Source organism: Leptosomus discolor, chromosome 1 (genome assembly GCF_034619465.1).
Source record: "Leptosomus discolor isolate bLepDis1 chromosome 1, bLepDis1.hap2, whole genome shotgun sequence".
NCBI classification, from domain to species: Eukaryota; Metazoa; Chordata; class Aves; order Leptosomiformes; family Leptosomidae; genus Leptosomus; species Leptosomus discolor.
This window is the reverse complement of record NC_141391.1, coordinates 55,586,612-56,561,786: the sequence shown is the minus strand read 5'-3', so window position 1 is coordinate 56,561,786 and position 975,175 is coordinate 55,586,612. Positions and strand designations below refer to the sequence as shown.

Genomic DNA, 975,175 nt, shown 5'->3' with positions numbered 1-975,175 from the left:
AAAAGAGAATAAAATAATCTGGAATTCTTTCTTTTGCTCTTTATCAATATGGTTGTTAGTCTTTTTGTACTTCCTGCTGTCACGCAGGTAGTATCTGAAAAGCTTCATTCTTAATGCAGTAAATCCCTGGGATTAGATGTGTTTCATCTCTGTATGTGTGGCACCCATCATTGCTGGAAGGAGAAAAAGATGTCTAAGAAAAACACATCAGAAAACATTTGTGTGAGTACTGAACTGTGATTTGTACACTAAAAGCTGTCATATATGGTGTTTCATAAGCAAAAGTAGCAAAGATGGCCATCCAAATGAAAAACTAGCTAAGAAGGATACTTAGGAAACTGGAGTGAGGATGAAATTTAGTGGTGAAATAGGAGGAAATTATTTTAGCTTTCTTTCCTTTTCTGTAATAATTGGATCTAGATTAATAATGATTCTTGAATTAGATTATTAAGATTTTAATCATACTAACAGTAAATTCTTGGCTTTGTATTTATGGTTCATTTTTTCTTTGTCCATAAACAAAACTTTAAGTGTAAAACCAGGCCCCTATGTTTCAGCAACTGGACTAGTTCAGAGTGCAGAAAAGGATCAGTCAGTGACAGTTTAAGTTCTAGACACATGAGTTTAGACTACTTTTCCCCTCTGCCTAAAGAAACAGATAGGTCTAAAGCAATTTTAGTTTATGTTGTTTATTTTAATCAGTGGGTTCACGGTGTTTCCTAGGATTTAAAATTGCACGGATACTTACAGTCTTCCATAAAACCAATCTTTTGTGTTTCTTATTCACAGAACACTATCACTAATGTGATAAAGCTTAGAAACCTTTTTGCCTGTCAAGGGTATACCTCAACATTTCTCATAGAAATTCCATTGTCAACAACCACCCTCGGTCTTCTAAAGTGTTACAGAGAAACAGGATTTTCAAGGCAAAAGCTTGAAATCAAAGAAATTAAGACAGTATTTCAAATTACTTGTTTTAACCAGGTATTAGTATGCAAGTCTACTTACATATTTGAGCATAAGTACTTTTGTCTTACTCTTGCTGTTTAGATTACGAAAATGCTGAAAATTTTATCATCAAGTTACATATTTCACAGGATAATGCATGATTTTTTCCTTCGAGTCATGTAGGTAAGTGTTCACAATATAAATTTTTATTGGCTAAATTAATTTTTATTTGTCATGGTATACATAACCAGTATAGAGCAGAGAAATACAAATTGCTATTACCTGTAATGTTGTGACGCCTTTCTGAAAACAATTTTGTATCAAATGTATCAGTTCAGTTTTGCATGTAGATAATACAAGTCAAGCTATGCTTGCAGCTATATCCATGGAATTCAGTAGTATCACAAATGTCTAAAAGAAGAACCTGGCCCATACGCTAGTTACCAGCTTTAGCAATACTCTGAAATAACAGCTACAGTATTTTTTATGTCTTACTAAAGGTATGTACGACAAGCTACATTTATTCTTCAGGATCATGTTGCTTTTTACCTCTCTGAAGGCCTGGTATCCCATATTTTGTTTTACTTGATAAACCTCTGATCTTTTTAAAAATAAAAAGGTGAAAGACAAGGATTTCACAAACACCTCTGTCTGCCAAAAAGCAGAATGTGAACAGACATGAAAAATATTTTTAACAGCCAGCACAAAGGTGTTAGCTATATATATGTAAATAAAGTAAACTACAAATAAACAGAAAAACACATTCTCCTACTATACAATACCAGTCCCCTACAGACACAGATATGAGGGACAAAGAAAGGGAAATGGCTCAGGGTAAGGTCTACTGATGTATGTATTGGTGTCCCTTCCCACTTTGTGGGTTTCGGGGTAGGTGAATGTTTTGCATCCTCCCTTTTAAAGGGGTTTTCCTCTGCAAAACAGAGACCCTTTGATCAGCAAAGGTAGTGAGTTAATAACCCTCTTCGGTCAGTAGATTGGCAGCAATAACACACTTTAATAGTAATATTTCACAGATCAGATAAAATAATATTTCACAGATTGAATAAAGGTATGGCTTTTCCTAATTCTATCTAATAATATGGAAAGAGAAGAAAACAAAAGAAAATAAAACAGTGAAAAAAGAGATAGAGAGAGAAAGAAAGAAAGAGAGAAAGAAATATCACCACTCCTGGGTTCCAGTGACGTCTTGCAGGTCCAGTCTCTGGTTCTTCAGTAGTGGGTGCACACCTGTGTCTTGATTTTTGGTATTTTTATTGTCCCTGTCCATTAATATCCGTGAGTCCTGTTCACATTATCCCTTCCTCTTCTTGCTTTCCGTGCTTATTAAGATGCAGGCGCAGTATGCAACATTTTGGGGGGTCCAAGGGGGTTCTGTCACCTAAAGATAAGGGAGTGGACCTCCTTAAGTTCAACGTACACCTGTAGATAACAGAGTGGGCCTCTGCAAGTCCGGAAACACCCTGCTTCTGCAGGGTTTGTCTGTTTGCATAGGGGAGGTTGGGTAGCTGTTCCAACTGAAGCCCCTCCTTTATCCATCACCCCAACTAAAGTTTCTGAAGGGGAGAACACCGCTCTACCCTCTCATCTCTAAGGAGCGAGCACTGCTCCACCTTCGCAGGGCTTTTTCCCTCCTTGGAGCAGGCTGTACTGCAGAGCAGGCTGTTTTTAGGGCTAATACATAAAACTTGCACTGTAAGAGAGGTTTCTTCAAGACACATACATAAAATCTGAAAAACACGTTGTTTAAGGCAAAAAAGTCAGACTATCCTTCACAATTGGGCAGTATGTTTTTGCCCATTGGCAAAGATCTGTTAGTCTTTCATGTGACGTGTATGAAAAAAATCAGACTTTTCTATGATTTTTTCAATGGCCATATCTTACTTTAGATACTGAAGTATGAATCCTTGCACAAGGTGCTACTGTGAAAACATTTTTTTTGCATTTTGTGTTCATGCTATTAAAACGGTTTCTTGTACCTAACATTGTGTCCATTTGCTATAAATGTATGACTAAACTGCCATGAGCACTACGGCCGCACCATCTGCTATACTGCTGCTGTTGTCTGTGGAGATGTAAGGTGAACCGGATCAAGGAGATCCTGTGGGTCAGAAATATCCTGACCAGTTTCAATGCATGATCCTCTAAAATCTTGTACCAGCACAAATGGGAGAGAGAATGACATTGAGGGAAGCATGAAAATCAGAAACTGGCACTGAGAAAAACCTCCATGTGACTTAAAAAGACTAAGAATTGATTTAGACTGCCTGACAAACCTGGAGAGACAGATTTTTTCTTTATGTACGACCAGGAAGAAAGAATTAGGAGTTAAAAATTTATTAATAACTTGCTGAGATTTGCAAGAGGAGAATCTGAGTTTCACTAGAACTACATTAGCTTTGTAGTCTAGTGTAGTTAGAAACAACTTCTTTTTTATTTGTATTATAATCAGTTTTGACTCAGAGCACATAGAAAAAAGCATCAGCTGCTGAATAAGATTCATATTTACACAATTATTTCAGAGCAGAACTGAACTTAAAAAAAAAAAAACCTAAGCAGAGATAGTTTCATGCACTTATTTTGATTCATGCTCCTGAGAAGACGCCATGGAAGACTAGGGTTAATCTGATCTCTTCAATAGGTTAATCTAAAGCTTGTTGTAATCTGAACAAGAATATTGTCTTAGTAAGCATATAAAAACCCAGGTATAGAGAAATAAACGATGTATATGTATATCTACCTATCTATAGAAGCAGAGAAAGACAAAGATAACCTGTTACATGGCTATAGTTATGTTTCATCTTTTATTAGTCTTGAAAGGAATGATATCTGCTTCCAAAGGAAATAAATGCCTTTTGTTCTCTTTCATCAGCTAAACTTAGGAAAGCTGTCGCCTTGAAATATTATTTAAAGTGCTAGGACATTAGCTAGGAGAAAAAGTTCATCAGTACTTTTTTCCAAGGAGGTACAGGTACATTTAAACATACAGATACATCCAAAGAAAATAAAAAAGGGCATTCAAGAAGAACAGTTTGATCTTACCAGGTAAAAACATTATGAATTTTTGAAATGTTGTATTTTTTAGAATTATTCTTTTCTTGAAATATTGTTTTACAAGTTACTCATTATCCTCTAACAAATTATTGCCTACAAAGCTCTCCTACTTTATGGTTGCTGACTTTTTTTAATTGTACTGAGACCAGTTATACAACTTCAATAGTGACATCCATTGCAATTGTAGTATAAACAGCATTTGAATAGTAGCTGTCTGAAAAATGGCACACGAGTAAAGCGTTCCTACTTTAAACCATATCACCTATAATACATGACAAGTTTATTTAAAAGAAAGCAAAACAAAACAAAAATCTCATTTACTAAAGATTTTGGGATGTACAGAGAGGTTTTAGGCTGTTAAAAATATATGAGTAAAACCAAATGAAAGTACTCAGAGCAACCAAGACCTCGGTGCCATTTCTCAGGTCACCTGGGGAGCTCAGTGGCAGCCCTGTGCTGCCTGTGTGACCTGCTGTTAGGAAAAGCCTCTGCATCCCAAAGCATTTAGCCCAGAGTGGCTCACATACATACTCTATATGGTCCACCATTTTATGTGGAATACAGATATTTTTACACTTTATTGTGCCGATCCCCAGTTTAGCCTTTTTTTTCTTTTTATCCTCCTGGCTTCTTTAACATACTCTGCATTTTTCTGCTCGGTGCTACTCCTCATTTAATTGTTGGCTTTAACACAGTCAACATTTCAGTTTTGTTTTTTTCCAGTTGTCAGACTTGGGCACTTCAACATCCTGCCATGTTCACGCAGTTCCTTGCAAGGGTACATCCCTTGCAAGGTAACCTTGAGACAGATTGCCAAATAGCCTTGGCTTCTTACTCCTTCCTCTGAGACATTTTAATAATTTTTTTATAGTTCTTTAAGCAAAAAGAATATCACTTTATAGCATGGTAGATATGATGACAGAACTGTGATGCAGCCTGGCAGATGTATGAGTCTACGCAATGATGAGGAGTGTGTGGTGATGCCAAGACAGATGGGACAGGAGGGTGAATGAGGTCTCATGGCCAAGGAGCCAGTAAGGGATCTCCAGACCTACCGCTATTGTATTCATGTTGCCACTAGTTTGTTCATATGTGTCTGGGAAGGAGAGACCTGATTTTCCACTCCAGAAGGAATTTTAGAAATGATTTTGCCTAAGTGCAGTGTAGAATTTAAGTGGAATGGGCCATGACAAAACTGGGGAGCAACACAGACTACTAATAAACACAAACTTTTAATGTTCAGATAAACATATCAGAAATAGTGTGGCCAGCAGAGTTGGGAAGTGATTGTGCCCCTCTACTCGGCACCAGTGAGACTGCACGTTGAATACTGTGTGCAGTTTTGGGCCTGTCATTACAAAAAAGGCATTGAGGTGCCAGATCGTGTCCAGAGAAGGGCAACGAAGCTGCTGAAGGGCCTGGAGAACAGGTCTTATGAGGAGCGGCTGATGGAACTGGGGTTGTTTAGTCTGGAGACGAGGAGACTGAGGGGAGACCTTTTTCTCTCTACAATTACCTGAGAGAAGTTTGTAGTGAGGTGGGGGTCAATCTCCTCCCATATAACTAGCGATAGGATGAGAGGAAATGGCCTCAAGTTGTACCAGGGGAGGTTTAGATTAGACATGAGGAAAAATTTCTTTACTGAAAGAGCGGTCAAACATTGGAACAGGATGCCCAGGAGAGTGGTGTAGTCACCATTCCTGGAGGTGTTCAATATGTCGATGTAGCGCTTCTGGACATGGTTTAGTGGGCATGGTGCTATTAGATTGATGGTTGAACTTGATGATCTTAGAGGTCTCTTCCAACCTAATGATTCCAGGATTCTAGGATTCTATTATTGTATGATTCTAAACCTGAAGAGGCCTTCGGGCCTAATTACTACCATTATTCAAATTTTGGCTTGTGTTTCCAAGGCGCTATAGAATAAACTATTATCTCTTTGGCTACCTGATGTCATCCGTAAGGTCTCGAACAACACATGAAAGTAAGGAACGGAAAAAAAGTGCTTCAGGATATAAAAAAAATTCTAAGTAATGAGTACTGGTAGAATTTATTCTCGATTTCTGAATCTCCTATTCAAAGTTTTATTCTGTTTTCCTTGAAGTGACTGGTACTGGTCATTGTTCAAAAAAAAAATGTTGCCAGACTAGATTGATTACTGGTTTGAGTTGGCATGAAAAAGGAAAAGAATGAAATCAGATTTTCTTTCTCTGAATTACTGACGTATTAATTTCAGTGTGTGCTGAAACAGCAAGAAAAGTGAATTTGAAATACTGGTTTACAAAACCTGCAAAATAAAAAAGAGGTCAAGTAAAATGCACACACTAGCACACACGCCTGTTAAGAATGTTTATTTGGGCAAGGAATTGCTCTTAGGAATGTCCACTTGTTTTTCTAAATTTTATATCTCTTTACCTGTCTGTCATACTGTGTGCACTAATGACTAATGCATGAGTTTGGGAATAAAAATATTTACGTATGTTTCCTTATATTAGTCTCATATAAAATCAACTTTTTTACAGTCTAGGAAGAATTCTAGGTACAATATGAGTGCACACAATACTGTACCATTTATTTTTTTTTTCTCTTGTAAAGGACTGTAAAGGAGAAATAACTAAAAAATATTCTTAAACACTTTCTCGTTAAAATGACATTGGAATTAGTCATGGCAGCATAATCAAATTTCATAACAATAATATATAATGTACTATTAGTACTGTGGAACACTTCAGCTTGCCTCATCTTATAAAGCATAAGAACTTGAGCTGGGATTCAAGTTGTGATTTAGATCTGCATTCATGTTTCACTACTTCAACTAGATATCTAAGCTCCTGATATTACTGATGGAGACTTGGCATATGATTCATAGGCCCACATATGCATGTCTAGATCTATTTGAGATGCACAAGGATATCCCACTTAGCTATCAGCTGCTACTCTGGATGGCTCCTATTTAAGGAAGCCTATGGAATTTCCCGTAAGTCCTGTGCCATATATGCCAGTCCCATGAGGATACCTTGGATACTCCAAGAAATCTTGGGTGACACCAGACACATACTTTTGGGCAACTGAGTTGCTTTCTTAGGTGTTTCTCTTCGTACAAGCTGAATAATGCACTGGGCTTCGTTGAATGTGTTGACAAAGGACTCTGGTCACTTGTCTACAGAAAGACCTGAGGCCCTTCAGAGCAGTAGCTGGACACCAGGTGAGTTTTTTTACAGCATCTTAACTGGCACTTGTTGCTGGTATTTTAGCAATTGAATGTTACCCTTTATTTCCAGTGACTGCAGTGACAGCTTAAAAATATAGAGCACATATGTAATAGATATATAGCACATATGTAAATATATGTATTAGACATATAAATAAGATACATTAATCCAACATTGAATCCTAACCTTGCTGTTATCTCTAGATAAAATGCAGCTATATGTAAATCTACATATATAGTATCTAATATGTAGTTTTTCTGAATTATGAAACGTAATTCCTACTAAAATTAGCTAAATTTACACCGTGTATTATTTTCCTTTTAGGAGAAAGACAGACGGGCAAATTCAACATTTTCTGGTTTACAGGCATCACGTTACAAAAGGCAGGACTTTAAATACAAAACTCATAAAATGCTGAGCAGCTGTTTCATCAGTCACGATCAGTTATATGTATGGTTGTGAACAGGAGCATAAAGTCTGCACGGAGATGAGTTATTCCTGGTTTACCTCAGAGGTTGATACTGTTTGATTTCTTCATTAATGTCCTGGACAATGAATAGGGTGTACTCTCATCAAGTTCTCACAGAGGATACAAAAAATGGGAGGAATAGCTGATACACCAGAGAGTTGTCCTGCCATTCAGAAGGACCCTGACATACTGAAGAAATGGCTTGATAGGAACCTCATGAAGTTCAAGAAAAGGAAATGCCAAGCCCTCCAACTGGGGAGGAATAACACCATGCACCAGTGCATGCTGGTTCATGCCAGCTGGAAAGCAGCTTTGCAGAGAAGGTCCTGGGGGGTTTGTTGGATGCCAAGTTGAACATAAGCAACAATGTGCCCTGGCAGCAAAGACAACCAACATCCTCTTGGGCTAAATTAGGAAAAGTGTTGCCAGCAGGTCAAAGGAGGTGATCCTCCCCCTCTGCTCAGCACTGGTGAGACCATATCTACGGTACTGTGTGTAGGTCTGGTCTCCCAAGGACATGAGAGACACGGACATATTGGATAGAGTCTTGCAAAGGGTTGTGAAGATTTTTAAGGGGCAGGAATAAGTCTTTTACAAGGAAAGGCTGAGACAACTGGGACTGTTCGGCCTGGAGAAGGGAAGATGCAGGGGGGATCTTATCAAAGATCTTATCTTACCATACCTCATAAGGGCTGTAAAAAAGATAGAGCCAAACTCTTCTCAGTGGTGCCCAGTAACAACATAAAAGGCAATGGGCACAAACAGAAGTACAATAGACAACTTCTAAATGTAAAAAGAACCTCTTTTTTTGCTATGGGTGTTCAAGCATTGGAACAGTTTGCCAGAGAAGCTGTAGACTCTCTATCCTTGGAGAGTTCCAAATACCAACTGGACTTGGCCTTGGGGAGCTTGCTTTAGTTGACTCTGGTCTGAGCACAGGGTTGGTCTAGATGATCTCCAGGGGCCCCTTCCATGACTCGGTGATGTTGTGATCTCTTTTTTACTGATTTAAAAGAAATATTATTATAGTCAACTTATTTTTAACATAAAATATTAGAAAAAGAAACATGACTTTGCGTGACTATGCAGGTGTTTAAAAAAACACACAGGAAAAATATTACACAAACAACTTTGTTAATATTCAGGCCTAAGATCAGAGAGGCTGATATTATACAAGTTATCATAAATATTGCTATATCCAGTAGATCCCTTATTTCAGGCTTGTGAGTGGGGATAAACAGATGACAATGAGACACATATATGAAGCCAGAGCTAAACAGCTACCAAAGACTGAGAAACAGTGTTATCAAACTAGTCAGCATATATGTCATACAGTCAGCCATTGTTGTACATCCCGCTCCAGTTCTGTCTAAAGTGCTGCCGCAGTTGGTTTGAGAGATTTGCTTTACATCACTGAGGTTCGTCTTGTCCGGCATCCCTGCTGAGACAAATAAGAAAATATAATATGGTGCATGCCTTGTCACTATTGGCGACATGTTATAGCTAGAACAAATTTAAATATCCTCAGCACACAGACTGTCACAGTTTGGTTTCTAATTTTCATGTTACTGCCAAATTAAAAATCCTTTATAATTTCATGTAGAAATACACACTATACCATGTAGCTATTAATCATTGAAAGTAGTTCAGAGTTCTGCCAGCTCTGAACAAAGGTTTTCTTGTAGAAAGATATCTCAACAAATATTTGCAGACTGAAGTGAACAGTTTTGCAAGTACCAACAATACCTAAAAGTTCACTGCTTGCATCTTTCTTGGATTTGACGGAAAAGGGAAATAACTTAATGTGAAATTGCTTGTGTCTGGGTCTCAATATTATTCCAGAATAATGTCTACTGGATGGAAGGTGTGCAGCAAAGTATACTTGTTGCTATATAAAACCTTCATTTTGGCACAATTTAAACAGACTTCACAACATTGTAAGGCAAAATTGTAAAACTAACTTCAAACAGAAACTCTTTTACTGAGTTCCCAGATGAATATTTGTACTTTTTTTTTGAATCAGGGTAAATATGTCTTCATGCCAAAACAGTGCTTTGTATGGAACAAGGATGTAATCACCCATTTTATTTCCTCTGCCCGGTTAAGTAATCGGAAACAGAAGGTCTTGGAGACACATTCAGACTTGGTAGCACCGTCAGCTCCTTGTACTTGCTATGCACACTTCTAGACTAACTGTCTTATCCCATATAATAACTTGTGGCATGCCACCATCAATCAAAATTAACAACTCTAAATTCAGTGTTATTACACACAACAAATATTGACATTGTAATTACACTGAGACTGAAAAAGGCCTCATATAAAGCAAAGTCAATATTTATGTAATTAGGTCAATACATATATAATTCAGAAGGTAAACTCTACTGTTGGAGCATTAGAAAGAAGCTCAGTTCTACTGAGCTGACATATTGATTTTACAGTCTGAGTTTCTGCAGCATTTTTCATTGTTTAGGTACTTCTTTCCTCTCTGTATCATTAGGAAAGATGAATAAACTAGTGATTCTTTTCATTATTATTCAAAGGGATTGTGATGAAGTATAAATATTTTATTCATGGTGTTATCCTCTGTGTTAAGATGGTTTAACAGAAGCTACAGAGAATCCTCATTTTTAAAAGGAACAACTTTTTTGGTGTTTGTGTTAAAAATACTCTTCGTTCTAAAAGCAGCTTGAAAGCCGCTCTTTGTGAACTTGCTGTATGTATTCAAATCTCCTTCCTGTAGCTTTGAAAAAATGCATTAAGGGAAGAGTTAGCTAAAGTCAATCCTGTCTGAAAAACCTGCCAGAATGAATGTCTTCTTTGCTGCTGTACTTAGACAGCAGAATACACTGCTATTATGTGTAGATTTATCAATCCAGTGCTCTTTCCCAGAATTTGTGAAAATTAGCTCTATGAGTACAGTGGAAGTGGACATACAAGGAGGAAGAGTGACAACAGATGTTAAGAAGGCGGAAATATAACTTCTCCTTAGCATGCACTTTCACTAACCTGTCTAGAAAAAGATCAGTCACTCAACACTTCACTGAATGGATGTCTGGTGGATCATCAAAGAGGGTATATAAAGGTGTTTGTTTCAGGGAAATTTTGTAAGCAGAAAAACAACGATAAAATGGTTTGGGCCATTCCTCCAGAGGATTAGTGAGGTTTTACCATATTTAAAAAGGCTCATTTCAACAGACAGTGAAAAATTCAACTCATCTATACAACAAAGCAGTTCACCAAGGTGCAACGAAGCATATTTTTCCCAGTATATTTACAGATACACTGCTACAGTCGTGAAAGATATGGCCTTATCTTAAACATACAGGATATCACTTATTATAAAAGAAAATTATGATGAAAAAAAATATTCCTAGATCTTGGAGTTAAAGAAATAACTGGCTTCGGTTAGAGTATGTGATCTGAATCTGAAGGCAATGTGACTGGATATTAATTACCGACTGGAGAGTCAGGTTTACTTTCCAGTGAAAATTTAATTATGGAAAATAGGGAAAAAAAAACAAACAGAAGGCCTGCTTGGATGAGCAAGGAGCTCCTGGAAACACTCAAAGGGAAGAAGGAAGTTTACAACATGTGGAAAAAGGGACTGGGCACTTGGGAGGAATATAGGAATTTCATCAGAGTATGCAGGGATGCGCTGAGGAAGGCTAAGGCCCGTTTGGAGTTAAGTCTGGCTAGGGACGTCAAAGACAATAAGAAGGGATTCTTCTAATACAAGAGGAGGAAGAACTGGATTTCTCTCTGTACATGATTCTTATGATGTCCTGGAAGATTCAAAATACAGTTTTTATGGCACAAGCATTTTCTATGAGCCTCAAATATGAGGAAGAATATGAGTAAGGATGGGACAGTGTTTCAGACAGGAAAAAATGCAGACTGTGGCATACTCCTGTGAAGTTGTATGTAAAATTCTTCTAAAAGGGCAAATAATTATTTCAATCATTATACACAAGCTAAATTTCAGGATCTTATAACACACAAGCTGCGAAGAAAAGCACTGATAACTAGTTGAAGTTCTGTCCCAAAATTCATAAGAAAGATTATAAACAAGCTTTATGAGAGTTTAAAGAAATACATAAAGGCCAGATGAACAGACCAAAAACCTGATGGGCTGTAGGTGAATGTTTAAATATGAAGGTGGAAATGTAATTTACAATAATGAGATAGCTGGAAAAAGATGACATGTAGGCATGTTGGTCATGAATTTATAGATGTCAGCAAGGAGCAATAATATTTTCGGGAAGTAGAAGATAAATATGGATGTAATTGATAAAGTGAACTGAAGAATTTGCAGGCAAAGAATAGCATGATTAAAAGAAATGAAGGGATAGTGCTATCAGAGCAATGGGTTCAGGAATTTGCAGCTAGCAAGATAGAGCAATCTTCTTACTGTGTCAAGTAAACACCAACACTGACTAATATCAACATATTTTTGTAGTATGAAGATATAATGTTAGTTTGATTCCTGCAATTCACAATAATGGGATCTCAATAATGACTTTACGCAATTTAATTTCAGAAAATACATTAGTTGATTTTAACACAAAAAGGAGGGAAAAAAAAAGTATTTACTTTGCCTTGTCATTCCATAAATTAAAATGCCGTATTAATTACCAAAATTTTTTTTTTTTTTACTGGCCATTTTTTGCCATATCTGGAACTTTTAAGGGTTCTAACGGATGTCTCTTCCCTTTCTTTTACTTTTCTTTTCTTTTTTTTTTTTTTTTTTCAGGTTTTATTCCTAACTAGATAGTATCATGATGTTTCAATACATAGTTATACTAACTGGAACAAAGACCTGTATATAAATACCTCAGCCATGCTTCAGTTTATATGTAGCGCTTGCTGTGAAAACTTGCATTTCCTACTTTAAATAGTATATAGATTCCTTTACTGAAAAGTAGCTATATGTGAGAAAAAAATATTCAGTATATGTCAGATCATTCCCTAGCTAGTGTGTTTAAAGCATTAATCATAAAAACATCATGAAATACTTACGAATATCCAGTGCTTAGAAAAAAAAGTAGAAACACTACCTTTACTAGTATTCAAAGGCTGTTGCATGTGAAGTTCATGTGAAGTTGGCCATGAAGTCTCAATGAAGGAAGAAAAAGGTGTCTGAGAAGAACTATATTGTAAAGGGTACCTGGCAAAGGAGTAATTTCTTGAGGCCATTTTGATGATTTTATGACTGCATCTATACTTGGAAAACCTAAGTGACATCCCTAAAAGGAATGCATGTGCTATATTATGCTTGAATGTATGCCTCCTTATACTACACATATAGCAGGGCATGTATTCACCCTTTTCAGGAAATCTGTGTGTTTTTATGATGTAGTGCAACTTTTGCCATCTCCATTGCGCAGTAAATGAAATGGAAAAGAGCAGAGGGATTGAAATGGATAATCTCAGAGATCCCTTCTAACCTCAAAATTCTGTGATTCTGTAAGTGTTAAATGTCTCACAATTCAGCACTAGTCATAAAAAACAAGCAAAGAAAAACTGCCCACTGTATTTCACTAACAAGTAGTACAGAGGAAAGGAACCTACACTATATTACCATTCTGTGACTACATCACTTTTGGAGATATGAACAGTGCTATAAAATATATTACTGCTGAGAATTAAGTCAGGAATCAACCCAGTGAAAAATGTATCTATCTCTGCTTTATTTTGTTTAGATTTCATTTAATGAAGGAGAAATTAACAGCTAATCCACAGAGGCTAAAGAAATGTCAAAAATTCCAAGCATTTTTCCAATGAAGCTTTGGGGATTTTTAGGCTTTAATTTTAAAGAAAAGTAAATTAGCACTGCACATTGTTTTGCCATATCTGAATTATAAATCAGCTTACTCAGCTGAATTTCCTAATACTACAAACTTGCCTTTCAGTGAAGCTCTGTTGGCTACAAGGTTCATGAGAAAAGAACAGAAGAGTCAACATTTTTCATTTAGAATGAATGAAGACTTTTGGATTATGGAACCTGTTGTTACAAAAACATAGATATAACTGCTGCCCTGTCAATGAAATTAATGAATTAGCACAGAAAACGTGCTTCACTAATACTAAAATTGTATGATGTAAAATGGTTCTGATTCCTCTCCTCTTGTGTCTTTCTGTGAGGTCTAAAATCTTAATTTGGGTGCAGTAAATTATAGTATCTCGTTGTGTCAATTCCAACAGCTTGTCAGTAAAGAGAAGGTGAAAGAAAAAAGAAGGTTCAAAACCAAAATGAATAGATTTTGCCAAAACAGTAATGTCTCTGTTTCACTATTTGATTCTGTCTGTGACCATTGCCTGATACTTTTCAGGTGGGAGAAACAATAAGATCTAGTGAAAAATTTAAATAATCAGTCCATTGGGACCCCTAACTTCTGGCACTCTGTGATTAATGCGTGCCTTGGAACACAGGGATACATATTTATTATCCTTATAAAGTAGGGTGAATGATTCTCATAATTCTCATAAATTCATGCTACTTTTTCTACAGCCATTTTGCCTTATGCAAGAAGAAGCCAAATCTAAAACAATGAAAAGCCAAAATAAAATAACCCAACAAACTCAAATGTGCTTACACCTTCTCAGTTGTATGAGATCATTTTTAAATATGAAGGCCAGAGTCCTTAAAATATGTCCATTAAAAACAATCCAGTACAGCTTTTTTTAAAATCACAGATGAGCTCATAGTTTGGCAAAGCAGAATTTCATCTGTTTTGCTATAGTGGTTATCTGGGTCAGACTGTGTCAGAAATTATAATTTTAAGTGTGAGCACCATCCTGAATGCAGCATAAAGTAGCATTGTGCTGATGCTGAAGTGGTGGGCTTGAGAAGATAATAACAGATGATACCTAAGGCGTTAGCAATTCCACTTAGTTTTTCACATCTGTACAGTTTACATCTACACCTTAGAGTTCAGTTGGTTAAACATAGCTGTCTACAGACGTTTTAGATGCAGGGCAGGGGGGATATTGCACTTGGCATACAGCTGCCCATCCCAAATAAGCTTGATTCTTGTAAAACCCTTTAAGGATGTCTTGGACATCCTAGAGCATCTCCAGTGGCTTTTGGCACTCCTGTTTAGACAACTGAATCCTGCCTTGCATTAAAGTTAATTACTGCAGCTCCCATTATAGTGAATATAGAGAAATAAATAAATGCAGATGTAGATATTTAGCCTGAATTTGGACAGGTAAATCCAGTCAATAAGACAGTCACCACTGAGTGACCAGTTGTTGGAGCCAACTTGTAATACCTACACCCCCTTTCCCCAAGATGTCGATTGCTACGTACCCAGAAAACAAAAACTGTAGTCACAGGATGGATGATGCAGAATCTGGATAATGTAGGCCTTATACTCAATGAACATTGTAAGGCCAACAATTGCTTATCTAATGTGCAAGAGTTTTGTCTGGAGAAGGTAGCCCTGTGGAGATGGGGTGGTTCTGCTTTGGCCCAACTTGCTTTGTTCTCAGGACCATCTTACCTGACAAATGGTTCTTGCATATGTTAATGAAGATTAGCACTCATCCACACACCCACATCGAGCTACATATCTACATGGGGAAGGGGGAAACTTGAAACTAAGTAGTGGGGTGGGTCTCACTGATACAGTGAATATAAAAGGGGGAGAGAAGTGATACAGAACAGGGCAGGGGGAAGAGGGAAATGAGAAAATGAGTAACATTTTAGAAATTCTAGATAGGAAAACAAACAAACAAAAAAAGGTGGGATATTGACTGATTTCATATTTTTTTCACCTGTAGTCTTCTATTTTCACTTTTATACCTAAACCCCTGCTAAGCATTTTTGGTTTCAGCATCTGGTGTTGAATGACAGGATGAAGGACTGCCATATTGCCATGAAAATAGTGAATGTCTGACATGTGCAAACATCTCTGAGAAGCCAGTACTTCATGAAAGTGATTCCTGCTAAAGTATAGTCATTGCATCTATATTGACATAACTAAATACACATCCCAGAAGATCTTTCAGGCAAAGTGGTGTTGAGTGGCTTATGTCTACTGTGCTCAGAGACAGCAATACCTAGAAGAAACTGTTAAACAAATCTCCACTACACAGTACAATTCCCTGCATCTTTTTTAAGCTGCACACAGTGGTCCCCCTGGCTCAAAGACCCAGTTATCATTTTGTTAGTTTGTTTTTAGTTCAAAGTGCCTGAAAAAACCATGAGGCCTGTGCTGCAACCCACCAGGTGATGTTTTTATAACATGAAACTGAAGGAGTGCATTACAGGCTCTGGGATATGATATCCAGGCATGGGAAAGTGTTTTGAAAATAAAAAGCCTGCTGTTGAGGGACTTGTAGGGCAGAGAAATCCAAGCCTTCGGCCGTCTGGTTTGCGTTGCCTTTTGGAAGCAGTCCTTGGAATGAATTATCCACAGTATTGGAGGTTTGTTTTGGAGGTATGGAGGTGGTTTTCCTCAACGCTGAGCCATGGAGTGAACTAATGTTTATGCAATGTGAGTAACAGGATCTGAAACCAGGAGACAACTCACAAGCTAAGTTAGTTGACAGCATAGATGTAGCCGGTGAAATCACTTAAATTTGGACTACTGCTTAGTATCATACTAAGGTTCTATACTGTAATACCAATTCTAGCAGCAAATTCTTAATGTCCTCATGAGTCTTACCTCTGCAATTTGCCAGTCATTTCTTTCAGTGGAATGCAATCACATGGTTTTCACGGCTGTTCCTAAGAAAAGTAGCTCAGGAAACCTATATCAGGTCCCAGGCAGGACCCTGAGTATGAGTACCAAATGACTGAATCAGACCTATGTGTCACAAGGTAATGTGGAACAGGGAGATAATGCTCACTTAGGAGCCCAGCCAACTGCAAATTTACACTTAGTTTGAGTCCACAAAGGGAGAACATCAATGACTAGGATTTTTGTGTCTGTATGTGAAATGTAGTGATAATCAAGCCAGCTTTAAATTTCTTTATCTCTTAACTTTCTTGTGCTTTAGCCACACTACCCTTAAGTGACAGAGTTTTCACCACTTTCCCTAGGGAAAGTGTCATCATCCTATGTCATCATCCATACAACGTAATATGCCGTAGCATGATGCAGGTAAGAACTCTTCTAAACACAGTGTACTGAGCTGATGTCAGTTTTTGCTCTCTGTCCGTGCACTAAACATAGATACTGTTATGAAGAAAGTTTCTGGAATAGGTAATTGGTACTTATTTGGAGGAAATAATTTGATCTAAAATCCTCCTTTTTGACTTTATATATTCTAATGATCATGGTAATAATACACAAATCTACACAAATAGCAATTATAAATGCACAGGGAATATCAAGATGCAAGTAATCTCACCTAAAAGGAATAGTATTACTGTTACTGCTAGAAAGCAATTAAGAAGTCTGCCTAATGGCATTAGCTAAGAGAATTCTGCATGGTTAATCATATATTAGGAAATGAATCCAACATATCATGTTTAACTGCACGTATTTTATGAAATCTGTATATATAAGAAATAGAGTGTAACCAACGATCTTAACATAAGTCTGGCAAGTCATCTTAACTACAAAAGCAGCAGACATTAAGTCTCTAGTCTAGTATTTGAAAGTTTTCTTTCAAAGTTGACAGTGGCATTTGTTTCACATTATACATTAACAAACTCAGTATTTCCATTTAGAAAACAAAGCTTTTATGAGTTAATGTAACACAAACAAATGGTGTCACAAACCAAAACATTTCCATTTATTTCACATTCTTAAGAATCAGAAAGAGATAACATTATTTCTTGAAATGTTTAATGTATACTTTTTTACTTGTAGGTCAGTTTTAACATATAGCAAAGTATTAGATGTCTAAAGTACTTGGTTTTATTTTGCGTATAGAGACTAAAACATAATTATTTTTTGTCTGAGGTAGAGAACCACAGTAAACTTCATTACATCTATTCCTATTGCTTTCTCATGCAATAGCTTCTAAATCCATGTTCATTACAAGACATACCCATTATATTCGATGCTCTAGGATGCTGGAATCAGCATTGTCGATAATGCCCTTTTTAAATGAAGAAACCGATGTTTTCAATCCTATTCACTGTTGAGGATCTTTTAACCTTTATCATTAACCTATGCAAAGGCTTTGTAATCAATACAAAATTATAATAGGGCTAAAGTCCCATAAATCAGACTGGGTAAAAGTAAGCAAATTCTTCATTCTTTGAATTTTCATGTGATCAGTACTAATTTCTTTCCCCTGAGTCAGATGTCCTATATAAAGTACTGCCCTTTGAAACAATTTACTCATGTTATGCTTTTTTAACCTTTTTTTTTTTTTTCAGTTTGCTGTAGGAGATTTATAATCAACAATTCTGGTTTCTGCAAAACTACCATCTAGAAGAGAGAAGAATTTGAACAGAAATTCTTAAAAGTAATGTGCGAAGTTGGGTTGAGGCAGAATGTTACCAGTTAGGCCCATTAAGAAAATTATTTTTTTTTTTTTTAAATCTTTCAGATTCCCAAGATTTATGGCCCAATTTCAGCGTAGCAGTTCATTATTTTACTGTTTGTCTGGATGCTGTTTTTAGAATGAAAGTATAAAATCAGTCTTTATCAGTCCACCTAGAATTCCAGTCATTCCACTTCCTGATAAAAGAAACATAACCTGTAGATTAGTTTAGTCCCCCAAAACACTGATACATTAAACTATCCTTCTTGCTATAAAGCGTATTTAATGACTTATTTCAAAAATTTGAGCTGATTTAAAGAGAACGTTACTTGTAGTCATTTCTTCATCATGTCTGCCAGGTGGGGGCTATAAACCCACCTGTTGCCATGCACTGGCATATGCAGGGTCCCCATAGTGAACCTGTTCCCACAGGTGAGCAGTCAGGTCTGTGATTTTTCTTGCTGATTTAGTTTTACTACAGTTTGAGCTTACTTTCAGAACCACCCCATGGTGGGATCAGATGAGTGCTGGCAAGAGGAAGAAGGATCATGTTGTTATAATCTGGGAAAGGACCTAAGCTGTCATCTAACCATAATATCATAAAGCACCCAGAAACAAACTGAGAAAAAATGTGTAATCCACTGTTGATATCTGACCTGAACCACATCAGAGACTGGATTATTGACAAAAAAAGGAAGACTGGAGCAGTAAAGAAGGTATAGACATCCTTGTCTCTATTCCTTCCCTGTAAACAAAAGCACAGCTTTTCACCTTATAAATAAGAATGCAATGCAAAGATTGTCTTTAGTTGCTGATTTCTCTTCCTTTCTGGGATGGCTTTTGGTTCCCTAAGCTTTAGCCCAGTGATTAGGCTGAAAATGCATCGAAAGCATATGACTTAAAAGAATCTAGTTCCTGATGTCTTAGAAATGCACTTTCTAATCAGATTATGAGGTTTAAAAAATACATTTTTTCATAGAAATTTTTACTCTCCAATTTTAATTTCAGAGACAGTCCTTTCTGGCAGGGCATTTCAATTTCTTTCAGGCTAAACAAATGTCTGTGATAAATACTGTGGTGCTTGCTGGTGAATATTGATCTGCATCCCTCAGTGTGTTTCGTGTTATAAAATGCCATAGTAAGTCTTGTGTCTCAGTGCATCCCACAAGTACAAGACCTTTGATCTGAAGTCACTAGAAATGGACAGTTAAACATCAAAATAAGTGCATTCTTTAAGTTCAGAAATAACTAGCAGGCAACAAAGACAAAACCTGGTACCTATAACAGTTTTACCTCTCCCTAGTAAAGCTGGCCTTGCAGAACTCATACCATATGAAGGTTTCGCACAATTATATGGTTTCCATTCAGTAACACACAAATAGTGCTGCTTCTGTTTGGCTCCTAAGCATCTGTGCCTGAACAGAAAAAAAATGCTCTCCCCTTCATGCTCCTACAGCCTAACAAGGCTGACCATTGACTTGATTGGCGCTGGTTGACGGACAGGGGGAATGTAGCTTCTAACAAAAGCAAGATATCAGTCTCCAGGCTTGTAATAATAAAACCCCCACCAAGTTATGTAATAACAGGGCTCAAGATAACATGTGTGAAAAAGGAAAAGAAAGATTGAGGTAAAAGGATGATTTCTTTGTTTTCCAGAGTGGTAGTGTTGGTAAGAGGGAAAATAAATAAAATGAAAACCTATATGGTTTCAAGAGTTTCTTAAAAATACCTAAGCCGTGTCTGCTCCTTACTTCTAACTGAAGGGGAAGGCCCATCTAACTTAACTTACTTAACTAACTCAAGCATAAAGAAAGAAACTGAACTGCTATTTCCAGCTAATTTGATAGTTTATATATATCTTCAAAACAGGTTTTTACTTGCAATGCAGCTCTTCAAACAGAACGGAGTGCGGATGGATAAGAAACAGCTTAGCTTTCACAGTCTAGGTTTTTAGCCTGAAGATATTGATCCAAGAGAGAAAGAATTGAGTAAGCAATGAATAAGGGTTGAAAAGCAAAGAGAAGAGAAAAAGGTGACCTCTGTTTAAAGTAACTCTGTGTGGACCTGTAAGTTAAAGACCTCGTAAGTTTGCACTTTTTTTTTTTTTTCAGTTGGAATGCACTGATTTTGGCTTTAGAGGTACTTCCAGTGGGGCATGGTAAGTTGAGTTGTACCATTTTTAGTAAAGAGACATGTGAAAATGTTCAAAGATGCTAGTTTTTCATGCATGGGTGACTCATGGGAACTGAGGTAATATACTATGGAGTCATCCACAAGCTTTCTTTTCATTTTAAGCTACTGAGTTCTTATCCTGACCATTCACTGTCCGTTAAGCACAAATGTTCTTCTTGTGCCTCACTAAGTATCAACAGACCAAGACCACCTCCTCCAACGCACTCCTGTTCACTGTTGAAGCATCAACATTTGGCAGGAGGAGGGGAGATAACAACAGAGTGACCTCGGCAGACAACATTACTTACCTTTTTCTTCTTTTAGATGAAGAGAAGGAAGGTTGGACTCAGATCCCACAGGCAGTGCAACAGAGAAAGCTTTGCAAGAAGCCTGTACCCAAAAGCTTATAAATGTATTTCACTATACAGTGAAAAAAGCCTACATCTTAGAAAAAGATTAGTTATTTACTTAGATCTTTTCTTACATACTCAATGTTAAGATAACTTGTATACTTTAAAGCATTTGATTTTGGGATCTATATCCAAGTTGGGCTTATTTTTATTTTATCACTGTTATGTATTTTTTAAAGGCTTATGGCAAAATTGCCAGATGAAGTCACTCCTTAAGGTAAGGCAGCAATGGAGACATTGAGAAAAGTAGACTACTGAACTAGTACCATCAAAACCTACGACCAGTGTAAGAAGATCAAGACTGACGTTATACAGACTAGAAATTGGGCGTGAAAATATGGAAACTCTTACACAACTAAAAAGTCAGTATTGGAGCGGAATGAATGAATGCATTCAAAAGCTAATGTAAGTTAAATGACAAAGGAAATTCTCCAAAAATAGTACAGCAGAATAAGCAGATGAACTAAACTGCTGAAAAGGCAGACTAGTTTTTTAATAAGTCAATAAAACTATAAGTCTGGGAACGTCATGTAAGTTTAAGTGGTAGTCGGGACATTTCTTTCCTCCCTTGTGGTCTGCACGCCTCCTGTGGTGCTCTCTGCTTCCTTCAGGCTCATGGATGAGTCATATCATGTCACGCTCCTCCTCCGCACAGTCCCAGGATATGTTCGATACACTCTGGTCATGCTCCAGCAGTTTCCACAGTCAGCAGGGAATTAGGGAGCAGCAGAGATGCTCAATGCATGTAGCAGGAGAAAAGTATCAAACTCCAACCTCTCAGACACTAGATCAAGCTACTGTCTCCTCACTTTTCCAAAAAGGCTGCCAAGAAATACAGCTCTGACTTTGGGAGCAGAGTTAAAGAAGGTTGAGAGGTGAGATGGATTCCTCCAGGGGTTGCTGCTATGTTGTCATGGCTTAGGCCCAGCTGTCAACAGGGCACCATGAGGCCACCCTCTCACCCCTCTCCCCTGGCGGTGGGGTGGGAAGGAGAATTGGGAGGTAAAGGTAAAACCCCATGGGTTGAGATAAGAACAGTTTAATGGAACAACACAAGGAGAGAAGAAACGACGGTAAAAACAACAATACTAATGAAATAATGTATACAGTCAGTAACATGCAACGTCCCGCGGCTCCCGCCTTATATACCGAGCACGACGTCAGCATGGTATCAAATATCCCTTGACCAGTTCAGTTTGGCTGTCCTGGCTCTGACCCCTGCCAGCTTCTTGTGAAAATTAACCCTATCCGAGCCAAGCCCAGGACATATGTCTATCTAGGCACTGAGTGTGATGCTGCCACAGGCCATGCTTTTACTGGTGGGATGCATTCCTGCAGCACCTGAGCAGGCCTGGGTTGTCCAGTGATCTCCAGGCAAGGTGAGGTGTTGAATCAGACCCAGGTCCATCCAGGAAGACCAGTCAGGAACAACAGTAGGAAATGGGGCCAGACACAAGACTGGAGAAGAGGTTTTCTGCAACATTGACCTGGGGCCATCCAGGAGACTGGACTAGAGGTAATTATATCCACAGAATAGCTCAGGGAAGGCCTAGGTGCTCAGAACAGAGCTGAAACAGGGCTCTTGGGTCCATGGCCAAGAAGGCATGGGTAGAAACCATAGGTGAGGCCTGTCAGAGCCTAAGGCTTAGAATAGGGAACATGGTTATACCTCTGCAGCAACTGTTTGAAAACAGTTCTTAATTTGTGTAAGTTTCTCAGCAACCCCAGCTCCCAAGGAACACCTCAAGAACTCTTCCACTTTCCAGAGGGCTGCCTAACACTGCAAAAGCTTCTTGCTCCACTTGTTACTCTGAGTATGGCACAGGCACACAGTTTGGATGAGTGATTGGTACAGTGTCCTTCACACAATACAAGTCCCCCTTCATTCCTCCTGTTGCATGCACCCATCTCGGCCCTCTCCTGCTGCAGTACCATCTACGGGCTTTATGTTAGAGCCAGACCCAGGGAGTTCCTGCTAGTGTTGGCGGTATGTGCCAGTAGCTGGTAGGGCACTCTCTGGGGATTACCTCCAACCCATTTTTCTAGAATACCATCTGCCTGTGAATGACTGTGATACACTCATCTATATATATTGCTGTGAACTTTGTTCTCCATATAAACATACCAGTAGCAAAGTGAGAAAGCATCTGGGGACAGAAATACAGTAGTCAGTTATTATGAAGAACTTACACGTTGGTTTTAATTCTTCAAATATATATGAAGGAGAGATCCTGTATGTAGCTACTAATGGACTGCATCTATGTTCCTAGCCAACATTCAACAGGTGTCTGAGGAACACAGTCCACCCAAAGAAATGGAGGTCTTTTAGATAACTTTCTGCTTCCAATATGCAATTTCCAGGAGAGTTTGAGGGTAGGAGGAGGCAGACTAAGAACTATTTCCAGCCATCCTTCTGAAAGCTATTTTCCATGGACTCTTCCTAAGGACTTGTTGGTGCGTCTCTTTCCCCTGTTCCTTGCAACCAAATATCTCCTGTCCGTGTTCTCCTGAGGAAGTGAAACCCAAGTGCCCTCCTTTACTATTCTAGGTGTCAGCCTCACAGCAGGGCGGCTGTATTGGGACTACACAGCTTTAAAAGAGGAAAAGGCACTTAGTCAAGGCCTTTCTTTTAAGTGGATGGCCAGATTTTAATTTTCATTTCTAAGTTATCCACTGTATATATAAAACATGCTAGGAATTCCAGGGATGCATAACTCTTCCTCTATGGGAACAGAGTGGAGCACTTGCTGTGTGGCTGTGTTCCCTGCTAAATAGGCTGAGTGTGTGGGAAAGAGGATAACTACTAGAGAGGACCATATCTGGAGATTACCTCAGCGTAGGAATGTAGCAAGTGAATGCAGCCAGCTCTTCTGACAGGGACCTGGGCATGACCTTCTGCCTTCCAAAGTCTTACATTGACTTCTTGATTCCACCAAATGGACAGGAGAACACAGTCCTATCAGATGTTAATCCATTTGAGCAAAACCACTGAAATTCCTCAGATTTATGCATAACAAAAGATTATTTAAATAGCCTGACTGTTTAGCCAAATATATCCTGATACTGTCAATGAAATGTGCACCTGCCATTTGATCCAATCATCCCATGCTGTAGTCTTTCCATTCCCCAAGTCTCTCTGTAAACCACTCAGTCTAGATCTCATTTATAGTATATCTGATTGAGATTAAAGGCAGATGAAAATATTGCAAATAATATAATGCTTCTTGCTTGATTAATCCCAGTATTTTCCATGGAAACCTATTCTTTTTTTCAATCTAAACCCTGACTTTTGTATTAAAATATAACTAATTGAGATCAGCCAAGACTATGTAGGCTTCTACAAACATCATTTTATATATACTACTATCAAGAAGAAGGTTGTTGTAAACAAAAAAACCCAAAAAATCTCACAATTATTTTCAGCATATCAAGAATTACATCCCTGCTACAATTTTTAGTTTATAAAAAAAATCTTAACAATATACTAGAAAAAATTATGTACTAAATAACTTTAAAAATAGTTTTCTTGGGAAATATCATGTCTGAAAGATTGACTATTTTAAGCAAATTGTGTACGTTTTCTGCGTTCTCAGTGATGTTTTTGCTTCCCATAGAACATTACTGGTCAAAAATTTAGTAATAATACAGCTGCTTTTCAAGGGCAAAAAAAGAAAGGTGTGGCAGTCTTAATGCTTGAAAACATTAAATGATGTATACATAGTGAAGAAAATAGATCCTCTGTATTGCTAGACATTATTGAAAGCAGAGAGATACCTTCCTGTTTAATCCTTTTGTTATCACAATGACCAACCCACCAGATGCAAACTATTTTTAGTGGCTTTCTCTGCATATGGACTGTGAAAGCATAAATAAAGGAGATGACACAATGATTGCCTCCACACAGGTGATCTGATTCATAAATATGCAGTGGATAACTAATATATTTAACACTTTAACACTAATATATTTACACCTTATTTAACACTATACTTAAAATCCTAAGGAAGTATGAGTAGGCTTTGTTACTAAATTGGGACTTTAAGGACAGATTTAATTCTGAATGTAAAAAAACCAACAAAATTTCACTTCTGTATTCAGTAAATTGCAACCTTAGTATTCTTTTACAATGCATCAGTAAAACAGATTTTTTTTTAACCTGGCACATAGAAAACTATAGAAAAAAGTATCATGGATACATTCTATTTTGACTGTGGTATTTAAAACTGCCTATTGTTTTACACTTGAACCGCAATGCCCAAAATAGCATGTTAGGGACAGTTAGTCAATCTCATTCAAATTTTTGCTTGACATTAAAAGAAATTGTAAAGGAAAATAAAGACACACAGACCTAAATAATTATACATTCCCAAACATATTTTTAGATGACACATCTGGAATGTATGTGGATGTATTAATACAGTGTGAAGCCGGTGAAACTCAGTGGCCTGCATTATGCATAACATCAGACTGAATGACCAAAATGGAATCTTTTTGGCTGTAGACCTGATTATGTGCAGATTGAAATCTTCTTGAACTGGAATTAATACTTATTAGCAGACTTCCACATTATCTCTCCAACAGAAAACTCTCTAATTATATAAAATCAGATACAAGTGCTCACAAACGGGATAGCTTGACCTGATGGGCTTGTCTTGAGCAGAATCATGGAGCTGATTTTTAATTCTTGGAGTACTTTGAAACAACTTTCTTTTTTAAAATTGAAAGCAACGCAAACATTTTAAATACTCAATGTTTACCACAAATTTCTTATATTTGCTCACTTTGCCATATTTTCTTGAACTTATATAATTTGCCAGTGACAATCGTCTTTCAAAGCCATGCAAAATTAAAAATAACTTAAAATATTTCCTAGAATGAGACATAATTTATGTCAGGAGTACTTCTGTGTCAAAATGAATTCATAAGTTCTAAAGAGAAATTCCTGAAAATAGGTCTTTACTAGCTGAGTGCTGACACGCTTACCTGAAGCACTGCACTCAGCACTGTCATAGCCAAGTCCACAAGCACAACGTAGGCACTAGAAATTCTGTACTTAGCTTCTTTCCAATGCTTTGTATTCAGATGACATTTTTCAAGGTGTTCCTCTGTGCAAATGCTTTCCCCAGAAAAATATTGTACACCTGGGAGTGTAGGTGATTTCTGTGGGTTCTTTAATGGTACTTTAATGGTGCTAAGAACCTAAGAAACAGATGATTAAGTATGAGTAGCCTTCCTTCATGCTTATTGTGTAACTGTTCTATATCTTTCTCTCTATTTTTAAAGGAGTATTTTAAAATAGTTCATGGTCTAAATGTTCAATAACAGTATTAAAACTACACCTAGGCAGTGCTCAGCATGTTTACCCTGTGGAGTATGAAGGAAAAAAATATCTACCCAAATCTGCACCTCCTAGAAGCAACTTTTAGCTGGTATAACAGAAGGTATATGTTTTGTTTTTTTTTTAAATATCTTTCCGTTATACTGTGGTCTCAGCATAACAGTGTGATTTAGAATCCGGACCAAGCTTTCTGAAATATTTGGCTCAAATTGAAATGCAACTAGATGTGATAATTTGGCTTAAGGAGTTTCATTATTCTAAATATGTAATTATTTTAGAGTTCCCAGACATATTTGCAGATATTTTGCAAGTGAAAGAAGGAACCTGATTAAAAAATAAAAAAATAAAAAAAAAGATTAAAAAGTGCCTACAGTTGTCAAGTTAGGCCTGTTTATATGAAGTCAAGATTAATATTAAGGATGGTACATGTGGGAATGGTGCAAGATATGTATGATAACTTAGTTTGCTCATGTTCACATCACTTGGTTTAATTATGGGTACCCCCTGCAACAATGTCCCTGTAGAGAAACAGTACGGGCATTTATGGACATGCTGCCTCTAACGTTTTTGAATGACATTCAAGGGACTGAAAACCCAGAAAACCTAGCCCAGTGGTCACTCTGCATCCACAGAAAGTCAAAGAAAGCAGAACGTGTGTCAGTGAGTCTACCATAAGATTCATTATATTCATTTTTGAGTTTGCTAGTAAAGGTAAGACTGGATTTACAAGGTCAGTGATATATTGGCTGCTTCTGAGCACTAAGTGTGAAAATGCTGATATTTTAGCAAAGTTGTCAAAGTTCTTAAAAGAAATATATAATTACTCTCTGGTGAGGTGCACTGACATTCCTTCCCTGAGCAAAACTGTAAATTTGCCATGGGGCAGAAATACAGTAAATTTACAATTTTTTTAGTGCACACATTTAGTCAACGATATATCAGTGGTAGATATATTTTTGTGCCAGGATATAAACTTTCAATGTCTGCTCTTCCATAACTATTGAAATATTAATATTAAATGTTAAAAGTCTTGATTATGGAGCCCTTTCTATGCACAGTACAGGTTTCTATGTGTCTGTATTTATTGGACTAACTTTCTTATAAGCTCTGAAAACAAAGAAAAAAAAAAATCTTTTCACCATTAGACAAGCTGAAGTCAACATCTACATATTGTTATAAATTATTTAAGTATGAAATATTTTACTATTTTGACTCTTTATGCATAGAACTAGCTACTCTCCACTTTAAAAATACTGTACTACAAAATGTTATAAGATCTATTCTGATTTATATTCTTCTAATACACATAACAATATGTGTACAGTCTTGTTATAGGTCTCAGTCTGAGACATCTCCATATGTGTGTTGCTGTATTTCAGCGTTACAGAAGTAATGTTCTGTGCCAGTTCTCAACAGGCACCAAAAGAGCTACTAAGAGAAATAATTAATTTGAAAAATAGATTTAAGATATCATAAAATATAATGAGATGGACACTTTTCTTGAAGTATTTTTTGTTTTGGAAAGAATTTTAGTGAACCAAAGTAATGTTAAAATAATTAAGAAATATCATAATGTAACATATAACTCTCCATTGTATTAAATCTGAGTAATTTAAATCTACTAGGGATAATGAATTTCTCACATTACCTGATGAAACTCGAATCAAGTTCTCCTTTCCATGGCAAATTGTAAAACAAATACTGTTGATGGCAACTTTACAGCAGAAGTATTTTGATGTTATTTCTAAAGACTTTTTTTCTTTTTTAAATGACCCCTTCATCTACAGAATGAGATTAATATCAAGACCTAAACCTAGGGCAAACACGACACTTGAAGAATTCTCTTCAGCTTTCTAGACAAACAGACTTGCTGTGAAGCTGCCAAAATACAGCTTCATGAGACAGAAAACTCTTTTTCAAGAAGGTTTTTTAAAAAACTTTTCTGTATTAAATAGATTTCAGAGTTCCCTGCCAAAATTTATTTTTGGTTTACACAGCAATGACTAGCTGATGTGCAAGAATTCTTAACAGCTGGTATTTATTTATTTATTTAAAGACTGAGTGATTGTTTTTCATCTTTTATTGAAATCTAAACAAGAGAATTTCCTGACTACAGTACTTCTGTTAGAGGAAAATAAAAGCTAAAAAGTTACTTTTAAGAAAAATTTTATTTATATGTATCATTTATGTAATTATTTATGAATTGACAATGTTGAAAAGTACTGGATTAAAAAGAAATGTTGCCCTGAATATCTGCCACTTTCAAAATATTTTCAATTGTACTATGAAGCTGACTTCTCTCCAAGACTGGAATTCTTTTGTGATCTTTTAAAAATTATGAAGTGTTGTAAAAATCAGTAATGTTTGGAGGTTTTCACAACCCACTTAATTATTCAGAGAACCATTATTTCAAAAATGTTTAGATTTTATCAAGTGTGCAGTAATAGTATCTAGCTTGAGACGGTACTTTGTCTCTCTCTTACTAATGCTTTCCAAACCACTAAACTATCCCAAAGGGAGAAGAACTAGAGGAATAGAAAACTGTCATGAAGCAATTATTACTGGGCAAACTGCTTGATACCCGTGTGTTCAGCACATCTATTTCTATTTGTTTCTGGCATGGTGTAATACAAAACCAAGGATTCACACAGAGGAAGAAACAGGAATAATAGTCAATGATTTAAAAGCAGGCAATAAACCAATTTAGGAAACAGAACAACTATGGATACTTTCAGCTGAATGTAATTACATTGGAAGAAAAATTCTGGGGGCAAGAAGGATTTCTAATATTCAGTCCAGGTAATTGTGTAAATCTATGTATACCTTGCCTTCTGGGGATATACATGTACATTAGGCAAACTCTATACCTGGCTGAAAGACAAATATATTTGGGGAAGGTTTTTTACATTTGTTTCAATACTAAGTGAAACTGGTTGTAAAACTCCCTCCAAGTGAAATACAAATGTCATAATTTTTCAACTTAAAAAACTGCTGCATTTTTCTTTGGTTTGCGGTTTGGTTTTGTTTTTTCTTGTTTGTTTGTTTGTTTGTTTGTTTGTTTGTTTTTTCTTGAGGATAATAAGCTTTCAAGTTCTTACAGACAGAAACTGATGAGCTACCTGTGAACTTGCTGCCAAGCACCTCTGTACAGACACAATCAGACTAGACTTCTGGGAGCTTGGTAGCCAGGAAAAGCATTAACAGCCTCAGTGCTGCCTGCTGCCTGGGCCAGGTTGCTCCCAAATGATGGGATCAATTGTGCCCAGAGACCCTGGGCATTGAAGGCACCTGTACAATCAATAATAAATGGATGCCTGCGTGGTGGAGTTGCCTTGGAGCCTTGGCTACAGTCCAACATTTTAAAGCAATTTCTGAATAAACTGCAGGCATTGAAGGCTAAGGTGGACAAACTTCCAACTGAAGATCTTCTAACAGAAAAAAAAATAATAAATTGAAGCTTTATGGTATTCAGTTAGAAGATCTGTTCAGCTGCAAAGAAGCCCAGAACTATCTATGTAATTTCTAGGGAGCAAGAATGGATTCAGCCTCCTATGCTCATAGGTCTCTTCCATGACACGGGTAAATCTTGCATTTCCAGCACAGCACACCCAACCCAGTACCTGTGAATTTGCTGGGAAAGTTTGGTACAGGCTAAACATGCTTTGGGCACTGTTCAAACAATTTGCTGATCTGATCTCCATGTTGCTTATTACTGCTGAATTTATTGGTGGCCGAAGAATCCAGATCAGAAAACAAAGCCTTGAAGCATTTCTTCTCAGTGCATGAAAGAATTTTTATCATCTCTCAGACTTGTAGAGGCAGTATGGTAAGAAGAAATGAAGTATCAGCATACGCATAAGTAAAGTAAAGTACCTAGATAAAAAGGAAAGACTCCTTCAAGCAAACACATGCTGGTGAGCACATCTGGGGCTGAACAACAGGAAATAATAGATCAGAGAAAAGGGAAATAATTGCCAAGCAGAGTTGGTTTGGGATGAGAGTATTTTAGAACAATAAGATCTTCAGAAGTTTTTTCAAGCTTTTGCTGCCAGTCTGGCTGTTCACATATCTTGATGCCAAAGAGTACCATGTACCTTTCTGCCAGACTTCTCTAGCAGTGGAAGCTTGAAATTCCTAAACATAGATATTAGATTTAGTGCTTTTAAGCAATCCTCCTGGTGACTCACCTATTTTAACCTGGATGTGATACATGCTTTAGAATTACACATACTTTTATATCTGCTTGAGCTGTACTTAGCTTCCCTTCAATTCATTGCTAAGCATTTTTTGGTTTGGATTTGTTTTTCCTTTTCTTTTTTTTCTGATACATCTGCTTGTGCACTCACTCTCTGCCATTTCCAGAGTGAGTATCCTAAGTTAATAAGCAGCACCTTAAATTTTCCAAGCAGCCTGTTGCTGTTAGAAGGAATAGTGATGGAGATGATGGGGCATGGATTCTGAATAGAGCTCAGAATGGAACTGAACAGAATACGGATTCCCACATTCCTCATGTGCTTTTGCAATACAGGCCTTGATGCATAGACCAGCAAGCTACAGGAGGCCTTTCGCATAATACTGTAGAAAGCACCTGACAGGCAGAACCACACAGCGGGGGAGAAATTAGAGCAAGGGGTGAATCCCCCTGGGGACTGAACAAGTCCTTGGGGACTGAACAAGTCCTTAAGGACTTTCTAACGTTCTGTGCATCCCAACTGTAGAATCACTTGTCTGGTAAAATAGCAGCAGCGCTCAACTCCTGAATGTAGATACACAATATGTGATTCAGTTGCCCACATACAGATACAAGGGGCTATTCCAGGTCATGTATCTGTCAGGTATCCTGCTTAGCTGCTTATTGTCAGCCTAGAAGAATGGTGACTTTCTGTAAGACCTACGTTTTAACTATCAGCCTCATATCTACCGTTTTATACCTTGGAATTGCTATGCACCTATCAATATAGTCATAGAAGAATCCCACTCTAGTTGTCTTCCACCCTGTTGTTAAACAAAATTGGTTTGAATTGGCATCATGACAATGTTTGTATTTAACATGCGTTTTCTGCATGGCCCGTCTCTGGTTACCAGTGTTTATGGGTTCCTATTGTTTGACATGATTAATTTATAATTGGGCTTACCCTTTGCCTATGGACAAAGCAATTTCACCAAATGACAGTTAAGTTGAAGAGATGTCTCATCCAGATGAATATCCAAATGAGCATTTAACAGAAGCAAAATGTTTCTAAATTTGTTCCAAATCTATCAGATTCAGTATTTGTCTGGGAGAATGTGCTGTTCTGTTGATTATCTGACTGCCTGCTGTCCTTGGCTTTCATAAGTGGGATAATGATGGATGTTGATGAAGCACCTGTGAAGTCATGAGAGAAAATAATACACTGGTTGTCTGACAGAGTAAAAGCAGGTTCCTATTTTTCTTCATTTCACAGATTGTGTCATAATTTGAAGATATTCACTTGTATCCATATGGAAGTGTGTACAAGGGGACTTTGAATTTCCAATGTTTCATCCATAACAAAGCTATTCTCTATCATATCTTTTCAGCTCATATTTTTCTCATTCTTAAATTGCAATGCGTTTATACATTATTTTTCTATGTCTATAGTTAATGATCTGTTGCTGTAAATCACACATCACACAGTTACATTTACGATCATGTAAGTTTGGACAAAGCACTGATAATAGTTAGAAACTCAGATTTTGTGGTGTGTGATGACGATAAAATGAAAAACGTCGTTCCTATGTACGTATGTTACTGACACTTGGATTTTAACCCAAATACCCATAACCTGTTAAGTAAATCTAATTTTAAGAATGAGACACTGAAATGAGTCCTTTCCTTTTAGTCCTAATCAAAATAAACTGATATATGACAGAATTGGCACTGTTGCTACCAAAAGAAATTCCAAAAACTGTTGAGACCTGCGTCTTGGTCATACTGACCTTCAGCCAAAGTGACATTCAGTTGCAGAGAACTGGATAGTGGATGCTTACGCATCAGTCCAACTCTACAACTCATATGGCACATCAACACTAATTTCATCCCCTTCTGCAGGTTGTACCTTTCAGAACATAAAAAGACCACTTCTTTTGCATGTGCTCTCAATCTTCTTGTTTTCATGAGTACATGTCTGGTGTTATAGAATCCTATCTCATGATAGTGAACATGAAAGTTCAGAACATATGCTGTAACAACAAGACTGTACTCTTTAATCTACACTTCATTACACATTCTTTGATAGTTTTATAATCCTTTTGAATTTTATACCTGCACAAGAAACATCTGTTTCTTCCTTTTTTTTTTTTGAAGTACATTGTGATGCATATATTACAGTAACTGATTTGCTTCCTGCTTTCTCCCTCTATAGTGCATGCAAAAATATTGTGTGCATTGAGAACAGTGGATAGTAGGACTATTAGGCGCAAAGTGAGCATCTGAGGGTCTCATTTAATTTCTGCTCCAATTGCTTCTATATACAAGTCAAACCTGTGTTTACAGTATTTTCTTCAATATTTCCTGTAAATTTTTTCTCTGCAGGGGTTAAAAGTGATTGCATTTTCCACTGTCTTTCACACTATTTTTCTAGAATTATGTGCTGATTTTAAGTGTATATGACATCTCAAGTTTAACAGAACTCCTTTACTGAGATATCAAATTTCACGTAGTTACTAAAACTGAGTAAAAATACCTTTCTTGAATACATACTGAATAGGAGTGTGTATCCTGAATAATTCGTGAATAGTAATACATGTCTTGAAAGGAGCTTAATATTTTTTGCCATCATATGTTTATTGGTGTTGGCAATATCCTGTAATTAAGGCTTTCTGGACCCTCCATTAATGACAACAAGCTTCATTCTTGCCAAAATTGTGTTATTTAGACTCAAAAACCTCTGAGTATCAGCTGTAGAATGAATTCCAATTCAATTATTTATTTGGAAATGGTCAGTCATAATGATTCAACTATATCTGAAAGCGAGACTAAAGAAAATATACATTAATTCCCAAACATTTACATCTTTTGCATCTTCTTACATCTTCTCTTGTGGGATCATCAGTCAGATTTTGCTGTGAAGGCATTTCACTGGTTGAAAAACTGCATTTTTTAGTGACTTGAAATATCTTTTTTTCACCCCACTGCAAATCTATAACTATACTCTATTACATAATTTTGAGTACATTTATGTATTAGAAAGTTGACTTTGTCACTTAACATTTCTGAAGAATCCATTCCCTTCAGGTTCTCCTTGTTATGACTAAATTTTGCTCACACCATTACAGTCAGGTGACTGACCATGTTTCCTACTTAACATGGGTACAAGTTCAAAACTTCCCTCTAGACTTTTTCCCAATACTACTGTTCTTAGATGTCCGTTGCTGAGCTGGAATTCACACCATAGTCTGAGCACCATCAATGAAAACAAGGGCGGTCTTCCCTCTGTAACAGTGGTGGCATCAGACAGCACAGATTTGTGGTAGAGAAATAATCTGATTCAAATGCAATGGAAAAAAATATCTTGCTGAGAAGGGAATTCACTGGTTAAAGGCATTAATTGATACCAAGACTGTGTAGGAAGAATACACAACCTGAAGGAAATACAGGGAAGATTGGAAACCATGTGCCTGGAAAAGGACATTGAGTTCAAAAGAAGGAAGTAACAAGGGAACTGGGGGACTGATAGGAAAATCAGACTTGTGAATGAAGAAAGCAGCTGAGCAAACAGTGACAGAGCGGAATCTGATGAGAAGAAGTAGATCAGCTGATGGACCAAATTGACTTTGATATGTAGCTACAAAGGAAAAGGTGAAGAAGTGAGAACAAGGCAAAGACTGAAAGAGAAGTACTTTAGAAGTGTTAATTTTCTAAATTGACTGGAAATTATTGAAATGAAAGATCAAACAAAATCAATTACCATTGGGTTCAATGAGTACCAAAACCAGCACTAGAAAGGAGAATTATTTTTTGGAATTGGAGAGACAGTAGGATTGTCTTAACTGTTGCTGTAGAGGTTTTGTTGATTTCCTTCTCATGTTGTTATCTTTTAGTTCAAACAGCAGAGATTCTGCAGTAGATCTGAAACATCAAGACCCACTGATAGTCAATGTAAGCAGCCGTATAAAAAATGACGGAAAAAAAGATGGGATTTTTTTTCTTATTCTGGGGTTGTTTCTTCCAGTTGTTCTTTAGACAAAAAAATTTGCAAAAAGTATAAGAGCAAAAATGTATTAGAGCATTATTATGGAATTGAAAAGTCAACCAGCTAAAAAAAAAAAAAGTAAGAATCAAAGTTGCGTCTACAGAATTGACTTGTATCTTTTATTGCACCTTTCTTACTAATTAAGCACCGTGAGGGAGTACTGTGAGCTGCTGAAAAGAGATCACTTGCAATTTTATATTGTCAGAATGGCCCTTGGCATTTTTTCCCCTGAGATGACCAGAACTCTCCAAACCCAATTCCAGTCACAGGTTACAACATAGTATGAAGCAGAGACATATCAGCAAATAGCCATTTTGGATACGGCCACCTTGTCTTCGAGGGTAAATTTTCCATGCCAGTTAGCTTTAGTGCTATATAAGGGTCTATACACATTTAGATTTATAAGTTCAAATTAACATACTACTTTTGTTGTCTCTGACTAAATTCAGCTACAATTGTCCATTATTGCAATGATAAGTAATATTACCTATCCTGAATAAATAATCAGTTGTATATACAGCTTACCATGAAAGTGCTTCTGGATTTTGTTAACAAACTAATTTAAGCTTGTTTTTGATAATGAAACATGCTCAGAAAAACAAGGAAAAGTATATTTGCAGGAGTACTGATCAGACTTGTTTGTCAGATGTGCATGACAATTATGAAGAATCCTAAAGACTTAGACGTTAGATCAGATTCGGAATTTGGAAGTTCCTTTATAGGAATATAAATAATAACTTAGAATAAATCTACTCCTGTGTCGTGTGCCTTTTGTAACAGTTCCCTGTATACCGTTACAAGGTGACAATCAATGACAGCAATCTGCCTGAAAAAGCTGCACCCAGTTTGAATATGCCTCTAATAGTGACAGAAAACATGAATTGGACGCTTTCTGCAAACTGCAGAAATTGGGTGAGAGCCTTTTTCTAAACTCAGCGAGGAATAATTGCTCATAGCTATCCAACTGAGTCTCTTCAGAAAAAAAGAAATCTAAGAATAGGTTTATAAAATACACAGCAACTATCCCCTACAGGCACAACACAGTTCAGGCATCTAAATGCCTTTAAAAATCTGGCTGTATGCTTGAGGTGGACAAAAAAATGTACAGCAGTCTCTACAACCAGAATATTCATTTGTTTAAAAAAATTCCAAGTTTGACATTGTTTTCTTACTGTGTTATGAAAGAAATATATAGGTTTTTGGGATCTGGACAGGCTGGATCGATGGGTTGAGGCCAGCTGTAAGAGGTTCAACAAGGCCCAGTGCTGGGTCCTGCACTTGGGTCACAACAACCCCATGCAGCACTACTGGCTTGGGGATGAGTGGCTGGAAAGCTGCCCAGCGGAAAAGGACCTGGAGGTGCTGGTTGACAGCCGGCTGAACATGGGCCAGCAGTGTGCCCAGGTGGCCAAGAAGGCCAACAGCATCCTGGCTTGTATCACAAATAGTGTGGCCAGCAGGAGCAGGGGAGGGATTATGGCCCTGTACTCGGCACTGATGAGGCCACACCTCGAACACTGTGTGCAGTTTTAGGCTTGTCACTAAAAGACAGACATGGAGGTGCTGAAGCGTGTGCGAAGAGCAACAAAGCTGGTGAGGGGTCTAGAGCACAAGTCTTATGAGGAGTGGCTGAGGGAACTGGGGTTATTTAGTCTGGAGAAGAGGAGGCTGAGGGGTGACCTTATTGGTCTCTACAACTGCCTGAAATGAGGTTGTAACGAGGTGGGTGTTGGTCTCTTCTCCCAAGTAACAAGTGACAGAACAAGAGGAAATGGCCTTAAGTTGCACCAGGGGAGGTTTAGATTGGATATTAGGAAAAATTTCTTCACCAAACAGATTGTCAAGAATTGGAACAGGATGCCCAGGGGAGTGGTGTAGTTGCTACCCCTGGAGGTATTTAAAAGATGTGTAGATGTGGTGCTTAGGGACATGGTTTAGTGGTGGACCTGGCAGTGCTAGGTTAATAGTTGGACTTGATGATCTTAAGAGTTTTTTCCAACTTAAATGATTCTATGATTCTATGATGCTATGCTTTGGGTTTATTTCCACAAAAGTAGCTAAGGCATAAATGCCAGGATAAATATAGGTAGGTAGATCACTTGAAAAGAGGGAAACCAAAGTTCAATTATCTGCCCCAAATACAACAGAGACTTGAAGCTTAGCATCCATCAGCCCATATAGAGCCCTAATCTGTAAAGTGTTCTTCCAATTTCTGTCTCTCTTCTAAACTGTTATGAAAACTCCAGTAATACAATTTCTATCATGTTTTCATTCATAACAATAGCATTTACCATGGAGAATAACTTTATTACAACCGAGGCAACATGGAAAATCTCAAACCATTTTTCTCAGAAAGTAATAGGGATAAGCCTAAATCTTCTGTAAAATGATCACTGATAACAGATTTCTATAAATAAATCACCTTGTTTCTGCTGTTCATTACAGCTTGAAAAATATTTAATTTCTTAAATAAATAAATAAAAATATTTGGATGTGTGTATTTCAGAAAATTAAGGAATGTTTTTCATGCCCATTTTAATTGTATTGTTTTTACATTGCTCTTCAAAAGTCGTGTTGTGACACCCGCCTTACTACAGAAAACAGTAACTTCTCCGGTGCGAGCTATCATTTTCCCTGTCACACTGAATGATATTGTTCCAGAAAGAGAAGCAATAATTTTTCATCTTCCTAACTGGTCAGCCTGTACTGTAAGCAAGTCATAGGCTGAAATATCAGCATGTTTGGAAGATGGGATTTCCCTTGGGAACAGAGCAGTAAAACAGTCAACATTAGCAATACTATTGCAGCTAAACCCCATAAAGCAACAGATTACCATGGCCATGACATCTTAAAAATCATGATGAAATGACAGGGACTAATTCTCATTGTCTCACTATTTCTGAGCAGGTTCATAATCTGAAAAAAATTCAGTAAAAATTGATGACTTTTTGAACCAAGCAGTTATTAAATGTAAGTGAATGTGCTGGAATCAAAAACATATTTTAATGCAGAGATTTAAAAAAAAACCCAGCAAACCACAGAGCAGCAGTATATGTGATGACAACATTCACAAATCTAGTTCCTCAACACAAAACTCAGAATCACAAAAGCATCTTCTTTCATTATCAGCCACTGAGGTGAGTTACTCAATGAAGCTTGTTTTTCCATTGTTTTTAGAATGATGGAGTCATACTTTGACACATCTCTAAGGCTACAGGAAGGAAAAAAGACAAAGATTGTCCAAGATGGGGAAGTGTAAAACAAATAATGCTGCACAAAACTTCTTTCTCTACCGTAGCCCCCCTTCACGGAATAGTGGTATTCAGTGTTCAAAGATTTAGTGTAGTTTGGTGCATTGCTCTCAATTATATAACTTCATCTCTGGTGAGAATGAAGAGTACACAGCAGTTTCATGAAAGGAAACGTGTACTTATAATGAAATCTTCTTTAAGTTTGTGTGGGTTTTCTTATTATTTTTTTATTATTCAGGAGATGAAATAGGAATCTATAGAGGAAATATGATACTGGAAGAACTTCTAAGTTTTTTATATGCTCAGTGGCTAGAATACTTCATCAGTGTTTTGGAAAAGTACATTTTTTTTTGAATAAATTTTTTATGTTTTGAGAGTCTCTAACAGTTCTCATTCTGCCCCAGTCACATGAATGGAGGAATCTCTACTATTTATCAAATATTTCAGCTTTCTCTGCTCATTTACAGAAAGTACTCTTCAAAAATATGGGTAATCACAATTCTATGTCATCTAAGAAAAAAATACTCACAATGAACATTGAAGACAGGTTTTTATAGAGAGTAATGGATATTTTGCAGCTGTGCAAAGCTTCTGTGGTTTATTATGTTTTACTCTTTTGTTAGACATAAGAAAACTACATTCACTCAATTAATTTTACTCAACAGGAAGGATCTAATTTGCATGGGGAAATTTAAAGCAAAATATTTACAGTTCAAGACAAGTACATTTCTTCAGGTAAATTTAGACATTTATATGAAAGAAAAGTGTTTCTATTGATTTCAGTGCTACAACAAACAGAATGTTAGGTGAGACTATATTCAGCACTGGTCAAGAGAATATGTCATTCCAGATAGAGGATCTATACGTTACACTTTGCTGTACTTTCTTTCTGAAATGTTTTGGTACAAAATGCAAACCAAGATCCATCCCTAAGGAGTTAGGTATAGCTGTGTGTTCTGCCTCTTCATGGCAAACACTACTTCTTGTGAAGGGCCCTTAGAATTCTCCAAATTTTTATGCTACAGAGGAAGGTGAATGAAAAAATGCACATATTTCATAAACAAAGCCTCTCTGTCTCTCTTGGCAATGGTGTTTTTTGTATCTACCTACCTATCTACCTGCCTACCTACTTATCTATCTATATGTATATAAGTATGTATGTATATATGCATGTATATGCATATCTGTGTGTATATATGGATGTATATGCATATATGTATATATTTCTGTATATATATATGTGCCATTTACTCTGTATGTTTCATTAGGTTTTTTGCTTTAGGCAACACTCTCTTTAATAAATTCATAAGGTATTTTTAATTTGAAAAATATTTTATTCTTATTAAGTATTTATTTTTTAAAAAAAATAAATCTGTGTACAAGAATATGAATGCAGTGACCCTGTTCTCATTGCAATATTTCAGATATTTAATCAGGCTGACACAAAACAGAAAACTTATGCCGTTGCAGCCAAGAGGGCAAATCCCATCCTGGGGTGCATCAAACACAGCACAACCTCAAAACAGGTGATTGTCCCTCTGTACTCAGCATTGGTGCAGTCTCACCTGTAGTCCTGTGTGCAGTTCTGGGCCCCTCAATTTAAGAAGGATGTGAAGGTACTTGAATGCATCCAGGGGAGGGTAACATAGCTGGTGAAAGGGCTGGAAGGCATGTGCTGTGAGGAGTGGCTGAGGACTTTGGGCTTGTCTAGTTTGGAGAGAAGGAGGCTGAGGCACGACCTCATTTCTCCCTACAGCTTCCTGAGGATGGGAAGTGGAGAGGGAGGTTCTGATCACTTCTCCCTGGGATCCGGTGATAAGACTCATGGGAATGGTTCAAAGCTGCACCAGAGGAGGTTTAGACTGGACATTTTCTTTACCAGGAAGGTAGTCCAACACTGCAACAGGCTTCCTGGAGAAGTGGTCGATGCCCCAAGCCTGTCCGTGTTTGAAAGGCATTTGGACAGTGCCCTTAACAACATACTTTAACTTTTGGTCAGCCCTGAAGTGGTCAGGCAGTAGGACTAGATGGTCACTGTAGGTCCCTTCCAACTGAAATAGCGCAGTCTAAAAATATTTTTGGAGCTTGAGGTATAAACACCTAAAGAACCATCAGCATGAATTTTTACTGGATCTGTATGAAACTTAGCAGGTGTGCTTTTCTGAGTTTTAAATGTTTCTTTTTCCTCCCAATCACAAGTTCTATGGTTTTAAAGTTCAACCTTTGCTTTGAATTTTCTAACTATCTGAATACAAGGCTTCATAAGAGTGCCTAATGGCTTGCATGGGCTAATTTCATTAAATTTTGCTGGCTGGATTTTTTTTTTTTTTTTTTTAGGAAAGTCAATCTTTTTTTCAAAATGTATGCTGCTTTAAAGTGGCAGAAAAATTACTTTGTTTCCTTTCATTTTCCATAAAAGATGCATGGGCTCCAAAATTTTTGTTTAAACTATGCCCAACAGCTAGACCATATGTTAGTCAAAACTCAGTATTAAATGATTTCCAGTTTAATTTAAAATGTCTTCATAGCTTTAATATTTGTGATTGTAATGATGATTTTATTGAAATAAATAAACTAATATAATAAAATTAGAAAAAGAAAGCATATTGGTTGAGAACACTGCAGTTTGGGCACCATTTCAGAAAAGCACTTAAATGTGTGCTTAAAAGGAAAGTAACTTCGTTCAAGACAGACAGTAGACAGTGCATGAGACGATGTAGAAGACTGTCTCAAAAAGTAGGACAGTTAGCATTTGGCAATAGAATAAAGTCTCAAAAATCGAGCAGATGGAAATTGGCCAAGACTGAATAAGCAGAATTTTTGGATAACTAAGTTGTTTGGAAAGTTGTAATTGAACCTGGAAGGTGTGTTTCAAAGCTCACAAAAAAAATTATGACTGGGATATTCTTGATATGGTCATCAGTGTGGAGTCCTAGTAGCTGGAGAGGTCACTAGATAATAGGGCAGTCTACAAAATCATGATTAATTGAATAGAAAACGATTGTTCAATCTTCCTGATAAAAAAAGAATCAGAGAGAATGAAATGAAGTGAGTAATTGTTAGATGCAAAACATAGTAAGATGAAACAGGAAAAAAAAGGAAGCATATTCTCACACAAAGCATACATAAGCTGTATGGAACACCTCGCCACAAGATATTGTGGACTTGATGTATTACTGAAGTTCAAGAAGAAGCTGGGTAAAACTGCTGCAGGAAAGCCCAGCTGGATCTATTAAATGCAAAAGACTCAGCTTATTCATTTAACACCGATGTTTACTGTCATTTCAGACACCCTAGAAACTTGCAAGTGGATGTTAAACCTGAAAGACACATTTGCTTTCTTGACCAGAACTGGTGAGTTAAACTTGGGTATTTCAAATGACACCAGGCATTCATGCTTATGCATGTGTACCCAGGATGTTTACTTTACCATGAATTGAATCTCTCTTGAGGTTCTACTGACTGTCTTGACTAGACAGTTCATTAGCTACATGTCAGTCCATTAACTATAATTACAGCTTTGACATCCAGCTCACATCTAAGCACTTGCATGGAGACATCCAAATGAAGGTGTATTAATGTTTTGCTAAATACCAAAAGCAACTACGTCTGGCTCAAGAAATCCTTGAGTTGCAGTCTGATAAGAACTGGGAAAATATTCCAGGAAATTATCAACAATTGTTGTATTCTTGTTGTTTTTGTAAATCCTCACATAAGTAGCTACTACTAACCAGTGGAGACAAATGATAGGTAAAGTAGATGAGATTGATGGACCTGAACTGTCTTGTTATAACAACATAGATGCCCTTATGTTGTTCTCTGGGAACATTATGTGTTGTGTGTTGTTAGGAGCTAAGATCAAGTCAGCATAGGAAAAAAAAAATATCAAGCAATTCAATGAAATTCAGGTGAGATCAGTAGAGAAGAAATATTTTTAAGTGTGTGGTTGTGCTGGTTTTGATAATACATGGATGTTTTTGTTACTGCTGAGCAGTGCTTACACAGCATCACAGAAATTTCTGCTTCTCACACCACCCCACCAGAGAGTAGACTGGGGGTGCACAAGAAGTTGGGAGGGGACACAGCTGGGACACCTGACCCCAACTGACCAAAGGGATATCCCAGGCCAAATGACATCATACTCAGTGTATAAAGCTGGAGGAAGAAGGAGGGGATGTTTGGAAGGGTGGTGTTTGACTTCCCAGGGAACCGTTATGTGTGATGGAGTGCTGTGTTCCTAGAGGTGGCTGAGCACCTGCCTGCTGATGGGAAGTGGTGAATGAATTCCTTGTCTTGCTTTGCTTGCGTGCTCAGCTTTTACTTTCCCTATTAAACTGTCTTTATCTCAACGCACGAGTTTTCTTTTACCCTTCTGATCCTCTCCCTCATCCCACCAGGGGGAGTGAGCGAGCGGCTGTGTGGGGCTTAGCTGCTGGCTGGGGTTAAACCATGACAGTGCTTTATGAAACAAACTGTTCCTCCTGAAAAGGTTGGAGGCCAGTTAAAATGAAGGACCTACTTGCTCCAGGTAGTGCCTTGAGTTGTTTGATCTACTTTATATGAAAGCACAAACACATGCAAAAGATCAAGATACTACTAAGTCTACATATCTGAAAGATTATTTTCCTCATTCTCTCTCGTAAGTTTCTGTACTGAAAACTTTTGTGTCTACCTCACAGCTATCTCCAACACTTTCTTCACATGTTCCCTCAAGCTCCATTTATAGCAACAATTTACACAGACCAAGAGCACAGGTTTGGTCACTGACATACAGTTAACTGTCCTTGGTAATGGCTAGCACGCTCCCTGGCATGATTTTGATCCACTTTTCCAGACAGACCCTAGGAGTCATTTGAAGAAGAGAATGCACCATGTGCTGTTCTCAACAGGAAGGATGGATAATAACTTTTTTTTTCCTGTGGTAAAAAGGAGGAGGAGGTTACCCATCTGACTTTAAAATGCCTTGATGTTCATCTTTTAATCAGGACCTATCATGTTTTATTTACTAATAGAGATGTAACTGAGTGGGTTTTGGTTTAGTTTTTTTGTTTTGGTTTTGTTGGGTTTTTTTTTGTTTTGTTTTGTTGTGGTTTTTTTTTTGGGGGGTGGGGTGGGGTGGGTGTGTTTTATTTTGTTTGGGGTTTTTTGTTTGATTTTTTTTTTTTCCAGAAATTGCTTAAGCCACTCCTCAAGTAAAGCTCCAAGCTACCCCAGGGTATCAGAACATATCACAGATTTCTTATCCTTTTCTCTCTTAACTTTGTGCTTTCCTTGTTCTTATTTTCACATTTATGTTTTAACTGTCCTCTATGGATGATCCTACCACGAGCTTCAGGTAGTTAGGTCAACCTTAGTTATGAAACCTCACTGTGTTTTCTGTGAAGCAACTAGTTCAGATGTGGATCCTATGAATTCTGCTGCTGTAATTCTCTCTCCCCACAAGGGTAAACAGTTTTTAATAACAGCTGCATCATGATGCAGTACAAAGACAAGGTATTTTCTGTAAATAATGCATGAATTCTCAGAAAAGTGTGCACCAAGAAAAGTTATAGCTTTATCTCTAGAAGTATAAAGAACAAACTCTTTGAGGAAACAACATATTTCGATACTTTTCCTCATAAATTGCCTAACCCCTTGATGTCCACTGGAATGCAGATGAAACAAATCAATGCAGTTACTGTACTACAGCACCAATATGCACACTAGGTTCTATGTACTAATATGTATGCTACAGTGATAAATCTGATCATTAACCTGTTAAAGAGACTGCCATTGCCTGTGAATACTTACATTTTTGCAGTCATCATGGAAGTATTTGATAGTAACAAAGAAAACTTTACATTTCCAACAAGTTTTACAGTGCAAAGAATGAGTCAAAAATCTTGAAAACCTGACAAAATTGAAGTAATTTCTTAGATTGTTATTATGAACACTCTCATAAGCCAGAAGTTGTTCACTCAAGAAACCTGGAAATTTGTGATTGGGAGATATAAGACAACTGTATATAAATTCACACTCAGGGACCTATTACATGATAATTTCATTTTTTTTTCATAAATTGTTTTTCAAAAGTTCCCAACTATATGCAATGGTTTCTATATCCTTCTTGTGCCCTAAAGGAGAAATGTTAACAGGGTCTGTGATTGACCCTTACATGGTAAGTGATTTGAACTATATCTCACATGATTGCATGCAGCAAGTGTTTTAGAAAGTGTTGTACACAAAAGAAGTCACAATACTTTTTTCATCTATTTTTGCCAATAGTTATTTAAACTAGATGTATTTTTTAGTTCAGCAAGGTCTACAATCCCATGCAAAGAAAAAATTGCAAGCAAATATAACTGATTTTCTGAGATAGAAAATCTTAGTGAATTGTAAGTTGACCTTCATTTACATGACTGGAATAATGATTTTCTTTGAGAAATTATGTGGTTGGACTAATTAAGTGCACTTTTAGATCCACAGGGAACTTGCATTACTTTTGCTTTCAAAGAACCAAACATTTTCAGAGATGCTTAACATTTCTTTCTTCATGAAAGTCATGTCATGGAAAAAGAGATTTTAGAAAAAAGGAGAAACACTGTAGAAAAATAGCTAAATGGTATTTTCCTCTAGACAATATAAAGTCCAAAATAAAATAATAGGAAATTCAGAGTTAAGGAGCACTGCTCCTGACATTCAGTTGTATTATTGGCGTAGCTGACAGGTAGGTTACAGTATACCGCATTTTGCCCTTTAAAATAAGTAAGTTGCACTTAAATATTGTAGCCAGTGATGTAATTCCTTTGTGTGCTTGTTCCTGGTAACAGACCACGTATTAAGTCAACAGATGAGTGGACCTAAAATGAGCTAGAGATAAATTCCAAAGAAAATAGAAAGCTTTAATTTGCAACAAGGCTTAACAGAGTATATGCAAAATTGCTTTCATTTTTTTTTACTGCAAAATATAATAGGCAAAATACAGCAAGATTGAAATGATGAAATTACATTAATTAATGTGTCACATGTTAGTCTGCATAAGGATCTGGATGCTAATCATAGAAAATGGATTTTAGAGATGAAAGCAATCAGTGAAAACTGACGGCAGGTACGTATGTGCCAAATTAATACAGAGGGTGGTAAACTTACTGTTCTTTGATATGTGTCAGAAATATTTAAATAGTCTAAATGTCCCCAATTGAAAAACAGATTTACTTAACTTGTTAAAGGAGGAAAGACCTAATTTTAGATAGTAGTGCATATTTATTTTTTCTGTATGCTGTATTAATTGTCCTATTCAGTATGTGGAGCTAGGAGATTTTAGAAACATTAACAGTCTGAACCTCTCTCATCAAACACAACTGTCTGAAAATAAATATGCACATTGGATAAAATATTTAGAGCAGATTTAAATTTAACTCCTCCCCAAAAGATACAAAAAAAGACTAAACCTAAAAAAAAAATAAATAAAAATACACTTAAACAAACATTCTGTATTTATCAGCTCATATCAGATGCATAGGGGGGACTTCTTCCCTACCTTTCCCAGAAATACATCAATATAACCTGCAGAATGCACAGAGGTACAGATATGCCATCAGAAGGAATTCTGGGCTGTACTGTTTGCTTCTGTGCAAACTTTTTCTGGGACTTAAAAAAATTCTTATACTTTGTCTCCCATATAAATGAAAATAAATAGTTGATTTTGTCTGGGTTTTTTTCTCTTTTTTTTTCAGAAGAAGTAATTGTTTCTGGACTAGTATTTACTCCTTGTGTCATTGCTGCACAGTTTATCATAGTACTAAGGTAAAGACATTCCTTCTGACAAAAGAACAACTAATCAACCTACCTAATTTTTACCAAAAGAGGACACAACATGCAAATCTTTACTTCAAGGTACTATTTTTGTAGAAAAATGAGTTGGGAGAACTTTGAAGATGTGTCCATACAAATAAGTAAAAGGCCTTGTTCCTGACTACTCATGCTGTTTAATTCCGAATATAGTTCCTGTTAGTGGTTTTTGTCTTTGCCAGCCACTGCAGTTCCCAATGATGCTTGGGCATAGCTCCTGAGATAACTTATGTCAGGAATATTTTCCATAAGTTAGGGTGCAGTCATCATCTCTTTTGGGTGCAAGAGGGCCAAGATGTACCTGTGAGATTATGCCTTAGTCTGTTTCAATTTATGACATAAACAGAGCCAGAGCGATGGTCTCATCCATCTTTGCACCCCAAAGAAAGAACAGCTAAATCTAAAATATCTCTTAAATGTGGCATACTGGCCACACATCCCATACTGCCTGGGATGAAGTTAACTTCCTCCATAGCAGATTGTATCTAGATTCATGACCAAAACAGTGTTGATAATACACAAATGTTTTAGATATTATTGAACAGTACCTGCACAGTGTCAATGCTTTCTCTGTTTCCCACTTTGTGCCCCCTGTGAGTAGGCTGGCGGTGGGCAAGAGGCTGGCTGGGGACACAGCCTGGACAGCTGACCCCAACTGACCAAAGGGATAGACCATAACCTATGTTGTCATGCTCAGCAATAAAACTGGGTGGGTGCTGGGCAGAGTATTTCCAGAGTAGCCATTGCTCAGAGACCAGCTGGACATCCATTTGCTGGTGGGAGGTGGTGAATGATTGCCCTTGCATCACTCATTGGTCTGTGAGGTGTTTTGTTGTGGGTTTTTTTTTTTTTTCTTCCTTTTTCCTTCAGTTGTCAAACTGCCTTTACCTCAACTCAGAGGTAATTCTCACTTTTGTCCTTCTGACTGTCTCTTTTATGCCACTGTGGGGGGAGTAAGTGAGCAACGGAGTGGGGTGGCGGGGCTTAGCTGCCAGACAGGGCCAACCCATAACAACTGTTTTTTAGACCCTTTAGTGATGGAGTTGTACAGCTTCACTAGTAATCTAGATTAGGACCGGCTTTTTAGAATGGTTTTGGGTTTTCTCCTGATGTATCATTTAACTCTTCCTGCTGCAACTTAAAGCCCATCAACTCTTGCCCTATCGACAGTGAGCATTAATGCAACTTTATTATTACCTGCTGTGAAATCTGGAGGTTGTTATGAACAAAGTATGAATGGAAATATGTGTGGCCTGTATTGATAACAGATGTCTTGTCAGTGAAGAACTTACATATAAGCACCAGGAGGATGCCAACAAGGTTGCATCATGTCATATATACCAGTCCTTTCCTTTTTAGCACAACAGGAAAACTATGTATACTAACAAAGGAAAAACCTACAATGGGCAGCAAAGTGGCCTAAGATTTAGGAAGCTGACTTAAGGAAGATTCTGGGACAAACAACCACCCAGCTGCTGACTCCTAGAGTATATGAAAGATCTGTCAAAAAAATTGGTTTACTGCCACTAATCAGAGGAAAATGGAGAAAAAACAGAGACAGGACAAGGAGTTGTCCCTTGTTCACTGTCTTTTGTGATCCTGAACAGACCACTTAGAGCATGTGAGTATGAATGAAATCTACGAGACAACGAGTGTGAAAAATCACTACTTTGTGGGGGGAAAAAAATCACTTTCCTTTTCTAGAAGACCTTGCATTGATTTTGATTACACTAATTTAGCTACAATTCCTCTGTGAGCTGCCGTAGCGTATTTCATAGAATCATAGAATACCAGGTAGGAAGGGACCTCAAGGATCACCTAGTCCAACCTTTCAAGGTAAAAATATAATTTAAATGATACGGCCCAGCACCCTGTCAAGCTGAGTCTTAAAACTGTCCAATGTAGGGGAATCCACCACATCCCTTGGGAGATTATTCCAATATCTAATTGTCCTCATGGTGAAAAAGTTTCTTCTGGAGCCCTGTCGGAATCTCCCCAGGAGTAACTTGTATTCACTACCCCTTGTCTTTTCCCTGTGACCCCTTGTACAAAGGGAGTCTCCATCTTCTTGGTAGCCACTCTTTATGTACTGGTGTCTTCTCCAGGCTGAACAAACCCAGTTTGCTGAAGCAATTTTCAGGCTTTGCTTCTCTGACTGTTTTAATTTTTTTTCCATAGGTCATGTTTTCTAGAGCTTGTTGGTTTCTTTCAGGCAATTATCAATATTCCTATGCCCTGTCTGGCTCATGCCTATTCCTAAAATTGCACCACATTGGACTCAGAATAGGGGAAGGCCAGGTGGATTAAAAAAACATCTGGATGATTGGGCTAATGGGTCACACCCTACCTGGAGGCCAGTAACAAGTGGAGTACTGCAGACACTCTGCTTTGGGCCAGATCCCTTCCAGTCTGAATTATTTTATGTTTCTTTGGATCAGTGCTCAAAGTAAAGAGTTGGAAGGGAAGAAAAGAAGGTGAAAGCTCTTTTAAAAAATAGTTTGTATGTCATTGTAGTTTGTATGTCCCAACAGAAAAGCTGTTTCTTCACAATACTGCAATAAATATTGGCAAATGTTCATTTTGCAACCCATAATAACCCTCAGATCCTTTTCTGCAGAACTTGTAATTTCCCAGTCTGCATCAGTTTGTCCCTGCCTAAGTACAATCCTTTCTTCCCATTGAGTTATATTTTGCTTAAGCATATTACTACAACAAGTTAATTTTAAAAAAAAATGTATCTTATCTTCCAAAGTACATGCAGACCTGGAGTTTCATAACATCTGAAAACTTAATAAAGATGCTCTTTCTTGCACTGTCATGAATGAAACATATTGACGAACCTTGGGTAGACTTTTGTAATATCATACAACAAACATCTTTTCACTCTGACAATGAGTCACAGTTAATTCCTTCCTAAAATAGTTTTCCACCAGTTTCATGTTCATATTACAGTTGTTTAATCTGGACAGTATTTTCCTTGATTGTTTATAAGACTGTCATGTGATAACTTCCAAAGCACTTCTAAAATAAAGATGTATGACCACACTACTCTTCCTCTATCCACAGGATGCATTAAAATGTAATGGATGTTTAATTGGAGAGTTCTAGTTTCTGCCCATATCTATAGTGTTGGCAATTACAGAGTGGCAGAGTTCAGTATTTCTGGAAATTCATGTTTTTTGGAGGTATTTAATGGACTTCTAAATTTCACCATTATTTATTATGGTAAAGGTTAATTGAAAATACTGCCTCTGAACTAGAAGCAATTTAGCAGTACAGAGCACTGACACCAGGGTTGTTTTTTGTTTTTGTTTTTGTTTTTTTTTGTTTGGTTTTTTTTAAATTCACTTCATATTCAGTTTTTACTCACAACTAACTGGATTTTTACCCATAAAACACTTTCAATTTAACATACTGTGTGAATCGGTACTGAGAAGTGTCAAAGTAAGTGATATCTTTGCTATGATGTATGCTTTCCTTAGCACTGAAAGCCTTTGGTTGTGCAGAGCACTGGAAGTAAAGAATACCAATTTCTACTGCCTCTATGTTGATATCAGCACCCAAGGATGAACTACCATTTATATTAGAGATACTCTAAGAAAAGTAAAAATACAAAAGACAGACTTTATATAAACTTGTTTAACTGCAGAATCTTTGGCTAAAACCATGAAACAACTTCCTTCTACTACACTGAAGTCCAAATTATTTTATCGTACAGTACAATGTCATATTCTGTCAATGATGAGGTCCTATGTGTTGTTTTCCCCAGCTGCATTAATATTCCTGAAGATTCAAAGACATCACATGTCATAGCACTTGATGTCCACGTACACCATTAACTGCAATGCTAGTTAGTGCTCAGAAGCACCTAGAAGAAAAATCAGGAGTGTGCCTTCAGTCTTTTATGTAATTATTCAGGCAACACTGAAGGTAATATCAATAGCAACAGAGAAAGGGAAGCTGTTTGCAACTCAAGACAACATTGTGCTAAAAAAATTTCCACTATCTTTAATGAACACATAAAAGACTCTGTAAAGCTAGGTGGTGACTCTAAGCAGAGCCATAGGTAGTGAGTAAATGGCATCATTATTGATGCAGCTATACTTCAGAAAGACTTTACCGAGGCATTTTTCTCCCCACTCAAATTTTGGCACAAGGAAAGGCATAAGGAAGCTGTTTGCTTCCTTGTTTGGATTAAAACAAAAGGTAGAAGGGACAGAGCCTGATTATTCCCTGGTCTTAATCCCTTGATTCCCTAGCTTGCTTCGTATCACTTTGGTAGGGGTCTAAGGGCATCATGCCTGTAGCCCAGTCCTACGCTCCCAGAGGAAGATGCTACAATGAGCTGACCCTTATTGGCCAGCAAAGCTGCTAGTATGTTTTCCAGAGCTCCAGCTCTGCTGGAGCCACCTGCAGCTTACCAGAGCTGTGTCCTACCCTATTTTGCTAAAGTTTCAAATGCTGCAAAGACTGGGAAATGATACTGGCAGGTAAGGTAAAATTCCTTACTTTTCTACCTAGGTATATCCAAATGAGAATTCAATGCTTTCAGAATGGCTTTCTGGGGAAAACTGCCATCATAGAAAGAACAGGATGAATATGTTACACTTTGCAACCTTGGATAATCTACATTGATAACACAGGATTTCCCAGACTTTGCAAGGGGACTAGACTTCGCAGTAATGAAAAAATGTGAGAAGCCTCACCATAAACTTAAGCATTTTTTAGAAGAATTCTGGGAGTTCTGCTGGTAAAAATACCAAAATGAATGGGTTATTTTGGGAGACTGTTAAAAAACATGTGAGCAGAAAGTTTAATTTTTCTTCATGTTTTCAGTCTGTTTCTATTTAAGATTTGGCAAGTAGAGAACTACAATTATTTTTTTGATTCAAAGAATGTAGATACTTCTGTGTTTGCTTCCTCCTAAGGAAAAGTGATACCACAAGAAAGGAAAAAGTTGCTCCTTTCACTTAATTTTCAATGAATGGCTTGCTTATGCTTTGCTAGGAAGAAGTCAATGCCTGCCCCAGGAAGCCCTGTCTCACAATGCAAGAAACATGAATCTGAACAAGGAGGGTAACAAGGGCAAAGGTACGTGAAAGAATTTACTTTTCTGCTACTCATGGGATGCATTTTGCAGCTGAGCATTCACAGGGTCCTGACACCTATAGAAATTCACTTAATGATGTGGGGTTTTTTTTGATTTCTCACTCGTAGAGAAAAGAAATACTCAATAAACAAAGGGAGAATTACTATTAAAAGCCTGTTCTTGATGTAAAGTAAAAAAAAAAAAAGAGAAAGAAAAAAATGAGCTAGAGATATAGATCTACTTTGTACTGTTCAATTTCCCTATTAACAAGAAAATGGAGAATGCTGTCATTTCATCTTAGTTAGGACTTTACTGATCAGCTGCAAGAACTGGAAGCATTTGATAGTGTTAACTTGGAAATAATCACTCAGAAGCATTTAAATTTTTCTGCAAACCTATTTGAGAAGGTGAGGACATAAAAAAGCACATCACTGAATTTTCCCTGTTTTTTTGGGAGACCAGAGTGAAGATCCTTATCCCCTTATTTTCCTCCCACTCCAATCCTTGCTCTATTACTGACACACAAGTTACTGGAAACCCTCTGAAATCTGTGTCAAGATCTGAAACCAGTTCCATCCCACCCAGTGGACAAGTGCTTCTGTACATTCCTTCCATAGAAGCCTCATTCACCTCTAAGGTTCATGGGCAAGATGAAGCTCTGAGGGCTGTCTAGTGTCTTCCTGGACCATAGGACAAGGAAAGCAAGTTCCATAGCAGAAAAACACTAAAGCTGTGGCACTATATAGCATCACAGAGTGGTTTTGGTAACTTTAAATTCAGACTTGAATTTTCAGAGCCAGCTGGTGCAATACAGTTGTGTCCTGACAACGTTTAAAGACAGAGCATTAGACAGTCCATCCTATACCTCGATATCCTTATAAAAAGAGCTAATTGAGTCACACCAGATATAGGCAGCCCAACTGACCTAAAAGCAAAGTTTGATTTGATCTTAACTGCTTACTGCATCCAGTCTTGGGGTCCCCAGTACAAGAAAGAGAAGATCGGAGGGCTGGACACCTCTCCTATGAAGAAGGGCTGAGACAGTTGGCATTGTTCAGCCTGGAGAAGAGAAGGATCTGGGGAGACATTATTGCAGCCTTTCAGTAATTAAAAGGGGCTTTTAAGAAAGATGGGGACAAACTTTTTCCTTAGGCCTGTAGTGACAGGACAAGAGGAAATGGTTTTAAATTGAAAGAAGGTAGATTTCAGTGGGACATAAGGATGAAATTTTTTATGATGAGGGTGGTGAGAGGCTGCAACAAGTTGCCCAGAGAAGCTGTGGCTGCCCCCTCCCTGGAAGTGTACAAGGCCAGGCTGGATGGGGATTTGAGCAACCTGGTCTAGTGGAAGGTGTCCCTGCTCATGGCAGGGGGGGTGGACTACATGATATTTAAAGGTTCCTTTCAACCTAAACCATTTGATTCTATGATTCTGTGATTCTATAAACATGATGTCATAGACATGCTCCAAGAATGCAACAAGAAATAAGCATTTTTTGAATGGAACAGTTTGGGGAGAATTTCAGTTGGAAGTGACCTACAACAACCATATAGTCCAACGGCCAACAATCTCAGTTACAATGTCAGTTACATGTGGGGAAAAAGGACTTGTAACCCAGACTCTTGTTTCCAGTAGCCATTGGATAAATTGCTAATATTACAATGGGAGAAAGGAATTCTTCCTACCATAGCTTATTGTCCTTATTGCTAATCCCTCACCTCTTCATCTGCCTCTCTGATCCATTTCCCTCTGTGCATTCTTATGCAGTTTCAGCAGACAAGTGCTAAAAATCTTTGAAGGCATGTCATTTTGACTTCCACAGGTAGAAGAGGAAATGGCCTCTGGGGGTCCCATTCAGTGCTCATCCCTCCAGGTTGGCATACAGAGGGACTGCTGCTAATGTTTTTAAGACCTTGCCATTGACCACCTTTTCAGCTGGACAGAGTGCTGGAACATCTTATTTAGACCATGCTTTTCCCAATAAAGGTTGGACCAGCCGATCCTTGAGGTCCCTTAAAACCTGGTGTTCTCTGATTTTAAACAGAAGCCCCAAACCAGCTGAAGGGGTGAAAGCTTTTGGCAGTAAATGCACACGTGACTTCAGTTCTGGTGCCTGTATTTGGAAACACATCCCACTCTTCATTGTTCTTGCTGCTGTCATTTGCAGCTCATCTTGCAGCAACCTAGCTGCTGCAAGTCTACTAGAAAAGGCATACTACCTCCCATTCCTTTTATTAGGAATGGTGCCTAAAATGGGCCTAAGAGGAGCCAGAAACTAAAAGGCCTGATACTTGGAACAGCCCCTGGCTCACTTTCAGCTGCATAAGTTACACATTTACGTATGAGCCATGCACATAATCCAGGATAGACAAGAAAAGAAGGAAGCATCCTTAGATGGTTCATTAGGTAAGAACTGTGAATCACCCTGTAGCTCCATCTTGATTTTTTTCTATAACCAATGGCTTATCAGTGTAGACTGAGGTTACTAATGTCAGAAGGCTGAAGGTGGATGAGGTGAATCTCTTATCAATGTCTCAGAAACAACCTTTTTTTGTGGATCTCACCCTAACTGTTTAGTGCTTTAACCATCCAGCTAAACCTGATTTATATAGTACAGCCTTCTTCCTTTTTATGAGCATCACTTGCAAAATCTGAATTGTTATTAATTTCTACTTAAAGGCATGCTTAACACAGCATGCACACAAAACACAGATACAAAACCAGAAATCCATCAGTATCCTGTTGTCACAGAATCACAGAATGGTAGGGGTTGGAAGAGACCTCTGGAGATCATCTAGTCCAACCCTCCTGCTAAAGCAGGATCACCTACAGCAGGTTGCACAGGATCGCATCCAGGTGGATATCTCCAGTGAAGGAGAATTCACAGCCTCCCTGGACAGCCTGTTCCAGTGCTGTCACTCTCAAAGTAAAGAAGATTTTCCTCATGTTGAGACAGAACTTTCTGTGCTCCAGTTTGTGTCCATTGCCCCTTGTCCTATCACTGGCCACCACTGAAAAGAGCCTGGCTCCATGCTCTTGACACCCGCCCTTCAGATATTTACAAGCGATGATAAGGTCTCCTCTCAGTTTTCTCTTCTCCAGGCTAAACAGACCCAGGTCTCTCAGCCTTTCCTCATAAGAGAGATACTCCAGTCTGCTAATCATCTTTGTAGTCCTCCGCTGGACTCTATCCAGTAGTTCCTTGTCTCTCTTGAACTGGGGAGCTGAGAACTGGACAGAGTACTCCAGATCAGGGCAGAGTAGAAGGGGAGGAGAACCCCCCTCGACCCCCTGGCCACACTCTTCTTAATGTACCCCAGGATACCATTGGCCTTCTTGGCCACAAGGGCACATTGCTGGCTCATGGTTAACTTGCTGTCCACCAGAACTCCCAGGTCCTTCTCCACAGAGCTGCTCTCCAGCAGGTCAACCTCCAATCGGTACTGCTGCATGGGGTTATTCCACCCCAGGTGAAGAACCCGCCACTTGCCCTTATTGAACCTCATTAGCTTCCTCTCTGCCCAACTCTCCAGGCTGTCCAGGTCTCACTGAATGGCAGCACAGCCTTCTGGTGTGTCAGCCACTCCTCCCAGTTTTGTGTCATCAGCAAACTTGCTGGGGATGCACTCTGTCCCTTCATCCAGGTTGTTGATGAATATGTTGAATAAGACTGGACCCCTGGGGAACACTGCTAGTCACAGGCATCCAACTAGACAGCACCACTGATCACAACCCTCTGAGCTCTGTCCTTCAGCTAGTTGTCAATCCACCTTACTGTCCACTTGTCTATCCCAAACTTCCTAAGTTTACCTGTGAGGCTGTAGTGGGAGACAGTGTCAAACGCTTTGCTAAAGTCAAGGCAGACAACATCCACTGCTCTCCCCTCATCCACCCAGCCAGTGATGCCATCATAGAAGGCTATCAGGTTGGTCAGATATGATTTCCCCTTGGTGAATCCATGCTGACTACTCCTGATAACCTTCTTTTCCTCCACCTGTTTAGAGATAACAGCCAGAATGAGCTGTTCTATCACCTTTCCAGGGATGGAGGTGAGGCTGACTGATCTGCAGTTCCACAGATCCTCCTTCTTGCCCTTTTTGAAGATTGGAGTGACATTGGCTTTCCTCCAGTCCTCAGGCACCTCTTCTGTCCTCCATGACCTGTCAGAGATGATGGAGAGCAGCTTAGCAATAACATCTGCCAGTTCCTCAGCACTTGTGGGGGCATGGGGCTTATGGATTTGTGAATGTCCAATTTGCCTAAATGATCTCTAACCCAATCTTCCTTGACCAAGAGAAAGTCATCCCTCCAGAAGTTCCATACCACTGGAGTTATACTACATTCACCCATATAATTTTAAACCCACAGGAAAGAAACTGTTTTGAAACAACATCTGATAAGGACCTAAGGAAGAATGATAAATTGAAGAGTTGGCAGGTGACGTTTAATGGGCAAAAAAACCTAATAGATGTTATAATTGAATAGGAAAAAAAGCATATCTAATGATACTTACAGGAAAAAAACCTATCAGATTTCCATGTATACCTGAACACTAAAGAAGGTTAGTTAGCAAAGTAAACCTTTGCAGTGCAAGGTCATTGGATTATTGGCAATGAGATTAATGGCTCAATACCATGTAAAGGCTACCTCAATTGTGGAAAGGTGTGATGGGCAGAATAACGGATATAGTGTAAGTCTCACCCCTAGCTCCTTTTAAAAAACAGACGTAACCTCCTTGTAGGCAAATATGTCAGGAAGATGCCATGTGGGTAGTCTCGAGTGTTGCCAACAGGCCTCAGGATGCTGCATGACTGAGGTTTGCTTCCTGCTCCCAATTACACAAGCATAAGCACAGAATAATTCCGGAAAATTTCACAGCTGCTGTTAACACAATTTAGCTGAATCAGGCTATATTTAGTGAGACCTAAGACAGCATTATTATGTTGCTAGTTCTCCTAATCTACTAGAATTTTCAGCTTCTTTTCATGTGTCTCTCAAAATCATGGAACATTTTTGAGATAACTGAGAACTCTCTGGGTTAGCACTGTCTAAGGAATTGATATTTGCTTCCACAAAGTAAGTCATAAAACCCTTCAAAAAACCTGACTCCTATGAAATATTTGCCCCTTTGAAATTCTTTGTCATTTCTCTATTGATTTCTTTAGATTTCAGTCCTGGGATATCCTTTCCACACTAGCACAACCTTTGAATGAACCATTAGGTCAGATTGTATAAAATGATTAATTTAATCTAGAATCATTGAAATTGGATATTGTAAAAGTGAAACCATATATATTTTTTGGAAGCTGAAGTTTTCCTTCAGTGTCATGTTATTTTTGCTCCAGGAAATTGTTCAGAATGTGAAGAGCTTTACGCTGATGTTTCAGGAAAGCCTGACTACATATTTTTGAAGAACAAATGATCCTTTGGAAAATTTGATATGCCTAAAACTTGTATTTATCATTTAACAGTCAAATGGCCTCTTCTGAAAGAGCCAAGAAAGAGCTTTAACCTGTCAAGTTATTTAAAAATTATAGGTTTTTTTCCAATCAAGAGGAATTATCCTTTTTTTTTTTTTTAACCTTTCATTCTTTACTCTTATCTCTAGTCTACTGAAAACTGTTTATTTTAAACTAAACCTTGAAGTGATTACTCAAGATTCAGATCAATTGCTTTTAATTTCAAAGCCAGTACAGAGCTTCTTTCAGCACTGTGAGACAAAATTGAGTTTTACTTTCCGCAACATAAAGTCAAAATAAGCTTTTTTCTCCTCTTCTTGGAAACAAAGTACAAATCTGTGGTGGCAGAGCAGGCCTAGAATTGAAGGGAGCGGGCAATGGTGAAGGGTGGCTGAAAGGAATTAGGCAGATTTCAAGAGGTGCTTGGCCAGGCTGGGAAGCTACTCTAAACACAAGATGTTCATGGCAGGGAAAGAGCACATTGGGTCCCTGAGGGCACCAAGCCTCCACTGAGACCTCTGTCCATAGGCCAGGGCTCCTTTAAGCTCAGCCTGGGCCCCTGATCCTTCCAGTCCACCAAGGCACCCATCAAGACACTTGTGTATTGCCCTTCACAGCACCAGCAGCACCAGCAGCAGCAGCAGGAAAAACAAAGGACTATGCCAATGGGAAATAGAGATCAGCTCTTTAGGCAGTTTGCAATGGTAAAACATCTGATACCCGAAACTTCTGGCAAAGGCAAAAAGGGCAGCTTTCGGGCAAGATTCCTGCTATTGACAGCACATATGTCCCAGTATCAGCTAAATGAATGTAACTAGGGGAAAGTCAGATTCCAAAAGATCGTTGTTTCCAATGTTCATATTTGAAATAGAGGTTGGCGGGAGGAAAAAGTGGGCTCAGAACTTCTAAAAAAGTGGTTAACAGCTTATTTTTAGTGGTGACTCACTATTTGATGGCAGAACACCTTTATTTATTCTACTTGTTTAGTAAGGATACTTCCCTATAGGTAAAAGATTTATACCTATGTTCCCTGTAAACAGTGCTTTCTTAATCAGCCTGTTGCTGGGAGTGGGGGTGGGGGAGGGTGGGTGATGTGGGGAGGGGGAAAATATTGCTTGTTTTAATTCAAACAGGAAAATTTCTGAAAGCACAAAAACCAAATACCAACCTAATCAATACTAGGAAAATGAACCAAGAAATCGTGCCCAAAGTCAACAGAGGGAGTTAACTCTTCACAATCTCAGAGTGAACCCACTCATAGTATTCTTGATTGCACTTTGTATCCCAGAGCTGTTAATTCACAAAGAAAATAACATGTTGAAGTAGGTGTGTTATATTGCAAGTAATGCTCTTTGCCTAATTGATTTACACAACACAGTCTTCAAATTGTACTGATAGGAACAACATTTCTATAAATATATTACTTGTGTAGAAAGCTCAATCCTAGGTGTTATTTCCTTAACATGGGACTTGAAGAGCTGCCTTTGCTATTTACGTTTACTGACCACTGAGGACAGTGCTAAAAGGTTAGACTATGCAATCACTTGCCAGTCACTGCTGGCATCTCCTACGAAGATTCCCGCCAGCGCTTTCCTGACTGCAGTTGTGAAGGAGTCTTCTGTTACAGATTGTGCTGCTGCATTGCTCGTGATCTTCTCTCAATGTGGGCTGTGTGTCCTCTCCAAATTTATAACTCTTCCCACTTCAAAATTAAGTAAAGTAATCATACTAAACCTCTCCTCAGGTGTTCAGGCACATTCTGCAGCATTTTGATATTTGCTTTTCTTCCTCACATACTGACGTCAATTCCACCATTTTAATACTTGCTCTGGCACTGCACTATTCACTGTACAAATTCACCCTTGTGACACTTTCATCCTACTGCTCTGGTCTCTGCTTTATTCTCTAGCACTTGCCAAAACCTTGTATGAATCCATGGACTGATCTGCTTGCCTGTCTGCTTTTGTTGCTCCCAAAAAGTGAAGTCTAAGTGCTTCATATGTGTCATGTTCTCAGAAATCTCAACATATGCTACCTGTTTCATGTACTTGACTGTTTTGATCTGATTCATTCCACCTATTTGTGGCACCTAATATATATCCCTAAGGCAGGAATGTAGTCACCCACGGCTCCATTTATAGTTAATGGGAGACCTCACCAGAGCAAAGTAGGATGCTGTAAAAAAATGTTTTAGGCAACAGCGCATTTTATTTCTCCATTGCCTAGCTAAGAACCTAACATGATTGCAATCCTAAGTGAAATCCCTATAGTAAAGTGGCATGTAGACACGAGTTACTGCTTGATTTTTGTTTTCTTCTGATTTACGTCCATATGATGCAGAAAGACCTATGTGTTCCCAGATCTAGGCTATAGAGGAGAACTATGCATATTTGGTTGTTAGGGATTTTCTTTGCAGATGTCATCCCATATACCAAAAAATTCTGGAATTGTATCATATCTTGTTTGAACCATCTCAAGGAGATTTCTGTAATCTGTTCTGATAATGCATCGGTACATGAATAATAAGAATACAGTATAACGTGCAATAGTATATTCACATAGATATTACTTGTTCTTATTTTATTTGCATTAGTATTAGTATTTGTATCCCTCTTTGTCTTAGCATTAAAAATTAAAAAACTGCAAATAAAAATAGGATTTTTATATTGTTACATAATGGAAAAAATAAGTATCTATCATGGGTTTACTATTATTATTTTTATATTTTTTTCACTGCAAATATCTTTTAGCAGAAGCTGATTCAACCTAAAGTATAACTTTTTCAGGTACATTAATGCCAGATATGAAAGTTACAATAGTTTATACAATATTCCTAGTAGAGATTTTGATGAAACTGTATCTTCTTGAACATATTGCTGGAAGAATTTACCTGAATATATATTTCCCGAAGCAATCTCACCATATTACTATATTTTGATCATATGTGAATACACTCAGACACTTGTGTCTGAAATGTATTTAATAATGTGTAATGCCAGTGAGTTGCTTGGTTCATATCCACAGAAAGACTTATTTTATATAGTCTACACAAACCTAGGAATAAATGCATATGTATGCACAGGGATACTCTTTGGTGCATTTCCGTTTTTTACTTCCATTTACTAATTTATATTTTATTTTGCTAAAAGCAAGATAGGTACCATAAACTGCCAAGCTAAATACAAAGTGTCATTGGACATAAGCTTTGTTTCATTGTCTGATTGCCAATGTGTGTTGAAGCCCCTCCTCTCCTATCCAAAGCATTGATTTATATTCAGGAAGTATAGGAATCATCTTAGGCTGTCAGATTTAGGAACTTTGGCAAGTTATAAGCAGCTTAGAAATATCTTGTTAATGGAAAACAGTTGGCAAACATAAGTTCAAATAGCCAACCAGAATGTTATTAATGCTGTTCAGTGGGAGTGGCAGAGACTACTAAAGAAATGATCAGTCTAGCAAAATGTGGAGTGTCTTCAGTTCCTTTTGAATGTGATGGAAAATCAAGCTACTCAGGAGATCACTAGAATTATTCAACACATAACCAATAAAGCCCAAATGGAGGAATTTGCAATGATCTGGTGACCCATTTTATTTGTGCTAAGATTGCTTGTTTCTCGGTACCCCTCAAATGAGCTTCCAAAAAGTAGAGAACAATCTCAGTTTAATTAGTAAGTCAGCACCACAAAGGAGTAAGCTTTTTAGAAAATGTATAAAATAAGTACTTCTGATCCTTTTGCCAATCTATTAATTCTCCAATTAAAAAAAAAAAAAAAAAAAAAGTGCCAGGGTGGTACTTCATTAGAGCTTAAAAGCAGTAGAAAAAAATGGCAAAAGAAAAAAAAAACCTTGCCTTGAAAATCAAAGACAAAACATTAAAGTAGTTCTGTAAAATAACATTAATGTTCATGAAATATGCTTAAAGTGGAAATTGCTTTGGGAAGTTGGGAAACGTTCACATAGTGCTGGATGTCACACACGAGGTGCAAAGCACAACACAGTTTAAAAAGACAGAATGGGTCAAAAGCAGAGTTAAAGCGAGCACAGTATTAAGAGTGTGAAAAAAACCCCACTAAAAGGCCCTGAAAAAGATATTTTACTTGGTAACTGCAAGATCTTTTTCCATTTTCAGTATTGCTTTTGGTTACCAGCCCCTTTGACCTTCTTCAAAACAAAAAACAAAGCAGCATTTTAATCTGGAATTACTCATATTGGTTTTATTTCAAGACAGGTTTTTTCTGCTTTGTTTATTTTAGGAAGGAGGGTGCTTCAGTAGTATTTTCAAACCAAAGAATATAAATTAAAAGCCTCTTTTTTGGTGAGGAAAAATTTTGAACATTTTTTCTTTTTCATTAGCTGTAATAACTTCAAATTAATATAGTGGACAGGTAGTGCTGTTTGCATGTCCAGATTCACTAGGATTCTGTGAAATAAGTAAAACCCACTAATTGAGAGCAGCTTCTGTGTTCTGGCTATTTGTTTCAACTGTAGCAGCTGGCATAATAATAGATATTCCCACTGCAGCCTTTCTTGCATTTATGTTTATATTATCACAGCTAAACCAACATTATTATTAGAAAATATTATTGTGCCGAGGAAGTTATTCATCTCCTCCTTGTTGTACGCTATTTAGGCAGCAGAAACCAAGGCACTGATGTAATTTCACCAACTGAGCATCACATCTAGCTGTTAAGGGCTTGGGCAAAAGGGGTTCTCAGGCTTCTCCAGGGAGCACCTGACCCACCAGTCCCCAGTGAGCTGCAGCAGATCTGCAGCGGAGGTGAAGGGAGCACCAGGTGGAGGGCAGACGACCTGCTGGTCATGGCGCAGCTTGCCGTAGGCCAGCCTCCTGCTCCTACGGACCTGCAGCCCCCCCTTCTCAGCGCGGGCAAGGGCATGCAGGTCCTGTTCCTCCTGCCTTGTCCCAGTGTAGAGAGCAGAACTGGTGTGTGGGCTTGAGTATGGGAGTGGGACTGTCCACAGTCATCCTTACTTACCGGTAAATCATTAATTACTGGTAAATTATAAATTGTTGCTAGATCTTCTGTTAATTACTGGTAGATGCCCCGGCATAGCTGTCCCTCGGGAATGGCTAGGCTCAGAGAAAGCTCAAGTTACCTGTTCCTGGTAACAGTTTGGGAGAAGCCATGATCTTCTGATAAAGAGCTATATGTGATGTGAGGCACCATGGCACTTAACTCAGATATAATCCTGGTGTAGTCTAGATGCAGCCACAGCGAGGATGAGTCTAGCTAGGATTGTGGCTGGATGAAGAGGCTTCAGGTTTCCATAACAATAATAAACCCCCTATGCTTTATGCCAGACAATCCACGCTGAATTAACACATGCTGTTTTTAGAATAACTATCTCTCATGCATGCAACACACGTTACGCTCTGTGACAAACTTCTGAAATGTATTTGTAGACAGCTACACTGTGCCACCTGGAGTTTTAATAAACTGAAACAAATTATTTTCTTTCCATCTCATATAATTTTATTTATGAATAAAGTATTCAGATTTTGAGCAAGAGTTTACTGCCATGAATCATGGATAAGGAATTCATAAATAGATTTGCATGTGTTCAGAGGAAGGCTCATCAACTATCCAGAAAGCACTATTAACTGTGTAATTTGTCAGTATATTTTGGATGCTTGGAAAAGGAGAAAAAAATGAGGTAGAAACGGGTGCTAGAGCATTACAGAAGTGAGTCTTCCCAAATATCAGCATATTAACATTCTTCTAAAGACTCCTAATATTGTGGGTAAGAGTCACGAGAACTACCACTGCAGAGAAATCCACAACAATGACATTCAGGGATTTTTTACTCCCTTTCCTCCCTCTCACTTGTGCCTGCCTGAACAGCTATTTTGGCTGTTTCACAGCTTTACTATATCTTTAGAATTCTGTCTGGCTCGAGTACATTTAAGTAGATAGGGCTAAGGTTGAGGTATCGCTATGCTGCTCCTAGTGCAATTGCCCCTCTTTAGGGAGTACTTACTCTTTTTTGTCCTGCCTTTTATCTGGGAAAACCACTAGTTGAGAAGACTTCTGTGGTGAAAATGTGTCTATAGATTTTTATTTTATATAGAAAGAGCAAATGGCTACAGCTATTTTGTCAGTTAAAATACTTGTACTTTTATAACATAGAAATGCAGCAAGTACAAAAATGTCAATATAAATCACATTCATTTCCTTAACAACAAACAGAATATTGCCATTTTAGTCACCTGGAGAAAGATTCCTACATTAGCAATATGAACAGGTCTTGAAATTGATAAAGGCTTTCCAAGATAACAAAGTTTCCAGCTGCACCTGGAAGAAATCTACTCAGAAAATTAATACGGCTTTCAGCTTTGCCTATGTAGCAAATAAAGAAAAAGAACTACACAATTTGTGGGGATCTAGAAGTGTTATGCAATATATTCTTACCAATGCTGTGAGAATCAAAAACTCTCACTTGAACTGCCAGTTTACATATTCTATTTCTTTTTCTCTTTGTAAAAGCCATATTACTACTAGTATCAGTAGTTCAGAATAAACTTTAAAAACCTCCACTAGATGGATTTTCATTTCTTCCTACTAAAATAGCAGGTTAGTTTATATGAAAGTAAAAGGAAACCAAACTTACACAAACAAAAAACATTTTTAAATATGGAAGATTATGAAGTACAAATACCATTGAACAGTCTGACCAAACCATATATTGCTGCATGTGGACAAAAGTTTTGAACACCAGCATCTGCTTGCAATATGGCTCAGTATTAAATGAAACTAGTGAGTCAGCTGTATGGGTTGCCATATGAAGTCTCACATTTACTGACATGGTTATAAAAGGAGAAATACTACTGTGTTCCCTATACCATGGCTCGATTTGGGTAGGTTTTTTTTGTTCAGCACTGTACAGTTTTAGTCCCTGGTCATGAGTCTACCTTATCTTTCCTGGTCTGCAGTTCTGAATGAGTTGGTGTAGCAAGGCAAAGGTACCCCATGGGGTAACTGTTTGTGTCCTGTCTCAAGTACTGAAGCCTAGGTATTGAGGTCTGTGGTGGGTTGACCCTGGCCAAATGCCAGGTGCCCACCAAAGCCAGTCTATCACTCCCCCTCCTTAACTGGACAAAGGAGAGGAAAAAAATAACAACAGGCTTGTGGGGTTGAGATAAGGACAGGGAGATCACTCAACATTTACCCGCAGGCAAAACAGACTCGACTACAGGAAAATGTAATTTATTATCAATTAACTCAGAGAGGAATAATGAGAAATAAAACCAAATCTTAAAACACCTTCCCCCCACCCCTCCCTTCTTTCCCGGGCTTAACTTTGATCCCGATTTCTCTCCCTCCTCCCCACCAGCAGCTCAGGGGGGGAACAGGGAATGGGGGTTGTGGTCAGTTCATCACTCTTGTTTTCTGCCACTCCTTCCTCCTCAGGGGGAGGACTCCTCACATTTTTCCCCTGCTCCAATGTGGGGTCCCCCTCACGGGAGAAAGTCCTCCAAGACTTCTCCAGAGTGAGTCCTCCCACGGGTTCAGTTCTTCATGAACTGCTCCAACGTGGCTCTCCTTCATGGGATGCAGTCCTTCAGGAACTGACTGCTCCAGCGTGAGCCCCCCCCCGGGGTCTCTCGCAGCAAACCTGCTCCAGCGTGGGCTTCTCTCTTGCCACAGGCCACAGGTCCTGCCAGGAGCCTGCTCCGGTGCAGGCTTCCCACAGTTTCACAGCTTCCTTCAGGTATCCACCTACTCCAGCATGGGGGCCCTCCACAGGGTGTAGGCAGCCATCTGCTCCACAGCCCATGGGCTGCAGGGGGACAGCCTGCTTCACCATGATCTTCACAACAGGCCGCAGGGGAATCGCTGCTCCGGCGCCTGGAGCATCTCCTCCCCCTCCTTCTTCACTGACCTTGGTGTCTGCAGAATGTTCCTTTCACATACTCTCACTCCTCTCATTCGCTGCAATTACTGCTGCACAACAACTTTTTCTCTCTCTTAAATACGTTGTCACAGAGGCAAAAAACGCTGTCGCTGATTGGCTCGGCCTTGGCCAGCGGCGGGTCCATCTTAAAGCCGGCTGGCATTGGCTGTATCCGACATAGGGGAAAGTTCTAGCAGCTTCGTACAGAAGCCGCCCCTGTAACCGACACCGCCCCCCCCCCCCCCCCATGACCTTGCCACGCAGACCCATTACAAGGTCAGAGCACGAGTTTCTTCTCACAAGGCAACCATAGTCCTGGTTAACAGGGGAGGGCCCTGATGACTGGGAGGCTTGCCAACATGATGCCTATACACAAGAAGGGCCAGAAGGAGGATCCAGTGAGCTACAGCCCTGTCAGCCTGACCTTGGTGCCGGGGAAGATTATGGAGCAGTTCATCTTGAGTGTGCTCACATGACATGTACAGGACAACCAGGGACTCAGGCCCAGCCAGTGTGGATTCAAGAAAGGCAGGCCCTACTTAACCAATTTGATCTGCTTCTATGACCAGGTGACCTGCCTAGTTGGTGAGGGGAAGGCTGTGGATGTCATCTACCTGGACTTTAGTAAAGTCTTGGACACTATCTCCCACAGCATTCTCCTAGGAAATCTGGTGGCTCATGGCCTAGACAGGTGCACTCTAATCTCGATAAAAAACTCTCTGGATGGCCGAGCACAGAGAGTTATGATGAATGGAGTCAAATCCAGCTGGTGACTCATCACAAGCAGTGTTCCCCAATACTGATCCCTGGGGCTTGTTTAATATCTCTATCAATGATCTGGATGAGGGTATTGAGGGATTGAGTGCTCCCTCAGTCAGTTTGCAGATGACACTAAATTGGGTGGGAGTGCTGATCTGCTTGAGGGTAGGGAGGCTCTGCAGAGGGATCTGGACCGGCTGGATTGATGGGCTGAGGCCAGTTGTGTGAGGATTAACAAGGCCATGTGTTGGGTCCTGCACTTGTGTCAGAACAACCCCATGCAGCACTACAGGCTTGGGGATGAGTGGCTGGTAATCTGTCTGGCAGAAAAGGACCTGGGAGTGTTGACTGACAGCTGGCTGAATTTGAGCCAGCAGTGTGCCCAGGTGGTCAAGAAGGCCAACAGCATCCTGGCTTGTATGAAAAATGGTGTGGCCAGCAGGAGTAGGGAAGTGATTGTGCTCCTCTACTCGGCACCAGTGAGACTGCACCTTGAACATTGTGTGCAGTTTTGGGCCCCTCACTACAAGAAACACATTGAGGTGCTGGAGTGTGTCCAGAGAAGGGCAATGAAGCTGCTGAAGGGCCTGGAGAACAGGTCTTATGAGGAGTGGCTGAGGGAACTGGGGTTGTTTAGTCCAGAGAAGAGGAGACTGAGGGGAGACTTTATTGCTCTCTACAACTACCTGAAAGGAGGTTATAGTGAGGTGGATGTCAGTCTCCCAAGTAACAAGTGACGGGATGAGAGGAAATGGCCTCAAGTTGCACCAGGGGAGGTTTAGATTAGACATGAGGAAAAATTTCTTTACTGAAAGAGCGGTCAAACATTGGAACAGGCTGCCCAGGGAAGTGTTGGAGTCACCATCCCTGAAGGTGTTCAAAAAAACATGTTGATGTAGTGCTTCTGGACATGGTTTAGTGGGCATGTTAGTGTTGGGTTGACGGTTGGACTGTATGATCTTAGAGGTCTGTTCCAACATAATGATTCTATGATTCTGTGATAGTCTGCTTTCCTAATGGAAATACTTGCTAGAATGTATGGATAGGTGACTTAGTAAAGTTTTTAAAATAAAAGAATTTTCAGTAAATATGTAGGTTTATTTTTTCTTTAGAATTTGTTTATATTATTTGGGTTACAACTTAAATGGAAATCATTAAAAGGAGTGTAGACTGCAAGAGAGAAGAATTAGGCATAGGCCAGAAGAAGTGTCTCATGGCTTCTATCACCATCTTCATAGATGATTGTCTGGGAAACGTAAGGAAAAACACTGCTTCACCTATTAAAAATTATCAAAGTGCACCTGGAATCCTAGAAAGGGTATGAAACTTCACAGATGATCAAAAGATGTGCATGGATTCAAGATCACTCTGTAGAACAACGAAGAAGAGGTGCTGCTTCATTACCAGCTATTGAAGACTTAGTCTCTGATCATATTTAGGACAAATGCTTATTAATGTTACATAGTAGAGAAGTTCTGGCTTACAAGAACAGAAAAAGAACAGCAAAGCCTATGGGATATGAAGAGAATCCAGTGAGTTACAAGGATGTCTAGCTATCCTTCCCAGTACACTCACATCTGAAGCATCCACTGAGACAGCTAGCACATGCTGCTGTAATGCAGAAAAGAGAAACAAAAAGACGTATCTGAAAAAAGATAAGGAAATCAGAACAAAAGTACTAGTCCTAAAATCTCACATCCCTCCAATACACCCTCAGACACCCTGAAGAGTTAGAAAGGTGTGTAAAAGTAGTCCTGAGTCAAAGTCAGTAGCCCTTAGCATTTGGGTCAATAATCTCTTGCACATGCAGGGGATATCACCAACTGAGGTGGCCATGCATTGGGCTCAGTGAAAGGGAGCGGCTCTGCTAGCGCCTCAATAGTCGCTACATCACAGGGCAGTCTAAGCAAAAGCCCTCAGAAAACATCAGGATGAAGCCACTGCTGGGGGCATGTGAGCTGCTCCAGCCTTGTCACTGGAACTGAAGACCTATGGTCTGAGGAACAGAGGCCAGGAAAGTCAGCACTGGTGGCAGACAAGCTGTGTGCATCATCTTTTCTTCAACAGCATTAAACTGCTGTCTCTGCAGAACAAGGGGGAGGTCTGACAATGTGCCACAGTAAATTCCCACCTTTGATACATGGCAGGCAATCCAGCAAAGCACCTAGCAAGCACGAGTTCAGGGCTGGTCAAGTTGCTGGGATCAAGTGCCACAGGAGATGAGGGATGATGGATGCGTACAAGACTGGACTTTGCTAAAAAGTTACTGAAGAGAAATCTCGTCGGATTTAAAAGGAGACAGCTGCATTCCAGGTGGCAGGCAAGCTGTTTGTAATGGCTAGCCATAAGTGAGGTGTTCTGGCATCTGCCAAGTTTACGGGCACATGAGCTTTGATTCATTTATATTTGAAAGGGACAAGATGAGGAAGAAGGAAGGAGATCACACTGTGCCCAGCTACTGTAAGCATCTTCCACTAGCCCAAAGCACTCTGCATTTTGGAGCTGCACAGGCTGGGCTCCCCCTTCCTTTGGTTTCTCCACTTATTCCTTACTTCTTTATGCCTGGATCCTGCTGAACCACCCAGATCCAGTGGGAAGGGAGGACTCTCACTTGTCCTCACCTGGGACCACCTGTGCTGCTGATGTCACCGCTCAGGAGTGCTGTCACTGCTGAGATATGGCTCCCAGTGAGGCTTGGTGACCTTCTGCTGCTATTTACTAACAGTACTCCCCAAAATAGTTTCTGTGTTTCCAAGAAAACATGTGGAATTTTAAAATCTCCGCCTGTAGACAAAAATACATGGAGCAATCAACTTAATGGTTGGGCATCACAGGTGGAAAGCCACCTTTCATCACTGTTGTGCCAACTTCTATTTCCTCTCATAAAGCAGCAATAAAAATATTTTACGGCAAAGGGCTTCAATTAACCTTTTTAGATGGAAAAAAAATCATTTAACGGAGAACAATGTTTTTGACAATAGGTCAAGCAAGATATTGTCTTCTTTATTTTAAACACCAGTTACTACCTATAGAGTTTAGTGGTTTCAAATATAAAATCAGAAATACCATTTCAGTTCTCATTGCCTCCCAATACTCATTTCATATTATTTTCTCTGGTGTAAGACTGACAAACTTAAATCACTAAAAGGGATTGGTTTTACTTTAGAAGTAAAAGCAAGTTCATGAATGTGAAAATACAGGAATTCTCATATTTCATTAATGAATGTGTTAATATACTTTCTTTAGGGAATTTCTCGGTGTGAAAACATGCAAATGCCATTATTTTTAAAAGCACAAGGAGAACCTGATTTACACTGATAAAAAAAAAATAAAGCCTTTCACAAAATAACAGGCAACTCACTAGGGCATCACTGACCTATTCCTTTCTCATTTATTAAATGAATCTGAGGATCATTTTGGGATTGTATTGATTGCATTTTTAAAATGACAGGTGACCTCCAAATCAGTTCACACACGAATGTCTTTTAATGGAGCACAGAGCTGCTCGTCAATAATGCTCTCAGAATTGAAATAGACATTGATGGACAAGACCTTCAACTGGCTATTTAAAACATGCAGATTTCCCCGATTGAACTGATCTTTTTGGGGTTTTGTTGTTGTTATTTGGGTTTTTTAATGAGCTTTTATTGTTCAGGTGTTTACAGCCACAGTAAATTAAGGGAACGTTTGCAATGCCATAGTTAAGAATTTATAATCACTGACTTTGTAATATAAAGGTTTTGCTGCAGGTTTATGAAAAGCTTTATGTTATTAGCTATAAATATATCCTTCTCTAGTACAGTACTAAGTGTATAATCTTGACTCTTTTTTCTGTTTTGAAAAAACATGTATGAGATTTCTGTAAGTTAAGCAGGGTATTCTATTAAAATATAATGATATTTTGCTACTTCTAATGCAATTCAGCAAGATTAGTTTCAGATGTGTCAGTATAGTTACAGTACCTCAAAATTTTCTGCAGATTTCTAGTTTGAAAGGTGAAAACAAGAAAATATGATCTATCTTTTAGACAACATCTATGATATAGTTACATGTACATGCATATTTTATTTTAAACAGAGCAACAGAGTAAAACAAGTGCTTGCTTTAGCAACAGTGGCTATTACATGCACGTTCTCAGAGCGTAATTTTGGCTTTGTGGTATCCATTGTCTACATAGTACTTCTCTATAAAGTGCTATTAAAAAAATGAAATCTTGATCACAGTTACAGCAAATGTTTATTAAATACGACCAAAGGAAGAAAAAAATCAGTGTATTTACAATCATTCCTTGTTTCCTGACTTACTCTGCAATGATGTTTTCCTGTTTTTATTTTTTCTTTAAGTGAAAAGTGAATGTTATAAAGTTGTAATTGAATCTCGGTTCAACCACATTAGCAATTCCTCCAGCTTATGAAGATAATACTTTTCTAAAGTTCTGTCATGAAAAGCATTTGCTTCAGAAGAATTTGCTTTTTCCTCTTTGAATTAAATTACTCTTCTCTGTGTTTCACCCCAAAAAGCTGTTAATGATAATGATACTGGACCCAAAGTGGACTCCTGTGCGAGGTTATATCACACCACTTTCCATCTTGACAATTTTTATGTAACAATAACTCTCTGCATGATTCTGCCTTTGTCAGTTACACATACCTTGTTTTTCACACTGTAGGTAAATCTGAACTATTTTAGTACTTATTCTGCAATTTAAAGTTCAACTCTCATGATTACTAAGTGAAATTATTCACACCATTTGACATGAATCCCATTTATCCTTTCCCAAATCCCATATTTTTAAAAGTTTAAATGAAGTCATGGATATTATATATTAATTCCCACAAAGGGAAGAATTTAATCCCCAAACTCTAGAGGTGACATTTAGAATATCAAGTTCTGCCCAAGACTAGTACAGGCAGACTTTGGACACATTTTTCCTGGCTACAGATGGGTGAGGATGGACACAAACTTCTCTCTCTGTAGTTTGAGCTTGAACGATCATGGTCCAGGTCAGAAGTCATACAGTTGCATTTATCCTGTCCCTGAGCTAATGCATCTTGCCTCTCAGTAAAAAATATCCGCTCTGTTATAACATGCTGTTACTGTGTGTGGAGCATGAACTAGATCTGGTTTAAGTTCAGCCAACTCGGAAAACAGATGAAGTAAATTCAGAGCTGCAGAAGGCAATTCGGACTATTTATTTTTCAAACATCGACATTAAAAATATCCAAATCCGTTGTTACAAGTATACTCAGTGTGGTGGGTTGACCCTGGCTGGATGCCAGGTGCCACCAGAGACACTCTATCACTCCCCCTCCTCGGTCAGACAGGGGAGAGAAAATATAATAAAAGGCTCGTGGGTCCAGATAAGAACAGGAAGATCACTCAGCAATTACCATCATGGGCAAAACAGACTCGACTTGGGGAAATTAGTTTAATTTATTATCAATCAAATCAGTGTAGGGTAATGAGAAATGAAACCAAACCTTCCCCTCACCCCTCCATTCTTCCCGGGCTTAACTTCATTCCTGATCTTCTCTACCTCCTCCCACCTGGTGGGACAGGGGAACAGGGAATGGGGGTTATAGTCAGTTCATCACGCATTGTCTCTGCTGCTCCTTCCTCCTCAGGGGAGGACTCCTTACACTCTTCCCCTGCTCCAGTGTGGTGTTCCTCCCATGGGAGACAGTCCTCCATGAACTTCTCCAATGTGAATCCTTCCCATGGGCTACGGTTCTTCACAAACTGCTCCAGCATGGGTCCCCCATGGGGTCACAAGTCCTGCCAGAAAACCCTCTCCAGCATGGGCTCCTCTCTCCATGGGGCAACAGGTCCTGCCACGAGCCTGCTCCAGGGTGGCTTCCCATGGGGTCACAGCCTCCTTCAGCCACATCCACCTGCTTCAATGTGGGGTCCTCCATGGGATGCAGGTGAAAATCTGGTCCTCCGTTGACCTCTATTGGCTGCAGGAAGACAGCCTGTCTCACCATGGTCTTCACCGTGGGCTGCAGGGGAATCTCTGCTCTGGCACCAGGAGCACCTCCTCCCTCGCCTTCTTCACTGACCTTGGTGTCTGCAGGGTTGTTTCACGTATTCTCACTGCTTTCTTCCAGTTGCTGTTGCACAGCAGGTTTTTTTCCCCTTCTTAAATATGGTGTCCCAGAGGTGCTTCCACCATCGCTGATGGGCTCAGCCTCAGCGGTGGGTCTGTCTTGCATCTGTCTGTCATTGGCTTTACTGGACATTAGGGAAGCTTCTACCAGGTTCTCAAGGAAGCCACCCCTGTAGCCCCCCTGCTACCAAAACCTTGCCATGCAAACCCAATATACTCAGACAAATCTGTTCAGGCGAGCACTCTAGAAACAGAAAATCTGTGTTCTGTCCCACCTTCTTTCAGCTTGAGAGAATTTGTATTTACAGTCACTGAGAGTGCATTGAACTGTATGTGTAGAGCCTGAATGCCTGCCTTTGCTTGTTCCAGACAGGCATCATTTCAACCCAGGATGGGGGGTGACCATAAATGAGGAGCCTGATTCTGTCACCTGATGATTACGACATGTTATTTGGAAGATCGCAGCACCAGGTCCTGACCCTTGCCACAGGTACTGTTGTGCATTTTTCCATTGCCATTAGTATGTAAAAGAGATTTTGAATAGGAATGAAAAACATGATATTCATTCTCCTTACTCCACTAGAAAATATAGTTGTTTCTGGGTGATCTAAGCAGATTATTTCCTGATTAAGTGAAAGAAACAAAATTGCAAGAGTATCAGAAAATGAACGTTACTGTAAACTCAATGATTCATTACCTTAATATTATTGGTGATGCATAGTTGCATCATTAGCAATCTGTAAATTTCTTGCTAATCTCATAATGAAAGCACAGAAGCAAATTTTGGACATTAGAGAGTAGCCCTTAAATCCAAACTGCTCACAAATTCAGTAATATGAAAAACAGAAAATGTATAAGAAATAAGCCACCTCAGAATCCACAGTGTTGAAAAATAATTCTGTGTCATCAGGGTGCCAAATGCTGGCCTAGCAAATGTTCTCTGACAAAGATTTTTTAAAAGCATCTATTTTTTAAAACTTTCCGGTTATGAGAAAACAATGCTTTAGGATTTTAAGGCAGGTGAATCAACTGACAGATTTCTTTCTATTATTTTCAGGGTCTGGAATAGTTGGAAAATTAATCTGAAAAATATCGGTTTCAATTTTTAAAAAAGAATAGCAACTTTTCATGGCTATGTTTATTTTAGTGACCTTTCCATATACACCATTTTTGAATTTTGAATGTATAATTCCTACATTTTTTCTCAAGCAAAGAGCTTTATCCAAGGTCTTGCCAGTGGCTGAGAACATTATTCTGTGTTTTGCTTCATTCTAAGATGATGACCAAAGAGTAAAGACACTTAACTTTAACGTAAAAAGAGAAAGTCACAATAGAATTTTATAGGTAAATTAATCATAATGGTTATCTATCTCTTATTACAAGTTATTCATACGCCAGTTTCATATCTCTTTATGGGATTCAAAAGATATTTGTATGTACCTTGGAGTTTTGACTGTTTTGGGGGGAGGGGTTGTGATTTAAATGAAGTTCATAGAGTTGTTCTCATGAGTTTTAAGTGTTAATCAAAAGCTGTTGTGCCTAGTGACATAATCACTTCATTCTAACTAATTTTTGCAAGTGAAGAGATGCTAGCTATTGAAATGCTAAAATGTTTAGAAAAAGTACAGATTTAGAAAAGTTCCTATCCAAGTACAGATGCTATCCAAATATGCCTTACTTGTATTTACAAGATCACACAGTGAAAGTAAGGGAAAAGGCAAAGAGATTTCCTAGTTGCTTTTGTCACGTGCCTATGAATAAAATTTTAAAGGGCTCACTAGCCACAAGTATAATAAATACAGCAGGACTTGGGAAAAAAGGCAATACATGACAAGAGCAAGTTTTCTGATGGGTGACTGTGTCTTCACAAGCTGACAGGACAAAAAGAAATAGTCTAAGATAAAAATAATAATTATTCAACTTTTAATTTTAGAAGAAAATCCATTTAAACATCCCTTTCCCTAGGCTGTTTCTTAATGCTGGCAAGCATCCATAGAAAAACAAAACAAAAATAAGGAGGCTGACCAAAATTTGTAGCTTCCGAGTTAACATCCTTGTACTCTTCATACGATAAAGTAACATAATTGTTGTACCTGTTAGGGTTGTCCTTCCAATTGCAACCCTCATATTTATTAATCTAATGCGCACTTGTAATGGAAATACATGTATTTTATAAATAAAAAAGACTGTTCATTGTCTTCATCAGTTCATTTACCACAGCAAAATATCTGATATGAAATCCTGCCCCTATATATCCAACAGTAAAATTTCCATTAATCATAAAGCAGCTCAAATTTTACCCTTTATTATTGACCTTTTAAAAGTCTCATATTATGAAAGCATAATGAGAAGCTGATATATCTGTACCATTGGCAATATAACCCTATATCGGAACTTTATGCTAACACAAAGCTTTATGTTGACTTTGCTCTTGAGGTTTCCTTGCATTTCTGTGAAATAATAGATTATTCCACTGATAATAATAAAACACATCCTAATTAGGACAGTGGAAAATGAAACATGCTTCTGTTATTTCAAGGACCCAAGCACCTTTTAATCATTCTATAAATACAACAGAAACATGATTTAAGTGGAATCTGACTGCATAACACAGTGCACTAAGACTTTACATACCACTTTCTGTCTTCAAAGTCCTGAGCTAACACTGGCTAAGTACACTAGGTATGCTGATAAATTTGCATTAAGGAATAGCTTTTCTGGCAAGGACTAGGAAAGAAAATTGCCATGGTAGTGTGAGCTATGCATAAGGGTCAAAAATGGAAGTTCCAAAAAAGTAAGGGGGAGAAGTTGACTATAGAAGAGGAAAGAAAAATCCAGACAAGAGGATTATATTTTTCAGCTAGCATAGAGTTGTTGACTTTAAACAGTAAAAAATGAGTGGATAAGTAAGTGTGAGAGAAGTAGTTTGAGCAAACAGGAGAAAGAAGTACTATTTTGAATTTCAACACTTATATTCATAACAAACCCTGGTAGACATCTGAGTACATTATCTTCAATTCCCCTGCTTCATTACACTTCTAGCTCCTAATGTTTTTTTCTTTGTTTTGCTTTTTTTTTTTTTATTTGGCACACCAAACGTTATGGGTCTCAACAGGAAAATCTTTAATCACAGCTTTACTGCAGCTTCATATTGACAACCTCAAGCACTCAAAAAATAGGGAATCTGGTGCAAAAATCATAATATTGTCTTGAAATACTCAAGAAAACACATAAATAAACTTGACATCTCTGTTTAGGTTGCCATCTCATTTCAGACCGATTATATTATGCTTGCTTTATACATCAGGCTTTTTTCATAATCATGAGAGCTCTAAATGTATTTGAAAAATAAATAAACAGATAAAAGATGAGATTCACAGATTATTGTGTCAGCAGCTGGGGTTTGAAGAAAAATAGTTAATTTTATTGACATATTAAAATTGTGAGTGTGGGTAATATAGATTACTGAAAGAATTAGCTTTACTTCTGGATATTTCTTTAAGACATTGAAGGTTTTTAAAGATCAAAAAAATGTGAAGATTTTGGCTAACAGCTGGCCAAGTGTGTTGGTTTGATAAGATCAAGGTCAACATGTACTGCTAAAAAGATCTTGTCCTGAAGTTATTGTACATCTGTGTATAACTAAATTCTAGTTATTACTGAATATTAATATAGTATTTTTGAAAACTGTATACTGAGACTGGTTATTTTAGAAAAAAATGCCAAAATAATATCTATTATGTTGCACTTTCTAACTACCTCTTCCAGAATAACAAAGAATTGGAACAACCTGTGCTAAGCGATTTAGTGATTTCCCCAACGTCCTAGTGTGCATTTTGTTTACAGCTAGGCATTGCAACAACCAAAGCTTTTGTTCTCTTTTTTTTTTTTCCCAGTGTCTCTTTTTTTTTTTTTTTTTTTTTTCCCCCCACTGTAAAAAACCACCTGAAATATTGTGCTTTTAGAGAAGATCAGAAGACATCCTGCAGTCCAGGTTATAAAATTGCTTCATCGACTTACATTTTATGGAGTTTAACAAAATTGGTTGCAGGTTGCAAAATGTAAGTCCTGAATCCTCTTGTAATGAAAACTGTGTGGTTATGCAATGCGTAACAGTGATCCATGCTAAGCACTTATTTATTTATTTAAATTGCAATATGCATAGATTCAGGCAACCAGTTATACAACCTATGGTAGCTAAGAAGTATTTCATAGAAGTGTCCCTGCAGCCTCGGGGTAGCGCAGGCTGCAGCAGCCTGGCAGAAATCTACGTTCCACGAACACTCACTGGACAGTGGTTTCCTGAGTGGAGCTGAAATTTTTGTGTTTGCTCTGTAAATCCCTAAGTGGATTTGCACTTACCATTTCAGAACTTGCTCCTTTGTGCTGGTGAAAATGCCAGAGATGGATTAAGCAATGACATCCAGTCTTGCTACTACTTGCTATAAAAACATGTTCTATGCAAAGGACAGCTTCATTTGGCCTGTTTCTTGCTGTGGTCCGTAATTTTTTTCCAACCATAAACAAAAAAACCCCTTTTGAGTTTCAGTGACTGTGAAGGCAACTGAATGTGGGGATTTTTGTTTACTAGGGAAACACAAATAACAGTTATAAACTATGTTCAAATTCTCAGTGGAAAGACCAACAAAAGATACGTTCTCGTGTCTTTTTTAATGCACTTATCTTTTTTCTGGTTTTCCATGTCAGATGTACCAAATGCTCCGGGTAGCACTGTGGCAGCACAGTTCGAAATTTATCTGAAGCCAGAACGTAAATAAATCAATGTAGTTTTTAAGCATCTTTAATGTATTTTTGAATCTACATCTTAGTTTACGCAATTTGCATCTTATGTATGATGGTAAGTAAATCACTAATTCTGAAAAATATCACATCTTTTTACCTAGAGTAAAACCTTTGGTTTAACATTAACTGCAGTGGAACATTCTTCTGTAATATACTTCTATTTTCAGCCATTCTTTGAAGTACTATACGGTTATTCAATTTAGTAGCACAGAATTCAACTACTGTAAACACCACAATCCATTTAAGAAAAGTAAAAATAATTCACAGAGTTTCTAATCCAAGAAAGGAAGCTGCGAGTGACCAAATAGAACTGCAGACTGAGACTTAGCTACCATAGGTCATGCTGTGATAAAGATTTACTGTAAAAAAAAGGAAATTAAAAAAAAAGTGGTTTACGTATTAGTTACTGGTCTCCTCAAACATTCTGCCTGCCAGGAAATTTGTCTGGGGAAGCTGAACATTTTCACAGTCAACCTATATGGGCACAATTCCTACCCTTTGAAATAAATCATCTATAGGAGTGTCTTTGCAGAAAAAATCTTTACTGTGATTAAAATGTAATTGCTCACTAGGAACTTGTTGCATAATTCAGTATCTGTCACTATAATGGGAACAAACTGTATGGTTTGAGCATGCTTTTAGATGCAGATTGAGCTCTTTTCTATATCTTAGATGAAAAGCAGCCTTGGACTTCCCTGATAACTGAATTTGATTTTAGAATGAAAGTAGACAGGCAAATCGGGAGAGTAAAATTTCAAGATCAAAGCTCCATCACAGAATCTTTTACAAGCCTGAGAAACAGAATACAATGGTTAGGGTGCTTTTATTCAAAGGTGTACCAAAAGTGGATGCTTGATTTTAGAGACAGTTTCTCTTTATTCTTGGGCTCGCACAGAGCAGATGCAACCTAGAAGTCAAAAAAGCTACATTAGAGGAGAAAAATAGCTGTGCTCAGAAAAAACTTTGCTTGCCCGTTCCTCAGGTCCTTGATGTAAACTTCAAAGGAAAGTATTTATATCCCTTCTATTTCAATATATTAGTGTTGTCTTTGTAATCTATCTGCCAAGGGTCATTAGGAGGCAAGGCCCAGCAATGCTCAAAGCAGTTCCATTAAAAAAAAAACCAACACAAACAACATTTTTTTAGGCTCAGTCTCACTCTAACATTTTTATTTTCTATTCCAAGGCTTTAGAAAAGCAAAAAATTGAAGAGGAAAGGGAAAGGTAGGGAGCTCCATTAAGGCCTTTTCACCTAGCTGAGGCATATCATGATTAAATCAGTGTTTAGATAACCTTAACCACTCACTTCTACTGTTATTATTCCCTTGCTAGACAGTCCTAGTGAACACGAAAAAATTTCTTTTGTTCATATAAAAATGAAATTGAGAAATAAAATTTCAGAGAAAGGAATGCTTAAGGTGCTAAGCATGTACATGCTATATACTTATGCAGATCACAGCCTTTTAGACACAGTGCTCTGGTAAAAGTCCCAGCTTCTCAGAAATACTGTCAGACCATCAATACACAGATTAAAACCCACAACTTCATATCCACAAAGACAACTTTGTCACTTAAGTTCTATCCGTGATCAGTCACATTAAGTTCCCAAAAAGATAGTGATCAGGTGTAGTGTCTCTCCTGGAGCTCTATCCTCCATCATATTTCAATATTCTGAGAAAGCAAAGGTAGATTAGAGAATTTGGTGTGTTTGCAGTTGCCGATTCATTTGGTGAGAGGATGTACCACAAGCTGTGAAGCAACTGCGCTTTCCTACAGACTGATGGATTCATGCCCGGGTATGTTGCATTGCCTTAGCTCAGAAGGCAAACTACATACATCTGAGAGTAGGTCATAGCCTGCTAGGCTTTGAGCAACTGGATGTAGTGCATTCTTATATCTGCTGACCTCTCTCAGAGAGCAATCCAGAAGCCCTCCCAACCTAATTAGTTGTGGCCATGAACCTAATTAATTGTGGCCATGAAGCATCCAGGTGCAGCTGCAGGCGCATCCAAGTATTTCCTGCACTTGACACAACCTCTGACATGTTTGCCTTCAGTATCAGCTGCTTGACTTTTTCATCTGGAAGCTGCTACTGGTAAGGACTGTTTTATTTTAGTGCTGTTGGGTTATGCTCAGTGAAGAATAGACAGAGGAGTATCTGTTGTGTGCAAGAGATACTTGCACCCGAGTCCATAGTACTTCACAATAAAAATTATGTTAGAAGTTATATAGATCCAGACCTGCTCAGTGCCCAACGGTGCTATCTCTGCTGCCATGCTGTGTGCCTTCATGCTTGTGAATATAAATGTACACAGGTATAGAGGGTTTTTAAGATGATGAAGCATATATGCAACCCCTGCTGCCTCCTTCACAGAAAACATTTGAATTTTAACTTCTAAAGGGAAGTCACTGAGCTTATGAAATCAGCCAGGAAGAAAGAAAGCAGGGAAACCAGTTCCCCTAATGTCCTTGATCTCAGATGGAGACGATAGCAATAGAATGTATAGCCTCAGTGTAGGAAACATGATTCAAGCCAGCCCGAGGGAAAGGAAAAATAAGAGAAATGTGGAACAATAATGATCAGCTTCTTCCCTGAGGATTTATTTGTTCTACTATGTGTTTTCAAGGCAATTGATGGCTAGTTGTTCAGGCCACCTACTGGCAATTTTTTACAGCTCTGAAAAAATTTCTGATGTAATTATTCTGTGATTTTACAAATGTCAGTTGTATTAAGGAACTGCTGGGGTTACGAGCATTTCAGATAATTAATCATAGTTAATTTTGGCTTAATAAAATGAACAGTTTATTTAATCAAGCAGAAATACACAGACAATACACAGTATGTGGCAAACAATATAAGAAATCAAAGGGTTTTTTTCCTAAAGCAAAACTTCCACTAATTTTTTTGACTAAACCTCAGTTTAAAGTGTACCATTTACCCAAATATCTCCTCTCCTCTTAGTTTTACTCCTTTCCATGTAACAATAATGATTTGAGTCATGGCTGCTTCACTGGTAAAACCTCCTCCATTTCAATGAAAAGATGTAAATCTGTTTAAAACAACTTCAGTGGCAGATTATACTAATCTATTCCACTTTGCACAGAAATGGACTGGAAATTAACATGATCAGTTATGGCATCTCAGCTGTGAGGCTGGTAACAAGCAGCTGTGAGGGATAATTTCATAAACTATTTCAGCTAGAGGAATAAGAGTATTTCTGCTTGTGCCCTGACATATTGAGAAGTCCTGTAAACTCTTAGTGTGTGGGCTAGTTACAGGGAATATGAATTTATTTATGTCTGCATATAATTAATAATCAAATCATCACAGACCTAGGAGAGCTTCTGCAATAAAACACATCTGGCCACAAATAAAGAACTAGTCAAGAAAGCAGGGTGCAAGTGGCAGAGAACAAGATTTGTTTGTAAAAAATGCAAAAGCACTTCCAGCAAGCAAAAACTGGTAGCGCAAAGAGTGTTATATTGTGGAGCAAGAAAAGCAAAAAGCAGTGAGTGATCTTCTATCAGCTGTTGAATTTGCCATTTGACTGCAGTTTACCAACTTCATGGTAAGATGAAGACCTGAAGGACATGTCTCAGTTATCGTTAGATAATTGATGTCTAACCCCAGATGTCTAATGATTTGAGATGCCCTAAGATTTCTTCCTTGGCTTTTCAACTGTTACTTCCAAAGTGTGCAGAACTCCCATAGCTTATGTGTCATTTTTGCCAGCCTTCTCTACATATCTTTGAAACACTATGACATCTAAAGTGGTACATGGCATATCTGTTTAGGTAACTGAATTTAGGTACCATCTGAGCTGAATTCCACCCATATGCCTCTGCAGGGGAGAAATACTAGATAAAATCAGCAGGGAGAAATGCAAAGTGAAAGACTTCTGGACTTCTGATTCTGGAAAGGGTTTAACTTTGGTAAATGTTTTATTTGCATGACGAGTCAGCTCTCAGCAAAATGACCTGAACCAGATTTTGGATTGTCTTTTCTGTGGAAACAGTCCAGGATTATATAGTCTATTACTGTATGCAAATGCTGCAAAACATGCAAAACTAAAATGAGTCTATGAATTTCCAGCTGTGTGATAAAATTCTTGTTTAGTTTGCTTAATACATGCACAGCACAAGAGTCTCTAAAAGCTTGGTATATGCAGTTTGAAACAAATGCTAAAAAAATTAACTTCAAAACAAACAGAAGATCTGACATAATCACAACTATCTTACAGATAAAAGCAGAAGTATGGTCCTGCTTGACATGCATATGGTCCCTGTTAACATGCTACTAAACTGTTTATCTTAAGGTGATAATACTACTTTTAACATAAAAAAAGAGCTTACTGGTGGTGACTAAAAGTGATATTAGAATCAGAAAAAAAATAGTTGGTAGGAAATGCAAGTAATCATACAGTCCATCCCCTCTCCCCACAGTAGGCTCAGATAACCTTAAATTGTTTCTGACAGACTTGCCTAGCCTGCTTCCCAACAATAGAGGCTATACAACTTTCCCTACCAGCTATTCCAGTACTTCACATTAATCTTACAATTCAAAAAGGTTTGGTTGTTTTTTCTAATATACCTTTCTTCTTTTCTGTTCAGTTTGCCACTTACATGGGAATAGAATATTCCCTCCCTCTTAGATTGTTCTCTCCTCATTGAGATGATGATTTTTTTCCCAATAGTTTAGTGCTTACTAAGCAAACATGAGTTTATCAGGCAAAGGTTACCATTTGCTTAGAACAGAAGTACATTGACTGTATCTACACAAATTCAGTCTTCTCTTCACTGTAAACATTGAACACATTCCACCACTTATGGCTATGAGACAAGTACAAGTACAGAGAAATAACTAGCAAAACTCTCCTAGGGTGCATGACTACCTGTACTGATTAATGGTGTTTAGGAATTATTTTATCAGTAAGCAAATCATAGCTTCAAACAGTCTTGTATTCAGTATTGGTACTGGTGGATATCTACCTTAAATGACCTTTGCTTAAGTTGTCATCCTTTAAATTTAATGAGCAAATTTTGAAAGAAATACCTGTACTAACAGGATGGCTGTATTATTTTAGAAAAGAGCAGCCTTGAAACGGGATAATTCACATATATTTTAAACCAGTTGATACCCATTGGCTGAAGCTTGGAACGTCACAGAATTACTAACTATTATTGTCCAAAATTTTGTTTTGAAAATTGAAGGTTCAGCTGTCTTCAAAAGTTGCTGTAACAGCAGGACAACGCATGAAGAAAACAGCATCATCCCAGAACATAAGGTATAATTTGGAGCCAAGTGTCTGTCATGGGATTTAGATCTACAGTGGATGTTATGTATGTGAGCTATTGCATCAAACTGGGCATCTTCAGTTTCCCCAAATCTGGGGGAAATTGGTAAGCTGACTAACTTACCAGGTACTAGTGCTTATACTAATTAGACAACCATTAGGTATAAGGGCATTTAGCTATCTCACTCAGAGGTAGAAACCTACATTTAGGTGCCCACAATTTGGAGCTGCATCTAATCTCTAGAGGGTGGGTACGTACATCTGAGCTAGCTGCTAGATTTTTCATGGAGTCCATGGAAAGAATTATGACAAGTTAGAAAAAACCCCACAAAGTAAGGCTAGCCAAAAATGACTTTGAGGAATACCTTGTTAAAAACCTGAAGCTTAGAAACTGAATTTTCTACATACAGTAATTAGTCCTTTAAAGAACTTCAAAACCAGGAAGTGGGGTCTGGAGACTCAACAGATGATTAAGATGTAAAACTAATGCTCAGAGAGAAAAAGGCAGTAGCTGAGAAGCTAAGCAAATGCATTACATTGATGTTCACCATGACAGAAATAAGTGAAATGCCCATGCTTCCATTTTTTTTTATAAGTAAACACAGAAGAAGCTGGCCAAACTGGAGAATTGGGAGAAAAATTTTAGGAAAAATTGACAAAAATAACAATAACAAATAGCCAGGACTGCAGAATGTTAATCCATTTACAGATTGCAGTGTGTAAACTAAACCTTTAGATGACCATTGGGATTAACAGAATGGAAGGTGATAAATCAACTCCGTTTTTTTAAGCAGAGATGATTCACAGTTACAAATAAGTATAGCTGAGTACTCTTATACCAACTAATAAAAATAATGATAAAACTATGTTTGGATAGGGATAAGTTATCAAAGCTTTTCTAGAAGGAAGAGATTTTGCATTAAAAAAATAATATTAAAAATATTGGCATCATATATTTTAAATTTTCAAAGAGAAATCTCAGGGTATTCTAGAAAAGCTATTTAAAAAGCAAAACAAATGCAAAAAGCCTTATTATGTCAGTTGCAGCAGATAAAAAGTTAGGGAACAAACCATAAAATAAGCATTCTTTTTTTCCCAATAGAAGGCATTCAAATTAGGTCCCTCTTTCTCCTGGTGTTCAGCATACTCATTAATTATCTGAAAGAGAAGGTAAGTAGTAAGAATAAAATTTGCAGATAATCTTAAATTATATAGGATAGTAAAAGTAAAAAATTACTGTGAAGATGTTCAGAAGGATGTCAAAATATTGACTGACTAGGCAATAAAGTGGCAAATGAAATTCAGTGTTGATTAGTGCAAAGTAGTACACATACAGAAACAAGCCAAACTATATACAACGACTGATTCTAAACAGCTATTATCACTGAGGAATGAGAGCAATAATTTTCTAAAGATAGTTCTATGAACATTTTGATTCCTTGTTCATTGTTTAAAAAAATGAGTTTTAAGAACTGTTAGACAATGAATGAAAAAAAAAAGCTGAAAGCATCCTTGTTTCGTAGTGTATTGAATCTTGAATATATGGACTTTTGATTCCCTTTTGTGATAAAACTGCAGTGGAACTAGAAGAGATACAGAGAAAGTAAACAAGTTTTATTGAAGATTTCTATGAAATGATTTCTGTGTAAGGAGAAATTAAATATACTAGAACTCATTGAAAGAGAGAGCTGGAGAAGAATGTGAAATAAAATCACCTATACGAGAAATGAAATTGGAAATGCTTATTCAGTTGCTTACAGTGCAAGAAGTGGGGTCAATGTGATGTTTATGGGTAGCAGACTTTTTAAAAAAAAGTATACATAATTAAATCATTGCACCTATCATTCCAGGATGTTAAGAAATTATTAAACTCATGAAAGAAAAACACATTAACGGCTATTAAATATTAAGAAATCACATTGGAGGCTGCTTCAGATCACCAGAAGTGGGGACTGTTTAATGCAGGCAAGCAACACTGTACATTCTGTCCCTTCACATTTACCTGAACTTTGCATGGGGGACCTTCTTAAGAGATGAGTTACTGGATTAGATGGGCAAGGCTACGAACTCAGTGGAACTGCTGTAGTAGCTCTTACATTCTCATATCTGCGTTCAGAAAGTAATTCACTTAGGCAATAGTAGGGTTAGACCATTCACCACAATGTCTTGTTTTTCAGGAATAAGTTTCAGGGGAGGGAAAGGATGCTGGTGATGAAGTGGCCACTTTTGGTTCATCTGTTTTGTCACATCTCTGTGCTGATCCAGCACCCTGGAGGCCTTAGGGGAGTGAAAGACAGCTCTGGTGTCAACCTCATCTTATGCTTTTCATTGTTTGATTCTCATCCCTTTTTCATTTCAGGGCACAATTGATTTTAAGCTGCCTTCATATCCCAGTACCCTGGTCTGAAAGCATATCTAGCACATCTGAGGGCAGCTGTAGAGCATTAGGATGTCCTCCAACATCCATGCCAGTGCTGAGGCTCAGTGTTGTGCAGCCTCACACTGCTGGCCATGTGCTATGGGAGCAGAGGTCCCATTAGAGGGCTTCGCTAGCCCCAAACAAAGAAAAATAGCAAAGTGTTTTGGCTATAACAGTTTCCTCCTTTTAGGAAAGATACCAGAACCTGTGTTAGAGATTGGATGTGATGACCTCTACTTCCTTCTTTGGAGGATGACAGGATTTGCAGAAAGCAGTCAATAACAGCCTGCTCACTGGAAGCCTCCCAAATTATAGGAGCAATGATTTGGAGCAAACACAACAGAAAGCAGACTGCAAACATATTGAGAAGCTGCTTGTATTTGCAGTGCTGGTTCTTTTAACGAAAAGCCAGTTTCTTTTTCTTATCAGAAAGAGCGAGTCCTCTCACATTATTAACCAGGAGGTGATGCATATAGCAACACTAAAGCCCAGGAAAAGCGAGACAAATGCTGTCTTACTTGCTTTATAAGAACAACTGAAGGATTTTCCTTTCTGCCTGAATTTAAACTGGAAAAATATCTTAATTCAGAATTGCTTTAACTGTACTTATTACAGGCAGAAACCAGAGCAGGAAGCTTTGCTTTTGCTTCTGTTTTAAATCTGCCAATTAATTCCTCTTTTCACTGACTCAATTTTGTTATGTTTATTTTACAAACACTGTTTTACTTCAACATTAATGATGTTCCATTTTCCTACTTTTCCATTTTAGGATTTTTTTTCTCTGTATGTTTGATTGTTGAAATAAATACATGGATACATAAAGTGAAACATAAGCAAATGAAACTCCAGATAGTGAATCCATCTCATATTATATCAGTGCTCTACTTTGGAGTACTTCTGCAACAGAGCTGTTGTAGAGCCTTACACGTTTCTCAGCTGAACTGAATTTGGAGACTAAATTGAATTACTCGTCTATTTCACAGAGGGCAATTGCTAGGAAAGTACCTACAAAAATCCCTTTCTTTGGACTACATCTACTTTGGTAGCTGAAAACATCTGCCACAGCTTAGGATTTATGCCCTTTTGGGACAAAGAGTTCCTTAAGGACAAGATCCTCTGACCTCACAGTAATTTTGCACTGAGGCTTGGTGCAAAGCTTTCACATGATGTTTCAGTTTGGACCAATCTGTTTATAGTCTTACTGGCAAAAAGTAGAGAAAGACACCACAGACTGGAAGTATAAAACTGGCTATGTAAAACCCAAACTGTCGGTATGCGAGCCAGCTTTCACACAAATATAAGCTGTATGTGCAACATACTCATGACCATGGTAGCAGCCTGGTGTGTGCCCAAGTAATAACGTTTGCCAGGGTGCAGCAGCAGGCTGGTACAGCCAGTGTGCATTTAAAGTGCACACTGCTAGGTCTACCTGGTGTAACACTGAGCCTAACAACCTCAATCAGGTGTGTGTTAGCTCAGCTGCTGTTGTGCTGCGCTCTGTTATGCAGTGTAAACATGGCTGATGTTTCTTCCCAGCAATCAAGAATTACTTGTTTTCAAAATCAGAGGTAATGTACTTTCACAGCTTATTTTTTTACACCATCTTGCATTTATGTTCCTACTTTATGTACTACTATAAACCCTGTTGGTGTTATAAACTTTTTTATGCACCAAATTCTTTGTTTATACATCATTGATAATGCCCATGTAATAGGAAAAGGTCTGACTTTTTTTTTTTTTTAGTTTTTTAAATGTTACAATATAAAACTGAGTCAGATATTCTATACTTAACACACTCTTTAGTTCAACTATGCATGCAATATTTCTGTAACTGAATCTCCTGTACTGATATGGCAGTAGCAAACTGCAAACACTTAGCAGACTATAACACAAGAATACTGTGTCAAACAGATGATGCAGAAAAATGTTCATATCATATCACAGAAAAAAAAAGGGACTTACTACTTAAACATTAAGAAGAAAATCATTATAGCTTCAACACTAAAAATTATTAGAGGAAAGTAGTACTGTATCTAGTTAATCCTTTATCTCTACTCTTCTACAATGTTACAACTGTTTGGGCAACATTACAGATTCATGACCAAAAAAAATAAAGCCCAGGGAGGTACATAAACTTTTATCCTTTGCGCCTGATATTTCACAAGTACCTTCACTCTGAAATGAGCAAGTTAGTACACCTTAAGGTAGGATGAGGAACATGATAACATACAAACCCTCTCCTAGGGATAGCAAAGTTATGTCCAAATATCAAGGGGCTGATATTTGCTATCTCCTTAATGCTATAGATTCCATAATCATGTCAATCTCACCTTTCATTAAAATAAATATCTAACACTCATGAAAAAATGTCTCTAACATCAGAAGGATTCTTTAATGAGGGTTGTTTTCATTCTCAAGGTTTGTGAGAACCTAATCTATTCTGTCAGGTTAACAGTTCCTGTATGTTCCCATTGTTCTCTATTTAGCTTTTTAGTTTGTCATTAGTCATTAGAAATCAAAGCTACTGCTATGTTTTAATTTGAATACAACCCCCTATGCCGATACAGTCTTCGCAAGCCAAACTTTGTCTCAAGAGAAATTTTACAGTTGAGTTGCTTGCAAAGCTCTCAGGTAATAATGTCTAGATAAAACAGAATGGCACATTCATAACAAAACTTGCAATAACTGAAGAAGAAAGGATAATCTTGTGACAAAGATTACTTAAATTAATAAAATAGAAAACTCCTAGTCAACGAACTAGTGTTCCCACAAACTGGCAGATATTCCAGTGGTTCATGAAGCTCCTGAATTATCAGATAATTATTAATTCAAACCTAGAAAGAGAAAGGTAGGACATTATTGATGTAAAAAAGAAAAAAAAGATCAGACATTCTTTGTCAAAAAGGCACTACAACTCAGATGATGAACTTGCTGCTGTTTAAAGATGACTGACGGAGTAGATGGCATATATCTGTGTCTTTTTAGATTCTCTAGCAAAGCTTTTAAAAAGATTTGAAAACAAAAGATATCCCTTTTTCTCAGAATACTGATAGTTGGAAAGTAGAATTTTTAGAAAATATTGCATCAAAAGAAGGGTAGATTTTTGATCAGGATATAAATGTATACAGCTATTCCCTCTTTAAACATTTGACAGCACGCAGTGGTGCACTATACTCAACCAATAAAAACAGGTGAGGTATAAATAAAAATACCAATAAACTTTGTGTCTAATCCTTTCTCAAAGAGGTTTGTACCTCCTTTTAAAGCACAGCTAGTGAATTCCATATACTAGTCTTTTTTAGTATTTTCAATGTTATTGATTTACAGTGAACATTGATTTGTTGAGAAACATCTGTTTTTCTCTAACTGTCATACTCTAGCTGACCGTGAACCTTTAAAACATACTTATCAGAGTTTTATGGAGAATAGCCCTGGAGGTTAACTTTGTGTAGTGTTTCTGATAAGCCCTGAAAAGACAGAATTTTGGCTTGTATTTCAACCAAGAATTAAGTAAGCTGGCATTAGAAAACAGAATTTAAACAGAGCTATGGCCAAGTCTGGCTCATCACTGACCTTACCCATACATAAGCAGTAGAGGGTGAGTAAACATGATTATGTGATCCCACTCTGTTTGGTTGTGCAAAAGATATTTCAAATGATTGTGTCTTAGCACAAAACTCGTTGCTTCTTTGCTGAAAGAAAAGAAGATTCTATAAAAGGAGGTAAAAGGAAACGGGAATTGTCTCATGATGTATTTTTCCTTAGTCCATAGGAGAGTCACAAAAGTGTGTCAGGCTTCTCTGCAGGATGAATTCTCCTTCTCAGTGCTCGAGGTGTTCCAGCAGAGAGCATGGCACACAGACCTGGAAGAACTTGATATTATAAACAGTACTCTCTCAATCACAGTGAGGTGGCTGACTGTTTTATGTCTATTACACTGCGACACAATCTCCTGCCTTTATTTCTCGGTTTGATAAAAGGTTTTCATAATGCACCACATAGTGTTAGGGCAGTCTCTACCACTGTGTTCTGTATTTTGAACCCGAGAATGGTCTCTGGAAAATGTAAACAAAGCAAACACACAAACAAAACCTCCTTTTATCCTCTGGCCTTTTTTCTTTCAATAGAACATTAATGCCACCTTTTATTCAAGCAAAACTGAAAACAACACTGTTACTAAAAGATGCTGTCTGTAGTAAAGCTCATGGCGGTTTGAGCTAAGTGAAAAGACAATAAACCAATAAAGTAGTAAAGGGAACCAAGGGGAAATTTAAAATGAAAGTTAAAAGCAGTACAGAATTCTGCATATAAGTTTTGTAATGGAATTCACTTTTAAGGGGAATAAAGTTAGCTATACAAAACATTTACACAATATGCTAAAGTTCTCTGTAAAAATACATGCATTGCAAGAGTCTTAGTACAGAAATATCTGAAGCTGTCAAAAGTCTCTAAAACTGTGTTTAGCTTTTGCAGCATAATAATGTCAGTTCTCATCTTTTAACAGATACACAAATAGTCAGTAAAATTCAGTATTGATTCCATGATCAGTGTTGTCTTCTCTAACACAAATACGCAACTCCAGCAAAGATGGTCCTTCTTTGAAATGCCTAGAGACAAAAATGAATCTGTTTTCAGGACTGCAGAGTGTTGCACTTGCCATGGAGAATAAAAAAGCAACATGCAGTAGTCTTGTTGAAATAACCTATGGACATGATAATAAAAGGATACAAGTGAGGTGAAGTCGTAAGAAAGAGTAATAGGAAATTAGTGAAGCTAAAAAAAATCAAACGAGAAAAACTTTCAAGCTTGCAAGACCTGGTTCAGGTAGAAACTACTTAGTGGCAGATTGCAGAGCAAATCTCCCAAGTTCATTATGATAAAGGAGCAAAAGGACGTGCCGTACCAACATGAAGCTACTTCAGGCCCAGTTGCACTGCGTAACCAAAGATGCCTAGTGCTGTTTGGGCTACCCTAGGCTATCCTCCTTGACCCTGGGCTGCACGTCCAGAAGGATACAGACCTCCTATATCATATCTGCCAGCCCCTTGTGAAGTCCTGGATGACTTAAGGAATGTCAAATAGCACCAGATTCCTGTGTGTGGTCAGCTGCTTTGACACCTTTGTTGTTCGGTGTACATTTTAGTATGTGCCATTTAAGTTTGTATTTCTTAGTCTTTCATCATACCACAGAAAACCTGAATTTACTCTTCCTAGACTGGCTCTAATTTTCACACCATCCCCTCGCCCTCCCCTGATACTACATTAATAATTAAATAATAATGGAACAGAAGCTTGAAAACAGAAGAAATCACACAGCAAAGAACATGAGTGAAGTGGTCAGACAAAAGTTCATGTCGTGTGGGACCTTTCATCTAATAATGGTTTGTAGATGATGTTTAGGGAAAAATATGGAAAGTGTGATACTTTTCAGGCTATTTTCCCAGCTTTAAACAGTCTACAGTTCAGATACTTCCTCAGGTATAAATGATATCTTTGTGTTGATACATTTTTCTTCCTCTGATAGCAGAGGTCAATCAATCATTTATTCCAAGTGGCTTGATTGTTTCCAAGGCGTTTATTGACAAGAAATTAAAAGTTGCTATTATGGTTAAGAATGAATTAATTGAGCAGTGCATGTGATCTCTCCAGTTTCTAGACAGTTCCTTTGGAGAATTAAAAAAAAAAAAAAATTATGTTTCTAAACATAATGGGCTAACACTTGGAATGTGTAATTTCAAATGTCAGTGGACAATGGTGGCAAAATTTGGTTTATATTGCTTTCACTGTCCAAAGCAGGATGCATTGTATTTTATCAAAAAGGACACTAATATCAGCAAGATGAATGACAATATATGTTCAAGTATGGCCCAGAAGTGAAAGAACTTCAAAAAAGAATTTGAAGATTCTATACAATGTAGTTGAAAGACAGTAGTGACAGCCAGATTCTTTTTTACATCGTGTCAGAATAAAGTTGCCTGACTATTAAGGACATATCAAAAGAAGACCTAAATTCTGGATCAGTTCTTCCCGACAGATTACATCAATAACTGTAAATGGAAATGTTTATGGAAATAAAATGGTATTTACTCTTTGTTTACGTGTAGTTTACAGAATGATCAAACAAAATCATACCATTTTCTTTTTGTTTTTCATATACTATGGGGTTTGCTAATAACTACACACATTTTTTACACTGAGAATCTTAAATCCTTAAGATCACATTCTATAAAAACACTAAGAAATCACACTTAAACTGTAATATTTGACTGCCATGTAAGTCAGGGAAAAAATTTGCTTAGTTGATTTTAGATGAATCTCTTTGTTCATGTATAAAATCTCACTTTTTCCACTTATTTCCCCAAGGAGAAGCATAAAATGTAGCTCTTTCCAATCTAGCTCACTCACCCTCATTAAAGCTGAAAGAAGGAATAAGAGGAAGAAAATAAGACTGTGCTTTTCCATAATCATGAACTAGCATATTGTTTCATCCATATGGCTTATAGCTTTATCTCAGGAACATATACATTATTTTGACCTCTGGATGACCTAAGATTAAACTGTTATAGGAAAAGATAGGTAACAAGGAAGAGCTTAAAACTAACCATACTCTAGGCAGGGAGATAGAGAGCCTGCTAACACATGCTGTGGAAATAAGCTGGCTGAATAAAGCTCTCGTGGAGCAAACTGAAGGCACCTTTCCCTCCCCTTACAACAAACCACAGAAACTTTCATCATTCCTGCAGACGTTGTGCTTGTAAGCAAATGAGCTCTTGTAATCATTGTTCTTTGCTGAGACTTTCAAGGAGTTGTTATGTCTTCTTACTCACTTGTCACTGGAAGTAAGGTCTGGTAACAAATCCAGTTGGTACTCTGCTGTTTTGCAGGAGAGTGGTCGCACAGTGTTTGAAACAGAGTGTATATACTCTGGGTAAATATCCTACAAACTTTCTATCAGTAAAAACCCTGAAACATTTCAAGAGCTCATTTCTGCATCTTATGCTTGAAATATATGTCATGGAAAGAAAACCACAATGAGAATATTTTTACTGTTGGATTTTAGTGTATAACAAATTGTGTACCAGCACATTTTGATGGAGTGTAGAGTGGTATCTGAGTGTCTACATGAACCTCAGAGTTATATCTTAAGACAAGTAAGAGAAATTGCTTGTGGTTTTTGTTTTTCTTTTTCCCTTTTAAAATTTAATTTCTTCAAAGTTTGGATTATTTCTTTACTTATCTATTTATTTTGAATATTTACAGTTCTTTTTTTTTTTTTTGTCTTTTTTTCTTTTTTCCTCCTAGATTCCTATTCTCCTTTTCTGTTTTTTCCTTTTTCTTTTCTTTTTGTCTCTGAAAAAGGAACCAGAAGTTATGCTGGTAAAGAAAATGAGAAAAAGTATTCTCTGATTTAAAAAAAAATAATTACTTTAATATTTTGGTAATATTTATTCCTGGTTTATACTGCATCTTATTTTTGCAGCAACCTATTCTAGCCCTCCCACGTCTCCGTCTCATAAAGTGTGGAATTTGTACTGTGCTAGAATGTCTTTAGAAATACAGTTCTTGACAGGCTGGAGAGGTGAGCCCATGAAAACCTCATGAAGTTCAATGGGGCCAAGTGCAAGGTCCTGCACCTGGGTCAGGGCAATCCCAAGCACAAATGCAGGCTGGGGGATGAGTGGATTGAGGGCAGCCCTGCAAAGAATGACTTGGGGGTGCTGGTAGATGAAAATCTGAATACGAGCCAGTGATGTGCACTCGCAGCCCAGAAAGCCTGGGCTGCATCAAAGGAAGTGTGGCCAGCAGGACGAGGGAGGTGATTCTTGCCCTCTACTTTGCTCTGGTGAGACGTCACCTGGAGTACCGCGTCCACCTCTGGATCCCTCAGCACAAGACATGGAGCTGTTGGAGCAAGCCCAGAGGAGGGCCACGAAGATGATCAGGGGTCTGTCCCTTATGAGGACAGGCTGAGAGTTGGGGTTGTTCAGCCTGGAGAAGAAACGGCTCTGGGGAGACCTTATAGTGGCCTTCCAGTACTTAAAGGGGACCTGCAGGAGAGGTGGGGAGGGACTCTTGATCAGGGAGTGTAGTGATAGGACGAGGGGTGATGGTTTCAAACTGAAAGAGGGAAGATTTAGATTAGATATTATGAAGAAGTTCTTCACTATGAGGGTGGTGAGACGCTGGAAGAGGATGCCCAGAGAAGCTGTGGATGCCACCTCCCTGGAAGTGTTCAAGGCCAGGCTGGATGGGACTTTAAGCAACCTGGTCTAGTGGAAGGTGTCCCTGCCCATAGCAGGGGGGTTGGAACTAGATGATCTTCAAAGTCCTTTCCAACCTAAGCCACTCTACAATATGATTCTATGTTATCTTTCAAAAAACTAAATGTATACAAGGATAATATGAATTTATGACCACTAATGTATGTTATACATTGGACTGGAAACTTTAGTAGTTCAAGATCAGGGTCACCTCCTGTTATGAGAATAGCAGGCTTTAGCAGATGAAACAGAGAGTAAAGGGAAAAATTAAGCCAACACACTCTGTCTGAAATACAGTGGGTTTTGAATCTGTAAGTGAAATGCTGTCATCATGGAAAAGAATGGCAAAGCTCTGTCTGATTTCAGCAGTGTGAATTTTATCATTGCTTCAATGAGATAGCTAAAGAACATTACATTAAACACATCTTTTGCTCTTCACAGATGCAGTCTTCAGACTTGCTTTTACTTATCAATATTTATCCTCTTGTTTTATCATCTCAGAATATGTTTCACTGAATGTAGCACTAAAAAGAAGTCTAAAATATTAGGTGGATCATAAGAGGAAATGCCAGAGAGAAAAGTAATATTTAAATTAAAAAAAAACCCTTAATTTTTTTTAACAAAGCGCTCTTCTTACTTCTCTGATTGTGACAGCATACATTGTTTTACCATGTTAGTTTACTAAGTGGTAGTAAACAAGCGTGAGTGATGACGAGTTTAAATGCGAACCCTATTCTATACCACTTGATTTTCATATTACAGCAGCAAAGCAACCATAGCATAGAATTCTCCTTTATCCCTTGTTTTTAACAAACTTGCACAGACAGCGTTGTCAGCTCTCACGCTGCTGTTGTAAATCACTTAATAGCTAATGTTTTACATAAATATCTAGCTCTTGAAAGACATGATTATGTAAATATTTCAGATTTCATTAAAGAGAAAACATGTCTAATGCATAATCTTTACAGCATTGAAGACCTAAGTAGGCCCCACCTCACAAAGAAGAATTAGAGCCTTTTGCTAGTTCTCAAATCTCATGATTTTTAGACTTTTTGGATCAGGAATGCTGAATGTTTGGGCAGTCTTCCCCTATATCATTAGGTCTATTTCAGTAGGACTCTGACTTAATTCTTCTTTCCTGGATGCCTTCTTTCTCTGCCAATAGTTAATTTTTTTCTTGCAATACAATTTTCCTTCAGTAACACTTCAAAAACTTGACTGGGTGCCAGTATCCACTTCCACAGAATTATTCATCTTACATTCACACCGACGTTACCAAGATATGGATCATGTCATGTGAGATGACAGTTCAGAGAGGATGAGAACACCCAAACAACTTCTCGTCCCTCTCTTTTTATCAGCTTACTCCAACTCCATTGGTCCAAGGAGATCATTTTTCTAATTCACAGGACGTCTTGTACTTCAAAAGTGATTAAAGCTTCTGTAACCAATAAGCTAAAAAGCTGTTTTCTGGTCTTTTAAATTCATAATAGTAGACTTTATTCCCTATAGACACTTGCTTGAAATGTACATGGCAAATTCTAAAGACGAACAAGTAACTCTTCAGAACTTAGGTCTAAAATCTTATAATAATAATAATAAATGTTAAAAAAAAATAAGAAAAAATCTGCTGTACTCTGTTTTCAGATGTATCTGTGTATAAATCAACAGAAAGAAAAAAAACAATTCAGTATCATGGAATTGCAATACACAGTATTACACCAGAGTGATCTTACGATAGACTGCTGTTGTCAATAAAAAAGGAATAAAATTCAATAAAAGGGAAAATGTGATAAAAAATAAAATATTACAAGGTTTTTTTGGTATGCTATCTTATGCAGTAGCATTAGAATTTTTATTTTCAGACAACTAGAATGACTAAGGAAAACTTCATTTTCTCATGGGTCAACACATTTTTGTCATTACATTTTTCTGGTTTTATATGAAATTTTCTAGCCATTTTATTAGATATAATATCTAGACTATTATATAGAAAGGACTTCTGCTTTGTCACACGATATATTTAAGCAAACAAAGGAGTAATCTCTAATTTTGTATTCCTATTCCTACGAATGCATGCATACATATATATGTGTGTGTATAAACACAGATGATCTTCTTTCAATGGCAATTCAAGGCATTGTTCTGGGAAGATTGTTTTCTTTACCCTTGACTTATGTTAAGTATTCCACTCAGGTTAGGGAAGATGGTTGTCTGATCACCTGCCTTATTTTTCTTTGCCAGAGCAGATAGAGTATGCTTATCTATTAAAAGCACTCCAGAGCTACATTAAGCTTGGATACCTGTGGAGCTTGTCAGCACAGGTTCTCACACAGGTCACGGGTTGCTGGGGCAGCCTCAAGAACAGAATAATAAGCACTATTTGATATGGGAAACATACATCTCTGTGTCTTTTTTTTTTTTTTTTTTTTGGTCAGCATATGAAAACTCCTTTGGATAATGAAATAGAAAACCCCTTATAATTCTGGCTCTTTTTTTTTTTTCACTTTTCTAATTTTGGTTGTCTTTGATACAATTATTTTTTTTTCTTGAATCACAGGAAGATTTTAAACCTTTGTAGTCGTTGGGATATTTATGTATCACTTCCAGTTCGTCTTGGAGAGATGTCTCAGTTCAGAAAAGAATGCTCATAGATAGAGGTAAGTAATTGACCACCTGGAAAAAAAGAGGGAGTGGAAGTAAAAGCCATCAGTTTGTTTGGCATCAAGCCATGCTATGACTACAGGTTTTTAGGGTTTGTATTCAGTTGTGCTGGCATATATGCCTACTGACTTAGGACATCTGAGGAGGCTGTATAGATATCTACTACTGACCTGAGTTGGGAACTACAGGAAATCTATGGTTTTCTAGAGATGGAAGCTAGGAAGAACAATTCTCAATACCTAAAAATGTATCACACCTGTACTCAGGAAACTAAACTGCACACTGCTAAGTTTTGCTTTTCATTGATGTTTTGTTATTTAATGGCATAACCCTGGGCTCAATTCAGGTGCTCATGTAGAGGTGACAATTAAAAGTGAGATTCCCAGTGATAGCCTGCTTGGCCCTGCCTGGCCCTAGATGGTCCTCTTGTGGTGTTAGGTTCCCCTACAGATCCTGCGTCACAGCTTATAAACTTACGCAGCTGTCTCATCTTCTCTAGAGCATTTCAGATAATACCAGATGCTTACATATGGACAGCTTTGTCAAGCTTCTGTGTACATTTATCAATAAGCTGCCTACCATAAAGAAAGTAAACATTGTGAAGATACAATTAATTTTTTTCTATATTGTATAAGAAGATACTCTATACCATTCTGAATCACTCTTGTATAATAGTAGGTGCAGGATATTGCAGACAGTTCCTACAGCTCTGGAACTTCCAGATTCCTACCTAACTGAATGTTTTTATTACCCTTTTGTACAGAAATTCTACCAGGACAAACAGAATTGTCGTGTTGTCGTGTAAAGATCAGTGTATACATGTTTCAATTTTCAGGATATACTTGAAACGCCATAATATTTTTGTTTCATATATGCCTACTGTTTTAAACCCGTGACCTTTTAAAGCGAAAAATACCTATAAATTTACTCATTAATGTATTTTCTGGCACTTTTCTTTTAACATAGAATTTTTACTGACACACTGTTCAAGTTTCAGAGTGTACCAGAATTCAGTTGTAGATAAATACTTATCTGTATAGCTATAAACCATAGTAGATATGCTGTTAGTGTATGCCGCATAACCCTTGTCTCAGACAATTACCTAAAACAGATCCAGTAACTTGCCAGTACACATCATGCAGCACCTGGTTATCATCCGAATGACACAAAAATATTTCAGGAAGATTTTCACAAACTACAATTCCATTAAGCAGACAATGGAAAAATTATGATAAAGTAGAAGCAAGTGAATCTTCACCATCATAATTTTGAACTATTTATTTATTTATTTATTTATTTAAATTTTATTATTTTAAAGAGCTAGCCAGTTTGACTCCTTTCTTCTCCCCTTTACAAACTGACCTTCGTTGAAGCACTAGCACTACTGCTAAATTTTGGTATAACTCTATGTATTTATGGCTGTTCCATCTTGTTTTAGGAACTAAATTTGCCCCATCTTGTTTGAGACAATAAATTAGAGACAGACATCTTTTAACCACAGATCTATCTTCAGGTAAGATTCCTCAGTAAGTAAATATAGTGCCCTCTGCAGATATTTGTCTCCGTAAGATGAATAGGTGACTAAGATCATCCAGCCTTCGAAGTGCTGTTTTCAAGCTGGTACTGAAGCTTGAAATCTAGGTAGGGAGGATGATTATGTCTGGTCCACTAAGTAAAAAAGGGGTCAGCCATCAATCCTGGGGCTTGGACTCAAGTGCAACACGCTTGACCCATCTGTATTACTATCTTCTATCTACACTGCTTAGACCTGTTTTCTTCTATAACAAATTTTTCTTCCAAGAGCAAGGTCAAAAATAAATGTAGAGAGGGAGCTAAGAGTTAAGTGGCAAGTACTATCAAGCATCCAGTGCTCAAGTTCATTCCCTGACTGCCTTTTACTTAGCAGTACAGGTGCATGCATCCATGAGGAAGCTGAAGGCACCAGAGATTTGGGTCAATGCTTTAAGTGGCAGGGGAAGAAGAGAGAGAAAAAATAATTACTTTGCATATACCTCTCCCATATCTCCAGATTTTTCTGCCGGAAAATTAGATGTTGGGAATAGCTGATTGTTGATCTTTTTGTGGAAAGTGGTGACTTAAGCGACATCTTGGTTTCTTGCTTACTTCTACCATATGTGAAGATATTTTAAATGTAACTTTCACAACAAAGTTTCATTACTTAATACTAAGCAGTGATCATGTGCTGGACACGGTATCTGGAGATGCAATGGAAGAACTCTATCACACTAATACTTATAATCAACTTTGTAATAAACTTATAGAGAATTAAAAGGGTAGTAACTAGCATGAAAAATGTTGAAAACTTCAGAACTTGACTAATGCATAGCATGACACAGAAAGAACACAAGTGGTAGGGGGACATTTTTACTTTCTCCTGGACTAAAGATTCTTGCCATACTTCATATGGCTGTTGCTGTATCCTTCCATTTCTCTGTAGTTCTATCTCCCAGCTGGAAAACTTGAAAGTCAGCTGGAGGCTAGTCACATTCTAAACAGTACATAAAGTAGCTTCTGTGGAAAAGTATTTACTATGGTCAATTAAGGACATCTAATGTTTTTCCTATATAATAATAGCTTATATAATTGATAGTAATATAATTGATATTAATTTCAAATACAAGCTAAAATAAAAATAGACTAAATATATTAAAATATGTTTAAGAAAGCAAGTTACATAACCTTACTTTTGATAGCCTTAAGGTCATCAGGTCACCATAGGCTTGTTAGGTCATCAGGTCATCAGGTCACTATGGGATTTTTAAATTCCATTTCTCATTTAGTAATTGGATTTTGACAGCAGTTACTTACCTTCTCTCTTTTTTTGAGTTGTGGATGGTTTTTTTTTACTTTTCCTCCCATGCCAACACTTACTATTCCATTATCAGTCTGGAAAGTGAGATCCATGGCACATGAATCTATCCGAATTGGCAAAGGAGCTTGCAAAGTGTGCAGTACAAAATGTGAACATTTATAAAGTAGTCATGCGACAATAACGTTTTACTCAATTTTCGCCTTCATTACGTGAAATTAAACATTTAACTTTAGGAAATGTAGCTACTGTAACAATGCACAAATACAAAGAGCGGCAGCCCACTTCACCATTTTTCTCCCTCAGCATACGCATCCTCAGCAAAGTACAAGAAAAATGCCACCAAACCAGAGCAGTAGCAATTTCTCTAGGAATATTCACAGAAGGAACATATTAATCTTCTAAAGGGAACATGCAAAACAGGCTATGTACATCAACCCTAAAGACACAACTGAAAAAATTCTTGGAAGAGTGGAGATACATTGTATATTAAGAGATTTCTAAAATTGTTTTTGAGAGTCTTAATCCCTTATGAATGGATTTGATCTGAAATACAGTATGCAAATATTTATATGACCCTATTAACAAAGTCTATCTCTAGTTGTACATTTGTTTCTTCTCCTGAAGTATATCCTCTTGATTCTTTGTGATCTGTATTTTATAAATGTCAGGTCATAGTTTCTAGCATTCTATTATCAGAAAAGTGTTCACCTTCTCCGATACTATTCAAAAGTGATTAACGCTCAACTAGAAGGGTGTTCATATTGAATTGGAGATGATGAATAATTCATATAGTCCAATTTATTTTTTTTTTTCTTGGCATTAGATGATAATTTAGCATAGGGTGTAAATAATGATTTCTAAGATACTGACATTCAAGCTAGTACTTGGTAACATCTAGAAACTGTCCAAACACATGCTTTCACAGTTAATTTAATGCAGTAGGTACACTTTGTCACTCTTATGGAATGTGAAATTATAGTGCATGTGTTTATGTTTTCCTTAGATGCTTAGGAGACACTCAGTAATGCTAGCATGGAAATACAGATGAAAGATTTCTTAATACCCCATCAGCGGGTTTTGACAACCTTGGCATTTCCACATTGGCTTTGGAAGAACTTCCAGACTGATAATTTCATTTTATGTCTGGTACACTGCCTTTTCCTTTTTCTGTAATGATTTTATATATTATGCCATATACAGTCTAAAACCAAGGCCCAGGCCTGAACTGTAGGAGACCTATTATGAAATACCAATACTAATCCTATTTAAGATGATTGATCTTTGCCACTGTTTTAAAATGAGGCATGATTTCAATCCTTTGTTCTGTCCCAGATTCTGCCATAGATTTTGTACATAACCTTGGAAAAGCAACTTGAGGTCAGTGTTTCCGTATTGAATATGTAGGTATGTGCCTGTTGTGCCTATTTCTCTTGAGTGAAATAGTTATAATTACTTGTATCCCAGAAAGTGTGACACTTTGAGTGTTCTACATTTGTTGACACCAGAGTAAACTGGGACATGAGAAGTGGTCACGCTAAGGTATGATGGTTTCTCTTCTCTCCGTGAAGTAGGAGATCCTATAGCAAGGACAAAACCTGATGCAAGTTTACACAGGCTGCTGTGAGATTACATTTTCATCTGCAGTTTTGTTGTCCCTGCCACAAGGGCAACAGTCACTTAGTGTGTGTGTGTGAGTAAGCAGCTTGGGTGGTAACTGCTTCAGATGGCCTAAAGTTTTTACGACGCTGAATGTATGTTAACCAGACTGTGTTGTCAATTTTACTAAACACGAAGTTGTACTCTTTCTCTTTTATTTTTTTTTTTTCCCCCAGGATACTAAGAACAGGCGTAGCAGTAGACACTTGGAAACATCAGATTAGCGTTCTTGTAGAATACCTATCGTCAGCAAGTTCAGACAACCTTGAGGTTCAATGACAGCTTTACTCTGTTTTCACAGTTTTAAACCTATTTCAGTTATCTGATTTCCCTGTCGCTGCTAATGAATCCCACTGGCAGAGTAAAGAATTGTGTTCTGAAATATACTTCATTATTATTCTCTAAAGTTTTCTACTCTGAGAGGTAGCAGTGGACAGCAATGTTCTTGAAGAATATGCCTGTTGTGTTCCATAGGTCAGACAATCATATTGGTTTAGGGAGTGTCACTGATGCTCATTTTTTTCTTTCTGGAGACTCATTTATCTTCTAGGAGTCAACCCCTTTCTGAGCTAGAGTCAACCCATTAGTGATTGTCATCAGAATGTTGCTGAGCTAGCTTAGGTCTGCTATCTTCTTGTTTTATGAACTATGATGAATGAAATGTACTTCATGACAGTAAGTTTAATGATTTAGGGCTGGAACTGCTTTGGAGGTTTACAAAATAATTTATTTGCAAGTTGACTTACACTATTATAAACTATAGAATATCAGAATTTATTTGGTACGAATCCTGCAGTCTTTATTCTAATCTCAAGGAAACTACTGAAATACCAGACTTTTTCTTCTCACATTTCATGGAAAATATGGTTAATTAGAATATAATAATTTGTATTAGAATGGAGTCTAAGAAGAAAACAGCTTAGAAACTTTGTTGTAGTTTAGACAATAAATGAAAAGCAAAGGTGTTATTCTGGGAACTGTAACTTCTAGCACTATGCTTGTTATAGCATCACTTTCAAAGGACAGTTGAAACCCTTCAGAGAAAATAAAAATATTATTCCAGCACAGAAACATGTTAGTTAGACTTTGCATTATTCATTAGTGATGCTTTTTCCTCCGTTTTGAGAAATTTCTTAGCCTGCCTTACTGTTCAGAATAACAACAAATTTAAAATGTCACATGTAGCATTTTTTTTTCTTTCAAATCAAACAAACATAGGGCTGGGTGGGAAACAAAAAAATTAACCTTAAACGAAGTACAGTGGATTTTCTGGCATTTTTTTTCATCTAAGATGCAATTTGCAGCCTGTCATAGGAGCTTTCTGCCACCTGCCACCTCACTAAAAACTGAATTTAGAGAACCTTGCCTCGTTAGGCTTGCGAGAGTCAGTTTTCAGCACCCAAATCATAAGTACTAATCTCCTGAATTTTCTAACTTTATAAAACTAACAAATGTGCCTAATTTAGCACTGTATTTGCTCTAAGATCCCTCTGTTGTCACAGTAGAGAGTCAGGCAGCTCTGATTGATTTAGAACTTATTCGGATCATTTCTCTCCATTGGCTGCAGAAGGAGATGTTATCACTTTGGGTGAAAGTCCTAGTGCTGTACATAGTGTTTATATGCACTTTGCAGCTGTGGTAATACACTGGTAGTTGCTTGTGCTATAGACAAATACCTTTAGACAGTATAGGTACAGAAAAAGACAACTTGGATGATCCAGAAGACTGGATGTCTGAATGAGGAGTATCTTTAAACAGACTAAAATAATTTAGTTTATCTAGACTAAGAAAAACAGATGAAGTATATTTGCTGTCTATAGATGTTTTGGGATGCAAAAGAAGTAAACACTTCAGATAAGATTTACTTTGGCTGAAGAACATAAGGAAAACTGATGACTATGCATAACATATATTTAAACAGGAAATTAGAAAAAGCTATTTAACCACTAGAGTACTGTGACTGTGTTAGAACTTTCTGGTAAACCTTCTACTGCATTTCAGAGAAAAAATACATGCAGATATTCACGTAACTGTATTTGAAGCCCATATGCATTATTGTGGCACAATTTCACTACAATTTGCCCTGTGATCAAAAACACTGTAACTTTTTGTTACACAGGATATTTAACAAAACAAATCAATTTTTTCCATTGTCAAATTGATTTGTGATTTAAAATGTAGTCATCAGGTTATATATGTGTATCTTTTAACAACAGAAGTTTATACGTCATATATTATATATTATTCATTATAAAATTATCATGTAAAATAAACGTGTGGTTTTTATATAGATTATATACATTTTTTTTCTGAAATGTTAGAAAACATACTATCCAGATTTTTTTGAGAGGATCACATATACACATACGTATGTATACATACAGATATGTAGATTTATTTTTTACATAACACCTCTACCTTCCTGATTTTAGTTTCCATATTTTTAGACCATGCCACCAGCACAGTAAAAATTGTTTCCTTCCCTGTTTCAACCTCTTGTGTTGCCCACCAAACCATACCAGAATAGCTGGGAAAATAGGAGAGAAAACTAATTATTGGAGAGCAGAAGATACTTAAGAGGGAAGATCCAATTTAACTTGAAAGGAGCTCTGAAGGAATTCTACTCCTTTTGTGAATCAGCAGGAATTTCTAATCTTCTCTGAGAGACCAAAGACAGGTGTATGTTTATAAAGTAGGTAATCAATGTAATGGTTAAAATGAAAAGACAGAATGAATTATGCCAAAAGCAACCAAAAATTAATTAAAAAAATAAATCAGGAAAATGAGTTAGTAGTTGAAGTTTTTGAAGCATTTGTTGATATTATGTGTCTCCAATGGCTTGCTAGATCTTCAGACAGATTTATAAACGTCAGTTTTGGCCCAACCCAAATTTGTTCCCATTTAACTGTTAAGCAGTTACAGTGTCAAAGTCTGTTTAAGTGTAGAGAGGAAATGACTTATGAGGAATTAATAAATTTGGCCTTATTTAGCAATAAAAATCAGAGCTCATCTAAGGATTCATTATATTAAATAACACCAAGTGGAATTAAGTCAACTTACACAAGTGGATAGAGAAGATAAATGCTGTTTGTTTTAATGACTTACACATAAAGCATATAGCCATGACCTAAACTGCAGGTCAGAAATAAAGTTGGGTAAAGTGTGAGGTTTTGACCACATCATCCTCTTTTACTTTAACGGGATTTGGGCATTGACAACCCAACAGACATCCTGCAGACAGTGGTAAGAGGTGGACTGCACAGAGAATTTCTAAAATCCTTTGTAACATGTCTGCTTCTAGTATTTTAGCTGAAAGTCAAATAGTATGACTAAAATAGCTCAGAGGGTATCATGAAGAACATTTCACATGCTGGTGAGCTTTCTATATTCTAAAGTCTAATGGAAGGTACAAGAGAGGATAAAATGTATTATAGATAAGGAAGTCTGATCAAAATAGAAGTGACGGGTTCATTTTTGTGAGGCATACTCTGTGCCTACTACAGAGAATATTTTGAGTTATTCTATACATTTAAAATTACAAAATACTTTTTGCTACTCTTTTCCATTCAGCAAAGGTCTCAAAAATAAACTCTCTGTGTACCCACCCAGGAGGCCATTCTTGCTGTCTTGGCAAGTTCCCAGTATAGTTGCTTTTTTCCCAATAGAGGAGGAAAAAAGTGTAGGCACAAATACAGCAAAACTTCTTGAAGGCTTGTCTCATAACAATATAGATTGACAGTGAAGAAGGAAAATGACACAAAACAATTCCCCAGTCCATTAGAAATCTTCCTAAGCAACCTACTTTATTCGAATATAGTTAGTGAATGAAGCCCGCCTAAAATTAACTCTAACGTAAGAACAGAAGTGAATTGTAGAAATCTCTGGCTTTGCTCTAAGGAGATTGTGTCACCAGCCCCATGACATTTAAATTAAATACAGAGGCTGTCAGTTTAAATGTCCCAGCTGATCTGAACTACTGATATTAAGGAAAGAGACAGACAGGTCTCTCAGATACCTGGGAGTCAACTGTTAAAAGGTTTTATGGGCAAAATACAGTACCTTGAACTGTACTTGGAAAAAAACGGGAAGACACAGAAAATGTTGCACGACTGGTGCAACAGTTCTTTGCATGTAAAACACTGCTATTAGCAGAGCAAGTGTATTTTTTTTTTGTAAATATGCTTTCTGCGTGGTTTTCAGATGCAGATTTAACTTCAGTTGTATGTATCTGTGGGTGATCCACAAGTGACTTTGGTAGCATTTTGTAAACAAAAAAACCCCAACACACTTGCATCAAGACCTGCATTTTGATAAAAGCTGATTCAAACATTGAAGGTACTTCAAGTAATAAGACAAATTGATAAGAATGGCTTTAACACACTTCTGAAAAGATGCTTTCTTTTTGTTGTATAACTAGGCATAGGACTGCTCTTTGTTTCTGGGACAAGACCCGGGTATATTTATTATATCCATATAAAACTCATGTCTGTTGCACTTATATTACTTCAGACATATTCTTATGTTTTAATGGGTGACCAGATGCACAGAAAACTCTGATATGCAAATATGTAGATAAGTGTATCCATCCACCTCTCTAAAAATCCATGACAAATGTCAAATATGCACAACAAACCAGTCTAAATCTCCTAAAACTATCTATTTAAAATATCAAAGAAAGAGAAGGCAAATATATAACTCATGCTTCAGGACTTTGTACATCCTAAATATTATTATAACTTACTGCTGATTAGCTGCAAAAATGTCTTGGTTTTAAATAGGTATATTCAGCTGTTACAAAAAAAACCCTCTTCTTCTGCAACCACATTTTTCTACAACATCTAAATTTTAGAAAAAAATAAATAAAAGTAGCTATTCTTTAGGTGATCAAACGTTGGTATCAACTAGTGCTCTAGAAAGAGGTGGCTTGGAGTTTGTGAAAATCCTTCAAGAACTTTCTTTAAAAATTGCAACTTTTTGGCTCTAAGTCTTGTTTATGTGTTAAAAAGTGCTCATTTTTTCCACATGTATAGCCTTCCTCATTAGTATGTGCTTAATAAACCAGCTCGTGAATGAACACCTTAATTTTTTAAATGAGAAACCTAGAGTGCAAAAAACTCTCTCATCAAATCTCACATCTTATTAGCAGGAAAAGGGGAAAAAAAATCCTACAGATATCTTGATTTCTGTTCTCCTAATGCAACTAAAAAGCAATCTTTCTCCTTTGCAAATATATTGGTGAATAGTAAAGGATAAATGAAATGAAATGACAGATCTCATCAAACCTCCATACCCTAAAGTACCTACTTTACAAGAAATTCAAGTTTAAGCATCGTTTTAAAGTGTATTTAAATTTCCTAATCTGTTAATTAGTGAGTCCTTGTTGTTGGTTATCTCTGCTCATTTTACTTAGGTGACTAGAGGTCATTGAAATGTTTCTTTCCTCAAAAGAATAACGTCTCCATAGAGTAATGCATGTTAATTCATGGTCACGTGGCCTTTCAATCCATTAATTAAATTAATGAGACTTCTCTGCTTTCACCCATGCACCCTAAATTAAAAACGCTGAAAGGAAGTGGGGTGCAAAGAAATGACATATGGCATTATCAGTATTGTGCCCAAGAGAAGTATTTAATAACAGCTCAAGCGAATTTATTGTTAATAAACCTAGTTGCTCTTTCAAAATGCATGTGATAATGTGGACAATCTATGAATAGTGCAATTTACAGATTTTTTTCACTATTCTCTGCATCAGCCTTGATGGTTAATGATTCATATGTCTCAGTGGCAGTAAAGTGGAATATTCAAAAGCCACAGCTATGAATCTGGATGTCATCGTATCAGAATGTATTTTGACCAGAAGTCATGGTATCTAGCTGCTCTTCATTACTGCTGATGAGTTTTGGGTAGCTAAAACTCTGTGCAGAATGGGTTAAGCATGTGTTCTTGACAGATCTGCCTGAAGTCTATTGAAGAAAGTATTTGCTCAACATGGATAGACTTTGTTTCTTACTGGATCATTTTCTGAGGCTGTTGATGTAGCCTAAAAAAAATACTAAAGCTTAGAGACCAAAGGAAAGAGCTAAAACTAAAAAATAGACACTTCCCTCTGGCATGCAAAAAATAGGCCAGTGAAGGTATCTAGAACAAAAGAAACAATGCCTGGAGATTCTGGGAAAGTGAAATGAATGACTTCCCTTAAATTAATGGCTTACTCCCTTCCGATTTCCTGAGTCTTGACAGAAATGAGGGCTCTGTACAAGCGCCACTCTAGTCTATAATACGCACATGCCACTATCCTGACTAACTCCTGCTGGAAATCTACCAGGAGGCTGGTGTTGAAGCCTTGCTTGAGGTATCGTTTAAAGGTGACTAGTGCACAGCAGCAGGGAGAAGTCAGCAGTGGCACAGCCCTGAAGGTACCTAGATAGCCAAAGGAACAGGGACAGAAAAAGAACAGCTAGAAATGGCAAGTTTTTTATTTACAAACACCTAAATTATCTGAGCTTTCCAGTGGTTCCCTGCACGCAACTGCAACTAAAGAAATGTTCAAATTTCATTCACAAGAAAAAATCTTAATTCTTGCTATCTTAAAGCTGTATAATATAGCTGTAAGTCCTTCCTTTCAAGGACGGCACAATCAGTCATTTGTCAGTTGTCCTCATTCACACAGAATCATCTGACTCTGTCTTGGTAGGATTTCCCAGGTTTCCCCTTTAGGAACTAAATTAATGCTCTGCAGATGGATTTTAGTGGCTGAATTCCAAGCTCGTTGTGTTCATTGGCAATCCATTATATCAGCATCTATCCAGAATAACTTCATTCAACTCCATGACTAGTTTTCACTGATCACTTTAAATATGCAGTGCTGTATTACATTTCGACTAGTAAGAAAAAGGTACAAGTTGTTCACACAAAATATATATATCAATGCATGGAACTGGGGAGACTTATTTTAATTAAATGAATCTCTATATGAAGGCAAATAATAACAGTTACAATAATTAATAATCGATGCAAGTGGCTCTGTGGTGGATATATTGCAGAATTTTTTTAAATGTTTTTCCCTTGGGTTTCTATTTAAATTTTTTTTTTTATTACTAACAGAAAAGTTAAAGTTAATAACAATTTCTATAACTGAATGATAGAACACTTCTTCCCACTTTCAGTTCCTCCACAAGTTTTCTAGTGCTGGGAAATATCTAAATCTTGATTACTATTTCTCATCTTTTCAAATAATAAAGTCAGTAAGAAAGCATGACTTCTTTACACCACCAGTGTGGGATTTTTCTCCATATCATGTTTATTTTCTCTTGTTAAAGTTTAATGTATTCTGGATGTGGAGATTTCCTGAAGACAATGCGTCATTATTTAATCCTAGATGTTTTAAAATTAAAACTAATCCATAATTTATTTCGTTAGATTATTCAACGATGATCTTCCTCCTTCCCAACACTCTATTTATCGTTCTGGCCTTTCAGAGTGTGTTCTTTTGCCACCAGAGAGATTAGCTTTCTTCTGCTGTAGTTCTCTGAAATAACCAAAAGCAAGGACAGAAGAGCGTCAGCTACCGCAAAGCGGAGTCAGAAATGCACAAACAAGTACAGGAGGGAAGAAGCAATTGCAGCAGCACCACTTTAAATAACCTTAAACTGTTGCAGAACTGTACTTTCAGTTGGTTCAAATACCTGTGTTATACATACTTTATGTGCACTTCTAATTGGTATCTGAAGAAGCAAGACACATTAAGCCATCTTATTTCTTCTACATTCATTTCTTTCAAACCCTTAACCAAGTTGTGGTTCTTCAATCTTAATTTTACTTCTTTTAAACAATCGTCGCTTCCATTAGAAACATTCACAACAACTAGGGAATTTCCTCTACAGAAACTTTTGCATGACATTCAAAACAGGACACCTCACCATTTGTGGTTTTAGGATGAATTATTTGAATTACATTAAGAAAGGAAAAGAGAGAATGAGAACATAAATTGAAATTACTCTCAATTGTTTTGGATCCAGGATGAAGATCAAATTATGCTTACAATACTGCTGAATTTTTTATCTGATCACTTACCCGGCACAAAGAATTTTAGTTACACTGACATAACATTTTGTAACAGATTTTTTTTACCTCCCCTTTTCAAACATCTGTTTTGAAATAATATTTATTACTTACTGCAAACCAAAATTAGCTAGAGTCCACAAACAAAACTTTGAATAAAATGGCACCATCTGCTTTGGAGACCTAGGACAGTTGTTTTAGGAAAGAACTCATGCTGCACTGTGAAAACCCAGAATAATCTTTCTGACAAATACACAGAGTAAATGTTCACGCTATGCAATATATGGGTAAGACAGCAGCCATTTCCAGCAAACACCTTGAGCAAATCGATTGGACAGTACTGGAATTACCTCCAACTTTACCATGGAAGCAAGCCAGGATCCTGCTACTTGGTCGCCTCCCTTTCCTCCCTCGTAAAACATGCACACACACACCCAGCAGCTCACTGTCACCCAAACTTCTACTAATGTAATATGCTTGCCAAGTAAACTGGAAGATTCAACCCAAAGTCTAGCATCTTGGAACATTGTCTCTTCTTATTTGGCTGGAGATAAGTTTGGTCTCATGTAGTATACAGTAGGAAAAAAAAGGAGGGCAGAGAAAAAGACTAATGTTTCACTGGCAAAGAGACAAAATGTAGTTAGCCATATGGAATATAAAGACAAGGGGATTAAATAACAAAGTTTTCCCTTTTCTACTGGTAGTTATCTGAGGTAAGAGAAATATTTGTTCAGTTGTTGATGTGACAGTAAGCAAAAACACTTCAAGCTAGTTTTCATCACCTGCTTCAATGCAGCCATTCAAGCTACACAGTACCTGAACTTGACTGGACTGACTAGTTCAGATCACTAAAGTAAGGTCTTGAAGATGCTTTGTCAATTATTAAAGAGGCGTAATAAATGTATCTAAGGAGAAGAAGAAAGAGTACTACTGTTTAATGCTGATCTACAAGTGGTAAAACCTGTGCTCCTGTTTTTTCTCATCTTAAGCAGGTTCAGGTCCTCTACTCTTTGGTATAAACAAGTCTAGGCCAAGCTGAAGACTCCTATGACATGATTCTTAAGCCTTTCACTAAAGCTGAAAGATTCTCAGAAATAAATGCCCGATGCACAAACCCAGGGATATAATAAATAAGTGCAGATTTGCTTCTACATCCCAATTAAAAAAAATCTGTTTCCTGGTCTATGTTCCAAGATCTCTTCGTTTTATTTGGTAACAAATACTAAACACATATATAGTACTTACAGCACAGAACAGCATGTAAAGAATAGAAATATATTGCAAGGACAGATCAAAAGCTTAATGATGCCAATAAATTTTTTTTTCCTACTCTTTGTTTTCTAAGATTTTGAGCAAGACTTCCCAAAAAGGACTCAGATTATGTGAATTTATCATCTCACATATTCTCAGTGTTCAGATCACAAGATACTGCAGTATAGATAAATAAATTTATAATTTTGGTCTTCTAAATGTATAAACACACGATTTTATGTTCTTTTTCCTAGTGCTGGCTTTCAACTGAGACAATTATGTAGTTATTCACTTGAGCTTTTATAAAGAGCTGTTGGGTTTTCAATCTATTAATTTTGTATTTAAAAGGTAATTATGACATTCCTTATCCCAGGTGCATTATTTTCTCTTAGTTGAAAGATCGTAAAAAGGGGAGACTGGGGGACAGCAGAGCTTTATTTTTTAAATCAAAAACTTAGCAGGTCATCTTTAATAGATTTATCTATGCACAGGGATTTTTGTATATTCGGGAAAGACAGAAAAGTAGAGATAGCAATTAAGAATTATCCTATGTGATATTATATGCAACCTTCCTTCCCCATCTGTAAAAAACTGTTTCCTATCAGATGTTAAACACCCTAAGTACCACCGTCAGCAGGAGTTAAAGAAGTAATCAGTTTGTAAGGCATGCACAGCTCCACGCAGGATTGGATCCTAGATACAATGAATAACCTTTGCAGGTTTCAAATTATACTTGATATCATACAAAGAAAACAAAGTTGAAAATAATCTTACTGTTCCTCTACATGTGGGCAAAAGACAGAAGTCTGGCACTGCCATGAAAATTCAGCCCTGGATCATCCCTAATCAGGGAGCTGGGTAGAAGAGGAGAAGGAATAGTGTGGCCAGCAGTAGTAGGGAGGTGATTGTCCCCGTCTGCTCAGCATTGGTGAGGCCACACCTCGAGTACTGTGTTCAGTTTTGGGCACCTCAATACAAGAAAGACATTGAGGTGCTGGAGAGAGTGCAGAGAAGGGCAACAAAGATGGCGAAAGGCCTAGAGAATAAGTCTTATGAAGAGCGGCTGAGGGACCTGGGGCTATTTAGTCTTAAGAAAAGGAGGCTGAGGGGAGACCTTATTGCTCTCTACAACTACTTGAGAGGACACTGTAGGGAGGTAGGTACTGGTCTCTTCTTACAGGTAATTAATGATAGAACAAGAGGGAACGGACTCAAGCTGCACCAGGGCAGGTTTAGGTTAGATATTAGAAAACATTTTTTCACTGAAATGGTCATCAGGCATTGGAATAGGCTGCCCAGGGAGGTGGTTGAGTCATCGTCTCTTAATGTGTTTAAAGGTCCTTTAGATGAGGTGTTTGGAGATATTGTTTAGGGTTGTACTTGGTAGAGTAGGGTTGATGGTTGGACTCGATGATCTCAAAGGTCTTTTCCAACCTGAATGATTCTATGGTTCTATGAATTTTATGACTCTAACTTGTCAAAAATGTATTTGATCAAGTCAGCCTGGTTAAGTCATTCAGCAAAAGAAGACACTCAAAACACCAAATCCTTTTGTTTCTTCAAATACAGCTGGATGACTGTAAAGTGTTTAATAAGATGTCTAGGACAGAGGATAGGAATCACATTGTCATGTTAGAACACATGACCAGATTTTAAGTCAAGGCTAGGTAAGGCAAAATCTGTCTCAACAAGGTAGAACAAAACTCTGCTTGTATTGTATCTTTAGCTTTTTAAGTCAGTCCTTTAATCTGCCCTTTGTAAGCATTCTGCATGGTACATCAGAGCGGGAAAGACAACCAGTGATTTTTGGAACCATGTTGATTTCAAGAAGCCTAAGTGAAGATGTCAAATAAGGCACTAGTGTAATGCTAGTGTTCTTAAGCTGTGAATTGCTCTGACCTTTATGAAAACCATGTCCAAGGCTTCAGTCTTGTAATTACAGCAGCAGTTGAAGAATTTGCCTTTAAGACAAACCTCATTCTTCTTTTAATCACTAGTCTTCAATATCAAAGGTGTTCTTCAGACTTAAGAAGGAAAAAAAATAGTAGTTGAAATCCGAGTTTATTATTAAAATGCTAATAACTCAAAATGGGGACAATCACAAGTAATAAAAAATTTTTGACAATTTTTCCCCGTTAATTTCCTTATTTAGGAGTCAGCCTCATTATTAATTTAGGAATATTTAAATGCTTGTTTTGAGTGATTTATATCTATATAACAATATGTTTGATGTGTTGGTTGCTTCAGTATCTCTTTAAAGTGCCTTACACAAATGGCAACGTCCTTTGACTTTTTTTTTCATTATAGCCATGATACCTGTAGTCAGAAAGGCACCTGAAGTAATTCTGAACAGTAAATAGTTGTATAGGGAGTTAATAAAGAACTGTGAAGTGGAGCACAGATATAATAAAAGATTATATCACAATAGATAAAAGGGACTTCAGTGTTTTTCTCACTGGGATTTTGAAAAGGACATAAGTTTAATTACAGTATTACGTACTTTAATCCTTATTCTCTATTGTCTATAAATAGATGAGGAACAAATTTACCGAGTCAACTGATGAACAATATTCATTATTTTAGACATTAACCCCCAAACTTCTACAGGTATAGAAGTGATTCACCTAGATAAGTCATGTCCAACTGAGGCCACTTCTAAGAATTTTAGAGCAACATAAAAGAGAAACACATGTGCTTACATGTAGAATATTCTCTGTTTATTCCTGTATTACACAGAGAATAGAGAACAAAGGACCCTTTCTTTGCTCAGTATCTCTTTTTTTCAAAATTAGATCTTTTATACTTTAACTGCAAAGGATTTTTTTATTCCTATCTTATAAAATTCACCATCATCACTTTCAGTATTTAGCTAAGGGAACGATGTTTGGAGTCTAGAGTTGTCTTACAGTACTCTTGTGGTCAGTGAGAGGGATACATATCTCTAGGGCATAATTTTGACTATCTTCTTGCATTTCCCTGTAGGGATACCAGTATAAAAATGTCAGTGCCTATTATGTAAAATAAACTGAAACGAGTCACATGACAATGGTTAACATACATACACATTTGTTTTGAATATTCAAAAGCACTTGGCCTCCACACCTCTATGACTTGAAGTGATGGATTCCACAGGTTCTTATTGTGTAAACCATGCCACGCCACCTGTAACGGAAAGGCAGGCAGGTTGGTTTAACCCTTCCTTTAAGATCAACGAAAGCAGAACACTTCTCCAGGATTTCTGAACACCAATGACGTGGCCTGAGCAGTAGCTACAACTTTAATCAGTGGCCAAACAGTTCAGTGTTCTGAATAACAGAATGCAATCAGCGCGATGAATCCAGAACATGTAAAGCATACTGTATACGTTCTGGCCATCTGTGCAGCTCATAGACAATTGCTCAAGTGCATCCCAATGTGTCAGGCTAACTATGTGCCTTGTACATCCCATACTCCCAGCTTTCCTGAAAGCAACATTCACAGAAATGGAAGAGATGCATCTCATATAATTTGATGCAGTTACACCCATGTTAAAACCCCCTCTCCTCACTTAGACTGGACATTACCAGCTATTGTTTTATCACCATGAGATATCGACATACAGCAAAGACTGTCACATAACCTAAAATGTACCTTCTGTGTAGTTACATGTCTATCAAGTTTTTCCGCTTCTCCTAAGTTAAACAGTCCAAATAACTTAAATATTTTCTCCCTCGGAATCCTTTATACTTTCTAAATATTACTATAGATTCTTTCTGGAAGCATGCACTCCAGAGAGCTGCAGGAAGGTGGATTGCCTTGGACTGAGATCTTGCTTTTCAGAACAGGCGACTGAGAACATTTGTCTTCTCAGCAGTGTCATTTGGACCCAGACCCTGATTGCTAGGACAACTGTTTTAGTGGAGAGGTTGTGAACAGCCTGAGAATAAGAAGGCAATACATTGTTAATGTATCTTGAGGGTTGTGTTAGTTTCTGGATCTATTCAGAATGAGCCCTTTGGGTGTGATAGGAGATGATTTGTGTGACAATTCATCTTCTCCCATCAGGAAGATTCCCTGCTAGACTCACATGCAGAACAGTGATATAGATGTGGTGTATGCATACTGCTACAACAAGGCATGGGAGGGACAGATAAATACTCTCTGCATGTACTGCAATCAGTGATAAGATTCTGGTCACACATATTCAACTGATGAAAGCTAATTTATTAAAGGATACATGAAAACAAACTCTTTAAACTAGTATGCCATGCATAAAAGAAGCCTGACTTCTCACCTCAGACCTCTTCCTTCTTGTGTGACTGAATATTTTGTTTTGTTTCAGCAATGACCTTTGCTGGTCACCATAATTTTACAAAATTTGAAGGCCTTATCTACAAATCCTGTATAAGAAATGAATGTAGTTTGCAAAACAAAACGAGTCTTTAAAATTCCATGCTGCTTGCTGACTCTGACCAGGCCTTTACTATCTTGAAGCTGTTTTTAATTCTTGCCCTAGAGCATCGGCTCTAGTATTGCTGCAATGGAAGTCACATGTGTGGGACTCTGCCCACCATGTTAACTTCTTCCTCCTTTTAAGAAGAAAAAGGAAAAAGAAGGCTACCTCTATTTGCATTTAGTTTGCTGCTACTGCTCCTCATTATCCATTACACCTCAGAAATAGAATCAGAATCATAGAACAGCCCAGGTCAGAAGGGACCTTGAAAGACCATCTGGTCCAACATTTTGTGGAAAAGGGGGCCTAAACGAGACTATTTAGCATCCTGTCCAGACGTGTCTTGAAAACCTCCAGTAGTGGGGACTTCACCACATCCATGGGGAAGTTGTTGCAGCCATTGATTGTTGTCAGTGTAAAAAAATTCCATATTATATCAAGATGAAACCTCTCCCAGTGCAACTTGTACCCATTGCCCCTTGTCCTCTCCATGTGGCTTCTGTGAAAAGAGACTCTCGGTCCTCTTGTAGCTGCCCTTCAAGTACTGGAAAACTGTACTACAATCCTCCTGAGCCTTCTCTTCTCTAGGGTGAAAAGACCTAACTGGTGTCTCCATTTAGTAAGCATACCAAAATATGCAGTCTTTGGGCTCTTGACTGCCACTGACTTGTACAGAGTAGGACATCATTTGTCCTTCACACCTTTGAAGATTTCTTCTACTTACTAAACAGATCCATTAACATCTTGGGAAGCATGGCATCTCAGCTGGCTGATTTGCACGTGTTCAATCTTACCTTTACAGAGGGGTTTTTTCCTTGCTAATTATTCATATTACTTCTTTTCTGAAGATAAATTTCAAATGAAAATAACGTCAGCTATTTTTAAATTACCGTTTGTTTCATTGCCTGCACTATTTTATCCTTTAAGTAGATCTACTTTCTCCCCAGTAATTCATTTGCCATTGATGTATTTGTATAAGACTGTCTCTTTCACATTGACCTCTACGTTTAGCCTCAACACATTTTGATTTTTGCTGCCTTTATCTTATCCTCAACACCAATAATATGCATAATATTACCTGGAAAGCCAGATAGCATTATTACTATTACAAGTCAATGAATGCTTTCACCTTAGATAATAGTTTTTGCTGGGGAGTAAATTCAAAGATAAGTGTGTTAAGAATGCATAAATGATTTTACTTGAAGCCTCAGCAGGTACTGAGTCACAACCCATTAATCTTTTCATATACTCCTCAGCACGAACAATTACTATCCCACCATAATGAGTCTATAAAAATAAGTTTAGTGACGCTGAATATTAAAATTTAAAACAAGCAGACAAAACTTTAGAGAGTATTCAGTGAATCTTAACTATTGTTAGCTAGAATTAAAATCAGTTCAATATATATAAACAGAAGCTTGCCATTAATAGGAGATAATGCATTTTCAACTGTGATTACTATCCCATAAGATCTAAATTGCAAATGTGAGCATAATTCCTGCTGGTGATAAACCAGATTTATATTGATATAATTTTATTGACAGCACCAAGGATACATCTGCATAAACCTAGAGTAATGCAGTGTTACATTGTTAATTTTATTAGCAATTGACATAGCTGTCTATGTAGTCAACAGTTCAGTTGTAGAAAACAGAACAATGGAAGAATATCCGGAAAGATGATTTAACATTACAAAGCATAATGACTACGTTCTAAAATCCCATGACAGCCATTGCTACACTTTTCATAAAATCTAAGGCCAGTGTGGGTCAACAGGCCCTGTTCCATAAAATATTGTTGTATAATTCGGGTTAGGTACTGTTGAAAAATAAAGTTATATATTGTGAAGTGTCTGTGGATTTATAAAACTTTCTTTAATTATGTCTACAAAAAATCAGTCTCTGTCACTATTTCAAATTGGAACATAAATCTATCTACAGTAGATGCATAGCAGCAGAGACATTGGAAAACATGCTCTGGAATTAAATCTTGCCATTTACCCTTATTGTCCTGCAATATATTAAACTTTTGGTCTTGTCTTATTTAATTTTGTCTCTTAATAGAACTTGTAATAAATAAATAAATATAGTATCAACATGAACAAGGAGTTCCAATTGCTTGGAGGCTGTGGCGGTTTGGTGTCTAGCGGGGTTTTGGCACCGGTTTGGTAGTGGTTTTGGTAGTGGGAGAGGGAGCTACAGAGGTTGCTCCTGGAAGAGGTTTGGAGAAGCTCCCCCGGCTCCAATTTCGGACGTGCCTCTGGGCAAGGCCAGGCCAATGGTGCCTTTGCGAATAACTATTGAAGAGTGAAAGAAGTGGCTGATTGCGTCTCTTTGTTTTGTCTGTTTGTGTTGGTGAGTGGGTGAGAGAAGGGGGATGGGAGACAGACAACCCTGCAGACACCCGGGTCCGTGAGGAAGGAGAGGGGGAGCTGTGCCGGAGCAGAGGTTCCCCTGCGGCCCACGCTGGGGTGGCGGCTGAGCCCCTGCAGCCCAGCGGTGGCCCAGAGGTTGGCCTGCAGCCTGCGGAGGGCCCCGGGCCGGAGGAGCAGGGACCGGGCCCGGAGCAGCCGCGACTCCGAGGCAGCCCGCGCTGGAGCCGCCCGTCGGGGGGAGGGCGGCAGCCCCGGGAGGGACCCGCGCTGGGGGGTTCTGGGGAGCTGCGGCCCCGCGGGAAGGACTCGCGTTGGGGCAGTGGGTGGAGGGCTGTCTGCCGGGAGAGGGACCCCGCGGTGGGGCAGGGGAGGGCTGCGAGGGCCCCTCTCCCTGAGGAGCAAGGAGCCGCGGAGACCCCTTGTGCCGGACGGACTGTAACCCCCATTCCCTGCCCCCTGCGCTGCTGAGGGGGAAGAGGGAGCAGAGCTGAGCCCGGGAAGACCGGAGGGGTGGGGGGGAAGGTTTGTTGTATTTGAGACCTAGTTGTATCTCTCATTCTCCTTGCTGCTGGTGGTTGTTTTGTATTAAATGTATGTTGTTCTCCCCAAGTTGAGTCTGTCTTTTGCCCGTGACCATAACTGGTGAGCGAGCCCTCCCTGTCCTTTGTCCTGACCCTGGAGCCTTTTGGTTGCATTTTCTCCTCCCCATCCCTCAGGGCACTGGGTAGGGGTGAGCGGCTGCGGAGTGCTTTTGGAGCCAGCTGGGTAGGCTCGAGCCACGACAGAGGCTGATTTGTTTCAATTCAGAGATCACCGTTACTCCAACAGCTGTAAGAAGCTCAGTAGTGATTGTGCTTAGTGTTTAAAGGTGGTAGAAGATCCGTGAAGAAAAGGTCCATATGTTTCCCGTGAGATAAGGAGTTAATCACCTAAATTTATTTCTTAATGTTCATTACTTTTTCAATTATATTATAAAAGGCTATAACAAACACAATGAGGACTAAGCACTAGTAAAGTCAAACAAAGATTTAAGTTAAGATAAGTTTATACTTCAGGCCTTTTTGTCTTCTCTGTGAGTTCTTGCTATACAGGAAAATGGAAGATGAGTTCCAGCTCAATGAGTTTTCTTCCATTATGTCTGGGTTGTCATTAAACTCGTATTAAAAGATTCAATATAGCATCATAAGGCTTTAGATGAGGTGTGCATTAAGGGGTGAAAGACTGCTTTTTTCCCTCATATAGTTTCCTGATCTCTCTGGTATGACTTAGAGATGAATATATGTAGCCTTTGGACTATACATTTCTCTTCCTACCTGGCACTCCTGAATGGCCCAGCTTCTGTTTAAACTTCACGAAAGCCGTGCTACAGGAGCTATTTCTGTTGCAGCAGTATGAAAACTGACCTTATATTTGAATGTAGATTAACTCTCCTAGAAAAGCAGGCAAGGAAAATAAGTTTATCTTATCTATTATGGGGTTAGGGAAAGGGAGGGAGAATCAAGCACAGCATGGATATTATTCATTATACTCTTGCTTTCTCAAACAATTGGGACCATGTTAAACCAGAAAAATAAGTCATTAATTTCACAGGAATGCACTTAAACTGCAGCTGAGAATCAAATTTAACTCAGGTGTCCACAAGTTAGATATATGAGTCAATTCATCCAGACTCTCAGAGGCCTTTATCTCAATGCAGAGAAAAGTGTCTCCCAAGACAATTCATCTCTTCTTGAGAAGTATACATGAGACAGGTTAGATGCCTTAGATGCTTTGGAATTGCTCTTTCCACTGGTTGTAGAAGCTTAGGGTGACCAATCTAGACTTCTAAACATAGGTGAAATGAATTACAACATAGATCAACAGCCTCTGGAAATCTGTAAAATTTTATTCTTCAAAGCAAAACGTATTTACATAAAAAAATTAGCAAGGGATTGTATTAAAAATGTGTGGTTTGGTAAGTTTCCTTTTCCTAACAATAAAGTTCTTGTTTTAGCAGTCTGGGAACATATGACTTTAATCAAATGGCATATTAAGTTAGGATATATAAGTAATTCCCAAAACATATTCAGTAAATGTCACCATTTTGCTACATGAATCATCTGTAATTTTTTAAAATAATAAATTATCAGAAATCATTACCCAAAGAATTTAGAATATAATTCTTGCTCTGTCATTTGTGGGAATTTCAGCAAGTTTCTAAGTTATTTTGGATAGATTAGATAGGTCTCACGGAATATTTCTGTTCTCTGATTAGGTGAATATAAATCCTGAGATCTGATGTGTTAACATATCTGAATATGGATTGGAAACTCACTTCTTGCTTGATTTATATGAAATAGGTCATTGGCAGAAACATGTCTGAAAACGTTTGCTAAAACAGAGACATAAAATTCAAAGGATTCCTGCTTTTGAATTCGCTTCTGTGAGCTGGGATGAAGCTATTTTTCCTTACACACCTCACAAAAAAGTAGCAAAAAGAGAAATAAGTTATGTTCCAGAATAGATGTAATATCATAGGAAGAAACACAGTTTGACTTGTAGATGCTGCAGAGTAAATACTGTCTGACCACTGCTCTTATTCTCTCTTTTTTCCTCCATACCTTCTGAATTCTTTGCTGCGTGCAACTCGGCTGCTGTCCAGCCAGTGGCTGCAGCATCCCTCTGGGGGACTCAAACATCCAGTTTCCTCTTCCTGAATCAATGCTCTTACCACAGCAGTTTGGCATGAGGAGAGATTTTCAATTCTGTCTCCATCAGATAAGCTGAAGCCTTGTCTTCAACTCTGCATGCCCCGGACAGATGGCTGCAGGCATCATGAAGACCCCAGGCCAGCCCCCCATCAGACATGCTCCCATTCTTCCTGTTTGCTCTAAGTAAACTTATAGTGGCCATAAGTAAGTGAACCACTTTTTAGAGGTGCCTATTTCTCTGCATTAACCATATCACAATAACAGCTTTGCATCCCTGTGCCCTGCTAGGTCCTGCTATTTATGGGGGTTGTGATGCTTAAGGAGTCACTTCAGCCATATGATTATGTTGACAGTTTCAGGTTGAATTGTTTTTCAGTCCCACAATGGAATACCTTGCTCAGAAGCCACAAACTAAGAAAGTCTTCAGAAAAAAAAAAAAAAAAAACAAAACCAAACCCAAAAAACCCAGGTGGACATAAACCAACAAGACATAGAGAAGAAAGATTCAAGAAAGGATTTTGGATGCCCATCAGCAATATTCTCTATGCCCGGCATTTTTTTCCCTCAGCTACAGAAAGCCAAAATGATACATACAGAAGTAAGTAGGACTGTAACTAAGTATTTTTCTAAACCATGTGTTTAAATTTTATGAGTCTATTAACCACAGAAATCAACTAGAAACAGATAATTTATTTTAAAAAATGTTTTCTATTTATTTAGCTTTTGCTTTATTAACGTTTGTTTTAGCTATATTTTCCACAATATTTTCTATGATTTCTTTCATCTTCAGGCAGAATTAAAATCAATATTGGGGCTTAATTAATGACTGTATATATGGCATTAAGCTCATGAAATAACATAAGTGAATACAAAAATTATTCAAGATGTATAAACAAAAACCTTTTCTATATGAAATCACGTATTTCAGAAATATTTCACTTGTCAGTAAAACAGCTGCTTTTAAGTGCTGTATTTACCAATAATAAAATATCTTTATTGTTCTGTCATTTTAAACTCTCTTATGAATTGTAACTCAAAACAAGAATACACAAATAAAGATTATGGTACACCAATGATCACTTAGTAGAATTTGGATTGCGCTTTGAAAAAAAAACAAAACAAAACAAAACTTACTGTTTGCAGACATGCTTGTTTAACGTTTCTGTATTTTTCACCAGCCATTCAACTGGCAGCCAAGTTGAAATAAGCTGATTTTCTAAGTCATCCTCACTTTCAGGGAAATGAGCAAGATGAATAAGTTAAAATCTGCGTTATGCATGTACACAGCATACTTGTAATTTATATTTCAATTTATGCTATCCAGGGAGTCCTTTGCCCAGCAAAAAGGAAAACCTGTTTTTTGGTGTTGTTTTCTTTTACTGTGATTTGTCAGAGAATTGTTCTAAGTCTTTCTCTAAGTCACTTCACTTTGCTTTCTCAAAAAAATTGCACAAAATATAGGTGATATACATAGGCAGGAAGTTTTATGCAGATGCTAAAAGTACACAGTAGTAACAGATGTTACAATGCTCTGTGTGTGCTACTTCACTGCTGACAATACTACATGAAGCAGAGATCGTTACTGAACTTCTAGAAAGCAGGCAAAGGTACAAGCAGAAAGAAAATTAGCAGGCCTCTCTGCTGCTGTACAAAGCATTTGTGATAGCTCCAGAGAAACCTGCCTCCACGCTCAGGCCAGTCAGCTGAAGAAGGGAGGGAGAAAGTGTGATGCTCTGCCAGAATCAGACAGCCCTGGGGAAAACAGAGGCAGAAATGCAGGCAGAAAGCCCAGCCACCTCACTAAACGCACTCTGCAAAATGGCTATGATTAGTGGAGATCATGAGAAGTGCTGGAAAATGGTTAAGAAAGTTGAAAGAAATGTCAGTCATACTCACTCAGCTGGGTACAATAGTACTGAAACCTTCTGCTCATCATCTTACTCAGGATCCCTCATAGTTTTTCAAGGCTGCAAGCTGCCCTCTCAAACAGTGCTTGCTTTCTCAGGTGCTGGCATAGCATTCCTAGCATTCTGTCCATACTTCCTAGCCTCTCAAGTGCAGGATCAAGTCACAGGTGTTCTTTTTCCCTGTTATGGTCTGCCTATTAATCTATTAACATAGATCTTCCTCCAGCTCCGAGGCATCAAACCACAAGTATTTTTTCCTCAGCTGAGTCTCCATAGCAGCAAATTCCAGCCTTTTCAATCAGCTGTGCTGCTCTTGGTGCTGCTGGCCCTGACCTAAAAAATGTGAATAGATTAATCCTGGGATAGGCAGGGAACCTGCCTGTGAAAGAGAAAGCGTATCACAGAGTTGCGGCATAGAAGAAACAAACAAGAACACACGTTGTGGGCAAAATGTTTGAACAGAAACAGTTCTTGGTAACTTAATAATGAGGATACACAGCTCATATGGAGCTTTTTTTTTTGATAAAAGCTCAAAATCACTTTGCTGAAAAGGAGAGGGAACGCAAAGAGGTTAATTAGTATTCCCAGCACAATAGGTAGAAAGGTTGGGCCAATGTTTAGGTCTTCTGAATTGCTGTCCAGTGGTCACACTAGATTGTGCTGGCAATGACGAAGAAAAGAGATACACACTAATTGGTACTCAACAGGAATTTATCCCCAGGAGCTAATTTCACTATCTTTAAACTAAGGGTAGTAATAACTGCTGCTCAGTTCTGACATACAAAACAGCATTATACTTAAGAGAGACTCATTTGGCTGGTATTACCATGTTAAATGGTGTGTGGCCATTGGTAAACAGATGTAAAATTTCCAGCCTTTCAGCTGGAAAATGAAAATGGAGAAATAAAGACAAAGTGAATAAGATCTTTACTCTCGTGTCCTTATTTCTGAAGTGATGTAAATGCAAAATATATTTAAACTTTGCAAATCAGGACACTATTAATTGGAAAAAACAATGAGTGTGGGGAATCTACTGTAGAGTGACAAAATTTAACACCAGACAGTGCTTACAACACCAATACAAACCTCAAAAATTTTCACTTAACATATGCTCTCAGTATAAGGTCTGTGACAAAAGGGGAAAAAAGAGGACCTATGTCAGCTGCCTTTTCAATATGGAAAAATAAGTTGAGAAAACGTAGGACTAAGGTGATAACAAAAGTCCTGTTTTTATTCAGTGGCACTTGCACTTATTTCTAAGAACAGTGAGAAGCCAGGGGTTTTAAATTCCTGTCTTAATCACTTTTCTCTCCCCACTACTTTGACCTGAAGTGCACCATGTATATGAACTGTATAGGAGTTTCTTTAGTATAATGACTCTAAACGATGCCAAATGAGAAAGAGGGAAAAGCTGAAAAACTGAAGTTCCCATAGGAAGGAGGCTACAATCTGTAAATACCTTTGGTGACAGCAGTATCATGTTAATTCAATAAACGAATTGCACCAGAAATAGCATAATTTTTTTCCCCAATAGAAATATTTTTAGCAAAGAAGAAAAAACTACATCAGCATGTGTAGTTCAGATGCTGGAATTTATAGGTAGACAATATCAGCTTGTTTTCAAAACAGAAAATGACAGCAGAACAAGCCATTTTATGTGTATTGTTAGAACAATTGAATACAAGCAGGCAGCAGGATGCCTCTTTGAGGACTTAGTAGGGTTTCACGGGTTGTACCTGCTTTCCAGTTTTTCAAGAAACCTATGTGAATAGGTTTCCACATATGCAGAGGTATACAAAGTATATATACTTACGTATACCAATACAACAGGAAAACAAATAGCCTTGATTTGTGACTACATCGGTAGCCTTTGTCAGGTATGGGATTTTTATTCCTCCTTCTTCACTCATTGGATGAATAGAGATATTTTCAGGTCAAAATCCAAATTGTTCCCATTAAGGAAAGAAAAAGTTTAAATGAAAACCAGGCAGCCTATCCATACTTAGCATTTTTACTGTGTTCTGAAATATATAAGCACTCTACTTCATCAAGCAGAAGCAGTGACAGTAGTATTGAAAAAGGAGGATCCCATTTTCCTGACCCATTCTTCACTGTTCCCTTAAAATGTTTTCTGAGCAAAGTGAAAATAATCTGTAAGAAAACAAGTCAGATTTATCTAAAGAAACTGCATGACAACAGTGATGTCTTCTGTGGAAAGTGTTGTACTGTTCTAACCGCTTTGATCAGAAAAAAAAAAAAAAAGAAGCCCTTTTATTTGATAATTATATTGTAGTAAAAAAAAAAAAATCTCAGTCAGCTAAAGAGTCCATGCCTCAAAGACCTTCCAAATTAAAATGAATGTTGTGACCTCACTAAACAAATACTAGCAAAAATGTATTCTGTGCTGCTGGCTTACACTCTAAGCAGCTGCTCTTGAGTCTGTGGGCTGCACAAGCTGTAATAAAGATATAATAGATACAGTTTATCTACTAAAAAAAGCTTTGTACAAGTCTGCATTAACCCAATATAAATGGAATTTGTAGCAAGTAAATCAAGTGCTTATCCCTACCTTTCAAAAAAAGGTGAATTAGTGAAGCCACTAAATACTTTTTCTTCAGTGTTTATGACAGTATTTTTAGAAAACAGGATTGGCCATATAGTTTGCTGCAAAATTTCCTTATAACCAGATGCTCTTTTGAGACCAGCGTCCTGCTGACTGGCACAATAAGCATCTGGCCAGCTGTCAGGATTGATTTGGCTCAGTAGAAACTGGCAGCAATAACAGAATGGAGGAAGGCTGCAATTACACTAGGCAGTAACCCCTCCAATTCCAATAGTTGGGAGCATAACCAAACACTCTTGACACCTGATAAAAAAGAGCTGATCCAATGCTTGGTTCTTGCAGTAGTGAAAAAAGATTTCATATAGTTGCACTGGCACTGCACTGACACCCTACAAAATTCCTGCAGGAGTAAAAAGTAGAAACCTGAGAAGTACACTGAGGAAAAAGAAAAAAAAAAAAAAAAAAAAAGTTTCACTTCCTTGATCCTTTTCACTAGCTGCTCTATGCATAAGTCTCCACGTGTTTTATTCTGTGTCTGTTAATGACTTGGATTTGCAGTGTCCTCGTAAGACATTCTTCTGGAAATTTTTTGACTTTTCTTAAAGTACATGAATCCTCACAGGACAGAAAACCCAGACTTTAACAAGAAATAGGCTGGAAGGAGTCTTTCGGCTGCCTTCAGTGAGAGCTGGCACAAGCTGTAGTCAGCTGGCACGTTCTAGACTCCACGGCAGTTTGTACATGTCACTTGTGTGTTGTCGGCTCACACTGACATTAACCAGACTGCAAGGTGAGAAGACAGAAGGGAAGAGGGGGAAGAAGAACATATCTATAATACCCCTGTCTGTCATCTTATTCAGCTTCTTCTGACTGTATGTACAGACCATTCTGTACCCTGGTATTGAGAACACCTGTATAAATATATGGCTATTTCATCTGTAAGACTGCAAGATGTTGAGAGGATTTTAAAGAAAGAATAGAGTTCCTGCAGAGAACAGGGATGTAAAATACCAGAAATCTAGCTCCACAACCCAAGCCTGAAGTGGACTATTTTGTGCTTATCCAGGCTTCAATCTGTCGCAGAGCCAACAGCAGCATAATAACCTCATTGAGAGCATGTGCTAAAGTGCAAGAGACTGTGAACTTCCTCTTGTCCTACAGGAAGGGAGTATTACTCTTTCAGCAGAAAAACTACTTTTTGTGTGTGTGTGTGAGTAATGTAACCTGGAGGACATTAAATTCCTTATAGAACAAACAGAATTTTAAAACTCCTGGAAAACTTAGATAAATATGCAATTTGGTTAAAGAACAAGATTTTCTGCTCTACACAGTGAATTTATAACTTAAAAAAAATAGATAGCTTTCAAACCATAGATGTTTCATGGTAGAACTATTTCCATACCGCAATGTAGGCAGACTATTTTAACTTTAATGGATGTGTCTCTGTTATGCAAACAACCGCACACTGCCATACATCTCCACTGAATGTGCAAATAGCACACTAGTATTTTTCTTTGCTGCTATTGAATATTGCTTTTCATTACAACAGCCTGGACTGTTGTAAAAACTCTTCCTTTACACTTATACATGCATCACTCTTTGACAGTCATGTTGGAAGAAGTGTTTAAAAAATCATCAAGGAATGAGGTGAACCAGCCTGCATCTCTGAAGTCCTATTATTGGAGACAGTGTGCTTTGCTGGTTCCACTACCGTCATCATAAAGACTTGGTGTTTTGTGTGGCTAAACATGCAAGTGCTTAGATACTACTCAAAACCTCATTGCTTTTATTTATTGGTATTAAAAAGTCAAAGAAAGATTACTCCTGTCTTGTTTACTGCCATCTCTTACTATGCTTGTTTACTTTAGCTACTCAAATGCTCATGGAGGAAGCTATCATTGCGTTTCTTTCTAGGGCAGTACACTATAAGTTTGGATTGACTCTGGTAAGTATCATAACTCATGTGGAAAGTACGCATTAAAGACTTCCCCAGACTGACAAAAATAAGTATTGTCTTGAACAAATGGGACCCCTGAGCTTTCTCCAAAAAATTAGTAATACATTTCATGTTACCTAAGACTGAATTTTCATTAACTCCTTCATGGAATCAAAGATTCAAAAAAAAAATTAAGGTTGGAGGGGACTCTGGAGGTTATCTAGACCAACCCTTCTGCTTAAGCAGGGCCACTTAGAATTGATTGCCCAGGACCATGTCCAGATGGCTTTTGAATATCTCTAAGGATGAAGACTCAACAAACTGCCTGGGCAACTTGTGCCAGTGCTTGGTCGCCTTCGCTGTCAAAAAGTGGGTTTTGATATTCAGAAAGAAACTCCCGTGTTTCTATTTGTGTCCATTGCCTCTGGTCCTGTCACTGGACACCCCTGAAAAGAGCCTGGCTCTGCCTTTTTTGCACCCTTCCTTCAGGTTTTTGTACACAGTGGTGACATTTCCCCGACTCTTCTCCAGGCTGAACAATCACAGCTCTCTCAGCCTTTCCTCATATCTGAGGTGCACTTGACCCTTAATCACCTTTGTGGCCCTTCACTGCAGTCTTTTCAGTATGTCCATGTCTCTCTTGCACTGGGGACCTCAGAACGGGACCCAGCATGCCAGGTGTGGCTCCACTAGTGCTAAGTAGAGAGGAAGGATCACCTCATGGGATCCGCTGGCAACACTCCTCCTAATGCAGCCCAGGATACCATTAGCCTTCTTTGCCACAAGGGCACATTGCTGGCTTATGTTCAACTTGCTGTCTAATCATGACCCCCACATCTTTTCTGCAAATCTGCTTTCCTGATGGTTGGCCCCTAGCACGTACTGGTACCTGGGGCTGTTCCTCCTCAGCTGCAGCAGTTTGCACTTCTTATTGAACTGCATGACATTCCTACCATCTCATTTCTCCAGCCTGTCAAAGTCCCTCTGTCTGGCAACACAATCCTCTGGCATATCAGCCACTTCTCCCAGTTCAGCGTCATCAGCAAACTTTCTGAAGGTGCACTCTGCCCCACCATCCATATTATCCTTAATATCTTCATATAGGACATGCCATGTGTTTGAAAAACACTATCATGGGATTACTGTAAACATTATCACTGTTGCATTATTGTCTGGAAATGTAAGGATCCAGTGTAACATATAGTCCATACAAAAATTTTAGTAGACTTTGAGTATGTACTCATATTTAGAATATTAAAATTTTTACCAAAATATAATATATAAATTTCTAAAATCTGAATAAATCGGGTTTTTAGATTAATTTAAAGATTAACAGACAGACAGACAAATTTGTCAACTAAAATTATGTAGCAGCTGGAATGTTCTGTAATCTGCTCTCGGTCTCAGGTTTTTCAGAGAAGAGGACAGAATACGATGACCTATCTTTTCTAGAGTGGATTCTGTTAAGCAAAGAATAAAGTGTCTGTTCACACCCTCTTAATGGATTTAAACCATTGGATCAATAGTAAAGGATAAAACTAAACCACTTAAGAAGGTATTGCATTAATAAAATCCCTTGCACCTGTCTCTGTAGAGGAGGATAAACAGAGCAGAGTTTCAGGGGGTGATTAAGAGAGCACCAGGTTGCAGTGAAAGGCTTAAAGGGGACAAATTAGCCTTTGCTGTACATAGAGATAAGGCAAAGGGTTGCAGGGCTGAGCTACACATTACAAGTTTTACAGGCAGATTAAAAGGTTTTGGGTTTTTTTAGAGATGCCATGGGGATATCATACGACAAAATATCTTGAGGCTGTTTATGTAACTAATAAAAAAGATGGTAAACTGCTGTGCTGGAGCTACCCTTAGGGCTGTTTGTTGATCTTATTTATTGCAACCAGAATTATACTTGATTCATAGCTGTTCTTGCATTCATTCTGTAGAATGTCTACTGGGACATGTGGGGAAAAATGTGAAGATTCAGTATGATTTTACTGCATTTTAATAATAAAATGTACTAGTTGTAATACTTTTATGAGCTTGTTAGTTTATAAATACAATCCTCCCTTTCTCAAGCCTCAGTGACTGAATCCCTTGTGTTCATACCATTCTTATTCATTCTCAGATGGCAGCCATCTTCAGAATTTCACAGAGCTCTGGCCAAGGAGGCCCTTATATCACCGAGCCTCACTTCTTGGAAGTGAATATCCGCACAACTTCACACCTATATTGTCATGATTGACTAAACTTCTGTGGTTATAACAAGCAAGTGCTGAAGAAGATCTGGCTGACTATGCCTATCAGCAAATGTTATTAGGTAAACTGCAGAGTAACAGGTCTTTGCAAGAATGACGCAAGTTGGTTATAAAAGAGAATCAGAAAGTGGTGGCAAATGGCCGGTTTTCACTATGGATGGAGGCCATTGATGAAGTTCCATAAGAGTTTGTGCTGGGCCCTCTATCATTCAACATATTCATAAATGACCTAGGAAAGAGGCGAAAAGCAAAGTGAAAATATCTGATGATACAAAGCCATCTGAAGCAGCAAAAACCAGGGCCAACTATGAAGGATCCACCAAAAATATCTTATGGGATTGGGGAAGAAAATAGCTAACAAAATGCAGTGTAGATAAATATAAAATGATGGTCATGGCAAAGAATTATCTTCCACTTTGAGCCCTGAGTCAACCACTATCAATCAGAGGAAAGATCTTGAATTTATAACAGAGAAAGTCATGAAGATATCAGGTGAATCCCAGTATCAATAGCTGCCAAGTTTTTAGAAATAAAACACAGAATACAATGGAGAATGTCATTATAAAGCTGTGTAAATAATTTTGCTTACTGTGTGTGGTGTAGGTCTCCCAGAAAAAAAAAGGATATAGAGGAATTGGGTAAGGTTAAGAGAAGGGCAACAAAGAATACGAAAAGTATGAAACTGTCTGTACAAGGAATAAATAAGAATTCTGGGACTGTTCTGTTTGAAAAAGAAATGACTGAGGGGGAAGTGATAGAGCATGTAGAGAACTGATCTATTGTTCTCTGCCCCTTGACAGCAAAGGAACTAGTAGGCATCAAATGAAGCTGTCATCTGTCAGGTTCACACCATGGTTACAGATAGACTGTGCATCACCTTGACACAGAGTGTTGTGTATGATTAAAATGTAAATGGCCTTTTAGGAAGACTAGACAAATTCATGTCAGAAAAATCCGTACAAACCATTTCTGCCTCAGGTAGTCTTGTAGGCTAGAAGTATTACCATATGTTGTTGTGTTTTTTCTCTGGACATTTACTTTTAATTGCTGTTGGAAACAAGCTTTTGTGCTAACTTAACCTTTTGTTAATCTTGTTTGATGTCCTAGTATCAATTCCCCTAGTGATGCCAAAATCTACAAAACCTAACAAGACAGCTACCAACAAAGAATGAGGACAATGAAATAATTTCAAAATGCCTTCAAAACAATAAAACTAACATTTTTTCTGCCTTCTGAACTATCTTCGGTGAAGGGTTTCATGAAAGGTTATCTTCAAATCACTTTATAGGATTGCTTTAAGGATAAGAGTTTGTGGCCTAATGTAGGTAATGTAGTTTGTAGCCAAATTTTTCAACTACATTGTGTTGTAGGAATTTGGGAGATTAATATTAACATAGTATCCATGGGACAAAGAAATCAAACATCTTCTAACTTCAACATGGTGACATGGGAGAGTACAGTTCTGGAAAAATGACTTGGTGGCAAGCAGCGGCCATGAGGTTCAACCTGCCCTAATACTAAAAGTGCAGATGTTTAAATCTGAGTTATACTTGTTTAAATTACCTTTATAGTCAACAGAGAGTCAATGAATACCTCTGTGAGGAGTAAGGGAATGATTCAACCAATGGGAGTTTTCTTCAGATACATAAGAAAAGCATCTCATGCCATTTGAAGTGCCCAAAAGTATTTGGTTAGAGATGACAGATATTATAGTAGACTTAGAACAGAACTGTATTCTTCTAGATTCACAGCTGGAGGCCTGGCAGCATGCATGAAAACATCTCAAATGTTTAAGCAACTTAATCACATCCTGTGTGTTTCCCTGAGGATAAGGTCATCAGTCTCAGCACTCCATCAACAATATCAACTATATTTTAGTTTATTTATTAAGAATAGCATAGCATAGCATAGCATAGAATAGAATAGAATCGACTATTTGAGTTGGAAGGGACCTACAATGATCAGCTAGTCCAATGGCCTGAACAATTCAGGGCTGACCAAGTTAAAGCATATTATTAAGGGCATTGTCCAAATGCCTCTTAAATACTGAAAGGCTTGGGGCATTGACCACCTCTCTCAGAAGCCTGTTGAGTGTTAGACCACCCCCTCAGTAAAGAAATGTTTCCTAATGTCCAGTCTGAACCTCCTCTGGTGTAGCTTTGAACCATTCCCATGTGTCCTATCTGGTTCCCAGGGAGATCAGCACCTCCCTCTCCACTTCCCATCCTCAGGAAGCTGTAAGGAGCAATGAGGTTGCCCCTCAGCCTGCTTTTCTCCAAACTAGGCAAGCCCAAATTCCTCAGCCACTCCTCACAGCACGTGCCTTCCAGCCCTTTCATCAACTTTGCCCTCCTCCGGACACATTCAAGGACCTTCACATCCTTCCTAAATTGTGGGTCCCAGAACTGCACGCAGTACTCCAGGTGATGCTGCACCAGTGCTGAACACAACGGGACAATTGCCTCTTTGGACCGGCTGGTTGTGCTGTATTCGATGCACCCCAGGATGGGGTTTGCCTTCTTGGCTGCCAGGGCATGCTGCTGGCTCCTATTGATCCTGCTGTTGACCAGCACCCCCAGATCCCTTTCTGCAGGGCTGCTCTCCAGCCACTGCTCTCCCAACTTATACTTGTGCCCAGCATTACTCTGTCCCAAGTGCAGAATCTGGCTCCTGGACTCGTTAAATTTCAGCCCACTGACGACTATCCAATGCTCCAGTCTATCTAGATCCCCCTGCAAGGCCTCTTGTTTCTCAAAAGAGTCTACAACACCTCTCAGTTTGGTATCATCAGCAAACTTGATAATGGTATATTCAACTCCTGCATCCAAATAGTTGATAAAGATATTGAACAGAACTGGCCCTGGGATTGAGCCATGGAGAACAGCACTGGTGACTAGTCACCAGCCAGATGTAGACTCATTTGCTACAACCCTTTGAGCCCTGCCCTTCAGCCAGTTCTTCCCACAGCAGTTATAGTACTAGTAACATGTAAATGTTTGCAAATAAATGTAAAAATAGACAAAAACCTAAAAACTATAATTTTAAGTATCTACAGTGCACTTACAGTGCTTCCACTGTATTTTCATATTTCAAAATTCATTATAAACACTTGAAATACGTTTAGAAGCTATGTGTAATGAAAATGGTATTTTCTGAAAATGAAGTAAGGAGAGTTGTGGTGGTCACTGGCAGGTTAGAATAAATCATAACACATTCAAAATGAAATAAAAACAGATATAAAAGCTATCTCGTAATTCAGTAAGCTATTTATAATGAAATATGCATATTTTAAATATAAAGAATGAATTAGCAGTAGTTAATATGTTAAAATTATTCCTTTCTGTAAATGTATTATAAGCTATACATGTTTATAAATGTATTATCTTTTCATAAGTCATTGGCAGACAATACTTTAAGACACTTTGAGAAGTGTATTTCTGCTTTAAGTCTATTATCTGCTGCAGTTGAAGCAAGATTGTTTCTTGTATAACATTTTAGAATAACACGATTACTTGGAACTAATACTCCTTATTTTAAAAATCTATGAGATATGAAAATTAGAACACCTTTTTGAATTGTTTATAATGAGAAAGATAATGCAGTTGTAATTTGGAAACAATTTTTCTGTCATAATGTTCATGGTACGAATCTACTTTTCCACTTCTGAAGGATACATAGAGTGATGATAAATTTTGAGATTCTGGTCTCAAGATACTCTGGAATATCTCCTTCTGATTCCTTATAAAAATACAGAATGTTTACAATGTTCTTTATTTGGACATACTGTCTTCCCTTGCCAAAGTAATAAACCCACAATATTTGTAAAGCTGCCTTGAGAACCTTGGAAAATATCACAGAAATCTGGAATATGTCACATTTTATTAGGTGACTTTGCTGAATATACCCCCAAGTTCCTGTCTCTTTTCACGGCACATTATAATTTATGGCTTTTACACTTCTTTACTATAGACATTTTATATTAGTAGGACTGGAGAATTATTTTGTGGGTTACAGTGGATGCAGAATTTCAGGAACAAGATGCTGAAATGCTTCAGGATTAAATTTCTATGATATGGTTGCCTGCTGTGGGAGATACATCTTTGTACTGACCAAGCCCTTGAAGTGTTGAAATGCTATTTGTGAGGCCCCACTTACGAGGTTCCGCAGACAAAGAGGTTTGCCTGCCTGAGCGGCTGCTTGCCTCTAGCTGACACACAAGCATCTCAGACTTAAGACTGAGGAACTTGCAGGAGTATAGGGATGGACAACTCTTAAACATCATGTTACCAAAAGGTAGCATACCTTATGTTTGTTGCGTGTAAGATATAGTGTTAGCTAGTGAGTTGCTTTTTCCTGTTATTTTCCATCTTCTACTTTCTGTCTAGAGTCCTTTTTATGCTTTTCTCTGGGACTGTGAGATAAAGGCCACGATTAGGCAAAGAAGACTGGAGGAATGGAAGGGATGTTTATCCATTTTGAGAATGGTGGTTGCTGTTTTAGAGAATAAGAGTCACAGATTTTTTTTTTTTTTTTTTAAAAAAGGAACATTTCAGCCAACTTGGCAGAAAAAAGGGGTATCACACTAATGTAAAATGTATTTTTCTCACACTGCTGGTATTTTCAGCCCTATTCCTTGTTAAACTGTCATAACCTAGACCTGGTATATTACTGGTTTTATATATTTAGGTCATTTTTAATAACAGGATTTACTCTCAGGATGAGCACCTTCGTGTTTTGAACTTCTAGTTTCCTTTAATATATTGCACCTCTGATCTTGATCTCCATGTATTCGGTGAAAATTATGTCTTCCTGATTTCCTTCTTCCTACCTCAAAGGCCACTAAAGAAAATGTAGGGTGTTCATAGCTTTCCTGTTGCCCTCTGAAAAGTGCACAGGGACTGACACTAGTAGTTATCTTCTGTAATATATTGAATAATTAGGGAAGTAACTTTCCTTTCAGCTTTCCATCAGTAGAAGACTGAAACTGAAATGATAGCAAAGGGTTACCCAAGAATTTTATTACCAGTTTCACCAGTACAATATTTGCATAAGGACTTCTTATTTGTTTTCACTATGACAGCAATTTGGGAAAGTAATTCTATACTTCTGTATCTCTTTAGACAGCTTGGACTGGCTATGTATCTCCGAGTTATGACTAATGTGGTTTTTACTCACATTGCTCTTTCCAATGGGAAGATATAATAAATGCCAAAAATGCACATTTGTCTTATCTAGGTCTGTAGCTACTTGAATCCTAGAGAAGGAGGGGAATTTATGTTATTTTTTTAGGGTCTTAATTATGGCACAATTTCATGCTGAACTCCCATAGCATCAGGCACTGCTGTGACTACATTAGAGTCCTTTTATGATAGCTGTGTGGTGGAAAGCGCTAAAAAAAAATCAGGAACTTCTTTTCTTTCAAGTGATTCTTTTTTTAGGGAAGGAAGCTTTTGAAAAGTTCAGATTGACTGAGCTCCTCTTTAATGCAGATGATCGGGAATTATTTGCAACACATGCAGGGTGTTCAACTCTTAAGGACTGTATATACCATAATATGACTTAGAGTATAAAAGGAGAAGCTAAGAAAACAGCGAAGGGTGGAATTCTTCTCATCCACCTTCAAAGTATATATTATAGACATAATATACGTCACTGACATCTACATATGAATTAATTGTTTTGATTCCATCTATATTCAGTGAAAGAAACACACTAAGATAATAAAGTCTCTTGACACCTCAGGCTAGGTGATGTGACTCCCATCCAACCAGTCTCATTAAAAATTTTAGTGGTCAGTGCATCTAGTTTAAGAGGAAGACAAGTGAATGTGGAGAATAAGTAAATAAAACAGTAAATAAGAGAAGGAAATACTCTAAGTTACTCTCAGGAACATTCTCTACATGTTTTGCCTCAGAACGCATGGGATTGTGCAAGCTGTCAGGGACCAAACCTGTTGAGGAGCAGGCAAACAATTAAATTATATGGACAATCACTGAACAGTGCTTCAGCCTGTTCACAGGTCCTGATTTATATTCTAGTACAGACATAGCTAAATATTCCTTCAGACTAGAGCTAGACTCCATAGCATGCCCAAATACGTTGACAAAAGAAGAGATTTTGAAGTTAGGACACTGAATGGATGAATCTACTGATACCTCCTTTCTTCAAATGCAACAAACTGCAGCTAATACCAGTGTGAAGTCACCTGTGCCCTATCTCCAGGGTATGGACAGTTCCCTAAAGTCTGTACAAAATTCCTTTCACAATGTCCCATTACTTGGGTTTTCACAGTAATCACATGTTATGGAGGGTGAGAGTTTAAAAGATCGCCATACATTTTCTGTTACGGATTGATTCTTCTTGATTATCTGAGGCACAGATCAGTGCAGTCATAGAGTAACAACAGGGAAAAACGCAATTGCAACATACAGGTAAATTCAGTGTGGTCCTGTCTACCATCTCTCAAATAGGCTTACAAGGGATAACAATCTGAGGAACAGTTATGTTGTTTCCTGACCCAGTGAAGGCAGCTGTGTGACACTGAACAGCCTGGCTCCAATACATGTTCGAGAGAAAAAAGTAGAGGTTTTCATTTCATGATGCATATATGCCATGAAGTTAGACTCTCTTGTTAGTGAAGTGGCCTTTCCTTTTAAGAATAGACACAGGCTAAATCCAAATATTTCAATAACATGATCTTAACTCATTCTTTAGGATGCCTATGATACAAAGATATTTCATTCCATTTCATTGACCTTATTTTGCAACTTACTTTCCTTACTTATGCACTCTCATTAAAAAGAAACCAGATATGTATTTGGAAAATGTTAATGACTAAATGATATTTCTATTTGCTCAATTCTGAAAAGTAGATAAGGAAGAAATAGTGCTAGAGATAATTACCGAATTTCAATATTTTTAGAAACTAGGCACTTGTGTAGATAATAAGACAATTCTCAGTGTGCTTTGATGATGATGAAGTGCCAGTTTTCTGTAAATATTGAAATAAGGTAATTATCACTTGAACTATTCATTACTTATCTGGTTTCAAATCACAATGAATACAGTCAAATTGCCATTTTTTTTTAATAGGAATGTGAAGCTAAAAATAAATATTATATTAACCTTTTATATACTTTCTTTTTGGAAGTAGCTTGAAAAGTATTTTACAGAATGAAAAGAGAGAGAATCTCTACATACACAAGCAAGGACAAATTTGTCAATTTGTTCTTGAAATTAAGACAGCAGGCTTCCTATAAAATGAACTATCCAATAACTATTTAATCTCTGATCCTGCAAACACTGACATCCAAACATAAATCTATTTGCCGTTTATGTGCGTAAGTCTAGGTAAATAAGAGCAGAGGACATGTCCTGAGTCACTGAGTTCTGTACTTTACCCGCCTGTGCAATTACACTAGTGAATCTGAAAAGCATCTAAACTCTTTTTAAAACCAACAGCCTTTGTTGTCTCTGCTAATTTGATGAGAAGGCTGTTTCAGAACCTACTTGTTCAGAAAGGAATCTTCCAATTTACCCTTAAAATTATTTCTAGGTAGTTGATAAATATTTGTTCTCGTGCAAATATTGTTAAACACATATGCAGATATTTGCAAGAAGTCATCTTGGCTTGTACTGTACAAGGACTATATATTTGTTCTGTTCTTTATATGGTTTTAAACACGGAAATACTTAAATACAGTATACGTTTCATAGATACTAAGACACTACAGCACTTTCTGCACTCTCTAAATGTATTTATTTTCAGTTTTTCTAATAATGCATCCAGTGACACACAGAACTGCTTGAAAAAGAAATCTGATAATAATTTGGAAACACAGGGACAAGAGAAGCATTGAAATGCAAATTAGCACACACATTAAAAAAATCACTTATGATAAACTGATGCCTATAAAACATTAAGCTTTGTCGTACTTTAGTGTCTGATTGGACTGCACTCAGAATTATATTCTATTCATTTAAGGCCATATAGAACATGTATTTCTTTAGGCCCAGATGAAATAGTGTATTTTGCCCAAAGACTGAAGGAATGCAAATGCTACCGCCTGTCTTCAAGAAGGGCAAGAAGGAGGACTCAGTGAAATACAGGCTGGTGAGCCTCACATTGATCTGGTGGAAGGTGATGGAGCAGCTAATCGTGGAAACCATTTCCAGGCACATTAAAACCAGGAAAATCATCAGGAGTAGTCAGCATGGATACTGTCTACCAGGACTACAGTTAGGCCTTAGACACTGTCTCCTGTAAGATCTTCGTAAAGAAGCTGTTCATGTATGGGCTGGACAAGAAGACTATGAGATGGATTGAAAACTGGCTTAATGGCTGGGCCCAGAAAGTGGTGATTGGTGGTGCAAAGTCCAGTTGGACACCAGTTACTAGTGGTGTACACCAGAGGTCAATACTGTGTCCAGTCCCGTTTGACTTTCATTAATGATTTGGGTGATGGGGCAGAGTGTACCTTCAGAAAGTTTGCTGATGACACTAAACTGGGAGAAGTGGCTGGTATGCCAGAGGATTGTGTTGCCAGACAGAGGGGCTTTGACAGGCTGGAGAAATGAGATGACAGGAATGTCATGCAGTTCAATAAGGAGAAGTGCAAACTGCTGCAGCTGAGGAGGAACAGCCCCAGGTACCAGTACGTGCTAGGGGCCAACCATCAGGAAAGCAGCTTTGCAGAAATGACGTGGTGGTCCAGATACGAATCAGCAATGTGCCTTTGTGGCAAACAAGGCTAATGGTATCCTGGGCCGCATTAGGAGAAGTGTTGCCAGCAGACCCCATGAGGTGATCCTTCCCCTTTACTCAGCAGTGGTGAGGCCACACCTAGAGTTCTGTGTCCAGTTCTGGGGTCCCCAGTACAAGACAGACATGGACATACTGGAGGCAGTCCAGCAAAGGGCCACGAAGCTGATGTTGAAGGGACTAGATCATCTCCTGTATGAAGAAAGACTGAGAGAGCTGGGACTGTTCAGCTTATAGAAGGCCTAGAGGGAATCTTATTAATGGTTTCAGAGGTGCCCAGTGACAGGACCAGAAGCAATGGGCACAGACTGAAACACAGGAGGTTCCTTCTGAACATCAGGAAATACTTTTTGATTGTGATGGTGACCGAGCACTGGCACAGGTTGCCTGGAGAGGTTGTGAAATCCCTCCTTAGAGATATTCAAAAGCTGCCTGGACATGGTCTTGGGCACCATCTCTTAAATGGCCCTGCTTGAACAGGGGAGTTGGTCCAGATGACCTCCAGAGGTCCTTTCCAACCTCAATCATTCTGTGATTCTGTTTTTGTGATTTTTAAGCAAGCAAGTGGAACAGTCTGCTGTGATGCCACGTACAATGACAAAAGAAAATACAATTTGATTTCCTTCCCTCTTTGAAAATTAAATATGTTTCATGTTTAAAAAAATATGATCACAATCTCTTAAAATATGGTTGTTCAGAGCTAAAATTGCAGCAAGAGGAGGGAGTAGCTGAAGGCTGGATGTCCAGGAACAGTCTCTCAGGAAGGCATTTAGCTGTCATGGAGCCTGGAGTCCTGGGAATGCTATCTCTGCAGGGGCTTTCCATCTGCAGACTTTGTGAACTTTCCTACACTCAATATTCCTTTTTTCTCAACAGTATGCTGCCCCTTCTCTCCTTCTCAAGAATTTCAGTGGGGCATTCTTATCTTGCTATCAGTGGGTCCCTTGGAAATTGTGCAGATAGGATGTGGCTACTTAAGGGCTAGACATTGAACAGCCTTGATCAGCATTTTATTAGAGCAAAGATGAGTTACTGTCAGTCTAATATGCATAAAGATGGCTTGAGATGAAAATATTCTTCCTTTTTTTTTTTTTTTCCATGAAAGTAACAAATCTTTATAAAGAATATTTCAGAAATAGAGAAAGACAAAATTGCCATACAAAACCTTTCAAGACAGTAAGATATTTCATTAATGAACACTTAAAAGTAAATAAAATATGCCTACAAGCTCAGGGTCATAAGCTCGATTCCTTTTGAAGAGAAACTGTTTATGTGTAAATTAACAAACTGGGAACATTGTAGCTAACTTCCATGAAATTCTTTGGACACAGGCTCTTTTGGTTTCTGGCTAAACAGGGCAACATTTTTGATGACAGAGGTGGGACTTATGCATCTAAATACAGGCAGCTAACCCCGTAGTACCTGAAACAGCTGCCCAAAGCTGGCAGATATCGCACAGGTCTTATGGCAGGGCCACATTCTGCTGACACTGAAGCTAGATACCTAGGCCACAAACTCCTAAAACATGAATGAATTTAAGCAACTTCATCTAAATCAGATATACATTATCTGCCATTGACAGCTATGACTGGAGACAGATCAAATGCTTGTATAATTCAGGCTACAGTGAGCAGGATGTTCTGCTTTTTGGTCTCGGAGGTACATGATACAGAAATAAAAAGCAAGTTTTGGCAGCTTTTTTGTAAAAAAAAAAAAAAGCAAGAAACAGAATACAAGAATGACATTACCACATCTTCGGCACTCAAAAAACTGAGATCTTCAAGATATATTACATTCAAAAGCAAAAATAGTTAGTTAGTTAAGCAATCTGTGGGATGGTGTGCAAAATTCTGTCTACAAAACAATTTCCACTTTGTTTCTCTGATCTTATACTACAACTTTTCTAAGGAGTGGCTTCTTCATAGTTTTTCCATTTGCACCTTCTAAATGTATGCGCCATGGCTCATAGGCACTCTTGTATTTGTTGGTGTGCATGAGGGTATGCATATCTATTTAAAATTTCATGAGGGAAAAAAAAAAAAAGTATAAATATGTGTATGTACGTTTGCAGGTGACATAACACCTCTGCAAGGATGCTCAGATCCAGAAACAAAGAGCATATAAGGAGAGTGACACAACATGGATGAAGGTCTGGTGCCCTCAGCACAAGAAAGACATGGACCTGCTTGAGCTGGTCCGGAAGAGAGCCATGAAGATGATCATGGGGCTTGAGCACCTCACTTATGAGGACAAGCTGAGAGAGTTGGGGTTGTTCAGCCTGGAGAAGAGGAGGCTCCGGGGAGAACTTATAGCAGCCTTTCAGTACTTAAAGGGGGCCTACGGGAAAGGTGGGGAGGAACTCTTTATCAGGCAGTGCAGTGAAAGGACGAGGGGTAACGGTTTCAAATCGAAAGAGGGCAGATGTAGATCAGATATTAGGAAGAAATTCTTTACTGTGAGTGTGGTGAGACACCGGAACAGGTTGACCAGAGAAGCTGTGGATGCCCCCTCCCTGGAATTGTTCAAGGCCAGGTTAGACAGGGCTCCGATCAAACTGGTCTAGCAGAAGGTGTCCCTGCCCGTGGCACGGGGGTTGGACTAGATGATCTTCAAGGTCCCTTCCAACTTAAAGCATTTTATGATTCTATGAAGATGTGAGTGTATTCACGTAATAGCCAAGTGCATATCAGTATTAACTCTGCAGTGCTACAAATAGGAAGTAATCCTGTTTAAATGGTTAAATCCTGGTTCCACATGGGCTGCCTGCAGGTGGGATTTGTGCCAGATCTTACCAACTTCAGGCAAGTATCATAACTGTTCACAGTGCATTTGTGGCACTATAGTTTGCTGCAGTGTGTGTATTATTAAAGCACACATAAAGCATACCATGTGTCCACCAGAATCAGAATCAGAATCATTATTTAAGAGCATGTTGGTTTTAAGTATAGTATGACAAATAGAGGCTTTTGGACAGGAATAAATAACTGTATTAAAAGCAGGTAGCACTGTGACTAGCTCATATCTGTGCTTCTTTCATTGTTATTAAAACAAAATTTTATTTCACAAAACCTCTGCAATTATTTCAAGGCTTACAGGTACCTACCTGCTTTTATAGCTCAGAAAAGGCAAAGCTTAACAGTCCATAGAATAGTACCATACCGTGACTTGGGAGTTTGCATAGCACTGAGCAGAAAGGATTTTTTTTTTCCAGAGTATCCCCAAGATACATATTATTTAGATGGATCCAAGCTGCTAAATTTACACCATTGCCATTTGCCAGATGCATACTTGACCTTTTCGGTTTGTACATGTGCATATGCTACATTCAAAAATATGAATTTTTTAAGCATGTACCAGAGGCAAGAGTAATAGACAATGTTTCTCAAGGCTCACTCATGAGCACCAGAGAAATTTACTGGCTTAGTTCCATCCTTCCTACATTAACAAATCTAGATACCACAATACATGTTGGCCTAAGTGAAAGGGTCCATCTCTCTTGTCTGTTTCTAGATGAGGAACCTAGCAGCATAAGGTAGGTTCAATGTGCACCATTTGATGGAGCTGACTAAGCATGCAGCCTTCCTACAGGCAGACTTCAGAAGAGATATTAATATGATCTGTAAATTAAATTGATCTAAAAGAGTGGTTTTGTCCTTACAGTAGCATCTGTCTCTGAAAATTAAGGTATAAATAGCTATAGATAATCAAATCTTAAATAAATTTCTTTTGCATATAATTTATTGCAACAGAAACACTGTAGGTATTATATACTATATTTTGAATATAAACTAAATTATACCTATTTATATGACAAGGTTAATTTTTAATTGTAAGTTTCTTTTTTAAGAATAACTTTATGGAAAGGAATCAGAATTTTTCTCATTGCTTACTTCACTGAAGACACTTGAAGTTGAATAGCTTGTACTTTAGCTTGATATTTTTTTTCTGACTAGTAGCTTGCTGAATCAACAGGCATGCATATATCTTCACTGAGAATTAAAAAATTTGGTCCCACTGAATCAGGTGATCAGTTCTCCACATCCTTCCCTTTAGCCTATGTATACTGTGACAGTTAGAGGTCACACTAATCATTTATCTATTCAGACTGTGCTGTCTAAATAGGGAGTGTAATACCTACAAAAGGGAGTATAATTATTTCTGAAATAATTATACATATTTTCCAGGGCTTCTGTAGCAAAACTTCAAGCTGACTTTTAAAACTGGTTAATACAAGCAGAAAGGTTAATTTGTGGATTCTTACAGGTAAAGAGCCATAGCTAATCACCAAAATAATGTAGTTATTGAGAAAGCTGGAGGAGTAAATGGTAAAAAGAATAAGTAAGTTAAAGCAGAAATGAATGGTAAAGAATTCAGGGAGCAAAAATATTTCTGCTGTTAATATTATAAAAAGAGAAACTAAATAGACTTCTATGTGACTTGACAGGTCCCATTTTATTATGAAGCCAAAGGCAGCCAAAATCTGGTTTGGAAAGTTAGATACATGGACAAGAGGTTGCAACCAAAATATTTCCCTTGAAAAATGCACGTGTGTGAAAAAGGATCAATAGAGATGTATAGCTCATTTTCTGGGCTGGTGCTTGCTGTAGTCTGTTTGGCACAGACTGTAAAATTCTAATTGTGAATAAAGCAAATCCAAGAGTGGTTCAGTTGCCTAAGAATAGGCTTTGAGTGCCATTTTAATGCCCTGGGATGTCCACATGGCCTCCAGCTGTGTCTCTGGAAGGACATAAAAGGAAAGTTCGTAGTCACCACAGGAGAACATTAAAATGAAAATTGCCTATTTTCAAGCTAATATAACATTATCTAATGTATAAAAAAGAAACCACATACCAGGAGCTTCTCAAATAAACACAGACATCTATCATCTTTAAATTGTGTAGTGCATATTCTATTTCTACACAGTCTCTTTTGGATTTACACAAAATTCTGGAATCATCATGCCAAAATTCAAGACAACTCCTAGTAACTCGGGCCATCTCCTATTCAGAATTGTCCTAGGCATCATGGCTGTACTGACAATATAGACAGGGTTTTTGAAACATGGTATAAAAAAATTAACTGTTTTCTTGAACTTTAACCTGCTAGTTTTGACAGCTGGATTAGCTGAAAGTGCAAATATGGCCCTGCTTCCCTCATGGTAAAACAGGGGATATTATAAAACCTACTTATCTCATCTGATTGTTACTGCAAAGTTAAATTAATTTAAGTTTGTTAGTATCATAATATTGTTTTTTACATTATTATTTACATATGTCTTGAGATCACTTCAGAGGGGTGGAAAAATATATGCAAATACTGTTCCTTACAGTCGATGGAGAAAGACAGATGCTTCTGGAGATTCAGAATAGAAATCTATTGTAAAAGTTCTGAACTCTTTCCTCTTTAATCAAAGGATGAGCCTGAGTAATTAGCTGCTTGAGATTAGCCCTAGGCCCTTTAGTCATGTCTGTGCTTAATACATAAAAGAGGAAGGAATAACCTCAAGCAGGGATTGCCCATACTGACTCTCTGTCAAAGTCCCTGGCCTAGTTAGTCCTGGCCCTTATGGTCAACATGTTTCTGAACAATGCTCAGGCACAGTTCAAGAGAAACTACTTGAAGTTACTATCTATAGGCAGTTTTGGTCAAAACTGGCATCATGTCACCCTTACTGGTCTTCCAACACTATTGTAGCAACCTTTGCACCTTCAGCTGTTCCAGGATGTCTCATGCCATATCGAGGACATCCTGCACACGTCTACCCTCAGTTTCATGCAGTGAAAAATCTCACTGTGATGAGCTACAAGACAGTCTTCATACTATCTCAGAAACGACGATATGCACAAAAGATAATTGTCAATTTTCAGGGTCAGAGGTCTAGGGCTGGATGCTATGAAGGGAGAACATGGCAAGTCTCTTTTCCTTCTGACTTCAAGGCCAGAAAAGAGTTCATGGGCCTTATCTATTAGCAGTATGCTCAAATGCTGTTGATCCTTGCCTTCAGCTTCCAATCTACTCTATTCTTGACAAAGCAGCACCATTTATATCGTGTTTGTGTCCTCCCTGTTTATAACGCAAATTAAAACACTCATGCTACATTCATTTCAGATCTTGTGAAGGCCATGTCCAAAAATACTGCTATCAGTTCTTCCTAAAAAATTCAGTTGAAACTACCTTCTTCTGAAAGTTTGATTTGGTCCCAAAACTATTCCAGATATGAACATCTACGCATAATATCTCAGGTTTCTGTTTGAGAATAGTGTGTAAGTATCCGTTAAAAATCAGTAACAGAAATAGAACAGCTTATCAAGACAACTTTTAAAAGCTCTACAGACATGCAGTTCTTCCCCCCTCCCTTCGTAACATTTCTTTTCCTGTTAGCATATTTATTTCTGTAAAATACAGAACCTTTCTTGAAGTTTCATATATTTACTGTCACAGTGGATCTATCAGGAGACAACTTTGCCACCCTTCTTTATTGGATTTTTATGAATGAATAAACATACTACACTGGTAAGGGATGAGAGACACGTTGCACCCTGTAATTCTTCCAACACCCACTTGATTCTCTTAGTTTCCTCCGAAATCTTCTCTTCACAGCTTGAGCGTATCATTATTGGTAATCCTGTTAAACTGTGTATACTTCATGCATGACAATCTCTTCAGTGTCCCCCTTCCATCTGGGATTTCTTAATCTGGGTTTACCTGAAACTCAATTTTAGTTTATAGCTTAAGAGAATGTTTCATCTTTAACATCCTTCACCTAATATGAACATTATTTTTCTCCTTGATTATTTTTCAAAAAAACTTTGAGAAAAAAAAAATACTTTTTTTTTTTTAAAGTGAAACAGATTGTGTTTACTAAATTTCAAAGACAGAATTGTGTTTTATGCGTACACAGGCACGTTTGACTGGCAAAGTCTTATTTGCAACACACTCCTAATAGAGTGAAATTATGTTTATCTTTATTGGAGATAAAAGTGAAGACGAGATGAAGAGATACGCTAGTCATTTTTCTTTGTTGATCAAAAATCAGGTGAGATACATAATTTCTTCTTTGGAATTGTCGTGCATCTGAAGTGTTGGAGTTGTTGCTACCTTCCTTTATTCTCACAATCCTGCAGTTTTATAAAACTTTTGTTAGCAGAGATTCAACTGCTAATGTGTTTTGCAAGCCTTTCTGATAAGAAAATGGTTCTGCAGGATAAGTAACAGCAGGAATTGTATTTTACTATTTGTGAAGTACTATTGCCTTGCCAGAACAGATTGAACTTCAAAGCCTGATGTAAAACACCATACATAGTTTATTTGTTTGGAAGATACAAAAATAAAAGCCAGAGCTTGGGTTGCTACAATGGTATTTCAAATAAACTATTCAGGCAAGTACTTGGCTGAATAAGCTTTTCATCAACCAAACTATTTCTCTGTTCCTGAAGTTAGTAAATGATCGCTAACTTAACTGCTTTATTGCTGCTCAGACTGTCATACTGAATCCAGAGCACAGAAAAAAAGAATTCATATTTATGGACCTGTTCCATCTTTTTATTTTCTTTAATAAACAGTGTTTTTAATGGTTGCCTAATCATAAATTCTTGTCAGACTCTTTTAATTGTTTTTTGACCTACATACTATTATGGGCCTGATTAACAATTCCCTAATCAAAGTTGCAAAACATTCTTCTCTGTGTTCAATAATTTAGAGATCCATGTGGGAGGTGTATTGTTGCTCTTAGTCTCAATGTGAATTCAGTTCATTCTATGCATGTAGTCTTGAGATTCACTTGAGCAAAAATAATTTCAAATCAAAAAAACCCCTAATACATCCAAGAATGCAATGAATCTGTAAACTGTATTTCTTTTTCATCATTAAAGAACCTACAAATTCAATTGCCAAGTATTTCTCTAATTAGCAAAATGGCATATTTGTTCTACCAGACCTCCTAGGACCAAGTCTTAGCATGATTACTTGAACCATGTGGCCAGAGTCCTTTTGGGCTATCGAGTTGTAACAGGCAGGTTCAGGAAGAGCATTCCCATTCATGAACGACACATAGAAGATGACATGTACCCCCTCTACCATTCTTCTTCCCTACTGCCAGGAAAACAGGCCACAAAATACTGAAGCATCGTGCTTAAAGGTTTTTAAGGGCCAAAGGTCTGCCTAAACCTCATTGGGCTGTAAATCACATTGATTCTGTAGCCTTCAGAAGACAAAAGTGTGATGTGTGCAGCTTAAAGGCTACTCAGTCTTTTCTCAGAGGAACAAATGCCCTGTTAGAGAGGGTATAGTTCACGGTAAAGGTGAGGAGCAAGCCTGGCAAGCAAATTGTTGATCTTACGGGCCTCAGCGACTTCTGCCCTTTTGAGTACTTCTTGGTCATCCTAAAGCTCTTCCTAGATCAGGGACCCTACTGTGGCAAGAACCTCCTGCTTTCCCTCAGCCTTTTTTCCTTTCCCCAGAAAATTACTGGCTTGGTTTCAGAAGTGTTTTAAATTTAGAGAATTCTTTCAGATTATATCTGTTGTGTTGCAGACACCAAAACCAGTGCTGTAGCTCAAACTGCCCTTAAGTACAATGGCAAATAAAGAATCTGGAGGAAAACATGGTACTGAAGACAAAGCTTTCCTCAAAAGATGCATCCTCGAGGCTAAAGCCAAGGTATTTCAACTAATTTGCTGATGACCTTAGTTAGCTGCTTGGCAATAGTACTCAAACCTTAGAATTACTTAATGAGCATCATAAGACTGAAGATGAGAGAACAAGCTCACTTGTTGATAAACCTGTGATATTAGCCAGGGAATTTTATGTATCAGAACAGACTTTTTAAGGAATAGAAAATCTACCTTACATACATACTCAGCCTGATGCCTGATGCTTTGCAAGGCAGTTTTTCCTCAGGGAACTATGTTGAAATCCATTATAAATATTCCACTTCTGACATGTCTGCAGATAAATTAATACAATCCAGTAGGTAATTCCTTTTTGTAAGAATCAGATGAACTATATCCATCAACAAGAAGACACAAAAGTATTTTTAAAATATTAGCTGCCTGAGTAGTGCATGAGCAGCAACACAATGTGATTGAAGTACTTTTAAACAGTTACTAGTGCAGAACATGAAAGCTGAAGGGGTTTTGTGCCCTACATTGTTTTATAGTCTTAATTTTCTGCAAAGTTTAAAAATGTAGTGAGTTTCTTCTCATTGTGTACTTTTGTACACAAATGTACACATCTTCTATTATGAAAATGCGTTTGGTCCTTACTGTTATTTCCCTACACTGTGGTAGAAGTAAACTTTATCACGTTTTTAACAAAACTAAAACTTACATCTTGCATAGCTATAGGGATTCTAGTGCTATTTATAGAATCAACAGGAATACAAAATAATTATGATATGAAATTTAGAGTCAATCTTAAACTCAGCAGAAAGATTACTCTAATAAAATTTAGACCCAATCAGATAGGCATTATAAACACAAAGGTTATCAGGATGCTGTTTGAATGTTTATATTAAAATCCCCAAACTGCATGCAAATGATAGAAACTGTTAGAGAAAACAAGTGAAAAACTCAGCATGAAATGTACTTTTATGTCAAGGTTATAAAAGCTATGCATTTACGTACAATTTTCACTATGTATCTGCAATAAATTACATGCCATATAATTTAATCTGAAACACACATAATTTCTGAAGCTAATCAAGGATCTGGAAAAAAAACCTTCAGAACGCACAAAAAAGTGGCCAAGAAATCAGTAGGGGTCTTAAACTACAGAAGAAAGTGAACTGTAATTGCTTAAAATCTATCTAAATGTTTAGTCAAGATAAATGATGAAGACTACTAGCTCACAGGACATTCCTGACTATTGGTTTTAAAGGCAATTTTAGATGTCAACTAAAGTTTAGATGGTGCAGGGTATGATCACTTTGGAATAGCAATTGTCATAATACGTTCTATTCAATTACAAACTGAGAAAGCGTTTACTCCACTATGTGTCAAGTTTCAGTTAATGTTTTGCACACAAATGCTATTGATCTCTTTGCAGTATAACCTTTCATGTAAGAAAGTTTCAAATATTTCAGACTATATAAAAATAAAATGGAATTAAAAAATACTCGTTGAAGAGAAAGATGAGCATCTGAAAGAAAACCATGGAATGCAACTTTCTGAGATTAAATATTGAATATTTCTTGGAAAAAACCCACCCCAAAACAAAAAAAACAACAGAAAAAAAGTACTTATTTTGTTATGATTGTGCTAAAATAAACAACTGCTCCCATTTCCTTATGTATTCTTCAATAAGCACCTAAATGAGAAAGCATGCAAAATTTTGAAGGACTAGCTGCTGCTTAGAATGAATACACTAAATAAGGAATATATATCTTAATCCATATTACATTACATTCTTTATTCTTCCTCAGTACTCTAAATTTCCTGTGAATATTGTAACAAAGTGATGGTAAATTTGTACAGATTCAATGGGTTCTCATCTATTCCTGACTCTGTTTTTGAAGTATATTACTGTCTTTACAGATGAAGAGATAACAGAGAAAAAAGATAAGGTAGGTATAACATAGCACAGGTCATCCTATCTTTAGGCACAATGGCCAGTTTAAGCCATGACAGCATTACCTTTGTGAAGACGAATGGTATCAGTATTGACCAATATTGAAATTATAGAGATATTTCACTGGGTTCTCCAAGAGCTCAATATCTAATATTATTCCTCTGTTTTCCCCTGACAAATGGTGAGCTTTGCCTGTAATGGCATCCTTGGTGGTATCTGTGTCAGAAATGGTTAATCTCATCTAAACCTCAGAGGCAGTTCCAAGTCTGACCAGTTAGAGACACTAGCATCAGAGCTTCTGAAAAATGACAGCTGCAAATTTGTCTCTGCTAACATAGCCAGTGCTGCTTAACACCCCTGTTTGAGACTGTAAGATGACATTCTAAATTGCCATGCTCCACCTGCTTCAAGAGAGTGGGCCATTTTACGGTGGAAATGTGCCTAGATCATAGGTCATAGAATGGTTTGGGTTGGAAGGGACCTTAAAGGTCATCTAGTTCCAACCCTCCCGACATGGTCAGTGATACCTTCCACCAGACCAGGTTAAAGTCCCATCCAACCTGACCCTGAATACTTAAAATGATCAGGTATCCACCTGTTCCTGTGGCTCATGATCTTCATCATAAAAAATGTCTTCCTTATGTCCAATCTAAATCTATCCTCTTTCTGTTGAAAACCGTTAGCATCTGTCCTATCACTACAATCCCTGATAAAGAGTACCTCCCCATCTTTTCTGTAGTCCCCCTTTAAGTACTGGAAGGCCACTACAGGGTGTCCCCAGAGCCCTCTCTTCTCCAAGCTAAACGATGTCAGCTCTTTCAGCCTGTCCTCATAGGGCAGATGTTCCAGCCCCCTGATCATCTTTCTGGCCCTCCTCTGTACCCGACCGACCAGGTCCATGTCTTTCTTATGCTGAGGGCCCTAGAGCTGGATGCGGTACTTTAGGTGGGGTCTCACCAGAGCAGAGCAGAGGTGAAGAATAACCTTCCTTGATCTGCTGGTGACACTTCTTTTATTGCAGCCCAGGATGTGATTTGTAATCTGGGCTGCGAGCGCACATTGTGGCTCATATTCACTTTTTCATCCACCAACACTCCCAAGTCCTTCTCCGCAGGGCTGCTCTCAGTCCACTCATCTCCCAGCCTGTATTTGTGCTTGGGATTGCCCCGACCCAGGTGCAGGACCTTGCACTTGGCCTTGTTGGAGTTCATGAGGTTTGCATGGAGCCACCCCTCCAGCCTGTCCAGGTCCCTCTGGATGGCCTCCCTTCCCTCCAGTGTGTCGACTGCACCACACAGCTTGGTGTCATCGGCAAACGTGCTGAGGGTGCACTCAATCCCACTGTCCCTGTCGCTGACAAAGACGTTAAATAATACTGGTCCCAGTAGGGACCTGAGGGACAGCACTGCCTTCCATTATATGATACAATACACATGGTAGAATTTGTGGTTTTGCATCAAGACACTTCTGAAATGAGAAAAAAAAAATCATAGCTGATGTGATTTATATTAAGTATGAGATCTATTGTGACAAAACTTTTACCTTTCTTCATCTTTTCTCAGAGGAAACAATCTTTACCCTTTCCTTTCTGCTTGTCTTCAGGCACTCAAAAAATCTCTTCTGAAGATTTCCTCTTAAAAAAAAAAAAACCACCTAAATTGAAGTTTATTCTAAATGGGAGAAGTCTAGGTTTAAGAATGCTGGATATAAAAGTTCATTTAATATTTATCTTAAACTTGGGTGACTGGTCTCTGGAAATCAGTATCTGAATAGAAATAACATTGAAATGTATTAGAACTAGTGCTCAGGGAAGTGTGGAATTTTAAATGTTTTGCTGTTTTTAGAATCAATAACTGGACTTTCATTTCACAAAAACAGAAGGAAACAAAATATTTACTGCTCAGTCCACCTATACCACTTTTGCCCTGGTACTGTAATTCCCATTGATTTAGTAATTTGACAGACTATTGCTGTCAAATATCACATAAGTATAGAAATGATGAATAGAAAATCTTCTAGCTTTCACGAAGATTAGATTATAACTCTGCTTGGACTGTTCTTTAGTTCCAGTTATTTCACGCTAATGGCTACATTATATTAACTCCCAATAGTCCACATGGGATAGTTCATGCCACTGGGATGAAACTGAACATGGAGTCTACTTGCAGAAATGTTTTCTGCTTGAGATTGGTAGGCACTACATTTTTCAGAAACCACACACAGGACACATTGAATTTTTTTTCCATGCTTTATTTTCTCATACCCTTTTACATATCTTGAACTCTAAAAAGAAGACACCATGTACCATTTTTTTAAGTGAGGGGGGAAAAAAACACAATACTATCAAGTTTCTAGACTAACAGTCAAAGGGTCTGTTTATACTTTAATAAAAAGCATATTGGATTTAGTATAATGGCAAAACCCGAACGTTTCCCACTGAAGTATCACAGTTTAGGTTATAAAGTGGTGTCAGAGTGCAAACAGGAAGAAAAATATGAGAGATTTACTTGATCAATTTAACTAATGATATCTATTTTTTTATAGCAGATTGAACAATCGTGAAAAGCCATTGATATTAACTGTATTTAGGTGCATAGTAGAGATCGCCATCACACCCAATTTCAATTCCTTGCTATTAAAAGCAAACGTATTAGACAATTGTTGTTCAAAACTGGGAAATATCCGTCTTACAATTGCTAAAGACTAGTTCTGTGAGAAAATTTCTGATTTCAAATCTAATACGCATGAGTTAATATCAACATACTCGTTTAAACAATTCATTTAAATCAATGGGAAAGGTACTTCCTTACACAGTTCCATAAATTTTTCTCCTTTTTTAGTACATAAAAACTTTTTGAGACCAAGATATGAGTCTTCCACTCCAGATGTGCTACACAGGTAAATGGAAGAGGGTCCAAAGCAGTCTTGCCTAATTAAAGCTGATGATAAGAAGTACACTTGAAATGCTGTGGAACTAGTGAAGAAGCATGGGTTATAAAGGTTAATTCTTCAAGCATTAAGAGAAAAGCTGTTCAATTTCACATTTTATTGACTTTTGATCATAAAATGCATTAACAGCTGGAGGATTAAATAACTGGGAACATGTCTCATTGTGATATGCAATGGTATCTTCAATAATACATTCCACAACAAAAAGAGCTCTGAATGTCACAAAGCTTCGCATTCAGTGAGTATTTAATAGACAGATTTATTTACAGCAAATCTTTCTATTTATTGAGACAACTGTCAATGGTTTGTGGGCAGAAGGCAGAATGGGAACTCATGGAGAGACATACATATATTTGCTACAGAAAAAAAATAAAAGGAAAAGGTCTTCAAAAAGACTAATTATCAATGAGATATTCTTTACCCAACCCTATAAATGAGGACACTTAAGAATAGTCAGAGACATCAGAGCAAGAGACTCCAGAGGCGACTCAGAAAAAGGAGAGCCTGGGAGACTTATGGGAACCCATGACCCAGCACCAGGATTTGGGACCATCTCTCCAACACCCCAGCAGACCCTGTGGCCCAGCCCCACCTCACATGGCTGGGACTGCTGTGCTAACCTGCCTGACTTCTCTCCTGACTACATCGTCTCTCCCATGGAACAGGGACACGGTGTAATTCATAAAATTGCAAGTGTCTGTGATTAAAGCATTTTGGTAATCAAGTCCATTTAGTATCTACACTATGATTTGGTCTTAAACCACAAGAATCAAGTTCCTATTGTTTTAATTTTTTTTTTTTACACTACTGAGGAAAACAGAAGGGAGTTTTTATAAGTAATAGTTCAAGATGTTTTGTTCCCCCGCTACATTATCAAACATATCCATTAAGTTCTAGAGAGACTCTGCTCTTATGATCTGTTTTAGAGGATGAAGAGGAGAGGCCGACTAGGGCCACAGTATGCTGAACTACGTGCTCACTGGAGCACTCTTCTGGATGGTTGCAGCTTCTGCACCTCATCTGTGCTACAAGTAGTTGTCAGCAGGCAAGCTTAACATTGCAGAACACGTCTTACCACTCTGCTTAGGACTAGGTATTTGTTGCCCAGCACTTTTCCTGGGTCTGTCGTGGGCTCAAGATGTAATAATTTTGTGTACTTCTCCAAGTGCTCTGTTATTCTGGGAGCAGTGTGCTGAACCCAGAGAAGCTGGGGTTTACAGCATGAAACAGAGGACATATAATGGAGACACAGCATGAAGGCATGCCGTGTGTTTTGAAGACCTAGAGGTATTTCTTGGAAACCAGATGACATCAGTCAGTGTTGTCTCATTCATGTTCACTGGAAAATCTACTTATTTAATTCTGTCTCCTGGAAGAAAAGGTCACCAGCTGGTGCAAGTCCAGTCTGGTTGCTTCTAACTGGCTTGTCTGGATTTTAAAAGTAACCAGAATCAATTTACAGAATTACTTAGACAGCTATTTAAAAATAGCAATATACTTATTATAGCCTAATAAAGAAAATCTGAAAAGGCAAATCAGTTTATTTTATCTTCAGAATCTATATTAACAGTTTGGCTATAATGAAAAACTACTATTCAGTGAATTTCCAATGTATTTGGATGTTTGTGACACTTTCATTGGAAACGTAACTGTGGAGTTAACAGCCAAATTCTCCAACAGATGTGACATTTTAAAAGATTAATTTAATTATTTAAATATCCACTGGAAATGTATTTTGAACATGTCCAAATTTTTCCTGCTGTATTTAGCAGCATGCTGAAGCAGCTGAAGTTACTAGACCTAGCTATAACCAGATTTCTAGAGGAAACCTGTTTCCACTTGATTATAAATAAATTGATGCTTTTTGAATTATATTCCATAGATATATTTATATATTTTGTGTCTACTCATGACCACGTAATTGTTAAGTAGGAAAAAAAAATGCGCATTTACCTTAGCTGTAACTTCACTGACATGCATAGCATTATGTCAAGGATTTGGACTGACAGCTACAAAAAAATCAAGGTTGGAACATAATTATTTGGGATGCTGTAAGTTTATTTTCTGTTTAGCCACCAAGCAAGGAAAATAAATAAGTTGGCTTTGTGAAAAAGCATAAGCCACAGAAGGCTTCTGTTCCATAGTCTGATCTGCACTTAAATGAAAAATTTCTCTATAATGGGAGAACAAAGGGATATCTGTTAATTCCTTGAAAGCTTAAAATGCGAACCATACATGTTTCTGAAACACCGATTTCACTCTTAATTTCTTAATCAAGGTACAAGACTTGTGTAGAATAGAAAAATGTCAGCCTGAAGAAACTGCCTTCTCCAAGAGCAGAGATAAAGTTCTTTTGACCAGAAATATTTTGGCCTGATTAGACAACTTGATGCAGCATCTGCTTAAATTTTGCAAATAGGTGTGCACTCACTGCTAATGAAGGTGACTTAGTTTTTTTCTTCTCCTTTTCCCCCCATCCTCACCATCTACATGTCCAACAAAACAGGAGTGCTAGTTTAGAGCACAGGGACGGTACACAGTGGCCCAGTAAAAATGCAAATGAAAGCTTATGCCAACTGTGCAAAGACTCTGTCCTGACCTTTTAAGTGTGTTATCAACTTGTTATGAAAACTTGCTGTGTGAACTGGAGCTTGGTACCAGGTGTCTCTTGTTATGATGTAGAGTTTAAGCATGGGATAATAGCAAATGCCTTGAAAATATAGTTGAAAGCAGAGGACCTAGACCTATAAACAACCCACAGATGGTCAATTAATTACTGGTCATTGAAGAAGTACAACCTTGTCAGTGGGGAAAAGACTGCTTTCAGCATACTAAGGAAAAGAAGCGGATAAGCAAGAAAAAACAGCTGAGCAACAGAAGCAGGAGCACCTGCTTGGGAAAGTAGCACCCTTATTGTGCAGTGCATAGTCTAGGGTGCAGAGGCTAAAGGTTAAAACTGCATAAAATCACAAACATTGCACAAAATGACAGGATTTGGAATGGGGGTGGGGAGGAAGAAGAAATAGTTATAGCAGGAACTGTTTCTGCACAATTGGTATGAGATCACTGGAGTAGTGAGGGAGCTGCCTGCTTTCCCTGCCTGCTCCAAGAGCAGCAGCTCTCTCTCTCTCTGTTTGTTCCAGGAGCCTTTCAGTCCTCAAGAACCTTTTGACCTGCTAAGGAAATTGTCCATGGTTGTGCATGGACAGGTGTGTGGGGGTATATATGTGCATGCATGTGTGCCTTTCCCTGCAAATGCTGTGTATTTCTTCTCTCTAACACTTGAACTTGCTGACTTTATTACACATAAACACAAATACAGTTTTATTATTTCCTCCTTATGTTCTCTTCATGTAGCCTTATATTATACAGTTTGACAGTGACTAGTCTATTTTACATCCCAGAATATGTATTTTCTTGAATCTTAGCACCAGTCAAAAGATTCTACACACTGTATGCCAGGAATGCGTTAGGAATGGGTGACTGTATGCATATCTATCAGTCAGTTTGGTGTCTTCTAGCCAGTAGTCTAGTAATGTGCGTAACTACTAACCTCATGTTTGTCCCTGACCTGTTAATTTGAAAAATGGCTTATCTTCATAAGCCCTCCTTTGCAAGTCACAGGGCAGTTGGAGCCAGGACTTGTTACGCTGCTTATGGAAGTTTGTTCCCTCCATGAGGGCTAAGAATATAATGCCTCTTTAAGGTTATGACATCTTGATACACTTAACAAGTCTCTTTATTTGTCTTATATCTATTTTCTCTGTTTTTAATAACCCGACAAAGAAATTTGATGGTTATGTGGATATTCTAACAGTTCATTTTCAAGGGCAAGACAATCTTGCAACTACAAAGAAGAAATGCTAAATGAGAGCTAAATGACAGAGTCAAAGGGAAAAGGTAGGATTTGCCTTTTCCTCAGGAAAATGTGATAAAAAATGCAACAACAGATTTCACACTATAGGAAATTGAAATAGCAACATAGAAGGATCGAGCTTTTAAGAACAGCAATATCCCTGGTTTGTAGTGAACTCTTTTGCTACCTGCTAGCCAATAAATATTTTTGCTTTTGTTTTTTCCTCTTTCCTGTTCTTGAGAAGGTGAAATATCTTACCACGATTGAATAGGGTAATGATTCCCAATAGTGAAATATATTACATGGTGACACAGTCTCCAAAGGGAAATAGTGGAAGCTTTATTGCTACGTACATTTAAATCTAGATGAGACAAAGCACTGGAAAATATTCTTTAGAGAACAATCAAGTGACTACATGAAATAGAAGGCCAAATAGATATTTTCAGCTCCAATTTCTACCATTAACATCCATGTTATGGTATGAATTGAAGGTTATTCAGAGATTAACGTGTCACAGAGCTATTAGATGAGACATTAATTATACAAAAATTCTGTATTTCACAGCATTTATAGATTTCAGGGTTAGTACCTTAACCATACTTAAAAGGAAGCATACATTAATAAGGACTAAACTGCAGCCAGAAATATCCACCTGATTCTAAGTGGTTGCTTTTCACATAGCAACTAGAAAATCACATTACTAATCTGGCCTTTCCTCATAATCATAGATGTTGCCTAGGAATAGCAATTTAAATAGCATGTCAATGAATACAGCTTCTGATGCTCTAATAGTCTGGAAATGGACAACAGAGATGGAAACAAGGAGAAATAGTAAATTGTTGACTGATGAATACCTACCTAACAAAGAGTATTTTTGAAGGCTTGTGTAGCTGAAATACTTGTATGGCTATAGGCTGTAATTAAACAATATAGAAAGGTTGATATAGATTTTCTCCTTTAGATCTCTTTTCACAAATGCAGCCAATTCAGATAAATTGAGTACTCCTGATACAACTGAAGGAATTTCCCAAATACCCCCTCCAATAAACAAGAAGGCTATCTCCCTGTCCCTAACACTTAGAACAGGGTGAAATGGACTGAAGTCTCACATTTCAGTTTCAGATCCAGAAACTAATTTACTCAGTGTTCAGAAGACACTTAATTTTGCTTCTTTATTTGTAGTTAAGAGGGATGGGTGGTTGGGATCTGCTGTTGAGTCTGTTTTGGCACTAAGCTTTCCCTTTGATCCTTCTGCACACAAAAGATAGAATCATTGAATCATTCAAGTTGGAAAAGACCTTTGAGATCATCAAGTCCAACCATCAACCCTACTCTACGAAGTACAACCATATCTCCAAGCACCACATCTAAACGACCTTTAAACACATTAATGTAAACTTATATATGAAAAGTGGCAACCAAGAAAAACAGTCTTGCCTTTCTGGTGATACGGGATCAGAATTATTATAGCTTCAGGTGAGTAGTAATTATTGGGCACGTTATAGAAAGAGACAGATGGGTAAAATTCAGTGCAATGCAGTACAATTATTCTGACTCTGGCAGTGAACGAAAAATATGCAACCACAGTAACAGCCACCTATAGCCTTTTTAACATTAGTGAAGATCCATACATGTAAACCTTCCTCTAAACGTAGGAATGTTTTGACGTTTAACGTAGAACACTGCTGACAAAATGTCGAAGATATGACTAGAAAATATGTGGCCACATGCTATCTGCTGTGACAACATGAAAAGTAATTCAGTAATACAGAACAGACCAGGTGAAGACAGGGGAGCAAGGAACAGATGAGGTTAATTCTTCCTTCAGGTTGCCATCTTCTTGACGTCTGGAATGAGGTCAACACTGCAGAATGAATGCACTCTTCTTACAGGGCAGAGAAGGCAGAAAATATTGGAAGGACTTGAATTAGTGCTTTGAGGCTTTCAGACATGTTGACCTGCTTGTGGTCCCATGTGTTAGCCTTGCTGTTCATCATTTGACAGGCTAGCTAGTGTCTTTGCCTTTAGCCTTTGCCCATACCTCCTTCCCCTACATGTCCTCCTGCCACTGGCATATACATAATAAAGCAAAAAAAAAAAAAAATGCTTACAAGCAGAAATAGATACAAGTTAACTAATGTAGCTTACCAAGCTGTCTAATACATGTTGGTTGAAACATAGCAGTAAGGGAGGAAGAATATATTAGAATCATAGAATCATTCAGATTGGAAAAGACCTTTGAAATCATCAAGTCCAACCATCAACCCTACTCTACCAAGTACACCCCTAAACCATATCTCCACGCTCCACATCTAAATGACCTTTAAACACATTAAGGGATGGTGACTCAATCACCTCCCTGGGCAGCCTATTCCAATGTCTGACAACCCTTTCAGTGAAAAACTTTTCCCAATGTCTAGCCTACATCTTACCCCCATGCAGCTTGAGTCCGTTCCCTCTTGTTCTATCATTATTACTATTACCTGTAAGAAGAGACCAGCACCTACCTCTCTACAATGTCCTGAGAGGTAGTTGTAGAGAGCAATAAGGTCTCCCCTCAGCCTCCTTTTCTTAAGGCTAAATAGCCCCAGGTCCCTCAGCTGCTCTTCATAAGACTTATTCTCTAGGCCTTTCACCATCTTTGTTGCCCTTCTCTGCACTCTCTCCAGCACCTCAATGTCTTTCTTGTATTGAGGTGCCCAAAACTGAACACAGTACTTGAGGTGTGGTCTCACCAATGCTGAGTAGAGGGGGATGATCACCTCCCTACTCCTGCTGGCCACACTATTCCTAATACAAGCCAGGATGCCATTGACTATTTTGGCCACCTGGGTACACTCATGACTCATATTCAGGTGCTTGTCAACCAGCACCGCCAGGTCGTCTTCCGCCAGGCAGCTTTCCAGTCACACTTCCCCAAGCCTGTAGCGCTGCATGGGGTTGTTGTGGCCCAAGTGCAGGACCCGGCACTTGGCCTTGTTAAAGCTCGTATTCTTTGCCTCGGCCCATTGATCCAGCCTGTCAAAGTCCAAGTCCCTCTGTAGACCCTCCCTACTCCCAAGCAGATTTTATTAAACTAGCTATCAAATTATTTAAACTAGAATGAAATTTTATGTTTCACTTACTACCACTTTCCTTACAGTGTGAGTTTTAGTAATTTTTAATGTTTAATTTGCAGATTTTAATGCCAAAGGAAGTATAAAAGGAGTATTGTGCACCTTTTGTAGAAAACTACTTCAGTTGTTCTGAAGTTCCCACATATTCTCATTTGTAAAACTGTCAATTTACAGGTAGCTTATGACTTCCATAGGGAGCAACCAAAAATCTTTCTATTTAAATAAAGTTCTTACTGAAGACTAAATCTAGAAGTGCCCTAATAAAAAATAGGTTCCCAATCTCTGTGTCCCTGGATGGCCTCTGCTTTCAAATAAAACATGTTGATTTACCAAGCTAATCCTTTCTTGGCAGAAATATAATGCTAGTCTGTATCAACTGCAGGGGTGGTGGTGAAAGAACCTGGAAAGACCACTGTCAGAAAATGTGCAGATTTCATCCAGAGGGAAAAAAGTTTAAAATTTACCTTACATTGAGGACTTTAACCTTTTAATTTTAGGGGTTTTTGCTTGCTTTTTTTTTTTTTTTCTCCTTGTGATTTCTAGCTGTATTTGAGACTGGGGCTGAAGTTACTGTAGTGATTCGTCTGTGCTTATAAATAATAAGGCTGTGTTACACATAATAAATGGAAAAGTGGGGAACTCGGCACTGGAAGTTTGTTAGCTTTAATGTCCTGATGCATAGAAGTATACCAGATGCTCATCCAGATGCTTCCTCTCCTCAACAGGACAGGGGGACAAAACAGGATGAAATAGCTTGTGGGTTGAGATAAAGAAAGGGAGATCACTTACCAATTGCTGTCCCAAGTAAAACAGACTTCACTTGAGGAAAAGTCCATGAAAATGATCAGAGGGCTGGAACACCTCTCCTTTGAACAAAGACTGAGAGAGTTGGGGTTGTTCAGCCAGGAGAAGAAGAGACTCTGGGAAGACCTTATAGCAGCCTTCCAGTACTCAAAAGGGTGCTTATAAGAAAGACAGAGAGAGAAATTTTACCAAGGTCTGTAGTGACAGGATAAGAAGGGGTAACAGTTTTAAACTGAAAGAGGGTAGATTTAGAATGGATATAAGAAGACATTATTTATGATAAGGGCGGTGGGACTAGAACGGGTGGATGCTTCTTCCCCGGAAGTGTTCAAAGCCAAGTTAGATGGGGCTTTCTGTAACCTGATGTAGTGAAAGATGTTCCTGCCCATGGCAGGGGGGTCAGACTAGATGATTTTTAAAGGTCCCTTCTAACCCAAGCCATTCCGTGATACTATGAGAATTAATGGAATTTATTGGCAATTAAAATAGATTTGGATAGTGAGAAGTAAAGGTACAATACCTTCCCTCCACCTCTTTCCCAGATTCAGCTTCACTCCTTCATTCCCAACTCCTCTACCTACCCCTGCCTCAGGTGGGGAATGGAAGGTAACAATCAGTCAATAGCAGCTCCTTTCTGCTGCTCTGTCCACCTCACTCTCTTCCCCTGCTCCCGAGTGAACTCTCCAGAGGCTGAAGTCCTTCAGGAAATATCAGTGTGTTCTGGCGTGGGATCATCCATTGGCCACAGTGTGGATATCTGCTCCAGCATGGTTCTGCATGGGTTGCAGGGGGACAACCTGCTTCACTGTGTTTTCCTCCATGGTCTGCAGCGAAATCTCTTCTCTGGCACCTGGAGCGCCTCCTCCCTCCCGCTCCTTCTCTGACCTTGGTGTTCATACTGCTGTTTCTCTCTTTTTACCCCCCCTCAATCTTCTCTCCATCTGGCATATTTTCCAATTCTGAAATATGCTTTTACAAAGGCATCACACACTTGGCTGATGGGCTCAGCTGTGTTCTGCAGTGGATTTGTTGTGGAGCCAGCTGGAACCAACTGTTTCTGGCATGAGGCAGCGCCTGGTCTCACAGGACCACTCTGCAGCCCACCTGCTACCAGAACCTTGTCGCCAACACCCCATACAAAGCCATATGAAGTGGGGTAACTTGGCCTTCTGGTCCAGTATTAATTTTAAAGATGTATCTAAACCAGTTTTATTTCCTTTCAGATCATCCTCTACAGGTCAGAGGAAGTCACCTTGTGAAGTCCATCCCTTGTAAAAGATATTACAGTGTTTCAAGGTCTTTTGGCTTCTCAGAGCTATGTTTCTCCTTATACACATTCCTGATCCTGTCTTACATATGGGTAGACAGACTTCCAAGGAAGGCAAACACTGACATTTGTGGTGTTCCCAGCACTATTTGTTTAAACACTGGTCATGCACACGTACGTGACTAAAAAGGAAGGACTAGAGTACTGAAAGAAATCTGCAAATAGATTTTTCACCCTATATTTCTCAGCTACATAATACTCTTGGACCCCAGAAAATTCATGAACTTAATGTACAATTCAAGTCCACAACTTGAGATACCAGACAACCTCTCTATCCAATATTGTCATTAAGGATTTTGTATTTTGCTGGTTATTGTTATGAAGGAAAAGTAGTACAAATATAATTCAGCCAGAAGCTTGTAATATTCCTCAACAGGAGATGGTGAAGAGAAAGTTAATGTAAATTTTATGTCTCTTCTCTGCCTAAATACTTTTTTTTTTGTGTTCAAGTATCTAAAGCTCTTTCGAATTCAGAAAATTACTCTAAATATGTTGTTATCTTGCTAAACATTTACAAACATCATTAAAAAAAGCTGACTTTTATGTCTCAGGGACAATGCAGTAACAGAAGTAAAAATCATCATGCAAAAATCTAAGTTTGTATCTGCATAAATTATGATACCATTCCCAATTGTATTCTGTATAATTTTGCTTCACCTTTCACAGAATGCTGCTGTATTTTTTTTAGGCTCCTTGAATTATTATTATTAAGGTAACCATTCATCTTTTTGACATAATGAAAGGTACTGTGAATATAAAAAGTTTAGGGAAATAGATGTTGCTTGGGAACATGCAGTTCTTGTAAAGTAATTTTTAAATGTATGGTCAAGTGCCTTATTTTCCTGCTAAGATATATGTTGAAGCTGATCTTTCTACAAGGTAATGAAAGGATGAGTTAAAACAGTGTGATATTCTTTTAGAAGGAAAATGTTCTCTCTGTACCAGTTTAGCAACACAGCTGTAAAATGAAATGCTCAGTTAGACTCCTTTTTCACTCTCTTGACTTGAGATTTGCTTGACCATGGGTTTAGTGTGAGAAACATTTTGCCGAGCCATATCTGATTTTTCATTTACATTATAGGATATACATCTCAGGCACTTTCAGAGTACATAAATTTATTCTTGATACCAAGGGAAACTCAGTTTACTTACTGGTTATTTAAAGACAATCTGAACAAATAAAATGTAATGTGTGTGGTGGGTTTGCGTGTTGTTTTGTCGTCGCTTTTGTTTTAAGAAAGCCATTCATCCATATTCCTGGAAGACATCTGGATAAAAAAATTATTCCCCTTAATATGAATCCTTCAGAAAGACTTTTTAAAAAATTTAAATTACTAGATGGTAACTCATAAGACAGGAATAATCTCTATTGAGTGGTTAAGTAGTTCACAGTTCTTGGAATATTTGCAAATCTACATTTAAATCTTCCTAGGAATGACAGGAACTCTACGTTACATATTCCTCTAATACTAGAACTATAAATATTACTTTATGAAGCCTGCTTCTGCCTGTGTTTTATAAGTTGCTTTTATTTGGCTCTTCTTTTAGAGATTTCAGTTATTACCTGTGAAAGACATTAGGCTTTTCCTTCCTAAAACGATGTGCTGAGAATCATTCGAGACATACAAACACAACTATTAATAAAAAGGTTTTAAACATGAGATCAGTCACTCCAAAAACAGAGCTCATTTTCAGTCAAAACAGGAACAGAATTAAACCAGAAATTAATGAGGCAAACTTCCTGTAGTAGAAAAAAAAGTTGTACCAGAAAAATGTCATCTGGAAAACAAAGATTGGTTATTTCCAAAATGAGTTATTTCTCAGATTCTCTGTACTACCCAGGCTTTACCAAGTTAAGAGTATAAAGCCATAAAAGCAGGCACAGTGAAGTACAGCACCTCTAATAGCAGTCCATAACTTATATGTATGGAAAAATATGAAACAGGATGTGTGTAGGGCTGGGCTTGCTCTTCCACTTCCAGAAGTCAACAGTGTAGGACTTTTATAGCTGTAACTTGTATCTGAAATGTGATGTCTGACGGCCACAGGTAGACCATTCCTGCATGAATTTGTTGAATCCTTTCTTGACTTTTTCGGAAGGTGTACTATCTTGTGCTGAGTGAAAAAAGTATTAAAATTGCTCATTTTAAACCTATTGCCTGTGAATTTCTTTATATCCTTTCAGGTTCTATGATATTCCTTATTCACCTCCATGACTTATAGCACTCATATACCACCCAGGGTCATGCAGTGTTTTCTAAAGGAGAGATAGAAGAGAAATATAGTATAATAGTTGCAAAAGGGGGGTTTTAAACTCAATCAAATGGACAGGCTTTAACATGTGTCTTTTTTAGATTCCCTGGGTGGAAGCCAGCTCAACAAAGAATAAGGAGTATCTAGTCCTTGCCAGCATTCTTCGCTAAATTTTGATTGTGTGATTATAGAAATGTCCCTTTAAGAAAAAAAAAAACAAAAAACAAAAAACAACCCAAACCAGCTGCCTAGCATGCATTCTCTTCAAGTACTTGTAAAATATCCAAATTCTTATTCTTTCTGCTTACTGTCACTCCATGAACTCTCAGGTCCTGAGTCAATTTGCCATTATCCCCTATTCTCTTAAGTGCTAGATAATGGACTCTTTGCCCAGAAAGCTCACTTTGTTTTTATGATTTATTTCTTCTACAGTCTTTCCCTCATCCTCCGATATTTTCTCTTCCACCTCTGTTATCAGATTGATAAGAGTATATTGTCATCCATGCCCATCTGTCTTCACTGCAGTTTTGCTCAGAATTTTCATCATTACTCCCATGCATCTCAGGTGCCTTCAGAGATATATGACTTGCCTCCTAGAACCTTTCCTTGCTTTCTCATTTTCTTAATTTCTAGTTCCAGCGCTCCTTTGTCAAGTAGTTTGTTTATTTTCTTTAAACAGAGCATAATGATACCTTCAGATATTTTGAAATCATAATGCCTACTTTATTCTCAAACTCCAGCCAGAGAGATTATAAATATTATCCTGCAACTCATTCTTTTAGAAGCCATGTCAAAAGTGTCTTACTGAAAGGAACAGCGCAAAGGCATTTTATTTTTTACGACAGGTTTCAGGGTCACCCTTCAATTTCTATACTGAATCACTTCATTTTATATATAGTCAATTGCTCATCATTTTATGTTGTGAAATGGAGTCAATGTAACAGACCAACACGTTATTATTCCCTTGTTACAAAAGTTAATTTAAAGTACTGAAGGAAACCATACAGTTAAAAAGCCAATACTAAATATTAAAATAGAAATATAAGATTTATGGTGTGCCATATTTTGGGGTTTGCTTTGAAAGAGTGTTTGAGACATGCTAGTACCATAGTTACAAGAAGCTTCCTTAAAGAGATTTTTCTGTTCCAGCAAAACATGTCTCAATTCCCTGGAAAATGTAGGTGCAGATTATTGGAAATGCACTTTCCCTTTTCTTTATAGTTCCGTACACAGTGGCAATTTTTTGTTTGGTTGGTTAGTTTGCGTATTTTTCCCTAAAGAAAACTAGAATAAAGACAAAGCTTCAGTTGTGCATATTAATAGCTCTTTGAAATACTCTGTAACTCACAATAACAGTGCAAGACTATCCCTCCCCTATCACTCTCCCTTTTATGGTACTTTACTTGTCTACTCAGTTTCAAGTTATCTTTTTTCAAACCACAGTTAAATTATTTCAAGTTTAATTGACTTTTTCTAGACTGCCAGTAAACTTCAGTCCTTCTGGTTGTGAAAAGGATGGGGTGCATTATCGTATAATTCAACAAGTTGAAAAATATTTCCTATATTTTATGTCTAAACATGAGAAAATAATAATCACTTGAACAATTTACTGAATAAAAGACCTGATCCTGCTGTTCGTTGAAAGGTCCTTTATCTGCCAGTAAGACCTGGTAGAGTTGTGAGCACACCCTATGACAACAGCATTGAACTAGATGCATTTCCTGTAATTCAGCCACGAAGACCACTTTGTTGTCACCACAAGTAAAGAACATAATGCTTACTCCAAAGAATTGCCCAAGAGTCTGAAGCAGAGCATAGAGATGAAGGAATACTCTGCACTGATTTCTTTATTTTCCTTTCTGCACAATTATTTTTCTGAACATTAAGGGATTTGTTCCCTCTGAGAAGGAGTTTGATGTTTTCCAATATACTGAAATACTCAGTATATTGGAATACCAGGGTATTCTGTCCAGTTCTGTGCCCCCCAGTTCAAAAGGGAGAGGGCACTACTGGAGAAAGCCCAGCGGAAGGCTATTAAGATGATTAGGGGACCAGAGCATCTCTCCTACGAGGAAAGGCTGAGAGACCTGGGGCTCTTTAGCCTGGAGAAGAGAAGTCTGAGAAGGGGACCTTATCAATGCTTGTAAATATCTAAAGGGCGGGTGCTAAGAGGGTGGGGCCAGGGTCTTTTCAGTGGCAGCCAGTGACAGGACAAGGGGCAACGGGCACAAACTGGAGCACAGGAAGTTCCACCTGAACATGAGGAAAAAACTTCTTTACATTGAGGGTGACAGAGCACTGGAACAGGCTGCCCAGAGAGGTTGTGGAGTCTCCTTCCCTGGAGATATTCAAAATTCACCTGGATGCAGTCCTGTGCAACCTGCTCTAGGTGAAGCTGCTTTAGCAGGACGGTTGGACTTGATGATCTGCAGAGGTCACTTCCAACCCCTGCCATTCTGTAATTCTGTGATTCTCAACAACACGGATCCACTTAATTAATACTGAATTACTCTGGAAATCCTACCAAAGTACTTACAATAATTACAGTGATACCAAATGAACTCATCACAAGTAATGTTGTCACAAGATGTACTAAATGAACGAATAGTGGTTGGACACTCATTTTCTACAGATGTCGAACCCAGTGTAGGATATTTGAACTGAATCAAGAAAAGGTAACATTAGAATGTCCGTTTAATTTATGGAGGGATCAAATATCTTTTGCAGTTACCATCTATGGAGAAGTGTACAAACTAAAACATATTGCACATATGTGGCAAACTACATACATATTTATCGGTGAAGAAGCTAATGACAAAATAGAGTTTTTTGTAAGGCAATGTCAATGGTAAAGAGAAAGTTGAGTTAGAAATGTAACCTTGGTATTTTCCTTAAATGGGGAGTGCTTATGAAAACAGGAATTTCTCATTAATCTACTTCTGTTGTTTCTAGGTGTGGCCATATGAAGCGCAGCTGGAGCCTTGTGGATTAAGAACGGCAAGCCTTCCAGTAACACTTTGATTTTGGAGATATTTAATCTACTTTTGGTCTGTAGAGAAAAGTTTGTGTAGGTCAGTTGTCTTTCCCTGTCTTCAATATGTAGGAATAATAAGGCAGAAGGCCAACAGTGATTAAGTAGTTCAGAATACAACATCCTTCATGCAGTGCCACAAGAAGGGAAGTTAAAGTGTAAAGCTATTTAAGAATACATTTTTTAATGCTTCACCAACAGGCACAAATATTTTTGATAATTCAAGTCTTGTTTGCAATTGCCCATAGGAAAAAGTTGTTCATTGCTGAAGGCATGCATGCTATCCTATTTAAACCTTCTGTAAGGAAATTTTACAATTTTACCAGACATTTATTTCCTCTCTGCCTCCATCCCAGTATTAGTAATAGAGTATTTAACAGAGCAGTTGGCTATGTAGGAAAATGTTAATTTGACAAAGGGTTGTAGGCAGAAGCAAGCTGTTTGGAGCCTGCTGTCAACAAGGGACCAAATTATAGTCAATCTGTGTTTTGTAGTGTGTGTATTGCACAATATTTATGGTAGGATTAAAAAAGAAGGTGTGGATTTTTAACATATGACACCCTCAAGAAGATTGGCATGAATAAGGACTAAAAATAATTCTAAATATCCTTAAAACCAAACCAAAAATCTCATTAGATATTTCAGAGGAACCTTTTCTAGCACTGTTTTGCATAGAGGTTGTATAGTTTTACTTGCCAGCAAAGAGTGAAAAGCTAAGCCTAAATTCAAATACTGGAAATTGAAAACACAAAATCATGAAAATATATTAAGTAAAAATCCAGATAAAACAAGCCTGTTATGAAAGTTCAGACAAAGTAGTCCTTAGTATTCCCAAATTTCAGCCCATTGTAGCATGATGTGCTAACTATATAGTAACTATATATTTTGTTAAAAAGAAAGTTTTATTAGGTACCTACACGCAGATTAGTTACCAAAACATAAATTATTCATTAGAATAATTTATTAAAAACTGATATTTCTACCTTTTTAAAAGGTTCAATGTGACTTACATGATGAATATTTTCAAGGAAGCTAGATTTGATACATAAGCTGAATGTTTGATACTATTTAAATAAAAAAGATCTTTAAAGTAAATTTATATTTCCCTATTTGTTTTTTACTACTACAAATACCACTAAAATATGAGCCAGATAAGAGACCGTAAGCATATAATAGAATCTATCTTTGGATAGAACAAACAATTATAAAAAGTTCAATCCTCTGTCCTTGCTGAGTTGATTAAACATCCACTACATACTTTCAATTTACCATGCTGTTTTGATGCCAAATGAATTCTGGACTTAACATAGCACTTTTTATCATGAGAACTTCTACTTATCTTGCAGTATAACATAATTTAATAAAATGGTATTTTCTTCTAAATTGTCTAACAGAAATAGCTAGCTTAAATATGAATATACCATTACCAATTAAATAGGTAATAGAAGACCAAAACACCAGGTATTTCTCAATAATGAGGAGACCCAAGAATTTTCCAGGTCATTTGTGACACAAAGTACTTTTCTTATTGAACAAACAGGGAATCTTTTTCACTCAAATTGATTGACACTGCTCAAAGGGGAGATATTGACTTTTATTAGCCTCTCTTTCCTTGTAGCTTTTTCTTTCCCTCTGAAAATCGTCAACTAAATTGTTTCAATTGACACACACAAAAAGAAATAAATCTCCTTTGCCTTGTGATAGAGCCTTTGCTACAAACAACAATATTCACTGCAGTCATAATTTGGAAAGTCCAGCACAGAAATAATTCACATTGAAGTATTAATTTCACAGTGACCAGAAAAAGGAAAAAATACAAATGACAAACATAGACAAAGTGAAAAGATGTAGTGGTCAAATGGAGCCCTTACTAGAGACCTACAATGTTTTCAATACCATTTCCACTTTGCTCCTAACAGAAAGAAAAAGATGACTTTTTTTTTTTCCCCTGAAGCAGGTAGTTTAGTGGAGGTGTTTATAAACATTAGAGAACTAAAGAAATTACTTTCAAGTAACTGCCCTTCTTAAGCTGCACTTGGCTTATTGTTTATGTCATTTTTATGGTGCAGTGTGCATATGTGATTGGCAATGACAGCATCCCGTATGCTTTCTGACCATCCACAATCAGTTCCTTAAAAATTAAATGGCTACAAAAAAGGTTAACGTTTAAGCTTTTATTGTGATAATTAAGTGTATCAAGTAGCTTGAAAACAAATGCCAGATATGTAAGGACCAGATTTTTATACTCTTACTGTTAGTGAAAATCATCTTTACTTCAGTGGTTATTTTATTGACACTCTTTACCAAGGGTGATGCTCCTCAATATGAAAAAAAAGTTAAATGTGTCTCAAATGAGTCTCTAAATATGTTCAAATATCTTTTTTAAAAATAAACAGAATTATGAGGGATATTTTTGTTTGTTTTATTTTACATATTTTTCTTTTTTCCTATGCATGAACCCTATGCCATATGGTTTAGTAAGAATTAACATAATGATAAGAGACAAACCCCATCACTGTTTATCTTTTATAACGTGGCAGGAAGCTTTGTAGATATTTAACAGGAAGAAGAAACCGATGTATTTCTTGCTGCTTTTTGTATCGGTTTGATTGTTTTCCCTGTCACTGTAAGAATCTCTGATAAAACTGTGAGAATATGAATGACTGTGGAAGTGGTGACCTAGTGCTCTGACAGGTCCTGGGTAAAGAGCTTACATTCAGGTCTAGTTACTTTGTAAACTAACATCTCCTGAATGAGAAAGTTCTGAAAGGAAATCTGAGGAGAGAAATTGTATTTCAAAACACAACAATCTTTTTAGTCTAAATTATGGGTAAAATCCCTTTTTTTTTGGCTGAAGAAACAGAAATGCTGAGACTTTGCTAAAAATGTAGGGTCTGTGACACAAGAAATAATATCTGATGATTCTTATGTTGTCCTTGCAAACATCTCATTTTGAAGAAGAACAATAATTTCCTTCCCATGTTAGAGAACATTATTGTTTCTAATAGTTAATTGCAGGCATAATCCTCAAAATATGAAATTTATATACTCCCTTATAAAACAAGTGTAATTAATTGTAACAATCTCAATACCCACAGAAATCCTTTCTGAATCTTGCTGTATTCTCCTGTAACAGTGCATTCCACAGCATTACTAGAGACTTGAGAATAAAACCTCAAAAAATATTAAATTGTGATTTAAGTGTTCCTCCTTCTATCAAAATATTGCATGATATTGCTGCAAGTCTGTTCTAACTCAAATAAAAAATGTCAAGCACTGCCTTCTTTACTTTTGAACACTTTTCTATGTTTTTGCATAAAAATATCTTCATTTATGCTTTCTTAAGACAGTAATGTCTACTTTCTATTACTAACTTATTTATAGAATTTAAAGCTACACAACAGGGTTTAAAGTATTTGCCAGATGCTGGCATAAGTGATAAATTACAGTTATTTCTACTTCCTAAATATTTTTTTTATTTTTTCAACACTGGGAAGAACTACATCTTCTGTTTCGTTGGATGTTAGAGCCTCCTTCCTGCTAATTTTAGCCTGTCGTCATCAGAGCACCATAAGGCTCCAAAAATATTGTTGTATAACTTCCCTTGTAATATAATAAAGATCTTGCCACTGTAAAAGAGCTAGAAATGTACATATTAGAGCAAGAGACTGATATCACTCTGAATGATCACAGGAACCAGCAAAGTAACAGCAACAGAAATGCCAATGCAAATTTAAATTACAATAACTAAACTTTAGGTCAAGTCAAAGGAAGCAGTGCAGGCAGCACTCTGCAACAGTTTTAAGAACATCTCTGTGGATAGGTTAGGGTTTATCTAAAACAAAGAAAATATTTCCCACCAGGTTTTAGTTTTCTATGTTTTTTTTTTTTTTTTAAACCTTGCCTTATTTCTCCTCTTTGTAGCTTTTCAGCTGTCCTATCCTCATCTCTTCCTCTTTTATGCAACTCTTACTCTGAAATGTCAACGGTCAGGGCTGGGATCACCTGTTGTACTAGTGTAATTTTTCCTTTGCCCTGGCTGTCCCCATGAGCATCCAGCTTAAGCCAAAACCCAGTCTCACCAATAATTGACATCTGCGATGATGATCATCAACAGAAGCATGTTTATTAAATCAGATCATGGACTTAATCCAGGTACATAAAAGGAGAAATTAAATTCAAAGTGAAGACAAGCAAATATTTTATGTCCTCCTTGTACTGCAAAGGACAGTTTTGAATCAGTCTCTAGCCTATGAAATATCTGATTCAACAGACTTATCAACAAACAGTGGTAATGCCTGATTTTTTTGTCAAAATTCTTTGCTCTTCTCATGACAAGGAAGTCAGAGCTATCATTTTAAAACCAACATAGTTTCTTGGTGACAGCCACAAAACTGCAAAGAAACTAAGGTTTGTCATTCAAACTTTACTTTTATTTCTTTTCAGTATTAATTTGAGACCAATCTTATTTAAAACCGTGTAACTAAGCCCCCAAACTATTAGTTTCAAAATAAGGAGGCGATATTAGAAAAATATGCTTAGTTTTACACATTGTAAAGCTGTGTCTGTTCAACAGATAATAGAGTTTCTTGTGGATGTATAGAGCAGTTGACACAACTGACCTCTTCCAGAGCTGTCACAGCTTGCAATGTAAATATGCATGAGATCCACATTTTTAAGCTGATAAAAGGCAAATTCAACATATTTGAAAAGTAAGGCTCAAAGGTAAGTGCTGAATCAATGAAAAGGCAAAGATCACCACAAAGCGCGATGAGAACAGGAGATGCCTGGAATTTGTTCAAGGACAAACTTTTAGATAAAATGAGAGATATTATACTGGCAGTGGCTAATTATAAAAAGCCATAAAGAGCACACATTCTCATCTAATGTTACACATTCACAAACTAGTCTCTCAGTTACTCAAAATCATCTGAGCAGAGAGGCTGAACACATGAACAAGAAATAATCCCAACACTGACAACACAATAATAAAAGTACCATAATCAGATAAGTAAACAGTATTAACCTCATTATTACTGGTTCCAGCTGAATTTTATGCATCATGATAATGCTTTTTCTAAGTGTCACCTGAATGGAATCTCAATGACATACCAGATGGAAAGGACAGTACAAGTGTGGGTATTTTATTAGTGTGGTTTTGCTAATATAGAAACTGCAATAGGGAAAGTAAAACTTCAGGCATGTTGTTATAAACATTAACAGCACTAGCAAACCAAGCACATGAGAAACATAAACAGATGACGAATAATGTCAGTAAGAATATTGCACAAACACAGCAGCCCGAACAAAAAGTGGAAATGGTTTTCTGTCTTTATTTTCCTTTATCTGTGAAAGAAAACAGAGGAGAGGTAAAGGGAAAAGGGAAACTGCAGAATATGATCAGTTGGTAGAGAAAAGACAAAAAATAGAAAAGAATGGGGAAAGGGGTTTAGTGATAGAAGGGAACACAAGAAGATGCTAAGGGATGCAATAGATAAAGGTCCTCATTTTTGCCATGGAGAAATTAATGAGGCAAAATGAAGTGATCATTAAAACAAATGTATAATGTAACAATACAAGAATCATGATACTAGATCAGAACAAAAATCTTTCTTTGGTCAGTTGCAGATATGTAGGTAAAGAATGTAAGATACAGGGTAAGTATATATTGATCCTTCCTAATACTGCCTTTCAAAATCTAACAAATGGTAGTTTAAGAACTTACTAGGTGGAAGAATAAATATGTTTAAGAGTTTCATTCAATAAACTATATGCCTGACGTCATTGCTGTGCAAGGATGCTGCTGCTTTTGTGATCCCAAACAACAGTGAGAAAGTGAGCAGGAAAAGGTGACAACGCAAATCGTTTTGTGTAACTTTCATTCCTTCTATACCTGCCATGTAGGAACTCAATTCTAAATCAGAAAGTGCAGCCAGCAACTGTCTGTGGGAGAATGATCAAAGGTGATGCGCAAGCTTTGTGCCAGCAAGGATGGTGAAGATACGAGAAGAAACCAGTTAGCTTGGGATCCATGAGAATATGGAACCCAGGAGCCATTGACCTATTTTTTCCTGAACCAATAAAACAGTTCAATTGCTTAAAGGAAGCACAGTACTTTTGATGTACATGATTACATCACTTTGCTGAACCCTTGACTACAGGATTATGCTCCCTGCACTTCTGTCATACTGAACAAAACTCAAACTCAAAGCTGGAATTGGCAGAACCCACACAATTAAACCTATTTATATTCATATGTTTTATGATAATTCTGCATGTGAAACTCCATAAATTTTTCACCTAAGTTTCATACTACCAGTTTAACCTTGTAGAAATCAGCTTTCTGTTCTCAAAATATATGTTCTTTATTATAAAGATAGCATGTTCATGATATTTGCAGATCCAAGATGCGGTACAATTTGGGAAAATCCAGAACAAAAGTCATAAGTGTAACAGACTTCTAGCTCCCATGGCTTAGTAAGGAGTTTTAGTAAGCAGAGTTGTTATAGTCTAAAGAGAAAACTGAAGACATGATAGCAGTCTTAATGTATGTAAAAAGCTTCTGTTCTCAATGTCCCTAGTGGACAAGACAAAAAATATTAGACTTAAAATAAAGTAAGAAAAGTCTAGGCTAGACTTTAAGAATGATCTATTAGAAGGGCTTCCAAGAACTAAATAGGTTACTGAGCTACATTGTAGAGACACAAGACTTGCAGCACCTAAAACAAAATCAACAAAATCTGTCAGGAATGACCTTCCTAGAGTGGACAAAGATTACTCAATGACGTGGAAGGATACCCCTCCAACTGCTGTAACTCTGACTGTAACTCATTATTTCACCTGTGAATAGATTGCACATGCCTATTAAACAACAGGAAAAACTGGTGTTAAGCTTGGCTTGAAAGACATTAATGCTTAAATACCACTAGACATCCAGCTTTCACAAAATGAATGAATATATTTACATGGGGATAACCTTCTTATCTCATTTACATTAAAAAATCAGTCTCTTTGAAAAGAATTTGCTACTTGTAAACAGGCTGACCCTCTAGCAAAATTTATAGAATGAAATTTATAACTGTATAATGAGGAAATTCAAGTTACATTTGTGGAGTAGTGAGATGTCAAGGCTGTGCCTGGGCACGTACCCATCACACTTAGTCATCAATTCCCTGAGTAGTTCAGGAACTTCACATTAGTCGTCAGCAAGGATGAGACAAGGGACTGATGTGAGACAAGCTGGTTGATTGAGCTGCAATCAGTTTTCAAAACAATGCATTTGACTGGTTATCACAGGACCTCTTCAGGTGGGAATTTTAGAGAGTCCTGGCACCATATCCTTCCTCTTGGAAGCTCCTGCTCGACCTGATGAATTGATAGGCACCTTTTGTACGGATCGATGTAGTGACAAACATCCTGGGTACAGTGGCAGGCAGTCACAGGGACTCTCCCAGGCAGATTCAGCTGCATGGGGCTAAGATACCTATAAACACATAAGATTTTTTTTCTGCAGATAAGGAAATGTTCATTTATGACAGTCTTTTGTATGTAGCTGAGATAATTAACATGGTTTTAAAGTAGTTTAGGATATTCAGTAGAAAGGGATCATGTATATCCTGCAGTGATCATGTAGGAACTCTGACCAGCTGGATTATAAGAATTCAGCAAAACATGTTTGGGGAATCTCATTCAGTCAAGCTAAAATCTGGTTACAGGGACCCTTGCAATGGAGACTACTGTCACATCCAGACAGCAGCTGCATGGCCTGTTCAGATTAGATTCCACATATGAGAATTACCTTCTGTAAAAGATCCCAATAATTTTCTGTCAATGAGTGTTTGTGCAACTGACCTGTTAATCTAAAATTTACAGATACAATTGCGGGTTTTATAACAGTTTAGTTAAGCACTTCAACCAATATTGCGACATGAAAAAGAAGAATATTGCAACAATGAAGAAGACAAGATTCCTTATCCAAACAACTTCCACACGTGAGCTATTTCTAAAACCAAGAATAATTCTTCTTTTAGTAGTGTTCTAGAAGACATTTTAAGTTGTCTTTAAATATGTCATTGATAAAAAAAAACAAAACAAAACAAAACAAATAATTGTAATTTTGGACAATATAGCTTGTGTTTTTTAAAAAAGAAAAGCTTTCATCTTAAATCTTTAGCTTGTTGTTGAAATGATTTATTTTCTTGTGCTTTCAGTGACTCGTTCTTGAAAGTCTTCCGCCACTCAAGCAAAGGTGAATGTCATTTGGCAGGAACACCTTTTGATACTTCAGTTACAAAAGGGAGAAAGGTGGTACTTGGTTGACACCATGCCAAAGGAAATTGTGAGTTTGACAAAAAGTCTGGAAGGTCACAGTTTTGCTGCCAAAAGAAGAAAGCAAATTTGTTTAGTCTGCAGAGCAAATGTAGAAACAAATCCATACCCTGATACAGTACAAAATAATCAGCTCTGCTGACCTCGTACTTCTAGGATCAAAAAGAAATTTATGTATACCAAGTAATATAGCAACAAATGTGAATCCAGCAGACAGCAACTATGAAAACACCCTTTAATGATACTCCTAGAATAACAATTCTAGACTACTTCATCCCCCTAAAAATTCAACAGACTACCTATGGAAATGAAAACCCACTGTTAGGTACAGTGAGGGGACGGAAGCAACACACCATTAGTTATCTGCCACTAGCCATACACTATTGTTCCTTTTTTTTTGCTCTCTGTTTCTGTCATTTCTGTGAACTGCAAGCCCTTGGCAGTTTAACACTCTTATTATGTGTCTGCATTTCATTTCAGCATGCAGCTGAGCTGTGTGATGGCAGGTGGGAGGACAAGAGCCCTTCTTCCAGGGGCAGATATCTCTCTGCCTCATTCCTCTCTTGTTCTGGGGCCTTGGGAGCTCCATGGAAACATACTGAGGACATGTGTAGTCTCAGGGCCCCAAGGGCACGACCTAGACTTGCTGTCCCTATCAGGCCTCACCTTGGACCCCTTGACCAAGGTCCACAGACCCCATTTTGGTTCTGCTGGGCCTCATCTTGGCCCATGGGAGTGCCTGTGCCCAGCCTCCCCTCTGTGCTGCCTCCAGCCAGGCCTGGGCCTGATGCTGTGGGGAGCTCATACAGGCCCTCTTGGGCCTGTACCATGGCTTGTCTCCAACCTCATTTCTGGCATTGTCTCTCTCCATGATGGGCCATTGTCAGGGGCTGTTGTTAGGCTCAGGCCCTCCTCAGTGCTCACTGGGAAAGGCCTGGCCAGCCTTAGGGTCCCCCACAGTGCTGTGGACATGCGTTGTTTGTGGATGTAGCTGGTCCTCCTGGCCGCAAACCTCAGGTTGGGACCGTTTCTTACATCAGCCTGACTTTGTGCCCTCTTCACAGAGAAATGTCACAAGCAGCTGAAAAGGGAAGCATTCCTTCTCCCAGGTGCTGTCTCCATCACTGAGCTGCCACATCCGCAGGCTGCAGGTTGCTGAAGGCAGTCTATGGGAGATGGGCAAATGCCTAGGTATTGCCATGCTATCACTGTGCTTGGGGACAAGGGGATTGTGCTTGGGGACAAGGGGATTGCTTCTCCACATGTGGTGGAGAGCCGCGTCCAGCCCCACCTTGGGCTGTGCCACTGGGATGCAGGGAACTGGCACCAGCTCTCATGGTGTCCCTCTGATGCCTCTGGATGTTCACCATTTGAAGGTGCAGAAAGAACAAATGAGCTTCAAATTGAAATCCTACAGAAGAAAAGAATGAAGATTGGGTTATAATCTGACAACTAAATTTACGTTAATGAAATCACCCCTCTTTGTGCATGAAGTCCTATTGAGACTTCATATTTCATGTAACACTTGAAGTATGAATACATTTGCTATTTTAAGTAGCATGCACTGGCAGATTCCTAGATTTAGTATTGTTGTAGTTTTGGCTACAATAAAATTAATTTTCTTCATAGTACCTGGTATGGTGCTGTGGTTTAGATTTGGGCTGAAAACAGTGTTAATAACACACCCATGTTTTAGTTATTGCTGAGCAGTGCCTGCACAAAGTCAAGCTCACACTGCCTGTGAGCAGGCTGGGTGTGCACAAAAAGTTGGGAGGAGACATAGCTGGCACAGCTGACCCCAACTGACCGAACAGATATTCCATACCATATGACATCATGCGCAGCAATAAAAACCAGGAGAAGAAGGAGGAAGGGGGGATGTTTGGAGTTACAGTGTTTGTCTTCCCAAGTAACCATTAAGCATGATGGAGCTCTGCTTCCCTGGAGATGGCTGAACACCTGCCTGTCAGTGGGAAGCAGTGAATGAATTCCTTGTTTTGCTTTGCTTGTGTGTGTAGCTTTTGCTTTACCTATTAAAACTGTTTTTATCTCAACCCACGTTTTCTCAATTTTACTCTTCTGATTCTGTCCCTCATCATGCTGCAAGGGAGTGAGTGAGTGTGTCTATGGGGCTTAGCTGACTAGGGGGGTTAACCCACAAATGTAATGAAAAAGAACCCAGGCAATAAAAGTAAACAAAAAGTTCACTTTTATGACATATCTGTGTATGTTCATACATATATATAACAACCAACCTTATTTTGACCTAAAGAATATTGGAGAAATTCTTGAGTTCTTAGTATCATCTGATAACCTCATTTGTTTGTATGCACTATCTTCAACATTTTAACACATATTTCATATATTTATACTTAATTATAATTTCTTAATTTTGTAAAGAATCAAAATATCGCTTTTCCACTTCTAAAAAAATAATATTTGCAATTATACCAAATAGTACAGTAACTTAATGTACTGCTGCTCTTGTAATGTAGGTCTTACAATTGTTGTATTTTAAACTTTTTTGATTTAAACCTGTTAGGCTGTAGTAAGTCATGGCCTCGTTCTTAAAAAAATATTCACATGCTTAACTTTGAGCACAAGTAAACTCATAAAAATCAACAACCTAAGCAGCTGTTTAAAAATAATCATGATAATAAATCTTTGGAGACTCAGAGGCCTATAAGTTATATGTACCAAAAGTATTACAGTAACTTTCAAGGAATGACAAGAATTTTTATTAAAAAATGCAGCAGCAGCAAATTACAAAACAATTCTGTGGACATTACTGAATAACCATTTTAGACATTTCCTTTTTCTCTTAAAAATCCAAACCCTTAGGCCAAACCAAATGGAACTTGTAATTTCTAGAAGGAAGAGCAGTAATTAAGAAGTGCCTTTGGTGGAGGGAGTAAAAAAAAAGGGCAACAGTACGCAAAAAATCTTAAATAACTTAAAAATAATTTCTGAGCATACTTTTCTTCAGAAGAATTATAGGGCTAGATTCAAAAGCACGTTATAATCACGAAGTGCAACTTATGTGAAATTTAACACTTAAAAATATGATACAGACTCCTTCACCTCACATTTTGTTTGAGTTTTTGAAGGTGCTTCAATTCCCACTGTGTCAAATTTTGTACATAGTTTGCACAAAAGAGTCAGCAGATAAAGTTCATAAATGGATTAACAGAACCAGTCACAACACAGGACCTTTTCTTGCTCCTGGTATGCCCAAAAGACCTGTCTACAATGTTACAATTATGCTTTCCTACTTTTGTCCCTGGTGCAGACGTTCCTGTCATTCCTGGCTGTGCAATATGGCCAGCTTCAACCTGAGCTGTCCATCTGTCCCAGCCTGTATTTCAGACAGGAATTGCATGTGTTTGGGTTGACAAAGGCATTGGACTTAGACCTTTCAATCCCTCAGTAAGAGTGGTAATACAGAAGGTGAGAAGTAGCGGCAGTTTGCCTTGTGCACAAGGTCCTTCTCTGATGTGGACATATGGTGAATACAGAGAACCAGCTGTCAATAACTGATGGGATTAGCTGAAGTACATTAGTATGGGACAAGCTGAGTTAAGACGCCCAAACTGGTAGAAGACAAGTCAGCTTCAGTGTGAAAACCCTGTAGCTGCACTCTTGAAGGTGATAGCCACAATAATGACCTATTAAGATCAGTCTGATTGATCTATATGCAGGCACAGACTTGGAATAATGTATAAACCTATTTCCAGACTGGATCTGTCTTATATCCTGCCTCTTCAAACTGTAGGTGGAAACCATGTGTCATGCCTGTGCCTCTCTGTACTAACATGTCATTATGTGTCAGAGTTACTATGAGTCTTCCTGGGCAAGAATTTTGGGAAGCTTATCTGGTTTCACGGATCCCCTCCAAGATCCTAAATGCTACTTGTGGGGACCCTATTTTGCTATAAGTAAGCCCTCAGACCTCATTTTCTTATGACTTCAAAAAAGACGTTTTCCCTGATCATGCTAGAAATTAGAGATTTTTGCTGAGGCCACGTGTATAAGACCAAGATTTTACTTCTTCACAGACTGAAAATTCTTTCAAATGAACCACTCTAGAGCTAAGAAACTAGATAGCCTGGTAGTCAAAATTAGAGAGGGGAACAAGTACTGAATTCTTAATGGACTGACAGTCTAGTAAACGTAATTTTTTCCTTTAAACCTGGACAATTATTATGGCAATGACTATAGTACCTTTAAGATAACTTTGTTATGACTTTGAGGATGGTAAGTCTTTCCTCTACTCTCCCACCTCCTTCTTTTATGGCAAAAGACATGGTAACACTGGTCTTAATCCCTCAAATAAATCAACAGGTCAGCCTTTGCTATTAAGTAGTGTGGTGTTAATTCCTACAGTCAAGAGACAAACAGACACATTTGGAAAGTAACATTAGGAAAGCAATTTCAAATTCACAGCATGCTATTTGTTCCTTTCCATTGTCAAAGCAATCCTGATAATGCAAAGATGTTTGCTACTGCCCTGTTAATCTGTTTTTACAAAGAGCTGTCCATCCTCTAATCTTGCTCAATTTAGTAAAGGCATTCTGCTTCTTCACTGCAAGAATTTCATTATACACAGACCTTGTAGGTCAAAACAAAAGTTCTTGCTACTTTCCTTCTACCTTCTCTGTGATTTCTGGTCAAAATCATACCTACGTGGTTGTAGACAAATTGATCAGAGCCTTAGCAGTAGCATTACTTGACTAACGCATTTTCCATGTAATTCATGGCCAGTTTCTTTATTCTTGTATGTGAGAACTCTATATATTCTTATGTATTCTTAAATAGAAGATCTTTGTGCTCAGCTAAGCACAGAGAGTTGTGGTGAATGGAGTTAAATCCAGCTGGCAGCTGGTCACAAATCGTGTCCCCCAGGGCTTAGTATTGGGACCAGTCTTGTTTAACATCTTTGTCAATGATCTGGATGAGGGGATTGGTGCTCCCTCAGTCAGTTAGCAGATGACACTAAATTGGGTGGGAGTGTTGATCTGCTCGAGGGTAGGGAGGCTCTGCAGAGGGATCTGGACAGGCCAGATTGATGGGACAAGGTCAATTGTATGAGGTTTAACAAGCCAAGTGCCAGGTCCTGCACTTGGGTCGCAACAACCCCATGCAGCGCTACAGGCTTGGGGATGAGTGGCTGGAAAGGTGCCCAGCGGAAAAGATCTTAGGGGTGCTGGTCGACAGCAGGTGAACATGAGCCAGCAGTGAGCCCAGGTGGCCAAGAAGGCCAGCAGTGTCCTGGCCTGTATCAGCAATAGTGTGGCTAGCAGGAGTAGGGAAGAGATTGTGCCCCTGTACTCGGCACTGGTGAGGCCACACCTCAAATACTGTGTGCAGTTTTGGGCCCCTCATTACAAGAAAGACATTGAGGTGCTGGAGCGTGTCCAGAGAAGGGCAACGAAGCTGGTGAAGGGCCTGGAGAACAGGTCTTGTGAGGAGCAGCTGAGGGAACTGGGGTTGTTTAGTCTGGAGAAGGGGAGGCTGAGGGGAGACCTTATCACTCTCTACAACTACCTGAAAGGAGGTTGTAGTGAGGTGGGGGTCTGTCTCTTCTCCCAAGTAATTAGTGATCAGTTGAGAGGAAATGGCCTTAAGTTGCACCAGGGGAGGTTTAAATTTGACACTAGGAAAAATTTCTTTACCGAAAGAGTAGTCAAGCATTGGAAGAGACTGCCCAGGGAAGTGGTGTAGTCACCATCCCTGGAGGTGTTCAAAAAACATGTTGATGTAGCGCTTCTAGACATGGTTTAGTGGGCATGCTGGTATTAGGTCTGCGGTTGGACTTGATCTGTCAAGGGTTGAGATGGGGCCGGGCAATAACGAACGACAGATGTACTGCTGTTTTTCAGAAAGTGCAGCTACTTGGAAGAGACTTAATTGAAAAGTAAAATCACTGGACAGAATTAGTTCTGGTTTAGCCCAAACCAGGACAAGCGGGCATGGTGGTAATTAAATCAATGGTTGGACTTGATCTTAGAGATCTATTCCAACTTGATTCTATAATTCTATATATACCCATATGGAGAGCATACAAAACACTTTCCATACTGTGCTGAAAATCAGAGAAACCCTTGATGTCCAGGCTCCCTGTGACAGAACCTGGAGCCAAGATGAAGTCTGTCAAGTACTTCACGTTCCTATCTCCATGACAAAAAATGCTGTGATATTCCTGGCTGTATTAGACATATTTGCTTCTGGTATCTTAGAAGCAGTTCATCTGGCATACTTGTCTTGCTAGGTGGTCTGTCCTAAAGTCACAGGTCCAAAATATTTGGGTTCCACAAGTCAGAGACTTGTAGTAACCAGATACTGCCCAAGCCTAAAAAGGTGGCTCTGGCTCTAGGGTAGCTAGGGAATAATGTAACCAAGTGTCCTAGTTTGGGATAAAGCAGAACGAATTCTGGTTTAACGCTTTAACTTTTCAGTTAAGTCTCTTCTAAGTAACTGCACATTCTGAAACAGCAGCATGTTTTTCCAGACAGTGACTGCTTCTAGTGGTGATAAGGCCTGGTGTTTATAGTTAGTACCAAGGAATGATATGCAGAGAGGCCGTTGCTTATACCTGTTCTTATAGCAACCAAGGTCACTGCTAAATCTTGTACTCTGTGTCGGGGTGCCATAAGTGAAAAGGGTTGCAAGCACATAAAAGGTCGCACCTGCAGGGAGAAGTGAACCGGACAGGTGACCCAAAACTGACCAACAGAATATTCCATCCCATATACATCATGTTCAGTATAAAGCTGAGCGATCACGAGGGTCAATCTCTCTCTTCTTAGATGGCTGACATCTGAGGAGGACTCTGTCTGTTCTTCTATCTTTGATCCCGATCCGTGCATCCCTGAATCCAGTGCCTGAGTCCAGCTCCTGCATCCTGTTCCTGTCTGCTGCTGTGTCCAGCCTGGGACTGTCCCAGTGCCAGCCTTGAAGTGTGGTGGTGACGTATTGTCATCAGGGTGGAGGGAGTTGGGTTCGGTATTGGGTTTGTATCAATTTGTATCTATTTGTACATATTTTATATATTTCAGTATTTCCTTATTCTTATTTTTCTTGTTGTTGTTTCATTAAAGCTCTCTTAGTTTTCTTTTCCAAACCATAAGTCTCTCTCCCTTGTTCTCTCTCCTTTTCCCTTTTGGGAGGGGAGAGGGGTTAATAGAGAGCTTCTGTCATTTGTTAGTGGCTGGCCCAGCCTCAACCTGTGACACCAAGAAAGACTGCAGAGGATTATTATAAAATCCATAAGTGTAAATATGTTAACAAAATGTAGAAATAAAAAATAAAACATTTTGGGCTCAGCAAATAGATTTTCTGCTGAAAGCTCTCTCAGAAAATATCCATTTAGTTCTGTTAGTTATGGAAATCATCATGAAGCTCTTATGTCTCCCACTCAAGGGATACATAGCAGGTAAGTCTGTGTATATGTATGTAGATGTATGATATATGTATCAGGCCCATTTAGGCTTTAATGACAATTTCCTGTGCCCTTTAATGTGACAGAACTTGTCCCAAATATGGAATTGGCATGCATATGAAAAGGTGAATATAGGTAAATGGTATTTTCAATCAGGAATAAAAATAACAAATAAATTGGAACTCTGAAACAGGTCTTGCATCTTCAGAAAAGGTAATGCAATCCCAAATGACAAAAGGTATTGAGACGCTTGGCCCTATTTGCCCAGCATTAATCAATTCATCTGCGAGTTTAGTCCTGAAATAAGCACTGTCCTACATGATTCATGATTCTAAAAGGAATTGCATGGTCTCAATATGAGATTGCAAGGCACAGGAAGGATCTCTGAAGTAAGCAGACATGTTCTAAGGAAGCACATTAAGGCATAGAAAATAAAATGAAAATAAATCTAAAAATATTAATTGCTCACGGAACATTCTGCTGACATATTACTTTGGAATTAGGATGATCAGCTCTAAGAATAAGTGGCTGCAAACTCTGACCCATTAGCTGAGTCTTAGACAGACTGACACAAGCTGAACAACAAAACTGGTATAGTGCGCAGGCTGCAATTGGCAGAGAAGACAATTAAGAGCACGTAAAAGTCTGATGCAAAGCACAAACACAGTGTTCAAGAGCACTGTGTGTGAAAGGTGCAACACGAACCACAGAACTGCTGAGAGATTCTGGAAGGGCACAGTGGGCAGTGTCCTTGCCTCATCTGACATGGTAGCATCATGATCCCATCATTAATCCCTAATCAAGCAGGGCAGCAGTGGAGACATATTTCCTTGAGCTCTCTACTTGAACTTGACCACCTTGTGGCTAGCTAGTTACAGTCTCAGTAATCAATAAATAATAACTTCAAAGCTACTGGCAAGGAATAGGTTTGACATTTAACACCTATCCAGTGTCTATAACTCAGACAACAATAATGTGACTATGGATATATTTGCATTTTCTTAAAAGCCTTAAAAGGTTCTGAATCTAAATGAGTGCGGAATAGTGTTATCTGCTTTCATTTATTATTATTATTATCATTATTATTATCATTATTATTATTCAGATTTTCATTACAGACAGAACAACTTGAATGTAACACAAAATCTGACATTTTCTGATAGTCTTCTGAAAATACATCCAAATTCAAAGAGCTTTTCATATTAGATTGAAAAGCCCTACAGGTAAGCAACTGTGTTATCTCTGGACAGGGAAACTGCAGCCATTGTTTCACGTTTGGTTTATTCTATTACTGCACTTGAAAGGCTACCTCAGTTTAGTAGGCATTACTGTTTGTGAAAACATGCTATACAGTGAATCAGTATCAGGCAACTGAGGTGTATCTGGAGGAAAAAAGAACCTGAAGTTCAAAAGTGTATTTGGAGGGGAAAAAAAAAGGTTAGAACCACACATCATGTTACAGCAGAAGACCCCCACACATACTCATTCAAAGGAAGCTGGGAAAGAGTATATAGGAATGGTGGAAGAAACAAAAGCTCTGTAAGCTGCTGAGAAAAAGCGAGAGGAATAAATGCCTGATTCATTGGATGGTGAAATGTCTACCTTAAAGTTATCCTGCTAAAAAGGAGCATAAATGGTAGTGGATCCTATAGCTTCAGAGACTACTTTTCCTGCCAATTGCTTAAAAACAACATACAAGAAAGAGATCCCTACTTTAAGAAAAGAAAAAAAGGTGGTGATTTAGGGTAACCTCTTAAAAGTTAATATTTGTGTTTGACGATATTACTAGCTCTCTGTCACAAATACCTGTCACAGACTTCATTAGAGAAAATTAAATCAGTGACCTCCTTATTCAGTTTTAGAATGGAAGAGAGGTCTACTTTATGATGTATTAATTTCTTTAAATTACAGACTGCAGTCAGTTATACCAGCTTGTTTCTTGTCTATATTGCTGTCTAGAAAATGTTTCAAGCAGAAATGCCATTCATTTAAATGATCATTATTAGACCCTTCCTCTCTGCGTCTTTCAGGAAGGAAGTACAGTGAATTTGCGCTCCATCTGTTTGGCACAAAGTAAAACACATAGGAAATCTGCCAGAATTCAAGGGATTTCCTGTTGCTTGTGCTCCAGGACATACACTGACATACAGATCCAGAGTAGAAAGACCTATATATTCTAAGACTTCCTATTAGTGCCCTGATACACTCATGAGGGCTTATCCAATATTTTTTAAACCATTATGTCAGCAATTTGAAACATCGGATCTCAACTGGCAGATCTGCTGAGCAGCCATTTAAAACATATAATGGTAGTAAGCACAGAAGCATAGATTCCACAATAAATATAGACCATTAACAATATGTACAGAGTAGACAATCTTATCTGAGTTAAACTGAGAATGAAAAGTAGAAGATCCGGTTCAGGCATTAGCTAAAATTCAGACTGATTCCTACTTTATCCATGTAAGTTCAGCCAAACATAATAAATCCTTCACAAACTGTAAAAGCATGTATAAGCTCACTTTCGTGAGAATAGTATTGCTACTTGTCATCATAATAGAGGATCATCATAGATTAATTTTCTTCTTGGAGACTTTGCAAATGCATTGTAGCCAAACCTCTGGATGCTTAATGACAGGATGAACAGCTTATAGTGAGCTACAATGTCTGCTATGGGTAGAGAATTTTTAAAACAGTACGATTTGATTCCATTAAACTAAGTATCTACATCCACTAAAATCTATTCTAGTTCTGTTAATAATTAAAAAATTATTTTAAAGGATTATAATGGGCATTTTTCTAGGCTCTCAGAATTAAGTTTTTCGGCATTGCACACAGTCTGCAGAACTTTTTTATTAAACTGGCATTTCCAAGATTTTGGGCAACCATTAGTAAACTGGTACATTAAGCCATAATACACAGAGTATATAACAAAAACCTTTTTTCTCTTATTGTAGCTTTCTCTCAGCTACAGAAATCAGTGTTTCCCTTCAGGGTGTTGTCCATGAGTTACATTTAAGATGTTACTGTGTGTTTATATGAGGAGAAATAATAATAGAAAATGTCATTCCTCATTTAGTTTTTATGTATTATAATTGTGATTTCTATAACTCCTCCTCATAGTCATTATGGAGTCCAAACTTAAGTGCACTAGCTGCAGGATAAGTTAAGAACACATAATACAATAATTAATGGAGTGTAGGTGGGTACCACAAGTGTAACATTTAAACCACCTTTTTCTTCTACAAAATGATTATGAGGTGAAGTGGTTCCAAAAGCCACTGCACTCTCATAGCAATATAACTTCCTTATCAGGACATCCAGAGACTAAACTGTTCCGTCCATGTACATGCTCTTCCATGAAGCAGCTTTCACATAACTCTAGAAATGTGGGTTTTGAAGACTGACACTCAAAACCACGGTCAGCAACTGTGAAGTCACAACTATCAACAAGTAGGAATTTCAAGTTTGAGGTGTTTGTTATTCATACAGCTCTCTCATTTTGATGTTCAGGAGATAAGAGTTTCATAACACCATAAATCGCCTGTGAATATTTATTTGCCCCTTTTACAGGAAGGGACAACTTGATCCAATGAAGAATTCACATTACTTTGCTTTGGTCATGTGGAAAAATTCACCACAAGGGAAATGGAATGCAAATTTTAAGAAACAAGAGAAATTATTTGAACATATAAGTTTTCTATTCAGGTTTTATTAGGATTATTAGTCAGACTAACCTGATTGTTTTAGGCAAATGTACAAGTATGAAATAGTAGTCTGACCACTCAAAGAGGTAGGCTGGGTAAGAACATACCAAACATGATCAAAGCCATGAATGTATCTGCTACAAGTATCTGTTAGAAGTTTACATTACAGTGACCTCTGTCTTTACTTTTCCTAATAGTCACCTGCTCCCAGGTAATATTGCTTGCCAGCTGATTTTGCTGCATGCAGAGTAGGCTTACGTACTCCCTTCCAGCTCTTTGTATATTATAGACTAGGTGACTGTAGAATGGCCCCTCCAAAGAAAACTGCCTGCAAGACTTCTGAGAACAGTCATAGTGAGGTTAAACACTACACTTAGGTGCTACGAATGGTCCTTCCAGAATGATCTCCTTCTTACACATCTGTTAAATGCAGGCTCACTGAACTTGTAGATAGAACTATGACAGCAAAGGAAATTCATTATTAAAAGAATCAGCATATTAATGGAAGATAGAGCTAATTTCTAGTGAAAAAACTTGTACAGCCAGTGTCTTCCCAAACTAAATTACTCAAATATATGCACTCTTAAAGACAGTCTACAAAAGATCTTTAAACCTTTTCCATATTTTGTGCTTGCAGAAGACTAGAACAAGATCAGAGTCTACAATGTGCCTTAAAAGACTATTTCCTGCCTCTTCAGAATGTTTCTGAAACTGTCATACACTTCTCCAGATACTGATGTAGCCACTAATGCTTCATATACATTTCTATGGTACAGCTGGTCTGTACAACTATTTGCTTCTGGTTTGGTGTTAGATTACCAACACATCTGCAATGCCTGTCTACAAACATTACAAACAGTGTTAGAACAAAAGTAGGTCCAGGCAAAATGGGTTAGTTCATTTCACTGGATTGTGCTTCTCAAAAACTACTTAAAGTGTTTCATTGAACAAAGAAGGCTTTCACCTTCACACAATTTCCATGATTTTATAAGAAGGAGCAAGTTCTCCAACAGCAACAGACTGGCAGTCCTGTGAGTGGGGTACGCTTTAGCACGTAGAAGATGTGAAAGCAGACTTTGTCAAGATTTTTATCCACAGAACTCTAATATGTTAGCCTATCGTTTTTCTTCAGTTCCTAGCCTCTCTTCTGCCTCCTCTCTATCCTAACAGCAACTAGGAGAGTTCAGCTGCCTTCTGGCTCTTTCCTTGGCTTGTGTTTGCACACTGCCCTCTGTGTCTTCTAATCTGTTTACTGACCAACAGTATGTCTGGGCATTTTGTGGCTTTTGGATAGGATTTGTGAAAATATTTGCAAATATTCCCGCATCAGTGTTGCATAACCAACTGTATGAGGAATTATTTGCATTTACAGGCAGAAAAATGAGTTAACTTGTAACCTTTCCAGCTCTCCTGTTCTACATATTCATTAAGACCATTAATCATTTCTTCCATCTCCCCTCTTTTTTTTTAAAGGTCACATTTGGTTTCACATCAAAAAAGACCTTTTCTTATATATATATATATATTTACGTATAAAAAAATTGTCAAAATCTGTAACATGTTTCATGTCATCACCTTCGCGAGAAAAGACCAAGCAGTATTTATTTACCTTTCCACTCTCTTTCAGACCATAACCCTTTTGAGACTGATTTCATGGTCTGTATGACCCAACTCACAGTGGCAGGAAAGAACGCTTAGAACAACGAGTAACAAGTATTTTACAAATCAGATGAAAAATTTGATACACATACAGACATAATTTCAAAAGTTTTGGCAGCCTAAGAGATCTCTAAAATATATGCATTATGCTTATATTAGGAAAAACTTTTCCATCAGGATGAAAATTTATGTGTATTTTTTCATATACAGTATTAATACCTTCTCTTAGCTGTAATGTTTTATGCTTTTTTTTTCTTTTAAATCTCCTTAGCTTGTGTGCAATCTTCTTACCTGAAGTGTCTAATTCAGAATCTTAATTACCAAGGTCTTCCTCTGCAGCCAGTCACCCCTCCAGGGAATAATTTCGCCCACCTAAAATCTCTGTAGTGGTTTATCACTTCCAATTAACTATTGAGGTAGCTGAAAGAGGAAACTTCTCTAAACTACAGGCACTGCACAAGGAGTAGCATGGATTCACGCATTTGTATTAAAAGGAAAACATGAATCTGTATGCTTTGCTTGAAAAAGCTTTGTGGTACCATGTTCAACCTATTTTTTTTCTTCCCAGCTGGAGAAAGGCAACTTCCTGCTGTCAAATTCTCTTTATACTTACTAGAGTAACTGCTAAAACATTGCTTAAGAGAGTCGGGACACAGCAATTCAGGGTATTTAAGATAGATTTCCAAATCACCTTCTGGTGACAATTCTTTCCTTTCCCATTGACCAGAGCCTATATGAGCAAATATTGTGACTGAATCACCTGCAGTGAGATTCGACCTCTGACACTTAAATTTGAGCATCTGAATCTAGGCCCGAGTACCTTCCTTGTCTTAACAGAATGTCAGCTTTATGCATTGGTCTTTGGGCAGACATCTTCACGCAAACAAGGCAAGAGATCAGCATGGCTGAGTTGAGACCTGCTGGTCAAAATAAAGAGCAAGAAGGAAATGCACAGGCAGTGGAAACAAGGACAGGTATCCTGGAAAGAGTACAGGAATGCTGATCAGTTGTGTAGGGATGGGGTCAGAAAGGTCAAGGTGCTGCTGTTGCTGAATGTGGCAAGCGATGCAAAGAATAATAATAAGGGCTTCTACAGGTATGTCAACCAGAAATGGAAGGTTAAAGAAAGCATACCCCCCACAATGAGCAAGACTGGCAAACTGGTAGCAATGTATGAGGAGTAGGCTGAGGCATTCAGCAACCTTTTTGCCTTAGTCTTCATGGCAACCTCTCCTCCCACACCTCTCAAGTGGATGGGCCGCATCTGATCTCCCTGTTTGAAAGACCTAATTTCACTAAGGTGAATGAGAGCTTGTTGAACATGAGCCAGCAATACGTCCTTGCCATAAAGAAAGTTAATGATATTCTGGGTTTCCAGGACCTCAAGGCAGGGATTGGGAGAGCAAAGTACCTCCCTCCGTAAGAGATCAGGTTCATGATCACCTGAGGAACCTGAACATACATAAGTCTATGGGACCTGATGAGATGCAGCCCAGAGTCCTGAGGGAACTGGTTGGTGTAGTTGCCAAGCCACTATCCATGATATTTGAAAAGTCAAGGCAGTCAGGTGAAGTCCCTGGTGCCTTGAGAAAAGGGAACATTGCACTCATTTTTAAACAAGGTAGAAAGGAGGACCCTGGGAACTACTGACCTGTCAGCCTCACCTCTCTGCCTGGGAAGATCATGGAACAGATACTCCTAGAAGCTATGCTAAGGCACATGGACGACAGAGAAGTGATTTGGGACAGCCAGAATGGCTTCACCAAGGTCAAGTCCTGCCTGACGGACTTGGGGGTGCAGGTGGATGAAAGGCTGGACATGAGCTGGCAATGTGTGCTCACAGCTCAGAAGGCCAAACCGTATCCTGGGCTGCATCAAAAGAAGCATGGCCAGCAGGTCGAGGCAGGTGATTCTCCCCCCTTATTCTGCTCCAGTGAGACCCCGCCTGGAGTGCTGTGTCCACTCTGGAGCCCTCAACACAAGAAAGACATGGACCTGTTGGAGTGAGTCCAGAGGAGGGCCACAAAAACAATCAGGGGGCTGGAGCACCTCTCTTAGGTGGGAAGACTGAAAGAGTTGGGGTTGTTCAGCCTGGAGAAGAGAAGGCTCCGGGGAAACATTATAGTGGCCTTTCAGTACGTAAAGGAGGCCTATAAGAAAGATGGGGTAATATTTTTTGCAGGGCTGGTTGTGACAGGACAAGGATTAATGGTTTTAAAAGTGGGCAGATTTAGGCCAGATATAAGGAAGAAATTTTTTTCAGTGAGGGTGGTGAAACACTGGAACAGGCTGCCCAGAGAGGTGGTAGAAGCCCCATTCCTGGAAACGTTCAAGGTCAGATTGGACGGGGCTCTGAAAAACCTGATTTAGCTAAATATGTCCCTGCTCACTGTAAAGGCATTGGAGTAGATGACCTTTAAAGGTTCCTTTAAACTCAAACTATTCTGTTTGCACGATTCTATGATTCCAGATTTCTAGATGTCCAGAGGATGTCCAGATGTCTAGCTTTTCATTGGAAACAAGGCAAGCAGGTTACCGATAATCTCAATTGATTGGGCATTGTGCACAGCTGGAGAAGATACCTCGTGCTTCAGGGACACTGACATGCAACCTCACCACAAATATGATAAGTAGTCTTGCTATAGGGTCTTCTGAGTTTATCGTACTTTTGTAGACACCAAGTCTGATTACCAAAGATACAGCAGTGCTACTGTGTTTCCACTTGCCAGTGTTGGCAGGACAGAGGTAGGTGCTGGATGATATCCTTTTTATATGGTTTGAACACAAAGGGGTCCTTCTCTGTCTTAGACAGACATATCACTGAAATCTGGTTAACCCTTACTCTGCTTTTGAAACTCTCACATTAAAAATCCTTCTGTCATTTGACATGTTTTTAAACTTAGTTTTGTTGTTTCTGAATACAAAGTTATGATTTCAAATTTATTGTATGCTCAGAAGTCTCTTTTAAAATTAAAATTATAAATTAGAAAATAGGATCTTAGAATATATTCAGTAAGTTATTCTGTGCTCTGTGCTAGGATGAGCAAGCTAGCTCCTGAGAAATAAGAATGTTTTCTATGGTTCCTATTAAAAAGATAAAGTAATGAGTGATCGATATTTTTTAAATTCATATACATTTAACCTCTTTGTACTATTTTTTTTTTCAGCTTTGTGTTACAGCTCTTTTTAATTCTAAGCAGGACTGAAAGTAAGAAGTTGCACTAGAATTTTTGCAAGCAAGACAGTTGTCATGAGGCTTTCAGGTCCACTGTGAAATCTCAAAGAACTGGATTTTCAAATGTGTTTAGCACTGTCAACTAGGCAAAATCTCCAGTGTCCCTCATCTCGTTGTTTTCTTTGGGCATGATGTGTATTGAAGCCAGAGGAAAAGCTTCCAATTTCAATTAAGGGAATAAATGGGAAAAAGAAGGGAGCTTCTGTCTTTGAAAATATGGCTGAAGAAGCTTAAAAAAATTGCTGCTGTGTTTGAAGTCAGGCCTGTGAGGCCTTTTGCAATTTTATGATAAAGATCAGTGCTAGTTTTTTATATTGCTAGTAAGAAAAAAACATTAAAAATTAACCCAGTGTAAAGAACATGGTTTCTAATTATGAAATTGGCCATTATCACTTTTTTATCCTTGAGAAATGGCTCATAGACAGTGCTAACTAGAGTCAATTGCTACTCACTGTCTTGTGCTGACAGATAGCCACTCTGCTCTGGAGGGCACTTGCACAGAGCAGAATTATTTTTAGTTTCAGATACTTGGGAGCTTCAAGTCATTACTATGAATCATGTGACATTAAACACCTGCGGCAAACTTCCACCTCAGACAAACTCTTTACTGTGACTCATGAGTACAGGCGCAATTAATATCTGATTGTACATCATTAAATTTTCCTGTCTGACTTATGAATGAGTTCTGCCCTACAGGCATGGAAAGAAGAAACAGCAACGATCCTGCTTACCAACCCAGGAACAGCTAACCTACTTCTGATATGTCTTCCCCCTAGAGTTATAAAAAGACTGTTAATTACATTGATGATATATTACCACTTTTTTTTTTCTAATACAGATTTCAGAAAAAACTTACAGCTATTTATTAAATATTACTTCTTCCATCACTGACTGAAAGTTATGTAATTTAATTAACTCATGCCTTAGTGATACTTTGGAAATAAAGTAGCTCTGAAGTAGGCATTGAATGGAATCAACTTAATATTCCATCAGAGTATATGACAGCATAAACCTAATTCTCTAAATAAGATGACAGCCTGAATATGAAAAGGTAGGAAAATTGGACCTGTTTACTTAGTATGAAAAAGAACATGCAGTTCAGATACCCTGGCAAAGTAATTGTACTAAACAATAAAGACTGATGGAAAACTCAAGTTTACCTGAGAGTAGGTGGCTTCCAGAGAGGGTGGTTTCAGTGGCAGTGGTGAAGCTGCATGTTTTGCATATTCATTCTCAGAACTGATGGATGCTACCATTAATTCTCATTATTTTTTGGCACATGTTCAACAGAGCTAATTTCATTGCCTTCTCATCCATATACAGACAAGATTCAAAGTATTTTTCTAAGTTTTCATATTTCTATATAATTTGCTCTTTTATTTTTCTAAATTCAGACCTAGCTTTCCAGGCCACATCTGCACTATTTCCACTAGCTAGTGATCTAAAATACCTATTCATTCACCCAGCCATAAAAAGCTTTTCTCTGCATTTATAAGTAACTCTTTATGACTCTTGATAATGACTGCAAGATAAACCTTTATGAAAATTTAATGACCAAAAATTCCTGGTTTTTTTTTTAAGACAAAGTAACTCCTCTTTTACATGAAACAAATTTTCTGTAATTGTAAAGTAGCATTTTCCAGAGCAGAATTTTGTAAATAGAAATGTAAAGGTTTTTATAGCAGGGGAAGCAAATTACATTATTTTTTTTAAAGGTAATTGGATATGTCCCACATAAAGATAATTTTTAATAATATCTGAATGTAATATGAGAACCTAATAGGCAGATATATGTAAGCAAAGACAATTTTTTTTTTCTCAGATGAAGGTATATAAATATATCAGAGAAGGAAAGGTATGAATTAGCATTATAGTGATAATTTGTGCATTGGATACAATGTGTCGGGTTTTTAATTAAAAAAAAAAAAATCTCGGTCAATACAGATTTCTGTATCAATAGTAATATCCAATATGGGTCTCCTAATTAATGCTAATAAATTTGTGTGCACTACATGTAAATTAAAGCCCCTCCTTCATCTCTCTTATTATTAAACAACTACAGAGTACCATCAAAGTGATGCAAGTTCCACTAACAGTAAAACCCTAATCTTAATTTAATTTCCTGTGATTTCAAATGACTGTATTAATTTTTATATAAAACCCGTGTCTCTATCCATACAGAGTCAGACATTTTGAGTGTTCTTACAGCATACCCATTCTACTTGACTGTCCTGGTTTTGACTGGGACAGAGTTAATTTTCTTCCTGGTAGCTGGTACAGTGCTGTGTTTTGGATTTAGTATGAGAATAAAGTTGATAAGACACTGAAGTTTCAGTTCAACTTAGTTGTTGCTAAATCGTGCTTATCCTAAGCCAAGGACTTTTCAGTTTCCCAGGCTCTGCCAGCAAGGAGGTACACAAGAAGCTGAGGAGGGGGGGCATGGCCAGGACAGCTAGCCTGAACTAGCCAAAGGGATATTCCATACCAAAGAATGGCATGCTCATTATATAAACCGGGGCCAGGGGAACGGATCGCTGCTCAGGGACTGGTGGGGCATTGGTCAGAGAATGGTGAGCAATTGCATTGTGCATCACTTGTCTTTTCTTGGGTTTTATTTATCTTCTTATAATCTTCTATTTCATTACTATTATATTTTTATTATAATATTTAATTTTATTTCATTTAAGTTATTAAACTGTTCTTATCTCAACCCACAAGTTTTACTTTTTTTCCGAGTCTCCTCCCCATCCCACCGAGGGGATTGAGTGAGCAACTGCATGGTGCTTATTGTTGGCTGGCGTTAAACCATGACATTAACCAACATCAACATGAGGCATAAAATGGATAGTCAATTTGCTTACAGACAACATACAGTGTGGACTGATGCAGCATGAGCTTTCTGCTACCATGATTCAGAGAGTCAGGCTATTCCTCCTTCTTTTTTACATTAACAGGAAGCTAAGTGCATGTTTAAAACAAAGCAAGTGCTATGTGATGTCTCCAAAAAAAGATGGTTTTTAGGATTAGGTACTTTCTTGAATCGTGTCTCATAGTTTGTGACAGGAGCAGAGCTGCAAAAGTGGTAGTTACTATCATTACAAGAACTGCAAATCTTGTTTGTACCTCCAGTAAGAATTGTTTCATGCCCTTTTTCCATCTAAATGCAACATAGAAAAGTTTAACAGAAGGGCAGTCTGGTTTTTATGCCCTCCACACCAGGGAGAGATAATGCTGCTTCCTTTCACCTTCGTTACAGGAATTTCACGTATTTTTTTGAAACACTAATGTTGTTGCACATAAATTAACAACGGTTGAATTTTCAGCACGTACAGAATAAGACATAAAGGGGTTTCTTCAAAACAAACATGAACAGGAGATAAGTTGTGCATGGGCCAAGTGTGGGCCATGTGCACCAGGCAGAATATCACCCGGTGTGAACAGGCCTTGATGTAAATCTGCTTCTTGGCACTGATTTTGCAATGATCCCTGTTGAGGTCATTTCACTCCATTTGATAACTGGGAAAGGGCAGCTACCCTTCAAATCAGGGACCAGAGTTAATGAAGTCTATTGCATAGGTATCAGAGCCAGCTTGGCCATGGGAGGACATAAAACATTAAGTCATTTCTAATATGACTCAGTTTTTGGGTAATTGGTAGTTACCCTCTAAACTACCTGGCACTCAAAAGGCAACATATTCGACATTTCTGGCAGCCATTAGAATGCTAATGTTTAAGGTTGGCATAAATTGTACTTACCTGAGCCAATCTATTACGTGCTACTCTTACATACTTTGGCTGAATGGTTCATGTTTTTGTTACTATTTGCTGCGGATTGCCACTTTTCTTTACTGCTCAGCTCCAATACAGATGCATTTTGTTTTAAAGTCATTACTGCTATTTTGTAGATTTGCTTAGCACTTTCAATGCTTAACTGTTATCTACATCTGTAATCTTCATCTCTGTAATGAATGTTATTTTTATGTTATTTTAATGCGAAATCAGTTTGAGAAAGACCTTTAGCTGCTAATACAAGCTTTAAAGAGATGAAGCTCCAAAGGCCAGAAATGGCTTTGATCTTCAAGGCTTATTGATGAAAGCAACACACTTAGAGCTGTGCTTACATATTCAAATATTGTCAGATAATCCGAATTGAGTCCCAAGGCTGTACAAATTTGAGTAAGTGGTTCAAATTTGCAAAAGCTCTCAATAAACTGGCAAGCTGATGGAATAACTTGGACTTAAAGTGACACATGAGGGATGATGCTGATGTTTTAATGATTTGGAACAACTTTTTTCATTTTTTAAACAAAAAAATGAATTAATCTTCAGCAAGCTTAGATTCTGAAACAGAGAAAAATAGGGCATGGAGACAAATAGCTGACACAGGATCTGCAAAAAAAAAAAAAATTAGGTAACTTCTGATTTTGAAAAGGAACTTTTGCCTCTCTAACTAATTCAAAACTGTCCTGCTTTTCATAACCACCAAACCACTGTCTTCATTCAATTATATCTGATTCACACATACTTTGTGACTATGCAACTGAAATTTGCTAGAGGAGAAAGTATGTATAAAATGGCAAGAAATGGGATGAACTGTGCATGTGCTCACTGCCACAGGCATAAAAGATGCAAGAAGTTGCCCACCTTTTGCGACTATTTCTTTTGACTCCATTATGATTCTTCACAGCAGTAATTTTCACTTTCATTTACTTAGCATCATACGCCTGGGGATCTTTTCTGTCCCCTCTAAGCTGCTCTAAATTTTTTCTTAAAATATTCCCTGGCTCCCTCACCTTTTGATTAGATTAACTATAAACCAGATTGGGCATTAAACTTGGCATATAACAACAGAATTCATTATGTATGTTACGTTGCAACATAATTTCGATTGATTTTATACTGTAGCTGTCCTAGAAACTTTAATCAGATTTCTCTTTTCCATTTCTAATGCAAAACTGTCTATTAATAAATAAGAGAAGACAATAATACAGCAACTTAAGATCACATATGGATGCTCGTTGCAACCAACAGATTATTTTTGAAGGTTTAGAGAATTATATTACACAAGACTTCTTTTTCTTTCCTGCTGCCAGTTGTTGGAGTTTACGTTAAATTGCAACTCCCTGTAAGTAAAAGCCCTTGAACACAGAAATGTAGAATGTTTGCTTCTGAGCTTAAAGGAGGCATTTTCTAGGCCACTGAGCAACCAGATATTAATACATTTATTTAAAAGCTTTATATTTCTGTCTGCTTTTTTCATCACTATTTTTTCATATAAATTTCACTCCGGAATTTAATCATTATGAATAAATAGACAGCAGTTTTTAATATATTAGTGAAGGTGAAACCATTCCAAGTTAGAATGGAAAAGTAAGCTTTGAAAAAATATAAGCCTTCCTATTCAGTACCACCAAAAATAATTTGACTCCAAAATTGATTAGATTGATAGAATTTACAATTAATTGTAAAATTAAATATTAAATTGGTTACTGATAGCTTACAAAACTGTAACCACAAAAAATATTGAGTTGTATCTCTATAAATATTTTCAACAGCTTATGTAAATTATTTATTTTTAATGACTGCTTTATCAATACACAAGGAACAAAAACTGTCTCTACAATGGAACGAAAGTATACCTATGCACCACTTCATTTCTCTATCAAGCTTTCAAAATAACAGCTAAGTAATGCAAAAGCTTTTGCAATTGTTCTGTATGCAATAACGAAGATGTATTGCCATTTGTTACTCAAATAAGTTGTAATAAAAATATATTGCTTTGGCAAACAAAAACCCCAGATATCTTACATATCTTCATAAGAAATCAAACCGAGATTCAATTTTGACTGAAGTGCATTATTGAAAGAAACTTTTAAAATGTTTGCTGTCACAAAAGTAGTTTACCAGCATGAGAGACTAGTTCATTGTATTAATCAGTAATAACCACGTAACTGCTCTGTACTATTACTTAACTCTTTTCATTTTGAGTATTTATAGTAAGAAGCAGCAAGTGTTTTGAAAGTTGGGTGGCTCAGTCTGCTTGACATACATTCAGATGGATAGACCTATTTTAGTCTATCTGAACAGGAAGCCTGGTCACTCAGTAAAGAATGGTCAATAAAAATGGTGAAATAGGTTTTCTCCCAAGGACCCATAGCTGGATAATTTGAGAAAAGGATGGAGAAGAATCATGAAATACCTCTCGATCGATGGCTATTAATTTAAGAGCAGCACATTTCCTGGAATGAAACAGTTGATGTTGTTATGTGGAACAATTACCATTTTCAATTAACTGACATTTCACATAGCTTTGAGACTAGAGGAAGACAATAACCCTCAGCACCTAATCTCAGCTCTGCTGTTAGGTGAGCCTTTCGTCAATAGTTTTGTGGTATTATTTCAAAGGCAAACCCAATACACTCTGAGCAGTTACTTTCTTTGTCCTCAAACACTAAGACACACAGTTCAGGCAGAGGTCAGGTGCAATGAGCACTACAATAAATACAGTCTTTCATGCTAAGGTGTAAAGTGTATATAGCTACATATATATGTAAAAATACATGAGTGGTGGTGGTGGTTTTAAATATGTATATTTGTGCTGATTTTTTTTTGCCATGGAGTCATCTTTCTGATACTCTGTGCCATTTCACTAACATGAGCAGCTCAGTGAGCTTTTATGGTTGTTAAGGTGTGTTACAATAAAGTGATAAAATAAATATCATTGATACAGCAAGCTATCTCATTAGAATGAAATGAACTTGTCTGCTTGTCAACACTACGTTTTACATCCTGTTGTATAAACCACCACTTAATTTCCTTAAATCACTAAATATAATTATTGGGACAACTCAAATTATCTCAGACAGCTCTCTTTTTGTTTTGTCTATGTGGATAGTAGATTAAAACCAAAATCAACATCAAAACTGAAACAAAATGAACTTGTGGCCCAAACTGTAAAAAGTACAGAAAGAGATTAGAAAGGAGGTTGAAAACAAACTGTACAAAAATATCAGTTACACTGTCAACATTATGCTAGTAATGGGTCATCTAATACTGGTATCCTATACAATTATTCTGTACCTACACCAGTGGAACAGGAAACTATTGGTCATTCAAAGATTTATGTATTCAGTAATGCCAGTGTGTTCACTTTAAGCATTTAATAAAGTTTTTTAAAAAGTAATTCAGTATAATCTCTGCTACAATTTCCCTGCAAAACTGTTCCTGGAAGACTCATGAAAGCAAAGGTTCAACTGTTTCAGACCAATGCTTTCAGCCGGAATGCAGAGCAGCACTGTGCAAAGTCAATGGCTCTCACTCCAAAGGGTCTCTTGAGCAGCAACTGCAGTCCATCCCAAATCCAGGACTGTTTGTTTGCTTTGAGAAAACACAGGGAAGATTTGCATACTTAGGCTGAATTAGGTACCTAAGTCAGAGAGCTATTTAGAAAATTTACTGTCTGATTTCACATAGTCCTGGAGGAGATTATGTGCAACTGGTGCCAATTTCATTTGGCAGCAAAACTGAGCATCAGACATTTAAATAAGTAAGCTCCATAATGTCTGAGAAGAGAGGTGCTCTCATTTCAGCCATGATGATGTTCAGGCCCAAAGTATGGGTAGAGACCCAAGTCTCTGAAGGGACGTAATCCACTTATGATGCTCTGAGCAGGCTTAGCAAATGTGACGGCACAGAGTTCAGCACAAGGCATAACCCTTCTCATTTAAAAACTTGGTGGGAAAAGAAGAGAAATCACCAGTCTTTTAAAATAAAATAGACCAAAATTTGTCACTGGCAAGAGAAAAACCTAGGCGAAATTCTTACTGCAGTTTGGGGAGTTTCAGATAATTCTCTGTAAAAGCATAGAAGATTGCCCTTTTTGGCTGAATTTAGAGCCTCGCAGAGTCAAAAATTTCAAGTGGAGAGAAGAAAAATCAGGAAGTAGGAGCCTGATGCAGGCTATGAGTCCATAGCTGCCAGCTGTTGTAATTTTGCACTAACCCAAATCTCAACCGTGGGTTGATACATGTTTGTTAGTACTCAATTCAGTTATTGTTAGTTCCTCCTGAGAGACAAAAAGTGATTTTTGTGGCATTGAACACATAACAGGTGAATGAAGGCCCAGCAAACCTTAAAGCCAGCTCAAGAAAGAAGATGGAACACATGAATGACAGATGCAGCAGAGGACGGGACTGCAGCAGCCAGTAGTTACATCAGTTTAGGTTGCTGTGGAAACACAGGTTTAGTAATATAATATTTAAACAACTCATCTAGAAATTGCCTTAAATTCTTTGTGCTTTCAGTTATTTCTGCTTTTTGTCAAGTGACTTTTTAGAATAAAAAGGATAAACAGTCCAAGGATCAAGCCAAGAACACACAGTGGCTGTTGCATTTGAGTTTCAGCCACTTAAGAAGCAGTATAGGCTTTAATTTTGATGTTACGTAACATTTTAGATCAAAATAGAAGTTAAAATATTTAAGAAATTTATCTGAAGTGAGCCACAACATTGAAAAAAAACCAAACCAAACTTAGAACCTAACAACTTACAATATGATATAAAATGATAAAATAATGAGCTGGATTGTGAAATTACAAGAGAGGTTAAGCTCACCTTTTCAGCTTCTGAATAGAGTTCTGGAGAACTCAGGTATTCACTGATGTAAGGTTTGACTACCAAGAGATAACTGAACAGCTTAAATTTCTTTTTAGTATATTTGGCTCACCTGTAACTTGTAAAAATACTGGCTCTTGGTGCAGGGTAGAAATCATGATTGGTGAATAATTTCATCAGGAAATGAATAAACTAAAAAGATTAAAGAATAAAAAGGAATAAAAACATATATACAGCTGCTCCCCTAACAGGTGGAAATATTCTCAGTTTTAACCTATTTCCCTGTGTGAGATCAAATTATATCCCTAACCACAGATGTTAGTTTCTCCTAAAAAAACCTGTGTGTACTGTTAATTTCTTTACATGTGTAAAACAGATTGTACAAGCAACTGTTAGAATTGTCAGAAGGTATTGCAAGTATTTATTTAGACTGGATTTAGAGCTTGAAGGAAATTATGTGAATAATAAAATAATTTTAATGTAAGTCCATTAACCAGTGTTATCTTAAGCTTTAAACATGTGGCCATTGATTGTAAAAAAGTATTTACTGAGCAGTAATAATAACAGCATTTTTTTTCTATACTGTAGACATTCCTATTTTACATTATATTTCTTTGTATCAGAGTGTGTCCAATAGTATTCTAAGCAATGGTACAAACGTCTGTCAGAAATGTGTTGTTCAGAGATGTGTTCTCTCATCTCCTCTTTAAGGAGAACACACATGCTGCTTTGTTTTGAATGTTTCTAGTTTTGTTTTGCTTTAAAATCAGGAAACACAGTTCTACACTGGAGAAGTCATGCTGGGAGGCAGGTGACTCTCATTTTCAAGAAGAGGTGGCAGGGTTTGTGTCGATTCCCAGCTCCACTAGGTTTTAATTCCAGAATGTCTGGAAATTTTATACCCGGCAGAAAATATTTCCTTTTTTAAGAGGATCCTGAGTGCCAGAATTGTGAAAATATCAGCCCTGGTTTTCAGCCTGGAACTCTTAGATACCACTGGCTTGGTCCATTGAACAGATCTTGAATATCATTCAATATTTGTAACAGAAAATTTTTTCAGGAAGTACAAGGCAAGCATTATCCTGTAATGCATGTACGGCACATGTATCCTTGTAACAAAGACCTGTGCAGATATATCTTGCTGCAATTAATGAAAAAGAATAATGATCATAAGGTTGTTGGGTTCTCTCACAGTGGGTGGAGTGCTGATCTTGAGAATGTGGTACAATTTATAGGCTTTCACAGCAAAATCAGGATGTCAGATGCCTGAGAATTGGAAGACCTCCCTTCGGAGGTCAAGATAGTATGGTATAATAAATATTTACCATTAAGCTGAGAGATAATCTGTTCCTGTATATTAATCTTCACCCTTGTATTTCCATATTCTATGTTCTATTCATCCTCTAAATTTGAGAAAGAAAAATAAAGTCTGTAGCAAACTGATAGAGGGCCCTTTGATTTCAAATGTGCAGCACAACATCTCCCTACACGCCATTCTGTTTTCTTAGTTATTGCTGGTCTTCTGACCCTCAAGATTTGTATAATGGCAGCTATTCAACTGGCCAATGCAAGGGAAATGGGGGAATACTCTTTGAGAACTCTTTGAGTTCTATGGAAACTCTACTAAATAAAGTTATTTATTTCTCATTAAAGTTAGTTATTTAAGTAACCTATACTTCAGTCACTTGGCAAAAGGTCCAAGAAGCATAACTTACAGATTTGTCAGATTCTTGCATTAGAAATGCTGTTATATAATTATAGTAAAATTATTCCTAATTCAAACTAAATTAATATCAAATGTAAATAAAAGTAATTATCCACAACATCTAAAACAAATCAGTTACAAATATATACGGAAGGCATAAAGTAAAAAATGGGAGACCAATAAAATTGACTTGCAGACACTCTGTCTCCCCCTTACCCATCTAACTTTCTGCCAGTTTTCATGGCTTTGAGGTATTCCTTTTTTCTGCACACTCTGCATTAATTACAGACTAGTTTTTCTTGCTGAATTGTGGTAACCAATCTCCCTTTTGAAATCCTCCAAGGGTCCAGACAAATTTAATCTTTCTTCCTGAAACTTTTATTTCCCTCTTATTCAGGAGACAGTTTGCTTATTCTTCTTAATTAAAGTAAGCATTATTTCACTTGCTTAGGGATATCTCTTTGCTAGATTAGATAACTCCTGTAATGTAGTGACTAATTAACATTTCCTCAATGAGTTGTAAAAATCTCATTTCTCTCCTTCTATTTTGCCATTGAAGATTAAGTTCCACAAAATAGGTTGAGACAAGTGAAGTCTATGATTTCATGTGCATCTGATCCAGGCACAGGGGTTATCAATGTCAAAAGAAGCAGCCCTGTTCCTCCTCCCTGAACCCAGGTTCTTCCTTTTCTCTGGTCCTCATCCTTCCCTCTCCCATTCTGCTTTCTCCCCCTTGCTTCCTGCCAATAATTTTTTTAAAAATTATTCTAGCTCTCATAGGCCCTTGTCACACCCTTCACTGAGCTGATTTAACTCATTGAAACTGTAGGAAACTTCTGGAATAGTTTTAGAAAACTAGATCAGATCATAATATGTCAAATGAGGAAGTGAAAATGAGTACTAAGAATCAGAGAATCATACCATCCTTCCCTTCCCTTCCCTTCCCTTCCCTTCCCTTCCCTTCCCTTCCCTTCCCTTCCCTTCCCTTCCCTTCCCTTCCCTTCCCTTCCCTTCCCTTCCCTTCCCTTCCCTTCCCTTCCCTTCCCTTCCCTTCCCTTCCCTTCCCTTCCCTTCCCTTCCCTTCCCTTCCCTTCCCTTCCCTTCCCTTCCCTTCCCTTCCCTTCCCTTCCCTTCCCTTCCCTTCATCCATTTCAGCTGCTGTTTCTGACTCTTTTTGGACTCCTCAGTGAATTTGTTCAGCACACTAAAGCAATGGAAAACTAAATTGTAAAGTCAAAACAGGATTGTAGTCAGCTGAATCAGTAATTTTGAACAAATCATGGCAGTGCCTGGATATCCTTACATGGAGGAAGAGGTGAAACTGCATAGCCAGAAGGGGAAGTGGAAGGATGGAGGAACAAGGAATGAGAGAGGCGGAACAATAATCCCAGCGGTTGGTAGCAGCAAGCCATCAGATTGACCCACGGAAGCACAGTTTTATTATGCCTGTTTTAGGGGTAAGAGGCTCTTGCACTGAATCCTACTTTTTGTACAATCTGGACATTAACAATATACACTGTATACATACCTAAGTAGGATAAGCATGTGTAACATGGGTGGCTCTTGCTTAAAATCACCCAGAAGCAATTTGAGGTGATTGCCCCTCGTTTTCTGTCTTCTAAGTTTGCTATAACTATAGGTGGGATTTGCCTTGCTTTAATTTACATGTTCACAGCATAGGTGCCTACACGTAATAGTGAGCTCAGTCCAGTCAGCTAATCATGGGTATCTAGTACAGTTTGAAGTGATATATCGTGCCTGATGTATTCATAGGCAGCACACATGACACAGGACCTACAGAAGTAGTGCCCATACACTAAGGCACTAAAAATTGTACTAGAGATTTACACTGAAACAGCTGAATCTCATCTGTTACATCCTGATTTGAACACTTCCTTGAAAAGTATAAATATAATCCTGTATCCTCATTTTAGAAATTCTTATTTTATAGGCCCATCTAAGTCTTCTGTTCCTTATAAACAGGACTGAATTAAACAGCAAAGGAGGGAAAGACATACCAGATAGCCCCTGTTCTAGAATATGCTTGAATATTTAGCTGGGAAAATTCTAGCTAGGGACATGTATTTATGAACATAAATAGACCTACAATATATATTATATACAAATATACTATGTGCCAAAACATAACTCAGAATCTGGCCCACTGTACTGACTCAGGTCTTGTTCCAACATACACACATTTGTGTATTTATATGCAACATGAGGAATTATATGCTTGAAGTTAATCATGTGTGTAAAATGTTGCAAGACTGAGATTTTGGGTAACAGGAACTACTATCTAGGAATCTGTTCTGTTGAAATCTAAATTAGGATAAGGGAACTACTAGATTGAACTATAGCTCTAAACCCCACATTTTAGATAAATGTCATGTTAAATGATGGTGTCTAAGTTCTTTGTGCTACACTAAAATTTTACTCCTCTTAACATCGAGTACCAATGTAAATTCCACAAGACAAAAACAGTCACCTATTCTATTTATTAATATGAATTTTAGTTTCACATGTGCTGTAATTATGTGAAGTAAACTTAAAAACTAATATATTTTCAAATTTTATTCATATTTTAAAAGGCACGAATCAGTTTCTTAATAAGTTAGACACCTACTCATGAGTTGGTTTGTCAGGAGGATCTGATGTTCTCTGTAAGTCATCAATTTTGTGAAGATGAATAATAATCTGTCTTCTTACTATGATATTTAAATTCTTCCTTATTTCTCTAACTAAACAGTCTTTTAATATTCTAATTGTTTGGATGAATGCTCCTTTGAAATCTTTCTTCTTTATTGAGACTCTGAGTCTTTCATTAAATTGCTGGTTAAAGACTATATATTGCTATTAATGTTATGTCACAAAGGTCTTGATTCTATCAGGAATCCCTCATGGAGTTTACATAGTCACAAATGTTCTACATTATTTGCCTTTTCTCAAAGTTTTATGCAAGGTTTTTACAGGCACAGATGTTATCTTTTCCAAGAATACACTTTGGGCTAAAACTTCCATTGGGGCCAAATCCACCAAAAAGTTATTATGCAGCGTGAAAGGAAACATTTCCAGGGCTCTAAATAATGGCATAGTTAATCTGAACATCAACAGAATTGAATGTTGTATACACAAACAGTTCCAATACAAATATGGAGGCATTTTTTATTATCAGAAGCAGTTACATTTAGCTGCTTGAACTTCTCTAAGATGACGTAGTTGTACTGTTGGAACAGAGCCATATCTAATGTCACAAATGCACTCCAGGTGTTAGAGGGAAAATTCGTCTCTGGAATTTACCCAGAACTACTAGAAACAAGAGGAGATGGATAATTTCCTGTGTTATTTGGACAGTTGTTTAGGACTGGCCGTTCTGGAAGCTTGCAATTTTCATTTTTGCCACCACCAAGGATGTACCCTCAAGGGTACTTAAGCCATTATCGGCCAACAACTAGGCAAAATTAATTTATCAGGTTGGTGCTCCATACTGAGAATTATGGAGCACTGATTACTAAGAATTACTGAGAAAAATGAGTGGATCTAATGTCTAGGATCTTCACAAAAGAGATCAGCTACTACAAAGAGCCTCCTCACTGCAAAATTACTTGAAGAAAAAACAGTTGCAAATGTGATCCAAAACCAAAGGAGTCCCATCTATTATTTTAACACACTTGTGAGTTGGGGAAATGGACACTTTCCTCACTTTGGTGGCCATTTTTGAAAGCAAGAGCCGCTATTTGCAGGATAAAATTATGCAAGTCAGGTCTCGTTTTAGCAATGTACAAGTAGGTGGGAGGTGGCAAAATACATCGCAAAGTAAATATTAATGGATCATCATCTGCTCCATATGGCTCATTGTATTACAGAAATAGCCAACCCGTGGCAATGACAGCCTCAAATCTACAGTGTAGCTCTAGTTCATAATGGTTATTAAAATACAATAGGCAGAGCAATTATGTAGGGTTCAGCTTATTGTACAAGTGTATACATACAAGACATACTATGACAGAAATAGACTGGCATGGCAAATACTGTAATTTATTGCAAGTCTTGGTATGCTTACAAACAACTGGGTCTTTCAAGAAACCATCCAAAAGGACCTTATATATAAACAGTCACCGTTCTATCATCAGACTCACAAGTGACTGCTAGAGGAAGAAACTGACACCCTTATTCATGTTTTCAGAGGACAAAACGTACTGACAATAAAAATTATAGTTAAAGTTGTACTTTGTAAGAGCTTCCTGTTTTCACTTGTATGTAATAGTCTCAAATTTTTTTCCTCAGTGACTGAGACTTTTCGTATCAGTCTCTTGATATTGGAAATACAGACAGTCAAGGACGTCAATACCTGAAATCAACATCTCATATTTTAAGCAGTCAGCCACTAGGATAGAATCTAGAATCCTGCATTAGGAAGTAAACTGCCTCTGTATTGTACCAAGAGAGTAAGGCGATAGCTAATAAAAGCCTTGGAGAGAATCGAGTCCAAAACTGAAGTCCAAAACTGTATCCAAAACATTTCTCACATGAAAAACTCTCTAATTACTAAATAAATTCCCGTTTCACTAAATTTCCTAAGAAACTTGGAGTTCTGCTTCTGAACATGCCCTGAGCTGTCCCAATTTAAAAGTCTCAATATTTATTTCCAATCTAAATGGGCTCCATTAAGATGCAGCAATGGGGAGTAGAATACTGCCTAACTTGTGCCTTGATTTTAGGGACCTAATAAAGACAATTATTACAGAAATTTTTTACATTCCTTGCAGAATCAGCCTAATGGCTTCCCTTTAAAGCTTCCAGAGGAAGGTTTTATTTTCCAGACTTAGGTTTCTAAAATTGGGTGGACTGGATCTTATTGCGAGGATGTCTTGCCTATCATCATCTGTTTATAAACATCTATTTTATCAGGAGATTAATTATGCCTTCGAGCAATTTGTTTCTTCCTATTGACTGCAAAGAGAACTTCAGGTAGCTGACTGATGTGGATACACACACTATAAATTTTGTCAATGAATACCTTATATTTACTCAATGGAAACCTTACTTTTTATTATTTCTCTCTCTTTTAAGAATGCCTAATACACAGCAGTAACAGTTTCCTGCAGCTGTGGGCATTTTCTTTCAAAATGAAAGGTAGAAAGGGTGTTTTACCTATTCACTATTAACAATACAAAATGCTCTATCTGTAATAGGTTCCAGATGAACTCCCTAACTGCAATATTGAACCTCTTTGGCCAAGCCAACATTTCATTCTGTGTTATATCTTAGAGGATGGATGAGGAGTGCCCCATTCTCAATTGCAGGTCAGGGCATATTGGCAGGAAGTAGAAGATACAATTTTCTACATACTGAAGACAGTGTTGAAGAAGGAAGTTCTCCTTTTCTCTTTCCTATTACTCTGACGACTAGGGTAATACATAAAAGAGGAGCAACATCACATCATCTGGCCACATTTAGGGAAAAAAGAGGAACTGCAACATTTTTTCAGGGATTGGGAGTGCAAGTAGTGTTCTTCTCTAACCTGCCAACTACAGGGAGCGATGAGGGTTTTGACAGGAAGAACCATCAGATAAATTCTTGGCTTCGAGCCTGGTGTCACTGGCATAACTTTGGGTTCTTTGACCATGGGTTGGTCTATAGGACACCTGGCCTGCTAGCAACAGATGGCGTTAACTTCTCTCAAAGGGGGAAAAGGATTCTGGGTCAAGAATTAGCAGGGCTTATAGGAAGAGCTTTAACCTAGCTTCAAAGGGGCATGAGGATGAAACCAGACTTGCCAGAGAGGAGACTGGATGAGGCATATCAGTGCTCGAGGGTCGGTGCACTGGTGTGTTCTTTCAGTCTGACATCTCAGTTGAGGTGGGGGATGGCAACCCATGCAGCAGCAAAAACACTAGGCTTGTTGATAAGTTAGTTATCGTGGAAGCGGCTGAGAATGGTCAGGTAGGAATTAGGGCTTCTCCTTCCAAAACTGTGGCAGGTTCATGAGCTCAGCTGAAGTGCATCTATACTAGTGCACACAGCATGGGCAATAAACAGGAGGAGTTGGAGACCTTTCTGCAGCAAGAAAACGATGATATAGCTGCCATCACAGAAACCTGGTAGGATGACTCCCACAACTGGAACGTTGCAATCAGTGGCTACCCACTTTTGAGAAGGGATAGGCAAGGAAGAAGAGGTGGTAGGGTGGCCCTCTGTATTAGGGGGACATATGAATGCACACAAATTAACGACAGTGATGACAGGGTTGAGTCACTGTGGGTAAGAATGAGAGGAAAGGCAAACAAGGCTGATATCGTGGTGGGAATCTGTTACAGACCACCCAGCCAGGATGAAGATGTGGATGGAATATTTTGTAAGCAGTTGGGAGAAGTTTCACAATCACTACCCCTTGTTCTCATGGGGGACTTTAATTTTCTAGATATCTGCTGGAAATACAATACAGCAGAGAGAGAACAGTCCCAGAGGTTCCTGGAGAGTATGGAAGATATCTTCCTGACACAACTGGTAAGGGAGCCAACCAGGGAAGGTGACCTCTTGGACCTGCTCCTTGTGAACAGAGAAGATCTTGTGGGGGAACTAAAGGTTGGAGGTCATCGAGGGCATAGCGATCATGAAATGATAGAGTTCTCAGTCCTTGGGGAAGTAAGGAGGGGGGTCAGTAAAACTGCCGTCTTGGATTTCCGGAGGGCAGACTTTGGCCTGTTCAGGTGACTGATTGACAAAGTCCCTTGGGAGGCAGCCCTGAAGGGTAAAGGTGTCCTGGAAGGCTGGACATACTTCCAGAAGGAAGTCTTAAAGGCACAGGAGGCGGCTTTACCCATGTGACAAAAAACGAGTCCGTGGGGAAGAAGACCGGCCTGGTTGAATAGGGACCTTTAGCATGACCTCAGGAACAAAAAGGGAGTTTATGACCTTTGGAAGAGGGGGCAGGTCTCTCACGAAGACTATAAAGAAGTACTGAGGCTATGCAGGGAGAAAATTAGGAGAGCCAAAGCCCCGTTAGAATTTAAACTAGCTACAGCTGTTAAGGACAATAAAAAATGTTTCTATAAATACTTTAACAAAAGGAATGCTAGGGAGAATCTTCCTCCTTTACTAGATTGAGGGGGAAACACATTGACAAAGACTGAGGAAAAGGCTGAGGTGCTCAATGCCTTCTTTGTCTCAGTCTTTAGTAGTAGAACTAGTTGTTCCCTAGACACTCAGCCCCTTGAGCTGGAAGACAGGGGCGGGGAGAAGAATGGTGCCTTCACAACTAAAGAGGAAGTGGTCAGCGGCCTACTACACCACTTAGATGAATACAAGTCTATGGGGCTGGATGGGCTAGATCCAAGAGTACTGAAAGAGTTGGTGGATGTGCTCACCAAGCCTCTTTCCATCACCTCCCAGAAGTCCTAGCTAACTGGAGAGGTCCCAGTGGACTAGAGAATAACAAATGTGACACCTGTCTACAAGAAAGGCTGAAAGGAGGATCCAGGAAACTACAGATCTGTCAGTCTGACCTTGGTGCCAGGGAAGGTCATGGAGCAGATCACCTTGAGTGCCATCACAAGTCATTTCCAGGGCAATCAGGTGATCAGGCCCAGTCAGCATGGGTTTATGAAAGGCAGGTCCTGCTTAACAAATCTGATCTCCTTCTATGAAAAGATGACCCACCTGATGGATGAGGGAAAGGCTGTGGATATTGTTTACCTCGACCTCCATAAAGCCTTCGACACTGTTTGCCACAGAATTCTAGTGAAGAAACTGGCTGCTCATGGCTTGGACAAGCATATGCTCTGCTGGGTAAAACACTGGCTGGACAGACAGGCCCAGAGAGTGATGATCAATGGAGTTAAATCCAGCTGGTGGCCAGTCACAAGTGGTGTTCCAGAGGGGTCAGTACTAGGGCCACTTCTGTTTAACATATTTATCAATGATCTCGACGAATGGGATAGAATGCACTCTTAGTAAGTTTGCAGACAACACCAAATTAGGTGGGAGTGTTGATCTGCTCGAGGGTAGGAAGGCTCTGCAGAGGGACTTGGAGAGGCTGGATTGATGGGCTGAGGCCAGCTGTATGAGCTTTAACAAGGCCAAGTGCTGGGTCCTGCACTTGGGCCACAACAACCCCATGCAGCACTACAGGCTTGGGGAAGTGTGGCTGGAAAGCTGCCAGACAGAAAAGGACTTGGGGGTGCTGGTTGACAAGTGACTGAGTATGAGTCAGCAGCATACCCAGGTGGCCAAAATAGCCAATGGCATCCTGGCTTGTATTAGGAATAGCGTGGCCAGCAGGAGTAAGGGAGATGATCGTCCCCCTCTGCTCGGCGTTGGTGAGACCACACCTCGAGTACTGTGTTCAGTTTTGGGCACCTCAATACAAGAAAGACATTGAGGTGCTGGAGAGAGTGCAGAGAAGGGCAACAAAGATGGTGAAAGGCCTAGAGAATAAGTCTTATGAAGAGCAGCTGAGGGACCTGGGACTATTTAGTCTTAAGAAAAGGAGGCTGAGGGGAGACCTTATTGCTCTCTACAACTACCTGAGAGGACATTGTAGGGAGGTAGGTGCTGGTCTCTTCTTACAGGTAATTAATGATAGAACAAGAGGGAATGGACTCAAGCTGCACCAGGGCAGGTTTAGGTTAGATATTAGGAAAAAATTTTTCACTGAAAGGGTTTTCAGGCTTTGGAATAGGCTGCCCAGGGAGGTGGTTGAGTCACCATCCCTTAATGTAAAGTTCATTTAGATGTGGTGCTTGGAGATATGGTTTAGGGGTGTACTTGGTAGAGTAGGGTTGATGGTTGGACTTGATGATCTCAAAGGTCTTTTCTAATCTGAATGATTCTATGATTTTGTGGAACCTGATCCTGCCAATCTTCATTAGGCATTCTCAGCATAAGCAGCTATGGTGGGTTGGTGTCTGGCACGGTTTTGGTTGCAGGGGAGGGGGCTACAGAGATGGCTCCTGTAAGAGGCTTCTAGAAGCTCGCCCGGCTCCAATTTCGGACCAGCCTCTGGCCAAGGCCAGACCAATAGCGCCTCTGCGCATAACTCCAGTTAAGAGTGAAAGAACCTGTGATTGAGTTCTTTGATCCTGTTTCTTTATTGGTGAGTGGAAGAGAGAGGGGAATGTGAGAGAAACAACTGTGTGGACACCCAGGTCTGTGAGGAAGGAGAAGGGGAGGTGTGCCAGAACAAAGATTCCCCTGCGGCCCATGGTGGGGTGGTGGGCTGAGCCCCTGCAGCCTATGGAGATTAGCGGTGGCCCAGAGGTTGGCCTGCAGCCTATGGAGGACCCCAGGCCAAAGGAGCAGGAACCGGGCCCGAAGCAGACTGCAACTCCGAGGAACACCCATGCTGGAGCAGCCCATCGCCGGGAGGGCAGCAGCCCATGGAAGGGACCCGCGCTGGGGCGGTTTGTGGGGAGCTGTGGCCCCGCAGGAAGAACTCACATTGGAAAAGTTGGTGGAGGACTATCTGCCATGAGAGGGACCCCATGGTGGGGCAGGGGAGGGCTGCGAGGGCCTCTGTCCCAGAGAAGGAAGGAGCAGCAGAGACATCTTGTGCTGGACTGACTGTAACCCCCATTCCCTACCCCCTGCACTGCTGGAAGGTGGGAAAAGTAGCAGAGCTGAGCCTGGGAAGAAAGGAAGGCTGGGAGGAAGGTGTGTTTTTAAGACCTGGTTGTCTTTCTCATTATCCTTGCTGGTGGTGGCTGTTCATTAAATTGATGTTGTAATCCCCAAGTTGAGTCTGTCTTTTGCCTGGGACCATAACTGGTGAGTGAGCCCTCCCTGTCCTTTGTCTGGACCCTTGAGCCTTTTTGTTGTATTTTCTTTCTCATCCCTCAAGGGACAGGGTAGGGGTAAGAGAGTTGCTGTCTGGTGTTTTGTTGCTGGATGGGTGCGCTCAAACCATGAAAGCAACATGCAAGGCATTTGAGTGGAAAAACTGCTGATTCAGACCCTAATCTTAGCTGTCAACAGGTTGTCCAGATGTCATATTCCTGTCCTACATCAATAGCTGTTGCCTGAACATAGTGATATCTGAGATGTCTGTGGGTTTTCAAGACATCCACATAAGGCTGCCAGGTTTGATGAGGACCTATGGGGAAACTGAGCTTTTCTGAGGTGAGAACTGGAGGTTACCTTAGGTCAACCTAAGGTCTAAGAGGTTACCTTAGTATATCTCAGATTGAACTAGATGCCTAAATCGAGGCTGCTGCATCGAAATGTAGATATCCATTGATTTAGGCACCTGGTTTACATGTAGACACCTGAATCTGAACATCTTAAGCTGACAGGTTAATTTCTCCCTAGATTCTGAAGCAAAGCAAAGACATAATGTGTTTATTTTCACATTTAGATAACACCCATACAGGCCTGCAGTGACTCTCATCTTAGATTCTTGTAACCTCAATGAAAGCTTTATGTATGGTTCAGATTCTCTGTTGAGGTATAGTTTGTCAGCCTTTCTAATAAGAACTATGGATTTTTAGGTGGTGATAATATTTGATTTGCCTGCAAAGGTGATGCAGTGTGGCAGTGTTTATGGATGGGGTAGATACAGAACTGTAGTGTATATATTTGTGATTGCAGATTTGATCCAAAATATCATATCTTCCTAAGGTCAGTCTTTAAAAAAGCTTCCACACACTTTCCATTCACTATTAATAGGTGAGTCTAAACAAAAATATTGAGGAGAATATTATAGAAATGTTAAGAGGAATTTGTTTGCAGACATAAGTATCACTGACAGAAACATTTATAGCTTTTGTTGGGGGAGCCATTAACAAGGCCAAAAAAATCATATCCCATGAACTGCATTGGAATTTATTGAGGCTTAGCTATACTCGGTCTTAGTACCACAGAGGTTGTGTGAATTCATTAAGAAAACAATGCAAAAGAAGCTGGACAATCACAGATTATAATTCTAGATGGAGAAGCTTCCTCTAAAATACATGGCCTTGGCACATTCTTACTGCTCTTGGCAACAAATAGTATCATCACAGGAGCTTTCTATCAAATCAGTTAGGATTTAAATTTACCACACTTTCCCTAACTCAGCTTTTGTACTGCCCTTTGAGAGAAATGAAACCATCATGATCTATACAAATGCATTTCCTATCTTTTTCTCAAGGTTAACTCCACAAAAATTTAGTGAGAACCAGGCTTGACGATGTATTGCCCAGTCCAGATAAAGAAATATTTTCATTATTTTCATGGGAATTGACAAATTTTCTTTCCTGTTTTCTCTTTCTTCAGTTGTGGGGAAAGGACTTTAATGATTTTCTAAGGAGAAATAAAATAGCTTTCCTGCCATAGACTTTAACTCTTGTTCCCCTAAGCAGAAAGAGAAATATTAACATTGAAAACAGTGTAAAAGCATTTTAGTGCAATGTTTAATGTGCCAGGCTGACTCACTTTCTACTAAAATTAATTAGAATTTGGCAATGTTTGTTAGATTAGGAGAATGAAGAACACTTTTCATGTCTCAGTTTCGAACTCTTGCATTATTCTTCCACTTTATACTCTGCTTTAAATTATGTGGACCAAATCCTGGTTGTAGGTTCAAATACTCCTGTCAAAATCTCCCTTTGATAGTAGTAAAACCTAACTGAGAGGGAATTAAATATCAGGACTAGAGCCAAACCAGCAGAATTCATCTACAGAACTCCAGATGTGCTTACTCAGAGAGCTTACTCCTAATCTTCTTTTTCCACAAGCATTTACAAGATTTTATGATGAATAATTTCTAGGCTGGACTACAACGGCGAGGATGGCTCACATTTTATTTGATAGCATTTTGTTTGTCTATCTTCTTGAGAATTATTGTCAAACAAATAAATAAATAAAAATCCTGTATTGATACAAAGAATACTCTTTCTAGAAAACTATGAACTAGCAGGAAATTCTTGTCTCATTGGTAGGCCTCTATGACAGACATACAAGACTGTTAGTTTCAATATCAACAAGTGCTTGTAAGCACTCGGTCCATCTTGTGTGGAATTGCATTACTCTAGCACTTGTCTTTCCCAGAAGCATTCACTCCTCTTTATCTGAGTATTTGGTTTTGAAATCACAGCTGTCCTTTTAAATAGAAAGATCTGCCTCTAAGTAATCAGTGATGAAATAGAGTAAATATCCACAATATGCACTCCAAAGCTAGAGTCAATATCATAAGCATCTGTAACTTAAACATAATCAAGTGTTTCTTTTGTAGTCATTGTGTTAAAAAGCCTAAAATCAATTTTATCCATCAAAGAGACAGTGAAGAATTTCATCTGAACCATTTCACAGAAGATGATTTTTTGAGTTTATTTTTTTAAATAAGAGAAATTAAAATCTATCTCTAGACTCAACACTTCCTGCGGGAACTTTCTGTGCCACAGATAACTATATACTCATGCTTTTCTCATACAGTAAGGTATTTGAATTTGCATGTTCCATCAAAGTCCATTTCTTTGTATTGCTCAGTTGTACGACCAGTTTTCTGGATGGAGTTACATGGAGTTCTTTCATTACAGAAGATTTTTAGACCTATATGTGGAGTTTTCCACCCCATGAATGTCAGGGTTAGTAGAAAAAGGAAGGTAAGTATTTGATCACAGTGATAGTATTCTGTTTCTTTCATTCTCCATCCATCCTTGCAGACTGGTGTCATAGAGAAACTAGATTCATGTAGTTATGTTGTACGTGTGTGTGTACAATGCTTTTAATTCTGTTGTCCCCCGTAAATTTTTAATCCAATACTAGCTTCAACAAAAAAAAAAGTTGAAAAAAATTTTTAAAGGTATTGTTTACATGTTTTGTGAATGTAGCAAGAGGAGGAGTAGCCTGCAGCTGCCCTGTCTGTAAGAGAAGTTGAGGCATGCACAAATACCTTACTCACGAGTTCACACTTTCTGATATACCTCAGTTGACTTTTGATGCATCCTCAGAACATACCCCTGGTCTAGACACAGTCTGATTCCCTAGTCATTCATGATGGAAGCTCTTTGGGATATGTAAGAAGATTTCATCTGTGTGGATAACAGAGTGAAGAAAATACATAGCCCTTATAGAGGCAGATGAGGAACCCAGGTCTGCAATTTTGGAAGCCCTCCTGTTTGCCGGACCAGATGTCATCTAGACACAGCCAGAGACACCTTATAAGTGCTTCAGCCAACAGTGGAAACTTCAATCAGAAACTGCAATCAACAACAAGACACAGAATTATAGGAAATAGGCTTCATTGTTTCTGATGCTCACAGGAAAGAAAATTGCCTGTATTTTCTTAGTGAGAAGTTTGGTATTTTTGCTTTTACAGAAACATGGGGTAATTTCCCTCTGTGCTACTCAGGTCTGTTCACAGGAAAGGAACAACATTACTTGAAATGCACAGCAAGCATCATTATGTTAGGAATGTATCTTTGCTAAAAATGTCGCTCAGTGCTACAACTTTTGCATAAAATATTTACCCCCCCCAAATGTTCGGTCCTTAAAACAGTCTCTGTTCACTGCCTTTTATAGTAATAAGCTTAAGCAAGTATCATCCCAAAGTTTTACGTATAATATATGCATAATGTAAAGAAACATTTTAATTCTCATCAGATCCTTTGTTTTTACCTCTTTAAAGAAATACTAGCTTTCTATTTCTCTGCTAAAATAGTTAGGTCAGTTAAGGTGCTTGATTGTTAACATCATTTTTATACAAAATAAAGGCATCTGTTTTTCTCTGTAGTAGATATAATGAAAGATTGTAATAGCTATAGACTGTAACAATATAAAACCAAATTAACTCTATCTACGTTGTCTATATTCTTTAGACCATCCACAAAACATTTTGGATTTTTTACTTCCTGGGCTTAATGTAGGTATTTATTTTGATTAGAACTGAATTGTTTTCTAACAGACTTTCTATTTAGTACTTTGCATGACCGCCATCAACGTCGTATTTCCATGTTTTGCAAACATTAGTCCATTTATTATTACAAAATCCCACGGAGACAAGTATCATCTCCATTTCTACAGATGTGGCTAAAGACCACACAGTTAAGGCTACATCAGACCCTGGAATTCAACCAAAGACTCTGTCCCAGCCCAATGCCTTCCTGGTAAGACTATACTTAGAAATTTCTTTGCAGACTTGCTTTTTAGTTGCTATTTCAAGCAATACTCTACAGCATGAAGTGACAATTATGTAACCTTATTTACAACTCATCAAGAGTTTCCTCAACTTGAAACACGGAACATTTTCTTTAGCATAAAATAAGTCAATGTCAGAAGTTTTCATGAGAGGTTAAGTCCAGGTGAAAATACTTTCAGTATTGCTGTGTGATATTAACGCAACACAGCTGATTATCTGGAGTGTGTGTAGCACAATATGACTTCTAAGAGAAAGAGGGGAGAACATTTTAATGTATGGGCTCTTTGGTATAGCCACCAATGCTCTTACTTCTCGAAATCTTTCATACCTATCTTCTTGTGGTTGCCTTTGATCCAGGGTTTTATGTTGCCAGACTGTTAAGACAAGAACTTTATTACGGAAAAAAACATAAGAACTTACACTTGCAATACAAACTTGTTATTTTCTTCCATATGTGAAGCTTATGTGCTTTTCTAATGGAAAAAAATAAATTTTTATCTGTTAGGAATGTGGCACCTATTAAATATCTAGTAATTAGATGTTTAAGTGTGAATAAGTTAATAATGTTCCCTTTTACAGTTAATGGAGAAGAATATGCAGTAGATTGCTCATCTGACCCACCTTGTAACAAAATTTATTCTGGAAATGGCTGTATCTTTCTGCTAAGCAAATAAAGACATTTTTGAGGACTCAGATTTTGACATCTAACTTTAGGATACCTAAATTAGGACAGATTAATTCTATCCTTATCTGTAAAAACAGATATGTTTGATCTGACAGTAACAGCGTTATGTTTTTCCACTTCACTGCTATTTTGCAGAGCAGTATGTATCTTGGTACTGAATAGAAATACAGTTTTTGAACTGTATTGCTTAGTAGTACAAAACCACTTTATTTAGAGGAAAAAAGAGGTTTTAGGTATTTCAACTTTTTTTATACATTATGTACAATTATTTAAGTATTTCCTCTGTGCATAAATTAATAAATAAATTGTAAGATTACACCAATTCACAACATAGCTTTAAGAAAGATGGTCCTCCAAACTGCATTTATCATATAATGTAGATAAATTCATAGTTCACATCTATTTCAACAAAAAAAAAAAAAAAAGAAACACTTTGAAGAATGCACTTTCAGAGCAACACCGGGTTTCTAGTTTTCATTGTCTTTCTGTGAGAATAGGAAACACTTTGTATATCATGTCTTGGGTCCATCTGGCAGGCAATATGCTTTCTGTGGTGAGCAGCTAAGACCATGGAGACACTTCACTGTGTTAAGATGCAAGATGCACAGATGCAAGTCATACAAGGAGATATAGAATTAGAATCATAGAATGGTTTGGGTTGGAAGGGACCTCAAAGATCATCTAGTTCCAACACCCCTGCCATGGCAGGGACACCTCCGACTAGACCAGGTTGCTCAAGGCTGCATCCAACCTGGTATTGAACACTTCCAGGGAGGGGAGAGCCACAACTTCCTTAGGCAACCTGTTCCAGTGTCTCAGTATGGCTTATACCTCAAATTTGGTCTGGAACCCCCATGAATTTGTCATTAATTCTTGATAGAAACTGATGTCTAGAATATTAGGAATAGCACTTGTGTTGTATTTGTAGTTTAGAGTAAGTCTAAGGGATGATCAGAGCACTACCAAGGTAATTTAAATAAATGCATTCTATTTGCAAAGCAGTAGACCAGTAAGAAATCCACATTCGGTAACTGCATTCAGGAACAGTAATAATCAGAAGACATTATTAAATCATATTAACAAAACAGTCATCAGTAATCTGGCCACTTCTTAAGCTAGGGAAGCATATATATTAGGACATAAACTGGAAATTCAGTCCCATCTGGCTTTTTCTGGACATTGCCACAGGAATAACCAAATATCTATGACAATCCCTTGAGTAGTATGTTTTCAGTGACATATAGCAGTCAGTATGTTGGTCTTCCAAGACTCAATAATATAAACAGAAAGCATCCATCAGTTGTCAGTCCCACCTTTGTTTACATCATTCTGGGCCTGTGCAGTTACTAAAATACCCCAGTGCAAGGAACAAAAGGGAAAACCATAAAGAGGATAGTTTTCTCTCTTTAAGGCAAATCTGAGTATAATTGCTCCTACAAAAAACATATCCACTGTTTACAGGCATTACATGAAGCTGCGGCACATATTTCACCTTGCCACTTTGTACTGTAAAACTGATTTGTTCTTAGTTTACTACATGCGGATATAATGCTGCCTTTCAGCTGCTAAAGGGAAAATATTTATTTTGGGATAGAAGCCTGACCAAAATATTGAATGGTCACCTGGTTGATGGATATTTTCTTTACCAAGATACTGTTGATGTACCACACACCCTAGCAGTAATATGTGTAGTATTACCTTACATTTCATACTTCATTTACTGTTTGATCAGATTTCTAGATGTTGTTTTATAGAAAGTCTGTATTGTATTTTTAGGCTTTACATATATTTAATATACAATTATTCCTGCTTTTAACACTTGGAAGCTGGGTTAGATTAGTATTTTATTTAATTACCACTTTGTATTTTTTTCCTAGGATTCGCCAGTTCTTAGAAACCAGTAAATAAACTAACTGCTTCTCAGATGCAATAAAAAATAATATTGCATCTGATAAAAGCCAGCTTCTTCCAGCTATCGTCTTTCCTATCATGCTGTCAGCACACACCACTAAGCTGATTTTACAAACGGTATTCTTACTTGTGTTATGCTTTCTGGGTGTCGTTACGAAGGAAATTATGAAATGAATTCATTAAACTGTAATTGGGTAATAGATTCCTAGACTCTTGGATAAAGATTTCTGAGTAGGTTTACCAAACATTGTACTTTTTATTTTAAATTATATTCTAAAAAGCATATAATAAGATGCATTCTCAAAAGCATATTGACCACACCAAAAAAAAAAAAAAAAAAAAGGCAAGCAGCTTAATTGACTGCAAAAGCAGAGCATCACAATGTTTTAAAATTTGTGCTTTCAGCTCTATGGATTGCACCTTCAAAGGCTTGGCATTTTTAAGGTGTCTAAATACTATCAAGCAATAGCACACAGGATCTGCCCTGGTGTACCTGCAGCCTTCATTTTTTATGTAAAAAATGTTCATTCTCCAGTGCTCTTAACCCACCTATGTTAAGAAGCTTTACAGATCTGTTCCATTCAAGAGCCACTTAACTCTAAGGCCCTTTAGCCCTATGTTAAGGTATTTTATCCCTTTACAAGATCTGTAGTAAGGCAGAGATCCATAAAGGAAGGTGACTGTGCAATTCCCAGAGATTTCAAGGGTATTTAGGGTTCTAAATAACTTCAGGCATCTGGGCCTTATTTGGTAAAGCATTTAGGGATGTACTTAGGTATTCTGCTGAATCAATGCCTAAAGTCTGAGTTTTTACCATTCATTTTTTTGCCACTTAATTGTCAAAAGAAAGGATGAGTAAGATGATTCCAACTTTAAGCAAACTTAACTATCTTTTTGTCAAATAAAGCTAGCTCCTGTAACAGGTGGTGATTTAAGTGTCAAAAGTTAGGTAAGAGAACCAGCTCTCATGAATGTCAAGCAATAGGAATCTAGTGAGGTATGCTTTTAGGTAACCCCTTCATCACCAGAAATAGGTAATTCTGTTTTGATGAAAAAAAATAACCCTCTTCCTCTTTTGTCATACAAAACAAAGCTATCCTTTTAAGTAAGCAAAGAAGCAGCAAAAATCAATTAGAAATGTTCAGTTTCTGTAATGAAAAAATTTAGTTAGAGCAATTTCTTTCCGGAATAATTTGACTTTAAATGAGTTTAATATTAGTACAGATTTGCTTTGAATAGGTAAACATATCCTTTTCTGCTGATACCTTATTTAACACATTCATTTATCCTGCCCAGTTTCATCAGTCTACACAGTAATGAGTACCAGATTATTTTTCCACAGCATAGCATACATGTAATTATTTTTCATTCAGAGTTTACTATCAATACAGTTTTTTGATATAGCCTCCAAAGAACAACGTAGGAAAATCAGTTTACATGGCTCATGACAATAATCTCAGTTATTTAAAAATTAACCCTTCACTCTGAAAAGCTTAATTCCTGTGAACAGTTTGTATTAAGAATATTTTAGCATAATCCATGTTAATTGAAATGCTGACAAGGCACGGACTCCATACATACTGGAATACTATAAAATAAATATTAAGTTTTACTGTCTTCTTAGAATAAGAAATCAAAGAAGCTTTTATAAAAGATTAAAATGGTCATTATTTGGTTCAAAACATAACATTACACTTGGCAAAGGTTTTATCTTCCAGTATCTGAATAGAGATGAAATCATTGTGGTACTATTAGCATCAATATTTATTATGCTAGTGTTCTAGGAAATATCATACAAAATTTAATAGAAAGGGGTAATTTTTCTGTATGCTTATCGTGATCATAGGTTTCTAAATGACCTCATGTATTGTTGAATCCAATCCCTTTATGTCACAGGTACCCGCATCAAAAATATTTCAGGCCTTACATGACAATGAATTAGATTTCCAGTTGCTACTGCTTCTATTGCAAGGATATACTGGAATTTTGCTTACACATCACTGACAAGCCACCTCCTAAAATTCCAGACTAAATTTATTCACGACCAGGGACAAGTGTTTGTTCTCATTCAATGCTATCTTTTAGCTTAACATCTTCCTCTCTCTCCAGTGTTTACTACCCCAACGTCTTTGTAATGTAACTATAGCTCTTCTCCTAACCTTAATTTTGGTAGTCTAAGTAAATTAACCTCTTTTACTCTCCTCTTATAAAATGAAATGCTCTTAATTTTCCTGATTGTGTTAAGAGCCATTTTTGCATCTGTTCCTTCTTAAATTAACTTATTTTGAATGTGAATGACCAGAAGCATGCACAGGACTTGAGATGATGTCTTATGAGTACAGTGTCTTGTACCACATTATTGGAGGTGTAAATACAAACAGTTCTTCTAATAACTTTAAGATTGCACTTTGCTTTTTGTCAGGTGCATCATATTGGTCATATGTCTCAGATTAATTATCATAACAAAGCTTTGCCTGATTATTTTCATTTCCAGCTGACAAAGTCTCAGTTTATATATGAATGTCTTCCTTGTAGATATGTTTTAGTTCTGTGTTTAACATCATTATGTTTCATGACATTGTCACTGCTTCAGTCCTCAAGGACAGTGTCCTCTTGTTTTATGTATAAATGGTGCTTCGAACTTAGCCAACTGTGAATTTCTTCAGAGTTTTCTGGTATCTTGTGTTTAAATTCTTAATGAAAATATTAAGTAAGATTAGTCCCAAGGGTAATCCTAAGAAACTCCACTGTTAACTTTCCATCTCTGTATTGTCCTGATGGACCAGCTGCTATCACTCATTTTCTCAGCTCTTCACCAATTTTATAACACTTGAATTAACCCCCATTTTTCCACCTTGAGATATGAAATCCTTTGTGGCACCAATAAAATGTGTTAATGAAATCCAGATGACAATCATCTGCTGTATTTTTTTGTTCTGGAGAGTTGGCTAATATAAAAAACAGGAAAAAAATAGTTATTCTGGCATTATTTATATTTGTAAATCAATGCAGTATTTTATTTTATTTTATTTTTATTATTCTTTTCTTCCCAATGTAATCTAAATCTTATAGAGGACGGCCTAGTGAGATTGCTTGGAGTGCTTTTCCTAGCTTCTTAAGCATTTACTATTCTTGAGATATACAATAACAGTCCAGATTCAAACTGCTTTTGGTCTCAAATGTCAGTTGTTTCAGAATAGTCAGTAAGATATAATTCAGTTTTCTAGAGAAAACTGAATTTTAGTGCAATGCAATTTTAGTTTTATTTCTGTGTTAGCAGTGGTAATATTCATTTTTATACATTTATTCCTCTTAATCTTAATGCCTTTATCTCCACATCTAACATCAGTTCCTTGGTAAGAACTGGGAGATATTTGAGGTAGGAATAAACAGACGCTGATTTACAGGTTATACAGTACGTATCAGATGCAAGTCACCAAGGTCATAAGAAAAAGTAAATTACGTAACCGAAAAGGGAAGAATCCTGAAGCATTTAGAGCACTGAGCTGAGTGAGACCATGAGAGAGGGAAGAAAATAGCAGGAAGAGGAAACACACATATAGGAAAATGAAAATTATTTGGCTGGTAAAATGACAAACAGAAATTTGTTTGGCTGATACAAGGAGGAGAGCTTTTCAGACATTAAGAAAAATCTTGCAATGGACCTATTTCTAGATTTGACCTTGGATACAGCAAATAGCCTTATAATGATAAGTACACACTTTAGATGAGACATTTTAAAAGCATATAGCAGAAATAACATCAAACAAATTACTCTGAAAGATAGTATCCCTGCTGTTAGCATCTAGTGACAATAACACATGTAAATTACTTTCAAATATTACTTTCTTTAATTCTTAACAATGTTTGACATGCTGTATCCTCTGAAAAACAGCTTGAAAAACTATTTGTGTTTTAAATATTTATACTGAGGTGGTTTTATTTCTGAAATTGAATGGTTGGTTGTAGTGGTTTGGTGTCTGGCACCGTTTTGGCGGGGTTTTGGTAGTGGGGGAGGGGGCTACAGATGTAGCTTCTCTAAGAAGATTCGAGAAGCTCCCCCGGCTCAATTTCAGACCCGCCTCTGGCCAAGGCCAGACCTATGGCACCTCTGCGAATGACTAAGAGTGAAAGAAGTGGTTGATTGCATCTCTTTGTTCTGTTTGTGTTGGTGAGCGAAGGGGGATGTGAGAGAAACAGCCATGCGGACACCCAGGTCAGTGAGGAAGAAGAGGGGGAGCTGTGCCGGAGCAGAGGGTCCCCTGCGGCCCACGCTGGGGTGGCGGCTGAGCCCCTGCAGCCCCCGGAGCCCAGCGGTGGCCCAGAGGTTGGCCTGCAGCCTGCGGAGGGCCCCGGGCCGGAGGAGCAGGGACCGGGCCCGGAGCAGCCGCGACTCCGAGGCAGCCCGCGCTGGAGCCGCCCGTCGGGGGGAGGGCGGCAGCCCCGGGAGGGACCCGCGCTGGGGGGTTCTGGGGAGCTGCGGCCCCGCGGGAAGGACTCCCGTTGGGGCGGTGAGTGGAGGGCTGTCTGCCGGGAGAGGGACCCCGCGGTGGGGCAGGGGAGGGCTGCGAGGGCCCTTCTCCCTGAGGAGCAAGGAGCAGCGGAGACACCTTGTGCTGGACGGACTGTAACCCCCATTCCCTGCCCCCTGCGCTGCTGGGGGGGAAGAGGGAGCAGAGCTGAGCCCGGGAAGAAGGGAGGGGTGGCGGGAAGGTGTGTTGTATTTAAGACCTGGTTGTATCTCTCATTCTCCTTGATGGTGGTGGTTGTTTCGTATTAAATGTGTGTTTTTCTCCCCAAGTTGACTCTCTTTTGCCCATGAACTTAATTGGTGAGTGAGCCCTCTCTGTCCTTTGTCTCGACCCTCAAGCCCTTTTGGTTGCATTTTCTCCTCGCCATCTCTCAGGGGGCAGTATAGGGGTGAATGGACAGCTGAGTGGTCCTTTTGGAGCCACCTGGGTAGGCTCAAACCACGACATCACAGGCATTTTGTTTGCTTATTTAGTTTTCCTTTGTCTGGTAATAATATTGTGCTTCAAGCATTAGATGGTATATATTGTACAGTATGTGCTTCTTTCTAGATTACCACTTACATGATTTTGTCTAAGTATCAAACAATGGCCATTCAGCTTTGAAGATTTTCAGAGAGGATGTTTGTACCTGTGTTACTTCCTACAAAGAATGCAGAATGCGTTTTTGAGCTGCATTTTCCTGACACATTCCAGATACCCTGTTTAGGATTAAACAGATTTTTTTAGTGTCTTCTTACTGCCTATATAGCCTACAGAGGTAATTTAGTCTCATATTTTCAACACTCTTATTTAAGTATGTGTGTACAGGGGTTTCATGTGAACTAGATGTTTAATCTTTTATTAGAGTAAAAGGAGATTTACCCAGGAAGTTGAATGCAGCCTCAATAGTGTTGAGCTGACAAAATCTACATGTCTGTTTTAGGTTGAACCAAATAACTTCTGCTCGTACTTTAGGCTGAGTTGCATAGGTATTTATACTCTGGAGAAGAAGCTAGCCCTAAATGACTACATTGGTCATATATAACCAATTAAGTGCCTTCATGTAGAATTGCATCATTTTGTTTAATATAATAATTTTGTCCAGGCATGCTCCTGTCGATTTGTTGCGGAGAAAAGATATTATTATCAGGAGGTTAAAGTGTGGAGTGCCCATGATGAACCCTTGTGTTAGTCTCGAGTCCGAACTTACTTTTATTCTCTGAATGTGAACTGTATACCTGGATTGACAGAAGCGTAGCTCGCAGAATCACAGAACACTTGAGGTTGGAAGTGAACTCTGAATGTCAACTGGCCCAACCCATCTGCTCAAGCAGGGCCCAGAACCAGGTTCAGATGGGGTTTTTTAATAGAATCATAAGAATCCTAAGGGTGTTTTTAATACTTTTAACTTTTGTAGTGTTCTGACTGCATTAAAAACACTCTAAACTGGCATTTTGAATTAATCTTTTGAATTTTGTATTCCTGAGTGAGATAATTTTTATTATTTTATCTAAATGAGGCTATTTGTTGAAGCTTGTAGGCATGCTCTGGGTGTAAACGAATGACTTATAAAGGAAGATTGGTTGAAATATCAAGAAGAAATGAAGGCTAACAACAAAGAAATGGCAAAAGAGCTTTCTGAAATAATGCATGAACAAGTTGTCACATTACAAGTAAGGATGTGACATTTGCCTGTCAGGGCCCTCTTAAGGAATTTCACTGCAACAGTTTCGCAAAGTTGCAAATGCAGGTAATTTATTAAGGTGGCATAAACAAGAAGTACGGAATTGCCTTTGATAAATGCATTTACTGCAACACTGCTAATATACTGTAATAATGCTGGCCAAGTTTTCCTGGGTATTCTTTACTGGGGTGAAGGTGCAATTCTTACCAAGAAGGCATCCCTATCTTGGACGGAGAAAGAGGAGCACAGCCTGTCAACCGTCTCCTCTAGATTTTTCAGTCCCTTTCTCCGAATTTTTACCCCTTATTCTCCTCTTTCTATTCTCTAATCCTTTGTTTCCCCTCCCACGGGTTGCATATAACATGATTTAGGTGGAGAGTTGAGTAATGTAGTCGTATATGTGTAGCATGATCTCTATAATTGTCATTAACATAAGCAGGGGTGTCAAATGTAATACTAATTTTATAGATAATTAAGCAAAAGTTTCACTCCAGGACATCGTAGCCTTCAATGATTTGTGCAGAAATTGTTTTTCTGCTTGGTTCCTCACTCTTTAGCCAAAACAGGGCTGTCTTGCCGGCGCAAGGCTCCATCTTTCAGTTGTTAATCTCCCCTCATAACGTTTGTAGAAGGGAGAAGCAGATACCACAATTCTTATCATTTTGCTGTTTTGTTTTTTTTTTGCCAGATGAGCAAGCTGCTCAGCTCTTGTCCTTGCTCTATCCAGGGCACGATAAACATGTTGCTTTACTTTGCTTAAGTCAAATCTTACAAGCCTGGCATTTCTCCACACAACTATGTGCTGAAAATAAGTCATATATACCAGCATTTGGAATGTTGCTGTAATGTGAACCCACTAGGAAAAGTGCATGTAATGCTTTACACAAGAGGACTGGGTTTTGGGGTTTTCTTGGGTGGGGTGTTCCCTTTTTTTATTTTCTCTTGGAGTATGAGCATATCATGAAATTCTGGAACTTCATAATTTTTTCTTTGTGAATTTCCTGCATATGCTTTCTTAGAAAAATAGGATTATAGAATGATTTGGGCTGGAAGAAACACTTACAGGTCATCTAGTCCAACCCCTTGCAAGGAGCAGGGACATCTTCAACTAGATCAGGTTACTCAGAGCTCTGTCCAGCCTGACCTTGAATGTTTTCAGCGATGGGGCATCTACTGCCTCTCTGGGCAACCTGTTCCAGTGAATCTATCCTCATACTTTAAAACCTTTACCCCTTGTCCTATTGCTAGAAGCCCTATTAAAAAGTTTGTCCCCACCTTTCTTATAAGCCCCTTTTTAGTATTGAAAGCCACAATAAGGTCTCTCTGGAGCCTTTGCTTCTCCAGGCTGAACAACACTCTTGTGGCCCTCCTCTGGACTTGCTCCAACATCTCCATGTTTTTCTTATGCTGCAGGTCTAAGAGCTGAACACAGCAGTCCAGGTGGCGTCTCATCAGAGTGAAGTAGAAGGGTAGAATCACCTCCCTTGACCTGCTGGCCACACTTCTTTTGATGTGCCCAGGATACCGTTGGCTTTCTGGGCTGCAAGTGCACATTGTTGGTTCACGTCCAGTTTTTCATCCACCAGTACTCCCAGGTCCTTCTCTGCATGGCTGCTCTCAATTCCTTCATACCCCAGCTTGTATTGCTAACAGGGGTTGCCCTGAGTGAGGTGCAGGACCTTGCACTTGGCCTTGTTGAGCCTCATGAGGTTCACATGGGCCCCTTTATTGAGCTTGTCTAGATCTCTCTGGATGGCATCCCATCCTTCAGGCATGTCAACTGTACCACTCAGCTTGGTGTAATCTGCAAATTTGTTGAGGGTGTACTTGATCCCACCATCTATGTCACAGTACTGGTTCCAACACAGACCCCTGAGGGACCTCGTTCATCACTGATCTCCATCAGGATATTGAGCCGTTGACCACTACTCTCTGGATACGACCACTCAGCCAATTCCATATCCACCAGATAGTCCATCCATCAAATCCATATCTCTCCAATTTAGGGAGAAAGATGTTGTGGGAGACTGTCAAAGGCCTTACAGAAGTCCGGATAGATGGACATCAATAGCTTTTCCCTTGTCCACTGATGCAGTCACTCCATCATAGAAGGCCACTAGGTTGGTCAGACAGGACTTGACCTTGGTGACCACTTGGTATACTGGAACAGGTTGTCCAGAGAGGCAGTAAATGCCCCATCCCTGAAAACATTCAAGGTCAAGTTGGGTGGGCCTCTGAGCAACCTGGTCTAGATCTAGACCTTTAAGGGTCCCTTCCAACACAAATCACTGTATGATTCTATGAAGCCACGCTGGCTGTATCAAGTCACGTCCCTGTCTTCCATGTGCCTTAATATCGCTCTTCTAGGAGGATCTGTTCATGATCTTCCCAGACACAGAGGTGAGGTTGACAGGTTGGGAGTTCCCAGGGTCCTCTTTTCTACCCTGTTTAAAAATGGGTTCCATTTTTTCCAGTCACAAGGGACTTCACCTGACTGCCACGACTTTCCAAATATCATGGAGAGTGGCTTGGCAACTACATTGGCCAATTCCCTCAGGACTCTGGGATGCATCTTACAGAATCGTTTAGGTTGGAAAAGACCCTTAAGACCATTGAGTCCAACCATGAAATATTGTCAGGTGCTATAACATGTATGTTCAGGTTCCTCAGGTCATCACAAACTGATTTTCTCTTACGGTGGGAGGCACTTTGCTCCCTCAGTCTCTGCCTTGAGGTCCTGGCAAACCAGAATATCATTAACTTTCTTTGTGGCAAGGGCACATTGCTGGCTCATGTTCAACAAGCTCCTCAACACCCTTAGTGAAATTAGGTCTTTCAAACAGGGAGATGTTGATAATAGGGATGGATGTAGGAACAATCAATAGGATACTAGATAGATGAAGTCAGTAAAGGAAGTCAAGAATATCATGAGTAAGGTAAGTAGGCTGGCACTGAGTACAAAAACTGAGAGCGATTGTATGACTCTTGTGAGTACTTAAGATGGGGATATGGTGAGACCGGTGTAAGTTTTGCAGAGCTGGTAAAGGGTATAGGGACTCGTAGTGGTAGAAAGAAGCTATAAGGTATCAGCAAATTTTGAGTATGTGAGAGTAAAAGTCTGGCATTGAAATGGGAAAGCATAGATCCTGCCATATACGTGCTTCTGGGCAACTCCAGAGTGTTGGAAATGTTCATCTCTATCAGCTTATCTGTCCTCAAAAACCCTTTCACCAGCTTATTGTAGGTATTGGAATTACTCTCTGTTTTGGTACTGGAGGACTACTTCATCCCATACACCCTTTAATAAGCAATTTCATTTTCCTTCTGTCTCCTTCTATGCTACATCTATGTGAGCTACTTGGACAGGAAAGAGGCAGTTATCACCAGTGCAGTTCATGGACAAATAAGGGAAAAGAAGGAAGTTCTAAGTTAAATATACTTTTTTAAAAAAAAGCCTGGAAAATGGAGCCTTCTGCTTGGAGGGTTATCTCCTGCAGTAGTATTTGTCATCCTGTTTGCCCAACATCTCCCTCAGCACTGAAGCAGAAGACTGTATTACCAAGAGCTAAAAACTAGCTGTTAATTTTTGTAGTGGTACGCAAATGTGTCCGGCAGCGGAGACCTGGGAGATTAGTGGGATTCTGGGTAGCACAGCTGATCGCCGATTCTTCAGGCATATAGAGCAGACAATCTTAATTTTTATTTTAGTACTTCCTCTTCTCCACTGCTATGACCAGGCTCTGGGGACTGAAGCAAAAAATAACACAAAAAGAATCCAGGCTCAGATTCTGGAATAGCTTTATATTGTTTCTTCAGATAAAAAGCAAATATGTTAAGATCTTTCAAGATTATTTTTCAAGCATAATCTCCTCATGCATTTGACTCGCAAGCTATCAATAATAAGTAATTCAACAGCAGTGTGGGTTATTTTATGATTATCAGAGGGATTTATTTATTTGAGATTTATTTATTTGTGAATGATTTATTCAGGAGTTCTCTTTCCCACCTAGCATTCTTACTTCTGGATTCCCCATATAAATCCAATATAATCCAGTAACTCGCAATCTCTGGTTTTGTCTGGGCTTCTCAATACAGTATTTTCAAGCACTGGTTCTTTGAAAGAAGGACAGGCTACCTTAGCTTAAAGTTATATGCATGTTTTTTAAAGACAAATAAAAGGTTAAGATCAGAAGTACAAGCAAATAATACTGAACTCTCCTAGAAACAGCAGACAAAGAAACATTAGAAGAGTATAAATGAAGACTCCTGACTCCAAGATGATTTGGTTTTTTTAGGTTTTTTGCTTTGCTTTGCTTTGTTTTGTTTTGTTTTCCAGTACAGGAAGCATTCCACTAGGACAAAGTAATTTAATAATAATGAAACAGAAATTCTCATCAAAGGCCATGGAATTTTAACCTATATAAGGATCAAATAAGGATTGTATTTGATGCTGCAGACAGGAACCTCAAGATGTGAATTAATACAAAAATAGATAAGATGTTACAGTATATGATATATGAGAGATTCTGAGAATGAAAGAGAGTCTTGGAAGATAAGATTAATAAAAAATAATATGTATTTAAGATGTAAAGTATATTGTACACTTCAAAAAAATAGAATTATTTCTTTTCATTTGGGTCTAAGTGTATTCATTCTTTCTTGAGAGATGAGATAGTCTTTTTGAAATAAGTATGGAACAGGGCATGTTCATGCTGAAAATAATTTCATGGTTATAGAAAAATAAAATAACTGCAGAGCTCCTAGAACCAATTCCTCAAGGATCATGACACACCATTTTATCATTTCCTTGGGAACTGAGGAAAAAGAACAAAACAATGAAATATACATTTTGTTACTTTCTGGTATCAGAACAGACACTTTCTAACAGACAGGTAAAATACACTTTGGATAAGGTTAAGTAGTGCCAACAAAATCTGATCCAATACATTCCCAATATAAAGAGAACTCCTTGTGCGCTCCTGTTCAGTGAACTCCTGGGCCACAACATATTGCGAGAATAGATAATTTTTTTCAGAAGTAGTAATTTGTCAAAACAATGTTAATGAAGAACAGCTAAGTGTACACAGTACTGAAATGACAGGCAGACAACTCTCCAACCTTTCAGATATTTACAGAACATTTTATTTGGAAAAACAATAATACATTAACAGATTGTATAAAAAAGTAAATAATAAACTGGGAAATTATACAGATGAGGAAGCTTGTAACAACTAAACTTCTGCAAGACCCATGTGAATTATCAGGATGTTTCCCCAGCAAGGAAAATTATTGCTCCCCTCTACTTTGCATTTAGCTAATGGAAGTTTTTCACTGATAGAAAAAGAAAATTTTGTTCAATTTACTTTAGTAAATACAATTCTCTCGACCTCTAGTGTTTCAGGAGGGAGCAGCTGTATTGATTGCAGAAACTGAATTAATCACAACAATTTATATGCATAACTATCCTTTAATGCATTTCAGAACAACATTGCCACTTTTATTTGATGTGTTTGTAATGTCCCCTGTCCTTCACGTTTAAGCTTCACCACAGAAAGTGTGTAGCAAGGAAGTGACTCCAAAAATACTCCATGTTGCTTAGATAGTGCTTGCTGTTCAGCAGTTGGTTCATGTGATAGCTCACTGTCAGGATGTTGATTAGAAAATGCATATCCTGCTTGAAATAGATGTTGTTTCATCTAGAAATATGTATCAAGTGTAACGGGTTTGCATTTTAACTTACTTTAACTTGCAACTTAAGCTACATACACTGTAAACCATGTCACTGCCCAAAACACCATCTTAGGCCTTGAAAGGCAAATTTTGTGGTGACATGGCACCTCAGAAAGAATTTAATCAGACAATTTCTGAATTAAAACACATTTCCAAAATAACCTAATATTTCAGATGCATTTCTGAAATAACCTAATAAACTCCTGGGCAAAGAACCATGGCATTGAGTGGGTGTATCACATCCCCTATTACCCACAGCCTTCGTAAAGATTGAAAGATATAATGAACTGTTAAAGACTATGTTGAAAGCATTGGACAACGGGGCATGGAAGCACTGGGACACAAATTTAGCAGAAGCCACTTGGTTACTTAACACCAGAGGGTCTGCTAACTGTCCTGGTTCTGCCCAAACAAAACCTCTGCATACTGTAGGAGGAGATAAGGTCCCCGTAGTGCACACAGGAAAGTGGCTGGGGAAGGTGGTGTGGGTTACTCCTCCCATGGGAAAACACAAATCCTTCTGTGGGACTGTCTTTGCTCAAGGCCCTGGGTGTACTTGGTAAATAATGCAGAAGGACAGGGACACCCGATGTGTGCCTCAAGGTGATTTAACCTTTGCTGAAAAATAATTTGTGAGTTGTAGGAAGTAATGTAGCAGGAATCACCTGAACTGACAAAGAGTGAGTTTTGCAAGGAACCAGACAAGTGCAACGATGACACAAACCAAGCCAGTGCTGGTGCCCAACAATTGAACATACTGCTTCTCCTGTCCTGAACACTCACCTTGACAGATGGGACCCAAGCTATAGACCTGGAGGAGTGGAATAAGACTATCTATCTGCTAAAGGACAAGAGATAGTAGTTAATAAGAATGTATAAATCTCTGTTGGGAATAAAGATGGTTTAAGTATGTAGCTTAAGTTGCAATTGTGGTGAAGGGGTGAGGGGTGTATTGTGTGTAAATTTTCCACTTTCATTCGGTGTTGTGATGATGTTAATTTCATTTTGGTGTGGGGAATTCTTTTCGTTGATGTGAGTCAAGTTTGTGAAGATCATGTGATGAATGTGGATTTTAATGATAATTCTTAAATACGTGATTCACAGAGGTGAGGGGTGGAATGTAACGGGTTTGCATGGCAGGGTTTTGGTAGTGGGGGCGTTACAGGGGTGGCTTCTGTACGAAGCTGCTGGAAGTTTCCCCTATGTCCAATACAGTCAATGCCAGCTGGCTCTAAGACAGACCCACCACTGGCCAAGGCCAAGACAATCAGCAACGGTGGTAGCGCCTCTGTGATAGCGTGTTTAAGGGAGGGAAAAAGTTATTGCACAGTGGTAATTGCAGCGAGAGAGAGGAGTGAGAATATGTGAGAGAAAAATTTCTGCAGACACCAAGATGAGTGAAGAAGTGGTGGCAGGAAGGAGGTCCTCCAGGTGCCGAAGCAGTGATTCCCCTGCGGCCTGTGGTGAAGACCATGGTGAAGCAGGCTGTCCCCCTGCAGCCCATGGGCAGTGGAGCACATGACTGCCTACACCCTGTGGAGGACCCCACACCAGAGTAGGTGGATGCCTGAAGGAAGCTGTGAACCCATGGGAAGCCTGAACCAGAGCAGGGTCCTGGCAGGACCTGTGGACCCATGGCGAGAGAGAAGCCCGCACTGGAGCAGGTTTGCTGCTAGAGACCCCATGGGGGCTCACGCTGGAGTTCAGTCGGTTCCTGAAGGATTGCACCCCATGGAGGAGACCCACGCTGGAGCAGTTCATGAAGAACTGTAGCCCATGGGAAGGACTAATGCTGGAGAAGTCATGGAGGACTTTCTCCCATGAGAGGGACCCCACATTGGAGCAGGGGAAGTGTGTGAGGAGTCCTCCCCTTGAGGAGGAAAGAGCAGCAGAAAACAACAGAGTGATGAACTGACCACAGCCCCCATTCCCTGTGCTGCTTGGGGAAAGGAGGGAGAGAAATCGGCAATAAAGTTAAGCCCGAGAAAGAAGGGAGGGATGGGGGGAAGGTGTTTTAACATTTGGGTTTATTTCTCATTACTCCTCTCTGAGTTAATTGGTAATAAATTACATTTTTCCCAAGCCGAGTCTGTTTTGCCCATGACGGTAAATGCTGAGTGATCTCCCTGTCCTTATCTCAACCCCACAAGCCTGTTGTTATATTTTTCTCTCCTCTGTCCAGCTGAGGAAGGGGAGTGATAGAGCAGCTTTGGTGGGCACCTGGCATCCAGCCAGCGTCAACCCATCACACCAAGTTAACTCTTTCAGTATTGCTGCATTTATAAGCAAGTTTCAATGTGAAAAGATAATCAGATGATAGGGATTGATGATGTGTGCTTCTTGCCACAGTTAATTTTATCTAGTGTATTCCAGCTTTTTTTCCATTATGAAGAAATCTGACTAAAAGATTATGAAGAAGAAAAATTAACATAGCCTGAGGGTATATTGGATAAAACCACAACCTTTCACATTCTTCCTGTAACCCCATGTTCATAGCTGAATAAAAAAATTATTTTATTTTAGCTGACATAAATAGCTGCTTTAATATTGAAATAATTGAGGTTTTGGGCTGTTTCTTTTTTATGTTTTTACTTTTTCTCTGGCTGGAGCAATCATAAGCATTTTCTGTAATGATCAGTTAGAAGTCAATGTAAATTACAATATACTTTAATGTAACTGGGCAATTTGAGCTTGCAGTAGACCCAGAAAGTTCATTAACGGTCATATATTTTGTGAAAGGGACAGGAGCCTCCTCTGATGTTCAGTCTTTGTCATTCTCTCCTTTTGTTGGTTCATTGTGTACAAACTCATATGTTCTAATACCCTTCACTTCGTTTTATAACCTTCTTTCCCTCGTGATACTAATCATCTCATAAGTTTGTAAGTCTATGCCCATCAAAATTACATCTGTATTCCTAGTGTTTCCAAAACCTGAGGCCTTCTTTTCAGTGCTCATCTATTTTCCAAACAGTTTGTAATTTAATAGAGGAGGATTTTTTTCCCCTCAGTTTTCTAACATCCATTATTTTTGAGATCCTTAATCTATGCCTTTTGACTTAGAAATTATGCTCAGGTATTTAAATCACTGTAGAAGAGGCTGCTTTGCACCAGTGATTACTTTTCAAAAGAGATTCAATACTGGTCTCTAAAATCATGTTACAGCTTTGTCCTATTTATGTGAAAGAAATCAAAAAATCTCACAGCATTTGGCCACAGCCAAGAGTAAATCACTAAAAATACAGTACTGAACTGAGATCAAAATCTATACAATGATTAGGATACCCTTTGATACAACAGGCACCTTTGGAAGAATCATGAATACTTCGAAATGCTGTCAAAATATTTATGTATCTCCATCTGGCACTGAATCTCACAGAACAAAGATTATATTTCATTAGGCACTAGATCCAGATTAATTCTTCCTAATTCTATATATATGATTCTGGTCACTGTTATCTGAATTATTGTTACTGATTGACAGGGACTTTTTATTAAAAAGAACATCCTTCAAAGGTTTCAGAAGTACAAGGAATGTACAGATACGCATAGGTTGCTTCCATATCGTGCCTCAAGTAAGATGAGATGAATCAGTACTCTAGGTATCATCATGCACAAACAGCCTAGTTTTAAATTATAGATTAATTTTTAATGTAGCCTCCAAAAATGACTTTTGTACTAAAGACTGTCAGTTTAAAGTAATGTGCAAATGTAATCTATGATATTGTGAAGTGAGCAAGTCAAACAGGTATTAGACTGGTATAGAAAAATAAAAGATATTCCAGCTCTAAAATGAAATATTTAAATAGATATTTAATCAGGGCAGTTAACGAGTAATGACACCAATTAATCAAGAAGTGAAAGCATATTCACCTTGTAACCCCTACCCCACACTAAACTCATTACATTTTGAAAGAAATTGATTGTGTTTATAAAAAAGCCAACACTGTAATTTAATTATTATAAGACAATGTCAAACAGCTTGTAAATTCTGTGAGTACCAGAACTACAGTCCTCGCTCAGACTAAAGTCTTGTACAGTCAATAGATATTTTGCAGTATGAGGAGTACAGGATTGAGTATTACTTGAATAAATAGGAGCTACAAATTATCTTAGAAGGATAGGAGGAGGGAAAAAACCCATTTCTACACACCCCCCCCCCCCGAAAAAAGTAAAGCAATGGTCTTAACATTTCTTTGTTTAAGTATTCTAAAAACAGACCACACAAAACTTAAACATATGTACTTGCCAAGACAGAGATTTCATCCTAAGACTCATTTTTATGTAGATAATCAAAAGAGTTTTTACAACAAGGTAAGATCAACTTCTCTAAGCCAAAGCCATCATGAGGTGGAGAAAGCTGGAATTTCACAAAAACAAAAAAGTTGACTTTATTAATGAGTCAGCTAAGAAAATAGACATACCTATAGAAAATAAAACAGCACCACATGTCTCTGACAGAAAGTATTAATCTATATTAGTAAGAAATATAATTTTTAAATTTCAGATTTTTGCTACAGTGACTGATTCGCTGACACTATTTAATCCTTTTTCTCCTCTATTCAAGTTGATTAGTTCGGGATTATATATTTATTTGCATGTATCTCTCTTGTTAGAAACATTATGATGACAGCTTGGCTCCTTCCTCAGTGTTTTAATTTTTTTAATAACCACTTATGATCACAGGGTAGTCCCGTGGTGCCAGCAAGAACAAGCAGTCCACAAGCACATGCAGGATTCTGATAGATAGAAGTAACCGGGAAGGGTCAAGAAGGAGAAAATATAGTTGAGTTACATCAGAACTGACATACTGGTACAAGAAAAAAGAAATCTAAGAACAAAAGGACAGGATTATCATCTCCTTTATTTAGAAAATTTCTGTAATGTTTTATAGTTTGCAACGTGATATTGACAGAGTGAGATATTTGATAGGCAGTAGTCTCAGAGAGAGGAAGAAGTTAAACAATTGATGTGTATAGTAAAGGTGAAGATCTGTAAGCTTCATGAGAAAATCAATTGGCTTGAATATAAACTGCATTCAGTGCTTCAAAAAATCCCAGCGATATCATCATTGGTCTGTATTCTTAAGCAATTAATGAAGCAAGAGAACTCCAGCACTATATATGCCCAAATAAATATGAAGGATCCTTAAGGATGATGATGATGATTATTAATCTTTATGGTTTAAATTTCCAAAATATTTTAAGATATTTGTGAGCCATGATTTTTCAGATGTTTAAGTAACACCTCTAAAAAGTATATATTGAAAACCTGCTCGTAATCCCATTTTTAAAACACCTTTTATATCTTGACTTCATTGTAGCAAAACCCGGTTTTCTAAGGGAGAATGAAGGCCCTATATGACAAAAGACTGAAGAAGGGCTTCTCCAGCTCTGCATTTTTTTCATGTGGCATATGGTATAGGAGATCATCACTGACCAGTGCTAATGATCAGAAGGAATGCTAAAACCCTTTCCTTTTCCCACCACTAAATTTTGAATTCTCAGCTTTCATATGTAAATCTGACATAAATAACTATGTTCCCTTGATGGCCTCCCTGCTTTCACATTTAATGACATCTTTACCTCTGTCTTTAATACAGATGATGGGCCCTGGGACCCCCAGAGCCCTGTGCTGGAAAACCGTGACTGGGGCAATGATAAACTCCCAGTCCACCTTGAAATTGTTCAAGACTTGCTTCTCCAGACGGATGTGTATAAATCTATGGGGTCCAATGGGATTCTTCCCAGGATACTGAAAGAACTGGCCCATGTCATCGTGGGCCTTCTCTCCATTATTTTTCAAAGGCCTTGGGAGTCTGGAGAGGTCCCAGTTGACTGGAAGTTGGCAAATGTTGTCCCAACTTTCAAGAAGGGTGAGAAGGAAGACCCTGGTAATTACAGGCCTGTCAGTATCACTTCAATGCCTGGTAAAATTATGGAGAAGGTTATTCTGGGAGTTATTGAAAAGCCTTTGAGAGACAATACAGTCAACGGTCATAGCCAGCATGGGTTCATGAGGTGAAAGTCCCGCTTAAATAATTTCCTTTTATGACAAGGTCACCCATCTAGATGACCAAGGAAAGGCAGTAGATAAAGTGGGTCTTTTTGCAAAGGGTTGGGGAATTTAGGAAAGCTTTTGATACTGTCTCTTACAGTATCCTTCTGGACAAAATGTCCAGCATATAGCTAGACAAGTCCATGACACATTGGGTGAGCAGTTCCCTGACAGATCAGCGCTTAAAGAGTTACAGTAAATGGGGTTACATCAGGCTGGTGGCCAATCATCACTGGTGTTCCCCAGGGTTCAATTTTAGGGCCAGTGCTCTTTAATGTTTTTGTAAATAGTCTGGATGCAAGACTCAAATGTACATTAAGTAAGTTTGTTGACGATGCTAAATTAGGAGGAGTTGTGGACTCCCTCGAGGGTAGAGAGGCTTACAGAGAGATCTGTATAGACTAGAGAGCTAGGCAATCACCAGCCATAGAAAATTTAACAAGAGCAAGTGCCAGATTCTCCACACATTGGACAGGGTAATCCTAGTTATACATACAAATTGGGTGACAAGAGGCTGGAGAGCAGCCCTGTGGAAAGAGATCTGGGAGTCTGGGTTCACAGTAAGTTGAATATGAGTCAGCAGTGTGCCCTGGCAGCCAAAAGGGCCAACCATGTCCTGGGGTGCACAGAGCACAGCATAGCTAGTCGGCCCTCTCTACACTGCACTGGTGCAGCCCCGCCTCAAACACTGTGTGCAGTTTTGGGTGCCTCAATATAAGAAGGACATCAAACTATTGAAGTGTGTCCAGAGGACGACCAAGATGGTGAAAGATCTCAAGGGCAAGACTTAGAGGAGCACCTGAGGTTACTTGGTTTGTTCAACTTGGAGAAGAGAAGGTTGAGGGATGACCTCTTTGCAGCCTACAATTTCCTCAAGGGGGGCAGCGGAGAGGGAGGTGTTGATCTTCTCTTCTGGTGACCAGTGGTAGGGCATGAGGAAATGAAATGAAGCTGCATCAGGAGAAGTTCAGATTGGGCATTAGGAATAGGTTCTTCACTGAGAGGGTGGTCGGTTAATGGAACAGGCTTCCCAGGGAAGTTGTCATGCCACCTAGCCTGTCAGAGTTCAAGGATTGTATAGACAATGCTCTTAGTCATATGGTTTAGTTTTAGGTAGTCCTGCGAGGAGCAGGGACTTGGACTCGATCTTTACGGATCCCTTCCAACTTGAGGTATTCTATGATTCTATGACTTGACTTTGAACAATTTTAGATTCTAATTTTTCTAGGGAATGAAACATGTTTCTTTTTCCATCTAGCTGAACAGGTACCCTTGCACACCATAAAACTAATTGATGATTGCTAAGGATGGAGAATCAGCCCTTTGAATACAGGCTGACATAGACAAAGCTCTAAAACTGCCTCTAAAAACTTAGGAAAGACACTGAGCAGGCAGAATGGCTCTTTCAACCCTTAAAACAACTGGACTGCTGCTAAATTTAAGGTCATCTGAAGTCTAATAGCTCTTGGCAAGAAGCTTGACATATTCTTCAGCAATTATAGTAATTTAATTGTAGTTATCTTACAGTATTAAAGTGTACTAGGCAATTTCCTGTAATAAGCTTGATTAAGATACCTCTCATACATCTACCATCAGAGTTTTAAGTCTGCTTGAGAAGATGAATCATGCCCCATAGAATCTGTTTCTTTTCAATGCCTGTGAAGATGGTCCAGATGATTAGCTCATAGGTAAAAGGCTACTTTGTAGACACATGCATTTGGCCAGCTGAAGATTATCCTTCATGTCTACTCCATGTGTTTGGACAGGAACGATTCTCAGGCTTTGAACTCATATTTTGCCTTTTTTTTTTCCATGAAAGAAAGATCAGTGTTACAGTGCAATATGATTTCCTGATATAGGAACTTCTCTATTTACAAACATATCACTTCAAGCCCCAGTAATCATAAGGTATAAAAGCCGTCTCAAACAACAAAACGAAACACAGAGCTGGGGTGTCAGTCACACAGCACACACAGGGAGCAGTAGGAGACATAAGGTCATATCAGAAAATTAAAAGATCTCTTCCAAGCATTAGGTACTTGAGCTCCTGGTTTACCCATCTCATGTTTCCAAAGAGTAAATTGTGGTACCAACTGAAGTACAGAACCATTAGATAACTCCTAAGTAATTTATCTAAGTATCCCAAGTCTTCAGAGGCCAGACCTTTTTGGCTATAGTGAAGTACTAAGTCTTGTAAGGTCTGACTGAAACTCAGATCTTTCCAGTGACTTTACTTTTTAGCTGAACCACAGCAAAATTCCAGTCTTGGTGACACCAAATGTTAATATATCTGTATATAAAAGCATATATGTGGAAGTTTAACGAATGCAAGTTTTTATGTTCTTTTTACAAACCCCTTCATCTACCTATCACTCACAGTTATCAGTTACAGGCTATATAGTAAGCAGAATCTCTTTCTTACGATTATTCTTGACTTTTGTGTTGATTTTTTTTAATCTCTGAGTTGTAAATCATTAGACAGCCTTAGTTAGACACAACCAGGCTTTTTGTTATTAAGGTCTTAAGATGAGTATCTTAAGGTGCTCTCTTTTCATTGATTTAGACTGAATGAGAGAGCTGTGTATTGAATTCTTGAAAACCATTTCTTGGTTTAAACCAGCCATGAGTACAGGAAGCAGACTTTTGTTAAAACTCTCTCACGTTTTAATATCTTTGAGCCTGAGCTGATACATGACTTTATATCAAAGGTTGCTTTCATGATGTTACCTGGAGATTCCTGAATTTCTATGTGTCTTGTTTCTCAAGTTATCAACTTTATCAATTTTCAAACTGTTAAGATTTTATTTCACATTTTATTTCTGAAGGGATAATCCTTTGACAAAAGTGTTGATAACCTTAATATGTGGAATGAGGATATATGAATGAGTCAAAGGTTGGGTTTGGTGCCTATACTATTTGTGCTTCACATTCATGATAATAAACACTGAAACACTGAAAGGCTAGAGATATGCACTGTTTTTGTTAGAGAAATGTAGCACATGAGAAGCAGTAAAGTAAAAGAACTAGTAGGCACTTATAGGCAATAATTCAAGAATTAATATGATTCATAGATATCCACGGCAAATGACGTTATTCTAGCTAGTAATTCTAGTTGCTTTCTTTGGCTGTTTAACACACATGACACATTGCTTTCTCTCTGATAATAGTTCAGTCTTCTCTAGAAATAACACGATTTGACAAAGCCCTGGAATGACTGTGGCACAGTTACTCCAGAACTTTTTTGTTCCAGCATGAAACTGACAGAAAATCATGAAAGAAGAAAAAAAAAATCTAAAAAACCCATTAGGCACTAACCTTTTTTTCTTTCAACAACTAAAGCTGGCCCATCAGCTCTTCTGTTATTGGTACAAATTTGGCCTACCAAGACTTTGACAGCCTAGGACTATCCATTATTTCTGCAAATGGTAAGATCTAGGCTGACATCTCTTTAGAGCTTGCTAAGAAGTTAAGGAAAGTGATCTTTTACGAATGAACTATTTTATTAGCTAAAATAATTTTATTACTTTGGTAGGTATGTTAGCAAGATTTATGTTTATCATTGAGTCTTTAAAACTGATTGTTTATAGCATGTTTGCATCATAGATGAAATCATGAACTATGAAATAGCTGTCATAATACAGTTAAAAAAGAAGAGCAAAGGAATGAACTTTAAGGCAAATACAGCATGCTTTTCCTCTGGGAAATGCTTCCATTTGACAGCTATGTAAGCCATAAAATTCATTTCAGATATGCTTCTGCTAAAAGAAGAAGATCAGTTTCGATTTATCTCTCACAACAATCTCTGCAGTATGGCAGAATGTTCTATGTTTTGTATATGTTCAAATTGGTACTGGTCTTGTTTTATATTCCTTTGTTGTACTATGAAGAAATAGAATCAGAATTTTAGAAATTCAAAAGAATTTCAATCTCCAGGTTGCCTTTTCTCCCAGTTTCTGTCTGAGTCCAGAAGTCAAAGAGGACTTTATTAAATGAAGTATTCAACACTGATACGTTATTAATTTTATGATCTATGGTTGATTGGAAATAAAGATAAAAAAGGGGAAGAATGTAGTATATATGAATCTAATAAGTATGAAAAAAACACATTTATAGCATATATACAAAGAAATTGTTGTAATTTATACAAGGAATCCACAGAGAATAAGCAAGAGAAGTTAAAAGAATTAGAACTGTGATGACAGACTCTTTGAAAGTTTTAGATTATTTTGTGTAACCTTTAAATAAAAAGACATTTTTAATGAGGACTCTTACACCCATTGTTAATTGAATTCTTAAGTATATAACATCCACAGCATTATGAGATATCTTTCCATATTTGATGTCATCATATTTTTTCCTTCTTGATTATATTGCATTTACACTTTCATTCAGGGAAAGTAACAGGTGGTAGAAGATCTTTTCATATAGGAGACAGAAACATAATTTTTACTGTGTAGGTGATTAGCTATTATTAAGGGAACTGGTAGATTCTCCGTTCCTTGAAGTCTTCAGATTACAACTTCAAGCCTTCTTGGAATGTATGCTTTAGTCAAACACAGTTAAGAGTTAATATGTTAATTACTATTAGTATTTAATTGTTCATTTACATTATATGTGTGAGATTAATGAACAGTTAGGGCCTTCTCCTATTTTACTACCACTCATGATTTTAGAGAGAGACTTCAGTCTTCTTTCACCTCTCCCTTTCCATCCTCCCTATTTTCTAGTGTATTTACTGATTGCCTGTACAGAAGGCACACCATAGCTCTGAGGGCCTAGCTACCTTTATGAACCTTATCTAGACCTTTTGCAATGGGAAGGTGGGGAGAAGTTCCCCAACTATATCAGTCATCCGATGTGTTTACACAATACCTTTAAGGATATTTTCTGCTTTGTTCTCCATTCAATTCATAGTTATTCATAGTATTTGATTTACTTTCATGTTCATTCCTACTGAGCACTGCTAGTTTTACAGAAATACCTATCAAACTCTTAAGATCTAACTCCTGAGTAATATTACCAGGAACTTAGTGCTGTGTGGTCCTTTTGCATCTCTCAACTGTGAGAATACTTTTGTATTATTAATAAATGTGTTCACTTCAGTGCTCATGCTTTTCTCCAAACCTTTTATTAATATGCTGAACAGCATGGGATAGTGACATCCAGATCCATAATGATCTCCTCATCTTGAAGAACTATTTCTTTCTTCCCTATATTTTTTGTTGTTGTTCTTGTAATTTCATTCCTAGACTTTTCACAAGTCTTTAGTGAGGACATGGTGATCTGTTTTTGAAAATCCAAAAGCACTCTGGCAGACCTTGTGAGTCATGGGTTCCCTTTACAAAAGGCATTTCAGCTCTTTCTCAGTGTATCACATTAGTCCGTGTGCTAGGTAATCCATCTTTTTAAAACAGTCTCTACATTTTCCTTAAACACATCAGGCTTTTTAGTCTGTAGTTCTCAGGATTTCCTTTGAAGCTCTTTTTAAAATTTGGCATTTGCCGCTGTCAAGATAGTTTCAAGCAAATGTGTCCATGCCTGTTTTATCCCTGAAATGCTTTAAATCTCTTCGATGACTACCATGTGGTCCCAGTATTTTGCTATAGTTCTTCTTCTTAATCTGTTCTGCAAAGTCTTCCAGAAATGTTTTCCAAATATAAACAAAGTCACTAGTGCTTTTCCACCTCATTTTGGACTCCAAGCTTCTGTTGTGGACCAAGGATTAAAAAAAATACTTTTTAATGTTGTGGCCCTGGATTGTTTGAGTGTTCCCTCATACTTTACTTCCATATTGATCTTAAAAAAATTCAAATGTAATTAGAATGGCCAGAAGTTCTTTGCAAGTGAATTTTGTAATTCATATAAAAATATATGAAAATGAAGGTGAGAATTATTATTTTACAAAAGAAATCCCAAGCACAAGATACAGGCTGGGCAATGAGTGGATTGAGAGCAGTCCTGGGGAGAAGGACTTGGGAGTGCTGGTGGATGATAGGATGAACATGAGCCAACAGTGTGGGCTTGCAACCCAAAAAGCCAACTGTGTCCTGGGCTGCATCAAAAGATGTGTGGCCAGCAGGTCAAGGGAGGTGATTCTGCCCCTCTACTCTGCCCTCGTGAGACTCCACCTGAAATACTGCATCCAGCTCTGGAGCCCCCAGCACAAGACAGACATGGAGCTGTTGGAGCGAGTCCAGAGGAGGGCTACCAAGATGGTCAGAAGGTTGCAACACTTTTACTATGAGGATAGGCTAGGAGAGTTGGGCTTGTTCAGCCTGGAAAAGAGAAGGCTCCTGGGAGATCTTATAGTGGCCTTCCAGTATCTGAAGGGGGCCTACAAGAAGGCTGGGGAGGGACTTTTTACAAGAGCCTGCAGCAATAAGATGAGAGGTAATGGTTGGAAGCTGGGAGAAGGCAGGTTTAGAGTAGATACAAGGAAGAAATTCTTCACCATGAGGGTGGTCAGACACTGGAACAGGATGCTCAGGAAGTTGTTGATGCTCCATTCCTGGAAGTGTTCAAGTCCAGGCTGGATGGAGCATTGAGCAACGTGATCTAGGGGGAGGTGTCCCTGCCGTGGCAGGGGGGTTGGAACTAGATATCTTTGAGGTCCTTTCCTACTCAAACCATTCTATGATTCTATGAAATGTAGGATACTGGCATACTGTGATAACATAACTGTTTCTATAAGGGATGTACTTCTTTCACCATCAAAGTTGAAAATGGCATATTTTCTATTGAACTATATGTAATGCCTCACAATGGCAATTGTCACGGCAGTCCAGTATGCACAAAGTAGCATTTTGTGATTCAAACATTTCTGTCAGAAAAGAAGAAAATTTATATCTCAACATTTCACACCCATCCCTAAAGAACCTACCAACCTGAAATCAGTTGTCAAAAATGCATTAAAAGCAAGTCCAGTAGATGAATATTCACCGGAGTATTAAAAAAAAATAAAACATCAGAGCAAGCTCTCTGACTTTTTGACCCACATTAGATCCTGTGTGGTGTAGACAAAACTTGATGTAGGTCAAAACATTGAAAATTCTATTCTGAGTAAGCTTCACTTGGGTAAACAGGATGCTTACTTTGAATATTTTTATTATTTTTCCCTCATGTAGTATACTCTCAAACACATAAATATATATGTTTTGGTTTTTATCTTGAACATATTATGGATATTTTTATTTCAGCTAAAAAATGTTCAGGTGTTATTTTAATACTCAGACTTTTCAAGGTGACAATAAGAACCTCCTCTCTTCTCTTTATTATTCTAAAAATGGCTTTTCTAGTCATTTTGACCCCTTCACATTGTGAGCAAACCTGAGACTAGATTCCAGCAATAGGTGTGTGTCATCTCTTTTATCTTGCCAGGGTAACATAAAAATCTCTGTGCACAAACGTGTCAAACATGGCTATTTTTATTAATGTAATGGGAAAAAAAGAACAAGTAGTTTCCAGTGAACTTGTATATGCATAAGCCAATTTTCAGAAGCACTAGCCCTAAGAATTACAGTTTGACGGGCCTACTTATCTGAATGAAGTAAGTATTTATTTATCAAAGATAAATTGTGAATGTGTGATTCCTGACAATGGACGTGTTATAGTTCAAAAGCAATTTCCCACAGGATCTTTTTCACTGCATTCAGACTAATGAGCATTTTCACAGAAATGCTTCTTTCTACCTGTGGCAGTAGAAAAGAAGATGGTAAAAATAGAGCTTGCACTGTACTTTGAAACACTATTTGTGACTACAATACAAGACTATCTGTAATTCACAGATCTATTACACAGACGCATGAGATTTTTTTAGTTTAAATGAGATTTTAAAGATGTTACTGGAAGTCACTTAATTTGAAACAATTCTAATTAAAATTTGATTGGTTATCGTATACGAGTAGGAAGTCAATTTTTCATCTCCATGATTTTTCCTCAGAGACTACAGTAATTCTGCTATACATCATTAGAATTTTAAACACTGCTGCAGTTTGATGAGATCAAACAGAATGATACAGAATAAAACAGAACACTTTGAGATGTGTTGTGGCTCAATAAAACAGCAAAATATTTATCTATTTTCAAACTATTTGAAAAGTGAATGAGAAAACTTGATCAGAAATCTCTCAACTGGTTCTTCAAGGTTTTTTTAAAAAGCATTGATATATTTTTTAAAACATTCAACTTTTTTTTTACATACAGAAAAAAAAACTATAGACTAAATATTTTTTCTAATGTTTCCTAGAACTGTAGAAGCAGGTTTTACCTTGACAGATGAGTGTTTTGTAAGGAAGTACCTTAATTTACAGCATGAAAGCTACTCTGTTAGTACTTTATACTGATAATTTATAGTGAGTCAATCTTAGAGATTCCGCCCACTACATCTTGGGCAATTAATTACTTGGCCTACCTTTCTTTATTGACCCTAGAGAGACTTAGACCTTTTGCCTTCATATGAATGTCAAGGACAAAGACAGAGACGGGCTGCTCCAGTGGGGGCTGCCTCGGAGTCACAGCCTGCTTCAGGCCCGATACCCTGTTCTGGCCTGGGGTCTTCCACAGGCTGCAGACCAACGCCTGGGCCACCGCTGATCTCCATGGGCTGCAGGGGCTTAGCCCGCCATCCCACCATGGGCTGCAGGGGAACTTTTGCTCCAGCACACCTCCTCCACTTCTCCCTCACTGATTTGGGGGTCGACACTTGTTCCTCTCACATCCCCCTCCTCTCTTCCACTGACCGACAAAAAAAGACGAACAAAGAACTCGCTCAACACATTCTTTCATTCTTAAATAGAGTTATTCGCAGGGGCACCGATCGGCCTGGCCTTGGCCAGAGTCGGGTCCAAAATTGGAGCTGGGGGAGCTTCTCAAAGCCTCTTACAGAAGCCACTTCTGTAGCCCCCTCCTCTGCTACCAAAGCCCTTCAGACACCAAACTACCACACCCTACTTTAAGCAGAATCATAGAATTGTTTAGGTTGGAAAAGACCATTGAGTCCAACCGTTAACCTAGCACTGCCAAGTCCACCACTAAACCATGTCACAGGGTGAACTGGAGAGCTCCTGAGGTCCTTCTAAACCAAACTGTTCTATGATACTGATAGAAGAGAAGAATGATAGTCCAAACCACATTGTGTGAGGTTCCTTTTTTCCGCTTGGTATTTATTATGCTTCTGTTTATATTCTTCACGCTGAAGATGGTCCTGTTGTACCACAGCGACATGACTATCAGTATGAAAGGTGGCTCATTTAAAACTAGTGTTATTACACCATACGTTGTCACAGGAATGAGTAGAATGGAAACAAACACTGAGAACAGAATGGAGGGGTTTGGGGTGTTACAACTTTTAAACCATTGCATACTTGGAACATATTGGAAATTATTACAAGCAGAGGTTTTAAGTGCATTTTTCTCATCTACATATTGCACAGCTGAAACTTCTCATCATTTTGAAGAGTTTTGCTCCTTAAATACTGAAAACAAGCTAAATATCCTGAAGATTATTTATAAAGTAATGAAAAATATCTAAAAATATTTAGTTTACTGCCTAGCAATAAGATAATCAGTTTTTAACAAATGTACAGCTATTCTGCTGTTACTGACTAACACGTATCAGTTTGGTTCTTGGAAGACACACTAAAATCTTATGATGTCTGTTTAAATGAATGGCTGTATACAAAACAGTGTGGTGCACTATATGACAGACTTTTTCCCTGCTAGGCAATAATTCATTGTGTCTATTATTTTAAACATCTACCTCTGAAGGAAATAAGTGATAAACAATTTATGTGAAAAGGACCTGATAGCTATTACAGTCCTCTGGAAAATATGCTTTAATCACAGGTTTGTTTAGTGGTTGTAGTTTATAAGTTCATAAAATGAAAGCAAAATGTGCTAAGACAGAATGGTGTTACATAAGAGCGTATACATTGCAATTCACATTTTTAAGCAAAAAAAGTAAATATGATTGGTCTTGTCAATTTTGGTCTTGGATAGGGGTCAGTGTATGTGCTTGCATGTGCATGACAGTGGCTGAAGTAACAGTAGCAAACCCATCGAAATCTTGAACCACAGATGTGCATATAGGCCATGGTATGTTCGTGCAGAAAATTTAGTGGAATTATGCATCCATATAAAGAAGAAAGCAAATCGCATCCTGGGATGCATCAAAAGAAGTGTGGCCAGCAGGTCAAGGGAGGTGATTCTGCCCCTCTACTCTGCTCTGGTGAGACCCCATCTGGAGTGCTGTGTCCAGCTCTGGAGTCAGCACAAGACAGACATGGACCTGTTGGAGCGAGTCCAGAGGAGGGCCACAAAGATGATCAGGGGGCTGGAGCACCTCCTGTGTGAGGAAAGGCTGAGTTGAGGTTGTTCAGCCTGGAGGGGAAAAGGCTCCAGGGAGACCATATTGTGGCCTTTCAGTACTTAAAAGGGGCCTATAAGAACGATGGGGATAATCTTTTTATCAAGGACTAATGGGTTTAAACTGAAAGAGGGTAGATTTAGAATAGATATAAGGAAGAAATTTTTTACAATGAAGGTGGTGAAATACTGGAACAGGCTGCCCAGAGAGGTGGTAGAAGCCCCATCCCTGGAAACATTCAAGGTCAGGTTGGATGGGGCTCTGAGCAACCTGATCTAGCTACAGATGTCCCTGCTCACTGCAGGGGGGTTGGACTAGACAACCGGTAAAGGTCCCTTCCAACCCAAACTATTCTATGATTCTATGACAAGAATTCTATGACATATCTTTATATGCCAGGAGTATACTGGGTTTGGCCTGCATTGAGTTTTAAGGTTGCTGTTAACCTAAAAATTGCATGTCTGTTTAGTGCATTTTTGCTATCCGTTTAGTAGCTCATCTACTTACAACTGTAAAATACCACAAGAAGCTCTGTGTTTGTATGTATCAACAAATATATAGTGGAAGCACAAAGTCTGAACAATTAATTTAAGCTGTAAGAAATACAGATAAGTACTTAATAACTTACTATTGAATTTTTACACAGACTGAGTATTGAAAACAAAAGCAATCTTTTTATTTTGATGATTTTCAGTTCTTCCCACTGTGCTTGATAAGGCATCTTGCAAAGCACAGGACAGAAAATAAGTTTTGTTGTCTTCATTAAAATATATTGTTTAGTGAATTTTTTATATCTCTCTTTGCTCTTCCCTGATATTTTTCTCCATTGTTTTCCATTATATGTAAAAACTGTATGATTAGCATAAAAAATGCAGGGATAAATGCCCATTCTACAGATAGGTGGTAAGATCTTGTGTATAGTTATAAAGACAAAGCAGTATGTCCAGATAAAAGTTGAAAAGCCTACAGTGACTTGAGAAATTGCAGTTGCATAAAATTGTTTGGTGATGTGATTCAGTGCAGATTTTCATACATGACTTATAAAGAACAGCCAGTGCGCACACACACAGCACTTCTAAATTATTTTATTTTTTTTCTGGCAGGTTCTGCTGTGGTTTAGTCTATATTACAAAGTTCGATATTTCTAATGCTGAGTACCAAAATCCAGTACATTCAGAGCATTAATCAAAAACTTTGCAGCACCCTTTGCCTTGCAGTGGCACGCTCTGGCTGGGATCGGGATCCAGTGCTGCTGGATGTTCTTTGGTGTGCCTATATGGGTGTAACACGTGGTGGAGTGAGCAACCAGGAAGACTAGGGGAAGCCCATCTATTTTCTTTTCGTGTAACTATTGGCTTATGCAAGTTTAAATAGATTGTGAGTTTAAAACTCTAAATTCCTGAACATTCCTGCTATTTTCAGTGGGAAGAAATAGCACTTCCAGATGTGCCAGGCCCCTTACAGTCTAAAGGTATATGATTTCTTCATTGATTTGAGGCAAATTGTTTCCCATCTTTGTACTCCAATTAAGTACTGAAGTTAGCTGTAATGAAACTGAACCTACATAACTGACACAATTTTACTTCTGAATGTCTAATTTTTTTAAAAAATGTTTTTTTAATAGAATCATAGAATCATTAGGTTGGAAAAGACCTCTAAGGTCATCAAGTCCAACCATCAACCCAACACCGCCATGCGCACTAAACCATGTCCCGAAGTGCTTGGCGATATGGTTTAGGGGTGTAGGGCTCATGGTTGGACTTCATGATCTCAAAAGTCTTTTCCAACCTGAATAACACTATGATTCTATGATTCTATGTTTAACACCTTTTTTTTAATATCTCCAGGGGTGATGACTCCACCACTTCCCTGGGCAGCCTCTTCCAATGTCTAACCACTCTTTCAGTAAGGAAATTTTTCCTAATATCGAATCCAAATCTCCCCTGGAGCAACTTGAGGTCATTTCCTCTCATCCTGTTGCTAGTTGCTAGAACAGACCGACCCCCACCTCACTACAATCTCCTTTCAGGTAGTTGTAGAGAGCAATAATGTTTCCCCCTTTTCTCCAGACTAAACAACCCCAGTTCCCTCAGCCGCTCCTCATAAGACCTGTTCTCCAGGACCTTCACCAGCTTCACTGCCCTTCTCTGGACACGCTCCAGCACCTCAATGTCTTTCTTGTAATGAGGGGCCCAAAACTGCACACAGTATTCGAGGTGTGGCCTTACCACTGCTGAGTATAGGGGCATGTTCACTTCCCTACTCCTGCTGGCACACCATTTCTGGCATTATTTATCTTTTTCTGTGAAGAAAGGGTAGATAACTTGTTGATAGGCATAAATAGTAGTCACTTGAATTACAGTGTAGTACAAATATCTGTCACATTCAGTTAGATTTCAAAGCTTATAATGTACTACCAGGTTTTAACTGGTTTAGATCCACACAAAAATATTTTAATGTATTTCTAAAATTCTTTTAACATGGAAAATAACATTAAGTTATAGATGTTTTTCTTCAAATATTCCTCATTTTTTGTAATCATTCGGCCGTTGCCTTAGTTCCGAGCTACAGAAGTTGTGTCTATGTCAGCAACTTACATCATGTACTGTATATTATATTATTAAAAATTATGAAGTTATCATATTAATTAATGATTTTTTTTAATATTCTCTAATGCTGACTTACTTAAACGATGCTCCATCTGTCTATGGCCTCCTTTTTACCTTAGCAAAACAGAATCGTCTGAAGAAAAATATACTGTATCATACTATGTAATAGGCACTCTAGAGAAGTTTGAAGCACAGGATAGGAACTTTCCCAAAGCTGCATGAAAGACATATCTGAGGTTCACTATGGTTAACGATAAAGGAAAATTCAGAGAGCTCAAAATTTATAATTCTTGACATGGGAAAATTCTGCAAATTTCTCCTAAAAATTACAGCATAGAGTTAGGAGAAAAAAACTTTCTTTCCCCTTCTTCCCAGAGAACTACCCACTTAAAACTGTGCCAAAGAGAAACATCACAAATCTCCTGTTTTTTCCATAGTTCCATATCCCCCAAACCCTCTCTTACACACAACTTCCTCCCCAAGTGCCCCAGTGAGACTCTCAGATTCCTTCCCACTCAATTCTTCCCTGACAGAGAAGACACTAAAGCTCAATCTTCTTCCCCTAAGACAGAGGAGAAAAAAACATACTACTTTGTTTAAATGGGTGATGGACAGAAGAAAAGTTATTTTTAAAATATGAATGTAAAATATAAAAAATTTAAATAATGAAAATAATATCTTATGTGTAACCCCTTCAACATCAGTAGTGGCACAAGTTATCAATGCCACAGACACAACTGTATTGGTACTTGATTTTTATGGCTGACTGCATCGATAACAGCACTCGGGATTAGCTGAAATGTTGTGTGCTGGTGAAAGCAGAACTATTCACTAGAAGGCTATCAGCACATTGAGCAGATTATGGTTACTACTTTTAAATAACTTGTTTTCTGAAACTCCTGTTTTCTCCTCCACCCAGATTTTAAAATAAATAAACAAACAAATCCAGTCTCTGAGTTTTATGCTGTCACGCACAGGACTATCAAGAGTATGAGGCAGAGCCGGGGATGACTATAGTGGAAATTTTACAGGTGTTACAGAAATGAGCTTATCCTGCCAGTTCATTTAAGCTCCATTTATGCTCAAAGTACTTACCAAGAAACTAAAAGTGAAAAAGCCCTGCAGGGCCTGTTCAAAAGCATTAGCAATAAACCAGCCCCCACTGCGTCACTTAAAAGTTACAAGTTCTAATTTCATGTGGGAGTTATGGGGAAAGTTTTCTCTACTACGATTATATCAGACTGATTTTATCCCTCTTGTCATAGAAAGTCTCCATTTTTTTCATCCGTAATTGGCACACATAGTGGATATATCTCTAATCTGCACAATTATCTACCTACACCGCTTTTCAATTAAAGGATCACAGCGCACATTGCGATAGCATATTCTTGAAAGGCCACGTTCTCTGTATGTAAGCTAAAGGTTTTGTTATCAGAAAAAGGGTATGCACTGATTTTTACCTGACATTTCGTCTTTGGTGTAGCACAGCATGGACAAGAAATATGAAAGAAGCAATCCTCAGTCTCTTTCGCTGACAAATATTTAATAGAACAGCAGTAGCTGTAAGTGTTGGTGGCCTTGGCTCTGAATTGAAATGTCAGTAGTAGCACTATAATGCAGCGTCTATCTGTTCACACACTTCAGAGGATGAAATCTGAGTGCTATCGTTATAAGACACTTTAACATTTATCAGTGCACACATGGATACAGCAAAGAAACAAATGGCACAAAAATGTTGAATTATTTCAAGAGGTTCTGTGATATATTATTACCTAAATTTTCAAAGGTCAAAAAGGCATGCATACTGAACACACAATTACAGACCATAAAGTACTATATGTTAACAAAATTAAAGCATTTTTAATAATACATACTTTGTCCCTCCACAGATGAAGTCTATATTCTAGAGTCATTACTTACATGTTGGAGGAAATAGATAATGAACACTGTTTAATTTTTCTTCAGAAAAAAAATGCTGCTAAATAGCAAAACGAAGGCATTCTGTACATGCGGACATTGTTCACTGTTTTAGTGCCATCTTGCTTTTTCCTTGTGTCTTCATCTTGAAGACAAATCACAGCTCAAGAGTTAATTCCTGTTGATTTCTCTTGCCTAAGCAGACCAAGAGAGCAGGCTCTTACCCATAATCCACTGCATCAAAGTCCAGTCTGTGAACAGGCTCCATAAGAACCCACAGGGAAGAGTGTCTTGGGTCCCACCTGTCTAGTTATTTGGGTAATAACAGAGACATAATCACTGTCTCCCATGCTCTTGCCTCTGTTTCCACAACTGATCTACATGGTAATTTGCTTGCCTAGTCCACTCTTGTGTATATCCAATTATTAACTTCCTAGTTTCTGCTTTTCTTAAAAAAAAACCCATTGTGTAATTTCATTGTTTCTCTGTACATTAACCACACATATTCATGTGCTTTATGGGTTACTTGGGTTTCTGTTATCTAATCTATCATACTTTTTAACTTTTCATCTGAGCTTTAACATTTCTTCTGCTTCACGTCACCAGTAAAAACCTCCCCCTCCTCCTTTCTGGGTAATCAGGGTCAAAATCATGTGCCCTTTTTAATGAATTATTTTCATTTTTCATCTTGTCTTCAGTGTATTATTTAATAAATTACATTCCCATGTCTTAACTAGATCTGCATGCTTCTAGACTTCAAGGAGCTAAAGGGGGTCTGGGATGTCGATATCACACTACCCGTGTACAGATTGGGTACTCTTATTTTTAAAAGTTTTAGTCTCCTTCTGTCTCACTCCTACTTGGTTTATTTGTATTGAAGATATGAGTCAACTCTGCCATGGCTGCTCTTCTACCACTTCTTTATTCAGCTGTGTTATTGTGATCATTTAATAACTGAGTTTATTTCCTCTGTCCAGTTCCTCGTATTTTCTGATAAAATTTCCTGTTATTCTATTCTTCTGCCTATACATTCAGTGTGGACTTTCTCTAGGAAAAGGTCATGAAGCAGTCCAGCAAATTTTGCTTTCCCATTATAACCCCTTCCCGTATTACCTGTGTCAGTGCTTCTCATCTGCCTTTTAAAGAGGTTTTATTTTGTTCATCTGCATTGAAGCAAAAGATTTCAATGAACTGTTAAACAAAGGGCAGGTGGTTTGGATATTCTTCCATTTTGAATCTTAGTAGTAAAATCTAATTATTAATTTAATACCACTCTGTGGACCAGAGAACATACATAGATTATGTAGATAAAATATGTGTTGTTATCATGTCATCCTCTGCAATTTTCTTCTCCAATTTCTTATGCTGTATATATTGCCATATATCAGCATGCAAGGAAGAGTGCTATAAGTTTCTCCTTGTAGATGCCTTAGCGAAGTAGATTTTAAATCTTACAGGTAATTCTAGTTGTTAGATCCTTAAAACTAGTATTAAATAATAAAAAGCAATACAAAGCCTATTCTTTGGCCGAGATGAATGGTGATTATGTACAAGGTTAGAATCCTTTCTGTGTTGTCAACGTCTAAGTGCCTGGATGTTGACTATACACAAACTATCTATGCATCTGTCACAGTCAAAGGATATTCAGGGCTCTATTCCATTTCTTAAATCCAGGCACATAGTGTAATTTGACATGCTTGGCCATCATCACAGCTTCTTTTTCATGTCTAATATGTGGCATCAGACCACAATATTTGGGCTCATGGGCTCTATGGATTCCAAAGACTCCAGATTCAGGTGAATAATTTTACAGATGGAGGAATATCTCTGCAAACTCTGCTGTGCCTATCTGGTAATATTTTCTTAGGTGCCACCAAAAAAAGCCCTAGGAAGAGGGGGAATGGGTATGGAGAGCAGGGTGTGATAGATATGACAGCGGAGGTATGGCATGCCTATATCCTGTTGGAGAGCCAGCAGGGTCTAGGCAATATTCCTTAAGGCATCTCAAATGGCACGCTGAGGTAACTAAAACCCACCCTACACTGTTGATCTTCATTGAGTATAGCATGATGGGGTGGGTTTACCCCAGCCAGCAGCTTGCTCAGTCCCCCTGTCCCCAGCAGAATGGGAAAGAGAATCAGAAGAAGAAAAGCAAGAAAAATTAATGAGTTGAGATAAAGACAGTTTTGTATGCAAAAGAAAGAAAAAAAACCCAACAAGTGATACAAAGGCAATCACTTACCACCTCCCACCAACAGAGTGATGCCCAGATGATCTCTGAGCAATTGCTACCTTGGAAAGTCTACCCCCAGCTTTTGTTGCTGAGCATCATGTCATACAGTATTGGGATATCCCTTTGGTCAGCTAACCCAGCTGTGTCCCCTCCTAACTTCTTGCCCACCGCCCTTGCTGGGGGGCAGTATAAGAAACAGCCTTGGAGCTGTGCAGGCACTGTTCAGCGATAGCTAAAACATTGTTTCAACACTGTTTTAGTCTCAAATGTAAAACACAGCACCATACAGGCTTCTGTGAAGAAAATTAACTCCATCCCAGCCAGACCTAGTACACAGAAGCTCAGACAAATCTTGAACTCTAAAATTTGGAGTTACGTCCCACTCACATCATCTGTTTTTCTTTTTTTTTCTTTCTTTCTTCCCCCCCCCCCCCCCCCCCCCAGCTCTAAGTAAGAAATTTTACTAATTTTTTTATACAGGCAAGTGAACTGTGGACCTTTTCAGAAAAAAATTTGGTAGTTTATACCCTGTCAGAAGGCAAGACATATTTCTAACGCTTTCCCAGTCCGTATCAAATGCAGTCTACGTAAAATACATGTTTTACTGGTATTTTCATTAAGCTGTCTTAGCAGTGATCTCTCCTAGTTAATTTAAGACATCCACATAAGCAGAGGTGAAATTATAAGATTAAAAAGAATGAGTAAACTAGTCAAGTGAGTTAGGGAAGAGAGAGAGAAGAAATCTGCACCTGCCATAGATATAATCTGATGATTACGTCAAAAGAAGAATAATCAATGTTACATTTGAAAAGAGAAATCAGTTCTTCTAATTTCAGACCATTATCAGAATGTGGCTATGGTGGTCAAAATTACATAATTGCTCCCACTGCAAACAGGAGTGAGATAACTGGAAAGAAAAAGAGTTAGATTCTCTGGAGAGAAACACTGTTATCAGAAAACTTCAGATCCTTCTGTGCCTTTTTCTGTATTTTAAGAACTCTGAATTTTATCTCAGAGGTAAGATTATGGTTAGATTGACAAATGGTACCAAAGTAATCTGTTCTCCTGACAAAAAAATGATTGCAATAAGAAAAGAGAAAACCACAACCTTTATTTGTCCTTGTGACTATAATAGTTTGGGTACCGTATTCAAAAAGAAGACTTGTTAAAAAGACCTGTTATAAAGACCATAATGAGAATGAAAAATGTTAAGGAATCAACCAATTTATCTAGCAATCTTTATATCCTTGTCTCATGGTGCTTTTCTTTGACTCTGGACATTGGATTTTCATGACACTACTCCGTTATCTTGCCTTTTTGTCTGGTTAAAGATGAGAGACAAGAGCTTGTTGAGCAAATCTATGCTGCTCCATTTCAAGGGTGGATGTGAGGAAAAAAAACTACACACATTTCACAGAGCCATTAATCAACATTTAGTTTGAAACATTCTAGGAGATTTAAAAACAGAGCAAGATTAGTGAAGTGGAGGCCGAAGTGGGAAGGTAAAGTTATTATTTATATAACTGACTGAACTATGAACATACTTATTGGTTTCTTTCATCTCCAGGAAACCTTGTATGTTACTTATCTTTGATAGGACTTCTCTTCCATAACTTTAGCCATCTAAAAAGTAAGTCATTGTGTTAGTATTTGCCTTAGGTTCCTTGTAAATTCAGTGGGAAAAGTAGATGTTTCCAGATGAAGGAGACTATTCCTAACTCAGTACGTTATCAATAAAATTCAGTCTGTCTGTAGTATATGGCTACCTATATAATTCACACAATTAGTGCTTTCAGAGTGTAGCTTACATTTTTGTCCCTTCCATGTGCCTTTCACATTTGTTTCCTTGGTAACCACTCCCTCAACCTCCAGGAATTATTTTAAATTAAATAATTCTTTATTCTTATTTATCAATGTCTTGCATCTTAATTTCCCAGTGAAGGTGGCAGTGCGATCCCAGCTCACCATCAATCTCGCAGCTTAGTTTTGTGACACAGCTCTCTGATGGGCTTCTATAGCAAATGTGATTAATGATCACTTGGCAAAACTACCTGGGTTAGTGAACCCGAGTTTTTTGCAAAATGTCAATTTAAGTATGATAAATATATATTCAATATAACAACATAACCAGGTTTAATTGTGTATTTTAAAGGTGTATTTACATAATTCAATATTCTCACTGCTACGTAGATAACTGTCAAGACAGAAACATTCTTATTCCAAGTTAAAGGTACATGATAAAAAAAATCCCTGCAACTTACAGGAGAAGATGTCCTGAAAACAATGTGCATGAAATCAATACTCAAAGGTATATAAATGCAGCCATGAATAGGCCCTGGTCATGAAACAACAGCTTTTGCTATTTTTTAACATGTCTTAACAAAAAGCTGGTGACTGTAAATTTTTAAAGCTGACAAGTTGAGAAATTTGAGTTGTGACAAGTTGCAAAATTGGAAATCAAAAGGAATCAGACAGTATTGTTATAAATATTTGTGATACAATACGATTTGCAACTAAATAGAGCATTTTTGAAAACAAAACTTTCTGCTTCTTAGCAAGGATTTTATCACAAAACCACAGAATGTTAGGGGTTGGAAGGGACCTCGAAAGATCATCTAGTCCAACCCCCCTGCCAGAGCAGGACCACCTAGAGTAGATCACACAGGAACACATCCAGGGGTGTTTTGAATGTCTCCAGAGAAGCAGACTCCACAACCTCTCTGGGCAGCCTGTTCCAGTGCTCTGTCACCCTCAGAGTTAAGTTAAGGAAACTGACTATGTTTATAGTCAGATCTTAACAGAAAGATGCCATCTTTTCAGCTGATGAAGCTGGCAAAAGTTTTATGTTTTAATCATCGCCAGAACTCTAAAGAAAACATTTATTGAGAGATAGGAATTTTTTTAACATTCACATTTTTTACAGAATACAGTCTGTGAGTCCATTTTGACTCTCAGCTGTCATGTGGTGGCCCAAGTAATCTTTCCATCTACAGGAAATAACAAGGTTGCATATAGATTTTAGATATTGACCCTTATCCAGGCCTATTTCACCTTGATTGGAATTAATCGCAAATATATTTAGCTGCTGAAGAATTAGTAAGCTACTGTAAACCTATCATTTCACTTTCTTCTTTTATAGAAAGACAGAGAAACACCTCCAGAAGGTGATTCATCCCATCTGAAGTTAAAAGTCTCAAATACTTGGGAAGAATCATCCTCTGAAAGGGTGTATTTCTTCCCTTTGACTACAGAACAAGCCTATATGACTGTGAAAGGAACGAAACAGACTGTGAAAGGAATTCTACCCATTGACATCCAAGTGTAAGAGTGCAACATAACTCAAGGAAGAACATGCTGAAATACCTAAGCAGCATAGAGTGGGATTTGTGCCCAAATTTAACCATCTGTTCTAAAGTAGGTGTTCAGGTTTGCTCTGTAGACAAAGCCACAGATACTTTTGGTGGCTCATTTCTGAGGTGGTGCTTCATGATGTGAAAATACTAAAATCAATTATGGTCTCCAAGTAATTTTGAAATATGGGTATACTGGTATGGACTTAACACCTAGGGGACTGCTTCATCTTCCAGAATGCACAGCTGACATCTAACAAGTACCAACGATAAAATGTTCTTGGCATGGATCAGCTTTCTTCTTCCCCAAGTCAGTAACAATCTGTGCTTTTCTCCTTTGGCTTCGAAGAAAAGTAAGCAGTATCAATGGTGCAGTATTCCAAGGAATTTGCAGCAATACCTACACTGATGTTACCTTTCAGTTACTTAAGGAACATGAAATCAGTTCCCCTTTACTATAATTTTTAAGTAGAACAGTGAAAAATGAACCAGTCATGACATTTTCTAGGGTAAAATAGGTCTAGGTCTATGTCTAGGTCTAGTTGTAGGTGTAGGCATAGGTGTAGGCATGTAAGACTTTTCATTGTATGATTAATATTTAAGTAAGTACTTAATTTTACACACACATGCGCTTAGTATTCAAGTCCCAGTTTCATTGTAACTTGAACCGGGACCTGAATATGAAAAGGTTATCTATGTGAATACCTTCTGTACTAGATTTCTGAAGACAATGACTGTCATTAAATCTCCTGCCATCAGTACTTAATTACTAGAAATTCGTACTAATTTTCTTTAATTCTTCATGGCACAGTTTAAAAAAAAAACCCAAAAAACAAAAAAAAATTTGCCCAGTAGGTTAACATAACCAAGATTCTTTTTTTAACTCATATTAGCTAATCTAATTTCTTCAAATAGTCAGCTGAGTGTAATGCAAAAGGAAATCTCAAAATCGTATACTTTTATATAATCAGGGTTCTTTATTCATGAAGAATCTTTCTAGTTAATGAAAGATTTACTATCTGTTTATAATTCCAGGCAGTAGAACAAAACATCAAAAGTTAAAAAATAGATTAATTGCTATATGTGTAATTATCATACTTAAGAAAATATCTAGACAAGAGAGTATGAAGTCAATATTTGTGTGTAGGCTATGGAGAACCACTGTGTCCAAGAGAAACGTAGCTAGGCAAAAGAATACAGTTGTAGTTTATGTAGCGTGGCATCCATCTAGAGGCTAGACCACATGGCAATGTAAAGAGGGACAACTTTCATAACACTAAGGAAATCTAAATTGTCATACTAGATTCCCTGGTCTGAAGCACTCTGCTTGTAGAAATCCAAGAAAAGCATTTTCTTGTAAAGGTCAATTACTATTCATTTTACCTAGCCTACTGAAGCCCCTGCATTACTTCACAGTAAAAGAGATCCTATTTTGGCCCAGCACTTCTGGTTCAGAACTGAACTATGACTGTTATGTGCTGAGGCAGTTATCAGTAAGCACTGGAGAAGTAACTGAATCAATTTCTTCAACACAGTAAAGCCTTTTTTAACTCAGTGACAATGAACTATTCAGATCATCTGATAATCTGATTATCTCCATGAAAACAAGATAAAATTGGGCAGGTTGCTTTTCAATTTTCATTTGCAGAGTTGATTTTAAGGAAACGTAAGAAACATCATTTGAAGTCTGCTGAAATATGATCTGAAAATTAAGGAACAATAAGGCTTTTGCTGGATTTTGATATATGTTAATATTTCATTACAATTAATACATTGTTTTATGCAATCACACAATCTAATTTTCATGGCAATATTTCAGGCCACCAGATATCCCCAAATTTAATTTTAAAAGTGAAGCTAGTGTTGAATACAGTACAGTAATGAAATATTAGTCTACTCAAGGTTTATGTATCAAAAATATTGTTAAAGGAAAATTTGAGATCTAAGAGAAGAAAATAACTGCAATGAATATAAGCAGCACTTGAGCACTTAAAACATTAATTGTTCATAACTATAGCAGCTATGTTGTGTCAATAACAAATAAACATCAACTGCACTTCTAAGGAAATGCCTGTAAATTAAGATTTATGGATTAATGTGTATCCATGGAGCTTCAGTTATCAGAAAAGTGCCCAGCTTATCACACAGCAGAGCTACCAGCGAAACAAGATTTTCCTTGTATCAAACAACAGAAAACAAGGATAATCACATGAAAAAACTTTTATCTTCAAACAGAAATAAATAAAAAAAGCCTTTTGCAGTTTGGTTTGGGAAGGCAAATCTCAAGTCAACCTCACAGCAGTAGTGAAACACAAAGTGCTCATTTTTCTATGGCAGAAAAATTCATGTGATCTTCTGAACTGCATCACCAATTAGTAATTTCCTACCTTCTGTGTCTCCTGGGATGAAGAGGCAGACATATTGATCAAAATGTTAGTGAAGCACCAATAGGCAAGAGATGTCTGAGAGGCATTTCAACACTCCACCTTTTTCATCAGACAGAGGGGGAGGTGGGAAGAGAAAGGAGTTTCCTACCAGACCACTATTTTACTGAAATAAACAAATATATTCTCCTTCAATCCTCCATAGGTAAACCAAAAAGTGGAATTTAGAAAAATAAAATCTATTCACTACTTTTTATGTGTAAAATATTACAGGAGATATATGACAGAGAAGACATTGTAAACAGTATTTTGTATGATTTTGTTCTTCAAAAAGTTAAGAACTGTAGCATAGTTTTAAAGGTAAAAATTACAAGTGATTAAACCATAAGAAAAATGTAATGTGACTTTTGTCATTGCTGTGACTTCAGAACTGTGTACTTGACAAGCCAAGTACAAAATGTAACCCAGTCTTCTGACAGTGCCAGGCTTTGCAGCCCTATAGGCTCAAAATGGTCTTCTTACTGCTAGCAGCCCTCAAGAATTCCTGGGCTTTGTGTGGAATATTCTTGGTCTGCTTGGAGAACGACTAGGGGTGACTGTTGCCAGCTTGTTTTAGTTTCATCTTAGCGTTGTAAAATCATGTGGTGCAACACTTTTTGTTACAATAGTTTTGGTATATTTCTGTAACTAACAGATTGTAAAAAATTGTATTTATTCTGTGTAGTTATAACACCATGAACTGCAAGCGTATTAAATCAACCACCTCCAGTAAGAGCTGGGTGCACCTGAGTTACAGCATCCTACCTACTATAACACCTTTCTCACTTCTTCATATCATCTTGTTGTGTTGAGAACAGATAATAAGGTAAATATCCTGGCCTGTTCAAAACAGACTATTGTTGAGACACTTCTGATAGGGAACTTCTGAACACACAGATTGGGGGTACCTTAAGTGTCTACTGAGAACAAAGCGGTATTCAATCCCAGTTGTTTGTTAAGAAAACACAAATGGAACAACCACTAATAGAAGAAACTGAGAATACAGGCACCAGAGAATTCATTCTGTCTAAGTACTTTAATTTTCAATGTGTTAAGTACCTGCTATTTGTTAGGTACTTTAACAAAACTAGTGAACTCTGCTCTACTTATATAAACTTTTGGTGATAAGCACCCCAATAACAAGAGAGAGACAATTCAGAGACCAATACATCCTGTCCAAGATTTGTCCATTCTTCTCACTGGTTATGGAGGGAGGCTGCACAAGTAGTTGAGACTGGCTGCCTGTCCTTGAGATTATTGGTTAAGTATTATATCCATACAAAGAGCATTCAACATTCAGCTTCCCCTTTCATTCATAACAGGTGTTTCAGTGTGCTTTTGAGTACCACCAGACACATTTTATTTGAGCATTTAAAAAACAAACAAACAAAAAAACCCAAACCCCCAAATAGTTCTTGCAAAGCTGGCCAACCATTCATTTTATTATTTGGATCACAGTATTAGCACCAGCTATGTTCTTCTCTCTGTAGACAGAGGGCAAAACATAGCCTCTGTCCCAGAGATCTTTTAGTACTTTTTGTTACTATTTTGCTAGACTCAGACACTGAGTTTGCAGAAATCCTTCTTTTTTAGAAGAATATTTTTTTTGCACAGAACTTCTTCTAATGCTCTGGAACAAAAAGATTTGCAGTCCTGATGTGCTGTAAGCACCTGAATTTATAGGAGGCAATGTGACATGAAACTAATTTTTATATATATTATATCAATAAACTCATACTTGAGTAAAAATGTGCCCCAGTTACAAAGTTTAAATCAGAAACCTGATCTTACCCATGTTCAAAAGGTTCTAATACAATCTTTCAGGGCAATGTCATCTCTGTCCTTAATAAAAGAATGATCGATCTGGAAGCATTAAGAAAGCTGAAATTGCTTTACATGAAAGAGTGAAAAAACAAAAGTAGCAGAGCTAGTCAGAATTTATTAATCTGTCAATCATCTGCTAGGAAATATGAAGCCAAATTCATAGTATTAACAGAGTGAAATTATACAGAAACAAATTTGGCAATAAAGTACTGTCTATAAATTTAAGATATAGAAGAAAGATCACTTAATGTTCAAAAAATTTGCTATCTGATAAATGGTCATAAAATCATCGACTGTCAAATTTAGAAATTTCTGAATTCTGATTTATAATTTCTAAGCATCAGACATAATTTCTGCATATGGAGGTTCTTTATCTTTCTGCAAAACTTCATGCAGCTGTAGTATGAATGAAATTTAGTTCCTTCATAAAAAAACATATGTGCTTTGAACAGGAAAAAACAGACAATGTAAGATGGAAGCTTATTAACAGTAATAATAAATATGAAAAAAATATTAGCAAAAGAAATGGGGAAGATTTAGTCTACAGAAGAAAAAACCGTGTATGTACTCTTCCAATTTTTTATTGAATAGTCTATGCAAAGAGACTTCAAAACCAGGAAAATATTATAAGGCAATTTTCCTCATTACTTTCCCTCAATAAGCTCAAATTGTGTTTTTTAAAATAAAATACCTATTTTTTCAAAATATGCATAAGCAAAGATTTCATTTTATAAAGCTGGATAGACAACAGTTTTAAAAAGTCAATGCATTCTTGTATTTAATTTTGTGTTGATTGATTCATATCAGAACTTTTTGCAGTACAAAAAAAAGAATGACTGACTGATGTAAACATACTTGCTGTGTTATTAAGAAAATACTAAAAATACTGAAAAGTCAGAGATTATGCACACTGTATTCTATTAAATTTCATTCTCTTTTTCCGTCACTAATGTTTGTATTTTTTGAAAGTTGATTATTTACCTGGTTTAGAAAAACCTACTTTTAACAGCAATAATTTGCAGCAAATATGTAACTTTCAGATAATAAAACACATCCTTGGTAAGCCTTTCCACATTTATCAACATATTTTTAAAAGTATTAAAAATCACAGATTACCAAAGGAAAGCATTTTGAAGTAGATTCTGTTTTTGAAAATGAATATATAAAATGCATGTGGAATCAAAATGTGCTGTTGTTAACACAATAATACTGTTATTCTTTGGGGTTCCAGTGCTTTCCCCAGAGATAAGTAAATAATTTCGCAGGTCTTCATTTTATTACCTCACCTGTTTCTTCCTCACCTCATTCTATTTCTTTTCTCTCTTTTTTTATTATTCTGTAGAAAAATGTGATCCCCTTTGTATTATGTGTCCAGAACGTTTACAGATGCATTCAGAACTCTTTTTACTGCACCTTAAGGATTAGACAGTGTTTTATTTCTGCTGTTTTAAAAACAATTCTTTCAATATCTGGCAGACATTCTGCTGATCAGATTCAAACAAGATGACTAAAAATATTCCCTCTGTTGCAATGACTTATAAGTTTTATCACCTAACTCAATAAACTCGGAACGTATCCTGTATGTTATTGGACATCAGTGAGCTGTATGATATGAAGAGTTTTCTCCCAGCTATTTTTATATTATCCAGTTCAGAGACAAGAAAAGTTCAATTTTATTTTCCTGGTTATTTTTACTTCATTTAAACAAAACAGTGTAGTAAAAAAGTACATATACAGTATAGTTGAAATGTATAATGCTGGAAAATTTGGAGACCTACTTTTAAAGACTAACTGTTATCTACAAGTGTAATAAATAAATGGGAAAGAGGGCTGACATACCAATAATGCCTTTTTTTTTTTTTTTTCATATATCACTCTACAGAGGATCCTAAACCTAATCACAGAACACCATTGTAATTTCAAATTTAGCCCCCCTTAAAAATCTGCTTAAAAAGTAATATTTAATGCTAACTCAATATGCTAAGTCAGTTCACAAAATGATGGATTCTTCACTGTGACACTTCTTTTTAATGGAATTCTGTTCACTAGGGATATGTATTAAGGCAACTAACTTATTCAGTGTTACCTATGAAATATTTGCTAATATTCCTGAGAAATGCACCTCAACAAAAATCTGGCAGTTATGTAAGTGTCTGGAAATCTGGATTCCTGTATTTCAGTTTCTGATTATATCAAGTCTCCAAAATTGGTTACTGGGTTCATGTCCATTGTGCAATGGAGGAAAAAAAAAAAAAAAAGGTAAGTTCAGTAAACTCACTGCTCTCCTAATTTAAACAGAACAATGAAGGCAATAAGAATTATAGGCTGGTAAGCCTTACCTTCATCCCTAGGAAGGTGATGGAACAACTAATCTTGGAAAGCATTCCCAGGAGTACGAAGGACAGAATCACAGAATGTTAGGGGTTGGAAGAGACCTTGAAACATCATCTAGTCCAATCCCCATGCCAGAGCAGGTTCACATAGAGTAGCTTGCACAGGATCTCATCCAGGCAGGTTTTGAATACCTCCAGAGAAGGAGACTCCACAGTCTCTCTGGGCAGCCTATTCCAGTGCTCTGTCACCCTCGGAGTAAAGACTTTCCTCATGTTCAGATGGAACTTCCTGTTTTCTAGTTTGTGTCCATTGCCCCTTGTCCTGTCACTGGGCATCACTGAAAAAAACTCTGGCCCCATCCTCTTGACAACCACTCTTTAGATATTTATAAGCATTGATAATGTCCCCTCTCAGTTGTTTCTTCTCCGGGCTAAACAGACTCAGGTCTCAGCCTTTCCTTGTAAGAATGATGCTCCAGTCCACTAAGCATCTTCATAGCCCTCCACTGGACTCTCTCCAGTTGTTCCCTGTCCCTCTTGAACTGGGGCGCCCAGAACTGGACAGCACTCCATATGTGGCCTCATCAGGGCAGCATAGAGGTGGGGGAAGCACCTCACTCAACCTGCTGGCCACACTCTTTTCAATGCACCCCAGGATGCCATTGGCCTTCTTGGCCACAAGGGCACATTGCTGACTCATGGTTAATTTGCTGCCCACCAGAACTCCCACGTCCTTCTCTGCAGAGCTGCTCTCCAGCAGGTCAACCCCTGTACTGGTCCATGGGGTTATTGCTCCCCAGATGCAGGACCCTACACTTGCCCTCATTGAACCTCATTATGTTCTTCTCTGCCCAACTCTCCAGCCTGTCCAGGTCTTACTGAATGGCAGCACAGCCTTCTGGTGTATCAGCCACTCCTCCCAGTTTTGTATCATCAGCAAACTTGCTGAGGGTACACTCTGTCCTTCATCCAGGTCACTGATGAATAAGTTGAGTAAGACTGGACCTAGTACTGACCCCAGGGGAACACTTCTAGTTAAGGCCTCCAACTGGACTCAGCACCACTGATCACAACCCTCTGAGCAATGTCCTTCAGCCAGTTCCCAGTCCACCTCACTGTCCACTAATCTAACCCACACTTTCTAAGCTTACCTATGCGGATGTGATGGGATACAGTGTCAAAAGCCTTGCTGAAGTCGAGGTAGACAACACCCACTGCTTTCCCCTCATCCACCCAGCCAGTGATGCCATCGTAAGAGGCTATCAGATTGGTCAGGCACAATTTCCCCTTGGTGAATCCATGTTGACCACTCCTGCTAATCTTCTTTTCCTCCACACGCTTAGAGATAACAGCTAGAATGAGCTGTTCCATCACCTTTCCAGGAATGGAGGTAAGGCTGACTGGCCTCTAGTTTCCCAGGTCCTCCTTCTTTCCCTTTTTGATGATTCAAGTGACACTGGCTTTCCTCCCATTCTCAGGCACCTCTCCTGTCCTCCACGACTTTTCAAAGACAATGGAGAGTGGCTTAGCAATAACAACTGTCAGCTCACTCAGCACTTGTGTGTGCATCCTACTGGGGCCAATGGATTTACAGGTATCTAGTTTGCATAAAAAATACCTAACCCAATCCTCCTCAACCAAGGGAAAGTCTTACTTTCTCCAGACTTCCTCCCTAACTCCAGGTTCCGGGATTCCTGAGGGCCAGCCTTAGCAGTAAAGACTGAAGCAAAGAAAGCATTCTGTAACTCTGCCTTCTCCATATCCTCTGTCACCAGGGTACCCACCTCATTCAGCAGCGGGCCCACATTTTCCCTAATCATCCTTTTGCTACTGATGTATTTGAAGAAGCCCTTCTTGTTGTCTTTGACATCCCTAGCCAGATTTAATTCCAAGTGGGCCTTAACCTTCCTTGTTGCATCCCTGCGTACTCTGACAACATTCCTATATTCCTCCTACGTGGCCAGTCCCTTTTTCCACATGCTGTAAACTTCCTTCTTCCCTCTGAGTTTTTCCAGAAGCTACTTGTTCATCCAAGCAGTCCTCCTGCCTTGTTTGCTTGATTCCTTCCTCATAGGGATGCACCAATTAAGCTTGGACAAGGTGGTGCTTGAATAGTAACCAGCTCTCTTGGACAACCACCTTATGTTCTAGAGCCCTAGCCCATGGGATTCCTCCAAGTAGATCTTTGAAGAGGCTAATCTGAAGTCCAGGGTTGCAACGCTATTTATTGCCCTGCTTTTTCCGTTCAGGATCCTGAACTCCACCATCTCATAGTCACTACAGCCAAGGCTATCCCCAACCTTCACATGCCTGACCAGTCCTTCTTTGTTTGCTAGTACAAGGTCCAGCAGCACACCTCTCCTCATTGGTTCCTTCACCACCTTTGTCAAAAAGTTATCACTGTTGGTGCTTGGCTCCGTTATTTTTCCAGCAAATATCAGGGTAGTTGAAGTCCCCCATGACAAGTCCTCCAGGGCCTGTGATTGTGAGGCTGCTTTCAGCTATCTGTAGAAGGCTTCGCCGACTTCATCCTCCTGATCCAGTGGCCTTTAGTGAACACCTACAACAGTGTCACCCATATTGGCCTGCCCCTTAAGTCTTACCCATAAGCTCTTGACTCATTCTTCATCCCTGCCTAGGCAGAGCTTGATACATTTCAGGTCCTCTCTCTCATAAAGAGCAACTCCATCACCTCATCTTGCTGGCCCACTTTTCCAAAAAAGTATATAGCCATCCATGAGAGCATTCCAGTCATGTGAGCTATCCCACCATATGTCTGTGATTGCAATGAGACCATGGCCCTGAGACTGCGCATAGGTCTGTAACTCTTCCTGCTTATTCCCCATACTGTGTGCGTTGGGGTAAAGGCATTTCAGAGCAGTAGTCAAGCATGTTAGTTTTGCTGGAGGGATACAGGAGGATCCACCATAGCCATACACACCCTCGAGGTGGTTGGGCTTCTGGTTCTCATCTTGGCAGGCAGCTAAGGAACATTTGTTGCTGCTTCTTCCCCAATTGGACACACTTGTATGAGCATTGCCACTTTGGATCCCAATGCCTGGGGCCTTCAGTTTAAAGCCTGCCTCACCAGTTGACCAGCCTGCTGCCAAAGATACTCTTGCCTCTTCCAGACAGGTAGATTCTATCCCTTCCTAACACGTTACAGTCATAGAATGTCCCATTGTCATAAAACCCAAACCCCTCAGGACAGCACCAGCCACATAACCAGAACTTGATGTGCATTATTCCTCTATTTCTGACTGCCTCCTTTCCTCCAACTGGTAAAATGGAGGAAGACATAACCTAGGCACCAATATTTTTCACTTTCCTCATGGGGTTTTATAATCTTTCTTGATTCTACCCAGGTTCTTACTTGCAGCATCATTCATATCTACATGAAAGAGTAACAGTGGATAGTAGTCTGTGCTCTTGACAAGCTGTGGCACCCTCTCAGCTACATCTCGGATCTTAGCTCCTGGAAGGCAGCATACCTCCCATGACTCTCTGTCAGGTCAGCAGATGGACACCTCAGTGCCCTTTAATAGAAAGTCACCCACTATGAGCACTTCTTGTTTCTTGTGCCGGTATCTACTGTGTGCTGCTGGTGTAGTTTCTCCTTGCTGTGTTTGCTCATGGGTGTCTATAGCTGTTAAAGCTCCATACCTGGTTTTACTTGTGATGCTGGAGGTTGGGGACTGAAGCAGAGCCCTGCTTTTGTGGGTCAGCAGGGTCCAAGATGCCTCATTCTCAATAGTGTCTGCTACAGGAACATGGTTCTGAAACCACCTATCTATCTCTGTCTCAGCTCCTCTAATACTATGCAGCCTTTTGACTGTCTCATGCAGCTCTGCCACCTGACATAAAAGATCCTCAACCCATTCGCACCCCATGCAGGTGCTTAACTTTTCACCAGGTGAAGGGTCTGGGCTCTCATTGCAACCTACCACCTGAATTGAAATCTCCTTCCTTTACCAGCTCTGTCTGGGTGGATGCATCAAACATCTCTGGGGTTTTCCCTGTAGCAGCACTGGGTTTAGCTCTGAGGCCAGTGCCCGCCATTTTGGCAGAGACCTGGAGCACTTCCCTGGGCTGCTGGCCTACAAGAAGGATGGAGGGCCCTCCCTGAGCGAACCAAACTGCCGCACGAACCAAACCGAACCGAACAAAACAACTGAACTGAACTTCCACGCCCTGGCTGATGCGTCACGACCTGTTTGCCCACCCTGGCTGCTGGCGCTCCCTGAGGCCATTTAAATCTCTCACGGTTGCTCCTGGCAACACTGAAGCCACGTCAGCCCTGTTCGCGAGAGCTGCCGGATCTCTGGGCTCGTCCTCTGCTTTCCCTGGCTCTGGGGATGCCCCCATCCGCCTTGATCTAGTGCTCAGCCGTCGAGTTTACCTCCGCCGTTGTCATGTTCCTCGGGAACTGTATGTTGCTTCCGGTTTCGCCGGATAAGAAAATCATCAGGAGTAGTCAGCATATATTCATCGAGGGAAAATCATGTTTGATCAACCTGATAACTTTCTACAATGACGTAACTGGCTTCATAGATGAGGGGAGAGCAGCGGATATTCTGTCTTGACTTCAGTATGGCTTGTGATACTGTGTCCTTTAAGATACTCATAGACAAGATGATGTAGCATGGGCTGGATGAGCAGACAGTGAGGTGGACTGAAAACTGGTTGACAGATGGGTCCAGAGGGTGGTGGTCATGGTAGGCCAGTAACTAGCTGTGTGCCCAAGGAGTCAATACCGGGTCCAATCTTGTTCAACACCTTTATTAATGATCTAGATGATGGAGCAGAGTGTATGCTCAGCAAGTTTGCTGATGATGAACAAAAAAAAAATTGGGAGGAGTGACTGATACACCAGAGGGTTACCATCCAGAAGGAACTAGACAACCTGGAGCAATGGGTTGACAGAAAATCATGAAGTTCAACAAGGGGAAGTCCAAAATCCTGCACCTATGGAGGAACAACCACATGTACTGCTATGTTCTTGGGGACCACCAGCTGGAAAGTAGCTTTGCAAAAAAGGACCCAGGAGTTCTGGTGGACATGAGACAGCAATGTCCCCTTGACACAAAGAAGGCTAACAGTATCTAGGGTTGTATTAGAACGAGCGTTGCCACTCTCATTGAGGGAGGTGATCCTTCCTCCTCACTCAGCACTGGTAAGGCCACATCTGGAGTGCTGGGCTCAGTTCTTGGCTCCCCAGCACAGAAAGAGAGACATGGACCTATTGGAAAGACTGCAGTGAAGGGCCCTGATGATGATGGACTGGAGCATCTCTTCTACAACAAAAGGGTAAGAGAGCTGGGACTGTTCAGCCCAGAGAAGAGGAGGCTCAGGGGAATCTCGTCAATACGTAGACATATCTGAAAGCAAGGTGTAAAGAAAAGGGAGCCAGGCTCTTTTCAGTGGTGCGTAGTGACAGGACCAGAGGTGATGGGCATAAACTGAAACACAGGAAGTTCCCTCTGAACATCAGGAGACACTTTTTCACTCTGAAGGTGATCAAGCGCTGGTACAGGTTGCCCAGGGAGGTTGTGGAGTCTCCATCCTTGGAGATACTCAAAAGCTGCCTGGACACGGTCCTGGGCAATTGGCGCTAGGTGGCCTTGCTTGAGCAGGGGGGTTGGGCAAGATGACCACCAGAGGTCCCTCCCAACCTTGAGCATTCTATGATTCTGTGATAATACTGACCAGTCTAGGAGTGGAAAAATTTCTGTTTGTATTCATTTATTTCTTTCTAGCCATCTGATCTCCTTCTTATACCCAGCTCTGTTTCAGTCCATTGAAATTTCTATAAAGGTAAGTGTGTCTAGAAAGCATGGTGCTTATATCATGAAATGCATTTGGAAGTCTTCCTTTCATTCAAGTCTGTCTATTTTTACAATTAGGTTTTGTCAGAAACTGGATAGTCTTCCTACCCCTTTCAGCTAAGAGTTAGCAGAGAATTTTGGACTCCTAGTATATCCTCCATTAGACTGCACTTTTCCTTCTCACTCATTCACTGTGAGATGAAAGGTGAGATGATACCTTGGATACCTGAAGGACAGACTACTGTTAGCTTTTTTTTTCCCCCAAACTCTGAAGGAACTTTTGAAGGGAATTTTCCAGTCATCCTCTTTTACTTGGCTTTAGCTCAATTGGATGAAATTGAACTGGAGGTGTCACTGCAGGAGTGTACCTAATACACTCCAACAGCTAACTGTCACTCAGTCCATAGGATCAGACTGGAGCTAAACTGCACTAAACCCCCTCAAATATATATAGTGCTGGTCCTGCAAAGCACATGTTTTCCTCTGTAAAACTCCCTTTACCAGGCCATATTACTTGCTCCACAGCATAGTAGTACTCCACAAAGGGCAAAACAGTAGTTGCTGCCAAGGCTCAGAGGAAAGGTTAGGTGGGTCATGACTCAATCATCTGTGATTAAAAGGGCAGACTCTTCACTTGTTTTGTAAGAGCTCCTAAAGAAACATGTTTTATATTACAGTTCAAGAAATGAGGTTAAAGTTGATTTTCCTTTTAAATAAATTTACATTCCTAACCACTGCTGACCTGGACTGGATTTCATGGAGAGCCCTACAGGTAGTGGCAGCATGTTCTTCTATCACCAGCCTCTTGGATCACCCAAGGATTCTCCTTCTCCTAATCCACAATAGTCCAAAAGATCTTCTAATCCAATTTTAGATATTCTGTAAGTCTTTCTCTTGGAAACAGATGACCAGATTATCATGCATCTGCTTATTTGCATATGTGGTATTATTAACTGTACCTTCTACTTGATTTTATACTTTTAACTAGTCTGTGAAAATATGGTAATCTAGTTTACCCAAGAGAATCCTTTATTTTAGTCTCCTTAAAATAAAAGTTACAGGAAGATCCTTGGTGTTTTCCCACTGAGAGACTTATCTAATTTATGACACATGCTATTTCTATATGATAAGGTACTGTATACAAGATGGATCAAAGCTGAAATAATGAATTAAAGTCTGAGCCAGATTTAAAATGCATAGCTTTGTTATGCAAGAATTCTACATGTAATTGTACATATTCCACATACTCACATGGTGGAAGCATTGGTGAAAAATATTCTGTCTTCTTCAGAGGTGTCAATGAAACAATATTTTGTGTCTGTATTAATTTAAGAATCTGAAGGCCTTATCTTCCAAAATTCCACAAATTCATGTTGCCATAAACCTCTTCCATTAGTCATATTTAACAGTAAAAATATTTAGAACTTTGGAGAATTAAATAATACGGGGGGGGGGGGAGGGGTTAGTGCATTTTGATCTCATCTCTACTATTGAAAACCTTTTGATCCCAATTTTTGCCCTTTTGATACTGTCATTTCTAAAATTCAGTGTAAAATCTTCTGGTGAGATCATACCTTCTTGTTCTATAATACATGCAAAGTATCTGTGAAACTTGTACTGAGATATAAGTGTCTAGAGGACAAATAACAAACAGGACATTCCATATTTTTCTATGCTTTTGGAGGGTTTCCTTTTAGTAAGGTCTGATATGAAAACATCAATTACTTAACAAAACGCTGAAATCACATTTTTTGTAAACTCTTTTGTCTTAATTTTTTAAATATATTTTTAATATATTTTTAGTTTAGAACTACAAATATGTTGACCATTTTTTCAAGTATTTTGCCTCCTCTTATTTAATCTCTTTGGTTTAAATTACTATGTCATAACACACACATATAATAAATAAATAAAATATCATACTGAAGTTCTTGTACTATAGTACTGGGCTATTTCTGAAATTCGGTTTGCAGATTTCAAAATAAAGACTATCTAGTTCCTTTTATTAAAAAAACCCAACTGTCTCCCTGTTCTTTCTAGCAGATAGCTAAATTGCACATAATATATTTCTCATTCATAAGAAGATAAATTTCCAGGAACAAATAACTGTAACTAATACTTGATACGTGTTCAACCTTCTAGGCATTCTGGTTGTTATGTCATTCCCACTTTCTTCTTTATTCACAAAAATCAGAGGAGAGATGCATCCTGTTATTTGGTAAAAGATGCATGATCTCAGCACTCTATTAAATCCTCATCATTGTCACAAGCTTGTTTATTCCACTGAAAACCAGCCCACGACTTTGCAATTTTTCCTCTATGTGCAATAAGGGGGGACGTGTCACACCGCAAATGCTTTTGCTAAATCTCAACAGAAACTCCCAGAACTAACTCTAACAAATTTGCAAAAGAATGGTACATAAAAAATCACTTTCTGAATCTACTTTTTGTCTTGTCATTGTTCTACTCCCTTAAGCAATGACTAGTGGCATCATATCTTAGCATGAACTCAAGCGGAAAAGATTCATCTACATTCACCTGTGCATTACTGATCATCTCAGTGATCCTTTTCCCATTCCTTTGGGTGGCCCTGCAGACCTGAGAAAAATGTAGTTTTTGAAGAGGCTTTTGAGCAGGTTATAAAGTATCCTACTTCTCCTTCCATAGCCGCTGAACAGTAATACATGTATGCCAATATTTTTCATTTTACAGAAAAGCAGTGCCTGAAATGGCTGACTGTAGAGAATGGTATGGTTTGGTAAATTTCTGTTGCTAGAAAAACCCATCCCAAAATACCCAAAAAACTTGAAAAAAGCCTTTGGACTGGGTCTGGCAGTGGCGATGTACTTCATGCTGGCAGGAAGGCAGGCCAGCTGGGAGGAGGTTGTCAGGGATTGCTCTGTGACTGGCAGAGGTTCTGTTTCCAGTTTCAGAAAGAAGAAAACGGGAGCAGTGGGTTGTGTTCTCCCAAAGACAGTCACACTTAGACTCATGCTTAGTCTTAAGAATGTAGGAACTGAGCAAATTCATGGCTTGTGTAAAAGAGCTTAACAAGACACTTCTAAGATGAGCACTATGTCCTGTCAGCCAAGAAAACGAGTATTATATTAGCTGACAAATGCAATGTGCATGATGACTGCCTGGACTTGAGGAGAGTTTTTAGGATCACTTCTATCAGTGGTGCCTATAACAGAGGGACGCTAAAGAACTGGGGGATCTTCTACAGGACCAAAGATGAGGAAGGAAGGTGGCAAATAGACCAGCAGTCTTCCACTCTTCTTTTCCTTACTGTGCTTAGGATTATAACCCGGGGATTTCTGCAAAGCTTTTCATCATCTTTGTGGCTACATCCAGCCTGGGATGTCCATCAGGTACTTCAACAGTAGAAGAGGATAAATTATTTAAAAAAAAAAAAAAAATGTTCCTTTTACCTCTACAGTTTCACTGTATCAAAAAAAAAAGTATTTTCAATTCAATTCAAAATTACCATTTTAAAACCCAAAATGTGTGGGTGATAGGCTCCTTTTAACCTTAAAGATCTGAAATATTCATTGATGCATAAATCAAAAGACCCTGAGGTTACCACAATAAAAAAGGAATGACATAGCAAAGAGAATTCTTCAGAGCAATGGTTTCTTCATGAAATAGTTTACATGTTTCCTTAGGCATTTTATTTTGGCTGGTAGGACAAGCTGTACAAGTGAGGTAAGAAGTGTGATTTTGAAAACTACGTCTAATTGTAAAGTGTAGAAAATGACTCATAGCCTGTTTCTTTGCATAGAAGCAATGACTATTTTTACCTTGCTAACTTTCTTTTGCTGTGCTTGATAATGTATCACATGTATATATCCCTTCTGGAGTTTAGCTTAAGATGTACTGTGTTCTTTAGCCTAGTATTATGCTGAAGTGTACTGGATGTTAATGAGATATGTTATCATCATTCATCCAGACAGAGCTGATAATTATTGCAATGTTTAAATTGTTCTATCTTTGCACTATGCTTTTATCTTTTTTTTTTTTTCATTAACATTATCCAAAAGTGTCAAACAGGGATCATGGTCCTAAATTCATTACTCTGAATTATTTTAGGGGTTTATAGACTGACATTTTCTTTAACATTAAAATTATATAAAATGCACAAACAAAGGAATAGCAGTGAAAACATTGAGTCTTGCTGGGCACAGCTAAGAGTCCTAATTACCAGCTGCAGAAACATGTTGTCTCATGAAGCTTTCCTCACGATATTGTGCATATGAACTTCCTGGATGCAAAGAGGGTTCAACAGGAAATAGAGAAGCAGGTCCCACTCACTCGACCCTAACCTACAGCAGAAGTTGCCAACTCAGAGGTGATTTAGGTTGAGTGCCAAAATGCAGGTCTCCGCTCTCGAAAAATTGCCCTGTCCACAAAGTTATTACACAGCATGTCGGCAGTGTCAGGACTGTAAGGCTACCTTTTCAACAAAAAAGAGTAGAGTCAGAAATGGTAACAGAGAGCACAGCTGTCTGAATATAGGAGTGAGAGTCACATACTTGCAGTTGCAAGTTCAGAAGCTAAATCCAAGTGAGCCACCGTTTCAGAAATACCTATCTTCTGTCCCTTGTGCGTCCATTTTAGTACCCTGAAGGTTGCAATGCCACTCCTTGGTACTTCATTTTCCTAATTACATTCCATATATTGAACTTAATATAAGGCTGCAACTTCATTTTACATTTTTCACAACCATAGCCAGACACCAGCATTTTACATGGACTTCAATATTATAAAAGGAAGTGAATCAGAAGGAGCAGAAAAGGAAGTCATATTCTTGTGAAACAGTTCTAGACAGGAGAGGTCTGATTCTTTTACAGATACTAAAATGGGGTAAATGGGACTTCAATGTAGTAGAGAATTAAGGCATACATACAAAAATACTTTTGATCACTGCCCAACTTTAGAAACAATTTTGAGACTCTTCCTTCCAACAGATAATTATCACAATTATTTTGAAGAGATAATGGTGTCTGACTCAAGAAGCATTCTATGTGCTTCACTGCACATTTGCTAAAACCAAGATAACAGCCCAGACCTCTTAGCCTACTTAACAGCTAGTCTGGTTTGAAGTTTGCTAGTATCATGCACAGGAATAGAGTTTACTAAGAAGACAGACTGTGGTAATCAGGCCGAGGGATTGGCCAGAAAACAGCATCAATCAGCAATTTGTTTACATGCACCCGCCACCTTTATCTCCTCTAGTCCCACATTTGTTGTCCTCAATCTATCTTAACCTCTCCTTCACCTTGCCTTTGGCCTTCCCCCTAAGCATCACATAGTAAGTTTTGTTCATTTCCAACAAGCCCCTTCAAATATCCCAGGATAAGTTTGCCTTTTCCCATGAGACCCATTGTACTCATGCTTCCTTATTTTTATCAGTTCCGAAGTTGTGGTTGAACCTCCTCAAGGCTTTGGGTGACTCCTTCAAAGGCCCATCAGGCAGTGATCTGAGAGCTCTGTTTTTTTCTAACATCTCTGTTACCTCCTGTTTCTTAGAGTTTGTGTATCATCAGTGAAAATAAAAATATTCCACTGCTTTGTCAAGGACAATTTGGCTAACAAAACTGTATAACAGGTCACAAACTTTTCCATCTCATTAATAGAAACAACTATTTCTTCACTTAGATCTCTTTTTTTTTTTTTTTTTAATTTAATATTTATTTTTAGTGTGTGAGTATCAGTTTTGTGTAGAATTCTAGCAACAGTGGAAATCAAATACTGTTCTTCCATTTAGGCTTTTAGAGGATTATAAGGTTTCTGTGGCTTCTAAAAGGAGCAAGCTAGAGTCAAAGACCTTGGAGATTTGCCAGTTATTATATATATACATAAATGCTCACATGCACATATATATCCAAACATTCTTGTGCAAGAGCACCTAGCTGAACACAGAAGGGCAGAATTGACTTTTGGGAGTCCTCTGTTACTACAAAGCTGAAAAAGGCAAATATTGTGTTTTCTCCCATGAGAGTCATTTATGAGATGCCAAAAGCATAACACACAACAGGAATATTTCTGTAGCAGGGCATGTGTAGGAGCAGAGAAAGAGAGAGCACCATTCAAAAGTACTTCATTAAATTAATCCTCCCACAAAGTAAGGTTCTAAGAAAAAATACATAGGACTGTACAGAAAAAAAAAACAAAAACAAAAACAAAAACAAAGTGAAAACGTACAAATATTGCATACTGTAGACTAGGGAAAACAAATTCTAAAGGTTATAAGAATTAACCGTATAAAGAAGAATAGTAAATAGCTAGAAAACAGAGGCACAGTCTGTTACAGCTCTGTCTATAAATGTCTGGGACCCTTAGACTTAGGGGCATGGGCTGGCTTGTGTCCAGACTGTTCAGAGCTAGCCCCTCCAACTAGCCTCACCTACAGAGAGCCAACTGAAGATTGGCTCATAACAATCATAAACCTAGGAATTAAGCAATGAAGATGATCAGGGGTTCATCTATTAACACTGCCTTCTGAGTTTTAGGGGGGTTTTGTTAGTTAGAGAAGTCTAAAGTGCTAATCTAAAGATTAAAAGGGAAAAAGAAATGGTGTAAGAAAAGTAAATGCCTTTTAAAGCAACCACACTTCTTACGAAACTTACCCCTTCTATCACAGTCTGAAACTTAAATATCCTATTTCAAAATGAAGAAGAGAAATAACAAAAAGGGACTGCAAAAGACACAGAATACTACAAGCTCACTATTATAATACAGGTTGGAACTTCCAAAATATAACCTGTCTTTAAATATGTTGGCCCTGTGGAAAATGCTGTTTATTTTTAGCAAAGGTGCAGTAGGACTGCCTAGGTTTGGGGTTTATTTCTGAAGTTAAAATGCAGATGTGCTCAGCCCCAATGAGAATTCTTCATTAAAGCTGCTTAAAAAAAGCAACATTTCAGTTTCTTTTAATAAAACTGGAAGTTTTCAAAACAAAAATGTCAAAGCAATTTTTTTTTTCTTGCAGTAACTCATATTTTAAGCCATTAGAGATTACTAGCTCTTACTACCATTTTTTCAAGTAACTCAGTTGCTCCAAGTAGCACATGCATAATAAAATGTAGAACTGTTGATTTATAGTAACTTTGACAATCAGTCTATGACTTCTACCTGTAATATCAATTTTTATGTCTATGTGGTGATTTGACCCTGACTGGATGCCAGGTGCCCACCAAAGCTGCTTTACCACTGTCCCCCTCCTCAACTGGACAGGGGAGAGAAAAATATAACAACAGGATTGTAGGGTTGAGATAAGGACAGGGAGATCACTCAGCATTTATCATTATGGGCAAACCAGACTCGGCTTGGGAAAAATGTAATTTATTACCAATTAACTCAGAGAGGAGTAATGACAAATAAAACCTTAAAACACCTTCCCCCCTTTCCCAGGTTTAACTTTGTTCCCCATTTCTCTCCCTCCTTCCCCTGAGCGGTGCAGGGGGACAGGGAATGGGGGTTGTTGTCAGATCATCACTCTGTTGTTCCTGCCACTTCTTCCTCCTCAGGGGGAGGACTCCTCACACACTTCCCCTGCTCCAATGTGGGGTCCCTCTCAGGAGACAGTCCTCCATGACTTCTCCAGCATTAGTCCTTCCCATGGGCTACAGCTCTTCATGAACTGCTCCAGCGTGGGTCTCCATGGGGTGCAGTCCTTCAGGAACCGACTGAACTCCAGCCCCCATGGGGTCGCTATCAGCAAGCCTGCTCCAGCGTGGGCTTCTCTCTCACCACGGGCCACAGGTCCTGCCAGGAGCCTGCTCCGGTGCAGGCTTCCCATGGGTTCACAGCTTCCTTCAGCTATCCACCTACTCCAACGTGGGGTCCTCCACCGGGTGTAGGCAGCCATCTGCTCCACCACCCATGGGCTGCAGTGGGACAGCCTGCCTCACCATAGTCTTCACCACAGGCCGCAGGGCAATTGCTGCTCTGGCACCTGGAGCACCTCCTGCCACCACTTCTTCACTGACCTTGGTGTCTACAGAAATGTTTCTCTCACATATTCTCACTCCTCTCACTCGCTGCAATTACTGCTGTGCAATAACTTCTCCCCTTTCTTAAACATGTTATCACAGTGGCGCTACCACCGTCACTGATTGGCTCAGCCTTGGCAAGAGGTGGGTCCGTCTTGGAGCCAGCTGGCATTGGCTGTATCAGACATAGGGGAAACTTCTAGCAGCTTCTCACAGAAGCCACTCCTGTAACCCCCCTGTTACCAAAACCTTGCCATGCAAACCCATTACAGTCTAATAAATAATTTTTAAGGCTATGCAAACTGTTAAACATTACTAAAAAGAAATTATATTTACTTCTCCAAAATAAAAACAAGAGTGCTGCCAACCATTAAAAATTCCCCAATATTGAGTATATTTATATATGTATTTTTGTATCTAGTTCAAATTTATTAGCTGCAGTTTCCCTGAAATCAGAGTTTCGTTTTCCTGTTTAAAATGTGCATGATTATGTGGGAGGAAGCTAACGTGGATAGACGGAGTGGTATCTCTGTGCTGCACATTAACCTTGACTTGCATACTATCATAAAAGCTGTATGAAGAGAAGCTGAACAATACTAGATCAAGTTACAATTTTGCAAAATGTGCAGAAAGTACAAATGCTATAGTGTATTGCAATTAATAATATTTATCAAAGACATGGTGCTCTTATGTAGTTCAAATATACAATCATGGAATTTTAAAATGTCACCTGGGTTTCCCAGTAAATAAATGTAACTCAGCAACGCTGTTCTTTTGAAATAGGAAAGATTATTATTCCAGTGGATTGCAGACTTCTGTTCCCACTTTGTGAATTAATCTGCGCAGAATACCTGGTTAGAAAATTATGCTTCATTGTTTCACTTCCTACTAAATATAGAAGTGAAATGTAAAGAATAATACTGAGTTTTAAAATATTTTATAGACAAATGTAATAATAACAATTAGTATCCTAAACCAGTATTGAATTCAACAGAATTTTCATGAAAATACATAAGATACAGGAAAGAGTATTACGGGAAAAATGCTGATTTGAAAGAATACAATGGAACTAACATAAAATGTGGTTTCAAAAAATACCTGTTGCACTAGAGAATTAGCTAGAGAATTACAGTGAGCATTGAGCAATTTATTACTGTAAAAGAAAAATAGGCATTTGAGTACTTCAATAGCTATTTTTCACAATGTTTTTTTCTTTACATAATGCTTCTTTGTCTGTTTTTAAAAACTGTGCAAATAATAGATCTGCTTACTTATCTCAGGATCTCCTAAAGGTAACTACAAATACTTTTAAGCAGACATAATTCACTGATTTCAGCCCTTCATGCTTCATTATCTTAAGTTATATTACTTATGTGTAATTATAATTTAGTTGGGTGTGGATTGTAAGCTATGTCATGATAAAACAAACACTCACAAACCGTATTTGCCCTCCATCTCCAGTCACTAGTAGTCTGCTAGAAAGGATTTTAGTGTCATTTACTGCACAGTTGCTCATATGGTGTTATACTAATAAAAGCAAACCAGAAAATGGTCACCTAAAATCACCATGTATTGCTACAGATTTTCTCTGTGTACAAGCTACATTGCAATAGTAGAGGGGAGAGCTGTGTCTTAGTGTTAACTCACCTAATAATAAAACAGCTAGGATACTGATAGCAAGATAACAAGGAGGGTGTGGAGCCCTTTGTGAGCTAAACTGTCATGATCGTCAGGTGGCTTTTAAGACTGCGTATCCTGACTTAAGGAGTTTCCATATATAAGTTCATAGAATTGTACAACCATAGAACCACAGAATGGGTTGGGTCGGAAAAGACCTTCAAAGATCATCTAGCCCAATCCCCCTGCCATAAGCAGGGACACCTTCCACTAGACTAAGTTACTCAAAGCCCCGTCCAACCCGGCCTTGAACACTTCCGGGGCGGGCAGGGCCAAGGGGGTGTGGGGTGAGCCACAACCTCTCTGGGCAACCTGTTTCAGTACCTCATCACCCTCATAGTAAAGAACTTCTTCCTAATATCTAATGTAAATCTACCCTTTTTCAGTTTGAAACGATTACCCCTTGTCCTATCACTACAGTCCCTGAGTCCCCACCTTTCCTGTAGTTCCCCCTTAAGCACTGGAAGGCCGATATAAAATCTTTCCCGGAGCCCTCTCTTCTTGGGGCTGAACAACCCCAACTGTCTCAGCCCGTCCTCACAGGGGAGGTGTTCCATGCCTCTGATAATTTTTGTGGCCCTCCTCTGGAACCACTCGAGCAGGTCCATGCCTTTCCTGTGCTGAGAACTCCAGAGCTGGACACAGTACTCCAGGTGGGGTCTTACAAGAGTGGAGTAGAGGGAGAGAATCACCTCCCTCGACCTGCTGGCCACGCTTCTTTTGATGAAGCCCAGGATACGGTTGGCTTTCTGGGCTGTGAGCACACATTGCTGGCTCATACTAGGTTTTTCACCTACCAATATCCTTCACTGCAGGGCTTCTCTCAATCCATTCACCCCCCAGTCTGTACTGACACAGATGACTGCCTTGGGCCATATTTACATTGTCAGTTTAGCAGACTTTCAAACGCAGGGAAATATTTTAAAGCATTATTTACATTAGCAAAGGCTGTAGCCCATTAGAAGCAGAATTTCTAGAGTGTAGATTTGTGAAATTGGTAGCGTGTATCCACAGTTCACATTACACACATTTCAGAGATTTTTATTTTGAACTAAATGTGGTTTGCCCTGACTACCTTCAGCTGCTGGAGTGTATTAGGTATGTTCTTGGAGAATATCTTTCAATTTGATTTCTTTTGAAAGGAATCCAAGCTCAACCATGAGAAAAAAAGAGCAGCGTCTGGGGCAATCAGGAGATATGTTTTAAATGTGCATCCTGATCCAAACTACAATGTTAAAGTAGGTGAATACTTATGACACCTTGCACCTAGAAGTACATAGCAGGGAAGGCTAAAACTTTAGCAAAAGAAAAGCAGGAGAAAAACAAAGCTCTAGTCCTATTACTGATTAGTTAAAGTCCAATTTGCAGCTGCATTTATTCTACCCTAGCAGAAATTTGAAACCTGTGTATTTGAATGCTGCAGTCTGTTTCAGGGCAAAACCAGCTACAGAAAAAAAGCATTTAGGTTAATCCTGCTTGACTTACCTGGGAAATAGATAAAAAGCACTGCTACAGTCATAACAGCTGAGAGGCTGAGAACCTGGTGCCTCTCTGCTGTGAGAGTCTCTTAGCCTAGAGGAGGTAAATGACTACATAAGTATTTCTAGTCTGTTTCAGGATGAAAACAAGTGCATTCATTCGAACCACTAAGTCAGCCTTGCCCTCCCACGAACTAGGAGAGCTCATACAGCCACAGAGGAGAGACATTTTCAGAAAATTTCCTCACTGCCTCTCAACAACCATCTTGTAGCTGAAGTGCAGTATATGAATATAACAGTGCAAATGTTTTTAGCAAAGACTACCATACTAAATAGGAATAAAAATTATTGACCTAGCAATAAGCTATCATAAAAATAAAGCGCATTGTCTCACACACGCTTAGATTTTTCTCAACAAGTTAAGAATGTAATTTAACTAATGTGCCTAAATTACAGAAGTTGTTCACTTCAGAGCATAAGAAATTTTGCTATCTAAATTTTATGTACAATCAGTAAATAGCCTTTTCTGAAGATCTCTAGATGACAATGCAGTCAATTTAAGTTAGGAATCTCCTTTTACCTATTAACTATACGAGTAATAGTAAAAATGTCCTACCTTTACTCAAGATTTAAATCTTTAACTGAGAGTCAGTAACAAATAAATCATGGCTAGTTCCTTCAGAAAAAGGAGAAAGCAGCAACATTCCCTCTCCACAACACTTGCACAGCTATTAACATATTCACTTTAGAAGTGGACTACCAGGTGCTCCTTAGCCTCACAAAGCTAGAATCGACCTTTGAAGAGACTCCTAGTATGGGACACTCACCACTCCTTTTGTTGATGAAGGGACCAGAAGGAGAGCAATCAAAAAGGATCTATGGCTTTTTACAAGGAAATGCACAGAAGAGAGATACTAGTCTTTGGTCCTTGGAATGTGAATACGCCACTATCCTAGGAAAAGCAAACTGTTGATTTCTTTATGCTTATTCCTACTCCAGCAACTCAAGACTTGGACTCTTGTTGCTGTGTCTCTGCTATAATTACTGTAGCCAGCATTTTAGTGGCCCACTGGGGTCCATTACCTAAACCTGGACTGGAAAGGAACACATTACATCTGTGCTTTTAGGTAGTGCTTGAAAGTCGGTTTCTGGGACACTTTTGCACCAATGAGGTACTTGTCTTCTGATCTGGGTGCTTGAAGACTTAGGTCCTGCTGGAAAGTAAATAGAATGAAGTGGTAGCTGAGGCCTGAGTGGAAATATAGCTACCCAGTGTACAGGGTAGGCAGATCTTAAGGGAACTAGATTTAGTCCTTTCTCCCTGTAAACAAGTAGAACAAGCATTCCACAACTTAGATTTCTTACTTTAGTTTCAATACTTAAAATCAGTTTTGGCTGGTTTGGGGCTAGTGCGCGAGTGTGTGTATGTGTGAGTGGCAGTCTCTAGAGCAACTAGTTCTTTGATGGGGGCCAAACATTTAAGAGCATCTGTCTAATGCACTGGCTTCAGGCTAATCTGGCTACTGATCACATACAATTATTTGGCAAATAACTGGATGAGGAAGCCTCTTCTCTGATTAAAGAGAGATTTGAGACAATGTGGTTTTGTGTGTGTCAAGGGTCAATATATAAGAAAAATCTTCTTACAGCTCTCAAGCTGGAAGTCATTACAATTCTAATAAAATACTTACGAGAGAAAAAAATGCATTCGAGTACATTTCCACAGTCTTTTCCATAACTAAACTAATACATGCGATACAATTTAAAGTAACATGGAGGAAATACTAAAGAAGGAAAATTATCTAAGAAAACCACATATACAAAATTTATCTGTATTCCAGAAAGCATATCTACAGAGATTTAGGGCAACCAAAAGGTACCATATTACAAATAACATACTCAGTGAATGCTCATATTTAAGCCAATTATATATTTGTATTTTTCATATATGAATAATATTGTCTTTTCTATAGAAAAATAAGTATTTTATTATTCTATTATTTTATAATAGAAGTATTTATATGTTCTATTTTATATAGAAAAAGAAGTCTACTGTATTAGAAAAGAAGGTCCTTAAAAGCTCTTTTTGTGTTAGCAGTTTGGAGAAGGAAAATAATACCATGACCTATCAGCCTTGCCTCGTACGTGGAAGGAATTTCTTTAAGTCTCAGCAAGGAAAAGTCTAAAAAGATTCTGAGTCTAATCCAGGTGTAATCAAGTTCATTCACTCTATGCAGTCTTGTCTTGGAGGAATGCTTTTCTGCTGAAGAGCAGAATACAGCTAATTAGATTGCAGTGAAAGCTATGTGTTTTCATTTACTAGAGAACTGTAACTCAAACTGATGTGAGAGAAACTGGCAGGGTAAGTAAAACAAAGCAGGTGTGGTTCTCTGGGTCGGGCAGCAGATCATCAAGTGGCAGCTAAGTTCACTTTTTAACACATTGATATTCATCCTAGAAAAGGTAATCCCTAATATCTCATTTTGTAACTAGATATGTTCTGAAGATGATAAAGTGATTATTTTAAGGCCAAATAAGCACTGTAGATTTGTATGTGTTCCTGGGGTTACAAAAAGAAGAAAAACAAGGATAATCTTTATTAGTTATATTCAGGACACTGATAATTGTTATGATGTCTATAAAGCTGTGGAAAGATTGGTAAATGGGAAGAGAAACTCATTTATTTACAATGACAATTTAAGGGTACCATTAATGTCTGTCTTGCAATTTTAACTAAGGAAATAAGGTCTTTGATTTATTTACTATGTATTTGGTCTTAACTCACAGGGGAACTGCATCTCATGCAATACAAACTGTTATGTAAGAAGTTTTGCGATTCTTTTCCCTACATTTAATGCGTTATTTCATTATTTGGAATGCAAAATAAAAGTCAACTAGACACTAAAAAGCAGGAAGGGCACTGAGAAGAAACATTTATTATTTAGTTGGCAAGCTGAAGGTACTTAGAGATCAGACTGAATGGAAGTTTATGTTAAAATATATCTAATGTCATATATTTAGGAAACCCTATACTTAAACTTCTTTTTTTTTTTTATTTTTAGGCACTATTTAAAGAAAACAAAATAAAACTGTTTATAAATGTATCACTATCCCAGATTTTGTTATAACGATTTACTTTGAATTCCTATTTAAACTGGTTTATTTGTTGCAAATCTTACTTAGTTTTGTATGTTCTGTTTCTCTCAAATAAACACCTTTTTTTCTTTGTTTGATATTTTCTGTCTCCAAACTAACAAATGAGAAATGTTTTTCTTCCTTGTTCTTCCACAACTGTTCAGTATGAAGCCAAATTTCATGAACTTCAACAATGTCCAAAACTGGAGGGTTCTGGTTGAATTCCTGGGACTTCAACACAAGACTTATCTTTGCTCTTGTGGTAAGGTAAAGTTATCTGCGAGCAGAAGTAAACAGGTTATGAAAGTCATGCCTTGCTAAATTCACTGTTCTAATGAGGAAACAAAGCTATAATAAGGTTTAACAAGTTAAAATATTGGTTAAAAATATAAGAAGTATAAGAAGAGAACAAAAGCAGAAGAAATAAAGCTCTTAATTTTTTCAATGTTAGAATAAGTATTGAAGGAAAAAACATGAAGCCATGATAAGGCCATATATGCTAAGATACAATATATATGAATGAAAAATAACATTGCAAGGCAATATCAGAAAAAATGGTTACTTTGTGTGGAGTACTAAAAAATAGATTGATGGGTTATTGAAGGGAAATTGAATCAATATCAAGTTTTCACTGGTAAATGAAGGATTAGTTGTGATGTCTTTTCCCTCTCTTACTTCTGCAGTAGAAGTGCACACAGAGAATCATAGAATCATAGAAACACAGAATTGTTTAAGTTTCAAGAGACCGTTAAGATCAAGTCCAATCGTTAACCTAACACTGCCAAGTCCACCACTGAACCATATCACTAAGTGCCACATCTACACGTCTTTTAAATACTGGCGGGGATGGTGACTCAACCACTTACCTAGGCAGCCTGTTCCAATGATTGATAACCCTTTCAGTGAAGAAATTTTTCCTAATGTCCAATCTAAATATCCCCTGGCACAACTTGAGGCAGTTTCCTCTCGTCCTGTCACTTGATACTTGAGAAAAGAGTCCAACACCCACTCCACTACAACCTTCTTTCAGGTAGTTATGGAGGGCAATAAGGTCTCTGCTGAGCCTCCTTTTCTCCAGACTAAACAACCCCAGTTCCTTCAGCCGCTCCTCATAAGACTTGTGCTCGAGACCCCTCACCAGCTTTGTTGCCCTTCTTTGGACCTGCTCCAGCAACTCAATGTCTGTCTTGCGGTGAGGGGCCCAAAACTGCACACAGTACTCAAGGTGCAGCCTCACCAGTGCCAAGCACAGGGGGATGATCACTTCCCTACTCCTGCTGGCCACACTATTTCTGATACAGGCCAGGATGCTGTTGGCCTTCTTGGCCACCTGGGCACACTGCTGTCTCATGTTTAGCCGGCTGTCAGTCAGTATCCTCAGGTCCTTTTTTGGTCAGGCAGCTTTCCAGCCACTTATCCCCAAGCCTGTAGCACTGCATGGGGTTGTGGTGACCCAAGTGCAGGACCCATCACTTGGCCTTGTTGCAACAATTGGCCTCGGCCCATCAATCCACCCTGTCCAGATGCCCCTGCAGAACCTTCCTGCCCTCAAGTAGATCAACACTCCCACCCAGTTCACTGTCATCTGCAAACTTGCTGAGGGTGCACTCGATCCCCTCGTCCAGATCATTGCTAAAGATATTAAACAGATCTGGCCCCAATACTGAGCCCTGGGGAACACCACTTGTGACTGGCCACAACTGGATTGAACTCCATTCACCACCATGCTTTTGGCCTGGCCATCCAGCCAATTTTTAACCCAGTGAAGAGTGTGCCCATCCAAGCCATGAGCAGCCCATTTCTCCAGGAGAATGCTGTGGGAAATAGTGTCAAAGGCTTTACTAAAGTCCACGTAGACAACATCCACAGCCTTTCCCTCATCCACTAAGTGGGTCACCTTTCATAGAAGGAGATCAGGTGAGTCAAGAAGGACCTGCCTTTCATAAACCCATACTGACTGGGCCTGATATCCTGGTTGTCCTGTAAGCCCCACATGATGGCACTCAAGGTTATCTGCTCCATAACCTTCCCCAGCACCGAGGTCAGACTGACAGGCCTGTAGTTCCCCGGATCCTCCTTCCAGCCGTTCTTGTAGCTGGGCATCACATTTGCTAACCTCCAGTCAACTGGGACCTCCCTGGTTAGCCAGGACTGCTGGTAAATGATGGCAAGTGACTTGGTGAGCACTTCCACCAGCTTCCTCAGTACCCTTGGGTGGATCCCATCCAACACTATAGACTTGTGTGGGTCTAAGTGGCATAGCAGGTCGCAAACCATTTCCCCTTGGATTATGGGGGCCTCATTCTGCTCCCCATCCCTGTCTTCCAGCTCAGGCGGCTGGGTACCTGTAGAACAAGGTCTTACTATTAGAGACTGAGACAAAGAAGGCATGAAGTACCTCAGCCTTTTCCTCAGCCTTTGTCACTGTTTCCCCTGGTGTCCAATAAAGGATGGAGATTCTCCTCAGCCCTGCTTTTGTTGCTAATGTATTTATAGAAATATTTTAATTACCTTTTACGGCAGTAGCCAAATTAAGTTCTAGTTGGGTTTTGGCCCTTCTCATTTTCTCCCTGCATAACCTCATGACACCCTTATAGTCCTCCCGAGTGGCCTGCCTCTTCTTCCAAAGGTCATAAGCTCTCTTTTTTTTCCTGGGTTCCAGCCAAAGCTCTCTGTTCAGTCAGGCCCATCTTCTTCCCTGCTGGCTTGTCTTTCGGCACATGGGGATGGCCTGCTCCTGTGCCTTTAAGATTTCCTTCTTGAAGAATGTCCAGCCTTTCTGGACTCCTTTGCCTTTCAGCACTGCCTCCCAAGGGACTCAACCAGGCTTCTAAACAGACCAAAGTCTGCCCTCCAGAAGTCCAAGGTAACAGTTTTACTGACCCCCCTCCTTACTTCTCCAAGACTTGAAAACTACTGTTTCATGATCACTGTGCCCAAAACAACCTTCTAACCATCATATCACCCACGAGTCCTTCTCTGTTCACAAACAACAGGTCCAGTGGGGCACCTTCCCTAGTTAGCTCACTCACTAGCTGCCAGGAAGTTATTCTTTACACACTCCAGGAACCTCCTGGACTGTTTCCTCTCTGCTGTATTGTATTTCCATCAGATTTCTGGCAAATTGAAGTCCCCCAAGAGGACAAGGGCTAGCAATTGTGAGACTTCTCCCAGCTGCTTATAAAATACTGCATCTGCTTCTTCATACTGGTTGGGTTGTCTATAACAGACTCCCACCGTGATATCTGCCTTGTTAACCTTCCCCTGATTCTTACTCATAAACACTCAACCCTACTGTCAGTGTTGTTAAGCCCTAAGCAATCAAAACATTTCCTAACATACGGGGCTACCCCACCGCCCCTCCTTCTTTGCCTATGCCTTCTGAAGAGTTTATAGCCATCCACTGTAGCACTCCAGTTGTGGGAGTCATCCCACCGTATTTCCATGATGGCAACTATGTCATGCTGCAAAATGGCTTCCAGCTCCTCCTGTTCATTGCCCATGATGTGTGCATTGGTGTAGATGTACTTCAGTTGGTCTATTGATCCCACCACCTTTTTCCAGGCAGAAGCCCCACTTCCTGCATGACCATTCTCAGGAGCTTCCATGGTTGGTAACACATCAATAACCCTTGCACCTTTGCTGCCACATGGATCTCCACCCTACCTCCACTGAGATGGCAGACCGAAGGACCTTGCTATCACACCATTACTCAAACACTGGTGTGCCACCCCCAGGGTTATCTCTAGCAAGCCTGGTTTTATGCCTTTTTCCCTTCAAGTCTAGTTTAAAGCTCTTTCAATGAGCCCTGCTAACTCCTGTGCAAAGATTCCTTTCCACCTTTGAGACAGGGGTACCCTATCTTTCTCCATCAGGCCTGGTGTCATGTAAACAGATCCATGATCAAAAAACCCAAAACTCTGCCAGTGACATCAGGCTTGGAGCCAGCTATTGATCTACTGGCTCTTCCTTTTTCTTCCCTCATCTTTCCCTGCAACTGGAAGTATAAGGGAGAACACTACTTGTGCTCCTGATCCCTTAATCAGTCATCGCAAGGCCCTGAAGTCTGTCTAGATTGCCCTTGGACTTTTTGTTGCAACCTCATTGCTGCCTACCTGAAAAATCAATAATGGATAATAATCCGAGGGCCATACCACGGTAGGAAGCTTTCTCTTCACGTCTTTAACCCAGGGAGGCAGCAGACTTCCCTAAGAAATGGGTCCAGTCTGCATTTTGGGCCTTCTGTTCACTTCTGAAGGGACTGTCCAATGACAATGACCCATCTTCTTTTCTTTATGGAAGCAGTTTTGATGCAGGGTGTAGGCCGACTTAACATTGGCAACACCTCCAAGCCAAATGAACTATTGTCCTCGTTATTATTTGATTCCACTTGCAGAGCCTCATACCTATTACGCAAGGGTATCTGGGAAGTTGAGGTAGTCACAGAGAGGTGCCTGCTGCACCGGACAGGAGCTTGTCGCCATTGACGCCTATTCCTTGAGCTACTGCATTCAGCCAGGTGGCGAGAGGATAGGGGATCCTCTGTATCATGAGTCCTGCCTGCCTGTCGGGCCTATCCCAGGGAAAGTAGAGTGCAATTCCAGTAGTCTAGCTCTCTCTTGCACTCCCTCATACTCCTCAACCTTCTCACCTCTTCCTGCAGCTCTGTCACTAAGCAGAGGTGTTCCTCTCCCTGGGTGCACCTCCCACAGGGCTGCTCACTGCTTCTGTCCAGTGCTGGCATAAGAGCAGGGCAGACCCTTCAGCCTGACTCAGGGGGGTGGCAGTGTGTTCCCACCAGAGCTTTGTTGGGCAGCTGCATCAGTTGTGGTGCTTGCAGAGCTTAGAGAGGCCACGGCTTTCTGCTGGGTGGGTACTGTTGCTCCCTGGTTATGGTGGCAGAGCTTCAGTGCCCTCCCTGCATGCTCTTCCACGCAAACTGCCGCGCAAACTGCCACACCCTGCATGCGCACCCTGGTCATGGCACTCCCCAGGGGCTTCTTTTACAGATGTGGGGGGCTTGGCCACCATTGATCCTGGCCCCACCCAGGTCCCATCTGCTGCAGGCTCCTGGTGGGTCTCTTGGCTCCCCCTGGTTCAGGAAACCACCTTGTGTACTGTGCTGGAGCACTCTGTTGTGGGTCATGCAAGCACCAGAGCTGCTTGCCTTAGCGACTCAAAAAAAAGACAGAAACTAGATTTAAACCAGTCAAAATAAGGCATTGTAGCCAAATCTTTTTCAATTACTTTTTCATATGCTGATAAACTGTGATGTTCAGTGAGCAATGATTACAGGAAAAATTCTGCCTAACTAAATTGCTATGGAGCATATATTTTTACTGCAGTAACTAAGAAAAAAAAAATTAAACAGTTATTAAATCATGTCTCTCAGCATTTAATAAGCTCTAAGTATGACATGAAAATCCAAGTTTTAGGAACCATTTGCAGCTTAAGTTCTGTTGTGCATTCCTATTTCTTACAGAAAGAAAAAACACACAGTGGTCAGTATAAGAAGCAATGAAATAATGAACTGGCTGAGAATACCTGGCAAACTTACTTCTAGTTGGAAAATGCCGAGTTCCCTAGGCCTGAGGAAAGTCTAATTAAAACTAATGAAGGCAGAATAGGAAGGGCAAAAGAGTGAGGCTAGCACGTTCTCCTGAGAGCTGGAAGAGGCAGCACTTGGATCTTTGGTCTCTCATGTCTCCAGCACCTGCTGTGCAAACAAGGGTGGTTCCAGCACCATTTGCCTCACCTACTCTTTTGAGAGTCTGTTTTAAAATAAAATATTGCTCTCCTCCTCTGAAAGGGCTCAAATGCTTACACTAATGCAAGGAATAACAGTTATATATGATTTGCTGACTCAGGTCCATGGAGAGGAGCTACAAACACTTCTGTCACCCTCCTCACAATTTCTGCTAAAGTACTTTCGGCAGCTCACTGTTTCGTGCTGGATATTGTTAATATTATTCTAAGAACTATTATTCTGAAGACACAGGCTACTCTGCAGCTGCTGCACCTTTCTAGTTTGCACATGTAGGTGAAAGCAATCTTCTGTCTGTTCAGCTTTTGTCCAGAGCAGGCACATATCATTCAGAGACAGAGATATGAGGCCCAGGTGTAGTTAAATGATTCTTTCTAAGGCAATTGCTGATGGCTATTCCCAGGAGGTTCCTGCAGTTTAGTAATGCATCTGTAAAGTGTGGGAAGGTCCTGTTTGGTTATAAAATTGGATTTAAGGAACACTGATTTTTAAGGAAAAGTCTTAAATACTAACTACTCTATTGCAGAAGTTAAAGAAAAATTCTTAAAACTTCTAAAACAAAGTATTCTGAAATGTTCTGAAAGTTATGAAAAAATGTTTTATCTTACAGAACTCTATAGCAAGGATACAAGTTTTATTTGAAAACTCTGTTTTCTCTTGCAACACACTTTTCAATAAGCTTCTTGTCCACTGTGCGATATCAGTTGCCCATTAACAAGCATTTTATGATAAACTGAGCTGCACTTGAAAACAGCTGGATTTGAAACCAGAGAAGTAACATTACTGCATTCAGTGTGCAGAAAACAGGAAGGAATATCACTGTATTTTCTGCGGAAAGATGTTAAGACAACTTAGAATTCTTTTCCCAAAACTAGTAAATGAATGCAAATACAAAGGGCAAATCAGATTTTTCATCCTTCTCAAACCACTTTACATATGTTTGCATTTATCCTGGTATACTGTTACCCTCTGATTAATTCAAAACAAGAAATTTAAACCATAATGGTAATTTTTAATAAAAGCTTGCAGGAAATTTTATTTAAAGGCTGCTGGCCAAAGGCAACACTGCTGTTATATTCCAATTTGAAGTTTGTTTCTGTCTCGCTGGATTAATTTGATTTTGATTAATTCTCATATGGATTAAGGTACTTGAAAAATGAAATTGCTAAACATATCACAAATGTCTTTTGTAATAGTTCTTCCTCTTCTATCACTTAGACTTTATCAGATCTAGAGAGAGTGCAAAGGGGGATGAACCTTGACTTTTGGAACCTGGAATACATTTGGCTTGCACTTAGTTTGAAGGACTATTCATGATTTTGTTTCTGAAACTGTTCCAAAAAATTGAGAATTTTTAATTGCGTCAGTCTTGAAAGTATTCTTATATTGACAACTCAATAATGTTGATCCAAGTTGGATTTCAGACAACTTTTACATTGAGGTAAATCTGCAGATATTAAATATAATTGTTAAAGAATGTACTTAAATGAGCACATCATTACATGCCTCCACAGACTCATTTAGTGGAATTGAATTATTCCATGTTGAAAAAATATTTAAGAGCATCCATCACTAGAGAAAATTTTAAAAAATTGCCTCACTACATTGCTGGAAGCTTTATGGTTCAGTTCAAACTTGCAAGCAGAGAACACACAACATTTTTTTATCAGTTCATGAATGTGCTCAATGTTTACATAATGATTCCTCTGCAAAGATGAAAGAATGCATGAACAATATATAAATTGTGACCTTCCTGCAACATGACTTTACCTTTAAAGATGGGTCAGGTAGGGTGATAGGGTGATGCTTGGCTGCATCCAATACATTATATTCATTAAGCTGACAGAACATCAATTTCACTTGTTCTGTACCAGAAAGCAACAGTAAAAGCAAAAAAAAAAAAAAAAAAAGACATTTGATTCAGTTGATTCATGCTTTCTGTAAATGCCATTGTACATTTTAATAGGAAAAAAGTCTTCATAGACTTTAATGAATAAGCTGTACATAAAATGAAAAAAAGCCTATATATATTCTTATCATGTACTGGTTTAGGAGTTCATTGATATCCAAGTTCCATGATTGTTTGAAGTTGAGAGGTCAAGTTTCTTCAATAGCCAACAATGCCTGGCAGCAGTACTCGGAGAATGTGAAATCATATAGTGATCACTACTAAACAGACATTTAGAAATAACTGATAACAAAGGGCAGTTAATGTCATTCATCATGCTAGTAAGTTACTGGATACTTACAAGGGTATATGAAATAAATAACATTTGACAGAAACCAAAAACATAGTGGAAGCATTCTTAAAGACAGCAAAAATATACAAATTAATGTGCTAAGAAAGATACACCAGAAATGTAGAAAAGAGGACATTTTGAACTCTGGAAATGAAAAATACCATACAAGGATTTACACAAGGATTGCTTTATCATATTTTTACTGTACTGAGATTAATGTGAGTATATACTGAATATATTTCCAGCAGCTCAGTTATTTTAACTGAATGGACATACACCCTGCAAAAAGTAACTGCTTTATGACATGGTCATCTAACTATCTAGTGTGTTGTATTAATGTGTTCCAAATGACAGAAAACATAACCCTGAAAGCTACTCCTTCAGCTTCAGTCACATATTACAAATACATTAAAATTAAACAAATGGTAGTAAGAATCAGGCACTGAAATCCTGATCCCGCTTTAACTCTTCCTAAAACTATAATCTGAAACTAATCCACTATGCCTGGTCTTGAAATACCAGTGTTTTCATAACTCAGCCATCTTGGAGTTGTTTGCTGCTAATGAGATGAGTAATACAAGCCGTTCACAGAGCTCATCAGAGCTGAGCTTTTCCATATGGTAACTTTAATGCTCAATCTAAATGCACCTTGGTGAACATTGATGTTCCAGGGGGTCCAGAAATGCCTTACAGAGAAGCGAGAGAAGTATTTCCCATCTCAGTATGATTAAGCACTCCATAAATCTTTCCTATTCACAGAGCATGGGCATTTTTAGAGTTTGAGCTGAAGTGATAAACACCATCTCAAATGTATTCTTTTGTAACTACTACTTAAAGCTTTAGTCTTTCAAGACTGATTTTTTGGGTGCTAACTTTTAAAAAGCTTATGTGTTAGAGATATATCCTTATATGGTGACTATTGCATTAAACAGAGATTAAAACACAATGGAATGGAGCTATATCTGACTTGCAAACAGAAAAATACAGGACATATGGAAAAAGAAAAATAGCAGGAAGCCCACCAAGCCAAATGGCACTCACACCAAAATCCTGCAAAGACTCCTGTGGGAAGTGATAAATCCTGTGACCTTTATATTATTGACAAAAAAGGGACAAAATGAAATATTTTAAACAATAAATCAAGGAGATTAATTGTCGATACAATATTATAAAGTTTTATTAGGAATGAGTTCCGCTAGAAGAGGAAAGCCTAGAGGGGAACTAGAAAAAAACTGTTCAAATAGAGTTTTCATTAAAGTGCCTCAAAAAAGAGATTAATCTACAAGTGCCACAGTAGATGTAATTCACCTTATTTCAGGAAACACTTTGGTACAGTGTCCAATATGAATCAAAATTTCAAAGGTTTATGAAGCATTGCCGGTGTGTAAATCCGAATACAAACTCATTTGATGGGACCCCTGGAAAAAGACAACAAATTCTTTTCACATTGAAATGAGTATAGCTAATACTATCCCTCTGTAAACTTAATAAAAGCATGACATATTTGTGATAGCAGTTAAGTGTTGTGTATCTGATCTGGTTCTCTGTTACACCTGAACAGCAGAGGTAGGAATGTGTACATGTGCCACCCCAGCATGTCTCTGTGTTTTCTCCTCTCTGTCACACAATGAGCTTGTGATGCTGAAAAATATTCTTTAAAGTACATCTTTACCATAGTCTCAAATTTTCATTCTATAGCTGGAGTTAAATAAAAATCCACTATCAGTGGCTTATTGGAAATATAAGTACATATCAGTTTTCTTCTTCTTTTCATCTGATCTGTGTAACAAAGTAGGTAACACACCAAGAACACAACTAGGTACCATATGTATGCAAAGCTTTGCCCATAAGGAAGCATTTGGTTAAGTTTCTCAGCAATCATTCTCAGGATTGAAGACGTTAAATATTTTTGATTAGATGACCTTGGCACAAAGACCAGGACTGATGACACTCTCATCAGTACAGAGAAGGATTGGAATATCTCACAGGAATAACTGGATGTTTCTGGTGACTGAATAACAGTAATTGAATGAAAATCATCAATAGTATAGACTGACTGCAATACTTAGGGACTGAAAAGAAACAACAAAGAAATATTGCATATATTAGCTAAGTGCAAGACAACTATGAACCACCAAGATAAGGCAATGGTGGAGAATAGGGAGTATTTTTCTGGATGCATCACATGAAGTGTTTTTAGTATAGTTCTACAGGGCTTCTGTAAAACTGTATTTTGAAATATAAAAATTATTACTTCAGATTGGACTTAGTACAGAAAAGGTACTGAGAAGGGAATTAAAGAACTTATTCTATGTAAAGAGATAAAAAGTTCAACTTCTTTAGACAGGCTTATATAAAACATTGTTTTCTATAAACACATCTAGTGGATTAAAAAAAATTAAAGGCAAAAATCTAGTTAAGCTAAAATTTCTTACAGGAACAAATGATTAGTAACTGACCATAATTTGGGAATGAAATTCTTCTAAAAAGTAAAAAAATTCTGGTACGATCTTCCATTAGATGTGGTGGATGCAAACTTGCATTACAAGACCAATGCATTGTCAGTAGAATAGAAGGTAGCTTTTGACTGTCCTCACTGTCCCTAACTGATCACCTACTTACACATTTGGAAGTAAATAGACAGAGACTGGTTCTGATTACAGCAGGCACGACACAGCTCACATACACACAGTGAAATTCTCCTCGCTTCTCCCAGAAATACTTACACGCAGACATACCCTGCGTTTGTGCTAATGTGCAAAGCATGTCCAATGTATTAATTGTTTCAGGCCAAAATTGTGTCATCCCCATGGTAGCAATTCAGTATCCTGGACAGTCAAGTGACAGTGCCCCAAACCTGAGCTTTGAATTCATTTAGTGTAATAACATAGAAATAATTAGTAGAAACGGTGAAGCTTTATAGCTAAGACTGCAATACAAAAAGGAGCTGCTGCTCCATCTGTGACCTTCTGAATGGAGCAGTTGTAAGACAACACTGTATGTCTGTTGGGAAACTTTTTAAACCTTTTCAGTTAAGCAAGAAACTTCCAGGCTGTAAAACTAAAGCAAATCCAAAAAAAAAACAAATTAGCATTTGCATATATAAACCACCAAAATTATAGATCCATACCTTCAAAATATCTTTACTAGACACATGATTCAATACCACTGAATCCACACCATGGTGATCTAACGTTATGTTACTGCATGTTTCTTGAGTGCATTACATAGACATTTGACCTTTTCTTTTCAGTCGTCATTACTTGAAGTTTATCATGTCTGAATTTTCCTTTGTTAGTTATAATAATCACAGAGTCACAGAACGTTAGGGGTTGGAAGGGACCTCAAAAGATCATCTAGTCCAAGTTCCCTGCCAGAGCAGGACCACACACTTCCAGATTTGGTTATGGAAATTTACTGTGACTTTCCATACTTCTAGTGTCTCTTTGGCATAGGAAGTAGCACTTTGAAATTGTTTCTCTAACATTTTATGGGAGGTGTTTGGAAAAAAACATAAGTTTGTTATACTGCTAATTTAGATCAGCAAAGGCTTTCAGACTGAGTGAAAAGCTTGGCTTTTTAAATCAGTGATAAATTAAGTACAGCAAATGCTATTCTGCACAATAATAGTATTTTCTTTATTTTTGCTCACAGAATAAAATATTATTAACTATAAAGTATTACTTGTGGTAGGAAAAGTAGTATTATTAAGCTGACTTTCATAAACGTGAATGCTAATTATAGCTGTTAATCCAATGAGACACATTTCAGACATGTGGATAATCACCACAAATTTCACCTTTCTGTGAATACATAATGAAGCATCAGAGACTTATTTCTAAGTATATCAACTACAGTCAAGAGATTTTCATTACATCAGACATTAAGCTAAACTTAAGTCTACCGTGCAATAGATGTCACTGAAGTGCTGATAGGCATCATTTAAAATGTATCTTTACAGAGACCTCTATTACCGTGTGTGAAAAGAAAAGAAGGGAATATTGCCAACTTGCATAACGTACTTGGAGGAAGTTTTTGTGCTTTTTGTTAATTTAAATCTGGAGACTTGGAAGGAGCAAAGCATAAGCAATGTAGTTAATTAGAATTAACACTATCGATGCTTGTTGTCTTTACTAATGAAGAACTGTTAACAAACTGGGAAAAACTTATGCTACTGGGATCTATGTGTGTGGGGGCGAGAGCTGATACATATACATATATTATATATACAGAGGAATGTATATACAGTATATGTATGTACATACACACACACTGATATAGGCGAATGCTTCCCTTAAAGAGAAAGTCTCCATTACTCTATGCAGATTTTATATATTGCAAATGCTATCCTAGCAATCTAGTCTTGAGGCACATATATATATTTATATATTTCTCTGTATGCGTATTTTTGTTTTCAAATTTTTTTTTTTTACATTTATTTCAGTAACTCTTCAGGAATATGAAAAAAAAAAAGATCATTATTCTGCTCCATGAGCAGCCTGGTGAATTCTTCCTTCAGCCATCAGTTATATAAAGTGAATGCATCTGTTTTAACCTCTGTGCCATAGTACATACATTTCTGTCACAGCAATTTCTGCTTATTCATTTACTGAATAAAATATATAAAAACATATTCCAACATGCTGTGTTGTATCTTTATCTGGTTTTTGCTGAAATCAACGAGAATGGAAGCACATTCTCAGTACTCTGCTATGCTATACATGTAATCCCATCTATTTTCAGATTGCTCAGTTTACTGTAGATTTCACTATTATATTCAGTATAAATTAAAAACCTGAAGAACACAAAAATCCTACTCAATATTTCATTAATGCCTAGAGAACCTCCTGTCTTCAAATGCAACAAATCTTTTGGAAGAGAACAAAGGAACGATCCTTCAGTTTGTAGGAGGATCCTGTGGTAAATTAAGCTCATTTCTTACAGTGCTGAGAGACCATCTTCTTTCACTAATTCCAGTAGCAGTTCAGAGCACTACGTCTTGCAGGAGCCATTGCTACAATGTTCATTAAAGGCCTTTACAACACAATACTCTGCTCTGAGGAGTCTTACAGCTCTCAGTATGATCAAGGAAGGTGCTCAAAATAATTCTTTAATGCAATTATTATCAGTTTGGGGCCTCATGCATTATTTTTTACATTGAATAAGATTACAGTTTCTAGCCCTGTCCTGCCACTGTTCTGCTGAACAGCCACATCACCCCTTTGTAAGTACAGAAATTTTCTAGTTCTTGATTCTCGTCAAGTTCCCATTGTAGTCCAGCCACTGGTACTCTCACAGTCCAGCTCAAGTGTCAGGGACAAATCCAAAGGAAACTCTCAGGAATACAAGGTCTATAATTGGGGAGTTGCATACTCTACGTTAACGCTAAGTCCAACAGTGTCAAGGAAGGCCATTTTGCAGCTTCCAAGGATGATTCATCGGATCAAATATAGATCCAAGCTAACTTCAAAGGCTCCTTCCATAGACAACGGAGAGAAATGGGTTCATTCACCTCAGTTCCAGGGACTCAATTAAATTGCCTAAACATGTCTAGTGACATCTGGGCTAAGATAACACACATGGCCTTCTGCCAATGTACCAGAAGAGTAAAAATCTGTTGCAGAACCTGTATCTGTTTTTTTCTTTCAAACGTCAGGAAAGCAGTTTCAAACACCTGCCAGTCCCCAAGTTTTGGATATCTTAGAGCATCTCAAATGGCTTTAAGTCCTTGAATTTAGGCAACTGAGTTTAGCCCTAGATATGTATATCAGAATGATGTGCCATAGGAATGCCTATTTCTTTCCTTAGCAAAGATATTCAAGGGTAATTAGATCAGTTACATATGACTGCAGTCAGTTAAGTGACTTTCAGTTGTAGTTAGATGCTGCTTTGAAAAATACCAACCACAAAAAGTATAAAAGCGCTTCATGCCTGCAGCTATGCTGTAGAGACTGAAGCTGAAGAACTTCCAGGTCTTTATACTGGGGAAATCATGGGGTGTCTGAATAACTGGCTTAGAGGCAATTTTCCTCTGATATGGTATGTTTCATGATAATCATACTGTAAGCTGTGTAATTACTACACATTGATCTTTCTTAAGGAAAGGTTTTATTAAGCAAACTATATTTGCAGATTGCTAGAATGGAGTAGACAATTTACCAGCAATAACAAAGCTATAAAAATTTCAGTCAGAACACCCCTTTTTCCTTTTCACCACTTCCTTACCTTTTTTAATTTAACTGTTAATCAGCAGTAAATACAATGATCCTCACTGTTGCTTTGAATCAGTATTATATTTTAATGCAATTCTGTTGATCTGCAATTGTGTTGATGGCTGGCCTGGCCAGCCATCAACAAACAACATAGACAGGAGGAAAAAGAAAAAAAGGAAATTAATTCAAATAGATGCAGTTTAATGGGGCTAATTATGATACTTACAGATAACGGTGGAAATTTTGGGTTTCTACTATTTTAAATACTATATAAAAACTTGTAAAGGGCCTTTATGTCTAGGAAAACACTAGAGGGTGACCTGGAGTGGTACGTTTCTCAGGTCTGTTTGTGTAACTCTGCAATACAGGAATCCATAACACACGCCTTTCAAAAACTGAAGCGTGCCAATTGACCACTGCAATGGAGTTCCACAATCCAAATTATGTTTTGGGGATGTAATTTCAGGTTATGAAGATTACTTCACATCAGAATGAAGATTACATCATAGCAGAACAGATTACTGGACAGGTCATGAGTGCTCCATGAAATGTTACTACAGCTGCAAGACAGAATGCTGTGCAAACTGAACACTACCATTAAAGTAGCAAGACTCCTGTTTGGCAAGGCAGTTCCTGGAGCTCCAGAACTGTTGCACATAATCCACAAAGGCAAAATTAAGAGACTTTTAAATGAAATTTCCAAAGAATACTTATTTCCTTGGAGATTTTGGAGCTGGGGCACCCTTGAATAAAGACTACAAATGGCTACAAGTATCTTCTTTTCTTTCTTTTTTTTTTTTTTTTTAATTATGCCACTAATGTGGGGAGATTGCAACAACATTCTTACATGCTAGCCTTGGCTCAAGTTTTGCTGATGAATTGCTTGCTTGTTTCTACCTTTAGTCCTGCCAAACATGATCTGGAATAAGCAAGTTTATGTTTTTATTTAAATCAAAAACCACAATGTACAACTAAAATTAATCAAATAATTTTCTCTAGTAAATCAATAATACACTATTTTACTAGGATTCACACTACAAGTAAACTGCTGAAAAGTCTCTTGAACAGTAAAATGGATTTTTTTTCTTCACTGAGAGCCAGTACCTTAGAGGATAATATGTCTGTTAACAAAAATAAAGGGAGATAATTAAAATCTTTACAAAGCATCTGTCATCCAACTATACTGATTAGGGATTAGAAAAGACCACATATTATGAGAACATAAGAAAAAAAATATCAGAAGTTCCCACACAAAAATAAACCAGAAACTTTAGAGGAAAAAATAGACAATGTTCTAACCTTCACATAAATGCACAGATGTACTAAACCAAAAAAACCCCTAACTTTGAGTACAATTTTGATGTGTAAACAAAACAATCACCATGTAGCATTTGCTGAGAAAAAATCAGAATGATGAGATACAGTGTAGATCACAGATTATTGCACTTTAATTTCTAAATGAGCTTAGACATCTGTGAAATTAAAACCCCAGGACGGACAATTTATGTGACACTATGTTGAGAAAGGAACAAAGCTTTGAGATGCAAATTCCAGCTTTCCATTGCGTCAGAGTGGGTAACCTTGCAAACAACCTTCACACAGACCAGTCTTCTCCACTCTGACTGATGTCTCCCATATGTATCTATTTCTCGTCTCCGTTTTCCAATCAAGTTGACAGCAATTCCCAGTTCATTTTCTAAAGAGACTGACAAAAGCCAGGCTGGACCTGTACCTGTTATTAACCTCTCTTCTACCATTATTACTTATTTTTCTCCATTGAGATAAGCAGATAAATTGCTCTTGCTGATCTTTGCGTGTGATGTGTTATTACATAAAAACAGTACTGCAAATGTCAGCCTGTTACTGGGTCATTAAAGTCAGGTCATGATATTTGAAAATTTGACGTTCTTAACCTTTTCAGGAGTTAACCAACATATATTATGGGTTTATTTGTCTTTGTTGTTTTTGTCATTGTTGTTTCTTACATTAATTATTCATGAACACAAGGGCATATATTGTGCTATAAAAAAGCCATTAAATTTAATTGATTTATTCATGTTATTGAATAAACTATGATTTAATCATTAACAGTGTCTACATAATTATTTTCACTGGCCAGTTTGAGACTCCTTCATTATTTTGATGGAACAATTTTGAACTCTGTATATGCATAAATAATTATTCAAATTTCTTCCATATATATACTACAGGACGAGATAGGAAATGACTGCAAGTTGCTCCAGGGGTTGTTTAGATTGGGTATTTGGAAAAATTGCTTTACCAAAAGGGTTGTCAAGCATTGGAACTGGCTGCCAAGGGAAGTGGTAGAGTCACCATCCCTGGAGGTATTTAAAAGACATGGAGACGTGGTGCTTAGGGATGTGGTGCTTAGGGTTATAGTTTAGTGGTGGATATAGCAGTGTTAGGTTTACAGTTGGACTCGATGATCTTAAGGGTCTTTCCCACCCTAAACAATTCTATGACACACAAATAGAAATGCCACTGTTTTTTCTATTGGAAATAGGGCTCTCCTGCCTTCCAGTAGCAATACCGATTTTTCTTTTCAGTTACATACAGCTTTATATTTGTTATAAAACAAGTCTAAGAATGTTAAGCTAAGCAGAAAATGAATATTTCTCATTTTCAATTACAAACCAAAGTATTTGATAAAACGTATGTATTAAAATAGGCCTTTGTGATATTTTGCAAATAATAATTAACTGCAAATCTCAGCTAGCGGGTGAAACCTATCACGTGTCAGAGAGGCATTCCAAGATGCCAAAAATAGTGATATTTTCTTATATAACTGCAGCCCCCAAAGGCAAATATCTCAAAAGTTCATTAGTTTTTGCAAGTCTAGCATCAGTTTGTGCCCACAGCTGGGAGGAAAAAAAACTTTTAAAAAAGATGGAGGTCAAATCCTTGCCATGTTTGGTTTGAAATGGAACCAAAATTATTCTGGGAAGTCATTCAGAACAGAGTTTATGAACCCAGACTCCATCTTCCACGCACATTCTCAATGTCATGTTCTCTAAATAAATCAACCCAAGAAATTTTTTTTGTTTTAATTTCTTGATTTCTCTACAAACATAGGAGTCTATGGTTTCTGAAGACAACATATATTAATAAGAGTTATCAGGTACCTTATTTTAAGTATCACATTGGAAATATTCTTATGTAAACAACATAGAATATGTTTTCTAAATGTATACCTACAATATGTTAATCTATATTATGTACAAATTATGCACAAAATACTAAAATATGTACATATTTTAAACCATTTGTGCAATATACGTGATGAAAAGAGGTCGTTTAGAAAGTCTTCTATGAGAATCTTCCTTGGTTTCTGGTGCAATTATTTTGGGAGAGCTACTGAAGGACTAGATTTTTATAGATGCTTTTATAGAGGAATAATACCAATGCCTTGCTGGCCATCTGCTGTCCAGCTTTAGAAGTGAATTGTCATTCCTCAGCACTAAAAAGATATTACTCTTTTCCTGATATATCCTTCATGGACAAATGCTCTTGAAAACTTAAAACAGCTCCCAAAGGTACAAGTGATTTTTTACAGTGACAATAATCAAACTCACTTGGAGAATACAGTTGACAATACCATGCTAGAGAAAACGGTTTGTGTATCTTTTTTACACTGCTGAGAACCACTACTGAAAATCATCACAGATGGAACAATACAAAAGGGCAGTTTTACAAACTAAGGGTTAAAACAATCAAGCAGTTCTTAAACTCAAAATATGAACTGAAAAAAAAATTGTCATATTACTATAGCAATCACTCTCATTTATGAGAAAAATGGCACAAAGCTATCATAACTTTTAAGCAGTCAGGAAGATCAAGGCTCCGGAACGATTTATTACATTCTTGGGAAACTGAATGGGCACCATGTGATAAACTAATTTTGAGCATGAATATTTTTATGGAAAGCTTTTTCTTCATGTTAGCACAATAAGCTGTTGCCTCAGTTGCTGGATGTGACACAATCAGGAACAGCGAGATCTGCATCTGAAGGGCATTCACACAGTGAAATATGTTATTCTTCATGGTAGTACTGGGGTGGAGAATTCGTCTGCAAAATATAAGCAGTATGGCTTTTCACAGGAGGCAGATTATGCATTCACTCATTTTTCTGGGGCATTTTCTATAGTAAAGTTCTTTTGCCTTTTATTATTGTGTTATTTCTACCAATTAAATCAGATTACCTTGGAGTGTTAATTAGAGAGACTCTAATATTTCTGCTGTTTTGTTTTGTGGGGTTTTGTGGTTTTTTAAGAAATCCTTATCATTTTTGTCTTGGTCTTAGATCTATGGACCAAGGCTAGATAGTTCACTGGTGGTTTGATCCCATCCATCTACAAAATCTTTTAGACCTTTGATTTTTTTTTAAAGATAGTGTGTGTCTTTGTTTTACATTTACTAGACAAGGCTGGATAATCTACCTTTACTTTTGAAATAAACATTGCTCCATAGTTTTGATTCTTCCTTCAGGGGAATATTCCCTTGCCACACATGAGAGATAAATTATCTAAATGAACTTTCTAATAACTTCTTACACAGTATCTAATTGCGGTCTAGCCTAGCAGGCAGCTTCAGCAGGTGCATTTCTATCAAAAATAATTTCACTGCATCTTCTATATAATTGAATTGACTAAGTTCTGCTGCATCATGATGTTTTCTCTCATTATAATGACAGCTGTGATATATTGCAAGTTAGTTGCTTGAGTAGGAGAAAAAAGTGAGAAGAAAAAATATACATTTCAACCATAATTCTTCAAACCAATCATCTGAGGGTAAAAAAAAAACAAATAACAAATCATTAACCCCCAAATAAGTGGCATGTAATCAGGATTATTAAATATTTTTGTTCAAGAAGTACCTGGACCATTCTTGGAACATTCACCATATTAGGAGCCAAAAAATTATTTTAATGTTACTACCTGCCCTCAAAATAGTATTCCTTGTGGGAAAAGAAAAAAACGCTAATAACTTAAAAAAACCTCATGGCGTTCTTCAGTTTCTTAGCAGCAAAACAAGATCTGAAGTTCTGCATGGTAGTGTAAATGGGTTTTTCTTTCACTTCTCTCACCAGAAACACCCATTTCAAAACATTCAGTTAATATAAGCAGAAAATATCATGTGAATCATCTAAGTCATACTGTAAATGTAATTTACAGAGATTTAGAAAGTGCTCTAAGAATAACTTACTCTTTAAAAAAATGAGCTTATTCACTAAATTAAAAAAAGAGTAAAACAACTGTTTCTACATCTGTTTTCAAAAAAGTACAAGTGATTTGCTGTCATTGAGAATAGTGACTGTTTAATTAACAGCTTAGTTTAATTAACATTAACATATGCAGCTCCATATAGAACCAAGACGCTTTTATGCTTTTATACTCAGCTTTTATACTCAGATGTGTTGCAGTGTGTTTAATTTTCTAATAATCAGAAATAACCTTCCTCAAATAGGACTTATTATACTAACATATTTGTGATTTGTTAATCTGACTATTACTTTGTCTTTCTAATTGTAAGCATATGTGGCACAAGGTATATACAGTTAATAAAACTACTGAGCTATTGAGTAACTAATTCATTTGCCATTACCAGTTCTCAAAGACTGCACCTGAATTGAGAAATTGCTATTGTTCCAAACATCTTTTTAATGCTTATCAGAAGAAGTATTTGTAGAATTATATTATATGCCCACAAAACACATTGCCTATGGCAAAACCTTTTAGATACATGAAACTACTATTTTTCACTACTCAGTGCAGAACTTTTCAGAAACAGGAAAAATGCTAAAGTTAGATACTTAAGGAAAAAATTTAGTCTTTGCAGAAAGGCAGGCCCAAAGAAAAAAAAAAGTAAATTAGTAGTATGCATCTTATGTGAGGCCCTTCGCATATACATGGTGTGGTGGGGGGTGGGGTGGTGGGGGGAGCTTCTTTTATAGTCCTTCATATGAATGACATACAGAACATATGAACTGCTTAGCAGTCAGCAGCCTGCTCCCAGGTGCTCCTCTTTGCCTCTAATGTCAGCTAAAGGTTCAGGCATATGATGGTGGAAGGCTAGAGAAACCTCTCAGGAAGTAAAAATACATGCTGGTAGGGAAGTTTCTGCCCCAAGGATAATTCATCAGATTTACTGCTTGTTCACTGCACAGATTGATTTTTTTTTCAAAAAGATCACAAGCAGGAATACACTTCAACATCTAGGCTATAACACTGGATTTAGTGGCAAAACCCACTCTAAGCTGGAGAGTGGACTAAGCCCTTGATCTCCATTGAATTTTATCAAAGTTTATGAACTTAATTTATGCATAGACAAAAGCACTAAGTGTCATTTGAGAAGCCAGGAGCATCCAAAACCTCCATCAGGGTTGGTGTATATTGCAGAAGTCTTACAAGAGATCTGTGTACTTCTGGACTAGCAGAAAGAGATACTACAAGAAACTCAACTGAATTTCAAAATGCACCGTAATTACAGCAAATGAACCATGTCATAACTGTCTATAGGCAAGTTAGATATAATAACTGGTACAGTCAGCGGATCCCCAGAACTCAGTTCAGTTGCCCACACACAGATATTATGTCTGGGCACTACCTGATTACCTCAGGACAATAGAAACAAGGCCCTACATTTAGTCAAGTCATTATAGATTTCTACAATCTAGAGTTCTACTGATGGCACAACTTAATTGCTTGACTGATAATTGATCTCACTTTCAGAAAACAAGAATTCTGGCTCATCTTAGAATTCATTGAAAAGAAAATTAGAATACTATAGAAAAGAGGAAGGGAGGTATAATGAAGGAAATGTATTAAGAAAAACCTTTTCAAAAGTTTTAGGAATTATTTCTTCAGATAGGTAGCTATTTTTTTCCAAATGTATATGAACAGTTTTCACAGATTTGTGGAAGGACATAACCACCAAGGTGAAGGGCTCCAGAGCAGAGAATCGTGCCAGGGGACTCCTCCTGAAGTACCAAAACCTCGGCAAGACCGAAGCAACAAAAGTGCAGGAACTGAGAGGGTGCTCCAGCACTGCACACGCACTGCCTCCCCTACCCCGAGGGGGAAGAGTGAGCCCTGGTGAGGGTCGGTGGGAGGGGATAAGAGTGACACCAGCAGTTTAAAACCCAGTGTACCCACCATTTTGTCATAGTCACCAAGGTGAAGGGCTCTGGAGCAGAGAATTGTGCTGGAGGACCCTTCTTGAAGTGGCAAAACTGCGGCAAGACCAAAGTGACAAAAGCACAGGGAATGAGAGGGTGCCCCAGCCCCCTCCCACCCCGAGAGGGAAGAGCGAGCTCCTGACAGGGTCAGCTTGGACTTACTGTAGGTGGGGGCAAGAGTGGCAGTGGCCAACCCCCTCAAAGAAAAGAGTAGCCCCCAGGCAGCTCGAGTGACCAGGAGCACAGTGACCAGGACAGGCAAACAGGGTATGATGCATCAGAAGGTCATGGTGTGGCAGTTGGTGCAGCAGTTGGTGCAGCAGTTGGTGCAGCAGTTGTCACAGGTGGGGCGGGCAGGGCAGGCGGGCGGGCAGGGCGCAGTCCCTCCCCTGGCTCTAGAGGCCGACTCGACTCGTGGCCATCGCCCTCCCAGAAAAGGACCCAGCCATGGTTTCCACTTGGCTGAAAGGAATGTGGTGACCCAGGTGGAGCTCCCGCACAGCCCCGCAGCCTTGCGGGTCTCCAGCTGCAGGGAGTGCTCGAGCATGTCACTGTGCCAGAGGGCAGCAAGGACATCCCCCGTGTGCGGTGTGAGCAGGGGACCGATGTGCTGAGGCTGGTGGCAGAGCTGAAAGAGGCAGTGGAAAGGTTAAGGAGCATCGGGGAGTGCGAGAGGGAGATAGATGGGTGGAGCCGCACCCTGCCAGCCCTGAGGCAAAGGCAGCAGGTGGAGGCTCCACAAGAAGCAGAGGACCTCCTACTCTCTTGCCACCAAGCAGAAGGAGGGGACCTAAGAGACAGGAATCTCTTAGAATCGAAACGGGTCCCTGCTTGGGGAAGCAGGCAAACCCACTCCTGGCTTCCCTCACCTTCCTGGTTGCCCCTACACAAGAGGTATGGGGCTCTAGAAGTTGAGGGCCAGGCAAATGAGGATGTAGATGATGATCCCTCCAGGGAGTTGCCTAGGGAGATTCAGTCCACCCCATGCATTGTGACTGCCTCTGTTAAGAAAAAAAGAAGGGTAATTGTCGTAGGTGATTCCCTTCTGAGAGGAACAGAGGGCCCAATATGCCCATCAGACCGATCCCACAGGGAAGTCTGCTGCCTCCCTGGGGCCTGGGTTAGAGATGTCACTAGGAAACTCCCTGGTCTGGTACGGCCCTCTGATTATTACGTGCTATTGGTTATGCAGGTTGGTAGTGATGAGGTTGTGCAGAGAAGTCCAAAGGTGACCAAAAGGGACTTCAGGGCACTGGGGCGATTGCTTGAAGGATCAGGAGCACAGGCAGTGTTTTCCTCAATCCCTTCAGTGGCAGGGAAGAATACTGAGAGGAACAGGAAAACACACCTGATGAACATGTGGCTCAGAGATTGGTGCCATCAGTGGAATTTTGGTTTTTATGTTCATGAGGAGTTTTACACAGCACCAGACCTGCTGGCGACAGATGGAGTTCGGCTTTCTAGAAGGAAGAAAAGGATTCTTGGGCATGAGTTGGCCAGGCTCTTCAAGAAGGCTTTAAACTAGGTTTAAACAAGGCCCACCAGTGATGAACCTAGGGGTGGCATGCCAATATCGAGGGTGAAATCGATAGTTCAGCCTATGTGCATCTACACAAATGCACACAAGGTGAGAAACAAACCGGAGGAGCTGGAAGCCATTGTGCAGCAGGATAACTGTGACTTGGTTGCCATCACAGAAACATGGTGGGATGACTGTCATGGCTGGAGCGCTGCAATGGATGGCTATAAGCTCTTCAGAAGCAATAGGCAAGGGAGGAGAGGCAGTGGGGTGGCTTTGTATGTTAGGGAGTGTTTTGATTGTGTAGAGCTTAATGATTGTGAGGACAAGGCCAAGTGTTTATGGGTAAGGATGAGCTGGAAAGCCAAGGAAGCAGATATCCTGCTGGGAGTCTGTTATAGATCACCCAAATAGTATGAAGAGGTAGATGAGGCATTTTACAAGTGGCTGGCAGAAGTCTCACAATCATTAGCCCTTGTCCTTGTGGAGGGCTTCAACTTGCCAGATGTCTGCTGGAAATTCAACACAGCAGAGAGGAAACAGTTCAGGAGGTTCCTGGAATGTGTGGAAGAGAACTTCCTGACACAACTGGTAAGGGAGCCTACCAGGGGAGGTGCCTCACTTGACCTGGTGTTTATGAACAGAGGGGGACTGGTGGGAGATGTGGTGGTCTGAGGCCTTCTTGGGCTTAGCAACCATGAAATGATAGAGTTCTCTATTCTTGGTCAAGTAAAAAGAGGGTTCAGTAAAACCACAACCATAGAATTCTGGAGGGCAGATTTTGGTCTATTCAGTACACTGGTTGAAAAAGTCCCTTGGGAGACAGTCCTGAAAGACAATGGTGTCCAGGAAGGTGGGAAATTCTTCATGAAGGAAGTCTTAAAGGCGCAGGAGCAGGCAGTCCCCACGTGCCATAAGACGAACCAGGGGGGAAGATGACCGGCCTGGCTGAACAGGGAGGTTTTGCTAGAACTCAGGAAAAAAAAGAGAGTTTACCACTTTTGGAAGAAGGGGCAGGCAACTCAGGAAGAGTACAGGGATCTCGTTAGGTCATGCAGGGGGAAAATTAGAGAGGCAAAAGCCCAACTAGAACTCAAGCTGGCCACTGATATGAGAGATAACGAAAAATGTTTTTACAAATACATCAACAACGAAAAGAGAGCCAAGGAGAATCTCCATCCTCTATAGGATGTGGAGGGGAAGGATGAGGAAAAGGCTGAGGTACTTAACGCCTTCTTTGCCTCAGTCTATGACAGTCAAGCAAGCTGTCTTCAAGCTAATCAGCTCCCTGAGCTGGAAGGCAGGGACAGAGAGCAGAATAAAACCCTATAATCCAGGAGGAAGCAGTTAATGACCTGCTTTGCCACCCGGACATCCACAAGTCTATGGCGCCGGATGGGATCCACCCAAGAGTACTGAGGGAGCTGGCAGAGGAGCTGGCCAAAACACTCTCCATCATTTATCAGCAGTCCTGGTTAACAGGGAAGGTCCCAGATGACTGGAGACTTGCTAATGTGATGCCCATCTACAAGAAGGGCTGGAAGGAGGATCCAGGGAACTACAGGCCTGTCAGCCTGACCTCAGTGCTGGGGAAGATTATGGAGTGGTTCATCTTGAGGGCGCTCACATGACATGAGCAGGATGACCAGGGACTCAGGCCCAGCCAGCATGGGTTCATGAAGGACAGGTCCTGTTTAAGCAACCTGATCTCCTTCTATGACCAGGTGACCCACCTAGTTGATGAGGGGAAGGTTGTGGATGTCATCTACCTGGACTTTAGTAAAGCCTTTGACACTGTTTCCCACAGCATTCTGCTAGGAAATCTGGTGGCTCATGGCCTAGACAGGTGCACTCTAAACTGGGTTAAAAACTGGCTGGACGGCCGAGCACAGAGAGTGGTGGTGAATGGAGTTAAATCCAGCTGGTGGCTGGTCACAAGTGGTGTCTCCCAGGGCTCAGTTTTGGGGTCAGTCTTGTTTAATGTCTTTATCAACGATCTGGATGAGAGGATTGGGTGCTCCCTCAGCAAGTTTGCAGATTACACTAAATTGGGTGGAAATGTTGATCTGCTCGAGGGTAGGAAGGCTCTTCAGAGGGATCTGGACAGGCTGGATCGATGGGCTGAGATCAGTTTTAGGAGGTATAACAAGGCCAAGTGCCATGTCCTGCACTTGGGTCACCACAACCCCATGCAGCGCTACAGGCTTGGGGATGAGTGGCTGGAAAGCTGCCTGGCAGAACGTCCCTGGGGATGTTGGTTGACAGCCGGCTGAACATGAGCTGGCAGTGTGCCCAGGTGGCCAAGAAGGCCAACAGCATCCTGGCGTGTATCAGAAATAATGTGGCCAGCAGGAGTAGGGAAGTGGTCATCCCCCTGTATTTGGCACTGGTGAGGCTCCTCACCACAAGACAGACATTGAGTTGCTGGAGCAGGTTCAAAGAAGGGCAACAAAGCTGGTGAAGGGTCTGGAGAGCTAGTATTATGAGGACCAGCTGAAGGAGCTGGGGTTGTTTAGTCTGGAGAAAAGAAGGCTCAGTGGAGACTTTATTGCTTTCTACAACTGCATGAAAGAAGGTTGTAGTGAGGTGGGGGTCAGTCTCCTCTCCCAAGTAACAAGCAATATGACAAGAGGAAATGGCCTCAAGTTGCTCCAGAGGAGGTTTAGATTGAACATAGGAAAAATTTCCTTACTTCAAGAGTGGTCAAACATTGGAACAGGCTGCCCAGGGAGGTGCTGGAGTCACCATCTCTGGAGGTGTTCAAAAACGGGTAGATGTGGCACTTCGGGACATAGTTTAGTGGGCATGGTGGTGTTTGGTTTATGGTTGGACCTGATGATCTTAGAGGTCTTTTCCAGCCTAATGATTCTATGAGTCTATAGGAATCAGAGTTGGTCACAGGTATCGTTGTTCCTCTTTTACATACTGAAGAATTTATAAAAGTCACCCATCGGTGTTTACTCTAGCAGAACTTTAATGCAGTCAAGAAGAGGAAAAATACATAAATCTGATTTAATAAAGTTTTGGCACAAACCTTAACATTATACATAAAATTTACTATAATCAGATAAAATATGAAATAATTCAAAAACTATTTTCTAATGTGGGACTAGTGCAGTAGCAAATTAGCTATCAGGTTCTGAAGCTTTTCTGGTATCTGCTATTATTCCTGAATCTTGTAAAGGAAACTATTGTTCTTTCATTTTTGTCTTTGCCACTTTTGCTGTCCCTATTTTCAGCTGTTACCACAAGGAAATTGGTATAATCTCCATGAATGTTGAGAATAATCTGTATTAATTACTAATATTTCCTTAGCATTGCATATTAATAATCTCAATTTAAAAGAAACAATTATTTGAAGGCAGTATTTTATTTCTAGTATCTCAGCACCTAATTTTGATTCTTAGTTAATAAAGGCATTATCAGAAATAGATCTGCTAGTTTCATATCATCTTGGAGAATATTACCTCAAAAAGATGCATGATCATTTACCACCTTTCTTTATGTACTAGCAGTCCTATTTCCAACATATCTTGACCTATGTTTAATGCAATTTCTAGTTCCATAACTTATGAGGATTTCCAGAGTTGAAAAATAGCTGCAAACCAGCAATTTTACTTTACATGAAAAACTGACTTCACTTAAAAGTTTTAACTGTCTTAAAACTTACTCAAGACCAAAGGAAGTGAAAGGATTATGGGAATTGGTTTGGCTCTAAGGCATCTAAATGTCATGATCTTAAATTGGAAATGGCTTTATGTAAAATCCAGTAGACTAGAGTCCAAGAGTTCACCTTCACCTAACCTCTGAAAACATGAGTATATGGTTCATCTCATCTACAAAAAAGGTGTCTACACCTGCTTTTATGTGCTGCATTGGGGAGCTTTTCGATGAGCAAGACAAAAAAAGTCATCATGGGAAAAGAAACAAAACCCTAGCTTTTCCTTCTCGCATGGCACTTGTTTTATCCAGCTGAAGTATTGGTACTTGATTACAGTTTTGCCCCTTCTGCCTAACATTGCTGGCTATGCAATGTTATAACTTCAACAGAAAGACACCATGTGCCTGTACAGTCTGTAGCTTGAGAACTGTCAGATTCTCACGAGGATGCAAGCTCAAACCCCCTGGGTACAGGAAGAAAAATGTTCCAGGTATTCCAGTCCTAAGCTCTATTCCACCACTCAGATAACAACTGTTTGTAGAGAAAATTTTGACATGTCAGCATACATTATAATGCCTCCTAAAATGCCAATTATATCATAAAAAATGAGATGCTGATGAAACTCCCTGACTGGAGATAGGAACAAGCTGAGCTATGTGACCCTATCAACCTAATTTAAAAGCTGATGTGCCATTTCTTTTCCCATTTTGCCACGGACCAGATGTGCTTTGATATACAACATGTTTGAACAGCTAATTAATATTTAAAAGTGTCATTCTGGCATAATCTGTATAAACATACATTTGGAATACACAACATCCTGTCAAATACAGTTTAAAAAAAAAAATTCAACTAACTGGCTCATATTCAGTAAAATCGCTATGAAGGACTAAATGGTTGCATGTGATGCAAATACTTCTGGCTTTCCTGAAGAAAACAATCATTTTTCTGTCATTTTTGCTATCTCCTCTTTCAGAAAATTAGATTCACCTTCAAGCATTTAAATACAGTGAAAACGTATTTCCAATTAACAGCCTTGGGAAAAATATCAGTTACGTCTATTTTCTTTAAAGTAGCAAGTTTATTCTTCAAAGTCAAAAGTCATGTATAAAAACCTCCTTAGAATAGTTTCAATGTCTTAATTTATATATAATTTTAAACATTAAACAAACTATCTCCCACTGAAGAAAAGGAAGGTAGTAATAATTGAGCTTTGTTGAAAAGAAAAACAAAATTATATCTTCAATTCTAAAATTGTACTTAGTTTGAATTTATATAATTACATTTTGAGTAAACTACAGTCAAATAAGAAAGTTATAAATTTACGATTTTCTTAAAAGGTTTCTGTCAGAAGTGTTCCATCTACCAATTTTATTAGTACTTATTTGGAAAACAATTTAAATTTCATTTTATTTTTATGTTGGCACAAAAATTCGGCCATCTGCAATGAAGTCTTTCAAATAGTTCAATCACAGACAAAATTTTCAAAACAGAACCATTCAGCTGCCATACAATTCCAAAACAGCGGTCGTTAATCAGAGCTGCAGCTATGATAACAGAAGCACAGCGCATCAAGGAACTAGGCCTGTTTTTCTCTGAAACGGAAGCTGATGTTGGTTTTATCTGAAATTGCAAAAGGGTAGGCCGTGCCATAATGCTCAGTGGTTGGTTTCCATTTTATCTTTACCAGTTCTCTGAGTTTTAACAGTTCAGTGAGTGGAAGAATGTGGATGTTCAATAACATCTTAACTTTTATAGCCAACAACTTCAGGAGCTTTTCTGCAACACTGGATACAGTACAGCTACAATCAAAGGTGATGAACCATAACATTTCCTTTTTAATTAATTAGTTAAACTTGAATGTGATAAGCCATTTACTCCTTGTAACTTTTCTCAGACAGCTATATTAAAAATTTCAGAATACAAAATAAATATTTATATATCTGTATGTATAAGTGTAATCACAAACAACTTTGTGAGCAGTAACTAAGTTGAGAAAACATTTTTTTTATCCAAAAGTATCAATTAGTAATAATAGTAAATTACAAACTCTGAAACGTAAGACACTTAGTAGCTTTTATGTAAATTTTTGATATTTTGTGGAGCTGCACATGTAATACATATACTTCTTAATGAACAGGTCAGTGGTGTAGAAAATAGGGGGTGGTCTGAATATTTTAATCATAAATTGACCTCTCTTACTCAGATCATGGACACTGGCATTATAGCTCAATGGAGGCACAGCTGAATAGTTTTGTAAGCTAAATATTTTCTACAAAAGACAAAATACAAAAGGCGTTGATAAAGTAGGGTGAAGAGAAAATAGATATAAATGCAAGATAACAGTAAACAGTTGTATTTTAATAACTTATCCTAATAACAAACCCATATTTTGCTAGAGTATTTAATAGTACAGTAGTAATACATAGCACATTTTACAAAAACACTAAATGGCAAGTATTGATGTATGCTATATTTTGTAGGAGAAAAACTAAGGGAATAAGTAGTTTGCCCCACAACACACAGTATATAGAAATTTTAGATCTTTGTTTCCAAGTAATGTGCTAAAACTCTGTCTTTCTTTTAAGACGTTAAATAGGTCAGATAAATGATTCTCTAAATTGTTTATTTATGTCTATAGATTACAAAGGAATATAATTTATTTAAAATATTGATATTCTATATTGCAAGCAACAGCTTGGAGAATTAAACTACGATTTTCTCAGGTAGTGAGTCTTACTTACTCAAAGCTTCCCATCATATTTTGGTTGGAGTTAGCTTTGCAATCAGAAATCACTTAGAAGATCTTGCTATCAAACATGTACCCTCCTTAGCATAATTTCAGTACTTTCCTAAGCCCTGCTTTAAGTTGGTCAACAGGTTTATAGTTCTGCAAAGGTACCGAAAGCTATGCTGTTGAGTTTTTTGCCAAGTCTATTTCAAGACCATTTTTTTCCTACCTAAAATGTACTGTATCTAAGCAACTTTGGGAGAATTTTATATTTAATAAAGAAGCAGTTATGTATTTCACGCAATGGTCAGCAGCAACATGTTGATTCATTAGGAATCTGCTGACTTTCAGAGATGTGTTCAGTTATATTATCATTCATTAAATATTTGATAAAGTCTCTACCATAGGCATTTCACTATTTATCTAGTCACAGTTTAAAATAATTTTTTTAGGATGCAGTAGAGATCTTGTAATCCTGGGGGTTTTTTAACTAATGCCTTTTAGTTGTCTTTTAAAACTCCCCAACTACTTTCATTAAAATAAGCTCCACATCCCAGATTACCGGTTGCTTGTTCATATGAGCATATTATTCTGCAATTTGAATCTTATTTTTTTCAGCGAGGAAGTAAAGGAAGGGGGACAACTGCTGACACTTGTCAGCCTAGGATTTAGGGTTTTTTTTTCCCCAGTGCATTAGTTGGAATATTTCCAACAAAGATATGAGGACAACATTTTTCCCCACATAAAGAGGAAAAAAAAATATTTTTAGTACATACAAACGTATGGACACATCCAGCATGAACAAGCTACATATATATATATGGGTGAAGCAAACAGCTCCAGTAAACAAAGTTCTCTTTGGTGACACAACTCTATTTTCTTACTGGCTTCAGGTACTCCAGGTAAAAAATGGCTCTGAGTAATAAATAAAGAAAAAAAAATGAATCACATCTTTTGTAGAAAATACAAGATAAAGGAAGAGATACTGACATTCAGTAGACTCTTATCTCTGCATCTGCTGTTGCAGCAATGTAAAATATAGCATTAGATCATGAACTATATCAAGAACAGTCCTTCAAAGGAGATCACTTGTGTTTGTTAAGGACACTGACACTGTTCTCAAAACATGGTTTGCCTCACCAAATTATGATTTAAGTAGTTTTGTCATTGAAATAACTGTATGTTTTTTGTAGTAAACAGTTACGTATTGCTGGATTGCTGTGTTGAAAAGTTTATACCTTTTATCTTTGATGCACTTGCATTTCAGTGAAACGCGAACTCTATCATATGAAGTTTCTAAAGCCCTTCCCTGTGGAAGACAGGTCGTCCATAAACATAAGATGCTGTATCACAAAACAGAAGAATTTTTCCTTTATTGATATTCAGCTAATATTTATGGGGGATATCCTGACTCCCAATGAAGTAAATAGGAATGTTGCCATTGACTTTGTTAGAGTCTGACTTTGTTAGAGTTTGACTGCCCAAATTTGTCTCCTCTTATCTTCAAGAACCTCAAAAGATTCTTGTGCCTTTTTCTGACTCCTACTTTACTTATTGCTATTCCTTTATAAATTGCCCTTCAGGTAGAAAGAAGGCAGTGTACCTGTAAACTCATTTTGCATTTCCATTAAGGTCTAGACCACAAAGGCACCTGGTAATGTCACTGCTTGTCTGTATCACATGTTCCTGCCCTTAGTAACTCACAGCCCTTAGCCAGCATTTGAGTTAAAACCTTTTCTTTGATTTTATGTCTAAATTGCTCCTTTGGGGAAAGAACTGTCTCACTCTATTCTGATTAAAAATAGGTGGAAGAGCATTCTCTTTACGTCATCATCTTGAAAATGCTTCATCTGAGCAACTATGGCCATATTACACTGTAGACATTTCTGTGATAGTCCCCTGTACAATCCATAGCCAGAGACAGGTATTGTTAGAGTCCAATTCATTCTTCAGTAGATGTCTAAATCAGGTCACAATACTTAAGGAATCTGCATCAGACCGAATGAGGTAAAGGTGAGGGATGTAGTACACACCAAATAGTAGAGCAGGGATGTGGTTTGCTCAGTCATGTTACTTTAGAGCGTCTGTATCAGACACTTGCAAATCTGTAGCTCTCTGAAGCAAAGTTTTAAGTATGCTTGTCTAAGTACGAAGAGCATCCTCAGACTATCTGGAACCTGTCACATATACTAATGTGACAGACTATCTATCACTTTATCAAGAGATGTGCAATAGGTAGGCACACGGTAGAGCTCAGCCAGAGCTCAATTCTCTTTCGTATCCTCGCTTTTCCAATATCACTGTAGCTAAATATAATATGAAGTCAAGTTTCATATCAAATTTTAGTTAAGCTTTGGCCTCTAGTTTCATGTTATGAGAAATCCTGGGATAGTTTGGGTGAAGATCCTGGAGAGGTCAGACCTGACTATTTACTGTATGTATCTGGTAACTTGGTAAAGCCTATGAGTGATAGGAGTTGATGGACCCTTAACAGTGAAAAGGGAAAGGACATTATCTGTGTTCCTCTGTCACTGGACACGTTCTGGATGCCTGTCTTTGGTAGTCAGTTATTGCAAAGTTTAATTGACAATGAATTCTAATGTGAGGTATTATTTAAGGAACACATGTTGAATGGTATAGGTAATGAACTTCCAACTCCAAAGAACATGAACCACTTCAACTTTTTCCATTACAGATGAAATTACTTCTGTTATAAAGCAAAGAACAAATCTCTTTTTGATTTCTTGCATCCCATGAATTCTACCTGCCTTGTTAATATTTGCCCTTATTCTGTTAGAGCAAGTACTCCCAATAAGCATTCTAGTTGCTGTAATAAAATCCCTATTAAAAGAAATATGAAGTAGTGAACAAACTGACTTAGATAAAATGCACACTGGAGATGCTGGATAAAAGGGATGCTTGATATCCTTCCTCCTGTTATGTGCTCTACTACGTTTTGCAATATCAATAACCTAATAATATATTAATAAATTCCTTACTCCAGTGTACTATTCTACTAGATGAATATGAAAACTTGAATTTGTTTTCAGAATATTGTAAACCAGACCTGTGACTGTTATAAAGAAATTAATGAGAATAATTTTTAATAGATGTGTACTAAAAAAAAAAAAGCCAAATTTTGCAAGAGAAATCGTTTCTAAATTCTACATATTACCCATTTATTTTCACCCTTTTTTGAATCTCCACTTTTCCCTCCTAATAATTCTGTAATGTTCAGTATTTTCATTCTAAATATTTTCCCCCCCCCAAGAAACAGTAGTCTTCCAGTCCTAAATTCTGTAACATACTTCTTCATTCAGTTTATCTGCTCACTCTCACCTCAGGTCATCTCAGGTCACTAGTGCTCATCCGCCCAGCTGGCCTACCCTGACTGTGAGGTACTGCAAAACCCTTTCCCACCTTACTGGCCAAGCTTACATTGCTAGATGAACCACAGACGTGGCCAAGCTTACATTGCTAGATGAACCACAGACGTACAAGGTCCGTTTTCTAACTCTGCAGCCAAACAAATGGCCTAAGTGGGCCATGTCCACATTACACTTGATCCTGCCTGTGCCTGTCCTATGTGCCCCCCTCAGATTTGTCATATAATTAGAACTTCTGGTATGCTTTTTTTTTTTTTTTTTTTTTAAAAAAAAAAGGACAGAAATAATTTGAGGGCTGTGCTGAAGCCTATGGGCACAGCTTTGTCATAGCATGAAACTGAGGATATGGGTGAATACTTGCAGGGACATCTCAAGGTGCAAAGCCCGCAGGCATAGCACTGAGCGACTGGGTAGGCTGCATTGCAGACAGGAGGTAAACTTGCCTCCACTCTCCACTGCTCACACTGCCTAAGGGAGGCCCAGCACAGCCCCTGCCCAAACTGTGCCTCAAAGGGGTACTCGCGAGTATGGCAATTGCTTACTTCCTAGGCCTCTTTTGAAACATAGATACATTCCCTGAATCCATATAATTTCAGAGCTTATATTTATGTTTAGGGAGAATAACCTGAGGTTCTCTCTTTTAAAATGTTCCAGGATTTTTCCCAAAAGATACATTAGTTACAAGATAAAATGTCTGTCCTATAGGAGAAGGAGAAAGGACAACTATTGAAAACATATAGGAAGACTGTCAGGAACTGTCGTATTTCTCACTGCTTTGCACGTTCTCTGAAAGCAGATGGCTCTAAAATGAGCTCAAACTCTGCCTATTTCCATTCAGGCAAAACACAATTTTGTCAACTTTATAAATCACAAGACAAAACATTCTCTTTAGGTCTCCCCACTCAAAAAATCATTAAAGCACTTTCAGATACAAAGTAAGAAAAAGTAGTGCAATATATAAATAGCCAGGATTTACAAAGTATCACATTACAAAGCAGAGGTCTACTCCAACTTCATATTTAGATTACATAAATTGTTGAGCTTCTAAACTCCAAATTATTAGAATATCTCAAGGTTCATCCGGCATTGCTAACATACCAAAAATACTGAGTTGACACTTCCATACCTGAAGTCAAGTCTCCTCCATGAATAAATAAAAATTTTAATACACAGTTTTTTATGCTGGCCCCTATGTGACTTAATCACAACAAATCTCACAACTATACCTTTTTTTTTCAAGTAAGCTGAGATAAAGCAGTTTGATGTTAAGTACTTTTGTAAATCTCTTGGAAACATCATGGTTTCTGACTGTCATGGTTTTTCCAGAACAGACGTTACTGGTGGTACAGTTTTATTAAGGTCTATAAAGCACATATATAAATCTTTAAATACAGATTGTAATCCTGAAATTTCACTGCCCTACCTTATTCCTCTCGCAAGCTGCTCTTTGCCTAAACAGCCATTGGCATCTGGTAAACAAGTCAGCCTGCAGAACTGCAGCTGAAAATGCTATGAAATCATAGCAGTGAAGACATCATTTAATGCTGGCATATGTACAAGCTGGTATGTAGGTTTTGCTTGTTCTTTAAACAAAATGATCACTATATCACAGTGGATGGAAATATGTACCAAGGTTTTTGTTGCATTTAATCTCAGCAACCTCTTTTTCTTTTCTAGCTTTTGCTTACCTATATTCTGTTTTCCACTATTCAGGTGCTAACATACCTCACTGATTTAACTGAAATATGCAAAAAGATTTAGTGAGATGGAAAATGAATTATTTTAATTTCAACTTGCACAGCATATCTATTTTATTAATAGGTGAGCAGTTATTAGAAGATATACACTCATCATTTATTCAGGAACATGTAAATGTATATAAATCACGGAGGGAGGAAGGGATATAGTTCCCATTTCCACATTTTCAATATAGATAATACTTTATCAGATTTTATAAATCTAACATGTTCCATATTTTATTTCTGCTCAGCTGTTCATATTTTCCTGGAATTAAGTTTTTATTTATATATGTACCTCGTAGCAAGTTTTGTTAACTTAAAAAAATAAGGGTTGCCATATGCCTTCGTAAGCAGAACCAGTCACACTTTTATTTGCTTTCATTAGTTTGCTGCATCAACACAGAACAGATTATTTTTGAAAGGTACAGTTTCATACTGCCAAAGACCTGTTTCCTCCTTTGTTGCGGTACACTTTTATTTGCAATATATTAAACATTGAGCTCAAGTTCTTCATATTCTGGAACTTACAGAAAGTTGCTGAATACAGTATCAAGATAGATAAAAGTACATAGATTTAAAATGGGTATTTCTAACTAGATTAGATTTTCAATGATCTTGCCTGTATATATCTGTTCAGAATGCAACAATTCATAAAATGAAACACAGCTTCAGTGGTGTTTGGATTGATAAATATTCTAATCTCTTTCTTGCAGGTAAATAGTGATAAATATAAACCATTAATGCCATTTAGCATTCTGAATTGCTAATTTCAATTTCTTTTCCAATTCATACAGTAATATCTTCTTTATTATTTTTGCTTCTTTGCACAACATAATTTTGGTTAATAACAGCAAAGTAATTCAAACTTGAACGAGGAAGATATGATAAGCCTTATTGTCATTCCTCGTAATACCTTATTGTTTACATAAATGTCTAAGTTGAAGAGTTATGCTTTTTTATTTTTTTAAGTAATCATAAAATTAGAGTACAGAAATGAGAATGTTTAAAGCTCAGGATAATTATATTTGTTTTACCAGCTGCATTGGTATAGAAGTACCATGAAAAATTACAAGTAATACAGTTTTAAACATTCTCAATACATATGAATTAAACAGAAGCAAGACAATTTAACAGACTATTCAGTAAAACCTCCTTACAGGAAAGGAATATTCACATCATACCATTATCACAGAGAATAAACTATACACCAGACGCTGAAAATTTTAGTGTTGCCAGTTAATGAAAAGATAAGAATTAGTGTACCAAATCTTCTACAATTAAGATGAATTAATTTAAAAATCAGTGATGAAAACTAGTGTAATAAACTTGAAATGTACTAGAAAATAGTTTTTTCTAACCAGAAATTTTATAAATTAACATTTTCTGAACATTTAACAAAAGAGTATTTAGGGAGTTTAAAGATGCGTATGTAACACTAAACAAAATGTTGCTTTTAAATTAAGAAGATAAATTATAAATTTTTAATTTCTGAAATGAAGTTTTAGGCATTCCACCATATTAGGAGTTAGTGACAATACAAATAATTCAAAATTTCTGTGTGTAAAAAAAAAATAGCATTTTTTACTGAGCCTCTAGAAGTGATATCAAGAACAATGACGTATACAATAATTGAGCACTAATAACAAACACTTGTCATGATATTGGCACATTTTAGCTTTACAAATCTAGGAATTCAGAATTCTCTAGATATAACCTAGGTACTCCAAAAATGTAGCTTTACATTCAGTGCCAGTTTAAAGAGTTGTCCCTTACTCTCATCTACTTATTTGGCTGCAATGTCCTGTCTTTACCTGGAAAAGTTGTTCATGTGACTGCATAGAAAAACACATTTTTTTTGCACGATTTTCATTTCAGACAACTTATTTTCCAAACCTTGATCTCTGTACAGCTACACAAATGCTCATGCTAGCACAGAACTGATGCAAGGGCAGGAAGAGGTAACTGGGGTGGGACAGAGATTCACAGTATGAAAGAAATACCAAAAAAAAGTTAATGATAAGTCACAGATGGAATCACCTGAAAGCCCAATCAAAATTACAAGAAACTAAGGCTGCTAATTAAAGTGTCTCAGTTAAATACATACAGATGTGTAGTGTCAGCTTTCCTACCCTTTCCTTCCCAAAGTATTAATTTAATGTAGGTGAATAGGGTAAAAGTCAAGAAATAAATAATCTAAAAGTCTTACTGTTCGTATGAACTAGGAATTTTACTCCTAAGAAGCACTCTAGAGAAGTCAAAGGCATGTTTTCAAGTAGATCTACCAGCAGGAATAAGAATAAAAGATGTTTCTTTTCTACTTATTTAATACCGTAATAGAGTCTGTGCCTTTTTTTTCCTCTCTTTTTCAGTCTAATGATGGAGCTCATTTTGCTGTTTCTTTCTAGAAAGTGGCAAAAAAACCCCACAATAACATTTTCCTCAGTTTACTTCAATGATGATGGGGAACTAACCATGAGCTTTCTATTTAGACCCACATGTCACATCTCAACTATGAAAGTCTTCTGTGTTTTGCATGAAGATCCTTTGTTACAGACATGCCTTTTCCTCCATGATGTTATCAGCTTCTACTAAGATGTAAGCAGTTAAATTGCCATCTTTTTTCCTGGTCCCTGTACTAATAGAAAAAGCTACCTGCATGCCAAGCAACAGAAAATACATTGTGGTTTAGGGGTCCAATTTGCATTTCCAACAAAACAACAGTAGCAATGCCTAATAAAGTAGAAACTGCGAGGGAGGGTAGCAAGGTGCAAAAGGAACAACATTGTCTTTCCAAAGGTCATAGGTCCCAGTTAGTATGCATCTGGATTTTGGGAAGCTGGAACTCCTCTAAATCTTAGGTCAGAGAAAAAAACTAAGGCAGAGTGAAACTTTCTTCTGACCGTTTTTCTTCCTTTGCTAGGATAGGCCTTTGGTTCAGATACTCAAATGGTAGATGTGATATTACTATTATATACATAAAAAGTAACGTGGTGTGGAGGGCAAGGGGATGCTTAAATTACACATAGGAAATGTTTACTTTTTTTTTCCTGAAAAAATAAATGTTAAGAAATTGTCCTAAAAAAATCTACATTACATAAGCTATGGAGCACAGGGCAGTAAGTTTCCACCTTATGAGCATCTCCACAGGATCCCAGCACATTCAAGCTCATTCAAGCACACAGGACAAAAATTAAGGTTCACCTCTATTATTTCATAACTTCCAGGTGCTTGACTTTACAAATCTCAATTATATTATTTTAATTTCTTTTTTATATACTATGTATTATAAAGGAAGTAACTGCATCAGAAGGGAGTTAATAACTACATCATTGCAACTTGTTTGCTCCTGGGCACTCTTTGCATGTAAAAGTGGATGTAGTTTAATTTAACTTTTTTTCATTACAGCAGCAGGGACAGTTCACCTTATTACTGAATGAAGCTCATTATTTATGAACAATTTAATGGATCAGATTGTCATGTAAGCATTCAAAAATCTTTAAATTTGAAAGATATAATGTTTTCTTTCTTAGTTATCTTCTATTTCTAATACTTAATGACTTTTTTTGTATGTTTTTAGCTTCTCCCAATAACAGTTTGAAGATTTATTCCCTCTCCCCTTCACTTAAAATGAAAACTGTTTTTCTCATGTATCCTCAGCAGAGCGAGACTAGGAAAATTCCTGAGCTCTGTGAGATCCGAAATAAAATCAACAACAGCAATGACCAGTCTTTTTCAGTGGTAGACTAACAAGATATATAGACACATTTGGGGCAATTAGCTGGTTCTCAGACAGAAAATGCAATAATCATGACTTCTGGATGGATGCTGATCCAGCACAAGTGAACCGTTAAGCGAAATAAAGCCTTCACTAGACTCACATGTTCAGCATGTTGACCTCTGTTTGCTCCCTCAATTATCTGAATGCAAGACAGGCACTCACACTCCAGAGAAAAAAAAAAAAAAACCAACACATCTAGTAGTAAGATGGACCCCTGTCTTACCACAGATATTTGAAGAAGGAAACTTTCTGTCCTCACCAAGTATGATAGTACCAAGGTCTGGCTACGTGTTAGCTTCAACAAATCTGAAACTACTAGTCTTTGGAAACACATTAGGTGACAGGCTGAGTCTTTGCTTTTATGTTATCACCCACGTGCAAACTAATTAATAACTTACAAAATAGATCTAATTAAAGGGAGAAATGCAAGTATAATTTTCTTATCTTGTATCCTGTTCCAGTCTAGTGCTTCTAATCCAACAAGTATTCCCATAGATCAAAATTTATAAGTATTTCTACTCAAATTGCACCATGTTGTGTGTGGATAATTAGATTTGCAACTACATACATATTAACAGTACACCACCAAGAAACTCTTACTACTGTGTTGAAATTTTCTGGTTACGGACTCAACCGGTTTTAAGGGTTTAAGGTTTCAAATAGGTCTGATCTGGATGGGTTGACAAACAGAATCTGCTGATAATCAACATATGAGCTGCTTCAAATTCTGGAGATACTTCAAAGACATCTTTAAGGAATAAATGAGGGAAACAAAAATTCTCTTATTTTTTCACTGTCTTGGAAATGATTGAGATGTTTCTTTTTCCTTCAAATTTCAACACACAGAAAAAATAAACCTTAATCAGAGAAGCAAAATGTTTGGCAAAGCTATAAGCAGGTAAGAACAATGATTTATAACAGAAATTACTACATAACCTTGATTACCTACCATTTGCCAAAGTTAAAATTATATAGATTTCTAAATAATTGAGGTTAATAAACTGTCTTCTTCCTCTTCCCCCAACATATTCTGAATTAAGAATATATATTAGAAACAACAAATTGTTTAGAAAGTTAAAAACAGCAATCATAACTTGTTTGTATAGGACAGATTTTTCATTTTGAGTGACACCTTCCTCTGCAAATCCTTAAAATTATTTCCATGGGATTATGCTGGATTAAGTGAATGTTCAGGGGAAAACTGGCAGAATTAGGTCCTAAGAGATTTCCCGTGGTACACTGTGATCCCTGAAGCGATGAAGTAGGAATTACACTACTATAATTATTAAAGCTATACAGGATTTATCATTTAATATATACTTTAGAAACATTCCCACATTGGCATGTGGATAGACAAGACAAGTTAGAACTACATATTTTTCTCATGTCTAATTCATTTGATACTTTTGACTTGATCCTTGTCAAAGGTATAGCTGTCTAATTTTATTTTTAGATCCAGGCAAGTATAATTACTTCCATTACTGTAATGTATTACACTATCAGCTCATATGATAAACTCATTTACAGACAGGTTGGGTTTCTTTGATTTTTTGTTTTTATTTGGGTTTTTTGGGGGGAAGTTGTTGCATGGCGGGAGACAAAAGAGTATAAAACCATGGACCATGTGATGGGAAAAAGTAGAAACTGGAAAACTATTTCATGACAAGAAAATATAACTCCTCATCGTACACTGAAAATGAGACATTTGAGACACTGAACAAAATGAATTTTCTTATTACATCACATCAATTGAGAAATACCGAATAACTTGATACCCCATCCACTGTAAATATTTTCAGTGTTCAGTAACTTTCATTTCCTTCTATCTTATCTACTTCTGCAGTACACAGTTTCTTACTGAAATATTACACTATTCAAAAATTATTCAAAATGCTTTCTGTAAGATTTTTTGGGAGAACAAGTATTGTAAGTGTGCATGAAGAGCACTGTAGAGACTTTTGAAACTATAAATACCAAATTGTGGTCCTGATTTCATTCATATTTCTTCATGATTATAGTCAAAAGACAGAACAAAATATACCAAAAGACAGAACAAAATATACGTTGCAACCTGAGATATCTGCAGCAAGTCTATGAACCTAGGTGACCTGAAATTCCCTTATTCTTGTCTTCTCTTACTTATTTTTCCTTTATGTTACTGCTTTTGTTTTGCTGTATTGGTTTTTTTTTTGTCACTATTTACATTAGCCTATTAGTGTTTGGGACTCTGTTATAGTTTTTGCCTTTGCTTACATCTCATATAATATATAAAAACATGCATAATCTATAACAATATACTAAACCACATTTGAATGTGAGATGGTATTGAACAGCAGTATTTTTGGAACTACCATAAACCATAGGGCATTACTTACTGAGTTTGGTGATGGAAGAAGTGAAATCTGTGCATATGAGGAGCAAGAAGACAGGCATGTTTAAGAGCAGATGCTTCTTCAATAAATAAAATGACAATGAAAAAGCACAAAGATGTCTAACCATGAAAAACTAACTTCAAATCACTTTTGCTTTTACTCCAATTTCCTTTATTCATCTTGGTCCAGCTCTGTCTTCCAAAAAATCACAGTAATATCTAACTGAAGGAGATTTGTATAATATAGATGTAAAACATGATATATGAAATAATTTCCTCTTGCACAAGAGAAAATGTTCAGAAAAACACAAAAAGTGCATCATCCAGCTAGTAATGTAGGTAAAATATTGCCTATAATCACAAGTGTATGCCACCTGGTGTATGTCAGAATCAGTGTAACCGCATGCAAATCAGTCGTTATTTTATAAACACACCCTTGAGCATGCAATTTCCTCATCTGCATGGACAAACAGGGGTCTCAAACATACAAAGTATTTTTTTTTTTCAAAATGCAAATTGAATCTCTGCTTGAATCTCTGACTTTCTTTAGAGACATATTCCTTTCTTTTTATAGTCTCTGCATTTATACATTTTATTGTTTCCCTAGGTATCTTTTTCTGGTTTTCATTTTTCTCTGCTTGTTTCACTTGTTTATTTTTGCATCCCCGTTCTAAGAGCTCTGCCATCCTATGTAGCTTCTACTGATTGTGCTTCTTATTTTCCCTTAAGGATTGCTTGAGGCAAGTGGGGTATCAGTTGGCCATGAGATGTTTCAGAGGTACTAGCCAGGTCCCAGGCTATGGGAGTTCTTTCTCTAGGCTGCCCAGTTCCCAGGACTTATTCCACCTCCTCCTGCAGCTCCAAGGCATATGATTCTCCCATCCTCTCCTGAGATCCACTTTCTCCCAAAAGCCTACTCTTCTTCTCCAGAACCTGCCCTTCTCCAAAAACTGCCCAATAAACAATACTGACATTTTTCAGTTCAGTTTACCAGTACAGAGCTGCTCGCATGGGGTAGACACTGAGGCAAAGTCTTGATTCAAGCTGTTCTACTCACGGAAATGAGAAGGAAGAATTGGCTGTATCAAAGACCTGGTGAAAGGATTTATGAAAGCCATACAGGGCTCGGAAACTATGATCATAGTAGCACTAACCAGTCAACAATCCTTCCCTGTGTTTAGCTGCTTATGCAGGAGGGGTGTGTCTGGGTTTTTTTGACCACAAATGCTTTGTATTCCTTCCCCTGGACAAAGTCATCAAAATAGGTACATAATTATTGCTACCCTAATCTACATCCATCTTGTCCCTATAAGCATGAGCACATTATGCCTATACATATGGTGGCCCTGACTGCACCAGTAAAAATTTGCCACAGCAGTAAAACAGGGGGTTTGGATTTCTTTTTTTAAGGTTTGTTAATCTATTTCTGAGGCAGCAATACAAAGAATAGCTGATAGTTATGCCACTGACATATTTGTATCTACCTATAAAAAAGCTGTTATTCTTTCTGCAGTCTATTATTATTATGCTTTTTCTTTTGAAATTAAGTTAAATAAACTATACTTAAAATACTTTTGCATAGGTTAATGAACTACAAACAAGCGCAAAGTGGCCTAAGTTGTACTTTAACAGACTACTTTTTCAGTAACAAAATTAAAATCCTGGCAAGGGGTAGGATGAGTAAAGGCAAAAATTATCTTGGGAGAAATTATGCAGAAATTGGGGAGAAAAGTAAATTTTAAAACCTGTGAGGAGAGTCACTAAGCAGATGTGAATTGACTATATCTTAAATGTACCTTTTTCTACATACCTATGTCTTTGTGTCACTCTGATCATCAACATCCCTTGAACTTTACTTTGAAATATATAGACAGAAACAGTACTGAAGTATTACTGAGAGGAATGCTTTGTACCAGTCCTGTGATAGAACATATATACCACAACAAGTTCAAATCATCTGGCAGCAATGAGGTTTCCCAGATCTAGTGCTTTCAGGAACAGAGACACAGAAAAATTAAAGGAAATTAGTTCTGTTTTTACTTCCAAGACTGATTAATAGGATATCCAAAATCTCCCACCCAGCATCAAACAGATTTGCATCTTCATGGCTCATTTCCCCTCATCTTCCTTTCCTTCTCCCACTCAAATACCTTACTGACCACACAGGTCCCTCTAGAACTATCCTGGTACTGTTCTCATTTTCCTTTTCTTTCTAATTTTAGCTTTATTTGCCTTTAGTGTATCTATTTTTAATCAGTACAGACTGATTAGTATAATGACATGCCTTCTAGAAACCAAAAGAAAACCAGCAAAATATGTGTGACAGAAAGGCAATCAAAGCAGTTAGGACAAAACCAGGGTTGGAAACAACTGACAATGTATACATAGCATACCACATTCTAGAATCCAAACAGGTTATTAACTCTGTAACTTAATAATTAATAAAATTCTGAAGTACTAAGCATGGGTAGTGATGGGATAGTACAGCTTTTTGTATTTAGGCATTGAGAATACATATCACCACCTCTCTGTTATGTAGCTTCACCCTTGTCCAAATCAAAAGATGAGTCAAGTTTTGATAATATGTCATCCAGGATGATATAAACACACATCTCACGTTAAAACAAACTTTCCTACCATGAAACATGCCTTAAGTTAGCCAAGTTACCATCTATAAAAACTTTTTTTCTTATATCCCATAAAGGCAAGAAGAACTAGAGACATACATGTTGTGGTATTCTGATGAAGCAAGCAGCTATAAAGACCTCTAAAAAATCTCATTGTATAGGATAACAATTTACTTATAGTCAAAATATACAAGAAAGTTAATGATTAGGAAAAACAATTATCAGGAAACAGCATAAGGAAGGTCATCTTTTAAGTAAAGGTGTTACTGCAGTTTGCAAGAGCATTAAGTTCATAGCCTTGTCCCACAGTCCTTGGTACAGTACCTTTACAAATGTCTTAGGAATTCCTTTAGAGGATTTCATCATGAATAAAATTATAATTAAATTGTTCACACTGCTGTAGTTAACGTTGCATCAGCAGTTTTACTGTAACCCTTGCTTTCACGGGTTCATAACTCTATAGTAAACATGTGCTTCAGACTGAAGCTCAGCATACCAAAGAGCGATCATGAAAACAGTAATTCAAATATTAAGAAAAATGTGCTCATTCAGTTTCAAGTTTTGAAAGGAAAGGATTTCAGATAAGTATGGTAGTCTAAAAATTATTTTACTCTTTGAAAACTAAGAAATATGTTAAGCTTTATTGTGCCTTTTTATGGTTTTCCTGGTTTTTAATAAAAATAGGTTCATCAAGACAGAGTGATAGTACTTCAAAATTTTCAGAAGTATTTTATGTTGTCCATAGTCCTCTACACATGTCCACAACTTTGTGTCAGCAAATATTCTGCAGTGATTTTTAGCCTATTAATAAATGCCCGTGTGTACAAAGGGTATTTTGTCAAGGTTAACCATAACAGCTTTAAGTCTCTATTGTATCTTTTGTTCAATTATCCATAAAATAAGATGAATAACACTAAGTAAAAGCAGAGATAAAGTTGTAATGCTTTACAGAAGGAATACTGGCTTTTCAAAATTAATAATGTTGTTTTGCCATATTGATACTCACAGAGCTGCTAAAACTTCACCATATAATAACTGTACCATATACCAAAACATAGATGAGAACTCAACATAAGTAAAGTCAATAATTACCTTAAAAGGAGTTAGATTATGGCCTTGAACACTCACTGAGTCCAAGAAGTGGGTGCCTTGACTGTACTAGAAGGCTTCCACTGGACAGGAGGTTAAAATAAAAGGTCTAGTCCTATTCGATACTCTCTGACAACTATTAAGGGACCTCTTCTGTGGAAAAGAACACAATTTGCCAAAGCAAAATGCATAGTAACTTCTCTGTTGTGGTCAGTAGCACTGAGGAGTTTCTTTCAGGGTGATGCACATCTGTCCTTCTGTTAATGCAAAAGTCTGGTGAGTCTGTGGCTTTTGTTTAAGCACTTGCTACCACAGACCTGTGTCTGCTGCAGGACTTCAGATGTGCATCAAGATTTTTTTGCCCACAGTTCAAAGTCCCATATCCTGTATGGAGAAGGCTCTTATTTCTGTTGAGATGAACAATATGCTAGTCGTTGCGTCCTCAACTTGTTTTACATTGCACTGTCCCCAAAGAAGTAAGGGGCTTCACAATTAAAAACTGGCTCTTTTTAGTTCATTTATTCATTGTATAAGAGCAAAGAATATTTTAAGCACCTCACAAATGTTCAAGGGACATTACTTAGAGTAATTTCTAATTTCAGGCTACTTTCTAAGTTTCCATTTGAAGTATTGTGTTAAACTAACAATTCAAAAATCACCCAAAAGGAAGGCCACAAGACTTTCTAATAGAAATACAGACAAAAATTAAGTTGTAAAATACAAAGTTAAAAGGACACTGGCAGGATAAATGTAATATTTTAAAAGTGGATGTCATTTCCTTTGCTACTAATAACATTAGATTTGTAAGACTGAGAACGGAAAAAGTAATTTAATTTTCACTATTTGTGTTGTCCATTGCCAAAGGTCAGTCTCTTCACAGTGCAGTCTCTACCTGCATCTGACAGTATATGAGTCAGCTTACAACCAACTCCACCAAAAGAAACCAAGAAAAACAGCATTTAAAAAAAAAATCTAATGACATAATTTAGAAGTGACAGGAGAGATGCAGTTTCGTTAAGCACTGAGCTTTGGAGTGATACTAAGCAAGCATACTGAGTACGGGCACATATCCACAAGGAAGCAGCGGAGTTATGTATTTAATAACAAAATAAGGCAACTTGCCAAATTTTCCATCTTGGCAAAGCTACTACAGTAAAAGAGCTACTACAGCAAAAGAACTCTTCCTTTTTCCCACAGCAGCTGGAGGTATAGAAATCTTGGATTAACAACTACTAATTCAGCCAGATGTATTTGGGGCTGAAAGAAATCTTGTTGCTATCTGGCTATGTAGCATTATTAGTGTTATAGTATGTAGATGATGCTAACTTAATACAAAGAAAATAGTTCACTTTGTTTTTCAGTGCTTAAGTAGTAACCCTGAGGAGAGCAACTAAAATCTATCATAGCAACCAGTAAATGTGCATTGTGCCTCAGATCATTGTCCAGAAGTGTCAAGCTACTATAAAACTAAACATATCTTTCTCCGCTGAAGAGTTAAGGCAGTCACTACAAGTAGCAGGAAAGATGACAGCATGACAAGACAGTTGTGAGGGCTCTTGGCAGCAGGTTCACTTGGCTACAAAATGGAAACAATGGATACAGAGAGACCAATGCTGCTGGAGTGCAGGGAGAGTATGTACACAAGGCACAGACACATCAAAGTTGTTTACAAATTTTTTGCGAAGAACAGCTGGATCAAGCCGAAACCAGAGGCACCAGAACAGAGCAAATCCTAGTATAAGAATGCAGAAGATAAAGTACTGCACTGAGCAGGTGACGAGCTAGAAGTCTTGTGCCCCATATAGTTTCTTGTCTTTTCTACAGAGCACCAATACTTCTAGTAATAAATACATCCACTGTAGGACACTATTGGAGAGCATGAGCATTTCAGTTCAGTTGAACAGACCCTTAGATTAATATACTTAAAATGTGATTGGATTTTTAGAACTTTATTAAATGCTATCAGACTTCTCCTTACAATAATATACACAAAACTGATGAGCTATAAAAAGTTTTGAGAATAGCAATACAGGTGGAATCACTTCAAACAGAATTTCATTAAGAAACACTGACGTTCCAAAAGAAATAAAAAATATATTTAAGTTGCTAAGCTTTTTTCTTACAGGTAGCTAGAAAATATTCAGGACAAAGAAAAAAGATTCCCAGGTTAATTGTTGACTAGAGTTAAAAATGTCAGTGCTGACAATAGACTGAGCAAAGCCATAATCTCCACTCTCCACACGTTCATCACACAAAAACTAGTCAGCTTCTTGTGGGTTACAGGTCACTGAAGTTGTTCTGACCCATAACAATGCTACAGACTTGCTCAGAAGGTATGAGTAGCTTCAGGCCTTTATTATACTAAAAGTATGAAGAAAACGACATGCAGTAATTATTACATTACATGAAACGGTCTCGAGATATTAATAAATTTCCATCTGTTTATGTACGTTCTTAGAATTTTCCTCATGAATGTACCAGAGATTCAGCTCTCCAGTGTTGCTAAGGAAATTTACATAAACAGTGAGTTCTTAAAGGACTTCTCAGATGTTAGTAATGAAAACTTGCAAGCATGCCTACTGTCATAGTTTTGCCACAAATGCAGTTGTTTTTTTTTTTAAAAAGGAAGACTGAAATGTCATGTGCATAGTTATGTAATGCACTGCATGCAAGGTATATATAAGTCACTATCTTTAAAAAAACAAGAATTGTCTTTGGCCAAAAAAGCATAGGTTATTATTAGCTGTTTTGTCTTCACTGACTCAGTAGACAGTGCTTTAAAATCAGGTAGTTTTCACCAACATCAACTCCTTTGACCAAAAAACCAAACCAAACAAAAACCAAAACCAAAAGCAAAACAAATAGTCCTATGTATCACTAACCCCATACACTTGGAAGTCCAAATCACCCAAGTATTTTCTAAAAATGCATTTCTACCGCACATATTTATATGTATATAGATAAATATAGATCTATAATCTGTGTTTATTAGTCACTCAAACTCAACTTTATTACAGATTAAATTTTTATTAGATTCTTTTCATTCATCAGAAATTAAAATACATTATTTCCAGTGCTTTCTATTATTTTGCTGTACAGTACCTGATAATTCACAAAAAAGTTTTCAGAAATAAATTACATTCCTTTCCTGAAGAGTAGATAATGTTTAGGCACATAATTATCTCTGAGGATGTAGTCTGTAGGAATCCTAATTTCCATGAAGAAAACAAAAACCTGGTCATTTAGGAATCAAGAGAAGTTTGGTTAAAGTGCCTAAGTTATTTTTTGAAAATCACATTTATTCTTGAGTCTGGATTTTCCTGTGAATATATTTAGATATTCTGTAGTTTTCTAAACGATCTAGAATGTCTCTCTTGTCATCATAGAAAAATAACTGCATATGGAGAAAAATTCACACTGGTTTTCTTAATTACGTAAGTTTTGATCAAGACAACTTTATTTGGGGATTATAAAGTGAATAAAGATTACTCCAGATTTAGGGAAGAAGTTTTAAAGTGAGACAAATCCTGCATTATATCACTTATATTCATTGTTTGGACATGAAAATAAAAAAATAATGTTAGTACACCTTTCATACTTGAACTGAAGATTAATTATTTGTAAACTGGCTAATAATAAAATTTGGAGCATAGATTTCAGTTATATATTTGTAAAAAGGATTAATAAGAAGGTTGGTAAATGAAAAATACTCAAATTTATCTCTGAGCATAAATACTTTGGACAGTTTATAGTGTGGTGCATTGCAATTTTGGAAGTTTTTTCCACAACACGGTGAAAATTTTTTTTATATTGCAGGTGTTCATAAGGGCATAGTATCTTAAAGTGTCACCTCTTGCGTCTACACAGAGTTAAACTCACATGACCTTATCTACTTAATAAGTCAAATAAAAAGTGCAGGAACATTATCTTTTCCCTGTAGCCGAAAACATAGCATTACATTAGGTGGGATCCTAAGTCACTCTTTAATAACTTATGCTTCAGTATTAATACAAAAAATTATGCAATAAGAATGTGTTGAGATCATGCAAAGCAGGTCAGAACTTTTCCTGGGGGACAAATGATCTTATAAGCTAAGAAGTAGATTAAAGAAATTGATTAGAAATGTCATTGGATTGGATTTTAGAGATTAAATTTATTTGTATGTAGTATTTATAACTACTGTGTGTAGGTATAAATATGTGTCAATGTATAGGTGGTGGGTTGACCTCAGCCAACAGCAAATCACCCTCCAAGCCTGTTACTCACTCCCCCCTTCCACGGGATGGAGAGAAAACAGAAGGAAGGAAAGAAGGCTCGGGCTTCAAGGCAATGACAATAGATAACACTGGTTTCTTTGAACACAGCATCTGGACAAGTCTAAATGGGTATCTAGTCTGTAAATCAATTTTTTTCTCATTTCAACTTTTAGGCAACCCACTCATTGTTGAAAGAAATGACAGCAACTAAAAACAGGAAAAGCCATCAGTAAGACTAATATAATATACTGGCAAATACTAAGATATTTGACAGCCAGAAAATTCTGTTCTAGGAAGGATTTATTTTTATTTTATTCAGATATATTTCTTTTACATGAAAAGTAGATTTTCAAATATAGTTACATTATTTTGACTTCTTTGCAAGTTAATGGCCCTTTAAGAGCTTGGTAAAAATTAAAAAAAAATATAACTAGTTTGTTCAAAGACAAGGATTTAGAAAAGAATCCTGACAGATGTCAAGCAGCAAATAGAAATCTCTCTATAATAGAATCTGAGACAATTATTCTACCAGTGACTGAATAACCTATTCATCTACCCTTTTAAAGGATAAAAAGAAAGAAAAGAATTTTACAAGCTGAACACTCTTAGATATTAAATAAGCCGTATTAAGCCAAGATCTCCCCTTTCGGACTCCAAAATGCTCTATGACAAATGCCCCATCTCACTCATACTGAAATTATATGGGTCCATTACAACCTCTGAAAAATCAGAGTTAAATTTTTTTTTCAATGTTTGCAAAATGCAGGTTCTATCAGGGTGCTTAAGTCTACTCAGTGTACAGAACAGCATGACTTCAAATGACAAGCAATCTACTTATAGCAAACTTTGTAAGTGAAAATGTGTGATTCTGTCACTGACTTCAGTTTGTCACGTATTTCTTCATCTGCTATTACAAAATCTTTCCTTTTGCACTAGCACCTCTAGCTAATACACATTGTGCTAAACTCCAGGCAAAATGGAAAAAAATACAAACAAAATATGACCCTGTCTTCAAAAAGCCTACAAATATTTGTCTTGAGCAATGTCTTTACCACTCCTTGTTCATAGCAGATCCACCTGGAAGATTCCTCTTGACTTATAAAAGAAGATGTGCCAGGGAAAGGACATTTCTGAAACTAGTCTAGGTTTAAAACAAGTTGTAGTATCTTGTCATTGGGAAGAGACTAGAGCCTACATAGACAAATAGTCAGATGGTAAAAGATAACACGTCAAGTTCCTAGAACTCAATTGTGGCTTATAAATTTCACTAAAGGAAAAGATGCACACTGATTTGGTTAAAAAGTCCAACACTTACTTAATTTAATTTCTTTTGTTTCTGCATTTTCTTTCGTAAGCATTTTATTTCAATTACTCACTAAGGAAAGATCAGCTCTTAATTTTATAGGCATGGAATGTTAACACTGGTGCAAGTGAAGGCTTGAAATTTCTCCAGATCTGCTCAGAAAAGATAAAAAATAAATCAAAACCATATTATTCAAGACTGTATTTCTTTAGTTATGTAGGTTAGATGAGAACATACCACACTACATTTGACAAATTGGGTTGGGTTTGGTTTTGAGTAGGAAAATCACTGGCAGGAACAGTCATTTCACAGAAATAAACTGTGTGGCCTTACTATTACCTCATATCCATTTTTACCCATTCTAATTTCTAATGATCTCATCTGAATGTTGTTTTTTCTCTAATCATCTTTCTGCTATGGGAGAGTTTAAAAACATATGGGTATCTTCTGTTTGGAAGCTAAACTATATACTGAGCTTTTTAGGGTCCTGGGAAGAGGTGATGGGTAGCACGTCTTAGTATACTTCAAGTATTTTTATTTTAAGTGCTGCATACATACTCTAAGGATAAGTATAATTTTATCTTCAACTGAGAGAACTGCACTAAGCACATACTTCCATTGAAAAGTTCTCTTTAATGACAACCCAGATCGAAATTACAAACCACGCATTCATTCCTACCAATCTTTGAGCATTCAAATTATCCATATAAATGTTGTAGATAACTGTGGAAGATAAGTGAAGATCATTATATTCACTAAGGGTGTAAACAGCTAAAATTTTATACAGGTGTTGCGGTCCAACCCTGGCCAACAGACATAGCCCCACACAGCCACTCACTCACTCCTCCCCAGTGGGGTGGGGGAAACAATGAGAACGGTAAAAGTGTGAAAACTCATGGGTTGAGGTAAAGAAAGTTTAACAGGGAAAGCAAAAGCTGCATGCTCAAGCAAAGCAAAACAAGGAATTCATTCACTACTTCCTAACAGCAGCCTGGCTTTCAGCCATCGCCAGGAGAGCAGGGCTCCATCACGCGTAACGGTTCCTTGGGAAGGAACGCCATCACTCCAAATGTCACCCCCTTCTGTCTTCTTTCCGTGCCTTCAGCTTTTATCGCTGAGCACAGCGTCATATGGTATGCACGATGCCTCTGGTCAGTTGGGGTCAGCTGTCTCAGCTGTATTCCCTCCCAACCCCTTGTGCAGGCCCAGCCTGGGCACGCTGGTGCATGCCCGCTGGTGGGGTCGGGTGAGAAGCAGAAAAGACCTTGATGCTGTGCAAGTGCCGCTCAGCAACAGCTAAAACATGGGTGTGCTATCAATACTGTTTTGGTCACAAATTCAAAACATAGCACCATACAAGCTACCGTGAAGAAAATTATCTCTATCCCGGGAAAAACCCACACACAACAGTTAATTTTTTTTTTTATTCTGGTCAAGGGAGAGAGATGTTAGAGGGAAATATGCAGTTCCAGTTTGATCCTCAGTAGCATGGGTCTTACTTAGCCAAGCCATATAAAGGTCATCAGAAGCACAGCTTCTTGCACTTCAGATGTGAGATGTAATTCTTTGACCTTGGTTTGTAGCGAATTAAAAATTCCAGTGCACACATACAACTTCCATGATGAGAGAAGGGGAAAACAGATATCATGCAACACACTATCAGTCATGCTGCTTAAGATAACTAGTGACTGTGCTGATAACCATGATAGACATGCCTTTGTAGAAGATAAAATCTAAACAAGTTCTCCTTTCAATAAACAGCTAGGAGAACAGAATTATCTTTTATCTATTTCTAGCATCAGTTTCCTCTTATATAGCTTTTTCAGACACCATGCATTCTTAGATGATCAAAACTAATCCACATAATTTTTACAGTACAGAAAAGGCAACTCTTGTTTTCAGTCTTTGACTGCCTTCCCTTACAAAATATATTCCTGTTCAGTGTGGGTCTATTTCGCTTAAAAAAACAAGGCATTGTCTGATTTTTATTATAAGGCATCATACCGATTATTTCTGTTATTTCACTAAGCTATATAAAGCAAAAAGAAGGGTGTATGTATTTAGTCTACAATAGGACATAAATTTCAACGTAAAGAATAAAATAATTCCAATAAATACAGTTTATTCAACTAAATCTTTCATAGTTTATTTATTTATATTTTTATTGGGCTTTATATTAAAGAATCAAAACCTAGTAGTTGGAACGAACTTAGTGGAGAAGTCAATATTTGATATTAAATGTGCTAAAAAAATTCATTTGATTTCTTTTTTGTACAAATAAGTGTACTCAGACCGAACAAGCTAACTATGTTCATTCTCCATACTGTATGACTCACAGCCAAATATTCTGCTAATAGAAGAAAAATACAAGAACTGTTCATTTTTACAAAAACGAAGTCAAGTCTCTAACTGCTTTTTCACTCTTCATTGCCTCAGAAAAGTATGAAAAAATGGAGCAGTAATCCATTTGCTATTTCTTCTTGAACTCTTGGCAGAAACCTGTTATTTCGTTTATATAGATTAAGAGAAGGAAGAGAGCAGATGTGTGTGTTCTATAGTCAATGAATTCATCAATATGATCAATATAACTTAACTTTTTAAATCAATATTTACTGAAGGTGAAGATGGTCTCTTTGGCTTAGGAATGGGTCTTGTTGCCCACATATGAATGCATGGTAATACCATAGTATGTAATATCGCCTTCCTCCTTTCTTGCCCTAACTCTCACTCATTGTGAAAGAAAGCTTGGGAATGGAAATAAATACAGTAAGGGTTATGACGAGGACTGTGATCCCCAAATCTGAAATCTGTAGAAAGGATTAGGGTAGCTAAAGTTGTGTCAGCTGTCTCAATTTATCACAGTTTCTGAATATTTGCTGCCCTTGTAAAGGCAGAGCTCCATGTGTCATGGGATTACACGAAACAGTCTTTTATTACATTTTCAGCACTGCTTATAGTTGTGGAGAAAATTTGGAAAATTTAATAGCTTGAAACAATGAAAGTGGAATAAAAAACAACAAAATGCATCAAAATACTCAGGAGGAAATTCAAACCTATTAGAAATTCAATGTTTGAGCTGTTAATTTTTGCAATGTATATTCAATGAAAACTTGTTAAAGCATCATGAGGGACTCGTTGTTCAAAACATGACAGCAGTGAGATTATGTCCAAAGCAAAAGAGAGCTAGTAGCTGGCTTCAGATAGATGAGTGAAACTGAAACACTTTGTGCTAAGAACAGTCAGAGAAGGCAATAGGAAAGCAAAGGATACTTTGAGAAAAAAACGTGCTAATACACTCCAGAAAAAGAACTGAGGGATAGAGTACTTTTAAGACAGACATTCTGAAATACGAACAAAACAAACAAACAAATCTGATATTTACTTCTTACTATATTCAGGAAAACAATGAGACATGTACTTCCATTAATAAAAAAAAATCAGTTGATTTCAGTATCAGTTTATCTTCCTTGTGAAAATGAACTAACACAAATCTGAAGCCTCACTAAATACTTAGGTCACAGTGAAAATGAAGCATAGACAACATAATGAAAATTGACATGTCAGAGATTGCAAGAGAAATTTTCCAGTTTTCCATGGTAAGGAAAAAATAAAAGATTCGCATTACAAGCAAGAAGAGATAAATGGAGAAAACTTTTTTTTCATATTTTAATATGAGAATAGCCATTCTCAATACTGAGGATTATATGACCTACTAATTGCTAAATCTGCTAGAATACTAAATATACTATTCAATCACTTCACTGATATTTACAATTTTTAATCTTGTGTTAGTTAATTCCTGGATTACAAAGACTGAGTACAATCTAAGTATATGTTAACAGGATACCTTTCAGTGAAAAGAAAAATTCCACTGAAAACTACATTCTTGGTGAAAACTGAACCCTTTGTAATCCAACAGTGCAAAAAAAAAAAAAAAAGAGAAGGACCACAGTCTGAGAAAAATACTATGTCTCCCTACAGAATACCATGAGATATTGCCTCACGCAACCCTAAATAAAATACGCTACGTGTCCCTTTCTTTTTGTAGGATTTTTACAATGATGTATTGAAAAACTCTTCCTTAGAGAGTATAATACACTAACACTTCAGTAGGCATCCTGTACATAAACTACTGGTTCATTTGTAAAATGTCTCACTATTGTAGCTATTGTGAATTAAAAGGTCGAAAAAAAGAATGTGCAGGCAAACTATTAATTTTTATTACTCTTTGCATTTGGGAACTGTGATTAGGCTGATGCAATTGTTTGTCTAAAACCAGACTACTGTGAAGTTAAAGAGGTTGCAACAATAATCTGCTTCCTATTTCCCACATCTATATCACCTTCCATGAGGTAATAGGTATACATTAGAATAAGAAACAAAAAAAGCTTGATAAAATAAGGCTTTTTTTTTTTCCTTTTCTTAATTTTAGCCACCTTAAGCTCACCACTTGGGTCTTCAGTTATTCTACTTTCAATTTCAATTTGAACTTTTTTTTTTTGCCAGTGACCTTTGAAAATTATCAAAATCAAAATAGGTGAGAAGAAGTTGTATCTCACTCGCACTCAAACTGCAAAATGAACTAAAAATACATGCCTGTTCTCTTGCTTTCTGCTTTGTATCTCTGTTATAATTTAATATAATACTCGTGTGTATCGAGTTTGCATGGCAAGGGTTTTTTTCGTAGTGGGGAGGCTTCTGTGAGAAGCTGCTACAAGCTTCCCCTATGTCTTATAGAGCCAGTGCCAGCTAGCTCCAAGATGGACCTGCCGCTGGCCAAGGCCAAGCCCATCAGCAATGGTGGTAGCACCTCTGTGATAATGTGTTTAAAAGAACAGGAAGAAGAAAACTGCACAACAGCAGCCAGAGAAAGGAGTGAAAATATGTGAGAGAAACAACCCTGCAGACACCAAAGGCAGCAAAGAATGAGGGGGAGGAGGTGCTCCAGGCATCAGAGCAGAGATTCCCCTGCAGTCCATGGTGAAGACCTTGGTGAAGACCATGGTGAGGCAGGCTGTCCCCTTGCAGCCCATGGAGGTTCACAGTGGAGCAGATATTCACCTGCAGCTTATGGAGAACCCCATGCTGGAGTGGTATGTTCCTGAAGGACTGCACCCCGTGGAAGAGACCCACACTGGAGCAGTTTGTGAAGAACTGTAGGGTGTGGGAAGGCCTCACATTGGAGAATTTTGTGGAAGACTGTCTGCTGTGGGATGGACACCACGCTGGAGCAGCGGAAGAGTGTGAGGAGGAAGGAGCAGCAGAGACAACGTGTGATGAACTCACCACAACCTTCATTCCCCATCCCCCTGTGCTGCTGGCAGTGAGGAGCTAGAGAAACAGGGAATTAAGTTAAGCCTGGGAAGAAGGGAGGGGTGGGGGGAAGGTGTTTTAAGATTTGGGTTTATTTTATTTTATTTTATTATCTCATTATCCTACTCTGATTTGATTGGTAATAGATTAAACTAATTTCCCCAAGTCGCGTGTTTTGCCCGTGACATTAATTGCTGAGTGATCTCCCTGTCCTTATCTTAACCCATGAGCTTTTTGTTATATTTTCCCCACCCTGTCCAGTTGAGGAGGGGGAGTGATAGAGCAGTTTGGTAGACACCCAGCATAGTGAAATGTAGATAATTTCATAAAAATGAATATTCAGGAGTAGTCCATCAAAGTGTTAAATTTTAATTACTTTCAACATTTTCTTACAATATTTACTAGTGCTGTTTTCCAAAATGAGAAAAGACTGAGAAATGGGCACAGCGGTGACTAAACTCTTCATCACAAATGATTTTGAATCCATTATACTTTTTTGTAGATAAGTATGAAGATTAAACCAATGCAGTAAAAGCAGAAATAAGCAGATTATCATTGCAAAATTGATGTGAACAGTGACATATTATTCACTGGCCATATCACTTGCCTTACCTATGAGTCATCAAAAAATTCCCTTTTGTGTACTAAATGCCTCAGCCACACAGTACTCTGAGTCACAGGTAGCTAATACTTGGTGCTTCTGAATAATCCATGGGTCACTGAGCACCAGTAAACACAGATCCCATAGGCTATGGTAGAAATCGTGCTAGGTGTTTGCTAGTATCAAAATTATTTTTTGGGCTTCGATTTCACTTCCAAATATACCTTTATTCACACACATTTTTAGCTGCATATAAGGTAGAATAAATCCTATTTTCCAGACAAAATTATTGTAGATACTGGTAAGAAGACCCTACATTTTAAACATGATTTTTTACTTTACCTTCTTTGCCAAAATCTAAAGAATTTTTGTGCATTAAAAAATTTCTGCTGGTTCATTTAAGCTGTAATTTTGCCTTTTAATTATATAAATATAACTTAACAATATAAGTGTATTTTATAGCCTTAGCTGTAGGCTCTATGCTTAGTATTCACAACATCAAAAAATGCAAAGATAAGATGCTATGAAGTAATAAAAAAGTTACCACGACAGTACGCAAAACAAAAAGTCTCAACATGTAACTACTATATAATATTTTTATGGTGAATCTAGTAAGAAGGATAAGGTTTATTCCATAGGACTGTCATCATATAAGACCATTTGCTGTTATTAGACCAATTTCCTAAGTGTATTCAAGTCATTTGACTGTTCAAGCAATAAGAATATTTAATGAAAGTTATAATAGAAAGATAATATGTGAATTGTAGTTGTATCTCACAGTAATCAACTGTTCAATATTCTGTCACTTGATTAAATATCGTTTCTGCTTGTGGCGGTTTGGCGTCTGGCACCGTTTTGGCACGGTTTTGGTAGCAGGGGAGGGGACTACAGAGGTGGCTCATGTAAGAGGCTTCGAGAAGCTCCCCCGGCTCCAATTTCGGACCCGCCTCTGGGCAAGGCCAGGACAATGGCACCTCTGCGAATAACTATTGAAGAGTGAAAGAAGCGGTTCCTTGATTGCTTTCTTTGTTTTGTCTGTTTGTATTGGTGAGCAGGTGAGACAAGGTGGATGTGAGAGACACAGCCCTGCGGACACCCGGGGCAGTGAGGAAGGAGAGGGGGAGCTGTGCCGGAGCAGAGGTTCCCCTGCGGCCCACGCTGGGGTGGCGGCTGAGCCCCTGCAGCCCCTGGAGCCCCGCGGTGGCCCAGAGGTTGGCCTGCAGCCTGCGGAGGGCCCCGGGCCGGAGGAGCAGGGACCGGGCCCGGAGCAGCCGCGACTCCGAGGCAGCCCGCGCTGGAGCCGCCTGTCGGTGGGAGGGCGGCAGCCCCGGGAGGGACCCGCGCTGGGGGGTTCTGGGGAGCTGCGGCCCCGCGGGAAGGACTCCCGTTGGGGCAGTGGGTGGAGGGCTGTCTGCCGGGAGAGGGACCCCGCGGTGGGGCAGGGGAGGGCTGCGAGGGCCCCTCTCCCTGAGGAGGAAGGAGCAGCGGAGACACCTTGTGCCGGACGGACTGTAACCCCCATTCCCTGCCCCCTGCGCTGCTGAGGGGGAAGAGGGAGCAGAGCTGAGCCCGGGAAGACCGGAGGGGTGGGGGGAAGGTGTGTTTTCAAGACCTGGTTGTGTTTCTCATTATCCTTACTGGTGGTGGTTGTTCATTAAATTGATGTTGTTATCCCCAAGTTTAGTCGGGCTTTTGCCCATGACCATAACCAGTGCGTGAATCCTCCCTGTCCTTTGTCTTGATCCTCAAGGCTTTTTGGTTGTATTTTCTCCTTCCCATCCCTCAGGGGATGAGGTAGGGGTGAGTGAGCGGCTGCGGGGTGTTTTTTTGCCAGCTGAGTAGCCTCAAACCATGACACTGTTTCTTCCCTACATACTCCTTCACTAATTTGAAAGGACAGTGTGATCAGCTAGTGTTTCATGAAGATGGCTAAGAATGCATAAATTTCAGTGGTGTAAAAGGCATCCTCCATTTCCCCACCACCTGACAGGCTCAATGTGCCTTTTAAAACCATGGCACAGAGAGCAGGCTTTTAATCCACATGGTAATTTAAGAATTCTGATGACAAAGTTTTTTGTTGCAGCTAAAGAGATGAAAGGTGTTTCTAACAGCAGAGCTACTAAGCACACTGGAAAGATGTGCTGGATGTGGAAATGTTTATCATCACTTTTGATTAGTGAATGGAGGGAAGGCAGTGGACATGTTTGGGCTTTCTTTTTTGTTTTAGCAAAGCTTTTGATACTGCCTTTCACGGTGCGCTTGTGGATAAAATGTCCAACATACGGATAGACATGAACACAACATGATAGGTGAACAACAAGCTGAAGAGTTGAGCTCAAACATTGTAGTAGATGGGGTAACACCTGGCTGGTGGCCAGTTACTAGTGGTGTTCCCCAGGACTCAAATTTTAGGTCCAGTTCTCTTCACTGTTTTTAACAAAGATCTGGACATAGGAGTTGAGTGCACACTAAGTAAGTTTCTTGATGATGCTAAATTAGCAGGAGCCATTGATTCCCTCGAGGGTAGAGAGGCCTTACAGAGACGTCTTGATAGAATAAAGTGCTGGGAAATCACCAACTGTATGAAATTTAACAAGGACATATGCCAGATTCTGCACCTGGGATGGTGTATTCCCGGGGCGGGGATATAGATTCAAGAACAAGAGGTTGGGCTGCAGCCCTGAAGAAAGGGATCTGCGAATTTTGGTTGATGGTAAGCTGAATGTGAGTCCACAACGTGCCCTGGCAGCCAGAAGGACCAACTGTTTCCTGGGGTGCATTAAGCGCAGTGAAGCTAACCTGTCTAAGGAAATGATTATCCCACTCTGCTCAGCATTGGTGCAGCCTCACCTCAAGTTCTGTGTGCAGTTTGGGGCTCCAGAATATAAGGATATAAAAATATTCAAATAATACTGTCCAAAAGGGCAGCAAAGATAATGAAAGGACTAGAGGGCATGACTTATGAGGAGCAGGTGAGGATATGAGGATACTAGGTTTGTTCAGCTTCGAGAAGAGGGGGCTGAGGGGTGACTTCATAGCTATCTACAGCTGCCTCATGAGCAAGAGCAGAGAGGGAGGTGCTGATCTCTTCTTTCTGGTGTCCAGCAACAGGATGCAAGGGAATAGCTTAAAACTGCATTAGGGGAAGTTCAGGCTGGGTATTAGGAAAGAGCTCTTCACCGAGAGGGTGTTCACTGGAATGAGCTGCTCAGGGGAGTGGTCATAACCTCAAGACTGTTGGTGTTCAAGAATTATTTGGACAATGCTTTGAGATACATGGTTTAACTTTTAGGTGGCCCTGTGTGGAGTCAGGAGTTGGACTCCATGATCCTCATGGCTCTCTTCCAACTCAGGATGTTCCAGGATTCTAGGACTGACTGAAACCCCCTTCTTCTTTCCCTCAACCCCACACAGAGTTAAGTTGGGCCGAAGTTTCATAAACTCTAAACATAAGCTGATAAATTTGCTTGACCTCAAGACATAAAGTCTGTATGTAATAACTGAAAAAAATATTTTTTTCACTGATAGTAAATGGCATAGAATTTGCATTGTACATTGCTCCTGATTAATGATTTTTTCTACATTTTATGGCAGGAAACCCTGCCCAGCTTAAATTTCAAGAATAAATTCTGGTTGTTCATTTGGTGAGACGTTTGACAGTGGATTACAGTGTCCCACTGGAAAGAACACACGCATACACATTTTGAATAATTTGCTTGCTTTCTTATGTAGGCAGCACCCTATTTCTGAGGACAAACAATTAATTGAGAGCTTGTTCAAAGGAAGTGCTTTTAAAGTGCTTCCTCCTATTGTATTTCTTTATCAGTTTGAGACATTTTGACCATCAATGGGGCTCCATAGTAACCTTCCTCCCTCTTCTCCCCTGTCACCAGCAAGTAGCACAGCTGTCAAGAGGTAAAATGTTCAAATTGTTCCTAAAATAAAATAAAGCATCTTTTTAGGTACACCTTTGGGGAAAGTGTTTTTTGGCTGCCCTTTTTTTTTTACTGCCTGGGGAAAACAGTAGTTTCTAAAGCAAGTGATGGACTGTTCACTACAAGCATTTTTTAAAGAAAGAAGAAAAAAAAAAGACCCATGACACTGCAGTAGATAGATAGATGATATCAAACCTCTCTGCGATTAACTAGATGTAGAAGAAAATGAAATAGTAACCTAAGGAGACTATTTTTTAAAAGTGATTTATACAGTATATTAAACAGTGGGGAAATCCTTTCTAGAAAAACCCTTTGGAGAATGAACATGTAGTCATATTGGTGTTTGTTACAGTGTTGTAGCACATAAATATCCAAACTGGCAAATACTGTACCAGGATTTCTGTTGAAGAAATTATACCACAAAATAACTATTTCCTTCAATTCTCAATATCTAGATGTTTTTATTTCTTTTTTTCTTTTTTTTTTTTTCTGTAAAAATCAAAAATAGTGCAGAACCTCATTCTCTTACCAAATTAAGACCCCATACTTTTAGGATACTCACAGTAATGCCTGCTCAGGAGCAATCAATCAGATGCTGTACCTAGTAACATACCTTTCTCCCCTGCCATCAGTCTTTACTGTTTGTCAGCGAGTGCTACAGTGGCATCTTCTGGCATACAGAAGAATTAATTGCCTTCTTGCTGTGAAAGAACACTGCTATTAAAAGGGTAAGTTAAAAAACAACCTTAAAGAACTGAAATAAAAAGCACCTGCTGTTCTTCAATTATTCTGTTTAGACCAATTGAACCAATAATGAATGATGAGAAATTAAAATCTAATTCTTTGATAAGTGGCCATTTGGGCATGAGAGTTTATGTATGAGGGAACTGCTTCTAGGGCTATTACTATCCTAAATAATGACTTATAATTGTAACAGCTGACATAAGATGACAAATGGTAGTTAATTAGAAAAAGGAGGAGCAATTAAAAAGGAGGAAAAAAAGCAACAGATAGGGCTGACTAGAAGAGAAAAAAACCCTGATTATTCTCTTTTTGAATCCATCTCTCTAAACAGTTTCTTTTACATTTTATGACTTACATGTCAGAAATTGCTGCACAGTAAAATAAATTAATGTTTATGGATTTTGGGATAATGAGAGTTGTTAATGAACTGAATATTGTATTTGATATTTTACTAGAAAGCTAGTTTATAACTTCATTAAAATGTTAGTGAGTTCATAGATTTTATCACAATCTCTTTAATTATATATTATATTTTCCTTTTTTGTGATGTGTGTTATGACATTATACATCACACATCTTGCTCAGCACATTCAAAGAAGTGAAACTTGAGAAGCAAAAGCAGCAACTTCCTCAGTCCACTGACAAGAGCCTTAAAGTGCAATCACTGGCAGCTCAGCCCTGGGCCATTGTCGCTCAGCACAGATCATGAGAAGTTACCGTTTATTTCTAGCATCTATTGAATTTTTCGCTTTTCTGTGGGAGGTGTTAACAAAGGTATCAATCACAGGACCATTTTTCACAATGTGAAGCTACAGACGTTTTGGTAGTTAGTGACTGTCTTGAAAGAATTAGTCCTGAAACTATCAAAGATACTTGGCATTGGAATGGGAGCAGCTGAAGTCCCAACTGTACATAAGCAGATCCACTAGCAAAATGTTCTGATTTTTACTTATAAAAATCTGATCAAATTAGAAGTAAATTAAAATAAGAATTCATGGAGCAATACACTTGTTAACTTACTGCAGACAAAGTTGTGTGCCATCTGACAGGCCAAACCTTCCAAATTTTGCCATTTCTGCAGTGTGAGTACAACAGCAGACTCACAGGGCTGTCCAGAGTGCTGGCTCATGACCAGGGCTAGATTAAGTAGCAAGTGATTACACTGAGCTGAGTACTTCCTTAGCCTATCTTCTTGGCTCCACTTCCAAAAGTGATTCCCCCTTCATAAGGACAGTAGAGTCCCCCGTGTTATCTGACACACCACTGCCCAGTGTGCTATTGCACAGGGTTTATTTGGCCAGGTGCTGGCGGTGGGGGGCTGAAGGGGTGGCCTTTGAGAGGAAAAAACAAGGCTCACCCGTTCCAGACACCGTTAGTTCCAGTTGGACCCAGTGGATGCACCACAGGCCACAACGGAGCCTCATCAGTCAAGATGGTAGTGCCTTGGGGAAAACGTATTCAAGAAAGGGCAAAATTCCACCTGGCAGTGTGAGGAGTAAGGATTGGGGCGGGGGGGGGGGGGGGCGGGGGGGAGAAACAACCCTGCGAACATCAATGTGAGAGAAGAAGAACAGGGAGGAGTTGCTCGAGGCACCAGAGCAGAAATTCCCCTGCAGCCCATGGAGAGGACCACAATGGAGCAGGTTGTCCTGCTGCGGCCTACACAGAGCACCACATTGGAGCTGATAACCTCACTGCAGCCTGCGGAGCACTCCGTGCTGGAGCAGGTGGATGTGCCCTGAAGGAAGATGCAGTCTGTGGAGAAGAACCCATGCTGGAGCAGTCTTATCCTGAAAGACTGCAGCCCATGGAGAGGACTCATGCTGGAGCCTGGAAGAAAATGTGAGGAAGGACCAGTAGAGAGGAACTGTTATGAACTGTCACAGCCCCCATTCCCTATGACCTCTGCACCACTTGGTGGCAGGAGGAGGTAAAGGAGCTGGGAACGAAGCAGTGAAATTGAGTGAAAAAAGGTGCATGATGGGGGAAGGTGTTTGTTTCTTACCATCCTACTCTAATTTAGTTGGCATGAAATTATTTTTCCCCAAGTTGAGCCTTTTTTTGCTCGTGATAGTGATTGGCAAGTTATCTCCCTGTTTTTACCTTGACACACAAATTTTTTCATCTTACTATATTTTTTTAATCACTTGTTGAGGAGGTGGGGTGAGAGAGCAGCTGGGTGGATATCTGGCAACCAGCCAAATGAACCCACCACATCTGTGTTAACATATAGCAGACATTCAGTTTGCCTTGAAGCGTTGGTCTCTAAGCAGTTATGATGGAAGTTCAGCATCATGTATGGTTCAGCTAGCTGGCTAGAGGTGATACAGCTCCAGAGGATAGGCAAGGTGGGCAGCAGAGACCGCCTTCTCAGCTAAAGCAATTTGCAGACAATAGTTGGTACACTTAGTTTGCCTGTATTTAAAGTGTGTCTAAGTGTCTTGTGTCTAAGTCTTAGAACTACCAGAAAATAGCACATTGTAAACTAGAAACCTATTCAAGTTCCATATTATCTTCATTTAAATGTATGAGCACACGTTTAATTATTGAATATAAAATCCCTGATATGCACTTTTAACTAGCCAACATTTAACAAAGAATAAATATTTTAATAAAGCTCAAATACTTCTGCAAGTCACAATGTATGAGCAATATGTTTGTCTATAACTAGCTTTTGCTGAACAATTTGTGAACAATTTGATTAGGAAAACTTCACCTTAATTAATAGGGTTTTTTTTTTTTGTTTGCTAATGGCTGAATTTATCTATGTAAGGTATCAGCACAGTATATACTAAATGATTATTTTGCTGCTATTTAGCTCATACCTAGCTGCTTCATTTAGGAACAACTGTCATATTCTGATTTTGCTTCCTGGTATTTCAGAAATAGTATTTTTAACAGCCAGCTGTCTCCACTCTGTGTAACAACTGACGTATTTTCTAAATGTCACCATTGCAGTCTGTAAGACTCTCTTAAGGGTATTATACTTTCTATATCACTATAACCTGTGTGAGTGTCCCAAACTATGTTTCTCACAGCCTAAAGCTGGTGATAGGATCCACCCTTTGGCCTTGGAGCTGGAGTCTTACACACAGCACCATTTCTATTTAAGCCTATAAATGTTGAAAAAAAAAAAAATGGTGGAACAGACACAATAAAGGCAGTGAACAAGGAAATTTCTGCCTATTTCTCATACTTCCTTCTCTATTCAGACTTGTTCTCATTCAGACATCTCAATCAGACTTTTTCTTAAAATAATTCCTTTTTGGCCATTAGATTCTAATTCTTAGGCGTTTTATTTCAGTCTTCCACTGTTGTCAAGGCTATAGTTTTTCTCCTCCAGGTTGGGTCTCAGAGATATGAGACCAGGCATTAAAACATTGATTGACTTATGTCCATAATGCTTTGGGAATTATTGATAATAAAATAAAAACAAGGGACTCCTTTCCACATAATCTGTCCATGATCACAACATCCTTAACAAGCCCAAATCATATGTCTAAATGAGAAATGTACTGGCTACTCAGGGTTAATTTAACTTTGTGCTATAAAAGCAGTTACCTGTGGATGACTGTGTGCAATATGTACTCGAGAACTGAGAATTTTGTATTGTGAATTGGTGGAAGGAAAGAAGTCAGAGAGTTGCGGTCAATGGGACAGAGTCCAGTTGGAGGCCTGTATCTAGTAGAGTCCCTCAGGGGTCGGTACTGGGACCAGTACTAGTCAATATATTCATCTATGACCTGGATGAGAGTGTACTATCAGCACTCTGGTGACATGTTTTGTGCTGATGAGACAAAACTGGGAGGAGTGGCTGACACACCAGAAGGCTGTGCTGCCATTCAGAGAGACCTGGACAGGTTGGAGAGCTGGGCAGGGAGAAATGCAATGAAATATAACAAGGGCAAGTGTTGAGTCTTGCATCTGGGAAAGAACAACCCCATGTACCAGTACAGGTTGGGGACTGAGCTGTTTGAGAGTAGCGTAGGGGAAAGGGACCTGGAGGTACTGGTGGACAGCAGGATGGCCATGAGCCAAAAATGTGCCCTCGTGGCCAAGAAGGCCAATGGCATCCTAGGGTGTATTAGAAGGGGTGTGGTCAGTAGGTCATGAGAGGTTCTCCTTCCCCTCTACTCTGCCCTGGTGAGACCACATCTGGAATAGTGTGTCCAGTTCTGGGCCCCCCAGTTCAAGAAGGACAGGGAACTGCTTGAAACAGTCCAGTGCAGAGCCACAAAGATGATTAAAGGGGTGAAAGATCTCCCTTAAGAGGAAAGGCTGAGGGAGCTGGGACTGTTTAGCTTGGAGAAGAGGTGACTGAGGGGTGACCTCCTCAATGTTTATAAATATGTAAAGAGTGAGTGTCAGGACGATGGAGCCGGGCTCTTCTCAGTGATGCCCAATGATAGGACAAGGGGCAACGGGTGCAAGCTGGAGCATTGGAGGTTCCACGATAACATAAGGAAAAACTTTTTCACTGGGAGGGTGAGAGAGCACTGGAACAGGCTGCCCAGAGAGGTTGTGGAGTCTCCTTCTCTGGAGACATTCAAAACCCACCTGGACACGTTCCTGTGTGATCTACTCTAGGTGGTCCTGCTCTGGTAGGGGATTTGGAATAGATGATCTTTCGGGGTCCTTTCTATGCCCTAACATTCTGTGATCCCTGTGAGAAAGGAAGTCAAATGCGAGAAAAGATCCAAGTTTTAGTGACCTAATGGATTTGACACAAAAAATGCTAGTGACTGTATGGTGCCACAAAGATGCTTTTGATGAAGTCTGTGCCTGTTGAGCTGTGGCATAACCCTCTGTTTCTGCAACTGGGATATTTTTACTTCCTTATGCACATCTAGTGGCCTTGGGCAGAATCTGCTTAATGGGGCTACAAGTAAGAAAAATGACTCATGTTTAGCATGTCTAATCTCACTGCTACTGGCCAACATCTGGCAGAGAGTTGTTCTAGTTAGCCAACCTTTGAAAACACAAAGAGTGGAATTTATATCCAGATGTATACTTAGCTAAATGTAGGTATCTACAATACAAGTTTTAATGTGAGCTAGCTTCTGCTATAGTCACTGGAAACACAGTTCATACAGTCAAAAGAAATATACTGAAAAACATACTGAAACACACTCTGACATGATCTGCTAAAATAACAGCATGTCTAGGCAACTGAGTCCCACCCTTACTATTAGGTGTCTGATCTAGAGGGGAATCCCTACAAAAGGATCAGGGCACAAAGAACACTCTTTCCCTTGCATTACATTTCTTCCTAGAAAGTGAAAGAACAGTACTTGTGCCTATTAGCAGACTAATTCTAGAAAAGAGGCATCACATTCGTAGGCCAGATTGGAATTTTACAGACATCTAACCACTTCCCTTTAGAAGAATAGAAGAAAAAGGAAACTCAGTTGCTGCCTTGTGGATACCTTGCTTTAGAGAATACAGGTCATAACTGAGTATTTTAGAATAGATTCTTCCTTTATATGATAAAGACTGATGACACATGATAGGCAGAGAACTACCTCTGATTATAAACTACCTTTGAGTATACAGAAGTGTGGCATTTATCATGGTTACAATCTGCTTAAAAAATAGATTGAAAGATAAAGGTCTGATGTGATTCACAACTTTGAAAAAGAAGCAGATTCTTTCATAAGCGGATTAAAAAGTGATTTACAATTCCTTTTCAATTCAGTGAAATAATTCATTTCTGGTATAATAGTCATGAAAGTTTTGGTTTATTGTAGTTTTAAAATTTATTTTCTGTGTTCCAAATATGAAAAGAGAAGCAGATAAACCAAATACCGAGACAGTTTGATGATGAAGCACACCATGTGATTCACAGCCATTCCCACATTCTTTTGTACCAGTAACTATTTTCTCCATCATAGATGATGGAAAAAAGGAATGATTTTTCTCCTAGCAAACAGGACTTTTCAGACAATATGAATTCCATTTGACAGGCCTTACTGGCTGTATTTGCAAGCAGCCTCTCTGTCTTGTGTTGTTACAAATCATTAGTGATCTTGACAATAAGACAGTGAAGTACATTGAAGTATATTTAACCCATAACTAAAAATACACAAAATGAACTCAAGACCAGAGCTAAAGCGAAAAAAAACTAACTTAGGGAAGAACTTCACATTTATATATCTGTACTTGAGCTATCGAACCTCGAGCCCTTTTACAATCACTTGAGAGAAATGAGGGTTGTAGGGCACTTCTTCTCAATAGAGGTGCTTAATGTAGGCCTACTGAATTCTGCCCTCCTGTGTTTATTCATTTCCAGGGATACGTGTTTATTTGTTTACAGTGACTATAAAAGAAGTCTACACTTCTTAGTTCAAGCATAGATGTTTATATTATGAATAGCTAACACGAAGAAAAATCCTTTATCTATTGTTATTAAAGTAAGATCACATTCTGAGGAAAATAAAGAAATGAACAGTAGTGTATAGATGTCTTGCAACATTCATGTTTAGATTTTGACTGGTGAAAAATTAGATTTTTTTACTGTAACATTAAAGTAGCTAATTGATCATTTTAGGGTATTGTTACTAGAATATGATAATCCCTTCAAATTGCATAGAGGTTAGCTTTTTATTTTCTTTCCCTCAAAGTAATAAGAAGAGTCGATTTCTACCAAAGAAACCCTCTTACATTTTCTTTGTGGCTTTATGTCAGTAGAGTAGAAATACACTGGAAGAGAAAAAGAATCCTCAAAAGTGGATACTAAAAGCTATCACAGACAGTATGAGAAATGTGACATCAACTGTGGGATGCCACTTACTGCCAGCACCTCCAATAAAATCATATGAAAATATGGAATAAAAATACAGAGCAGGCCAAAATTCCAAAGCAATTATTCAGACCTTTGCTAATTTTGTCTCCAAACCCAGTGTCCCCAGAACATGAAGAGTTTAAAGATCAATTAATTTGTGACAGACTTAAAAAGTAAAATTCAAAATTATGATTTAAAGAAGAATCTCTTACAGGTAATAAAATCACACGAGGCCAACTGAAATGAAAGTGACTCTTCAGAAGGCCTGTTTTTCAAAAATACCTTAACTTTTGGATGCTTATTTGAAGCAAAAACATCTTTTTGAGGATTAGACATCACCACCTCAAGAAAGGGATTGATTTAAACACAACTGCTTGAAAGGAACATATTTTTGTGGGAAAAATAATTTTCATTTTTATTTTGTATAAATGGAAACAATATAAATTCTCACCCACTAAAGTCATGGAAGGATATGCTAGATTAGTAAAGGTGGTTTGAATACAGTGATCACAAGAGTTGTAAAGAAAAATCTCTTCAGATCCTAAATATATTATTATAAAGCACATTTTAAAAACATATTAAAATAATTAAAATATTGATTGTATTATAATCAATGAATAATAAGAAATTATTAGAAATATAATTACAATATTTGATGTTGGTTCGATGAAGTAATACATGCAGCAAAAGGCTCTAGATTTCTGGTAACTTCAGAATTAGTGGTACTATTATAACGTAATTCCTTTAGAAATATAATTAGAACTTTTTAACTTCTACTAAAGTAATTATGTGGTCTCTCTGGAAAACGTGAAAAGCTCCTATGAAATCAGTGAAATGATGCATACTGACTTAGAAAGAACTTGATCAGAACTCATTTAAAAAGTAACGTATATTAGCCTTACTGTTTTCCAATTAGCCAAACTTTGCATAAACAAGCAGTGTATTTTGACTTGGTTTTGCATATCTCAGATGCACATGCAAAAATAAATAGTACATAACTTAATCTAGAGTAGATAAGGAATTTGAATGTCTTGTATGAAAAAAATGCATAAAGGTGCACTTATTTTTTTAAGAGTCAAACAAAATATCTTCTTTTCCTTTGATGAAATTTCCAAAGTTCTTATCTGTTAATGGGATGAAATATAAACCTTTTAAAAGTTGTTTTGGCAAAACAAAGACCTAAATTCAGATCAAACACTAGTGAAGTGGTTACGCTGGTTTTCCGCCATATGATAGCTGAATGACTTCAACCGCAGCTCTAGAGACTTAGCCTGATTATTGTCTCCCTGTAGTTTTTCCTACTCTGTCCAAATACCTAAAAAGTCTTTGGACCACAGAGAGAGACAGACTTCTAATAGCTGAAGATAGGAGACAACGTGCTTGGGCATGATCTGCTGCTTTCTGAAGGACTAACCTTAACCAATTTTCCACTGGCTCATTTGATGGGATTGGATTAGTAAATCACACTACTTTGATGATACCACATAAAACATCGATAGCGTTCACATAGACTAATATTAATTGTGGGGCTAGGGGTATGTCACCCTTCCTTCTCACAGGAAGACTGTCATAATCTGAGCTCTTGTCTCTTGGTGAACTGAAAATCTTTTGAAGAGAAAGATTTATTGTAATCAGTACATTCCCATGGAAAATTTGTATTTCAATAAAACAATATTTTCTTTTAGCAAGAAGATACATATTGTCAACACATATGAAGTTCAAAGAATTTTCTGTATGCATGATCAAGTGTTGGCACAGAAATACATAATTATATAAATTATTGAAGCATAAACAAAGCCACAGCGATACACAAGTTCCAACGATTTAAACAAAGAAAAAAACAAGTCACTTGTGGACTTTCATGCATAGACCTTCACCAGCCTATGAAGTATGCACAGATAAAGTTGCTGCATGTATAATAACATGCAGGAGTGAGTGAAAAAACAAAGCAATTCCATTTGAAATGCCACGTGAAAACAGAAAAGTTACAACTTCCTTGTATCTTATTTTGCAAAAAGGGATGACCTGCATATTCATATTATACATTGGAAAAAACAAATTATGCCATTTCAATTTTTAGTTGTTTCCTATTTAAAGAATATCAGCTCTCTCTCTTGAACACAATCTTTTGTCAGGAGTCAACATTTGTACTTCTTAAGTGATGAATTTAACCTGAGTAATGGATTAAAGCTGTACTGTCAGGTTGGATCATTAATTCAGAAACAAATAAGGGGAAGTGCTACATAAAATTTGCTGAGGGAATTCACACAGAGGCAGAAATAAAGTCAGCTAATAGAAAATCTTATACTTTTCGACAGTGCATTGCCTGGTATTAACATGTTACACTCCACATGAAGTTTGTTATGACAGAGCCTACCACAAATACACGCGAAGAAGCACAATTACTCTTCTAAGATTTTAAGTTATCAAAAAGCAAGCATTTAATGAGCATACTCGTTGGTCTAAAACACAGCACATCACAGCAGTGTAATTATTACAAATGACCTGCACTAAGAACATGAAGTTGTATTTTGATGGGAATTACCTTATAATGATACCACTAATTCTGAAGTTAACAGAAAATTGGAGCCTTTTACTGCATGTGTTCTTTCATTGAACCAATGTATAAATATTCACAGTCACAGTCATGAGTAAAGAAACAAACTTTCCAGCAAAATACCAATGTACATTGCTTTTTCACTCATTCTTTTATATTTCCTGAGGAAAAGGAGTAAGATAGCAGATGTTATAGCTATTTATCTAGATAGAGAATGGCCTAAATGCTTCTTCTTTCCACAGTAGAAAGAAAGTAGCCAGTGCCACTCTTACAAATGTGTTAGACTACACCACCTGTCTGTTGAACAAATTCCAACTTACTACTTCTCAGTTTTTAGAAACTTTTAAATCCTGCCTACTGCTTGGGCACAGAGGATATATTCCAGTATGTCCTTTTCTGATCTGGATTTTCATGTGAAAGTTACTGCTCTTCATGAGCTTCTGTTTGGAATAATCAGAGAAACACAGAATGTGGTATTGCGTGGTCAAGGTATAATGCAGGTTGTGTATCATCTGCCCTTAGACTAATTTGCTATACGTAGGAATAAAGTTGGCATCCTTGAGCAGATAGTCACTTTATGTGGCAGTGGAGTAATGAAAGGGTAATTTATCAGCCTGGAGAATACTGGGGCTCCAATTAGCAAGGCAGGAAGGAAAGCTTGCTCCTCTCCATGGATTCATTCACTTCCTTCTAACTATTCCTTTTCACCAGCAGTGGCATCCTTCAAGCTGTTTCCTTTGATAGAGAGAGGAAAAAAAAACCCAAATCTTCTGATTGGTCTTCGAGATATGTAGGCACTTCAGAGCTGTTTGAACCAATAAGTTACATGCTGAATGAAGTAATATACCATTTGCTTGTTTCACCTAATTTTAGACCAAAAAGTACAGAAGCAATTAGAAATGACCAGAAAGCCAGTTACAGATACAGTCCTTGCTCAATCAGATCTGACAGTGTCAAGTCTCCCACTGTGGACTATAAAATTAATTCTGAACGGTACTCCTATCAAATATGGGGTGTAAAACCAGCTTCTGTGTGAAAGAATGTTTTTGCCTGGAATTAGTGCAGAAGTCACAGCGGGTGCTACAGTGGGGCAAGGCACTCTCTTCTTGCATTTCAGTATGAGGTGGACTGTTCTGTAGGACCCCTCATTTCTTGCTCCTCCTCACCAAGCATCTTGCAGACATGTTTTCTCAAAGGCAAACCACCAACTATAGACAGTATTATGAGACAGGGAACACTCACAGTCTGTTTCTGGAGAATTTTGTAAGATTAAAAAAAGTCTGCATTCGGTTCCTTTAAAAAATACATCAAGCACCATCATTAAATGTCAGTTCTTCTAGTTGAACAAGAAATGGCTAATCATACCCATTCCACAAAATGCAATCAAAAATCTGAGTATAAAAGGAAGTGTTAAAAGTTAGTGCAATATTTAGACCAAGTTTGGGGTTCACAGCAATAACTTTTTTTTTAATTCATTTTTAATAGAATTGAGATGTTCTGAACTGACTGAACATAGAAACAATGAAATCATGTAGCCCTTCCAAAGACACCTGAATAAGAACACTTCACATTAACAATGGGAGATTAGGAATACTGTTGTGTGCAAAAAAAATAAAACCTGAAATCATACTCAGACATGAGGGATCTCTTCCTTTACTGAGATAACACAGAATGCACATGAGAGTTTAAAACAATATAACAGATGGCAAGATTTTATTGCCAGCTTTAAGTAGTTTTGATGACACAAGATGCAATCAGATTTAAAAAAAAAAAGCAAAAAGCAGCTATACTGAAGTGGGTGAAGGAACAGGAAGAGGAGAAATGATGTTTGAGAATGCAGTAGAATGTCAGATAAGAGGCACAGACTGGTTTGTTTGAATGAGTACCCTCTTTTTTATATGGCAATCACAACATAAAGCCTTTTCCAAGTTATTTTACCTCTATTGCATATTCTGAATAAGAAAATGATAATCTACAGATTAAGTAGTCCTAAATATAAAACATTCTGGAGACTTTGTTCCTCAGAAAGGATGAATATTGGGTGAGATAAAAATGAAACAAGTGAGAGACAAGGTGCAGCTGTATATACCTTAAGCACAAAGATGCCCTTGACGTTTCTACATATATGAGCCCTGAACTGGGAGATCTTTGGCTGTAGTAAGGAAACACACACGTTACATGTTAAAACGAGAAAAGAAAGACAAAGCGCTTTTCAGAAAATTAGTGGTCTTGCTAAAAGTCTTATGAGAGTTTTGATAGATTGTATTTAGTACCTCAGAGGAGTGATATCAGGATTAGCATTTCCTCACAGAGCTATTTGAAAACAGATTCAAATCAATATACAGGTGATAAGTATTTGTTGTTATTATCTCTTGCATTCTGCAGGGTTTTTTGAGGCGGTAATTCATTGTGACGCATGAAATAGTCCGGTGGGAGCTCCAGGATTAGAGTAAAATAAAACTAGCAAATGGAGTGTCAAGACTTCATACTACTGTTTATTTTGTACGTTTAAAGTACACTACCTTTCTAGTCCCATTCCTTCAAATAACTTCACCTATTTGCTGTATTTTAAAAGTACTTATGAAGAGTGAATCAGTCAGCACAATTGTAGGGCTTTGAAACATTGAATATAATGTAAGGACTGACTGTTTGATATGAAAACCAGAATTTTTCAAAATACAACAAATATTAAGCACTAGTGTAATGCTAGGGCCATCAGTTCCGAGTCATAAATATCAAATCTCTTCACCCATCTTCCAAAGCCTAAAGCCTTTCCCCACACATTTGTCAGTCTCCAACACCGTGAAAAAAATTCTTACATCTGTAGCAATGAGTGTAGAAATAAGTCATGTTTGACTTCAGAGGCTATGTGTTCACATAAGATTGCTAGAGATTTGTCTTAGCAGAAGCGTATTTCCTCCCTTCCCCTATGTTCCTTTCAGGTCTGAGGATTATACACATGTTCAGAAGGCAATGACACGGCTTCAAAAAAAAGGCAGATGTGTCTTTATACTTTGTTTCCATACAAAGCAATGTACTTAAAAGGGCTACTTCTGTATCATAATTTATCAGCTTATTAAGATTATGAATTTGTTGCACACAGAATCATTTTCTTGATTAAAATGTCTGGAACAGCTAACAAAAAATAGCGCAGGCTTTGGCTAGGGCCTCCAGACTCTATTATAGTACAAAATAGGCAATAATCCACCTTTCTTTCCTGGCTGATTATGAGAGAACACAAAGCTGTCCAGAAGAAAAAGACTGTAAAATGTTTCTTTGGTGAGGAAAAAATAATACCATCTTTATGTCTCCATGTATCAAAAGAGTACAAGGTAAAGTGAATTAATCACATGCAAAATAGGTACAGTTAAAATGTATATGTTACTAAACCCCATAAATAATCCGTTTTCATCGTTTTCATGTGACATGTTAAAAACAAATGTTTATGAAATAGCTTATCCATTGTATAATTCATAATTCTTTTTTGAGCTTCAAAAATCGTAAATGCATATAACAACTTTTATCTCTGACAAGAAAGTGAGTATCTGATTTCTGGAGTTTATTAAAACTTCTTGAAATTTCTGTTTACTTAAAAGTTCTTCTTAGACAAAATGACTGTAACAAGAGTATGTGTTCAAAACTGCAATGGTAAAGGTTGCATTCATATTCACATTCGAATGAATTGGTGCTTCAGTTCAATCCTGGTGTCATTCGAGTCTTTTACATATTACTGTCACCCATTCATCAATACAGATAGAAGACTAAGTCTCTGTACTATAGAGAAAGAGGAGTATGACCCACGTTTGTTTTCTTTGCCCCACCTTATTTCTGCCTTCTGTCTGTATGGTTTTCTTACTGTTTGTCACAAAACTGAAAGTTAACAGCAATGAAATACTCAGCCACTGATATTTATAACGTGTGTCATTTTTCTTCTGCCATGATTCCAAAGTTGCTAAGTGGACATTGGACAATTCAGTCCATTACGTCTCTACCTGTCCAGTTCTACTGCAGATGAGGTCTGGTTTTCAGTTAAAGAATGTGGTCATGTTACACTGATAAGCTAGTGTTTTATAATGCATAGAAGCAGCATGTGGCAGTGGAAAATCTGAGGAATGATCTGTTACATACCAGAAGAAACAAAGCAGTATTGTACAGATGCACAGAAATTTCTGAGCTTGACTTCTAGTAAGATTACAAGCATCTGCAGATCAGAAGCTTATGAAGCGTTGGATTCAAACAGATCTAACTTTTTGATCTTGCGCACACTGCAAGTGTGGGGTTTTTTCTTTTTTTGTATCGGTTTATTCAGGACTATGAATATAAATTTCTATGTAACAAATGAAGCTTAGTTGGTCTTCCGTGACATATATGAGAAATAGAAACCATATCTAAATACAGAAGAGTACTCAGACATTTCTGGCTACTTGTATGCAACTATAAAAACTGGGATGCACAAAAAAGCGCTAGAACTAAAAAGTAACATTGAGGGTCAAAAACACTGTAGTCAACCTCTAGGCTGAGCTGAAGTTCGGTCATGCTTTTCAAAGAGCAGTAAGCAACATCACCAGAGTAAATCTAGCTTTTCAGCTTAAAAACAAGGAGTTCAGGATCTGAATTAGCTTGAAATTGGTACCAGTCACCTGAAGCTAAGAAAATTCCACCAGCTTAAATTGTGATGATGTTTATCTTTTAATTTTTTAATTCTAGCTCTCACATAAAATCATAGATCATGAGAAGGTAATTTTGTTTGCTTACTAAAATATATTTATTTTACTATTTTTCATTTGCAATTTCCAAAGTCCTGCTTATATATATTACAGTGATGCAAAAGAATTTTTCAAGCTCGTTTCCTTTATCTTAAATATACACTTAAGTGATTTCTGAAGAAAAATATTTTCTTGACTTATATTGTAGCAAAATTCTTACTAAATGGAATGTTTTAACACTTCTATTGGACAGACAGTAAGCATGTGTGATACCCCAGAACAAAGCAGTGTTGCTTCTGTTGTATATTCAAGATACCTTTTGAGGTGCTTTCCAAATAATAAATGCATGCCAGCATAAATCCATAAAATCACAAGGTACTAGTAACTGAAGATACATGCACAAGTCATAATATTGAACAGTATGGACTCATACTTTTCTTCTAAAATGTCTTAGAAAAGGTTCAAATGAAACAGCATTACATTCAAACTTCAGTATGTCCAATACATAGTTTATAATTCTAGAGATTTATAATACATGTAGTATAAAAAGAATATGAAGGCTAATTATATTTTTGACATTTTGAAAAGATTACACTAAATATATCAATATGAAGAAAATTCTAATGCAGGAGAAAAGGGTGAAAGAAAATGTACTATTTTTGCAATTCTTTTGTCATTTAATACTTTCTTAATAACCCTAATCGTGTTCTAAGACTATTTTACAGTCTTTCGATACCATAGACTGTCATTATCAAATAGATATAATATATCCAGTATTCCAAAGTACATCTGTTTTTAAATATTTTATCGCTAACTTCTTTTTCCAAAGTTAAATCTTCAAAGGCACTCTGATGAAGTAAGTGTCCAAACCATTTTGCAGGTCTCTTAAGATCCCATCTAGAGAAGCTATAGCAGGACTTTAAAACGTATAGACTAGGTACAAAAGCAGCTTAGGCTGATTCCAAATTTACCTGCTAAAGCATGCTTCAGAATGCTCAGTATCATTTTTCCAGTTGTTCAAATCAGAACTGGGCAGGCATACACTACAGCTTCTCTACAGCCACGTTTCTAAATTGCCTTTTCACTGTCAAGTCAAGGAGAACCTGGGGTTCTCAGCTGAGCTTGGAAACATGGAGCACACTCAAATTCAGTAAATATAGGCAAATCCAGAGATGGACATCAACTTTGACTTCTTAGCTGTTAGTATTGAATTTTGCAAGTGCAAAATGCAGAATAATGCAAAATAATGACAAAAAAATGCAAAATGCAGGTAAAAAAATGCAGAATGAAGAAATACAATTTTGGTCATACCAGGCATCTATTCCCATTGTCTCTGCTTATATTTCTATGCTGGGAAGAGAAAGAAGAGACTCCGAATAATGTCCTGATTCAGAGAAGTAGTTAACTTACTTGTGCTTCAAGCCAATTGCTCATGCAAATGCATTTCAGAAAAGAAAATTAAAAAACCCAGAAGAACCAAAACAGTAAGAAAAGCAGAAAGACATGTAAGAAGTAATAATGGCATTGATACTGAGTGCTACAGTACATTGGTTCCAATAGTTCCCTGTGAAATTCAGCTACCACAACTAAACCTTCTATTTTGCCATAGTTCCATGAGAAATTAGAATAATTTATCTGCTTAACTGCCAGACCATTTATGTTAAAGTAGTAACTCACAGGGACATGCCATTGTTAACACCTTTTATTTGACTAAAATACTGATTTGAGGTCAGTCTGCGTTATGCCAAATATGTGTTAACATGTGTTATGATGAAACTGATACTGATATGCATACCATAATCATAGAAATCCTAAAATTACATTATTTAAATACATGAAGGAAACAGAATCATGAACTTACAGTCTGTACTTTTCAGGACTCTTTTGACTTCTCCACTTCCTGATCCTCCACAGCCATCTTCATCATCACAATCTCCACTGATTTGTTCATCTACCCCTCCACCACTGCCTGTTTGTTGGAGATCCCATTTATCATGTTTAGGAAATGATTTGCCCTGCAACAGCTGAAGACAAGATACAGTATGCAAGTTAGCAGTACAGATGGATAACTTCAGCGAGTACCCAAAATTTCATATATGTCTCTCTAGTAATCCGATTTAAAAGGAAAACTCCAGAATCACAGAATGAGAATTCTGATTTTTTTTTTTTTCCTGGCTTACAGCCAGACTTAAAAGAGTGTATAAGGAGATGTATGCTTCATTTTTGAATAAATAAAAAAAAAGCGTATATAAAATATCAGTGTCCTTATTGCTAGATAAAAAAAAAAAAAACAAAACAAAACAGGCATCAATTCCTGGCCCAGTGGCCAACGGGAAAGGATAGGCACACAGAATCATAGAATATTTTGGGTTGGAAGGGACCAACCCCCCCTGCAGTAAGCAGGGACATCTTTGGCTAGATCGGATTGCTCAGAGCCCTGTCCAACCTGACCTTGAATGTTTCCAGGGGTGGGGCTTCTAGCTCCTCTCTGGGCAGCCTGTTCTAGTGCTTCACCACCCTGATTGTAAAAAATTTCTTCCTTATATCTAGTCTAAATCTACCCTCTTTCAGTTTGCAACCATTACCCCTCATCCTATCACTGCCTGATAAAGAGTCCCTCCCCACCTTTCCTGTAGGCTCCCTTTAAATACTGGAAGACCACAATAAGGTCTCCCCAGAGCCTTCTCTTCTCCAGGCTGAACAACCCAAACTCTCTCAGCCTTTCCTTATAGAAGAGGTGCTGCATGCCTCTGATCACTTTTGCAGCCCTCTTCTGGACGCGCTCGAGCAGGTCCACATCTTTCTTATGTGGAGGAATCTAGAGCTGGACACAGCACTCCAGGTGGTGTCTCACAAAAGTGGAGTAGAGGGGGAGAATCATCTCCCTCGACCTGCTGGCCACACTTCTTTTGATGCAGCCCAGGATACAGTTGGCTTTCTGGGCTGTGAGCACACACTGCTGGCTCGCGTCCTCACTCCTTCAGGGTAATCCCCTTTAGAGCCGACAGACAGCATCCCTGCTGCATAGCAACTGCCCCTGAATCTTTTCAAGACCCATGTGATGTCTGCATGGGCTTAAGATACAATTATTATTTTGAGTGAATTTTTCAGTTTGAAATATCTAGAATAGTATGAGAGTTGTGCTGCAGCTCTGTGTTGGGGAATCCAAAACATACTTGTTCTGTGCTCTGGGTGTGTCATATGGGCACCTGGTAGAAGCTGAAAGAAAAAAAATGTGTGTGGACAATATCCAATGCCTGATCAGGGAGCAGCAGACCAAGCTAGTACAGTTAGAGCCAGCGCTGGCCTGGAGAGAACTATTTCCCAAATCATGTCCAGGCATTGTTTTAACAGAACTAATAAGAGTGACAAAGCAAAGGGTTAGCTGTTACTGGCCTAAGCAGTGTAGGTGATGTGGGTCCAGTACACAATCTTGTTCTCTGGCTTCTTTTTATTTATCACTATAGACATGGCCAATGATGCCAGCATGGTTTACAAGGCAAGGGAGACATGTCAATGCTTAGCTCACTTCTCCATTCTGTTGAGAAGAGCTAAGCAGTCACCTGAATAGTGTTCATCTCTCTCATTTATCAAATGTACAAATGCTATCATCCAGCTTTTTAAATACTAAGTGGTAGGACCCTCAAATATATGATTGCCCTCTGCCATACCCAGATTCAGTTTGGTTTACATGTCAGATACATATAAACTTCATAATCTCTAAAGAAACAGGTTCTTACAAATGTTAAGAATTCTTATAAATAAATCTAGCCCAAAATATCAGCTGGTGCAGGCTCATGCATTACACATCATAGAATTGTAGAATTGTAGAATCATAGAATGATTTGGGTTGGAAGGGACATCAAAGATCATCTAATTCCAGCCCCTCTGCCATGGCAGGGGCACCTCCCACTAGATCAGGTTGCTCAAAGCTCTATCCAACCTGGTCTTGAACACTTCCAGGGATGGAGCACTTGCGCCATGGGGTACAGGGACTGAACACTTGCTTCAATCTAGCCAGACTTCTTTACACTGGCCAAAACTTCGCTGGCTCAGACTCTTTAATTTAATAATCAGATTTTTTTTCTCCTGGCAGTACCTAGTAACCAGTCTGAAACAGATTCAATTGTTTTATACCTTCAAAAATGTGGTTACTTTGTTGTGCAAACAATATATTGGGTTTGTATTTTTGGACAATATAGTCAGTTTATTTATGGAGTATCGAGTCATTTCCCAGACTAATTGATCTGTTAAGTGCTGTACAGTGCCCAGCAAAAATATTTTAATCACTACTACAAAGACATCACTCAGATAAATCTCAGTAGTTTTTTAAAAGTCACTTGCAACATTGTGTAACAGCAGAATACCATTCACCACTGAATCAGCAGAACCAATTTATGCAGCACTTTTGATGCAAAAGTTTTATTAGACAGTTATAGGCTACCTGAAAGACAAACTACCTAGATAAGACAAAAAAAAAGTTCCTTTGTATAGCTGCCCTGCTCCCTGCTCATTGTGCAATCCATGCCATACTTCTGCCAACATTTATGGAAACAAAACACAGCCAGTTTAATGAACTACAGTCAGTTAAACAAGACACTTTTCCTATTTTTTTGGCTCTGTTCAAATCATGAGACAGCTCCAAATCCAGCTGTATTATAGGGTACTCTCTATCCCTGAGCTTTATGGCATAAATGTGGGAATGAACCTCCAGCAAGACAGTTTTTCAAACAACAGTTTCTGCCAAAGTTTCCATAGTATAGTGTGTGTGTATATATCTCTCTCTATATATACACATATAAGTTTTTTCAGCTTGAGAACATGCATTCCCCCCTACATTCTGTATCTCTGTCCCAGTCTTAAAAATATATTGGCTTAATAAGGTCTTTATATTTTGCTGCTTCTCTAAATTTCAGCCCAAAGTAGTTATGTTCTCTTCCTTTTTTTTTCCCCTTTCTACTTATTGTGCATTATTGGCTTATGACTGAAATCTGAAAACCCAGAAAATACCACTAAATTGCTTTAAACATAGGTTCAATATTGAAAATTTTTTCTTCATTTTTTTCCCAAACTTTTCATTGTACTTGAAAGAGCAGAGATTAAGGAATGAACAAGCTCATTTGTAATTTGGGTTTTGTTATTCTCTTCAATATCCTTAATCGTACAAGAAGAAATATGGTCTCCATGTAAGTTCACAAACCTCAGTACTGGTTCTCTAATAAGCATGGCTTGGATCTAATATAAATTCTTTATTAAATTTATACAATCCATGTACTTTTTCAAAGCTAGCTTGATTTACATTAGAAATAGAGACAAAAGGCAAATATTATTCTGTTGTGCTGTAATTTTTACAAAGCTATATTTAAGAGGAAAAGAAACACATGTTATAACTGGAGAATTTTGTTGTATACACTTACTAGGTCTTTTAGCTGAATAAGGAGGATTTCTAGCTGTATACTGTGTGCCCAAAATACCTAGTACAATAAATGTTCTTCCCTTTGTATCACAGGCTAAAATAATCTCTTCTTCTTTTAGGTGTTCAGAAAGGTTTTCCATTCTATCAAATTTCTGTCTTTAAAAAAAAAAGTACTGTGAGTTTAATCATGCATCATGGTCTTCCAATTTCAACGAAAGTAGCAGCAATATTATTGGCAACCAATTTAGTTTGAGTTATGGCAAAGTTTATGTCACCAGTGTTGTGAAATTGCAGTAGGCACGCCAATATTCCAAGCTAGATTTGCTGGATCTTTCTCTTAATTTTGGTAAAAGTTTATTGAACTAAGATTTTGATATCAAAAACATGTCCTCTGCTGGTGGCATTTTATTTTCACAGAAAATTTGTATTTTCTTACCACTACTGTGGTATATGTGCACAGGTGAATGTTTCGGGCGTAAGTCAGCTGAAAGATCCTTGGGAGTCTCCACCTTGCCTATGGAGCTTTGGGAAGCTGGGCCTCCAGCTTAGATCTTTCACTGCCCAATTGCCTAAAAGCCCCTTGGGATTTTCACTGATGGCTTAGTGGAATGCTCTCTTTGACACAAATAGCAGTTCTGGAAAAGGTTATAATACCAAAAAGCACTATTAATAAATTTTGTGAAATTTCGTCTTTTATAATGAAAATGCAGGTTTGCGTGACAGAATTTACACTGTTGTAATAAAGTATTTACAGGGTTCTGTAAATATATTACTTGGTACTATATAATATTTCATTATGAAAATAAACTGCTTACAGCAGCTACAGAGGCATGTATAAGGGTATTCGAAGATTCCTGACAAATCTCAGAGTGTAAGCATAATTAGGAAAATTATCACTGAGAATGTATGGTTTCTGCACAGTTCTATAGGGTCTGGTAATTTTTTTGAGATTATTTAAGATTTTTTTGAATGACCTGGAAAGCAGTATAAAACACAAACTGGTAATGATAAACTTTTCACTGCTACAAGAACTGGAGAACTACTAAATAACAAAGAGAAGTGACAAACTGTTTAAGAAAATACCTCATCTGGTAAGCCAGGCAATAGAATGAATTTTTAAACACATACTATAATAAAATACAGATAAATGTAAATTTGAAAGTCTAAATATTATATTACATGCATATTAGAAGACAAAATATTCTGTTCTGTAAAATAATTGTGGGTGTCCTGGATAGCCAGCAGACTATGAATTATCAAGAGTAGTGTTCTAGCCAAAGATTTTAATGGGTTATCTTTGGGGACAGAAATAGGAATACTAAGTCATATTAGGGATGTTATATTACTCCTAAATCTAGTTCTTGTTTCCTCTATTCAGTAAGGATGGCACAGAAATTAGTTCTATTACGGTGGTTAAAATGGAACAAAAAAATACTTTTGTTTTTAACCAAGGAGCTCATCTTTTAGTGCACACAAAAAACCAAGCCCCACCTCAAGAATTTATTTAATTAGCCTTGTAAGCGCCTACATGGAAAACACAGATTTGACGGATTTGTGTAGCTAGCCAAAGCAAATGAATCAAAAATTTTTGTTTACACATTCAAAGTGAATCAAACAAATTTATATTATCAATACCATACATAAAAAAAAAAAAAAAACAGGGTTGTTTTATATCAAAATAATTTATTAACAGTTCTGGTCATATTCTTAATAAATAAAATAAATATATCTGTTCTAGATCAAACAGTTTTTGGTCTTAAAGAATGAATTAATTCAGAGGTTCAAGGACAGGGAATGCAGGAGTTTAGACTAAATAACCAAAATGGTCCCTTCTGGCTCTCCAAAATCTATGGATTCATGTAAGTAAATGTGGTTTAAATAAGAAGACTGGATTCTTTTTTACTTTCCTGTGCTTGCAGGAAGTTACAAGTAATTTCATCTCTCATGAGAGATGAACACTGGAAGGCAAGGGAACTTATGTTTACACTATCAAAACTGATGTGATATTGGTTCTCTTTCAACAAAAATCTAGTATCCTATTTACTTATCTTACACATCATATACCTTCAGGGGAAACATTGATTTTCTATGAATTTTATTTTATTCTTTTTCAATAAAAATATCTTGATGATACCCTGTTGCAGTCGATGTGAACTAAGCTCAGTCATAATATTTCCTGTCTTTCATTTATGTGCGTATCATAACTACTTGTGGAGGGAATCCCAAAGGAGCCCAGCAGTGAATCCAATTTACCCAATAAAATCAAACCTAGAAGAATTATTTCTAGAAGTGTGACTATTTTGAACTCTTTCAAAAGACAGCTATAAAGTATGCTAATGTTTATTCCTCTGCTTAGCATTAATGCCGAAATACTTTAAAAAAAGCATCTCTTTTCAGTGATCTCATTAAGTAACTACTCATACCTCTGTAGGCCAGAATCTCCTGCAGGATTTCATTTCCAATAATGCAGAAGATCCTTAATAAAAATGTGTATTCTAAATTAGAAGTCCAGCTTATATTGGAGACTAGCATTTAGATAACAAGTATTAGAACTCTTATAGTCCCTCATGATAGTGACGTGTGGGATTTTTTTAATAAAAAGCTGTAGCTTTGTATAGAGTACATCAGTTCCTTTCTTGTTTCCTTTCTCGTTTCCTTTCTCAAAGAAATTTTCAAAAAGAGAATGAGATTTCTAATCAGCTATAGCCTTTACATTCTTGAGATGATGCAGAAAGTACAAGTAATGCATACATTGCTATGTCAAACCCGCTGTTTTCTGACAAAGATCCGGGGCTAAAACTCTGCATTTCAAGCCTGCAGACTCATTCCACTGCATAAAGTCACCAGCCAAACAGAAGCCTGAATTTCTGATGGCAGTAACACAACTTTTCTCTCCAGTCTAAGACAACTCATCTGAACACAAGAAAAATAAACATTCATTCAATGAATGCTTAGGCAACTCAGGAGGACTACAAGGATGTCATGAGGTTATGCAGGAAGAAAATAAGAAGGACCAAAACCCAACTAGAACTTAATCTGGCTTCTACCATAAAAGGTAATAAAAAAATGGTTCTATAAATACATTAGCAACAAAAGGAGGGCTAAGGAGAATCTCCATCCTCTATTAGATGCCAGGGGAAACATAGTGACAAAGGCTGAGGAAAAGGCTGAGGTACTTAATGTCTTCTTTGTCTCAAGTCTTTAATAGTAAGACCAGTTGTTCTACAGGTACCCAGTTCCCTGAGCCAGAAGATGGGAACAAGGATCAGTTCAAAGCCCCCATAATCCAAGGGGAAACGGTTAGTGATGTGCTGTGCCACTTAGACACACATAAGCCTACGAGGCTGGGTGGGATCCACCCAAGGGTACTGAGGGAGCTGATGGAAGTGCTCCCCAAGCCACTTCCAATCATTTACCAGCAGTCCTGGCTAACCAGGGAGGTCCCAGTTGACTGGATGTAGTAAATGTGATGCCCATCTCCAAGAAGGGCTGGAAGGAGGATCCGGAAAGTACAGGCTTGTCAGTCTGACCTCGGTGCGGGAGAAGATTATGGAGCAGAACACCTTGAGTGCCATCACACGCAGCACATACAGGACAACCAGGTGATCAGACCCAGTCAGCATAGGTTTATGAAAGGCAGGTCCTTCTTGACTCACCTGATCCCCTTTGATGACAAGGTGACCTGTTTAGTGGATGAAGGAAAACCTATGGATGTTGTCTACCTAGACTGTAGTAAAGTCTTTGACATTGTTTCCAACAGCATTCTCCTGGAGAAACTGGCTGTGCATGGCTTGGATGGATGTACTCTTCCTTGAGTAAAAAACTGTCTGGATGGCCAAACCCAAAGAGTGGTGATGAATGGAGTTCAATCCAGTTGGCAGCTGGTCACAAGGCTCAGTATTGGGGTCAATTCTGTTTAGTATCTTTATCAATGTTCTGGATGAGGGGATTGAGTGATCTCTCAGTAAGTTTGCAGATGATACTAAATTGGGTGGGACTGTTGATCTGGTCGAGGGTAGGAAGGCTCTGCAGAGGGATCTGGACAGGCTGAATTGATGAGACAAGGCCAATCATATGAGGTTTAAGAAGGCCAAGTGCCAGGTCCTGCACTTGGGTTGCAACAACCCCATGCAGCACTACAGGCTTGGGATGAGTGGCTGGAAAGCTGCCTGGTGGAAAAGGACCTTGGGGTGCTGGTTGACAGCCGGCTGAACATGAGCCAGCAGTGTGCCCAGGTGGCCAAGAAGGCCAACAGCATCCTGGTCTGTATCAGAAATCGTGCAGTCAGCAGGAACAGGGAAGTGATTGTGCCCCTGTATTTGCACTGGTGAGGCCGCACCTTGAATACTGTGTGCAGTTTTGGGCCCCTCACTACAAGACACACACTGAGGTGCTGGAGCGTGTCCAAAGGACAATGAAGTTCCTGAAGGGTCTAGAGCACAGGTCCTATGAGAAGCAGCTGAGGGAACTGGGGTTGTTTAATGCAGAGAAGAGCAGACTGAGGGGAGACCTTATTACTCTCTACAACTACCAGAAGGGAGGTTGTAGTGAGGTTGGTGTTGGTCTCTTCTCCCAAGTAACAAGTGATAGGACGAGAGGAGATGGCCTCAAGTTGTGCCGGGGAACGTTTAGATTGGCTATTAGGAAAAATTTCTTCACCAAAAGGGTTGTCAAGCACTGGAACAGGCTGCCCAGGGAAGTGGTTGGGTCACCATCCCTGGTGGTATTTAAAGGATGTATAGATGTGGTGCTTAGCAGTGGACTTGACAGTGTTAGGTTAACAGTTGGGCTCAATAATCTTAAAGGTCTCTTCCACCCTAGATGATTATTTGGTTCTGCTTACTGAACACAGGCAAGAATCAGTAAGGTGGCTGTGAGCCAGCACTGCACCACACAGCTCTAACCTATGCTCTGTGCTTTCTTGATATACCATTACTACCTCAGGATCAAAACAGTTCCTACTTGAATAATAGAAATAGAAATCAGCCCAGCTTATTATTATACAACTACTTAAAAATCTAGACATTTCGTCTCAGCAGTTATTTATCTAGCATTCAAAACCACTTATTAAGCAAAAAAGATTTTCACAGAGAGCTAACTACTGAATTAGGTAGAAATGACTAATAATTTTCACTGAAGGTACAGTTTAACAAAGCCAGGTTGTGGGCCCATGCATGACCCTGCACTGCTTATCTTGTTCCAGCATTATCATGTTTCCCAGCCATCAGAGATTTAAACTGACCCAACTAGCACTCTCCACAAAAATGCTTAACCCCAATTTGAGCCTTAGCATAGTCTAGGGACTGTTCCCAAAAGGCAGCCTAGATATGTCTGTTCTGCTGTGGGAAGTAGGACACATGCAGTCCTTGACCAATTTTATTTAATACAACAGATACAACTTTTTGGAATGTCTACAGTGCTGAATAAAAGAGAACCAGGGAATGAGCTAGAGCAATAGATACTGAATGTCAACATTTCTCGATCTTAGTAATTTACTTCTGTTTTGGATTATTCTAACCACTTCTCCCTAAGGTAAATCTCTTATTAAAGAGGCTAATTGTAAACACTGGGGACATGAAGCACTGTGTGCTCTCATCCTTGATTCTCTTCTTATTTAGTAATATAGATACAGCTCCTAAATGTAACTGTCCCTCAACAAATATCTTTTTCCTATTTTGTTACATTATTAAAGACAAAATCTTCTCTGCTCTAAATATCTTGCTTTATATCTGGGAGTGAATTTTACAGCTAAAACACCTCAACTCCAATTCTCACATGAGTTCTGTCATGAGTGATTGCTTTTCTTTCTAGTTATTACTGGTTCCAAGAGAATACAAATGCAAAAGCTTGTCTCTTGCCCCTTGGTGCAATCCCTGCTAGCACAGTTATGCACACTATCAACTTGATTTGTTTAAAAAATACTTAGGTATTTTTGGCCTTAAAAAAAAGCATGTCTTGCTAACGTCTCACTGTAGATTTTTTTATCCTCAGAAAATTAAGTAAACAAGTAAGGCATTTCTAAGATAACAAATGATAGCAAAATTAAATCCTAGGATCATAGCTTGTACTCTTTCTGTCTAGGTAGTTGAAATAACAGAACAAATTCACATTATATATGATTAATATTTAGAGTTCTTTGCCCATTTCACCCATACATGAAGACAGCATAGCTGAAGCAAGCATAGCAAGCAGAAATAGATTATAATAATAATAATGAAAGAGAAACATATAAATTTCAGAAAAAAATAGCACCAGCAAAATTTCATTTAAAATATTTCTAAAGCTATAGTATGAGCATCTTCAATGTCTGTTTTTTAGAACCATAGATCTGCTTGGATTTTTTATTTCACTGTTCTGTTCTGTTCATCTGTTTCACTGTATTTCTTTGAAAGTTATTGGTATAACCTACTCCACTAGACATTAGAAATAATTTTTCAGATAATTGGCAAATAATTTTATCCTTTATCTTATCCTCATGTGCATTTTTAGATCTTTTTCCCTTGGCAAAGGTGGATACTAATAGATATGGCATATCATTTTCTTCTGTCATAATAGTAGTCTGAAATAACATTCTTCAGAAGCTGAAATCCTGTCTTTCTGGAACAGAATATGTGAAACACTAGATAGGCTAATATCGGGTTGTATAATGAACAACTGAGGTCTAATAAGAATAAATAAAAAGTCTGATTTAAATAACGTGGCATACTGTGATCAGATAAAGCTCATTCAAACAAGCTTATCCAGGATTTTGGATGGCTTTTGGCTCCAGGTTCATGCACCTCAGTATAGATGTCAAAAAGTTCAGGTGTTTTTTCTGTAAGTAAGTAAGGTGTCGAAGGTCCTCACTAGTAATTTGCATGTTAGAGGTTTATTCAGTTTTCTGAACATGGTTGTCTGGTGCCATTTGAGATGGCCTAGAGTTTCTGGGGTGCTACATAGGCAGAGATGTGTGATAGAGAATTTGCAGAAGACCTTCTGGAGCAGCAGCTGGAACCAAGGGATACTGAGCAGCTGGAATGGCTCCAGGTATCTGTGTACATCCAATTGAACCAGAATCCTAGTCAACAGAGCCAACAGAAAGCAAGAAGCTATACAAATGAGCAAAGCCAGGTGTCTAAGTTGAGATTTATAGAAAAGAAATGATTACACAAAAAGTTTTCCAGGTGAATTCTTTATTCTTTTAGCCAGATATTATATTTTTTTGTTTGTCTCTTTGGTAACAATACAACTCCTAGCACAACTCAGCCAAAAGGGCAAAAGCACAACAGGATCCCAACCATTAAGTAGATGTTATAGCTATAAAGTAGAAAATTTAAGTATTTCTTTATATGTTCTCTCTTAATATAAATGTATTACTAGCAGGAATAAAGATCAGCTGAAGAATTAAGTCTTCCGAAAAAAACGTTTCAAACCAAACATTTTCAGTATAACAACTAGAACTTATAAAATACATGGAGAATTAATCACAATTACATATATTGAACTCAGCCCATTTCAATTAATCTGATGACTATCATTACACAGGGCAATTTTTCAAATAAGAGAAGAAACTGAAGCATACCAAGGAAGCTGTGGAATGGAAGAGAATTCACCAACCTGCAAGAATTCCTGTATATGGCCATGAGCAGATGAACTTTAGCTCATTATCATGCACTGGTTTGTACTGATAGCAGTACCAATCAGTTATTAGTCTAGCTGTTTCTTAGTAATAAAAATCATGACATCAGCAAAATAGTAAATGTTTATTTTATTCTTTTAAAAGTAAAATATGTATTTAATGCATCAACAAGCATGTTTATGTAAGATTGCTACTGAAAAATAAGCTAGGATTGGGTTCTACAGCAAATTACTACATCACTTGTCCATCTCTGTATTTCCAGTCTGTGGCAATCCTGAGTGTAATATCTAGAAAAGTAGAAGTTCCCTCACTTTTATGACATGGATTGTTACTTAAGAAGAGTTAATGATCTGTAAACCCTAGTTTCCTCTCAGTACCAGTGCAAACATAAGACTAAAGTTACAGTTGAAGTGAATTAAACATCATGACAGATAATTAAAATTGCAGTCACATTATTTCTGTGTGTGATTTCTCCTTATACTTTACAGATCTGCAAGTGAAAGGGCATGATATTAAGCCAGTTAACGGAAGAATTTTAAAAATATCAACACCTTCTGGAATGCTTTTCACTTTATAAGGATAAAATGAGAGTCATAGAATCATAGCATGTTACATGATGTTTCATCTGCAGGGCCGTTCAGAAGACAGCCATTACAGAAAAAGTTGCATTACAATAATCAGTGATGCCACCATGAGCAAAATTATTACCAGACTGTTAGAGGTACATTACATCTCCTATTGCTACCCTATACTGAGTGGATACTGAGTATCCAGAGAACTGATTTCAGTGAATGGAGTTCAGCGGATGGTCACTGGAGGTGACTCATCAGCAGTGCTGACTCACACACTGCTTTCTCTTATCCACCAGCAGCATGTTAAAGCTACTTTCTTCTTTCGCTTAATAACGTTTCCAGCCTTCATGTGAGAGTGCTCTGGAGTAAGTGAGGAAAAGCAATAGCTGGTGTGTAAAGCCCATGGAAACTAAGTTGACAGCAGGGCTAATATTGCATTCAAGGAGGTGTTTGAATGTTAATAACCGTGCCTCTAACTTCTTCTGCTATATCATTCAAACAGAAATTCAGAAACAAAATGGAAGAGCTTTCTGATAGTTGGATAGGATTCATGTCAATGAATTATAGGTATTTGTATCTGAGCTGCTCATCCTGATATCTTCTGTTCATCAGAAACAGGAATCTTGAAGGCTGCTCCTCTGACTTGCTTCAGACTCATCTATAGACAAAGTGTATTGCATCCTAGAACCACCTATTTGTGTCTGTTGGTAAGAAAGACCAGTTCAGATATGAGTAGATATATGACTACATGCATCCTAAAATATAACACTGTTGAGAAGGGGTACACAGCAATTAAGGCATTTCATAAGGAAAGCAGTTTTGCTGTACCATTATGCTGAAAGATAGCCACAGCTGATTCAGCTGGAAGTCAGTTCCGGTCGTTTGACCTGGGGAGTCAAAGAAATCCAAACCTACTGCTAAGATGTAATTATTTTGCTCCTGGCTTTAAAAACTCCATGAAAGCCCTGTGAGGTGACTAGGCTTTCAATAAGACTTTCCTCATTGTAGCACAGAGCATAGAATGTTGCCTTAAAGAAAAAGCCCTCAGGTTTCTGTTTTATCTGTACAGTTATTTAGTTGTGTGAAAAATTAACAAATAAATTCAGGACAATAGAATTATTCAGTTCCCCTTAGATAAAAACCTTATTGAATTTTGGTCAGCTTGAAGTCTTTGCACCTTAATTTAGATTATCTATTAGCTTTTAAATATCTTTTTTAATTATTGTATACAGATTGAGAAAGAAATTATTTTCTATCTATTTTGACATGGTAATTGAGCCTCACATACACCATTTTGTAAGTTGAATAAGCTTCTGTGACAGATCAAAAGTATGTTCCATTCAGTTGAGGCATCATGTGTAACACACAGTAGTCATGAAGGTGCTTAGAGCCTGGAAAATAAAAATACAGCCTGGAAGAAAGTAGAGATGTATTAAGGAAGCAGTTACAGAATTGATTTTTGCCACTTTCTGAAGTAGAAGTTCTCTCTACACTATTATGACAGTTTCAGAGATACCACTTACTCAGATTTTTGTGAAGAAATCAAGAAGTAAGGGAAACAATGTATTTGTTAAAATGAAAAGGAAGCTGATTGTTGAATAACAAAAAAAAAATATCACTCATCTGAAAGTTTGATGTTAGAATTTGGACAAACTCATTGGGACCATGACTGTTAACAAAACATAATATGAAGGATGCAGATATGAGGAGTGCTAGCTCTTCCTAAGACACAGTATAGGGAAGGACTCTGTAGTCCTGTCTCAGACACAAGAGGATCTTACAAGGCAGTCATATTCACTTTGTATCTCTCCAATTATTTTTTAAAAAAAATAAAAAGGACTAAAATAATATTGCAGCAGGAAATAAGAGAGTCAGAAAAAAGTAAGTAAGTCTGTTTCTGTTCACATATCATGCCAATCTAACATTATGCTAATTTGCAGGCTCTATGCATCTGAGTTATTCTGACAGGTATTCTGCCTGACGTAGTTCAGTTATGAAGTTAATGAATAGGTATAAAGCCTCTGAGAACTGATGATGCCATTGTGAAATAATTCAATCATGGTTTATCAGTAGAATCAGTAAGACATGGTAGGAACCATTATCGTTGGTGCCTAGCTCATAACAGGGAATAATCAGCAAATTATTGACAAACAGGACATAGTAAATCTTTTCATTCCTCAAGGAGGCAAAAACATCTTGCTTTTAGCCTCAGGTAATGCATACTGGAAATATGTTACAACAGCAAGTGGTATATGAAAAGTAGACTTGATACGCATACACACCACTGACCTCCACAGCAGAAGAGTGGAAGTGAGCAGCTCAGACCAACAGTCAGATGGACCAGGAGCCATGTTTGTGGGGTTCTCAGCATTTTAGAAATCTTGCATAAATGACAGCGTATGCCTCCAAGACACTTATATCTTCCAATTAATAATTGCTATAGAATGGTAAGTCCACAAAGACTTGTGGCCTGCACCTAATCGGGAATAATTGGTTGGGTTTTTTTTTCTAATCTATCTGCATGTAAATCATTGATCCCTATAGTCTCTAGGACTAGGACAGAGATTACAGAAAAATACTTCATGTAGACTTCAGCTATCTGCAATAAAACTAAGGCATATACAGATAACAAAAGGTGCTGCCACAAGTGATTTATGCACTCAGAGAACCGAGACTCTTACGTACAATTATCACTAACTTATTAAGAAGTTATGATATTGCATTCCATTATGACAAATTTTTGTAGACTTCTAAACAAAAGGTAAGTCTTTCAGCGAGAAAAAAAATAAATTCAAAGATAGTATATCTTTATAAAACTAGTACACACCCAGAAACTTTTGAAACCAAGTTAAATTAAAGAAGACATTAGAAAGAAGCCTGTACTTTTGCATTAGCCATTGTTCCGTAGGTAACACAACTCATTGTGAGATAAATGAATACTGAAGGGTTTTGTTTCATAGTAATTGAGTTCTGTATTAAATTTTATAGACGTCTACTCCCACATCATCATCTAGATCAATTTAAAATGCTCTGACTTAAGGAAAAAGTACATATGCAGCTGCTGAAGAGGGAAATGTATTTTTAATGTTTACTTTTTGTTAAGTATGAGGGACCATTTTTAACTTGAATTACCTACAGAACAATGGCTAATGCAAAAGGAAGGCTTCCTTTTACTTTCTTCTTGTATTTATCTTGGTTTCAGATGTTTCTAGGAGTGTACTAGTTTTATAACAATGTTGTCTATAGCACAGTTTGGTGGGGAGGGATTCTCTGTGCAAAAATAGTTTCCCCCCATAATACAAAGAAATGAGTCAGGACCTTAAAATTATTAATAAGCAGGAATCTCCTTACATCAGTTACAAAAGCATACCACCAGTCCCTATCTGTGACTTTGTCTGGCCCAATCTTATAATGAGTTAGCCATACAATACACCACAGCAAAAAAGACATCCAGAGTCTTCTGCATTATTTACCGAGTTTTTCTTAAGGTCCAGTATATCTTCTTTTAATTTCCAGCATATATCCTTCAGAAAGCTAGTACAAACTCTATTACATCATTTATGCCACACTTAAGCCTTACACTGAATGTTTTCTGTTCACTGAGATTGTGTGCTGGCAATCTTCAGAAGGCAAGGCAATTCTCAATGTGGTTAAAACAAGGTCTTCCTTCCACACTATTTACTCCCTGTCCTCATTCTTGAGTTTTCATTTATTTTCATGACTTCTATGTAACTATACTCCTCTGGTTATACTTGTTGTATAGTAAGACTGCTTTGTATAAATTGAGACTTATCATATATGAAGGGCTGTATTTTTAAATCCTCTTTTCCTTCAAACTACTCTTAAAATAGTTGCCTAGTCTTGTCAAAATGCATCCTGCCTGTTTTTCAAAATCTTCAAGAAAATTAAGGTATCCTTGAAGTATGGAAGTGGTGGAAGAGGGGGTGCTTATATTAGTTGAGAACAGCTTTCTTGGTGCATAAAGAAGTGGACCATTTACAATCAGAGCCTTCTCAGAAAGGTTTGATAGAACTATTCTTTAGATCCCATTGGGTCTTTGTATGTGTGATAAGATAACTTTTCTCAGAAAAGCTAGCTTCAAGTTCAAATAGCCGCATATGCTATTTTTCTGCAACATTAGTTATTCAGATGCAATCAAATACCATGCAGAATACTATCAAATAGAAGAAGCCTTTTTTGAAATTCTTAGAAAGCCTGGCTCATCCATTTTGCAGCTGCAATATGTGCACAATATTCTAATTATAGTAATCCTAATCTATGCAGACTATGTTATTAAACGTGACGTATACTTTAATTGTTGACAGATGGCTTTGAACCCTGCGTAAATATTTATAAGGTCACATGTACTCCCATAGATAGCACAGGCAAAAATTCCAGGTATATTAGCCTGTCTTTTCTGAATCTTTTTATATGCAAACTCAAGATTTCCATAACTATTTTATTGTTTAGGTTATCTGAAGACTTAAAAGGACCATTTTCTTTTTAAAGTGAAATGAATACTGCATAAATTACAGACAGTTTTGATTACTTTGGAAATCAGAATACTTTTTCAGCAGTACATTGTGCTGTGTTAGCCCATGTGCTCACAGTTATTAAATATTGCCATTGTCCTGTTTATTCATAATACCCTGTCTTCACTGATCACCTACATAGCAGATATCAACAGAAACTTTCAAATCTCCAAGAACAGTGAAGAGAAACAGGATCAATACAGCAACACCATCTATTGACATGTGGATCTAGTGCACATGTTCCTCTTTTTTGGAACTTAGAAATCCTTGTTTAATTCACACATAATGAAAAACTTGGTTATTAAAAAAACACTCAAAACAACTAGAAGATAGTCAACATTTATAAAAAGTACCATATAGAAATTGATTCAGTTACCTGAGCTTTTCAAGGATGTCCTAGGGTAGGATGTGAGGGGTCACACAAGTCACAAAAACTGTTTATACATCTTTTCAGCTGTTAGGGTGGGAGTCATTTCATGTAGCTTTAGCAATCTAAATTTAGACATCTGTTTCTCTGCAGAAAGACAGGCAAGTCCAGTGAGTAATTAATCTCAGCCTAAAGTTAACTGAAAGATGTTTATTTAAGTCAAAAGTCAGATTCCCTGCTCATATTCTCAGTTTTGAGAAAAACAAGAATCTGAGCATGAATGAGGTTTAATTTTCTTTCACTGTAGGATTTGACTACTCCAGACATCTGCAGGCTAGTTAGGTGATTCTAGTGATCTTTTAGAGTCACTAGACCTTTTATAGTCAATGGAAAGAAGCATCTTCGGAAGACTGACCTCATCCTAAAATTAACCATGTAAGAATGCACGGACATAAGCACTACTGATTTTGGAAGGGTATTAGTTAGCACTACATATTCCAAAGAGGGCTGATTTTTTTCCCCTGAATTCTTGCACTAAAAGCTCATTCTGGCAAAAATTACTCTCCTTCAGAAAGTGAAGGGAGGGGGTGACCATTTAAAAACCAAAGTGAAAATGAGAAACCTTAACATTTAACTAGAAAGACTGTAAATGTGAAGTGATAGAATACTAAGTCCTTTCAAGGGGCTATGATAATTTCTTCCTTGAAGAGGTCAGAAAGGAAGGAAAGAAAGTAAATGTCAGCCATTTGATGGCAGTCTTCCTACTGTCTCAAAGATAGAGAAAAAAATCTTTTAAAAGTTCTGAGAGTAAATATAAAGGAACTTTTTTATTAATATTCCCTGCAATTAATACAGATTTTTATGGCAAGAGTTATGCATTTCTTTAGCACAGCAACAGAAAGCTTGGAATTCTTTTCCTTGTATCAGAAATATTTCACGTAAAGTCTGCCAACAACTAAACATCAGAAACAGATGAGTCAGCATTCTAAAGCTTTTATGAAACATAAAAAATCTTGAATTCCTTTGAGATAAGCCATGTTTATTGTATTACATTTTCTCTCACATACAGCATCTAATTGGGAAAAAACTAGAATGTCCTATTCAATGCAGTTATATATTTTTCATTTTATTAGAAGCATGAAATTCTAACATTGAAGACTTCAATACAAAATTAAGAAATCATTGTTAAAGTCTAGAAGAAATATAATAAGACTTTTTATAAGACATTTTGGGTGTTTTTCAATTTATCATAATCCAATTACATAAGTGCATGTCCTAGCTGCTCTGGGGATAATATATGATAGATGGAGCTTGAATTTTGCTTCAGATGCTAGCAGAATTTATACATTGCAGTTAACCTGACAGGGATTTCATTATTGCAATGCATTCATTTCTGCATGGTTCTGTAATGTAAACTTATACAGAAATAAGAATCATTAAGAGATCAAGTATTAGTGCAGAAAAATACAGAATGCCTTTGATAAACTATGAGTCAAAATATACAAAAAAGTGAAGTCTGAAGTTTAGTTTCTAGAGTTCAGCATTCCATTTCTCTTTGTATCTTTTAAAAATTGAATATTTAATAAATTATAATCCTAGAAGGTGTTCAAGCCAGGAGTTTCGCAAACAATCTTTTCAATAATACACTACTTGGGTATGCGTAGTATAGATGTTAGTAAAATACAGTTGCGTTTATAAACTGGCACTTGCTAACAGATCTCTGATCTATCAGATATAGCAAAATTTGGATTTTTGTTTTATTGCAATGCTTTTTTACATCCATGGCTGGGCTATACTACTCTATAAATTGCAAAGAAAACAAAGGAGTTCTAACATGAGCTGGTACAGTACAGTGCAGTACTGGGTGTTACCAGTAGTTGTGCTCCAGCTTGGGACAAAAATAACCCCCATAATGTCCTCAAGATTATTGGTACAAGCACAGCATTAGAGAAGAAGATATGGCTCAGAGATCAAGAATTTATATGTCTCACTCTTCCTTAAAATTTTGTAAATAGGACAGATATTGCTCATTTTCTTTCATATAACACCTTAATTATTAGAGGTTTCATGCAAAAAAAAAGAGAGATTCAGACTGAAGGACTTTCCCTGCCCACAGTGATTCATACACACATTTTTTTCTATTGTCCTAACTCTTATGCTATAGTCTAGTTTCATTAAGAAAAAGGAAGGCATTTCTCAAGCTATTCTTACAAAAATGCATAGGAAGAATGAATTCTTAGTATTTTATGGGCCCGAAGTGCTGAAGAAAAGTCACAGATTTGTAACCTCATAGTTAAAGATCTGAAAGTTATACTTACTGGAGGATAAAGTTCTTCCTCCTCAAAGATCCTTTAACTTTGACATAGAGGCACTCACTGGGAGTTCAGCGGAACTGAACTAGGATCTCTCACCTTGCAGGATAGTACTTTAAACATCAAACCGTTATTTGAGGGGAAACAAGGGAAAGAATAGCAGCTGCTTCTCTCAGGTCGATGTTAAAAGACTATACTGTTTAGAATATGTGATTAAATGCTCATCTCCAATACAAAGGAGTGCACAGACACAATGGCTGGAGGGGAACACAAGCCTCTGATCCAGCCCTCCCATAAAAGCCTCAGCCCCATGGGTTGAGGGGTCACCTGTCTCAGTTTGGGAGGATTTCCATAGATCATTTCACATATTGAAGAAGTGACTTTGTAGGGGGCGTGGGACACATTGTGGGATGCAGGGGAAGAGCATTTTGGGACCGTACAAGACTTAATATGGGATGGTTAGGGGAAGAACCAAAGATGGGGAAAGGGAGAGATCAAGGGTGTGTAGGGAGGAACAAGCATGGGAAAATAAAGGGATAAAGGGATGAAAAGGGCCAGTGATTTGTAAACAGGGTCTCGTCTGTACACTTGCCTGGCCATGCCCTATGCGTGACCTGAAAAGCTTGCCCTGTCTTCTCATTCAACTCCATCTCTAACTACTATTTAGGGTGAGAGACTCTATAGTCTATGGGCGTGTATGATAGTCTAAGGGCCAGCTGCTGACATGGGGACCATCGGTCACACAGGTCCGTGTGTCCATGATGCTAGCAACTGCAGGGACTAGAGTGCATTGACATTGTGTGGGTCCATATGTCAGTGTGTGATCGCTGGACTGGAGTATTTCAAGAGTCAGATAAGAGGCCTGGGAGCCAGGTATTGAAGCAGACATGTCTGGGCTGGTTACTGAAGAGATCAGAGCTGTGAGCTGGCTAGTGGAGGTGCCAGGAGGCCATTTTCATGTTCATGTCAATGTGTAAGGCCACTAGAGATCAGAGGATCCAAGGCTGCTGGGTGGATGATGAGTGTCTAGCGGTAGTTTCTGAAGGGATCCCTAGTCTGTGTGTCTGGGGATGTGTGTGGGCAAAGGGCATCTGAACCAGCAGCCAGGGGTGGGGCTGTGAGCCTAGGGATGGGGTAGCATGCTCAAGTGCCAGCAACTGAGGAGATCCAGGGTTAGTTATTGGACAGGCTAGGTGTCCAAAGGCCAGTTTTTGGAGGGACATTGTACATGTATATTATACATATATATATACACACACACACATATGTACATATTTTCCATTCATAGGCTTTCAGCCTGACCAGTCAGAGAAGTGAACAGGATGAGGCAATTGGTGCTGTTTGTGTCTACATGAGCACTGTGTTTTCTATCTGTGTTGGTATGTTACATATATCCCTGTTGTGTGTATATGCACATGCTTGTGTATTGGGAACACATGCTCAGCCTTGGTACTGGCTGGACCTGGGGACATGATGCTGCAGCAGATTTGACAACCGCTAACACAAGGTAGTTGCATTCACATTTTTCAGGACACCTTATTCTCAGTCCATATGTGTTCAGCAGTCTCTAAGAAGGCTTACTAAAATGAGTTTTCCAGGACAATTATGCAGAGAGGTCTTATCTTCATCTTTAGCAAAGCTTTGTGGTTACCATAAAGTTCTCCACGGTAGGGCAACTTCACAAATGCACAAAACTCAGTACATCACTCTTGTATTATCACTTAGTGTGAGAAGAATTATTATTCCTTGTTTGTATAAACAACAGCGAAATATACAGCATAAATTAATGCTAGAGTTCTGAAAGTGTCTCTTCTAGAACATACCCTCACCATTTTCTTCCTACTTCCCAAGCAAAATCAAGGCTGCACTAATTCGTACAGATCACGAAGTCAACATAAATTATGGTTACTATTTGGCCAATTGAGACTTAGAATTAATAATTTATTAGATATATAATTTTGAGAAGACCCATTACCTTATTAATTTAAATGTAAATATTGGCAGAGTAGATTATGTTTACTACATAGGTCCCAAGGACATATTTGTGTTTCAGTCTACATTTCAGCTTTACTTATGTGAAATTAAACTCTTCATAGCTTTTTTTAACTTGAAACACTCATATATTACTTAGTTTGTTAATGAGAATTTCCTGATTTTTGTCTGTCTTCCGTTCTATATAACACCCAGATAATCTATTCTTCACTAAAAATTAGTTGTTGAGCTTATTTCTAGCAAAGATACTGTATTATTGTCAATGAAATAGCATTGTTGTCAGTTATCATCTACACATAGATTTGAACCAACTTCACAAGTCATTTCATCGTAAAGTAAAATCTCTGCTTATAACTCAGCTAAACATGACATCAGATAGTGTGCTGGTTTTGGCTGGGATAGAGTTCATTTTCTTCACAGCAGCTAGTATGGGGCTATGTTTTGGACTTGTGCTGAAAACAGTGTTGATAACACAGGGATGTTTTAGCTATGGCCGAGCAGTGCTTACATGGAGTCAAGGCCTTTTCTGCTTCTCGCACCACCCCACCAGTGAGCAGGCTTGGTGTGCACAAGAATATTGGAGGGAACACAGCCAGGACAACTGACCCCAACTGATCAAAGGGATATTCCACACCACAAGACATCACGCTCAGCATATAAAGTGGGGATAAGAAGAAGGAAGGGATGTTTGGAGTTATGGTGTTTGTCTTCCCAAGTGTTACTCATGATGGAGCCCTGCATTCTTGGAGATGGCTGAACACCTGCCTGTCAATGGGAAGCGGTGAGTGAATTCCTTGCTGTGCTCTGCTTGCGTGCCCAGCTTTTGCTTTACCTATTAAATTTTATCTGTTTTTTATCTCAACCTACAGATTTTCTCACTTTTACTCTTTCAATTCTGTCCCTCATCCCACCAGGGCGGAGGCACCAAGAGAGTGGCTGTGTGGGACTTAGCTGCCGGCTGGGGTTAAATGACAACAGATAGTTGGCATATGCATAATGATATTAAATTCAGAAGATATTTCCCTTAGTGCCAAGTAAGGAAGTCTACAGTATTGCTAATGATTCAAGGCTATAAAGTAAGTAAACATCAAAGCTGATTTTCCTTAGCTGGATAGCTTGAGAGTGTCTTCCATCCATGGACCAAATCAACTGTGTGACCCAATAAAATGGAAAAGAAAGGAAGATATGGCATGTAAAAGATAATTTTCTGTCATTCCTAATATTCTTTCTGCTATGTTTGCTAGAAAGAGTCTTACCAAAACAAATATGAGAAGGATATACCTACACGTATTCAGCACAAATTCATTCAAACATTTCAAAGATTCACAAACATTTGAAATATTACTCTAGCTATACTTTCCAGAAATAAAGGAAAAAAGGTGTTTAATCTTGAAATAATATCATAACTGTGTTTCTGTGTCTGTAGGCCAAGTTATAGTTGTCAAAGTTAGGTGTTTAATGGGTTACTTGTTTCAACTCTCTTTTCTCTGGTTGTTTGGAAAATATTCTTGACATATGCAGCCTGGCAGATTTGTCCCTTACCTGAGAAAAATTAGTTCTCTAAACTTAGTTTTGTTTGTACAAATTTTCTGTGAGGGTGTGATTTCATTAAAAGGCCAAGTGTTTGCAGTTGCTATAAAAGAAAAAAAAAACCTACAAATTTCTTTGTGTAGTAGGATTTCATTATCAACTTTCCCTCTCCTGTTAATGAAATTGAGCTCTCATTACTGCAGGTGGAGGATGACAGGATTCAAAGGAAGGAGACAAGTCTAGTCCATATGTAGCTCTTCACATTCCTTGGGGAAATACAGGCAGAGTTCCAGAATTAGCACATTGTTGGAATAAAAGCTAAATATCTCAGGGTTTACTTGCTTCTAAAAGTCTAGGTTTTGCCCTTTCTGACTTCTACAAGGGATCCTCTACTTCACTGCTTGGAGCTTCATGGTTCAAGCCCTATCAACTTTTGGAAGAAGCATTCTATAACATTTACTCTTTATTTTTCTTTGTATTAATTACAGCTGGAGGTTATCGTTTAGGTGGAAATTTTGTGTCAGATGCTTCAAAGTAAGTCAGACTTAAGTCTTTGTTTTCAGAACAGACCACTTTCCTTTTGTTGCTCTAGGAATGCTATCTTCTAGAAAATGTATGTGACAGGATGCACTCATAGGTTCTGACACGATTCCTAAACAGTCCAAGAAATTTCTTTAAGAATCAAGCATTAACACCATTTTGAAGATGTAATAATATACAAGAAAGTCTACTCGACATTCTACTTCTGTGCACAGTGGCTATACATTTATTCTTCAGTCTACAAATTGGAACATTTTCCTCACAGTTGAGTTCCTAATTTGCTATAGATTCCTCCCCTTCCTTCCTACACAAGGGTTTAACAGATGTAGCTTAAGGTAAATGTTTCTTAAACTTCTGGTGTGCTCACATCAGTTCCTAAAAGCTTTGACTATCAATTAACTGTAAGTAGTTCTCTAAGTATATTTTGTGTGTTTGATGGTTAAATCATAAGTTAACAATAGAGAAAAATAAAATGCAGTTATCACTGTATTAAGTAGTTACTTCTTTTATACTTAATGGCATATGTATAATAAAAATGTCCTTAAATAGTAGTTACTGGTATGATCAAACAAAGCCTTGGCTGGATAAAATTTAGAGACTTAAAGATCACATAGTCAAGTGCACAAATTCACTTCACTGTCCATGACTGAAATACATATTCAGTTTCTAATTCAAGAAAATTAAGAATAAAATAATTACCAAGGGCCCCAGAGGCTTTTGATTTGCATTTGCTGTCTAGTTAATTATAAAAGAGTACATCAAGATGCGAAACTGTGTTGTTCAGCACAAGCTTTCTAGTCCTATAGTTTTGTCAGTGTCCACAGTTCAGTTCAGGAACTGATCTATATTACTGCACATCTAAATTAATTTAATATACAGTAATTTGGCATTGTTTTTGCTTTGGAGAGTCCTTTGATTATGCAAGCATGAATAATGGATCACTTCAGATCCTGACATAGAAAGAATGATTCCTCCATTTAAAGTCTGCAATAAGAAGAAACCTAAACTTTTTATCAGGCACCCAACTAACATGCTTCTTAATCATACCTCTACTTCATCCACCACTTACATAAATAACCAGACTATTATTTGTTTCTTGAACAAATAAATGAAAAATAAATAAAATCACCATCGTAATAATGGTTACATTAATATGCGATTTAGGAATTGTTTTTTATGAAACAATAGAAGGCCTGAAAAATAGTACTTTCCCTTACTCATAGTAAGGTATTGAGAAAAAAAGACTCTCTAAATGCCTATAAATGTACAAATGGCATGGCATATTTTCAAACTTGGGGACATACGAAGAAAATAGATTTCACAGAGCAGACCTGACAAAATACTATGAATTTTTTTTCCTCTGTACATTTATTCCTTTTTAAATGACATGACATCTTTCATATTTGCTATTTATGAATGGAAAACCATCACATAATAAATAATAACTACAAAGCAAATACATAAAAATAGTGACACTGAGTTTAAAAAAAAAATTCAAAGTACATTATCACCATGAAATAATGTTGACAATACTTCATAAACTGTCACAAGCTCTGAAAGATCCTGCTTTGTAAATCAGGACTCTAATCCCAGTAACTGCTTCTAAGATGCAGGGAAGATGTACTGCATGGCTCACCCCCGAGTCCTGGTGGCCTCACTGTCCTGTGTCTCGTAGAAGCGAACAATGGAACGCTAAGGTTACATCTACGCTAGTACTCTTCCATAGCATGCATATTTAGCAGCCCAGGACACAATCTTGGGCATCAGAATTCAATTGTCTGTATATTGTGATTGCTAGTATGGTTTTGGCTCATGACAATCACCAAGTATCCTCTTTGCTAAGAGACTGAATCAAGCCTGGGGTTCGTTCAGAAGTTAGAACAATCAGAAACCAAATCCCAGTTGTCAGTTTGGGTGTAGCCTCCCTGTTTTGGGTACAAGAGTATCTGTATGAAACCAACTTGTTCCATGGCAGCTAGCCTCAGCACTAGAGAACAAACTCAAGCATGTTAATTTTATTAGAGTACATAGAGCCAGAGTGTCTTTTCTGTCAGCTTTTTATCTTCAGAACTCTTCCTAAACATTTCTTAGATTTGAAAACTACAATCTGCCTCCCCAGCTTTCAGTATTAACACAAGACCTTTTTAGTATGCCTATGAGCTTCTTTCAGTTCGTGTATGAACACAGTGAAAATAGGCAATATTGTCCCATTTTCCTTAGGCAGAGTTAATGCCAGCTCATTTCCTGCTCAATAAGAACATAAATAAAAAGCAGCTTCTTGAAGTTTATCCTTATTATCACAGACCAAATAATGGAGAAAAACAAAACAACAAACTGTGAGCAATTATCATATTCAGATCAGCAAAGTGATAATACCTGAATGTTTTAGATTTGTATCCCTATTACAAACATCATAGCATTAGCAAGACCGTGAGCTGCAACAAATGAAGAGATTGCATCTGTTTCTCTTAAATGGTAACTGCTGCTGTAATTAAGGCCTCCATCTCACAACAATTGCAATATGCTGAATTGAGATGAATCCCGTCCTAAGTATCAGCAGATCCATGGTAAGTGTCTATGTGAATTATTTTAGCTGATATTACTTGCATTGGGTTAGCTTTCTATTACTAAGGCTATACTAACACATTATCTCACTCTTGTCAAGGATTAAGAATGTGTATGCTGATAATCACTGCATACGGTAAGTCGTTCGGTTGGCATATATTAATTTGATCCTGTATTGGAGCCTTAGGTCCCCAGCTTCGATTATAGTTGCTGCTGTAAGGCTGCATCTACATTAGCAAGTTCTGTGGATCAATGGAAACACACGTAAGACCTCAAGAGCAAAGCAATTGATGTTGACGACCTGCTCCTCATTCTTCACACAGTTAATTTTCTGCTTTGAGAAACTCTGGTATAGTTCCTTGGACTGGATTCCCCTTTGTGGCTGCATTGCATTATGTTTGCTACAGGAGTGCATCTTCCAGTTAAATTGCATCTAAGAGGAATCAAGTTTGGATGCTCCGAGATTCCTCTGCACATTCAGTGGAGACTGATACAAATTCAGTGGACTCCTGATACAGATTTAAGCACTTTTAAAAGCCTTAAAATAGCATCATGAGTACACCTATTTGTAAATACAACATCAGTAGCCGTGAAATAGATATTTGTATACTTTTACAGAAGCTATCCATGTTGGTAGAGAGTGGTTTTGCAATACTGACTGGAGGAGAAAGAAAGCAAGAGAGGGAGGAGAATGATATGAAAATGCAGTTATCCAAATCTTTCCTGTCTTCCAAAAACAGGTACAATTGGAAGGAATGAATATTTGTTTTGTCACCTTTTTCTGTGTTTAAACAAAAAGCCTTTACTCTCCAATTTGTAGTCACAGGAGATGATGAGGATACACATGGTAAAATACACAGAAAAATTGTTCATTTGGGGCAGTTTCAAATACTGAGCTCCAACAGAGTAATCAGAAATGTGGCAAAGAATGCAGCTTGCAGTAGCCCATCAGATTTTGAGATACAGTTTATTCTAGCATAATAAAACCCATCTGCTTTCACACTATTACTACTTCTATTATTTGAGTCATTATCTTATTTTCTTTTACCAGATCATTTTTCTCTGATTCACAACTTGCAAGTAGCATAAGTCAGGAATATCAAAACAAAGGCCAGATATTACAGCAGACATATTTTCTTTCAAGAGACCTCAGAGTAATAGATGATCTAGAACATAATTTCACCCATGTAGTTTAGGCACTGGGGCCTCATTTTATGATTTTAATTATTCTGTTTAGCTATTACAGTTTTAAATGTTTTGTGGTAATCAGCAGAACCTAATTAGACATAAAACTATAAGATATTCATTTTCAAACACTTTATCTTAATTACATTGTAAATGCTGATATTAATAGATTACACATTTGCTTCATTAAATGTTTGCTAGAGTGCTCTAGGAGCAGTAATAGATACACACTAGTACCCTCACAGTCTGCAGTAGATGTGGACAATTGGGGGAAAGACACACAGAAATTACGTACATTTCCTTTCAAGTGCAAGTGATCGAGGAAGGGCCATTACTTACATCCCCAAAGTTGCAGAGTGACATCAGTGCCATCTTTCATCGGTAAGGACAACAAAATGTTCCCAGACATGAATGGATTAACAGAAACAGGTCTAGTGATTAGCTTTGAGTTGTTAATCCTCATAATTCAAAAAACTGAAGAAAACATTAAGCAAACAGAAAAAAAAATCTAAATAGCAGCTAAATACATCAGTGGAATAATTCTTTCAACTGTGATAGTACTACTTCAAGGGCAAATGCAGCCCAAAACCTGAAAGAAAGTGTACTTTAATTTCATTCTGTTATTTCTAGGTAATTATCTATCTTTAAAATACCATTAATTTGCTTTGGCAATATCTCTGTGGCAAATTACTATCATGCATTACAGATTTTTCTTCTTGCAACATCAGGATTACGAAAACAAAGCTAAACATATCAATGTGACATGCTACCAGAACAAAATATACAGAGAACCTTGACTTAACCCTTGCAAATACCCCTTTGGGGTACCGTGTTTATTCCAGGAATCTGATTTAACAACAGAATAAACTCTTGGCAAACAAAACAGAAAACAAAACAGCTGGCTGCATTCCTGCCAGGCAGTTTCATAGTTCATAAACCCCTAAAAAACAAATTAAACACATTAACATCAAACAATTCTTAGATTTTACCAAAAATCTTTAACTACACATTTGAACATTATAGCAAAATCTCATTTTTCCTGAAAGTGACCCACACTCACTTAAAAGTCATTTTGCAAAATAATCAGCATGCTGAGAGATTCAACAAAACCAGTAAGTACAGGATTAATTTTACTCTTTCAGGATATCATGGGAAATCATTAAAGACTACAACCAAATTCAGAGCCACTTTATTTTCTCTGCTTTGAATGCAGGGCACAAAAGTGAATTATCACATTTTTATATGAGACAAAACTAGAAAGTATAGACAGTGGCAGCAAGTATAGAATTCTGTTAAAAGTTAGTATTTGATCACTGATACTAAGCAATTATACTATTTCTTATTCTAAATATAAAAGAAAACTCACCACATATTGACAAAGCTGAGTTTTACCTGTATCAATGGTATATTGAATAGTTTACACACTGAGGACTCATTTTAATGCTGGCACGGATAATAAGCAGAACACTTGCAAAGACTACCATGGAATCTATTAAATTAGTTTTGCTGAAACCAATAAAATGTGAATAACTTCTGTGATGTAACAAAAAATATTTGGAAGACTGGCAAATAGGTACTGTCTTGATCCTTATTTCACTACTGGGTTTAGGAATTTTCTCCCAAGTCAGCATTTTGTGAAGATTTACTTGTTTAATTTACTTATATTCTGAAGATTCCACTCAAGGATGTCCACACCATTTAATAAATGAGCTGTGGCCATTGCTCACAGCCATAATCATGCTCTTTTCCCCCAGAATGTTGCTTTTTTGGAAATTATCCTCCATACTGTATCAGTTTACAAGGGCCATAACTTCCAAAGAGCATATTAACATTTAAACACTGTAATTGTTTTCATGTGAGTGCTTAGGTTGTCCCTATGCAATTTCATAGAGTGGATACAGCCATCCAATCCATCAGGGTGACATTTCATATATCAATATGAATCTCCCATTACAAAAAGAATATTGACAAACAGATGAGTAAGATAGAAATTATCACATAGCTCTTGATACCCAGGATTAGACTGCCTGAAGTTTTGAATCTCAAATTCATAGAAAAGGGATTCAGTAAAATTGAGTTGCGACTGTACTGTAAATTTTGATGCTCTTTATTGCAATACTTAGTCTCATTGAGGATCTATTCCTAAAAAAATAAAAGTAAAAGGCTTGATACAAAGCTTGTTGAAAATACTTTATCTGATTACAGAGGCTTGTGAATCAAACTCCAAAAATGTGAAATAGGAGTAGTCTGACACAGTGGAAGTTTTAAGTAGAAGAGCATAATTGTTTTAAATCTATCCTCTGTAAAAGCAAATGAATGATTTAGGGTGCAGAATTCAGACTAGAAGTAGTTGTGAAATAAAAATCAATAAATAGGAGAGAAATCACAGAAACATGCATTATATTAAAAAATGTGCAACAGCCTCATCGGAGAAGAGTTGAAAATTGATTTATGTGAAACTTGTTTATGCAAAACACAAGGAAATGCCGGTGAAAGCTGGTATTATCTTTTTCACTTTCAAATAAGCTTTTTCACTTTCAAATTCATTGTTTGAGCTCTAAGTAAGCCACACCACAACTCAGTTTTGAATTCATGATTCATATTGTTCTCAGGGAAATACTTTCTTATCAGCCATTATTGCTATAGGCATGAAGCCAAAGAAATCAGCAGAGTAGAATGTATTTATTTATTAATTTTAATCAGTGCAGCTAATGCCAGGACCTTTAAACCATCTGCTTCAGTTAAGGAAAAAGTGTGGACCACTGGTGATGTTACTACTGAAAAAAACATTTAGAGGAGAAACATATGTTCCAATGGCAATTTGCCTCCTGAGTGCAGAGGGAAAGAGAAAAACACTTAACATATAAGAGCCGGCTCTGTGGTTACTGTTCCAGAGTTCTACATATTTTGACTTGCCTTCCAAGATGCTAAGGGGTTTTTCTACATGTCTGCTAGTGCTCAAGGGGGTAGGAGGGACAGGAATAAATCCCCTGTAATCAACCAAAAACTCTCATGATGTACATGTATGCGTATTTCAAAGTGGACACACATGTATTCGTATCTTGACAACCGAAACAACTATCTAATCACTTACTCAGACATGTCTGCATAAACACCCTGGCAAACTGACCGGGCAATTAACATTATGATTTAGTGGAGATACAAATTTTTAACTTGAACCTCTGTCACTGCCACCTTTACTATTTCCTGGTTTATCCACACTTTCAGAATCCCCAGTTAAAGTGATTGCATAAGGCCAGAGGCACAAGTAGAGTGCACAGGCTGTATGTCAAGGCAGACAGAATTACTTCCTTGCCCCATTCTGAAGTGACCTGGTTCTGGGAACCACGTGGCACAGATAGTTCAGTATAAGGCAGGCAACTCATGTGAGATAAGTTGCCTTGCCAGCATTTCAGCTGCAACTCTTTCCCTTCCTACCCTACTTTGCTGTGTCTAAAAAGACTGAGAGCACTTCTTCCCTTGAGTTTACTCTGAGGTATGTCTTTCCACAGGACACGTGAAAAGGCGAACAGAGAAGGAGTGATTGAAAAATTACCTAAAAAAGGAATATGTCTATGACCTTGGTACTGCTAGTTAAATGAGGACAAAGAACCAATCGAATAACATGAGGCAGCTGTGCCAGCCCATCAGATTTGTGGGTTTTATGCATTAAAGAGCAAATATGTGTGGCAAGTTCCTGGTTGTGGCATGCAACTAAGTGGTGGTGCCTGGTGGTGCCTAATGGTGCGAAGCCTGTTGAGTCACTGCCTAAGGTCCACGGAGACCCAAGGAGCCAGACTTACATGAATAGCAGAACTACCTAAATAGAACACTGCCTTGAGTGAAGTAATATCAGACTATGCATTGGAGAAAGACTGGTTTTTACATATGTAAGAAATACATTTATGCAAATGGCATTTACACATATATTTGTTATGTTTAACAGTCCTCACAGAGAGCTTTCATAATAAATCGATACAGTGCAATAGACATCTGAGTACAAGACCAGTCACCGAGAGGCCATCCATGTGAAACGAACAGGGTTTGGTCTTCATTAGGCAGCACAATCTTGGATGGCATATACATGACATATTGTGGTTTTGGGGTTTTGGTTTTGCTTTTTCTTTTTTCTTTAATAAGAAAGAGTATTTTTGGACTTCCACAGATCATGAATGGTTTGTGTGAAGAACACAACTGCTATCCATTCTTTAAGAAAACTGACCTGAGATGACTGTACACCCTGGTAGGATTCACATCCCTATGATGTCTCATGATCCAATCAGAATTGCCTTATCTTTTGTTGTACCCAGCAGGCATAATATGAAGAGCCTAAGGAAAAAATTCTTTAGAAAGGATTTCTGAAGGAAAACGTAATCAGAATCCTAGCTACCACAATTCTTGTGAAAACTGCTAAGGAACATGGTCCTTTCAAAATTAAAACTCTAAATGCAATTAAAATTCTTTGGGAGTCTATACTCATGCCTAAAATATAAAGCTAGAAACATGTATCTGAGATCTGCCAGCATATAAAACTCAACAGCATTCAGCATTTATGTATTTCAGAATCATATTGCTTCATCAAGGCATAAGACACTGCAGATGTCGTCTTACTGCAGAAAAATGGCAATTTTTTCCCTTTTTTTTCATTCATTGACTAGAAAAACAAATAATGGAACAGCTACGTAATTTTCGGTTCTGTAGATATGGAACAGGTTTGCATGGCAAGGTTTCGGTAGCAGAGGGTTTACAAGAGTGGCTTCTGTGAGAAGCTGCTAGAAGTTTCCCCTATGTCCGATACAGCCAATGACAGCTGGCTTTAAGGTGGACCTGTCACTGTCCAAGGCCGAGCCAATCAGCCACGGTGGTAGCGCCACTGTGATAACGTATCTAAGAGGGGAAAAAAATTTATTGCATAGCAGTAATTTCAGCAAGAGAGAGGAGGGAGAATAGGTGAGAGAAACATTTCTGCAGACACCAAGGTCAGTGAGGCAGGCTGTACCCCTGCAGCCCATGGGCAGTGGAGCAGGTGACTGTCTACACCCTGTGGAGGACCCCACATCGTAGGAGGTGGATACCTGAAGGAAGCTGTGAAACTGTGGGAAGCCTACACTGGAGCAGGCTCCTGGCAGGACCTGTGGCCCATGGAGAGAAAGAAGCCCACGCTGGAGCAGGTTTGCTGCTAGTGACCCCATGGTGGCAGGCCACACTGGAGCAGCCAGTTCCTGAAGGACTGCACTCCATGGAGGAGACCCACGCTGGAGCAGTTTTTGAAGAACTGTAGCCCATGGGAAAGATTAATGCTGGAGAAGTCATGGAGGACTGTCTCCCATGAGAAGCGACCCCACACTGGAGCAAGGGAAGTGTGTGAGGAGTGCTCCCCTTGAAGAGGATGGAGCAGTAGAAAACACTGTGATGAACTGACCACAATCCCCATTCCCTGCCCCCCTGCTCCGCTCGGGGGGAGGAGGGAGAGAAATTGGAAACAAAGTTAAGCCTGGGAAAGAAGGGAGGGGTGGGGGGAAGGTGTTTTAAGATTTGGTTTTATTTCTCATTACTCCTCTCTGAATTAATTTGTAATAAATTACATTTTTCCCAAGTCAAGTCTGTTTTGCCTGTGACGGTAAATTCTGAGTGATCTCCCTGTCCTTATCTTGACCCACGAGCTTGTTGTTATATTGTTCTCTCCCCTGTCCATCTGAGGAGGGGGACAGTGGTAGAGCGGCTTTGGTAGGCACCTGGCACCTAGCCAGGGTCAAACCAGCACAAGATAATGCTAAACTCTTTCTGGCATTCAAATCCAGTGTCAATTGCAAGTCTTCCAGAAAGACTTCACAAGACTGAGAAAATGGCAGGTATGATTCAACATAGGTAAAAGAAAGTAATATCACTAGAGAAAAATCATCTAAATCATGCCTACATGATGCTCAGAACTTGCAGTTACAATTCAAGAAGAAGATTTTGAAGTTAAATTTCATAATTCTTGAAAATTTCCTGTCTCAAAAAAGTCATCAAAATTCTAATGCTATTTCAAGTACCATCAGAAAGGGTCTTGACACCAAGGTGCCATTTTATTGCCATATAAAATTTTGGCACTCTGGCATCTTACATGTGTGCAGTTCTAGTCTTCGTGTCTCTAGAAAAAAAAGTTAGAGGCAGAGAAATGTACAGATAAGGACAAATAAGGGATAAAAAGGATAGAGTGACTGCCCCATCAAGAGACATCTTGAATAAGCTGGCACTGCACAATTTGCAAGAAAGGCAGGTGAGCATAGGTGTGATTGAGATGCATTAAGATGACAAGAGATATGGCTGAGGTGATAGAAGCACAAGAACGGTGGATATGCTGAATGCAAAGATGTTACTCACCAAATTCTGCAACACTAAAGTTGCACAAGGATGCAGTTGAAGGAACTGATAATAGGTAATTTAAGACAGATAAGAGAACATACTTTGAGTAGAGCAGGAAGTTAATTTGTGGACTTTTTTGCCATAGGAGATTGTGAAGGTGAACAATATAAGAAGTTTCATAGAGGAATTCAGCAAATTCGTGGCTGACCTGAAACGGACAACATGCCCCTTTCAAAAGTGACGGGCAGAATGCATCTTCCAATAGCTCTAATACCACTATTGTGGATGCTGGCAGAGTATAACAGAAATGGAGCACAGATGACGGCCAGAATCATGGTCTCCCTAAATAGCATCTCTTATTGCTACTGTAAGAGATAGAGTACTGGACTAAATGGATCACTGGTCTAAATGGAAAGGACATTTCTGGTGTTCTTAATTATTTGGCACTGAAGGAATAGCCGTCTGGGGAGAAATTACAGAACACAGAACAGAAAATCCTGTACATAAGATTTATCAATATTGTATTAGTTTGTGGTGAAGAAAAAGAAGTAGAAGAGAGAAACTTTGAAAGGCTTTGAACTGCTCTGATTTAGGGCTAGAATAAAGATGATGCTATATTTCCATATATTTTAATATTTTAAAGTTGTCAATGTAACTAGCCTATTCCTGAGTAACATTACATTCTGATTCCCAGCCTGGGGATATAAACAGCCTTGTCATACTGTGTTTCTCCAAATGCATACAGCATCTGATGACATAGATGTTATTGTGTATAAGTACCTTACTGAGATTCAGACATTTGAATTATAAGCACATGGGGACACAAATACAAGGAAAACATTTGCATTGAAGTGACTCAGTAAGAACATTTGTATTTTAAATAGCTTTTGAGCATTTGGATTAAGAATCAAAGCTGAGTGGGAGGGATGAAGACAGATTAGACCAGAGGCAGTTTTCTTTCAGCAATATGTCTGGAGATGTATAACTATAACATTTGTGAATTCTAGTTATAATTTACACTGGAGATGTTATCTCTTGAGAAAACTGAAAGAAAAGATCAGAACTTATGAATTCCATTATTTTAATCCTTCACATTTTTTCTTATATTAATTTGTCCATCTCCAGTTTTTAAATCAAATTTTTAAACCAAAAAAATAAATCTCATTACTGTATAGTGGTCACAACTGCATTAAACTGCAAGAATGTTTTTAAGAAAGCATTTTTCATTTTTCATCTCTTTGTACACCTACATTACACAAAACATCTGAATTAAAGGCTAGAAGAAGTAACAGGATAAAGGTTAAGTTGCTTGTAATTTCTAAACAGGGTCAGATTCAGTGGGATTATTCTAACAAGTTTCTGACTAGTCATACTAAAAAATAATCGTGTTTTATTTTCCCACATACATGCCATGATTTAACATAGTACAATAATCAAGAAAAAAAAAAGAATCCTCACAAGAATTCTTTCTCCCGTCTACAAATAATTGTCATGGTACAATAATCAGGAATTTACAATTCCTGTCTTCCCCTGCATTGGAAATAATGAAGGTTCATGCACTCCTTTCTGTAGACTCCTTCTGGTCGGTTCAGGCATTAGGCTGCAAGGCCAAGCACACCTACAGCTGATCCACTAGCAGATATCCTAAGTTTTACTCTTCCTAAGTATAATGCGAATGTGCTTCAACCAGAGTAAAAGCTAGCAACTTGAATGGAAATATTCAAATCCTGAATTTGGCATCCTTCGGTTTGCTGTTGGTCATTATCGTCACATGCACATATCACATACAGCAACTATAACAGAACAAAAAAACATTTCAGTATAAAAAAAAACCTTTGCAGTCTAAGCCTTATTTCCACTGTGGTGGTACCTGTAAGGGCTGACCAAAGATCTTTTAAAACTGGAGGATAACCTCTGATATTGATAGTAATATTAAAAATGCAGACAGAACATGCTGCTACCATTTATGATAAAGTACTGCTTTAAGTTCAAGTAGACTTTTCAAACAGATCTACTGCTGGGTGGCAGTACCTGACATGCTAGACAGGAAATATGCCTATGCTTCTGCTAAAACTTGTGTGGCATTTATAAACGAAAATATTTTCCCTAACAGGTATCTTGTCCATAACATTAGAGTAGTAGTTATCACCTGCCTTTTTCCAAAACAATCCAAATGAATGATATTCTGGATTCCACAACAAAGCTTCCATTGTATTTAACGATGCTTAATGGGGCCCTCAGTCATAGAGACAGCCACATTTCTGTGTAGTACCAAGAAGCCATTTACACCGAGAAAAGAACAGTCACCTAAAACTGAAAGTTTTTGTGCATAATGGCTTTTTATGAAAAAGACATATGACCCAATTTCATTTTGACAGAAGCCACACAGTGAAATGGTAAAATGTTTCTATTAAAATTCCTTGGTGCTGTGAGCTTTAATTCTTAATATAACATGGGCCATGCAGCATGTAGGTACAAATGCAGTAGCTAGTAGCTCATGCAGAACTTAGCACAGAAGGCATACTTACAGCTAGAGTCCTTAACTTCCAGAAAGAAATTGTCTGCTGTGATATTTTGCTGTAGTTACAACACAAGTAAAAGGCAAATACCCACTCTCCTTTCAGGCAGAAAAGAGAACAACTCCAGAAGAAAACCACCACTTGGTATTTCTTTTAAAAGGGCTTGATTTTAAACAGCCTGAATACACACCCTATTATAGCAAAACACCTATTTACATGCTTAGCTTTTTGAGTATTTCCATCAAAGTCAATGAGATAGTTCAAATGCTTTCAGGATGAAATAAGCATGTTGAACATTTTGTACTACTGAACAATCAGAGCAATGAATAGCCTACATATTTTGAATCTGATTCTCAGTCAGTGCAAATTACTATTATCCCCTGAGTTTATTTTAACTGCACAGATTTACAGCCATTGAAGAAACAGGGCACTAAATATTGTTTAAATGCAAGATATGGAAGAAGTGCAACCATGTAATCATTATTTTCTCTCTAAGAAAGTGGAAAGAAAATTTAGAAAGTTATTAACAAGGCCATGGTTACACACTGCTTTGTGATAATATTCCATTCATTTATAGCATATAGGGTAAATATCCTGTTGAAAGTAAGCTAATAGATTCTGTAAATTTCATAATATAGTAAGATTAAGGAAAACAGTTAAGCTATTAACAATTAGTCATTTTACAGTTTTTCTCAGAGTTTTGAAAACAGGACTTGACAAGATATGAAAATTAAATAAAAGGGATTTGAAAATGACATCATTTAAGCACTTCAATAAATTGTATGCAGAACCATGCTAGAGAATATAACCTATTCTGTGTTTCTTTCTTTCTTATTTTCTGATTAAATATATGAACTAGCCTCTACTGACATTTTAAAATGCTACTTTTAGAGTCATGCCATGCTTTACATTATTCCAGTTTGAAATAATTGATTCATGAGACGTTTATCTGACTTACTTCGCTGCCAGATGGGTATGAGACAGAAATGTTCTGTGTCACCAGCTGTGCTACTGGGTCCAAGTAAAAAGCTGGATTATTTTATGCATGGCACCTGCAGTGGCTTTCCGTAATGACAACTCTATAAATTAGCTTAATAAATAAATTTAGCATTTAGCTTTCAATAATTACTTATTTTTGGACTACAGGAAAAGAAAAGTATTTCTGGATTTGTGTTAGCAGTTATGCTATAACAGGTTCCCTCCTAGGTATCATGAACACACACTTTGAATCTCATTTAATGTGATCAAACACAGGAATGCAAGGAAAAGCCTAGCTAATGGTTTCCCATATGGGATATATAAACTTTGAAAAGTCAAAAAAATTATGATATGACAAAAAACAAAGTATCTGGCTCAAGTTTTGCATGTCAGTAGTCAATTTGAAAGAAAACTTAATCTGGCATCAGTTTTTGGACTGTCACAAAGTGACACATGAAACTTTCCTTATCAAAATTCAGAGAGTAATACTCTAAAACAGTAAATTCATCCAAAAATGTGAACATTAAAACTTCATATATTTAGAAATAGATTTAATATTTTTCTTTTTTTTCTGTTTACATCACATACTGTTTCACAACAATTTGAGACCAATACAGGAAAAATGGAATCAAGAACTGTAACTTGGAGAAAACACACCACCAGAATTTTCCCTCCATCATTTTATATGCTAGCATTATTTAAAATCTTCAAATTTATCTGTAATGCTTACTTCTTGATATGCAACCTGCAAAACATTGGGTCAGTGAGCAGTTGATACATTCAGAATGTTTTAATTTTTGTTATTTTAATTATTTCAACCTCATGCATTAATTATGTGTCTTTGTCATTCCTGTCGATTTGAAATTATTGCCTTTGTTCTACAATTGGAAATGATCAAGTAAAAATCTAGGTACTGCTACTGTATAAGTAATACCAGTCATTGCAATTGGAATCTTCATTTTTATTCTTTCAGCTTTGAGGAATTTGAGTATTTACTCTGTTCTTTTTCTGAGTAGGGTACTTTCTTATGTGAAAGCAATAACGACAATTAGATCAATTCAATGAAAAACCTAGGTTGACAAGGAGAAGACATAGAAAGATTATGTAGAAGACTGTCAATAGCCTAACAGCTCACTGTCATTGATTTAGCTGTTTCAGAGTCCACAAGCCTGGGAGAAAGAGCCAATAGTTATACCATTTTGGACACTTTATCCATTCAAAACATTAAAGAGACTGTATGCTTTTTCTAAAGCCACACATAACGGAACACCTTGCTGGCATCAAGGTAAACAGATTATATAACCAGTGATCTAACCAGGAAAGAGATGCTGCACTCTCAGAAGTCCTCTCCTGGAAAGTTCAAAAACAAACGCATTTGCAAAGTTGCTTTATTAAAAGCCTTTGTTGGCATCTGCTGTAATGGAATTGCAACAGCCTTTAAAGCCAAGATCTGTCATCCATTTAGTGAAAGAAGAAAAGGACAAAGTGTCTTTACACCCAGTGCTGTCATTCAAGTTAGGGAAGTATTATCTTCTTCAAAAATACAGTGTTATGTACAATTTTAAATGAGCTGGGAGACACCATAAATATTATTTTGATCATCTGTGATTTCCATGTTGAGCTAACTGTTGTGGGCTTGTTGGTGGTTTTTTTCCCTTTTTAATCCAAAAAAAAAAAAAAAGAAAAAAAAAAGAAAAAGAAAAGAGATCAGCAACTAAGAAGAAAAATGGTTTTCTGTCAACTCCTCTACCTGCAAGCTGACAGCAGTGGAGTGGTTAACAAGCTGAGGCCAGGGATGAATGCAAAAGGTACTAATACGGCAACATATCACTAGATCCTCTTACTTCTTCCCAAAAAGGGAATGGAGTAACAAGCAGGAGCTAGAGGGTGTTGTGGTTTGAGCCCACCCAGCTGGCAACAAAACACCCCGCAGCCACTGACTCATGCCTACCCAGTCCCCTGAGGGATGGGGAGGAGAAAATGCAACCAAAAGGCTCCAGGGTCAAGAAAAAGGACAGGGAGGGCTCACTCACCAGTTATGGTAACAGGCAAAAGACAGACTCAACTTAGGGATAACATCAATTTAATACAAAACAACCACCACCAGCAAGGATAATGAGAAATACAACCAGGTCTTAAAAACACACCTTCCCCCCACCCCTCCAGTCTTCCCAGGCTCAGCTCTGCTCCCTCTTCCCCCCCCAGCAGCGCAGGGGGCAGGGAATGGGGGTTACAGTCCGTCCGGCACAAGGGGTCTCCGCTGCTCCTTCCTCCTCAGGGAGAGGGGCCCTCGCAGCCCTCCCCTGCCCCACCGCGGGGTCCCTCTCATGGGGTGAAACCTCCTTCATGAACTTTTCCAATGTGAGCTCTTTCCCGCGGGGCCGCAGCTCCCCAGAACCCCCCAGCGCGGGTCCCTCCCGGGGCTGCCGCCCTCCCGCCGACGGGCGGCTCCAGCGCGGGCTGCCTCGGAGTCGCGGCTGCTCCGGGCCCGGTCCCTGCTCCTCCGGCCCGGGGCCCTCCGCAGGCTGCAGGCCAACCTCTGGGCCACCGCTGGGCTCCAGGGGCTGCAGGGGCTCAGCCGCCACCCCAGCGTGGGCCGCCGGGGAACCTCTGCTCCGGCACAGCTCCCCGTCTCCTTCCTCACTGACCTGAGTGTCTGCAGGGCTGTTTCTCTCACATCTCCCTCCTCTGTTCCACTCACCAACAAAGACTCACAAACGAAGAACTCACTCAACACCTTTTCTGTGCTTAAATCGAGTTATTTGCAGAGGTGCTGATTGGCCTGGCCTTGGCCAGAGGTGGGTCTGAATTTGAGCCAGGGGGGGCTTCTCAAAGCCTCTTACTGGAGCCACCTCTGTAGCCCCCTACTCCGCTACCAATCCACCCAACCCACCACAGTGGCGAAGAAAGCAACAGATAGAAGTTAATCAGAGAAGCACTTTATGTAGTCCGTATCAGGCATGAAGGTTTCTTACTACAGCTGTGAGGTTTGGAAATATCAGTATCTCTGTCTCAAATCATGCAGAATTTCCATTAAGGGGATGTCCCCAGCAGTGGAGTAGCTGGAGTTCAGTGTAGGGAATGGAGACATACACACACCATCTTGTAATACCAGTGACCAGACGATATAGAAGTGACATGTGGGAGGCTGAACTGCAGAGCTTGAGCCATCTTGTCAGATTCCCTGCTTGGCCATTTTCTGCAGAGAAGCCTTGGATGGCTCCAGGGACCAGGACATCTGGCAGTACCATTTTGAACAGATTGCTGAGGAACTTCTCAGCGGGATCAAGGAAGGCTGTAGGACTGCCACTCATCCCTACACTATTGATGAAAAGCACACACTTCTGATGTCAAAGAACAGAGAAGTGATCTCTCTGAAACTGAAGTGTTAAGGATTGGAGTATGCTCTAAGGCATGTTCTCCTATTGAAGCTACTGGAGTAACAACTAATGAGAATAAACAATAATAGAAACCACTGACAAAGTTATGATTATTGAATGACAGCTACTTAAGAAGGTTGCATGGGGTATTCCAAATATGTGTTTCAGATGCTTGATTATATGCAAAGATTAAAGCACATCTACATGTCATATACACTCATCTTACGAAATGGCATGATGTGCTATCTTGGCAGTTGAACCCTGTAATTTTTTTTTTTAATCACTTAGGGAATTTTGACCTGTCCTTTATCAGATAAGCAAGGTGAAGAGCACAAAACTGTTTTATTTATGTTATCTCCTCAACACACTCCACAGACATTTGGGCCATATCGAGACTAGTAACATGTCTAGGGAGCATTTCTGATTTCCTGGACTTAACTGTAAGACCAGCCATACTGCCTCCATCCTTGAGGATGAAAAGGGGTGATATCTGATGTTGAGATCATGCTGCAGCTGAAGGAAAACCTTTTCACGTTAAAGGAATTTATTTGGAATCATCTGGTGACAAAGATCTGTCCTGCCTGTGCCAGCTCCAGCATATAAACACAGCCATAGCCTTAATTTTATTCTGCTTTTAGACACAAGACTCTGATTTCACACAGGTGATCATGCTGCTTGCATGTGTATGCTGTCTGCATACAATAATACACTCAGACTTGGTTTCAGTGGAGTACACTTGTGCTGATAGCCTTCTACATGCCAATACTCTGGTAAGGTATATTCAGAAATCGCATTGAACATTTATTTACTTTAACATCCTAACTACTCCTTCCAGATATCCTGCTTGAAACTGCATACATATTCAATTTCAGGAGAGAAGAGTTTCCATATTTCATTGGCAGATTACAAATTTAATCTTTATGCTATGTGAATTTTGTTCAAGGATCTGCCAAGCAACCATACATCAGGATTTTATTGTCATATATTACAGCTCATTTTAAACTTCAAATAATCTCTATGATTAAAAGACTGAACTTCTGACAACATGTCTCTGACTGTACATATGTTCCTTGGGGTTCTTTAAGGCTGTAAAGTATAGTTTAATAAAAAGCTTAATATAATCATATGTTGCTCACCATTGAGAACAGCAAGACTAACATCTTAATAAATCTGAAATAATCCGTTAACCAGTTCCATGACTTGTTCTGTATCAGACTAAGCAGATTTTTTTCTTTTCAATTATTATTATTTTACTACCAGTAACTTCAAAGACATGGAAGAGCAGATCTAGTCTGATAATTCAGTTTATACAGAAAACTGCCATGTGCAACAGATAGCACTCCTGTGAATTTTAATTGATTTAGTCTGCTGTACTACCAGTAGACTAACACCATTATACAGATACTTTGAAGAGCAATCAATCAGCCAGTGTTTCAAATGAGCAGGAGCTGAGTTCTGGAACCTTTCACCAGCATGATCACAGCTTCCATGCTTCTAAATGAAAGAAGGGTTCTTACTGCTTTTCTTGAACAAAACAATAAAAATACAAAATAAAATTCAAAATGGAAACCAAAATCCATTCCAGCTGGAGGAAAGGGAGGAGAAACAGTCAGCAGATTTTTCAATGAGGTTCTCATGCTTCCATCTTTTTGCTCTGAACAATGTAATCAGTCTCTGCATTATCATATTCACTTTACATTTTCCCATTTGACTGATTTTCAAATGGAATCATTGTCACATAAGGGCACTAGACAGAATTACTATGCCTTTTCTGATAGCTACTGCATTACATTTATAATACAATATCTGTTCAATTTTATTTTTTTTCTTTTTATATCCTTACTTTAGCTTGTCTCTCACCAGTGCCACTACTATTCCTAATCACACTCAGTAGTTTGGATGCACTTGAGGATGGATGTTCGTTATTTAACAGTAATTTATCTCCTAAATGCTCATAATTTTCAAGGTAGCTGCACGGCACACTGTGTACAGGAATATGCATATAGGAGTATAGTAACACTCTTTCAAATCTTTTCTTCAGGTTGTATTCCAGATCTTACTCCCTGTGACATCTTTGCTGCATTAGTCTTTATTCAGCACAAGAAACAGAGAGGTCTACTATTACCACAGTTCTTGAGAACTTCTTCTTATTCCATGAATAACAGTAAAATAGTTTATTTTAGAATAGTTTTTATAAAGTAACCAGCAGCTTTACTTTTTATTCTGTTTGGTTAGCAAAGTTGCAAACTGCAAGGATTAAATTTCAGCATGTCAAAAACTGGTGTCAAACCATGAAGTAATCAGAAAAGTTATAAAAAAAAAAAGCTTGTTAAATTAAATAATTTTAATGCATGTTTCCAAGTTTTCCTCTAAATTATAAACCCACAGTAAATACTACAGTATTCCTAGATAACACTGGTGCTTACAGCTCTTGGTACTGGGAGGTACAGATCTTATGTGTCCCAGATCAGTCCCTTCTCCCATGCAGGAAGAAACCATAACCTTTATACCCTACACTCTCCAATTCCTGCACTAGGACCCTAACCAGTCCTCCACAGCCCCCAAGTAGGAATTTAACCCCATGTCACCAGTTTTTCCTAACGCTCCTTCAAACTGGTACCCTCTCCATTCATTTAGCTTCCTGCCTGCATCCTTGTCACAGATAGCTGTAATCATCTATGGGAAGGTATGGAATCCCATAGCCAGAAGTCAGCACCTCCAGACAGTCGGTTATTACTCTGAGATTGCTGAGTCTCAGATTTAGATTTAGGACATCCACAAAAGCAATTGTTAATCGTTGATATCTCTATTATCTAAGGGATTTACCCTGCAACTCAAGTGAGCTTCTCCACATAGGCAGTGGGATCATATGTGTACGTTTCCTGTAATACCATTTCAATGCTCAAATAGGCTGGGAAGTTTGTAGGGTGGCCAAACCATGACCTTTTATAAAAGATTTGTAAATCAGTGGTGCCATATATTCTTCTCATTTCCCAGAATTTCAAAATCTAATCAGGATACTGTTCCTGAGAATCATGGCTGGACCAGACTAGTACAACCCAGAATACTGAAGATAACAGTTTGCAAGTGGTTTTATGAGGAACCATATTTGCATATTTCAACTTTTCCCCAAAGACAGAAGAACTGTTGTCCTGGAAGAAAAAGATTGTGTTGTTTCATTGCCTGTCTGCCAGTACAGCTCTAATAATTTCTAAAAGCATTGGTGAATTCCAGACAGATTTGATAGAGGGACTGGAGTCCAACATTTTTGTACACTTCTTTAGAAATCAATGCCTAACAACCATTTCAAAAAGCAGAAGGGAAAGTTTAGTTTTGTTTGGCCGTGATCAGCTAATCAGCTGGTGAAACAGCAATCTAACAGCACAGATGTTAGGTGAAGGAAGTGGGAGCGTTCAGAGGGCATGTCTGCACTATACACTAGTAACATGCCTATGATGGTCGTGGGTTAGAACTGTGCCTGTATTATTGATAAAAAGTTCTTATGGACCAAATTAAATGTGTAGAAATAATCAGAAACTGTAGCCAGCCTAATGAACTAATGCATTTTATTCCTTCCATGTGTCTAATTTCAAATTAGAAATTATGTTTACCTCTCCTGATTGTTTTCTTTTTTCCATTAAATTTAGTGTCTAATGTCTGCATAACATCTAGAACTTGTGAAGTGAAAGCAAGAGTATTCTTTGAGAACAGGAAGATCTGGTTTTACAAATGTAGAGTATGACAAGGTTTTCTTAAAAAAAATGTCTTTGTTCAAAAAACCATTGGAGTCTAGTGGGAAGAGAAATAAAAAATAGGTTGAGAAGCTGTAATTCAAGTAAAATATTTTCATTTTTTTAATTAGCAGTCTGAGTTGGTACTGGAATACCATTTCTCTTGAATGAAATATAAAACCACTCCGACTAGAAAAGGCTCACAGAGCTTTATTAGGCATGGATGCCACCTACTGGAAATCAATCAAGACAGAAAAATCAAATCTGAGCAGTGCTCAAATACCCAAAAGAAAATGAGTAAATTACTGTTACATATAATCTCTAAACTCATAAGCCTGGGGTCAATGTGCGGGCAAGCTCACTGACAAAATTAAAACCATGATACTATCTGGGTCAGTAACCTAAGAGAGTGCTAGCAATTGCATATACCAAAGCAAAGCAATCTGTCAGTTCCCAACTTTGAACTCCAAACTAAATGACAGAAATGACAATCTGTGCTTATGGATTCATAAGCATTTTTTGTACAAGGGACAATCTTTGGTGAGAGTTGAAACAGACCTTCCAATCACATTTGGTCAACAATACATTAGAACGCATAGTAATATCTTTCCGTAATAACTTAAAAAAGCATGGAGCTGAAGACCGTGTAAAATGAAGTCATATTACATCAGGACTGGAATTAGTGGGGTCTCTAGCCTATCCCTAAGCAGCAATTAGACCAAAATACAAATTTCCTTGAATATTATTTATTGACTTGAATGGCAGCTAGTATAGCCACTTAATCAACATTCTATGTTCTAAACCACAAAGGGTAACACTCCCACTGAGGCAATTAATGTCTTTTGTTCTTTTTTCCTCTCACAGATAGATTTTATTCACACACACACACACACAGAGCATTCCAGGCATATATACTTTGTGACAGTTCAAAGGCACTCCATACATCCTAGTGTTATAGCCCATTGACTAATGCCATTCACATCCCACCTGGCAAACATCAGAACAATTTTTAATGACAAGCAAAATTATGAAAGCACGTATTAAGGGAATAAAATTATCTTGGATATTCTTAAAGGAAATCAATCTGAAGTCATTGCTGCTTCTAAAATAATGGGGTTTGGGTTTGTGTATTGCAGTCTTTTTATCAAATCAAAACTTGAGTCATGCTTCGTTCTTAGCATCTCGACTGTTCTAGTGTCCCCAAACTGTTACAGAAAACATGTACAAATGGATTAATCTAGACAGAATTAGAAATGGCAAGAAGCAAGAAAGGGATTAGATAGTGTAAAGTTGCTATAATAGCTCAACTGAAATATAAAATTATAAAAATCAAATTAAGTAAAATAAGACAAGAAGAAATCCTGTATCAGATGTTTAGTGAATTAAATTTGTTTTAATAATGCACTACAACTCAAAATTAAATAAGAGAGTATATTCATTTATGTCAATTCCTTACCAGCCTCACCTAGAGGATTGTCAGACAAGACATTATTAATTGGATAAAATATATTTTTCAAGAAATAAAAATAAAAACCTATTCCAAAGAGAACTTTTGTTCCCTTAGTCTTGTAAAATCTCAGCATTTTTGCACTGCCATTGGCAAAGATAGCAGTAAAATGCAGGGGAAAATTTGAAAAGTGATAGTATCCTGCTAAGCTATAAGCACATTCTAGTGGTTACCACACATGAAAAAGTCTTGTGAAAGGCTGCGCAAGACAGGTATATGCTGAACAGAAAGTGTAAAAACCGGTATGTCTGGTGCTAAAACTGTGCAGAATATACTGTACAATTACTATACTGATATATATATGCAGTGACAGTGCATTCTTGCCAGCATAAGAGAACATGTATCCCGTTTCCATAATCTTAGCATAGTTACGGCAACAGTGAAACAGCTTTAAAGCAAGTGCAGAGTGAAAGTCCTTTCTCGCCCAGGCTGCATTCTCTATGCATCAGTTCTCATTGATCTCAGAATGAATTTTAGAAACAAGTAGAGCAAAGTTAAGCCCCATGTTTCCTTATATGATGTTTCCAAGTACTACAGATGAGTAGAGCATGTCTGACAAAGTACAAGTACAAATGAACGTAGAGGATGCTCTGAAGCATTAAGTAAGGTCACTATAGTTCAGGAAATCCAAGCAAACAAATAGATCTGCAAAGGGAAAGAGGGAAAGGAAATTTTCAAGAAAACAAAATTGCCACTGTTGGACTGAAAGAAAAATTCACAACTCCCTGTTCTCAAGCCTCAGAAACTATGCTCAAAACTTAGACTTCTCCCATCACCAAGCACTTTCATATCCTTGAATTTTATAAACCGTATGTAAGACTTTATCGCAAAACTCACAAACTTAGTACTGGGACAAAATTACTTTGAAAATAGTGCAATCTGATCCACTAGAGAACTTCACAGAACTGTACTGCTCCTTGCTGCCTTCTCCATCTTAATTAGCATTACAAGTACAGCTTGTAACCCCATTGTAAGTCCCCAGAAGTTACTAAATGTGCATTTACTTACACAAGAAAAAAATCAAAGTCCATCAACTATTTTGTCCTTACTGCTTCCTCTTGCTCTCAATCTGCAAAATGGTGTACACACACAGCACTCAGATGTCGAAATTAATTCATTTTCTTTCCTCTCTATTTCTTTTGTACTCCTTTCTCAAAGCACCACTCAGAAAGATCCAGTTGTCACAAACAGCTCAGATTAATGGTACGTATTTCTAAGTCTTTGGTATCTTCTGTTCTTCTTGTCTTTCCCTATTGTCTGTATTTTTCTATTTTTTAATTTTTATTTTTATCCCCCACGTGGCTCCGCTTGCTTCCTTCCTTCCTTCCCACATTTTCTCCTTTAGCTTTCTTTTATTTCCTGTTCATCCTTTCCTTCTCCTTTACTATACTTTAAATACTTCTCTTTTTCTTATCAATGTTTGCATACCTGTAGCTGTTATCACTCTTCCTAAAAAAAAAATCAAAGGCAGGTTTTCTCAGCTGCTTTAGGGGGAAAGCTTAGAGTCACAGACATCATTCATTGTAAAAGATATATATGTTTATTAAGACTTTATAACATCATTGATATGTTGCATGTGATATTAGCTGTCTTTATAACAATATCAACTTTCAGTAAAAAAATTGTACGAAAACAAACACAAGTTGGCAGTTGATTTTCAGTGGTCATATGCCTCCTTTAGGCCCTCACTGCACATACTCACCTGCAGAAATAAACCTGGGTAGCAGAGCTGGAGAACAGTGATTTTTTTCATCAGACCTTTCAACAGATAGCTACGACCACCTTGATGCTTTCAAAAAGAGGAATTTCTGTCTTCCTGTTAGCAGCTAGATACTATAATACACAAAATTAACAGCACAGCTATTTCTTAAAGAGTAGTATTGATGCTTTTGATCACATGAGATTTGGGACTCAGAGGTGTTGCAGAGTCAGGATAAAAGTTCTTGAGCTCTTTTGAGAGTACGTAAGAAATGCATCCAATGGCAATACTTTTGTTTGAAGATATTTCTTACAGCATTCTCTTATAGGATCCTACCTGTGCACTCTTACACCCGTACAAAATGTAGGCAAATCTATTTCAGTTATAAAAAGAAAAAAATTACAACAAAATAATCTAAACCCATGAAATGAATATGTATCTCACACATACACACGTACATTCAAGGATCTCTAAAGGTATCACAAAAAATATGTAAGATCCTGGGCCAACTGTGTCTGCAGAGATCTCCAACTACATCAGAAGGTTTTGATTTTAGATTAATTCTTCCCTCATTTCTTTGTTTCCTCATGTCTGATTCTAGTCCTGTTTCCTAACCTCAGATTTTTCCTTCAATATACATTTTAACATACAATTTTTTTATTAAAAGAGTAAAAAATCCCTAAACATATTTAGAAGACCAAGAACATCAAGCAAGATGAACAATTTAAATATTTCCGTTTCATTATACAGCAGCACTGTTTCATCAGAAAGAGAGTTCGATTTCCTCATGTCTCCACCATCTGACATAAATTTGCTTTTCCAAAATGGAAAAATAGACTTCCACACCATACCCTATTTTAGCAACAACAGTTCTGAGACCAGAACTGAAATTACAGCCCTAAATAGGTAACTGAGCCAAGGAAGAAAATTACAATTGTAGACACCTGACTGGCAGCTCCTTTTATTCGTATTTGTATCAAATTAACTTCTTAAAAATGGAAAAAAAATGTAAAAATTTACAACAATTAAGTTCTTCCTGTTTCATTGTGAAACTTAAAAATGAAAATTATGACAGTCAATGAACTGATAATGATGGTGTTTAGCTAGAATGTGAACTGAGGTTCCAGACTACTCTGAGATGACCAGAGCACAGTCAGGAAGGTAAACAGTCCATCTTCAGCTGTGTGCTTTAACAATTAGGAAAACTGGTTGCACGTCAAACATTCAATATCACATTACTAAAAACAAATCACATGAAAGGATTATTTTTATTTCAGTACAGAATGAGAAAATGTTTTGATGTTGAAAATTTACCTTGGTTATTTTTTACTGAAGAGTAGATTAACTGAGAGTAACTCTCACTATCATCTTGGACATTTTATCATTAAGTATTTCAGCTCCAGTAGATTATTAAAAAGTCTACATTTGCCATAGGACCAAATATACTGAAGAATGACTTCTCCTTTTCACTCCCCAACAACAGCCACGGAGGCTTTTGTCACACAACCCTGCTTTAATGTTACATGTACATTGTTTTCACTGAGCTGTTCAGGCAGTTAGCATTCAATTTCTAAGTCTAGCCTGCTGTCACTCTTTAATGCTCCTGCTCCCAAGAACCAGACATATGTTGTTATATTTAGAGCATAATTCAACAAAATATTTGTGTACATTTAAATCTATTGCCGTCAGTTACGTACTTAAATAACTTAGAAGATGCGGGTTTAAAAATATTTCTCAGGTTTTATACAGTGTTCTTCAGCTTTTATATGAAATACATGCCTTTTTGAACAAGTGTATTCATCAAATCTTGTCCTTTCAGTTAGCACTGTTGAGAAGAAAGTGTGAAGAGTAAATACTAGCTATCATACTGTCAAATCACAGGCAAAACCTGGATTTTTTTAATCTCAAAGAATTCAACACACAAACACTGGATCACGATCATCCATAAAAAGAAGGGATGTATAAACGAATGAAGATTAAATCTGGACAACTGTTAAAGGTATTGCACTTACACCTACAGGCACCATGATTTATCTATATAATTTTGGTACATATAACAAGGAAGGAAAGAAGTCTCTGGTCTCATAAGGTTAACAGTCTAAACATGTTCCTATAAACAGTAACCGGAATAATTTGTGAATTTATAAAAAACAACTCTTCCCACAGGGTTCTGATTTTACTAGAAATGGAGTTCTGGAAAACACATACAGAGCCAAATCAAACAAAGGTCTCTGTGCCTCAGCAGAATCAATACTGAGTTGGGTAACTGGGCTCTTTATAGAGCTCATGATAGTAGTTTGTTATCTTACACACTAAGCATGGAGATGTACATTGGCAGAGGGCACAGCTTGTGGAGGAAATGTGCAGAGAAAAATGGGGGAGTGTGAAATCCCATTGTTTTTTCCAGAGTTTAGGTAATCACAGTGGATTCCATCACCAGGAATCACAACCATTCTTTCAGATAAGTAACCGAAGCACCCACCCACTCTTAGGTTGTGACTGCAATACCACATCTATGTGACCAGTGCTCCTCATTCTCCTCTTGGAACTGCTTTTACTGCTCAGCAAAGAATTTGAGGAACAGAGTAAGCAAACACTTGAAAAAGTTAATTTGATAGCCTAGTAATTATGACTGAGAAGATACTTGATATGAGTTCTTGCTGCAAGGGCTATGTGTATGTTTTTATGCAGTGATGTTTAAAACAAAGACTATTAATTCCTGAAATAAAATGCTGACTTAAATTGTTGATCTTGTGGTCCTTACGAACTAACTGCCCATGGTTCTCAGATTTGACATGTATATTATAGCCAAATGCATGAATGTAGGCATGAAATTCATCTTTATTTTGTTTACAGAAGGCAATATCTTAATGATGGAAATTTTACTGCTGTTGATATCGTTGCTGTTGTGGTTATCGCCATCTTATGAATTAAAGACTTCTGAATTGTCACACTAACATATAAAGTTACTAACCATAAAAAAAATATGGTTAAACCTGGTTTGCCATGGACTTATAACCACCTTCCTGTATGTTCCCACTATTTTAATTTAAATAAACCAAGATCTCACCTCCACCCTATACTTACAGGAACCCCACTGCAATTCTGTTGTCCTCTGGCAGTTCCCCACCCTATAACAGTAATATCAGGTTCTCCCTACATCCACATCCCCTGCTTGTCATAATTTAGCAGGTTTTCATCACCAAATCCTCCCTATAATACCCTCAGTTTCCTCTAGCAGTAGTTCCTCTGGCTTCAGTACTACTAGCTCCCTCCCTTCATTTTTTGGTATGTGAACAAAGGTAGTCAAAATAACTGCAATGTCCCATAGCTGAATGAGGTCTGTTCCTTTGTTAAATGTGACTGAAAAAGTCTACAAAATCAAGAAGTTATTAGGAACAATAGGAGGCTGCAAAAATATTCATAACAGATTAGCAAATCAATGTTACTGCAGGCATTAACATTTGTGTATTCATGTTCCTCTAGGTAAAACCTATTTTCTAGTTGCAAAGGTACATTGGACTCATTGTACAAATGGTACAAATGGATTAATTCAAAATATTTTGATGCTGGGAAACTCTTTATCACGTCATATTTAATTGGGTCAATGATTGGCATGTCTCTGTACTGTAGTCAGAAATATCTTTTCTTCTTTCTTTTTTTTTTTTTTTTTTTAATACCAGCAATAATCATATATGTACACATATGCATGTTGGTGATGCATATTCAGTTTCCATACTATAGGGATGCATGTTACAGTTTTAAAGCAAAAAAGTTAACTGATCAACTCTGTCTTGAATCCAAACTTGTACTCACACATGTTAGTCCAGTTAGTAACACTGTCTGCTTTTCAGGTTCAGCTTGCAATATGTTGGGGGGGGGGGGGTGTTAAATTTTAAACCACATCTTTCTCTCATTTGAATAGGCAATTTCCTTATCGAAAATAAATTACTCTTTGAGATGTTTTGGTGAAAGAAAAAAGTTTCCCAGCTTTTCTCATACATAAAATATATCAAGTCCACATGAAGTGCCTCAAACTGAACACTCAGCTTGTAGCAGAGGCTTTCATTTTACCTTTTATTCTCTATAATAGTTACAAGCACTTTCCCCCTTCTTTTCTGTATTTGAATGACATATTTCATTTCACACATCCATTGGTTTCTGCTCAGCACTGTAATTCAGCTAAAGGAAAAAGCTTAGTATTTGAAAATGCCAGCTGCCCAAAAGATATTTGGAAGTCTGTGAATATTAACCTTTCTAACATTTGCTTAAAGCCATCTGAAATTAATTTTCCTCTCTGCCTTCCTGTATCCAAATAAGGAGAAAGAACTATTCTAAGATGCCTATTTAAGCAGAAACTGATACAAAGTGTATGATCTCTTTGGGGAAAACAGGCTGCCTAATACATGTAAGTAACTCCCATTCACATTACCAGAACTGCAGAGGAACAGATTTTCTCCCGAGATTGTTATTCAGTAAATTAAAGTCATGTTTGCCCCTCTCAGTTCCTCTTACTTATTGTTGTAAAAAGTATTTTCTCTGATGTTCTGTGAACACCTTTCTATTAGTTCACTATGCATAAAATTAAATTAATAGATATAAATATATAAATAGCTTTAACTAATTTTAGCTCTCAGGATATTTGTTTTAGCCAAGATTACCGGCAAAGACATAAATCCTCAAGAAAGCTTTGAAAATACTACCATTTCAAGTAAGGCTTTACAGTTTAACAACAAAACACAACTGAACACAGAATAAAATGCCTTAATTTGCTGGATCATCATTAACATGAATCTCAGACTGTATATTATATGTTTGATTGCATCCTCTCAATACGCAGTAAAATGAAACTGCAGATCTGATTTGAAAAAACCCATCATGTAATCATTTTGAAGAAACACAACAGAGCTACAATTGTTTATAAAGAACTAAAAATGATCTTAAAATGATTTATGCTTGAAGCGAGTAACTTTTTGTTATTGATACACTTTGTTCCCTCTATCACAACAGGGGTTTTAGAACTCTGCTCCCAAAAATATATAGCATTTTCTTGCCATAAGTAGTTCCCATTTGGTTAAAACAATATAAGTCATCAGAGGCAAATCTGATTTTTTTTTTTTATTGTTTTTCCCTCTGTGGTCTTGAGAAAAGGAAAAGTTACACTCTCCTGCTGATATATAATCATAGCTTCCTGCAGCAAAACTGCTCTGGGCCACATAAATGAAAAAATGACCATGGCAATCAGGGCACATATTAGACAGTATGAGGCCGCAACCAAGAGCTTTAATAAAGCTCTACTTTTTTCCTTCTGAAATACTTAGCCTCCTCTTTTCCTTTCAAAATCACATCTGAGCTCCATCTAGAACTTCACATCACCCATCCCATTTTCACACATCATTTTCTTCTCAAAATATGCTAAAGCTTAATGTCTAGCCTTCCACCTCCACTGTCCTACCACACATCTATCTCCTCAACCCATGATGGTTACTCCCCAAGCCTTCCCCAAAAGAAATTGGAGTGTCCCTGTTGCACAGCTGAGTACTACCTTCCCTGCCAGGAGCTCCCTCTATTCTTGACAGGAGACTTGACACAAGGGACATTTGTACCTATGTGTAGAATCTTATCCTGTCCTACTATTCTGAGAATAGTAGCAAATGCAAGGCTTTAAATTAGCAATAGCAACATTCAACGTCCTTTTCTACGAGGCAATACACACTCTTTAGCATTAACATCTACTTTCCAAGAACCTTTGCCTGTTGAGAAAATTATCCCCACTGTTGCAATCTATCAGACTTAGATTCTTCATGGGCAAGGACAGCCTTCTGATGTGACCAAATTCAGCCTGGGCCTGGTGGTAGTCTGGAGGCCACACCACTGAAGCTGACATCAATGGCCTTGAAACTTTATCCTCTGCTATGCTTCCCCAGAGCAGGAAGTCCACTCTGCTTTTCCCATCCATACCAAAAAAAAAAAAAAGGGCAACAAAACCAGGTTAATAGAACTGGCCCCTGCATCTACGAAACAACAGCCTTTCTTTAAAAAAGACAATGCACACATGTGCGTACACACCGGTAGGTCATTCAAATCTCCTCATACATGCAATGTAAGCTGGGGTCTCCCACCAAACCCTCAAAAGCTCTCAAAGGGAAAAGGTCAATAGTACTTTGGCCTCCCCGCTGCACCCAGAAGTTGACCCAGTCAGATCGAGGGTGGATTTCAGACCAGTCTGATTTGACAAATGTTGGTTAAATGGCAACATGCCAAATCATAAAATTCTGAAAACAAGTGACCAGCACTTCTCTGTTGCTGCTTACATCTTCTATCTATGCACCTATGTAGCTATGAGCCCCTGAGGACTCATGCCTTCCAAGAAGGCTGCTCATCCATGCAGAGAATTATAACTGCAGGGAGAGAAAGAAATGAGTCACGGTTTCCAGAGATGAAAAAGACAGCACAGCACATAGTATCAAAATGCAAATTGATTTACAATAAACCATTCTAATAGGTTAGTGTATCTTAAAATTAAGGCACTAGTTAATCTGTCATTGACTTGTAGGATCAGCCAGCCTGACTGGGGAAAAATAAAGAAGGGGAAGGAGGGGAAAAGAAGGCACAGTCTGCCTATCAGCATTAGGCACATGATACCTCAGCTTGACTGCTGAAAGGAGGAGAGTGATAGTATCCGTATGTCTGTCTTGCCTCTGGGTCTCCTGTGATACTTCACTTACATCCCAGATGCTTCTAGGCATTGGTAGGGCTTTGGCAATGATTTTACAGTCAAAAGGCTGATAAAGGTTGATGTATCATGTATACTTACCTATACCAAATAGAAATTTTTTAGGGTTTTTTTTCTGCAGCCTTCAACTTTCTATAGATTGGAATTGGAATACCTTGTCCCTTGGACAGGGCTGAGCTTCCAGATGCCAGGAAATCATCCATGACAGTAAGCGTGGGGAAGCGTGATATTTCACCCTGTAGAAACCAGTGCTTCAATCCTGTCTGGGCCTCAGCAGTTGCTCCCTACCATGGCGCTGTTGAGTCAAGGTCTTCTCAATGTGGAAATTAAATAGCCACTCCAGATTGGAGTCAGGGAAGACAACTAAATTAGATGTAGGGTGAATGTCTTGAGCCCCACATCAAAAAGTAAAGTAGAAAGTGATCCAACTTGCAATAAATATTCTCAAACCCTTAGCCACTTAACCTGAAAATCTACAGGAAAGATCGATGGGTAAGCCCCATATTCAGAACTTCAGCTAAGTCTGACCCCACAAAGTCCCTGAGATGTGATGACTTATCAGAAAAAAAAAGGTATCATCTTATGCTTCCTTCCTTCCTTCCTTCCTTCCTTCCTTCCTTCCTTCCTTCCGCCCTTCCGCCCTTCCGCCCTTCTGCCCTTCCGCCCTTCCTTCCCTGTCACACTCTCTCTGTCCCAGTATACTAGCTCTTCCTAACATCTGGCTAGTTCTTTTTCCTTTTTATGGCGTTTCAAATGATGCTGTCTATAATAAATATTGTAATTCTGTTCCTGGTTATTTGCAAAGTAAATGTTGTTTAATCATTGCCAGAGATGATTTAGCCTGACATTTTCAAAACTGATTTATTGCACTTTTTACACTAAACCCAGACCAGTTCTAATCTCAAATATGCAAAGGCCCATGATTGCACTGGTCATTGTGATCGCAGAGCCTATATATTGCAGTCTACTCTACTTTCTACAATTATTATTTATCACTCATTTCTCAGAAAAGAGACATCCCCAAACCAGAAGATTCTCTTCACCAGGATCCTGTAATTTAACCTATATGTATGACTTCCATAAAAATCTTAGACACAGTATGTAAAAATTCATTCTGTCAAAATCTCTGAAGCTGTAGATGGCAAGGAACTGATAAATCATTTACTTTTTCTTTACAAAGTTGAAAAAACTCTGCAGTGGAATTTAATCACCATTAACAGATGATTTGGTTTTTTTGTTTGTTTGCTTCTAGTGCCTGTAAATAAGTGTAATTAAAAGTAATATAGAAAGACACTATGTTGCTATAGTGCTTATAGATAAGCCTATCATCAGTCACATATTTGTGTGAACAAAGATACTGGCCATTCTATGAAATGAAAACACTTAAGTTTTAAAATAAATCTTTAAAAGATTGTTACTTGTTCTTTAAAAATTGTACTAATTATATCTTTGTGTTATGATCACTGAGCTTTTTTAAAACTTAGCTTAGATGGGACAGTTTTGTTTCATACTGGGTAGCTTCAAGGTATATGGCTGTTTTTATTCAGCACAGAATAAAACCTGCAGGTTCAATTTGATAAAGGACACCAAGCTTAGCTATTTCATAATTAGTATCAGAATGGGTTGATTTTGACTTATTTGGCCTTGTTTTCATCTGCTTTTCAAATACATGGGGAAAATGAGAAACAATTTCTTTCTGCACAGCTGACAAAAACACAAGTTTCCCTGATTGTGATGGTACAATGTCACATGACAAACCTGAAATTCCTTTCAGGTCATACTGAGAACAGCCACAAAATGTGACAAAACTCTGAATTAAATGGAAGAAGATAACAGGATTTTTTTCCTTGTCTGTGGGAAAAGTTAATCAAAGTCACAAATGCAAGTATATACTGAAATGAGTTTAAGATACAGGATGACAAAGTAAGCTCGTACAGAGGACTTTAGAACCAACTAACAAAAGACCTTTTCTTCTGTATCATTATTATAATTTTATTATAAAAAAAACAGGTATTGATGACTATTCACCTCACTTTTTCCTTTCCTGATTTTTGAGATCTTACGGCAGCTTTTCTCCATCTGCAAGTGGAAGTGGCATCAGCGAGGTGCCCAATGCCAAGGGCTGGGGCTTCCCGGTGCCCGTGGCTACCCTGGTCCTGGCTGGGGTGGTGGGACAGGCCCTGGCTGCCAGGCCCTGCCCTGACAACCCATGGGGGACTCTGCCACTCCTGGCAGCCAGGCCCCTGGGAGGAGCTGGACCATGCTGACAGGCATCTTTTTAGGGAGGTAGGGATGAGGGTTTAATCAGATGAATTTACTCTCCCTGCAGCCCTGTGATCATTAGCTCCAGAGCCAGGGAAACAGGAAGGCGCACAGGCAGGGTCATGGTGCTGCTCTGACAGCCTTTCAGCTTCTCTTCTTTCAAGACTCAAAATAAGAAAGGTACAAGATATGTCTGAGCTAACGATTTGCTCCCATGAAAGAAAGAAGATTTCGAAAGCCCTGCTTCTGCCCTGTCCGTTCGTCTCTGAGACATGATTTTTGTTTTCTGAAGTCTCATTTCAGAGCATTCAATATATTAGTATTGTATTTTGCAACAAGTTCTATCTCCTAACTTCTGATAATGACGTCAAATGAAGAAAAACAGAATAAATGACAGAAGCACAGTACTAAATATACTGCCTGTTTTAGATCATAAAACACTTTGCAATAAATTCATGCACTCACGTACTTAGAAACACTGGAAACAAGAAATTTCTGCTAAGCCTTTATTAAATTCTTTGCCGACAGTGAAGAAAAAAAGCCAAAGCAACACTTTAAAGAGAAATAAGGCAGTCTCTGTGTTCATCAATATATTTGTGCACACATTGCTTTTTTGTGTTTGAACATATGTGGACAAAAATTAAAACAAAAATGATCAAAGCTTTCTCAAATTGCAATGCCTCAGTTAAAGATTTTCTCTAGAGTGTGCAGAGCTGCAAGGCAGGTTCCATGCTGTTGAACACACCTATTCATACTTGTAATGGGTCTGCCTGAGATGCAGCCCTCATCGTGCTGTGCAGTGGTAGCTAGATAGCACACCAGTGTTTGGACTGCTGCTGAGTAGGGCTCACACAACATCAAGGCTGTTTCCCCAACATTTCCCCAGTTGGCTGGGGGTGGGTAAAAAGTTGGGAGGGGTTATAGCCAGGACAGCTGACCCAAACTGACCAAAGGGATATTCCATACCACATGACGTCTGCTCAGCAATATAAGCTGGGGAAAACAAGAAGAAGGGGGGGACATTTGTTTCGCGTTTCTCGTCCAGAGCAACCGCTATGCGTACCGGAGCCCTACTTCCCAGAAAGTGGCTGGACATCACCTGCTGATGGAAAGTAGAGAATAAGATCTTTTGTTTTACTTTTGCTTCCGCGTGCCGCTTTTGCTTCATTAAACTGTCTTTATCTGACCCAAGTGCCTGTTATATTTTCTCTCCCCTGTCCAGCTGAGGGGGTGAGAGTGATAGAGTGGCTTTGGTGGGCACATGGCATCTGGCTAGGACCAAACCACCACAATACTGCACTAATACTTCCAGTATAACATTGTATGATTTGTATTATTTAGTTAACAATAAGGAAGACAAGTATCAGAAGATCTAAGAAGTATGTTTCCTGAAATGACGGAAACTTTTAGTCAATCATAAGAAACCTGGTCCACTTCCAGCTGTCGGGGAACGGATTTTTGTTTTTAATGATTTAATAGTGCTACTCAGAGTTTTAGGGAAGAAAAAATTCGCTTCTAATATGGTATTGGCGTCCTGTGGAGAGCAGAAAGGATGCTCGGTGAGGTGCTTCTAACCTAGGCATCTGTTGTACGGTTATGGCCCATGGGCATTAGGACTCAGTGATCCACATGACACCTTCCTAGCCTGTATTTTCATACAGAAACAATAATTGCAGTTGTACAGTCAAAGATTGAGCAAATATCATGTAATAGTGCTGAAGTTTCTGTAAAAAAGATGCAGTTTTTGGCTATCAATAGGGAATGGAATAGAGTCACATATGAAAGGCCTGTAACACTTTAAATCAGTACATACAGGAGAGATTTACTTGCAAATAAAGAAGTTATACATCTGTTCTGGCTTTTGGTCTTCATGCAATACATATGGGACACTGAAATTTTAGAATTTTGTCAAAAGAAATTAAGTCAAACACCTCACAACACTTTTAATTGACTTTTACAACCGCAAAGTCTTAGTGTAAAAGTTTACAAAAACACTGAACCGTGTATGTTGCATTATCGGTTCTGGAACACTAAACATGAGATTAGAAGAGAGCAATGATGAATTATTTAAGTTGAAACCCAATTTTAATCTATATTGGTGTACAAAAATGATTTCTACCAGAGGCATATTTGTAATGAACAAAATGGTACACATAGTTCAGTGCAAATGGACACAATAATTACAATGTTATAGCAGTGTCATTGGGGAATCACAGTCCTTCTTATGAAGTAGTTGGAGGTATTCATATCAGCTAAGCTTTGTTTGGAAAATACTGTAATTTGAGTGTGATATATGAAAGTAGGTTACAGAAATTAAATTATACATTTACTTACAACACTCTTAATTAAACCCCGCCAATTTAATAGGCAGAACCTTCTGACTTCATTCAGCCTACACAAGGAGATCTAAAGTGATGTAATTGGCATTTACAGGTGTCATCACATGTCTACACTTAAACAGGAAAATTAGGCTAAATTGCTAAATGTTATATAGCACTTACTTGATTACTAGTCATTAATAATGATTTTTTTTAAGTAAGTTTTATTTTTGTAGCACCACACTTCAGGCCGATATTACAATTCTCTTTTCAAAAAGCAGAAAAAAAAGGGAAACCTGGGGAAGTACCTTGCGATTGAGGATGTGACTTTTCAGGATGAAAGCTCATTACTTATAGCATAATTTGAACTCACCTCCCACAACCTATAGCCTTCAAACCTGTTCTACATTATCAGCCTATACGTATGAAAAATGTAAAATTCCTTAATCACAAGGAAGCTAAAAGCAGAATGACATTACAGAGCAGCAAGGGGTTTGCTGGCGGCCAGAGAGAAATGTCACAGTTAAGCTTCTGAATTCTTACTCTTGTCTTCTTGCTAATTATTTTCTAACTTCACTACAGTTCTGTACTTTACTCTTGCAGGTTTTCCAGTGGCTTAAAGTTCAATTTAGATTACCATATGCTGGTACTCGTAATCACCATGGGCTTCACATCTGTGATAAGAGGGAAAATAGTCAGAGGCCATCATCTAGAAGGCAGTAGAGGTAAAAGCTAGCCTGTACGATACTTCATAGGCCAAATAGGCCGTTCATTTCAGCTGTATATTGGAGGATAAACTGACACTTATTTCTACTGCAGAATTCTCCTGCCTCGTGTTTTGAATAAAGTCTCGATTTGGGAAAAAACAAACAAACAAACAAACAAAAATAACAAAACCCACAATAAAATCTCAGCTCGCTCATTAGCTCACAAAACATTTTTGTCTCTCTCTAAATGATAGTTAACAACTAATAAATCATAACAAAACATTTCCTTTAAAACCAATTAGTGCAGTGAAGCAGTCAGCTACAACAACTCCTTAGCTAAAGACAGATGGGACTCAGACTCCACAGTTTTAATTAATAAATTAACAAATGTCATGTAAAATGTATCTAAAAGATATTTCAAAATTCAAAGTAATTGCATTTATTTGGAGGCAAGAGAGATTTTTCCAAGTTAGTCAAAAACTAACAATGTTAGCATGAAAAATAATGTGTCCCATTCACTTACAAGAGCTTTTTGCACAAATGAAGTCTGAATATAAGGAAGAAATACACATATCATATAGGCGCTCTCAAAATGATTACAAGAAGAGATTCCCAAGTACACCTAGTAAATTTTCAAGTATAAGTCTCTCCAGAGGAAATAGTACTTAAAGATATTTAATTCTGTGTATACTGAAGAAATAACTAGAGTCTTCAAAAACAGTCTGTCCCTTTTGACTAGAGGAGAAAAAAAAAAGTAATGATGTATTGAACAAAAGGCCAGATCAGTTTCTTTTGGAATAAAGAACATTTATCTCTGGTTTTCCTCATCAAGCTGTTGAGAGCCACTAACTGTTTTTACTCTAAAGTTAATGATTTTGACAAACACAAAAAATAGATATTACATGGAGTTTTCGAAATCAGACTGTGGGAATTTAAGTCCCACCGAAAGTCTATGGGGCCTGTGTTGCCTGTGTTTTTCAGTCACTTAGATTTTAGTGAAAGTCTTCCCTTAGCAGAAGTGTGTGTCTCCTGCCCTGTCTATACTTTTCTGCAATTACAAAATTGGTAGATCAGACAGACAAATGGAAAAGAATCTATAGGAAAAAAAAATTGCTTGAAGAATTAAAAATAATCCAGGTTACAGATTTTGTCTCCATACTGATACAGTGTTGGCACTCCAGACTAAAGCAAAATTCAGTCATAAGTGGTACATTTTACCATTTCCATTCACTCTGGGTACATACCAATTCCCAAACTAAACAGTTGTTCAAAATGAGAATTCAACTATTACCTAATCTCTGAATCCCTCTAATCTGAAGAAGATTATATTCAAATTATGTTCAACATTAGCACTCCAAAGAGATCAAACTCCATCTAGTTCAACTTTCCTCTTAGAAAAGTTCTGCACATATAAAAAAATGGCAGTCGTTTAGAATTTTAACTTACAAGAAACAGCAAAATTAGGTAACGTATCTTCATTTATTAAATTTGATGGTTTTAAATTATTGTCTTGGAAATACAGTGATGAAAAATATTTCCAGCCCTTCTCCAGAATTTTCCGTCAAAGAGTGTGTTTTTATGTTAGCAAAACAACAGAAATGCAGCTTACGTCTTCTGAGAGTTAGAAAAAGGGTTGTTCAATACTTCTTTTAGTTTTGTGCTCAGAAATTAAGGTATGCAATTTCATAAGTGGATAATACATTTTCATAAAATGTGTGTTGCTTCTCTAGTTCCAGCTACAGGTGGCCTTTAACAACAGCTTTTTTTTTTTTTTTTTTTTTAGTGACTTGCTGCATAACAAAAAAAATTGGGCTTTTATTCCTGTGCTATACATATATCACTTGCTGTTACAAACGGCTTGTGAAATTGAACATTTACAGGAGTTTTTGTCATCACTCCCACCATTCAGCACACTGCTACATGATCCACAGCAAAACTGCCATTGTCTGCATTGTCCTAAAGTAAAATTAAACCTTGAGTTTATCAGGAAAAGTCAGAATTCTAGTTTTATTTTAGATTTTTGTATTTTAAATTTGTTGACATAACCTGAAAGGAAAATGCAGGGGAGAAATCTACAAGTTTCATAAATAGAAAATACATATTTTAAGGATTTGAGTGGTAGTTTCTGCAAATGCTCTCAAGGCATATTGCTACAGAGAGACCTGAAATCACCATTGCCAATTCCTGAAGGTAAATTAGGCTGGGGAAGGAAGTAGAACTCCCTTCTTCATGACCAGAGAAAACTAAGAGTCTATTTTTTAAAAAGAATATTTATACAATGTGCAAAGTCTCTCTTTTGATCTCAGAATTGGCAATTTCATGCTTTTTGGTGTGTTTTTTTTTTTTTTCTCTATGAATTGTATTAGTCCCTGTAAGCTCAAAGACAGAATGATACGCCTATAAATCTGTCTCATAGAGATGTCAATATATCATACTATATCCTCTAAAGATGCATGTTTTTACCTCAGGATAGTTCAGTTTTCTGCAGAGACCCCCTTCTACACAGCATGCTTCTATTAGAGACCTCAGAGTATAAGTAGAATTTATAGCAGAAGCCTATTTTTTTTACTCTTAAAGACTGTGATACTGTGAAAGAGAAAATGTTAGTAAAACATATTTCAGACTTGTGCATAACTGAGTGCTGTGTTTCCTTGTCTTTAGAGTCCATTCTAACGAAAAAAAAAAAAAAAAAAAACACTTCAAAAATAATCAGTTTCTATTAGATTACAAAGAAAAAAAAATTAGACTTGGGACTTACGACTTACATAAGAAGCATAACAATGCATAGTTTAAAAGGTCATTATTTCAATTCTTGATTGACAGATCAGACACAGAATCAGTGACCTTCAACCTTCAGTCATTCATTAACAATATAAAACACACTCTGAACTACCTCCTTGAATTATATTATGTTTCTGTTTGACTTTACACTCAGAAAAATAAATAAAACTGTTCTTATTAAAAACACAAACAATAAGCAGGCTCTTTCCAAAGCATACCCTGAACTCCTATTAGTGTTATTAAAAATGATAAAATTCACTGAGAAGAAAAACATACCCCAGTGCAGAAAGTGGCCTAGCTATCTGTGAAGCATTACAGAAGGTGACAGAGACCAGCCTGGTAGGAAGCACTGTGAACAACAGACTTTTATTTTCATTTTTGGAGTGCAGGGTGTTTTGGTGCTCAGTGATATTTTAATTGTATCTGTGCCCCTTTCAACTGGTGGTATTAAAAAGGTTTATTCTACAGCAACCCACAGTTTGTAATAGGTGTTCTTAAGAATGTTAACTTACAGTCTGTGTGAAAAGTTTGATGATATTTCCAGCTTCCTTTAATCACAAACTCAGCTACAAGTATAATGCAGAAACTTCAACCAATCACTTACCATTGCAATAAATATCAAAGGTATAAAATGATGAAACAAAGTAAGGTAAATTTTAAATTCAAGTTTTTTTGCAAAAGTAGACCTCAAATATCAAAATTGGAACTCTGTGATGTTACAGACACAAAAATAAAACACATATCCTGTAAAGTTCCTGCATCAAAGAGCATAAAGTATGTACACGTAACAGCAAAAGAACAGAAAAAAGAACTACTATCCACAGTTCAGAAATCCTAAATTTAGACCCAGTGATATTCTGTAACCCTCTAAACATTTACTAGAATAGGACAACAACAATGGAGTACTCATGTCAGTAAGTGCAACAGAAAAATCAATCATCTTGGCCTAGATGGTGGATCCAAAGAGTCAAGCATTGGTGTACTGAATTCCATGACTTCTACTTAGTTGTGTGTTAGTTTCTCGGTTTACCGTAGAGGTTGGAAATCACCAAAGACATTCTGTGCCACAGAAATCAGCCACAAAGAAATGTTGAAGAAAGGTCTATCTAAAGTGATATTCTTTTGTGGGGTCTAAGTACTTAGGCATGCATGTTTTAAGGATTGCTATCAGAATAGCCTATAGTGGCATTTACTGTGAGGATCCAGCCCATTCAAAATCTATATAGTTTTAGAAGACATAGAAAAAGAACTAGATTTAGGCATGGATTTGAAAAGAAAATGCCTGGGTTTAGGTGTCTAAACTGTAGCTAAGTTACGTCAAGTGTCTTTCTGCCTTTGTCAATGTGAATTTTAACTTTGGTAACCCAAACAAGTCACTCACATTAAAACTTCCCTTTTTGTATAAAGCCTTAACTCTGCAGATAATGAATGCACTTGGTGTTAAAAGTCTTTGATGCTTATGATTCCTTAAAAGCTGTATATTTCATTCTCTATGCATCTAAGGATATATTATCTAGCAAGCCCCAATACTTCAGACAAATATTGTTGTTTTCTTTTCAGGTAGAATCAGCATGGCTTGTTCTCAGGAAAAATGGCCGCCCTTGTATCTTGCTGAGACATCTCATCAGTTCATTAACTGACTTCGGTGAGGGAAGGCAGAGAACAGGAAAAGGTTCACCATGAATGGACGCATTAGTATTTGTAGCATGGCCTTTAACACTTCTTTTACAAGGAGAATGTGTTCCTCCCCTCAGATCAAGCTCAAGAAATATCTCAATCTTTCTTCTCCTACACAAACCCAAGAAAAGAACTGAGTTTTTAAATTATTATTAAATCTGTCTCTTAGCTTGACATTGCAGGTAGTTATGCCAGGACCTTAAATAGGTAAAATACAGAAAAGGATGTACAATCTTCAGCGCTTTCTATAACTTTAAAGAATGAATTGTTTATAAGCGGTGGAGATGTTTATTACTGTTGTGCTGCCTAATCTTGGAACTTTCAAAGGCAGTTTCACCTCCATGGATCTTTTAAGACTTTCCAAAAGCCACACAAGGACTAGCGGCAAACAATCTGATCTGATCCTTATACTTCCTAAAAACATTTAAACTCCTAAAGCAGGAAACAACACCATCATATAAAACTGAAGTTAAATGGGATTAAACTCCCACAGTTTCAGATTCTGTAGCTATTCCATAATCCTGAGACTTTAACACTTTAGTTATCTAGCTAAGGAGTTAAATATTTAGTAACTTAGTTCTATGATAAACTTAGTTCTTAGCCCCACCCAGGATCTGTGTTGGTAGCAACTTTTTTTTCACCAATACTATATAGAAAATTTTTCAACTATATCAAATTGTTATTAAATGGCTAATCACTTTATTAACTAGTGAATTCAGTACACGCTAGATCAGACCATATTTAACTTCTCTGGTTGAAAAGATAATTTCAAGAAAACAAAATAATTTTCTGGTCTGAGAAAGTTCCAGATACTTTTATTTTTAGGCATTTTCTTTTGACAAACATAGTTCTCTTCGAAAATGCACAATTTTTTAAATGTAAAATGTCAGTATATATGAAAGGTGGCTTTTCAATATTGTTCCAAGTTATAACAATCCACAGTCTCCTATGAAGATCTGTGTGTTGGGAATAATGACATTATAATGTATACACACGGAATTTAGCACTGCTGGTTCTTTAGTCATAAAGACATGCAACTCTTGTGGTCGGTCTTTTTTAAGAACTTCATTATCTTCACCATGAAGCTTTTCCTACTGTGTGATAAGAACCTTCCTCAGAGGAATCACAGCTCATTATTTCTTATCTTATCCATCATGGCAATCAAGAACAAATATTTTCTTTCCTCTTTACAATAATCTTCTTATAGACCTGAAAATTCTTATATTTCTCCTTCACCTTCTTTTCATTTGTAAATCAAACAGCCTTTTTCATTCTTAGATTGTATGTTAATGAACTCTGACTACTGTTTTTGAGACATACTTTATAGTCATAATATTGTCACAATGCTCCAGTGGAGGACTTATCAGTATTTATGTGACAGTTTGAGCTAGAAAATCCTTTGCATAAATTCAGGATGTTGAGGGGCTGCAGGTTCTATATATATAGGAACTTTTGATTTTCCCCTTGCTATTTCTGCAACATATGTCCTATATGTTGTTCCATAGTTAAGAAGTCTTTTCAAAGGCAGTGTGCATCAAGATGGAACTTCTTATATACTACAAGTATACTACAAGAAAAAGACAATAAATACATTAATGTTTATGAGACTATTCACTTAGAAGTACCATAGTAAAATTAAAGTTATCTATGAAGGATGTCCTAGACCAATTTTTAGTGTTTAGTAAGTTTGTATGGGATTTTCAGACAAACAGAAATTCTACGCTGTCAGTATAAATTACTCCTCTGAGTAGATAACAGTAAGTTGAATAACTGAATTCTATACGCTACGTATTGTCTTAACAAGCTGGCCCCTGTCCTTTCTAAATATATCTACATCTCTATCACTGGTTTGTGATTAACTGTGACTTTAATGAACCAGTGAGCCATAAAAAGCCTGATTTTTCCATGGAGATAAACATAAGCATGAATTTATCACTATAGGTTTCTATATGTAGTCATATGAAAAATACTGAATTGGAACTTGAAAGATGAAGTCTGTTGTTTCTTGTTGACAGCAGCAAAATGTTAACAAATAGGTATAAGCATTTGTTGACACCTTAATTAGTGATTTGAATCTTGACAAATGAAGAATACTATATACTATGTAAAAGCTATCTATGGAAAACAATTTTCTAAATACCTTACAGAACAATTTTTCTAAAAGCATACATTAAGAGTTAAAGATTTTCGATTTTTATATTTTGCCTTAACTGAGGAGGGTAGAAAACCTTTCATTATGCCATGAATCCTGCTGTTGAGATCTTATCATGTATTCTGTTTTGTCCGAACTAAAGACAAGAAGAAATTCAAGAATCATTCTATGATTCTATGAAATATGCTTTGACAACTTGTACACATACCAATGCCACAAAAGCCTAGCTTACATGACTTGCTGAAAGCTGAACAGGGTTATTTACTGTAGGTGTATAAACTCTCACACGAATCTCACTCCTGTTCACCTGAGAGCCAAGAAAGTTTAGGGAATTCTTCACTCATAACAACTTCAGAGAATGAGCAAGAAATTCTGCCAATTTTGGTCATATTACAATTGCTGTGAAACTCTTGGCCCAGACGCAAGCTTTTGCTCAAAGACAAACTGTAATAAAACACTACCTGGTTCTCCAAAGAAATGGGAAAATTTAGGAAGATAATTTATTTATTAAATAAAATTTTTATAGTTCTGTAAACACAGAAAATTTATATACATATTTTATATGGCTTTATGTAAATTATGTATGATATACATAATTAATATGCAAATATTATTATTTGTTTTACTTACTAATAAACTTCTGTCAAGTAAATTTAATGACAGCCTTTAAGGGAGTAATTTGTCTCATCGCATGTTAGACATGAAGAAGTGTTTAAATTTGGCTGCTTGCAGAGGTTTCACAGAATCATAGAATCATTCAGGAAGGGGCCTCTGGGAATGTCCCCCACTGCTAAAAGTAGGGGCAGCTAACGCAGGTTGTTCAGTAGCTTATCCAGTTGGGTTTTGAATATTTCCAAGGATACCAATCCACCTTAAGAAAAATACCAAGGATTCCAATCCATAGCCTCTCTGGAAAATCTGTTACGGTGTTCAACAATTCTCACAGCAAAAACTTTCTTATGTTTAAATAAAACTTGCCCTGTTTGACTTTGTGCACATTGCCTGTTGTTCGATCGCTAGGTATCACAGAGTCTGACTCCTTACAACCCCCCCATCAGGTATTCATACAGACAAAGAAGATCCCCCTGGGTCTTGTCTTCTTCAAGCTGAACAGTCCGATCTCTCTTATCTTCTATTCGTATGACAGATTTTTCCTATCCCTTCATCATCTTCATGGCCCTTTGCTCTGGACTTGCTCTGGTACGTCCGTATTTCTCTCGTACTGCAGAGTACAGAACTGGACACAGGACACAATATTCCAGATGTGTCCTCAGCTGTGCTGCTTAGATGGAAAGGATCACCTCCCTTGACCTGCTGGCAATGCTCTTCCTAATGCAGCCCAGGAGGCTTTTTGGCCTTTGCTGCAAGGGAACATTGTCAGCTCATGTTCAACTTGTGTCCACCAACACCCTGAGGTCTTTTTCTGCCTATCTGCTTTCCAGATGGCCTTCCCCCAGCATGCACTGGTATATAGGGTTATTCTTCACCAGGTGAAGGAATTTGTCTTTCCACTTGTTGAACTTCATGAAAGCCCTGTCAGTCCTTTTCTCCAGCCTGTCAAGGTCCTCCTGAATGGCAGCACAAACATCCAGCCTATCAGCCATGCCTCCTAATATTTTCTCATCATCTCAGCTGAAAAAAAGATGGCTCCTCCAAACGCAGTTAACCACATCTGTAGTAGAATAAAATGAATGGTCTCCTGAGGATGCCTGGCTCTCACCACTAACTATTCTTGTGCCTAGATGACTAGCTTGTACTATACAAAGAAATTTCCAACTGGCAAACTAAGGCAAGGTGAATTTATGCCGAGTGTTTACATTATGTGTCAAAATAAAAAACTATGGGAAATCCATAGTCAGCTCATCAGAAATGTGCTACACTTTTCTCAAACTTTCTTTTTAACAGTGGAAGTCTTGGATTTAAGTCTGGTTATTAATTAATTTATTTTATAATAATTAATAATTATTATAATAAATTATAATATATAATATATTAGGGAAATATATATTAATTAATAATCTAGTTATTAATTCACTTCTAGCTACAGACTGCACTGAGTAAAAAGGGAACTAGGGCATCTGAAGCCTTTGTTGCAGGCATCACCTGATACAATGCATTTGCTTTCAGGCCTGCAATGTGCTTGAAGCCATTCAACTCCGCAGCTTCCTCTTCCCACACTTGTATTTCAGAGACCCTGCTTCGCCTCCAGAAATCTCAACTCAAACCAGGATTCTTGGCTATAACTGTTCCTCTACTTGCCAGATCACTCATTAACTGTGAAATCATTTAACAAAACTGAAGTCTTAAAACTAAGCAGAGAAGAGGTTAGCCTACTGTCTATTGCTGTCACTTATTTAGTTCACTGCATGAGAGGCTATATGTAGACCCAGAGAATCAAACATTGTTAATCTGAAGTGATTTCTAAGGGGATGGCAAATGAAGCAGTTTCTGTTTTCTTTTTCAAAAATAACTGTGCTACAGAGCAACTTTGTCAAGAACTGAAAAGGCAAGAGAAGTCAGGCTTAAGATTGACGCCTTAATTGCAGATAACGCAGCCTGCCCAAGTGCTGTAGCAACAAGTGATGTCTGCAAATATGGGATTTAGTGTGCCAATTTGTTTAGATGAAGTTGTGGATAAAAGCCAATACAGGTAACTTTGCCAGGCTTAGAGGTAAAAGTTACACATAATTCCTCCTTAGGAAGACAGGCTGCAGGCAAGCTAGTTGAAATCATGTCCTCCTCCTATCTCCCCTGTTAACAGTGAGTTGTGCATGCTCTAGATAACACTCCATGATCCTGATTCTGTGTCTATGCAGACCTCTATCTGCATTCTGGATGAATCTCACCCTACCTCCCAGTGTACATCTATTATATATTATGGGATATAGGATGTAATTTTTGATAATAACTTTTTTCTGTTAGACAATATTTCGTAATGTCCACAGCAGCATTCAAAACAGATTATTTGTTGTTTATGGTTTTTTGTCTTTTTTAACAAAGCATGTGATATAACCAGGTGAATTTGTGCCACTTAGTTTATACGTCTATTGAGAACATACGTAATTTCCACTCCTCAGATACAGATTGTGCTTTGGAGATGTATCCAATGCTGATTGCTAAAATGGACCACAGTTAGCAAGGGCAATTATAATGTAAAAAAAACAGAAAGTTGTCAGGGACATTGTTAATGAGGAAGTAACACAATACTGCTTACACTGAGGTCAGATACTGTTAATGGTAGAGTTGATCACACCACACTTTGAACTGTCCTAATGGGTTCCTGTAGAAAAGATCACAAAAGAAGCTGCAAAGGGCTCTGCATGAGATCCTTTTTTCCTTTGGACATGAGGGGAAGAAAGAGATCAAGTATCCCTTAGTCAAGGGCAGTTAGCAAACATGATGATAAATCTCCACCAGATATACAAATGTTAAACAAAACTGGTAGGGAAACCAAGTTACTTGGCACTGGGTTATCTGGCTCTGCAGAGATATAGCAAACATAAAAATGGTGATGCTAAGATTTTTTGGAGCGCTTATTTGCTGGCAAATAAAAAAGATGAGAGAGGTGGCACCTTTTCTTCTTCTTTTTAAAAGAATAGGAATTTGATTTGGATTATGATACCCAAAAGAAAAGCAGCTCTGTCTAAGGAAGTGTTGGGGACAATAAGACTGTGCACTGTAAAGTATCCATTGAACAATGAGAAGTGATTGATCAGCAGGAAAAAAAATTGCTCCTAGCCTTGGATTCCTGGTATTTTGTGTCAATAAACTTTGGATAGCATGCTGTCTCTGAGAATCTGATGCTTTGTTCAAGCCACGTCTAACAATTTTTTTTGAAAGAAAATATTACTACTCTAACCTAGTACCTAAAACCAGTGTTTGGCATATGTAACAGAATAACCTTCTCCAGCAGTGATATTAATCTTCTAAAGTATGCCAAGATTGTTTCCAAGAACTCTTTTTACTCAAACTCTACTCATTCTTACAAATAATTCAAATGGGAATTATTTTTTTAAAGTTTATTTTCTATGTCTGTTTTCAGTCTTTCAAGTCTCAGGCTCCCAGACTCAGTATCAGGACAGTTGCCTACAGTACATTTATGTTTTTGAAAAAAACTGGTGCAATGTTATTAATTTACCTTCTTCTTTCAGTACAAAAATATACTCTTAACATAATTTGCTTTTTTCTGCTTATTGTTTCAGTGTCCCTATCCCTCATCATATTGAACACATATTTCTGAAAGTTATCTTTAACCTCACTAACAACATTTTTCAACTCATGATTTACATTAATTTCTCCCTTTTGTTCCTTTTATGTATTTACACACAAGCTTCTACTCTTGTACATACATACAGAGGTTTTGAAGTCAAACTTCAAAATGCTGGGCATGATAGTAGTACCATCAGAGGACAAATCAGAATCGTAAGCAATTCTCCGTCATTTTGTGCCTTGGGTGATTGTCAGTGCTACATGGCATACCAGTTCATATAGACATATTTTTGATCATCTTGCTAGTTTTATTTTTATTTCTTATTGGGAGAATCAGATTATTTTTTAGCTGAAGCAGCTTTCTTACCTGCAAAAATGTAATTTGCTGTTCTATAATAAAGCTCTCAAATTATTTTAAAAGTACCTACATCTTTTCTTGCTCAATTTTCATCAGTAAAATTTCACTTAGAACATCTCTGGTTCAAGATATGTATTTTTTATCTTCCCTTTTCATTGTTCATCACAACAAATTTCTCTTGTATCTCAAAATCTAAAGATACAAAAGGCTAATCTGTGAAAGTGCTGTACTTCCATGCTGAAAATGTTTTTATCTTTTTCTGTTGATTAAGAAAGCATGTGACAAATACAAAGAAAAAAAAAAATGACCGTGACCTTCCAACACTCGAAGTAGAAAGATTTAGCTGTTTTAATCAACAGAAAAATGCTGGTTTGGATGATTCAATGAGCGAAAGTAAATAGAGGAGATTTATTTTCACTGGAGGCAAGGGTGAAGAATGACAGCTTGGCTACCTACTTGCATATATATCCACCTAACCGACATGCACCTGTCTAATTCAGATGCAGGTCCTTTTTCTGTTAGTACATTTGCTTTGTATTTGCAGGTGAAGGAAACCATAGGGGAGATGTTTAATTGAACTCTGGTGTGGAGGACAGGCACAGAGAAAGCAGAATGGATTCCAGCTTTCACTTACAAATTAAACAAAATCCTCAGGGATCTTTAACTGGCAGACATTTGGAGGAAATTAAATGCTAATGTGTGCAGTTGTACTTTGTACACCCACAGACATCAAATATATAAAGACATTAACTTCTCTTCTGTTGCAGTAAATTCATAATATATGCACAAGGTATAAGGTTAAATCTTATGAAGTAAGGTAAGAATTCAATATCAAATCATGCACTTGCAATATAACATAAGCCCAGACATTTCCAGCCTTAAACTGTTTAAATAAATGACTAACACTTTTTTATGTTCAAAAATATGGCACTACTGCAGAACTAGAGAGGTCCTTGTTGAATACTACAATGTGAATTATGCCCAGGAGAACCTAGTAAATGAGGTTCTGGGATGGCATGAAAGCTCTTATGCATAAGCTTTCAATACCTCCATCCAGAGAAGAAAAACGTTTTAAGTATTTCCTATTAAAGAGCTTCAAAAAAGACTTCAGCAACTCAGGAGAAAGAATATCTACCAGTAATGGCACAGCTTGAGCGCTGGTCACAGTGATTAGAAAACTCATGTGCTTTATCATACTCTTCTTTTTTTAGGTTATGACAAATATGTGCATGTGTACAAATGACAAATTATGATATTATGATGTATGTTTTATTACTGTCCTAAGCTGTCAGAAGGTTAGTACCTTTACAAAAGAGCAGCATGTAAGCGGTTGACTTAGGAAGTAATTGTATGGCGAAATGACTTGGGAAGGCATGGGATGATCACATGAAAGGACTTTTAGAAACCAATCAATAGCTGAATATATAAAGAGGTGATGAATTGTATAAAACATATGCTTTAAAATAGGAGGGAAAACAGTGGAATTTGAAAGGAAAATGGTAATTCTGTGGTTTTGTTTTCTGTCAAGAACAAGAAAATCTAGCTGTTTCCTTAGAAACCTAGAAATAGATACTAGCTGAAAACCTCACTGAGTTCTCCCTTGAGCTTAAGGGATCCCTGAAAGTGGGATTTGTGTAACCTAAATGTTATCTATACCTGAACAAGGCTTATTTTGTTGTCAGTGAAGAGAAATAGCTATTGAAAAGACAACTTAGATGGCTAATCTTTATGTTTTTAACACTGACATTAATTATGTCCTGGGTTCTTACCACACTAATGATTGACATTTTTTAATTGCTTGATGCGGAAACTTGTAACAGGCAGAGTAAGTTAGGCCTAGTTGAAAGCAGTCCTAGCGTATGTGGGTAAATTTTAATTGACCCTGTAAGATAAGGGAGTAGCTAAGCAGAGAACTTAAACAAAAAACTTCGAATTGGAGTGAAATTTATGACTGTTGAGATCCTTTGAGACAGGAAGACTGAATGCCAGGCCAGTCATTTGTTGGGCATCCAGTGAATCTGAATAGGTCAGTCAAGTTTGGGGCATTCTCTACTTCACCCCAGCATGGACAGTGTCCAGAGTTGCTCAGGGACCTTGCAGCCCTGCAACAGGGTCAGGACCATCTCTGACTTCCAGAGATGCCTGAAAGAAGAAGAGCACTTGAAGTTCAAGGACGATGCATGGCACATTTGGAAACCCTGTGCCAACCCGACAGTCTCTCCTGGCCTTCATGTTTTCTCATGGAGAACAGGAAAGTCATGTTATTTGTAAAATTCTGTATATCTGTGATGAAAGTGTTTAGGTATCTGCATCCACTCAGTCTCCACACTGTCATTTGGTATGAAACCACAAAAACCCCACAGCTTTTTTCTTAAAAACGTTTCTTTTCCACATGGCTGCAATATAGAATACAGATAGGCTATAAGCTTGAGCTTTATAGAAAAGATGGACAGAGATGGGATTTGTTTAGTGCTGCTCGTATATATGCTACAATAAATTTATTGCAGTTTAAATTATCTAATCTTAAACAGATTCTCAGACAGCTAGCTATAAGTTGGTATACATAGCTACGTGGTTTCACTTACAGATCTGATTCAGCAGCTCCCATTCTTAGATGCATATCTTTCCCACTTATATGTCCTACTTATATTTCCCATATTTTGTAGTCTTACAATCACTGACCTGAAATTTCTAGAAGCGTGATAGATAAAGGTTCAGTGTTTCGATGTTGAAGTGGATTTTTTTAAATTCTAATCTTTTGTAAGCACATAAAATTAAAATAGAAACTTAGGGTACAGGCCTCACCAGAATGTTAAAACAGTCTGATAAAGTGGTAATAAAAATCTAATGAAAATGTCATAGGCAAATTTAACAAATAATGCAAAGAAGTACAGTCCATATATCTAGATACGGAAACATTCAGGATAGGTACATGTTAGTGATTCTGCACACCTTTATTGGATTTCTGCCTCAGCTTGGTCTTCTCCCTGCATCACTCACTGCGTGATATGAGTCTTCTGATCCCTCTCCTCTAGCCTCAAATGTCTGCAATACGCTTCAGTCTGTCACTGTTTTTACATCCTTTGAGCATGGTTGTGACACTGTTATTGGTACTGTAAAAGAGCATTTTCTGTAAAATAATAATAATAACCCACTCCTACATTTGCAATGTGTTTCCCTACTGGTATAAGAAAGCCCAAGCTTTGGCCTACTTTATCTTTTTCTTCTGATTTCCAGGAACGTGAGGATCACTGTATGGTTTGTTTTTAATAAAGCAAATAAGGATTCAGATTTTAACAGTTTTTGTAATTTTTTGCCTGGTATGGAGTGGAGAAAATGTAGTAATTGAACCTCTCTATGTTCAGAATTCTGAAAACTGTAAAGAATAAAATCAAGTCATTTCAGGACAAACAAACATTTCATTTTTAAAACTTTAACAATATGGAGTAATTTGGCTTTTAAAATTCTGACATTAATGTGTTTAATTTTGAAAATATTATAGAAATTTTAATTTTAACTTGTTGTATGGCCTATATTTTTAAAAATATTTGGTCACGGAGTTTTAAAAAATGATCAAACATGCTGCCCAGATGAATTTATAAAACCGTTTTTATGGCAGCAATCCCTATAGCCTAGAAAACACAGAAATGCCTAGTGCATTGAAAGCATATTGTTCTCAGCCTCAGGGGTAACTTATCAATGTATATGAACACCTGATGGGAGTGGGTAAAGAAGATGGTGCCAGACATTTCTTAGTACCACCCAGTGACAGATGAGAGACAACAAGCACAAACTGAAATTCAGTAAATTCCATCTAAGTATAAGAAAAACCAGTTAACAGTGACAGTGATCAAAGACTGGAACAGGTTGCCCAGACAGGTTTGGAGTCCTCATCATCATAGATATACTAAATCTAACCGGAGAAAGTTCTGAGCAACTCATTCTAATTGGCTCTGCTTTGAGCAGGGATGTTAGAGTAGGTAATTCTTGTGGCTCCTTCCAATCTCAGCTACCTGTCATTCTTTGAATAAAAAGGCAATATAGCAGCTAAAGTGTTAATCCAGATATTTAAATGAAACAAACAAACAAAACCCAAAACAACAGATTACAATCAAGACATATCTTCCTGCTGAAAAGAGTTTTTTAACACAGACGACAAGACTAACTGTCTCAGTGGACCACCTTTCATTGAATCGGAGCAGAACAAAGCAAGGTCCCAATTTTCCATTTCTGCACTTAATTTGGTGTTCAAAATGAAGGATCTATATGCATTGGAAGAAATCCATTCTGACACCTGCAAGCTAGACCTACAGTCCTTGTAGTTTGTGAAAGATGTTGTGAAATATTAGGCCAGAGTGAGAGCTATACTGACAGTGGCACAAAGAGAAAGAGATAATTACAAGTCTGAAGAGAATTTGATTGACTGGCCAAAAATTATCTGTGTGTTACTGGTAGCACATCTTTTATTCTGGCCTCCCACACCTGCTGCTGCCAGGCTCAGTTTCTTGCAATGTCTGGAAACCTGGAAACAGAACCCGCAGGGCGGTCCATGTTCCTTTTGTTCTTGTTTAGTAATAAAGCATTCCATTGCTGGAAGTGGTTTTTTAAGGGTAAATTATGAGTTTAAGGTTGAAATGCACTAGGAAATCATTTCTTAGTGCTAGATATATATGTAGTACTGAAAATAAAGTAACTTTTTTTTTTTTTTTTACATATATTACACAGAAAAAAGTATGCAAAACCAAAGCACACCAACTAAGAAAGCACACTGCAGAGTGCACTTTTCCTTTACCTTGTATCAACATCAAGGATCTTTTTTCCTCAGCAACCAGGATACTAAGTGGTGCTGCTCATTCACTGTCTTTCAGGTTAATAATTCTGAGAACGGTTTCATCAAACAAATATAGCTGCCAGACTGAATGCATTTTAATGATTTTTAATACTCTTCTCTGCAAATTAAACCTCCCACCACAACAGGTTTAAGTCCTAGCCCACTCCCATGAGGTCTGTTTTAAAATACTAGATCAGTTTAATAAAATTAGAGGACTCCTATTACTTTAGAATTTAACACTAGTAGATAATCTGAATATTGTAGAGCATCTTTAATACAGTCTATGTAACTAGCTCTTCCACAATTAGGAACTTGGAAAAAAAGTCTTCACTTGAAGAACACCAGTGTGATTCTAAACAGGAAAACTGGAAGTCTTGATGTTTCTTTGATAACAAAATGCTTCTTGTTTACAGAAAGATATTTGATTTACTGAAAGTTTCTGAACTTCCTATTTCCACCAATATTCAAAATATTTAATACTTTAATTCTTGAGTAGTTATTCTCCTACATTCACACTGAATTGTGCCTTCATTGAAGCTGAGATGCTAGCCAGATGCCTGGAAGCTATTCAATGGCTACTTAGCAGAACCCAGTCAAGATTTATGAAAAACTGTTGCTCATAGTAGAATGTTCGTTCTTGTGAAATATCAGTGAGTTAACTGGTTTATATCAGAAAAGTGAAATTCATATTACAAGTCATAGCACATTTCAGATATAGTTACAGCCATATACTGACATCCATCACCATTCATTTTCAGGTCAGGCATGTAGGCATTGATTTTACTATTGTTTAGGGATCTTATTTCCCATACTACTTGGCAGGTACTATAGAAAAGTATAGGAAAATTGCTGAGGAAGTATAATGAATTTTTGGTAGTTCATGTACAGTTTAAGTACTTCTCAGGAACTTATGATACCAACTTTTTGCAAACATAGTCGTGCAGAGTAAAGAATACTTCTCAAGAAGACCTTTCCATTTTGGGAGTTTCTCTTTCATGAAATTCTGGAAAAAGTCTGGGACTCAAGATATAAAGAAGCTTTGAGAATAATTTATTAACTGCTAGCTCTGAAGATAATACACATTTCTCTGGACAGAAGAATTAATATTCATGACTTTAGAAGCATAGTCACATACTAGAGTTTGCATGCCAGAGCATGCAAAGATGAGTAATTCGATTGAAATGCATATGATTAAAATGCAGATAAGCTAAATGTACCTTTTCATCTTCGCAGGCTGCAATGTGTTTTGTGATCCAGAGGATTAAATAATAACTTTGCCTACAGAACCCCACAGGAGACTTCCACAGAAGTCTCTTTCTTGACTTGAAAGACAGAATAAGCATTATCTCCAGGCAGACTTTCAACCCACAAATACGGTTCCCCAGCTGTGAGAAAGATTAGACTGAAACCACAGTACTGTCAGCCCACATATTCTGCTCTAGGTAGTTTGAGGCACTTCTCTGTGCTGCGTATAACAGAGCTTATTCTGAGGCACGTAAGTATCCACAGGATATATAATTTGCTTGAAGTCAATGATGTAAAATTTAGGAGTTGCAGCATTAGCTCAGGAATTAAATTTAAAAATTAATTTTTTATTTAAAAATCTCTGTTTTGATATGACCTAATTAATTTGAATGGAGAACCAGCATTTTCCTTCTCTAGAAAAAAATTCCAATCCCAAAGTCACTGTGCTGTCTTTCCTTTATCTTTGTGTTTCCTGTCTCATGTTGTCTAGGTAAATGATCAAATTTCTGGCTGGTAGAACCTTTTTCCTCTGTCTCTGACCCAATGCATATATTTGGGATGCAGACACATATATGTACTCACATAATTTCTAGCCATTCCTTGCTTTCAAAAATCCTAGTGGAGCAAAACACACTAAAAATGAATCTAGATAAATTTATAGACTAAAAATGCCACTCTGCATTTTTTGTTTGTTTGTTTTTGGTTTGTTTGGTTTTGGTTTTGGGTTTTTTTTTAATACAAGCTTGGCTGACTGAAGTTACTTTGCATGCTATTAGCCGTCGATATTAGTATTAGGAAGAAAGTTGTTACCTACTCTGATTTGGGGACTTAAACTACTACTTCTATGGGACTCTGCACAGCCCTGTGCTATACAGATTTACCATCCGGCTCAGAGATCTTGCAACAATATTGCGCAGATGTTACTGTTTGCTCCACAAAAAAATGATTCTTCTCAGTGGTTAGAATTGCAGGTAGAACGGGCCCTGACACAAGCAAATAAGCTACAGCTGAAGAAGTGACGGAACTGAGGCTGGGAGCTCCAGGGATAAGGGGAAAAGACACTGAGCAGAATCTACCTGCGGTACTGACTGGGCATAAGTATCACAGAAGAGGCTTTACCTCTGGAGTGGCCCTGTATAGTAGTTGTGTTTTATCGCTGTGGTTAACAATTGGGCTTTACGGATATGGTTGTAGTAACTGTGGATCCAGCAAAATACAATGACATGGCAAAAACCCAACCATACCAGCCCATATACTTCATCGGCTTTACCTCAAAAGAAAAAAACAACAGTGAGTGGGCTATGTCAGATACTTGCAAGCATGGAATTAAATCTTTTCAAATAAAACTTTTTTAATTATTTCACATACCTGCATAAAAGAGGCGCACTAATATAATACAACTTTCGTTAAAACACAATGTTGAAGACTTAATTTGTCAGCATTCAGCTCTCAACATTTTCTTACCCCAAGAACAACAACAAACTGTGGTGTAAATAGACAAAGAGAGAGAAAAGACTGGGCAATGGGAAATTTTCTGTGTTGATATCTGACTTGGGTAGCTCTGACATCACTCATTGCGGAAAGTTTTGATCTTGGGTGTATACATAGAACTCACAGCTATCCTGGTTTTCACTACCTACAGTAAAAAGTTTCTTTTAATTTTTTGTTGCTGTTGACTTTCTGTACATTCTCTTCTGTAATCTTATGAAAATAAACTAAGAAATAAAATCAAATCCTTCCAATTCCCCTTTAAAAACTCATTCCTTTTGAATTGAATTAATCAATTTCCAGATGGTTCTGAGGACAATATAGCATACTTCTTTGTCTTGTTCTCTTTGGCTAGTGTTTCACCGCTATATTTACTCTGCCCTAGACTGACCTTTGCAGCTAAAGATTTTTTCGTGATTTACAGTTCATTTTTTGCAGGTCACTACTGCCTTCTGAACTGCCCCCATCAATATTGTTTCTATATAATGTGATAGTTCATGTCCTTGATTTCTTTTTTATTCTTGTTTGAATAAAATCTTTCATAAGACATAACTAAAAAGGTATAAACCTGTAGTGTTGTTCAGTTCAGTGTTTTGGGGTCAGCTATCCAAACTAAGTGTCCGGTACTATTTGAGAAGTCCCAGGGAATCCAAGACATACACCTTGAGCTGGGAGCTATGACAGGAGGAAAATGAGACTTGCAACCTATTGCAGAAAGAGCTGGAAGCCAGCAGAAAATCCCAGTTGACACTGGATATTTTATGCTAAGGCAACCAGATCAATCCCAATGGAAGACATCATGGTGCAGAACATAAGACTTCATTTGCAAGAATATACATGAAAATCTATTGTCTCTTTGTTTTACAACTACTGCTGTTTCTGAGCTTTTTTTTTTTTTTTTTTTGTCTTCCTCTGCTAGTGTGCTTCACATTGCCCAAAATGCATTTGGTAATATTCCAGAAGCATTTTAAATTCCTTACTTGTCATGTCTATTTCCCATTCTGTTAGCTAACCTACTTTAAACTGCTTTGTTCTCCATCACTTATGGGACAACTATGATTTCAAACAGAAAAAAACAATAACAACCTAATTCTTGCACAATATAATGCTCTGGCTATTGAACTAATAACAAATATGCCTGGTCTTTCACTTGTTAAAAATAATCCAGTTACCCAAATTGCAGGAATCCATCACCAATCATTAATGGGATGAATATTCAAATAAAGAAATAATAACACTGTATGCTATTCTTAACAGCTAGAGCTTCTGGTGATTTTTCAAACTCTCATGTTAGGCTTCCCTTTGTTTCAATATAAGTTCAGTGCACAAAAGGCTAACATGACTGGACTCAGAATTTTTTTACTGCTTCTTTTTCCTAATCAGAAATATTAGACATTCAATTAAATTAAATCATAACTTTAGTATCTATGATTCATGTCTACTTGTCACATTCACTTTAAATTTCCTTATATATCCAAATATATGCATGTGTATGTACACAGAATAAACACATTATGGCATTACTAACATTTAAATCCCCAAAAATTATTTCAATATTTTCACAAATTTCAAAAAATAGTATTTTAAAGTTATTTCTTTCATACAACTGAGCAAATCAAAACAGAAAGCAAGATTGTAATATGTGTGATCACAACTCAGTATATTTTTGCCCCTCTGGAACTTCTTCCAGAGTCAAGTGCTACCTGGAATAAGTATCTAATCTTATCATCTCTCATTAAAACTGTGTGCAGACTGTTACTTGGTAATATACGCATTTGTCTATATTGGAAATAGAATTTATCATAGTTTATGAGATCATAATTAATTTTTTTTTTACAGTTTACTATTGATTGCATACATTTTCCACAACCACAACTGTTTTAAATCTAATAAATTACAATAACAATATTTGATTTTATCTTACCCGTTTCTACAAAAATATTCAGGGCATCACAATTGAAAAGAAACTAAGGAAATGTGGAATAGTGATATCTTAGTAGACCAGGGATGATGAATTAATTTAGAGCACTTTAAACCCACAATTTTTAACACTGATCCTACATCCAACTGTTCTGCAGGCTCCTTTGGCATGCAGGTGACCCATGCATTTCAATACTTTGCTTTTGTGGAAGTCTGGTAAGAGTTATCAAAATATTTATAGGAACAAATATTTGGTCTCCAGGATTTCTGTAGGGAAAACATGACCAGAGAAACATGTAATAAACACTTTTCCAGACTCTGCATTCAGTTTTGACTTAATGACAAGGAACTGCCAACCACATATATCACCAATGGAAAAATGGAGAAGCTGACAGCTATGTGTATACACTGTCAACTGGGAAATACAAGAAATTGCTAAAGGAAACTAAATGTATTCATGAAACTTCAAGGCAAATAGTAAGGCTAATAAGTACTACATGACATTGGAAACAAAAAATATTCTAGCACTGATATGTGACCTGAAGTTGACACAGATGGCCAATTCATCAATCAATCATAATGCAGCATGTCAAAACAGAATAAGAGTATTTCTGTGTTTGGAACAAAGCCAGATGAAATATTCCACCATAAGTAATAAGAAAATATTCTCTATTCCATCACTAAATAAAATGGCATTGTGTGACAGCTGTTAAATGGTTTAAATCCAGTTTAGATCCTATTTTAAATGATAAAAGATGGGCATTAAATATCATCATAGTGCAAACTGAAAGGCCGTAGTAGGTAAGTCAAATGTATATGCAAGCTAATCAGACTAACTTGAAGAGAAGAACATTAACATTATGAATCAAGGAGCAGTCTGGATGACTGATGATGATTCTTTAATAAATTCAGACTACAGTGTAGGGTCTAGGGAATTTGGACAAGCTAATGTTCTCCCCTACATTTTAAAAAGGAAATTGGTTGATCAAGGCAGCTATGGGTCTGTTAGCTTCACATCAATCTCCTAAAAAAAAACCTCAAGAAAAAATTGACGTGATGTAGTCTATAAATACTTAACAGATGGCAGTGAAATCACTGCCAATTTAACACAGCTTACATCTATATGTCTTTCAGACAAGACATACATATGTGTATTCTGATATGCACACATGTTTGTGTGCACATATGATCATTTATACAGGTGCATATTTTCATATGCATGATGATCATTCAAGACAAAGAAAACTACTGACAAAATAAGATTTCCATAGAAGAAACCACTCAAGTTTTAAAGGTATTTATTAACCTGCCTACCATTCCTTTCAGCCTTTCATGACATAATAATAAGAAGCTTATACTAAATCATTCTTTTGTCATCTTAAAATCTATGAATCATCTATTCAAACAAAGCAACATAACATTAAAAGTTCTTATGCTGATATCTCAGGGAGGAAAGTGGTTTAGCTGTCTACTGAAACTCAAGAAAAATAAATCCTCTGTGATAGTTATTTGAAGATTTTTTTCTTTCTTAGGAGAGAAAGGTGTTATGGGCTTCTGTTTCCTTCTTTTTCCTATTTGCTTTCATGAAACAATAAAGTATAAACGTGATAAATTTACTAGAAAAACCGAACTTTAAGACAGCTTTGCAGAGGCCAGACATGATTTGCTTGCTAAAGAGTTAATACTGCAGTGGTTTGGGGAATTTCTTGTCCAGGACCAGGTGAAGCAGGAACATGGAATGAAGGTTGTACATGCAGGTGAAAACTTTCCTGATTATAATGCAGAGTCTAGCTAACTTAGCATTTGGCTAGAACAAAGGTCAATGTAGACAGCAAGGTGTGCAGAACTTATCACAAGGTAAGGAGAAAGATTATCAATTCAAGAGAAATAAATATAGGCTGACTCAGGAAGCAGTGGTTCTCTGCAGCAAAGTCAGTGCAGGAGGAAGAAAGGTTCTAATTTCCTTCTCTCTAAGTTTCCTCTAAATCCTAAATTAGGACTAAATCTTCTTTTAGAGGAATGTTGAGCTGGCTTGTTTCTCACCCTCACTAAATGCCTCACATAGATCCAAACTGTTGTCTCATTAAAGTACGTACCATACGTACTTACCAGTATGACCTGTAAAGCTTTGGGGGAAGAAATGCAGCCTGAGTAAGAAACTTAGGTAGAGATCAGCTAAGTGATCTTGGCTATTACATGCTTCGTCTCTTAATAAGTTTTTGGTTTCTGTTAATTCCTTTTGAATTTTTTTTTTTGTTCATATCTGAAACCTGTGAATCACATGAGGACAAATTACAAATATGAGATAAACTGCCAAAAACCTGCAGTCATCTACATTGCAAGTTTCTTTTTATGCCTGAAAATCCCATGTAGAATGCTGTAGTTTGTTTCCCTTCACCACAAGTGGTGAAGTGTCTTGCATAATGGATCAGTCTGCCTGAAAAGGTAATTTAAACTTTTTTAAATAGAATTGAGAAACTGATCTGTGAAGGTCCTTAACTCACTCATAATGGCAGGAGGACAGATAATCTTTTCCAATTTTCCCTTTATCACCAACAGACATGTAGAAAAAGCAGAAAGGCTTATTCACATGGTGTACATGTTTCCTTTTTTATAAAAAGTAGCTATTACTTTTACAACCTTTCATGAAATGACTGGCAAAACGTGTACTGAACACTATATAAAGTTGCGGCATAGTGTAATTGCCCCCCTGTTAAGTTCACATCTCAGTATTCTGCTTAAGAAATTTTTGGAAGAAAAAAATCAAATGTCATGGAGTGACAGAGTTCCAAGCATGTTTTCAGTCAAACACGTTGAACATTAATCTCATGTGGCACATCTTTCACAACTTCAGTTGAAGTCCAGTTCTTCAACTCATTCAATAATGAAGAACATTTATGAGATAGACCTGTGTAGCCTTGTAAAGTCTCTTTAGGTTTGTCTACTACCTAATGTGTGAGAAACAAATACCTCCTCTTCAATGACCTCTCAGTATCATTACAGGTAATCTAAAAATACCTAAAGTACTAGGTTTAGCAGAACTTCAGAACTTCTTTATTAAACCCACATTGGTTAAATAAATACTAATTTTGATTTTGGTTTCCACTGACTTTTAGTGTCTTTAGATCCATCTGTATTTCTCTTGCAACGTCTATAGAAGTACCTCTTCTTTGCAGCTCATTTGGTACAGACCCCTTCCATGCTAACTGTTGCTAGACTCCTCTAGAGCAGACAGGCTACAACTCACTCCAGGACCAGGTATTATATTTGGCTTGATACCTTACCTACACCATAGACCTACTCATCTGAAAGCTCTCTAGTGTCTTCCACATGTCATGCAAAATACTTTTCTCTTACACAACTGCAACAAAATATGACAATACTTATGTTCTCATTTTTTATTTCCTTGAGCGTAGCCTGGGGCTATGACACAAGTCAGCACCAGCTTCTGCAGATGTAAAAGGAAAGTCTCACAATTGTGAGATTTTGATTTGGTATGAGAACCTGCAATACCCTTTCTAGTCCTGCAAGATTTTCAGATTGTTTAGGCTGTTTTGATAACTTATTATTAAACAACGCATCAGTAAGAATGTCTGACAATCATGGGGTGTTATAACACCAAGAATTGGGATAATGCTTGTGTTTAGTTGTGAACAGAGGATCTTGCTTAGGGTGTTCTTTGCTTCATTTCTGAAGTTGTATCTTAGACATGACTGAATATACTATTTATACCACTAAAACTACTGAGCTAACTGTAAACTTTGAAAAACACTTTATCTAGCTAAGAGTTAGATGTTTTGAATAGATTTCAAAACACCAGATTACGTTAACAGAGTAGTCATTATATTATGAAAAGGATCTTTCATCTAAAACAAATGAAATTGGGACAGGAACCAAGCCCTATCCCATTTCTACACACAAACCTTAGGATAGATATAGATGCCCTCTTTCACTCACTCAGTCATTTTATATTACTATCACTTGTGGGACAGTAAATCACTTTAATCAGTATAATCAGAGATCTCTCTCAGTCCTAACCACAAGGCTTTCTCTAAATCTGCTGACTGATGAGACAGGTGGGTTTGAACCTCTTCAGGCAGAGGAAAAACTGAGCAGATGACCACCCTCTTCATTGGTCTGCAAAACACTTTTATATTTATGAAAATATGGGCAATTCCCTTTAACTTTAAAATTAAGTGATGGAAGAATCTGTGTGTTTTGGGTTGTTGGTTTTTTTTTTTTCTATTATGTGTATTATTAACATTCCTACTAGATCAGGCCCTCAGGAAATAAGGAAAAAGGTACTAGTTTCTGGCCTCAGTTTCACTTCAATACTACATAACGTACTGTTTACTGATGCTTGCCATTTGTGTGATCTGCAGATTATTTTACAAAGTCGCTCATCTCTTTTCTATCTCTCTGCTATTCTATATTTCTTTAGCATGAAGACAGATTAAGGAAGATGGGATTCTTTCCACGTGCTATATTACCCACTACCTTAAATTTAATAGCAAGAGTCACAAGGGCAACAGAGATGCATACTAAATATAGCTTATAGTTTACTCTGTATCTCTTGGTTTTTCATAAAGTTTCTTTAAAAACCTGTTAATTTCCTCTCCTTTCCAAGCTTTTTTTTTTGCCTTTTTTTTTCTTTTTCTTTCTTTTTCTTTTTTTTTCTTTTTCTTTTTCTTTTTCTTTTTCTTTTTCTTTTTCTTTTCCTTTTTCTTTTTCTTTTTCTTTTCCTTTTTCTTTTTTCTTTTTCTTTTTCTTTTTCTTTTTCTTTTTTATTTTTCTTTTTCTTTTCCTTTATCTTTTCCTTTTTCTTTTCCTTTTTCTTTTCCTTTTATTTTCTTCCCCTTCTCTTTCACTCTTTTCACCCCAAGCTTTTATCAGAGAAATAGAAATTCCTACCTTTTTTAGACAGGAACTAGATTTAATAACCTCAAAGCCTATCTATTTCAGCAGTAGTCAGAAGCTCTTGCTAAGACAACTTGCTTTCACTCATCAAGCAAGTTGCTTTAAAAGTAACGTAACATTTAACATAAGAGGTAAGTAAAGACTATCTTATAGTGACAAATTCTTTCAACCCCAACCAGTTAATCACTTCAATGTTTCATGCCTGTGTTGTCTTATTTGCTCTTCAAATTACCAAACTTTGCTAAAGAAATAAATCATCACAAATTTGATAACAATATCATCATTCATCCCAACTTAGCTCTAACTCTCTCTTTCTATTTTCATTCCCATTGTTTGTAGACAATGGAAAGAAATAGGAATCCGCAGGTGGTAATTCAGCTCTTGGTGAATGGACAAATGTTCCACCACAATCAGAACATTGTCTTCTAGAAGTTCCCATTTCCTCTATTTGTTATGGAAGAAGCTGAGAGGTGCTAGCTCAATTATTTGATTTTTAGACATTTTAAGTTAGAGGATATAAGTCCCCCCTAAAGTATATATTTTCATTAGTTTATATTCTGTGTAATTCATAACATATATTGTGAGATGCTGCAGTAAACAGATTTAATAATATAGTTAATTTTGTAATTTAGTAAGTGTTACAGAACTACTTTAAACAGAGTTCAATCATTTTGTTCATGTTTACAATTTAAAGAAGCGTATTTATTTTACAAGTGAAAAAACCCCTCAACTGTTTATCACAATAATTAATGGCAAAAAGGAGACAGCTTCTATGTGAAACCTCTGGTTACCACTTTATATAGTGGCACTGACAGTGTGGTTTTTTAGTAATTGGCATCCTTACTAAAGTGAAGATTGAAATAATATTTGAAATGCCGATCTTTTCACTATTGTGTTTATCAGGAATCTAGGTTAAAAAGTAGAGAACCAGACACTATTCTTAGGAATATCACATTTTTAAGAAACAGTTTGATGGCTCATTAAAGTATTCTTTTATATCAGATTTATAAAGAGGATAATTAAAATACTAGTGATTCTATCAGTATATTCTGATTTTTCTGCACATAGTTTTATATGCAGAGCTACTTGGGAAATTTGATTTCATAGGCATTATTATAAAAAGGTGATTTACAACTGGTTTTAGCAACGTCAGTTCAGCCTTTGCATATCATAAAGGTTACTGAAGACTTAAAATGGAACTTTTTGATGCAGAATTTCTGGTTCAAAAATATTGTCATCATTAAAGAAGCCCACATAGTAGTTTCTCCAAAACTATATCAGCTACAAAAAAAGGCAGTGAAAATAATATGTGTTAACAAAGTGGTCATATTACAGTACTCAGTCATCATTAAAAAATCAGACAAGAACTCAAACCTTTAAGTTTTGCTCAAAATATTGTTAGGACTTGATTGAAAGAACTCAAACTTTTTAATTTGTATACAAAACAAAATGAAAGGCATTAAAAATGAATGTATATTTTTTTATTTCTCAACTATAAAAAACCCAAAAACATTCTTTTCTCCCCTTTTTTTTTACTGTTTGCAGAGGTGTGAGGAAAATTTTGGTAGAGCAACAATGGGGAGAAAAAACATGACAGATCCACAAAAACTGTAAATGTAGTAAATGATCCATGCTCAGGCACAATTTCTGTATTGTATTGACTGTGGACAGAGACTAAGAAGTGCAATAAAAAATATATATCCTCAAGGGAAGTCTCATTACCATTAAATAAATAGTCCAGATCATTATGTTACAAGGACAAACAAATCCTCATTGCCAACACAGTAAGTAACAAAATGTTTACTGGAAAAGAGAGTGTGCACTTTCAACAGACAGATGTAAACGAAATTGTAAAACCACTACATTTTTTTCAGGGCTGTTTGTAACCTTTTATTTTAATTTAAAAAAAAAAAAAAGTACGTAAACAAATGATTGAAAATTAATTGTGGTATTGTAGACTATGAATTTGCTGGCTCTTTTTATTGATAAAAGTGAAAAATCAGCACAATTAAGCACTGCAAAGTTTATGTTAAGTAATGTAATATTTTATGCACTGAACATTGCATTCAACCACTTTACCCACTAATTATTCCCTTTTAATTTTCAATGAATATAGTATTTCTTAATTCACCCTAAAAATATGAAGATAAGAAATATGCATGCAAACCTAACCTCAATTGTTTCTCTCTAAGACAAACCATGACACTTTTTAATGAAGATGTTATTTAATCATGTCGTGATCTTCTGATTTTAGCTTACCTGATTGAGGACAATTAGGTACACTGTGGCTTGCAATGAGTGTTAAGCTGGGACTGTCTTAACTTAGGCAAATCAAGACTGATATTTTGAAAGTACTCCTCTCTTCCTTCATATAGTTCTTCTGGTATTTACAAGATTCTTAACAACCACCATAAACTCCGTAAATCTGATGTATCTGAAACCATCCTAGCTAATGGGAAAAATGCAATTAACTTCAATGAGCTCAAATCAGACTCTGGATAACAACAAGATGATTTTTTTTTCCCAAAAAAGTGTTAGTTCTTAATTCAGCAATATGGAACAAATAATTAAAATTTTAATTAAAAATACAATATAGGCATAGAACTATGACAAAATTATTTTTCATTTTAAAATCTTACAGAAAAATAAAGAGGTTTTTTGGATAATGTCTCTTCAACCAATTCATTCCCCCCACCTGGTTTCAATATGCCACACTTTGTTAACAGGCAGCTAGATCTCTTCCCTGTTATAGTAAATCAATGGAAAATGTATCACTGATTTCGGGTAGAAATGAGGAATAGCAGAGAGTCGAGGCATAAAAGGGCAAAAAAGAGACTTATACACATTTGTTTTACCAATTACTGTTGACTATAATTGCAAACTCATTAACAACATGATTATAGGAGAAGGGGCCTTAGTTTTCTCCTTGTGTCGGGCAGAAAAACAGAAAGAGTGCGCACAAAAGTGAGACAGTTACAGAAATGAAAGAGTCTTGCAGCAATTATATTTACTGAGTGATAGAAAGATTTAAACAGGAATTCTGTATATGTACATTTGCCTAAAGTAGTCCAGCTTTTTAAGTATAAATATGCCTTAATGCATTTATATCCTTCAAAAGAACATTAATAAGCTGAATTGTTAATACTTCACTAAACAGTACTGTTCAACTCCTCTTGACAAAACCAAATACTTATTTATCACAGTTGTACAGCTGTGCACACTTATAACCAAGCTGAGTCTATCCTGAGCAAACGTCACCAGTTCTCTGAAACAGTAAGAATGCAGGAGAGATTAAATCCAGAAGGTGCCATAAGAGTATCTAGTCTTTCCCTGTGCTCTACAAAAGACATACAGCAAAACCTTAAGTACAAAAGATCAGAACTTCCAAACTACATGCACAGGAAGATACTATGAATAATCCAGGCCACTGTCAAATATCCCGGTCTATTCTCAATAACTGAGAGAGACAACTGACAATAGTACTTCACTTCCTTACCATATTTTCTTCTGTAGTAGCTTATATAGCCTGGATTCTACTCTGCCACAATGTAGAGAATGACATGAGCAGGGGGACAAGAAAAGCAAAAGTGACTTATTCCACTTGGCATGCCTGAGGAAATGAATGGATATAAGGTAGGTTTATGTTCCCATAAATTCTGAGGCTACCTGAAGGCAGCTCAGCCCAGCATCAACCTGAGTGACTAAAAGTCTTCAGATTTACAGCACCCAATAATAAATCCCTAGACACTGTTGCAGCAACTAGGAATTCCTGAAGCACAACCAGCTATTACCTATACACCTTCCTTTTCTAAGAAAACCAGAGGGACAAACTGATATGAAACAGCATCACACCAGAGTACTGATGGAACAAACTTATTTCAGCAGTGTCTTTCATTCACTGTGTTACTGTGTTATTCCAAATGACTTTCACTTTAAAAAAGAGTTTCAACAGTCTGCCTTTATGCAATACATTGTTAGTCCTCTACCTGAACAGCTCTAGTAGTGCCAGTACAGAAATAAATTCAATGTCATATGTCAAAACAAAGAATGAAGCACCAATGCATTGTGCACACATGGTACATGCAGAAGCACCTATGGTGCATGATTAGCATAATTTTGTGACAATGAGGTCATTATAGCAACCATCCTGCATTTCACAATCACCACTCCAGAAAACATTCTGTATACACAGTCATGCTGTTTGGAAAAGACCTACTCCCAGGAGAGATAAGAACTGGTGGATTGATTGAAGTCTCTACTGAGAGTATTTTAACCAAGCATGTTTTATTACAGTTTACTGTGCTTTAGTTTATGTTTATGAACATGCAATGCTGAACATTCCTTGCTAGACAATGATGATGTCTCTGTCTGACATGACTATTATGATACTGTGACTTTATTAGCATATAAGCATTTTTCCATTAAATATTTTCGATCTTATTCAATTCTGATGCAATGGTTTCACTAATCAAGGAGACGAAACAGAGTATTCTGCAGTCTAGTGTGATATTAGCCCAAAATCAAGTAAAAAACATTGAAAATGGGATATTTTCTACTGCTGATGTCAATGGTGACAAGACATGCTATTTGTAAAATTGAATTTGAATTTAAAGTTATCTTAATTATCAAATTCACTTAAAGTTAATTATACTTTAAATTCACTTAATACTCTGTAATAAATGATATACTTATAATGGATAGGCTTAGCCCATTAAACCAATAACATTTTAGGAGTGAGATGAGGTCAATTTAAAATAAAATTAATCTGTGCATGTAACAAGGATTGAATTCCAGTAGCCTAGTATCTCAGACTCAATATACACTTGCCAAGAGCACCTACATCAGTATGCATCATACCATTCTACAGTACAAAATACACTGAACTGGAGACTCTTTTTTTCCATTACTATGGCCTTCAACCACTGGCTTTGGCTTTCTATAGAATAAGAACTGTTCCACATCAAGTGGTATTTTAACATTAAAACCAGAAGACAAAAACCAAAATCTCAAACCTGAAAAGTTCATTTATGAAACAGATATTTTTAATATCAAAAAGTTCCAGTGAAAAATGAAAGCCAGTTCTGGGGCTCCATATAATTTATGTCAACACTTTCAAGTGAAGCTTATATTTTCTAATACATTTGCAGAGCACGGTGAACCTGCTGTTGCAATATACATAAGCAAAATCATTTTTAGACTACTTTTTATATAGGAGTTAAAACTTGCTTTTTTCCTGGCAAATTTCCAGAATCCTTGGGAAAATGCTAAAAGAATTCAATGCATCACTCTTGCCAATTCATCAGCTCTTTCAAGACTGGCTCCATTGAAAGTTTAATAAATATTTCACATTTACAAATTAGCATTTTTACTACCTAGCTCTTCTCTGGAAATAGCAGTCAGGTATTTCACCTGCTCTTATAGTCAGTATTGTATATAAAATTATACATTAGAAACCTTATTTAACTATTACAGGTGCAAAGTTAAACAGAATTAAGGCTGCCACATCGATTTAATTCAGATTGTTACTGCATATGTATTATAATAATTTTACAAAAATTAAAATGAGAGTCCCTGACAATCATAGAATGGTTTGGCTTGGAAGGGACCTTAAAGATCATCTAGTTCAAACCCCCCCTGCCATGGGCAGGGACACCTTCTGCTAGACCAGGTTGCTCAAAGCCCCATCTGGCCTGGCCTTGAACACTGCCAGGGAGGGGGCAGCCACAGCTTCTCTGGGCAACCTGTTCCAGAACCTCAAAACACTCACAGTAAAGAACTTCACGCTAATATCTAATCTAAATCTACCCTCTTTCAGTTTGAAACTATTACCGCTCATCCTATCACTACACTGCCTGATAAAAGGTCCCTCCCCACCTTCCCTGTAGGCCCTGTTTAAGTACTGGAAGGCCGCTATAAGGTGTCCCTGGAGCCTTCTCTTTTCCAGGCTGAACAACCCAAACTCTCTCAGCCTGTCTTCATAAAAGAGGTGCTCCAGCCCCCTGATCATCTTCGTGGCCTTCCTCTGGACTCAGTCCAATAGGTCCATGTCCTTCTCATGTTGAGGGCTCCAGACTTGGAAGCAGTACTCCAGGTGGGGTCAGACCAGATTAGAGGGGGAGAATCACCTCCCTTGACCTGCTGGTCCCACTTCTTATGATGCAGCCCAGGATGTGATTGGCTTCCTGGTCTGTAAGCGCACGTTGCTGGCTCATATTCAGTTTTTCGTCCACCAACACCACCAAGTCTTTCTCCGCAGGGCTGCTCTCAATCCACTCATCTTGGCCACATGGCCAAGAAGACACCTCCATAATATAGCATTTCTGCTCTATACTTTGAACACCAAAGAGCTTAATTTCTTATATCGAAACCCTTTGGCTCAGTCACAGTGATCTCTTGCTCATATTTAGTCCTGTCTTTGAGCAAAGGCATATTCCCCAATGCCTCCAGAAGGTATTCTTTTCCTACTTGAAAATTTCAACCCAAAGCCATTAGTTGAGTTTTGGTTAAGCCTTTTATTTCACAAAACAAAAGGAAACATTGCTTTCATTCAGAGCAAACTGGTAGCACAGGATGATTTCTTGTATGAAACTCCATTGCCCATTTTTATCTTAAATGCAGGAATTAAGTGATTGAAGAACTCCTCCAAGATTTGAATCACTTTCATTTCATCTTATGTCTTCTAATATACATTTCTCCTAACAATGCTGTAATGATCAGGTGTAAATATTCAGGGTGGGAGGGAATGTACTTTGTACTTCTGCAGCGGAAGATCATCCTCCAAAAGTTATCATACACACACAAGTATTTATTATGCTAGAACAAGCACAACTCTTGTTTCTTACTGATTAACATACTCAAGGGAGGAGTTGTACAGCAGTCATTTCTGAATCTGCTGTTTAAATGAGTTAACACTAACCATGATTTTCTTGTTTCAGATGCTAATTTCTTTAATGGCAAAGACTATATTATTGCTTGTTATACACACATAAAACACTGACCAAGTTCATCCTAGTCATTCTCTTTTCCATTCCTCTTCTCTTTTGATCTTACTCATAGGTAAAGGCATTAGATAGCACACATAATGCAAGATACTTATCATAAATAGAAGGTTTATATCATGCATCTTGATTCCCATGCAAGTACAAAGGAGGGGAAATTAAGACCCATTTTGTGTTCTCCTTCCTTATATACAGCAAGTAATAAAGCTTAGTTAATAAAACACGAGTATTATTAGGGCATTGGACAGCTACAAATTATCCCGAACTGATTTTATTCAAGCTTTATAGAGTCACATGATCATAATTCTTCAAGGAGCATCCAAATGTTGTTTTGATGTTCTTCTTTAGTAGTTCATAATTTGTTTGTTAAAATGGGGTTATTATAAATGTTTCCATGGCAGCAAACACCTGAGTATTAGGAAGAGAATCAAACTACAGAGTACAATGTTCTACCTGTACGTTTATCAGTGGACTTTCTGCCATGTCTCTGACTTTTTTTTTTCCATCCTTACAGTCCTTAAAATATCAGCAACAGACACTTGTTCTGTCTATGCCAGAATCAACTTCAACTGCTCTATATTGGACAGAAAGTTTAACCTGGACAGCCAAAATAGAGCTAAAACTTGTTTCTCCAGATTTCGATTTGAACCTCCTTCTTGATGATAGGTTATCAACTGTTCTTTTCCTTATTTGATGTATTTATGCTGTGTTCATTTAATATAGATTGTTAGTGCTGATATAGACCATTTTTATCACTGAAGACTACTGCTGTAAAAATCAATAAATAAATAGTCACAAGCTTCAGTTACACATCGGATGACACATACTTAAACAACAAAAAAAAACCACACCAAAAAAACGAAAAACCCCTTCTTTATTTCTCACTTTTTTCTCAAACACACATACTTTCTGTGTGCATTTTGTGGTCTATTTGTGAATTGCATTATTTTTACTATATTAAATGGTAAAGGGTGACCTCTACAAACTCCTAGAGATTGTTTGCATATTAGTGTTGAAATATCTCATCTCTCTTTAAGTTGCATTCATTAAATCGTGCAACTATGTTAATGACCGGGACTATTTCTAGATACCTTTGAAAACGCAAATGTCACTACACAGCTGAAACTGTAGTCTGCATGTAGCAATATTTTATATTTACATTAGATAGAAAGATTTGTTAATAATACTAGGATGGATTATCAGTTCATATTTCAGCTAGACATCAAAATTGGCTTTGGAAAAAAGAGGTACTTTCAGGGCATAGTTATAAACTACCAGCCCCAGATAGTATTTACCTAGGAGATCTAAAAGAGTCAAAAGATAATATCGTTGCAATAACAGCAATCACATGTAATCTGTTACCTACAACAGCCTTGGTACCCAAGGACTGGGAATGGCAAATGTAATGCCGGTGTTTAAAAAAACCCTCTGTGATGATCTGAGAACATGAAACCTGCAATCCTAATTTGTCTCCAGCCCGTGGAAACTAGAAACACAATAGAAAAAGTGGATAGCTGGATAAAAATCCATCTACATGAGACAAGTCAATTTGGCATTTTTAAATGGAAGCCTCATCTTACTGACTCAATAGAGGTCTCTTCAAAGACCATGTAGATGAAGTTGGTTTCCAAAAGCTGTTGACCAAGTCCCTCAAAAAAGGCTTTTAAGGAAATCAGCAGTAATGGAATAATAATGGAGGCTGTGCCTGGTGGGTTCAGCTGTTTGCAGAGCTTGAGCCACTGTTGCTTAACCTCATTGTATGCAGCTTCCCCAGTCAGCTTCAGCACCAACTGGGGATAGTGCCTGGGGCACGGTGTGGGCCTCAGCCCAGTTGGAGCTCCAGGTTGAGGTGGCCACTGCCCTGGTCTGGGATTGTACAGAGGGCCTGGCGCTTCTTCCTGGGGCTGGTGGGGTGTAGTGGCCTCTCTGATGAGAGCTCCACTCCAGTTGAGATACTAAGCTGCCCAATGAAGGCACTGAAGAGGAGATGAGCAGGCCACACACATGAAGAAAACTGAAGAGAAGATTTACAAGGTCCTTGTGGAAAGTCTGCAGAGGCCAGACCCCGAGCCACACAAATTAAGCAAGCAAGCAAAGAAGGAAGAAGGGAAGGAAAGGCAGACAGCTGGGGACCTTGGCCACACAGGTAGTGAAAGGTAGCTGTCAGGATGGGGGAGGCTGGAAGCTTGTAACTTCTGGCAATAGGAGGGAGGTTCCTGCTCCACCTGCAAATCAACTACAGAATAGGTTGAGTGCCCTGACCACTGGTGAGGACAAACACCTGTCAGGGGATGCATTAGAGCCAGTCAATGCTGACAAACCTTGTGCCTCACAAAAGAGAAAAGGTGAGCAGTAGTTAACGGAGGCTCCCTCCTGCAGAGGGGTCAGAAGGACCAGTCTGCTAATCAGATCTGATGTCCTGGGAGATTTCTTGGTGAGGGCCAAAATCTGTGAAGCCCCTTGCAGTCCCTCTGCAAGGCTTGTCAGCCTATTGGACAGTTGCTTCTTGCTTATCACAGACACCGATCATCCTGCCAGGGGTAACCTAGAGCATATCAAGAGTGTCTACAGAGCTCTAGGGTGAAAAGTTGTGGACCCAGGTGATGTTCTCCTTAAACCTCCTGCAAAGGCAGGAAAGGCTCAGGCAGAGATGGACTAATCCACCTGGTCATCACCTGGCCATGTGGTCAGTGTTACAGGCAGGGCTTTGGCTTTTGTGACTGTGGGATCGTTTTTGAGCAAGAAGAGTTGCTGCATGGACATCAGTTAGATCTGAAAGAATGAAACAGCCAAGAAGGCAAACCCCATCCTGGAGTCCATTAAACAGAGTATACCCATCTGGTCAAAAGAGGAGATTATCCTGCCTGTATTCAGTGTTCGTGCGGCCTCACCTGGAGTCCTGTGTGCAGTTCTGGGCCCCACAGTTTAAGAAGGATGTGAAGGATCTTGAACGCATCCAGAGAAGGGCAACAAAGCTGGTGAAAGGGCTGGAAGACATGTCCTGTGAGGAGCAGCTGAGGACTTTGGGCTTGTGTACTTTGGAGAAAAGGAGGCTGAGGGGTGACATCGTTGCTCTCTACACCTTCCTGAGGAGGCGAAGTGGAGAGGGAGGTGCTGATCTCTTCTCCCTGGGATCCAGTGATAGGACATATGGGAATGGTTCAAAGCTGCATCAGAGGAGGTTTGGACTGGACACTAGGAAGCATTTTTTTACCAAGACGGTGGTCAAAAACTGGAACAGGCTTCTGATAGAGGTGGCCAATGCCCCAAGCCTGTCAGATGTTTAAGAAGCATTTGGACAATGCCCTTAATAATGTGCTTCACCTTTTGTCAGCCTTGAAGTGGTCAGGCAGTTGGACTAGGTGATCATTGTAGGTCCCTTCCAACTGAAATTCTATTCTATTCTATTCTATTCTATTCTATTCTATTCTATTCTATTCTATTCTATTCTATTCTATTCCATTCCATTCCATTCCATTCCACTCCATTCTATAGAAACTAGGCTTGGCAACCTAATGAGGAAGGCTTTATCTAGGTGCAGTAGGGGAGGATTACCATAACCTGAAGATAAGTGAGAGTATAAGGTGCAGGTGTAGGACAATGCGACAGTTTTCCTGTAAAAAGCAGCACAATTTGACCCATCTCAATTGCCTGTACAACGATGCAGGTAACATGGGAAATACACACAAGGAATTACAATTCCATGTACATCTGCAGAGTTATCACTTCACTGGGACTACAGAGACATGCTAGGAGAACTCATGACTGGAACACTGCAATGGTGGGATGCCAACTCCTTATGAAAGATAGGGTGGGTATGTATGGAGGAAGGTTTGTTCTTTATACAAAGAAGTGACTTGAATGTGTGTAGCTTTGCTTTGGGATGAAGCACTTGATGAAGGGTGGGTGAGGCTTCGAGAACAGACCAGCACAACTGATGTTGTAGTAGTTGTGTTGTAGTAAGCAACAGGCATCCTGATCAAGAAGAAGAGGCAGATGAAGCCTACTTTGAATAGCCGGAGAAAGCCTCGTTGTCACAGGCCTTAATACTTGTGGGTGGCTTTTACCTACCATGATATCTGCTGGAAGGGTAATATGACTGGGTGCAAGCAATCCAGGAAGATTTTGGAATGTATTTAAGATAATTTATTTATGCAGGAAATCAGTGAACTGACAGGGGGGGATGCTTTGTTGGACTTGCTAATGACAAACAAGGAAAAATTGATTGAAGATGTGAAGGTGAAAGGGCAACCTAGGCTGCAGAAACTAGCAAGGGAGGTGGAGGGCAGTAAAAAAGATTTCTAGAAATTTAGTAGGAAAAGGGCACTCTTCTTTAGCCTTCTTTCTTTCAGTGCAGCATGGGAGCTAGTGAGAAGTTACAGGTAAAGGCTGAGATACCAAATGCCTTCTTTGCCTCAGTTTTCACTGGTAAGACTTCCCTCCTTGGTATCCCTGAGCCTGTGGGAATGAAGCAGCACCCACAGTGTGGGAAGAAAAGTAAGGGATCACTTAACATGCTTAGATGTATAGAAGTCCATGGGATCAGATAGGGTGCACCTGAGGGTGTTGAAGAGGCTGATGCCATTGTAAGGCTGCTCTCTGTCGTGTTTGTGGGGTCTTGTCAATTGATGGAAGTCCCTGAAGACTGAAGAACATATGTCACATCTTCATCATTCAAAAGATGCCATCTTCAAGAAGGACAAGAAAGAGGATCTAGGGTACTGCATAAGCTTCACCATACTCCCTAAGAAACTTACAGACCAAATCCTCTGAGAAATCATTTTGAAACACATTAAAGACATGATGATTGGGAGCAGCTGGCACAGGTTTACCTAGAGCAAATCATGCCTGACCAAGCTCAACACTTTCTATAACAAGGTGACTGCCACTATAGACAAGGGGTGTACAATAGATATTTTATACCTTGAGGTTAGCAAGATCTCAACACAGTCTCCTACAGCCTCCCTATCATCAAACGGGTGAGATACAGGCTGGATAAGTGGACAGTAAGTGGGCAGAAAATTTGCTGGACTGCCAGGCTTAAAGATTTGTGACCTGTGGTGCAAAGTCCAGCTGGTGGCCAGTAACCAGTGGGGTCCTTCAGGGCTTAATACTGAGACCATTACTGCTTAATGTCTTTATTAATGACCTGGATGACAGAACAGAGGGCACTCAGCAAGATTGCTTATATTGAACTGTTGACAGCAATCAAGATGTTGGAGGGCAGAGCTGCTGTTCAGAAAGGGCTCAATAGTTTGTAGAAATGGGTTGATGGGAGCCTCGTGGAGTTCAACAAGAGCAAGTGCAAGTACTTTCAAATAGAATGGAATAACCTCATGTCATGGTGCAGGCTCATGGTACACTAAGAGGTAACTTTGCAGAAAAGGACCTGAGGGTGCTGGTGGATAAGTTGAACATAAGACAACAGTGCACCCTTGACACAAAGAACGCCAAATACATCCTGGACAGTATTAGTGAGAATGTCAGTAGGTTCAGGAAACTAATACTTCACATTTACTTGGCATTTGTAAGACTACATCTAGAGTGCTGTGCCCAGTTTTGGACTCCCCAGAATAAGAAGGACATGACGTACTGGCTCAGCAGAGTGCCACCAACATGGTCAGGGAGCTGGATCACATGATGTTCCAGGGAGACTTCAGCTTAGAGAAAAGAAGGCTCAGGGAAAACCTTACTGTTGTTTACAGCTACCTGATCAGAAGATACAGAGGTAATGGAACTGGACTCTTCTCAGGGGTCCACGGTGATAGGTCAAGAGGCTATGGACAGAAGTTGAAACATGAAGTTTTGATTAGATACAGAGGAAAAAACAGTTGCTGTGAGGGTGGTTAAACATTGGCTCAAATTGCCTAGAGAGGCTGTGATCACTCCGTCCTTGTAGGTATTCAAGACTCCATTGGATGTTACCCTGAGCAATCTGGTCTAATTAAACCTGCTTTGAGCAGGAAGTTGAATGAGTTGACCTCTGGAGTACCCTGCCAACCTAAATTATGATCATGGTTTTCAATGCCTTCATGAATACATAACTTGAAAACAGTATGGGCAGTGAAGGATGAAGGATTGTTCATGTTATAAAGAAAAATAAGGTCAAGGCTCAACTATAATGACCTGCAGAAGTATCTTATGAGTGGTTTGACAATAAAATAACTGGTGGAATTTAACATAGACATATGTAAATTGATTCATACTGTGGAAAAAAGAATTCTAACATAATATCTAGGTCAATAGTTTTTGATATGATCGTTACCAATTTAGTATATTAGGTTTATGACAGATAGTTCCATCAAAATATCAGATCCATAAGTAGTATAAATCAAAATTACATCCTAAATGCTATAAATTATTAGGAAAGAATAAAAAAATGACTCAGACAGCCTTAGAGAACACTGTTCACCACTTTGAAATTAATGAGTCAGACACATATTTAGTCCTCTGTGCAGTTCCGGTCACTCTCACTGAAAAAGAAAAATAAAAATAAAAATAGAAAAAGAAAAAGAAAAAGAAAAAGAAAACCAAAACCAAAAAGATTTAGAGCAGGTAGTGCCATGATCAAAAGTATACAAAGACTGTTGTAGTATAAACAATTATTTAAGCAGGCATTTTCAATAAGCGAAAGAGATACTGCCAGGGGAGGTGATACAACAGAGATTCTAAAAATTACTGGCATAGATGTGGTGGCTCAAAACTGACTATTCATCACCTCTTCCAAAGCGAGAATCAGGAACATCAAATTAAGTTAGCTGGACCCAGTTTCATAACGAGCAAAAGGGGCACTTTGTGGAATGAAGCATAAAACTGTAGAGCTACTTGATATATGGTGCTGTGAATGCTAAAAGTTACATGGATTTAGCAGGAAAATTTGACCAGTTAGTGGAATCTAATGGTTATTGAATAGGTAAAAATACACTGCAGTTGAATGTGTGTTAAGGAGATGTATTTTGCTTTTCCTTGCTCTTCTTTAGGCATTTGTTTTAGCTAATATTGTAGGTGGAATATGGGGCAGCATAAACCTTTTGGTCTGACCCAGGTTAGCCATATTGGGTTTTATGATATGGTTCATCTGCATGCTATAAGAAAGCTGAAACCTCCTCCAGAGGTGCTTGATCTGTATGTCACAAGTCACTCTATCAGATAAGGTATAAAAAATGAACGTACATCACTCAAAAGCAATTATTGTGTTTACTTTTGTTTTTATATTGCATCACAGTGAATAAGAAGGGAAATTTTCAGATATGTATTTTGTGCTGGATCACCAAGGGATGTTTATTAAATCACTGTAATTTAAAATAAAACACTATGATATTCTGTTTCAATTTACTTTAAAAAAATCCCTACTCATTTTACAACTAGAAATTCCCCATGGTTATAACATGGAAGGGAATAATTTCCCTGTAATACTTGTGTGGATGAATAAGAGCTGACAGATGGTATAATACACAATAAAACTTTCTATTAGATTCAGAATACATATTACACAAACACAGTACTCGTGTTCATATATTCCCAATGGCCTTGGTCTAGGTCTTAGTGAAATTAAAGGGACTATTTCCATTAAATCTGGTGTATGGTATAAGAAATTTAACTATTTTGAAGTAATTTCGTATTTTTAATATAAAATTTACAAAAATTTATTCATTGTATAGAGTATTGAGATGCATTGATTTTATTAATTTATGATCCCTCTCATTGTGTTTATGTACTGCAGGCTGAAACCACCTGATTAAGCTAACGATACACATAGTCAAGACAGCAAGAATGCATAAAATAAATGTAATACCAGCAAAGGAAAGTGGTGTGTGCCTTTTAGTTTGACTCTTTGGGCATACATTCACACTGTGATACCCAAAGAAAACTCAAAACTGTGGATCAATAGAACAACATTAAAAAATTAGGTAAAGTCAATCATGAGTAAAATGATAAAGAAGAGGGGAAAAAAGGGTGGAATTTTAGTTGCTGATAAATGTCTTGGCTCTAAGAACATCAGTAGCCTAGAGAAGTTAACCTATTCTTCTGGTGTTCTGTTGCTGCTAGTTAACTGTAAGCTAAATTTGACTAAGCAATGAAAAGTTCAAAAATTTTGCCTTTGATGCATGACAGAAAAAGGGACGTGAAACTGTTCTTTGTCTTTGAATGTGGAAAGTAATTTGTTAGCTGTGACAGGAGAAGGAAGATTTCCTTAGGAATTATGTTCTTTCTTTTCCCAAAAAATTATTTCCTTCTGAAAAATCAAACTAGAGAAAAATAGCATGTTCAAGGAAAAAAGAAAAATAATTTACAATTGCAAGGGTCTTTACACTTACACTTTAACTTCAGCTAAATTAGAACCAATCAGTTGATATACTAGATGAATGAAAAAATGGCAAAAAGACTTTACAAAGTCTTTTAAAAGGTGGCAGATGCCATAAACGTGGAGTTTCCCTCTCTTTTATTTATCTCTTTCCTGAGTTTTTTCAAAAAGAAGGAGAACCTTTAAAAAAATGAAGTGGTTCAATGTTACAAGTTTACACAATGAAACTTTTAGCTACACGTCAGAGCTCAGTTACTGGTTTTGTTGTAGGGTGCCATTAGCTGTGGAAATGTTAACTTTAGTGAAATCCTATCTGAGTATTAAGTGCAAGCTCAGGTATTACACAGAAGAGAAACTGTGAATATGTCACAAATGCCAGAGAGAAGTGAATGTTAGAAGGGTGAAATTTGTCAATAGCAGTGTTCAAGAGAAGTACTTTTTTCATAGAAATCTGTGAAGAAGATAGGTGAACTATATAGGTGAACAAAATAAAGTAGCTGTCAGGTAAGGGCGGGGGAAGCCTAACTAGTTTAAAAAAGATTACTTGAAAGAGAAAGTGGACAATACCTTGAAAAATTGACATATTATGGTAATTATAGGCAAAACAATACTGAACTTTTAAATTTCCAGAAAGAGAATTGCTAAAAAATTTTCCGAGGTACTGCCAATGCTAACTTCATTTTGTAAAGTGCTGTGATCTGCTTTCTTGTGGCAGGTGGGGTGGAGTAGCAGGGGAAGGTTGTTTGTATTTTAAATTAAGTATGAGAAATGGCTTTCAAAACAAGAAAAATAACACTGAGTTAGAGCTCACAAAGCTCCCTTACCGATCCCCTCTGCCCAGGCTTTTAAATTAACCTTTTACACCCCACATTTTTTGTTCCTGTACCAAATGTAGAAAACTTATGGGTGAGCTCCAACTCATGGATCATTGACCTCAAAATTAACTACACCACTTAAAAGTTAAGCAAGCTGAATGGCTTATCAGTAGGACAACGAATGTTCTTGGACAATGAGCCACCACTACTGAATGAACTAAAATGCAAGGAAAGGAAACTCCAGTAAAAATCAAGACAGAGCATATCTCTTTGGAGAAGTTATTTCACACTGCCATTTTTGCAATTTTGGCAACCAATATCATCATAATGCACAGGTTTGTGTGTAAAAATTTGATTTAACTGTTTTTTAAGATTCAACCACTTGAGCTTGGAATAAACCCACTAACTTTGATGTGACTGAATTATACAATGCAAAAAGGTGTTTACTCATGACTTCCTGATCTCATGGTATGAAGAATCAGTCTTCACTTCATTGCATTGGTCAACCACCTTTACTAGTAAACATTATTTTCCCCTCAAATGTGTCTGGCTCATTTCTCTCATCATTATCTTCCATAAATTCCAGACTAAAGCTGATTTTCCGGATTTTACTTCTGAAAATGATTATAAACCAGGAAAAGAGTTCCCAAATCATCCTCATATTTGCTTGCTTTAAGTAACAGGCTCAATATGTTTAAATAACAGGTTCTAACTGAGGGTTATCTTTTCTAACCACGGTAACTTTCTCTGTATTCTTCTGTACTTTTCCACACTCCTTTCAAATGTTGACTTCAGCTCTGCATTGTAGTGTTGGTCTCCTTAGCAACACATTTAAATGAAAAATACTGTTTCCTGTCTTTACTGTACACACTGTTGTTTATACTTTCAAGGGTGACATTAAACATGCCTGCACTTAATGTAATCTAAGACCGCTAAACATTTTCCTGGGGTACTGCTTAGTCACCTGCTCTGTGGGTATGGCCTACTTCCTGAGAATACATGCATATCTATCTTTTTTTTTTTTGCAATATTATGCAACATAGAAGTGAGACACTGGCTTAAATGAATCATTTCTTTAATATTACTGAAAGCAAGATACATCAGGGCACGGTTTGGGGGGTTTTCTTCTTATTAGCAATGAATAAAACAACCTTAGCTAGTGAAAAGACTGCAATTCATTTTTCATTCACAGATTACTTGTAGCAGTAATACATAAGGACATGTGTTTTAAGTCTAATGTCCTAATAACTCACCTTTTTGAAGATTCTTAAGATAAGTTTAATGCTTTGGTTCTATTTGGGGAGGGGTGTGTGATTGGATACATAATTGCTTACATCACTACAGCATTTAAAGAACAAACCAAACAAAAACAAACAAACAAACAAACAAACAAACAAAACCCAACAAACCACAAAACCTTAGCTGCAAACTAACACACAATGAATTTCTAGGGGGTTTTTCTCAGGCAAAGTAAGAGGAAGGAGGAGATGAAAGGAACTATTGAACTATTTATCTACATCTCCCAGTTCCTTGCCACAGAACCATACATACTCCCCAGTCAGAAATGAGAATTTTTCAAGATGCCCAACTTAATCTAAAAGATTTTGGGTGCCACTGAGAATTTCTAAAACTCTGTTTTAAAAAGAAGCCTTGCTTGTGCTACAGCATGGAGCAAAATATGGAGACTGACATGAGAAACCAACCTTCTCCGGCTAGAGCAATGTTCTTCTTCTTCACTCCATCATGCACATGTGGAAATTCACTTATGCAAGAATTCAGATCTAGCTGAAAATGCACGTGTCACAGGCATGTGTTTGTCTCTAAGCTAAGAATCGAAATTATCATTACAGTCAATAAAGATCCAATAAATACAATCAACAGAGTCTACAGAGCTATTTGTGTCACTGTAAAACCAGACGCTGACTTTTGATCAGCTGGTTCCTTAGACGCTATTGGTGTGCTAACAAAGGACTCAATTAGCTTGACCGCAGGTAGTGATTTAGTGTCATCTGAGACTGCAAAGTCTGTCCTGCATGGCCTCCAGCTGTTGCTCCTGTATGACACCTGTAGGTCCCATGTCAGCCACATGCAGGAGCCTGAGAAATGCTATTTCAGAAATCTGCATGTGAGCAGCAGAATTGACACTTCACTGTCTGAGTATCTGAATTGCAAAGGAGGTGAATTCCATGCATACCCTGATTTCTCTCACATTTCTCCTCTCCCCATCACCTAGACTGAATGATTAGGGGACACAATGACCCTCTTTCATTATCAAGTACCATCATCAAGTCAGGGTATGAGAGGTAAGGAGAAAAACTATAGTCAGGTTACAGTCCCAGAACAGGCTGTATTGTATGAAACTGAGACACTGTCTAACTACCACTATTTAGACATAACCTTAGAAAGCAAGGTCAGTGATACTATTCACATTTAGTCTGAGCATTCTCCTAGCCATTAATAATGTATTTGGGATGCAGAAATATTCATTATAGATAATTAAATAGTCAAAACCATAGACAAGACTTAAAGTCACTACAAAAAAAGATATTTTTAGTCCAGTAAGTAAATAAGTTATTTCTACTAGTTTTACTCTAATTATATGCAGTATGATTTGGAACATACAGGAGTAGGTTTTTAGCTATTTATATTTGGGAATTATATTGCATACACTACATGAAGCAGCCATTAATCTATTACAGCTGGGAAGCTTGGGCAAGTTAAGAACAAAATTCTTCCATGTGACAGGTATAAATTAACATGACAGCAATTTTTTATTTGGAGGATTTTAAAAAGACAATTGTAAATTTTATAACTTTAAACATCTAAGCTTCATGTGTACTTTGAGTATTTATTTGAAAACAACAAACCAGGATTAAGTTAATCTGTTTCCCCAAATATCCACTAATAACCCCCTCATTATTAGATTTTACAAAATCTAACATAAAAAAAGGAGCATTTTAATAAGCATTTTAGATTATCACAACTTAATTTCAGAAGTCTTATTCATTTTTTGCAGTATTAACGCAATTTGTGAGTCATTTATGACAATGAAAGCAAACTAATTAGTCAATTTTAATTTTGATTATGTATATTTGAGTCTTTTGATTGCTACCTCTATGACTCACTTTCAGCTGCAAAATGGAATTAGAATGAGAAATGGAAGCATTTTGACTTTGGGTCCAAAACTGTACTTTTTAGTGCAATGGTTAGATTTATCTATAAATTGCACTAACAGTTAGAGTTTAGTATTTTTTATACATGAATTTCTGTAATGAGGACGTCTTGCCCATGTATTTGATCTGACTCAATTTCTTACCCTGAAACTGATTTCTGTGTTGACCTTTTCCTCTAAGATTTCTTCTCCCAGAAATCTCTCAGTTCTGTAAGTCCCTGCTACAGAAACCCTGATTTCCTCGTTGACACTGTTGCAGCTAGTGTCCTTAAGTGACTGGAATTTTATAACTGTTGCCTCAACAAAGATTTCATCTCTGACTATAAGCTACCTACTAGAATTCTCCCAGGCAAGCTTTGATTTGACTGATTGGAATAACTTCTCCCCTAGGCTTTGTCTGGTTTTGTGCAAGAGATTACAATTCCTAATTTGCTGACAATCCAAGAGTGTGTGCTGGTTGCTGAGGCATTCAAATTCACAGCCTGGCACATTCATTTCCTATGCCACCGATTTTACTTTAAATAAATATGGCAGGCCATGAACTGGGAGTAGCTGGCATGCACTTGCTTCTGGCAGCTCCTGTTTCATTTGGACAACTTCTTGACAAAGATACAGCAGGAGAGATGAGGGAAATGACCTTTTAAATTGTGTGAAGAATGAGTTTGTCTGGAGTTATTGCCGCCTTCTTGGAAAACATCCAGACCTCATTTTAATTCAATTTGTGAAGGCTTCAGCTAACTTTAAGGCTTATTGTAAATTTTCTAGGACATACTTGAATTCTTCATCCTCCATTTTCTCTTTCATTTTGGTTCAGCAAGGTACAAGCTCATGTATTTTCTCCATGGAAACTGAATCCTAAAGTTATTATCGGTATTGCCCCTTTTGACTTACTTGATTACCCAGACGTTGGGGCTGTGTGGGCATCCCTATGCAAACCTGTTTATTTACAAAGAATATACATACGTCTCTTTCCCAGAACACAACAGAACTCAAAGGAGACACTTTCTATATTAGTGTCAAATCTCTTTCAGGCAACACTTGGTCCAAAATCTTTCTTTCTTAGCTTTCTCTATATTGCAGTCTTATTGCCCTTTCTCTTTTCTTCAGTCCTCGTCTTCTTTTCTGGGAAATACTGAGCTCCACAAAAAAATGATCAAAGAAAATTTTCTTCCATGAGTGCCAGCATATGCCTTTATTATGGGAGGTAACACTGTCCTGGCTTGGAGGGAAAGGCTGCTATTCTTCCAGTCAACTAACTGTATAGAAAGTCTTCTTACATCTTCTATCAAATCAGGGGAAAAGTTTCTATTCAGCCTTAGTGCGGCTGAGTCTGGCCCATAATAGTTCCAGTAGTCATAGAATCGTATTGCTTTCTAAGCCGGTCTACATGAAGACATTGCAAAAGTTAAAAAAGCAAATTTTCTTTTATCTACTGTCAAATGTCTACCTTTCTTCTGACACATCTACTATTAGCAATGCTTATGACTTTAGGCCAGAGTTATAAAAACTCCAGTGAATGGAAATGTGAAAACAGTCTTGCTGTGGTATAGCTAAGCAACTTACTCTCTTTTCAAATATGTATTTAAAGAAAAGGACAAGAAAAGTTGTGAGGAATCCCCACAGCTTTTCTCTGCACATGGTTAGGGCTAAGATGATCACTCTGGCAGATTCCATTCCTTTGGTGGTTGATTTTCTGTTACTGAAGCTTGTAATAGCTTATTAAAATTCTCTTTGGGTGTAGGGAGATGCTTCAAGGAGCTTATTTCTTCACACTAATGTCTAACTGCCTGATTATCAGTTCATTTATGCTTTCCAAGGAATCATTTATTTTTTTAAGACAGTGTAATTTCTGTGCAAGCCTGACTGTTATCTCATTTTCTTGCAAAGTGACAATTAATTCCTGATATATAGCCTCTAGTGTATAGCCCTTGTCAGTTACAGAACGAAATGCTCAGTCATTGATCTTGAAGTCTGTAGAAAAATATACTAAAACTTGTGTAAGGTTTGGCTTTTTTGTTTGTTTGGTGGGGTTTTTTATACAAATAAAATTAGTGTGGACACATAGGCTTGCATATTATCTGCCCCAAGGCTGTTTTCACTAGTTGCATTCACAACTACATTGCTCTGCATCTGATTCTGCTGTTATTTCATTTTCTTTTGAAATTTTCCAGAAGGATGATGTTTTAGACAGGAAGTTCCTCTGTGCACTTCCTTAAGATTCTTACTATAGAAATTAGCTGTCTAGTGCGACCATTTGTTTGAGAGCTATTTGACTTAGCAAATTACTTTCAACCAGAAAATTACATCAGAAATCTTTAAAAATGTATAGGAAACTTTACCCAACCATTTAATTACTCATTAACACAATTATTTAGAATGGAGTGTTCTATGACTGAGGTTAATAAGAGTTTTGCCTTTGACATCAGTAAAATACTTTTTCAGAGAAATCTGGGATTTAGGAGAAAATCAGCTAACACAGCAGATATCTTTAACTAGATTTTGTGACCAATAAACTTTTATGGACTGGAACAATGTGAAGGGTATAAAACCTGAGTATTATTTTTAACTGAGGAAGAACTCCCTCAGAAAAGATATTGAGGCAGCCAGGCAGCTAGAGGCAGCCTAAAGAAGCTTTCATATAGCATATAGGAAAACATATAATGTGGAGAGGATGAGAACACAGGCTTGAGTGAAATTTACACATTTGCATATGTGTAGGAATAGCCCAGACTTGAAAGGGCACAGAGAAAAAAAGGAAAGGACATAACTGTTCTGCAACCCTGAACTGAAATTTGTTCCCATCCCCATACCTACATGAGTTTTTCTTCTAATGTTTACACTGTAGAATCAGGTTCTTTTGCCTCTAAGTTAGAACGAAGCAACCTGCTACGTATAGGTCTTTTAAAAAATATTTTTCTATTATGGTAAACAAAGCCTTCACAGCAACAGCATAAGGGGTTGCAGTCTACTCCTGCTGAAAGTAGCAGTAAAATTCAAAGTGTTTTTAATTAATGTTGTCAGCACTAATGAATGTTTAACCAATGTAAAACATCTATCCCCTTATCTACAATAATGGATTTTAGTAGCAAAAAGACAAGGAAGAAAAACTATGCAGTATTAAAAGATAAGACAAGAATAAGTCCAGAGGTAACATATATTATTTACCAGACACAGGCTCCAATCCAAAGCCTAGAAGAATAAACAGGAAACTTTGAGCTGTATTGCTGAGCTTAGCATGACTACTATAGTGACCCCATTAATCTACAATTGCAAAGAAATAACTTCCATTTGATCCCCTCTCCAAATTTTGGTTTGGGTTTGGTTTTTTTTTAAAGCTCCTACCCAGTCCTATTCTTTACAAAGGTAGGTTCTTATTGAAAATATTTATTTACATATAAGTATCAACTTGGAAGTATACTTGAAGATTGTTAATATAAAAATGCCAGGATGGGAAAATAACTTCTCTGTCAAAACAGAACAAATTTATCTTTGAGCTCCATCAAGCAATTGCATGAGGACATTAAAAACTTTAACTTTATACAGCCATAGCTGATGTCATGAAGTGACAGGTACATGTATATGTATATGCACACTCTGCATGTTACTAGGAAATTTCTCATCTCTGCAGGCACATGCTCACACAGTAACATTAACTATTCTTTTCTTTTTTTTTCCCTGCCTCTCTTGTACAGTTACTCTTTTCAACTCCATCCCTTTCTTCCTTCCTTTCTTTCTTTCTGGGGCATATATTGTCTTCCATTTTTTTCCAGTGTTTTTTCTTCTTGTCTGTCTTGCCCTATTAAATATTTACTAGCATTTACCTCCTATTTCCCTTTTTTCCCTTAGATTGTCTGTTGAGTCTTGCCACACTTTTTATCTACCTTTCAGTGAGTCTTTTTCACTTCTATTAATCTTTTATGAATTTCCAGACCCTCTGTTCCCTTTTGTTTCTCCTCTGTTCAGTTATCTTATTATTATTCAGGTTTCCATTTGTAATATTTATCTTTAGGTCAGACTTTTTTGGGGGATCATGCAATTCTTCCTGTGTAGTTGTAAACTGCATGCAGCACACACATACGAGCATCACATCATAGTTTTAGGATGGATTTCTCTGCAAAGCTTAAGTTACACTAATTCATTTAAATATGACAGCAATAGATAAGACTAGGCAGACAAAAATCTGCTTCAGCATATTTGGGAGTTGTAGTGAGGGGATGTATTACTTTAATAAATGATTTATTTCATTCAGTTTCAAGCTTGTTTTGAAACATGCCCCATTGTCATTCTGTTCGTACTCTGCCCAATGTAGCACTTCTTGTTGATCTCAAAGACAGTCAATAAGAGCTACTGCATCATTCCATACTGCAGCATTCTCTGTCTTTTGTTTTCTGCATAGATATCAATTTGTTAAACAATCTGAATCTTTGATGACTTACACAACAGTTCAGCTAATGGCCCATGCTTTAATGCATCTTATCAGCTGCAAACATCTGCCTAAAAATGGCTGTGCTTTCATGACTGTCAAGCTCTAGGGAAAACGTGAAGTTAGATGTCATTTTCTTGATCGGGTTTAAAATAAGGACTGAAAGATAAAAGATTCCTGGCTCTAAGCAGCAAACCCATGTAAATAATTTATAGTCCAAAAATAATGCGCTATTCAACAGTCAGAGGAAGGAGTCTTCTTTCTGTGTCTGTTTTATAACCATTCCTTTATAATGATTCCAATTAATATTCAAAGATTACCAACTTCCTATCTATAAATGAGTTGCTTATTAATATTATATAAGCTGTCCTTTCTTCTGATAAGGCAGAGCACAACATGCTGTAAACAGTATTGACAGGAAAATACATGGTTTGGAACTGTAGTGAAGTCGTTTACCATTCATGAAGTAACTTAGTAATAACAGTTGTCTGCTTATGAAATTCTCAGTATGGTACTAAAAAGAAAACTCTAATGTTAAGGTTTTAACAGGGCACTGAGATAAAAAAAGAATAGTAATAAATGACCTAGAACTGAATTATTTTTCACACAGCTGCATAGAATAAAGCATTCATTTTGAATTGCACATGCACATGTAAGACATGTGCTTTTAGTTGGTTTCAAAATTCAGCAGAGTAATACGGCTTTATGTCAAGCAAACACAAAGCTCAGAAAAACAGGTTATAAATACCTTATCTACTGACTGTAGCTATCAATAAACAACAAAAGGGCATCTTTCCATCAGTTTGCCTTTGGGGAAACAGGGGAGCTATTCAAACAGGGCAAATTTAAAACAATTAACAATACCCTAGCTCAGTGGACAAAAGCTAAGTAAAGGTTGCTTTCCATGATGATTGTACAAGTAAAGGAAAAAAAAGAAAAAGAAAAAAACCCAACATCAATTTGTCTAAAGCATGTAAAAATCAAACACAATAGCAATAACTGTAAAGCAGTAATGTACTGAACGCAACTTCATAACTACACGCTGATTATTTTGACAAGTTCAGCTGTTTAATATCATGCCTGACTGCTCCTTTATGGCTGATGGTTTTCTTTTGTTCAATATGACAAGCCTAAATGAATTTGAACCCAAGTGAATTAAAACTCTGATTCATTTATTTTGGCTAAAATCCCATATGCACAAACCAAATGTGTGTTTTTGCTGCTGCTAATTCATTGGTAGAAACATATGACTATCTAAGAATACATCTAGTTGTTGCATATTCCATAATTCTTCTACACAGGCTTATAACAAGAGCCAAGACACTCAGACGCTATTCTCCACAGAAGTGCCCAAAGCCATTTTGTGTCCAAAAATCATTTCTTTTAATAAATAAAGAGTGACCAAGACTTGGCTGGCTCTTAACATAAATTCAAATCTTGTTTATAGATAGTGCATGTGATATAACATTGGTAATAGAAACTAGCACAAAATGATTGCAAATGAATGAGCAGTTTCTGTTCAGGCAGCATTGCTAGACCATACCAGCATCCAGTATTTTAAAAGCTAAAGTTAGCCAGCACAGCATTAGGATGGGAAGGAAAACATACATGACTGTGTTTCCTCTACTTAATAAAACAAACCTTAGTAACTATTTAATTCCTTTTAGGAGAATCTCTGCTACAGTGCTCTCTTTCAAAAGAACCCCAGAATGGAAATAAATTTAATGTGGTTCATCTCTAATTTTTTTCTAGGTTAAAACATTTCTACGGCAATACATAGACACACAAATAGGAACATAACATTGTTCTCTAAAGCAGCTCTGATTTTTGCCCAGTTCTTATTATACAGGTGACATACATCCTTATCACTGTATAATGTCATCGTATCACTTTCTATATTTCCTCTATACATTGCAGAATGTTGACTGAAAAAATGTAGCAGGAGGTATAAAACAGTCACAAGAAACAAGAAACTAGGAAAGACAAAATAACTAGGGGTATAAAAAAGTCTAGAAGGTAGACCTTGTGCAAAATAAATAAGAAAAAGTATTCTTCCCTGAGTGGGAATTATTATGAAGTTTTCAAACCTACATAAATGTTTGTGTTAAGCCAGTAGATGCCTAAACAAAATCAAAAAAAACCCACAAAAAAATCCCAAAACCACACATGCACAGAGAAAAGAATCGTGTATAAATTCTTCATATTTCAATTTATCAAGAAGCACTGTTACCTTCTAAAACATCCAGAAGCATTCTTGACATTCATTATATAGAACTTGACTTAGCTAAGAAAATTAAGTCCTCAAACATAAATCTCTTACCAAAATCCCTACCCTTCTATCCTTCCTTCTCCCTCCTCCACCCTCTGCAAAATGCGACCATTCTTGAAGGTATGCAACTCAAACTATTTCTGATCAAGAAGTAGAATGTAGACATGTAGATTACTTTAGTAAACGCTAATCGATAAATATAGTCAGCCTTTCTGTATTTTCAGACTAACATTCTGAAGAAGACTAGACTTTAGTGCCATCAATCCAGTATCAGAATGCTTAAATTTTAATTCATCTGGGAAGGCACCTTCTTTTTTCTCAGAATTACTCATAGAAACAAGAAAAGAAAACAACAGCAATAACGTTAGTGAAGTCTCTAATGTTAATTGGTGCCTATTAGAATCCACCAAAAGGACAGTCGGACTTTGATATGACTAAATTGCAATGAAATTGAGTATCTGTTAAGAAGTCTTCCAGGAAGCTTGGAAAGATCTTATCGTTTGAGTTTAAAAGGTAGCTTTCCTAAATAAGCATGAATAACTCCACTAAATTCTACACTTTATATTTAAAAATAATTTAAAAAATCTTTAAAATGTAAGTCAAGTGCTGTCTATGTTTCTGCTGCCTTGAGTATGAATGCAGACATGACCATAGATGCTTCTAGTACACAGCCAAACCTGTAGGGAATGCTCTGCTCAGTGCTACTCAATGAACATTAGAATAAATGGACAAGCAGATGTGAGGCCTCCAGTTTCCTTCCAGCGGAGTGAATTTCTGCACAATATCTTGTGGACAGGGAGGAAAAACTGCCATCCTCACTGGAGCAATACCAGTAGAGATATACAGCTGCAAATCTAGAACTTTAAATTAATTTCTGAACACCTGCAGCAGCAGCAGCCATGACCAAGTCCCAGGTAGCAGAAGTACCACATTGATGCGTGCCAATGATGAGGCAGGGAATGACAGCACTAATAAATCCGTTCCTGATGAGCCTGAAATTCAGATTCTACAAGAGTTTGCTCTATTTTAAAGCTTTGCTCACAATAATTTATTTTGCTTACGCTACAAGTGATTTTTTCAGAGTGAGAGAGATACTGTTTACTTGCAGCTGCCCTTCCCCACCCTCTTGCAATAAAAGCAGGTAGATGTGATTTCATATATTCAGTGTAATCCTATTATATTGAATATATAACAGACAAGGATGTTGGACGTGTCTATTTAAAAGTAGAAAACTTGGGTTTAGCATGCTGTAAGGAACTCCACTGCCTAAGATAAAAGGAACTCTGTTAGTTGAAAGCTGTTAGCTGATTCATAAGCTGGTTCAGACACACACACAAGACTTTAATAATCCTTTTTAAAAAAGGAGTACCTTAAAGTAACTCCTTCCTCAGGGAAAATATATTTTTATTCCATAAACATACTACATACATTCCTCTCAACTTCTGGCCAAACTTTATTCTGAGTTGGGGGTCTTTTTACTTGTTTCATTAAGGCTATGTGCCACAAAATGCTTTTGGTTTGGTTGTATGGGAAAAGAAAAATTATTTCTATTGGCACCATGTATTATTTCAGAAACAAGGAAAACATAATTTCTCAGGCAGTTTTCTGCTGATTTTCTTTTTCTTTTTTTTTTTTTTTTTTTTAAGGATCACTTTGATTAAGGAATTCAATTTGGGGATTTAAATCATTGTCACTTGGGAGATCTGTAATGTCCAAATCTGTTTTAGAAATGAGTTACAGGAAATTGAAGGGCTAATGAAAAAATATTGCTCTGAGAAAAACATTCTTATGGAAGACAAATTTCTCATGCAGAAATTTTGCAGTGAATCTTTTGGAGATATTTTCTCTGTGAAACATAGTAAATGTTTGGAACATCTGTACAAAACCACTGTGTGAGGGATCGTATTTTTTACATATACCTAAAATAACACGGAAGGGTACTGCATCATGCACCAGCTCTAGCAATGCATTTTCAAAATGACAATCTTTCACTCAAAATGCTGATATCCAAAGAAAGGTTATAAATTCTGCCAGTGGCTGTTGCAGGAAAATTCAGTAAACTAGAGCATACAGAGGTTATTATACTTCACAAATCTAACTGAGCTAAATAATTAAAAAAAACCCAACCCAACCACAAAGAAAACCCCTCCAAATATTTCAGTTTTTTGAAAGAGAGTGCTAAAGTACTTCCTGCTTGGTTTTCCCATAGCTCAAGACAGTAATATTTTTTTTTCTTTCTCGTCGCCCCTCACCCCCCCCCCCAACCCCCCCCCCCCACCCCCCCCACCCCTTTCTAAGGGACTGAATAGGACTTTGAAATACTTTCATTACTTCAAATACTTTTTTTTGTCTGTGCATTACTCACAACAGCTCTTTTCCAGTATCCCATAAATACTCTTCTACCACATTGCCTCCTAATGACCCTTGCGGAATATTACTCCCTGAAGCCCCTCCAAAAAGGCATTACTCCATGCTTAGCATTATCATGCCACAAAATATCATTCATTTTTTCACAAGGTGAAAAAGAAAGCAAAATTCTGTACTTTTCTTCTTCACTTTTATCTTTTTTAATTCTAATGTGAAATTTTACAAAAACAATAATACTACTACTGGTTACTTTACAAATCTATCATACCAATGCAGAAAAGGAGCTTTTCAGTAAAAAATATACAGATGCCTGAGCAAAGCTGAGTAAAAAAATCTGTCTTTGCTGCCTGGAGTTTGGAAATCAGACATGTCTTTCACTGAGTAGAAGGAACAGATAGTTTTGTTTACCTGAACAGCAGTTTTCTGAAGTGTTTCAAAAAACTAAAAGTTCTGGTCTTGCTCATCAGTTGTATTCAGGAATGCAGTTAGGTGACAGAATAATTGCTGCAACATGGGATTCATTGTAGAGTAAAGGAACATCTGGTGTATATTTCTGTCGCTTCCTCTTTTAACACCAGAATGAGCTATGTCATCAATGTCACATACGTTTGTTCCTATGTTGCAACTTTTTTTCTCCCCTACATGGTTTCTATATCCCATAAGCTGCATAAAGTCATTTGGATGCATAAGACAGCAGCTCATGTACAATGCTGTTATTGCTCCTGGGAGTCATCTATATTTGAACATAACATATGGATTCTGAAAAATAAAAGCTTTTTCTTTTTAATTACAATTACAACTGAGAATACAAAATGAAAATGAAATTGAAAATCTTAATAGGAAAAAGCAAACAAGTATTCATTCATACATACCTTCAGTTGACTCGCCAAAAAATAAGGAATTAATTTGCATCTATTTGCACAAAGCTCTGATCATGCTAATACTCCTAGCACAGGTCAACAAATTCATAGGTTCTTATCAGTTTTTACTGGGCAGACCCCTACTTATTTTAATGAACGTTTTATTGACTGAGAATTAAGTAAGGTTTCAGCTTTATATATACATTTCAGCTTTATAGGATTATACTTCTGGATAAAGGCTGGGTGTAGAAGCAGGTCTAAAGGATACTAATGAAGTTGATAATACTGTAATTTCTGTGATTTACTGCTTTAACATGATAGAAACATAAATCATTGCTCTTTAAAATATGAAAAAAGAGTTTTGATGAGGTAGTTAGGGATGTAAGTACATATATATGTGTATATATTTATACAGATACTTATATACATATATGTATATATACATACATGTCTATAAAAAAAATATATTGTACTGTTAAAGAAAATAGAAGGAAAGAAGTGTGATGAGCTCAAGTTTGAAATGACAGGATTATTCTCTGGCCATAAAGCCAGTCCTAGTTTGTGGATATGATTTAAGGTAATTTGGTTTGAGAATGTGTGGATCCTCAAGGAAGCTATACCCTCTTTCTTTCCCCTCTTCCCCAAAATACTTCTGTGTGTAAGGTTGTCAACCTTGTCATACTCTTATCTTTTTCAGTCGTTCCAGATAAACCCATAGGACAGTTCAAGGATAGTGGGTCCGGAGTACTAGACAGCAGCTACTTTCTTTTAAGAGCCCTAAGATTCCATTACAGTAGAGACAGGAGAAACACAAGCCAGTTCCTGACAAAGGAGAAAAGGCAACGTTAATAACTATACTTTCATTGTATGCTTTTTGCTCACTTCAAGTGAACAGAAAGAAAACAAGAAGCCACAAAGTCCATACAATTGCACAAAGCTATTCCTGAACCTTCGGTAAGGCCATACGTTTCAAAATTGCAGTTAAAAGAAGATATTAACAATCAGCTACAAAAGAATTAGTACTGTCATTAAATGAAATGTCTTCTAAACATTTGCTTTTAGAACTGGTAAAAGGATACTAAACTCCAATTTTACAGGTTTTTTGATGTGAGTCTTTGTGAAAATCTCATTGGCTGCATTAATGTACAAGAAGCAGAAATCATTAGTGAATTCTATGATTCCTCCCTGCTTGAGACCCAAGAAAGTTAGCACACCCTTAAGGCATCCTATACATTTTTAAATTTTGTTTGAGAGGTAGCAAGATAGATAAAATTATCGTCATCTTTCTCAAAAACATCTTCACTTCCTCCCTTGAGAAGTTATAGCCTTTAATCAAATCAGATTAAAAACGCTATAGTTTCCATTATTTTAGGTTTTTAATTTTAAAATATACACTGAAATTGCTCACCACAGTCACAAAGATTTTTTCTTAAAATGTGTAGGATATATTAATTGCGCTTTCTTTTCATAGCACACTGCAGGAAAACCAATTTTGGATGTTTGACTGTATTTCTTGTTCCTCAAACTAGAAAGTCCCAAGAGCACAGCAGAAATGATCCATTTACATCCCAGGGAGCAGAATTTCATTTTATTTGAAACTGACGTTTTGTGGCCATTTGTAAGCTGTACGACTAAAGATCTTAAGTGCTCACAGTAGGCAAAGAGAAAATTTATATGCATTCCCTGGAACAGCTAAAAGATTATCTTTACCCTAAAAATAATTATCAAACTATAATGCAGAAAATAGCTTTCCTAAATAGTAACATGTAAGGCCAGCGTAGCCTAGAGTATTCTGACTTTAAGTGCAACATAGACCTGTAAGGACAGTAATTAACTGTGTGTACTTGGTGGAATAGGAGAAACTAGACTATAACACCTTGTCTAAGCCCAGCAGAAAGAAGACATGAGGCCAGCAAAGAGAAGCTCCTACTCACATTCTCCTCTGGGATGCTTGTCCACATATACTCTTATATGAGACTATATGAGCTGCTTTTCCTACTACCATGAAACGAAATTGTCTCTAAACACTGCAAGGAAATCCAGCATTGAGATAATACAAAATATCTTGGCTCTTATTTTCAGTTTTTAGCTTTTTTCCTCTTAAAGAAGCATAATAAATAAGCAAAATATATTCTTGATAAAGCAATAAGGTTGCAGAATATGAAGTTTAAATGATGCATACAATTTTTTTGCTGAATACAGCATCTTATTTTTTCACAAAATCATAATAGGTCATGCATGCCAGATCATGTACTTTACTATACCACATGTATGCACGAATTTAGGACACAGACATCTGCAGCACAGTGTCTCATCTCAGAAATGCTCCAATACACTGTGCTATTATAGGCTGAACTCACTGGAGGGACAGACTGAGACACCTCTAAAACCAACATCTTCACTTCAAATCAATCGAACAATTGTCTTATTACGAATTCTATTGCTGTTGAGCTATCAAATTATTTTTTGTTTCTTCTGATAATTTCAGTGGAGAAAATACCAACAGCTAGAATAGAATCATATAATCTTAGCACAGTTTTGTTAGAAAGGGACCTTTAAAGATCACATAGTTTCAACCCCCCTGCCATGGGCAGGGGCATCTTCCACTAGACCAGGTTGCTCAAAGCCCCATCCAACCTGTCCTTGAATACTTTCAGGGAGGGGGCAGCCACAACTTCTCCGGGCAACCTGTTCCAGTGTCTCACCACCTCCTTGTAAAAACTATCTTCCTTATATCCAATGTAAATCTACCCTCTTTAAGTTTAAAACCGTTGCACCTTGTCCTGTCACCACAGGCCTTAGCAAAAATTCTTTCTCCCTCTTTCTTACAGACCCCTTTCATGTATTGGAAGGTTGCTATAAGGTCCCCTGAGAGCCTTCTCTTCTCCAGGCTGAACAACCCTAACTCTCTCAGCCTGTCCTCATAAGGAGGTGTTCCAGCCACGACAAGACAGGAAAACAAAAATCAAATCTGTTTTCATAATTAACGGCATAGATATGAAGGTTTTTTTAGACTGTGACTAGTGAGTTAAGGATAAAAGAGTTAGGATCCGGAACTTAGACTAAACCTGATCAAAATATAAAGCTTCTTGTCAGGAATTTCTTGTATTTTGCTACCTTTTTTGTTATCAACAGTGGAGAAAAAACAAATAGGACTTCTGCAAACAAAAAATGAAAACATAATTTTCAACTTGTGTTAGGGTAACTTCTAAACATTTTGTTTCTTTTTTTTTTTTTTCAAATAACTTTAAGTATTTTTTTATATATATTTGTTGCATTTAAGCTCAGGTCAATAGCTATGAAGACTCCTCTGGTATCCAAATAGAGTATATTTTCCCAAGTCATATACAAAAGTATTGCAGGAGTCAGTGTTGAATACCTTGCTAAAGTTGAGGTAAATTACATTAACTTCTCTCCCTTTGTATGAAAATGCAGTAATTCTACCACGGAAGGAAATCAGGTTGGTAATGTATGATTTACTCCTGGCAAGACGACTTCATAATTTTCCTAGGGAACAAAGTGAAGTTGATTAGCCTGTAGTTCCTTGGGTTGACGTTTTGGCTTTTCTTTTTTTCCATTCACTGGATACCTGCCTAAATCTCCATGATGTTCCAAAGATGACAGAGAGCAGCCTTGCAAGGACACCAGCCAACTTCCAGCCAACTTTCTCAACATTCTTGGTTGAGCCTATAGGGTCCCGAGGATGTATAAGGGTAAACTTCTCCTTTTCAGCTGCCCATTTCCACCCCAGTGTGCTGCCTTGCAGAAAGCTGGAGCTCTCATGAGTTCCCAGTTTAGTTAAGCCAGTCTCCTGATGTTTCTACTTTTTTTCCTGAGTATCATGATGAACTGTTGTCATGCTAGAAGGATCCTGTCATTAAATTCTGTTATGTTTTCTGATGTTCTTTGCCTCCTATGGGATCCCACCTAACAGTTTTGTGAATAAACCAAAGTCTGTTCAACTAAAGTCCAAGGTTCACACTCTGCTACTGTCCTTCCTTACTCCCTGCAGGTTCCTGGACTCTGTGATTTCATGGTGACTGCCGCCAAAGCCACCGCTGACTGCCATATCCCTAGGAAGCTGTCGTTACCAAACATCATTGCCAGCTGTGAGTCATCCCCTAGCTGGTCCATTTGGTGCCTGTACCAAGAAGCTATCCCTGACACCCTCTGGAAGTCTTGCTTGCATTTTGCTGTGTTGCCCTTCCAGCAGCTGGAAAAGAGTTTAAACTCTCCTGCAACAGTGATGGTCTGTGATACAGAAACTTCCTCTAGTTACTTAAAGGAGAATTTGTTGGCTTCCTGACTCTGATCAGGTGATATGGAACAGTTTCGCACCACAATGTAATAGACACTGACCTCTCCTCTAATTCCAGGTTACCACAAGCTCTCAGCCAGCTTGTTGCCTGCTGTGTACAAGAGTCACATACTATCAAGGTGCTCCTTAATGTGAAAGGTATCTTCTTCTCCACGTAGTCCCTGCCTGCCCTTCTTGAGGAGTCTGTATCAATGCATTGCAGCACTCAAGTTATACAAGCTGTCCCACCACGTCTCAGTCATTGCAGCATCAATAATGTCACAGCTCAGCATTTGTACGTGAAATTTTAGTTCTTTTTGCTTGTTTCCAAGGCTGCATGCATTTCTGTATATTTCAGGAGGGCTTTCTTTTCCCCTGTTTTATTGTTCCTGGAGCATCTCTTGTTCTTGTCATCTTGCATCCTTTGCTGTCCACCCCTGTCCGCTGCTTCCACACCTAACTTGGTTGTAATTTCCCTCCACCACTGGGCATAGTTTAAAGCTCTTCTCACCAGCTTTGTCAGCCTGTTGGCAAAGATGCTTTTGCTCTGCTTTGCAAGGGGGGTCCTGTCTTTACCCATTCAGTCCTCAAATTTGGCCTACTTTTACTGTGGCCTTGTCAAAAAACAGAACGAAAACATGGCATATGGGGCAGAAAGCATTCCTGTGAAATCAGAAACAGAGTTCTTTCATGTACAGAAGCAGAAAAAACACATTCACAAAACTGATAGTAATCCAGCTATTGGAGTAAATGAAACTCAAAGAAATGGGCAAAGCTGAAAATTACAAAATACTAAAAAATATACAGGGCCAACAAAAAGGATTTTACCAACTACAACAGTTTTTGATAGATCTCTAGCCCGAGTAAATGAGAACTTTTATTTTGGTAATATATTCCATCTTAAAAATGAACTCAGTTTTTATTGATTTTGAAAGTAACACTTGCAAGTATGAAGGTAATAGCTTTTTGATTGATTCAGTCAGGATGAGTTAGGCTTTGTGAATAAAGGGGAAATTAATCAGTAAGGGTTGATTTAGGACCTCTTTCATAATATGGATTTCCATTTTTTTGTGTCATTGTTCTGTTGTTAAAGACCTGATGGACTGTTTGCATTGAGGTCAATGATTAAATGACTGTAACTGGGACTGACTGAAGAGTGAGGCCATCTCACAAGAATTAAAGCCTTCCTGAAATTAAATGTAACAATCAAACTTAATCTAAGAAAGTCTGCAGGAACCTATACAGTAAACAAGCAGAAATAGAAACATTTTCCATTTGAGGCAAAGCAGCTCAGAAAACAGACAAAACTATTTCAGACATCAAACTTCAGAAAGAGAAAGAATGGTTTAGGAAGCAATACATAAATACATGTATTGAGGTATTTGTGACAGGCATTCCAACAAATGACACACTTCCATTGTACGTAGTACTGGTTTGACAAGAGTCACAATATAAAGCTATTCCCTATTGGCCTTTGATTTTCTTTTTTTCCCCCACCGTAGATAAATGTTATCTTGGCAAGGTGCAAAATACTATCAGGCTTGCTAAGTAAAGCTGTGGTTGAAACGGAGATTATTGGATACTGAGCTGAACAAGTAGCCAAAGACCTTTTTTCTCTCTCTTCTCCGATTAAAAATAATTATTGGGGAAAAATTGAACTATAGAAAGTGGATACCAGTTTTGTACCAAAATTCCTGAAAACAAATTTGCTTTTATGGTATTGGACTGTCACTATTACAGGACAGCAGCATACATAAAACTCAAAAAAATGCTGATTTCTTTTCCCTTAGGGAAAAGACATGAAGCCCCTGTTATCTGCAACCTTCAAGCAGAGGACAGTTCCACCATAGTTATATATCTCTAGCCACAGAAGCAGACAGATTGTATAGAATACATCAGTGTGTGTCTAAAGATAAATATTTCTCTGTGTGCACGCATGTATATAAGTACATATATATACACAACTTGGTAAAAAGAAGTAACTCAATAAGAAGATAACCTTTACAGAAACAGACATTAACTAGAGGTTTTTTATGCTTGTAGATACTACCCTGTATTTTCTCCTATATGTGTGAGACAAGTAGTTTAAATGGAGAATAAAGCAGTCATGAAATAGTGTTGTATCACAACCCTTTGTTAATAATGGCACATATTGTAACAATTCATGAATTCATGGCTTTCAAATGGGTACTATTTCATCTCTTTCCTGGACCTGACTTAACTGATAATGAACAGCTAGGCCCTTTTAGAAATTAGTCTTCTTTAAGACAACATAGCTTAAGAAAAACAGTAAAATATGTCTTCAAGATCTCGAGCTGTGACACTGTGACATCAGAGCATCTGAACAGAAAAGTCGATCCTGGCAAACAGCCTACATCACACAGAAAAAACAACCATTGTGTCTGTATTGTAATGGAGATCAGATATAGAGTAAAATAAGAAAGATGGATGAGAATAATTATTCAGTTGAATGCAGAGAGTATGTCCGGGGGGAGTGGGGTGGGGGGGTGGGGGGGTGGTTTTTTTGCTTTTCCAGATTGCTCTATAGTTACTACAAGTTTTGTTTTCTACACTCTATTAAATAGGTCATAGTTAGGCAGCCTGGAGGAAGTCAACTTGTTTAGGTTGGCTGCTGCCTTCCAAGTCAGCTCGATATGTTATAGAAAAATCTAATGAAACAGGATAGATAGAGAATTAGCTTCATAAACAAGTACAAAGAAACATTGGCATGAGACTTTTCTGGACAACGGATCGTTGTTTCCTGTGTTCCAAAGAGGTAAAAGTCATGAATAGCACTCTCACCAATGTACCGTGAGAAATTACAGGAAGAGACAGAAAGAACCCTGTGTAGTTCTTTGCACCCTAAAAGAACATATTTCTGTAGGCAACCACACACGCAGAAATGAAAATGGTTCCTTTTTCACTTGAACATGTCATATAATTGCCAAATTCATCATTACATGGATTTGGCACCACAGCTGACCTACTTAGAAAATGTTCTGGCTTAAAACAAGAGAATCATTTGCAGATGCTTATAAAAGAAAAGGAAGAGATCTTTAGAAAGTTTTCTTTAAAAAGCTTGAATACATTTGGGCTTTTACAAGGTAGCATTAAAGACAGTATTAATCATTACAAAACACTAATATAAATGGTAGAACATTCTTTGTTTCTAAATGCACTGGAACACATATATATACCCAACAATTAAATTATTGTAACTGCTTTCCTCAAAAACATAAGAACAATATGAGGATCATGGTGTGCTTTATTCTACTCTGTCAGTGTATTTTACAAATCAGTCAGCTAAGTCAGTTTGAAAAAATTATGTATAGACTGCACAATGAATAGCAATAAAAAGTTATAGAGAGCTGGCGGGTGAGACAGAGGAGTCAGTTAAGGGTCCAACAGGTTTCTTGCCAAGTACCTGTAGATCTCTGCTATTCTGTCAAACTACGTCATTAGGACAGCTGAGAAAACAAAGTCTAGGGGCTCTTCTAAACTCTAGATCAAAGAGTATTGCTGGTGAACTATCAGTTATGCTGTCGGGACAGGCATCCTTTTTCCCACCTCTCAATATTCTGTCACGTGTGTTCCCCATGACTTTATGCTGTGTAGCACTCCATAGACAGTAGGGTGTACTGGGAACGTCATGGCCTTATCCTTGCAGACTACTCGGCAAGCTGCCACTGGTGACGGTATCTTGGTTAACTTGGATATAATCCTCAGTATTCACTCACTATAGCTTGGTTTCCCAATAACAACAAACACAAAATGAAACCTATGTTTTGATTGCTTTCAGATGTATTTATTATCAAAAAAGCATAAAACCAGTGCTAAAAATAATAGAAAAATGGCATCACAAGAATCAAATTCCCTTCTTTTGCTGAAGCAAATGCACAATTTACGAAAATTTGGGAGCCTGAAGTATTTAACTAGTGATTTTTCAAATTGAATACTTTCAAAGATCTTTTAATAGTAGCTTCACTATTTTATTTTCTACTGTTCATTTTATTCTATTTTTTTTCTGCCAATAATACTGCAAAGATGTTCTCTGTGACCACTGCAATAAAGGTTTTTCTAAGATAAGAATTTAATTCTATCTGGATGTTTCTAGGAGAGAACTGTGCTATAAACACTTGGGCATGCATTGTTTCTCCTCTCCATGTCGGAAAGCATATTGCAGGTTTACTAAGCATTTCTTGAGGACACTTCTCAGTATTCTCTATTACTAATGCACTGAAAATGGGACACTTTTTCTTCTTTTTTTTTTTTTTTTTTTTGTGTCTTGGAGAAACGGGAGCTCGATGGTTTGGAGAGGTGGAGCTGCAATTGTTATAATCAGTTACTGGTTTTGGAGATTAAGGATTGAAGACTGACCTAGACATTTTCCTCTTTAAAAGTACAGTATCTATATTCACCATTTCCAAAATATTTTTATATACATTTTAAATGAGTAACACTTACTGTTCATGTTATTTATTGTCTAAGTATGTGAACGCATTTCTAATAATACAGTGCAATTAAACACGCTGCCAAGACATGACCGTATGAACCCATGAACTCACAGCATATACCCTGCTCTGAAACATGCATGAAAGTTACAGTAAAAAAAAAATAAAATCTAAGAAAACCGATAGTAAAAGGCAATAATTTTTGGTGAGAACACTTTACACTTAAACCAGAAGAACTTCACTATAAAAACAGGAAAACCACACTGTCAGACAGAACTACACTGTCAGATTCAATATCAAGGAATATTGAAAACTGGCTGAAAAGCCAGGCACAAAGGGTAGTGGCACAAAGTCTAGTTGGGGGCCAATAACTAGTGGTGTACCCTAGGGGTCAATACTGGATCAAATCCTGCTTAACATCTTCATTAATGATTCAGATGACAGGGTAGCATGTACCCTCAGCAAGTTTGCTGATGACACAAAATCGGGAGGAGTGGCTGATGTACCTAAGGATTTTTCTGCCATCCAGAGGGACCTCGATAGGCTGGAGAAATGGGCTGACAGGAACTTCATGAAGTTCAGCAAAGGGGCGTGCAAAGCTCTGTACCTGGGCGGGAGTAACCTTTGGCACCAGTACATGCTGGGGGCTGACCAGCTGGAAAGCACGTTGGCAGAAAAGGACTTCAGGGTCCTGGTGGACACCAAGTTGAACATGAGTCAGCAATGCACCCCTGTGGCAAAGGCCACCAAGAGTACCTCCTGGGCTGCTTTAGGAGAAGCCTTGCCAGCAGATCAAGGAAGGTGATCCTCCCCTCTATTCAATATCAGTGAGGTGACACCTGGAGTACTGGGTCCAGTTCTGGGCACCACAGTACAAAAGAGAGAGGGAGCTACTGGAGAGAATACAGCAAAGGGCCACTAAGGTGATTAAGTGACTGGATCATCTTTTATATAAGGAGACTAAGAGAGCTGAGGCTGTTTAGCCTAGAGAAGGCTCAGGGGATCTCATAAATGTGTACAAATATCTGAAGGGAGGGTTGAAAGAAGAGGGAGCCAGACTTTTTTTGATGGTGCCCAGTGACAGGACCAGAGGCAACAGGCACAAACTGAAACACAGGAGGTTCCCTCTGAACATCAGGAAACACTTTCTTACTGTGAGGGTGACTGAGCACTGGCACAGGTTTACCTGAAGAGGTTGTGAAGTCTCCACCTTGGAGTATTCCAAAGTCATTTGGACATGGTCCTAGGCAACTTGCTCTGGGTGTTCCTCCTTGAGCAGGGGGTTTGGGCCATATGATTTCCAGAGGTCCCTTGCAACATCAGGCACTCTGTGATTCTGTGACAATTTGTCATCAGGCTCCAATGTTTTTAGCCTGAGTTCAACTTGGATTGTGTATGTTGCTCTGCTGTTGCAATACAGATTGAAGGACAGCTGTGATATGTGAGAGCACATTTTTAGCTGTTGACTTGTGGTTTTCATTTCTCATAACTTTTCCGAGCTCAGTCTAATACTATCTCATTAGTGTGTACATGCCCACCTTAAGTATATAGCAGGGAAGGAAAATCAAGGTTTATTTGCTTCGTAATCCACATTGCATCAATTCCTTTACTTTTATGTTAATGGAGTAACTGCTTTCCAAACTGTAATACCATCCATACCAAAAGCCCCAACAGAACTTCAAACTGCAGAAAGACATAATTCACAGTTCAAAGACATTTAACATGAAAAATAGCTTCTCAGAACAATGAACAAACTAAAGGAAGGAGATAGAAGTGTTAATATAAATCATTATGAAGTAAAGACCATATACGTTTAAGCTAAGTGATGGTACTTACAGAACTAAGCTTAAATTAAAATATATGGCAAAAGAGATCAAAACTTTACAGACAGACAATAAACCAAATTCCACAAACAATTAGGAACCCATAATTTCCCATCTTCCAGATCATGTTATGAAGACTGTCCTTTATTGCCTTTTTTTTTCACACACATATTATGTGGTCTTACTGAATACACTTTAATTCAAACTTCCGTTAAAATCAGAAATTAAAGACAAACTGAGTTTATTCTTGACAACAGACAATTAATTGTGATAAAGAAGGAAGACACTGCATGCCTTCTTGTAAATGCTGGGTTCATAGTCACATTTTTAAAATAAAAAAAAGTATTGATTGGATTTTCTACTAATAACTGACTTGTGTTAAAGTGAAATATCAAATCAAATATTATTTTGCAAGAGGAAAAAAATATGATAAAGGGATTGTGATTATATAGATCCATCTGAGTAATTTGTATTCCAACACAGGTATCAATATGTACAAGACGGTTAGCACTTACTGAAAAAGAAATTACAGAAGAAAAAGTTTTTAATTTCTCTTCTTTTATTACAGATTTAAGGTTCTTCTTGAGAACAGCCTGCAAAACCATAATTTTAGGCTACACTAATTTTACAAACCAACAGTTTGGAAACCCTCAGTGGCAAAGGGATTTCTGAACGAAGTTCACAATGGCAAAGGGATTTCTGAATGAAGTTCACACATTTTTTATAAACAAAATAATTCACCAGCAGTTTGAAAAAAACATAAAAAGAGAAACACTGAAAAACATGTTTGTAAGAATAGTTAACATTCATAAGTGCTGATATGTGATGTTGTCTAAATCTATGCCTAAGGAATAATTGCTACTAAGTCAAAACAGATTACTACTAAATATTTTTCATTATAATATTCATAATAATATTTGAATGAACTTCCAACAATTCAGAAATTCATCGTTCAAAACAATTACTTTAAAATTGCAGTTTCAATATTTTCTTCTGTAAAAGTAAATTCATAGTTAGTAAAGTTATACAAGATTTTGAAAAAAATAATTGAAATCGAGATTTACGTTAAGCATAATGTAGGAAGTCTGAGGGTGATCAAGAGAGACCTCAGGGCCCTGGGACACATGGTTAAGAGATGTTCTCCTCTGTCTGCCCTGTTGCAGGGAATGATGAGGGAAGAAACAGGAAGAGCCAGCAGATCAATATCTGGCTTTGAGCCTGGTGTCACAGGCAGAATTTCAGGGGTTTTGACCACGACTTCGTCTACACAACGAGAGAATACCTGTCACAGAGGGAGAAAAGGATCTTTGCACAAGAGTTAGCAGGAGTCATTGAAAAAGCTTTAAACTAGACCTGAAGGGGAAGAGGATGATACCAGGCTTGTGAGAGATAAGCCTGAGGGAGGCACATCAATATTTGAGGGATGGTGCACAAGCAAGACCCTTTGGACTAGTGTCTCGGTGGACACAGGAAATGGAGACCTCTGTGGCAGCAAATATTCAAGGGTTATTGATGTGCTTGATACCATGGAAGCACCTGAGAAAGGTCACATAGGAATTGGGGGTTCTCCCCCCGGAAAGGTGACAGGTTCAGCAGCCCAACTGAAGTGCATCCACACCACCGCACATACCATGGGCAAGAGACAGGAAGAGCTGGAAGCAGGAAAACAATGACACAGTCGCCATCACGGAAACATGGTGGGATGACTCGCACAACTGAAGTGCTGCAATGGATGGCTACAAACTCTTCAGAAAGGACATGTAACGAAGGAGAGGCAGTGGAGAAGCCCTCTGTGTTAGGGAGTGGTTTGATTGCTTAGAGCTTAATGATGGTGACAATAGGGTTGAGTGTTTATGGGTAAGAATCGGGGACGGACAACAAGGAAGATATCATGATGGGATTCCATTACAGACCACCCAACCAGAATAATGAGGCAGACGAAATAAGCAGCTGGGAGAAGTCTCACAATCGCTTGCCCTTTTTCTTGTGGGGGACCTCAACTTACCACAGGTCTGTTGGAAATAAAATAGAGCAGAGAGGAAACAGTCCAGGAGTTTCCCGGAGCGTGTAGAAGAGCTGACAGAGCTGATGATGAAGTCACCTAGGGAAGGCGCCCCACTAGACCCACTGTTTGCAAACAGATAAAGACTTGTGGGCAATGTGATGTTAGGAGGCCGTCTTGGGCACAGCAATCATGAGATAATAGAGTTTTCAGTTCTCAGAGAAGTGAGGAGAGAGGTTAGCAGAACTTCCACCTCAGACTTCCGGAGGGCAGACTGGCCTGTTTAGGAGCCTTGTCAACAGAGTCCCTTGGAAGGAGGTCCTGCAGGGCAGAGGAGTCCGGGAAGGCTGGGCATACCTCAAGAAGGAAATCTTGAAGGTGCAGGAGTAGGTCATCCCCATGTGCTGAAAGACAAGCTGGCAAGGAAGAAGACTGGCCTGGCTGAACAGAGTTTTGGGTAGAATTCAAGGAAAAAAGGAGACTCTATAGCCTTTGGAGGAAGGGGCAGGCCACTTGGGAGGACTACAGGGGTGTCATTAGGTTATGCAGGGAGAAAATTAGAAGGGCCAAAGCTCAGCTAGAACTTAAGTTGGCTACTACCATAAAAGGCAATTAAAAAATGTTTCTATAAATATATTAGCAACAAAAGGAGGGCTAAGGAGAATCTCCATCCTCTATTGGACACCACGGGAAACATACTGACAAAGGCTGAGGAAAAGGCTGAGGTACTTTATGCCTTCTTTGCCTCAGCCTTTAATAGTAAGAACAGTTGTTCTACAGGTACCCAGCTCCTTGAGCTGGAAGATGGGGATGGGGAGCAGTACAAAGCCCCCATAATCCAAGAGGAAATGGTTAGCAGCCTGCTACACCACCTAAACACACACAAGTCTATGGGGCCAGATGGGATGCATGCAAGGGTACTGAGCAAACTCGCGGAAGTGTTCACCAAGCCACTTTCAATCATTTACCAGCAGTCCTGGCTAACCGGGGCGATCCCAATTGACTGGATGTAGTAAATGTGATGCCTAGCTGCAAGAAGGGCTGGAAGGAGGATCCAGAAAGTACAGGCCTGTCAATCTGACCTCGGTGTGGGGGAAGATTATGGAGCAGATCACCTTGAGTGCCATCACAGGCACATACAGGACAACCAGGCAATCAGGCCCAGTCAGCATAGGCTTATGAAAGGCAGGTCCTTCTTGACTCACCTGATCCCCTTTGATGACAAGGTGATCTGCTTAGTGGATGAGGGAAAAGCTGTGGATGTTGTCTACCTACACTGTAGTAAAGTCTTTGACATTCTTTCCCACAGCATTCTCCTGGAGAAACTGGCTGCTCATGGCCTAGATGGGTGTACTCTTTGCTGGGTTAAAAACTGGCTGGATGGCAGGACCCAAGGAGTTGTGGTGAGTGAGTTCAATCCAGTTGGTGGCCGGTCACAAGTGGTGTTCCCCAGGGCTCAGTACTGGGGCCAGATCTGGTTAAATCTTTATCAATGATCTGGACAAACGGATCGAGTGCACCCTCAGTCAGTTTGCAGATGACACCAAGTTGGGTGGGAGTGTTGGTTTGCTTGAGGGTAGGAAGGGTCTGCAGAGGGATCTGGACAGGCTAGATCAATGGGCTGAGGCCAGCTGCATGAGGTTTAACAAGGCGAAGTGCTGGGTCCTGCAGTTGGGTCACAACAACCGCATGCAATGATACAAGCTTGGGGAAGAGTGGCAGGAAAGCTGCCCAGTGGAAAAAGGCCTAGGGGTGTTGGTCAACAGCTGGCTGAATACGAGCTGGCAGTGTTGCACAGGTGGCCAAGAAGGCCAACAGCATCCTCGGTTGTATCAGAAATAGCGTGGCCAGCAGGAGCAGGGAAGTGATCATGCCCTTGTACTCGGCACTGTGAGTCCGCACCTCAAATACTGTGTGCAGTATTTTGGGCCCTGCACTACAAGAGACATGGAGGTGCTGAAGCAGGTCCAGAGAAGGACAACGAAGCTGATGAGGGGTCTAGAGCATGTCTTATAAGGAGTGGCTGAGGGAACTGGGGTTGTTTATTCTGGAGAATGAGATGAGACCTTATCACCCTCTATAACCTGAAAGGAAGTTACAGTGAAGTAGGTGTTGGACTCTTCTCCTAAGTATCAGGTGATAGAACAAGAGGAAACAGCCTCAGGTTCCACCAGGGAAGGTTTAGATTGGACATTAGGAAAAATTTCTTCACCAAAAGGGTTATCAAGCATTGGAACAGGCTGGCCAGGGAAGTGGTTGAGCTTATTGGATGCGTAGATGAGGTGATTCGTGACATGGCTTAGTGATGGACTTGGCAGTGTTAGGTTAATGGTTGGATTTGATGATCTTAAAGGTCTTTTCCAACCTAAATGACTCTACAATTCTATAATCCACTGAAAAATAAAACAATCACTGAATGCCATATCTAATGTAAGAGATACTGTAATTAAACCTTTTCATTGTTATTAAGCTTTATACTTAATAAGTGGAGAGAAAGACAAACCCTTGATCATCTGATGTGAACGAAAGAGACACATATGCAAAGCCCATTTGCACTTTTTTCCGTCTCAAAACTGCTTAAGTGTTGGAAAGTACCTTGGGATTTTAATAGATCTTTTTCCTTGGATGATCATTTTATTTCTACAAATTAAAAAGAGGATTTTTATTTTGAAGCCTTTAGACAGTATTCAGCTAGGAAAAATTATAGATTGGCTTACCAAGACATGGCACAAAAGAAAGATGAATTTTTTTCTTTTTCATTTTGCTAAGTCTCACATCACCTATAAGACTCTCATAAGAAATATGGCTCAAATTTCACCACTCCTACAGTTTAAAATGTTCATGGCCATCAGGATAGCAAAAGAAATTAAATGTTTACAAAAAGATTTCATGAGATATTTCTGATTGCAATTCATTCCTATGAAAAGTTCAGTAGAGGTAGAAGTTCCTTATGGTTAAATTCTGCCTTTTTTTACCCACAGAATTGTGAAATAAGATGTAGAAATAACAATAGAGCAGAAAATGGTTAAAAAAAATCGACACACCTGTGGTAGTTTGGTGTCTGGTGGGGTTTTGGCACGGTTTTGGTAGTGGGGGAGGGGGCTACAGAGGTGGCTCCTCTAGGAGGCTTCGAGAAGCTCCCCCAGCTCCAATTTCAGACCCGCCTCTGGCCAAGGCCAGACCAATGGCACCTCTGCGGTTAACTATTTAAGAGTGAAAGAAGTGGTTGATTGCATCTCTTTGCGTTGGTGAGCCAAGGGGGATAGGAGGGAGAAAACCCTGCAGACACCCAGGTCAGTGAGGAAGGAGAGGGGCAGCTGTGCCGGAGCAGAGGTTCCCCCGCGGCCCACGCTGGGGTGGCGGCTGAGCCCCTGCAGCCCCTGGAGCCCAGCGGTGGCCCAGAGGTTGGCCTGCAGCCTGCGGAGGGCCCCGGGCCGGAGGAGCAGGGACCGGGCCCGGAGCAGCCGCGACTCCGAGGCAGCCCGCGCTGGAGCCGCCCGTCGGGGGGAGGGCGGCAGCCCCGGGAGGGACCCGCGCTGGGGGGTTCTGGGGAGCTGCGGCCCCGCGGGAAGGACTCCCGTTGGGGCAGTGGGTGGAGGGCTGTCTGCCGGGAGAGGGACCCCGCGGTGGGGCAGGGGAGGGCTGCGAGGGCCCCTCTCCCTGAGGAGGAAGGAGCAGCGGAGACACCTTGTGCCGGACGGACTGTAACCCCCATTCCCTGCCCCCTGCGCTGCTGGGGGGGAAGAGGGAGCAGAGCTGAGCCCGGGAAGACTGGAGGGGTGGGGGGAAGGTGTGTTGTATTTAAGACCTGGTTGTATCTCATTATCCTTGGGGGTAATGGTTGTTTGTATTAAATGCATGTTGTTCTCCCCAAGTTGAGTCTGTTTTTTGCCTATGACCATAACTGGTGAGTGAGCCCTCCCTGTCCTTTGTCTCCACCCTCAAGCCTTTTGGCTGCATTTTCTCCTCCCTATCCCTCAGGGGACAGGGTGGGTGTGAGAAAGCGGCTGTAGGATGCTTTTGGAGCCAGCTGGGTGGGCTCAAACCATGACAACACCTATTCAAGAGTCAGCAGATACTCAATTTTAATAAAAACTTTTTATATATTTGAGGGGGGTTGTGGAGTTTGGGGAATAATCTGAGTCTTTTAATTTTACTGAATTTACTAATAGTAGAATTATTGATTCTGTCAAGGCAATAAATTCTGAAATAAAATCAGTTCATCAAAAGCATCTCAAAAGCATTTAATAGAATGTGGAAGATAGAATTAACAGTCATTTTAAAAGTAGTATTGATTTTTCTTTAAGTCCCAGCCATTATTATCTTGGTTTCACGAAAAGCTCCCCAAAATAACACCATCAGAATTTCCTGAGTTTCAAAAAAAAAAACACAAAAACATTTTTTTCATTGTTAATACTGGAAAAGCAGATTTGTAATCTCATATTTCAGACTATCATAGCCAATTTTAGAACAAAACAGTTTAATATTTATATATGGATTGGAAATACTCAAATATTTAAGTAAGTGAACGAGAAATAACTGAAAATATAAATTTACACTACCATCAAATTTACACTACCATCTCCCTGTAATAATATGAAATGCTAAAATTAAACCTAGAATCTGAAAAACAATTAGGAAATGTTGAAAGTAATTCTGTAATATAACCGGGTTCATGAAATGAACAGTTAATATGCTTACCCAAAGGTTCATAATCACACTGAAATATGCTACTATATTATTAATAATACTATTCAAGCTTTTATAAAATAAGGCATAAAAATAAAAAGCTATAAGGAATAGCATGTGGAACTTGCAGAGAAAATTTAGTAAATTTTATTTTTGTATGGTTTATAATTCTAAGAATATTTAAACTTGAAGTATCTTTAAAGAACAGTCAAGTCCTATTATTCCCTGAATGCATATGTCATCATATTTAAATATTATATAGAAAATAACTGGGAAGGAAATGAATGCATGGTAAGAATCTGTCCCTGGATCTACAGCTGTGCCAAAAATAAGAAACCTCATATGAATAGAAATTACTGGGGAATGTAGGTGGCTAAAATTCATCTTCTGATCAGTTACCAGACCCAGGTCTTACCCTCTTCAGTTGCCTGCAGATGATGTGCTTCAACCTCATAGAATTTTTTAACTCTAAGTGGAAGGCTGTCCCTTATGCACAAGTTCTCATTTCACATTTTTATATTTCATCCTGATTCTATTATTACAGCCCTTAATTGTTTCTATATGATCTGACTTTTTTCAGATTGCCAAAGCATGTCATTTCCAAAGTTGTAAAACACCACCTTTTTAAGCCAAGATCATTTAATATTGGCTGCAGTGCCAACCTCTGAGGAGCTCTCCTAGCAATCTTCCTCAAGCCCAATAACTGCTCTTTAAACATAGATGGCAGATGTTGGGTTTTTTTCTTTTAAAGTTAGTTTCTTAACTACAAATTCTATAATCCTTACCTTTCCAACTAGGCCAAACTTAATTCATGTAAGATTTTAGCTGCCAACTTACTGACACACAGAAATTATTCTACGATACTTATTCAAGCAAGGGTTCTACAAGTTGTTTGCGTGGAATATGGGCAAGGTACTGGTCGTGTGCTGAGGGGAGCTCCCCAGGGCTGACCCTGCCACAGCGGAGCAGCAGATCTCGGTGCCCGGCGGCTCCTCTTGAGCGCAGGGCACAGAGGGGCCCACTGGGAGCTGGTAGCTCTCGCAGGAGGCATAGCCAGGGCCTGGGTGTTGCCAGGGCAACTGCAATCCCCACATAGTCCCACAAAAGGCAGTCCTGTGGAGCAATAGCCACCACTTTCTTCACCTCTGTCTTTACCAGCGCTGTTGGGCCCCAGGCCTTGGAAGCAAAAATCCAGGTTGATGCAAACACAGACCTGCACTGAAAGAAGGGTTGGTATGTCAACTACTACAGGGGCTTGACCCCTACAAATCGATGGGCCCTGAAAATATCCACCCAAGGGTGTTAAAAGAGCTGGCTGACGTCATTGCAAGGCCGCTCTCCATAATCTTCAAGAAGTCGTGGAGATAGGGTGATGTCCCAGAAGACAGGAAGAAGGCTAATGTCACCACCATCTACGAGAAGGGTTTAAAGGAGGATCCAGGAAATTATAGGCCTATCAGTTTTACTTCAGTCCCTGGGAGAGTTATGGAATGAATCCTCCTGGTGGCTATCACAAGTCAAATGAAACACATGACTGGGAAAAGCCAGCATAGATTCACCAAGGACAACTGTGCTTGACAGACCTGATCACCTTCTATAACAAAGTAACCCGCTCAGTTATGTGGGATAAGCAGCGGACGTTGTCTACCTGGTTTTCTCCAAGGCTTTCGATACGGTTCTCCACAGCCTCCTCCTAGACAAACTGATGCGTTATGGTCTAGACAAGTAGTCCATGCAGTGGGTGGGGAACTGGCCGACAGGCCGCACCCAGAGAGTGGTGGTAAATAGCTCTTTTTCAAACTGGCAACCTATCACAAGTGGGGTCCCACAGGGGTTGATATTGGGCCCAACGCTGTTTAGTATCTTCATAACTGATCTGGACAATGGGATCAAGTGTACCCTGATGAAGTTTGCGGATGATACCAAAACGAGTAGGGGAGTGGAGACTTCAGAAGGGAGAGTAACCCTGCAGGAAGACCTGGACAGGCTGGAAGAGTGGGCTAACAAGAACCTTATGAAGTTCAACAAAGGCAAATGTAAAGTCTTGCACCTGGGAAAACATAATCCGTAAGTGCAGCACAGGCTGGGATCTAGTTAGCTGGGCAGCAGCTCTGTGGAAAGGGACTGGGGGGTCCTGGTGGACAACAAGCTCAGTATGAGTGAACAATGTGCTCCTGCTGTGGCAAAGAAAGCAAACAGGATGCTGGGTTGCATCAACAAGGGCGTCACCAGCAAGACACAAAGTCATTATCCCACTCTAGTCAGTGCTTGTCAGGCCACACCTGGAATCCTGTGTTCAGTTTTGGTCCCTGCTATGCAAAAAAGGTGTGGACAGGCTGGAGAGGGTCCAGAGAAGGGCCACAAAGATGATCAAAGGACTGCGAAGCCTGCTGTATGAGGAAAAGCTGAGAGAAATGAGATTGTTCAGCCTTGAGAAAAGAAGGCTCAACACCACCATGTTCCAGTATTTAAAGGGTGGTCACAAAGAAGATGGAGACTCCGTCTTTACAAGGAGTCACATGGAAAAGATGATGGGTAATGGATGCAAGTTACTTCTGGGAAGATTCCAATTGAACACCAGAGGAAAATTTTTCACAAGAACAACCAGCCATTGGAATAATATCCCAAGAGAAGTGGTGGATTCCCCAACACTGGACACTTTTAAGATTCAGCTGGACAGGGTTCTGGGCCATCTTGTCTAGACTGTGCTTTTCCCAAGAAAGGTTGGACCAGATGATCCTCAAGGTGCCTTCCAACCTGGTATTCTGTGATTCTGTATTGCTCTGTCACAATAGGCTCCCTGTAAACTCATGTTGTCTCTTAGCATGTTTTCTGTTTTCTCTCTTCCTCTCCATTTTTCCCTGAATTGATTTATGGTGGTGTGATCCAACTTTTAGGTATACAGAAACCTGAACTGAGGCTTAATTTTTTTTATTTGATCTTGATCATCTACATTTTATTTCCATGACCTCATTCACTCACAATTCACTCCCCTTTACACTCCTTATTCAACACCACCTTTGTTAGTGGAAATGGATGTACCAAAGCTCAGTTCTCTCAAATTGGCTTTTTACTAATCTTGATGAGGATATTTGTTACTATCTGTTCTACTATTCTCCACAAGTTTAAGTCAGCTTGACTTTTGGCAATTCCATGTAATCCCTGCACTTTCTAACAACAGTCTTCCATCAGATTTTATTTCCAGTAGGCTTTTGCATTTTTATTTATCTCTTTTGGGTTGAATCCCCACTTAGTTATTTTTTTTCCTCTAGTTTCTTGACCTTTAAATAAGAGACAGTTTCTACAATTCTGATATATTCTGTATTCGAAATCTTTAACTTCTCAGCATAGTTGCTTTCTCATCTCTAATTTTTTCATTTTGCCCTTTGAAAAATAAAAATATTTAGTTAGAGCTTTTGCGTATGAATGGTTTCTATCTTTTTCGGCAATATGTTAATTTAAAAAGTCAAAAAGATTTTTAAGGTGACTAAAGCACTTCAGTAACGTGGGAAATGATCACCTGATATCAATACCAGCAAAACACACAGGACTGTGTTTAGATTCCTTCTAGTAAAGAAGAGACCATTTGTGTACAATCTTTTTAGGTGAATAGAGTTTAGACTACAAAAACCTTAGTGGAGTGACATAACACTTTCTCTTTGCTTACTCTTTGTCCATAATTATTCTTTCTTGAAAAACAGATGACGCATCTCAATCTAAATAAATAAATAAATAATAAATATATTACTGGATTACTGTTGTAAACTTTTGTTGTTATAAATATTACAATTATTTTTTTTTAATAACTCAGTCATTCCATCAATTCCATTTGGGACTTACAGAATCCCAAACTCCATATAGAATGACTTTGAGGTTGATTCTTTCCCACCTTTCCAATCACCTAGGACCGTGGTTTTACATTTCCTAGGGAAGCACTGTAATGACCAACTTATTAGTGAAAATTATCTCAGTCCTGTTCTTCCTCTTCTTTGTAATAATTCATTGCAACCACAGGATGTAGTATGAAACATTATTGGTTTAAAAAAATGGTTTTCTTAGCAGTCCGGAGATAACTGGGGTCCTGTAATGCATAGTGTGATATTAGAGCTGGACAAAAGCAATCCTCTCCTGCCTATTCATCTCTTCAAATTACCCCAAACCAGCTATAAAGACTGCAAACAAGAATGAGGAAAAAAGCACTGAGATGTCTTACAGATGGGAATCCTTAGGATTGGTATTTCTGCTAAAGCTTTGTGTTATGACAATATATGCTTAGTTAATTAAGTACACTCAAATTACTCCCAAGAAATCAGCTCATCAGGCTTTTTAAATGAAGTTTACATGTCTAGGGAGCTGCTAATAGGTTTTAAGAACCTACCAAATTTTTGTAGTCCTGAAAAGTGGTCAATCTGTTCTTGAAAAATAGCTGCCCAAGGTCCACTTGAACAGATGCAAACAGAATTTGGTGTTGCCCACAATGAATGTGGGACGTGGTTTAGTGGGCATGATGGTGTTGGGTTGACAGTTGGACTTGATGACCTTAGAGGTCTTTTCCAACCTTGATGATTCTATGATTTTATGAATGAAATTATGTGGTTTTGGCCAAATATATCTAAGAAAGATGTCTCAGTTTGGACTGTGGCCATTCTAGGATGACAAAATAGAAAAATGAGACATTCTAGACTATGATTAAGACCATCTCAAGTCTGAATTGCCTCTAGAGGTGCCTTTTTCCCTTTGTTACAGAGAAAGTCTCAGCAATCAATTTAAATGACTTAAGATGTTTTGAGCCCAGGCTACAACTTTGCTTTCAATATCAAAGTAATGATAGCTATTCATGTAATTTTTTTTCTTATAGAAATACACACAATACCAATATACTCTTTTCCTATCCTGAAGGAACTTGCCATTATTCACACCCTGAATAATGGAACTGTCATACAAGTTAGAAAGCAATAAAGGTAAGACTCAAGATAACTATTGTAGTGCTTGAAACTTATTATTATTTTAAATACATTGACAAACAAAAGAGGGAGGGAGAGAAAGGGGAAAAGAGAAAGAAGTTGAGCAGCACTAAAAAGAATTTTATAAAATTAAGCCTTTCACCTGAGCCACCCATTCCTGTACAATATAGAAGTACAGAGGTGAAGAACACAGTCCCAGGATCTACACGTGACATTCTACGTGGATCTACAATACCAGAACATCTTATGGACAATAGCTGTGGAAGTAATCAAATGAGGTTTTAGTTATAAATTTTAGAAATAATATATAGTAATGAAAAAAAATTCCTGTAATTTGTGGTGCTGGTCTCTATAAACAAACTCATTTATTTATATCAGAAAAATTTTCTAAAATATTTTTTTAAGTATTACAAGATATATCCTCTAAATTTCACTATGCAATCAGAATCGCCAAAATATACACACTCCCATGAATTCTACTCCTGAAACAGGCCTTTTCCATTTTGTCAGAATATTTTCAGGCTCATTTAGACAAAGGATAGCAAAATTAACCTCTATAGTAACAATAACAGCCAAAAAAACCTGAATAAGACTTTTTTGGTATCATATGAATCATCATCAGTTAAAAATGCTAAAACATTTTCTCCAAATTGTTTGAGAATTTTTGTTACAAATAACATCTAAGACTACTAAAGACAATAAAGAATATATTCCACTTGCTCCACTTTTTTTATTTACTTATTTACAATTTACTTATTAATTTATTTTACAGACCTTCATACCCAGATACATTTCCTCTAGGTTCTTAAGAAACACTTCTTTCTGCTTACTTCTCCATTGCCCACAATTTCAAAAAGTTATCTGAGCCAGGAGAGTACTCTGTAGCAGTTGCTCACTAATGTCATGCAGAAAATTGCATTTCATCCCACCGATGATGCTCTCCCAACAAAAGTGGGAGGGAATGAAGAGTAACGGGATTTATTGAAGACGAGAATCTGGTGGTAACTGGAGTGCAGGGGATGGGGGATGATTCTGAATAGCATTTTCAGAAGGCTATGAAGAAGTACCACTGGGGGTAATGCTATCACTTCTCCCATTAGTCTAAGGTAAAGTTTAAGATGGAAAATTTTATACCTGGGCTGTAAGGAGGCAGGTAAACACAGATTTTTACATTCAAGGGACCTAGAGAGTGTGGTTAAGGGCCTGATATGCAGGCTGGGCAGTTCAGAAAAGTCTGAATATGAATTGAGTAGACAGAAAAATTGGCAGAACACAAAGGACAGATCATTAAGCTATGAACAAACTAAAAAGATAAATAATTCACAGCACATGAAAGAAAACTAAAACTCAGAATTTCAAAAGTACTATAAGATATCCTGACAGCATATTCTGTGAATTTGGCACACAACACTAGTGAAGTCTCAGCATCAAATAAAATTTCCTAATGGGTAGCAGTAATAACTTTCTCAAGAATCTTTGTTTAGAAAAAGACGACGACGACTATAACTATTTGAAATCTTTCCCAGAAAAGTCACAGGAAGTTTTTTTTTTTCAAATAGCCTTCAAATGAATGTTCTGGAATGTCCAACAAAATGCAGGCTACTGCTATTTTGGAAATAATAACCAAAACACACACAAAATATAGAATTATACTGACATGTATTCATTATAAGATGGGGCTAAGATATACAAATTTGTCACAATTAAAAATCTTCAGTTATGTCTTTTTTAAAACCAAATACGGAATCAAAAAATCAGAAGAATGGCTGAGGGAAAAAATTTTTTTAAAGATACTATTATACAAACATCAAATAAACAATAAAGTAGAATTTAAATATTCACAGATTCTTATTAATATTTTTCAATTATTAGCACTTTCACTTACATTTTTTCAAGAAAAATATTAAATAATATTAAACAGATTTTTATTTATGTTCAGTCATTCATTTCTATGTTGTTTTTTTTCCTTCATGTTGAAAACCAATATTAAGAAAAATTAGAAAATTAATTAAACAGGAAACAGAAGGCGGCAGTGAAAAGTAGATGAAGTTAAACCAATCTTTTCAATTGAAAGTGTCATTTAAAACCAATACTTTTTCTCTTTCTAAAGCTTCCAAAAAGCTTCCTCAAAATTCTCCACAACTATCATTTTAACTATTTGCTAGGTTTTCACACACCATCACTTCTTGATAAATCTTCTGTTGTCCTTCTCTTAACTGAAGAGATGTCCTGCTATATAACTATATACAAATCTTTTTACTCACGTGTATGAAACTAATTTTCTTACAATTGAAGTTTTTTGAGGTGACCTCTTCACATATATGCCCTCAAGGTATATCAAATGGACTATTATATTAGGTTTAATTTCACTTAATTAATAGACAGTGAAAATACAAGTGTCTGTCTCTACAACGTCTTTAGAGTTTAACTATGGTCATCCAAGAGAAAAAGACACTTTAATCTGAGTAAATCAGTGCCCTGTAACTGCCAAAGGAGGAAAGTCTGTTCCTTGATTATTGTAGAATGTTCTGGAAACTACCTAAATGGAGATGTCTGCACCTCACTAGCTAAATCCTGACTTTGTGCTCTGATCTTAACTTCCTCAAACTAGAGTTCCTTAAAAGGGGTGAAAGAAAATCAAACAAACATAATGAGTGACCTTGAAGGACCTGCACAAAGAATGCCAGTGTAAGCAACATAAGCAATAACAAATGCCATCTTAATATTATATGCAGTAACTAATTGATTCTTGTCAATCAAGGCTTTCACAAGTTTTAGCTTTTTTTTTTTTCCCCCCAGTGTTCCAGTTACATCTAGGTAAACAATGTTATTTTTTTGCACTGTGATACTGGAATTAGAATATCATGTCTGGATTTTCTTAGCATTTTTCCAGCTACAACCTGTAGCTACCAAATTTCTAAGAGTTGCTCCATAGATTTGAACACCCTGACCTTAGTCTCTTTGACTAAATGCGTGGAATTCTGTGCATGAACAAAATGTGGACTGTCTCCAAAAGGATCTTAAGTATTCTGTCATTCACATTTTGGCTTATCTGGTAGTTGTTTTACAAATTTCAGTAAGTTCATATTCTTTACCCCAAACATATCAAGGATTCCAAGCAAGGTTGACTGATCATTTGACTCTCAGCCATAGTGGCCCATTTCATAAAAACTTTTAAGGAAGATAGAACATTTTAAACAACAAGGATGCATGAGAGCTAGCTGTTCAGATTGATCCTCCTCTGACAAGCTGCCGGAAATGTAAAGGCAGGAAAAGAACCTGCCTTCTTACTTCCTTAAGTAATAGGTGCTCCAGCATTTCCAGAGCCCAGGTATTGGCCAATTTCAGCAAAAACATTCTCTCTCTTTAAACTCAAAGGCTAATCACATAAAAAGAAGTCAATTGAATCAATCAGACATAGAAGTACATTAAGCCATTCATGCCCTGAGGCAGACCCCCACCAACGTGAAGTAGAGTTCCCAAAGAACTGCCTTTTTGTGTGATTTGTGTGATTTATGTGATTGCCTGCTTTGGGGCAGGAACCACATGGGGGTGCAGTGCATAAGCAGCCCATAGCCCTGAGGCGCAAAGTCTTGACTTTTGAGACCAAGTTGGCGGACTGAAGAATTTCAGGGATACAAAGAGGCTTATTAACAGTGTTCTTTGGACATTCATCTCCAGTGTTGCTGAGGAGCACATTCTCATAGGAAGTCCACAGAAAACACCAGGATGTAGCAATCTTATCTCTGAGCTAGCGACACCAGAAATGAACCAGAACAGCAATGAGCTATTGAAGGGAAAACTACTAATTATAGATCCTCTTCATCCTCTTGCAGTCATCCTCTCCCTGGAAGAAGGGATCCCTACAGGGGCTAGAGGTAGGCTGAAACGATGGGCAAATAGCTCAGTGTGTGATGCCAGAGAAGAAAGCACACTAAATTACCTGGCTGTGGTGAACCCTGTGAGTTGTCTAGATAAGATATCTAAAAATTGCTGGAGAGGAACAAGTAGTAATGGTATATGTAGATTAAAAAAAAAAAAAAAAAAAAAAAAAAAAAAGGCTCTGGAGACATTTAGTTAGGAAGAAAACTGAAGACCAAGCCGTTCACAGTAGCAGTAGCATTTACTAACATACTTTCAGTATCATACATAGGGCCAAAAATAGAATTACAGAGGCAAAGCTTTAATCTACAATTGAAGAAAGACTGCAAGTCAAAAACACTCAGATTAATCAAGAACAGGAGACACTTCAGAAATTAAGGGAGCTGTTATAGGAGGGATTAACTGCAGCTGAACTGTAAGGCAACCAGATGGCTGGCACTTCAAACAAGGTTTCAAAAAGGTTGTAAAGGAGTTCTTAAACAGTGGAATAGGGAAAAGCCGACATAAAGTATGTGCTAGATACAGAGTGTTGAACCATGGCACAGAGGTGCAGAGGTTTAGAGAAGGACCTCTAGTGACGGATAAGATAGAGGACAGCAGTAGTCCAATTGAAAGTGGAGAACAGATGGAATGGATCAAATTATTATACTAAATAAAAGCACTTCCTGAAGTGTTTCCATGACACTATTGAATGTCATGCTCCAGGGATATGATGATAGCTAACTGTTCAAAATCAGCATGAGACATGGAAAACAGATTGTTCCATCTCTGCATATTACAAGGGTGTTAAATCAGGGGATGAAGAAATAAAGTAATGAACAGTAGCCTTACTGTGATAGAGGTCTGATATAGAAATTTGCATATTCTCACTAAAAAGTAATGTTGCTAATATTTATTGACATATTGTGCTGCAATTTTGTGTTTGCACAGATCTGTGTTCTTTGACATTAATGCTCAAACACAACAAAGTTAGCACAGACCTGGGTAAATAGTTCTGTTGAAAAGCAGAGTCAGGGCAAAGCAGCTAAGTTAAGAAGGAAATTACAGTTTAAGGTAACAGAATTTGAACTTTGTGATGTCTTTCAACCTTATCACTGTGGTTTTATCATAGTTGTTCGTTATTTGTGATTTCAAATGCCTGCCTATCTCCGTCACAATCAAGGCAAAAGTTTTCACAGAGGCTATAATACACTTTCTGCCCTACTTTCCTGTAAGAATAGTTACTAGCTAACAGTAAGACCAAAATTCAGATATTTAAAACTAGTTCTTTCTGTTACAGTCATGACTGACTGAGAAGCAACATTTCTGTGTTCAAGCTGGGCTGTCACTGTCCCAGACAGGCATACCAATGGGAAACACAGAAGGGCAGAAATCTATTGAAAGAAATGTTGAGTATGACAGTGAAACATTTTATGGAATGAGATGAAAAACATGGGATTCTTTAAGAAGATGGGAAACAGAACTGGGGGGGGAGGTGGGGGGGGGGGGTGGGGGGTGGCGGCAGGGAGGGGGATGGGGGGGAGGGGGCAGGAAACAAAACCAAGAAGCTGATAAGAGACCAGACCTCAGAAAACAGTACTTTAAGGAATATGAAAGAAGAGTAGGACACTTTATCTCTTCACTGCAAATATGCATCCCATCTACAGGCAGAAAAGAAAGTCTTTTATCTAAAATTAACTTACAGCACTATTATCAGTAAAAGCCTTTAGTCCCCACAAAATTTCTTTTGTGATTTGCACAGCCTGGATTATGGGCCAGTGTACATATGAGCATATTTGTACAGCCATCAGATGTCAAGTAAAACTAGATATGCATAGTGATTACTTTTAATGATTTTGCCCAATTGAAGAGATAAGCAAGAGAGCCTTCTAATCAAAACATTATCATACATGAAAAATTGGGTTCTATATATTGTGTTTAAGAAACTATAGATAACAGGATTGTTTTAGGGCTCTCTTTACAGACCCAGTTCATATTGTTGTTTTTTCCCCTACAGCTGTTCGTGTCAGTGCAGTGAGGCAGTCTATAGATCAAGGTGAACTAGTCCAGGAGACAAAAAAAGCCCAGGGAAAAGAGGAAGCAGAGGTGCCTCATCAATGTCCCACTACCAGAACAACACTTCCTACAATTATCACCAGCTCCAGGGTAGGAAGTAGAAAGAGATATCTCCATTTTCTCTACAAAAGTTGACCTACAGGGAAGGAGATAACCTTTGCCAGCAACTTAGGGTGGGCTCTTGACAGCAGAATGTCTAGATCTTCCCCAAAACTTTCATCTGTCTTTTAGATCTTTAAAGATGAGGCCCATCAAAAATAGACAAAGTTAAGAAGGGCGAAAGACAGGAAAATTTATAAGCATTATGGAATTGGGAAGTATTCTGGTTTTAAGCCAACAAATAAGATATTACTTTTAGGATGTAAGGTCTTGGAAAGTCATTTAAAGAAATTAATGCATTGAAGTAAATTTAAATAAGTCTGCACCATCTGTTTAATGAAGTATATCAAGATTGGTTTGGTTTTTTAAAGGCAAAATTTGAAAATGATTTTTCAAAAGTAGTAACTATCCTGCCTTGTAAAAGATACATAAATGTCTATTCAATCATATTAGTATGAGAATAACGCTGATAACACACTGATGTTTTAGCTGTTGCTAAGTGGTGCCTATAGCAAGTTAAGGACTTTTCAGCTACACATGCTCTGCCAGCAAGAAGGCTCGAGGGGCTCAAGAAGTTGGGAGGGGACACAGCCAGAACAGCTGACCCAAACCAGCCACAGGGATATTACATACCATATAATGTCATGCCTAATACATAAACTGGTGGGAAAGATGGCCAGGGGCTCTGCTGCTCGGGAACTGACTGGGCATTGGTTGGGGAGTGGTGAGCAATTGCATTGTACATTACTTGTTTTGTATATTCTAATTATTTTATTATTAATAATAATATTACCATTATTATTATTTTCTTTCATTTCTGTCCTGTTAAACTGTCTTTATCTCAACCCAGAAGTTTTACTTCTTTGTCCAGTTCTCTCCCCCATCCCGCTGCAGGAAGGTGAGCAAGCAGCTGTGTGGTGCTTAGTTTTGGCTGAGGTTAAACCACGACACTCCCTCAAGACAACAGTAGGGTTTTGCTGAGCAAAGTTTGTGCCCTTAAAATGTATGGTACAGTTTCAAATACGGGTTGTGTTATCCACATAGATTTCACATGCACATTACAGGAGTGAAAGCGGTTTAATGCACCATCCTATGCTGCTGGTTTTTTACAATTTCCTACACCTACAGAGAGCAAAAGACTAGGCAGATGAGTTCTTTAGGCAACAAATAGCCCTCATAGCTAACATGGGATTCCTGTTTATAAGACTTCAGAGCAACAGATTATTTTCCAGACTGATATTTCTTGTGCCTGCAGAGTGCATTGGTTATTGTACAGACTGACAAGGAGAACAAATTATGATGATGCTTTCAGTAAATGACTTGCTCTGTATTGCTGTCCACAAACCACTGACTCAGAGAATTTCCCCGGACTGAGACTGAAAGGAAATAGACTGTCTCAAATAGGAAACATTCAATATGCTCAAAAAGGATGCATCACTTTTCAGGCCAGAAAGTCTGTAAACATAGACCTTTTTCTCTCAGCAGTTAATTACATACCACTGAAATACTGCTGCATTTCCTTTTTGCAGTGTTTTGTACTACTGTGGTATCTGTTTTGTTTTAGACATCATGTTTTTGCACAGCGAGTGCTGCACATATTCTAAGAAATGGTCTTATGATCACTGATGATAAAGCCTGTTTCCTAATGCTTTTTGGTTTTGTAGTTGATGACAACCTGTTTTCGAGGCCATAGCATTTACAATGACTGTTCCCATGTGTCTTACCTGGTGTTAATAAAGTATGTAATTCACACAGTAGTGTTTTCCTCAGCTGTGACACTTGGACTGACAAGAGGAAATGCATTTCTATTTTATCAACACCTACAGAAATGTCATTATCTTTGAACTGATCTCTGCTGCTGCACAGAATCCACACCCAGTAAACTAACATTGGCAATGAACAGATCAGCCAGAACACACAAATGTATGCAGTGCAGTGGTCTTGCTTATCTCCTTGATATATCAGCTTAGAGAAACTGCTTACTCAGTAATTTCCGCAGTACTGGTGAGACCAGTACTATGAGACCTTCTAAATGCCACTTAGATGTTAACAGTACCCATTGTAATTCCAGTCACTGCTCCACACCTTCTTTTCCTTTTTAATGTGCTTGTTTGCATATGAAGTATTTTGTTAATGTTTTTATTATATTAACAGACTGTATCTGTCATTAGTTAGTAGTAACAGGAACAGTAAGCTGCTTCTCAAATTTTTGTTGATACCTTCCATCCTGATATGATAATTAGTTGCTGAGCCTCTACTCAGAAAAGGTTGTCAATGAAGCCGACTATGGGATGGGTTTTTGATATATTTCATAAGTTAGAACCACTAATTTGATTTTCATTTCTGACTACAGAGTTGATATCCTGCTTTACTTAAATCTTTTCAAGTCTCATTTGATATCAAAGTCTACATTTCTCTTCCATTTTTACCAAATATGGTGTTCAAAGTGTGCCAGTTTGGGAATATTGCTCTACCTTCTATTAATGTCATAGAATCATAGAATATCTCAAGTTGGAAGGGACCCATAAGGATCACCAAGTTAAATCCCTGCTCCTTGCAGGACTACCTAACACTAAACCATGTGACTAAGAGCACCATCCAGATGCTCACTGAACTCTGAGAGGCTAGGTGTCATGACCGACCACCCTCTCAGTGAAGAACATTTTCCTAATAAGCATATTGATTTCAGAAGTAGGTATAATAATGGTGTACTGGGTGCAGTGCCCAGTTGTTGGGAGCAGGGGCTGCAGGGTGGCATCTATGAGGAGAGGCTGGGGCTGCCCCATGCCAGACACAACTGGTTCCAGCCAAATCCAATGGACCAACCAGAGGGCATGGCTGAGCCCTGCAGCCAAGATGATGGCACCTTGGGGAAAACGTATGTTGTGGTTTGAACCCACCGAGCCGGCAACAAAGCACCACGCAGCCACTTGCTTACTCCTACCCCATCCCCTGAGGGATGGGGAGGAGAAAATAGAAAATACAACCAAAAGGCTCCAGGGTCGAGACAAAGGACAGGGAGGGCTCACTCACCAGTTATGGTCATGGGCAAAAGACAGACTCAACTTGGGGAGAACAACGTCAATTTAATGAACAACCACCACCATCAAGGATAATGAGAGATACATCCAGGTCTTAAAAATACCACACCCTCCCACCCCGCCCATCCCTTCTTCCCGGGCTCAGCTCTGCTACCTCTTTCCCCTCAGCAATGCAGGGAGCAGGGAATGGGGGTTACAGTCAGTCACAAGGTGTCTCTGCTGCTTCTTCCTCCTCAGGTGAAGGGTCCTCGTAGTCCTCCCCTGCTCCAGTGAGGGGTCCCTCTCATGGGAGACAATCCTCCATAAACGTCTCCAACATGAGTCCTTCCCGCGGGGCCACAGCTCTCCACAAACTGCCCCAGCACAAGTCCCTCCTACAGGCTGCAGCCCTCCCAGCAATGGGCTGCTCCAGCGAGGGCTTGCTCAGGAGTCACGCTCTTCTTTGGACCCCTGCTCTGGCCTGGGATCCTCCACGGGCTGCAGACCAACCTCTGGGCCACCGCTGATCTTCATGGGCTGCAGGGGCTCAGCCGCCACCCCACCATGGGCCACAGTGGAATCTTTGCTCTGGCACACCTCCCTCTCTCCTTCCTCACTGACCGGGTGTCCGCAGCGCTGTCTCTCTCCCATCCTCCTTCACTCACCAACACAAACAGAACAAAGAGATGCAAACAACCACTTCTTTCACTTTCTCAGAGGCACCATTGGTCTGGCCTTGTCCAGAGGCGGGTCTGAAATTGGAGCTGGGGGAGCTTCTTGAAGCTTCTTACAGGAGCCACCTCTGTAGCCCCCTGCCCCATTTTCAAAACCATGCCAGACACCAACCCACCAGAACGTATTTGAGAAAGGGTAGAAAAAAATGGGCAGCAGCTGTGAGAGATAGCAGGGAGAAAAATGCAAGAGAAACAGCCCCACAGACACCAGGACTGGAGAAGAAGGAGGAGGAGGGGCTCCATGCACTGGAGCAGAGATTCCCCTGCAGTCTGTAGTGAAGACCTTGGTGACCTGCAGAGGACCACACTGGAGTAGATATCCACACTGTAGACCACGGAGGACTCCATGCTGCAGCAGGTGGGTGTGCCCTGAAGGAAGCTGCAGCCTGTGGAAAGCCCATGCCAGAGCAGGCTCCTGGCAGGTACTGCAGTCGGTGAAGAGGAATCCACACAGAACTAGTATTTCTGAAGGACTGTAGCCCATGGGAAGGACCCATACTAGAGCAGAGGAAAAGTGTGAAGAGGAAGGAGCAGCAGAGATGAAGTGTTATTAGCTGACCACAACCTCCATTTCCCATTCCCTATACTGCTCAGAGTGAGGAGATAGAAGAGTTGGGAACAAAGGAGTGAAGTTGAGTCTGTGATGAAGGATTGGGCGGTGGGGACCTGAGGGAAGGTATTTCTATTTTTTTCTTTGTTTCTCACCATCCTTCTCTACTTTTTATTGGCAAGAAGTTAAATTACTTTTCCCCAATTAGAGTAATTTTTGACCATGACAGTAATTGGTAAGCAATCTCCCTGTCTATCTCAGCTGATGAGCTTTTTCATCTTATTTTCTCCCCCCGTTCTGTTGAGGAGGGGGAGTGAGAGAACAACTTGGTGGGCATCTGGCAGCCAGCCAAGGTCAGCCCACCGCAAACGGTATTTGCTTGGATGTAAATAACAGCTTCAATTAATGCAGCTTCCTCCTCACTTGTGTTAGAGTAATTCACAGTCCAAATCTGGAAAAACTGTTTAAATGTAAAGACTGATCGATTATTAAACACTTTTCATAGGATTAAGCCAACCTTGTTAATAATAATCAAGCTTATGCAAAGCTGCATATAAAATATTTGCAAAACAAACTAGCTTAACATTTCAGAAGACATTTAGGATAAAAATATTTTACAGCAAACTGTAACCCACTGCAAAGTACATTTTGTAAAGAAACTAACTAAATAGTAGTTCTACTGCTGTACAAAAACCAGCATGAGCCAGTATGACTACAATTTGATATTCAAACAGATACTCACCTGGACATGTATGTATTCCAGTGTAGTTAGAAGATTGTCACTAAATGAGCTAGGGCAGTCCCAAAACTTATTAGTTTAAATAAGCTTCATAGAATCATAGAATAGTTTAGGTTGGAAGAGACCTTAAAGATCATCTAGTTCCAAGCCCCCTGCTGTGGTCAGGGACACCTTCCACTAGACCAGGTTGCTCAAGGCCTCATCCAACCTGGCCTTGAACACTTTCAGGGATTTGCTGTCCTGTATTAAAGTCTAATTAGATTAGTGATATTCTTATAATTTCTAATGTGATAAATACCAGTGAATATTAGTATCATAAAAAAACCCAAACCACAACTATTAGTATAATAGATCCTTCGTGTTTTCTTGTCTATTATAAACATATCACTTGCATTTTGGTTCGTTGCCAACCTGACCTGTGAATGTATAAGACAGAATGAATAATGTTGTTTGTACTGCAAGTAGCTGAGGCTTGTATACATCTCTACAAAATTCAATCATTGTTCCACATGAGAAAAAAAAAAGGATATAGTTCTTCAATCATAAGAAGAAAGACTCTTTACACAAATCCAGATCCCATTAGGCAGGACACTTACAAGCTGAAGTCCTCAAATAATTTCTAGTTTATTATACTCTATGTGACATGATTGTTGTTGCACAACAATTGATTCTCTAAATGGGAAGGCCAACAGCAAAAGTAATCCACAATACTGCTCCCTAAAAGTTCTCTATTGAAAGTACTCACAGACAAGCCAGTTGTTAAACTGGCATTCACTCAAGATTTCCTATACCTACTTCTCCCTCCTTACAAAATATCACAGAGGTTAAATAAGTTATCCAACTAAAATATGAAATTAGGCATTGACAGCTTCCTTTCCCTTTAGTGCAGTTGAAATAGACAATAAATTTAAGGAGGGTTTTGCCTTTTTTTATAACAACAAAAAAAAAGCACACATGCCCTCAAAAAATCCCAGGCCATTTCAGGTGAGAGATCCTCCCAAACCTGGTAGCTAGTTAAAAATCTGGCAATGTATCCACTGTCATACATTATGCAATATGTTGTATCAATCTATACAACTAATGGGGCACTACCTCACTGCAAAAAGAAGGGGGTTTCTATTCTCTGATGAAATTACAGAAGAAAGCAAAAATGTCCAGCCTTCATAGACTGACCCCTACACTTCTGTGGAGCTCGACAATGTTAATGAGAGGTTAAGTGAATACCATTGTGACTACAGCATCAGGTACCTGAAGCGCTTTTGAACTCTCTAGTCTCTCTACTTACATATCAATATATATATTCCCCTCCTTTTCTAAGTTGGGACTGGGAATCAAGGGCATAAGAAGCTCCTTTTTACTTTCAGAATTGCTATTACATCTATGGGGTAGGAGAACGAATACTGCTTGTTTTCTTTGAGATCTATAGACAAAGTTATGGGAAGTTTGAAAGAACATACTAAAAAATAAAATAAAAATCCATTTTTAAGAGAGTCAAGGGGCATAAATGATAAATTATAAATATGAAAAAATAATTTCTCTTCCACAGTTTTGCAAATAGTAAAGTAGATTAGATTTTCTAAAGTAAACATCACAAAGTCTGTGCCCCAGATCATACTGTTTGTTATAGCTATAACTCTTCTGAAATCTCAAAACTCTCCTTCACTTAAAATTGCACTTCAAAATGAGAAGATAGAACAATGTTCCTTTTTTGATAAGGAACCCCAACACAAGCAGTTTTTACCAGCTGTAGCAGCAAGCAATTTAGGTGTAAAATAGAAAATAGGCTTTTGTAGAGAGCATCTGCACCATAATGAATTCTTCGGTTAGTGTCACTATCCACCTAAGTAGCTAGAAAAGGCTGTCTTGCTTTCTGTGCCACTGTTGACTGCACTAAATGGATAAGAATTGATAGTATCTCTCTGTTGCATCAATGCATATGTTTTCTCACTGTGTACTGTGCAGTGCTTTATAAGCAACAGAAGAAAAAAAAGCAAAAATACAAATGTTAGAGGTTTAATTTTTTTTAATTAGCTCATCATTTAGTGTTTTACACAAATTTGAACCTTAAACTAAAGCTCTGTATAATGTACACTCTTTTCCATTTGTTATTCACATTAAGAGAAATCAAAAGCTTTTCATTTAAGCACAAATTGTATTTCAAAAGGTACTACATAAAAATGAGGATCATTTATAATGAATGAATGGGACTCTGATTAGCTTTTAATAACTTTGGTAAGCTAGTTAGCGGAAAAACAAAGCAAACCAGGAAAAAGATTATTGAATTTTTATTTAAATTACTGACAAAAAGGACTATGTGGCTGGTGACCAGTACTCAATTTAGCCCCTCAGCATCCCAACACTGTGACACACATAGGCTCAACTTCATGCCCTCCTGATTCTTCTCTGGCTTCCACCTGTAAACCATATTTAGGTTAGAGTTTACAAATAATTTTCCAGGACATACAATCATCTCAGAATATTCATATAACTTTTAGTGTTTTGACTTAGAAATACAGAAAGACAACATTTGTGAAGAACAAAAAGGGCATATACCTTCATTACCATCACAGAACTGTGAAGAAAACCTTTTCACTCTCAAGAGACAAAAAGCATAAGTGATCCTGCACTTTAATGAATATTTTTGATGTTGGAAGTTGAAGTGTATTTTAAAAGCAGGAGGGTAAAACTCGGAAAATAATTTTCCATCTCATTTCTACCTGCTTAATGCCTTTACAGAAATTATGCCAGTTTCTTACATGCAATGGTGATACTCAAGTATTTAACATATTTTCGGCACCAGATAGCAGTCAGAGGGAACTCAAGACAATACAGTATGATAAGCCAGCTCTTCATAGATATGCCGAGACAGAAACAGCTCACACAACAAATATGAAATAGGCTTCTCTGTCAAGTAGGAATCATAGAATCACAGAATGGTTTGGGTTGGAAGGGACCTTAAAGACCATCTGGTTCCAAACTCCCTGCCGTGGGCAGGGACACCTTCCACTAGCCCAGGTTGCTAAAAGTCCCATCCAACCTGGCCTTAAATACTTCCAGGGAGGGGGCAGCTACAAGTTCTCTGGGCAACCTGTTCCAGTGTCTCACCGCCCTCACAGTAAAGAACTTCTTCCTAATATCTAATCTAAATCTACAGTCTTTCAGTTTGAAACCTTTACCCCTCGTCCTGTCACTACACCCCCTGATAAAGAGTCCCTCCCCACCTTTACTGTAGGCCCCCTTTAAGTCCTGGAAGGCTGCTGTAAGGTCTCCCTGGAGCCTTCTCTTCTCCAGGCTGAACAACCCCTAACTTTCTCAGCCTGTCCTCATAGGGGAGGACTCCAGCTCCCTGATAATCTTCATGGCCCTCCTCTGGACCTGCTCCAGCAGGTCCATGTCTTTCTCATGCTGGGGTCCCCAGGGCTGGACTCAGTACTCCAGGTGGGGTCTCACCAGAGGAGAGTAGAGAGGGAGAATCACCTCCCTCGACCTGCTGGCCACACTTCTTTTGATGCAGCCCAGGATGTGATTAGCTTTCTGAGCTGCAAGTGCACATTGCTGGCTCATATTCAGTTTTTTACCCACCAGCACCCCCAAGTCTTTTTCTGCAGGGCTGCTCTCTATTCATTCATTGCCCAGCCTGTACTTGTGCTTGGGGTTGCCCCGGCTCAGGTGCAGGACCTCGCACTTGGCCTTGTTGAACTTCATAGAATCATGAAGGTCGGAAAAGACCTCTAAGATCATCAGGTCCAACTGTCCAACCCAACATCACCATGCCCACTAAACCATGTCCCAAAGTGATGCACGTACACATTTTTTAAACAGCTCCACTATATCCCTGGGCAGCCTGTTCAAATGTTTGACCACTCTTTCAGTAAAGAAATTTTTCCTAATATCCAATCTATACCTCCCCTGGCACAACTTGTGGCCATTTTCTCTCATCCTATCACTAGTTACTTGATGAGGTTTGCACTGGCCCACCTCTCCAGCCTGTCAAGGTCCCTCTGGATGGCCTCCCTTCCCTCCAGTGTGTCGACCACACCACACAGCTTGGTGTCATCAGCAAACTTGCTGAGGGTGCACTCAGTCCCACTGTCCATGTCACCAACAAAGATGTTAAACGTCACAGGTCCCAATAGCAACCCCTGAGGAGTGCCACTTGTCACTGGTCTCCACTCGGACATCGAGCTGTTGACTGTGACTCTGAGTGCAACCATCCAGCCAATTCCTGATCCACCGAGTGGTCCATCCAAATCCATGTCTCTCCAATTTAGAGACAAGAATGTCGTGTGAGAATGTGTCAAATGCCCTACACAAGTCCAGGTAGATGATATCAGTTGCTCTTCCCTTAGCCAGCATTGCTGTAACCCTGTTGTAGAAGGCCACCAAATTTGTCAGGCATGATTTGCCCTTGGTGAAGCCATGTTGGCCGTCACAAATCACGTCCTTATTTTCATGATCCCTAGCATATTTTCCAGGAGGAACCATTCCATGATCTTGCCAGGCACAGAGGTGAGACTGACTGGCCTGTAATTCTTCAGGTCTTTCTTTTTTCTGTTTTTAAATATGGGGGTTATGTTTCCTCTTTTCCAGTTGGCGGGAACTTCACCAGACTGCTACAGCTTCTCAAATATGATGGATAGTGGCTTACCAATTACATCTGCCAGTTCCCTCAGGACCCACAGATGCATCACATCAGGTCCCATGGACTTGTGCGCCTTCAGGTTCCTTAAATGGTCTCAAACTTGATCTTCTTCTGCAGTGGGTGGTTCTTCATTCTGCCAGTCCCTGCCTTTGCCCTCTTCGATTTGGGCAATGTGGCTGGAGCACTTGTTGGTGAAGATGGAGACAAAAAACTTGTTGAGTACCTCAGCCTTCTCTGTATCATGGATAGCTAGGTCTCCCATTTCCTTCCGGAGAGGGCCCACATTATCCCTAGTCTTCCTTTGGTCACTGACTCACCTATAGAAGCTTTTTTTGCTGCACTTTGGTGTCCCTGGCCAGGTTTAATTCTGTCAGGGCCTTGGCCTTCCTAACCTGGCTGCTCAGGCAATTTCTCTGTATTACTCTCAGGCTACCTGTCCTTGTTTCCACCCTCTGTAGACTTCCTTTTTTTGTTTGAGTTTGTCCAGGAGCTCCTTGTTCATTTGTGCAAGCCTCCTGCAATTTTTGCCTGACTTCCTCTTTGTTAGGATGCATCACTCCTGAGCTTGGAGGGGTGACCCTTGAATGTTGAACAGCTATCTTGGGCTCCTCTTCCCTCCAGGGCTGTATCCCACAGTACTCTGCCAAGCTGTTCCCTGAAAGGCCAAATTCTGCCGTCTTGAAGTCCAGGCTAATGAGCTTGCTGTGCGTCCCCACCACTGCCCTAAGGATCTTGAATTCCACCATCTCACGGTCACTGCAGCCAAGGCTGCCCTTGATCTTCACGTTCTCCACCAGCCTCTAGTTGTTGGTGAGAACAAGGTCCAGCACAGCACCTCTCTTCATTGGCTGCTCTTCCACTTGGAGAAGTAAGTTATCATCAATGCATTCCAGCAACCTCCTGGATTGCTTGTGCCCTGTGGTGCTGTCCCTCCAACAGATATCAGGGTGGTTGAAGTCCCCCATGAGGACCAGGGCTTGTGAATGTGAGTCTGCTCCTATCTGTCTATAGAGGGCCTCATCTGCTTGGTCCTCATGGTCTGGCAGCCTATAGCCAACCCCCACTATAATGTCACCTGCTCATGTGCTCCCTTTAATTCTGACTCATAAACTCTCTGTCAGTTCTTCATCCACTCCCAAGCAGTGCTCCATGCACTCCAGCTGGTTATTGACACAGAGGGCAACACCCCCTCCTCGTCTCCCCTGCCTGTCCTTCCTAAAGAGCCTATACCCTTCCATTCCAACACTCCAGTCATAGTAGCCATCCCACCATATCTCTGTGATGACAATAAGATTGTAGCCCTGCAGGCATTTAAGTTGGGCTTCTGATGAAGCTGACTTATGGGCTGGAGTACCTTTGTGCTGCCCTTCAGGTGCTCTCAGGCTGATCTGAGACGCCTCTTCAGGCTCCAGGCATCTGTTGCTGGCATGGGCATCAGACTAGTAGAAGTAGGTTGAATTGCGGTTCCCCTCCCCCAACTTTAGTTTAAAGCCCTCTTCACCAGCTTGGCAAACCTATGACCAAAGATGCTCTTCCGTTTCTCTGACAGGTGGACCCCATCAGCCCCCAATAGACCAGGTTTCTCAAAGTGAGCACCATGGTCTAAGTAGCCAAACCCCTGGCTGTGGCACCAGTCCCGTAACCAATTGTTGACCTGCTAGATTCAACCGGCCCTTTCAAACTCCTTCCCTTTGACTGGGACAATTGATGAAAAAACTACCTGCACTCCAGAGTCCTTCGCCGTTGCTCCCAGGCCTCTGAAATCCTTCTTGATAATCCGCAGACTGCTCCTGGCTGTATCACTGCTACCCAAACGAAACCGCAGCAGTGGATAATACTGGGCTGTACGAGGCTTCATAACCTCTTGGTGACATCTCTGACGTGAGCCCCCGGTAAGCAACACACCTCTCTGGAGATTGCATCAGGTCAGCAGATGGGTGCCTCTGTCCCTTTCAGTAGAGTGTCACCTACTACTATCACCCATCTCCTTTTCTTAGTTGCACTGGCTGTTATTCGGGAGCAAACTGGGATGCCTTGCTTAGCTCCAGCACCTCTCCTAATGTGTCAGGTCTTTCCTCTTCAGTCTGCAGAGCAGTGAAGCGGTTCTGCAAGGGTACCTCAGGCTTCAGGGGAAGTATTTTCCTCCTGCTGGTTGTTTCTGCAAGGTCTCCTCTTTCTGATTGGTTTTGCAACGCCACCTCAGGCTTTGGGGGAAGTCTTCTCCTCCTCCACGTACTTGCCATTACAACCTTCCATTCTTCAGCATTACTAGCCCCTCTCTCTTCCGTGGGTGCTGGTGGGGGAGCTTTTGGATGTCAGTGATTTGTGGGTCTGTTGCAGACTGTGCTTGGAACCAGGTATCTCTCTCCTTCTCAGCCTCCCTGTGCTATGCAGTCCACTCACCACCTCCTGCAGCCACCTGCTGCTGGAGATCCTCTACCTGGGCACACCCTTTGGAGGCAGGTCTACTTTCTGTCTCTGCCCCAGGAAAAAGGTCTAGGCACCTCCTATGGTCTGAGGTCTGCACCGCAGCCTCTCCCTTCAGCAGATCTGTCTGGGTGGTGGCATCGGCCACTGCTGGGGTAGATGTTGCAGACCCCGCAGGAGCAGATGTTGCAGACCCCCTAACCAGAGCTGCACCCTTTCCTAATATGACAGGTCACAATCTGCCATCATGCCTTGCCAAAGATGGATTTTTTTCCAAGGGATGGATTTCAAAAAGACAGTAACATTGTATTAATTCCAGAAATAAAACAAAAGAAGGAGACAACACATCAAATATGAAAGGGACAGCCAACAAATCACTGGGGAAAAAAATTAAGATAATCAAGATACTGAGCTATTCTGTACTTGCGGGATTGTTCTAACTTTAGAGGAAATTTAAAACTGCAAAAAGCAGTAAAAATGGAATCTAAAGCAAAATTAACATTTAGATATACATTTGTAATATGAAAAACAAACCAAAACAAAACTTTTGAGGCAGTCTTTCCTATTACAACAAAAATAATGAATAGGCGGTTCAGGAGCAAACACAGCTGAAAGCAGTTCTAACACCAGTGAATGTCAAATGGCTGTTTCACAAAGTGCACTGAAATTTTAGTTCCAAATTACCTCTGTGGGGTACCTGTTACTGAATGGTGCAAAGTGCAGGATACAATGTATCAACAAAAAAGCATTTAAGAAAAGAAATGAAAAAAAATTGTTTTGAAAGTGAGTCTCTAAAAGCATGTTACTGAAGAGTGTATCAAACTAAGGTGCTAAGTATCTGACACTCATAAATCCTGTACTCTTGAGATTTCACCTATTCCATGAGAAAGAATTGCATTTGTCATCAACAGAGTCATCAGAATGTATAATTTGTTCAATTTATACAGCAGTTTGAACTATCCTAAGAGGCTGAAGGATTTTAACTATTAGGTGATTATCGTAACACTAAAGAAGGCACAGACTTGTTATCAGTGATCAAAGCGAAGCACAACTGCAAGCACCACATCTTGCATATGAATAATTTAAAAACATAGTTCTTTGTATGTGCAGATACGTACTCAAGTAATATATTCCATCACCATTTCCAATACATACTTGAACAGCTCTTATGAAAATGCGTATTATTTTGCCCATGCTGTGGTACATTGATAAAAGCTTTAAAAAACACAGCTGGAAAGTTTAGTTGTGAATATGACAACTCAGTGTCAAAACTGTTTTTCTAACCTTTTTGAGCTAGGTAAATGGGTGAATGATGGCACAGTGAAACACAGTGCTTACCACACCATAATAATGACCAGCGGTAAAGGAAAAATTAGATTGTCACCTATATTTAGTGTCTTATGAAGTAGCAGTGGCATCTATTCACTTAAAGGATGCAGTTGCCACTTCCATTAGTGACAATTTTCAGCCCTTTTGTGGAGAAAGTAAATATTATTCCATACATATCAGCTAGTAGTCCAGTGGTATAGCAGTATAAGATGAGATTCCTTCCAAATACGTTCAGGCACATCTTTTGCCACACCTAGAAACAGGAAATAATTTATCCTAATAGAAGTATTTATATTTCCTGTATAGTCAGTAGAGTGTCAGGTGCCTCTGGAGATCTCCAGAGGGAGATTTGGTCTGCCTAATTCAGACAGACAGACAAACAGACATAGGAGTATTTTCTACTATGGCAGGATTTCCTAAAATTAGGAAGCCTTTATTTCACCTGTAAAAACAAGCTCCAGGTAACATCTATTATTTTCAAAAGTAGTATCTTTTTGAGATTGTCTTCTGAAAGAAGGAATACATTGAAATGACCAAGGTCCAATTGTCTGTAATCACAGCACCAAAGTATCATGCTTACTTCATAACCTTAGTATTTGCTCTTGCAGGAAAGACAAATGTATCATGTTTCTAAATTACAGGGGAAGAAGGAAAAGTAATTACCACTATTATTGCTGCCATATGCAACTGACTTTGCTTATCATGATTGCCTATTAGAGTGATAGTTGCAGATTGCAGTACATAAGAGACTATGCACTGAACCCATTATTTGCCTACGGTGAAGATAAATGAATGCAGAAGAGCCCATCATTTAAAACTCTCCCAAACACCAGTCTGCACAAGTAAGGATTTTTACAAAAGAAGGTGACTTTGTCAAGCCATTTTCAGCACTGACTGGTTCAGCAGAGTTCGTGTTAGTTCATCTAATTGCACTTTGTTGCCATGAATACAAACCTGTGGAGTCCAGAGCACAGATTATAGCAGTCAGGGTCCAATGGAATCAAAACGTTCTATTGATTTTCAGTAAATCCACTATTTACAGAAAAAGAAGGAGGATTACTGTGAGCCTCTCACAAAAGAGAAGTGCCCAGAAACCACAGCCTGCTGGGAAGAGATACTCTCACTTATGCAACATGTTTGATATCAGTGGTTTAATGTTTTTAACAGAATAGAGCCTAGAAAACAGAATATATTTAAGGATTGTATGTTTACATATTTTAAAGCCGATGCTTTGCTTGTGATTGTATGCATATGTATATCTACCTTGCAAGAAAAGAGGACATTCTAGGAGACATCTGTTCTTTTCTACATGCAGGGCAGAATGGTCTGTTTTCTTATGTACACAGTAAAGAATAGCAGGAAGGTATCTTCTTCTGTTCTTCTTTTGCTGTTTGATAATATTTAGTCATTTGTACAATAAATACATATAGTCTAATTTTCTGAGAGCTCACTCCTTTAAATGACCTCTCCCTTTACATTTCAGAATATTCACTTCCTTCTTGCCCTCCTGCTGGGATTCTTGAAAGTAAGAAGGGAAATTTAGTGTAATTTATGAGAAAAGGGGTCATCTGCTTTGAGGAAAGAAGATTTCAGAAAACAATGAAGCTTTCTCACAGAGTTTTTGTACTCTGGATTTACCAGAAAGAATTGCTTTTTCTGTTCTGGGAGGACAAAATGTAATCAGGATATATTTTTCAGTCTGACTTAAACTATGTATTCTAAATGCCAGACTGGTCATCCTGTCATCCTCTCCAAATTAGTCCTTCTATGGTTTAAACATCCTTTTTTTTAAGCATTAGAAAATAATATATAATCATAAAATGAGATTTTTTTTAAGAGCTCCCCAAATGTATGTGTATGTATATGTATATATGAATGTTTATACATGCTAAATATTTCTCTTTAGAAAACTATACATTTCTAATTTTTGTGTTCAAACTGACAATCTCTTGGAAAGGGCTCAGAAACATGACACAAAGGTGAAATCCTTCAGACCAGCCACCTAACTGCAGGTGTCAAGAGTGTAGATACCAACAAGTGGGTAATATACCCGAACTCCTTTTACATTGTGCAAGACTAAAGAACTCCTGTTCTTCTTATCCTGAAGCATACATTTACATAGGGCCAAATGAACAGCTCTTCAAGGTCCATGGACTTAATCTGCATATAAGGGAAGCTTAAACATCTGAATGCAGGTGTCTGTTTAAAGAACTGAATTCCACCCCTGCAGCAAATAAATGCCACAGGTTTGCACTGATTAAATTACATTTCAGTGAGTTGCACCATTTTTACTGTGAAAAGTAGCAGAAGCAAAGCTTCTGATTCTTTCCCGTGTGTTGATATTTTCAAAGAGTTAGAGTTCAGTCCTGAAGGCCTTGGTACCATGACAGCTGCACAAGCAAAAGAAAACCAGCCTATTCATACCACTGCTACACAGAAGTCTGACTGTGGTTGCGAAGGAAGGACCATATCCTGTCATGACATCATGAGGCAGAGAGAAATCCTACTTCAATGTCCTGCATCTTGAAGTTTAAAAGCTGATGTGAAAAGTCATCTCAATATGAATTACCACTCATTTCCTTTCTCCTAATACAGAGAGCAAGTGGCTACATACAAAACACAGCTAAATAACAAAAATGTACTTGTTCAGCAAGCAAGGAAGGTTACAGCAACATGGAATTTATATAGAAATACATATCTAGTTGCCTCCATATATAGCAAGTTATATATCACCCTGCCAGTCTGTGTCACCTTAAAGCTAAATTAAAGTATATAAACTTTTACAGATTTCAGGGATGATTAGTTCTGAAAAACAGGACAAATATGATTTTTTTCTACTAAATTAGCTATTTAAACTTTTGCAGTGCAGTAACACTGCTTGGATAGAGTGCTAGACTTAGGTATGACTCTGCCTATCTCTGAGGCAACACCACAATCCATTAAGCTCTCCTTATTTAATCTGTCCATCATAAGCTTAATATGTGATTCATCCTTTTCTTATCACAAAGGACAAAAAGGTAATCTTTTCTATGCGTGTCTCTAACTTACGCTCCCCATCCTCCTTTCTGAAGCAGTAAATGGTAGACAAGAAAGCCTTTTCTGCAGTTTCTTCAGCCCTTGCATCTGACAAAAAAGCAGTTACATCTCGGGTCCCTAAGGAATTTGATGCTCTCTTATCCCCTGACCTATTTCCATACTCAGAGCTGCATGAAAGGAAACTATATGAAAGATAACATATTTGGAGGTTAGTAAGACTTGCAGTATGTAAATTATATGTCCTTCTCCCCAAGACCCACTCTAGTCTTTTGGGACAAGGACAAATAAGCTCTCAAAATGAAATACCTTATAATGGAATTGTTCTATTCCACTCCTTTAGATCCTCACTCAAGGAGGAAACAACACAACTTTTAGTCTCTAGAGGAAAACAACACAATAAACTATACAGTGCAGATTTAATATCAAAGGAGGAGGGAATTCCTGGTAGATGAAAGACCTTGAGACTTACCCAGTAAGATTTGCAATGTTTTTCTTTGCACAGTAATTTTTAGTTCTTAATTAAGTCATAGCATCTCTTTGGAGGGAAAAATGTATTCATTTTCTCATCATTATACTCACCATTTTAATGAAGAGAGACAAAAGCATGCTGAAGCTGGAGGGCTACAAAAGATACTTTCTTTAAGGAGAAGGGAATAATGATTGCCTTTAAGCTTCAATCTGGATGCCACTTCTCACAGAAAATAGCCCTACTGATGAAAAAGAATTTTTTCTTTTTTTTTTTTCTATTTGACCACTCTTTCCTCTGTTGTCAGAGAAGAGTTATTTTTCACAAACAGAGAAATAAGAAACAAGAGAGTTTATCATGAAGCTATCTGTAATATTTCAACTCCAGAAACCATTTTGGAAACTGTATTTAAAAGCTGCCACGATGATGGAAAAAAAAATTAAAGCAAGTCCTTAGATGGAACTAAATGCAATAGGCAAAGAAGCGCCATCTAGTATCTCTAATTCTCATGTTTGGGGAATGAAGTAGGGAAGGGAAGTGGAGACTGTAAAGACGCCTAGCTTGTATGCCCTGCCTAAGTAGTCTCTCCTTTTACCAGTGCAGATGAGAGGATACTGGGTTAGAGGATGCCAGTAGAACATTTCTTATCACTGAGTCTTCAGATCAGAGTGGAATCATATTTTTGAACTGCAATACAGAGCTGTCAGCAAAATAACTAGTTTCAATAGAGTCAGGTTTTTGTCCTGTAGTTTTGACAGTGTATATAGATACAGCATGTAACAAAAGATACTTTAATCCTTTAAACATATTAAAATACCATGATTGTGCAGAACCATATTGGAATTGAATGCCTTGTAAGCCTTAAATTTAGTAACTCACAGATATGTATGTCACGTAATGAACACCAGCTCCTTTAGCAAGCATGCTACTCTTGTTTAAACTTCCTACTTTTTCTATCTGGCATCTAAACAAAAAACCGCACAGCAAGACTAGTTAAGAAAGGACCTAGATTTAGTAAAGGGGGAAGAAGGAAACTATGGATTTTGGGTTTTTTTAAACATATGTACTCAGCTAATAAGCTAATATCCCCAAATTATACTTTTTGTGCTTCTGTATGTTTACTGCAATGCTGAGCTGTGGTATTCACAGGTACAGATGGCCCAGCTGCCAGAGTCTGACTTCCTACATTTATCATACCATATACAAACCTTTTAACTAAATCATTTTTAATAATTGAAGTGAGACAGAAGGCAAGTAGTGTTTTGCTGTTAACGTGCACTGATCAGTAAGTTGAATTAACAATTAACCTTCAATTTTTACTTTTTTTAAGTACTTTAATACTTTCACTACTAGAGTGGTCATTAGTACTATACTATATCTACAGGTAAAAGCAGCTTACCTGAATAACATGTTTCAGCTTGTCAATAATTTGACTTATTACAGGATCTGTTCCCTTCACTTTTACTTCTGGATTTGCAGACTGAGCTTTGATTCCACTGCCAACCACACGATGAGTATAGCTGGTTTAATACACAAACACACCAACAAAAATGGTTTAGTAAGTTATTCTGTTCTCAGAGAGTCATCTTCTAGTTCATATTAACTCTCATGGCACCAATATTTCACATTAATTCTGATGCATGAATTTTGTGCACATATTTTTCACAGAAAAGAAATACAGCATAGTATAATTACTGCATTACACAAAGTTGTATTAGTTATTGTAACTTCATTTTACTACAAACCTTAACGAGAAAAGAGTTATCTACATTTTGAAGCAAGAAACATTCAGCCTTATGCATGTGTTTTTGTGTGTGCAAAGACGGCCCTCCATTTTGTTTTGCAAAATACAAACTACATGGTGATTGCCTAAATGCATGACATTTCAGTTTTTTAAAAAATCCTCCAGATTCTACACACACTGCATGTTCAGATCTACACCTGGAGTTTCCTAGTGTTTTTGTGAATGCACATGCAGATAGAATATTTATTGCAGGACAACAGCCAAATTGTATATACATTATTTAACATTATACAACTGATAAAAGTACAGAGTAGGCCAAAATTTACTTAATAGATAGATAGCTAGGTAAAAAAGAAGCAATAGAAACCAGATATATGCTCATTCAAGAAAGAATTGCTGTAGTAAGCAGAACATTGTTTCTAGTATATCAAAACTCAAAATACAGAGACTAAAATTATCCACTTAGCAGAATTCTGTGCCTTATTAAGATGCAATTCTTCATTCAACTTGCCATGTTATGTGTAATACTCGAGTTACGCAAGAAAAACTGAGTATCTACCTTCTCATCCCAGATACTGTACATTATGCAAATATTCTCCATATGTTAGGTTTTGTCAGCATACCCTACAAGAGGATAGCTCTATATATCTCTGTCTCAAAAATATTTTGCCAGATGTTATGCTGTAAGAAAAAGAAAGGAAAGAACCCTATCAAGAATGGATAAGGAAATGCCTAATTTCTGCCTATTAGATCTGCATACGAGCATAAGCAGCACAGCATATTTAAATTTTGCAGAACCTGCTCTATGAAAAACATTGCAGGTCCTCTTAGCTCTGCAGAAAAACTTACATGTACGCTAAACAATGAATGCTGTTCATTAAACCAAGGTTGCCCCACAACAACAATATTTTGTATTTGATCTTTGCTTAAATATCACCTTCAGTGAGTTTGAGGATGTTCCTAAGGAAGTGTCCACAGACCCAGGTACCATTCCTAAAATTACATTAGCCATGCTCACAGATATAAATTAACCCTGTCATACAAAATAACTCTAAGTTTTCAGAGGACCCAGAGGCACAATTTACCTGCTATATGTGTGACAAAAATTAGTAGCTCCTTTAGGCATTACAAGACAACATTTTTTGGACTACGTGTTCTGTAAAAGTTAATTAATTCTAAGGCTTAGCAAAATTCTCCCAGACTTTTAAGGTATCAAGATCCAGCAGTCTTTCACGGCTTAAGTCCTTTAAAACATTGTTTCACACAGTAAATACTAAAATTCTAGACCTTTTACATATAGATCTGCATGTGCTATTTAGGGCAAATATATTGCCTATTTCTTCTGCAAGCAATCAGGTTCACTGGAACTCAATATAACATCAAGTTTAAATTAAATTCTGTATCAAGATATCACAGCAATGATCACCCAGGATTAGTCACAAGTTAAAGATTCCAGCTTTATTCATTCTTCATTAGAGAAAACAGTCAGCTATATCCAATATTCAGGACACACTGTATCAGCTAAAGGTAAATACTAAAAATAATAAGCTCGTTACTAAAAGCCATTATGGAACCCTTTACTGATTCACTAGCCATAATATTACTTGGAACGAATGTTAATGCTGCACAATCAGGTCAGCAAGGCTTAATGTACTTAATGTAGTGCACTGGAACATGGTAGTTGAAATGAGTTTAAAAATATCTTCATAGCACTGTTGAATACATTGAATATATGAATGGGTCATATTCTTCACAAAGTGGTATTTTGGTTTATAGCAGGCAGGTTTTTGTGCTGTCTTGTAGTGATGGGGCAATTTGCCAGCTTGTAGTGATGGGATCAAGCTTTTTATAGGGGTGTGTACAAGATCAGCAGCCTGCCTGCTAGACTTGGGGGAATGTTTAATGCAGCAATTTGAGTAGTGTCAACAAATCTAGTAGCTTCTACGGATAAAAAAACCCACAACCAAACCGAAAAACTTTCTCTCAAAATTCCTTCTTTCACAGTCATTTGTCTAAATCAAAATAGATAATTCAATATGGAATTCATTCCTTGTTTCCCCTTTCCAGCTGAACAATACTGCAATCACCAGAGGGACAACTGGTTTAACTCAACACACTGGTTTAATGCAACACAGCAATTTCTCTTCAAGTTATAATACTATAAAAAAAAAAATCTTAAAGGTTATGGCTATCCTTTCTATACAGTCCTCTCATTTTCTGTTTCACAGCATGCAAAACCTATTTTCTCACTTTCTGTCACTCACAATTCTTCAATTAACACCTTTTTTCAAATACCCCAACCCAACTATTACACATTTGCCTGTGAACTGCATAACTATGTGAAAAAGAATACCCTTTCTCTTTTTTTAATTCAATCAATGATACTCATTTCTTTAACCATACAGGAAGAAACAAACCATAAAGAAGTTAAGACTTGCCTAGGCTACATTTTTTTTAATTTAGCTCATCTGGGAGTTATCTGGCAATGACTCATTCAAGGCTGACCATCATTTCTTTTTCAGCTGTTTCCACAACGAAATCCACACCTTTGCACAGCTGGCATTTATCATAGGACTAACTCCCTTCTTTCACATGAGGGAAAGTAGCTGGGAAAGTAATACTGTCTTGTGAATGGACCAGATATTAAGAGTTTCAATCATGTTCCCCAGCCTCTTTAGAGCTGTCATGCTCTAAATTCCTCTCCAGCTGTGGTTCATAAGGAATAGTTGCATTTACTTACACATAGAAAGTGACAGCAATTAATTCGATTCTCTCTGTTCCTGTCATTCTGTCATAGTCATAGAACCATAGAACCATAGAATAGTTTGGGTTGGAAGGGACCTTAAAGATCATCTAGTTCCAAAACCCATACCATGGGCAGGGACACCTTCCACTAGACCAGGTTGCTCAAACAAAGTGTTCTTGAACACTTTCAAGGATGGTGCATCCACGTTCTTTTCATATTTTCTCAAAAACCGAATCTGCTTCCCAGGCAGAGGAGCTCTATTATCTAATATTAAAATTTCTTTCTAGGCAATTTTTAAGTCTTCTTTCTCAGGTACAAAATACACCCTTTTTCTGATTTACACATTTCCAACATTGTCAACCACGTGTGGCCCAATGGCTCTTTGCCATTTTGGTTGGAAGCTTCAAGTTATCCCAGAAACATGTCTAAAATGCATTTGAATGTTCTCTCAGTTTTCATGACTAAGGCAATTCTATACAAAGTCCAGATATTCTTACGCAGTAACACTGCCTGTAGCAAATCTCACTTAACCTTCACCTATTTTGCCAACCTTGGTGAGAAAAAGCATCTCTGCACAGAAAGCAGATGTACAGTATGAGTGGGCATGCTCTAGCCTGGCAACACCGCCATAGATTCTTCTGCCTGCCTTTACAGCTTTGAAAGAAACTGAAAGTTTCGTAAGCACTTTCTTCTTTTACAGTCACTACCAGGCTACTTCTTCTTCCTTTCAGGAAGGAAATCCACTCAGTTGGTTACCTGTCAAAGAACCTACTTGCATTAGTTACCCAAATTGTATCCTTGCTGACTGCTCAGAGGTGGGGTTTGCTTTTTTCAGTTGAGTGGGGAAGGCTAAGAAGCTGAAGCAGATGTGACGTGCATTGAAGCAATGACAAACAGCACATTAGCACTTGATAATGCCACAAATTTAAGTCTATTAGCATTGAAAAATTACTGGTAGTAACAACCTCCATACTGCTTGTCCTTACTTGCTCTGAGCTGTTTAGCACCTTTCTTTCTAACCTCTTTCTCACTCCTGACTTTTCTCTCACACATGGTCAGTGAAAGAAGGAGGGGAGGAGGTGCTCCAGGCACAAGAGCAGAGATTACCCTGCCGCCCATGCTGAAGATCATAGTAAGGCAGGTTGTCCCCCTGCAGCCCATGGAGGTCCATGGTGGAGCAGACATCCACCTGCAACCCATAAAGACCACATGCCAGAGCCCGAAACAAGAAGTGACCCCTTGGAGAGCCCACACTGAAGTAGGCTCCTGGCAGGACCTGTGACCCCATGACGAGAAGTCCATGCTGGAGCAGGTTTGCTGGCAGGACTTGTGACCCCATGGGTGACCCACACTGGAGCAGTCAGTTCCCGAAAGACTGTAGCCTGTAGAAAGGACCCATGCTGGAGCAGTTTGTGAAGCCCATGGGAAGGACTCATGTTGGAGAAGTACATGGAAGACTGTCTCCCATAGGAGGGACCCCACACTGGAGCAGGGGAAGAGTGTGAGGAGGAAGGCGTGGCAGAGACTACATGTAATTAACTGATTGCAGCTCCGGTTCCCTGTTCCCCTGTGCCGCTGGAGGGAAGGAGGTAAATAAATCAGGAGTGAAATTGAGCCTGGGCAGAAGATTTTTTAATATTTGATTTTATTTCTCATTATCCTACTCTGATTTGATTGGCAAAAAATTAAATTCCCCAAGTTGAATCTGTTCTGCCTGTAACGATAATTGGCAAGTGATCTCCCTGTCCTTATCTCGACCCATGAACCTTTTTTCATATTTTTCTCCCCCTGTCCGGTTGAGGAGGGGAAATGATAGGGCAGCTTGGTGGGCACCTGATGCCCAGTCAGGGTCAATCCACCACACCAAATTTGACAATACTGTCTTTGTGTACCAGTTCACAGCTTAAATGTTGAACAACATTTTTCATGAGAAGTTGCATTGCTAAATGACGGGTTTCAATATAGAATCCCCAAATGTGAATACACTCAACATACTGAAGTAAATAAATGCATGTGTTTGCATTTTTTCCTGTTATTGGAAATCCTAACCCATATTAAATATGCTTTCACTGCAAGGTGATCTGGCTTTGATCAATTGACATTAAAAACTATCATTTAACTTTGAGTCTTTTGTAATTACAGGCTCTGACAAGTCACAAGGCAGGTTGAAAACCCTTTTTCTTTCTTCAGGTGTATAATAAGGCATTGACAAAGCCTTATGACATATTTCTTTATTGATTCTTATCATAAAAGTAAGATTATGGAAGTCAACCTCTTTTTCTTTAATCTACTCTTTTGCTGCTTGAAATTGTATCTTTTGCATAAAAAAGTTATAAACGTATTTATATGTTGTTGTTTTATTTTCCACATATCATTGTGTTTAATTAACAAATGTCTATAAATCTAACATCTACAAACATTCTAATATGAACTAAATGATATGTCAGAGCTAAATGGGCTACTGGGAATCTGAGCATGGCACACAAAACTTCATCCCTGTAGACTTACATTTACATGGAAAACATGTTTCCCTTTAGTTAGGGGAAAAATATAAAAATCTCAGACTTGGTGTGAGAGACTTTGTTCATTATAAAGTTTTAATACAGCATTAAGCACTTTCTGTTTCTTTTACTCCTAATGTACATGTAATGGAAAAAGCATTTTTAGGATCCCCACAGAGGTAGCCTGACTTGAGCAAGTGTTGCTCAGATTTGAATCCTGGGTAAAAAAAAATATGACTAATTTCTTGCTAGAGAAGTAATAGACCCGCCATCTGTGCTCATTTCTGTACAAGCATGGTAATGTATCACATCACTTTAATAGGCAGACTTGGTCCCCAAGTACTATTCATTTTCATCAACACTAGGAAAAAAAAAAACCAAGCACCAATATATTTGTATTCTATAAACATGTTTTAAAGTGATGAATAACAGCGTGCCCATTTTCTGAGCTCAATAGATGAATATTCATATAAATTTCCTATTACTCTCTATCGTATCTATGAATAGAGTTGGTGGGGCTTACATTTGATTGTGTCAATATCTGTGTTAAAAGAGAAGATCAGGCTGTATTGACTATCACTGATTTCTTGGTACATGCAGTTGGAAAACCTATTAGAAGTAATGAATATAATCTCTCTTATAAGAACCAACAATTTTGGATATAGTGCTTAAGGCAGATTGGTACCTTTGTATCCCTCCGACCCAAATAGTCTATATATATTGTGATGATAACAAGCACTGGTACATCATATTTATTTTCAACACAGAATCAAAGAATGGTAGGGGTTGGAAGGGATCTCTGTAGATCATCTAGTCCAACCCCCCTGCTAAAGCAGCTTCACCCAGAGCAGGTTACACAGGACTGCATCCAGGTGGGTTTTGAGTATCACCACGGAAGGAGACTCTACAACCTCCCTGGGCAGCCTGTTCCAGTGCTGTCACCCTTAATGTAAAGTTTTTCTCATGTTGAGGCGGAACTTCCTGTGCTCCAGTTTGTGTCCATTGCCCCTTGTCCTGTCACTGGGCACCACTGAGAAGAGCCTGGCTCCATCCTCTTGACACTCACCCTTTAGATATTTGTAAGTGCTGTTAAGGTCCCCTCTCAGTCTTCTCTTCTCCAGGCTAAAGAGCCCCAGGTCTCTCAGCTTGTCTTCATAGGAGAAGTGCTCCAGTCCCTTCATCATCTTCGTAGCCCTCTGCTGGACTCTCTCCAGTAGTTCCCTGTCCCTCTTGAACTGAACACAGTACTCCAGATGTGGCCTCACCAGGGCAGAGTAGAGGGAGAGGATAATCTACCTCGACCTGCTGGCCACACTCTCCTTAATGCACCCCAGGATACCATTGGCCTTCTTGGCCACAAGGGCACATTGCTGGCTCATGGTCAACTTGTCTACCACAATTCCCAGGTCCTTCGCAGAGCTGCTCTCCAGCAGGTCAAACCCCAACCTGTACCAGTACCTGGGGTTATTCCTCCCCAGGTGCAGGACCCTACACTTGCCCTTACTGAACCTCATCAGGTTCCTCCCCGCCCAGCTTTCCAGCCTGTCCATGTCTCGCTGAATGGCAGCACAGCCTTCTGGCGTGTCAGCCACTCCTCCCAGTTTTGTATCATCAGCAAACTTGCTGAGGGTGCACTCTGTCCCTTCATCCAGGTCATTGATGAATATGTTGAACAAGACTGGACCTAGTACTGACCCCTGGGGAACACCGCTAGTTACAGGCCTCCAGCTGGACTCTGTGCCACTGATCACAACCCTCTGAGCAATGTCCTTCAGCCAGTTGTCAATCCACCTCATTCTCCATTCATCTATCCCACACTTCCTAAGCTTACCTATGAGGATGTGATGGGAGACAGTGTCAAAAGCCTTGCTGAAGTCGAGGTAGACAACATCCACTGCTTTCCCCTCATCCACCCAGCCAGTGATGCCATCACAGAAGGCTATCAGGTTGGTCAGGCATGATTTCCGTTGAATCCATGCTGACTACTGCTGATAATCTTTTCCTCCACATGCTTGGAGATAACAGCCAGAACGAGCTGTTCCATTCACCTTTCCAGGGATGGAGGTGAGACTGACTGGCCTGTAGTTTCCTAGGTCATCCTTCTTGCCCTTTTTGAAGACTGGAGTGACATTGGCTTTCCTCCAGTCCTCAGGCACTTCTGTCCTCCATGACCTGTCAAAGATGATGGAGAGCAGCTTAGCAATAACATCTGCCAGCTCCCTCAGCACTTCACATGCACAGCAGGTGTATCCTATTGGGGCCCATGGATTTGTGAGTGCCCAGTCTGGCTAAGAGATCCCTAACCCAATCCTAATCGACCAAGGGTCAGTCTTCCTTCCTCCAGACTTCATCTCCTACTTCCAAGGTCTGGGATTCCTGAGGTCCAGCCTTAGCAGTACTGGAAAATGATTTTCTGTTCCTTCAAACTAGCTTTATAGAGTAACATGAACACAGAATAGATAAAATAGAGCCAGAAATCAATGCTAAAAATAGGCTTGAGCCATAAAGTTTTGATCTAGATCCAAACTTCAGAGTTCAGCTCCCAGTGCTAGTAGTGTTTTGCTTCAGACCTGTTACTCTTCAAAATTGCTGCTACTTATCTCTGCTATTACTTCAGTACGAAGAAAACACAAATTCTTCGTTAGTAACAGATTAGCTTCAAGTAAAGCCAACCTTATTTAGGGCAGCCTTTCATACAGCTAATAAATGGGGTTTAAGAAACCAGTTACCTAACTACAAAAAGAAGAAACACGAATTATGGAAATAAACAGGGAAAATATTGAGTTGAAAAAATTTATTTTAGTGCTTTCAAATAGAAATTCCTGTGATTTGTGAAAGTGGAACTGTGGTATACAGATGTGCATTAGAACGAGAATTCAGGCAGAAAAAGAAATACCTTAAATTCAAAGCCTCACCCAGACTAATATTTGTAAACAATACAATCATTTCTGTTGAATCTCATTGTAACTACTAGTTAAAATGCTTACATGTTTCCTGGGGAACCACATAGAGCTGGACAATCTGACCTACTTGAAATTGAGTCTGCTGAGCTCACGAAGTGTTTCAAGACCCTAGCCCAAGCTTGAAGAGTCAATAGTTTTGACAGGTGGTAAGGATGGCCATGATCCAAACCCACAGTGCAGATAGAACATTGGGCAACACAGGCCCCAGCAATATCCTCAACATCCATTCCCACATACTCATTCTGGAATTCTGTTCTCTTTTTTGAAATCTGTGACTCTTTTTTTGGTTGGTTTGATTTGTCTGTTTTGCCCAGTTACAACCTGAAGTTAAGCACAGAAGCAAGGAGCAGAGCTTTCCAATGTAGTCACAGAGGCACAACAGCACGGCTCCTGGATCACAGCAGCATGGCACAGCCCTGTCACTTAAGAACACAAGTAAAATGAGGACACACACCATATATTTACAGTGAGTCTGAGGGAAGTACAGAGAGTGCAATAATTCACTAAAGATGGAAAGCACATACATTAGTAAAGGGATATTAGGATGGAGATACAGTTAAGATAGACTTGTTTTAATAACCTGACATAAAGTACCTAATTGTCATCATTTATGAAGAGTGGCATTTAAAAAAAAAAAAAAACCAAAGAAAACCTAACCAATGGTTGAATAGAAATCTTGTACATTTCCCTCTCCAACATAATAGGAACTTCTGACATAGTGACGTAAATGTTTTTACTGCCAAGAAAAAGATGGCATAGTTCTGAATAATCCCAGATGAGGTCTCAGGCATAGTCTGACACTTCCTAAAAATCGCACCAGTAGGAACCTCTCAAGTGTGGAAAAAAGGAAGACTTTAAACTACTAAATACCTTCCAAATGTGAGAAAAAGTACATATTGTTTGATCAGAATAGTAACTATTGTCTAGTCATGGCAATGAGGACCAAGATCCTTAAATAAACATGAAGAATACTCACAATAGACAAATATTTAAAGAAACTGATTTTGACTTAGGATCAAAGAGGTGCAGTTTTACCAGAAAAAAAAAAAATGTACAGATGTATACATAAGTGTATGTATATTTAAAATTAATATACATCAAGTTTCCCCCCCTCAGGACTGTCTTGTTATGCTGATTGCCTGATGGTTTGACAGGATGAAAATCTGAACACAGGTCTAGCATACATGATCTCTTTGTCTAATTGTTGTATTTTAATGCCTTTCATATTCCTGGTTACAGAGGAGATCAGCTTCATCAGGAGAAAGAGAATTTCCTACGGCTTTAGAAAACTTTTCTATTAAGAAATCATTGGCTGACATACCACCAATGACAGATTTGCAGGGGAACTGCATGCCACCAAACACCATGGTTTCTTGTATTTTTAGTGCAAATGATCCCTTTAAATGAAAATAAATTAACCCAGAGCCACTACAGGCTTGAAGTTTCATTTTATCACAGATCAGACTGTTGGAGAACTTCAGAAGTCTCTATATGCATTTCTAGGAAATTATGTTTCTGCATGTCCTCATAGTCCTGGGAATTTCTGCAGACAAAAATGTAGTTACAAGTCAAGATAGTCACATCCTCCAGTTACTGTCAAAAAAATTAACATCAATAACAGTTTGTAATAATGAAATTAATTTTTTTACGTATGTAAGCTTGAAACACTTGAAAAGCAGGTTAGAACATCTCCATGATGATGCTGAAGATTAGAGGTGAAGGACAGAGGGACTAACTTTGCTTTTAACATTTTCAGGTTCACTAGGACATCAAGCAAGCAAATCCATAAAAAGAAGAAGTGAGGATACTGAGTGGGATTCAAACTTGCTGCTTCTTCCACTGCTTGGAAGAAGTGATATTGAGTTTCTTTTAGGCACCTGTACCATGTTCCAAGTGGGAGATTAAAGTAACAAAAAAAAAAGGTGTATTATGACAGCGAACGCTGTTCTCCAGAACAACCCTAAGTGTCTTGGCAGTCAAGAATCTTCCAAGAAACCTGGTGATGTCCTGCACTTCAGCAAGTTTAGCTGTTCAACCCATCCTGACGTCTTTCTGCCAGCTGCTACCATCTCCTGCTACCACTCTCTTCTTGAGCTTTTCAGTGCTTGTCTCAATTGACTTTATTAAGAGCTACTCAGGAATCTCTAGTTGTCAAGTTACAGAGTCATGATATTGAGACAACTGCTCTGGTTGTGAAGGGCTCAATCACTGGGGTGCTTTGGCTTACCTTTGAAATACTCGTGTGTATCAGGTAGTCACACTGCTGTAGGAGTTCGGGTGGTTCATAGCTGCAGCAGCTATACAGAGGCACTGCCTGATAAAGTTTATTCTTTTTGTCATATTTGTAGCAATAGGATTCTCTCCTCCATTTGCAATATTTCATCTCAAATGAAATCTTAACTGATAGCGTTACAGTAATCTCCATGAAAGCAAGCAGACAACAGCCATTAACTCCTCATCTGGTAACAGTAGACAAGTCTTTCCATTGTCTGTGTGTTTGAAACTAATTTGATGTAAATGAAATAATGCTGATTTTTATCAGCTGACTGAAGTAAGCACTGAAGTTCTAGGGAAATAGTTTGAAACTAGGTGTTTACTTCCTGTGGGTTCTTTGGGAAGCTCCAGAAAGAGAGAATATAATATACAAGAGACAAAATAACTTAATTTTTAAAATAATCTATTTATTTACTGTATTTGCTCTCCTGTATACAACTCCTTTAACTGGCATTGATACAGTAATGAAGATGCAACTTTCGCAATATGCTCCTCCTTCACAAACAGGATTTTCTTGTTTGTATGTTCTAGTTTGGAAAAGTATGCATTCATGTACTGGCATTGCTAAGGGATTTGTTTTGTTCAGCTTCTCACATTAAATGAATTCTAAATTACTTCACAGCTTAGGTTGCTCACACAAGTTGCCAGCAAGCACATGTATTTATATAGTCTCACTGTGTTTAAGAATGGTAAAATAGCACATTATGTTTTATTTCAAAATAAAACAAATATGGATATGATTTTTAATAACTCCTTCTCAGCTTACTTGCTTTATGATTGCTGATAATGGCTGTTTTACACCTGCTATTGCTAGCATCTTCATCACTGCTGGCCATTTCAAAATTCTTGGGAACTGTTAATTGAGAAATTAACAATTACCTAATACTAGTAAAAAATAAACATGTGCAGCAACAAATGAGTAAGAGTGTTTAGTGGTGCAAATTTTAATTTATGAAGCTGAACAAATCAAAGAATCACCGCAACCATAAAAAAACGCATGGAGTTTGGACAGGTGTGTTGGCTGGTTTTGCCAAGTCTTACATAGTTAGCCTCAGAAATCTCATCAAAAATAATTTGCACCTAGTTATCTGAGACAGCACTTGTAGTAATTCTAGGACACATTCCATTTCTCCTAGACATTTTCAATACTTTTTAATTGATCAACATTTATTTTGAAAGAAAATAAAATGTCTTTGAATTTTTCAATGATAATTCATTTTTAGATCTGTAATTTGGTATATATTTGAAAAAAACTGATTGCATATACATTTGCTAAATTTACAGAAAATATTAAGTGTCGAAATCAATTGAGTAAAAGTTGTGTTATTTGTGCTTCAGACGACAATATATTCCTGTAATCATTTAGGCTAAAACATGTCTAATAAAAGATATGTATTTAATTTTTGATCATTGATCAGACCTGCCTTGTGAAAGGAAAAAGTACAGGCCACCCTTTGGGCTTTTCTGCAATTGAAAACTAAGGGACGTGTCTTTGGAATACTCCGTTTTAAACAGGTATTTCATTAAAAACTTGCTTGTTTGGAACTAGGTTCACAGGGATAAGACAAATCACACTGAAGTATGTAATAAAGTAACTATTACAGAGCATTTCAGAATATCTCTTTAAATTAATTTCCAAGTGTGACCCTTTGTTATTTTGTACAGTACAAAATCTATCATCTCAATAATTTTCATTATGCTTTAATTCTACAGTTGCTCTTCTAAAGCTCAAAAAAAACCCCAACAGTCATTCATGATCTCAATTAAACACCAAAATTTTTAAGAAGATTTTACATATAATGGTTGGAAGCCAGTTCATCATAGTTTTGGTGTTAGCTGTGTCTTCCAAAAATAAGTCCTTTATAAGCAATAAGAAGTGCTAATGGAATAACTAGATATCCTGAAGGCTTCATTAGGCAGACAGGTCTCCCTCTGGATGCTTCCAAAAGCACAAGGTTCTCTCCAGTTGCTATGTACAGAACATGTACTTAGAAGGATTGCATTACTAAGCATCTGAAATTCAGTACAGGATGTGTGTCTGTTGAGTAAGACTATCCTCTTTGCAAAGAATGCAACTTCTACTGAAATGAAAACTACTAAAGCTAAATTTTCTTCTTCAGAAGAAATGCTATAATCTACACATTGAAAATTCATGTTTTGAAAATTTCTTCTAGCACAGCAAATAAATTCTGATCACACTTAAAAATGGACACTTAAAATCAGTAGCACAGTTGTAACAGTTTTGAAATACACCAAATTTGCCTGAGTGTGCGTTAACTCATTAAGGTAATCTATTTCAAGCTAAGGTTATACAAAATGTTTTTTAAATATTATCTTTTCCTGCTGATTTTCCTTATTCCTTTTCCTGGACATCATCTGAATGAATTCTAGAACAATTCTGCCCAAATGTTATGAAAGCTTAAATACATTTCCCTGTAACTATTGTTATTTTACTGTACAGAAAAATTCCATATCATGTTATCAATGTCAGAGAATTTTGTTTTGTTTTGCTTCAAAATTTAATCTTTACACAGTTTCAAAAGCTTAAGAAATTTTGAATTATCACTTGAAAGATACCATGGAAATTAATCTTCTTGTCAATTAATGGTAACCACTGTAATAGTCATCCATGTGTACGTATCTCAGCAGTATGCTGCTAAATTCCACAGAGACACTATTCTTGTCACAGAATCACAGAATCACAGAATGTTGGGTGTTGGAAGGGACCTCAAAAGATCATCTAGTCCAATCCCTCCCTGCCAAAGCAGGACCACCTAGAGTATATGTGATGCAAAATGAACACCATGATGAGCGAGACAAAATACCGCAGATAACAGTGCTGTTCTGCCAAACAAGAGCTTACATTCTGCCAAGCATCACACACTCGTGGGGAGAATTCCTCACTCCAATAATGCCCAAATTCTCCACAGAGGCAAAAGAAAAAACATCTGAGAGGGAGCTACTATCAATCTGTAATGCACCTTAACAAATAAATTTGTTTTAGTAATTGGAAGCTCCATTGAAGAGAAAAGAACTGAAGAGGAGCTTTGAGACAGATATTTCATTTAAACTAGGTGCCTTGGGTAAGTCACATGCTTAAAATTGAGAAAATAAATTCTTATTACACTAGAAAATAACTAAACAGCAGACATATGCAAGCACACTAAATCTAGATAAATATTGACAACAATATCTTCTTCTTCTTACAGTATTCTTGAAATCTTCTTACAACCTTAATAATTCTACTGTACCTTCATTTAATGGAGCAAGGAAATGAGAGAAATTAATTATCATAAACAGGCACATAAATGTTTATAGCAAATAGCTGGGAAAACAAAAGTAATTATCTTGGAAAAACAGTTCAAATAACTTGGAAAGTTGTCAAGCTTAATTAGTCCAAAATTGAGAAACCTCTTTCCCCTACAGGACACTAAAATACCTCTGCTTGGAAATGGCAAAAGGGTCATGTAACTATGACATTAGGTAGAACGCCAAACCTTGGAGACAGAAGTCTGACATTTCATATTTTGTCCAACATAATGCTTCAACACACAAGCCAAAGTATCCTCTAGGGACTTGGAAGGCACCTGATAATTTTGGGACTGATACCTGACACAGTGCTGGCACAGTCAATATTCATCTCACAACCACATGGGGACTAGGCCACTATGAGTCATGTCAAAGGTGTACTCTCACATCCATTCTTTGTTATTGAGTGGTTTGTTTTTTCCTGAGGTAATTTATGGCAAATTAGCACAAAATGACAGTTAAGTTATGGTGAAGGACTATCAAGCAGATAATAAACCTGAATATGATTATGAAGCTGGATGGCGTACATCCTAGAGCGCTGAGAGAACTGGCAGGGGTGCTCACCAAGCCACTGTCCTCAGTTATCAGCAGTCCTGGCTGACTGGGGATGTCCCAGCAGATGGGAAGTCAGCCAATACAACACCCATATATAAGAAGGGATGGAAGGATGATCCAGGAAATTACAGGTCTGCTGGTTTGACTTCAGTGCCAGGGAAGCTGATGAAGTAGATCGTCATGAGTTCCATTATGCAGCACATGCAGGACAACCAGGTGAACAGGCCCAGTCAGCATGGGTTCATGAAAGGCAGGTCCTGTTTAACAAACCTGATCTCCTTCTATGACAGTGTGACCCACTTGTTGGATGAGGGAAAGGCTGTGGATGTCATTTACCTCAACTTCGGTAAGGCATTTGACACTCTTTCCCACAGTGTTCTAGACAAATTGACTGCTCTTGGCTTGGACGGGTATATGCTTTGCTGGGTGAAAAACTGGTTGGATGGCCAAGTCCAGAGAGTTGTGGTCAATGGAGTTAAATCCAGTTGGTGGCTGGTCACGAGTGATGTCCCCCAGGGCTCAGTACTGGGGCCACTCCTTTATCAATGATTTGGACGACAGGATGGAGTGCACCCTTAGTAAGTTTGCAGATGTCACCAAGCTGGCTGGAAGTCTCAATCTGCTTGAGGGTAGGGAAGCTCTACAGAGGGATCTAGATAGGTTGGATTGCTGGGCCAAGGCCAATTCCATGAGTTTGAATAAGGCCAAGTTCCGGGATCTGCACTTCGGCCACAACAACCCCCAGCAGCGCTACAGGCTTGGGGAGGAGTGGCTGGAGAGCTACCAGGCAGAGAGCTACCTGGGAGCGTTGACTGACAGCCATCTGAACATGAGCCAGTAGTGTGCTCAGGTGTCCAAGAAGGTCAATGGCATCCTGGCCTCTATCAGGAATAGTGTTGTCAGCAGGAGTAGGGAGGTGATCATTCCCCAGTACTCGGCTTTGGTGAGGCCGCACCTTGAGTTCTGTGTCCATTTTTGGGCCCCTCTTTACAAGAAGGACATTGAGGTGCTGTGGAGGGTACAGAGGCAGGTTACCAAGCTACTAAAGGACTTGGAGCATGTTCCATATGAGGAATGGCTGAGAGATCTGGGGCTGTTTAGCCTGGAGAAGAGAAGGCCGAGGGTAGTCCTTATCGCTCTCTACAGCTACCTGAAAGGAGGTTGTAGCGAATCTTTTCTCCCTAGTAACAAGTGATAGAACAAGGTGAAATGTCCTTAAGCTGCACCAGGGGAGGTTCAGGCTGGACATTAGGAAGAATTTCTTTACTGAAAGGTTTGTCAGGCACTGGAACATGGGAGGTGGTGGAGTCACCACCCCCGGAGGTGTTTAAGAGACGGGTAGATGTTGTACTTAGGGACATGGTTTAGTGGTGTGGCTAGAGCTAGAACGAAGATTGGACTCGATGATCTTGAAGGTCTTTTCCAACAGAAACTGTTCTATGATTCTATGACTCTATGATTATTGACAAAAGAAAAGAAGGTCATTCAATAAATAAAGGTCAAATAAAGGAATCAACCTAAGTCACTACAATGCCAAGAGTGAAATGCGATTTCAGCAAATTCACTGACAGGAGCCACTCGACAGATCTTTTCCTGTTCATTCTAAATGGTGAAATCCCCTGTGGCAGTGCAGCTGCCTTTTACTGTCCCCCTCTGTTGTCAGAGTACACCCAGAGTTAGCAAAAAATTGGTGGATTAATAATAAATCAGTGTAAGTGGCCAATCCATCTCTGTGGCTTTGGATTCATTATATCTTCCTAATTTATCTAAATGTGCATGAATGATGATGCTGCAAACTTGGAATCAATGACATGTATCTTAAATGTTGTCTTAAATGTTTTATGACACCTATACGCTTAATATTAATTGTGTAGGGTGGTGGGGCTTTTGGTTGCTTGTTGGGGTTTGGTTTTGGTTTTGATTTGTTAGGGTTTTTTTCACAAATAAAACACTTTAATCTAATCTGTTCCCATTTTCAATACTGTTAGATTCTAGAGAACATTATCTTGAGGAGATACACAGTCTAATTCTTTCTTCATTCAAACCAGTTTTACACTCACGCAAGCATTCTTACTTCATGTACATCTGTGTGGCAGGAAAGTCAGTCCCCAGCTGTATTACCATACAATTTGGATTGATTTCATTTTTATACAAAAAATAGCAGGTATTTTACTGAAAAAGAGTTTTCTCAGCAACTAGAAGTTTGTTCAGCTACTAATCCATAACTGTTTTCTTATTTCACAGCTTTATTATTCACAGCAGCTTTGCTGGATGCATGTGTATTAGCCGATTTGCAAAATACTTGCATTGCCTCTTCTCAGGGAAGTGAACAGTTCATGTGAAGAAAAAATACAGAGTTAAGGATCAGAAGCTCTACTATAGCATGCTGTGTTTTACTAAATAATAGAAACAAGCATTACAGTATAATGACAGTTAGGTGCTAGTGTTACTTAATCTTCATGGGAAATTAAGCACTTTCTAGAATGCCATATTTTATCAATTACAGTTCAGTAGAGGTTTCATTCTGTACTGGTCCTTAACTAGCCTTATACCAAAGATAAATATTGTTGCCTCGACCTTTGACACTTTTCACCCTCCGTGAAAGGCATGATGGATAATTTTTAAAGTATTTCAGGACAAGTCACAAAGAATATGTGTTTTAAATAAAGTCATATTCAAAAATAGTGGCATATGCTTAAAGAGTTCCAATTTCAGAAGCCACTCACAGCAGAGTAATCAACTGAAGTGTCTGGAGAAGGCTGAAGGGTTGTCTATGAAACCACAAGGAAGGTATTTGAAATGGCCTGTTAAGACAGGTATTCTTCATTTCAAATTTAGTTGGACAAAATCATATCAGTACCACAAAAGCATATTTTAGATGCACATTCTTAATATCAGACAGAATAGGAATAATTTAAACACCATATACAAAGCACATCATGGTACAGGGGACATGAGAAGGGATAAAAACACATTTCAGAAAGTTTCAGTGTTTTCTGCAACATTTCAGCCCAATAGTTTTTGCATTCATGTATGATGTAGCACCATCTTTCAATGTTTCTTTAGAACTTATTCTTCACCCTTTGTGGGTGTAACCAATAGACAGATGAGCTAAGAAAGCCTTCATAGCTAATGTTAAATTCTTTAAAGATAGGGATTATATTAGAGGCTTCAAGGCTTTATTAAACTTTTGGTTTCTTCTCTCTTCCCAGTCACCCCTTTTTGTGTCTCCTTTTTACGCATTTCACTTACCACATTAAATTATTTTCTTTTAGACATGAGTGGATGTAAATGTGTTTATTTTCTCTTCAGTAGATAAACTGGGTCAACAGTAGTAAAAATATTTTTTACAGAAGGATAGAGAAGATCCTATTTCCAAGTCCTACTAAAAATAATTGGTTCAGTTTTATTTTCACACGAATCTCTGTAATAGTTCTTTGTTTTGCCCCGTTGTGACAAACTTAAAATGAAAATGTGGCAGTGACTCAGTTTTACCTTCTTCTTCCCATTCACTCAAATCTTAATAAAATAGAGACTTCAGACATATGAATAGTTTTCCCCTGAGAACGCCCCCATAAAAAGAAGGAAGATGACAAAATTATTATCAATGGTATTCTACTTACCTATCTTTATCTATTTAAAAATGAGGCATATATTACCTAAGGATCTATTGCTTAAGCTTCCCCTACACAGTAGGGAAGAGAAAGAAAAGAGAGAAAAAGGCCTCTTGAGGGAAAGAGAGCACCTACTGTAGGATGAAATGATGACTTGCCATCTCCATTGGACATGCCTCCTAGACAACTACTCTAGACACAATACTGAACTTTTAAATAACTAAACTGAAATGAGATTGCATTAACCTTGGGGTACTTATTGCTGAAGTCAATATTATGATTTGTCTAGCTATTGCAGTAACAGGAACTGGATAACTGAGCATCAGTAGTAGGACATCAAAGAGCTCTGCATTTTCTGAAACATGCAGTTCAGTGCATTCTAGAAAACAATGCAGCTAGTGACAAGTTTTATCTTCCTTTATGTTCCTAAAGAAGCTCAGAGTATTTGACAGGTGGGCCCATGCAAATCTTAAGTTCAACAAGGCCAAGTGCAAGGTCCTGCACCTGGGTTAGGGCAATCTTCAATATCAATACAGGCTGGATGATGAAGGGATTGAGAGCAGCTCTGCAGAAAAGGACTTGGGGTTGCTGGTGGATGAAAAACTGAATATGAGCCAGAAATGTGCACTTGCACCAGAAAGCAAATCACATCCTGGGCTGCACCAAAAGAAGTGTGGCCAGCAGGTCGAGGGAGGTGATTCTGCTCCTCTACTCTCCTCTGGTGAGACCCCACCTGGAGTACTGCATCCAGCTGTGGGGCCACCACCGTTAGAAAGACATGGACCTGCTGGAGCGAGGTGAGAGGAGTGCCATTAAGATGATCAGGGGGCTGGAGCACCTCCCCTATGAGGACAAGTTTAAAGAGTTGGAGTTGTTCAGCCTGGAGAAAAGAAGGCTCAGGGGAGACCTTATAGCAGCCTTCCAGAATCTGAAGGGGGCCTACAGGGAAGATGGGGAAGGACTTTTTATCGAGTGTATAGTGATAGGATGAGGGGTAATGGTTTCAAACTGAAAGAGGGGAGATTTAGATTAGATATTAGGAAGAAATTCTTTACTGTGAGGGTGGTGAGCATCATAGAACCATAGAATCATTCAGGTTGGAAAAGACCCTTGAGATCATCAAGTCCAACCATCAACACTATGGTACCAAGGACACCCCTAAACCATATCTCCGAGTACCACATGTAAACGACCTTTGAACACATCAAGGGATGGTGACTCAACCACCTCCCTGGGCAGTCTATTCCAATGCCTGACAACCCTGTCAGTGAAAAAATGTTTCCTAATGTCAAGCCTAAACCTACTCTGGTGCAGCTTGAGTCCATTCCCTCTTGTTCTATCATTGATTACCTGTAAGAAGAGACCAGCACCTACCTCCCTACAACGTCCTGAGAGGTAATTGTAGCAAGCAATAAAGTCTCCCCTCAGCATGCTTTTCTTAAGACTAAATAGTCCCAGTTCCCTCAGCCACTCTTCATAAGACTGTTTATCTAGGCCTTTCACCATCTTTGTTGCCCTTCTCTGCACCTCAATGTCTTTCTTGTATTGAGGTGCCCAAAACTGAACACAGTACTTGAGGGTGTGCCCTCACCAATGCCAAGTAGAGGGGGACGATCACCTCCCTTACTCCTGCTGGCCACACTATTCCTAATACAAGCCAGGATGCCATTGGCTTTTTTGGCCACGTGGGTACACTGCTCACTCATATTCAGTCACTTGTCAACCAGCACCCCCAGGTCCTCTTCTGCTGGGCAGCTTTCCAGCCTCTCTTCCTCGAGCCTGTAGCGCTGCATGGGGTTGTTGAGGCCCAAGTGCAGGACCCAGCACTTGGCCTTGTTGAAGCTCATACAGTTGGCCTCAGTCCATCAATCCAGTCTGTCCAACTCCCTCTGCAAAGCCTCCCTACCCTCAAGCAGATCAACACTCCCACCTAACTTGGTGTCATCTGTAAACTTACTAAGGGTGCACTCTATCCCTTCGTCGAGATTGTTGATAAATATGTTAAAGAGAAGTGGCCCTAGTACTGACCCCTGCGGAACAGCACTTGTGACCGGCCGCCAGCTGGATTTAACTCCATTGATCACCACTCTCTGGGCCCGGCTGTCCAGCCAGTGTTTTACCCAGCAGACTGCATGCTCATCCAAGCAGCCAGTTTGTTCACTAGAATTCCATGGGAAACAGTGTCGAAGGCTTTACGGAGGTCAAGGTAAACAATATCCACAGCCTTTCCCTCATCCATCAAGTTGTCCTGTAAATGACTCATGATGGCACTCAAGGTGATCTGCTCCATGACCTTCCCTGGCACCAAGGTCAGACTGACAGGTCTGTAGTTTCCCAGCTCCTCCTTTCAGCCTGTCTTGTAGATGGGTGTCACATTTGCTACTCTCCAGTCTTCTGGGACCTCCCCAGTTAGCCAGGACTTCTGATAGATGATGGAAATAGGCTTGGTGAGCACATCCACCAACTCTTTCAGTACTCTTGGATCTAGCCCATCCGGCCCCATAGATTTGTGTGCACCTAAGTGGTGTAGTAGGTCATTGACTACTCCCTCTTTAATTGTGAAGTCTGCATTCTGCCCCCCACCCCTGTCTTCCAGCTCAAGGGGCTGGGTGTCTAGGGAACAACTAGTTGTACTAATAAAGACTAAGGTAAAGAAGGCATTGAGCACCTCAGTCTTTTCCTCACCCTTTGTCACTGTGTTTGCCCCTCTATCTAGTAAAGGAGGAAGAACCTCCCTAGCTCTCCTTTTGTTGTTGATGTATTTATAGAAACACTTTTTTATTGTCCTTAACAGCTGTAGCTAGTTTAAGTTCTAATGGGGCTTTGGCTCTCCTAATTTTCTCCCTGCATAGCCTCACTACTTCTTTATAGTCCTCGTGAGAGACCTTCCCCCACTTCCAAAGGTCATCAATTCTCCTTCTGTTCCTGAGGTCATGCCAAATGTCCCTATTCAGCCAGGCCGGTCTTCTTCCCCGTGGACTCGTTTTTCGGCACATGGGGACAGCTTGCTTCTGTGCCTTTAAGACTTCCTTCTGGAAGTATGTCCAGCCTTCCAGGACACCTTTACCCTTCAGGGCTGCCTCCCAAGGGACTTTGTCAATCTGTCTCCTTAACAGGCCAAAGTCTGCCCTTCGGAAATCCAAGATGGCAGTTTTACTGACCCCCCTCCTTACTTCCCCAAGGACTGAGAACTCTATCATTTCATGATCGCTACGCCCTCGATGACCTCCAACCTTTAGTTCCCCCACAAGATCTTCTCTGTTCACAAGGAGCAGGTCCAGGAGGACACCTTCCCTGGTTGGCTCCCTTACCAGTTGTGTCAGGAAATTATCTTCCACACAGTCCAGGAACCTCTGGGACTGTTTTCTCTCTGCTGTATTGTATTTCCAGCAGATTCCTGGGAAATTAAAGTCCCCCATGAGAATAAGGGGTAGCAATCATGAAACTTCTCCCAATTGCTTATAAAATATTCCATCTACCTCTTCATCCTGGCTGGGTGGTCTGTAACAGATTCCCACCACGATATCAGCCTTGTTTGCCTTTCCTCTGATTCTTACCCACAGTGACTCAACCCTGTCATCACTGTCATTAATTTGTGTGCATTCATATGTCTCCCTAATATAGAGGGCAACCCCACCACCTCTTCTTCCTCGCCTACCCCCTCTGAAAAGTTGGTAGCTGTTGATTGAAGCACTTCAGTTGTGGGAGTCATCCCACCAAGTTTCCATGATGGCAGCTATATCACAGTTTTCTTGCTGCAGAAAGGTCTCCAGCTCTTCCTGTTTATTGCCCATGCTGTGTGCACTAGTATAGATGCACTTCAGCTGAGCTCATGAACCTGCCACAGTTTTGGGAGGAGAAGCCCTAATTCCTACCTGACCATTCTCAGCCGCTTCCACGATAACTAACTTATCAACAAGCCTAGTGTTTTTGCTGCTGCATGGGTTGCCATCCCCCACCTCAACTGAGATGTCAGACTGAAAGAACACACCAGTGCACTGACCCTCGAGCACTGATATGCCGCATCCAGTCTCCTCTCTGGCAAGCCTGGTTTCATCCCAGTCCCCCTTTGAAGCTAGGTTAAAGCTCTTCCTATAAGCCCTGCTAATTCTTGTGCCAGGATCCTTTTCCCCCTTTGAGACAAGTTAACCCTATCTGTTGCTAGCAGGCCAGGTGTCTTACAGACCAACCCATGGTCAAAGAACCCAAAGTTCTGCAGGTGACACCAGGCTCAAAGCCAAGAATTCATCTGATGGCTCTTCCTAACAAAACCTTCATCACTCCCTGCAATTGGTGGGATAGAGGAGTACACTATTTGCACTCCCGATCCCTTAATCAGCTGTCCCAGGGCCCTGAAGTCTCTCTTCATTGCTCATGGACTTCTTGATTTAAGTTCATCACTACCTACTTGAAAAATTAATAATGGGTAGTAATTTGAGGGATGAACCAGGGTAGGAAGTTTTCTTTTTCTTCCTTGACCCTGGCGCCAGGAAGGCAACAGACTTCCCTAAGAAGTGGGTACAGTCTGCAAATAGGGCCTTCCGTTCCCTTCTAAAGTGAGTCCCCTAGGACAAGTATACGCATTGTATTCTTTACTGTGGCTGGCTTCGTCTGACTTTGTACTGGTGACACCACTAAGTTAGGTGAACCTTCCTCCTTGCTGATGTTTGATTCTCCCTGCAGAGCAGTGTATCTATATTGCAAGGGAACCTGGGGGGTGCAGTAGCTACTGTGGTTCCACGCCTGCCGCACCTGGCAGGAACTTGTCACCATTGATTTCTATCCTCTAAGTCATCACATACAGCAAGATGGAGAGAGGATAGGGAACCCTCTGTGCCCTTAGCACTGTGCACCTGTTGGGACTGTTCCAAGGAAGGCAGTCTGACTCCACCAGTCTATCTCCCTCTCACACTCCCTTATAGACTTCAGCCTTTCGACCTCCTCTTTCAGCTCAGCCACAAGGCTGAGCAAATCATTCACCTGCTCACATCTAACACTGGTGTTGTCCCTGCAGTCTTCCACTGCAAATGCAAGGCTCCGGCACTCTCTGCAGCTGGAGGCCTGGACACCTACATGCCTGCATGAGACCTCTGTCTGGGTCACCACATTTTTTTTGACAACAGCTTTTGGCTGGGTTGCAACCATGGCTGGTCCTGCCCATGTGACTAACTGCGCAAGCTTCCAGGATACATCCAGTTGACTCACCACGCCCCTTCTTGTTTGACCAGCGGGGTTTTAAATAGCCCACTGTGGTTCCATCCACGCCTCACCCAAGCCTTGCAAGAGCTTGGTGAGGGGGACAACTCCACTGGCCACGTGTCTCCTGGTTTCAGGGAAAGAAGACCCTGCACTCCAAGTTCTGCCACTCTGACGAACTGCTGCAGGGACGGTCCGGATCCAAAGGCTGATCTCAGAAACTGATCGTGAGACACCGGCACACGTTGCCCAGAGAAGCTGTGGCTGCCCCCTCCCTGGAAGTGTTCAAGGCCAGGTTGGATGGGGATTTGAGCAAACTGGTCTGGTGGAAGGTGTCCCTGCTATAGCAGGGGAATTGGACTAGATGATCTTTAAGATCCCTTCCAACCCAAACCATTCTATGATTCTATTTCATTTGCTGAAATATTCAGTAGAACCTGACAAATTGAGGGACAAAACTTGTGAGAATTTTATACAGATTATAATGGACTGCTGTAAACTAAAGCTTTTCCTAAGAAAAGAAGGGTTCCACTTTCTTCCTTTGGGATTGGAAGCATATTAATTTCATTGTCTGTTGTAAGTCTGGACGTTCTGTGTAACTGCTTAGTACGCAGCCTGAAGGGAGAATCAATGTAGACAAGGCTATTCTCAGAGATTTGATTTTTAACTTCACTTGTGGTACTGCATTGGTTACAGAAATTAATGTCAAGTAAGTAACAAGGGGTTCAAGGATAATGTAAGTCAAACAGGCTATCTTCCCTATGGGAAAAGCTGTCAAAAGGTGACAAGCAAATGGGGTCAAAGTATTGCCAAAAATGTTCTTCAGGGAAACAGCACCCTGCAGCAAGTATTACATGTCTAAATATATTAAATGAATCTTGTGTTGCAAAAATACATGTAATTCATGTCCATAGTTATACATTTGTATGTGTATGTGTATACATATGTGCATGTACAGATGTGTATATTTCTGTTATGATCTACATACTGAGCCAAACTTAAGTATCTTTGTCTTGCATCATAGACCCTAATGAAATTATCAGAATGTTTATGAACAATGGCTGGATTTTAAAAATATTGTAATAAAGAGGATCTTCACTGAGAAAAAAAACATGCTTCCATATCAAGGGACTTGGGAAAGCAGGGTTTCGCTTGTGTCTCTACATATTCCTGATTTAACATTGGACAAGCAACTGGAAACTATGTCTTGAACACTACAAGAGTCTTGCAGTGACATTTTAGTCATAAGTTTTAAGTCACTGGCTGATGTTAGTAAAGCCACAGCCTAATTTCTTATGCAAAATCTCTGGAGAGAGATGGTTTAAGAAAAGGATTCACAAGGGACAGCACAGTCAGTTTTGATAAAAAGAAATTAATAACTTTCTTAAGCTAAACATCATTTTGTCTTTATCAATACACACAAATTTCAAGCCACCTAAAAATATTTCTCTTCACTGGGCTGTTTTATATAAATTCTATTGATTCTGTGGAATTTACTTTACTTGATTGCCAACTGAGATGATTAAACGTAATGATTCAGGTGACTGATGTGCCTCAGATTTATTCCATGCTGTAACACAAGAAAGAGCTAGATACAGGAAACTCTCCTCTCTGTTGACAGAGTGTTAGTCAGTCAGTCACAGCAGTCTGTCATTCATTGATAGACTAATCTGGCCAGAGAGAAAAAGAACTGTGCTTTGTTGTTAATAGCTGGGGAGGAAATGGAGAAAAATAAAAGTTCCCATATCTTTATACAAAGGTACATATTCTTCGTTTTGCAGTTACTGGATAAAATGATGAAATATTAATGACACCAGAAACTGTGACTTTGACATCTAGTTCCTAGCAAGACATCCTAATCATTAGGCTAGAGGCCCATGGTCATTCCTGCGATGTTTCTTCAACTCATGAATCTCAAATTACTCTATACAAACTGAAGAAATATCAGTGGGAAGGACTGAGAACTGCCTTTTCTGATGCCTGCTATGGCCTATATTCCTGTGGATTTTGAGATGAGCAGTGTCCTTGAACCTGCAGGCATTAGAAATGACTCATACTCCCTACCAAAGCCTCCTCAGTTTTTTATTGTTTTGTGGGGTTTTTTTAAATGCATCCTAATCAGTTACATGTGCTCCGATAACACTGAAGAGATTGCATATTGCATATAAAACAGCCAAATCTTTTAAATTGTGAAGCCCAAAGAGGTTGGTGATTGATCTGGAATTCAGCTGTTCCACAACTCTTAAGTTTTTAAGAGCCAAGGATGAAACAGAACTTGGCAAACAGTTTAAAAAGGAAGTGCCATATAAAGGCAAGCAATAAATAGATGAAGCAGCATGAAGAACCATGCAAACTTCTGTACAGAGGGCTGAACTAGAAACTGAGGAAGAAAACAGAGTAGCTTTGAATGACTAGGCTGCATCAAAGAAACAAGACAAATTTAAGTTCATGGAGATTTTTGAAAACCAGGATGGTACATTTCATCATTATGGATTTGGATCTAAAAAGTAAAAATTAAAGGAAAAGCAGAAATTTGAGTCCTTACTATAAGGTATTCAGGTTATCAGAGCACAAATATAACCATATTTAGTTTGTGTTCCTGGCAAATATCCTTTATATTGCTCCAAGTCTCTAGCTTATACAATGAGATAAGTAGTTCCATGTATTTGTTGGCTCAGTAGCCAACAGATGGGTTAGCAGTAATATATGGCTCAGCAGCAATTTTTTATTATTAAAAAATGAGATTGCTAAAGGAGATGACCTTATTACTCTAGATTTTTGATAAATGCCACTTTAGACTCATTTCAAATAACACACATGCATCCCAAATTAGAATGTAACTTTTTCATTATTTGGATAGTGCTTAAAATGAACATATCATTTGTCTATGAATCCAAGTGATAATAATGTCAAGGAGCACTCTCTTAATTTTATTGAAAGTCTGATGTGACTAAGTCAGCCATCTATAGAATTCACTGAGATGTACAATACACTGTAAGGCAGATATTCACTATCTTGAAATAAACTGAACTGACCATCAGCATCTTGAGTAACACTTCCAAATCTGTCTAGAACATCCAACTGTTTAGGAACACATTGCTTTTTGTTAGCAAATATTTCTTAACTAAACATAATGTATCTGCAGCTTCCCTGAAAAGGACCTGAGCGCTGAGACCAAGTTGAACATGAAACAGAAATGTAGCCTTGCTGCAAAGTGGGCTGCATCTAGAGTGTAGGCAGGTTGAGGGAGGTGATCCTTCCGCTCCACTCAGCACTAGTGAGTCCACACCTGGAGTACTGGGTCCAGTTCTGGGCTCCCCAGTAGAAGAGTGACATGGACATAATTGAGAGAGTCCATAGAAGGACACAAAGATGATGAAGGGACTGGAGCATCTCTCCTATGAGGAAAGGCTGAGAGAGTTGGGACTGTTCAACCTTGGGAAAAGAAGGTCCTGATCTTTCAATGAGTCTATTCAAAGAGGCTTCTCTCCAGGCACATAGTGGAAAATGCAGACCTCAGTTGCAAACAGGATTATTTTTCTAATGTCATTGTTTTGTACGTCTTAGACAAATACTGAAATAAACAGGTGCTGATATATCCTGATTTTTTAATGTATTTGTGGTTTTTTTAAATATAGCAGCATTATAAAACAGAAGATATAACAGGGACTTCCTAAACAGCCTCTGATAATAAATTAGTGTGTTGCCCACCAAGACAGGTGTATGCATGTTCTGCCCTGGGACCCCAGCTTTCTTTTGTCTTAGGTGAATTTTGACAGGTATCACCCAAATTTATGGAATCAAGACCATTGTTCAGATGGTGAGAAGTAGTTTCAGACTCCTTTAGACATCCTGCTTTAGATCTTCCTCCTCACTATGTTTCCAAGAGCTTTACCAATCCTCAGCAGAGACAGGCAGGGAGAGTACTACCAGTGCTTTTGAACACTCTAACTCAATATGGCATGTTTAAGAAAGAAGCATACATTTAAAAAATTACTATTTTGAAGAATGGAATTAAAAGTAAGTCAGAACAAAGCAAATAATTAAAATTACTCCATTCCCAAGTGTGAACTAAACATTGGACAATTGTCCCTCTATTTATCTGAGATTTCACCAGGTTTTTGAAAAAGAAAGAGATTAAAACTACTGGCTAGTGCACCAAGGGAATTTTTTTCTCTGCAGGAAAGTGGTTTTGTAATTTTAAAATTCGTATGAGATGACAGAAATCAGAACATCAACAGAAACATTTTTGTCCCCAGAGAAAAAAGGGAAATTAATTACATCAATTATTTACCAAATAGTCAGATAAAATCGGACCTTCAATAAAAGTTAGGTGTATGGTCAAGATTTTCTTCTCAAGCATGGTTACACTAAATTTACTTTTTCACTTGGTTTTCATTTTATTTTTGTAAATGGAAACAGAATCTATTACAAAGTAAGTGAGGTGTCCTAGCTTTCTTTCTTCTATCTTCTTTGGGGAACTTTGTCTTTCTTTTTTTTTTTTCTTTTTAAATTTCTAATCTGGATTAATATAATCAAGCCCTGAGAAAATAATAATAATAAAAAAGGATCAAGATTTTAATAATGTTTCTTGACCGCCATCTTTAATAAAATTTACATAGATATGTTTATATAATTTCTAAATATGAACTAAGTCAAGTTCTATACTGAATTGCAGGAATGTATCATACATATAATATTAACTATATATTAGTTTTCTTTGCCAGTTTGATCCTAAGGATGACATCAGCTTAATGAATGTAACATTTTTTTCTTTTTAGTTTGTGCTTCATTCTGTTTAAGTATTAATTGTAGACTGTGATCAATAAATAGTACCAGGAGACATATTTTGCAACATTGTCAAGAGCCGAGCCAACTGCAAATTTGTACATGAAGGAGATCTGCCACAGGAGTAAGCAAAGATAGAAACTGATGGAAAGGTAAGGTCAGGCTGTATTTCTCCCTAACAAGCTTGAAACCTGAAAAGTTTGATTGTTGAGGGAATGACTTGAGAAACTTACAATGAAGTGCTTACTAACATGGATTCTGCTTCTCAACCACAGATTGAGCATTTCTGCTTGCCTTTCTCTAATCTGTGGTTATTCATTAATTTTTAATTGCTTCTGGAATGGTTTCAGCCACTTGTGTCACTTTATTATATTGCAGCCCACATTGTGAGCTTGCATTGGGTTTGCATGTCAAGATTTTGGTAGCAGCTGGCATATAGGGGTGCCTTCTGTGAAAAGCTGCTATAAGTTTCCACCATGACCAATACAGCCAATGCCAGCCGACTCCAAAATGGACCCACCACTGGCCAAGGCTGAGCCAATCATTGATGGTGGTAGCACATCTGGCATAACATATTTAAGAAGGGGAAAAAAAAGCCCTGCGCAACAGCGGCCAGACAGGGGAGTTAGAACGTGAGAGAAACAACTCTGCAGACACCAAGGTCAGTGAAAATGGTGGGAGAAGGAAGGAGGTGCTCCAGAAGCCGGAGCAGATATTTCCCTGCAGCCTATGGTGAGGACTACGGTGAGGCAGGCTGTGCCCCTGCAGCCCATGGAGGTTAATGGCAGCGAACATACCCACCTGCATCCTGTGGAGGACCCCACGCCAGAGCAGGTGGATGTGCTCAAAGAAGGCTATGATCCACGGAAGACTGCACTGGAGCAGGCTCGTGTCAAGACCTGTGGACCCACGGAAAAAGAAGGCCCCACTGGAGCAGATTTGCTGACAGGACTTGTGACCCAGCAGGGGACCCGCACTGGAGCAGTTTGCGAAGAACTGCAGCCGATGGAAAGGACTCACGTTGGAGAAGTTCCTGGAGGACTGTCTGCCCTGGAAGGGAACCTACACTGGAGCAGGTGAAGAGTGTGAGGAGTCCTCCCTCTGAGGAGGAAGGAGCAGCAGAAACAACCTGTGATGAATTGACTGCAACGCCACTTCCGCATCCCCCTGTGCCACTCAGGGGGAGGAGGTAGAGAAAATTGGGAGTGAAGCTTAGCCCAGGAAGGGAAGAAGGGAGGGATGTGGGGGAAGGTGTTTTTAAGATTTGCTATTATTTCTCATTGCCCTACTCTGATTTGATTGGCAATAAATTAAACTAATTTCCCCAAGTCAAGTATGTTTTGCCTGTGATGGTAATTGCTTAGTGATCTCCCTGTTCTTATCTTCACCCATGAGCTTTCCGTTATATTTTCTCTCCCCTGTTCAGTTGAGGAGCGGAGTGAGAGAGCAGCTTGCTGTGCACCTGATGTCCAGCTAAGGTCAACCAGCACAGATCTATGGAAAAGAAAATCAAGAAGGAATGGAAGAGTTCTGAGATCTTTGCAGTCTCTGAAGTTAACAGTTACAGTTTTATCCTGCAAATAGCATGGATCATGCCATCATAATTTTCGGTGCATCTGGGGCTAGGATTTGACTTTGTAAAGAGCTAAACTCTTTCTGAAAAGCTCTCAGATCTTTTAACTTAACTATTTCCTTTCCATTTAATTAGAAGTTCGACCATGTCCAGAAGTATTAGTTCTCTCCCTTAGCTATATATATGGACAACCTAGGGTGCCTTAGCTCAGCTGCTGACATCTAGGATGCAGTTCAAATCCTCACACAGAAGTGCCTAGTGTCATTGTGAAAGCCTAGGATGCCTTAGGTAGACAGACCAGATTTCAGATCTGACAGAGGTGCTAGAGGAGACCTGCACCCTTCTGGCATGGCACATGGATGCAGGGTACCCAGAGTGCCTCCAACAGTGCAAGGCACCAATGTTTAGGTATCTCAAGCAAGCCCTGCATGACAGCCTTGTAGATCTCATTAATATAGGTAATAGACTACTGGAAAGATGTCAAAAAGGCATGAGACACCTGAGTTTAACAGTCTCTGTGCCATGCACGCTTACATGTCTCAACTGAACTCCTACCCCATAGATATTTCAAGTGTCTGAAGCTGAGCTGACATGACCTATGACAGAGTCAAAGAAATTAGTTCATTAAAGGGAGTCCAAGTTAATCCAAAATGGTCCTTAATTTAATCAATTCAGTCAATCTTTTGAACTAGGACCAACAGATTTACACTGAAAACACAAGCCATAATACAAATTATCTCAATGAAAGTAAACATTGTATAGTAATATAATAGTTAAAATGCAGTTTTAAAATACTTTGACGGAAGTTAGCTCCTGATTGAGACACTCAAATTTAGATATGAAGACTATTTCCAGCTGCTGCTCCAGATATATAGAAGTACCTTATAAGCCCTGTGCCATACCTGGTAGCCTGTGCCTGCCTCCAGTATCATATTGCCGAGGAAAAAAAATCACACCCTGGGGATCTAGTGACACCCTCTGTGGAGTCAAGAAAGCAACATACCTCCAAAGTGTATTTCATCAGCTGAACCACTTTGCAAGCATCACTGATTGTATTGAGTAGGGACTTGTTTGAATTGTCTAAACATGGGTGTCTAGTGCTATTCGAGAGCTGTCAGGTATCACATCTGGTCAACAACCGCTGCTCCAGAACTGTACAGATCTCCCACAGTACATCTACCTGCTCCATGCAGATCATCTTAGTTATTCTGGATATTGCAAATAGAGTACTACAAGCATCGTACCTTACTAAACAAAACTCAGTAGTATAAATCCCTAAACTACAGTGGGAAAACCTGGCATGTTTAACAGTAGTTGTAAACTAATCAGAGAATATTAACATTAATGTATTCAGCAGTTTCTAATGTCTATATTGAACTTGATAGTTGATTTTTATTTATTATTTATATAAAGGTCGCACTCAAATAACAATTTGACATAAATTGGACAGAAATTTAACCCTTTTGATTTTGTTTGGTTGGGGTTTTTTTTTTTTTGTTGTTAAATATCTGTGTAACCTTCACATCAGAACTTTACCAGTTTTCAGTATTACCATCTGGGTCTTGCATACCTCTTTTGCCTGTGCTCCAAGTTGGGTGGATGCCAGCCAGCCCTGATCTGAGGGTTGTGAGCTCAAGCTAATATGGTAATCCTAATGAGAGTACAGCACTGTGCTAACAAAGATGCACAGCTTTCAGAATGAAGCTTGCTGGCCTTTAGCCAGCTCTGAGCCCAAAATGAGTGTAGGTTTCTCTGCAAAAGGCCAAGAAGATATGCTGTGACTTGCAATAAGCCAGATCCCCACACTTCATAAAATGATCACATCTGGCACAGCCAAGTGTTGAAGGGCAAAATCTACGAAAACATCTGTGGCTAATGTTTGAATAAATACGGCATATTATCATGAGACCTTTGTTGACATAATAAGACTTTTAACTTTACAGAAATGCAAGAAGGAAAAATTAAGTCCCAGTGAGATCTAGGAAACTGTAAAGTGTCTACTTGATATAAGAATTATACATACAGCTTTGTTTTACCCAGAGAGACTATGTTAGCTGGGGATGAGGTACAAAGATAAAAATACTTATTCATTAGAATGTATGGACCTGATATCTGGATTATTTCACAAGCAGACATTTTAGAAGCCACTTAACTTAAAACAATAATGTACTTGGATTAGACAACATTTCACATAGATTTGACAAAAAATATATTTGAATGACCTGTGTAACTAGAAGAATGTAATTCCCTAATTTCATACTTATATAGTTTACAAATGGTCAGAAAATGAAAAATCTGCAGGAGATAAAATATTACATAGGCAGTTATTAGAAATTATATTTAGACCATCATGACAACGCATTTTGTCAAGCCACATTACAGGAGAAAACAAGATTTTGTATATAAGCATAAATAACAGGATTTCAGAAGGTTTTGTCTGTTGCTGTTCATTTTTTTTTGATGGAAAATAGCAGCTTGACACTCAAAATAATGTTAAGTCATGGCTTTTCATTTCTGCAGTAAGAAACCTGTGACATTTTACAATAATTTTAGTGACTGATATAAGATGAATGCAGCAAAAGTTTTTAGTTCTATCTAACCTAATCAAAATCAGTTAAGAACTTCATTAATATTTATTCTATTGATGCTGCCACTTCCATTACATACAAAGAGGCGGTTTTCCTATTCTCTGTTGTTTTGGTGCTATATATGTTTGGGTAGTGGGAATAAATGGCAAAAGATTTTTTTTTTCCTTACGTAAGCATGAAGTCAAAAAGTCAAAATACAAAAGTTTTTTAAAATGTGATGTGAAAGAACATAATAAACAACCAACTGTGTTCTTTTTCCACTGATTATAACACTTGCGGATTTTGTATTATCAACATCCAGTTGAGTAGAGCTCCTTATGTTTAAGTAAAATTGTGTAAGTTTATGCAAATCAACTTCTTCACACTTAGTAGGCAAAAAAATGCCACCAGATTTTGACTAATATTTAAGTGAATAATCCCAGGAAATGTACCAAATAAAAATATGTATCTATTTAAATGCAGACATATATTAAAATTAATTTCGTTTCTCACAAACTTCTTACAGCGAAGCTTCTGATATCTTTTGATGTAAACTTATGATATTTTCACCATCTAGCATATACTCAATTTGTCCAATACCCAGAAATACAGCGAACATGTATATACCTGGGGAATGCATATATATATTCAAGAACCGACACATATGTCTAACATAAAAATATGGCAATTGATCAAATCCCTAAAGTGGGATTTTATACACCATTTCTTGCGTTAGTCTGCTATAATATATTGTTAACAGAACAATATGTAGAATAAAGCAGTCAAACAGGGATTGTAATACAGAGTAAAAAAAGACTTTTGATCTCCTTAAAAAACTGGCATTATCAGCTATTAGACAGCTCTCCAGTGGGATGTCATTATCTGGAGGTACATAGGCCTGGGTTAATTCTGCCTTACTAAGTAATTGGTTAAAAGTTCTAACGCTATGTGTCCTGTTGCCCAAGAGTCCCTCTGTAGTCAGTGAAGAGACAGAGGCAACTTTGAAGGCAAAATTACCCCATGAAAGTTTGATTCAGCTTTTACAAGTATCTCTGTCTCTCTACTTGTGATGACCAACACACCCCTGCAATGGAAGAAGACTCAGAGGAGATGTAGGCAAGAAAGATGAGCTCAGGGAAGAAGGTAAGAAATGGTCACCAGTCACTGTAAAGAAAGCTGAACTTAACACAGGGGACTGAAGGGTAACCTTTGTTGCAGATATACAGCTGTACCAAGTTGTATAAACAGCCTTCCTTGAGATAATTAGTAGAGTAATATCTTCCTTAGCTAGCCAGACCAGCATGGGGTGACAGAGAAATGTGTACATCGTTCAACTCAACATAAAGTGTAAAAACTGGACAATTAATGAAAGGAACTTTGAAGAAAAAGTTGGCTTTTATCCATGTACTCTTTTCTGGTGACTGGGGACACTTGATGTCATGACAGGGAGCACATGGGGACCAGCAACGGAAACCATGTTTGTATTACGGTTCAGCTGCATATTGCAATCATTATACTATGCTTGTGATTTCAGTATTACTGTATCATTTTATTAAATCAAAATTCCATGTAGTGCCAAATATCTTCAAATAAGTACATTTGATAGTGAACATTAAACCTCGTCATGTGGAATATCTGGTCAGACAGTATGGGACTCTGACACCACTGAACATACACTCCTTGTTAGGAGACAGGCAAGTTTTTTAATTAAGACTTGATGAATGAGGACCAAATGAGATATTCAGGATTCAGGTCACTGGATTTCAAGTAGCACCATGCCTAATAGGATTTCAGGGACTGCACATAGGTGGGTTTAATCAATACAGTACACTCATTGTCGTGGTTTGAGCCCACCCAGCTGGCCGCAAAAGCACCACGCAGCTCGCTCACCCCTACCCTGTCCCCTGAGGGACGAGGAGGAGAAAACAGAAAATACAACCAAAAGGCTCCAGGGTCAAGACAAAGGACAGGAAGGGCTCACTCACCAGTTATGGTCACGGGCAAAAAAGAGACTCGACTTGGGGAAAACAACATATATTTAATACAAAACAACGACCACCATCAAGGAGAATGAGGGATACAACCGGGTCTTAAATACAACACCCCTTCCCACCCCCTACTCCCCTGGGCTCAGCTCTGCTCCCTCTTCCCCCCCAGCAGCGCAGGGGGCAGGGAATGGGGGTTACAGTCCGTCCGGCACAAGGTGTCTCCGCTGCTCCTTCCTCCTCAGGGAGAGGGGCCCTCGCAGCCCTCCCCTGCCCCACCGCGGGGTCCCTCTCCCGGCAGACAGCCCTCCACCCACTGCCCCAACGGGAGTCCTTCCCGCGGGGCCGCAGCTCCCCAGAACCCCCCAGCGCGGGTCCCTCCCGGGGCTGCCGCCCTCCCACCGACGGGCGGCTCCAGCGCGGGCTGCCTCGGAGTCGCGGCTGCTCCGGGCCCGGTCCCTGCTCCTCCGGCCCGGGGCCCTCCGCAGGCTGCAGGCCAACCTCTGGGCCACCGCTGGGCTCCAGGGGCTGCAGGGGCTCAGCTGCCACCCCAGCGTGGGCCGCAGGGGAACCTCTGCTCCGGCACAGCTCCCCCTTTCCTTCCTCCTTACTGACCTGGGTGTCCGCATGGCTGTCTCTCTCCCATCCCCCTTCACTCACCAACACAAACAGAACAAAGAGACGAAACCAACCGCTTCTTTCACTCTTAAACAGTTTTTCTCAGAGGCGCCATTGGACTGACCTTACCCAGAGGCAGGTCCAAAATTTGGAGCCGGGGGAGCTTCTTGAAGCCTCTTACAGGAGCCACCTCTGTAGCCCCCTCCCCCGTTATCAAAACCATGCCAAAACCCTGTCAGACACAAAACCACCACAGTAATTTAGGAAAGAATATGGCATCATCACATTTTAAGCATTCTTCCAAATGGATGTCTCCCTATACACCGGGTACACTGCTATTTTGGGGGAGCTTCTGAGGTTACATGTCTGATTTTCTTTTACTAAGCAGTAAAAATACATAAAATAAGTGAGGAAAAAAGTCTCTTTTTCTCATCTGTGACTTACCCTACCAAGTAAAAGACATTTTCCTGATAGTTCTGTGAGCAAAGGGTGGCCAATACACACTCTAGAATATGTAATTATATTAATCACATTGAAGGAAATGCAAGCGTTCCGCATGTTATGATAAAAAAGACAGGCATTACTATCAGTACAGGAGTTGCAGTTCAGCAATCCGTTTTTGCTGTCAAAATAACTTATTGTAATAAAAAGATTCAAGTGAGGAGAGAAAGTGCAACCATATATTATGCAGGGAAAAAAATCATCACAGTATCATGGTATTTACAGACCAACGAATTGATTCCCCCAGATTCCTGAATTTTTAATTTTATCTACTGTCAGTACAACCACTGTAGTTCATGTCAACACCATGTGTTACATATATGCCACTCCACTTCTACACACTTTCATATAACGAAGATCTAGCAGAACTCTATTTGCTTGGCTGAACCAGTTATAAGGTATAAAGGAACTTGGCTCCATGCGTTCATGTGTTTCTAAAGCTTGCACTAGGTCTATGAGCAGGCTATGACTATTAGGTAGGAAAACAGATATATAAATGAAACATTCTTGTTCAAATAAATGCTAGAATAAAAGGTTGAAAAAGGAAGAAATAGATGCAAAACCTTTTCTAGGTAGATTTGTGTTTTCAGTTTAAAATATTTTTAAAAGCAATTTGAAATGAGAACCAAATAATTTTGCTGAGATACTAATGAGGATAGAGATGGAATAATACATTTTTCTTCTATGGTATGATGAACTCTAAAATGTATATAGGATTTATCAATACAGTTACCAACAGGTAAAAATAAAAGACAACTGTATGATTTAAATTTTTATTTTAAAAGAAAATCTAAAATATAAACTTTAATAGTAATAGAAGCAAAGTTGCTCTGTATAAGAACTCAAAAGACAAAGAGAGATACGAATATGAGAACAGCTGTGATTTATACTGGAAAATAGTATTAGAAGACATGAAAAAACATGGCATCAATAAAGAAAATGTTAATTTTTTTTTTCTCCAAAAGCTAGAGAAAGATATATATATATGTGTGGCATTATTTCAAGTCTACAGTTACAGATAATTAAAAAATTGTTATACTTTTATTACATTCCCTTCAGGCTTGTTAATGTTCAGCCACAGAAACTATCTGTCTGTTTGTTGATACGTATATCTGTATAGGCTTTTGTATATATGCTGCCTTACACATCTTATAGCAAGTAATTTTCAGACTGAGTATTACTGTCATAATGTGTTTCAGCAAAGCATTTAGAGCACCTTAAATAATTCAATGCAGACTGGGTCTTTGTTCTCTTATACAGATCATAAAAAATAAAGCAAGTCTGAACTTTGCTTAAAGATGTTATAAGCTATAACATCAAATGGGGAAAATACCATGGTTTATTCCCAAACTAGAAATGGGATTTCATTACAGTACTGAGCTATGGAACAATTACTTAAGAGAATTAACAGAGCAAGTGGCAGTTACCACCTTTTTTAAAAATGAAACTGGCGATCACTATTAGGTTAGGCGTGGATCTCATTCAGAAAGTGTTTGATGGGTGTGTTGAGAATGTGCCTTCAGATACAGCCTGCGGCGGATTTATTGAGAAGAAAATCTAATTTAATGACCATTGTTCGGGTTTGACATGAGATAATCACATAGCTGCTCAGCTTGAAATTGCCTAAAATTTTGCCTATGCACAGAAGCACAACTTCTGGTTCCCAGTTAAACATTCTGGTGACTGTTGGTGCCAAGACAGGTATTTTGATGATCACAGTTTCTTACACGCGCACATAAATCCTTCTGTGGATCAGAGCCAAATTTATTAACTGACTTGTGATGCAGAAAATCTCTGGCAGAGGCAGGGACTGAGTGGATATGTGGAAGCAAAGGCAGTTCATGATCATAGACCTGATCTAGAATCAAGGGAATGTCTAGTTTAATTCCCTGCTCCGTAACAAACTTTCTGTGACCTTCACCAAGTCCTGCTGGATACATCTATTTATATGTGTAGCTAACTCCAGCTTTCTTTTAAATGAATCAGTGTAAATCTCTGAAGCAGCGCAGTTGCATACGCACAGACAGACCTGTGACTCACGGAGCTCTCTGGAAGCTAATTCACTCTATTTCTCTTCCAGTATTTCCTTATCAGCCAGATTCCAGGACTGAAAATATCTAAAATAATTCAGTTTTAGTAGCTATGAGATCTTTCTTAATGAAAAAATAAGGAAGTTAATTAGCTTCTTTTCTGCTCAACATGAACCAAATATTTATTTGAAGAGACTTCCATCGTTCTGATTCAGAAACAATCCAGATGGTATTTCTGGTTAAATTTTACTCCTTACAGAGCTGCTACACATTATATTGAAATTCAAATAATGAAAAATTAAACATTTCAGAAAAGGCTGAACAGGATTAATGTGATATTATGTATTTCTGACAGTCAGGCACTACTGCATAGGTGTCCTAACCAATGGTCTTGAAATCAAAAGTACGGTTACTATTGCATTTCTATTCCTATTTAGCACTTACTTTTGTTTGAGGCCCTGGAAGACCTGGACAACAAAGCAACTGCATAAATAAACCTGTCATTCTTTTCAGCTGTGTTTTCAGGAAAAAAAAAAAATCATAATAGTGAAATTGGAAGACTTAAGGAAGGCCATTCATGTTACCCAGGAGAATACAAATCAATAAAAGTTCATGGCTCAGAGGTTCTCATTGATTGGAACATACTGGTAGCACAGTAATTTCAAAAACCAATGCAGGGTTTGCCAACCACACCACATTTTTTGATTGTACACAATAAAATGTTATGACCTAGAAACAGCTCTCTACAGTACAGGCCTTTGAATATCTTAATGTGTTTGATTCCAACATGGATAGCTAAATGCTGCCCATTTGAAATGTATTTCAGAAAATTATAAAACTCGTATAATATAAAATGTTCAATATAAAAAAATCCGTAAATATGGTAGGCTGCAGAGCACAGACATTATAAAGACAAAAGAGAAAATTAATATTTCAAGGAAAATTGTATTCTGTAAAAAGGCACTTAAATGCCATGTAAGACACTTTAAAAACATACCAAACTAAATTCTTCTGTTCATTCATTAGCTGTTGAAGACACTATTGGCTGTCACAGTCAATTCATGCATGTTGCTGTGCCAGTAATTAACTTCAAATCAGCTAGGGAAAAAGAAAACATCGACTCCTATTGCTCAGAGGCATATCTCAGGGAAATTCTCAAGCAAAAACAGCCTTCTTTTATCGGTTGTTGCTGTGAAAAAAGCAGATTATTCTGACCTGTATTGTAGCTTATTGTGAGTCAAGGGACACACTGTGAATGCGATGTCCACAGTTACAAACCATGGAACAAACTTCTACATGGTACATTCACTCCCACTGAGCAAAACCACAATATTTTATTGAAGTGTAAACAAATAATATAGAATTTTCTCCATTTAAATTTACTACAAGTTTAATTATTTTTGAGTCATGGTAAAATGTACTGCTTGGTAAAGGAAAAAGATAAAAGGTAGAAACATTAAAATGATTGTAAAAAAATAGTATCTTAAGTATCATCCAACCTTATTTCAAATTCAGACTAAATGAGAAGACCATTAATTTTCAAGCACATGCTTGGTCTTGGATCTTAGCTATATCTAATGGGTTCAATGCAAGTCCCCAGCACTACAGCAAGGTGAAACACCAAGACTGGTCTGGTAAATCTAAGAATGTGATTTATCTCATTTTCTCTTTCATGTACTATTTCACTGCTGAAGATAAAATAAAACAAAACCCATTGAAGCAAGGGGTCTCTTTCCCTTGGTTAAATCTTGTTTTAATAATGTTACATGCTAAGTAGCATATATAATAAAGAATAGAATAAAAATGATTATAAAGTACAAACATCATTAGAAAGGATACAATGAAACTGAATGTTTCCCTTGGGCCCAGAAAAGTCACCCCTAAGTTAGTCAGTCAGTGGTTGTAAATTACCCATCTGCCTTTCTTTTCACACCTATGCCAGTCAGGCCCTTTCATAGCGAGGAAGGATGCACAGGACACTCAGGACAAGGAAGACATGGAAGGGATATTTGTATAGAGAGTTAAACAGGTAAAGAAGCAACTCTAGATCTGAGATGGGTTATGTTTGATGGAGTACTCTATGGTGGCCAGGCATTCAGAAGTCCTCATTTCCTGAGTTGAAAAAGCTGAACAACTTGTTACCTGAAATAAAGACCTTCAAAACTATCAGAGTTTAGACAGGAAATATTGCTTTATTTGGAACCTGGGTGCTAGGGGTATTTCAGCACAAAGCCAGTAAACCACCGGTCACCTTCTTCAGTCATTTATACACACAAATGCAGAGCTTTCCACCTATCTAATCATATATACATTACTATGACAAATTATTCTTATCCAGTTGCAAGTGGTCTATTTTGCAAGGTCAGCAGTCCTTTCTGCGCATGCGCAGGAGTTTTCAGTGGTCTCTGGTGGTCTCTGGTGCTTGTGGGCAACGAAATATCTTTCCTCATATTATCTTTTTAAGGTATTGAGTCGTTTCAGGAAACCAATCTGCTGATTAGCTGCTTGCCAAATTCCTGAGGAAGATAGGGGTGCTCCTGGAGGCGCCTCCTTTCTACATCTAAGCCTATGTTTTCACTTATTTACAGGCCTTGAAGTGATCAGTTACTGAACTGTTTTCTCTCTACCGTTATTTATGATGTAGTTTCAAGGTTTAGCTGTCTTCCTGACAAATGTTAAACAATAGATAAAAAGTAAGAAAGCCAATTAGGCCTTTACTACAGGCCTGGTCCTTCAGGCTACAAACTGAAGAGCAACAACCCCACAATTGTTATTTTTCTTCTTTTATATGTGTTTTTGTTTCAAACACAAAACAGGTTTTGCATGGATGGAATACATTCATGTTCCATCAGGGGCTGTTACTCAGTTTGGCCTTAATCCTGTCTAGTTTTCAGTCAAAAACGGCATATTCCTTTACTTTCCTCCATCACTTGTGCCATGCCCACAATCTATATCCACAGGAACTGCTCTGTCTTGCAGCTTGTGAAGAATGATTCCTCACTCAGCACAGTCTAGATAGAAGTCTTTGTAAGCTCTTTCTTCAGAGTCTGGAAAAAGACTTTGCGCTGACTGTTTCTTGTTTCTTCTAATTCTTTTTTTAAGCATGTCTACCAGACTGTTCCAGATAGTTCACACTCCACCTCTGTTTCTAAAGCCACATAGCAGGCAGAAAAAATTGCTAGTGTCCAAGCATGGATTTACTGCTGAGTGAATCTAGTTCATTTCTCACCTGCTGCCTCTGTATCCCTTGTTAGAAGCACTGGCTGCTAAGAAAGGCAGACACTCACACCTTTCTAGCCTAATTTGATTATTTTCTTCTTTATTACTTTCAGAGAAAAATTTCAGGCTAGAAAAACCTACATTTTGTCTGTTTGTGTATTTTTGCTTTTCAGTCTTCTTTCTTTTCTTTATGTTTGTAATAACTAAATTATACTTGCATTTTATCTAAAGGCCCATTAAATCCTATCCTTTAGCAGTGTGACAGAAGATTATTTGACTTCAGGCCATGTGAACAAATATTCGGCTAGACAGTCTTCCCATCCTTCGTCTTCTCATCATTTTTCTCCTCTTCCTCCTAGCAGTCCCCAACTTAGCACCTTACACACTCCAGAAGTGGAAGGCTGTGTGATACAGCCTAATCCATAAGTATAGCTGACTGTGTCTTAGTCATACTGCAGAGCACTCAAGGACCAGCAGAGTGAGAAGCTCAAACATCTGCATCATTACAGGGTGCGCCTGTGGCTTCTCTGAGTGCTGTGGTTTTGGGCAGACATCTGGGTGAACTTTAAATGGGGTGGAAAGTAGTGCAGAAGGGACAGACAGTCTCTTTCATAAAGAAATAAAGGCAAAACCAAGAGGAAATTTTTCTCTTAGCATCCAGAAGATAGGATATATAGTAACACACCAGATTTCTCATTTAAGGAAGGAATGAGGACTAGAAAAAAGAAGAGAGTAGTCATAAAGTGCTCACCTCAGACCCAGACATTAGAGATATCTTAGGCTGAAATATAGCACAATTGGTTATTTACTGTATAATCTCCTGTGGGCTGATGAGGTGGTAGCATTGTGGGTAAACATTTAGCATTTTTGTATACCTTGTCCACCCTTCCTGGTAGCCTGTGAATTTTGCCTCTTCAACAAAATTGTCTCACTGTCCAGTTCAGTTTCACATTATTATTTATTAATTATCAATTACCAACAATCTATTATAGATTATGTATTACCTATTATTACCTATTATTTATTAGTTTTATTATCAGTTGCCTATTATCTATCATCATTGTTAAAATCCCCAAGTAGTTACAGACTGGCGCTACAGGTTTTTACAGGATCTGGACATTGCAGCTGGGTTGGCTCTATGGTCTAAGCAGTAAAATTTTGACATAAACTTCAAAGACAAGGTCCCTAGAGATATTACAGATGCTGAGACCAAGCTCATATAAAGCCTGTATATACTGGATGACCTTGAAGCTAAGCCAATACTTTTTAACGCAGGTTTGTCTGTAAGGATGACAAACCCAAGCAGAAGTGAACATCACTAGAGCCACTTAGATCGCCATTGGTCTCCCAGGTGGCAGTGTCCCTGGAAGCGAACACTGGCTAAGAAAACTTGTCTTCATTCTATTTCAGTATACTCCATCAAGGTAGAAAGGTCTTACTACAACCCCCATCTTGTAAAGCATTATATGTTCAAATACAACTAAAACCAGAGGCTAGGTTAGAAAAAGTACCTTCACATGCAAAAGCAATCCCACCACCCTGAAAAATCACTTATTTTTGTTTTTAAGCAAAAAGAACAGCACACCCTACTGCAAGGAAAACTCTATTTCCAGGCTTAATAGGCTACAAAGTAAATACAGATTCCCTCTGTTCCAAAATTAATCATGAATTCTTAACATGTCCTTGCCCCAAATAATTATGACTTCTAATTACAGCAAGGTTTCATTTGCATATATCCCAACCTTACCATGCAAGCTAAGAACAGTTAAGGTATGTTGCAAAAAGAAATGTCCAAGAATAGACACCCAAGAGGTTCATTATAAAAACATGTTTCTATATCACCTGTCAGTTCACAACACTTCTACATATGGTCATGGCTTAATGCTTCCTGTTGCTCTTCTCATGCTCATATTCTCCTTTTAAGTCCCCTCTGCAATTACTAGTATGTTGGAGCCAGTGAGCAGGGTGTAAATCACCCCCAAACTGGTGCTTTTATGATCCCTCCTGCTGTTGTTCCTCCTCTTCCAGCTGCTTCTCCATCTGTTATTTTGCCATTTTATGGAATAAGGGTGATAATCTGAAATTTGCAGGCTTATCAGTTGACAAATATTTTTGAAAAAGAGTGCCAGCCTTTAAGAATTCCAATTTCCATAATAATTTACAATCTGGTAGGCAGTTTAGGACTGAACAGTATATGAGAGCTAATTGGCATTGGTTTTGCCACTGCAAAGTCATACAAGTTGCCAACAAGAGCATGGCAACATTATCTGTACTTGAATTCCACACAGGAAACATGGCAGAATGGACTTCTATGGATAGTAGAGAAGTTTAAAGTTTTTATCTAAAAATCTTGAAAATTTTTGTCCAATTATCATAGTGTCATCCAGTATAATTCAAAAAGCCCATGTTATCCTCTTTACTATGCAAAAGCCATAGCAACTAAATACTCATCTAGCCTCACATTAAGTTTTGGGAGACTCATTTGGGAAAGACAAGTTGTCCCAGTGTGCTGCCTTTTCCTCATAAAGCAACAGCTTCAAGAGAACAGCCATCAAGTATTCTTGCTATTATTTCAACTAATAGAGCTATTTAAGGCAGTAGATAATTGAGCACATCATGGATTCATCTGCTTTTCATTTCCAGTACTTGAAAGATTAACAAAATTAATCCAACTAGCAATAAAATTTTTAAGAGCTGAAACAACTATTGGGAATATTGCCAAAACTAAAGGTAGTATCTATATCTTAAAATACCTCACTTGCAAAGCAACTCTTCAGTATATCTTTACCCTAATGACATTTATCACATATTTTACCTTTAGATACTCAGAAGAAATCACAGGCGCTTTAAAGGAGACCATGCTTTATTGGTTATGTAGGTATTTGGCTTTTGTCTCATTTTATATTCTCCATTCAGTGCACAAGCAGCAAGCTGAATGACCACCTGTTTTACAGCCAAGATCATAATGGATTATAACAGGTCTGTCTTGATAAACATAATTTGAAAGAATTTTTCTGGATTTACTTAAATTGAAATAAATTATCTTATAATGACAAGGCACAAAATTATGTTATAAAGAAAAACAGAGCAAAAGAAAAAGCAACAGGGTAGACCTATCATAACATTTAGTCTATTTCCCATTTACTACAAGAACAGTCTTTTGTCGTGGTTTCGGTTAGTGGCCGGCTCAGCCCCAACCCATGAAATCTTTTCCTAGAGTTTCTTCTAAAATTTTGACTACAGTGTGGTGGGTTGGTGACTGGCGGGGATTTGGTTAGCAGGGGAGGGGGCTACAGAAGTGGCTTCTGTAAGAGGCTTCAAGAAGCTCCCCCGGCTCAAATTCAGGCCCGTCTCTGGCCAAGGCCGAGCCAATCAGAGCTTCTGTGAATAACTCTATTTAAACAGAGTGAAAGAACCTGTTCTTTGTTTATGAGTCTTTGCTCGTGAGCAGAGGAGAAGAGGGGGATGTGAGAGAAACAGCCCTGCAGACAGCCGGGTCAGCGAGGAGGAAGGAGAGGGGGAGCTGTGCCGGAGCAGAGGTTCCCCTGCGGCCCACGCTGGGGTGGCGGCTGAGCCCCTGCAGCCCAGCGGTGGCCCAGAGGTTGGCCTGCAGCCTGCGGAGGGCCCCGGGCCGGAGGAGCAGGGACCGGGCCCAGAGCAGCCGCGACTCCGAGGCAGCCCGCGCTGGAGCCGCCCGTCGGTGGGAGGGCGGCAGCCCCGGGAGGGACCCACGCTGGGGGGTTCTGGGGAGCTGCGGCCCCGCGGGAAGGACTCCCGTTGGGGCAGTGGGTGGAGGGCTGTCTGCCGGGAGAGGGACCCCGCGGTGGGGCAGGGGAGGGCTGCGAGGACCTCCCTACCTGAGGAGGAAGGAACAGCAGAGACACCTTGTGCTGGACGGACTGTAACCCCCATTCCCTGCCCCCTGCGCTGCTGGGGGGGAAGAGGGAGCAGAGCTGAGCCTGGGAAGAAGGGAAGGTGTGTTTTTTAAGACCTGGTTGTGTTTCTCATTATCCTTGCTGGTGGTGGTTGTTCATTAAACTGATATTGTTATCCCCCAGTTGAGTCTGTCCTTTGCCCATGACCATAACTGGTGAGGAGCCCTCCCTGTCCTTTGTCTCACCCTGGAGCCTTTTGGTTGCATTTTCTCCTCCCCATCCCTCAGGGGACAGGGTAGGGGGTGAGTGAGCAGCAGCGTGGTGCTTTGTTGCCAGCTGGGGGGGCTCAAACCATGGCGGTCCTTTTTGGTGCCCAACGTGGGGCCTGAAGGGTTGAGATAATGAGAGATCTGACCAGAGCATGTTAAAACAGTTTTATTATATGCATTTCTTATACTAGTTAACTAGTCACAATGTTGGTTCATTTGTTCATGTGGTGGTCTTATGTAAAACCTTACATGCACTATGCATGTATCCCCTGCGATGATGTTTATGACCTCTGGGAGAGTGATCAGGACTATCATTTTACTGTACTGGCTAATGTTGACTTATGATATGATTGCATCACTGGTCGTGAGGTTAAGCTGGTAGTTGTACACCGCATCGTTGTCAAGCCCATACCTCAAGCACCTACTCTTGGCATTTTTTAGTAATAGCCCCTAGTCCATGGGAAAGACAAAGGGGGATACTTTCTCCCACTCTTCCACCCCTAAAAGGTCCTTACAGTCCTCCCCTGCTCCAGCGTGGTGGTCTCTTTCACAGGAGACAGTCCTCCACCAACTTCTCTAACGTTGAGTCTTTTCCTGCAGGACCACAGCTCTCCACTAACTGCCCCACAGCGCAGATCCCTTCCATGGGCTGCAGCTCTCAGTGACGGGCTGCTCCAGCACAGGCTGCCTCAGAGTCACAGCCTTCTTCAGGTGCAGTTCCCTGTCCTGGCCTGGGGTCCTCCATGGGCTGCAGGCCAAATGTGTGGGCCACCATTGATCTCCATGCTCTGCAAGGGGTCAGCCCACCATCTCACCATGGGCCGCAGGTGATCCTTTGCTCTGGCACAACTCCCCCTCTCCTTCCTCACTGACCTGGGTGTCCGCAGGGCTGTTTCTCATCCCCCTCCTCTCTTCCACTCACCAACAAAGACACACAAATTAAAAAAAAGGAACTCGCTCAACATGTTCTTCCACTCTTAAATCAAGTTATTCTCAGAGGCTCTGATTGGCCTGGCCTTGGCCAGAGACGAGTCCGAATTTGAGCAGGGGGCCCTTCTAGAAGCCTCTTACAGGAGCCACCTCTGTAGCCCCCTCCCCTGCTACCAAAACCCAGTCAGACACCAACCCACCACACCTAGTTAACAGTATCTTACTTGATGAAATTCCTTCATTTTGTTATGAATTATAACAGGATATTTCTCTCAATAGGAATATATTTCATTTCTTACTTTTATGGCCTTTACATTCCTTGCAATACATTGAAAAAAATCTCTTTTATCTTTCAATACAAAAGTTTGTTATCACATCCAATTAGACAAAACTAAATTGAATTCTCTGTACACCAGTCATATCTTTTTGATGTCTGGGTATTGAGAAATGAACACAATATCACTCGATTATATAAAGAAGGATATTGCCTCCCTGCTTCATGTTCGTATTCTCTTCATATGTATTTTAGAAAATCACAATTGATTTTTCTTTCTGCCATGTCAAACTGCAGGTAATGTACAATTAGCTAGGTAGGAAATGTAACAGAAAAGAGAATATTTATATCCTGCAGGGTCAAATCATATTTTGAACTGTTCCTTAGCAAGGACTTTGAGTTTAAATCTTCTCTTTAGCAGACTTATAATTTCCCCCAGTTCTATTCATTTCAAATGCCTGCAGAGACCTTTTCCAGTCTTTAGAGAACAATTGAAACTTTCCATCTTTCTTCGGGAGTCTTTGATGGTACTTGGCTACAATGAGGTGCAGAATTGTAAGGGCTTCTTCTGTCCTTCTCTGACCTATTCATTGCATGAGATATCACATGAGCAGCCTTTGGAACTCCTGCATTTCTGACCACATGGGAAAGAAATACGGTCATAGAGCGTACCAGTCACTTTCTGCCTGGATGATCCACTTTCAGCCTACTTCTTTACATTCCTATTGTAGTTGTATGATCTCCCTGGACTTGGTTTTTCATGATTATAGTCCTAAACCTTAGCACCCCACATTCTGTTACCGACCTTTGCTTTGCAAACGTTTTGCATTCTTCTGCTTATAAAAATTACACATTTTTTCAAGAAGATTCAGTGATAGTTCTATCATCACAGTTTTTATATGCATAAAAATACCTTCTGCCTAAATTATCATCCTTATTATCCTTGCAAAAAAAACCCAGTCAAAACTGAATAAACACAGAATTGCATCTTTCTCATTATTACATTTTCTCACCTCAAATTCTACCTAGAGTTTAAAAAGGGTGTTAATTAAAGCATAATTAAAAGCATATGATTTCTAAAACATAGGTTTGTGGAACAATAGTTTTGGCTTTGTTTTTCTGAACGTACTAGAACACAACTCTAAGTCCCGCACAATACCATGCATAAAAAATAAATGTAATATTTATATTGTCCAGACATACCATTAGGTACTACTGTACCAGTAGTGTTCGTCATACTCCAGGCCCCAAATAACACCATCACAATGTTTGACAGACAACTGAAAATCACAATGCTACAGATAATGAAGTGAAAGTAAGGCCATTATATGCTTTGTTCCATTTTGCTCCATTTATTTTTTGAGAATTAATGTGAAATTCAGTTTTCCAATTCTAAATAGGAAATCAAATAAAATTAAAACTATTTCTTTCCATAAACTACAAAATGTAACCTTTTTTTTTTCTTATTAATAAAAACATCTTTAGCACTTTTAATTGAATTTTGGAAAAATTGGTGTGTTCCTCAATAAGCTTACAATTTTCAATAAAAGTTTAGTATTTTGAAATTACAAAATCTTGTAAAGAATATCTGACTTAGTAATCATCTATTGCATAGTATTTTCCATAAGCCATGATATGCGTATTTATAGAGATAAAATATACATGAATTAATTACAACTCCTTATAATGCAAACTCATTATGAGTGATGTGTTCATCATTTTATATTTACAAATTAAAGCATTTCTGTGAATACATACAGTGGTATAGTAAATTGTTCTATTTATACAGGCTACATAGTCACATTGGTCTTGGCATATTTCCCCACATCCAAACCCAAATTTTTCTCCATCACAAATATAATTCTTGTTATCAAATGTAATATGGTGTTTATCGCTCCACTTTTATGTAAAAACTGTGGTCATCAAAATCCAACATGGTTGTTCTGGTTTATGGGAAAAAAAAAACAAATTAATTTAAATTCCAGCTGTGTGTTTACTACATGGATTAAAATGAATTTATTAAAATACATACATTAACACCTTTTAAATATAGATATAGCTCTTAATCCTTAGATTCAGTTCAAAGTAAAGGCAAAATAGTCTTACCCAAGAGCAACACATCCCTTTAAAGAAAGCAGAATCATGCTCTCAGTAGACAGAGAAATGAGGCATTAAACAACCTTGTTTGAAATCAATATAAATAAATGATGTTTACTATTTAGGAAAATTACGCTTTTCTGAGACAGTTCTGTTCTCACTAGATTCTCACAAAATTCCTCATAGTTAGGACATGAAGTCTTACTTGACAAACAATGTTTCAATTTTCTTTTTTTTAATGAAAAACTTTGTAAGGGTGTTTTTATAGCTTGTTTCTGCTGAATAAATGAAAGTTAATTACTGTATGATAAGTATTTCTCCGAGTGGCCTATTGATTACTTTTAACAATAGTGTTTGTTGACTTACTAATAAAACCTAAAATCCAAGGTGGAGATTTTTCCAGCTCTGTATAAGCTGCAAGGAACTGTTAGCATTACAGACTCTGCAATCAGTCCCTTGTTTGCACTCCAGGATATGCCTGTTTATCCATTGTCAGTATTGACTGCTCCACTGTATGTTTGTAATCCCACCACTTTTAGGGATCAGCCTTGGCTTGAAATATAACTCATTTGTCACTAGACTGGGATTTACCCTGAGATCAGGATACCTAAACTTAATTGTCTATATGTAGGCTATATTGTAGACAATAGGAACTTTATTCACTTGTGTAAATACAAGCATTGAGCATTATCTGAGACCTAGTGTGTCCCACACATCTACCTGGGGCTGGCAAATGTGATCCAGAATGTAATGTATACCCATAAGGGTACACCCTCATGAACTGCAGCTACAGGCTTCACAGGAAACACTACAGTAACTGAAACAGTGTTGAACAGCTCTGTTTGGACATGGCAGTGCAGCCTCAGATGTCTGTCCAGCTGGATCATTCTCCAGGCACCACTGACCATGCTGATGATTCATTGGCTACAACAGAAGTTCACGTGCTGAACTTAGACACATACATAGATACTTGAATTAAGTGTCATATCAAACAACATCACACTGACAAGTTTCCTTATTTAGGGCCGTGTGGAAGATAGCAAGTATACTACCGTGTACTAAAAAATGAAGAGCAGATGACAGAAACCTCAAGCCAAAGAATCTGGTATACGATTCTTCTCCTTTATATATATATATATATATATATGTGTGTGTGTATATATGTCTGTGTGTGTCTGCATATTTAGTCAGTTCAACAAAGGATTCTACAGACTATTATGCTCATGTGAAAATCTCTCATGGCCACCTCTGTTAAGATTCTGATGAACTATACCCACCCTGTTCATTAGCTCAGGGTTAAATGCTTAGCTGTCTTAAGCTCATCATTACTGCTGTTCTGTAGGTCTAGGGTCACTTGGTTCTCCACTGAGAGAAAAGAAACCTTGAATTGTCCCACAGATTCCAGGCTCCCTTACACACAATCAGAAGAAAGCTCCCACCTCAGGTTCTCTGAATTACTTTTTAAAGGATCTCAGAAGCACTTCCCTTTCTGGCAAAAAAAACCAAACAAACAAACAAACAAAAAAAAAACAGAGTGAGCTTAGGGTTTACATTTAGGCAGCATTAATCACATTGCTTAAGTGCCAAATCTGCTTTTTAGATGCAGGATCCAACAGCACTTGTGCAGCATTACCGAATTAAATTCCATGACACGTAAAGCAGAGGATAACATATACATTGAATTTTCCACCTTAATTCCAAAGTCCTCCCTGCTAAACAGAACACATTTTTCTTTACCTACCATGCTTACTGTCGCAGAACCCTATCTCCAATTCACCTATTGCAAGGCATGGTTAGAGTGGTTTGCGGTCAATTTATGACAAGATTCATTGAATTCTATACTCTAATCTGTGACTTCAAAAGACATGTATTTTCCAACACTGCACTAAAACTCAATTTTTATTATATCAGAGGGTCCTGTCAGAGCGTATCTTAATTCGTCTGTTTCTTTGAGAAGCCCCATCCATATGTTGTTTCAGACTACCTTAATGGATAATTCTGTATGCATAACCACATTCCACAAACCTAGCGTTCATCATACATTGAACAGTTTGCAGTTCTTTTGCTGGCAGATGATGAATTCCTTGTTGCTCATTTTTCTTAGAAAAGTAGCCACAATGCAAAAAATGTATGTGTATTCTACTTGAAAGAAGTCTGATGTCTGCACCTACTTTAAATATCTTCAGTCATTTAACTCATAGTTGTTGCATTTGTCTCCAAATATTTAAAAACATTCCCACCAGACCAAAAATTGGAATGAAAAGTGCTTATGATAATTGACAGAAGAAAGGTTTTATTCTGAGAACCAGAAAGATCACAATATGAAAGGAATTTTTAATTAAAAACTACAATAATGTTAAATGGAATCCCACAGGAAAATGTTTGTGGAATGATTACTCAGCTTTTATTATGGATGCATAGACAGATTGATAAATAGACAGACAATTATCTAGTAAATATTCACAGTATTGTGAATTTCTTGACATTTTGGAGAAAAAATTTTTTACTCCTGAGTATTTTTGGTTACTTCATGAGACAGCCAATTCTTAAAAACAACAGGCTATTAAAATACACCTTTTTAATAATGGGAGGTCACTGATAATTTAACATGGAGTACTTTGTTTTCTCTATATAATAATAATTAGGAGAAAATTTCTACCAGTTGGGTCGCACAGTTGAAAAAAAAAATGTATTATTATCTCCCATATTACGGTGGTAGTGTTGTTAAGGCCAAGACAGCAGGATGAGTATCATCCATCTTTATTCCCTGGAGAAGATCACAACTTCAGTTCAACAAACTATTTCAGATAAGTATCCCCAAAATTTTCCATTTTTTCATGTACATAATTTGATTTAACATATCATATTACTTCTGCCCACAAACTTTGTCTTATCAGTATTTTGAATGGTGTTTTCACTTGTTCATCTGAGATACTGTTTAGCTGTAAAATGCAGTACACAGCATGGTGAACATCTTATTTTATGTCTTCTGAGTCACATTAAATAGAATAGTTGGCCAAACCAGAGTCTTCTAGGAAAGCAATTTAAAATTGTTGCCAGTACAGCATACTCTCATTTACATATAACTCCAACAAGAATTTTCTGAAACATTTGGGTTTGTCCTAAATTAATATATTTACTCTCTTATGACATATAGACTGCAATTACTAAGATGAATTCTCTGAGGTTTTTTACCGAATAGGCCAACAGATTCACTCCTCTTGGTTTTATGTAACAAATAGATATACTTTTTAACAAACTTTGTCCTATATTGAAAGTGTCTCACAATATACTCTTCCGTTTAACAATCTGTAAGTTCTTACCATAGGAAAAAAAAAAAGAAAAAAAAGCGTGGTCCTTTGGGCACAAACGTGGGAAAAGCCATCCTTTAAATCGTTCTAATCTTTGCAAGAACAAAAAGATGGCTTCTCTTCCATTAAAATTGTGTAAGAAAAATAACTCCTGACAGATTTCAATAACCACTTGATAACCTACACATGAAGTTGTAACTCCATTGTTACATATTATAATGCAGTACTCTGTTACTTAGTTTGGCCTTCTTAGTTTCAAAATAAACACTTTCAGAGTGCTGTATAGTATATAATGAGCTTCTTAAAAAAGACTATCTTAAAATATTATGTTCAAATTGATAAAATAACAAGGGGGAAAGGGAAAGCAAAAAGACTTATCAGTGCAAGACCAAATTTAAAGGTTGTATTTTAAATATCTTTAGTATGTGAAAGTAAAACACCCCCTAAACAAGTAACAGTGTTTGTACACTCAGTTCCTTATTTGAAATAGTTATCTTTAAGGTTCCAAAATTAAATTAAAAAGCGCAAAGATTTGATTGCCTTATGACAAAATTCTATAGTAAGCCTGTTTCTCATTTATACTGAAGGCTATTTGCACATTACTGGCAGGGTTAAGGGGACTTTCAGTAAGTGTAAATGTAATTTATGTTCAACCAAAGTTGAAGAGTTGATCTCTCCCCGTTCTGCAGTTACATTCTAATGCATAATTTACATATAGCTGAAACATTAATGTCAGCTGAAAGAATTAATTTTCAAAATCCTATATAAACTTAGTAGCAAACTTCATTCTTAAACAAGTTGCTAGATGGCCTTTAATTTATATGATGTACTGTAACCTTTTCCACTGGTAAATGTGCAGTTTGATCTGCCAATTAAATTTAAAAGCTGTTCATGCCAGGGAAGATGTTCAAAAGATGAGTGCATTCCTGATAGGAATACCTGCAAAGCTTCTTTTCTTTTCAAAATATAACAAGATAACATTTCATCAGTACCTAGCATTAACACAGATTTTATTTTATTTGATCCTGTCCGTAAGCAAATATACCAGCAGAAAAAAAAATCAAACCAGCTTGATAATAGATCGTACTAACCACAGTATTATCTAGACCTGTCTTTCAGAAATTTTCATTGGATCATTTTTGCCTCATCATATTTTATTAAATCAGTTGAGCTCAACATCTGAAGACTGAGAGAGAAATTTAACTTGTTTTTGAAAGATTAAGCTAAGTGTTAGGAATAAACACATGAGCTACAGAGGTTATACATAAAAATATAAACAAATAAATAAATGTGAATTATGTAGTCACATTTTTGTTGCTGATAGGCTTCAGCTTTGGTGTCCTGTCTAAATCACAGCACCAATCAATTTATATGCATATCCATGCATTTGTGCATATTCCACATTCCCTAGAGACCTGATCATTGAATGAAGAGACCAAAAGCTAGAACAGAAAGTTTTGCAAAAACAAAATTAGAAGACACACAAATCCAAGAGTAATTTTCAGACATGTCTAAGTGACTGTCCTGGTTTGAGCTAAAACAGAACTAACCTGTGACAGTGACACCAACCCTAAGTCCTAGATTGGAAAATGACCAGGAATGCTTAAAAGAAGCTCCCTGAAGACCTTTGAAAATTTATGCTGCAGTAGACTCAGCCACTTTTCAACAGAAAATTCTCTAATTTAACCCACGTAGATACTTTTACAGTTTACTAAAGATTTCCATTGGCTCAATTTTCAGAACTGTGGAAAAGCGTGAAAGAACGGAAATATATGCAGTGAGATTGATCCAGATCTTCTTTGTCACTTCTGTCCCAAAGGTTTGTTTTTAATGGCAACTTGAAGCAGGCAGGAAAATCCATTATATAGTACACATATTGCTGTGTAAAAGCTGAACACGCAAAATTTTTCTTTTCACTAAATCATTGTGACACCATCTGCTCAGCATTATTTTCATACCTTTTGACCTATTTCTATATATCAAAGCAAAACTGGTCAGAAAACAGAAAAAAAAATATTCACTTCATAGTAATAGATTAAAAAATAGGTCATTGCTACAATAAAACTTTAACTCATCAGAAAGCCTTATTGAAACACTGTACCTAAACATAGAATCTATCTTCTACATTGCCAAGACGGTCCATTCACTGCTAATGAGAAACACTCAAATAGTCATACTATTCACTTTTCAGATCCACTCACACTTTCTTCATAAGCCATACATACTTGTGCCAGCAATATTGCAAAATGCTGGAGACAGAGCTAAAGAACACACCCAAGATGCATACAAGACAACATAAATATGGATTTTAAAGCATGAGTAGTGAAGACACTAACAACATTAAATGTTGTTTCCCTTTGCCTGCCTTACAACCAGAGAGCGGATGGCAGCAGAACGACTACGGTTTTAAACAGTGAATGAGATGCATGTCCTGTCAATCCTAATTCAAACTTTCTTTTGTTTCATTCCAAGACTGCATATCAATCTAATAGTCAAGCTTTCTTAAAGCCACCACAGGTATTACAGGAGGATGTGCCTATACCTACCTACTATAGTGTGTCCAGGGCCCTGGCTACTCAGGTCACTCAAGCAATTGAGTGCGCTGTTGTGCCTATCTGGGTACAATCCCCAGGTTCTATTTTTGAGGGAATTGGTGCATTGGTGCTACTCACAAGACTTAATCATGATGCAGCACAGATGTGCCCTCAGCAAGGTATGGGTACGGTCACAGAAAAAAAAACCAACTATGGACATATTAACAGAGGTAGACCTTGTCATTTTTGGTTTTTCCAAGTGCCTTGCCAGATATACCTTATTTAAATATTTTGGTATTCTGCTGGAATCAGCATATTTGGTATTGCTATGAAGTTCCACATCAGCACTAATGAATGCATGTATCATTTTAGACGTGATGGAGCAAGTGGACTTGACATGAAGGCAGAAGACCAAGAAAGAGTGTCCAAGCCAAAGTATGATCTAAGAAAATGATCTTTGCAGAATGAATGACTGGGGCAAAATGAGACATGTCAGTCCAGTGATCCTAGTTAGTGCAGCTATTTTATTAATCTTGCTGTGTCATTAGCAATCTGGAACTACATTCAAGAGACTTTTGCAACACTTGGGTCAGTTTCTGTGCTGCTGTAAACCCATACTGCTACTTTAAACCAAGCGAGAATCTTGTCCACTCATTACAGAAAATTCTTCCTACTTAGCTAACCTAGTTGTGTTGAGTGTATTCTATTCTCTTTATTAGCAAGGAAAATAAGATCTATGACCTTGGCTGCTTTCCTGTGAAAACAGTCCTTTATCTCAGGATACAGAAAAGAAGTGTGTGATGTGAATAAAGCTGCTAAATAGAAACCTGAGCAAGAGAGTGCTCTATGGAAAATGTGAAAGGTAATGTATTGGGAAATCCCCTATGAGCTTCACAGGCTGGCAGGTCTGACTGAAGACCCTCTTTCTCTGTAATGGTGACATTCTTAAAATCCTGAGTGTATTGAATAAAGCAGACAGCTTCTAGGAAAACAAAATTTTGATAGCTGTAAGCAGGTTAAGGTTGTGACAAAATGTAAAAACAAAATGTAAAAGAAATTGACACACTTATTAAATTTTATTTTTTTTTCTTCTAATGTTCTGAAACTTGTGACTGGAATACTTGTGTTTCCATTATGCTGGAGTGTGTGCAGAGATCATACGGAAGCACTCCATTTTTTTCTGTAAAGATTGCAGCAATCTTGGTCCCCAAATTACTTATTACGAATTTATATAGCACAGCTGGTGTTCTGTATAAGCCACTGGGCATTTGTTGACACTACACTGAGCAGGTATATTTACAGTAGTCAAGATAAAGTGGTATGGTATTTGTTTTCAAAAACTCCTAAAACATGTGCAAGGAACAATGAAAAAAATAAGTAGAGTCTACACCACCTCACTTCAATCAGAAAATGCTGACTATTAGGAATTAATTTACCTTCTACTATACCCTTGACAGATTATAGTCATTTATCTTAACTGCCAGGCAAGGGAAAAGCAAGAGCAGATTAAAGTTTCCCCAGCAATTCAGACATTTCAGGATGGTAAAAACTATATGAAAGTATAAATGGAAAATTGCGGCACGAGACAATATGTTTCAGCCCTAGTATAGAAAAAAGGAATGGACACAATCCAGTTCACTTAGAACAGGATAACCTAGTAAAGGTTATGGGTTTACTACATGAGGGAGCTATTTTAAAATTCACCACGTGAAACAGCAAAAAAACGTCACCATAACCTCTTCAGAATGACTGCTGCCACATAAATTAAGGTCATATTTATGACTTAAGTCATCTTACAGCATTGAGTATTTATTATTCAAAAGGAACAGCAAAGTCCATGTCTGCAAAGGAAATTAATCACGATGATGGGTAACTAGAAATGCTAAAGACATAGGAGGAAGAAAAACCTATAAATATCAGTGTTTCTGATTACTGAAATGAGCATCAGTAATACTGTGGTTTAGTATACTTTGATTTGCTGAGGACAAATTCCTGGAAATAACTTGAATGAGAAAATGAAAAAAATACCTTTTCAAGAGAGTGAAGAGATTACATGGCCTAATCACTTCCAGCACAGAGCTTGATAAACATGCAGCGGTGATTATGTGTTTTTGCTTTTTATGGCACAGCACAGCTGAGCTTCAGCAGAGCTTTTCCAGGTCCATGTTTTTACGTCTGGCTAGTTGGCGTTTGATTAAGTTGTCCAAACATAATTATGGCAACTAGATTTACTGAACGTCTTCAAAAGATTTAAGAGAAATGTGTGCCCTCCTTGATCTAGTTGAGAGCATATATGAATCCCAGTCATCTTGACTGTCCTTCTACTGGTAAATAAACTGGACTGGTAAATATTCCTGGCCCTGAGAAAAAGTAGCATGACTCAGGTCCATACCACTATCACCTCTTCCTTCCCAACGTGAGGTGGCAGCCCGCAGCGCAGGCATGGAGCTTGGAGTATTTCTCCAGTGCCTCTTGGCTCCTTACTGTTACCATACTGGGTGGAATTCCTTGCTATACTAGTCTGCAAAGAGCCTAACTATTGACTGTTAATCGTGTGCTTTAACTGCGTTCCATGTAGTACAGAATAATGATATTGTGGACCCTGCTCTGAAAGGCTTGCAGGATTGTTTAAGACGACTCCTAAAATAATCAAATTAACATAAAAAGACTCATTATTTCTTCCAGTATTTTGCAGATCTGTCCTCTCCTTAACAAAAACTGGTCTGTACATCTCACCGTACAGCTTCCATATTGTGAGACTTATTTAAGATGAGCTGCACATTCGTGTATACTTTTTTAAGTCCCAATTTTAGGGGTCATATGTTCAACCTCCTTAAGAGGTGAAGTGGCATGTTTCAGCCTCTTTTAAAGCTTGCAGAACTTTTTGTTGCTGCAATGCAGGTCAAAAGTGCAGATCCTGACAGGTCACTAGTTCCCATTATGTGCTCTACAGGAGATTTCACAGCCAATGAAAAAAGACTAATGCCCAGACCCCACTTAGGCGGGTAACATAGGCACTACCTCGACATAATCTGTACTGTTAAAAGCTTCATTTGAAAATATTCTTCACTGATATTTTACTCATTGTAAAAAAAATTCACTTTTGGGAGGGGAGGAAGAGCACAAACAGGCTTTCTTCTTTCCTTTGATTCTGTAAACATATTTGTATAGATTGTAGTTTAGAACAAGTCCACCTTCTGATTTTGTAAATCAGAGTCCAGGAAGAATTTGTTATTATAACCCAACAGGAGAAAAATCAATAAATGTTAAGCTGGTCTCTCTGAGTGCCTGCTAGACAATGTTTATGAAAAATGCTGACACCAATAATATGGAGAGAGTCCATGCTTATCTGTAAGAAAAAAAAAAGAATGCATTCCTTTTCCTGTTACCTTTCATTGTGTTTCAGAAAATTGGTATCCTAGATGCTAGAGCACTTGCTCAACTCTCCAGGTTGATTACTTGGTAACAGAAGTCAGGAAAGAAAGATTTATCAGCATATTTAATTATTTTTGCCTTGCATACAGTACACTGATGCCATCTACAGGCATGTGTAAAAGCATTCCTAAATGTATCCAATTCAATCTATGAAGCTTTTCTCCTAGATATTAATTAATACGTTTGTTTCACTGACTATGACTGGAATGCTAATAGCTTAGCCACTAGAGATCAGATCCCCCTTGGCTGAAATAAAATAAAATGCTCTCACCATTTCAGCAGAAACTGAATCAGGCCCTTTGGTCTTATACCCACCCCCCACACTTCCTCTGCAAACCAAATTATTTCCTCTAATTTTGCTGCACAAGACAATCTTTTCCTTTGTGTGCAGATGATTCATTTTTTTGACTCGGACAGACTGACCAAACCTTTTTGAGGGATAAACTGTTCTGCTACATGATATATGTAATTTCAGCACGCTGCCTCTTACTTGAGATTATCCCAACAAAACAGTTTTACCTGACAAATGTCAAGAAAAGACTAGTGCTGTAATGCATACCCTCAGGCACAGCCCTGCATTGCTTTTAAATTTACAGATCCTCCAAACTTTGAAAGGTTCCTTTACCACACACTTACCTCTATTTTAAGATTAAACAAATGCAGTCTGGGCTGGTTTGGGGTTTGGTTTATGGCGCTTTTTTTTCTTTCTCTTAGCTTCATTACAACCCCTAGGCAATTCCGTTATCTCACCTGTCACTAACATTTTGTTCAAGGTATACTTTGCACTGCAAAACCCGCTACTGTTTATTTCTGGAAATACCATCTTGAATACAGACATAGTCACTAGTTCGTTCTCAACAGATACTCTTTATTTGCATTTCTATTGAAATTGGCATTGGAAATGTATTGTCTCCTGTACAATGTCTGATGAGAGAGGGTGGTTCTAGCTGAGATATCTAGCATGAATGTAACTGTAGTGTCCTCCTTGCTCTGAGGCTTCACTTTCTTATATACAATTATGTAAATAAATTTAGCATTCTTTATTATTAATCATGATTTGAGCTCCTTACAAAGTCAAACCTTTCGAAGTCGTCATATTCACAACTTCTTTTTTCTGTATGGGTAGAAATATGAGCAGCACTGAGAACAGGCAGCACAGATATACAGAAGGCAAATTGTTCTTGACCCTCCTGGTAGTCATCTGTGATGATGGCTCTGTGGATGACTAGAGGACAATGAATCTTGCATAACTTGACTTTAGCAAAGACTTTGAAATGGCTTCTCATAGTATCCTCATAGCCAAGCTGTTGAGATATGATTTGGGTAAATGGACTGTAAGGTAGGTGTAAAACTGGCTGGATCACCAGGTTTAATGAGTTGTGATCAGGAGAACAAATTTTAATTTGAAATCTGTTCAGTGAAGTCAATGGTGGGTCTGATGCTGTTTAATGGCTTTACTAATGACTTTAACAATTAAAGGAAATGCACTTTCAGCAAGTTTGTGGGTGATGTCAAATTGTGGAAGAGCAGCCAATCTCCTGGAAAGCAGGGCTGCAATTCAGAGGCATCCCTACAGACGGGAGAAATGGGCCAGCAGGAATCCCTTGAAATTCAAGAGAGGCAAATGCAAAGTCCTGCTCCTGGGAGGAATAACCCCATGCCTCAGTACAGGCTGGGGGCTGACGGGCTGCACTACAACTCTGCAGAAAAGGACCTGGGAGTCCTGGTGGACAGCAAGATCAGTAATTCAGGGGTGTACCCACCCCTGCAGCAAGGAAGGCCAACAGCATCCTGGGCTGTATCAGCAAGACTGGAGTCAGCACAGCAAAGGAAGGGATCACTTGTTTCTGTTCAGCATTTGTGAGTCCACATGTGGAGTGCTGTGTCCAGCACAAGACACGCATATCATGGAGCAAGACCAGTGAAGGATCTCCAAGATGGTCAGGAGCTGGGACACAAGACATACAAGTACAGTCTGTGGGAGGTGCATCTGTTCAGTCTGGTGAAAAGGCAGCTGGAGGGGATCTTATTGCTGTCTACAGCTACCTAATGGGAGGGTGTAGAGAAGACAGAACCAGCTTCTTCTGAGAAGAAGCCCTAGTGACAGGACAAGAGGCAACAGACACAAGGTGAAATGAAGGAAATGCCACTAAAAAAAAATTTCAGAAGTAATTTCATCAACCACAGGAATGGGTTGCTCAGAGAGGCTGTGGACTCTCTGCCCTCAGAGATGCTCACAATTCAAGTGAGCATGACCTTGAAAAACCTGACACAAGCTGTCCCTGGTCAGAGCTGGGTGGTGGACCTCTGGATGTCCCTTCCAACCTAAATTATCCCATGACACTCATGTGAGATTTCTGATGCAACTTTATTTTTTCTGTGTAATGAAGTTTGTATCCCAAACCTGCATAAGCTGTACATGCATTTATATACTTTATCCATGCAAAATTATTTCACAATTTACTTAATATGCCTTATTCCACTGCTTAATAGTGCAGTTGCAAGATAAAATCATCAGTATTCTGAATACATAGGCATTACTGTGAGAAACTGTAGTATAACAGCACATATCTTAGTGCATGATTCCTAATTGTTAATCCAAAGTTAATATCAGCAGGTTAAAAACTAGAAGGAGAAAACATTTAAAATCTTAATCACCTGAACTAATTCTTGAAAGTTTGTCCCATTCCGGGACACTCTAGGTTGGGTTTAACAGTAAACAACACAGCTGACTGCTACTCAAAGCAGAAATCCGCAGATATATATTTTGATAAAGTATCTGTTTCGTAGCTTATTAAGAAAGGAAAACCCTAGGTAAATACTCTGGGTTTAGACATTTTACATTGGAGTTATATGGAAATTTAGGAACTGTTTATTTAAATTTCTGCTTTAAATACAAGGAATAATAAAAACAAGCAAGAAGTCAGACAACAGTCTGACTAGAAGATTTCTACTAGGTTTTTTTAGGAACATCTAAAGCCTGGATGAACCTTCCATTTCGTCAGATATCTCAAATAGGTAAGTCAGTTCCTGTGTCTGACCACTACTTAGTGCAATCCTGGTAAATATAAAAGTTCAGTGATTGTTTGGCTAGATGCAGATACTTTATAGACACACTCGCACATGCTGTTAGGAAGAATGGGATAAGCCAAAAGGGAGTTAACATTAAACACAAGAGAAACAAACCATCAACTGTAAAAGAAGTTAAAAAAAAAAAAAAAAAAAGTAAGAAAGAAAAAGGGAGAAAAAAAAGGAAAGCAAAAGGTAAGAAAGAGGGAAAGAGGAATAGAGAACACTGAAATTGAAAATATTGCTGGATTTAAGATGTATGAGAAAATAAGCAACTCATGTAAACTGAAAACTCATTGCCTGGAAATAAAAGAAAAATCAGAATACATTAGGTGAGCACAAGAAAATTAAACAAAGGGATCACCAAGAAAGGCAAACAAAACTCTGTTACGTTAGACAGGAAGAAAAAAAATGTCATAATTAAAAGTCCTTCTCTGGAAAAATGTGTACAGTGCCTAATATCATCACCATGTTGGAGAGATGGATTCCACTCAGAAGAGTGCTAAAAAATGGCTGCCTGGATGATGAAGTGAGGATTAACACCACCAAATCAAAACATATACCAAGAAGGATTTTTTTTTTTTAAATCTCAGCAACAATCTAAGATGGAAGGAGTAAACATCCGATAGGTTGTTACAGTTCCCTCTTTAGAAAGACCGAATTATTTAAACAGAAGGAAAATCTTGGCAAAATAAAAAATTATTAAGAACTGGATAATGAAAAAAAAAATAATGGAAATCAAGATGCTATGAACCAGAAGTAAAACATAGCTTACAATAACATTCCAAACATGAAATGCAGGAAAAAGGACTAATTAATTTTAAACTCGAACTTATTAAGACTATGAAAGGACTAATACAGCACAGTTGCTTTTGATAAAAATGCATACAGTGATCAAAGTTGCCTATTCCAGTCCTATGCTTCTTATGCTGGTTTGCCAAAGCGGCTCCAAAGCTGAAGCCTTATTTCATACTGTTTTTCCAAAAAGGCAGAAGGGCTGCCTAGACCTGGGTGAGGGGTTAGGATATCACTCATGGATTGGCTTTGCAAGGATGTGGATTTTTAGGCATCATTAGAGGCTCTTACGAATTTTATTCATGGTGGAGCTGTGAGGATGGAATCTATGAGACAGACCAAGAATGTGCTTAAATAAAAATGATTCAAAAAGAGAGTACAGGGAAATACCGACTGAAATGTCCAAAACTAATAAACAGGTGAAGGTAACATTTCTCTTTAAATTCACTTTATGTAACACAAAGCATTGGTGCCTACAGCTTCAAAGTAAAGTAGGAATGTCTAGGCCTTAGCACTGCTAGAGGCACTAGCTGTTCCACCCTTGCCCTGTACTTCCTCATAGTGTGGTGATCATGACAACTACTATTTTGTTGAAATTGGTGGAAAGGAAAAAAATTCTTGCATCCTTCATCTTTAAGTGCATGGGCATGGAAAAGTCAATAGTCAGATAGTTATTAACCAAATAATCACATTTCTTCATATCATACTATTATGAAGAAGTGTGTGCTTTAGTAATACATCCCTCTTTTATAATTGCTGAATGACTGAGCTACAAAACAGGCTGGTTTTTTTCCTGTGGCAGAGCAAAGAAGAAAACAGTTAAATTTTCCCAGTTTGGGTATGTTTTGGTGAAGCTTTTTGAGTAGATGAATGTATGTAATTGGAATATATATTATGAGTGAAAAGGGTACTAGCACATATAATCTTCCCCTTTTTTCACATTATATTGTGAAAGAAGATGTAAACATAGCTGTCAGAGCTGCAGCTCATATGATTTAAAGCAACTGGGATATATTTGCTGAGTCGGTTGATGTGTGCATATATGAAAATTTACTATAGCACAAATATGAAGTGACTGTTTTCATTAACTATGCATTCAGAAAATAAAAACTGTCCCAACAATGCACTGGCTATTCAATTCATTAAAAAATATACAAAAATGATTACATAGTTGGACAAAATCTAGTTGGACAAAGTCAGACAAAATCTTAGTAAGGAGCAATATTGAGAATAGAGCACTGATGTGCCCATTTGCACAATAAAGTCTGAAAAATCAAAAGAATCCAAGAAACTTAAACTGAACTTAAAAAGGAGTTAGCCTTTATTTAGAGACAGAAGTGCAACATAATCTTGTGACTGCAAAACTACAGAGTGAAGAATGAAGTTACTGCACTGGGCAGATGCAGATTGCAAAATAGCATTTCTATTGGTCAAACTGTCCTTGTGATCAGAAAAAAAGAGGGAGTTGTGTTTTCTGAAATTCAAATGGTTAAAGTTGCTATGTAATATTTAAAACAAATATTTTAAATCCCAATGCAAGAATCATCTTTTTTTTTCAGGCAGAAAATTCCTCAATCTGTGAGTTATGAAAGGTCACTTAGAAAATTTCCTATTTGGATTTGATTGACATTTAATTTATTAATTAAACAAAAAAGATGCAGGAAAACAACTGAGGAAAAATAAACATATGATACAAAAAAGAAGATGCGATTAATTGAAAAAATCTACAGTTTCATAATTCCAAATCTCTAAATGCCCATAGATTCATACAGTTGCTACAAACTGACCATAACCAGCATACTCTATCCAAATAAAATTATTTGCACATTTGAATGGAAGATTGATATTTCTACAGCTGGAATTCTCACAACGGTATTATTGTATAGGATCACTTTACTGTAAACATTCAATTATATTTTAAATTCTTAAAGAGATTACTGACTAAGTATAGCTATTTTCCAGTCTTTAACAAACATGATTTAACAAGATCTTGAAGCTGGATGTCACACAGATTGAATAATATTTGTAAAAAATATGTAAATACCAGTGTCTGGAAGTAATTTAAAACCATTCAGAGGATTATTACCACTGAAATCTGTCCGAATCAGTGTTAATGGGAGTGTCTAAAATACTCTGAGGAAATTAGCGTGACTATAAACAGTCGCTATACTAACTGCCCTCCAAAACACAGGCAACACTACTGAATCCATGAAATAAAAGTTCATATCTAATTTTATATTACATATTTCAGGCTAAATTTAAGCATATACTTCCTTCTTAATTCATAAGCATAAGCAAATACTTCCTTCTTAATAGATGCAAGGACATTGTATACCACATAGTTTGCATTGATATTTATTTTTAATGATGATACATATGACCTCAAATCAGCAAAGTATTTAAATACCTGTAGCGTATTTTAAGGTTCATTTTAACTTAGCTTAAGGTAGCCACCTAAAATAGGTACCTTGAACAGTGCTGCAGAATTGTATACATACAAGACCTGTAAGCATGCCTGGGTAGCACTAATAGCACAATTCTTTCTACTAATAAGATAACCAGTCAGATATATACGATGAAGCTATCTCGAGCTCCAAGACACAAGTGTCCACATGCAGACTCCCTATTCTGAACACCGTTGCTAACTCCAAATTACCAGAAGTATGTCCAGCCATGACCTGGGACACTCATGCATAGCACAGGCCAAAAGTGTCTCAAGCCTTGTTCCAATAATGTAAAAGTAATAATGCTAAAAACTTTGACACTATAGTAAACTGGCATAGTATATTTTCAAGTATATATGAAGTATAGGAAGTCCTGTTTCTTTCCAGAGACACCTGTATATGAACTAGTCTCCTTGTGTAATTTCTATATGGTAGACATCTAATGTCAGATGAGTATGATTTCTAAAATCGTAGATAAATACTTTTTAGTTTTTTTTTCTGTAGATTTTTAATCCCTTGATTGGAATTCAGTAAGTATTAGTGCATAAGATGTTTCACTCTTTTGCATATTCTACTTTTATCCTATGCTAGTGAGATCTCTTAGCCTTCAAAACAGGGTGACTGTAGCATATGGCTTTTTGGGAACAGTGCCTAGAACCTTCTAACTCCCAAATTATGCTTGGGGATTGTTTGGGGAAGTGCCAGTTGACACAAATTAAAACTCTTCCAGGGACCGTTCTAAAAACTCAACGGGATAGATGATAATTTTCCAATGCCCAGCTACATTCCTGAACACTATTTATTTTATATACACATATAAAAAAATACATACATACATATATAAAAATATATATTGCTCATGTGACTAGAAGTTCTGATTGGCCAGGAGGTCCTAATTTCTCAGAAATTCCAGCGAAAAACTTCAAAAGATTATTTTGCTTTACTCACCTTCTCCTGTCAAGACTGCACTGGGAATTGCCAACAGGGAAGCAGGACATTTGGGAATGGATACCAGCTCAGCCTGTTCTAACTGGAAACTTTCATTTATAGAAACAAAGTTCCTCTGGATGTGGAACTCAGTGTCTGGTATAGAATATAACAATAATTTGAACTCATTTGTTACTGCATTTAAAATAGCAAACGAGCAATCACCATGAATAAATAAAAAAGAAAACTACCAGCAGGGGAGGTGTATGTCAGCTTGTACAAGAATATTTAGACGTAAGTTATCTGGATTTTGGTTAGAACACATAATTTCATTTTTGATCTATAAATTCTCTAATGTCTTGCAATTCGCTTGACAGACTGCTCTTGTCCTCTCTTTAAGCAGCACTGCTATGATAAGCAATGGGGATAAAAGATTCCCTGTATATGTAAAAGAGGTGGCTGCTAAGGCAGATTCATACGTGTGATCCCCTTCTCTTTGAAATGATCCCTTTATTCCTGGATCTAACACACCCTATAATCTTTCAAAAAGGCAGCACAGCCCACTGGGGTGGAATTTCTATTGGGAAAAAGAAGGTATGCCGTGGGAAATTTTTTAAGTCAGTTCACTACTAATGAGTACCATCTGGCTTGTAACTGCTTTTTCTTGTGTTTTGGAAAGGGATATACACAATCCGTGGACTGGCAATTTTTGGGGAGGACCTTCTAAAATCCAAAAATGAAAAGTTTTTAAAAACAGAAAACCAAAAATTAACTTACTGATAGTGTCCTTAATATGAGTAACTTTTCAAAATTTGCATTGTATATGCCATATAAAAGGCAATTATTATCAATATCATTACTCCCTATAACATACAGATGAAAGCACTACGACTGCATGCATCGTTTCCTTAGCTGCACCTCGTGCTCTCCTTTTCAAGCAGGGACACAGCCCTGCTGTAAACAGTGGTTGTATCTCCTCTGAATGACAAAGTACTCCAAAGCAACTCATGTTGAATGGCATTATGTGGAGAGAAATCTGCATGTGATGCCTTTTAGCAAAGAACTACCTAATCTAATGCTACCCTTTAGTGTAATCACAGGCACGTCTACAGCTCATATAGACTCAGATGACCAAAATCCTGACAGGAGTGCGGTTGTAGGGGTTTTTTGCAGCCAGGAACTTGACTACTCACCTGAGTTCCTACGTCCAACATGTCCTGGACTCCACACTACCTAGTTTTAAACCAGTTCGGTATATACACAAACATGTATACCGAACGTTGAATTGCAGTCATGCTCTTGATTGTAATACAAATATAGTCAGCAGTAACATCATTGGTGTTTTTCATTCATCCATTTCAAGAAGGTAAATATATACCTAATTCCATGTTACATACTGCATCCACCCCCATTATCAGGCATCACATCTCCCACCTTTTCCTTCTTTTCACCTCTGAAAGAGTAAAAATTGTTTCAGTCACTGTTAAATCCAGTGGCTTTTGGGGATTTGGAGTTTTTTTGGTGGCTAACCCTATGCCAGCAGTAAGCTGTGTGTCCCTGCTCTGCCACTAGCCCCTGCAACCAATCAGGCAGTGAAAATACACTAAAAAATGAAGAGTGCTGCTCCATTCTGGAGCTTCTCTCCCTCTAATCTGGAGTGCCTAGGCTGGCAGTACAAGATACTGCTATTGCATCACCAGACTACAGTGGCAGAAATCTTGGCAGCCAGACAAAAGGTAATGAAAATTTCAAAGGTACAAGGCTCTTCTTGGAGCTGCAGAAAGTGACAGGGTTGTCAGCGGAATCATAACAGAAGCATCTAAGTAAAAAGGAAAACACCACTAATAAAAAAAAAAAGCGCTTTTTTTTCTGTAGATAACTAAAAGTCAAGTTTACAAATACTGTACATGTATTTTAAGATAAAAAGTCCTTCCCAATTCTCAAGAGGTTGTTGCTATTAAAGGAACTGGCAGAGCAGGGAAAGTGATTTCTTTTTCTTAAGGGTAGAAGAAATACCTTTCATATTAAACATTTAAGAGCCTGTCAGGACTGAAGAGTAAACATACAAACATGGATGGCATTCTGTGTCCCGCAGTGTAAATGCCTCCCGAACTGCAAATATTTAGCTGTTCCATGGTCTGGTCTTTAAAAAGGGAGCTGTATTTTCCGCCTGCAGACACAAAGGGAATTAGATGCCGTATTGCATACGTACTGTGTTCTATATTTAAAATTCCCCATGTACTACTCAGGAAAATTACATTAAAAGGATATGAATTTCCATGTACCTGTGGATTGATTTGTCATGGCGATTTTTAATGGGTTCTAATCCCATTCTGGACTCTAATTTCATAGGATATTGTTTCTTTCTTACCGGTTGAGCTCCTGATTTTAATTCAGCCTTTACTGGAGTAGCATTCTTTGCTTGTCCAGGTTTAAAATTTAAAATTTTAGTTTATTAACCTAAAGACCAAGACTTGAATATGCTTAAGAAACAGGGCTTGTATTATATATCCTACATTTTGTTTAGAAAAAGCTATATTCAAAACTAACACGAGTCAAGCTTTCTGATACTAATACTGCATATCATTTTGAAAAGGAAATGACAAATCACAAACAAAATCAAACCAAATGCTTTCAGTTCTACGTATGTATGAACATTTTAAATAATATTTACAAAGTAGCCAAATTGAGGAAGGAATCCAACAGAGAGGGAAAACTCGGTCCTGCATGGCATGCTTCAGTCTGGTCCAAAGCATTGTTTCAAGCGTGCCTGTTTTAGTAACTTCACCAGTAGCCACATGGGCAAGGCAAGGGTTAGAAGGAAAGTGGCCAGAGGGATCAATCCAAGCCTCTTCCTATATCTTCCCTTCTGCTATAGGTCTTAAATGAGCAACGCAAGCCTTCGTACAGCTGCCTCTGCATCACAGCCAGTGCAGCAAGAGCTCCCCTCTTTGTTTTCCCAAACTTTAACCGCTTTGCTCACTTCTGACTCTTGAAAGAAAGAAGACAGAAAAAAGGCAAAAAGAAGCTACTATGCCCTATCAGAGAGAAAACCACCAAATTCTAGTTATTTATTCCAGTAGAAAGCATATAACCTGTATACGTTGGGATCTTTCCAAAACCATCCACTTCAAGCCAAGCTGAGCTTGCTTAGGGAACAGGCTGTTTTGAAGTGGTCAGCCTGGGGAGAAATGACTTTTCATGGCAAATACTTCAGAAAACCTATCTGATTAGTCAAAATATTTTTTTTCACCCTCAGATCAAAACCCAGAACCTTCTGAAAACCAACAAACACCTGGCATTTCTTAAAAGACCTGAGTTTCTCCAAGCTGCTACCACTTCAAGCCAACAATCTGACCACTGAGCCAGGGCCTCTTAGTCTAGAGAGGTTTTTATTGAAAGCTGAAGCAGATGTTTAAAGACCTCAAGTGTACCCTACAAAAATCAGTAATGCACATACATCGAAATGCAGTAAAAATTACAAGAAAAAGCAAACAATTCTGGAAAATCACCTAAGATATTATCTATGAAAATTTCCTAATTCCTCTCTAAAAATATGACCAAATGTTTGAGTAAGAACAGTAACTGCAGTTTCAATAACTATAGTAATTAAGGCAGAGACTGTTAATTCTCTTTCTCTGGGCATGAGCTGATAATAATAAGGAATATTTCTTCTGGTACTGAAATACTGCTTCCTTGTTGTAACATGCCTTATTCTCAAACTATAGCTGCATGAGTCAGAAGGAAAGTCAAGGTGAATCTTTGTTTTTCCAGAGGATGTTTTATCTCAGTCTGAAAAATAGTAGAAGGTGTTAATATTATATTATTTTAAAGCAAAAAGATGTTTCATAATAAAATTAAAATGCATTTCCATACACTACACATCATCTAATGCTTTGCCTCACATACTGCTGTTTTGGTGAACCTGGGCAGGGCGCTTCAAAATTTCTGACTCATTTAGTTGTAGCTCCACAATGTGGACAATGTGAGAATATATTGAAGGAGAGAGACATTTCCAACGATTTTCCAGTTGCTATGTGCCTGCATTCCCCAGTTAGGCATCAATAGCCTTCTCCATAGCCTCCTCTCCCACCAGGAGATATTACAGGCTAATGCAATCTACTAATGGGCTTTTTTCCAATATTAACTTCAGGAACTTAACAATATTAACTTCAGGAAGCTTAATGTCTTTTTGTATCCTGAAAGATGATGGCTTCTTTATAAAACACTATGGTGCAATAAATAAGTACATACAACTAATACAGTATTGACAAAGACAAAAGATACGGCTGCCTAGTAGAACAGCTTTTCATTTTGTAGGCAAATTCTTGGACTGATAAGGAGAGAAACTGGAGGTATTTAAAACACTGTAAACATGATTGCTGTTTCTGCTGGAATAATCTGCTAAGCAAGATAAATACATTACTTTAAATTACATGTCACTGATCATTCAATTCTCTTACAAACAATTATTTTCTTATGGTGAGTTATTTCTTTGAGAAGCTTAAAAGTAAATACATTCAGGTTATTTGTGGTAGTATTTATGTATGTGCACAAGCTTGTTTAATTTAAAGTGGGACCACAGACATAGATTCTAACATACCCTGAGGGTGATTTGAGACAGATCCATTGTTCATTCAATATAAGTACTTATAGAAATGAACTATTAGAATAAATGCATTAAAAGTTCCTTCACTGTTAAGTGCAAAAGTGATGAACGTTCTGAGAGTTTAGCAATCCAGTTAATTCTGTGCTACCATTGCTGAACTGATTCATTCAAGAGAGAAAAATTTTAAACAAATGTAATGGGAAATTACAACACAGTTAAGGTTGCCAGTTTGCATTATTTTATTCCTAGTTAAACCTTTCAGGCATTCATAAATTGACCATAAAGATTTGCTCTGCCTGGGGGCTACTGTGATATATATTAGGCTGACAATCTGTTCTTTATTCAGCTTGCTGTGTCTAGATAAGAAATATCACACATTATCCTGAGTCTGCTTGCAAAGTCTAACAAGTGTATGAAGTTAAGGATCCAATGACAAATTTTACCCTGTCTTTACTTCTAATAGTTGACAATGTTCTATGAAATTTTAGTCACCCAGTTTTGATTAACCTTATGATAACCAAAACAGTAATGATACTTTATCAGAACACTTCACAAGCATGATTTAATTGATTCATTATATGCCCTTAAGGCAGATAGGTAAGTGTTATCATCCTTATTTAGGCAGAGAAAGGCAAAATGACTTGCAAAAGGCTGTACAATGAATAAATGCTACATCAAGATTAAAAACAGCGCTTTTCTGATGTAACCCTATATCCATTCTTATAGTTCCTTCCACATTTATTAGTCAATCATATTTTTAATTTGTAACTTTTTAATATTATTAGCACAAAGTTTTACAATGCAAATTTACTTTTTGTCATTTATAGTATTAAATTTTTGCGCAACAATGAACTACACAAAACAACAGTAAATTTTGCCTTCTGCCTCTCTTACAATGTAATAGAATTCTTATATATTAAAGTCTTTGATATTAGGGATAATATTTTTACAACATATTAATATATGTGCATTACTGTCGAGATGATACCTTTTTGTTAATATTTAGTTCCACAATTGTTATCAGTCAATTAAAATTTGGGCCTGAATTACAGTTTCAAATGTCTCTTAAAAACACACCAGCAACATAAAATACACACTCCAGTCATCAAGCATCTGAAATAAGTGTATATAAAAGAGACTGTTAAGAAATAACATTGGTTTTCTAAGTTAGTCTGTTCATTTTTAGAGCACTTTGGGTACTTTGGGTTTAGTTGTTGTTACTGAACCTGTTGATGTCCTCTCAATCACTGAAAATGCCATTAGCAGGAGCATTGTAACAAAATGCCGCCTCTTTTTCCGCTCTTTTTATGATTACGCTGTATTGAATACCTAGTATGACATTCAAGATCCTAAAACATTAACACATTAAATGTGTCCAAACTATTTAATTTCATGTAAAAAAATACCTAAGAAAATTTCAGTCATCACAAGTACGTGCTGTACGAAAAAAGACCACAAGAACACAGTCACAGACTACATTTCACTTCAGTTTATATGATGCCACAAAGACTGCCTTGGAGTTAAGCTTTATTAAGAACTGTTTATCCTCTGTGTTGTGGCATGCTCCTTGCTATGGCCTGACTCCCTCCGCACACCATCGTGATTTAAGGGGCGTAGGGCTATCCACCACCTGCCTGGTTTTGAAGATCTTTCTTAAACACTTCAGTTTTAGAAAGGTTTTTAGGAAAATCTAGTATTGCTAAGAGAAAGAATGAATTGGTTTTTTTGAAAAAAGAGAAGAACCTGAGAGAAAAAGAAATGGTTTTAAAAAGAAATATATTTGATATTGCTTTAGAAGAAGAAAATCCTCAAAATTACGCACTAGTATTCTTTTTTGATGTAATGGCTGCCAGTATGATATTTAGCCAAGGAAACACATAGCTTTGCTGAGTTTTAAATTATCTGCGTATCTGTGGATCTACTTATGCAAGATCCACTGCTGAAGTAATTGAAAACAGAGTGTCTAACATTTCTAAAGCTCCACTGATAATTGCAGCCAAACCCTTCTTTATAAGCTCTCTGCTTGTATGTTTTTGGGAGCATCTTTCAGTGGCAAAGAGTGGATCATTTCCTTTTATCTTCCATTGTCACTTCATGCCGTCAAAGGCTGTGAATATACCCTGTATTTTACTTTGTATAATTATACATCCATTTTTGATCTGAAAGAACGAAAAAATATCAATTCAGGCTTTGTTTCTGTGTTTCAGAGACAGGAAAAAAATCTAAGTAATGTATTGAAAAAGAAGAGATAACCTTGACTATGTTATACTAGCATATAATACAGCATATATATATATATGTATTATAATAGTGTAAAAAGGGCAACAGAAAAGGAAATCTCCTCTAAAGCGTTTAGAAGCTGTGTCCAAAAATCATCCCAATAAAAAAAAGAAAAAGAGAGAGGAGAAGGGAAAAATAATCCACATGGCTGAGTATTCTCATTAAACTTAAAGTCTGTCAATGAATATTTATCTTTATTCTTCTGCCCAGAAGGGAGGCTGGAGAAAGACTGAGCATAAACACTTATTTCTGTCAATGAAGCTTAGTAATCAACTCCATCACCAGAAGTCCTCTTACTGCCAGCTGTCATTCAGATGACAGGGTATTTCAATATATCAGCAGAGGCCAGCTGGCAGGGGGATAGAAATGACAACCTTGCTTGAACATTGAAAAATATTTTCAGCAGAATTAACAAGGCTGAGATGTCTGTATGTGCTTGGGGATATGAGTAAGGCCGGAGGAGGGATGCATTTCAGCAAATAGGCATATTTATTCTCTGTCTTCTAGTGAATGTAGAGAAGTATTTTCTCCAAATAGCAAAAAGTATGCCACTCATAGGTAATTTAATGTTTGATCTTTTTGACAGATTACCTTTTCTCCTCTATGTTTATTTCACAGTGTTATTCTCCTGTCTCATACATTTAACTTAAAAGTTTCAGCTCATCTCTGTTTCACTGCATGACACAGAGTGGTTTGTCTGGACTTCTGGTTACCTTTGTGACTTTCCTTTTCCTTTCTTCCTTTTAAAATCTCTAGCTCTTATTTTATTAGTTACTTCAGATTCTTCTTGGTCTCTGCTATTTTTTCCCTGCTGTGCATTCATCTGACTTTAAATCCCCTTAGAGCTTTAACTCTAGTTAACTTTAAAATTATCTGCTCATGGATGAAATTCCTGTTTTGAGAACTTCACCACCAGATTTCCAAGGTCCCATTTGCAGTGCTGCAGTGCAATCATGAGACTTGCACTGACTTTACCTGAAGCTGACGGTGTCAAAAATTGTTGAAAATCAGTCTCTGACTGTGAGTATAAGCAAATGAAAACTTGACTTTCTTCTGCTACTCACTTTGTGCATTTCTTTTATGTATATTTTAATTTTGAAAGTGTCTTTTGAATATTTCTTTTCAATCCCTTTTTGCATCAAAGTGTTCACAAACTCCTTTAATGAAGTCTCCATCTTCATAGGCAGGATGAAATTAATTGAAATTCTGCATCCTACTTCCTGATTTCAGTTGTACTGTATCAAAAAACTATTTTCACCAATAAAAATAATCTTGTAATGTTCAAAATGCAGACTACAGGGTACACGTAGTTTCTATTTCCACCAATTCCCTCAAAGTAAAAATATAATCAACTCTAAAATAAATATTGTATTTTCTATACCTGCAATCAGCTGAGCTGTATTATATATTACAGAAAGCACATGAAGTTTTTGGAAAACTGGACAAAAAGAGGGAGCTCATATAATCGGAAATCATATTGGTTCTCATGGTGCATATTACCTTACCTAGAGAAAGTATGCCTAGATTAATGTAATCACATACATGCCCTGTCCCATCTGTTTCCTATAGAGAAAACATCACCCCATCAGCAATGATCAGGACAGGTTAGACTGTGAAGAAACAATACAAAATTTTGAGCAACGTCTGGACTGAGCACCAATAATCATTTTGCTCCTCCAACAATATTTTAATATGCCATCTATAAATTTTTAGGTTGCCCCAAGGCATGTTTTGATATTCCATTTATATATGCCTTGGGTAGGTTCAGAGACATCAAGTAACAAAACAGCTGTCTTCAACCATCCAAAGCACTTTAACATTTCACTAAAAACGCCCTGAAGTGTCCTAATGTTATGGTATAGGTTTATAATTTAAGATGAGATTTCAATAACAAGAGGCTATTTAAAACACACCACCACCTTTCCATTTTTAGATTATTTAACATATAAAGCATAAGATAAAATACCATTATTAATAATTTTCCTTCTGCCATCTTAATGTCTTGAGCTTCTCCATATTAAAACTTTTGGAAATGTAAAGCTGGTATCAGTAAAAGACTGAATACACTTCAAAGCTGATTTCAGAATATATCTTATAATATCATTAACCAGCTTCTGAATATTAGCCCCATATCTTTATATTATTCAACATACCTTATCATAGAATCATAGAATGGTTGGGTTTGGAAGGGACCTTAAAGATCCTCTAGTTCCAACCCCCCCTGCCATAGGCAGGGACACCTTCCACTATACCAGGTTGCTCAAAGCCCCATCCAACCTAACCTTGAACACTTCCAGGCCGGAGTAGCCACAGCTTCTCTGGGCAACCTGTTCCAGTGCCTCACCACACTCACAGTGAAGAACTTCTTCCTTACATCTAATCTGAATCTACCCTTTTTCAGTTTGAAACCGTTATTCCTCATCCTGTCACTACACTCCCTGAGAAAGAGTCCCTCCCCATCTTCCCTGCAGGCCCCATTTAAGTCCTGGAAGGCTGCTATAAGGTCTCCCCTGAACCTTCTCTTCTCCAGGCTGAACAACCCCAACTCTTTAAGCCTGTCCTCATAGCGAGGTGCTCCAGCCCCCTGATCATCTTTATGGCATTCCTCTGGACTTGCTCCAACAGCTCCATATCTTTCTTACGGTAGAGGCCCCACAGCTGGACACAGTACTCCAGGTGGGGTCTCACCACAGCAGAGTAGAAGGAGAGAATCTCCTCCCTTGAACTGCTGGCCATACTTCTCTTGATGCAGCCCAGGATGTGATTGGCTTTCTGGGCTGCAGGGGCACATTGCTGGCTCATACTCCGTTTTTCATCCACAAGCACCCCCAAGTCCTTCTTCGTAGGGCTTCTCTCAATCACTCATCGCCCAGCCTGGGATTGCCCTGACCCAGGTGCAGGGTCTTGCACTTGGCCTTGTTGACCTTCATGAGGTTTGCATGGGCCCACCTCTCCAGCCTGTCAAGGTCCCTCTGGATGGCCTCCCTTCCCTTCAGTGTGTTGACTGCACCACATAGCTTGGTGTCTTTGGCAAACTTGCTGAGGGTGCTCTCAATCCCACTGTCCGTCACTGACAAAGATGTTAAATGGCACTGGTCCCAATACCGAGCCCTGAGGAACGCCACCCGTCACTGGTCTCCACTCAGACATCAAGCCGTTGGCCATGACTCTGAGTGGGGCCATCCAGCCAATTCCTGATCCACCAAGTGGTCCATCCACCAAATCCATGTCTCTCCAATTTAGAGACAAGGATGTCGCGCAGAGCAGTGTTGAATGCTTTGTACAAGTCCACGTAGATAATGTTAGTGGCTCCTCCCTTATCTACCACATTGTGTATCTTTATACAAGAAACAAAAAAAGTAAATAAAAGTGGTGTGATTCACACACAGTAACAAAATGAATACTTGATAATTGGACTGCCATATGTACGGTATCACTGAAAGTATGTTTTATTGAATGCTCCAGCTGAGTAAGCAGAAAATGAGACTTGGAAACAAGCCAGCATCTACAAAAAAACCCAAAAATTCAGTAGAGCTATGCACAATTATATTAGAATTTAATTCAGCCCTTCATTTTATTCACAATAGTTAGAAAGTCAGGAATTATTAGAATGGTTGCACAATGGTTGTTTTAAAACCAGATCGGTAGGATTCATCTGACCAAATCTAGATGTCTACAATTTGACTAGCTATATGTAAATTGGTTGTCTAGACTTTTTTGATACTGAGGAGATTTAGAGGGTGCTTTTTGTCCTGGAATTGCTATCTAGAGTGGAATCCAGTTGCCTAAAACAGAAGTCTCTACGAAGCCATTCCAGATGCCATAGGGTACCCAAGACATTTTCATGGGGGTGGCAACCATAACACAGAAGTGACCAAACACCTGAGCAACACCTAGAGGCCAAGCAAGACACCTTTGGCATGTAAAATGGCACACTGGATGCCTATATTTAGGAAAGTAAATCTCATATCCAAACTAGATATGATGTATTGAGTTCTGTAATACCACTTTTCTCCACTGATGCTAAAGGGACCATCACCACTACTGGCTAATGATGTACACTGTATGGGTCTAAAATTATGTAGGATTAATCACACCCTTGCTGTTATCTCTAATAGATTTTATTTATTTTGAAATGCATAGTTTACAAAATACTAACTTACATCACAGAAACACTGATCTTGCCTATGAACAGAAACGGGTTTACTGAAGTGAGGAAAATAGTTCTCCATTTCTTCCAAGACTTAACCAGATAAATAAATAAATAAATAAATAAATAAATAAATAAATAAATTCATAGATCTACAAATATATAGAAGGGTAAATAAATTTCTATGTCTAAGTGTAGACATGTAAACACTTTGCAGACAAATGTCAGCAGTTTCCAAAAAGACTGGGAAGCACTATACTTATCTGTAAGATGTAACTCTATCGCGACATTTGCTTTCCTTTATTTGCACAGAGGTATTTGCACAGACTTGGTTTCACCCCTTGACAAACTGGCCCTGGATCCAGCTTGGAGGCATTTGTAAAACTGGATTTGCCACATTCCATTTATCTGGCACCAGGATATCCTTGAGCAACAGGTAGAACTGCACGTCCTCATCAGTGTTTCACTTGAGTGCCGGGGTGGATACTCTGCTCCTGGCTCTTAGATCATGAACACTAAGACACACAAGGAATTCAGATTTTTCTGTTCTGTTTCTAATTTCCTTGGAATCATGTGTGGATCATTTTGAGGCTCTCCAACCCTGCACCTAGCTTCTTTCCAGAAGTTTTGTATTTCCTGACAATATTGAAACAAGTTTTTATAGATCATAGAATCATAGAATGGTTTGGGTTGGAAGGGACCTCAAAGATTATCTAGTTCCAAAATCCCTGCCATGGCAGGGACACCTCCCACTAGACCAGGCTACTCAAGACCCCATCCAATCTGGTCTTGAACACTTCCAGGGACAGAGCATCCACAACTTCCTTAGGCAACCTGTTTATTAACACTTCTATTTTGTGTGGCTATTGAGGATCAGGGGAGTTCTGCTGAGCCCTCTCTGTGTGTGTGTGTGTGTGTCTAAGTGAGGAGGTCCATACCAGCTGCTGAAGCGGTACTGCAGCCTTGGGGAACTCATATGTCCAGGTATCAGCAACAAGGGAGACTGGGATCTGGGGGAACCTGCTGGGCAGACTGAGTGTCTGATCCAAGCTACTGGAAGGGTCCACCTTGTATATACATCTATATATATCTATATGAATAAACAGAATACATATATATTTATACTCTCACTAGTAGACCTCCAACTTGTTTAGCCAGAGAGGGGAGTAGGATGAATCCATGTGTGTCTGCCTGCAGTCTGTGTGGTGTGCAGTGTATATATGTAACGTATACCTGTGTGCCTACAGGGAATACCAGCTCAGCCTTGGTACTCATTGGACTCAAGGCATGGAGCTGCAGCAGCCTCACCTCTCTTGGGCTGTTGGATCTAGTACAGAATTTTACACTAGCAAATAACTCTCCTGTTTTTGTGTTGTTTTTTTTTTACACAAATTGCTCCTCAACATCTGGCATTAGCCTGACTTGGCTTATCTGAGTTTATGCCCTTTACCACTTACCTTATTTGTGAAAAAAACCAACCAGACAAACAAACCAAACAAAACAACCCCAAAAAACACCACCACCACCAAAAAGTGCTTTTTTGAAGGATGTCTTTTTACTTCCAAGAGATACTTTCATTCTGCCACTTAACAATATTAGCTCGTTTTCAAGGTTTGGTTAGTTTGTTTTGTTTTGTTTTGTTTTGTTTTGTTTTGTTTTTTTTCTGGGGTGGGGTGGAGGTGGTTTGTGGGTATGTGGGAGGTCCCCTTTGAGACTCTGATAAAATACCTATAATATGGTATTCGACCTCAAAGCCAACTGGTGGCGTGCTTCTCTGTTTGACCAGAACTGCCTCAGCAGTGCTTTGCTTCCACCAAGAGCCAGAAAGGCAATAGAAGAACATTCAAAGCCCCTAAACCATCCATTAATGCAGAGCATGCCCCATACAGAGCAATATTAATGCATTTGAAGTCAGAAGAAAAATAAATAAGAGCGAAAAACAGCAGAACACCTGTTTCTATCACTAGCAATCATCTGTTAAAGCAAATAAAAAACTAAAAAACAACGAAAATATCACAGTCTTGGTCTCCCAACTCCTAAATGAACGTACTCATAACACAGCTGTGGTTATTTTCTCCTTCTCTCCTTCTGGCCTCAGAAACCTTGGATTTCTTTTTTTTTTTTCTTTTTTTTAATCAGTTCCAACACAAGGATGGATCTGGTCTGTAATCTAGCAAGTCTCCAGACTGCTGATTTAGGTCACTTGCCTTGTGAGGCAGAAGAAACAGGACTGAAATTTCTGAAGCTAAAAAGGACACTGAATCCAAGTGCTGCAACCTTTATACAACTGTATATCAAGCCCCACCCCTGCTATTTTCAGAGATGAAAAGGAGACAAAGCAAAAAAATCCTACAACCTATAAATCATGTTTGTAGAGCACAGCAACACAAAAAATCAAGAAAAGTTCCACGGTTCATGGTACATTATACAATAAAGGGTCATTTCTACCAACATGAAGCAGCACAGAGGGGCAAGGCCAAGCAGGGGAGCCAAAATAACCTGGTCAGAGAGACCCTGGCCCCTGCCCCAGCCCTCCCAGGGCTGTCCCCAGAAAGCCTCAGCCCCATGGGCCAGGGGGACACCCATCATCCTGCATCAGTGGGAGAGGATTTCCCCGTGTCACCTTGTCACTGAGGGTTGTTCCTGCTTTTCTGTAATAGAAATAAAAATTATAAATACCAACAACATGCTTATTGCCTGCACAGACTCATACAAAGCTTGGCTATACACCCTCTACAGTGTCAGCTGGTTTCTGAAAGTGAAGACATTGAGATGTTTCAGAGAAACAGAAGTGGCAATTTATGAAAACCACATATGCCTTTGATACTTAGAAATCTTAACATATTATTAAAAATCGTTTGGTATAGAATTCTTCTTACTACAGCAATCAAATAAGAGGATGCTTTTCCAAATACTAGAAAAACTGATAAAACATATGTCAGTGTTTTATGACACCTTCTCCAAGGAAATGGTACCCCACTAAACTGTGTAACACAGTATGTACATCCATAAACTCAGAAACTTTTCAGAACCATGGCCAAGGCTACTAGGAAATACCTAATATGTAAGAAAAATGGATAATTGATTTTAAAATAAATAGTTTCCTAAAATAATGTAAGAGTGTAAGAACAGCCATTTTGTTAAAGGCGTACCCCAGTATTCTGTGTTCAACAGTGCCCTTAAACAGATGACTAGGGAAGAATAAGAACTGGGAGCACAGATATGATAAGTTTGCCCCTAACATTTGTGTCTCCTTTCAGCTCAGGGAATCTGTAAGCCAAAAGCTACTTCTAAATATTTTGTTATAACTCAAAGGATTTATCTTCTAGAATTTGTCTAATTACATTTTGGATCCTGATCAATTTCAGTATGCACAACATTCTAAGTAGAGAAGATATGTGAGGACAAGTTATACCAAGCTTTTACCTCTCTCTTATATTGTTTCAAGAGGCATAAAAATCACAAAGCAGTAATATTGTCCAAACATTCTGTTTGACAAAACTCAAGTAATGCAGTTTTAAGCCTTCAGTTAAATGCAAAACAATCGACTCCAAAAAACCTGCTACTTGGAATGAATTTATAATTTCCATTAGACAGTAGTAAAAAGGCATGTACCTAGAGGCATGCCAGGTTCCTGTAGTTTTAATCACTTGATTTCATTAGCTGGGACAAGGAGTAAAGATGACTCAGTACTAATATATACACTATTAAAGGATTCTCTGATTGGGTTTTAACAATTTTTTTTTCAATAGGTTTTTTTTTTTTCATTGTTATTACCTTATAAATAGTGAATTCACTGAAAGAAAACGGGAAGTTATTCAGTGTTCAGGCACTCCTATATAAAAATTTCCATGAATCTCACTGACAGTACGTACTGTTTCTTCCTTTACTGGGATGCTAACATCGAAGTCTCACTGAACAGATCTACTTGCCATGCTTCTATAAAAGATCCAGACATAGGATATCACAGCAAAATGCAAGTTTTCTCAGTAAACTAGTGAGCTCACCTTCTGGTTAAAGGGAGGGCCTAGAAATCTCAATAGTCACTGAAAGGCCTACTGTATCACATCTTCATCAACAAAATATTCTTTGAGAATGGCCTAACTCTACATCCTTAAAGAACCTCAAGCCAGATTTCATCCCTAAGAGCAATGCTGCTATTTTAAAAAGTGCAACTGGAACTAAGCAAACTGCAGACACAACTATTCCTTGTTTCTCATCACAGAAGAAAAGATGAAAATGCTACTTACACTTTGACCTAGCAGCATTTAATATTGTTTGGTATTTGGATATCAGAATGACAGGTGCAATATAAACATACAGAATTGCTTGAAAGCATACAATAACAATACTGATCAATGCTAAACCAGTCTTTAAAATGCATGACTGCACTATGTTACTAATAAATGCACCTTGGAGGTAATGTTCCTGAAAGCACAGACTGGTTCTGAGTACCCTCTTCCAATTCTCTTGAGAATTTATTACATTACAGAGAGAGGGGAAAAAGGTGGACTCTTCTGAGATTGCACACTTGAGAATTCCATACTGTAGCTTACGGCACAGTCATTAGCATGTTATTTCATATATAAAGGAAACATTAGAGGATATTGTAGAAAAATGAACATAAATGAGCCACAAATCACTAAATTAATTTTTCATTTTCTGGAATGTATCCTTTCCTTTTCCCTCCTATCATCATTTCCCTGATATCATCAAAGACTGCTTCAAATCAAAGCAAACACAGCTAAGACAGAATATAGTATTCATGGCTGGAGACAGCCCCAATTTCACTGGGAAAGCTGCACATCATATGTTCAGCACCCCTATTTCTCACATCTACCACACGTGCAGTGTATTATTGGAATTAATACTCATATGGTGGTACCTTTTTACATTACAAGTAAAAATTAATATAAGGGAAAAAGAAGTGATTATTTTTATAAAACTCAAGAAGTTATGATTAGGAAAAACCACACAGAAAAGACAGACACATACCATTTGAATGTGCTGCAAAAAGAATTAGATGTTCTACACCTTTTGAAAGAACCCATCTCTGCAAATCTACAGAAGTATATTAACACATCGCATTTTAAATTACTGTATGGAATGTGTCTTGATATATTTAGGTAAAATAGTCAGAACCACTATTTATGTTCTTAAAATCTTCTGACAATATATGTTTTTAGGAGCTGATTGAGTGGTAATCTTCAATGATTCATGAAGGTCTAGGGCAAAAATGGATGCTACCAAGCAAAGCAGAGAGGCACTTAAAATGCTGAGGTGACTGTCAAAAGGCTAGTTCTGAAAGATACAAAAGGATAAAAAAAATTAATAGGACTGAAGTCAGTAAGGAAACAAACTCCCTCATTTTTCAAGATTATGTAGAATTCTGCTTTCACTGACCTTGCTAATATAAAAGACTTAGTGTGCCAAATGAATGCTTAAATATACACTGGGGCATTTGTTCCTACTTTTTAGGAATATTTGTCCGAGTACAGGAAGAAATAAAATCATTATTACGAAATATTATCTCACATAAATATTTAAGGAAAGGCGCAAGTATTTGGTTGGCTGTACATTGTAGGCATCACTGACTGTACAGTCATGAAATTTGCTCAATGGCCTCTGCATTTTCTGCATTTCTTTTTTCCTCTGATACTCACTGGGAAACAATGATACATAGTTTATGTATGTATAACTCCACGAGACGTTGACAAATTGATTAATTTCTCAGATTTTACATAGTTTTTAAAATACGGATGTGACCCCTTGTTTCCGATGCAGCAGGCTAGTTAAGTATGCCATATTTAGAGAACTAAACTGACTTAAAGAATGGTTGCCACTATACAACGGTCTTCAACACAGAGGCTGTCTTTCTGGGTCTTTTTCAAATTAAATTCCTTTTTTCCTTTCCCCATTCCACACAGTTGGTCCATCTGTCCTTTTAATAATTTGGCTTATTGTATCTTTCACCTTTTGTACCCCTACCTAAGCCGTAGTGAAACTCTACATATGTGCTCTTTATCCTGCCTGCTACAACGTGACTATAGTCCCCAGTTCCATTTTTGCTCTAACTCCCACTCTAATTTTCCCATACAACTTGTGTTCTGCTCCAACTTGAACACTGCCTTTTTCCATACTACATTTCCATCCAGTGACTGGAGCTAAGCTTGACCACAGCTGATCCACCTATCAGATCCTCACGCACTGGACTGCTTTAACTGGCCTTCATTAGGCCATGGCATTGTGCTATACGCATCACCCTACTCCAAGGGTTTTGAGTGTTGGACCTTATATATACTTTCTGGTTCTGCTCAGTCCATTTACAACAGTTCATTTTATACCAAACCTTTTCAAAACAAATTGTGTGTAGTAAGATATTCAGCAGAGTCATGGAGGTTTCCGTAACAGTAAACAAAGGTTGTACGTGTAAACGTAACTTACATAAACTTATGTGATGCCATGTCCAGCTGTACTCCGTCCAAAAATCTTCAGTGACTCAAGCCTGAATTACTGTAGATTGGTATAAACATAGCTTTGCAGCGGTGTGACTGCTGCTGCTGCACAACATCAGTAGTGGCATTGGGGTTTTATGGTATTGTCAGGGAGATAGGAAACAGCTGAGGTTTACAAATGAATCTGGGAGGCATTTTTATTAACCTATTTATTTGACTGATGGATTTAAACTACACTTAATCCAATAATTTATGGAACCCAGTATAGGTTCCCATTCTGCATGTTTGACAGTCACAAGCTTAACCATAAATTTACATACAGGTACAAATGCATCAATAATTACTTGTATGCACAAATAATTAAATTTACATCCTCTGCTATTTCAGCTATAAACAGGCAACAGTTTCACAACAGCTTTATACACATTCCCAACGTTCATATACACTTGAATACAAGTACATTGTGGAGACTGATAACTTGCAGATATTTGATTTTATTTTGATTTTTTCTTGTCTACATTTTTTTTATATATAATAATTAACATTTTTGGGAAAATGGTCAAGAAATATTACTACATATTTAAATTTATTTTTCTGTAGGTAAAGGGATAGATTCAGTAGGCAAGAGGAAGGGGAAGAAGATAAGGAAAATGAGTTTAAGAACTGGGATTTATGACTTAATGTTTGCTTGGCTGGCTTTTGTAATTATTGATTGATATTTCCTTCTAGAATGGAGGCAAACTTATAGCTGAAAACTTGAATAATAATAGCAAAATACAAGAAGCAATGCACTGCAATTCATCACAAAAAGCTCTTGAATTCATTAAAAATAGGGACTAAACAAAGGAGCTAGAAATTTTCAAAGTCTAAAGATTTCAGACAAATATTTTAATAAGAATCTTTTGAGTATATTTTAATATCTCAGATGGAATATTTTAAATGAAAGTTGTTGCCCACAGATTGATAAATCACTAACTTCAATATTAATATGCTTAAGCATGTGATTTGGGCATAATTCCCTACTGCTATCAATTTTTCAGGTAATTACTGCTCTGTGAACCTCATTCCATGCAACCACATAGAAAATACTTAGAACCATTTCAAGAATTTAATTGCCTCTTCAAATAAGTTAGTATTTTTAGCATTTCCTTCCCAAGGAGACTTACATTTAAATTCCATAATTTTTGTGTTGATTTCATCTGCCTTCAAAGATGCTTCATCTTTTAACATTTTTGCCACCAACAGTAATTCCAAAGGTAAAATTTATCATATGGATGTCATCTAACTACTAGTAAAGGTGATGAGCAAAACTCATGTTGCTTTCTGTGACAGCAAGAGCAAATAGGACAGGATCTTAATAGAAAAAGAGATTGATCTTCTTAAGGAAAAAAATCCTGACTTGTGGATCCTTTATCATTTTTAATCACTTCCAAGTCTCCTTCACAGCTTACAAAATATAGAGGTTATCCTTTTAGAACAAAATTGAAATCTTGATTTTACATATGACAAGTGTACCAATAGAGCAAAAATTAATTACTCTTCTGGTGAAAATAATGTGCATTGTAATTAAACAGCTTGTGAGAAAATACTGGTATTGGAGTCCTGGAATGGATATTTAATCTACAACACAAAGAAAGTGCTCTAAAATTGTTTTGACAGAAAGACAAATAGGCATATTTTAGATAATCTCAATCAGTTTATGCCACATTTCATAATGGAAATGTAAACATTAATTTTATTCTACCCAGTTTGCCTGCACCATGTGTCAGATATTTCTACCAGAGATTGTCAAAGGTTTTAATATGAGTAGAGTAGGAGTCAAGAAATTGAGTAATGGAGTTCTATCATTGTACTTCATGCTGTTTGTATTTTTCCCAAGATTAGGTTCATGTACTTAACAGAAATTCTTTTAGGTCCCTCTCATATGTACTTGACCACACAATCGCAGTAAGCTACCAAACACTGTAGCCATGAAAACATGATCTTCAGATCCAACAGTAGAAAGAACATTGGTATGCATGATTTAATTTAAGAAATGCTATATTAATCTATACTGCTGCCAGGGATTGGTGTCTCCATACAGTGCAGGGCAGACATGCCAGCTTGACTAGGCAATAGCTTGGGAACCTTCTGCATTGCACTCCTTTGAGCAGTGAAGATAGGTCCTTAAAGCACAGCAACACACTGGCTAAGGGAAGATGGTTGCTTCTGTATGGATGCACTGTTCAAAATCAGGAAGGGACATGAGGTATATAACTGCAACTTAAAAGTGGGGCTGACTGTGGCACAAGAAGAAATGGGACACAGACTCAACATCCTGCAAGCTGTGCAGCAATGTCTGAAGCTCAGTTCCCATGTATGGTATCTGAAAGATCACAAAGTAGCTTAAAACATACTTTCTGTTAATCGCAAGAGCCCTGCTTAACTTGGGAGAAAGGAAGGGAGAGCAGTCCTTGGCCTCTTCACAGATCTGCTTGGATGGTTGTCATGGAAAACTGTTCTGGGAAAAGGACAGGTCCAGAAAAGCTGGTTGATTTTCAAGGATCGCCTCCACCAAGCTCAAGAACAGTCCATTTCCTTATGCAGGAAAGCAAGCAAAGGTGACAGGAGGGCTACATGGATGAACACAGAGCTCCTGACTACACTCAAACAGAAAAAGGTCTATAAAATATAGAAGCAGCGTCAGGTTATCAAGGATTAATATAGAAATGGGGTGCAGGGATGACGGCAAGAGAGTCAAAACCCACCTGGAGTTGAATCAGGAGAAAGTCACAAAGGGCAACAAGGAAAGTTTCTACAGCTGTTATCAGAAGCAAAAGAAAGAAGCCTAGGGAAAATGTGGGACAGCTGCTGAATGGGATGGGGGACTTGGTAACAAAGGACAGGGAAAGAGCCAAGGTACTCAATGCCATCTTTGTGTTGATCTTTACTGCTAACACTGGCCTTCTGCAACCCCAGGTCCGTAGAAGAATCTAGAGCAAGAAAGACCCTCAGTGGAGAAGGACCAGATTAGGGAATATTTAAATAAAAGAAGTCCATTAGCCTTCTATGATGAGATGACTGGCTTAGTGGATGAGGGAAAAGCAGCAGATTCTGTTCATCCCTGATAAAACTCAGAGGAGTGGTTGACAGGTCACTGTCAATCATTGATCTTATCAATGTATATAAATATCCAAAGGGAAAGTGTAAAGAAGATGGAGATAGGCTCTTTTCAGTGGTGCCCGGTGACAGCACCAGAGGCAGTGGGCACATGCTGAAACACAGGAAATTCTATTTAAACATATGAAAAACCTTTTTCACCGAGAGAGTGGTGAACCACTGCAGATGGTTGCCCAGAGAGGTTGTGGAGTTTCCATCCTTGGAGATATTCAAAACTGGAAAAAGTATACCCCTGAGCAACCAGGTCTAGGTGATCCTGCTCTGAGCAGGGACTAGATGTTCTCTAGAGGCCCCTCCAACTACCCTATGACTGTGTGATGACCCCAGAATACTCGTTATATAGCTGTAAAATCCCTGAGCCACGGCTGACTCCAAAGGACTTCTTGTTCTGTTTCCCAGGAATCGCTGACAGTGCAGGATTCCTGCTAGCTTTTTCTTTCACCAACAAAATGTGAAGAAATAACAATTATTTTTATCCTAAATCACAGAAAGACTTTTTTGATCTGTGCAAATGCCTGTGGAGTAATAACTGACTACAAAAATACAGCAATTTGCACCTTTAATGTTTTGCGTGTCACAGAACTTAAAGAAGACTTCTAACTTTATATATAGAGAATGCCACTATGCCTATCAATTCTATTATAAAGATACTTAATTTACTGTGGAGTAAATGGAGTGCTGCCAGAATAAATGACATGGAACTAAGATATGTGAAGCCTCCGTAAATAACCTTTTTTTTTTTTTCCTCAGACATAACTATCATTTATCTCTGGCATAACCAGTGTTACTTTTTCTATATCTTTCCCACAGTAATCCTTCTGTGTTTTTCTTATTGCAACTTCATTTGTCAGTATCTACAGTGCCAATATCACAGCGAAATGACACAAAAGAGGTAACTACTAAACAGGCCCAAAACTCTGTGAGCATGCCACAACCCAACACTGTTGTGTGAATACCGTATCTTATGGATCTCAGCAGGAACTTGCTCTTTTCATGCCCTGCTTACCCTGGCTGGACACACCACTCTGACAGAGCCTTTCTTAATGCTGAACAGAGTTGAAAATAAATTACTGTTTGGCGTACTGTGATACATGCTTGCCACTTTCCCAACAGCATGCCTCTCTTACAATATATTCTGACTGTGACCCAGCACAATTTCTTTACCTTTTCTTGGAGTGCTACTACATAATCAGTTCTTCCAGTAAGTGCACGGCACTTATTTCTGTCTACCTGTAGTTAATTGGACTTTTCCCTATTAAATTTCACTCTTTTTTCCAAATACTTTCTCTGGTATGTAGACACAATTAAAAATTTTAGTGTTGTACGTCACTCCATGAGCCATTAGGGATTCTACACAAATACACAAAATGTGGACAATGTGAAGACATAAAAATACTAGAAAAAAAAGTAGCTATATCAAATAAAGCTTGGTGATTGGGAGATGCCACCTTGTGTATGAAGAATGTAGCATCTGAAAACTCATGTAAGAAAATATCAACTATGAAATTCCCATCTGAAGATAGATGTGAGGCAGGATTAAAGAAAGAATGACTCAGAGTGTAACAATTAGGACTACAGACCTTCCCATTCCATACTATCTATTCAATTAGCACCGTGACCAACAGTCTTTAACCTATCTACATAAATGTGAACTTCTGAGAAATTAATGTCCCTGTAGTACAGGTCCTGGTAAATTTCCTATTTCACTATGACAGATTTTCTGTCCTATCTCCTTTGTTGACAAGCTACACAACTACTGGGTAGGCCTAGAAAATCTCGCTCTTAGTTTCACTTTCCTGGATGAGGCATATAGGAATATTGTCAGAGTATGCAGGGATGCAATGAGGAAGGCTAAGGCCCACCTGAAATTAAATCTGGCAAGGGATGTCAAAGAAAACAAGGACTTCTTCAAATACATGAGTAGAAAAAGAAAGACAAGGGAAAATGTAGGCCTGCTGCTGAACAAGGCAGATGCCTTGGTGACAGAGGATAGGGAGAAGGCGGAGTTACAGAATGCCTTCTTTGCCTCAGTCTTTACTGCTAAGGCTGGTCCTCAGGAATCCCAGACCCTGAAAGTAAGAGAGGAAGTTTGGAGAAAGGATGACTTTCCCTTGGTCAAGGAAGATCAGGTTAGAGATCATTTATGCAAACTGGACACCCACAAATCCATGGGCCCCGATAGGATGCACACACAAGTGCTGAGGGAGCTGGCAGATGTTATTGCTAAGCTGCTCTCCATCATCTTTGACAGGTCATGGAGGACAGAAGAGGTGCCTGAGGACTGGAGGAAAGCCGATGTCACTCCAGTCTTCAAAAAGGGCAAAATGGATGTATGACCTAGGAAAATACAGGCCAGTCAGTCTCACCTTCATCCCTGGAAAGATGAATGGAAGAGCTCATTCCGGCTGTTATCTCCAAGCATGTGGAGGAAAAGATTATCAGGAGTAGTCAGCATGGATTCATCAAGAGGAAATCGTGCCTTACCAACCTGATAGCCTTCTGTGATGGCATGACTTGCTGGGTAGATGAGGGGAAAGCAGTGGATGTTATCTACCTCGACTTCAGCAAGGCTTTTGACACTGTCTCCCATCACATCTTCATAGGTAAGCTTAGCAAGTGTCAGTTAGATGAGTGGACAGTGAGGTGGATAGACAACTGGCTGAAGAACATTGCTCAGAAGGTTGTGATCAGTGGCACAGAGTCCAGCTGGAGGCCTGTAACTAGTGGTGTTCCCCACGGGTCAGTACTAGGTCCAGTCTTGTTCGACATATTCATCAATGACCTGGATGAAGGGACAGAGTGCACCCTCAGCAAATTTGCTGATGGTACAAAACTGGGAGGAGTGGCTGACACGCCAGAAGGCTGTGCTGCCATTCAGCGAGATGTGGACAGGCTGGAAAGCTGAGCGGGGAGGAACCTAATGAGGTTCAGTAAGGGCAAGTGTAGGGTCCTGCACTCGGGGAGGAATAACCCCATGCACTGGTATAGGTTGGGGTTTGACCTGCTGGAGAGCAGCTCTGTGAAGGACCTGGGAGTTGTGGTAGACAAGTTGACCATGAGCCAGCAATGTGCCCTTGTGGCCAAGAAGGCCAATGGCATCCTGGGGTGCATTAAAAAGAGTGTGGCCAGGAGGTCAAGGCAGATTATCCTCTCCCTCTACTCTGCCCTGGTGAGACCACATCTGGAGTACTGTGTCTAGTTGTGGGGTCCCCAGTTCAAGAGGGACAGGGAACTGCTAGAGAGAGCCCAGCAGAGGGCTATGAGGATGATTAGGGGGCTGGAGCATCTCTCTTATGCAGAAAGGCTGAGAGATGTGCGGCTCTTTTGCCTGGAGAAGACTGAGGGGATGTTATCAATGCTTATAAATATCTAAAGGGTGGGTGTCAAGAGGATGGGGCCAGGATGTTCTCAGTGGTGCCCGGTGACAGGACAAGGGGTAATGAGCACAAACTGGAACACAGGATATTCCATCTGAACATCAGGAAAAGCTTCTTTACTCTGAGGGTGACGGAGCGCTGGAACAGGCTGCCCAAAGAGGTTGTGGAGTCTCCATCCCTGGAGACATTCAAAAACTGCCTGGATGTGATCCTGTGTGATCTACTCTAGGTGATCCTGCTCTGGTAGGGGTGTTGGACTAGATGATCTCCAGAGGTCCCTTCCAACCCCTACCATTCTGTGATTCTGTGATATGCCAAGGGCACAGTATAAAGGATGTGTTTCTGCATGCATTTTGTGAGCAAATCTAAGAATTTCAGGCTAGAGGCTTACGAAGATGACTCTTCTTATAATTACTCATTTCACTCCAGAGAAGTAAATACACTTATTGATTGAAAAAAAAATGCATTAACAAGAAAACATTTTCTTTCTTCTCTTTAAATTTCTTGGGGTGAGGGGAAGAGAATTACTTTCTTTTAATATCATGTCACATCACGACTCTAGTTGTTTTATACTCTGCTTGCAGCACTCACTGACTCCAATGAGCACACCAAATAAACTGACAAGGAAGTAAACGTCTGGTGTAAGAAATACACAAAGTAAGACAGTATTTTATTTTTTTTTCTGATAGATCAACTTGTCCAGTCCTTTAAGTAGCAAAACATCTATAGTAGTTATGTTTTCAATACAGGGCTCTTTTCCAGAAACACACCAATTCTGCGTCTTCCATCTTGTTTCAGGGTGCCGTTGGTCTTCTACAGCTTAACCTGCTCTTTCTGTCAGCAGGTTCAAAGTTGTATTAGAGATTCAAAAGAGAAAGAAAGATGGTACAGAACCTATGCTAATTTTATATGAATTATATAGAATTATATATATAATTATGTAATAGAATATAATATAAATTTTATATAATATAAAAAATAGGAAAAACCGTAACAGAAAAAATAATATTTTCCAGAAAAGATTTTTCAGTTTGACAGTAATCCCAGCTCTTGCAGTCTGACTGAGTGCCTGACCTTCTTTTATTCCCTTGAATAGGCCCTTTTATTGCTTGCTTCTAGATATCTACAAGCAAGAAGGGGAGAAAAAGCTGACTTTAATCACCTTCTGCTCTAGAGATCAGAAATGGGGCAAGTGTAACTGTCCAGTATCTGAAACCATAGTGTTAAATAAACAGAAATAACTTCTTTATGTATATGCATGTTGTTGTGGCAATATAGTTGAAAATTCTTTACAAATACAGCTATATCTATGAAATACAGTAGCATAGTTCTTTCTCTGTTTATCATAAGACCCTTTACACAAAAGTAAAACTGTCACCCTCTTGTAAAAAGCACATGTGAAATATTTGAGCCACTATATGGCTTTCAAAGTGTCATTCAATCTTTGCAAGAGCTTCAGCATAAATACATTTTTTTTCTAAACACAAACATGAAAAGAAATACTACAGTTATTGATTGCAAAAGTAGAGCCTGCTGGTTACTATTTATTTAACAAATAACTCTGCCAAACAGAGAGCTTCTTCCTCAAAGACTTCATTATCTAACACCCCAGCTTTGCAAGTTCTTTTTTGTACGTGTGTTTACACACATAAACAGTTTCTTTGATTTCAGCAGTATTCCTCTGGCTGCATTTACCTTCCAAAATGCCTTTTCATGGTCTGAGTTTAAGCAGATGACAAAGTCAAAGGAAAGGAAGCCTGCAAGAAAGACAAATCGGAGGGATTCGGGCAGGGCTTCCTATGTTACCATAGAAGAAAGGTAGGTGCTTCTTCAAAGGAGCTGTTTAGACAAGAAACTTAACTCAGGGCTTCCCAATCACCGTCCTGCAGAGTCTGTCCAGCTCTATTTGCTATTTAGGAAGATTAACTGAGGAAAAAGCCCAGTCAGATGCCTAAAGAACATCTTAAAACTATGCTTCATCATTCCCAGTGTTTCACAAGCAAGTTGTGGCAGCATTAAAATGTAGCTTTTTTAGACTCTTAAGTCCACTTCTCTGACTACACTAGAGATGTAACATCCTAGAGTACCAAACGTGAAAGCTTCATCCACAACACACTTTAGAACAGGAAGAAGTTCTGCTTTCTTTTTCTCCCATAGGCCAGGCATTCAGAGATGCCAGTTTGTGAAACACTTCCCTTCAGCAAGAAAAATATTACATAAAGTATATTTATGGTGATAGTTAGTGTTGCAGTCTAGCCCTCAAAACACATTCTATAGCTAAGAAATACTGAAAATCAACCTGTTAAGATATAAAAAGTTACAATGTTAGGCAATTGAATTCCTACATATTTGTCAGACAAATTTGCCACTTGGTCTTTAATACTATGCTAAGCTGACGCACACAGACTCACACACACATACATGTGAATGACATATTCATCTAGCAAGGCTTTTGTTGGTAAGTATGCTAGATTTCATTTATATACTACGTCACATACCAGTGATACAATTTTTTTAGTCTACTTGGCAAATATATTAATGCTTTCAGTCTACAGAATTTACTCTACAGAATTTTTCCTACCTTAGATATGTCAGCAGGCACACAAAGAACATAGGTACATTACTCAGTGTCACTCCATCTCTAAAATAATGTATACTTGTCGTTATGCATAAAATAAAATCTTAGTAGTAACTAATTTTATAAATGTATCACTACTTCATATGGCTTAAATAATTGTTGTAAAAAATTTTTCTTTACAATTCTCAACAAATACATAATTTTAGCAATTGCTTATTTGTTTGACTGAGATAAGAGAAATGATATAAGGTACAAACTTCCCTTACATAAAAACATGTTCTTGCCTTCAAAATTAAAAAGCAAAATCCTCTTTGAAAACCATTCATATCTTTGAAGGACAATAATTCATTTATTTTTTTCCATTTTCAAAATATTTCAAAATCCTGACATCTTCCCTTGTAAGCAGAGGCTGAAAGAAAAGATTTTAACACTCGGGCTTCACAGTCATTAAATTTACATTTATTTTAGCAGAATACTTGTACTGCAGAGGTAAAAAAGGAAAAATATATTAAGGAGAAACTATTTCATCTGAATGAACCCCATTTAAAATGCTGCCTTATAAATGATGGGTTTCAGTAATCAGTTGTTAATCCAAAGAAACAACCAATAACTATGACTGATATTTTAAATTGCTTTACTAAGCAGTGCACATACTTCAAAACTGAACACACTGGTGATCTGTCACTTTACCTAGTCATCCATCACTTGGTGATTATACTGAAGGGCCCCTCACTGTGTACAATTTACTCAGAGTTCCAAGATTTTGGGCAACAGGATAAAACCATCCAACAGTCTCAGTTTTTTTCCAGCTCTGAAGCAAACACTAGGGAGTTTAATCCACTGTCAGAGACATTTGCCCTTTAAAAAAACAGTGCAATCTCTAAGACTGCAGAAATGCAGAGCAGCTGTTTCAAAACAAGATGAAATAAGTCCATTAGTCCACTGAATGACTGCACTTAGTAGCTTTTCAGTAGTAGAAGAAAATCAAACCTAACCTACCGCACAGTCAGGAGCATTTGGCTACCCTTCTATGAATCTCCTGCGTTTCATCTTTTTTCCAATCTATCCCAGAGTTTAGTATCATAGCATTCATTCATACATTTGATTTGTCTCCTTTGCTTTATTTATCAGTGTTGGACCAGGTAACCTACTGATACTGCTTACTGCAGTGAAAGGACTAGCAAATCACTACCCCCAGTGCCCCACTTTGAAGTTCATGTTTCCTCCAGCAGTCAAAAATTTCTCTGTTGTTCTGCTAAGACAATCCCTTTGTTCTAGATGATCACAGCAGTAGGATTTCAAAAAGTGTCAACTCCTTTATTATAACACAAAAAACAATGGCAAATACCTATGGATCAGTAAGCACATATATGATTGTGAAAATCATAGGTTTTCATACTAATAACAACTTCAGTAAAAACAGTATAGCTATACGAATCCCTATGGGCTGCAGCTATTTCAGGAAAAATGCCTAATACATGAAGATTTTTTCCCCCTTACTTCAAAGGATTAAACCATTCTGCTGCAGGCATCTTTACACCCATAATACTGAATCCACACTGAGTGAATAACTGTACCCAGGGAGTATAACAAGCAAACCTTAATAACAGACTCAGCAAGAGATCTCAGTCATTCTGATATCTTTTTGTGCAAGACAGGCTGAGAATGTACAAGGAGCAAAAAGCCACAAGTAATTTGTAGCATTTCACAGTTACATTAACACCTCTAATTGTAACTGACAGGGCAATTAAGACCGAAAAACATCCCGATACAGTGGCTTGTACACGATGATTGTCCCACTGAAACAACAGATCATGTATTCTATTTGGAGGAAAAGTGTTTCACTTTGTTTTCCTCCATTGAAGTAGATATCCCAGTTCATCATGCCTCATTAAAAGGTTTTTGTTGCTATAAACATTATTTCAAACAATCACAAGCCTCTATATCAAGCATGTAATTTAACTATTCCCTCCTCAATACAAGCATCAAGATTCTTTTAAAAAAGGATGTTGTTATATACAATCCATTTAAATAATGAGTCATAAAATAATAAACAGGCAATATTTTGAATACAAATATATTTAGGACACATGTCCCCCCTCCTTTTATTTTTTTTTAAAGGAAATCCATACAAGTCCCCTCATGTGCCTGGATTTGCCAGGTTTTGTACAGTGGCTTTCCCACCAGCCTCCCTTCCTCCCACAGACATGCATAGATCCCTATGGTGACCCATAACAAGTCATGTCCAACATCAGCAAGTAGTTAAATCCTGTAACAACAATTTCACAGAAATTTGTTTCTGTAAAAACTTGGTGCTTGGCATTTATTTGCCCCAAGACTGTTCCACAGCATGAACTGAAGTGCAGCAACTAGAGATGATTGAGACTTGCTTCAAAAGAACAAGAACACTCCTAATCCAAATTAAAATGCTACTGTAGATGCACCTGTATCTGCTTCTTCAAGTAGAAAGCAGGTCAGTAATATGTTCATAATTTAAGAGGGAAGAATTCCTTCTCAGTTTCTGCACATGTATTCAGCATTGAAAATGGGTGGGAAATTTTTTCTCCTCTGAGAACTCTCCCACATCCTAGCTGTTGACTGTTTAATTTCTCAGTTACATCCTACTAATCGTTTCCTATATACATTTGTATATCAAACATTTAAAATATCTGGCCATACTTCACATAGCTGTGATTATGAGCATACAGGGGAAAAACAAAACCAAAAAATTAAGCCCAACTCCCACAAATGTATGCTGTATTGCAATCTTAAAGACCATATATGAATAAAAATAATCTGGAAGCTGCATAATGATTTAACTAGTTCCGGCAATTCATAAAACAGTTTAATAAAATGATCAGTCTTAGAAAAATATCCAGATCTGTGTCCAAAGTGCAACAGAGAGGTCATTCTAAAAGTGAGCAGTGGATTTCAGAGTGTGCTCTTTTTACCTTTCCCAAATTACACTCAAGACAGATGCACTGAAGGAAAAAAAAAAAAAAATACAACCAACAAAAACCAAACCATAATTGCAAATGTCATAGCTACCAACATATGGGCCTTTACAGGCCTGAGAAGCAAAGTAAATCCATGAAGATGCCACCAAGATGATCAGAGAGCTGGAGAACTTGACATAACAAGAAAGACTGAATGAATTGTGTTGTTCAGCCTGGGAAAGACCAGGCTTAGGGGGGATCTCAGCACACTTTCTGGTTCGTGGACCAGGGCAGAATGATGGCTACTCAGGAATTACTTCTGATATGGAAGTTACTGGTCACTGCCTTCCATTTCTCTGTTCCTTAGAGTGATTGGTGTCCTTGCTTTTTTCTGTACTTTTATTCACCCTTCCCTGGTGTCCTCCTTCCCTTGAATATTCAAAGTATTTCCTCATGATGCACTACTTAAATACTGGTGGCTGTCAACACTTCCAACATTAGCTTTGTATAGCAATTTCAATCACTTAGATGAAGTAAATACAGAATTGGATGGTTTGGGCTTTTTTTCCTCAAAGTTGTGAGCTGCTTGTTTAAACATAGCTAAGGCCAAATGAAGTTTGTGTTAGAAGAGATCTTAACAGCGCATGGCATAACTTACAAGAAGTTGAAAATAAGGTAATCCTTTTGTAGAATTCAAGACACTGTTGCAAATCACAGCTCTGATCCTCTGACATATTAATCAGTTTTTACATTAATATAAATGGAGCTGCATTGTTGTATTAGGCTGTTATATGGCATATGACACGCTGGTCAAAACCAGCAAGTATCTAGAGAAAAGAGGCAAACCCCAGAGGCCTTTACCTTAAGATTCCGTGCTATTGCTAGTTCATCTTTTAAATCTAAATTAAAGCAATCGAAAACAAAAGAAGCAAGCAGTGTTTTCACAAAAGACTACCCACAGGTATTTCCTTGCAGAATAAAGGGCTGCCGGCCGGCAGTAACAAGGCTTCTCTTTTTGGGCCTGCGACAATGGGAATTTACAGTCTTCTCCACTGGGTGGCAACCTAGGATGCAGCAACAGAAAGAACTGCTCTCTCCGGAGGGCCACCAAAAAAAGTTTTGCTTCTGTTATGTCGCACTCGGCAATGCTAGAAACATGTGGAAAAAACAGACTTTGAACAAAGGTGACTGATTATGGCCTAATCAGATTTGATGCAGTTCAAACAAGTATTAACACAGCCCCCAGAAATCCCATTTTTTGCTTGTTTCTCTTCAGGCATAATAGGGTTATGAAATGTGAACTATAGGTGCCATTAGAAGTGTTTGAAACTAATGCTCTCACTTCCTAGTTCTGAGGGAGCTGCAAAGCAGAACATTGTGGATCCACGGTACACACACATTGAAGTGAACGCACAAGTGTGAGCGATTTTTAGGTTACAGCTGTTTTAAATTCATTTGAGTGCCTAACATGTTTTTTTCATTTTTTTTTGTAAAAAGAAAACAGTTCAGAAATACCCAGTACAGTATCATGGAAAAGACATTCAAATGGAGAAATGTCTCCGCTCGAGAAGCTCTCCAATCTCTGAGCAACCACTCTCTGAGATTAGCCAGCAGGGACTCGGAATAAACAGATACTGCTACAGTTTCTCCCTTCTCCTCCTTGGGTACAGTTCCTCAGTTTCTGGGAATGTACAGAAAGCAGAACTATACTGTACCTTTATCAAGAGTCTTTGATGAATTATTCCATGAATTTGTCTAGCCATTCTTTGAATGCAGATACACTGTTGACTTCCACAACATCCTGGGACAGAGATTCGGTGATTTACTATACACTATACTATATATTATGTGAATAACCACCTTAGTTTTTTAATTGGCTGGCCAGACATCGCTTATTGTTGGTAACTGCGAAGGACTATTGCCTACTCACTTTTTCAAGTTTATGTGCTGGAAATCTGTTTTGGAGTTAGATCTCCAAATGTTCCAGGTAAGTGGTCTTATTTAAACAGAAAACCAGTCACAAGAGGACATATTATTGTCACTATTATCCTGGTGTCCCTTTTTTTGGCGATGAAAAACATTCCCCAGGGTTGCTAGTTTAAACATGTTAAAACTTAATAATTTTTAATGTGAATTCACCATGGGTTATATTAATTTTGATTACATTGGTGCTCAATTTTTTGTTTGTTTATTTGGAAACAAAATTTTGTAGCAGAAAGTTTATCTATTTCCCAAATTTTCTGACATTATCAAGGTATTATAATTAGTTCAAACTCACTACAAATACTAATGTAAAAGCAAAAATGTATTTTAATTTTCCTAAATGCAAATTTTTATAGGGACAAATTTTGTTTTGAGACAGATGTGGGTAGTAAAAATATCATGCCTTACTGGAAATCTGGCTTGCTTCCCAGGTGTTCCCTTCAACTACCAGTTGACCTCAGGACTTTTAATACAATTTCCCATAGCTGGGATATATTAATTCAACAATGCCTGTCCTCAGGCTTAGTTTCCCCAAATGGAAGCCAACTTCAGAGTGAAATTTCCACTTTTGTCCTATCATCTCAGCAGATTTCAGTTGATGGCTTTCATTTATTCCCCAGGGTCTATCTCCCCCAAGTTAATGCACTTAGGGAAGTCATCTACCTTCACATGTCCCAAAAAGCTCCTCCCAATGGAGTGAATTTAGTAGTGTTCAACACCTGACAGAAAAAAAAAAAAATCTGACTACAGTATGTATCTGTACCTCTTCATTGCAGACAGACAGGTGAAGGGGAAGTAGCATTACTCCCCGATGCATACATTTAAATGCATAAGCTCAGAATGACTTTATACACTCAGATAAATACAAAAAATGAACTTATTACACTGTCTATTTATCAGAAGATGAGATTTCCTAGGACATGAGTTGTTCTGTCCGTACAGAAAGAATTTGTTCTCTTCCTACAGAATGATAATCTTATCTATTCAAGGTCTATTTCATGTTTACAGAAAAGGCAAGAAAGAAAGGCAATTCAAATCCCAAATAGTTTAAATCTTTCTGGAGGTGATGGAAGTATTAGAGAAAGCTGCTCATCCGAACAACTGTAGGATCTTTTTACATATGGCTTCTCTTCATGTATTCCACTACAATTTCTGTACACAGCTGAGACAAGAATTTTTCTTGTCATGAGCATCTGTTTGATTCATCATATGTGCTGTATCTATCACTGTGAACTGTTCCAACGGCAGTGGTGAAGCATCTGCCATGTAAGCTCTCTCTACAGAGGAGTTCAAAGCCTAGAGGAATCTGAAAGAAGGAAGCTGTGAAAAGCAGTTCAGTGAGCTTCAGCTGATGTTCAGAAAACTTATTTTTCTTTTACCTTCAGTGGTCATCTTCTGGTGACAGTTACCTAAGGATGGTGCACAGTGGAGCAGCTGTAACTACAGCTCCCTGAGGCACAGGGTAGAAGTGACCCATTTCTGTACTTTCTTTCTGATAGCCCCAAAATATGCTTTGAATTGTCTCTATTCGTTCTTTTAAGGTGCAAACCTTTTTCCATCAGACTTAAATGTCTTCGAGGACAAGATATAGATTACTTAAACTACACAACTACACTATGCTGCTCACTCCAAGTGATTACAGTGGTTTGAGCCAGTCCACTAGCACTAAGGACATGTCTCTCTCCATTGACTATAGACTCAAGAAGTCCAGATTAGATCCCTAAGTTTTGCATAGCTAAAGATGTCAGTTGTATCTGAGCTCCAAAAGGAAGTCTCCTTGTATACTCAAATAGGGCATTATGAACATATAAATCCAAAAGAATCCACTGTATTGACTGAGCCATGAGCTAAATTATTTTTCATTTTAAATCCTTTACAAGTGTCTAGGCAAATAAACAACTTCTGGCTGTTCGACCGAACATTTTTTTTCTGCTAACATATTCCTTTATTAAGCAAGTAAAAGTACAGAGGAGGTTGCAGAGTCTAGCTATCAGCTCTTGAACTGGCTGGTAAAAAGTTCTCCTTTGAAAAATCAATTTTCTAGACATAAAAAAAAATGGATTTGAAAATAAATGATTACTGCCAAGATTTCTGTGAATACAGTCTGTGCTGTCAAAAGGCTGAAGGGCAGTACTCCAGAATGAGCTTTCATTGGTTTGGATCACAGTCAAATCTTTCCTGTGCTAGAAATATATTCAGTCAAGAGGCAGTTGCCCTTATCTTGGGATTCCTGTTCAAGGAGTTGGAGAAAATATAGTGATAATATGCAAATACAGGAGGCTTTTGCTCAAAAAATAACTACAACTGTTTATACAGTCTCTCTTCATTAGCTGCTGTCTGGAACCCCTGTACCATTTGGTACTGCTCTTCTACCATTCAGTACTGCACCCTGTTAACTGACCATGTTAAATACTTCTCAATGGAAAATGAAACATCCTTATATCAAAAACACTGTTTGTTAGGATTTTTTAATTTGTTTTTAGTTATTTTAAACACCTTCTGAACAAGGATTTCAGGAGGCACTAATAATGTATTTTTCTTCCCTAAGTAGAACATGTTTGAACTGAAGGCAATAATACTAGCTATCTGCCATGATATCTTTGTAGATTCCAGAAGTATTTCACTAAATAAACAAAAAAATTTCAGTTTTATTAGACTGTAACATAGGATAGGCTTATTACTTCCCCTATTAGTGTTGTACTTATGTGTGATTCAGAGGTTTTAAAGACATCAGGATATGAAAGTGAGACACATTAAAAGAAGGATTAGTAGGAACATACTTGTGTACAGGAATATAAGCTTCTCTCAAATACTCTCACCATTATATTTGGAAAAAGGACATGAACACAACAATTTTTATAGCACTTTATAAGAATGGAGACTTAAAACCTGGAGTTCTAGATGCCATAACCTCACCTATAGTGAAAACAGGCTTAGGAAACAGAGGGAAAATGAAAGGAAAATGTCATATTCTTTACACAACACTCTAACTCTCTCCAAATCCATTCCCAATTTTATCTAAACTTTAAACTGAAATAACTTTAAGAAACTATGTGAGACAGAAAGTTTTGTACCTTATTCAAGAATATGTTCCATCTTTGACCAAAGGTATTAAGAAAGAGCTAAACTGGCGTTTGGTCCCCCACCATCCTTTATACTGCTTACCCCAGTTATCTTCATACATCACTTGGATCAGAAGATCAGCACTAGCAAAAGTTGATCAACACTGCTATATGACAGTATTTTCAGTAAACAGATCAACATGCATACCTAGTTTTCTGGTGAAATATCTCAAACACTTAGGCATAATGGTTCTGGATCAGTCTCCCAGGTTTAACACTTAGCGTTTAGGGTATTTAGTTTTTTAATCTCAGCATAGATACCTTGTAATAGTTTCTACATATTTTAAACTTAGATAACATAAATTCTACCACTACCTTTAGACTGATGCCCTTTACAGCCAAGGGGGAGAAACAAGTTCTTCTAGGAAGTTCTATCCAACCATTTAAAGACTAAATGAATCGCATCCTACAAGGGTACATTTATCTCTTCACTGGAAAAGAGGCCAAGAAGCCAATTCAGATGTGCATTTCTTCACACAAATACTTGGAGTAGAAGAGAGGAAGAATATCAAAAGTTTTAACCTGGCAACTCTCATTAACATAAGCCATAAATGTGTTTAAAAACTAACATGACAAGATTAATGCCTCACACTCCTTAGGAGGAGAAGCTACATCTTATTACACACCAGTGTGCTATAGTGCAATCCCTCCATCCATAGGGATGGGATTTTTTCAAATGTACATAATCATAGAACCATAGAATGTATTGGGTTGGAAGGGACCTCTAAAGGTCATCTAGTCCAACTCTCCTACAACAAGCAGGGGGGGATAATGGTTCCTAACAGTTTGAAGAAAAGTCTTGCTGGTACTCCTGCCTATGACAAGCAGCAGAAGGTCTCTTTGATTATGGAAGAAAAACAGTCCATTGTGAGTTTGGACTGTGTTTTATGCTTCATATTTTCTTTCTCTGCCTCATAGGTATCAAGTACCTATTTGGGAAGAATCTGCACAATCTCCTGTTGCATGACCATAACAATTTAATTCTGCTGCTTTGATCTGTTCTTCATAATAACTTCTTATATGAAATCTCTGGCACTACATGAACATGAAAACCTTTCAGAATTGAACATGACTATTCACACCTGCAGCATGGCATACATAAGCACATTCATATTTCCCTTTCACTAGTTTTTGGTTCAGTCTTTTTTCAGATATAGTTGTCACTAAGCACTCACCAGCAGACATGTGCTTGCCCACATGACTAAACTCAAAACATCACTTGGAACATATTAAAGATGTAAATGCATTGACTGGGCTAGCAAAACATCATTAAACTTCTGTGGGGGATATTACACTTTAATAATTAAGATTCTTTCTGAATTTAAGTAGCTTCAGTTTGGTTTATTCATGCAATGAACTGAGTATACAATGAGCTAACATCACTAATTTCTAAATTCAGAGTCTTCATTAATTCACCTTAATTTTCCCAAGTGCCCACATGTGGACAAGTGCTAAAAAACTTTGGCCCTAAGAATGAGGTGTTAGAACAGAAACAGCTAGAATAAAATAGTCATTCTAATTAATATAAGCTAACTTGTGCCTCCCATCACATAATTCTAAAAGAATACAGGAAGAAGCTGAGCTTCTAAGGAAGAGAAAAAAACGTAGCTTTTATTAAAGAGAACAGATGATAAAGTATTTTGAAGTACAAGCTCGAAAGACTCACGGTCCCACAGATTAGTTTTACTTCATTAGAAAGGATCTAATAATTCTTTTAACTACAAAAGCAGCATGAAGAATTTGATACAATAGGAAAGAATAATATTTATTTCTAGAAAAAATGGGTTAACTCATTTTTTGAATGCATTAATAAAACTGTGTGAATGCCTATTTTTTTATTATCTGTATTACATAAACTACCTTAACAAAATCAAGCTGTACACATAAAAATCTACAGAATAGTCACCAAAATAGGACTATGTAAAGTAAATTTTTTCTTGGGTAGAGAAACACTTACCGCAAACTTTCGCCATTAGAGACATAGGAAAAATCAGTGGTTTTCACATAAGACTCCCCACCAATTTACAGATCTCTAAAATCACTGTGCTTGGGTACTTAAGTCAGCTGTGAAAATGTAAAAAACAAAAACCCCAGCATAATCTAAGTTTCAGTAGCGTATTTTCACAGGTGGTGCAGGACGCTCAGTAAAAATCTGACTTACAACTGTCAAGGGAAATGTCTTCAGTGGGTGCAACAGCAATATGAAGGTTGAAAGGAACAGCTGTAAATCCTGCGATGCTGAACATCAGTACACAGAAGTTTCCTGTTGGGACTGGTAAGCCTGAAGTGTTTATAGAAGCCTGCTGTGAACATCACAGTGAAAGAGGACCTCATAGAAGATATTTCACAACCCAAAATATTGTTTAAACAATTCATTGAGAGCTGTGGCATTAAATTGCCATGGCCAGAGGTGATAAGCAATTTGGTTTTAGAAATATAAATGTTTCACAATATCACTGTGTGAAAGAGGCCTCATTGTAAAATTCCACTAAACTTATTATTTGAAAGATACCCTGTATATCAAAGCTGAATTCAGTTAGATCACATTTCTTTTATAAGAAGTTCAGTGAGGCACAAATACACAAATCTTGTCTACTATAATCTGTTATGATTCATAGTTATTTATTTTATGTTAGGCTTATATTTGAACTATGCAGTAAAGCCTCTTGCATTTCCTTGGCATTAACATGAAACCTTATTATATAAAAAGGAAACAATAGATTTTTTTTGTTGTTTGGGGTTTTTTTGCCTCTGTTGTTTCATGTCATAAACCATGATAAAGTAGTCCTGAATTCCCTAGGGAAACCTCTAAGAGTCATCAGACCACTAATACTAAATTGTGGAGTAAGTCTATTTTTCTATGGCTGTGTAAAATGAAAGAACAAAACACTCCAAGATGAAGGTCTTGTGGTGCCATAATTCAAACTCTTAGAATATCCTTGGTCACTGTTCTTTCTCATGCCTATCTTTCAACAGTCTTCTGCGAATTTATAAACACTCTTACTTATTTAATGTGGCTTTAATAATGTTTGTCAATTCCACAGTCAATACATTTTGTAAATTATTACCAGCTTAATAAAAATTAATTCATCTGGTGTTAGAACCCTTCTATTATAACCCCTGCTGTGCATGACAAACGACTCTAATGCTCCTAGGACAAACACTACAGAAATCTATGTATTTGCTTAAGCAAACAAAAGGAAAAATAGTTTATTTTGAGGTAATCAAATGCAATATGTATTTGCTGCTTGTAAATAATTAAATAAATTCCATCCTGAAGTGTCATAAGATTTATCTAAGCATATACTGAGAACTGATATTACCATTATTAAAGCAGAAATGATTTAATTTTTATATCTCATGACAAAATAGAGAACAAACACCACATTTAACATAAACAAAGATATCATATGCCGTTTCATTTTTTACCCTAATGTCAGACTTGGATCTCCTAAAATCAACTGACACAGGGATCTGAATTTCAGCTTTTATATAAACTACCTAGTTTTTATATAATCTATCATCAAAGCAGTATCCCTTCTTTATTCTAATTTTTGTCTTTCTCTGAAAGTTCAGATTATATTCTCCGCTGTAATTCCCAAATTCATTGAGCTAACCTAAAAATAATGTTTAAGGTTTATCAAAACAAAAGACAACAATTACCTCCAGAAAACCAGCAACTAGACTAGTATAATTATTTTTTATTATTCAGTTACATCTTGATGCCAAAAACATAAATGCCTTTTGCTTTCTATGCTGACTCGGAACAAGTTATCATAAGCCCCTCATATTCTTCTGACAAGTGAAGAAGGATCAATAAGAAATTATTCACTATTGCGGGGGAGGCAGTGGTAAAATTAATTAGTCATCAAACATATCCTGATGTCAGCAGTTTTCCAAATGAAAATGTATAAATTGTAATGAAAAAATCCTCCTGAATTCATGGAGGATCTTTGGAGTCCCACATTCTTATAGGTCAGATGACCTGATTTTTCATTACAGCCCAGGTGCCGTGTGCTGGTGACTTCACTTTCAAGCATCCCTAAAGGGACAGCAGGAATTCAAAACAAAATTACTTCACATTTCAGACATTTGGATTTAACAATTTATTTAATTTTTGTTTTCTTTACAAAACATTCAGCCTACAAATATCTTTATCTACCATTTACCTCTTAAGCTGACTCAATGTTTTGGTATCTGAAAACTTGTTAGCTTGCTTTGGAATGCTATTGGTGTTGAGATTTTATGAATTCACAGAATCATGGGATGACTGAACATTCACAATTCTGGGTCAGGCATTTCCAAATTTGCAGATTGTGAGGAAGCAGATATTTACAATTGTTTTCTCTCTATGCATCTGTCACTGGGCCTTGTTGGCAATAGCATATTAGGCAAAGCAGTAAGAGCCATAATGGGCTGTTCCAACATTTCAAGTTACTGAGGCAAATCTTTTGCATAGGTGGCAAGTGGTGCCTTTGATGGCAGTTTACATTCTGCTTCATTATAAAGTGATGAGAAGCTCAAATAGAAGAAAACAAAAAGGAATTAATTAGATCTTCTTATATCACCGTTTATCTTCTTTTGTTGGCTAAGAACAGACTCAGGACTGTGCTCTTGTTTCAGAATATTTAAGAATCAAAAGAGAAATTCCTTTCCCCAGCCCAAGAACTGTGCTAAAGCTAAGCATTTATTCGATGATAGATGCTTATTACAATCACCTTCTCACAACTCACTCAGCAATTAAAATCAATCACGCTGTTTAATTCCTCTTAATTTTGATACTTCAGATATGTGTTTCATATGAAACTCTTCCAATCTTGATTAGCTGTTTTTAATAATCTCCATTACTCTTGAATCCTTCAACACACATAATCTTACTATTTTCTTCTCTCACATCTATTTTTATTTCAGTAGAATCACTGGTCTCAAGATGTACAGTACATATTCTGCTCTCCTCTGTGGATTTGTAATCTGTCTCTCTTCACAGTCTAGCGAGGCCCTCTGGACTACTAAAACTGTATAAATGTCAGTTAAACCACTTTATGTTCATGAATGAGAACAATCTCAGTTTATTTGCGCACCTCCCATTATTTTAGCTTTAATGTTAAGATGCCACTGAGCTTCCAGACTAATGCATGCAACTCTTCTCGTATGCTTTGGTACTGCATAACTTATTAATTGCTGTTCTTCTTTTTCCATTGAACATAATGAATCCCATACCACTGAATTCCAGGTACTTCATCACAGCACTCAGTTATGCCTTTAAAACTGAAGTTTGAACTTCATGGCCAACCACTGTAGTCACACAATTGGGTAAAACAGTGGAAGGCCTGATGAACCCTCTGGGATGTTCTCTCCCTCATCCTGCAGTGATGTGGACCTTGTGAGAGTAGTCTTGCTCCTGCAAGTCCTGCCCGCTACCAGTCTTGCCTGACATGAATACAGGAACTTGGGGATCCTGGTCTCAGTTTTTGATAAAAGCATGAGCCTGCACTGTGTGACAGGCTAGATTCAAAACTCTCTAGTTTCAGAATCAAGGGCCATATTGACATGACATTACAATTTTGGGAAAAAAAAAAAAAAAAAAAAAAAAAAGGGCTTAAACCAAAAAGGAAACAGCTGAAGCATATGAAATGTAAACTGTTAAGTAAGCTTTCATTTCAGTAATACCCTCTTTTGCTTTTTCTGACCTTTTCCCATCCAGGCTTGATAATCTCTTAGATGGTATTAAGGATGGCAAAGGCTGTAAGATTTATTTGAGATATGATATTATAGCTGTTAAAACCTTGAACTCCTTCCTTTAGAAAATTGCACAGAAAAGGAGAAAAAACTGTAAAGATGTTTTAAAAACATATCTATCTTCTGTTTCCAGGGCTTATTGCTACTTGCAGCTTGAAACACAGATACAGTAGACAGACTTAGCAGTCTCTTCAGGTCCTGATACACTCACACCAGCATTATGTAGCTTATGATACTTCTTTCCCATGTCAGGCCCAAAAATTGCAGTCATCACCAGCTATGGCACATGATTTTTAAATAGAAGGCAAAACCAGACAGAAATGGTGAATCTCAGAAGAGATAAAATCTATTGAACAATACAGACTTTCCTCCATCTGTGCCAGGAACACTGCACAGATGAATTCACCAATATCTTTATTTATTACTATACTAGTGGGGGGGAGGAAGAAAAAAAAAAAAAAAAACCACGAAGAAAAGAGAGTGAGCGTACAGGTTCAGGTGTTCTTCAGTATTTACAGAGAAAAACAATGACACCTGCTAAGGTCATTATTGCTTCTAAAATGGCACAGTATCCTGGAATCATAGGAACAGAAGTTGAGCAACACAGGATTTAGATAATCCTAGATTCAGAATCAGAGGGCTGGAGGAGATTTTGAGAGGTTATCCAATTTATCTCCATATCTCAAAAGAAAAATCGGCTTTTGCTGCATCATTTCTTAGTGCCTTGCCTTGCCTGTCCTTCAGGCAGATGCTGGACCCCCAAATTACCTATTTTCATCCCTTATTGTCCCTCATATTTAATCAGAATATATTTAAAATGTTTGCTGTGTGTCCTAGCCATTATGGAAACAAATAATAGGTACTTTTCTTCCCCCTAGCAACAGCCTGTTTGCCCTTTGCATTTTCTAAGAGTCCTTCTTCTCCTGGTTAAACAAATCTAATTATTTGACTCCTTTTTTTGTAAGCTGAGTTTCCTAGATACATAATCGATCTCATAATACTTCTGGGAATACTCTACGAGCATGCCACAGTTTTCCTGAAAATGCTAAAATTTGGCTTAGGTTGAGTTTCATCAAGGTAATTTTGAATTGCTGACCCTGGTTTTTGCATGTTACTAGTCCCTTCTAATCTGTTTTGCCTGCACAGTGGTTAGGCTCACTGCCTCCAGTCCACATTCACAAAGCCCGACATCTTCATTTCCCTTCACAATATCCCCAAACGCAATCACTTTCAATGCTGCTCATCTCCCATTAGATCTCTTCACTAGTTGATTGATTCATTGGTCCATTTCAAATGTAATTTCCCAGCACAATCTGTGGGGCAGATCTGGAGCCTTTCTTGCTCAAACACAACCTCCTTGTTTCTGAATTTTCACATTTTGTTTGTTTGAATGTGTTTCTGAGGCTGAGTTTGACTTCCCATAACCAAGAGAAATCTTCAGGCACTGCACGCCCCGTGTGTGTGCCCCTCTCCCACATGCTTGCACCACACATGCCTTAGCTTCATAGCAGGCACACAGATGTGCCTAAGCATAAAAAGAAAAGAGTGCCCATTTTTCCCTAAATTAACAGTTCTGTAGTAATAACAATAACAGTAAAAAAACCCTGACCTCAGTCAAAACACAGGAAAGATTTTTTTTCCCCCTTCAGCTACAAAAGGACAAATGTAAAGAAATAAAATTAAACAAAGGACATTTTTATTGGGTAACAAAGCAAAATGAAGGGGAGGAAGAGAACAGATGTGAGCACCTTCATATAGCTACTGAAGCAGGAGAATATGTACCACAATATATTTAATGTACAAGTAGGGCTATTGAGACATAAGAACTATCTGCTGGTCTCAGCTCCAGTTGAAAACCTAAAGCCACTCAGTATCCTGCTTTTCTGGTTTTAATCAGCTCTCTGTACTTCTAAATATTATCTACATGTCAGCTTTTTCAGGAAGTTAACACTAAAATTTACTGATCAAAAATATAAAAACATATATTAATATATATATGAAAACAAAATATTTTAGTAAGGAAATTTATAAGTTAAACTAAAATCAAAGTGGTCTTACTTTTAAGATATAGTGGTTTTGTCACCAATTTTATCTTTAGGTTGACCCACAAATAAACAAACTGCAGAAGTGAAACATTTTTAGTCAAATTAAATTACTTTTAAAAACAACTATGGTCTATAATTTAGTAGAATATTTAATTTCTGTATGAGGACTTTAGTGTCTAATCAATCAAAATCAAACAGTACAGTATTATAGTATAAACATAGTAATAGTATTATAATATAATATAATATAATATAATATAATAACTAAAATACAATAGTACGATGTCATATAGTAATATAGTTTTGAAAACATACAACATGTTAATAGTAAGACTATAAGCAGACAAAAGTAACAATACAAGAGCATTGTTCTCAGGAAATCTGTAATTATAAGAGGCTTACTTCAAATTGTTACTGAAACATTTGGTAATAGTAGTGTAACTCATTTGGGGAAGGGCAGCAAAAGAAAAGCCAGGAGGTGACACTGAGATTAAAGCTCACATATAGATACCTAAAGAAGGAACACGTCATCTTGAGAAGATTGTTGAAACCTTAGGACAAAGGTTCCCAATGAGACTATCAAGGGAGTCAACCACTCATTGTGTCTTGGTCCTGCCAAAGCATTGGACTACACAATGAGATAAAGAAAAGTAGGACTGCATCTGTTTGCTGAAAAGGTACCCATTAAGTTTCCTTAGGTATCATTAATCAATAATTTACAGCTCCTACCTAACCTTTCTAGAGATACCTGAAGGTGCAGGCTGTCACTGTTTCTTCTACTTGGTACCAGCTACCTCCCACTTTATTAAATCACCTCACAGCCTTTAGCCACCTTCTTTGATATGACCTGTGATACTACCTACTAATAAATGCTGTATTAACAGCATGATCTTCATAAAAAAAAATTGCAATGAATCTTAATAATTTGGTCTCTGTCATCACAAGGTCTTCATGCTCAGAGAAATACTTGTTTTGGTGATGAGAGTAATAAAGAAAAACATAAGAGATCAGCTCTTTGAAAATCCTTCTGACATCCTCAAATGCTAGTGTTTTCTAAGCTGTGAAATATATTGATTCCAGAGATACACATCCAGGACACAGCGGTTTATTACTACTTCTGTTTTGTCATTGCTGCTGAATGGTGTCTCCCAAGCCACTGCATACACAAAACAATACATGTATTTCACCTTTGTTTTATCATTGTGTTTTAACTTTTAGCTCTCCCAGGAAACCACATATATTGATTACTTCATTCTTCAGAGGCAGAGAAAGTTTTAAGAAAATAGCTTGAGTTTATTATCACATACTCTGTATTAAAAGGAGCAATTTATAAAGATCACGCTCAAACAAAAATCCATATTCTTCTTCTCCAACTGTGTTTTCTAAATGCCAATCCAGCTTCTTTTCCAGTTTATGTTTAGGTGCCATAAATTTGAAGAAAAAATGTCTGAAGAACAGTAGAGATCTTTTTTTAACTCAAAACTGAGAGGGAGGGAGATTTTTTTTACTGTTTACAAGTAAAGCCTGAGATTTTTCGAACTAACCTTGACACATACCTAGGGAAACAATGTACTTGAGTTGGAAGCTACTTTAGAGGAACATGAAATAACAAAAGAAAAGACAAAAGTGAGTCAGAAATGTACCTTCTTACAACATCTTCTCCGTTCCAACATGGGAGGCCATCAGCAGCTGCCAACTCATTGCCGCACAGATGATCAGCCAAGCCACCATAAAAGGCTCTGTAGAGCCGGAGGTGGCTGATAAATTCTCTGCATAGGGGAACATGGGAAATAATTGACAATGTCAATCAATAGCACTAAGCAGTACTGCTGTTGTGTGTTTGTACAAGAAGATAAAGAATGTTCTTATTCTATTACTCTCTGTTGGTTCCAATGATTTTTTAAATCAATTTGTCAATTTCCCGTTAGATAAGTTTGATTCTCTCAGACACACTTCAGTAGTTTACAAAGCTGATACTCTCATTGGTCAAAGTTAAAAAAAAATATTTACTCATGCTCTGGAACAGCAATTATATTCCTCTAACCCGAAATTTTCTTGCATAGTTGTGATAGTTTGCTATGCTACACTTGTACAAATATACCAAAAAAAAAAAAAAAAAAAATCATAGCAAATGAAAAAATAGGTGTATATGAATAAGTCAACTGTTTTTCAAAAGTGTATCAACTAGCCACCTACACAGTGTTACAAATACTACCAAGAGTATTTCTAGAGTTACAGAGCAGCTCAAGATTGGGGTAAGATGGGTTTAAGATGTAGATGTTAAATATTTAATGGATATTTAAATAACTGTCTGAAAAATTACATCAGTTTTATCACGTGCTGTGCTGGTAGGTTATAAAATATGTATTGTTATTTTAAATAATTGTCAAGATGCCATGATAAGTTTTTGTTCTTAAATCAAAACAAATTAGTGGCTTTTATTTAGTATGTTTTTAACTGGATTGTGGTATTTATACTTATAAATTGTTTGCTTGTGTTTTGAGAATCTCTTCCTGGGAGACCCAGTCCTGCTGTGAAAAATTAAAATATTTATTCATGCTGGTTTAGAACACTACAGTATACTGAGTTTATCTATGACCCGCAGGCACAAAGAAAGGCACCAGCAAATGCTGTACTCATTGCTCTGCAAGCCAGCAAGCTTTAATTGATGTTAACATCTTGTATAGCGTCTGGAATTGTGAAAAAATGTCAGAAATATTCTAGTCATTTCCCTGTATTTAGTCAACATAGGCCTAAAATGGCATAAGGAATTAAATTAAGTATTGTTTACTCCAGATTAAAACAGATAAAACATGAGTGATTATACACAGTCCATCACTTAAAAAGCCACATGTTCTTTCTTGTAATTGTAGGGCAAATATTTTACACAAACCACAGTGATTTAGATTTACTATGCCTATTAAATGTGATATGAGTGTCTTACTAAGCCTAAAACTGCAGTTCTGAAAATCTCAGGTAGGGTCAGTTTTGACTATGCATCATAGGATTGCCTACGCGCAATATATTTTAAACATTTAAATATGACTCATCCACACTCTCCCAGCCATGAATAGTCATATCTTTTATTTCTCCATCCCCAAAATTGCATCCAGTGTGTACGATATGCTTGCAATTTTCCTCCATTTCACATTGAGTGGGATCGGTTTTGATTTTGTCTCTGCTTTGGGTTTGGGTTCTGGATGAAAACTAGCGCTTAGAGAGTCCTCTCATAGTAAATAGTTGGAATTTCTTTTTCTGCACAATCAATCCAAGTATAACAGAGAAATTGAAATAAATATAGCTGCCACAGTGTCTTGTGACAAACTGCATTCCAACAAGGGTCTTTCAGTTTATTAGTAAATACATCCTGAGGCAAAGCTGAAGTTAATACAGAAGTAATAACTGATTTCAGCCCCTGCTGACGTCTGATCAAAGTAGTTAGAAGGGCAGATGGTATGAATGTCAATTTTCACATCATCATCTTCTAGACCAGATAGCATGTAATTATAGGCAGCTGAGCACAAATGTGCAATTACAGCCAGTGGAAGCTGCAGATACTTCTTATCTGTTTATTTCGAAGTGTTCATTTTTTAATTTTTTTTGCAATTTTATTCTCTGTGCTAAAGCTGTCTGCAATGTTAAGTTCTGGAGGAAAAGGCATGATACACTTTCAAGTTTGAATTTACTACAGAAGGTTCTGCTTAGAATTTTTTTAAATTCATCTGACAATTTTTGGTGTCAAAAGCACTGAGAAAATTCCTTTTCTTCTTGTGTCATATAGTACTAGAAAATACAAGCTTAGGTCTGATGGTAAAATTTATTTAGGAAAAGTTCAGGCAGAGGCAGTCCACTATATACTTTAAAATGTAAAATTTTATGTGGAGATACATTTGAAAAATATTAGGAAATCGGGGAACTCTTAGGAGTCACACATTTAATGGAATCTTCTTGTTCATTTGTTTTCCCTCAGATAACTGTCATCAATCAAGTCTACACAGTTTGGGAGAAGCCTGTTCTTTTCTGCTAAAGCTTGTGAAATTTGCTGAGAGCAACCTGCTGCCAGAAGTACACGGCAGGTAAATACAGTGGAGTTAGACTGAAGAGAACAGCTCCTCCTTACAAGCAGCCTGCAAGCATTTGCTGAAGTCGCTCTTCCACGCGAGGAATTGTTACAGTTGCCATGGGAATATAAAGAGAAACATAAAGTGATTGTGACTAATGAGGAAGGAGGTGAGCCAGGAGGCAGCAAATGAAGATGATATCAGCTACGAAGTTGTTAAACTGAAATCTGTGTCAGTGGATCTCAAACTTACTCCCCCCCTCCCTGCTTCTTGGTGTAGCACCTGTCACATCACATAAAGTGTTCACAGCACCTCAGGCAGGCAGAAGTCACGGGAAAACACCATTGCTTTATGCTGCCCACTGCCTCTCGTGCCTCTTAAGGCATTTTGGGCAATCTCCCTGAGGTCAATCCAGACACCACTTATTTTGAAACATGGAATAGTCCTGGATTAAGTGAGATTTTAGAATACCATTTCATGTTTGCAGAGTGCTGGCAATCAGAAAACATCCAGAACTTGCTTAGCTACATAACACAGAGAAAATGTGCCTGTATAATGGGTATTGCCTGATGAACTTCTGTGCTAGCTAAAGCAAACTTCTGGTTTCCATCTCTTTCCATTCCCACAATGTTCTCTAAATCCTGTATTTGGGTGTTTTGGGTTTTTTTCCCTCCACTGTTTGGAACATGAAGGACCTTGCACTAACAAGAATGGTCTGCCTTTGAAGCTCAGAAGCACTTTTTCTTCTCCAGACTTCAGGAGTGAGCAATTATTCCCTGCAATTCTCTCACTTCAGTTTCCTTCTGCCCTGCAAAGTGAAATGAAAGGCAAAAGAGGACAAAGAGTCTTTGTATTTTAGCAAACACTGTGAAAGAGATGAAATATCTGATTTTAACTTTGTACTTTATTTGCATAATAGGGCCTTTAGTCTCAACTGTAATACTATCCTTGCTCTTTACAGTGCTATTACTTCTTAAAGTTATTAAGGACTTGATTACTTTTTCTATAGATAGATTGGCCTTTGAGATGCATTCAGCTATCCAGGATTTCTGCAGAAGATGGGAATATATAATACAACTTACAGGACACCTGCATCCTTCTTGGCAGCAGCAGATCAGCTGGGATACCTGAGGGTATCCTCAAGTGGCAGTGGATGCTTGTAGTTGTGTGGGCAGCTGAGCTGAGTCCTCCTTTCCATAGACTATAATGGCAGCTTAAACACCTAGCTCATATGCAGTTAGGTAAACTTTACCCTGTAATGTTGAGCCAGGTATAAACCAAATCTCCAAGCCTTTGCAGTCACCTCAACTCACTACATAGTGGCAAAACAGTCAGTGAAAAAAAATGAACTGGACTTGCTTGAACGAGGATTTCAAGATTTAGCTCCAAATGCTCAGTTGACTCATTTTTACAGTAGAAAGGTAGATAAGAATAGTCATTCATTTTTTCCTGTCTGATCAATTTGTACAAATAGTCTTCTGATAAAAGTCACAATCACCTTAAGACAGACTTAATAATGTCTGATGATGTGCAAGTTATATGTAATTTGAAAATTTACACATAAAGATAGAGCTAGCGTGCATATTCTACCAATGTGATCCATTCTCTTCAATATTTTAAACCACACCAAATGACTCTGGTCATATGTCCATTATTTCAGAAAACAAAATCTAGTCATGAAACTACTCTTTCCAAAACGTAACAGAGCTGATTGTGTTGCTGAAATGCTTCATTCCTTCCAGATTTTCTTTAATTTCTAGTAATGCATGCCATTGCACTGAATATAATCTATTCTGCTGTAAAATTAATGGCTTACTTTATTCTTTCTTTCTGGCTGTTAAACTAATGCCTTACTTTCTTCTGTTGGTGAGGGTTTCTTCACTGTCTCTTGAGAACAACATCAATCCTTGATTATCTTTGTTCTGATCAACGGAGCAACCTGGAGACTGCGTAGGCTTCCTTACAGGAGGACCACATACCTTGTTCACCTAAAAGAAAAAAAAGCCACAAGAAGAAGGAAAGAACATATGTAAACAAAAATTACTACGAATCTCTCAATTCAGTTTAAGTTCATTTTAATTAGAAAGAACGTTCTATCACATTAATCTAAGAAAAATATCATTAATTATCATAGTTCTCAACATTATAGCCATAATGAATGCAGTAAACCCATAATTAGTCACTTTATAGGAGAAAAATATCCAAACAAAATCACTCCTTTTGAAGGAATACCAGGTATATAAGGAAGTCACCACACATATTTTGATTGTGGCTTTTTTTCTTCCTGCAAGGAAAGAGTAATATTATGCAGACAGTAACAGTAACCTCAGAGAACACGATGTGTTGTGAACAGTAGCTTATTTCAATTTTTTCTGCGATATACCCCAATCACATTTTTAATACGCATTAAACTTTGTGGTTTCTTTCAGGGTTGATGAATTATTATGGCGTGTTCAGCACAGTTACCCAGGGCATATAGTGAACAGTTAGCATGGTGGAAATTTGCATTACAACTTTGCAAGATGTAAATTTAATGGGCCAAGATGTAAATTTAATGATTCGGACCATAGATATTCAAAATATCAAGGGATTTTATATGTCTGGCTTTCTGATCTAGGTGTCAATAGACACAAATTCACATGAACTCCCATTTTTTTCTTTGCAAAATGTGACACTGAGCATTTTGTACAATAGAGGATATCGATCCATGTTCATAGCTCCTTATTCTTCCTAAATAAAAATAAGTAGGGACATATATATTTATTAAATAAGAGATACTTCATGCTGTAGATCACATCAGACAAGATACTAAGCAGACAGAACAGCATGTATTTTGTGTAAGCTAGCACGCATGCACTACTGAAAAACTAATACTGTATGAGATTTATGAAAATTTGGTTTCAACAGGTAGTCAACTTTTTAAAAAGAAAAAGGGAGAGAGGAGTTTGCTGTTGGCTCTGAGGCAGCAATCCAATTTTTGAAGCAGAAACATACTCAAAATGCTACCATGAGAAAGAGGAAAGGGTGCATATGTTATACAACAAGGATTATTGGTTTCTGTTGCATTTTACATTCCCTAATGTAAGAACAGAGAAAGCAAATAAATCTCATTTTTCAAGTTACCATCACACACATTAAAGAGAAAAGTGCAAGTCTTAGGGACCACCTTTCCAATAGACAACCGCTGCAGTGTTAGTTAAGAAATACATTTAAAATTTAAAACAAAATGAACATACCCAATTTTGGTAAGTTTCATTGTTGTCATGCATGGTGTAAGTGTTGATAATGAAAGTCTCATTGAATGTACTTGCTTAGGCCAGTCAAAAGAAGAAAGAATCAGTATTATTACTGCACATGAATAAGTGTTCACCTTATGAACTGAAAGTGAGGGTAAAGCTGAAAGTGAATAGTCCTTTTTGGCTGCAATTCAAATGTCTTAATTCAGGCATCCAAGTTACAGTTTGAATCCCCTTCAAATAAGGTGCATGAATTTACCTGCAAGACAATTGTCCCTGGACATATGACTAATGTCCTTTAAGGGACTTAATAGGATACACTTCAAGCATCACTTGGAAGTATTCACCTCACCATTTCTTATCAGAGGCAGTGTCTCCTTGGACATCATCTTATTACATTTGTTCTTGTCCTCAAATTCAGTTTCTAATCTCCCTCACACTTTTCCCACTATTTCCCCCATTAGCTCTTCAGAGGACATTATCCCACACTCTCCATCAGCTTAACTGGACTCCCATTTCCCGCCCTGTAAGCCTCTACACTCTTTCTAGGCTTCATCCATCCTTGTGAGAGTCTGCTCCTTCAGTGTTCCATTTTGCCAGCCTCTGCAGCAGTCTATCCCATCAGCTGCTCTACACCAATATAATGCAGGTCTACTGGAAACAAAAAATGCTTCTGTCCACTTACTTGTCTTACTTTGCTCCTATTCTCTTATGCTCACTGATGTGACATGGGGAGCATTATCTGTATGATCAGCTTTTATAACAAAGCAACTGATGGTTTGAGTTGCCTCAGTTAAAGCTTCCATACATTTTACAACGCTTTGCCTTATCAAGAATAAACATAATGGTTCAACAGACAGAGAGAGTGAGATCCAGATGTTTGGGAAGGAGGCTCCGTCTCATGACAGGCATGGGTTAGGTGTGTAGATCGTTGTAGGTCTTAGGTGCCTCATGTATCTGAAAGAGGCACCTTAGGTGTCCAGAGACTGACTGCAGGGTGGGAGCCTGCGAGGGAAAGAGAACCATGGTGGATGGAGATGATTCACTGGCTAATACAGACCCTGAGCAGATGAGTACCAGTCCTTTGGGTCAGGGAAAAAAGGAAAGAAAAAAAATAGATTGACTCCAGTTATAGTGAACTGAAAAAATCCATATGCATTGAGCTCCACTAGGAAGGCAGAAGAATCCACAGCTATCTATATTTCTTGACTTTACAATAAAATCTCATTTTATTTTACTCTGACTACAATGTTCAATAATGTTCACAGTTGTAGTGGCTTGCAATATGGATGCATATGTATTATATAGATGATATATGTATTATACAGTTGCTACAAAATACTGTCTAATGACATTTCTTTCTGTTTATTCTCTTTGAGTAAATGTCTCAAGAAATGCATTAAGCAATACTGGGAAATTTGTATTCACTGATACATTTAAAAATAAATCTCCATTTCAAACATAAAATCTTTCTTAAAAAATTAATCTTAGGCAAACTTTATACATGTAAATACCATAAAAAGCCAGTCATTATCTGAAATGTCTTTTTAAGAACTGTTTTTTTTCTTCCAAATGCCATTTTTGGAGAATTCTGAAAACAGCATTAGTTAAATGATAAAAAGTGTTTGTACAGCACCGTGTACACCTCTGCCATTCCCACAAAGAAGTGCATTACAGTAATCATACTGCTGAGAAATCAGATCTATTAATGACAGCAACAGCTCTCACAGCTGAAAGTCGGCTCACCAATCTTTCACAAAGTCACTTACTTCTTCAGGCATAGTTTCCACAGGATGAGCTACTTCAGCATGTACAATGACGATGTCATCATCTGTTACCTTTTTCATGTCTCTGGTTTTTAAACTCCTGGGACCACTGACTGACCCACTGGCTTTGTGTGGTGTTCATTCTTCTTTTTGTGTTTGGTGCATCACACTTGTATCACTCACCCGGCTGAACCCAATCCATCTTTTTTTAACAGTTCACTAGTGGCTGTCACTTTTATGTCATGTTTAAACCATTAACTGTATACGCATGCCAAATGTACTTTTGCCTCCCTCACTGGTCCGGTCTTCATTGTCACCTGGTTTCTTCAGTAAACTTGTGCACACGAAGAGGTCAGATACTCTTATCTTGCCTTTAGGTGCCTGTTCTGTCTGTGAGCAAATAATTTAAAACCCAAAGGTCAGTATCTTATTTCGCAGTACATGGATGATGATAGTCTAAAAAATAAATAAATAGACTTTCTGTAATAATATCTTTGGGGTTTTTTATTCATTCTTTACCTCTCCAGGAATGAGTACACAGCATAAGTGTAATGCCACTTAGTTGTATCCAGTGTTTTCTGAGGGAATATAACTATATCCATTAGCTACATTGTTTCTTAATCTTCAGTCTTTGGGCTGCAAAATTAACCTTCCACGAAAAAATTAGTTCAGTGCTATTACCACCAGTCTTGAGAGGCACAGATGGGAATCATAACTTTGAGAGAAGGAGAATGCTTTCACTACACTAATGATCTAAACTAACCATTTTGCAGAAACATCTGATCAGAATGTATTCTTACTATCTTCCAGTTTCACTGAAAGGGTATTCCCACTGAGTGTTTCCACAAACTGAGCATTTTTCTTGGCTTCAAATACAAAATCCTAAAAGAGGGTATAAAATGATTCTCAAAGGGAACCGAAAATACCCTGAGAAAAGTGAGACCGAAAAATCCCCAAAATATTATTCAGGAAAGAATTACACATCTCACTGAATTTCAGGAAGAATTAAAGCCTGCTATAAAATTTTGAAATAGACAAGCCTTGGCAACTTACTAGGGGTTTTCCTGTTGTTTTTTTGCTTTTGTGTTTTTTTTCCCCTTTGGTCAAATGTTCTTAAATATCGCACATTATTTAAGAGCATAAAAAAGAAATCTCAGGAAATGATAAAACTGATTTTCACAGTTCAGACAAATCTATTGTCATTATACTTAGCATGCTGTTATTATGCACAATTTGTATGCCACAGTATGATGACTGGGTTAATTAAAAGCTCTTGTAATAACCATGCAGTTAAATTGCAATTAGTGCCACACATGAACTTTACGGCAGTTTGATTTTACTTGGTGCAATTCTGTAGAATGTCTACATATCGTTACTTACAGTTTGGAAAACCGAAGCATCACAAACCTTTAAATTTACACAGGACTGGACAATGATGTAAGCATCACATCGATAATGGTGGGCTACCATCCTCTAAGTTCTCATGCTCAGTAGGAGAAATCAGTCACATTCCTTGGGTGGTTTTTTTTTTTCACTATAGAAATAGTTCTTTCTAATCTCAGCATTTCTGCTGAAATGATTTTATGTCAAATGACTGAAGCAAATTCAATGCACAGTCCTGTGGTGCACTTCAAACCAGATATGCCAAATCTTGGTGATTAGCTATGCCATCAGCTTTAAACACTGCCATTGTGCCAGAAATAAGAGCGACTCTCTGCTCCACTTTGGGTCATAGGCTGTTGTGAAATACACTGAAAAGACAAGTACCTCCTAGTCTTGCAGTGTGTCTGCAGTCTGTTTCACTAGTTCTTACTGCTGTCCATAAAGTAATAGGGAAGAAAACACTTCTCTGGATACAAAACCTCTTGGGCTTAGACTTAGCTCTAGCTGGGAACCAGAACCAGAAGTCTGAAAGTTGCCCTTTTATGTTTAACTGTTTAATCCTTGGTTTTGTACGCTTAGCAAGCACTGTAAGGTTTTGTTATATATATATCCAGGATTTCCTGTAAATGGGGTATGTGTCAATATTCATTAGATTGACACTGTCTCTCAGACCTGCAAGCCATCAGTGTCTCCATAGTCCATACAGGTATTTAAAACTGCTTTTATTTAATTCATGTTTTAGTTAGTGATCAGTCTGGTGGCTTTCAGTTCTAGCTATCAGATGACAAATTTGCCACCATCCCTTACAGTTAAATCCCCTCAAACACTCATGGGCAAATGGATAGCTGAAGTCTAATAACTCTAAAACAAAGCTAGAATGAGATGGCAGGGATAGACTGGTTGAAAATACATTTGTTACAAAAAAAATTGTGGTTAATTTAATTTTATTTTATTTTCTAGGAATACAAAGGTGAATACTTTGAGAAATGGATTCTTGATGAGTCACAACCATTTCCAGCAACAGATTACTAATCAAACTACCCAAAATAGTCATCCAGAAGAACAATGCATTAAATGTTTATATGAAGTTTCCTTGATTCAGATTTAATCCTTGCAAGTGGATGTGTAATACTTTCAGGTAGTGTGTCAGCAGAGAAAAAGACGGATACACCCTACTTTTTTTGGCACCTTATTCTGCCAGTCAGCCTCTGCGAGCAGCACAGGAGAGGATGGCTACTCTGTCACCAGGCAACACAGGGGTCTGGCACTTTCTGATCACCTAAGCAGGTGAAAATGAAGATTTCCCAAAGTAAGAATAGCTTCTTAACTAGTAATCATCTCCAGCTGAGCTCCTGCAGCAAGAGCCAATACAGCCACACACTTAGCACGTTTCACTGATTTGTCTTCTTCTAGTTAAACCACAGGAGGGAGCACCAGCATTTCAGTATTTCCAAGCACTTAAGCAGGTTTTTATTGTTTCCTGCTTATAAGAGTTGCTTATTTAATACCAAACTTCTGTTGCAAAGAAAAATGTGCTCTGATATGTGAGAGCATGCACATGTGCATGGAGGACTAATGTGTTCCTTCCTGAGACAAAATTCAAGTTTTTGAAAACAAGGAGAGCAAGCATTTGGTACCACAGGGCATTTTTCCTTCAGAAGAGGGAAAAGACATTAATGAGTTTGTCCTAGGAAAGAGCGGTGGAGTACCACCAGTGCTTACAAAACAGGAAAAAGACACAGAAATTGTCTATTATTTCCTTTATTCGCTTTGTAAATTTTGCATTCATTATCTGTGACTAGTTGTCTCTCTCTCGCCACTGCAGCGTCAGGACTCTTGGCAATGTGTCTTAAGACAACCAGAATGCTAAGCAAGCTCTGGAGTTACAGCGGGAATTTATAATTGTACAAGTTTCATACATAGGTTTAATCATTTTACAGAACTTGCCAGTCCAAGTCAAGCTGAAGGGGGCAAACATTGTGGACTACAGGCTAGAGAATTACAGAGTAAAGCTGATACTTAGAATAATGCTTGCACAAATTATTAAACACTCGGTTTATAATCACCTGCAAGACAAATCTTAAATGGACTTGCCAAATAATGATAATTTCAAAACTGTAATTAAAAGCTCAGGTGATACATGAAAAAGTGCATTTATAATTTTTCAAGTGAGATAAAGTTGGATGTGATTTCAAGCTTAAGAAATAACCAAACCGATTCAAAGCAACCTTGTCACATGTAATAGTTTGCCCTATACTCAAACAGCTGGTATTGAGCAAAGATAAATGCAAACTACAGCTATACAAAATGCAGACCCACCAGCAAGGTAGTGGTAGAAAAGAGAGGATTACATGTTGCAAAAAAAAAAAGGAAAATAACTTTCTGATATATATAAATAAAAGTACAGATGCTGAACTAATTATTCCACTCTGTTTGGCACTAGTGTGGCACCAGTGCCATTGCTGTACACCTTTTTGGGGAAATCTAGAGTCAAGACAGAGGACCAAGGAAGAGACAAAAATGTGAAGAGTTTGCAAACAGTTTTTTTTAATCAGTGACTTTTTATACATTTTTGCAAAAGACTGCTGCCCAAGCTGTTGGATTCTGGGAGCCACAGTCCACAGTTTTTGTGTGACTGAGACTCATATCCTCCTCCTACCACTCCATCTACAGAAATCAGTGCTTCAGCCTAAGTTCTTGAGACCGTTCTCATGTCTTGTAAGTTTTTTATTTTCTTTTGATTTCCTTCATAATTTTGCATGTTCTGATTGTAAAATAAAATCTAATAGCCCATTAAATATGAGTTACTTAATATACTTGTAATTTGTGTCTTCTGCTCTTTAATTACTAAAACCTTAAATGTTTTAAATTCTGCTGCTCCTTTCATGAGGGACTACACTCAGCAAATCTGGCAGTAAAAATAGTTTCTCCTTCTGAATGGGGGCGAGAGGGAAGGAAATGATTTTTTTTTAAATGGCTTAATGTCAGGGGAAATCCTAATGTTCTCAGCCAAGGTACCCTGCAGCCAGAATACAGCACTGCCAGTTCAAACTCTTCAAAGGCAGTTCAACAAAACTGCTTCTTGTGAGAGGCTGCCAGCTCTCCTGATCCAAGTCTGCTTCAGTGGGTGCCAAGGTGTTTCATTTATGTTCAGCAAAAACACTCTGTGGTTCTCCTCTGAAAAGAAATTATATAAAACTGGCAGCAGCCCTTTCCAAAGATCAGCTGCCTGCCTGTAGTTAGACTGATTTATCTACGCTTTCTAGTGTTAAAATATATTTTATTGCTCCTTACTTCTGTGTGCCCTGCAAGTACAGCTCTGATGTAGAGGGCTAACATTATGCCTTCTTGTCTGATATAGGCAGAATTGTTCATTACATATAAGTCTATCCAGGGTCACCTATGTAAACCAAAAGAAATTCACTAGGAATGTGACTGTCAACGAAAGCAGAAACGGAGCTCTATAACCTTTATCAGGCATGTTACTCACTTAAAACACAAAACATATTAGAACTTAAAATACTTAAAGAATTTGTGGAAGCAAAACAAGGTGGCTGCATCAGCATATCTGCATGATATGTTTACACTTTGTGGCAGGCTGAAATTTATGTTCCAAAATGGTGAAGCGGAAAGCAGTTTTGTAAGTAAGATCTGCAACAAAAGTATGTAAGTCAATAACTCTGAGAGTTGTTGAGAGACTGTCCACAACTTTTTAGGTAATTGGAGGTTCACCTTTTCATGATAAAAAAGAATCAAAAACCATCTGAAAAAAAATAAAATAATAAGGGAAAAAACCCACTACCTAGTTAGTCAGCATTTCAGAGAACCAAGGATTTTCTCCTCCATTCCAAACTACATCTAATGAGATTAGTGGGTTTGCTTCCTGTATCTGTGTATTAAGTATTTCAGTGTCTCCTCACTCTCTTATTTGAACCTGGACAAACCAGTTTTCTTTGAAGATCTTTTGCGATGTAAAAGTCACTTATTCATACATGTTCATATAATTTCAGGGACCAAAATAGTCTGAAAAACTCCCTTGCTTCAAAATCTGTGGATTTGCCTTCACAAAGTTTTTCCCTTCCAGTACAAAGGGCTGGCAGTGATTTAAGGGCCAACTGAGATACCAGAAGTCTGCTCAGCTCAGTAACTCTCTTTGTGAACAGTAATTCTCTTTCACAATGAAAAAGGAAGACCAGAGGAAAAAAACCCTGAAAACACATACACAGCCTACAGAAAGCATTCTCATTTGGCTTCTTCCTTTACACTTGTTTATGCCTCTTACTTGGCTCTGGGGAAGAAGTGAAAAGCCGCCCTTCTTCTCTTTCTGCAAATACGAAGAACCAGGCTGCAGCATTTTCAGCCTCTTGGAGCACCTCCCTTATCCTCAGTTCAGCTCCCCAGTGGACACATTCATGAAAGCCTGCCATGGTGCCAAAGCAGAGTTAGACATCTAGCATGTCACCTAAAATCAGAACATGATGGCAGCCCAGACTGCTGACTCCTTATCTTTCAGACCTCTAAGTGCCTATGCAGTCAATGGAAAGAGGAAGGCCATTTTGGATCTGTGCATTTTGCCCAAATTTTGCCTAACCTTCTGTTAAAAAAGGAAAAAAATGAGGTATATTAAAGATCCTATGCTTTACTGACAAAACAGATCTTAAGAAGGAAGTGCAGTAAAATGAAAGATTTAACAAAAGATTCAAGTAATTTCGAATTGTGAAGTGGATTTGCTCTAAACACATTAAATAGGAATGCATAATGCATGCCATGATATGTTCCTGCATTATTTACTTGACAGTCTTTATTGAATGTACCTTATGCAAACCTGCACTACTCAGTATTGCTTGCCAAAGCCATGTGTGTGTGTTGGTTAAGTGCATTGGGCTGACTTTGGCTGGCTGCTGGACCGCACCCAGCTGCTCCCTCACTCCCCCTCCTCAACAGGACAGGGGGAGAAAATAAGATGAAAAAGCTCGTGGGTCGAGATACAGTCAAGGACATCATTCACCAATTACTGTCATGGGCAAAACAGCCTCAACTTGGGGAAGGCTAATTCATTTATTGCCAACTAAAAACAGAGTAGGATGGTAAGAGAAAAAGATAAAACTACACCCACCTTCCATCTAGACATCTAGACCCTTCCTTCATCCCAGGCTCAACTTCACTCCTTTGTTCCCAACTCCTCTGCCTCCCCTCTGCCCCCAAGTGCTGCAGAGGGGACAGGGAATGGGGATTGTGGCCAGCCCATAACACTTCATCTCTGCTGCTCCTTCCTCTTCACACTGTTACCCTGCTCCAGCATGGGGTTCTCCACGGGCTGCAGTGTGGAGATCTGCTCCACCACGGTCTTCTCCATGGGCTGCAGGGGGGATATCTGCTCTGGCGCCTGGAGCACCTCCTCCACCCTCCTCCTTCACTGGCTTTGGTGTCTGCAGGGCTGTTTCTTTCACTTTTTTTTTCCTCACTCCTCAGTGTCATGCATCATTTTTGTGCTTTCTTAAATATGCTTTCCCTGAGGTGCCACCATTTTGGCTGCGGGACTCAGATGTGCCCTATGGTGGGTCCACTGGAGCCAGCTGGAGCTGGCTGTGTCTGGTGCGGGGTAGCCCCGGCCTCTCCCCACAGAGGCCGCCCTGCAGTCCCCCCTGCCAGCACCTGGGCATTGCATCCCATACAACAAGTAACTCCACTGTAGGAGTTGCAGGGAAGGAACCTAGACAATTTGGCAAATGAACTGAAAAAAAAGCCCTTTTCAGAAGAGTGCAAGACATGAATCTGACACTGGATTTGAACTTCTTCTCACCAAAGGTGAGAAATATGTCCTCTCTCATTTCCATCAATGAAAGGAAAAATGGCCAAAATAAGAACTGGAAATATTGTATCTTGAAATAGGTACCAAAAGCCGTGCCAGCACATACTCAAATGCTGAGAAGCTATGGAATGCAGCAATTGACTTGACTTAGACAATGGTTTTGTGGCTTCATGTTCTGCTATTATATTTAGGAAGTTTTTGATAGGAAAGAGTGTTGCTAGTGTTTGCCACATATCTGCCCGTGTATCATAAACCTTAAAATAAAGACACTAACAGAATAATAGCAAGTGTATGTCTTATAAGTATACGGCTATCAATTGTATTTTTTTTTTCCAATTGAGAAGTAATACACTGATAAATGAAGGGAGCGAATCATACACTAACGCATATTTTTCCAAAATGTGTGCATAACTATGGATGTATTCTTGCCTCTGCTGTTGCATTAAGAGTAAATATGTGACGTTTGCCTATCAGAGCCCTCTCAGGGTCTTTCATTGAAACTGTTTCACAAAGTTGCAAAAACAGATAATTTATTAAAGCGACAGATATAACGTGTGGAATTGCCCTTGATAAATGCACTTACTGTAACACTGCTAATATACTATAATAATGCTGGCCAAGTTTTCCTGGGTATTCTTCACCAGGGGAAGGTGCAGTTCTTTCCAAGAAGGCGTCCCTATCTTGGGTAGCGGAAGAGGAGCACAGCCCGTCGACCATTTCTTCAAGATCTTCAGTATCTTCCTCCCAATTTTTACCCCTTATTCTCCTCTTTTTATTCTCTAACTCTTTGTTTCCCCTCCCACGGGTTACGTATAGCATGATTTAGGCAGAGAGTTGAGTGACAGTCATATATGTATAGAATTAAGCAGGGGTGTTAACTGTTCTATTAATTTTCTAGATAATTAGGCAAAAGTTTCACTCCAGGGCATCGTAGCCTTCAGAGTTCTGTGCTGAAACGGTTTTTCTGCACTCTTTAGGCAAAACAGAGCTGTCTTGCCTCCACAAGGCTCCCTCTTTCAGCTGTTATCTCCCCTTGCAAGGTTTGTAGAAGGGAGAAGCAAATACCAACATTCTTACCATTTTGCTGGGTTTTGCCAGATGAACACACTGCTCAGCTCTCATCCTTGCTCTATCCAGGGCATGATAACCTTACAAGCCTAGCATTTCTCCACACTCTGCTAATATCCTATGCATGATTTGAAGCCCTTTTTCTACACATTAGAAGGAAGTAGACCAATTGCACTGGAAAAGAATACCAATTTTGAGCAGAATTCTGCAGCACAGAGCTTACAACAGGGATTCCAACATACAAGAGATGCTCCGGGATCTGATTACCACTATTTTTACATTAAATACTGTAGCAGAGATTTTGTTGTTATTTGGAAAACACCAATTTTAGTTACAAAATCTGTAAAACAGCATGGGCATTCATAGTGGTAGTATATATGGTATATATATATGTGTACGGTACAGAGGACAAGTTGATAGAAATAAGGGTAATATTTCAGATCTCAGTAAGTGCAAGCTACTGAAATATATAGCAAGGATGGATCAAACCAGAAAAGATGGGAAGAGCTGTCAAACCACTAGGAACATTTAGGTAGGAAGAAAACCCACTATTTAATGAAAACAACTTTTCATTAGTTACAAACAAGCCACAAACATTTGCTTTGTTGATTTTTTTCTTTGTTTTCAAAGGTTTCTGTTCTCTTTTCTGATGAATGAAGCCCAGTGTAGCCTCAGAAAACCTTTTGACAGCAGCAAGGAGCTTTTCCACTTTGAAACAATGGGGAAGCAAAATATAACACCAGAGGAATCTGAATTAGATGGAGGTCATGACTGCAGTACACTTACTCCATGCTACATTAAAAAAAAATGACTGATGTATAAAAATATGCCATACTCTATTATACAAGCACCACAGTTTTTCACAGCTACAGACGGATGCATATCTGTGAATGGAGAGAAATGAAAGGTGAAGGTGTTCAGCTGTGTGTTAGGTTAGATACCAAACCTTCCTTTAGAACACAATGATACTAGAATACAGATATGTATACGATGAGGACTTTAAATCCAATTACTGTTTAGTAGTTTCCATAAAGCAGTTTATATTGATCTTGTGAAGTAATTTAAATTCATCAATTTTTCAAGTAATTTAAATTCAGCAAAGTAATGATGGCAGAGACATATGCCAAAAGCTTCGGGCAGAACTCTACAATTTTATTGCAAAGTCTGCTTTGCTGAAAATTATGTATTTAATTTTTTTACATTTTTTTAAAAAGTATGAAAGACCTATATGGCATATTGCTTATTTGGGGTTTGTCTTTTACAATTTGATAATGGGAATACACACTTGCTGAAAGTTAAACGAGTACAAGGCTGAGTCCAGTTAGATAGTTTGGTGATAGGAACAATACAATTTATTTTACCACAACATCAAATTTAGGTTGTGTCTGTGCAATCTCTAGACCAAGGTTCATTTTTCCTCCACAGTTTATCATCAATACCTCCACTTCTCTTGAGAACAAAAGTACCTATTGTTGATACATAGCTTTGTTACCAACTCCTTTGAGAACCTCTGGGCTATAACTCTGTTGGCTTCAATTTTTATCATCCTGTCCTGGGGAATTTCATCCAGGCTTTGAGATTGTATAAGGAGCAATTCATTCACTTTTTCTTTGAACAAAGATCTGTGAAATGGACAATGTATACTGTCTTGTGCAGTCACAGTTTTCACAGCATGTCGTGGTAGTGAGTACCTTGCATGGCAATGCTCATCAGCCATGAAATGAAGCCAGTGCCCACATCCTGCACTAGAAGAACACCATGAACATGGTAGATTCCTGCCTTGTCCATGATGCCCATATGTGGGTCCTATCCCACCACAGCTACTGATTCAAAGATGGCTGGCTCCTCCGTAAGACTATTCCCCTGATGCATCCACCTTCTAAATCATTTCACAGAATCACAGAATTGTTTAGGTTGGGAGGGACTTCTTGAGGTCATATAGTCCAACATTGCTATTCAATCAGGGTCAGCTACCAGCTGGTTGTCCAGATTCATGTCTGGTTGAGTTTTGAAGATTTCTAAGGATGGAAACTCTACAACTTCTCTGGGCATCCTGCTCCATGGAATTTCATGGGTTTTAATTTCTACCCATTGCCTCTTGTTCTGTCACTGGGCACCACTGAAAAGAGTTTGGCTCCTTCCCCTCTGTTGGCTCCTATCAGGTGTTTATACACATTGATGAGATTCCCTTGAGCCTCTTATCCAGGCTGAACAATCCCAGCTCTCTCAGCCTTTCCTTATATGAAAGATGCTCCAGTCCCATAATTACCTTTGTGGCTGGACTCACTTCAGTCAGTCCATATCTGTCTTGTACTAGGGAGCCCAGAACTGGAAACAGCACTCCAGATGTGACCTCACCAGTGTGGAGCAGATGGAAAGGATCACGTCTCTCAAACTGCTGGTAATGTTCCGTGTAATGCAGCCCAGAAGGCTGTTGGCCTTCTTTGCTGTGCAGGTGCATTTCTCATGTTGAACTTGGTATCCACTAGGACCCCCAAGTCCTTTCTTCCAAAGTTGCTTACCAGTCATTCAGCCCCCAGCATGTACTGGTCCATGGGGTTATTCCTCCCCGGCTGCAGGATTTTTCAGTTCCCTTTGCTGAACTTCATGAGATTCTCCTCAGACTAGCTCTTCAGCCTGCCAAAGTCCCTCTGAATGGTACAACCATTTGGTGGATCAGCTGCTCCTCCCAGTTTTGTATTGTCTGCAAGCTTGCTGAGGGTGCACTCTGTCCCATCATCAAGGCCATTAATGAAGGCATTAAACAGTATTTGCCCCAGTATCAACCCCTGAGGTACAGCACTAGTGACTTACCTCTAACTGTACTTCGTGCCGCTGATCACAATCCTCTGGGCCCAGCTACTTATCCAGTTTTTAGTCCTCCTCACTGTATACTTTAAGAGCTTGTATTTAAGGATGTTGTAGGAGACAGTCTCAAAGGCTTTAGAAAAGTCAAGGTAAACATTATCCATTGCTCTACCCATATCCTATCAAATTGGCTGTCTTATCGAGGATATCAAGTTGGTTAAGCATGGTTTCCCCTTTGTAAATCCATGCCGATTACTCCAAATCACCTTCTTGTCCATGTGTTTGGAATGGTTTCCAGGATTAGTTGCTCCATCACTTTTCCTGACTGACTTGTAGTTTTCTGGATCCTCCTTCTTATTGTTTTTGAAGACAGGGGTGACATTTGCTTTCTTCCATTCTTCAGGAACCTCTCCCAATTGGCAAGACCATTCAAAGATAATTGAGAGTGGCCTCATAATGACATCAGCCAGCTGCACTTATGGGTGCTACTTGTTAGGCCCCATGAACTGATGTCCATCAAGTTTGTTTAAGTGCTCTAAGGTTAGTGTCCTAACCTTGTTTCCCTCCACTGAGGGTAAGTCTTCACTGATCTGGACCTTCCCCTTGGTCTCTGGGCCCTTGAATTTCTGAAGGCCAGTCTTACTAGTAAAGACTGAGGCGAAGAAGGCATTGAATACCTCAGCCTTTTCTGTGTCCTATGTCTCCTCACCCATTCAGCAGTAGGCACACATTTCCCTTGTCTTACTTTAGCTGTTTATGTACTTGTAGAGTTCTTTTTTCCTGCCTTTGCCATCACTTGCCAGATTTAACTCCAGGTCAGCCTTGGCTTTTATAACCCTAACCCTGCAATATTGGACACCAACTCTATACTCCTCTTGGGTCATCTGCCCCTGCTTCCACCTCTTAAACACTCCCTTTTTACAAGTTCTGTCAAGAGCTCTTTGCTTATACCATGCAGGACTCCTGATGCCTTTGCTTGATTTCCTACTTGTCAGGATACAGCTTTCTTGAGCTTGGAGGAGGTGATCCTTGAATATCAACCAGCTGCCTGGATCCCTCTACTCGCCATGGCCACGCTGCATGGGATTCTTCCAAAGAGATCTCTGAGACGTTGAAGTCTGGTCTCCTAAAGTCCAGGGCTGTGGTTCTCCTTTTTGCACTGCTTTCTCTTCTTAGGATATTGAACACTCACCATCTCAAGGCTGCTCCTGATTTTCACAGCCCTGCTGCTCCTGACTTTCACAGCCACATTCTTCATCGTTTGTAAGTAATCAAGATCAGCAGAGCACCCCTCCTTGTTAGCATCTATGCCAGGAAGTTGGCACCAATGCACTCCAGAAATCTCCTAGATTGCTTGTTCACTGCTGTGTCATCCTTCCAGCAGATACCAGAGTGGTTGTAATTTCCCCATGACGTTTGTCCCTTCCAAATCAACATTTGAAGCAAGAAAAGATTGACAGGTAGTACACTTGACTACTATCAGCAAGATAGTGTGTCTTCTATCCACAAGTCCTCTCACGTTTCCCCCGTTTTTGAAGAGAGTCTTGCCATAGGAGACTCCATCTATTCCCTCCAGCTGAGATTTTTCACCCTCTTTACGCATTGAAACGTGAAATGATGACCTTGCCCCCTCATCACTGTAAAAGTGAAGGCTTTTCACATCCTGAAAACAAATTACACTGGCTTCATCAGTCTGGCAGTGCCCTGAAAAATGCTCTGGAAAGTGTCAATGACATCTTCAGTGCTTACAGCATTCTGCACACTTGTTTCCAGCAAGAAAAGGAAGCATTATACCTTGAGGAAGAAGGTGAAAACAGCCCAGGCAGAATGAGTAAGAAAGGGTGAACAGGGAGAGGCTCAACAAGGACATTTTTCCCTTGCAGTCCTAACAGATCCTGTAGCAGAGCCCTGGCAGCAGCACAATGCTACACAAGAGCTGGTATGCTGGATGACAAGAGAACAGTGTCATGCACTTTGCTATGGAAACAAAGCATGAAAACAAACAGAAGGTGTCTGCTTTTAAAGAAAACAGTACAAGTGGAGAGACAGGTCAAAAGCCAAGTGAAGAAGTAGTTTGTATCACATATAATCTCAAAAATGAGAGGAATAGAATCATAGAATCATTAGGTTGGAATAGACTGCTGAGATCATCAAGTCCAACCATTGACCTAATACCACCATGTCCACTAAACCATGTCCCAAAGTGCCACATTCACCCGTTTTTTGAAAACCTCCAGGGACAGTGACTCCACGACTTCCCTGGGCAGCCTGTTCCAATGACTGCCCACTCTTTCAGTAAAGAAATTTTTCCTAACACCCAATCTAAACCTCCCTTGGTGCAGCTTGAGGCCATTTCCTCTTCTCCTATCACTGATTACTTGGGGGAAGAGACCGACACCCACCTCACTATAACCTCCTTTCAAGTAGTTGTAGAGAACGATAATATCTCCCCTCAGCCTCCTCTTCTCCAGACTAAACAACCCCAGTTCCCTCAGCTGCTCCTCATAAGACTTGTTCTCCAGACGCTTCACCAGCTTCATTGTCCTTCTCTGGACACGGTCCAGCAACTCAATATCTTTCTTGCAGTGAGGGGCCCAAAACTGCACACAGGATTTGAGGTGTGGCCTCACCAGTGCCAAGTATAGGGGCATGATCACCTCCCTACTTGTGCTGGCCACGCTATTTCTGATTCAAGCCAGGATGCTGTTGGCCACCTTTGTTGCCTGGGCACACTGCTGGCTCATGTTCAGCTGGCTGTTGACCAGAGCCTCTGCAGAGCCTTCCTACCCTCAAGTAGATCAACACTCCCACTCAATTTAGTGTATCTGCAAACTTACTGAGGGAGCACTCAATTCCCTCATCCAGATCATAATAAAGATGTTAAACAAGACCGGTCCCAATACTGAGCCCTGGGGGACACTGCTTGTGACTGGGCGCCAGCTGGATTTAACTCCATTCATCACCACTCTCTGTGATTGGCCATCCAGCCAGTTTTTAGTGTACAGCTGTCTAGACCATGAGCCGCCAGCTTTCTTAGGAGAATGCTGTGGGAGACGGTGTCAAAGGCTTTACTGAAGTCCAGGTAGATGACATCCACAGCCTTTCCCTCATTGACTGGGCGGGTCACCTGGTCATAGAAGGAGATCGGGTTGCTTAAGCAAGACCAGCCCTTCATGAACCCATGCTGGCTGGGCCTGAGTCCCTGGTTGCACTGCACATGCCATGTGAGTGTACTCAAGATAAACCAACCCATAACCTTCCCCAGCACCGAGGTCAGGCTGACAGGCCTGTAGTTCCCCGGATCCTCCTTCCGGCCCTTCTTGTAGATGGGCGTCACATTGGCAAGCCTCCAGTTGTCTGGGACCTCCCCTGTTGACCAAGGCTTCTGATAAATGGTGGAGAATGGTTTGGCCAGCTCCTCCACCAGTTCCCTCAGTACTCTCCAGTGGATCCCATCCAGCCGCATAGACTCTGAATAACAGGTTATTTTGCTCTCAGACCCCGTCTTCCAGGTCAGGGGGCTGAATACTTTGTGGATTGCTTGTCTGACTATTAAAGACTGAGGCAAAGAAGGCACTAAGTACCTCAGCCTTTTCCTCATCCTTGGTGGCAATGTTCCCCTCCACATCCAATAGAGGATGGAAATTCTCCTTGGCTCTCTTTCAGTTGTTAACATATTTGTAGAAACATTTTTTGTTGTCTTTCACAACAGTGGCCAGCCTGAGTTCTAGTTGGGCTTTTGCCTCTCTAATTTTCCCTCTGCATGACCTAACAAGCTCCCTGTACTCTTCTTGAGTTACCTGCCCCTTCTTCCAAGAGTGGTAAAACCTCTTTTTTACCCTGAGTTCCAGCAAAAGCTCCCTGTTTAACCAGGCCGGTTGTCTTCTCAGCCGGTTCGTCTTCCAGCACACAGGGAAAGCTGAAGAAGAAGATGCATCTGTGCCGCTGTATCTTTCAGATCACATGTGGCCTCTGCCCATGGAGACTATCTTTGGTGGGGACTCTTCTCTGAATATCAGCAGTGTCTCTGAAAATCAGCAGTGTCTCCACCATTCCCCCATGGAAGCAGTGATATGTGGCCTGGCAGTGGGATCTTCGTGCTGGGTACCCTGCTGACCTCCTCTTACCAACTGCCCAGCCTTCCTGCCTTCCCCTACGGTGACAGAGACTTCATGTCAGTGACAGATTCTCCCTGGTTGATGTCAATATGGTGCTTAAAAACAGCTACAACTAACCCCACCTGCAACGTACACTGCTTTCTCGAAAAACTATGGGATGTTGTTGACAGTGAAACCTGGCAGTGGCTCCTGTGCCACTGTTGTAACCTAAGGCTGTAAACAGTAGAAAGTAGACAGTGTGTGGGATGTACACATCTTACTCAGGACCCCAATCAACTTCTCTCACCCTTACTCACACTTCCTTTCTCCCCATCCCTCTGCATCTGATTTCAGAGATAATCCTCTTCTTTCCCAGTGAGAAACTCCAAGCCAGTAATCCACCATACACACCACATGGGTATACGTACACACTGACACACACAGAGCAGTTTGGCTGTTCAATGCCACAAGTAAGGCCACTGTTAATCATCCTGTCTCCCTGCTACTTTCCTGACTGCTAGTGGTAACAGAACCAAAGTTTGGGAGGAGCTAGTGGAGCTACGTCAGCTGTTCATACTGGGGCCATCCCTCCCTGGAAGTGTTCAAGGCCAGGTTGGATGGGGCTTTGAGCAACCTGGTCTAGTGGAAGGTGTCCCTGCCCATGCCAAGGGGGTTGGGCTAGATGATCTGTAATGTCCCTTCCAACCCAAACCATTATCATTCTATGGTTCTATGATTCTGATTCATGCATAATTAGTTTGAGAGAAATACAGTATCCTTTTCTAAATCTGAGTTGATTTTCTGGGATCAGATGGCTCCCCTCTATAAACTGATGGTACATTTGACGACAATGTACATTTAATTAATGCCACGGGATTTGAAAAGGCAAAAAGGGGGCAATTTGCTATCTCTTACATCCCCCAAAATGTGGAGGCCATTTGTACAAAAACATCTAGAGGAGAACATTGGCAGCAGAAATAAAAGGAATACTAATCAAACACAAAGGACCAGAATCTGGTCCCAGTCATGTTAGTGTAAAATAATGTCTTTAAAGTCAAACTGTTCCTGATTGAATCATAAAATCATAGAATCATTCAGGTTGGAAAAGACCTTTGAGATCAAGTCCACACATCTATCATATACACCTCTAAACCATATCTCCAAGCACCACATCTAAACAACCTTTAAACACATTAAGGGATGGTGACTCGACCACCTCCCTGGGCAGCCTATTCCAATGTATGACAACACTTTCAGTGAAAAAATGGTCCCTTCCAACCCAAACCATTCTATGATTCTATGATCCTAAGGCACAAAACTCTGCATACAGCACTGATAGTGCTTCTCTTTTCTGCCCATATCAAGTGTACCTGGAGCCTTGTGCTAAACAGGGCTCTCTCATTAAGAGAGAGTGATTGATCCTCCAAGATAATTATAGCAATCACAATACAGGAGCAGGAGTGTGTGTGTGTAAGCACGAAAGAGAGGGAAGTCCAGGATTTGAATATGGTACGTTGTCCCTGCCATCAAGGTAATTTTCTTTTGCTACAGCATTAGAGAACGCCCTTAGAATGATGCCATCTGCATGTCTCCTCATTGTGAAAATGCTGGAAAAAGTTGTCTACACAGCAGAAGATGAATCATAGAAAAATGCAGTCAGGTATTTGGAAAAGCCAGCTAGATATTTGTCTAAACTTACCTATTTCCAAAGAGATAAATTATACTTATAATGTTTATAATTGAGAAATTTACTGTGCAGTTTAAATATAAACAATATAGATAATAAACCAAAGCAATCATAAATTGTACAACCCTGTGTAATCTGCTTAATTTGTAAAATAACATGACTACGTTATTCTATAATAATTGCCAGTTTTACTCTCGTATATACAGTAAATCAGGCTGTGAAACTATATTTTCACATAATTAATTCTTGTTATGTGTAGAGCTTTTGTTTCTTTTTAATCAGGGTTTTGATTTTCATTCTATGCCATTTCATAAAAGGATATAGAATAGAATAGAATAGAATAGAATAGAATAGAATAGAATAGAATAGAATAGAATAGAACAGAATATTTCCGTTGGAAGGAACCGATAATGATCACCTAGTCCAACTGCCTGACCACTCCAGGGCTGACCAAAAGTTACAACATGTTGTTAAGGGCATTGTCCAAATGCCTCTTAAACACTGACAGGCTTGGAGCATCGACCACCTCCCTAGGAAGTCTGTTCCAGTGTTTGAATGTTCTTTACCTCTTGGTAAAGAAATGCTTCCTAACGTCTAGTCTAAATCTCCTCATTTGTAAAATATTGTTTTAATATTTATCTAAAAAACTAACAAAATCTTGGATACATCACTTTCAAATACACTACTTACTTCATTTTAAGTTGAAAGCATGAGAAAATTAAGGTGGGAAGAGTAAATGTATATTATTTCCTTTTAAAAGTTTAAAAGTTTTAAAAATCCGAAAGTAGGAGTCATGTGAATAATGCAAAGACTATGAAACAAGAAAACAAACCCCAAAGAAGCAAAATTAAGGTTAAACCCCTTACTCATTTTGCTAAAGGGTATGTAGCATTCATAGTCCTCAAAATCAAAGAATGATGAAAGGTTCCTCCAATAATGAGGCAAAATAAGATAAACTAGTAGTGAAATAGTCACTAAATTTGTCAATGAATGTGTAGATACTGCTGGGTGCACTGAAAAACATGGAAATAAGATTAGAAGATGTTTAGACAGATTGAACTATTTTAGGGGAAGTGTTTCTTATTGTCTTCTTTTAATCTATTTTCCTGAATTTTTGGTTTTAATGGAAATGCTGATTTTTTTCTTCCATTATTCTGTTTTCCTGAATTTTTATTAGATGGATAATTCCTAAGTTTTTCAAGCAAAATCAGGGGTGGATATTATAAATAATGCTTGGAAGTACAGCCTAATATTTCCCTTATGAAAAATACTGTAATTGTATCTCTGATTGTTATCAAATCAATAATCATTTTTGGTTAACATTGTACTGCGTATTTTATATGCATATAGAACAGAGATAGAAGGCCATTTCAGCTGTGCTGAGTACAGCTCTCTGTGATATTTACAACTTTATTTTTAAGTGACAAAATTCAGATCTTTTTCATGACCTGATTTATATAAAACATTTATAATAAGCATTTTCTAATGTTAAAATGTCTTTAAGAGAGTGACAAAATTATTTTTAATATAAGTTCAAATAGCTTGTGAACTTACTTCACATGATTGACTAATGCACTCTAAGCAAGCAATCAAAATGTGGTAGTTATGAAGCAGTAGGCATAAAGCCGTTGTATTTATAGGCATATAATCATGGAAATAAATAAATTAAATTTTAGACACTAAGGAAGTGGGTTCACAGGTGTCGTGGTTTAACTCCAGCCAGCAACTGAGCACCAGGCAGCTACTCACTCACTCCTGCCCTCCCAGTGGGATGGCGGAGGGGAACTGAAAATTAAGAGCGAAACTTGTTTGTCAAGATAAGAACACTTTAATAATTGAAATAAGAAAATTAAAATAATAATGATAATAATAGTCATAATAGAATATACAAATGAGTAATGCGCAATGCAATTGCTCACCACCCACTGACCCAGGCCCAGACTGTTCCCGATCCCGGAGAAGAAAATCCATAAACCACAATCCCAGAAGAGAGAGAGACCCAGCTTCCCAGCTAACCTTCGTCCATATACTGAGCATGACGTTGTATGACATAAAATATTCCATTGGCCAGTTTGGATCTGTTACTCTGGCCATGCTCACTCCTAGCTTCTGGGGCACCTGCACACTAGCAAGACATGGGAAGTTTAAAAAGTCCTCGATTCCTTAGCAACAACTAAAACCATCGGTATATTATCAGCATTCTTCTCATACCAAATCCCATACTGAATCCAAAACATAGAACTATTCTTGCTACTAAGAAGAAAAAATTAAGTCTATCTCAGCCGAAACCAGGACAACAGGATAGCTACTTCAAAGGATGCTCATCTCTTGCACTTCTTTAAGTGCCTTAACCTGTAAAGCTATAAAAGTTAACAAATATCCAGGCACAGCACTTCCCACAATTAGAAATGCTGTTAATTTGGTCTTTTATTGACAATTAAGCTTAGTCCTTTCCAAAAATAAAAACTGCAATTGTACTATAGCTTGCAGGTTTATACTTCTGTGTATTTGAGACTATCAAAAGATTTGTTTCATCACCTTCTTTCCATTCCTTTTTTAAATCTAAAAAATTAAATGGTTTAGTGCACTCCTACAGCATTTCATTTTCTGGAATGGTATGGAATAAGGCTGTGCGACTTTTCACTGGAGAGACCCCAACAAAAGTAGTTACATAAAACAGATCCTAGAAGGAATAGAAAAAAACCCACAAATATTCTATTTATACTGTTTGTGAATATGTCTCTTCATGGGAATATTAAATTTAAAACATCACTGTATTACAGTAGTTCTGTTTAAGTGTTTATAGCTAGTCATTTCAAGCAAAAATAATCAATAAGAAAATATAGCTCTAAATACAGTCTATTAAATTCTTCTTCCTGATAGCATTCTATGGCACAAGATCTTGCTTTTTTCCTAGTATTAACAACAGAATAAAAAAAGAGCAAGACAAAAGTATCTTTTAATACAATATGATTATGCATATTTTTTAGAAGTCACATAACTTAGACCTAAGACTAAGATCACTGAAAGGACTTGAGAACTTCCAGAAGTTTGACATTTTCATTATCTCCAACTATTTAGAAAACTGATTTGGTGAAAATCCACATCGGCTAGAACACAGTGAAGATGTAGGGCTTTTGAAAATCCCATTCCAAATTCTTGTAGGTTTGTATTACATATAAAAATACATACAAGAATTTTACCAAACCTATAGCACAAATTCCTCGTTTTAAAAATTAGGAAATGCCAGAATTTGTCTGTGTGATTTTAATTTTTCTAATTCCCACATTTTTATACGCATATATAGCTTTTAATATCATGGACACATAATTCATTTTCCTCCAGATCCCCAAATCATCAGTGTCCAGAATACAGAATACACAATGAACACCTAATCAATATTCCTTTTCATCTCTTTTATTCAATATTAATCCCAAACACCATTGATCTTTTGGGAATGAAGCACAATACTTTAATGTAAAGTCTGGAGGAAAGATTTAATTATAAAGCTTTGTGACTGTCTCTTTCTCTTCTCTCCTGTTCCTTTCCCCTCTTCCTTCAGCTCTTGCCTTGGACCCATTTCACCTCCTCTCAGGTCCTCTGTCTGTTCCATTCCAGTGGACCTCTCAGCTGCTGCATTACCCAGTGCCTGACAGCACAAGTCCTCACGCACCAAAACAAAACCATGGCTAAGAGACTCTCTCTTACAGACAGCTCCCTCAACCAGCTTGAGTTTCAGCTGCCAAAGCAGCATGCACACAGGGAAAGGGGTGAAAACACACAGCTGAGGATGGTGCCAGAGCAGGACTTGGGCAACCAAGGGTGACACTGGCTTAAGCTGCCGTTGAACCACACTGTCACACAGGAACTTGCCTTTCCATGGCATGGGGCCACGCCAGTAACCCATGCCTAAAGGGAACATGAACATGCCCTTATGCTGGGGATAGTAGGCTCCATCCACATCAAAACTTCATAAATCTTGCTGAAGTCGCTCTTTGTCCTTCTGTCTTAACACTGACAGTGGCTAGCATAACAGCATGGAGGCAACATGAAACAAGTTTCTGTAGCTTTTTTGAGTGCTTGTTTTTCCTTAAATAAGGCTTAAATGTGTTACAAAGTTCTTGTGCACTCATTAGCCTGCAGTTTCCCTCAGTGGCGATTCCCTGGCTGTACACAAGCTCAGAGATTGGCATGTGGTAACTCAGGCTGAGCTCAAAGAGAAGCATAGGATGAATCTACAAGCTCCTTTGTAGCTACAAGCATTTTTACCTGTTACTCAATACTTAAGAACTACACATCATCTCTTTCAGATTATCTAATAATGTTCTTGGTTTTTATGATTCAGCTTTCTTAAACTTCTGTTACATTATATCTGCATGAGCATATACACAGAAGTCTGCTAAAAAATTTCTGTTCAAACTCCTACCAGCTAAAAAACCATAAAGTCCACTATGGACCGAGCATAAGTAGTACATAAATGGATATATATAGACTTCAGGAACACAGAACAGAATTATCATTAAATACATGTCAATATATATATAGATGAACATATTTAAATATGTGAATAGTTGCACAACCCACACATCTCCACTAGATTCTACAGAATAGCATAGAATAATGTCCAGGCATAGAGATGATGAATGGGTGCTGTACTTATTTGTCAGTCAGCGGAGCTGTGTGAGGAAGGAACTGGGAGTGTGAATTCGAAACAGGAAGAACAAAGGCAAAGAGAAATTTCAGCTGGTGACAACATGACACTGCTCTGCTGACCCAAGCAGAAAAGGGAAAAAGTTGTAAATTACTGGAAAAAAGAGTTTTGTAAAAGGAAGCCATGTTATATAAGCATTAGTGGGCTTTCCACACCACACAGAGCTTGAAGTATGACTAAACATTAGATTTAAATACAGAGAGTCATGCAACATGTTAGGAAAAAAGTCCTTTACACATAGTTATTTATAGAAACATACACACGATTAGATAAAAAGCGTACAAATACCTGTATCACTAAGCAGGATACTCTGTTGATTCTCATATTAACATTTGCATATGTACATATCATACATTCAAACTTTTAAAGTTTTTTTTCCTCTGTCTGCTTCTTTGAAACTCATAAGCACCTACTGTGATGAAATTCACTTTCAAAACTGCAGCGACTGCTGCGTGCCTAAGCGAGCCATTATTTGCTGGCTCATAATCATCTTTTCTGTGTCTGTTAGAATCACTGATGCATTAATTGCTTATCAAAATTTGAAACAGTTCATGAGTCACTCTGAAGATAAAAGAAATAAATATTAATGAGCCAATTTCAACTGAATTCATGTGCTCTGCCTCTTAAAGCTGAAAGACTGTGTTTATTACATGTCAGAATTAGGTCTTGATACCTAATGTATGGGAGAACATGAAATATACTCAAGCCATACTCAGCGAATCAGAACTGACTGACTAGATCACCTTGTTTCAACGGATCAATGCATAATAGTGTAATTTGACCAAATCACATATCAAAGAAAGAAAGGATTGGTCAATTATAACATAGTGATTAAGTGAAAGATATATCTAAATGCATAGGTCTGACATAATTAAGTGAAAAATGAAACATTTAATTTTTGAAGTTTGGAAGTGATTCTATATAAGATCTTAATACAACAGAAGTAAATGCTTGATCTTTGAACAAACACATGGGCACAAACTAACATTACGTAAGAAATTTTAGTATTCCTTACATCATATGGGAGACGGTGAGAAGGAAGGCATAGAGTTTTCAAGAACATCAAAATAAAGCATTTTATTTTGGATCAATCTGAAATTTTCATTAAGCCAGAACACTGGGTGGAGAACCCTTCACCCATTTGATTTTTTACTAAAATTGAGTAAAATATACTATTTTGGAGAATAAAAAATTTTATTTTGAAAACATGAGCGTGCTGAGACTTTTAAGTCTGGGCCAATGACGGTTCACTGTTGAAAATCCAATCCAAGTCTAAAACTTTTCAAACTAAATGACCCAGGATGAATCAGGAAACAGAAGTCCTTCCCTTGAGCCTTCAGCTTCTTATTCTAGCTTGTTCCTGAAAACTGTAGGCAAAAAGATCCCAAAAAAATCTGAGGAGGAACAGGGAATATCCTTAAAAGGCAACTGTAGCTCTGAAACATACTAGGAATTAGACATCAGTGAGCACTTTTCAGCCAAACTGTTAGTGAAAGCCCTTTCAAAAAAAAAATCAGTTTTTCTCAAGGAAGTTCAGCAGCAGAGGATTCTGGATAATGTAGCTGGCTGGTATAAAGCAGATAAAATGGGAAATTCCTAGAAATGGGCAATTTCCCTGTTTTCACTGACTACAGGCAGGATGAAGAATCTGTTTTAATAGACTGTGGATCTTAGTAAGAAATTAAGAATCCTCTGTTTATTGTTTCAGGTCAAGTTGTCTATTGTTAGAGGTCATATCAGCTGCTTAGCCTAAGACGCTGCTTCAACTTCAGCTAGTCACGTAAAGAGGCAGGCTGTGACAGAAGTATTACTGCACTTCAGGTGATGCCACACCACAGTGACACCCAGATACCCTGTTTAGACCTGTGTTTACTGTAAAACTAAAGGCATCTCCCCAGACCAAGACATCCAGTCCAGCATTAAACACAGAATATGTCACTGTCAGTGAAGTCTGCATGTAAGAATACAGAGAAAAACACAATTACAAAAGGTATTGTGGATTAAATATGACACAGGAAGAATTCAAGTTTTGCTACTTACATAACCTTCATAAATTGCAGATATACTATCTTTCTTTCTAATGTGTAGCTAAATACCGTGTATTTTTCCTAACAATACCTTAAAATTCTTCACTTCATACATTCACAGGTAACACAGCTCTCATGTAACTTGCTTTTTCTCTTAAGTATATGTAAGGAAGGACTTAGTTCATGTTGGAAATGAACTGTGCTGCTTTCTCTGAAATCTACAAAATTATGTAAATAATATATGTGGTTACAGGTTCTTTAAGACAGGTCGCTGGTATTTAAAAGAAGAAATGTTTAAATTTATCTTTATGTGCATATAAGATAACAATGAAGCAATTAAACAATTTTCTTCAGTTCATGAAAAACATTTTTTGTGCTCCTAAAAATTACTCCCAGTATGTTGTATAATAAGTTTCCAATATGTAAACAAATATTATTGCTGAGATTTAACACTCTCATTTACACAAATGTCAGGGTATTATTCTATTTTTATAGAATATTTGCAGAATTAGTTTTTCACTGGATAATTTACTTTCCTCAGTAATATTTTAAGCTTCCAAGCTTAATTGCACCTTCCATTGTTCACCCTTGTTGAGCAGAACTTAACAGATGCAGTTGTAAAGTTAAACTTAAAGCTATTCAGTGCATCTACTGAAAATGTTAGCTTCTAAATAAAAAGGGTGAAGGAATAGAAGTTTTCATTGGACTGTGCAACAAAAATTTTCACTCAGTAAAATTTTGAAAAATAGGAAATGGGAGAAGATAAATTCCACACAAGAATTTTTTTTCATTTTGAAAAGCCTTTACTGTAAATGCTGCCAAAATGTTGACTCTGTATTTGATGTTAAACTTATGAATAGAACACGGGAAATCAGCAGGTCATGTGCATGATTAAATCAAAAACTGGCAGTGCTGCAAAAATGTATTGTCAAATAAAGCTGAACTCAGATACGAACATGTTCGTCACCATAAAAAATGGCCAAACTAATAACAGTTATCAGTGTTACTTTTCTTAGCGTCACGTTTGCACCAAGTGTGGATAAAAACAGCTTCTTACCTTCTCAGATAATTCTGGCCCATTGATACGAGCCTGTACAAGTGCATCGTTAACAAGTGAATGAAAATTTAGAAGTACGTGCTCAATGTCGTATGTTCCACTCATGGCACTTGAGAGCTCCTCCAGGGACTGAATATATCCCCGCCAATGAAGATCCATTTCTGCCATGTTAGCTAAGCAGCCTCGGATGACATTGAGGCAGTAGCCCATACAGGGCTTACTTAAAGTCAGCCCTTGGCAATGGGGACAGTACTGCATTCTCAGTAAAGCTCTGCTGCAGTCTTTAGAGAAATGCAGATGATCTGTTGTATTGATCACTTCAATCCCCAAATTCAGAGCCTGCAAGAAAGTCCGGCTGGTTAACAGTGATCTTCCCATTTCTTCTGTGGCTTTTTTGGGAACATTACCAAAGGGCCTGATGTCTCTTCTCGACATTCGGAGGCACTCCGCATATTCCAGTGAAATGTCAGTCAGACCAGGGTTAATGATGTGGTTGTACGCTACTGGGAACAGAGTGTCAAAAAATCTGTTGACAAATTCCTCTGTGCTAACATCTGGGCCAAATATGAAGAGTCCAACATCTGTGAAAAACTCCTGAACACGTGCAGTAGCCTCAGCAGCCATGCTTCTATATGCATTGCAGAAAAGTGTGCTTGTGTAATTCTCAGCCAGTTTGATAAGCATTTCAAAGGTTTCTGTAATAAAAAAAAAACTTCATTATTTCTAAGGTTTAAAAAATAAGAAATTAAGTGTAAGAACTTAAAACAATTACTTCAGGACATCTTAAATTTATCCTGAATGTATTATTGCACTAGAATTTACGAAGAGACAAACTTATCACAAACTGTGACAATCATATTTTGTATATAGGTAAACACCTTACAAGTAATGTTACAACACAATTAATAATCCGTATATTTTCTTGGCAGGATATAGTAAACACAGTCCAAAAGAATATAAAAGGAAATTGATTGTAAGCTGAGTTATTAAGTTACAAAATACAACAAAGCCCTGCTGTACCTGTCTACATATACACATACATTAGCTCCCTCACTTCACAACCCATTCTGCAAGTTGCAATAGAAAGTTAAATGCTCTCAGCCACTCCACTTCAAGTCATTCCTCTTACTGTTGTAAACGGATGCCAAAAGTAACATTAAACAATTTAAACAACTCTTTCATTCCATTAAAACTTTACTTTTAAGAGATTGAACAGTTTTGTCTTCTTGTCTTCCAAAGGAAGGACACGTACCAAACACATAAGAATGTGCTTTTGAGCAATGCTGTTTAGTCTGGCAATTGCTATGCTCAAGCAAAGTGCTGGAACATGCAGAGTTGCTCACCTTGGGCACTGTGATGGATACACCCACCCTAAGCCTCAAGATCTGCATAACTGGTAAAGCCTGAATGGGTAAACTAACTCTTCATTTCATGTGTTAGGTGGCAATCCTTAAGTACACGGAGTAGTTTTTAATAAGACAGTTAAAGTATGCTGGAGAAGTATTCACTCCTGACTTGATCGAGGATTTGCAGGTAAGGAAAAATGCTCGCTTTCAAAACAGAAGGAGTGTTCACATTGAGGAATTTCCTACTTCTGCCTGAGAAGCCTGCATTTCAGGGAAGGCAAAGGAGCAATACATAGATCAAAAGGAAACTTACCCTAGAGTCGAGAATAAAAATACATAGAAACACTTTAAGTATTAACCCATTTTATCCACTGGATGGTTGTGAGTCAGTAACTTTCATTCCAGCTTTACAAGTACGTACTTATGTATTTATTTTTTCATATTTACTTTTTTAACAGGTCTCTATAAAGTGAGGAAAAGCATGAAGTACAGTTAATACTGTCCAAACAGTACTAAAAATAGGCAGAATCAAATAGTGTCAAAGTATGTCAGGCAATTACTGAAGCAATGTGAAGTGTGCTGTTAAGTCACTGGCTGAAAGGAATAGTAGAAAACTCAGAATAGTTTTAATATAATAAACAAGACTGGCTATCACCTCTTTAATTTATATATCTATGCATAAGAATAAATGTCATATATTCTGAGAAAAGGCTTGTTCAGGTCAGTGAAATGATTCTCACTGACTTCAGCAGGTTTGAAATTGCATGCTTTGTGAAAAGATCACAGAGAAGACATATTAAACTAATCTGTTTTAACTTTCTGTGCGTTCTTTGTTTTCTCCAATAAAAACAAGATACATGCTTATAAATCAGAGTCATTACTTCTATTCCTCTGCTATCTGCTATCTCTATTAATTCTTAGTTTCACATTTCACACCACCCTTAAGACTGGTTTTGATATCTCCCTCTTTTCCATTCCTCTAACATTCACGTAAGTAAGAAAAAAAGTGTTGCCTGCCCATGGTAAAGAGCAGGAAAGTACATCCCATTCGTCTCCCTCCCCCCTCCCCCCCTCCATTACTATGGCACATATATATGTGCATCTCTCCTAAAGTGAATTTCACTACAATCATTCATACATGCCAAGTACCACAGTGATTCAGGAAAGGGTTTGATTTGTTTCAAAAGTCAGACTCCTAAAGTCAGGACCCTGCATGGAGCTAGGCTCCCACCAATGGAGACCTATTCAGTACAGCAAAGCCTCTTCAGTTTATCCCATGGATTGACATGTGGAAGTGCCAGCTGAGTAACTCTGTAGACCACAGCTGCCTGCATTGCCACCAGCTCTGTGACTTTTCTCAACCTCAGCAAGTCATGCCATATGTACCTAAGACACCTGCACTGCACGTCACATTGTGCATATGTGTATGGGAGACTCACATCCTTCTGGAGCAGCAGAGATACAGATCAGATAGGGCATACTAGATTGATCAAGATGTATACTTTAAGGTGACTGAACCGAGGATGAGATCTCCACCAGCTACAACGGCAGTTTGGACACCTAGCTTACATGGAGGCACATATGCATGGACAGCTAAATTATAGCCCTAAATATGTTACTGTACATTATGTCTCATTTTTATTGGAGGGAATGAAGAATTCAAAGAAAGTACAGTCCCACTATGGAGGCTTTATTTAGCTGCCTAAGAGTGTTTAATACCATTTTCAATGGTAGATGCCATTTATCTGCCTGTTTGGAAGAGTATGGGTATCCTGAAGGACCTGTGTCACATCTGCAGGCTTTGTGTTGCACTTAAAATGGTACTAGGTGGCCTAGACAACCGAACTGAAATATAAATACCCAGTTATCACTGACTCAAGAACCCTTCATATAAAAGCTTGGAGCAACCAGAATAACAAAGACAAAAATTTAAGTCAAACTCATTCTTGGTTTAGATGATTTAAAATAATAAAGTGTGAAGAATATTAAAGCCTCCTCTGAAAATGTCTATTTTTGTAACTGTAGGTTCAGCCTTTTACAGAAATTTTGCCAATGCTTCAGATAACCTTTGATAAACTAGGTAATGTTAGTAAAATAATGATGTTATAATAATCTCTTTAGAATGACATGAATAAGGTTTTTATTACTCTTCCCAATTTTTTATTATTACTTTTTCCTAGATGAAAACCATAAAGTATGTGATCTAAAATGCCTGTTACAATCCACTGCTGCAGCATCCTATTACCAAGACCACAAATATTAGATGAAAGAATAAATCATGCTGCACATAGATAATCAATAGGTTTTACAATGTGGTCTAAACAACAGTAAACCTTCAAGATTGAACTACATTGCTCGTGCCCCAGCAACCCACAGATGGATGAGTACAATAATCAACAGCATGAGTTATTGACTATTTGTGCTTTTCTAAACAGCATATTATAATACTGGCCACTTGTGTTTACGATTCTGCATCATTCTGTTTAACAGTCATTTTAAGATTTCTTACAAAATTTCTAAATCAGGTTTATTCTACTGGCACATTTCCTATGTTATAACCCCCAAAGCTATTCCAGAGATTTGTTTTGCTCTCAGACAACTTGAAGAATGACAGACAGCAAAGCGGACCTATGTTTACTTTCAATATTGAACAGCTCCTGTGAACACCCAGCAATGGCAATCACAACACTTTCAGAGACTTCAATGACAAATCAAGTTATGCTGGTTCACTACTGCAAGCATATCATAGATTTAACAATGTATTTCTTTGTCTTTTAAGTCTATGGGCCCAGACTAATATCATCAGTCTTAATCATTCAGCCACATAAAAGAAGCGGTGAGTTTTCAATCAGTTTAAATCCAATATATAAGACAGTTTAAGTATAACCAAGATGAGCCAGACAAGCTCATTTTACTGTTATTAAATTATTTTTTAATCTGCAGGCTCAGTGCCTCACCTCCATCCTTTACGAGATCTTTGTAGCAACCGCTATACAATATCCTACAGATACCTTGTGCAGCACAACTGTGAATAAAGTCTAGCATGTACCATGGGTGGTGACATGTCAACTTTATTTTTCTTCAGCTACACTTCAAATTATGATTTGCACACTCCTAAGTAAAAAAATCAGGGCTGTCAATATATCATCCCATTAATTTTTTTCAAAGAACAGTAATAACTCTCTTCCTGGTTTTGCTAAGAAGGAACAAAACACACCGCTAAGAAAAAAAATGTGGATGAGGACTTGTTTGTTTTATGCATTGCATTTATTCAGCTGATTCTTTGTATCAGTATATATATATATACATTCTTTTTTGATAATAGTGTATTTAACAAAGTAATCACAAAGTGACGTAAAATAATTATCAGGTCATTGCTTTAAAAGATATGCAATCTTTCATTCACTTTCTTTAACTTTTCTGTTCCTGAGAACCACCAGAGCTTCTAAATTGTAATGATATCACAAAGTAGTAGTCAGTCTAGTGGTTCACTGGCTTTAAAAGACAACACAAAAGTATACAAATGCCTTGTTTACTAGAACAACTAACAAAGAGAATAAAAAATAAATCTTGTGTTTTATCCCTGGACATTAATCAGATTTAATGGAAGTACTGCACAAAATGAAATTGAATTTAGATTGGATTTTAAACCAACCCTGCAATTCTCAACCTCCACAGTTTTGGGAAAGTGTCTTTCTACTACAGGTACCTTAGAATATTAATTTAAAACAAATTTCTATAGAATCATGTTGTTATAAAGCAACCGCATTTTCTTAAGTTTACCCTTTCTTCACATGGATAGATGTTCTATACAAGCTGCTAAATGAGAAAATGAATGGACTAAATCCTGAGTATTACCTTTTGAAATGCCCATAGTACTTAACACAAAGTTAGTCTCATAAATTCAAAATCTGGTATTAGTAGTGGGCCAACAAGTTATGAAGTCTTATAATTCAGCAGTAATTCACCAGCCTACATCAAATATTATAAATTCAGTCACGCTTAGGCATGGTAACATATAGAACTCCATAAATTATAACCAGACAGGTTAAAACCCATTCTTGAACTACAGACATAGTATTTAGTATGAATGCCTTTCACAGTCCAGAGGGGGCGCAAAACTGATGAGCCTGGATTAACTTAAATATCAGCCCATAATATACAGGAATCCAGATAACTAAATCCAGGCAAAAGCTGAAAAACCTAATAGTATCATGAATGTATTACGACTTGAAAAGTCCTATGGCAAAGTATTAGCCTGTGGCCAGTTGCCATTCATGTTCAGTGGTCTCATGTTTTCCTTATGTTTATGGGCAGCACAAATAATCCAGAAGCATCAAACTCTCTCTACTAAAGATTTATAGCCAAATCAATTGTATCTTGCATACATTGTCCTATTGGAGTCCAAGGGGAATATCTCAGGCACAGTTTACAGCCTAGCAAACAAAAGGCATTAAAAAATCATGGAAAAGAATAATTATGAAAAGAAATTAATCCACCCAGTATTACATACGTAAGATCTTTGCTTAAAATACATCAAACAGGGAAATACATACAGGTGGGAAATTCAGTGTAATTATTTCTAACTACAAAGTAGTATGCAGTGCTAGATATACTGCAAAATCCCCTAATCATTTATCATATCTGAAAAATGAGCTGGAAGAATAAAGTCTTCAAGACATATAAATGAATTATAAGGAATGAACTCATTAGGGCATTGCCTGTGAAGGTTATATGGGAGGGAGATCAAAAGGCTAAGTGTCAGCAGAAGACATTCGAGACTCACTAAAACTGCTCCTCATTAACATATATTTCAAATTGATACAACTCATAGATACAATACCCAGGCATACTGGCTGGGTAGGTGAGAGGAGAGCAGTGGATATATTCTACCTTGACTTCAGCACAGTTTTTGACACTATCTCCCACCACATCCTCATAGGTAAGCTTAGAAAGTGTCTGTTAGAGGAGTGGACAGTGAGGTGGATTGACAACTGGCTGAAGGACAGAGCTCAGAGGGTTGTGATCAGTGACACAGAGTCCAGTTGGAGGCCTGTAACTGGCGGTGCTCCCCAGGGGACAGTACTGGGTCCAGTCTTGTTCAACATATTCATCAACGACCTGGATGAAGGGACAGAGTGCACCCTCAGCAAGTTTGCTGACAATACAAAACTGGGAGGACTGGCTGATACGTCAGAGGGTTGTGCTGCCATTTAGCAAGATTTGGACAGGCTGGAGAGTTGGGCAGAGAGGAACCTGATGAGGTTCAATAAGGGCAAGTGTAGGGTCCTGCACCTGGGGAGGAATAACCCCATGCACCAGTACAGGTTGGGGGCTGACCTGCTGGAGAGCAGCTCTGTGGAGAAGGACCTGGGAGTTCTGGTCGACAGAAATTTGACCATGAGCCAGCAATGTGCCCTTGTGGCCAAGAAGGCCAATGGCATCCTGGGGTGCATTAAGAAGAGTGTGGCCAGCAGGTCGAGGGAGATTCTCCTCCCCCTCTACTCTGCCCTGGTGTGGCCACATCTGGAGTACTGTGTCCAGTTCTGGGCTCTCCGGTTCAAGAGGGACAGAGACCTACTGGAGAGAGCCCAGTGGAGGGCTATGAGGATGATTAGGGGGCTGGAGCATCTCTCTTATGAGGAAAGGCTGAGAGACCTGGGGCTCTTTAGCCTGGAGAAGAGAAGACTGAGAAGACATCTTTAATATGAGGGTGGTGGATCACTGGAACAGGTTGTCTAGAGAGGTAGTGGAAGCTTCATTCCTGGAAACATTCAAAGTCAGGTTTGATGGGGCTCTGAGCAACATGACCTAGTTAGAGATGTCCCTGCTTATTGCAGGAGGGTTGGACTAGATGACCTTTAGAGGTCCCTTCCAACCCAATACATTCTATGATCTTATCAATGCTCAGAAATATCTAAAGGGCAGCTGTCAAACGAGGATGGGGCCAGACTCTTTTTAGTGGTGCCCAGTGACAGGACAAGGGGCAATGGGCACAAACTGGGACACAGGACGTTTAATCTGATCATAAGGAAAAACTTCTTTACTCTGAGGGTGACAAAGCACTGTAACAGACTGCCCAGGGAAGTTGTGGAGTCTCCTTCCCTGTAGATACTCAAAACCCATCTAAATGCAGTCCTATGCAGCCTGCTCTGGATGAACCTGCTTTAGCAGGGGGGTTGATCTCCAGAGGTCACTTCCAACCCCTACCGTTTTGCGATTCTATGATTACAGACTTACCATTGAAGTCAGTAAGAAAACAGGTAGAACAGACTAAACCTGTAGTCCAACCAACTTTGTGTTGCCAAGTGATAGTGATACACCCCAGGCTTTATAGCCAGAACTACTGAAAACAGACTTCAGAATTTGTTAGGTCTTGTTTGGTCTTGAATTTATTTTAGCTTTCTTGGAAAAAAAAAAAAAAAACCCACAAAAAAAACTAAATTAAGAAACTGAAATTAGAATCCATTGAGTACCTTCTAAGTTGTCCTGTGTTCAGTGGCAAATTATTCAGATACTCAGATGTTAGAAGTTCCTTGCATATACTGTGATTTTGAGCTTGGTTTAGTTATATTGTAATCTTCTTTTTTAGTTCATAGAATCATAGAATCATTAGATTGGAAAAGATGCCCAAGACCATCAACCTAACACCACCATGCCCACTAAATCATGTCCCAAATGCCATGTCTACCCATTTTTTGAACATCTCCAGGGACGGTGACTCCACCAGCTTCCCTGGGCAGCCTGTTCCAATGACTGATCACTCTGTCAGTAAAGAAATTTTTCCTAATGTCCAATCTAAACCTCCCCTGGCACAACTTGAGGCCATTTCCTCTTCTCCTATTGCTGGTTACTTGGGAGAAGAAACTGATCCCCACCTCACTACAACCTCCTTTCAGGTAGTTGTAGAGAGCAGTAAGGTCTCCCCTCAGCCTCCTCCAGGCTAAACAACACCAGTTCCCTCAGCTGCTCCTCGTAAGACCTGTTCTCCAGGCCCTTCACCAGTTTCGTTGCCCTTCTCTGGACACACTCCAGCACCTCAATGTCTCTCTTGCAGTGAGGGGCCCAAAACTGAACTCAGAATCTAGAAAAATATGTCTCAAAGCAAGGTGAGATGCATTTCACTCATGATTGTGCTACATCTTTTTGCTAGTCAGAATTGATAATTGTACTTCTCATTTTTATTATAATCTATTTAATATCATCACTCAGTGTTAATCTTTTCTTAGTAATCCTGATACTGACTGTCTTGCCATGTAGAGTTTCCTTTGTAAATCAACAAATTCAGTGTTTTTTTCTTTTCCTTCTTTATCTTTTTATTTATACAGAACACGCCCAGCACTGCAACAGGACTCATGTTAATCTTTTCTGATACTATGATCTCCAAGTCATGTATTTTCTTTTATAAAACATTGGAATAAAATTATCTTTTTTCCAGTTCTCTGGAGCTTCATTATTTTTTATAATTTAATGAAAATCATCACCAATGGTTCAGTAAATTAGTTTTTAACTTTTCAGTGAAACTTACTACTGTTCATTTTAAAATATCTAACCTTAGAATCTGCTATTTAACATACTCCTAAGTTGTAACTGGAATGTAAAATATTTAATCTTACCTTGATAGATGATATTTTAATATTGAATGATTGTCATATGAATGAATGAATAATAATTACATGAATGAATATCACATGGTTATTATTTTATCTAGTTATAATCAGTGATTCCACTTTTCTCACAAAAGTGGTTTGTTTGTTTTTTACAGTCTCTCGTTATCCTTTTAATAGTAATGACAACAGGACCACTTATCTTGCCATTTTGGAAGCCACAAGAGTATATTGTTTTGTATGGTGTCAGGAGAAGAAATTACTAGCAATAAATAGATCTCTACCAAAACCTTTTCCTCCTGGATTCTGCTTACCTCCTCTCTGGTTTTTCATTGTTCTCTGTATTTCACAGGGAATGCTTTCTCGTTGGAGGAAAATATTTCTGAATTGTGAATATATTGATTACTACTTTGGAATGAAATACGCTCAGAGTTGCAAGCAGAATACTCCATGGAATCACAGCTTTAAAACTGGTATCATATAATGAAGTTGTTTGAAAACCTTTTGATATAAGATGTTATGCATGGTTTGCAAAAGGACATTAAATTAATAATGATTTATGATATGCATTTTTACACAGTTGCCATAATAAATAAGGAAGTCAAGTCACATCAGATGTATGAAAAGGGTATTTTCTCAAAAGGGAAATTTGGAATTTATAGCAGTATGATGTTGAGATAGGAGGGTCAGAAAACTAATTGATTAGAAGGGTAAAATTAATTTCACATAATTTCAAATGTATATACGTGAGCTAGTCACCTACACCTCCCTGAAAGTCAGGTGAGAGAAACAAGCACTTATAAGGCATGATTTATCTCTCTGACTTTAGATGACTACTTTTGGTTGAGATGAACTGCTCTCTGGAAGTGCTTATTTCTCTCCCTTGACTATAAAGGGACATTAGAACAAATTGCTCAGATACACTAAGATCTACATTTAATCAGGATGAATCCCTAAGATTTTTGTAAGGAACGAGTATTAAAAGAAAGTGTCATCAAACATAATACAATACTGCATTCAAAAGAGCTGAGATGATCATGCTTCTACAAAGTGGTATTAATGAAGGATAAATGACAAACTTATAATATATTTATGCAAATCCTCTTTCCTTCTGCACAGCTGGGAATGTGTTTTTCTTCGTATGAAATAAAGTGTACACGCAGTTTCCAGAGGGTTGCCGAAGCATCATGACTTTACATGCTAGCTTTAGCAAAAGTGATTATCAAGGAATCACAGATGAAATACACATGAAAAGAAAGAACAACCTCAGGAAGATTTCCATAAAGCTATGATGATGATTGACATTAGATAAAGTTTTTGTCTTTATATTCGAAAGTTTAGACCTGATTTTTTTTCCCCAATTATCCCAGTTTTATGCTGGCAATACTCACTCAATTTCATTGATTTATACAGGTTACAGTAAAATGATAATCAGGTTCTAGCAGATGCACACTACAGATCAACATTTCTTGTACATCAAACAGGTAAAAATATTCATTTTCTATCACTGAATATTTAATCTGACAGCTTTCTTCTAAGTGTTGGTTGAGTTTGGTGAATTCCTGCATCTGATAGAGTGAGGAATTCCACACTAAAAATCGTCACACTAGTCAGTCAAAGAATTTCAAGAGTTCGCTTACTTAACATATGACCACATGTCATGGGTTTCAAAGAGCCTCCAAAGAGTTTGGTAAGGGATTATACGCATTTATTATTTTTCACTTCACTGCATTACACTGCACTGCACTGCACTTCATTTTTAATGAGAAAAAAGAGGAAAAAAATGTCCTTTAAGGCTGCATTTCTTAAACGAACACCCATGGAAGATTCAGGAACAACGAAGTTTATGACTGGATCTGTATTTTGTTGAAGTTAGCTCTATGTTCCTCTTTAACTGTTGGATATCAACAAGAAAAACTGTATGTCCCTTTGCTCTGGTATATTAGTGATTAGTGATCTAATCATTATTAGTCATTAGTGCTATGTGCAAAATTCTGCTTAATGTAGGTGAAACAAAAGCATTTTGTTTTATTCCATATATTTCAGTACTTAGTTTTCAGAATGTTGCAAACAGGAATTATTTTGAAGTATGCACTACCAAGTTTCACATAGGTTAATAAATGTATGATTTCTAACTTGACAAGACAGAAACTCTCAGGAGGTGGATAATGAGGCAGACAAATAGGCACTTTCCCAATTACAAGAAGAAAATAGCACCTGCCAACAACAACATAAAAATCCAGTTATCTCAACTGGTTATGAAAAGACATACAGTTTTAGTATATAACCTTATCAAATTTAAGTGAAATTCAGAAGATATTTCAACAGCAAGCAAGTCTCGGGAAAGAGAAATTTTTTCCAGAAGGACTTTTTAATGAATGTTATACAGAATATTCTGTGTAGCTGCTTTTGATGACAACAACTTAGGATCAAATATTGATATGGATTGGAATAGTCCACCCTACTGTAACTTACCCAGTATGACTCCTGATTTTAATACAATTAATTTCTACACCAACTCATAAACCATTCTTTAGAAACTACGAGCAAAGCAATACATGTTAAATGATCCATTGTTACCAGTAGCTTTGGCCCTTAGAATCACAGAATCATAGAACTGTTTAGGTCGGAAAAGACCTTTAAGATCATTGAATCTAACAATACACCTAGCATTGCCAAGTCCACCACTAAACCATGTCCCTAAGCACTACGTTTCACGTCTTTTAATTACCTCCAGGGATAGTGATTCCACCACTTCCCTGGGCAGCCCATTCCAATGCTTGATAACCCTTTCAGTAAAGACATTTTTTCTAATGTCCAATTTAAACCTCCCCTTGGTGCAACCTGAGACCATTTCCTCTGGTCCTATCACTTGATACTTGGTGAAAGAGACCAACACCCACCTCACTACAAAGTCCTTTCAGATAGTTGTAGAGAGAAGTAAGGTCTCTCCTCTTCTCCAGACTAAACAACCCCTGCTTCTCATAAGACCTGTGCTCTAGACCCTTCACCAGCTTCATTGCCCTTCTTTGGACCCACTCCAGCAACTCAATGTCTTTCTTGCAGTGAGGGGCCCAAAACTGCACACAGGATTTGAGGTGTGGCCTCACCAGTCCCAAGTACAGGCGGAGGATCACTTCCCTACTCCTGCTGGCCACACTATTTCTGATACAGGCCAGGATGCTGTTGGCCTTCTTGGCCACCTGGGCAACACTGCTGGCTTATATTCAGACAGCTGTTGACCAACACCCCTAGGTCCCTTTCCACCGGGCAGCTTTCTGGCCACTCTTCCCCAAGCATGTAGCGCTTCATGGAGTTATTGTGACCCAACTGCAGGACCCAGCACTTGGCCTTGTTAAACTTGATACAATTGGCCTCAGCCTATCGATCCAGCCCATCTAGATCCCTCTGCAGACCCTTCCTACCCTCCAGCAGACCAACATTCCCATCCAGCTTGGTGTCATCTGCAAACTGACCAAGGGTGCACTTGATCTGCTTGTCCAGATCATTGATAAAGATATTAACCAGATCTGGCTCCAATACTGAGCCCTGGGGAACACCACTTGTGACTAGCTGCTAGCTGGATTTAACTCTATTTACCACAACTCTTTTGGCCTGGCCATCCAGCCAGTCTTTTACCCAGTGAAGTTATACATGTCCAAGCCATGAGCAGCCAGTTTCTCCAGGAGAATGCTGTGGGAAACAGTGTCAAAGACTTTACTAAAGTCCACGTAGACAACATCCACAGCTTTTCCCTCATTTACTAAGCTTGTCATAGAAGGAGATCAGGCGAGTCAAGAAGGACCTGCCTTTCATAAACCCATACTGACTGGGCCTGATCATCTGGTTGTTCTGCATGTGTCACATCTGACGGCACTCAAGATGATCTGCTCCATAACCTTCCCCGGCACTGAGGCCAGACTGACAGGCCTGTCGTTCCCCAGATCTCTTTCTGGCCTTTCTTGTAGCTAGGCATCACATTTGCTAACCTCCAGTCAACTGGGATCTCCCTGGTTAGCCAAGACTGCTGGTAAATGATGGAAAGGGGCTTAGGGAGCACTTCCACCAGTTCCCTCAGTACCTTTGGGTGGATCCCATTTGGCCTCATAGACTTGTGTATGTCTAGGTGGTGTAGCAGGTTGCTTACCATTTCCCCTTGGATTATGGGGGCTTTGTACTGCTCCCCATCTTCTGGCTCAAGGGGCTGGGTACCTGTAGAATCACTGGTCTTACTATTAAAGACTGAGGCAAAGAAGGCATAAAGTACCTCAGGCTTTTTCTCAGCCTTTGTCACTATGTTTCCCCTGGCATCCAATAGAGGATGGAGATTCTCCTTAGCCCTCCTTTTGCTGCTAATGTATTTATAGAAACATTTTTAATTGTCTTTTACGGCAGTAGCAAGATTAAGTTCTAGCTGAGCTTTGGCCCTTCTAATTTTCTCCCTGAATAACCTCATAACATCCTTGTGGTCCTCCCAAGTGGCCTGCCCCTTCTTCCAAAGGTCATGAACTCTCCTTTTTTTCCTGAGTTCCAGCCAAAGCTCTCTGTTCAGCCAGATGCTTTTTAATGACTATTAATATTTAGTTAGAGGTTACTCAATGCACCAAAGAACAATAGATGTTAGATTTAAATGTAAATCAGTTATGTTTACTGTAGTGTTAATAATTACATAAATACGGGTTCATGAAATTATTGCCTTAAGTTTCATATCTTAATGCTCTTTAACCTTCAACAAATTCTTTCCAAATATACAAGATAATCTGTCTTTTTAACTGCTACTTTTTTTTTTACTTTCAGAGACATCACGAGTATATATAACCAGTACATTATCTACTTTTAGTACACGGCTTTAGTGGGGGTGCTAACAGCCTTTCACCCTACCACTATTAGGATATGCTCGGCTAAACCCCATTTTGCAACTCCTGCTGCAGCACTGCTAACTCACACAATCTCAAGGTATGTAATGATTTTCTGCAAGGAGCTAGAGATAATAGCTGTTGGAAAGATGTGTCAAACTATAACCAATGTGATTTCCACCCCATCATGTGATCTGCCCCATCAGGCAATGTGATGAGTATGCCACCCCTTGCATCACTCAAAACTGGATAATTACCTCCCCATTCCCTTTACAGCTGTGTATCCTAGCTTATGTAGGACTGGAATACCTCTCACTAAACAATGAAATCACACAGAAACACAGGGCTAGGAGCAACTTGATAAGTCTTCTAATCCATCCTTTGAACCCAGGGCAGGTTCAACTAGATTTATGACCTCATATTTTAACCAAGTCTTAAAAAATGCACAGTAATAGAGTGGCCACAATCTCCAACAAAATCATTCCCATGCTTTGCTACACTCTCATTTGCTCTGACCAATGAGAACAAATTATCTGCTTCTCCTTCTTTTAGGTATTTCAGATTAGATCCTCCCTACCTGATTGTTGACATGTTGAAAGACCAAATGCATCTCTGAAGTAGATGAGTCTATATTTCAGATAATCAGTAGAGAGGACGATGGCATGATTCATCTGACCTAGTTTAGGTGTCCACATGGAAATAGATGAATCACACTACTTTTCTCCTCTAATTATACAGAGAAAGGAGGTGATTAGTTCAGAGAAGCCAGGTGATGAATCTTACTCCTGAAAACTGTTATACATTTGTTTTCTCTTTTTATTAAAATGAAAGTCCCACTTCTTTCAGTCATAAAGGGGGTCCCCTCTGCCTCTATGTAGTCAAACTTAATCCTAAAGGCTTCCATAGGGAGGTCTAAATTGCTCAACTTACGTGCTTAAGTGGACAAGTTATATGTTTAGGAGTTCCAAATTCATATATAGCTCTGCCTGACTAGGTACTTCAAAAATGTTTTGTTAACTTATTTCGGAACAGCATTGCTCCTCTAACTCATGTTTACCTTGGGAATCACTAAGCTTTCTACATCATTTCAACAGAACAACTGCTGAGCCAGTCCTCCTCCAATCTTCAGCTCATCTTATTCCTACCTAAATGCAGAATTTGCATATGTCCCCATTGAAAGGCATCCCGCTGTTTTGAATTCTAGCTCTATTTTCCAGTTGGTGCATAAGCTCTTATTGCCCTCCCTCACTTGTTGAGAGCACACTGATTATTTTCTGTTCAACACAGTAGTGAGAATGGTGGCTGTTCTTACCCAAGAACCACGACTGAAGTGTCTTTCTATTCTGACACTTGCTAACCAATCAAATGCAGGTTTTCAAAAAGTTTTGCATCTGTTTAGTGGTAATTTAATCAAGACAATTCCCTACAATTATGAGAAGGGCATGTTGAATAGTGTAAGAAGACTCAGGAAAGACAAGAGACTTAACATCCGTGTTTCTCACATGCCCACATTTTGGTTCCATTTCCATACAGGGAAATTAGTTTGACCCAACTTGTCCTCAGTAAATACAGTTTCATTGTTACTTAATAACTTGTTATGTTCTTATATTTGGCTTCCAAATAGTTCAGCTTTTTATTCCAAATAACTGAAATTAAGCTAAGTAGTCTAAAATGCTCTAGCTAGCCCCTTTTCTGTTTAAAAACAAAAAAAAAAGATTCACACTTTTCAGTCTTTTGCTACCTCTACAAATCCAAAGATAACTAACTACTAGTGCACTTCAGAATGTGTATATTGCCAAAAGAAGCCAATCAGTGAAAACACTGTGGAAAACAATTCTGAAGTGAACATCTTTTACATCTTACCAGCTGCTCTAACTGTGCAAAGAAGGCCTTTATCTGTTGACAGTCTGATCAGCATTGGTGATAGCTGAGCTTCAGCAGAATTCTCTGTTTCCAGAGGAACCTGGTAGGACATCTGAGAGCATTTTGCTCTTTTCTAAATTTTTTAATGACTTTGCATGAGAATCTCTTTTATTATTATACTCCTAGAGTAACATGTACTGTGATGTCAGCTATTAATACACATTTTACCTCTGCAATACAAAGTATAAGGCTTATTATGGAGCCTTCCAATTTATACTGTTCAGTTCACATATTATCTTGAATGTATGCATGCCAATACTGATGAAAGCTGTGATGTTTACAAAACAGAGACAATGCCAAACACAAAACCCACATGGAAGAAGGCAGCAAAAGATCACATCAGCTTATCACACCTATCATGCAAGTGTACAGGGTGGTGATTCATCTTAGCTACCACCTCAGCCAAATACCGTACTCTTTCTTTTTTTTCAATAGTAGAAAGGTATGGGCATGTTTAAGGCATGATTCATCTGACCTATTTTAGATGTTTATGGGAAGATGAATCATGCCAAAATATTTACGGGGAGATGAATCATGCCAAAAAAGTGCCTCTCTCTCTTAATTTTCTGTTGAGGGAGCTGATGGTGACAAGCTCAACAATCCACTCTATTATACCAATCATCATTAGTTTTGCTATTTCACCTGTATGGCTTGGTTACTTAGTCACAAATTTATTTATAACTTCTATATTATTGACCTGTAACAGTTGTATCTGAATTTCCACTGCAGAAAGTCTCCAGAGATTTGTTTGTCCAAAGATTATTTTCTTGCAACTAGGTATGTTTTTAAAATGATGTATCCATCTAATTTCAACTGCATAATTGCAATCTGTAACACAGAACAAATTTCTAGTGGAAGTAATGAACTTTTAATGAAAACACACATCCTGTACAGAAGCTGAACAACATACCTCCGCAAGTCGGAAGTGATGTCCCATTTCTTTTTGATGTCTACAGTTAGTTTAATAGTCACAGAAGATAAATTTGTGTTCATCTCCTTTTATCTATGCTGACCACTGGATCCATAACTAATAGCTTACTCCCAGGTTTGTTTCAGATCATTCCCAGTAGTTCTTTCCAAGATAACCTGTGTGTAGTAGGCAGGTCTACTACAGGGACCATTCCAAAAAAAAAACCAGTATAGCTGAAACTGCGTAAGCTTTGTCACTCTCCACACTCTTCCAATATTGCTTCAGAAAGCTTCCCATTCCCTTTATCCTTTCGACATGCCTGGGCATATAGCACCTTGGGTTCATTTTGATGGGTGCGGTGCACCCTTCACATTACCGCAGACTGAAAAAATGCATTAAAAAAAAAAAAAGGTCACGTAAAACCAAGAGTGCACACACAGACAAGTGGCACACGAAATGGATGTGGTCATTCTGCTCTAGAAGGAGCTAGTCCTAAGTGTCATGGACACCAGCCACAGTGTATTATTTGGCCTGCAGTCTGATAATGTCTCCATAGACCTGCATAGTTAGAAATGCTGATATAGCTAACGTGTCCTGTTCTGGGCAACCTTCCTTCTGTAATCTGGAAGACAGTGCTGTAATTTTTCCTCCCTCTTGTGCACCTTTTGTCTCTCTTCCAAATTTTGTACTTGGTTCCAGAACTGCTGATGGGGCTCCCTCACTTTCTACTAATATAGATCAAAGAGATGAGAGGTACAGAAGAGAAAAGCAATAAAAGTTGCATGCCATCTACTAAAGATTTAAAGTAGCAGCTCTATTCTCCACTCAATGGAGAATACGGCAGGTGAAGGAAAATCAAGAACACTGATTTGCTATGACCATCCAAAGAAAGAAAACTTCCATTTCAGTTCCAATGGTATGTTTCTCTTGTAAGACAGCCATGTAAATTAGTCCTACTTTAATCCTAGCGGACGAGTGATAATTGCAGCTCTTGAATACAGACTTTTAATCTGAACACAGGTTATTCAAAAGATGTAAAATCTTTCTCCATCACCATGAATATCATCTGTCAGAAAACAACAAAATACTCCCTTCTCATCACCCATGCATGCAGAAATGCCATGTTTCCAAATTAGCAAACATTGTACTGTGAATACCAGAGGAAGGTGAACAGCCAGGTCTCCTGAGACACTTAGAAGGGCCCTACTATTCTCTTCCATGACCAGAAGTTCCTATCAGAAGTTTGTGCATATTAAATACTATAGGAATGGTCTGTTGTGAGAACTAATTTCCTCCCTCTCTTTATTTCCGAGCCTTAGTGGGATGACATTTACAGCAGAGGTACAGGATCATCTTGCTGTGTCTTAAGACTCCTGTGTATTGTTATCAGTGGTTCAAGAAGACTCTTCAAACCAGCATGACTGCTGATAAAGGACTCTCCTTGAGGATGGAAAAATGCCCTCAGAAAGCTGTCATTTGACTTGAATCAAATGGCATAGAAGTGATCCCTTTCTCCTCTAGCTGGAAGATCATGTAAATTAATCCACCTTAATGCTGTTCTATAATAAATACATGACTAGTCACACGCTAGGAGGCTCAAGAACAGAGCGTGTGTGCAACAAATAGCGCTGAAATGTGCTTCTGAAGCTGCAATGAGCATTACTTATCTGAAGTCGAGTATCAGAACATTCTTTAAACAACTATTTGTTAGATTCTCTGATGTATTGCTATCACAAGGGGGTTTTTACCCATTTTTTTTTTCACTTGACACATTTCTGCATGGTTTGGTTCAGCTGCATAAATTAACCGACTTTCTGTATGGCATGAGCTATAATCACTGGTCATTTAGAAACCATGGAAGAAAGTATAATTGAAAGAACCATTATGGATCAACTGGAAATATGGGGCTTAGGAAACTTTCACCTACATGAGAAAAGATGACACCCATAACTATTTTTTGTGGAAAAACGCACCATAACATAAACCATTCCACTGAGCAGACACAGGTCTGTGAACATGCATATTGCAGTCATAGGTCTTTATAGACGGCACATGAAAAAAAAAAGACTCAGAGGACTAATGAAAAAAGGCGAAAAAAATATACAAAAGAAAAATTTTATTTTTTTCTTTTCTCTTTCAAGTAGAATGTTACTTGCTTCTTGGGCTTTACTGGTTTCATCTTTTCTAAATCTACAATAAATAATAACCCAGATTAAAAATTGCAAGGTTCTGGCTTTATTCTGTCTTTTTACTGTTGATGCAGTACTTTATGCATCATTACTAACTTGCTGCTACAATCCCAGCAAACCTATAGTCTTCAATAATAAATACATAAATATATATTGTTTTAAAATTTCTCCTAGATGGCTTAGTTTATTGTAATGGGTCTGCATGGCAAGGTTTTGGTAGCGGGGGGGTTACAGGGGTGGCTTCTGTGAGAAGCTGCTAGAAGTTTCCCCTATGTCAGATACAATCAATGCCAGCCGGCTTTAAGATGGACCCGACGCTGGCCAAGGCTGAGCCAATCAGCAACAGCATTTTTTGCCTCTGTGACAACGTATTTAAGAGAGTGAAAGAAGTTGTTGTGCAGCAGTAATTGCAGCGAGTGAGAGGAGTTAGAATATGTGAGAGAAACATCCTGCAGACACCAAGGTCAGTGAAGAAGGAGGGGGAGGAGATGCTCCAAGCGCCGGAGCAGAGATTCCCCTGCGGCCTGTGGTGAAGACCATGGTGAGGCAGGCTGTCCCCCTGCAGCCCATGGGCGGTGGAGCAGATGACTGCCTACACCCTGTGGAGGGCCCCCACGCAGGAGTAGGTGGATGCCTGAAGGAAGCTGTGAACCCGTGGGAAGCCTGCACCGGAGCAGGCTCCTGGCAGGACCTGTGGCCCGTGGAGAGAGAGAAGCCCACGCTGGAGCAGGTTTGCTGCTAGAGACCCCATGAGGGAGGCTGACGGTGGAGCAGTTGGTTCCTGAAGGACTGCACACCATGAAGGACGCCCACACTGGAGCAGTTCATGAAGGACTGAACCCGTGGGAGGACTCATGCTGGAGAAGTCATGGAGGACTATTTCCCATGAGGGAGACCCCACATTGGAGCAGGGGAAACGTGTGAGGAGTCCTCCCCCTGAGGAGGAAGAAGCGGCAGAAAACAACAGAGTGATGAACTGACCCTAACCCTCATTCCATGTTTTTCCCCCCTGTGCTGCTGGCGGGGAGGAGGGAGGAAAATCAGGATCAAAGTTAAGCCCGGGAAAGGAGGGAGGGGTGGGGGGAAGGTGTTTTAAGATTTGGTTTCATTTCTCATTACTCCTCTCTGAGTTAATTGGCAATAAATTACATTTTTCCTTTAATCGAATACGTTTTGCCCGTGACAGTAAATGCTGAGCGATCTCCCTGTCCTTATCTCAACCCCATAAGCCTGTTGTTATTTTTTTTTTCCTCTCCTCTCTCCTGTCTAGTTAAGGAGGGAGAGTGATAGAGTGGCTTTGGTGGGCACCTGGCATTTTGGCCAGGGTCAACCCACCACATTTATATAGATATGTAAGACAAGAACGCAATTGTATTTTTCCTTAAGAAATTCTGAGACTGGGGGGAAATAAAGTGGATAATATTTTCTCCTTTCTATATGTTTAAGATTGATCATTTGTAGTACCATGATAATGAGACAATTCCTTCCAAGTGTCATCTTTTCAAAGGATAAAGCAGGATTGAGATCACCTTACTTTAGCCATCTAGAAGTCAAATACTTCACCTACCTTAGCTATTTAGATAATCAGTGGGTTCAGACAGGCACCTCCTCATATTATATCCATGAGGCAAATCTTAGATTACCAATTAATTAAAAAGATGCTTTAATGGTGCAAGCCATAGTTCCCACTCAAGACAGACAACTCTGAAGGACAAGTCATAGAATCATAGAATCATTAGGTTAGAATAGACCTCTGAGATCTACAAGTCCAACTGTTGACCTAATACCACCATGCCCACCGAACCATGTCCCAAAGTGCCACAGCTACACGTTTTTTTTAACATCTCCAGGGATGGTGACTCCACCACTTCCCTGGGCAGCCTGTTCCAATGTTTGATCGCTCTTTCAGTAAAGAAATTTTTCCTAATGTCCAATCTAAAGCTCCCCTGGCACAACTTGAGGCCATTTCCTCTTCTCCTATTGTTGCAGAAATCATCGAATTTAGGATTTTAGGATATTGCTTACTTTTCCCATCTTGATTTGAATATCAAGAATCCTAATTAGTGAATATTAATAGGAGAGACTAATGATTATTATGGGAAAATAAGTCTCAAATGGAATAAATGATCAAATATAAAATAAAATCTGTATTGCCAATGCTGCTAGCATACTCCTGTAAAATTCCAGACCTAAGGTATTCATTAATCAATAACCTGTTAGTGGTTAGAAACAAGGACAGTATGTTGTATTCCAAGATGTCTGCTAGACAGGATTTATGATGGTACCTATTGTGTATAATCTTTGAATCATGACCAAAGTAAGTACGAGCCAAGAGCCTACAAGCCGAGGACGTTCCTTGACAATACATGGTCAATTCAAGGAGTGGTCGAGACCTCCGACTCATGGACCACCTACTCAAATTATACCACCTACTCAAAAGAGGGGTGGCAGGGGGAGGTATGTTGTATTTAAGACCTGGTTGTATCTCTCATTATCCTTGATGGTGGTGGTTGTTTTGTATTAAATGTGTGTTGTTATCCCCAAGTTGAGTCTGTCTTTTGCCCGGGACCATAACTGGTGAGTGAGCCCTCCCTGTCCTTTGTCTGGACCCTCAAGCCTTTTTGGTTGCATTTTCTGCTCCCCATCCCTCAGGGCACTGGGTAGGGGTGAGCGAGCGGCTTTGTGGGGCTTTTGTTGCCAGCTGGGTGGGCTCAAACCATGATAACCTGAAGGCAGAGAGCCACTGATTATTAAATAACACTTCAACTTCTCAAGGATGATTGTATACCAAGTTGAGCCAGCTACACAGGCAGATGTCTAAGCAGTGTCCTAGCATACTGAAGGTGAAAGAAAACCTTTTAGTAAACCAATGCTATCTGGTCTTTCTAACTTAGCAAGAACTGGAAGAAGATTGTGAGTTTTACTAACACTTTGACCAGCAGAGATTTCTACCTTCAGTGGAAGAAGGAGAAAACAGCTAGCCTAATTCTTCAGAGTATTTTCTTTTCTGATCATCACTTCAACCTTGCTTGAGGGAGATTATTCATTATTCAAAAGCTAAATCTTAAAAATATTCTGACAGTTCGTTGTGTGCATCAGTTGAAAATAAGACACAATGTAATGTATGGTTAAATGTCCAAGTGTAGCCAAGGTTGTGGCATTCATCTATCACACAGTGGCCTCCTGTATGACACGGTGAATAAATAACCTGCTTCCAGTAATGCTCCACAGGTAGTGGACCAGAAGAGAAATTACCCAGTAACAGTTTCTAAGTTCGTCTGAGAAAATCGATGCAAGTCACTGCTGGGTTGTATCATCTACTTGTGCTTTACCGCATAATCATTTGTTGATCTTTGATCTCAAAGGCCAGAGAGGAGACTGAGCTTGAAATCTGGTACTGTTTATAGTGATAAGGAAGTTATTGTTTACTGATGTTACCAGCCCGTGACCTTTTCTGTGCTGTACCATGGTCTGACCCTTGACTGTGAAACACAGAAAATTCATTCATGTTGTGTGTTAGTGGAACTCAGTGATTACTTCTTCCCAGGAATGAAATAATGAGCATGTGATGCTTGCTAGAGAGATCCTGGATCAAATGCTGACAAGAAAAACTACTGCATTTTCAAATAATGTGTTAAGTATGCTTATCTGAGGGAAATCAATTGTTTGGATTAATAATGAGAACAGCGTTGTTCTTTTATTTAGCAGGCAGGAATGAAATCTATTTCGGAGAATGGAGTTTGAAAAGTTCTCAAAGCTGCTTGAGTTTCAGCCTGCATTTTCACTCTGAATGAGCCAAAAATAGGGAAAGAAACCTGTCTTAATTCCTTCAGGTAGAAAGCAAGTGTACCTGGATCTCCTATATTCCATTCAGTGTTATAGATTAGTGCATAAAATAAAGACTATTGGTTGTGTGGGAGCCTTCAAGAAAAGCTAGGGCTGCTACAGTATTTTGTAGTAAGCCTTATCCTGCACACTGTGAGAACCAGGATCCAAGGGGTTTGGGTATGGGGACCTCTATTTTTTGTATTCCACTACAGTTAGGTTAAAAGCTTTTAAAACATCAGAAGTTGAAGTGTTTCTACATATTTACAGAAGTACACTTTTTGAGCACCTTCAGGAATTCAGAAGCTGCAGCACCTATAGAGTTAGGCACCAGCTACATGGCAGGTTTTCAGATTAGAGTTCTGAATGTAGACAGTCAAATTTTCTCCAGCTTCTGGTATTCACTGTCAAAGATAATTTTGTGAATGAGTCATCCAAAAACATTACTGTTCAATACGATTTGACTTCTTCCTGGCATCATGTGAAAGCCAGTTATCAACCGTACACATTAAGCCTATTCACGCACTTGTATCAAGAAGGCCTGCCAGTTTATGGGTTGATATAGAATATATGCTTCAGCAGGCTGTCACACCTCACACTGAAATCTGTGTGTCAGATCTAAACATGGCAAAGCAGCCTGGAGGCTGGTGTTTAACTATCATGCTTGCTGTTTAATTGCTTCTCTGGACTCAGCTTCTTGATTATTTACAGACTTAAAATCTCTACTTTCACTGAATGTCAAGTACTAAAATCTGAGCAAAAATTCCACTATTCTTACTGTGTGGTTAATAAAGAATACGGTATACAAATCACTTGTCAGTCTGTCAGTCATAGTTACAGCATAGTGAGCAATTAAATGGCATTTGAACTGTGTATTTCATTGAGTGAACAGGTTAGACTGCTTATGCTATTAAAAGCTGTGCAATCTAAGACTGGATCTATTAGATCCTTATTTGTGTTAAGAGTAATTAGTAGTAGTTTGTAAAAAAGCACCTCCAACAAAATAAGGAGGCTTCTGGATCACGCAAAACTGTCTGCTCTCAAGTAAAGTTTTACTACATGCTCCATTTGTGTTTCAGTAACAGAAATACTAGCAGACTCCATACAAAACTAGAAGGTACTCTTATCATATATGCTGCTCTGATAGGGTATTGTACAGAATCTGCTTCATAGTACTGCAACATAGTTAAGTTATAGCAGAAAGCTGTCTTCTGAGGTAACAGATTGAAATATATGTTACTTAGGATTAAGACTCAAGGATATGGATATAGAATTAAAATAGTTAATACTTGCCACAATAATGCAGGGTAGTTTGGATCACTGAATAGTACTGGGAACTGGGAAATCTCAAGTTCCAGGACTCCCAAACTTGACGAGAGGTTGACTAGCTGTGAAGACTTGGGGAAGTCCTGCAATTCCCTCTATTTCTATTCCTTTGCAATGTTAGGATAACATGCTTACTTGCATGCTAAGAGGCTGTGAGGATTACTTATTATTTGATCAGCATGTTTCATACATCAAGTGCCATAAATATTCTAGCTACTCTTACAACTATACAAAGCCATGAAAATTGTCTGAAACATCATTAATATTACATTTTTGTTTCCATACTAAAAATAAATAAAAGTGTATGACTTGTATGTCACTATCATGTTTTCTATTATTGACTGTTTATTCTCTTATCTGTTACCTTCTATAACAATGAGGAAGGGAAGGTGGGGGGCTATTGCACTAGTGTCAAACCAGAAAGACTGAACAGGTAACAATAATTCCTACAAGCATCTGAGAAATATTGCCTGAAACATAAAAAACAGAGATAATTCTTATCTCTAGCTAACTATTTTTGGGGAAAGGAATACAGTGAAATGCAGACTATCCAACAATTTCTTCAGATGGACTGATAACAGTTTGTTACACAAAACAGAAAGCAAGAAGACCTAGACCTTATGAAAGCACACAGATGGTAAGAGATTTAGGTGAGTGTCCATGGAATCATAGCATTTTACATTCTTAGGATGGGAAGGAGAAAGAACAATAAAATAAATACAAAAGGCATAAAAAAGACTTCAGGAAATTCAGAAATTACATGTAAGATCCCCTGGGAAAAAAATCAATGAAGAACTTCCTTAAAAGAAATTTTATTCAAAATATGATTGTAAATTATCTAGCACAGAAGAAAGATGGAAACTATGTGAGACCAACTTTGTAAAATCACAAACTCATTCCTTCAGATACAAGAAGAATATGTATGGAAAATGAGTACTACTCAAATGGTGAGAAACAAAGAACAAAATAACAGAACAACCAGCAACATAGAAAGACACACTGAGAAAAGTGAAGGCACAAAATGTGAAACAATTAGCAAGGAACATGCAAGATAAACAAAGAAAAAGATCAATACGTACATTAATTGCAAGAGGAAGACAAAGGAAAAAGAAAAAGCTAGTCCACTATTCAACAGGGAAAAAAGCTATCAAATCATGGCACTAACAAATGTTTAATGCATTTACTGATTCAGTCTTCACTAAAAATGTTAGATGTAATCAGGCAGACAATGTAATTAACACAAACAACACAGCATTTAAGATAGAAAAAAGGAAACAGGTTAGAGAATACAAACATAAGTTAGTCGGCTTTAAATCATCCAGACATGATGAAATTCGGGGAGTATAGAGAATTTGCTGAAGCAATTTCAGAAGCACTTCAAAAACTCATGGATGATGAATGGGATTCTGGAAGACTGGAAAAAAAAATAACACACGTTACCTATCTATCCTTAAAAAAAGGGAAAGCAAAAAGAGCCGTAAAATTCTGTTATCAGTCAGACTACTTTCCATTTCTAGAAAAATACCTGAATATATTACCAAACAAAAAGACTGCAAGCCTCAGCAAAAGGAATGATGACTAAGAGCCAAAATAAGTTTTCAAAAGCAATTTCTGTAAATGGGGGGATGGGGTAGGTGGTTGGGTGTGTGTAAGAAAGTAAAACAAGATTTTACTTGTTTAGTAGGCAAAAAAGGCTTTAGTTACACTTCTGATACTAACATAATCTTCTCATAAGATGACTAAAAATGGTTTAAATTAAGTTACTCTTATATGCAAAACCAGTTGGAAAACTATATTCAGAGGGATGTCAATGGTTCCCCATTAAATAAGAATATACTGATTTGAGATTCCTCGGGATCTACTGTTGGCCTAATCAATGTTTTCCTTAATGAGAAGTATGATAAAATGGAAGTTTTAAGAAATGTGAAATTATGAAATCTGAAGGTGTTGCCAAACTGGAGATAGCTGTAAGCATTCTTGCTGATAGAACTAAAATTCAAAATGACCACTGCATATTAGATACATTTTCTGTAAAAATAGGATTAATTTCCCCAAAGAGAAGTGAAAAATAGTGCACTCGAGCAGAAATAGTCAATGGCACAAATCCAGGCTCTACAATAACTGCCTGCAGGAAAGAAAACACCTGGTAACTTTAGTGGATATCAAGTTGAACATGAGTCTTCTACGCCATATGGGCAAGGAAAAGACTATGCTGTTGATATATATATAAAAAAAAGAGAGCATAGCCTATAAAATATGTAAATAATCTTTCTGCTGTAGCTGGCTTTAAGACATCTTTCCCTGGGATACTATATTTGATTTTGGTACAGGAATTCCAAAAGCATATGGACTGTCTACAAGAAACAGAGGGCATAACAACAAAAATCATCAGAGACGATGATTTAAACATGATTTGTAATGAAAAATATAAGTAATACAAATTGAATCCAGCCTAAAACTGAGGAAAGACATGATAAAAGGTGACTGCAGAGAGGAAGAGAATAAATTATTTTTTATGTCTATTGTGGGTAGTACAAGGAATAATCCGCTTTAGATGTGGAAAAGGAGATTAACTCAGATGTAAAGAGAAGTTTACTAGAAGTGATATCTATGGGCTGGAACAGATTGCCTTATGAGGGTGCAGAGTATCCATCAGTGAGATTTTAAAAAACAAGCTAGACAAAAGCTGTCTAGCTTTGTCTGTTGTTTTCTACAATCTACAAAATTTTGAGAGATTCTAGCTTGAAAACATAATGCTGCCCTTGTTTCCCAGACTTTACAGCTTTCTGACTTCTTGAGCTGGTTGGGGTGTTCAGTACCCTTATGACAAAGCAGAGAAGTCTGGTGATCCACAAGATCACGAAGAGATGGGAAGGAAATGCTAGGAGGAAATGCTGACCATTGGTTGCAAAATCAAGGGAAATGAGCCGCTCAGGTTGACAAGTGGGCTGGGAAATGGCTCAGGAAATACAGAATCAAGGGTCTATCTGAGCTCAGCAGTCTGACAGCCAGGATGTCTGATAAATGAACTGTTCATCATAGGATAGTGAGGAGCTTGGAAGACAGGACAATAATAAAAACGGAGCAAATTAGTCACAAGATACAAAAGTCAGTCCCTAGAGACTGCAGTGGGTTTGTAGAAAATGAGACCAGAAACTGGTTAACTCAAGGAAACTTGTTGGTTTTTATGTCCAAAGTTTTTCTTCAATGAATATCTGAGTATGGAATGTGTAAACTGCCACTGGATCAGCATTTTCCCGTGAAGCTGCTCCCTCCACCAAAACACTGAAAAAGCAGTTTTCTGTAATGAAACAAGATCTCAACAAGTTGCACAGGGCCTTTGTTACTTCTGCTGATGAAGTCTTTAAGACTTTATTAACAAATTAAAAAAAAAAAAAAAGGATGAGACACTTGCTTGTCTGAAACATACCAGTTCATAGGCTCTTGTTAAAAGACTTGTGTATTTTGTTTAAATACTTGTGTTAGGTGTTTTGCTGTCTCTTCCTAATGGTTCTGCATTCCTTACCTTCCCCAAAATCTCAGCTGGAAGAACCAAATCTAGGGATCATTTTCCCCAATAGCTGCACCAATGGGTGAGTACAGCAGCTGTAAGCGGTGCATGGGGGCGCAGACAAGGATGCTGGAGCACAAGGGTCAGGTGCAGCTGAGAAGCCCTGCTGATGGTCCTGGGGTGAGCAATCAGCACAGGCAGGGCATGGATTTGGCGGAACGGGGAGGCCCTGTGATGTATTAGAGGGCTCACAAGAAAGCGGGATAAGGTCTCAGGACAGGACATACTGGGGGACTTGTTGTGGATAAGGTTTGGGAGACTTAGGCAGAGCTGGAGTCTCAGGATGGAATTTGGGGTGGTTTGAGAGAGGGGATGAAGAAGAGTTGTGGGGGCTTGGTTTAGAGAAATCTAGGCTTTAGAGCTAGCAGGACAGGGAGTCTTACACGAGACTTAGTGAACCTCTGCATTGAGATGTCTTCAAGGCTCTAGAGCAGCTGTGGTGACAATTCAGTTCTGGGCAGACAAATTATAATTTGGCATGTGAAAATCTATGAGTCAGGAGAATAATGAGATTTGAAAATTTCCTCCTGCCGCTACCCACCTATAACCAAGACCTTGGTATGAAGAGGGATCACACACACACACAGAGCTCCTCCTCAAGCTGGCATAAAACCACTGTGCATGCTTTTACCTCCCTTTCACATTTCTTTTTTGGGTTTTTTTTCCTTTTTTTTTAACAGGGAATATGGTAGCTTTACCTCATACACAACTCTGAATTTCACTCTCAGAGGGATGCTTCAATTTCAAAAGCTTCCCTGCTGAACTTTTAACTTAAAAGGAATATTTCTCTCCCCTAATATCTTCAGTGTAAACATCAGATATGGGTTAGCTGTATAGCCTCTATGACGAGAAACATACTGAAATATACTCCTGTATGAATCCTCCTACTCTAAAATGTACAACTAATATGGAATAGATCAGTCACGACCTGCAGACAACCACTTCTCTCCCCAGTTATAAAAATCATTACCTCAGCTGTAGAAATCTAGACTGAAAACATCTATAATTAGATGAGCTGAATCCCAGCTCTTTGCACTACAAAACCACTTTTTAAAATGTTATTCAGAACCATTCATGTACATTAGTAGTTAAGCTATGTGCCTAAAAACGGATGACTTCACGCTAGAATTAAATAGGTGTATCTTTGTGGTCATCATAAAAATTAAACACCACTAAGGTTCTTGTAGTCTGAGCACATGGCCAAAGATCATGTTTTTTCTTAAATGTATTATTATGTTCCTATTTTTATATGAACTTACTCTGGTCATTATCTATAACTGCATGCCCACAAGTGGCTCCTAGGTCTTGATTAAATACGGAGGCCAATCTTGCACAAACAAGTGACTGTTTTCAGACTTAGATATCTACGATTCATATTGCAGAAACTGATTTGTAGAACGTTTCTACTATTCTTTTGTCATATTAATACAGTTCATTTTCACTTACACAGCCAATAAATGAATCCCTGTGAGACCCTAACAGTGTAACACAACTTCTGCATATTGCCTGGAAAAGCCTATCATGGTAACTAGATCGTGTTTCAGAAGCTGTTCTGTTTTGCATTCCAACAACAGCTGCCAGTGCTCCCTCGTGCATTTGTGATTACAATAGCAGATTGAAATTTCTCTCATTAACTAATAACATTGTGTCATTTGTTTTATTATTGTCATTTGGAAGTATTGCTCTGCTGTGCTTTACAGAATCAGTCGTGTATACAAACAGTTAATCAACGGGTGGCAACCACTTTGTAAAGCTAGATTTCTACATTTCTCACTCTTGTCAGAAAACACCAAAGCAATTATCAGAATTGTTTATGAAAGCCCAACACAATATTTAGTTAAAACAATTTACTAGACACATACTATTTATTACTTAATCTGTGCTTTAAAAACCCAAGATAACGTCTCTCATCTGAAATTACTATTCTATATCAGGCATTTTAAGGAACCATCTTGAATTCACAAAACTGTATTTCTAGAACTTCTCTACAAAGACAAATCGTAGAATCACTGAATGGTTTGGGTTGGAAGGGACATTACAAACCACCTAGTTCCAACCCCCTGCCATGGGCAGGGACACCTTCCACTATACCAGGTTGTTCAAAGCCCCATCCAGCCTGGCCTTGAATACTTCCAGGGAGGGGGCAGCCACAGCTTCTCTAGGCAACCTCCTCCAGTGTCTCACCACACTCACAGTAAAGAACTTCCTCCTAATATCTAATCTAAATCTACCCTCTTTCAGTGTGCAACCATTACCCCTCATTCTGTCACTACACCCCATGATAAAGAGTCCCTCCCCACCTTTCCTGTAGACTCCCTTTAAGTACTGGAAGGCTGCTATGAGGTGTCCCTGGAGCCTTCTCTTCTCCAGGCTGAACAACCCCAACTCTCTTAGTCTGTCCTCATAGAGGAGGTGCTCCAGCCCCCTCATCATCTTCATGGCCCTCTTCTGGACCCACTCAAGCATGTCCATGTCTTTCCCATGCTGAGGGCCCCACAGCTGGAAAAAGTAGTCCAGGTGGGGGTCTCACCGGAGCAGAGTAGAGGGGGAGAATGACCTCCCTTAATCTGCTGGCCACGCTTCTTTTGATGCAGTCCAGGATGTGATTGGCTTTCTGGGCTGCGAGTGCACATTGCTGGCTCATACTCAGTTTTTCACCTACCAGCACCCCCCAGTCCTTCTCCGCAGAGCTGCTCTCAATCCACTCGTCGCCCAGCCTGTGTCTGTGCTTGGGATTGCCTCAACTCAGATGCAGGACCTTGCACTTGGCCTTGTTGACCTTCATGAGGTTTGCATGGGCCCACCTCTCAAGCCTGTCAAGGTCCCTCTGGATGGCCTCCCTTCCCTCCAGTGTGTCAACCACACCATACAGCTTGGCGTTGTTGGGGCAAACTTGCCGATAGTGCACTCAATCCCACTGTCCATGTTGCCAACAAAGATGTTTAACAGCACTGGGCCCTGTACTGAACCCTGAGTAACACCACCCATCACTGATCTCCACTCAGACATCAAGACTTTGACCATGATTCTTTGGGTACGACCATCTAGCCAGTTCCTGATCCACTAAGTGGTCCATCCATCAATTCCATGTCTCTCCAGTTTAGAGATAAGGATGTCATGTGTGACAGTGTCAAATGCTTTGCACAAGTCCAGGTAGATGACATCAGTTGCTTTTCCCTTATCCACCATCGCTTAACCCCATCATAGAATCGTAAGGTTGGAATAGACCTCTGAGATCATCAAGTCCAACTGTTAAGCTAATACCACCGTGACCACTAAACCATGTCCCGAATGCCGTATCTACACGTTTTTTGAACACCTCCAGGGACGGTGACTCCACCACTTCCCTGAGCAGCCTATTCCAATGACTGACCACTCTTTCAGTAAATTTTTCCTAATGTCCAATCTAAACCTCCTCTGGCACAACTTGAGGCCATTTCCTCTTCTCCTATTGCTAGTTACTTGGGAGAAGAGACCAACACTCACCTCACTACAACCTCCTTTCAGGTAGTTGTAGAGAGCGGTAGGATCTCCCCTCAGCCTGCTCTTCTCCAGGCCAAACAACCCCAGTTCCCTCAGCTGCTCCTCACAAGACCTGTTCTCCAGGCCCTTCACCAGCTTTGTTGCCCTTCTCTGGACACGCTCCAGCACCTCAGTGTCCTTCTTGTAATGAGGGGCCCAAAACTGCACACAGGATTCAAGTTGTGGCCTCACCAATGCCGAGTAGAGGGCGATGACCACTTCTCTACTTCTGCTGACCACACTATTTCTGATATAGTCCAGGATGCTGTTGGCCTTCTTGGCCACACTGCCAGATCATGTTCAGCTGGCTATGAAACAGCACCTCCAGGTCCTTTTCTGCTGGGCAGCTTTCCAGCCACTCATCCCCAAGCATGTAGCACTGAATGGGGTTGTTGTGACCGAAGTGAAGGACCTGGCATTTGGCCTCGTTGAACCTCATAGCATTGGCCTCAGCCCATTGTAGAAGGCCACCAAATTTGTCATGCACGATTTGCCCTTAGTGAAGCCATGTTGGCTGTCACCAATCACTTCCTTATTTTCCAAGAGCCCTAACATATTTTCCACAAGGATCTGCTCCATGATCTTGCCGGGCACAGAGGTGAGACTGACTGGCCTATAATTCCCTAGGTCTTCTTTTTTTTCCTTTTTAGATATGGGGGTTATGTTTCCTCTTTTCTAATCGGCAGGAACTTCACCAGACTGACACGACTTCTCAAATATGACGGATAGTGGCTTAGCAATTACATCTGCCAGCTCCCTCAGGACCCGCAGACGCATCACATCAGGTCCCATGGACTTGTGCACCTTCAGGTTCCACAGATGGTCTCAAACCTGATCTCCTACAGTGGACAGTTCTTCGTTCTGCCAGCCGCTGCCTCTTCCCTTTTTGACTTGGGCGGTGTGGCTGGAGCACTTTCTGGTGAAGACTGAGGCGAAACAGTCATCGAGTACCTCAGCCTTCTCCATATTCTAGGTAGCTAGGTCTCTGGTTGCCTTTCTGAGAGGGCCCACATTATCCCTAGTCTTCCTTTTATCACCAACATACCTATAGAAGCTTTTCTTACTAACCTTGATGTTTCTGGACAGGTTTAATTCTATCAGGGCCTTGGTCTTCCTGACCTCTTCCCTGTCTGTTCGGGCAATTTCTCTGTATTCCTCCCAGGTTACCTGTTCTTTCTTCCACCCTCTGTGGGCTTCCTTCTTTCATTTGAGTATGTCCAGGAGCTCCCTGTTCATCCACGCAGGCCTCCTGGCATTTTTCCCTGACTTCCTTTTCATTGAGATGCATTGCTCCTGAGCTTGGAGGAGGAGATCCTTGAATATCAACCAGCTATCCTGGGCCCCTCTTCCCTCCAGGGCTGCATCCCATGGTACCCTACCAAGCAGTTCTCTGAAGACATCAAAGTTTGCTCTCCTGAAATCCAGACTAGCATGCTTGCTGTGCACCCTCCTCGCAGCCCGAAGGATCTCAAACTCCACCATCTCGTGGTTGCTGCATCCAAGGCTGCCCTTGAGCTTCACTTTCTCCACCAGCCCCTCCTTGTTGGTGAGGATGAAGTCCAGTATAGCACCCCTCCTCATTGGCTGATCTACCACCTGGAGATGGAAATCATTGTCCACACATTCCAGGAACCTACTGGATAGCTTGTGCCCTGCTGTGTTGTCCCTCCAACAGATATTGGGGTGGCTGAATTCCCCCATGTGGACCAGAGCTTATGAACCTGGGGCTGCTGCTATTTGTCTATAGAGGGTCTCATCCACTTGGTCTTCCTGGTCAGCTGGCCTATAACAGACCCTCACTATAATATCTCCTACCCCTGCTCTCCCTTTAATCCTGACCCATAAGCTCTCTGTTGGCTTCTCATCCATCTCCAGGCACAGCTCCATGCACTCAGGCTGGTTATTGATGTAGAGGGCAACACCCCCTCCTTGTATCATAAAGCATAGGTGCTGTTTTCAGATAGCATTTTCAGTATTATTCTCGGATTTTTTTCATATTGAAAGATCCTTTAAATATGTGTTCTCCTTTACTCATTTCTCTGTGTCACGCAGCCATGCTGTTGATGCCAAGACATAACAAATATAATCACAATAAACATATTCTAACAAATGATTAAGAACATTGTTATCTGACTTTTTACATGTCTCAAATACTTCAATTTGCTTCAGAAGTAATATTTAAAGCATGACAAAATTAGCTTTAAAATAACTCAATTACTGAAAAAGCAATATCTGTTTTCACCTCAATTTTTTTCAGACTCACATGTGATTCCATTAGTTGACATAATATGCTTGAACATAAAGCCAGATACTGCTAGAAGCATTTATAATTACCAAAGATGTCACTAAAAAAGTATTCACACTAGTTACTTCAAAATACTCCTTAGGTCTTCCAAGATGGGGAGTGGGATGACTACTGGGTTGATTAAAGTCAAATTATCATGAATGGAAAAAACCCCTGGACAACTCCTAGAGAAATTAAACATGTTCCCAAGAATAATTACTTGAATAGGGTTTATAAACTCTAGCTAGTGAAATTACAAACATATGTGGAGAGGGCTCTGTCCCTGAATCCCATTCAAGTTAATGGAATTCTTTCTGGTGACCTAAATGGACTTTGGACGAGATGTTAAAACTGCTTTTATCTTCTGTATACAATGAATATGTAGCATGTACGTATCACGTTGAGGAAAAATATCAGAAGACTAAATTTTCTTCTAATAATATACTTCCAAATAATTTTTCAAGTGCAAAGTGCCCAAAATTTCATGCACTAAAATCATTTTTATGTTCACAAAAAAAAATTATATATATATATATATATTTTTGGATTTAATCTACTGGCATGTCCTTGAATGACATTATGACATTATAATTGGCAGTATGTCTTCACTATATGAGTTGTTTAGTGGAGGTTCTTTTACCCTTAAATTCTTGTATCACGGCTGCTTTATCAATGTCATGCTTACTCATTTTCTTGCATGGCTGGCTGAAGAGCCCAGAGCAGCCTGATAGACAGCAACTATGAGCAAATATACATTCACTTCCTTCTTCGCCAGCTGCAGCAAATGAAAGGCATTTATCAGATGAAAATAATTTAGAGTCTGGGCATATATGAATATTTTGAAGAAATGGTTTGCTCCATGAATCTTTTGAATAATGAGAAACCTCTGTGGTTCTTGAAGACTGGTTCACAAGGAAGGGATTCTTTTTAGCATACTTGAAAGGAAAACAGATGAACAATTCAATTGAGAAGGTAACTGGTGGGGTGTCTGATCTGACTGTGATTGTTGGAAAATACAACAGAAGAAGAGTTCTACTTCATATAATGTAATACTGCTATTTTACTCCCTTCTTCTCAAAAAAGTAGTTCTGTAAGTACAACTTCTACAACATCTGAACATATTAGTGTACACACACTCTGTGGAAACACAGCTTATAACACTTTATTAACTGAACTAAAAGACCACCCATATGATGACCACACGAACTTTTATAAAATGTAGTTAAGAAAATGGTTTTGTGCATCTTAATTTTTATCTTCATGTATTTTGAGCAGTGGTTTCAGTTTTAAAACAGGCTGTTCTGGGGAAAAAAAAAAAAAAAGGTAAGAGGTACAGACTAAAAAACATATGCAAGGATATCACAGAACTGAAATTAATTTTGTGTTGAGGAATATCTTTGTATATATGCTGGTTATGTCAACTCTTTCATTTACATACAATAAATACTGACCTTGTGTGAAAGGCTTCACTATACATAATGTATTTTTCTTACTGAGACAACCTATTAGCTTGCAGTGCTTTTGCTCTGAATAATTCCTCTTTACCACCACTGGACAGATGTAGCTACTAATGTTTCTTGTCCTTAGGTATTGATGCAGCAGAGGGGTCCAGAAAGTGTTGCTTTGTTTGGCTTTCAAGACTATTTTGAATTTAAATCTTTCTGGATTTCTCTCCTCTGTCTCAACCCATCATTCTTTCTTTTAAATAAACAGTATTTTTTTCTCTCAGTACTTAGCATCATGAACCAGTGCTTAATTCACAAAACCATTGGCTCATACAGCAGAGATGGATAAGCAGTATGTGTCCTACTCCGCTGCTTCTGAAGTGGGTAGGCTGATGATTGCAGGCTCAGGTTTGAAACACTGAGAAGATCAGGTATAAAATTCAGTCGGTTAATCTGGCATCTCTTCGATATCTGTATTATTCTATATTACTTACATTCCATATTATTATTGTGTATAAACACTTCAGATCTCTACTCAGTGTATGTTCTAGTACCTTTAAAACCTGTAGGAACTAAACGTTTTTAACTGGCCAGCAACTGTAGGCACGTTATTAAAAATCTGTGACCTTTCTGAGCACATTTCACAACAATGTTAAAAGTCAAAGTCCCCTCTTTATCTTATCTATTCATCAAATGCAAAGTATACCACTCATGGTGTGATTCATCTAAGCAAAGATAGCCCTCTGCAGTGCAGATGTGGATTTCAGGTACCAATTCTAGATTTTTTTACAGTGGCATCCAACGCAGTTCGAGTGGAATGAGTGAGTCTGGAACACGCTTCGTTTTTTCCATTGATTGTAAAAGGAGTGGAGACTATTTAAATTATAAACATGAAGGGTAAAACGGAGAAATTCTAGATTAAGCTTCTGAATGTATTTTTTCCTATTGCTTACTGTAAGGTGAACTTTCTTCTGAACATTGGGACACCTGCACTTCAGTGCCTCCACATGTTGGAAGCCTTGTAAAACACTTAGTGATGAAATGTGCTACTGTACACAAAATAAGGTCTACAAACCTTGTCTGAACTTTAATTCCAACATATCCCATCATCCAGGTTTTGTTATGTGCAGAATAAAATGACTTTAAAGGAAACATAAGTTGAGTGTGATAAAACGACATAATGCAACACACTGACACATTTAAATCTGGGTAAAAGGTGGAGAAGCCCAAAACACAGTTTATAACAATAAAATAAATGAATTCATTCCAAATGTTACACTACAGTAGGTTAGATGATTCTGCCAGATGTTTCTCATTACACAAATTTTATTATGCCACAAAGGGCAATTTGTTCTAATGAGGATATTTTTGGAGGATATTATTTGTTCTGGAAAGCAGTACTTCTCAAGCTTCACATTCTAATGAGAACAATTTCCTTTGATTTATTGGTGTTACCATTCTTTTGTTGGCTCAGTCAAAACACCAATTAGCTGCACACATGCTGCAAGAGCGAGAAAGCAGGAAAATGCTGATTAGAGTCCCAATCCTGAAAAATCTTGAGCGATGTCATTAACTTAGTGGAGTTCTTTGCATGAGCTGATTGCATGATTAGGAGCTTTAAAATCACAAAATTAATGTATAATTCCATGAATAGGATCAGATTCTTTGCTTCTGCATGTGAATATACTTCTCAAGTCCACTTGGTAGCTATCTTTTTATGAAAAAGGTTAAGTACCTCTATTGTTTAGGCTGTGTTATCTTTAGCTGTTTGTCTTTCCAAGGCATGCTATTGTTGCAGCCCATTTTCTTCAACATACATTCACTGCGTATTTCTCTCTTAAGTGTTGCACATTACTCAGATAGTGCTTCATTTAGAATCTGAACTCTCTCTGATATAGAGCTTGGACAAAATTCAAATATATACATACAAGTGCTCCCTTATGTCCACCTCTATCTCCCTGCATTTATTTGCACTCTTTTAAGCTGCTACCAAAAAGGCTACAGCAACCAAAATTATATGCTGAAAAGCTAAAATTTAAAACAAGTGGGTTTACTCATGAAAATAAAATTCTTTTCCTTCTGCTTTACCTTGTAGGGTTTTTTACACCTTCTAGTCACTTTGGCCAACATAGAATTTCTTGTGAAAAAATTCAGTCAGTGTTAAGTCTAGAAAGACTCACATTTTTAAGCAAGTAAAAAAGAGCCTAGTTTATCTTTCAGTGCACAAATAGGTCCCTTGAGTTTCTGCATGTTTTATGAAGTGTCTATCAGAAACTGGGATCCCACACAATTAATAAAGCGCACGCATCAAGCATAGACTCAAAATTGTTCACTTCTTGAATTACCAGGGCACATAAAATTGGTTTGTTGTCTACATAGTAATCTGTACAGTTAAAGCTGAGTTATAAACTTATATATTGAAAATACGTTATCTTTCAGCGAGTAGTACAACTCATGTCAATTTTCACAACTTGATTTCTAAAGATTTGTATTCTGATGTTGACTGTAATGTTACAGCAAAATCATACAGTATCCTCTTGCCCCATATCTGAATCATCTCTGCAGAGAACAGATTTTAGCAAACTGATATAAAAACAGAAATTAAAGTGATAAAGGAGAGATTCTTCAATTTTTCACTTTAAATTCCAGTAACGTGCAACAAATAAAACAGAGCTACGGACTTAATGATGTTTTTATATACAGTAGTTCTAAGGAACCACCTGTAATAAGTTAATGCAGTTTAAGAGCTTTACAATAAACTAAACTTTATTACGAGATTTTTGCTTTCACACAGAAATTAATCTGAAACTTTTATTAGTTTCTCTGGGTTCCTTTAGGAAAAAACACAATTTACATAGCTCCATAAGAATCAGCTTCCTTACTACATAAATGAACAGGGATCAACTTGACACACATGAAATTTTTTAATTTGTTAACAGGAACATGCCAAAGGTTGTTAAAAAAATATAAACTTGGAGCCTTGACAACTATGATTAAATGGCAAGACTGCTGAAGCAGAATTTGAAAAGTAAATTGGATTGCTACCTCTGTTATGTCAATTTATTTTATTGTTCAATATTATCATTCAAGATGAAACATAGTTCATTTTCCTCATTCAAAATTTATCTCAGTGGTAGTAAGTAAACCTTATTTTATTCTATTACAACAGCACTCGTTCATCCAAATCCGGATAAGAGTCTCATCATGCTAAGCAATATTAAACATTAAATACAGCTCATTGCCTAAATGTTGTGCAGTATGTAATCTAAACATTTAGTTATATGCTTCTTTTTTAGCCCTCACTGAAGTCCTCATAGACTTTATATGTTCTCCTAAATCGATTTATTGGATTTTCAGCTATGTAAAGCCAACTGATAAAGGAAAATGCACTTAAGATACTTAACACCAAACTTTGATGCAAAAAAATAATTACCTGGAAAATGTTCTCAGTTACAGTGAAAACACTGGCTTTATGAAGATGGTGATATTAGGACGTACTTACCATGTCCAATCACAATTAATTTTCTTTGTTTATTTGCCCTATTAGGTGTTACTAGTAGTATTCCAATGATAGCATCTGTATGTTACATTACCTTTTTGGTGTACACATATAGCATATGCATGCTATACATGTTATGATACGCAAAAACCTAGATTTGCACAGCTGATACAGAGAATGATGTTTTAAAATCAGTAGAATATTAACTAAAATTCAAAAGACTACCTATAGACACTATGCGTTTCCATTTTAAACACAGTATTTATTCTAAATAAATATTATCTATCTTCACAAATAATAAATATATTTATACACTACATATTTATATATAATATACACCATATTTCTTTTCAGTTGTTACATAGAATAACTTCACGGTGGCCTTCTATGATGGTGGATGAGCATTGGTGGATGAGGGAAGAGCAACTGATGTCATCTACCTGGACTTGTGCAAAGCATTTGACACTGTCACACATGACATCCTTATAATTGGATTTGATGGATGGACCACTCAGTGGATCAGGAATTGGCTGGAAGGTCGCACTCAAAGAGTCATGGTCAAAGTCTTGATGTCTGAGTGGAGATCAGTGATGGGTGGCATTCCTCAGGGTTCGATATTAGAAATAGCACTGTTAAACATCTTTGTTGGCGACATGGACAATGGGATTGAGTGCACCATCAGCAAGTTTGCCGATGACACTAAGCTGTGTGGTGCAGTCAACATGCTGGAGGGAAGGGAGGCCATCCAGAGGGACCTTGACAGCCTGGACAGGTGGGCCCGTGCAAACCTCATGAAGTTCAACAAGGCCCAGTGCAAGGCCCTGCATCTGGGTCGGGGCAACCCAAGCACGTGCACAGGCTGGGGGATGAGTGGATTGAGAGCAGCCCTGCAGAAAAGGACTTGGGGGTGCTGGTAGGTGAAAAACTGAATATGAGCCAGCAATGTGCACTCGCAGCCCAGAAAGCCCATCACATCCTGGACTGCATCAAAAGAAGCGTGGCCAGCAGGTTGAGGGAGGTCATTCTCCCCATCTACTCTGCTCTGGTGAGACCCCACCTAGAGTACTGTGTTCAGCTCTGGGGTCCCCAGCACGAGAAAGACGTGCATCCGCTCAAATGGGTCCAGAAGAGGGCCATAAAGATGATCATGGGGCTGGAGTCCTCCCCTATGAGCACAGGCTGAGAGAGCTGGGGTTGTTCAGCCTGGAGAAGAGAAGGCTCCAGGGACACCTCATAGCAGCCTTCCAGTACTTAAAGGGGGCCTACAGAAAACATGGGGTGGGAATGTAGGCATAGGACAAGGGGTAACAGTTTCAAACTGAAAGAGGGTAGATTTAGATTAGATATTGGGAACAATTTCTTTACTGTGAGGATGGTGAGACACTGGAGGAGGTTGCCCAGAGAAGCTGTGGCTGTCCCCTCCCTGGCAGTGTTCAAGGCCAGGTTGGATGGGGCTTTGAGCAACCTGGTCTAGTGGAAGGTGTTCCTGCCCATGCCAAGGGGGTTGGGCTAGATGATCTGTAATGTCCCTTCCAACCCAAACCATTATCATTCTATGGTTCTATGATTCTGATTCATGCATAATTAGTTTGAGAGAAATACAGTATCCTTTTCTAAATCTGAGTTGATTTTCTGGATCAGATTGCTCCCCTCTGTAAACTGATGGCACATTTGATGACAATGTACATTTAATTAATGTTATGGCATTTGAAAAGGCAAAAAGGGGGCAACTTGCTATCTCTTATGTCCCCCAAAACGTGGAGGCCATTTGTACAAAAACATCTAGAGGAGAATATTGGCAGCAGAAATAAAAGGAATACTAATCAAACATAAAGGACCAGAATCTGGTCCCAGTTATGTTAATGTAAAATAATGTCTTTAAAGTCAAACAAACTATTCCTGATTGAATCATAGAATCATAAAATCATAGAATCATTCAGGTTGGAAAAGACCTTTGAGATCATCAAGTCCAACCATCAACCCTACTCTACCAAGTACACCCCTAAACCATATCTCCACGCTCCACATCTAAATGACCTTTAAACACATTAAGGGATGGTGACTCAACCACCTCCCTGGGCAGCCTATTCCAATGTCTGACAACACTTTCAGTGAAAAATTTTTTCCTAACATCTAGGCTAAACCTGCTCTGGTGCAGCTTGAGTCCATTCCTTCTTGTTCTATCATTAATTACCTGTGAGAAGAGACCAGCACCTACCTCTCTACAATGTCCTGAAAGGTAGTTGTAGAGAGCAATAAGGTCTCCCCTCAGCCTTCTTTTCTTAAGACTAAATAGCCCCCGTTCCCTCAGCTGTTCTTCATAAGACTTATTCTCTAGGCCTTTCACCATCTTTGTTGCCCTTCTCTGCACTCTCTCCAGCACCTCAATGTCTTTCTTGTATTGAGCTGCCCAAAACTGTACTTGAGATGTGGCCTCCTCAGTGCGAGTAGAGGGGAATGATCACCTCCCTGCTCCCGCTGGCTACACTATTCCTAATACAAGCCAGGATGCCATTGGCTTTTTTGGGCACCTGGGCTCACTGCTGAATCATATTCAGCCACTTGTCAGTCAGTACCCCCAGGTCCTTTTCTGCCAGACAGCTTTCAGTGCAAGACAACTGAACCACTACTACCATTTTCTATTCAATGGTTGATACCCTTTATACCTAATTTAGTGACAGGTTCCCTCACTGGCAACAAGTACAATAAAGAGGTTGAGCCTAAAATTTAGGGGCTAACTAGGGGCCTAAACAACACAGACTGAATCATCTTCCAATTTCTTCTGTTTGCTTTAGGAAGCTACATCTTGCAGTTTTACATCTATCCTCTTGCTATATCTTGTAGTTTTCTCAGGATTTGTGATAAGATTACATGTATTTGCTGTTTTTTCTGCAGTTTCAATCTGAGAAGTTACATAAGTTACAGGACAGCAGTTATATGAATATGTAAGTATCTCAGCTTCCATATAAAGCCTGGTGGTTTTGCCTGACAGTTTGATGACTGTGACCTGACAACATAGCAAAAGTTAAAAAAATTGCTACTCTCAGTTTTATCATAGGTGTTTTGATTCAGTTTCATAGTATTAGGAAATTCTGCTTGTTCTTTTTGAGAATTGTAACACAGTAATTGATCTAAGTTACATACTTCTTTTCCTAGAAGACATTTGGTGCAATGACTTAATACCATAGTCCTGGGAAGAGTTTTGATCCATTACTGTTTATGTCTATAATATTATCCTTCAGCGGTCAGAGTGCTGTTTGCAGAATACCTGCATAAGCTATTCCTCATCCTGGTATCCTAGGATGCTTCTTTTCAGGGAACACTGGGGTTTATGTAGATGTTTATGTAGTTATGTTTATGGGTTTTTTTATCTAGAGAAAAATATTAATCATACAATCATAGAATCATTCAGGTTGGAAAGGACCTTTAAGATCATCTAGCCCAACTGTTAACCTAGCACTGCCCAGTCCACCACTAAACCATGTCAATAAGCAACCACATCTACATCTTTTAAGTACCTCCATGGATGGTGATATAACCATTTCCCTGGGCAGGCCGTTCCAGTGCTTGATAACCCTTTCAGTGAAGAAATTTTTCCAAATATCCAATCTAATCCTCCCCCAGCGCAACTTGAGGCCATTTGCTATTGCCCTATCACTTGTTATTTGGGAGAAGTGACCAACACCCACCTCGCTAAAACCTCCTTTCAGGTAGCTCTAGAGAGCAATAAGATCTCCTCTCAGCCTCCTCTTCTCCAGACTAAATAACCCCAGTTCCCTCAGCTGCTGCTCATAAGACTTGAGCTTTGTTGCCATTCTCTGGACATGCTCCAGCACCTCAATGTCTTTCTTGTAATGAGGGACAGGATTCGAGGTGCGGCCTCACCAGTGCCAAGTATAGGGGCACAATCACTTCCCTGTTCCTGTTGGCCACATGATTTCTGATACAGGCCAGGATGCTGTTGGCCTTCTTGGCCACACTGCCGGCTCATGTTCAGCTGGCTATGAACCAGCACCCCCAGGGCCTTTTCTGCCAGGCAGCTTTCCAGCCACTCATCCCCAAGCCCGCAGCGCTGCATGGGGTTGTTGTGACCGAAGTGGAGGACCGGCACTTGGCCTTGTTAAACCTCATACAGTTGGCCTCAGCCCATCAGTCCAGCCTGTCCAGATCCCTCTGCAGAGCCTTCCTACCCTTGAGCAGACCAACACTCCCACCCAACTTAGTGTCATCTGCGAACTCACTGAGGGAGCACTTGATCATTGATAAAGATATTAACCAGATCTGGCCCAAATACTGAGCCCTGGGGAACACCACTTATGACTGGCCACCAACCAAATTGAACTCCATTCACCACCACTCTTTGGGCCCTGTCATCCAGCCAGTCTTTTATGCAACAAAGCATACACCTGTCCAAGCCATAACCAGCCAGTTTCCCCAGAATAATATTTAAAAGCAATTTTCAGTACACAAACTAATTGATATATTCCTTCTCAAGTTGCTTCATTGTGATTTTTTAATAGCTAATTATCTAACAGCAGTAGTTTAAAGAAAAAAAAGAAAAGTATTTTAAGTATGTTAAACACAACGAATGTTTATTTTAATTTCTGATGCTTGCTGTCTATTTTGATTTTTAAATTACTGTGAATGCATATTATCTTAAGGTAATGACCCTAAGTCCATGAGTAAAATTCAGAAGGAACTACAGATGGAGCAAACTGATAGTAATCAGGAAAGGTAAGAAGAATCAAATGCCTGAAGGCTTTTCAGTCCTTTGATACACACGTATAATAGTGTATGTAGCAAGTATATCATGTTGTACTTTGAAGTGAGGTTAAGCCTGTAATACTGTTAGCTTCATCAGCATGTGCAGCGCTGTTGTTCAAGCACTTCCCACAGAAAGTGAAGAAGGGAGTAGCCAGCATCTGTTAAAGAAGAAATAACTACAGATTTGACAATAGGTATAATTTCTACTTTTGCCTTTGCTATTCAAAGTTGAAACAGAAAGAAAAACCCTATTAGTCATACTGTATGGCTGACCTTTAAGTGACTCGTTAGTTACTGTAGCTAGTGGTTTCCCCAGTGTGTCAGATGCTTGGCTGCCTTGGCTAGAAAACTAGCAGTGTATTTTTGTAAAACTTGGCACTGTAAGCATTTCTGGAAAACTCAGACAGATACTTGAATTTCCTGGATATTTACCATTCATTCAAATATTCCTCAGTATTAATGAAATCTGCAAAGAGATGTCCTTCAGCATTATTTGCTAGAAAAGTGGTGTCCATTTCAATAAATATTTTTCAAGATTAATGAAAATATTATCAAAAGAAATGTAGGTTTAAGTTTTTTAAAGCAACAAACCATATGACATAACTGTGAAGAAGTTAATGCTGAAGAAGAGGCACAGTTCCTATGCCAGTTCCAATAACATTCTTCTCACTCTTGGCTGTGTTTGAGATTTTATTTTGGGTTTTTTCCTCTTTTTCTTTCCAAAATAACCTCTCTCAGTCCCATTGCATTGCTTATATCCTAGTATACCCTAACCTCAATATTATTAAAAATGTAAAATAAAAGTTGAATTAAAATAAACCCATTTGTCTTACTTGTGTTCCTCCTTACTAGATGAATAGGTTAGTTATTACCTCTTATGAACATTATTACTCTGACTGTTCCATTCCAACTGCACAGCCTAAGAAATATTTGGAGGGTAAAAACCCCATAAATATACATACATATGCAAAGGGAAAAAGACAAACACTGCAAATACACAGTACTAACCTACATGTAGATATATTATAAGTATATACACATACCTGAAAGAAAAACTAACTCGTATTAAAAAGAACTGCTTTGAGTTAATACAGGGTGAGACATGCCTTATGACTACTTCATTATTGACTGCTTAGGGTTCTGAAGGCAATTACCAATAGCACGAATTGCCATCCAAGAGGGAAAAGGACTCTGCGTACATTATATCTATCCCCTCTTCATTCTTTTCTTTTTTGATCGCTGACAGTAGTAACATTCTGGGAATGTGATCCACTACTTAAAATATCATTCCACTTAGTGCACATAGGTTTTCTTTTAAACTAGCTGCCTACTACTCTTTAATTTACTATTTGTTTCCAACGGTATTCTTCTCACCCTTAAGGATTTAATTTAGACTGACAGAACAGGATTTATGAGGATCATTTCCCTCCCAACCCCTTCTCTTTTTGAAGATCAATACCACCTTACCTTTCTATCTTAATCCTCCATTGCCTTCACAGGTTTTTTTATTTTTTTAGAATAAATTACGGTTGTAATAAATTGTGTTTAAATTCACAGAGTCCATTCATATGTATACAATTTACAAATTTCCTTTTGTCTGACTTGGTTTAAGTCCAACTGCCATCTACCCCCCTTATTTGCTAAGGGCCAGACCATAATGCAGGCTGTTAGGGAGAAAAGCAGTGTAAGTTCTGCTGATCAACCAAACCCAGGTATCAAACAGTTGGCCACCGTGGAGGCAATTCCTCATCAGCTGTCACTCCTTGCTGCACAGCGAGCAAATCAGCGTAGCTGAAAACAGGGCACACTGGCAGATAAACTGTGTGAGCGTGATCTGAGAGCAAAAAGTAAGCCAAGGGCAGATCATGGATTTCTGCCTCCTGATTCAGTACCTGCTTATTGCCTGGGTTTGTACAACTGTGTCTTGCCTGAGACTTGGGGTAGATCCCAGTGTGCCAACCTGCTTCTGTTTGCTCATGACTTTCCTTTTTTTTTTTTCCTCAAGATTGATTTTTTAAAAATCACTTTGGCACTTAGCTACTTAGAGTCATTAATCATTAATTTAATATACCTTCTCATTTATTAATAAGCTTACTTTCTCTCAAGACCTTCATTTTCCCCTAATATTCTGGTAAAACTTTTATTGACTCTAACTGCTCCAGTTGACACTAATCTGCTCTCATGTTTTGCTGTCCTTACCTTTTCCCTGAATTTTAAAGGACTCTGTGTCCATTCAAAGGTACCCCAAGAACTGATGGGAGTAAGCAAATGACACTTGCTTGCTTTTTGCACAGTCTCATGCTTACACATTATATAAAAGGGTGAAAGATGCTTTATTACTCTACACATTCATCATCGACCCCTGTTATCCACTTGCTGGTCATCCAGCAAGGTACCTGCTGAAATAGCTGCAGCCTGGGTGGCTGAAAGCAGCAGATACAGATGGCTGAAAGGCCTGTGTGCTACAAGATAATTTTGGGACTGTGTAATTATAAAAATAATGAGATGGGCTGAGAAATGTGACACTGAATCAACAAACTTGCAGCTTTGTGGTTCAGTTTTGATCAACTTTCAGTTTCTGCAATTCAATTTACAGATCCATTCTTCAAGCAAGCTATAAATAAATGAGCAGCATCTTTTAACAAATAAAATGCAAAATCATAGCGATTTTTAAAAACCTGCAAGTACAATAAAGTACGTAAGTGATGAAAAGCAACAGGAAATTAATGGAGATTTTAATTCTGCAGGTTTAAATACATGCTGATTTCAGGAATTAAGATGTATTTTACACAACAGTCATTCTTTGAAGCATATTCTTACATCTGGAACATTTTGGGCACAGATCCCACCTCTTCATGCAAGATGAGATTTTTTTTTTTCTTCCATTTTTAAGAGATGCTTGCAGAAGCTTGCAAGACAATAAACTCACTGTTTTCTCTTTGGAAAAAAACTTGCAGCATTGAACTGTAAGTGCATTAAGGAGAAGCTGGCCCTCACTATGCTGATAATTGCACCCACCTGATATAACACATTTATGTATACTGCCTTATAAACCTTTAACAGAATATGGCAAAAAAGAACATTGGATTTTATGTGCGAAAATAGGCATATAAAAGTTGCACACACAGCTTCAAAAATAACAGCTGTATTAAAACATAATCCTAACAGAAATAACAATTGTAATTTCTATAAACATAACATCATAGTAGAAAACACAAGCCTCTTTCTTATCGATAGCTATACCCTATATAATTTAAAAGGGAAGGGCAAGACTTCCCTGTGTTGTACAAAATCTTGGCCTTAAATTTGTAGTAGAAAGTTGACTTCAGTGAGATCAGCATTCCATTGTTAATCTGTTCTAAGAACAGACAGCAAAGACTAACATCTATTCTAAATCCATATTAATATGTCAGGCCCAGATGATGCCATCACATAGTCCCAATAATCCCGCAGCATCCACAGGTGTACTATGAGATGCAGTTTTCTTTTAAAAGTAAAAAATCTTTTCTGTTTGTTTTTTTTTTTTTCCAGTATTTTCATCCTACCTATAGTTAACAATTTCAAAATTAACAATGAAAAGAGATGAGAAAGTTTTGTCTTTTCTCATAGAGCTTGTGTCATGTAAAAATCAGCAAAAATATACTGAGTTTAGACGAATGTTATCATCAGTGCTATCTCTAGTCCACGTTTTGAAGTAAGCTGGAATACTTCCTGCTTAGATTCATCACCTTTGCCAATGCAGTAATCTTTAAAATGAAACAAGTACTGTCAATAAATAACAGGTCAGTTGACCTTGGACTTTTTTTCTGCTATGTTTAACTAATTTATTTAACTGTAGGGCTGACTTTATCACTACAACAAACCATTGATTTTAAACATTTTAGAGGTTTGATTCCTCTGCCTACCATCTTATATAGGATGAGAATGAACTGTACATTTCTTTGATGTTTTGCTATAGGCCCAAATTATCCAACCCTTTGTTCTTTTTAAAATCTAGCTTTGTGCTGTATTTAATACTTATCAGCATTCTTATCATTATTCTTATACAGACAATTTAATGTTCTTGGCCTCATTCTTATAAAGATTTTGGAATGTTAATATTCTTTGATTCTGTGGGGAGTAATCTATGAAATCTCTGTAAGAGATAAGAACTACCTAAATACATACTGACATTCACTGACACTTCTTGGTGTACAGAATTACTGTGCTAGGTCTATTCTGCTGGGACAGATTCAGCTCTGGAGCTGCAGTGCCTTTGCACAGGCACAAGATGATGGGAGGACTCACTGTATCCTGTGCCCTTTTGGTGGGGCTTAAAAGCCATATTTTGTCTTTTACTGTGCAAGCACTAAGGACGTATTTTTGATTGTCTCATTTCTGTTATGAGATTTATTTCATGCACTTTATTTAATTTTTTTCCAAAGCCATGAGGTTATTTTAGTGGGAAGATATAAAAAGAATCACTAACAGAAACAACGTAATGACCTACACGAGAAGACACAAAAAAGTACTATTTTCTAACCAATACGCAGGCTGCTGTCATAAAGAGCTACAAAACCAGTGAAATATAGATGTGTGGCAGAAGGATAGGATTGACACTGAAAGGATACATAAAGGATAGCATTTGGACAGGATTCAAACAGGTGTGAAGATGAAACAAAAAGGTAAAAAAGGCACATAATAAATAATACCACAAAGAATGAATTATGGCTGCGAGATTTACATACATGTACAAAAGAAAAGATGAAATTATGAATGCAAACAAGAGATGACATTACATATACAGGTAGGAATCCTACATTACTAGTACATCTGTACAGCATAAATTAGCCATGCTCTTACACTCTCCCCTCATGAAACATGAAAAGAATCATTCTTTCTCTCTAGAAAAGCAAGACAAATAAAAACACCTCAAAATAAAACAGTTCTAATGGTCTGAATCATTCAAAGTTTGATTCAGGCTGGTTTACTCCCATGTCTTTCCATTCCTCCTTCCAGCCCCATTATGGCACAGGGTTTGCCCCTACTGCAGAGTGTGCCCATGACAGACTTAAGCACCACATCTGAAGTCAATGAACTTACAAATGCACGTAGCTGCAGCCCCTACAGATACGCGCCATGGCATAGCCAGGTCCCTGGACCTCCTTCAAAAAACAAAACCATGACTGATACACAAGAGTTGCAGAATGATCTCAAAACTTTAGCGGCATTTATCCAAGTGGAAATGCATGCATATAGGGAAGTAAACACACCGATGGACTTTAAATTAACTAACGCCTGTCAGCAAAGAAATCTTAGAAGCATTGTGATTCATTTGCCAAAAGTGTCAACTAGTTTCCTGACAATTGTGAAACATGGGATATTAAAAATTACTGTGGAAGAGGAAAAAAAGACAACTAATACCATCTTTCACAGCATAAATGACTAAGCACAAAGTATTACAAATAATGAATACCACACACAGTCCTAATCATCACATATTCAGACGAAAACAGTAGGACAGAAAAGGTAGAGAGGAGGGCAATAATGAGCAAGTATGAACTAGCCCCTCCACAGTGATTAAACAGACCAGGTCTCTTCAATCTGCAAAAGAGAAAAGGGAGGACTGTGGGAATGAACAAAGATGCATAAAATCATGAGGAAGATGAACAGAGAATTAGTCTTCATAACTTCAAACACAGACATGAGGGTATACTTCCTCCTGAGGTGCCCCACAGAGCATAATTAAACAAACAGAAGCAAGTGCTTTTCATACAGTCCATAATTATATCTCATTCTTACAGGATGCTGTGAAGACCAAAAGTAAAAACAAGTTCCAAATGTAGTTAGATAAACCAGGAAGAAGACATTCATGAGCGGAAATCTCTGGATGCTGTCTTTATCTCATTTGCCAGATGGTGTGAGGCTACAGCATGGGAAGAACTTGCAAGTAATTTTGTTTCTCATATACTTTTCCCAAGCACTTTGGAACACAGACAGGGTACAGGGCTCAACATAATTTTGATTCTCTAGGTCAGTCTGGACATAACTTATCACTTCGAGCATTTTTTGGAACTCTTTCACATATATACTTTAATTTCAGTTCCAATACTAGCTTACTGGTATTTCATGGATGATGACAAGTTAACAGCAAAAGAGTGATTAATATTTTGTAAAAGAGACACCCAAAATGTTACCAGCAACTGAAAACTGATTCTGTTCCTCCTTCATATTTCTATAATGAAAACTCCATAAAATTTTTCCTTCAGCAATTCACTTACATATTAAAAATAAAACCCAAAACAAGCTAACAGCTCATCATTTTCATGGTCACAGCATACTCCTCTTGTTTGTCAAATGCAAATAGCCCAACATAGTCTAGAGCAGTGAGCTACATTACAGTCTAGCTTATGGTCTAGCTATTTATACCTAGTTTAAGAATCTTTTGTTACATATACTTTTGCATTAACTGTAAATATTCTGAATTTCCACATCTCTGCAGTTTCAGAAGGTGAAAATCTGCTGTCTTGCAGAAGACAGGACTGGGCAGCCATACAGGTTCCCCTGCTGTATTGTGATGTAAAGGACAACTTGTTAATAAAGTTGCTCTTTACAAGTCATTACCATCAACATTTTCAAAGTAAGACTTTTTTCTAATGACACAGTCACAAACTGTTACTGGAAATTCTCACGGTTAATGACAATGATGTGAATTTTCCTAGTACCCCTGGGTATTAGACAAAAGTCTTTGCTTACTCAAGGAATTCCATGCTCAATAGAAAATCTGAAGAACAAAAGAACTAAAAAAACCCAGCCCAATGCAGTTCAAAAGATGCAAAGAAATGCTTCGGGATTCTGCAATATTACAAGAATGTCTTTGCTGATCTACATGAAGCGTGACAGGTATAATCCAAGCTTCGACAGGAAAGATTAGTAAAAATCCTATCACAAAGATATGCAAACCACCAAACTATGTTGCTATTAAAACATCACTTTTTAATATGCATACAACAACATTTCAAAAGAAGTAAATGACTCAATGTTGCTACAGGGAACCTCTACTGCATTTCATACTACATTGCATCATTCATCAAGAATAAGAGGTGTAGAATTGAGTAACAGTAATAACATATATGTAATGAAATATAAGTAATGGACACTAGATCAAAATGCAGAAAGAGACTGGCTTTGTTCTTTAATCTGCCACGGATGACCTGTGGGACTTAAAGGAAATAATTTTACTGTTTGTGCTCTGCTTCTCTTCCTCATTTACTTACACTGTGAACTTTTTATGGTTGAAACATTCCTTATTACGTGTCTACACAGCACCAGAAGCACGGGAGTCTGAAAGAAATATGTACTTTGATGTGATCCAATAGCTATTTTTGTCATAATGAGCTCTTCTATTTATTTACCATCACTACCTAATCTTACAGGTTCAGACACTCCTTTACATGCTCCCTCAGTTGTCCTGATAATTTTCTGGAGAGCCATTGTTTGATATTTGCATATCCTAGGTCAGAAGTGTCCTGAACCAAGAACATAGTTGACTGTTTCCCTTTTACACTCCAAAGTAATCTAATGCCAAACTAAATGACATCCTCCTCCTGCCTAAATGCCTGAAAGAATGCCTGTTATTCACAGTCTTCACTGCAACTACCTACATGTCCCATAAAGTGATGCCAGTTAAGACATAATTTTGCTTAATCACCAAGTTTTTAGACCACTTTCCTAGAAAATAAGACAACCTTAATCTAAATCTTCAACCTGATAAAGTTTGAACACAAATTCACCATCTCAGGTGGATGCCCTTGTCAGGGTACATGGAAGGAGGGTGTCTGCTCCTTTAAGAGTATCTGGTCAAAGAAGTCATAAAGGCCTGGCCAACACGTGATAAAGGACGTCATGATAAGAACAAATCTGGTCAGTGGCACGAACTAATAATGATAGGTGGAGTGTGAGAATGTTCATTTTTTTCAAGTGGGAGGATAAGGAAAGGGAAGGACACAGAGAGACATAAAATCTGGGCATTTAGCATTAACAAACAACAACCAGAAACAAACCTGGTCACTCACACTAACTAGGCTATCAAGAAACTACAGGCAAACTGGCACTTTGCGACTGATGAGGATGCAAACCTGGGGGTCCTGCATATTGGTGAGGGTCAGTGGGACTGTGCCAACCGACGAGTCAATGTGCAAGGGAAGGGGGAGCAAGGGGGAAAGAGTTGGGGGGTAAGAGAAAGCAGTATAAAAGGGGATGATTGCATGTTAATCAGAGCTGGTCTGTATGCTTGTCTGGCTGCGGCTTGTGCCTCATCACCACAGTCTGCCTTGTCTTTTCACTAAATCTTTTCTGAACTCTCTCTCTGTGTAATCTCACTCTCTATCCCATGCTGCAAGGGCTCAGTAACAGCTGCTGGTGAGACCTGAATGTGTGCAAGTGAAATCTGGGGGCAGCTACTGGAGTCGGAACAAGGGATGTGGGCACTCCAGGCCTGTCATGTCAGCTACTGGAGCCAGTGGGGTTTTATCCTCCAGCCACTGCGAACAGTGTGAGTGCCAAAAATCAGCTTCTGGGGGTATTGGGGTGAGTAAGAAGCTCAGAGCTGGTGGTGGGAGTGGGACTGTGGGTCACAGCTCATGTGCCTGGTGCCAGCTGATGGGGGGGTGTGAGTGTCTGTATCTCCCCAAACTGAGTCTGCATGGGGTGTGCACGTATATTTGCTGGCAAACTTCAAGCTGGACTTGCCAGTGAGTATGGGAGTATGGAGGGTCCTCAGGTCCCAGCAGGGGTATCAGATGGGCGGAGGATCCATCCTGGTACTTGGGGGAGACCCAAGAGTGTGAGGTGCCTGTGGGACAAGCGCTGTGGGTCTGCGGCGAGCAACAGTCCGGACCAGCCAATGAGTCGGGGACCCATCAGGCAGCTAAGAGGGGCCGGGATCCAGGTAGGGGTGCTGGGTGGGCAGATAGGCCATGCTGATACTCAGGGTATCCACGAATGTGAGTGTGCTTGTGAACCGGGAGAGTGTCACGTGTGTGTGCTGCAGTAGTGACCTTCTGTGGCAGCCTGTGTGACCAGCTGCATCAGCGTCCTCTGCGCATGTGTGCACCCCCACATGCATCTGTCCCTGGAATACACGCTCAGCTTCACTACTGGTTGAACCTGCAAACCTAACAACTCTTAGCAGCCCTAACACACATTATACTGATTCAGGTGCTTTGTCAACCTTCTTTTTGTCACTGGAAACAAAGGCAAAAATGCAACAACCATTGTGCCAAAGTAGAACAAGAAAAAGGAAATCTGACTCTGACCTTGCTTCAAGGGCACTAAGCTTAAAGGGCATAAACTAGAACTCTGGTTTACTTTCTATTCAAAGATTCAAGTAAAATGCCCAAGCACTCCACAGACAGAAACTGCCTCTGGCTTCATGATTTTATTTCTGAAATCTTGACATAAAACTGTTTTTCAGATTATCAACACAGTAATTTTTTCCAATCAGACTGGAATGAAATCTAGTTAGCAGCAATCCATATCTAAAAAGTTCTTTCTGGGTTTTTTTGGAAACAGTGTAAAATATTGAATTTTGCATTTCTCATTTCCAGTTTAAGTTCATTGCATATTATGTTAATGATTGGTCATGAAAAAGATAAAAAATAATCCATGAAACAAAAGCCATTTAAGTTAAACGTTACAACATACACAAAGCATACTTTTACCTGCTTATGGTTTGCTGGCAGAGAGAAGGAAATTACTGATTTATCTTTTTAGCGCACATGAAATAAATCATACATGCATGCAAAATAATGTTTCTAATTCAGGTAAATATACATGATGATCAGCATCTGAACCTCCAGATATTTCAAAAATATCAAAAGCAAAAACATGCAAAACACTGTCCAAAAATATATTTCTAAAACCTCACCATCTGTTTCACCATGTGTAAGTGCTATGAAAGTTCATGTTATGCACTGGGTCCAGTCTTGTTCAATATATTCATCAACAACTTGGATGAAGGGAGTGCACCCTCAGCAAGTTTGCTGACCAAACTGGGAGGAGTGGCTGATACGTCAGAGGGTTGTGCTGCCATTTAGCAAGACTTGGACAGGCTGGAGAGCTGGGCAGAGAGGAACCCGATGAGGTTCAATAAGGGCAAGTGTAGGGTCCTGCACCTGGGAAGGAATAACCCCATGCACCAGTACAGACTGGGGGTTTCAACCTGCTCTGTGGAGAAGGACCTGGGAGTTCTGGTGGACAGAAAGTTGACCATGAGCCAGCAATGTGCCCTTGTGGCCAAGAAGGTCAATGGCATCCTGGGGTGCATTAAGAAGAGTGTGGCCAGCAGGTTGAGGGAGGTTCTCCTCCCTCTCTACTCTGCCCTGGTGAGGCCACATCTGGAGTACTGTGTCCAGTTCTGGGGCCCCTAGTTCAAAAGGGACAGTGAACTACTGGAGAGAGTTCAGCAGAGGGCTATGAGGATGATTAGAGGACTGGAGCATCTACCATATGAGGAGAGGCTGAGAGACCTGGGGCTCTTTAGCCTGGAGAAGACTGAGAGGGGATGTTATCAATGCTTATAAATATCTAAAGGGTGGATGTCAAGAAGATGGGGCCAGGCTCTTTTCAGTGGTGCCCAGCGACAGGACAAGAGGCAATGGGCACAAACTGGAGCACAGGAAGTTCTGCCTCAACATGAGGAAAAACTTCTTTACTTTGAGGGTGACAGCACTGGAACAGGCTGCCCAGAGAGGTTGTGGAGTCTCCTTCCCTGGAGATATTCAAAACCTGCCTGGATGTAGTCCTGTGTAACCTGCTCTGGGTGAAGCTGCTTTAGCAGGAGAGTTGGACTAGATGATCTCCAGAGGTCCCTTCCAACCCCTACCATTCTGTGATGCTGTGTAAGCTAAATAAGGAAGGTCAACTTCATCTCAGAATTAAAAATTAAAATCTGTAAATAAAATACAAAATCAAGGTTTTTCTTTATGATCTTTAATGATGTTATTTTCAGTTCTCCAAAATAGTCAACGCTTCAGAAAAGAAAAAGGGGGGGTTTCTTTTCTTCATTGCAGCCTCAGGTAATAAACCCTGTAGCTCTACCATTTATCATCCTGGAAATCCTGAAAGGAACTGTAACTGTGAAAATATCATGTCCTATTTGATAATACAGTTATCTTTAATTTGGTTCACTGTGCTTAAGATGGTGATTTGGATGAGGTCAAATAAAACAGTAGGAAACAAAAAGAATTTAATAAGACACATCACCATAGAACAGCCCATGTTGGAAGGGATCTTGAAAGATCATCTGGTTCAACCTTTTGTGGGAAAAGGAGCCTGGATAAGATTATCTAGCACCCTGTCCAATTGTATCTTGAAAACCTCCAATGATGGGCACTCCATCACATCCCTGGAGAGGTTGTTCCAGTGATTGATTGCTCTCACTGCAAAAAATGTCCTTCTTATACTGAGATGAAACCTCTCCCAGTGCAAGTTGGACCTGTTGCCCCTTGTCTTCTCCATGTAGTTCCCTGTGAAGACAGAGCCTCTGTCCTCTTTGTAGCCGCCCTGTAAGGACTGCCAAGCTAGACTTCAGCTGGTCTTAAAAGCCCACCCATTCGACTGACAGCAGTTAAAAATTTGGTCATCTTTGTTTTTCTTGAACAATTTCACTTAAAAGTCATTGAGAGACTCCAGACAGAGGGGACTCATGTTTGCAGTCATTATGGAGAGCAGAATCACACGCTGAAGACTGCCAACACTCCAAGCTGCACCTGGAAACCTGTTGTAACACTGTTCAGGTGCATTAGCTTTTACCACCTGTCTTGCTTGCATTAACTCTACGTTAGTCTGCTAAGGTCACTGAGTCGGCAAGATTTATAAGGTTCCAACTCAACTGGCATTTAATACAGGCTTATGTATATTACTGCCTCGGAATGGATTTAAGCACACCATTAAATCCTTGCTGTGCCATGCCATAATCTTTGCAAAGCTGAAGTACTGTCATTTTTATATTACAAGCTCTTCTAAACATTTCCAAAGTCATATAAGATACCATGTACTCCATTATTATCTTTGGTTGTTTAGCTGTCATAATTGAGGAGATGATAAACTGCTTTGAAGAGTTTAACTAAGTGTCAGACTCTGCAGAGCTCTACCAGGAGAGGCTCCACATGTGTAGCCCTCAACTCATACCAAGAGGCTCTCTCCTTTCAGATTTCAGACATCTGCAAGACTGAGCCTAAAAAGATCCCAAGGTATAGCCATGAATCCAAAATATCATTGGTGGCCTCTTCTGAGTTGTGGGTTTGGGTTTTTTTTGGTTACTATTATTCAATATAAAGAGAGACCTAAAAAAAGTCACACAAATGCTCCCAAACTAGCAATAAATGTAGCTCATCTCCATTTACCTCATTAAATCAGAAATTGAATATACTACTTTGCCTCTTGTCGAGATGATTAGCTGTCCATTAAATAGAAATCTTCAAGAAAAACATAATCCAGATGTTACTAGAAGAGCTAAGTGACCAACACATGGAAATTCCAAAGTTCTCGTACTTTTTAACTTAGATACAACTTAGTGTTTTTTACAGCATTTCAAATATACACCTTCTCCTTCTGCAAGACATTAAACAGATATTTTCAAAACAGATATATTACACCTTGGGATATGCAATTCCTCAGGATTCATTCTACACAACTTCCTACTAGAACTGAGAACCACTACCCCAGTGGTATTTTATTTTCTGGAAATAACAGTTTCCCAGATGAACCCATTACTGTATGGATCTGTCCCACACCTACGGTATCTCTGGGAAACTGAAGATCCCTACCTGCAGTGCAGAGGTGCCACCACTGATCCCCTCCTTTTCTTCTAAATTCCCTCCTTCTATTTACAGCCAAGATATCACATGAGGTGACAGCTGACCTGCTAAAGCTATAAGGAATGAATAGGAAATGTCAGACACCTTCATTCTTGTGAAGCAAAATTTGGTTTTCCTCATTATAGGAAGTTAGGGAAAGAAGAGTATAGATATCTTTTGCATAGTAACAATAACATTTTCCTCATGATAAACTTTTTGCACTGTAAAGCACCTCTCCCACTCCGTAATTTTACGGTTGGAGCATTAGGTACAGACAGGATAGAACTGGGTTTGCATCTTTGCTCTTTGAATGCATGTACTCTGAATAGAAAAGTATTCCTAGGAACAGAACCTTACACTTCCCTTTCCAAACAAAATGGTGCATCTACACTGAAAACAGCTTCTCACCTACCTATACTAGATTTGGTCTCATGTAGAATAATAGCTGGATGAAAAGAAAAAAGAAAACAAAAAAAGAGAAGTATTGTCTTCAGTATAAGAAGACCAGGGATAAGACACCTGTTCTAGGGTGTAAAGAAAAAAAATTGAAACAGTGTATACTCTTGACCACATCTACTTCTGGGCTTCTCAGGTTGGAACTGGAAGAATTCATAAGTTTCTGCCTCAGGCTGGAGAAACAGACAGCTACGGTGGGACACTTACTTAAAAACTACCTCTTCTATCACAGAATCACAGAATGGTTAAGGTTGGAAGGGACCTCTGGAGGTCAGCTGGTCCAATCCCCCTGCTCAAGTAGAGCCACCTAGAGTCAGTTGTCCAGGACCATGTCCAGATGGCTTTCGTATCTCTCCAAGGATGGAGACTCCACAACCACTGTGGACAACCTATTCCAATGCTCGGTGTTTCCCGATGTTCACAGCAAACCTTCTGTGTTTCAGATTGAGCCCACTGTCTTTTGTCCGGTCACTGGGCACAACTGAAAGAGCATGGCTCTGTCCTCTTTGCAGTCTGCCTTCACGTATTTACATATATCGATGAGATCCCCCTGAGCCTTCTCTTCTCCAAGCTGAACAGTCTCAGGTTGCTCAGCCTTTCCTCACAGGAGAGATGCTCCAGAACCTTATGGCCCTTTGCTGGACTTTCTCCAGTATGTCCATGTCTCTCTTGTACTGAGGAGCCCAAAACTGGACATAGAACTTCACATGTGGCCTCACCTGTGCCAAGTAGAGGGGAAGGACAACCTCTCTCAACCTGCCAGCAACACTCCTCCTAATGCAGCCCAGGAGGATGCTGGTGGTCTTTGCCACAAGGCCTCACTGTTGGCTCATGTTCAACATGGTATCTACCACGACCCCAGATTCTTTTCTGCAAACCTCATTTCCAGCTGGTCGACCCCCAGCATGTCCTCCTGCATGGGGTAACTCCTCCCCAGGTGCAGGACTTGGTATTTGCCTCTGTTGAACTTCATGAGGTTCCCATAAGCCCATTTCTCCATCCTGGCCAGGTCCCTCCGGATGGCTGCAAAACCCTCTCATGTATCAGCCACTCCTCCCAGTTTTGTGTCATGAACAAAACTGATAAGCGTGAACTCTGCACCATCATCCAGATCATTAATGAAGATGTTTAGCAGGACTGGAACCACTATTGACCCCTAGGGTACACTGCTAGTTACTGGCCTCCAAATAGAACTTCACTCTCTGGGCCCGGATGTTCAACCAGTTTTCAATCCATCTCAGTGGCTGCTCATCCAGATCATACTTCATCAGCCTCTCTATGAGGATCTTATGGGAGACAGTGTCCAAGGCCTAACTGAAATCCAGGTAGACAATACCCACTGTTCTCCCCTCATCTACCAAGCCATCCATTTCACCATAGAGGGTTATCTGGTTGGTCAAGCATAACTTCCCCTTGGTGAATCCATGCTGACTACTCCCTTCATGTCCTTAATGTGCCTGGAAATCGTTCAAGGACTACTTTTTCCATCACCTTCCCAGAGACAGAAGTGAGGCTGATCATCCTGTAGATCTCTGCATCCTCCTTCTTGCCCTTTTTGAGATAGGAGTGTTACCTGCTTTTCTTTTTTTCTCAAGCACCTCTCCCAATCTCCTTGATCATTCAGATAAGCAAGAGTGGCCTCATTATTACATCAGCCATCTCCTTCAGCACTCATGGATACATCCCATCAGGGCCCATGGACATACGTATATCCAATTTGTTTGAGTATTCTCTAATCTGATCCGCCTTTCCTAGCTCCACATTTTCCACCTGGTATCTTGGTCCTCTAATTTCTTCTGAGGGCTAATCTTATTAGTAAAGACTGATATGATCAGAGGGATGGAGCACCTCTCCTATGAGGACAGGCTGAGAGAGTTGGGGGTGTTCAGCCTGAAGAAGAGAAGGCTCCAGGGACACCTTATAGTGGCCTTCCAGTACTTAAAGGGGGCCTACAAGAAAGGTGGAGAGGGACTTTTTACTAAGGCATGTAGTGACAGGCTGAGGAGTAACAGTTTCAAACTAAAAGAGGGTAGATTTTAATTAGGTTTTAGGAAGAAATTCTTTATTGTGAGGGTGGTAAAATACTGGCACAGGTTGCCCAGAGAAGTTGTGGCTGCCCTCTCCCTGGCAGTGTTCAAGGCCAGGTAAGACTGGGGCTTTGAGCAACTTGGTCTAGTGGAAAGTGTCCCTGCCCATGACAGGGGGTTGGAACTAGATGATCTGTAATGTCCCTTCCAACCCAAACCATTCTATGAAGAAGGAATTTTAATTCCTCAGCATATTCCATGTTGTGTGTCATGAAGATTGCTGCCCATTCAGCAGCGTTTTTCCCTAGTCATCATTTTGATGCTTATGTACTCATAGATTCTTTATTGTTGCCTTTGACATCCTTCCACAAATTCAACTTCAGGTGAGCTTTGGCTTTCCTAACTCAGTCCCTGTAAGATTGGACAGCAACTCTCTAGTCCTCCTGGATCATGGGTCCCTGCTTCCACCTTCTGTATACTTCCTTTTTACACTTGAGTTTGGCCAGGAACTCCTTGTTCATCCATGCAGGCCTCCTAGCATTTTTGCCTGACTTCCTGCCCAGTGCGATGGACCACTCACAAACCTGGAGGAGGTGGTCTTTGAATACCAACTAGCTTTCTTGGCCCCTCCGCCCTCTGGGGCCTTATGCTACGGGACTCTTTCAAGAAGATCCCTGAAGTCTCCTCTCCTGAAGTGCAGAATTGTGATCTTGCTTTTTGCCCTGCTCCCTCCTTTCAGGATCCTGAATTCCACCATCTTGTGGTCACTGCAGCTAAGGTTGCCTTCAGCCTTTACATCCCCAACAAGCCCTTCCTTGTTTTGAGTATGAGGTCCAGCAGAGCACCCCTCCTCATTGGCTTCTCTATCACTTGTGTCAGGAAGTTGTCACCAATTCTTTTCAGGAACCTCACAGATTTCCTATGCCCTGCTGTGTTGTCTCTCCAGTGGATACCGGGGTGGTTCAAGTCCTCCATGAGGACCAGAGGCTGTATGTGTTAGGTTGCTTCTAGCTGTCTGTAGAACTCATCCACCATGGGAAAAGGTAGGTGTTTTCCTTTCCTACAACAGGCACTTCTTCATTTACAGACTAAATTTGAGCTAACAAGCCAAAATCTGAAAGCAGCTAATGAATTTGTAAGGTACAGAGTGCTGGAAAGGATTCAGACTGAACTGCTGGCTGGGATTTAGGAATACTAGAAGTGCTCAAGTTCCAAATAAAAAATGTTCAGGCAGACTGGAATCAATGTGAATCTTGGGGAATGTTATATTTCAGACTCCTACTAGCAAATGTTACAAAAAATCCAGAAAATTCTGCTATCACAAAACTTTCTATACTGTAACACGTTAATCTGTGTATTTAAATAAACTTTAAGCATTTACACCTAAAATAAAGTATGTGCATGTGTGGAACTACGATTTAGGCTTCACATGACTGTTTTGAGTCCTCCCATTGTATATCTCATCCACTGCAGGATCAAAGAATGCAATATGAAGATATTTCATAATGTTGTCACTGAAGGGTTAAATAAAATCAATTAAAATGACTGTGAATCATTACAATGAATACTGTGTAAGAAATTAAATTGTACATGACACAAGAAGTACAAAACTGACACGCATCCCTTTCTGTGTCACTGATGAGCTCCTGAGCATGATACTGCTAAGGTTTTGTGAGATAACATGTGTCTATCACATTTGTTTTCTGGTATTCAAAATTAAAGATGTAAGGATATGGTGCACCTAGAATTCAAGAAATACCATTAATGAATATAGCATGAAAACAATGCCAAAGTAAAAAAACCAAAAATCTTGAAAGTGAAAAAGGACCTAAAGGCTGTAACAATGAGAAGTAAAATAACTTAGTTTTGCTAGGAAAAGCATAACTATCGAAATGTCCAAATGTCTGTGTAATGTTTTATCAATTACATTACTCATAATTTATGTCCTGTTTATGTCATATTATTTAATTTCATATTAGAATCAACTCTCTTTAAACAATAGTTCCTGTCACTTTGTGTTCTTCTGTTAAGATAACAGACTTAAAACATTTTATTTGTGAGTCAACTAAGAGTCTGTTACACAAAGGTTAACTACTGCCCATGCAGTCAGCTTCAAAAGTGAATTTGCCTTCAGAGTATATTCCATCTTGACCCATTCTTTACACCAGTTGCTTACAGACAATGGCTGAGCACTGTGTAGAAAACACACGTGAAAACAGCTCTGAAAGTGAAGCAAATTTCACTCTTTTCTTTGTTTTTTGCATGGTTTGCGACCACCTTATATGAACTAGTGTGAACCTAGCACACAGAAAACAAAACTACCAGGCCTGGTTAAGCTCTGGGCTCCTCTTGTGATATTCCAGGTCGATGGAAACAGACAACAGGCCCATACAAGGTTGACAAAACATTGTAATATATATGAGGGAGGGACAGGCACATGTAATACGGATACACATGCACTTCCTTACACAAATAGTCTTGTTTCTGATTAATTTTTTCAGAAGTTGAATTTTGATAATTTTGTGCATTATAGACATTAATGAAGTATTTATTTTTCACAAAAGGAAAGCAAGTGACATGACAAGGAACCACTGCTGCTACACCATCTAAAAACTGTAGTGCCTGACTCACCCGTCATAAATTACTCTTACAGTGACTCCAGACAACAAACAACACTGCATGCTACTTGTGTAATAAGCAGCCGTCAGTGGTAAGTACGTAGTCCATTGACAGTAACAGTTCTGAAACAAAACTTTTCCGTTGTTTTCACTCGCAAAATACGCTAACTTTTAAATGGAAGGTTCAATCAATAATAAAAGGCAGATATAAATATCCGCAGAAACATCTGCATGGAAGTATCTTATTCATTTATGATCGGAAAAAGCTATTTACCACCCTATGGTGGGTTGGTGTCTGGCAGGGTTTTGCTAGCAGGGGATGGGTCTACAGAGACGGCTCCTGTAAGAGACTTCGAGAAGCTCCCCGGGCTCCAATTTCAGAACCGCCTCTGGGCAGGGCCAAAATAATCAGTGCCTCTGCAAATAACTATTTAAGAGTGAAAGAATCTGTTGATTGAGTTCTTTTGTCTGTGAGTCTTTATTGGTCAGCGGAAGAAGGGGGGGGATGTGAGAGAGACAACCCTGAGGACACCCAGGTCAGTGAGGAAGCAGAGGGGCAGCTGTGCCGGAGCAGAGGTTCCCCTGTGGCCCACGCTGGGGTGGCGGCTGAGCCCCTGCAGCCCCTGGAGCCCAGCGGTGGCCCAGAGGTTGGCCTGCAGCCTGCGGAGGGCCCCGGGCCGGAGGAGCAGGGACCGGGCCCGGAGCAGCCGCGACTCCGAGGCAGCCCGCGCTGGAGCCGCCCGTCGGGGGGAGGGCGGCAGCCCCGGGAGGGACCCGCGCTGGGGGGTTCTGGGGAGCTGCGGCCCCGCGGGAAGGACTCCCGTTGGGGCAGTGGGTGGAGGGCTGTCTGCCGGGAGAGGGACCCCGCGGTGGGGCAGGGGAGGGCTGCGAGGGCCCCTCTCCCTGAGGAGAAGGAGCAGCGGAGACCCCTTGTGCCGGACGGACTGTAACCCCCATTCCCTGCCCCCTGCGCTGCTGGGGGGGGGGGGGGGGAAGAGGGAGCAGAGCTGAGCCTGGGAAAACCAGAGGGGTGGGGGGAAGGTGTGTTGTTTTCCAGACACAGTTGTATCTCTCATTACCCATCCTGGTGGTGGTTGTTTTTTATTAAATGTGTGTTGTTCTGTCCACGTTGAGTCTGTCTTTTGCCTGTGACCATAACTGGTGAGTGAGCCCTCCCTGTCCTTTGTCTCGACCCTGGAGCCTTTTCGTTGTATTTTCTCCTCCCCATCCCTCAGGGCACTGGGTAGGGGTGAGCGAGCGGCTCCGGAGTGTTTTGTTGCCGACTGGGTGGGCTCAAACCACGACACTCTCCCGAAGCAAGACACGTATTCTACAAACAGGCTGTAAGGTTTGGCATTCACAGAGGAAAGAATAATTTCCTGAAGAACTCTGCAAATACCCAGAAATACTGACAGAGAAATGAACTCATTATTCAGTATAACTCACACTACAGTGAAAACAAATCTTGAATGCTAAAAGTATTTTCTATTTCAAGGTATTATATCAGTAAAAGAGTATCTGAGAAGCATAAAATATATACACATGCAGGTACACATACACACCTGTGTATGTCAATATAGAATATATCAAATTACTTAAATCATAAAACTGTAGTGCATGAGCTATTTCACAACCAGAGAAGATGCTGTTCGGAAGGCAGTGGTATCAGTCTCTACAGTTACGGGCAAACTGGCTAAGTTCAAGAGTGCTTCCAAGAACATGCATCATGGATGTGTCCCAGGTGCATGGTGTGATGAGACCTGGGTGTGTACTCACTCTCTGGTTGTCCAAACTGCCACTACGTGGTTGCCATTGGAAGAGACCACTAACATGCAGGCAAAAAAAAAGCTATGGACAGGCACATCTGTTCAGACACTAACTGTGCCTTCCCAGCTCTACAAATGTTTCAATACTATCCTGAAAAAAATTAGAATTACCTCTTCAGTTCTCTCTATTATAGAATTTACGATGAACAAGACGAACATTTTTAAATAAATGGCAATACCACTTAATTTTGGGTGGTGCAAGGGCCTGACATTACCAATTATCATAAATGCAGAAAATACACTTTCCGTGTTCTCATACACTTAGAAATGGATTAATGTACTATGCTGTTGACCTCCTTAAAGAATTAACATCTAAATTCAGACAGGTGCAATCTCTCCCTGGAGATTTTAGTTTGAAAAAGCTGTTACAAGAAAAACATATTTCTACAAAGGAAGCAGAATTTTCTCCCCAATTTAAAAAGCTGCTCCTACACTACTCATCATCTGTGGCAATCTCGCTTTAATATCTCTCTGCCTCACCAGCACATTTTATTTTCAAGATTTTATTCTAGAACATTACATTTGTATTATAATCTGGGGGGGTGTCCAGTTTTAAAAACAAATTTTAAGACTAGTTTTCTGTTTAATGTAAATAATTTTGTGTTTTTCAGCTGTAGAATGATAGGGGAAACTGAAATGTAAAAGTCTTCCTTATTGTGAAATTAATGATCATGAAAATACTATAGAATGTGCATCAGTAAAATTATAATTAAAATTATTATATTATAATAACCAAGAAGCCAACTATGGTGTAATCCATTTTATTTTCTTCTTTATCGCTGCTATTAAGTTAGCAGGAAATAGAACGAAATAGGGTATAACACTTGCCTGTTAACAAATAGTCGATGTAAGAAGCAATGCATGAATGTAGTAGAAAAGTACTTGACTTCTTTAACTCTTCACTTATTTCTTCTTATTAAACCAATTATTCCTGCATCATCTAAATCCTTCTGAAATAATTTCCCACTGGCTGAAGCAAAACCCACTGTTGGGAGCAAAATCAGCTGATTCTTTGAAAGCTGCCTTGATGTTGAATGCATACACAACAGGCTACAGAATTCAAGCAAATGTTTTCACTTTCTAGGATTAAGGAAACTTTGTATTAATGTCTTTCAGTCGCATTATTCACAAAACCTGATGTCCTTCAGCTTCACTGCAGCCTGAGCTCAGCAAGAAAGTGATATAAAAATATGGCTATTAATCACCAAGAAGTAAACCTATGAGCTTGTACCAAACTTTGAGAGAACAGTGTTCGTATTGCTGCCTAACCCATTATTTTTTATGATGCAGCAAATTGAAAGCCTTTGTCATCACAGACTTTTGAAGTGTACTTTTTGTAACTTAGAAGAATATAGATTGTGTAATCACATGTTGAATACTGAAAAATAAAAAGTGAGTAGTATTACTAAATGTAGCAAGAATTATCAAAATCTTTCAAAAGTAGACATCTGAAAGTCTGCAAGGAACTGAAATTCTCTTCAGAGATCCTCATAAGCACTGCTTTTCTCTCTTACATTTAGCTTTAGGCAAGGTACAAGAAATATAAGTACTGGCACTGCAAACCTGTTATCGTTACAGCTTTGTGAGTCAACTGACTATAAGGAGTGATGGTTGCCACAGATAACTGCAGATCACTATGAGTAACAAAAAAGAAAATTGTAGCTTGCTCTTATTATGACATTTTTGATCAATTCTCTTGGTAATCAAGTTTGTTGTTTGTTTCTAGATACACTTTCAATGTTTGGAAAATTGGAAAGGAGGATGGAAGGCAAAAAGGGTGTGAGAGATGTTGTTTTCTATGGTACTATTGTCTTTGGAAACTAAAAAGTTGTCACTTACTAACAGGATGGACATGAATACTAACTATTGCTCACATTAGCCAAGTGACCAGTCATGAAATGAAAGCAAAAAGCCTACCGTATATGGATTCATCTGCTTTTTAAATGATTTTTTTTTTCACTTAATGATAGAAAATGGATATGGGAAGTAGTTTATGTAAATACTCTTTATGCTTCTACAGAGCTACCAAAAATATTTCAGGACATGATACAACCCCCTGCTTTCTGGGTCTGCCTAACTTTGTGAGTGCCTATTCATGCAGCGGCCTCTCTGCTCTGGAAGCTCTTTTGCCATTTAATTACAATCTGCTGCATTTGCTTATTTCTGAGGGTTTTGCACTTTTCTCCTGCCTAGAATGGCATTTCAATACATATTTAGGTAGACAGGCACCCAAACTCCACCTAAGACCCCTAGGGAAACCCCCAAAGTTTGTGTCAACTTCAGCAGGATGGCTAACAGCTATTACCTAATTTTTCCATAATATTTTTGACAACAGAAATAGGCTTCAACTTGTATGCAAATCAAAGGAGAATGAATCTTTCTGCACCCTGAGCACTCAGACAGACTTGGTATTTTCAGCTGAAGGAAGAACCTAAACTGGGTAGACTGGACTGTTTGCCTGAGGCCACTGCCTCCATTAACTCTATTAACGGCATAACATAACATCCTATAAGAAATACAGTTTTGCACAGCAGACTGGATTATCCTTACCTGCAGGGCTGAGCAACCTAAACTTGAAGTGAGACAATACCTAGCTTAGCACCTTAAATTAGGCAAACTGTATCCGAAACCGTATTTTTGGTGACCTTTGTTTCTTTTCCATGAGGTTATTTTATAAATTAAGACTTCAAGCTGTGTGCTGCATGGACTTACAGGAGTTGAAGGGGTTCAGGTTCATTTGATTATCCAAGGAATGAGAATCAGCAGTTCAGTAACAATGTCAGCAAAAAAAGAAGAGTAGGCAAATACCAGGTCCTTTTCTAGCGTATCTTGAAGATATGTATACAAACTGTAGAATGAAGGTAACATAAAGTTTTGAAAATCCGCGTTTATTTCATTTTATAAAAATGTATCATACCTGTAAAAGTCCTTACTACACAGGTCAGAGTGCACACAATAGCTTCTCAAAGCCATAGACACGTGTAAGAGAATCTCAATAACTCTTAGCTTCCCTGACGCAGAAAATACCAAAACATAAACAGCAAGAACTGAAATTGAAAATAAGGAAGCCAGGAAACATAACAATATAAAGGCTAAAAATGCTGACAAAATAAGATACTCGCACAATTGCAGTGTCAAATCTAGTACTGAATATGTAACCTCATGAATAGCCGATGATGAAAATTTAGGAGGGACAACACAATATTTGCAGCCAATTTTGCAACAACATGCTGCAAACCTCTTTATGCGATAAGGAATTCTACTTTTATAGGGCAACAGGTGAACTTCTGTGGGATAAAAGAGAGCCCAGTACACCAGCAGACAGATTACACTGACTTCTAAGGAAGTGAGATGACCCATACTTAGCAAAAGTTTTGAATCCAGTTTGACAGTAATTTTTCCATAAAGCAAACATACCAAAGGCTCCAAAAGGCTTTGAATTTCAATACCTCTGTTTTACTACAACAGTGTACTTAAAATAGACTAACTCTTAAGTGAGACAGAACAGCAAGAAAGAATTGGTAAGGAAGGTCTGCCACCACAACAGTTCTTAAATAAAAGTCTCTCTTTTTGTCTTGCTTTTAGCCTGCCCTGATTCCTGCTTCTTGCTTCCTATACTCTCTGTATACTCATTCCTTCCTAAGTATCTCCTCAGCTTGGCCTTCTCTGCATAGAATCATTAGGTTGGAAAAGACCTTTAAGATCATCAAGTCCAATCATCAACCCAACACCACCATGCCCACTAAAACATGTCCCAAAGTGCCACATCTACCCATTTTTTGAACACCTCCAGGGACAGTGAATCCACCACTCCCCTGGGCAGCCTGTTCCAATGACTACCCACTCTTTCAGTAAAGAAATTTTTACTAATGTCTAACCTAAATCTCCCTTGGTGCAACTTGAGGCCATTTCCTCTCATCCTATCGCTAGTATCTTGGGAGAAGAGAACAACACCCACCTCGCTACAACCTCCTTTCAGGTAGTTGTAGAGAGCGGTAGGGTCTCCTTTCAGCCTCCTCCAGACTCAACAACCCCAGTTCCCTCAGCTGCTCGTCCTAAGACCTGTTCTCCAGGCCCTTCACCAGCTTTGTTGCCCTTCTCTGGACACACTCCAGCAACTCAATCTCTTTCTTGTAGTGAGGGGCCCAAAACTGCACACAGGATTCAAGGTGCGGCCTCACCCGTGCCGAGTACAGGGGCACAAATACTTCCCTACTCCTGCTGGCCACACTATTGCTGATACAGGCCAGGATGCTGTTGGCCTTCTTGGCCACCTGGGCACACTGCTGGCTCATGTTCAGCCGGCTGTCAACCAGCACCCCCAAGTCATTTTCTGCCAGGCAGCTTCCAGCCACTCATCCCCAAGCCTGTAGCGCTGCATGGGGTTGTTGTGACCCAAGTGCAGGACCTGGCACTTGGCCTTGTTGAACCTCACACAATTGGCCTCAGCCCATCAATCCAGCCTGTCCAGATCCCTCTGCAGAGCCTTCCTACCCTCAAGCAGATCAACACTCCCACCCAATTTAGTGTCATCTGCAAACTGACTGAGGGAGCACTCAATCCCCTCATCCAGATCATCAATAAAGATGTTAAACAAGATTGGCCCCAATACTGAGCTCTGGGGGACACTGCTTGTGACTGGCCGCCAGCTGGATTTAACTCCATTAACCACAACTCTCTGTGCTTGGCCACCCAGACAGTTTTTAACCCAGCTTAGAGTGCACCTGTCTAGGCCATGAGCCACCAGCTTTCCTAGGAGAATGCTGTGGGGGATGGTGTCAAAAGCTTTACTGAAGTCCAGGTAGATGACATCCACAGCCTTCCCCTCATTGACTGGGCGGGTCACCTGGTCATAGAAGGAGATCAGGTTGGTTAAGCAGGACCTGCCCTTCATGAACCCGTGCTGGCTGGGCCTGAGTCCCTGGTTGTCCTGCACATGCCATGTGAGTGCCCTCAAGATGAATCGCTCCATAATCTTGCCCGGTACCAAGATCAGGCTGACAGGCCTGTAGTTCCCTGGATCCTCCTTCTGGCCCTTCTTGTAAATGGGTGTCACACTGGCAAACCTCCAGTTGTCTGGGACCTTCCCCGTTGACCAGGACTTCTGATAAATGGTGGAGAGTGGTTTGGCCAGCTCCTCCACCAGCTCCCTGAGTACTCTCAGGTGGATCCCATAACTCTCGGGTGGATTCTATAGAAGGCTCCCCAACCTGGAATTCTCAGCAGCTGTCAGGACAGAAGTAATCCACAACTGTGTTTTAGGAGGTTCACCCTTACCTATCAGAAAGCAATCAGGTTTTTTACTATCATTATTTATTTTGTAACATAACGGAAGAAGGAAAGGTGTGTAACAAACATGGGCTTATATGGACTGATGGTAAAGAAAGGTCAAAATAGTTATAACCTTTTTTTTTTCCTCTTTAGCTTCTTCAAAAGGAAATAGAACACCTTCCACAAATCTGAATCAACACCTATTAACCCATAAGGACCCAAAAAAATTTAGTGAAAGATCTTAGAAAATTTTATTTTCTCAAAGTTTTGCAACACAACGTTTTTGTAATGAAGATAAGGAACTCCATAACAAACTAATACTATCCCATGGTAAACACTTAAACTAACAAAAAAATACCACCACATGTTAACAAATACTCATTTTTAATTAAACAAGATTTTAAATCATGCTTGTGATAGTCATATTTATAAATCATTTCTCCAAAGCCAAATCAGAAAGTCAAATCTAGACCAATACATGTGCTACCTCTAACATCAAGGGAATTCTGAAGATATGCCCTGATTTAAAATCACAGATGTACAGTGGTCCTACAACCCAATTGAAGATTAAGTATTTGTACAGCCATTAAAAGTTTTAAGGATCACAAAAGTGAGGCAGATTTAAAGTAACTTTACCTGTATGTTTCCACCAAATAAGGATTATGATGTGTCCATCTTTCAAATTTGTAATATATTGCTACTTTTGGTTGAAAACTTTCTTGTTTCTCTTCTTTTTTTTTTTTTTTAATTTCCTTGTTTCTCAATCACAGTGAATAAAGGAATGAGGAGTAAAATAAAATGAGGTTCCTAGGTGGGGTTTTTTCCCTCATTTTAGTCATCTGCTATATGCAGAACTTTTGTTTTATTTTAATTTCCTAAAACTCCCAACTCGCAAAATTCAGAAACCATCTGGATCAAAGAAGACAAAGCACAGGGGAAGGAAATGAGAGCACTAATATTTGGGTGACATTCAGTGCCCCTAACTCTCTTTTGATTTTTTTTTTTTAAGTGGATCAAAGAACTTCCCAGATATTTTGTACAACAAATTCCTCTAACATCAAAGTCCTATAAAATGTCACTATTTTCCTGTAGTCACCACTGAAAAATCTCATTGGTTTCAAAGTTTATTTTTGCTACTCAAGAATGAATTGTAGTCAGATAAGAGTGACATGAAACAGCATAAATTTCCTTAATTACTTGATTTTTAATTAATTTGAAAACTTTTATCTTCTACAGGATAAATCCTTGCATTTTTTCTTCCATATAGCACTGAAAAAACTTGATTTATGACACGAATGAGAATAAAAAGACCACCAACATGAATTAAAAAATAATTTTGTTGAATAATTCTTGCCAAATGAGAAGTAATCTTTGTTATCTTCCCCATATATAGGCTTACTAATGCAAGCTATTTTTCTAAAGAACTGCATGAGCCAGGTTCTAAGCCAAAGCTTTACAATCATTACTTCTATTTAAATAGCTAGCAGGTGAAAACAAGAGTCCTTAATGTTTCTTAAGTTAATGATCATTCAACAGAGGTCTCTAACACCAAGAAGTACAACAAGAGCATTTAAATACAGTACACCTTGTCCCTGAGCTTCCAGTTGAGAGCAATTATCTTCATCAGTAACTGACAGCAATTGATTTTCTGTGATCTCTACACTAATTATGCCTACAGGGAGTCACTGTTCTGATAAATTACTATTTGCCTTCTCATGTGGATTCTAACATGATCACAGTTTTCTGAATAGCACTGTCTCTTCATAACAACCTCACGCACCTGTGTGAAAGCATAAAGAACAGACCACTTATGAGCGTCCCTCATTTATTTCATTATTCAAAGCCCTGGTGGTGATGGACTTCAAAATACATGAACAGAGGAGCCACACTGTGATACAAGAGATGTGACCAGGAGGAGCACGGAAGTGATTGTGCCCCTATACTCAGCACCAGTGAGACCATACCTTGAGTCCAGTTTTGGGTGTCACAGTATAGGAAAGATGTTGAGGTCCTAGAGCAGGTCCAGAGAAGGGCAACAAAGCTGGTGAGGGTTCTGGAAAACATGTCTTACGAGGAGTGCCTGAGGGAACTGGGATTGTTTAGCCTAGTGAAGAGGAGGTTGAGAGAGGACCTTATTGCTTTCTACAACTACCTAAAAGGAAGTTGTAGTGAGGCTGGTGTTGGTCTCTTCTCCCAAGTAACTAATGACAGGACAAGAGGTAATGGCCTCAAGCTGCACCAGGGGAGATTTAGATTGGATATTAGTAAAAATTTCTTTACTGAAATAGTGCTTAGACATTGGAACAGGCTACCCAAGGAGGTGGTGGAGTCACCATCCCTGGAGGCGTTCAAAAGACATATAGATGTGGTGCTTAGGGACATGGTTTAGTAGTGAGTTTGGTAGTGTTAGGATAATGGTTGAACCTGATGATCTTAAAGGTCTTTTCCAACCAAAACGAAAATGAAATTATTTTTATTTCTTCAAGATATACTCCAAAAAGTATAAGGGTATGTATAGGCTATTTCTCCACAGCACCCATTAAGGTGATAAAATAAGGCTGCAGCTCTCAAGAGCAAGCAAACTAAGTTACACTGTAATTTGTGATTTGACAATTTGCAGTAAGATGACCTCACCTTCAAAATGTCAACCTTTAGCTAAGAAACAGACCAAAAACTACTGAGCAGTGTGAATCTTTTGACCTTGTATCATAAAAATCTAGAAATTACCATGACAACTTCAGTCGACATCAAGAGTGTACCTTCAGAAATAACATACAGAATGAAATGTTACAGATAAAATTCAGGAACAATTTTTGCAATTAGGTTAGTTGTTAGCATTTTCTCATCTACATGAACTTCTGTGTAGAGTGTATCAGTCTTAAGTGCCTGTAATCTTTGGTTGTTGCCAGCTAAGAAAACTGTGAAATGACACAAGGAATATTACAAGAAATATTTAAAGCTACTAACCTCATGAGAATTCATATCAAGATTTCAGGCAAAGGTGCAATCTGATATGTACACAGATTGTAATTATCCTTTAGAAACTTCAATACCGTTAGAAAAGATAAAAACATCACTGGTGTCAGATAAAACATTTACCGATGTGGAAGTGAAAGCTAAGAACTTGCAAATTTCTCTCCTGAAATTACTTGCTCCGAAATTTTTTTTACATATTGCAAATTTGCATTTTGTATATTTCGAGTAGATTTATTGATGACTCATAAGATCATTTGTGGGCTGATTAAAAATGAATATGGGAAAAGCTCATTTCCTGTTAATCTAAATTCTAAGTAGACTCCTACCTCAAATATTATATTACCAAGCAGGTAAATCTACCTGTAAGATGCAAAAATCAGTGCTTACTACTTCATTTTTTTAAAATCTAGACATGTCACACTGCCACTGCAGCCAACATATCTGAAGCCTGACTACAGAAATATAGTGAGCTGAATATCATTTAAACATTCAATGGTTAAATTTCATGGCTATTGCATACTGCCAATGTGTTGTTCAAATCTTCCCTCTTCACACTATAACACAGACTCTTTCCACAGATCAAAACAGAGGTGGTGATTTACATCATATACAATACCAGACTTTGAACACAGAGTATTTAATGTTTTGAACAGAGAAGAAGATACTGAATAATTTAATGAGAAGTGTTTACTTTGACTAAGCCATTAAGATCATTACACCTCCAAGAAACACACTTAAATCCTCTAATAAATAAAGCAAGGTGTTCTTCAAACTATGGGGCTAACTAGCACACAGGAAGAAATTTATCAGTACTTAATTATGAGCCTGGACTGTTTCAAGTGCAGAAAAATTTATGGATCTTTGACATCAGTGACATCCAGATCCTGCTTAACTATTTGGAGACTTCCAGATTGAAAAGTGAGCTACTCTGGTTCGTGACATTTTTCTGCATGACAGCCTTCATTTGCAAAGACATTTCTGTCCATGGTAACAAACAAATCAACATCCTGCCAGAAAGAATAGTTTTGTCAATAAAATGTGGTTTTGCAAAACCTCTGTCCCAGAATCCTCACAGAAGGCTAGGCCACAGAATGACCTATCAAATGACTCTGTCGTGGACAGCGGGAAACAGAATATTTTTTATTCTAAATTTTGTCAATATCACCTTGCAACGTAGTATAACCAATGAACACTTTCATTCCCTATCTATAAGCAATCTATAAAATATATCAACAAGATCTTTCATTGAAGTCCACCACTTAAGTAGTTTTGATTACTGTGGCTGGAAAGACTTATGCAACAGGCATAACTACAGCACCTGCAAATGAAATCTGGCATGCTATGTATTTACATGCCAACCTCTGGCTTTATTTTATTTCAGGTGCATTTGATTCTGTCCTGAGGAACAGAAAATGTATCTCTAATAAAATGTCCTGAGAGTGTATGTCCAGTTTTCTAAACTGCTGAATGACAACAGAAGCTATTTTAGGAGCAAATGTCACATGAGACTGGCAGGTATGACACAGTGCCTGTAAGGCCCTTTCTGACGCCACAACTAGTCGTCAGATAGGGTACTATAGGGGCCTCTAAAATGGCACTGTCTCTATTTTTGCTACTGAATCCTATGCAGTATCTGCTGTATCTCCTGTGTCTGAGTATCTTTTCACATATGCTGGACAAATGAAACTGTGTGGTTCTTCTCTCCATGGCAACCATGTAATTCTCTCTCAACTACAGCAGATCAAAGTTACTAGTTATAGTTATTCCTAATGATGTTCTGCCAGCTTCTGCCCTCTCTGATGATTTCTTCCAAATTTTCCCTTTTACCTTTGAGTATTTTGAAGTAAAAAGAGTGTAAGTATTTCATTACAGCAAATAGCAGTCTCCTAGCTTAAACATCAGCAAGAAGAGCAACATCCCTTGCAGCTCCACAACATGAACTATGGTAGCAACTTATTTCTCCTCATTCTGACGCCTCTGGATCTTGATGCCTTAGCATAGTGTGATACATTTTACCACTAGACTAACTGTAGTTGAATAGAGTTGGATTTTTATGTTTTCAAGGAAGAACCACCTTCATTCCAGGTACTTGAATTATCTCTGTCTTAAGCAAAAAATGCACAACTACGTCCATCCTGGACAGGATGAATTTCATCTCACCTAGTCAAATACAGTTGTTTAATAAAATTGTTTTATTCTAAGTCGGTCACACACATTCACTTTATAGTAAATAAAGGGAAAGAGATGGCTCCAGTAGACAATTCACTACTGGCCTGTCCCACTCGATGGGACAAGGGAAGGTTGTTTTGAATATTCGCACAGCAACGAGGAGTAACAATTACTCAAAGGTTCAGAATTCCAATTGGCTCTACTCAGTAACTTTGATTAACATTGACAACAACTGATAATTGTAATGAGAATGATAACTAAATTGAGAACTGACAAAGGGAAGTACAATCTCAACACTTACTAAAGGCAAACACAACCACAACACCCCTTAAAGGCAGGGACAACCGCAATGCTTGGCCCTGGTAATAGCTGGGAACGAAAAGAAGGAGGAAAGAGAAAGGAAAGAGAGAAAGATATCACCACCCTCGGACCCCACGTCAGTAAGACGTGGCTGGCAGGCAGACCCTCAGGCAGTGGGCGTGTGTGGCTTCCTCACCTCATGGCCCTTTTAAAGTCTAGAGGTAGATTCACACGCCACTGCGAGCATGCTTACTGCGAGACGGGATTCTTCTAGAAATGAGTGGGGAGCTACCCTGGAGCATGCGCACTTCATGGCAAGAACCCTCTAGAAATGGGTCAGGGAGCTGGTGGCTTTGGGGCATGAACACTCTGCGGCAAGGGTCCTCACCTCAGTGACCTGGCCCAGCACGCAGGCACAGAGACAACATCGCTGTCAGGTGACGCTGGCCTACAGACACCCCACCCTACCTCCGCACAACACGGCCCTTCACTCCCCTCTCCTGTCCTCTCATTTGGGCAAGGTGAGCGTTCAAGACGTTTCACAATATCTCTGCAGTCAGATGCCACAACTCCATTCTTAAACAAGAATAAATGACTTAAGATAAAATAAATGACAAGAATAACCTTCTTAAACAAGATTAAATGACTTGATCACTGGAAAGTTCTGATGATTTTACAGGCTCAAAACCAGCCTTTTCCAGAAAGATGGACACTGTGAGAGAGACTAAGATTCATCCACCCTGATGCAAATATCTGCATCTGCACTAATCATACTGTTGCAGCAATCACCAGATTTAGGATTTTAGGATAGTACTTGGAAATCCCCTTACTTTTCCCATCTTGATTTAAATATCAAGAATCCTAATTAGTGAATATTAGTAGGAGAGACTAATGATTATTTTGGGAAAATAAGTCTCAAATGGAATAAATGATTAAATATAAAATAAAATCTGTATTGCCAATGCTGCTAGCTTCTCCTGTAAAATTCCAGACCTAAGGTATTCATTGACCAATAATCTGTTAGTGGTTAGAAATAAGGACAGTATGTTGTAGTCCAAGATGTCTGCTAGACAGGATTTATGATGGTACCCATTGTGTATAATTTTTGAATCATGACCAAAGTACGTACAAGCCAATAGCCTACAAGCCAAGGACATGTTCCCTGACCATACATGGTCAATTCGAGGAGTGGTTGAGATCTCCGACTCATGGACCACCTGCCCAAATTACACCACCTACTCAAAAGAGAACAATAGAAGACTACGACAGAGGCTGCACGCTAATTTGCATCAGAAGCGAGAAAAGAAGAACCATTCATCGAGAGGATGAAATTAAATATGCATTGTATAGACTGAATATGCATGAATTTAATATATAAATATTTGTTGATTACAATGTGCAGACGGACATCTTTGGGAAGGATCCCATGTCCCTGGTGTGCATTGTTAATAAAGGACATCTCTACTTATCTAACTTTGTGGAGATAAGTTTTTCTTACCCACTGCAGATTTGCAACAATACTAGTCTATGGTTGTAGAATCAATACGGAGAACTCGGCATTTTAAAGCACAAGTCATCTCCTCCTAAATGACATGGCAAAATATGTTGCTGTCTAAGCGCCACTTTCTCTCCAGGGACTTTAAATGATGTCTGGACACCTAGCTCGGATAAGAACCTCCAAATCACTGATACCTAAATTTGGACAAAATTGATTTCCACACAAAGCACAAAATAACTCTGACCTGTTGTGAGGGACTGATCTCCCTGTGAAAGCAACACCAAACTGGTTTACATTTATCAGTTAAGGAAAAGTACTGACAACCTTCCAAAAAACTGTCAGAAAAAGGAAAATTTTGTTGCAGAAATAGAAAATGAAGCCCTATTGTGATAAAGACATTTTATTCTACATAATAACTATGCTGACTAGCAAGTATTATATTTTATTAAATTACAGAACTACAGTGTTCGTCCAAGGCTATTACAAATTGTCTCTGGAACAAATAATTTGAATTTTTAAAACTATTTGATTCTGCAGAATTTCTGAAAGATTGTATAAATATGTATATTGTGATAATAATTGTTAAAAAATATATATATAAAGAGCTTATTCGTATAACTTAGGCTACCCTGATATTGATTACAGGCAAAATGATGTAGTATTTTTAGAAAAAATGAAATCAGAATGTTATTAAAAGGTGCAGAATAAAAGCACAATTACTTCCAGGAAGCATGACTTTGTGGAAAATAGGTGCTCTTGGCAAGGCTGCTATTTTTAAATGAGATGACAAGATCTTTAAGTTGATAAAGGTAAATGAGATGAGAACCTAAAATCTTTGTATTAATAATTAAGACAAGGACAAGTACTGTCTGAAGTAAAAATGGAGTAAATATTCTGTTGTATCACTAAGATTAACTAGGTTCTCTAATATCTTGTATTGTGGCTGTGTTTTCTAGAACAAAAGAAAAAAACATTGCTAATGGATATAATTTGCAGATGACATAAAATTAATGAAGATACAAATAATGATGTGGTGAGGCCAATCTGGATCTTTTGTAAATACACAGTTATGCGCACAGCCTAACACAAAATATAGCTGGCAAATGCAGGGCCAGAGGAATGTAAGGCAGGTAATGAAATATCTTGAACTACACTGATAATGAGGGACCTAGGAATATTGGCATACAGAGAGGTGAGCTATGATTGCTTTTATGACAGTGCAGTTATAAAGGATAACCCAGTCCTTGGGAGCATATCAAGTCCATATGAATCCAGTGAAACCAGTATTAAAATCCTGTGCTGTCTTTTTAAGGAGAATGCAAGAAAGTTAGAAAGGATTCAGAAAACAGCAACAAGGTCAAATCAATTCTATAACCCATGCTTTATACTGAGATTTAAGACGTTCAGCCCAAATTAAGGGAGAGAAGTCAACAGATGACACAACCATGAGTAATACATTTCCATAAGCTTTTCCACATTTTTACAGTTTTAACTGCACATGAACAGTGACTCCTATGCTTCCTGAATTCCTCAGATTTAAGGAGTATACAAGGGTCATGGTTGCAGGACATCTGCACTAAGTTGTCACAGTAACTCGTTACAGACTAAGCACACTCATTACCAGTGCATTAAAAACAATTTAATTCTTCATGTATAATGCACACACAACAGAATTCCAAACATCTGAAAATGGTGGTAAAAGTATAGAATTTTCAAAATGCCTGCACAGATTTTCCAGGCAAAAACATGCCTGGGAAATCTCTTACCCTAACCTACTCAGGCAAGAGATGCCTGACAGTAAGTGGCAAGAAGCAAGACTGAATGAATCGAAGCTAGTACTAGGCTATGTTATATCAGAAATATAGTACACATTTTTCAGTACTGAGGATATTAATCACTGAAGTAACTTACCTAAAGAATACCGTGAATCCTTCATCATTTGAAGTTTTTAATTCAAAAAAGGAAATCTCTTTATAAGATATGCTATAGATCAAAAAAACCCTACAAGTGTCAATGCAAAAATTACTAGGTGAAATTTGCTGCCAAGTATATTGCGGTTATTAACACTAGATTACTGCTGGCTTAGTAATATCAAAATGCTTCCAAAATGTTTTACAGATATCTGAATGCCTACATACTCTTCAATGGAATTGTATCTCATTGTTTTCCATAAAAGAGACAGATGTCTGTCTTTGGTTCTTTTTTTTTTTTTCTGCTTCTTGTTTTGTGGTATAATTTGACATAAAATTAGAGTAAGAACTTTGAAGTTCTTAGAAGTCATATGCATGAGGCTATAACATAAACTAAAACTACTATCTTCCAGGTAATAAGAGAAATGATTCTTTGTATGAAGATGGTAGGAAGGAGAAAAAAAAACCCCGTGACTCTGCCTCTGTAAGGACAATGACAACTACAGCAACACCTGACAAAATTAACTTGTGAAATGTCATTTCTTAGAGATTGCATTTCATACTGGTAACTTAGGAGAAATTTTACATGCATATAAAAGAATAACCATGTTATGATGAAGTATATACGACTGAGTAACCTAAATCATCAATTCCAGAAAATTAATTTACAATACAAGGAATCACATTCATTGTATATCAGCTATGTCTAAGTTTTTGCTACTAACCACAAAGCTTACAAATAAATTGGGGGTTCAGGTTCAGAGGTGAAATAGATGTAATTCAGATACCTGACATTCTCTTCTGCAAAGTTCCATGTTTTCTCTGCAGTGTTTAACAGTGAAGAAATCTCTGCTTCAACCATTGTCAAAGATGTGCAGAAGTAAGACAAGAGATCAATCGGGCAGAGATTACTATGTGCAGATGACAGTAACACATTGTCTCAGTATCTCAAGTACAAAGAAAATGACATTTTAAGTCATCCCTCTTTCTGCATGTAGTATTGACAGGCAGTCAAGGACTAAGGTCATAACACCTGATTAAACTCACTTTATTCATACTTTTTTCCTTCTAATCTCATCCCAAGTTAAAGAAGCAAATCTATTTTCTTGATCACTGGCAATTTTTTATTTGCTTTATCAGCAGCATTTTTTTTAACAGTGTAAACATATCTCATTAAAATAATCTTTATGAAAATCTTATTGTCCAGTCACCTTTTATCAACTGAGCTAATTAAGATCAAGTTGTGAGTGTAAATATTGTTTTATGAACTTCACCCTATTTGGTTACAGTTTCTTCTAGTTGGTTAGACTGTATTTTCTGAGTGTTATGTTTCAATATGAATTGTAAATTATTTAGAAATACTAAAACAAGTGAGTTTGATAAAATGTTGAGATGCTACAATTATGCAATATATATATCCCACAAGTATGTTAGAAAGACGCTACTAAACAGAAAAGCCACATTATCTAAGTCTTACAGGCTAGAAAAGTATGTAATTATTTTCAAGAATGCCTAAAGTATATGTTCTTGCCACTATACACCTGGAAAATCTATTAACATTCCCTCATATGAATGCAAATAATTTCAGTTCCATGTTTTTCTTTATTCTTTTTTCAGAGATCACATCCTTTCATTATAAATAAAATGTGCAACTTCATCCTACTTGAGTCATATCCAATGCTTCAGTAAACTTCAATGGAGTACAGAATATGTGCAAAAGCAACCATTACGGATCCCATACATGCTGAAATTTAGAAGACTTACTACACACTGCTGCGTGCTTTCTTTTTAGACACACTGTTGAGATGATGGAAAGCCAAAGTACTTCTATTTGTTTTCCCACACTCTCAGTACAATGCAAGCTTCCTATTTTTCTAGCCCTTTGGCAAAGACTGCAGAGTAACTTACCATTAGCCTCCCAAGAGGCTCAAGAATCACCTAAGCCATCATTTAATTACTGAGAAGTAATTAAATCATTATAAATAATTTAATATTTAAATATGTATTCATTAAACAAATAAAAAGTACTAGACTTCCAAGAACTTGCCTGAAAAAATAAGCTGATTGTTCCTGGTTCTTCACTTCTGAAGCAGGTGAAATGTAGTGCCATTGCTAATGAACGACTTTTTCATCAGGATTAAGTTTGAGACTTAATCACTTTTATGTTAGAAATGAACGATAGGAGGATTCCACTGAAGTTGCTGAAACTCTGAACTATGGTTCATCACATGCTATTTCACAAATCTTTCCTGAACAATGTCAGGCTCACCTTTGGATTGAGGACTGTTTGAAAAGCCTTTATGAAATACAAAGCATATGACCACTATACTTCAGCAGTGATTCCTTCAAACAATAATGAACAGCTCTGCAAGCAGTTTGCTATTAAATGGCTTTGTGAACCCTTCCCGTCTGCTGAGCACATTCTTTTGCAAAGTCTAGGAGACTTATTCAATTGACCAAGATGTTGCTTGGTAGCAGTTTGATCATTTGATTCTTACTGGGAAGATTAAAACTAGAGCATTTCATCCTTGTAGTCAGTTTCTACCACAGCGAGTCAAGAGAGCAAAGGCAAAGAAGAAAAGACCTAATCTGAAATTCGCATTAGCACAATTGCTAATCAGATGCAGCTTCTGATAAAAAACCCACATAAAAGCTTTTTGCTTTAGATATCACAGGCAAGAAGAAAGCACAGTTCAGCACAATATTAAAATATGGCTTCAAACCTCTTGTGGTTCAAAAAAAAAAAACCCAAATGCAAATGCTAGTAGTTAAACTTTTGAAGAATTTTAATTATTACGTGCTAGTATAAGTGTTTTATTAAAAGCAGACTATGAAGAGATTGATCAAAGTGGTGTAAGAGTACTTTCCAGTGCCTCAAGTCTACAGCTATCTATGACTCTTAAGCTTCTTCTCTGCTAATAAATTAAACACGGCTGTGATCGACCTCTGTCACTGAAGACAATTTAGGAGGAATGACCCACATCCACTCTGAACCAGCACGCTGACCACCAACAGTAGATGTTCTTGACCCATACTAACTGCAGAACTATACATAGGAAGTTTTTGGTACTGTGCTAGATGGCACGGCTAACAAGCAATCAAGGGACTGTTCTGACAATTAAAGAACATAATCAACTCCAGAACACAGGCGTGTGCCCTGGTACTCTCTCACTGATTAATTAATAAAAACATAGCTTTAATTTTCATAGACTTAAAGTTCTTAGACGGCACTTGGATGGAGCTCAGGTCAAGACTGAGAAGTGGAAAACCACTAGGAAACATACAATGATGATTAATTCAGAGAAATTGCTTTAGCATCTTCAACTTAGACCACACAATATTTAAAAGTTAGGTCCCTGACTTTGGAACGGTGATTCACAGGAACAGCAGTAAGTGTATAGGACTGCACACAAATGGTGGGGCTGAACCGTACAATGATTTAATATTTAGTGATCTAATGTTTTGTTAACATTAATGAGTTCTTCTGCTGTGCAACCCACAAAACGTCACTTATCTTGAGTAAATAATAGAAAATCCTGAATATAAAATTATTTTGTAGTTCCCATCTTCTGTGGAGTTTCAGTGCCTCAGTCAGAACTTTGTATTAAGTATCTCCACCTACTTGCCATAAGTATTTGCCACTTACTCTTCATAACCAAAAACCACTTTCTGAAATTCTGAATCAGACTGATTAAGCTTTAAAATGTCACTAGTGGTGGCTGTAGCAGTGTACAAAACTTCTGCCTTGTTGAAGGAAGAAACAGTGTGGCATTAACTCCCTGTGCTCAAAAAAGTAAGAAGCTTATAGCTTCAAATTCTTATATCTAATTTTCAAGGAAAAGGAGAATTTTTAATATGTAAACAAATTAAATTTGGGGTGACTGGTCATTTATTATTTGGGACACTATGCACTACATCTCTAATTCTCATTTCAGAGAATTCTGTAGCTTAAAATGCTAACTTTAAATAAAATACTAGAAATATACCAAAAAGGAAACAGGTCACTTTTGACCACTAAGAAAAAAAAGAACATGTGTACCCTACCCAAGAAAATGAAGTTATTCACATGACATGCATAAGATATAGTTGATAGCATGAAACATAATTCATTTAGTGAATAATAGATAAAAAAGTAAGGATAAATATATCAAAGCATGAGATTAGCAATCCAAACGCTTTCTAATTTGCCATTTGGGGTTTTTTCATTAACAAGCATCTACTGACCTCTGACATAATGAAGAGAGAAGTCATGCTTTGACAGATTTTGTTACAGAACAGAATCTTGTTAGTTCACAATATCTGGCTCAACAGTTATGAGCACCTACAACGCTGCAAATTAGCACATAAATGCAAGAGAAAGTATTATTCATCACAACAATCCTTTGAAATCTTTTGAATTATTGTAGTGTGTACTTAGTAAGTACTCCACACAACGCTTGCAAATCAAGAAAACTCTTTGTAACGTGGCCTCTCACTACCAAACTCTGGGTCTAAAATCTTTAGTGAAATATACAAAGTGTAAATTATTATAAGTGTACAGGTGATTGACTTCCATGTGAATTATTCCTCAACATTCTAAAATGTATCCTTTAAAAATTATGTATGTGTCTCATAAATATTTTGCCTGATTACCTCCTGTTTTAAAGAAACATAGTTAAATTTTAACTTACACTGAAATTTCCCAATTAGCATGTAGCGAACATAACAACTGAAAGAAAATTAAATTAATTTTTCAGCGTAGTTCTCACTAGTGTGATACGTACAGGAAAATAATGATTTTTCCACTCAGAGGAACATAAATGCCATCTTGATTCCATTTAATCTTGTAACAGCCTGGTTGGCTGCAGTCTTTTCCTATCATAACTGAAGGGGTTGTGGACTATCTAAGTTACTAATAAAAATGTAACACTCCTGTCTTCGTTTCATTTTTTTCATGTTTGCTGCTAAAACATTTTTCCATCTTAAGATACTCATATAAAGATGTTGGTGGGGAGCCCCTTGACTCTGCTTTATGCTTTGGAAAGTGCTTTTTTACAGAGAAAAAAAACCAAACAACTTTGTTGAAATGTTCCCCTTGCTGCTGATGTGGAGGCTGAATAGAATAATTAGACTCTCTTGCTTTTCCAAAGAAAGAGTTTTATGAGTGTTAAAGGATACTGCCCAGATCACCAAGGTGTGTAAGCTCAACATCCAGCATGTGATCGCTCCCAAAAAGCTGTGCTGACAAAAATGATCCTTCCCCTTAAAACAAATTATTCTTTCCCAGGATAACTAATGAGTTCTTCGTTCATTATGTTCTGTTTTGCAAGGAAAATATATGAGATCTGTATCACACTACACATTTTACAATCATTTAAGGCAAGGATAAATGCTGGATCCAAATGGATCCAAACAAATTCTACATGATTATGAAAACACACTATCCTTGTTAAAACCATCAGTAGAAAATTAGTTCATAGTATTGATACTTAAAACTACTATATTCCAATGTGTAAGTGAATAATCATATTATAAGGAAAACATAGCTCCAGCTTATGAAGCCACTGCTTTTTGGTTTTCTACAGGTCTATTAGAAAAACACATTATATTTGATATAACAGGTAAAATCTTTTTCCAGTGAAGCTGATGACAAAACCTGTGTTAATTTCTTGCCTCTAACATTTGGAGAAGCAAAGAAAAAGTGAGGGGAGGAAAGTGAAAAGTCCCTTCACCTTTTGGATGAAGCTTCAGAAAAAGAACAAGAGCTTCATGGAACAGAAAGTGCAAACACAAGGGAGATCCGAGGTTAGGGCACTCAACCATAAAGCAGCGTATCAGGTCATCCTCATTATTTTTGTTTTTCTTTAAAAAGAACAGTGATCCTTTTTATTAAAAAAAAAAAGAAAGATGAAGGTTTATGCTGTCAATAAGGCAGTCTAAACTGCATCTTCTTAGACATATCTCCTTGATGCTTTCATTTTACCAACAATACTTTGAAGTAAAAACACAGTAAAAAATATGAGGCAGTTCCAAATCACTACATACATTTTCAAAATCAACCTTCCCAACTCCCTAAGGCAATCTGCATTTAAGATTCTTCTCTAAGGACCAGAGCAAAAACATTAGGCACTGTAGATTTTGATTTGCAAGTATTTGATCTGACTCCACAAACAAATTTAAGTGAGTTTCTTGACAAGTCATACCTCAATCAATATTTCAATATGAAAATCCAAAATTATTTATCAATAACCACTCAAACTAAGTATTACCAAACCCTCCAGATTGTGATTATAATTTACTAAAATTTCTAAAAGATTCTTTTTGACAAATACTGGCAACATGCCGGTGCAAGATGATACATATCTTGTTACTAGAACAGACTAGGTTGGAGTTTACAAGATTTTGCATGCTCATCTTTCAAAACAGAAAGCAAAAATATCTGAGTTTTCGAGAAAAAGTAATGGTGCTGGTAACTAAAATAAAAATTATTCTGTTGGAGACAATAATTACAAACCCTGATGGATTTTTTTTTTAAATAGTTTGTAGAGAATTATATAATGAATATTCAAATTTTTCTTTTGTACCTTATGACATTTAAATTTTTAGTCAAAATGACTAAATAAAAAAGTTTCTATTTATGGTTCTCTGTATAAAAGAACTCTGTTAAATTATCATAGTTTGGGATTGTTATTTTCTTGTCTTTAAATAGTTGAGTTTAAAAGTACAATGCCATTACGTTAATTTTACTCTTAATCTACTTAAAGTTTATGTAATTTCATGATCCATATCAAATAAAGGAAATAATTGCATCAGCTTATAATACAATATCCACCCACATCAATATCCTGCCTGAAGTGGTGGAATAGATCCCTACTGAAACTCATGAAATAAGGCAGTCATTCTCCATAGTACTTCCCCAGTTTCCAACCATTTGAGATTGGAAGTCGTCCTTAGCCAGAGGTGGCAACTTTGCATTCACTAGTGAACTACTCCATCCTGATGCCATTAGTGTCACAGTTTACATGTTGTAAGAAGAACCACCTTTCAAGAAATTAATTTGATGCCCCCTAGTTCTTGTATTGGAGGAGACAGGGAAAAATGGATCTCTGTTTATTCTCTCTGTGCCACTCAGGATTTTAGACATCTCTATAATATTCATATCAAGACTATTCCAGAAACTACTTTGTCATTCCTCATACAGATGCCTTTCTGATCTGTAACTCCCTTATTTCTCTTTCTGAACCTTTCCAATTCTACAGTCTATGGTATGCATGTTCAGATGGATAGAAAAGAGCTGAAAGGTTTTCAAGATGCAAGACTACTATGGCCTTCTGCTTTAGTATCATAACGCTCTGTTTTCTTTGTTTTGATTTGAGGGGGTTTTTCCACCTTTCTGAGCATTTTTTTGACTGCTATGGGGCATTGAATTGACAGACTCACAGAACTATCATAAAACCAGTATCTCAGCACTGACTGGAAACAGCTCAGAGACAACATTTTTTTACATAAAATATATTTTTTCTTTTTCTGTAATGCCGTTAAACTTAGGCTGAGTGTCATCTGTCGTTCTAACTTGCAGTTGCTCTACGTCTCAAAAGATACCTCTCCAGCCCTGCACCGTTGGTCCTTATTTTTACTACCCTGAAATGCCCAGTACCATAAGCAAACTTTGTCATTTTGCTATCCCCTTTCCAGACTACTTAGAAATATGATGAACTGTATCCCAAAACATATCAATCTAGAACTTCATTGGTGACCTCCTTCCACTCTGAGAATGGAGTATTTATTTTTATCCCCCATTCCTTATCCATTAACCAATTATTTATCCATACAAGACCCTGCATCTTACTCATGGCTGTGTTATTTATCAAAAGTCTTTTGGAGATCCAAGTAGATTATATCCACTTTCTATCTATTATATCTCCTTTATCCAGTTAGCTGCTGATTGCCTCCAAAAACTGCTGTAAATGTCAAGAATGACCTCTCTTTACCAGGCCATGTTGACTCTTCCTCCACTTACTCATCTATGTGTTCACCAATTCAATTCTTTACTACAGCATCTACTAATTTGCCCAGTAAATCCTTTCTCAGATGAAAAGTATCAGCAAGCTGAATGGAGAAGATTGTGGAAGACCCTAAATACACAGAAAACTTTCCAAGCTCAGTAGTATGACACTTGATTCCCTATGTAAGAGAAATTATATTAGTCCTGGTGGCACACAGAACAAGCTGCAAATCAAAAGTATGAGTGAACGCCTGTTATGGAGCTGACACATTCTTATGCGTAGCCTTCATACAATTACAAAAAACTTTACAACACATAATTCAACGGCACCCATTCTTCTTGTATTTAGTAGTAAAAAAACAAACAAACAAAAAAAAACAGGAACAAACCCCACAAAAAAACCACAAAAAAACCCAAAAAACTCCAAAAAAGACCAAAAATCCCAAGCCCAACCCAAAACCAACAGTCTACAGAAGCAATAAAATATTAAAATGTATCAGTATAGTACTAGTATGTGCTACTCATTGTAGTAGCACAGTGTTAAGCACCTCTATAAAAATATCCAGGATTCTCTTTACACTTTGATGTGAAGCATTTGTTCCTTAGAAATGTTCTGCACTGCACTGATAACTCCATATACTGTTTGATGCAACACCGGTTACAGAAGTTGCCCTTAATGAATTCCCTCAGGGCAGCTATGACCTGTGCTCCCATATTAAAAGAACAGACTAACTTCTTTTCAAACTAAAAGGTTGAAATCACAAATCAATCTATATATAAAATGGTATTTTAGACTGAGAAACCTCAGGTCATTTTAAATTTCAATGTTTTCTCCATCTTTTATATTAACAGACTCTCAGCTGTAGTTTTGTCAGAAAATCATAGTACTTGATTCAGTACAAAGACATGGAGAATTGTTTCTTACATGTTATTTTATGTGGGTCTAAAATATATATCAACACTTGATCAGTCTTTCATTAACTGCTAATAGCAGCCAGCTTTCGAGCACAGGAGTATCCTATAAATCACTGAAAAATATTGCAGTGGATTTCAAACAGGAGAGAAGTGTGTTGAAGACTGAAAACAGAAATCAACATGAGTTTTCAGTTCTAACATTGATTTCCTTATAGCTCCTCAAACTCCTCTTGATTAAAGCTTAATAGAAAAACGAAGTTCCCCTTTCTTCTGATTCAACACCTAAAAGTCCTCATGTTTTTTACCAAATTTCATATTATTTTCAACTACAATCTGCTGCCTCCTCACCAACCTCATTCCTCTGCAATATTTTCTGCAAAGCTACACTACTTTCTGTCTCATGTTAACAAAAGCTTGGTGACATTATTTCTGGTTTCACAAATCCTGTCTCAGTCCAAATTCATTCCCAGAGCAACTGGAAATCATTGTAATAAATGTAACTTGTCAGACTTCACTGAGCAGATTTCCATTAACATGCAGCATCACTTACGTTTATATCTTCTGTTATAAATAGGAACACTCATAGTATGATATTTTCATATGAACGAATGCCTTTTAACCTATAAAAAATTAGGACAAACTCAGATGAATTTTTAGCTAACAAGTTAACTCCCAGTTGCAACTACCAGCTAATCTTCAAGCACTGCTTTCTTTCACTGTGCAAATTTGACTATCCTATCAGGATAACTGTTTCCTAAAAAGAATAAAGATTTTGGAAATGGCCTTATTAGTCCTCTGTGCAAACAACTGACACGATCTCTAACCAACAAAACTCTGAGCTAAAACATACTTTGTTTAATCATTATGGGTTGAAAGGAACAGAAAGAAAAATAGAAATCCACTGGAACACTGAAGGGTCTATCTTAAAGGAAAGATCTAAGGTAAAGAGTTAGGATTTGTGTAAGTAAGCAACCTTTTCTATCAACTGTCAACACTGAGGAATCAAAGCCAACAAAATACATACACACAGTATATAGATGTACCCAAATCCAAGCATGACCTTCTTGCACATACATCATGTAGATATATATCCTATGTAACGTTAGATTCTCCCCTCCTGTTGGGCTTTAATAATTATTAGCTATTCTCTGAGATTTTTGTTAACTTGATAAATGAAATTAGAGCGGTTTGGTGCCTGGCAGGGTTTTGGTAGTGGGGGAGGAGGCTACAGAGGTGGCTCCTATAAGAGGCTTTGAAAAGCTCCCCCGGCTCAATTTCAGACTCGCCTCTGGCCGAGGCCAGACCAACGGCGCCTCTACGAGTAACTATTTAAGAGTGAAAGAAGCCGTGATTGCATCTCTTTGTTCTGCTTGTGTTGGTGAGTGGAGGGGGACAGGAAAGAGACAACCCTGCGGACACCCAGGTCAGTGAGGAAGGAGACGGGGAGCTGTGCCGGAGCAGAGGTTCCCCTGCGGCCCACGCTGGGGTGGCGGCTGAGCCCCTGCAGCCCCTGGAGCCCAGCGGTGGCCCAGAGGTTGGCCTGCAGCCTGCGGAGGGCCCCGGGCCGGAGGAGCAGGGACCGGGCCCGGAGCAGCCGCGACTCCGAGGCAGCCCACGCTGGAGCCGCCCGTCGGGGGGAGGGCGGCAGCCCCGGGAGGGACCCGCGCTGGGGGGTTCTGGGGAGCTGCGGCCCCGCGGGAAGGACTCCCGTTGGGGCAGTGGGTGGAGGGCTGTCTGCCGGGAGAGGGACCCCGCGGTGGGGCAGGGGAGGGCTGTGAGGACCAACCTCTCTGAGGAGGAAGGAGCAGCGGAGACACCTTGTGCCGGACGGACTGTGACCCCCATTCCCTGCCCCCTGCGCTGCTGGGGGGGAAGAGGGAGCAGAGCTGAGCCCGGGAAGACCGGAGGGATGGGGGGAAGGTGTGTTGTTTTTCAGACCCGGTTGTATTTCTCATTATCCTTGATGGTGGTGGTTGTTCATTAAATTGATGTTGTTATCCCCAAGGTGAGTCTGTCTTTTGCCCGTGACCATAACTGCTGAGTGAGCCCTCCCTGTCCTTTGTCTCGACCCTGGAGCCTTTGGTTGTATTTTCTCCTTCCCGTCCCTCAGGGGATGGGGTAGGGGTGAGCGAGTGGCTGTGGGGTGCTTTGTTGCCAGCTGGGTGGGCTTAAACCACGACAGAATTGAATCTCCATGAATAGTCAAACACAGTCACTTTCAGCATATGTACTATTTCAGGAGAAAGATACCAGAGAAACATTGTTTTTAGTTATTAACAAGCATTCATTAACCTTCGTAAAAATAAAAATGGTCCATGGCTTCGAATACCTTAAAGAATTCTCCCCAGACAAGCAAAGCAAAAACACAGATACACCATTTAAGGTATGATCCTTACAAAACCACTATTCTTTATGCAAATAGGACTCCTGAGGTACAAGGAATTAGGTTACTATAAATAACCTAAAAATTTTTAATAATTTCAAAAACTGCACATACACACAGTATGTTATCAGAGTTATCAGTTAGCTTATGATCCAAATTGTTTCTAAATCATACTGCATCTGACAAATAAATACAGAATATCAGAAATTCCAGAAGGAAATAACTATGAGAATGTTTCACAGACAAATACTACTTTGTTATATAAAATTCTCCTTGGAGATTTACGCTGTCAGAAGATAAAGGGACCTGGCAAGACTGTAATGAAAATAAAAGATCATATTTTCCCAAAGGAATTAGAATAGCTTCGTAAATTAATAAATAGAAGTCATTAATACTCCCCTACAAAAGAAAAGCTTCTTAATTTACTATCATGTATGCATAAATGCCTTTCATTCATATTGTTTAAAAGGAAGATGAGCAATATTTAAGGGCAAAGGCTACACTTTCATTTCAATAAAACAAAGTGTAAATGAACAGGAATTAGATGAATGTATTAGATGCAGACAGAATATATTTTCTGGAGAAAAACTTGTAATAGGGATCTAAAACTTAGAGGATTTGGTAACATATTCACATGTAAGACCGACAGATGCACAATCATTCACTGAGGCAGACCACTTTCAGCCACCGAACAAATCAGAATTCAGTGTGCCAAATTTGCAGAAGGGTATTGTCAATAAAAAGCGGGCAAACATTAAGAAAGATTTGTGAGAAATAAAAAATAAACATAGAACACTCCCCCGATCCAGTCCTCCTTGTCACAGAAGTTTGACTTGTGATACAGTCAGAACAAGGGTTTTGGTTTACCTGCTCCATCCATGGTGACCTGGTGCAGCGCTGTCTGACAGGTGCGCTTGGCCACTATCCACGTGAATTGCTTCTTAGCCCTTCTGCCACTTCGTCGTCCTTTTCACCAGACTCAAGTCTCCCTTTCTCCACCCCAGTCTCCTCTCACATACACAACCCATACCTAGTTTTCCCCCTTTGGTCCCTGTTTTGCTACATTCAAACTCAAATCTGGAACATTTGACACCATTACTTAGGTAGTCGTAACTGGTACAGTTACCTAGGTACTGCCAGCCTGGCAAGACTCTGCTCCCCTAATGGTTTTCAATGCTCCTCTCCAGTTATCTCTGACATTCAGCCACTTCTCATGTAACTCCCCCTTAACTACCTAAAAAATCCAGCCATCTCTCATTTGCAATCTCTGTCAGCTTCACATACTGTCATTTGTCACAAATGCCTATTTCTCATCTCATATCCAGAAGTTTCTAACATCCTCTTTGATTATCCTCAGAACAAGGACCAGTCATTTGCCCACAGCCCTAACAGCCCCATCTACTTCTCTCCATGGATTGAACCAGTAAAACCACTCTATTTATACTGATAATTTATGTGACTAGAGCTGGAAGGAATGAATTTGAGTCAAAGGATACATCCACACAGGACCCCACAGAGCAATATGATCTTGCTTTGCCTACAGACTGAGCCTGTGTATGTATGACATGACCTGACTTCTATCTAAAAGTTGTTCAACTGCCTGTCTAGCCTCTCACCAGGGCTACCCTTCCTTGCACTTCGTATTTGTCCGTATTTCAAAGTTCTTGACTTCCAACTTGATTCCTCACAAGAACTCTAGTCTATATTCTTCTCCATTGCCTCCATGAAATATAAAAACCAAGCAGTGTTTCTTCACCTCTCACCTACCACCTTTGCTGAAAATTCCAGGAATATGGATACCAACATTTCCTTTATGTCTCGGATGTGCCAGAATTTGTTGTTACATCTTTTCAGTGTAAAAAGTCCTGGAGATTTTCTGCCTTCCTCTCTTCATCTGATGTGGTACACAGAGGCCTTCCTCTTTCCTCATACCCACTAGGAAAAAGAATGTGGGACCCATGTGAAGGACAGTCTGTTTTTTTTTCCTTAACCAACCTGTTTTGCAGATTTTATGTATGTCTTGAACAAATCTGTTTTACAGTGCAAGTTTTATGTATTAGCCCTAAAAACAGCCTGCTCCAAGGAGGGAACACGCCCTGCGAAGGTGGAGTGGTGCTCCCTTCTCAGAGATATAGAGGGTGGAGCGGTGTTCCCCCCTTCAGAAACTTTGGTTGGGGTGATCGATAAGGGGGCTTCAATTGGAGCGGCTGCCCAACCTTCCCTATCCAAACAGACAAACCCTGCAGCAGAGGGGTGTTTCTGGACTTGCAGAGGCCCACTCCCTTATCTACAAGTGGACACTGGACTTGGGGAGGCCCACTCCCTTATCTATAGTGGAAAAAAAACCCTTGGAGCCCCCAAAATGTTGTATACTGCACCTGTGTCCTAATTAGTATGAAAAGCAAGAAGAGGAGGGGATAATGTGAACAGGACTCAGAAATATTAATGGAAGGGACACTAAAAATATGAATAATCAAGGTGTGCACTCATCACTGAAGAACAAAAGATCAGACCGGACCTGCAAGATGTTACTGGACCCCAGGAGTGGTGATATTTCTTTCTCTCTTTCTTTCTCTCTTTTTTCTTTCTTTCTCTTTCTCACTCTTTTTTTCTCTCTCCATATTATTAGATAATGGAGGAAGAAGTACAGTCATGCCTAATCACACTCAGCTAATCATGGAAGGAAAAGTTGCAATACAAGATACGGTAACAAATACCATAGGCAGGTTCAGAAAAAAAGCCCAGGTATATAAAAATACGTATTAATAAGAATACAGTAGAAATCTAGAGAAAATTTAACTTCTGTATATGGCACTATAGTGATTTGTATCATAAAACCACAGAGATTTTACACCGATTAAACACTTTGATGATTGGATAAAATGTTTTACAGTAAGGCACTTAAGAGAGTTGCTTAGCTTACAGAAACTATTATTAAGAATAACTGTATTCATATGCAGAAAATGCTGGACATAAAACAGCTCTTTAACCTAACAGAAAAGACTGCAGTGTTATCCTCAAGGTAATAAACCCTCTGAGCTGGAAGACAAGGACATAGAGCAGAATAAACCCCCCATAATCCAAGAGGAAGCAGTTAATGACTTGCTATGCCACCTAGACATTCACAAGTCTATGAGGCTGGATGGGATCTTTCCCAGAGCACTGACGGAGCTGGTGGAGGAGCTGGCCAAACCACTCTCCACCATTTATCAGAAGTCCTGGTCAACGGGGGAGGTCCCAGACAACTGGAGGCTTGCCAATGTGATGCCCATCTACAAGAAGGGCCGGAAGGAGGATCCAGGGAACTACAGGCCTGTCAGCCTGATCTTGGTACCGGGCAAGATTATGGAGCGGTTCATCTTGAGGGCACTCACATGGCATGTGCAGAACAACCAGGGACTCAGGCCCAGCCAGCACGGGTTCATAAAGGGCAGGTCCTGCTTAACCAACCTGATCTCCTTCTATGACCAGGTGACCCACCTAGTCAATGAGGGGAAGGCTGTGGATGTCATCTACCTGGACTTCGGCAAAGCTTTTGATACCATCTCACACAGCATTCTCCTAGGAAAGCTGGTGGCTCATGGCCTAGACAGGTGCACTCTAAGCTGGGTTAAAAACTGTCTGGATGGCCAAGCACAGAGAGTGGTGGTGAATGGAGTTAAATCCAGCTGGCGGCCAGTCACAAGCGGTGTCCCCCAGGGCTCAGTATTGGGGCCAGTCTTGTTTAACATCTTTATTGATGATCTGGATGAGGGGATTGAGTGCTCCCTCAGTCAGTTTGCAGATGACACTAAATTGGGTGGGAGTGTTGATCTGCTTGAGGGTAGGAAGGCTCTGCAGAGGGATCTGGACAGGCTGGATTGATGGGCTGAGGCCAATTGTGTGAGGTTTAACAAGGCCAAGTGCCGGGTCCTGCACTTGGGTCACAACAACCCCATGCAGCGCTACAGGCTTGGGGATGAGTGGCTGGAAGCTGCCTGGCAGAAAATGACTTGGGGTGCTGGTTGACAGCCGGCTGAACATGAGCCAGCAGTGTGCCCAGGTGGCCAAGAAGGCCAACAGCATCCTGGCCTGTATCAGCAATAGTGTGGCCAGTAGGTGTAGGGACATAATCGTGCCCCTCTACATGATACTGGTTAGGCCGTACCTTGAATCCTGTGCGCAGTTTTGGGCCCCTCACTGCAAGGAGGACATTGCGTTTCTGGAGCATGTCCAGAGAAGGACAACGAAGCTGGTGAAGGGTCTAGAGAACAGGTCTTGTGAGGAGCAGCTGAGAAAAGTGGGATTGTTTATCCTAGAGAAGAGGAGGCTGAGGAGAGACCTTACTGCTCTCTACAACTACCTCAGAGGAGGATCTGAATTGGACGTCGGTCTCTTGTCCCAGGCAACAAGTCATAGGACAAGAGGAAATGGACTCAAGTTGCACCAGGGGAGGTTTAGATTGGATTAGGAAAAATTTCTTTACTGAAAGAGTGGTCAAACATTGGAACGGGCTGCCCAGGGAATTGGTGGAGTCACCATCCCTGGAGGTGTACATGTGGCACTTTGGGAAATGGTTTAGTGGGCATGGTGGTGGTGGGTTGATGGTTGGACTTGATGATTTTAGAGGTCTTTTCCAACTTAATTATTCTTGATTACCTACTCAGTCAAATTATCAAAGAATGGGTTCATCTTCTCCTCCTGGCAACTTCAAACCAAAATTGGATACCTCTCTGGAAGACAGTTTTAGCTAAATTTTACTTATTGAACTCAATATAGATGTAAAAACATAATGTTTGACTAGATGTTCTACTGATATATCTTAGCCAAAGATATTATCACAGTTCAGACAGGGCTCCAGCTGTCAAAAACTACAAGTAAGGAATTATATGAACAGGTCTGTGGGAGAATAATATACTTTTCTCATGTGGAGCTGGTAAAAGTAATGGCGACTCTCCAAAACTTACAGCTGGTCATCAAAAAGTACAAACTAGCTACAGACAACAGAGTTATGCATTAGTACTCTAGTGGAGCAAGACAGCAAAACTGACACAGGGAGAAGTGTCGGTATGTTTCTTAAAACATCTAGATTTCTATAGAAACAGTAATGGGCACAAGAGGAGTAATTCAGCCTTGCAGGCGTGACCTTATTTAGCATGCATGCACTTCCAAATTCACAGTCCACAAGCTGTACATTAACACTACAGCTTTAAGTGAATGAACACTTGCAGTTATTAAAACAGAAAATGGGAATTTCCTTCTTGTTCTTATTACATTTAATCCATCTTATAATAGTTCTCTTAATACAGGTTTCCTCCTATGTTGCTATTTCATTCCTGGAACATTGGCTCATGTATTTCAATCCACCCAATTTTAACACAATAAAAAGAGATTCTGTATATTTTTAACTATTCTAGGAATAAATTGTGATTTGAAGGGCAGCTCTAAAATCAGTTTCTGCAGTGTGAGTGAATTTACATACTGCACAGTAAGACTAACAATGTTAGTATTCTAGATTCCACATTTTTAATGTGCATTACTAAAAGTCACATACAGCTAACTGACTAGGGGAAAAAACAACTTTAACAGAATTAAAAAAACAGAATGCACCTGTTCAGGTGTGATTATAAGTGGAAAAGGAAAGTATGCAGTAACTGCAACAAACCAGATTATCCTGACCTAACAAAAAAATTTTTAGAGGAATACGTTAAAACATGCCAGCCACAAAATGCACTAAGGATAAAAAAAAAAAAAAAAAAGGGTCAGGTTCTCTATCTATTCCTACTTGTCACCATAGTGTATAAGCAATTTCTAGCGCCTCACAAATTCTAATGTCTGCTTTTGATTTTGTTTGGGGTTTTTTTTCTTCTTCTATCTGGCACTACTCCTTTATGTTCAGCAAAACTTGCTGTGGTGGTTTGGTGTCTGGCAGGGTTTTGGTAAGTTTTGGTAGTGGAGGGGAGGGGGCTACAGAGGTGGCTCCTCTAAGAGGCTTTAAGAAGCTCCCCTGGCTCCAATTTCAGACCCACCTCTGGGCAAGGCCAGACCAACGGTGCCTCTGAGAATAACTATTGAAGAGTGACAGAAGCGGTTGATGACGTTTTGTCTGCTTGGAACAGGTAGGACAGTGGGAATGGGAAAGAGACAACCCTGAGGACACCCAGGTCAGTGAGGAAGGAGAGGGGGAGCTGTGCCGGAGCAGAGGGTCCCCTGCGGCCCACGCTGGGGTGGCGGCTGAGCCCCTGCAGCCCCTGGAGCCCAGCGGTGGCCCAGAGGTTGGCCTGCAGCCTGCGGAGGGCCCCGGGCCGGAGGAGCAGGGACCGGGCCCGGAGCAGCCGCGACTCCGAGGCAGCCCGCGCTGGAGCCGCCCGTCGGGGGGAGGGCGGCAGCCCCGGGAGGGACCCGCGCTGGGGGGTTCTGGGGAGCTGCGGCCCCGCGGGAAGGACTCCCGTTGGGGCAGTGGGTGGAGGGCTGTCTGCCGGGAGAGGGACCCCGCGGTGGGGCAGGGGAGGGCTGCGAGGGCCCCTCTCCCTGCGGAGGAAGGAGCCGCGGAGACACCTTGTGCCGGACGGACTGTAACCCCCATTCCCTGCCCCCTGCGCTGCTGGGGGGGAAGAGGGAGTAGAGCTGAGCCCGGGAAGACCGGCGGGGTGGGGGGAAGGTGTGTTGTTTTTCAGACCCGGTTGTATTTCTCATTATCCTTGATGGTGGTTCATTAAATTGATGTTGTTCTCCCCCAGTTGAGTCTGTCTTTTGCCCGTGACCATAACTGGTGAGTGAGCCCTCCCTGTCCTTTGTCTCGACCCTGGAGCCTTTGGTTGTATTTTCTCCTTCCTGTCCCTCAGGGGACAGGGTAGGTGTGAGCAAGTGGCTGCGGGGTGCTTTTGGAGTTGGCCTGGTAGGCTCAAACCACGACACTTCAACCTGTTTATTTTAAGAGCACAGATATTGCCATGAATTGGCTATTTATTAATTTATGAGACTCCACCTATCACTGCTTCAGGGTAAAGTCCCTTTGATTTGATCTGCAAAGATAAAGGCAAATACCATGCAGCTGTTCCCAGGTGTACTGCTAAGTCATTTAACATCATAGTGACTGCAATGGCAACTGCAAACCCATATTACCCACCACAGAATTTTTTTTTTCACTCTCTAGCAACAATACTTCCAATGTGATGACAAAAAGTTATGCCTAGATGTATCATATGTGATCCCTCTCATTTTATTTTAGATGCCTCCAGTGTAGACAACATCTGAGCAGGTCATTTAGGCTCTGCAGAATCACAGGACAGAAACAGGCATCTCAGCTTGCTTCTAGCAGAGATGACTGGAACGGAGCCTTTGCGGGGGGCGGGGGGAGAACATTGGACATTAATGTTAAAGTCAACCTAATGTGTTTGACAACTTCCAGCTGTCATTCTGAAAAAAACAGTATTCACAGTAAGGTATTTTTTCCTCTTCAGTCAATACCTCAAGTACCGACCTCTACAGAAAACCAGAACGCTCTTACACATGATAGAGTGAAAGTACAGACATGAAAAGTGTGGTGGTATCCCTTTATCTTCCACTTTTTATATACTCAAGAAGCTCTTCATAAAGTTCAGCAAGCTCAGATATAAAAAATTCAGAGTAACTTGATCTCGCATTAAATTGGGGTTGAGGTGCCGAAATGAAGACCATAGCCACTTCTGCCTCTGCTCCAATGAAGGGAGAGAGATCTCCCCGAAAGCAGGTCAGCTTTTGGTGGTCTGTACTACCTCTGAACCACAGGCTCTGCCCAGCTACCTGGTGAACCCTATGGCATCAGCACTTAATTTTCATTTTCTGTTCAGAAGTGTCTGAAGCTGTGTCACAGCCAGTCGCAGTGCCTTTTCATAGCATATGACAGAGCTAATGTGTTGTGACAGTAACGTCTGAGATCTGTGCAAGGTGAAGACCGCCAAACTTACTGCAGTCTCATCCAAATAGCCTTTAGGGATCAGTCTCTGTGATGAACGTTTTCAGAGATCACAACATGGCATAAGTCAAATCATTACCAGAGAAAATACTAAGGCTCAGGCAACATGGGTAAATAATAGTTTCAGTCTTCTTCCCAGGCTATGCATTATTTATCAGTACAGATGCAGTTCAAACCCCCTAAAGCTAGGGAGGATGAATATGTGCCTAGGATCATAGCATTTTCACCCTGGGTGAGAGTACCCAGGTGCTGAAGGCATGGCCATGGTGTCATGACACACCTCTGTGCCCACAGGTGAGCTGTGCCTGAGTTGCAGCTCTCCCTCACTGAGAACTGTCAACATAAATCTACCCTTGTGCTCTCTACATGAATTAAGCTTCATTTTGCTTGAAATCGTGCAGATTTCCCATTTTATTCAATTGCTACACTTTAGTTTGCAAAGAGCAGAGAGCTAGTGCAAATGTGGGTCTATGGTAACAGGCCTTAGAAAAACAAAGCTAAAACATCCAGATGACACTAAACATTTGTTAGCAGACATGTCAATTCTGGTATCAAGAGTGACTGTTCCAAGCCACACCAGCGCCCCCCGCCCCCAAAAAAAAAAGGCACTTAGAAAGTGCTACGCGCTATGAAGAGAATCAGGCTGCCTCTCCCTACCCATCCTCAGATTTCATAGTCATATACTAATTATTTACATATCGACAACTTGCAAGCATTTGCAAGCAGCAGAGACTTTTCTTGGCTGGGGCAACAGACCTGCCACATCTGGATCAAAAAGGATGTTTATGACAGCAGCTAATAAAAACTTTTGACTATTTGTTTCGCTCACTTTTAAAATCTCTCTAGAAAAAGGCTTGCCTACACCATGTTTTGTGGGATACTTGGTCCCCTGGCCACAAAACAAACAAACAAAAAGACACCTTTCACACTCCTCATCTATAAGAAATACAGTCTTATGAAAACAATGACCCTAAAGTCAAACTGACTCAGGGTACATAATTACTAAGGATTATTACAAATCTGCTGAGAGATAATCATTTATGCAATATACCTTCATTAAGTACAACATACGTATGCTTATTTACTGCTAAAATGAAAATAGAAGGACTGTCTTATATCCTGATGCAAAAAGTGAAGATGCTTTAACATATGTCTGTTCAAAAGCTTCTGCTGTTTCAAAGTTCCCAGCACTGAATGTCTGGAGTACATACAAACCAAGAGTTGGATGGGAAAGACTTAAAAGAAATGTATAAAACAGAAATAAAGTCAAAGCAAAGAATTGCTGGTACTCGGGCTAATTTCTAAATATATATTAACTTATAGATTAATTCCTACTTCTGGGAAGATTTTGCTGGTCACAAGAGTGAGGAAACATTTTCCTTTTTCCTTTGATTCGTAACTGTCTTGTGAATTACTACTTAACACCTTAAATCTGAATATTTATATGGGATAAATCAGATCTCTATTGCCTTTAACTGAGATAGATGCTAAAATTCAAAATTTTATTTTCTTCAGATGGATGGGACTTTGAGGAATGGAAGAAATACTTTAAATGAATGAAATATTAGTCATGTCTTCCATCACTGTAACTTCAATGCACCTTAGCATTTATTCCCAGTTTAAGTTTTGCTGAATTTCAGAGTTTAGTTCAGAAATTCTATAGTAATTTATAGATCTAATTTGTGGACCACTCACATTTTACACTGGAATTGTTGCTGTCTATTGTCTTGGGAGAAGTTTGTACATTAATTAAATACTGCTATATTTTCAGCCTGCACTGTACAGAACTCGCGCAACAAATCTGCAAACAAATCCCTATGAAGTAGAACATGGTTCTGATGCATTTATTTGATTATAAATATCCAATATGAATTATATTATACTACAGACAAACTATGTCAACCTTTTAATTAAATACATTTTAGCATCAGCTATACAAAGCATTTGAAGTGGCAAGACCACCCTTCTGCTTCCCCTCCCTGAACTTAAAGTAGCCCACTTGATTTACGGTAAAACAGATGTGGTTAATAAATAATTAAATCTTGGGATGAATGTCAGTATGTATTCTAATAAGAAAGATTGCAAAAACAGAAGTCATGACAGACCTGTAACCATAGTGCCTTTTAATTATGAGCAGTGGAAGTAGCTCAAAGGCACTGTGACTTAGGCTATGGTTTCACAAGTCTTTGGCTGCAGTACCAGGCAGACACACAACTGTTTGTTCAGCTGCTCCGTGAAGGAGATCAGGGAAAGTATCCAATTTAAATATAATACAGAAGCAAAACCTATCCAGCATTAGTTTCACACTCCTGTTCACAAAGCAGCCACAAAAGTGGTTGGGCTACTACAAAGAGTAGAGAACACAGCACATGCTGTCAAAGAGGCAGGAGTATGAAGCAAGGAACAGGAATAGCTTAAAGTTTATATCAATGCTAAAAATAAATAAATATAAAATAGTTTTATGAATAACCACGATCAGAACTGGTTTTAACTGAAAAAATACCAGACAAAGCTACCCCATCCTGTTTCAACAGAATACTATTCCTCAGCATAAGCTTCTGATATGAATAAATGAAAACGAAGCAGAGCAAGTCAAACTAGACAAAACTAGCTACTTTAAAAGACATTTCCAATGCTCAGGTGGTTCACAAGCCTTTGAAGGTATTTTATCCTTCCAGTACCACAGATACTTACAAGGTAAGGAGGTATTATATGCAAGCATGGAAACTGAAAATAAAAGCCCTGCCCACAAAAGGATGAAATTCATACAGACTTAATGTAGGAACCTATGTTAAATAAGGAAGTCAGGATTGTGGGGCACCCCACAAAGCCAGCAGAGAGAAGCAGATTCCTAACTGAATCAGCTGAAACTCTGTTTGCACAAGGAATCTGAACATAGATGTTAGAAACCAAATTATTTAAAGACAGTGAATATGCCACTTACCACCCAAATTCACAATGGCAACCCAATTCTTTCTGAAATCGATGGGACTTGCTACCTTGCTATTCACGTTGTCTAACTTCAGGTACCAACTGAGGCACTGAGGTAAGAGATGAAGAAGCACACTAATCTTCCTCTACAAGTACCTTGCTCTCACTGCTGACTACAAAGGAGCCCAGGATAGCTAGGCTTCTAACTCAGGTGTCTCAGTGAAGTGGAAGGAAAATGGGTTTTGATACCTTTGCGGATTTAGTGCAGCCACTCAAATGCACTCCACCTAAGTACAGACAGTAAGGAGTCTTGTGACCCAAGGTTCTTTCTGTGGTTAATGCAGAAAGGTATCTCCAGGAGTCTGAGTTTGGTGCACTTCGTTATCCTTTCTCTCTGCGCACTACACTGGGAGTTAAAGTGCCTAACTTAGGACAGAATTACTTTCAGCAAATTTTCTAAAACTTATAATCGCTAAGTGTGAGTGGACAACAGTAAGAAATAGGTCCTTTTCAATTGCAAATTCAGATGACTTGTCTCAGAAAAGCCTTTCAGCATATCCTCAACAGATGAATTAATTATCTCAGTGGTTCCACAACTCAGCTGTCTTAAGTGACCCAATACCAAATCACCATGCTATCAAACTAATTTCAGTGAGGTGTACCCCCCACTAACCACCTCTCAGCTGAAAAAATATAAATCCTGAACTTCAAAGTCTTCACAGATTCAATGTATGAACAGGAGGGTGGGACAAATACCTATCCTTTCTATAAGACTTTATTAAATATATATATATATATATATATATAAACCAACACCATCATGTATTTTTGAAAAAACTCCTCCTTTTTCTGTACCAGAAGAGACAACATAAATTGAAATTTGCTGGATTACTGTGCCTGTAGGTTTAGAGCTACAGTAGGAAAAACTGTTTAGCTATAAAATGTTCCTCAAACTACTTTTCCTTCAGACTGGTACTGCAGGCATTCAACGCAAATAGTTTTAACTTTTGAAGCAAATGCAGCCACAATGGTTTTCTTTATTCTTCTCGAAAGACAGTATTAGAGAAACTATATTTATAAACCATCACACGCAGTCTTTCATGGTTATTCTTAAGAGAGCTGTAAGTGAAAAATCTATAAAGAACATTGGTTTTCACTTTCATGTATTTATAAGTGTGAAGGAAAGGGTCAAAGGCAAGAGTAGAATTTCTCACAATACTTTCCTTGTGAATAACAGTCTGGAAAGCAAACTAATTGCCTAACTTTCACATTATCAACAAAGCTGTCTTTTGAAAGTGCAGTTAAAATCTCGGTCATCTGTTGTGTTTGATCAAGTTAGTTTTGACTGAAATGCTCTTACTGTCTAAAAACAGAGCTCTATTTTTTCTTAAGAGTTCCAGAGACACCAAAGAAAATGCTGTTTCTTTCGACTTATAAACCTTTTGGGGAGAGGATGCAGGAAAAGGCAACCATAAGTACTGTCATGAGAACAGTCTAAACGATGAAACAAAATCATGTCTAGTTAGAAAAAAAGTACATTGGAACAATGAATGTACATTTATTATGCTGTTTGGAGTTTCTGATAGCTTAACATTAAACATAAAAAGCATGTGATCCTGACACTACATATGGTATGTCAAACAGAATTCATGTTTCAAGTCTTGATCCACATCAAGGCATGGTCCAACACTCTCCTTGACAGGATTTGAATCTGCCTCCTAGGTATGTTAATGAGCAACAGTATCTGGAAAAGGAAAAGGAAAATTTCAAAAAAATATGTGACTAGGTAATAGACCATCTGTGCAATTCTACCTCTGATATCAAACCTCGCTTTGCAGGAATCAAGATACTTTCTAGTAATTACGGGCCTTTGACTTCTGGCATCTTAACAGAGCAAAACAACTGTGTTAACTTCAGCAAAGACCTTAAAAGAATGCCACTACACCATACATCTTACTTGTTCTGCCTTGGGAAGCCAGATTCCCGCATGCATTCCAGTAAACTATAGACATATACCAAGCTGTTCGTGCCTCCTGGGTAAATAATAGCTTATTCTCCCAGTCCTATTGCATTCAGGTAATTCCTAAATAGCAGTGTTGAAAATGCTATTGTCCTTCAGTTCCACTGCCATCAACACTACTGTCAATAAAATGTGCTCAAAAGCAATTTGAATGCGATTCAGCTACCTAATCATAAACATACAGTGCCACTGGAAGAATCCCAGAGTATCCCTGATAGCCAGGAAGACATGGCACAGGATCCACAGCAGACCTGCACTTCTCCAGGAGAACCACCGTGGCCAGCTAAGATGTTCCAGGTCATCAAATATAGTATTAGATGCTGGCGCTTAGGAAACCAGATCACAAAAACTGCTTAATTTGTCTAATATACAGGATAAGAACAGCTTTGCTTTTAATACTACTGATTTTAATCTCAGAGCCAAAAGAAAGTATAAACTGAAAATAAGCAAAATAAAAATAAATACAAAAAAGAAAGTTATAAGCATAAATCAGACAGGAAACGTACATGCATGAGCAAGAGAATGAAGTATCCAACTTAAAAGAAGTAGGATTGAGATTAAAAAATGAAAGTAAGCAATAAAAAGAACCAGGACTCCTCATGCTCTGTGAGCTGGCTATGAACTGTTATCTTTTCATGACTGGGTATGTCTTTGTTTCTCCCCATTTTTTCTGATGAGAAACTCAGCACATCTATCAAAGGCATTATCAAGGATTCTCTCTAACCTGAGGGTGATACCACCTGTGTTTCCTTGGCAATATAACTTTGCAATAGATTTATCTTTGCAATAGATTTATTTTCTGAAACTGGTATAGAGATGCTGCAGACAAACCACAATCTCTTTTTCTAAAAAAAAACAAACTTATGGATAGAAACGAAGGAAAATTATTAAAAGAAAAGGTCTGTGTACACACTGCAGCATTGTCCTGAAGTTAGATATGCTGGAGATTCCAAGGATAGTATTTGGGAATGAAGTTTAATCTTCGTCCCCAAAAAACACATTTCTCCCTGCAACTTAGCAACAAGCCTTTCAATCACTTTTTAGCTCATTGTTCAAGCTCTCCTATTTGCAGCGCCCTGGCCTTGTCCTTAGCCAAACCAGTTGCCTGTGGCCTCCTCAGGCAAGGAAGAATATGGTACCTGTGCTGTACATAGAAAAAAAAGCAGCCATAGAATAGATCTGGATCTCCATGTTGTTAAATACCTAACACCCAGAACATTGTCTATTTTCTTGAAGATGTATTTAAACCAACCAAACTGGATTAACTCTTCACACACATCACTCAGAGGAAAAGCAGTAAACTGATTAAAGTATACATAAGTATTGATTTTAAAAATATATATATTTCTATATCCCAAATTAAGGGTAAGTGCTCACTTCTCCTCAAAGACATCTTACAGTTCCTATAACCATTACCACCTCCTCCTCATACATTAACCTTCCTTGTCATACTTCTACCCGCCCATAGGCCTCACAGGCCTTTCCTTAACAGCTTTTATACAATAAACCACTGTCACAGCTGTGTTCTCCCAAAATGATGGCTGCCTCGGGTCTCTGTCCTGTGGTTTCTGAAGCTTATGATACTTAGATTCCCTCATTAATTTCCTTTTACAAAATTCCTTTGTTTTATGCTGAGCTAAGCGAAATCCATACTTAATCGTAGGTCTGTTCTGAAGAGCTAGTGCCTGGACCAGGGATATGATGGTCTACTCTTAAGGAGTCTTGCACATACAGTGTCATGCTAAGAAAAAGTCTGTGCCCAAAAGGCAATCCAGTAGGACAACTCAACTCTTCCAGCACTAATACAGTCAGTTTCTGACTGTTCCTTTTTTTAATGAAGAACTTCAGTTCAGTTATCGTTAAAATCCATTCCAAGCTGAACAGCTGTTTTGCAAATCCTCCATTACTAAAGCCTACCAGAAGATGGCTCAACTGTAAAGACAGACCAACTTATGCACATCTGGCTGTGTTTCACCGGTCAAACTATTATCGTGCTTGAAAGGTGCATGCTTCTCAAGGATCTAAAAAAAATTAATAATAAAAATAAACACAAATAAATAAATGAAGCCCCTCCAGTCTCTTTATTCTGTTTAAAAGGCATGTCTATTCTGAAGGGAACCCCAGCTAAGGGGTTGCTGTCCCTTTTGGACCCAAACTATGTAATGCAAGATGAAGCAACTGAACATCAATCGAGCAGGTCACACAGTGGGTCTATCTGAGCTGGGTTAGGAGATACCAGGCAGTACAAGAAGTTGCCTGCTGGGCTTGCAATCTTAGCAGGACACGCTTGTGTCTGGTTTCCTATTTCATGAATGCCTTGGGAGCACTAGAAATCAGGAGCCCTGTCCAGTGTGGATTTGGCAGATGGGAAGGAAAGGAATTGTGCAGGGGACTGCTGAACCCAGGGCAGAGATGGCAGTGACACACTACAGGAGGTGGCTGCCAGTACAGGGAACCTCCTCAGAAGTCGGAGCCAAGACTATGCACAGCTGTACCATAGCAGACAGTCCCTGGCACACAGCCTGCCAAACCATGGGCAGCAGAGGAGGTAACTGAGGGGATTACAGAGGCAGAGTTACACAAGAGACCTTTATTACAGAGTCATCTGAACCCCACCTCTATGTTTAGGTATGCTAGCACAGTCAGGTTTTGTGCAATTGCCAATGATGTTACGGAAAGATTCACCTCCTCCAGTACTGAACACTTAGAAGCATAAAACAACACAGGAATATTAGCTATGGCTAAATCTCGGCTAAACAGTCCTGGCTCTCTCAGCCATTCCATATAGGAGAGGTGCTCCAGTCCATTAATCATCTTTGTGGCCCTTTGCTGGAGTCTCTCCAGTACCTCTGTACATCTCCTGTATTGGGGAGCCCAGAACTAGATACAACTCCAGGTGTAGCTTCACCAGTGCCAAGTAGAGGAGAAGGATCACCTCTCTCGACCTGCCAGCAACACTCCTCCTTATGCAGCCCAGGAGGATGCTGGTGGTCTTTGCCACAAGGCCTCACTGTTGGCTCACGTTCAACTTGGTATCTACCATGACCCCAGATCCTTTTCTGCAAAGTTGATTTCCAGCTGGTCAACCCCCAGCATGTCCTCCTGCATGGGGTAACTCCTCCCCAGGTGCAGGACTTGGTATTTGCCTCTGTTGAACTTCATGAGGTTCCCATAAGTCCATTTCTCCAGCCTGGCCAGGTCCCTCTGGATGGCTGCAAAACCCTCTCATGTATCAGCCACTCCTCCCAGTTTTGTGTCATCAACAAAACTGATAAGGGCGAACTCTGCACCATCATCCAGGTCATTAATGAAGATGTTTAGCAGGACTGGAACCACTATTGACCCCTGGGGTACACCGCTCGTTACTGGCCTCCAACTAGACTTCATGCTAGTGATTACCAATCTCTGGGCCTGGATACTCAACCAGTTTTCAATCCACCTCACTGGCTGCTCATCCATACCACACTTACCAGCTTCTCTGTATTCTTCCCAGGTTACTCATCCTTGCTTCCACCCTCTGTATACTTCCTTGGTGTGTTTGAATTTTACCAGAAACTCCCTATTCATCCACATAGGCCTCCTGGCATTTTTGCCTGACTTCCTGCTTCTTGCGATGAACTGCTCCTGAGCTGGGAGGAAGTGATCCTTGAGTATCAACCAGCTTTCTTGGGATGGCTTGCTTTCTGCCCTCTAGGGCCTTATCCCTTCATGTAACTATTTTTATTACAAGATACTATCCTAATTTGCGAAAAGGAGAAGATTTGAAATCAACATCCTGGCCACTAGCAGTTATTAAAGAAGCCAAGGTTCTGTGCAAAAGCAGTTTTGTGAAAACTACTTACCTCACCACATTCCTGCTGGAATATACACCCTTCTCATTTTCTATTTAAATATAATGTATTTTTTCTCTGTTATTTGAGTAGCAATTGTTTTACCCAAAGAGATTATGATTATTACATTTCCATAACGCATAAAATTTATTATTGTGAAAGTGTCACTGCAAAACACATGAACTGCTTAACCTGTTTTAAAGCTCTCTCTGAAGTACTAGAAGATGTCTTAAATGGCCTTCTGCCATCTTACTGTCATGACATAATATACATGAACATAAAGGCAGATATCATCAGTCTTAAAGACATTGTGATGGTTTTGGCTGAGATAGAGTTAATTTGATAAATTAAAATGAGAAGCGTTTAAGAATTTGACCCCCAGAAATGCTAAATAGTCTCACTTCTAAAAATGGTAATAAGGATGGCCACTTCCTTGCTGGATGGGGCTACTCTACTCAAGATCGCATAGGCTACGTACATTAGCAAGCTCTGTGGCATAATAGGAATGGCTCTACAGAGAGAAACAGTTGGTGCAGATGATCCAGCGTTCACACTACTTGAATTCTGGAACACTTATTTCAGACTAATGCTAGTTCCAGATTCCATGCCCACCAGTAGCTGTAGAGAATTAGATGTAACCCTGAAAGGCATCTTTCAGTTTAGTTTCATCTGTAAGGAGTCAAGCTTGTGAACTGTGCAACTGCTGAGTGATGCAAACCAAAGTGGAGTCCGTGAGGACAACTGTGAGAATCCCTTCAAAAGAGCTCTCTTAATTCAACCTAAATTGCTCATGCAAATGCACCCACAAGAGACTACAGAGCAAACTTTCTGAGTTCTGCCCTCTATTCTAACAATCCAGGTTTATTTCCTTCTCTCTAAGCAGAAATACATCCAAGATCAGACATACCTATTCAGTTTAGGCACTCACATACTGAGATAGAGTTGAAAAGTAGTTGGTCTATACCACTGTCCAGAACCCAGCTACACTTTTAGTTGCCTAACTCAAAATTTCGGTAGGCTTACACAGACTGTATTCCCCCTACACAGACTGTATTCCCCCACAGTGACTAAATGGCTCCTTAGTTCATGTATGAAATCTATGGTATTACTAATAATCGAAAACTGTGGTCCAGTCTAGCACTTTATTGAAAGACACTATCATTCTGGTATAGTATAATTTTGAAAGAATAAGTATCAGCTTTCCAATCAAACTACTTAAAACTTAGTAAAAAAACCCTGGTGCTGTATTAAGGTTATAATAAATAAACAGATAGATGGATAAATAGATGAAACTACTAACATACATAGACTAATACCTACAAATCAAAACATTAAGTTGGATTCAGTCTGGAAACACACAAATGCAGAAGGATCTGGACAGGCTGGATCGATGGGCTGAGGCCAATTGTGTGAGGTTTAACAAGGCCAAGTGCCGGGTCCTGCACTTGGGTCACAACAACCCCATGCAGCGCTACAGGCTTGGGGATGAGTGGCTGGAAAGCTGCCAGGCAGAAAAAGACCAGGGGGTGCTGGTTGACAGCCGGCTGAACATGAGCCAGCAGTGTGCCCAGGTGGCCAAGAAGGCCAACAGCATCCTGGCCTGTATCAGCAATAGCGTGGCCAGCAGGAGTAGGGAAGAGATCCTGCCCCTGTACTCAGCACTGGTGAGGCCGCACCTCGAATCCTGTGTGCAGTTTTGGGCCCCTCACAAGAAAGACATTGAGGTGCTGGAGCGTGTCCAGAGAAGGGCAATGAAGCTGGTGAAGGGCCTGGAGAACAGGTCTTGTGAGGAGCGGCTGAGGGAACTGGGGTTGTTTAGTCTGGAGAAGAAGAGGCTGAGGGGAGACCTTATTGCTCTCTACAATTACCTGAAAGGAGGCTGTGGCGACGTGGGTGTTAGTCCCTTCTCCCAAGTAACTCATGATAAGACTAGAGGAAATGGCCTCAAGTTGTGCCAGGGGAGGTTTAGATTGGATTCTTTACTGAAAGAGTGTTTTAAAGAAATTTTAATGTCTTCACTGAAAGAGTGGTCAAACATTGGAAACAGGCTGCCCAGGGAAGTGGTGGAGTCACCACCCCTGGAGGTGTTTAAAAACCATGTAGATGTGCCACTTTGGGACACAGTTTAGTGGGCATGGTTGACAGTTGGACTTAATGATCTTTGAGGTCTTTTACAACCTAATGATTTTATGATTCTATGAAATTCTTTAATTTAATTCTTTAAATCTGGAAAGAGCCAGATGGGGCTCCTCCTTGGGACTATCAAGCAGCGTGAGTGAAAATACCTTCCACTACTCCTGTGAAAGCTCAGCCAGCCACCCGCTGGCCTGGGATGTAAGATTCTCGGGGTGGGAATGAGAGCAGACAGAAGAAACCTAGCTCTATCTTGATCATCAAAAACACAGATAAGGGCAGAAAGACCTACTTGTTTAGTCCCTGCTTCGAAGACACAGAAGAAGGAAGCCATGTCAGTGTTACATTCATTCTGGTTTCTACTGTTGTTTTGAATCCACTGGCTGTTTAATATAAAATACATAAACAGTATAGAGAACAGAGTCCAAGTCCCCCTGCTGTCCATTTCTAGGTAGGCACCTTTTCCCTCCCTGAAAGGAAAGGGACAGGGTGTTTGCATAAAAGGTAGCATAATTAAAGCATCAGGGAAGATTTTTACCATTGTGCTCTCACTGGGTAAGCAATTAGAAGTAGCTGCTACATCTAATTTTTGAAAACTTATCAAAGCAACATGACAAAAAAGTACATCGCAAGTAAAAAATTCTAGTCCTTTCACCTAATGCATTTCTCAAAAGTCCTCAGAGGCATAACTTTACTAGGTTAATAACAACAACTAGATTAGAACAGCCTTGGTCTTCACAGGGCAACTAGATACCAGTGTTCAAAATAGATCTGGGAGTGGACAAAGCAAAACACTCTTTCAAAAACTCCTGAAGTAGAACTTAATTGAGACAGCATTGACCACAAGAATTTTCTCTTTGGATTAATTTTCATATATCTAAAGTACGCTATCTAACACTGTACTGTTCTTACAACTCTGGTGCGCTCACAACACAGATAAGACCAGGATTTGTAGACAGAGGTAATATCTTTTTAAGAGCTCAAAAAACGTGGAGTGGAAAGTTTATCCACTCAATGCAGATCATAAGAGAAATTATATCTATCTACAAACCTTTGCCTAACTTATTTTATATAATAAAATCCAGCAAAAATTAGAATTTTAATGATACTTTAAATTATATAAAAGTCATAAGACATAAAAGTCATCCTAACATTTGTTTACCTCCTTCAGCTAGGCATGTTCTCAACCCTATAAACTTACCATAGTAACAGAGTCATGAATCACAAAAGATAAAGTGGAAAGCGAAAACAGACAACAGCTCAAAATAATATTCACTAGAGAATCACATATAAAGAAAAACTAGTTTCACTTAATATGTAGGTAACTTACAAGGCATGCTAAATTTTAACCTGCTAAAGAATGGAGGCAAAATATTATTTCATGCAGCGTAAACACTAATTTAACAAGTAATAATAAGTCATGGCAGCTTGCTTCCAAAGTTATTCTTTCCCTGTATTATGCTACGAATTTCATCTGATAACCTGAGGAGGGCTCCAGGGTGGGTCAGGGATTGTTCCTTCAGGGTGAAATAAGAATGTTGCAAAATTTCAAGATGCTGAAAGTATCTTACCTTGGTAAGAAATAAAGTAGTTGTCATGCACAACCTTTCTCCATTTGTAACCAAAAAATAAAATGTTTGCCAAAATCTTTAAAGTCCTGTTTTGTTGTAAAACTTGATGGTTTGAAGTTCCATTGATGGATCTCAGGCTCTAATGACTACTTTCTTAGAAGCTGAAGCCAAATTCAAACAGACAGTATGAACCATGGTGAAGAGTGCAAACAGAAATTGAAGAAAATTTGGCCATTATCTGTTTTTTAAAAAAAAAGCCTTAATGAATAATTAAACAAAAACTGACAGCACAGAGCAATAATGTCAGTGGTGTACATGTCTATGAGGTGTACACATCTATGATGTTGAAAGAAATAAGTGAAAGTGACTTCAAGACTTAAATGTGTAACATGACTTGATACCCCTAAGCCTAGCAATCCAGAAAGGATTCACTAAGAATACAAAAATGCATGGGTCCTAAGGTCCTTAAAAAATGTATAAAGCATGCAAAGAGAATCCCAAGCAACCACAAACACTTGATGTGATATTTATACTTGAGAAAAATTTAATGATACACATACCACACTAAATTCCACTTACTTGTAAAACGGCTTCGAGAACTTGAATAACTCTGTGATCTTGAACAAGGGGAAATGGCCTTAGGCTGCACCAGGGGAGGTTCAGGCTGGATATTAGGAAGAACTTCTTTACTGAAGGGGTTGTCAGGCATTGGAACAGCCTGCCCAGGGAGGTGGTGGAGTCACCATCCCTGGAGGTGTTTAAGAGACGGGAAGATGTTGTACTTAGGGACATTGTTTAATGAAGTTGATTGAGCTAGGACAATGGTTGGACTCGATGATCTTGAAGGTTTCTTCCAACCGGAACTGTTCTATGATTCTATGCTCTTCCATTAACTCTCTGCACGAGGAAGAAAATGGGGGGCGGGGATGTGCGCTGTATAGACTGTATTCAGTTTTCTGATTAAATTGACATTATTCATCTTTCAAGACACCATTCCAGTGCCAGACTGTACTACAATGAATGCCTTCATACATTCACACTCATCATTTTTGACACAAGTAGGATCATAGAATCTGATCGCTGTAACATACCTTGGGCCTGCAAAATATTTCTTTACAAAATAGGGCAGCGGCTGACATTTGATTATAGCACATCTTCAAAAGCTGATGCTAAACCTCAATTGAAGAACTTGAGATGGGGTTGATATTCTATTATCCCCATAGATAGCCTGTTCTGGTGGCTAATCACCTAAACTATTAAAATTTATGGCTTATTTCTCATCTGAGTCCATCTGGCTGGGCTCCCAGACACTGGCTGTTGTTATGGCTTCAGTTACTAAAGATCTCTTTAGTACCCAGAATATTATAGCTACCGATATGGTATAAGAATAAAATCCCAGAGCAAAATACAGATTGAAGCAACTCTAAGAAGTCATCAAATCTCTCATTCTTCCCCAAGAAAGGATAAACGAGAACTATAACCTTCTTGACAGATGATGTTGAGGGATTTTTTGGTTTAGAAGTTAGACAGCTTCAATGACAAGGGATTCCGAAGCCTACATTAGTAGTCTACTGCACATAGGTATTCAAAATTCAGGAGAATATGGATTTATGTAACAACATGAAATGGTTTCTGCTTTGGTATCTGTTCTTTTCCTAACAGTTCCTAACAGGCTATTTACTTTTTTAACTGCTACAGAGCATCAAGCTACATTTTTCACAGAATTACCTATTGCAATCACAAGATCTTACTACTGGTCAAGAGACTACCAGTTTATACAAGAAACAGGATTTATTTACCCCATATATATCACTTGACATGTAATTTTACTGGATTTTGTTTGCCATTTTAATTCCTTAATTAATTTCTTCAGCCAGTCTTGTAAAGCCTTTCTGCAACTTTTTGTATTTGGCTCTCCTCTGTCTTACACTGTATAACTTATGATCACGAGCATTGCTTTTCTTTTTGTTTCTTCTTCCAAGGTTTTTTTTTGCTTTATGTTGAACAACACACACCTTTGAAGAACGCTTTGGTGAACTCCCTCAACCATAAGAATCAACCATTTCTTCCCATACTTTTTTGTTAACTTGTTCTTTGTCCCCACCTCCCCCCACCATTACTCAGTCATACAAGGATTTTATCTTTTATCTTGTTTATCTTGTCTACTAAATAGCTTTTTTGATGGACTTTGTCAAAAGTTTCCTGGAAGACTAATCAGAATATAGCTATGTATACAAGGCCAAGCAAGTTAGCTCCCTGGTTCATTCCCATCTATCCTGTTCATCTGTATTGTCTAAATGCCAGCTTGCTCCTAAGACTGATGTGAGCCAACTTGTGCCCACTGACACAAAAACCCACTTCACTCCAGAGACCCAGGACTAAAAAGCAGTATAGATGAGTTTGGCTTCCTCCAGCCTATACAGTTCATTATCACTGTTCCAGCAGCCTTTGCCACTCAAGCAAAACCATTTGCTCCGACACCACACCCAAGGGCATGCAACACAGATTTGATACCATGCTCTAAAAACACTATTCTGACGGGTTACCATCAGTACTTCAGACATCCTCAGGCAAAAAAGAAAACCTGTGAAAATAATCACATTACAGAGCATAAGGGCAGCAAATGGTACAGCTCAGTGCTATGCACATGGATGTGGTTAGTCTACTGTAGAAGCACTGGCCTAGATACTGCTTATGCAGATTTACTTAATAGCTCACATCCACTGGATTCATATGCTGACTCCTTCAGATAACTATTTACTCTGTGAAAGTGGATACAAAGCGAACAGCAAAAGAATGCCACTAACACTGCATCTCCATATTGAATAGGTAGTCATGTCTGCTGAAGTTTAAGATAATGGAAAATCTGGATGCAGTGCTGTAGAGCGAGACAGCACTTGTTTTTCTCCAAAATTTGAACCAGCTCTAAAGTTTTTAATCAAGAGTAACCACTTTTACTTTTTCCTATATTATTATAGGAACACAAGCAGGTTAGCAGCTTTTTTTGAGAAACTACTTATACTTTGAATTAAACTTGACATGCTCTATTTAGAATATTTTTGTTGCTTCATTTTGCTAGAACATCAAATAGACTTTTCTTGGTGTTAAGAATTTTCATTTTCACTTTTCAGGAAAATGTTGTAATGCTGTTCTTGTGCTGTATGAGATTTTACATTTTCAAATGATAAGTCAAAAAACTACCACTTGTTCTGAAATCTCAACATACACAATGAGATGTCATGTTTGGCCTTCTTTCAGCATCAACGAAGATATGTGTGCATAAATGGATCACGTTAGAGAACTACTACTCACAGCTTCTAGCTGTAATGTGTTTCACTGAAATCTAAACCTAGATGATGCAGAGAAGAGAGGAGTCATACTCTCTAAAACACAATCAGATTTTCTTCAGGTTACATAAGTAGCAGTGTCCTCATTTGAAGAGCAGAAAAGAAACTTTCTGGATTCTCTACAACCAGCTGATTAATTGGATACACTAAATTAATACTGTCTTTGAATTCCCCCTTCCTTTCTGATACTTAAGAGTCATTTTAGGTTGTAATCTCCTCAAGAAAGGACTGTTGGTTATGGTTGTTATTGCACAGGTGAGGGAACGGAGAGTGTACAGTTCCACAGAAAAGAAGAAATTAAAAGACCACACTTATTTCCCCCTTTCTCTCTTCTTCTGTCTTCCTAGTGCCCTAATTCTATACTTCAATTCTGCTTTATTTGTGTTTTTTTTTTTTTTAATCCATTCCCCAGTTGATTGCCTTGATCAATACACAGACATAAGCTGATGCTTGGATATTTTCTAAAGATCTTTAATAGACATGGATATTTTTAATTATTTATGTCACTAGTATAAGCGGGTTTGTAAGAGGAGCTGAGTTTTAAGATACGCAAAAAAGCTTGAGCCTCAGTGCATCTTCCCAAATCTGCTTGACAGTATGCTCCTGTTCCAGTTGCATTAGGTACCATAGCAACAGCAGGGAGGGATGCTGAGTATCAAAGAACTATTTCAGCAAGAGAAGCAAATCTGTAGTTAGAAGCAAGAACAAATCCACAACTATGATTTTTTTTCACCCTACTACCTTGTCTGTTCTGCATCTAATCCAAAAACTGAGATGTTCCTGAAGAGCAGCAATTTGAATTACATCTTTTTTTATCTTTTCCCCCTCAAGCTCCAGTGACTGTTCTGTAACGGTGACATTGTCTAAGGCTTTAATATAACTGAGTCTCTTACTTTTAAAATATAAATATACACTATATACAGTTTATGTAAGTAAAACCTGTTAATATAGGTATAGTCACTAGAGTTAATTAACTCCATTTAAAATAGACATATTTTATCTTACTTCCTTTGACTATTACAGGACCAAATATCCCTGCCTCACAGGTAGACACTAAATGTGGACATCTACTGTCTGAAAGGGTGAACTTGAATCTTTTGCCCAAAATACAGTGATATTTGCTTTCCTCAAGGTTATGCAGGACATCCTCCAAGGGATCAGCAGATGTGACAGCAGAGGACCGGCAGTTCTCTGTAGAGGTAGGCCTGGAGGACAGACAGGGCACCCTGTGACAGCTAAACCAGCACTAGATAGGTGCCTGTTGTGCAGCTGAATCAAATTCTGAATCTCGCCTCAACGACTTACTGTTAACACTTTTGCCTCTAGGAGGGTTACACTGCACTGTATCATTAACCTTTTTTGTTCTTATGCAGCTACCTTCTCCTCATAGTCCCCTTTTAATTTCGCAGTATTTCATCTTCCATGTTCTTGTCTATTTTGTCTCACAGTAACACAGCACAGACAGAGGAAACAAAACTAAAGTTCTTTAAACCAAAGGGATCATTAATCTGTTTCACAGTAAGGACTACGTGCAGTGAGTGCAGGAAGGGCTATATTTAAATCTTAAATTATAATAAATACTCAAGAAAACATTACCTTTAAAAGAAAACAGCAGGTTTATGATTACCGTGTGTAAAAGAAAGAAAAAAAGCGAGCTTAATGAACCATTAAATATAAAATGGAAATATTAAATGAAAAACTAAATCTTTCCCAAGGGGGTAATCACTATAAAATTTCCTTAAATATTAGCTTCTACCTAATAACACAACAAAGGAAAAGCCCTTGCATAAAAGAAATTACAGATTTTAATCCTCTGCTCTGAAGGAAACCCTTAAATTTGATGGCTATTTCAATTTATTTTTAAAACAACAAGAATAAGTCATGAAGAATCAAGTCCCTCATGGGACTGATCAAAATTGAATTTGCAGTTTCCTGTACTATGCTGAAAATCCTTTACAATAAAATCAGAGTAAGAAAGGGAAATTGTCTATGGGGACCACTGAGCCAAGTAATAGCTTCACTATAACACAGTCACACAGCAGAAAGCAAATTAAAATGTTCACAGAACTTTAATATGGTTGAACTAGGCCTTCCTTTGCTTACAGGATTCCTGCTTGCAGCTTTTAAGTAACATATCAGGAGTGACAAAACTAAATACTCATTGGCAATAATCAGATATTTTATGTTACAAGCAATTAGTTTAAAATAACATGAGATTAAAACTGTGTTAGGCAAAAGCAAGCAAATTAGCTTACAAACTACTGAAGTTTAAAATTTTCATGTCCCAATGGGAGCACAATACAAAGCCATATTATAACTTAAAATTTCTAGTCCCATTCTGTATCTACAAGTCTTGCAAATTATAACTATATTATCCTATCCTACAAATCACAAAGATCTTGTAGGAACAACATAAAGAACAAGGTATACTTCAAATATTTAATTATTTTTAGACATCTAACAATAAATAAATGTATTTATACATACATAATCTATATGTATCTAATTTTACACAAGCACAGACAAAGACATGGTATACTCCAGTATAAAAATAGCACATTAATATGATTTTAAAGACATTTTCTCAGCCACATAATAAGCCTGATCCTGCAGAACATCTATGCTATACTTTGCACAAGTTTATCTCGTTCAAAACAAGCAGCCAGCACATGGCTATCATAGTGGTAATAGTGGAGGGGAGCATCCAATGGAATTTAGATGCATCTCTCTTCATTCTCTAAAGTTAGTTAATTGGCTCCCATTCAGCACATAATTCTTTCCTTTTAAAGTCCTGGTGAGGATCCACTGAAAAGCGCAACAGAATCGATGAGAGATGGACAACCCACCTGGACGTGATCCTGTGCGACCTGCTGTAGGCGAACCTGCTTTAGCAGGGGGGTTGGACTAGATGATCTCCAGAGGTCCCTTACAACCCCTACCGTTCTGTGATTCTGTGATTCTTGAACCGTAAGTATATCCAGCCCAGTGTTCACACATGCCTTGAAAAATACCTGTTCTAAAGTGATTCAGGCCTGGCAGGTGAAACCATACCAATGCAGACTACTTTTATAATTTATGCAAATAATTAAACATACCCACTGGAGCAGCAGCACGCAGACTTCCTTTGTGGCAGATGAGTACCCTAACCACTGAAATGCAGAGTTAATTTTTCACTTTGCTTCTGTCCCAGTAAGTATTAAGTAGTTATATAGACCAGAACAGCTGCAACAGGAAAGTCTAACAGTTATACACTGCAAAATAAATAACCCAGAAAACAGCCAACTCTCCTCAGTAATCTGCTGTACTTTTAGACAGTATCCAGAGATCCTACATAAATGGCTGCTCTATATGGGCTGAATGGCTACACAGCTGATCTACAGTAAATCTGTAGCGGTCTGTATTGTGACCTCCTATGCATATGCATTTTATATGCACTTCAATAGTGAATATAAAAAGTTCTCATCTGGAACTCCAGAATCAGCAGATCTCTACCACAGCACTCCTCTAGTCTGCACAGAACAGTTCAAGCCCTTAATGCAAGCTGAGATTTGTAGATTTATTAAAAATTGACAGTACTTGTATCAATAGCTCTTTTAAAACTCAAAGTACAGTTACCTATGCCTGTTGATGACCTGTTTAATATTAGTAGAAGTTTGTTTCATTACCACTATTAAAATCACTATGCACCCTGCTTCATTACATGACACTGATATACCTTTCTGCTTCATTCCAGAAGAGGAATAAAAAGAAAAGTAGATAAATCACTCGCTATTTTGCATGTAAGCAAATGCCACATGATAAGCAAAGGGGTGACCAACAGATTTCACATTCCATGCACAGAATCTACTTGCACGTGTCTACCTCTCTGACAGGAGGGAAGCACTCCGAGCAGTAAGCCAGCTTTCATTTACTGCAGGAAAAAAGCAATCACCTCCAAGTAGCTGATAGGCTGGAAACTCAAATATTAGCTTATTGCTCAATAACCTGCTTGTGTTCCTAGACCTTACTCACACCCTTGACCTACATTAGACAGGGTGGCTGTAAGGCTTCAGAAAGTGGGAAACTTGTGAGGGCTGTTACTTTGGTGTGTATTACATACACACTGGGGCAGAGCTTCAGACACCTCAACGTAGGTATCTAAATATTTGAAATTTCACTAAGTGTCCAAGTTTTCATTACAGTCAAGGGTGACACTGGGCTCAGTTCAGTTGCCTAACCATGGGTTTCTAGTGACATTTGAGAAGCCCCAAGGTGTCTAGTGGTAACTTCAGATTTTTTCTCCACAGGAGCAAAATTCTCCTGCCAGGTTTATGGTTACTGCACAGTTCTTTTTTTGCGGATTTCCTGGTTTAATTCTCTCTTTATTACACATCATCTACTTTTTCAAGTACAGGTGTAGTTCTTTACAGGAAAAGCCAGTACTCAGTTTGTTAAATTTTGTAATAATATATTTTAATGTCTATTTGATTAATTCCAATTTTATGCATTTCTACCCTCCCTCACTTTTCCTTTTTGCTCTTTTGACAAGATGGTTTCCTAATTTAAAAACTCACTTTAAATGCAATCAGGCTTACTAGCTTTAGATGTAAACATATCTATCTTTAAAAATTCCACCTAAAACCAGACAATTTTTGTTTACTTTTGCTGGGAAAGAAAATTGGTTTTACCTTTCACAAAGCCTCTGAAAATACAGCACATGATTCCATTTCTCCTAAGCAGTATGCCAGGTTCACTGAGATGCAATTTGAAAAAATTTGAGGTAAAAATAGGACTGTCTATATTGTATAAACTGCAAAATTCCTTAAATTTCCCATGTGGAATATGTAGTTCATAATAGCATAATTACTGAGTAACAATTCAAGTGACAGTGTACAGATTTAGTAGCTCTATACGCAATAGTTCCATTGTAAGAATAATAAATAATGAGACAAAAAAATTATGTACAAAATTTTGAACAAATTAATGTTCTTTTAATACTGAAATATAGTATTCTAAATTTAAACCCATTGTGCAAGCATCTTCATGTCTGAAGCAGTCCATCCCATTATGTTATAGTAGAGAACTGTGTTATCTTCTTGGAGAGAAATTAAGGAATAAACTCTTTTTTCTTAAAGCATAGTATCCATAGATTAAGCTTAAAACTAGTTAAAACATTCAATTCCTTTAACCTCTCTTTGTAAATCACATTTTAACCTGTTGTAAGGCTGAGAAAAGCCTGTTGAGCATTCCAGTCTAACCCCTGGTTCCCAAAGCAGAATTAGTCATATCTACAATGTAATTCTCGGCAGCTGTCGTTTGTCCAGCTTGTTTCTAAGACCTGTGGATGTGGAAACCCCGTAAAAGCTTCATTAAAAGCATTTTAATGCTGTCATTGGAAAATATTTCCTCATATTGAGCCTACATTTTCTTTGCTACAGTATGAAGCCATTGTTTTTTATCTAACACATGACAGAGTACAGACAACTACTTTCTTCTATGTAGCTATCTCCTGTATTTTTAAGAAATACCATAATTTTTACCTAGGTTTCTCATTTTAAAGGAACCAGGGTTGTGCATTTTTTTCAGTTACATGTTTAGATTTCGGAGCATATTTTTACCCTACTTTTTCTAGTTAGTGGTTTGTATCTTTCTTCAAGTAAACTGCCCAAAACTGAACACGGTTCTCCAGTTTTCCAGTGCAAAACACAAAAGTTTCAGTTCACAAATCTCTGCTGTCTTTCTGTTTAGGAATCATGCAATAGTTGCCTCTGTCACAATAGCATGAAACTGCTGACTTGTGTCAGCTTTTGATCCATCGTTAGGGCCAGAACTTTACATCTTCCACTATTTCTCCCCAATTAGGCACAGTGCCTTGCATTTGTTCCTACTGAACAACATGTTTTTCAGACTTCACCTCCAACTTGTCAAGATTATTTTGAGTTCTCTTTCAACAAGAATTGACTTGTAGATGTCTTTTTTTCATTTTCTTAACATAGAGAATAAAAATACTAAGTGAAAACTTTTCCACTTGGAAATACTGGAAATCTAAAAGGCTACAGAAAATGCTATCTTTGAAACAACATAAGTATTCATTTGAAACCACTAGCTTTATACTGCCTTCTTCTGTTGGAGTTCAGTCTTCTTTCAAACTCCTACATTTTGCCAGCAATCAGCATACCAAAATTCTCAGAATAAGCAGGAAGCAGGCACCCACAGTTCTGTGGAAATGCAAACTTTCTATAGACACTGCTCCCAAGGGAATGATGCTTTAAATTTGTACTTCACAAGTTTTTTCTAATGTATGAGCACCACATGAAGTATAAAATTCTAAATTAGCATATGTCTACACTGATCACTGCGTTACACAAACGTAAACCAAAATAGTAGTTAGCTGGGTACTAACAAAAATCTGATTATGAAAAGATCTTAGTATTCACCAAGTATGTGAGTCTGAACAGTGTACCTACATCAGCTCAATTGTAACTCAGGTATTATTGCAACTAGGAGAAATCATTATGTTATAGCGAATAAACCATCTGAGGTTTATTTAGGCTGAGACAAGAATCCATGAGCACAAGTGCATGCTAAAAAAGTACAATTTAAGAAAAGACTGATGTGGTGAAAACTGTTATTACAGAAGCCCATTAAATCCCTGTGTATATATACCCCAGAAACGCCTGCAGCACAGCATAGATGTATGCAAATCAGCATCTAAAAGATAGGAATGAGATACAATGGAAGTAAATCCCTCTAGAGCGATAAAAGATTTGCTTGCAATACAGAAATAAAACTCAGGATTAATAATGGAATTTTAAGTATTAATCTAAATCTCCAGATTTCTGCACTTACAACAGCGCCTAAACGCTGTGTTTTATATATATATAGACACACTGGGTCCAACTCTTAAGCTATACTAGCATACTGTTTATCCTGCTTTTGTATTATAAAGGAATCAAAGTAACACCTGAACAGATGATTTCTCAAGTTGCTAAGGTTTGTATAACAGCTTGGCACCTTAGACCAATCAGTGCGTATAATCGTTTTCCTGCATTATTAAAATTCCCTGCTTCCTCAGTCCACAGGGGAACACGTTCATAGCTATGGGAGAGGTCTGCAGAGCAACAGAGAATGAGAAGCAGAACCGGTGAACCACAGACATTCTTGAGACCCTAATCTCTCAATATAACAAGTGACAATCAGGTCTCTTAGCCTGTCCACTATTTTGACTTTTAATAGAACCATTCAGTTTCATTTAATTAATAGAAGCTGGGATTCACAGGTATTTGTATTTTAGTTTATTTATATCACACTTAAAATATAAAGGATTATGGAGCTGAGAAAGAAGAAAATGTTAAAACTTCAAAGTGGTTCTTCGTGTTCCAAATGATCTAGAGGGCAATGTGTCATTTGAAACCATACGTGAGACACAGCAGCTCCTGCTGAAAGTTTTCTGATCTTCAAATCATTCTTCAAAAAACTTTACAAATGGAAAACAATTGAATCAGTACCAGGGCAGATTTACTTTTACAAGGATGAACAGATATTCTGTTATTTCTTTCGGCTTACCATGCTACCAGAGAAAGCAGCTCAGAAGATTTCAACACATTTTCTAATTCACACAATTTATTTTAGCTACTGACTACAACTTCATTGTATTTAAATGTAGTAATTGTACTGTGACCTCAAACAATATGATAGAACAGTTTGACTTCACTTAATTCTGATCTAGTATAATGTGGACATTGATCTATTGTGTAGTAATAATTTCACAGAACATGAAACTGCATCAGGAAAATATGATTCAATATACTCCAGAACTTAGATCACAAATGCATTACACAAATTTCAGGAGATGCTGCATTGAAGAACGCACTTTATTACCTCTTTCTGACAGAGACGCACTTGCCAAGTCCACTGTTTCGGTGTCAGGTTGCCACATTCATAAAGGATTCACAGTTCCATATATTTAAATCAATTGTACAGTACTAGGGTTACCAAATATAGCAGCACAAAGAAAAGTCCATTTGCTTTCAGACTCTACAACCTAATTATTATCTCCAAATTTCCCATTCAATCAGACAAGTTGCTATCTTGTTCTATGTCATACATTGCCACTTTACAAAGCGTTATGAGCTCTCCATGTGGACACATAGCGAAGTGACACAAGATCTGCTATTCTGTTGCACAGTGCTCCATCCCACCTGAAATCATCAGATTCTTAGATGACTATTCCTCTCCAAGTTGTTACAAACAGTAAGGATTTTTTTTTCCTTACACAAAGACTGGCACTGCATTGTGACTATACAAGGGTTGACTCTGGTGGCCCTTGTTCCTCTTTTGTTTGGAGGTATAGACAAGGGTCAATGTAAACTTCGAATAACATCTAAGAGCTGTGCTAAAGGAGTGTGTGTGTGTGTGTGTATGTATATACAGGTCTACAGCATACAAAATAAAGGTTAAAAAAGCATTTGTTTTTGTGGTTACCACTAGAAAGGAGATGTTCTGACAATCCCCGTACAGCAGTCACAACCTTTTTCTCAGTTATTATTAAGATAATAAATACTAAAAATGCAGAGATGTGCAAGAACGTTATCCTATCAACTGTCTTGAAACATGATTATCACACAGCTTAAGTTCTCTAGTCACCTCTCCCAAGGGAAGAATAATTTCTTGCTCTCCACAATGTATCTCCCACTTAACAGATTAAAAACTTATTTAACTTCACTCTTACCAATCCTCTGTTCCCTTACCACTCCTCAAAGACATTAAGAAGAAACAAAATTCAGAGTGAAAAAGAAAATACACACTCTGAAACAACCTGAAATGTAAGGAAAGAACTGTAACAGTACTTGCTTGGAAGCAGTACACAAGCGATGCAATTTGCACTGTGTAGCTTGACATGTCCTGAGAGATACAGAATTTTTGCAACATTTGAAAATCATCAATAGAGAGTTACTGTCAGCAGGCAGCACTTACCACAATTTTAACAAACATTAGAAGGCGACAAAGATACATCATTATATATTTATTCTCACATAAACATACATGCACACAATACAGTTAATAGCTAGACAGGCAGACAGATGCCTCATTTCACGAACACAGTCATCCTAAAGTACTTAGTACTTAGTCATCCTGAAGTACTCAGAATCTCTAGGCTATATTTAATACAGAGAGAAAACACAGCTCTGAAGACCTCCAGGGGCAGATAAACGCTACTTAGGTTAACTGTTTATCTGTCTCTACTGAATATTTAAGAAACTGAGAGAAAACATTAGCTATTTGTTCTGTTTGGATCCAGTCCACCTTTTAGGCTGAGGCACCCGACCTCAACAGACTTCGTGAAGAGACAGGTGACAACAGTGGCAAAGTCCACGACACATGCTCTTGCCCCAACAATCCCCTTCACACTTTCTGTGTAACTGCTGGGATGTCTGCCCAGTGGCCAAAGTAGCAGAAGCGTAATCGCACTCCCAGCTGCACAGCCCAGCCTCACCTAAACATAAAGGGAATGCCTGAAGACTGAGTGGTGAATGCTGAGACAGACACCCTGTCATACAGATTGGAAAGGACCTTGAGGAGGTCTCCAGTCCAAACTCCTGAATTCAGACCAGGTATAATGTCTTACTGTGTTCCTAGAGTTCAAAACCCAAAAAACATCAGCAGCATCTTATTATGGTTTCTGAATCTGATATCATTTAGCTTTAATTTTCGTTAGCAACCGTAGCAATTCTTCAAAAATGAGTGGTATGTTCAATGGCATGTTTTTCCACAAAAAACTACTTCAAGGTTAAACAAGGTTTTAAATTTAAATAATAGCATAATCCATGGAATATTCTCTCTCAATTAGTCTTCTTTACATAAAAGGAAATTAAAGACAAAAGTACTAAAGTATGTACTTCAAAAATATATGAAGTGTATAAGGTATATAAAATATTTATACTTTAAAGTATATGCTTTGAAAAATATTTATCTAAAAGCAAATGATGAAAGAAAGCCAATGGGAGGAGTGATTAGTGTTAGGCTACATATTTGTGAAGGATGGCTTGCATTCCTGCAACAAGAACTGCTCACACGTGTTTTGCCAAAAAAAAAAATGAAAAACTGTAATTCTCAAGCAGTCCTGAAATCATCCCTCTATAGGGAGGATGTATCATCACTAGGCTACAGAGGGGAAGGCTCCTTCCTGTGGGTCAGCGCTTCTTGAATTCCTTTCTACACTGTAAAACAGCATTACTGGGAGAGTGAAAAGTGCTTATATCCCACATTAGCCTGGTGTTTAGGGCATCCGCCTGGACTAGCAGGTGATACAATTTGAATCATTACAAGCTGAGAAGGGCCTAGAACCCACACCCTCAGTAACTGCTCAGATTATACCCAAGGGAAGCACAACCATTTCTCCTCAATCATGCGTGTACCCCTGTCTTTCCAGGAGAACTCACCTACAGGGGAGATGCACACTGCGCCTACTTTGAACATCCCCCACTGACTGAGCCCCTCAGGACATAAAAGTAACAGAAATGTAGTTTCTGGGTCCTGATTTCCCTTAACTTCACTTAAAAGTCACTTAAATCCCATTCTTCTGAAGCCTAAGAAATCTTGAGACTGCACAAGTATGTTATCTAGATACCTAAGGGTTTTTTTGTGCGTTGTTTTGGGATTTTTCCTAGAGGTGGGGGAAAGGAGGAGGTGTTAAAACACCACGGCAGAGTACAGCCCTCACTTAAGGAAAGTACAGTTGGTTACTGAGCTCTACAGAGTCTACAGCCCTAGGTCAGCAAAACAATACAACACACTATACTATTATGGTGCAAAAAAGAGAGTCAATATACAGAAGTTGGAAGGAAGAATGAAGGCAGAAGAGAGGGAGGGAGACATTTCTTTGCACGTTTTACCAATCATATCCTGATCATGACACCCATAGACATCTGTGTTAGGCAGGCTAAATAGCAATACTCCCAGAAGGTAAGAGAGTAACTGCAACTTGTTTTTAGCATTAGTCAGCCTAACTTTCAAAAAGGAGAAGGCTTTAGAACCTCAGAGCCCATTTCAAGACCCAAGGCAGTTGTTTTCATTCTGTTAACCATTTTAGCTTCACAGGTTGAAAACAAGAGTCACCGGAAGGATAACTTCCTAAACCTGTAAAAAGTTACCATCTTATCCTGTCCAATCAAGTGGTCATTAAGGCCATAAGTACACATTAATAGACAAATTACAAGACTGTAGGGCTTTGTCCTCAACACATGTGAACTCTATATCCGCTTCACATACAACCTTGTATTGCCGCTATTCCTCACATCCTCCCAGCTCCTAACCAATTTCTGCATTAACTTATGCCTTATTAATTCAGAAAAAAATGAAAAATATGCAGGGTAATTGCTAAAAAGCAATCCCATCACCAGCCCAAATAACTATTAATTTATCAGATGATAGTCTCCTATTGTGCATTGGAACAACTGTCACTCAATCTCAGAATTTTTTTAAATTATTTTAGAAACTGAGAAAAAAAAATTTAGAAACTCAAAAGCTTGAAAAACTAGATCCCAAAAACAAACCTCAAAAACAAACTCCTCAAGTATTTCCATTAGAACAAGACAAAGAACATGGTGGGCGGAAGTACTGGAATAACAAAATCTCTCTTTTGTAGCACTCCAGGCAATAATTTTGCATTTTAGTTTCGTTCAAATTAAAGAAGTTCAAGAGGAATGCCAAGTTACTGGTTTACAATTCCAATCAAAACATCTTACTAAAATGGTTTCTTACTTTTTCTTAAATATCGTTTTTTGAAAGTCACGCATTCCAAAAGCAATACAGTTTCTAATCACCTGTACGATTTAATAATACTCCTCCTCTGAAAGCATAAAAGCATAGGGAGAAACTAAACAGATAACTTTTATTACATGCATAAACTAATCAAAGGTGAAAATCAAGAAAAGTATGAACAAGTTTGGAAACAAAAAGCAGAAAGCCTTACCTTGAAAAGCAGCTGCATTATGAGATATTAAAAATTTTAACGTAGCACTTGATGCTTGCAGCACTTGCTGTATATCTTCCTTTGCTGCAGTTCGATATCTTTCTTCCATCTTTTTGGTACAGCATGTTGGATTTTTAGAAGTACAGACCTGGAGATCAGCCCCTAAGAGAAAGAGATAATTACACTTATTACTACAAAACAGAAGTACACAATACACAAATACATAGAAGACAGTTACTTTTTTTTTTAAGTGCACTTATTATAGCTAATTAATGTCATATAATATAATTTCCTTGATGCTGTAATCTTATTCCAGTTGTGAATATTGCTAACTAATGTTGGTAACATACTTCAAATATGCATTGTACATCATTGTACAGGTGGTAGATGCCCCATCCCTGGAAATAGTCAAGGTCAGGTTGGACGGGGCTCTGAGCAACCTGACCTAGCTAAAGGTGTCCCTGCTCACTGCAGGGGGGTTGGACTAGATGACATGTAAAGGTCTCTTACAACTCCAACTATTCTGTGATTCTATGATCATCTAGAATACTGAACTGCTGGGCCAGCTCATGGCTGGCACTCTTGTTCTTCTGTAAACCTGGGACTGGAAAGAGCTAACTACTGCTAAATATTACAAACACACCAGTGCAAAGCCCACTCCTGACAGGTTTATAATGAATAAATAATTAACTTTTCTATGGAGCCATCCTACGTTCCAATCTGATCTCTCTTACTGTGTCTTTGTCTAACATTCCCAAGTATCTGTCACACCGATTCACTACTTCACTAACAGGTTGGGAAACGTTCCCAGAAAGGAATACCTTTTCAAATTTGGGGCATACTGAAATTCAAGAGGGGCAATTCAGTACTGTTATAACCACTGTCTGTTTCATATTTTTTTTATAACTGGAGCACAATCAAGCATGAAAATACCTTTTTCACCTTCCTTGTTACCATGAGGTATTTAAAATCTTTTTTACACTACATCTAAACAATTTCTAGATATATCTAGATATATCAAATATCAATTTAGATATATCAAAACATTTCTAAAATGAGGTAACAAACATTTCATGAAAAAAGAAAGATGAGAATTCAAATTATAGTAATACAAAATTTAACGGCCCAATCCAAATCCTCTTCTCAGATACACTGTTTCATTGACAGATATCACAAGATTCGTAGCAAACATAGTGAGAAAGTTTTTTTAATCTGCTCTATGGACTAAATTCTAATTCTGTGGTTGTGTGTACATGCGTCATTCTTTCTTCACACAGGTAAAATGGGAAGTTCATGATTGGAAGCAAAAAAGTAAGAAATTCAATAGTCAAAACTTAAATCCATGTTGCCCTTGCCTTTATACTCGCTTTCAGCTCTTACAACTCTTTGTACCTAACTTTTTATTTCCCTACCACTAAACTTACAAGATTTAACATTCCTTTTTTTTTTTTTTTTTTTTACCTTATTTTTCTCTGATAAATCATATGAGAGTATAAATATAGTTATTGGACAAGGGAGACCTTACACATTTTGCACCCTAAATATTCCATTACTTATCTTATGTAAAGTAGGTGTTTTAAATAACACACTCCAGAAAGCTGAGAAAGAAAAGTTAAGCTACTGAGGGCTGGATCAGAGCATTCTAGAAGAATGGCAAAATGTTTAAATTCATTACATCAAACTCATGCCCCTTTATCAGTGTGTTTGTTGAAGCAATCTTAACGAAGGGATTCCTGGCCCTGGAACTTCACTCAGCTACACATCGGGAAAAAATTATTTACATAGAGCAATCCCAATCCTGAAGCAGGAACCCACTGCACCATATTTAGGCAGGTAGAAAAGAACAAGAAGATTCCTTAGAAATCACATTTAGAAAAGCACAAGACCAGAATGAAATAGATAAATAATAATATGGACCATTAAAAGAAAAAAAAAATTATCTGAGTCCAGGATCAACACTTGTCTACAATATCACGCTGAAGTAATCTGAATTTGATTCCCATGACAAATAAACAAATTTCCCTTGCTAATTGCAGATAATATCGTCTCAGATTTGCTGAACATTTCCTTCTGGCATCAGTGGTTTCCATCTTCACAATGCCTCATCCCTCCATCCAAAAGCAGGTGTGGAAGGGGGATACATTTGAACCTTCAGTATTAAATACTACAGAATTTCTCTAACTTTTAAATGATCTTTTCTGCTTCGTGATTTATGTCACATGGTATAAGTTTTCAGGCAGAAACTAATTCATTTTAATGAGGAGTGCTGCTCAGGAATTGATATAATTCCGTATTTATCAAGACAAAACATTGACTCCATACACACAATAATGGTTTAGTGACCATGGTAAAAAGGTGTACCTTGAAATAAATCCATTTCATAGACATAAACAGCAGTAAATATCATGATGTTAAAGGAAATGCAGTAGATACTTCAAGAAATCCTACTACCATACAAAATTCACAAATCTGAGATAGTCTTCATAGTAGCATACAAAAGTAAGAACATAACCTCTAGATGTGAAAATGAACTTAGGCAAGTGATACCCCTGTAAATCTCTTTGAGTTGCTTCCAGTAACATTTAACACACGGTGATCAGTACACCTACAAGCCACAGTCCAGGAAGCTGAGCACCTTCACTGTCACAACAGAAAGGTAAAACTCTATCCTAATGCAGGTATGAATCACCGAACTTCTAAAAGTATTAAGAAATTTTATTTCTTAAGTGTTATAACATTGCTACAAGATATCTTTTTCCTCATACAGCTTGTTATTTTTAAGGGTATTTATCTTCATAATTTATTTAAAAATAGAATTTCCATGTTCTTCCGTATGTACATTTTTACAACTTACAAACTAAGTAATTTCTCCTGGCTGGCTGCCTTTACAAATCTCTTGCCATGTGAAAACTTTAATATTCCATCCTCCAACGTTCCAATTCAGCCAAAGAATGAACATAAAGCTCCAGAATTAAAGTGGTCTATTAAATTACCTATTTATTAGCTACTCTAGCATTTATGTTATGCATGCCAAAGGAAGTGCTTAGTGTCAGAGCCAGCCTTTAACAAAGTTGCTTGCCTCCAAGCAACATTAATGAACATCTTAATTTTTAAAATGCAGTTCATCAGTGCCCTACAACCTCAGAATCCACATAACTATCTGTATACAGCCTCCCTTTCCTCCATCTCCACTGCAAACCCCATGCTTCCCCGAGCCAGATTTGAATCCTTTGACCCCACTGACTCCAACCTCCCAGTCCATACCAGTTCTCCAAACTGAGGCCCCTTGCCTACTGACCATGCCTACCTTCCTACAGCATTCCCACATTCCCAGTCCTAGACACCATGACCACACCCCCAAAATACTGAAGACTCCTCTCATCCCACTTTTTCTCACAATATAATGGCATGTCCTGCAATAGTCCAAATCACAGCCCAGGGTAAAACAAAGAAGACAGAAACTGATACATCACGTAAGGGCAATATAATGCAGATTAGCTGCTCTGGGTACAGGCTTCTCTGCAGAGAGCAGTTGCTGCAGTGCAACTCAGTAAAAAGCATGGAAGGAGCAGCAGCGGGAATGGACCAAGTCATAGGACCCCAAGCAGCCACTTCAGATGCTTGGGCTCAAGGCTGGCCACATCTAGGATTTAAAACAGGCAAAGCTGGAACTTGGAACTGCATGGAAGTTTGGTTTTCTGCAACCTATACCTGCATCTCTTACAACACTTGTTTAAAAGTTAAATCTCCTTATCAGGGCAGTGGTGATGGCTTCAGCAAAGTCTGGTTCTGGAAAGAGCAAGTTACTCTAGGGATGGGTCAAGAGAACAGATTAGTGACTCAACTCAAGAAATGAAGGATTAAAGCTATGTTAACACTACCTATTCCGGGGGTGAGTTATGCTGCTGTATATAAGCAACTTCAGGTCCAATAACTCTAATGCAAAACATGTCTAAGTTGACATTGTTTAAAGAAATAAAACACTGCAAGTTTCTATTAATCCCTTTAAATCCTCTTGCTCTTGATTAGACACATGTGCTGTCATACTGCATACTAATCAAGCTAATTAAATATTAGCTACAGTAAATGAGAATTTTAAAATAACATACTGTTAAAACAGCAAGCAGTAAACTGGACTAATATACCACCCACCTACAAACAATTTAAAGGAATGATAAATAAGCCTGCAGCAGTATTTACTCATCATACCAGAAAGGTCTATCCACAGGTATGACATGCAGTTCTCTCTCTCCATTTTATTTTTTTTTTAATTCTCAAAGAGTTTATCACACAAAGAATAGCACAGGATGAGACAAGCCAAGGTTTAGCCTGTAGTACGCCAGCAGCAATACACCTGACAAACATCAAGAGAGAAAATGTTTACACCGATAGCAATATTCACAGTATTGCATTACAACAGCCTTTTTTCCTATTTGGTTACTGAATGTTATCTCCTCCTTGTAACAAAAACCAGCTCACTACTGTCAAAAAAAGGCAGGCAGCTATCTAGTCACTGTAAAAGGGAGGAACCATGTTATTAACTTGTCTGGACACATTTCAATGTCATACCAATTTCAGGCTTACTGTATTCTTTATTCCCCTATATATGTTCTTTACATTCTTTTCTGAAAAGGAAAGGTTTTATTTATGTTTGCTTATTTTAAAATATTCTCTCTTTTTTTTTTTTTGATTATTTGTGCATATGATTTCTCTTTACTAACTTTCAAACAAACCAGCAAAGAGTTCAAAAAGAAAGAATAAGTCATATAAACTTATCTATTAATGGTTGTCTATTGGTCTCACGTTGACAAACCAAGCAATTTTACAATTCTTTGCAGCACTTGTATTTTCTTAGAACTCCAATTCTGCTGGTCCAAGAACGTTTTATCTTCATAAAGAAGTTTCCAGCTAACAGGACTTATGAAGAAAGAGTGCAGGGGGGAATGGAGGGCACTTGTGATACTGAAAATCTAAAACAGATGTTTTAACTCACTCACTGAATTTTGAGGTGTCTAGTACATCATTATTAATACTGTTGCTCAAACTTACTTTTGGTAACTAATATATCCATTAAGTACAGCTGAATTGGGACTTTACAATATAAATATCCTATTAAAAGCATATTTTTGTCCTGTACGATTGTCTCAAGAAATAGAAGCTGAAAAATTCACCATTTCATCAATTCATGTAATCAGACTAACATCTGGATTAACTTATGAACTCCTATGTCGCTGAAACCTCTAGGGCTATTAGAAATGTTACTACATGATACATGTTTAAATTCCTGTCTGGCCTTGCCCAAAGCCCGTCTTTGTCAAGAAACATGCTCAGCACCCACCTAACAGACTGACACGGAAGCTACGTTAGAACAACCCTGAGCTTGGCTTTCCCTCAAAGCTGCATCAGTTTTATGGAGACAAAAAAACTAAAAAAATTATTCCATTTATAGATATTCAGAAGATAACCTACTGCTCCTTTATTATACTAAAAAAAAAGGTCTCTCCACCCTTCCTGCAATGTGCTCCTTCAGTTTATTATTAGTGCTGAGATTACTCATAATGGCTTTGGCTTCCAAACTCTTTTATTCTACCAGACACTGGAAGCAACCATTCTCACCATGCTCCTTTCGCTTTCAATTTCACAAAGCCACCTAAGAACCCCAATCCACTCATCTCATGTACCCCTCTTTCATAAATATTTAATATCATTATATATTTGTATAATAAATATATAATTATATATTAGCTACAACCTTTTTTTGACAGTAGTGAGTTGGTTTTTGTTACAAGCAGAAGACAATATTCAGTAACCAAAAAGGAAAAAGAGTTGTTGTAATAATACATGTAAAAATATAAATATTTATTTTCTAGCACAATTCTCAGTAATTTTCATATTTCTCAATTTTATACTTTTTAAGTTTAATATGCCTAACCAGCCTTATTTTCTTCTCAATCTCAGAAAATTTTAAGTACAACTATAATAGCTCAACAAATCTGTCAGAATAAGAAACACAGCCGCAGTTTGAACTAGAATTAAATGACAAAAAGGATAAATTAATCTAATTAATTTGACTAAGCATTGTCTACATTAGGACTTTCTTGTGCTCTTCTCCACGAGCTGAAAACACAATTACGAAGCAAACAGACCTATACAGTGTCACACTGAAGACACACACACTCCACTACACTTTCTACAACTTGCTTCCCTGCAGTGATGGAGTGTCCAATATACACATTTTCCAGAGATGAACTTAGGACCAAAAAATCAGCACATCAATGTGGAATACATTTTCAAGGCCACAAGCAGAATTAATTAATTAATAAAGCACAGAAAGTCTTAAAAGCAGAAAAACTTCGAAGGTTCGACTGTTAATTTGCAGGTGGAACATAATGAATACACTCAAGTGTTTTTCAAGGCTAGGTTAGCTAGTTTTGTACAGTTGAAGTGAAAAGCATTAAGAATCAGAAGGATAATTTAAAAAAAAAATTAAAATTAGAAACTTTTGTATTAACATCATCAACAAGAATTTAGATTTCCCTTTAAATTCTCTAGGGGCACATACGCAGAGATCAATCACTGTCTTTATTGACTACAGTTTTGAACTACGTCTATGATCTTAAATACTAGTCTGAAATATCAAGTATATCTTTCTTAGAGCATCACAGAAGTGTTTCCATGGTATTTAAAATATTACAAACAACTATTCTGATTTTCTCTATGATATATGTCATTGATTTGTTAAATGAAGAAGCAAGGTTTCTAAGTGGATGGAGTAAGTCTGATCCAAATGGAGATGGAAAATACATTTTTTTTTTTTTATTTGTTCATGACATCTGTAAACATCCTCTGCTTTTTTTTTTCTCTTCTGTGGCTTTTTTTTTTTTGTGGGGGTGTATGTGTGGGTGCTGGGGGAATCAGCTATATGAGACTGGCAGTTAGTTACATTGCTTCAACTATCACTGAAGAGCCAGAGCAAAATTTTTGGCTTGCTGCCCCTTAGGGAAAACAATGGCAGCAGCCACAAGACAAGACAGACAACATAACAAAAACCCAGCTAATAAAGCAAGCCTTCAAACTATGCAGAGTGCTCACTTGAGGCTGGTAATTCATAACTTGTCATGTTCCCGCTGCTTTTTTTTCCTGCTTTGAGTTATGTGCAGAAGGGCAATGCACAGTAATCATAGACCATCTGTAGAGAAAAGAGGTTTCTGAATTTTAACCTTGCCAGCACCGCAGTGGTGGGATCTCATGATATTTTCATTCATTATTTCTTCAGGAAGTATGAATTCTGTCAGTTAATTATTGGTCTGGGCTTTGCCTGGGCCTGGGCACATCCTAGCTGTGGGTACAGCAGCACTTCCCAGATACAGAGTCCTTGTATCCATGTCGGCCATGTTTCAGCTCCAGGTGCTTGACGTCCCCCTCTAGCACACGGGTGGGAAGATTCAGGCTATGAGGGAGCTGCAGCAGACACCAACCAGTGTATGAACAGAACTATAGGGTCCTGCCATGCAACTTTCACACGGCCTCTCTGTTTCCCATCTCTCCTTGTGTGATTTCAGGACTACTATACACTTTGGTTTACTTCTTTTTGTAGTGAAGATTAATTTACTGATGTTAAAAGGGGGGAGGTGCTATAGTTGTTTAGCTTCTAGCATTGATTAAAGTCAGTGATGTGAAATACACACAGAGATATCATGCTTTTGCCCCAAACCACTTCCCTGAAAATGTAAAATGTTAAACCGTATATCCTCCTGATTAGCTTTGGGCTCTAGATTTCCTGATCAAAACGAATTTTTCTTCTTTTTGACCTTCCTGTGAGAATACATTTATCACAGTAAGGTCATTATGTTTAACTCAATTCTATTCCCAGTGCAGAACAAAAAGAGGGAAAAAAAAAAAGAATGCCATGCTTTCCTCCTGCTACCCTCAATTGTAACATATACCATTTTGTTTTACTAACAACATAAAAGCATTCACATTTTACAGAGCTGAATCAGATTAGTTAATAAGCTTTTAGACTTTTTTTTTTCTTTTAATTAAAAGGTACAGATTTCTTGAAACTACAATTCTTCCAAATTTTACCTAAAAGAGAACAAGCAAAGCACAATTTAGGCAATATGTGATATGATATAATTTAAGTTAATGTGGTTTATGATTATTTAAAACTAATTTCATTTATTCCTTTTCCTGTAAACTATTTATTAATTTAAATATGCAATACACCATTCACCACCCTTGGCAAAGCAGTCACTTCAGGAAAAAAAAAAAAAATCACCATGAGGATGGTCTAACGCTAGAAGAGCTTGTCCTGAGAGGTCATGGAGTCTCAATCCCCAGAGATGCTCAAAACTTGACTGGACATGGTCCTGAGCAACCTACTGGAGCTGACCCTGCTTTGGGCAAAGGGCTCTCCTAGAGTATCTCCAGAGGCACCTTCCCACCTCAACCATTCTGTAATCTGGGATGACAGTAGCTGTTAAAACCAGGAAGGTGCATCAAAACTGTACAACTGCCCGAGTTATTTGCCCAAGACTCATCGTGCTGAATAGGAAGATGGCCATTAGCTGTATCAAACATTAACTGGGAAATTACGAGGTTTTTGAAACAGAGGAGCGACCTTGGCAAGAAGCACAAACATTTTTGACATCAAGGAGAGATGGTGGAGAGGAAGCAGCAGCCATCAGAGCGGGTCCGTCCCTGCCAGCACTGGTCCCAGGGCACCCCAACCCCTGCCCAGCCTGGGCAGCACAGCCTCCCCGTGGGGCACTGGGACCAGCCGGCACTCAGCAGTGGGCTGGCAGAGCGAGGGCAGCACACAGGAACCCCACCACAAGGTGCAGGGACACCTCCTCACTGCAGGGTGCATCAGTGGGGTGCTGGGAGCAGCCTGGGTGCACACAAAGCTGAGGCAGCCATGTCTCCGGCAGAGGGGTGCGCACCCATGGGAGCCTGCACAGCCAGCGTAGGGGTTGCCATAAAACCAAGGCGGGGAAAGTGGACTAGCAAGTATTGGAATAAGTTAAAGAAAGGTGCTTAGAAATGTGCAGGTGTTTATTAACATTTTGCGTCTAGTACTGTGTTTATCTCTTGTGTTACCAATATTGATCCTGAATGTATACTTAACTGATTGTCAGGTGTCTTTAACAAACCAGCAAGCCACTTTCATCTTGATCTGTCTTAGACTACTTGTACTGAGCAGTCTTTCCCTTTAAGTATCACACTCAGTGCTTTGGCTTTTATGACCATAGGTCCCTCTTAAGGAAGCAGGATTGTTAGTGAAAGACAGGATCTGTTTGACAAAGTGGACTAAGAGCACCTTTGCCAAGTGGCTGGCCAGCCTGGCAAGGAAGGCTCTGAAACAGGCATGTCGAGGGGATGTTGATAACAGTTGGCAAGTAAGCATGGGAAGGGAGGTCAGGAATGGTAAGTGCCCGTGGCCCAGAGATGGGTGCGAGCCCTCAGGGCCCACCTCTGGTGCAGTTACACAAATACACACAGCCCACATGTGAAGCTAGATCGAATCTAACGGTATCTAGCCCATTAAGTCACCTGGTGATGGACTATTCAGTATAAAAGAAATAGTGAGCAACAAAGAAAATGACAAACTCAATCAACACAGCCACACAAACACTAAAAAGCAGGGGTTAACAGGGACAGTAACATAGACCAGAACTTGTCAGCCATTGACTGATGGGCTATAAAGGAACTCAGAGCCTGTTAGAGAGGGTGAGCCTGAACATTGTAACTGATGAGGAACGGGAAGCAAGACTAACTTGAGTATTGTTGGATGCTTGGGACTGTGGGAAACCTACTAGGGGATATCATAAGGGACTTGTGGGACTGTACAAAAATTCTTATGGGATGCTTAGGGTAAGAGCCAAAGGTAGGTAAAAGGTGGGATAAGAGGAGAAACAACCATGTGAAAACAGAGGGAAAGGGGGGGATAAAAGAGGTTTGTCACATGTAAGCAAAGCCAGCTAGTACACTTGCTTCCCTGAGCACTGCGCCTGATCACCACGGTCCATCCTATCTTCTTATTAAACCCTTTTATCTTAACTAACTTTCATGTATAATCTCACTCTCTGTCCTGTTCATGAGTCCAGCAACTGGAGACACCAGGGACTAGATGCATGCTTGGGTGTGAGAGGTCTAAATGCCAGAAACAGCAAAAACCTCCATGTGAAATTAATCCTCTGTGAGTTCACATGCAATTCACTCCAGTGGATAGACTTATCAAGGGACAGGCTTGGGTTAACAGGAAACTCGTTACTAAGCTTCACTGCAAAAAAGGATGTAAATGGCAGGTTATAAGGGACAATATAGAAACATTGCCGAGGTGTGGAGGAATGGTGTTAGGAAAGCCAAAGCTTGACTGATGTTGAAAATGGCAAGAGACATCAAAGGGCAAGAGCTTGCACCACTATGTGAACAACAGAGGAATAAAGCAGGAATAGTGGGCCTGCTGCTGAAAGGGGGAGGTGATTTAGAGCCCATGGATGCAGGCAAGGCTGAGGTACTCACTTCCTTCCTTGCTTCAGCATTCACCAACAAGCCCAGGCCTCTGTGCCTAGTGACAAGGGTTACGTAAGAGAGGAACCAGCAGTAGTGGAAGAGGATTGAATGTGGGATCTCTTGTGAAATCTTGGCCCATACAAGCTCATGGGACCAGGTGAGATGTAACCAAAGGTGCTAATGAGCATCTTTGCCGATAGAGCATAATCTGGAGACCATTCCATATTACTTTTGAAAGGCTGTTGACCCAGTGCAAGTCCCCAGTGATTAAAAAAAAGTAAATGTTGCACCTATCTTCAAAAGAGCAAGAACATAACTGAGGTAATTGCAGACCAGTTGGTCTTTGTTACCCGTATAGTAGGCTTGATAATTTGGTGTTATGACTTCTACATGTTCAGAATTATTTCTAGGTTTGGAAACAATGTTTGGAAAGTTTGCCTTCTACAACATGACATAATCTTTACAATTCACACTACTGAAGACAATACGACAGTGGATGAGCACTAGTTCTTCAGCAAACTTATTACACAGTCTAGATATCAAATAATTTAAAAATAACAGTAAGTCTGAAAAGGCTAAAAAAGGAAGACTCCCAACTAGATATATTTTGCTTCTCTTACATCACTATAGTTTTACAGTTTTCTGATAAGTGACTTATTAGAAAGACATTATACAGTTCTGTGCATTACATAAGTCTCCCCAATACAACTGCTCAATTTTCAAATTTCAACACAGCTTGAATATGGGCCCAAATGCCAAGAGCACACTTAAAACTATTCCCAGTGAAGAATATAGCTGTGTTGAATTGAGAAGGTTTGTTTGGTTTGGTTTTTACAAAGTATTTAAAAACAGTAACACCCCACCTCACTAGCATGTACGCAAGTGACCTACCTTACCCTCCAAATCTCAGCAGATAGTAACCACATATAAATGTCCTCTCTCTGCCTAGAAGTGAAGATTTAAGAGAGACAACTTGGCAGTGTTATTATCAAGTTGCCTCAAACACAAATAACATTGTGTTGTATATATTTTCATTTTAGACAATGTCATTGTTGTAAAATAAACCGTAATTTCACGATCAGAAGTGTGTAGCTGAGCTGTCAAACCAAGCAAAAATTAGAACTTGTAAGTACTATTCTTCATTCTCCTACTGACTTGGTACGTGTCTCTTTCACAAGTAAACAGTAGCTTTATTTCTTAGAGGCAAAGATCTCCTTTTTCCTGTGAGGTTCAGAAAAGCAGATCTTTGTGTCGTTTTTTCAGTATGTATGACTTTTCAGCTACATTTCAGTTATTAGCAAATAATATACACAGCTTCTGCTCACATGCAGTTCCATATGTGTATAGGCACAGACATGCATAATACTTGTTTAGTACTAGAATTAAATAACCTAAAAATTAGCTCTATTACCCAAACTGTGCGTAATATTTTAAACAAATGTTGGGCACTTTGCACTTTTAAGCCTTCTACACTTCGCCTCTTGTAAAGCAGGAGCTAATACAAAATTTTATCTAGGCTTATTATGGGCTTTAGAACAGCTTTAAGAAGACATTTAGATTTTTGGCAAAACTCTAAAATAGTAATGAATATTTGTTTATGGTTTCAGCTGACTCTTCAACATTCTTTTAATCCCTTGATTTTATGGTAAATATTTTTTTAAGCAGCATCTTTTTAACATGGATATCATTCCCAGCCCTAAGGGAACTTTGTTCTACACTTTAAGACTGCTAATCACGTATATATAAAGTACATTTTATTGACCTACTTCTGTTCCAGCTCATTAAACACAGCTGCTTTCAGAGGTCAGGAAAAAGTAACCAAATACAACATCCAAAAGAACCCAACTGACTAAAAATGGAGTGGTTGCTTAAAATCCACAGAGTGGTTTGTAGTTGTTTCTTTATAAAGCTACAGAACAAGCAACAGCTTACGGATAATGTTTCAGAAGAGGGTATGTAAACCAGCAAGTGAAACAGGTCGTTCCATTTCAGTACAACAAATGTTAAAAAACCCCACACTTAATTTTCTGTGTTTTCACATCTGAAAATCTTCCTATCTTCCACAAGAATTGTTTTGTCGATAATCAATTATTTTGAAATACAGTGAGAAAACATTTTCTGCTCCAGTAAGGAATATTGTTCTTTTCGGTACCAAATTCTGAAGGCTGTATGCTGCAATCTAATTTTAGACAAGATCACAAGATAGCAAGAAATTAAATAACTTAGCCTGTAATAAACTTATATTAACATAAACAGTTACAGTATAGGAAAGGTTTTACAACTGAAAACAATCTAGATGGGTGTAGAAAAGAGAGTTCACCAAGAATAAAATGTAATTATTCTAAGGTACAGGTTTACCTATTTCCAGAAGATCTGGAACTGATTTCAAACTTTCATTTATGGTCTAATACAAATCCGTATTTTCAGTACCTTGAGATAAACAAGTGCTGACAGGATGAGGACATTAATTGCCAGGAAGAGAAAATACCAGACGTGTGGTAAATTTCTGCCTATCTACGTAGACAAATACTTCCATGAGATCAAATCCAGAGTGTGAAAAATCCCAAAACAGACCTAGGATTGTCATGATAAACAGTCTTTTAAAGCCAGCACTGAAATGCCATAGGGCCTGGAAGCAGCAAAATGGATCTGAGACCTGTATCAGACATGAGTCCTTCTCATGCTTGCCCTTTAATAACATTTTTGCTCCAAGAGCCACTCGAGACTTAGCATTAATCGCCATCGTTAGGGTTGCTGTAAAGTACTACAGCATTGCTAAAGAGAGGCAGGGATCAGCCTCAAGCACCTGGCCCTGACTGTCCGCACTGTTGAACTATGCCCTTGCCTCTTTCTGTGGCTCTGTTTAGATGGCTCCGGGATTTCTCTCGGTGCACTGCCCAGCTGCACTTCTAGAGATCGTCCATTCCCCATACTGCTTTCAGAGGACACCATAGGCTAAACTGTAATACAGGTTTGTCTCCTTCCTAACATCTTCTAAGATTATCCTCCTACTAGCAAGCACCCTAGCAAGGTGTAGGCATCCCTTCTTCATATACCCACGCTACAGCTCACGGCACAAAAGGTGCATTTATGGTCCACTACACTTGCTTCCTGCAAAAAGCCTTCCTATTTTTAAGACTGCTTGAATTGCAGTAGAAGGGAACCCTAAAAATCCACAGTGCTTTGGCATTACAACACCATCATACTGGATCTAGAGAAGACTCAAGGGCAAACCCCATCAGGTGAGGACAATCAGTCCCTTCTACAGGATACCAGCCTTAAGCGATGTAGAGTAAATCTATTCCACTCAGCACGAGAACCAGGAGTTGGTCCCCTGTCCTCTGTTTAGCAGTATGGACACTGCCTTTCAGATCACCCAAGTCAGATCATGTCCTAAGGCTACTGAGCACTGCTAACTTCCTAGGAAAGTTCAAATATGGGAGATAGAGATGGGGAAGCTGCTACATAGTTGAGCCCATTTTTTTGTTGGTTTTAATCTCAAAATGGAAGAATTGTTTCACAGTGATCATTTTGTGGATCCAGAGGTGAAATACTACTTGTATTCAGGAACCAACAGTGTACATTCACGCAAATAAAAAATGTTGTAGGCAACAGTCCTTACAAAAACAGACATGACATAATGAACATCAGTAACTGATATGACAGAGCAACTAATTTTTTGTATCTGCCTAAATCCTTTTCCAGTGATCTGAATGTTAGGTAGAGAAATAGAGTAATTAAAGTGCCCCTGCCTGCACATACCAAAAAGAACAAAAAAAAAGTGTTGATTCGACTTCAGATAGAACCAAAATCCAAATTACCTGAATGTAAATCATACTAGAAACCCAAATTAAAATTCAAAGATGATCTTGAGTTTGCATCAAAGTAATTAGCTCTGGATTTTACACTGACTTCTATTGTTACTTTAAATTGAATTAGCAAGAATATTTTGACTTGAATTAACAAAAGAGTATTACACACCAACTTTTTTGAAGATTATCTCATCCTTCAAGCATAGTTTGTCTCATTTATTCAATTTCATATGCACAACAATTCTCTATCAAAAAGCCTTTGTAATAAAATTTATACTAATCATGGTCTTCACTCTTTTTTATGCTGCTTCTTCTCACAGCGGCACACATGACCACCCAAAGCTTGCTGAAAAGAAGCCTAGATTGATTCCTGGGGGAAAAAAACAACCAACCAAACAAAACCAAACCAAAACAAAACCCAAACCAATAAAACAACCAAACAGAAAAAAAACTTCTGAAAACTTGGAAAAATATCTCCAGTAGTTTTTTCCACTCCATCGGGAACTGTTTGGTTCTACAGTTCCAGCAAATGTAACATTTTTCAGTAAGCCATGGAATTCAGCTTTTTGGTGCAGACAGAAGCCTGACAGTTTATTCACTGACATACTGGAAGCCCTTTGTCAAGAAGGCAAGGTTGACTGGTTTACTGTCCATCCTATTCTGCTGTTCTACATATTCCGAGAGAAGGAAACCATAGAAGAAACCTTATTTGCAACCAAGAGAAAAAGGAGAGTTGACAGCTCTCATTTAACCTGTCTGAAAAATGAGCTGTTGAAATCAGCTAAAAGCTCTAGTTTTACTAAAATATATATGGAATAAAAGAGTGGAATTCTTCAAGAAAGTTGTTTAGGTTACAATACCAGAAATTGAGCACAGGAAATAAAAGTATGTAAAAAAAAGTATTTTGCAGACAACAATTATTTTTTTTTTAAATAATCAAAGTCATACAGATCAACAAAAATAAAATAAAAACCCCAAACCAAACACTTGAGGCCTTTTTATATTTAATTAATGCTTTGCATATTGTTTGATTCTCCATACAATGAAAAGGGTCTTTTAGGAGTTTTAATTATTGAGGTTTCCCTGTACGGTCCCAACACCACCACACTTGCAGCACAGAACAAGACAGGAAAAAACAAAGTATTTTTGCAACTAACGTTTAAAATCAGTATGAAAGTGATAAATCTTTCAATAGAGCATATCATGGGGCTGCACGTTAAGTCTGTACTACAGTTCACAAATCACTGCTACGAAAGATTGAGCACAGTTAGCCAAGCTTCTTCATTGCTGGGAGGTAGCAATACAAATCTTGGTTTTGTTAAAGATATTCATTTATCTTGAGTATTAGCTGCCAATTTCAACACCATGATATCCTGAGATATGTGAATGATAACACAGATTCAAATTTGTGGTTCCCATATTGCTCAGTATCACCTTCATGCAACTGAATTAAACCTTATAAAGGCAGCTTTGACACCTGTTTTCACAAGCGGACACACCTACAGAAAGTGCGTGTGTATGTACATATGTGTGTGTCTGTGTATTACACACAAATACATTTGTAAGTGCCATCAAAAAAGGTTTTAAAATATTTTTCGCTTTTTGACTCAAAAGAAGGCTTAATACAGAAGATCAGCAGCAAAAGTGACGTTTTTTTCCTCTTCACATTATGTTTCCAGCCTACAAATACCTTTAATCACAGCTAAAACTTCTAAAACACTAATTTAATCCCCATTTTCTCATCTTCTCCAATTCTAGATAGATTTTACTGTTCACAATAATTTGTTTCGGGTACCTCTGAGATCAAAGTCAGAAGGAGAACTCTGAGGCTTATACTCTGGTCCTTGAGGACCGGTGTTTCCCAGGCTGCCCACAGCAATTCAGTTCTCTCCAAGTGTGAAAGCTGTACCGCACCTCCTGCTGACCGCTGCTCGCAGGAGCAGCAGCAGGGAAAGGAATCCTTTTATCACTTTTATAATTCAAAACCGGCTTTTACTTCAGAAACAGGAAATACAGAAAAGTCAGAAGAAAAAAATTAGTGTGGTGGTATAAAAATACTATAGGGGAAGGAAGGAAATCAGAGAGCAGGGCAGAGGTAACATATGTAAGGTACCGTAGCTCTTTCCTCTTGAGGGAACATTTCCTCTTGATTCCCACTACACAGGTGAATATATGGTATCAAAATAAATTAAAGTGGCAGAGAAAATGTAATAGTTACGCTAGACTATGGAATGAGAAGAACATAGTTAAACTGATATCATGTCATTCATATTGATATTATTCACACAAATAATCAGCACCAAAAAAATAAATCACTGACAAATTTCACTTTCCAGACATCTTCACTTGCACAGTACCTATCTAATCAGGCTTTCCAATTAAAGTGTTTATATTTTTTTTGGTGAAGATAATAATAAAATCTTTAGCTAAAGACAATGTAAGAAGACAATGCATGTTGTCAAATGTACTGTTAAGCTAAATATAGTACTTCGGTTTGTAAACTGCACACTGCAATATTAAGTCTGTTAAGTTTAGGATTATCTGTTATGTTTAAAATTAAGAGTCATCAAAAAGCAGTATTCTGAAGTGATTCCTTTAGGAATAAACATAGTACACCTTACCTCAACTTTCAGAGTTATTAAAAACTACACAGATTATTTTAAAAAAAGAAAGAGGCTATTGGTATTTTAAAGTGAGTGGAGTGTTAATTCAGCTTTTGTTGCATTGAAAAGTCATTTTCTGTCAGGAAAGCATTGACTCGCACATCCACTAGTTAATCTGTCATCTAAACATTAACACACTTTACAGTGTGTAAAAAAAAAAAAAAAAAAATATTTTCCAACCCTGTATTTTCACACTCAGCGATATCTGCACTTCAATTTTGTGATCAGCACCGCTGAAAACTGAGGTTCTCACGAGGCTGGAAACAAACCCCAGAGCTAAGAAGATACGTCTTATTGCATACATGCTCTGCAACGTAATTTGGTTCCTCTTAAAAAAAAAAAAAAAAAAAAAAAAAGTCATTGTTGATGTAAATGCTAGGATGTCCTCAAATTGCCATTAAGACATTACTTTCCCAGGAAATTTTATCCGTTTGCAGCGACCCACCGCTCGCAGCGGTCTAAGTCGGGTCTCATTTCGCACACGAGTAAACCCCAGCCCCCAGCGCCGTTCGGCGGTCTCCACCGATGCGATACCTGTGCCTGCCCACGGACGGCTCCAAGCAGGGTGACCCCCCGCTCTGCGCCCCACGGTGCGGCACGGAAGCGGGCACAAGGGGATTTTAGGCAGGTGTCGGGGCGCCCCGGCTTTCACAGAGCCCGCACCCCGAGAAGACCCTTTTCTTTCTGGAGTGAGGAGCCGGGAGCCACCCCCCCACACCTCCCCCCCGCCACGAGAAGACCCCTCCAACCCCCAACGCAGCTGCGGAGCCGGGTCCGCCCGCCCGCGGCGGGGGGCGCAAAGACGCGAGCACGGGGTGACAGGAGGTGCCCGGCGGAGCCGCAGCCCCCCCGCCGGCACCGCCCGCTAATCACCGCCAGCGGCACCAAATTCAAACCCGCCGTCCCCGCAGCCGGGGCACGGCAGCCCCTCCGACCCCCGCCGCTCCTTGCGCCTCTGCCCCCCTCAAGTTTTCCCTTACCCGCCCGCGGGGACTTCGGGATGCCTCTGAGGGGGCCGAGCTGCCGCAGCTGGAAAACTTTCCGGACGCCCTCGCAGCTCGGCGGCGGCTCCGCATCCCCCGAGGCAGCGGCCAGGAGCAAGACGCCGAGGCCGAGGACGCCGAGGCTGAAGCTCTTTCCCGCCATGGCCTGCCGGCCGCCGCCCGCTGCCGCAGGAGCGCGGCCGAGGCGCCCCCGAGCCGCCGCCGCCGCTGGGTCCGCGGTCGCCGCCGCGGGGGGGAAGCTGCCAGCGCCGCCCGCCGGGACCCTCCCCCGGCCCGGCCCCCCGCCCGCTGCCCCTCCACCCCCCCTTCACGAGGAGGGACCCCCCCGATGCCGGGGCGGCAGCGGGAGGGCGCTGCCCACCGCCGGTGTCGCGGCGCCTTCACACCGCTCCGTCGGGGCTTGGGGGTGGGCACGGCCCGTTTGAGGAGGGGAGGAGACCCCATGTGCAGCCGGAGTGGTGGGGTGCGGGGTGGGGAGGAGAAGCCTGCGGGGAAAGGAAGCAATGGATTGGTGTGTCAGCATCATGGGTGTGTAAGCACCCAAAAAGCACCAAAAAAAAGAGACACTTGAAATAATTTGTAGTAATTTTAGGAACTATTCGCAGTAGGCTTACAAACTGGCAGTAACAGAGACAATTCGGTTTGGCTTCAAATGCCAAACTTTTACTTTTCTGACAAAAGCCTCGAAGAATTGAGCTGTCTTCAAGATGTCTTCAAAAATTCCCATTTTCTTAGGCAGAAGTGACGAAGGACCAGTTTACAAAACGCTCTCATGTCTACAGGCCAAAGTCCAATGGTATCTGTCAGAGCAGCCAAGGAAGCAGTGAGGACTCACCAGGTCATCTTTTCGTTTCCTTGATGTCAGTTAAGAAAGCCCTCCATGCACATGTCGCACGTTACCCTTTATAGCTGGAAATCGTTCTCTGTTTTGAAGCTGCTGGTGATCATTCAGCACTGTACAGCCTTAGTCTATCCCAGGCTTTCACTTTAAAATAAATCTTTTATCTGTGGCCGCAATTCGAACACAAGACAGCAAAAACAGTGGTGTGAATTATTCCGTGCATCCATTTGAATATGGGTAAATGTATTTTGACATGTAAAATTGACACGTAAGTTATTAAAACTTGCACTAGAGATCAACCATTTCACTGCGGAGTGAAGCAATAAAAGAATGACATTACATTAACATTATCCAGTCAACTGAAGGACAGTTCATAAGCAGTGGAGAGCACTGGTATTTCCCTTTCAGAATCATCTATACTCCCGGACTTGGCAACCTCCTCCTGTCAGCAAGTTACAATATATATTATATGAAATGTGCTTTAATAGAATTTGTTCTACTGTTCTTATGCTGTTGATCGTATAGAGTGAACACAGATGAGAGGTTACATTCTTCTTGATAAAGCAAACTACAGCAAAAGACGTTTTAGGCCCTTCATGAGTAAAAAGAGGGAAAAACAGAACAAGGAGTCCCACCCCAAATAAAAAGATTTGGTTTAGATAAAAAAAAAAAACCCACAGAAATAATAAAAAATGCAATACTTTGTGTGGAAGCTGGTAGTAGGCTGTGAACCCCTTGTCAGTCAGTAAAACGCACTTTCTTAAGCAGAACGCTTATTTTTATATATTGAAAAATATCAGTGGGGAGAACAATGCAAACAGGGGAGCCAGAGAACACAGGATCTTACTCAGCAACTTGAAGATGGTAGAGGAAGTTCTGGAAATCATGAAATGCCAGCCTCAACACCTAGTACCAGATGTGCAGTGCTCACAGTAAACATACAGAAATAAACTATTAGGAGACAGGGAAAAACACCCTGCAGGCTAAGAAATATAGAAAAGTATTCCTACATTCAAAAAAAAAAAAAAGCCTGTAAGTTTCTTGTTTACCTCACAACTGTACAGAAGTTTGCCAACAACAACAGATGTCATTGGAAAACTCTAGAATCCCATGGCTTCAATTCGAATCAGTACTTCCTCCTATCTTCCGCCAGCAGCAATTCAGAGAAACCTCTACCCTCCAATTCTACAGGCTAAGGGGAAAAGGAGCTTTTTGGTGAGAAATTGAACATACACATTTTAACTAGCTCTTTCAAGATAAGGAAGATTCCAGTTTAGTCCAAAAGGTGGAGTGAGTTTTTGTTTGTTTGTTTTTTGGGGGATTTGGAAAGTTGGGTTTTGGGTGGGTTTTTTTAAATAACTTTAGCATATGGACTGTGAAGGAAATAATTAACTTTGGCTTAATTATGAGTTTGTATTTAATTTTCTTGCAGGTTTTATGCCTTGAAGCTTCCCTGATTTTAGTGTTAAAATGTATATTTTAGCTAACAATGTAATGAAACAAATATTCTGGAAAAGGTTTCTGCATGTTTGCAACCATACGCAGAAGAAAGGGACTTCTCTCATTTTAACATGACAATATGTATGTGAACTTGATGACAGAACATTAACATTGGCTACAGACTTGTCTCTTTTCTTGATCAAAGCCTTGACATGTGCCTTTGGTGGCTCCTCATGGATATCTAGCTGTCAGCTCAAGATGACTAAAGAGTACGACTTGCACAAATTCCCCCTTTCCCTCCTTTTCTTAATCATCATGAACAATACCTCTACATTACCTGAAATGCTGGCGCAATGCCGGAGGTTAGACCTTCAACTTACCCCTCTGAATCATATCAAGCTAAAATGAGACTGTTATTTTTGGCACACAGCACTGTTTCCTGCTCATCTACATAGATGACATTCTCCTTTTGACTGTCATCTTGTAACTACTGAAAAGGCTTTATATGGCTGTGCCGTCTTCCCTGTTTGTATCCTCTCATAGAGCTGCTACAAATACAACCCTTTCTGACCTGTCACTTTGACCACAGCCACTTTTCTCACATTCTTTGTGGTATCAAGGACAAGTTGTTTGCCTTTGATTGCATATCCTTTTACTGTTCCTATCTCAGGATGCAAAGGGGAGTTTCCACTTCCAGAGGACTATGGCACCTGACTCAATCTCCAAGTCTTGAAATGATCAAATACTTTCATGTTACCTCCCATTTTGTCTCATATATCTGAACGTAGTGCAAACACCCATTGGGCTGCTTCATCCTTCTAAGTCATTCTTCAAAGCTTTACTTACTATGAGTCTTTTAACTATTACTTTTATACGTACCACAACGATGAAGGAAGTTTTTCATTAAGAACATGGACTATTGTGTTGACCAGTATGTTTGCATTATGCCCCAGTGACAATTCTACCTGTTTGCTTCTGGGCTAATACATGCTCTCTCTCTCTGTAAGCTCTTGGTTCTGAGAATTTCCCTTTTTATATAGGTTTGAACAGAGTGGGGATCCTAGCACTCAGATGGAGCTCCCTGAAGATACAGCAACAGCACGGGGGGGGGGGGGGGGGATTTAAAAAAACTCCAAACTACCAACTTTTCCTTTAGTTATACGGAACTATTCCACAGTTACTATGATAAGTAAAAAAAAGTTTTTTTATTCTAGGTTGAGATAATTAAGCTAGTAAACTAGGACTAAAAGCTACACAGCATTTACATACCACACTCTGTCACCAGTGACCCCACACACTTCCAGTGAGACCAGCAGAGCTTCACATACAACTCGGGAGTTTAACTCACCTTAAGGTCCATTAACTGTAGTGCTAAAAGCATTCATAGAACCATAGAATCATTAAGTTGGAAAAGACCTCTAAGATCATCAAGTCCAACCATCTACATAATACCACCATGCCCACTAAACCATGTCCCAAACTGCCACATCTACTTGTTTTTTGAACACCTCCAGGGATGGTGACTTCACCAATGCCCTGGGCAGCCTGTTCCAGTGCTTGATGACTCTTTCAGTACAGAATTTTTTCCTTATGTCTAATTTAAACCTCCCCTGGCATAACCTGAGGCCATTTCATCTCATCCTATCTCTTGTTACTTGGGAGAAGAGACCAACACCCACCTCGCTACAACCTCCTTTCAAGTAATTGTAGAGAGCAATAAGGTCTCCCCTCAGCCTCCTCTTCTCCATACTAAACAACCCCAGTTCCCTCAGGTGCTCCTCACAAGACCTGTTCTCCAGGCCCTTCACCAGCTTCATTGCCCTTCTCTGGACACGCTCCAGCACCTCAATGTGTTTCTTGTAGTGAGGGGCCCAAAACTGCACACAGGATTCAAGGTGCTGCCTCACCCGTGCCGAGTACAGGGGCACAATCACTTCCCTACTCCTGCTGGCCACACTATTTGTGATACAGGCCAGGACGCTATTGGCCTTCTTGGCCACCTGGGCACACTGCTGGCTCATGTTCAGCCAGCTGTCAACCAGCACCCCCAGAGCCTTTTCCACCAGGCAGCTTTCCAGCCACTCATCCCCAAGCCTGTAGCGCTGCATGGGGTTGTGGTGACCCAAGTGCAGGACCTGGCACTTGGCCTTGTTAAACCTCAAACAATTGGCCTCAGCCCATTGATCCAGCCTGTCCAGGTCCCTCTGCAGAGCCTTCCTACACTCAAGTAGATCAACACTCCCACCCAACTTGGTGTCTTCTGCAAACTTACTAAGGGAGCACTCAATCCCCTCATCCAGATCATCAATAAAGATGTTAAACAAGACTGGCCCCAATACTGAGCCCTGGGGGACACCACTTGTGACTGGCCGCCAGCTGGATTTAACTCCATTCACCACCACTCTCTGTGCTTGGTCATCCAGACAGTTTTTAACCCAGCTTAGAGTGCACCTGTCTAGGCCATGAGCCACCAACTTTCCTAGGAGAATGCTGTGGGAGATGGTGTCAAAAGCTTTACTGAAGTCCAGGTAGATGACATCCACAGCCTTCCCCTCATCGACTAGGTGGGTCACCTGGTCATAGAAGGAGATCAGGTTGGTTAAGCAGGACCTGCCCTTCATGAACCCATGCTGGCTGGGCCTGAGTCCCTGGTTGTCCTGCACATGCCATGTGAGCGCCCTCAAGATGAACTGCTCCATAATCTTGCCTGGTACCGAGGTCAGGCTGACAGGCCTGTAGTTCCCTGGATCCTCCTTCTGGCCCTTCTTGTAGATGGGCATCACATTGGCAAGTCTCCAGTCATCTGGGACCTCCCCTGTGGACCAGGACTTCTGATAAATGACGGAGAGTGGTTTGGGCAGCTCCTCTGCCAGCTCCCTCAGTACTTTGGGGTGGATCCCATCCAGCCTCATAGACTTGTGAATGTCCAGGTGGCAAAGCAGGTCATAACTGCTTCCTCCTGAATTATGGGGGGTTTATTCTGCTCTCTATCACAGTATTCCAGCTCAGGGGGCTGATTTCCTTGAGGATAGCTTGTTTGACTATTAAAGACTGAGGCAAAGAAGGCACTAAGTACCTCAGCCTTTTCCTCATCCTTGGTGACAATGTTCCCCTCTGCATCCAATAGAGGATGGAAATTCTCCTCAGCTCTCTTTCTGTTGTTAACGTATTTGTAGAAACATTTTTTGTTGTCTTTCACAACAGTGGCCAGCCTGAGTTCTAGTTGTGCTTTTGCCTCACTAATTTTCCCTCTACATGACCTAACAAGCTCCCTATACTCTTTGAGTTACCTGCCCTTTCTTCCAAGAGTGGTAAATCCTCCTTTTTTCCCCTGAGTTCTAGCAAAAGCTCCCTGTTCAACCAGGCTGGTCGTCTACCCCGCCGGTTCATCTTACAGCATATGGGGACAGCCTGGTCCTGCGCCTTTAAGACTTCCTCCTTGAAGAATGCCCAGTCTTCCTTGACTCCCTTGCCCTTCAGGACTGTCTCCCAAGGCACTCTCTCAACCAGTGTCCTGAACAGGCCAAAGTCAGCCCTCCACAAGTCCATGGTAGTGATTTTGCTGACCCCCCTCCTTACTTCACCAAGAACAGAGAATTCTAAGAAGGCCTCTGACCACCGCATCTCCCACCAGTCCTTCTCTGTTTGTAAATAGCAGGTCAAGTGAGGCACCTCCCCTGGTAGGCTCCCCTACCAGCTGTGTCAGGCAGTTCTCTTCCACACATTCCAGGAACTTCCTGGACTGTTTCCTCTCTGCTGTGTTGAATTTCCAGCAGACATCTGGCAAGTTGAAGTCCCCCACAAGGACTAAGCTAACAATCATGAGACTTCTGCCAGCCGCTTGTAGAATGCTTCATCTGCCTCTTCCTGCTGGTTGGGTGTTCTATAACAGACTCCCAGCAGGATACCTGCCTCGCTGGCCTTCCCCCTCATCCTCACCCATAAGCACTCAGCCTTGTCCTCACAATCACTAAGTTCTACACAATCAGAACACTCCCTAACATATAAAGCCATGCCACCACCTCTCCTGCCTTGCCTGTCCCTTCTGAAGAGCTTATAGCCATCCATTGCAGCACTCCAGCCATGACAGTCCCACCATGTTTCTGTGATAGTGACCAAGTCATAGCTATCCTGCTGCACAATGGCTTCCAGCTCTTCCTGTTAGTTGCCCACCCTGTGTGCATTGGTGTAGATGGAGATGAGCTGAGCTATCGATTTCACCCCCAACACAGGCATGCCACCCCTAGGTTCATCACTGGTGGGCCTTGTTTTGTCCCCTTCCCCCTTCAAAACTAGTTTAAAGCCTTCTTGATGAGCCCGGCCAACTCATGCCCAAGAATCCTTTTCCCCCTTCTAGAAAGCCAAACTCCATCTGTCACCAGCAGGCCTGGTGCCATGTAAACCTCCCCATGATCATAAACCCCAAAATTCCACCGATGGCACCAGCCTCTGAGCCACGTGTTAATCAGGTGTGTTTTCCTGTTCCTTTCAGTGTTCTTGCCTGCCACTGAAGGGATTGAGGAAAACACTACCTGTGCTCCTGATCCGTCAAGCAATCACCCCAGTGCCCTGAAGTCCCTTTTGGTCATCTTTGGACTTCTCTCTGCAACCTTACCACTACCAACCTGCATAACCAGCATCAGGTAATAGTCAGAGAGCCATATCAGACCAGGGAGTTTCCTAGTGACATCTCTAACCCAGGCCCCAGGGAGGCAGCAGACTTGTCTGGTCGGCATATTGGGCCCTCCGTTCCCCTCAGAAGGCAACAGCCTACCACAATTAGCAACCTGGTGTAGTGAAGGTGCCCTTGCCATGGCAGGGGTGGTGGAACTAGATGATCTTTGAGCTCCCTTCTAACCCAAACCATTCTATGATTCTATAATTACCATCCTTTTTTTCTTAACAGAGGCAGTGACAATGCGTGGGGCTGACTGACTCTCCCTAGGCAACTTCCTGGAGCGATCTTCATCTACCTCCTCATTTGCCTGGCCCTCAACTTCTAGAGCCCCATATCAGTTGTGTAGGGGCAACTAGGAAGGTGAGGGAGGCCAGGAAGGGATTCACCTGCAGCCCTGAGCCAGGACCTGTTTCCATTCCCCCTCTCATCTCTTAGGTCCCGTCCTTCTACCTGGTGGCAAGAGGGCAGGGGATCCTCTGCTGCTTGTGGAGCCTCCACCTGCTGCCTTGGCCTCAGGGCTGGCAGGGTGCGGCTCCACCCATCTCTCTCCCTCTCGCACTCCCCGAGGCTCCTTAACCTTTCCTCTGCCTCTTTCAGCTCTACCACCAGGCTCAGCACATCGGCCCCCTGCTCACACCGCACACAGGGGATGTCCCTGCTGCCCTCCGGCACAGTGACACGCTCGGACACTCCCTGCAGCCGCAGACCCACACAGCTGCGGGACTGTGCGGGAGCTCCGCCCGGGTCGCCACATTCCTCCCGGCGGTGGCTTTCGGCCGGGTGGAAACCATGGCTGGGTCCTGTCCTGGGAGGGCGATGGCCGCGAGTCGAGTCGGCCTCTAGAGCCGGGGGAGGGACTGCGCCCTGCCCGCCCGCCTGCCCTGCCCGCCCCGCCCGCGCCAACCGCCGCCCCAACGGCCGGGCCCGCGCTCCCCGGGGCCGCTCTGCCCTGCGAGGGGATTGGCCGCCGCCGCTCCTGTCCCCGCCCACGGCGAGTCCGAGCGGACCCCGCCAGGAGCTCGCGCTCCCCTCCCTGGGGGGGCGGGCTGGGGCGCCCTCTCGCTCCCGGCGCTTCTGCCGCCTCGGTCTGGCCGCGGCTTTGCCACTGCAGGAGGGGTCCCCCGGCGCCATCCGCTGCTCCGGAGCCCTTCGCCGCGGTGGCTACAACAAAGTTGATACTAGTGTTACGAAAGTTTGACCTGATTTGGAGACAAATTCTCAAACACTATTTTTTTTTTCTTCTTTTAAAAACCGAATTATAAATTGTAACTGAAAATCTCTATGAAATCTTAATGAGAAAACAGTATTTTGTTTCATGCTTGCAATTACAAAGAACCGTCAGCTGAGACGTCAGGTCGGGGCAGATGGAGCGAGAGGGCGCTGAGGAGGCAGTTGCAGGCGGTGGGGCAGTGTCACAGGCCACCAGCGTGCCCCCCTCCCGCCCAAGCGCGTGACAAATGCTGCCCTGCCGTCTGCACCCCAACCTAAACCTCGGCTGCTGCTTCCCCCCCCCCCCCCCCCCTTGCATCACGCCCCCAGCATCCCTGGCGTCCCCCTCCCTGCCTCCGCGTAACTCCTCACACGCTCTTCACCTTCCCGGAAAACCGCCGAACGGCGTCATCCGAACGCCGCCGGCAGCCCCGGGCAGCCCTGACCGCCCGCGCCCCTCCCGGGGCCTGCGCCCAACGGCGACACCCGCCCTGCCGCGCGCCGCCCGCGCTCTGCCGCCCCCTGTCGCCCGCCTGATACACGGGGCGAGCGACCGCAACCGGCGCCCGCCGCGCCAGTATCTCCTCGGCTTCGGGACAGGGGGCGGGAGAGCGCCCGCCCGCCCCCCCCCGGCCCGCACGACGCAGTGGCAGGGTCCGCTCCCCGCCGCCGCCGGGCGCTGTGGCTCAGCGCTCCGCGCCGCCACCTGCCCCGTGAAAGGGAAAAGGCTTTAGAAAGGCAGCGCTTGGGTCCTGCCCGCGCGGAGCGGGCTTGGGCTCTCCGCGGTGAGCGTGAGTTCCAGGACTCACTGCGGAGCGCTGTATCCAAGAATGCAACTGCGCATCTGCTTTGATAAAGGTTTTATTTATTTAATAATTCACACTCCACCCACAGCTCAGCAGTCAGCCATTTACTGTGAAAAGTGCTGCTCCTGACTACCGCGTACGCTGTTTCCATGGAGACTCCCTCAGATGCTCCAGGGTGAACGCCCCTGTCTCTTGTTTTCTTTCCAGTAACACCACCTGTCTTCCTTGCAGGATAGTTAACTCGGGCCTGTACAATTAAGACCTTATCAGAAAGAACAGCTACGAGGGAATGCCCCGTAGAGGAGACTGCAGCAAAGAAAAGCAGCAGCTTCTACAGCGTCCTGACACCTAACGCAGAGAATCTGTTGTGTAATTGGAAGAAGTACAGTTCTGCTACCTGATCCTCATATGAAAGAAATCAACACTCGATATGTGTTTCAGTTTCACATCACCGGTACTAAGAAATGCCAGACTTCTGCAGATATTTAAATATTCTTCTTTGAAGCATCGCCAAAAGGTCAACACTATTTTGATCATCTCTAAACACAGAATACACCGGGGGGGGGGGGGGGGGGGGGTGTACATCTTATTTTCCCTACATGCCACAAATTGACAGTCATTCACATTTTATAAACTCAAATTCAAGTTTCATTGTGCCTAGAGATGCAAATTAATTTCCCTTAGTCCATACCTGATGTTCACAATATTTTTACTTCACCAGAACAATGATGACCCAAGAGACCCTACAATCGGAAACTATTTGTTCAACAAGATGACCAGGCACTACCAGAGGAAGTTAGCAGGTAAGTCAATATGCACGTGTATAGACACTCCTACTGCAAATGGTGTTGCTGTTCCTCATGCCCTTGCAACTTGGGGAAGCATTTACTCTCTGGAGCTGATGCCCAGCATCTCAGGTTGTGTTGGTGGGTAAAACACATGAAAAACTATCCCTAAGAGGTATAAACCCCATGACTTGTAACTAAACAGAACATAACTGATGCTTCAGCTTCCTGCAACTGGACCGAAGTGTTCACAGTATACAAGCTCCAAGGTCACTAACAAGCTGGAGTCACATTCATTCTACCTAGAACAGCAAGAAAGTGAAAAGAATATGCCTCTCAGGACATTTCCGTAAGACAATAAAACCCCTGTTATAGCTTACATCAGAACTCCAGACCCTCTCTGACAGTACCGTGCCATTTCTACTAGCCATATACAGCCTTAGAAACTGATATTCAAAGATAAAAGGTGTCTATGTTCTTTCTTCCATCATGTCCCCTGCAGCCCTTCATGTACAGCTACCCTGAACAGCACAGTTTGAAGACACTCTGTTTGCCCATAGCTGTTATTCCAGTCCTCACAGAAAAACTTTACCCAGAGAGGTACAACCCTTGTTGGTGATTTTTCCTTCGGCTCTCATGTTTTTCAAAGTGTGGTTGATTGTCCATAGAACAGAACTGAAAATGATCCTGCCGCAGCTCTCATAATTCGGCAGTGACTTTTGTCCTTAGGGACTGTCGTGGGTTGAGCCCACCCAGCTGGCAACAAAGAACTCCATATCCACTCGCTCACCCCTACCCCATCCCCTGAGGGATGGGGAGGAGAAAATGCAACTAAAAGTCTCCAGGGTGGAGACAAAGGACAGGGAGGGCTCACTCACCAGTTATGGTCATGAGCAATAGACAGACTCAACTCGGGGAGAACATCAATTTAATGAACAACCACCACCAGCAAGGATAATGAGAAATACAACCAGGTCTTAAAAACACACCTTCCCCCCACCCCTCCTGTCTTCCCAGGCTCAGCTCTGCTACCTCAGAGTACAGGTGGCGAGTAGCACACAACCTTTTTGAATTGCTGGAACTCCCAGAACAGTTCCTCCACAGCCGAGACACAGGCCCATAGTGAAGAAGAGAGACTTCCCTTGTATTGCTGGAGTTGGTTAGCCAATTAGTCCACCATTTGTCTCTTGCCTTCTTTCCAGGACATTGCTGACAATGAGTTGGCATAACAACACTGGTGCACTTCATAGAAACTTCCTCCACATGGGCTCTGTGCATTGGACTTCATCTGGATCTAGAGGTAACTGTCCATTAACCAGATCATTTTAAGGGATAGTGATCAGGTGATTACCTCTGGTTCTGCTGCTTCTACCTGTTCTCGTGATGATCGTGGTTCATTTTCATCCCTAAGTGAACCATTTTCTTCTTCTGTACAGGGGCAACTGATAGCGGCACAGGTTGGTTCTCCAGTTCAGCTGTAGCGCCTGTCAGTCTGTTTTCAGGTCCAGAGACCTTCTCTTCCTCTTGACAGTAGTGGTGAAAAGGGCTCAGTAGCCATGGGCCAGGCCCCAGTACATTGCAGTAATTTGTGTCTCTCTGGAATTACCTGGGTGACAGCATACCTTTTCCAAATATTTTACTATTTTTTTCCAGGATTTTGCATTTGTTCAGGGGTGAAATTCCAAAACACTGGAGGTGACCACTGTCCTAGGCACTCGCCCATACTCTCCCACAGACTCTGCCACTCATAATTATCCATCCTTATCACAGATCTGTGTGGTATTCTTAAAAAATTTTTGAGTAACCCTAAACAAGACCTGGGACACATTGAGAAGACATAGCAACAAGAACATGCTGGCTTAGGCATCCCAGGGATATTCAAAATTCTCAAAAGCTGTTGTAATTAGCCTGAAGGAGAAGGGAGAAGTGGAAGAGTGGAAGAAAATATCCTTCTTGTCTTTCCCATGGACTGGGTGCAATTACTAGCAAATTCCAAGAGAAGGTGCCTGAGGTACGGGCATGACAACTATGCGGCATACAACTACCAGCTTAACCTCATGACCAGTGGTGCAATATCATAAGTCAACATTACCCAGTACAGTAAAATGATAGTCCTGATCTTGTTCCCAGAGGTCACAAACATCACTGCAGGGAATACATAGTGCATGTAAAGATTTACATAACACCACCACGTGAACAAACCAACCAACACGGTGACCAGCAACTATTTAACTAATGTAAAGAGGTGCGTATAACAAAACTGTTTCAATACACACTGGTGAGATTTGCCATTATCTCAACACTTTGGTTTCCAAAAAAGGACTGTCTCGATTTGAGCCCCCCAGCTGGCAACAAAACACCCCACAGCCGCTCGCTCACCCCTACCCCACCCCCTGAGCGGGGATAGGGAGGAGAAAATACAACCAAAAGGCTCCAGGGTCGAAACGAAGGACAGGGAGGGCTCACGCACCAGTTATGGTCACGGGCAAAAGACAGACTCAACTTGGGGAGAACAACATCAATTTAATGAACAACCACCACCATCAAGGATAATGAGATACAACCAGGTCTGAAAAACACACCTTCCCCCCACCTCTCCGGTCTCCCCGGGCTCAGCTCTGCTCCCTCTTCCCCCCCAGCAGCGCAGGGGGCAGGGAATGGGGGTTACAGTCCGTCCGGCACAAGGTGTCTCCGCTGCTCCTTCCCCCTCAGGGAGAGGGGCCCTCGCAGCCCTCCCCTGCCCCACCGCGGGGTCCCTCTCCCGGCAGACAGCCCTCCACCCACCGCCCCAACGGGAGTCCTTCCCGCGGGGCCGCAGCTCCCCAGAACCCCCCAGCGCGGGTCCCTCCCGGGGCTGCCGCCCTCCCACCGACGGGCGGCTCCAGCGCGGGCTGCCTCGGAGTCGCGGCTGCTCCGGGCCCGGTCCCTGCTCCTCCGGCCCGGGGCCCTCCGCAGGCTGCAGGCCAACCTCTGGGCCACCGCTGGGCTCCAGGGGCTGCAGGGGCTCAGCCGCCACCCCACCGTGGGCCGCCGGGGAACCTCTGCTCCGGCACAGCTCCCCCTCTCCTTCCTCACTGACCCAGGTGTCCGCGGCGCTGTTTCTCTCACACCCCCCTCCACTCACCAACAAAGACTGACAAAGAACTCGCTCAACAGGTTCTTCCACTCTTAAATCGAGTTATTCGCAGAGGCATCGATTGGCTCGGCCTTGGCCACAGACGGGTCAGAATTTGAGCCGGGGTGCCCTAGCAGACACCAAACCACCCCAGGGATCTACTCTTTATTTCTTCCTAACTGTTCTCCACTGAGTCCTAGTTGCCAATTCATGCAACGTAAGCCGGGCAGTTACAGGTGCATGCTTCACTGGCACTAAATCCAGAATTTAGTAATTTAAAAATCACAGCAAACACAGGCACTCCTAAAAGTCAGTAAGGGCTTTAGTTTCCATCAGTAATGACTCTCAGGCACTTATTTTTAGATCATTAGTAGCTACAAGCTGCCAGTGTCGAGCGCTGACCTATCTCACTATTAGTTTGTCCATTCAGGTGAGACCTAAGTGAAAGAATGCCTACTAAATAATGAGTTGAGACCAAACGGCAGTAATTTGGTCACATCTTATGGAAATGAGTATTAAAGAGAACAAATGCAGACACACTCATTTTCTCTAATACCATCCACACTTTCAAGATGGAAGAGACTAGCTGTCTCTGCTTGACACAGATTCAAAATTTCCACACGTCTCGCAGGTGAACACGTGAGATATTAATGTATTTTTAAAGTGATAGGGCTATGCAATAGAGTCTCTGAGGTTATCCAAACATGCACTGTAGTAGTTGTAGCAACCGGTCTGGGGGAGAGCAGAACCTCTGCCTACGAAGTTCAGGTACTGGAAGGAAGGAGTACTGGGCTCCAATCTCTTTCTACAGATGACTAAGTATTTAATTTAAAAGTGCAAGCACCGATCTCTTTCTGTATTATAAATACAGAATATATATATACATAAAATTATATCTCTAAAAATACAGCCATAACTTTCTATTGAAAGCATGTTGAACCTCCTCCCTAACTACATCACATGCTCTTTGTGTAACTCAATATTTAGCAAAATACAAGTTCCATCAGCACACACAAAACCTTTATAAACTTCATAATGAAATTCACAATACAAAAAGTCAATTTCCAACCTTACATTTCATTAAAAAAAATTTACACTGTGTAATGATGTTAATGCCTATCTGCCCATAATAACTTGCTAATTATGTGTTATAGGTGGTATGACATATCAGAAATGCCTCAGTTACAGAAAAAGCTTCAAGTGGAAATTGGATTACTTTGGATACCAAAGCCAATCACTACACAAGGTTTCATGAATTCTGCTGCCCCTGAACTACTTGTGAAGCTGTACTTCAAGTTTACTTCCCACTTTGCATTAAACAGATAAAGGAAACTAATATATGGAAACAGTTAGGCCGAGGTCCCTACTAAAAAAATAAATTAAAAAAAAAAAAGAGAGTGCTTAAGGAGATACTTAGATACCACCAGTTTGCATACCACATCTTACTGCCACCCAAAGAAACTATATTTGTTCTTACATAGGAACAAACTCTTTTACAAACTGGAACCAAACTGCTTAATGAGCCGACTAGTCTTAGCTCAAGGCATATCCTGGACGAGTACCTCCTTATTGTGCATTTTTCCTATCTTGTCAATAGCATTAACATACATTTAATGGAAACTATGTATGACATGTGAGGAACTTGGAAGTCCACTGCAGGAACAAGACTTGGACATTGCAGAATGTAAATCCTTGGAGAGGTTAGCCTGCTGTTATCCACTGACTGTTCCACAGCACTGTAAGGACAATTCAAGCATGTAAGTTTAATCTTAGTACTACATGGTTTCAGTACAATTTATGAACACTTAATACCTTAAAATAATAAAAATATTAGGAATAACTAAGCAAAAAATTAACAAATAATATATTTTGAAAGTAGTTTATAGGCTTAGGAAAAAAGCTATGCAGTTCTCCAGTAAATACTGTACCTTTAACTATATTCCAGCCTTTGTCTTCAAGTGGAACTCAGATTACTTCAGTATAAAAAAAATTAGTTCAAAAATCCTTACTTTAAAAGGAAAAAAAAAAAGTATGCGAGGTTAGGTATTGGGTTGATACATTTTTTGGCTTTACTTTGCTAGGATACATTGTTTGATGAAACATTGCTAAGATAGTACAATGCTACACAGTAATCAAAAGACATACAAATTCTGATCAGCAGGGCTATTTTTGTTCTTTTGTCTCCTCCAGGAGACAGAAGAAAAAAAAAAAAAGGACGGTCTTAGTAAGGAATTTGGTTTGCGCATTGCAAAGGCTCTTCACACCCTTGGCCCCTTTTTTCACCCCCAAACAGAACTTCATCAGCAGATAACATTCAACTCCACAGAAATAAAACACTACACAAGACTGCACTCACATGTTACTTTGGGTCACCACATGATTTCATTGGCTTGTGTCATCTCAAAGCTGCTCTCTACCTCACTCAGATTCGGAGGCTAAGCTGTACCTACAAGGCTGCATTCCCCATGATTTTGTCCTGCAGCACTGATCCCACCATAAGCTACAGAAGTTTCAAGAACAAAGCATGGTCATACAATCCAGATGAGAAACAAGGCACAAAGGAAAACAGGAACATAGGGTACCTATAGTAGTTCAGAATGGCATAATACAAATACTTCATTTAAAACATACAAACTTTAGTTTTCCAATAATGGAAAAAAAAAAATAAATCTGTATTTTCCTTTTCCCTAGAACAAGGAAAACTTGGGGAGGAACGTTCCATCTCTCCAATCATATTTTCTATAGCAAAAAAGTACGAAAAAGTCATCACTGGAAGTTTCTAGTCTCATTTCTAAACACTTATCCAAGGCTTTCTCCAGACTTCTAGGACTAACACTTTCTACAAAGTTGTCCATCTTATTCAAGTCTTGTGTTTATTAAATGTTCCTGCAATAACTGAAAAGACAGCCAATCAGCACCTGCTCTTCCATTCAGAAGTTATCATTTTGCTCTATCAAATGCCACTGCCCACTAAATCCTTTCCTTCCAAGCCTGAGCAAGAGCACTTCCCTTTTTAAGGGCACACTGTGTGAGTCTCAGTTTAAAGACTGTCTGCATGGTATTTGCTTATCTTTGCCTCTTTTCCAGAAATTGATTCTTTGATTATTCTCTCCCACCCTCTTTTTCGGTCAGGAGAGCTGTCACGTGTCTTGCCTGGGTAATCCTGCAATATGGAGCAGGAACGCTCTGTCAGCTATGCTGGTTTTGAGAATACTGCTACTGATTCTGAGCTGGCATGTTGCAATGGAGCCCCTTAGATTTTATGTTAAGCTAGACAGGAATAGTGGAGTTTACACTGATCCAAGAACTAAGAAGGTTATTTACATAGTGGCTTAAAATGCAAGTTGGAAGTGTTTGGCTATTTACTAAGCTCCTGATTCGATCTTCTTTTTAAATTTCTGACTAGTTCAATACAGCTAGAACTGAATTAACTTGTTTTGGCATTGTATGTAGTGACAGCTGCAAAGCATTGGAGCCACCAACTGTTCAAACATGGCAACAGCTACCTAACTTCTAGTCCAGAGTAGTTTATACAAAACTCAATCTGCAAAGTTAAGTTCTAATCACCATTGTTTCTGTCATTGCTTAAGGGACAATATTACATATTTATCATATTAAAATTCTGAAAACACTGTATTTGACAAAATTATATTTATCTCAAATGATTATATTGCTACCTTTAAAGATAAGACAGGAACTTAATACCCTGGAAGCTCTTCCAGTTCTCCCTTTGAGTAGACACTCAAATAAATTAGTGTTATTGACAGAGGTATACAACAGATGCAGTTCCTTGTGCACGAGTTCATAAAAACAAGTACAAGCCTTTTATAAAGAATCCTAAACATTTATCACCGCAAACAGTTATAGCCATCATTTTAAAATTGTTAATGGAAGTGAATTAATAAATTAATCAGCAAAATGGAAACAAGAGTCCCTTTAGAGCATACTGACAAAAACCTCTACATGTTCTGCTCAAAGTACATCAAAGTTGCCAGTAATTTTCCTTGATTTTTAAAATTTATCTTGAACTTTCATCTTCAAATCCAAATATGTATTCATTCCCCCTATTTCATCTCCTCACAGTGCCTACTTTAACCATAAATTTCTGTCATTGAACCGTACCAACTTAGTTCAAGCAGCCGAATGTCTCAGCTGTTCCAAGCTCTGCCGTTCCGTGGAGTGGTGTTGAATGCACCATTAGCAAGTTTGCTGACGTTACCAAATCAGGAGGTGCTGCTGACTCTCTTGAGGGACAAGAGGCCCAGGAGAGGGATCTGGATAGACTGCAGCATTGGGCAATCATCAGTGGCACAAGTCCAAATACCGGGTTCTGCATCCTGTATAAGTTGGGAGAGGAGTGGCCGGAGAGCAGCCCTGCAGAAAAGGATCTGGGAGTGCTGGTTGGCAGCAGACTCGATAGGAGCCAGCAGCGTGTCCTGGCAGCCAAGAGGGCAAACCCCATCCTGGGGTGCATCGAACACAGTGTAACCAGCTGGTCAAGAGAGGAGATTATCCTGCTGTGTTCAGCGTTGGTGCGGCCTCACCTGGAGTCCTGTGTGCAGTGCTGGGCGCCACAGTTTAAGAAGGATGGGAAGGTACTTGAATGCATCTAGGGGAGGGTAACAAAGCTGGTGGAAGGGCTGGAAGTCATGTCCTGTGAGGAGCAGCTGAGGACTTTGGGCTTGTCTAGTTTGGAGAGAAGGCGGCTGAGGAGCAACCCCGTTGCTCCCTACAGGTTCCTGAGGAGGGGAAGTGGAGAGGGAGGTGCTGATTTCTTCTCCCTGGGATCCAATGATAGGACACATGGGAATGGTTCAAAGCTGCATCAGGGGAGGTTTGAACTGGACACTAGGAAGCATTTCTTTACTGAGAGGGTGATCAAACACTGGAACAGGCTTCCTAGAGAGGTGGTTGATGACCCAAAGCTGTCAGTGTTTAAAAGGCATTTGCACAACACCCTTAACACGCCTTAATTTTTTTAATTAATCAGGCAGTTGGACTAGATGATCATTGTATGTCCCTTCCAACTGAACTATTTTCACCTAAATTCAATCAGCACGAGTGAAGGAACACCTGAATAATGCAAGCTTTAAGTTCACTGAGAATTTTAACCAGTGTACAACAGTATCTAGTGCTAATTTCAGTTTGCAAAGCATCTTGGAACAAGTTGAGTTTAAATTACAGCACTGCAATCTTGAGGTAGCAGACATGACAATGAAAAAACTGCAGAAGGAAGCTACTAGGTAAGTCAACCATACAACTCAATCCACAACTTCTTACAAGCCACGTCAGTTTTACTCCATCTTAACAATGCTGCATTCAGTACTATGAAGTAATAGCTCAAGCATCTAAGAAAATTATTATAAATACAGCTGAGGCAGACTCCACAGCAAGAAGAAATATCTTACTAGATCAACCATAAGTTTCATGACGCAAACCTTTCTTCAGATATATAAGGCATCCTAGCTTTAATTCCTTGATGGAGAAACAAGCCCCCCCCCCCGCCACGAGCGTACAAGAAGGGCTGTAGCAAGGTCATACTACAGCTCTGTCCACTCAGTGTCCCAACTGTAACAGCAGATCCCTAGAGGAGGACATAACATTGCCCCTCCATGTCTTCCTTCCAACCATCTGTGACTTTAGAACAACTTGAATTTCTGGTCACACTTTCTTTAAACATCCCTTAATGGATTCCACACACCACCCCCCTTCCCTTAATTTTGTCCACGTGCACTCTCAACACACATGGGCATCTTTCCATGTTTGCAATCCAGCTAAGGCAAAAAACCCTCACCTTACCAATATTCACAATTTCAAAAACCTTATGTGCTTCCAGGTTCAGTGCCTGCACTGTCCCCAGCTGACTTCAGAAAATGCAATCAAGGGACAAAACAGTTTCTTCCCCTCCCAAAGAGGTTTTCCTGGAAGAATTTAGTTTCACGGACACCACCAATGTGAATGAGGGAATACACATGAAATGCTGATGTTTTGTCAAGCTACAGTGATTCCTTCTCCATTTCCGAATAATTTGTAGCAGATATTATGCAGGAAGTCATTTTACTAACCAACCTGTTCTTTGCCTTACATTGTGTGGATATATATTAGCGCTTGTATATTAGTAGCATTCCCATATGCATATATTTACACACAAAATAAATATATGTACCTATACAGAGACATACATATCATAAGAAAGAAAAAGTGCAGACTAGGGAAGCAAGAAGCAGCTATGAAGAAGAACATTTCCTGAAGTCTGAAGAAAGTAGGAAAGCTCCTGGTTTGTTTATAACACATTTCTTAGACCCTCAAGGACAAAGATGTAATGTCATTTGTGAGCGTAGTCCGTTTTTGACCTTGCATGCTCAGGGAAAGGCCAGCCCTGAAAAGAAATCAGGAGAAATCAGAGAAATTGCAAATATCTCTAACTTTATTAAATGCCTCCCAAAAATGTTCTCTGTAATCCACAGTAGTTACTAGAATTCTGACTAACATGCTAACTAAAAGTAGGTCAATCAAAATGACTACTATTCACATCTTTTTAGGTTCATCTTCATGAATTGTAGTGTGGTTTTGGAACTATATATCAAAAAAGCACCTGTTTTGTCAAAGTCAGAGTGTTTAATCTGTGAGATCATAGTGAAGTATCTCCCAGTTAATTCCTGATATCCCTGGACATACTGGGAAGACTGGATGCTCCAAAGGTACTCAGGTTGGAAGCAACACGTTAGATAGACACCAGCCAGTTGTGATTTTACTCACTTATTAGGCTGCCTAAATGAAGGAATCTGAGGCTCACTTCCAGGTCTGATGACGCAATGTACCATTTGCTAGAAGCTGTTCCGCAAGGTAAGACGACAGACAGGTACTCCTCTGTATCAACGCTCCCCGGCTTAACACGTTCCCTCCAACTTTCCTCCTGCCTTTTTTTTTTTTTTTCTTCCCCCATAACTCACTTTTATTGTTAAGACAGTGCTACAACATTTCATTACACTTGCACACAAAAAAAGTACTGGTCCTTAGACTCCGTATTTGGCCAAGTATGCTTAGTATTACATTATTTTAGGCAGAAAGTCTCCTTTTACACTAGCATCACAGTGGACTAGAAAACTTTTAAAGATAGTCAAGGAAGATTGGTACAAATGCTGCACTTTCGGACTTGTTGGCAGATCTAAGAAAAGGAGTCTGAAAGCTCTTAGCAAAAGGCAAACACCACCCTGATACTAGAACAGGCCAACCAGGTCAATGACGATTTTCCAAGTCTATGTCTTTACCATTCATAAGACTCTCAGAATAAGGTATGAACCAACTTCCCAACTATAAATTGGGAGCACATCAGAGACCCAGACACCAGGCAAGTTGAGATTTTGTTGGGGCCACAAAAAAAAAAAACCAATAGATGAGGATGTTCCCAGTGAGTATAATAGAGACAGATTGCTCTTCTGGTCACTAATGAGCAAAGTAGCTAGCTGCAGCACTGACAAGGTGTTCAAATCATACTGGGGAGATTCAACTACTGATTAATGCACCAGTTCTACAGGTTACAGTTACCACAGGAAAGAACACTGCACATGTCCTGGCTTGCCAGTCAAACACAAGGTGGTGTTGCTGCCCTATGGAAGTGGCACAGGCACCTTGAGCAGGCTGCACACCAGCTCAAGTCCTGGCATACTGAAGTGCTGCCTTTGTTTCTCTGAATGCCAGTGAACTTGAACGTCAGGCCAAAACCAGACACCAACAAACAAGAAATTCAAGGCAACCTGGGTGAGCAGGAGACTTTGAAAGGTCATGCTTGCAAGCATGGGGCTGCTGTCATCACAATGGCAAAGACCACTTAATCCCAAGGAATGCTTCTGCCACAGCAGCACCTTGTCCCAGGCCAGAATCCACCATCTGGTGGAAGCCATAGCAAAAGGTGTTGTAACAGTGGTTGTAAGGGTGATTGATCTGGAGATTTCTTTTGGGCCCAAAGGTAAACTTACGGGTTTCTCACTGTTGCTCATTGCCCAAGGCCAATATAAAACCAACCAACAAACCACAAACCTGAAAATGGATAAAGGGACAGGTATTTTAATTCTCAGCTTAATTTCACTTAACTTTCATAGCTTTTCTCCTTTCAGCATGTTAAGGTGAATTGCTATAACCAAACCAAACCTAATCTTTACCAAGGAGGGAGCTTTACTATCCCCCCTGCTTCCTCCTCCGTCTCCCTGCCCTGCAAAAACATGACTTCACATGGAGTCTCTGGCTGAAAGACTAAATACTCAAGTAGCCTTAACACTACTTTGGCAGCCCCCCTACAGCATCTAGCACTTGGTTATTTCCTTCTCTCCCTATCTCTCAGCAGACAGGGAAGAAACACAGATGCACATTTCTATAAAACTTCAATCTAGGTTTTGTTCCACTGTGCTTTATCAGAACTCTCTAGAAGATCCCTAGTAAACAGCCTTTTTTTTTTTTTACCCATTTGTTGTTTAGATTCTTCGGCAAAGGCTCCCTTGCAGTTAATTTTTATAAAGGAGAGAGAAGGGGCAGACTTTCCAAGTTCCTTCAGGCTACAGAGGGAAGACTCATTTTATCACTAGCAGACCCCTGAAATACATAGTCTGTATGTTTTATGAACAAAGCACACCCCTTAAATTTTTCTTGAGTGCTAGACGGTTCTTTTGATTCTGCAATGCCTGGAAGAATATGCTTACATTCTTATTGGCTCCTCCCGCTTCTTAGAAAAGAATGTAAGGCAGAACGTAACCTAGTTCAAATGTCCTAGAAATTTCCAGATTTCTAGAAGTAGGTGATCCCCAACATTCTAGAGCTTCCCTATCCCCAAAGGGAAACAGGCCTACAAATCAATACACATCTTAGACTGAACTCTGATTCAGCACTAGAGAAGCACTTACCAAGTGAAACTACATGTACCTGTAGATGTAACAAATAATTTTCCAGTGTAACTCCACATGGTTGCAGATACCTGAAGGTGGCTCTGAGAAACAGTCCCCATTTACACAGCTGTCAATACTGAGTACCTCAGTATAGAGTGCTGTTCACAGCTTCCACAAATTGTTTCTACAGGTAACCACTCACACGTCACAGCATGAAGTATGTCTGCCCAAGCCAGCGATGCTGCTTAAGTTTGGGTGGGAATTATACCAGTAGAGGAAGGTTAGAGCTCAGATTCCAGGTTGTGTCCAGACATGGTATTTTGACAATTGCTACAGAACATAACCCAGAGAAGCATCCCATCAGTGTAACAGGGCTTGCTTTTTGATAAACTAGGCTACACTGCCAGGAAACAACTTTATGATTTGGGGACAAAGAGAAAGCAGTGTTAATACAAGAACACAGTCATCTTCAGTTGGAATCCAGGACAGTCTTAGAACACACTCTCATAAAATACCACAGAATGTTCTCCAAGGCTTTGATTCCTTTTTAACCACTACTCTCCATTCTCACAGTGAAAAATAATGAAGACAAAAGTTTTTGGCTTTTGTGAAAAAAAAAAAATTAAAAATTGAAAACTGCCAATTTGAATCATAGAATCATTTAGGTTGGAAGTAACCTCTAAGATCATTAAGTTCAACCATTAATTTAACACTGTTCAAGTCCACCACTAAACCATGTCACTAAGCACCTCATTTACACATCTTTTAAACACCTCCAGGGATGGTGACTCCACCGCTTCCCTGGGCAGCCTGTTCCAGTGCTTGACAACCCTTTTGGTGAAGAAATTCTTCCTCATGTCCAATCTAAACCTCCCCTGGTGCAACCTGAGGCCATTTCATCTCATCCTATCTCTTGTTACTTGGGAGAAGAGACCAACACCCACCTCATCACAACCTCCTTTCAAGTAGTTGTAGAGAGCAATAAGGTCTCCCCTCAGCCTCCTCTTCTCTAGACTAAACAACCCCAGTTCCCTCAGCCGTTCCTCGTAAGACCTGTTCTCCAGGCCCTTCACCAGCTTCACTGCCCTCCTCTGGACACGCTCCAGCACCTCAATGTCTTTCTTGTAGTGAGGGGCCCAAAACTGCACACAGGATTCAAAGTGCGGCCTCACCAGTGCCAAGCACAGGGGGATGATCACTTCCCTACTCCTGCTGGCCACAGTATTGCTGATACAGGCCAGGATGCAGTTTGCCTTCTTGGCCACCTGGGCACACTGCTGGCTCATGTTCAGCCAGCTGTCAATCAACACCCCCAGGGCCTTTTCTGCCTGGCAGCTTTCCAGCCACTCATCCCCAAACCCGTAGCGCTGCATGGGGTCGTTGTGACCCAAGTGCAGGACCCGGCACTGGGCCCTCTTAAACCTCATAGTTTGCCTTGTCCCATCAATCCGGCCTGTCCAGGTCCCTCTGCAGGGCCTTCCTACCCCTGATTAGATCAACGCTCTCACCCAACTTGGTGTCATCTGCAAACTTACTCAGGATGTACTCAATCCCCTCACTCAGATCACTGATAAAGATATTAACCAGATGTGGCCCCAACACTGAGCCCTGGGGAAGACCACTTGTGACTGGCTGCCAACTGGATTTAACTCCATTCACCACCACGCTTTGGGCCCAGCCATTCAGCCACTTTTTTACCCAGTGAAGAGTGTGCCCATCCAAGCAATGAATAGCCAGTTTCTCCAGGAGAATGCTGTGGGAAACAGTGTCAAAGGCTAGTAATTTACTAAAGTCCAGGTAGACAACATCCACAGCCTTTCCCTCATCCACCAAACAGGTCACCTTGTCATAGGAGATCAGGTTAGTCAAGCAGGACCTGCCTTTCATAAACACATGCTGACTGGGCCTGATCATCTGGTTGTCCTGTAAGCACATGATGGTACCTAAGATGATCTGCTCAATAACCCCCGCTCCCCCACCCCCCTCCCCAGCACTGAGGTCAGACTTACAGGTCTATAGTTCCTCAGATCCTCCCTTTTGGCCCTTCTTGTAGGCAGGCATCACATTTGCTAACCTCCAATCAACTGGGACCTTCCCAGTCAGCCAGGACTGCTGGTAAACGATGGACAGTGCCTTGGTGAGCACTTCTGCCAGATCCCTCAGTACCCTTTGGTGGATTCCATCTAACCCCATAGACTTGTGTATGTCTAGGTGGTGTAGCAGGCCACTAACACTTCCCCTTGGATTCTGGGGGCTTCATACTGCTCCCTGACTCCATCTTCCAGCTCAGGGGGATGCATACCTGTAGAACAACTGGTCTTAGTATTAGAGATGCAACCTATAAGGATTCCCAGTATCTGAGAAACTACAACAAACCTATGTCACAAGGAAGCGGAACTCTTTGCTTGTGCTCTTCATGGAATAGTTCAACACTCTAATACTCACACAATTCCTCTTGTAAGCACCAAAAAAACCCCACCAAGCCCCCCCCCCCCCCAAAAAAACCAACCCAAACAACTCAAGAAACAAAAAACCACTAGGCCTCCCTATGTATAATACATCACCAGAGCAGAATGGAGTACCTTAGCAAAGTCAAAATACTCTTGGGCACAATCAATAGCCATGTTAGGATAGAACAACAACTGAGAATAGTCCACTGGTCCAGCAGACAAAGCTCTGCAGCAGGCTTTTTTCACCTCTCACTTCTCTCAAAAAAACCTAAACAAAACAAAAAACACCCCCCCCCCCCCAAACACCCACAAAAAAGTACAAAAGTGGATTTCACTCTTAATGAAGTTAGGTTTGCAATATATACAACTGTTGCAGTATTAGAAACCCAGAGTGGCAAAATACTGCTTATCACTCAAAGCACAGTCTACCTTGACACTTTCTTGAAGAAAGCATAGTTCTAGCCTCCCCAACATACAGGGCGCTCTTCCAGTAATTATTTTTCTCCTCTTCCCTCCCTTACTCTAGCCCTAAGTTTTAACCTCCATTCATCTCAACATCCTCTCATTTTTAGAAATGCTTTAGTCACACAAATATATGAATAAATGTATTTTTTTCCTCAAAATTTCAAGTGCAGTACATATTTGAATCCACACATAACTGCATCTTTCTACTGACCAGGTGTTTAACTATTGGCTGAATTTAATAAACAAATCTTAAAAAGGGACAAAAATAACTTGAATAGTAGATACCAACAAGTGAACATCCGTTGTCAAAGTGATCGGTACAATCCTTAGACATGAGTTGCTAGGAAATAAAGGTAAAAAGAAACATACTAATTCAGAATACAGCTTCAAATACAAGCTGACTCAGACCTGGCCAGACAAAGAACATACTTATGTTTGCACTGATCTCTGTGGATAACCCATATCACAGATTGCTCACGCAGTCTCCCTGAGCAAAACCTGCTTTCACTACCCTGCTAAAGCAGCCTCTCAAATGCTGCCTACTAGGATCTATTCATAATTCAACCATTTTATTTCACCTGGGATCATAGAGTTTCTGCAAATGGAGACACATGAATGGGGAGAACAGGAAAGAACTACTTCCCCGACTGCTTCCCCAAGTGTACAGAGACCTAAGCAGAATTAAGAGCCAAAGTTTTCTTATCATCTCTAGACTCAGTTTCCACAGTCGGAGGTGTTCCAAGCCTACGGGCTGACTGTAGAAAATACTCCAAGGACCTCTGGTATGTTTGTTCATCATGACAACTCCAAACTACTCTCTACATCCATTCTTGCCGTTATGTCAGTAAGCATATTTGAGCTTTCTAACACCTAATCAGTTTTTACAGCACATTCACCTGCACAGAAATCCAGTCTAACACTTGTCGAAATACTAGTTATCCATTACTGCGAGATCAGGGCTAAACCTCTACTAGAAGATGCTGACTAATACAAGGAGCATGTATTTGGTGACATACAGAACAATGTTAAAAACCAACAGTATGACCTTTGGAGTGAAACAAATTATGAACTGAGCAGTTCAGAGGGCACAACTTGCTCATTGAAGCTAGCCACCCTGCGCAATATTAGAAATTCCGCAAGCCCCTGTTACAGTACTTCTATCGATAGCTGAAAGGGGGCACTTCACACAAAACATTAAGAACGACTACTTCCTGCCACAGACCTTGAGAACATAAGCATAACATAATTTCGAAGAGATCTGTGACTTGCAGTGGAACAGTTGTTTTGATAGACACACTGATGCATAGTCATGACTTGCTTTTATACTTCATCTGATAATACTGATGCAAATGTAAGAAACTACATCCCAGGACTGTAGTACCTTCCTCATATGTCATATCAAGAACTATTTAACGTAACACAACCACACAGCTCCACCCCACATACAGTAACTTCCAATCGTAAAATCTAGGTATCAAATTACTGTTCAATCAGCATGTTTTTCAAAACCTTTTGCTAGATGAGAATTAAGGAGATTTTACCCAAATTTAGAACTCATTAACAGAGCTTATCATACACACTGACACTCTCTTACGCAGTTAAGAAAGTTGTCCCTAAGCCACTTTTGTTTCATTACAAAACCTTTCGTTTCAGTGTTTTTACTGAATAGTAAGAAAAATCCAATCAGACACATAGTACTGCCAATTTCTAGATTTTGACTATAGAAAATGAGACACTTGGAAGCCTCTCTTTTGAGAGACAGCATCTTCTGATCTTTGGAATATGAGCAAAGTAAAAAAAAAAAAAAAAACAAACCCAAACCCAAAACTTAAGCCCTTAAAGGATTTAACACAAAGATTTTATATTTCAATTTATAAGCTTTTGAAGTATTACAGTAATATTCAGAAACTACAGTTAGGGTTGATTTCTACATAAAACATGGGCCTCTGCCAAAGTAGTGGGGGGTGGGGGGAGAAAAAAAAAGGAGAGAAAAAGAAAAAAAAAAGATACACACATATAAAAACAACTAACTAGTGACTCAATACTTCCTAAGTGCTCATATTTTACAGCTCTGCAGAGAGGACAGTTAAAGAACTAGAGAAGTGACTAGAAGAGTGCCAGTCCTGTACAATAGAAGCAGCTTTCCTTCTGCAAGTATACTAAGCAGGAACTAGTTAACTTGTTCTATAGCAGGAAAAAACACTGCCATGAACGCACTTAAAAAATGTGGGTATCTGGAATCTTTTAAAGATTCTATAACATGTCACCCAAAGGATTTCTTATTGTTGTACAATGCCTTATCCTTTGTTAAAATCCAGACCATTTCTATCCAAACTGCTGACATGCCTCACAGCAGGACAGTTGCTCTAACATTCTTGTCAGTCACAGCAGTGTACAAGGCATAGAAAATACAGATTAAGTAACCCAAGTTATACTAGTCTCTGGCCTGAACTGAGCTTTCTACCCTCTTCTTTTCCCAATCATTGTTTTCATCTTCCTTACCTTTAATTACTTTCCATCTCTCAGGAAATAACAGTTCTTCCAGCAGGAAACAGGCCCACATATTTCTACTGCAAGTGGGACATGACCAGCCACCACTTATCTGCAGAGGGGATTCCCCACAACACACTTCTCGTCAACCAAATTCACAAGAGCAGACCTGTTTTCCAGTCACTACAATACACAAAGACTAGCACTCAAGCATTTATCATGGACTACTTTTTCTCTTTTCAAACACTGCTCCATTAGGAGTTCAGCCTATACATTAATAACTAGCACTAATCAGCTAGCCCAGCTGGCAGTAATCAAAACTACAGTCTGAATTCCAGATATGCATAGAACACCCATCACTAAAATAAGCATTTCTTCAGTTAAAATAATCTCAGCTACCTCCGTTAGCAAACTTGTGTAAAAATCCTGTTCCGTACAAAGCATGCTGGCTACACGGAAGAGCCATTAAGAATTTTATTTTATTTTTTTTCTTAAATTTACCAGGGAACTTCCTTTCCTCAGCTGCAGTGGGTGCCTAAAACTGGTACAATTTGCCATGCTTGAAGGAATTGGTCCTTCTTGTCATGAACAGAAGTGCTCATCTCTCCAAGTCACAAAAAGACATCTAAGGCTACCCTAATTACAACCATTTGCATTTACAGCTTTGTCCGTACAGTTTACTACCCATTTAAAGAACCTGATCCAGTTCCTAAGGTGCCTGAAGTCAGCTTGTAACCAAGTGTTCTGTATTTGGATACTTAGACTTGAATTACTCAAGTGTCATGTCACCCTAGTGAGCTAAGCGTAATGAAAAAAACCCACACAGCACCCATCCCCAAGATACAAAAAAACCAAAACCCCAAAACAACAAAAAAAACCCACACCAAAAACAAAACGAGCCTGAATTCACAGAATTGTTCATGCATTAAATCACTTTGTGAAACTACGCAAAATTAAGTTTTATTTAACAGTAAGAATGAAACACTACATTGGTCGGGTTGGAGGTTTTTTTTTTTGCTTAGAAAGGTGCAAAATCTAGAGTAACTGAGGGAAGATCCATTTTACAACTCACAGTCTCTACTCACAGGGCTACTAGTCAAGTTCCCTTCTGGACAGGAATCCTACTGGCTGTTTAACAATTAACAGCCTTGTATTAAATCCTGTTAAAAACCTGACTTCACTCAATGCACGCAACATTTTTTGTTTGCTCAGTTTCAAACAACCTTCCAAAATGGGAAGCCTAAGAACCAGTAGCATGCAACAATGCCAGGGTGTAAATGTCTGTCTAGCCTCGCTGATTCCAGACTGACAATTCTCAAGTATCATTTTAAGAGGTACCAGTCTCAACTCCTCTTTTGCTGACCACATTAACTGAGGGAAGACAGATGCTTCCTAGCACTGCTACATTGATGTAAGAGACATAAGAACAGCAGATAATCCAACAGTAGTATGCAGTAAATGGAGTAGAGAACTTTAATGGCACACTTTCATTTTCACCCCCATTTCTTCTCATTTAAACATCATCCAAATGCAAAGAGGAAAGCAATCAGAAATTTAAGACTCCTTGAGAACAAAACTGTAGGTCTCAAAACAAGGCTATGATGAAGAGTCACAACATAATGCAGTCCACTGCTTTACGATCAACTGCTTTCTTTCCTGTGTCCCTGAAATTTCTGTGTTTTATATAGTGAATGCTATTTGCCTATTCATCTGAAGCTACTAAAAGCAGACATTTAGAGAGGAGGTGGCTTCAGGGAATGAATTCTAGTCTAGTGACAGGGCCAGCAGGGACAAGGAGGAGAAAGGTGGTGTGGAAACAAACCCTGCAAACTAAGTCACAGATTCAAAGAAAGCTCCAGGTCTTTCTAAGACTAAGACCACTTATTAACTACACAAATACAAGCGCTGTATTTTAAAGATGAGAATTAGTGAAAAGCAGAACATGGAGTGTTTTATTAATTTTCTCAGGATAGTATGTCAGCTATGCAGGAGATACAACTCTGTGCTGCCACAGCAGGGGATGTCCCCTTCTAGTCTAGTGTTCATTTAATGCCTATGAACTAGCTATTACTCAAAATGTCTGCTGCTGACAGTCATCTCAATAGTTGCTTTGATATTCTGAGGTTAACACAAGAAAGTAAATTCTAAAGAACTGAGCTGTTTTTTTTTTCAGAATCATCCAGTAATAAATTAGTAAAAAGTAACTGCTTAATTTCCCAGCATGCTTTCAGATACTAAGAGTACACAGAGAAAAGTTTTCTATGGTTAACAGACAAGGTTTTCCTTATAAGGCTAACTGTGCTATACCAGAACTTCAGGGAAGTATTAATACTGCTTGGAATTTCTTGCTTTTTGTTTAGAAAGACAGACTAAATAATGCTCTTCCTGCACAACACCCACTGAAAAAAAAAATTTCATTTTAGACAAGTCCTAAAAACCCATGCAGGGTTATCTTCATTAGTGCTAAGCTCGCAGAAGTTCATATGGCTCAGACTAATTCATAACAGTTCACTCTAAAAAAAAAATATTACCTGTATCAAAGCCAGTAGAAAAAAATAAGCTCCTCATCCAGTTTTAATAGACCCAGCTGAACACATCTGCAGAAAACGCTTCTTGGTATTTCTGCAATTTAAATGGGCACTTGTTTTAGCTACCCAACCACCCCACTCCAGTCAACCTTCTACAGAAAAATCAGTGACAAGGCTCAGCTTTTTTCAGTAAAACCAGCTGAACTTAGCAGCATTACTCTCTCCCTACCGTCTTCTATCAGCCAGAGTTCAATGTCTCAGCTATGCTGAAACTAACATACACAGGATTAACGATCATTTCTTACGTGATGCTCGAGTGACTACAAAAAAAAACTTACACAGAACTTCATGTACAAGTCAAGACTATATTCACTTATTACATACCCATGAGAAAGCTACTGATACATCAGAATGAGTTGAAATAGAGTATAGAAGTATCAGATATTTTCAAAAGTATGTGTGATTTAACTTGAAACTTCTGATGGCATAATTTATATAATTAATAAGACAAAGCTGTATTGAAAGCATGCAAGTAAGACTGATGTTACAGTTTACACAGGCATTGCTGCAATTTCCCCTTGATTAAAGCATAGCTTACCATGTCTTTAAAATGCTGTATGACAGCTACAAAATTATTCCTCACAGGCTTGTACCACTTCGAAGTTTTTTTTGGTTTTTTTTTTTTTGAGTCTAGGCAATTAAAGATTAACTGATGGAAACACTAACAAGTGTCAAACAGTTTGTTTTCACACAAAGGTAATGAAACTAGGCACGCTCCAACATACCTGACGGACAATTCAAAGCTCCATGGCCATAAAACTGCTTCTGAGTACTCAGTTTTAACAACCTTCCTTGTGTAAATGCAATATACATCTTCAGGCATTTCAAAATGTGACACTTACATGGCAGTATAAACATGATCACACATTAAAATTTCTTCCTGCATTTAAACTTTTAAGAATATTGCTTTTACACTAAAAAGGGAGCTAAACCTGCCATCAACAGCAATTACTGCAGAAACTTATTGTACAGAAACCAGGACAAGACATGTGTCTTCATGACACAAGCTTCGTCTAAACCAGCAACACTAAAAAGAAAATTTTAAGGTTGGGAAAATAATAATTTGGGTAAGAAACCTAAGCAATATATTCTGAAGAAAGAGCGATAGAAAAAGGGGCAGAAATTGAGTCAGACACAGTAAAAGCCTAAGTTGGCTTGTCTGCTTCAGAAACTTAAGAGATGCCAAAGCCATCTAAGAATTTTCAATGCCTTGGTAGAGGACAGATTAACGTTCCGAGGCAGCATTGTGATATACACTGACTCTGGAAAACAAGCGTTCAACACTCTCAGGAACAACGCATTTAGCTTAGCATTCTGTTTTAATTTGAACTAAGAACAGCATGGGCAGCATTGACCCAAATATTCTTTATTTTCCTACCACAAAGGAACTTTAGAGTACTGCATGGAGTCTGATGGCTACAAGCAACAAATTAAGTACTTCGAATTTACAGCATTAGTCCTCTGGAAGCCTGTTTTAGGAAATAAAAGCATTATGTTTGAGCTACAAGTGTAGTTTACTAACATGCAACTCATTCAAAAACCAAGATTTGTCAAATGCTCTGCTGGCAGATTTTACACTGACACTTCGTTATGGAGCCAGTTACCACATCTCCAACAACCAACCTCAGCTTCTTTGAAGCAGTTATATGGATGAGTTTTCCCCCAGGTAAATTCTTCAGGTAGCTCAAGAGATGTTTTATTTCATTGCTATGCATCACATGCTCAGTGATTCAATCCAAAGGTTACCAGTCGACCACTGTTAAATTCACCATGAATGCTGACACCCCACACAAGAAGTTGACACCTGACTAGTATGAAAGATTCCATAGCTGAGAAATTATTAATGCCCTGCCTGTAACCCCATTTATTACTCTTGAATTTGACAAATTCTGGATGGAAGAACTAAGGCTAAAAATGTGCTCTATTACCAATCAGAACATACACAAGAGTTTCAATACAATAAAAACTATTACAAAAGAAAGCTGCCAAATCCTTCACGCATTTTGAATTTGAGAAGTAAGCTTACACTGAACAAATCAGAACTTTCATCCAGATTTTCTGATACCCAAGATCTCTTTCTTCCCAACAAATTCATGAAGAAACTGTAAACAAGTATTCACCTCGGTTTAATAGAAAGCTTGTAATAGCCTTAAAAAAAAAAATCCACACTCAAGCATTTCAAAAATACATATTGTCAGCAACAAATCCAGTACATACAAACAAGAAGCCAGATACAGGAAATAGAAGTCTGGTTACACAGAAAATTACATGACAATTTTTTCAAGAAGAAACTTAAAAACCTTAAGTTTCCTGGATCAGTGAAGGAGAAATTCCTTAAAGCTACGAAGGTGTTTCAGCCTCTATCCCCACCAACCTCAACAGGCCGGGACAAGTGCAATACCACAGACACACACAGCATTGCAACTGATCCCAACCTGTGTAGAAAGGGGTACAATTCTTCCACACTCACTGACTGACTTGTCACTGCCACAGTCAGTTTTGCATGGATTTGCACAGCAGAGTATCATACAGCTGGATGCAAACCTGCAAAACTAACCAGAGAACAGTGTTCAATTAAACAACAAATAAATTGTAAGACATGCTGAATATGTAGCTCTACAGCTAGCAGTACTTTAAGTGCTTATAATGCAGTAGATTAGTGAACACTACCTGCACTATAAGCACTTTAGTGCTACAAGAGCTGTTACTCACTAGACTGCTGTTAAAATAAGGAAGGCCACAAAATATCCCATTAACCAGCAGAAAGCATTCAAACTCCTTGATGTAGATTATAACAGGCCACCATCAGTTTTGCATAGATTTGCACAACTACACTCTTCTTGTAGTGCAACTATGCAAAACTAACAGAAGACTGCAAAGCAGAAAACTACCGGAACATCTACAGTCTTAACCTGAGTGACTGGATGAAGACATAACTTCTTATGCCAGAAGGAGCACTTAGGGCAGTAGATGCTAATCTACTTCACTATCTGCACTAGATGCACCTTAGTACAAAAAGCACTTGACACCACCACACTGTACCTTTCCAATCTCTGAAGTCCTGCAAGATCTCCTGAGGCAGTTGTCAACATAATGCTACAAGTGCCTTCACTGCAGTAGGTTCCATATATCACTACCTGCACTGTAAGCACTTTGACATTACTCTGACGCAACCAGCGTATTTAGTAATTCAAGATATGTGGTCTACCTTGTACCTGCTGAAAGAAAAGAACAAAGTGAGTATTTGATCAAGTTTTGAATCACACATCTTTTGACAACCAACCTTTGGAACAAATATTCACACCTCCTTTCTGGGCTAAAGACTTCCTTCAGGGTAAGCTGAAGCAGTGCATTAGCCCAATCCAGGACTCTCACACACAATACTGACTGACAGTAGAAGAGCCCAATTGTGAAAAAAAAAAAGAGTCAACTGCTTCTCCCATACCCTCTCAGAACACCATCACAACTTGTGGAGGCAAAAATAACTATTAGTTTTCAATGACCAATCTGAAACAGGGTAAGAACTCCCACTGCCTCTCCTTGATAAAAAAAGAATAAGGCCATTACGTATTTAATCAAAGTTTATGCCCAATTCTAGGTAATTGGGAATTAAAAAATTTCATTGAACAAATGATACCATCAGCTTTCTAAAGTCCAGAAAGCACTTTATGACGTGCCAAGGTGCTCTCTAAGTTTTCCAATTACTCGCTTTGCTGACAGGCTAGAACACTTGCTGCTACTGCCACATTTGACACCCTGCCTCAAAATATAGGCCCTACCATTGTATTTCGGTTGGCCTATCTAACAACAAAAAGCAGGTTCTAACGATGGCTGTAAAATACAGTGCCACAAACAAATTATAGCTACTTGTTACAGACCCAAGGTTCAGTAAGGCAGGACAGCACTACATTCACAATTTGAAAGCGTATTTTATTCCTTCTTTAACAGGAACATAGACTTGAAGGATCATTTAAACATAAAGTCTCTCTTACCTGATACTCAGAGCAAGCTTAATACTTTCAAACTACAACAAAACTGTAACTTCTGTTAGACTGAAAAAGGAGCCTTGTTCAAAGAAAAAAAAAATCCTAGCTATTGAATTTAAACATTTTTAAGACTCTCTCACTGTCCAGCTGCTTTAGGTAGACAAATGAGAGCTTGAAAAACTAGCATTATTCTCCTCTAAATGAGTGAAACTGTGGACTGCTACACGTGTCCCCAATCCCAAGAAACTCTGTGGAATGTGCTCCTAACCAAAGTCTCAAGCTCAGCCTCACAAACACTGGTTCTGCCTCTATGTTTTTTTTGAAATAAATTATTAAAAAAATAAAAACTTACTATTTTATGCAGAAAGTAACTTCCTCCACAAATACTCTACTGCAACATCCACAGAAAGCTTCATTATTTCCTGCTGCATGTGTCGATACTGCAAAAAAACCACCAAGTTATTTGCTTTTTGTTGCTGAGGAGAGAACAAAGTCACCGAGCAAGTTCCCGAACGCCAGAGCTCCCCATCCCCACTCCACCCTCGGGGAGAGCGCGAAACGTTCCGGTCCCCCCTCAGGCAGCAGGAACCCGTCCGGTGTGGCGAGACGCCGCACGTGGACTCCCCCGTTCCCCGAGAACCAGCCCCCGTCCCCGCCGCAGACCCCCCTCCGTCCGGTCGCTGTCGCCCCAGCGGCTCGGGGGGAGCCGTGGCGGGGAGTGGGGCGCCCTGCGGGGCCGCAGGCCCCGGCCCGGGCCCGCTCCCTTCACCGCGCAGCACGTGCTCCTGCGAGAACACAGGGGCGGCCGCGTAGCTCGCGCCCGCCAGGGGGCGCCGCCGCCAGCAGCGCGGAGGTCACAGCCCGGCTACGGCGTGACGCCCCCCCCCCCCCCCGCCCCCAACCGCCCGCGCGGGCCCGCCGAGCCCCGCAGCCCGGTCCGAGGGGAAAGGGCCGGCCCCCCCCGCTCCCGGGGGCCGCCCCGGCCGGGAAGGGGCCGCGGCGGGGGGAGGGGAAGCGGGTCCCCGGGCCGCCACTGCCCACACGCGGCTCCGGGCCTAACAGGGAACAATCGGCCCCAGCACGCAGCCGCCGCCATGTCCCCCGCCTCCTCCCCCTCCCCAGCAACATGGCGCCGCCGAGGCCCCGCAGCTGCCGCCGCGCCGATTTCGTAATGAAGCTCGCGGCTCCCGAGCGGCGGCGGCGGCGCGGGGCCCGCCCGCTGCCCCCCGCCCGCTTGCCCGGGAGAGGAGGGGAGCCCGCGCCCGGCCGCCCGTGGCCCGGCGGGGAAGGGGGGTGGGGGGGGAAGAGGAGGGCCCGCCGCCCCCGCCCCTCCTGCGAACAAAAGCCCATGCGGAGGGGCCCGGGACGCGCTCGCAGCCCGCGGCGTTGCCCCCTCCCCGGGGCCCCGCGCCCCCTCCCGCGGGGGGCGACGGAGCACAAAGCGCCTCCGCCGGGAACTCCCCAAGAGCCCCCCCCCCGCCACCCCCGCCCGTCCGCCCTCCCTCCCTTCCCCGCCCGCCGCCGCCTCTTTTACCGCCGCTGCCGTTCCCCGAGCTGGGCGTGGGCGGCGAGCGGAGCCCCCGCGCCGCCGCGGCCTCTGCCCCACGTGCGGCTTTGTTCTGGTGCCGCCAACTCCCCCCCGCAGCCGCGGCGGGCACGGCGCAAACTTTCCCGGACGGGCCTTCCCCCGCGGGCCGCGGGGGCACAAACCCCCGCCCGCCCGCTCCCACCCCCGGCCCCCGGCAGCTGCCATTGTGCCGCGCGCGCCGCCCTGCCCGCTCCGGGGGCTCGGCCGCCGCCGGCCGCTCCCCGCACTGGCCCGGCGGGCGGCCCCGGGCCCGGAGCGCGGCGGGGGGGTGGGGGGGGGGTGGGAAGGGGGCGGCGGGACTCACTGCAGCAGCGAGCGGCGCGCACGCTTTTTCAAATCTCCCTCATTCCGGCCCCTCCCGCCCCGTGTGCGAGCTCGGGAGGCGCCGCCGCCGCGGCGGCCGCTGCCATGCGCCTTGCTCCCGCTCCCCCCCCCCCCCCCCCCCCTCGCCTCCGCCGCCCACCCACACCCCCTCCACCGCCCCGGCCACTCACAGCGGCCCGCCAGCACCCCCCGCGCCGCTACCGCTGCCTCCGAGCCGCGCTGCCTTCCCCGGGCTCGCCCCCCGCGCCGGGCGGCCACCGGCGCCTCACAACAGGTTTCCTGTCAGCGACACGCGCGCGCGGCAGCGACACTCACCAGCCAGCGGCGGCCGCCGCCGCCGCCACCATCTTCCCTCCTCCCGCCGCCCCCGGTGCCCTGCGCGGCGGGGCGAGCCCGGCTGAGCGGAGCTGCGCCGCTCTCCGGCGGGGCGGAGGGGGGGGGCGGAGGGGGGGGGAGGGAAGTGGCGCGAAGGCAGGTCCCGGCAGCGGCGGCCGGCCTCGGGGACCATGTGGGTGAATGAAGGGCGGCGGCTCCCGCCTCAACGTAAATATCCACAAGCCCCGCTCCGCCCTCATTAGAATAGAAAACAAAGTGCTTCCGAGCGCCGCGCCGCCCAATCGCCGGCCGCGGCCCCCCGCCCCCGCCCGCCACCGCCGCCCGCTGCGATTCATCCACACACACCAGGCATGCACCGAGCCCGCCCGGCCTGCACCGCTCCGCCCGGGCACCTCCGCCGCCGCAAACTTTGTCTCCACCGTTCCGCTGGGGGCCGGGCCGCGGCGGGGGAGCGCGGTGCCCGCCGCGCCGCGCAGGGCTCCCGCTGGGGGATGGCGGTGCTGCGCGCATCCTGCCTGCGCAGGCGGTGGGGAAGGGGAGGGGAGGGCAGGAGCGGGGTGGGGGATGCACATGGTGGCCCCCCGCGCTCACAGGAGGGCCGGAGGGGGGAGGAAGGGCAGGGCTGGGCTGGGCTGCGCCGGGCCGGGCCGGGCCGGGCCCGCCCGTTGCCGCCCCGCGAAGTTGAGTGCGGTGGGACCGCGGGGGGCGCCGCGCCCGTCCCCTCGTCCCCCCCCCCCCCCTCCCGCGTCCCCGTCCCCAGGCGGAGCGGAGGGGGTGGTCCCATGCGTGGCTGCACTTGTCCGAGGGAAACTCCTGCACTTGCGCCTGGCCGAAAGGGGGGGAAGAGGAAACCCGAACCGCAAGGATGCGAGTGGGAAGCTGGCGGAGGGGGTGAGCGGGAGCAGCACCGCTCTGACGGGTCGCCGCTTTGGGCTGCGAGCCCCCGCCGCCAGGCGCCGTTTCCCGGTGGGAAGCCCGGGGGGCGGGCGGAGGTGCTGCACGGGGCTCTGGCCGATGCCAACCGCCGCCGTCCGCAGCCTCCCCCCGGGCGGGCTGGCGGGAGCAGCGCGCCTTCCCCGAGCAGATGTGCCCTTCCCGGAGCCACCATTAACGGCGGCTTCCCCAGGCGCGGGCGGGGACTCGAGGGCAGGAGCTGGGCAACGTGGTGCCGCTGCAGGAGCAAAAAAGTGCCGCGACCTGTGGGATGCTCTTTGTAGCAAAGCTGCGTAGGTAGGGGGAAAAGTATTTAAGTGACGTGTGCGGAAAAAAAAAAAAAAATTTCTAGGTTTTCTTATAGCCCTGTGTCATGGTTGCTTTCGCCGCAGTTTTCTGGACTCAAAACACATAGAAAATGATAGTTAGAGATGAACATACTTTTCCATGATATGGATGCTTATTTTACAAAATTGACTTAATTCTGTATTTTAAAAGGTGCCTTTAGTGATGTCTTTTACAAAACTCATATTTTATAGATAGACATTTCTACAATTCCTTATATTATTATAAATGCAGAAATCACTTTCTCTTCCCAATAAGAAGACCAGAAAAAATGTAGTCTGAATTTGCCGTTTCCAAAGCACTTTGAGGTTTGCTTGCTGTTGTACTATTCCAATGATTTCTGCAGGCAACAGAATATTTGTTTTTATTAATTATTCTAGTTAGCTTCAGTATATAGCAGAGAAAGTATGCCTGTTGTCAGGCTGTCTTGTTTTGTAGTTGTTCAGAATAGGACATTAGTCGTTCCTAAGCTCATAGCTACATTTCATTAAAGCCAGAACATTATCTTTTAGGTAGCTTTGCTGTGTTTGAGCCTTCAAATGTAATAAACCAGGGAGTTTTGGGTTGTTTTTGTTTTTGGTTTTGTTTCTTAGCATTCATATGTGATGTCAAATGTCACAGAAGTTCACTGTGAAGTTTTTTCATCCACACCCTTAGTTTGTTTGGGTTTTAGCTTAAATATGTATTTACTGAGACACGCAAAAATTTATTTTACAGTATTATATTTGATAAAGGACCGTTTCAACTGAAAACCGTAGCTGCTTTTTAAAAGCAGAGTAATACAAAATGTAGTTGGTTTTGTATTGTATTTGACTAATATTGAAGTTGTTCTCCCTTGCTGCGTCTTTCCTACTCCTTAACCCCATTCACACACCCCCCCCCCCCATTTCTTTCTTTTTCCTTTCTCCCTTTTTTTTTTTTTTTTGTTTTTGGTTTTCTTGTGATCCTGTGACTTTTGGCAAAAAGGCCAACCAAAGGTAATCAGTAAGATGCAGATACAAGTGTATTTTTGTTCTTACTGCTTTGGATGAACTCCAGGCCTTGCCAAAGTTGGTGGCAATAGTCCTGCTGATCAAACAGGTAAGATTTCAATCCTTGTCTTATGTCCAAAGATTCCAAAATTGCTTTCACAAAGCTGTGCAAGTATCCCATCTTCTCAGAATCTAGAGTGGATGAAGTGATAGGGAAAATAACATCACCTTATACCAAACTGTCCACTGGCTGAAAACAGCCAAGAAAAGCGCAAGCAAGAAAGAATACAAGACTGTATTTTTTTCAGTGACTTTATTCATTTGCAGCAGAGGAGATAGACTGAATTCAGGACCTAGGTGTGTGCGTTCCTCTCACCACACCTAGGAGAAACATGCCATTGATGAAGAAAATTAACAGTAGTATTTCATTGATCCAAGTGGTTATGCCCATAGGATCCAACCAGTGGAATGGTCTTCATAAAGCCCCTGAGCACGTAGCTCGTCCACGAGCACACATGCTGCTTTACTTTGTGTTTCGTAGCTCCAGTGGATTCTCCTACAAATAACTTCGTTTGAATGTAGCTTTGGAGTAGAATCCACTAAATAAGAACAGATTTCCTAAGAGGAAAACTGACACAACTATGAATTCCCTTAAAGTGGAAATTCGTTAAACAGTGAATAGTGTTCCGTATCTTGCAGCAAGTACTCAGAAATGAAGGCCCTAAGGTTGCTCTCCTTTAACACGTACTAACTCATCTGTTTGTCCTTTATGGAGTGCTGCCCACCTTATTTTTCTTTACTACAGTAGCTGAGCACATCACATTTATCATATTATTTACCTTCACAACACAGTGTGACATGGCAATTACTACTCCCATGTAACAGATGAAGAATCTGACATAATAAGGAACAGAAGTTAGCTCTTTCAGGGCTGACACCTTAACTAAGGCCAGTTTTCTCTGTTTTAATCAATACAAAAAATATGGAATAAATCAGTATGCTTTATACATCACACAAGATCACAGGTAATGTGTACGTTATGCAATACACACTACTAAGAAATCTTAGGGAATAGTTAATTTAGCTTAATTTTCCTAAAAAGGAAAAAAAAATACCTGAAGTAAAACTAAAACTTTTATAAGTTTGTTAAACAAACATCATTATCTAGTGAGATGTACAGTAGTGATGCCAGCTCCTTGTCCATTTGCAGTTCCTAAACTAAAGAGAGTGAGGGTTATTAAAAAAAAAAAAAAAAAAAAAGCTTGCCACATTCTTTTTGATGATTTTAGGGTCATTTGTTTCTAAAACCATAACTGAGTAGTGATAAACAAACAGAAGGTGCTCTAGCTTGATATTTTACTCCCAAATTTTTAAAAATTTAAATTTGTATTATTTCAAAACTTTCCAAACTGTTTGTCTGTATCACAGGTGACAGATTTAGTAGACTTCTGTCAGAAAAAAGAAAACAGGATGAAAAATCCCCCAAATACCTTTTTATATTTACCTATCACTGCTAATGCATGACCAGTTAACATTTTAAAAAATAACTTGTCTAAAGTAAGACATTTTGGAATGACTGTTTTTTTCAGAGCTAATTCTTGCTATTCTCGTTATAGTATCAAGAACACTAAATAAAATTGACAAAACAGCAGACAAAAATGGTGTAAAGAGGCTTCTCTGGTTTTAAGATTAAAATATACTTTCCCAGTCATACCATTGTTTTTAGAATGAAGCCTTTAATCCCTGCACATTTTATCATACTCAAGTACACATGAATCATAATTTCAAATATTTATATTTAGAAGGAGGCATGTACTCTGTAGGGAGGTGAGTTATAACAAGACATAGGAGTCCTCAGTCACAGGCAGTTAAACATCTATATCTGATTATTATTCTTGGGAGTTTAGTACTGTTATCATTCAACCATTAATTTTATTTCCCAGTGTTTATGATGCTATGCTATCTAGAGATCCCTGTTTGCACAGACTCTACCTATTCATTTCACTGGTAAAAATGTTCCCATCTATATGCTAGTTTCATTTGAGGTATAGAAGTCTCTAATTTGGGGGTATGTTTCAGCATGAAAATTTTACAGCTGAAGCAGGATGGAAAGGTCTGTTTATAACTGGAGAGCATTACATTTGCAGCAGTGTTTCCCTTACCTCTGTCCTCTGTGGCTCAAGATTTGCACTCTCTGAGGCTGGAGGGGCTGGGTACAGGCAGGAGGACTCATACCCCGCTCTCTCAAGCTGGCCAGAAGTGTCTGCTTCTGTGATTTCTGTGCTTTGCTGCAGAGTGTGCCTTGAGTTTCTTAAGAATGCTAACGAGAAGCTGGAAATACTCCTTCTCGTTAGGATGTTGGGCTGTTCTGAAAGAATTTGGAGAGAAGTTACTGTTAGTGCAATCCAGACTTGGCTATAGGAAACAAACATGTTGCTGGGAAAAGGAGTACTTAAGATAAGCTGCTTCATCTTCAGCTGTTCTGTCTTCCGTCTCGCAATGTTACTTTCTTGGCTCTTGAAACTCTCTCACTGCTTACTGTTTCAAGCCATTCACTGCCTTTCCTTTTCTCAGTTCCTAAGTATCTCCCCTGTGCTCTCTTAAATAGGCGGTCTGGAGGGAGGTAGCATGAAAAGCACTGAACAGCTGGAAAACAGGAGAAGCCCCAGGATTAACTTCTGAGCAAATCAGATATAAAAAGGTGGGGGAAAAACCCCCACAGGTGTAAGAGTAGTCTTTAAAAGGAAGAGTTTTGGAAAGTAAGAAAAATATGCTAAAGAAGAGGCTCTGAAAAAAGGGGGAAGAAAAACCTGAGTGTGATAGGGACAGGATCTCTTCAGAATGAATTTGTGCTCTGACACTGTTTTTACAAATGTCTAATAAATCTGTCCGTACTTTAGCCTTTCTAGGTACTGGTAGATGTAATTCTTGCCTTCTGGTCCCCTTGCATCCGTGAAAAAGCATGTACCTTTTTTTTAGTGCTTTGCAAACATTCAAAATGACTGAGTATGGTTTCAAGCCTCCCAGTCCTTTATTGAGGCTAAATAAAAGAATACGTGAGGAGAGAGAAAGCAAAAAGGCTGTTGTACCCTTCCCCAAAATCCCCTCTCCACACCTTATAGATAGTTTTTCCAGTGTTGTATAGGAATGAATCCTGGTGCATTAATGCATATAATTATGTAATAGACCTTCACAGATGTGTAAGAACAAATACTGAAATACATGCAGTTACAGAGACATGGTTATCTTCTAGGGATTACTGTGCCTAGATTAGCTAACTCAAATGGTTCATATAGCTACCGGGTACAGTCTCCTGGATTAATTAGAGAATGAAGATGAACAATGAAGGAGTGGAAAAGGATGAAGACGGTAGATGCGAGGACTGGGCGAGGACTGGGACAACACATGTACTGTAGGACTGGAAATACAATGATTAACAGACTAAGGGAGAGAGAGAATTGGTATGGAAGAGGGAATTATGGTGTAATGAAGAGAAAATTATGAGCGGTTAAAAAACTGGGGATTTGAGAGACTTTGTGTCATGTGAGAGCAATATCTGAATACCAAGGCACAGTGGGACCTTTTGAATGTTACAGTAACACCTGTAGATATTATTATATGTATTTTAAGAAATATTTATTTTATTTTTAGAATAAGATCTATAAACTCTTGGTATTTGTCTTTAAGAATTTTTACATCTTTGGCTATCACCTGAATCTGCAGAGCTACTGTTAACTTGTACTTCAGGTCTTCTGAGATCCCTGCTCTGTTGGTGGCCTTTGAAACTGGAATTAGTCAGTGAGTAAAGCACCACAGTGACACCAGGACCAAAGTAATGCCTCAGAGGAGCCATTGCTAATGTTTTTTGAAGCATTTGGCAACTCTGACCAAACATAACCCTGCTGTCCAACTAGAGGCCTGAATATTTGGGCTGCACAATGGATTGAGATGACTTGAGAAATACCTGTTCATGAACGATGTGTAGTAATAAACATTATACTTCCACTTACTGCCTGCATCTCTACGGGCAATAACTGTTACATGTCTAAGGCATCCTTTGATGCACCTTAGGATGCATCTGGAGCTGGGTAGACCAGGGTGTCCTCATCCCAAGGGAGAATGAAGCCGTCCAGCCTCTGCAAGCTGTGTGTTTTCCATGATGTCACCCCCCCCCCCCCCCTCCCCATCCTTATTTTGCACTTCTGCAAAACACTCAATCCTTCTTGTCCTCTCCAGTGCCATCTTCAGCTCCTACAATGCCCTGTGATGCAATCATCCCTTTTGAGGTAAGGAACTGTGAGAAGTATATAGATGAAAAAAGTATACATACAGTTGTATTTTTTTTCTAGTTTTAAATAGTTTTAAGATGTTAGTCAAGGTAGGAACAAACTTCAGGTATTTATTTCCTCCCCTTTTAATGTAGCTTGAGCTCAACCATCTTACTCTATCTATCACAGCAAAATATAGTAATTTAATTCTTTTTGACATCACCTAGGCAGCTGGGCTAGCTGTGTGCAGACTTTTGAAAAGCACTCTCTTGTTAGTGAGAAAAGTCACTTGATAAATTCAAGTGGATGGCTGTTCATATGTACATCTTGAAGACCGCAGTGACTCTTCCCTGCATTGTGGGACTGTGCTTAAAATACTATACTAAAATAAACGTGTGTATGTATGCACATATGCACTAATAAAAAATGGTAGTGATGCCATGATGCTTCAGCTTGCCCTAGTCTACTGTAGAATATCTGGCCAAGTTTTTAGATTTCTCAGTAGCTTTGTGTCAATGAGACTAATCATTCTTGGAGCCATCAGTGTGCATGTACTTGAAAATCCTTTGTCGGGTCATCAACTTGGGAGAATTTATGACTTTTGCAAGCTGTGTTGAATACACTGGTTCTAGAAGAGGAGAACCATAGGACACTTCATGAGAGGAAATTCTTCTGAACTGCTTAACTCCCATTTTAGATGGCTTCAGGCATTGAGCTAAAATATTTTCATTATTCTAATGGTGATTTTCACTAGCTGATACTAACAACAAGTTGTCTGTATCAGTCAGTTCACCTGATTTGAGTTGAGGAGTGTTCTGTTGCTTGGAAGATATTCTTGACTAGCCCACAGCCATCAGTAAGTGTAGAGTGGACAACTTGATGCCTAGTTCTATGACCATTCATTCCTTGCCTCCTCTTCTTTCCTCCTACTCAAAGTGGTAGGGAAATCACTGAGAGGTTTAGAAGTGAGATACTGCACTAGATGCTGTCACTGTGCTGACAACACACGACTTGCCATTCCCCATGTCTATGATTCGTATTGCTTCAGTAGAAAAGATAATTCAATGTCTGCCCGAGATGGAGGCTTGGACAAGAGCTATCTGGTCAGCTAACATTGCCACAGCAGAGTGGGGAAAAAGGAGAAAAAATGTGTTTGTGTCAGCACCTGTGATTAATGAGTTTGACTGCTGCCTGTGACACATACTTTTCACATGCAGTCTGCTTGTGCAGATAGATACCTATGTACCAGAAGCAAATAAAGACATGTTTTCAACTACATTTAGCCAAATTCTATCACCTTCTTGTCAGCAAACCCTTCTCCAGTTGTGCACATCACTGTTGTATCTCGGTTACATTTTTGCAGTACAGTCTGCAGTCAGCTACTCTGAAGCTAGTCCAGATTCTTTCGTGAACAGAGATTCGTCTTAACTGAATATAGTATGTGTGTTCAAGAGCTGTGCCAAATTGTAGCATGGAACTTAAAATATTCAACTACAGCAAAACAAATGTCACGTTCCATGAGCTTTCAGATACTACAAGTCACTTTCACGCCCTTTACATATGGTGTTTATTAGCAGAGTAAATTTGGAAAACATTGAAGCTGGATCTTACTGTTTTTTCAGAATAAAATACGTCCACATTTTTTTAATCTCATAAATTTATCTGAAAATAGCAAAGTATAGGAGCAATTATAAATATGAATGTACTGAGTGAATGAAAATACAGTTATAATAATGAACAAATTCATTATTATATGAAATATGTATTTCAAAAATGCTGTTTTGAAGGATCCAACAAATATTATTTGAAAATTAAAAATTCAGAAATCACAACTTCCATTTTCAGAGGACAGATATCTTTTTATTAAATGCTGTAATAGGACTTAATTTAAAACATTATTTCATTTATTCAAACATAGTGTTAACTGTTTTGCTTTAAGACACTTCTTCAAATTCTATGGCAAAATCTTTTTAACATAGGCTTAAAATTTTGATTTTTAATGCATTATGCATGCCTTCAAAGTCAATGAGGGAGCCCGTTATTTGTTTTAGTGGAAGAAAGCAAAACTCCGCCGACACTTAGGGAGTTCTTGTTTCAGTAGGATTGAATTTGACCAAGCTATTTTATAGTGTGAAGTATGACTGTAGAAATAGGCTCAGCTTATTCAGTGAATCTGCTCCTTGCATATAATCCATGTCGTATCTACTCTGTGAATTAAAAAGATCTGTTTGATATAATCCTTCTTCATTAAACGTGAAGGGAAAAAAAAAAAAAAAGAGTGTGCGTGAGAGATTGTGATATATTTTTCCCAATTTTATTTTCATCATCAACAGAGTTGTTAAATGGGTTTAATTTGTAAAAGCTGCGTATTTCTTCAGAGACATAAACCAACAGCGTAGTTTCATAGATTTCAACGTTCAGAAACCACTACCTTAAGATTAAAAAAACCACCAAACTTTTATGCAACCAATTACATTTGCTGTCTTCATCTTTTTCTTCAGGAAAATTTAACTACATATATTTCAGGTGATGAATTTCTTTAAATGAAAGGAAGCACATGAATGAAGTTAGAGACTTGCACAAGAATGTGTTATAACTGTTAATCTTAACTGGCAAGTTAAAAATTGAAGCCAATAATGATGAATTGTCAGCATTATACATGTGTGCATGTAAAAGGAAAGATTGAGCAGCTTTGAAAATGAATGAGCCACTGCAGTTTCAGTTAGTCGTTCGGTCATTTTTACAATGACAAAAATTCTGACAATAGTGTTAAGTTCACTAAGTAGACTAGATCACTCAGATTTATTAAGATGAAAAAACCTATAGACATTAGACAGTGAAGAAATCTGGTATCTTTTTGTCATGGACCAAATAATTTTAAATACTTTAACCTAACATTATGATTTAAGTGGAACAAATACAAGACAAATGCAGAGGTAAAAGTAGATTTTTTATTAACAGAAAGAAATAAAAATATCTCATCCTTTTCTAAGAAATTGTTGTAGTTATTAAGACACGTAACAGTTCTGACCATTAGACATACCTTTAAAAAAATGTTTTGTAGAATTACACATTAATTAAGCTTCATCATATTCCTTTTGGAGCAATGGTAAAGCTATTTTTTACCTCAGTGGCACTATTTCCCTCCATGAGCAAAATATTATTTTTTTTTCAAACATGAATGAATATGAGCAAATCTTGTTTCATCTTGTGAGATAAGAAGTGTTTTAATGAAAGCATTTTCAAGAAAAGTCTCAATTATATACTTTCTCTACTTATCCTCAAAATATTTTCTTATTTTATTTTATTCCATCATCTTCTTTTCTTCCATCTTCATCATGCTCTCTGGTTTTTTCCCTCAAAAAGACTTTTCATCCCTATAGTAGCTCAAGCAGAATGAACACGGTAATACCATTTCTGGTACACAAACTAAGCTCACCAACAGCTACTTTAGGTATGGCAGCATCACGCTACATCATAGCACCCTGTGGACACACTTGAAAAGCACTATTTTTTTTTTTTTTCAGAAGTGCTGAGCACCAGTAACTTGCAAGATGCTAAATGCCCCGCTCCTGATTGCTTATGCTGGGGTGTAAATACACTCATTGCTTCCCTGTGTGCCCAAATAAGAATAAATCAGAAATCCAAGCACAACGTTTTGACCACGGCATCTTACTTCATTATTATGAAGTTCAGAAATGTACTTAGAATATTTATCGTATAGCTGTATTTGCACACTGAGGTGATCAGCACATCTTATTGCGTCTTTCAGTCTTGAAGACTGAAAATGATGTTCTGATGTAATGTACAAATGAAAAATACACAAATTTATTTTCACAATGCACGTGTAAATATGCTATTGACAAAATTATATTGATGTCAAGAAATCTGCAGTGACAGTTGTGGTTAGCTGAATATTTCTTTAGAGATTGTCTCATTTTTCTCTGATGAATGCAGAATTATCCATACCTTCTATTTTTACAAAATCCTTTCAGCTTTGGTCAGTGACACCAGTCATCTTCCTCCAGTAAGTTTATCTGGTGAGCAGACAAGTGATATTAAGAGCTTAGAAGTAATCTGAACTTAAACTCTTGCATTTTATATAGGATGAACGGAGTTTTGAAATGTACCTATGCCATTTTGGCAGCTGCAAAAGGGTTTACTTTTTATCACAATGAAGAAGAAGGGTTTTTAGGACCTCTGAACCGAGAACTTCAGGCTCAAACTCTTGCGAATAAGAGGCATAAGCAATACGAAATAATGAGTTTGTACAGTATGTACAAATTACTGATTTTTTTTTGAAATTTGTAATCTGAACCATTTTAAGACACTGCTTTACCAAAAAAAGTTTCACTACTCTATCTTTTTCCACATCCCAGTACAAAGCAAAATATTTAATATAATATTGACTCTTCTCGACAGCTTTTCCTGGCCGATAACCGTGGGACAGATTTATCAATAGAATAAATTTAGTAGACTTTTGACACCTTATGGTAGCTAGCAACTTGATCCAACAAATGCAAGACTGAAGATAAAAACAAATTCCTTGCAGAATGTATAAAAGGGTGTAGTCAAACTGATATTGACAATATAAAGTGAATTACAACCCAAGTCCTTATGCTCTATGAAACTGAGGAATTAACTTTCATAGGCAACAGAAGAGAGTAAGAATGTTGTAGATGTAATCACAATAATAAGGGGAACTAGAGAGAACAATGAGAGAAACACAATATTTAACTGTACTTTCAAAAGATACAAAGATGTTCAGTTAGTTCATCTTTAACATCTTTGTCTTTATTCTGATTTAGAAGATAGTGGTTAATGTGAGATATGCCTTCTCCCATTTCTTTCCATATGTTCCTAGACCAAAAATAGTTTCCTCTCTTCATATGAATTTTTCCAAATAAGGAGTGAAGAAACTGTAAATTAACTTCTCATTACTACAGAACAAATGCATACTTCCAATATGCTGATTTGGGGGGAGAGGAGGAATGAGGAGACAGCTCTTTGGAAAACTATGTTAAAATCTGTCTTCTAGAAATTTCCCACTTAATTGCAGATTTATTTTTTTTTTTAAAAAAAACCACCAAAACCCAACAAAAACCCCAAACTCCAAAAAACCCAGCCCAAAACTTCCAACTTTAGCAGAACTGGATTTTCCAATGAGTTTCATTACATTTGTAAATCCTTAATTCTGGTTAGAATGTGATAAAACAATGAGAAAGGATGATCCTATCAAAAATCCCACACTATGGGACAACATAACTAGAAGAGCAGAGGTGATCAGATAGGACACCAAGATGAGAATGTCAAGCCAGAAATGAGCTACAGAGTCTGTTGTAAAGAGAAACAGAAAGCTAAGTAGTTTTCTTGGCATTTGCTGTTATCCTGACCTGTGGATCTCAAGAAATGTTCTTTGGGAATGGCAGATTCTTCCTTCTCTTTCTGTTTTGACAATTGCTTCAGCACCGCTTGTACTTTAATGTACAGGAAATACAACATCTGTTACAAGGTGTAACAACATCTGTTGTGAGCTATTGAAGGAAAATAGACTGGGCTAGATGCGACAAATGATCCAGAATGACAGCATTCATGGGTCTCTAACACAAATATATACAATTAAAATTAACAACAAAAGTAGACTTTAACATGCACTAGGACATTAATCTCTACTGCTCTTCTCTGAAAAAAAGATGATACATGGATGGAATTTTTTCAAATGGCTGTGCTGTAGCTTTATGGAAAACAAATCCCAAAGTATAGTCTACTCAGGAGATTATGTATGTGCGTATGCACATGTATATGTTCAGATTTAAAGATACCAGACATCATATTATGATAGTGTTGGCTTTAATGTCATTATAGTCTAGAAAGTACTAACGGTGGGTTTTTTCCTTTTACATATATAAATTGATATGAATTTCTGTAAATGAAGTTAATATTCAAATAGTTAAATATATTTTTGTCCTGTTAATTCAAATGTTTTGACCTTTACAAACAGCCTATTTTTCTGACATTCTGGCTTGATATTCTGCTTGAGTTTAAAACCAGCATCTGCTTCCCCATTGTTTTATAAGAAATCTTCTGCAGAACAAGTAAGTGCTACGTTCATTGCAAGCATGGAGGTTAAAACAAGTTCCTGACCTTAAGAGTCGGTAAACAGAATTATCTATTATAGTCCTTTTATTTTTGTCAACTTTCCTTACATCAACAAAAAGCATCTATTGTCTCAAGACCTTTAGCCCTTTTTGTTGATGCCACTACCTTTCCTGGTATCTTCATCTTGTTTATTTTGAAATTCTTGATTTTTTTAGAATGAACAAATCTGTAGTTTTCAAGGTTTTCAGCACTAAATTTTGAAATATATATTTAATTTCCCACATGTAAGATTTGCTGTCCTTGTTCCTGCGTCTTCTTTTATGTAATAATCTTCCTTGAAATGTATGGAAGTTGCTGTATGATCTTACTTATGGCTTTTCTCTGAATTCACTGTGTTCTCAGTCCATGGTTTTGAGGATTAACTGTTCTCCAATTATGAATTGCTGCTAAGTAGAGCTGAATTTTAAATGTGTATAGCGTGCTATTTCATTATTTCATTCCATATCTTACCAAATAGAGGCAATTTTTTGTCAGAGTTTTTTAGATGCCTCTTCAATCCTATGATATTTCAACCTTCATTTTTAAAAGTTTTGATCTTCCGGATGCAGAATAAAACTTGAAGCCCTGTATGCAGTAAAACTGAATACAAATAAGAAAATAATATTACTTCTTATTACTTTGCATCAGTGGTTTAGTTTGGTTTGGTGGGGCTGTATTTTGATTCTGTATTTTGACTTTAAATTTGGGCTTTCAGTACAATTTCAGTTTTTGACTGGTTTCATCTTTGTGTGTTTGTGTATCTTTTACTTGGTATTGATGTCTCGTCTCTTACAGATGTTGATTTAATTGGTAGGTAGATATGCATATCTAATTTGATAATAGATAAAAACTTATAAACCCTAAAAATGGAAAAATAGGAGAAGGCTGCTGATACTGGAGACTGCCATTAAGGACTGAAATTCCCAGACATGCTGGACAGCCTGCTTGAATGCTCTGTCCTTACACATACCTAGCTGGAAATGAACAGAGAATAAAAAAATAACTCTGAAGCACTTCAAGCATTGTATGCCATTAGATAATGGATGCTACATATAGATCCTTACAATGTTAACCTATGCAGCAAAATTAGTTATGTTAATAATAGGTATTCTGACTGGCAACCAGAACTTGTTTTTGTGCAAAGATATCCAATGAAAATGAAAGGCAAATAGTAAGATTCGTATCTTCAGCTAGGAAAAGCTGAGAAACTGAAGACATAATTTATGCTGATATAATATGAAAATGTGTGCAGTTCTCTAAGTTGCTGTTGGATGACACCAGGAATGGTTAGAGACCGTCTCCTTTTTGCCATATTAACAATACCTGAGCATCAGCCAGCTCAAGTAGAGAGGAAATTTTGGTCTTATTTCATCCATGTAACTCTTTCTATTTCTTTATTTATGAAGGGGTGTGTGCTATTAACTGACATTAATCAGAAAACAATTACCACTATTGCCAAAGAAGATCTGACAAATGCTATACCCTGAGAATATGGAGTTTATTTATCCAGTTATAAATACAGAATGTAAAGGCCACATACAAGTGAAATGACATGAAAGAATTCATGTGGATGACAGAGGAAAAATGCTCTCAAAGCGTATATGTTTCTCCATTTTCAAAAAAAGGAATAGAAACATGCTCTAGACTTTTTCTCATTTTCAAGTGGTAGCTCAACTAGAAAGTAAATAGGTGATTGCACATCTGATCTGTTTTTATAGATGTTTGACACTGATTTAATGATTTGAAATGTTAGTTTAGATATGTAAGCATGAGTCAACATTTACCTTATCTAGTATGATGTGATCATTATTAAAGTACGTGGTAAAAACTGATGGCAAAACAGATTGTGGTCTGTATTTAGCATTTAAGTTGCAGAATGGGACTTACAAAGCATGTATTGTCTTCACATTTGTTCAACAGAAGCTGAAAACAGGAGTGCCAGAGTCATCTCTACTTGAGGATAAGTAAGTGGACAAACAAAATAAATTAACCCTTAAAGCTGCAGAGCATGTAGGACTGCACAGCCTCAGTACACCAGGGCTTAAATTCTCCAGGCTACAGCAAGGCTGCAATTCTGAAGGGCTCTTAATAATGACTACTTTCCCACAGTGTTGGCATGGTTAGTGTTGAGCTGGTTATCAGTATCCATATCATGTATTATGTTAATGTAATCTTTTGGCATGTTACATTTTAGCTTGGTACAAAAGACAATGTGGGGCCTCTCAGGGCCAGGCTTCACAGAAAGGAATCTGGATGTCCAACATGAAGATCCTGTCTTTATCAGCTTGGAACAAGACATAATAAAATGGAGTTCTTGCAAGCACCATCAGAGATAAAGGTGAAGTCCAAAAATGCATCTTCATTTTGCTGCTAGATGTGTTCCTGTAGCTGAAGTGCTGAAGTTCAGAGCAAATAATTTAGCCACCTATCTTGTCTACAGCCATTTAAGACTCATAAAGAAAGTGTCTCCACAGCTATGTGCCAGAAGAATACTTAACGTGGATGACATTACTTTTAACAGAAATCATTGCAATCATGATTTCTAGCATTCAATATGGTTACTGGTTCCTGCCTTTTGCTAATACTAAGTTATTAGACCACTAAGTGGTGAGAGACTAGCCAGAGTGAGACACTTGTGTTCTTAAGTCTAATAATCTAATACTCAGCTTTCTGGAGAGGGAAAAAAAAAAAAAAAAAAAAAAAAAAAGAATAAAAAAGAAAAGAACTATCACGTAACCAAACAGTGCTGGTATGAGATACTTCTACTTCTCTTGTCAAAATGTCCCCTCAGAATACAAGACAGTTTAGTTTGTTCATGGGAGCATAGGTCCTTCAGATTGACACCAAGGGAGCCCAGCTGAGTACATTCAATTTCTTACATTTAACAGTGAAGATATGAATAGACGTAAAGTTACTTTTTGGATGTGGATCCTGAATATTCAATAAATTCTATACTGCCAATTTTTTATCCTACTGCACAAATTGGGAAGTACTATAGTCTGTGTTTTTTACAGAATGATTCCTTTTGCTGCCATTAATACATACTGAATTTTTGGTAAATTCCAGTATTTTTTTGTCGTGATGTTTTTCCACCCTTTGTACAATTCATCTTAAGTTTCCTCTAAAAATCTATAGGGTTTATTTCTACCTTCTAATATTCTTGTGAAGATAACTCGCTGTATGCATGCCAGATTTGTTGTTTTTTAATAAAGACTATCTACCCGTGCTCATACTGCAAACTAGACAAAAAACAACGAACCAACCAACCAACCAAACTGTTAATTGTTTCCTGCACCAAAAAATAACCAAAGAGTTAATGTGAAAGTAAACCCATTTGCTCATCAGTCACTAACTGAGAAACAATTCCAGTGTTTAGTTACTATCAGGTGGTCAGCCAATATAAGTCAAGACCTTTGTTGGCCACAGGTGAAGTTGGCTCTGACACTGTTGCTGGGATTCACACTATTGAGTACACATATGTAAACTGTAGGTGTCTACACTTGATCTAGTCTTCTAGTCTTCCTTTTTACACAGTAAAGAACAGTTTCTTTTAGAGTGGACTTTTTATATCCTGAAGTCCATAAAAAATTCCTAAAAGTACCTTTTCCTTTCATTTAAGTATAAAGGAAATCTACCCTGACTAGCTCAAGTTTAGATGTTGTAGATACCTAAAACTACATCAGATATATTTACTACATTCTGGCAAGACGTTTTGTTCTGTTTTCCACTCAAAATAGCATGTATTCCTATATCTGCATATCAGCCACCAAGATCTAATCTAAAAAAAGTAGCTTTCAGCCCTGCAAGCCACAAGTACCTTTGATCACATTTTGTTCCCAAAAGGTTAACACTGTATGTAGGCATTCACAATAACTGATATATCATGGATCTTCAAACTCCTCCCAGACACCTATTGAACAAGACCCTTTTATGCTTTGGTGTATAATATACTACATTTGATCTGAATTCTGACTAAATATGATACAACTTCCAAGTTCCTTAGTGTCTACATTCCCATTTCACTCAATCTTTTGTCAGATTTTATGTCTCTAGAGTTTGAAACAACGGGATTATTAGTTTGAAACAACAGGATTATTACTGCTATATCAGTGTACTTACTGTCTGCTTATAGAAGAATTTTGAAGAGCTTCAAACTGAAGTGAGAAAACTGTACTGCTTTAAAAGTTTGAAGAAGAATATTGAATTGTGTCAAAGTATACCTTCACAGTTTCAGTCTAGGACTACACAGACAGGATGTTTCTGTAGAAAGAAGATAAAAAGGCTCAAGGTATGTTACCAGAAAAAAGCCAAGGCAGAAATAATGATCCTCTGGTGCCCTACTTTATTTTTGTGATCAGTTGTGGAGAACGTCGATGTGAGCAAATAGCTCCACTTAAAGCAAGAAAATATGTAGCTTTGTAACTTGAATGATTGTGGAGATGTGATGTGACATAACTTAGTAGAAATTGTTTAGACTGAAAAAAAATGTCAGGGGCTTGGAACCTCATTGTCATAAAAAGAAGATATTTTCTTTCTAATTATCATGGACAGTATTAGAAAATTTTGGCATGTTACTAACCTGCAGTCTTAACATCAGATGAGGGTAGATGTGTACCTACAAGCTTGTCCTTTCGCCCTCACTTCTACTTCCTTTGATTTCTTTCAGTTCTGCTGTTCAGGCTAGAAAGAGAAAAATGTATTTCAAGATTATTTTGAAACTCAAGAGAACAATAGTGCTTTAATGGAAAGAACAACAATATTTATATAAATGTTTAAGACTGTACAGCTGTGTCCTTAGTGAACAATAAATTACAAGAAAAGTGTGATTAAATACGTTCAGTATTATCTCAAGCCCCTTGAATAATGCAACAACCTCTTGTCAGTATAGCAGTTGCTCTATCATTATTCTCACTCTAGCCAGTTTCTGGACAGTGATGAAATACGCTTTCTTAACTCAGTAAGAGATCCACAAGTTCTGAAATTATTTGATAAAGCAAGCTTCCTTTTGCTGTCATTGTAACTTGAAATCCCTTCCCATTACATTTTTTCACAAGACTTACAGAATATGTTGGAATAATTAGCTTTTCCCACACCAGTTATTGAAGCAGAACATCATTTTAAGGTTGCAGAGGTAACTAGGATTATAAATTAGTTCCCTTCATAGGCAGTGATGCATGGTCTTTCAAATGGATGACTGCTGTCTTCTGAGATAGCTGTTTAGGATAACTGGCATGGAGCACCTTAGATGTTCCTATATCTCCACACTGACAAGCTCGGATGAGCAGTATAGGCCAGCTACAGCTGTAGACTGATACAGTTGGACCATGTTAATTCCATCCTCAGGAATTAGGCTCCCATTAGTTACCCTTCCCGAACCCCTTTCCCTCCAGAAATATTTTGATTAGATGGAAGGCAAAACCAAATTTCATATGTCTTCATATTGTATTTTTGAAGAATTTGTTCCAAAGTATCTGCCATTGGTATGACTGTGCCACTGGGACTAGTTTGACATTGTGAGGAACATCAAGCCAAGGTCTGGCCACTGGATAGTCACTCCAGTGGTTGTACAATGAATCTGAAGCACAGCAACAGAAAAGGATGGATGACTTGACAGTGTGCTGCCAGCAGTCAGACATGCCAATGAGATAGGAGGAGACATGAAGGAAAGAAAGAAATGAAAAATGGAAGGCAAAGACATTGAGGAGAGTCACAAAAAAATCATAAAATGCTGCTTCTAGATCTCTAACATGATTACAAAATGAATGGATAAGACACGGATTTTTCATGGGGTGTGCTTAAAAGAGTATGCAGTTAGAAGAGGGAAACCTCAGTAATATAAACATCTGTGGTTTTGTTTCTGCATAATCATGGTCTACAAAATATGCAAGCAATATTTTGGAAAGGGAGAAGTAGCAAATGAACCACAAACCAACAAACCATTAGCGACACAGACTTCATTCTATCTTTATTCAAGGCTCTGAAATAAGAGCAGATGCAGTATAATAATGCTTATAAGAACCCATAGTTACAAGGTTTTATCCTATTCTGATGCTTACGCATAACTGACAAGAGTTTAGTGCAACTGTATACCCACTTCTCTAGATGAACTGAATTTAAATTGAAGAGAAAGAATATTTTATTTCCTTAGTAAGGAGAAATATTAGTGTGGAATACAAAGACAGTGGACTCGATTTACCATACAACAGTCCAAATTTGCCATACCACCTGATCATTCAACCTGATTATAGTCTCCAGGCAGCTTGCACATGTGACATAAAATAGAATCTCTAATGTCTTTGTAGTAACAGACCATGTCAGGAAGAAATTCTGTTGGTTGTTTGTATGTAAATGACACTTTTGTAGCCCATAATTCATAACATCCTAAATTTAGGAAGGTGATCCACCCTCCCTAAAGATCATAAGCATCATGATGTACTCGCCATGACCCAATCAAATGAAAGACAGCAATAATGCTACAGTTCAGATGAGTCAATTAGAAATGCCATGTTGCTAGAGGGCACCTTTCACCACAATCTGCATCGCTCAGAAAGCAGTTCAATTAGGCAGATAATGCAGTCCAAATAGAAAATTTCCCAGCTGTCCGGTTTAAAGACCAAGTTTAAAATTGGTGTGCATCTCATTATAAATTTGATTATAACGTGGATTTCTGCTGAAAGGCATAAAAGTTTGTTTTAAAGAAATATTTCAGTGTTAAATATTCATTTTCTCCAGACATAAAGGACAGCATAGAAGAAACCATGAAACTGTAGGTAAGAGAATTTAAAATGAATTGGGTTAGACATTTTTTTTTTTTTATGTTTTATGGGAAGGAACAGAAACAAAAAAATACTTTTCCATTCTGTTTACGTTGGGGTATTGCTGCTTCCAGCTGGTTACAACATTTTTGGTCTTCGGACTTATGAAATGGTATAAATGACACTAGCTGAAGTTGAAAGGTCTCAAAGAGAGTCAGTAACCTCACAGCATGATAAGCCAGGAGAAAAGCACATTTCAGGGCTTTTGTGTGTTTTCTGATACGTGAAACAACTATAACCATGAAGCTTTCATTTTGCTGTAGCTCTTGGAAAAAATTTACTGCTGTTTGAGTCTATTATCACCCTGTTGCGTTCTGACTTGTAATAGTTTGTGAACACTAAACCTAAGTCAATACATGTAGAAAACCTTCAGAATGACCAGTCCTGTGACTGTAAGGGTGGAAGTTGATGATGATAACTTCTGGAAAATTTTATTATACGATGTCTGATACCTTTCTGTATGTTTAACATGCTTTATTATTCCAATATTTTTCCTTCTTCAATTCTTTCCTAATAAATCCTGTTTATTAAAATACTAGTGTAAGTAAGCGAGCATGGTATGCGATAATAAACTATTATCAGGTCAACTGTGCCTGCATTCTCAGAAATGCTGGAGGCATCCTGAATGAACACTTACTTCTTCACAAGTATGTGAAACCGGCTATGAAAAAAGAGATAATGCCAGAAAGAAAGTCATCATTCCCAACAAAAGGACATAGGTTCTTGACTACTGTCACTTAATAGTTACATCTATAACACTTTTTAAAGTTTACAAAACCAACAAGGGTATTTATATCATCACAATAAAACAGCTGCAATACTTAGAAGTACGTTACATTGCCATTGCCTTTACTGATTATTAGTAAAATTCTGAGATGATCCCCTGAGAAACTAAGACTCCTGTGGCAACATTCACTGTGTGGGTATGGTAGTGTATATGCTACTGACTTAATTTCAGTCATTTACTGCTTAATGTCAGTCACTTCTGACAAAGAGATGGAAGTATCAACAATATGTAAGTTCTTATAATTTTCATAAAAACAGGTACTTGGGAAGAGAAGAACATATTAATCTAAATAAAAGAAAGGCTTCAGCATGAACTCAGCCCATCATAAAAGCCAGGGACTGCAGATGGGAGAGGTGTACGATTTGAGATGTATGTACCACTGGAGAAAAAACCAAACCAAACCAAACCAAACCAAACCAAACCAAACCAAACCAAACCAACAGCTTTGGTAAGGGCTTCAAATCCACTGCCAGCTACAAACTTGTCAGTAAGAGAATTTAAATTACCCGACTTAGCTATTTTATTTCCACCTACAGCTTAGGTAAGAGTTATACCACTAGCACTGGCCATCTGAAAGTTATTTACCCTGAAACTAGTCATATAGCCTATGTCTGTAGTGCTGAATGAAACAGGACTAGTGAAAAGCCCCTGGCCCTGAAAGTGAATAGCACTGAACAGATGTGACCAACAACACTGTTGGCTCTCCAGGGAACCTATGTACTTGTTTGAGAAGGACTGCTTCTACAAACACAAGACAATTAGTATCTAAGAAAGATGGACAGAGTTCTCCTTCAGATTTTAATTGATTCTGGTGCTTACTGAACAACTTTAATATCATTAATTGCATCTGCATCTTATACAGTGGATTTGGCTTGTAACAAGCCAAGGCACTTCCACGAAAATGGTAAAGGATTAAGTAATGTGAATAAGTAGGTATCCAGTGTTTGAGCTCATTTCCCGATGATCTTTTATTTCACAGTAGGGTATCCATAGTCAGTGGAGCTAACGGGTATCTCCAGAGGATGAGATGAATTATCCTCAGAAAGACTTACCTCTGCTGTTGGTCATAGTTGAAATGTAAGCAATAAGCTTAGACTAGACAATCAGCTTTTGAACAGTTTAAATTAGGTATGATTAATCCCATCCTGTAAGTACTGAACTGCTCTCAGGACACCTGAGTTCCTTGTACAATCAATGAGCAAGGTGAGGTTTTGTTTGAAGATACCATAAGGAAACCTAATCAGCTTAACTTTGCTTGTTAAAATGAAGCAGGCAGAATTACCCTCTTGTCTTTACGTGAAACAAACTCTTACTATTGACTATCCAGGAAACTTAAGCACTTGTTTTAGAAAGATTGCTTCAACAAACTCAGGGCATTTAGGTGTGTCTAACAAAGATGAACAGATTTCTCTTCCAGATTTCATCAGTCCTGCTGCTCAGTGAAGACCCTTAACATCATTAGAGCTATTAAAGTTTAATATTTAGTATTAAAATTAATATTTATACAGTCATTTTTTACCATCTGTAACCACAATGGCAGAAGATCAAAAAATGACAAAAGGCATGCAGGAGGAGACAAAACATTCTAGAAAGTCCAATTTTTCACCCATATTATTAATATAATTTGTATTATGAACATTAAGGACTTGTCTAAATTGAGGAACCTAGAAACATTTCCCAGCCCGTGGATCCAAGTGTATAATCCAACTGCTTCCTAATTGGATGACAGCAATTAGAGCCCTTTGAATGAGTAGAGAAGAAGCTGTGGTATATCCAAGAAGGCCCTTGCTTGGCAAACCTTCTTCGTAGTTTAGGCTGTGAAGACTTAAAAACTTGAAGAATGTCAGTTTGGGGAGTGTGTGTATACACACACACATACACGCACATATATATAAATACTTCTTTAGGTACATTCATAAAACATAGGAGTTTTGAAAACATCTTGTTAACTAGAAGGTCATTTAAGCTGGAAGCAACGTGCAAATAAATAATACAGTAGGAATCAACCAACCTCACTGAAAGCAGGATGAGGTCTAGTTGATGAATTTGCTCTGAACAGCAGGATAAGTCAGGCTGAGAATAACAGGTGAAAAAAAAAAAAAAAGAAAGAAAGGATACATTTGTACCAAAGGGAAATAAAATTGCTCAGGGCTGCAGCACTGTGGAAGCTTGGGAGAAATGGTAGTGTTTTCCCATCCCTGGGGAAGCTTGGAACTGATTCCAAAAGGCAATACTCTGGGATGGGCTGTAGCTGAATTGTTTCCTCAGTTTTTTATGACTAACATACACATTAGGAAATCCTTATGGGCAACCATGAGCAGACTTTAAGGAGTTATTTTAAGACATATTCTAAATTTGCCTTTTACTTTTTTTTCCGTATAATGGCTTTTATAACTTTGTTTCCTATTCTTTCACTGAGCAGTTTACCCTCCTTTCCTAGGACAAACTTGTTTGCTCCTTTAGGCTTGTCTGAAATCTTAAGCAGAATCTCAGATAACAAACAGGTCACAAGCACTCCCATTAAAGCGGTGCTCTTTAATTGGTTATCCTCTGGCTACCAATCCTCTTGGGCAAACCCTGAGGCTATGTCTATATGAATAAATAAAAAGAACAAGGGCTGGTCTACTGGTCCTGATGGCAGTGGCAAACACATCCATAAAGCTAAAGTAATTTCTCATTCCCACACAAGACGGGCTCTTGTATATTGCCTAGCAGAGAACAGTCTCCGTGCAGTGCAATTTCCTAGACAGCACCTAAACAGTGTCTTACAGAGCCTGTCAGCAAGGACCGAGAGGCATAGGAGCTTATGTGCTAGCACATCACCTTGTACAGGAGACCACATGCTGGTAGCACTTCAGCATTTGCTATATGCACTCAGCCTGTTTATTAGTAGTACAGACACAGCAGCAGGGTCCAGACTTGATTCAGGGGGTAGCATTTTTAACAATTCTGGTTCCTTAATGTCCTTAAATTATTACAGCATTTGTATCTGTTGTGTAATAGAACTTCTCCATACTAGGACCTGAGAAGTAGAGCTAAAAAATATCAATACCATCCACTTCCTGCCTGAATATTTTAGGGTTCCTTCCAAGTCTGTTTTTTACTCAATCTCTTTCTTCCAAAGGCATGCTAGAACAAAACAGAGGGAAACAGCAACCCTTTATATAGAATCACTATTTCCAATATAAAACTAACAGAAAAGAACTGCAATGGAGTTATGTAGAAAGTCCCACTTAAAACATATAAAAAAGACCAATTTATTAATTAGTGGCATTAAGAAAAAAACCCACATATTAAATTACGCTACATTACAGTTAACTATATTCTTAAGATATTGAGAATAATCAACTACTTTTGTTAATGACGTACAACATGTTACTTGTCTTAGCCATTGTATGTTACCAAATACATAAAGTATTTTAAAGTATTCACAAGTGGCTGCATTCATCAAATTCTATACCATAGGAAAAAGGTAATGAAATACACAGAAGAACAGACATGTTTGGAAGTGGATCTATGTTTTCAACACTGTATTTTCAGTATCACAATTTTTGAAACCAAGAATAAAGAGTTTTAGCTCATCATAGGTTCCTAAAGAATCTGGTTCAGATGAGCTGCCACTGAGATTCTAACTCACAAAGCAGGATTTCATCTTACTCAACGTTTATATAGGGATTCAGTAGCTTTTTCAATCTATAATATCTGGGATCTCTCTTTTACTCATTGGAAAGGAAAAGCTAACAAATAACTCAACAGGAATTCAGTTTTGGTTGGCAAAGTTTTGCCTGTAATGTCATACACATGATAATTTCTCTAACGTGTTCAAGCATCTTAACAGATACATACGATACTAGGCTGTCAGTTCTTCAGGCAAAACTATTTACTAGTGCCACTGTGTAAATTTCAGGCTGTCTGAAGTGGAGTAAAATCGATCCATGTAGGTTTTGGTTTCTGGATAATAATTTGTTTAAGAAAGGCAGAAATTTTAGGGTAAGTGAATTAAGTGGGTGCAAAGCCAGCCAAAATGAAATGACTTTTCCAAACAGACATAGCAACAGTCGCTGCACATACTTTGTCAGTTCTATAATTTTACTTTCTAAAAATAGGAAAGCTAGTAAGTTAAATAATAGTTTTTTGAAAGTTTCTATTGGCAATATTTTGATAAAGATGTCACCTGAAGATGACAGTGCTACTGAAAATTTTAATGCTGCAAGGGTGGGAAATTAAAGGTTCAGCCTCGAGAAGATAGATTTATTTATCTATGAAAATATTAATAATGTATTAATCATTGTTTCAGACTGACATCTGAGGGATGACTCCACGCCTGCTATGACTATTTTTATAGCAGATTTCAGTCTATAATCACCCAATATTCCAGGTTTTTCCACCAGGGAAAATATTAACAGAATGGATGTATTGTTAAACAAAGACTGAAATGGCTTCTCATACTGATTAGCGGATAGCTGAACATGAGTAGTGAGACTCTTAAAAATTTGAAGGGCCAGAAAAAATCATTGAAAAGATAAACGCTTATCTGAACATTTTGTGCCTGGAATCCTGGGCTTGAGATTTTGTTGAAATAATTCTGAGTTAAAATGGATAAATCAGAAGAGCAGAGCAAGACAATGCAGTCAGAATTTCAGACATGGAAACAGCAGTGAGAAGACAGTAGAAAAGGGAATAATGTGAGAATAGGCTAGGCTAGGATAGGATAGGATAGGCTAGGCTAGGATAGGATAATTTCAGTTGGAAGGGACCTACAATGGCCATCTAGTCCAACTGCTTCTGAGAGTTTCCCTAGTCCTCAGGCCAAAGGATGTTTAATCTGTAAAGTTAGATTTACTTTACTGAAGATTTCTCTCTTCCCTCCATACTGCTGTAGAAACATGGAAATAGGTCTATAGGATCTGTTTCAAATTAGTTGCGTTAGAAAGTGACATGACATTAACCACTTTTTTTTTTTTTTTTTTTTTTTTTTTTTTTTTTTAAGTCAATAAGCATTTTACTAGGGTTGTTTGGGTTTTTTTTTTTTAGGTTTTGGTGAAGTAGATGCCTTAATACAACTTCACATTTACACAAAATGAAATCTGTTACATTTTTAATTTTCAGGCTTCTTTTTCTACAAGGAATTGTATTTCACTGATGTACAAGTTGATGCTGACTATTCACAAAAGCTCTCATAAATATGTATAACCCTTCTTTACCTTAACATTCTGCGATAGCTTTACTCATATTTTCTAGCTTTACCTACAAGATGAAGTTATGAGATAAATTTCTGTGAACTGATATATCTTTCAGTAATACTAATCAGACATACCTTAAAATTACAGACTGTGAGTGCTGTACTGTTCTTATATGTATGTTTTTAAGATAATGATGATGTCTTCCAAGCACAAAGGAGCCCCGGGTAAACGCAGCTTTGGAACATGCTCTTGTTACACATGTCCTTCCCAAACTTATTTAGTACAACACACACTTAAATGCTAGTTCATATAGCACAGTCCAGTTACATGCGCAGATCTTCCTGTTCAGCTATTTCTGTATAAATTTTTGTTTTCATGTATGCATTCATTCTCTTGAAATGATGAAGATTTCCATTTGAGACATACAGGCACCCATAGAAATGACTTTACAGTATCTGTAAATATTTCAGAACAACTGTTGAAAATCACGGAGGAATTAAAAATCCAAGCCAAATAAAAAAAGGTAATATTCAGTAATCCAAGGTACTGTAGATAAAATTAATGCTGGTGTATTTTCACAGTAATTTAGGCTCAAATAGATAATTAACTCAAATGATGGTGAAACTGCTGCATGTCAAAATATATAATTCAATAAATCTAGCTTTCTAGGAATGTAGACAAAATCTACTGATTATGTTTGAACACAAGGCAATGCTCTAAAGGATGGCTGGGTGACAAAGGGTAGGATGTATGCCAGATATTTCTTTTGCAATCAGTTGAAAGAAACAGGTGATTCTTTGGTGTAGTTTATCACACATTAATAAAGAAACCTGAAGATGAATTGTACCCCAAAAGTTCTTTCATTTGATTACAAGGAGAGCCTAGAATGACTAGCTCAGATGCAATTGTTTACAAAACTGATGCCTAAAATCTGCTGGGAGAAATTTTACCCTAAAAATCACTATGGAGCAAAGCTTCATTGGTTGTGTATACCTGAAAGTTTTAAGTGTAAAAAACTTGAAACCTTTATAAAGGTTTCAAATGAAACCTGAATTTATTAATTCAGAGATTAATTTAACATTCAAAGCAATCTATTAATGGAAAGAGCAGTTTGTCTTCCAGTTTTAATTTTAAAAAGCAATATGAGCTGGTACTATTTCCAGCTGTTTTGAAAGTAATGAATATAATGTATGGAGTGTAATCACGCTCTCTGTGCATCTGGGATAAAGCGAGGGTATTAGCTTTGTTTTATTTACACAGTTAACAATGCAATGTTAAATTTAGCTGAAATAGTGTCTCCAAATATGTCTTTTTCTAAAATTCCTTTCTTAATTACCACTTTGTCCACATAATGCATAAGGACTCTTTGGTTAATTTTCATAAGAACTGCTTTCCTGTCTTAATACATAGTGCAGTCTGTAAAATTATGTCTACCATTTAAAAATTATTTGTATTCTTTCTATATTAAGAGATCCAACAATATACTTCTCATCAAATCTAATTTCTTCCATCTTTATGTGTATATATTGTCTTTTAGTAAACCTGTAAAGTGGTATTTGTTTCTTAAACTTTAAATATAAGGCCTTTGACACATTCTGAAACGTGAATAACCCTTTGATTATCAGAAAGCTGTTCAAAGTTTAATTTATGACTGGATGTTGCAATTAGTAAGTAATCACTGAAACATTTCTAAAATAAAACCACTGTTTATAGACTTTCCTCAAAAACACACTCTCATATATATATAAAAAAGTAGAATCCAGCATTATTAATAGCAAAATTGACATTTGGTGTAACTGGGAAAGAGATCTCTGTCCAAATGTCATTAAAAGCACCTGTCTAAGGCTACTTACAGGTCAGCTGTGTTTAACACCAGAAGTGCTCAACTCTGCTTGCCATTATAAAAGTTTTGTGTTGACTTGCTCATTCATGTATTGGTATTTACTTACCATTTTGAAAAGCTGAAAAAAAATAAGTCATATAAAACTTTAAACATTTAAATTTGGTTTTGGACATGTGTGGAAATCTTTAAATCTCAAAACATACGTCTATAGTATCAAATGGCATACCTCCTCAGTTCACTCCTGAGCCCTCATCTCATTATTCACACAATGTAAATGTTAGCTCATTTATGGGCTTTCTTCTGGAAAAAAAAACAAAACAGTTTCTTCTTGAAACAAAGCCAGACACAGTTTTGGAGATAGTTCATTCTACTGGCAGCACTAATTTTTGAGGTGTAACCCTATATGGCTCTTAGCAGAACACTCTGTAGTCTACTTGTGCATGCATGCAAATGCATATCCACACCAGAGGTTTGATAAAAGAAATCTGTACAAAGCACAAGCAGTACTGGTTGGTTATTCATTATCACAACACTAACAAAATTAGAAGATTCCATTGTTTTATGTTGCAAAACATAAAAAAAGGGCTTGATAACTTTTTCCTATGGCCCCTTCTTCATGTTTAGTTTGAGCTGCTGTATGTCTGTCTCTCTGACACTGGAAACAGCTGGTGAAATCCCCGTGGAGGACAGTACTCACCCGCTCTGGTGTTTATATCTCATTCCTGTGTGTTGCTGTGCCAGGCTTGATGCTAGCATGTGCACTCTCTACACTTAGCTCAAGAGGGAAGTTAGACTGATAGAAATTTTTACCAAGGCTTCTAAAGTTTTGAGGGGGATGGACCCCACCATGTGCAAAGGAAAAGCGGCCCCTTGGCTCACTGCAGAGGCTGTGTGGATGGGACCACAACCCTTCCACCGTCTGTCATTCTCTGATGCTTCCCTGTGCTCTCAGATATTCCCATATATCTCCATTCATGTTGTCGGCATGAAAGGTTTTATCTTTCCTCAAAAATACATAACACCCTAATAGTGCTTGAATAAAATCTGCATGCATTGTTTTATGCTTCGGTACAGGCTGTAGAACAGTATTAAGGTCATTAAGGTGAAGAAAAATGTCATTCAAACACACTACTTTTTTCTATTACCACTTTGCTTTCAGAGAGGGTCGAGGATTGCCATCATATCCATAGGTAAGGAATTCCCTTAGGCCATTCTTCACCTCTTAGAATTGTGTTAGTACATGTTTCTTGCTAAGTTATCTTACATATTGAAAAAGAAGCTTGTGTAGGTAGTATCTGCTTCCTAAGGAAAACTTGATATTCATGATCTTCCGTGGGTGAAGTTAACAGACTAAGCCATAGCACTCCTGACGGAAATCAGCTGAGGGCTCAGAGCATGGAGATGATGTAGAATGTAGTAAACATTTAGCATGAGGTCCAATGTAGCATTTCGTTTTTACTTCCAGTCATTTCAATTGACACAGAGATGCTAATCTCCCAAAAAATTTCAGCATGTATTTTGATGAAGAAACAAATATTGTAAGCTGTGTTAAGTCACTTATGTAGATGAGCTTTTTGAAGAATAAGAAAAAAGATATTCTGATTTGTAGATTTAATTTATAAAGTGTTTTTTTTTATTAACACCTTGAAGTGTATGTTTAGTCCATGACTGTTGAATCACAGAGAGATAACCTTTCAGATCAAATCTTTGTTACTTCAATCATGAACTCTCACAATTTTGGACCTTACAAAAAAGCATTCCTTTTCCTTGGCTAAAATGCAGCAAACCCGGGATGCTCTTTTTATGTATTGACCATTACTTATCAATCAGTAACAATTTGATAAAAACACCCTACGTTCTTAACTGTCACCGTTACAACACAATTTGCAAAAATGTAAGGAGATTTCAGCTGCTTACCCTTTCTTTCCTTCCTAAAGACTCCAGCTGAATATTTTTCATTGTAGGTGCAGACAGTAATGCTTCAAATTTCAACTTTAAGCTACAGTTTCTGAGAAGACTGAAACCCAATTTTGCTTCATAAGATGAAAAGTATGAAAAAACACACCTTTCAGGACTAAACTGGAATTTGCTAGTTTCACTTTTTGTTGTTTAAGACTCATGTCTTAAACATGAGGCCACTTGAATATAGTCAAGTGTATTATCACAAATTCAATTAATTTTGTGGTTTATACGGCATCTTGATAAATTAGGCTCTGTAGTCAGGAGTTAGTAGTTACGGTTCTCATCAGTAGTGCTGGTTCATGGTGATACTGAGGTAAAATTTCTGCGTTGTCTAGATTCAGATTTACTATTTGATTACTCCTAGTATATATTCAGAGATCTACATCTTGCAACCAGGAGGCATAACACAACACCTGCTTCACAGAATTATTATCGTTCAACAGCATGTGGTGTCTAAGGCAAAGTTATGGTCTTTTCAATATTAAGATTTAAAGTGCTTTAAAAACCCTACCTATACCTATTGAGGCAAGAGATTAAAAATAGGTCAACTAATTTATTTCATAAGTAGTTGCAGGACAGGGATGCTTATAAGCCAATAACTTCTGCGTTAAGGTTTATCCCAAAGGAATTTTCTTCCACCATAGAAACAAATGAATGCTTAATCTCATTCACTCAGCTATAAATGCATTTATAAATGGTGGGACATATAGCAGTAATGTGCAACAGTAATAAACCATGTGTTGTAGTGTATACTTTGTACAACAAAAGTACAAGAACTTATTGGTAAATTACAGTATATTTTTCTGCTTTTCTATATATTCTTAACTTATGTAGATAGCCAGAACTTGCAAAATTGACAAGCATACAAATCATGGAGTCACTAATCGAGTCCAATCTTCTATTTGAAACAGGACTGCTATCCCACTCCCAGGTCAGCTTTGATGTCTGAAACCCCCCAAGGACAGACTCCTTGATGTCGCTGGAAACTTCTAGTCTTGAAGAACCCTCCTGACTTTTTTCCTTGCCCACTCTTTAAACCATCTGGCACCATTGTCATCTTCATAATGGTCCTTCAAGTAGTTACAAGCCACCACTAGGTCCCTTCTTAGCCTCCTCTTCCTAAGACCATAAAAGCCCAGTCCCTCAATCCCTTTTTTTGCAAGGTGTGTTTTAGGCCCTGACCATCTCAGTCAGCCATTACTGGACTAGTTTCTCCTGTAACTGGGGGGCCCTGATACTGAATGTCATATGTCAACTCCTGCCTACCAATGCAAGAAGGGGAACAGTAACTTCCCTCACTCCGTTGGCCATCCTCCTCGTAATGGAACTCAGTACGTGGTTGCCCCGTGAAAACACACTCTGGGCTCACGTTGGCCGTGGCATCTGCTGGTGCTTTCCTGGAGGCCAGGTGCAGGCCAGTGGCTCACGGATCAGTGGGGCCGCGGGGTGATGCCATCCCCGGTGCAGACCTTGGTCCTTCCCCAGACCAGGACCCTCAGGAGTTTTGTGTTGGCCTCACCACTCTTGAGAGCTTCCTGGCCCGTGACCTAACACCACCGAACAACTAACTACTCCGGCAGCATTGCCAGATGGGAAGCATTTAAGCGATTACTGTTTGATAGTGAGAGTTCTTTCTTGCAGAAACAGCAAGTAGCGCGGCGACGGCAGGACTGGGCGTGCATCCCCGCGCAGCGCCGTTACCGACTGCCCGGGCTCTTCCTGGCCAGGCAGACGTTTGCCTCCCGTTTGGCTTCCCAAGGCCGGAACCCACCGAGAAAGAGCGGCCGGGAAACGCTGCCCGCTGCCGACCTCGCAGCCGTCTTCCCCTGCCCACCGCTCCCGCGGCTCCCCTCCTCCCAGGACACCCGCTCCTTGGTCTTGACGGGGATACCTCGATACCGGCAGCGGGCGAGACGCCCACCGGAGCCGGGCCGCCCAAACAACACCCCCGACACCTTCCCGCCCCGGCCCGGCCCCCCGCTCCCGCCGCCGCCGCCGCTGCTGCGCCCCCTGCTGCCCCCTAGCGGCCGCGGCGGGCTTGGCGGGCCGGGCCCCGCAGCGCTGCCCCCGGGACCCTGCCGAGCCCCGGGAGTGATGGGGAAGAGGCCGGGGCGTCCGGACCGCTGGGCTCTTCCCTTGGGCGGTGAGAAGGGCACCGAGCAGGACGGAAGTGCCCTGTACGGGATGCGGTAACGGATGGTTTCCCCCCGCCCCCCCGCCCCGGCCACCGGTGAGGGAAAGGCTGGGAGGGCAGCAGGCTTTTCTCGGAAGAAACGGTTCGAATGGAATCAGAGGAATTAAATGAAATCAAAGGAATTGAGCCAGAAGGGAATTTTGTCTGCAAATTGTGATTGTCGACAGTCCCAGACTCAAACTGCTGTCAGCAAAACGAAAATCTACAGCAGTTTTATCGCTAAATTAGTTCACACTTTGAATAAGCGCTGGTCCATTAATTCTATTTACTTGTTTCAGGAAAAGGCTCCCGTATTATTTAAAGAGGGGAGTAATTTACTGTGTACTGCCTCTTTAAAATGCTATATGTAAAGTTTGGTTGCTAGGTCCCTTCTTTTATGGATACCAGATGTAGGGAGAAAAGCAGTTTATATTCCAACAAGTCTACAGAGTTGGATGTACATTTCTAGCTGTTAGCAAAACAATTGCTAATTACAATACTTATTCCTTCCTTCTCTTTAAAACATCGATATGTTGCAGAGTGTGCTTTTTGCTTAAGTGTAGCTGAACATTAAGGTATCAGTGCTATTTTTCAAAGAAACAATTCAGTACATGTGGAAAATTTGACTAAGTTCACTAAATACCTTAATCGAGATTGGGAAGAGCAAGTTTTGCTTTTGTTTTCCTTATTTGAAAGCTAGAGCAAGTGACATCTGAGTCGTGAACAGATGGCATAAATCAGTCAACACAAATCCTGCCTAACATTGGTGTTACCATATAGTACTTTACTCAAATGAACATTAATTTTGGACACCAAAATTATTTTTAAAGAATTTTGTTGGAGTAGTTTTATCCATGTGATATATTGCTTATTACAAGTTTTTATTTTTGGAGTGGCTGGATAAACAAATATTTTTTAACTCATTTATCATTCTTAAATAGATGGGGTTTTTGGTTTTATTTAACAAACTCAAGTTCTACATAAAGCTTCTGGTAACTACCTAATAATAATTATCCAATGGATTATTTCTGTTCTTCCTATTAGACACTGGGCAGACTCGGCTATCTTTACCTTTGGTCTAATGCTTTTTTTGGTTGTGTTTAGTCTACCTTGCCTTTTCAGTAGCATATCAATCAGTTTTTCTCCTATTTTTTCCCCTTGCCAACCCACCCTCTGCCCACATGCATGGGAAAGGGGAAAATTGCCTCACGTATTCTTGTTCTCCCAGCAGGCGAGTGGGAGGTGTTTTATGATACCTTATTCCTCTGTAATAGGGAAGCCACAGATTTGCCCTACTACCTACACTTATTTAAATCTCTTTTTAATCCAGAGATCTATGCATACAATTTAGGGAAAAGGTAGTTTTCAAGAAAGGAAGCAAAATTCGTAATTTGGGTCGGAATCTAGTTTGTGTAGACTTACTGATTTAGGGTTGTGTTTCCCTCTTTTTTCATAAACCGTGGAGAATGACTGGAGTAAAGGCTCATCACGATTTGTTTTATTCCCAAACCACCACACGATGCAAGCTGCTGATGTGGTGTGAAAGAGCTTATAGACCTTTCTTAAGCTTCAGGATGGGGGAGGAAACACAGCTTTCACTGTCCATGGGGGCACAGCTTCTTTTAACACCCTTTTGCTGTGCAAAGCAGTACTCCATCACCACTTGGGAACACAAGGAAGCCAAAACTCACCTGCTACTCCAGCTCCTGGAGCTCTGTAATCACCTCAATCTGCTCTATGCTCCCCGATACCCCCAGCTCACATTTCTCATGCCAGCTACCATCGCTTCCAGCTATCATGTTTTTATTAACAGTCACAAGCTACTTGGTCTTTTCAGTTATTGTGATCAGACCCCAGGGCTTCCGCTTTCCCACAGAGACCAGAGAACAAGGCTGGTTCTCTCTGGCTTTCTCTCTCGAGCTCGTGGTACTGTTTCCTGTGGGGTGACCCAGCAGCCTTTCCATACTGGCTCTTAAGTTTCCAGGAAAACAAAGTTACTGGTTGAAGTCCCCTCTGAAGGAGACTGGCCAGCGTTGCAGGTCCCCCATTTCCCACGTGGGTGCTCTAACCATGAGCATCTCCCCCACCAGTGCTCCTGCTTTTCCTACACTGCATTCTGGGAAGAGGACTTTGCCTTCTGAAGAAAGCGAAGTGCTGCGAAGCCTGGGGTCAGGACCTTTTTCTGTTGCACTTCTGCTCCTACCATCTCCTGCTGGCCTGCTTTGGGAAACTTACCATGTGGCATGGTACCACTCCATCCCTCTGCAGAGACACCAAGGCTTACAGTGAGCCGAGAGAGACTGTCTCTTAATTTAGACACTGAATTGCTCTTTGTAGGATCTCAGAGATGCCTTAGGAGGCGGCTGTAGAGTTTTCTTTACTGGTAGACTAGTAAAGAGCTTGAATTAATGTTTTTTAACTCTGATGAGTGTTTCATATAACCAAAAGTAGGAGAAAAACATTCAAGAAAAATGGCTTATGAGGGAAGGAGAAAGATGTCTCAGTCATCACAGCTTCTGATGTTAAAAAACAACATGTAGTTTGTTATAGTGGGTGGTAAATTTCAGCCAAAGCCTCTTCAAGAACCAGTTATGTTGTTTTTTTGCTACTGATTGTATTCAGAATACACACTTCTAATTCATGTGCTAAGAATCAGGTTGCTGAGTTTAGATGTCTGCCTTTCATGTCCTGCAATGTGAAAATTGAGAGCCTAGGCTAGGCAGTTTGAACACAATCCAGAGGCAGCTACCTGTCGGAGAACAATCTGTTTAGACCCTCTTATGGCTCAGTATTCTTAACTCTGTCAGCTTTACCCATATTAGCTACAGGTACCACTTATTATGCCCCTAACAAAGTGTCAGCTGCACAGGTAGTATACAGATCACCCTCATCATGTGAATTGCAATTGAGGTTCACATGCATGAAACTGGAATTTCAGAATATTTTAGTAAATATTAAGGTAGAAAACTGTGCTTGCTAATGTGGATCCAATCTAATGTTAAATGACAAGAGGGACTGTGATATCAATGGGTTTGTCTTCTTTAGAGGGAGTCACCTTATGCCTGATAGCATTTGAAGTAGGAGACAAAGCTGTAATTACACTTTAAAAGAGTTGTGTTTTTCCCCTTGGATGAATAAACTGGAAGGGAAAGAAAGTCATAGATGTTGAAGGAATAAGAAAAAAAAAAAAAGATTTTGAATGCTCAGTCATAACCAAACAGGAGGCAGTATGTTTTTTACTCTAGACTCCAAATGTTACTGCTTTTCCAAATCCCACGTTTGTGATCTCTGAGGAAATACATAGTAATACTTTTTCCCTTAAAAGTACTACTAATTTCCCTTTGAAATTTTTTTCAACCAGTCATGAACCTGGAATATTTTATTCCACAGCATTCTACAGCAAATGACTTCTAGTTAATTTAAGAACAGTAAACAAAAGGCTCCAGGTATGATGACATTTAAAGAAGACATTAAAGCAAAAAAAAACCCAACAAAAAACAAACCAAACAACCTCCCCTCACCAACTAAAATCAAAACAAGAAAAAGTATAACGAAGAAATCTTTTCCTACAATGATTAAACTTTTAATGTGAAAAATGTTCTCATTTGTATAATGTACGTGTGTATTTGCGCATGGGTGTGTGCTTGCAGATGTATACTGTAACTGTGACAACTGAGAGATGTATTTTCAATAATGCTGTGAAGGAAGAAAATAATGTTTCTCAGTTCTTGGCCATTGTAGTTGTTTGTACTATAAACTGAAGTATTTGAAATTATCTAGATTATGTTAAAAAAAAGAACAGTCTAGAAAGAAATGTAGCTTTTTTTCCTTGAAAAACTGCAAGAAAAATTACATATGCATGTTTTGTTTGCTTTAGAACTAACTTTTTTATCTTCCAGAAAAACTGTCAGCAAAATGCAGTGGAAATGATAGCAATCTCCTATGGATATTAGCAACCTACTCACATTTTCATGGTTTTACAGTAAGATCAGAAAGAATCCTCATGAGAAGGAAGCTTTAACTTGCTCTAGTAACAAACTGAAAACTTTGAGGAAAGATGTTTTAAATATTTTGAGAAGATACAAGTATTTTATCATCAGCTTTTTCATCAGTCACTCCAAATTCAATTTGTCAAATCCAAGAGAGATTCTTGGAACTTCAAGAATCTGAACATGATGTAGGTAGAACAGATATATTCTTACCTCCTTTCTTAAGAAGAAACAGTCACTTTGATAATGATCTTCGGGTAGTAAAGTAATTCAAAACCAACATTCACAATTTTAACACAATTTTAACTCGAGTCACAACTTTGCTCTTTATTGAAAGCACAAAGTGAAATGGAAGAAGAAATATACAGCTGCAGCAACAATAACAGGAAACCAGAAGAAAAAAGGGGGTGGTTCTACCTCTTGATCTGAATATACTCAAGATAAAAGTAAATTTTACTTGCTTTGTTAAGTAGTTGCATAACAGATGTCCTGCAATTTGGAACTTCTTTTTTTTCAGGGTATCTAACAGTTAGAATTTGGTTTCTCCTGCTCTTTGGCAATTTTGGAAGTGGCTTCTCAACTATTTAGACCAGGACTGATTTGGGAACCTGAGTAACAGGACTTTTAAGTTTGACCCAGAATTGAAACAGCAGTTGAGGAGCCCTACAAAACGACCTTTTTGCTGCAATCCCAGTTTCTCTGTGGCTCCGGGACAGCAGAACCATGCTGACTCTCCAGGAATCATGGGCATCAGTGTTTCACTTTAGAAATAGTTCTCATTCTGCTTCTTCTCTCCCAGATTTTCAGTAAATTTAAAATTTGGAAAAGTTTGGTGTCACTCGTCTTAGGAATGAAATAAAATATTAGAAAAGTAGATTATTTTCCAAACCAGGAAATATGTTCTATTTAAGACTGGGACATTTATCATTTCCCTGAAGCTTTCCAGTTGTATTAGGAAGTGTAACTGCTACTGCAGCTGTCTTATAGGACGACAGCTATGTCCAAACCTTAACTTAAAGATTGATTTTGACCTTGCTCATTTCTCTCAGGCAAAAAATATTTTTGAAGAATATACAGGAAGCATATATTACAGTTGTATATTACAAGAAAGATCTGTACCCTCCGCTCTATTGTCGGTGCATTCAAACCTTTTTAGATTGCATGCTTTCTCTGAGCTGTGCATGATATGCATTATATAGGAATGTGTAAAATATTAATACTCCTGAAACTTCAGAATTTTGGCATGAAGAAGTATGTATTCTGGGAGCTACCTGTAACAAACTAAGAAAAACCCCAAATGCCAGAGCACTTCTTAATTTCCTCCCATTTATTTGTATAAATTTCTTAGACACCCAGAACCATAATCATGAAGGACTGTGTCACTCCCCACCTGCGGTGTGCAACACGAGGAGTTCATTCTGGCACATTCTGAATTCAGGCTTGACCAAAAATGAGTAAGGGCAGAAGCTACTGAAGTCTGGTTACCGATGTTTGCCCAGCAAATGCAATCTGAGTGCTGGATAACAATCTGGGATAGCTTCTGTACAAAGGTTATTTCTACAAAATTTACAGGGTGGTATTCTTCAGTGTTTTTAGCTATGTTAACACTAAAATGAATATTAATTATTTAATTTACCATACTACTTAATGAATTTTCTTTTAAAATAGGGCCAGATTCTCAGATACTATAGCTATGGACAAAGAAGGCCGGGTCAGATTAAACTGTTACAAGTGGCAAATTAGATTTTCCTTGAGGACTCAAGAGCTTCCATGAAGTGTTAAAACTTAATTGAAAGAAAGGTGGTAACTGGTATTTCAGGTATGGTCTCCTTTAATCTGGATTTTTTTAAAAATTTATTTATTTTTGTTTGTTTGTTTTTCTTTCAACCTTGTCACGATTTTTTTAAGACAGGTAATTTAGTCCCGTGTTCTCTTTCACTCAAGATGACCTCCGTGACCTGCAGTTCTTCTCATGGTGTGCACAAAGGTCATTTAACTTGGAAGCAACAGTAAGAATGAGCTCAGTTCTAGTATTGAAACCAGCTTTTCGTTGTTCATTTAAGAATTGCAATTAAAATAACATAGTACTAAATAAAACACCAATAAAATATAAGCAGTAATTTTAAATATATTTGTCTATCTAGAAGATATTCTATTTTGCCCTTTCATGTTGACTATGAAAATTGGAGGATTTTTTTGAAGCAATCAGTACTCATGCTTATAATGATAACAGGTGGCAAAATAGTAAAATATAGCTGGAAAATGGGCAATACTTCAGTATTACCATGAGTGACATGGTTTTATGTAGGCTTTGGGGTTTTGTTTTCTTTTGTTTTAAACTTGGTTGTAGTATCGGAAGAAGTGGCAGGATCGCTCCTGTGTGCCTTTACTAGAGCAGATACTTTTGCATTGTCTTCAAATGAACTGAAACAAAGTTTCAGATTGAACTGACACATTTTTTTCCCAATTCAAAGAAGGAAATTGGTTTTCTACTAGGAAAAATGGCTATTACAGTCAATTGTTTCCAGTAAGTGTGAAGCAGGCTGTCCTCAATTACAGATGCAGTGCAGGTGGAATTTTACAGCAAATATAGTCCCAGAGGAAGAGTGACAGTACAAAGAGAAGGTGGCATACGAAACATGAGAAAGATACAAAAGAGAAGCCAAGGAACAAAATATAGGTTGCCATGAAGCACTTTGAATAAAATTATGCAGGGACAGCAAGAAGAGGAAGATTGCTTGTAGTGGTATGTAGGACTATGAGGGAAAAAGGTTTCATGAATTACTTGGGACTCTTGGAAAGACAGTTTTTATTAGAAAAATACTTGAAGTTCTTGTCTGTCAGTTCTTTCACTGGCACACTGATGATAGCCAGTTATTCATTATCAAATAGCTAATTACTATTATATTCTGCCTTGAGTTAAAAAAAAAAAAAAAAAAAGAAAACAGTACCTCCATGCTTTGTTTTGGTACAACAAAAGAAGAGGTATATGGAATATAATGAGTTTGCTTATTTTTATATCTAAAAACCATGCTAGGTCTCTTATTCTTTCAAATCACTAAAATGACTGATGAGAAAGTAAGAAGCGCCTTTGGAGACCTTGTGAAATGATACAGGTTTAGAGATGATGTTTTAACAAAGTGAAGGAACTTACATTGCGCTTATTCTCTTATAGCTTCAGTGATACATATATATATATATATAGTGGTATATACACACTAATAACCTAGATACATCTTTGCTTTCAGGAATGCTCAATTTGTCTACATACCAGTTTTTCAAACCCTGTGCTTATCATCATCTTTTTGCATATGTTTGGTCACTTGCCTTTAGGCAGGACCCTGATTTTCAGAATTAATTCTTTATCTATTAATTCTCTATCTATTCTAGTCAGAGCCAGTTACAGCATCTGTTTCAGGATCAAACAGCCATGTCACTACAGCTGAAAGTAACTTCTGAAAAACTTGGGTTTGACTATCAGAATACGGTCTGTAAGCAACAATTACTTAAACTTCGCAAAGGGATGCTTTTAATAGCTGTGATTTGGTGTTTATGAAACAACGGTGGTATTAAATTAATGGGTATTACCAAGACTAGCCAGTCTTTGATCTTAGATTCACTCAGTATTGAAATGTGAACCATTTATTTTCTTCATGTTTCTCTACATGTGTACAAATTAAAGCAACCAAAACGAATCCTGTGTTGTTTTTAACAAGTCTCAGTGGACTGATGACATGTACAGTAAGAGCTGATTGTACACCACCCCTAACTTCCTAACATCCTTCTGGATGCCACTGAAATAAATTGCTTGGTTGGAAATGCTTTCCAGCAGGCATCCTGGTCTGGAGGGTGGGGGATCAAGAATGCAGACCACATCATGAGTGCACTGCCCTTCAGTTTAGATACAAATGTAAGTTCTATATGATAATAACAACACAGGAATAAATAAAATGTGCATATGAGATGTTTTCTAAATAACGTTATGTTATTATGGAAAATTATGAAGAATCACAAAATGTGGCAATTCCAGCATTTTCAAAACTGCTATCAGAGCATGTTTAAGCTAACTCCTAGCAATGCCAAAGCACATGTAGGCAAAATAACAAATCAATATCAACAATTTATAAAAGTGCACTTTCCTGTTCAACACCCTTGTTCAAGCAGGGTCACCTACAGCAAGGTTACCAGGACTGTGTCCAGATGGTTTTTTAATATCTCCAGGAAGAGACACTCCACAACCTCTCTGGACAACCTATTCCAGTGCTCAGTCACCTTCACAGTAAAAAAGTGTTTCCTGATGTCCACAGCGAACCTCCTGTGTTTCGGTATGTGCCCATTGCCTCTGGTCCTGTCACTGGGCACGACTGAAAAGAGCCTGGTTCTGTCCTCTTTGCACCCTCCCTTCAGGTATTTGTACACATTGGTGAGTTTTCCCCTGAGCCTTCTCTTCTCCAGACCAAACTCCCAGCTCTCTCGGCCTCTCCTCATAGAAGAAATTCTCCAGTCCCTTCATCATCAGCTTTGTGGCCCTTCGCTGGTGGACTCTGTCCAAGACGTCCATGTCTCATAATGGGGAGCCCAGAACTGGACCAGTACTCCAGGTGTGGCCTCACCAGTGCTGACTGAAGGGGAAGAATCACCTGCCTCAACCTGCTGGCAACACTCCTCCTGATGCAGCCCAGGATACCATTAACTCTCTTTGCCACAGGGACACATCACTTGCTCGTGCTCAACTTGGTGTCCAGCAGGACCCCCAGGCCCTTTTATGCCAAGCTGCTTTCTAGCTGGTTGACCCCCAGCATGTACTGGTGTGGGGGGTTGTTCCTCCCCAGTTGTAGGGTCTCCCACTTCTCCTTGTGGAACCTCATGAAGTTACATGTGTCTTCATTTTTTTATTTATTTATTTTTTTTAATATAGAAGCAAATCACATTGCTTCTTTGAGATAGTTAATACCTGTACTTTTTGCCGCATATTTGAAAAAGCAAGAGCACTGCTTCTCACATACAGATCAGCCTGTGTTTAACTGCGCTTCAGGAATCTCAGATAAAGAGTATTTGCAATGGAGTTTGCTATGTGTGAGTTAGGTTGCGCTAATTGACCTCATACTGGTTTAAAGTGTTTTATACTCAGTTCGCTATTTTCTTATGATGTTTTTTTATACTTGAATGTATTTTTCAATCTTTTAAAACAATAACTAGAAACGTTTAATACAAAGGAATTGTAAATGAAATAGAATAATTCTTTTACCATTAGTCCTTACCTAAATATACTTAGGGTAGTCACATTTATGATAGAGAACAACATTGAAAATAGCGGTCCTGATTCAGCAATGTACTTAATACAGTATGAATACATAATCTAGTTTTGAGGCCTTGATAGTCCAAATGAATTCAGTGTTTAAACTTCTTCAGTACTATGTACTGTGTATTTCTATTATATGTTACCTGAGAGTAAGAACTCATATCTAATACTTTCAATTATTTATATTAGACTTGTATATCCCATTTATTTCCAGCTACAATCAACTAGGTAGCCACACAGCTATCCTGCGGTGAATCTCACTTATTTCCGTGCATCTAATCAGTAAGTCTAATATGGTTAGTACCACTCTCTGAAAAGAGTGCTACTTAGGCTTAATTAGAAATTCAGTTACAGGTTTGGGATGCACAAAGTGAATTATTTAGAAAGCCTTTTCTTTTATTTGTTGCAACAGACTGAAAATTCCAATAACATTCGTTTGGCTGAAATATGTATGATTGGGTCACATACAGAATTCAACATATGCATGCATATGCTTATTGCATGTTTTGAGCTTATGCATTTATATCCAGCCAATTTTGTGAATATGACACATAACTTTGCTTAGAAAACACAATGTACATTTTTCACAGGAAAACATAGGAATTATAAATACACCTAAATCCTCGTATTTATTTTGCAGCAACATACATTTTTTCCTCTAGATGGCAATATATTGCAAGAAATATTGTCAATCTGTTTGCAGTGCTTTTAAACATTGAATCTGACAGTCTCCAGAAGGTATTTAAAGAGAAATTACTCTTTCTTTTTGTTTGAATTTTGTTTTGAGGATTGATAAATGTGATACAACAAATAATGATGAAAATATGTATAAAATTGGAAGAAGTAAATCAGTTAAATAGAACCATCAGTATAGTACCTACAATACTTAAATAGTTATCTATAACCAATGGTCATATGGTCTTTCATATGAAGGTATCTTGTATAAGTATTTCCCAAGTATATCAGTATTTTTGACTTACATTACTGTAAGAAATGGGGCTTTTACTTTTCCATATCAAGACTTCAAAATTCCATATCGACTGTTCTGATACTTAAAATACAATATTGAAAAAATAATATTCCAAGCTGTGATTAATACTGATATGGAAAATGATGTACAATGTATTAGAGATAACAATGTTGCTGGAGATGTGATGATTAAATAATACAGAAAGAACTAATCTGTCAGGAGAGGTAGTATCTTTCTTATACCAGTTGATACAAGCAGGACATTAAAGTAGACATGTTTCCAGGCATCTCAGTCAAACATAGTAATATTGTGTTTTCCCCTTTTCCATACATTTTAATCCTGACTATTCTTTTTGTGTTCTAGCATACTATAATAAAAAGATAGATTGTATTGTCTTGAAAGCATTAAATAGAAACTCAGAGGTTTCATGATAGCAATTCACCAGCATACAGAAATCTCGAGCTTATATGTTTATATGTATGCTTTCAGAAAATATTGTGTGCACCTACTGAAAAATAAATTAACTGAGACAATATTTGAATTCAGCTATACTAACCCACTTGAGATATTCTTGTTTGTATACATGTCTGATCTTTTTCTCTATAAAAAGAAAAATAAATACTGATATTTTATTCGAAGATTTTCACCATCACTCTTTTCAGCAGAATCTGACAGAGCAGTAAATCAGCCCAGAAGGTTTTTTAATCATTTATCTTCCCCTGAAACTTCTGGTACGGATTCCTGAGGAATTATTCAAAAGAAATGTTTTTCCCTCACTTCTGTTAACTGAAGAGATGATCTGGTGGCATGATCATGAGGACATTGAGGATAAGCTCTGCAGCCAGGGACATCAACCAGTTGTGAAATATGGCCACAAGAAAGAATCGGAGGCGGCAGCAAAAGGTGGCTGAAATGGCAGGTTTATGGCAACATATCTGCAAATTTATGTAAGTTAGTCACATACTTTGCATCAGGAAAATTGTGCAGGTTTAGGGCTAGACTTCTCATCACTGTATTTTTGCCCTCTTGAAAAGGATGTGTCTAAAAACCTTCTGTTGAACTGGTATTGTTTGCCTTTTGGATCTGATTAGGAGGAATGGGTGGTGCATGAGGCTAATAAATACAGAAAGCTAAGAAACAGATCAAGACAGCTGGGCATTGGTGGATACTGATAGTGAAAAAGCTGTGGGCATTTCCTTTGAAATGGCAAAAAGATGAAGAGGACCTGACTGTTGACTCTACAGATTTTAAGATGACTCAAGCAAGGAAACGAGTAGAAAAAATGCTAGGTGATTTCACTATAGCAAGCAGATAAAAGCTGCAGATATGTGAGTCAAGAGTGCAGTAGAGGAGTTTGCTAGCTGGTTTCTTTGAGATAAAACCCTGAAGGTTAAAAGACCAGTGAGGGGCTGAGCTGCTCAGGGTAAAGCATAAATAACATAGGGAGATCTAGATGTCTTTCTGTGGACAAAATGAAGGATAATGTGGACATTGATGAAGCAGGGAAATTACTGCAGGAAGAAGGGAAAAAGATGTAACTCCAGAGTCCCTCTTAGCTAGTTAGAATACAAAATCCTGTCTTTGAACAGTGGCAGTTTTGGAAACTGTTGAATATAATGAGTTACTGTGGTGTATTCAGACTTCTGGAGCCTGTTTGTGGTGTTCAGCAACAAAGTACTGCAAGTGCAGGCAACACTGGAGCTGAGCTCTGTGATGAAATCTTTGATGTGTTATGGAAAGAGACAGGTGTGACATTGCTGTAGTGGTGCATTTTCTGCAGAAGGTGTTGGTGTTTGGTCGGCAGTACTTCATGTAATACTTCTTTCTGAAACTCCTTAAAACTCTAGTGTAATGCATTAGCAATACCTTACTTGCCATTAGGAGTTAATGCTATGCTCTTGCTACTGCCAGTAGGAAGTAAACATCAAAGTACTCCTCAATAAAATCTTGCCCTTGATGGTGAAGAAAGATGCACATTTAAGGCAGAGCAGTGAAGCCCTTTGTATGAACTTACAAGGCTGTAGTAGTACAAGTATGTCATACGTATGGCCTCTGTGCTGTAGCATGTATCTGGAGGATATTTCTCATGGTGTAAAGTTACTGGAGAGCAAGTTTGAGACATATAACTACTACATGCCTCTCATTTCTTCCTCCTGTGACAGAAAGAGACTGCTTTCTTCAGGATATAGGGTGGTACAAACACCCAGCTATGGTGCAGCTTTCACAGTGCAGCCTTTCTTTGTTTGTTGCCTAAGGGAAATGTATCTGGAAACCTGCTGCACTTTGTGATCTCCAGCTGCTAGATCAGCCCTGTAGGATAACTTGTGAGTCTCAGGCTTCTCCTATCAGTACTGAAACTTTGTCACCTTTCTCTACGTCTGGAGTTAGTGAGTCATATAACAAAAGCATCAAACTGTCTTTGCCACCACTACCTTTGGCATTTACATTGCTTAGAAATACTAGATCAGGGAATTATTATGCCAAACTGTTAATCGGTAATTATAAAAATTTATATTATTTAAAATTTAACTATAAATCAGAGATGGATGATGGGAGTAGTGGTTGGGATTCATCTGGCTAAACTAGATTTCTAAGAGGTAGTCATCCATTGTCGAAACTGTCTACCTCAGACTTCTTTGATCATTACTGTGAAAAACCAGGAAGATCTGAAAAGTAATTAATGTAATCCTAAATTAAGCATTTATGTCAGATTTGATCAGAAAGGGACCATTTCTCTCTACTGACAAGTTTTAGATGCTAAATTTAGATGAAGTTAACTTCATTCAATGTCTGCTCTGAACAGCCCTAGTCTGACTTGGTATGTGTTGTTAAAAACACCCTGTAACTGCTCTAAGATCTATACATTTGAGGACTTTTATTATGGCTGTAATAAAGATACAGCAGAGTTACAGCAGGTTAAATTAAGGAAGAGCTAGCTTGCAATGTTGTTATAATGTCTGCCACATTAAATAAAGTCACCCTGTTTCACTTAGAATAGTACTAGTTCGTAACATATGCTTGATAACCTGTTACAAACTGGGTTTTGCACTAAGGCAACTGAATTTGTTAGATATTTTCATATGCAAATTTCTTTAATGAAGACAGACCCTTAGATGCTGTGAAAATAATACTCCACTGCCTTGAAGCTTTTAAACTCATTTCCATCTGTGCTAAGTTTAAATGTAAAATGCTGTAGAATAGCATTATCTACTCACTTAGCACTTGTTTTAAAAAGAGGTAGTGAATGAGGTAAAGGGCAAGGAAGGTAACAACAGTGATATTACCTTGCTGCAAAAAGTTGCACAACACTGAATTAATTAATTAAAGAATTGGTTCTTTACTCCATATGTAGAGGAGAAACTACTTCTATGAACTATTCTTTAAGAAATCTTACCTTTTAAGTTAGGACTAGAATAGTTATCATGCAGATATTCAATGAGAAAGTTACTTTTTTCCCTCTGAAAAAAATTCTTTCTGGTAATTTCATCCTGTAGATTCCCTTTGAAGAACGTTTTTTTCTTATGTCACCTCTGACATAACAGGGAATGTATCATTCTTGAAATGCACGATGTCTTGTATATGTTTTTAAAGATCTCATGTAATATCTATACATATTTAGGGACCTGTTTCAGTTTCTAGGAAGTATGGAACATCTCTGACTCATTTAAAAAAAAAAGAAAGACAGATGCTGGAGCATTATCTGGATTACTAGCATACAGATGAAATTAGCAAAATTCTACATAACTTTTGAGGAGCAGATGCTATGGAAGGTGGCTGCTGTTGGGATTGTCAGCTGTACGAATCTTAATCCATGGATTCAAACCAATGTTTAAAATCCTAGACAGCTTTCTGCAATACCTGCTTGGAAAGGGTCTTTCCTTCTATACTTTACCTATAGTCTCATTCAACCTACTCACTGAACTTAAAAGGGGTCTAGCTTGCCTTTGGCATTTGACTAGAATCTTTGTGAAATCTCGAGTCTAGGGCAACAATGTTCACAGCTGAGCTGTTTCAGATGATACCAACTTCTGAGACAAAGGATTACATACAGTTATCCTCACCCAGAGCAGTAGATAGGGTACAGTATGGCCTAATTTATGCTAAGTCTGTGTACTCTGGAAGCTTAAATCTGAAGTTTGCTTTGTGCAAGTATTAAACTGAATTATGAAAAATTTATTCTTTAGTATATTTAGTGAGAAAATCATGGTTAACTTTCTCCTCCAAAAGCAATGTCTGTCCTCTGACTGCACCACGATTTCCATCACTTTGCTTTTGCTGGTACTAGTGTTTGCATGACCATTGCCAAATCAGGGAGCTACTTTGGCAGAGACCTAGCACCACACAGAAAGAGCTTGTTGTTGGCCCCAGTGCTGTCAGTTCCCAGAGCTGTCTCAATGCCTGAATCCTTGTGTATGCACAATGAAGACTGTCGGAATGAGGGAAGGATGACCTTCTCATAAGCAAAGTCAATTTGGTTCAGATTAAAGTAACTGTTTCTTTAGTCTGCACCAGCATAGTTCAAAGTTTCACACAGACAGTGTATTCTTCTCATCGTATTACTAAAACTCCCTGTGGAAAAAAAGTGTTAAAACTTTCAGAATAATGTCCTTTTGCACATTTAAAAGGAAGATAAATCAGTCAAACATTCTGACAATATACTTCTAACTTAAAGAAAAAAACAAACCCAGTGGGTCAGACAGTAACCTCTTCTTTTGTTTTCCCATTTGGGCTTCTGTCCGTCTACTGCTATTGATTAATACTCAGCTCTTACTTTTCTAGGGTAATTATATGTGACAGATCGTTAGGAGCGCCTAGGAGTGATGGAAAATGTTATAACTTCAGATATTTTTTAAGACACCATTTGCCAATGGTTTTTGTTTCCAGTAGTAAGAGTCAGATTATAAGATACAAATTATTCTAACATCAGACAGAGATAGTAAATAAAATTTATTGAAATAGTTCGATTTATTTTTATTGAGTTGCTATCAGTTGCTGCTTTCTTGCTTAATGGAGGGGAAAAAAATTGAAATTCTATTATTTCTAAGTCACATATTTTAAAAGTCAAAATACTTGAATGTGTTTCTGTAAATTTCCTCAGCTGTAAAATAGGAATAATTTTTCACAGGGGTGTAAAGAGATATAATTAACTAATATTTAGAAAACTTGAAATCCACGGGTTGGAAATTTTTTCAAGTTAGTGCTGTATGAATAGTGTTGCAAAGAACACAGATAATATCTACCAAAATATTCTGCCAAATATGTAAGGATCAATCAGTCTGTAAAAGTGAAAACAAATTCAGAATTGCTAAAACTCTGTAATTCATGGTAACTAATTAAGTTAACAGAAAATGGAACGGCATGCTCCTGATATGGAACAGAAACAACCTGATGTGATTATTATGAAGGAAACATCATCTTCCTTATGTTGAGAATAGATCTTTCTTTTAGGCAACAGTAAAAATGTTACTTTCTTTGCAGAACAGACCATCACTGGACAAGATTTGAACACATAATTGTAAAACAAAAGTTTTATTTTGATTATCAAAGGAACAGGCAAAGTTGTATTTTGTCTCTAACAGCACTTAAATACAGATTGACCCAGCTAACTTCAAAAGAAGTGTCTAATTGAGAGTGTAATTGTTCAAATCTCCCTGAATATCCAATTAAGAGAAGTAAATATCTCTCAAGACAAGAGTAATTGTAAGTGGATTGAATCACCCTTTAAATCTAGCTGTTTCTCTCTGCTTTCTGAACAGGGAACTTGTATTTCTTCTGTCTTTGCCTGTAATTCTAACATGGTACCTCAGTTGCTAAATCTATGTCATGAAAGATATAACCTGTTAAAGGAGCAGAAAGCAGTGCTCACAACAAGTCCAGCTATTCTACCTGCTTTTAAGAGGCAAGAAATGAGGAAAACAAAATACAGAATGTAAAACAACAACCACAACAAAACCCCAAGACAAATGTTGTCTTTCTAGTTATTAAGATCTACTTTATTTTTATAGTGTTATCCTGTTCATGACAAAGTAAATCAGCAAAAATATCAAAAGAACCAGACACAGTATAAGCAATGGATGAAATGCTGTGCCAAAATTCTATTTGTGTATCGTTTTATACATAATGGCATAACGCTACACAGCTCAAAACCACACAGATGAGCCCTCGGTTTGTCAGGAGTTCGTGGAACAAAAAAGCAGCCTGCAGCTAGCTTTCTCCACCTATGGCTGGCACAAACACATTAGCTAAATGCTGTATTTTGTTTCAAAATAGAAAAAACCAAACAGTGAAATTTTAGCATTAAGCAAGAGCTAAAGCTGGCAGAAGAAGAAAAACAATAGCATTCAAAGAAAATAACAAAAACAAGGAGGGAATTATATGGTCCAAAAATGAATAAAAGACAAGGGATCACATCCAAAATCGGAATGGGTTATAAAACGTGGCCAGAGATAAAATATTCCCAGTGGAAGTACATGGGAGAGGCACTATATCTCATATTGTGGCCAAGAAGAGAATTCTGCAAATCATCCTTTATGCTGCCACCAAATAGCACTTCGTGTCTTCACTGTCGTCCATTTTTTTGGCATTGTATGTTTATTTCCATGCTTTTTTAGGGGTGCTATTTTAATCTTTTTAATACCTTTTCTTGTGGTGGTGGTGGTGGTGGGTTGTTACCAGCAAATATTTGTAACATATACCTACTATTGGCCTCATCAATTGGAGCACAGCAAATTTTGGATATGTTAACGTGCACTGAATGAGATGTTTGAGTGAAGCCTTTGCCCTTCCTTTAAGAGTTTTAATTTTAAGGGCCTTTTAAGACTCCTCATAATTATCTCCCCATAGTAAAATAGAAGGAGCCCACAGCTCAAACATATTTTGCACGTCAGCACCTGGAATGGACACAAATGTGAGGTTATCTCACAGAAATGTAGATAAAGTAGGTAAAGACTGTGAATATCGTTCTAGTGAAAAGGTGCAGGTGCACAGATATAGGTCTACACAATGGCTGATGTAATATCCAACTGCCACCAAAGTGAGGTGGTTCTACTCCTCCTACCTCCATCACTGTGGGCCCTCTCTGTGTTCACACTAGCACTTATCAGACATGCTAAACAGATTGTTTGATAAAGAGAAAATTAACATGATAAAGAAGAGGGTAGTTTTCAGCTCTTTTAGAGGCCAAAATCAGCCAAGAGGGTGCTTCCAGAAAGAGCCAGAGACATGGCAAAAGAGGGACATGAGATGCACAGTTGGGTAAGCAGACAGAAACCAAAGAGAAGGGCTGTGTGTCCACAGCCACTTCCTGTAGCAACAACTGGCTCATATCTCTTTCTGAATTGTGCCCTTCACAAGAGAAAATCCCCAAAAGCACAAAAGAAGGAAATAACAAAGCATGACATAACCCCCCCGATGATGTAGCTGCCATTGAGGAAAAGCTAAAGAAAGAGAGCGCTTATGCTGGATGCTAATAGGTCCAAATTTCCAACACTAGGGAGGAAAAATTTGTACATCCTTTACAAGAAAAAAATAGGTTTACACCAAGGAAGTGACTATTTCCACTATCAATTTCTTTTCTGAATGGAAACAGTTTATGTTTTGTGTATATTTAGCTCACAGAAGGGATAACGAAAAGTGTCACTGGTTGGATTCTTTTAAAAAAATACACCTGGAAACAAGTTCTGCTGAAGAAAGTGGTAGGTGATTCAAGGAAAATTCCTGGGGACATCTAAACTGGGCAAAAGAAGCTAAAAAAAAATATCCAAATGGAGACAAAAAGGAATTAAAGGCAATTTGCTAGTTCCTCCCCTCTTCCCAAAAAAAAAAATAAAAAAAAGGGAAAGAAGAGATATAATAAAGTCTTTGCTAGAACAGTATGGTGAATGGCATGCGCTTTATTTGTTTACTGGGTATATGCTTCATGCTTCATGAAAGAGATTTCTCTGGGTGACCAGAAAGGCTAGTTTGCCGGTTTGCCTTGTCCAGACTGGAGTGGAATGGGTCAAGGCAAATCCCAGGGTAGCATGCCAGGGAGAATCATCCCGTAGAGCTACTCAAGAGGGCAGTGTAGGCTTGGATGGGGAGCTTTTACCACACAGTGTTATGGAAGAGGAGAATGAAAGAAAACACATAGGGTGATACCTAAGGAGGGAACAGATGAGTTGCCCAACTCAAGACAGCGGTCAAGAGGCTTTTCCTAGGGACAAAGACCTCAGATGAGATGTGTACATTTTTTTTGCAGCCAGCGAAAATCACTGAAAGTTGCTAGATTGAGAGCAAGACTGGAAAGATATTGTAGGCAAAACTCATTTCTACACTGTCTCATCTGTCCTATTGGAAGGGTTCTGCATTCACATGAGATATCTTGTTTGACTTGGTGTTCCAGTGAGACTGGAGATCTATTTTTCTTTAAGAAAATATCTCTTGAAAGTTCTGTCGTGCCATAAGCATTTTCTCTAGCTTGCCAGGGAAGCACAACTGAAAATCTGAAAACAAGCAGATAGAATAAGTGACCAGAAACCTAACTGCCGTTTAGAGAAGGTTTTCTCCAAAGAAAACTTTGGTCGAACTGCCAACAAAGATGAACTGCAGGAAAGACTGACAGTCTGAAAAATCAGACAGTCATAGATCTTCACGGAAAAAGAGCTACTTGGTTTTACATTTGGACCACCCAAAGAATTTGCATTGGATTGGGTTTTTTGCAACTGTTACCTATTTTTTGTAAACTGAGACCTTGCTGGAGCAGCTTCATTTTGCAGTGAATCAATTTGAAATATTTAGGTAGAACTGGAATTGCACTTGAAATTGATTGAAAATAAGATTAGATCACTCTGAGTTGTGAAATTTGCTAAGCTACAAACCTTAGAAATACAGCCCTGTGTCAGAAAATGATTTTGGCTTTTTTGGTGAGTAGACAGATCGTGTTAAATTCAGTTGGTGGAACAAAGGAGTGTATACAATAATGGAAACATAATAGTTCAGAGTTGCTAAGTGATGAAAATATATCCACAAAAAGGGCTGTTAAAATTATAGTCAGACAGACCTGAACATTATTAGTTTTTAAGAAGTCTTACAGCAGCAAAAACTGTAGGAGCAGAAGCTGGCCAAGACATTTCCTTTTGTCATTATTTGTTTATTTAAATTCTCATAGATGAATGATAATGATAGGAACATGTAACAACATCTTGGAAAGTTTAAAAGATATTGGACAAGTACAGAAATGGAACATTTTAGATCCTGCTTTATTAATGAGCTAGTCAATAATAGCTATGAAAGAAAACTATTCAATTGGTCGTAAGCAGAAAGAGCAAAGACAGAGCACAGTCTGCCTGAAAATTCATATTTGAAAGGAAATTTGAGCAGACAAGACAAACCATATTACAGTCATCTCTGGGATCTTCAAGGTTCAGTGGAATGTCTGAGTATCTTACTGCATGCTAGAGTTTCTCCAGTCCCTGCCACAGTCACTGGAAGATACTTGTGCCCTCTGTGATGCCCACGGTACCCACTGTTCTCCTAGCCCATATTATTCAATTGAGATGCCACTTGCATCCTTTGGCTACAGTGTGAGATGTGCTGGGGAGCTGCTGCACTCTGAAATTTTACTCCTACCTCTGTTGCATCTTCCAGTGAAGATTGTTTTATTATTACTCAAGCACCTTAAACCAAAACAGGCTAAGGAAATAAGGAAAAAAACCCAGAACGTTTCTTTATAAAAGACATAAAGGAAGAAATTAAAATATGAATTTAACCTAGTTACACTAAAGTTATGTAAAGTTTGCTTCAGTGACTTGACTTGCACCCTTACCTTCAGGCTTCTTGCATGACTGCCTTCCTCATGGTGTTGAGTATTCCAGCTCTTACAGGCAATCTCCTCTTCAAAGTAATTTTGTGGGTGCAATTAAAGGCAATCTGACCCTCCTCTTAAATAGGTTTGTTTCCCTTCCAGAGGTACGGAAATTTTTCTTTTCTTTTCTTTTCTTTTCTTTTCTTTTCTTTTCTTTTCTTTTCTTTTCTTTTCTTTTCTTTTCTTTTCTTTTCTTTTCTTTTCTTTTCTTTTCTTTTCTTTTCTTTTCTTTTCTTTTCTTTTCTTTTCTTTTCTTTTCTTTTCTTTTCTTTTCTTTTCTTTTCTTTTCTTTTCTTTTCTTTTCTTTTCTTTTCTTTTCTTTTCTTTTCTTTTCTTTTCTTTTCTTTTCTTTTCTTTTCTTTTCTTTTCTTTTCTTTTCTTTTCTTTTTTTCTCTTTTCTTTTCTCTTTTCTTTTCTTTTCTTTTCTTTTCTTTTCTTTTCTTTTCTTTTCTTTTCTTTTCTTTTCTTTTCTTTTCTTTTCTTTTCTTTTCTTTTCTTTTCTTTTCTTTTCTTTTCTTTTCTTTTCTTTTCTTCCTTATCTTTCTCTCTTTCCTTCTTTCATGCTTTCTCTCTTTCTTGTTTTCCTCCTTCTATTTTTTTCTTACCTTCTCACTTTTCTCCATTCTGCCTTTCTTCCTTTCCTTATCTTTCCTCCTTGTCTCCTAAATTTAACTGTTTAGTAAGCCACCTTTTTGTTGAAAAGGTGAAGTATATACACCCCTACCTTTCTTTACTGAGCCCAGGAAAGCAGAAACTATTATGTGTTCTATATATGGAATGATGAAATTCTGGTTCAAGGTCAGGAATCACTGAGAATTCAAATTGCCAAAGCCTTAACAGATCTAAAATAGGGAACTCTTTGTTTCTCTGACTATTTTAGAAGCTGCAGTTATTTAAAAAAAAAAAAAAAAAAAAAAGAAAAAGAAAACAAAAGAGAAAAAATGGACATGGGTTGTAGCCTATCAGATCACAGTATTTTTACAGTTTTAGAAAAGGACTGCTGATAGTGGCCCAGTGTAGTACCATACTATTGGTCACAGGCAGTTTTCTAACCTGGAGTTAATCCTCGAAGTTTTAACAGCTTCAGGAAAAGGAACAATCTATGACAAGGCCTTTTTCATTACTATTCATTAAAAAAAATCAAAAAAAAAAAGGCTGAGGTTGAGCAGCACAAGAAGACTATCAAACACGCTAGGTATGAAGAAGTTTGTGGAACTTGTTACTGATATGGACTGTGTGCATTTGTCCGTGTTGCAAAACCACTGCATTGGTGGGTACGAGACAATGTCTTTAAAAGATTAAGGCAGCAGTTTTGGATTTGACTGTTACTAGTACTCTTGTGGCTGTTTCAGGAAGCCTTTTGTATTTGAAACAGACATTATTACTTACAGTTTTAAAGCAGTTGCAAGAATGACCAATTTTTAGAACACAATTCTAAATTGTCCTCATATAAATTATTGTGCTATGAAAGACCATTCTCAGCACTCCTGAAACCTGGGGAACATTGTTTTCACTGTTTACATGAGAGGAAGTTTGTGGTCAGGGGAAAACATGCAGCTCCATATGGCTCTTTAAGTATAGAAATAATGAGAAGGGCAACTCATGAAGAGACTAGAAAAACCCTGTATTTTAATGATTAAAAAAATGCATAAAGGCGTGATATAAGGGTAGCTTTGTTTGGACACTAATTATAATGCTCTGAGCAAGAAAAGGAGAAACTACTGAAAGATGTTTATTCAGGTACAGAAAAGATCCATTCCTGTCTTAAGATTTCAGAACTGAAAAATTTCCTGCTTTATCTTGCTGGCTGCAGGAATGGTGTTGAGAGAAATCCAAAACTTAGAAAAGACAGAATTGTGCTAACAAAATTGTTGTTTGGAAAGTGATTTGGCAAATAGTCACCTAGAAATCACTAGAGTTTGGGTGATTTTTTTAATCACATTGACATTACACTGTCATGGTGCTTAATAAGGCTCAGCAGTATTTGAATGGGTGAGCTGGCCCATTCTCTTGAAGATGGCATAAGTTTGTAGGGCTGGTACACTGCACTTCTTTCCACTGAGTTTCTAGTATGCAGTCAACAAGAACACCCTGTGTGCCATTCTACTCCCAATCCATGAGTCTGAACAAAGAAAACCATCAACTCCTCTGTGTGAGGTACTGAAGGGGTCAAAAAATTTTGAAACAACCTCCTCTTTATAGTTGGAAAAGTTCATGTTTTTTGAAGCATTGCCATACATAATGAGAACATTTAAGAGCAGGGGTAGTCCTGCTATTTATTGCACAAACATTGGAAAGTACTATAGCCACTACTGATCTGAGATGAGAACTGATTGGATCCTGAGCCTACCCTTGTGGGTCTATAAGAACCATCAGAACGACTGATAATCAGTGTGGCTGAGAACAAAGCTACAGGAACCAAGATTAGTTAATAAAACAGAGATTGCTTTCTAAAAAATAATCTGTCCCTGTCAATAGATGTTTGGGCATTGGTATGCATATCATTTGGGCTTGCTGCAAGGGGCTGCTTCTCAGTCTGTTATTATGGAACCAGAGGGGATTCAATGAAAATGTCAATGTTATGAGGTTGTTATGAGCAAATGGTGAAAAATATGCTGACAGAAAGGCAAAACATTTGCCTGAGTAGCTAGAATTCATTAGGCTGGTTCTTCTTTTTCTGTTTGTAGCATAGATCAGCAAAGGCTGCGTTTTGCAATGCCAGGGTGTTACAGGGAGGTGCTAACAAGTCATAAAGTGTTAGAAAACTGTAAATAATTTTAAAAGGTGAAAATAATTATAAAAATTATTTAAAAAAAAAAGTTTTCTGATCTCTTTCTAGGATTAGCTCAATTCCTTCAGAGTGAGGAAGTAAGAAGCATCTACTGGGCCAGATATAGTTTAACTACATCTAGTAGCTACCAGCCATGTAGCTACTTCAGGGAACTCTGCATTTACATCAGGGAACTCTGCATTTACATCTGTAGTCAGTCTGCCATGCAAGAAACGACTTGCCAGTACTCAACATCAGCTTTCTGGTTATTGCATCCTACTGAAAGGAGTGCACAAAACACAGAGTCATCCAAGAGGGTGTTGTGCTTGAGCAATGCCTTAGACATCATCATTTTAAAAATAAAGACAAGTTGCCTTGTAAGAGATATCTTGTGGAGGCTGCTGTGACTAAAAGATTTAGAGCATGTGTCTGTGCTCCCCACCTATACTTTGGTGGTCCTTTTGTGATGAAACAAAAAAAAATAAAGTGTCTATGTTGTCTTTGATGACTATATGGCATATAGGTTTCTCTCTAAATAGCTGTTTTGGTCACAGTATTTTTAGTTGCCTATAGAAAGAGCTTTTCATGATTCAGTTTGTAGACAATAGTAAAGGTCACTATGGTATTTATCTGTGTATTTTCTTCCAATCACATAATCTTATTACTTTCCTGGATCTAGATTGTTCTTCCTCAGATAAAGACTGCCTTTTTTTTTGTAGGCAATTTCTTTGACTACAGTGGAATCAGTTATGATGAACATTACTATTCAGAGTGAGTAAGGGAGTTGCAATCTTGTCCTTAATGTGTATCCTTTCCACAGCTTATTTAAAAAAAGACCTTGGTTTTTTTTTTTTATTACTATCTTGGAAAAAATGATCAGAGGAACAATTTTTCAGTTATGTATATTAAATTCTTCATGATAAAGCTAAGGGAGAGGAGAAATTTTCTAGCATTTTTTCTTTGTATGTTTAGTACACAGAATTCCACTGTGGGTTTTGTTTGTTTGTTTGTTTTAAAACAATTCTTGATTCTAACGTATTTGGTTGATACAGTAGTTATTAAAGACCAAAATTAGTGAAAATGATAGTGTTTTCTAAGCAAGTATCCAGGGAAAATGCAATAACCATTATTGTTAAAACTCCTGCACTGGCAGAAAGGATGGCAGATAAACTGGAATGTGTCAGTACTTCAATTTCAGTTAAATGGAAATGTAAAGTGTCCAAAAGAAGCTTTGTTAGGTTTTCAAAAAGCTAGCATTTGGGTTCATACCCAGCTGCAATGGCACAGTGCGGTACTGTCTATTGCTAGTGCCAGTTTCAACGTCATTGCGCGAAAAGGTTACTGAATAGCCCTAACATCATTTGGTCTGCAAAATGAACCCCTCACTCAAGTGAACATATCTTCCTTTCTTGTTATGAAGACAGTACAGTGAGAACATTTGCTAATTCGTTGTCCTTCTGTTGTGTTCAATTATCACAATTATCACTTTCATCCCTGCTTTCTTCTGTACTTAGCTCTTTTTCTATTTCCCCTCTATTTTATACCTGAAACAGAATAAGGTTCAGTGTGATAAAATAAGGGTTATAGACATTACCTTCCAATTACACACTCCACACACACATATTTAACTTGACAGATTTCTGTTTTAGTCATTAAACTGAATGGTAATCTCTGTATTATGGCTTTTAAAAAAAGAAGCCTCTGGCTCCATGCAGGAGAATCAGAATGGGAGATATTTAATTCGAGTTTAGAGAGTCAGCTGTAACTGCTAGGACAGTGACTCAAATATGTGGGTGGATTTAGCTGACTTGGGTCTAACCCACTTGCTTTTCTGAAAGCCCGTCATTCTCATGTCATTGTACTAAACAGAATTACATTCTTCCTAAGCTGATGCATTTTGCAATCAAGTGTGTAAAACATAACACACAACATTTCCAGTTCAAGTTCACACTTACATGGATATAATTAAATAGATAGGTAGAATAGATAGAATTAATTCTGGTCAGGGACATCAAAGACAATAAGAAAAATTTCTATAGGTACTTCAGTGACAAAAAAAAAGACTAGGGATAATGTTATCTCCAGAAGGAAACAGGAGACCTGGTTACCTGGGGTGTGGAGAAGGCTGAGGTACTCAACAAGTTTTTTGCCTCTGTCTTCTCCAACAAGTGCTCCAGCCACAATGACCAAGTCACAGAAGGCAAAGGCAGGGTCTGGCAGAATGAACTGCCCACTATAGGAGAAGATCAGGCTCCAAACCATCTAAGGAACCTGAAGGTGCACAGGTCCATGGGACTTGATGAGATGCATCCATGCGTCCTGAGGGAACTGGTGGATGAAGTAGCTAAGCCACTGTCCATCATATTTGAGAAGTCATGGAGTCCGGCAAAGTTCCAGACCAGAAAAGGGGGAATATAACCCCCATTTTTAAAAACGGAAAAAAGGAGGACTCGTGGAACTACAGGCCAGTCAGTCTCACCTCTGTGCCTGGCAAGATAATGGAGCGAATCCTCCTGGAAAATATGCTAGGGCACATGGAATATAAGGAGGTGATTGGTGACAGCCAACATGGCTTCACTAAGGGCAAATCATGCCTGACAAATCTGGTGGCTTTCTACCACGGGGTTACAGTGTTGGTGGATAAGGGAAGAGCAACTGACATCATCTACCTCGGCTTGTGCAAAGCATTCAACACTGTCCATACAACATCCTTGTCTCTAAACTAGAGAGACATGGATTTGATGGGTGGACCACTCAGTGGATAAGGAGCTGGCTGGAAGGTCACACTCAAGGAACCACGGTCAACAGCTCAATGTCTGAGTGGAGATCAGTGACAAGTGGCATTCCTCAAGGGTCAGTACTGGGACTGGTGCTGTTTAACATCTTTGTTGGCGACATGGACAGTGGGATTAAGTGCACTATCGGCAAGTTTGCCCCAACAACGCCAAGCTGTATGGTGTGGTTGACACACTGGAGGGAAGGGAGGCCATCCAGAGGGACCTTGACAGGCTTGAGAGGTGGGCCCATGCAAACCTCATGAAGGTCAACAAGGCCAAGTGCAAGGTCCTGCATCTGGGTCAGGGCAATCCCAAGCACAAATACAGGCTGGGTGGTGAGTGTGCTCCATCAAAAGAAGTGTGGCCAGCAAGTTGAGGGAGATGACTCTCCCCCTACTCTGCTCTGGTGAGACCCCACCTGGAGTACTGTGCTCAGCTCCAGGGCCCCCAGCACAGGAAGACATGGACCTGTAGATACAAGTCCAGAGGAGGGCCATGAAGATGATCAGGGGGCTGAAGCACCTCCCCTATGAGGACAAAGCTGAGAGAATTGGTGTATGTTCAGCCTGGAGAAGAGAAGGCTCAGGGGAGACCTTATAGCAGCCTTCCAATACTTAAAGGGAGCCTACAGGAAAAGTGGGGAGGGATTTTTTATCAGGGAATGTAGTGATAGGATGATGGGTGACGGTTTCAAACTGAAAGAGGGTAGATTTAGGTCAGATGTAAGGAAGAAGTTCTTCACTGTGAGGGTGGTGAGGCTCTGGAATAGGTTGCCCAGAGAACTCGATTGACCCCTCCCTGGAAGTGTTCAAGGCCAGGCTGGATGGGGCTTTGAGCAACCTGGTCTAGTAGAAGGTGTCCCTGCCCATGGCAGGGGGGGGTTGGAACTAGGTGATATTTAAGGTCCCTTCCTACCCAAACCATTCTATGATTCTATGATATATGCACTGGAGGTGCTATATTTACCCATATTGTTTCCCCTCATAGGTTAACATAGCTAGAAACAGATCATTTACTGCCTATACCTACCTGTTCAAAATGGCACTGTGCCAGCAAAGAACAATTTTGGGTTGCAATTTGATCTCATTGATTTCAGTGAAGCCCCATTTGTCATAAAACTGGGAAATTCTGTTGCAAATCAGGCTCACTATATTCTGTCACTGAAAAATTCAAAGACTTATCTTGCTGCACAGAGCAGGGAAAGATGTGAAGAATCATACTCTACAGTTCATAGGGTGGTATAGTAAAATTTTTAGGATGCTTAAAGAGCGATTGCATAATTTATAATGTAGTCTCAATATTTGAGTCTACTTCAGATAGAGGGAAAATAAAACTCTGCAACTGAATTTTAAGGTCAAATCAGGTATAGTAATATAACCTTATCTGAAATACTAACAAAACAGCAGTCGCTCAAGAAGTTATGAATAATCTGTTTCTGCCCATAGGTGGCTAATTTTCCTATGGTAAGCTGTTTTTCCCATAGTTCGATAAGTTTTTCAAAATTGTCATTGTAAATTGGAGTGTGTTAATGATTTAAAAAAAACCCTGTTGCTGACCAAACAGTCTATTTTAAAGCTAAATCTCAACTATGGCTTGGAGTGGGTTCCAGCGGTGTTCTCTGGAACATCTCATGTGAAGCCTGGGGTCAAATACAACCTACAGTGTGAGTAAGCCCTAGATTGTAAGTTTTTGGGAACATATAGTTTTCAGCTAGCAGGGCAAAAAGGTATGTGTGTTTGTCTTTCTGTTTGGATATATTGTAATGTTATATGCAATATCTTTGTCTTATATGTGTGATTTAAAAACAAACAAACAGTGTTGCTGACAAAACTGTAAATACAATTGGGACGTTATGAGGAGGGCTCTTATGCTTGCTTTTGGGGAATGTGGATAAGTCGTGTGTTTTCTTCTGTATTTAATGAATAACATGTACATTGGGACCCTGATCTTTTGCTATCTCACACCATATTTTCAACCATTGTGACATCACAGGCACCTTCATGACAAGGTTCCCTCAGCATAAGCCTGCTTCCAGCACCCGCCACACGAGATTTTCAACAGCCTGTGACATCAGAAGCAACTTCACAGAAAGATTCCATCAGCATGTCTGGTTCTAGTGCCTGCCACACCAGATTTTCAGCCACCTGTGACATCACAAGCACCTTCATCGCAAGCTGCCACCAGCATAAGCCTCTTCTAGCTCCTGCTGCACCAGAGTTTCAATCACAGTGACATCACAAGCATTTAAATAAGAATCATAAATATCTATGCCCTTTATATTTTGGTTTTGATGATACAAATTCTCAGTGGACATTTACATTCACACCCTTATATAACGAGAACACTGAAAGTCGATGAGAATTGTATGCTTTTCTGTATATGTACTTCAACACCCAGAATAAAATATGGATTTATATTTTTAATATAATCTTTCTATTGTTACATCTAAATGATGTAATTTTAGATTTTACTTACAGATGATCTGCTAGGAGTTTAAGTGGAACAGTTGCTCATTAGCATGTGAGGCAAGGGTAAACAAGATGATTGAAAAAAAGTAATCAAAGGCGGCAACTAAATCAATGTGTTTTCTCTGCTTATCTGTAGATTGGACATATTACTGCCCAAAAGCAAAGGTATAAATTAAGTTGGATTAAATACTGATATGTTTGGAAAGGTTCTCTACCTTTCTTCCCCCTTCAGGTCAAAAAGCATTGATTAAATGTATTGAAACAAAAATCTTGTCAGTTCCAGTGTTCTTTAGGGGAGTTCCTATGGAAAGCATCTATGAAATGGTATGATTTATTTTTTTTCATAACACTAGCTCTATCCACAAAGTGATACAATTGGGAAATCCCATCTGTGCATATCATCTGCTGCCTGTTAAATTACTTTACTCAAATTGGTTTTGGTTATATCTATCAACCTCAGGCCTAATGCCATTTCTGAGAAGGTGGTTAACCTCAATATCAGTTACTGGCAAGAGTTTAAATTACCATTGTTCACAGGGTACTAGGACAGATTATTTTATAGGAATATTTCAAGTTTCCTCCAGTTAAACTTTATACTGAGGCATATGTCCAAACCCACAGATTTGGAAAAGTAACAAGTTCAGCTGAGTCACGAAAGAGTAATAAGACAATCTTCTCTGCATTTAGAATGAGACAGAAATCATTGAAAGGACTAATGTATAGTATTTCAACTATTTCAAAATACTTTTAATAATTTTAAGTTGCTGAATTAAAATATGAGAACATATATCTCACTACTCACAGAAAAGTTATGATTGTTTTTAAGCAAGCAGCAGTTTAAGGTGAAATTTTTGAAAAAGGGACCATAAACCTCACTGACTTTATTGAACTGGCAATGACCAGAGTCAGATGCTAATAGGCTGATAGACCTTTTTGCACCCTCTGATGCTGGGTTGGATCCTTCTGGATAGCCCAAAACTGAACTTCATGGCAGACCCTTATTTCTAATATTGGATGAACTAAAACCTGAGGTCTGATCAACTGGAATGTATTGATTTGTAGATATTAGCTGCTCTCAAATTGGAAATTTGAACCTTCTCATGCCTCTAAGGCTCCAAAGAACTGGCAGTGATACAGCACTTTATCAGTACTATGTTTCAAGTGGCCTTCTATTTTTATTTTTTTTTTTCTGATTGTAATAACCATGAACTGCAGAGGCAAAATGAAGTTAGATGGTACAAATCAATCTCCTTACTTTCTGATGATCTTTTTCTGACTTGTTGAAAGGGTCATATGACAGAATAATTTGTTTACTTTTTAAATATGTGTACTAAAAAAAAATAAAATTCTATTAAAACAGATACCAACTTATGAGTAGGCAGTAATTGTGATGCCAAGTTGTAAAAGGTAGAACAGCTAAGCACAGAGTGAATTAACAAAGTTATTTAAAATATATCAAAAACAAAAAAGAAATTTTTTTCTGTGTATTTCAACTGTCTAAATGATCACTGAAACGATGACTTACAGAAAATCAGGTTGAATATATGTATAATATTTTGGTTATTATTTTTAGATTGAGGAACATAAAATATGAAATAGCAATTCATTCAAGTTGACTGGACTTAATTTCCAAAGAACTCTCCACATATATTAAATATAATACACTGAAAAAGTCACTATAGTGAAATTTATGAAGAAAACTGCACACAGTTTGATAAAAATAGGTAAACATCTACATCAAACTACATACTGCTCTGGAAGGAAGTTAAACAGTGTTGAGGCTCACACAGAGGGATGTCAGAGATGTAATCTGACACATACTAAGAGGTCTCCCTCGACAGATGCCTTTGAAAGAAAATGTGTTTCCTCTCATTCTCTCAAGATTATACAATATTTAGAAACAGTCAGCAGTTCCAGCTTTAGTACTTTCAGTTGGTCCCTGATGTGGGCTACTCATGTATTATTTAAGACCAGTAATTCTAGTGTATAGCAAAAGTGAAACAAATTTTCAGGATGAAAAGTAGCTAATGTAGTATGAATGTAGGCAGAACTATACAAAAGATTCAGCCTGAAACCGAAAATACTCAGAATTAGTCTTTTACTTCTCGACAGCTGAATGTGTTAGACTGTGGAACAGTCTCTCAAGGGAAGCAATGAAAACTCAGATACTTGGTATTTTTAAAAGTAGGTTTGGCAAATATTTAATAGATGTATAATAGCAAACAATACTGATTTGGCAAGCAGCAAGACTGTATAACTGTCACCCAAAATGGTATCTTGTAAGCTTGAGGAGTTCAGTTTCTGTTAACACTGGTCCCAGCATGTATCTTTTGCTCAACTAGGACTAAATAATGCAATTCTTAGGCTATAGTAATGAGTTTTGTAGTTTTGCAATAGCATGGATAGAACTGACCAAATCAAATGGAGAAAAGAACTTTTTTACACGTGTGAAAAAGCCATGCAGAATCTGACAACATTTTGTTTCTTTCACTCCCTCTGGGTCATAGAAGACTTTATATGTTTGTTCTCCCAGATCAACAACCTTGAGGTTTCCTTCTGTTCTCCCGAGTTTGTCTCTGTGATGCTTTGAGAATCCATTTATGAAACATTTTTCAAACCTGCATTTCTGAGAATGTCCTTTGTCATTCCCGTAGTCAGGACTTTGGAACGTTTTTGGCCTTACGCCGTAGTGGGAGAGCAATGGATTAATCACTGGCACACTCCATGACCCTTCTTGAACAGAATATATATCAAATGTATTTGGCAAGACAGGAAAGTTGAATAGTTGATTAAAATAGTTACTTTTAGGGGTGACTTGAGACTGTCACTGTTTCTCTACAGTGTAGCTTATGTCCCTGTCAGTGAGAGCAGAGCCATCAGTTGCTTTTGCCTGACATTGAGACGCATTTTTTCTTACAGACTCCCATAGAAAAGTATTAACAGTTTCTCTGTGGTGAGCTCAACTGGCAGGTCCTGTCAGCTAACCAAGACTTCTGCAACTGTTTGACACACTGTTTTTTATTTTAGTTTCCCAGATAGCTCCCCATTTTTAACATACCCCATACCTCAGTTGCATCTTCAACTTTTTCATTTTTACACCTGTTTTTTCTTAGTCGCCCACAGATGTCTTCTCCTACACTTCAGATAGCATTGAAGTTTCTTACGATTTTAACAACCTGCAATCAGCCTGGAATTCTCTAACACACCAGCAATGCAACATGCATCATTTCGTAGAAGTCCTAAGCAGTACCTGCTTAGCCTCTGCAAACTGTCACAGTCCCTAACCCTAAAAAATCTGACTCCTAGGCTTTGTCTCTGATAAGCAGGACAAAGTTGTCACTGTCTTACTTAATGCCTTCAGCTGAAACTCTGACAGTATCAACATTGACATTTTTAATGTCTTGTCCATACATAGACATGTTACAGGCAGCCGTAGGAGTCCTGTCATAGTCACCAAACCAAGCAGTCAGATGAACTGAGAAAAGATGTGGCTTGTAGGTAGAGGCAATATCTTTTCCTAGAATAGCCTGTATAGTTGGAAAAAGAACGTACAAACCATTCCTAAGCCTGGTGTAAAAGCAACAGACTTCAAAGCTAAGTATGAGTGGACAACACCTGCTCATTTTAAATTGTGTTGATTTCTCTTTATATTTGGGCCAAATTACTGGCTAGCAGTAGCAGAAAAAGAAAATAGAAATGAGAAAAAAAAATCTCCCTTTTTTACAGCTCATTTGGTTCATCTTTTGTTTGGTTCCTTCTTCTACTTGTCCCTGCTATCAGCTGTATTATTTACTCCTGCCTTGTGCAAGCTTTAGCATTTTGTGTGATTGCAGCAATTCAATTCTTTAACCTAGCTAACCCTGGCCCTGCAGTCCCCTGTTATTTTTAGTTTTCTGCAAAGTTAGAGGTTTTTTTCCATTTTAATGAGGTGAATCAGTTTATCTTGTCATCAGATTAACACCAGCACTTGTTCTAAGCAGGCTGTAGGAGTCGGGGTTAGTGCAAATGGAAGAGAAAAGCTAGAGTTTCTCCTTTGAGAAAGCCGTTCAGTCCAGGCCATGCTGTGAAACCATACCCTGAAATGCGGGCAGCTGGATGTTTGCCCCCAGGGTCAATAGAAATGTTTCTAAAGCTTGTGGACATAACTTTTGCCATGTACGCAGGATAAATATGAGGTAAATACATTGGTTTGTGGAAAAAGTAACCGAAAAAATAGGACCCAGCATTCAAAATACACATCAGTTGCCAGAGGTGGAAGTAGCTTCCATTGTCGGAATAGTTTTCCTTAAGATAGAAATTCAAATGGAGCACTGTGCCAATGTTTGCTGTAGCACTATGTATGACAAACTAGAATTCCCTACATGTGGAATACATCAAAGAAGACCCACAGACAGACACACAAGCCCTTACCTTGCCACCCACTGCTGAGCTACAAGAGACTAGAGTGCTAGCAAAAATGAGATTTGGGATTCTAAGCAGTAGTGATTGTTTTAATTTGTTGATATTTAGAGAAAAAAGGTATTTTTTAGATAATTTAGAAACAAAGACTATTGTACTGCAAATATATTACATTTACCTAATAGAAAGAAAGCCTTATAAAACCCTAGGTTTGGCTAATTGCTTGGGTTAAAAAAAGGATGAATTTTCATTATGGACAAAGCTGTGGACTCAAATACTGGTAACACATGCTTGTTTTCCTTAAACAACTTCTTTTCTTTTTAAAATAAATTCTTCGATATTTTGGAATTTGTTTATCTATTCCCTCTATCAGTGATTCCTGAAAATTACAACTTAGGAAATTTCATGTGGTGAAAAACACATAAAGAGAGATCTAAACGTGTTTTGTTTTGTTTTTCTTTGACTCTTCTAATTGAGTGATAAAGCGGTTTTGTTTTTTCCTTCAGGTATATACATCTTGATCAGCTGGAAAGATAAATGGTATTGGATGAGTGTAGCTGTACAAACATAAGGAGAAAGGTAAATCATATTAAAATGTTCCAGTCAGCACTTTGATCTTGAATTATTTTTTGCTTTAAGTGGTAAAATAAAAAATATTTTTGAAACAGAGAAATGTATTGATTTTTAAAATCATAACTTCTTTTTAGAATTTCAAGGCTTCTTTGACTTTCTGTTGATTCCTTGTGTCTCCTGGTTATTTTTCTTTATCTTAGAGAAGAAGCTATATTTGTGGGGAAAAGTAACCAGAAACAAACTGAAGATTTTAAATGTTCTTTCCCTGTTTTTACTTCCCTTTTCTATTTTCTGGAAAATTAATTAAAAACTTTCCTTTCAAATCCCACTTTTACCTTCCTTTTCTCCTCCTTATCCTATCTTTCAGTTTTCTTTGAACGTTATACTTTTTATTTTTCAGTGAGGAAAAAGGGAAAGCGTAAGTAAGTGTTTCAGTTTTCTTCTCTAATTTCATTTTTATTACACTTATTTTGTAGCTTTCTAATGGAAAAGTGAAAGTGCATGTGGAAGAAAAAAAATCCCCTTTAAATTAAACTATTTATATTTCATAAATTGTATTTAGCCATATTATTTTGTAATTTAAAAATAATCTTTTCCCATTCTCCCATTGGCTTTTTCCTGTGTTTAGTGTAAGCATGGTGCTTCAAGATGTCTTATTATTGCATATGCATAGCACCCAGCACAATGGAATCTGGAGGATGTTCAAAACCTTAGATATGACAGAAGGAAACTTTGTTAGTAAGTGAGGTAACAGCAGGAAATAAATACAATCTTCAATTATTTTGTAGTGGTCAAAATTAGGTAGAAATAATAATGTAGAAGCTACCTATTGAAAATGTATGTAACTATCTATGTGAAAAGTTCTGTAAATCTTGAAATATAGTTACAGAAATACCTGGTTTTACTTAAAGAAATTCTGAGGAGTTAGTATTTCAAGCCACTGCATACTCTTATCAGAATTTTACAGTTGCTTTGAAAGAAATGCCATGAAGTCGGTTTTATGATGCTAATTAAAGAGAACTAAAGAAGCACATAGAACAGATTTTTTTTTTCTTAATCAAACAAACGTTCACAAAAAAATTAATATACAATTGGTCCTGAGAAATGGACAAGCTGAATTTTCTTTTCATCAAAACTCTTGTGAGGTGATAAATTGTTCTTAATGTACTAAAAGATTCAGAAATTTTTGCATCAATTTTTATTTCAATATTATTGTAGTTTAGGCTTGGTCAGAAATACTAGTAAGTAAGTGCTCCACAGTGATACTAAAATTCTGGTGCATTCTGTTGCCACTCAAACCCGCGCTGTTCTGCCCCCTGCCCCATCCTGTCCTGTCAACAAAGAGCTTGTTTTTTCTCCTCAAAGCAGCTTCCTGCTTTTCATGAAAGCACTTCTTTCAGCTAGCACCTTAATATTCCTTTTTCTGAAATAATTTGTATAGAGTGTGGAGTTCCTTTGAACAGCAGAGAGAAGCCATACAGAGAGCAGGACTGGGAGAAGAACAGAGATAGCTGCCATCTGCCACTTTAGCTAAACTGAAGCAAATTGAAAAGGCTCTTCAGCACAAGTTCTTCTTTCTATTTATTTGTTTAAGCCCATCTTATGGACTAAGGAACAAAACCCCTTCAGTTAAAAATGTACTTTTTTTCTGACATTGTATCTTGCTTTTACTGATTGGATGGGGCTGTTTTAGGAAAATAATATACTGTGTATGATACCAAATTGAGTTGTGAATAAGGGCAAAAGATATGATCCAAAGCCCATTGACATAGTTCAGCAGAATTCTGTGGTTTGCTAAATTGTGTACATACAAATCCAAAAGCTTCGTATTTTCAGTTTGAATGTTACAATAATGAGCAAGAAGAGTAGTCCTGTAAAAGAAGAGAGTATGCTGTTAGGGTTAACACAATGAGAGAGCACTAAGAAACTCTGAAAATGCTTGCATTAACCTACATGAGTAGTCCTATTGTACTTACTATCCTTAGAGCAAGTGGCAACACAGAACATATTTATGTCTCTGCGAGAACACAATGTGTTTGGGACTTCGATCAGTCACTAGCTGTAGTCATTGTGCAAGTCTTTTGTCTCTGTGAGTCACAAAAGACTAAAATCACTGAAGGCAAGGCTCAGCCTTATTCCATATGGCTCTGGAAGAATTATAGTTTTTACACCACTATCCTTTTCAAATCTGTATTTCAGATCTGAAGAAAATTAAGCTAAAGGCAAATCTTGGCCAGATATATGGGTTCAGAATAATAAAATAAATAGATGCAAAAAAGTAATAATGATTTCCAGGAAAGTGCCTAAGCAGCATACTGTTTATGGTGTATGCACAATCAATTTAGAGTCCATATAAATATCTGGATAAACTTGTGCATGTGACAAATAATTAGCAGTAGCTGTGAAGTTATGGAAACGAGTGGGAACATTTTAAAATTGGAAGTCCATTTCTTAGCTGGTGAAATTTACCTATTTAGCTGATAAACTGTTTAATGGGACGTACAATCTTTAATTAATATTTAACCCAGTACACATTTCCTTTCTGAAGCTTTCTCATATTTTGCAGGAGATGATATCCATAGAAAGGGAATAAGTCTTAGAACTACATTCTGAGTTTGAAGGTCAAACATTACATAGAATATGAAATGAAGAAAAATATTAAGAAACTAGACCATATAAACTCTAGTTATGTATTATAGTGTGACCTTAGAACTATGGCTACCTCTAGAAATCCCAGGAGCCATGGGAACAATCATAATTTGGAAAAATAATTGAACTCACGCTATATTGATTACAAGGTATTCCAGAGGATATATCTCTAGGTGTCTTGAGAATGCTAAGTAGGAAAATTGTAACTATCAGAATTTCTTTTTTCAGAATACTTCTTAGTCTGTCTACTGCTTTGGTTATGTATGGTTTTTGAGACACAGTCACAAAGAAGAAATGTAACATAAGTTATACCTTCAGTGTTCTGAAGTTCGTGTGGGTTTTGTTTGTTTGTTTTTTCCTTCTTTTTCTTATTTTGTTTCCCAGTGCAATTGCTTCCTTATGGAGACAAGAAGATTAGTTTCTCTTAGGAACTTTCTCTTTGCTCCAAATCTAAATATATTTGTGTGATGATATTTTTGAAAGAGAGCAATAAATGGAAAAACTTAAGACAAAATATGTCCTGTCATTATTTGTGGGATAAATTCACTTTCAGAAAGATTTCTTTAAGCAGAGGAAAAAAAATGACTATTTTTAAGGAAGTAATTTGTGAGGCCCTGTGTATGCACACAGTGAAGGAAATTTGTATTTTGAAAACCCTACAATTTAAATAAAGAATAACCCTAGAAGTTTAGAAAGGTTGAGTGTGTCTGAATATCTGTTCATTGAGTGGGGAAGTCAGGGTTGCATTTGTTAGGAGATGTTATAGTCATGGGTATCTGTAAAAAAATTGAGCGAAAAAGAGGGAAAAATTAAACAAACCCAACTAATTAATAGGCACAATTTATATTAGTTTATGTGTTTGTAGAATGTGACCAAGTACCATGCACACAATCAAATAGATGTTTACCATTTTATATCAGGGTCTGTGAATGAGTTCCTTTGATACTATGAATAGTCTTATAGATCTTACTAGGACAACCTGTGCAGGCAAAGTGTTTGTATTTGATTGATCCAATGTTCTCCAAAAGACAATTCAAGGTGATTCCACAGACCGTTAAAGCCAGGCCATTCAACACCAGTTGTGGAGAATATAGAGAAAAAATCGTGGTACATTGAAGTTGTGAAGCTGACAAGTTTTTTAGTAAAAGATATAGGTAACCATAATCTGATAGGAGAGAAGTATGAATAGCTAGTCATTGTGGACTCAATATGACTTGGAAATGAAACACACAGAGAAACATTAGTTAGTCACAGCACATAGGCACTGGCAAACAGCAGGGAAATGTGATTTTCCTTTTTTACTGTGAAATCATTGAAGCGAAAATTAGTTATAACTTTTCTACCAAAATTATAATAGTCATTTCTGTGAAGTAGTTGCTAACTGTTTTACTCAAGTGGTAGAAGAGGCTTGTGCAGAGTTGAATTTGCAAAAGGCTCTTAGTTTTGATCTAAACTGTTTTCTCACGGTTAATGCAGGTTTTGTAATTCCGTTTCAAAGGCAACAGATATAAGCCATAGCTCAAGGCTTTTAAAATAAATTATACTTAGAAATTTTAACAAACAGACTAGGATTTTCAAAGTACTCTGCGGGCACGAGCTAGCTACAGAAGGAAGTGGTGGGTGATAGAGGTCAGAGATTCCCTCCTGCAGGAGACGAAGGCACCCATCTGCCAGCTAGACATGCTTTCATGGGAGTTTTGTTACTTTGCAACATCTGGAATGTTTTTAGTCAATAGTAATTTAAGGGTTGTGGAGACTGGGGAAGGTGCCTGCTGCATGGAAAAAGTAACTCTTGCACCCATCTTCTAAAAGAGGAAAAAGGATATCTGGCAAACTAGAGGGTGGTCCTTTGACAGGAGGACATGTCTTCCTTTGGCCTCTGGGAAAAATAGAGAGCTCTGGAAGTGATAGGTGTCTAAGCAGATGTGAGCAGCATGCCCTGGCAGCAGTGAGGGCTAAGAGTATACCAGAATGACTGTAGCCAGGAGACCGGATTTTCCCCTTTGTCTTTCATTTTTCAGGCCACATACAAACTACTGCATACCATTCGTCACCCAGAGCAAGAAAAGCATCGTCAGATTGGGGCAAACCTAGAGTATGGCCACGAGGATGGTTGGGAGTGGATTACTTGCCCTGTGAGCAGAGGCTGCATCTCATAATATAACAGAAGTGCGAATGTCTGCAATAAGTATCCAATATTTAAATAGTACGCCAAAAGTTTTTTAAGTAATCTAAAGTGATGAAACTTCCCTATCCATTAAAAATGGTCATTAAAAATATTTAGTCAATATTTAGCTCATGCAAAAATATATTGAAGTGGCTAGAGGGTTGGTGGCCCCCTTGAGTCAAGCATATTCAGGATGAACCTCACAGAGCAAAGGTAGTCCACTCAGACTGGATTACAGTATGCATGTGGGATCATACAAACCAAATGCTAGACAGCACAAGGATGGGTATCTGGAAAGCCCTTTAATTTAGGTGTTTGCACTGTGTTAAAGATAAAGTTGAGCTGTTTAGAGTCTAGGAACCTAGTGAGTGTTTGCTATTGCTCAGACAAAGCTTTATTTTATATTACCATCATGTCTTACAGTATTAGACCTAGGAATGCCTTTTCCTGGTGTTAAAAGACCCTTTTAATTCCACAGAAATGGAATGGCAGCTTTGGAAGAACTCATACACAAGTTTATTTATATGAATTACGAGCAATTTGCTTATCAATTTGCACTTAATCAGTTTTCATGAAGAAATTAAGAGATGGCCTGTACATTTCACACACAGGTCAAGAACTCATTTTGATAGCTAAAATGAATTGCCTAAGTCAAGTATTTCAGCCTGAAAGGTTAAAATGGCAAAAAACCAGAAGGGCTTTTATTTTCTGTTCCTTCAGTAATTTCTAGTTAAAACCCAAACAGCTATAGATTATTGCACATGATATTGAATTAAGAAGATATTTATGGTTTGTGATATAAAAATTCCAGGGCTAACACACATCCTGGAAGTGTCATAGGTAGTTCCTCTTAACGATTTATTGTAACTACTAACAGTATACCACATTGACCTGTGGTTTGCATTGAACACCAACTGCCATCTGCTCTGATGTATTATCTGCTAACATCATTGCCTCCAGATACGATAACACATTTAGTTGAGAGTGGCAAGGCGTTTCCTGTTTATGATATTCCAGGTTAAAGAAACTTGTGAAATGATTAGAAGTAGCAGGCAGTTAGGTGGAAACGAATTCTTACTGGTCTGTGAATTTCAGTGAGAATAAAGAAAACAAAAATACCAAAGATCTGGAAAATATTTTAATTTCTCATTCACAAGTTGTAGATTTCTTGGTTTTGGCTAGAAAACAAAATGCCACAACAAAATCAGAGTTTCACAGTTGTGGTATCACAGATTTAACTGAACAAATAAGCCATTTTTACAAGTGTAAGAAGACTGCAAGATTTACATAAGACTTTCAGATTTGATTCTATGATTTTATTTAAGCACTCTATAATGGTGGTAGATTTACTTCTTCTTAATTTATTCATTATTAGTTAACATGAAAGCTATGACAACAGTTCACTGTGAATCAAAAGATATCACTGATGAAACCAGAGACACCAAAGCAAGCTTCGTCTATCCTCAGGCCAAAACCAAAAGTGCTGGGAACATGGGCCAGACACTCCGGATTTTTTTTTTTTTCTTGTTTTGCTTTGGGTTCAAGCTGTCTGTTAGTGTGCACTGTGCTATAGCAAGCTGTGTGATTGGAGTTTACCATCTTAAAGTATGCTTGGATTTTAGAGGGAGTTAGGGATGTGCCCTAATTAACAAAATAAGTAGTATGAAGAAATGCTGGGATTTGTCCCTACATTGGCATAATTTGATGGATTTTGGATTGCATGTGCGCAACAGAGTGCTTGGCACAGGCTAAGGCTAGAATGTTTCCTGTGAGAATTCCAAGATGGAAACAGTGCTGAACGACTTACAAAATTGTGTGCAATAAATCTGGAAGTTACAGACAGCATTAGTTCGATGTGTGGTACCGTGTACGCAGTGCGCAGGTGCTTCTTTTCATGACTACTAAATCCACACTTGGAATCACTGAACGTCCGGTGTATGTGCAGGCAACCTGTGCATTACACAGAGAAACCATTTCCTGGGAGCATCAGCCTCTAACTCTGCAACCTATCCACCTGCACAGCAAGGTTATTGCTTTGAGGATCTTACAGTGGAATCACCTATATAGTATGAACATTTGGGTCTGCCATATATTGGTGGAGCTACTCTGCATTACCTGTAACTTATCTGATATCCTGTTGAAATATGAAAAATCCTCAAAAATATTCCTGAACAAAATTATGGGGAGAATCTGTGGTAATTTAAACTCAGAAATTTGCATTTTTTGCTGATTCTGGAGTCCTAATATGCCCATCTTTCTACCTTTTAGGTGGAATAGATTTTTCATTTTCACTCTGTCTCTGTCAGTAATCCAGCTGGCAATTTCTTCTATGTGCATGAGCTTGTGGTTCTTCTATATTTAAATAAATTCCTCCCATTTCTCTCCTTTTTCTAAATCTTACCTTTTTGATTTTAAATGGGAGAAATATATGTATTTTAAGAGGGAGACCTGAACCCGTAAGAAGAGAAAAACTAATATTTTGTGCATTGAGGCTGAAGTAAAAATGTATGGAAACTTAATACTTGCATAGTTTGCTTCGGTAAACCACTTTTTAGTAATTTTTTCGCTTTCTTTGAAGTTAATTGAGGATATGTGGAGAGAAGGTGCATTAGAAAGTGATATTGTAGACTATTTACATTGTAAATCTAAAATAAAAATAAATGAAGAATGCAAATTAAGGTTTCCATAGCAATAGTAGTTTACCAGTGTTGTGGATCTGAAGTGTTTGCAACTGTTGACTGGACATTCTTTGTACTGTGTACTTCAATGAATAGTTTGTGCATTTGGTGAGTTAATGGCTCTGTGGAAGCCTTTAGCTGTTATGTTTACTGGCTGTAATGGTACAGATAAGCATATTTCCTGTTTTGTATTGTTTTCCGTCAGTTTTTCACAGCTGAAAAGTTCCTATTCATTGAAGAATCAGAGCCTCAGATTTTTTGCTATGGTCATTCTTAATTTCTGACATGTTTACTTGCTAATAAGATCTGGGTATACTCCCCTTTCTGTCCTTGGAGACCTTTATCTCTTTGCTCCCTACCTCTATCCCTAGTTATCATAATTAGAACTAGTTGAAAAAACAATAGTTGGTTGTTCTTCATCGTCCTCAATAAATTAGAGCTAAGTACACTTAATCGGTCTTGTTAAGCACGTCCTCTCCGTTGGTACTACAACTATCTTAGATTGCTTTCGAAATTTATGTATTTATACTTATATCTGTATTTATGTATACATAAACTGTTTGACCCTCTTAATCCTGAAGATATTAACAACAGTCTTAGCCTTAGTTAGCTGGTTAGCTGACTATCTTAGTTAGCATCTCCAACTAAACTAAGTAAACACCAAGGAAGAATACTGCTTTAATTTCATAACTGAACCCTCAAACCCAAGAATTTTATAATCTGGAAACTTTAAAGGAGGTGGTGAGAGGCATGTCAATCGCAACCAGAAGACCACTGTTACCACTGGATCTGATTACTGCTGGTCATTGTCTCCACGAGGACAGGGGGTTTCTGTTCAGCTGTATTACATACAAGTCACACCTCATTGACTCAGAAAGAAACCTTTTATGACCTCTGGATAGATATTTAGGCATTGAATAAAATTTTAATACAGTAGTAGAGATGAAAATGAGAAACTGGGCTTTTTAACTTCCAGCTGAGCATAGCAAAACAGCAACTATTGTATGATTTTTAATGCCGAAGGAACTGAGCCATGGACAATGACCTAGACATACAGAAGGGATTTTCTAGAGACATTCTTAAAGAAGCTGCATAGATACTAAAAAAGCCTGCTTTTCTTTTCCTGTTTTAGGAAGATTTTAATTTAATTTTAATTTATTACTGTAATGCTCCAGACCACTGCTGGTGTATGTATGTAGAACTTTGACAGTTCTAGATTAAACGAATACATTGTATTGTAAGCTAGTCATCTGCATATGTATGTTCTATAGGCAAGCAAAAGTAATTTATATTTCAAAGTCTTGAAAGGTGGGAGAATACTACAAGTCTGTAGTACAAAAAAAAAAAAAAGAGAGAGAGAATTTTAGGAGTTTTTTTGTTAAATGAACTAGTTAACAGCAATGAAATGGGGACTCTGGCTTGTATCTGGTACTGCATTCCTGTTGCATCCCATGTCGTATGTTCAGAATTAGACAACGGTGAATAAGTGTGGGCTTTCTACAGATACATTAAGTAAAAAAGAAATCATGAGCTCCTATTAAAAAATGACAAAAAGAAGTCTATACACATTCTTTAAACAAGCACTTTGATTTTTTTCGCTTGAAATAATTTTTCTGTAAATCTCCAAAATTTAAGAAAAAAAGTTTTTAAAAACCTTTAAACCAAATGATTTCAGTGTAATTTTGCCAAAGAAAAATTAAAAAAAATCTAACAAAATTCGGATCCCTACTGTTGACAAGTCCTGAATGGAACATAGACTTGTGCATAAACAGCAAACCAAAAGAACAGTTAGAGGTTCTTGGAGTGTGTGTAAGATAACTTCCTGACACGGCTGGTAAGGGACCCTACCGGGGGAAGTACCTCACTTAACCTATTGTTTACGAACAGAGAAGGACTGGTGGGAAATATGATGGTCAGAGGCTGAGTTGGGCTTAGTGACCACGAAATGACAGAGTTCTCTATTCTTGGTCAAGTCAGGAGGAGAGTCAGCCAAACCACAACCATGGACTTGCGGAGGGCTGACTTTGGGCTGTTCAGGATACTGGTTGAAAGAGTCCCTTGGGAGGCAGTCCTGAAGGGCAAGGGCATCCAAGAAGGCTGGACATTCTTCAAGGAGGAAATCTTAAGGGCGCAAGAGCAGGCTGTCCCCGTGTGGAAGAAGACAAACTGGTGAGGAAGACAACTGGCCTGGTAAAACAGGGAGCTTTTGCTGGAACTCAGGGTAAAAAAGAGGTTTTACCGCTCTTGGAAGAAGGGGCAGGTAACTCAAAAAGAGTATAGGGAGCTTGTTAGGTCATGCAGAGGGAAAATTAGTGAGGCAAAAGCACAACTAGAACTCAGGCTGACCCTTGTCATGAGAGACAAAAAAATGTTTTTACAAATACATTAACAACTAAAAGAGAGCCGAGGAGAATCTCCATCCTCTATTGGATGCGGAGGGGAACATTGTCACCAAGGATGAGGAGAAGGCTGAGGTACTTAATGTCTTCTTTGCCTCAGTCTTTAATAGTCAGACAAGCTATCCTCAAGGAAATCAGCCCCCTGAGCTTGAAGATGGGAACCAAGAGCAGAATAAACCTCTCATAATACAGGAGGAAGAAATTAAAGACCTGCTTTACCACCTGGACATCCACAAGTCTATGGGGCCAGATGGGATCCACCCAAGAGTACTGAGGGAGCTGGTGGAGGAGCTGGCCAAACCACTCTCCACCATTTATCAGAAGTCCTGGTCAAGGAGGTCCCAGATGACTGGAGGCTTGCCAATGTGACGTCCATCTACAAGAAGGGCCGGAAGGAGGATCCAAGGAACTACAGGCCTGTCAGCCTGACCTCGGTGCTGGGGAAGGTTGTGGAGTGGTTCATCTTGAGTGCACTCACATGGCATGTGCAGGACAAGCAGGGACTCAGGCCCAGCCAGCATGGGTTCATGAAGTGCAGGTCCTGTTTAAGCAACCTGATCCCCTTCTATGATCAGGTGACCCACCCAGTCAATGAGGGGAAGGCTGTGGATGTCATCTACCTGAACTTTAGTAAAGCCTTTGCCACCATCTCCCACAGCATTCTCCTAGGAAAGAATGTCGTGGCCTAGACAGGTGCACTCTAAGCTGGGTTAAAAACTGACTGGATGTACGAGTACACAGAATTGTGGTGAATGGAGTTCAATCCAGCTGGCGGCCGGTCACAAACGATGTCCCCCAGGGCTCAGTTTTGGGGCTGATTTTTTTTAATATCTTTATTGATGATCTGGATGAGGGGACTGAGTGCTCCCTCAGTAAGTTTGCAGATGTCACTAAATTGAGTGTGAGTGTTGATCTGCTTGAGGGTAGGAAGGCTCTGCAGAGGGACCTGGACAGGCTGGATCAATGGGCTGAGGCCAATGTTATGAGGTGTAGGGAGGCCAAGTGCTGGTTTCTGCACTTTGGTCACAACAACCCCATGCAGCGCTGCAGGCTTGGGGGTCAGTGGCTGGAAAGTTGCTAGGCAGAAAAAGATCCGGGGGTACTGGCCGACAGCTAGCTGAACATGAGCCAGCAGTGTGCCCAGGTGGCCAAGAAGGCCAACAGCATCCTGGCCTGTATCAGCAATAGCGTGGTCAGCAGGAGGAGGGAGATGATTGTACCCCTGTAGCCGCTGTATTCGGTGCTGGTGAGGCTGAACCTCAAATACTGCGTGCAGTTTTGGGCCCTCCCACTACAAGGAGGACACTGAGCTTCTGGAGCATGTCCAGAGAAGGGCAACAAAGCTGGCCAAGACCTGGAGAACAGGTCTTATGAGGAGTGGCTGAGGGAACTGGGGTTGTTGAGTCTGGAGGAGGCTGAGGGGATACGTTCTTGCTCTCTACAACTACCTGAAAGGAGGCTGTAGTGAGGTGGGTGTCAGTCTCTTCTCCCAAGTAACAAGTGATAGGAGAAGAGGAAATGGCCTCAAGTTGTACCAGGGGAAGTTTAGATTGGACATTAGGAAAAAATTCTTTACTGAAAGAGTGGTCAGTCGTTGGAACCGGCTTCCCAGGGAAGTAGTGGAGTCACCATCCCTGGAGGTGTTCAAAAACTTGTGGATGTGCGCTTTGGGACATGGTTCAGTGGGCATGGTGGTATCAGGTCAACAGTCAGACTTGATGGTCTGAGGCCTATTCCAACCTAACGATTCTATGATTCTATGATTCTAAGTTGAACTTTTCACACTTAGCTAGCTAGCAACTTTTAAGAACTGTGTGTTTTATTAACTGCATAAAATGAAGCAAGACTGCACAAGCTTGTTAAACATTGCTCATTCCTTTAAATAATCAGTAACTCATACATCTCGTATATTTGGCTAATAGGAAAGGAAGCAACAGCATATTTAGTCTATGCAAAATCAATTAATGCGGCTTGGATGATGGGCATTCTTGATGAGTTACAAAACAACAGTTAATGGTTGTTTTTCAAAAGCATATAAAAATACTATAACTTACTGGTGTTAGTTCAGAAGAAGAAGATGAATTTTTAAAAACCAAGTACAATAGTACATTGTAAAAACAATAAGAAGTCAGATATGATGCTGGATTTTTTTGACTAAACTACTTTGTTTCATCTGTGTACATCCTGTTGTTTATAGAGGGACACATATTATGTATGTATAACTACATATGTAATCAGTAGAGGCCTGATACCAGCAATTTGAGAATCTCATTGATGTGGACCAGTCATGTTAATTTCATTTACTTTACTGGAATCCATGATTCTCAAATCAAATTTGAAATACAAAAGTAGCCCTAAATTCCCAGTACCACATGAGATGAGATGGTATTCATTCTCCCATCTTACAGACTGAGAAAGAAAAATCTTTCTCTGTGTATACACACAGTGATGTATGCAAAGATACAGAAAATAATTGACAGGGCAAGAGACACATCAGGATAGTCTTAATCACAATTTTATCCATAGGCCAATCCCAATTCCCAGATAAGTTAAGGGAAGAATTTAAATTTTCATCATTGAGAGCTGGATTAAATGATTGTATGTACATATGCTAAAATTACCTGTACTGATGCAACAGTCTTTAGTGACTTGAATACTATACATATTATAGATTCAGTATTGACTGCTAGACATTCTGTTAAATAACTGTATTTTTTAACCTGGCTGGCTTCGTCCCATTTTTTGTGAACTTCTTTATCCTCCAATAACAGTGTAAGGTTGTGAAAGAGAGGAAAAATGTATTTTAAATAACAATAAGAAGTAAAAATAAACTGAATGCAGTACTGAAAAATTAAATTTTAGATAGGAATGGTCAAAGAGATGTACACTTCAAGGGAACTCCATTGGGACAAGTGTATTTAAGAAGCAGGTTGATAGCTTAATGTGAAGGCTTTCATTGACTTTCATAATCCTCTAGTAACTCTGTTAAAATTTCGTTAGGAAACTCTTACAATAACAACTATGTCTGTAGCAGTCTGAACTTCTAAGAGCATGTTTGATCTGCATGATCTCAGTGTGAGTTGGCACACTGGCTCCAGCCCCAAACTGGAGAACCACCAAGTAATTCCACATAGTACAGGCACAAATCTGGGGACCACGCCCAGATATCTGGTGATTGCTGGACCTTGGAAACTGAATCAATTGTAAGACTGACTTTTTTTGGCTTGACTGATCTTTAAGAAAAGAGAAGGAAGAACAAAAATGGCAATTAAAGTCAATTAATGGCATTTTCAAAGAACAGGCAGGACAACTAATTATTTTGACTTCTCAGAATTGAATGACAAGACTTGTTTGAAGGATCTTCTGTCACGCTTTCCTAAAAGAGTGGTACAATAGATAATATAAAAATATCAGCAGTGGTTACAGATGTAAAGGTGTTTATATCAGTCCTTGCCAGACAACTTATTTTAAGGGATGATTGCTATGAATTTGGCTTCCAGTAAGGAAATGCTCTTGTTGCTTGATATAGCAAAGGCATTTTGGATGGTTCCATCACTGACAAGATGGAGAACATACCTTTCCAGAATTTCTGAAGCCCAGGGTGTCATAGGAAGTCTAATATTACCTGTAGGTAGATTATGAAAGTGTGTTGTACTGCAGCTTGCTTGCTGAGAATGGAAAATCAATACAGCATCACAGCAAGACTCAAAGGGATAAAAACAGCTTGCTGATACTATCTCTTTCTTCATTACTTGCCAATTATTTGCTTCTTTTTTCTTTCACTGTCAGATTACTGCTTCTAGACACAGAGCAATTCTCATCCATGTCTTCTAATCCATTTTCCACAGTTCTCGGCTGTAAAGAAATAGAACAGATGTACTAAAGTCTGATAAGAGGTCATGAAAGTGTCTGGCTTTCATGGACATGCTGAAGAGGAGAGCTGAGCATGTGAAGGTGAATAAAACAAAAAGCAAATATATCTCCTGCTCTCATTCCTAACTTAAGTATTCTTAACAGAATAGCTCAGACTTTTTATTTTCTTAAGATTGACTTTTAAAAGTTACTTGTCACAAACCTGGTTTTTGTTTTCCTTTCCTTCTTTTTTTTCCCCCCACTGTGGGAGTTTTAGTAATTAGAAGGCAGATTTTTTTTGGAAAGTTATTTATATTTGAGCTAAAGTATCTAGAAGATCACCTGAAATGAAAATGTTTTCAGACCCTTTGATGTTGAATCAAAACCAATATCAAAATAGAGGGCTAGAGCTAGAATGTTGTCAAGAAAACAGTTTAATTCTATAACCAAGACTGAGCACTGATACGACAGTGAAAAAAATCAAATAAACCCTAAAAAAGCAAATAAGCCTATGTTAAAGTCAACTATGCAAGTAATAAATTTGAGGCTCCAGTTACTAGTATTTTTTATTCTTTTCATTTTTACATTAATAGCAGTAAATTACCTTTTTCCCCTTGTGGGTCCATGTCTCAATCCACTCCAATCTACAACTTGGAAGATTTTTCCATGCGGGGACATCCTTCCTCAGAAGGCATAAAAGTTTACATGGCATCATAAAGACAGCTCAAGCATAGCTGGGCTGAGAGAAACATCACGAAGTCAGCAGATACGCCCAGAATCAGAGGGACAGGGCAGGTACAGGAACTTAAGAGGTAGGATGGATATAAAACCATCACAGCAGTACACGAAAAAATCTGGGGAAAACAAGGGCAGGATACGTGAGGTGTCCTCTAGTTAGTGCCCATTCTAGGCACGCATACACGCCACCATAGCAAATGACTAATTCTAAATAAAAGACAAAGACTTAAGCGAGAGCTAAACAATATAACAAACAAAACTCATTCTGACCTTTCTTCTTTCCACTGTTTTTCCACAAAAGTGATAAAGAATACAGAGGAAAGTAAAAGAGATTTTTTCCTAAGAAAATACCTCTGTCATTTCCAGTAAATCATCTTTTCTTTTAATTAAACAAATAAATTATCAGCTATTTTGTTGTATGCTGACTGAACTTCATACAGATATATTTTATATGCATTGCAAAATAAATAATAGTTTTAAAATACATGGCTTCAGACAGATATTGTGGAGAGACAGAAAGATGGAAATTGCATTGTTAAAAGATGTTGCTGCCAGTCCCATGCATAGAATAACTTTTTAATACCTGTTTTATTCAGCTATTTGAGGGTGCAGTTAAGTGCCTTTTTTTTAGTCGGTGCCTGAAGTGTTAGGACTCTTGTGCCCAGACACAGGTCAGCATCACAAGTTGTGACAGAAGCTGGCCCAAGTAGCTGAAGATATTTTCTTTTGCATAAATGGAGACAATAACTGCAATATTTAAATTAAAATTAACAAAGCCATGCATGTGCTGACACATCCATATCCACATGTAAGCAAGTATGAAGCCAGGGCATATTTATGTGGGTCTGAAAACAACTCAACAGTGAGGGAATCAATGTGAGTGTCGCTCTAGGAGGAAGCTAAGACAGAGACAGAGAGCGCTTCTTTTAGACACAGAACTGATGGCAAAATCAGACTTGAATCTTTGAATAAAGAGATGGGGTCCTATTGTTTATTGTCTTTGAAGAAAGGAGACTCTGCAATCTTCCTTTGCAAATAAGCAGAGTTGTACTAAAGAGATACCTGAAATAAGATTTTTTGTTTCACCTTTTTTTTTTCATTTATTGTTTTGTTTTGTTTCGTGGGGAACAGCCTAGCAAGGTGACTAATATTGGTTCATTTCCAGCAACAACAGCTCATCTGAGAAGTTACCTTTGTAAATAGCTTTGCAAATCTTGAGATGATCCACTATATTTGAGTTAAGATGCAAAGTAGCACTTTTCAGGAATATGATTTGTAAGTAATTTATACTAAACAACACATGCTTAGTCATTGCACTTTGAATCAAAGCATGTTCTTGCATGTTATAAAAGAATACACAATTCCTTTGAACAAACAACCTTTTGGCTCTGTTCCTCTTTCTTTTCCATTCATACAGATCCCACATCACGCTTCTTTAAAGAGATATGCATCATTCTTTGGGGGGAAATAAGCCTGCCAGCCCAGCTTGTGTGATGGTCTTATAAAGATTTACATGGGAAGATGCTACACAGTAAAAAACTCTGCTGAGCCATGCAAGGGTTATTAGCCATGGCCTTGGGAGGAGGGATTGCTGACTCCTCCCTGGCCTCAGAAAACAGGAAGACCAGAGATAAAATTGTTTACTAGAAGGAAGGATACATACAAACTTGTAAATTAAGTATATTCATCTAAAAGTTTTGGAAAAAATGTGGTTTCTTGAAGGAATGGCTACTTGTAGGTGATGTAGTAGTCCTCTGCTGGTGTGGCTAGAGGTATGTAGATATCACAGAAACCTGTTCTCCCTGGGATAAAATAAAAAGATCAAGTAAAACCTTGCCATATTGTCCTGTTAATGATAAAAGGGTTTCATGCACTTCTAGTCATGCAGGTTAGCTAAAGAAAGAGTTGCGCAAAGTGTATGAAGATTTTTGGGTAATGCCTGCTGTGACTTAGGAGGAGATTTCCTATGTGGATAGAGCTCCTTGGGTCACACTAGCTGAGGCTGGTAGGACAATTCTTTTGTGCTTAAACAAACAGGGTCAGGCTTCCATCTCACTGGTAACGCTATAAATTTCTGCTGTCAGTGGAGCTACACAATTTCAAAATAGGCGAAAGGAAACATCCAAGCCATGGCCATAAATCTTAATACTTTCCCCAACTGAGCAATAAGCTATTTCTCATGGTAATTTTGCTTTATGTATCATTGATGCATTCAGTCTAAATTAAAATTTTTCACATTATGGAAAAAAAAAAACAAGAGAAGATGGCAGAAACACAGGATCACGTAGAACAGACAAACTGAGACCCCTTTTACATGTCATTATCACTTCTCTGTTTAAATTGTGTTGGCTATTAGCTACCACAGTGCTACGTGCTTTAGATAATACACTTTTTAAGGAGATTAAAAACCCCCCAAAATAACCAGGGAATGTGTAGGTAGCTTCCATCAGCAATAATAGGACTTTGGGTACATTCGCAACTTACAGAATCCTCAGTTTAAAACTTGTTTATCAGATAATGGTTGCAGGTTTGGAGTAGAAGCATGGGAGCCCTAAATAAACATGACATCTTTTCAGACCCACAGTCTTTGCAAGGAACTATTTTATTATTCCTGCTTTGTTTTAGGTCTAGAATGTGTTTCCTAGATTTTTAAAATCCTGAATAAGATTTAAAAATTTATATAGTATTAGAAAAAAACAAAAGTTTTTTTGTTTTGTTTTGTTTTGTTTTTTCCCATCTAAGAGAGTAGCCACAGTTATTTTTATTCTTTCAGTGTCATTTAAGGCCAGTCTTCCTACACATGGGATTGAAAGCCCTTAACAAAATGCTGAAAGTACGTTCAGTTATTTTAAGGGTAAGACTGACTATTTTGTGAAAGCTGTAGTACAGAGTGTGTCTTTTGCACAGGATTTGTGAAGTGGACACATGCCAAAAATCCACCAGATGCAATAAACTGTCTTGAAAAGTTACTCTATTGAATAATTCACAGTAACCCGAGGCTGAGTATTCATTAATTGGTTGAGCTTAAGTGGATGTCTTAAAAAATCATTTACGTTTCAGTATTTGAACAACATTTTATGTAACAATGAAACTCCCTTCTGACCCTTGAAAGGATGATCCTTTCAAACCAGAGCCACTTGAGCCTGCCACCTAGTGAGACAGAGGGAAAACACACTGAATCATACAACAGGACAACCCACCACATCAGTGCTGTAACTGCATAAGTTTTCATATTTCAAGACAGTTTAGGTGGATTCCTCCTCCTGCCACTAAATTTAGGACTGGATTCTGGATTATCACCACTGAAAACTATGTTTGTCATATCAGGACTGTAGATTTTTTAGAAGTATTTGCAAATTTTTTTTTTTTTTTTTTTTTTTTTTTTTTTTTTTTGTATTTACAAATGCCAGGAAGAGATCACATTTTCTAGAATTGTTGAGTTGTGCATGAAGGCATATCTATTCAGCACATCTGAAATCATCCTTGGCAGTAATAACTACAATTCAGTCACTGCCTGCACAGAGTCTCAGCTGTGGGATCTCAAGGTCAGGTTTAGACAATTAAGTGGTTAAGAGGGACATGAATTTTCCTGTTATTATGTGTGGAATAAATATGCTTAATACTTCTGGATAGATTTGACTGTTTGCGTGTGATAAAAAAACCCGAGAAGTGGAGTACAGAAAATACCAAAATTTGGTTAAAGAAAATAAGATGAGATAGAGCAACTCCAGGATTCAGTTTAAACAGAGTTGGATAAAAATAAAAATAAATTAAAAAATCAGAGTTCAATTTTAAATTCTTTAGCAACTAAAAAAATTTAATTAACAAAATCAGTTTTAAAGACAGAGCTGATGGTGGCAGGGTGACCCAAAGTGTTAATTACTTTGCAGATATGTATAATGGGAGTTTCTTCTGAAACTCAACATATAGTGTTAGAATTTGGTCCAGCTTATTTTCTCTGCATCAGCACTGCACCGAGATCAAAAAGGATACAGAGTTTGATTTTTGTCACTTTGCTTCCACTGGGCTCCTTGATTGCAGCAGCTGTTACTTGTCTCCACTGTTGTGAAAGTCATAGAACAATTTCCATGATATCCCAGTGTTCTCACAACAATGTTTCTGAAATGTTTCCCTTTGGAGCTGAAGTGTTTCATGCTTGGTCTCTGTACCAAGAGCGAGGTCCCCACAATTGGTTTAAAATCCTGGGAGAATTTGAAGAAACACATTTTCTTCTTAAATTGTCCTTTTTTAACTGCAGACCAGGGAAATTAGTTACAGTATTGAGAGCTTCAGAAAAGCTGGTCCTGGTTTCTATGGAGTAAATATTTTATGTTATCATAATTCTATACAGATGCTAAGCATAACAGAAATTTGAAGGCATGTTTTGAAGAACAATTTTCTGTTCCTTTTACTATTTTACAATCTTTTGAAAATGCATTCTTATATTATAGGAGGAAACAACTAAAACATGAGACAAATTGTGGAGCTTTTATTAATATGGCCATGTCTGCTGTAAGTTGGCACTTTGGGCTAACAGTCCTGAGATAGCTGAATTCTATTTTATTCCTGAGTCTTGACTTAACAAAACTCGCTGCTATGCCTAAAACATAGATATTTTTGCACTGTGGCTAAAAATAGTAATTGGATCCATCTACTGATTCATTTTCGTATTTTTTCTCAGAGGACTTTAAAATCACATTTCCAGGTGTGAAAGGCTAGTATAATAATTTAATGCTTAAATTGGATAGTTGTAGTTGATTGTGTTAAACATAATTTCCAACTGTTCCAAGTTGGAAATAAGAACTGAAAAGAAGCTTAGAAAAGGAAGTCTTTCCTCTTTTCCAAATCAAGCAGCAAAACAGTCCACCCAAGTTGCATATAATCACGTAAACTCATGGCCCATATCAGCCACATCACTGATTTGTATTTGTTCCTGGCTATGTAGTTTCCAGACAGGGTAACCTGGGCAAAAGAGGAGGTCAAAGAAGAATTCGCTTAGAATTCATCTTTGATCTCTCATGAAATATGAATGCAGTTGACTTGATCCATGGTTTATTTCGTTTTCTTCCTTCTCCTTCTCTTATTTTTTTTTAACATTGACCTAACATTAACATTTAGGGCAGTCATAGAAAAGCAATAAAGTAATAATGGAAGTTAGATAATACATTTTATATCAGTTAGAGTTTTATTAATTATCATAACATCAAAACTTAGAGTACGTATGGGAAAACTTCCTGTATTTAAGGTATATCAGTAGCTTTAGTACAGTCAGTTCAGGATATCAGAATGTAAGTTTCTCATTTTTTTATTTTCTGTGATGAGTGGAATCTTGAATCATTTACTTTCTAGTAATTTAATTACAAAATAAAGGATTTTTTCCTAAATTTCTTCCCATTAATCAGCAAATACTTTATGGCGAAGAAAATCCCCACACTCAGAATGTTATTTCTCCTAAAAATCTCAAAAAATCTATGAAAAGTAGTCATCTGACATCCTAGTTCAACATGAAATCATAGAGAAATCAACGTGGAGAACTGTTCATGTAAATCCATTTGGGTTAGTATCAGAAGCACAGTCGGTCTAAGTTCTTTGAACTAAGGAGCTGGTGATTTCAGGAAATTTAAAACGGGCATTACTAGCCCTGTATGATGCGTTCTGCTCTCCCACAAATGTTCTTTTAAAAAACTGATAGCATTCATCTCATGAAATGCAAGGAATAAAATTGTTATTTTTTAAATATATGATGTCATTGTTAAGTAGACAAGAGAGACGACAATTATTTTCATTTATGACTTTCATAAATTAGATCAATTCCTCAGCTGACATAAACAAGCACCTTATTATTGATCTCAGGGGAATTAAATGCCTGGGTCATTTTGCATATGAAGATATACTGCTCTACAGCAACACAGTAGTATCTCGCATTGACATATTTTATTTTGATGGCTGAATCTTAGTACATTGTAGGTCAGAAACCCATTTTTTAAAAAAATTATAAAAACCTTAAAATTTAAGATCTTTTTTTTTTTTTCATTTCAAATGTCATATACTACTCTGATACCTGTCATATTTTGTAATATACTACTTATTTCATTAAGTAGTGTATCTTAATGCACTTCATTCAATAAAGTGCAGTAAGATGTTTGAAATTCAAGAAGTGTCATTTTAAGAATAGCTTCCTTATTTATTAGGTTATGGGCTTTTATTAAATTGAAAGTTTCATAGGTGATTTGGGTAGTCACATGTTCACAGAACTATGACTTTTGTTTCTGAGGTTCATTGGATACTACAAGAAATTAACAAAATGTATTGTCTGTAGCAAAATCGTGTGCTACTCAAAATAGAAAATAAAGTGTTAGAATATCTGGCTTTACAGCCCCCAAAAAGTCTTGAAACACATAATGGGGAGATATTTATCTACAGGTGTATGTAGATGGATATGCTGATTTCACAGTGATAATTCTGATTATTTTGTTTTGTATTGAATTTAGAAAAAGCAATGTGAAATGAGAGTTCCAGTGACCTACATTCTGTATGCAGATACAATGGAACAATTACTAGTTATGGATATTTTTTAGAATGTTAACTGACTATATTTTTCAGTGTAATTTTTTTAATTCATCTTAGAGTTGTTTAAACAACTGTTAATAGCAGAGGGAAGTTTTCATTTATTTGCTTCTCTGCCAGCCCACAGTCATTAGTATTGTTTACATACAACTGACAAAAGGAGTTTAAAATAATTTGTGACCACAGCTACAAACACAGAAAAATGTTCATCCCTTTGAGGTCTGTGCATAAAAGAAGGAAAATATCAAAGGCATAGTCTGTATGTAGTGGGCTTGCAAGGACAGAATGTTTCTATAAATGAAGTTAATTGGTCAGTATTCATTCCTGCTCATCATAGTGTTTCATGGCATTTCAGAGCCCTGTGCAGTGAATGGTGAAGGCAGTTGATTTTGTATGATGTTTCAGAATGCCAAGCTGTAAACAAAAATAGTAAAAGGTGTAATACGGTCCCAAAGTACATGCATAGCTACATTCATTGCTTTGGATTTTCTGATTCATATGAACTGAGTTCAGTTATATTTTTATGATGATAGCTTACAATGATAAAAGGACTCCCTAAACAATTTCAGTCCTTGCATTTATTCTCGAGTTATTTTTTACCCTGTGAGAATTGCAGATAGCGTGTGCAGTTCTTACTATAATATGCACTGAATAAATGGCTTAAACAACAGTGGTTCGGACTTCTTTCTACATCTCTGTCACAGAATGGCTTTCATTTTCTCCTGTTATCTGAGGAGTGCAGTACCCCACACAGCCTCTGTTTTAACATGTGTGTGTGTTAGAAACATAGAGTGAGATTAATCTCACCTACTGTAGTTTCTCAGCTAATCATTCAGTACGCACTTCTGGGATGCCATTTATCTGATGCTGCCGCACAAATTCAAGTTAAGGCAGATAAATTGTGCCTGTAAGTCCCGCTTTTTTCTGTTGACTGTAAAGGGAGCCTTAGGTGACTAGCTGTGAGATCTGCAATCTGAATGTGTGACATTAGTTGATATAATTAGACATCTACATTGTAACTCAGTTCATAGTAGGCATAGCTGAAGAGTGAAAGCCCCAAGATCCTAGCAGTACAGTGCAAAGAAAAGCACTTTTGTATAAAAGCTACAATTAGTTTTAAAGTGATGTTGGGAGGAATGATCACTCAGGGATCATTCTGTCAGGTCAAAATCACTAGCCTTTTACTTACTCTTCTCCCCTTGAATTCTTCCTTCGGTAGAAGATAATAAAGCAGGATAGACAGTATATATCTGTTTTTAATCACATGAAATGACATTTACTAAAGTTCTCATTGTTGACTTTTTTTCCCAGTAGAAGTAGTAAAGGGCTATGAATTATGTCCTTTCTCAGCCTTTGTTTCACTAAACTAGGCAAGCCTGATCTTTCTGGCTTCTTTCCTTGTCCTCTTAAGCCCATGTGATCTCTATATCTTTTTGAAATTTTGTTCAGCTTTCTTCAATGAGTTAATCAGAATTATGTACAGTACCTCAAATTCTCAGCAAGACAGCAGAACTAAGTTTCTTAGCTGAAAATGATAATATTTGTTTTAGTTAGACTACACTGGCAACTCATAGGCTGCAGGGAAACATAGCTGTTTTTCTTCCTCTGTCATTTTAGGCTGCCAAGTTTTCAGTTCACAATATCAGTTTTCTTGTATGGGTCTCTAAATGCATGATCTAACATTTCTCACTTCTATAATTTTTCCCGTTTCACTAGTGCAGCCTTTGATATTGATATTAATATTTAGTATCTCCAGCCCTTACATCATGTAACCCATCTACAGTATCACAGAATCACAGAATCTTAGGGATTGGAAGGGACCTTGAAAGATCATCTAGTCCAACACACCTGCCGGAGCAGGACCACCTAGACTAGGTCACACAGGAACACGTCCAGGCGGGTTTTGAATGTCTCCAGAGAAGGAGACTCCACAACCTCTCTGGGCAGCCTGTTCCAGTGCTCTAGCACCCTCACAGTGAAAAAGTTTTTCCTTATGTTTATGTGGAAATTCCTATGCTTCAGCTTGCACCTGTTGCCCCTTGTCCTGTCATTGGCCATCACCGAGAAGAGCCTGGCTCCATCCTCCTGACACTTGCCCTTTACATATTTATAAACATTAATGAGGTCACCCCTCACTCTCCTCTTCTCCAAGCTAAAGAGACCCAGCTCCCTCAACCTTTCATCATAAGGGAGATGTTCCACCCCCTTCATCATCTCTGTGGCTCTGCGCTGGACTCTTTCAAGCGATTCCCTGTCCTTCTTGAACTGAGGGGCCCAGAATTGGACACAACATTCCAGATGTGGTCTCACCAGGGCAGAGTAGAGGGGGACAAGAACCGATCTTGGCCTACTGACCACACCCCTTCTAATACACCCCAGGATGCCATTGACCTTCTTGGCCATGAGGGCACATTGCTGGCTCATGGTCATCCTGCTGTCCACCAGGACCTCCAGGTCCCTTTCCCCTACGCTACTCTCTAACAGCTCAGTCCCCAGCCTATACCAGTACATGGGGTTGTTCTTTCCCAGATGCAAGACTCTACACTTGCCCTTGTTGTATTTCATTGCATTTCTCCCCACCCAACTTTCCAGCCTGTCCAGGTCTCTCTGAATGGCAGCACAGCCTTCTGGTGTGTCAGCCACTCCTCCCAGTTTTGTGTCATCAGCAAACTTGCTGACAGTGCACTCTGTATCTACAACTCCCAACTTTTAGTGTGAGGGTCCTACAATTAAACTGTTAAATAAAATGAATTTAAAGAATGATCTGGAAGAATCTATTTTTCACCTACCTTCAACTGGGCTGGTGAAACTTCCCTTTCTGCATAACTTGTTGCCCACTCCTCTTTGGCTGGTCCCTTAGTTAATTCATGAATTTATTTACTGATCTCATCTAATTTACTAATTCATCTACTAATCTCAGTGTCCTTGGTTAAATGAACAACTTTTCAATGTGGCATCACATCAAGGATTTTGCTAGATTTTATATAGCTGGGATCTTTTTTACCCCTTTCATTGAGTCCTCTGTCTGAGCCTGTCACAATTTTCTCATTTGGCAGACGATTCTCATCACTGTGGCTAAAATGGTGGAATTAAGTATAGAAACAGACAGTTTCCCATCCCCTTTTCTATGAACTCCTCTTAATGCTAGTTCTGTTTGGATAGTTGTCAAGAAGGAAGGAATAAAACAACATATCTGAATGAAAGCCTAGTTATTAAATGCACTGAACTATTTACCCTTGTTATTTTCTAGGAGCTGTTTAGCACAGTGATAATGATTCACAGTATTATGACTAAGTCTCAAAGTATCTAAAACAGTTAGGCTTATAGCTAGGTTAACCCACAGCATAATTCTATAAAACTATTCAATTTACATTATAGAAGTGTATGGAAACAAGGCTTTTAGAAAATAGATCCCCTTTCCATGCCAGAACTACGAATTAGGGAAGATGACTTTCTGATGACAAGCAGCTGCACTGGCAATATCTTACGTTGGTCACAAAACAGCAATTGGAGTAAAGATTGGATTTCTAGGGAAGTCATCATGTAAATATAGATAGAAGACCAACAATGTTCTTAGTCATGAGAAAGTTTCGGAATAAACAAATCGTAGCCTCTTTAGGAGGATAATGAGTAGATTCTGCTCAGGCTTTTTGCATTCATTCAAAGATGTAATTTTTTTATGATCTCTCAGCCAGTTTGTGCCCACCAAAAGGTTCAGCACTTCCAACTTGTTTCAGTCCATGAAACTATCTGTCTGCCAACCCATGCACTGATATAAAGCATTTGTGGGCAGTGCAGCACTGGTTGGTAGGCAAATGATCTTAATCTATGCTGGAGCCTCTTAGTGGTAAAAACAGACTAACAGGGATTCTGTTGGAGAAAAGTATTTCAAGTTTTAGGAGCCAGTCCTCTTAAAGCTAATGCTTAACTACCTATACAATCAACGGAGAAAAGCGGATGTCATTGAAAGACTCATGGGAGATAATTGTTCAGTGTTCTAACTTTAAGTGTAGACACAAATGAAGTTATCCTGGGAGAAAAAGAGCATGATTCATGAATTGTTAATATTTCTTACCATGAAAAACTTTTAACACTCATGCCTTAGATATATTCTAAAATAAAAATGTATGTTTGCAATAATTTTATATCTTTTGAGATAAGTCTATTCTTGATCGCCTGAAATCAATGGCATTTATCTGTCTGTAATTTTATTTCTTTTCACAGTCTACAAGAAAAAGTCTTTTCTTGTTTAAGTTGATGATGGGAAAGATAGATAATCAAGAAAACCAAGTATATACGAAGTGTTAGGATAAACATATTAATATACATATTAAATAGCAAATTGTTGATTTCTTTTGTTTTCATTTTGTCTATATGTATATATTCCTTTATGGGAGAAAACCCCAAATATATTTCTAATAACTGGACTATTTGACACAAAATCCAAATTCACCACACGAGACCATAATAGAATGTTAAATGACGGTTTTGGAGCTAGTTCCTTACGCACTTCACTGAGTGGCTGCTCTGAAGCAATTTAGTCTAGAAAAAAGCTAAATAGGTCTTAAATAGGTCAGGGAGCACAGGTTTGAACGAAGTGGTTGTTAATGTCTTCAATGGACGCTAGATGGCAGCATTTGTCAAGGTAGTCAAAACCGCGGCAGGTTACAGTATTTTACTAAGAGAAAAAGACCCTCAGAAAATTGGGTGAAACGTTTGTTTATAGGTTTTATTTTCCCATTTTGAAGGAGAATTCAGATTAAATATTTATTGCAAGTGTATGGAAGTTCGAGGGCATATGACTTCATAAAATATTCTATGTCTAGTATAAGGGGTACAGGCAAGGGCAAATAGTGCTTCCACACTGGAGATGAAAATAAAACCCCATGAGAATAAAGAGAGGGAAAAGGAACAAAGTCTTGATATAGGACTGATATAGGTGAAGGAATAAGGGGTATACAAATATAAAATGAGGAGTAAAAGTTGGAGAGGTTACAGGGAATGCCAGGAAAAACAGTGAAGATTAATGGAAAAGCGTGGGGGATCGTAGGGTTTTAAGTAAAGAATCTGAGCATCAGAACAACAGGTTTCACTTCTTAGGCAACTGAATTAGTGACATATTGTTCATTTAAGTGACTCACCTTCAGTGACTTACTACTATTTAAAAAAAAAAAAAATTAGTCTTTTTGAATTCAAGCTTCCTGTAGTTTCTGTAATTGACAATGATGAAATCATAAAATGTGCATCATAAAATTGTTGCCCAGTGCCTGGGTTTTCAAAATGTGTCATTAGAATTTATTTGCTTGACTCATGAGATGCTGATGCCTGACAGCAAATCAACTCACCCAGCTGAGTCATTCCCAAATATTAGCAATACTTTCTTCAGGAGAAACTTATACCTTGAGATCCACTTGACTGATACCCGTCACAGAACTGCTAGGTCAAATTTTAATTACCAACAAGATGCCAGAGCAGCCTGCTAAGCCATCAACCTCTGAGCAGCTGAAGTTTAATAAACTGGTCAAAAATCTGTGAATTTCTAACTGCAAATAGGGTAACGTCTTTCTTTGTGACCACAAACTGCTTGTTCAATAGAAGGCAAACATGAAATGCCTTATCTTGACCTAACAAGGCTCTTCATGTTATTCCTTCTCAACAAAAAAATGAGTTGTGGTGATGAATCGAAATTTCATTACAGTGGTGAAATTGCTGTGAAGTTAGTGCACAACATGGTCACAAAAACCATAGACAAAGAGGTTCTGGTGACTTCTGGTCAAACTGGGAGTTAGTTTTAGGTGGGATTGCAAGCAACTGTATGCTGGGTCCCAGTTCTGATCAACATTGCTGCTGTGGCTGGGTGCACTCTGTGCACCCTAGAAAGGGGTTTGGCAGCCCTCATACAAGACCAGCTCTGATACAACATTGGTCTGCGGCCTTTGCCCAGGAAGACTGGGAGGACAAAGAGCTGGGAGAAACTAGGGAGAAGTGGGGGTGCTCCCTCTTCCCACCCTTGGGAGCTGCACTGGACACAAGGCTCTTGGTCCTAGTCTGAGCTACCACGCCTCTGCCCGGTCTTATTCCTGCTGATGCTGACCCCGGCCCTATCTTGCTGACTTGATGGCCTGGCCTGGTCTTAGCCTGTCCCTGTCCCCAGGGAGGTGCCTAATGCCCAGGACTGGGGCTGCCTCAGCACGCCCTGCTCCTGGCTGGGTCGGTCGGATAGCCGCTGACTGGTGAGCCCCTGCCCTGCTGCCCTGTGTGGACCCCCCAGCCTAAGGAAAACCTGAACTGGCAGCAGTACTGGAGAAAATAATTTTGAAATCATACTTGAACACGAATTAAAAATGAGTCATCCATATTGTGTGCTGCAAAACAGTCAGTTCTTACTCTGAGATGCGTTAACAGCAACATCACATATAAACCATGGGGAGAAATTCATTATCACACTTTAACCAGAATGGGAGAAACCTTGCACAGAGTACTCTTTCCACTTTGGGCACCCTATATTAAAGAAGAGGTAGACAGTTTAGACAGAATTCAGAGAAGAGGAAAAAAAATACTAAAAGTTTTGGAAAGCATGAACTGGCGGGGGAAGGCCTGGTCTTCACAATTTGATCTTTCAGATGTTTAAGACTGTAATTATTACCAAATGATTAGTTGTTCCCTGTATGTAATGAGTAAGTATAGAAAAGAAGAGTATGACAATGGTTTAATTTGAAGGAAAAAACACCTTTATATTTAGCATGAGAAATATTGTTCTGAGTTTGAGCATGGTGCAACACAGTAAGACTATGGAATGCACTTCACTGAATTTTCACAGAATCACAGAATCGTACTGTAAGTTTAGAGAAGAGTTTGCCTCTATACTTCCTGGTCTCTTGAAATATCTTGCAGACCTTCATTTCTATGCTATGGCAGATATGAACAGCATCTGAACTATTTTCATAGGTACTTATATTTTCATATCCACTTACATTTTCATATCCCTCTGACATTAATGGCAGATCTGCATTGGAAGGAAAGCAGAGCACTGAAGGTCCTTTAATATAAATGCTATGACAGAATTTTGTCTTACAATGCTGCACAATGCATGTACATCTCAAGCCCCCAAGAGCAAGGTCATCCATAATTAAAATTCATTAAATGCTGTGAAAGATCCTCTAGATGTTGCAACGTAGCTATCAGTAGCATCGAGTACACATCTTTGTTAGACATTCACTGAATTACCTGAACTGCACAGGTTATAGCTTGGAATTCTATTAATTAGAAGCTAAGAGCTATTTTATAGGGTCTGGAAATGTATCTGTTTGTTGAGTAGGCTAAAGACAACTACCTTATTTTGTGTCTGAAGCTTGTGTTTATAGCTTAATAAAATACGGCCTGTAGTTTTATTGCAGCGATCATCCTTGGTTTTCTTTGTGACTACAGTTCTGTTTTTTTTTTTCCCTGTGGAAAAAATGCTGTATGGCTTAAGAGTATGTTATCATCCCTGTAGATTTTCACAGAATTCTGTGGCGGGAATACTGGATTCTGCAGAGTGGGTTAAAGCTCCATAAGAACCATCTTGCGCTATTTATTCTAAACCATCGTAGATGGTGCAACAGAGATATATACCTTCAATGGAATTCTTTCTGTATATAAAGGTTGTTTTTCAATATTAAATTCCATGAAGATCACTACATGGAACATACTGCTGTATAGGCAAAATCATCTTGAAATAAAATTATTATGTAAAAAAACCCCTGCATGTATTTTAGGTTTAAAGGAATATAGAATAAGAAGCTAGAGATTGAGAGGAGTAAGGAAGAAGCAAGAGTTTTTCTGTTATTGTGGTTCAATTTTTACATTATCTAACAGCAAGATATAACACTATAATTCAGAGGTTACTCCCTGTTTTCCTTTGTCAGTTCTTCCTCTATTTTCCATTCTGACCTTTTATTTCTTGATCTCTAGATCAAAAAATATTTTTATTTACTGCTTTAAAAATACTTTTTTAAATCATTTCAATATTGAAATGGTTGGAGTTTATTTTGAAACAAATAAATAGCTGTTTGATTGTTTCATGATGAAATCAAGTTTAAAAGTTACCTATTAGAATAAGAGCAGTGCCTGAAATGATAAGATTATATTGAAGATGTATTTCTCTAGATTATTTCTTAGAATTTCTCTATATTTTATTCTCTCTAATAATTCTCATAATTTCTCTAAGTTATGACAATGCAGGATTCTACCAATAAATGTATTGCTAATGTTCCTAATAATGTTCAGATAGCTCCTTTGCTACAAAATGAGAATGCTGCTCAAGTCAGCTTCATGAATCCTTGTGCCAACTAATCTCAAGAAAACATTAGATGGCACTGTTCACATGACAGTACCTTTGCAGCACTGCTGGAAACTTTAAGGCATTGTGCAGTTCTATACATTCGTTTGTTTCTTATTTTAAACATTATTGTTTTATCACTTTTCTACTTTTTTTTTTACAGGACTAAAAGAAACCATGCATAAAACCACCCGAGATCCTCTTCCTGTAACGTCATGCATTGGAGGACTGCTTCAGAGATGCAGCTTAGTCTTTGTTACTCTAGTTTCCCCAATAAACCTTCATGTAAGCAATCAGGGCAAGGCTAGGCAGAGCATCAAGTAATGCAGCTTTATGCACATCTTAGCTGTGTAATGAGGCAAAAGCACATCACCACCTCATCTGATTTTTCATAATGCAAACAAAATAACCATTTAGAAAAATAAAAAGGTGGAATTTTAATGTTTAGATCTCAGTATGATTAAGCTTTAATATTTGTAGATGTTTGTATATTTTTAAAATGCAATCTAAAATAGCTAGTAATCTTACTTCCTTGTACTTCTGAAGTTCTTTGACTGAAATTTATTTTCTTCTAATATGTTAGTATTATTAATCTGTTAGGGTTTTTTGTTTTTTTAATGTTAAAACTAAAAAGTTCTGTGTTAGACTGATACGCTGTTTCCTTCTGCTTTATGCAGACTGTAAAGTCCAAAGATGTTATAAAGCTGATACCAGGATTCACGTTGTCTTCACTACTACGTTATTCCAGTGAAACTTCTGGAAAGGTCAGTGGTCATATTAAGCTACTTGGCTGTATTTTGTCTATGGCTCAGCCTGCAAGTTTCAGAGAAGGGACAAGATCATCCACTGATGCAGAACAAACTAGTATTTTGGAGGAAAGTATTTGAGTATTCTTTGTGAGGATCATAAGGGAATCATATAAAAAGATAGCATTTTTGAAACACTGAGAAAGCAAATCCTCTAGAGCCAGCAAATAAGGTAATAAATTTCAAAACATAAGCTGCTAGAACATCTGTACGTTTTATATGCCAAAGATTCCAGTAATGATTTCTCTGTTAAGCATGATAATAGTCTGAAGTGTATAGCAGAAATGAATAGTTGCATTATATAATCAAGTCAATGTTGTCTTAAGAAGTATGGTTGTTTCAGTTCTTGAGTCTGACTTAATATAGATAATCTTAGAATCCTTAAAGAATAAGTAGAGAGAAAATAGAGAAAATTTATGTGATTTGATTCCTGAAGGGCAAAGGAACATTTAAAAATATTGCCAGGAAAAAGAAACGTAAGTCTTAAAGAAAAATAGTGCTCCTCTGTGATTGGAGGCACCGGAACATTTTATTTCAGAAAGAAATGGCAAAAACCTAACTTGAGGAACATTTCTTCTCAACTTATCTACAAAGCAGACATCAAAACATGTTCTAGTTCATCCAAGGTCACCTTAGTGATCAATGGAGAGAAAAAATGTCACCTCCAAAAGGCAGTACATCTCTCTTGCACACTGTCTTAAAATTAGGTGTATTACCTCCTGAAAATGCTTACTTCTCTCATTTGGTAAAAGGGGCACATGTGGTGGTGAACTGGCATATGGAAGTTTCACTTTAAAATTTTAATGTAAGAACAGGTTGCTTATACCTTGCTAATTGGGTCTTCTGTGTTATCCTAAAGTCAAAGTCACTTTCAAGATGCTTTAATTCAGGTCAGAAGCAGTGTCATTTTTTTAAGGGTTTGGCAGCTGAAAAAATGTAACAAATGTGTTTTTCAGGTGCAATTATTTATTTCCAAATATGTGCTGTTGGCTCCCATGTGACTCAGATTAAAACCTCTTACTCTTGGGATCCCTATGGTGGGATCGTCTCACATTGATTTTGAAAACAGGATTTGTGATGGTGGCCACCTTTGAAACTTTCCCATTTGGGGGAGCAAAGACAAAAAGACTGGGATTCTACCTTTCTGACTTCCTTGGGTGTCCCATCTTCTGCTTATTCCTGCATGCCAGAGAGGTCCCAGGACCAAGAGAGTCCCAAAATATACTTTTTAGCCTCTGGCACTCCCTCCGTAGATGAAGTCTATACTTCTGCCTCATTTTCTGTACAGACTCCTGCTCAGTTATAGAGGTGAATTGTGCTCTTAATCTTTTCTAAAACAGAATTATAACAGCAAAAACATATTATTAGTGAGTTTAGGTAGAATATATTTCCATTTTTTAATTCTCATTGTTATTCATGCTACCTCTTCTGAATTGCATTAATGTTAGTATCAATCTCTTTGCATTACATTTAGGAACACAAAAACTACCATACTGGTGCTTAGTTTCCATGCACAAAGCAAACCTTTCATTTTGTAGATAAAATAGTTTCAAATCTACTTTAAGATAACCTCCCCTTTCCTCTGTGCATTTTTTTTTTCCTGAGGAATGTAGACTTTTTAGAATTTCAGCTAAGTAGTAAAACTCTTCAGGATTTCCAGCAAATCCACAGGAATTTTGCAACAAGCTTTTTGAATCATTGCCATTTAATAATCCACACTAGTATGGTTTACCCTTTTTACTTTACTAGTTTGCTATAGGGCTATTCTTCTAAAATATCAGGTTATAGGTGGTGCTGTGGCTTGTGACTTTGTGAGTGTTTATTATTGGTTGTTACAAAGGTAAGAAAATTTAACTCCAGTTAATGACAAATCTGAGTTCAAATACACAGATATATTCATGGGTCATTAAGCTTAATAAAAAGATTTCCTAAGATGTATGTATGCTTGTGATTTTTAGATGTATTCCATTTTATAGAATATATATATTTCCTGAAGGTAATGAATCTACACATTATCCAAACTATTTTGGTCAGGTTTTGATCATTCTACCTCTTCCTTAAGTACTGTTGTAATATAGCCTCAAGGAAAATAAAACTACCTTTAGATACAGAAAACAGATCACTATGTTGCAAAGCAAGATCATTTCTACCACTGAGAGAGCCTATGCCCAAATCTGTTGGTCCTGAAAAGCAAAAAATTCTTTAACTTCAAGCTAGTTGTCTCTGGGAAGGTGGGTAGGACCAGGCCCACTAATACAAGAATAAAAGACATTATAATCAAATGACAGAGCATACAGAGCAAAGGTGGTTTTGCTGCCTTCGCTGCAGGAGAGACCTGACTCCCTGCGGCTTCCCTTGCACTTTCAATTTCAAAGGCTGACGCTGCAGCAGAGTGTTTGACCTCTCCAGAACTGGTCTGATCACAAGAAACCTGGAATGTAGCCTTGTGCTCAGTGAAATAGCCTAAGTGAGGATGCTCAGCACCAGCAAATGAGCACACCCACAATTTCATTGAGTTAAATTAGGTTCTTTTGGCTTCAGTTAACCCTCCAAAAGACTGAAGTGCTGGTATTGGAAGTGGCCCACACACTCAGACAGAGCTTTACTTTTTATTATCAGTGATAGTAGACTCGCTGCAGTGCTGATCATAGATACTGTGCTTGGCGCTGTTCATCCAGGCACATGAAGGAAGATAGCCCATACTCTGCAATTTGATACTGAAGATGATCAGGAAAATCCAAACAAAAGGCTGAGCAGAAGATTTTCATAGCAAGAGTGGATGAATACTAGAATGAACTTCCAAGGAAGTGATACAATAAAGACAGGTTATTAAGATCAGCAATAAGTACGTAAAAAATAGTGGTCTACAGCCGAGGAAAGACCAAAGCTGTATCCAGTCATCACTTACGGACTTGAAGTCCATGAGTCTCCCAATGCCCAATTCTGATCATTCGAAATGTTTAATGACCATTGAAATATTCAGGTAAATGGAATTATGCGTAGATTATCACAGGAAATGGGCAAGCAAAATCATGCTGCAAGAGATAACCATAGATTTAAGTTGTCACTGTAATCAGCAATGTATGAACTGTCTTTGCCACTGCTTGTCTCTGAGAAGTTAAATGCATTTCCCAGACCATATGTCCTCTCGTTTTTAAAAATTTCTCTAACATAGTGATACTTTATGTATGTGGAAAGGGTATGGTCCGTGTTGCAAATCTGCATAACCCGCGGCTCTGCCTAATCCGTTTGCTATTAAGGTCAATGAAATTACTCCTGTCAATCTTAATGAAATCTTCATGTGCTTTTATAGCCTTCTTGAAAATCATGGGATTTATTTATTCCTTTTGAATCTGAAAGTGTTCCAGCTCACCTAAGAAAAATCCTAGAGCTGACTAAATAAAAAATCCAGGGGAAGTAAAATGCTATTACCATGTTCTATGCCACTATCTTCATTATGTATAGATAACCAGAAGAGATAATTAGTATCAGGTAACCTGAGATGGGATTTTATTTTGTCCTGAGAAAAAAAGGTATACTATTTAGATACTGTTTCTTGTACTGTTCAGGGAAAAGATGATACAAAGAAGTAACTCACAGTGTTAGCATTTTTTTGGTTGATGAATTTTAAAAGACTTAATGTGAAAATTTATGCTACTGAAGTAGCCAGTGAAAAAAAAGTTTTCATCCTCCTACATCCAGTGTGACCATTGCCAGTTCAGGACTTTCAAGTAACTGAACAATTCATATTTCTCTTTTAACATCAGCTGGATGTCTTTTAAGTCCAGTAGGGAATAAAAGAAGTTATCCAAGGCTAAAATGGGTTGAGGAGGAAAGTTCATCAGAACAGGTGAAGGTGATGACCTCTGGTGAGGTTCATCTGTGTTTTCACAGGTATCCTTTTCTGGATGACTCCTTCTGTCTTCTGTGATGTATTATATTCAGGGCCTCATTTTGTGATAATAGTTTCCTGGATCACAGGTGACACTCCAGCAGTGGGTTATTTCTTTGTTGGGAGGAAATGATTGGCATGCCACAGGGTACTTTAACTCAGCTGGTTTAATTCTGGTAATGTAAGTACATAATTCCTCTTCCTATGTTTTGAACAGAATTACGAAGGTAAGAGAAGTAGATTAAAGGTTATTGATCTAATCTTCGTAGTAGAAAATTCTCTGGAGTGGTGGCTGTATTTTACTTTGAGTTTGACTGCTCTTTCTTTCATAAGCCCTTAGAGAGATTTTAGACACTACAGTACTACAAATAATTAATTATATACTCAGAAGCATAGCCATCAGAAAGATTGTAAGATCACAAAAATATTGACTCTGCATCATTTTCCTGTTTTTTTCTTGAGGGTTTAACTGATCCTGCAGACATCTGTATTCATGTGTTAACATCCCTGGACACTAAGAGAGCTGAAATTTTCTAGTAAGTACACCAGCATTTCCCTCGCTAGTCACAGTAAAAGCCTTTTTTTTCTAAAGATGTTGAACATTAATCTTCTATGCTATTCAGATGGAGTTTCTGGGCCTCAAAAAAGTCTTAATATCAGGCCCTAAACCTTCTGTGCTACCAGAATGTGCTAGAGCTGTTTATCCAAGTCATTCTTTTTTGGCAATAGACTTGTCAAATTAGGTTCAGCACTGAAATTAAGAGGTCATGTATCTGTAACTCTTCAGATTTTCATGTCTACACATAAGGAAGTCATTGACCAGCATAAAACAATCCTAGCTAAATTCTTATAGAAATTTTTCCTTTGAAGTTATGAAAGCCGGTAGGGGGTGTACTAATGATTACTAAACATAGATTATTACTGGACTTCTGGTTTTTAACTTCCTTAACATAGGGTTCATCAGCATCAAGGCAGATGTAGAACTTGCCGCAGTGATATTTTGGGTTGTGTCACTGATACTGAAGCATATTAGTAGAATAACATCGAATAAATAAAATTACTACGTAGAAAAGCCTGTCTGAATTTCTCACAGTGATATGATAATCTTCTGTGCAGTTGTAAGAATACATGTATTTTCTGGTTTTTTAAATTTTTTTTTAATATAAATTTGCACACATAGATAAGTCAGTCCAAACTGTTTCTTTATATCCAATTGTAAAGCCTGGATGGAAGGGATCTCAGAATAAATAACTCATAAAGAATTTCAGGCCTAAATATCATGGAAATAAACATTGTAACTGTCAGTTTCCCTTCAGCTCCTGGGAATAAATGAGAAACATTTTTTTTCAGAATATTAATTTTTTTTATCAAATAGTATCTGTAGATAAAGGTATGTTCAAGAAATCAAGGAATGGCCATGAAAAGAAGCCAGAATTAATCTTGCAAGAAACCCCTCAGAGGGTTTGTTGCCAAGTAAGAGCTTTATTGAACTCAGAAACTATTCAACAGCAAGAGATATCTAAAAAGACCTGTATAGAAAGTTTTTCTGTAAATGAAAGACCTTTTTTCAAGCATACCAAATAACTTAGAGCATTAAAACCTTTTAGAAACTGTGACAAATAAGATGTTTTTTTAATTCATGTAACAACCTACAGGAAAACTTAATGTATGGACTCTCTAGTTTCAGATCTTATCCTGTACTTTTTTCTAGGTGTGTAGAATCTGGAGCACATCTCTGCAAAACCACTAATTTTGCTCCCTTGTCAAGATTACATAGAAAGAATGACAAATATAATTGTCCTCCTCCATCTTGTCACATAATGGCAATATATATTTACTAATAGTAATTATCATCTTTAAGACACCTCTTTCCTGAAGCCTGTGAGCTGATTAAAAGTGATTCATGTTACTTCATTCATGCATGTAGTGGATGTACTGTTTATTCATCAAAGGAATACAGCCAACAAGGTGGTGTTATACTCACTGTGTCACATCTCGGAGATGTCTGCATCTCATCTGTACTTCCTCAATTCTCTCCAAGCCAAAGCGAATCCCAGTGTCTTATGTGCCTAGTAGTTCCCACCCCTCTGCTCCTTGCTCTGTATTTATCAGTACCTCTCTCTTGAAATCTTCTCCTCTCCCTACTTGTAGGCTGGAAATTTTAGTCATTTAGTAAGGGGTTGGTTTGTTTGTTTGCTTGTTTTCTAATCTCTGGCTTTTGAGACATCAGTTGATCACACCACTAGTAAAAATAGTAAAAGCATTTTTCACCCTTTCCATCTCTTAGGGTTTCTTGGGCTTCTGGGTTTTTCCCTCTGACATGGTTTATTTCTGGCTTGTTTCTTATTTATAACTCCTTTCAGTCACGTCACATTTTTCTAAATATATAAACTGACTTGTAGATAATTTTCTTTTTAATAACACAGATCTTTCACTCTCTCTGATGCTGTCAGGTATCTGAAAGTGATCACAGAGACAGATTTTAGCATCTTGATACTTTTGATGATATTTTACATTTATAAAAATCTTTACAGATATTACAGATTTTGGAAGGGTGTATTTTTAATGGTGACACATTGAAAACCTAGAGCCTAGGAATACTCTACATAAAACCAAAAAAAGTCTAAATTATAGAATGCCACAGGGGTTTTATGCCTTTGTGGAGGCAAAAGACCCACGGATACATGAGATTTTAGGGAGTTTCTAAAATTAAGGGACTGTCCATGTGTGTGTTTGGGGCTTTTTTGTTGTGGGTTTTTTTTGTTTGTTTATCTTTTTCGGAGGAGACAGTCCATCATCTCCAATACCATGTGATCCTAGAGGATCCCTGTAAGGAGATCTTGGTCTTTCCTTGATTTTTCTGGTTTAGATTATAAGAGGATGATTCAAATCTATCTCATGACATAACCAGTAAACCTTAACTATTAAACTATTGTTTTCAAGGATATATCCATGCAAATTTTTTCCTTTGTTCTTTGACCAGATCTTCCCATGTACTCATGCTGGTGCATATGATGCTTGTGACTATCTTCCAACTTTTTGCTAGACTGCATTTTTTTTCCGTAAGAACTCCTCTGAAATGAAGGAGAATTTAGTCATTACTGAAGGAGAATAGATACTGCATTTTCTCAATTGCTTTGAGCATCTTTTAGGGCCAAGTTTAGTTATAAGCTTATTGAATGAGCAGCGCAGATAGTCAAAAGTCAATAACAAGTTCACAGTCCAAGATGAAAATTTACAATGAAGGACTGAGAACAGAGGAAAACAGAAATTCTATTTAGTTTGTTTTATTTAATAGTTCAGGGGACAGATTCTGATTTACAACAGCGTGATTCAAAAGCATTTCTTTTAAAATGAGATTTGCAGCTTCACAACTCAGATTAGAATCTCTGTCTCATTCATTTTAGTAGTGCTTTATTTGTTAATTGAAAGTCTGGTATTCTTCTCAGTCTTTCTGGTGAGAGGGGAAAGCTTGTGAGGGAGTGGATGGATCCTGCACATTCAACTGGTTGTATAGCTGGAGTCAACAATAGGGAATTGTTTTTTCCATGACCATGGAAGCCTCTTTGAGAACTGAGGACTACTTGTAACAGACAGGATCCAATAAAGTGGGGTCAGGATTTGTGGGCAGACCATTGTGGGTGATGCAGTGAGTGTCTGCTATAGATCACCCGATCAGGAAAAAGTAGCTAAAGCCTTCTTCAGACAACTGGACAAAATCTCCTGTTTGTGGGCCCTGGTCCTTATGGAGGACTTGAATTTCACTGATACCTGCTGGAAAGAAAACACAGTAGGGCAAAAGCAATGCAGGAGATTTCTGAAGTGGATTGATGACAACTTCCTTGACACAGATGATTGAGGATCTCGTGAGGGGAGGTGCTTTGCTGGACCTGATACTAACAAACAAAGAAGAGTTAACTGGTGGCCTGAACAATGTCATGGGCAGCCTTGGCAGTAACCATGAAATAGAAGAGTTCTCAGGAGTTCCTCATGAGAGGATGGAAAAAAGCAAATAGCAATATCACAATCCTGGACATCAGGATAGCAGAGCAAAGCTTTAGTCTATGCAGGGATCTACTTGGAAGAATCACAGGGCAATGGCTCTGGGGGTCCAGAACTCCTCTGAGCTCAGGAATAGTCCATGCTCCCAAGCAGGAGGAAATCATGCAAAAGCAGGAGGAGGTCTGCATAGATGAACAAAACACAAATGTGAGAAGGAAGCATAAGAGAGATGGAAATAAAGACAGATGACCCAGGAGGAATATAGAGACACTGTCCAAGCATGCAGGGAAGGGGTAAAAAAAAGTCAAAGACTCTAGAGTTAAACCTCATGAGATATATGAATGGCAGCAAGAAAGGCTTCTGTTGATACATAAGCAATTTAAGGAAGACTAAGAGAAAATATGGGCCTCTTGCTGTGTGGAGCCAGGGATCTGGTGACAAAGGACACGGAAAAGGCCAAAGTATTCATTGTCTTCTTGCCTCAGTCTTTACTGTTGAGATTTGCCTTCAGCAATCCCAGTCTCCTGAGACCTGTGGGAGAGGAATATTTACCCTTGGTGGAGCAGAATCAATCTAGGGAGCATTTCTACAACCTGTACATACTCAAGGCTGTGGGATCTGATGGGCTACACCCACCAGGGAGCTAGCTGATGTCACTGCAAGGCCATTCTCAATTATCTTTGAAAGATCATGTCAATCTAGGCCATTTCCTGAGGACAGGGAGAAAGTAAATGTCACTTCTTTCTTCAAGAAGGGAGAGAGGAAGGATGTGGGAAACTACAGACCAATCAACTTCACCTTGATTCCTGTGAAGATGATGGAGGAACTAATCCTGGAAACCATTTCCAAACTTGTGAAGGACAAGAAGGTGACTGCGAGTAGTCATCACGGATTTATGAAGAGAAAACCATGCCTGACCAACCTCGTAGCCTTCTGTGGTGTGTTGATTGTCTTGGTGGGTAAGGGGAGAACACTAGAACTATTTTATCTTTATTTTTAGCAAGGATTTCAACACTGCCTCTCACAACATCTTCATTGACAAACTGATGAAGCATGGGCTAGATAGGTGGACAGTGGACTGAAAACTGGCTGAGCTGTTTGGGTTAGAGGGTTGTGATCAGTGACATGAAATCCAGCTGGAGTCCAGTTTCTATTGGTGTAACCCAGGGTTTGACACTGTGGACAATGCTGTTTAACATCTTCATTCGTGACCTGAATGATGGGACCAAGCAAGTTCTCACAGATGATACAAAGCTGGGGGGAGTGGTTGGTACACCAGATAGTTGTGTTATTAAGAGGAAAACTCAACAGAGTGGAGAAATGGGCAGGCATGAACCTCATGAAGTTCAACAAAGGGAAGTGCATGCAAAGGCTTGCACCTGGGGAGGAATAGCCTGACGCATCAGTATGCTGACACTGACTAGCTAGAAAGCAGCTTTACAGAGAAGGATCTGGGCATACTGGTGGCCAACAGGCTGGACATGAGCTTGCAACATGCAAAGAAGAACATTGGTCTCCTGGGCAGTAGAAGTGAGTGTACCTGGAAAGGTTTTGGTAACATGGGGGGCTGCAGGGGTGGCCTTTGTGGAAGAGACCAAGGTCTCTCCCAACATCAGACAGAGCCAATTCCAGCCAGCTCCAAAACGGACCCACTACTTGCCAAAGCTGGGCCAACCAGCGAAGCTGGTGGTGCCTCTGTGATAACATATTTGAGAAAGGATAAAAAATGCTTGCCAGCAGCTGTGAGAGTGAGGAGTGAGAAAAATGTGAGAGAAACAGTCCTGCAGACACCAGGACCAGAGAAGGAGGAAGGAGTAGAGGTGCTCCAGGTGCTGAAGAAGAGGTTCCCCTGCAGCCTGTGGTGAAGACCATGGTGACACAAGTTGTACCCCTGAAACCCATAGAGGACCATGGTGGAACAAATATCCACACTGCAGTCCATGGAGGATCCCATGCTGGAGCAGTTAGATGTGCCTTGAAGGAAGCTGTAGTCTGTGGAGAGCTCACAGAAGAGCAGGGTCCTGGTAGGAGCTGTGGTCCATGGAGAGGAGCCCATGTAGGAGCAGGTTTTCTTGCAGGAACTGTTGCCCATGTGGGGACCCATGCTGGGGCAGTTCATGAAGGACTGTAGCTTGTAGGAGTGACCTCTTGCTGGAGCAAGGGAACAGCATGAGGAGGAAGAAGCAACAGACTTGATGTGGGAGAGGAGGAGGCAGAAGAGTCGGGAATGAAGGACTGAAGCTGAGCCTGGGAAGAAGTGAGGGGTTTGTTTCTGTTTCTCACTATCCTACTCTGGTTTTAGTTGGCAATACGTTCAAATAATCTTCCCTAAGTTGATTTCTGCCTCTGATGGTAACTGTTGAGTCATCTCTCTGTCCTTATCTGATTCCATGAGCTTCTACATCTTATTTTCTCCCCCTGTCCTGCTGAGGAGGAGAAATGAGAGTGGCTTGGTGGGAACCTGGGAGATAGTGACGGTTAACCCATCATGTCAAGCATTATTGAAATACCTGGAATTCCATTTAAGCATAAGAAATATCTTTCACTGTAAGGGCCATTAAACCCTGGAGCAGGTTGCTCAGAAAGTCCGTGCAGCCTTCATCCTTGTAGATATTGAAAACTCAACTGGTCATAGTCCTGGGCAACCTGCTCTAGCTGACCCTGCTTTGAGCAAGAGGATTGGGATGGATGACCTCCAGAGGTACCTTCCAACCTCAACCATTGAATGATTCTGTAAGACAGAAGTGAAGATTAGTCTTTACTCACATGAATCCTGGGAAATCTAAATGGTATATGTTGACAAGCTTGAGGAAGAGAATCAGGATTTCACAAGAAATTAACATTTTAAAGTAAAAAATAAATTGCTCTAGATTTTCTGCATTACTAAGAATTAATTAAATGAATGATCTTGAACTTACCCAAATGATCTTATTTAAAGCTGTTTGGCATTTTAGAAATTTTTCTCTAGTACTAGTCACAGTTTAGTAAATCAAAAAGACAGATGAAATTAAGCAATACAAACTAACAGATGAAGTCAGTCATAACTTCAAAACATGGAATGTTCTTTTTATCTTTAATTTGGTTCAAACTTGAAAATAAAAAATGACAGAAGCTCAGTTTGAAATTCTAGAAGGTGTGAATAAAAGGTTTTTATCTCTTAAACAGTCTCTGGGGAATAACGTGATTATCTCAGTTCAGCTTCACAGTGAATGTTCACACTGAAGAAATAATTCAGGAATGACACTCTGCTCTTTTACTGGGCCAGGGATCATGCAAATAGGTCTTCCAAAAACCCAGCCATCACTGAATGCCTCTAATGATGTAAATAGCCACTCACAAGTTGCAGGAGCTCAAAAACCATTCTGAATTATACTGCAATGTACGGGAACTGCAATAACTCTCATCTACTTAGCCAGGTATACTTCTGGTTGTTTTGTGCATGCCCTCTTCATAATGACTAATCCTTCAAGGTGTGGAGCTTTTCTCATAACATACAGACCACCTGCAGGTAGCTTGAGCTGTCAGTTCATACATTTTCATCAGTAATGATTGTCAGCCCACAGTGGAATAAAAAAACAGACTCCAAATGATTAGAGATGCTAGCAAAAGCTAACAGTAAGAGCAGACACTTTCCATCTTTATGACGAACATGGCTATACAATCTTTGGAAAGTCATCATGATTTTACATCAAGCATTAATGATTTGAGGATGTATTCATTCCGGAAAAGTAATATAAGTGTTCTTGCAATAACCAATCAAGGAAAGGGAAAGAGATGAAATGACAATAAAAGCTACTACCCAAAACCATATCTAGTAAATGCTAACTTAATTAAACTTGCCATCTGCATAGCAAAAGTCAGATATCTGAGCATTGTAGATGTCTTAACATAGGCAGTTTGTAAGGAGACTAGAATGACTATAGATACAAGATGTAAACAGAAGATTTCTTTACACTTGAGGCTCCATATTTACTTAAATCAGTTGAATCAGAGTCTAAGAGTATAGAAAACAAATAAGATAGGCTAGAATATTCAGTTACTCACTTCATTCTGATCTCTTTCTCTGTGGTACTGTTTTAGATTTGAACTGTAATATTCATAGCCTTAGATTACAGAGAGAAATTTAAAAATACATCTGAAAATATTTCAAAAGATTACCTAATTTTTGGAATAAATTAAGAATTTTTTTCAAATAAACTGAGCTGCCCCATTGTCATGAGAACCAAGTCCAAACTTAAAAAAGAGGAAGAAAAAATGTTTAAGGAAGTCAGCAAAGTTTTCTTCATATAGTCATCTTTTTCTGCAGTCTTTCATGATACATGATATCTTAGTAGGGAAAAAACCTGATAAAAATGTCCACTGGACACATCTGATTTCAGCAAACCACTGATTTCAGCAAACCACTCCTTAAGGTGTAAAGCTGTGCTAAAATTTTAAACTTGGAGAAGCAGTAAGAAAGTCAGTAGAACAGAAGACAGTAAAATGCGTTACTAGATCAAAAGACCCCATCTCAGATTCATGGAAGTGCTTCTTTCTGTTACACAGTATTGTTTGACTCATTACTGAGGATCTCTGGTCAGAGGACAGATTATATCTGGTCTTTAAAATGCAGGACATTGAATGATTTTTATACATTGCAATAGTGTCAACATCAAATTGATTATCTGATCTTCAGATATTTCTCTTAAATAATCGCCATTCGAATAACCGTCAAAAATCAAACCCATGAAATATGTTGGTGAAATATTTACAGAACACACTTAGTATTGATTTTCTTCTTTCAGTAAAAACAAAACGATAGAAATAAAGGAAAAATAAAAACATCGATATATTATTTTTAGAGAAGTATTTCTGCTTTTGTTCATTCTTTAAAATTATGTTCCTTTCTGAATTCATAAAGCGAAATATTTTTCTTCATTTTCTTTTCCTTTAACAAATCCCAGATTCTACCAGACTTTAATGAAACACATAATTCTTGATCCTGCTGTAACACACATCACTATTTGAGGTGAAATCTTCATGCAAATGATTTCAATGAAATGCAGTCGTATTCAGAAGTTTCAGATACCTCATCTAGCTGATGAGCACCAAATTTACAATCTGTGTCTAGTGTTCCCATGTAGATTTCTTTATTCTATTTTGTTCTTGGTCTGGTTTGGCCAGGATGAAACGTTCCAAGGTTATGGTTAAACACCATGTACAAAAAAAAATTCAGTGCAATTGTCAGCTACTTATGGTGGCTATTCAAAATGTAAAGAACAGCACTGGTAAATAAAACATGTAGAAAAGAACTTGCCTGCTTCATTCTAACTCTGTGTCGTAATTTCTAATTTTGTGAAATAACCATGAGCAACAGAATTAGTAATGTACTTTCCTCTCTTCAGAATGCAGCACTATTCTCCCACTAGATCTGGAAATTTCCTTTTAAATAATAAGCAAATTCTTGCTGGAAACTAAGCAGTGACCTTTTATTTATTTGACAGATTAGTTTATAAGTGCAGTTTAGTCTTGAGACACATGACATTGACAAGCTCTCTGGAATCTGAACTGGACACGATTTCACTAAATGGAATACTTTTTTTATCTATAAACATGAAAGTCACAGAAAGGTTTAACTCTGCAGAAACCCACACTATTTCATTTTTTTTTTTTTTTAAATGACTAACACCATTTTCCTTATATACATAAAGCCTCTAATTACAGACTTTAGGATCATATTAAGATTTTATTTCCTCCATTTCACATTGTGGTTTGAAATGAGTACAGGTTCTCTTGAGGTAACAGTACAATGAAGCACAGAAGTTGTAAAATTGAAAACTGTTCAGAAGTTGCATATGAAAATTCCTTTTAACTTAATTTCCAGGTTCAGAATTGAAGTGTATTAGAAACAACCAAAATAACAAGGACCTAATTCTGCTTGACTTTATTGCTTTACAGTTAATTCTACTATGCGAAGTTTTACATTTCAAGATCCTTCTGCCTTGCACCAACAAAAACAAGTAATTACGAAAGAAACTATTGAAAATCAGAGATAGAAAGGGCTTGGAGTAGCAGTTGATTGCCTTGTAATTCTTCAGATCTTCAACTGAGAAAGTCCTTACCACAGTGAAGTGGAAAAAAATTAACATATATATAGATGAGTACCAACAAAATGAATCTGTAGATCTTAAAATGTATATATTTATTTTTTAAAAATTGGTAAGTCACACCACGTCAAAGTTTAGTTGCAGGTCATTAACACAGGTTCAAGACGCAGCTGGGATTCTCTCACTGAAACCTCCTTTTTTTTTTGCATTACAAAGAAAATAATTTTAATTTCTCTCAAAGAGAGAGCATGCATTTTCTCATTTGTTTTCAAATGTGATTTTATGAACCATGTAATGTTTTTGAAGGGGCATTTTTCTAGTAATCCTGACCAACAGAAAGAGATGAAATAATATTTTTATGCTACGTATGAAATTGATTTAGTGATTTTTTTTTTTCTGCTATAGGCTGGTAATTGCAGTTTGTATGTCACTGGAATAAAGCTTGCAGTTGAAAAACTGCTGAGATTTAAAGTTCTTTCTGATATTAACAAACATCTTAGTAAATATATATCTCTTACATTCCCTTAGTTAATAAAGGTGTTAAAAAAGTATATAAAATAACAACAACAAAAAATACTTTCTTCAGGTATCACTCTTCATTATATTTCTTTTCATATTAAAAAACCCAGGATGCCTAGGACCTCTTGCCACATTTCCTGAAGAAGTATGTATATGTTACATGTAACAAAGATCAAGGTTTATGATAGGTACAGATAAATTGAAATATATTTTGTGATCCTAGGCAAGATTTGAGACCTTAGATGCATATGCAGATATTTCCAGTTTTAACATAACTGATTGTCTTTTTTAAACAAATAAACTACAAATTTGTGGCCTTACTGTTCTTCTGCTCATTCCATCAATGTTCTTGGCCATGAATGAATTTCTTTATAGATCTTTACACTGTCTCTGTAGATATAGCCATAGTATCTGAACTGTAGAAAAATGTGCTGGCTTACTTTTCAACTCCATTGATTCCTAACCTTTCATGAGCACTTAATTCCTCACGTAGAAGGAAACAGCCGTGCCGTAGAAGCCTGTGGACCATGAAGGGTAATTGGATAAGATCTTTTGAAAGATTTACAAGCCTGCCAAGGATTTTGCCAGCTTTAAAAGTGACTGATTCAGTGTGAAAAGATCTGAACAATTCTGACCTAAAGGTTTAAAGAGAGACCTTTTCTGTGAAAGTATAATTTAGAGCCTGTAATAAAAGTGTACTGAAAAACACCACAAGGAAGAAAACAGACATAAATTCTAGAGCTTAATATTACATTATAGGACATTACAGTGACATATCCTCTTATCTTGCAACATATCTCTGTTGCCTCAAACTGGTTTTAATTGTTTCTTTTAAGAGTTACAATGGTAGCCCATCCATAAAAGGGCAATAAGAAAGCCATTTGTTTAATACAGCTGAGAATGTTGACTTGCTTTCTCTCTCCCTATACATAAACAGATTAAGTAAGACCAGGTCTTTCTACAGTGCCCTAAGTAAGAAATAAAGGGAAAAATCACAAAGAAAATTAGGCAATTTGTGTGCAAAATGTAGGTTCTCAAAATTCCTGTTTAACAACTGTACCACCTTGAATACCCAATATACACCCAGCGGTAAAATTCTCTGTGCTCCTTCATTTCTATTGCTGTGCAGTTCACTATGGACCAGTGCAGTGCCTAAACCGCTGTGGAATACAGAAACAGGACATTTTCCCCACTCTTCTTGCCTGCAAGGTCCAGGTGAGTCAGCCCACCTTTTAGATAAATGCTTCCTCCTCCCTTCTGTCTTCACAGTTTCCCAGTGGTAGAGCACTAACAAATGATGCAAAAGATTAATTCAGAATCCTTAGGTGGCACCTAAGCATTAAGTCCTGGAAAGAAACTATTTTTTTTTATCTTTGATTACAAAAACTTTACGCGTAATATAACTTTAAAGCCTTTCCAACCGGGCTGTACTACATGCAATGAGAAATATGATATAAATGCTCTCTAGAGTTTCTTTTAGATCTGCTTGCGCAAACTCTATGTCTCTATAGTAAAGACCTCTACATTTCCACCAGTCCTTCATGTAGTATTCAGGTGGTTTAGAAATCAAATTACACATAGTTATCGTTGGTTTTGAAGAAGGAGACTAATTCTCTGTTTCCTTTGAGATCTGTGATTAAGTTGCTCCTGGGCAAAGGGTATGCAAAGGGGTAGTGCCTCATCTGAGAGCCATGTGCACTGCTTTGCACTGCTCAGATACAAAATACCATTGCTTTCATTGAAGTCCTAGCACTTTTCTTCTAGTTTTTTATTGCTGATCAGATAAAATTTCCTGTCTTACCCCATTTCTTCTGATTGTAGGCCTTTTAGTGTTGTTCTTGTGTTCTAAATTTATGGTGTGTGCCCATGAGTAGAGATTTTTTGGAGGCATGTGACATAAATATAACAATGAGTAATAACCTCATGCAGGCTCACAATTACTGAATTTCAGGCTAAGATCTGCCCTCAGACTGCTGTTTGAATTGCACTAGTGTGACTAACATGCCTCTAGAACATCTAGAACAATCAGTATATAGATACTGATGAGGGGTATATCCAGAGATAATCACAGGATGGACCTGCAGTCGTGGCTGAAGAGATAATCTTGTCAGAAAAAATTGAAGCGTAAATATGTCGTACAGGGGAAATCTCTGGGGCAATTCCAAATGGAGAAAAAAGCATCAGAGAGTTCACTGTTAGAGAAGCACTGAAAGAGAGACGGTTAATCTGCTTGAAAAGCATAGACTCTATTAATTTATTTGTAAACTTAAGAGTTTGAGATAAGAGAATGGGGATTTCATAGAGTAGCTAATTTGGTGATTTAAATTTTTATTCCTGATGAAATAGAGAAAGGTAGACTTCATTCTGACTGGATGTATGCAGGCATATACATTAATTCCATTAAAACTAGTACAGTTCCATAGGTGTCACAATACAGGAAAGCAGGTTGGAATCTGACCACAGGGCTAAAAATTAGGAGTATATTATTTTCCCAAAATAAATATAGTTTCTGTCTATGTATCCACCTATTAATTCCTGGGCATAGTTTTCAAAACTAACTAAGTACAAAGGGAATTAGGATTAGCTCCATAACAGATCAAATCACCTCCCTGGTTTCACACTCTGGCAAAATTTATACGAAATGGCTCATGGTAAAGATGACAGCTGAGTATAATTTATTTGATGCTTCATTTTCTGTGGATAAGCCTTCAGAGTGAAGGATTACCAAAGTCAAATCTGAGAAACATTGTCATGGAAATAATTAGAGTTTGACATTTTGCAGGTACTCTGTGACATGATGATTGCTGCTTTAGGAATGTTCCAAAGTGCAATTAAATTGCATCTCTTACTAACAGACCATAAATCATTATCCATAGTTCAGTGGGATATCTTCAGACCATGCATTTTAGAGGAATTATTGTAGTTTATCGTGTTGCGTACCTTTAGGGAGCTTTAATCTTTAAATAATTGCAGTAATAATTGGGAAGAGACAAAAATTAGATTCGCTTAATGAATCAGGTTATTGACACTTTAAATCAACAGAATTAGGTTGTATTGGTTTTGTGATGTTTAGGTGCACTTGTGGTGGCAAAAATACTTTCTTCTATATGAAATAGGCAAGATAGTCTTTATTTATCATCTTTGCTTTCTTAAATATTTTTAAATAAGTAAACTATGTATTACAACAAAAAAGCTAACGATTTTATACTCTGTGAATCAAAGAAATACGTGCAGCTCCTCTTCCAGATGGAAGATTTCCTCACTAAATACTATTTACCCTCATCCAGCTATGTTCCCTTTGCACTATCACTACAACAACTAAGTGTGTTCTACCCCATTTTAAACAATCAAGAGAAAAACCTACCTTATCTGAAAGTGAAACTTGGGATGCAAACCTCATCTAATCAAGATAAAGACAGGCAGATCATTTGCCAATTACTGTTGTGGGCAAAACAGACTCAGCTTGGGAAAAAAAAAATAAATAAATTATTGCCAATTAGAATAGGTTCGGGTAGTGAGAAACAAAGACAAACACAAACCAAAAAATTTCCCTCCCCACTTCTTCCCAAGTTCGACTTCATTTCCAACTTCTCTATCTCCTCCACAGCAGAGCAGGGAGGGTGGTGAATGAGGGTTATGGTGTTGCTCCTTCATCATCGCACTCTTCTGCTGTTCCTGTGGGGCCTTTCCCCACAGACTGCAGCTTCCTCCAGGGAATATCCAGCTATTCCAGTATGGGGTCCTCAATGGGCCACAGAGAAATACGTTCTCTGGTGTGAGTCCTCCGTGGGCTGCAGGGGAGTCTCTGCACCTTTTTTCTTCTCTGCTCCTTCTTCTCTATCCTCGTGTTCCCTCTTCTGGTTTACACTTTTTTTTTTTTTTTTTTTTTTTACCTCCTCCTCTGCCTTTGTAGTGATTTTGCCCTTTCTTAAATATGTTATCACAGAGGCACCACAAGCCTGGCTGATGGGGTGTATCCTGTAGTGGGTCTGTTATGGAGCAGCTGTGTTTGGCATGCGTCAAACCCTGGCCTCTTCTCCCATAGGCCACGCCTGCAGCTGCCTGTTATCAAAACCTTGACACCTACACATAAAACAACGACACATGCACTGCCTATTCTTTTTGCTTGTAGTAAAAATCTTGCAAAGGTCTCAAAATTGTGCAGAACAGGTAGAAATCAGATGATCCCAGTTACAATGTTTTTAAATAAAATACTGTTCTGGGTTTTGTTACAGAGTTCTGGTACTGTTATTAGATTTCTTCTCTGGGGTATTTCTAGTCAAAATGCATCTGTAAGCCCAGTCCAATATGGGTCCCCTGCTGAGCAGTACACAACTGGGAATGCACAGAGAAGGTAGGAAACACTGAAAGATTTGGATGATCATCTTAATTTAAGGCCAGAATGTAGAAAGCAACTTGCTAAGCAAAAAAAGGGATTGTTAATATTTTACTCATTTTGAGAATTTATTTAATAGGAAAAAAGTCACATGCAGATCGATAGAGTAAGTCAAGTGACTCTTTCATGCTGTGGTCCTTGGAAACTGGCCAGCTTGCAGTCATCACAGAGGTATCACACCGAGTGACTGCAGGCTGCACAGACTGGCACTTAAATGTTCCTCTTCTGTTCTTCCATACAGAAGCTGTGTGACAGCTGCCCACCAAAGCTGCTCTATCACTCCCTCTCCTCATCTGAACATGTGAGACAAAATATAACAAAAGCCTCGAGGGTTGAAATAGGGACAGGGAGATCACTCAGCAATTACAGTCACAGGCAAAGCAGGCTTGACTTGGGGAAATTAACTTATTACCAATCAAATCAGAATAGGATAATGAAAAATAGAAGCAAATCTTAAAACACCTTCCCCACACTCTTCCCTTCTTCCTGGGCTCAACTTCACTCACAATTTCTCCACCTTCTCCCCATCCACAAGTGGCACTGGTGGATGTGGAATATGGTTAACTGTCAGTTCATCACATGTTGTTTCTGCCACTCCTGCCTTCTCAGGTGGAGGACTCCTCAATACTCTTCCCCTGCTCCAGTGAAGGGTCCCCCCCACAGGAGATAGTTCTCCATTAACTTCTCCAACATGGGTCCTTCCCATCAGCTGCAGTTTTTCACAAACTGATCCAGTGTCGTCGCCAAACCCCAACGCCAAACCCCAACACGTTTGCTTCTTCTGACCCCAACGCCAAACCCTAACGCCAAACCCCAACGCCAAACCCCAACGTGTTTGCTTCTTCTGACCCCAACGTCAAACCCCAATGCCAAAACCCAACGCCAAACCCCAATGCCAAACCCCAACGCCAAACCCCAACGCCAAACCCCAATGCATTTGCTTCTTCTGACCCCAACACCAAACCCCAACGCGTTTGCTTCTTCTGACCCCAACGCCAAACCCCAACGCCAAACCCCAACGCCGATAAGATCTTCTCTCAGTCTCCTCCAGGCTAAACAGACCCAGGTCTCTCAGCCTTTCCTAATAAGAGAGATGCTCCAGTCCCCTAATCATCCTTGTAGCCTTCTGCTGGACTCTCCCTGGTAGTTCCCAGTCTCTCTTGAACTGGGAACACTAGAACTGGACACAGTACTCCAGATGTGGCTTCACCAGGGCAAATAGAGGGGGAGGATGACCTCCTTTGACCTGCAGGCCACCCTCTTCTTAATGCACCCCATGATACCATTGGCCTTCTCAGCCACAAGGGCACATTGCTGGCTCATGGTCTACTTGTTGTCTATGAGAACTGCCAGGTCCTTCTCCACAGAGCTGCTCTCCGCAGGTTGACCACCAGCCTGTGCTGGCGCATGGGGTTATTCCTCCCCAGGTGCAGGACCCTACACTTGCCCTTATTGAACCTCATTATGTTCCTCTCTGTCCAGCTCTCCAGCCTGTCCAGATCTCACTGAATGGCAGCACAGCCTTCTGGTGTGTCAGCCACTCCTCCCAGTTTTGTGTTATCAGCAAACTTGCTGAGGGTGCACTCTGTCCCTTCATCCAGGGCATTGATGAATATGTTAAATAAGACTGGACCCGATACTGATCCCTGGGGAACACCGCTAGTTACAGGCCTCCAACTGGATTCAGCACCCCTGATCACAACCCTCTGAGCTCTGACATTCAGCCAGTGTCTCCTTCCTCACTGACCCGGTGTCCGTATGGTGTCCGCATGATTGTTTCTCTCACATCCCCCTCCTCCTCTCCTCTGCTCACCGACAAACGCTCACAAAGAACCTGCCCAACTGGTTTTTCACCTCTTAAATAGAGTTATTCGAAGAGGTACCATTTGGCCTTGCCAGAGGTGGATCAGAATTTGAGCTGGGGGTGCTTCTAGAAGCCTCTTATAGGACCCACTTCTGTAGTTCCCTCACTTGCTACCAAAACCCCACCAGACACCAGTCCACCACACTGATCATCACAAGAAAACACAGGGAGCCCTGTGTTTTGCCATTCCCTAAAGACATGTCTTGTTCTTGTTCATTTCCAGCAGACAATACTAATTGAAAAATCTGCTTATTAAACATTCTCTCGGTTTATGACTTTCTTAGTAATCATTAATGTTATACCAAAGCACAGAACAGGAATTATAGTCATGATTGGGGAATACTTTTAAAATGTAGACTTGTCAATGTATATTTCAAAATGTGAAGAATGCAGTGTAGTCTCTTGCTCCTGAACAGCCTTTAGCTATAGCACATTTATGTAGAAGTTTCTTTTCTAGTTTTATTACTTTTAACTATTATTCAACAAGTGAGTTTCAGACACTTCTCAGATGTTTGCATCTATTTTCTTCATATTTTTGACATATTTGGGCCCATTATTTTTCCCTCATGACTTGCTTAATTCTATTTTCGCAGAAGTAAGTCTGCTACCTCTGCTCCCAATACTCACGGTTTTGCCTCATTCACTTTTCCACAATTATCCAAGTTTCATGACTAGAAGTTCTATATATTCAACTCAGAGCTTTATTTTTTTTTACTTGTGGCCCCTGGTTGTATTTATTTCTTCCAGTTAAATAATTCTAACTTCTGTAATCTAATTCAGCAGATTTTAATCGTGACATTTCTTACACTTGCAGCTGATGACAGAGTATGTGTTGGAATTACTCTCCTTATTTGCTAATATTCATTAAAATATTTCCTAGGTAGCCAAAAAAGTGGTTATAAATAAGCGATGAGGATACAGCTTTTTAGGAAATCCTTGTTACTCTGCAGAGTGATGTGTGATGCAGTATATAGGGGGCAGGTGTAAGGCAGATGTGAATTTCGTGAGAGTGAAGTGTTCTGAGATGACCAAAAACCTGACATCGGCAACACTGACATCACATCTAATGAGGCAGAGCATATGAAGTTACTGTTAATATAGTCTCCTGGACCGAAGCTGACTCACCTCCTGTGTGTTTGGAAATTAGGGAGAGTAACTGCAGATCTGCTCAGAGCTCAGGCAGCACTGCCTTACACACAGGATGTGCAGTGCTGACCGTGGACAGATTATCTCCCACAACAGTGGATATATCTGTGGATATACCGATATTGTGATGCGACTGTTCCCCAGCCCTCTGCTCTTTCCAGTCTGTAAAGCAACAGCTCTTCAAGATACGCTAGGGACTTTTTGCTGGTTTGGCTTTTTGGTGATCATGTCTGGAGATATCTTGTCTTATACAAGACCTGACTTATGACAGCTGAGACTATTCTTACCCAAGGAAAGAGAAGCTGTGATCAAAAAAAAATCTGACCTCTGCACAATGCATGATGTCTCAAATTTATCCTGATAAGAAGAATCCTACGAATAACAGATTTTAAGGCCAGCTAGCCTGACCCCTTGCACACAGCAGGTCATAAGATTTAATTCTGCGACTCCTTCAAAATTATTATTTTGAATAACAACAAAATAAAATCATGTTGGTGCTGAACTCCTATATGAAAGATCAAATCTTTTGAATTCACTGTCACACTTACACATTTTACAGCTGAAGTTAACAGTACTGACAGGGAAGTATAGGATGTGAGCTCAGACCAATGGATGCGATAGGGCTGAAGAATAACAAACCAGAAGGCTGTTATTATGCTGCCATCCTATTTTGAATTATTTCTTTGGTTTCTACCTAGCACTCATTATATGGCATTTAAGAATTTTTTGACTGCTGTCCTGAACAGGTCAGTTGCTTTGATGTGAACTAGTATTCTCAAATACCTTATTTTATAAAATTGAAATGCTTATACTTTCTTTCTCTTCAGTTTTTAGCATATCAATCCAGTTGCCCCCATCGTGTACTAATTAACACATGCCAATGAATTTGAAGGAGCCAAAAGCGAGCAGGAATAATATATGAAGATGTTAAACCATATAGGAGAAATGCATGAATAAGTAAACTAACTGGTAGCTAAAGGGACTTTGAATGTGTTAAGGTTTTGCACTATCCACTTTCAAGACCTTAAAATTAAAACTGTAGAGTATCAATCAAGTTTTGAACTAATCTTTTCTCAAAACAAGTTCTTCATTGAACACGTTCGGTAAATTCTTTTTTCATTGGTGGACACTGGGGCATACACAAACAGTCTTTTAATTGTGTCTACTTAATTAAGATCTTAATCCTAATGTTATATATTAATAATACAGGTAATTTATCAGCTACTGTTGCAAACATGATTATATTCTTAACAGTCTCAATCAACATAATTTCAGGAAATTGGAAAGGAATCACAAGCCAATTAAAAATGCACATCATTCCTATTATACTGCTGAATGACAAATCTGCTGGCCTGAAGGTCAAATTTCCTTTTGTGAAAACTTTCTGTAGAAATCTTTTGGTTCTTATTGGCTTCTCTTTGGTTATCTCTAAACCCAAGAGGTTGTGTACTTCTAGTTACACTTCCACAACTGTGTCCAGTAAATACTTAAATATCTGATGCTATTGAAGTATGAAATTAATAAAGAAATCGAGCGATTTATGACTTTGTACTGGTAACAGTTTGGGAGGATTTTAGGGCTGCCTCAGTTTTATTGCAACCTTCTGCCCTATTAACATACCTAAGTAGGTCACAATGAACGTGCATGCAGATACATTCTCATCCTTTTTAACCCCCTTCAGAATTCTTTTAATTTTGACTTGTTAATATGAAAGTGAAATCTAGCTTAGATTTATTAGATTTCCTAGATTTCCTGTGAGGAAAAAAATAATGCAAAACTAGTGCAATTTACAGGCATCTCTTAAAATAAAGGTAGAAAAAGTATTAAGCAGAAGGATTAAATAAAATTGCAGTTGTAGTTATACTATTATAAACCTGGATTAATTATGTGCCTTTGAAAGAAAACAAATTCTTTGTATTTCTTTGAAATCGTTGAGAAGATTTTTTTAAAAAATAGTTTTCCTTCATAGTTTCCTTACTGGAGATATTTACTACTCATATATTTCCTTACATAACAGGATTATCAGTTTGAGCTCTCTTCTTTCAGAGTTTGGCATCATAAAGAATAACAAGATGGAGTAGAAAGCCTAAATCTCTTCAATAAATCAAATAAGCTTCAATATCCAATTCTCTTTCCGATGCAAGTCATAACTACGGTACTTCACAGGAAAAAAATATTTTATGGGACCTCTCATGCATACTCTACTGTATTCTTTGAGTAGGCTCTCTCTGTCCTACTATTGCAACTACCTTGTTCTTTCTTCTACTTCCCCAGTAATTATTTCTCTTCAGAACACAATGAATCTGTAATTAAGAGTAGATTATTTTTCTTCTGTTGTTCTTACTATATTTCTCCTTGTCATCTCTTTGAATACTTGGCTATTTGCTTAGCTAGACATAGGTATTTACGTCCTTAATCAGATCTAAATATATGGTCTTCTGAAAACTAAAGATAGAAGCCCAAAATTGATATAGACATTGTGATGCTTTATTTCTAGAAATTTCTACACATAACAATACTATGGAAAGGTACAAACCTACTATAGAAAGATACAAAGGAGCTCAGATCAAGAAGCAGTATGACATTGCTGCAGCAGTTAATGCAAGCTAACCAACTCTGTGAAGCGTATTGTATAAATCCAAATGGTGAAAAAAAATACCTACACTACTTCCGGTAATCAGCATAGTTAGGCATGGCAGTGTGTTGAATTGCTGCAAGCAGGTTTTCTGCCATTTGAAGTCTCCAAGAAACATGTGTTTGTGAGTATGCCTGGCGAAAGTCAGATTCTAAGGATGAGTTTAGCAGAGGTCATTATATTGAGAAGGAGAAAGTATAAGTTAATCAACAGAAAATATTAAAGAAGAGGATAGGTCCCTTAGGCTTTTCCTCAATGAAGCAGCACAATAGGTTTTAAGATAGTTAGTTTTGAAGATCAGAAAATTGGGTTTCAGCCTTTATTTTGACTGATTAGGTTCTTGAATCCCAACTTCAGCCTTTCAAATCCGCTCCCTATTTGCCAAGCTATGGGGTACTTTGAGGCAGCTTATTCTTTGTGCATCTACTTGAATGAATTTATTCCACTTCATACAAAATATGCAGTATCTGGGGGCCATGCTTTAAACCTGGTGACTCCTGTGTTCTAGCCGAAGCTTGTCAACTCAAGGACAGACTATAAGATTGTAAAATCAATTTTGTGTTTCCTTTTAATTTTTCTTATTGGATGATTTTTTTCCCTTACTAAACAATTTCAAGAAAGGGTTTCTGGTTTAAAATAACCTGTATTTGTGGGCTGAGGATGTTCTACATCACTTCAGGTAGAGCTGGGAATTAAACCTCTGAATCACAGAGGATGTTATCACAGGAAGACATGGACTCAGCTGCCTTCCCTGGCTGTGTTTAGGAGGAAGCTCAGTGCAATGGGTAGGGTCTCACTGGCTATGGCCAGTCACAGTTGAGTCAAAAATTGACCCTGGCCTTACGAGATGGGTGGTGCTGATTTCCTCCAGGCCAATGATGACTATCCCCCTATGTTGCAGATTTATCTTTAAGACAGTTAGTTGGGATGGTACAAAACATGACCAGGGAGTAAATGAAGGGGCAGTACCGATGCTCAAGGGCCCAGTGCTTGGGCTGGCTCCCTGGCCCTTGTCTACCTAGTAGCACAGATCATAGAATTATAGAATAGTTTGGGCTGGAAGGAACCTTTAAAGGTCATCTAGTCCACCCTCCCTGCAGTGAGCAAGGACATCTGTAGCTAGATCAAGTTGCTCAGAGCCCTGTCCAGCCTGACCTTGAATGTTTCCAGGGATGGGGCTTCTACCACCTCTCTGGGCAGCCTGTTCCAGTGTCTCACCACCCTCATTGTAAATAATTTCTTCCTTATATCTAGCCTCAGTCTGCCCTCTTTTAGTTTAAACCCTTTTAGTTACTCCTTGTCCTGTCGCAGCAGGCCCTGCTGAAAAGATTGCCCCCATCTTTCTTGTAGGCCCCCTTTAAGTACTGAAAGGCTGCAATAAAGTCTCCCTGGAGCTTTCTCTTCTCCAGGCTGAACAACCCCAATTCTCTCAGCCTTTCCTCATAGGAGAGGTGTTCCAGTCCTCTGATCATGTCCCTGTAGTGCCTTTCTCTTCATACCTCCCAGCCGCTTAAGGAAGAGCAAGTAGGACAGTATATAGTTCGTAAATCCCTGTAGGACATAGTTGTGAAATAATTTTGATGGCCATGAACAGGATGTTGCCCGGGGATTTGTGAGCATGTCTGTAAGCAGAGGCTGAGCTGCCAGCCTACCTGCTTTGCACAGGCTGTTTGCATAAGTAATGCAAGAGCCCTGAGGATGCCCCGCAGCTGAGTCAGGCTCCTGAGGACATACTTTTTAGACCTAGGCAACTACTGACAGATAAATGCCACTTTTGTGGTTTAATGAGCCCCAGCTAACATTTTAAGTTATTGAAGTCTGAGGCTAGTAAGCTTTTCAAAGAATCTAAAATGGGTTTTAGGCCAAGAAATCCCAAGAGGTGCCAAAATATTTTCAATATATTCTACTTTAGGTCCTTTTTAAAATGTCACCTTAGTGTGAATTGCTGTCAGCAATGAAGAAATAATTTTATGACTCTAGTGTAAATCACACATTGTATTTGTTTGTCCTTTGTAGGAAAAAAAAGCTCTAACAAGAAAAAAAAACCCCTCTTTTCTGTTTCACACACAAAGCATTGCTAGTTTGAGGCTGAAGTGAGTGCGAGGTGTCTGTTTGATTCTAATTACTCAACCAAGTTGAGCACAGCCAGTCCAACAAAACCCCAGCTGCAGTTTTTAATTGCCTTAAATGAGCTCCTAAATAACTACGTGGAGTTAAACCATACCACAGAGAACACAATATAAGTACACAGAAACTCTGAATACCCAGGGCTCTAGGGTGCTCAATTAAACTTTTCTTGATTATTCAATATAAAAGAAGTGTGCAAATTAAAGGCTTTCATGCTACAGCAGGCTACGTCCTCGTTCTCAAATTTCAGGATTGCAATGGAACTTAATTAAGATATTCCCCATACAACTCAGAGGTAAGTTTTGTTCCAAATACATCATATAGGCATCTCTCTTGCTGTTAAGTGAACGGCTTTTGGTGAATCAAAATAAATATTGTTCTGGCATAAACTCACTTTTATTGTGCACACTGTGAGAAAGTAACAGTATGAAATCATTAAAACATTTAACTCACCATGCTGAAATACAGTTCCTAAAAAGCCTTGTTCTTATCGCATTCAGACTGTAACGTGTCTTAAAAATAGTTTGGGAAGGACTCACACTAATTCCTGATTCTGTGACAGACATTCAGTTTGAATAGGAGTAAATTTTATTTCCTGAGGTATGGATAACCACAAGTGTAAAATTTTCACCTCATTTAGGTCAGTGGTACAAAACCAGCAACATCAATATTCAGTGGAAAGAACAGCTTCATCTCTATATATTTGTTGGTTCATATGGTATCATGAAATCTGTTTTTATTAATAACTGCAAAGTGCGCTGGAGTCACTGCATGAAAGGCCTTTTCAGTTCAATGTGTTATTAATTATATGAACAGAATGCCAAATACATTGGAAGGGTCATGTAAATATACTGGTTTTGTCATTTCTACTTTGTTTAGAAATACTGAGATATATTAATCTCTCTTTTTACATTGCACTATAAAAGACAAATCTTAGATTATTTAATCTCTGTGCTGAGTTACTTTTCGTATGAAAAGCCTTTTTATACTACTGGAATGATTTGTACACCTCTAATTGTTTAAATTATGTCCCACTTTACATTGCTAATTATGATGTAAACAATATACTGCTGCTTTGCTCTAAACAGTTATTCCTAAATAATTATTAGCAAAATCAATTATTGAAAGCAAAAAGACCTCTTAATTTTATTACGCATTTTGTTTGACCACATTCACCTAAGCAGATTGAGAAAGCCATGTTGCTTTGCCTCAATCATTAGACAAATTTATCTGCTGCCTTAGATTGTTCCCACCTGTCTTTGGTATTTCCCCTGTCTTCAATTATCTTATCATTGTCTTTTATCTCCCACCCAAAAAGTGACATTAGATGCTGATGCTTTAGTGTCATTTGTTGACTGAACATCAGTTCAATTTTTTTCAGAATGAAATTTCAGGCAACTTCTTTTCAGGCAATTAAAAAAATAAAACAGTTCAACATTGACACAAGAGTTATTTCCTTTGTCCCAATACTTCCTCCATGTGGTATATAAGCTTGAATCACCCCTGAGGCATCTAAAAGCCATGCATTGTAAGCTCTGATTTATAGGCACATACACGCTGTATTAGATCTAACTAATGATACTGAAGGCAGAAATCTCAGTTTAGCTTAAATACACTTCGATAGTCTAAGGCTAGATATGGCTTCTGAACATTTATGTTTAGTATATTTTTTAAAAAGTTTAGTATTTTTTCCCTCAAATTAGCTCATTTATGATAAACTATAATTGCATAAATATAAACAAACACATTCAGGTATAATTTTCTGATAATTCTCTCAAACTTGTGAACAACCATACACAAAAAAGGCATGAAATAACCATGTAAATCACCGAGGTAACTTTGAAATGCATCCTGACTCAAGACTGAAAAAACAGACATAAAATTGGTCCAGTTGCTGTGACAAGTGTTAGGAGGAGAAGCATGCACATTTCTTCATAGGCTGAGTATAAAGGTTAGAATTAGTACAAGGCATAAAGTTTATAATGCTAACACTGTTTAACACTGGTGAAGGCGTGAACACATAGCGACTGTGTACCAGTGTGTATGGGTAAATGGTTGCTAGGGATTTGGTAGGGAGCCCTGTCCCAGTTATGGATGTACTTCTGGCAACACCAGCTCAGAGAAGAGTCAATAAATGGTTGTGGTGGTCCCACGTGAAGCGTCTTTGGCGCAATCAATACAATCAACAGCTGATGTCTGTACTTTCTCAATGTTAGGGTGTTAGATCATGTTATCACAGAACAGCACAGGCCTTTTCTCAGTCTGTTCAGTCCTGCCAGTGTAGTTCACACACTTTTAAAAAGCAGACTGGGCAGAGACACTGAAGGCAGAGGAGAATTAGATTAAGAAAAGGAAAAAAAAAAAAGATAAATTCTCATAAGGTACAGATAAGTGTGAGGTAAATATTTTATTTTGTGTGTATTTTTCATCATTATGTTTAAAGAGGGTTTTAAAATAATCTGCATATTCTGGTTTGAGCTAAAACAGAACTAACTCATTTCAGTGATCTGCACTACTTTACATGCAATATGACTTCTGGATGTAGCCATAAATCAGTCTTCCTTTCTACAGAAATAGGAAGTTTTTCTCTTCAGCTTGCTGTCAGGTTCTTTGGTGGTAGGGTAGCCAATCAAGAGTGTACAAATCCCTTTCCAATCAAGCTGTGTGCACAAAATTGCATTTGCAAAAATAAGAAGCTAAGGTTAAAAAATCTGACCTTATATCTGTCGTATGTTTGGAAGTATATAATGTCAGTACTGGTCCTTAGACAACCTCTCTCAAACTGCCCTGATAAAATGTGAATCATCCTTATGAGTTTAGTGCTACGAAATGCTGGAGGGGAAATATTATTCTTCTAAATGTTTCACCAGTTGGAAAATAAATAATGTAAAATACCTGGTCATTAAAATGTCTTCTGGAAAGAGAGACTAATACTAAGCGAGGTATTGTATCATTAGGGCTTGCTTGGACCAGAAAAAATGAGGGAGGAAAACACATTCATTAAGTCAACAGACGATTCTCTAGGAGATTTTTTTTTTGTTTCCTCCATGATACGATGATTTCTTTAGAAATTATAGTTGAGAAACATTGTTTAATGTTCAGTCAATCTAAAGAATAATTATGAAATAGCCATCCAACTAATGCTTAAGACCAGTGCACAAATGTTCAGAAATTATTTTTATTGTATTATGTATTATGAAGCTGCTAATTGAAGTATTATCACTAGCTTCCAATTTCTTCTATGAGTTAGTAGTAATGTAGTATTTTCAGGAAAGCAAATGAAAAACAAGCATTCTTTATTAATATAGAATTAGTATAGAAATAATGTTAAGGAACAGCTGTTCTCTTACCATTTTCAGCTACTCCAGTTACAACAATAATCCCTTTTAGTTACTAAACACCTGTCTTTTATTATATTTGATATCCATTCCTAATTTAATTTAATTTCCAGACTCTTTTCTGATTTTTAAAATGTTTTATTTTTCTAATGCCCATTTACATGGTTTATCACCTTAATTCCTTTCTTTAATCTTGAGAAACTCAAAAATTATTATGGGAATAATTGTGCAAAGAAGTAATATTTCTTCCTTTTAGTCTAAACCAGATACTTGCTATTCAGTCTTTCTGGAACAAAAAAGAAAAGAAAAAGGTGTCCTGAGAATTAAGAGTTTCTTCTCAGTGATAATCATAGATTAGTATGAAGATATAGTCTTGCTCCTTAAACTACTGCCACTGCAGCATGTCATTGTTGAGCTCGTTGAATGTCTGAGTATTACAAATACAGTAATAAATAAAATTGAGCAAAGGTGACCATTTCTTTCAATAAAGAACAACAGTGAAGTAGAATCTGTAACATCTTATTCTTACTTGTTCACGGCATCTTATTTCCACTTGCTGTCACACGCTGACCATGAATTGATTTTGGGGTTTTTTATCAAAACCCGTGACACGGGACACAATGTTGGTATTCCAAATGAGGTTATTTGACAAGACTAGTTCTCTACTGTACATAATACTCACTTAATATGAGCAGAAAAGAAAGCAGATAAGTCAGTTCCCCATAACAACCAAATTTTAGATATTCCTTACTCATATGTGGAATTAGGATCATAGGAAGTGTCAAGGAGTTTGATACTGTAACAAGATTGTCTCTGTGTTGTGTGTACATCCACTTGTTTATGTATGGAAGAACTCTACAGAAACAGAAGCAGCAGGGTTTTTCTTTGTATAAGTAACAGTACAATAATTAGCCGTGAAGATTCACACATCAACAATCTGAAGAAAAATACTGTATTCAGACCTAAAGTTTCACAAGCTAAAAAAATAAATATTAATATACCTGTTCAGCCAAAAGACTGTTGGATCTCCCATTATCATTTTCATGACTGTTGAAATTCAAGGCATGCAATAACGAAGACTCATTTGCTACTGTTGTGGCAGACTGTTTTCAGTGCTGTGTGGCTTTTATCTCCTCATTGATGCCTCAGAAATTCATGCAGGTAAACAACATGCATAATATTGTTATGTGTTTCTATAGTTGCTTGCGTTAGTAGATCTCAAAATGTTTTATTAACACATGGCGTAACTTTTGTGTTATACATGCTATGGATAAGCTAAAGAAATGTTAATATTTTTGCTCTAAGACAAGTGGAAAAACTGACAGAAGGGTTTCCTATCTAAGCTGAATAATTTGCAGTCCTTTTCGCATTATGAGTCTTCCAGTGCCAGCTCTAGGCATAGACATAGAAAGCACTGGCTGAGAGCAACAAATTTCTGGGACTCACCTGGGCAAGCCTGTGCCAGGCTACCTGGACATACATCTGTTCCAACCCACAATGGACACTGGAGAGCTGTGTCCATATTTATAAGGCAGATAAGCCATAAATCATACAGGACCCTGACCCTGGGCCTGCAGCACAGAAAGATGTGCAGGTGCAGTCACAGAATTATGGTGAAGTCAGGAGTTCACCCATTGAAGTTCAATAACGTGACTGGTTTCATATTGTAATTACTTTTGCCTCTCATCAATATATGTCACTAAGATGATGGCCTTGACACATTATCAGGGAAAAGAAAAATATGGAAAGATCTAAACATTTTCAGGGCTTTTGTTCATATTCTACTTCCCTGAATTTTTAAATGAATATACAGAGTGTTTGTCCCTTTTCTACCGCTGGCAATCTGGTTTTGAGCTCTACTTTGTCTTTATTTTTGCTACCACTTTTGTTCAATTACAGACTTTATTAATCAAGCCAAAATGCATGAGCTATACTTCATTATTTGAAAGTTCAGTCTCAGTGTTTTCAATGAAAAGCTTCACATCCACTTCTTTAATCATCTTCAAAAGTGGTTAATTCCTTCCAGAGGTGCATTTGTTCCTTTTCTGCTGTCTTTCTGTTTAAGATGTTCATGGTAGTTTCATTATCAATAACTAGGAAACAGCAAAGTCTTTAATATTATAGTTATGAAAAGCAAGTTGAATTTTTATCAACATTGGCAAATCTTAATCCTAGGCAAAGTCAAAGTGCAGTAGCCTGTGGGTGACTCTGAAAATACTTTGGTTTGTTTATTTCCCTCTCTTTTTGTGGTTTTTACTGGTCACATAACTGCTAATGAACCGAATGCGAGTTCTCCATAGATAAAGATTGCCAGAGCCAGGTTACTTTAACTATTATCTTCATCACTCTACTTGTCTAAAACAGAAAGTGACAAGAGAAGTTCGGATGTGAAAGATGTTCGAATAGAAGTGAAAGATGTTTGGATGTTTTACCTTTTTAGATATTGCAACGTGATTCCTGGAAAGGAAACACTGAAGTTTGTAAAGTGTTTACTCCTTTGAGTATACTGGTAAACTTGTAAGGAATACTAAATTGGTCTGCTACCAAGAACAGGGTGCTGAGTAAGTCACTAGCATACTGAGTAGTAGGTCAGTCACCATGCCTTGTGGGATGTGGGGTTTTGTTCTGAAAAAATTAATTGATTAGCTTTAGAAACATCTGAATACATAAGTAGGTGTATTTAGTTATCAGAAAGTTTTCATTAACATTAAATTTTGAATAATTTCTGATCAGCCACAGTTCTATTTAATTAAGAACTTCTGTAATTTTGCATGTGATCCTTTCTTGGAGGAAGAGGAGGGAAAGGGTGAGAGAGAAGTAGGAGGAGAGAGAAGGAGGAGGTGAGAAAAGAATAACAAAAAACCTCTCTTGATGCATTTTCTCACTCCTACTACTGAGTAATACAGTTTAGCTTTGAAAAAGTACACTTTGAAAAAGTGCACAATGTTAACTGTGATTAATACTCACCAGTAGGTCTAGCTAACATTTTTGGGACTGAAAAATGGAGAAATCTAGTGCAAAACTGATGCCGTTGATAAGTGTACCCGTGACTCAGAAGTGTGTTATAATAACAGGTTGGCTTAAGATAATTGAGAAATTAATTTTACCCTCTGCTGTGTTCTAAGTAAAAAGGCTTCCAAATACTTGCTACCTGCTGCCTTTTAATATAGTAATTATGTCTGGGCAGGTTTTTTCTGCTGTTAATCTATGCCTTGAAAAGCCTGATGCCAGTATGTAAATATTAAATTTTCAAACTGGGGGTCAGATAATTTAACTGTTTCATCTAGGGAAAAACTGTGAAAGTTAGTACTTGATTCAGCAGATAGGAAGAATATGGTATCTGTTTTTACATAACCTGGTAGTAGCTAACTAAAGTCAATTTCTTAGTGGTCTTAGATTTGAGCCCACACCTGTGAGGCTGCACATAATTTACCGTCCCAAAGCGTTGTGCATATGTGTGTTTAGATGGAACAGGAAGGTGAATGATGGTGGCACTAAACAGCCTCTCTTCTCTTATGAAGAAATTGTATAAATGTTATTTCCATGAAATGTTTAAATGTCCATTGGTGCAGGGTCTTTGATTTAGCAAAGCTAAGGGATTATATTAATTCTTAACTACATGGCAAAAGATTGTTACAAACTCACTGTTACCTTTCCAGTGACTGAAAGGCTCCAGGCATGCTGAACATAGTAGGGGAGCTTCACACTGATTAGGTCTCTATCCACCAAATACACAGAGACCACTGCTGTGAAGTATTTTGTTTTTGTTTTCCAACCAAATCCTGTAATTCGTTGTGGGCAATGAGAACAGGGGAGAGTGTTACATTGTCATAGATTCAAGCATCACCAGGCTGAAAATACGTTTTTATGTACCTTATAAGCTTTGCATAGTTTAAAATCATTGTTATGATTCTGCTTTAATTAGATTTATAGTGTTTAAAACAGCAAGAAAAAGTATGTCTTGAGGTCAGTAAAAAAAAAAAGGGATTTTAATACATTGCAACTATTCTCCTCATCCACATGGTGTGTACCTAAAAGTGGCATATACCAAAAGACACAGAGCTTCTGATCCAGAAATGAAAGTGAGGATCCTGCAACTGTCTTCCTGTAATCCACAGCCTGGGAGCAGCACAGGCTCTGCTCCACTGGCAGCACTGTGAATGGTGTACTTGGTTATGCACTGAGTTTCTCTTTAGAGGAGGACAAGCCATGGGTTTCTCCTTAGGTTGTGAACTAAAATGAAGCTTAGCGTTCATTGGACACATCTGGGTTGACCTCAGCACTTGAATTCCACTATGCTTTGATCCCCTTTTTAAATATTCTTTTCAATATTAAGAAATACATGATACGTCTATGCCCTGTATTGCAAGAGCAAGTAGTGGTCCCAACTGACAATGATAAGCCCATTTGTATGACAACAAGAGTGGGAAAAGACTGAACTAACCTCCTCTTTTTTGCCTAGATCCTTGCTCTACATATCTTGAGATCCAACAAAGTCACCTACAAAATAATGGAAAGCTGTTTCTCTGATTACCTGATTTTATTCAGTATTTACCTACTCTTAAACAGAAATTAGGTGTTCTATTTACACTATGTGCTTAAACAAATATATGAAAAGGTGTGGGTATTTTTTTTATATTAATGCCACCAACATTTTCTGAAAGGTCCAAATAGTCTTTCCTCTGTTCTTTGGAAGGCTTTTTAAAGTGCATAACTAACTTCAGAAGTTTTAAATTGAATTGACCCTATAAGGATAACGATAAATTTCACATCTCACAGAGTAGCCCTCTCTTCAAAAATCGGATCTTTTCAATGCAAAGCACATTATTGTGCTAACTCTTTGTCTGGATTGTTCTTTGGAGACTCTGTAAAATGGTTATATTAAAAATGAATAAAATCAAACTCCGGAAACACAATGCTAAAGTCCTGAAAGCACTTGTATAATATGGAAAATGAGCTATTAAGTACAGATAAAGACAGTTATTGCTTGATGGAATGTAACTCAGTAGAAGAGAAATAAAACCATATTTGAATTATGATTTTGAAAAAAGCTTCGTTTTATTTTATAATTGTAAGTTGAGAATAGGAAATTATATAGAGAGTTTGATAAGGAAAAGATTTCATTATTAAATATATTATGAATTTGTTTTGAAAAAAATGTTTGCTATTGTCTCTGTTCAGTTACTTTAAATACGTCTTATATTACTGTTGTCTGTCAGGAATGCACAGTATAGTCCATAGGATCTTCTTTGGTCCTCTTTTTGGGAAACTGTTGCCGTATGGAAATCTTTTGATTTTTTTTTTTTTTGCTGTTGAACTACTGTTCTTAGAGGAATGTCTAAGTCAAGGAAAAACAAGTATAGCCAGGGGATGCTCATTACATGACAGGAAAGTTCCTGCTTTGTACCTACCTGTTCAAAATTAAAATCTTTGCTTCACACAATCTCCTTTAATATTTAATATATATTTCTGACACACTGCTATTTTTTCCATCTAAAAGTAAGTTATATGGGACAAAAGTCTTGTCTTGTACAGTCCCAGGGGGCATACAGCAAGAGTGAGTTGAAAAAGGAGGCTTCATCATTGTCTCGTTGCTTATGAAGTCATTTGCATGAGTGCAAAGGGGACAGAAAATGCTTCTGTTTTGTTATGAGTAATACAGAGAAATAAACAGGTGCAGCTGCAACTGCACACTTAATGATACAGAATTGTGCTTCTCCATAGCCATTAATGCATTTTTTTCAGTAGGAGCTTGTATATCGGGTTGACCAGTCATATTATCTAAGTTACTCTGCTCTTGATTTATATAAATTGCAGGTAGTGCAGAATCAACTTTAAGGCATCAGGACAACATGGGATCATAGACTTGAAAGAGTTAGAAATATAACTATTTAATGAACTAAAGTGCACATTCTATTCTTGAAGATCAGTATTATTTGTTCTATTAAGTTAGCAGCAAGAGGAAACTCAATATTTTTCAGATAAGTGTATAATCTTGTACCTTGATATTATATTTACCTAATAATGAGTTTCTTGGGTATGTGCTTTACAGGTTATCAGAAATTAACAGTAAAGCAGGTGATAGTCTGTTGATACACCTTCTATATGTACACGAGTAATCTGTAATTTATCTATTACTTCTCAGCAGAAATCTTGGAGAATTTGCAATGGTTCTCTGACAAAATCGACTCGATACTCAATAGCAGCTGAAATACAGTGCAATATTAGGAATGGGAAAGAAACATTGTGTTATGGTGCATCCATGCACGATGCACCCACATCTTGATTAATGCATGCAGCTGAAGCCCACAGGATTTAAAAAAGACACAAAAGGCCCACACAGAATCAGGGAAGATAAGAAATATTAGGAAGCATGGACCAAGGTATGGAAGAGTTTAAGAGAGAAAAAGCTTTGTAGATAAAGTCTCTTTAGTGAAAAGAAAATCCAAGGTGTTACCCAATTAAATGCACAGTAAATTTTAAAAAAGCAGAAAGACTTTTTTTCTACATAAATAAAAATAAAACTATAAGGCTCATCTGTGACAAGACATTCTGGAAGCCAAAAATATGTGCTCATCCAAAAAAAGAGCTTTGAATAAATTCAGCTATCAAGCACAGTGGTCTGGGTTCAACATCTGAACCTGGAAATCCTAAAACAGAGGATTACTAGAATTTGGAAAGATGTGTCTGTGGAAGTTTTTCATACACATTTACCCTTAACATCTGTTACTACCTACTGTTAAGGAGAAGATGATAGGCTAGACGGGTGCAATGACTGCATCTCTACTGCTAAATAAAACATGGTAAGGGACCTTTCTCTGGCCTTGAGGCCAAGTGTTACATCTTGGCTGCAACCAAATTTCACTTGGCTCTGGGTCTCTTCTGGGCTTCCTGCCATACTTTTTTTGTCCCTAGAAGAGTTATCATATTGCATTTTTTTCTTGTGGGTTTTTTTTTTTGGTTTTTTTTTTTTGTTTTTTCAGTTCAAAGTGTTTGAAACAATATGAGGGCAAACCCCTGGGTTGGTATTTTCATACCATAAATCTGAGAATATCTTTTTGCAGGCTCTGGGATATGGCATGAGGGCCAGCAGGAGTGCTTGAGGGTTCTAGAAATCCTGCTGAGATATGGAGTGTAAAGGGAGCCAAACCTGGTGCAGTCTAGTTCATACTGCATATTGGGAATGGCAGACGGCATGTGCTGTCTCCTGAACTATGCCCAGGGACTGCCCCAGTGACTGCTGCTTGGCACAGTCTAAATGGGACCTCTGTAGCTGAGAGTTAAGCAGTTCAGGTGTTGAAACCACCACTGCCCAAGCTTCTTGGCTTGAGTGTTTTTATTTAGCAGTATTTCACATGCACAGACAAAATGAAACCTTGCTTTCTCACTGAGGTTACAACATGGCTTCTGTTTGAGTTTCCAGGGAAGGTAACCTAAAAATGTGATGCATTTACTTTTTATCCAAAGAGAAATCCCAGCATAAGTTTTTAAAGTGTGGTCAAGCATGGCTGAGTATTCTATTATTCATAAAGGCATGTTTATATTTTGAAGTATTTTCAGGTTAGGGTAAGCTAACCAGAGAGTTCCTTTTCTCTAGATTTTTTTAATCTTTGTATGATGTTCCCCCTTACTCTTTCATTGTTTCTTCTCTAGAATATATAGGTTTAATTTTATTAGTCTGCTGTTCCAGCAAAACCCTTGAAAATTTATTTAAAATGCTTTCCGCTCCATTTTCTGTGCCTTGGAGACATAAAATGTCCTGTACTGGCTGGAATAACTTACAGTTTGTCTATAACATCATATGAAAAGAGGAATTGTGCATAGCCTTTCAGTGACTTTCACTATGGTGTGTATTTCTATTCGGTTGTATTTTCAACAATTATTTTATTCAGTGGAAGAGACATTTTAATCAACAGTTACAGCTGTGTTTTATGCAGAACTAAGCTTCTACTAGAATGAAGAACTGAGAAGTTTAACAGAGCATGTAAGTGAAGCTATGGACAAAATGAATCATTTATCTGATCTAGCACAAAAAATACCTATGCTAGAATATGGTCAAGAGACAGTTATAAAAATGACACAGTAGAGTACAATTTTGAAGCTTTCCTGACAATTAGATAAATATTTTATTTGATTGAGAACCTTAAAACACATTCCAGATGCTGAATGCAGGTGCAGGGACACTGAAGATGGCAACATGAAGAAAGGGTCCCTCTCCCATTTAAATCTAGGCTAGATGGGGATCCCGGCCTCATGGAGATTACTGGCCTTACAAGAAAGATATGTTGCTTGTGCCAGTAGCAAGTCTTGTGACTTGAATATCTCAAGAGTCAGAAGTAGCCCAGGAGCCAGAGACTTTCCACCCTTGCATTATGAAAAAAATGAAATGTAAAAGAAGCAGATGCTTCAGACTATAGAAATAACTCTGTAGGGCAAACCAGGATGCTGCCCTCAATTTTCACTTGTGCCATCCAGCAACTGGGGCTGAGAGCAGCAAGCCTGTTAGGAATCATATCAAACACACAAAAAATGAAGAAAATGTACAAAACCGGAGAAAGAAAAACGGGAAAGGGACTCTGTTATTTGCAAGGTAGAAAAATGATGGATGTATATACAGGAAAAAAAAAGCAGCAGCTGGAAAAACAAACAAACCAACCCCCTGATGTTAAAAATTTGTCCAGGCGACTCGGTGTTTTATTTGGGTTTGAATAGCTCAGTTTTCAAGTGTAAGTGTTAGAGTGAAGTGCAGTATACAAAGCAGTACCTCTTGCTCTGCAACAATGTGTAGTCTCTGCGGCAGCTCCTTCGAAATCCCTCAGTTCGCCCCACGAAATGACTGCGGCATTGTTCTTAGAGCACATTAGTTGTCTGCAGGCTCCATCTCAGCTATTCTTTGAATTCAGCAAGGCACCAAAGTACTACTCCAGGCCTTTGGCTGGTGATTCAGGACTACAGCAGGTGTAATTAGGCTCGGGCATGCTGGTAGGAAACCCAGGACTGCTTTTACAGTATGCGTGCAGTATAAATGAAGCTCCTGTTGTTATAAAAGAGTCTGTTTTCAGTTTCCTGCCATTCCCATTGCCACACAGGACTGTTCTGCAGCAGGGAATCCTTTTAGATAAGGGCAATAAGAATTGGCTACCATGGGTCAGCTTGACATGCTTTTGTAGGACCTGAGTAAGGAGTTCAAACAATAAGATTACGGGTTTTTGAAGCCATGAATACCTAACTTAACTCTTTGATGTTTACAGTGAAGATTTTCTGATACTAAAACAGCACCAAAATAATTCATGTTAACAGTGGGATGATTAATATCATAAAAAACAGAGCTTATATGTGAACTACTGGACTGTACAAGTATACTGTATCAGTGTGCGTGGTGCATTGTCTGAGGAACTTGCTTAGCATTGAGCTTTTGTCTGAAGAAAGCCCTAGTGGCATGTGTCTCTAGGTATATGTCTAAATTGTAACTGCCCTAATTCAAACGAGTAACTGTTTCTGGTAAAGTTAAATCTGTCTGGTATGCATACAGATATGACTGTGCTGTACATTAAAGATAAAATCTCCTTACATGCCACCTTAAGAATATAGCTCATTGAAAATTTAATTTTCTTATGAAAATTCAATGGAAGAATTTTGCTATCCTTAGAGCAAAACTCCAATTCCAGATTTTTTAGAAGAGCTATAACAGTTCAGTATTATACTCTGTGGATGCAACATCCACTAAGCTGATTTTAGGGAGGGCAGAATATCTGCCTTCTTCAAAACCCAAACAATTCTATAAAAATGCATAATAACCTTGATATATTCGGTTGCATAATAGCCTTTTATTCATTTAGGTCCCAGTTCACTAGGGTACTGAAGGAGGTACATTACTTTAAATACGCTCAAATAGTCCCACTGAAATTAAAGAGTGTGTGCTTGAAGTTAGCTATCTGTTAAAATTTCCTGGTGAATTAGAATCCTAGCATATGAGTTGCTTTTGCAGACACTTGATATTTAATTAACCTCTTTTATGCCAGTGTACAGCTTTAGAGTAGAGCTTTAGAATCATGCAACCTGAGAAAATAATCTGATTGCCATATGGTATGTGCCATGTCAGCAAGAACTCTAACATGATCTCTTTTCTCAGTACTGGATCAAAACTCCTTTATCCTCTGCATACTTGAAATGATGATCATAGGACAGCTAAATGTGAAAAACCGTATGCTCAGAGACATATTTTTTGTGTAGTTAAAAGCACTAGTAATGATTTTACTGCTGGAGTCTATAGAAACAACAGTGTTATGCTTCGCTCTTAGATGAATGTTTTTTTACTTAATACTATCCTAATAGCCCTATAGAAATAACACCTACTTCTCCTAATAAGTACATTAGCCACTGCTTTTGAGAGAACCTTATTAGAAATGAATAAACTGTCTGAAATGAAATAAATTTGTAAAACCAGTAGGAAAAGAAAATAAAGCAGTCAGCGAATTACACAAGATTCTTCCTGCCATTCTATTCCCTTCAGAGAACTGCTATGAAAAACTGGGGATGTCTGCATGTCTCAGGGAGATTTAACTGACAAAACTATTAGCTCAATGTTAGCATCAAATATAACTTAGGAGCCTCAAAAGAACTTTTAATATAGAATACAACTCTCATATTTTGCAATCACAAGAATAGATATCATTCTTCCACCCACTCTAACCCTGCCTGTCATGCTGTGATTCAGTCTGAGTTCAAAATGACCATCAGAATCCCCAAATCCCAGACTTTTTTCATTTGTTATCACTCCATCACTTTCTTGATTAAGGCAGTTTGCTAAAATAGTGGCTGAAATTTTCTGAGTCTCACAATAGCAGGTAAATTGCAACCTTAATGTGCTGGTTGTAGAGGCATAATGACAGTACAAATTGTGGTCATATTTGTAATCTTTCTCTTCAGCTGTATCAGAAAATGAGCCAGCTTGGGGCAAAATTCTAGGCAGAGGCTCTTTGATGAAGCATGAAGACAGCTTTAGAGCATAGGTCAGTTTTTGATATGATACTGGTCTGGCAGTTTTTAAAATGTCTTTACTTTCGGATTTGGGACAAATTCACTCATTGAAGTTGAAATCCTTTAATTAAAAATAAGAAGGGCACTATGGACACAAAACCCCCCAAAACCAGTGTGTTCAGTGTATAGAGCAGTGTAAGAGTATATATAGTAAGAGTACTACTATAGTTTGCCAGAGCTTCAGCTTTTGCCCTTTGCTTGCTCAGTGTGCCAAGATGATGGGCCCTCCGGAGTAAACAGCGTGGGTGGGGTTCATTTACCAAATGCAGACTTCTGCGTCTGATCTAATCACCCTAGGCCCGTTTCTGGGGTGCAGTTCATCTTATCCTAATTTGTAGGTCTAAAATAAGTCAGATGGATTATGCCCTAGAATTGCCTGTTTGTCTCCCTGGATTATACACAGAGCCTGCTGTGAACAGCTCACACTGCAGGCATATCAGGTTAGGTGAAACAAATGTTGTTCTTTGTGTTGGTACAGCAGAGCATAACGCACACCAGTTATCAATGGTAGGGGGGGGTGGGGGTGGGGTGCGGTGAGTGGCTGCACTGTTGTGGTGATGTGTGTAATAGTAATATTTATTGCTTTTGTGGTATCTAGTCATTGCCTTAGGCAGCATGCGTTTTTTTTTCCTCCCTTGCTGATTTGCTCTGTGTAAGCATTTGCGCAATAAAATAAAACAATAATAGTAATAGTAACAATAATAATAATACCCTTTATGTGTAGCATTTTACACCTGTGCTCACTGGCCACAGGCTTTGTGGGGGAGTAAAACACATAGGTTTTGCATCATTGACTTTTAGTCAGCAATGACAAAGAGTAGGCTTTTAGAAATGCTGGTTCTGAGACAGAAGCATATATGTAGTATTTCCTGTCAAGTGACATCATCTTTCTGCTCATTTTAGTACTAATAGTGATATTTCGTGCCATTATTCTTTGAAGTAGAAACACATGAAAAACACCACTTCAAATAAAATAGAATACTTCAAATGTTTTAATGCATGTAAAGGGCTGTGTATGTCTACCTCTTTTTAATACACCATTACAAAGTCGGTTCATTTATGTGGCAAATCTACCGTGGAATCCACCACCTCTAGTCTCCATTTCCATTGAATAAAGTGTATATGCTAACGCAGAACTACTGACATGAAGTTGTACACTTATCAGAACTGTATACAAAGAAGACAGCACCAGTTGTAGGAACTAATTACTTTTCAAAACTTATTTTAATAACTTTTTCAGTGCTGTCCCTAAAAATACAAGTGCAGACAAATTGCCTTTACTCTGTTTGAATGTCTCTTGCTCGTCCTGCCCCCTCTGCTGGTTGATTAATGCAAGATTACATTTTATATGGCCTTGGCTCCTGGTGGGTAGCATCTGAAGTCTGTATTTTACGGATGAAAGTGCTATGAAATTCAGGGGAATTCAGGACAACCTGTCCTATGGTATTTAAAATGCATTTTGTTTTTCCTATACCATTAATTTTCTGGGTAAATTTCTTATTTAAAAGCAATGCAGACTTTCTGTAACACAGATAGTAAGCCACAGATCTTTTGAAGACTTGGTTTCTTTTTGAGAGTCTTCATCTTCTAAAATAACTGTGTATAATCAGCTGGGTACTCCCCATAGTGCCATCCTCGCTGGAAAAAGGAATGGTTTTGCGGTACAGGTGTAATTGCAGTAGATGTGTGCCATCCATGTGGTCCCTGGGGAAGAGGGGATTCTAAAGGGGATGGATTCACTGACTCAATCTCTATTTTGCTCCACAGGAGCAGCACAAAGCAGCTTTATTTTTTTTTTTTGCGGGAGAGAAGCTGTGATTCATATGTGCATCTGTGTTTTACTTGGGATAATCCATTTAATCTGAATGATGAAATACACATAGAGATTCTAGGTGAGAAAGCTGCTGTGTGGCTGTCTTTATCAATAGATGTGGAAAACAGAGTAAAGCATGCAGCTTTTTGCTTTCTTTTTTTTTACAGTCTCACAGTACAACATAAAGTGAATAATTCAGTTATATTGCCCTTGTAACTAGGAGCAAGAATGTTTCACAAACCAAGGATTAGCGAAAAGAGAGTGGAGGGAATTAGTCCACTCTTTGTGATTGTAACAATAGGCATTTTTATTTTCAAAGGAACTGTGTCTTTGTTGCATTCTCTAGTGGTAACACTAAGACCTAGTAATTTATTAGCAAAGAGTCCTTTTATAACATAGTCCTGTCTTTGTGAGGCCACAACACTCAGCGGGTTGATCTATTTCTTGTGGTTTCCTCACTTGCAGGTTAATTTAAGTGACATATTAAAAACCACAAGTCAGTCTGGGATGGAGGTTTTGGAAGCCTGATTAATTTTAAGTATAATTTGTTTATAACATTTTTATCTTGCGTTGCTCACTTGTTTTATTTTCAATTTTGAAGAAAGTGCCCCAAAGACAGAGATGCCTAGAAGATCACCAGCTATTCTAAAAGTTATTTGCCATGATTTGCAGCAAATTACTGGGCCAAATTTAACCCTGTTCTGATAAAGAATAGATCTCTGGGACAAAATTAGTAGCAAGGTTTGTACATGCACGTAAGATACAAACTTGAGTTCTGTGTCAGAAATAGAGAAGTCAATCCCTGGATCAATATCTGGAAGATAAAAGATAGAAGCAATTTTGTTCTCTCCTTCCTACCATAGTTACAACGAGGGTTATGTTTCTATGACATCATGAATATTTCTTAAATATATATCAGATAGCATCTTTTTATATTTTAAAAAAATAACAATATACTTCTGAATTCTTTAATAGTTGCTGAAATATCTGCAAACCATACTTCTTTTAATGAGAAATACATCAACTTGTTCTTGCTTTTCGTGTTTAACTCCTTCAATTATTAAGAACTTAGCAGTTGGGTGAGCAATTTACTGCGGCTAGCTGGTTGCCTTGGGGGGATACTGCAACTGTATGTGAGAAAGGGTGTTTGTATATTCACCCTGCAGAATGAAAAATAAGAAAACCAAATGCTAGGTGGTATTCAGACCAAGATGTGCTACAAGACTCCTTCAAAGTGGTAAATAGAACAGTCACCTTATGCAGTCTTACAATTTTGACTCTTTTGGGAGGAGTAATTGTTTGGAGATAGAAATATATATGTAGTCTTCCCAGTACACTGGCAGAGAAAAACTCACTTTAAATTGGCAAAGGTCTTTTCAGTTTCTACGTATGTGAAGGGAGGCAAAAGTTTGGGCATATGTAATTTCTCCCTTATGCACTCTTCGCTTAAATTGTGAACAGAGCAAGGCACTCCCCTCCCATGAGGCTGGGCATTTTGACTGTGTTCAGCTATGATTTTCAAAGCAACCTTCTCCAATGCCTCTTGGTGAAGCACAGAGGTTAAAGCTCTTCTGAAATTGAAAGAGCAGGTAAAAACAGAGTCCTAATAAGGAAAACCAAAGGGGTATTTCTTAGACGTTACATCTTCTGGTAGAGTATTTTTCTGTTGAAATTAGTATCCAGTACCTGAAATACACAGGTGCAGTGTTGTATTATGATGAATGATGCTATCTGCAATTCAAATCCCCTTCCCCAGAGGGAGAGAGAAGGAAATTCCTCTTAATACAAAGCTTGGATAGCAGCCTTATATGCAGTTATACAGGTCACTGCCTTCTGCATTTTTATAGTAGTAAATGTTTATAAACCATGCTGTACTTGCTATGCTGCTCAGAAATATACAGTGAATCCCCTAGAGACTAAACTGAATTTCTAGGACAGGTATGTCTATTGCAAAATGTGATTGGATTTTTAATATTCTCAAAGTCTTCTAATGTGCTTTGATTAACACTGAGCCTTCTTGGACTTGTCTGTATGTTCTATATGGTAAATGAGGCATTGTATTTACATATGCTAGTCTATGCGTTTCCCTGACTTATCTCAGCTGGAATCCTCGTTATTTGGGTAATGTAACTTCCCGTCATGTTTGGAAGGGATTCGTGTCATGCAGAATTAGTTCAGACACTCTGCTCATATTTGGTCTTTGAGCAAGAGATAAGCCTTTTTATATTAGTATGATCTTTTTTTTCCCTTCACATCTTTTTTTCAGCAGAAATGAGTGCAGTGGTGTGTAAGAGGGCTTGAGATTTTCACTGATCACTTGAGAAGAAGCAGCAAGTGAGACAGAAACGAGCTGCCATGCCTGAGACTACTCTTTGAGTCCAGGTGACTGCTTCTGCCATGTCCTGATTTTGTATGAAAGTGTGATGTGCGGTGTACATCACCCTCTGCTCTCCTGTTCCCCAGTCTCCACGGAGGAGGTAAAGATGGATATCTGAACTAGGAATGAGCGGCAGCATCTTCTTGATCCAAAAGAGTAGAAAACAAGCACCTCGGAGGATGAAGTGCCCGTCAGATAACTCTGGAAGCAGCCTATCACGTTGATCTGCCAATAGTGTTAGCAAAACCAAAATCCTCAGTGTCTCTTTCCTTCCCAGGAGAACTGAAGTAAATAATGAAAGTAACTTTGTTCATTCTGGTATTTTACTGAAAGTCTTATTGCTTCCTGAAAAGAGACCAGCGTGATAGTAAGACTTGGAGGGTGGGAACTGAAATTTAACCAAGAGCAGAAGAGGAAAAGAACAGACTATATTTTGCTT

The 975,175-nt window shown here is 38.6% G+C and overlaps 1 protein-coding gene across 2 annotated transcripts; it reads right to left on the bottom strand.

Moving 5' to 3' along the window:
• Positions 1 to 8,981: 8,981 nt before the first annotated feature.
• On the bottom strand, positions 8,982 to 798,978 carry GPC5 (glypican 5). Of its 2 annotated transcripts, none has more exons than XM_086482021.1 (8): positions 798,813 to 798,978; positions 780,843 to 781,004; positions 656,883 to 657,577; positions 629,085 to 629,218; positions 624,813 to 624,938; positions 515,993 to 516,113; positions 355,649 to 355,811; positions 8,982 to 9,142 (listed from the first exon to the last, which is right to left on the bottom strand). In XM_086482021.1, the coding sequence occupies exons 1-8, from the start codon at positions 798,976 to 798,978 to the stop codon at positions 8,982 to 8,984; spliced, it is 1,728 nt and encodes a 575-aa protein (XP_086338147.1). The 2 variants fall into 2 exon arrangements, with proteins under 2 accessions (XP_086338147.1, XP_086338148.1); XM_086482022.1 differs by having other exon boundaries at positions 8,982 to 9,139.
• Between the last annotated feature and the right edge of the window lie 176,197 nt (positions 798,979 to 975,175).

Bases quoted from the DNA above. Each gene is read 5' to 3' on its own strand.
- GPC5 (XM_086482021.1), bottom strand. From the start codon at position 798,978: ATGGCGGGAAAGAGCTTCAGCCTCGGCGTCCTCGGCCTCGGCGTCTTG. The intron at 781,005-798,812 runs GTAAGGGAAAAC...TCTTTCTCTTAG, and splicing joins CCCGAAGTCCCCGCGGGCGG to GGGCTGATCTCCAGGTCTGT. The intron at 624,939-629,084 runs GTAAGGCATTAG...TCCCCTATGCAG, and splicing joins ACCCTCACCAACAGAAGAAA to AGAATTTATCAGCCACCTCC.